Source organism: Ranitomeya variabilis, chromosome 4 (assembly GCF_051348905.1).
Source record: "Ranitomeya variabilis isolate aRanVar5 chromosome 4, aRanVar5.hap1, whole genome shotgun sequence".
Classification (NCBI taxonomy): Eukaryota; Metazoa; Chordata; class Amphibia; order Anura; family Dendrobatidae; genus Ranitomeya; species Ranitomeya variabilis.
Genome location: NC_135235.1, coordinates 34328443 through 35481875, shown reverse-complemented (window position 1 = coordinate 35481875; position 1153433 = coordinate 34328443). Strand labels below are relative to the sequence as shown.

At 43.2% G+C, this 1153433-nt stretch overlaps 3 protein-coding genes across 11 annotated transcripts; 2 read left to right on the top strand and 1 right to left on the bottom strand.

Annotated features, from left to right (window-relative positions):
• The first annotated feature begins 338475 nt into the window (after positions 1-338475).
• On the top strand, positions 338476-864762 carry CRTAC1 (cartilage acidic protein 1). 8 transcript variants are annotated; one of them, XM_077258318.1, is made up of 16 exons: positions 338476-338595; positions 417391-417590; positions 515911-516107; positions 615413-615549; positions 650639-650795; positions 701179-701313; positions 737087-737232; positions 785411-785547; positions 811780-811862; positions 818898-818998; positions 821351-821519; positions 833378-833523; positions 835910-835952; positions 837937-838080; positions 848640-848765; positions 864281-864762. In XM_077258318.1, the coding sequence occupies exons 1-16, from the start codon at positions 338557-338559 to the stop codon at positions 864412-864414; spliced, it is 2094 nt and encodes a 697-aa protein (XP_077114433.1). In that variant the 5' UTR covers positions 338476-338556; the 3' UTR covers positions 864415-864762. The 8 variants fall into 8 exon arrangements, with proteins under 8 accessions (XP_077114433.1, XP_077114437.1, XP_077114438.1 ...); XM_077258320.1 differs by lacking the exon at positions 338476-338595 and adding an exon at positions 339523-339627; XM_077258321.1 differs by lacking the exon at positions 338476-338595 and adding an exon at positions 381378-381473.
• Positions 864763-889095: 24333 nt separating this feature from the next.
• Positions 889096-1100687, bottom strand: GOLGA7B (golgin A7 family member B). Of its 2 annotated transcripts, none has more exons than XM_077258317.1 (5): positions 1100612-1100687; positions 913039-913164; positions 908422-908574; positions 904447-904548; positions 889096-889706 (listed from the first exon to the last, which is right to left on the bottom strand). In XM_077258317.1, exons 2-5 carry the CDS (start codon positions 913162-913164, stop codon positions 889593-889595), a joined length of 495 nt encoding a protein of 164 aa, XP_077114432.1. In that variant the 5' UTR covers positions 1100612-1100687; the 3' UTR covers positions 889096-889592. The 2 variants fall into 2 exon arrangements, with proteins under 2 accessions (XP_077114432.1, XP_077114431.1); XM_077258316.1 differs by lacking the exon at positions 1100612-1100687 and adding an exon at positions 931582-931967.
• Positions 1043496-1150390, top strand: SFRP5 (secreted frizzled related protein 5). Its single transcript, XM_077258315.1, has 4 exons — positions 1043496-1043596; positions 1043726-1044442; positions 1100453-1100530; positions 1147052-1150390. The coding sequence occupies exons 2-4, from the start codon at positions 1043935-1043937 to the stop codon at positions 1147396-1147398; spliced, it is 933 nt and encodes a 310-aa protein (XP_077114430.1). The 5' UTR covers positions 1043496-1043596; positions 1043726-1043934; the 3' UTR covers positions 1147399-1150390.
• Positions 1150391-1153433: the final 3043 nt, after the last annotated feature.

The window sequence follows — 1153433 nt, the reverse complement described above, 5'->3', positions numbered from 1 at the left end:
CCTTCTGACCCAGTGACAAACTCCCTCCGGCTCTAATTGACACACCTGGACCTGGGTGTTTATAGACTCCCAGTCTGCTTTAGGGAGTGAAGTCTTGGAGCAATAGCAGTCCTGCTCGGCGATTAGTGTGGAACCAATATAGGGACGGTACTGGAGGCAGGGTGTTATCAGATCTGCCTAGGGGTCTCCACTCCCCCTTTCCCTAGCGTTTGGGCTTCCTACCCCTCTTCCCCTCGTGTTTCGCTTAGTCTTCCCACATTGTGCATGACAGTAGGCCAACGACCTACAAAACTTCGGTGTCCTGGTCACTAAATTAAGCCTCCTGTGCCAGTCAGCTCTGAGTTAAGGGAAGAAAAGGACTTGGTTGCTCTGGGAAGGTGAGTATAAATTTTCAATTTTTCGATTGGGCACTTAGGGGACATCATTACTTTTGAAAGGGCACAAAGGTGGCATTAACATTTTCTAAAGAGTTGTTAATGAGGAATTATTAATTATACGGGTGACTTAGCGGCATTACTAATCTAAATGAGGTGAACGCGGGGCGTTATTAGAGGGTAAAACCTCACAATACTTCCCTTGCCCCGGTTGCGGGTGACCCACCCTACGCCACTGTACTACAGACCACATAATAGAATGACCAGACAGTCATATGTTAGAGTATCCCTACACATTAAATATTAGAATAACCCTTGTGATATATGTGATGGTGTAGTGACCCCTGTGGTACCTAGGGGGCGCTCTGTGAGATATGCATGGAAGCGTATCTGTTGTGGTGATATTCATGGTGTACCTGTAATCGGCAGTGTTATGAGTGGCCGATGTGTGTCGCGGAAGGAGTCTGCGTAGTAAGTCAGATGTATTGTGGTTATGCTGGGACCTGTAGTCCCTCAAGAGTTTTGTTGCAATGTGTATAATTAAGTTTGGGTGACTTACTAGGCTAGTCATGAGAGACGGGAGGGTCAGACTAGCCACACATCCACACACCCATCCAGGGGTGTGGTTTCAGGTATATAATGTGACCAGGTTGTGGGTCACATGAGAGGCGTGTCCGGCAGGTCCTGTGTGAAACCTGTGTATGGACCTGGCCGGGGGGATTGTCCTAGGAATGACTAGGGTCCCGGGGATTGTCCTAGGAATGACTAGGGTCCCGAATGGTGCTGGATTGGCCCAGGAATGACTGGGGTCCGGAGAGCACCTGAGATCGAACAACGCTGACCGGTGGGACCGTCCTAGGAATGACTAGGGTCCCGGGGACTGTCCTAGGAATGACTAGGGTCCCGAATATGCAGGACTGTCCTAGGAATGACTAGGGTCCTGAATGCTGCTGGATTGGCCTGGGAACGACCAGGGTCCTGCAAGCACCAGAGAACGAGGTGAAGGTGCTGGATTGGCCTGGGAATGACCAGGGTCCTGCAAGCACCTGAGAACATGGACTAGGCCACCGGCATGATCCTGGTAACCTAAGGTAACGGGTGGAGGACGGGGTCCAGGACCTAAGCTGATAGGTGGAGGACGGGGTCCAGGACCTAAGCTGACAGGCGGAGGACGGGGTCCAGGACCTGTTGTGACAGGTGGAGGACGGGGTCCAGGGCCTAAGCTGATAGGTGGAGGACGGGGTCCAGGACCTAAGCTAACAGGTGGAGGACGGGGTCCAGGACCTGTGGGTACGAGGTGAGCACCAGGATCTGCTGGGCCGGTGTCTGTTACTGTGTGGGGAAGCTGGAGTCCTTCGGTGAGGTCTGGACTGACTACTGTATGCCGGACAGGCGAGTTGGTGATCCCCGTTAGGCAGCTTACCCAGAAGAGGGTTAACAGAGTGTGGGGAAGCTGGAGTCCTTCGGTGAGGTCTGGACTGACTACTGTGTATTGACCAGGCGAGTTGGTGATCCCCGTTAGGCAGCTTACCCAAAGGCTGTTGGAAGAGTCGGCAAGGTGGAGCAGGAGCTCCCGTCAGGTACCAAAGAGACTGTTGGTGCCTGTTGTGTTCTATGTAATGAACTGTGTTTAAACCCGGTTTAAGAGGCTTAATAAACCGTATGAACTGTTTTGATATAAAAACCCATGCTGTGTGCTTAAATATCGCGGCTAAGCGAGTGTCCCCCAACACTCTCAGTAAGAGAAACCTTACAATTGGTGGAGAATTTTGGCAACAATCCCGCTAGCACACGTGGAGTTAATTGCTGTGGCAGAGCCACGAAGGTGACAAGCGTCCAGCGGTAACTCGGCGGGGTTACGAAGGTGACAAGCGTCGGCTGTGACTCGGCGGGGTCACGAAGGTGACAAGCGGCAGCGGTGGAGCCGTGTCGAGAGTAGCTGCGGTAGCTTGTGGTTAGCAGCACCTGGAGACGCCGGTTGTGTGTGACTGCAGCAGGAGCTGTGGCGGTACCAGCAGGAGCTGGTGAAAGTGACATAGAGGAAAAAAAAAAAAAAAAAAATTTTTTTCTTTTTGTGCAGACTCTTAAAGGGCCAGTACAAGCCCAGAGACATTGGGGTGTACTGTGTAAACTGGGGCCTGAGTGCCGTGGGGAAGTTCACGGTGTGTATCCCAGGGAGGGGAGTATCCCTAATAGTGAGCAGGAACCCAAATGGAGATAGTTGCCCAAAAGGGGGCGGAGTCCCAAAAAGGGGCGGTAACTCGAATAGGGAAAATGGCCCAAAAAGGGGTGGAATCCCAAAGGGGGGCTGAATCCCGAAACGGGGTGATGTTAAAAAGCGGAGCACTTGCCCAAAAAGGGGGTGGAGCCAAAAAAGGGGTGGCAATCAGTGAGGAGCCACGTTTGTGTACTTTTTGGCTGAATGGAAAGTGTGTGCGGGGGTTGATAGACCCGGGGAGAGAAGCGTCCGTGCTGAGAACCCGTCTAGGAGACTTTCTGTCACCTGGGGATGCTGAATGTCTCCTGGTAGCCACTATATATATTGTCGCACCGGAAGTTTCCACATACCGTGAAGTGGCTGTAGATCCGATCTTGCCGTATCCTATGGTAATAGGACAAGATTTGGCAGCACTGTGGGAAAAGGGTGACGTGTTTGTGGGTATAATTTGGATGTCAGTTAGTAATGTTGAGAGTGCGCCCCCTAGAGGTGACAGTCCTAAGGTAGGCCTGACCAAGGGAAAAGGTGCGATTGCCCAACTAACTGACCTGACGTCACTTGGAGTGTGCCACAATATGACTGGTAGTGGTCTGTTGGATAAGACAACTGGAACTGACACCCAGACAGAGAGTGACTTGCGAGGTCAACGTACTGTGGAGTGTGACACAGACTCTGGGGGTGACTATGACAAGTCATGGCCAGTGACAAGGGCATGTGCCGTGCTGATGGTTGGTGGTGACTCCTGTTCAGACGGTGATACCGGTGAGAAAGAGACAGTGAAAGAACATGTCGAACAAAAAAGGCTCCTGGAAAAAGAGGCTGAGCTCAGGATGAGTGGGCTGGAGAAGGAAGTCTCGGAGCTCAGAAGTCACCTGTTAACCTGGCCAGGTGAGAGTCAAGCCTTAAGGGAGGATGTGAAAGGGCTCAGAGAAGCATTATGTGGTCTTCTACAAGAGAAGAAGATGCTGGTTGAAGACTCACGTCTGCTAATGCCTATCGTGACCAGGGGTCTGGAAGGGGGTAAAACTGAAGAAGAGTGGGCGTTAAGAGCTGAACAAGAGAGTCACCCGGTTGTGGCAGGTGTCTTGTTGGAAAGGACAATGGCAAAACAGGGGCCGTCCGTTCCTGAAGAAAGTGAGGATCCACTCTTCAAGGGTGTGATAGATGTACCCGAAGAGGCGCAAGATGCATGTACCGGTGAGGGTGTGCATGAAGCCTTTGAAAAGTCAGTAAAAGCGTATGGTGTGCATTGGGCACTAGAGATGAAACAGTTGGTGGTACTGTCGACTAAGGAAGTCACAGTGAAGCGAGGACCTGTCCTGAAGAATACGCGTCTACGGTGCTTACGCATGGAACAGATGGTCCTGTTGAAGAGTTGGAGGCAGTAACTCCTCAGTTAACTCAGTGTTGAGTGACCTAGGTGGGAGACCTCGTAGAGAAAATGTAGTGACATTTGGTAACACAGACAAACTGTGACTTAAGGGCCAAAGCTTAAGGCCTACGTGTTGACCGCTGGGGGCGGGGTAACCCAATAAGGGTATGAGTATGAATGTGGCTCAAAACCGACTGAGACGGTCTTCTTGACTGGTAGGACAAGAGTGTGTGTGACCTGTCTCGAGAGTCCAGGTGTTTGTCAGGTGTTCAACCCTACGGGTGTGAACAGAGGGGGAGGATATGTGATATATGTGATGGTGTAGTGACCCCTGTGGTACCTAGGGGGCGCTCTGTGAGATATGCATGGAAGCGTATCTGTTGTGGTGATATTCATGGTGTACCTGTAATCGGCAGTGTTATGAGTGGCCGATGTGTGTCGCGGAAGGAGTCTGCGTAGTAAGTCAGATGTATTGTGGTTATGCTGGGACCTGTAGTCCCTCAAGAGTTTTGTTGCAATGTGTATAATTAAGTTTGGGTGACTTACTAGGCTAGTCATGAGAGACGGGAGGGTCAGACTAGCCACACATCCACACACCCATCCAGGGGTGTGGTTTCAGGTATATAATGTGACCAGGTTGTGGGTCACATGAGAGGCGTGTCCGGCAGGTCCTGTGTGAAACCTGTGTGGTTCCTGTGTATGGACCTGGCCGGGGGGATTGTCCTAGGAATGACTAGGGTCCCGGGGATTGTCCTAGGAATGACTAGGGTCCCGAATGGTGCTGGATTGGCCCAGGAATGACTGGGGTCCGGAGAGCACCTGAGATCGAACAACGCTGACCGGTGGGACCGTCCTAGGAATGACTAGGGTCCTAGGAATGACTAGGGTCCCGAATATGCAGGACTGTCCTAGGAATGACTAGGGTCCTGAATGCTGCTGGATTGGCCTGGGAACGACCAGGGTCCTGCAAGCACCAGAGAACGAGGTGAAGGTGCTGGATTGGCCTGGGAATGACCAGGGTCCTGCAAGCACCTGAGAACATGGACTAGGCCACCGGCATGATCCTGGTAACCTAAGGTAACGGGTGGAGGACGGGGTCCAGGACCTAAGCTGATAGGTGGAGGACGGGGTCCAGGACCTAAGCTGACAGGCGGAGGACGGGGTCCAGGACCTGTTGTGACAGGTGGAGGACGGGGTCCAGGGCCTAAGCTGATAGGTGGAGGACGGGGTCCAGGACCTAAGCTAACAGGTGGAGGACGGGGTCCAGGACCTGTGGGTACGAGGTGAGCACCAGGATCTGCTGGGCCGGTGTCTGTTACTGTGTGGGGAAGCTGGAGTCCTTCGGTGAGGTCTGGACTGACTACTGTATGCCGGACAGGCGAGTTGGTGATCCCCGTTAGGCAGCTTACCCGGAAGAGGGTTAACAGAGTGTGGGGAAGCTGGAGTCCTTCGGTGAGGTCTGGACTGACTACTGTGTATTGACCAGGCGAGTTGGTGATCCCCGTTAGGCAGCTTACCCAAAGGCTGTTGGAAGAGTCGGCAAGGTGGAGCAGGAGCTCCCGTCAGGTACCAAAGAGACTGTTGGTGCCTGTTGTGTTCTATGTAATGAACTGTGTTTAAACCCGGTTTAAGAGGCTTAATAAACCGTATGAACTGTTTTGATATAAAAACCCATGCTGTGTGCTTAAATATCGCGGCTAAGCGAGTGTCCCCCAACACTCTCAGTAAGAGAAACCTTACACCCTGTAAGACAGTAGGGTAGAATCGCCCTTATGTTCCTTCAAGAGTCATAACTGTTTCATTTTTTCCATCAACACATCGGGCCTGTTTTTTTTGTAGGACGAGATATAGGTTTGAACTGTAAAATTCATTTTACCAATAACATGTACTTAAAAATTAAGAAAAAAATCAACGCTTGGGGAGACAGTAAATAAAAAACTGACAAACCCAACATTGTTTTTCGGCTTTTGCTTTTACGGTGTTCATTGGTCAAAAAAAAACCTCACCTGGCATCATGATTTTTAAAGTCGGTAAGATTATGGCAATACCAAATTTGTAGAGGATTTTAAAAAAATATTTTGATGGCTAAAAAAATGAAGATCTTTGCAAAAAAAAAAAATTCAGTACATACATTTCCCCCAAGTAAAAAATAACACTTAGGCAGGGGTCACAATAGTTACGTATGTTGGAAGTTGTATATTGATGGACATATGAATATACATTTGGGGTGATATATTAACATCCTGATTGACATGTATGTCTTCTATGACACTGCAAATTGTCTCTTCAGAGAGGAAGAGGACTAGAGCCTTAGTGCCACCTACAGGAAGTAGCAATCCTAAAAGTCAATATAGACCATCTAACGAGACTTGCCCCATGACTTAGGATAAAAGACAAAACCAGAATCTCAATTTGCAGACGCTGTGTTTCAGGATACTGCCCCTCATCAGTGCAAAGTGTGAGATCTGGTTTGGCTAGGTGAGAGGTATCAGACCGGGTTCCAAGGGGTAATGTTTCTCCTTGTGGAGACTGACACAATTTGCATATTTCCCAAAAAAGCATTGCACGGCTTTAATGTCTCCTCACCTTGGCATGTCAGACTTGACATATGAGTCTCAGCAAGGAGGAACGTTACCCCTTGGATCCTGGTGACACGCCTCTCACCCAGCTGAACCAGATCTCACATTTTGCACTGACGAGGGGCAGTACCCCGAAACACAGTGTCTGCAAGTTGAGCTTTTGATTTTGCCTTATATCCAAAGTCATGTGGTAAGGCTTGTTAGAGAGTTGATATTGACTTTTAGGATTGCTACTTTCAATAGGTGGCGCTAGAGTTCTATTCCTCTTCCTCTCTGAAGAGACAATTTGCATATTTCCCAGAGGAGCATTGCAAGGTTTAAAAGTCTCCTCAACTTGGCATGTCAGGCTTGACATGTCACTCTCCGCAAGGAGAAACATTACTCCTTTTATGACATTAACACTTTTCGTGGGCTTCTTCTGGTAGTTGATTGAGAGCCAAATATATACCTTGTTTATTTCAGTCATATACTGTAGCTATTACAGGATTTTATATTCTCGGGTGTATGGTGTGTGTATATATATATATATATATATATATATATATATATATATATATATATACACTGCTCAAAAAAATAAAGGGAACGCTTAAACAACAGAATATAACTCCAAATAAATCAAACTTCTGTGAAATCAAACTGTCCACTTAGGAAGCAACACTGGTTGACAATCAATTTCACATGCTGTTGTGCAAATGGAATAGACAACAGATGGAAATTATTGGCAATTATGAAGACCCCCTCAATAAAGGAGTGGTTCTGCAGGTGGGGACCACAGATCACATCTCAGTACCAATGCTTTCTGGCTGATGTTTTGGTCACTTTTCAATGTTGGTTGTGCTTTCACACTCATGGTAGCATGAGACGGACTCTACAACCCACACAAGTGGCTCAGGTAGTGCAGCTCATCCAGGATGGCACATCAGTGTGAGCTGTGGGAAGAAGGTTTGCTGTGTCTGTCAGCGTAGTGTCCAGAGGCTGGAGATGCTACCAGGAGACAGGCCAGTACACCACAAGACATGGAGGGGGCCAAATGAGGGCAACAACCCAGCAACAGAACCACTACCTCAGCCTTTGTGCAATGAGGAACAGGAGGAGCACTTCCAGAGCCCTGCAAAATGACCTCCACCAGGCCACAAATGTGCATGTGTCTGCACAAACGGTTAGAAACCGACTCCATGAGGATGGTCTGAGTGCCCGACACCCACAGAAGGGGGTTGTGCTCACAGCCCAACACCGTGCAGGATGCTTGGCATTTGCCACAGAACACCAGGATTGGCAAATTCGCCACTGGCGCCCTGTGCTCTTCACTGATGAAAGCAGGTTCACACTGAGCACATGTAACAGACATGACAGAGTCTGGGGACGCCGTGGAGAGCGATCTGCCTGCAACATCCTTCAGCATGACCTGTTTGGCAGTGGGTCAGTAATGGTGTGGGGTGGCATTTCTTTGGAGGGCCGCAGAGCCCTCCGTGTGCTCGCCAGAGTTACCCTGACTGCCATTAGGTACCGAGATGAGATCCTCAGACCCCTTGTGAGACCATATCCTGGTGCGGTTGGTCCTGGCTTCCTCCTAATGCAGGACAATGCCAGACCTCATGTGGCTGGTGTGTGTCAGCAGTTCCTGCAAGATGAAGGCATTGAGGCTATGGACTGGCCCTCCCATTCCCCAGACCTGAATCCGATTGAACACATCTGGGACATCATGTCTCGCACCATCCACCAATGTCACGTTGCACCACAGACTGTCCAGGAGTTGGCGGATGCTTTAGTCCAGGTCTGGGAGGAGATCCCTCAGGAAAACATCCGCCGCCTCATCAAGAGCATGCCCCGATTTTGTAGGGAGATCATACAGGCATGTGGAGGCCACACACACTATTGAGCATCATTTCCTTGTCTTGAGGCATTTCCACTGAAGTTGGATCAGCCTGTAACTTCATTTTCCACTTTGATTTTGAGCATCATACCCAACTCCAGACCTCCGTGGGATATTAGTTGTGATTTACATTGATCATTTTTAGGTTTTATTGTTCTCAACACATTCCACTATGTAATGAATAAAGATTTACAACTGGAATATTTCATGCAGTGATATCTAGGATGTGGGATTTTAGTGCTCCCTTTATTTTTTTGAGCAGTGTGTGTATATATGTATATATATATATATATATATATATATATACACCTTGTGTGTGTGATTATATCTAGTGTAGGTGGATACTAGGGTGAACAAGGATATTCATTGTTGAGCTGGGGAGCCATGTCGCTACTTTAGGGTGCCAACCTCAGTGGCTAAGTAGACGAACAGTTTTATAGGGCTCATTAGGGATTATTAGCCTTTTTTGCTCCTGATTACATCATATACACTTAATTTTATACCTTTGAGAGTGGTTCCTATATGGACACGGTTTTAGATATTTAATTAATAAAAATTATTTTTTTAAGTTTTTTTTTCTCTTTAGTTTCTAATTATAACTGAACTCCACATGAATTATATATACTTAGTTACCTGTCTCTCTGCATATAACTGGACCCCATGCGATTAATAAATACTTAGTTAGGTTTCTCTTCTTTGATAGGGTGGTCTTCACGAAGAGGTGGTCTTTTGGAAAGCTTTCATTGTAGCACACTTTCTGCACACTGATATTAATGGAAGGAATGGAGTTAAGAAAATAAGACTTTTCACAGCCAGAGCTCGAGGATTGACATGCTGCCATCAGGTAATGAAAGGATGATATACACTGGTGTTCCCACGGTGAGCCCTGCCTAATCCTCCGGACTATTCCCTGACGACCGGACATGTAAAGATTGTCATTCGAGCTCCACCATCTTTTATATATATATATATATATATGTATGCTGTATGATTTTTTTTCTTTTTCTTCACCCAAGAGATGTTGATAAATGATCCCCCCCAAAGCTTTTAAGTTACATAGTTCACGTCGAGTCATAAAAGCTTGTTCTTATTTAATTTCCATAACAAGGCAGGCTACGGCATTGATTGCTGCAAGTATCCGTCACCATTTAATCTGCAGTCTAGAATACTTCTCAGCAAGATCAATGCGCTGACCCCTGAGGAAAACAAGGATTAAGGAGTCTGCTGTACCAATGTGAAAAGTGAAGAACGGCAGAACGCCGGACGTTGATTTCATTGGGATAAATGAAAATACGACCCGTGCTACAGATATTGCTGAGATTAACACCCTGCAAATTATCAAAGGCTTACATCAATGCGGAGAGGAGCAGATCGCTACCAAAACATGTCGCTGTTACACTATGACATTAATTACACGGGAAGAACAAATGTGGCGTTATTGTAAAATTATATTACATCTACACTTTACTGCGCGAAGCGAAATCAATCTGCACATAACTGGATGGGTAACAACGAAAGCACCGCACATTGTTATAGGAACCCCCCTAAAAATATTGAACTAACATTTATCTCCTCCCTGACCAGGGGACTTTACATTTTTGCGTTTTCGATTTTCCATCCCCCTTCCTCCAAGAGCCTTACCTCTTTTTCTGTCAATATAGACATGTAAAGATATTACTACTGTGTGAGGGCTCAATGAAGAGACACTATTACTGTGAGGGGGCTCAAGAGGAGACACTTCCCCTGTGTGTGGGCTAAACGAGGAGTAACTACTACTATGTGGGGGCTTAACGAGGATATACTACTACTGTGTGAGGCCTCAATGAAGAGACACTGTTACTGTGAGGGGGCTCAAGAGGAGACACTTCCCCTGTGTGTGGGCTAAACGAGGAGTAACTACTACTATGTGGGGGCTTAACGAGGAGACACTACTACTGTGTGGGGGCTCAACGAGGAGACACTACTACTGTGTGGGGGCTCAACCAGAGGATACTACTTCTGTGTAGGAACTAAACAAGGAGACATTACTACTGTATGGAGGCTCAACAAGGAGACACTTCTGCTGTGTGGGGGCTCAAAGGAGTCACTACTACTGTGTGAGGCTCAACAAAGAGAAACACTACTGCAGTTTGGCGTTTCAACAAGGAGACACTGCTACTGTGTGAGGGCTCAACGAGAAAACACTACTACAGTGTGAAGTCTCAACAATAAGACACTACTACTGTGTGGGGACTCAATGAGGAGACACTACTACTGTGTGGGGGCTGAAGAGGAGACATTTCCACTGTGTGTTGGCTCAATGAGGAGTAACTAGGTAACTACTACTTTGTGAAGGCTCATCGAGGAGACAGTACTACTGTGTATGAGCTCAACGAGAAGACACTACTTCTGTGTGGGGAATAAACAAGGAGACACTACTATTATGTGGGGGCTAAAAAAGGAGACACTACTACTGTGTGAGGGCTCAACGAGAAGACACTAATGCTTTGGAGAACTCAATGAAGAGACACTACTATTGTGTGGGGGCTAAAGAGGAGACACTTCCACTGTGTGTGTGGGCTCAACAAGGAGTAACTACTACTATGTGGAGGCTCAACTAGCAGACACTACTACTTTTGTGGGGCTCAATGAGAAGACACTACTTCTGTGTGGGGACTAAATGAGGAGACACTACTGCTGTGTGGGGGCTCAATAGTGAGACAATTCTACTGTGTGGGAGCTCAAAGAGGTTCACTACTACTTTGTGAGGCTCAATGAAGAGACACGACTACAGTTTGGGGTTTCAACAGGAGACACTGCTACTGTGTGAGAGCTCAACGAAAAAACAATACTACTGTGTGAGGTCTCAACAAAAAGACACTACTACTGTATGGGGAATCAAAGAAGAAACACTACTACTGTGTGGGGGCTCAAGAGGAGACACTTCCACTGTGTGTTGGCTCAACGACGAGTAACTGCGTTACTACTATTATGTGGAGGCTCAACGAGGAGACAATACTACTGTGTAGGAGCTCAGCAATGAGATACTACTACTGTGTAAGAGCTCAAAGAGGAGACACTTCCACTGTGTGGGGCTCAACGAGGAGATACTACTACTGTGTGGTGGCTCAACGAGTAGACACTACTACTGTGTGGGTTGCACTGTATTACTCAGTTGAGACTTAAATGAGGCACTATTATTGTCTGGCGACACTAAATGATGCACTACAACTGGTGGGGGGGTTTAAAAAAGAGACACTTCTACTGTGTGGGAGAGCACAGGGGAGCACCACTACTGTGAGGTGGCACAAAGGGCTACGCTCATGAGTAGAGGGCAGGCATAAAAAGATAATTCTATCTCATCTCATCAAAAATCTTAAAATAGTCCTAAAAGTGGCACTATTAATGTGCAGGAGAGTGGAGGGGCACATTACTACTGTGAGGGAATTAAGGTAGGTATTACTGTGCTGGGACAAAAAAAGCTGGCATTACTACTCAGTGGAGGACTAAAAAATGGCACTACTAATGTGTTGATGTTTAATATGTGGGGTCTAAAGGGGCACTGATACTGTGTAGGGGGCTCTGAAGGCAACACTTAATGTAAGACTTATAGAAGCGCAAACATGAAACAGTATTTATGTGTACAGCACAAATGGGGGCCAATTATTACCCTGTTGCGGACTAATTCGGTAGGGCCACAAAGCTTTAGTGCAGCTTCCTAATCCTGCAATGGTATTTTGTTGATACATATTAGCAAATGTTTGTATGTAGCGTATATAAATTATAGGAATGATGGTAATTTTCTGGTATATCACAAAATCTCATTACCATAATCTATGGACAATCAGGACTAATAGCGAAGGGTAATAAATTATAAGCCCACTCCCAACGTTGGCTCTTCGGTTTCATTCCATTCATCAGTAGAATGTATGAGAGTCTGATATTGTACCTTGTCCATTCCACTAACCCTCATTTTATCCTGATTCTGATGGATGGTGGGATCGTCACTAGATGAATAGCCGCTCGGAGAGACCATGGCTGTCAGCTCATTCTGCCGGGGATTGCTGTAATTTTACATCCTTTGGCACCTCGTCATGATAGATAGATCTCTCTCAACTTTCTCCAACCATCATCGATCCGAGTTTTTATTTCAGCAGTAAGAGGATATTAAAAACGCAATCCGTTAAGGATTCTTCAAGATTTAACCTCACTTTACAGATAAGAAAAAAGAAATGCACAAAGATGGAGTGAGAAAGATGAGCCATGATTTCAAGAAAGGACCGGGGTCGATATTGTAGATCTTAAAGGGCTTGTCTGGTGCTGCTCACTTTTGCATCGGAGGTGAGCGGTGCTGATGGTGTAACGACCCCACACACAAGCTTAAATGCTTGCATAATTGACACACATTGTGCACATTGTGACCTATTATAGTGTAGAGGACAGGTGCACGGTACATGTCAATCATGCATGTGTCTTAGGAGATGCGTGGTGTCTTGACATCATTGGCACTGGTTACCTCTGATGCAGAAGTGAGTGGGCACTGGTTACCTCTAATGTGGAAGTGAGTGGGCACTGGTCACCTCTAATGTGGAAGTGAGTGGGCACCGGTCACCTCTAATGTGGAAGTGAGTGGGCACTGGTCACCTCTGATGCGGAAGTGAGTGGGCACTGGTTACCTCTGATGCAAAAGTGAGTGGGCACTGGTCACCTCTGATGCAAAAGTGAGTGGGCACTGGTCACCTCTGATGCAGAAGTGAGTGGGCACCGGTCACCTCTGATGCAAAAGTGAGTGGGCACTGGTCACCTCTGATGCAGAAGTGAGTGGGCACTGGTCACCTCTGATGCAGAAGTGAGTGGGCACCGGTCACCTCTGATGCAGAAGTGAGTGGGCACTGGTCACCTCTGATGCGGAAGTGAGTGGGCACTGGTCAACTCTGATGCGGAAGTGAGTGGGCACTGGTCAACTCTGATGCGGAAGTGAGTGGGCACTGGATAACCCTTTTAAATTCCCCTAACCAAGGTCGGTGTGAGGCCACTATGTCTATATATTGTGGATAAGGTGCAACACGGCTTGCTAACGATAATACAACCAGGGGATGGACAGGACTACTTTTCATCTTTAGGTTCCTAGTTAATAAATATATCATCACTGGGTGTCCCATAGTTGGGACACTACCGATCCAGAGAATGAGGGTGCTTAAGTCCTGGAATAGTAGCGAGCGTGCTCGACCTCTCCTCCGTTTACCTTCATGGGACTACCAGCTATCAGTAACTTAGAAGTGAATGGAGCAGTGTTAGAGCATTTACACCGCTACTCAATTCTCATGTGACACTTTCATACTTACAAGTCAACCTTGGGTTTGAGTGGACCTGCTGTGACATTAATAGTTAATGTTTTTACCTGGTCTAAATGCCACTTTTCTCCTGAATCTGGCATTTTTTTGTGTTCCTCTTCCAATGCCAATAGGCCATGTGACTGATATGGGACATGTGAGATGGGAAAGCCCACTGCACAACGACCTTGTGTTCTCCCAGTTTTCCTGACATCCATTGTCAGGAGGATTTGTATGGAGCGTCTCTCTTCCTGAACCTGCTCAATACGGGTTCAGACATCCGACAGTAAATGTTCCAATTGAAGGTATCTCTGATGGCAACATTCTAGAACGGGAACTTAGTGGTTATGTGGCCCTCTGTCATCCCCACTGGGCCCCTGCAACACGTTTATAGGAACTTGAATTAGGTTCCCACAATTCGGACCATCTTGAATAGAATGGAAGTGCACATGCTTGGCCTATGCTCCATTTATTGTCTATAGAACTACTGGAAAAAGCAGAGAACTGTACTCAGCTTTCTCCAGCAGTTACATAAACAATGAATGGAGTGGATGTCCATTCCATGCAAGATGAGGCTATATGGATAGGCGTTAACTCACTGTCTTGGAATAACCCTTTAATTCTTCTTTTTCTACAATTAGTTGAAATATCTTATGAGCTGTAGCTGCTGCACACTGACATTGAGTGTGGTCATTTAGTTATTCTTCATTATTACACCCAAACCTGGTTCTGGGTGAATCCCTTCCTTCGCAGGGGCCTTTTTGACCATTCAATTCCATCCCTTCAAGTACAAGACAATAGGGCCAACAGAAGTTGTCCCTTTTTTATGGCACTTTTAGTCCGGATTACCGCGCGTCCAGATCAATTACAATTCGCAGTGTTCTCTAATGGGAAATGAATATTGCAAAAGAATTGCACATTGAGGATTATTGTTCTGGTTGTTTCAAGACAAATTCTGTTATTTCCTTATTGTCTGTACAGATGGTAAAGATTGGTCCTTGACCTGCAGCTCATCACTGTACATTGCTACCTTCACCGTGGACGTCTATGGAACATGAAGCTGGCATGTTTTGTATTGATGTGGTATACATTTCTTTTATTTGACGTGCAAAGATTTCTTTGTGAAAAATCTGATTATTATTCAATAAAAATTCAGTCTAGAAAATTATAAGAAATTCTGAACCGTTTCTCTGTGACTCATGCCATAATGTCATGGACCACAGAACTTTGTATTGTCATGAACCCTGTCGTAATTTACTCTCATAACATATCATAAGTTGTATTGTATTATATTGACATTACAATCAGGGGTTTTAGACAAAGTGGGGCCCTGGGTCAAAGTTTAACGTGGGGCCCCAAATACTAACACATTGCATCATCACACAGAAACATTTGCATGCGCTGAGCTCAGACCGTTAAACGAGCGCGATCGACAATATTGAAATCCATTAGTGCTTGTTTCTCGGTCCCTTTACACCGGCTGGGGAAGAATGATGAGGGCAGAACGATCACTAGTAGATCAATCTGTTCCTATACATATCATGTTACCAGCAGCATATTTGCAGTTTTCACCGGGAGATGTGCTGCTGAGAACAATGAGTTTTGTTTCGGCGTAACCAATCCAATCACTCTATGAATACGCAGCATTTTCCATGTTCGTTGGGTGATTGCTGATGTTTAGGTAAGGAGGTGGCGGGGACCCTCAGTTGCTCCCTCTTTCCTTTATGTTGGGCACGTGTCCCCTATGCGGTGTTCTGATAGTTTGGCTATTTGTCAACGTATTACTATTATCAACTACTGTTTTATTGCTGTATGTGTACCATGTGAGGTTTACCTGATTTCATGTCTTTGTATTATATTGCATTGTGCTGAACGTGACTAGTTCAGGGACTGTGAGGGTTAACAAAAAGGGGCTGAGTTAGCAGCGGGACAGGAGAGGCAATTTCCTGCTTCTAGAGTAGAGTCTGGGCAGACTTGCCCGTGGCAAGACATGCTCCTCTGATGGGAGCATAATATACCTCCAGAGGGGAGAAAGTGCTGCCAAAGGAGTGCTGGGCAGCTGGAACAGGAACTAGCATTGAGGAGGTGCTCTCCAAGAGACTGTTAGCTCCCAGGAGCCGATTGGAAGCTGATGCTTCTGCTGCTGCTGTTGCCGATGGAGCAGCATCTTTGAATAGGGACAGCTCAGGAATTGGTATCTTCTTTGCTTCATCGTTATTAAAAAGTTTGCCACTGTTGGAGCTGAAGTGTGACGTGTGGTGCATTCAGAGGATGCCGTGCCAGTATGGAGGACAGCCGTGTGTCAGAGGTAACCAACTGTGTCATAGGGCTGGGACTTGAACTATCTTTTCATGTGCAAGGGGCCTGGGTGCTCACTGACTGTGACCTAGTGGACTCGCCCATGACTACCACCCGTGCCACCTTGCTATATTTACACCTATAGACTCCTGTCTGTGCTACCAGTATAATACATGTGGATGCTAAATGCACACAGTACTGTATGTGACACACACATGTATACACATAGTGCACACATATATATACATAGAGCACAAACATACATACATGTATTCACAGAGCACATACGTACAGGCACATACATACTTACCGAAAAATATATACAGACCACCTACATACAGACGCATGCATACATGGAGCACATACACACAGACGCATGCATACATGGAGCACACACATACAGACATGTGCATGGATGGAGCACATACATACCGACACATGTATGAACGGACCACATATATACCAACACATGCTTGGACAAAGCACATACATACAGAGACATAGTATAATAGACCCCACACAACTCTTCAAACAGTATAATTGGCATCCACACAGTATGATGGACCTTACACAAACCTTAACACTGTATAATTGCTTGCATACAGTATAATGCCCCCCACATAGGCCTCCATAAAGTATAAAGGCTCCCACATAGCCCTCCACATAGTATAATGCACACCCACATAGCCCTCCAAATGTAATGACCTCCACACATAGCCCTCCAAATATTAATATGGTCCCCACATTGCCTTCCATATAGTATAATGGGCCCCACATTGCCTTACATAATAAATAATCTTTATTTTTATACAGCGCTAACATATTCCGCAGCGCTTTACAGTTTGCACACATTATCATCACTGTCCCCGATGGGGCTCACAATCTATCATCACAATCCCTACCAGTATGTCTTTGGAATGTGGGAGGAAACCAGAGTGCCCGGAGGAAACCCACGCAGACACGGAGAGAACATACAAACTCTTTGCAGATGTTCTGGGTGGGAATAAAACCCAGGACTCCAGCGCTGCAAGGCTGCAGTGCTAACCACTGCGCCACTTACATATAATATAATGTACCTTCATAGTCCTTCATATAGTATAATGGGCTGTATAGTCCTCCATAAAATATAATGCACCCACACAGTGCTACATATATTATAATTCACGCCCATATTGCTACATAAAGTATAATGCACCCCCATAGTCCTCCATATAGTATAATGCACCCCCATATTCCTCCATATAGTATAATGCACCCCCATAGTCCTACATATAGTATAATGCCCAACCCATAATCCTCCATATAGTGTAATGCACTCCCCATAGTCCCATAGTCCTCTGTATAGTATAGTACACCCCTTAAACATCCATATAGTACAATGCACCCCTCACAGTCCTCCTTATTGTATAATGCTGTTCCCATAGTCCTCCACACAGTATAATTTACTCCACATAGTCCTCCGTATAGTATAATTCACCCCTTAGTCATCCATATAATATAATAGTCCTCCATATAGTATAATGCATCCCCCATAGTCCTCCATACAGTATAATGCACCCCCATAATCCTACATAGAGTATAATGCACATCTCATAGTCCTCCATATAGTATAATGCGCCCCATAGTCCCCATATAGTGTAATTCATTCCCCATAATCCTCCATAAAGTATAATGCACCCCCTTAGTCTACCATATAGTATAATGCACTCTGCATACTCTTCCATATAGTATAATGTACTCCATGGTCCTCCAGATAATAAAATGCACCCCATAGTCCTCCATATAGTGTAATGCAATCCCCATAGTCCTCCATAAAGTATAATGCATCCCCTTAGTCTACCATATAGTATAATGCACTCTACATACTGTTCCATATAGTATAATGCACCCCATAGTCCACCATACAGTATAATGCATCCCCATAGTGCTCCATATAGTTCATACAGTATAATGCACACCCCATAGTCCTCTATACAGTATTATGGCCGGTGGGGGGACTGCCCGCAGCTGACACTGGCATGCCGCTATTAGCATTGGCATGATTTCTCTGGGAATGGGGGCTTTGGACAATTGCCCATAACCCCCAAACACTGGTCCTGCTTATAATACAGATATATGTAATGCATGAATGGTCAAAACCAATGGACATAATCGAGCTTCTTCTTCCACTGCAAAGACGAGAAAGAACACAAATTCCTGTGCTATTTAAATCTTAAAGAAAACCTATAGGGAAAATACATATCAATGCGGATGTAAAGGAACGGATGCATCAAGCAAGATGTACCAGAATTTTTTTTTGCAAATTGTGCTAAAAAATGGACTACTTACTAGAAATGAGTGAATTGATGTGATGCAAATCAAATTTATGTGAAATTTTAAGTACACTTCAACTGTGAGATACAGAATCTAAAAAATAAAAAAACAAAAAATCACATTATATGATTTTTAAATAATTATATTGCAGTTTATTGAATGAAATAAGTATGTGATCACCTACCAATCAGAAAGAATTCTGGCTTTCACAGACCTGTTAGTTTTTCTTTAAGAAGCCTCCTACTCTGCACTCATTACCTGTATTAATTACACTGTGTTACAAAGATTTTGTCCCTCTGACAATTTTGAGTGTTCCTGATAGATTTTTTCATGCTGATTTCAGAAATGACTAAAGATTTTTCCTATCACGTAAGGTTTTTGAGAAATGATACGAAACATTATAATATTCTGTTATAATTCTGAAAACACGGATTATAAGCAAAAGTCGTCTGCAAAACACTTTTGAACAATTGATTTTGCTACTGACATCGATGCAGATGTATGTAGTATGTAGCACGTCAGCTGGCAGTATCCCCCACTTTGAGGTGGGCTCCGGCGGTGAGCCCACCTCAAAGCCTCGACATGTCAGCTCTTTTTAACAGCTGACATGTGCCCACAATAGGCGTGAGTGGAATCGCGATCCGCCCGTGCCTATTAAGTAGTTAAATGCCGCTGCCAAGCTCTGACAGCGGGCATTTAAATGCACTTCCGGACGCCGGTCCGGAAATACGCGCAGCGACGACCCCGTCACGTGATGGGGGGTCATCCGTGCGATGCCATCACAACCAGAGGTCTCCTCAAGACCGCTATGTTTTTTGATGGCAGATTGCTATGAGCGCCACCCTGTAGTCGGCGCTAATAAGAAGCCTGTAATTCTGCTGCATAGAGGTGATCTGAGCATCACCTCTATGTAGCAGAGGCGATCGCGCTATGGCAGCTTCTAGCCTCCTATGGAGACTATTGAAGCATGCCAAAAGTAAAAAAAAAAAGTGTTTAAAAATATAAAAAAATAAAAAAAACATAAAAGTTCAAATCACCCCCCTGTCGCCCCAATCAAAATAAAACAATTAAAAAAAATCAAACCTACACATATTTGGTATTGCTGCGTTCAGAATCACCCAATCTATCAATAAGAAAAAGAAATTACATGATTGCTAAACGGCATAGCGATAAAAAAATCAAAACGCCAGAATAACTTTTTTTGGTCGCCATGACATTGCATTAAAATGCAATAACGGGCAATCAAAAGAACATATCTGCAAAAAAGTGGAATCATTAAAAACATCAGCTCATCCCGCAAAAATAAGCCCTCATACGGCCATTTTGACGGAAAAATAAAAAAGTTATGGTTCGGAAAAGAAGGGGAGCGTAAAACAAAAAAATAAAAAAAAGCTCCGGTCATGAAGGGGTTAAAAACCTTACGCGATACAGACTTTTGGAGCACATATTCGTGTTCAGCATATCAAAATCTATAAGATGCAATAGCATTTTCTCAGGGGAACTTCGATGAAATTTGTTGTGCAGTGTTACCTGTATAAGAGACACCTGTCCACACAATCAATCTCAGTACAACCTCTCCAACATGGCCAAGACCAAAGAGCTGTCTAAGGACACCAGGGACAAATTGTAGATCTGCACAGGGCTGGGAAGGGCTACAGGACAATAGGCAAGCAGCTTGGTGAGGAGGCAACAACTGTTGGCACAATTATTAGAAAATGGAAGAAACACAAGATGACTGTCAATATTCTTCGGTCTGGGGCTCCATGCAAGATCTCACCTCGTGGAGTAAGGATGATTTTGAGGAAGGTTATAAATCAGTCCAGAATTGCATGGGAGGACCTGGTCAATGTCCTAAAGAGAGCTGGGAACCACACTCTGAAACATTACCATTGGTAACACACTACGCCATGATGGCTTAAAATCCTGCACGGCACGCAAGGTCCCCCTGCTCACACCAGTGCATGTCCAGAACCTTCTGAAGTTCGCTAATGACCATCTGGATGATCCAGAGGAGGCATGGGAGAAGGTCATGTGGTCAGAATTTTTTGGTATCAACTCCATTTGCCATGTTTGGAGTAAGAAGAAAGATGAGTACAACCCCAAGAACACCGTCCCAACCGTGAAGCATGGTGGGAGAAACATCATACATCACACAGCCAGGGCAACTAAGGAGTGGCTCCATAAGAAGATTTTCAAGGTGTTGGAGTCGCCTAGCCAGTCTCCAGCATAACAAACTCACAGAAAGTACATGAAAGACATGTAAATGGAAATGTACTAGGTTAACCACACAAATTTGTTCCCCCATGTAATAAGTCTGGATAGTACTTGTATACCCCTATGAAACTTGAAAAAAACAAAAAAATGGAGTGCTATACAATTAAGTAAGAGGTAAAATATAGAGATGAGCGAGTGTACTCATTGCTCGGGTTTACCCGAGCACGCTCGGGTGGCCTCCGAGTATTTGTGACTGCTCGGAGATTTAGTTTTTGTTGACGCAGCTGCATGATTTACAGCTGCTAGCCAGGCTGAGCACATGTGGGGGTTGCCTGATTGCTAGGGAATCCTGACATGTATTCAAGCTGTCTATCAACTGTAAATCATGCAGCTGAGGCAACAAAAAGTAAATCTCCGAGCAGTTACAAATACTTGGAGATCACCCGAGCGTGTGGGGAAAACCCGAGCAATGAATATACTCGCTCATCACTAGTAAAATACAAATATTGGACAAGAAAACAGTATCAAAGGACAAATGACCCTAATAAAAAGCATGGATCTAAGGCATATATATTAGTGATGAGCGAGTGTACTCGTTGCTCGGGTTTTCCTGAGCACGCTCGGGTGACCTCTGAGTATTTGTTACTGCTCGGAGATTTAGTTTTCATCCCGGCAGCTGAATGATTTATGGCTGCTAGCCAGGCTGAGTACATGTGGGGGTTGCCTAGTTGCTAGGGAATCCCCACATGTATTCAAGCTGGCTATTAGCTGTAAATCGTTCAGCTGCCGTGATGAAAACTAAATCTCTGAGCAGTGATAAATACTCGGAGACCACCCGAGCGTGCTCAGGAAAACCCGAGCAACGAGTATACTCACTCATCACTAGTATATAGTAGTATATATGAAGTCATAACAAATAACATTGCAGCCAGCAATAGACAAGGCAACACAAGGGCAATAGGACAATGGTGCAAAAGCTTTAATGAAATCCATTTGCAAAAAAGACTTTTCTCACCACAATATAATATAAAATAAACTGTCACCAAATGTGGACAATCCCTCTTAAAACAACAAAAAAAATTACACAGGATGTCCTTTGTAACGCTTATGTGAGGGAACGTAACTGCACGTATTCGCCATTCACTGATAGTTCCAAGAACGCTGTAATGGACGCCATAAGTATCTGCAGTAATGTAGGAGGACAGGAGAACTGCACCCCGGAGATCAGCGGAGGTGTGCTCTATCCCATGTTGGGCACTGGCTCGTATTTGTACACTAGTTATGTTTATAGTGAACTGCACTTAGTAATATTTTGCTGGGGCGAATGCAAAAACCTTGAAAACCTTGCAATAAAATAAAACATTTACCCCAGAGATGAATAATTATAGGCTAAAAGCATTCCTTCAGCTGCAGCCTTGAACCGTAAATCCACAGAAGTCACTGCTCATAACAGAGATTTACAAGGAGAAAATAAAAAAGGATATTTTATGCTGGCGCTGCTACATTTTCCATCCATCTTGACGTATTTTGTAAGACCGGTATGAAGGAGAACAGGACCACTCGTCCCTTATTTGTCATAAGGGGCAAATGGCGACTGCTCAGAATAAATATGTGAATGTGTGTAATAACACAGCTCCATTTCTAAATATCAATTGTCTCTGAGCTAGTGGGTACAAAATAGCTGCTAGGATATTTCCTATATAGAGCAGACACAGGCGTGTACAGACTCAGCAGCAGCGAGGAGGACATTATACTGCAGTACTGAGCAGTGTACACGTGAATCCAGCTCTGGGGTGCGATAAGCAGCAGCACCATCTGTCTGTACCTCTCTGTTTCACTGCACTCCTCTCTCCCTTCTCTATAGACAGTGTGTTCAGTGTGCTGGCATGACCGATATTACCAGTTTTTCAGAGTGAATAATGAGCTCCGTAGGTGCAGTAAGGGGGGAGACGCTGTGGCTTATCAGTGGAGAAAGAAGCAGATTTCTCTGATAAGATATATGATAAAGTTTCTTATATTCGCTTATGCGGTTGATTTATGCAAAGTTTGTTGAAACAACACTTACCACTTTAAAGAGGATCTGTCCTGTCTCCTGACATTTCAGGAGAATCTTTTTCAGAATCTGTGTAATCCCTCCTGGAAATGTATGACTAAATTGATCAATGGGCAATGTACCTACACACTAACACTGTCTAATTAGCGTGGGGAATGAAAACCCCCGTTGGTGGTTTGTACAGAATGAAGCTTATTAGGCCCCATTTCTCAGAGAGGACCCTCTTACACTGTCTGTGTTGCCCATAGCAACCAGTTAGTGCTTGGCCTTCATTTTACCTCAGCACTGTAAGAAATGACTGAGGCTCATTGTCTCGTCTCCTGATTGATTATTTCACTGTTAAGGGCAGTCCTGTTGTGTATGAGGCCAATATACATAGCTCCCAACCATCCCGAATTCAGCGGGACTGTCCCTCTGTCCTGGCAAGTTAGGGTTTTGTCCCGACTTTCTAATACTCGCCGACTTCCTCACCATAGCTCCTCCTCGGCAGGTGGGGCTGCATCTCTGCTCTTGCACAAGTGGCTCAAACTCACGACTCCATGTTTGCAGACAGTAGCTCTAGCTATGAGCCACGATCCACAATGATTTACACGGGAGGATTTGGTAATCTTGCTCTATATTGTAGGCAGGGAACCTAGAAATAGATTGTACGGGTACATTGAAGCCACCAGTGTATTTGTATGTCCCTTGTATACTAGAGGTGAAGAAAAAGTCATATATTTTTGTTCTTGTAAAACTACTAAAAATAATAAAGAAAACAATTGGAAAAATGTCATTCTCTCTTTTTCTGTGAGTCTCCCCAGGACTGAACCCCACAGCCTCTGTAATTGCAAACAGGAGTTACAGCTATTGACCTTCATTGTAGCCACCAAACCCCATAGACAGATGATACTTGTTCCTAGAGATACATCTGTACACAACAGTGTATTTCTATGTATTTGTATTCTAGAAGAACAATAAAAAAAAACATTCTTCTTATAAAATTACTAAAAAAAAAATGAAAAACAAGAGTGAGGAGATGCATGTATATAACTCAAAATATGCCTTACTATAGTGATAATATAGTAATTAAAGGGGTTTTATCTGACCTGCAAAACCTCTTTAAGACTAACAACTTTAATCAAATAATTTTTCCTAGGCTATAAAAAAGGAGGATTTTGCATAACTAGCAACTAGAGCACTTGTGGACTGTTATGTGGTTGATCCTGTCAAACCTTTATGTCTTGATTAAAGGGGATGTTCTTTACTAAGATATTAAAGAAGGTCATCATTATCACATTGTTGGGGGTTCGTCACCCCCCCTGCGCTTGTCTGATTCCAGATGTGAGCTGCAGTTCCTGACAATGGCCACTACATGGTGTAGAGAGCTTGGCTGTTCTTGCTCTGAGCTTTTGGCGGACGCATCTCTATGGCGAGAGGGTTGTTTTCGGACTTCTACAAGATATTGAAGACCTGTCGTAAGGATTGGCGACTCATCAATATCTAAGCCCCGTAAAGCTCATTTATCTAAACACGAATTAGAATTTCCCGTGCAGATAACGTGACCTGACTTATGACACTTCCGCACTGACAAGAAGATTGCACATGAGCTTCTTTCTCTTTGGAACAATGGAAATACTTTGAGAGATGGAGTCGTTTGGCATTCTGTAGGAGCTGTTCTCATGAATATGCATGTGTGTTCTACTGATGGAACATATAAGACTGCTTTCTCAGTCCTCATTATATTTATACCCCTTATAATCGTAAAAAATGCCAGCGGAAGGAGAAAAAAAAAAGAATGATGGACGAAATGACAAAAACGTCACGGAATATCGTTCAGTCTTCTCCGCATGCTAAAGCAAACAAGAGAAAATGCCATTTATAAGCATCGTATGGGTAAATCTATGTGGAAGTTTAATCTCAGAGCTTGTATTTATACATATGTGAGCATTGTACTGCAAAACAGGAACAAGCAAGGGAACGATGAAGTCAAAATTGAGCAATTTGTTCCCCACTATGGCTGAATGTTAAAAGCATTTGATTTACTGTTGCAACCCCTGAAACCTCCAACTAAAGAACAGTGAGGGACATTTATCTCCTGTGCACAGGTTAATTCATAAATGGCTCATTCCTGGGCACCAATAAGAGTTCATTCAGACGTCCGTGATTTTATCACGCAAGAAAATTTGTCTGGGTTTCATCTTTTTTTTTTAAATCAGAGTTTCATCAGCTCAGTGTGTCAGTTTTTACCATCAGCTTTTGGTCTGAGTCAGAAACAAACAAAAAAACGATTTTCTCTATATTTTCTCTATATTTTCCTATCTGACACTGCTCTTGTATGGCATATAAAAACGCATACTTATAGAATTAAGTAAAAGGATTTGCAAGACCATCGTTCCCCAGCAATGTTCATACTCAGTGGAAGCCAGAGCACTGCGAACTTACTACTATCTGGGCGACTCTTCTGATTACTATGCCAAAACGTCGCAATGACCTATTATTTTTTTTTTTTTAACCATTTAACTTTTAATTAAGAAAAAAGGCAATTTACATAACAATATCCCCAACAGGGGAGGGGGAAGGGAAGAGAGGGGGAAAAGGGGGAACAGCAGGGGAGGTGGAAAGGGAAAGACATAGAGCCATGATAAGAAATGTCCACAACAATTCAAATACAGGAACATAAACTTGCAGCATAAGTCAGGAGATCAAACATGAAATTAGTAGCAATGAGTGCGAACACTAGACGACACATAAGATGAAGACACCAAGGGATCCCACCAGGAGAGGACCCTATCTTTATTGGAGAGACCATCAGCAGTTATAGCTTCATAGCTAAAATGAAGATTAACTTTGGATATCAGTTCAGCTCTAGAGGGGAGATAAGGGGACCTCCAGTATCTAGCGATGCACTGCCTGGCAGCGACAAGAATGTTAGAAATCACAGGGTGAAGAAGGGAAGGGAACTCTATAAGAGAAATACCTAGAACTGCTAATTGGCCACTTAAGACAAAGGGAAGGTGAGTTACTTCAGCAAGTATAGATTCAACCTGACACCAGAAGACTTGAACATGCGGGCAGGACCACCAGACATGGGCAAGAGAGCCAGTAGCATTACATTTCTTCCAACAAAAAGAGGAGGAAAGACAAAAGCTGAAGCTGAATCTTTTTAGACTGCTCCAAATGGCCAAGGCACGAGGAAAATTTAGATGGGTGCACCATGGCAAACTGCCAGTCTTCCAGCGAAGCCTCAAAAGAGAGTGAGGATTCCCAGGAGGTCATAAAAGGGAGCTTATCTGGTACAGCATGAAATGAAAGAGCCTTGTAGAGGATGGAAATACCATGGGAAACTATGGTGTTTGGTCTAAAAAACCGGTGAGCTCGGTCCTCTGTCATGGGCGGGGGGGCACCGAACAGTCGATGCGATTTCAGGAAACTGCGTATTTGTAAATATTGAAAAAAATCCCTGCTAAATAAAGAGAATCGACCACCAAGGTCTGAAAATGATAACAGGCCGACAGAGCCATACAGATCAACCACCCGGTGCATCCCGCGCCCCCTCCAGGAGGACAGAGAAATGTACCCAATAGCATATTCCAAGGCTTGCAAAGAGACATAATCGTACATAAACGGGAAATTGGAGGGACACAGGGATGCCCAGAGCTTTGTAGCAGATCTAATTGTACGAAGGGAGGGGCCACAAGGAAAGACACGAAGCCGCTGGAGTTCTAAGAGAAATTTAAGAGAGTTCCTGGGGGCATAATGCGACTCTATAAGAAACCAGGGTAAAAGTGAGTTCCCTTCCCACCATAATTTGAGAGGCTCCAGAACTGCGGCCCTATGGTAGGACTGAATCCTAGGTGTACCCAACCCGACCCTAGAGTACGGTAAGGACATAATTTGGTGCTTGATTCTGTGGGGTTTCTTATTCCAGATAAAGCGATCGATAAGAGATTGGAAGGCCGAGATATATTTAAAGGGCATGGATAGGGGGAGGCATCTAAACAGATAAACTATTTTAGGGAGGATTAACATTTTAGAAGTTTGTATACAGGCCATCCACGAAAGTGGAGAGCCAGAGAATTGATCTAAACCTTTTTTAATCTCCGACAGAGTTTCCTCACAGTTAGAACGAACGATATCAGCTAACTTAGTAATCCGGATGCCCAGGTAAGTAAAGCCAAGGGGGGACCAAATAAACGGATATTTAGTTTGGATTTGAGTTTGGAGGGGGACAGGGAGGAAGAGGGGAAAGATCGTGGATTTAGTCAAGTTAAGTTTGTAATAGGAAACCGCGGATAATTGGTGTAAAATTGAGGTGATCGCATTCAAAGAGTCGAGGGGCGAGGAGCAGGTTAGGACCACATCGTCAGCGTAAAGACAAATTTTGTGCTCAATTCCCCCCACCAGTACGCCTCCGATGTCTGTACACTGTCTAATAATGGCGGCCAGAGGCTCCATGACAAGAGCAAAGATGAGGGGGGAGAGGGGGCAGCCTTGACGGGTCCCATTCAATATAGGGAAAGTACGAGATTTTAAACCGGCCGAATGAACAGACGCGCAAGGATTGGAATATAAAGCCATAATGGCTTTGGAGATTTGGCCGATGAGGCCAAACTTTTTAAGAGTAAGCTCGATATATCCCCAGTGCACCCTGTCAAATGCTTTTTCAGCGTCAAGAGACAGGAATACACTGGGGAGACTCCTCCACCACATCCAAGAGATCAATCAGGCGCCTAGTGCCATCCCTGGTCTGTCTGCCAGGAACAAACCCGACTTGGTCAGGGTGCACGAGAGTGGGGAGAACTGTCAGCAATCTGTTAGCCCAAATTTTAGTGTAAATTTTGACGTCGCAATTCAGGAGAGCAATGGGGCGAAAATTCCCCGGAGAAGTCATGGGTTTCCCCTGATTAGGGAGAGTCGCAATAGAGGCTTCCAACCCCTCGGCTTTGATGCTACCGACCGACAACCATTTGTTAAATAAACGCAGAAGGTAAGGGGAGAGGACAGGGAAAAACTGGGCATAATAGAGAAAGGGAAAACCATCTGGGTCTGGAGAGGAACGCTTTTTAGCCTCTCTAACAATTTGAGAGAGCTTGGATTCCACAATAGGGGCATTGAGAAGGGAAAGCTGCTCCGCGCTGACCACAGGGAGATTAGCTTTCTCCAGGAAGGCCGTTATTAACTCCTGCGAGGGCTGAGGGGTCCCTGGATCAGAACCAAGGTCATAGAGCGAAGAATAGTAGGAAGCAAATTCCTCAGCAATATGAATAGGGTTATACACACGAGATCCGTCAAACCCAAGCAGGAATGGGATCTTGGATTGGGCTTCTCTCTTCTTAACATGTCTAGCCAGAACTGCACCTGCACGATTCCCCATTGAGTAGAATTTGGCTCTGGTTTTCCTCAGGGCATTCTTCGCTCTGTGCAGAAGCAATTGACGAACATGAAGGCGAGCATTAGAGAGTTCAGAAAACAGTAGCGGAGAAGGGGACACCTTATGAGCAGATTCAAGGCAGGTTATCTCCTCCAAAGCAGAGCGCAGGGCAAAATTATATTTCCGCTTGGCTGTTGCAGCCATCTTAATAAAAAGACCCCTGGCCACAGCCTTGTGTGCGAACCAAAGGGTATCGTCTTGTATTTCTGCGGAGTCATTGGTAGAAAAGAATTCCTGCAAGGCTTTATCTATAAATTGGGAGTTTGAGTGGTCTGCCAGGAGATGACTGTTGAGGCGCCATTGTGAGGGAGGTCTAATGGCCAGAGGGTCCCTCAAAGAAACAGATACCGGGGCATGATCCGACCAAGTAATATTACCTATATCTGTGGAAATACAGTGGGGGAGGGTCACATCGTCCACCAGCACATAGTCAATCCTACTATAGGAGCCGTGTCTAGGTGACATGAATGTATAGTCTCTCTCGCTACAAGGCAGATATCTCCAAATGTCATGAAGGTTATAAGAGTTAATTAGCGGCCCTGCCTCACCCCTAGATAGGGAAGAAACAGAGCAGTCCAAAACTTTAGACATAGGAATATTAAAGTCCCCTGCAATCAATTTGTGACCATGTTGAATATCACTTAGAATTTGAAAAAAATTATCCAAAAATTTGATCTGGCCAAAGTTGGGGGCATAAATAGAGGCGATGGTGTAAGGGGCGTTGTTAATAAGACAAAGAACTACAATAAACCTACCCATAGGGTCAGCTATAGAGCGAATCAATTGAAAGGTATTAGATTTACTGAAGAAAATGGCTACCCCGGCCTTTTTTGACTTCCCATTTGCAAAGAATTGGTGGGGATACAAACCCGAGTACATTCTTACATTATCACATTCCAATAAATGCGTTTCTTGAAGACATATGATGTCTTGGCGGGTCTTAACGAGTTGCCGCCAAACAATAGACCTTTTGCGAGGGGAATTGAGGCCGTTAACATTAATCGAATATAACGAAATACTCATAAGAAAGAAATATAAACAGTCTTACAAAATCATGGTCTCCAGGGAGCTGCAATAAACATGTGGACTAATGACTAATGCATGTTTAAAGGGAAACCAGTGAAGAAGAAGGGGAGGGGGGAAGACAGACAAGGCAAACAACGAATAAACAATGAGACCGAGGTCCATTCAGGTAAACCCTGAGTCCAAAGGTGAGTATCAGAAAAACAGTTCATCTGTGGGGCAAAATGCTGCAGCTATTCCCAAAGGGAAACCAGCACAGCCAAGGGAAAAAAAAAAAAGGATGCACCAAAAAGAAAAAGAGAAAACCCCCCAAAAAAGCAAAACAAATCTGTACGGGAAGATAGCCAGAAACCAATGCCGCACTAGACTTCAGGCCGCTCCCAATCCGGATCAATACGGAGTCTGAAGTTTTTGTTGCTTCCAGACTTTGGGGAGCTCACGGACACCGGAGAGCCAGGAACTTCCAAGCCCCATTGAGTCAAGGTTTTAGCCGCTTAGGGACACGATGGATGCGATCAATTATAATGTCCTTTAAAGCATATTGTGGGAGAACAGCCAGAATAAGATCTTGTAAAAATGCTTTCAAGTCCACCGCCAAAACTGATTCTGCTATGCCTCTATGCTTGATGTTATTTCTCCTGGATCTGTCCTCCAGGTCCAGGGTCTTAGAGTGAGTTTTAGTAGCCAAAACTTTCAAGTTATCATGGACGTCCCAGAGTTCGTTGTGTGAGGAAACTAGTTCAACCATTTTGCTCTCCAGGCGGCCTGTGCGGTTCCCCAACTCTTCCACATCACTTTTAAGGTCCGCCAGCATAGAGCGCATATCCTCCTGTATGGAGGTCCTGAGGTCCCCCAGCAGACCCCTGAGCAGAGCGGCAGTTACTGGGGCATCAGAAGGCTCCAGCGCCGCAGCGCTTGATGATGATGACTGCGAGCCACGACGAGAAGAGCGGGAAGCTCTGGGTGAAGACGGCACCATATTGGATCTCTGCGGCGGCTGGGGAGAGGCCGCAAAAAAATCAATAATCTGCCTGGAGGGATCGCGGGAACCAGGCTTGGATTTCCCCATGCACTCACCGCAGCCTCAGGGAACGGCGCCGGTACGTTGGGGGACAGAGAAGCCGCCTGGTAAATGCTGTGAGCTGCTTTATGGTTCCTGGACACGGAGCTCCCGCTCTGTGCGACCTACTCCATAGGCAGTCAGGCCACGCCCCCCCACAATTACCTATTATTGTTCTGTCACATGTCAGTTTTCATGGATAGTACTCATGTCTATGATAAAAAAAGAAAACAAAGAAGTGAGCAGGAGCATAAGTTGGTATATGTTCACACTGTGGCCAGACAAAACCCAGGAAAAAAAACAAAATAAGCATATACCTTGTAGTAAGTAAATAAGTTATTAGTACATGTAAATAATTTAGGGTGATTTTTGAAAAAAAAAGCGTAAAAGCCATCCCACCACAACAAGGTATATCCCCTCGGGATGGTCCAATCCTATGTCTCTCTCATACCTATGATAGTCTATGGAGCTGTTCACATCCCTTACTTCACACTTTCCTTTTTCCTTCTTTGCAATATTTTGGGGCCTCCCTTCTGTTTCCTCAGAAGATACGAGAGACCCCTTGACAGTCTTTTAGGGAGTTAGGTCCAAGGTGATCTTTTTAGCTGTTTGGCTAGGGAATTTCTAGTCTGTACAGGAAAGATTAGGGTGTGGGTGCTGAGTGTCAGATGCCATCAGACTGGCATAAAAGTGAAAGTGGAGATTTTATTTTGGTTGTTCTCATCACAGAAAAACTGATGAACCTGGCAAAACTCTGATGACGGTTTGATGAAACTGCTCAAAATCACTCATGAAACTCGGACGGATGCACTCATACCAGGAAATCACTGATGTGTACATGAACCTTTAATTAAGTAGTGCTAAGGATGCCAGCAGGCAGTAGGAAGTTTGGGTAAAATGGGACAATATGCTACTTTGAAAAAAAAAATTACATGCAGGTGAAGAACTTCTTTAATTTGAGTAGACTTTTACTATTCTTGCTTGCAGATTTTCTTTTTATTTCTAAAATAAGTCTAAGAACCAACGAAAAAAAGGAGTCAACTGTTGACTGTAAAAAAAAGAAGACAAAAACAAACCTTGAAATACTGTATCTGCCAAAGATGTCTCGAGTTTTTGGCATCTTATGACTTGAGTGATCTTACAGGTGCACGAGGCCTACAGAGATGTCACGCTGCTGAGGAAGGATGCAATGAAATATTCTAAAACATTCTGCATCTTAATAACATTTCCTTCTTGTTGATACAGAAAATAAACTTCAAGGAAAACGGCAGGAAAATATTCTAATGACATTGGTTAAGCAAGCAACATTCAAATATGATCATGATGATGATGAAAACCCGCCAGGGCCGGGCCGCTGATTTTCATAATTTATGTTTGTGCTGTGAAGAGAAGTTTCCTGGAGATGGATGGGAGATAATCCTAGTAGCAAGGTTTATGAATGGCTTTAAGATGCCGCAGTGTTTTACTTGAGCTTCCCGAATTATATGAATATTTTTTGACTGCTGAGCTGTCCGTCAACTCGAGATGTCAGCAAAATGCTTTTGTAATGATAATCTTCCGGCTCGTTGTTGTTATTTCAAGTACATTTGTGGCAGGAAAAAAAGATATTTATTACCTTTCTACAACTGGGAAGACAGAGCTGACAGATTAAACCCCGCCATGCCCACCTCGCATCTATTATGCATTTCACAGAGTAGTTTGACACAATGTGAGCCTCCTGGTAGACGAGGGATCATTAGCATGGCTATGAATAAGGTGACCAATTATACATCGTGCCCTCTAGGCAGATCAGAGGAAAAACTAAAATCTAAGAAATGTTTGTGTTTAAGACCCTTTAGGCCTCATTCAGACATCCATTTTTTTCCCATACAAGGAAATCAGACCAATTATTCTGACCAGACTCTGATCAGTTTGACCAGAGTCTGGACCAAGTTTCATCCGATTTTCTCGTATGTGGTGAAATTAAAAAATAAAATTCTCCACCTTTTCCGTTCTCCGTTCTAAATCACTTTTGTATAAACTTATAGAGTTGAAGTCCCTGCAAAAGCATTAAGTGAACTAAACCTGGCAAATAGTGATGAGCAAATATACTCGTTACTCGAGATTTCCCCAGCACGCTCGGGTGTCCTCCGAGTATTTGTAAGTGCTCTGAGATTTAGTTTTCCTCCCAGCAGCTGAATGATTTACATCTGTTAGCCAGCTTAATTACATGTGGGGATTCCCTAGCAACCAGGCAACCTCCACATGTACTTATGCTGGCTAACAGATGTAAATCATTCAGGTGCAGCGCTGAAAACTAAATCTCCGAGCACTTACAAATACTCGGAGGACACCCGAGCGTGCTCGGGAAATCTCGAGTAACGAGTATATTCGCTCATCACTACTGGCAAACCTCCGGCTCACAAAGAGTCATCCTACAGCGCTCAGGAGAGGAAAAAACCCCTGTGGAGGAAACCTCTAGGCAACCATGGCTGAAGGATTGCAATCCCATTGGGCTTAGAATTTAATGCTACTGTTAACTCTTTATAGCCATGATAAAACCTGGTACATGATATACAATTTCTAATTAAACAAATACAGTAAATCATTCATGATTATACAAGCAATGGTAAAATAAAATGTTTTAGGACAGTGATTATAACAGGGTAGGAGGGTGGGTGATGCTTCCTACAGTTCATCCAGTGAGAGAAAGAGGGAGAGATATAGAGAGAGAGTTACCTCCTCTATATAAGCCCCACTGTCCTAACACACCAGGCACAGACATACTGTGCTTCTTCCTCTTAAAGCAACACCACTCTTGCATAAAGTCTATACTGTAATACAAATAAAGCTGCAGGAGCTAAAGGTCCACCCCTCCCAAAGTCATATCCGCCTCTGCTTAGTGCTCAGTTGGTTTCTGTTTTTTGGTCTGATATTATTGCTGTGAGCTGATAACTTATTTGTCCATGTCCACTTGTGCACCATTTCTCTTCTCAAAGCAAGCACTCTCAGAGATAGGGTACATTTCCACTGGCGAGGAAAACGGACGAGTGCAATCCGATAAAAAATCGGATTGCACTCGGACCAATGTTATTCAATAGGTGTCTTTTCATTTGCGATTTTTTTCTCGGCCGAAATCGGACTGAGAAAAAAATCGCAGCTTGCTGCGATTTGCTGCGAGTCTCGGACGAGACTCGCCAATGCAAGTCAATGGGTGCGAGAAAAAAATCGCACAGCACTCGCACCATGCGAGTTCTGTCCGATATTTACGCACCGGTGTCCTTTGAAAAGCCGGCAATTCAGCGCGGTGTACAGTAAAATCACACTGACAGGTTAGAATAGAGTAGATATATGCACATAGAATGTGTATATATACATATATATATGTCAGTGAGACACCTATATATGTATATTTATATCTAATGCAGCGCTAGAGAGCATTAAAGCCGCTAATTCAATTGCCGGCTTTTCGTTTCTCCTTCCCAAACCCGACAGGATATGAGACATGGTTTACATACAGTAAACCATCTCAGATCCCCTTTTTTTTTGCATATTCCACACTACTAATGTTAGTAGTGTGTATGTGCAAAATTTGGCCGCTGTAGCTGCTCAAATAAAGGGTTAAATGGCGGAAAAAATTGGCGTGGGCTCCCGCGCAATTTTCTCCGCCAGAGTGGTAAAGCCAGTGACTGAGGGCAGATATTAATAGCCAGGAGAGGGTCCATGGTTATTGGCCCCCCCGTGGCTACAAACATCTGCCCCCAGCCACCCCAGAAAAGGCACATCTGGAAGATGCGCCTATTCTGGCACTTGGCCACTCTCTTCCCACTCCCTGTAGCGGTGGGATATGGGGTAATGAAGGGTTAATGCCACCTTGCTATTGTAAGGTGACATTAAGCCAGATTAATAATGGAGAGGCGTCAATTATGTCACCTATCCATTATTAATCCAATTGTTTGAAAGGGTTAAAAAACACACACACACATGATTTAAAAGTATTTTAATGAAATAAACACAGCGGTTGTTTTAATATTTTATTGCTCGCTCAATCCTTAGGAAACCCTCGCTTGGCAAAACAATAAATGCACAAGATACATACCCTCAGCTGAACCGTCACGTCCCACGAGGTAATCCATATGAAGGGGTTAAAATAATTTACAAGCAGGAGCCCTGCAAAGGCAGCTGTGCTCGTGCCTGTAATTCCCCGGAGAATGAATGAAATGTAGGTCATTGACCTACATTTCCTTCAGTCGCGGTGATGCGCCCCCTGCTGGATGTCCTCATATGACCTGGAGCGTGGGAAAAAGTTCCCAGGCTGCAGTTCATGAGAACATCCACCAGAGGGCGCATCACCGCAACTGAATGTAAGTATAGATCACTCTGCTTTCCTTTCAGCACCCGGGGATTACAGGCACGAGCGAGTGGTTTATCGCAGCTCGTGCCTATAATATTAGTTAACCCCTTCAGATGGATTACTTCGTGGGACGTGATCTGACACCAGAAGGTATGTATCTTGTGCGTTTATTATTTTGCCAAGCGAGGGTGTTGCTGATGGATTGAGAGAGCAATAAATTATTACAACAACCGCTGTGTTTATTTCATTAAAATACTTTTTAATCATGTGTGTGTGTGTTTTTTAACCCTTTCAGACAAATGGATTAATAATGGATAGGTGACATAATTGACGCCTCTCCATTATTAATCTGGCTTAATATCACCTTACAATAGCAAGGTGACATTAACCCTTCATTACCCCATATCCCACCGCTACAGGGAGTGGGAAGAGAGTGGCCAAGTGCCAGAATAGGCGCATCTTCCAGATGTGCCTTTTCTGGGGTGGCTGGGGGCAGATGTTTGTAGCCAGGGGGGGCAATAACCATGGACCCTCTCCTGGCTATTAATATCTGCCGTCAGTCACTGGCTTTACCACTCTGGCAGAGAAAATTGCGCGGGAGCCCACGCCAATTTTTTCCGCCATTTAACCCTTTATTTGAGCAGCTACAGCGCTGAAATTTTGCACATACACACTACTAACATTAGTAGTGTGGAATATGCAAAAAAAAAGGGGATATGAGATGGTTTACTGTATGTAAACCATGTCTCATATCCTGTCGGGTTTGGGAAGGAGAAGGAAAAAGCCGGCAATTGAATTAGAGGCTTTAATGCTATCTAGCGCTGCATTAAATATAAATATACATATATAGGTGTCTCACTGACATGTATATATGTATATATACACATTCTATGTGCATATATCTACTCTATTCTAACCTGTCAGTGTGATTTTACTGTACACAGCGCTGAATTGCCGGCTTTTCAAAGGACACTGGTGCGTAAAAATCGGACAGCAATACGGATGTCATACTGATGTCATACGGATGATGCGATTACAAATCGCATTGCACTCGCATGACACTCACATGACAATCGCATACGTTACATCCGTTTTTTCGGTCCAGATTACGGACCGATTTGTCTCTCGGCAGTGGAAATGTACCCATAGACAGAGACTGCAGCTGCATCCCCCTACTTCTTCCTATCAGCTAATTATTGCATTACTTGGCGACTAACGATATTTTTAAACATTTTAAGATCTCCTGAAAGAAGGGAATAAGGGACCACTGTATGCAGAAAAAGTATTTGTATTTCCGTGTACAAAACGTTAATGTAAAATGTATACTGTTACTACTATGGTCTTGTAGGATATTATTTTTTATGTTTATATATATTTTTTGATCTGGTTGGAAATACTCTGTAATGTCAGGTCAGCATCCCTCAGCAATAATAAACCTTGTGAGTGATGGCAGCTCGCTTCGCCTGCAGGAGCGCTCGCAGAATGGATGTGCTTCTCTCTGCTGATTGTGGCCTTGAGAGCCAGCAGAGCAGGTCATATTAGTGAAGGATATTACTCTGGTCATTGCTGTCAGGTCTGACATCCTAAATTATAAGTGTATTTTGCTAATATATAATATGATCTCTAAATCACGGCATGGACATGCCCGCTCCCCTGAACACGCCAAGATGGAACCATATTAAGAATTGTCGAAGAACGTGGATACAAAGCGGATGGATCAATACCCGGAAAATAATTAAGGCAAATCCGTTATCTGTTTATAATGACAAAATCAATGGAAAACGTCCATTCTGTGCGAGGCCGGTGTGAAAATAACAAATACCTCTTAATTAACTGTTAACGAGCATGCACGCTTCTTCACCTTCCTTTTGATTGTAAAAAAATAATAACAAAAAATTGCAACCAAAACAAAAAGTAACATTTCCTTTCATTCGGCAGCACCGAAGAAGCACAGGATTCGTTTTTTTCTTCCAGTAACAGCGCCTCCACTGACCATAGGATGAGTATGGTATTGCAGCTCTGCTTCTTTGACATAAATGGAGCTGCAATACTAAGAACAATCTTTGGACAGTAAATAATCGATTCCTCGTGGATTTCAAGATCTCTGCTTGCTGTAATTGAAAACTTGTCTTGGTGTTCTGATGGACAGACAGGTGGCTGTAAAACTCTCCAATGTGAAGACTCTGCCAAATGACTCATATCTAAGCTTCATGGATAAATGAGATCACGACATTAAAAAAATGGGATAGAGGGGTCTGAGATGCTGCAGTGGTGAGGGTCTTTGTCTTCGCCATTCCTGGGACATATATGTACTGATGCAGTCAGTTACTCCTATATCAGATGAGTGGAGATCCAACTCTTAGCATCGGTATCGATCAGCAGATTGAAGAGGCACAGCGCTTATATTGTATAGTGGCCATGAATGGTACTGCAAGTTCTTTCTCATTTATTTGCAAAGAGAGATTGCAGTACCATTCACAGCCACTACTCAATGTATAGAGCTGTGCCACTTCCTGTGCGCCAGTGCCCCTTAACCCCTTCATGACCTTGGGATTTTCCGTTTTTCCGTGTTCATTTTTCGCTCCCCTCCTTCCCAGAGCCATAACTTTTTTATTTTTTCCTTCAATATGGCCATGTGAGGGCTTATTTTTTGCGGGACAAGTTGTACTTTTGAACGACATCATTGGTTTTACCATGTCGTGTACTAGAAAATGGGAAAAAAATTCCAAGTGCGGTGAAATTGCAAAAAAAGTGCAATCCCATGCGTGTTTTTTGTTTAGCTTTTTTCTAGGTTCACTAAATGCTAAAACTGACCTGCCATTATGATTCTCCAGGTCATTACGAGTTCATAGACACCAAACACGTCTAGGTTATTTTTTATCTAAGTGGTGAAAAAAAATTCCAAACTTTGCAGATCACCCCATTTTTCGTGATCTGGGGTCGGGTGAGGGCTTATTTTTTGCGTGCCGAGCTGTCGTTTTTAGTGATACCATTTCGGTGCAGATATGTTCTTTTGATCGCCCGTTATTGCATTTTAATGCAATGTCACGGCGACCAAAAAAACGTAATTCGGGCATTTCGAATTTTTTTCTCGCTACGCTGTTTAGTGATCAGGTTAATCCTTCTTTTTTATTGATAGATCGGGTGATTCTGAACATGTGCATATTTGATTTTATTTTTATTGTTTTATTTGAATGGGGCGAAAGGGGGGTGATTTAAACTTTTATATATTTTTTTTATTTTATATTTTTTTAAACATTTTTTTTTACTTTTGCCATGCTTCAATAGCCATGGGAGGCTAGAAGCTGGCACAATTTGATCGGCTCTGCTACAGAGAGGCAAAGCATAGATCCTATGTAGCAGAATTACAGGCTTGCTATGAACGCCGACCACAGGGTGGCGCTCACAGCAAGCCGGCATCAACAACCATAGAGGTCTCAAGGAGACCTCTGGTTGTTATGGCGACGCATCGCTGTGATGGGGGTCGGCGATGAGCGCATTTCCGTCCGCGCAGCCGCAAGCGGTAGTTAAATGCCGCTGTCAGCGTTTGACAGCGGCATTTAACTAGTAAATAGTGGCGGGTGGATCGCAATTCCACTCGCCGCTATTGCGGGCACATGTCAGCTGTTCAAAACAGCTGACATGTCGCGGCTTTAAATGTGGGCTCACCGCCGGAGCCCACATCAAAGCAGGAGCTCTGACCTCAGACATACTATCCCGTCCGAGGTCAGAAAGGGGTTAAATCAACTGATCATTGGGAGCCACCAACCTATCCCTCAGATAGGTCATCAGTATTAGGCTACGTTCAAACAGAGTTTTTGAGACAGGCAAATCCGGTAAAGTTTTTCGAGCTGAACCTGCTTCTTGAAATGCTTTTTTATGTTGCGTTTTTGGAGGAGTTTTTGAAGTTTATTTTTTACCTGATACAATTTTTTTTGCAGATTTTTGATTGGTCAGTGCCTTGTTTGAAGCGGATTTAATCAGGAGCTGCTACAAAAAAGTCCCTTGCATTTTCTTTTTTTGCCACAATGCGATTTCAAATGCTGTTCAGGAACTAAAAAGCTCAAAAAACTCCTCATGTGAAAAGCAACATGTACCCTCCATTGTCATGTCACACGACTTGGGAAATATACAGTATTGTGTTGTATTGTCATTGAATTGTTTCTGTTGCGTTACTATGCAATAAGGTTTGACTTTTAGAAGTTTGTCCTGTCTGTCTCCCTGTCTGCCTCACTAGCTTTGATGTCAGTAACTCCTCCCTTCTTCCTCATTCTGTGTATGTCAGCCATGTTATGAGGCTCATGAATTTGCATCTCTGGAATGTATTTTACCTACTGTATGTTCACATAACGACAAGAATTCAGCTTGAAAATAAACCTTCTTCTGGAATATTCATTCATGCCTCTGCAGTCGAGTCAAGCTATCTGATAAAATCTCTATGTGTGAGTACTGGTATATACTGACAGACATTCATAGAAACGATGTCTCAAAAGCCCCACACTCGCAGCCTACCAATAGCGTCAGGATATCCATAGATATTAATTGGAAGCATTTTCCAAAAATTATTGAAGACTCGTGTATGTGCACACGTCTTTTAGACACCAGCGTACTCACTGAGGCTTCAGGAAAACGCCGTAGGTCTTTTTGTACTATTTTGTCTGATTTGGACCCATCAAAGCTTTTATAACAAAAAAACTGGAGTCAGGGCTTGTTCACACCATCCTTTTTTTGCTGCGGATTTTTCAGGTCCTGATTTGGAAATCCCACAGTGCAAAACCGCGGTGGATTTCCCTGTGGTTTTTTGTGCGGTTTCTTCTGCGGATTCCACTGCGGTTTTCCAACTGCACTTTCCTATTGGTGCAGGTGGAAAACAGTTGCGGAATCCGCAGAAAAAAGTGACATGATACTTCTTTTTTTCCGCAGAAAATCAGCGCGGATTTTCCAGCGGAAAAAAGCAAAGTGGGAACAGCGGATTTGGTTTTCCAAAGGGTAACATTGTACTGTACCCTGCATGGAAAACGTCTGCGGATCCGCAGCTGCAAATCCGCTGCGGATCCGCAGCAAAAACCGCAGCGTGTGAACATAGCCTCAATAGTCTCAAAACTCAAGATTCGACTTTTGTCGTTTTCACGCTTGTTTGAGTCAGCTTTGCCGAAATAGGCAGTTCTGAGGAGGAATTGGGCAGGCTGAGGCTTTTCTGGAGTGGCGCACAGAGGGCAGAGGTGCATGCCACAGAAAAGATGTACCCCATTCATTAAATGGCAAAGCCCCTAGTTTAGGCTATGTGCAAACGGTGTTTTTTAGACGCTGGTGCAGCTGCCAAATATTCCCAGGCAAAACCAATTCAGGAAAACGTTGGCGGTCGTCTTCCCGAGGCGGCCTCTCTGGAAGCTTTGCTGTCGTTCTTGCGAAGGCTCCACTGCCAGAACCTTTTGCTTTAGACTGTGAAGAATAGAGAGTAGAGTAGACGGCTTCCCTAGTAGAAGCTGCCTGAAGAATGAAGCAGTTAAAAGAAGTGACATAATTTTGGACATGTGCACAGCAGTATCGTTTTGACATTGCTGTTCATTACATTCAATTTTTGGCGCCACTTTTTTGGTGCTTTATCAGCCGGATTCCAGCCATGTACTATTATGAAAAGTTTCGCGTTTTCGATGAGGATTTGGAGACTTTCCACTCTAAACACGCAATAAAAAAAAACTCAGTGTGGACATATCCAAAAAGTCCCCTAAAACCTCTTTAATTACATTTATTTCCTTGTCTATTATTGAGCAATAATCCTGCATATTTGATGACCCAGCACCCATCAATTCGGGATTAAAAGTATCTTTGCTGTATAAATTGATAAAATGTTCCTGACTATTATTTTTTTCTACGTAGTGACTCCAATTACGGCTGTATACTGCAAGTTGTTGCTTCCACCTCCGCTGCGATCGTTATACTCGCTGGAATCTGTAATTCTGTGAAAAATAAATGGTGTTAATAACCATAAAGTCTTCTCTGTTTTCCTATGAAGGAAACGCTTAAGGGTTGAATGCTAATTAATTGAATGCAACATGCCGGCAATATCGCTTCCTTCATATGTAACCCGTAGTGTCCCCCCATGACTACAAATACCAGCTTGCCTCAGTACACAGCTGCTGCGGCGCAACTTCTAGAGACGCTTTGCAACGTGAACTCTCCCTGACCTGAGGATAGGGGGAAAAAAATGGGTCTCCCCTGATTTACTGCAATGCTTTGTTATTTTCCTTGTGCTCTAATTCGTCTGCTGGGAGATGGTGAGTTGCGTCAGTCTATGCATTTATTTGTCTTTGAAGTTAATATTAATTAGTGCTCTCATTATCACTTATTAAAACATACACTGGGTCCGTAGGAGACGGCCCTGTGGCTAATCGTCTAGTTAAATCTCTTTTTCTCTCAAAATGAGAATTTTTAATTCAAAGTTATTATGCCTGTAGGTCAGTGGGTAAGAGCATGGGCCGTGTGCAGGACCGCAGGGCACTTGCCCCATGCTTAGATTTCGGTGATTTCCATATGGGAGGCCGAACTATCACAACATGAAAACATTTCTGTAATGTTAAAGGGAATTAATTGGATTAGTCAGTAATGTTTTAGTCTCTTTTTGCTTTTTGACACTTCCTTTTGCGACTGTCATTTCACCTAAAATTCAGCCATGAGAGATATCAATCAACCTTTGAATGGTGCCAGCAGAGCTTTGGAAAAAAGGAAAAACTTGCTATCTAGACAATGAACGAGTTTATGTAAAATGGAAAAAAACCTCATTACTCCTTGTAGCCTCTTGTAGACTTCGGCCAGGGTCTTGAGGAATTGACTTGCCAAGAGTGGATGTGGAGCGCCCCCACGCGTAGGGCAATGGGGTACTCGGCACCGGGTCCTTCGGTTCGGGGGATGTCACGGTGGCCTGACCCGGTCCGTGGCCCTTTGAGGGACGTCCAATAAAAGGAAGTAGTTTCTATGGTTTTGGGAAAGGTCTTTAAAGGAGTAGTTCGTGACGCCACCTGTGGTATTCGGTCAGGGTGACCGACGCTGCTTAGGGGTCCACTGGGGTGATGTTATGGCAGCTAGATGGTATACCTTCCCACAGGTGAAGTGTATCCCCAGGGTTTCCCAGAGGTAGATGGTGAATGGTGAGAGGCGCAGTGAATAACGAGGACACAAGGTTGCAGTCTTTTACCTTTACTGAAGGCTTCAGTATCCACAGTCCAGGGCACCGGATCACAGGGTAGGCAGAGTCTGGCCGGTCTGAAGGCAAATCCAGAGTCTCCTTATCCAGGTTGAATGCAATAGCCTTCCTATGCGCACGGTAACACCGTAGGTCCTCACTTGCTTAAGCTCTAGTAAGGCCCTCACTGTTATTACTCTTCTCTCTCTGTTCCCCGTGGTCGGATAGAACAAAACCCGTATGACTGATGGCCTGAGGCTTGTTTATAGGGACCCTAGAGACGCCCCGACACCCACAAGTTGCCACCTGTCTTCTTAGGTATTAAGGTCGGGCAGCCAACTTGGAATTGACTGTCCTGCCAGTCTCTGAAGCAATGGCGTAGAGCACTTTACTCGCTTGGTATTCTGGCTACCGGAACGCGTACCAGAAGGATGCAGCTCCTCTCGTCTACTATCCTCTCTGGTATCCACTTGTTGCTATGCCTTCGTTTCTCACTCACTACAACACGCTTTCTTTAAGTGTCTCTTTCTTTGGATGCTGCTGCACGTGGGGCAGGCGCAGCTCCGTGTCCTTCTGTCTCCCACAGACCGCAGTCTGGATCTGGCTGGAACCCACTCCAGCCAGCTTCTGCCAAACTCCGTCGGGATTCTGACTGTCTGTCCGAAGCCCAGTCAGCTTCTGCCTAACTTCCTAACCAACCCACCAGTTTTACCTAACTGTAAGGAGTGGCCTAGTAGATAGAACCTTTGCTCCCCCTGGTGGACTGGAGTGTGAAGTGTGTGGTGTGTTTGTGATAGCTGGACAGGAGATCTCCTTTATTTCCATCAGATGTAATATTACTCCCCCAGGTGGAGGAATAACATTACTGCAACGACCAGGACTCTGGGGCGCTGCAGATGCAAAGGATTAGTAAGGGAAAGTTATAGGGACATGTGCCCCATGTTCTAGATGCCAAGGGGTTTGACAAAATGGTACTTAGCCTCACCGGGGTAGTTAGATATACAGAACTTGTAAATTCTTCTGAAACATTAGGGAAGCTCAAAGAATTAATGGTGACCTCCTGGGCTTTTGAAACGTCTGCAAATTCTCCCTCTTCTCCCCACCTGTGCTGCGATTCTCTCATGCAAGACAGTTTGAGCCCAGTGTCATTGACATAATTGACCCGATTCTTTTGCATGACAGAATCAACAGCCATGTGACACCGGCCTAAAATGGATCCTCTTTCTGGATGCTTGTCGTCAAAAGTTGATGAGGCCGATTTATCAAACATACATCTAGCACAAAATATTGCAAAATTTTGGAGACATTCGCTATAGTGCAAACATGTTGCAATTTCTTACATTTTTATACCAACCCCGATAACTTCTTGAAAAAATGGACAGAATTTAGGAGAAAGGGGCATGGACAAGCCTGACCCGACAAATTTTTCATCATTTACACATTTTGTGGTGTAAATTTCGACAGAAATATATATAACTCAATGACTGGCAGATGTCGCTGGCTCATGGCATCTGAAAAATGCTATTACTTCATTAACAGGTACACTCCTCTTCATGAATTTGGTGCGTCTTACTTCAGTGACCCCTGGATCAAGATTGGCATACAAAATGGCAGTTTTGATGAAGCAGCCTCTAAGTATTTACGGTAGATCATTCTTACCTGCTCCTCTGGAAAGTCTAGGTGTATCCTGAAAAAAAAGTACAAGACGACAAAATAGGAGCTCTCCATGGTGATGTCCTGATGGTAAGAAACAGGGAAGAGTGGCACAACTCTGATGGTAGTAGTAGTAAAGTGGTGTTCCTCGTATAGACTGCTGCTCCACCCGATCAAGAGCGTTTTATGTGCATGCAATTGGGATCGCTATCAGATTCATTCCAATGAATACATACCCTGGTCTCTGATGTTGAGTGGTTAGGTGTCCCATTTCCGAGTCTCCCTTGTTTCTGAGTTGCTTGTAGTGATGAGCGAACGTGTTAATCGAGCATGCACAGGTGCTAACCGAGTGTCTTCGGTGTGCTCGACTATGTTTGAGTCCCTGTGCCTACTTGTCTCACAGCTGTTCAACAGCTGCAATGCATGCATGGACTGCCTGTTTTATCAAACATGCAGGTGCGGGTACTCAAACATATTATTCGAGCACGTCAAAGACCCTTGATTAGCACCCAAGCACGCGCCGATAACACCTTATCCCAGCATGTTCGCTCATCACTAACGTTCTTGCTTTTGACCAATAATTGTGAACCAGAATTAGAATGTGCCCAATCGATAGCCAGAGAATCGACCACTCTGTGCCACTTTGCTCTTCATCTGTACAAGTACCACAACATTAGAACACTAATGGTGGGTGTTGATTATGGTACAATACATGAAAAGGATCTCATTATAGTTTTTCTTTCTATGGGACCCACCCCACTCCCTCTATATACATCTCGACTGGTACAGGAGCCATTTGTCTTCTCCCCGTGGCATTGACCATTTCCTTGTCTATGATGGAGATGTTTGCCATTTCTTCCATTCTCTCAATACAAAACCAAATGATGGGAATGAGAATACATATTTACATATTGCAGGGGTTCATTTTATTTTATTGAGTGCTGGTAATTTCGCTGCAGTACGTAATCTTTGCGACAGACCCGCGGGAGCACATTAACATCATGATTCACAGTCATATGGCGAAATATGACAAAGTAACTAATTATGATGAAGTGAGTCACTCCTAAATTTTATTTAATATTATTTTGCCCAAATTCACATTTAAAGGGATATCAATTCCTATTAAGAGTTGTCGTTTAAAGTGAATTTGTAATGGGGAAGAGCTGAAAAGTATTGTGACAACCCCTTACGGGGGATATATCCTTCAACTGTATTGTTACTTTTGTTCAGTAAAGTAACTGGTCAATCAAGAGATTATGTTATTCTACACTATGTTGTTTAATATTAATACTAGCCATTGTCCCTTTAAGAAACCTTGTGATATGCCTACCAAACTGTGGCCCTTAAAAATATAATGAGTCTGGCTTGGATGGATTTTGTGTGAAATGACTACACAGGTTGACTAAGGTCACAGATCACCTGTGTCAGATGCCAAAAGTTGTTGCCACACAAACTCCATTCAAGATTGGTCTAGCATATAAAACGAGAACTACAGCACCTTCTGATTCAAAGCAGTATATGGTGGTAGCGATGAAGTGTGCTAAGACTATGGCCTGCTTCCGAATACCTGCTCGATGTATTTAGGGCGCAGACGCTTGTTGTGCCATGCATCTGGAAGTATTAAGACTGCTATGAGCATGATACCCTTGAAGATTTTTGCAAAAACTACCCTGAAACCCAAATCTGTGGAGACCACCATAGTTTTGTTATATGTAAAGTACCATAACCTCCATGCTCAGTGCCTCAGTATTGAAGTATAACCACCAAACTAAAAAACTCATTCCATTAGTGTGTAACCGCCAAGATCTGTGCCTCAGTATTGAAGTGTAACCATTAAACTAAGAGATTCATCCTGTGTGTGACCACCAAGCTCTGTGCCTCAGTATTGAAGTATAACCACTAAACTAAGAGACTCAACCCGATAGAGTGTAACTACCAAGCTCTGTGCCTCAGTACTGAAGTGTAACCATCAAAGAGATAAACCCTGTTAGTGTGTAACTGCCAAGCTCTGTGCCTCAGTATTGAAGTATAACCACCAAACTAAGTAGTGTCTTAGTGTTGAAGTATAACCACTAGGGATGAGCGAAACGTGCTCGGTGATACTCAGTTATTACTCGAGTATCTGGGTGCTTGAATGTGCTCGGCATTCGACGAGCATTGGCTGGTGCTCGGATTTGAAGCCTGAATTCCCATCCTGCATGTTTGGCGCCTTTAACACAGCCAATAAGATTGCAGGAATTGCCTGCCAGTCACGGTAATTTCATAGCCACCTTGGTAGTAGCATTACTGTGATTGGCTGGCCGCATTACCTCTACAGAGGTTGTAAAAGGACAGGCGCCGCCACACTCGGCTCACTGACACCATTGCATAGCTCAAGGAGAATTTTTTGGGAGGGAGAGAGTGCTTGTCCAGGCCTTTGTGTGCACAGTTTAACTAACCAGAGTCCTCTGGTGCTGATGCTGAACCATCATACTAACAGTCCTTCTAAGGGTAATCATGTGCTGTGCTGTTTGTATGAGATACATTCTGCATTTAGCCTATAAATAGTTGCAGGAACATGGAGAGTGGCCTAATACAGCCTCTAGGCAGGGCTTAGGGCTTGCAGTCCATTGCTAAATTTATAGCGGCTGTAGGTGACCACATTCTTTTTTTTTTTTTGGGGGGGGGGGGGTAAAAAAATGTACAATATGTCATCCATACATTTGTTACATTACAATGTAGCTCCAAAAAAGGTTTACTTTTTTTCTGGATTCAATTACTCATCCATAGAGTTTAACGTGGTCAGTGTTACATTACAGTGGTATATAGCTCTCCAATAAAACGTTAAAAAAAATTTCTGGAGGCAATTAGTCATCCATAGAGTTTAACGTGGTCAGTGTTACATTATGGTGGTATATAAAAACTCCAAAAAAAGTTCACTTCTTTTGTGCAACAATTAGTCATTCATAGACTTGCAAGCACTGCTTAGTCTTACATTACAGTGGTATATAAAACTGCAAAAAAAAGTTCACAATTTTTTACTGGATTCAATTAGTCATCTGTCATGGTTCCCAATGGCAAGAGAACGTAGGAAACATATAAATAACGAACGAGCTCTCGGGTGATGGAAACTCGAGTTGACCGTGAGCTAAATCTACCACAAAACTAACAGTAGCCAGGGAGCATACCTACGGCTTCCTAAATGCCACGTGCCAGCCGGAGGACTAACTACGCCTGGTAGAGGAAGAAACAGACCTGGCTTACCTCTAGGGAAATACCCCAAAAGATGATAGCAGCCCCCCACATGTAATAACGGTGAATTAAGAGGAAAAGACATACACAGTATGAAAGTAGATTTAGCAAAGAGAGGTCCACTTACTAGATAGCAGAAGGACACAAAAGAGGACTTCACGGTCAACTGAAAACCCTTTCAAAAAACCATCCTGAAATTACTTTAAGACTCCTGTGTCAACTCATGACACAGGAGTGGCAATTTCAGCCCGCAAGAGCTTCCAGCTACAGAGAAATACAAAAACTGCAAACTGGACAAAAGGTACAAAACAAAAGGACAAAGTCCACTTAGCTGATCAGCAGACTAGTAGCAGGAACATGCAACCGAAGGCTCTGGTTACAATGATGACCGGCAAGGAAATGACTGGAGAGCAAGGCTAAATAGGAAACTCCCAAACACTGATGGAAGCAGGTGAACATAAGCAGCAAAGTGCAAACAAGTCACCAGTACCACCAGCAACCACCAGGGGAGCCTAAAAAGCGGATACACAACAGTACCCTCCCCTTAAGGAGGGGGCACCGAACCCTCACAAGAACCGCCAGGGCGATCTGGATGAGCCCTATGAAAGGCACGAACCAAATCCGAGGCATGAACATCAGAGGCAGTTACCCAAGAATTATCTTCCTGACCATAGCCTTTCCATTTAACCAGATATTGAAGTCTCCGTCTGGAAATACGGGAGTCCAAGATCTTCTCTACGACGTACTCCAATTCACCCTCCACCAGCACAGGAGCAGGAGGTTCAGTAGAAGGAACCACCGGTACCTCATATCTCCGCAACAACGACCGATGGAGCACATTATGGATAGCGAAAGATGCCGGGAGGTCCAAACGAAAGGAAACAGGGTTAAGAATCTCCAAAATCCTATAAGGACCGATGAACCGAGGCTTAAATTTGGGAGAAGAAACCCTCATAGGGACAAAACGGGAAGACAACCACACCAAGTCCCCAACACAAAGGTGGGGACCAACACGACGACGACGGTTAGCAAACTGCTGAGTCCTCTCCTGGGACAATTCCAAATTATCCACCACTTGTCCCCAAATCCGATGCAACCGATCCACCACCGCATCCACTCCAGGACAATCCGAAGATTCAACCTGACCAGATGAAAACCGCGGATGAAACCCTGAATTGCAAAAGAAAGGAGAAACCAAAGTGGCAGAACTAGCCCGATTATTAAGAGCAAACTCCGCCAACGGCAGAAAGGCAACCCAATCATCCTGATCCGCAGACACAAAACACCTCAAATAAGTCTCCAAAGTTTGATTAGTTCGCTCCGTCTGGCCATTGGTCTGAGGATGGAATGCAGACGAAAAGGACAAATCAATGCCCAACCTGGCACAGACTGCCCGCCAAAATCTAGACACGAACTGGGTACCCCTGTCAGAAACGATGTTCTCCGGAATACCATGCAAGCGAACCACATTTTGAAAAAACAGAGGGACCAACTCAGATGAGGAAGGCAACTTAGGCAATGGCACCAAATGAACCATTTTAGAAAAACGGTCACACACCACCCAGATGACAGACATCTTCTGAGAAACAGGGAGATCCGAGATAAAGTCCATAGAGATGTGCGTCCAAGGCCTCTTAGGAATAGGCAAGGGCAACAACAACCCACTAGCCCTAGAACAACAAGGCTTGGCCCGAGCACACACATCGCAAGACTGCACAAAAACGCGTGTCGCGCCCCCTCCACCGCCGCAGGGCCGAGGGGTACCCGGTACCGGGCCTCTGAGTCTCTGCTTCCGGGGTTGTCACGGCGGCTAGGCCCCGGTCCGTGACCCTGCCGTGGGGGCGCACAGTAGAATGCAAGGTGTGGGTGTTGGTAGTGATGATAGCGATGTAGCGGTGCAGTTGTGGGGTGCAGGTCGCGATAAATAACGAGGACACCAGGTTGCAGTCTCTTTACCTCTTTACTGGAGATCTCTGAGTCCTCAGTCCAGAACACGGTTCCCCAGGCTACGCAAGTCCAGCCGGTCCAATGGCACCTCCAGAGTCCTCCTCTCAGGTGGAAATCTGTGCCTTCCTTCTAGCGCTATGTGTTGTAGTCCTTCCCTGCTGTGCTCACGGAAAGTGACCCCACAACGGTTGTGTCTGTTTCTTAAGTTCCCTCACAACTCGATTTGATGTTCCTCTGTAATCCACCCCTCCCTGTATTCAGGTTGGAATGGCACCCGTTTGTCAGGTAGGCCTGGAGTTCTTCCGGGACCCTAGAGACGCCCCTCTCCCGCAATTGCCCCCCAAGACTTCATAGGTGATATGTGGTAGACAGCCCGCCTGAGACCGACTGTCCTGCCGCTGTTTGGAGTATGGCTTGAAGCTGTATTCTAATCCACTCCCTCGGCGTTCCGGCCACCGGTATTGCGCCTCAGCAGGGTGCTGCCTCTTTCAACAAAACCCCTGCTGGTATTCTCCTTCTGCTTGATCTCGTTTCTCACTCAGCACAATCTGCCTCGCTTCTAGTCCTTTCTTGGGCACCGCCGCTAAGCTGAGCAGGCACGGTCCCGTTACGTTCTCTCAATGCCAAGCCTCTGCCAGGATCCCACCCCTGGCAGAGACCCTACAGTCTCTCCCTTCACAACACCCTCTGCCACAGGGTGTTGCTCTGTTCAATCCCGTCAGCGTTCTCTCACTAACTTCCTGCCTGACCCCCAGTTTACCCACTATGGTGGGGAGTGGCCTAATGAATAGCACCCTTAGCTCCCCCCGGAGGCCCTGCTGTGAAACATATTGGTGTCTGTGATACCTGATTGGAGGAACTCCTTCAGTGCCATCGAACGTACCATGGCTCCCCTTAGTGGCAGAGCCACAGTACTGCAACGACCAGGACTCTGGGGCGCTGCACTCCCCCCTGGTTAAACACAGTACTCCGGGACTGGGAAGAAAAACAACAATACAGATTAGTAAACAGACATACAATTTTGTTGAGTGCAAAACAATAAGTATACTTGAACAGGCTTCCCTTTATGGGAGGTGAGGACACTTTTAACGTTACAAACATAGTCAACATTATAAATTACAGGCTACACATAACTCCTGTTACCCAACCGGGTATTCTACTTAGTGCAAATTCTGGAACAATAAATTAACATTGCCTTTAAGAAACATACACTCTTAGTTTACCAAAGGCCTTCCTATAATCACATTACAGGGTAGGGTAACTTCACATTCTCCTACTTTGAACCTGCAGGACCGCCTGTCCCTATGGCACCAGACCTACTGCCTCTCCTTTCTCTTACAGGACCGCCCCGTTCAGCCAGGGCCTACTGCCTTTCGCTACTATACATAGTATAGACATAACATTCCTTTCGTTTAAAGAACTCTGAGCCAGCTCTACTCGGCTCCTTTAAGGACTCACTCTCTAACCCCTACGGGTTCGCTTTCTGTCCTTAGTAACAAAGTAACTTTCTATGGGGACGCAGGGTTTACCTTCTATCCTCACCTTCATCATTACTTCTTTACTTTCAACTATGCAGATCTCTACTTCTACCCCTGCGGGCTCTCTGCATCTTTTCCTTTCACAAAACATTATTTTCAGATTTCACAATTCAAACAATTTAAACACATATAACTTTTCATGTAAAACAGTTACATTCTTTTCAAAGCATCATCATATTACTGTTCTAAAACAGTATCGCTTTCAAGTTCAATTCCACGCATCCCCTTTAAGAGGGGACCAAGCCTTTCTGAGGTAGCTCGTCTTCTCAGCCTACCAGTCCACGCAAAGGCTCCGGAATGGCATCTTCGCAAAGTGTCTTTTAACTAAAACCAGTAGGAAAGGTATCTTCGCAAAGTGTCTTTTAACTAAAACCAGTAGGAGGCACCCTTAAGAAGGTGCAACTATTTACAAGGAAGTTCGAATCATGCACAGTCCATGATTTCACAGTTTGTGTAACTTTTGTGCAAAACTTCAAAGAAACAGCAGTAGTGACCCCGGGTCAACAAAGGGGTCACCTTTTAAAGTTTACCCTGGACGGGTTTTAGCAGCAAACAATCAGGAATAGTTAAAACAATAAAATAGCAACTATTTACATTTTCTGACAGCAATGTCTTACTGAGGTTCTGCGGAAGGTGATCTCTTATCCGGCCTCACCAGGCCAACAGATCGCACCGGTGAGCCAGGACGCCGTTCTGGTCCCAGTAAGGATAAGATTCCCCTCCGGGGGGTCCTCCTTGTCGGCAGGTGCACACGTCCCTCTGGAGTGCGGCGAGGCTGGGCTCCTTGCGGTTCCGCGGGGCCGGGTTCTGCTGCCTTTCCTCCGGGACTATCCCCTTCTGGTGTCCCCGCAGCAGCCTGGAGGGCGATGCATCGCTGGACCCCTCGAGCGAACCAGCCCATCTCACTGGCGTCCCTCTTCCACCTCGTATAGGTGACGGCATCTCCTGGCCCCAGGTCGCGATCAAACCCCCCGCGGCAAGGTTCCACCTCTTCTCGGTCTACCCGAACTTGTACTGGCTCTCCAATTTCTTGGATCACTCCTCTCCCATATCGGGGATTAAAGGCCACCACCACACCCCAGTGCGAGGTCGGAATCTCCGGCGCGCCAATCAAATCAATCTGCTCCGCCGGCTGGGGTCGGCTCCGCCAGGCGGCCATCAGACGCCGGAAGTGTTCGGCGTCCGGGATTATTTTCAGGTCCGGAGTCGGTAGCGTACCTTCAGACGCGGCCAGGTGGGACGGAGCGGGGGATACTGGGGACAAGCGGACCTCCGTTGGTTGACCCATCCGAGCAAGCACACGGGCATCCTCTTTCAGCCGGCGTGCTAACTGTCGGGTCTCGGCTGCAGCCGCGCACTCCGCGGACATCGGTACAGGGGGTCGTCCCATCTGTGGCCCTGCGAGGGTCAGACCCCGCAGTGTTGGTATCTCTGGGGCTACCCCAGGCTGCGCAGCCTCAGGCCGGGCCGGGTCAGCTCCGCATGGTGCTCCGGGTGTCGCCATCTTTTTCTCCTCTCCCGCGTCTTCTTCCCGCGGTCTCTTCCGTGGGCGGCCCCGTCCCCATGGTCTCCACCCTCCGACCAAGATCAGGAGGCGTACCTCAGCTGTTGACGGGCACGTCCTCAGGACACAGAAATACTTAGACTGGGCGGCCATTGTTGTTCGCGCTCTCCAGCTTGCCTACGCCCACTTCACGCCCCTCTTCTCTTCCTGCGCTCTCCTCAGCGCTGTAATGGCGGCGGATTTTGGCGGCAACTGGCGCAGCACAGTCTTACAATAAAGTACAGTCCAAGCACAGTAAATCACAGTCTCTAGGCACACATGACCTGATTCTTCAGGCTTAAGTAGATCCTGTTCGTGACGCCAAGTTCTGTCGCGCCCCCTCCACCGCCGCAGGGCCGAGGGGTACCCGGTACCGGGCCTCTGAGTCTCTGCTTCCGGGGTTGTCACGGCGGCTAGGCCCCGGTCCGTGACCCTGCCGTGGGGGCGCACAGTAGAATGCAAGGTGTGGGTGTTGGTAGTGATGATAGCGATGTAGCGGTGCAGTTGTGGGGTGCAGGTCGCGATAAATAACGAGGACACCAGGTTGCAGTCTCTTTACCTCTTTACTGGAGATCTCTGAGTCCTCAGTCCAGAACACGGTTCCCCAGGCTACGCAAGTCCAGCCGGTCCAATGGCACCTCCAGAGTCCTCCTCTCAGGTGGAAATCTGTGCCTTCCTTCTAGCGCTATGTGTTGTAGTCCTTCCCTGCTGTGCTCACGGAAAGTGACCCCACAACGGTTGTGTCTGTTTCTTAAGTTCCCTCACAACTCGATTTGATGTTCCTCTGTAATCCACCCCTCCCTGTATTCAGGTTGGAATGGCACCCGTTTGTCAGGTAGGCCTGGAGTTCTTCCGGGACCCTAGAGACGCCCCTCTCCCGCAATTGCCCCCCAAGACTTCATAGGTGATATGTGGTAGACAGCCCGCCTGAGACCGACTGTCCTGCCGCTGTTTGGAGTATGGCTTGAAGCTGTATTCTAATCCACTCCCTCGGCGTTCCGGCCACCGGTATTGCGCCTCAGCAGGGTGCTGCCTCTTTCAACAAAACCCCTGCTGGTATTCTCCTTCTGCTTGATCTCGTTTCTCACTCAGCACAATCTGCCTCGCTTCTAGTCCTTTCTTGGGCACCGCCGCTAAGCTGAGCAGGCACGGTCCCGTTACGTTCTCTCAATGCCAAGCCTCTGCCAGGATCCCACCCCTGGCAGAGACCCTACAGTCTCTCCCTTCACAACACCCTCTGCCACAGGGTGTTGCTCTGTTCAATCCCGTCAGCGTTCTCTCACTAACTTCCTGCCTGACCCCCAGTTTACCCACTATGGTGGGGAGTGGCCTAATGAATAGCACCCTTAGCTCCCCCCGGAGGCCCTGCTGTGAAACATATTGGTGTCTGTGATACCTGATTGGAGGAACTCCTTCAGTGCCATCGAACGTACCATGGCTCCCCTTAGTGGCAGAGCCACAGTACTGCAACGATCAGGACTCTGGGGCGCTGCACGCGCACATCTCGAGACAGGGACGGCCACCAGAAGGATCTAGCCACCAAATCTCTGGTGCCAAAAATTCCCGGATGACCTGCCAGAGTAGAAGAATGAACTTCCGAGATGACTCTAGTGGTCCAATCGTCAGGAACAAACAGTCTACCAGACGGACAACGATCAGGTCTCTCCGCCTGAAATTCTTGCAAAGCACGTCGCAGATCTGGAGAGACAGCAGACAAAACCACCCCATCCTTAAGGACACCAGCAGGTTCAGAATTCCCAGGAGAGTCAGGCTCAAAACTCCTAGAAAGAGCATCTGCCTTCACATTCCTAGAACCCGGTAAGTACGAGACCACAAAATTAAACCGGGAAAAGAACAACGACCAACGTGCCTGTCTAGGATTCAGGCGCCTGGCAGACTCCAAATAAATTAAATTCTTGTGATCAGTCAAAACTACCACCTGATGTCTGGCACCCTCAAGCCAATGACGCCACTCCTCAAATGCCCACTTCATGGCCAAAAGCTCCCGATTACCAACATCATAGTTTTGCTCGGCGGCCGAAAATTTTCGCGAAAAGAACGCACAAGGCCTCATCACTGAGCAGTCGGAACTTCTCTGCGACAAAACCGCCCCCGCTCCGATCTCGGAAGCATCGACCTCAACCTGAGAGGGAAGAGAAACATCAGGCTGGCGCAACACAGGGGCAGACAAAAAGCGGCGCTTAAGCTCCCGAAAGGCCTCCACAGCAGCAGGGGACCAATTGGCAACATCAGCACCCTTTTTAGTCAAATCCGTCAGAGGTTTAGCAACGCCAGAAAAAACAGCTATAAATCGACGATAAAAATTAGCAAAGCCCAAGAATTTCTGAAGACTCTTCAAAAAAGTAGGCTGCGTCCAGTCGTAAATAGCCCGAACCTTGACAGGGTCCATCTCAATAGAAGAAGGGGAAAAAATGTACCCCAAAAAGGAAATTTTTTCAACCCCAAAAACACACTTTGAACCCTTTACACACAAAGAATTCTCCCGCAAAATCTGAAAAACCCTCCTGACCTGCTGAACATGAGACTCCCAGTCATCAGAAAAAATCAAAATATCATCCAAGTACACAATCATAAATTTATCCAAATATTCACGGAAAATATCATGCATTAAGGACTGAAAGACAGAAGGTGCATTAGAAAGGCCGAAAGGCATTACCAAATACTCAAAATGGCCCTCAGGCGTATTAAATGCGGTTTTCCACTCATCCCCCTGCTTAATTCGCACCAAATTATACGCCCCACGAAGATCAATCTTAGAGAACCACTTAGCCCCCCTTATGCGAGCAAACAAATCAGTCAGCAAAGGCAACGGATACTGATATTTGACTGTAATTTTATTCAGGAGTCGATAATCGATACAAGGCCTCAGAGAGCCATCCTTTTTAGAGACAAAGAAAAAAACGGCTCCTAAAGGTGATGAAGAAGGACGAATATGTCCCTTTTCCAGGGACTCCTTAATATACTCGCGCATAGCAGCATGTTCAGGTACAGATAGGTTAAACAAACGACCCTTTGGAAATTTACTGCCAGGAAAAACGCATCCACATTGAGCAACGCAGGATCCCCTGGTGCCAATGAAAATGCCCAATTTTGAGGGTCACCTCGCAGCAAAGAAATTACAATCTTAACCTGCTGGACAGGATCTCCTGAGGAGTGAGGTCTGAGAGAAAGGAATAATTTACAATTATATTTGAAATTCAGAAACCGAGATCTATCTCCGGAAAACACCTCTGGTGTAGGGATTTTAGGTTCAGAAATAGGAGTATGCATAACAAAATCTTGTAAATTTTGAACCTTCGTAGCAAGATTATTTAAACCTGCAGCCAAACTCTGAGGATCCATCTTTAAACAGGTGAGCTCAGAGCCATTCAAAGATTATAAGGAGAGAAAGGCAAAGGCAGTAATTAGAGCTGAAATACAACTGATCCAACTATGGAGCAAGCATAGGGGAAACGAAAAAAAAAAAAAAATTTACAGACTTCTTTTTTCTCTCCTTTCTTCTGCCAATAAGTTTAACACTGGCCGGTCATACTGTCATGGTTCCCAATGGCAAGGGAACGTAGGAAACATATAAATAACGAACGAGCTCTCGGGTGATGGAAACTCGAGTTGACCGTGAGCTAAATCTACCACACAACTAACAGTAGCCAGGGAGCATACCTACGGCTTCCTAAATGCCACGCGCCAGCCGGAGGACTAACTACGCCTGGTAGAGGAAGAAACAGACCTGGCTTACCTCTAGGGAAATACCCCAAAAGATGATAGCAGCCCCCCACATGTAATAACGGTGAATTAAGAGGAAAAGACATACACAGTATGAAAGTAGATTTAGCAAAGAGAGGTCCACTTACTAGATAGCAGAAGGATACAAAAGAGGACTTCACGGTCAACTGAAAACCCTTTCAAAAAACCATCCTGAAATTACTTTAAGACTCCTGTGTCAACTCATGACACAGGAGTGGCAATTTCAGCCCGCAAGAGCTTCCAGCTACAGAGAAATACAAAAACTGCAAACTGGACAAAAGGTACAAAACAAAAGGACAAAGTCCACTTAGCTGATCAGCAGACTAGTAGCAGGAACATGCAACCGAAGGCTCTGGTTACAATGATGACCGGCAAGGAAATGACTGGAGAGCAAGGCTAAATAGGAAACTCCCAAACACTGATGGAAGCAGGTGAACAGAAGCAGCAAAGTGCAAACAAGTCACCAGTACCACCAGCAACCACCAGGGGAGCCCAAAAAGCGGATACACAACAGTCATCCATTGAGTTTATTGTGGTTAGTGTTACATTATGGTGGTATACAAAACTGAAAAAAAAATTCAACATTTTTTTCTTGATTCGATTAGTCATCCTTAGACTTTATCTCACTGCTTAGTGTTAAATTATGGTAGAATATAAAATTCTCAAAAAATGTAGAATTTTCATTTTGGATTCGATTTGTCATCCATACAGTTTAACGTTGTTAGTGTTATATTATGATGGTATATAAAACTGCAAACAAATGTGCACATTTTTTCTCTGGATTGAAATAGTCATTCATATAGTTTAACGTTCGCTATGTAAAATTATCGTGGTTTCAAATTTTCAAAAACCGCTTGGCCTGCTACAGTTGACCACATTTTTTGGTTCATTAAAAAAATGTGGTTTCAATTAATAATGGAAGCTTGGTTCCCAGAGACCTGGGAATTAGAAAATATGTAACGTGTGCGGTAAGGAACGAGGAAGCGGAAGTGATGATGATGGTGAATGCAGATGCCGAAGACGTGGGGTAGGTGCGACTACGTCTGTTGCTGGACCACAGGAAACATGCCCATCAATGACACATAGCTTCCTGTTCCATTTTGCAGGTATGCATTGGACACCACTTCTGAAGCCTCACTAGTGCAAACAGGTGGTCAGTTGGATAGCAAATAATGCTTCCAGCATGCTTGCCAGCACCACACAGTCTTCCACAAGGTCCAGTCTCACCAGCCAATAGTCTGGATCACTTAATGCTCACTCTGATCCTCTTTGATCCCATGCTAGGACACTCCGAGGAGCTTTTTACCACATCATTTCTTGATTATCGCCTCTCACCCTGCATGTTTCAAGAGGGACAGGAAGAGATGCTGTGTAGCGATGCATAAAACTTAAGGCAGCTACGGTCACAACAAGATGACATCGTTGAATGACTAATTTTGTCTAAGGAGGTAGATGATGTTGAGACACAGTTGCTGATAATTCAGGTTGTTGTTAAGTCATAAGGTCAGGAGGACAGGATGCGGCGGTGGAAGATAAGGTAGTGGATGATGACTTCACTAATCCAACCTGGGAAGCTGGCATGCAGAGCGAGGCCAGAAATACTGAGGCGGAGTGATCGGCAGCACCGAAACAGGCAGGAAGATGCAGTGGGGTGACCAGAAGAAGAAGGCCGGCAACTGTTCTGCAGAGCACTGACACTTGTAAATTTCTCTGTCGAAAAGTTAGGTGTTCCGCAGTCTCTGACTTTTTTAAAGTGCTGCTGAGACAGTGCTGAGACAAAAAGATGGTCATTTGCAAACTGTGCAGACTCGGTGGGCCGAACGCCTGGGTCCACAAATGGTGCCAGTGAGTGACACCACTGCCTCTTCCCCTGTCCTAGATGCTACCCAATTCCCTGTCGATGAGACTGGCGCAGATGCCTCCCGCCCTGCACCTGTTCTTACACATTCCGAGGCACCATCATCAGGCACTTCCAAAAACTTGTCCAAGCCCATCGTTCAGCTGTCCCTACTCCAGGCCTTGGAATGAAGAAGAAAGTACCCAGCCACCAACCCACAGGCACAAACGCTAAGCGGGAACATTTCTAGGCTACTTCAGATTGCGGATTGTGCATACCGAGTAATCCTAGTCACAGATACAAATCCCCCATTCAAATCAAAGGGTCGGTGAAAGAGACAGAACACAATTGCCATCTTACTGGCATCCTTGTGTTGTCCGTTTTTCGCTATTAGGAGAAGTTGTTTGTTGTTTTTTTTTTCTACATGTGTAAAAGAGAGATGCCACAAAGATGGTAAAAAATTGACTCACAGACCAAAAATGGATGAAAGTTGGAACAAGTGCACCAATACAAATTATCTTATGAGGTTTGCATAAAAAATCCCGTTCCAGGAGTTGTGGTGGTTAACCCCTTGGGACATCAGCACTTGCTAATGCCTGGTAGAGCCCAGCAAATCATTTTTCCATTCAAATCGCACACCTTTACTAGTAACAAGACAACATTCACCTTGGCCGACCTTCCCATCCTTATGGCACGTAATTAGTAGACAGTGAGAGTGTTATATTAAATGTTCCAGGTGTCCATCAATAAAAATCCTGTCTAAAATGGAAATGTTGCCTCTTAATATTCCAATGGTAAATCCTTTGCATGCAGCTTTTGATGGGCAAATGTTCTGCTGTTTCCCATCACATTTGTGAGAGTGAACCCTATCTGTGAATATTCCCCAATGTCTATATAACCTATATATCCTTTTATAGGATGTATGTTATAGGAGTCGTGAGTATACAGCAACAATCACAGGACTATAGGTGATGGCAGGAGCACAGATGTGGAGAATACGTGCATTCACACTCTCTCGTTCTAACTTTACTATAGCACAGCCCCCATAAATCCCAACAAACAGACACAATTAAGTCTATGCTTCCCCTATTCAGCACTTCCCTTCACCTCCACATAAGTCATTTGCACCGTTCTGTTCTCCTCTACGTTCTGTCATTCAGGATATTACAATCTCCAACTTATTTTATCTTCTATCAAATACAACTGCTACGCATCATCACCAGCTTATTTCACGCTGTATTGGGCAAGACAACGTCCCTCTCTCACACGTTCTGTTCACTTTATCGCAATGCTTCTCTTCAACTATTTTGCAAAAAGTTTGTGATACATTGTGAGTAATGAACACCTCCGACTGCTTCCTACTCATTGTGTGGGCATGGACAGAAAGTATCAGGTACAGACTCCTAAATGAACTTGATAGAAAAAATAGATAGATAATAGATAGATAACAGATAGATAGATAGATAGATAGATAGATAGATAGATAATGAGACTCAATGAGACTTCTGCACCTCTCGACAGGTATTTTGGCCGCTCCTCAAGAGCAAACTGCTTCAGTTGTCTCGTGTATGAAGGTTGCCTTTTCCAGACGTCATGTTTCCGCTCTTTCCAAAGATGCTCAATAGGATTTAGGTCAGGGCTCATAGACCACTTCAGAATAGTCCAATGTTTTCCTCTTAGCCATTCTTGGGTGTTTTTAGCTGTGTGTTTTGGGTTATTATCCTGTTGTAAGACCTGTGATCTGCTACTGAGACCAAGCTTTCTGACACTGGGCAGCATATTTCTCTCTAGAATCCCTTGATAGTCTTGAGATTTCATTGTACCCTGCACAGATTCTAGACACCCTGTGCCAATTGCAGCAAAGCAGCCCCTGAACATAACAGAGCTTCCTCCATGTTTCACAGTAGGGACAGTGTTCTTTTCTTGATATGCTTCATTTTTCCGTCTGTGAACATAGAGCTGAAGTGCCTTGCCAAAAAGTTCCATTTTTGTCTCATTTGTCAATAGGACATTCTCCCAGAAGCTTTATGGCTTGTTAACATGTAGTTTGGCAAATTCCAGTCTGGCTTTTTTATGATTTTTTTCAACAATGGTGTCCTCCTTGGTCGTCTCCCATGAAGTCCACTTTGGCTCATACGATGGATGGTGGGATCTGACAGTGATGTTCCTTGAGCTTGAAGTCCACCTTTAATCTGTTTTTCTGGGCTCTTTGTTACCATTCGTATTATCCGTCTCTTTGATTTGTCATCAATTTTCCTCCTGAGGGCCACGTCTACTGAGGTTGGCTACAGTCCCATGGATCTTAAATTTCTGAATAATATGTGCAACTGTAGTCACAGGAACATCAAGCTGCTTGGAGATGGTCTTATAACTTTTACCTTTAACTGATCTAATACTGCTGGAATTTTGATGCATCCAGTTTAATTCTACATCCTTTTTGTTGATTTGTATTATGGACATATAATAATACTCTTATGTATAATAGGTCTTTAATACATACAGATCATGTAGCTTCATTATTAATAGCTTGGCAGCTCTCAATAGGGCTTCAACGGACAGGCTCTGCACCAGCCACTCCATCTATCAGGTCCCAGAAGAACCCTGTCCATCACCCATTAACTAAAGTACAGGGATTTGAACTTACATAGGTCCCTAGGTTGGATCCATGGAGTGTCTGCTGGCTTGTGGAGTGGGCTGGCAGAGAAGAGTTGTATGAGCCTGGTCAAACCAAGGAATTCAGAAACCAAGTCTGAATCATCACGCAAAGGCAAAAATCAGCAACTGAACAACACACAGTATCCAGATGGCAGAGGTTTCGGATCCGAACCAGGATCAGGTATGACCTTTAACTGGCAACTGAAGGCAGGGAGCTACGGCTTTATATAGTGAGAGCCCCACCCAAGGCTCACAATACTGAGAAAATACAAAGACTATATTAGGAATTAATCCCTGCCTGGATGGTACCACAATTTCCAGAAAGTGAAAGCTTGCCCACAACAAGAAGCAGAGGAAAAGGAAGTGAGCACAGACACAGATGTAGGAACACATGGATCATATTTATGTGTTTTTAAAAAAATTCTTCAAGAGGAAAATGCACTTTAGTTTTGATTTAATGGCATACGTTGACTTTTATACATTATCTTCCATGTTTTATCTAGTTAGTTATTTACTTAATGGATGTAATGTATGTAATTCTTTGGATACGAGCCTATTGGAAGCCATTTGCTCACCACCCTCATTAACCTCTACATAATGCCTGGAACTAGCGACTCTTCTGAAGTAGCCAAGCGACGGGGCAGAGACTGGTCATCTCAACACCGTCTGATGTTCCAGGAACAGAGGAATAAACATCTCAGGCTCGGGAGTGCTCTTCCCAGCACAGGGTGGTATTTTTAACCTTAGCATGGTTTCTAATTCCCTTAAATCCATATTTACATCAATAAAATATTTAACCTTACGCCTCGAAGACAAAGAAAAATGTCTCGACACCTTCAGCAGAGTTAAGAATCCACACCATACCATTCAATAATCCAGTCTATAGGTCTGCAGATATTGACCCAGGTCTGGCTATGACAACATATGACTGATACGAGCTCCCAGAACGCGACGTCTTTCCAAGATTTTTTTTTCAATAAACTTATAATTTCAGCTCCTTGAATTTGTCTTGTAATCCGATACTCATCACACATTGTCATTTCTTCCCTCCCTCCCCCTCTCGCTACTTCTTGTGCTCTTAAGTAATTCTGTGAAGTCTTTTCTTTCCACGACTTATGCAAGAATCTGGTTTTTAGCATCTGCCGGGGCTCAACGCTGTGATCTTTATCTTTTTTTTTTCCTTAGTGTTGAATGAACGTTCTGGTAGAAAAACCAGACAAAGCTCCGCTCTCATTGTTCTGGTTTCCATTAAACATTCTTATCAATTGTTCAGCTTCTTGTGCAAATGTGTTCTTGTTTTTAAGATTGGAGAGGAAGGAAAAAAAAGTTGTCATTCTTTTTAATTTCATATGGAAATCTAGCGCCATAGCCACAGCGATGGATGTCTCATACCACAATAGATTCCGGTGTCCCCTTGTTCTCTTGCAATCTGCAACATTTCTGCTGGAGGTCTGGGTGGTAGGCCGAAACGTCAAAAGTGTTATAATACTTTGCATTTTTTGGATTGCACCAAATAAACTTTCTTTGCAACTTGCACACCGCCGAGCGCCGAGTTTTTCATATTATTATAACTTCGGTAAGTCAGGGTTGACTAGTTTACATATGACCGCAGGTAAGCCCTTTTAAGCCCTGTCATGTGCAAAAATGAAATTTAGGCCGGGGTCACACTTGCTGGCAGCAGTGCCGGGTATTGAGGCGAGAGACTCGAGCGAGTTTCTCGCATTGCACTCGCAAGTGTGACCCCGGCCTTAGAAAGAAACTTTATTAGCAATTACAATCGATGGGCAAGATTGGGGGTGATTCTTGGAAGAAAGCAGATGTGTTGGATTTTATATGACCCACTCAACTAAAAATACAATCACATTACAAATTCAACTCTGCTATATCTTGACAAATTTATAGAAGGGCTTATGTACAGTAACTTGCAAATGCTGCTACTATATAGCCCATAAAGAGGGGAGACCGAGCTCATGGGTCTGCGACTTCTTTGCATTTTGGCGATTTTTTTCTTTCAGCAAAATGACAGCTCTGAAATAATTGTGTAACCGCAGGTTACAGACAAATTGCATGAACATTTTTGGTAGGGTGACTTGTCTGAGAATTGCAATATCCAGATGCAGGTAACAGGACTTATATTCCACTTTTTTTTGCCCCAAAATTTCCTACTTTTTACCATTTTACTCCTTTCTTGAGTTTTTCAAAAGTTAATGAATACGTGGACTTGGTTAGCTACACAAATAATCAGTAAAAAAAAGTCTCAAATCTCACTTCAGTATAGGGAGCGACGGAAAAAGTGGAAAAACAGATCTAAACAGAAGCGTTAGGGCTTGTTCACACTTCTTTTAATTCTTTCTTCATTTATGCGGAAAAAAAGTAGTGTTTTACAGTAACAGGAAAATGAATGAGATTGCTATAACCTCATTCATATGATGCATTTTTCCTTGCATTTTTTTGACCTGTTATTAATTTTACTGCTGTATTTTCCCTTTGATAGAAAAACGGCTTAGTTCCAAAAGCACACACAAAAAAACACATTAAAACATGCACCAAAAATGTTGTGGTTTTCTAGACATTGTGTGCAATTTTCCTGCATAAAAAAAGCATAAAAATGCTATGTGTGAACACACCTTATATGTAAATTGATGAAAAAATATTGTGCAAAACCTTTAGAAATTGGACCCAAATAACGGCAACACAGCCACCAGCAAAACTAATTGTAAAAATTAATCCCAGCATCAACTCCTACCTCTGACTCTTCTGTGGATGAGGAGAAGGATGTTGTTATTAGATTTTATTTGTAAAGTCTTCCTACTTATGTATGACACGGCACATAACCTATATCATATACCAATATCTATAGAAATGCTGTATAATACCTGGGGTATGGCTAGAGGGGTCTAGTGGAACATTGGAATTCAGAGGACACCAACAAGCCTCGGGTGAAGGAAACTGCCTACGGCTATGCAATTTACAATGTTGTTAGATTTTGCTGTGACAATAAGATAAAAGACGCAGGATAGATCCGAACTAATAAGCCTCTCAAGGTGTCGCCAGTGTTGTCTTCCTTTTGCCTGGTTGACAGCCGGTGTTAATGAAAAGCCAGGAGGAGAGGGTTCCTCCGTTGAGTTCTCCTAGAGCCATTCTTGTTAACACGGCTACAATAACAAGATTATTAGAGAAATGGACAAGAGCCTAAGAGGTGAGAGGCAAGAGGTGAGAACTTCTGAGATGTGATGAGCGTCCTTATCTACACTTTCAGCCCAATAAATTGAAATAGGAGAAAAAAAGGTCATGATGGTGGAAGTAACTTTCCATCATGTTGGTCTCATCATGTCTAAAGTCAGTATGATTGAATGATGAATGGTACACTACAAAAGTAGAAAAGTGGTTCCAGAAGAATTAGTCAATATATCCCCTTTGGTGTAAGAGATGTCGTAAGCGACCCAACCTCTTACTATGCCCATCATTCAAGACTGAAGATGAATTGTCCATTCAAAAAGAGGAGAGTGGGTGGCAATTTCATGAGAACTTGGTACAGTTCCTGGATGCCATAGACCATCAGGAAAGGCACGGTGGGGGGTGGGGGTTCACATCGTTGTGCGACCAACGAGGGTTTATAATGGCGCACTTGTTAGGAGATGGACATGCTCACGATCCCCCTTGAAGACACGTGTGGTAATGTGTATTGTGACATGCATTATTTGTGATGGCGTTGTAGCCTGACTGACAGTAGGGAGAGTTAGGGTAAATGATTGGGACAAGCCCAGAGTGGGAAAGGCTAAAGTGAAGGGACAGAGACAGTTTCCTGTCAGGAAGTTAGTTAGGGGCTCGGCCTGCAATAGAAGCAGACCTACGGTCTGATCAGTGAGCAGAGTGACATGACATGGGTGTCACTGACGTGAGTTAAGATTGTAATGGTGGATAACATGATTATCAGCAGAGAAAAGGAAAGTGAAAGAAGGACAAACTGACGCACTGACACAGGTCCTGGGACCGGACACCAAGCATTACGGCCCTGAGTTCGTAACGCAGAGGAGTAATGGGCCAGGGCAGAACAGGGAACGTGGGATGGAAACTGTATCCCGGGTGGGAGTTCCACGGCATTAGCAAGCAGAGAAGCTAAGCAAAGGCCATAGTGGCAATCTAGCTTCCCTAAGGGGAAAAGAAGGATGTGGAATCACGAGTTGAAGTATAGTACTCTCAGTTACTAGACTGTGGTGCCGTTATTGGGGATTAGAAAGACTTCCAAAGTACTGTGATGGGTTGTGGTGAAGCCAGAGCCGCTATCTGAGGCAGGAACCAGCGAGCCTGGAGAAAAGAAGAGTAAATGTATGTGATTATGTGCTAAAGGAAACGCTCATGAATGTTTAGTAAAAGACTATTTATTTTATGATTGGTGGTCTCCCTCAATAAACTGTATAACATCAGGTCCTAGTCAGCCGAAGTCACCGGCACGATGCAACCTACAAGGGCGAAACACCCCCATAGTTAAAGTCCACAGACTCAACCAGGACCTCCATTCCAGAGTGTGAAACACGAATACCTCACCCACGGCTACCACATTACACACTACTCAGTCCGTGTTCTGTAAAAGCCACTTTTCAGAGATTGATAGTGACATTTTACAGGGTACCGGCAGTGGGCAAAGCTTGACTCCATCTGCGGCTGCATGAGGCAGATGCTTGTTAAGTACCATAATCATCGTCTTCCACCAATGACACAAGCTCGGCTCCTGAGAACACATCACGGACAAAAGCCCAACATTGAATGTACCAGTATGTCCAATATTGATAAGAATTAATGAAACCCAATTGCAAAAAAATAATTTTACTCCGTATCCTTTAATGTGGGCCATGACTGATAACTGTTCATCCAATAACCATTCGAGCATCTTGTACCCTTCGTCTGTGGCCATTGACCGCTGTCCAACAGCGATACAGATCTACAGTAATATCTCATCCCCAGAGACTAGAGATAGATGAATAATTTCTATATCTCTTCTCATATTTTCCCCGAGAATCTGATTACCAAAGATTATTTCTGTAGAAACACACTTTAGTGTTATTACTCAACACATTACGAAGACTCCATATTACAAAATAATATTGGCACAGAACTGATAAATCTCCGCTATGTGTCTATAGGGTATATTTTTCGCAGGCTGGAATTTGTTTTTCCCACTCGTTTCTATCACTGAAAATTGCAATTAGCCGGTATGACTATTAACAAGCAAGAAATAAAGACTGCTAATGACTAAAGCAAAAGCCGAGAACATACGTCTTCAGGGCAAATCGGATCAGAGTTATCCAAACTTCCTTATTTTAAGAAGAAGAAGGTGTAGTAATAAGAACCTGGCTTTAGGATGAAGGAATGAAGGGCACAGGAGGGAATTCATTAAATGAAAGAGATGAAGATGAGAAGCGATGCTGCTCAGAAAAGTAATAGAAGATAGTACTATTGTATCTTTCGCAAATGGAGAGGATCTCCTGTGCCCCATTCACAACATCCGACTGGCCCTGTTATTTCTTCCTAAGTGATGGTTTAGTAGATGTTTTTCTTTTTTGTTGCCATTTTCCACCTTCATAACTTGTCTATTTCATTATTATATTGGGATGCTGTTATAAAGGTGCTGATGGAGTCGTTGCACCAAGTTGCTGGTATCTGGTGGGGCCAAAGTCCTCTGTGCCTCATAAGAAAATGCCATTCAATGTCCTTGGTGTCTGGTGGGGCCAAAGTCCTCTGTGCCACAGAAGAAGATGCCATTCGGATGTTAAATTGGGGTTCAGGAGTTTCAATTTATTAATTTAAAATAATATAGCAAACTTCCTTCAAAAATGTTAAAGGGTGTCCCAAAATATGGATACTGTCTGAAAGGCACTCTCTTAAATTTCTACATACCTTGGGCATAATAATACGGGACACAAAACTTGCTCCTCTCGACTCGAGAGTAGGACAAATACTATCATTTTTTTTTTAACATGGTCCCACATTAGACCAATCTCTATGAGGGTCTTCACAGGAAGGTGGGTCAATTTCCTTCTGTGTCTCCATTCTCGGTCCGATCCATCAACTCTCTCATGGCAGAATCACTCTTAACCCTTAGCTCACATCATGGGACCTAGGTATGATCTGTTATAGCTCCAGTACCCGCTGCAATTGCACATGGTCTAAGTTGCACCCTATATACAAAGCCCCCTCTTTCTTCATGAAGCATGTCTTAATTGAGGGCTGTTCGGTCCCTTCTACTTCACCAACTTCATCATGGCATCTGTTGCCAAATATCACTGTCTTTCCTCCTCTGGATCTATTCTACCACTAAGCACCCGAGATCCACATGTGACACTGTCACTAGAGATGGCACACAGAACAGGATGTGTAAAGGTAAGTAGCAAGTGGGGGAAGACAGAGACAGCAATGCGGGGCTCTGCAATATTTAGAATATTGGAAAGATGTACAACTTTAGCTGTATTGAGCAGTAAACTTTTCTGTATGTTCTGTAGACTTGGCACACTTCTGACATCGCCCTCCCATGCCATGTAGGCCAGCTCAGGTGCCAAGATGATTGCATGAGTATTCAGGTAATTGGTGTCCACATCATTACTGTGAATTGCTTTATTGTTTCTGAACTAAAAATAATTGACAAATCCAGCTCTTCTACATTGATGGGAAACCTTGCTATATTGCTGGCCAGTTCTGCCTTGGATTCTGTGACTAACTCAGTTTTTCTACATCGCTTGGTTAGTCTGCCATAATGCTGATCAATACTAGTTTGGACTCTATTACTAACGCAGCTCTTCTACATCGCTGAATAATTCTACTATACCTCTAGCTAGTTCTATATTTGTTTCTATGACAAACCCAGCTGTGCTACTTCAGTTACTTTGCAGGGTACTTTGCTTTAATGCTGCCACCTATGTATTGGACTCTATGACAAATTGCGCCCTGCTATCTCACGTCAGTACTGCCAAATCATTGTGCAACTCTCCCCATTCCTCAGTGCTGAATCTCCTTGGCTTCATCGTATCTTGTGATTCCCGTTTGCTCCTCCTGTTCCCGTTCTGTCACAACTGCTGTTACATCTAGATTTCTCTGCGACACCAATGTCCAGGCTGTATAATAGCGACTTATCCGGACTAAAGGCTTTGATGATCCACCTCACCAGGTGAGACTTATTATAAACAGTGGAAAAATTCAAAATGTGGTGATGACTTTTTCTATCTACCAGCTTTTTTCCTCTCCACGTACAGTACATTGCATGACTCTTGGGCTTTTTGGTTGCAACTTGCTAATAATACAGTTCCTCTGTAGTGAAAAGTCCTGCACGCTCACCACCCAGTAGTAAAAGATTCAGGGCTAGAGAGGGGAGAATCTTTTGACATTTAAATTCTTCAAAGTTCTATTTGCAACTAATGGATTCACCGTGAATCACAAGTACAGCAGCGCCTCCGATTGCCTTGAAAACACATGTGTACCACTCCGAGGTCTCCTAGGACCATATAAAACACTTTTCAAACTCTTTAATGAAAACATAGAAATGTTTAAAGAGCAATAGTTGTTTTCATTTTTATTTCTTAAATCAATAGAACACATGAAAGGTAGAAACTTTGCAATACATCTTATCAGAGATATTTGCTTATGTCTCCTCCTGGACTGATCATTCAATTCTCAATTCAGGGGTAAAAGCTGTAAAATCTGCATTCAGTGAAGACAGATTTACCCATTAATGAAATAGGAGATGACAGTTGGTGCTTTTAAAATTCTATGGAAGGAGGAGCTAAAGGCTGACACAGACATTCTGCTGCAAGTTCTCCTAAATTGACAATTACAGTTCTCCATAAAACTCTGTGATCACCAACTATCAGCTCCTAAGTCAGAAATGAAAAATTATGTATTCACTGAGGACACATTTTACCCATTAATTCCGAATATTGTGAATGAACGATTAGTCCAGGAGGGGAAAGAAGCTAATTTCTCTAATAAAACACATTACAAAGTTTCTTATTTTTACATGTACTAATGGGGAATAAAACCTCTTTAAGCAACCTCAACATATTTGATTAGCGGTTTTCACTACTCTCTTGTTATATGCTATCTGTAATGCTTATTCAGTGCCTCTATCTATATTGCTAAGTTGTGACGTCCTCTCACTAACCAGATTCGCTATAAAATGGCTGCTGCATTCCCAGCTTATACTTTTATACAGGCTATGATAGTCCTACCTTATTGGCTGCGCTATATCACCTGGTTTGACAGCTGCTAAGGTCACACCAATCTTCTCTGGCTGGTGCCATATTCAGTTTGTGTAAAATGGGGGCGTGTATTTTTTTGGGTCACATCAGAAAAATTGAATACCAAATTATTCAGCGAATTTCCTAAAATTTTCCACGAACTAAATTTGCATCAAATCAATTTGCTCATCGCGGCTTCCTCTCTACAAGACATGTGGTCTCTCCATCTATGATACGTCGCCCTCGCAAGCACACCTGCTATAAACCACAGATAACATGCTGAGATATAATAATCAGCCGCTCCTGCCCTGATAAAAGGGATGATATAAGGAATCATCTTTGTCTGCGCATTGATGCTATAGAGCCTGAAGTATTGAGACGCATTACACTTAATGCCTCTGATGGATACGCCTAGCGAGATATTAAACTTAACCACTTCTTATCAATCAGTAATAAAAAGCCTAAATAAATAAAGGATATAAATATAAATCCTTCTTATATGTGGAGACAAATGCACTCATGCTGCCAGGATATATTCTTCCCATAGTGGAGAGTAGAAATAGTTTATCAAGTAATTTTCAACTTCGCACGTTGGCGCAAATTTTCCCAGGAATTTAATGTCCCTCATTGTGATAAAAGATGTAAAAAGTTAAAAATTATTAAAAAAAATAACACTCACCTCTCCGCTCAACTCTGCGGCCCACCGCTCTTTACCATCACCTATCCGACATTCACCGTATCTTCAGATCACCACCACACTCGCACTTAAATCCCGCAAAGTCACGGTGCACCACACCGTGTCATTAGGAAGATGTGACATTTTAGAGAATCCTCATCAAAGCTGTAAGTCTCAGCCCAGCATGACCAAAGATTTCAGCGTGAGTAGCGGTGATCTGAAGATGCTGCGAGGATTCGACAAATGAAGACTCTCGAGAAGAAATGCACCAAAACCGCAGAGTTCAGCAGAGTCTTTAGATCACAGGGGACAGAGATTTCATGGAATCACGTTCACTTTGCTTTGAAATTTAGACCCTGTTCACATGTAGCGTAAATGCTGTGTATTTTCTGCTATTTTTTTTGCTCAAAAATACTGCGCTGGGTTTAACTGTCCAAGCAAAGTGGATGTGATGTCCCCTGTGGTCTAAAGACGCTGCTGAGCTGTGCAGTTTGGTGCTTTTTTTCCTTGCTTATATGCGGAGCCTAAATAAATCGGATGTAAAAACTGCAGTTATTTTATCAACCCCTTCACCCTGAAGCCCGTTTTCCCTTTCTTCACCAGGCCAATTTTTACAATTTTGACCACTGTCACTTTTTGAGGTCATAGCTCTGGAACACTGCAACGGATCCCGATGATTCTGAGACTGTTTTCTCACGACACGTTGTACTTTATGATAGTGGTATTTGTTTTTTTATATGATTTGCGTTTATTTGTGAAAAAAACTTACATTTGGTGAAAATTGTTGAAAATTTCGCAATTTTAAAAATTTTAATTTTATGCCCTTAAATCAGAGAGTCTTGTCACACAAAATAGTTAATAAATAACATTTCCCACATGTCTACTTTACATCAGCGCAATTTTTGAAACATATTTTTTTTGTTAGGACGTTATAAGGGTTAAAAGTTGACCAGAGATTTCTCATTTTTAAAACAAAATTAGCAAAACCATTTATATACTGTATGAGGGGCATATATGACAGAAAATACCCAAAAGTGGAACCAATCGAAAAACTGCACCCCTGAAGGTGCTCAAAACCACATTCAAGAAGTTTATTAACCCTTAAGGTGCTTCACAGGAATTTTTGGAACGTGGAAGGAAAAAATAAACATTCTCTTACTTTGACAAAAATTTTCTCTTAGACCTATTTTTTTTTACTTTCGCAAGGGTAACAGGAGAAATTGCTCCATACAATTTGTTGGGCAATTTCTCCTGAGTATGCAGATACCCAGTATGTGGAGAAAATCTACTGTTTGGGCGCATGGCAGGACTCGGAAGGGAAGGAGTGACATTTGACTTTTGAATGTAAAATTTGCTGGAATAATTAGCGGATGCCATGTCGCATTTGCAGAGCCCCTGATGTGCCTAAACAGTGGAAACCCCCAACAAGTGACACCATTTTGGAAACTAGACCACATAGGGATCTTGTCTAGATTTGTATTGAGCACCTTGAACCCACAGTTGCTTCACAGAAGTTTATACATTTGAGCTGTGAAAATAAAAAAAAAATCACATTTTTCCCAGGTAAATCTATTTTAGCTCCAAAGCTTGCATTTTCATAAGGGTAAAAGGAGAAATTGCTCCATAAAATTTGTTGTGCAATTTATCCTGAGTGCTCAGATACCAAATATGTGGAGGAAAACAACTTTTTGTGCGCACAGTAGGGCTTGGAATGGAAGGATCGCCGTTTGACTTTTTCAATGCAAAATTTGCTGGAATAATTAGCGGACGCCATGTTGCGTTTGGAGAGCCCCTGATGTGCCTAAAAAGTGCAAACCCCCACAAGTGACACCATTTTGTAAACTAGACTCTTTTGGGAACTTATCTAGATGTGAATTGAGCACCTTGAACCCCCAGGTGTTTCACAGGAGTTTATAACGTTAAGCCGTGAAAATTTAAAAAAATCAAATTTTTCCCACAAAAATCTTTTTTAGCTCCAAATTTTGTATTTTCACAAGGGTAACAGGAGAAAATGGATCCCAAAATTAGTTTTGCAATTTATCCTGACTTCACCGATACCTCATATGTGGTTGAAAAGTACCTTTGAAGCACAGTGCAAAGCTCAGAAGGGAAGTAGCGCTATATTACAGTGCAGATTTTCCTGCACTGGTTTATGGGTGCATTTCACATTTGCAAAGCCCCTGAGGTGTCAGAATAGCAGAACCCCCATAAGTGACCACATTTTATAAGCTAAACTTCTCAATAAATTCATCTAGGGATGCAGTGATTATATTGACACCACAGATTTGTCACAGAATTTTATACCATTGGGCAGTGAAGAAAAAATAATTTAAATTTTTATCACCAAAATTGTGTGTTAACCCTAAACTTTACATTTGAATACTGGGAAAACAGTAAAAATTGCACCAAAATATGTCCCACAATTTCTGCTGAATGTAGAAATACCCCATATGTGACTATACAGTACTATTTAAAAATCAAAGCGGGAGATATACTCCCAGATAAGTCTATATAGCAGCAAACCTCAGTACGGTAAAACTAACTGAGTAAAAAGCGAGCCTCAGTAAATAAACAGAGGTAAACCCACCCTCATGTAACAGTACCAGTGATATACCAATGTTGACATGCACTTAGTTATATAGATGTGCGGATATAAGTGAGAATTCCCTAGATATTACACAAAACCTATATAAATATGTGCCTACCTAGATGCGGAGGTTGGCACCCTAAGAAATTCGAGAATGGCGCCCCCGCTCGTGCGATGACTGTCCCTAATCTCCTATAAACACCCTATAAGGAGACAGTCAGAAGTAGAAGGCCAGGCGGCTTGTAATAACTTGTATTGGCATGTTATGTGCTATGACAAGTATAAAAAGCCCACCCCCAATGTGATGTAAGTACAGGGACAGATAGGTACTATGCACATAAATACAGGGAAATCCAGGTATTCAACAACATCATAATTACTTCAAACTGACACCAAAGATAAGGTCATTCACCATGGTACTGCTACAATAAAACATGTATATAAACAATATATGATAAATGCCACAATTAGCATATAGATACTGCGTCACTACACCCCCCAACCACAGGCACCCGGCCAACAGACACAAGGTTAGCCCCTACACTAAAGAAATCCACATCATATAGTATTTTACTCATCTGTCAGATGTGCGTGGTTGTGGGTCCTAATAAAGTGACTCCCCATTCGGATCAAAACACAGCTCTCGACGCGTTTCCCCCAGAATTGGGTTCATCAGTAGAGACGATAATGTGGCAGTATGAAGTTGTCCATAACAAGGCTGCAGCCACACACCTAAAAAAGCCTCCTTAAATACTAAACCAGGTGCACGTAGCACCTACTTCCTAGTTGGCGGATACTAAACCACTGCTCCAGTTATGTAATCCTATCTGGCGCCATTGATCTGGAGACCAGTCCTCAGTATGCATGCTCACCCCCGATATGGCGTACCGGTAACATCATTGTATATTACAGTGCACACGTCACTGCACCAGGGATAGAAAATATGCGAGAGCGCTGGGATACCACTGCGCATGTATCGTCGAGAAGGACACAGCCAAAGCGTGTGAGCATCAGGTCCTATTTCACGGACACAAACCACGCCCCCGTAAGTTTATCTGCCCATGGCGCCACTAGGATACTGACCGGTGCCATTATGCTGAAGTCAGTTCACTACAAAGCTAACTGCGCATGCTCGCCGCAGATATAAACAATTTACCATAACAGTGTTACTGCGCATGCGCCGACATTCCAAGGCTGAGAGCAACAAAATTACTGCTGCTTTATATGATCCATAAGTCCATTATCACTAGCTAGCTGTGACTGGGTTAACTAGTCATCATAATTTATCCTCATCTGTTTTGTATTTTTATGGTGCATCTATGTTTAATTTAATTGTGGATACCTCTAAATAAGTTTTGGCTACACATTTATATCCTCCTGGCACATATGTGGATTATGTGTTGGATACATATACGTCTCTGGTGTGAGTACTATACTATAAATCTGCTGTACCAGATGCAACTTCATTTACATGTGCTTAAATTTCAGATGTGATGTGCGTCGTCTTAAATAACCCCTTCTTTTATCTTCTGGTTTGTACTTTGCTTTTTGTTTGTGCTGGGGATTTATGCGCAGCAACAACTATGCGCCGCTCTCAGCCAGTCAGTTTGTGGTGATCTATTTGGACGATATTCTAATCTTTTCTGACTCTCAACAGGAACATGAAGAACATGTCAAAGCTGTTTTAAGACGTCTGAAAGAGAACCATCTGTATATCAAGCCGGAGAAATGCGAGTTCCATCGTTCTGAGATACAGTTCTTAGGTTATATCATCTCTCCCAAGGGGCTGAACATGGAATCTGGTAAGATTCAGGCTATCCTTGACTGGCCGATACCCAAGAACATTAAGGAGGTCCAACGTTTTATTGGTTTTGCAAATTTCTACAGACGTTTTATTCAAACTTTTTCTGATATTGTCCGTCCCATTACTTCCTTGACAAAGAAGGAAAAGCCCTTTAAGTGGTCATCACAGGCTCAAGAAGCTTTTGATCGGCTTAAAATCTGTTTCACCTCAGCACCGCTGTTGATACACCCAGATCCTACACTTTCTTTCATTGTGGAGGTGGACGCTTCACATAATGCCTTGGGGGCTATTCTCTCCCAAAGAACTGGAGAGAAGGGTCTGCTACATCCTTGTGCTTTCTTTTCCCGTAGACTAACCTCAGCAGAGAAGAATTACGATGTGGGAGACAAGGAATTGTTGGCTATTACTGCGGCTTTCGAGGAATGGAGGCATCATCTGCAAGGAGCTGCACAACAGATCGTAGTGCTTACTGACCATCGCAATTTAGAGTTCCTCAGATCTGCTAGATGTCTTTCTCCTCGTCAGGCTAGTTGGAATTTATTTTTAAATGAATTTAATTTTGTTATCTCGTACCGTCCAGGTTCTCGTAATGGGAAGGCTGATGCTTTATCCCGAATCCATGCTGCGGATTCCGTACCTTGAGCCCCGTCCAAGACCATTCTATCTGATGCCAATTTCATCGGAGTTATCCACGATCAGGACTTGTGGAAGAAGTGCAGAGAGGCTTATGACGGTGATGTATTTCTGGCCAACCCACCTGTTGATATTAATCTTGTCTTTAAGGGTGGCATGTGGTTCAGAGATCGACGTATCTACGTCCCTGAGGCCATCCGTCTGCAGATCCTCAAGTTGGTACATGACTCCAAGTTGGCTGGTCACAGGGGGGTACAGAAGACACAAGAGTTCCTAAGCCGATTTTTCTGGTGGCCAACTTGCCTGAAGGACACTAAGGACTATGTTCTCTCATGCGAGGTATGTGCTCGTTACAAGACTCCTCATGTGGCACCTACGGGTCTCCTGCAACCATTACCTGTTCCGTCCCACCCTTGGGGGTCTATATCAATGGACTTTATTGTTGGGCTGCCTACATCGGGGGGCATGAATACGATCATGGTGGTAGTTGATCACCTGACTAAAGCCGCTCATTTTGTTCCATGCACCGGCCTCCCCTCAGCTAAGGATACAGTGAACTTGGTTATTCAGAATGTCTTCCGGTTGCATGGGGTCCCGGATGAGATCATCTCTGACCGTGGAGTACAGTTCACTTCAAGATTCTGGAAGGGGTTTTGTTCTGCACTCAATATTAATGTCTGTCTCTCTTCCACTTACCATCCCCAGACAAATGGTCAGACTGAGCGTACCAACCAGACGCTGGAACAATATCTAAGATGCTATGTCAGCCATCTCCAGGATGATTGGTTGGAGTTACTGCCATTAGCCGAATTTTCATATAACAATTTTCAGAGCGCCTCCACTAAGTTCACTCCTTTCTTTGCCAATCTGGATTATCATCCATGTATCTTACCTAGGTCTCCGATTAATTCTCTGGTTCCAGCAGTTGAGGAAAGGCTGACTGAGATGAGGCAAAATCTGGAGGTTCTGAAGGAATCCCTGACCACGGCACAAGAACGTTATGAGAGATCGGCTGATAGATTCCGTAAACCTGCACCCATATTCAAGGTAGGAGATTCCGTGTGGTTATCAACTAAGAATCTGAAGTTAAACGTTCCTTCACAAAAACTTGGACAGAAATTCATTGGCCCTTTCAAGATCAACGGTATTGTGAGCTCTGTGGCCTGCCGGCTGAAGCTGCCTAGGACTATGAAGGTACATCCAGTTTTTCATGTATCTTTACTAAAGCCTGTATCTCCTAATACCTTCCAGGGACGTGTTGTGCCACCTCCGCAGCCTGTGGTGATTGATGGGCAAGAACAATTTGTGGTGGAGGAAATTATTGATTCCAGGATTCGCAGGAATCGGCTCCAATATCTTATTAGATGGTAGGGATATACCCCTGAGGAAGACTCCTGGGAACGTGTGGAAAACATCAATGCCCAACAGAAGATCTCTCGTTTTCATCAAAGATTCCCTGAGAAACCAGGTCCAGGATCGTCCTGAGGCCGCTTCTAAGGAGGGAGTAATGTCAGGACTCTGAACATTTTGATTACGGTACCTTTTGTACATTACTGCCCTTTTCCAAGATGGCGTCTTTGGTCTCATGTGCACTGTGTCTTCCTGCTATATAACTCCACCTCAGCCTTTAGTCTGTGCTAGAGTATTCTGCCTTGCATCCAGCTCCTGACCTCTGATTACTCCCTGGCTTTGCACCTGCACCTGCTCCTGTGAACCTGTGTGGAGATCCTGCTACTCAGCTCTGAGTTTCTGCTGCATACATCGGTTTCCAGTAATCTTCATTTGCTTGACATGTAAGCTGTTGCTGCTCTTCTTAAATCTGAGCTTATCACCCAGGCCTTCCTGGTTGAGCTAAGACATTGCTTGAACTGCCTTATAAGCATATCTATCTGTGTTTGGACTATCAAGGACATATTCGTGTCAAGTACCCTAAAGTACAACTGTGCTTCATAGACTTTCTGCTTGATTGCGTTTTTCCTCTAAGGTTCCTATAGACTGTTAAGCTGCATTTTATATTTACACCAAGTGTTGTGGACTTGAGCTTCGCTCTGCACCTGTTTGAATCACCGTGTGATAATATAGACTTTACCACTTATAAAACTGTGTCCTGTAGTTGTCTTGTTCCACGCAAAGAGTCTCCTGAGTTATCCCCTATAATCATTACAGCTTTATTATTTGCCAAGAAGTACAAGTACAATTACATACTTAACAAAGCAAATTGAAAATTACTTTATTATAAATATTGTTTCAATAAGGATGATCTTTTCCCCTGTCCCTACTCTCCACGTTTATCTGATCCTACATTCTCTTATGCCCTTTTCTTTCCTTAACCTTCCTCTCTTCCTTTCCTAACTTTTCCTTCCACATTCTTTTCCTCTTGCATTAACCTTTTTTTCTGTCGATTCTTTTTGAATATATCTTCTTACTTACTTGTTTAATAGAACAAGTTTTACATCACCATGTTATGTTTTATTACTCACCTTATTGTCTATAACTATAATCCCCTTCCCATAAATTGTTAAAAAATCCCCTCAAATAAAAAGGATATTGTTCAAAAGCAGAATTCCCCCCCCTCAAGTGATTCCATTTTGGAAATTATACCCCTTTGGGAATTTATCTACAGGCATAGTGATGATTTTGACTCCATCGGTGTTTTCCAGAAAAAAGCAGTAGTGGATGTTGCTGAGTGAAAATTGCAAACTGCCATTGTAGTGACCAGTACGCTGTAGTGACCTGTACGTTATGCCAGGCTCATGCTTCTGGAAACACGCACCTGTAAATTAGGCGGGCTCTCATCACTACAAAAATGCCAAACGTGGATGTTATATGTGGTTTAGGTACACTGTGGGGCTCTGAAGGGAGGGGGGCATTTGGATTAGAGAGCGATGAATTTGCTGAATTTCTGTTGGAGAGTGACAAGCCATTTCACTTTTCCAGAACCTTTTTTTCCCCTATACTTCCGTTAACAGGTGATGGACCTGAGTAGGGACTTGCTTTTATTGTGGATTGAGTTGAAGCTTTTATTGGCAACATTTTACATAACATTTGGGATCACATTTATCCAGCGCTCTATGCGGAGCACTTACTTTGTGGTTTGCATCAATATTTCGGAATGACATGATTCACATGAGACCACCGAGGGATCCATTCACTATAATGAGGCAACAGAGTAACTCTGGACTCCATCTGGCCTCTGTTCAGCGGTGTCCTTCTTTTCAGAAGTGCACAAAACTGTGACCAACGGCACTTTTATGCAATCCTAAGAAGACGGACACCGCTGGATCACAGGTCCTATGGCGTCCACAGTGCCTCCATCTGCCTCATTATAGGGAATCTTCCATTGAGGAATCTGTCTGAATAACGTATTTCAGGGATTAACATGGAAACCCTGATTCAAGCGCTCAGCGCAGAGCACAGGATGAATGTGTGCCTTACTGCAAGCTTTGGGAGGCAGAATGAACAAATCCACAGCAGGTGAAGAATTGGTTTTATGCCATTCCTTGTGCGGTATAAGTGATTAGGCGACTTTCTTCTTTGGGTCAGTGCGATTACAGCAATACCAGATTTATAACGGGCTTTTACGTTCGGCTGCTGTCACACACTAAAAGACGCTTTTTATTGCAAAAGCTAGTTTTTGCATTCACATATTTTGAGAGCTATAATTTTTCCATATTTCGTCCGACAGAGTCATTTAGGGCTTGTTTTTTCTAGGCTGAGTTGACGTTTTTATTGGTACCATTTTTGAGCACATGACATTTTTTGATCGCATTCTATTTTCATTTTTGGGAGGCAGAATAAACAAAAACCAGTAATTCAGGAATTTTTTTTTTTATGTCGTTCCACTTATGGTAAAATTGAAAAGGCAGCTTTATTCTTTGGGTTTTGTTGCTTTTGCACATGAAAAACTATTTTATAGATAAAATAATTATTTTTGCATCGCTTTATTCTGAGAGCTATAACTTTTTTATTTTTCTGCTGATAGAGCTGTATGGTGGCTTGTTTTTTGATGGACAAGATGACATTTTCAGAGGTACCATTTGTATTTACATTCGTTGTTTTGATCACGTTTAATTGCACTTTTTGTTCGGCGGTATGATGATAAAGCATTGTTTTTGCATTGTTTTTTATTTATTTTTTTATGGTGTTCATTGAAGGGGTTAACTAGTGGGACACTTTTATAGAGCTGGTCGTTGCGGACGAAGCAATACCCAATCTGTGTACTTTTATTGTTTTGTTTTTTTTGCTTAACCCCTTCGCGACATGCGCCGTACTAGTACTGCGCTGCTGGCACTGCATTTGTGCCAACCGCAGTACTAGTACGGCGCACCGATCACCGCGGTCTCACGCTGAGCGCTGCGGTGATCGGGTGCGGGTGTCAGCTGTATATGACAGCTGACACCCCGCAGCAATGCCCACGATCGGCGCTAGCGCCGATCGCGGGCATTTAACCCCTCAGTAGTGACAGCGGCATAGAGGGGGATCGCGCAGGGACGGGGGCTCCCTGCGCTCTCCCACCGGAGCCGGTTGCTCCAGTGATCCGGAAGGAGTCCCCGAATCCAAGATGGCCGCGGGACTCCTTCCGAGTCATAAAATGACCTGGCTAGCCGGTGCCTGCTGAGAGCTGCTGAGAGCAGGCGCCGGAAAGCCTCCTGAACGTCCCTGTCAGATCGTTGATCTGACAGAGTGATATGCACACTGTCAGATCAACGATCTGATCTAATACAGTGATGTCCCACCCTGGGACAATAGTAGAAAGTAAAAAATAAAAAAAAATAGAATGTATAAAAAAAAAAAAAAATCCCCAAATAAAGGAAAAAAAAAAACATTTCCCAGTAAATCCATTTATTTATGTAAATTAAAAAAAACAATAAAAGTACACATATTTGGTATCGCCGCATCCGTAACGACCCGCTCTATAAAGCTATCCCACTAGTTAACCCCTTCAGTGAACACCGCAAAAAAAAAAAAAAAAAAACAAGGCAAAAAACCGCTTTATTATCATACAGGCGAACAAAAAGTGGAATAACACGCGATCAAAAAGACGGATATAAATAACCATGGTACCGCTGAAAACGTCATCTTGTCCCGCAAAAAAAAGGCCGCCATACAGCTCATCAGCAGAAAAATAAAAAAGTTATAGCTCTCAGAATAAAGCGATGCCAAAATAATTATTTATTCTATAAAATAGTTTTTATTGTGTAAAGCGCCAAAACATAAAAAAATTATATAAATGAGGTATCGCTGTAATCGTACTGACCTGAAGAATAAAGCTGCTTTATCAATTTTACCACACGTGGAACGCTATAAACGCCCCCCCCCTAAAAGAATTTCAGGAATTGCTGGTTTTTGTTCATTCCGCCTCCCAAATATTGGAATAAAAAGCGATCAAAAAATGTCATGTGCCCGAAAATGGTACCAATAAAAACGTCAACTCGTCCCGCAAAAAAACAAGATCTCACATGACTCTGTGGGCAAAAATATGGATAAATTATAGCTCTCAAAATGTGGTGATGCAAAAACTACTTTTTCCAATAAAAAGCGTCTTTTAGTGTGTGACGGCTGCCAATCATAAAAATCCGGCAAAAAAACGCTATAAAAGTAAATCAAACCCCCCTTCATCACCCTCTTACTCAGGGAAAAATAATAACATTTAAAAAAATGTATTTATTTCCATTTTCGCATTAGGGTTAGGGTTAGGGCTAGGGTTAGGGCTAGGGTTAAGGTTGGGGTTAGGGCTAGCGTTAGGGCTGGGGTTAGGGTTGGGGTTAGGGTTTCAGTTAGAATTGGGGGGTTTCCACTGTTTAGGCACATCAGGGGCTCTCCAAACGCGACATGGCGTCCGATCTCAATTCCAGCCAATTCTGCTTTGAACAAGTAAAACAGTGCTCCTTCCCTTCCGAGCTCTGCCGTGCGCCCAAACAGTGGTTCCCCCCCATATACGGGGTATCAGCGTACTCAGCACAAATTGGACAACAACTTTTGTGTTCCAATTTCTCCTGTTACCCTTGGGAAAATAAAAATGTGGGGGCTAAAATATCATTTTCGGGGAAATTGTTTTTTTTTTATTTTCACGGCTCTGCGTTATAAACTGTAGTGAAACACTTGTTGGTTCAAAGTTCTCACAACACATCTAGATAAGTTCCTTGGGGGGTCTAGTTTCCAATATGGGGTCACTTGTGGGGGGTTTCTACTGTTTAGGTACATCAGGGTCTCTGCAAATGCAACATGACGCCTGCAGACCAATCCATCTAAGTCTACATTTCAAACGGCGCTCCTTCCCTTCCGAGCTCTGCCGTGCGCCCAAACAGTGGTTTCCCCCCATGTTTGGGGTATCAGCGTACTCAGGACAAATTGGACAATAACTTTTGTGGTCCAATTTCTCCTGTTACCCTTGGGAAAAAAAAATTGCAGGCTAAAACATCATTTTGTGGAAAGAAAAAATGATTTTTTCATTTTCACGGCGCTACATTCTAAACTTTAGTGAAACAATTGGGGGTTAAAAGTGCTCACCACACATCTAGATAAGTTCCTTAGGGGGTCTTCTTTCCAAAATGGGGTCACTTGTGGGGTGTTTCTACTGTATAGGCATGTCAGGGTCTCTCCAAACGCGACATGGGTTCCGATCTCAATTCCAGCCAATTTTGCATTGAAAAGTCAAACGGCGCTCCTTCCCTTCCGAGCTCTGCCATGCGCTCAAACAGTGGTTTATCCCCATATATGAAGTATCAGCGTACTCAGGACAAATTGCACAACAACTTTTGGGGTCCAATTTATCCTGTTACCCTTGGGAAAATAAAAAATTTGGGGCGAAAAGATCATTTTTTGTGAAAAATAATATGAATTTTTTTTTTACGGCTCTACATTATAAACTTCTGTGAAGCACTTGGAGGTTCATAGTGCTCACCACACATCTAGATAAGTTCCTTAGGGGGTCTACTTTCCGAGCTCTGCCATGTGCCCAAACATTGGTTTACCCCAACATGTGGGGTATCGGCGTACTCAGGACAAATTGTACAACGACTTTTGTGGTCCAATTTCTCCTGTTACCCTTGGTAAGATAAAACAAATTGGATCTGAAGTAAAAATTTGGTGAAAAAAAAGTTAAATGTTCAATTTTTTTTAAACATTCCAAAAATTCCTGTGAAGCACCTGAAGGGTTAATAAAATTTTTTAATGTGGTTTTGAGTACCTTGAGGGGTGCAGTTTTTAGAATGATGTCACTTTTGGGTATTTTCTGTCATATAGACCCCTCAAAGTCACTTCAAGTGTGAGGTGGTCCGTAAAAAAAATGGTTTTGCAAATTTTGTTGCAAAAATGAGAAATCACTGGTCAACTTTTAACACTAATAACTCCCTAACAAAAAAAAATTATGTTTCCAAAATTGTGCTGATGTAAAGCAGACATGTGGGAAATGTTGTTTATTAACTATATTATGTGATATAATGCAGCGCCCCAGAGTCCTGGTCGTTGCAGTACTGTGGCTCCGCCACTATGGGGAGCTACGGTGCGTCCGATGGCACTGAAGGAGTTCATCTGATCAGGTATCACAGACACCAATACATTTCACAGCAGGGCCTCCGGGGGGAGCTAAGGGTGCTATTCATTAGGCCACTCCCCACCATAGTGGGTAAACCGGGGGTCAGGCAGGAAGTTAGATCAGAAAGCTGACTGGATTGGACGAAGCAACACCTAGTGGCAGAGGGTGTTGTGGAGGAAGAGACAGTAGGGTCTCTGTCAGGGGTGGGATCCTGACAGAGGCTTGGCATTGGAAAGAACGTAACGGGTCCGCGCCAGCTCCGGGAAGCGGCGGGACCCAAGAAAGGACTAGAAGCGAGATAGATTGTGCTGAGTGAGAAACGAGATCAAGCAATAGGAGAATTCCAGTAGGGGTCGTGCTGTAAGACCGGAGCAACACCCTACTGAGGCGCATTACCGGTGGCCGGAACGCCGAGGGAGTATTATAACATTCAGCTTCAAGCAATACTCTAAACAGCGGCAGGACAGTCAGTTTAAGGCGGGCTGTCTAACACATATCACCTATGAAGTCTTGGGAGGCAATTGCGGGAGAGGGGCGTCTCTAGGGTCCCGGAAGAACTCCAGGCCTATCCGACAAACGGGTGCCGTTCCAACTGTAACATCAGGAAGGGACGGAAGATTAGAAGAACATCATTTAATCGAGTTGTGAGGGAACTTAAGAAACAGACACAACGGTTGTGGGGTACTTTCCGTAAGCACAGCAGGGAAGGACTACAACACATAGCGCTAAGAAGGAAGGCACCGATTTCCACCTGTGAAGTGAACTCTGGAGGTGCCATTGGACCGGCCGGACTTGCGCAGCCTGGTGAACCGTATTCTGGACTGAGGACTCAGAGATCTCCAGTAAAGAGGTAAAGAGACTGCAACCTGGTGTCCTCGTTATTTACCGCGACCTGCACCCCACAACTGCACCGTTACAACACGACTTATTGCACCGGACGTCCCCCACTGACAGACAGGGCCACGGACCGGGTCTAGCCACCGTGACAACCCCAGGACTGAGACCTAGAGGCCCGGCTCCGGGTACCCCTCGGCCCTGCGGCGGTGTGGGGGCGCTCCAAACTTGGCGTCACGAACAGGATCTACTTAAGCCTGAAGAATCGGGTCATGTGTGCCTTGGAACTGTGATTTACTGTGCTTGGACTGTACTATGTTGCAAAGACTGTGTCCCGACATTCCCCGCCAAAACCGCCGCCATTATAACACTATGTGGCGCGCAGGGAGCATGGGGCGTGTCCTCGTGGGCGTAGCTTGGAAGAGTGGCGCGAAAATGGAGCCCGCCCCTCACCGTTATTACTATGTCCAGAGAATATGCCCATCAAGGAGAAGGGCCCGCCTCCTAGTGTGGGATGGTGGAGGAGAGAAAGGCCGCCCTCCGGACGGGGAGGGGCAAGAACTGCTGGAGACCACGAGGAAGAATCCGATTGGCAGCATGGAGCGCGGAAGCCACCCCGGAGAGGGAGAGGAGGCCTGTGCCAGGTTCTACCAATGGGAGCCGGCGGAGTCCTTACCAGGCTGCATCACCAATCAGGAAATCCTCGGGGCGGAGGTGGAGGAGCTGTGCCGGCAGTTCCGGAGTCTGTGCCAGCGAGCAACCATCCCTGGCGAGGAGCCGCACCAGGCAACGCTCTCACCATCGACTACAGAGGAGACCGACACCGGAGATGCGGCGAGAGAAGGTAACGGCGCCGACCCGGACGCGGCGATTGAGGAGCCCCTATTGGTGGATATAGACTCGCCCCCACCACGACCACCCGGACGGGTGTGTAGCCGCATTGAATGCGAGAGGCCCTGGGAAACCCTGCAGACGGCCGATCGCCCCCTACAGCCCATTAAACAACCCACGCAGCTCCAGGGAGAATGGGTAACCTTCAAATGGACCCGCGCGGCCACTACCAATCTGATGGGGTTCCCAGGGGATGCCCAGGAGGAGGGGGAGAGTGTCGAGGTCATCCGTCAGAGGGAATACCGCCAACGGCTGCGGCAGCAAGAAGAGGAGTGGGCCCGCAAGAAGGAGCTCCGACGTCAGGCTGAGCGGGAGAAAGACCTTCAGAAGAAAGCCCAAGTCAGACAGGCTACTGAGGAGAATTGGGGTCCGCAGCGATATGGCGTGGTCAACACCTTCCGGATGCAGGGAGGTTGGGGCTTCATTAAGGAGCCCGGTCTCGCCTTGGAAGTGTTTGTAAACCGGCGGGATGTAGAGGCGTATCTCATTGAAGGGCACCCAGGCCGGGACCTCTATCCAGGAGACCGAGTTAAGTATACCCACCACTGGGGGGATAAAGGGTGGTATGCCTTGCATGTACGTAAATACAAGCCGGAAGTGACACTACCACCCCCTGATGATTCCCCAAGACCTGCGGCCATTCCCCCGATCGCCCTGTGTGCCAAGTGTCTGCGGACCATCACTCCGAGGAGAACCGTGAGTACCCAGACCCCTATCCAGGGTGCAGATGCCCTTTATGTGGTGGCGGGGGGAGTGCAGTACTCACGGAGATCGCCCCCAGACTTAAAAGAATAAACCTCGATACCCTGAATCTGTAAATAGTTACTGTTCCACTACTTTGTTGCTATACCCGTAAAGGGTTAACTCTTAAAGGGATCCCTTTGTTTACCCGGGATCCCTATTGTTTTGTTTGTTTTGTTTTTGTTACCAAAAGTTTTGCACAAGTTTTAAAAACTGAGAAATCATGAACAGTGCATGATCAAAACTTCTTTGTATATAGTTTGCACCCTTATTAAAGGTACTCCCTACTGGTTTTACTTAAACAAGGACTCTTTGCGAAGATACCGTACTGGAACCTTTGATAAGTATGGACTGGTAGCTTGAGAAGATGTGCTACCTCACAGAGACTTGGTCTTCTCTTAAAGGGGATGTTCATTTGTTATGCTTCGATAGTAATATTGCTTAAGATGAGTAGCAATAATGTCTTGACCGAAGGAAATAATGATAATGTTTATATGAGCAAAGTTATATGTGTTTAACTGGTTAAATGTGAAGAAATATTGATAATGTTCTCTGAAAGAAAAAGTAGAAGGAAGAAATGAGAAAGTTTAATGTTGTGAAAAGAAGATAGTTGATAATGTTGATAAGAAAAGGGGGGGGATAGAAGGTAAACCCTGCGTTCCCCATCGAAAGTTAGTAATGTGTTACTAAGGACAGAAAGTGAACCTGTAAGGGTTAGTGGGTGAGTCCTTATAGGAGCCAAGTAGAGCCGGCTCGGTGTTCTCAAACTGAAAGAAAAGTTATGTTCTATACTGTGTATAGTAGTTGAAAAGGCAGTAGGCCCTGGCTGAACGGGGCGGTCCTGTAACAGAAAGGAGAGGCAGTAGGTCTGGTGCCGATAGGACAGGCGGTCCTGCAGATTCAAAGTAGGAGAATGTAAAAGTTAAATTGCCTTATAATGTGATTATAGGAAGGTCTTTGGTGGATACAGAGTGTATATCCTTAAAGGCAAAGTTAAATTATTGGTTAATAATGTTTGCACTTAGTAGAATACCCGGTTGGGTAAGAAAAGTTAATTATAGCATGTTGCTATGATATTTTTGCCATGTTTGTAACGTTCAAGTGTCCTTACCTCCCATAAAGGGAAGCCTGTTCAAGTATACTTATTGTTATTGCACTCAACAAAATTGTATGTCTTTTTGCTAACTTGTATTGTTGTTTTCTTCCCAGTCCCGGAGTACTGTGTTTAACCAGGGGGGAGTGCAGCGCCCCAGAGTCCTGGTCGTTGCAGTACTGTGGCTCCGCCACTATGGGGAGCTACGGTGCGTCCGATGGCACTGAAGGAGTTCATCTGATCAGGTATCACAGACACCAATACATTTCACAGCAGGGCCTCCGGGGGGAGCTAAGGGTGCTATTCATTAGGCCACTCCCCACCATAGTGGGTAAACCGGGGGTCAGGCAGGAAGTTAGATCAGAAAGCTGACTGGATTGGACGAAGCAACACCTAGTGGCAGAGGGTGTTGTGGAGGAAGAGACAGTAGGGTCTCTGTCAGGGGTGGGATCCTGACAGAGGCTTGGCATTGGAAAGAATGTAACGGGTCCGCGCCAGCTCCAGGAAGCGGCGGGACCCAAGAAAGGACTAGAAGCGAGATAGATTGTGCTGAGTGAGAAACGAGATCAAGCAATAGGAGAATTCCAGTAGGGGTCGTGCTGTAAGACCGGAGCAACACCCTACTGAGGCGCATTACCGGTGGCCGGAACGCCGAGGGAGTATTATAACATTCAGCTTCAAGCAATACTCTAAACAGCGGCAGGACAGTCAGTTTAAGGCGGGCTGTCTAACACATATCACCTATGAAGTCTTGGGAGGCAATTGCGGGAGAGGGGCGTCTCTAGGGTCCCGGAAGAACTCCAGGCCTATCCGACAAACGGGTGCCGTTCCAACTGTAACATCAGGAAGGGACGGAAGATTAGAAGAACATCATTTAATCGAGTTGTGAGGGAACTTAAGAAACAGACACAACGGTTGTGGGGTACTTTCCGTAAGCACAGCAGGGAAGGACTACAACACATAGCGCTAAGAAGGAAGGCACCGATTTCCACCTGTGAAGTGAACTCTGGAGGTGCCATTGGACCGGCCGGACTTGCGCAGCCTGGTGAACCGTATTCTGGACTGAGGACTCAGAGATCTCCAGTAAAGAGGTAAAGAGACTGCAACCTGGTGTCCTCGTTATTTACCGCGACCTGCACCCCACAACTGCACCGTTACAACACGACTTATTGCACCGGACGTCCCCCACTGACAGACAGGGCCACGGACCGGGTCTAGCCACCGTGACAACCCCAGGACTGAGACCTAGAGGCCCGGCTCCGGGTACCCCTCGGCCCTGCGGCGGTGTGGGGGCGCTCCAAACTTGGCGTCACGAACAGGATCTACTTAAGCCTGAAGAATCGGGTCATGTGTGCCTTGGAACTGTGATTTACTGTGCTTGGACTGTACTATGTTGCAAAGACTGTGTCCCGACATTCCCCGCCAAAACCGCCGCCATTATAACACTATGTGGCGCGCAGGGAGCATGGGGCGTGTCCTCGTGGGCGTAGCTTGGAAGAGTGGCGCGAAAATGGAGCCCGCCCCTCACCGTTATTACTATGTCCAGAGAATATGCCCATCAAGGAGAAGGGCCCGCCTCCTAGTGTGGGATGGTGGAGGAGAGAAAGGCCGCCCTCCGGACGGGGAGGGGCAAGAACTGCTGGAGACCACGAGGAAGAATCCGATTGGCAGCATGGAGCGCGGAAGCCACCCCGGAGAGGGAGAGGAGGCCTGTGCCAGGTTCTACCAATGGGAGCCGGCGGAGTCCTTACCAGGCTGCATCACCAATCAGGAAATCCTCGGGGCGGAGGTGGAGGAGCTGTGCCGGCAGTTCCGGAGTCTGTGCCAGCGAGCAACCATCCCTGGCGAGGAGCCGCACCAGGCAACGCTCTCACCATCGACTACAGAGGAGACCGACACCGGAGATGCGGCGAGAGAAGGTAACGGCGCCGACCCGGACGCGGCGATTGAGGAGCCCCTATTGGTGGATATAGACTCGCCCCCACCACGACCACCCGGACGGGTGTGTAGCCGCATTGAATGCGAGAGGCCCTGGGAAACCCTGCAGACGGCCGATCGCCCCCTACAGCCCATTAAACAACCCACGCAGCTCCAGGGAGAATGGGTAACCTTCAAATGGACCCGCGCGGCCACTACCAATCTGATGGGGTTCCCAGGGGATGCCCAGGAGGAGGGGGAGAGTGTCGAGGTCATCCGTCAGAGGGAATACCGCCAACGGCTGCGGCAGCAAGAAGAGGAGTGGGCCCGCAAGAAGGAGCTCCGACGTCAGGCTGAGCGGGAGAAAGACCTTCAGAAGAAAGCCCAAGTCAGACAGGCTACTGAGGAGAATTGGGGTCCGCAGCGATATGGCGTGGTCAACACCTTCCGGATGCAGGGAGGTTGGGGCTTCATTAAGGAGCCCGGTCTCGCCTTGGAAGTGTTTGTAAACCGGCGGGATGTAGAGGCGTATCTCATTGAAGGGCACCCAGGCCGGGACCTCTATCCAGGAGACCGAGTTATGTATACCCACCACTGGGGGGATAAAGGGTGGTATGCCTTGCATGTACGTAAATACAAGCCGGAAGTGACACTACCACCCCCTGATGATTCCCCAAGACCTGCGGCCATTCCCCCGATCGCCCTGTGTGCCAAGTGTCTGCGGACCATCACTCCGAGGAGAACCGTGAGTACCCAGACCCCTATCCAGGGTGCAGATGCCCTTTATGTGGTGGCGGGGGGAGTGCAGTACTCACGGAGATCGCCCCCAGACTTAAAAGAATAAACCTCGATACCCTGAATCTGTAAATAGTTACTGTTCCACTACTTTGTTGCTATACCCGTAAAGGGTTAACTCTTAAAGGGATCCCTTTGTTTACCCGGGATCCCTATTGTTTTGTTTGTTTTGTTTTTGTTACCAAAAGTTTTGCACAAGTTTTAAAAACTGAGAAATCATGAACAGTGCATGATCAAAACTTCTTTGTATATAGTTTGCACCCTTATTAAAGGTACTCCCTACTGGTTTTACTTAAACAAGGACTCTTTGCGAAGATACCGTACTGGAACCTTTGATAAGTATGGACTGGTAGCTTGAGAAGATGTGCTACCTCACAGAGACTTGGTCTTCTCTTAAAGGGGATGTTCATTTGTTATGCTTCGATAGTAATATTGCTTAAGATGAGTAGCAATAATGTCTTGACCGAAGGAAATAATGATAATGTTTATATGAGCAAAGTTATATGTGTTTAACTGGTTAAATGTGAAGAAATATTGATAATGTTCTCTGAAAGAAAAAGTAGAAGGAAGAAATGAGAAAGTTTAATGTTGTGAAAAGAAGATAGTTGATAATGTTGATAAGAAAAGGGGGGGGGATAGAAGGTAAACCCTGCGTTCCCCATCGAAAGTTAGTAATGTGTTACTAAGGACAGAAAGTGAACCTGTAAGGGTTAGTGGGTGAGTCCTTATAGGAGCCAAGTAGAGCCGGCTCGGTGTTCTCAAACTGAAAGAAAAGTTATGTTCTATACTGTGTATAGTAGTTGAAAAGGCAGTAGGCCCTGGCTGAACGGGGCGGTCCTGTAACAGAAAGGAGAGGCAGTAGGTCTGGTGCCGATAGGACAGGCGGTCCTGCAGATTCAAAGTAGGAGAATGTAAAAGTTAAATTGCCTTATAATGTGATTATAGGAAGGTCTTTGGTGGATACAGAGTGTATATCCTTAAAGGCAAAGTTAAATTATTGGTTAATAATGTTTGCACTTAGTAGAATACCCGGTTGGGTAAGAAAAGTTAATTATAGCATGTTGCTATGATATTTTTGCCATGTTTGTAACGTTCAAGTGTCCTTACCTCCCATAAAGGGAAGCCTGTTCAAGTATACTTATTGTTATTGCACTCAACAAAATTGTATGTCTTTTTGCTAACTTGTATTGTTGTTTTCTTCCCAGTCCCGGAGTACTGTGTTTAACCAGGGGGGAGTGCAGCGCCCCAGAGTCCTGATCGTTGCAGTACTGTGGCTCCGCCACTATGGGGAGCTACGGTGCGTCCGATGGCACTGAAGGAGTTCATCTGATCAGGTATCACAGACACCAATACATTTCACAGCAGGGCCTCCGGGGGGAGCTAAGGGTGCTATTCATTAGGCCACTCCCCACCATAGTGGGTAAACCGGGGGTCAGGCAGGAAGTTAGATCAGAAAGCTGACTGGATTGGACGAAGCAACACCTAGTGGCAGAGGGTGTTGTGGAGGAAGAGACAGTAGGGTCTCTGTCAGGGGTGGGATCCTGACAGAGGCTTGGCATTGGAAAGAACGTAACGGGTCCGCGCCAGCTCCGGGAAGCGGCGGGACCCAAGAAAGGACTAGAAGCGAGATAGATTGTGCTGAGTGAGAAACGAGATCAAGCAATAGGAGAATTCCAGTAGGGGTCGTGCTGTAAGACCGGAGCAACACCCTACTGAGGCGCATTACCGGTGGCCGGAACGCCGAGGGAGTATTATAACATTCAGCTTCAAGCAATACTCTAAACAGCGGCAGGACAGTCAGTTTAAGGCGGGCTGTCTAACACATATCACCTATGAAGTCTTGGGAGGCAATTGCGGGAGAGGGGCGTCTCTAGGGTCCCGGAAGAACTCCAGGCCTATCCGACAAACGGGTGCCGTTCCAACTGTAACATCAGGAAGGGACGGAAGATTAGAAGAACATCATTTAATCGAGTTGTGAGGGAACTTAAGAAACAGACACAACGGTTGTGGGGTACTTTCCGTAAGCACAGCAGGGGAGGACTACAACACATAGCGCTAAGAAGGAAGGCACCGATTTCCACCTGTGAAGAGAACTCTGGAAGTGCCATTGGACCGGCCGGACTTGCGCAGCCTGGTGAACCGTATTCTGGACTGAGGACTCAGAGATCTCCAGTAAAGAGGTAAAGAGACTGCAACCTGGTGTCCTCGTTATTTACCGCGACCTGCACCCCACAACTGCACCGTTACAACACTACTTATTGCACCGGACGTCCCCCACTGACAGACAGGGCCACGGACCGGGTCTAGCCACCGTGACAACCCCAGGACTGAGACCTAGAGGCCCGGCTCCGAGTACCCCTCGGCCCTGCGGCGGTGTGGGGGCGCTCCAATAACTCTCTAATTTATGGGCATAAAAACGAAAAATTTGAAAATTGCTAAATTTTCATAATTTTCGACAAATTTCTGCTTTTTTCACAAATAAATGCAAGTCATATCGAAGAAGTTCTACCACTATCATAAAGTACAATATGTCACGAGAAAACAATGTCAGAATCACCAGGATCCGTTGAAGCGTTTCAGAGTTATGACCTCATAAAGTGACAGTGGTCAGAATTGTAAAAATTGGCCCTGTCAGTTAGGTGAAAACAGGCTTCGGGGTGAAGGGGTTAAATAAATGTATTTATTGGAAAAATATTTATTTCTTTTTTGCTATTTATTTGGAGATTTTAAAAAAAAAATACTTTTACACTTTTTAATAATTTTTTTTTTTTTTTTACCTTTTTACATTGTCCCATCCTGGGATATCACTGTATAGCATCAGATAGCTGCTCTGATACTCTGCAACGCTTCTGCATTGTAGAGCATTAGAGCAGCATCTGACAGGCAGGGAAGGAGGCATGTTCCCTGCAGACCCTGAAGGACCCCGCAGCGGCATCAGCGGGGTTAAATGCCCGCTAAGCACCGATCGTGGGCATTGCTGCGGGGTGTCAGCTCTCACACAGAGCTGACACCCGCACCCGATCGCTGTGGTGCTTAGCGTGAGGCTGCGCGATCGGTGCACCAGCCCTATACTGCGGTTTACAGGAACGCAGTTCCCGCAGCGCATGTCGGAAAGGGGATAAGTGCAGAATCAAAACTTTTTTGTACTATAAAAAACACATTAAAAACGCAGCTTCACATCTGTACCAGAAGCTTACCAAATAAGGAGGAGAAGATTGTTATTGTGTAGTTTGGTGCGGACACCTGCAGAAAACAAAAAACATAGTATTTATGCTGTGTGTGAACACGGCCTTACAGACACATAAACACCGGATCCGAAAAAATGCCCTCTTGGCCGACAGAGGGCTTACCTCTATGCCATCAAATATATAAACCTATAAAAAATCCGCTGGGTTGAAAAATAAAAAGAACAGATGTAGACAATAAACAGAAAACAACCGAGCAGAGAGGTACCAAACAAATTGAATAATTTTTTATTATAGTATCAAATACACAAGCACATAATAATAACATATGGACAAAAAACTGGTGAAGGGGAAGGCGTGCCAAGAAGGCCCCAGCCTGAGATGTGAACAAATGGCTGGGGAAAGGCACAACAAATCCAGGTAACCTGACCACAAACACGCCGGGAAGAATACCCAAGAAAAAAATTTTTTTGAAATTGAATAAATAATAATATTGCACGGTACATTGAGCCCAACCGGTGCCCAGAAGCAAGGGTAATAATGAAGATGTCAACTACATATAAAAGTTACTATCATGACAGAAATAATGATAAAGATAACATTGCTGTCATAGTTGTAGAGCAGCTCAATCAGACCATGTACCACTGGTACTGTGCATATTACAAGGAGGGCATACAAGATGGACCTAGTATCCGTCCCGCAATCCCAGGCATAATATGTGCATGCTAGAAAATGACCGGTACATTACCTTGAGACATGATGGACAGAGACACCGGCGTGGTGTGTGCAGGAAAAGGCCTCAACGCACGTTTCGCCGTTGCAGGCTTCGTCAGGAGGCGTGTTTGTGGTCAGGTTACCTGGATTTGTTGTGCCTTTCCCCAGCCATTTGTTCACATCTCAGGCTGGGGCCTTCTTGGCACGCCTTCCCCTTCACCAGTTTTTTGTCCATATGTTATTATTATGTGCTTGTGTATTTGATACTATAATAAAAAATTATTCAATTTGTTTGGTACCTCTCTGCTCGGTTGTTTTCTGTTTATTGTCTACATCTGTTCTTTTTTTCAACCCAGCGGATTTTTTATAGGTTTACATAAACACCGGATGTAGTATAGTGTCGCTATATACAAATGAGAAAGTTCTGATGGCTCCAACTGTGAATGAAGGAACAAAATTAAATCCACTCATCCCAACTAGAGATGAGCAGGACGCACGGATGACGATGCACCAGCCCTGGATAATCAAAAGCTGCACCAGGGACGCCGGAAGGTTAGAGATTCACACTGCCAGGGACCACTGACATGGATGCTGGACCAAAGACCCGTGAATCGATCTGCTCATCTCTAGTTCCAACCGTCCCCTATACAGCGGACAGTCCTGTATTTGGGTGTACACCCTGCAGTCTTGGGTGCCTGCTGAATGACCCTCACTGTCACTCCCCTCTGACATCTCCTCTTTTCAGGGGAGAAAGAAATGGTACATGAGCATGGATTGAGGTGTGGCAAGGACATACTCTAAGCACACCACATGATCTGTCCCTCTTTCTGTTCTTTAAACTTGGAAGATATGGACAGGTAGCAGAGGTCCTGGAAACTGCAGACAGGTAGCAGAGGTCCTGGAAACTGCAGACAGGTAGCGTAGGTCATGGAGACCACAGAAAAGTAGCAGAGGTTCTGAAGACCACAGACAGGTAGTAGAGGTCCTGGAGGCTGCAGATAGGTAGCAGAGGTCCTGGAGACTGCAGATAGGCAACAGAGATTCTGGAGACTGCAGATAGGTAGCAGAGGTTCTGGAGACTGCAGATAGGTTTCAGAGGTCCTGGAGACTGCAGATAGGCAACAGAGGTCCTGGAGACCGCAGAAAGGTAACAGAGGTCTTGAAGACTGCAAACATGTAGCAGAGGTCCTGGAGACTGCAGACAGTTAGCCGAGGTGCTGGAGAATGCAGAAAGGTAACAGAGGTCCTGGAGACTACAGATAGGTAGCAGAGGTCATGGAGACCACAGATAGGTAGCAGAGATCTTGAAGACCGCAGAAAGGTATTAGAGGTCCTTGAAACCTCATGCAGGTACCAGAGGTCCTGGAACATGTATTGAGCCAATCAACCAGGTGACATAGTTCCTGGAGACCACATGCAGGTAGCAGAGGTCATGGAGATCGCAGAAAGGTAGCAGAGGTCCTGGAGACTACAGATAGGTAGAAGACGTCCTGGAGACTGCAGATAGGTAGCAGATGTCCTGGAGACCACAGAAAGATAGCAGAGGTCCTGAAGACTGCAAACAGGTATTAGAGGTCCTGGAGACTGCATGCAGGTAGCAGAGGTCCTGGAGCAGCTATTGAGCAGTTTGTGGTGCGCAGACAAACTAAAGGCCCCGTCACACACAGCGACGCTGCAGCGATACAGACAACGATGCTGATCGCTGCAGCGTCGCTGTTGTGTCGCTGTGTGGTCGCTGGGGAGCTGTCACACAGACAGCTCTCTCCAGCGACCAACGATCAGGGGAACGACTTCGGCATCGTTGAAACTGTCTTCAACGATGCCGAAGTCCCCCTGCAGCACCCGGGTAACCAGGGTAAACATCGGGTTACTAAGTGCAGGGCCGCGCTTAGTAACCCGATGTTTACCCTGGTTACCAAAAAAAACAAACACTACATACTCACCATCTGATGTCCGTCAGGTCCCTTGGCGTCTGCTTCCTGCTCTGACTGAGCCGCCGTACAGTGAGAGCAGAGCGCAGCGGTGACGTCACTGCTGTGCTCTCACTTTACGGCGGCAGTCAGAGCAGGAAGCAGACGCCAAGGGACCTGACGGACATCAGAAGGCGAGTATGTACTGTTTTTTTTTTTTTACATTTACGCTGGTAACCAGGGTAAACATCGGGTTACTAAGCGCGGCCCTGCGCTTAGTAACCCGATGTTTACCCTGGTTACCAGTGAAGACATCGCTGAATCGGTGTCACACACACCGATTCAGCGATGTCAGCGGGACCTCAACGACCAAAAAAAGGTCCAGGCCATTCCGACACGACCAGCGATCTCGCAGCAGGGGCCTGATCGCTGGTACGTGTCACACATAGCGAGATCGCTACTGAGGTCGCTGTTGCGTCACAAAACTAGTGACTCAGCAGCGATCTCGCTAGCGATCTCGCTATGTGAGACGGGGCCTTAAGAGTCTTAATGCCAAAACACAGGCCAGATATAGGACTAGATAGATAATCACATGGGAGCACGCCAGACTTCTTGTAAAGTCCAAAGTGGAGCACAAGAGAGTTTAGTGGACCGAGATGAAGGCTACAGAACCTGGACCCGGGACAGGTGTGTAACAACATGGTACTGTACAAGGCACTATCCAACATAAGGCTGGCAATACCTGCTGCTTCTCCATCCCAAGCCTTGAATAACTAAAAATATAGTACAAAAAACAATATTAAGTAAATTCTGCAATATCTGGTCATTAGCATCAGAATAAAGAAGCCTCTGGATTCCAAGCAGTGAGATAAAGAGGGGCATATTGTCTTTCCATTTAACTGTCTATCAGTGCCAAGGCCTGCCACCATCACCACGTTACACAAAGAGAAGAAAGACTCCGATGCCTCTCTGGAAAAGCTCTTGCGATGAATAAACTGGACGGGGTATAGGGGAGATAACGCCAATCAGCCGGCACCCTCTGCATGCAAGGAGAGGTTTTATGATGGAAATTTGTAGCCGGTGATGTTAACCTGTGGGATCTGTTAAAAAATTAGAGATCTCAGTTGCCAAGAACATTCATATCACATCCCTTGTATTTGCCGACGTGACAGCCCAAATGTTCTGATGATTCAATAACGCTGAAATGAAATGCATTTTGATTGATCACTTGTCTGAAGTCATCAGAAGACGGCAGCAGATTTCCCCTCCGTGTATTTTAGGGATTTAGGACAATCTCTGTATTCTGGGCCATATCAGTTTACAGCAATGCTGCTATTAATCAGTCAGTTTCAGAATAAGGACAGCCGGGAGCCGCACCTTCTGGGGAGTGCAAATTTAGATAATGTCCTCTATTGACCTCATGCCAATTCCGATTTGTAGGAGATTTGGAGAGGCTGATGTGGGATATAGCGCATCTCCACCATTCAATTTAGAGACGTGATGGTCTCATCCTTTTACAAAATACTGCATATACTTAGAAGACTTTATTTCTTTTTTTAAAGAGGTTTCTCCTTGGTGGAAAATTTGTATTTATTTATTTTTAGTTAACTTCATGCATTCGGGGCTAAAATTTATTTTTCCAATTGGGCTTCATTAAAAATATTGTACCGTTTCCCTTCTATAGCTTCTGCGTTGTAGAGTCTGTTGCTGGCAGTAGGATGAGTAAAGGAAGCCCTCCTCCTCCTCATCATCATCATCATCCTCCTCCTCTTCCCATCAAAGTTTTATCCTCTTAATATTTTGCAGTCATCACATTATACAGCACTGTGTACTTACAGTTGCTCATTTTTCCTTTCTACCAGCTACGGTAACTCTTCTCTTTTCTGAGTTCTATGTAGAAACAGGAAGTCTCTTGTCCCTGCATTTATCATTCCCATCTTTACCTCCTGACCCAGCTGCTCTTTCTTCCCCCTACCAGGGACTTTAGCAGGGACTTATGACTCATACAGGGAAAATTGACCTCCTGTTTTTACATAGAGCTTAGAAGGATTCAGCTAATCAGTTATTAATCGTGTGATGTCATAGACCTAATGAAAAAGAGAAAAATTAGCTGGTAGAAAGGTAAAATGAGCAATTGTAAGTACACAGTGCTGTATAATGTGATGAATGCAATATATTAAGATAATAATTTTGATGGGAGGAGAAGTGTTATGGTTCTCAATGGCAAGAGAACATAGCCCAGCAAACATAAGAACTAGCTCTTGGAAGGATGGAAACTAAACTGACCATGAACTAAACCTGCCGCACAACTAACAGTAGCCGGGTAGCGTAGCCTGCGTTTTATCCCTAGACGCCCAGCGCCGGCCGGAGGACTAACTAATCCTGGCAGAGGAAAATATAGTCCTGGCTCACCTCTAGAGAAATTTCCCCGAAAGGCAGACAGAGGCCCCCACAAATATTGGCGGTGATTTTAGATGAAATGACAAACGTAGTATGAAAATAGGTTTAGCAAAATTGAGGTCCGCTTACTAGATAGCAGGAAGACAGAAAGGGCACTTTCATGGTCAGCTGAAAACCCTATCAAAATACCATCCTGAAATTACTTTAAGACTCTAGTATTAACTCATAACATCAGAGTGGCAATTTCAGATCACAAGAGCTTTCCAGACACAGAAACGAAACTACAGCTGTGAACTGGAACAAAATGCAAAAACAAACAAGGACTAAAGTCCAACTTAGCTGAGAGTTGTCTAGCAGCAGGAACATGCACAGAAAGGCTTCTGATTACAATGTTGACCGGCATGGAAGTGACAGAGGAGCAAGGCTAAATAGCGACTCCCACATCCTGATGGAAACAGGTGAACAGAGAGGATGATGCACACCAGTTCAATTCCACCAGTGGCCACCGGGGGAGCCCAAAATCCAATTTCACAACAGTACCCCCCCCTCAAGGAGGGGGCACCGAACCCTCACCAGAACCACCAGGGCGATCAGGATGAGCCCTATGAAAGGCACGGACCAAATCGGAGGCATGAACATCAGAGGCAGTCACCCAAGAATTATCCTCCTGACCGTATCCCTTCCATTTGACCAGATACTGGAGTTTCCGTCTGGAAACACGGGAGTCCAAGATTTTTTCCACAACGTACTCCAACTCGCCCTCAACCAACACCGGAGCAGGAGGCTCAACGGAAGGCACAACCGGTACCTCATATCTGCGCAATAATGACCGATGAAAAACATTATGAATAGAAAAAGATGCAGGGAGGTCCAAACGGAAGGACACAGGGTTAAGAATCTCCAATATCTTGTACGGGCCGATGAACCGAGGCTTAAACTTGGGAGAAGAAACCCTCATAGGGACAAAACGAGAAGACAACCACACCAAGTCCCCAACACAAAGCCGAGGACCAACCCGACGCCGGCGGTTGGCAAAAAGCTGAGTCTTCTCCTGGGACAACTTCAAATTGTCCACTACCTGCCCCCAAATCTGATGCAACCTCTCCACCACAGCATCCACTCCAGGACAATCCGAAGATTCCACCTGACCAGAAGAAAATCGAGGATGAAACCCCGAATTACAGAAAAAGGGAGACACCAAGGTGGCAGAGCTGGCCCGATTATTGAGGGCAAACTCCGCTAAAGGCAAAAAAGCAACCCAATCATCCTGATCTGCAGACACAAAACACCTCAAATATGTCTCCAAGGTCTGATTCGTCCGCTCGGTCTGGCCATTAGTCTGAGGATGGAAAGCAGACGAGAAAGACAAATCTATGCCCATCCTAGCACAGAATGCTCGCCAAAATCTAGACACGAATTGGGTACCTCTGTCAGAAACGATATTCTCCGGAATACCATGCAAACGGACCACATTTTGAAAAAACAGAGGAACCAACTCGGAAGAAGAAGGCAACTTAGGCAGGGGAACCAAATGGACCATCTTAGAGAAACGATCACACACCACCCAGATGACAGACATCTTCTGAGAAACAGGAAGATCCGAAATAAAATCCATCGAGATGTGCGTCCAGGGCCTCTTCGGGATAGGCAAGGGCAACAACAATCCACTAGCCCGAGAACAACAAGGCTTGGCCCGAGCACAAACATCACAAGACTGCACGAAGCCTCGCACATCTCGAGACAGGGAAGGCCACCAGAAGGACCTTGCCACCAAATCCCTGGTACCAAAGATTCCAGGATGACCTGCCAACGCAGAAGAATGAACCTCAGAAATGACTTTACTGGTCCAATCATCAGGAACAAACAGTCTACCAGGTGGGCAACGATCAGGTCTATCCGCCTGAAACTCCTGCAAGGCCCGCCGCAGGTCTGGAGAAACGGCAGACAATATCACTCCGTCCTTAAGGATACCTGTAGGTTCAGAATTACCAGGGGAGTCAGGCTCAAAACTCCTAGAAAGGGCATCCGCCTTAACATTCTTAGAACCCGGCAGGTAGGACACCACAAAATTAAACCGAGAGAAAAACAACGACCAGCGCGCCTGTCTAGGATTCAGGCGTCTGGCGGACTCAAGATAAATTAGATTTTTGTGGTCAGTCAATACCACCACCTGATGTCTAGCCCCCTCAAGCCAATGACGCCACTCCTCAAAAGCCCACTTCATGGCCAAAAGCTCCCGATTCCCAACATCATAATTCCGCTCGGCGGGCGAAAATTTACGCGAGAAAAAAGCACAAGGTCTCATCACGGAGCAATCGGAATTTCTCTGCGACAAAACCGCCCCAGCTCCGATTTCAGAAGCGTCGACCTCAACCTGAAAAGGAAGAGCAACATCAGGCTGACGCAACACAGGGGCGGAAGAAAAGCAGCGCTTAAGCTCCCGAAAGGCCTCCACAGCAGCAGGGGACCAATCAGCAACATCAGCACCCTTCTTAGTCAAATCAGTCAATGGTTTAACAACATCAGAAAAACCAGCAATAAATCGACGATAAAAGTTAGCAAAGCCCAAAAATTTCTGAAGACTCTTAAGAGAAGAGGGTTGCGTCCAATCACAAATAGCCTGAACCTTGACAGGATCCATCTCGATGGAAGAGGGGGAAAAAATATATCCCAAAAAGGAAATCTTTTGAACCCCAAAAACGCACTTAGAACCCTTCACACACAAGGAATTAGACCGCAAAACCTGAAAAACCCTCCTGACCTGCTGGACATGAGAGTCCCAGTCATCCGAAAAAATCAAAATATCATCCAGATACACAATCATAAATTTATCCAAATAATCACGGAAAATGTCATGCATAAAGGACTGAAAGACTGAAGGGGCATTAGAAAGACCAAAAGGCATCACCAAATACTCAAAGTGGCCCTCGGGCGTATTAAATGCGGTTTTCCACTCATCCCCCTGCTTAATTCGCACCAAATTATACGCCCCACGGAGATCTATCTTAGAGAACCACTTGGCCCCCTTTATGCGAGCAAACAAATCAGTCAGCAGTGGCAACGGATATTGATATTTAACCGTGATTTTATTCAAAAGCCGATAATCAATGCACGGCCTCAAAGAGCCATCTTTCTTAGCCACAAAGAAAAAACCGGCTCCTAAGGGAGATGACGAAGGACGAATATGTCCCTTTTCCAAGGACTCCTTTATATATTCTCGCATAGCAGCATGTTCAGGCACAGACAGATTTAAATAAACGACCCTTAGGGTATTTACTACCCGGAATCAAATCTATGGCACAATCGCACTCCCGGTGCGGAGGTAATGAACCAAGCTTAGGTTCTTCAAAAACGTCACGATATTCAGTCAAGAATTCAGGAATCTCAGAGGGAATAGATGATGAAATGGAAACCACAGGTACGTCCCCATGCGTCCCCTTACATCCCCAGCTTAACACAGACATAGCTTTCCAGTCAAGGACTGGGTTATGAGATTGCAGCCATGGCAATCCAAGCACCAACACATCATGTAGGTTATACAGCACAAGAAAGCGAATAATCTCCTGGTGATCCGGATTAATCCGCATAGTTACTTGTGTCCAGTATTGTGGTTTATTGCTAGCCAATGGGGTGGAGTCAATCCCCTTCAGGGGTATAGGAGTTTCAAGAGGCTCCAAATCATACCCACAGCGTTTGGCAAAGGACCAATCCATAAGACTCAAAGCGGCGCCAGAGTCGACATAGGCATCCGCGGTAATAGATGATAAAGAACAAATCAGGGTCACAGATAGAATAAACTTAGACTGTAAAGTGCCAATTGAAACAGACTTATCAAGCTTCTTAGTACGCTTAGAGCATGCTGATATAACATGAGTTGAATCACCACAATAGAAGCACAACCCATTTTTTCGTCTAAAATTCTGCCGTTCACTTCTGGACAGAATTCTATCACATTGCATATTCTCTGGCGTCTTCTCAGTAGACACCGCCAAATGGTGCACAGGTTTGCGCTCCCGCAGACGCCTATCGATCTGGATAGCCATTGTCATGGACTCATTCAGACCCGCAGGCACAGGGAACCCCACCATAACATCCTTAATGGCATCAGAGAGACCCTCTCTGAAATTCGCCGCCAGGGCGCACTCATTCCACTGAGTAAGCACAGCCCATTTACGGAATTTCTGGCAGTATATTTCAGCTTCGTCTTGCCCCTGAGATAGGGACATCAAGGCCTTTTCCGCCTGAAGTTCTAACTGAGGTTCCTCATAAAGCAACCCCAAGGCCAGAAAAAACGCATCCACATTGAGCAACGCAGGATCCCCTGGAGCCAATGCAAAAGCCCAATCCTGAGGGTCGCCCCGGAGCAAGGAAATCACAATCCTGACCTGCTGAGCAGGATCTCCAGCAGAGCGAGATTTCAGGGACAAAAACAACTTGCAATTATTTTTGAAATTTTGAAAGCAAGATCTATTCCCCGAGAAAAATTCAGGCAAAGGAATTCTAGGTTCAGATATAGGAACATGAACAACAAAATCTTGTAAATTTTGAACTTTCATGGTGAGATTATTCAAACCTGCAGCTAAACTCTGAATATCCATTTTAAACAGGTGAACACAGAGCCATTCCAGGATTAGAAGGAGAGAGAGAGAGAAAGGCTGCAATATAGGCAGACTTGCAAGAGATTCAATTACAAGCACACTCAGAACTGAAGGAAAAAAAAAAAAAAAAAAAAAATCTTCAGCAGACTTCGCTTTTCTCTCCTTTCTCTGTCAATTAATTTAACCCTTTATGGCCGGTCAAACTGTTATGGTTCTCAATGGCAAGAGAACATAGCCCAGCAAACATAAGAACTAGCTCTTGGAAGGATGGAAACTAAACTGACCATGAACTAAACCTGCCGCACAACTAACAGTAGCCGGGTAGCGTAGCCTGCGTTTTATCCCTAGACGCCCAGCGCCGGCCGGAGGACTAACTAATCCTGGCAGAGGAAAATATAGTCCTGGCTCACCTCTAGAGAAATTTCCCCGAAAGGCAGACAGAGGCCCCCACAAATATTGGCGGTGATTTTAGATGAAATGACAAACGTAGTATGAAAATAGGTTTAGCAAAATTGAGGTCCGCTTACTAGATAGCAGGAAGACAGAAAGGGCACTTTCATGGTCAGCTGAAAACCCTATCAAAATACCATCCTGAAATTACTTTAAGACTCTAGTATTAACTCATAACATCAGAGTGGCAATTTCAGATCACAAGAGCTTTCCAGACACAGAAACGAAACTACAGCTGTGAACTGGAACAAAATGCAAAAACAAACAAGGACTAAAGTCCAACTTAGCTGAGAGTTGTCTAGCAGCAGGAACATGCACAGAAAGGCTTCTGATTACAATGTTGACCGGCATGGAAGTGACAGAGGAGCAAGGCTAAATAGCGACTCCCACATCCTGATGGAAACAGGTGAACAGAGAGGATGATGCACACCAGTTCAATTCCACCAGTGGCCACCGGGGGAGCCCAAAATCCAATTTCACAACAGAGAAGGATGTATGTAAGAATGTATCAGTGAGCTTGTTCTTAGTGTGATAGGAGAGTTAGTTACTATTTTACCTGTCATTTTCTGAGCTTTGGTCACTAGACAATTATATATTTCTTATAATTAATTTTGCTATTTTGATATATTTATGCACAGAGCACTTTATAACATCGCTTACTGAGGTATTATACTAAACCCATCAATTATGACAAATCCTTACCCCTAATTTTACCCCCCCTTCTTTTATCTTGTCTTTTGTGAATGATAAGTTTTTTTTAATCATTTATCATTTGTTTTAAAATTAATAGTGTTTATATTACTGCAGCGCCCCAGAGTCCTGGTCGTTGCAGTACTGATGCTCCGCCGCTAAGGGGAGTGATGGTACGTCTGATGGCACTGAAGGAGTTCACCTGACCAGGTATCACAGACACACTTTACACTTCACAGTCTGGCCTCCAAGGGGAGCTAAGGGTGCTATGTATTAGGCCACTCCTCACAATCTGGTAAAACTGGGGGTTAGATAGGAAGTTAGAGAGAAGCTGACTGGGTTGGAACCAAGCAACATCCTGTGGCAGAGGGTGTTGAAGGGGAAGATTCAGGGGGGTCCCTGTCAGAGGCCTGACAGAGGCCTAGCGAACAGAAAAGAACGTTAAGGAACCGCGCCTGCACTACATCGCGGCGGTATCTCAAGAAAGGACAAGAAGCGAGGTTTATTGTGAAGCAGTGAGAAACGAGATCGCAGCAATAAGGAGATAATACCAATAGGAGTCGTGCTGTAAGACCGAGGCAACATCCTATTGAGGCGCGTAGCCGGTGGCCAGAACGCCGAGGAAGTATTAGATTCCAAGCAATACTTCAAACAGAGGCAGGACAGTTGATTTTAGGTTGGCTGTCTCACCAAAAACACCTAAGCAGACATAGGGGGCAACTGTGGGAGAGGGGCGACACTAGGGTCCCGGAAGAACTCCAGGCCTACCCGTCATACGGGTGCGTCCTATCCAAATCATCTGGGGGACGGAGAAGAACATCAGAACAGACAAGAGTTGTGGGAAATAACATCAGAAACAGACATAACAGTTGTGAGGACTATCCCGTAGTGCTCAGCAGGGAAGTACTACAACACACAGGCGCTAGAAGGTAGGCACAGATTTCGACCTGCAAAGGGAACTCTGGAGGTGCCATCGGACCGGCCGGTCTCTTGCAGCCCTGTTAACCGTACTCTGGATTGAGGACCTTGAAGCCTTCAGTAAAGAGGTAAAGAGACTGCAACCCTGTGTCCTCGTTATTCATCGCGACCTGCACCACGCACCACGACCTACACCTTTCATTGGACGCCCCTTAGCAGGGTCACGGACCAGGTCTAGCCACCGTGACAACCCCAGAACTGAGACCGAGAGGCCCGGTATCGAGTACCCCGCGGTTCTGCGTCTGGGCATTACAACATTGCCTTTTTTGAATACATACGGACTACAGATAGGTAGCAGATGTCCTGGAGACTACATGCAGGTGGCAGATGTCCTGGAGCAGCTATTGAGCAGTTTGTGGTGCCCAGACAAACTAAGGCCGGTTTCACACGTCCGTTTATTTCCCGCATCGGGAAAAAATGGTACCGGAGATATCCATGTCTGTGTGTCCGTGTGCCACTCGTGTGCCGCATGAGCACCACACGGACAGCCATCGGGGAAGAAGCGCTACAGTAAGTGCTGTTCCCCGGCGGCAGGTGCTGAAGCCGGCTCTCATCATTCTCCCCTGCTCGAATGATGAGCATTATATTAAAGTCCGAACGACAGCAGATGGGGCTTTTGGGACTCTTACCCCCATCATCCAACATCTGCTGCTGCTAATAACAATGACAGAAGGTGCGGTTGATCAGCGTTTTCCACAGCTGCCTACTGCGATCTAAGGAAATAAATGAATAATAAATAATAAATGACGTGGGTTCCCCGCTATCTTCTTGAACCAACCAGACAAAACTCACAGCTGAGGGTTGCATCTAATAGATGAGTCTTTTCTGGGCAGCTGCGGGGGCCTATATCAATGGCCCCATACCAGCCTGAGAATACCAGCCCCCAGCTGTGAGCTTTAGCAAGGCAGGTTGTCAAAAAATGGGGGGGACCCCACACCATTTTTTTTTAAATTATTTATTTAAATAATGAAAAAAACAGCGTGGGGACCCTTCTATTCTTGATAACCAACCTTGCAGAAGCTGACAGCTGAGGGTTGCAGCCCCCAGCTGTGAGTTTTGTCTGGTTGGTTCAAGAAAATAGGGGGGACCCATGTCAGGTTTTTCATTCATTTATTTCCTTAAATCGCAGGCGGTGGCTGTGGAATATCCCGATCATCTGCACCTACTGTCACTTTTATTAGCGGCAGCAGGTGTTGGATGATGGGGGTAAGAGTTGCAAAAGCCCCCATCTGCTGTCGTTCGGACTTTAATATAATGGTCATCATTCTCCTCTGCTCAGCGGCAGAGCAAGGAAGAATGATGAGAGCCGGCTTCAGTACCTGCCGCCGGGGAACAGCGCTTACTGTAGCGCTTCTTCCCCGCTGCCGATGCATGCCACACGGAGGACATCAATGTGTGTTCTCCATTTGCACGTGTGCGGGACATTTTGCCGTCCGTGCTGACGGTAAAAAACGGACATCTCAGCGTGTTTTGCCCACGGACACACGGTCCATGGAAACACACTGACATGTACACAGACCCATTCATTTGAACGGGTCTACGTGTGTACGTGTCTCCTGTACGTGTGAAAATTGTCACAACACATACAGGAGACATGGACGTTTGAAAGAGGCCTAAGAATCTTAATGCCAAAACACAGGATTTATATAGGATTAGATAGATAATCACATGGGAGAATGCCGGTCGTTTGTGTATTTTATCAGTTGCATTAACTTTGGTAATTTAGTAAGGTTATTTTGTTTATTTTCTTTTTTTATTCATTTTTTTCTGCTCAATTTGATATTTCCTTGCTAGTCCAGACCTTAATTTTACTGGTTCCCCTTTTTCTATACATCTTCTCATGTGTGACTACTGCAGTGGGACATTTTTGTTTTTAAAGCAGTGCATCTTGTTTTACTTATTATTGTTTGTAACCAGCAGACTGTTTCTTTAATCTTATATTAAGTTTGTGATATTTGATTGTCACAGGGTCCTTCTCCGGTACCACACAATCAACAGAGCCAGCGAAGAGTGAACAATCCCAAGACCTTTATTTAAGCAAAAGTACGAAAGGTCCATATACGATCCACCACACAAAGGATAAAATATTCCAGAACACGAATGCAGTTCAGTAATAGGATAAAAGTCCAACAATCCAGCACAGAGGATAACAGTCCATATTCCCTTCTTTCTCTCTCTGACGTGCTGTCTTCACATTCCACACAGGATCTGATTTCCCCCCAGCTCCTGTCCTCTCCTTATGTCCAGGAGTAGTCAGACAGGTTGGGATGGTTTTCAGGCCTCCCACACCTGACAAAGGTGCCTGGTGGATTAAGGCACTACAGGGGGTCATTGTTTCAACAAGCTAGTTCAATATGTCATTAGCATATTAGCAAACAGGTTTATTCACTGACCCTGTGGAGAGATAACAGTACAGGAATGTGGGGGCTGATATCAGATGGCAAATAACAGCAATTGATCAATTGGCAAATAACTCATACTACAAGAGAACACCATGATAATCAGTAAAATATAAACATACACAAAATGATACCCGCATAACATATCGCACCATCACAACCTCTCCCCCCTCATAATAAGTGAGCATGCCATTATGTCTACACAGACCTCTGGCCTGCTCACTTTAGTCCACATTGCTCAATAGTTTATAGTTCCTTGTACAGTGGCAAGGGTTGCAATAATCATGAGCGCTTGTTGTCCATAAATTCCCGGGTGCTGGCTTTATGGTCATACCAGGCTTTTTGACAGGACTGGGCGGTTCGCTGATGTTCTTTAGCCAAGGTAGCTAGCTGGGCAAGACAGTCTCTGAACTCTAGAACGTAGGGAATGATGGGAATTACGGTATCTGCGATATCTCCCTCCGATTGTTCTTTCAGAAGGAGAGGCCCACGGACCTTCTGCTCCCACAAAATGACTTTGCAACTCCCCATTGTCATTTCCAAGGAGGATATCTGCATATCTGCAGGAAGTCCTCCCATAACTCCAATCCAACACAGTTTTTCTCCAAAACCAAAATCCAAACGTACCAAAGCTCTCTGTATATATTTGCGGACACCCCCCATCAGGACAATGGGAATTCCCGGGCCCTGATGAATTGCCTCGGGTCAAACCACACGGGGGTCAGCGATAGTCAGGAATGCCCCCGTGTCTCTAAATCCCAACACTTTGTTTCCATCAATTAAGACATCCTGCAGGTGGCAATGCCGTTGCTGTGTATTTCTGATGGACAAAGGCCGGAGTTCGTACACTCCTGGATTGGTTTCTATGGTGCCGTGGTCGTTGGTCCACTCTGGTGGGGGTGGTGATTGCTCTTCCTCAGGCGGGTGTTGTGAATTCCGTTCTTGGGCTCCATCCTGTGGTTGCGAATGGTATTTTTGGGAGTTCTGCTCTTGGGCTCCCTCTGGTGGTTTCAAGTGGAACTTAGCAGCTGCGTTCACTAATCGGTTTCCTGGCCTTGTCATTTAACTGGGCTTTTGGCTTTAGTGGATGCCAGCTGTCAATGTATTTCCTGTGGATTCAGTCCTTTCCTGGAAGTTCTCTGTTGGCCAGTCCATTTTCAGCTTAAGATAAGTCTGCTACTTTTTGGGTGTTTCCCTGCTTATGACCTTCTGTTCAGTTCAATTTATGTTTCTTTTGTCCAGCTCGTCATTATGAAATATTCCGGCTAGTTGGAAGCTCTGGGGTCGCAGATTTGCCCCTCCACACCGTGAGTCGGTGTGGTGGTTATTTTTGTAAACTCTGCGTGGACTTTTAGTTTTTATACTGACCGCACAGCAACCTATCCTATCTCTGTCTATTTAGATAGTAGTGGCCTCCTTTGCTAAAAAATCTAGTTTCATTTCTGAGTTTGTCATTTCCCTCTCCACTCACCGTCAATATTTGTGGGGGGCTATCTTCCTTTGGGGGTTTCTCTGAGGCGAGATAGCTTTCCGTTTCCATCTTTAGGGGTAGCTAGTTCTTAGGCTGTGCAGAGGCGTCTAGGCAGAGTTAGGTATGCTCCACGGCTATTTCTAGTGTTGGTGTTAGGAGTAGGGATTGCGGTCAGTAAAGTTACCACCTCCTCAGAGCTAGTCCTATTTTTGTTTTACCCACCAGGTCATTTCAGTGCTGCTCCGCAGTGAGTCCATGATTGGTTTTGCCCATCAGGTCATCTCAGCACTGCTCCGTACCCACCAGGTAATAACAGTACAGCTGGCCCACAATGTGTTAAATGCATCTCAAAATAGGGAAGAGAAAGTTCTGAGTCTTTTTTTTTTTGTGTTGCTTGCTTTGTCCTTTTTTTTTTCCCCTTGATTTTTGGATGGTGCAGGAGCTTGGTGCTGATATGGAGGTTCAGGGTTTGTCTGCGCGTGTTGATCATCTCGCTGCAAGGGTACAGAGTATCCAAGACTATGTTGTTCAAACTCCTGTTTCTGAGCCTAGAATTCCTATTCCTGATTTGTTTTATGGGGATAGATCTAGGTTTTTGAATTTTAAAAATAATTGCAGATTATTTTTTGCTCTGAGACCCCGTTCCTCTGGTGACCCCATTCAGCAGGTGAAGATTGTTATTTCTCTGTTGCGTGGCGACCCGCAGGACTGGGCATTCTCCCTTGAGCCAGGGAATCCTGCATTGCTCAATATAGATTCGTTTTTTCAAGCACTTGGACTGCTTTATGACGAACCCAATTCTGTGGATCAGGCAGAAAAAATTTTGCTGGCTCTGTGTCAGGGTCAGGAAGCAGTAGAGATATATTGTCAGAAATTTAGAAAGTGGTCTGTGCTTACAAAATGGAATGAGGATGCCCTGGTGGCTATTTTCAGAAAGGGTCTTTCTGAAGCTCTTAAAGATGTTATGGTGGGGTTTCCCACACCTGCTGGTTTGAACGAATCAATGTCTCAGGCCATTCAGATTGATCGGCGCTTACGTGAACGTAAGGAGGTGCACCATATGGCGGTGTCCTCTGGGCAGAGTTCTGAGCCTATGCAATGCGATAGAGTTTTGACGAGAGCAGAACGGCAGGAGTTCAGACGTCAGAATGGGCTGTGTTTTTACTGTGGTGACGCTACTCATGCTATCTCTGACTGCCCGAAGCGAACTAAGAGGGTTGCTTGGTCAGTTACCATCAGTACTTTACAGCCTAAATTTCTATTGTCTGTTACCCTGATTTGCTCATTGTCGTCCTTTTCTGTAATGGCATTTGTGGATTCTGGCGCTGCCCTGAACTTAATGGACCTGGAATTTGCCAAGCGTTGTGGTTTTTCCTTGGAGCCTTTGCAGAGTCCTATTCCCTTGAGGGGGATTGATGCTACGCCATTGGCCAAGAATAAACCTCAGTACTGGACACAGTTAGCCATGAACATGGCTCCAGCACATCAGGAAAATATTCGCTTTTTGGTGTTGCATAATTTGCATGATGTGGTTGTGCTGGGGTTTCCATGGTTACAGGTACATAATACAGTGCTGGATTGGAAATCCATGTCCGTGACTAGTTGGGGTTGTCAGGGGATACATAGTGACATTCCTCTGATGTCAATTTCCTCGTCCCCTTCTTCTGAGGTTCCTGAGTTTTTGTCAGATTTCCAGGATATATTTGAGGAGCCTAAATCCAGTCCTCTGCCTCCTCATAGGGACTGTGATTGTGCTATTAATTTGATTCCTGGCTGTAAGTTCCCTAAGGGTCGACTTTTCAATCTGTCTGTGCCAGAGCATGCCGCTATGCGGAGTTAAGTAAAGGAGTCTTTAGAGAAGGGGCATATTCGTCCGTCTTCGTCACCGTTGGGAGCGGGGTTCTTTTTTGTTGCCAAGAAGGATGGCTCCTTGAGGCCCTGTATAGATTATTGCCTTCTCAATAAGGTCACGGTCAAATTCCAGTACCCTTTGCCTTTGCTTTCTGATTTGTTTGCTCGGATCAAAGGGGCTAGCTGGTTTACCAAGATTGACCTTCGAGGGGCGTATAATCTGGTTCGCATCAAACAGGGTGATGAATGGAAAACAGCATTTAATACGCCCGAAGGCCATTTTGAATATCTTGTGATGCCTTTCGGGCTCTCTAATGCTCCATCTGTGTTTCAGTCCTTTATGCATGATATTTTCCGGGAGTATTTGGATAAATTTATGATTGTATATTTGGATGATATTTTGTTTTTTTCCGATGATTGTGAGACTCATGTGAAGCAGGTCAGGATGGTATTTCAGATTCTTCGTGCTAATACACTGTTTGTGAAGGGGTCTAAGTGCCTTTTTGGAGTTCAGAAGGTTTCTTTTCTGGGGTTCATTTTTTCTCCCTCGGCTATTGAAATGGACCCTGTTAAGGTCCAGGCTATTTATGATTGGACTCAGCCCACATCTGTGAAGAGCCTTCAGAAATTTTTGGGCTTTGCTAATTTTTATCGTCGCTTCATTGCTAATTTTTCTACTGTGGTTAAACCTCTGACCGATTTGACCAAGAAAGGTGCAGATGTGGTGAATTGGTCCTCTGCGGCTGTGGAGGCCTTTCAGGAGCTTAAGCGTCGTTTTACTTCTGCCCCTGTGTTGTGTCAGCCAGATGTTTCTCTCCCTTTTCAGGTTGAGGTTGACGCTTCTGAGATTGGGGCAGGAGCTGTTCTGTCTCAGAGAAGCTCTGATGGCTCTGTGTTGAAGCCGTGTACTTTCTTCTCAAGAAAGTTTTCGTCTGCTGAGCGTAATTATGATGTCGGCAATCGGGAGTTGTTGGCTATGAAGTGGGCATTCGAGGAGTGGCGACATTGGCTTGAGGGAGCCAAGCATCGTGTTGTGGTCTTGACCGACCATAAGAATCTGATTTACCTTGAGTCGGCCAAGCGCTTGAATCCTAGACAGGCTCGGTGGTCTTTGTTTTTCTCCCGTTTTGATTTTGTGGTCTCGTATCTTCCGGGATCTAAGAATGTGAAAGCTGATGCCTTGTCTAGGAGTTTTTTGCCTGATTCTCCTGGAGTCCGTGAGCCGGCTGGTATTCTCAAAGAGGGGGTGATTCTTTCTGCTATCTCCCCTGATTTGCGGCGGGTGCTTCAGGAGTTTCAGGCTGATAGACCCGACCGCTGTCCTGTGGGGAAATTGTTTGTTCCTGATAGATGGACTAATAAGGTGATTTCTGAGATCCATTGTTCGGTGTTGGCTGGTCATCCTGGGATCTTTGGAACCAGAGATTTGGTTGCCAGGTCCTTTTGGTGGCCTTCTTTGTCACGGGATGTGCGTTCCTTCGTGCAGTCCTGTGGAATTTGTGCTCGGGCTAAGCCCTGCTGTTCTCGTGCTAGTGGGTTGCTTTTGCCCTTGCCTATCCCTGAGAGGCCCTGGACGCATATTTCCATGGATTTTATTTCCGATCTTCCTGTATCTCAGAAGATGTCTGTCATCTGGGTGGTTTGTGACCGGTTTTCTAAAATGGTCCATTTGGTACCTTTGCCTAAGTTGCCTTCCTCCTCTGATTTGGTTCCTTTGTTTTTCCAGCATGTGGTTCGTTTGCATGGTATTCCGGAGAATATTGTGTCTGACAGAGGTACCCAGTTTGTTTCTAGGTTTTGGCGGTCCTTTTGTGGTAGAATGGGCATTAATTTGTCTTTTTCTTCGGCATTTCACCCTCAGACAAATGGACAGACGGAGCGAACCAATCAGACCTTGGAAAACTACTTGAGATGCTTTGTGTCTGCTGATCAGGATGATTGGGTTACCTTCTTGCCGTTGGCCGAGTTTGCCCTTAATAATCGGGCTAGTTCGGCTACTTTGGTTTCGCCTTTTTTTGCAATTTCTGTTTTCATCCTTGTTTTTCTTCAGGGCAGGTTGAGTCTTCGGACTGTCCTGGGGTGGATTCTGTGGTGGACAGGTTGCAGCGGATTTGGACTCATGTGGTGGACAATTTAACATTGCCTCAGGAAAAGGCTCAACGTTTTGCTAACCGCCGTCGGTGCGTTGGTGTCCGGCTTCGGGTTGGGGATTTGGTCTGGTAGTCTTCTCGTCATGTTCCTATGAAGGTCTCTTCCCCTCGTTTTATTGGTCCTTATAGGATTTCGGAAATTATCAATCCGGTGTCTTTTCGTTTGGCCCTTCCAGCTTCGTTTTCCATTCATAATGTGTTCCATAGATCTTTGTTGCGGAGATATGTGGTGCCCATGGTTCCCTCCGTTGACCCTCCTGCTCCGGTGTTGGTTGAGGGGGAGCTGGAATATGTGGTGGAGAAGATTTTGGATTCTCGTCTTTCAAGGCGGAAACTTCAGTATTTGGTCAAGTGGAAGGGTTATGGCCAGGAGGATAACTCTTGGGTTTTTGCCTCCGATGTCCATGCTGCCGATTTGGTACGTGCTTTTCATTTGGCTCGTCCCGATCGGCCTGGGGGCTCTGGTGAGGGTTCGGTGACCCCTCCTCAAGGGGGGGGTACTGTTGTGAATTCCGTTCTTGGGCTCCATCCTGTGGTTGCGAATGGTATTTTTGGGAGTTCTGCTCTTGGGCTCCCTCTGGTGGTTTCAAGTGGAACTTAACAGCTGCGTTCACTAATCGGTTTCCTGGCCTTGTCATTTAACTGGGCTTTTGGCTTTAGTGGATGCCAGCTGTCAATGTATTTCCTGTGGATTCAGTCCTTTCCTGGAAGTTCTCTGTTGGCCAGTCCATTTTCAGCTTAAGATAAGTCTGCTACTTTTTGGGTGTTTCCTGCTTATGACCTTCTGTTCAGTTCAATTTATGTCTCTTTTGTCCAGCTCGTCATTATGAAATATTCCGGCTAGTTGGAAGCTCTGAGGTTGCAGATTTGCCCCTCCACACCGTGAGTCGGTGTGGTGGTTTTTTTGTAAACTCTGCGTGGACTTTTAGTTTTTATACTGACTGCACAGCAACCTATCCTATCTCTGTCTATTTAGATAGTAGTGGCCTCCTTTGCTAAAAAATCTAGTTTCATTTCTGAGTTTGTAATTTCCCTCTCCACTCACCGTCAATATTTGTGGGGGGCTATCTTCCTTTGGGGGTTTCTCTGAGGCGAGATAGCTTTCCGTTTCCATCTTTAGGGGTAGCTAGTTCTTAGGCTGTGCAGTGGCGTCTAGGCAGAGTTAGGTACGCTCCACGGCTATTTCTAGTGTTGGTGTTAGGAGTAGGGATTGCGGTCAGTAAAGTTACCACCTCCTCAGAGCTAGTCCTATTTTTGTTTTACCCACCAGGTCATTTCAGTGCTGCTCCGCAGTGAGTCCACGATTGGTTTTGCCCATCAGGTCATCTCAGCACCGCTCCGTACCCACCAGGTCATAACAGGCGGGATGCAGTGCACAAGATGCACTGGACGAGGTGGGGCTGCGTGGGGCTCCCTCCGAATCCTTGAGGGACAGCCAGACTGCAAATGTCCAGGTTGCCCACTCCCGTAACATCTCCTCTCTGTGATACCCCCAGGTCGTGGTCAGAACTGTTGGGGCCCAGGATTGTGAGCTGTGAGTGTAATCGGCCTGCGGCTGGGAGGAGGGGCAGATATAATTGGAGGGGGACGAGGCGCAGGAGAAGGCCATGGTTCATTGTCCAGAAGCCTCCTCCATTGCGGTCGGATAGTAAGGGCTTCATCAGCCAGGGCTGCAGCTCTATCCACGGTGCACGGCGTGCGCTCCCGGACCCATTCCTGTACCTCTGCGGGGTACGTGGCAAGAAATTGTTCTATAAGGAACGCCTGTATAACATCTTCCACAGTAAAGGCATTTTCTGCTTCCAGCCATCTCCGACATGCCTGGGACATCTTATGTGCATATATCCTAAACGATCCCCCCGTAGTGCATGGGGGGTCTCGGAACTTGGCCCTATATGAGTCTGGGGTGATAGCATGGTAATCCAGGATAGTCTGCTTTACAATGTTATAATCCCGATTCCGCTGTGAGTCAATGGTTCGGTAAGCCTCCGCCAGACTACCATTCAGGAGTCCCACTAACAAACGCATCCAGCCAGAGTGGGGCACCTCCATCACAGCACACTGCTGCTTAAAGTCCTTGAAGAACTCCTCCACATCTCCGGAAGCCTCATCAAATGGCTTAAACTCTGTCCCGGTGATCCGTACAGGCTCCCGGATCGTTGGGTTTACACTCCACATTGCATTACTCCCTCTTTCAAGCTCCATTGCTTCTTGTCTCCGCTGTGCCTGGCGGGCAGCCTCCTCCTCATATTCCTGAGAGACGCCTGGGCCAAGAACCGCCATCTCTTCTTCGTACTACACCACCCACTGGCTTTTTGGGGTGGGGGTCCTCGTCTCCAGTGCTCGTCCTTCAGACATATGTGAGGAGGTGGCCGGGCTGGCACCCACCAGTAGGTCATTTAAGTCTTCTTTAGTCAGTCCCTGGTAGTTCAGGCCCAGGTCTCTGGCTCTCTCCTGTAAACTGCATACAGTTCAATTTCTGTACTCACTCTGTGGGTGGTTCTCCATTAGGTTACGCTCTGTTGATCCCACTGCTTGCCACCAGTTGTCACAGGGCCCTTCTCCGGTACCACACAATCAACAGAGCCAGCAAAGAGTGAACAATCCCAAGACCTTTATTTAGGCAAAAGTACAAAAGGTCCATATACGATCCACCACACAAAGGATAAAATATTCCAGAACACGAATGCAGTTCAGTTACAGAATAAAAGTCCAACAATCCAGCCCAGAGGATAACAGTCCATATACTCTTCTTTCTCTCTCTGACGTACTGTCTTCACATCATGGGTTCCACACAGGATCTGAATTCCCCCCAGCTCCTGTCCTCTCCTTATGTCCAGAAGTAGTCAGACAGCTTGGGGTGGTTTTCAAGCCTCTCACACCTGAAAAAGGTGCCTGGTGGATTAAGGCACTACAGGGGGTCATTGTTTCAACAAGCTAGTTCAATATGTCATTAGCATATTAGCAAACAGGTTTATTCACTGACCCTGTGGAGAGATAACAGTACAGGAATGTGGGGGCTGATATCAGATGGCAAATAACAACAATTCATCAATTGGCAAATAACTCATACTACAAGAGAACACCATGATAATCAGTAAAATATAACTATACACAAAATTATACCCACATAACATATCGCACCATCACACTGATTATTGATACATACAGTACAAACCAAAAGTTTGGACACACCTTCTCATTTAAAGATTTTTCTGTATTTTCATGACTATGAAAATTGTACATTCACACTGAAGGCATCAAAACTATGAATGAACACATGTGGAATTATATACTTAACAAAAAAGTGTGAAACAACTGAAAATATGTCTTATATTCTAGGTTCTTCAAAGTAGCCACCGTTTGCTTTGATGACTGCTTTGCACACTCTTAGCATTCTCTTGATGAGCTTCAAGAGGTAGTCACCGGGAATGGTTTTCACAATGGTGTGCCCTGTCAGGTTTAACCCATTACTTGCCAAATTAAAATTTTTACAAGTACAGATTTTTCAGAAAAGGGCGTCCCAATATTCAATTAAAAATGACAATGACATGATTTCCTATTTTGAAAACCTTCATTTTACAAACACAACACAAAAAATTGGAACTAATTATAAAAATTATAAAATCTTAGTTGCTAGAAGCTAAAGATTAGGCGTCCCAAAAAAAGGACATTGGTAGATAATGGGTTAATAAGTGGGATTTCTTGCCTTATAAATGGGGTTGGGACCATCAGTTGTGTTGTGCAGAAGTCTGGTGGATACACAGCTGATAGTCCTACTGAATAGACTGAATTTGTATTATGGCAAGAAAAAAGCAGCTAAGTAAAGAAAAACGAGTGGCCATCATTACTTTAAGAAATGAAGGTCAGTCAGTCTGAAAAATGGGGCAAACTTTGAAAGTGTCCCCAAGTGCAGTGGCAAAAACCATCAAGCAGGAAAGGAAGACCAAGAGTCACCTCTGCTTCTGAGGATAATTTTTTCCCGAGTCACCAGCCTCAGAAATCGCAGATTAACAGCAGCTCAGATTAGAGACCAGGTCAATGCCACACAGAGTTCTAGCAGCAGACACATCTCTACAACAACTGTTAAGAGGAGACATTGTGCAGCAGACCTTCATGGTAAAATAGCTGCTAGAAAACCACTGCTAAGGACAGGCAACAAGCAGAAGAGACTTTTTTGGGCTAAAGAACACAAGGAATGGACATTAGACCAGTGGAAATCTGTGCTTTGGTCTGATGAGTCCAAATTTGAGATCTTTGGTTCCAACCTCCGTGTCTTTGTGCGACGCAGAAAAGGTGAACGGATGGACTCTACATGCCTGGTTCCCACCGTGAAGCATGGAGGAGGAGGTGTGATGGTGTGGGGGTGCTTTGCTGGTGACACTGTTGGGGCTTTATTCAAAATTGAAGGCATACTGAACCAGAATGGCTACCACGTTTAGTTGGACCATCATTTATTTTTCATCAGGACAATGACCCCAAACACACCTCCAGGCTGTGTAAGGGCTATTTTACCAAGAAGGAGAGTGATGGGGTGCTACGCCAGATGACCTGGCCTCCACAGTCACCAGACCTGAACCCAATCGAGATGGTTTTGGGTGAGCTGGACCGCAGAGTGAAGGCAAAAGGGCCAACAAGTGTTAAGCATCTCTGGGAACTCCTTCAAGATTGTTGGAAGACCATTCCCGGTAACTACCTCTTGAAGCTCATCCAGAGAATGCCAAGAGTGTGCAAAGCAGTCATCAAAGCAAAAGGTGGCTACTTTGAAGAACCTAGAATATAAGACATATTTTCAGTTGTTTCACACTTTTTTGTTAAGTATTTAATTCCACATATGTTAATTCATAGTTTTGATGCCTTCAGTGTGAATGTACAATTTTCATAGTCATGAAAATACAAAAAAAAATCTTTAAATGAGAAGGTGTGTCCAAACTTTTGGTCTGTACTGTATATATGTATATATTTTTAAATATTCTGGTTCACTATTACTTCTTGTGAGGGAACTCAGAGGACATTATTACTGTATATGGGAGGGACTTGGGGCATTATTACTGCTTGTGGAGTGACTCAGGTGACATTATTACTGTATATGGGAGGGACTCAGGTGACATTATTACTGTATATGGTGGAATAAGGGGACACTATTGATGTATGTGGGAGGGACTCAGGTGACATTATTACTGCTTGTGGGGGGACTCAGGGGACATTATTACTGTATTTGGAGGGTGAGTCAGAGGACATTAGTACTGTATGTGGGGGACTCCGAGGACATTATTTCTGTATTTGGGGAAACTCAGGGAATATTATTACTGTCTGTGGAGGGACACGGGGGACATTAATATTGTTTGTGGGAATGACTCAGGGGATATTCTTACTGTATGTGGGGAACTTAGGACATCACTACTGTATGTGGGAGGGACCCAGGTGACATTATTACTGCTTGTGGGGTGACTCAGGGGGCATTATTACTGTATGAGGGGAACTCAGGGAATATTATTACTGTATATGGGAGGGACTTGCGACATTATTACTGAATGTGGGGGGACTCAGGGGGCATTATTACTGTATTTGGAGGGGGACTCAGAGGACATTATTACTGCATATTGGAGGAACCCAGGTGACATTATTACTGCTTGTGGGGTGACTCAGGAGGCATTATTACTGTATGAGGGGGACTCAGGGGATATTATTACTGTATGTGGGAGGGACTATGGACATTATTACTGTATATGGAGGTACTCAGGGACATTATTACTGTATTTGGAGGGGGACTCAGAGGACATTATTACGGTGTGGGGGACTCAGAGGACATTATTACTGTATTTGGGCGAACTCAGGGAATATTATTACAGTATGTGGAGGGACAGAGGGGACATTATTATTGTTTGTGTAAATGAATCGGGATATTATTACTGTATGTGGGGGAGTCAGAGGGCATTACTACTGTATGGGGGGACTCAGGGGACATTATTACTCTATGCGGGGGGACTCAGGGGCATTAATACTGCATGTAGGGGGCTCAGTGTACATTACTACTGTATATGGGGAGACTCAGGGGACATTACTACTGTATGTTGGGGACTCAGGGGACATTATTGTCGTATGTGGGGGAGACTTAGGAGACAATATTAAATGTAATGTTAAGTGGGCACTTAATAGGCATTATTGCATTATAGAGGAGCTCAGTATATTGTCACAATCAATGAGGCACACAGGAGGCATTATTATTTTCTAGGGCACTCACAGAAGGTATTACTATTTTTTTTGAAAGGGGCAGTCCTCGGACTACTGCAACTAGCCACAGGCATCAGTGTCAAGGATGGCAGAAATTCCTGGACAGTTAATAAAAATAATGCACTTTTTTCCCTGTCCGTAAAAAAAAAAATGTTTCTTTTAATGTTCTTGGAAAGGGTTTGTTTTTTATGAACCATCAAATGAATTCTATATTTTATCAGTATCAGGTCATAACTACAATGTGCAGTTGAGAAGTCTCATTGAGACCATAGACAGTGAGGGGACGACTACAGTGCAACAGGAGGCAGCAACAGCCTGGCAGTGACATTTACCTAATATAAACCCTGTCACAACACGTCGATGTGGCATCACTGTACCCTCTACAGCAGGCCAGAATTTTAACTACCGGACTTCAAGGGCAGTCGATATTCCCTGACGGGTGCTTATTTAGTATTTAGTGTTGCAGGGTTGTTAATCTCGCTGTTCGAATGCAATGCTGCACGCTGTGAACTGTCACTCATGAATAAGGAGGCCGCTCGGAAATCCCTGTGGAGACTGTGCCGAAAGTTCACGTTCCCTTCCAATTTTTAACATTTGGCTTAGATCTTCCGTACGGTGCAATATGTTAATGGCTCATTTACAGCGGCGATATGCCATATGTAGACATGTCATGGCCACGGGCTGAAAGGTAGAGATGTCTCTTCATATGCTCTCCCACAGTAACTCATACGGCAGCTGCTAAACATGACAACTCTGATTCCTTCGTCCTCTGGGAACATTTTTTTTAGTGTAGGATCTTACAATTCTATGACTTTATATATTCTAGGAAGTTCCATTTACATTTTATATACATGTTTATTGCCTAGCCGTAGAGAGAAAGTCTATGAAATCTAGATCAATGTTTCATTTTTGGAAGAAGCATTACATTTTTAATTCCTGGTGCAAAGAAGTTCACAATCTAGATTCCCTAGCAGGATATCTTTGGAGTGTGGGAAGAAACTGGAAAACCAGGAGGAAACCCACACAAACATGGAGAGAACTTACAAACTCCTTGCCGATGTTGTCCGGGGTGGGATTTGAACCTAGGACCCCAGTGTTGCAAAGCACTAACCACCGAGCCACTGTTCTGCAGTTAATCACAGTACCCCAGGTGGAAGAGTTGGAGGAAAGTCGGCAATGTGATCTGGTATTTGTGTGAAGCAGAAAGATGACCCCTAGCCCGGAGAGAAATAGTGACCACAGAAGATACCGTGTGTGTGAAAGAATTGGACCTCACTAAAACCGTTGTGGTGGCTGCAACAATTAAAAGGTGGCACAATGCAGACAGAGGCATAGGTCAAGGAGCAACGCATTTCGCTAATCAGGTGGACCAAGAGGCAAAGTTGTATCATTTTGCAAAATTTCAAGTTTTATTGTCTCCATATTGTAGGACCCTTAAATAAAATTCCATCTGTTTTTAAGGTTTGGTGTCTGTTGGTGTTTTGTTTGAGCCAAGGAGTAATTGGTACTGCATCCCACCCTCATGCATAATCTTACATTAGTATTATAAGTATGAGGAATTGCTATGATTAGGCCTAACTGGCACCTTGAAAAACACATGAATGCGGGGGTGGATAGAGAGCGATCCGGTCCATCTTTGAACATAATATAAAGACATCCATAATGATGTGCTGATTTCTAAGTCCCACTCTACACAACAATGAAAAACAACTGTTTATGCAGGAGAAATCCTCAGGAAACCAGTATTTTCCCAAAAGGGTCTCTTGAGACTGCATAGGAGTCTCAAGCTGGTGCATTGTAGGTGGAGTGAGCGGGCATTGAGGGTGGGAGTGTGTGAGCTATAGGATAGATAAAGCTCTGCCTCTTGGGAAATGTAGTATAGAGGCATAGAGGGAGAGCTGTCAGTAATTTCAGGATGTACACAATAGAAAATCATAAAGATGTCTGAAGAGGATTGAAAGGAAGCTAAAAGTTTAAATGAAAGGTAAAAGGGGAGGGGGGATTGGGAACTCATTATAAGGAAAGCAAGATCATTTTTTTGTGTTTCGATTTTCTTTAACCAGAAATACCTCTATGTAATGAATGTAACACACACTCACAGGTAATGGAAAAAAGGGAACACCCACTACAAGGAGACACCACCCTTACACCCAACTGCACAACTCAAAAAACATCATCCTGGACCTGGGTCCCTAAAGAGCCATTGAAGGGTTTCTCATACTTCCTGATGAACCAGAGGGGTGGCCATCACACAGTTCCAACAAGAGAAGAGGAATATGTGCAAGAACATACAAAACCCATGTTGAGAAAATTAACACCAGTTTATATAGGGTAAGAGGAAAAGTTAAAGTGAGCCAAAAGTAAGAGGAACAAGTATAACCTTACAGAAACCTAAAGAGGTGAGGAACTGGGAAGGAAAACAAACAAGACTCTCTGCAGAAATTCCATTGGTGTTTACCATGCAAGGTAAACCCCTTAGCTGAAGAGCTGGAACTCTTAAGCCCAAATCCACCTAGAGGTATAGCCAGCAAGGAAGTGCAGTGAAGGAGGAACATATAAAATCAAGCCCCGAATGTGATAGGGCAGACTAAAATGGGAAAATGGAAAACACCTGGAGAGGGCCAAACAAAGACAATTGGAACTATCAGCATTTGAACAGGGAAGAAATGGCAAAAGTTCAGGGGAACTGACCTCACAGCGACAGATCAGCAGATTGAATCCTGCATGTAAGGGTATGGACTCCATTTCTTTGAGCTGGACATTACGTTTATATAGCTTCCCATTTGCTGAGTATCCATATTCAGAACCCAGTACTGCTCGGCCCTTATTTACATTGACATCCCTTTGACATATGGTAAAGTTTTAATACTAGAGGTTAGGACCATCCCGATGTGGGTACACCTTGACGCTGATGGAATGGCTTTTACCCTTTTTTTTAATAAAAACAATATTTGCTAAGTACCCTATGTTATTTATATGCACTATTACTTTTACTTATTTACTTACAGTAGCGTATACTGTATGTTCATTTTGTTTCTGTCTTAGGTTTTGCTAACTGCCAGTGTGAACATGATCCTATTGCATGCATTCCAACTTATACTCCAGTTCATTTTTTTGGGTTAACCTTTAATAGTTTTATCAAGAAGAACACTTATTTTAAAAAAATAATCTGTTTTATTGTATTTTATGACTATTTGATCACTTTTTAGTCTGTTTTTTTATTGAGAAAGAGCATAAACTAAAAAAGAAATTGTGACCTTGCGTTTCATTTTTTTTTACATCATTCATCATACAAGATGAATAACATGAAGGTTCTATAGTTTGAGTTATTATGGGCCCAACAATCTTAACTTGCATTATTTTTCATTGCTAAAATTGTAAGTTTTAGAATTTCCTTGTGTAGATTTGTTTACACTGCCTCTGGAATGACCTAATAGGCTACTGTACATTGCAGACCAGAAGGCTTTTAGCAGGCCACCAGTTGTCATGGCATACTCTTTGTTAACGGGATATCACATTATGGTGTTGTGGGCAAAGAAATGACAGAGGGACCACCTCTCCACTGTTTAACCACTTAGATGTTGTGGTCATTTTGACTGTAGCATCTAAGATATCAAATGGCTGAGATTGGAGCTACCCCATGGAGCGAGATTACTAATTAATTCATTCATTCGGTGTTCTTGTTACCGCAGCTTTACAAAAACGCATAGTTCCTGTCATTTCATAATTTTTCACTTACACTACTTCTTTCCTCTCTCTTTGACTGCTCATATTTGGTCTAATGCAAAAATCAACTCGACCTTCACGTTTTACTGGAATATTGTCTCAGAGACTTTGGGAAAAATACATGAGCAGCATACGAAAAAATGGTCAAAACCTATGCACCCTCTATAATATCCATCAATTTCTCTCTTGCATCCTATTGAGTACATTTTTTGAGCTTCTTAGGAAGCCCATGCCTTATATTTAGTACATCAATGGGGGAACAGAATCCAAACTGGGACCAATATGGTTACACTTAGGCAAATTGATGGGCACCATAATGGGGACCAGGTTTGCCCATTACTACCTCATAAACATGTCCTTTTATTGTATAAGCAAAAATTTGTAGCTCCCATGACTGGTGGTTAATGGCTGAATGGCAGCATGCATGTAGGCTTAGGCCACTAATTTTCCAGGTGCTTGGCAGTAGGTGCCACCTATGCCACCATGATGGCAGTGATAGAGGCCATATGTTTCTAAGCTATACAAGGAGTTTGCATTCTGTGGCTCTCCCGTTGTTGCAAAATTATAACACACGTTTCACAACTGTTGTAGGGATGTAGGTTGCTGATGTGTGACATGGGTATTTGTTAATTTGGCACCATGATCCTATAAGCAGAGCAATCTTCCTTCGTAATTCATTTGGCTTGGCTTACAGCGTTCGCCCATTATGGAGAAGCTTTCTACATACTGGAAGGAAACGTTTGCTGCATTTTTATGTGTTCTCCTTTGTAGTGCAGATCAGCAGAATTGGCATCTGTTTGTCTTACGTACAGTACAAGACGCTTCCATATCTGAATGCCAGTAAATAAATGACCCTAAACCTACCAAGCACATCAAAAACTAATTTTTAGCTTGGGAACAGAGCCAGCATAGTGTAGCATAAGGAAAGGGGTGAAGGTAATCTCTTGGATTTATTCCAGGCCCAGAGTTTTCATTCTGGTAAAGCCGTAGACAACATAAGGGCTTTCTTTGTGTCCTGCACTATTTTATTTTGTTTTGTTTCTTTTTTTAACTTTTTCTTTTTTTTTCTACTCGTAATGTGTGTATTGTACGCAAATTAAATACATGCAACTATTTGATATTGTTATGGTTCTATAATTTTGTATTAACAAAGCCAAGATACGGGAGGCATGTCAGCTTAATATGGATGAGCAATCAGTGGATCTTTGAGGTATATACAATATTTTGTAGATTTTTAAGATTTTGTAATAGTACTTTGATGAGAACGGAAATAAAAAATGTTGACGGGAGGAGGGGAGTTAGGGAGGGAGATGAAGCGAGGACCATTTCTCACTAGCGTGAGACACTATGTTAATCTCTGGTGGTCAGCTTTTTCTGTTCCTTGGCATGGCGGGTTGCACCTCTGACATCACGCCCCAAGACTTATAGGCCAACTCAGGTGTCAGTTTCACCCATCGAGTACTCGAGTAGTTGGACTGCCTTCCTGACAAAGCTAGCTCTGCTCCAATATACTGCTGCCAGTAGTGGTGATGACCAAATCCCTGTATGTGTTGCGGCTGTCAAACTGCTACAAAAGATGCAGCCGCAGGGACTTGAACATATTATCCGAACATGCCCAAGATACTTGGATAGCCCCCCGATAATGTTCAGATAACGTTATCTGAGCACCTTCGCTCATCAGTAGCTTCCAGCTTTGCAGTGAACTCTATGACAAACTTAGCTCTGTCATGCTAAGTCAACTCAGCCATATTGATGTCAGTGCTGCTCCTTTGTTGGGTTCACCACCGGTCGAATACTGCTTTAGAACCTCCTGCATAACTCACCTTAGCTAAACCAGTTTCTCATTGCTGAGTCTCCACTGCTTCTTGTGGATTACAACTGTGACAACATCATTGCAGTTTCCTCAACTCTGCTTCTCCTGATCCAGTAATTTCCATTTGTTCCTCTTATGGTCATTCTGCCATCACTGCTTCTGTCGTTTCGTCTGGCTCTCTGCTGCACCAACGTCACTTGTCCGCGCTGCATGATTTCTGCTCCTCCCGGTAAAGGGCTTCGACGATCTACCTCACCAGGTGAGACATCACTGATAATTGTGTTAATTAGATAGTTAAGCCAAGAAGACAAGTCCCTAAACATGACCCAAAGTCCGCAAGCTTCTTTTTACGACTGCTGTGACCTGTCAAGAATAGGCAACTTTTTTGTCACTTTTCTGTGGGAATGTCATCACTCATCATAAATATATTGCCAAAACTTTTACCGTGACCCCTTATTTTGTTAATTTTTTGTTTTGGTACTAAAAGTAATGTAATGTCTTAAATCACTCATATATTTGTCATTTAAAACTATGACAAAAATTTTGCCACAACACAATGATAAATGTCCCTCAATATGCTATTCATAGTAGGACACTATTTATATACTCAAAGTACTAAATAGTAACACCTGATAAGAAAAACAGATATAAGTATAGTCAGCAGCAGCTTGCTGACGGTTTCCAGGCAGCATCACATAATATTCTATACTGTTTATAATAATAACCTTGTAACCAAAAGCTGATAAAACTCAGAGTTCCGCTGTAGGATTTTTATTCCATAATATTTGTATATAGATTTCAGAGCTTTATAACAAACGGAAACAATTTATGATTTAGAAGTGAGATCAGGGCACGATCGGTAACAACTTTTAATTATTTGTGCACAGCGGAGAACGTACATTCCTGCTGATTTGTAGGACAGCTCGGGCTATTCATTTCTTTTTTATTTCCTAAGCAGCATACTTTCCCTGAGGTTTTATTAGCTCGTGTTGATCTTTATACAACGATTGGATTAATCACTGTGGGATTACTGTAGATTTGTTCTTAGCTAATATTTAGTTTACTCTAAAATGAGATACCGCTGTTATATGGATCTCTCCTGTGTAAAGTTCCACTACAATAATGTCTGAAATCCTCACTAAGCAATAAGTGAATCTTAACTTTTTAACTTTATGTATTTTCTTTTGTCTCCAGCATTCTGTGTTAATTAATTTCGAGGTATCTGTTTATAAGGGTTTGATACGCTAAATGATTTGCATAGATATTGACTACAATGTGTTCTTAGAATAATGTACTCATATATTTATTCATTTGTGCCAATATACTTTATTTTTAAATCAGCCTTGTTTTGCACATATCGCACATTGAGACTCTTTTTACCCTCCAATTTCCATTGAAACCATCATCCTATAGTTTCAGTGCTCATTCTGAATCATGCGCAGGGCAGTCTCTCTCAGCTGGCTTAATGCCTTCACATCTCACATAGAATGTATTCTACCTCTATCATGCATTTTCTGCCTCGGTGCACTGCCTGCTCCTGTACAGTAACCGGCCTGACCAATTTTATTGTCTGCCATCTATATCAGCTTAGATGTCTGTGTGGTTTTACACTGGTTTCTAGCAGAGCTCAACTCTCCTGCACTCCTCTGCTATAGAGCTTGTAATGCAGGCTGAGAAATCAGAGATGTAAAACTGCAAATGCTCCTCTGTTAATGCATATGGCAGATGATAATCCTTTGCCATATGCATCAATAGAGCAACATTTGTAATTTCACATTACTGATCTGTCAGCAGTAGGCTTCAAGAACAGCACACCTCTGCACTGCTATATAATTACAAGCTCCATTGTACAGGAGTACGGGAGAGATAATCTCTACTAGGAACCAGCTTTCAATCAAGTAAAGACACATAGATTGATGGCTGTGAGGCGGTTAAGTCCGGGGGAAAAGATGTGCCCCTTGGACAGAATACAGGTATGGCGGCAAATTTATAAAACTTAATATTTCAGCGTTAGGAGGGAGCACAAACAGAAGAGCCACCTTCACAGAATGCAGCCTTAGTGCTGAAGAAGGTGGCTCTTTTACTTAAACATGCCCGGGGGGGGTGACAGGTTCCCTTTAAAGACTCCCACTCATCTTCGAGGAGTCACAGGTGATATTCACATTTTCCATTGTGAAGGCTTGGAGCTATAGTAGTCTTACTTCTTCTCTGGTGCTGTTGGAGGACATTTGGTGTTATCTCTTTGGAGTCTGCTCAAGTTAAGCTGCTTCCCATGTTTGTCTCCCTTCTTTTCTTTAGTGTTCAGTGGGGACAGATCAGTGCTCATCCCCCCTTCCCTATTCAGGGCCTAGCTCTAGGGAGACAGGGCTTAGGTTTCTGCTTGGCGATTGGTGTGGAAACCAATATAGGAACAGTAGGGGAGGCAGGGTGCTATTAGATCTGACTAGGGGTCTCCACTCCACCTTTCTCCTTTCCCAAGCGTTTGGGCTTCCTTCCCTGCTTTCCCCCTTGTTGCACTTAGTCTTCCCACATTGTCCATGACACATAGGCAGCTACACTAATGTAGGTGGCAGAAAATAAGATGAAACTGGCAGGGTAATGTGCAGGAGCAGAGAGTGCACAGAAGTATAAAGTGATTTCTAGACTTATATTAAGTTGATGATAACTCAGATTTGGGGCTGGTCAGGAACACACAGAAAAGGGAGGAAGGTGTCTGCAGCATTGAGGAGAAACGAGGTGCTGGTGGGAAATGCCATTTTAAAAGTGTAAGAATAGGACCACCTATTCTGCTATGTCAAGCTGAATGGACAAAGGGTAATATAGAGATGAAAAAGAAAGAAATGTTATGTTGGGCTTAGTCTGCATATTAACCATATACTGTGAACAAGTTAATGTGCTTCGTGCAAAAATAACCCGATGGTAAAAATAACTCTTAAAATTATAAAAACCCTGGCTGCCTGTATCCTCCACTTAATCCTTTCTCACATCATTAATTTTGTTTGCACTTTTGTTTTTTCCTCTATTTCCGTTATCTACATGTTGTTAGGATTGCTGTAGTATAATATATCTATTTCACAACGCAGACAATTATCTTGGAAAAAAGATGATCCCCCCCAAAAAAAAACAAAAAACTGTTTCTAAAGTTAAGTGTGATGTTATGCAAAAGTTTCAAAAACTCTTGGGTAACTGTCCCTTTAAATGTTATAATGGCGGCATGGGAATTAAGTTACGTTTACAACAGCTGATCGTTTGCGACTTTGAAATTAACATTGCTTTCTTCATCTACTTGTTTTATTGGCTGCGTTAAACGAGGAGTAGGTCACCTGATCTGTGCCTATAATAGGCATGACCTGAACTGTCTACCAACCAGATGAATCATAGGCTCTCTGCGAAGGACGGATCAATTGTTATCTGGATTGCTGCCACATTGTCTTCCTGATCCTGGAACATATTTGTCCCTTCCTAGTCAATTCCTCAGCCTGGTCTAGAGTTATATCTTACCTGCCAGCCACAAAGCTGATGAAGAGAAAGAAGTAATCTATGTCAAGCAGTTTGAGGCGAAGCTCCGGAGCACGATAGCGTCCCAGAAGTGCCGTATCTCAGAGTTATGATCCTAGATGGAAAAAGTTTAAGTGTCAGGTCCCTAACTGGCAAGACTGCTCAACAACTAAGCAGAAGAGAGAATATTGCCCATGAGTGAAGAGATTAGGACGGAACGCGGCATCTGAGCCTCGAAACAGGATGTTTGGAAAATCGAAAAAACATCACGGGAAATTGAATAAAGAAATATTGCATGGAAACCGAATAGTAACATAATGTATACCATGTAACGCAATAAATCTCAGCCTGCAAGTTTCATTAAAAAATACCCATAGGGGGCAGTATTATAGAAGTTAGTATAATAAATATATAAAAGTTAGTATAATAAATATATGTTACTACATAGTGCATTAGGGTCAAACATGTCCTTAGATTCAAGGGTAGTTAGAGGTGTCTGATTTACCAAAAAAAGAAACTAAATGTGACAGTCGGTGAATCATAAAAGGTAGCTATACTTTCAAATAAAGTTTAAAAATAAGGTGTGTGTACATAATATATAACGCCATCTCTGATAAATTTTATGACTTGTATATCTCCACTTTCACCAGTTTTCCCCTCTGCAGGCTCTATCACTTAATCTTCAATTGACTCTGAGCTGGTGGGTAGAGACTAGCTGTTATGGTGTCTCCCATTCATAGCTCAGCTCACAAAAAGGGCATTCCTGCTGTTCATTTCTCAGTTATCACACAGAGAGAAGTAGGAGCAGCATGGAGGACGCTATACAGCAGTACTGAGCAGTGTAGATGTGAACCAAGAACTTGGAGGTAAAAGACTTGTTAGAAAGCTCAGCATTGTTTTTCTGCTTCTCCTTCTCTCTGTTTTATTACTATGCTCCTCATTCCTCCTCTCTCTCCACTCTTCATATAGTATAATATGAGGTGTAACCTGACAACTCATTGTGCTGTCAGTTCGTCTCGCCTTGAGCAAAATGGAATTGAGCTTGAATGACAAACTCAAGAGACGGGGGAGGGGAAGAAGTGGCTCATAAGTGGAGACGGAAACAGATTTTTCTGATAACATATATTACAAAGTTTCTTGTATTAGTAATGTAAAGTTTGTTCACAGTACAGTTCCACTTAAGGCCGATATACAGTACACATTGGATGAATGTTGGCTGAATCCGCTGCTGTTTTTGGCTGACCGGCCAATCATCTAATGAGTATGGGACCTTCCGACTCTCCTGCCAAGAGATAATGTTGGAGAACCCAGGGACTGGACATTGGAATTTCAATGGTCAATCATCCTCGTTTGCAAGTGGAGTCCAGAAGCAGTTTTTCCTGTTATGACCTGGTGGTTAAGAGGCCACACTGATATGACCTGGTGGCTAAAACGCAACATGGGACGAGCTCTGAGGAGTGGTATCTCTACTGACCGCAGTTCCTAATCCTAACAACAACACTAGTAATAGCCGTGGGATGTTCCTGACTCTCCCTAGACACCTCTTCACAGCCTAAAGGCCCCGTCACACATAGCGATTTACCAACGATCACGACCAGCGATACGACCTGGCCGTGATCGTAGGTAAGTCGCTGTGTGGTCGCTGGAGAGCTGTCACACAGACAGCTCTCTCCAGCGACCAACGATCAGGGGAACGATTTCGGCATCGTTGAAACTGTCTTCAACGATGCCGAAGTCCCCCTGCAGCACTCGGGTAACCAGGGTAAACATCGGGTTACTAAGCGCAGGGCCGCGCTTAGTAACCCGATGTTTACCCTGGTTACCAAAAAAAACAAACAGTACATACTCACCATCTGATGTCCGTCAGGTCCCTTGCCATCTGCTTCCTGCTCTGAGTGCAGCCGTACAGTGAGAGCAGAGAGCAGCGGTGGCGTCACTGCTGTGCTGTGCTCTCACTGTACGGCGGCACTCAGTCAGAGCAGGAAGCAGACGGCGAGGGACCTGACGGACATCAGATGGTGAGTATGTACTGTTTGGTTTTTTTTACATTTACGCTGGTAACCAGGGTAAACATCGGGTTACTAAGCGCGGCCCTGCACTTAGTAACCCGATGTTTACCCTGGTTACCAGTGAAGACATCGCTGGATCAGTGCCACACACACCGATTCAGCGATGTCAGCGGGACCTCAACGACCAGAAAACGGTCCAGGCCATTCCGACACGACCAGCGATCTCACAGCAGGGGCCTGATCGCTGGTACGTGTCACACATAGCGAGATCGCTACTGAGGTCGCTGTTGCGTCACAAAACTTGTGACTCAGCAGCGATCTCGCTAGCGATCTCGCTATGTGTGACGGGGCCTTAAGAACTAACTACCCCTAAAGAAGGAAATAGAAAGCTATCTTGCCTCAGAGAAAACCCCAAAAGGAAAGATAACCCCCCACAAATATTGACTGTGAGTGGAGAGGGAAATGACGTACACAGAAATGAAATCAGATTTCAGCAAAGGAGGCCAATACTAAACTTGATAGACAGAGAGAAAAGGATACTGTGCGGTCAGTATTAAAAACTACAAAATCCACGCAGAGTTTACAAAAATGAACTCCACACCGACTCACGGTGTGGAGGGGCAAATCTGCTTCCCCAGAGCTTCCAGCTAGCCTGAATATGACATAGTGACAAGCTGGACAAAAAGAGACATATTTGCAGAGCAATAGAGTCCAAAGCAAATGGACAAACAAAAACTAGCAAAACCTTATCTTTTGCTGACAAGGACAGGCCATATGAGAAATCCAGGGAGAGAACAAAATCCAACCCAGAACATTGACAGCTGGCATGAACTAAAGCCCAGAGCAGGTTTAAATAACAAACCCAGGCAAGGCGATCAGTGAAGGCAGCTGCTACAGCTACCTAAAAGAGCAGGAGTTCCGCTCGAAACCACCAGAGGGAGCCCAAGGGCAGAACTCACAAAAATGCCATTAGTAACCACAGGAGGGAGCTCCAGAACGGAATTCACAACATTTTCCTCTCTCCCCATTGAAAACATATGAACGAGCAAAGGAGCCAAGTGCTTATGTTTATGGGGAATTGGAAGAGATAGCTTTATGTTGAACAAATGTTTGGCCAACCGTTATCTTGGTTGTGTGGCCAACTTTACTCATTGGTATGAGGTAAGGTGGGAGGGTGATAACATGAATGAAGTAATCACCTTGGAATCACATGAAAGCTGTACAGGTGGACAACCACAGACTGTGATCTTTCTCTTCCTGTTTTTTGACCAGTCCTCTCTACACAGACACAGAACCAGGAAGTAAAGCTTTCATCATGCTTCCCAACTTAAACCAAGTGCTGTCCTGTGAATATCGCCCTACAGCTTCAATCCTGGCACCATTTGTAAGGTAATATTACAAGCTTTAAAGCAGTAGCCATATTAGCTGACGTGTTTAAGGTCATGAGTTATTGCATGCCGGATTTAAGGTGTATTTCCAAAGATTTTACATTTGTTCTGAATCTGTATCTTAGCTGGGTTCACAGGTGGTGCAATTGTTGGAAATTTTAAGTGCAGTTTTGTGATGCATTCTTTGTGTTTTTCATTATACACTTTCTTCCTTTTTGATTTGTGGCTAAAAAAAAAATGAGAAAAAAAGAAAAGGGATATAAAAAAAAAGCTGAAAAATAAAAAATGACATGCATGATGCTAACCCAAGACAGGTTGACACAAGGCAGTTCGATGCAGTTTTTACTTATTTTTGTTTTATTAAAACAAGCAACTCCTTTATACTTCTCCTGTTTTTCGGATCACTCTTTGCTTCACAGCATCTTAGATTGATGGGTTTGCCTTGAGCAATGCATTTCCCCGGAACTGTTCTTGCACCCCTGCTGATCAGCTCATTAAAGAGGCTGTGGAGTTGTAGTGAGCACCGTCTCCCCTTCATTGTTTACCAGGTACGGCTTTTGGTAGCGGATATGCCTGCAATGACATCTTGGAGTAAATTGGACTGCCATGTAATGCCAGTGACAGCCACTATAAAAAGTAAGGTGCTGTGTTTTGTAAACAAAGGTGGAGTAATTTGCTCATTGGAGTCTTACGGTTCCTTCAGCAGATCAGTGGGGGTGCGCTAACAATTTGATATTGATCGCCTATCATTATTATTATTATATCCGAATATATATACAAGGATGCAGCTAGTTTTGCTATGAGATGACTATCTGGGCTTAAAGGGATAATCATTCAAAGTTTGAAAATTGCTAATTTTTTTACATTTTTGTGAAATTAATGATCTTTTTTATTAATAAACACAAATCATATTGATCTAAATTTACCATTATCATAAAGTATATATGTATCACAAAAAAACAGTCTCCAAATCAATGGGATATGTTGAAGCGTTTCAGAGTTATTACCACATAAAGTGACACTAGTCAGATTTTAAAAATTTGGCCCCGTCACTAAGGGGATAAAAACAAAATCTTAACAAGGTCCACCATTACATCACACTTTAACTAATACTCACCTCACCAGTTACCTTCTCTGGTCACCATCCCTACAGTCATCGGCGTCTCTTCTTACCACTGGCGTGCGCTGAAACAATGAACATATTCACACTAGAGCGATATTTCTGGCCACGGCAAGGCCCAGGGACATTCCTGCACATGCGCAGAGACATTGTAGGCCTAGTCGCTGTCCTTACTTAGAGAGTTCACTGTTACGTAGCGGCAACACATCATAATGTTGTCGCGATGTTACAGCTGAGACGTCACAGGCCAAGAGTTCACCTTCTGATATTACACCGTAGGCCGGTACTTCTGGTCATTACAAGGCTCATGATGTCTCCGCGCAATAACATTAATGGAATAGTCACAGCTGGAAGTCCCGCTCTAATGTAAAGATGCCCGGGGTGTCAGAGTTCAGCGGTGGTAAGAAGAGGCACCGAGGACAGTACTGCGGAGAGCAAGCACCGGAGGCAGCCAAAGAGATGAGGAGTGAGGTCAGAATTAGTAGTATTTTTTAAACTTTTTGTCATCCCTCTGTGATTCAACAAAATGGCATCTAACCGGCTAAATTAGCAAATTCCCAAAAATCTACATTCTTCAGTATATGGATTTTTGTAAGTTTCAAGCATAATTCATTTTCACGCAAATTAATTTGCTCATCTCTAGATGGCAGCCCTGGATGGTGTTAGGGCTCACCAGGTGAGATGGATCCTCTGAGCCTTAGGTCTGGGTGAGAATACGGACCACTAACATTGATGAAGCATGTAAGAAGACAAGTGGCTAGCGAGATCTTGGCACACACAAGAATCTCAGGAGCAACAGGATCGATAAAGTAGAACCCAGCAGGGAAGAAAGCATTTAAAAACACAAAAAGTACAGATGAGGAGAACACCTAACATAGGACTAGCGTCTTAATCTGTTATGATCTGATGGCCTAAGAGCAGCATGGGACGTACTCTGGAGAAGGTGGAACCTGTACTGACCGCAGACCCTGAACTTAACACCGCAACTAGAAGTAGCCGTGGAATGTACCTATCACTCCCTAGACATCTCGACACAGCCGGAGGACTAATTACCCCTAGAGATAGAAAAGGGAAAACTATCTTGCCTCAGAGAAAATCCCCAAAGGATAGACAGCCCCCACAAATATTGACTGTGAGAGGAGAGGGAAAAAACATACCCAGACTGAAATCAGAATTTAGCAAAGGAGGCCACTTTTAGCTAAATAGAAAGGATAGGACAGAGTACTATGCGGTCAGTATTAAAACACTAGAAAATATCCACCACAGAAAATACAAAATCTCCACAGCTAACTAAAGATATGGAGGGTATATCTGCATCTCCAGAGATACCAGCTTGGCTAAATAAATCCTTATACAGACCAAGCTGGACAAGACAAAAACATGGAAAAGAACTGAACAATAAGGCCACAGCATGTGGACAGCAAAAATCAAGGCCAGAGCTTATCTTTGTTGAAATGAACAGCAAAGCAGGAGAGACCAGGCAGGGATGTGAATCCTCCAGGAACAATGGACAACTGGCACTGACTAAAGGGTCAAGCAAGACTAAATAGCCCAGTCAGAATTGCAAAAAGTGAACACACCTGATAAATGCTGCGATCCAGAGACAGCAGTGCTACCACTTATAACCACCGGAGGGAGCCCAAGAGCAGAATTCACAACATTAATCCCAAGATACAGGTGTGTGTAAATGGACCTTAAATCGGGCTCAGCAGATTATGATCCATGCCGGGAAACCTGCGAAACAGGATGTGGAGCACAACTGAAGGCAGTCGACCCAGGAGAAGGAAGCGGAGCCCAGACTATCCGAGACAGGTGTGTAACAGATGGCCCTAGGTATCTTCATATGAACCCAGCTGGAGAAATCCAGTAGGACAAACAAGTAACAGGAGGATTAAGAATGTCCAGAGAAATCCGTGATCCGAGAGGCTGATGCCAGTGAGTATTTACATTTTCAGGAACATTTGTCTTGATATTGAGGTGACATTTCCTCAGTGATAATTAATTCCCTGAAGATGCTGATTACTAATTTAATTTGTAAAAGAAACTTTTATCGTCTTTGCAAATAACTTGACAATTGCACGTTAAACTTGTAGATGGGAGCTGTTAGCATTGTGCTAATGTGCCATATTAACGGATGTCACTGCGCATTTATCAAGTGCCGAAACCCTATTAGAGCACTGAGATCTTTCCTATGTTAATTTTGGAAGTTTAATATTAGAAAAGTTGGGAAATACATGCATATTGATGACAATCTCCATGCAAAGATGAATTAGGGCATGTTCACATTTTAAATAACTTGACGACTGGATTTTTCCATTCCCCCTGTCAATAGGATGTGTTACACAATGGCAGCACCGATTATGTCAGACTTAACGGACATGCTATGGACAGTAGTATGGTAACACCCTTTTGTCAATTTATTTATACTTTTCCAGGAGGAATAAAAGGAACAACTCAAAGTAGTTTCCAAAAAAAAAAAAAAGTTACTTTTGTACAATATTTCAACATTTTACTGTGGAATTGGTGTGGCTCCCTGCTGAAAAAGTGTTCCTAACCTTAAAAGAACTGTCTCAACAAGAAACTTCCACTTTAAAAATAAGCTCAAGTGATCAGGAGTAGGGATGAGTGGACGCGTGGAGTTCGGGTTTGTGGGGTTCGGGCGAACTAGAGTAAAAGTTTGGATCGGTATCAGGTATCTGAACCCAACACAAGTCAATAGGGACCCGAACTTTGGTGCTTTAAAATGGCTGTAAAATTATTATAGTCAGGGCTAGGGGGCTGCAAAAGGAAGCTAAATGGGGGAAAGTGCAGGACAATTTCCCTGCAAATAAATTTGGATAGGTAAATAAATGACTTTAAATAACATAGAATTAAAAAAAATAAATAATAATAATCTTGTACAAGGAGGAGGAGGTCCAAGTGGAGGAGTATGTGGAGGTGGCCTTAAAACAACCTACAATCAATTAAACTAAAATTAGCAATCTAGAACCAAGTGAAGGAAGAGGTGCACATGGCGGTATAGGTGACAGAGGCAAGGGAAGAGTAATCCAACACAATTTTTTTTGTATCCAATAGAAGAAAAATTCGGCACCGCTGAAACCCAGGGTCAGTACCTCCACCGCTTAATGTCACTGCTGTTGCCACAAATGCCTAAACAATCAAGACCCTCGGGTGCAATGATCCAGAGATAATGTGAAATCCAATGAAAGAAAAAATAGGAATGCACTCACTGGTCTGTTGAAGCAAAAAAAATTCCTTTTATTGGGACATGTGCAGGAGACGACAGGGAGAACGTGGACAAAACAGGACGACGATCGTTTCGCACTGCTGCGCTTCTATGGGTCCTAATTGGCTCATGTGTGTCAGACTGCCCAGAGGCAAACACAAGCTGTGCTTGGTGAGAGGTGTTTCATGTGGGTACTCTGTATCCCCCCAGTCATGCTCCAGTGATGTCCGTGAGCTCTTCTGAGTGCCACCCTGCTGTGAACACAGTTGTTCCTCCTCCTCATCCTCCCAATTGGTGACCTGGCTGTACAGTTGTGTACCTGACCGCTGTAACAACAGTAACCCACCCTCCAAGTCATGTGTGAACACCAGCCCTGATAACAGTGTGAATTGGCCTGGCTCCTCATGCTCCTCTTTCTCCTGTGCCACCACCTCAGCCATCATCGCCTGAATTGTTCCTCCTAGCAGGCATGTAAGTGGTATAGTAATGCTGATGATGATGCCATCATCAGTGCTGGCCATATTGGTGGAGTATTTAAAGTAGCGGAACATAGCAGACACGTCCCGCATGGAGGCCCACTCATTGGGGGTGAAGTGGTGTTGTTCTGCAGTGCGACTCACCCGTGCATGCTACAGCTGAATCTCCACCATGTGACCGGATGAGGAGGCAGTGAAGGAAGAAGAGTAGGAGGAGGAGGAGGCAACCTGGACAGAGAAACATCCAGCAATTCTCTGCCTCGGTCCCAACCACCACTACATTTACACAGTGGGCAGTTAGGGAGATCTAGCATCCCTGGCCGTGCAAACCACCCATCGCTTGTCGTCAGCACATTCCCTGAAGTAATGCCACGCAAGAAGCTCTTTTGAGCTGGTTTTGTTGTGCTGTTTTCAGCGGCACGCTGGGCAGTAGCAGCTAACCTACTGACGTGGGCCCACCTGCTGTGCTTTTAAACTCTGCTACCTCTTTTGCTGTGCTGCTGGGGCTGCGTGGCCACCTCCTCTTCTTCCGAACTGGATGGCCTCCACTCCATCATCTTCCAACTACACCTCAGCCCTGCAGGCCTGCACACTGCATAAAGACGCTGCAGTTGGCAACTGTGTTTCGTCATCTCCTGAGATGTGCTGCTGTGTGCACTACCTCTCCGACATAGTCATCCTCCAGCCTAACAAGTGGTTGGGCATCAGTGCACTCAGTCTCTTCCATTTCTGGGGCAGGGCAAGGACAATGAGCCACGAAACCCCAGCCAGCAGAGTCATTAAAAAGCAGAAGTGACTGCTGCATGACTTGGGACTAACAACTGCTTGTTTTTTGCTAAAATTTTGTGGATTTGCATAAATCAGCTCTTCATATTTTAACATGTAAGGCGATAAATTGCTAATCCTTTGGTAAAAATAGTCACCACAAGACGGCGTTATGTTAATGTGTATAATATAACCTGTCACCGCACCTAATCGCACTGCTGCAGTAAGTGTTACGAGTCAGCATGTCAGAAACATAAATTAGTATATCATTGTGTCACATTGAGCCCAATGGAAGCAGCAGGAGCATCATTTTATTAGAGGAAACGCTATTAATAAGAGGCTATCAGGAATCACGAGCGTCGGGTATGTGGATGGTAAGTCAGCTGTACCCTGACAGGAGCAGAGCCGAACTTGGCACTTAAAGGGGAACTCCAAAAATTCAGCAGTGCCATCCCCACATCCCAGAAAGCTGAGACCACAAAATGCCTCAAAAGAATGTGAACTTTGAATGCCATGGCGGTAATTTTTTTTTTTTTACTGATCTCCTTCCCGATCAGGCTACGGTATTTTACTTTTGTTCCCATTTTTTCCTCCCCGTATGTTGCCATTATCTGAGACCAGCAACATTTCTCATTGTGTGAGGATATATTTTTTTGTGCAAATAGCTGTAGTTTTTTTTTATATACTTTTCATTGTGTGAGAATTTATTTTTTTGTGCGAAGAGCTGTTTTTTTTAATTCCATTATTCATTGTGTGAGGATATATTTTTGTTTTTTTTATATATATAATTATGGTTAGACAAAACATTTTGATTGCTTTTTAATGGATTTTTTCATATTTGAAGCTGAAAAAAAACAATTCTGGGGTTTTGAGGTTTAGATTTTTTTAAAAACTAGTTCGGATTTTTACAGACGTTGAGATTCCAAATATGTTTATTTTTTAACTAGATGGTGGCCCGATTCTAACGCATCGGGTATTCTAGAATATGTATGCGTAGTGTATAGCACAGCCCACGTAGTATATTGCGCAGCCCATGTAGTATATTGCGCAGCCCACGTAGTACATTGCACAGCCCACGTAGTACATTATTAGTAATATCCGGGACCGCCAGACAGACTGAAGTACCACTTAGACAATTATATAGTAGATACTTTATTTTTAATGGGAGAAAAAGCGAGTAGTTCTAATTTTTATATATTTTATATGTATTGTTTTTAAAACTTTTTTTTACTTGTACCTTATTTTTTAGTTTCCTTTGATGACTTGAACCTGCGATCGTCTGATTGCTTTACTTTATACTGCAATATGTAGCAGTATATAGTAAAAATCACAATCTCCTATGAACACCAGTCCCAGGCTAGTTTTCGCAGGACCACCCTCAGGCAGGCAAGGGGGTCTTCTGCCGTAAATTGTAGAAGAAATCTACTCCATTTCAGAACCGGAGTACACTTCTTATCCCGGCTGATGGCAGTTCTGAAAGTGGTGCCAAAAGTGGTCATTATTGATTTTGGCTGTAGCGAGCAAAAGGAGACAAGAGTGGATCCTCTGGACCATGGGGAGACCTACCCCTGGGCGAGCGGCCTAGGAGAGAACGACCCCTATACAGGGACCGCAAGGAGCAAGCCCAGAGGTCACTTACCCACAGTGAGATACCAGCAGGGACGGCTCCAGGAAGAGAGAGAGCAGAGGCTGGGTATGGAAGGAGACTCCGGGAGGTAGCGGAAGGACCTGAGGACTGGAAGGCGGGAGAGGAGCGGACCTGAGGGAAGAAAACAGAAAACAAAACCAAAGGACACAATAGGAACGGTAAAACTGGGACCAAGGTAAATAACAAGGGAGGCGAGGAGTAAAAGGGAAGGTTGCACGGAAGGGCACAGAGTTCAGGCCGAGGCAGGAAAGCAAATGGTGGGCCAAACGTAATAGCAAGGTGCTAAAACAATCAGGCACCAAGAAGCAGGAAGAGCTACCTTAAATAGTAGACGCTGGAACAGGATTGGTTGAGGGAACCCCATGACCTCAGGAAGCGGTAGCAGGGAGGCTAGACCTGCGTCCAGGAGGGAAGCTAGAACGCCTGCGCAGAGACAGGATACCTGCTACGGACCTGGCCACCGGAAGTGCAGGAAAGGCGGAAGAGCGTGCAGACTCGGACGCAGCAGCGGCGGACCGAGAGCGGAGGAGTGCAGCGCTGGAGCGGTGGGAACCGCGACGCAGAGGCGCAGCAGTGGAACGGGGATGCCGGAGCGCAGCGCTACAGCGCCGCGGAAGAGCGGTGTGTGTAACATTGGCACATGTTTAGATACAAACTGGAATGACAAAAAGTACAATAGAGTCTTATCCGGATTACAAAGGAAGGAGTAAAATGAGATTTGCCCACCTGGGGGGTTTGTGAAAGTCAGAACCCCTATATTAGCTTTAAAGCTGCAGATCCACCAGATAGTATACTGTACAAACTTGGAGATGAAAGTGGATATAAAATCCGTGCTGCCGAGCATCCAATATACGATAGGGAAACAGATGCGGTATGGATGTGGTTTTATTTGTCAACACGTTTCGAGGTGATCACACCTCTTCATCAGGGGTTTGTCCTCATGAAGAAGTATGTACACCTCGAAACGCAGTGACAAATAAAACCGTATCCATATTGCATCTGTTTCCCTATCATATATTGGATCCTCGGCAGCACAGGTTTTATATCAACTTTCATCTCCAAGTTTGCATATTATTGAATTTGTCACATTTCCCCCTTCTCCAGGCCTTTTCTTTAAGACTGGCCTAAGAGACACTCATGTTAATTATTTGGTCTCTGTAGTATTATTTTTTTTTTCTGAGCTGTTCTTTAGGCTTTTAGGGAGTAACTGAAATGTAAAATAACTTTTTGGTATCCTGGAGTTGTGATGAGATATTTCCAGCTGCAACTGCCAAATTATAATTAATATTAAATAATAAAAAAAACAATATTTGTTTGCAGGGTTAGACCTTTAGTGTCCCCCCACTAATCAGTGTGACACAGAACAAAAAACGTGAGAGAGGAACCTTGTGGGTGGGTCCCAGGATGTCCTGGCTTTTCATTGGTGGCTTATTAATTTCAATGAGAACCATGTAATGCATCATCGTTTCTCCAATGGTGAAACTGCAGAAAAATGATGCACAGTACTTGAAATTTATTTATATATTTATTTTACTCATTAATATAGCGTCATTAATTTCAACACCGTTTTACAAATCCTCTACAAATTACAGTTTGGAAATTTCAATGGCTTGCATCTTTCACAAAATGCTGGGAGTAGTAGTTCTCTAAGAACTGAAGAACTACAAGTTAAAGATAACTTCACTAAGGGTCTAAAAACCCCAACATTTATAATTGCACTGAGAAATGACTGACTTGTGAGAATTAATCACATCACAATGATCTGTGTTATATGACAAACTCAGCTCTGCTACATCTGACAAATTCAGCTCGACTTTGTTTGGAAAAAGTCCCACCTCGGAGTAATGTAGAGATTGCATTGCAGTAACTGAGCTGACTACACTTTAACGAGATTGATAATGAACTGATGGTTGTTCTGTTTTGCAGCGGCTGCACATTTCAGATTCGATGCTGCAACCACAAGCTGCTCGCTACAAGATAATGAAATCATACACCGGCCAATGCAGTGACAACCGAGTGACCAGATAAATAGACAATTTAGTGCCGTAGACAATCCAGAAATCAGACTCCACTTTATCATTTCGGGAAATGGAAACTGCACAAACTTCAAAAGAAACCGACATTCTTCACAATGGCTTGTATTCCAATATATTCTGCAAGAATGGAATTTTTTTTCCTAATTTTCAGATTTATGTACATAATATTTAATCAGCATATGAAAAAAAAATGTTCTACAACTTTCTAACAAACTTTCTGTTTTAAATCGTATCTGTCATCTTAGGTGGGCTTGTCAAAATAAGCTGTCATGTGTGTGAATAATAATATTTCTGGCCATTATATAACTTACATCCTGCCTTTTTACCAGTTTTTCCCTTTTCAGGCTCTATCTCTAATTTTTCAGTTGTCTCTGAGCTAGTGGGTAAAGAGAACCTGCTCTGATGTCTCCCATACACAGCACACACAGACATGAGGGATTCCCGCTCTCCTGACTTTACGTAGCACATGTTCACTATCAGCAACAGCAAGGAGGATATTATGTAACACTGAGCAGTGTAGCTGTGAATTCTGCCATAGAGGGAGAAGTGAGAAAAACACTTCCTAGAAAGCAGCAGCTCAGTCTTCTTCTCACTCCGTGTCTCCTTTCCTTCTCCGGAAACCTAAATAGGTAGCTATAATCCTCAGTGAGCTGGCAGGACTGATTTTAACAGTTTTCAGGAGGCAGGAAGAGAAGACGTGGCTCATAAGTAAAGAAAGAAGTATATTTTCTTGATAAAATATATTACAAAGTTTCTTAAGTTTGCTTGTTCTAACGATTTATGCAAATTTTGTTACATTTATTGTGACCATTTTCCTTTTATAAATTAAACTTTTTGAGTCTTTAAATTCCTTACTTTTCTCCTGGTCTGTGTCAGTGAATGGGACAATTATTGGCCTCTATCATCACAACAAGCTGCCATCACTAATTATTACTATTATTTATTTATATAGCACCATTAATTCCATGGTGCTGTACATGAGAAAAGGGGTTACATACAGGGTTATAGATAACGTTTACAGTAAACAAATTTACAATGACAGACTGGTGACGAGGGGAGAGGACCCTGTCCCTGCAGACTTACATTCTACGGGATAATGGGGAGGAGACAGAAGGTCGGGGGAGCGGCAACTCTGGTGGTGGTGAGTAGGCAGCTCTGGCGGTTGGTGATGCGGCAGCTCTGGCGGTGGTGAGGCAGCGGCTCGGTTATTGTAGGCTGTAGGCTTTCCTGAAGAGATGGGTTTTCAGGTTGCGTCTGAAGGATCCGAGGGTGGTGGATAATCGGACGTGTTGAGGCGTGGAGTACCAGAGGATGGGGGATATTCGGGAGAAATCTTGGAGGCGGTTGTGTGAGGACCGAATAAGTGTGGAGGAGATTAGGAGGTCTTGGGAGGATCGGAGATTACGTGAGGGAAGATATTGGGAGATTAGTTCAGAGATATAGGGAGGGGACAGGTTGTGGATGGCTTTGTAGATCAGTGTTAGTAGTTTGAACTGGATTCGTTAGGGAATTGGGAGCCAGTGGAGGGATTTGCAGAGCGGAGAAGCAGGGGAGTAGCGAGGAGAGAGGTGGATTAGCCGGGCAACAGAGTTGAGGACAGACTGGAGCGGTGCAAGAGAGTTAGCAGGGAGGCCACAGAGGAGAGTGTTGCAGTAATCGAGGTGGGAGCTGATGAGGGCATGCACAAGAGTTTTAGTAGATTGTGGGCTGAGGAAGGGACAGATTCTGGCAATATTTTTGAGTTGGAGGCGACAGGAGGTGGCAAGAGTTTGGACATGCGGCTTGAAGGACAGAGTCGAGAGTTACTCCGAGGCAGCGGATTTGAGGTGGTGGAGAGAACGTGATGCCGTTTACCATAATAGATAGATCAGGTAGGGGGGATACGCGAGATGGGGGAAAGATGATGAGTTCGGTTTTGTCTACATTGAGTTTTAGGAAGTGAGAGGTGAAGAAGGAGGATATGGCTGATAGACACTCCGGGATTCTGGACAGCAGGGAGGTGACATCTGGGCCAGAGAGGTAGATCTGAGTGTCATCAGCATACAGGTGGTACTGGAAGCCATGGGACTTCATGAGTTATCCTATGCCAAGGGAATAGATGGAAAAAAGTAGGGGTCCAATAGAGAGAGGGTGGGATGAGGAGGTGGTGTGGGAGTGGGAAATGCTAAATGTGCAGTTGGAAAGGTATGAGGCGATCCAGGACAGGGCAAGGTCTTTGATGCCAAGGGAAGAAAGAATCTGTAGCAGTAGGCTGTGGTCGACTGTGTCGACTGTGTCAAAAGCAGAGGACAGGTTGAGGAGGAGAATGGAGAACTGTCTGTTAGCTTTGGCTGTGAGTATGTCATTAGTAATTTTGGTCAGAGCAGTTTCGGTGGTATGATCCTGTTGTTAGGTTCCTTTTATGGAGGTAGTCTCAGAAAAAGCAACCACCCATGGCAAATAGCTGATCTTATCAGTGTAGGCAGCATGGTGGCTCAGTGGTTTGCACTATTAATTTGCAGTGCTGAGGTCCTGGGTTCAAATCCCACCAATGACAACATCTGCAAGGAGTTTGTATTTTCTCCCCGTGTTTCTGTGGGTTTTCTCCATTTCTCAAACTCCTAAATCATACTGATATGAATTTAGATTGTGAGCCCCAATGGGGACAGAGATGATGATGCAATTGTTGAAATACAATGATACAGCGGTTGTTCAACTGGATAGGTGATAATTATATGATTGGTGAAAATTCAACCACTAGGATCCTCATTATCCCCTAGAGGACAGAAGCCTACTCCCAAACCTCACATATTTAGCACTAAAAAGAAAGAAGTATTGAGACCCGCAGATTTCAGAATCTGCCCATTCTTTAATAAAAGGATACAGTCATTGTTTTCCAAACTGTGAACATATATTACTGTCGTTACTGCTGCGCTGCTCCAGGCAGAACTTGTTCCCTTGAAATAAAATCTATTATTTTGCAGTTTCTGGAATTTCTGGTTCAGTTTAGATGAGTAACTTCCTATTGTCAGATATTTTCTGTTAGTTTATGTTTAAGTGTATCTGCCCAGATCATGGTCTTTCCTTTGTCCTCCTGTAGATCTGTGTGTCTTCATGGACAGGCTAGAAACATTAGGTGAATTCGAAGAATGTCAGAAGTCCAACACACGAAGACCGGCAGTGCTGCAAGGAACCATGAGAAAAAACAGAAGTATTCCAGAGTCCAGAACTTCTTTAAAATTGAGGTTTAATTAATTACAATTAAAAATAAATCATAAGATGCAATAAAAAATGAGGCCACTAGAAATGGGGGGGACATTACAGGTCAACGATTTTCGGAAAAGATTCCTTAATCATTGTAATCAATTAATTAATCAATCAATTAAACTTCAATCAATTAATTAAACTTCAATTTTAAAGAAGTTCTGGATGCTGGAATTATTTTTTCTCAACAAGAAACATTAGATGTCTCACCCTACAGTCATTTGTGACTTTCTGTAAAGTCAAAATAGGGATATTTCCAAATGGTATATTTGGATTTTGCAAATATGTAGACAGACAGGTGTTCAAAACCTGGAGTAGATGAATGGATGGATGGACAGACAGACAGACAGATAGTTGGATAGACAGATAGTTAGTTGGACAGACAGACAAACAGATAGATAGTTAGATAAATATGTAAGGAGATGGACATATTGGCTACGTTCCCCTTGAAGAAAGAAGTATATTGTTGTCATGCATGATGTGAAATGTGCTATGCCTTATTGGTGTTAATAATATGTGTTGTTTGACAGTAGGAAAAGTAAGAGTTAAGGGTTAGGAGGACTAGCCCAGAGTGTGAGGGGCTAGACTGAAGGGAAAGTGACAGTTTACTGGTAGTGAGTCAGATAGGGTCTAGAGTGCATAGAGAAAGAATCTAAGTTCCAATGTAATCAGTGACGCCTGTTGGAGTGTCCCTAGAAAGAGGGGAGACCAAAAGAAAGAGATAGAGATTCAGAACAGTAAAGAGGAAAAGTAGCTGAGAGATAGAGTGACTTTCCAGAGATAATTTCTGGCAGGACACCCAGCAGTATGGCCCAGAGTTTATAACTTTCGAAGGTAATGGGCCTAGACAGGGCTTATTACGAGAGATGAATAGAATGCCCTAGGCGGGAGTTCCTTGCGCCAGTATTGGAGACGATAAGTACCTGCCATACTGGCATCATAGCTCCTCTAAGGGGAAAAGAACTGTGGGATAAGTAAATGACTTTGGTTAGCTGAACAGTAGTGGGCAGTTGGATTGTGGTGAAGTAGTGAGGAACAGTGAAGAAAGACACAGAAGACAAAGGCACTAAATATATGTGAGGAAAATCCTGAGCATCATCAAGGAAACATTTGAGAAGATGTGTAAATGCTATCTAATGTATATATCCATCCCCAAGTTAATGTTCAGTAAAAAGGTTTTTTTTGAACTAGTGGTCTCTCTCCTTGAACTGTAAAACATCTGGTCCTGGCCAACCAGCAACATCAGTTACATGCGGCCTGTACAGGCATAGCGCCCTAACAGTACCTCTCCCACCGCCCCGTGCCTCGTTACAGATAGATAGAAGGATTCTGCCGTCCTTGAGATATTAACACTTTTCTTTTGTTTGCCAGAGAGCACAACATATGCAGCGCTTCCGAGCACTTTGAGCTTGTAAGCCTTGTTTTGAAGCTACCAGGATCACTGGTGTATGCAATTACCTCCTAATCCTGGCCAACTTCAGCACAATGCTTAAAAGCTAGACAGCAGTGGTGGTCGGTCTCCTAGGCAGCGAGTAGTAACCAAAATAAAAGTGTTAATATCTTAAGAACAACTTGACATTTTAATAAGCAGCAAATTGCATAACTGCTTGTTTTCACAAGTGCTCTCTGACAATATTTATTTATGAAGATTGGAATAACCCTTTAAGTCAACAGGTTATTTAGTGTGAAATATGAAGAGTCTAAAAGAATTAAACATAAAAACAATTCTACTCTAACTTATTTCTATTTCCACATCAGAAAAAATATATTAATTATATAGTAATTTATATATTCTGTCTAAACAGAGGTGAATAATACAATTTTCTTTAAAAAATTAACTATGGCTGCAGAAATACGGAGATGTAAAAAATATGTCTGTGAGACCAGTAAACAAACAGACATATTATCATAGTTGTCAACTGTCCCAAATTTCTCAGGTCCTGGGCTAAAAGGGTATTGGGTTTATGTAAAACCACATCCAAAAGTGGTTACTCTAGGGCAGAGCATGGGTGGTCCCGGGAAGGGCATGGGCAGGTTTGGGGGCTCGGCATATGTATTATTCATGATAGCTGGTGACAAACATTTTTTTTTTTTTTTGGGGGGGGCTTGTGAAAAGTTATTATTCTGTCTAATAAATCCTAAGCTGAAGGAAAGGAGAAGATCAGATCGGGTTTATCTGCTATTGGCACAATAGCGTTCAATAAAATCAGTCGTGTTGGATGGCGTCAAGGACTCGACCTTCACTTATCTAATTAACGAACCGGCCAGGTGTGTAATTGGCAAGAAGATCAACTTTTTGCAAGCTGTAATGAGATGGAAGGAGAAGAACTATCGCTTTAAAGGAAGTCTGTCAGCACACAATGACTGCTCACACCAAGCACCGACGCCGCGGGAACAGATCAATGCACTTTCCCAATTACTTGATTTGCATCTATCTTCACCTTCCTAAAATCAAACAAGTAAGAAGAGGATGGGGATAGATGTAAAACAAGTACGTAGGTGGAAGCGGGCACTGAATTGTTTGGCCACTTCAAGGGTGCACTAATCGCTTGTGGTTGGTTTGAACAGTCATTTTGTACTGACAGACTCCTTAAGGGACCCCGTTGGCTCAGTTCCAGTTTATTTTAGCAAATACTTCTTTTTTTCATTAAATAAGTCTGCATTGTGCAATGTTATTGTTATTCTTAATAGAAATGTATTAAAAGGGTTGTCCGGTCTCACATAGAGGGACTGCAGACTGGACATCCCCTTTAACAACTGGGTATTAGCATTGTCACAGTTTTCAACATTTCCAGGAACATATAAGCCCGCCCAACCCTGCCTCCACCCCGGTAATACCCTACCCCTCCTGGTAATGCCCTGGTCTGTACCTGAATGGCCACAAATAATGGGGGGCTCTGGTCTGAGGTCTGTATAAATGGGGGTTGGTCTGGTCTCAGTTCTGCATAAATAGGGGGTCTGGTTCAAGGTCTATATAAATAGGGGATCTTGCCTGAGGTCCTTATAAAGTTGGGACTTGTCAGGGGTCTGTACAAGTGAGGGGGTCTAGTCTGAGTTATGCACAAATGGGGGTCTGGGCTGAGGTTTGCAAAAATGAAGGGTCTTGTCCATGGTCTATATAAATGGGGGACCCGTTTGAGGCCTTTTAAATTAGTTTTGTGACTAGAATCAATATAAAGAGGGGTTCTTGTCTCAGTTCTGCATAATAGGGGGTATGTTTGGGGGTCTGTGCAAATTGGAAGTATGATCTTGGGTCTATATAACTCAGGAATCAGTTTTAGGCTTTGTTTAAAGGGCAGGTCTAATTTGGTATTGTCTTATTATGAAGTGAAGTTCTAATCTGGCGTCTGAGCAGGGAAATGCATAAAGAGTGGGGTCTTGCTTGGGATCTGTATATATAGGGGCTCAGATCTGGGGAATGCATAAAGAGTGGGGTCTTGCTTGGGATCTGTATATATAGGGGCTCAGATCTGGGGAATGCATAAAGAGTGGGGTCTTGTTTGGGATCTGTATATATATATATATATATATATATATATATAGGGGCTCAGATCTGGGGAATGCATAAAGAGTGGGGTCTTGCTTGGGATTTGTATATATAGGGGCTCAGATCTGGGGAATGCATAAAGAGTGGGGTCTTGCTTGGGATCTGTATATATATATAGGGGCTCAGATTTGGGGAATGCATAAAGAGTGGGGTCTTGTTTGGGGTCTATATAAACGGACTTCTGCTCTGAGATGTTTATTACAGGGTCTGCATTAGCAATGTCTATCCTGGGGTCTGCATTAGGGCTAAAGGGTCTGAATATATCTGCGGTTTGTATATAAGGTGTTTGATCTGGGGGTTATAAGTAATTTGGGGGTCTCGTGTGTATCCTATTTTAATTTAGTGGGTCTAGGGTCTCTATTTATTTTGGGGTGAGATCGAGGAGCCGTATGTATTATTCATTATACAAATTCTCAATTTAGGGCATGTTCTATATGAAAGGGCATAAAGCAAAGATTGTTACCATTTTTCTGACGCTCTACAATGTACTTTCTCAGAAGTTGTTCTCTGGTTCCATAAAGCTGCCAGCAGGGGGCAGGCTTCTCCATCAGCCCTGCAGGCTCTGCGCTGCCCCATGACTGTAGACTTTACCCCATTTTGTGCCTATATTCTCCACTCTTATTTGTCTTCTCCAAATATAAGGCTAAGACCTATTTCTCCTGATGATGTAAAAACCTGTGTAATTACCCATGTTGGAGTCCAACTACTTTTTCTTTTTCGTGGGTGAAAAAAAAAAATAAAAAAAATCAGTTTTATCGCGGAGTAAACATCTTTAATCTGCAGTACGATCCATGTTCTGCTGTTTGACCTTTTACACGGCGTGAATAGAAATCAGTGCGACGGGTTCATTACGGGGAGAAAGTTGTTGTACGTTCTCGGTTACACTGATGAGAAGTTTATAAATATGAAGCTCGAGGTCCGATGATCCGTAACCTTCCCCGTACCGCAGCCACTTCCTCCCCGCCGTCAATACAGGGAACCTGTCACACGCTGAAGTGGTTAATTGGGAGAAGAGTCAGTAGTTGATTCGTTTTTCTTTCCAAAGTCTCCTTGTTGAGGTTTGTAATACAGTCTCGGGCACGTCACGCTAAGAAATAAGAGTCAGGATTCCGTAATCATCCTTTATAATTGCTCTAAGGGGAATATCACCAGGATAGACCCTACAATAAACCGTTCCTAGGAATGTATCCTCCCAGCTCTACGGTATGTAACAATTGTAATTAATAAAGGCAACGTGTCCTCAGATTTCACCTACTATGTTACATGTTTTGTTTTATGTTTGACGATGTTTTTATTCATATTTTCAAATCATTATATTAAAAAGATAAAGAGAAATCATGTAAGTTTCACACTGGCCACTAGGCCTAATATTAGAGATAGAATCAGACCTGTCCTTCAGCAGTCTCATTATCTATGTACAGTAGATAACACAGGATCCACCATTCACAATAGGTGATATCACAGCTCACCTCCTCCTCCTGCACAATGACTGATAACACCTCTATATACAATAAATAACCCAGGATCCACCATTCACAATAGGTGATGTCACAGCTCACCTCCTCCTGTACAATTACTGATAACACCTCTATATACAGTAGATAACCCAGGATCCACCATTCACAATAGGTGATGTCACAGCTCACCTCCTCCCCCTGTACAATGACTGATAACACCTCTATATACAGTAGATAACACAGGATCCACCATTCACAATAGGTGATGTCACAGCTCACCTCCTCCTCCTGTACAATTACTGATAACACCTCTATATACAGTAGATAACACAGGATCCACCATTCACAATAGGCGATGTCACAGCTCACCTCCTCCTCCTGTACAATGACTGATAACACCTCTATATACAGTAGATAACACAGGATCCACCATTCACAATAGGTGATGTCACAGCTCACCTCCTTCTCCTTTACAATGACTGATAACACCTCTATATACAGTAGATAACACAGGATCAACCATTCACAATAGGTGATGTCACAGCTCACCTCCTCCTGTACAATTACTGATAACACCTCTATATACAGTAGATAACACAGGATCCACCATTCACAATAGGTGATGTCACAGCTCACCTCCTCCTCCTGTACAATGACTGATAACACCTCTATATACAGTAGATAACACAGGATCCACCATTCACAATAGGTGATGTCACAGCTCACCTCCTCCTCCTGTACAATGACTGATAACACCTCTATATACAGTAGATAACACAGGATCCACCATTCACAATAGGTGATGTCACAGCTCACCTCCTTCTCCTTTACAATGACTGATAACACCTCTATATACAGTAGATAACACAGGATCCCCCATTCACAATAGGTGATGTCACAGCTCACCTCCTCCTCCTGTACAATGACTGATAACACCTCTATATACAGTAGCCAGTACAGGATCAACCATTCACAATAGGTGTGTCACAGCTCACCTCCTCCTGTACAATGACTGATAACACCTCTATATACAGTAGATAACACAGGATCCACCATTCACAATAGGTGATGTCACAGCTCACCTCCTCCTCCTCCTGTACAATGACTGATAGCACCTCTATGTACAGAAGATTATCCGCAATTCACACACGTCCAACACTGATGACGACGTTGATTGTGCGCGTGGACTGACTGTTGGATAGAGGAGTGATGGTGGATTATGTGACAAATCAGCCCTATGAGGATGAAGAGCCTCGTCAGATGAAGAAACGAAGATGCATTCTTGGCTCACAGGGCAGCCAAAAATATTTTTTAATTAGTGGATACGAAAGCTCATTGACAAATGGACAAAGTTTGTTGAAAATCAGGGAGATTGTGTATACCTCTTTGTCCTGATGAAGAGGTCCTACATGACCTTGAAACTCCGTCTTCCTCTCTGTATCTATGGTCGTCCTCTTGACCGGTATCTGTGCAGCAGCTATTTTATGTGCCCATTATGTGTTGTCATTCAGGAACCTAACAAGGTGAGTGTATCTCCTATTTTCCCTGACGCCCCATTTACATTGGATAAGACCGTATTGCGCTTTCTCTTTCCTAGTTTCTTCTTTCCGTAAGTATGACAGGTGACACGCTGTGATGTAACAGAGTGCAGCAACGTAGCAAAGTTGAGTTTGTAGATGACTCAATGTAAAGAGTGCAATGGTGTAGAAGAGTAAAGTAGGTTAGATGACTTAAGTAATGTAAGAGAGACAAATGATGTATTGAAGTAATAGAAATATTGCCAACTACCTGAATTCTCAGGCAGCATTCATCACCTGAGCCAGCTTTTATGGGGAGAATGACCTCGGAGCTGCTCGACGAGTTAACATGTTAGCCCCAAACTCTTTTTGGACGTTCCAAGAGATTTGGCAAGTATATTGTAAGGTCAATTCCTCGGAACTGTTGGACTGATTTCTGGCCGCCAATGCAAGGTCTGTAACAGTAGGTAAAGCTACCATGTATAATATTGGGGTCATCTTATATGTCAGACGAGCGCCTGGTGCGACTGTTCCCTCTGCGTCAGCCATCACTTAATCTGAAATCTAGTTTATCCCAGCGACTGGATATATCTGAGACGTCCCGACAGAGGGAGAGATTGGGCTTTTTGTAAACCTGCACTTTATTTTTTCCTGTACCGCATCAGTCTATAGAAGATATTTTTAAATAATTGTAGGTGTCGAGGATCATATTTCTCCTCCGTCATTTCCCGCTGTGCACACATGCTGCTGCTGTGTTTTCATACATAATTGACACAGAGGTGACTGATTGAAAGACATTTCTCTCCCTCACCTCCCAGGCCTCGCAATCCTTGATTTGTTAGCTTTCCTACATCCCTCCTCGTTGCCTCTTGTTGCCATTGATAATAAAAATATCCCTGAGTGTTTTTTTTTTTTTTTATTATCTTTTTAGCATATTATAATTTCATTATTTCAGGGAGACGAGGAATTTATTTATTTATCGCAATGTCGGTGACAAGTAGATTTTTAATATCAGCGGCGTTATTATCCCGTCCTTCTAGGAGGTAAGATATCGCTTTCAAATGGGAATTTAATAAACTTTGGGATTCCATACATGAAGCTGTGTGAGGATCCGGGCCATATGATAAGTTACGTTGGGACATTTACGGAAGAATAGAGAGAAGCGTTGGCCATGGCGATCAATAAGGAGAGAATTCCTATATGTCATAGTACCCTACAAACAATATTGATCATTAATAAGTAATGGATTTGCAAACATGCTCACCCATACACCTTTACGCAGACCTTACACATCCCTGTATGATAAGGACGTTCCACCTTATCAGCCATCTTTTCATGTGACGCTAATATCCCTTAGTACTCCATCCATGATGTCAAGTTGCCCTTTGGCTGACATCCGTGGCCCACAGGAGGTGTTTCCCCCTAGACGTAGTGAATGTCATCCAGTCTGACTTTAATTATGGGGACTATACTAATCAAATAAATCAAAAATTGCCAGGTGTTGCGCCCCATGCGGCCGTATGAGACCTTAGTCAGCGTCTGAAGACCTGATGATGGCGGAAGCTAGAAGATCCAAAGACTGGAGGAGCAGGCGGGAAGCTGCGGTGGTAGGACAGGTGAGGGTGGAACAATGACAGGTGAGATTTATCCTTTTAGTATTTTTTTTTATCCGTCCCCTACATCTATAAAGATTTGGGGTACAGGGAGGTGTCTGAAGAACAATAAAATGTTTCTGGGCAATTTTACTTTGTGACAATTACCATAGATTCAGTCCAAATAGATTTTTTTGGGTAGAAACAGAATTATAAAATTTGCAAATCTCTACTGGGGGACCCAATAATGGACTCTGTTGTCTTTTTAAAGGTTTTAGGTAAATAATCTTAAAGGGGTTTAACATTGATGGTCTATCCTTTGGATAAGTCATCAATGTCTGATCAGTGGGGGTGCGACACCTGGCGCCCCAGATCCGCTGTTTCGGGTGTTGGCGTCTGGAATTGCACAGCTCTGTAGACAGAATAGTGGCCATAGCCAGGGACTGTATATCCTCCCCCTTTGATTTGAATAGGGGGTGGATGTGCAGTGCGTGGCCGGGACCACTATACAGTCACTGGAGCTGTGCAGCTCCATATTTGAGCAGTTCTGGACCCCCGCAAGGGAAAGCTTAGTGGCTAATAGGATTGTCACTGTCCTAAGAAATTGCTGCCGGTGTGATAGGGCTTTGCATCTGTCATGCAGCTCGTGTCAGCTGTAATATGGGCCTTGAGGATGGTGTCATGACTGTGGTGAGGGTATTATGGCTTTCACGTGGGGAATGTGTGCAACAATTAAGGCTTAGGTGCAAATCTAGCTTGCAGCATTTTCCTAGGATTCTACATCGATGGCCGCTATATTATAAGGTGACTGCAGCACCAGACATAAGGCACAAATAAGGACCACGATGTGTCAGGTACCGCAGTGAAGGGTCGGGGCTGTAAGCCTATCCATCAATGTAAAATCCAGACAGTATAAAATCGCTATAAGTATGAGATGTCGCTGCAAGCTTGCCCCTAAATAGATGCAACGCATTTTGAAGGTCTCCATTGTCTGGCTCGGTTGTGTCTTATTTTTCAGACAGAGAACGATCAGTGAACCAGAAAGTGCAGACTCTTGTAAATATATCCAGAGATAAGAGAAAGGAGGGGAGAATCAATGGAACAATTACATGGGAAATAAAATAAAACCCTTATAGAGAAAACACACTGAATGACTTTGGAGATGGCTTTCGACTTAAGAACATCCATGAGATGGCAGAGACCTCGGTAATGGACAGCCATTAGTGTCTCTTCCCTTGGCCCGCTGGAGTGACCCAGCTCAAGATGTCCATTGATTTTTACATTACTTTTTAATGTCACATATTAAAATCTTTGCAGATTCACTCAGTTAGGCTCATGGTTTATATCGTTAGTGAGCTGGGGCTTGCTGTATAGGAGAATCGAGCCATAAAGAGCAGAAAGCTCTGTGTTCAGCGGCTTTTTAACAATGCAGCATGTACGACTAGATAAGTAACCTTTAATGATCTCTACAAACAGTACACGGCGCTCTGCTCCCATCTGCCATGATGACGTCACGGGCTCTGACCATCACGAGGGGCATGAAGTTGAGGCAAAAAGTCCTGGAAAATAAAAAAAAAGCAGATTTTTATAAACAGCTCCAAGCCAAATACACTACCTTCAATGCCTACCTCACTGCCCCATGTCTGACACAAAGCCCATATACCTACCTCACTGCCCCATGTCAGACACAAAGCCTGTATACCTACCTCACTGCCCCATGTCTGACACAATGCCCGTATACCTACCTCACTGCCCCATGTCAGACACAAAGCCCGTATACCTACCTCACTGCCCCATGTCACACACAAAGCCGTATACCTACCTCACTGCCCCATGTCAGACACAATGCCCGTATACCTACAGTAACTCACTGCCCCATGTCAGACACAAAGCCCGTATACCTACCTCACTGCCCAATGTTACACACAAAGCCGTATACCTACCTCACTGCACCATGTCAGACACAAAGCCCGTATACCTACCTCACTGCCCCATGTCTGACACAAAGCCCGTATACCTACCTCACTGCCCCATGTCAGACACCATGCCCGCATGCCTACCTCACTGCCCCATGTCAGACACAATGCCCGTATACCTACCTCACTGCCCCATGTCACACACAAAGCCTGTATACCTACCTCACTGCCCCATGTCTGACACAATGCCTGTATACCTACCTCACTGCCCCATGTCACACACAAAGCCCGTATACCTACCTCACTGCCCCATGTCAGACACAATGCCTGTATACCTACCTCACTGCCCCATGTCACACACAAAGCCCGTATACCTACCTCACTGCCCCATGTCACACACAAAGCCCGTATACCTACCTCACTGCCCCATGTCACACACAAAGCCCACATGCCTACCTCACTACCCCATGTCACACATAATGCTCGCATGCCTACCTCACTGCTCCATGTCAGACACAATGCCCGCATGCCTACCTCACTGCCCCAAGTCAGACACAATGCCCACATGCCTACCTCACTGCCCCAAGTCAGACACAATGCCCACATGCCTACCTCACTGCCCCATGTCAGACACAATGCCCTCATGCCTACCTCACTGCCCCATGTCAGACACAATGCCCTCATGCCTACCTCACTGCCCCAAGTCAGACACAATGCCCACATGCCTACCTCACTGCTCCATGTCAGACACAATGCCCGCATGCCTACCTCACTGCCCCATGTCAGACACAAAGCCCACATGCCTACCTCACTTCTCCATGTCAGACACAATGCCCGCATGCCTACCTCACTACTCCATGTCAGACACAATGCTCGCATGCCTACCTCACTGCTCCATGTCAGACACAATGCCCGCATGCCTACCTCACTTCTCCATGTCAGACACAATGCCCGCATGCCTACCTCACTACTCCATGTCAGACACAATGCTCGCATGCCTACCTCACAGCCCCATGTCATACACAATGCCTGTATGCCTACCTCACTGCTCCATGTCAGACACAATGCCCGCATGCCTACCTCACTGCCCCATGTCAGACAAAATGCCCACATGCCTACCTCACTGCCCCATGTCAGACACAATGCCCACATGCCAACCTCACTGCCCCATGTCAGACACAATGCCCGCATGCCTACCTCACTGCTCCATGTCACACACAATGCCCGCATGCCTACCTCACTGCCCCATGTCAGACAAAATGCCCACATGCCTACCTCACTGCCCCATGTCAGACACAATGCCCACATGCCAACCTCACTGCCCCATGTCAGACACAATGCCCACATGCCTACCTCACTGCCCCATGTCAGACACAAAGCCCACATGCCTACCTCACTGCCCCAAGTCAGACACAATGCCCACATGCCTACCTCACTGCCCCATGTGCAGCGCCCCAGAGTCCTGGTCATTGCAGTAATGTTGTTCTTCCACAAGGGGGAGCGATATTACGTCAGAAGGCAATAAAGGAGATCTCTTTACCAGGTATCACAAACCACACAACACACTTCACACTCCAGACCACCAGGGGGAGCTACGCTCCTATCAGGGCACTCCTCACAACTAGGTAAAACTGGTGGTCTTGATAGGAAGTTAGGCAGAAGCGAGCTTGGCTTCACCCAGTGAGCTGCTATCTGAGCTCCTCTCAGGTAGTGGGTCCCTGACAGGGGTGGGATCCTGTCAGAGGCCTAGACGGAAGGCCACGGAGCTACGCCTGCCCGACGTGTGGCAGCATCCTAAGGAAGAGACATTAGAAAGGAATTGTATTGAGCGAGTGAGAAACGAAGTCATAGCAAAAAGGAGAAGAATCCAGAAGGAGTTCTGCCCTGTAAAAGGCTGCCTCCTTCTGAGGTGCAGGAATCCGGTAGCCAGAACATCGAGGGAGTAAGGATCTCTACGCTTTACTTCAGAGACTGGCAGGACAGTTAATTCCACATTAGCTGCCCGACCTTATACCCAGGAGGCACGGTGGCAACTTGTGGGGGCTGGGGCGTGATAGAGTCCCTGTAAAAAGCCTCAGGCCATCAGTCATACGGGTTTGTCCTATCTTATCCATCAGAGGGACAGAGAGAAAGAGACATAACATCTGCAATAGTTGTGAGGACCTTATCGAGAAGCTCAGCAGGGAGGTACTACAACACCCAGTCGCTAGAGGAAGGCTACTGATTTGCACCTGGAAAAGGGGACTCTGGATTTGCCTTCAGACCGGCCGGACTCTGCCTCCCCTGTGGTCCGTACCCTGGACTGTGGATGCTGAAGCCTTCAGTAAAGGTAAAGAGACTGCAACCTTGTGTCCTCGTTCTTCACTGCGCCTCTCACCATCCACCATCTACACACTGGGAAGCCCTGGGGATACACTTCACCTGTGGGAAGGTATAACATCTAGCTGCCATAACATCACCCCATCGGACCCCTAAGCAGCGTCGGTCACCCTAACCAAACACCACAGGTGGCATCACGAACATTTCCCCTTTAAAGACCTTTCCCTCATTTTACAACTGACGTTCCCTAGGGCCCCGGACCGGGTCAGCCATCGTGACATCCCCGGAGAATACCGAAGGACCCGGTACCGAGAACCCCATAGCCCTACACTGGGGGCGATCCACATGTCATGCACAATGCCCACATGCCTACCTCACTGCCCCATGTCACACACAATGCCCGCATGCCAACCTCACTTCCCCATGTCACACACAATGCCCGCATGCCTACCTCACTGCCCCATGTCACACACAATGCCCACATGCCTACCTCACTGCCCCATGTCACACACAATGCCCACATGCCTGCCTCACTGCCCCATGTCATACACAATGCCCGCATGCCTGCCTCACTGCCCCATGTCATACACAATGCCCGCATGCCTGCCTCACTGCCCCATGTCACACACAATGCCCACATGCCTACCTCACTGCCCCATGTCACACACAATGCCCACATGCCTGCCTCACTGCCCCATGTCATACACAATGCCCACATGCCTACCTCACTGCCCCATGTCACACACAATGCCCACATGCCTGCCTCACTGCCCCATGTCATACACAATGCCCGCATGCCTGCCTCACTGCCCCATGTCACACACAATGCCCACATGCCTACCTCACTGCCCCATGTCAGACACAATGCCCACATGCCTACCTCACTGCCCCATTTCATGCACAATTCCCACATGCCTACCTCACTGCCCCATGTCAGACACAATGCCCACATGTCTACCTCACTGCCCCATGTCAGACACAATGCCCACATGTCTACCTCACTGCCCCATGTCATACACAATGCCCGCATGCCTACCTCACTGCTCCATGTCAGACACAATGCCCGCATGCCTACCTCACTGCTCCATGTCATACACAATGCCCACATGCCTACCTCACTGCTGCATGTCAGACACAATGCCCGCATGCCTACCTCACTGCCCCATGTCATGCACAATGCCCACATGCCTACCTCACTGCCCCATGTCAGACACAATGCCCACATGCCTACCTCACTGCCCCATGTCAGACACAATGCCCACATGCCTACCTCACTGCCCCATGTCAGACACAATGCCCACATGCCTACCTCACTGCCCCATATCAGACACAATGCCCACATGCCTACCTCACTGCCCCATGTCATGCACAATGCCCACATGCCTACCTCACTGCCCCATGTCACACACAATGCCCACATGCCTACCTCACTGCCCCATGTCACACACAATGCCCACATGCCTGCCTCACTGCCCCATGTCATACACAATGCCCGCATGCCTGCCTCACTGCCCCATGTCACACACAATGCCCACATGCCTACCTCACTGCCCCATGTCAGACACAATGCCCACATGCCTACCTCACTGCCCCATTTCATGCACAATTCCCACATGCCTACCTCACTGCCCCATGTCAGACACAATGCCCACATGCCTACCTCACTGCCCCATGTCATACACAATGCCCGCATGCCTACCTCACTGCTCCATGTCAGACACAATGCCCGCATGCCTACCTCACTGCTCCATGTCATGCACAATGCCCACATGCCTACCTCACTGCCCCATGTCAGACACAATGCCCACATGCCTACCTCACTGCCCCATGTCAGACACAATGCCCACATGCCTACCTCACTGCCCCATGTCAGACACAATGCCCACATGCCTACCTCACTGCCCCATATCAGACACAATGCCCACATGCCTACCTCACTGCCCCATGTCATGCACAATGCCCACATGCCTACCTCACTGCCCCATGTCAGACACAATGCCCACATGCCTACCTCACTGCTCCATGTCAGACACAATGCCCGCATGCCTACCTCACTGCTCCATGTCATGCACAATGCCCACATGCCTACCTCACTGCCCCATGTCAGACACAATGCCCACATGCCTACCTCACTGCTCCATGTCAGACACAATGCCCGCATGCCTACCTCACTGCCCCATGTCAGACACAATGCCCACATGCCTACCTCACTGCCCCATGTCAGACACAATGCCCACATGCCTACCTTACTGCCCCATATCAGACACAATGCCCACATGCCTACCTCACTGCCCCATGTAATGCACAATGCTCGCATGCCTACCTCACTGCCCCATGTCAGACACAATGCCCGCATGCCTACCTCACTGCCCCATGTCATACACAATGCCCACATGCCTACCTCACTGCCCCATGTCACACACAATGCCCGCATGCCTACCTCACTGCCCCATGTCATACACAATGCCCACATGCCTACCTCACTGCCCCATGTCAGACACAATGCCCACATGCCTACCATGCCTACCTCACTGCCCCATGTCATACACAATGCCCACATGCGTACCTCACTGCTCCATGTCATACACAATGCCCACATGCCTACCTCACCGCTCCTTGTCATACACAATGCCCACATGCCTACCTCACTGCCCCATGTCACACACAATGCCCACATGCCTACCTCACTGCCCCATGTCATACACAATGCCCGCATGCCTGCCTCACTGCCCCATGTCATACACAATGCCCGCATGCCTACCTCACTGCCCCATGTCACACACAATGCCTGCATGCCTACCTCACTGCCCCATGTCATACACAATGCCCGCATGCCTACCTCACTGCCCCATGTCACACACAATGCCCGCATGCCTACCTCACTGCCCCATGTCACACACAATGCCCACATGCCTACCTCATTGCCCCTTGTCATGCACAATGCCCACATGCCTACCTCATTGCCCCTTGTCATGCACAATGCCCACATGCCTACCTCATTGCCCCTTGTCATGCACAATGCCCACATGCCTACCTCACTGCCCCATGTCATACACAATGCCCGCATGCCTGCCTCACTGCCCCATGTCATACACAATGCCCACATGCCTACCTCACTGCCCCATGTCATACACAATGCCCGCATGCCTACCTCACTGCCCCATGTCACACACAATGCCCGCATGCCTACCTCACTGCCCCATGTCACACACAATGCCCACATGCCTACCTCATTGCCCCTTGTCATGCACAATGCCCACATGCCTACCTCACTGCCCCATGTCAGACACAATGCCCACATGCCTACCATGCCTACCTCACTGTCACATGTCATACACAATGCCCACATGCGTACCTCACTGCTCCATGTCATACACAATGCCCACATGCCTACCTCACCGCTCCTTGTCATACACAATGCCCACATGCCTACCTCACTGCCCCATGTCACACACAATGCCCACATGCCTACCTCACTGCCCCATGTCATACACAATGCCCGCATGCCTACCTCACTGCCCCATGTCACACACAATGCCCGCATGCCTACCTCACTGCCCCATGTCACACACAATGCCCACATGCCTACCTCATTGCCCCTTGTCATGCACAATGCCCACATGCCTACCTCATTGCCCCTTGTCATGCACAATGCCCACATGCCTACCTCATTGCCCCTTGTCATGCACAATGCCCACATGCCTACCTCATTGCCCCTTGTCATGCACAATGCCCACATGCCTACCTCACTGCCCCATGTCACACACAATGCCCACATGCCTACCTCACTGCCCCATGTCACACACAATGCCCACATGCCTACCTCACTGCCCCATGTCATACACAATGCCCGCATGCCTACCTCACTGCCCCATGTCACACACAATGCCCGCATGCCTACCTCACTGCCCCATGTCACACACAATGCCCACATGCCTACCTCATTGCCCCTTGTCATGCACAATGCCCACATGCCTACCTCACTGCCCCTTGTCATACACAATGCCCACATGCCTACCTCATTGCCCCTTGTCATACACAATGCCCACATGCCTACCTCATTGCCCCTTGTCATACACAATGCCCACATGCCTACCTCATTGCCCCTTGTCATACACAATGCCCACATGCCTACCTCATTGCCCCTTGTCACACACAATGCCCGCATGCCTACCTCACTGCCCCATGTCACACACAATGCCCACATGCCTACCTCATTGCCCCTTGTCATGCACAATGCCCACATGCCTACCTCACTGCCCCATGTCACACACAATGCCCACATGCCTACCTCATTGCCCCTTGTCATACACAATGCCCACATGCCTACCTCATTGCCCCTTGTCATGCACAATGCCCACATGCCTACCTCATTGCCCCTTGTCATACACAATGCCCACATGCCTACCTCATTGCCCCTTGTCATACACAATGCCCACATGCCTACCTCATTGCCCCTTGTCATACACAATGCCCACATGCCTACCTCATTGCCCCTTGTCATGCACAATGCCCACATGCCTACCAAGAGACTCCAGCCCTTGTAAGTTTAAGCAGTGCTGGAGAGGAAGAGGACAGGTAGGCCCTTCTCTGACACACATTCTGGGCCACATTCTTACCTAATTGCATCCAAGGTGAATTCTCCCCAGTCCTTCCTCCCAAACCTCTGGGTCTTAGCGGCACAACTGCTTCAGCTTCCTCTAAACACAGAAATTACCGTCATATAGGCAAAAATCTTGTCATGTTTTACTTGATGTGATACTGTCTCTTTAATTGGCTACAAATTTGTGAAACTTTTTGTACATCTTCTTCACTTCCTAAATCGTTTTCTGCTCTTACTTAAAATTTAAAAAAACAAAAAACGGTAACTTTCTCACAGACCAGAGGAGATGAGTCACAACCACCAGTCAACTGATTCTTCAAGCTGTCGTTAGTTTCAGTGGAGAAATCTCTGTGGAGCCTTAAAGAGAATCTGTCAGTAAGAGGAACCCTGACCAAACTGCTTATCTGGACATGCAGGTCTTTGAAATGTACATCCATTGACACCTTTATAACTTTGATCTGTTGCTGCATTCCATAGAAATCAGCATTTTCAATTAAGATGCTTTAAATGCTCTGGGTGTGATAGAGCACTTCCCATGCCTCTTCTTCCAGAGTTTGGGAAAAAAAAGAGCTGCATGTCTCATGGCTGTTCGACAGCTGCAGCACATGCAGGGATTGTCTAACAGGCAATCTGTGACCTCGTGAGTGCAAGCCCAGAACTCTCCAGAATCTCATCAAAGCCGGAAGTCCTGGCCCAGCTTGAGGGACATGGAGATTTCAGTGTGAGCAGCGGGGATCTAAAATGTGGCGGGGACCAGACAGGTGACTGTGATGAGCGGAGGGACTCTTGAGGTGAATATAATGTTTGTTTTTTTTGTTTTTTTTTTATACATATTGCATTTATTACTCTCTGGGAGCTGATGAGACGTCAGCGAGTAATAAGTGACATTAAATTTGCAAATAATTACTTTTCCGCAAATCAAAAATCTTTGTGAACAGGCAAATTTGGATTTTGCCTGATCTGCTCTACTTTAGCAGCAGCAGATAAAAAATATAAAGGTGTCAATAGAATTTCAAAGACCTGCATGCCTATAAATTTGGTTTGGGTGGGATTAATCTTACTGATTATCTTTAAACAAGAGTGTAACACCCCTTTAAAGTGAGACCCAGAGCTGTATTATAGACAGGTACGCTTTAACCGATTTTTGCCGTTACCGTCGGATTTCCTCGTGCTAAGAAGATTAAGCTGAATGTCTTAAGTCAGTAGAGAAATCTCTCTGCATACTTGTCATACTCTGTTAAGTAACCATCAAAGTCTTAGATAACGGAAGCTATTTTTATTAGTCCTGTGACGGAGGACATTGTAATGCTGTAGCATCCAGAGAAATTTCGAGATGAGATCTTGTCTGTTTCACTGTAATCAATAGTAAATTCTAATAATCTGCTAAAAAGCCGGTAGCGAATGGCTCTGGGGTGATAATGGATAAAACTTTGCTACTTTGTTTTCTTATGGTGCTTTTAAGCTACATTACCGTTGCAGCTTAAAGGTTCAGTAATCCCAGGACCAGTCCGGGGCTAGGAAACTTCTATGCATTCTGTAAGTAACGCAAAAGTAAAAGTGGAAACACACAATCCAGGGGGGCGAGTGTGATATTCACATGTAAATCATGCTGTATCTCGGCAGATTAAGGAATTTTAAATTGCATATTATACCCTTGAGCGACAACAATACAAAACTGCATTGGATTCCATCAGGCAGAGTTTAGTTCCGCTTCAGTAGAGTTTTGCTTCTGAGGGTCTGGTGGGGGTGGGGGGTATGTAAACATAAAATTCAGAATTACACAATATGCATGTTTTATGTATTTGATAAGAAAAATGTGCATTGTGGATTTCATGGGACTGTAATGTTTACTGCAACAGGATCAATATATCTAACACTAGTCCTAGCCCCAAACTTAGTCCCAACTCTATCCCTAATCCCAGTCCTAATTCTATCCCTAACTCTATTCCTAGCACTATTTCTAGCCTTAACCCTATCCATAACCATAGCCCTAACATTAGTTCTAGCCCTTACCCTATTTCTAATCCTTGCCCAAGCACTAACCATAGCCCTAGTCCTAACCATATCTCTAACTTTAGTCCTAACTCATCCCTAAACTTAGTCCTAGCACTAACCCTATCCTAGCCTTAACCCAATCATTAGCCCTAGCACTATTCCTAATCATTGTTAGGGTAGGAAAAATTATCTAAAAATGTATAATTTTTATAGCGTTACAATGCTTTTAATTTAACAAGGGACTTTTTTTTTACATTTGGGACAACTATTCCAGTGGGTCCCTGTCTCATACTCTCACAAAATTATAAGTGAGGGTAAAAGTAGAGCCATGCAGCAGAGCAGGGGAGTACATTCAATACTGTCGCTGCCTATACGTAGCACAGCAGCCATGATGAGATTGTCATTTGTTGCTGTGCCCTGCATAGGCAGTAACTGAGATGACAAACGTCACTTCATTAGGCCCCATTCACACATCCTGGTGATTTTGGTACTGGAAAACCAGTACTCGAGAGCTCCGTGGTCCATGACTGTGTGCCATCCGTGTGATATCTGTGTGTCTGTGTGCTGTCCATGTCCGTGTGTCAGTGTGCTGTCAGTGTGACACGTATGGAAAGAAATGTAGCATAGAAGTTAAAGAGTGTTACCGTATTTTTCGGACTATAAGATGCACCGGACCATAAGACGCACCCCAAATTTTCAGAAGGAAAATAAGGAAAAAAATATAATGTGTCAAATGGGGTCCGTCTTACAGTCCGAATTCAGCTTACTGGGGGGATTGGCACAGGTGGAGGAGTGGTCACAGGGGTTGTTTGGTGGTCCAGGCTGGTGCGGTGGTCTTCGGGAAATCCCATCCCAGGCTGGTGTGGCGGTGGTGCTCTGTGGTGCGGTGGTGGTGGTGCTTTGTGGTGGTGCCCCTCTGTGGGGCGGCAGCGGTGGTGGTGCAATGTGGTGCTCCTCTGTGGGGCAGCAGCGGTGCTCTATGGTGCCGAGATCTGAATTTCAGCATGCGCCGCCCCCGGCAGCCATATTCCTGAGGCCACCGCATTGCAGGGGGCCTCCGGGCTTTCACAAAATCCTGGTGGAGCACCGCCACCAAACAGAGCATTACCACCGCTGCCACCCCACCGAGGAGCACCACCGCCATCGCCACACAGCCGCACCAGCCTGGGAAGGGAGGCTGCATCGCCCTACAACGTTGGACCAGGATCGCCGCCATAGTATTTGTAAGTATATTCCGACCATAAGATGCGCCCCCTCTTTCCCCAAAACATTTTTGGGAAAAAGGTGTGTCTTATGGTCTTAAAAATACATGATAGCCATAAAGGTTCCCAGACTATTAATAGCATCTCACCGCTGTTTGCTTAGCCTTTACTGGTTAGTTTACAGGGGGCCCCAGAGAAAAAATAACGTATAGTCCCCCTATAAATTCTAACCAGCAAAGGCTAAACAGACAACTGTGTGCTAATATTAATAGCCAGGGGAAGGGGCCTTGGATATTGGCTCTCCTCACAGACTAATAACATCAAGATTTATTAATATTAAACCACAGCTGTCTGTTTTGACTTTGCTGGTTAGAATTTATAGGGTGACCCTACGTCATTTTTTTTCTGGGGTCCCCTGTGAACTAACCATTAAAGGCTAAGCAAACAGCTTTGAGCTGCTATTACTAGTCTGGGAACCTTTTGGAATATTGTGTCCTTTCCCAGATTAGTAACATCAGCCTCCAGCCGTGGACTTGCTCTCTGCTGGTTATGAAAATGACTTCAGAGCCCACACTAATTCTTTTATTTAATTCTTTATTTTACACAGGATGTAGACAGCGGGTGCTGAATACAACTCCCATCATTGTCGCAAGGTCGCGGGAGACCAGGCGACAATGATCAGAGCTGTCTTCAGCACCCAGCGCCTGGGAAAGCGCAAACTGTATGGCTTTTCCTTTGTGAAGGGGCCGTACACTGAGAGCTTTGTCATTTTTCTGGCAATGCCCAATTTTCATTTACAATGTTAATGCTACTCTAGTTTCACAAAAATAAAAAATCTGCAGTTGCTAATAAACTAAGTATCTATCAATCTATCTACCGTATCTATTATATATTTTTCTAGCTATCTATCTAGAAAAAGAAGGCACAGCAGCTCTCTGCATAAGGTTAGACCATGTGATAAGACATATACAACATTAAAAACATTGAATCTAGATTTTACTACTCAAAAAATGTGTTTGACGGGCATACAGGAATTGGCCAATTTAGGCGCTAAGAACCTTCATTTTTGTAGGAGGTGCTGGTCAGGTTTTTCTCTATATCTATCTATTGATTATCTATCTATTATCTATTTATCTATTATCTATCTATCTATCTATCTATATCTATCTATCTACCTATCTATCTATCTATCTATCTATCTATCTATCTATCTATTATCTATCTATCTATCTATCTATCTATATCTATTATCTATCTACCTATTATCTATCTATCTATCTATCTATCTATCTATCTATCTATCTATCTATCTATCTATCTATCTATATCTATCTATCTATCTATCTATCTATCTATTATCTATCTATATCTATCTATCTATCTATCTATCTATCTATCTATCTATCTATCTATCTATTATCTATTATCTATCTATCATCTATCTATCTATCTATCTATCTATCTATCTATCTATCTATCTATCTATCTATCTATCTATTATCTATATCTATCTATCTATCTATCTATCTATCTATCTATCTATCTATTATCTATCTATCATCTATCCCATATCTATCTATCTATATCTATTATCTATCTACCTATTATCTATCTATCTATCTATCTATCTATCTATCTATTATCTATCTATCTATCTATCTATCTATCTATCTATATCTATTATCTATCTACCTATTATCTATCAATCTATCTATCTATCTATCTATCTATCTATCTATCTATCTCTATTATCTATCTACCTATTATCTATCTATCAATCTATCTATCTATCTATCTATCTATCTATCTATCTCTATTATCTATCTACCTATTATCTATCTATCTATCTATCTTTCTATCTATCTATCTATCTATCTATCTATCTATCTATCTATCTATCTATTATTATTTATTATTATAGCTATTATCTATCTACCTATGTATCTATTATCTATCTATTTATCTATTATATCTCTATATATCTACCTATTATCTATCTTTCTATCTTTTATCTACTATCTATTATCTATCTATTATCTCTCTATCTATCAACTATCTATCTATCTATTTATCTATTATCTATCTATTATCTATTTATCTATTATTTCTATCTATCTATCTATCTATCTATCTATCTATTTATCTATCTTTTTATCTATTATCTCTCTATCTATTTATTTATTTATTTATCTATTATCTCTCAATCTATCTCTCTATCTATCTGCCCACATTTTTGTATGAATGTATATATTTTACTTAGCTACATGTTTTGCTGGTTGTAGCCAAGTTTCAGTTCCTCTTTTGAAGAACATTTTGAAAGGTTGTGAAAGTCCCAGAAGGATTCAAGTTAGCGACACATACAGCAGAGAGAAGGTACAAGAAGTAACAGCAGTCTAGAAAAGAATAAAAGAAAGGAAAGGAACAGAAAAATGCTCCTGATTGTCCTATATGTGGAAACAACATAAAGGGTCAGGACCAGTGTCGGACTGGGGTGCCAAGGGTCCACCAGTAATATTGACTTTGGGGGGCCCACTTTTCACCTGTATGCAAATATTACTCCACCCTCGTTCACAAATTTACCTATATCTCTATATGATAATAAACTGGATAGTTTGGTTAATAAATAATGATATACTGTTTTTTTCTGTACAGAGTGAATCAAGTGAATAATATAAAGTACTGCCCATAAAATGGGGTTGGTGGCCCAGATCTGCATAGGGGCCCACCGGGGGATTCCCCTGTTACCCTATGGGCCAGTTCGATCCTGGTCAGGACTGCAATTACAGTGGATTTATGTTGTGCATATGCCGGATCTTAAAAAGACCATTTAGAATAATTGGTAGATGTATCATACATATTTTTAAGAAAAAAATCTGAAATTCTTTGCATTGTTCAGGATTAGGAAAACATTTCTAACTTTTTCCAGAAAGACCGCCACACCTATTCAAAGGTTGATTTTGGTATTCCAGCTCATCTCCAATAACTTCAATTGGGAGGAATAGGAGGATTGTTTAGGGTATTATTTCTTTTATCTTTTCTAATAACTATGAGCCCTTTAAAAACATATTCTTTAGAAAAGCCCTTTAAGGATTTACCTTAAAAAAAGAAGAAAAGAAAAAAAAGACCATTGCAGAAGTTTCGGTAAAAATTATGACAATACGGTTAAAAGAAAACACTAGAAGCCACGTTATAAAAACAAAAAAATGACTACATATTACATACTCAAAACATTTTCACTAAAGCACCAATATCATGAAACAGATGTAGTTTATTCAAGTGCTTCTATAAAATGTCTGTAAAGGGTTAAACTGACAAGTAGAAACAGAAAAACATCCCCCTGCGCCAAAGATTGAGAAGATACATGCTGTGCTTGGTATCCAGCTGAAAATACATTAGGGAGGAGCTTTGTAGGAAGACCCAGGTGTCCTTTTCAGCTGAATGCCAGGCACAGTATCCAAATCACTGTTTCTGAACCCTGTTTCGCTAACGCTTTTTTTCCACATGTAACCAGTGTGTGCTACTAGTGCAGGGTGCGGCTGTTCTTACTACTGAAGTAAGAGGTATAGTTGAGCGAATTCATCTTGGACAGATTTGCTTGAGTTCAGCAAAATTGAATATGGACCCAAAAAAATGTTTATTATTATCTAAAGTCTCTCCAGTGCTCCACTTGCTTCTTCTTTATGGTCCAGAATCTCTGGTGTGTCCCACATGACCATGAGAAATATAGTCAGCATCGAAGTATCTGGACGATGAAGAATCCTATCCGAAGACCTTGAAGCTTCAAAGAGAGTGCTGAACGGGATAGTAATATGTGGAGGAAGCTCAGGTGATGGGCTGACCTAGGAAAGGTGAATATCCATTTTGCTAGACTTTGACAAATCTAATCGGGTAGGATTGGGATTTTAGTTTATCTGAATTGTCTAGAAATTCATAACAAATTTGTTTCTCTTATTTAACCCTAACCCTAACCTAACCTTAACCCTAACCCTAACCTAACCCTAACCTAACCCTAACCTAACCCTAACCCTAACCTGGCACTCACACAATGCTTAATGTTAAACATTTGTTTATCCCTTTATGCTATTGTACAGTACCTGAGCATTGGTAAAGTATGACTTTTAGCACAAAAAGTATTTGGTAAGAGAGAGGGGAAGTTGAGGGATGCTCCTTTACAGATGTCGTAGCCCCGGTTGATTCTACAGAAAGCTCACCTGGTAATACTGTGAAAGCTAATGTGTTACTAAGCACTGAAATGTATTTATTTTTTTTCCTGTGTGAAAAACGGAGCCCCCTCCACATCTGTCGTCGCTACTCATTATACCTTTAGGCTCCAGATTCATGAATAAAGTGAGAAGTGGGATCACAGTGATATCCACATCCACAGGTCTATGTTGCGGGATGTTTTTGTGCAGTCGACCTGCAGCTGTGCGCTAATTAACCGGCTGGTGCGGCTCGAGATCATTAGCGCAAACGTCATAGAAGTGATCTTAAATAAACAAAGAGTCCTTGTCACACTAATGGTTTGAGCTACTAATTAGTGAGGTGCGTCGTCTCTCGATTTCAGGATTTTTTTTATATATTGTTGTCAAAAAATTTATTTATAGAACATAAGTTTTGTTTTTCTTACTAATTAAAGCGTACTTATCCTATTATGTAAAACCTGTAGAAAATCATCGTCTTGCTGTCTTCAGCTCCCACAACTACGGTAGGTACTTACCGGTCTAATATGTCCAAAATATGTCATGCTATTCAAATTGCCATTCACTTTTTTGAGTAGAGGGTTCATCAGTATTCTGCCTGTACTATAGGTCCTGGAACTCTCTTTTGCATGTTTCATTGCTCTTACCATTGTTAATAGTTGGTCGAAATTAAGGTCGCCCTATTCAGACAGCCGGTCTTGGTTGCACCAGATTTCACTAATTATTATTATTATTATTTATTATTATTTATTTATTGTTATAGCGCCATTTATTCCATGGCGCTTTACAAGTGAGGAGGGGTATACATAATAAAAACAAGTACAATAATCTTGAACAATACAAGTCATAACTGGTACAGGAGGAGAGAGGACTCTGCCCGCGAAGGCTCACAATCTACAAGGGATGGGTGAGGATACAGTAGGTGAGGGTAGAGCTGGTCATGCAGCGGTTTGGTCGATCGGTGGTTACTGCAGGTTGTAGGCTTGTCGGAAGAGGTGAGTCTTCAGATTATTTTTGAAGGTTTCGATGGTGGGCGAGAGTCTGATGTGTTGTGGTAGAGGGTTCCAGAGTAGGGGTGATACACGAGAGAAATCTTGTATACGATTGTGGGAAGAGGAGATAAGAGGGGAGTAGAGAAGGAGATCTTGTGAGGATCGGAGGTTGCGTGTAGGAAAGTACCGGGAGATGAGGTCACAGATGTAAGGAGGAGACAGGTTGTGGATGGCTTTGTACGTCATGGTTAGGGTTTTGTACTGGAGTCTCTGGGCAATGGGGAGCCAGTGAAGGGATTGACAGAGGGGAGAGGCTGGAGAATAGCGGGGGGACAGGTGGATTAGTCGGGCAGCAGAGTTTAGAATAGATTGGAGGGGTGCGAGAGTGTTTGAGGGGAGGTCACAGAGCAGGAGGTTGCAGTAGTCAAGGCGAGAGATGATGAGGGCATGGACTAGGGTTTTTGCAGATTCTTGGTTGAGGAATGAACGGATTCGTGCAATATTTTTGAGTTGAAGTCGGCAGGAAGTGGAAAGGGCTTGGATATGTGGTTTGAAGGAGAGATCAGCGTCAAGGATAACCCCGAGGCAGCGAGCTTGTGGGACTGGGGAGAGTGGGCAGCCATTTACTGTAATGGATAGGTTCGTTGGGGGGGTCACGTGAGATGGGGGAAAGATGATGAATTCTGTTTTGTCCATGTTAAGTTTCAGAAATTTAGCGGAGAAGAAGGATGAAATAGTGGACAGACATTGAGGGATTCTGGTTAGTAGGGAGGTGATATCTGTGGGGTATATTATTTCATGCCAGTCCTTTCTCCCTGCTCTAAAAACGTACCCTAAGTCTCTTGAAGGGAAATTACGCTACTGTTTTGGGTTAGCTCCGGACCCGTTTGATCGGAGCTGGTGGCAGCTTACCGTGTGCAGACTTTTGGGGTGTTGTTCAGCGACTGCGGCTTGATAATTATTGTTCCTGCCTGAGTGGGAGTAGTTATCGCGTCGCTGCAGCGCGCCCAATAGCCAGTACATAGCAGGCAGCCTTTCTGGTGACTACCCTAGGTGCAGTACCTAATCTGACCTGAGAGTAAGGGGGCGCCAGAGAGCTGCAAGTGTTAAGTGGAACTGTAAGCGGGATACACAAATCCCTGCAGTTCATGGTATATTGAAGAGCAGTGGGATACCTAAAATAAGCCCCTGCGGTAAACTAAGAGGTCAATAGCATTGTGTGTTTTTTTTATCACATTGTGGCAGTAGAGGGATAACGAGGATAAGCCCCCTGCACATGTGATAGCCGTCTGCTGGTCTAAAGTCACCCCAATCCGTGACCTAATGGTGGCAGTGGTCAGGAATCCCTGTGGATTTTCGTGACAAACTGCGGGCCACGGCTAAGGGATCGTGACAATTGGTGACAGTCCCGGTGTGAATCGTGACAAGTGACTAATGAGTTTGCGGTCCAGATGGACGCCTCCGATGTCAGGGTGGGAGCTGTGTTGTCCCAGGAGATAGATGGGGGTGAACATCCAGTCCTATACCTAAGTAGGAAAATCTCCTCCTGTGAGAAGAACTGCCATCATAGAAAAACAGTGCTTGGCCATCAAGTGGGCAATCAACCCTCTGAGATACTACCTGTAAGGCCGGGATCACACATACGCGAGATACGGCCGAGTCTCGCCGGTGAAATCCCTCCTCTGGTGCCGGCACTACGGAGCATGCAGCTCCATGTGTTGCTGTGCGGCTGCACGCTCCGCTCCGGAGTGCCGGCGCCAGAGGAGGGATTTCACCTGCGAGACTCGGCTGTATCACATGTATGTGTTATCCCGGCCTTAGGAAGGATGTTCAGGCTAGTGTCAGATCATGTGCGCCTGAGGTAGATCAGGGAAATCAAGGGGAACAATCAGGACCGGACTGGGACTAAATTTCAGCCCTGGCATTTGAAGTTACACAGGCCCACTTGTCACATGGTGACTGTATAACAGCTTTGTACACCTGTAGGCAGGGCCGGTTTTAGGCAAAGTGGGGCCCTAGGCAAAGTTTAAAATGGGGCCCCAAATGCTAACATATTGCACATCACACAAAAGCATTTCGGTTGTATTTACATATGCTGAGTTCAGGCCGCTAAATGAGTTTGATCAACAATACTGAAGTTGTTCAACGCTTGTTTTCCGGCCTGTTTCCACCGTCTGAGAAAGAATGATGGGGACAGAACGATCACTAACAGATCACTAACGGATCACCATACAGTATCATGTTATCAGCAGCACATCTACAGTTTACACCGGCGATGTGCTGCTGAGAACAAGGATTTCTGTTCCAGCAAAAACAATCTGAATATGCAGCATTTTACTTGTTTAGTAAAATACACCCCATAGTCCTCCATATATTATAATGTGCACCACAGTCCTCCATATTGTATAATACACTCCCTATAGTCCTCCATATATTAAAATACACTGCTCAGTCCTCCATAGAGCATAATACACTCCTCATAGTGCTCCATATAGTATAATGCACCGCCATAGTCATCCATGTAGCACAATTCACTTCCCATAGTATAATGCACCCAATAGTTCTTTATATAGTATAACATATTCCCCATAGTCCTCGATACAGTATAATGCAGCCCACATACAATATAATGCAGCCACCACCCTACAGAGTATAATGCAGCCACCTCAGAGTATAATGCAGCCACCCCAGAGTATAGTGTAACCCCCATAGAATATAATGCAGCCCCCCCATAGAGTATGATGCAATCACCCCTCATAGAATATAAATATAATACAGCCCCCCATAGAATATAATGTAGCCCCGAATAGAATAGAATGCCGCCCACCTCCCCATAGAATATAATGCAGCCCCATCAAAGAGTATGATGCAATCATCCCTCATAAAATCTAATACAGCCCTCCATAGAATATAATACAGCCTACCTCCCCATAATATATAATGTAGCCCCCATAGAATATAATACAGCCCCCCATAGTATATAAGACAGCCTCCCCCATAGAATATAATATACCACCCCATAGTATATAACACAGCCTCCCCCATAGAATATAATATAACCCCGCAATAGTATATAACACAGCCACATAGTATATAACATGGCCTCCCCATAGAATATAATATACCCCCCATAGTATATATCAAAGCCCGCATAGTATATAGCACAACTTGCATAGTATATAGCACAGCCTGCGTAATATAGCAAAGCCCGCGTAGTAGTATACAGCACAGCCCATGTAGTAGTATACAGCAGAGCCCGCGTAGTAGTATACAGCACAGCCCGCGTAGTAGTATATACAGCACAGCCCGCATAGTAGTATATACAGCACAGCCCACACAGTGGTATATACAGCACAGCCCACACAGTGGTATATACAGCACAGCCCTCATAGTGATATATAAAGCACAGCCCACACAGTGGTATATACAGCACAGCCCACACAGTGGAATATGCAGCACAGCCCACACAGTAGTATATACAGCACAGCCCACACAGTGATATATACAGCACAGCCCACACAGTACTATATACAGCACAGTCCACACAGTGGTATATACAGTACAGCCCACACAGTGGTATATACAGCACAGCCCACACAGTGGTATATACAGCACAGCCCACACAGTGGTATATACAGCACAGCCCACACAGTGATATATACAGCACAGCCCACACAGTACTATATACAGCACAGTCCACACAGTGTTATATACAGCACAGCCCACACAGTGGTATATACAGCACAGCCCACACAGTGGTATATACAGCACAGCCCACACAGTGGTATATACAGCATAGCCCACACAGTGATATATACAGCACAGCCCACACAGTACTATATACAGCACAGTCCACACAGTGATATATACAGCACTGCCCACACAGTGATATATACAGCACAGCCCACACAGTGGTATATACAGCACAGCCCACACAGTAGTATATACAGCACAGCCCACACAGTACTATATACAGCAGAGCCCACACAGTGGTATATACAGCACAGCCCACACAGTGGTATATACAGCACAGCCCGCACAGTGGTATATACAGCACAGCCCGCACAGTGGTATATACAGCACAGCCCACACAGTGGTATATCCAGCACAGCCCACACAGTGGTATATTCAGCACAGCCCGCACAGTAATATATACAGCACAGCCCACGTAGTAGTATACAGCAGAGCCCGCGTAGTAGTATACAGCACTGCCCGCGTACTAGTATATACAGCACAGCCCGCGTAGTAGTATATACAGCACAGCCCACACAGTGGTATATACAGCACAGCCCACACAGTGGTATATACAGCACAGCCCACACAGTGATATATACAGCACAGCCCACACAGTGATATATACAGCACAGCCCACACAGTGGTATATACAGCACAGCCCACACAGTACTATATACAGCACAGCCCACACAGTGGTATATACAGCACAGCCCACACAGTGGTATATACAGCACAGCCCACACAGTACTATATACAGCACAGCCCACACAGTGATATATACAGCACAGCCCACACAGTGATATATACAGCACAGCCCACACAGTGGTATATACAGCACAGCCCACACAGTGGTATATACAGCACAGCCCACACAGTGGTATATACAGCACAGCCCACACAGTGGTATATACAGCACAGCCCACACAGTGGTATATACAGCACAGCCCACACAGTGGTATATACAGCACAGCCCGCACAGTGGTATATCCAGCGCAGCCCGCACAGTGGTATATACAGCACAGCCCACACAGTGGTATATACAGCACAGCCCTCACAGTGGTATATCCAGCACAGCCCGCATCTCTCCTTCTCCTCCCCTCTCGATAATGGCCCCACAGTCCAGTTAAAAAAAACAACTGTCTCCTCACCTTTCCTCTTGCCCGCGCTGCTCCCTGCTCCTGTCTCGGCGGCTGCAGTCTGCCCGGGACACAGTAGGTGCGCGATGATATGACGTCATTGCGCACCTGCAGTGTCAGAGGCAGAGCGGGGAATGATGGGAGAGGGAGCGACAGCAGACGCTCTCTCCTCCATCATTGCATTCAACTGTACCGGCGTCATAGACTCGGGTATAGTTGAATGCGGCGGCGGTGGCACTGGCAGGGGGAGGGGGGGGGGAGAGTGCAGTGGCCCACTACTGGCACCGGCCCTTTTGGCATTTGCCAGAAGTGCCCGATGGCCAGTCCGGCCCTGGGAACAATGCCCGGGTGACTAGGTGGTTTTAAGTGCTCCAGGACTTTTATTTTCATGTCGAGCACATATGTGTATGTGCAGTGTGTGTGATGACATGATTATATTTGAATAAATGTTGTTGTTCATGGAAAAAAAATAAGACATCCCTTGAAAATAAGCCCTAACCTAACCCATCGTTCGGAGCAAAAAAATTATTTAAGACCCTGTCTTATTTATTTAAATAAACAAGGCTGAGCCACTCGCCGGAAACAGAAAAGGGCCCCCGTGCAAGTACAATATATGGGCCCTTTGCAGCCCATGAGCTCCTAAAAATGCAAAATTGTATCTGCTTTGGAGGTAAAAATGGGCCCCCTTACCTCTTGGGCCCCTGTGCGGCCGTACAGGTTGCACCAATGATATGTCCGCCCCAGGGCTGAGCTGCAATACCAGATGCAACCAACTGACTGGAGCGGCGCAGTTTCTGAAATCAGTGCAGGAACAATATACCGTATATCATTGTACCGTGTTAACCAGTCGATAGAATAATATTGAGAGTCCTCAGTGGTTGATACCTTTTAATGGCTAACGGAAAAGATGGTAACAAATTGCAGCGTTCCAGACTACTCCGGTCTCTTCACCACGCATAGAATAAACAAATATGATTTTTTTATACTAATCCCGGCAATTCCTTTTTTTTTTATAATGTAGCCACGTTATTTGTCATTTCAGACCAATTCCTATAAGAATTGTAGCAGCTTTGACACAGGACGGATTTGCTGATTTTGGACTCCAGACTGGATCCGCAGTTTGATGTTTCTCCAGGCAAAGCGCAATTTATTGGTTGAATACACATAACTATGAGAAATTAACACATTAATGTAAGTGAGCCGAGACCTGACCGGGGGCTGATCCACACTGCATAAAATACTGCTTCATGAGCGTCGTCTGGATTAATTTTTTCCCCTTTAATGCATACTTATTATGGGACATGTTTGCAAAATATTTACCCTTAAGAAGAACTTTACCTTGATCTCACCAGCATTCTGGAATGATGCAGGGTGATGTTTGTTAAAGGTGCACACACTCCAAATATCTGCGTTAATCAGAGTCCTATTCTACTTGATAATTGATCTATCTCGTTGTATTTGTTGATGTTTTTCCTGCCCAACTCTTCAAAATGGCGCAAAAAGCTCCCAAATTCTGCACAAAATCAAAAATGCTTTTTTACATTTATCTTTTACCTTTTTCTTTGCAGATTTTTCAAAGCAAAAACGTTGCACGTTCTGCTAAAGGGCATCATTTGTGCGAAAATATTCTGACTTTTAAAAAGTTACAATTGATTGACATCTGGAAACCTCAACCCTCGTCCACAGTGGCAAATAATAACAATAAATACACATAAAAATGGATTTTAAAAATGGTGCAAATTAAAAAAACACCAGAAACTAAACAAAAAAAGATGCAAAATGCAATAACGAATCGAGCCCAAAGAGTTTATTCTCACCCAGCAATTTTGCTGCGTTTCTTTTCAGTGCGGAAAAATGACAGAATTCTATTTTAGCAGCAAAATGGTGCAGTTTTTTCCTGCGCATTTTTTATTAAATCCAGTATGTCAGATCTTTCAGCAATTTTGTAGCTTTTATTTTTACCCATTTGGTATAATCTATAAAAAAAAATGAATGAAAAACTCAAACAATGCAAATTCCTGCCAACAGTCTGCGTTTTTCATGCTGAAAAAAACGCTGCATGAACATACCCTGGTTTTTTTTGCCACCGTGCAGTAATTGTAGCATTTGTGCTCATCCCTTTTTGACCATAAGAAAATGAAAAAAATCCTGAAACTTCCCCTACCCTGTTCTGAAGATGAGCAAAGGGGTCCTTTTTCTTGTGTCTACGAGAGTTAAAACCGTCAATTGCTTGGGTATTTAGGGCATATGCTATGGAAGCCCAGGGTTAGCCAATTTTTGAGACTTTTTGTGTTCACACCCTGTCAATCTTTAAAATTGACTTGGCACACACATAGACTGATGCTGAGTGAAATTTAATAAAGAGAGTACATACAGACGTTTCGGTCAAAGACCTTCTTCAATGTACTGAACAAAATAATAACAATAAAACGTAATAAATAAGGTATATACAAAATACATGAAATGCATACAATACATAAATTCGTGGTCTTTCGTAATTTCCAGCTGAATACAGGAATAACTGCTAAGGCTTATCATGTGCTAGAATTGCTACTGTCTTATACTGTGCAGTTTAGAGAGAAACATGCCAAAACTCATGCACAAAAGTTATAAGTGTTATGGAGGACTGTTGTCCTGGTGACCGTGGGAGTGGGGGGTAGAGAATGGTAAATATAAAGCGGAAGAGAGCTTACCCTCTCACAAGTTAATTTGTCCGTTACTCAGATGTGTGAGGAAAAGAAAGGGGAACCTGTAGACGTATATAGAATAATTATAAACCTATGGAGGTCTGTGCTGGCATATTGTACAGATGGGATCACATGACATACCCCTTATAGGCTCCGTCCGGAGTCATTCATGAAATAACATGAACTGTGCAGTATTTCCGCTGTGGAGGAAAAGGGAGTACGTATTGCTTACGAGGCACTCTCCTGTAGGGTACAGTCTGTAATCTGGTCCAGTGCTTACCTGGGGCACTTCCGGTTAGCCACTTCCGGTAACGCGCCTCATAACGCGCTCACTCACGGCACTTACACTACAGCCTCCCTGCACAGAGGACTAGCGGTGGATGCCGCGTCCTGAGAGGACCAATATAGGTAAGCACTGGACCAGATTACAGACTGTACCCTACAGGAGAGTGCCTCGTAAGCAATACGTACTCCCTTTTCCTCCACAGCGGAAATACTGCACAGTTCATGTTATTTCATGAATGACTCCGGACGGAGCCTATAAGGGGTATGTCATGTGATCCCATCTGTACAATATGCCAGCACAGACCTCCATAGGTTTATAATTATTCTATATACGTCTACAGGTTCCCCTTTCTTTTCCTCACACATCTGAGTAACGGACAAATTAACTTGTGAGAGGGTAAGCTCTCTTCCGCTTTATATTTACCATTCTCTACCCCCCACTCCCACGGTCACCAGGACAACAGTCCTCCATAACACTTATAACTTTTGTGCATGAGTTTTGGCATGTTTCTCTCTAAACTGCACAGTATAAGACAGTAGCAATTCTAGCACATGATAAGCCTTAGCAGTTATTCCCGTATTCAGCTGGAAATTACGAAAGACCACGAATTTATGTATTGTATGCATTTCATGTATTTTGTATATACCTTATTTATTACGTTTTATTGTTATTATTTTGTTCAGTACATTGAAGAAGGTCTTTGACCGAAACGTCTGTATGTACTCTCTTTATTAAATTTCACTCAGCATCAGTCTATGTGTGTGCCAAGTCAATTTTAAAGATTATATGGTTTGGGCACCTACTTGCGCACCACCCGTAATAGTAGTGCCTACGGATATCTCTTATAACCACACCCTGTCAATCATCATCTGTATATCAGCTTATAGGAGAGTTGGGTGGTGACCAATACGACTGTGTGACGGCTTTGATGGGAAATGATCTGCATCTTTCCAAGACACAGGAGTGGACAAAAAAAATACAAAGGGCCAAACCCAGAAGGAGAAGAAGCGGCCGCCATATTGCTTTGTCGTTCAGCTTTCCCGCATACGGGATTAATGGGATTTTCTTGCAGGAGAGGACAGTTCAGGGACTTCTTTATGTAATTGCATTGGACAATTTAAGGGGAAAAGGATGAAAGACGCTGAAATCCTGACAGGTAATGACAGCTCGGAAGCGATGAGATTGGCCACCTGGCCTTGACCTTGGGGCACGTCACCTACGACATAAATCCTAAGCAGCCGTCAGTCTCTCCGAGGGGCCGTAGAGTGCGTCCTTCTCCATGTGCGCTGCACTCATCACTTTATTGACTGGGATGAAATATGTCGTGTGTACGCTAGGATGAGCCATCATATAAATATTAAGCCTCTGCCATGTCGGCCCATACATCACCCGCGACTATAGTGGTGCAGCCGCTGACAGCTTTATATTGGCGGTGATGATGCCGGCGTGTGTAGAAGATGACATGACATGTACGGTAATGCGGATTTAATAATTGATGGGAACCCACGCAGGTCAGAGGGGCAGGCGCTGTGTGATGGGCAGCAGGCGACAAGGTGCAAATGCAGCACTTTCCTATACATAAGACACAAAACACTCCTGGGATTCTAGACCGCCAATACGTCTTTCTACTGACCTAAGATGCAAAGAATAGCCTCCCCATACAGGTGACAACCCAGCCGCTGTCACTGGACACTATAGCTGCATCAGCCACGATCAGTGTCGGCACCGTCCATATCTGTTTAACCCCTTGGATGCTGCTGTCAAAAGTGATTACATCATATAAATGGTTAACAGAGTGTAGGGGCTTCCTCTTTATCCCAATCGGTGCCCTCTGATCATGATGGTGTGGTCCTGATGTTTGCCATGGCAATTCACGACCAAATAGCGGCCTTAGAGTCTGCCGGCTACAGGGACCTGTTCAGAAGGTAGCCGCATTTAGGTGGTAAAAATACACATTTTCATTTCTGTCATGCCACTTTGCATTAATTCCTGAAATTCACCTGAAGGGTTAATAAACTACCTGACAGCAGTTTTCAATATGTCAAGGGGTGCTGTTTTTTAAAATGGTATCACTTTTGGAGGTTTCCCATGATATAGGACCCCCAAAGTCACTTCAAACATGGGTAGGTCCCTAAAAAAATAAAGTTTGTAAATTTCCTTGAAAAAAAATGAAAAATTACTGCTACACTTTTAAATCTCCTAAATTGCAAACAAAATAAAAGAACAATTTTACAAATGGTGCTGATGTAAAGCCGACATGTGGGAAATGTTATTTATTAATGTTTTTCTGTGGTATGACTATCTGGAATAAAGGGATAATCATTCAAAGTTTGAAAATTGCAAATTTTGTTATATTTTTCTCAAATTTCTGATATTTTTTTTTATAATTAAACACAAAACATCTTGACCTAAATTTACCATTATCATAAAGTATAATGTGTCCCGAAAAAACAGTCTCAAAATCACTGGGATTTGTTGAAGCGTTCCAGAGTTATTACCACATAAAGTGACACTGGTCAGATTTCAAAAATGTGGCTACGTCACTAAGGGGTTAATATTATGACACCGATATACGCTGTAGCACTCTCGGCTGAACGCATGCAAAGTTCTACTTTTCCTACATGATGCGAACACTTAAAGGAGTTGTCCGGTCCAAACTGATAAGTCTGCAGCCACTTTGTGTTACTACAGACTTATGTATTCCCCCCAGTGCACAAACTCTGCTCTACAGGGATTCACTTGTTTCCGACCCGCGACTGGAGGATATGTAGAAGTAATACAGACCCCTGGCTAGTGGGTGTGTAAGGGGTTATAATATATGTAGCACCTTTTCCCCAACCCCTTTAAGTATATTTGCCATGCTGCTATGATGTGTATTCCTTGTAAGATGTCTTATGTAAAATGTGTATAATATGCATGTTATATTTAGGGAAAGTGTGTTACCCCGGGTCGGCCACTAGATGGGGCACAATGTAAAAGGGGAGCATTGCCTCAGATGGGCCACTAGATGGGGAATTGTAGTACATAGTATAGAAATGGTTAATATAGGAGGGGCACGGTGGGATAAGGTGTAGGATAGTTCCTGATAGCAGGCAGTCGGGGCAAGGGTGCCCATTAGCTCAGTAGGGCTGGCTAGCCCTGGGCAACACCGTGTCGCACAACATTGAGCCCAAGTCAAAGACCCAGCATATACCAGGATTGTTACCGATGGATTTACAGCAGTGCAGAATAAGTGGGTCTGCAGCTGCTATCCGAAGACTAAGCAGTACAGGCAGGTCACCCAGGATGTGACAGCTTATCGTGTTGGCAGATGCCCTCAGGACTGAGGCGAAGCGGTTGTGGGGGTCCTCTAATGGATTAAGCCTGCACAGGGTAGATGCCGAGGATACGGAAGGTATGGTCCATCCCGGAAGCGGGCTTAGTGACAGACAGAGAAGGAAAGGGACAGAGGAGAAGTTGTATGTTGTGAACCCTGATGATGACGATGCTGGAAAGAATGTGAATATGCTGTGTACAAGTCTCAGTAAAGTTGCTCAGCTTAAAGTTGAACTGGACGGTGACTCCGTTATTTCTAAAGTGGATCCTGAAGTCCTCCAGAAACATACAGAGGACCCTGATGGAGCTGTTAAAGGCACCGCAGTTAAGCTGAGTAATGGACAGTGTGGTTATAGGATGGGAGGCCAGGGCACACTGGTGCAGATGCTGGTGGCCACGACTACTGCCCTGGCTCCCCCTTACAGGCGCAGCCTCGCTCCATACACTTGTATTGAGCTGAGGTTGGCCCCGACTACTAACGCAGCCATCCAGTGGCCGATGCTGACTAGAGAGTGCAGCCCCTCCTAATATGTGTTTGCACCAACACACAGGCTCTTCATGCTGTGCTGTGACTGTCAAACAGCTGCGATACATACAGCTGCGGAGCCAAACAGCTCCACTGCCGATCACTAGGCACGCTCCATGTATCTGGGTTCCCTCGGCGGCTTATTCGGTAAGCACTATAGCTTGCCGAATAAGCAGGGACTCGAGCAAATTTGCTAATCTCTACTCAGGATCAGTAATGTAATGTATGTACACAGCGACTGCACCAGCAGAATAGTGAGTGCAGCTCTGGGGTATAATACAGGATGTAACTCAGGATCCATAATGTAATGTATGTACACAGTGACTGCACCAGCAGAATAGTGAGTGCAGCTCTGGAGTATAATACTGGATGTAACTCGGGATCAATAATGCAATGTATGTTCACAGTGACTGCACCAGCAGAATAGTGAGTGCAGCTCTGGGGTATAATACAGGATGTAACTCAGCATCAGTAATGTAATGTATGTACACAATGACTGCACCAGCAGAATAGTGAGTGCAGCTCTGGGGTATAATACAGGATGTAACTCAGGATCAGTAATGTAATGTATGTACACAGTGACTGCACCAGCAGAATAGTGAGTGCAGCTCTGGAGTATAATACAGGATGTAACTCAGGATCAGTAATGTATGTACACAGTGACTGCACCAGCAGAATAGTGAGTGCAGCTCTGGGGTATAATACAGGATGTAACTCAGAATCAGTAATGTAATGTATGTACACAATGACTGCACCAGCAGAATAGTGAGTGCAGCTCTGGAGAATAATACTGGATGTAACTCAGGATCAGTAATGTAATGTATGTACACAGTGACTGCACCAGCAGAATAGTGAGTGCAGCTCTGGAGTATAATACAGGATGTAACTCAGGATCAGTAATGTAATGTATGTACACAGTGACTGCACCAGCAGAATAGTGAGTGCAGCTCTGGGGTATAATACGGATGTAACTCAGGATCAGTACAGGATCAGTAATGTAATGTATGTACACAGTGACTCTGGAATATACACAGCATGTAACTTGGGAACAGTTGAAGGTAACTCGTGTAATGTATTTACAAAGTTACTTTATATGTTATATGATGGGAATACATTGTTCTGCGTTGGAGCTGTATACAGAAAAGTTCAGGCAATTTGTATTGAGCAGCATGGTGGCTCAGAGGTAAGCATTGGAGCATTGAGGTCCTGTGTTGAAATCCCACAGATGACAATATGTGTAAGGAGTGTGGATTGCTGTGGAAGTAAAATCGATATATAAGTGAACAGAATGATGACATTGTTTTATCCGATACATTAGAGCAATAGCAAAATAATAAGAATGCAAAATGAATATACGGTATGAGCGGGTCGCAGGAAACAAAAGATCACGGCAGATATGTGACACCGACTTTACAGGTAAGAGAGGAGAAGGTAAAAGCAGTTTTCTCTGCAGAGTAGATCATTATAGCCCCACTTAGGCTTCTTTTACACTTGCCGTGATTTTTGCAGCCCGTTTTTTAATGCATTTTTTGCGGGCCGTATTGCCATAATTTTCACGGCCTGCTGCAAAAATGGGCCCCAAAAATCTTGCCGATCGCCGTTTTTCTGGTTTTGAATACTAGGTAAAAAGTATTGAAATAAAAAAAACGGCGTTCCACAAATCCGGTCTTCACGGGTCTTCACGGTGCACCACAAAAGCAAGCTTCCGTTGTTTTTGTGGCCCCATTTATTTTCAATGGGGGCCATGTCCATAAGCCGTGAAAAATATTGAGCAGGCTCGATATTTTTCCACGGCCGTAAATACGACCCTCAAGGCCATACGGCGTACGGCGCTCTGACAAATTTTTGCGGCCCCATAGAAATGTATTGGAGCCACAAAATCACGGCAAGTGTAAAAGAAGCCTTACTGGGGAGTTGTCGTAAGGATTTTGATGTTTGCATCAATAATTTGTCATTAGTGTTTAATGAATGCAATTTATTTGCTAGTATTAGATCCCCGCGGCAGCACTTAAAGTGTAAAAACGTAACAGGGCCAGCTCCGGGGAATGGACCGTTAGTGTGTGAACCTTTACAAGGCGACTAATTACGCTTTGGAGATGAACCGACCGCAAACTTGTAACGAGAACATCTGGAGAAACAAATCAAGAGATACGCTGATAAAGGGCACAACAACCAGTGATTTCCAGGCTCTGGCTCTTTATAGTCTGGGAGATGGTGGTTCAGAAGTGTGAATTAAAAAGTAGATTTTCCCCCCAAAATTTTTTTATTTCTGCTGAGATTTTTTTTTCAGAGCTATGAAAAGATGCAAAACTTTAATTTTTCCACCTTTGAGGACGATTTAAAATATATATATATATATATATATATATATATATATATATATATATATATATATATATATATATATATATATATATACGGTAGTTAATAAAGAGGGTTTTTTTAAATTAATATAATAATGGTCAAAAAATGAAAAATGAGTCACATGATGGAATGGCGGCATCACTGGAGAAGGGATAGGTATCTACATGATTGGAAGTTCATAAGAATATGTTATCACAAAATAACAAGTTGAAAACAAGATGTAACTACTAAAGTGCAAGACAGCTGCAATAAATCTAATGGTGCATTTACAAAATCAGAACAAGCATGCCCTGACAGATAGATATTCCGGAATCACAAAGTAATCAACAAAGTTATAAATGTAAAAACTAGTCTAATAAAATATAATATACATAATGAAGGACTATGGGGGGGCATTATACTTCTGTTATGAGGCCCCATGACTTCTAAGTACGCCCCTGGTGAGTATATTGCTTTATTTTTTGTATATACCAGGAAGGGGGATACATATACCAGGATCAGGCCCAGAATAAAGGACATATACCAGGATGGGGAATGTATATATATATATATATATATATATATATATATATATATATATATATATATATATATATATATATATATATATATATATATATATATATATATATACCAAGATGGGGGATATATATACCAGGATGAGCCCAGGATAGGGGATATACATTACAGACCAAAACTTTGGACACACCTTCTCATTTAAAGATTTTTCTGTATTTTCATGACTATGAAAATTGTACATTCACACTGAAGGCATCAAAACTATGTGGAATTATATACTTAACAAAAAAGTGTGAATCAACTGAAATTATGTCTTATATTCTAGGTTCTTCAAAGTAGCCACCTTTTGCTTTGATGACTGCTTTGCACACTCTTGGCATTCTCTTGATGAGCTTCAAGAGGTAGTCACCTGGAATGGTTTTCACTTTACAGGTGTGCTCTGTCAGGTTTAATAAGTGGGATTTCTTGCCTTATAAATGGGGTTGGGACCATCAGTTGTGTTGTGCAGAAGTCTGGTGGATACACAGCTGATAGTCCTACTGAATAGACTGTTAGAATTTGTATTATGGCAAGAAAAAAGCAGCTAAATAAAGAAAAATGAGTGGCCATCAATACTTTAAGACATGAAGGTCAGCCAGTCCGAAAAATTGGGAAAACTTTGAAAGTGTCCCCAAGTGCAGTTGCAAAAACCATCAAGCGCTACAAAGAAACTGGCTCACATGAGGACCGCCCCAGGAAAGGAAGACCAAGAGTCACCTCTGCTTCTGAGGATAAGTTTATCCGAGTCACCAGCCTCAGAAATCACAGGTTAACAGCAGCTCAGATTAGAGACCAGGTCAATCCCACACAGAGTTCTAGCAGCAGACACATCTCTACAACAACTGTTAAGAGGAGACTTTGTGCAGCAGGCCTGGTAAAATATCTGCTGGGAAACCACTGCTAAGGACAGGCAACAAGCAGAAGAGACTTGTTTGGGCTAAAGAACACAAGGCATGGACATTAGACCAGTGGAAATCTGTGCTTTGTTCTGATGAGTCCAAATTTGAGATCTTTGGTTCCAACCACCGTGTCTTTGTGCGACGCAGAAAAGGTGAACGGATGGACTCTACATGCCTGGTTCCCACCGTGAAGCATGGAGGAGGAGGTGTGATGGTGTGGGAGTGCTTTGCAGGTGACATTGTTGGGGATTTATTCAAAATTGAAGGCATACTGAACCAGCATGGCTACCACAGCATCTTGCAGCGGCATGCTATTCCATCCGGTTTGCGTTTAGTTGGACCATCATTTATTTTTCAACAGGACAATGACCCCAAACACACCTCCAGGCTGTGTAAGGGCTATTTGACCAAGAAGGAGAGTGATGGGGTGCTACGCCAGATGACCAGGCCTCCACAGTCACCAGACCTGAACCCAATCGAGATGGTTTGGGGTGAGCTGGACCGCAGAGTGAAGGCAAAAGGGCCAACAAGTGCTAAGCATCTCTGGGAACTCCTTCAAGATTGTTGGAAGACCATTCCCAAGTGACTACCTCTTGAAGATCATCAAGAGAATGCCAAGAGTGTGCAAAGCAGTCATCAAAGCAAAAGGTGGCTACTTTGAAGAACCTAGAATATAAGACATAATTTTTTTGTTAAGTATATAATTCCACATGTGTTACTTCATAGTTGTGATGCCTTCAGTGTGAATGTACAATTTTCATAGTCATGAAAATACAGGAAAATCTTTAAATGAGAAGGTGTGTCCAAACTTTTGGTCTGTACTGTATATACCAGGATGGGCTCAATGATCCAATAAATGGTATTGCGCAGGCAGCAGTAGCGCCATCTTGGTGGAGACAATTTTCTTTTTTCCTCTAGCAAAATGGTGGCGGCGGTGGCACCTGTGCAGTAGCATCTATCGCGTTCCAACTTATGCAACTGTGCAGGCACAACCGGCGCTATTTTAAGAAATAAATTTATATGACTAAATAAAATAAATATAGGGATATTATAGATCCAATAATACTACAGCGCAGGCGTCTGCATGATGAATGTAATTTTTTTTCTCAAAACAATAAGATATACAGTGTGTAAAATAGGGGGCACGTTACTTAAATACCAAAAAACGCAAGACATAGTTTACACTACAATGCAGCGCGATTGGCGTCTTCAGGGGTAGGAACGCGATAGTACAGTCCACCACCCTTACACCTACATGGAGCACCCGGCACATAGGTTTCTACATTTCCTACTGAATTCATTAAGAAGCTATATAAATCTAAAGACAGTGATTTCCCTCCTTTTAGTGGCCACATGCAGCTAGAATGTCATTATATAACTAAAGACCTATAAAGAAACATGGAAAAGTCCTTCATTACCTTTCATCTTGGCTTCTCATATCTGAGATGTGCGTTGTGAGATGACTGACCAGGCTTGAAAATGAAAATTTTCTGATACTCTGCTGGGAAATGTTTATGCCAATTGTGTCTATATATGTGACCACCCATTGGTTGTGATGCAGCGTGCAAAGGTCACAAAAATGTGTCGTATGGTGAACACCTGGCGACGTTAATTAATTTCACAAAAAGGTAAAGGTGGATACAGCTTCATTAGAAAATTAGGCAGTGTTTGTACCTGCTCTGACACTTGGGAGGACGAGGCGGTGAAGAAACTTAAGTGGGATTAGACCTGAGGGAATGAGGGAAAAAAGAAAGATGAGACAAAATTGGGGATAATATTTTGGAAAGGGAGGGGGAATAATAAATAGAGATAATCGGATATATTCAAGAGGAATTAAATTCTACTTGAATTTTCCCCCAAAAAAAGCATTTGCCAAAATGCGTGTTTTTTTGTAATTTTTGTCCTTTGGATTCAGCAAAATGGCATAAGCTGGCCACCATTTTTCTGAACCTCAAAAGACCATCAAAATGTTAAAGAATAAAAAAAACTTAAACTCACCATACCCCCCAATGCTTCAACCCCTCTGCACCCCACCGTCTGTCAGGACTCTGAACATTTTTTATTACCTTTTTGTGCATTACTGCCCTTTTCCAAGATGGCGTCTTTGGTCTCATGTGCACTGTGTCTTTCTGCTATAAAACTCCACCCCAGCCTTCAGTCTGTGCTAGAGTATTCTGCCTTGCATCCAGCTCCTGACCTCTGGTGACTCCCTGGCTATATACCTGCTCCTGTGAACCTGTGGGGTGATCCTGCTACTCTGCTCTGAGTTCCTGCTGCATACACCAGTTCCAGTAATCCTCCTTCATCTGCTGCTCGTGTTTACTTCCATCTGCATTTGCTGGACATGTAAGCTGTTTCTGCTCTGCAAGAACCTGAGACTATTACCCAGACCGCCCTGATTGAGCTAAGATATTTGAACTGCCTTATAAGCATATCTATCTGTGTTTTGGACTAAGCAAGGACTTATTCGTGTCAAGTATCCTCAAGAATAATTGTGCTTCATAGACTTTCTGCGTGATTGCATTTTCCTCTGAAGTTTCCTATAGACTGCTGAGCTGCATTTGATATTTGCACCAAGTGTTGTGGACTTGAGTTTCTCTCTGCACCTGTCTGAATCACCGTGTGATAATTTAGGCTTTACCACTTATAAAACTGTGTCCTGTAGTTGTCTTGTTCCACGCAAAGAGCCTCCTGAGTTATCCCCTATAATTATAGCACCGTCACCCGTTGGGTCCTCAGCACATCTGATCACCACCACTCATGCTGAAATCCCCATTATCCTTTCCATACTTGTGCAGAATCCTCCTGGGTCGGGATTTCCAGGAGATTTCAGTGTGAGTGGCTGCGATTAGAAGATGCGACCAGGACTAGACAAGGGACGGTTAGGAACGGAGGGGCTGAAATGGTGAGCAAAGGGCGAGTAGAAAGATTTCTTTTTTCATTTTTTACATCTTATGTTTATTATGCTCTGTGGTCTTGAAAGAATCAAGGGCATAATAATGGACATTAAATTTTCAGAGAATAACTTCTCCCCGAATCAAAATTTTCTGGGAAAATCGGCACTTGCAGACGACTTAGAATTTTGCAATTTTTGCCTGATCTGTTCATCTCTAATAATATATAAAAAAACAATTAGTTGTTGTTGTTTTTTTTAATTTTTGATGATAGTGTGCACCTAAATAATCCTACGTAGGGCGCCATCTAACTAAAAACCAGCCCTGGACTTCTTTACAGGATTCGTAGCCATTAAATGATAATGTCGGTATCCAGCACTTTTAATATGAGCCCCGGCAGCTCGTAATTGCAAAACAAAGACATGGTAGGAAATAGTCGCCGCATGTAACCCGCGAAGGTCGCGCTTCTCAAAGGATTAGCTCCAGTGCGAGAGCACTTCGCCGTTAACAAGCTATGTCACAGGAGGATAAGGAGAATGGCATTATCCTGCCGCCTTTGTGCACAGAGCCCGATGCCATGTTCCTTTCGGCGAGATGAAATTTGAGCACTTGTAGTAACAATAACGGAGCTAATTCAATAGCGAAGCTTTTTAAAGTAAGCTATTGCAAGGCCTTTTGTCCACAAAGTGGGGAACATTTAAGCCCAAGCCTTGGGAATCTACAGTGCATTTTTCTGTAATTATGGCAGCGCGCCAGCGCCGAGCTTCATTTATAAGAGTCAAGCACCTGATCATCTTTTATAACTTTCCATTGACTTAGTAGTTTGCAGGTTAATATTTCTTATCTTGCAGTAATGGAAATTTGCTCTGCATGACTTCTTGTTGAACAGGCGGTGGGCTTGTGCTAACAGACAGCAGGCGATCGGTAAAAGTCGAGCTACAGTGGAAACTCTATCTGCTCCACGATGTAGCCATATCACAGGGATAACTGGATGAAAGGGAACCTGAATCCACAGGCTGCATCGAATGAATACGCAGGCTGCATCGAATGAATCTGCCCATCCATTCGTCATTTGTAGCACAGTCAAATAATGGCTTATGTGTCTGTTATACAGACGAAATGTCGAAAAGTTTTACCCAATTGTTACTCAGACGTCCTCTGTTCTGTTGATCGTGATTGTCATGGGTGACAATTACAACATCATCCACAGGCTGCAAGTAAAGCTTCAGTAAAGCTGAATATTGGCGCTTGCACAGAGTGTCTTCCATTTGATAGCAGAGCAATCAACTTTGGTTTGCATATGTGCTTGTTCCCATGATCAGTGCTAAAATAAGAAAGTTTGAAATCAAGGAAATAGGAATAGCATAATGGCTTATGAATTTTATGAACAAACATGAGATTTTAGCACAAGATTTGGCCAAATATTGTGAGCCCATTCACCAACGACAAGGTAATCTCAGATTGAATGGGTAACTACACTGCCTGTCTGGTGTGAACACTCACCTATGGTCTCTGAGCTACTGCCCAATGTGAACACATGCTTGTGGCTAATGACATGATAAAGCCTATTTTTATAGGGAGGCTCAGAACCAATAGTGTTAAGATGTAATTAAAAGTCACAGGTATGGTGAAGGGCGGGACGTTCAAGTCAGAAAAATAACATATAATAACAATGGGTAAACTGACTGAACAGTACATATAATGATTATAAGTGATGGTGCAAAGCCAAAAAAATACATATATAATAATAGATAATGGCTGCACACATCTGTGCTAAAATAAGAAAGTTTGAAATCAAGGAAATAGGAATAGCATAATGGCTTATGAATTTTATGAACAAACATGAGATTTTAGCACATTCAATCTGAGATTACCTTGTCGTTGGTGAATGGGCTCACAATATTTGGCCAAATCTTGTGCTAAAATCTCATGTTTGTTCATAAAATTCATAAGCCATTATGCTATTCCTATTTCCTTGATTTCAAACTTTCTTATTTTAGCACAGATGTGTGCAGCCATTATCTATTATTATATATGTATTTTTTTGGCTTTGCACCATCACTTATAATCATTATATGTACTGTTCAGTCAGTTTACCCATTGTTATTATATGTTATTTTTCTGACTTGAACGTCCCGCCCTTCACCATACCTGTGACTTTTAATTACATCTTAACACTATTGGTTCTGAGCCTCCCTATAAAAATAGGCTTTATCATGTCATTAGCCACAAGCATGTGTTCACATTGGGCAGTAGCTCAGAGACCATAGGTGAGTGTTCACACCAGACAGGCAGTGTAGTTACCCATTCAATCTGAGATTACCTTGTCGTTGGTGAATGGGCTCACAATATTTGGCCAAATCTTGTGCTAAAATCTCATGTTTGTTCATAAAATTCATAAGCCATTATGCTATTCCTATTTCCTTGATTTCAAACTTTCTTATTTTAGCACAGATGTGTGCAGCCATTATCTATTATTATATATGTATTTTTTTGGCTTTGCACCATCACTTATAATCATTATATGTACTGTTCAGTCAGTTTACCCATTGTTATTATATGTTATTTTTCTGACTTGAACGTCCCGCCCTTCACCATACCTGTGACTTTTAATTACATCTTAACACTATTGGTTCTGAGCCTCCCTATAAAAATAGGCTTTATCATGTCATTAGCCACAAGCATGTGTTCACATTGGGCAGTAGCTCAGAGACCATAGGTGAGTGTTCACACCAGACAGGCAGTGTAGTTACCCATTCAATCTGAGATTACCTTGTCGTTGGTGAATGGGCTCACAATATTTGGCCAAATCTTGTGCTAAAATCTCATGTTTGTTCATAAAATTCATAAGCCATTATGCTATTCCTATTTCCTTGATTTCAAACTTTCTTATTTTAGCACAGATGTGTGCAGCCATTATCTATTATTATATATGTATTTTTTTGGCTTTGCACCATCACTTATAATCATTATATGTACTGTTCAGTCAGTTTACCCATTGTTATTATATGTTATTTTTCTGACTTGAACGTCCCGCCCTTCACCATACCTGTGACTTTTAATTACATCTTAACACTATTGGTTCTGAGCCTCCCTATAAAAATAGGCTTTATCATGTCATTAGCCACAAGCATGTGTTCACATTGGGCAGTAGCTCAGAGACCATAGGTGAGTGTTCACACCAGACAGGCAGTGTAGTTACCCATTCAATCTGAGATTACCTTGTCGTTGGTGAATGGGCTCACAATATTTGGCCAAATCTTGTGCTAAAATCTCATGTTTGTTCATAAAATTCATAAGCCATTATGCTATTCCTATTTCCTTGATTTCAAACTTTCTTATTTTAGCACAGATGTGTGCAGCCATTATCTATTATTATATATGTATTTTTTTGGCTTTGCACCATCACTTATAATCATTATATGTACTGTTCAGTCAGTTTACCCATTGTTATTATATGTTATTTTTCTGACTTGAACGTCCCGCCCTTCACCATACCTGTGACTTTTAATTACATCTTAACACTATTGGTTCTGAGCCTCCCTATAAAAATAGGCTTTATCATGTCATTAGCCACAAGCATGTGTTCACATTGGGCAGTAGCTCAGAGACCATAGGTGAGTGTTCACACCAGACAGGCAGTGTAGTTACCCATTCAATCTGAGATTACCTTGTCGTTGGTGAATGGGCTCACAATATTTGGCCAAATCTTGTGCTAAAATCTCATGTTTGTTCATAAAATTCATAAGCCATTATGCTATTCCTATTTCCTTGATTTCAAACTTTCTTATTTTAGCACAGATGTGTGCAGCCATTATCTATTATTATATATGTATTTTTTTGGCTTTGCACCATCACTTATAATCATTATATGTACTGTTCAGTCAGTTTACCCATTGTTATTATATGTTATTTTTCTGACTTGAACGTCCCGCCCTTCACCATACCTGTGACTTTTAATTACATCTTAACACTATTGGTTCTGAGCCTCCCTATAAAAATAGGCTTTATCATGTCATTAGCCACAAGCATGTGTTCACATTGGGCAGTAGCTCAGAGACCATAGGTGAGTGTTCACACCAGACAGGCAGTGTAGTTACCCATTCAATCTGAGATTACCTTGTCGTTGGTGAATGGGCTCACAATATTTGGCCAAATCTTGTGCTAAAATCTCATGTTTGTTCATAAAATTCATAAGCCATTATGCTATTCCTATTTCCTTGATTTCAAACTTTCTTATTTTAGCACAGATGTGTGCAGCCATTATCTATTATTATATATGTATTTTTTTGGCTTTGCACCATCACTTATAATCATTATATGTACTGTTCAGTCAGTTTACCCATTGTTATTATATGTTATTTTTCTGACTTGAACGTCCCGCCCTTCACCATACCTGTGACTTTTAATTACATCTTAACACTATTGGTTCTGAGCCTCCCTATAAAAATAGGCTTTATCATGTCATTAGCCACAAGCATGTGTTCACATTGGGCAGTAGCTCAGAGACCATAGGTGAGTGTTCACACCAGACAGGCAGTGTAGTTACCCATTCAATCTGAGATTACCTTGTCGTTGGTGAATGGGCTCACAATATTTGGCCAAATCTTGTGCTAAAATCTCATGTTTGTTCATAAAATTCATAAGCCATTATGCTATTCCTATTTCCTTGATTTCAAACTTTCTTATTTTAGCACAGATGTGTGCAGCCATTATCTATTATTATATATGTATTTTTTTGGCTTTGCACCATCACTTATAATCATTATATGTACTGTTCAGTCAGTTTACCCATTGTTATTATATGTTATTTTTCTGACTTGAACGTCCCGCCCTTCACCATACCTGTGACTTTTAATTACATCTTAACACTATTGGTTCTGAGCCTCCCTATAAAAATAGGCTTTATCATGTCATTAGCCACAAGCATGTGTTCACATTGGGCAGTAGCTCAGAGACCATAGGTGAGTGTTCACACCAGACAGGCAGTGTAGTTACCCATTCAATCTGAGATTACCTTGTCGTTGGTGAATGGGCTCACAATATTTGGCCAAATCTTGTGCTAAAATCTCATGTTTGTTCATAAAATTCATAAGCCATTATGCTATTCCTATTTCCTTGATTTCAAACTTTCTTATTTTAGCACAGATGTGTGCAGCCATTATCTATTATTATATATGTATTTTTTTGGCTTTGCACCATCACTTATAATCATTATATGTACTGTTCAGTCAGTTTACCCATTGTTATTATATGTTATTTTTCTGACTTGAACGTCCCGCCCTTCACCATACCTGTGACTTTTAATTACATCTTAACACTATTGGTTCTGAGCCTCCCTATAAAAATAGGCTTTATCATGTCATTAGCCACAAGCATGTGTTCACATTGGGCAGTAGCTCAGAGACCATAGGTGAGTGTTCACACCAGACAGGCAGTGTAGTTACCCATTCAATCTGAGATTACCTTGTCGTTGGTGAATGGGCTCACAATATTTGGCCAAATCTTGTGCTAAAATCTCATGTTTGTTCATAAAATTCATAAGCCATTATGCTATTCCTATTTCCTTGATTTCAAACTTTCTTATTTTAGCACAGATGTGTGCAGCCATTATCTATTATTATATATGTATTTTTTTGGCTTTGCACCATCACTTATAATCATTATATGTACTGTTCAGTCAGTTTACCCATTGTTCCCATGATCAGGCAGAGAAAACCATAACTTTTTTATTTTTCCCCAAAAAATATCCATACGAGGGACTTTTTTTGTAGGACGTTGTACTATTTGAATGACACTCATTTTACCATATGACATACTTGAAAACAAGAAACAAATTCCAAGCACAGTGAAATTGCAAAAAATGTGCAATTCCACAATTTTTTATTTTTTTTTTATTTACTATGTTCGCTATATGGTAAAGCTGACCTGGCAATTTGATTTTGCAATACGAGTACACAGATACCAAACATGTATTTTATTTTATTTTTTATTTGTGGTAAAAAAAAATTCAGAAATTTGTAAGAAAAAAAGTTTTTGCTTTTTTCAGCATTTTCTGAGACCCGAAACTTTTTCCTTTTTCAGCATCTGGGGTACGGGAAGGTTTATGTTTTTTTTGCCCTGAGCTAACATTGTTACTGATACTGTTTTGGGGTAGATACGATATTATGATCTTAGTGCATTTTATTGCAATGTTACGGCGGTCAAAAAAACCTTAATTCTGTCCTTTTAACTTGTTGTTTTTTTTTGTTACACTGTTGATTGGATTAATGTATTTTAGATTTTGATAGATTGGACATTTCTGAACGCAGCGATAGCAAATATGCATAGTTTTTTCTATTGTTTTATTTTCAATTGAGGAAAAGGGAGTGATTCGAACTTTTTTATTTTTTTCATATTTTTTAAAACTTTTTTTCACTTTTTCCACTTTTTCCTGTATTTAGTAGTACTTGAAACTGCAATTATGCGATCGCTTGTGCTATACAAAGCAGTACATCAGCACTGCTATGTATAGCAGAAATCACGATCTCCTATGAACGCCGACCATTAGTCGGCGTTCACAGGAGTATCGTAATGACAGGCATGAGGGTCATCAGCAGAACCCCAGCTGTCATGCATGACAACCTATGGCGTCCCATGATCACATCATGAGCACGCCAATGAAAGAGTGGAATGATCCATTCCCAGCCGGCGAGTGTTTAATACCACTGTCTGAGATTGACAGCAGGATTTAACAGCTTAACAGTCACAGGCGGGGCACCAATTCATCAGCAGTGGTTAAAGGATATGGGTTAATATGTAACTAACTAATAAAATTTGGATATACTTATGTAGATAGATTTTTGCTATCTATTCATTTTTTGGGGAGTTATTTATAGCTTCAAGTTATGGCTTTCTCTACCTTCTTCCTATATCTATAGCTAAGCTATGAGCTCTGATTTCCTCTCACTATCCAGATTCAATACAAAGCGGCTGCTCCATTCCCTGCCTTGGCTTTTATACAAGCTACGATAATCGTTCCTGCTTGGCTGTGCTGTACTATGTAACATGATAGCTGCAAGACATAATGGGGTTGCTCACGACTGGCTGCCTCTGAGGTTATGTGATTATTTTCTGGCTGATGCAATCTTTTGAAGTGCGCAAAGTGGTGGCGGCCATTCTCGGTGATTGGTATTAATTTTTTAAAATTTGCGAACTATTGCAAATGCTACACAAATTCAATTCACATCAGATCTTTAATGAGAAGGTTTCTGAGCACTGACCTAGAAATACACAATAATAATATTCAGGTTGATAATGCATTAAGTCAGAAGCAGCACTTAGCATTTAGCACGGATCGCAACGGCAATATGATATGTGATCTATGTACAGTAGCGTGTAGCGGAGTGCATTACATGCCGTGTGTGCTACTGAAGTATTCATGAACCCCATCAAAAATCTCTTTACTGGAAGCATCAGTAAGGATATTGCAGAACTTCTTAAAAGTAATAACCTCAAATCCCATAAAACGTGGCTCATATATTACTCAAAGTAGACAAGCTCCGCTTACACCGACAGCCTGTGCAAAGTTGTTGATTTTTAGTTTTTTTTTTCTTCGAAACGCGAATTCATAAAGTTGATGTTTCATAAAATATTTTTATTTTCAGAAATGAAATATTTATGGATGATAGAGATGCACGAGACACTTGTATTCTTGTTCTTGTAAATGTTGGTGGAGAGGTGTAAAATGCAACAGCAGACATGAATATTTCAGATCCTCTCACTCCTGACTATAATGATAGGTGGATAGAAACACATGAATGTGGCAATACAACGACTTCTGCTACCGCAAGAACGGGACATCAGAGCTTTGTTACAAGTGAGCGTAGTAATGGTCGAGGTCCGTACCCAAAAAAAGCATAAAAAGTTTGACGATTATTGCAAAAAATGATTTATACCATGTAAAATTTGACGTGAAACGAGGAAATAAAGAGAGATATGGTGCTGGAGTTACCCACGGCAGTGGTTTAATATGGACTGTTACAGACTATCTGAAGGTGAACCGGAGGAAAAAGTTTGAGTTATTTTTGTAAGTTGCCAAAATAAAGACGTTTAAATTGGACTAACCTATGCCACTGCCTTATTACCACATTGTCTTGAAAGCTACTACTTTACATATGGTGGAGAATGCGGGCATTGTGAACTAAGCCATACCCCAGGAAAAAATGCATATTGGTAATCAAGCCAGCAACGCTCAGGTCTGCCGACAAGATGGAGGAGCTAATACAGCAGGTGGCACTACTCACCCAACAGCAGCATCTGCAGTTTCAGCAGCAACAGTAGGAGCAACATCAGTGGCAACAGCAGGAGCTGTACCAGCAGCAGCAGCAGCAGACTAACAGCCTGATACTGCAAAAGATTGCATCTGTCACGGTTCCACCCCTCAGTGTGTCTGGGATGCAGTTACTGACAGCTTAGCTGTCTAATCTGGTTCAGGGGCGTGCTGAAGCTGTCAGTGCTTTGATTGACAGTTCAGTCATCCAGTCTGGTAATGGGTCGTGCAGAGTTGTCACTGTATTGATTGACAGCTCTGCCATTAAAATCTGAGACTGGAGTTCGGATTTGATTAGTCGATTTAACTGAGGTTTTTTTCCCCCCTTTTTTCCTCCCTTCCTTCCACCCCTTATTGTCTTGTCTTTGTTATTTACGTCTTTGTAGAATTAAGGTCATTTATAGCCTTACATCGTTTATATCATTTATTGTTCATGCATACTATACAGAAACTAAATACTTGTAAGACCCTGTTTTGTTTTACAATGTTTAATAAAATAAAAATGTTATGGTTAAAAAAAAATAAATCTGAGACTGGGAAATGCTAGCTGTCCCCAGGTGTTCATTATCCTAGGTGATTGCCAGTCTAATTAACTGGACCGTCCCAGACCTCTGCCAGACCTCAGACTCCTTGTTCATCCCATCTCACGGATTGACGGTGAGAATTAACTCAGCGTCACATTCCATTTGGCCAATAAGTATTTATTTTCTGCCAGTATAGAGCCTTTTAGCACTCTGTGTAACCAGGTAGCAAATTTGACTCAGATGACTCAGGATCTGGTTAAGGAATGCCATTTTCTGGAGTCATCACAATATCAATTGCAGGGTCAGATAACTTATTTGATGAAGACCTCCTATAGGCCTCCACTACCGGCAGTGGCTCTTATGTTAGTACCCTCAGGTGTACAATTGGTCTCTCCCAAACCTGTGTTGGCCCTCTCTGATAAGTTTTCAGGAGAGAAAGACCAGTTTAGGATATTCAGGGAGAGCTGTAGGTAATTTTTTACCTTGCGAACCTGGTTGTCAGGGGAGGAGTTCTAGAGGGTGGGAATAATCATGTACCTAGTTTGAGGGGGTCCTTAGACATGGGCATTTTCTTTGTCCTCACAAGCCCCAGAATGGTTTTCTGTTTACGCCTTTTTTGACAGTTTAGGTCTAATATATGACAAACTTGACAGGATCCAGGTCTCTGAGGCTAAGATCATGAACCTGACACAGGGGAGTCCCACAGCTGAAGACTACTGTACTGAGTTCCAGCAGTGGTACAGTGAAGTTCTGTGGAATGATGCAGCTCTCAGGTGCCAGTTCCACAACTTCCTGTTCGAAACTGTTAAGGTTGCTCTGGTCCTTCATGATGCCCCTTCTTATCTGGTAGAGGCCATGACCCAGGCCATACAAATGTACCATAGAATCAGTGAGAGATGTAGTGAACAGCAGGCTGCCCTTCATACTTCACTGGAGCAGTTCCAATTGGGGAGGCATTGGAGGTAATGTTGCCAGTCTTCGTGTTGTGGAGAAAAGACGTAGACAAGATCTCAGACTCTGTGATCTCAGGACATTTTCTCAAGAATTATCCTACTTGTCCTTAAGCTAGCAATCCATTGGAAAAATATCTGAATGATGACTGAGGGGATCACCCAGACTCCCAGGTACCTTTTTCTTCCTCTGTTAAAGAACTAAAGTTAAATACAGTGATATCCTTCAGGAACCAGGAGTTAACCACATTCGGGAATGGTTCTGAAGTTAGGTAGAATGTAACAGTGAATTTCACGCTCCAAGTGGGGGTACTCCACTTTAAATCCATCTCCTGTTTTGTGTTGGATAATTTACCTGCTGGGTTGGTACTGGGACTTCCATGATTTCAGATCACAAGAATGTCTAAAGACTGTACTAATAAGCTTCGCTAGTGTGAAGGGTTTGACGGTGTACCAGAAGGACTTCAGAGTTGTGTTCTCGGAAAAAGAGGTGGATATACTACCTCCCCATTTCTCTTATGATTGTGCTATTGATTTTGTTCCTAGTGGCAAATTGCCTAAAGCTCGCCATTACAATTTGTCGAGGCCTGAACAGACTGCTATGACAGAATATGTTAATGAAATTTTACGGAAGAGCCATATCTGTCATTCCTCTTTCCTGGTAGCTGTGGATTTTTCTTTGTTAAAAAGAAAGATGGGGTTCTCTGTCATCCTTGCCTCGATTTCTGAGAACTCAACAAAATCATGGTTAAAAATGCTTACCCACTTCCACACATTCTTGACCTATATAATCAGCTTCTGGGGGCCAGGTGTTACAGGAATTTCAAGATTCGCTAAAGTCAGTCATAGCCAGCCGGCTGGGGAATTGGCCATGGATTTCATCACGGATTTGCCTCTGTCTTGTGGGAAAAATGATTTCTGGGTGGTAGTTGATTGATTCAGCAAACAAGCTCATTTTGTTCCTTTGTCAGGATTGCCTAATGCAGAGACACTCTCCAGGTTATTTATTTCTCATATTGTAAAATTACATGGGATCCCTCTTAACATTGTGTCTGATAGGGGAGTACAATTTGTCCCTAAATTCTGGACTGTGGTGTTATCAAACCCCAAGTAAACAAAATTGAGGCTATTCAAAACTATCCCCAGGGTCTTACTACAAAACAAGTAAGAATGTTCCTCAGCATCATTGGGTGTTACAGACGATTTATACCTAATTTTGCCATATCGGTATCCTTGACCAATCTATTAAAGGGAAGAAAATCAGTCATGGTTCTGTGAAACCTTCAGGCCGAAGAAGCATTCCAATCCATGAAGTTGGCATTGTGCGGACAACTTGTTTTTACTAGCCCCAACTTCAAGAAAGTTCATGCAAAAGGATGCCTCTGAGGTGGGCCTAGGAGTGCTTCTGTCACATGAGGTGAACACAGAAGTACATCCAGTCATCTACTTGTACATAGGAGCATACTAAACCCACAGGAGTGTATTGTAATTGTAGCCTTTTACAATGCAAAATAAAAGACAGTGTAGATTTGGTCAAACTATTTGACCAAATCAGATTTGCGAAAATCTGACATGGGCTTTTATTTTTGGAGAAATTACAGGCCTCTCCATTCTTTGTAGCTGGTAAAACTTGCAAAATCGTCAGTTTATCAAATACTTATTTTCCCCGCTGTATCCACTCCACTAGTAGAATAGTGAGTGCAGCTCTGGATAATACAAGATGTAACTAGTGATCAGTACAAGATAAGTAATGCAATGTTTAAACGGTACACAGATGCAACAGTGCAGACAGTTATTAGACAGTGGTACTCAAACCAACAACTATGCATATTTATTCGCATAACATAATCAAAGAGGGGCCTTCGACACAATATCAGGGCATAGAACAAACGGGGAGAATGAAACAAGTTATGGTACATGGTGCTCTTTTGTGTCTTCAAGTTTCTTGGTGGTGTGTGAACATGTTCCTACAGACTTGTTCATTGTGCAAGTAGCCCATGTGTTTCGGTTTCCATAATTGTTCTCTTGTGTCTACAAGACTTGGGAGGTATCCACCACTCCTTGTGGGTCATTTGCACAAAAGCTGTTCCATTCAATGTGTCCACATGAACATTCCCTCTCTGAACCCTGCTTATACAGGTAATATAATGATGATCAGGTTTTAAATACATCAGATAGGGATTACATACATCAGTTAGGACTGCTCTATATGGGTATACCTTGACGATTGGTGGAGCAGCTTAGCCTACATTGTTTTGCAAAAAAAACGTATCAACCAAATACCCTGTTTTTTCCATCTTTTTACTAGCAGTTGCTTATTGCTGTGATTTTTTTTTTTACAACAGTGTTTTTGGTCTAACTGTGCTCTTTTGTGTCTTCAAGAAGAAAACAGTAGTTCAGATGAATAGGATATTGACACAATGCTGTTTACACACTATCATTCTATTATTACCATTAAATAACTTATTGTCAGTGATGTCTTAGTCCTAATAACAGAACCTAAAGGGCGTCACTGTCACTACTGAGCCCATCACCATCGTCACTCTGTAGGCAACACAAAACATCACACAGGCCCAAAGGGACTCGACAAAATTACCTGCTAGGCTCTAATTCCCATATTGAATGCTTACTCAATACACTCATCACATTGGCAGCATTCGTTTCCTGAATCACAACCCCAGTCCCCACTTTGTATCGTACATCTACACTAAAACCGATGGCTCACACGAACGTCCCTCCTAGTCATCGCTCTCTGCCCTGATTCTGCTCGCTCGGCTCAGCTCTCCCGACTCTTGTCTCTCTGAGGCCTTCACTCGGATCTGGTCCCTCAAATCCTCTACTCATATCTGGTCTCTTGACTCCTCTACTCGGATCTGGTCTCTCAACTCCTTTACTGAGATCGTGTCTCTCGACTCCTTTACTCAGATCTGGCCTCTTATAATGGAAGCTATAAGCCATCTAGCTGTACCACGAGTCCGTTCAACTACAGGCTTGGAAGCTTGGCCAACTCATACTACCGGCACTTCCGACAAACTTCTTCCATTATCTGACGTAGCTGGGGCCAATACACAATTCACTGCAACCATTGGAAGGTCCCTTCCATTTCGAAGTGCACACCCCCCTCATGGACTTCCTTCGCCACACTTGGCATCACTACTTGCTACTATATGTAGTCCTGAACTCTCTGGGTAACTAAATCCATCTGTATAACAGGCCATTCTTCATACAGAGTCGCTCCCATTGTCCTAGCGTTTGTAAGGCACCAACAGACAAGGCTATCCTCTCTTCTCTGTTGGGCTTCCGGCCTAGGTCACCCACTTCTGTAACTTTGTTAACTCAGGATCTGACGGTTGCAATTGTACTTATCAAACTTGTGGGCATCCCAGCACTCGATTTGGTGGGTATTCTCCCATTTCTTCAGAGACTACGAGAGCTGTTGCAAAGCATCTGAATTCTGGGTTCTCATTACCCTCTAACTCTATATTCACATCCTGGGCTGGTCCCCCATAGGTCACTCTGGATAGTGAGCCCACGTGGGTGTTTCCAGCATTTACCTGAAATGCTATTTTGTACTGGTACTTGGACATTATCACGACCCACCATTGTTCCAATACTCCAAGTTTTGCGTTCGCTAAGTGGGCAATCGTGTTGTTGTCGGTAGGCATATAACCTTCAGACCCCTTCAGATATGCCAAAAACTTCTCAGTCATGACCCACACTAGGGCTAACAACTCTAATTTGAATGAACTATAATTTTCAGGATTTCTCTTCATTTCCCATAGGGATCTGCTAGAGTAGACAATCACTCATTCTTGCCCTTCCTGGACCTTGGCCAGCACTGCTCCCAGACCATAGATACTCCCGTCTGACAGTGACTCCACCAGCATAATAGTGAGCTCAGCTCTGGAGTATAATACAAGATGTAACTCAGGATCAGTAGAGGATCAATAATGTAATGTATGTACACAGTGACTGCACCAGCAGAATAGTGAGTGCAGCTCTGGAGTATAATACAGGATGTAACTCAGGATCAGTAATGTAATGTATGTACACAGTGACTGCACCAGCAGAATAGTGAGTGCAGCTCTGGGGTATAATACAGGATGTAACTCAGGATCAGTAATGTAATGTATGTACACAGTGACTGCACCAGCAGAATAGTGAGTGCAGCTCTGGAGTATAATACAAGATGTAACTCAGGATCAGTAGAGGATTAGGTATGTAATGTATGTACACAGTGACTGCACCAGCAGAATAGTGAGTGCAGCTCTGGAGTATAATACAAGATGTAACTCAGGATCAGTACAGGATCAATAATGTAATGTATGTACACAGTGACTGCACTAGCAGAATAGTTGAGCTGTTTTGTTATGAAATAACACTGGGATAATGGTTACGTTTGCTGAGGAACTGAACTCTCTGACAGCAGACACTGAGCTGTGCTACTTCTGTGCACACGTTAATTTATCCAGTTAATACAACATGACGGCGCTTATTAAGAATGCTCCATTTATACTATCAGCAACAAAGACGATATTCCCAGTGGCTGAGAAAAAGAAATGTATTACCATGATTATCCCTCACGAGTGCTGATCTCCTTATCTAAATAGGTAGCTGCTGATTATGGTCAAGAAAATTCAGCAGACGAAGCTGTGGGGTTTGCCCCTGAGTCCTGGTGTCTACAAGTCTTCTTTGCCACCTGAATATATCAGAGTTCACAATACAAACTGCAAACAATATTAAATACATTAGATTTCTTAGACTTGATGAGGCTGATGTACTTACCTTTATATTCCATGTCAGAATAACTGTAAGATCAATTTTTTAAGCGTTCAAACCTGATAATGAAATAAGTAATTTACCGTATATGTCTAATTAAAGCTGGACTAAAGGTCAGTTTATTATCAGGATTAGTCTGATGAGGATTTTGAAAATAATTGATTTATGCATTGTAAAATTTGGTGACATATCTGCTTGGAGGCAATTTACCAGCATCTATTCCAATTCCTTACCATTGCTGTGCATCTCCACAGGCCAGCAGGTGCGGCAGTTGATGTGCTGTATTATGGGGTCACTCACTACTAAGGGAGCTATTCCAATACTGGAAAATTAGAGAATTGCTATATAAGCAAACCCTTAATGTGGATCTGTCACCTGATTTCACAATCCAAACTGCAAACATTATTGAATAGATCTATAAAACCTTATGTACTTAAAGAAAAACATATATCAAAATCAATCTCAGCTCACCTAGCCTAATTGTCATGGGGTTATCGCAACAGTGTGCAACTAGAAGACCGCAGCGTCTGATTGCTCCTACTACTACGCTGAGAAGAAGCACTTCTCCTTTATTTTAAATGTGTTTATTTCTTCTGGCAGAACAGGAGCTAATCGGCCATGTTGGAAATCCCTGTGCTCACAGCTGTGCTCGGTTAGCCACTCCTTTCCCCTTTAAAATCTGGGCTCTGCTGTTAATCCTTGTCAGAGCTAGCATTTGTTGCATGGCTAATGGAGGAAGAGGAGCTCATAAGAGAAGGAGAGTTGGAGAAGTTATCTGTGACTGTTGTTTGGTTTGTATGTGTGGTAATTCCTTATCCTTCTCTATTTTGGTTTATTCCCCTTCCTCCACACCCCGGTGCATTCCTCTGCTACATGTGAGTGAATATTTTGTATGCCTGGAGTTTTCTGTTAACTTTTGTTCGTGTTGCCTTATTTGTAAGGTTGGTGTACTAAGGTGCACAGTAGTGCCCCCTCTTCCCAGGGTTGGGGAAGAGAACAGACGGACGGCTAACTCAGGAGATAAGTGGATCGCCCCCCAAGGCTGTGGGGTACTCGGTACCAGGTCCTTCGGTTCACAGGGGGATGTCACGGTGGCTGACCTGGTCCGTGGCCCTGGGACGTCCGTATAAAAGGGAAAGGTCTTTAAAGGGATAAAGTTTACGTTCATGACGCCACCTGTGGTATTCGGTCAGAGTGACCGATGCTGCTTTAAGGGGTCCCCTGGGGTGATGTTATGGCAGCTAGATGGTATATCTTCCCATAGGTGAGATATGTTCCCAGGGCTTCCCGGTGTATGGATGGTGGTATGATGAGAGGCACAATGAAAAACAAGGACACCAGGTTGCAGTCTCTTTACCTTTACTGAAGACTTCAGCATCCACAGTCCAAGGCACCAGATCACAGGGCAGGCAAAGCCTGGCCGGTTTGGAGGCAAGTCCAGAGTTCCCTTATCCAGGTAGAAATCAGTAGCCTTCTTTGCGCTGCGGTGGTGTAGTCCCTTACTGCCTATGGCTTCACATAAGGTCCTCACAGATGTAGTGTCTCTCTGTCCCCCATATAGGATAGGACAAAACCCGTATGACTGGTGACTTGAGCCTGTTTATAGGGTCTCTTAGATAACCCGGCTCTGTAGGTGTCACCATGCCTCCTGGGTGTAGGTGCGGACAGGTAACCTGCAATTAGCTGCCCTGCCGGTCTCTGAAATAAGGCGTGGAGGTCCTTACTCCCTCGGTGTTCTGGCTACCGGGTTTTTGCGCCTCAGGAGACAGCTTGAGTGGGGCTGGTCCCCTTCTGGTATCCTCTCCTTTGCTTCGACTTCCTTCACGCTCTCTAAAATACAGTTCTGCCTTTCAGTGTCTCTTTCTGGGAGCTGCAGCTCTGAGGGCATGCACAGCTCCTTTAACCTTCCATCCTCCTCAGACTCTGGTCTGGAACGTTCTAACTTTCCCTACAGACTACCAGTTATATATATATGGGGAGTGACCTAATAACTAGGAGCAGAAGCTCCCCCTGGTGGTCTGGAGTGTGAATGTGTGTTGCATGTTTGTGATACCTGGATGCAGTTATCCTTCTTTGCCTCCAAACGTAGCATCACTCTCCCCGAGAGGAAAGCAATACCACTGCGACGACCAGGACCCTGGGGTGCCGCACTAGGCAAGGGTGGAGGCCCAGACATCTTCACTTTCAGAAGTATCCCAGGAAGTAGGGCGAGCTAGGATGCCCCATAGTGTTAGGGATATGGAAGGAGCCCCTGGTCCTGGGTCACCCGACAGCTGTGTCTTGACACTAATTGACAGCTCCTCAGTGTCCCCCCTCCTTTATGAGGCTGAGTCTCCATTCACTTTGATTGAAAGCTCCTTTGTGTCCCACTCTTTATGTGGCTGAATGTCCATTCACTTTGTATGATTCACAGCTCCTCAGTGTCCCTCCTCTTTGCTGCTGATTAATCTCCGCCCAGTTAACTTGATTGTCAGCTCCTCAGTATCATCCTCCTTTATGCGGTTGAATTTCCATTCACTTTGTCTGACTAACAGCTCTTCAGTGTCCCTCCTCTCTGCCACTTATTAATCTCCTCCCACCTGACCTGATTGACAGGCCCTCAGTGTCTCTCCTGCTGCTGCACAATCTCCACCCACTGATTCAACTGACAGTTCCTCAGTGTCCCTCCTCCATGCTGCTGATTAATCTCCACCAGCCTAGCTTGACTGTAACTTGCAGTGTCCCTACTCCCTGCTACTGCTGAATCTCCACCCACTTTGTCTGATTGACAGCTCCTCAGTGTCCCTCCTCCCTGCTGCTGCTGAATCTCAAGCCGCCTCACCTGATTAACAGATGTTCTCTCCCCCACTGCTGAAACCTCTCACTGCTCAGTAAAAGCTGCAACCATAAGGCTGGGTGGCTAGAAACTAAAAACGTTCCTAATCATGTTTTTTTTTTACTCCTTAGCTGAGTTTTTAAAATAAAATATATATTTAAAAGCAATATTCAAGCAAGCCATTCTGACATGAATTTTCACAGTAAGTGCATCAGCCTCATCCGGTCTATGAGATCTATTTAATAATGTATGTAATTGTATGATGAAATCTGGTGACATATCAATTTAATAAAGGACTGAAGATCCCGGAGCTCTCATGTGGTGTTGTGACACGAGATGCACGGCCCCCAAGCAGCCCTTCTAACATAAAGTAAAAATATGGAAGAGCAAAAAGCCGTCTTGTGATTGCAACTTAGAAAGTGATCTCCTCCTTAGGCATTATTCATGTTTTCTCCAAAGTCACAGTATATACTATATTCTCTGGGGTTAACGCACTTCCCGGAGATGAGACGTGTTATTCTCTGACCAAAGTTGCTCATTCAAGGGAATGGGTCATGGATCATTTATTAGGAGACGCTGATTTATGACCACTTGAAAGTTTAGTTGGTCATAAATCAGCACAAAGGAGCTTAGAAGGAAGGAAGATAAGAGTCAAAAACTCATCTGTCAGACCGAGCTCACTGTCAGATTCTCAGTTACCTCATTCTGCAGCCAGTATTAAAAGGGGTGAGCCCTGATCTCAGGATCGCTGCGGGGGGAGGTCATAAAAGATCAGACAAGTTATCTCTAGCCAATAATTTATTTAAAGGGTCACTAATTTAATAGAGATAGCAGAAGCGGTTATGGTTGAGGGGGGGAAATTTTTCTAGACTTTTTATTTATAATTATCACTTTGCAAAAACTTTACTATTTTTTTAATTTTAACTGGCTGATAACAGGAAGCAATAGATATATGGCCCGCTTCGATTATGTCTCCTCGCCTAACATGACGGTTCCTCGTATGGAAAGGGTTAAAATAAAACTTGTTGCCCCATTGCTCGGGACACTTAGCTGTTTTTTTGAACTTGTGGTGTAATGATGTGTGCCGTCATAAGAGATGAGAAAGCAACTTCTTCTCATCTGGTGCATTTCATTCCGGCAATATTTGATCACCATTATCAGTTTGGAATCACGGTTTCTGCTTGGATTAATTTGCTCATTAGAACATCAGTCTGGCTTTTAATATTCAACTTATTTTTTACGGAGGTGGCGGCGGTGGGGAAGGGGAGATGGGGACATAAGTCGGCGCCGCTGTTTCTCATTGTCTGATTGAAGACGAAAAAATGAGAATCGAGGCTCCGCTTTTCATCTTGGCTCGCCTGCTTAATTCTTTAGATTGGACGATATGCGAAACATGAAAAAAGTCAGACACCGGAGAATTAAAGATTCACCGTCTATGGAAAATGTCATTCTTTCCAATTCTTCTTTAATTTGCCCGTCTTTTGCAATTCTGTGTCTAAAGTGCTTGGCTGCATAAAAGTTCAGGGGGTAATGTAGAAGAAAAAAAAAACGATAATATTTGTCCTATTAGGTCCCATGGACGTTGCGGAGGGGGGTGTCCGTCTCAGTGTGCCCCTTATTGGGCCAGAATGCAGAGGTGGCAGAATTTATTCCAAGGGAATTTTAATTTTAATATAATTTTAGAAAAATCTGTAAAATTGGAGAATGGATATTTTTGTTTCCAGCCTCTCCCCAATATCTGTGTCTATCCTCACAAATGAATGAAGGAGCAAAAAACCCCAAAATCCTGTAGAAATCCTTCCCAGAAGAGCAGGAGCCTTATATCTGCAGAGGAACGACTCCATATTAATGTCTATGGATGTAGAATGGGGGTCAGAAAAGCTCCTGGAGATGGAATGTGGAGCGGGCACATACTTTTGTCCATGTAATTTATATATCTGCCTTTCTTACTATTACTTTTTCACTGGTAACAAAAGTCAAATAAAGTCGGGAGATTTATGATATCAAAAATTCTGTTAAGAAGAAAGAATTTTGAAGGCAGAAACTTAACAATGTGAAACACGATGTTCTGACATTACCTTTGGCATGAGGTTGTCCTTTTCCAAAATGTAATGTGTACCCCCAGAGAACAGGAGTTTATGGCCTTCAAACAACTGCCTGTCCTATTTATAATCCGTCATAAACTGTGACATTTATGCTGCCAGACTGAGCAAATTATATTTAAAGCCGTGTTCCTCACAGCATCCGCTAATGCACCATGGAACAGAATCAACTTCCTTCTTCGTTACTTTGAAGAACCATCGCGGCTCTTACCGCCGGGCAGCAGGTAGAGGCTCATTCCGTGCCAAACGCTAGAAGTCTTCCGTCCTTAACGGTTAAAACATGAATTAAATGGAAACTGGACATCAACGCGGCTAATCGATGGCTCAACATCCTGATCTGTTTTATTATTATGATTTTTTTATGCTCGTGTGATAGAGAGATTTATTGTTGTGGCTATGGAGGAAAGATCAATTATTCATGTTATAAATTAGAAAATGATTTACGACAGCAAAAAAAAAAAAAGATCAGCCGTTGGGAGGTGAACTTATTAATGATATAGCAGAGCGAAGAGGTGCAGATTTATATACTGGCTGGTAAGCACCGCCGGAACCGAACGCAACATCCGTGAGGATGCAGGAACAAGGCGGCACATTGTGTGGATAAAAAGATAGCTATCTATCTATCTACAGTATCTATCTATCTATCTATCTATCTATCCATCTATTAGCTATCTATCTATTATCTATCTATCTACAGTATCTATCTATCTATCTATCTATCTATCTATCCATCTATTAGCTATCTATCTATTATCTATATATCTATCTACAGTATCTATCTATCTATCTATCTATCTATCTATCTATCCATCTATTATCTATCTATCTATCTATCCATCTATTATCTATCTATCTATCTATCTATATCTATCTATCTATCTATTGTCTATCTATTATCTATCTACAGTATCTATCTATCTATCTATCTATCTATCCATCTATTATCTATCTATCTATCTCTCTACAGTATCTATCTATCTATCTATTATCTGTCTATCTATTATCTATCTATTGTCTATCTATTGTCTATCTATCTATTATCTATTAATCTATTATATATCTATAATCTATCTATTGTCTATCTATCTATTATCCATCTATCTATCTATCTATCTATCTATCTATCTATCTATCTATCTATCATCTATCTATCTATCTATTGTCTATCTATCTATGATCTATCTATCTATCTGTCTATCTATCTATCTGTCTATTTATCTACAGTTGAAACTAGAAGTTTCCATCCACTATATAAAAAGACACATCTGCATGTTTTTCTCAATATCTGACATAAAATCAGAATAAACCTTTCCCGTTTTAGGTCAATTGGGATTACCATGTTTATTAATATTTGCCAAATGCCAGAATAATGAGAGAGACAGAGAATGTTTTAAGGCATTTTTATTACTTACTGCAAAGTCAAAAGTTTACAAACATTAGTATTCGATACCATTGCCCTTAAACTGAATGACGTGGGTCAGACGTTTCAGATCTCCATCCACAGCCTTCTTACAATAGTTGGTCGAGATTTGGGCCCATTCCTTCTGACAGAACTGGTGTAACCGATCCAGGTTTGTAGGTCGCCTTGCTCACATCGACCTTTTCAGCTTTGGCCATACATTTTCAATAGGATTGAGCTCAGGGCTTTGTGATGGCCTCTTAAAAACATTGACTTTGTTAAGCCACTGTTACCATTTTGGCTTCGGGTCATTGTACATTTCAAAGACCCATTTCCGCCCAAGCTTTAACTTCCTAGCTGATGTCTTGAAATGTTGCTTCAGTATTGCCACATAATCTTCTTTGCTCTTGTTGTCATCTATTTTGTGAAGTGCACCAGTCCATCCTGCAGCAAAACAACCCCACAACATGATGCTGTCACCACAGTGTTTCACAGTTGGGATGGTGTTCTTAGGCTTCCAAGCTTCTCCCTTTTCCTTCCAAATGTAACGATGGTCATTATGCCCAAAAAGTTCAATTTTAGTTTCATCAGACCTCAGGACTTAGTGATGAGCGAATATACTCGTTACTCGAGATTTCTTGAGCATGCTTGGGGGTCCTCCGAGTATTTTTTAGTGCTCGGCGATTTAGTTTTTCTTGCCGCAGCTGAATGATTTACATCTGTTAGCCACCATAAGTACATGTGGGGATTCCCTAGCAACCAGGCAACCCCCACATGTACTTATGCTGGCTATCAGATGAAAATCATTCAGCTGCGGCAAGAAAAACCAAATCTCCGAGCACTAAAAAATACTCGGAGGACACCCGAGCGTGCTCGAGAAATCTCGAGTAACGAGTATATTCGCTCATCACTACCCAGGACATGTCTCCAAAAATTAAGGTCTTTGTTCCCGTGTGCATTTGCAAACATTAATCTGGCTTTTTTATGTTTCTTTTGAGTAATGGCTTCTTCCTGGCAGAGTGGCCTTTCAGTCCATGTTGATACGGTACTCATTTCACTGTGGATATTCACACAATCTTACCAGCTTCCGCCATCATCTTCACAAGATCTTGGGTTGATATGCACATGTCGGACCAAACTATGTTCATCTCTGGGACACAGAACCCGTCTCCTTCCTGAGCAGTATCTTCGCTGGACATTCCCATCTTCTTTGTACTAACATTTTGAAATTGAACCCAAGGATGAGCCAGATTTGAGCAAGTCCACAATTTTCTTCCTGATAACTTGGCTGCTTTTTGGAGACTTTCCCATTATGCTACAAAAAGAAGCAGTGTGTTTCAGGTGTGCATTAAAATACATCCACAGGTGTGTCTCTAATTAACTCAAATGTCACCAAACCTATCAGAAGCTTCCAAACACATGACATCATCATATGGGCAGTCCAGAATTGTTTAAAGGCATAGTAATTTTAGTGTATCTAAACTCACCTCCCGTGCCGGCTCCGTTACAGCGGTCCAGGGGCTGTGATGTGGTGAAATCACACCTGATGCCCGTCGCCCAATCAGCGCTGGCATCATTGTCTCCACCGCCTGTCAAAATGAACAGTAGTGGATAACCCCTTTAAGAACCTAGACATATTTTGTTTTTATGATTTCTTTATTCCCCTTTCCTTTTTTTCAAGAGTCAAAACATTGTATTTTCCATCGATATAACAATTTGAGTGCTTGTTTTATTTTTTTGCAAGATGAGTTGTGGTTTTGATTGACACCATTTATTTTTCAAAATAATTTAATGAAAGTGTGAGAAAAATTCCAGTTGGAGTGAAATATTTTCTTTTTGCTTTTGTCTTACTGCATTTACTCTGCTGTAAAAATGAGAAGTCAATAGGATTTGCCAGGTCAGTGCATTTACAGCAATACCAAACTTGTATAGTTTTTTATATACCGTATATATATATTTTAGTGGCTAAAAAAATACAGAATCTTGTAAAACTAAATTTTCTTTGTGCCGCTAATTTCTGAGAATCATAACTGTTTGATATTTCCATCCACGGAGCTGTAAGAAGGGCTGTTTTGAGAGCTCAGCTTCCTTTGCTAATGGTCCCATTTTGGGGTATGTATGTCGTTTTATTGCATTTTTTTAGGAAAGTCCAGCGACCAACAAAATGGCAATTATGAAATTTTGATTCACTTTTTGTCTTTTAACATATGCTTTAAACAATTTAATATTTTGATAGATCAGATTTTTACGGATACAACAATTTTATTTATTTTTAAGGAGGAAACAACAATTATATTTATTTTTAAGTATATATAAATATGTATATATTTATATATATATATATATTTGTTTTTTAAAAACATTTTTTGTTATTTTTACTTTACATATTACTCTCGTTTGGGGATTTACACTTTTAATTGTTTGATCTATACTACAACATATTGCAATAGTAGTATATATTGAAATAAATGTTCTCCTTTGACACCCAGCCTCAGACTGAGCTTCACAATAAGATTTAGAAGGTAACCAAGGGGCCTTCAGCAGCATCTAAATGGTTAACAGCAGTAATCAGAGTTCATGCTTGACTGCTGCTGTTAACAGGCAGATGCCAGCTGTATCACACAGTCGACATCTGCCAGATTTGAAGCATTGGCCAGCTCCATATAGACAGCAGAGACCTGTGCTGAAAATGTATGTCTTAGGTCATTAAGGCATAAGAACTGTTTTCTCATCATAAATGGGTAGAATTGAAAAGCGTTTGTAATAACATGCAACTTTATGATTTAGTTGTTATTAAAAATCCTCTCTTTTCTCAATACCAGAAATACTTTTAATTTTTCATAGTTTACTGCTCATGTTGGAAGCATCAGAGAGGGCACAGTACAAGCAATCAGTTCGTTCATGCCTCTGGTCCGAAATGTCAGTCATCATTATTTCAATTACTTGTTATGTTCAACATGAACCAAACTGGTGACAGATTCCCTTTAAAGGATTTTTCAGGGATTTTTCAATAGTCTGTCCTTAGAAGAGTTACAACTGCCATAACCCGACCGTTCGGCAAATAAAAGGGGCTGTTGCACTCAAGGAAATACTAAATCACTTTATGCTACCAAGCACAGCTCCTCAGGGGTGTAGGGCTTAGCTGATAATTGGTGGCGCCAGAAGTTGAACCCCCACCAATCAGAAATTGTCTATCCTAAGCATAGGCAATCAATATCAAAGTAACCTTTAAAATCCCAAACAATGTTACCATACACCACTAAATTATTTTGGGTCTACCCCTGTAGGGACCCTGGCTAATTGCCCAGTTTGCCACCACCGAAAAACATCCCTAGTGATAAGTACAGCTTTTCTCCTATTGTCCATCCCTGCACATGTTGCTTAGCATGCCCTTTATAGTTTGTCCAGGCAAGATGTAAAGGAAACAGAATAAAAAATAAAAATAATTAGTAAATAATAAAGCATAAAATAAAGCTTTCCTTAGGGATTCAACTAAAACAAGCCTTGTTTAGAAAAAAATCTGCCTCTTTAAGAAGAAGCAATATTATAGCTACGCATTAACGAATCTGTTGTAATTACGAAAAATACCAATGACTGAATCCTGCAGATCACAAAGGTGGTGCTAAAGTCTGCGGCGGATCTGCATTTTATTGTTATTGCAGCAAGTATTTTCAGATGGCAAAAATATAGTATTTAGAAGGCTTTTCAGATAGTTCAATTGGTTTTGTCATATTTTCTTCAAATAATAAAACTGCAGAATAAAGAGTGAAAAATGCAAAAATGAAATGCCCTTTAAAAGAGCATGCTGTAAATATTGAAATTTGGAATCTGGAATTACCTAGGCTCCATTTGAATGCTAAGTTAGACCCCAAGTACCATGTGACATTTTGGAAAACTAGTGTCTATTAGGGATGAGCAAACGTGCTCGATTAAACTTTTATATCACTTGAGTATCTGACTGCTCGAATGTGCTCAGCACTTGGTGAGCATTAGCCGGTGTTCGAATTTGAAACTCGAATACCCCTACTCGCATGTTTGGTGCCTGTTACACAGCCACATCTGCTACAGGTATACAAATTTGGTTGTTCAAAAATTGACTATTGTTATATATTCTATAGAACTTGACTTGTATATAACAAAAGGAAACTGAGTCATTGCTAATTTATCAAAAGTGAAAAAAGTCCCAACGGACTCAATGAGTCGCAAGGGTTTGCCTCCTTCCTATAGAACTATTGAGTCTCCTTGGCCTCTATGTATCTGTAGCGCCCCCACTGCCGCAGGGCCGAGGGGTACCTGGTACCGGGCCTCTGGGTCTCTGCTCTGGGGTTGTCACGGTGGCTAGACCCGGTCCATGACCCTGCTGAGGGGCGTACAATGAAGGTGGAGGTATGGTGACGATGTTATGGTGCGGTGCAGATTGTAGTAAATAACGAGGACACCAGGTTGCAGTCTCTTTACCTCTTTACTGAAGGCTTCTGGATCCTCAGTCCGGAATACGGTTAACCAGGCTGCGCAAGTCTGGCCGGTCCAATGGCACCTCCAGAGTTCCCTTCACAGGTGGAAATCTGTGCCTACCTTCTAGCGCTTATGTGTCCTCCCCTGCTGTGCTTACGGGATAGTCCCCACAACTGTTGTGTCTGTTTCTCATGTTCCCTCACAACTCGATTATGATGTTCTTCTTCGTCCCCCAGATGCTATGGCTAGGACGCACCCGTATGACGGGTAGGCTCGGAGCTCTTCCTGGACCCTAGTGTCGCCCTTCTCCAAATGTTGCCCCCTATGTCTTCTTAGGTGATTTGAGTGAGACAGCCCGCCTATAACTGACTGTCCTGCCGTAGGTTTGAAGTATTGCTTGGAGCCTAGTACTTCCTCGGCATTCCGGCCACCGGTTACGCGCCTCAGTAGGATGTTGCCTCGTCTTACAGCACGACTCCTACTGGTATTCTCCTTGTTGCGTTGATCTCGTTTCTCACTCAGCACAATAAACCTCGCTTCTTGTCCTTTCTTAGGGCACCGCCGCTATCTCATGCAGGCACGGTCCCGTAACGTTCTCTCTGTTCGCTAGGCCTCTGTCAGGATCCCACCCCTGACAGGGACCCCTCTGAGTCTCTCCCCGCAACACCCTCTGCCACAGGATGTTGCCTGTTCGATTCCCAGTCAGCTTTCTGTCTAACTTCCTATCCAACCCCCAGTTTTACCAGATTGTGAGGAGTGGCCTAATACATAGTACCCTTAGCTCCCCCTGGAGGCCAGACTGTAAAGTGTATTGGTGTCTGTGATACCTGGTCAGGTGAACTCCTTCAGTGCCATCAGACGTACCACAGCCCCCCTTAGTGGCGGAGCATCAGTACTGCAACGACCAGGACTCTGGGGCGCTGCACTCCCCCCCGGTTAAATCCAGTACTCCTGGACTGGGAAGAAAACAACAATACATGTCAGCAAAAAGACATACAATTTTGAAAATGCAAATAACAAGTAAGTTTGAACAGAGCTTCCCTTTATGGGAGGTGAGGACACTTGAACGTTACAAACATGGTTAAATATTATGAACATACTATAAATAACTTTTCTTACCCAACCAGGTATTCTACTTAGTGCAAATTTCTGAACAATAATTTAACATTGCCTTTAAGGACGTACACACTGAATCCACTAAAGACCTTCTTATAAAACATTATAAGGCTAATCAACTTTTCTTCATTTTCCATCTTTACATCTGCAGGACCGCCTGTCTATCTGCCCCAGGCCTACTGCCTCTCGTTCTATTACAGGACCACCCCTTTCTGCCCGGGCCTACTGCCTTTCTGCTGCTATACACAGTATAGAACTTATCATCCATCTCACAATTTAGGACCGCGGAGCCATCTCTGTATGGCTCCTAGGAGGACTACTATCTCATGCAGGACCGCCTGTCTATCTGCCCAGGCCTACTGCCTTTCTTCTCATGCGAACGTAATTCTTCTCTCATTTACTAAACCAATCAACCATCTCTTATGGTTCTCTGGAGGACTCACTATCTAACCCCTACGGGCTCATTTCTTGTCCTCAGTTTCTAACAACATTATCAAACATTTCTTACAATTAACTAGCTTACTACATATAACTTTTACATATCAGCATTATTATTTCTTCTTTTAAAGCATCATCATTCTCTAAGTGCTATCGATGAACGTTCCCTTTAAGAGGGGACCAAGTCTCTATGAGGTAGTGCAACCTCTCAAGCTGCAAGTCTGTATGCAGTAAGGACTCCGGTGCTGTTTCCAGGAACAGTTTCTTCGCAAAGAGTCCTTTCTTTTGTAAAACCAGTAGAGAGCACCTTTAAGAAGGTGCAAACTATTTACAAGGAGTTTGTAATCATGCAGTGTTCATGATCCAGCAGTTCTTTTCCAAATAGGGGGTTAAAAGGAGCAGAAAGGGAAAACAAAAATAAAAAGCAATAGGGATCCCGGGTAAACAAAGGGATCCCTTTAAGACTAACCCTTGTCGGGTTTAAAGCAGCAAAAAGCAGGGAAACAAACAGTTAACTATTTACATATCCATGGCATCGAGGTTTACTCTCGCTCTGGCGGCCGTAGCTTCGCATAGACCTCGCTCGGCAAGGTGATCGGCGAGATCAGGGCCTTTAAGAAGTGCTCCATACCCGGGGCCCGATCCCAGGGTGTAAGGCGCCGGAGTCTATAGGTCCCAGGGAGAGGGGGTACCGCGACAGGGCCTATCAACAAGTCCTGTGCTGGCGAGGCAGGGTCGTTCTTCATACCTGCTTCAGATGCGGTCCCTCTGGTGCCGATCTGCTCCGTCTCCGCTGGGGTCTGGAACGCTAGTTGAAGGGCCTTGCGCTGCAGCGTTGTCATCTCCGTTTGCAGCACCTCGCTTTCCAGCAGGGCCTTGCTTTCTGGCTTCGGAGCGCTGGAACTTCTTTCTTGCTCCGGCCCAGACGAGGCTGCCAACAGACGTCTGATGAGGCTCCCGATGAAGGTCTTCTTCCACCCGGCCTCAGTGCTCAGCTGCATCCGCCGGAGTTGGTGGATCAGCTCGTCCGCTCCGGTCTGCAGGAGGTCAGCATCAACTGTGGAGGTCTGGCTGCGGTGCCTCTCCGGGTAGCTGGGGGAGTCCTCGGCTCCGACCCCACGCTCCGGCTCCGGGCGGCTCGCCATAGCGTCCTCCATGTCGCTGACTTCTTCTTCCTGGTCCTTTTCCCGCTCTCTCCTTCGTGGGCGGTTTCGCTTTCTTTGCCTCCGCCCTCCATTAAGGATTAGGAGGCGGATCTCGGCTGCTGACGGACACATCCTCAAGGGACAGAAATACTTAGACTGGGCGGCCATTGTCTTTCGCGCTCTTCAACTTGTTTACGCCCACTTCACGCCCCTCTTCTTCTCCTGCGCTCTCCTTAGCGCTGTAATGGCGGCGGTTTTGGCGGGAACTTTTGGCGGCAAGTGGCAGTCCACAGTCTTTGCAACAAAGCACAGTCCAGACACAATTCAATCACAGTTCCAAGGCACACATGACCTGATTCTTCAGGCTTAAGTAGATCCTGTTCGTGACGTCAAGTTTGTAGCGCCCCCACTGCCGCAGGGCCGAGGGGTACCCGGTACCGGGCCCCTGGGTCTTTGCTCTGGGGTTGTCACGGTGGCTAGACCCGGTCCGTGACCCTGCTGAGGGGCGTACAATGAAGGTGGAGGTATGGTGACGATGTTATGGTGCGGTGCAGGTTGTAGTAAATAACGAGGACACCAGGTTGCAGTCTCTTTACCTCTTTACTGAAGGCTTCTGGATCCTCAGTCCGGAATACGGTTAACCAGGCTGCGCAAGTCCGGCCGGTCCGATGGCACCTCCAGAGTTCCCTTCAAAGGTGGAAATCTGTGCCTACCTTCTAGCGCTTATGTGTTGCGGTCCTCCCCTGCTGTGCTTACGGGATAGTCCCCACAACTGTTGTGTCTGTTTCTCGTGTTCCCTCACAACTCGATTATGATGTTCTTCTTCGTCCCCCAGATGCTATGGCTAGGACGCACCCGTATGACGGGTAGGCTCGGAGCTCTTCCTGGACCCTAGTGTCGCCCTTCTCCAAATGTTGCCCCCTATGTCTTCTTAGGCGATTTGAGTGAGACAGCCCGCCTATAACTGACTGTCCTGCCATAGGTTTGAAGTATTGCTTGGAGCCTAGTACTTCCTCGGCGTTCCGGCCACCGGTTACGAGCCTCAGTAGGATGTTGCCTCGTCTTACAGCACGACTCCTACTGGTATTCTCCTTGTTGCGTTGATCTCGTTTCTCACTCAGCACAATAAACCTCGCTTCTTGTCCTTTCTTAGGGCACCGCCGCTATCTCGTGCAGGCGCGGTCCCGTAACGTTCTCTCTGTTCGCTAGGCCTCTGTCAGTATCCCACCCCTGACAGGGACCCCTCTGAGTCTCTCCCCGCAACACCCTCTGCCACAGGATGTTGCCTGTGTAAGAGGGTGGTGCTGTTATGGATAATAAGTAACACGCTGTCACTTTAAGAGGCTGCATCCCCTTGTCTGATGTGATGGTATGTTCTACTGTTCTCCCCTACTCTTGTTTTTGCTATGAACTGGTCGGGGCTGTGTAGAGTGGGTGGAGCTGAGCAGCGAGAGGAAGAAGAAGTTTTTTGAGAGGGAACTGAGAGAACTGTGAGCTGTTCTGCCTGCAAGGAAGAATCGTTGGCTGCAAGAAAGACTACACAGCTTGAGACGAACTGCGATTGTTAAAATAGACTTTCCCGGTTACAGCGAAGGGTGGCTGTTCTGCGCTGGTTTGTGGAGCCACAAAGATACTGAAAAGGGGACTTACGGTTTCCAGGAGCAAAGAAAAGACCACGCTTTACAGAGCCGACAGGAATCCGTGCGCACCACCGTTTAGGACTTCGGGGGCCCCCTGGGACTGGACCTGTGTCCCCAACATTACTGTGAGTCTGTTCCTGTCGGGTGCACCAGTTAGGGCCTAGTACAGGCTTCAGTAGTTAGAGCACGGTAGCCGTGTGGCCTGCGTAGTAAAGGCCAGGGAGATTATATGCAGAGTAGCAACGATATATGTTTTATTGTGTAAAGTTGCTTGTGAGATAGATTCTGAGTTTGCAATTGCTCAAGCACTGTGCTATTTACAGACAAATTGACTCATGTGCATTATCTTTTGTTATTGTAAACCCCTGTTTGCACCTTCCTTGTCCTTTCCATTGCCTGTTTCCCAATAAATCTATCCTTTGTTGTTTGCACCTCGTCTTGTGTACAGTAGTCTTCCTGCACCGTGGTGGCCTCCCGGTCATCGCTTCAAGTGGCGCTGCGAGCAGGGTACTGTCATCAAGATGGAGGCAGCAGACAGCAATGGCGGGAATGCTAACATTAATGGGGATGCTGTGGGCATTGGTGGAACCCCTGCAAGGACACTCCCTATGGGCACCATATTTAGTGTGCTCCCAAAGTTTGACGGCAAGAATATGCCACTGTCCGACTGGGTGTCCCGGCTGCAATGCACCCTGAAGATTTATAACATAAGCTCAGACCTTGAAGTGGACATTGCTTTAACTGCCCTAGATAGGGAAGCCTGCAGAAATGTCTGCCTACAACCAGAACTCACCCGCAGTACCCTGAAGGAGCTAGTGAAGTTCCTGGAAGAGATCTACGGCGAGACTGCTAGCGCGGGGCATCTTCGCGCCAAATTTTTCTGTAGGCTGCAGCGGGAAGAAGAAGGAATTTCTCAGTATGCAACAGCACCGCAAGAAGTGTTCGAAGAGGTGCAGAGAAAGGAGGCAGATGGATTTGGCAGCATGGGCTCTAAAGACCGGATACTCCGGGAGCAATTCATTTTGGGACTACACAGCACATCCTTGAGGCAAGCACTGTCAGAACGGGTCCGGGCAGATCCAGCCCTTACGTTTCGTCAAGTCCTGGCGGAAACAGTGGCCCGAAGTAAAGAAGAAAGCTATGCGTCTGGAGTGATGCGTGTCCAGGGCACCAATTCCAGAGGGGACTCAAACCATCAAGAAGTGCTGGTCCAGGTAGTGCAAGACTTGCAGCGGTCCCTTGTTAACGTGCAAGAGAAACTGACCCAGATGGAGCGGAGAGTGGGGGAACTACAAGAGACTGACCCACCATACTCATGCAATCATCCTTCGGCCCGATCGACGAGGGATCAGTGGGAACAAGCCCCCTCCCGTCAGGCATCAGCGGCACGAGGACAGGCTCGAAGTACTCCTCGGCGAGGGGGAGGCATTCAATGCTGGGAGTGTGGAGGATGGGGGAACCTTGCCAGAGACTGTCGGGACTATACCCAAGGCCAGTGGAGGCCGCCGTTAAACTACCAACCCCCGCGGTAGTGCGGCACTCTGCGGGGGAGGCGAGAAGAGAGGCCGCTCCATATCATAACGAACACTTGATGGCTGGGAGCCCCATCCTACGTGCTGAATTTGAAGGAGTTCTGGTGGATTGCCTGGTAGATACCGGGTCCCAAGTGACAACGATGTCAGAAGCGTACTTCAAGCAGCATTTCCAGAACCTGGCCAAGCCAGAAAAAGAGACATTGATTCGCTTGTTTGCTGCCAACCAACAACCGATTCCGGTCACTGGGGTCATGTGGATGAATATTCGAATTTGTGGACAAGCAGTTGGAAGAAAAGGGATCCTACTAGTCCCTGAGCCTGTCAAGAAAGATGTGCCTGTAGTACTGGGAATGAATATCCTACGTGAACTCGATCAGATTATGTTTACCAAACGGGGACCTGGATATTGGAAGAAGGCTACCCCACATAAGCCTACTCAAGAAGCCCTTCAACGACTGATCCGCGTCTGTGGGATGCAGAAGAGTGTGCCATCTTATCAGATGGTAGGGGTCATCCGGGCTCCTGGGAAAGAACCTGTAATCCTACCTCCCGAGCAAGAAACTATAGTGTACCTTCCAGTGGGGACTCACCGCAACCTTGATGGGTTGGAAGTGGTTGTTCAGCCTGTGGTAGGCAGAGGAGTGGATCAAGAAGTCATGATAGCTCGTACGATAGCTGTGGTCCAGCGAGGACATGTCCCCATAAGAGCTTTGAATGTGAGCCCCAGGGAGGTCACCTTGCCACGAGGGACAGATCTGGCCCTGGTGTACCTGCATAAGGGTGAAGTGGTGAGTCAGAAGGAGATGTCTTTATCACCGAAAGAAGGCGTGGGGTGGACCCTAGCAGTTGCTGCGGAAGACGAAGAGACACCATCACCGGAGTGGAGTGGACGGGTCATCCTTGAGCAAATGGAAGTGGATGTGAAGGCTATGGGCCCTGAGTGGGTGCAAGCGATAGAAACTATGCTGTGGAAGAATCAGGCCGCATTCGCCCGTCATGCCGAAGATTTCGGCTGTACTGAAGCCATCACGCATGAGATCCCGACGGGGGAAGCTCGTCCAATTCGAGAACGATACCGACAGATCCCGCCCAAAATGTACCAAGAGGTGAAAACATTACTGAGGCAGATGCTGGATTCAGGAGTGGTGCAGAGTAGTCAGAGCCCTTGGGCAGCCCCGGTGGTGCTCGTCAAGAAAAAGGACGGGACCATCCGGTTCTGTGTAGATTACAGAAAACTCAATGCCTGCACTGTTCGAGACTCGTATCCGTTGCCCCGCATTGAAGAATCTTTGACAGCGTTGGGGAAAGCCAAGTACTTCTCCACCCTGGACCTAGCAAGCGGATATTGGCAAGTAGCCGTGGCAGAGAAAGACAGAGAGAAAACTGCCTTCATCCTCCCTATGGGACTGTTCGAGTTTAACCGGATGCCCTTCGGGCTCTCCAATGCTCCAGGCACCTTTCAACGGCTGATGGAAAAGTGTTTGGGAGATTTAAATTTCGAGGCTACCCTGATCTATCTGGATGACATCATTGTGTTTTCATCCTCTTTCGAAGACCACCTTCCCGGCTTGGACAGGTACTCGGAAGATTGCGTGCTCATAACCTGAAGTTGAAGCCAAAGAAATGCCACCTCTTCAAGAGGGAGATCGAGTACCTAGGTCACATTGTGTCACAAGATGGAGTTCTACCCTCGCCAGAAAAAGTGGCTGCTATCCAGAAGTGGCCAGTCCCTCAAACAGTGAGAGAACTCCAGGCCTTCCTGGGACTCGCGCGGGTACTACCGTTGGTTTGTTAAAGACTTCGCGAAGGTGGCCGGTCCCCTCAATGAGTTGCTGAGGAGGACCGCTGGAGTGCCGAAGACCCAGCGCATCCCCTGGGCACAGGGACAACACGAGGCCTTCCAGGCTATAAAGAATGCCCTTACTTCGGCCCCGATTTTGGCCTACACAGACTTCGATCAACCGTTCCTGTTGTACACCGATGGTAGCTTACATGGACTCGGTGCAGTACTTTCTCAGATACAGGATGGTCATGAGAGAGTCATCGGGTATGCTAGCAGGTCCCTGCGAGACAGCGAAAGAAACCCTCACAATTACAGCTCCTTCCGGTTAGAGCTCCTGGCTCTGGTGTGGGCCATGACAGAAAAGTTTGCAGGCTTCCTGACAGGTACAAAAATTCAAGTTCGAACAGACAATAATCCCCTGGCCCACCTTGAGAATGCTAAACTGGGGGCCTTAGAACAACGGTGGATGGCTCGCCTGGCCAAGTTCGACTTTACTATCCGCTATCGCTCTGCTACCGAAAACGCAAATGCGGATGGGCTGTCCAGAGTGCCTGTGGAGACTCCAGTGGGGGATCTTGATGAACAACTCGAAGAGGAGGAAACCCCAGACTTTAATAAGTTCAAGCCCCCGATGGTTGTGGCCCAGTCAAGAAGGGAGGCCTGCGCATTACCTCGGTCCCTGGGAAGAACCAATGAAGAATGGGGACACGTTCAGGATGAAGACGAAGGGCTGAGACAGATGAAATGGTGGGTAACGCAAAAGCGGAAGCCTGGCAAACAAGAGAGAGATAATCTGGACTCCGAAATGAGGAGTGTGTTGCACCAGTGGGATAGACTGGAAGTGCGAGAGTCAGTACTATATCGTAAGAAGCAACAGCCAAAAGATATGGAAGTAAGGTGGCAAGTGGTCATCCCAGGAAGAATGGCTCAAGAAATAGCTAAAGAAGCCCATGAATTCGGAGCGCACTTTGGCTCCACAAAGACCTACCAATGGTTGCAGCGGCATGTCTATTGTCCTCGGTTGGAGCTTGTGGTGGAAGAGATTTGCCGGCAGTGTCGAGTATGTGACCTCATTAAGAGTACTGAACAGAGGGCACCCATCCAGACCATACAAACTAAGGAGCCATTGGAAGTCTTGATGATCGACTATCTCCTCGTGGGACACTCGGCCCGGGGGCTGCAATATTGTTTGGTGATGACCGATCATTTTTCTAAGTTCGCAGTAGTAACTCCGACTAGAGACCAGACTGCGGAATCAGCGGCGCGAGCCATCTGCCAAGACTTCATCCGGGTGTATGGGTGCCCAAAGCGCATCCACTCCGACCAAGGTGCGTGTTTTCAAGGCTAGGTGATGGAAGAATTGTATCGCATGTATGGCATCGAGCGGTCCCGGACCACCCCTTATCATCCTCAAGGCAATGGAGCTTGCGAACGCTTTAACAGAACCTTGCTTCAGATGCTGAGAACATTGGAGGAGGATAAGAAGGTGTGTTGGCCAGACTATCTGCCGGAATTGGTCTGGACCTACAACAATCGGGTCCACTCCACCACGGGTTATACCCCCTATCTACTGTTGTTTGGAAGAGCTGGACGAGAGATCATTGAGCTGAATCTGGAACAGCCAGAGGAGCTGATGGAGCGAAATGTCACCTCATGGGTGAAAGAGCATCGACAACGTTTGCAAACGATACGGTGGTTGGCAGGTCAGCAACTGCAAGGAAAAGAACATGCGGCCCGCAAACCGACTCAAGAGTTACCGCTTCAACCTGGAGACCGGGTATTGGTCAGAGAGAGACGCCCTAAGGGAAAACTAAGTGAGAGATGGGAAGTACAGCCATACAAGGTTATCGAGCGAGTGTATGCTAACGGCCCTGTCTACAAGGTACAGATTGAAGATGGGTCATCCATTCCTAGAGTACTTCACAGAAATATGCTGCGGCCTTGCCGGTCTGAGGTCTGTTCTGTGCCATTGTTGCCTGGAGGTGCCACTCCACTTCCTGAATCTGTCATGCCTGATGTCCAAATCGATGATGAGTGGTGGACCGTCCCTGACACAGTAGGGGGTCCTCGGCCGCCCCGAGGCGGTAATCTCATGGATGTACCAGTACCGCCATGTGAGGATGAGACCAGACAAGAGCGCACAATGTCCCCTGCAACAAGTGTTACTCTGGAAGATAGTCAAGCCTTGCCTGACAGCCAAGAGCTTCGGAGATCCCAGAGGTCTAATGCAGGGGTTCCACCAGTCCGATATGTAGAACAGTGTGCTCTGTCTGTTTGTATACCTTTGTTGCCTCCTCCATTACACTTTTACCCTGAAGCTGTGATGGCCGAGGACGACCATCATTAAGAAGGGAGGCATGTAAGAGGGTGGTGCTGTTATGGATAATAAGTAACACGCTGTCACTTTAAGAGGCTGCATCCCCTTGTCTGATGTGATGGTATGTTCTACTGTTCTCCCCTACTCTTGTTTTTGCTATGAACTGGTTGGGGCTGTGTAGAGTGGGTGGAGCTGAGCAGCGAGAGGAAGAAGAAGTTTTTTGAGAGGGAACTGAGAGAACTGTGAGCTGTTCTGCCTGCAAGGAAGAATCGTTGGCTGCAAGAAAGACTACACAGCTTGAGACAAACTGCGATTGTTAAAATAGACTTTCCCGGTTACAGCGAAGGGTGGCTGTTCTGCGCTGGTTTGTGGAGCCACGAAGATACTGAAAAGGGGACTTACGGTTTCCAGGAGCAAAGAAAAGACCACGCTTTACAGAGCCGACAGGAATCCGTGCGCACCACCGTTTAGGACTTCGGGGGCCCCCTGGGACTGGACCTGTGTCCCCAACATTACTGTGAGTCTGTTCCTGTCGGGTGCACCAGTTAGGGCCTAGTACAGGCTTCAGTAGTTAGAGCACGGTAGCCGTGTGGCCTGCGTAGTAAAGGCCAGGGAGATTATATGCAGAGTAGCAACGATATATGTTTTATTGTGTAAAGTTGCTTGTGAGATAGATTCTGAGTTTGCAATTGCTCAAGCACTGTGCTATTTACAGACAAATTGACTCATGTGCATTATCTTTTGTTATTGTAAACCCCTGTTTGCACCTTCCTTGTCCTTTCCATTGCCTGTTTCCCAATAAATCTATCCTTTGTTGTTTGCACCTCGTCTTGTGTACAGTAGTCTTCCTGCACCGTGGTGGCCTCCCGGTCATCGCTTCACCTGTTCGATTCCCAGTCAGCTTTCTGTCTAACTTCCTATCCAACCCCCAGTTTTACCAGATTGTGAGGAGTGGCCTAATACATAGTACCCTTAGCTCCCCCTGGAGGCCAGACTGTAAAGTGTATTGGTGTCTGTGATACCTGGTCAGGTGAACTCTTTCAGTGCCATCAGACGTACCACAGCCCCCCTTAGTGGCGGAGCATCAGTACTGCAACGACCAGGACTCTGGGGCGCTGCATATCCTTGCCATCTGCCTGTCATTCACATGATTTTAATGGTTAGTTTTTTTATTTTCTGCTTTTTGTCATGTGCACTCACTTTGTTGTTTTCTCTTTTAATCTAATTGATGAATTTTATTTATTCTCTACTTATGTGACTCCAATTGGTACTATCCGGATGGATGAAAAATAGTCCTGCTTTTACCTGCTGGATGGATGCTATGAAGCCTGCCACAAGGTCAAAAGAAATCTACATACTGCTATCCGTACTTGGACTGAAGAAATGGACTTTGTAATATATTTAACACCTATGTGTCTGACTGCTGTTGTTTTTTGTTCTATTTCTTCTGCCTGTGCGGCTTACTGACAATATGGGTGTTATGGAATTCTACTCATCGGAGATAATACCCAGTATGTCGAAAGGCACGTGAGATGGTTACTTTTAACATTATGTCTAAAAATGAACCATACGGCGCTGCTTAGTTGCTCCAGGTGAATAAGCAGCAAATATATGGACGAGATCACTCCCAATCGTCCCAGAAGTGGTTAGTCAAAGAAAGCTATATGTAATATTTGCGCTAAGGACACCTATATGAAGCCATAAATAGTTAAAATGCTAGGACATGTCATAAGCAAGGTTCTTCGTTAAAGACTAGGATTAACAAGATGTGTTTACCTTAATATCAAGGAAAAGGAAAACTGTATCCAGTGCTGGCATGCGGAAAGGTCCTTCACTCATGCACTTAAAGGTTGGTACCTGAAGCCTTCTCTGAATCTCTGTTCCAAAAATATCCAATATGTTGCAGAGCAAATGGTGCAGGACCTTGTGTGACGTCACAGTCACGTGATGTGTACACGTGACCAGCTACAGAGCTGCGGAGCTAAGGAGCTACGAATAGCACACAGGACCAACTAATCCGGATTAGTTGGTCCTGTGTGCTATTCGTAGCTCCTTAGCTCCTCAGCTCTGTAGCTGGTCACGTGTACACATCACGTCACTGTGACGTCACACAAGGTCCTGCACCTTGTCGGCTTTAGCTATACACACGCGGCCGCCACTGCCTGTTCACGGCAGTCACCAAGCTCTGGGGGAGTACGCTAGTCACCGGCCGGGACAGCGTCTCCTATACCACCATTTGCTCTGCAACATATTGGATATTTTTGGAACAGAGATTCAGAGAAGGCTTCAGATACCAACCTTTAAGTGCATGAGTGAAGGACCTTTCCGCATGCCAGCACTGGATACAGTTTTCCTTTTCCTTGATATTAAGGTAAACACATCTTGTTAATCCTAGTCTTTAACGAAGAACCTTGCTTATGACATGTCCTAGCATTTTAACTATTTATGGCTTCATATAGGTGTCCTTAGCGCAAATATTACATATAGCTTTCTTTTAACATTAGACAAACGCTGTAAAAACATGTCTGTACCTGTTGTTACATCCATTGTGCGCGCTGCATGGTCTCTCTGTCCGCTCTCACTCTGAATATCGGCGCCGCCCTCTGTGTCCCTGGTTGCGTGGTGACGGCTAGGCGCCGGCCGCCCCACGTGACCGGGTCCGGAGTCATGGTGCCGGTGTGCAGTGACTGACGGCTCTGTAGCCGTGCGCGTGCACATGGAGCATCCTCCAATTGGTGTCCCTTGATCAGATGGTCAGGAGCATAGATATAAATACAGGGATCGTCATTTCCGCTAGCCACGTCCCCTGAAGAAGGTCATCCGTACTGAAACGTACGTCGGGGAATGAGTCCCAGCTTTCCTGCTTCGCCTCATGATGGGTAAATAACATTTGACTCTATTTTGTATATTTGTATATTTTTTATGCTGCCTATACTATACTGGTGTTTAGAAGTTTGGTGTATAGAATATCGGAGGTCTGCGGGATGTTATGCACTGTCCAGTAGTAGCTCTGAGCACCTATGGGAGCGTTAGTATGTATCATGCAGTCCCTCTAAGCTGCACCAACCTAATACCACTTATCAATATACTTTATATGGCAGCTATATAACCTTAGACTTACCCTAGATGCATTGCTAGTTTGGCTGGTACTCATCATCTTGGAATTTTGGTCACTGACCCAATATATATTTATTAGCCTACTGTACTGTTCTATACGTTTCTTTTTTAACTTTTGTATTTTGTCAAGATATGGTGTGTTCTACCTGGTTTAAATAAAAGCATTTTTTCACTTTTGATAAATTAGCAATGACTCAGTTTCCTTTTGTTATATACTATGTATTATTTGAGTCGCTTATCTCACAATATGCAATGAGCATATAGATGTATTTTATGTGCATCGTAATATAGATGGTTAATAATAATTTGGAGAGTTTTTATACTAGAACCTGACTTGTGTGTATTTTCGTTTATTTGAAAAAAAAAAAATTGGCCTGCTACAAGTGTACTCTAGGTTCAGCATCAGTTCACACGTAGTCTATGTTTGGATGTGACGGTCAGTTTTTTGAGGTTTGTATTCATTAGCCTTCTGACTGAGCACTCCGCCTTTTAGCCACAGGTGTTTTTAAACCCAGCAGGACCATTACCCCTCCACAGAGATATAGATTTTAGTCTAACAAAGGATTTATGTTCCCATACAGATGAAGACTTTATTCTAAGTCAGGAAAGACATTGCTAGGTCCTGGAAATGAGAAATGCCTTATCATGGCTTCCAGGTACACATGAATTGGCCAATTTATGCGCTCAACTTTCTAAATTTTTTTATGTTTCTAATGCAGTAATGCAATTCAATTTTCATATTTCATATTTACATGCTATGGCATTACAGTGTGCTGCCTTTTTGGTTGAGAGTGGACTTGTGTAATCAGTGGTAGAAATTTTCAGTTAATGAGATGCTTGTGCTCCAGGGCGGGACTGTAGGCAGAGTTTTATCTTGGTGCTCTAGGTCAGAGAAACCTAGAGCCCCAAAGCACAAACATGTTCATCATCATAGAGACATAGAGAGACAGATTGTTTGTGCTTTGGGGCAGGCCTGTGGGCCGGTCTCTTCTTGGACATTGAACTTGATCCAGTTTTTCAATGTCTTTTTTGAAATGCGGTGCCCAGAACTAAACACAATATTCCAGTAGATGCCTGACTCAAGAGGAGTAGATGGGGATAATTACTTCACATGATCTAGACTCTGTTAATACATCCTAGAACTGTGTTTGCTTTTTTGCTGCTGCATCACACTGTTGACTCATGTGCAGTCTGTGATCTATTAGTATACCTAAGTCTTTTTCACACGTGCTGTTGTTTAGTTCTATTCCTCCCATTCTGTAGATGTAATTTTCATTTTTCTTGCACAAATATAGAATCTTGAATTTCTCCCTGTTAAATACCATTCTATTAGTTGTTGCTTATTGTTCAAGCTTATTTAGATCCTTCTGAATCCTTTCTTTGTTTTCTTTAATGTTAGCTACTCCTCCAAGTTTTGCATCGTCTTGTGGTGCTCCACTTGTAGGGTCCACTGGAAAAATTATTGGATTTCACATTGACACCCATTATACTCATTACTTGAAATGAGCATACGAGCATTAGGAATTGCTTGGTTCGACTAACGAGTATCTGAGCATTTTAGAGCTCGCTCATCTCTAGTGTCTATTTATGTGCCAAAGCAACTTTAGGGTCCCTCAGATGCAAAAACTGAATGCAACTGTTACCTCTGCACCTCCGATAGCTACAGTACACTCTGTAGCGCATCTCTTTTTGCTGTAATATATAGGACTCGCTAAAAAAAAAATGCCACCATTTCCATATCATGTAATTAAGAAGTGACAAACATTATGTGCTGCGGAAAGTGACCAGAAATTGCTTTTCCCTCGGTTGATTGGCCACATGATTTAAGTTTATTTTCAAATGTGGTACTTAGCATTTCTCAGGAAAATTGCTCTAAAACACCTGAGACCATGTTTAAAGTTACTGTAACACAATGCAGTTGTTTACGGCAGCACAGGGTATTAAAAACTCCAAGAATTCAGCTTGTACATTGAGCAATTACTGCAGGTGAATTAAATTCTTTTCTCTTTCCTGATACAAGAAATGTTCGTGATTCCACTAGGAAACTGAGTACTTCATAGATAGAATTCATTATATGTTTGCAACTGCCCTATCCTACATGGCAATGGGGTTGTCATACCCTAGTAAGGATATAAATAAAGGTCCCGTGCTCCAGAAGACTCATGGTTGACCGTTCAGGCATGCAATACCCCATTTCTCCTACAGAGGCTGCTGTTGGTAACATTTAAGGCCAGCTGCAGCTTCTCTCAGCAACTACAGCTGCTCTCCGGCTGCAGAAACTGAGTGCATGGTGATTAGTTAATTTTAAGGCAAGCATCAATTGAAGATAGGGTTGACTTGATAAGACATTACCTTTAAATGGGTACTAGCAGAATATCTATATAAAAAACTATTGAGTGTGTTTATAAAATAAATTAAGTTATTGCAGATACTGATAACACTCTGTGCTGTTCCAGCACCGTACACAGTTTACCTCTGGTCTCCTGGAAACTGAAAACAGTTGATTGGTGTAGGGGCAAGGAGTCAAGCAAGAAACTCTCCAATCTGATCTGTGGGGATAACCAACAATAAGTTGTTTGCAGATCCCCTGATATCCAGGGATACACAGTGCATGGAGCTGGAACAGCACAGATTTGTATACAGTATAGTAGCCATTCTTGAGTAGTGTTGCTTGGCTCCCATTCACTCAAATAGGAGCTGAGCTGCAGTACTGGAATACGGACACTACATAGCGTATGGAGTCCTTATCCCAATGATTCTCTACAATGTTCTGTTAGCTCAACATTAACATAGGGACAACAGACATCATAACAACCAACTGTTTAATTTTATTATTCAATTTTTCACTTAATTACATATTACATATTGCCCGTTATTTTATGCATCCCTGGATGCATACAACCTTTTACATTTTCCAAAAATTTTATATGAGAATTCTGATGTTTCCAGATGCATCACATTGTATGTTTTATAAAAAGCTACAATATAATGGTGGCTCATTTGACAAAGGACGTAAAACCCTAGAGCCAACATAATGATGTTGTCTTGCATATCTAGTCTCCTCTCCAGCATTAAAACAGACCCTGTTTTCCAGATATTACTGATAAAGAATAAAGGACCCTAAAAGTCTAGATCCAAATGGATTGCATATGTTGATTTTGTCTTGCCTATCTATTCTTCACTAGAGATGAGCAAACCTGTGGATGTTCAGGTTTGGGGGGTTCGGACATTTAAAAAAAGTTTTGGTATCTAAACTGGAGCCCGAACCCGGATCCCATTGAAGTGCTTTGCTCATTGTGTTCTGGCAGGCGTGGTCGCATCACTGATGTGACTGCTCTCCAAACTGTTATGGACCTGGTGGTTAGGAGCACCTGGAATGACCTGATGGTTAAACCAAAAAGACAGGACAAGCTCTGGGAAGTGGGATCTCTGCTGACCGCAAACCCTGATCCTATCACACACACTAGAAATAGCCGTGGAGCGTACCTAACTCTCCCTAGACGCCTCTTCACAGCCTAAGAGCTAACTACCCCTAAAGATAGGAAATAAAGCCTTACCTTGCCTCAGAGATATTCCCCAAAGGAAAAGGCAGCCCCCACAAATATTGACTGTGAGTTAAGAGGAAAGTCACAAACACAGAAATGAAACAGGTTTTAGCAAAGGAGGCCAGTCTTCACTAAATAGCAGATAGTAAAGGGATCTATGCGGTCAGCACAAAAACTACAAAAAACCACGCAGAGTGTGCAAAAAGACCCCCGCACCGACTCACGGTGCGGAGGTGCCACTCTGCACCCCAGAGCTTCCAGCTAGCAAGGCAATATCATGATAGCAAGCTGGACTAGAACTTAGCAAATACTAAGAAATATATTCAGTACACAATGAACAACAAATGAACTAGCAGGGACTTAGCTTCTGCTGGAGTAGACAGGTCATCAGGAAGATCCTAGAGAGATCTGAACCAGTACTAAGACATTGACAGCTGGCATGGAGTAACGATCTGAGTGGAGTTAAATAGAGAAGCCAGCCTGGCCATAAATGAGGGCAGCTGAGGAAGCAAACTCAAGAACCAGCAGTTCCACTCACAGCCACCAGAGGGAGTTCATGGAAAGAACTCGCCGAAGTACCATTCATGACCACAGGAGGGAGTTCGAGAACGGAATTCACAACAGTACCCCCCCTTGAGGAGGGGTCACTGAACCCTCACCAGAGCCCCCAGGCCGATCAGGACGAGCCAAATGAAAGGCACGAACCAAATCGGCAGCATGGACATCGGAGGTAACAACCCAGGAATTATCCTCCTGACCATAGCCCTTCCATTTGACCAGGTACTGAAATTTCCGTCTCGAAATACGAGAATCCAAAATCTTCTCCACCACATACTCCAACTCCCCCTCAACCAACACCGGAGCAGGAGGGTCAACGGAGGGAACCATAGGCGCCACATATCTCCGCAACAACGACCTATGGAACACATTATGGATGGCAAAAGAAGCCAGAAGGGCCAAACGAAACGACACAGGATTGAGAATTTCCGAAATCTTATAAGGACCAATGAAACGAGGCTTAAACTTAGGAGAAGAAACCTTCATAGGAACATAACGAAACGACAACCAAACCAAATCCCCAACACGAAGTCGGGGACCAACACAGCGACGGCGGTTAGCGAAACGTTGAGCCTTCTCCTGGGACAATGTCAAATTGTCCACTACGTGAGTCCAAATTTGCTGCAACCTGTCCACCACAGAATCCACACCAGGACAGTCCGAAGGCTCAACCTGCCCCGAAGAAAAACGAGGATGAAAACCAGAATTACAAAAAAAAGGCGAAACCAAAGTAGCCGAACTGGCCCGATTATTAAGGGCCAACTCAGCCAATGGCAAGAAGGTCACCCAATCATCCTGATCAGCAGAAACAAAGCATCTCAGATAGGTCTCCACAGTCTGATTGGTTCGTTCGGTTTGGCCATTTGTCTGAGGATGGAAAGCCGAAGAAAAAGACAAATCAATGCCCATCTTAGCACAAAAGGACCGCCAAAACCTTGAAACAAACTGGGAACCTCTGTCCGACACGATGTTCTCCGGAATGCCATGCAAACGAACCACATGCTGGAAAAATAATGGAACCAAATCGGAGGAGGAAGGTAATTTCGGTAAGGGTACCAAATGGACCATCTTAGAGAAGCGATCACAAACCACCCAGATGACCGACATCCTTTGAGAGACAGGGAGATCTGAAATAAAATCCATGGAAACATGCGTCCAGGGCCTTTTCGGGACCGGCAAGGGCAAAAGCAACCCACTGGCATGAGAACAGCAGGGCTTGGCCCGTGCACAAGTCCCACAGGACTGCACAAAAGAACACACATCCCGTGACAAGGAAGGCCACCAAAAGGACCTAGCCACCAAATCTCTGGTACCAAAAATCCCAGGATGACCAGCCAACACCGAACAATGAACCTCAGAGATAACTCTACTAGTCCATCTATCAGGGACAAACAGTTTCTCCGCTGGACAACGGTCAGGTCTATCAGCCTGAAACTCCTGCAGCACCCGCCGCAAATCAGGAGAGATGGCAGACAGAATTACCCCATCTTTAAGAATACCAGCCGGCTCAGGAACTCCCGGAGAATCAGGCACAAAACTCCTTGAAAGGGCATCAGCCTTCACATTCTTAGAACCCGGAAGGTACGAAACCACAAAATCGAAACGGGAGAAAAACAGCGACCATCGAGCCTGTCTAGGATTCAACCGCTTGGCAGACTCGAGATAAGTCAAATTCTTGTGATCCGTCAAGACCACCACGCGATGCTTGGCTCCCTCAAGCCAATGTCGCCACTCTTCGAATGCCCACTTCATAGCCAACAACTCCCGATTGCCGACATCATAATTACGCTCAGCCGGCGAAAACTTTCTAGAAAAGAAAGCACATGGCTTCATCACAGAGCCATCAGAACTTCTTTGGGACAAAACAGCCCCTGCTCCAATCTCAGAAGCATCAACCTTGACCTGAAAAGGGAGCGAAACATCTGGCTGACACAACACAGGGGCCGAAGAGAAACGACGTTTCAACTCCTGAAAAGCCTCAACGGCCGCAGAGGACCAATTCACCACATCAGCACCTTTCTTGGTCAAATCAGTCAACGGTTTAACAACACTAGAAAAATTAGCGATGAAGCGACGGTAAAAATTAGCAAAGCCCAGGAACTTCTGAAGGCTCTTCACAGATGTAGGCTGAGTCCAATCATAAATGGCCTGAACTTTAACAAGATCCATCTCGATAGTAGAAGGGGAAAAAATGAAGCCCAAAAAGGAAACATTCTGAACTCCGAAGAGACATTTAGACCCCTTCACAAACAAAGAATTAGCACGAAGGACCTGGAACACCATTCTGACCTGCTTCACATGAGACTCCCAATCATCCGAAAAGACCAAAATATCATCCAAATATACAATCATAAATCTATCCAGATACTTTCGGAAGATGTCATGCATAAAGGACTGAAACACAGACGGAGCATTAGAAAGCCCGAATGGCATCACCAGGTACTCAAAATGGCCCTCGGGCGTATTAAATGCTGTTTTCCATTCGTCGCCCTGTTTAATACGCACAAGATTATACGCCCCTCGAAGATCTATCTTGGTGAACCAACTAGCCCCCTTAATCCGAGCAAACAAATCAGACAGTAGAGGCAAAGGGTACTGAAATTTGACCGTGATTTTATTGAGAAGGCGGTAATCTATACAAGGTCTCAGAGAACCATCCTTCTTGGCCACAAAAAAGAACCCTTCTCCCAATGGTGACGACGACAGGCGAATATGCCCTTTCTCCAAGGACTCCTTTATATAACTCCGCATAGCGGCATGTTCTGGCACAGATAAATTGAAAAGTCGGCCCTTAGGAAATTTACTACCAGGAATCAGATTAATAGCACAATCACAATCCCTATGAGGAGGTAGGGCACTGGATTTGGGCTCATCAAATACATCCCGGTAATCCCACAAAAACTCAGGGACTTCAGAAGGAGTGGAAGAAGAAATTGACAACAACGGAACATCACCATGTACCCCTTGACAACCCCAACTGGACACAGACATTGATTTCCAATCCAACACTGGATTATGGACCTGTAGCCATGGCAAACCCAACACGACCACATCATGCAAATTATGTAACACCAAAAAGCGAATATCTTCCTGATGTGCAGGAGCCATGCACATGTCAACTGAGTCCAGTACTGAGGTTTATTCTTGGCCAAAGGCGTAGCATCAATTCCCCTTAATGGAATAGGATACTGTAAGGGCTCCAAGAAAAAACCACAGCGCCTGGCAAACTCCAAGTCCATCAAATTCAGGGTAGCGCCTGAATCCACAAATGCCATAACAGAGTAGGATGACAATGAGCAAATCAGAGTAACGGACAAAAGAAATTTAGGCTGTACAGTACCAATGGTGACAGACCTAGCGAACCGCTTAGTGCGCTTACGACAATCAGAGATAGCATGAGTAGAGTCACCACAGTAAAAACACAGCCCATTCTGACGTCTGTGTTCTTGCCGTTCAGCTCTGGTCAAAGTCCTATCACATTGCATAGGTTCAGGCCTCTGCTCAGAGGATACCGCCAAATGGTGCACAACTTTGCGCTCACGCAAGCGCCGATCGATCTGAATAGCCAAGGACATTGATTCATTCAGACCAGCAGGCGTGGGGAACCCACCATAACATCCTTAAGGGCTTCAGAAAGACCCTTTCTGAAAATTGCTGCCAGGGCACACTCATTCCACTGAGTAAGCACAGACCACTGTTGTGATCCGCTTTTTGGCTCCCCTAGTGGTGGCTGGTGGTACTGGAGACTTGTGTGTTCTTTTCTGCCTCAGCTCACCTGCTTCCATCAGTTTTGGGAGTTCCCTATTTAGCCTTGCTCTCCAGTCACTTCCTTGCCGGTCATCATTGTAACCTGAGTCTTTCAGTTGCATGTTCCTGCTACCAGTCTGCTGATCAGCTAAGTGGACTCTTGTCCTTTTTGTTTTGTATTTTTTGTCCAGTTTACAGTTTGTCATTTCCTGTTACTGGAAGCTCTTGTGGACTGAAATTGCCACTCCTGTGCCATGAGTTGACACAGGAGTCTTAAAGTAATTTCAGGATGGGTTTTTGAAAGGGTTTTTTCAGCTGACCGTGAAGTCCTCTTTTGTATCCTTCCTCTATCTAGTAAGTGGACCTCGCTTTGCTAAATCTACCTTCATACTGTGTATGTCTTTTCCTCTGAACTCACCGTTAATATATGTGGGGGCTACTATCATCTTTGGGGAATTTCACTAGAGGTAAGCCAGGTCTGTTCCTTCCTCTTCCAGGCGTAGTTAGTTCTCCGGCTGGCGCATGGCATCTAGGCAGCCGTAGGAATGCTTCCTGGCTACTGTTAGTTGTGTGGTAGATTTAGGTCACGGTCAGCTTGAGTTTCCATCACCCGAGGGCTAGTCTGTTATTTTGTGTTTCTGATGTTCCCATGCCATTGGGGAATCATGACAGTAAGTTACTGTTGTGATCCGCTTTTTGGCTCCCCTAGTGGTGGCCGGTCATACTGTCATGATTCCCCAATGGCATGGGAACATCAGAAACACAAAATAACAGACTAGCCCTCGGGTGATGGAAACTCAAGCTGACCGTGACCTAAATCTACCACACAACTAACAGTAGCCAGGAAGCATTCCTATGGCTGCCTAGATGCCATGCGCCAGCCGGAGAACTAACTACGCCTGGAAGAGGAAGGAACAGACCTGGCTTACCTCTAGTGAAATTCCCCAAAGATGATAGTAGCCCCCACATATATTAACGGTGAGTTCAGAGGAAAAGACATACACAGTATGAAGGTAGATTTAGCAAAGCGAGGTCCACTTACTAGATAGAGGAAGGATACAAAAGAGGACTCCACGGTCAGCTGAAAAAACCCTTTCAAAAACCCATCCTGAAATTACTTTAAGACTCCTGTGTCAACTCATGACACAGGAGTGGCAATTTCAGTCCACAAGAGCTTCCAGTAACAGGAAATGACAAACTGTAAACTGGACAAAAAATACAAAACAAAAAGGACAAGAGTCCACTTAGCTGATCAGCAGACTGGTAGCAGGAACATGCAACTGAAAGACTCAGGTTACAATGATGACCGGCAAGGAAGTGACTGGAGAGCAAGGCTAAATAGGGAACTCCCAAAACTGATGGAAGCAGGTGAGCTGAGGCAGAAAAGAACACACAAGTCTCCAGTACCACCAGCCACCACTAGGGGAGCCAAAAAGCGGATCACAACAGACCACTTTCGAAACTTCTGGCAATATACCTCCGCTTCATCCTGACCCTGACAAAAAGCCAGCAAGATTTTCTCTGCCTGATCCACAGAATTAGGCTCGTCATAAAGCAATCCAAGCACCAGAAAAAACGCATCAACATTAAGCAATGCAGGATCTCCTGGCGCAAGGGAGATTGCCCAGTCTTGAGGGTCGCCACGTAACAATGAAATAATGATTTTTACTTGCTGAATGGGGTTACCAGAGGAGCGGGGTTTCAAAGCAAGAAACAGTCTGCAATTATTTTTGAAATTCAGAAACTTAGATCTATCCCCAGAAAACAAATCAGGAATTGGAATTCTAGGCTCTAACATCGGATTCTGAACTACATAATCTTGAATGCTTTGTACCCTTGCAGTGAGTTGATCCACACAAGAGGACAGACCTTGAATGTCCATATCTACACCTGAGTCCTGAACCACCCAGAGGTTAAGGGGAAAAGGACAAAACACACTGCAGAGAAAAAAAAATGGTCTCAGAACTTCTCTTATCCCCCTATTGAGATGCATTAACACTTTGCGGGCCAGCTGTACTGTTATGGACCTGGTGGTTAGGAGCACCTGGAATGACCTGATGGTTAAACCAAAAAGACAGGACAAGCTCTGGGAAGTGGGATCTCTGCTGACCGCAAACCCTGATCCTAACAGACACACTAGAAATAGCCGTGGAGCGTACCTAACTCTTCCTAGACGCCTCTTCACAGCCTAAGAGCTAACTACCCCTAAAGATAGGAAATAAAGCCTTACCTTGCCTCAGAGAAATTCCCCAAAGGAAAAGGCAGCCAGGCAGCCCCCCACAAATATTGACTGTGAGTTAAGAGGAAAGTCACAAACACAGAAATGAAACAGGTTTTAGCAAAGGAGGCCAGTCTTCACTAAATAGCAGAGGATAGTAAGGGATCTATGCGGTCAGCACAAAAACTACAAAAAACCACGCAGAGTGTGCAAAAAGACCCCCGCACCGACTCATGGTGCGGAGGTGCCACTCTGCACCCCAGAGCTTCCAGCTAGCAAGACAATATCATGATAGCAAGCTGGACTAGAACTTAGCAAATACTAAGAAATATATTCAGTACACAATGAACAACAAATGAACTAGCAGGGACTTAGCTTCTGCTGGAGTAGACAGGTCATCAGGAAGATCCTAGAGAGATCTGAACCAGTACTAAGACATTGACAGCTGGCATGGAGTAACGATCTGAGTGGAGTTAAATAGAGAAGCCAGCCTGGCCATAAACAAGGGCAGCTGAGGAAGCAAACTCAAGAACCAGCAGTTCCACTCACAGCCACCAGAGGGAGTTCATGGACAGAACTCGCCGAAGTACCATTCATGACCACAGGAGGGAGTTCGAGAACGGAATTCACAACACCAAACCACCCGGATCGTCGTGGGACAGATATGGATTATCTTCCTGTTGGACAGGTGAGGAATAAGGTGTTTTTGTTACAGTGATAAATGGGTAAAAGAGGTTAGGGAGTTTTATTTCAATTACAGGACTTTGTTCTTGCTGTGTCATTATTACAATTTGACTACAGGGTTAGTAATGGGGGTGTCTTATAGATGCCTCTCCATTACTAACCTGTGGGATTAATGTCAGCTGACATTTCAAAGCTGACATCAACACCACAACTAGTACCCCACTTGCCACAGCACCAGGGCAAGTGGGAGCGAGGCTAACAATTCTAATGGATGCTTCATTTCTTGGGCAGCTGAGCGCTGACGTTTTTAGTCTGGCAGGGGGCAAATATCCATAGTCCTTTCCCAGACTATTAATATCAGCCCGCAGCTATTGGCCTACTTCCAGAATACTAACAAGAGCCCCCAGACGTCAGCAATCCTCTGGTAGTTATGAAAATTATGGGGGACCCACGGCAATTTTTTCATTAATTTTTTTCATTTATTAATAAGTACAGTAAAATACACGCCCAAGGTAACCATAGATCACAGCGTCCAGATGTTTCAGTAGCTGGAAACTCGAGTGACCTTAACATTTCCCTCAAAGATTTCCATGAGGTTTCCGGGCCTCGCACCTGCCAGGAGACTCAGTGGCTCTAAACTTTGGTAGAAAGGTTACCTTAGTTCACAGCCTTCAAGTCTCACTGTAGCTGGAGTGCCGGACTGATGAATACTGGAATGCTGAATGCCGGACTCGCATTCGGGCTCGTTCATCAGTCCAGCACTGGCAGAGAAACATCTGCTATGAACTCAGATGACCTTACTGTACTTGTTAATAAATAAAAAAAAAAAAAAAAAAAAGGCGTCGGGTCCCCCATAGTTTTCATAACCAGCTGGGAGAAACCCGACGTCTGGAGGCTGATGTTAATATGCTGGGAATGGGCCAATAGCCATAAAGACTATTAATATAATCTCACAGCTGTTTGCTTAGCCTTTACTGGTTTTTGCAGGGGAGACCCCCACCAAAGAAATGATGTGTAGTCCCCCTATTTTCAATAACAAGCAAAGGTTAAATAGACAGCTGCGGGATGATGTTAATAACCTAGGAAAGGACTTTGGATATTGTCCTCCTCCCAGAATAAAAACATCAGCTCCCAGCCACCCCAGAAATGGCAATATCCATAAGATGCTCCAATTCTGGGGCTTAGCATCGCTCTTCCCACTTGCTCTAGTGAGGTGGCAAGTGGCGTAATAGTTGTGGGATTGATGTCAGCTTTGTAATGTCAGCTGACATCAAGCTCATGGGTTAGTAAGACGCCTATCCATTACTAACCCAATAGTCATATTGTAAAACAGATTGCATATATTGATGCTGTCTTTCCTATCTAGTCTACAGGAGTAAAACTAACTCTGTCTTTTTAGACACTATAGCTAAAACTTTATACACAGCTGAGATAGCACTAAAACTTGAAATATATGGGGCTTCAAGCATTATGTGCATTTTTACAGAGCCATGAGAATACATTATATACATTATACCATGCGACTAATATTGCATGCTGTTGGGAGACCCCCACTCATAGCATTTTTTTCAGTGGAGCTTGTTAACTTTCACTTAAATCATGTCTCTTGGACTGCTTTTGAACACTTTACTTCCATATATCCCAGTGGGAAAAAATAGGATTATCCAGGTTAATTTTTTATTGTCAGCTCGATTCTTTCTTTTGGGGTACATAGCAACAGATGTGTCTTTTACCTTCAAGCTCTGCCTAATGATACAATGTCTATTTAGCTAATCTACTGTAAATTGGCATGCTAATGGCAGGGAGCTAAAATCGTTCACTAGGATCTAAATACCGAAGGATCTTTTCCTACAACTTTGAATATGAGCTGAAAAAGTTTTCAAAAATAGATGTCGACTTTGACCCATTCCATGGACTGGATGTAAAATTCTCCATCGATGTTGAACTTTTTTTTTTCCCTTTGTGAAATTCTACTCTTGTTATGGTTTTGCTGTCCTTTAGGTAGCTCTGTAGAACGTCCTTCATTTTTTTGCTACGCAAGATATAAATATGTATATGCCGTTGATACTATCAATATTATCGAGATGACTTCAGACTGGCAAATGATCTGTCAGAACAAAGCGATGCTTACACATTTATTTGTGGATGTCACCCGGGCGTGTCTGATGTGCGTCTGAGATATAATTTCCTTTTATTCCTTTAAGTTTTCTCCTTTTCCCTGTTTTTCCTGTATTTTCTAATGTTCCTTTGACATAACGGGAATCCCGGCACAGATCTGAAAATATAAACTGATTTGTTACGAAGCTGAGAATCGTTAGACTACACTTTCAATTGTCTGTGCCTCGCAATAAGTGAGATGTAGGAGTTCTTCAGGGAAAATTTTAATTGCCCAGAAAAGAACATTTCTACTTGAGAATTCTTGTCGTACATCACCGCTATCATTATCAAGTTCAGCATGATGGTTTAGGGGATTGGGAACAATACTTATCATTTTCGCTTTCACACATGGAATTATCTGGGTAGAGTAAATAAAGATGTAAACCAACCACAAGCGTCTGATGGTTTATGTACCAACTGTCAAGTAGCTACTGCTCGTAATAAAAGACAAGATCAAGTAGTTCGCATAAAAATGAAGGAAAACAACACGAGAGACTATTTCAGACTTTTCTACCAGAATGGTGATTTGCCAGATCATTAGTCGATGCCCATGATAAAATTACATTTTTTGTTTCAATTTAATTTCTATTTCTTTGGACAACTCTAAATAATAGTAATTTAGTGGCAAGAGTATTTTTCTTCAAGGATCCAATCATAACTGGACTACCATCTGTTAGACCTTTGATCTCTATTGGTTCACCTTTCACATATTTGGAAACATTTCAAGTTGGCTGCTGATGAGAAGAATTAAGGGGTTGTTCACGACTGGACAATCCTTTTTAAATTCCTCCAATGGGTTGAATACAATAAAGAAAACCTACGTACCTCCCAGACTGGCACCATTCTTCTGTCCGTAATGTTGATACATGAGCACCACAGCCGTTCCGAGAGGTACTGTAAGTATGTTTTTTTTCTAGCACATTAGGGGCATTCAAAAGAGGTTGTCCACAAGTGGACAACCATTTTTAGTGTAGCATGTAGATATTTTCAGGTTTTACTGTGCCTCCTTTTGATGCAATGCTTCTGAGAAATCACAAGACTGAGGCTCTTGGCGCCAAGCACAAGTAACCTTCTTGAAAACAGGTTTAGTTGGTGCACAGGAGATATGCCACGTTCTCCAAAAGTCCGGGAGAGCTCTCTTCCATCTGTCAACTGCTGGACGTAAAGAAAGAGATGGCGAGTATGCCTTTTCACTGAGTTTTAGTGGAGATAGACTCTTTATAAACGTCATAGGGATTTCTTATTACTTGGCAAAGTATCCAGGGTTTAATGGTGGACCCAACGGTTGAACAAAAATATTTCCATATATTCGTATTATTGCCAGTGGGATTTCCTGTGTCTAGAGATGAGCAACTAAATTCATAACAAATCAAATTTGTTATGAATTTCCCCTAAAAACTAACACATATTGGATATACACTAAAAAAACTTCAAAAAGGCCTGTAACAACCAAACCAAAATTACTGTTACTGATACATGATGAAGATGAGATTTAAAATGGGAAATGTTGTGAATTTGGTTTTTTGGCTCCCCCGGTGGTCACTGGTGGTACTGGATTTGTGTGCTTCACTTTCTCTGTTCACCTGTTTCCATCAGGATATGGGAGTATCCTATTTAGCCTTGCTGCTCAGTCATTCTAGTGCCGGCCATCAATGTAACCAGAGCCTTTCTGTTACATGTTCCTGCTCCTAGTCTTCTGATCAGCTAAGTTGGACTCTTAGTCCTAAGTTTGTTTGCATTTTTTGTTCCAGTTCACAGTTATGCTATTTTCTGTAGCTGGAAGCTCTTGTGGGCTGAAATTACCACTCCGGTGTCATGAGTTGACACATGAGTCCTAAAGTAATTTCAGGATGGTATTTTAAAAAGGGTTTTCAGCTGACCGTGAAGTTCCCTTTTGTATTTTCCTACTATTTAGTAAGCGGACCTCGCTTTGCTGAACCTACCTTCATACTACGTGTGTCTTTTCCTCTGAATTCACCGTCAATATATGTGGGGGGCTTCTGTCTCCTTTTTGGGGGAATTTCTCTAGAGGTAAGCCAGGTCTGTTTTTCCTCTATTGGGGTTAGTTAGTCCTCCGGCTGGCGCGAGGCGTCTAGGGATAAAACGTAGGTACGCCCCCCGGCCACTATTAGTTGTGTGGTAGGTTTAGCTCACGGTCAGCTCGAGATTCCATCACCCAAGAGCTAGTCCGTAGTTTATGTTTTCTGACGTTCTCCTGCCATTGGGAACCATGACAGTATGGCCGGCCAAGTGTTAAAACCGTTGGCAGAAGAAAGGAGAGAAAAAGAAGTCTGCAGATTTTTTTTTTTTTTCCTCTGAGCTTGCTCTATAGTTGACTCAGTTGCATTTCTGCTCTAATTGCAGCCTTTGTCTCTCTCTCTCCTTCTAATCCTTGAATGGCTCTGATCTCACCTGATTAAAATGGATCCTCAGAGTTTGGCTACAGGTTTGAATAATCTTACTACGAAGGTTCAAAATTTACAGGATTTTGTTATTCATGCTCCTATATCTGAACCTAGAATTCCTATACCAGAGTTTTTCTCCGGGGATAGATCTCGTTTCCTGAATTTCAAATATAATTGTAAATTGTTTCTTTCCCTGAGATCTCGCTCCGCTGGAGATCCCGCACAGCAGGTTAGGATTGTAATTTCCTTGCTGCGGGGTGACCCTCAAGATTGGGCATTTGCATTGGCACCAGGGGACCCTGCGTTGCTCAATGTGGATGCGTTTTTTCTGGCTTTGGGGTTGCTTTATGAGGAACCTAATTTAGAGATTCAGGCTGAAAAGGCCTTGATGGCCCTATCTCAAGGGCAAGATGAAGCTGAAATATACTGCCAAAAATTTCGTAAATGGTCTGTGCTTACTCAGTGGAATGAGTGCGCCCTGGCGGCGAATTTCAGAGAGGGTCTCTCTGATGCCATTAAAGATGTTATGGTGGGGTTCCCTGCGCCTACAGGTCTGAATGAGTCCATGACAATGGCTATTCAGATTGATCGGCGTTTGCGGGAGCGCAAACCTGTGCACCATTTGGCGGTGTCTTCTGAGAAGGCGCCAGAGAATATGCAATGTGATAGAATTCTGTCCAGAAGCGAACGGCAGAATTTTAGGCGAAAAAATGGGTTGTGCTTCTATTGTGGTGATTCAACTCATGTTATATCAGCATGCTCTAAACGTACAAAAAAGGTTGATAAGTCTATTTCAATTGGCACTTTACAGTCTAAGTTTATTCTGTCTGTGACCTTGATTTGTTCATTATCGTCAATTACCGCGGATGCCTATGTCGACTCTGGCGCCGCTTTGAGTCTTATGGATTGGTCCTTTGCCAGGCGCTGTGGGTTTGATCTAGAGCCTCTGGAAGTTCCTATACCTCTGAAGGGTATTGACTCTACGCCATTGGCTAGTAATAAACCACAATACTGGACACAAGTGACTATGCGTATGAATCCAGACCATCAGGAGATGATTCGCTTCCTTGTGTTGTACAATCTACATGATGTTTTGGTGCTCGGATTGCCATGGTTACAATCTCATAACCCAGTCCTTGACTGGAAAGCAATGTCTGTGTTAAGCTGGGGATGTCAGGGGGCTCATGGGGACGTACCTTTGGTTTCCATTTCGTCATCTATTCCCTCTGAGATTCCGGAATTTTTATCTGATTATCGTGATGTTTTTGAGGAGCCTAAGTTTGGTTCACTACCTCCTCACAGAGATTGCGATTGTACCATAGATCTGATTCCGGGCAGTAAATTTCCAAAGGGTCGTTTATTTAATCTATCTGTACCTGAACATGCTGCTATGCGAGAATATATTAAGGAGTCCCTGGAAAAGGGACATATTCGTCCTTCTTCTTCTCCCTTAGGAGCCGGTTTTTTCTTTGTATCTAAAAAGGATGGCTCTTTGAGGCCGTGTATTGATTATCGACTCTTGAATAAAATTACAGTCAAATATCAGTATCCTCTGCCACTGCTGACTGATTTGTTTGCTCGAATAAAGGGGGCTAAGTGGTTCTCTAAGATTGATCTCCGTGGGGCGTATAATTTGGTGCGAATTAAGCAGGGGGATGAGTGGAAAACCGCATTTAATACGCCCGAGGGCCATTTTGAGTATTTAGTAATGCCTTTTGGTCTTTCGAATGCCCCTTCAGTCTTTCAGTCCTTTATGCATGACATTTTCCGTGAATATTTGGATAAATTTATGATTGTGTATCTGGATGATATTTTGATTTTTTCGGATGACTGGGACTCTCATGTCCAACAGGTCAGGAGGGTTTTTCAGGTTTTGCGGGCTAATTCCTTGTGTGTGAAGGGTTCTAAGTGTATTTTTGGGGTTCAAAAGATTTCTTTTTTGGGGTACATTTTTTCCCCCTCTTCCATTGAAATGGATCCTGTCAAGGTTCGGGCTATTTGTGATTGGACGCAACCTTCTTCTCTTAAGAGCCTTCAGAAATTTTTGGGCTTTGCTAATTTTTATCGTCGATTTATAACTGGTTTTTCTGATGTTGCTAAACCTTTGACTGATTTGACCAAAAAGGGTGCTGATGTTGCTGATTGGTCCCCTGCTGCTGTGGAGGCCTTTCGGGAGCTTAAGCGCCGCTTTTCTTCCGCCCCTGTGTTGCGTCAGCCTGATGTTACTCTTCCTTTTCAGGTTGAGGTCGACGCTTCCGAGATCGGAGCTGGGGCGGTTTTGTCGCAGAAAAGTTCCGACTGCTCCGTGATGAGACCTTGTGCGTTCTTTTCTCGAAAATTTTCGCCCGCCGAGCGAAATTATGATATTGGTAATCGGGAGCTTTTGGCTATGAAGTGGGCTTTTGAGGAGTGGCGTCATTGGCTTGAGGGGGCTAGACATCAGGTGGTGGTATTGACCGATCACAAGAATTTGATTTATCTTGAGTCTGCCAGGCGCCTGAATCCTAGACAGGCACGCTGGTCGTTGTTTTTCTCTCGGTTTAATTTTGTGGTCTCATACTTACCAGGTTCTAAAAATGTGAAGGCGGATGCCCTTTCTAGGAGTTTTGAGCCTGATTCCCCTGGTGATTCTGAACCTACAGGTATCCTTAAGGATGGGGTGATATTATCTGCTGTTTCCCCAGACCTGCGACGGGCTTTGCAGGAGTTTCAGGCGGATAGACCTGATCGTTGCCCGCCTGGTAGACTGTTTGTTCCTGATGATTGGACCAGTAGAGTCATCTCGGAGGTTCATTCTTCTGCGTTGGCAGGTCATCCTGGAATCTTTGGTACCAGGGATTTGGTGGCTAGGTCCTTCTGGTGGCCTTCCCTGTCTCGAGATGTACGAGTTTTTGTGCAGTCTTGTGATGTTTGTGCTCGGGCCAAACCTTGTTGTTCTCGGGCTAGCGGATTGTTGTTATCCTTGCCTATTCCGAAGAGGCCTTGGACTCACATCTCTATGGATTTTATTTCTGATCTCCCTGTTTCTCAGAAAATGTCTGTCATCTGGGTGGTGTGTGACCGTTTTTCAAAGATGGTTCATTTGGTGCCCTTGCCTAAGTTGCCTTCCTCATCCGAGTTGGTTCCTCTGTTTTTTCAAAATGTGGTTCGCTTGCATGGTATTCCGGAGAATATCGTTTCTGACAGGGGGACCCAGTTCGTGTCTAGATTTTGGCGGGCGTTCTGTGCTAGGATGGGCATTGATTTGTCTTTTTCGTCTGCGTTCCATCCTCAGACTAATGGCCAGACTGAGCGAACTAATCAGACCTTGGAGACTTATTTGAGGTGTTTTGTGTCTGCGGATCAGGATGACTGGGTTGCCTTTTTGCCGTTGGCGGAGTTTTCCCTCAATAATCGGGCTAGTTCTGCCACTTTGGTTTCTCCTTTCTTTTGCAATTCAGGGTTTCATCCTCGTTTTTCTTCCGGTCAGGTGGAGTCTTCGGATTGTCCTGGAGTGGATACTGTGGTGGATAGGTTGCATCGGATTTGGGGACAGGTGGTGGACAATTTGGAGTTGTCCCAGGAGAAGACTCAGCATTTTGCTAACCGCCATCGTCGTGTTGGTCCTCGTCTTCGTGTTGGGGACTTGGTGTGGTTGTCTTCTCGTTTTGTCCCTATGAGGGTTTCTTCTCCTAAGTTTAAGCCTCGGTTCATCGGCCCGTATAAGATTTTGGAGATTCTTAACCCCGTGTCCTTTCGATTGGACCTCCCAGCATCTTTTTCTATCCATAATGTCTTCCATCGGTCATTGTTGCGCAGGTATGAGGTACCGGTTGTGCCTTCCGTTGAGCCTCCCGCTCCGGTGTTGGTTGAGGGTGAATTGGAGTACGTTGTGGAGAAGATCTTGGACTCCCGTGTTTCCAGACGGAAACTTCAGTATCTGGTCAAGTGGAAGGGCTACGGTCAGGAGGATAATTCTTGGGTGACAGCCTCTGATGTTCATGCCTCTGATTTGGTCCGTGCCTTTCATAGGGCTCATCCTGATCGCCCTGGTGGTTCTTGTGAGGGTTCGGTGCCCCCTCCTTGAGGGGGGGGTACTGTTGTGAATTTGGTTTTTGGGCTCCCCCGGTGGTCACTGGTGGTACTGGATTTGTGTGCTTCACTTTCTCTGTTCACCTGTTTCCATCAGGATATGGGAGTATCCTATTTAGCCTTGCTGCTCAGTCATTCTAGTGCCGGCCATCAATGTAACCAGAGCCTTTCTGTTACATGTTCCTGCTCCTAGTCTTCTGATCAGCTAAGTTGGACTCTTAGTCCTAAGTTTGTTTGCATTTTTTGTTCCAGTTCACAGTTATGCTATTTTCTGTAGCTGGAAGCTCTTGTGGGCTGAAATTACCACTCCGGTGTCATGAGTTGACACATGAGTCCTAAAGTAATTTCAGGATGGTATTTTAAAAAGGGTTTTCAGCTGACCGTGAAGTTCCCTTTTGTATTTTCCTACTATTTAGTAAGCGGACCTCGCTTTGCTGAACCTACCTTCATACTACGTGTGTCTTTTCCTCTGAATTCACCGTCAATATATGTGGGGGGCTTCTGTCTCCTTTTTGGGGGAATTTCTCTAGAGGTAAGCCAGGTCTGTTTTTCCTCTATTGGGGTTAGTTAGTCCTCCGGCTGGCGCGAGGCGTCTAGGGATAAAACGTAGGTACGCCCCCCGGCCACTATTAGTTGTGTGGTAGGTTTAGCTCACGGTCAGCTCGAGATTCCATCACCCAAGAGCTAGTCCGTAGTTTATGTTTTCTGACGTTCTCCTGCCATTGGGAACCATGACAGGGAAATCTACTCCACAACGATAGGTTAGAAAACAATCAGTACTGATTATTCCCTTTCCTAAACCTAACTGCAGCACCTACCTACCAGTGGAGGTGACCATGCTGGACTTATCATATGAAATTATTGTTATATCAGCCTCCTGAGGAAGCTTGACATGGGGAAACACGTTGAGGCTTTACCCAAATGACAGCTAAGTGTTTCATTAGCTAAGTGCCCTTGGTTTATTGACCACAGCATTTTTTTGGATAACTGCCTGTATGAAACAGTATATAGTATTTTCCCCCCACCCCCTGATTTACCATAATGGGTCTTTGGTTGAGGGAGAGTCATCGAGGAGTGGGCGCGCCACAGTCATCATCAAATATGGTGCCAACTTCCGCAGGATGGGCACGTGTGAGGGCTAGGACATCAATTAGTGGTTTAGCTGTTGGTCATTTCCAGAGGGTATCCGAGTACAGAAACATTTCTGTTTTTTGTTATTTTCACATAGTGACTTTTCTATCTTCCACATTGTCACTCTGTTTCTGACACTGGCTTTTTGTTGGCCTTGGTATATTCTATGCCAGAACGGTACTGCGCACTTATCGTTATCACCTCACTATTACTTTAGGTATACCTAGGTTACGGAGGGAGAGCTGCCGAGGAGCGGGGGCTCCATTCTCATTAATATAGGGTGCCAAGCTCCACTGGTAAGTAGATGCTGGAATTAGGTTTAGAAGAGAGATTTATCAGTAATGATTGTTTTCCAATCAAAGGTTGTGGATTGGATTTCCCTTTTTAAATCTCATCTTCATCATGTATCAGAAGCAGTCATTTTGTTTGGTTGTTACAGGCCTTTTTGAAGTTTTTTTGTGCATATTCAATAAATGCTAATTTTTAGGGGTAATTCATGTTAGAAAAAAGAGAACATCTTGGGACTAGGGAAAAACAATCATTTGTGTAACATATATTCCCTTAAAATCGGTATAACTTTATTAGGTGTTCATTAAAAAACACCACCCAGTGTATAGGACAAAAATGTGTTCAAAAACACAAAATACATAGACTGATACTTTTCAGTGTCAGTCTATGTATTTAGTGTTTTTGAAAATGTAATTCATGTTAGACCTGTATGTTCACACCCAAATACAAATATATGTATATATATATAGCTAATTGTTATGAATTTCCAAATTTTTCTTTAAAAATAAAAAACCTATCTGTGGTAGGCTATCAGCGGCAGTCCCATAGTCAATGATTGGAGAAGTGGTGTCCATTTTTGACTGCTGCTTCATTCCGAGCTCTGCTTAGGGCCATTTTTAAGACTGGTGGTGTCTCAAGTTGTAAGACCTCCATTGATCAGAATGTTATTATCTATCATATGAATAAGTGATAACTTGCTGTCTGGGTACAAACCCTGTAATATAAGATCATCTATTGCAATACATTGTTGAATGAACTCTGATCTAAGCATTTTATACATCAGCCAACGCGCTCTACGGACCATGAGCTGGTTCAGTGATTTGGTGAATACCAGCGCAGCACAAAGAACAATGACATGATTTAGAGCTAATGAAGCCTAAATATTGTCGCTGTTTCTGTCGGTGCCAATGCAGGTCTATGATAAGAAATATCACGGCCGATCAAAACTGATGGGTTATAGTTTGTTGCTTGTCCATTTCACATCTCCCTGGAGAACAAACACAGTTTATTTCTACTTTGTCATCTTTTGTAGAATTCAATGTAACACCTTGTTGTAGATACATATGAATTGTCTTGTGCAGGTGCATGAAAACAGCGCTCCATCAAGAATTTAGGAAAAACTTTAATTTTGTAGCCCATTGGGGCTCAGCAATGTTTTGGTTCCGTTGAGACCCTTTCTCAACAGAACCAAAATGTTGCTGAGCCCCTTTGGGCTATTCAGTCAAAGTTTTTCCTAAATTCTTGTGGAGCTCTGTTTTCATTTTTTTTTTTGGAGGTTTGGGATCTGAAAGAATTTGCACCCATATTGACTTTATATTGTGCTGCTTCTTTTCTTTCTTTCTTTCTTTCTTTCTTTCTTTCTTTCTTTCTTTCTTTCTTTCTTTCTTTCCATGAGTAAACAAAGAAATTCATAGTGAATGTTTGAATTGATCCGTCTATCCATGACATATATTGACATAAACATCACAAGATGAGCAGTTTTGGAACTAAGACATGATTTCAGGATACTCTGCCATGAGATGTTTATGCTCTTCACTGATGTTCACGGTGTTTCTGTGGGCAGAACGATTCTGAGTCAACTTATCATTTTAGAAAGCAGTGAAACTTTTTTCATGGAGATCCAACTTACTGTTTCCTGGTTGGAGAATATTTTAAAGAAAATCTAAATTTGATCAATGCATTACAGACACACAAAAAAAATAAAAATGAAATGAAAACAACCTGCTGAGTGCCGACCCTTTATGGGAAGACATTTTGGAGTGATTTCTTGCAGTCATCTGTAATTTTCAGTTGCTGTCCTTTTCAGCTCCCATCCATATCACATTATAACTGGTGACGGAGCCGCGGTAGGACGTGCCAGCCTTGTTATCACACTCCGTAAGAGGAAATTAAAGGAATGTGTTCAATCGAAAAACTCAGTGTAAAGTGACACAGGACATGTTTCCCGTCTGGTTCATGCTGTGAATGAATACAGACCACGGATTAGAAGACACGCGCCAGTTCCCTCATTTTACAAGCCTACTTTATCTTTAATTATGTGATTTCAGCCCTTTGAATTGACGTGGAGCCTTGTACGGAGACAAAGTCGTTCGCCGGCTGGTGTTTACTGCTCAAATGGAGGCCACGCTTTTCAGAGAACGCTGGTCTATTAGTTCCAACTAAGGATAACATCTTTTGTTTAACGGTACAGCAAGTTTTCCTTCAATGGATGTAAACAAGATCGTGTCTATTCACCGGACCAAGCAGGGATCTTGGAATTCATGAAATGTTGATGCAAAAGTATATCTTGTTGGGCGTTGTCTTGTTGGAAAGTCACAGCACTCATTGGTGCAAAATACGAACAAAATCTATTATTTTGCATTCAGAAGCATCTTACTCTTAGCAGTTACTGTCACTCGTAAATGGATTGCGCAGTCAAAGTCTATTGTTGACCTAACCATAGGATAGATCATCAACAGTGGCGAACCTAGAGACTGGTGGTCCCCGATGCAAAACTTAGATCTGGACCTTACCTGCATGTTCGTCAGATGTAAGGGCTCTTGTAGCCTTCAAGATTCTGTGAACACATACGTATTTGTCCTCTCATGTAACAATGTTCCCCATCCTGTAATAATGTCTCCGATCCTGGCCCCTTCCTGTAATAATGTCCCCCATCCTGTACCTCTCTCCTATAACAATGTCCCTCATCCTGGCCCCTTCCTATAATTATGTCCCCCATCTTGGGCCCCTTCCAGGTATAAAGACCTCCATTCTGGGCATTTTCCTAGTATAATGTCCACCATTTTAGGCCCCTTATAGTAATAATGTCCTCCATCCTGGTGTAATGTCGCCATCCTGGGCTCCTTCCTGGTATAATGACTTCCATCCTGGGACCCTTCATGGAATAATGTCTCCCATACTGGCACCTTCCAGTAATACTGTCCCCCATCCTAGAATAATGCCCCCCATCCTGGGCCTCTCCAGTAATATATGTCCCCCAACTTGGTATAATATCCCCATCCTGGACCCCTTCAGTAATATGTGTCCCCCATCCTGGTATAATGCTGCCCATCCTGGGCTTCTTCCAGCAATAATATCCCTGTTCTGTGGCTTTTCTCTAAAAAATATACAATAATAAACGATCTTAGTCACATTCCCTTGCTCCATCGAGGCGCAGCATCCTCTTCCATAGCCGGCAGCTGACTTCAATTTGAAACTGACAGCAGCGCATGACAGTGACGTCAACACATTTTAAGGCTGTGGGCACTTCCGTATCCATCACAGCCATGTCAAGTAACGGCATGGAGGTGATTGGCTGGACAGTTAAAATACTGTAAATAAATCATTAAAAAAGAGACCAATAGCTATGGCCCCTTCCCTTATAAACTTGAAACATCTGGGGGTTCAAGATGCTCACCACACATCTACATACTTCCCTTGATGGGTCTAGTTTCCAAAATGACGTCACTTTTGGAGCGCTAAAAAATTGCGCTAAAAGAACATTTTGCGGAAAAAATTTGATTTTTGGTTTTCACAGCTCAACGTTATAAATTTCTGTGAAGCATCTGGGGGTTCAAGATGCTCACCACACATCTAAATAATTTCCATCAGAGGTCTAATTTCCAAAATGTTAATTACAATTTGCCAAGACGACAACTGATCCCTAAGGCTGGGTTCACATTGCGTTTACAGCAGCCCGTTCAACACATACGGTAACGGGCTGCTGTATACACAAGTGCCGGTATGGCAGCACGCTAGCGCAGATAGAGCATCTGCTAGCTCTATCTGCGCTAGCAGTGACGGACCCGGAAACGCTGCAGCCCGCGTCTCAGGGTCCGTCACTCAATGACGGCACATCCCTAGCGCACGCCCATTGTGGGCGTGCGCTAGTAATGCGTCCGACATAGAAAGTAATGGCGGCCGTAATGGACTACGTTACACCACGTTTATGCCGCGGTGTAACGTAGTCCATCTAACGCAATGTGAACCCAGCCTAACTAAAGACAGTTAAAATATAACTTTTAATTATTTTGTTTTTCTTTAAAAAAAGTTATTTAAAATTGCATAAGTCAATGTGTACAGGGGGAGGGGGGGAGGGTATAACCTCTATCTTACACTAATCCCACCATAGTAATTTATGGATATTACCTGCCTCCTTAACACATTGGTGCGACCGCTTACAACTAATACTTATAACTGATTTACACTAATGTGTTAAGAGGGCAGGTAATATCCATAAAATTACTATGGTGGGATTAGTGTAAGAGAGGGGTTATACCCTACCCTCCCTCCACCTATACACACTGACTTTGGCAATTTTAATTCTTTTGTTTTTCCTTTAAAAAGTTAATTAAAAGTTATATTTAAACTGTCTTTAGTTAGGGATCAGTTCCCATTTTGGCAAATTATAATTAATGTTATTGCCCTACACTGACTGTGTGGACAGCAATTTTTGTTTCTTTTAATTTCCAAAATAGGGTTATTTGTGGGGGGTTTAGGCATATCAGGGGCTGTCCAAAAGTGGCATGGTGCCGCTCTGGATTCCAGCCAATTTTACATTCAAAAAGTCAAATAGTGCTCCTTCACTTCCGAGCCCCGCCATGCACCCAACAGTAGTTTTCCCCCACATATGAGGTATTGGCGTGTTCAGGAGAAATTGTACAATAAATTTGTAAAATAAAAACAATGGGTCTAAAGTAAAATTTTTGTGAAAAAAAGTTAAAGGGAGTATAATCTAACCTCTTTTTCACATCTTTCAGGATACATCGGGGGCTTATCTACAGCATTACAGAATGCTGTAGATAAGTTCCTGATGCCGGTAGGCTTAGCTCACCTTCGATTTTGAGGGTGACAGGTTCCCTTTAAATGTTAATTTTTTCCTTCCATATTGCAAAAATTCCTGTGAAGCACCAGAGGGGTTAATAACCTTCTTGAACGTGGTTTTGAGCACCTTAAGGGGTGCAGTTTTTAGAATGTTGTCCATTTTGGATATTTTATGTTACATAGATCCCTCAAAGTCACTTAAAATGTGAGGTGGTCTAAAAAAAACGGTTTTGTAAATTTTGCTTGAAAAATTAGAAATGGTTGGTCAATTTTTAACCCTTCTAACTTTCTAACAAAAAAAATTATATTTCAAAAATTGTGCTGACGTAAAGTAGACATGTGGGAAATTTTATTTATTAACTATTCTGTGTGACGTATCTCTCTGGTTTAAGGGCGTAAAAATTAAAAGTTTGAAAATTGCAAAATTTTGGCCAAATTTTCAATTTTTTCACAAATAAATGCAAGTCTTATTAAACAGATTTTACCACTATCATGAAGTATAATACATCACAAGAAAACAGTCTCAGAATTAGTGGGATCCATTGAAGCGTTATAAGCTCATAAAGTTGACACTGGTCAGAATTGTAAAATTTTGCCTGGTCATGAAGGTGAAAACCAGCTTGGGGTGAAGGGGTTAATATTAGCTCATTTTATAAGCCGAGCATGTATTTCGGTTTTATGGTTTACTCTTTAAGGTGCACAACCTTCATCCCATTCCTCTCAGACTATGGGAAGGTGATGCCCGGATGGTTACCATAAGTTACAGCACGTTTGTGCTACTTGCACCTCGGAATGTAATAAAGTCTTCTGTCTCTTGTCACTATGGCAACAGAATGTCAGGAAACTAATATGCATGCACGAGGGATAGTTTAACTTTACAAGTCTCAAATCTGCTGCAATCTGACGGTATAATTGTAATTTAGGTTTTTTTGTTTTTTAAATAGAAGCCGCCAAGATCTGGGTCAACGCTTTTTATGTTTAAGTAGAAAATAATAGACTAGGTAATAAATCTAAATAACTCGGCAGTAAGCATATTTATCCTTTCACAATGTTAAGATGTCATTGATAGGCTGCTGCTTGTCTGCAAAATCATTGCCGCAGATACATAGAGTTTTTCTCCAAAATGATTTTCTCCAAAGGAAAAACCCACAGAAAAATCTGATTATTTTAACCTGACTGAGAAGAATGCCATAAGTGTCACTGCAGTCAGAGCTGGACATCGGGATACACTGACTAAGGCCGGGGTCACACTTGTGAGTGCAATGCGAGAGACTCGCGCGAGTTTCTTGCATTGCACTCGCAAGTGTGACCCCGGCCTAATAGTCACAATCCATATTATGGAATCATCAGTTAGAAAGTTCCATAACAAGATGCCTAAAAAAACCTGTTTTTAGTTTAAAGTTTGGGGAAAAATGTCACAAAAGAAATATTAGTCCACGTCACCATAACACTAGAAAATGTACCAAATTGTTTTAAACATCTTAAATTTAACTTGATGAAGATGTCATCATCGGTAGGTGAGAGGTGATGCCGAATTAGCTTTGATGGCCACCTGCCCAAAACCAAAGGGTCTCATGTATGCCCGGTGCATTGATTAGAATTGGACTCCAGTTTAATGGTGGTCAGCTAGTCATTCACGTGACTTCACAATTTGCCATCAACTAGAACTGAGCAAAAAGATTTTGCATGACCCATGTTGGTAGACCGTGGTCTCCTGATCATGGACTTACTAACCTCACCTATCTCCCGGCATCCCCATAGCCTCTCTCACACCATGTGTGTGTCCCTCCGCAAAAATGACATTGCACTAAGCCTGCTAATCATAAGAGGGATGCTGGAAGGTAGTAGGAGGTATGTAAGGGTCTGGTCCAGCGAAAATTGCACTCTTTCCTGGTCACTACCCGGTACGGATGTCTCTCTGGGCTCAGGGTAGTCTGTATCAGCATTCTTACTAGCCGGGTGCGCAGTCACAGCTAGCTGGCGTGGGTCCATCAAGAGGGAGTTAACCATCTCTCTGCTCACAAGCTCGTTCCCCGCCAAGTGACCCATCTTCCCGCTCAGACTGCTATTTATCTCAGACCCGCCCCATCAGTCAGGTGTCCTGAACTGCTCCGGTCAGAAATCTCTTCCCCTTGAAACAATGGTGACAGCCCTGACAGTTCCGGCCCAGACATGCAAGGGAGCCCGTTAACTTGGCTCTCCTCCCTAAAAATGTAAGTAGCTTACCAACCCCAGCTTTTCCCTTGACTATTTTCCTGATATCAGAACGAACTCATTTGGAAGACACATGATGGCAGTGAAAGTCTCAGCTCAGCTCCTGTGTCGCACTAACTCTAGGGATAAAATACTGCAGGTTATTATTCTGATAAACACAACAACCAGAGGGGGAGATCACTTCTGACCTTTTCATTGCAATCATCTGTACTCCAAATAAGTACGTTCAGATATCAGTGCCTGTCAAGGAAGAATTCTGAATTACTCTACAGTGCCAAGGAACCTCTCTTCTAGCAATCATGGAGTTTCTCGCTTGTTCCGGCTGGAAAGCCCCTTTAAATGGGATGTCCCAAAATGTATTTTATGATAAAACAAAGTGCATTGAAGTTTCCATCAGTCTAATTGATCTTGCCCAGGCTCAACCACTGTCCATCGATGGTTGACTCCATCCCCTCGTTGTAGGGAAGTCCGAATATAGAAAATATATATATATGGACAACAATCTGATGGAAAAGTGCAGTAAGGAACAATGAACATAACTCACAACCGATCAGACAAATAAAACAAAAAATGTGAATTTCATGATTGTCTCCTGAGCATAGCGCTCACAGACGATATTGCCTTCAGAGATGTGTTAGTATAGACTCATCTATCACGCAAGTGTCAGATTTGTGATTATTGAGTAAAATAATTTGCCGGGTCTTCGATAGCGGCAGCTGTTACTGCATAAAACTAGAATTCATCTGAAATGGCTGCATTAAATCATCTCATATTAATAGGACAGCGAGAATGCCGATCAATAAGTAATGCAAGGAGAGGAAAAACAACGAGGATGCTTCTTTGTTGGAAGAAAGTAATTAGTCATCGTAAATATGCAACATATAATGTATCTGCCTAAGTTTATGAACAGGTAAGACTGGACTGGGGGACGTGAAATCTGGGCCAGAACTAGGGTTACAGGAAATCTGAGCAGGAGCGGGGTCAACACAAAGTCTTCACTTGGATCAGGACAAGATAAAGTTTGGGCTTGGAGTATAGATGCAAGAAGTCTGGTCTGCAACCAGGTATACATGAAATCTGAGCCAAACAGGCTAAGGCCACATGGAGTCTAAGTTGATACAAGATGAACTCATGAAATCTAGGCTGGAGCTAGGGGTTTACCAAGTCTTAGCATAAGCTAGAATTACATGATGTCTTGAAATGGGCAGGGTTTGATAAAATTTGGGTCCAGACTAGGGCTGTGTCAGATTTCCCTTGCTCTGTTGTTGCAAGGGTTAAACAGTTGTGACTTTTAGAGCTCCTTCTGAGTTATCTCATAATAATATGATTTATTTTTTGGGGACAGGTCTAAATTTTTGAGTTTTAAAAATAACTGTAAACTGTTTTTTTGCTCTGAAACCTTGTTCTTCTGGTGATCCCATTCAGCAGGTTAAAATTGTCATCTCCCTGCTGCGTGGCGATCCTCAGGATTGGGCATTTTCCCTGGAATCTGGGAATCCTGCCTTGCTTAATGTAGAAGCCTTTTTTCAGGCTCTAGGGTTATTATATGATGAACCAAATTCTGTGGATCATGCTGAGAAGACCTTGTTGACCCTGTTTCAGGGTCAAGAAGCGGCAGAAGTGTATTGTCAGAAATTTAGAAAATGGTCTGTGCTGACTAAATGGAATGAGGATGCTTTGGCGGCAATTTTCAGAAAGGGTCTTTCTGAATCTGTTAAAGATGTTATGGTGGGGTTTCCCACGTCTATTGGTCTGAGCGATTCTATGTCTCTGGCCATTCAGATTGATCGGCGCCTGCGTGAGCGCAGAGCTGTGCGCGCTGTGGCATTGTCCTCAGAGCAGATACCTGAGCCTATGCAGTGCGATAGGATTCTGTCTGGAGCTGAACGACGGGGATTCAGACGTCAGAATGGGTTGTGTTTTTACTGTGGCGATGCTTCTCATGTCATTTCGGTCTGCCCTAAGCGTATCAAGAGAATCGCTAGTTCAGTTACCATTGGTACCGTACAACCTAAATTTCTGTTATCTGTGACATTGATCTGCTCATTGTCATCATTTTCTGTCATGGCGTTTGTAGATTCTGGCGCCGCATTGAATTTAATGGACTTTGAGTTCGCTAGACGTTGTGGTTTCCCCTTGCAGTCTTTGGAGAACCCTATTCCTTTAAGGGGCGTTGATGCTACACCTTTGGCTAAAAATAAACCCCAGTTTTGGACAGAGGTGACCATGTGCATGGCGCCAGCCCATCGGGAGGATTGTCGCTTTTTGGTGTTGCATAATTTGCATGATGCTATTGTGCTGGGTTTTCCATGGTTGCAGGTACATAATCCGGTGTTGGATTGGAAATCTATGTCTGTGACTAGTTGGGGTTGTCAGGGAGTTCATGGTGACGTTCCTTTGATGTCAATCTCCTCTTCCCCCCCTTCTGAAATTCCAGAGTTCTTGTCTGATTTTCAGGATGTGTTCAATGAGCCCAAGTCCAGTTCCCTGCCACCGCATAGGGACTGTGATTGTGCTATTGACTTGATTCCAGGTTGTAAGTTTCCCAAGGGCCGACTTTTCAACCTGTCTGTGCCTGAACATACCGCCATGCGGAGTTATATTAAGGAGTCTTTGGAGAAAGGGCATATTCGGCCATCTTCTTCACCATTGGGAGCGGGATTTTTTTATGTTGCCAATAAGGATGGCTCCTTGAGACCTTGTATTGATTATCGCCTCTTGAATAAGATCACGGTCAAATTGCAATACCCTTTGCCTTAGCTTTCCGATTTGTTTGCTAGGATTAAGGGGGCTAGTTGGTTTACTAAGATTGACCTTCAAGGGGCATATAATCTTATTCGTATTAAGCAGGGTGACGAATGGAAAACTGCGTTTAATACGCCCGAGGGCCATTTTGAATACCTTGTGATGCCCTTCGGGCTCTCTAATGCTCCATCTGTTTTTCAATCCTTCTTGCATGATATCTTCCGGAATTATCTTGATAAATTCATGATTGTATATTTGGATGACATTTTGATTTTTTCCGATGATTGGGAGTCTCATGTGAAACAGGTCAGGATGGTTTTTCAGATCCTTCGTGACAATGCTTTATTTGTGAAGGGGTCTAAGTGTCTTTTTGGAGTGCAGAAGGTTTCTTTTTTGGGCTTTATTTTTTCTCCTTCATCTATAGAGATGGATTCGGTTAAGGTTCAGGCCATTCATGATTGGATTCAGCCCACGTCTGTGAAGAGTCTTCAGAAATGTTTGGGCTTTGCTAATTTTTATCGCCGTTTCATTGCTAACTTCTCCAGTGTGGTTAAACCCCTGACCGATTTGACGAAAAAGGGCGCTGATGTGAGGAATTGGTCCTCTGCGGCTGTCTCTGCCTTTCAGGAGCTTAAACGCCGATTTACTTCTGCCTCGGTGTTGCGTCAGCCAGATGTTTCTCTTCAATTTCAGGTTGAGGTTGACGCTTCTGAGATTGGGGCAGGGGCCGTTTTGTCTCAGAGGAATTCTTATGGTTCCTTGATGAAACCGTGTGCCTTCTTTTCCCGAAAGTTTTCACCTGCTGAACGTAATTATGATGTCGGCAATCGGGAATTGTTGGCTATGAAGTGGGCATTCGAGGAATGGCGACATTGGCTTGAGGGAGCCAAGCATCGTATTGTGGTCTTGACCGATCATAAAAATCTGATTTACCTCGAGTCTGCCAAGTGACTGAATCCTAGACAGGCTCGATGGTCTTTGTTTTTCTCCCGTTTTGATTTCGTGGTCTCGTATCTTCCGGGTTCTAAGAATATTAAGGCTGATGCCCTCTCTAGGAGCTTTTTGCCTGATTCTCCGGAGGTCCTTGAACCGGTCGGCATTCTAAAGGAAGGGGTGGTCCTTTCAGCCATCTCCCCTGATTTGCGACGGGTTCTTCAGGAATTTCAGGCTGACAAACCTGACCGCTGTCCAGTGGGGAAACTGTTCGTTCCTGATAAATGGACTAGTAGGGTGATTTCGGAGGTTCATTGTTCTGTGTTGGCTGGTCATCCTGGTATTTTTGGTACCAGAAATTTGGTTGGTAGGTCTTTTTGGTGGCCTTCTTTGTCGCGGGATGTGCGTTCGTTTGTGCAGTCCTGTGGGACTTGTGCGCGGGCTAAGCCTTGTTGTTCCCGCGCTAGTGGGTTGCTTTTGCCTTTGCCGGTCCCTGAGAGGCCTTGGACGCATATTTCTATGGATTTTATTTCAGACCTTCCGGTTTCCCAGAGGATGTTGGTTATCTGGGTGGTTTGTGACCGGTTTTCTAAGATGGTTCATTTGGTGCCTTTGCCTAAGTTGCCTTCCTCTTCTGATTTGGTTCCATTGTTTTTTCAGCATGTGGTTCGTTTGCATGGTATTCCGGAGAATATCGTATCCGACAGAGGTTCCCAGTTTGTTTCTAGGTTTTGGCGAGCCTTTTGTGCTAGGCTGGGCATTGATTTGTCTTTTTCTTCCGCATTTCATCCTCAGACAAATGGCCAGACCGAGCGAACTAATCAGACTTTGGAAACTTATTTGAGATGCTTCGTGTCTGCTGATCAGGATGATTGGGTGGCTTTCTTGCCATTGGCCGAGTTTGCCCTTAATAATCGGGCTAGTTCGGCAACTTTGGTTTCACCTTTCTTTTGTAATTTTGGTTTTCATCCTCGTTTTTCTTCAGGGCAGGTTGAGCCTTCTGATTGTCCTGGTGTGGATTCTGTGGTTGACAGGTTGCAGCAAATTTGGGCTCATGTGGTGGAGAATTTGGTGTTGTCTCAGGAGGAGGCGCAACGTTTTGCTAATCGTCGTCGGTGTGTTGGTTCCCGGCTTCGGGTTGGGGATTTGGTCTGGTTGTCTTCCCGTCATGTTCCTATGAAGGTTTCTTCCCCTAAGTTTAAGCCTCGGTTTATTGGTCCTTATAGGATTTCTGAGATTATCAATCCGGTGTCTTTTCGTTTGGCCCTTCCGGCATCTTTTGCTATCCATAATGCTTGCCATAGATCTTTATTGCGGAAATATGTGGTGCCCGTTCTTCCCTCTGTTGATCCTCCGGCTCCTGTGTTGGTTGATGGGGAGTTGGAGTATGTGGTTGAGAAGATTTTGGATTCTCGTTTTTCGAGACGGAAGCTTCAGTACCTTGTCAAATGGAAGGGTTACGGCCAGGAGGATAATTCTTGGGTTTTTGCCTCTGATGTCCATGCTGCTGATTTGGTTCGGGCCTTTCATCTGGCTCGTCCTGATCGGCCTGGGGGCTCTGGTGAGGGTTCGGTGACCCCTCTTGAAGGGGGGGGGGTACTGTTGTGAATTCTGCTCTTGGGCTCCCTCCGGTGGTTGTTAGTGGTAGTGCAGTGGTCTCTGGATTATAGGCCGGGCAGGTGTTTCTGCTTATTGCAGCTCTATTAGGTATTTAGGTTTGTAGGATACATCAATCCCTGCCAGTTGTCCATTGTATCTTGGAGGGATTGCATCTCTGTCTGGCTCCACTTGCCCTGCTGTCATTTCAGCTAAGATAAGTGTCTTTTTGGTTCTCTGTAGCACGCATGCAGTGTGCTTTTATGTGCAGTGCAATCTATTTTGTTTTTGTCCAGCTTAGACTTTGGATTTTTCTGTCATGCTGGTTTCTCTGGAGATGCAGATATACATCCTATGTCTTTAGTTAGATGTAGTATATTGTATATTCTGCTGTGGGTTTTTCTAGTGTTTTAATACTGACCGCTTAGAACTCTGTCCTATCCTTTTCTATTTAGCTAGAAGTGCCTCTTTTGCTAAACTCTGTCTTTTCTGCCTGTGTACGTATTTCCTCTTAAACTCACAGTCAATATTTGTGGGGAGCTGCCTAACCTTTGGGGCTCTGCTCTGAGGCAAGATAGGATTTCCTATTTCCATCTTTAGGGGTATTTAGTCCTCCGGCTGTGTCGAGGTGTCTAGGCCTGGTTAGGTACATCCCACGGCTACTTCTAGTTGCGGTGTCAGTATTAGGATTGCGGTCAGTACAAGTACCACCTACTCCAGAGATAGTCTCATGCGTCTCCAGGGTCACCGGATCATAACACTCTCCTCAAAACTGCCGTTACTATTACCGTTATTCTTTCCCTCCCCATATCCTTTGCCATTGAACTGTTTTGTCCCCTGTTTAACTCTTTACCTCCCTGCGTGGAGTATTCCCTTGTTCATAAACTTGTTAGTCCTTACTCTGCCTCCTGTCCGTCACTGCATCTCGCAACCTGCTTACATTTACATAATGCTGCACGAAGTGTGTGGGCAGATGATTCCGAGGGTCCTGCTTTGGAGGAAACATAGAGGGTGAGTGAACAGATGATTCCGAAGGTCCTGCTTTATGTGTGAACAGATGATTCCGAGGGTCCTGCTTTATGTGTGAACAGATGATTCCGAGGGTCCTGCTTTATGTGTGAACAGATGATTCCGAGGGTCCTGCTTTATGTGTGAACAGATGATTCCGAGGGTCCTGCTTTATGTATGAACAGATGATTCCGAGGGTCCTGCTTTATGTGTGAACAGATGATTCCGAGGGTCCTGCTTTATGTGTGAACAGATGATTCCGAGGGTCCTGCTTTATGTATGAACCGATGATTCCGAGGGTCCTGCTTTGGAAGAAACAGTCTCCCATACACAGTATGATGCCCCAACAGCCTCCCACACACAGTAAGTTGTCCTAATTACTTCATCACAGCTTTTTTTATCTTCCCACCATTCTTTGACCTACCATCGGCTTTGCAATTCTCCAAAAAAAAAGGGCGGCATTGCTCTTTGAAAGACTTCATCCTTAATTAGCCTCTCGCCGGAATGTTTGCTGTTTTGCACAATTTATTGTGGCTTTTGAAAAGCTATCAAGCAAAGCGCTGAAACAAAATAACCTTCCAAATGTTATATCACAACATTTCATGCTCTACCGCTCTCAACTTTACAGCAAATCCAATAAATATGTTTTGCTAAATAGGGAGAGCAAATTAAGCCGGGTTCAACTCTTGATGCACCGAGAGCGGCTGTAAAATCCCAGGAAGAGCTTGAAACGCTGGAAAATGCAAGCGCTACCTATGGGAGCCAGGTGATGACTCACTCAAGGCTTTAATGATATTCCAGAACCCACAGAGTTGCATGCCATGACTTACAACATACTTCACTGTCTCCCCAGGTGAGAGGCAATGAGAACAAGTTAAAGAACAGAGAGACGGAAGCCTTAGATAGATAAATCTCACAATCCACAGCTATTATTTTACAATATTCTTCACTAAGGACGGAGCCATCGACGGATCGAATCCTTTGCAAAATCTATAATTTAACAAAAATAGCCGTAATCCTATTTTAACACCATTCACTTTGTAGAATTTCAGATTCGCAGAAAAGAAGGTTTAGATGGAACTTTTATTGCGCTTTTTTTTTGTTCGATTTTAATATTATTATTATCATTCCTCCAACATAGATTTTTATGGAGGTTTTACAAGGACATTTCGTGTGAAAATATTTCTACCATTTTTTTTTTAAAGACTCGAGGATGATCCCTTATCATCATTGTTCGCTGCACATTTTTCCTGCAGTGACCGCTAGAGGAGAAAAGTGGTATTACATGATATCCATTCAATAAACGCGTGACCTAACTACAAATATGGTTGTGTTAAATGGGTTTTTCCAATACATAGATCATGAGAACAGGGATTCAGGCAGATTTGCTCAATTCTGACCAACAAATTTGGTGCAAACCGAATTTGTCTTGAAAGGGATAAAAAACCAATTAACTATTATATTCACCTCTCCTTGCCATACCCTGTCTAGTCTTCTTCTTTGTGGCCTTTTTCTATTTCTGGCACTTTCAACGCCAACGCTGACTATGCACCTCTCTGTAGAACGTTATGGGCACCAACTGTCATCTCTATTTCAGTAATGGGAACATCTGAATACAGATATTACCCATGAATTGAGGGTGAAATCCATCTAGAAGGAGAAAGAAACAGATTTCTCTGATAAGATATAATGCAAAGTTGCTTTTTTTCATGTGTGCTATCGATTTATGAAGTAAAAAGTAAACGATGGTTACTCTTTAAAGGGAATGTGTCAGCAGGTTTTTGCTATGTAATCTGACAGCAGTATCGTGTAGGGGCAGAGACCCTGATTCCTGATGTATCACTTAGTTTACTAGGTGCAGCAGTTGTGATAGAATTAGTTTTCTCTGCTGCAGATTTAGCAGAGCTCGGAATGCTAAGCCCTGTATAACCCCGCCCACAGCACTGATTGGCAGCTTTCTGTGTAAAGTCCCGCCCACACGACTGTTGGCAGCTTTCTAACAATATACAGTGTACACAGAAAGCTGCCAATCAGTGGTGGGCATGGTTGGACCAGGAGGCACGAGACACCTAGTCCTGTACTGATAATGTCCTTTTCATAAAACATTGATTAGATTAAAACAGCAAAACTCAGCCTAGGAAGTGGCGTATCGCTGGAATCAGGGGCTCTGTCCCTACATCATGCCACTCTCAGATTACATAGCAAAAACCTGTGACAGAGTTCCTTTAATGTCTAAATTATAGCCAACATTTTTAGGGCTGACCTCGGCCATAAGTATATTTTATCAGAAGCTGACAACCCCTTGGTAAAACTCTCAACTTTCAACAACCAATGTACAAACTACTTTGTCAGATGCATAAAATATCATAATTATTTTCTATGGGCGAGAACTTGAGCTTTTAGCTGTCACAATCCTTACAGTCATCATGTACCTAATGCCGAAGAACGGGCAGTGGTCTGACAACTCTAATGTTTCTGTAACCTTACAGATTTATTTCTGGCTGTCCAGACACAAATAATGGCGGACTGATGGCTCCTCGCTGTGCTGTGATGGGTGACTGGAGAGCAGTTTGGCTGATTTGCCTTGGGTGCTAAAATACTTTCTTCCACCATTGATTATAAATAGCGCATTCATTTACTGCAATAGACCGAAACTTTATAACGTTCTACGGCGTTCCTGAGCGCGAAGACCGAATAGGATGAAAGCAGAAGATGAAAACAAAAGGATGAACCGAAGGATGAAAACTCACAGTATGCTGCGACTACTTACTAACAACATTTGTTTTTATTATTTTTCTCCTTTTCTTACAAGAGCTACAGCTTATTCATTTTTACATCAATGTAGCTCGCATTAGCTTTCAAGAGCTACACTTTATTGCAAGAGCTGTTCATTTTATGATATAATGCACTGAAAAATAGGGAAATAAATTACAAGTGGGTTGAAATGGTGAAAAAATTGCAATTCTTCGATTGTTATTTTTTTCGGTTTCATTTTAACAGCAATAGTTGTGTGGTAAAATGACCGATGTAAAATGATTTTTCAAGTCAGTACAATTATGACCATACAAAACTTTTGTGAGTCTGTACTCATTAAGTAAAATAAGTTACTTGCATTTTTTGGAAAATATGCAACATATAAAAATCACCCAAAACTCATGGGAATGGAGTCTTTGTAAAAAAAAAAAAAGTTTTGCCTGTGTCGCAATTTTCTTAGAACAGTAACTTTTATATTTTCCTGTCGATACAGCTGTGTGTCTTTTTTTTTGCATGGTGAGCAGTTGTATTTATTTATATTATTTTGAGGTATATAAGAGGGCCTCATAATGCCACCATAGCCAACCACTCATAATGTCCCAATAACCAACCTCTTATAATGCCCTTTCACATGTCCCTACAGCCAGCCCCTCATAATGCCCCTCCACAATGTCCCCACATCCAGCCCCTCATAATGCCCCTCCACAATGTCCCCACATCCAGCCCCTCAAAATGCCCCTCCACAATGTCCCTACAGTCAGCGCCTCAAAATGCCCCTCCACAATGTCCCTACAGTCAGCGCCTCATAATGTCCCCACTGCCAGCGCCTCCACAATGTCCCCACAGCCAGCGCTTCATAATGTCCCCACTGCCAGCGCCGCCACAATGTCCCCACAGCCAGCGCCTCATAATGTCCTCACAGCCAGCCACATAATGTCCTCACAGCCAGCCACTCAAAATGCCCCTCCACAATGTCCCCACAGCCAGCGCCTCATAATGTCCCCACAGACAGCCACTTATTATGTCCTCACAGCCAGCCCCTCATAATGCCCTTCATAATGTCCCCACTGCCAGCCTCTCCACAATGTCCCTACAGCCAGCGCCTCATAATGTCCTCACAGCCAGCCCCTCATAATGCCCCTCCACAATGTCCCCACATCCAGCCCCTCCACAATGTCCCCACAGCCAGCACCTCATAATGTCCTCACAGCCAGCCCCTCATAATGCCCCTCCACAATGTCCCTACAGTCAGCGCCTCATAATGTCCTCACAGCCAGCCCCTCATAATGCCCCTCCACAATGTCCCCACAGCCAGCGCCTCATAATGTCCCCACAGACAGCCACTTATTATGTCCTCACAGCCAGCCCCTCATAATGCCCTTCATAATGTCCCCACTGCCAGCCTCTCCACAATGTCCCAACAGCCAGCGCCTCATAATGTCCTCACAGCCAGCCACTCATAATGCCCCTCCACAATGTCCCTACAGCCAGCGCCTCATAATGTCTTCACAGCCAGCCCCTCATAATGCCCCTCCACAATGTCCCCACATCCAGCCCCTCATAATGCCCCTCCACAATGTCCCTACAGCCAGCGCCTCATAATGTCCCCACTGCCAGCCCCTCCACAATGTCTCCACAGCCAGCGCCTCATAATGTCCCCACAGCCAGCTCCTCATAATGTCCCCACAGCCAGCCCCTCCACAATGTCCCCACAGCCAGCACCTCATAATGTCCTCACAGCCAGCCACTCATAATGCCCTTCATAATGTCCCCACTGCCAGCCTCTCCACAATGTCCCAACAGCCAGCGCCTCATAATGTCCCCACAGCCAGCCCCTCCACAATGTCTCCACAGCCAGCTCCTCATAATGTCCCCACAGCCAGCCCCTCCACAATGTCTCCACAGCCAGCTCCTCATAATGTCCCCACAGCCAGCCCCTCCACAATGTCCCCACAGCCAGCACCTCATAATGCCGCTCATAATGCCCCCACAGATAGCCACTATTGTAGTAGCCTCCTTTTACTGACAAAGTAAAATAAGAAAAATAAAGAAGCTTATACTCACTTAGCACAGGCTCCCCAGCCAGTAATGTCTCCACCTCCTCTTCTGTTTGGTGCAGCAGTGGGCGCTGGACGGCACAATGACGTCACTGAATAGCACCATCCGACGTCCCCTGTGTGCACGATCTCCCAACAGGGTGCAAAGAAGAAGTGGTCTGCATTCTGCTGGAATTCCCAACGGAGCTAATACAGTTTTTTTGCTCCTGCCACAGGCGGCGCTAACATTAATTGTATATAAGTCTTAGAGATGTAAATACAATTGAGTGACGGTCGAGGTCCAGGTAAAGTAATGAGTGAACTGTGTCAGTGACTGACACTGCTCACCTGTGTACCTGCGCCCCGGCCGTCACTATGCTGAATGCCTGCGGCCTGGAGGAAGAGCCGCAGGCATTCAGTCATGTCACAGCTTTTTTTGTTGCAAGGCGCGCCCACCTTGGGGAGGCAGGAAGTAACGCCCTAGGCAGGTGCCTATCCTGCCTACTCCTTATCTATAGAGAGTTACTTCTTATGACTTATAGACACCAAAATCTAAGTAAAGACACAAGTGATACAAGTGTGTGTGTAATATTAGTTTAATCAGTCATATTGTGTGATAATCCATGGAGCAGAGAGAAAAAAGTAAGTAAAGGTCGCCGAAAGAAAAACGGTGAAAAAGGATGTTCATCCAGTAGTCAGTATATCAAAATAATCTAAAATGTTACATTTATTTGGATTAACATTAAAAACTGTGAAGAATGAAATTATGGCAGTAGGTGTCCAAACTTAATCTTGACCGTGATTAATAGCATTTTGCCCAAAACGCGTAGACAGACGTCTGGATGCCCACAGCCATGATTTTATTTTCTCAGTTTTTAATGTAAATGCAAATAAATGTGAAGTTTTAGATTTTTTTATTTTGTAGCCAGAGTGAAATAGTGCCATAGCTATCAAGCCCCCTTTATGCAAAGCCATGACCCATTGTCAAGAGAACTGGTTAATAGTGATGAGGGAGTATACTCGTTGCTCGGGTTTTCCTGAGCACGCTCGGGTGATCTCCGAGTATTTGTTAGTGCTCGGAGATTTAGTTTTAGTCCCAGCAGCTGCATGATTTATGACTGTTAAACAGCTTGATTACATGTGGGGATTCCCTAGCAACCAGGCAACCCCCACATGTACTCAGGCTGGCTAGTAGCTGTAAATCATGCAGCTGCGTCAACAAAAACTAAATCTCCGAACACTAACAAATACTCGGAGACCACCTGTGTGTGCTTGGGAAAACCCGAGCAACGAGTATACTCGCTCATCACTACTTGTTAAAGTATCTAAAACTCATAATAAATTGGTCTTAACTTAATGCCGCAATTTGTGCCAAAATTTGCCAAAATTTGGCATGTTTTTTTTGCCAAAGTTATTTTGCCAGTAAATTAAAAAAATCTGTCCTTATCTTTTATCCACGCCATGGCATTCTAGTTCTCTTACTCATGCCATTGTGTGATTATTCACAATTTATTTATTAATCCTCGTTTTAGACAATAATCTCTGCATTTCCAACAGCAGTATTTGTAAAATGAAATTGTCAGTCGGCGCCACCCTTGCCAGAAACGACATGCAGAATATTCAAGACAACTGAGATATGTTCCGCTAATGAGTGATAATTAATAGGCTGTCCAATACACCAAAATAAATGGCAGCCAATGAGCTCGTTGGTGGCCGGCCAATCATCCTGCTCGCTTCGTTATGTTTAATGCATACTATCTCTGTTCCAGCACGATATGACTCTGTGTTTGTAAGCAGACAACAAAGGTTTCCAAGGCAACTGATACTGTGAATGATGCAACATGCCGGAAAAAAAAAAAAGGGAATAAAAGCAATAAAAATGTCCAAAATGACCGATTAGATTCCTCAGTTTGAGCTCTATCAAAACTCATTTCTCTGAGAAGTAAAATTATTTTATTTTCAGATCAGTAAAAAATAAAAAATAATTTTTCCCGTCTTACCATAATTATACCCATGAGAGGTAAACATATCAGTGAAAATTATATTTTTCATTCAATGCTATATTACAGTTCGATTTAGCGGGTTGTGTTTTAGTTTATTATAGTGGCCTACTGTGCTCGGAGAGCTTTGTTCACGCGCTGCCCCTGGCTACATCTTTGCTGGAATTGGAATTCTAAAGCAACCAAATTTGGACTTAAAAACCCAAGGGAGGAAAACAGTATCAATATCACATTAGTCTTATCTACTGCATATGATTTACCCCATTAGACCAAAGGTTCCCAGGACTAAATATATGTTACGTCATAAGAACCATTTCAGCCATTTGCAATCCATCGATTAACCTTAAAGTGAATCTTCTTTTTTTATCACGATGTAATTTTTTGGGGTCCAAGCTTCTAAATCATTTATTAATATTTCTTTATCGTACTAGAAGTCCATTTTGGTTTTCTGATGAAGAGCTACAAATTCCCAGGATAGGGTTATAGAATAAACGCCTAGAATGTCGGCAGGAATAGCAGTCAGCAGAATGATCGGCCAAGATGTACGGCCATGCTTAGACTCGCAAAGGTAGTTGGAAAGGTTTCTAAAAAAAACATATTGAAAGGCGATAATTTCTTAATAAATGTGGTGTATCACTAAAACATGACAAGCACACAATGGGGGGCTGTATTAATGTAGAACTGGGAACTAATTTCAAGTCGCATCTTGGCAAACTGATGGAGACTAATCTGTCTAAGCAATTGCGACCTATAGGCCACATCCTGACCCTTTGGCTGTTCCCATTCGACCAGTGGACTGGCACAGCAAAAGGGCTGGAAACAGTGGCAAACTGTCAGTGAGTTGGAGGAACCTGGTGCCGAAAGTTTCCGCAATCCCCCTTGCACATTATCCCATCTTCAGCAAGGGTGGAACAAGAAGCCACCACCAGTGAATGCCGTACAGTCATAGAAGAAGAATATAAGTCCATAAGGCAGGGCTAGACGGCTTGGTGGCACCCTGAGTCAGAGCAGCTGTGTTCGTGTTCCATGAAAGGAACAGAAAAACAGAATTGATGTTGTGACAGATCCGTCGTATGATGGACATAAACGGTGTCCAATGGATCCCATTGGAGATCGTTGACTTCTGTCACGTTACTTGGAAAAAAGTGATGGACGTCATGTGATTTTTCTATGCATTGGTAGTCTCCATTGTAGATGAAAAGTAAGGGTATGTGCAGACGATCAGTAATTCCTGCGGGTTGGACGTTGCGTACTTCTGCAGCGTCCAACCCACAGTGTCCAGATGTTACAGCATAGTGGAAGGGATTTTTAAAAATCCCATGTCCACTATGTGTTCAGAGACGCCCGTGGCTCACCCGCGGAGACTGACATGTGGCGCGTCTCTCCAGACCGCAGCATGTCAATTTCTGTTGCAGAGACGCGAGTCTCCGCAAGAGAAATTTCACCCATAAAATTATGTACCACACGGTTCAGTAAACACAAGAGGATTCACCTGCGTTCAATAGTCACCAGTGCTTTGGATGCAGCGGACATGCATTGTGTCCAAAACGCTGCCAATTCCTGATCGCCTGCACATACCCTGACAGCGCCAGGCTGGAAAATAATGTACAATAGATCCTCTAATCAACTTACATATATTTATGGCATACAGAAAAGTTTCATGTTTCCAAAACTTATTACTATTTATTTTTCAAATCGTGCTGCGAAGGAGCCATTCTTTCAGATTGTAATTTGACGAAAACAATAGTGATTTTTGTCACACGATTTTTTTTCTCTTTAAAATGAGTCTATTGGGCGCCATTGTTATCTGTTATGACAGATCTGTTACTGTTCTGTGATTTCCATCATAAACAAAAACTGCAATACAGACTGTTGTACAGAGTTAAATAAAATAAATGACAATTGTTGGGGTCACTTTCCAGGAATTCGTACAGATTGCCCTATCCTAAGCATACTGTAGAAGTATTTATGGGCCACCTGCTTGCTGCATACTGTAAAGGGACTGTCTCAAGTTCTTAAATGGGAAAAAAAAAATGACTTTGCAATATGCATCTTGTGAAAAGAATCCTCTCCGTTCTCAAGAATAAAGAGATCTTCATTGCCAAAGTTACTGGCCACCCTCCAGTCTATATGCTGTACTTAGGGCAGGGTATCCCTTCACCGTTTTTATTCTAGATTTTGTCTGCTAATGGCCACAGTGTGAGTGTACACCTACATATTACACTTATGCCAAGATATGTGCCGACCCAGTTTTTTCTGTTTTGCTTCTGTAGTTTCTTGTACCTGGTACATTTATGTGACCGCCCCTCTTTGGGCTGTGAACCTTGTCTATTTAGCTTTCCTCAGGCTGGTGTTATACACAGTCAGGCCCAGGTCCTACTCTGCCCCCGTCTATTTTGGGGCCTGCTGACAAACAGATGCGCTACTAGAGTTAGCGACCATCCTGATTGGGAACATCTTGCTGCGGTGGGATGGCTTTTACGTTGCTTTTTTAATCAGAAAAATCTCAGCTAAGTACCCTATATTTTTTTAGACACAATACTACTGTATTATGTATTTACTTGCTGCAGACTATCTATTCATTGTTTTATTCTAGGTTTAGTTTACCAGAGGAGACCTGTTTCCTATAGAGCTAGGGACCATCCTGATTGGGTACACCTTGTTGCGGTGGGATGGCTTTTACACTTTTTTTATAAAAAGAAATGTCAACTAAGTACCCTATGATTTTTACATGCATTCCTAATATTAATTTACTTACTACAGGATACCGTATATACTCGAGTATAAGCCGACCCCCCTAATTTTGCCACAAAAAACTGGGAAAACTTATTGACTCGAGTATAAGCTTAGGGTGGAAAATGCAGCAGCTACCGGTGAATTTAAAAAATAAAAATAGATGCTCCATACCGTTCATTATTGCCCCAAAGGAGGTTCCATATAAAGCTGTGCCATATATAATGCTCCATACCGTTGATTATTGCCCCATAGATGCTCCATATATAGCTGTGCCATATAGAATGCTCTGCACCGTTCATTATGGCCCCATAGATGCTCCTTATAAAGCTGTGCCATATATAATGCTCTGCACCGTTCATTATTGCCCCATAGATGCTCCTTATTAAGCTGTGCCTTATATGCTCTGCACTGTTCATTATTGCCCCATAGATGCTCCTTATTAAGCTGTGCCTTATATGCTCTGCACTGTTCATTATGGCCCCATAGATGCTCCTTATAAAGCTGTGCCATATATGCTCTGCACCGTTCATTATGGCCCCATAGATGCTCCTTATAAAGCAGTGCCATATATGCTCTGCACTGTTCATTATGGCCCCATAGATGCTCCTTATAAAGCTGTGCCATATATGCTCTATAGCGTTCATTATTGCCCCATAGATGCTCCTTATTAAGCTGTGCCATATATGCTCTGCATTGTTCATTGTTGCCCCATAGATGTGCCATATAAATCTGTGCCATATATAATGCTCTGCACCGTTGCCCCATAGATGTGCCATATAAACCTGTGCCATATATAATGCTCTGCACCGTTGCCCCATAGATACTCCACATAAATCTGTGCCATATATAATGCTGCTGCTGCAATAAAAAAAAAAAAACACATACTCACCTCTCTTGCTTGCAGCTCCTCAGCGTCCCGTCCCGGCGTCTCTCTGCACTGACTGATCAGGCAGAGGGCGGCGCGCACACTATATGCGTCATCGCGCCCTCTGACCTGCACAGTCAGAACAAGAGGACGGGAAGACAGAGCGGCGCTCGGCGGGTGGAACGTGGACAGGTGAATATAAAATACTCACCTAGTCCCGGCGCTCCTGGCGCTCCCCCTGCCTGTCACACTGTCTTCGGGTGCCGCAGCTCTTCCTCTGTCAGCGGTCACTGGCACCGCTGATTAGAGAAATGAATTTGCGGCTCCACCCCTATGGGAGTGGAGTCCATATTCATTTCTCTAATGAGCGGTCCCACGTGACCGCTGAACAGGGGAAGAGCTGCGGCACCCAAAGACAGTGTGACAGGCAGGGGGAGCTCCAGGAGCGCCGGGACTAGGTAAGTATGCCTCAGCGCCCTCTCCCCCTCACCCGCCGACCCCACCGCCGACCGTGACTCGAGTATAAGCCTAGAGGGGCACTTTCAGCCCAAAAATTTGGGCTGAAAATCTCGGCTTATACTCGAGTATATACGGGTATCTATTCATTGCTTTTTTTCTAGGTTATTTTATTTGTTATTATTCTATCAGAGGTGGTCTGTTTCCTAAGAAAGGTTGGGTGCATTCTCCTCTCTGGCTCCTTACTGTGTGTGTCCGAACTGATGTTGTAAACCTGGATGGGCTCAGGCAGTGTCTGTGTTCCTGGCCAGCCTCAGGCAGTGTCAGTGCTCCTGGCTGGGCTCAGGCAGTATCTGTGTTCCTGGCCGGGCTCAGACAGTGTCAGTGTCCGTGGCCAGGCTCAGGCAGTGTCAGTGTTCGTGGCCGGGCTCAGGCAGTGTCAGTGTTCCTGGCCAGGCTCAGGCAGTGTCTGTGTTCCTATTTCGGCTCAGGCAGTGTCAATGTTCATGGCCGGGCTCAGGCAGTGTCAGTGATCCTGGCTCAGGCAGTGTTAGTGCTCCTGGTCGGACCAGGCAGTGTCAGTGTTCCTGGCCGGGCTCAGGCAGTGTCAGTGTTCCTGGCTGGGCTCAGGCAGTGTCAGTGCTCCTGGCCAGGCTCAGGCAGGGTCAGTGCTCCTGGCCAGGCTCAGGCAGTGTCAGTGTTCCTGGCCGGGCTCGGGCAGTGTCAGTGTTGCTTGCTGGGCTCAGGCAGTGTCAGTGTTCCTGGCTAGGCTCAGGCAGTGTCAGGGCTCCTGGCCTGGCTCAGGCCGTGTCAATGATCATGGCCGGGCTCAGGCAGTGTCAGTGTTCCTGGCTGGGCTCAGGCACTGTCAGTGCTCCTAGTTGGGCTCAGGCAGTGTTAGTGTTCCTGACCGGGCTCAGGAAGTGTCAGTGTGCCAGGGCGGGCTCAGGCAGTGTCAGTGTTCCTGGCCGGGCTCAGGCAGTGTCAGGGCTCCTGGCCGGGCTCAGGTAGTGTCAATGATCATGGCCGGGCTCAGGCAGTGTCAGTGTTCCTGGCTAGGCTCAGGCAGTGTCAGGGCTCCTGGCCGGGCTCAGGCAGTGTCAATGATCATGGCCGGGCTCAGGCACTGTCAGTGCTCCTAGTTGGGCTCAGGCAGTGTTAGTGTTCCTGGCTGGGCTCAGGCAGTGTGAGTGTGCATGCGTTGGCATGTGAGCTCAGTTTAAGACTGCTCACTTTGAGCAAGTGAAAGCTATCAATAAGAAGCGATGAAGTCCCCAAAATGCAACTTGAGGGGCTCTAATGGTGCACTGAATCCTTGGACTTAAAAAACTACACTAAATCCCCCCTTTTAAAATTATTTTTCTCAGGTACTGTGCCACTAAAATTTGCAGTGTCAGAATCATTTTTATAGGGACCGAATCCCCTATGTCACTATATAACTAGGTAATATGCATTTTGATGGGGACAGACTCCCTTTAAGGACTTTAGGTTTATATCACTGGTTAAATGGCCACTGTCATTGTCTGTAAGCATTTGTAGCTTGGCATTGGCAAAATCTGGATTTAATAATAAGAAGAGAAGGTCAGCACAAGCCAGGTATTTCAAGGCAGCCAGGGCTGGCAGTGAGATGAATTCTGCTGGAAGAACACAGCGGTTTAAGTCTATTGATGGTTGGAGAAATAGTCCAGGAGAACAAAATAACAAGCTGTTGCTCGCTGTCTACAGGACAAAAGGATTGTGCCAAGTACTAGGTGGCCGACAATATTGAAAGACGCCTGATGGGATAAAAAAAGAGGGTGACAATGGAATTGGGGGAGAGCCGATGCACAGGCAAACACTACAAAGTGAATAATACATAAGGAAGATATACATGTCTGTTCTCTTTTGTCTGCACCAAACGTGACGCGTCTTTGATGGTACAAAGAAAAATTAGCAAATAGAATTTCTCAGCTCGAAATCTGGTTTAGGGCATCACATCTTGTCTGAATCTAAAATACATTTCAATTAGATCCATGCAAATGTGGATGCACGCTGGGTACGGTAATACTAGTGCTATCAGCATGCTAAAGACAATAAGACGCATTAATGGAAAATGCTACCGTAAAAAATCAATTACAAAACAAGAATAACTTAAAATGGAGTCATATGGCTGCAAACCCAGCATCCGAGGAAAACCAGACCTGAATGCTATAGATCCGATACTGCCATACTGTGCTGAGAACATGCTATCATACACAGAGCACATAGTACTGTCATATTGTGTCTAGATAATACTGCCAAATACAGCTCACATAATACCACCACATTGTGCAAAGATAATGCTATCAAATACAGCCCACATCATAATGTAAGAAGAGGGACAGGACCGAGGGTACCTCTCTTGCCCCGGGTCTGGAACTGTCGGGGCTGTCTCCTCTGTTGTCCAGTGTAAAGCTTAAAACCCGGACTGACCTTTGCACTGGACAGCAGGGGGAGTGACTAAGCGAAATAGGCCAGAGCGCGTGGAAACAGTCAGTCCTGGCGGGAACAAGCAGCATGCAGCAAGGAACAGTTCGTGCTCCGTCCTCTGAGTACCGCGACAGCGCAGGCCTGCACGCTACACTCCCTGCAACCAGATAAAGAGAATGTGACGAGAAACGTGTGCCCGGTAGCTCCTCCAGCTGAAGGTGCCAAATGCTCCGGGCCAATCAGTGCTGCACGTGTGCCGCCTAGTAAGGACCGGGCGACTCAGTGAGAGTAGGGGGATGCATGGGAGAAATCTTGTGTGTGATTGTGGGAAGAGGAAATAAGAGGGGAGTAGAGAAGGAGATCTTGTGAAGATCGGAGATTGCGTGCAGGAAAGTATCGGGAGACGAGGTCACAGGTGTATGGAGGAGACAGGTTGTGGATGGCTTTGTATGTCATGGTTAGGGTTTTGACCTGGAGTCTCTAGGTAATGGGGAGCCAGTGAAGGGATTGACAAGGGACAGGTGGATTAGTTGGGCAATGGAGTTTAGAATGGATTGGAGGGGTGCGAGAGTGTTAGAGGGGAGGCCACAGAGCAGGAGGTAGCAGTAGTCGTGGCGGGAGATGATGAGGGCATGGACTAGTATTTTTGCAGATTCTTGGTTGAGGTATGTACGGATCTGGGGGGTATTTTTGAGTTGGAGTTGTGGAAATGGCTAGAATGTGTGGTTTGAAGAAGAGATCAAAGTCAAGGGTTGTCCCGAGGCTTCAGCTTGGGGGACTGGGGAGAGTGAAGAACCATTGACTTTAATGGATAGGTCTGTTGGGGGAGTCGAGTGAAATGGGGGAAAGATGATGAATTCTGTTTTATCCATGTTAAGTTTTAGAAATCTAGCGGAGAAGAAAGATGAAACAGCGGACAGACATCTCAGACATCCTCCTTCTCAGTCACTATATTTTCCCAGTGTAAAATAATAAGAGCTACAGTATAACTATATCCGATGCGGGCTCCAATGGTGTCGGCACCTGCTCTCCCAGGGCTCACGTGACATCAGCAGATGCTTTACTCTCCCCTCCTCCAGACATTACTGACAACTGGAGGAAGACAAAGAGTAGCAGCACGCTCTCGCTTCTTCCGGCTGTCAGATTTGTCCAAATGAAGTGAAGGGTTGTCCTGCTTATCTTCTTGGTATATCCTTCTGATGACACTGAGAATGTAGCATTACCCACCATCACCATAACCTCAGCTGCCATTCCAGTAACATCTGTCTAGTAGTGAATGTCGGGCGATTCAGTAATATTCTGCATTATTCTATTATGCTACTTGAACCTATTTATATATGGCGCTAATTACTTTTGTGTATATATACCTCCCAGGTGATTTTACTCGTTAATTGAAAAACAAATTGAAGAGGAAGGAAACAGGATGTTGCATAAATATTTTATGAAAAATGTGAAAAAGTTGCACTATTTCTAGGAAATAAATCTACTATCCCAATGCTGCAGCGGATGGCGAGGACGAGGGGCGTCAGATCACACGGCCCAGGTGTTATTAGGAAGATGCAGTTAGAAGTCGTTAATAGCTTTCCTTGTCACATCAGTCCCAAATGAAATGCAAATTAGGTTCCCTCCACCCGAGAAGCTTCTCCTGTCATCTGGGATTGGGCCCGATTTTTCACCATGTAGCGGGAACCTAGGAACTAATGTTGATCAAAATTTGCTTGACAATGAAATCCCAGCGGTAATCTGAACCGTGATTACTTCATCAATAAAAGAAAACAAGGCTTTCAAGAAGGAAAGGAGGAAAAATTGAAACAGTGACCTCAGCTATCATTTATAATCCTATAATTCTATGTCAGAAGTGCTGCTTTATGCTACAGAGAATGGATATAATAAAAAGAACTGGTGTACAATTAACCCTTAAAAGAAATCTGTCAATAGGATCAACCCTCTTAAGCCATCTATATGGGAATATCGGTCATAGGAAGCTGAATAAAATGATACCTTGATATCTGTGATCTGATGTTTTATTCCAGAGAAATCCACGTTTTCCTGTAAAGGAGCTGTTAAGATCTATGGGCCGCACATAGATCTCCCCGAGAATCCGCCTCCAGAGCTTATTTTACATAAAAGTAGGCGTCACCAGTGTGTGACTTGTAATCACTGACAGTCTGCTCCCCTGGTCTACATATCCCACACTGGTATTGATCCCTTTCATGTAAAATAAGCTGTGGAGGCAGGTTCTCAGGGAGATCTATGTTTAGTCAATAGATCTTAACAGTTCATTTACGTGTTAAGAAAAAATGTGAATTTCTCTGGAATAAGACATTAGATCGCAGATATCAATATACCTGTGACCTAGTCACTATTCATGGACAAGCCATGAGGCAGAGTAGTCAAGAGGTCCACGGTCAAATACCAAGAGAGTTCATGGTAAACTTAGGGAAAGAGAGAGATGGTCCAAGGTCAGAATTCCAGGAAGGTAGTGGATCAAGACAAAGGGGCTAGGCAAACTGATGGTCAAAGGCAAATCCAAGGTAGGGCAACAAAAGTTAGAATACAAGAATTCCAAGCACAGAGCAAAGACACACCACTTAAGCTAAGCTACAACTGGAACTAGCTGGAGGCAGAGAGCCAACTAAATAGCCAGGTAATCACTCTGAACAGGAAACACATCAAGGAAAACCCCACGCCATGGGCCCTGATTTTGGCTGCTGAACTGAACAGCTCAGCAAGCCCCAGCCTCCGATTGGATGCCAGAATTGTCCATCACCATACTGACAGCTCAACACGCCCCAGTCATAGATTGGACGGCTGAACTGTCACTCACTCCATCCAGAAACAGCGATAGGATGAATAGTGACAATATCATTTTATTCCACTTTCTTTGACCTACATGCCTATATAGGCATCTTCAGAGGGTAGATCGTACTGACGATCCCCTTTAAGGATTATGCAATTTTACATTTGTTTTCACTTTTGTATCTTCCTCCTCTTCCTCCAAAAGCCATAGTTTTTTTTAAGTTGTAGCATTGAATGATGCTATTCATTTTACTATAAAATGTACTGAAAAACAGGAAAAAAGTACTATCAAATCGCAAAAATGCACTCATATTATGTGTTCTGGTTTTTATTCTGCATCAAAAATAACCTGGAGACGTTAAACTTCAGGTCAGTACAATTATGGAGACACCACACATGTAGGATTTTTATTATTATTATGAAAAAAATCAGAGACCCCACTCCTCTTAAAAAAACAGTCTATAGAAAAAGAGGAAAGCACGTGAAGAGGAAATTGCAGGACACACGCAGGATAGAAGCTGTGATATGGTGTACAAATTACCATAACAAACAATTCTATACAATGTAGTGCTCAAATAATAATAATAACATATGGACTATGTCACATGCGTATACACTTGCCTAAAACACAACTTTTTACAATGCCACCACTACATTGCAAAAACAATTGTATGTGCAGATATATAAAGACTAAACTTATATACACAGGTTTTAAAAAAAAATAATTACGCCAAATTTATTAAATAGGTTGCACACTAATTACATTGATGACAAATCAATGGTATAGGTCATCAATGTCTAATCGCCGGGGTCTGACACCCGGCACCTCTGCCAATCAGCTGTTATTGGTGTCGGCAGCCGCCACCGCTGCAGTATATATTCACTTCCCGAGCTGCTCCTGCAATGGAGCCATGCCCAGGCTTAAAATAATTTCAGTTCCCACTTTGTCATGTTAAATTCTGGTTCCAAATGATAACTTTTTGGGTTAAAAATAGAACAATAATGTCATTCACACTTACTGTAATTGGCTAAAACATCTAAACATCTGTAATCTGACTTTTTTAATAATAATTTTTATTTAACATTTCCTTTTTAGTTATGTCAGGAGTAGTGTTGAGCGATACCTTCCGATACTTGAAAGTATCGGTATCGGATAGTATCGGCCGATATCCGAAAAATATCGGATATCGCCGATACCGATACCCGATACCAATACAAGTCAATGGGACACAAGTATCGGAAGCTATCCTGGATGGTTCCCAGGGTCTGAAGGAGGGGAAACTCACGCGACCAATCACAAGCCGCGACGTCATCGCAGGTCCTAAACTCCTCATTCTTAGGAACGGAGGCTGCCGGTTACATCGGTAAGGTCCAGGGGCCGCCGGACGGGTGAGTATATCCATATTTTTTATTTTTATTCTTTATTTTTTACATGAATATGGATCCCAGGGCCTGAAGGAGAGTCTCCTCTCCTCCAGACCCTGGGAACCATACACTGGGAACTTCCGATTCCGATTTCCGATATCACAAAAATATCGGAACTCGGTATCGGAATTCCGATACAGCAAATATCGGCCGATACCCGATACTTGCTGTATCGGAATGCTCAACACTAGTCAGGAGACAAAAAAGAACAAAAACAAATTGTAGCAGCGACGTCTGGTTTTCAGTCTCACATACAAAACGTCATTAAGAGAAAAATTTGCCTTCCAGCAAATTAGAAAAGTTACGGCCATGAGGGAATTCTTAATTATCACCAGAGTATTGTAAAACTCTCACTTTGGGGTTTCTTTTGATCCTAATCAAAAGCTTGAAAAAAAGTGAAGCTACTGATGTGCCCCGATACAAGATTTCGACTGGGTCCCCCCCCATCCTGGTATAAATATACAGTACAGTGGGTAAGGAAAGTATTCAGACCCCTTCAAATTTTTCACTCTTTGTTTCATTGCAGCCATTTGGTAAATTCAAAAAAGTTCATTTTTTCCTCATTATTAGTGTGCACTCTGCACCCCATCTTGACTGAAAAAAAAACAGAAATGTAGAAATGTTTGCAAAACAGATGATAGCTAGAGATAGATATATATAGATAGATAGATAAAAGTGAAAATAGGTGCAGCACCAGCTAACAGATTTATTGGTGCAAGGCATCACAGGCAATGCAATGCCTACTCCTCCAGATAAATACAGTACTCCAAATGAACAACTGAACCGAAATGTTGCCATGTTGGGCGAATAAATACCACTATTTTTGCTCAATTTTTGAGTACTGCTGCTCCCTTTTTTGTACTTAGATAGATTTATAGATAATAGATAGATATTAGATAGATAGATAGACAGATAGACAGATGAACGCATTTTCCAAGTGAATAAAGAAAAGGTTTTTTTCACTATCTCGTTGAGCTGGATTCCTCATCATTTTCTTGATTCTTCCACGCCCTGACACAGCGGTTCCGTGCTCCGAGCCTCCAAGGATGTCGACCATGGTGAGCTGGACTTTGTTTGATTATGTTCAGTAAATGCACTCATTACTTGGTCTGGGCTCCTTTTGCATCAATTACTGCATCAATGCGGCGTTGCATGGAGGCGATCAGCCTGTGGCACTGCTGAGGGGTTATGGAAGCCCAGGTTGCTTTGATAGCAGCCTTCAGCTTGTCTGCATTGTTGGGTCTGGTGTCTCATCTTCCTCTTGACAATATCCCATAGATTCTCTATGGGGTTAAGGTCAGGCGAGTTTGCTGCCAATCAAGCCCAGTGATACTGTTGTTTGTAAACCAGGTATTGGTACGTTTGGCAGTGTGGACAGGGGCCAAGTCCTGCTGGAGAATGACATTTCCATCTCCAAAAAGCTTGTCGGCAGAGAGAAGCATGAAGTGCTCTAAAATGTCCTGGCTGACGGCTGCGCTGACTTTGGTCTTGATAAAACACAGTGGACCTACACCAGCAGATGACATGGCTCCCCGAACCATCACTGATTGTGGAGACTTCACACTAGACCTCCAGCAGCTTGGATTGTGGCCTCTCCACTCTTCCTCCAGACTCTGGGACCTTGATTTCCAAATGAAATGCTAAATTTACTTTCATCTGAAAACAGCATCTCGAACCACTGATCACCAGTCCAGTTCTTTTTCTCCTTGGCCCAGAGAAGACACTTCTGGCCTTGTCTATTGGTTATGAGGGGCTGACACAAGGAATGTGACACTTGTAGCCCATGTCCTGGATACGTCTGTGTGTGGTGGCTCTTGAAGCAATGACTCCAGCAGCAGTCCACTCCTTGTGAATCTCCCCCAAATTTTTGAATGCCCTTTTCTTAACAATCCTTTCAAGTCTGCGGTTATCCCGGTTGCTTGTGCACCTTTTTCTACCACACTTTTTCCTTCCACTCAACTTTCCATTAATATGCTTGGATACAGCACTCTGTGAACAGCCGGCTTCTTTAGCAATGACCTTTTGTGGCTTACCCTCCTTGTGGAGTGTGGCAATGATGGCCTTCTGGACATCTGTCAAGACAGAAGTCTTCCCCATGATTGTGGAGCTACTGAAACAGACTGAGGGACATTTTTAAATGCTTAGGAAGCCTTTGCGGGTGTTTTTTGTTAATTATTCTAATTTACTGAGATAATGACTTTTGGGTTTTCATTGACTGTAAGCAATAATCCTCAACATTAGCAGAAATAAACACTTGAAATAGATCATTCTGTTTGTAATGACTCTATATAATATATGAGTTTCACTTTTTGTATTGAAGAACTGAAATAAATTAACTTTTTGATGATATTCTAACTTTGTGAGAAGCTCCTGTGGATACGATAGATGATATATAGATAGATACTACAGATAGATATACAGGTTAGGTACATAGATAGATAGATAATAGATAGATGATAGGTAGATAGATAAATAGTTAGATAGATAGATAGATAGATAGATAGATAGATAGATAGATAGATAGATAGATAGATAGATAGATAGATAGATGATAGATAAATGTTAGGTAGATAGATGATAGATAGATAGATAGATAGATAGATAGATAGATAGATAGATAATAGATGATAGTTAGATAGATAATAGATAGATAGATAATAGATAGATGATAGATAGATAGATAGATAGATAGATAGATAGATAGATAGATAGACTGATACTTAGACACTAGACATTTTCGGTACTGTCGCTGCTGTACAGCTGGATACTTTGGCAGATAAGGAATCGTCACATTCGGAGATCCATATTTATCAGCTCAATAGTCTATAACTTGTTCATTCTTTAAGAAGAAGAAAACAATCTTTCCGTATGAGCTCGGCTGGAGAACACCGGATACATAAATAGATATTCATTTCTCTATATTGCGGGAATCCAGCAGATAACAGATTTCTCCCAAACACAATATCTTATCATGTGGCTCAGGTTGCATGATGTCTGACGCTGGGTTATTGCCGAGCTCAGCGATCTGCACTTCTCTGCTGGATAAATGTGCTCCTTTATTCCATAAAATAAACCTCTGCCAATTATGTGTGAGGGGAACGGTAATCTTTTACTCACAGTAACGAGGAGACGCAATCTGTCTGCATGTGGGATCAATACCAGAAATGAATGGCACCTTTACCATTGATTCCCTCCATATACTTACATATTTATTGTGGTGGTGTTTTCTGCACATTTTTCCTAGTTACTTATCAGAACAAAAAAATAACGAAGCAAATTGAAATGTTTCCCCAATTCATCTATCAGGGCCCAGTGTAGCACGCCATGTACCTGGGAGGAGATCTAGCCGTCCTTACTACCTGACTTTTCCAGCAGAACCCATTGAGCACGGTCTCGTTACCCTCATCGCCCAGCACAAGTTGTAACTGTAATGACACACGGTGTGTGTCACCTGAGGAGCCTAGGGGGTGCGTGCAGGGGTCCCGATACCGAGTGCAGGGAGTGTGAGAGCTAAAGCACGCAGAGTGCACAGGACCTGACCCTAAACAGTCATGTGACTGCAGGGGGCGGAGCTACCGCACATGAGCACTGGGAAACAGTTGAGAGCGCAGATAACGGGGCACAAAACATAAACGTAGTCAAATGGAGAGCCAAGGGTCAAAGTCAAACGAGAGCAAGGTACCTAAGCATGAGACAGCGAGGGAACCGAGACGAGCTAAGGGGTCAGAGAACCAGGAAGGACAGGGCAGAACAGAGCAGAACACAGAGGCAGAAGTCAGGGGACGACCCGGGTCATACACAGAAAAGCTCACACTCACAGAGGCACAACAATTACAGATGAGTAACCTGGGTCAGCAATCCCTAGCCGAGTAAACAGAAGTATCTCCGACACTGGACCCAGGAACTACAAGCATTAAATTGCCGCCCCAGAACCAAAGAGAGGCGAAGTATCTTAACCCTGACCTGGCCAAGATGAAGCCAGAATCCCCGTCTTGAGTCATGATAATAACTGTATTTGGGGCACATACCAGTCTAATATGTGCTGGAATGATACCGAATCTCATGCACCAAGCGTAAACAGTAGAGATGTGCGGATCAATCTGCAGAGAGTCGAGTTGAAGTCAAATTTTCTGAAATTCGCAGTTCTAGGAGTATTGGAATATTTAATGATATTTTGCACCACAAGCCCAAAATGTGCACTCCCTGATGTAGTAAGTAGAGGGGGATTTGTCTCTGAAGCATTGGACACGTGTAGGGATGTTGAAGCCGGCTGCATCCGGTGTAATCTGTGTTTACAAGCTCTATTGGAAAGAGCTTGTATGTGCTGCACTTCTTGTCTAGATGATGGGTCACCACTGGTCGACTGCAGATGTGGCTGGTAACATAGAAAACGAACACTAAACAATAAAATTATAAAAATCCGTTCTTGAGAAGTAATTTGCAAAGTGGCTTGTTTTTACAAGCACTCTGTAATTTTACCCATTTAAGATGATGAGACAACCCCTTTAAGGATCTTTGTGACAACCACCATGCTGACTGTTTCCAACACATTTGTGAACGCACACAGACAGTAAAATGAGATCAGGTCCCATTTTATTAGATGAAGGGTTACTGGTGGTCCCCATTTTATCTCTTGGGAGACTTTAGTTTTTTTGGTACCCATGCGATCCGCCAACTCTTCTGGGAGTCCTTGAGGTCTCTTCTTTATTCTAGAAGCTTTCCAGACTTTATGAGTGAGTGGACGAGTTTGGTTTACTATGATGAATAGGGTCCAGAGTCTTTTACAATATGGGCATCTGTGCCAAGAGCAGGTCTCTGTGTTACAGCCGTGACCTTGCTGCTAATCGTTCGGGTGCAGTGGCATTGACTAGGCATTGACCCCTGGCATTGACTAGGGGATGCCTAGGGGCTTCAAAGGGTCCCTTTGGCCTAAATGAAAAGACCATTGCTGTTAAAGACTTGCAATAGTTGGGGGCACCGTTGAGAGTTTTTGCATCAGGGCATATGAGCTTGAGGGTGCGCCACTGGTCACAATTTAATACTCTTCAACCCCAGTTGCAAAATCTATTAGAACCCAACATGGGTCACTTATATTTAAAATCCTAGCTTTTTATGTGTCAGACGGTGCTTTGAGTCCTTTGACTGTTACCTCTGTACACCCTGACGAAGGTAGGACCGAAACGCGCGTCGGGGCGGATACACAATCTCTGGGACCTCCATTTAATATTTGTGCAAGGTACTTCTTAATGACTCTTACAGGTTTTAGTGTATATTGACATCTATGCATATGGATGTAACAATATACTGTGCTTGGCACTATATACCTTATATCTATACTATGCATTGATACCATTGTTTAGTTATTTGCACTCCTTTCCTATTGTTGTGCACTGGCACTATGATGCATCACTCTTGTTATATTTTTAATAGTTTACACAGTATCTAAATACAACATAATATCATTATATTTTTAGTGAGATATTTTTTTTCCATATGATGTTATTCTCTACTTTACTTGGTATTTAGTCAATGTAATGTTTACTGTTTATGGAGTGTTCCTCTTGTGCGCCCCTTTTGCACAGCTTGTCCCTGCATGTGTATATGGTGCTTCCCCTTCCACCCCTTTTTCCCCCGTTTTAATTCTTTGTACTAGCCTAATAAAAATAAAAAAATAATTTTTTAATCAAATATCGTACTATTCACTACATATTTACTCGTTTCTTGACTACCCCCTAAAGTCATAGTATGTAGTTATGGGCGAACCCCCCGATGATCGGGATCGGCGGGTTCGCCCTAGTTTTTTTGTTCGAGCTCGGGGCCAGAGATGACGCGAACTTGCGTCATAGCCCCGAGCTTGGACTTTACAGATATGGGATGGGGCGGGGGGAGGCTGATGTCACCGCACGAACACTGCTGGAAAAAGCCGAAGACTGCCGAGTGCAGTGAATACCGCCGGAAGTTAATGAGCGGCCCCGGAAGCAGATGCGGCCAGGAGACAGTGGGACGGGAGAACACGTCGCTTGATAGGTAAATATAATTACAATGTTTATTATTAATTTTAAGCTTTTACAGGCCATGGACCCGAACTGGACTCGAACTGTAACACGGGTTTCTCATGGAAACCCATGTTCAGGACCTTTTGACCGAAACACTATGTGTTCGGTACAGGCCCAGAACTTTACAGTTCGGGTTCGCCCATCCCTAATATTATGCCCTTGGCAGTACCCACTGATAATTACAGTATATTCAGCCTAGTGCAGGAAACGTCACTCGCCAGTGAGGGATATATGTGTAAAGGGAGTAATATAAGGCATGGGGGAAACGAGCAAGTGCCAGATGTGGAGTAGTACTGCCTGGTGTCTTACAGCAGTACCAGGAGGGAAGGGTCTAACTTTAATATATACATATAAGTATATAAATGTATTGATAATATATCCAGTCTGATACCAGAGATTCTAGAGCAAAATTTCGACACATACAGTGTTGCAAAATGTAACAAGAATATAAATGCGAGAAACATCTCCCAGGTCTTGAGCGAGCGCAGCTCTTGCAGATTCATGTCTGCTGCGGCTTCAGCTCGGCTTTAATGCTGTACGAGCGAGAGGACGAACTAAACGGGTAAAAAGAGACAGAGGGGAGAGTTTAAATTTAGCTTCGGTAAGGGATTAATGAGCAGGAAGATGCTGCTTATCTGTCTTTGGGAACTGGGGCTGAGGGTAATTTAGTGTCAGATGACACCCATTTGGTTAGGATGTAACTGAAACACTTTGATAGACAGTGATTTACATTGATTAACCAGCGACAACCACTTAACGCTAATAAATCTTTAAAATATTTAAGAGGAAGAAGCGCGGGGTGGACTATTCTCAAGGTAACAGGTAACAGAGGGATGAGACGAGGAAGAATCCTGCGTATTCAGGCTGGAAGGAGCCGAATCGTGGAAGATATAAGTTCTAATATAAAACTTCTATCCGTTCATACATGTAAATGTTTCTCCTATTATGCTGAATAAAACGACTATAAACATGATATATAAACTCCCGCAATCTTCGCGGATAAAGACATTACCTTCACTGTGTAACTGCACAACAGCAATTCGGCTAATTTACTGTGAATTGCTAAAAGGAATGCTCCATCTTAAATGAACCTTGTCTTTGTAGACAGAAAGTCGAAAATCTTGCAACTTTGTGAAAATATTTCTGATTTTTTTGTTCACTTTTGAGTTTATTTTTACTCAATGCTTTTGTCTGGGGTCATTGAGATTTGAGATTTTCAGTGCATTGTATTGATGTTTTATATATATTTTATCTATCAATAGTAATAAATAGTGATAAAAATGAGGAGATGTTGTCACTGTCTTTGTTGCTTTCAGGGGCATGGCTAAAGGAGGTGTAATGGGAATAGGGTCTGGTGCTTGAGAGGGCCCAGGGATTTCTTGAGCCACCTGCAGATGAGCGTATAAATCGGATTTTCTATCGGACAGCACACTGATCCATGTTATTCAATAGCGCTGTTCAGATGAATGATTTTATTTCTTGGTCCAAAAGTCTGTGAGAAAAAGTGTACCATGAACTACTTTCAACCGAACCTCAGATGACACTGACACATTCAAGTCTATGGCTGGAGAAAGAAAAAAGGATCCCATTCGAGCCATCAAAGTGACATCCAATTTTATCGATAGATTTCTATTATAAACCTAAGAAATGTGATAATGTACATGTTTTAATGTAATTGTATTCCACGTAGTAGGATCGCACACGGACGTCACACAGATGGAAAAAATGGATGAAAATCTGATGAAAATTTTAAAGAAATTGTCCAAGTTTTCTGGATGAATCTCCGACGATCTTTTATACTCCCGTCTGACAGCAGGAACCCTAAATGTCACCAGTATTATATAAATGGCACACGGTACTTGAGGGGGCACATTCTGGAATTTTCATCGGGGTCCAAGAGATTCAAGTTACACCTCTGGTTACAAATATAACTGGATGTTGTATCTAAAGTGACTCATACCAATATCGTACTCTGAGAAATCCATGAACCAGGACTCGAAAGCCATAAAAAAGAGAGATATGCATTTTTTTCTCCTTTGGCTTGATAAAGGTCCTGTGTGGCTGATACGTTGTGATTTTTCTGTGCCAATAAAGTTACCAAAAGATGAATGTCTGCTGCCCTGGTTCTTGGATTTCTTTGTTATTGCTGCAACATTGTGGAAGGTTGCACCACTCCTCTTATGTCAGGGAGGTTTCTAGGAAAAGGGGAAACTTCCCAGACACCGGCAGATTTGTAAATCTAACAAGGCACAGTGCTACATCTCATAGACTAGATCTTCGAGGTTTCTTGTGCTTGACGCTGAGATGATTCCAGCACCCATTTACTCACTTCGAAGGGTGGAAAAACAGGCGGGTTTTGGGTGGTGTCAAGAAATGGGTGTGAAGGATTTGTGACCTCCAAGAATGGGGCACAGGTATGGAATAGTGTCTGCAAAGTTGGCCGGTATAAACAATATGCAAGTAGCTGGTGTCTTGAAAAGATCCTCCTGAGGATCAGATCACAGGCCCGGTATCATAGTTATCAAATTCAGGAGGAAGTTTTTGATAATGACATCAGATTCTCAAAGATAGACTCATCATGACGTCATCAAATTAAAGCCAAGACACTGCCATGAAAATGTAGTATTATACTGCAGGTTGCAAATGGGGACCCATAAGGGGGTAAATATTACCGTCCCTTACCAACGTGACTGTTTGCCTCTGCATTGTGTTCGCTGTTGTCGCTCTTGGAATGATCTTTGGGCAACTGATATAAAGATCTTCTAGCTGGAAGTGAGTCAGTGTGTGGCTTAGGTCACCTGGCAAGCAGAAGTCCCAATTGTTGCTCAAAAAGAGAACTTATAAGAAACCTCAGAAGAGTCTGTAAAGGGTGGTATTGATGAATAGAAACATGTGGATAGTAAAGTGATTGTTGTGATCTTGAGGGTAGCCCTTGTGAGATGTGCTTGTGAGCTTGAGGGTAGCCCTTGTGAGATGTGCTTGTGAGCTTGAGGGTAGCCCTTGTGAGATGTGCTTGTGAGCTTGAGATAGCACTTGTAAGATGTGCTTGTGAGCTTGAGGGTAGCCCTTGTGAGATGTGCTTGTGAGCTTGAGGGTAACCCTTGTGAGATGTGCTTGTGAGCTTGAGGGTAACCCTTGTGAGATGTGCTTGTGAGCTTGAGGGTAGCCCTTGTGAGACGTGCTTGTGAGCTTGAGGGTAGCCCTTGTGAGATGTGCTTGTGAGCTTGAGGGTAACCTTTGTGAGATGTGCTTGTGAGCTTGAGGGTAGCCCTTGTGAGATGTGCTTGTGAGCTTGAGGGTAACCCTTGTGAGATGTGCTTGTGAGCTTGAGGGTAACCCTTGTGAGATGTGCTTGTGAGCTTGAGGGTAACCCTTGTGAGATGTGCTTGTGAGCTTGAGGGTAGCCCTTGTGAGATGTGCTTGTGAGCTTGAGGGTAACCCTTGTGAGATGTGCTTGTGAGCTTGAGGGTAACCTTTGTGAGATGTGCTTGTGAGCTTGAGGGTAGCCCTTGTGAGATGTGCTTGTGAGCTTGAGGGTAACCCTTGTGAGATGTGCTTGTGAGCTTGAGGGTAACCCTTGTGAGACGTGCTTGTGAGCTTGAGGGTAGCCCTTGTGAGATGTGCTTGTGAGCTTGAGGGTAACCCTTGTGAGATGTGCTTGTGAGCTTGAGGGTAGCCCTTGTGAGACGTGCTTGTGAGCTTGAGGGTAGCCCTTGTGAGACGTGCTTGTGAGCTTGAGGGTAGCCCTTGTGAGACGTGCTTGTGAGCTTGAGGGTAGCCCTTGTGAGATGTGCTTGTGATGTCATGTTTTATGGATGTGCTGAGATGAGGAGAGATTCAGCTCTTGGGAGGATTAGCAAGCCTTAAGTAAGTGGCCCACTAACCAGCTGAAAGAGATTAAAAACTGTTCCCGAGCACATTTTAAAGGAGGTACTATGAATTCTAGCACATAGCTTCCCTCGTTCATCCAGCAAACCCAAACTCATTCATTAGGTCGTCCTGGTAGTGAAACATAATTCATCACTGTAGGGAAGATGTTTCCTCTGCTTTAGAGTTCAGTAATGACGTGCTTTACACCAGTTCAGCAGATGCCTGGCATTGTGCGAGCTGTTCTTAAGCTTCTGCGCAGCTGCTCCACCATAGAAACCCATTTCATGGGGCTCCTGGTGCGCAGTTCTTCTGTTAATGTTACTTCTAGAGGCAGTTTGGAGCTCTAATGAAAGGTACAACGGAGAGGAGATGGCTTTTATGTGCTAGTCGCTTCAGCTTTTAGTGAGTCTGTGTGGGCTACTGCTTCCAGACTGAGCTATTGTTACTCCTGATGCTTGAGCGTCACAATAATTGCATTTGCAGGTGATCAGCTCAGATCTTGCACAGTGTTACCTGTCCCGTTTCCAGCTCTGAGCTCGGACAGCTGTCAGGTCCCATCTCCTCTCCTTCACTCTGATGGCATCAGGTCATTTAAAGACCCTCTTCCCCAATATTTCTTCTATTTAAAGAGTAGCCGTCATTTTTATTCTTATTTCATAAATGAATAGTACCCATGAAAATAAGCAACTTATGTAATATATCTTATTAGAGAAATCTGCTTCCTTTTCCTCCTGGACTGATCTTTCACTTTCAATTCATGGGTAAAATCTGCAAAATTTGCATTCATTGAAGACAGATTTTCACATTACTGAGATAGACGATAACACTTGGTGGTTATAAATTTCTATGGAGATGGGAGGAGTTGGAGACAGACACAGACATTCCTCTGCAGGTTCCATATACCTTTATGAGCACCGTCAGCTATTTCAGTAATGTGAATATCTATATGTAATAAAGACAGATTTCACCCATGAGCTGAAAATGATGAGAATGAATGATCAGTTCCGGAGGAGAAAGACGCCGATTTCTCTGATAAGATATAAAGTTTCTTATTTTCACATATACTATTTATGGAAAAAAAAATTAAAAATGGTTACTTCACTAATTTTGGAACAGCTCTCCTTTTTCTTCTGTGCCCCTCTGTGCTATTGTTATGACCCGGCTATAAAGATGCAAATGTTCCTTTCAACCAACAGGGAGTAATATGTCCAGTTGGTTGAAGGGAAAATGCGCACCATTATTACCGGGGAATATGGAAAGGAGGCGCACAGAAGAAGAAGTAAGACTGTTCCAGAATTCGTTCAGCAGCAATTAGAAGAGGTGCTCAGTTTAAAGAGGTTGTCCACTATTCGGTCAACCCCTTCTCAATCCCTATGTTTCCCCCTTTGTTAAATAATTACACCTATATTGACCTCCGGTGCCTGTGCCATTCCAATGATGTAAGCACTGGCTCTCCTAAAGATCGCATAGCAATGTCACGCGATCCCTGTGGTCAATCAGCACTGGCTTCACTCTCTTCTCCTACAGGTGAATCACATACTGTATTTTCCCCTCTGTAGTTCAACAGTTACAGGAGGAGTGAGGGTCCTGCTCACAAGCTTACAATCTGTAAGGAAATAGGGGGGACACAATAGGTAGAACATACTTGTTAGGTATGGTCCAGCCATCATTATAAAAATAGGGCCTTTCATATAAGCTGCGTGATCCGGTCACCCAGCAATATTTAGATACTGTTTCCAAGTGCTACTGGGTGCATGGAGGACGTGGCAATAAATGAATAGGAGGGACCCGATTCTGAGAAACATTTAGAAAGAGAGAAGAGTAAGACTAGTAGTTTAGTTAGCTGATAGACGTGACTAACAAAATTTGCTTTTAAAGCACTTTTAAAAATGTGTGGGCTAGGTATTAATCGGATTGTATGGGGGAGTGCATTCCAGAAAACTGGTGCAGCACAAGAGAAGTCTTGGATATGGAAGTGTGAGGTTTAGATTATGGAGGATGTTAGTCTTAGATCAGTTGTGGAGTTGAGAGCACGGGTAGGGTGATTGACAGAGATAAGGGAGGAGATGTAGGGGGTGCAGAACTTTGGAGTTTTGTGGGAGACAGTAATAAGTTGCTATTATAATCTGCAGTGGATTGGCAACCAGTGAAATGATTGGCACAGGATAGAGACATCGGTGTAGTGGCTGGACACAAATACGACCCTGGCTGCCACATTTAGGACCATGCTGCCTCCCTTCACAGTAACGCTCTATGGCTCATGTATTATCGTCATCTTCTTTGCAATGTCTTGTATTTTTTGATTGTATATCAAGATCTCTGGCGTGTGTAGAGAAAAAAGTTTAACATCACCTGCAGGTAAATATCTGATGTGAGGTCGCTGATAAGTGACTACTTAGACTTTCATGTCTTCTTATTGTGTTGATTGTGACCCACCTGCTGATTATACATTTCTCACATCAGCGCATACTGGTATAAGATTACGTAGTCATTCATTTTTATAACATACACCTGCACCTGTCACCTTCCTATTAGTACATTCAAAAATCAGGGAGAAAAATAAATTATTAAATAAAATTCAGTTTTTGCTTATTTTATTTTCATCGCAGGGTCATCTTGGAACCCTGCTGATGACATAAAGGAATAAAGGACCTAAGGACGATATTCTATACTTTAGCTTCCGACGAGCAGGGTAATAGTACTTAACAAGAAAGTCTAGGTTAGAGTCAGAACCTTTGATGGAGGAGGTTTTGTTGGCATTTTGGGCAAATGCGTTGAGAAATGGTGGGTTCCCAGGGCCTGAGCCAGTGGGTCGGGCTTAATAGAGACACAGGGTTTAGACTTGGTCTATAATGTGCTGCATCGGGGTTGTGCAGCCAGAAAAGCTGAATAAATGTGTACAGGGCTGCAGTGTAGAATGAGGTGCCTGTGGAGGCAGGTTGTCCACCTAGAGGAGGAGGTAGTAGACACTTGGAAAGATGCAAGGTCCATTAGGGCACAGAGAGGCAATAACAAAGCTCTATTTTAGTAAGAGCACTGTTGACCGTGCACGTCAAGTAATGGAGACTCTTGTCAAACTCACCCTAGACCTTTGAGAATTGCACCATCATCTGACTGCTGTATATTCATTAGCGCATGGCACATGGTGGTGTAAAGCACTATGGACCATAGAGCAGTGGAAACGTGTCCTCTGTAGTGATGTCTCCAATATCACTATCTCACAGTCTGATGGATGATTTTGAGATTGACAGATTCGGAGAGAAATGCTAGGTACCAAAAATATATAGTATCTCCTGTAAAATGTAGTATGGCAGAGAAGATAGCACGTGGACGATTCTTGGAGATTGATCCCTTACTTCCTGGAAAAAGGGCAATATTTACACAATTGTACCCTCCAACTTTCGAGGTAGGTTCTTTCCCACTTCGGCATTACTAAGCCCATGTGCGCAGAGCGAGCTTCATAAAGGAAGGGGTGATGCGTTACATGTGGAAAATCTCTAGTTGTTGCTCCTCACCCCAGTTCAGCACCTCTGGAAGGAAACGGAACATCAGTGTTGTGCCATCAAGATTAATGATTGATCTCATGATTTTTTGCCTGAATGACTGCAAACTATGTCGCCTGTTTTGGCTCAATCATTGCAATTTTCCAATTTTTTGGCCATCTCTCTTTGCTCATTTGTGCAGCAGTTTGCAGCATCATCCCGATGTACTCCTATAATGTCACACTTTTAAGCAATATAAGCTGGCTTAGATAGCAGGATTTTACCTGAGTATTCAAGTAGGTGGTGCTTATGCCGATATTATGGACTACTTATCAAGTCTGCTATTATGCCATGCCATGTCTACAAATATTGGTCTACAATATTGCAAACACGGCCCTGCTGCATCACTGAGTTTACTCTGCTATATCACAACTTTTGGACCTCCTATGTAGCTCAGCTAGTCCTATTCCTCAAAAAATGTCAACTCTGCTAGTCCACCCGACTAACTCTGCTTCCAAATCCCTTGTGCAACTCAGCTTTGTTACACGTCTTCTTCATTTCTTGGTGTACTCAGCTTCTTTGTGGTTTACAATTCTGCTATGTCTGCTACTGTACATTCATCTTCGCTTCATCGGCTTCCAGGAGTCCAGTTCTGCTCCTCCAGTTGCGGTTCTGCTACGTCTGCTTCTGTAGTTCCAGCCGGATCATCCTGCTGCATCGACTCAATTTGTCCATGCTGCATAACAGCTATTCATTTGCACTAAGTGCCTTGAGGATCCATTTTACCGGATGAGACATGAAAAACTGACATAAACCAAAATGAAGTGGAAGTCTTCCCAGAAGAGTGGAGGAGATCCATGGTTTTAAAATAGGATGTCCAATAGGCTGACATAAGTGTGATGCTTAAGTGTCCATATACCGTATGTGCAGACTTATAGTATATGTGTGCATTTGTGTTGCCTATGTATATGATTGTGTGCATTTTGTAAATTTTTGTGTCTGTATACTGTATGTATATATCAGTGTATATTTCTACGTGTATGTTACTTTGTATGTATATATTAAATGTGTGAATTTCATGTGTGCATATGGGTTTGCACATTTATATGCGAACTTGTATGTTTTTTAAGTACGCGAGGTTGTGTATATGTGTAGTATATTCTGTATGCATATGGATGGATCCACAACAGACAGGCTGTACAAGGAGAATTGGTGATCTGTACAGAAATGACACCATTAATAATATCCCAGAATCCTTTTGTAGGACTGTAACCTTTGGAGGACGTGTCACCATGAAGTGAATGAAGATGTGTGTCCGTGCAGAACCAATGAGGGTGATTAAAGATGCTCTTGAGGGCGCCTTACATTTTGCAGCACTCCGTCAGTTCCCTTTTCAGACCAGCCACAGCTCTATAGGGATTTATTAACAAATCTATTGATTTTTACGACACTGCTCACATTGAAGCCCGGGCAGGTAATTGGAACACATTGCAACCTTAAAGTGGAATTATCATAGAAAAAATATCCCTTATTAGAATGGCCGCTTTGCGCCTGCTCTCCAAAGATTTCTGCTGTTACAACATATCCACAGACTTATTAGATTTTACTCTTGTTTTGTAGGTCTGAAATTTATGAGATTAGGCCTAATGCATGTTCCATACGTTCCTGCATGCTAGTAGTGGAAAAGTGCATTATTAAACCAATTATATGCCATTGAATTAGAGGAGTTGTCCACTATTTTGAACCTGGGGACCAATCCTTAGGATGCCCTGAAAATAGGCTAATAACAAAGTTTCCCGATGCTTAGACCCCAGCGATCAGCTGCAATATCTACAGAAAGCTGACAGTAAGTTTTCAACATTCCTACACTGCCACCACAGGGGATATTAGGTATTACACTAGAAAGATCCTCCACAGTAAAAGATGCTTTCCAAGTCTCTCCCTGCTATTGCAAACGCATCCTGAACAGACGACCTCCATTGTTAACCCAGAATTGATTAACAGAGTTTATAAAACTGGGTTTTATAAAGTGAACTTTAATAATAAAATCGACCAATACAGGGGTGTACTTTAAAGATCCTGGACTATAATGCAAAATCTGTAAAAAGAACTCTCCATTTATGTATAGTGCCATGATTCAACTTCAAATTAAGGGAACAATTCATTTAGCATGGAAGTTATGCTAGAAGTTTCTTATTATTATGCCTCAGAGCATAATAATTAATATGGGGTGAAAAAATACTGCCCTTACTGGTGTATTGGGCCTGGTGAACAGAAGTAAAGAGGGGTCCGGGCCCACCCTCTGTCTCTCTTGTGCTTCTGCTCACCGGGCCCCAGGGTAAAACAAAAGGAGCCTTCTTGGCCCTTCCGGCTGTCTAAGTTGAACGGCCCCACAGTTCCAAGGGAGTCTGTTGTGAAATTGGATTTTGGGCTCCCCCTGTGGCCACTGGTGGAATTGAACTGGTGTGCATCATCCTCTCTGTTCACCTGTTTCCATCAGGATGTGGGAGTCGCTATTTAGCCTTGCTCCTCTGTCACTTCCATGCCGGTCAACATTGTAATCAGAAGCCTTTCTGTGCATGTTCCTGCTGCTAGACAACTCCCAGCTAAGTTGGACTTGAGTCCTTGTTTGTTTTTGCATTTTGTTCCAGTTCACAGCTGTAGTTTCGTTTCTGTGTCTGGAAAGCTCTTGTGATCTGAAATTGCCACTCTGATGTTATGAGTTAATACTAGAGTCTTAAAGTAATTTCAGGATGGTGTTTTGATAGGGTTTTCAGCTGACCATGAAAGTGCCCTTTCTGTCTCCCTGCTATCTAGTAAGCGGACCTCAATTTTGCTAAACCTATTTTCATACTACGTTTGTCATTTCATCTAAAATCACCGCCAATATTTGTGGGGGCCTCTGTCTGCCTTTCGGGGAAATTTCTCTAGAGGTGAGCCAGGACTATATTTTCCTCTGCCAGGATTAGTTAGTCCTCCGGCCGGCGCTGGGTGTCTAGGGATAAAACGCAGGCTACGCTACCCGGCTACTGTTAGTTGTGCGGCAGGTTTAGTTCATGGTCAGTTTAGTTTCCATCCTTCCAAGAGCTAGTTCTTATGTTTGCTGGGGCTATGTTCTCTTGCCATTGAGAACCATAACAGTTTGACCGGCCATAAAAGGGTTAAATTAATTAACAGAGAAAGGAGAGAAAAGAGAAGTCTGCTGAAGATTTTTTTTTTTTTTTTTTTCCTCAGTTCTGAGTGTGCTTGTAATTGAATCTCTTGCAAGTCTGCCTATATTGCAGCCTTTCTCTCTCTCTCTCCTTCTAATCCTGGAATGGCTCTGTGTTCACCTGTTTAAAATGGATATTCAGAGTTTAGCTGCAGGTTTGAATAATCTCACCACGAAAGTTCAAAATTTACAAGATTTTGTTGTTCATGTTCCTATATCTGAACCTAGAATTCCTTTGCCTGAATTTTTCTCGGGGAATAGATCTTGCTTTCAAAATTTCAAAAATAATTGCAAGTTGTTTTTGTAGCTGAAATCTCGCTCTGCTGGAGATCCTGCTCAGCAGGTCAGGATTGGGATTTCCTTGCTCCGGGGCGACCCTCAGGATTGGGCTTTTGCATTGGCTCCAGGGGATCCTGCGTTGCTCAATGTGGATGCGTTTTTTCTGGCCTTGGGGTTGCTTTATGAGGAACCTCAGTTAGAACTTCAGGCGGAAAAGGCCTTGATGTCCCTATCTCAGGGGCAAGACGAAGCTGAAATATACTGCCAGAAATTCCGTAAATGGGCTGTGCTTACTCAGTGGAATGAGTGCGCCCTGGCGGCGAATTTCAGAGAGGGTCTCTCTGATGCCATTAAGGATGTTATGGTGGGGTTCCCTGTGCCTGCGGGTCTGAATGAGTCCATGACAATGGCTATCCAGATCGATAGGCGTCTGCGGGAGCGCAAACCTGTGCACCATTTGGCGGTGTCTACTGAGAAGACGCCAGAGAATATGCAATGTGATAGAATTCTGTCCAGAAGTGAACGGCAGAATTTTAGACGAAAAAATGGGTTGTGCTTCTATTGCGGTGATTCAACTCATGTTATATCAGCATGCTCTAAGCGGACTAAGAAGCTTGATAAGTCTGTTTCAATTGGCACTTTACAGTCTAAGTTTATTCTTTCTGTGACCCTGATTTGTTCTTTATCATCTATTACCGCGGATGCCTATGTCGACTCTGGCGCCGCTTTGAGTCTTATGGATTGGTCCTTTGCCAAACGCTGTGGGTATGATTTGGAGCCTCTTGAAACTCCTATACCCCTGAAGGGGATTGACTCCACCCCATTGGCTAGCAATAAACCACAATACTGGACACAAGTAACTATGCGGATTAATCCGGATCACCAGGAGATTATTCGCTTTCTTGTGCTGTATAACCTACATGATGTGTTGGTGCTTGGATTGCCATGGCTGCAATCTCATAACCCAGTCCTTGACTGGAAAGCTATGTCTGTGTTAAGCTGGGGATGTAAGGGGACGCATGGGGACGTACCTGTGGTTTCCATTTCATCATCTATTCCCTCTGAGATTCCTGAATTCTTGACTGAATATCGTGACGTTTTTGAAGAACCTAAGCTTGGTTCATTACCTCCGCACCGGGAGTGCGATTGTGCCATAGATTTGATTCCGGGTAGTAAATACCCTAAGGGTCGTTTATTTAATCTGTCTGTGCCTGAGCATGCTGCTATGCGAGAATATATAAAGGAGTCCTTGGAAAAGGGACATATTCGTCCTTCGTCATCTCCCTTAGGAGCCGGTTTTTTCTTTGTGGCTAAGAAAGATGGCTCTTTGAGGCCGTGCATTGATTATCGGCTTTTGAATAAAATCACGGTTAAATATCAATATCCGTTGCCACTGCTGACTGATTTGTTTGCTCGCATAAAGGGGGCCAAGTGGTTCTCTAAGATAGATCTCCGTGGGGCGTATAATTTGGTGCGAATTAAGCAGGGGGATGAGTGGAAAACCGCATTTAATACGCCCGAGGGCCACTTTGAGTATTTGGTGATGCCTTTTGGTCTTTCAAATGCCCCTTCAGTCTTTCAGTCCTTTATGCATGACATTTTCCGTGATTATTTGGATAAATTTATGATTGTGTATCTGGATGATATTTTGATTTTTTCGGATGACTGGGACTCTCATGTCCAGCAGGTCAGGAGGGTTTTTCAGGTTTTGCGGTCTAATTCCTTGTGTGTGAAGGGTTCTAAGTGCGTTTTTGGGGTTCAAAAGATTTCCTTTTTGGGATATATTTTTTCCCCCTCTTCCATCGAGATGGATCCTGTCAAGGTTCAGGCTATTTGTGATTGGACGCAACCCTCTTCTCTTAAGAGTCTTCAGAAATTTTTGGGCTTTGCTAACTTTTATCGTCGATTTATTGCTGGTTTTTCTGATGTTGTTAAGCCATTGACTGATTTGACTAAGAAGGGTGCTGATGTTGCTGATTGGTCCCCTGCTGCTGTGGAGGCCTTTCGGGAGCTTAAGCGCCGCTTTTCTTCCGCCCCTGTGTTGCGTCAGCCTGATGTTGCTCTTCCTTTTCAGGTTGAGGTCGACGCTTCTGAAATCGGAGCTGGGGCGGTTTTGTCGCAGAGAAGTTCCGATTGCTCCGTGATGAGACCTTGTGCTTTTTTCTCGCGTAAATTTTCGCCCGCCGAGCGGAATTATGATGTTGGGAATCGGGAGCTTTTGGCCATGAAGTGGGCTTTTGAGGAGTGGCGTCATTGGCTTGAGGGGGCTAGACATCAGGTGGTGGTATTGACTGACCACAAAAATCTAATTTATCTTGAGTCCGCCAGACGCCTGAATCCTAGACAGGCGCGCTGGTCGTTGTTTTTCTCTCGGTTTGATTTTGTGGTGTCCTACCTGCCGGGTTCTAAGAATGTTAAGGCGGATGCCCTTTCTAGGAGTTTTGAGCCTGACTCCCCTGGTAATTCTGAACCTACAGGTATCCTTAAGGATGGAGTGATATTGTCTGCCGTTTCTCCAGACCTGCGGCGGGCCTTGCAGGAGTTTCAGGCGGATAGACCTGATCGTTGCCCACCTGGTAGACTGTTTGTTCCTGATGATTGGACCAGTAAAGTCATTTCTGAGGTTCATTCTTCTGCGTTGGCAGGTCATCCTGGAATCTTTGGTACCAGGGATTTGGTGGCAAGGTCCTTCTGGTGGCCTTCCCTGTCTCGAGATGTGCGAGGCTTCGTGCAGTCTTGTGACGTTTGCGCTCGGGCCAAGCCTTGTTGTTCTCGGGCTAGTGGATTGTTGTTGCCCTTGCCTATCCCGAAGAGGCCCTGGACGCACATCTCGATGGATTTTATTTCGGATCTTCCTGTTTCTCAGAAGATGTCTGTCATCTGGGTGGTGTGTGATCGTTTCTCTAAGATGGTCCATTTGGTTCCCCTGCCTAAGTTGCCTTCTTCTTCCGAGTTGGTTCCTCTGTTTTTTCAAAATGTGGTCCGTTTGCATGGTATTCCGGAGAATATCGTTTCTGACAGAGGTACCCAATTCGTGTCTAGATTTTGGCGAGCATTCTGTGCTAGGATGGGCATAGATTTGTCTTTCTCGTCTGCTTTCCATCCTCAGACTAATGGCCAGACCGAGCGGACGAATCAGACCTTGGAGACATATTTGAGGTGTTTTGTGTCTGCAGATCAGGATGATTGGGTTGCTTTTTTGCCTTTAGCGGAGTTTGCCCTCAATAATCGGGCCAGCTCTGCCACCTTGGTGTCTCCCTTTTTCTGTAATTCGGGGTTTCATCCTCGATTTTCTTCTGGTCAGGTGGAATCTTCGGATTGTCCTGGAGTGGATGCTGTGGTGGAGAGGTTGCATCAGATTTGGGGGCAGGTGGTGGACAATTTGAAGTTGTCCCAGGAGAAGACTCAGCTTTTTGCCAACCGCCGGCGTCGGGTTGGTCCTCGGCTTTGTGTTGGGGACTTGGTGTGGTTGTCTTCTCGTTTTGTCCCTATGAGGGTTTCTTCTCCCAAGTTTAAGCCTCGGTTCATCGGCCCGTACAAGATATTGGAGATTCTTAACCCTGTGTCCTTCCGTTTGGACCTCCCTGCATCTTTTTCTATTCATAATGTTTTTCATCGGTCATTATTGCGCAGGTATGAGGTACCGGTTGTGCCTTCCGTTGAGCCTCCTGCTCCGGTGTTGGTTGAGGGCGAGTTGGAGTACGTTGTGGAAAAAATCTTGGACTCCCGTGTTTCCAGACGGAAACTCCAGTATCTGGTCAAATGGAAGGGATACGGTCAGGAGGATAATTCTTGGGTGACTGCCTCTGATGTTCATGCCTCCGATTTGGTCCGTGCCTTTCATAGGGCTCATCCTGATCGCCCTGGTGGTTCTGGTGAGGGTTCGGTGCCCCCTCCTTGAGGGGGGGGTACTGTTGTGAAATTGGATTTTGGGCTCCCCCTGTGGCCACTGGTGGAATTGAACTGGTGTGCATCATCCTCTCTGTTCACCTGTTTCCATCAGGATGTGGGAGTCGCTATTTAGCCTTGCTCCTCTGTCACTTCCATGCCGGTCAACATTGTAATCAGAAGCCTTTCTGTGCATGTTCCTGCTGCCAGACAACTCCCAGCTAAGTTGGACTTGAGTCCTTGTTTGTTTTTGCATTTTGTTCCAGTTCACAGCTGTAGTTTCGTTTCTGTGTCTGGAAAGCTCTTGTGATCTGAAATTGCCACTCTGATGTTATGAGTTAATACTAGAGTCTTAAAGTAATTTCAGGATGGTGTTTTGATAGGGTTTTCAGCTGACCATGAAAGTGCCCTTTCTGTCTTCCTGCTATCTAGTAAGCGGACCTCAATTTTGCTAAACCTATTTTCATACTACGTTTGTCATTTCATCTAAAATCACCGCCAATATTTGTGGGGGCCTCTGTCTGCCTTTCGGGGAAATTTCTCTAGAGGTGAGCCAGGACTATATTTTCCTCTGCCAGGATTAGTTAGTCCTCCGGCCGGCGCTGGGCGTCTAGGGATAAAACGTAGGCTACGCTACCCGGCTACTGTTAGTTGTGCGGCAGGTTTAGTTCATGGTCAGTTTAGTTTCCATCCTTCCAAGAGCTAGTTCTTATGTTTGCTGGGCTATGTTCTCTTGCCATTGAGAACCATAACAGGAGTCCTTCCTCCTCTTCTGTGACCTGCTGGTGACGGCGTGTATGTGATGACTTCATCATGTACGCACTGCCATGTACGTGAGCCACTCACCACGATAACAATCCATAAGTGGAGCTGCACACGAAGGGTAAGTGTGAACATTTTTTAATTTTTTTTAGAAAATGAATTCAATTGGTTTTGGGGAGCAAATGATGATGAATTGAGGGCGGGGGACAGTGAATGATGATGTACTGAGGTGGGGGAGCACAAATAATGATGAATTGGTTATGTGGGATAGGGAGCAGCAAATGATATATTGAGGGTGGGAGACGGGGACAGCAAATCACTAATTTAGGGTGGGGGTTGGGAGAACAAGTGATGAATTGAAGGTGGGGGTGAGGAGAGCAAATAACGATGAATTGAGGGTGGGATACAGGAAATGATAATGAATTGAGCTTAGAGGGGAGAGCAAATGATAATGAATTGAGGCTTATGGGAGAGCAAATGATGAATTGAGGATTGTGGGAGCAAATCATAATGAATTGGGGGTGCAAAGTGAGAGAAAATGACGATGAATTGAGACTGGGTGGTGGGGGACAGCAAATGATAATGAATTGAGGGTGGGAGATGGGAAGCAGCAACTAGTGAATTGAGGGCGGGGGGTTGGGGACAGCAAATGATGAATTGAAGGTGGGGGAGAGCAAATAATGATGAATTGAGGGTGCATTCAGCAAATGATAATGAATTGAGGATGGGGAAGCACATTCTGAATTGAGGATGGGAGGAGAGCAAATGATAATCATTTGAGCCTGGGGGTGTGAGAGCAAATGATAATGAATTGAGGGTGGGGGATGGGGGCCCACAAATGATGAAATGATGGTGGGGGTGATGAGAGAAAATGATGAATTGAAGGGTGGGGCAGGGGGAGCAAATGATGACTTGAGGGTGGAGGGAGTACAAATAACAATGAATTGAGGATGAGGTACAGCAAATGATAATTCATTGAGGGTGGAGGGTAGAGCAAATGATAATGAATTGGGGATGGGGTACAGCAAATTATAATAATTTGAAGGTGGGGTGGCGAGCAAATGCTGAATTGAGGGTGCGGAGGAGCAAACGATGATGAATTGAACCAGGGGGGGTGAGAGCAAATGATCATGTATTGAGACTGGGCGTTGGGCGAAAGCAAATGATAATGAATTGAGAGTGGGGGATGGGGGCCAGCAAATGATGAATTAAGGGTGGGTTATGGGGGACAGCAAATTATGTATTGAAGGTGGGAGGTGGTGAGAGCAAATGATGAAATGAAGGGGGGGTGGGGTGAGTGAATGACGACTAAAGAGTGGAGGGAGAGCAAGTAATGATGAATTGAGGGTGGGGTACAGCAAATGATAATGAATTGAGGGTGGGTGGAGCAAATGATCATGAATTGGGAGGAGTGTATAGCAATGCGAATGATTTGAGAGTGGGGGAGAGCAAATGATGAATTGAGGGTGGGGGAGAGCAAATCATGATGAACTGAGCCTGGGGGGAGATGGGGACAGCAAATGATAATGAACTGAGGGTGGGAGACAACAAATTATCATGAATTGAGGGAGGGAAAAATAGAGAGGATATGATATAATGAATTTGGGGCAGAAGGGGCATGTAAACATAATAAATCGGGGGAGTGGGAGGTACAGAGTGGGAGGGGTTGAGGATACAGGAGTGTGACTCATAATAAATTGGGGAAAAGAGTACAGGTGCTAATTAATTTATATATTTATTGTGTGGGGAAAGCGGCTATTTTTTGTTACTTGGGGCTCAGTGGAGGATTACAATTTACATTTCCAATGGTTGATTGAATTTAACTAATTAACTGGCACTATATACAAAGCTCCTATGTATAATGTCACTGGTGATCAATGTATTTTACCTGTACACTTACACTATAAACTGTATACTAAGTGCAAAGCTCCGAGTGTATAATGGCACTTATGGTAATATTAGTATTGTGTTTATTTATTAAAGATCAATTTTTTAGTATTCGGTCACTATGTAATGGTAATATGTGCTTTGGTCATGGTGAAGCGATGTTTCTCAGTTGTATGTGATATTATTTGGTCACTATGTGGTGATAATATGTAGTCTGGTCATGGTGTGACGGCATTTGTCCCCTGTATGTGGTATTATTGGTCATTTTAAAAAAGGTATGTGTCACATTCCCTTAAAGAAAAATAAATAAAAATATACCAAAGAGAGTATTGGATATTTTAAGAAATGTTTAATAGGGTAGAGTAGAGTAGGGCTTGGCCAAAAGAGTCTACCATGTTGTGGTGGCAGCTGAAAAGATCTTTTTGCCAAAACAAAATCTGATGACCATGTATGTGATCTGGTGTTCGATGGGAACTATTAGTGTGTGATTGGTGAGGACATGGTGCAGAAGTGGAGTTTTTCATAGAGTGGGCAGTGGGACTGTGGAAGGTTTGAGAGGTGGAGGCAGAGCCTGAGCAGAGTGTCAAGGGGGCCTGAAAATGTTGCCAGTATGGGGCCCATAAATTCCTGGTGGCAGCCTGAGGGGAGTGGCAAACACAGACCAGCTGAGACAATTCAGGATGGAGAGCTCCATGAGATAGGTAGAACTGATTAATCCTTGCAATAACAGAGCAAGGAAGACCTGCACTGCTAAAAGGAAGCACAAGCAGATCTAATACTTGCAGGACTTTGTGTATCCAGATGCCGCAATCTTCTGGCCTCTCTCTGTCATGGTATCCCCATGACACAGAGCTTCAAATGCCACATTGCAAAAGATCTATAGCGACCAAGTAGAATCCCAAAGAAAATTAACAAGAGTGTTGGTTCCATTTTTATGGCATTTTGGAGCCCTCTTGCCGATATCGTTGGGTGTCTCGTTCTTTAGATACCTGCCTCAAGAACAGCAAGGTTGTGTTCGCTTTCAACTTTTACCCTTTAATAATATAAATGGATATATTGGTGAATAGGATAGGGTTGTTTGCCAATCTCTATTAGTACGTTTTGGGATAAAGGGATTGAATGTTAGAAAAAAAATAACTTCTTTCCTCCAAAAACAGTACCACATATATCCACAGGTTATGTCTGGTATTTCACTAAAGTGAATGGAACTGAGATACAAAACTACTGTAGCGAAATATATATAGGTATATATGGGTGACTAGCAGTAATTTAACATCTGTCCTGAGACTGCAGGTCTCACAGGTGTCACAGCACATGTTATCCTGAGAAAGTAATCTACTGTCTCCAATCTCGCCAGGGGGCCTTGCTAAGAACCAGGAAGCGGAAGCGTTTCACACCTTCTGTCTCTTTTGAAGAGAGATGTCAATTACAGCCTGACACTATCTATCTGTGAGAAAGTTACACAGAGAATTTAAGAGGAAAGAATATATTCATTGGAGGGGTGTTCACGGTCCAGTCACAAACAAGCAATTATAAATATTAACATGAGAGGCTGGTCTAGAAATTTGACCTCCAGGATGACTCTATAAATTAGACCTACACACAAAGGGGAGTGTTCACAGATTGAGAGGCAGCAAAGCTGATGTGTTCCAGTCCATATTCGTCCAGATTCCAAATCCAAATGCAGTGAGATGTTTCCCTATAATGGGTTTTCTTGTGCCTGGCATTATTTTGAACATTTGATTCTTGCTCTCAAAATTGGTTCAAGATGAAATAATCCTCGCTGCCAAAATAGGCCTTTTCCGTGTTGTTTTCTGTTAAACAGACACAGGCAAGGTTACATGAGTAGTTGCGGACTGAGCTTTCATCTTTTCTGGAAACAGTCGAGGAAGATTAAGTCTGAAGTGCGGTCCGCTAAGCGCCTGTGTCTTCATTTCCAGAATGTATCTGCGGCAGGTAGAGAAGTGCGCCGAGCGCTGGAGGGAGGGGAACGAGTCCAATCAGTGCGTGAACAGATCGAGTTTCAGAATGAAAGGGGAAAAGAGATAACGGTAGATCAGGAATAGCAATGCAGCAATACTGCTTTTAGCGATAATTAATAATTAACATATCTAATGATGCCGGGCGACAGGAAGAATTTGAAAAAGAGCTGAGGGCATGAGGTGACACCAGCAGTCAAGATATTGGCACAAGAATCTAATCACTTCCCTACACCATTGTATCGCACAGAGTAAAATGCAAAGCCGACAATAAAGCGTGTGACATTAAAAACCGCCATATGCTGTATCTCTGCTTGCCCTGGCTCCACCAACAGCAGCGGTTAGAGAATCTAACACCTCGCAATGTTTCCACCAACATCACGGAAGCTATCTTTATATAGAAATGTACGGAATCATGAAGGTCATATAAGATGTGAAAATATAAGAACATGCTGTGTCTGGATGTCTACTGAGACAGGGTTTATTTTTTATCTCATTTTTTTTTCACCTGGTGAGGTGGATCCTTGAAGTCTCTGGTCTGGGGAACAGCAGATCTTCAGCAGCATGGACATGTGGCGCTGGTGTAGCAGGGCGAGTGAAATAGTTGCAGCGGTGTCAAAGATGTAGCGAGTTGCAGTAGTCAAGCTGAACTGATGAATCAGGGCTGAACAGGGTAAATGTAGCAAAACTGGAAAAGTGGAGTTGTTCTAGTGGAGACCAGATGTATCAGAGCTGGAATAGCAGAGTTGTTGTAGTGGGGATCAGAGGTATCAGAGCTGGAATAGCAGAGTTGTTGTAGTGGGGATCAGATGTATCAGAGCTGGAACAACAGAGTTGTTTTAGTGGAGTCCAGAGGTATCAGAGGTGGAACAGTAGAGTTGTTGTAGCAGCGACCAGATGTATTAGAGCTGGAACAGCAGAGATGTAGTGGGGACCAGAGGTATCAGAGCTGGAACAGCAGATTTGTTGTAGTGGGGATCAGAGGTATTAGAACTGGAACAGCAGAGTTGTTTTAGTGGAGACCAGAGGTATCAGAGGTGGAACAGTAGAGTTGTTGTAGTGGGGACCAGATGTATTAGAGCTGGAACAGCAGAGATGTAGTGGAGATTAGATGAATCAGAGTTTAAACAGCAGAGTTATTGTAGTGGAGACTAGATGTATCACAGCTGGAACAGCACAGTTCTTGAACTGGAGACTAGTTGTAGCAGAACTGGAACAATGAAGTTGCTTTAGTGGAGACTAGAGTGTAGCAGAGCAGGAACTGCAGAGTTTTTGTAGAGGAGACTGTAGTGGAGTTTTAATTGAGACTGGATGCAGCAGTCTGGAACAGTGGAGCTGTAATGGAGACTGGTTGTAGAGGAGCTGGAACAGCAGAGCTGTCCTTGTGGAGATAAGCTATAGTAGAACTGGAATGGTGGGGTTGCTGTAGTGGACACCAGTTGGAGCAAAGCTGGAATATGGATGGATAGTAGACCAAAGTAGCTGTAACAACACCAACTACCTGAATACTCAGGCAGTGTCCTGCCACCAGATCTGGGCTTAAAAGTGGCCATGCAGAAGAACAGAAGGCTCAGCAATGGAACTGAGACTGGTAACATCTTGAATATGGCTTCAGGTAAATGTTTACTTTTTTCTTTAGATAAAAAATTATGTGTTGTATAATAGTTTAAACATTTTTAAAGAGATCAGTGCTTTTTTGATAGTTTTTAGGATTTATTTTTGGCTTCTGTGATACATGTGTGATTATAAAGGTAAATAATAATGCTTTCTTAAAGCACCAACAGGAGGAGCCTCAGCTCTTACTACATGTGGTTTGTTATTGAAGTAAATAGGAGCTGTGTTGTACATAGTAGTCTACAGTACTAAGCTCTCCCAGTGATGGCTGCAAAAAAATAACTGATGTAAAGGGTAATGAATGCTATGTGTAATGACATGCGTGCTGACATCTGTGGTCCGTGACTTAGGAGATAATTTGTGCAGCATGAGGCCAGCTCTGCAGCAAAGAGCGCAATGATATTAGTAAAGCATGGCCTTCCTCTGCCCTTCCCATCGCTCCAGTCACTGACTGACAGCTTTTTCTCTATGCACAATGTGGTTAGAACGAAGGGGAGTTTGCTTATGAACCTCGTTCCCTTGAGCCCAGAGCTATGACCTCTATATAGATTTGTTAGCAATCATTGTTTTATTATTTTTAAAATATTAATAATAATAATAATAATAGTTATAATTATTATTATTTACGATGAAAGCAGTAAAATTGTGAGCAAAGCTTGGCACTCACATTCAGTTCCATTGACATGTTCATATTTACAAATACTTTTATTCCTGCTGAAATAACAATTCTGGATCATCTTTATTGTTCTGTTCCTCTTTTATTCCTCCTGGAAATGTATGAAAATGTTTGACTGGGCGTTATCCTTCCCCTCGTCAAAGGAGACGATACTGTAGGACAGCTAGTCTCAGACTATGACCTGACACATCTGTTGACAATGGTTCAGAAAAATCAAGGTGTCAATTTATTCATACATTTAATTCAGTTTTCATTCATCACAAAGTGCCGCGATCAGGGTCACGTGGTATGTCTTGGCCAATATGGAATAGTACGCAGCTTTATAGCTTTATTAAAGAGGACTGACAAATTTGACTTGAAATGTCGCATACGGATCAAATCTATCTATGGTGCTCTTCATCGTGTAAATGCATTGATTTAATTATCGTGGGACTTTTCTGCAGAACAATATCCCATCCAAATATCCCTGCTATCCAAATTAAAACAAAAACCAACATAGCTGTCAATATCTTCTTCATTTTGCATTACTTCTAATGGATGAAGAATTAAGTTACATAGTAACAAATGCAAAGCAACACATTAGGCTTGATGAGGATTTGTGTGGTGTATTTGCTGCCCCCAATGGAGAAAATTGGTACTGCAAATCATTAATCTGATTTCAAATTACAATTAAAGGAAGCCTACTCCAGAATCATTGTTTTTATCACACAGATGAACTTCACATAATTATATGTTTCGTGAAAAAGGCAATTTTCAGAAGAGGTGATAACATCCTTGAAAATACGACTGCCAAGAAGGTTCTCTAATAGGAACATATATTTGCTACTGTTCTTTCACTCCATTCTTTCTTTATTGTATTATCTTTCGATAAACTTTAGTGAAATCATAAACATAGAAAGAGTTTACTATGTATAGTAGAGATAGCGGAGCAGCCAGCCTGGGGTCAACAGCAACACAATAGTTCCTACTGGCACCATGTCCCATAGAATGTGTGTGTAACCAAAACCTCGGGGACCCCAAATGCAAAAAAAAAGAGAAAAAATAAGGCTTCCCCTACACCCCTGTAATATAGTGCAAATCTTATATATATATATATATATACACCCAATGGAATTGGAATATATATACCCAATGGATCTGCTGGACACGACTCAGTTGTCTCACATTGAGAATGAATCAATGGAGCAGAGGGGCACATGCTCGATTAGGGACTCATCCCCAAATTATGGATTGGGGATAAATCTTGGTAGAAACTAAACCCCCCATAGGAATGAGACTAGAATTGGTAAAACCACCAATATCAACAGGTTTGGCAGACAACCTAATGTGTATGGGGGCTGTTGTGAATTTGCTTTTTGCTCCCTCTAGTGGTTACTAGTTTTTTGACTCTGGTTTTTCTGTCATTCCTTTTATCCGCACCTGGGTCGTTAGTTAGGGGTGTTGCTATATAAGCTCCCTGGACCTTCAGTTCAATGCCTGGCAACGTAGTTATCAGAGCTAGTCTGCTGTGCTCTTGTCTACTGATCCTGGTTCCAGTTATATCAGCTAAGTCTGCCTTTTGCTTTTTGCTATTTGTTTTGGTTTTGTAGTTTTGTCCAGCTTGTTCCAAATCTATATCCTGACCTTTGCTGGAAGCTCTAGGGGCTGGTGTTCTCCCCCCGGACCGTTAGACGGTTCGGGGGTTCTTGAATTTCCAGTGTGGATTTTGATAGGGTTTTTGTTGACCATATAAGTTACCTTTCTTTATTCTGCTATCAGTAAGCGGGCCTCTCTGTGCTAAACCTGGTTCATTTCTGTGTTTGTCATTTCCTCTTACCTCACCGTCATTATTTGTGGGGGGCTTCTATCCAGCTTTGGGGTCCCCTTCTCTGGAGGCAAGAAAGGTCTTTGTTTTCCTCTACTAGGGGTAGCTAGATTCTCCGGCTGGCGCGTGTCATCTAGAATCAACGTAGGAATGATCCCCGGCTACTTCTAGTGTTGGCGTTAGGAGTAGATATATGGTCAACCCAGTTACCACTGCCCTATGAGCTGGATTTTTGTATTCTGCAGACTTCCACGTTCCTCTGAGACCCTCGCCATTGGGGTCATAACAGTTTGCCAGGCCAGTATTAAATGTTTAATGCATTGCAGAAGAGGGATTATAAGAAAGAAGATTCTGAGTTTTTTTTTTTTTCTTCTTCCCCTTTACCTCAGAGTGGCTATGCTTGCTGCAGACATGAATGTCCAGACCTTGATTACAAGTGTGGACCAGCTGGCTACTCGTGTGCAGGGCATACAAGACTATGTTATCAGAAATCCTAGGTCAGAACCTAAAATACCGATTCCTGAACTGTTTTCCGGAGACAGGTTTAAGTTTAGGAATTTCGTGAATAATTGTAAATTGTTTTTGTCCCTGAGACCCTGTTCATCAGGAGATTCTGCTCAGCAAGTTAAAATTGTTATTTCGTTCTTACGGGGCGACCCTCAGGATTGGGCTTTTTCGCTGGCGCCAGGAGATCCGGCATTGGCTGATCTTGATGCGTTTTTTCTGGCGCTCGGTTTACTTTATGAGGAACCCAATCTTGAGATTCAGGCAGAAAAGGCCTTGCTGTCTATGTCTCAGGGGCAGGACGAGGCTGAAGTGTATTGCCAAAAATTTCGGAAATGGTCCGTGCTGACACATTGGAACGAGTGTGCACTGGCCGCTAATTTTAGAAATGGCCTTTCTGAAGCCATTAAGAATGTTATGGTGGGTTTTCCCATTCCCACAGGTCTGAATGATACTATGGCACTGGCTATTCAAATTGACCGGCGGTTGCGGGAGCGCAAAACCGCAAATTCCCTCATGGTGTTGTCTGAACAGACACCTAATTCGGTGCAATGTGATAGAAAAACCGCAAATTCCCTCATGGTGTTGTCTGAACAGACACCTGATTTAATGCAATGTGATAGAATCCTGACTAGAAATGAGCGGAAAATTCATAGACGCCGGAATGGCTTGTGCTACTACTGTGGTGATTCTACACATGTTATCTCAGCATGCTCTAAACGTATAGCTAAGGTTGTTAGTCCTGTCACCGTTGGTAATTTGCAACCTAAATTTATTCTGTCTGTAACTTTGATTTGCTCACTGTCATCTTATCCTGTCATGGCGTTTGTAGATTCAGGTGCTGCCCTGAGTCTCATGGATCTCTCATTTGCTAAGCGCTGTGGTTTTACTCTTGAACCATTAGAAAATCCTATTCCTCTTAGGGGTATTGATGCTACACCATTGGCAGCAAATAAACCGCAGTATTGGACACAGGTTACCATGTGCATGACTCCTGAAGACCGCGAGGTGATACGTTTCCTGGTTTTACATAAAATGCATGATTTGGTCGTTTTAGGGCTGCCATGGTTACAGACCCATAATCCAGTCCTGGACTGGAAGGCTATGTCAGTCTCAAGTTGGGGCTGTCGTGGTATTCATGGGGATTCCCTGCCTGTGTCTATTGCTTCTTCTACGCCTTCGGAAGTTCCGGAGTATTTGTCTGATTATCAGGATGTCTTCAGTGAGTCTGAGTCCAGTGCACTGCCTCCTCATAGGGACTGTGACTGTGCTATAGATTTGATCCCAGGCAGTAAATTTCCTAAGGGAAGACTGTTTAATCTGTCGGTACCTGAACATACCGCTATGCGTTCATATATCAAGGAGTCTCTGGAAAAAGGACATATTCGTCCGTCTTCTTCCCCTCTTGGTGCGGGATTCTTTTTTGTGGCAAAAAAGGACGGATCTTTGAGACCTTGTATTGATTATCGGCTTTTAAATAAGATCACTGTCAAATTTCAGTATCCTTTACCGCTGTTGTCTGACTTGTTTGCCCGGATTAAGGGTGCCAAGTGGTTCACCAAGATAGACCTTCGTGGTGCGTACAACCTTGTGCGCATTAAGCAAGGTGATGAATGGAAAACCGCATTCAATACGCCCGAAGGTCATTTTGAGTACTTGGTGATGCCTTTTGGGCTCTCCAATGCGCCTTCAGTTTTTCAGTCCTTTATGCATGACATTTTCCGGAAGTATCTGGATAAATTTTTGATTGTTTATCTGGATGATATTTTGGTTTTTTCTGATGATTGGGATTCGCATGTGGAGCAGGTCAGGTTGGTCTTTGAAATTTTGCGTGAAAATTCTTTGTTTGTCAAGGGCTCAAAGTGTCTCTTTGGTGTACAGAAGGTTCCCTTTTTGGGGTTCATTTTTTCCCCTTCTGCTGTGGAGATGGACCCAGTCAAGGTCCGAGCTATTCTTGATTGGACTCAGCCCTCGTCAGTTAAGAGTCTTCAGAAGTTCTTGGGCTTCGCTAACTTCTACCGTCGTTTTATCGCTAATTTTTCTAGCATTGTGAAACCTTTGACGGATATGACCAAGAAGGGCTCCGATGTAGCTAACTGGGCTCCTGCTGCCGTGGAGGCTTTCCAGGAGTTGAAACGCCGGTTTACTTCGGCGCCTGTTTTGTGCCAGCCTGACGTCTCACTTCCCTTTCAGGTTGAGGTGGATGCTTCGGAGATTGGGGCAGGGGCCGTTTTGTCGCAGAGAGGCCCTGGTTGCTCTGTTATGAAACCTTGTGCCTTTTTCTCTAGGAAGTTTTCGCCTGCCGAGCGAAATTATGATGTGGGCAATCGGGAGTTGTTGGCCATGAAATGGGCATTTGAGGAGTGGCGTCATTGGCTCGAGGGTGCTAAGCATCGTGTGGTGGTCTTGACTGATCACAAAAATCTGATGTATCTCGAGTCTGCTAAACGCCTTAATCCGAGACAGGCCCGCTGGTCATTGTTTTTCTCCCGCTTTGATTTTGTTGTCTCGTATTTACCAGGTTCAAAGAATGTGAAGGCCGATGCTCTTTCTAGGAGCTTTGTGCCTGATGCTCCTGGAGTCGCTGATCCTGTTGGTATTCTTAAAGATGGAGTTATCTTGTCAGCTATTTCTCCGGATCTGCGACGTGTGTTGCAGAGATTTCAGGCTGATAGGCCTGAGTCTTGTCCACCTGACAGACTGTTTGTCCCGGATAAGTGGACCAGCAGAGTCATTTCCGAGGTTCATTCCTCGGTGTTGGCAGGTCACCCGGGAATTTTTGGCACCAGAGATCTGGTGGCCAGGTCCTTTTGGTGGCCTTCCTTGTCAAGGGATGTGCGGTCATTTGTGCAGTCCTGTGGGACTTGTGCTCGAGCTAAGCCTTGCTGTTCTCGTGCCAGCGGTTTGCTCTTGCCCTTGCCTGTCCCGAAGAGACCTTGGACACATATCTCCATGGATTTCATTTCTGATCTTCCGCTATCTCAGGGCATGTCCGTTATCTGGGTGATATGTGATCGCTTCTCCAAGATGGTCCATTTGGTTCCTTTGCCTAAGCTGCCTTCCTCTTCCGATCTGGTTCCTGTGTTTTTCCAGAACGTGGTTCGTTTGCACGGCATCCCTGAGAATATTGTGTCAGACAGAGGATCCCAGTTCGTTTCCAGGTTCTGGCGATCCTTTTGTAGTAGGATGGGCATTGATTTGTCGTTTTCGTCTGCTTTCCATCCTCAGACTAATGGACAGACGGAGCGAACCAATCAGACTTTGGAGGCTTATTTGAGGTGTTTTGTCTCTGCTGATCAGGACGATTGGGTGACATTCTTGCCGTTGGCTGAGTTTGCCCTTAATAATCGGGCTAGTTCCGCCACCTTGGTTTCGCCTTTTTTCTGCAACTCTGGTTTCCATCCTCGCTTTTCTTCGGGTCATGTGGAGCCTTCTGACTGTCCTGGGGTGGATTCTGTGGTGGATAGGTTGCAGCGGATCTGGAATCATGTGGTGGACAACTTGAAGTTGTCACAGGAGAAGGCTCAGCGCTTTGCCAACCGCCGCCGCGGTGTGGGTCCCCGACTACGCGTTGGGGATTTGGTGTGGCTTTCTTCCCGCTTTGTTCCTATGAAGGTCTCCTCTCCCAAATTTAAACCTCGTTTTATTGGGCCTTACAAGATATTGGAAATCCTTAATCCTGTATCTTTTCGTCTGGATCTTCCTGTGTCGTTTGCTATTCACAATGTATTTCATAGGTCCTTGTTGCGGCGGTACATTGTGCCTGTAGTTCCTTCTGCTGAGCCTCCTGCTCCGGTGTTGGTTGAGGGCGAGTTGGAGTACGTGGTGGAGAAGATCTTGGATTCTCGCCTCTCCAGGCGGAGGCTTCAGTACCTGGTCAAGTGGAAGGGCTAAGGTCAGGAGGATAATTCCTGGGTGGTCGCCTCTGATGTTCATGCGGCCGATTTAGTTCGTGCCTTTCATGCCGCTCATCCTGATCGCCCTGGTGGTCGTGGTGAGGGTTCGGTGACCCCTCACTAAGGGGGGGGTACTGTTGTGAATTTGCTTTTTGCTCCCTCTAGTGGTTACTAGTTTTTTGACTCTGGTTTTTCTGTCATTCCTTTTATCCGCACCTGGGTCGTTAGTTAGGGGTGTTGCTATATAAGCTCCCTGGACCTTCAGTTCAATGCCTGGCAACGTAGTTATCAGAGCTAGTCTGCTGTGCTCTTGTCTACTGATCCTGGTTCCAGTTATATCAGCTAAGTCTGCCTTTTGCTTTTTGCTATTTGTTTTGGTTTTGTAGTTTTGTCCAGCTTGTTCCAAATCTATATCCTGACCTTTGCTGGAAGCTCTAGGGGCTGGTGTTCTCCCCCCGGACCGTTAGACGGTTCGGGGGTTCTTGAATTTCCAGTGTGGATTTTGATAGGGTTTTTGTTGACCATATAAGTTACCTTTCTTTATTCTGCTATCAGTAAGCGGGCCTCTCTGTGCTAAACCTGGTTCATTTCTGTGTTTGTCATTTCCTCTTACCTCACCGTCATTATTTGTGGGGGGCTTCTATCCAGCTTTGGGGTCCCCTTCTCTGGAGGCAAGAAAGGTCTTTGTTTTCCTCTACTAGGGGTAGCTAGATTCTCCGGCTGGCGCGTGTCATCTAGAATCAACGTAGGAATGATCCCCGGCTACTTCTAGTGTTGGCGTTAGGAGTAGATATATGGTCAACCCAGTTACCACTGCCCTATGAGCTGGATTTTTGTATTCTGCAGACTTCCACGTTCCTCTGAGACCCTCGCCATTGGGGTCATAACAGGGGGCCCCCGATAAATGATGTTGGAAAAGTTAAGGATCCAGAATGTCTGATTTCGGACTGTCAATCATTTCATTGTCACAGCGATAAGCCTCCAGAGATGTCTTGTAGCGTCGCAGGAGCACTGAGTGTGTTTGTTGGATATTTGGGTAAGACACTGACAGCTATGTATAGTATATGGGAAGCTTAAAGGGATTGTCCAGCATTGGGGTTCAAGTCTGCAGTCAGTCTATGTGACTCCTGACAACGCGAAGTGTACACTGTGTCAGGATTCTCCGGTGACGGCGCTGGGAGCAGGCAATTTGCATACATGCAGTCACATGCCGACTAGACATACAGACTCGCTCAATACAAGTGAATTGAATGAGGCTGGACATGTCTAGTCGGAATGTGGCTGGAAATATGCAAATGACATACTTGCGGCGATATGACCGCCCACTCCCGCCGCTGGGGAATCTTGACAGTGTGCATATTTGCATATTTGCAAGCCTGAACAACCCTTTTAAGTGATGAGAATAGCATGAGGACACCAAGTCCAGGGGTGTTGTGATATTAAGCAGACAGGGGTCCCATTTGTATTTTTGCTATGGACCCCTTACATTCCTACAGCTAGATTTTGCAGCAAGTATGGACTCAAGTACACAGCCAATACAAATCAATCTGAAGTCTCTGTTGGTCAATGTTCCCTTTTTGAGTTAATGGAGCTGGGGCGATCGCCCCCGCCGTCTTGCCACGAAGCGTACTTTGTTTTTTTTGTTTTGTGAAGCAGTATGCGATAAACACGAGTTTATTTTATAACGGCATCGATTGATATGTATTGTATCCTCAGAGGGATTCTACTGTCTTCGGGATCCGACATCTCAGCAAACTTTTCAGACGTCTTAATGCTGTGAAATGATAAAAGCGGGTTCCTGGAAGAGCGGTGTGCTGCTATCCTCACACCCCTCCGAGTCTAAGGACATTTATTTCATACTAGGACTAATCATTGCACTCCAAAAAAAGAGAAAAAAAAAGCGAATCATGATTCATTAGGAAGGGCATTGTAGCATAGAGTGCAGTGAATGTGAAATTGCCCTGTGATCTCTAAGGTTCCAGCGTGGGGACTGACACTCCGCTGCTCAGGAAACTGCAGCGTGATCATTTGTTACGGCCCCTTACAATGCGCTGAATGAGGGATTGCAGGGAGCGGGGCCGGTAACAATGCGGTCCTTGCAAGACCGCAATTTAAATGTTAGTCTTTGATGCACATGAAGGCTTTAGCTCATTAGCGTTTCTTAGGTGTTCAGCACAATGTGGCGGCATAATTGTGTGACACACGGTGGCAGCGGGATGCTTGGCATTAAGTAGTACTAATACATGCCTGTTGGACTGCCCTTGGAGATCCGCCAACATTTTAGCTCAATTCCCCAAGGTCTGTCTTGAGACTCGGAGTGCAACATAACCATATGGTTTCATATTGAAGGGTCATTTTTGTGCAAAGCAGCCTTTCAACTCTCATTTTACGAGCCGATGAATTGAACACGATAATTCCCTGATACATTACTTTTGAATCCGCCGTCTTCTTGTTATTTTCGGGTTGTTGTAGGTTTTTTTTTGTGCCTTTTTTTCTGTTATGCCCTTCTTACCGAGGAACGCAGCAAATTACAAGCATACATATTAATACATCTTTGTGACTAGGCGACATTTGCCTGCTAGGATGGCGGATATACATATTTAAGAAACTGCTTCAAAAGCTTTCACGTCCATATAGAAAGACTGGAGAAGGGAAATAAAAGACCGGCGGTGGCAGATATGGGGATGATGTTTGCTTAATCATCCCAATGTATTGTTCCTCGTCTGTAAGATGTTGGCATGTGCTAGACTTCATTAGATTCTGCGTTACTTCTAGATACGGGGGAGACGGGAATATTTAGGACATTCGCAATGCAAACTTTTTTTTTGTCGTAGGGCTTTGTTAAAAAGAGCGAAGTTTATTTCATTACGAGGGAAAGAAACCAACAAAGCAAAATATACGGAAGATTATATATTGATTGGAAGACATAGTAGTAATTGGTAGGATACATTCACCGATGGATTAGAAACTAACTAAAGCAAAGGGCGCCAGGACTCGACACCGGCACAATATACCGGAACACTACAGGACTCCAGGCTAGAGACTGGGACAATGAACCAGTGGGCACCACTCTAAACTGGTAGACGGCAGAATAGGGACACTAAACCATTGAACTTACAGGACTGAGAGATGAAACCATTGGACTCCAGGACTAATTTGTGAATCCAATCTCGAAAAGGGCACTAAGCCAATAAGTATTAGATTTGTGTCATTGCACTCCAGGACTAGGTGCTAAGCCACAAAAACCATGGATGAAAGCATGAAATCAGTAGAGATTATGAATGGGTCCATAAACCACTAGATACAAGGATTAAGAAATTAAAGAGGATATCCGGGACTTTACAAAAAATGTGCCTAAACCCTAACAGTCAGATAATTGTATCTTACCAGCCCATTGTGCCCGGCCCCGATCTTCCCCAGTACAGAGCTGTCACATACCACTCCTGTCAAGGATTCAGCTACCTCTGCTGACGCGACGGGGCGAAACTTCCGAGGTCATTCTGATTGACAGCTGGCTCCCCCAGTCAGGCAGCGGGGATCCAGCTGTCAATCAGAATGACCTCAGAAATTCCGCACCATCTACACAGCCAACCGTAGATGTGACATCAGCAGAGGCTTCTGAATCCTCGGCAGGAGCGGTCTGTGACCACTCTCTGCCAGGGTAAAACGGTGGCGGGCACAACAGGCAGGAAAGTAAAATCTGTTAGTGCTTAGGTACATTTTTGAAAAGTCCCCTTTAATACCTTATTGACCATCAATACGCTTTTTTTTTACCGACCTGAGGAATAACAGAATAGCGCCCCACTATAGACAAAAATTACCTCTCTTCCCAAATCATGATTGTAAGGACCTGATGGTTGTCATTGCAACTGTCAAGTAAAGCGATGGCGGCCAGTTAGGATGTTCGCAACATTTTACGTTAGTTCCTGTGAAGCACCTGAAGGGTTAAAAAAACATCCAGTTAGCTGTTTTGAATAATTTTTTTTAGGAATGTTGCTATTTTTAAAATGGCATCACTTTTGGGGGCTTTCCAATATACAGACCGTTCAAAACTGAATAGACCCCTAAGAAAACACATTTTATAAATTTCTTTGAAACAAATTAAAGCAACTTCGTAAGAAAATGAGAGGATATTGGAAAAATGATGCTGATGTAAAGTAAACCTACTGGAAATGTTACTACTAGGATTATCTGTAATATCTGAATATTAATGGTATGGACATCGAAGTTTAAATATTGATAATTTTTCAACATTTTCATCAAATTTATAATATTTTTATAGCAAAAAAGCATAAATATATTAAGCATAAAGTCACCTGAAAAACATTCTCAGAATTTCTTGCGATTTCTTGAAACATTTCAGAGTTATTACCACATAAATTGACAGATTTGTCAGATTTCAAATTTGGGCTTCATAATGAGGGGTTAAAACTGCTGATATCCAGGATGAAGCACTAAGGCACTGGGCTACAATACTAAGATACAAAGGCAATGGAGAACCAAAAGACGCCTGCAGCATCTGCAAGTTGATGCTGCAGCTCTCTGGAGGTGGTCTGAGGATTGTCCTTGACTGATCTCACCATTCTTCTTCTCTGCCTTTCTAATGTTTTTCTTGGCCTGCCACTTCTGGCCTTAACAAGAACTGTACCTGTGTTCTTCCATTTCCTTACTATGTTCCTCACAGTGGAAATTGACAGGTTAAATCTCTGAGACAGCTTTTTGTATCCTTCCCCTGAACAACTATGTTGAATAATCTTTGTTTTCAGATCATTTGACAGTTGTTTTGAGGAGCCCATGATGCCACTCTTCGGAGGAGATTCAAACAGGAGAACAACTTGCAAGTGGCCACTTTAAGTAGCTTTTCTCATGATTGCATACACCTAGCTATGAAGTTCAAAGCTCAATGAGGTTACAAAACCAAAAAAAGTGCTTTAGTAAGTCAGTAAAAAGTAGGTAGGAGTATTTAAAACAAGAAAATGATAAGGGTGCCCATACTTATGCACCTGCCAAATTTTGTTTGAATGCAGATTGCACATTTTCTGTTAGTACAATAAGCCTCATTTCAAGGCAGAAACATTACTGTGTCCAACAGTTATTAGATATATGAAACTGAAATAGATGTTGCAAAAAAAAAATTTTTTATAAAACATTAAGCTTAAGATTAATACGGGTGCCCAAACTTTTTCATATGACTGTATATTATACATGTGATTACGGAATAATCAAGAATGTCTACATAAATATTTGCAGCTTGGGTTTATGCCACATGGCACATCACAGAGATGTACAGTTAGCATAACGTAACATGAATTTACATCTAGTTACGGAATTATTTATTGCTTTCTCACTAGTGGGGTTCTGCCAAGACATCAATATCAAGATAACTTCTAAGACATTCTTAAAAAATAAGATAAAGGGACACAATGCATACTACACATCATTATATCGTAGCACTATATCAAGATGCAGGGAGCTCCAATTTTTTTAAAAGCATATCTGTAATTTAATCTTTTCACAACCTTGGGATTTTCCGTTTTCATTTTTTGCTCCCCTTCTTCTTACGAGAGCCGTAACTTTTATTTTTCCGTCAATATCGGAATGTGAGGGCTTGTTGTATGCAAGACGAGTTGTTCTTTTGAATGACACCATTGGTTTTTACCATATAGTGTACTGAAAAATGGGAACAAAAATTCCAAAAAGAAGTGCAATTCCACAATTGTTGTTTATTTTATTTATTTTTTTACCATGTTCACTAAATGCTAAAACTGACCTGCCAATCCGCAGATACCAAGCATGTACAGGATCTTTTATAATTAAGTGGTGAAAAAATCCAAAGTTTTTTTTTAAAAATTAAATAAATAATGATGCCAATTTCCAAGACTCGTAGCGTCTCCATTTTTCAGGATCTGGGGCTGGGCGAGGGCTTATTTTTTTGAGCACCGAGCTAACATTTTACTGATACCATTTTGATGTAGGTAGGATGTTTTCATTTCCTCTTATTGTATTTTATTGCAATGTTGCAGTGACCAAAATACACTGTGTGCAGAATTATTAGGCAGTTGTATTTTGATCACATGATACTTTTTCTACATGTCGTCCTACTCCAGCTGTTCAGGCTTCAGAGCCAACTACCAATTAAGTGAATCAGGTGATGTGCATCTCTGTAATGAGGAGGGGTGTTGTCTAATGACATCAAAACCCTATATAAGGTGTGCTTAATTATTAGGCAACTTCCTTTCCTTTGGCAAAATGGGTCAGAAGAGAGATTTGACGGGCTCTGAAAAGTCCAAAATTGAGAGATGTCTTGCAGAGGGATGCAGCAGTCTAGAAATTGCCAAACTTTCGAAGCGTGATCACCGAACAATCAAGCGTTTCATGGCAAATAGCCAACAGGGTCGCAAGAGGCGTGTTGGGCCAAAAAGGTGCAAAATAACTGCCCATGAATTGAGGAAAATCAAGCGTGAAGCTGCCAAGATGCCGTTTGCCGCCAGTTTTGCCATATTTCAGAGCTGCAACGTTACTGGAGTAACAAAAAGCACAAGGTGTGCGATACTCAGGGACATGGCCAAGGTAAGGAAGGCTGAAAAACGACCACCTTTGAACAAGAAACATAAGATAAAACGTCAAGACTGGGCCAAGAAATATCTTAAGACTGACTTTTCAAAGGTTTTATGGACTGATGAAATGAGAGTGACTCTTGATGGGCCAGATGGATGGGCCAGAGGCTGGATCAGTAAAGGGCAGAGAGCTCCACTCTGACTCAGACGCCAGCAAGGTGGAGGTGGGGTACTGGTATGGGCTGGTATCATCAAAGATGAACTTGTGGGACCTTTTCGGGTTGAGGATGGAGTGAAGCTCAACTCCCAGACCTACTGCCAGTTTCGGGAAGACAACTTCTTCAAGCAGTGGTACAGGAAGAAGTCGGTATCGTTCAAGAAAAACATGATTTTCCTGCAGGACAATGCTCCATCACATGCCTCCAACTACTCCACAGCGTGGCTGGCCAGTAAAGGTCTCAAAGAAGAAAAAATAATGACATGGCCCCCTTGTTCACCTGATCTGAACCCCATAGAGAACCTGTGGTCCCTCATAAAATGTGAGATCTACAGGGAGGGAAAACAGTCCACCTCTCGGAACAGTGTCTGGGAGGCTGTGGTGGCTGCTGCATGTAATGTTCATCAAAAACAGAACTGACAGAATCTATGGATGGAGGCTGCTGAGTGTCATCATAAAGAAAGGTGGCTATATTGGTCACTCATTTTTGGGGGGTTTGTTTCTGTATGTCAGAAATGTTTATTTCTATATTTTGTGCAGTTATATTGGTTTACCTGGTGAAAATAAACAAGTGAGATAAGAATATATTTGGTTTTATTAAGTTGCCTAATAATTCTGCACAGTAATGGTTACCTGCACAAACAGATATCCTCCTAAGATAGCCAAATCTAAAAAAAAACCCTTCTCCAATTTCCAAAAATATTAATCTTTGATATTTATGAGTCTTTTGGGTTGATTGAGAACATAGGTGTTGATCAATAATAAAAATAATCCTCTAAAATACAACTTGCCTAATAATTCTGCACGCAGTGTAATTCTGGTGGGTTTTTTTGTTACGCCATTTACCGATTGGATTAATTTAGTTTATATTTTAATACATCGGTTGTTTCTGAAGGCTGCAATAATATGTGTATTTTTTTTTATTGTTTTATTGTGAATGGGCAAAAGGGGGGTTAGTTGAACTTTTTTATTTTTATTATTTTCTTAGTATGCTTTAAAACAATTTTTTTTCTACTTTTCACTGGCCTCAATAGTCCTTTTAGGAGACTTGAAGCTGCGATCATCTGATCGCTTGTTCTATACACACACATGGCAGGGCTTCAGTCCTTCTATGTATAGCAAAAATCATCATCTCTGAGATGTGAAATGACAAGAACGGGGGTCTTCTGCACACTCCTGGCTCTCATGCCAACTCATCAGCGCCATGTTAACAGCTGCAGATCGATTGCGATTACACCTGTGTCTGTTAGGGGCATATGACAGCTGATTAAAGCAACTGTCACGTGCCAGAAAAGATGTGGGCTCAGTGTCGGATCCCGCATCAAATGCTGGGAATCGACCTATGACGTACCTATACGTCATAGGTCTTGAATGGGATGAAAGTGAATTTTCAGAATAAACCGTTGTGTACATGAGGAATAGCACCACTTCTGTCCATTATAAGACATTTTCCACCTGTTTTTCAGTTATCTCTGACCTAGTGTGTAGAGACTAGATGCTACGTCTCCCATTCACTGCACACGCAGACATCAGCAGGCTTGGACTGGCCCACGGGGGAACAGGTGAATCCCCTGGTAGGCCCTAATGCTGGAGTAATAATCCACTTGCCCACCAACATGAGAGATAAAACCCTTACTATAAAGCAGCATTCCCATCTGTGTGAGTCTCTCTCTCACTCTGCCTCCCCTCGCCATAGACATTGATAGGCAGCAGTAATCTGATCTCTCAGTGCGCAGGAAGTCTTTTTTGAGCAGGACAGGTTTTAACAGGTCTTCTGAGTAATTGATGTGTTCAGGAGACGGGAGAGGGGTAAGTGGTTCATCAGTGGAGAAAGTATCATATTTCTCTAATAAAAGGTATCACAATATTTCTTATATTTACATCTATTATTGATTTCATCCCCCAATTGATGAATTTCAAGTACACAGCTGAAAACTGTCACACATTTGAAAGGACTGTCCAGATTTTTGAGACTCAGTATGGACAGATTTAGAGCTGTCCTGGTGTCAAAAAGGGGTGTGATTTATGTACCACCGTTCAAAAAAAGGGTGTTCCTGAATAGGCTGGGGCATCTTTAGGTGGACTAGGGCATTACTGATTGGGATGGGGCTGAAGGTGACCATTGATAATGAGCTCTTAACAATCCTGAGAATGAAAGCAAAGCAGTGCTGGTCTTTTCCTGCAAGAGCGGTGGTCCCAGCCATGTGACTGTGCAGGAAACAGCAGTGCAGCCCCTATTAAGTAATAAGTCCCCCCGCTCAGGTGGTGGGGAGCCCCGATGTGCGGGGAGGGGGAGGAAGCAAACACCAGCACTGCATCGCCTTTTATTCTCAGAAGGATCAGTGGGGTCCCAGAGGCTGTACCGCCACCAACAATCATTAAAGGGAATGCGTGACGAGAAATTGATCTACTGTTAAAATCAGTTGCTACATGCATTTTTTTTTTTTTTTTTTTTTTTTCACATGATGAAAATCGTGCACTTTTCACACTTGGCCACTGGTGATATTCTAGACTTATACTTCCTAGATTTGTTGATCAGGAATACAAGTGCATTAGCAACAATAGACTGACTCAGACCCTAACTATTGTGCTAAAGCCATCAGATAACGTAATTGGGAAGGGAGGGGGAGGAGGTGAGCTGTGACCACCTGTAGTGAATGGTGGATAATTCTGTGTAGCTAGGGTTACGTGCCATTGTAATCCTCCCTGTGATGATAATGAGACTTGTGAAAGATAAAGAACAAGAAATATGAGTCTAAGGGTACTGTCACACAGTGAAATTTCCATCGCTGCGACGGCACGATTCGTGACGTCGCAGCGTCGTATGAATATCGCTCCAGCGTCGTAGACTGCGGTCACACTTTGCAATCACGGCGCTGGAGCGATGCCGAAGTCCCCGGGTAACCAGGGTAAACATCGGGTTACTAAGCGCAGGGCCGCGCTTAGTAACCCGATGTTTACCCTGGTTACCAGCGTTAACGTAAAAAAAACAAACAGTACATACTCACATTCCGGTGTCTGTCCCCGGCGTTCTGCTTCTCTCCACTGTGTAAGCGCCATAGCCGGAAAGCAGAGCGGTGACGTCACCGCGTCACCGCTGTGCTCGCTTTCCGGCCGGCAGGCGCTCACACAGTGCAGAGAAGCTGAGACGCCGGAGGACAGACACCGGAATGTGAGTATGCACTGTTTGTTTTTTTTACGTTTACGCTTGTAACCAGGGTAAACATCGGGTTACTAAGCGCGGCCCTGCGCTTAGTTACCCGATGTTTACCCTGGTTACAAGCGAACACATCGCTGGATCGCTGTCACACACAACGATCCAGCGATGTCAGCGGGTGATCAAGCGACGAAAGAAAGTTCCAAACGATCTGCTACGACGTACGATTCTCAGCAGGATCCCTGATCGCTGCTGCGTGTCAGACACTGCGATATCGTAACGATATCGCTAGAACGTCACGAATCGTACCGTCGTAGCGATGGAAATTTCACTGTGTGACGGTACCCTAAGATAGCTCCAATGTGAAAATTGCAACATTTCTATTTAAAAAAAAAAAAAAATAGAAAATGTTGTAGTAGAAAAAAATAATGACAAAATATAAAAAAAATAATATAGGTTATTTTATTTTCCAGATGATACACTCCCTTTACATGATGGCATATCCTAGTGATATAGCATGGTATGCAACAAAGATTACAATGTAAAGATTACATTTACAGTCAGTCTAGCAGTGACTGCACATTATTAATTTCCATAGAGTTATAAAGGGTTAAAGATTTTCTCAAGCTACAGGTGCCTGGAACAAGAAGCCGTACAAAAATACTGACATTATTTCCATAAGTTTGGCAGAGTTTATTCTAATGCACGTGGTGTTATTCTGGAATATTAAACCAGCTCACTGGGCACAGTTGTTTTTGCAAGGACGATAAACACAGTGACTGGCAGATCAGAGGAGGCACTGGTGTGGAGGAAACACTGGTGTGGAGGAAACATTCACTTGGATAAGAAAGATAAGGGCTCAGCAACATTATGGCTGCACAAGAGGCAACAATGTGACACTGATCTGCTGGAATGCGCAATGCTACATACATAGAAGTGTATCTGGGGGGGACAGGTGGGGCATGTACTTCAGGTGCAGCCAGCAGGGTGGCGCCGTCAAGCAACTTAGGCTACTTTCACACATCCGTCTTTCCCCGTCAGGCTCAATCCAGCAAATTTTGAAAAAACTGGATCTGGCAAAAAATGCCGCCAGATCTGTTTTTTTTCCCCAAAGACTTGTATTAGCACCGGATTATGCCGGATGACCATATGTTTCATCTGGTTTTCGCCGGATCCGGCAAAAATGTCGTTTCTGGCGTCTGGAAGAAATGTACACAGTAACGTTTTTTGTCTCTGGCGCTTCCGGCTTTTTGCTAGAATGGAAGCCTATGGGAGCCGGAAGGTGCCGGATCCAGAAAATGACGGATTCCGGCGCCGGATTCCATTTTTTAAAACTGAGCATGCTCCAATTTTTTTTTTAATCCAATTATCTGGATATGCTAGTAGGATCCGTCGAAAAAACAGGTCCATCGCATCAGTTTTTCACAATCTGCGACGGATCCGTTTTTTTTCAACATTCGACGGATCCTGCCTGACGGCAAAAAACGGATGTGTGAAAGTAGCCTTAATGAGGTGGTCTAAAGTGTCTCCCAGGTGACGCCATTTTGCCGCACACCCCCCTGGGATTAGGATTCACCATTCTCAAACTGGCCGCCGACTCATAGAATATGTTAAGTGACAACTCTCTGCATTCAATTTAACAACATGAGTAGAATTGAAGCTCTGAGGTCAGTTGATCACGCTGCTGAGGTCACTGCAGCGCTGCAGAGGCGGTGGACAGTGGTGAGGTAGTAAGCAATCCAAAGGACCTGAAGAAACAGGTGTGTTATTGGGGGATGGAAGGAACTAGTGAGGGGACAGTATAGAGAGAAGTGGGAGGGTTAAGTATGGGGAGGGGCGTGTGGGGTCATTATAGGTGGGAAAGTAATGGGACAGTATAGATGGAAAGTGTGAAAGTATGTGGGGAAGGTGAAGGACCAGTATGGGGGGGGGGGGGAGTGTGAGGGGCAGTATGAGGGAGAAATGTGTAAGGAGACAGTATGGTTGGAGAATGTGTGAAGGGACAGTATGGGTGGGAGACGAGTGGAGGGACAGTATAGGGGTAGAAAAGTGTGAGGGGAAGTGTGAGGGAAGAGTGGGGAGTCTGAGGAAGGGGCACAGTATAGAGACTGCACAGTATAGGGGCGACATAGTGTGAGGGGGAAGTGTGATGAAGGGGCCTAGTATGGAAAGGAGAAGACAGTGTGGAGGTCATGTACCATAAAAGGGACCGAGTGGGGTTATTGTTTGTAAATGTAGCACAATGAGAAAATCATTTATTCAGAGACACAGCATTGACCAGATATTTTTATTCAGAAGCATTATAATCACCCTATTATGTTTCAGGGCACGTTATCGGTATATGCTAAAGAAGACAAAAGAAGATAGAAGTCTGCAGAGATGAGATGTGGATGTGACAAGTTATCATGACATCTGGACAAATGAGAGAAGGAAATAAAATGAATGACCCCAGAGAAGATGTCACTTATAAAGTACCTGGATGTATATTTGTGATACTAAGTTTGTCTCATGAGTACTGTGGTTCCTGTATGTTCAGCAGTCTGATGATAGCTGTTAATAACAACTCCCAGTATCTCATTACCTGTGACAAAACACTCCGGGATCGCCTTTGCTGGGGTCAAAGGTCACGTGGTTTGTGCATTGAATCTGAGGCGTACAGCTGGATACGGAGTATGCTGACCTCTGGTCAGGTTTATTTAAAGTGAAAGCAATATCAACAAAACAAAGCATAAAAATAAATCCTTGCCTGTCCGGCACTTACTAAACAAACACGTTCCTATCTAACAACTGGGGGGGCTACTCCCACCCAGCAAACATAACACAGGTCATGAGCACAGCTCTTACTCACATTTGTCTCACACAGACAGGCATTCTGTGTGCCCCAGGCTGACGCCCACAACCCCCAGCTGGTCATCTTTTATTCCTGCAGATATTAACCCATTAGAACCCTGGAGATACTGAGCGGTCTAATTCACATAGGACAAATACCTGGGCGAGATATACCTGCCCCCGACTACCAGGCCGACATGACTCTTACATATCCTCCCCCCCTGCTCAGACCACTCCGGTCGAGCAAAGACACTCCTGAAACAGTGCACTCGGGACAGGGCATCAGCATTCCCCATCTGTACCCCGGGGCGGTGCTCCACCGTGAACGAGTAAGCCTGCAGGGCAAGGAACCACCGGGTTACCCGACTATTATGGTCCTTGTGGAGGTGCATCCATTTGAGAGGGGCATGGTCCATGACCAGCCTAAACTTCCTACCTGCCAGGTAATATTTGAGGGAGTCGAGAGCCCATTTGATGGCTAGGCACTCTTTTTCAACCACGGCATACCTCTGTTCATGCACATTCAATTTCCGACTGAGGTAGAGGACCGGGTGTTCGACTCCGTCCCTGACCTGGGAAAGTACCGCTCCGACACCAGTATCAGATGCATCAGTTTGTACCACAAACTCGCTGCTGAAATCAGGAGTCACTAGTACGGGCTGAGAGCACAAAGCCCGTTTCAGACTGTGGAAGGCCTCTTCAGCCGCTGAGGTCCATTTTACCATGACGGAATCCCTTCCTTTGGTAAGATCCGTCAAGGGGGTAGCCATGGCCGCAAAGTTGGGTATGAACCGGCGATAATAGCCGGCAATGCCCAGGAAAGCTTGAACTTGTTTCTTGTTCACTGGTTGCGGCCAGCCCTGAATTGCCTGTATTTTGTCGATCTGGGGTTTAACCACTCCTCTACCAATCACGTAGCCCAAGTATCGGGCTTCTTCAAGGCCGATGTGACATTTCTTGGGATTCGCCGTTAAGCCTGCGTCTCTCAGGTCATCAATCACCGCCTGTACCTTCCGGAGGTGAGCTTCCCAGTCCACGCTGTAAATTATGATGTCGTCTAGGTAGGCAGAAGCGTACTGCCTGTGGGGCCTCAAGACTCGATCCATCAATCTCTGGAACGTTGCTGGAGCTCCGTGAAGTCCAAACGGCATGTAGATATACTGGAACAGCCCTTCCGGTGTAGCAAATGCCGTCTTTTCTCTGGCCGCCTCGGCCAGAGGGATCTGCCAGTACCCCTTTGTTAGATCCAGGGTCGTAATATATCGGGCTTTACCCAGCCGATCGATCAACTCATCGACCCGGGGCATAGGGTAGGCATCAAATTTAGAAACCGCATTCAGTTTCCGAAAGTCATTGCAAAACCGTATAGAGCCATCCGGCTTAGGTATCAACACGATTGGACTGGACCAGGCACTGTGCGACTCTTCAATGACTCCTAAGTCCAACATTGCCTTCACCTCCCGGGAGACGGCTTCACGGCGTGCTTCCGGAATCCGGTATGGCTTCACATGAACTGTGACACCAGGCTTTGTGACAATCTCATGTTTCACTAGCCTAGTCTGGCCAGGTTTTTCCGAGAAAAACTGTTGGTTCTGTAACAAAAACTGCTTAACCTCAGATTTTTGTCGTTCAGAGAGAGTCTCGGCAATCTGCACCTCCGGTATGGTAGGTGAGCAAACCGGACGGGGCAGATCCGCTGTTAGGGCAGCGCGGTCTTTCCAGGGTTTTATCAGATTCACATGATAAATCTGCTCTGGTTTTCTCTTACCAGGCTGGTGCACTTTATAGTTCACTTCTCCAACTCGTTCCATGACCTCAAAGGGGCCCTGCCATTTTGCCAGAAATTTACTATCCACCGTAGGGATTAGGATCAACACCCTATCCCCGGGTGCAAACGTACGGACCTTGGCGCCTCTATCATAACTTTGCCTCTGGGCTCCCTGGGCCTGTAACATATGTTCCCTAACAAGGGGCATGACAGCAGCAATCCGGTCCTGCATTTGCGTTACATGGTCTATCACTGTTTTAAAGGGAGTGACTTGACCTTCCCAGGTTTCTTTTGCGACGTCCAACAGTCCACGGGGACGACGGGCATATAATAGCTCGAAAGGCGAGAATCCTGTGGAAGATTGGGGAACTTCCCTAATGGCAAACAGCAAATAGGGTAACAAGTAATCCCAGTTCTTCCCATCTTTGTCTATCGCCTTCCGGAGCATCTGTTTTAAGGTTTTATTGAACCGCTCAACCAGGCCATCTGTTTGAGGGTGATAGACAGACGTACGCAACTGGTCTATTTGTCAGAGCCTGCAGAGCTCCTTCATCACCCTTGACATAAAAGGAGTCCCCTGGTCGGTGAGTATCTGTTTTGGAATTCCCACCCGACTAAACACTTGTACCAACTCTTTGGCGATCGTTTTGGTAGCAGTGTTATGCAAAGGGATGGCTTCGGGATAACGAGTGGCATAGTCCATGATGACGAGGATATGTTGATGCCCACGTGCGGACCGGGGAAGGGGCCCAACCAAATCCATCCCAATTCTCTCAAACGGGACCCCAATAATAGGGAGGGGTACCAAAGGGCTACAGAACCGAGGTTTAGGTGCCGAGATTTGGCACTCTGGACAGGACTCACAATAGTTACGCACATCATTGTGTATTCCGGGCCACACAAAACAATGCAATATCCTTTCTGTGGTTTTTTGTACCCCCAGATGTCCCCCCATTATATGTCCGTGGGCCAGGTCCAGTACCTTCCGCCGATAAGGTTTGGGTACCACTAACTGTTGCACAGTGTCTTCCCCTTTTTTCTCTACCTGGTAGAGTAAATCATTCTCAAGAGCCATGTACGGGTACGCTAGCCTAGTGTCAGGTTCTACGGGTACCCCATCTATCATTTTTATATTTTTCCTAGCCTGAGTCAGGGTAGGATCTTTCATTTGTTCGCTGTGGAAGTCATCCAACTGAACTCCCAAATCGGGTAGGCAGGGTGCTGGATGGCTGTCTGCCTCTGCCTCTCGCTGAGTTTCCTCAGTTTCCTCAGTTTCCCCCGCCATAACTGAGAAGGGGAACTGAAGGTTAGATTCAATAACCTCCCCAGCAACATCTTCCTGTGGGGTCTCGTCTAGGAACTCGGGACCTCCAGATGGCATGGGGGAAGATTCACGGTTACAGCTACCGTGAAGGAGCAACTGATTCTCCCACAACTGCCAGAAATGAGGAAAATCCCTGCCCAGGATTATATCATGTAACAATGCGGGAACGAGTCCCACTTTGTGTTGCACAGACCCATAGGGAGTGGAGATACATATGACCGCTGTAGGATATGAGCAGGTGTCACCATGCACACACGTTACAGAAAATTTATCAGACGGACCAGATGGAAGTGCCACCAGACTGGCTTTCACCAGAGTCACCACACTTCCAGAGTCTAGCAATGCCACAACATTTTTCCCATCTACAGACAATTCACGCAGGTGTTTCGCTGTATCATTTTGACCCGCATTCACACTTACTAGCCGTGTAACCAAAGACATGCGTTTCTTAGAGTCCGTAACGTCGCACTGCATGGGTTCAGTGGTAACAGGACAGTTCGCAGAAACATGGTCCTTCTCATGGCAACGGAAACACCTAACAGGCCCCCTATTGAAACCAGAGTCCGACACCCTTGGTCTCGGGGTGCGAGCAGTCCCGTGTTCCTCCCCCACAGTTTTTGGCAATTTTCCTTCCCCCGCAGTCCCTGGAACAGTCTTACCGGTTCCACGAGGAGGAGGTACAGTTCGGGTAGTAGCGGTATCATCAGGAAGTCCTTCCGCCACAGAATAACGCTCCACCAAGTCCACCAATTGATCCGCTGTCGCGGGATTTCCTTGGCTCACCCACTTTTTCAGCGCCGGTGGTAGTACTCTCAGGTACTTGTCCAGTACGATCCGCTGGATTATCTCCGGAGTTGTCAGTACCTCGGGTTGCAGCCATTTCTTTATTAAGTAGATCAGGTCGAACATCTGCGATCGCGGCGGTTTATCTGGCTGATAGGTCCACTGATGTACCCTCTGTGCACGGACAGCCGTCGTCACACCCAGCCGGGCCAGGACCTCAGCTTTCAGCCTCTCAAAGTCCTGAGCGACTTCCGGGTCCAAGTCATGGTAAGCTTTTTGGGCCTCACTGGAGAGAAACGGAGCAATTAGATCGGCCCATCGTTCCTTCGGCCACTTCTCTCTCAACGCTGTCCGCTCAAACGTTGTCAGGTACGCCTCGACGTCATCTTCTGCGGTCAGCTTTTGCCAGTACCGACTCACATGGATTCTCCTGGACTCTGCTTCCGGGTTAGCCTCAGGCATGCTCACCAAGCGCTGCGCCACCTGTTGGAGAAGCTGGCGGTCTGCAGTCGTCACGTCCACCAACTCCTTCAGCTGTGCGGCCATCAAGCGATTAGCTTCATGCTGTGCGGCAGTGGCCTGCTGCTGTACGGCAGTGGACTGTACTAGGGCTTTCACTACGTCTTCCATACTGTCGCCGGTGCCACGTGTTGCCCGCATTCTCCACCACAATGTGACAAAACACTCCGGGATCGCCTTTGCTGGGGTCAAAGGTCACGTGGTTTGTGCATTGAATCTGAGGCGTACAGGTGGATACGGAGTATGCTGACCTCTGGTCAGGTTTATTTAAAGTGAAAGCAATATCAACAAAACAAAGCATAAAAATAAATCCTTGCCTGTCCGGCACTTACTAAACAAACACGTTCCTATCTAACAACTGGGGGGGCTACTCCCACCCAGCAAACATAACACAGGTCATGAGCATGGCTCTTACTCACATTTGTCTCACACAGACAGGCATTCTGTGTGCCCCAGGCTGACGCCCACAACCCCCAGCTGGTCATCTTTTATTCCTGCAGATATTAACCCATTAGAACCCTGGAGATACTGACCGGTCTAATTCACATAGGACAAATACCTGGGCGAGATATACCTGCCCCCGACTACCAGGCCGACATGACTCTTACATACCATACTGGGAATTGTAGGCTCATGCAATACTATGGTATATTGGGCTGACCCGACAGTACAATTGATCGCTGTACTAAGCTTGGGGCGGTATTTCTGTACTGATGGTGGTTTTGGTGCTGTATGCATGTACTGATGGTGATGCTGGTGATGTATTCTTGTACAGCTGTTGGTTTTGGAGCTACCGTATATTCATGAACTGATAGTGGTTCTAGTGATGTATTCCTGTATTGATTATACATTGTATTGTTAGGAGCATTAATCATAAAATGCAGCAATCTATCATGCCAAATTCTAACAGAGTGGAATATACTCACCGTCAGGATCCTGCTCAGCTTGCCAGTTCCAGTAGTCATTACATCATCACCCATATGCGATTTTCATACTAATGGTCACGTGCTAACTAGCTTCTCTTCTTGCTCCTCTAAATCAAGCAAGGGTTTTAGTTTTCTACTGAACATTGAGTGAATTAAGTAGAGCAGGTAGCCGGCATATATATGTGCAAATCACATATGAGCGGTTACATGGCAACTACTCAAACCACTGAAGTGTGTATAGAAAGGGGTGCAATACTTTATTTTTGCCCTGGGTGCACAAAAACCTAGATTTTCCTTTGAGGAGACCATAATGTGGAAGGGGACTGCTCTTCACAATGACAGCAGTGGGGAAAAAACATATTTACATTACTAATGATTTTAGAAAGGATTACGACATATATGGCCTTTATACATTAGTGAGAAAGGGGAGAGGCTAAAAAGAGTGTTTTCCGCTCTGCTAGAGCCAATGTGCTATCATGAGGTTTATTACAGATGGTATAGACCTATGGTTTGCTATGGATTTGGTACTTCGGTAAATCATGGAACTAGAATCACAGAGTTGAGGAATTGTGAATTCTTCACCCTCAAGGGTGCGTGAACTTTCTAGCAGGTGAAATCCCCAGATTGCTGCTTTTGGGTTGGTCTCCATTATCACCCGATGGACTGAAGATTGTAATATAGGGTACCAAGGCAGCAAGGAAAGACAGAGGTTAGGGCAGGCGGAGTGCATGTACTAAGATAGGCAGAAGGCCAAGATAGGTAGCAGACATGTAGATGAGGTCAGAAGACAAGCCGTGTCAATACCAAAGAATACAGAACATATTATCACCTTGTAAATCACTTAAAGGACCTAATAGTTCAGTCGCTGGGTGATGGGACTCTAAAAATTCTTGGGCGACTGGGCATAGCCTGAAGAGATAGTGCTTTGGCACATGCTGGTCCTTTATGGAGGAGAATGTCAGCATGCATGTGAAATAGCACCAGAGGTGCCAGATAGAGATGAGCTGTGCGAATTGGAGGGCGGTGTTGAATGGGCCGTCAGCTACACAACCCCAGAACTGAAAAGCAGTGCATGATAGCAGGATGTCGAGGAGAGGTAGGAATGGCATGACATGTGCAAGGGACAAACTGCCTGTTTAGGTCAATGGTAAATGTGCTATGCTTCAATCCTCCTGTGGTGGCGCTGCAGGGGAGTTGAATGCTTGCAGCCACCTTCTCCCATATATTACTACTCATGGTTGGATCTTGTGGTCAGCTTATTATTATTGAAAAAAAAACAAAACCTGCTAACAAGTTAGGATTGTTCAAAACGGAGAGCCTCTTTAATTATTATATAGAATTTCACAATCACTGCTTGCTGCTATTGAATGTAAACATTGTTGTCTTGATATTGCCCAACTCAGGCTGGTATCTTCATCTTTGCACTCAATTGCTTTATTGCTCTGCTGCATACAAAATAAAAAAAATAAAGTCACTTATTTATATTCCATAGTTTTAACTGGAAATCTCATACTGTTTTGTGTAAGTGCAGCGCCCCAGAGTCCTGGTCGTTGCAGTACTGTGGCTCCGCCACTATGGGGAGCTATGGTACGTCTGATGGCACTGAAGGAGTTCATCTGATCAGGTATCACAGACACCAATACATTTCACAGCCGGGCCTCCGGGGGGAGCTAAGGGTTCTATTCACTAGGCCACTCCCCACCATAGTGGGTAAACTGGGGGTCAGGCGGGAAGTTAGTCAGAAGCTGACTGGGTTGGAACCAGGCAACACCTTGTGGCAGAGGGTGTTGTGGGGGAAGATACAGTAGGGTCTCTGTCAGGGGTGGGATCCTGACAGAGGCTTGGCAACTTGAACGAACGTAACGGGACCGTGCCTGCTCAGGATAGCGGCGGTGCCCAAGAAAGGATCAGAAGCGAGATAGATTGTGCTGAGTGAGAAACGAGATCATAGCAATAGGAGAATACCAGTAGGAGTCGTGCTGTAAGACCAAAGCAACATCCTACTGAGGCGCATAACCGGTGGCCGGAACGCAGAGGGAGTAATATAATATCCAGCTTCAAGCAATACTCTAAACAGCGGCAGGACAGTCAGTCTAAGGCGGGCTGTCTAACTCAAATCACCTATGCAGTCTTGGGGGGCAACTTGTGGAGAGGGGCGACTCTAGGGTCCCGGAAGAGCTCCGAGCCTACCCGTCAAACGGGTGCCGTCCCAACCAGAACATCAGGGAGGGACGGAGGATTAGCAGAACATCATCTAATCGAGTTGTGAGGGAACTTAAGAAACAGACACAACAGTTGTGGGGTACTTTCCGTAAGCACAGCAGGGAAGGACCACAACACCTAGCGCTAGGGGGAAGGCGCAGATTTTCACCTGTGAAGAGGACTCTGGAGGTGCCATTGGACCGGCCGGACTTGCGCAGCCTGGTGAACCGTATTCCGGACTGAGGACCCAGAGATCTTCAGTAAAGAGGTAAAGAGACTGCAACCTGGTGTCCTCGTTATTTACCGCGACCTGCACCCCACAACTGCACCGCTACACCACCACTTATTGCACCGGACGTCCCCCACTGACAGACAGGGCCACGGACCGGGTCTAGCTACCGTGACAACCCCAGGACTGAGACCCAGAGGCCCGGCTCTGCGTACCCCTCGGCCCTGCGGCGGTGTGGGGGCGCTCCATTTTGGCGTCACGAACAGGATCTACTTAAGCCTGAAGAATCAGGTCATGTGTGCCTTGGAACTGTGATTTACTGTGCTTGGACTGTACTTTATTGCAAAGACTGTGGATTGTCACTTGCCGCCAAAAGTTCGCGCCAAAATCGCCGCCATTACAGCGCTAAGGAGAGCGCAGGAGAAGAAGAAGGGCGTGGAAGTGGGCGTGAACAAGCTGAAGAGCGCGAAAGACAATGGCCGCCCAGTCTAAATATCTCGGCCCCTTGAGGACGTGTCCGTCAGCAGCCGAGATCCGCCTCCTGATCCTCAATGGTGGGCAGAGACAGAGAAAGCGAAACCGCCCACGGAGGAGAGAGCGGGAAAAGGACCAGGAAGAAGAAGTGAGAGACATGGAGGACGCCATGGCAAGCCACCCGGAGCGGGAGCGTGGGGTCGGAGCCGAGGACTCCCCCAGCTACCCGGAGAGGCACCGCAGCCAGACCTCCACAGTTGACGCTGACCTCCTGCAGACCGGAGCGGACGGGCTGATCCATCAACCCCGGCGGATGCAGCTGAGCACTGAGGCCGGGTGGAAGAAGACCATCATCGGGAGCCTCACCAGACGCCTGTCGGCAGCCTCGCTTGGTCCGGATCAGGAAAGAAGGTCCAGCGCTCCGAAGCTGGAAAGCAAGGCCCTGCCGGAAAGCGAGATGCTGCAAGCAGAGATGACAACGCTGCAGCGCGAGGCCCCGCAACCAGCGCTACAGGCCGCAGTGGAGACGGAGCAGACCGGCACCGGAGGGACCGCATCTGAAGCAGGTATGAAGGACGACCCTGCCCTGACGACCAACACCACTCCAGTGACTGCTAGTGCCAAAGCTGCTGACTCCGTTCCAGTGACTGATCTTGCAGCAGCCGCTACCTCTGCTGCAGCCAATGCCCCTACTCAAGCTGCGCAGACCTCCATCGCTGCGCCCGATTTAACCGTACATGCAAGACGGATTAACGGCGTTTGTCCAGCACTGGGTGCAACCCTGGACCTCACTTTGCCCAGGCCAAGAAGGGTTAAGTGCCAGGTGCAGCCCTGGAAGCCGTCCAACTAAGCCTCGGAAACCTGAAACTGTAAATAGTTAACTGTTTATTTCCTTGCTGTTTTGCTGCTAAAACCCGTCCTGGGTTAACTCTTAAAGGGATCCCTTTGTTTACCCGGGATCCCTATTGCTTTTTTTATTTTTGCTTTCACTTTCATTTTTGCTTTTTTGTTTCACAATGTTATAAAAACTGCTGAATCATGAACAATGCATGAAACAAACTTCTTGTAAATAGTTTGCACCTTCTTAAAGGTGCTATCTACTGGTTCTATATGAAGAAAGGACACTTTGTGAAGATATTGTTTTTTGAAAACATCACTGGAGTCCTTATTGCAAACAGACTTGCAGCTTGAGGAGTTGCACTACCTCATAGAGACTTGGTCCCCTCTTAAAGGGGATGTTCACTGATGGTACTTAGAGAATGATGTTGCTCAAAAAAGAAAGTTAATGATGCTGCTGATATGTACAAGTTGTATGTAACTAAATTGTTGAAAGAAAGAAGTGTTTAATAATGTGTTCTGAGATAAAGTAATTATTGGAAAGATGCAGTAGACCCGTAGGGGTAGACATAGAGTTCTGCATGATTGCTAGTAAGAAAGTAATGATGGAAGTTAAGAAAATGTTGACAACGTTGATAGAAGATGAGGATAGAAGGCGAACCCTGAGTCCTCCTAGGAGCCATATGAAGATGGCTCAGTGTTCCTAAACTGAAAGTATGGTATGTTCTATACTATGTATAGTAGTTGAAAAGACAGAAGGCTCGGGCTGAAAGGAGCGGTCCTGTAAGAAAGGAGAGGCAGTAGGTCTGGTGCCGTTAGGACAGGCGGTCCTGCAGATTTAAAGAAGGAGAATGTAGCACAGTTGCTTAAGCCTTATAATGTGTATAAGAAGGTCTTTAGTGGATTTAGAGTGTGCATCCTTAAAGGCAGAGTTAAATTATTGTTCAGGAATTTGTATTAAGTAGAATACCCGGTTGGGTAAGAAAAGTTATTTATAGCATGTTGCTATGTTATTTAACCATGTTTTGTAACGTTCAAGTGTCCTCACCTCCCATAAAGGGAAGCTCTGTTCAAGTATACTTACTGTTATTGCACTCAACAAAACTGTATGTCTTTTTGCTAACTTGTATTGTTGTTTTCTTCCCAGTCCCGGAGTACTGTGTTTAACCAGGGGGGAGTGCAGCGCCCCAGAGTCCTGGTCGTTGCAGTACTGTGGCTCCGCCACTATGGGGAGCTATGGTACGTCTGATGGCACTGAAGGAGTTCATCTGATCAGGTATCACAGACACCAATACATTTCACAGCCGGGCCTCCGGGGGGAGCTAAGGGTTCTATTCACTAGGCCACTCCCCACCATAGTGGGTAAACTGGGGGTCAGGCAGGAAGTTAGTCAGAAGCTGACTGGGTTGGAACCAGGCAACAACTTGTGGCAGAGGGTGTTGTGGGGGAAGATTCGGTAGGGTCTCTGTCAGGGGTGGGATCCTGACAGAGGCTTGGCAACTTGAACAAACGTAACGGGACCGTGCCTGCTCCGGGTAGCGGCGGTGCCCAAGAAAGGATCAGAAGCGAGATAGATTGTGCTGAGTGAGAAACGAGATCATAGCAATAGGAGAAATACCAGCAGGGGTCGTGCTGTAAGACCAAAGCAACATCCTACTGAGGCGCATAACCGGTGGCCGGAACGCCGAGGGAGTATTATAATATCCAGCTTCAAGCAATACTCTAAACAGCGGCAGGACAGTCAGTCTAAGGCGGGCTGTCTAACTCAAATCACCTATGCAGTCTTGGGGGGCAACTTGTGGAGAGGGGCGACTCTAGGGTCCCGGAAGAGCTCCGAGCCTACCCGTCAAACGGGTGCCGTCCCAACCAGAACATCAGGGAGGGACGGAGGATTAGCAGAACATTATCTAATCGAGTTGTGAGGGAACTTAAGAAACAGACACAACAGTTGTGGGGTACTTTCCGTAAGCACAGCAGGGAAGGACCACAACACCTAGCGCTAGGGGGAAGGCGCAGATTTCCACCTGTGAAGAGGACTCTGGAGGTGCCATTGGACCGGCCGGACTTGCGCAGCCTGGTGAACCGTATTCCGGACTGAGGACCCAGAGATCTTCAGTAAAGAGGTAAAGAGACTGCAACCTGGTGTCCTCGTTATTTACCTGCACCCCACAACTGCACCGCTACACCACCACTTATTGCACCGGACGTCCCCCACTGACAGACAGGGCCACGGACCGGGTCTAGCCACCGTGACAACCCCAGGACTGAGACCCAGAGGCCCGGCTCCGAGTACACCTCGGCCCTGCGGCGGTGTGGGGGCGCTCCATATACAGCTCCTATGCAGACCTATGTGTCTCCAGACTACAGATTGTATTCAGCGGTGTTGAAGTGCTTCTATTTGTTGGAATAGAGTATGGATGAATTTCACTACTTTACAAATGAAGGTTGAATATGTGCTAAACCGAACATCCTACCTTGACTATTAGTCATTAGATTTGTAGTAGTGTTGATCAAGCAATTAAATGGTCGAGTGTTCAGCACTCGAATTCAGCACGTGCGCGACTCAAGTAGCGAGCATAATAGAAGTGAATGGCAAAGTCAAGCATTTTTCTGGAGAACGGAGAAACTCTCTCCCTCTCCCTCTCTTTGCGCCCAGCTTAGATTTTTCACTTATGGGGATCCAAGTACTTTGAGCACCATGTGATACTCGTCACTGCTCGCACCCCGATGCTTGACTGAGTATTGGGCAGTGCCGTGCACGCTCACCCAGCGCTAATTAGTAGGACTGTCCAACAGGTGAAACATTGACTGCGCTCGAATAACAAGACCTGGCTGACCGTAGGGGTCCTAACCAGAGCTAAATGCCTCATAGGCATATATGAAGCAGTCATCTTAGGTCGGAAGCCATTGGGAGACGCCGTTGTTGAGTGATCTCTTCTGATTCAGGCACGGTCCAAGAGCCTAATCCAGACAAAAATAGCCATGAGCCATTATTCAATTTTTTTTCCAAATCACCTTGCTTCTTAAAGGACTTGTCCAGGCCTTTGATATTCTTAGAATAGGGCATCGCTATAAGACAGTCCAACATTCGACAACCCTACCGAATAACTTTTGGCAGACCACATGGCGTCGAGAAGAGTACAGAGTCAGAACATCACAGCTCCGTACACAACTCCATCATTTTCGGATATTGCAGCACAGGGCACATTCACTTCAATAGGAGATGAGCTGCAGTAACTACAACCTCCGCTGAACAGTGTGCTGAGCTGGTGTACTTCCGATCACCACCGGACCTGCTGACAACTGTTCGGTGGGGTGCCGGGTGTCAGAACCCTTAAGGATAGGCCATCACTATAAGAGTCGTGGACAACCCCTTTAATCACCGTCCTCACTAGGAAAGTGTCTGATGCATGAACGGGGTTTATTTCCTTCTGCAGCCTATTTTTGAACCAAGAAATAAGTTCACGACATAAGCAACTCCATCAGCCTTAGTTTTGCTGTAGGATAACGGATCCATTTTTTATTTTTTTTCTCTATCATTTTGGTCCATGGGTAATGAAACATTAAAAAAAAAAAAAAATTGGCACAAACATATAAATTCATCATTCTGTCTTTATTCAGCTGGGGAATAAAAAACAGACTGCCATTGAGCTCTCGCTGAATATTCTCCACATGTGTTCTCTGCCTAAAAAATTCTAGATTTGTATTTTATTTCAATTTTCAGCAGAAATTGTCATACATCACACAGTCTTCAAGACATTAATGGGCGCTCAGTCACAGTGACGGTACTTTGTCAAGATTTAATTAAAAAAGTCTTCCCACATTACTCTTGGTCGCAGATATCTGTACCCAAGACAGATAAGGCTGCGTTCACATCACGTTTGAGCCGTCCTTCGAGGGTATACATTTGGAGAACTTCCAAATTTATATAACACTGTACAGACATACTAGGCCTCATTTCATGAAAAAAAACTGTCATGGCTGCCCATAGCAACCAATCAGAGCTCAGCTTTCATTTCTAAAACTGCTCTTGAAAAATAAAAGCTGCGCTGCGATTGGTTGCTATGGGCAATACAAGCAGTTTCACTATTAGACTGTTTGCACAAATCTCACCCACAGTAGCATAGAGTACTAGTCCCCCTGGGTGCTCATGTTAAAAAAATAAATAAATCCCAAAAGCATAGAATAACCATAGAATAGCTTTAAGAAAAAAAGATGAAGTCCTATGGATACATTAGCCGTATATGTTAAGAGTAGAGATGAGCAAATTGTTCCATAGGAAATTGAATTAGTTGTGAATTTCCTTCCAAATTTTTGGGTTTGCCTAGGGTTCTCAGGTATGCACCGAGTATTGCGGGTGCTTGAGTGACATGTTGTGGCGGCTGTAGCTGTTAGACAGCCACAAAACATATGGGGATTGCCAGACAAACACGGGTAGTCCCCGTATGTTTTGTGGCTGTCCAACAACAGCGGCCGCGAGGACTCGAATATGTCACTCGAGCACCCACGATACTCAATGCACAGGGCCGGACTGGCCATTTGACAATTGTTGGCAATTGCCAGAAGGGCCGGTCTGGTCGGGTAATATTTTTACACAATCGGGGAACTTTTTATTTGGATCAATTTTATTTGGGTCGAATCGGACTTACCGGACAGATCGAGTGAGTCTGTCCCAAGTGAATTTCAAGAGGTTAACCCTGTTTCCAAAATATTCTGGCCAAGACAAAATGAGTCCTCAAATGCTAATATCGCCATCACAAAGAAACAAGGTGAACTTACAACAATTTCAGGCCGTTAATTGTGCGCCGATCAATTATCTACAACCGTATAGTCGCTGGTTTACTGGACTGTTCACATAGGCTAACGAATAATGATGTGGACAGTGATGTAGACAGAACGAGGGCTAATGCGATCATTCTGTCCCCATAGAGTAATGTTGTTATTAGCATATCCCCTGCGTACACCGGGCTATGCGTTGCCGAGAATGATGACTTTTATGCTGGTAAAATGATCTAGTCGTTCGATAAAGAAGCGTTTTTCTCATATAGATTGCATATACAATCTATATTATATACAGTCTATAATACTGTACACAGTCTGCAATATATGTACATGTATATCTATGCGCTATGCTCAGTCTATGCTGTATACACACTCAATCTATACTATATACACACAGTCTGATCTACATACACACAGTCTATCATATATACACACAGTCTACATATACAAGTTTAATACCCATATAATGTATACTATATAATCACAATATATGCTATATTCCCACAGTTTATAATATATACACACAACCTATAGCGCGTACACACAGTCTATAATATATGCACACAGACTACTATATACAGTCTAAACTGTACACATGGTCCATATACACAGTTTATTGTATACACACGCAGCCTATATATATGTAAGGTTTATAATATATACACAGATAAACTACACTGTATACTCACAATATATGCTATATCCACATAGTCTATGATAAATACACACAACCTATAGTACATACACAGTCTATAATATATGCACACAATCTATGGATTATACACAGTTTATGCTATATGCAGACACAATCTATATAATATACATGTTCTATACCATATACACAGTCCATAATATATATATACATAGAATATAATAATTACGATACACATAATCTATGCTCTATAATCACAATCTATACTATATTTACACAATGTATAATACATACACACAATCTACAGTATATACACAGTCTATAATACTGTATATGCACACCATCTATACTATATACGCACAATTTATAGTATATACACACAGTCTATTATACTGCATACACACAATCGACTATACTATATACACACATGTCTATTATACAGTATATACACAAAATCTATAGTATATACATACAGTCTATATTATAGGCACACAATCTATACTATATACATATATATATACACATATAGTCTAAACTATATACCGTACACTGTGAAAATATAGCAAACTCACCAGTCTGTCTCCTCCTCTTCTGTTCCTCCAGATCACCCCAGGGTTAAGGACCTTTGTTCATTATGTAACCAGAGGTCCTTATACCCTTCAAACCTTGGAAAATGCAATAAGTCAGTGCTGGCATTATTAGTGTACTTTCTAGTTTAGACTTTCTGGCCTACCAAACCTGCAGCTGTGTACTCCGGTTTGCTCCCACCCTCCATAGCCCTACTGATAGGGAATGTAGATTGTGAGCCCCAATGGGGACAGCGATGACAATGTCTGTAAAGCGCTGCGGACTATGATGGCGCTATATAAGTAATGCATAATATATAAATAGCTGTGTATGGTCTTGCAGGTTGCACATTAGGGACTTATGGCAATAGCACTCAGCAAACTTGTCTGGTTGTACTCCTCTACCTACCCCCCTGCAAGAAACTGTACTTTTATGCCTGGTAGGAGGTACAGTCCATCATGGAGGTCGTAAAGAAACAGAATACTATCATAGCTTTAACAATATTCTATGAAAATCATAAATCTAAATATTTCTATAATATGAATGATACATATGGGAGATAACGTAGATACAGTAGGGAGGTACTTTGACAATTGGAAACATTTCCTAGGGATCAGTAAACTTTGGCACTCAAGCTGTTGTAAAACTACAAGTCCCAGCAGGGCATGTTGTAATCCTACAGATTAAAAGCCAGAAACTGTGGACAGGTAGCAGATAGTTTACTATTATTAAGACCTAACAGGCAAGTAAGGGTTAAAGTCATGCAGCATTACAGGCATGCATTGCTAACATGGAGATAATGTGGTTATTGTAGGGTGGAGAGATATCCAGGGAAGGAAGATTTGGACCTTCGGATGTCAGGTGTAACAAAAGCAAATATACAATGCAGAAATAAGAGGGGAAAAAAGCCAAAATCCTTCATGGACAGAAGGAGCAGCACTGTCCAACCTGTGAGCAGCTGATGTTATCTCCCTGCAAAACACCAAGGAGGGAGTCACACATGACTGCACCCCAATGATGAGAAAACATTCATAAAATCCTCTTCTTTTTCTCTTTTTTTTGCTCTCATCCCTCCTCCTACCTAATGTCTTCCCAAAGCTCCAATCCCTCCCCTTCCACCTCCCTCCCAGTAAAAGTGCAGACTCCTTCCCTGCTGCTGCATCCTTCCTTCCAAGAAGAGGTCGCCCGAGCCCCTTGAAGGTTATGACAATCCCTGGATGTGCAATAAAAGATTTAAGGAATATAAAGGCTCCAATATTTATTTATTTGTTGCTTTTCATTGATCTGCTGCTGCCTGAGAATCCACTGCAATTTCCAGTTGTAAATCACAGCACAGGGATTGGGGGGGGGTCACTCCTTCCTGCCTTCTCATTGGTTGCCCATTTCCTCTCATTTGTATATGGCCTCCCTGATTGGTCAGATGGTTATACAAGACTTTACATAAGCTTGGCTGCTCTCCTTGAGTTGTGTAAAGCACAAGAGAGGTATAAGGTGGCCAAAGCACATAGGAAACTTGTGAACTCTTGCAAATCCAATGTATAGGAGGATGCTGCAGGCACAGCTCTTCACAACAGTAAGTACAGACATCCCTCCATCTAAAAAATAGGGGGGTTACAGGTTTAGATCAACCCTTGAAGTGAAGGGGTTAATGCATGCTTGCAAAACATTCTAGCAATGATTTTGCAACAATTCTAGCAATGTTGTTGGTTTGCAACAATTATAGCAATGTTCTTGGTTTACATCAATTCTAGCAACGATCTTGATTGCAACAATTGTAGCAATGTTCTTGGTTTGCAACAATTCTGTCAATGATTTTGCAACAATTCTAGCAATGATCTTGGTTTGCAACAATTTTTGCAATGTTCTTGATTTACATCAATTCTAGCAATGATGTGGTTTGCAACAATTATAGAAATGTTGTTGGTTTACAACAATTATAGCAATGTTGTTGGTTTGCAACAGTTCTAGCAATGATCTTGTTTGCAACAATTGTAGCAATGATCTTGGCTTCAATATAACATAGTAACAATAGTTTGCAAGGATGAAAGACGACCCGGGTCCTATAGGCTGCCTATGGTCCTATAGAATTTAGGAAGGGGAGGTGGTATTGTCATAGGTCCAGCGTAGCAACCCTGTGTTATCAATGCGAAGACTGCAATGAGTTACTGCATTTGATGGCTTGATTGACGGCTGAAGTGATGCACAGATGAAATGCTAATTACTGTATGGTTTGCTATTGGCAGGCATGAGCGAGCACAGATATACTGTAGCTCTGTATGGAACTAGTAACAATGTAGCCTTGTGTGATACACATGAGGCTGAACCTATTATTACTGGGTATCTAGAACTCCCCACATCTTCCCCCTGACCAATGCAATCTGATTTTCTGCTTGGTATTGGTATGGGTAAGTAAGTGTGCGCCTCTCTGGGTGTCTAGACTCCAGCGCAGGGTTAATGCAGTTTAGATCTGAGCTGAGACTATTTGTAGGGGAGATTTGTCATCTCGATACCCCCCTCCCGTGAACACATTTAATATTTAATAGTGCCATAATTGCCAGCGCTGGCATTGTTACAGAGAACAGTACAGGGATTCAGCTAATTACAGGTAAATTCATTGCAGTTAATTACCCTCTTGACTTGTCATGTCTATTAAAACTTCTCAAGGCACTTGATTTTTTTTTGGATTTTTTTTAGCACCTAGATATCTTTATTCTGTTTTTTTTTCTTTTCTTTTTTCAGATCAGGTCTTGGCATAATCCAGCAAATATAATAATGAATAGCTATAATCTGAGTGATACAAATGTTGGATTTTTTTTTTGTTTATTATTTTTCTGTATTTTGCACATTTACATATTTTTCCTGTCTTTCCCTACAGCTATTGTGTATTGTTTATAAATTAATTATTTGCCATTATATCAAAGGCACATATTGCCTGGATTGTTTCTGACCCATTAACCCTTTACTATAATGGATAATGTTGGTGAACGAGAAGATTTTTTTTCCTGGGAACCTTGATATGAAAAATGCAGATTTTGGCTGCTAGGTGGTGCCAATGACAAGTTGAGCCAAGATTGTCAAGGCCTTGTTGGTGGAGCCCACAACTGGTTCAGCACCTATGGTGCTGTATTACAATGCCTCCGAAGAAAAGGAGAATTGGGACTCCTGACTTTATGAAGGTTGAATCTGGGTTTGATATTCTGCTGTAGTAAAACATGGTCACAGCTCTCTGTATTGTGGTATTGCAGTGTCAGCAGGGATGGTGCATGGTGCATAGCAGCCAAAATAAGAAATTAAAAGTTTGAAGGACCAGGTAATAACATAATTTTACAGCTTTAGGCTGCTAGTCTGGCATTGAGGTGACGCATTATATTGCGCTGCAGCAGTAATCCTTCACTGGCGGGAACCTTCCAGATATTGCTTCAGTCTTCACATACACATGAATTCTGCTTTTTTGGTTATGCTTTCCATAAAGTAAATATTTGAAGTGTTTGGCTTGTAAAAAAGGGGCCTAATATGTCAGCAGCACGTCTCCAGTGACTTGGGGAAAGTGTTACGCTCCAGCACGTTTTTAAAATCACTGCAACTCATTAAGCAGTTTTGTAATTAAATGGATATTTCGTGTTGTCAATAGCGAGGCTGCGCTGGGCATTGAGAACGCGGAGGTTTAATGTATGTATACAAATAATGGTGTAATGAGGGTATAGGGCGGTGCACGGTGCATTGTAAGTAACAGTGGGGGAGTCTCAGTATGGAAAGGAAATGTCATTGATGTCTGTGAATCTGCCTTGTGGTAGAGGAATCTCCAGTCCTTGAGACGTCCTCTTCAGTCATATGTCATGTGTATCAGCTACTGGGAAAGCTGGGTGACAACCACTATGGACCTAGTAATAGGAGTCACACAGCTTTCCCTGAATCCTGAATGGTGAATAGCCTTGTCAATTGGTAAGGTTTGTTAATGAGATTGGGAAAGAAAAAGATAATAAATAATCAGTGCGACAAGTGAAATGGCGACTATCTGATGTGTAACCGGTCACAGATATTATGACTAAGCAACTTTGCAGAAAAAATCAACAGTGACATCTATTATCTATCTATCTATCTATCTATCTATCTATCTATCTATCTATCTATCTATCTATCTATCTATTATCTATCTATCTATCTATCTATCATCTATCTATGTATCTGTCTATTATCAATCTATCTATCTATCTATCTATAGATCTATTCTCTATCTATTATTATCTATCTATCTATTATCTATTTATCTATATCTATCTATTATCTATCTATCTATCTATCTATTATCTATCTATCATCTATCTATCTATCTAAATGGATAGAAAAAATGGAACAGCACATACAATTAAAGGGGTGCACAGGCCTCCAAGCAACTTATCCATATACTTGCCAAATTTACAGGGACCAAAAAAATGGAAGGCAGCACTCCAGGTTATAGCAAAAATATAAGTGGACTTTATTGAGCCCACGCCATGCACCACCATTCGTCATTGCACTATGCCATGTGGGCCCAATAAAGTCCACTTATATTTTTGCTAAAACCTGGAGTGCTGCCTTCAATTTCTTTAGTATCTATCTATCTATCTATATCTATCTATCTATCTATCTATCTATCATCTATCCATTTATCTATTATATATCTATCTATCATCTATCTATTATCTATCTATGTATTATCGTAACATCTGTCTTTCTATTATCTATCTATCTATCTATCTATCTATCTATCTATCTATCTATCTATCTATCTATTATCTATCTATCTATCTATCTATCTATCTATCTATCTATCTATCTATTATCTATCTATCTATCTATCAATCATCTATCCATTTATCTATTATATATCTATCTATCATCTATCTATTATCTATCTATGTATTATCGTAACATCTGTCTTTCTATTATCTATCTATCTATCTATCTATCTATTATCTATCTATCTATGTATCTATCTATATTCTATCTATTATTTATCTAAGAAGCAGCACAAAATCATTTTAGTGCAAAAAAGCTATTTTAATAGTCCATTTGTGCACGACGTTTCGGCTCTATGTGTGAGCCTTTTTCAAGGCTTGATATATATCTATTATCTATCTATCTATCTATATACTGTAGAACTAGCAAAAAAAGTAGAAGTTTTTGTAAATGTAAATCTTAAAATGTGGTTAAACATATACAGTAGTTGACAATAGAAAACAGAGGAAGTAAAGGATCAGATTGTGAATCTTATAACAGTGTATTCTATCTATATTACAGTCTCTCTATCTTACCTAACTCACATAAGCGGCTTTTTATAAAGAGCGTAACCTTTTGAAGCGGCGATACCTAGTTTTATCTTACGTCAATCCTATCACTTTGTTGTACTGATGAAAACATTGTGGCGCAGACAAAGTCATAGCTGCAAACTGGGTTACAAAGAGACGCAAGTGTAAATCGAGGATAAATACACAAACACAACAGTTGTGGTGCGACAGAAGCCATTTTAAAACATTGTATTTTGTCTTAAAAGAAACAGTTCACACGGCACATCCGATACTTGAGAATAAGCCTCGGCCCGTGCTACAATGCATCTTCTGTTATTTCCTCACGTGGACTTGGGACTTGGGCAGAAATGTCTTCTTACTTGGAAATCTTTCTGTAGCTCCATGGTGGTTATTTAACGTCGTGACCTCCATTATTAGAAATGAATGAATCGTAGGCGTTTCCTCTTGGTTGGGTTTCACTTAGGGAAGGTTCCCAATATCTGACCTATAGTTGCCACATGTGCGGTAGTTCTTACTAGTGGATCCATACTTCTGCCGCCATTGTCTTATCGATGGCAAACACTGCTGCCTAATAGAAATGCGCACAGGTAACTCAACACTAGCCATCGAGGATTTAGAAAATGTAAAAGTTAAAAACTTCCAGTTAATTGGGCCCCTAACAATCCTGAAGTCTCCTCTTGGGGTCGGAAGTCTTCTAAAGTCCAACATCCCCAACCCTATATTTCCCAGTGGATGAGCGTTGCCGGTTGAATCTGGCCACTTCTTATCTCCGTTTTTATTCATCCAGGTTGGTCTCTTTATGAACTTGTTGGAGCTAGGAGATATCTGTCATCTGAAATTTCCCTCCTGGCTCCCTTCTTGGCGTTCCCTGCGGTGGGGTTGAACCCATGTCCCACGGTATTGTATGACCCTATGCTGTTCTCGGTTCTGAAGGGCATTTTGCTTTCCTGGCCAAACACAAGGAATAAAAGTGATCCAAACCCACAACTTTGCAGATCTGACGATAGTAGATAAACTACCTCCAGATCTGGTCTGACTTGGGCTTATTCCACTATACCGGTCAAAACAATCATGCACACTCAACTGAGCCAAGCATGCATGTTTCGGGTGGCGTCAGGAGCAATAGCTCTCATCCAACATCATGTGCCGATATGGCAGGGCCAATAAAGCAACGTATCTGACGTGCAATAATACATTGGGATATAAGGTTGTCAGATGTAGCAGAGCTGCCTATTTTGTGCATATACCGATACATTAGGTGCCAACGTGATATGGCGATAACGTACAGCTCATATATTATTTGCATAGAGCGCCCTCCATGGTATAACATGCACTACAGAGATAATGTACAGCGCCAAACCAAGATTAAGTCAAAAGATGTAGTACACCGTACATCAGTAACTTGGCATTATATATTGATTTACATAGGACTGCAGGTAAACAAACTCCATAGCAATAAACAGATGTTAAGTCCAGCTTTGCTGCATAAGTTGCATATTGTCACTCGGTGTTATGTTTGTGGTTCTATAGAGCACTACCGGGAGGAAATGTGCAATTGCCAAATACAGCACTGCTTTGTTTGACACAGAGTTTATTTTGTCATTTAGCACAACTTTAGTTTCTGAATGAATTCTTAAGTTTTATGTAGATATGAAAATAATTCCACTACATCTGAAAAGGATCGTACAGTACACCTTGCATGCAAAATATGGATGCGGAAAGATCAATGCTGGTACAGCAGAGCTGATTTTGATGGACGCAGCTGAACTGCGTTGGGCTTGGCAAAACTTTTACAATGGCAAATTCAGTTCTGGAAGCAGAGGAGAGTTTGTCATTTATCGCAAGTTGTTCCACCATTTGTATGTCACACATGTGGTTTGGGGAAAAGCAAATCTAAAAACCCAATTCTAATGTAGCAGAGCTGTGTTAGTCTTTTGACATTTCTTGGATTTCCATAATGCTGTTTGACATAGAAATGCGTGACGCATAAGTTACCAAGTGTATTATCTATCATTTAGGAGTACATATGAGAATGGACAGAAAATAATCCTAAGTGATCCAAAACTAATGTATCAGAGCGGATGGTTGTCAGAACTGAATTAGCTGGAATGCCAGTTTTTACATGGGACTGCAGGTAGACCAGCTAAATTTATAAACTTAGCCCTTTCCGGCTCTACTTCATGGGTTAATATCAGAATAAATAAGCGTTCATCGTACCTCCAGCGCGTTTCGGGCTACATTAGAAGCTCTATTGGTTTATCACTATGTGAACGGTTGAGTCAGAAATGTCGCAGTAGGAGATCTATTTTCATTAAAGTCTAAAATCTGCCTTCCTTCATCAGAGCCTCGATCACACTGACTTATGGAGGACTTGGGATAACAATGTTAGATCGGGGATGTGTTTTATGACCTTGGGCAATGGGAGGCCGAGGATGTACGAAAAGCGGCTTTTTGGCGTAATTGTCTGCATGCCACGCTCTACATTACCACATGCTGCTTTGCTTTCACTTAATAAGAAATTGATTTATTTGTAATATACTCTCATTTTCGGCGTCCCTTCTCCTTCTCTTCCAATTCACTTTTCAATTTTGTGTCCCTAAAGTATCTCACTTCACCCCCTCCCCATCCTGGATTTTTCGACTGATGACATTCTCTCCAATATCTTTTCTTTTTATAAACTTTTTTTACTATTTACAATTCCTGGGGAAAAAAAAATAAATCCAAATTCTACATGGTAGACGTGGCTTGATTAATATGCATTCATCTGTGCTAATTGTGCATATATCTGTATGAAATAAGTACAGAATCTGCATTTTAAGTAATCAAGAGCCGGCGCCGAATCTCACCGTCGTCATCGGTTCAGTTCTTCATATTTATGCGTTTTTATTAAATATGTATCTGTTTTCTCTACATCTGTGGAGAAAAGGAGTTGTTCACCCGAAAAACTGGCTGTGATTTGGGGGTGGACGGCTTCTGAAGAAGACCCTTTATTATCTAATATTAATGGGGTCCAGGGTGGTGAAGCGATTAATACCAGAGTCACTATTTGTCTTAGGTAGTTAATGGATTAAAGAGGAATTCTGGTTGGAAGACGCTATCTCCTATCTACTGGGTAGGTGAGAAATTCTAGATCAGTGGGACGCCTACCGATTGCCAGTATAGGGAACCTTTATACTTGTAAAAATGGAGCGGTGGTGAGCATGCTCAACCTCCGAGCTGTACTAGGCTTTCTCCGGCAATCCCATTGAGAGCACCATTCTAACAGGGTGCCCTGTTTTTGCGACTGTTCGGGTTCAAGCTGTCAGTTCCTCACCGATCTGGAAGTTATCACCTGTCATCGGGATAAATGACAATTTCTTCCAACCAGAATACCCTTTCAGTAACACTTTCTAGATCCTAAAAGGGTCAATGCTAATATTATTTATGATGTTTTGTATTAATGTGGACAATGCCAAAATCCCTTGTGATCTAGAGTAAGAATAAAGTCTAGTTGTCCACATGGTCTACTTTGATCAATGCGATATTGCCGAAATTCCTGGTGGTCTTCGGCGGTAAGGAGTTAATGTTAGCATTCCTGAAGGTCTAAGTGCCAAAAAGGCACGGGCAATCTAGTTTGAGTTATTGACTGTGTTGACGAGGACAGTGTCAAAATCCTTGGTGGTCTAGAGCAAAAATAAGGTCTAGTTGGCCATATGGACTACTTTGATCATTGGCTTAATGTCAGAATTTCCTGATAGTCTATGACAGTAAGGAGATAATATTAGCATCCTTGATGGTCTAAATGCTGGAAAGGTCAATGCTAGTTTTTGTATGTTGAAGAGGACAGTGTAAAAATCCTTGGTGATCTAGAGTGAGAAAAAGGTTTATGCTTGCCAGCACCATCCCACATAAATGCCTAATGGGTAAGTTAAAGTCTATAGGAATAGAAATAAGGTTTGTAATTGGATCAAAAACTGGCTCAACTTCCCAGAGAGTTGTGGTGAATGACTTCTCTGAATGGTCTCCAGTTATAACTTATAAGTGGTGATCCCCAAGGTTCAGTGTTGGTTCCTCTACTATTCAGCTTATTTATTAATTATATAGAATACAGGATTAATAGTGTTGTTTCTACTCTGCAGATGAAGCCAAACTACATGGTATATATCTATGGAGGATGTTCATAAGGTACAGGCTGACTTGGACAAATAGTGTTTGAGCATCCACTCAACAGATGAGGTTTAATGGGGAGAGATGTTAAGTTATGCACATGGGCACTAATAAAACACGAGCATCATGTGTTCTAAGGGGAGTACAACTAGGAGAGTCACTTGTAGGGAAGGATCTGGATGTAATAACCTGAGGGCATCAGTTGTTCAAGGGGGAGTACAACTAGGAGAGTCACTTGTAGAGAAGGATTTTGGGTGTGATAACCTGAGGGCATTATATGTTCAATGGGAAGTACAACTAGGAGAGTCACTTGTAGAGAAGGATCCGGGTGTAATAACCTGAGGGCATCATATGTTCAAGGGGAAGTACATCTAGGAGAGTCACTTGTAGACAAGGATCTGGATGTAATAACCTGAGGGCATCAGTTGTTCAAGGGGACAAACAACTAGGAGAGTCACTTGTAGAGAAAGATCCGGGTGTAATAACCTGAGGGCATCATATGTTCAAGGGGAAGTACAATTAGGAGAGTCACTTGTAGAGAAGGATCTGGGGGTAATAACCTGAGGGCATCATATGTTCAATGGGAAGTACAACTAGGAGATCCACTTGTAGAGAAGGATCTGGATATAATAAACTGAGAGCACCATATGTTCTAGGGGGAGTACAACTAGGAGAGTCACTTGTAGAGAAGGATCTGGATGTGATAATGTGAAGGCATCATATGGTCTAGGGGGGAGTACAACTAGGAGAGCCACTTATAGAGAAGGATCTGGATGTAATAAACTGAGAGCACCATATGTTCTAAGGGGAGTACAACTAGGAGAGTCACTTATAGAGAAGGATCTGGATGTAATAAACTGAGAGCACCATATGTTCTAAGGGGAGTACAACTAGGAGAGTCACTTATAGAGAAGGATCTAGATGTAATAAACTGAGAGCACCATATGTTCTAAGGGGAGTACAACTAGGAGAGTCACTTATAGAGAAGGATGTGGATGTAATAAACTGAGAGCACCATATGTTCTAGGGGGAGTACAACTAGGAGAGCCACTTATAGAGAAGGATGTGGATGTAATAAACTGAGAGCACCATATGTTCTAAGGGGAGTACAACTAGGAGAGTCACTTATAGAGAAGGATGTGGATGTAATAAACTGAGAGCACCATATGTTCTAGGGGGAGTACAACTAGGAGAGCCACTTATAGAGAAGGATGTGGATGTAATAAACTGAGAGCACCATATGTTCTAGGGGGAGTACAACTAGGAGAGCCACTTATAGAGAAGGATCTGGATGTGATAATGTGAGGGCATCATATGGTCTAGGGGGAGCACAACTAGGAGAATCACTTGTAGAGAAGGATCTGGGTGTGATAATGTGAGGGCATCATATGGTCTAGGGGGAGTAAAACTAGGAAAGTCACTTATAGAGAAGGATCTGGATGTACATGAAGATCACAGGTTAAACAACAACAGTCAATCAGCAGCTTCAAAAGCCAGTAGGAAATTGTGTATTAATAGAAGCATGGACTCGCAGGATCGCCACTTTACAATGATGTATGATGAAAGGCTTTATCATGTAAAACCCCCTGAGAAGACAAGGGGGCACTCACCACCTGGAGAAAAAAGACTCAATCTACAGAGGAGACAACTTGTTACTTTTCTTTACCATGAGAACTATTAATCATTGGTGTCTATACCCGTCGAAAGGGGCAGTCTGTGTCCGAAATGTGTTGTATTCTTATCACTTAAGTAAAGAAGCTTTTGTTTTGTGGAGCTATCGTCTGTGTCTCTATTTGGATTTGGAGCTGCTCGAGTTATCCCTGATTTTCTGTGGACATATACAGTGTTTTAACTGTTAAACCTGTGTAGCCTCCGACCTCAGGAACTGGTCACAGTAGGAAAGGTCGATGGTTTACAAGTAAAGGCTTAAATGCTTAATTAGAAGGTAAGAATTTAAACACTTATGTACACGTGTGACGTTCTTGTTCTGAATATTGATCCAGTTGATCGACAGTCGGGATCAGAGTAAAAATACCTGTTTTCTTAGTGCAGACTGGATCATGCATTATGGTAGCAATTATGCCCCGTTCCCTTAATTCTGTCCCATCCCTTGGTTGAATTGATGGACATGTGGTGTATTTCTCAATTATGTAACTAGGCATCTTCTAATTAGGTCAAGGCTTTAATGTCAGCATCCCTGGAGTTGAGTTCTAGGGCGGTAAGAGTTTAAATTTAGCATCGCTGTCAGTCTTGGCACTGAAGAGTCAATGCTAACATACTTTGTGGTCTTATGCATAAAAGTAGTCAATGCCAAAATCCCTGGTGGTCTAGATCAGAGAAGAAGATCATATCTGCATGTCTGGTGGTCTACAGCATTACGAACAGCTTCCTTAATATTCCAAATCAGATCTCATACTTTGCACTGACGAGGGGCAATAGCCCGAAACACTGTGTCTGCAAATTGAGATTCTGATTTGGCTTTTATCCTAAGTCACATTTCTAGGCTCATTAAAGGGTCGATAGTGGCCACTCTCCAAAAGGAAAAACGTTGCCCCTTAGACCTTAATATTCTACAGCAGGGAATGTGTTATCAAGATTTTAGGTAGGGGACTAAAAAGGGCGAAGTAATATTGTGGGGTCCTTAAATGGCTCGTGATTGGAGCCACCTTGTAGCCAGGAATGTCCGTTTTCTAGAAAAACTTAAGGGGATACATCTCTTCATTCCTTTCATTTGCAGGATAGGTGGGAGTCGCAGCAGTCATACCTCCCCCCCCGTTAATGATTGTTAATACAAATTAATGTAATAAATCTATAATATATTTTTTTATTGCTTTTACATTATTTGCAGCAGTCTTTTATAGGAGTAGTGTCCTCCTTTACATAGCAGAAACCACTCCTGAGTTTCCGGCGCCCTCCAGCTGATAACACAGGCTGTAGACTTCTGGAGATCCAGTAATATTTATTCTTCATATTTCTGTACCTTTCTGACATTTTTAAAATTGCAGAAGAAGTTTGCTTATTATTTTTTAATATATATGCCTGGTCGGCCTTACTTGTCTAAATAGCGATCGTCGTTCAAAATAAATATCGAGCGGCAATCAGCAATATTTCATGAGCACCATCTATAGGATGCAGTGCAAGGATGCGCGGCATGATGACATACCACCTAGTGCACGGTCATCATATAGGCATAGGGATATGTGGAGAAGGCTCAGAAGCTCGATATTTGATGGATGCCGGCTGTTGTATCTCATAATCTCAAACCTATGGTCAGCGCTAGTTAACATCTTAAATACAATGACGTCTAGGAAATTAAACAGGGAGAATCCTCAGAATCCCAACTCCCTACCAGCAATGAGAGCACCGGGTGCCCACCGGGTTTTTTGTCATGGCAGCCCGTAATTTTTGTGTCACTATTAATAGTAGAACGTTGGCAGAAAACACACTGCAATACTGAAGTAATGCTGTGAATCGTATCCCTGATCGGGCGATCACAGAATTGAGTCGATTAGTGAGACAAAAAGATTAAAGGAAAAGTTGAAAACACAAAACTTAAAAGTTAATATCACGCATCTTTTTCCACTTATTGCATACAAAATGTAAACAATATAAAAAAACATTTGGCGGCATCCATAAAGGTGCAGACTAATATAATGTATTATTATGTATTATACATACATGTTGTAGAGTAGCCGATGCGTTAATACAGGCCACGCAGTATATAACACTGGCCACGTAGTACATAACACAGCCCAAACAGTATATAATAAAGCCCACGTACTATATAACACTGCCCATGCAGTATATAGCAGCCACGCAGTATATAACACTGCCCACGTAATATATAGCACAGCCCACGCAGTACAAAACACAGCCCATGCAGTATATAACACTGGCCACGTAGTATTGAGCAGCCATGCGGTATATAACACAGCCCACATAGTATACAGCAGTGTGGGCACCATATCCCTGTTAAAAAAAAATAATTAAAATAAAAAATAGTTATATACTCACCCGCAGGGATCCAGCGAAGCTCTGGCGATGCGCGCGCGGCTGCCGCCATCTTCCGTTCCCAGGATGCATTGTGAAATTACCCAGATGACTTAGCGGTCTCACGAGACCGCTAAGTCTTCTGGGTAATTTCGCAACTTTTCGGGAAACGGAAGATGGCGGCAGCCACGCGCGCCTTGACGAAAGGTGAGAATAGCAGGGGTTTTTTTTTAATTATTATTTTTAACATTACATCTTTTTACTATTGATGCTGCATAGGCAGCATCAATAGTAAAAAGTTGGGGACACACAGGGTTAATAGCAGCGGTAACGGAGTGCGTTACCTGCGGTCCGTTACCGCTGGCATTAACCCTGTGTAAGCCGTGACTGGAGGGGAGTATGCGGGCGCCGGGCACTGTCTGCAGGGGAGTAGGGAGGGACTAATCGGACTGTGCCTGTCGCTGATTGGTCGCGGCAGCCATGACGGGCAGCTGGCGAGACCAATCAGCGACACGAGATTTCCGTTACAGAAGTTGAGGACAGAAAGACGGAAGTACCCCTTAGACAATTATATATATATATATATATATATTTATATATATTTTAGTTTAAATCAACCCTCTTTTTCCGAAAACGCAAGAGCAAAAGTAAAAAATAATTAAAAAAATTATATATTTGTGAAATTATTCAGGTGCCTATATCAATCTAACCAAATCTAAAAGTGTTTATCCCATTGGGTAATTAAGTAAAAAAAAAAAATCTAAACATCAAAATTGTTTTTTCGGCCACTGCACTTTCTTTTAAAAAAATACAATAAAAGCCATCAAAACATTACATGTTCCTCAAAATAGCATAAAGAAAAATATTGGCTCATTGAGAAAAACAGAAGCTGTGAAACAGGTCCATCGACACAAGGCACATCAATCGGAAAATTGAAAAAGTTACGGGTCTCAAATATGGCAAAACAAATCAATTTTTATTCATTTAAAAGCTTCTAAATTAATTTAACTCTTAAAATAAAATAAAAAAATCGCATTATTTTGGTAACGCTGTTATTCCTTCACAGCGGCCTACCAGAGGATTCACCTGTTCTCCTGTGGGCCAGTCCGAGCAACACAATACCCAGCCTCACCGTGAATGTCCTGACTCTGGACTCTTGCAAACTCATATTAGGCTGTTAGATCAAGTCAAGAAACCCATGCAAGGTTGCAAACTTAATTTTTAACTTTTTTCTGGACAGTTTATTAAAAAATCACAGACAGACAACATTTTTTACGGACACATTGGAAAACTATAGCAAATAAGTAAGATGTTTAGTGATTTATGTTTACAGCCCGTAATTCTGATGTGAGGACATTAGCTGCATGGACCGGGACCTAGAAAATGTTAATGTCATAAGAATTTGTACGATTTTCTCCAGCTAAACAAAAAAAATCACTTTCACAGCAATTTTTTTTTAAAGAAAAGTAGAAAAAAGTGCCCTATTTTTTCTGACTGCCCACGAAGTTCAGGACAGTTGGCAACCGCAGACCCGTAGTCATTTTGGTTTGTATATGAGGGTGAAATATGGTCAACTGAAACTTGCCTAAGGGCGCAGTAAGGAAGATGCATAAATGGGACCGAGATCGGACGGCAATGAACGGACTGGCCTGTGGCTCTCCCGACCCGAGCGTGACATGCATATATTTTTAATATTTTTATGCAGCTGTCACTCTCGGGTCAGAGTCGCGGCCGGTCTGAGCATTGCAGTCCGGTCTCGGTCCGACTTTTATGGCTGTCGGACTGCACCTTTAATCGAGGCATGTGCAGTTACAATCAGTGGTGTGAACATCAACTTGGATACATCACCTGCAATTCTAAAAAGGCTATTAACATTACTGAATGCGAAGATTGCAATTTGATGTATGTTGAATGTGCAATTAATTAATTAATGTGCTTAGGCAGAAAGCTGTCAATCAGTGTTGAGAGGATGGGGACAGGCAGAGTACATGAATATCGAGGAAGACATTGCAGGACTAGAAGATCCACAGCAAATAATGCAATGATTTATCACAACTACAGCAAGAAGCCCAATAAGTGACACAGTGTTGGAATCAGGGTCTCTGCCTTTGTTTTATGCTGTTCTCAAATGGGGCAGCAAAAACCTAGTGACAGATTCACAAGCGTATTTTAAAAGGATTTGTTTCCTATCAGACGAGACTTTCTGTTGCAACTGCACATGCTACAACTGTGGGCGTCCGAAACACACCATCAGTAGTGCAGCCACTGCTGTTCTTAAAAGGAATTTGTGTGCAGTTTTTTCTATGTAATCTGACAGCAGCATAATGTAGGGACAGAGACCCTGATTTCAGCAATGTATCACACATTTCTCTGCTACAGATCTAGCAGGGCTCGGAATGCTGAGCCCTGTACAACCCCGCCCACACTACTGATTGGCTGCTTTCTGTATACATTGTATATTAACAGGAAGCTGGTAATCAGTGGTGGGGGTGTGGTTGGACTAGGAGACACGAGACACCTAGTCCTGTAGTGATAATCTCCTCCTGATAAAACACTGATTTTATTGAAACAGTAACACACTACCTAGTAAGTGACACATTGCTGGAATCAGGGTATTTGCCCCTACTTCATGCTGCTCTCAGATTTCAAAGCAAAAACCAAGAACAGAATACCCCAGTAAGCCTTCTATTGTGTCACTTCATTCAATGACCCCAGTATGTTGTGACAAACAGGACAAGGGGCACAGAGTTGTGCATAAAATCTATGTATACATTTTTTTGTTGTTTTTGTTTTACCATGTATGTGTTTATTATTACACTAAATTATTATATATACTTATATCTATTTGTCATTTATTTTTTATATGTATATTTTTTTTTCCTAAACTTTTTATTACCCTTTTTAATATCATGAGTCATGGGGGATTGCTGTGACAATTATTTGTTAATGTTATGAATTGTGACTACTTTGCTTGAAACCTTTTACGCTCTGCCAAAAAATACAGCTGTAAGAAGTGCCATTGTTTGCATGGATGGATTATAGTCATCCAACCTCAGGTATTGAGAGCAATGCAAATAGAAAGAGGAGAGGGTCTTAAGAAAATGCATTAATAAAGCTCGGCACAAAGTGTTGTTTTCATCACTACTTACTTAGCAGCATAGGAAAATGTCTTTTTGCACCCAGACTGCTATGTGGCCCTTGGGGCGCAGTCAGGCGGCCGTATTGCAATCCTAGGACTGGTCATCGGCACTTCTGACCTGAGTATGACAGCTGTGACGCTAAGGTCAGAAGTGCCAATGTCCAGTCCGAGGATTGCGTTATGATCCTCGCACGAGTAATATGGCCGTCTGACTGCGTTCTCAGAGAAACAGCATTTGTAGTGTCAGAGACTTTCAAGAAATCAAGTTTTCTTGAAGCAGGTTGCTAGTTTGGGTATTTTCGTCAAAATAGCAATTAAAGAGACCCTGTCATTAAATTCATGCTGCCCAAACCCCAAGCTGCATGAATCAGATACCGCCTGCGTGATTGTAGCCAGGTATGTTTTACGATTAAATACTTTGACCTTTCAGCATAACCATATTTTGAAAAGCCACCGGGCATCTTATCGCCTAGCTGCTGTTGACTGACAGGTCCATCCTTATGTGTGTACATAGGAGAGTCCTGTCAATCAAAAAGATTGGGGAAGTGAGAAGCCAGCCATGGAGCGACCTCCGATTAGTCATCCTCTGCTTTCTGTGATAGTGTGGGCATCAGTAACGGAAGAGCTGCTGTCAACCTTTACCCCTATACAGGGGTCCTGACTTAAAGCAGGTGACCCTTAGTTGTGTCCACAGATCAGCTGGTGGACGGATGAGTGAGCCTAAAACTCTCCACATCAGTAACTGGAGGGGCAGAACTTGGGACAGAATAAGGACACAAAACCGTAAACAGATGAATAGCCAAGGTCCGATACCAGGAGGTCACTCAACAGTGAAGTCAGTCAAGCCAAAGTCAAACTCGGGAGAGATTACAGAACTGGCAAGGTCGAGGTCATGCTGGATCAGACAACTCCTGCCGGGAGATGAAATATGGTGTGGTACCACCCAATAGGCCACAACAGAGAACTTAGTACACCTTCTGAGCAGTTGGACAGCACACAGACCCATTCTTCTTGTCTGAGCGGCACCATAAAAGTCACACCCAAGTTCCTAGCTGGACAGTGCCGGTGCCGCTCAGTAATATTGGCAATGCTTCCTTCTCCATCTTGAGCGCCACCCAAAGAATCAATATGGCAGCGCCTAGTGACAGAGGCAGACATCCAAAAGGCAAGTCCGGGTAATAATAATAATAATAATTTTTATGGCGCCAACATATTCCTCAGCACTTTACATGTTATAGGGGACTTTGACAAACAATAAAGACATTACGGAATAAGCATAACTCAGATACCAAGAGGAGTGAGGGTCCTGCTTCTCACAGGGATGACATGAAAGGTGGGTGATAAAATGTGGTTATATTATATGATACAGCCATAATACACTAACTAGGGTCTGCACATAACTGCATGAACCGGTCACCAGCCAGTATGTGTATGGTGCAGGCACAGAGGGCTATTAAGTGCATGTAGGGTGTGTGAACAGATGCTACGAGGGTCATGATTTTGAAGCAATGGGCGAAACGGGGCTAGTTAGATAAGTGAGGTGAGGCGATAGACCAGTCTAAAGAAATGTGTTTTTAGGCCACGCTTGAAACTGTGGGTATTGGGAAGTCATTGAATTGTCCTGGGTAGTGCATTCCAAAGAAATGGCGCACCACGCGAGAAGTCTTGAAGATGGGAGTGGGAGGTTTGGATTTTTGAGGAAGTTTGTTTTACGTCATTATCAGAAAGGTGGGCACGGGTAGGGTGGTAGACTGAGACTAGGGAAGAGATGTAGGGTGGTGCTGAACCATGGTGCGCTTTGTCGGTGAGAGTAATAACTGTATATTGAACTCCATATCGGATGGGTAACCAGTGCAACGACTGGCACAGGGCAGATTCGTCAGTGTAGTGGTTGGCAAGGCATATGATCCTGGCTGCTGCATTCAGGATGGATTGGAGAGGGGACAGTTTGGTAAGAGGGAGACCGATTAGTATAGAGTAAGGATATAACAGTAGTCCTGTCTATGTGCTAATGTAATACTAAGTAGTCACTACTATCGGGAATGAAGTCACGTGAGGGGATATTCATTACTATATTGTCTTTGTGCACCTTCTCCCCCGTATTGCGTTATATCTTCTGCCTACTGCTGGAAATTGATGTGAGCTTGCCCTTGAGGATGACATTTTTCATGCGATTTTATATAGATTTGATCCAACTTCCCTGATTTGCCTTTGATCAGAGGATAATCTTCAGTTAATCCCATTTCTTTAGTTACTTGGGGGCGAGACCCTGCTTTGGACAACCCCTCCCCTGAGGAACTGCATGATTGGGAAAAGGGCATGAAAATTTACATAGTCCATTCTGTCTTGGGTAGTAAAAAACTGACATAATGATAGTGTCCAATCCTACATAAACAAAAACGCACAATCAAGCTGGAGAGGAAAAGCTAAGAAGTGGAGAAAAGTTGTAAAAGTGCCCCAGGGTGGAAGACATCAGGCTTATGGCATCGTGAGGTGACTCGCAGTCCTCATTAGCATTATCCTTACAGTCACCCACAGGATGCCGATTGATCTATTCGGAAAGATGCACATTTTGTTTTCTCTTTTATTTTGCACATTAGGACTTAGTCCCAAACATCTGGCAGCCGAGATTGGTTTAAGACAACTCGGCGTATTTGTTCCAGTAGCTTCACTGTAAGACCGGAGGAGATTGCTGTTTTTCCACGTTGCCAGCACACAGCGATGTCTTCCAGAGTTCACTTACTATGTTCTCTGTCCTCAAGATTCCTTCATCTCCCAGATGGCACGAAATATGACATCTGCAATTTCCTGGATTGGGTTCAATTTGACTTGTTTTTCCATGGGCCTTCTAATTTCATTAGGCAGTAACATTCTTCAGACGTGTAATATTCATTCTCCTTTCACAATTTCTTTGGCCAAGATTTCGGACAACGCATTAGTGATGTATGAATGCGCTGATCTGAATGAGAAATAGTCTTGAAATAGCCATTGGACTGTTATATACCTTCCAGATTGTAGTAAATGCTTCATGCATACATTTCTGTTCCTCACAATGCCAAAGTTGTACAGTGATGCAATTATAGCAACGAAAAGGAACCTCTGGGTCCTGGTATCCCGCCGTACTTCTCGGTCTTGTTGTAGTAGTTCCTGTTTTATAGATACACTGTATAGACAAAGTAATGGGATATCCAAACATTCCCCCTACAGGAGCTTTGATTACCTCCATTCTACATCCATAGACATTAATATGGAGACGAACCCTCTGCAGATGAAACGGCTCCCGCTCTTCTGGGAAGGACTTCTATAAGAATTTGGAGGTTTCTTTGGATTTTTTTCCCCTTCATCCAGAAGAGCATTTGTGAGGTCAGACCCTGATATTGGGGGAGGCCGGGCTCACAATCTCCGGTCTAGGTGATGAATGAGGTTGAGGTCGGGACTCTGCGTGGCCGGTCATTTTCTTTCACCAATCTCCCCCAACCATGTCTTTATGGATGTTGTGCACTGGGCACAGTCATGGGGAACAAAAAAGGGTCTTCCCTAAACTGTTTCACGAAACTGGAAGCTACAATTATCCACAATGTCTTGTGCTAAAGCGTTAACAGTTCCCTACTCTGAAACTAAGGGGGCCGAAGCTTAACTCTAAAAACAAGCCCATAGCATTATCCTCCTCCACCATCTGTATAGCGTGCACAATACAGTCAGGCAGGTAACGTTTTCCTGACATTCACCAAATCCAGACTCCTCCATCAGACGCAGATAGAGAAGTGTGATCCGTCACTGCACAGAGCACATCTCTTCCAGAGTCCAGTGGTGGCAGCTTTACACCACTCCATCCGATGCTCAGCATTGTGCTTGGTGATGTACGCCTGCATGCAGCTGCTTGGCCATGAAGCTCTCGGCGGGGTGCAGTGTTTGTGCTGATGCTAATACCAGAGGAGGTCTGGACTCTGCAGTTATGGGGTCAGCAGAGCATTGGTGACTTTTCTGCCCTCTGCTCCTCAGCACTCGGACCCCCACTCTGTAACGTTACAGGGTCTTCACTTTGTGGCTGAGTTGCTGCGGTTCCTTCCACTTCTCAATAATATCACTCACAGTTAATGGGGGAAGATTTAGGAAGAAGAAATGTCATGAATTGACTTGTTACCCCGATGGTGACAATTGCAGGACCGCGATGGTATCAGTGTGCTCTGCAACACCACCGGAGGTGGGGGCGGAGGTTAGGCTATCTGCACACGTAGGAAGGGTCCTCTGCGGGTTCTCCCGCAGTGGATTTGATAAATCTGCAGGGCAAAACCGCTGCGGTTATCCCTGCAGATTTATCCCTGTTTGTCTTGCGGTTTCCGCTGCGGGTTTACTCCTTCACTTTTTTTTACTATTGATGCTGCATATGCAGCATCAATAGTAATGTTAAAAGTAATAAAAAAATGGTTATACTCACCCTCCGACTTCCTGATCTCCTCGGCGCTGCACACGGCGGTCCAGTTCCAAAGATGCTATGCGAGAAGGAACTTCGTGACATCATGGTCATGTGACCGCGACATCATCGCAGGTCCTGCTTGCATAGCAACCCTGCGACCGGACGGCCGCGTGCAGCGCTGAGAGGTGAGTATATCATTAGTTTTTATTTTAATTCTTTTTTTTACAATTATATGGTTCCCAGGGCCTGGAGTAGAGTCTCCTCTCCTCCACCCCGGGTACCATCCGCACATGATCCGCTTACTTCCCGCATGATGGGCATAGCCCCATGCGGGAAGTAAGCGGATCAATGCATTCCTATGTGTGCAGAATCGCTGCGATTCCGCACAAAGAAGTGAGATGCTGCGGATTGTAAACCGCTGCGTTCCCGCGCGCTTTTTTCCGCAGCATGTGCACAGCGTTTTCGGTTTCCTATAGGTTTACATTGAACTGTAAACTCATGGGATACTGCTGCGGACCCGCAGCTGCAGAAATGCTGCGGATCCGCAGCAAAATCTGCAACATGTGCACATACCCTTATACACTGGGGGCCAGATGTTACACACAGGGAGCGTTGTGCTTCCCTTGGCTCTGTGTTGGCTTTACATGAGCCGGATGTTGCAGAGCCACCGGCTCTGCAGCTTGCAAGCAAACACTGACACACCCAACCCTTTGCTGCAGGATTTTCAAATGGAATCTGTGGCCATGGGCCACTTGTAAGACCCATCTGGAGGGAGTGAACTGCCCCACTACCATCCCTTAGTTCACTCCAAAAATAAAAGCCCCTGCCGGGTTCTCTTAAATCTGCCGTGGCCAAATAGCTTGCCCAAGACCAAACTTACTTTTATTCCGAACTGCAACCACAGCTATGTCTGTGACTGCAATGCACTCCAGCGGTCTCAGTGTGCTTCTATGGGGGATACATACTGACCCTCGCATATAATTCCCCTCACTGCCTCACACTCTGGAATTTTTTTCTGTGCAAAAACATATACTATTAAGATGACACAAGTGCCTTTTGTGCTCTCTCTATAAAAGGCAAGTAAATTACGTAAAGAGATTCTGTACTTTGGACAATTTCTACTTGTAATAAAGGTCCAGTGATCACCTGTAATCTGTGGAAGAAGATGAAGCATGAACTGACCCTGCAAGTTCTGTAACTATTACACATGCTTTTAGCAATCTTCACAACAAATTGGTTTTAGGTTCGATTCGCACTGCATTTGCAGTGTCTATTAAGCAGAAAAACTGCCAATGCATATGCCTTATATATCCATAGGGTCACATTAATTTTATGGATTTCAAAAGTGTACATTATATATTTTAGCATCTATACAGAAAAGCATACTTGTACTTGACTGTGCTCTTCCCTACAGAGGCATCCAGTAAAAAATAAAAATAACTGTTTTTCTTTAGTATGTGTGCCAATGGGCATCACATACTACTGGATACCTAGATTTTGTATTTACTGACGTCCTGTAAATGGATTTTTCACACAACAGATCCAAATAGCAAACAATATCTTATTTAGGCCTTCTCCATATGTTTGTCATTTTGACTGCAAGAATAAGGGTGCATGTCGTGATGGCAAGGCCGCCATCAGAGCATTACTTCCCTTACTAGTGTATTGGGCCCGGTGAACAGAAGCAACGAGGGGGGGCCTGGACATGCTGGCAGCCAGAGCCCCAGGCCTCCCTCTTTGCTTTCGCTCACTAGGCCCCAGGGGCAACAGTAATCAGGGCCGCCGTGGAGCAGCACGCCAGGTACATAACAACCCTGCACAGTTAAAATACCTATGGTGATTTAAAGATACAGTTACAGTGTTATTAATGCACCCAGTGGCTGGAATTAGGTGCTGTACCTTTAAGCTGCTACTGGTGGCATTATGGTCCTGACGTAGCACGCTCACATTACACACGCACCCATTTTTATTCCAGACTCAGAGCAGTGTGCGCAGCTTGGGGGACTGGTGTTATTGGATGCCTGCAGCTGTGGACAGTGTGAGGAAGCAGCGGGTAGATAGTGTGAGGAAGCAGCAGGTGGGCAGCGTAGGGAGGCTGCTGAGGACAGGCTGGGGAGGGGATGCTGTTTATTGGAGGCTGCGGAGGGGAGACTGTGGCGAGAAGGCTGCTGAGGAGGCAGCAGGCAAGCTGAGGAGGCGGCGGGCAGGCTGAAGCTGAGGAGGCGGTGAGCAGGCTGAGTCAGCCATTAGATTCTTTCTGATTGGGCAGTGGATGTGGCAGCACCACAGGCTTCGTGAGTAACTTAATTAAGTCCATTAATTTGTCCACCATTTCAGTACATGATAGTATCATACAATCATTAACTCCCCTCCCCCTTTCCACCCCACAACCAAAATGTATAATCTACTGGATGATCCTGAACGCTGCTCTAGAACCAAAGGCCCAATTATAGCATCAGGCAGCAGCACTGAGGATCATCCATCAATCATCAGGATTGTTTCGAAAATGACCAATAATACCCCATACAGGGGACATATACCGTCACACCATGACCAGACCACATAGAACCACCACACAGTGACTGAATAATGCCACCAATAATGGACAAATACAGCCACACAATGACCAGACCACATATTACCACAACATAGTGATCGAATAATACTACAGTCAATGAACAAATACCATCATACTGTGACCAGACCACATATTACCACCACATAGTGACCGAATAATACCACATACACTACGGTTCAAAAGTTTAGGGTCACTTAGAATTTTCCTTATTTTTGAAAGAAAAGCAGTTTTTTCCAATGAAGCTAACATTAAATGATTTAGAAATATACTCTATACATTGTTAATATGGTAAATGACTTTTGTAGCTGCAAAAAGTCTGGATTGTAATGCAATATCTTCATAGGTGTATAGAGGCCCATTTCCAGCAACCATCATTGCAGTGTTCTTATGGTACTTTGTGTTTGCTAATTGTGTAAGAATGCTAATGGAAGGTTAGAATACCCTTGAAAACCCTTGTGCAATATGTTAGCACAGCTGAAAACAGTTTGGCTGACTAGAGAACCTATAAACCTGACCTTCCTTTGAGCTAGTTGAGAATCTGGAGCATTACATTTGTTGGTTCCATTAAACTCTCAAAATGCCCAGAAAAAAAGAATATTCATGTATAACTCGACAGTCTATTCTTGTTCTTAGAAATGAGGGCTGTTCCATGCGAGAAATTGCCAAGAAACTGAAGATCCTGCACCTGGGGCCTGGTCCGGGTCCCCCTCTGCTCACCGGGCCCTATACGTCAGTAAGGGCAGTAAAACCCTGATGGCGGCCCTGGCCCACAAGAATGCTCCACCAAACATACATAGGGTAAAATGTAAAGAGGGGAACATAGTATACCGAAAAACTCCTACTGACACAAAGGATCGGGCATGTTGTTATCCAACCTGTCCGATCATCCTTACCACCGACTCCTGCTGTCAGGAAAGAATTGGGACAACCACATACACAAATAATCATCTGGCATTCTCCTAAAATATATAGGAACCTTTTTTTCTCACTTTCTCATTGTTATCTCAGCCCCCATAAAGAAACTAGAGGAACTTAGAATTTAGCTTTGAATGTAAATGGAAAGGAAGCATGATGTAACTCAGAACCATTACAAAATGTAAATTATTCGCAAAGTTACTCAAAAGATTCTATTAATAAAACCAAATTATATCTAATCTTGATGTAACAACATAGGATAGCAGTATTATTATTATTATTACGATTATTATTATCATCCTATTGCTCAATGACAAAACTCTTATTCGTAATGATTTTCCATTTCTTTTTGTGCTTATTGTTGGAGAGACTTCATTTACTGCTTTTATAATGTCTGAGAAATGAACATATACACTCAGCAGGATTTTATTCTAAATGTTAGCTTTTAGTCATCCTACTATTACAGGTGAAAAAATGAAAAATTAGTTTTGTCTGAAATTTCCTTGTAAGTCGCCATTCTGGAGTATTCCATTGGTGCTTTAGATGAGGCATGTATGCGCCCCAAGTCTCCCAAATAGCCATCGCCACGGGCTGGCTGGTTCCCTGTTTAACACTTTCTGCTGAAATCACGACCCTATTATGTATCCGATGCAGGTAATACTCATATCGTATCGTTCCTGAATAAACTAAGGAATGCAGGAGCCTTTTCTGTGTAGGGAGATGGACCAGCTGCCCCGAAGACATCAATTCTACTGTGGTGTAGAATGTGAATAATGTTTTGTTCCTGATATGTTTCCATGTTATAACAATTGCAATTCCCCTGGGGGCTGCATAATAACTAACAGTCACAAGATGTCGTTGTCTAGAATGCAGGTGAAAGGAAAGTTTGCCCAGTAACACAGCAGGCACAGAGACAGTGTGAGGGTTAACAGCCAGCCTAGATTGGGGAGGGGGAACTGAGGGTTATTGCCAAGTTCAGAAAGTGACAAGTTAGTTGAGGGACAATAGTGTGAACTAGGGTTGAGCGAAACGGATCGGTCATTTTCATAAGTCGCCGACTTTTGGCAAAGTCGGCGTCTCATGAAACCCGACCAGATCCCAGCGTGGGGTCGGCCATGCGGTACGTGATCTTGGCGCCAAAGTCGCGTTTTGAATGACGCCTTCCCCGCCATTTTTTCAGCCAATTAATTGTGGGCAGCGTGATGACATAGGTTCCGGCCCGGTTTCTGCGGCGTCATAGAGCCATATTACCGTTTGGGCTGCAGTGATTTCCGGAGTCAAATACAATATATGCACGGAGGAGAGAGAGAGAGAGAGAGAGAGAGAGAGAGAGAGATATATGAATGCACATTGACTTGCATTGGGTTTCGTGTTCCGGGACCGGAACCCGACTTTACAGTAGAATCGGCCGATTTCACACGATCCGACTTTTGAGAAGGTCGGGTTTCACAAAACCCAACTCGATCCTAAAAAAGCAAAAGTCGCTCAACCCTAGTGTGAACAGTTAGTAGCAGTCTCCAGCATTGGGCTGCTAGGGACAACATGGTCCTAATAGTCGGGGCAGTGAATTGCAAAAGATACCCTTCCATGTCATTCTGTCTATGACCTGGGGGGACCTCGAGATGGACATGGGGGGCCTTTGGCACTCTCAGCCTATGAAGCGACAGGGAAAGATGGACTCAAACTACATGGGTTGGAAGTTATCACAATCCGAATATACTGCTACAAGTAGAGAAGAATTCCTAGTGCTAGAGAAGATAGCAAGAGGGATACTCTACTCATACTGAGAACCAGGGCTGAAGTTGTGTCCGGTGCGTGTAGGAAAGACGACAACCCGTTGGGCCTTATCCCGCATGCCTGTTTGTAAAGACTGCCATTTCTCAAGTAAAAGTTTGATTGTTTTTATGGAATCTGTGTCCCTGGAGCTATTACTGCTGGGAACCTCAGAGGAAACCCTGGAGCCAATAGAGAACTGCGGCCATGAAGTAAGTGTGATGCTGCCACACACTGCAGTACACCGGCATAGGGACATGTGTTGTCTGTAGGATGCCGGAGCGAGTTGGAACAGCATCTCGCCCACAACTACCTCACTTTGGCATCTTACCCATGCGTAGGATCCGGGATACAGGCTCTGAGTGCGCCAGCCATTAGGGCCAGTTGTGCCGCCTTCGGTAGTGACAGACATTGCTCATTGTGCAGCCACACATTACACTCAAACCCCGAATATCTAAAGCCAGCCCTGACTATCATGATCTACTAAATTGATAAGGTAAAATGTTTCTTCCAAGCACAACCAGCAAATGGAGTATCTCTAAGAACAAGCGCTCCTCGAATTTGGTGATTGGTTTTGTCATTTGGACCTACGTCCATCTTTAAAGTTGCTTTACCATTAAAACAATGGGCTGCATGACTTGGTTATTTTCCATAGCTAGCATGGGTAAAATAATGACTTTTAAATAGGTTCACCAGTGCCGCTTACTTCTGCATTAGTTGTGTCGATAATGGTACAACCTGCACAACAGCCGCCATTCAGGAATTATCAGCAGTTATGTGAATGTACTGGAAACATGCATGATACCCACTGATCATGCACACTTCTCGGCAGGTGGTTAGGGTCGTGACATCAATAACACCATTCTCCTCCACTGCAGAACAACCTTTCACATCCATCCCAGGACAGACAAAAACTAAACTGGAATGCCCACTTTTTGGAAAGGTTTCAATAAATCAGTCTTGTTTTAAGCTTTAGAGGGAACCTGTCAGTAGGATCAACCATCCTAAGTCATCTATATGGACTTGTAGGTCATAGGAAGCTTCATAAAATGATACCTTCATCTGTGATCCAATTTTTTATTACATAGAAATCCATGTTTTTCTTAATATGTAAATGAGCCGTTAAGATCAGCAAAGCTGTCAGGTGTCCTTTAATTTTAATTACACATTTTATATTACTTTATATTTTTGGTAAACGAATCACTTGTTTTTATTGATGTGTTATCCGATCGTTACATAATATCGATTAAATGTTCTTAACCTTGTTCACTTTTTGATTACTTTAATATATTGGATTGTCCGTGACTGCCTGAACTTTTCACCTGAATCTATCGTTTGCTCTACATCCGAAAAGTTTTGCAAGATGTAGTGATTTTCCCAAGATCATTTTTTGTATTACACATTAAAAATTCCGTTTAACGATCTGAAGATCTAACGTAAAGTCGGTGAGGATAGGTAAAAAGGAATTACGTGCATATGCTAGATACTGCGTGAACAGACAGAAAGAATTAGGATGGAAAAAGTTCTAGAGACAAAAAAGCATGTGTAGGGTTTACATTATTTTTACAGGGATTTTTTAGGAATTCACAAGGAAGATCTACAGCCCTGTTGTTAAAATCGAAGTCCAACAAGACAATGACCCTAAGCACACAGCCAAAATAACAAAGGAGAACAACTCTGTGACCATTCTTGACCGGCCCAGCCAGACCCCTGACCTAAACCCAATTGAGCATCTCGGGAGAGACCTGAAAATGGCATCCACCAACGTTCACCATCCAACCTGACGGAACTGGAGAGGATCTGCAAGGAAGAATGGCCGAGGATCCCCAAATCCAGGTGTGAAAAACTTGTTGCATCATTCCCAAGAAGACTCATGGCTGTACTAGGTCAAAAGGGGCTTCTACTCAATACTGAGCAAAGGGGCTGAATACTTATGACCATGTGAGATTTCAGTTTTTCTTTTTTATTAAATTTGCGAAAATTACTACATTTCTGTTTTTTTTTCAGTCAAGATGTGGTGCAGAGTGTACATTAATGAGAAAGAAATGAACTTTTTTGAATTTACCAAATGGCTGCAATGAAATAAAGAGTGAAAAATTTAAAGGGGTCCGAATACTTTCCGTACCCACTGGATTCTCCATAATCTACATGGCTGTGTAACATATAATAAACGTAATGTATCATGTGTATTATTAACAATAATAGTAATAAGCATTGAATTACTGAACATTAAATAATAATAATATACATTTTCACTACGTTGTAGATTGTTTACAGGCTGTTAAATACATAAGGGTGATGTAATTAATGAGAGTCCTTTAGTATTTTAATTGTTTTTCAAGTTCACCTTGGCTATGATAATTCTAAGTTAAGCTTTCTGATTCTGAGGCCTCTTGAAGTTTGTCCTATTTTTTAAGACCTTGTTCTGCAAAACACAAAGGACAAACTTGTATCTAAGGAGCATGCCCAATATTCTTCTGTACTGCTTGTCATAGTCTGAGGACCCCTACTGTCTTCAATGGAGGTGGGTAATTGGCACAGTCACCGTGATGGCTTTGGGGCATTAAAGTGGCTTGTAATGAGCGTAAGGAAACATTTCTCATTGGGACTTTCTGCTTTTACATCTTTATTTTCTAAGGATGTTTGTGGGGCAAGGCTACATTTAACAGTTTTAAGTGGCAATAATCTTTTACTATTTTATAGGTTGATTATACCAGCCATATAATAAATTGAGGTCAGTAGTATTGAAATATATCATTTACACTATATTGCCCTTTTTTGCTGTTTTTACCCTTTAAATAAATTCAAGGATTATACAGGATTGGAAATAACGTTACTGTTTTTTCTAAAAACAGCACCTCTTCTGTCCAGAGGTTGTGGTTCTATTCACTTCACTAGAGGCTAACTGCAATACCGGATAATACCCATAGGCAAGGGTGGTGCTGTTTCTGGAAGAAGCCAGCTATGTTTTTCCAAGATCTTTAAAGAGATAACACAGGGTGCCATGGTCTGACTGAGGCAAGTTTTAGACCCCAAAAATGTAATATTGATAGCTTATATTAAGGTTCTACAAGTCCATTCCTAACTTCTAGGATGGCCAATAGACAACGAATAAGGTAATTCTTCCGGTTTCCAGAGGTTATGGAGAGCTGACCTAACCACTAAAGGTAGCACCAAAAACTAAATGTGTCCGGCAGACCGGTAGTCAGTTACAAGTCTCACAAACTTTGAGTGCTGGATAAGACAATAAGTTTTTCAATTTTTACCCCACCAAAGCATAGCATGCCACTAGTGATTGGGTAGGGTGTCACGTTTAAAACCTGAAGCTCCAATGTACTCTAATTCCACCATGGCTCATAGGGTTGTCATCCAACTCCTCCAGACCGATGAATATAATTCCTTTCCAGTAATTTCCTCTTGATAAATCCCAGTATCCTAGTTGTGTGCCATGAGAATTATTGGATTGGGTTTTGCCATTCAGTCTACTTATGAGTAGCAGAAACTGTTAACTTTTTAAAGGGGTTTAATGGCATTTTTTGGAGCAGCAAATAGTTAAAAAAATATATATATCCAAGACTGCCACTCCAGGGGTTCCCAACAATGGTGCAGCAACGGCATTATGTCCATCACTCATGTGACCATGGCAACCGACCATTGTCCGTAGAATGTGGTACGCTGGTGGGGTGGACCCACTGCACCGTTGACCAGGGAGAGCCTGGAGGGGCATAACTAAGGGCCCTCCAGGCTCTTCACTAGAGCTCCTGATGGTGTGGTTAAACTTGAGCAGCAGGTGGTCGCAGCTACCACTCCAGGACAGACCCTTTAAGCACAGCAGCTGACCCCAAGGGGACAGGGACAAATTTACGGACTAGGAGTAGCTGGTAGTGCAGGAACAGGATGATGGCCAGGATGGATTGGAGGTGGTTCAGATGGACTGGATTCAGGACCGACAGCCAGACTCAGGGTCCAGGCAAGACTGGCTGGCAGATTCAGACAAGATGGACTCAGTATAAAGTTTTTGATTCAGACAAGACAGATTCAGGGATAGATTTCAGGTACAAACATTATGGGTTCATGAACAATGACCTGACAATGGACCTGAAATCTTACTGAACGCTAATGTTGCTTAGGCACCTCCACACAGGGGAAGATGCCTTAAACAGTTAATGCCTCCTAGCTATTGGCTGGAGACACATCAGGAGTGTGCATGCTACCTCTTTGAGAACTGGGGAGATAGAGCACACCCTAAGAGCACCGCCAGGAGACCTTCGCAGTGTGCTCAGGCCTTGGAACGCAGGAGATGCGGGGAGATACAAGGAATGCAGCTGGGTGGCTGTGGTGGTAAGGATGTCAGCATCCCTGCCGGGGGGAGGGGGATAACATTATGCAGGGATTCTGGGGCATTACAAGATGCTTATATGTGTGACATGTGACCACTGGAACTAGTGACTGATTATAATAGTCAAGTACATTTTATATTTGATGTCATTTCTCCAGGGCTGGGGAATTTAATGGGCAACTGACAATTTATTTTCTTTAATACCATTTCTTGCTGTTTGGTAACTTAAATCTCAGACAACCCCTTTAGGGGCACATCAGGGTCCAATGTCTTCAGAGTTGTTACAGCAGCCCATGCTTAAACTATATTACTACTACAATCATATGAGACTGCTATACCCATGGTAGAATGAAGATGCTATGGGACTGTTGCAATTTCTTCCTTTCCTCAAATTTCCATTGCTATCTTACAGCCTACAATATCTTCTATTTCTAAAAATGGGCAAGGATCTGTTGACAAAAAATCTATTGGAAATAAATATTTATTTGGAACCAACATTACAGATGTGTTTGTGTTGTTTGCCGCAAGTGCAATCAAGCTTCTAGATATGGTCCTGTGGGCAGCACACTGGCATTGAGCTGGCACCGCAGTGCAGCCTCCAGTTTTCTGAACGGTTTCGTTGGACTCTTTTGTGACAGCTGCAGACACTCAGCTCTGGGATTTCTATTTCTCTACTGACAACAGATTTTTTTTCCACTTTGATTTGGGACTATAAATGTCTTTCACTAAAAAATAACCAAGCTGTTATAAAATAAACCGGTCATGTAAATACGCAGCTAAACATCGCTCGGGACTGTTGTATTACACTGAACTATTCTGATGGATTGCTGCCAATTGGGCATGCACTCTTTTCAAGTTATAGGCTATGGACCTCTTTGACATGTAAAAATACATTTTTACATTCTGTATATTAGTAATTACATCATATTTATTATTATTATTAATCATAGTTTTATTTACGTTTTTGTATTATTATTATTTTTATTTTTAAAGTGCCATTAATTCCATGGTCCTTCATACGTGAGGAGGGTTTGCAAACAATAAATATAATGCATATATAAAACACAGTAAACAAACTAATATTGACAGACTGGTACCAAGGTGGAGAAGATCTTTCCCTCAAGGGTTTATAATCTACAGGGTTTTGGGAAAGAAGACGGTAGGATGGGGGTTAGAACGGCTCAGGTTGCAGTGAGGTTGCATCTGAAGGTTTCGGTTGCGGGAGACAATCGGACAAGTTGAGGCACTGAATTCCAGAGGAGGACATATTATTGTGGACACATTTGGGTGAGGAACATACATGAGTCGAGGAGAAAAGCAGATCTTGAGAGAACCAAAAATGAGTCTCCTGACACGTTCCCACACATAGTTTGGAGAAGTATGGTGGAGACAGATCATGGACGGTCTTAAAAGTCATTGGTCGTTTATGTTGGATTTTTTTAGGAAATTTGAAACCAGTAAAGGGATTTGTAGAGGGGAGAGGTGGAGGAGTAGTGAGTAAAGAGGTGGATTAATTAGACAACAGAGTTATAATGACGAATTGGAGAGATGCGAAAGTGTTAGCAGGGAGGCCACTGAGGCGGATATTTCAATATTTGAGGTGGGAGATGATGAGGGAATGCACTAACATTTTAGTAGATTGAGGGTTGAAGAATGGACGAATTCTGGGAATATTTTTGAGTTGGAGGCAGCAAGAGGTGATAAGAGCTTGGATGTGCGGTTTGAAGGACAGAATAGAATCAAGGGTTACACCGAGGTAGCAGACATATAATAGAGGGGAAAGCGTGATATCATTTATTTTGATAGATGATGGAGGTGGTGTCATCAACAAATAGTTGGTACTGGAAGCTTTGGACTTCTTGAGTTGCCCCGATTCAAAAATATAGATGTAGAAGAGTAGTATACAGTTTTGGGTGACACCAACAGAGAAAGGGCAGGATGAGGAAGTAGTATGTGATTGGGAGATACTAAGGCTCTAATTTCTTAAAGTTTTTACACTCAAAAAGTGGCGTAAAAGCATTGGAAAGTCGCAAAGCTGCTGGGAGCCAACTGTCAATCAGCATGACGTTGGCAGTGATGCCATGTCGACAGAGCAGAGCGGGAAAAAAAGAACTGCTCTGTTGATGTGAAGTCAAAGGAAGCTGGAGAATCGCTGCCTGATCCGGGAGAGAACAGGCAGGAAGTTATCAACTACCTGCCGGTAAGTTCTTGGCCCCATAGAAAAAAATAAAGTCCCAGATAACACCTTTAAATAAAGAATATTCAAAAACTTGCTTAACTTAGCATTTAGGAAGGAAATAAAAAAGTATAAAAAATCGTGTGCAGGTGTACATAGTCTTTAAGGATTTTTTCTGCTAAAGATGCCAAGGATAAATGGGCACAAAGCTCAAAGTATGTGTTTGGCTTTGAAGGTCACACTGTTGTATTGGAGCCCTGGGGTTCTAGGTTTGATTCCTATCAAGAGCAAAATCTATATTTCTTTTTGTTTATCCCACTTTACAAAACTATTATAAAAGGTAGTAGTGAAATTTTGTACCTGAAATTTGGAAATTAGATTTTGAGCCCCACTAGGAACTCCTATTGGATTGAATGATGACAGCCTATGCACAGTGCCAGGAATACTGTATGTTAGGAAGATATAAGCAATAGAAAATAGAAAAAATATATACGGTAAATGTGATACCTGACCTTAGATCAACAACCTCAGATGGCGGGTTCTCCATGAGTTTCAGTATAGTATAGCACAGTAATTTAATACTTCTCTATAGATTTCTTACTAGGTTACTGTATGGTGACATTATTTGTGAATTGCAGCAGAAGGTGCTATATCTTGCATCATCCAACATATTGCCCCCCCCAACTGCGTTCTTCCCTATGTTTAGTGGCCACATCAGTGTTTACTTATGAAACCCCCACAAAACGGGATTTGGGCAAATGTGCCAACTGGGCCATTGACTATAATTGTGCAGACGGAGTAACCGAGTTCTTTATTGTCCATCTTTTTTGGCCCTATATACCTACTGGAGGCAGACAACTAGATCAAGTCTATGTCTGGGTGTCTGCCTCCAGTAGGTGTATATGACGGAAAATGAGTCACGATAGAGCGCACGGTGGCTCCGTCTGCATCATTATAGTCAACGGCCCTGTTGGCACTTACACCCAAATCCCATTTTGTGGAGGGGTCAGATATAAGCCCAAACGGGGCTACTAAGCGTAGGGAAGAACACACTGTGAAAGGGGCATTAGATTATTATGGGAAGTCCCTCAATATATTCAGGCTGCGCTCATTTTGACTTCCATCGTTAAACAGTCGTTTGTTTAACTCTGTGTATTCAGAATAGTGATATGATATGCAAGCATGTAGGGCTGCAGTCACTGATTGGCTGCAGTGGTCATATGATATGCAGGGATGCAATCACTGATTGGCTTGGCTGCAGCTGTTATATGATATACAATTCTGAAGCCACTGATTGGCTGTAGCGGATATATGATATACAAGGAAGCAGGACTGAAAGTGGAGCTGGTCTCAAAGGTAAGTACAGGTTTTTTCTAATTTATGCAACAGTCTTAGTCCATAAAGTCTCAGGATGGAGCACGAGTTTATGTTCTCTTTATTGTGGGTGTTTCTGTGTCCTATATTGATGTTCTTCCTTAGCTGAATACATTTAGGCTCAATATTCTTATTTGAACCGGACCATTACAATACTCCTGCTTCTAGGTCATGAAAAAGATGGATTGAAAAATGTTTTTTTTTAAACTTTTTGAAGCAAACTAATAAAATGTAATGTCAGGATCAGATAAGGGGAAATCAATTTATAGGCTCAAAATTTGCTAAACATTTTTTTTTAAAACTTATGGAGAAAAGATTCATAAAGATATTTTTCATCAATAACAAATGGAGCATCTGTCAACCAGAATACATTTCCTCATACACTATAATCACATCATGAATTTCTTTTTCACAGGATTCATTACTGATACTTATGGATCCATTATAATCTGCCATGGTCCATAATGGTCAGTTTTGATGGATCTATTTTCTTCTTTCAATATGAACCACATTACGTCCATGAGGCTCAACCAATGGAGAAGTGGGCACTGTGGAGGAACATAGAAAACTATATACGGTATATAACAATAACTATAACTTTAGTTATGACTAAAACTATATACCGTAATACAAAATGAAAACAAAACTGTTCTTTTCTGTATTCACAACAACAAGAAAAAAAAAAAAAAAATATATATATATATATATATATATATATATATATATATATATATATATATATATATATATATATATAAAGTATATATCTTTTTGTTGATCCAGAAAGTTGTTTTAACAATTCCTTGTTTGTGTGGCTCAAATCAAGCATAATACTATTAAGTAAGATTTTTCATCTAACCATCAATTTGATTGGTTTGAAAGGTGAAACTATGACTGGGTACACTTCAACCACTGATCCTGTGCTTGGGGGAGATGAGCAAAACATTAAGATTATGTTCACACGACGGAGTTTTTTTTTAAGCTCTAAAATTGTCTTAAAAATTGCTTCAAAATCACCTGGATAACTTTTTTAAATTAATTTCTCTAAAAAATCTTACGCAAAGGTTTTTGAGCTTTTTTCTTTCAGAAGTCATGAAAAATACCTGATGGAGAAAAAAAGTGATCGTCACTTCTTTGGAATCAGATCATTATGGAATCTGATCCAAACTAGTAACTACCCAATCAAAATGCTACAAACAACACTTTTACCTTCAAGAAAATGTTTCCACTAATTTTTTGGGGGGGCGTGGTTTTTGAAGTGGATCCACATAAAAAAAAACCAATTCAAATATACTTTGAATGTTCTTTGGAGTCGATCTACTTTATAATTAGTGTAAAAAAAAGCTTTGTGTGAACGTTCTCCAAAAACTGCCTTCGAAAATGCTTCAGAAAACCAAAAACTCCACCAAAAAGAAGCACTGAAAAACCTGTCGGTTTTAAAAGCCTCAAAAATTGTACCAAAGGATGAGCTATGAATTGGTATAATGGTTTGATGAGAAAACCTTACTTTCCCTAGTTGGGTCATTGAAAGTCAAAACAAGGATCCATGTTTTAGGCTTCATCATTGGTAAAATGAGTGCATACTTGTGAGCTTGCTCTTTTTTGGTTGCTGGGACTTCCTGCTTGGAACGGAGGGAGAGAGCTGCCTCATTCCGAGTCTGGACACAGAACTTTTTACTGGATGTCTGCAGATGATTTTTTCCCGTTTTCACGCCTCTTATTCATTTATTCCTTTTTGTTGGAATTATGCTGTTTTTGTCTGGCTTCCTACATTTCATTGCCTCATGTAGAATAATGGTTTACGTCTTTAACGTTACCTAGCCTTTTCTGTGCTCTGTATCTAATTTTAACTTAGCTGGATGTATTGTATTTTTTTTTTTCTTCCTGTAGAAGTTATCAATCAAAAATGCCACAGAGAACTGACTAGTGTGATGGGATGCTTCTTGGTTATTCCTCGCTTCTTTCACAGTCCATCAACCAGAACCTCAGCTGTATTCCAGTCCCAGGAAATAAACAATGTTAATTACTCTGCAATGTAAAATGCACGTTCCTCATTATATTGCGCTTAAAAAAAAAAGGAATATTTTTCAATATCATTAAATGTAATTGGTGCTTTAGCAACGATGAGTATTTTTTAGATTAAACATATTACAGTCTATGATTATGCTAAAACCTTATGAACTCGAGACGGCTCAGTAGTTCATCTATATGTTTTGGACATATGTTTATTAAAGATACGGTGAGAACAAGATAATGCGCATCTCAATAATTAATTCTACAAGCAGGATTGTCTTCTGCAGAATCCAATTTGGGAAAAGCAGATGCATACATACATACAAAATTAAAATGGTTCTTGTGGGCTCGAGCATCAGAAACTAACCGACTCCCTCTCTGCTGCACCCTAATCAAAACATCAATTTCAGAAAAGGCACACAGTCTGTGTAATATTCCCCCTTTCCCAAATTACCCATCGGCTTGATTCATGCGCCATGCGAAGGCCAGGATTTACAAGAGTTAATAGTGGATTTTTTTTTTGCCCTAAAAGCTCAGTGGCTGCGAATCTACCGGTCGTCAAAAGGAAAACATCATATGCTCTGCTCTAACGATGAGCCAATCAAATTTTTTACGATTTTGCCCAAAATTTCAGATTGCAGTGAATAATTGTTTTTTGTTTATTTGATTTGCACGAATCCAGCAAAACAGTGGTGTTAAAATAAAAAAGTACTCACATGTCCTAGGCTCTCATTTGTCTTACACTGCCTCTGCTGCAGCTATTGGTCCTCCGTAATGGTGTTCGGTTTTGCCAACACAAAGGCCAGGTAATGAGGAGCCCATTTCTGCACAGGGGCCTCCCAAGATGTTCTCATGTTGAGCCAATCTGAGCCTGGAGGTTGGAGACATTGTATCCTAAGGATGTCCACAATTGCCAGTTGTCCCAAAACATCAGAGAGACTACTACAAAAAAGGATTTCACAGATTCTTGTGAAAAAACTCCTGGATGCACTTGAAGCTGCCATAGCTCGGTTTGGGGATTCTGTCTTGTGACCTGTTGCTCTGTAATCGGTTCCTTTGTCTACTGAGCTGTTGTTCTTCCTTCCCTGTCCAAATGCTGATGGTTTCCATTGTCTTTGTTTTCCTTTCTTGGTTTGCTCCTCTCCAGGTGTTTCTCCTTTTCCAGTTTTGGTTTGCGCTATCACATTCTGGGTGAGGCTTTATATGTTCAGTGTTCACCCTTCACTGCACTTCCTTGCTGGCTATGTAGTGGATGTGTATTCAGTAGTTCCAGACCTTCAGCTAAGGTATTCTGTTTGCTTTCCCTCCCTGCACCTTTTCCTTTACTTGTGCCTTTTAGTTTTAGTTCTCCTTAGCTTTCCCTCTCTACTCTATATGACTGTGTTTTAGTTTCTCACCCTGGGTTTTCGTATCTTACTTCCCATTTTTTCCCCTTCGTTGGCAGTGTGTTGCATCTTCCTGCTTGGTACAACAACCCTTTGACAGCCTTTTAGGTAATTATGTTTGATGTGTTGTTTTGACTTCTCACAAAAGTATTTTTTTTATAGTTTACTATGCTGAACTATAGCTGGAAAGAGCATCACTCCTATCATGACATAATACATACAACAGTTTCCAGTTTGGTACGAGGAGATTTTTCATGCGCTCATGTCTTCCCCCTGCTGAGTAAAAACACTAGGGAAGCGGGGGAAGGGTAATAACAACTGCTGTCAACACATTTCTGTTGCAAAAAATTTGTTCTTACCTTTCATTAGTAATCTATCATCAGGAACTTATGATATTTAATTCAGATTTCTATTATCAACATATTTTTACAATTTTAGTTTTAAAAAGGTATGCTATAAACAATCGTGATGTATTCCAGTTTTCATGTCGTTTTCTGCTACTCAATTGTCAGCAGTGCCGTATATAATGGGGTGGAGTCAGCAGAGTCATTTCATTATTATTACACGGTGGCTGAGGTGGAGACTTTACATGTAAGGTGGTGCGAAATGCAAATACTGGATGCAGCTCAACTGCATATAGTGAGAAGCTACTGACTTTAATATATAATTTAACAAACTGAGTTATGTGCTGTAGAGCCAACTCTGATAATTATATGTGTAAAATGATTTTTTTGGGCTTTTGAGAAGTGTCTGACACATGCAGGGCACTGACAACTCCTCTGTTTGTTTAATGATTATTTAATGCTGTTTACAGTTTTATGCCTTTTTATGTTTAATATTAATGAGAATAATAAAAGAGATAACCAGATCCCAATACATTACTTAAAGAGGCACTCCAGGAGAGCCTTCTTCTTTTACTAAGACTATGTTAATCTACTATATTCCTGGCAAGTACTGAATGTTTTTTATTTTATCTGTGATGATTTATTTGCATTTAATTTATTTGCGCTATTTGTAGGATTTTCAACACACTATGTAGTGATCTTTTGCTGAGCCACTTATCTCCTGCTGGTCCATGCACTTCCTTCTTACAGGGCCATCCACAGACATTCTGATGGGCCATACATTGTCTTTCTGATGGATCATGCACTGCCTTCCTGCCAGGCCATGTGTAAATAGATGGATAAGTGAGAAAGTTCACACAGTTAATGCCTAACCGAGTGTCTGCAAGCAAGCACTGCCATCTGCTGATCAAAGATTATAGGAAAAGAGAAAGCAGAGAGAATTAAATTAGTAGGAACCAAACAGTGAAGTGTATGTTCCCTGAAGAAAAATATTGGAGGAGACACCAGGTCAGGTGATAGCTGTGGCGCAGTTAGAAACTATAAAAGGCCGAGGAGGGCAGTGAAGGGGAGGAGTCGGCGCCTTGACCTGTGGCAGGTCGAAAGTGCGGTGCAGTGGAGTTGGCTTACAGCCACCATTACGAGTGAGGAGCCAAGTAACCAGACCAGAGTGAGGAACCGAGTAACCAGACCCGAGTAAGGAACTGAGTGACCAAACCCAAGGGAAGATCCAAGTAATCAGATCTAGACTAGAACCAAAGACGGGAGACCAGAGCTGGGGGATTTGAGTTGAGTGAGCACCTCCAAGATTGAGAGAGACGACCAGGCCGCAGAAGAGGGACGTTGGTGTGAGCCATAGCTTCCGGTGTAGATGTACAGAACAAAGGGGATTGGGGCCATGATGCAGGGTATGAAGGCAGCCAGCTTGACAGTTGTGTGCAAAGTGACTCATCGATAAGGGACTTGCGGCCTAACGGCGGAGTATTGTAGACTCCCATTAGGGCCTGTACGGTGGTCTGTATTGCTTAGAGAGTGACAGAGAGATGACAGTGACTGCTCTGATAGTACTGTGATACACAAGGCGGAGATGTTAGGTCCAAGAAATCACTAATGCTAATCATTATTTACTTGTAATAACAGAATAATAGGGAGTTAATAGAATTGTCTTAATACCTAGTATAGTTGAACTGTATAATAATTGAATATGAATGACTACAATGGCTGTCCTGGCTATCCTCCTAACCCAGCTGCAGGTAATCTGACCAATCCACTTGTGGTTAAAATTGTAATAAAATATGAAATTGTGAACCTGCGCTTAGGAGGAGGTATTGGGATAATCTAAGTGCTTCCTCTGATAGGGATTCTAGAGTAATACATATAGAAACCACTCAACGTACAGCGATAGTGTGCACAAAAGAAGTTAGTAGGCTTGTAGTGCTTTCATATAGGAATAAATTTAGGCATGTAAATTTATTGAAAATATGTCACATAAAGCTAGAATTCCATGCAGATGTATGACTCTAGAATCCCTGTCAGAGGAAGCACTGAGATAATCCCAATACCTCCTCCTAAGCGCAGGTTCACAATTTCATATTTTGAACTGTATAATAATTTACTGTAATTCCAGTTGCCTTACCCTTTGGTATTGTGCAGTAGGCACCACATAGATCTGTGTCAATCAAATATATATCTGTTGGATAAGTTACCACTGAGTCATTTTTTCATTTTTTGTGTTTGTTATGCTTTGCTTGTATAGCGCTGTCATATTCCGCAGTGCTTTACAGACATTATTGCTGACCCCAATGAGGCTCACAATCTGAATTCCCTAGCAGGATGTCTTTAGAGTGTGGGAGGAAACCGGAGAACCCGAAAGAAACCCACACAAACATGGGGAGAACATACAAACTCCTAGCAGATGTTGTCCAAGGAGGGATTTGAACCCAGGACCCCAGTGCTGCAAGGTTGCAGTGCTAACCACTGAGCCACTATGCCTTCTCTGCGTTATTGCATACACGTACTTGTTTACACATTGTGACAAGGTCACTAGCACAGTACTGAAAAGGAGATTTGTGTCACTGCGGTTGTTAGCTTTAGTGATATGAACTTGAGGAAAATCCTCCAGCGCACTAAGTGCTGAGAGGGGTTAATCGGCCATGTTAAGGGCTGGGCTTTTTTGTTAACAGCTGAAGAGTGGATGGGAGGCTGTTCACGATATCTCCACCCTATGAAGGTAAATAGTCAGCCTTCTGGGTCATTCAGGGTTCAGTGTGCCTTGAGGCTAGAGCTCCAGACCTGTTTTTAGTATAGGCTAATTATTGAACGTGTTGGATCATGCTATATGTTATCTTTTGTTTTCCCGTTATGCCAGAAAGGCCATGTTTACTTTGTTGTACTCTGCACTGGTTTATGATTTACCTTTTATACTAAACCAGTAGATGATTCCAACGAGAAGTTCTTGTGCCTACCTCTGTGAACAGCAGAGGGAACCGATCTACCACAACATGCAGTGCCCTTCTGCCGGGTCATACACTGTCCTGCCAGGTCATATGCTCCCCTCCTGACAGGCCATGTTCTGCCCTCCTGCAGGGCCATATGCTCCCCTCCTGACAGGCCATGTTCTGCCCTCCTGCAGGGCCATATGCTCCCCTCCTGACAGGCCATGTTCTGCCCTCCTGCAGGGCCATGCACGGATGTTCTGCTAGGCAATGCACAGATATTCTGCTGGGCCATGCACTGCTCTTCTACTGGGCCACATACTGCTGGGCCATGCACTGCCGGGCCATGCTCTGACCTTCTGCTGATCCATGCACTGTCCTTCTGTTAGTCCTTCTGTTTATGCTTGGCCATGGACTGTCCTTCTGCTGCATTGCCTGGCAGGAGGTAGGTGCATGACCCATCAGATGGACAATGCATGGCTTAGCGGGGTCAGTGAATTGTCCTGTAGGTCAGCGCATGTTCCTGCAAAAGGTTAGCTACTACCGTCAATCAATGACCTCTAAACTATGCTACTGGCATGACTGCACAGAGCCATAGTGTCAGTAAGTAGAATAAGTAACCAGCAACGCACACATACGATTTTCTTGAATCTCAGTAAGTCCATTAACCTCATGGTTTCACTGGTCAGTAGTTGATTTCGACTTTTGATCTTATTCAATTAAGTCAACTTTTACAAGATTACAGTACCCATTTGTAATTCTAAAGGCTCTAAATGTATGCAAGTGAATTCCTGCTATTTAATCACAAGTCATCGGTTTGCTTCCTACCAGGCGCCTTTTAATCATTTTTCAGAGCCATTGTTGTCAGCAGGACTCGCTGCAAGTTAATCAAGTCGGGGAAACTTCAAGATTTCAAGAAGTTAATGACAGCCATTGAGTATAATTAGATGAGAGATGGGCTTTTATGAGAAAGTATAGAGTATAGATACTGGGAAGATAGATATAGATATATACTGTATTAATGTGCAAAGGTTTTAGGCATGTGTGGAAAAAATGCTGCAAAGTAAGTGTGCTTTCAATAATAGAAGTGAAAATAGTTTATTTTCGCCAATTAAAAAAATGCAAAGTGAATGAAGAGAAATCTAAATCCCATCAGTATTTAGTGACCGCCCTTTGCCTTCATCAGTTCTTCCAGATACACTTGTGATGTGCACACGGTTTTTGGACGAACTCGGCAGAAGGTTGTTCCAAATTTCTAACTAACCACTGGAGATGCACGGATATAAAAAAAATTGATCTAGTTTGTTTTCACGAATTTTACTGGGAAAATCGGTTTTCAGAGAAGTTATTCTCAGCTAATTGAATGTCTTTTTTAACCCTACAGAAAATATATATATATATCTTGGTACCGTGTTAGCCAGTGGATAGAAAAATATTTAGAATTGAGAGTCCTCAGTGGTTGATACCTTTTAATGGCTAACTGAAAAGATGGTAACAAATTGCAAGCTTTCGAGACTACACAGGTCCCTTCCTCAGGCATAGTCTATGCTTGAGGAAGAGACCTGTGTAGTCTCGAAAGCTTGCAATTTGTTACCATCTTTTCAGTTAGCCATTAAAAGGTATCAACCACTGAGGATTCTCAATTCTAAATATTTTTTTTGTCCTCTGAGGTTTCTTCAGACCCCAGGTCATAATAAAGATAATATAAAAATAAAATAAGTACTTATATTCACTACAGCAATCACCTCCCTGCACACTGTTTGGTCCTCTGTGCTTCCGGCCCAATGGCCACTCTAGACAGTGCTTATATCCATGGCTAGGCCCCGGAGCATGTGTAGTGAACTCCGGGACCTGCTTGCGGCCTTCTGGCCTAGAGTGAACACCAGGCTGGAAACATACTGCAACACAGGACTCGACAGCAGAAAGGGAGCAGTGCTGGGTGTCTGGAGAGGTAAGCGGATGGCTTACCTTTATAAAAAGAAAAAAAACTCTCCTCAGTGCTCGCCTTTCTCCACGGCCGCTCCTCATTACCCATTGTTCAGTCCTTTGCACTTCTGTCGCGCTGTATCTCTGATCTGATGTTCACTCTAGACCAGGGTTTCAGGCCACGAGTAGGCCCAGGAGTGTGTGCAGTGAACTTCGTTGTCTGCTCACGACCTGAAAAAAGAACACCTGAGCAGGGATTTGACGTGATGGAGGTGCGGAGGATCGGACAGTGACTGGGAGCAAAGTGGGTGGCCAGAGAGGTAGGCAGGAAGGTGAGTATGCATTTTTTTAATCTTTTGCCATCCTACTACTGTTCAAGAAGCCATTTTGCCAGTTAGCACTGAGTCAATTACAAAAAAAATCTGTATTCTCCAGAGCTTTTTTAAAAAAAATTCGAGTAGAATTAAATTCCACGCGAATACATTTGCCATCACTATTCACCACATATCTTCTGTGGATGTCTGCTTGATCCTCTTGTCATATAATCCAACACAGACAAGATGGTGTTGAGATCAGGACTCTGTGGGGCCGTATCATCACTTCCAGGACTCATTGTTCTTCTTTACTCTGAAGATAGTTCTTAATGGCTGGATGTTTGGTGTTGTTGTCCTGTTGAAAAATACATTTCGAGCCAATCCAACGCTCATCCTGCCCTTAGGGTTTGCAATTTTGTTATTTCCAGCTTAAAGGGAACACTCAATGATGATAGTTACTCATTGGAGGCATTACTTCCAAATGTGAGTATGAGTAGTACTAATCGTACATATCTATCGGATTGGCATACAGCAGACACACGGACTTATGAGTGGGAGTGCAGGATACCATTTCTCTTACTCTTTGGTTGGAATTATCCTTTACTGTTAGAGAAGACAAGATTACTAGCCAAATAGAAATATAATACAATGACAGAGCACTCAGATCCTCAAAACAAATTTACTTTGGACCAATTTCCCAAATTGCAGCCAGACTTACCCAAGCAATCTCATCATATCCAGAAGAGAAATGGTACAAAGTAGGGCGCGTTGTCTATGGTTCCCTAGAGATGCGACACAATGCTGCATTACATAATAATACAAAGTGCATCCATTTCATGTCAATATATCATGCTGTCATGGGCGGCCACTTGTTGCAGAAAGTGGATAAAAAAATTGGACAATTCAGTTGAGGGAAGTGGATAGAGTTGTGCATTTATGCTATAGGGGGTGCAGTTGCATCTGGTCTTTGGTGCCTTAGGGGGCCACTCTGCTGCATAAGACACTGGTATTATAGGCTACACATGGCAGGCAGCACTGTTATAAGGTTTGCGTTGTGTTCTGGTTACACCTCAGGGGTTAATTTTAAATTGTTGGTTATAGAAACAAGCAATATTAAGTTATCATCGAGCCTACGACAGCGAAGCACTTGGGGTAAGCAGATGCAGCACATCAGGAATTAGACACGTACGAGAACCTCCTACAGATTCTTCCGCATTTATAATGTAATCTGAAAGGAATATTTAAGGAAAATTCCTCAAACAAAAAAGCAATCTTCCATTTTACACTTCCATTAAATATCGCTGGGACAGAACGACCGCCTGCGCAATCACTAATGTGGAAGCAGCAGTCGCTGTGCATAGTAATATCAGGAGGTCAGGTCCACGGAGGGAAGACGACAAGGTAGGAAGATTTGCGAAGCGATAGCTGAAAATGTGTTATTTCACAGCTACTTGTGATTAGAGAGTACGCAATGATAACGCATTACGGTCTGCGCTCTATGTAGAGATCTAACTTGTCATCATCCAGTAATCCAGATACCGAGCCCAGTAAATGGGATAGTGCCATCTCTGGCCAGATTGGTTTACTAATGCCAAAAATAGAGCTGTGTCTCCTTAGGGAATTGTACAATTGTGCCCTTCCTAATCCTTTCTCGTGGTGTAAAATGACCAGCTCTGGAAAAAAAACCAAATCCCGATACTCTGTAGGGTAATGTTTGCTGTAAGTGTCCATATGTGGCCTCCCTCCAGTGGTTGTGTTAACAATTGCAACCTGTGAATGATTTTTATAATATAATATTGCGATAATGTATTGAGTTTGTATCATGAGTATGTAGATTCCTAAATTCCAGAGAAGGAAAGTGCTGAAACATTTGTAGATTTCACTGCTTTGCTTTGGTTCTATTTAATCTCCCATTTCTGGATAGAAACACAAAAATCTAATGAGCCAGTTTGAATAATATCTTACTAGGTGGATAAAGTATGGGCCAATTCAGTCAACTGGAAACCAGCGGTAGAGATGAAAGGATCGATTGTCAATGGATCAAGTTCGAGTCATTTTTCCTCAAATTCACACAAATTCAAAAATGTTGAGATTCAATTAGCGGGGCGCAAAATTTTGTAAAAAAAAATTGCCTCACAATATTTCTCCCTGCTAAAGCATCAGAGAGCTGGCTAATGTCTTTTTTACATTGCCACGTGGCCTCCCCATAATGCGCTGCAGCTATGACATCTAGTGGATTATCACATCTTGTATAGTTGTGGTCAGTACCGGGGCAATCTGATCAGCAACTCCCAATAAAGCAGTTTGTATGGCAGTGCCTGCTTTTTTTTTCCCAGAGCAACTGGGTAAGTCTCTCTCTCCTGTAGAGTGTAAGCTCTTATGGTCAGCAGGGTCCTCTCTCTACTGTAGAGTGTAAGCTCTTATGGTCAGAGGGGTCCTCTCTCCCCTGTAGAATGTAAGCTCTTATGGTCAGTGAGGTCCTCTCTCTCCTGTAGAATGTAAGCTCTTATGGTCAGTGGGGTCCTCTCTCTCCTGTAGAGTGTAAGCTCTTATGGTCAGTGGGGTCCTCTCTCTCCTGTAGAGTGTAAGCTCTTATGGTCAGTGGGGTCCTCTCTCCTGTAGAGTGTAAGCTCTTATGGTCAGCGGGGTCCTCTCTCTCCTGTAGAATGTAAGCTCTTATGGTCAGTGGGGTCCTCTCTCTCCTGTAGAGTGTAAGCTCTTATGGTAAGTGGGGTCCTCTCTCTCCTGTAGAGTGTAAGCTCTTATGGTCAGTGGGGTCCTCTCTCCCCTGTAGAATGTAAGCTCTTATGGTCAGTGGGGTCCTCTCTCTCCTGTAGAGTGTAAGCTCTTATGGTCAGTGGGGTCCTCTCTCCTGTAGAGTGTAAGCTCTTATGGTCAGCGGGGTCCTCTCTCTCCTGTAGAATGTAAGTTCTTATGGTCAGTGGGGTCCTCTCTCCTGTAGAGTGTAAGCTCTTATGGTCAGCAGGGTCCTCTCTCCTGTAGAGTGTAAGCTCTTATGGTCAGTGGGGTCCTCTCTCTCCTGTAGAATGTAAGTTCTTATGGTCAGCGGGGTCCTCTCTCCTGTAGAGTGTAAGCTCTTATGGTCAGCAGGGTCCTCTCTCCTGTAGAGTGTAAGCTCTTATGGTCAGCGGAGTCCTCTCTCTCCTGTAGAGTGTAAGCTCTTATGGTCAGCAGGGTCCTCTCTCCTGTAGAGTGTAAGCTCTTATGGTCAGTGGGGTCCTCTCCTGTAGAGTGTAAGCTCTTATGGTCAGCGGGGTCCTCTCCTGTAGAGTGTAAGCTCTTATGGTCAGTGGAGTCCTCTCTCTCCTGTAGAGTGTAAGCTCTTATGGTCAGCAGGGTCCTCTCTCCTGTAGAGTGTAAGCTCTTATGGTCAGTGGGGTCCTCTCCTGTAGAGTGTAAGCTCTTATGGTCAGCGGGGTCCTCTCTCTCCTGTAGAGTGTAAGCTCTTATGGTCAGCGGATTCCTCTCTCTCCTATAGCATGTAAGCTCTTATGGTCAGTTATTGTCAGTGGTGTCCTCTCCTGTAGAGTGTAGAGCTAGCTCTTATGGACAGGGGAGGTGCTCTCTCTCCTTGTAGAGTGTAAGCTCTTATGGTCAGCGGTATCTTCTTTCTCTCCTGTAGGGTGTAAGCTCTTATGGTCAGCGGTATCTTCTTTCTCTCCTGTAGAGTGTAAGCTCTTATGGTCAGCGGGATCTTCTCTCTCTCTCCGTCTGAGTCCAAGCTCTTAAGGTCAGTGAGATCTTCTCTGTCTCCTGTAGAGATTAAAGGGAATCTGTCACCCCCAAAATCGCTGGTGAGGTAAGCTCACCGGCATCAGGGGCTTATCTACAGCATTCTGTAATGCTGTAGATAAGCCCCCGATGTTACCTGAAAGAGGAGAAAAAGACGTTAGATTATACTCACCCAGGGGCGGTCCCGCTGCTGGTCCGGTCGGATGGGCGTCTCAGGTCTGGCTGGCGCCTCCTATCTTCATTCCATGACGTCCTCTTCGGGTCTTCACGCCGCGGCTCCGGCGCAGGCGTACTTTGTCTGCCCTGTTGAGGGCAGAGCAAAGTACTGCAGTGCGCAGGCGCCGGAAAGGTCAGAGAGGCCCGGCGCCTGCGCACTGCAGTACTTTGCTCTGCCCTTAACAGGGCAGGCAAAGTACGCCTGCGCCGAAGCCGCGGCACGAAGACCCGAAGAGGACGTCATGGAATGAATATGGGAGGCGCCGGAGCGGACCGGAGACACCCATCTGACCGGACCAGCAGCAGGACCGCCCCTGGGTGAGTATAATCTAACGTCTTTTTCTCCTCTTTCAGGTAATATCGGGGGCTTATCTACAGCATTACAGAGTATAAGCTCTTATAGTCAGCGATGTTCTTTTTCTCTACTCTCCGTCACGTGTATTTTCCAAGCAACTAGAAGTTTCCAATGTTAAACGTGTTCAGTCATGCACATCTGGTTGGAATGTGGCCAAAACTATGCAAATCACATAGTATACGTCACATGGCTGCCCACTCTCACCGGCGGAGAATCCTGACAGCATGTCCACCACATGTTGTAAGGATTCAGAAGTCTGCAGTCACATTCACTGACTGCAGACTTTTATCAGAAGTCTGGACAAACCCTTTAAATAAGCCCCACCCCTGATGAACTTTGCTAAATATTGGATTATAAAACAAGGAAATAATAACCCTGGAATTTAAGAACTTCATATTACAGCTTTTGATACCATTGACAATCACATTAGTCTCTATAGCTAAAGATGTTTATATTTAACTACTCTTACTGAAAAAAAACCCTTTCCTACATTTTTGATATAGCCACCTTATATTGATGGGCGACTGAGTTCCATTGTTATACAATTGTTAAATTTCAAATTCAACTTTTCCACATAAGAAGGCAACGGCATGAAAAATGGCACATGGTACAGATCCGGAGCTTGTAATTTTTTCACTGAATGCTAAAGATTAAGATTAACAGGTTTTTCCCCTTATATAAGTATTCCAGCAAAGCAATTACTTTTTGATGGATCACCGAGGTCCCGGAACTTAGAGAACATGACAGATTGACGTCACCCCCAGATACAACTTCCAGTAGGAAGTAGGGGGCATGTTACAAATTGGCTTTGATATCCCGAAGTGTCTAGTTTTGCTTCTGCAGTGTAACATTCAAAATTATATCATTACTCATAATTAATTCTAAAGAATAATTTGGGACAAATAAACTCACCCCCCAAGAACCATGTACTTTTTTAAAGCTAAACTAATTTTGTAGGTCAGTTTATGGCACTATCCCTGCAAAAGCCATAGATTTAGTACAGTGCCACGTTTTTTTTTGCCAAAAAATTGTACTTTCTGATAAACTACAAACTCCCTGACAAATATCGTGGCTGTTTCTCTGCGATGGAATATTTTAGAATAATTCTCCTCCTGTACATATTATCAAGTGTTTTAAGCCTCAGCAGCGAGTCCTTTGCCAAATTCATTGGCACTCTGTTCATTATACAGCAATTACAGCTGTAAAATATATGGGACACCTACAAAATTAATTCACTATTCGAAGTAAATCAAAGATGTGTGATTTTTTTATTTGTTCTGGATTCTACAGCAACGGTTTATTCTCCACTCAGAGGATGCTTACCCCAGAGCCAGGCCATGAGGTCCGCGAAGGATTTGGAAGCAAATGTGGAATCCGCACTGGTGAAAAGGTAGAAAGGGTGAGTGGTCTGCTGGGGTTAATTGAGGGATCAACATATGGTGGCTCCAAAATATGGGTTCCCTGTGTAGAACTGTGAAGGCTGTGCCATGGTTTCAGGTCCAAAGTGTCCATTGCTTTTGCAGCGCCCCAGAGTCCTGGTCGTTGCAGTACTGATGCTCCGCCGCTAAGGGGGGCTATGGTACGTCTGATGGCACTGAAGGAGTTCACCTGACCAGGTATCACAGACACCACTACACTTCACAGTCTGGCCTCCAGGGGGAGCTAAGGGTGCTATCTATTAGGCCACTCCTAACAATCTGGTAAAACTGGGGGTTAGATAGGAAGTTAGACAGAAGCTGACTGGGTTGGAACCAGGCAACATCCTGTGGCAGAGGGTGTTGCAGGGGAAGATTCAGGGGGGTCCCTGTCAGGGGTGGGATCCTGACAGAGGCCTAGCGAACAGAAAGAACGTTACGGGACCGTGCCTGCACTTCATTGCAGCGGTACCCCAAGAAAGGACAAGAAGCGAGGTTTATTGTGCTGAGTGAGAAACGAGATCAACGCAACAAGGAGAAACACCAGTAGGAGTCGTGCTGTAAGATGAGGCAACATCCTACTGAGGCGCGCAGCCGGTGGCCGGAAACGCCGAGGAAGTATTGAGCTCCAGGCCTTACTTCAAACCTACAGCAGGACAGTCAGTTCTAGGCAGGCTGTCTCACCCAAAATCACCTAAGCAGACACAGAGGGCAACATTTGGAGAGGGGCGACTCTAGGGTCCCGGAAGACCTCCGAGCCTACCCGTCATACGGGTGCGTCCTAGCCATATCATCTGGGGGACGAAGAAGAACATCATAATCGAGTTGTGAGGGAACTTCAGAAACAGACACAACAGTTGTGAGGACTATCCCGTAAGCACAGCAGGGAAGGACTACAACACACAAGCGCTAGAAGGTAGGCACAGATTTCCACCTGCAAAGGGAACTCTGGAGGTGCCATCGGACCGACCGGACTCAGGTAGCCCGGTTAACCGTATTCCGGACTGAGGATCCTGAAGCCTTCAGTAAAGAGGTAAAGAGACTGCAACCTGGTGTCCTCGTTATTCACCGCGACCTACACCACACCACAACATCATCTCATTCTCAACTTTCACTGGACGCCCCTCAGCAGGGTCACAGACCGGGCCTAGCCACCGTGACAACCCCAAGACTGAGACACAGAGGCCCGGTACCGGGTGCCCCTCGGCCCTGCGGCAGTGGGGGCGCTCCAACTTGGCGTCACGAACAGGATCTACTTAAGCCTGAAGAATCAGGTCATGTGTGCCTTGGAACTGTGATTTATTGTACTTGGACTGTGATTTACTGCAAAGACTGTGCATTGCCACTTGCCGCCAAAAGTTCCCGCCAAAAACTGCCGCCATTGCAGCACCACGGGGAGCGCAGAGGAAGAAGAAGGGCGTACCATGGGAGGAGACTACCAGAGTGGTGCCAAAAGCGGCGACCGCCCCCTCCGACTATTGCTGCGAGATGATGACCTGCCCAGAAGCAGAGGAGAACCACCCCCTGATTTGCAACGGCGGGAACGAGGTGAAGAGGGAGCTCGACCTTGGAGAAATGGCGGAGCCAGGTGCATGCGTTGCCGCCGAATGCAGGACAGCGAAGATGATCAAGTGCCCGAGCGGCGGCGAAGTGACCCCGGGTTGTCCCCACCGACCGGAGGCGGATCCAAACCCACCGCAGTTGAAGGACTCGAACTCCTTGGAGCCGCTGGCGGTGGATCCGAGCCCGCCTCTCCCGACCATGGAGCCATGGTGAGCGGAGCCACATCGGGAGGCCGCCTTGGAGGAGCCGCGGTCCGGGATGCAGCCGACTCCAGTGTCCTTGTTAACGGAACAGATCGACATCGGTGGAATCACATCAGGCGCAGGTATGGAAGGCGCCCCTACTTTCCCGACCGATCCTGCTCCCCCGACCAATCCTGCTCCCCTGACCGATCCCGCTCCCGCGACCGCTCCTCATCCCGACAATAACCGTTTCCTCTCAGTGGAGCGGGTGGTGCTGACTCCCGACACGATGGGGAAGCTGGTGTCTCCGCTACCGACCAGGATGGGGGAACCCCTAGACGTGAGCTCGGACGGGGTGATCTTCCAGTGGAATACCCCCCGGATTGGGCCAGATGGAGCTCGGGAGGAAGGCCTCACCCTTGCTGTGCTCACTTGGGAACAATATAGACAATGCCTAATCCTACACTGGAAAAACCGAAAAGAGACAGAACAAACTGACGCGCCAAAAGTGCAACACCCAAAACCTGTGCACGGCAGGAAAGACGTGGTAAAGCGGGGAACTGTGCTGGCCTTTCACCCGAAACGGGGTTGGGGCTCCATACAGGAACCGGGACTACCGACTGACGTCTTCGTTACCAGTTATAATGTGAAGACTCCCTTCCGCAACCGATATGGTGACCCATTACTGCAAAGGGGGGATCAGGTGACCTACACCCGCCACCGGAGTGCACAAGGATGGTGAGCTCAGAACGTCCAACGATGTGGGCCTGAGGAGGTGTCACCTGTTGCCCCGACCATGACCGATCCGGACTTGACAGATCTTGCTACTATCACCACACTACGCCTTGTTGCGGCTACCGAGCTTGTAGCCAGGGTTAGCCTTCGAATTCAGACACCGGGTGATCTGACTGCACCCGAGAGACCAACCACCGACACTGATACCGCATCAGCCGGGGACCAGGAACCGTAGCCTCTACGGTCAGGAGACGTCCACTATCGGCTGATGTCTTGTAACTTACTATGAAGTTCAAGAATGCTTCATCACTTGTATATAGTTAACTGTCCGTCTTTCTATGTGTCTTCTTGCTGCTACAACCTGACTAGGGTTAACTCTTAAAGGGATCCCTTAGTTTACCCGGGATCCCTACTTTTGCTTTTGTTTTTGTTTCTCGTTCATCATTGTTGAAAAGAACTGCTGGATCATGAACACTGCATGGTTACAAACTTATTGTAAATAGTTCACACCTTCTTAAAGGTGCCCTCTACTGGTTTTACAAAGAAAAGGACTGTTTGCGAAGAAACTGTTCTTGGAAACAGCACCGGAGTCCTTGCTGTATACGAACTTGCAGCTTGAGAAGTTGCACTACCTCCGAGAGACTTGGTCCCTTCTTAAAGGGGACGTTCACCAATAGCGCTTAAAGTCGAATAATGCTTACATGTCGAAGTTATATGTAGTTAGCTAGTTAATTGTAAGAAATGTTTAATAATGTGTTAGAAGATGAGGACAGGAAGTGAACCCGAACGGGGTTAGTCGGTGAGTCCTCCTAGGAGCCGTACAGAGATGGCTCAGCGATCCTAAACTGAGAGAAGGTTGATAAGTTCTATACTGTGTATAGTAGCAGAAAGGCAGTGGGCCCGGATGATGAATGGGGCGGTCCTGCAACAGAGCGAGAGGCAGTAGGCCTGGGGCAGATAGACAGGCGGTCCTGCAGATGTAAAGGTGGAAGATGAAGAAAAGTTGATTAGCCTTATAGCGTTTCATAAGAAGGTCTTTAGTGGATTCAGCTCATATGTCCTTAAAGGCAATGCTAAATTATTGTTCAGAAATTGCACTAAGTAGAATACCCGGTTGGGTAAGAGAAGTCATTTATAGTATGTTATTTAAAATATTTAACCATGTTTGTAACGTTCAAGTGTCCTCACCTCCCATAAAGGGAAGCTCTGTTCAAATTTACTTATTGTTGCATTTCAAAAATTGTATGTCTTTTTGCTGACATGTATTGTTGTTTTCTTCCCAGTCCAGTACTGGATTTAACAGGGGGGAGTGCAGCGCCCCAGAGTCCTGGTCGTTGCAGTACTGATGCTCCGCCGCTAAGGGGGGCTATGGTACGTCTGATGGCACTGAAGGAGTTCACCTGACCAGGTATCACAGACACCAATACACTTCACAGTCTGGCCTCCAGGGGGAGCTAAGGGTGCTATGTATTAGGCCACTCCTCACAATCTGGTAAAACTGGGGGTTAGATAGGAAGTTAGTCAGAAGCTGACTGGGTTGGAACCAGGCAACATCCTGTGGCAGAGGGTGTTGCAGGGGAAGATTCAGGGGGGTCCCTGTCAGGGGTGGGATCCTGACAGAGGCCTAGCGAACAGAAAGAACGTTACGGGACCGCGCCTGCACTTCATTGCGGTGGTACCCCAAGAAAGGACAAGAAGCAAGGCTTATTGTGCTGAGTGAGAAATGAGATCAACGCAACAAGGAGAAACACCAGTAGGAGTCGTGCTGTAAGACGAGGCAACATCCTACTGAGGCGCGCAGCTGGTGGCCGGAAACGCCGAGGAAGTATTGAGCGCCAGGCCTTACTTCAAACCTACGGCAGGACAGTCAGTTCTAGTCGGGCTGTCTCACCCAAAATCACCTAAGCAGACACAGGGGGCAACATTTGGAGAGGGGCGACTCTAGGGACCCGGAAGACCTCCGAGCCTACCCGTCATACGGGTGCGTCCTAGCCATATCATCTGGGGGACGAAGAAGAACATCATAATCGAGTTGTGAGGGAACTTCAGAAACAGACACAACAGTTGTGAGGACTATCCCGTAAGCACAGCAGGGAAGGACTACAACACACAAGCGCTAGAAGGTAGGCACAGATTTCCACCTGCAAAGGGAACTCTGGAGGTGCCATTGGACCGGCCGGACTCAGGCAGCCCGGTTAACCATATTCCGGACTGAGGATCCTGAAGCCTTCAGTAAAGAGGTAAAGAGACTGCAACCTGGTGTCCTCGTTATTCACCGCGACCTACACCACACCACAACATCATCTCATTCTCAACTTTCACTGGACGCCCCTCAGCAGGGTCACGGACCGGGCCTAGCCACCGTGACAACCCCAGGACTGAGACACAGAGGCCCGGTACCGGGTGCCCCTCGGCCCTGCGGCAGTGGGGGCGCTCCACTTTCATTTGGTTGACCTCATAACACCTTATTTTATGGAGGTAAAATCCCTACAAGCAGTGGCGTGGCATGGATAGCCAGTGCCCATAGCAGCTCAAATATTATGTCCCCTTAAAACAAATAATTCTTCCTGAGTACCCCCTTTATAAAGTATGATTGCCCCTTTGTGCCCAGAATGTTGCTTGATATCGTTTTTGCTCACTGAATCCAAGTCCTCTTCTGCCCTGTAGACTGAGCAGGTTGGCACATGTGGCGCAATGCCATTATCACTTGGGGATCTTCAGCGTTCGTGATGTAACTGCTACATTTTGTTTCTTTGCCCTTCTTTGGGCGCCATATTGCTGAATTATACAAGTGTCTATACCCTATAGGCACCATAAGGCTATGTTCACATGGAGATGTTTTGCTGAGTTTTTGGGGTAGAAACTAAGCAGAAACTCCAAGTTTTTAAGGAGTTTTGAGATTTGGGAGAATTTTTAAAGTTTCCGCTCAGTTTCTGCCCGGTGGCTAGGTACACAGCGTTTTTCTCAAGTGGAAACTGCCTGTAAAACCTATGAAAACATGTTTAAAGAATATAAGCAACTCTATGTAAAAACAACTTGCTGTTCACATGTTTTGACTTTATCCACTTCAGATATCTAAAAAGCGGTTAAAAGAAGTGACATGACCATTGTGGCATTTTCTTCTCTGACATTTTCGACTATACGATATTTATCAATAGGAAAGCTCAAAAGACAATCAGACATTTTTTGGACCATTTTGCCATTAATTTAGCTTAAAAAAGCTAACGGTTTCTTCATTACTCGATGGCGTAAACAAAAGGACCAGGAAATGACAGTAAAAAAAGAGAACAAAAACCATCGAAAAGCGCTCGAAAAAAATGGTGGATAAAGCCGTCCAGTTTCCTGATGCATCTTGTGTTTCAAAAACTTGGTGGGTTCGGCTGAGTTTAAAAGAATTAATGGATTTTTTGAGGACTTTTTAGAGCAAGTTACAAGGAGTGTTTCCACTTGAAAACTGGTATTTTTCGAGAAGATTTAACTCTCCAAATCCTCCTCAAAAGCTTAAGTTTAATCTCACTTTTCACTCCAAGAATGTATCAAAAAGGCACAGTGTGCACATTCGCTAATAGTGTTCCATTAGTAGTTGGAAACCTTGGAAATGTATTAAATTCGTTAATGACTGTTTGATATTGAAAGACTTCTCGCAAGATGACAACTCAGTGATTTATTTCTCCACCATTTAAAAAAAAAAATCCAATTTTAATTTCTGAATTTCCACCCAAACTACAAGCCGTGACTGTAATCTGAATATTTGGACTTCCATATGAGCACAACATAAACCTGTTCTTCTTAATGAGTCACTGGAGTATCGGAGAGGAGTGGATTTGTAGAAGGCTATCACTCGTCCTGTATGATTTTCTCTGCAGTTCGGGAGGTGGGCTAGAGCGTCCGTCTCGGCTACGGTGGACATGACTTGGGGCTAGGAGAAGAGGAATTTGTATTCTTCATGTTTAATGGTCCACTGAGGAGGACTCTGTCATTGATTACCTCTCTTCTCATTATTTCATGACCATTCCCAATGTGATTGTCCTCTCTTTTCATTAACTTTGATGCGATATGTCTTTTGTACCTGTTTCCAGATTTCCAGGCCAATGTGTAAATGCCTTGTTAGAGTAGAATGGACTTGTTAAAAACCATTACAGTTTTTTGCTCGTCTCCTCTAAGAAAGCATGAATTTACTGGAATTGCTATGATATAGCGAGCATTATGTAGGTAAATAATATAGGACTTTTTCTTCTCCATTCACAACCAAAGTAAAAATGTCTCTGGTTTCCGTATCTGTTTGCAGTTTCTCAATATTACAGTTGGACAAGTGATCGGAGACCCAACAGTGAACCATGCAATCAGGAGGCATTCAGAATTTAGCTTTGGACGTGAAAGGAGAAGAAGATCTATAGTCGTCAACGATAACGTTCTCAAAGTTGCAAATGTTGTAAAGATGTGGACTAAGGAAAATAAGTCATACTTGCCAACTTTTGGGAGATGTTTGTAAGGGAGACTAATCTATTATTCCTAAATGGTCAAAAAGGTTTGCATAAATCAATAGTATAGGCAAATATAAGAAACTTTCTCCACTCAAAAGTCACTTTGAAACTTTGAAAAAGTCTTGGTCAAAGTAAAATGTACTGCCAATTCACTGAGGAGACAGGTAAGAGCTGCTGTTATACTCAATGGAGAGGGTAAAAGGGAGGAAGAGTGAAAAACAGAGGCAAATAGGATAGGTAGATGTGCCGATGTTAGAGAGTGATTTACGAGCTCTTAGCTAAGGCTCTTAGCTGAAACGCGTTGGTTGTTCATCCCAGCTTGTGGTGACCAGGATCCATGTCTTTTTTAATGTGCTGCTGTACCTAATAAAAGTTTTTTAATTTTACAAAAAGATAACTTTCCTTTTATTTCTTCGCTGGAGGTTTCTTCCCCCACCTTTTTCTATTCGTCGACATCCAAGACTGAGTGTAATAATTATAGGGGATAACTCAGGAGACTCTTTGCGTGGAACAAGACAACAGGACACAGTTTTATAAGTGGTAAAGTCTATATTATCACACGGTGATTCAAACAGGTGCAGAGAGAAACTCAAGTCCACAACACTTGGTGTAAATATTAAACGCAGCTTAGCAGTCTATAGGAAACTTCAGAGGAAAATGCAATCAAGCAGAAAGTCTATGAAGCACAGTTATTCTGGAGGATACTTGACACGAATAAGTCCTTGGTAGTCCAAAACACAGATAGATATGCTTATAAGGCAGTTCAAATCATATCTTAGCTCAACCAGGGAGGCCTGGGTGATAATCTCAGTTTTTTGCAGAGCAGCAGCAGCTTACATGTCCAGCAAATGCAGATGGAAGTAAACACGAGCAGCAGATGAAGGAGGATTACTGGAAACCAATGTATGCAGCAGGAACTCAGAGCAGAGTAGCAGGATCACCACACAGGTTCACAGGAGCAGGTGTATAGCCAGGTAGTAATCAGAGGTCAGGAGCTGGATGCAAGGCAGAATACTCTAGCACAGACTGAAGGCTGGGGTGGAGTTTTATAGCAGGAAGACACAGTGCACATGAGACCAAAGACGCCATCTTGGGAAAGGGCAGTAATGCACAAAAGGTAAAAAATGTTCAGAGTCCTGACACTGAGATGGCTCCGGGCGATGTTGCTTCATCCGGCAAGGTGCTGCAACAGATGATGAGCTGATGTTTTTCTCATTATTTTCCCTCTATTGTTTTCTTAAAAATGGTGTTGTTCCTTTTCTACACACAAGATTATTAATACTGAAAAATTACTTGAAATGATAAGAATAATTTAAAAGGATTTTCTAGGCTTGGGGTTCAAGTCTGCAGTCATTCTATGTGACTACAGACTGGTGAATCTTCACATTGTGCCTATCGCGCACTGTCATGATGATCCGGTGGCGGCGATGAGACTTGTTGGGTGTGTGACTGGAAGTGTGCAAGTTGCATACGTGCAGTCACATGCTGACTAAACATATGCAGCCCTCTCCATGTAAGTGAATTGAGCGATGCCGGGCATGTCTAGTCGGAATGTGGTCGGAAGTATGCAAATCGTCAGCACTGGAGAATCCTGACAGCGCGCATTGTCCACTCTGTAAGGATTCATAAGTCTGCAGTGAAATAGAATCAGTGCAAACTTGAGTCCCAAGCCTGGAGAAACCCTTTAAGGTAATAAAAATGTTGTCCCTTTTTTTATAGGAAATACCTCATCACATCTGTTCTCCACCCTCTTCATGACCCCGCCTTGCCTCCTTAAAACACAGGGCTAGAAATAAATTCAGAATTCCTACTTTCCAGGGATTTTCCTCTTCTCGGGAAAGTCTTCCCTCTTTTCCAGGAGCTTTCGAAACATTCTTGGAGTGCTGGTAACTAGTACTAAATAACTTTATCAGCTAGTGCAGTACTTATTAATATTGTTGCTATACAATTGGTAAGATGGTCCGGAGGACTACCACAATCCACAATTTTCATTACGATTTCAGAACTTTCCAAGTTCGAAAAATAACCTGGAACTATCTAAAAGATTGGATTTGAAGAATATAAAAAAAATAAATAAATAAATAAAAAAGAATGGAGCTCCAGTATCTCCAAATTTGGACCTATATCACTTTCAGGCAAACATATATTTTATGTGTCATATCGGATCCTACAGTCTCACCTTGTATCAACAGAGAAGAACAGAATAACTGTTTCCAAAACAAAATTTTAAATAATTGACGCTATCCCTGTAGACCAGGTCTAGTATCTGTCACCGTATGCATGTTCTGCATGGAATCATTGCGTCGTCACCGATGTTCGGAGGCCACGACCTTGTTTCTCGCTTTCGTCGTCTATCAGATTATTGTGTTTTAATGCAATTTGTGATGGTTAAATTGGTGAATTAAAGCCTTGGCTAGATTCTGTATTTGCCGCTGAATATTAGCACCGGCTAACTGTTTAGATCACAAAGTCTAACAATTGTACGGTCGTATTAATAATACATGAAGCACATTGTGTTGGAACCTGCTCTAACGCTCACGTTTCTGAAGGCTTCGGGCTTAGGGAATTAGAATGTGTAATAATCCATTATCCTTTTTCAAGCAGGAAACAGCACTCGAAATATTGTGGATTTCATGGTAATTCATTTGGAAGGAGCCCTTCTCACTCGTTGGCTTGTGCGTGATTAGAAGGGCATGCCCTACCACAAGCAAATGCAGTTTTAATTTTTGGTTGAAGAAATTGAACATGTAGCAATAACCTAAAGGCACATATACATAACAGTGCATAGCGCAATGTAAAGTACAACCTAAATATATAAACCCCGGACTCGTCCAATTTCAGTCCCTCTATTCAGTCTTCAGGACATTTCAACCACGGCCAATTTTTACTTTGTTCTTTATTTTTTCTGTTTCTTCAAAGGACCATCATTATTTTATTATTATTCTGATGACTGTTGGACGAGTAATAGTTTTTCACTTTATCATAAAGTGAATTAAAAAAATGGGAAGAAAAATAATAATAAAAAATGCAATTCCACCAAAGTTTTTTTTTGGTTTACACCTTTCATTGTGCCAAAAAAATGACTCGGTAACATAATTCTTCATTCATTTCAGAGATAATAAACTTTTAGATTTTTTTTATTTATATTTTGCTGCTAAAAAAAATTCTGAACTCTTTGAAATAAAAATAGATTTTCCTAGACCTGCAACGTTTTTACTTTTCTCTCCAGAGAAGGCTTTTTTTAATGGAGAGTTGTGGTTTTTATTGGTTCCACTTTGCCTTTCGTGTATCACTTTTTATTCCATGGTTCTGGAGATGCCAGATGACCAAAAAAAAGCGCAATTAGGACATTTCAATTTTTTTTTCCTTTTTGATGTTTAACATGCAGGTTAATTAGCTGTATAATTTCATAGATCGGACTTTCAGGATGACGAGAGCTATCCATGGTTTTGACGGATAGTCCTCATGCCCATGATATTCTATGAGGCTGTGCCGAGTGGTCCGAGAAAAAATATCACAGCGTGCCAGATTTGCTTCCGAGAATCGGATGGAACTCACCCATTCAACTCTATGGGTCCGTGGAAAAAAAATCAAACCGCACTCGGATGATGTCTGATTTTTATGGACTGACAATATTGAGAAGATGGAGAAACTTTTTTTTCTCTCCACCTCCGAAAAAATCGGATCACACTCTGATCAATCTCTGATCAGAGTGTGATTGGCATAATTGGACTGATTTTCACGGATGAACACAGTCATTTGCACCTGCCCTTACAAATGTTGTTCTCAAATAATTTTTTCGCTGTATGTTAATCCTGTCGGTCCGGTCCGGTAGGCATCCTTTCTGTGCTCTCAATCCTTCCTCCCGGCTGATGCTCTCCATTCTCCTGCTTTGATTGACGCCTCCTGTGTCATCCACATAGCTGGTCAAAACCTCGCGCATGCACAGAGAAATCGAGTCTCACGCCTGCGCACTATGCTTTTCCCTACTGTGGGCAGAGCCGAAAACCTATGTACACATGCTCGCAGAAGAGCAAAATTTAGTGATCGGGTACAAGTCTTTGCGCATGTGTGAGATTTCGCTAGAAAGAAAATTCCATTGGCTTCCCATAAACCTATGTTATGGGGAAGGGGAAAAGGGCATTGGGTTCCCGGATGGGTGAATAGACCAATTCAAACCACTTACGTACTTGCTGCCATCAGGTGTTAAAAGTGACATCTAGATGTTTAAAAAGTGGAGATTGGGCTCTCTCTGGTCGCTGCTGTTTGATGTAGGTGCTGGCTGTATAACCAAGCCAGCACCTGCATTGTTTGGCGCAGGCGCAGTTTCTGAGCCTGTTCCATACACTAGCACCTATCGCAGAACCTAATATTATGTTCTTCAAGGGAAGGCCCCCAAAACGTCCTATTTTTGGTGGCTTTGTGAAATCCCATGCATTTTGTGGTCTGTCTCATAGGATAGCATAAAGGAAAAAAATACCTATAAAAAGTCAAGGGGGCGGCCCCAGTATCCTCTATAGTCGTGGAGGCCTGGTGTTACAAGGGAGCTCCAGTATCACTATAGTTGGGGTTTAGCAATGATATATTTGACAAGTTGCCTTTTAAAGAGTGATTTCTGCTCTGAAACCAGTCCTTAAAAAAAAGCATATTTTGGATATTGCCATGATGGAAACTAATCAGGCGCCGCTGATCACGAAATTGTCTCTGGTCTGGGTTGTTTCTTTGACATTCTTGTTTTGGCATGAACAATTCTTACTCTCTGGATGATATAAAATGTCTCGCTTTAATTTTACATGTTACAAAATTAATCCTTTAATTGTCGTGGGAAATTAATTTTCTCCATCCCTGACACTACGGTTTTATGATGAGGATAATATATTTGATAACTTGCCATTTTGTAGAGACTAGTGCCAAAAAGCTAAATCTGTTCTCTGCATCTAATGCTCAATCATTTTATAACACAGAAATAAATTATTTTTTTACGTAATTGAACATAATCTGGTCAGAAGAACTATTCTGGTTTCCTTACCAAAATTTCTGAAAAAGTATTAATGTAATTTGCTGTGGTTTTTTAATCATTTTTCTAAGCCTCCCTGTGACCTTTATGGCGCTGCTACTAATTTTTGCTCCTGGGAGAAGGCTTTTGACTAAACTAGTCTCCTTCTCCCTCTGGCAGCTGACAATATAGTTCATTCTCAGTTTTCTAAGCTATAAGGTTATTCTCCTTCCTTATTCCCTTTGTTTCTATTGGCTTCTCTGTAGTGATCAGTGGATCGCCCTGCAGAGATCTGGCCGCATGGAGGCTGACTGAGCACTTGCGTCCACCAGAATGCAACTGATTAGTTGGATATGCACATGTATATTCACTGTAATGCCATATTATGTAAGTAAATGTAATAATTCTTCACTGAATTTTTTTTTTTACCAGCTGATCTATATAATTAATATGATATTTCTTAATGGGACATCAACTCTAAAGGAAAAATTTAAAAACTTGGAAATAATATGTTTAAAGGGAATGTATTAACAGAAAATTACCTGTTTAAATTGCATTTTCATCTTAAATGTATTTTTTTAAAATGTGTTTTTCTTATTTTTCATATATTATTTCAATATAAAAAAAATAAAAACAATTGCAATTTTAACACTGATCAGTAGACCTAATATTAGAATTCTACTTCCTGTTGTCCATATAGACATTAGCATCAGGAGGTCATCGCAGACCCTATATGTATATAGGCACGGTTCCCTGCACAAGGGGAGTGAAGAGGTGAGCTGTGACATCACCTATTGTGAATGGTGGATCCTGTGTTATCTACTGTATATAAAGGTGTTATCAGTCATTATACAGGAGGAGGAGGAGGTGAGCTGTGATATCACCTATTGTGAATGGTGGATCCTGTGTTATCTACTGTATATAGAGATGTTATCAGTCATTGTACAGGAGGAGGAGGTGAGCTGTGACATCACCTATTGTGAATGGTGGATCCTGTGTTATCTACTGTATATAGAGATGTTATCAGTCATTGTACAGGAGGAGGAGGTGAGCTGTGACATCCCCTATTGTGAATGGTGGATCCTGTGTTATCAACTGTATATAGAGGTGTTATCAGTCATTGTACAGAAGGAGGTGAGCTGTGACATCACCTATTGTGAATGGTGGATCCTGTGTTATCTACTGTATATAAAGGTGTTATCAGTCATTGTACAGGAGGAGGAGGAGGTGAGCTGTGACATCACCTATTGTGAATGGTGGATCCTGTGTTATCTACTGTATATAGAGATGTTATCAGTCATTGTACAGGAGGAGGAGGAGGTGAGCTGTGACAACACCTATTGTGAATGGTGGATCCTGTGTTATCTACTGTATATAGAGGTGATATCAGTCATTGTACAGGAGGAGGAGGTGAGCTGTGACATCACCTATTGTGAATGGTGGATCCTGTGTTATCAACTGTATATAGAGGTGTTATCAGTCATTGTACAGGAGGAGGTGAGCTGTGATATCACCTATTGTAAATGGTGAATCCTATGTTTTCTACTGTACATACATGTGGACACACGCCGACTAGGCCTGTGTGGTCTCACTTAATACAAGTGACCCTAGTTGAAATGTAGCAAGAAGTATGTAAGCAGCATACTTGTGATCACACAACTGCCCGCTGCTATCACCAACACCGGTGAATCCTGACCGCGCATAGAGCACGCACGCATAGAGTGACTGCAGACTTGAACCACCAAGCCTGGACAACCCCTTTAAAGTGCTGTTACTGCAGTATATCTCAAATCAATGATTTCACAGTCACACTGACTCTGCAGCTACAGCACCTTCCTGTACAATCACTTGAATCTTTGGATTGGTATTCACAGACTGATACTACCACTTGCATTTTCAAACTGTTGCAGCACTGAAAGTATTACACGGTACACCACAATCAGATTACGCCTTTTTCTATCCTTACATGTAAGGAGCTTTGCTGACCTCCTTTCCCTATACTGCACAAGCATAACATGGTGCGGCTTGGCCCCTCATCTTTTAAACTGACTGTGATAGTCCCCATTGACTGGCTGTACTAGACCATGTGATGTTATAGCTGCAAAGCATCATGGGGAAGCCGGCGAGGTCACGTATAACGCCCTTAGCTGCTTTGTAACATTTAGTTATCATGTTAAATGGCAGCTGTCATATATTCTTTGCAATCTGCATGAATCGCATTGAAAATTGTTCAAATTGATGGAAAACGGCAAATTTCTGGAAATTCAATTTCCATTCAATTTTCTGCTGATCGATCTGATTATTTCTAATCAGCACAATAGCTACTGCAACTTCTTTTCCTTCACTCCCCAGGATACATTCCTCCTACCATTGCCATTGCGCTGAACTGAAAGCTTGCTATCCGCAGTTTGACATAGAGACAAACATTTTAGCTCCTGTTCTCCGTGTTGGCGCCTCTGCTGATAATAATGCTGCTGGATTATACTTTACAACAGGCAGGGGGGCAACAAAATACTGAGAAGGGAGACACCTAGTGGCCGGCACTTTGGGGTGATTTCATTGGGTAAAAGAAGTAATTAATAACATTTCTAATGAGACCAAGTTGTCCGAAAGTACAGAAACAATTAAATGTTATACAGAATAAATATAAAACGTAATCTAATTCTACAAGCTCAGTGGGCTCTGGCAACTGTCCAGGTTTGCCTGGTAATGATGCCATTTTTTAAATAAATATGTCCCTCCCCTCGTCAATTAAACTTGACAGAATATAGAAAATTAAATTTCTTTCAAGTATTTTTCATTACATATGTATATAGAAAACAAACTTGACTTAATTAAAAAGATGAAAAGCAAAACTGTCATTTCTTCCAACAGCGGCTTTGCTTCTTCTGAATCCTTTTCATCCACGGACCTTTCAAAGTGCTGAATGCAGCGTTCTGGCACGAAATAGTGGGAGATGAAGTTCGGACGCAGCTTGATACCCGGAGCTGGCTGTCCCTGTTTTTATGCCACTGAATAGAAATCCCACCACCCATAGACTTACACTGAATGCATTGTAAGAGAATACGCCAATTTCCGTCCGCGGCAAGCTGCGGTAAGGGAAAGAATGGGAAGCGACACTCGCGCCCTCGATGTCGTTAAAAGTATCACTGCAGGAGGGAACAAATATAATTAACATATACAGTGCATAGGCGAGGAGCGCCTGATTGCCCCTCCGTGTGTAATGAGGTTGGAGTCAGACTCCTTGCGTAATGAATTTGTATTATTTCTGTAACGCTTAGTCCTTTTGATGGTATTTTGTGTGGCGGTATTTGTTTCTCAGGTTTGTCCATTATTAACTCAATGTGCATAAATTTCCATGACATGAACGGAGTCGTCAGTGATATTAAAAACGTTAAATTCACAGCTGGACATTAATAGCTTTGGGAATATGAAAGAGTGGCTGCGTGATTCTTCTACCTGTTGTTTTCTAAGGCAGAATTTAATTAAAGGTGACCCGTGGGGACAATTTAAAATGATGTGACCACGTAGGTCCTAGTGCACCAATAAAAATGATACCTCTCTTGTAGAAATCGGATGTACCAGAGTTGAGAAATCCAAGCTTTAAATCAAAATACCCTGGAAGTGCTTTGAGGGCGTGTCAGTAGCCTTGTAGTGGATGACACGCCCCCGGTGTGTTTCCAGGCTAAGTTGCATGTGGTTTCAAAGCTTGATTTCTCAGCATTGGCACATCGGATTACTACAAGACAGGCATCATTTTAATTGGTGTTCTATGACCTATAGAGCGATACCACTGGTTTGAGTTGTAATAAAAAAAAAATTGATGGGTTCATCATGAAAAAAAATAACTATAGTTTAAATCAAGTTTTTGTAATAAATATATATTTCAAATATTTTGGCAATTATTTTTTTTACATATCACTACTACCTATATGAAAAATAAAACATGGAAATGTTGCAATTTTCATACTGGCCACTGGGGCTTTTTTTAAACTCTAACTTCCTGTTGTTTTAGAAAGCTACACATGTACATTAACAGCAATGACCAGACTCCGGCCCTATCTTTTGTAGTGCAGCATCTTATGAGCGTGTGCAAAAGTCATTGTGAAGGAGGAGGAGGTGAGCTGTGACATCACCTATTGTGATTAGTCGTTCCTGTGTTATTACTATAGATAAAGATGATACCTTTCATTGTAATCCTACCTGTGATGATAAGGAGGCTGCTGAAAACTCTTCCTAAAAGGACTGGAAATTTGAATCTTTATTAGCCTCAGTGGCCAGTGTGAGATTTTCAAAATTAATAAGGTTGTTTTTTAATATTAATCTTGAAATACAGAAAAAAACCATTATTTTTTTAATATACGTAGCACAACAATCTGATTTAAACAATAGTGTCATTATGAGCACTAGTTTACAGTTTACATTTTTAATATACTGCCATGACAACCAAGGGTCTGCAGAAGACCCCCGTGCTTGTCATCGCTGATCTGCCGTGAATGTCAGCCCGTGGTCGGCGTTCATAGAAGATGATGATTTTTGCTGTACCACAAGCGATCAGACGATCTCCGCTTCAAGTCTCCTAAGGAGATTAGTGAAGCAAGTAAAAAGTAGAATTAAAAAACATAATATATTAAAAAAATGTAAAAAAAATATTAAAGTTCAACCCCCCCCCCCTTTGCTCCATTCAAAATAAAATGAAAAAAAAAAAACGAGAAACATGTAACGAGAAAAAAAATTAAACCGCCAGAATTCCTTTTTTTTTGTCGCTGCAACATTGCAATAAAATGCAATAACGGACAATCAAAACATTGTATCGACACCAAAATGATTTCAATAAAATGCTCATCTGGGCGCACAAAAAACAAGCCCTCACCCAGCGCCAGATCCTGAAAAATGGAGACGCTACAGGTCTTGGATTAATTACAGGTTTTTTTTGTTTTTTTTACAAAAACTTTGCATTTTTTTTTACCACTTAAATGAAAAAGAACCTATACATGTTTGACATCTGCAAACTTGTAATGACCTGGAGAATCATAATGGCAGGTCATTTTTAGCATTTAGTGAACATGGTAAAAAAAAAACAATAAAAAATTGCACTTTTTTGCAGTTTTACTGCGCTTGGAATTTTTTTTCAAATTTTCTAATTTTCCAGTACAGTATGGTAAAATCAATGGTGTGGTTCAAAAGTACAACTCATCTGGTCAAATTTACTGTTATTGTGAACAGTTAAGTAAGTTGAAGCTGGATGTTGTGTGGCACTATTTATGTGCACATTATGCGACATTATTTATGTGGAATTATCCAGGTAATATATATGTATTTTTTTTATGGAATTATATGGCACTACTGTTCAGCACTATCTGGATCTGGACACTATTTATCTGATCACTTCATTTTATAATTTTTTTTTCTTTTGTAAATGACTGGAGTCTTTGATCGCTTATTAATGTTCAGGACTGGAGAACCAGTGGCCTAGAAATCTGGGGAGTCTCGCCTGATCAGTAGACATGTCACTCCGCCGGGCCCGGTATTAGACGAGTTGTCATGTATATAACTCACCCATATAACGGCACCATTAAATATGGATTTACAATGCTGGAAAGTATATACCTCTGCCGCTATAAATAATCTCTCCAGGAACAAGTCGTCCAAGGTCACGAGGTCATTGCCACTTACAAAATGGCTCTTTCTCGCAGACGTCTTTTCTATAACCTGTCTAACCATTTAATTGGAAATTCAGCTCCGCAAGACAGAAAAAACTCCCCGTAATGACCCCAGCAGAATTTCTTATCAATTATTTAATTGCTGACGAATGTGCCATGTGCATAGATACTTAGCACTGACAACACGTTTTTTTTTTTATTTTAAAATTTTTAGGACACTTTATACTTTATTTTTTTTTTTTTACTTACTCCATTTTTTTTAGATTTCTATATATTCGCCACTGTAGAAGAAGTGAAAAGATGTCATGCGTCTTCCTCGCACCTCGGAAGGTAGAACGTCTTTGATACTTCATCTTCCTGCAAACAATGGACGTATTTCTCAGGCATCCAAAGAAGAAGAAGTGTAAGAAATTCATCACTCTCTGAATTTTTTTTCCCCATTTTTCTCATTTTCCAGTACGGTCCACACAAGCGGCAAACAAATATTGATCCTTAATTGCGGATACTCGGAGATTAACGCCTTTGCCGGTGATGGTAATGGAAGATTCTATCTTGGTCGTCTCTGACATCGGGGGCCGGCTGTTTCATTAGTTGCAAGGAGTTTAATTACTGTGTTAATTTAGTTAGTATTTCACTGTCTTCCAGCCGCACATTCATTTATACTAAGACAGTGTAATTGGAAGGACGCACGTACTGTACGATATATGATCTAATCTCTTCCATGTCTCAGTGTTTATTGCTTTTTCCTATCTTTATGGTTTGATTAAAATTACATCCTTTAAATAATGTGATATTTATGATATTTAGGGCCACCGTCAGGAATTTCTGGGGTGCTCCCATAGCCAAGAGTCTTTCTTTCCCTACCTTGGATGGGTCATAGTGATACTCATTAGCAGGGGTCTTTGTGTTGGGCTGTGATATGGGAGACAATAGGTTACTTTGCCTTTGTAGGTGGCAAGACGTTGGGAGCGGACATCTTTGTGGATGGGCACCTTATAGTGGTTATTTCCTTACATAGTACAGTGCCACCTAGTGTTTAAAGTGTATAGCTATGTGCACGTCCTACTAATGAGTGCTGGTGGACACACATGTTCAGTCACTCTCCCTACTTCCCATTCCTCATTCCTATTCTGGGGGTAGTGATTATCTGAGATTATTTCTGATACATTTCTAAAAAAAAAAAAACCCATCATTTTCACTGCTCCATGATACAGATAACATTTACCTATCTGCCTTGGAATTTACTGGAGACTATATGTATGGCTTCCAGATGGGGAAGGAGACTGACTGGTGGTGAGGTACAGCGGAGAGGAATCAGACAAGTATAGTGCTATGCGACAGGTTGTGGTAGTTGAAGGCCAAAAACACCCCGGAGAAATAGGCAATTTATTTTATCCCACCGTTTGCTGATGAAAAAAAATATTTTTGGGGAGGGTAGTAATAGTACAAAGTAGTTTAAAACAGTAGTTGTGGTGTATTTCACACTGCTGAGGAATTATATTGTGGTGCACTGTGGTTCTCCCGGGGAGGGATTTTGTGCTGCACTGTGGTATATGTTTAATGCCTCTGGGAAATATTTTGTGCAGCACTGTGGTATTTGATAAGTGCGTCTGGGAGGGATTTTGAGTTGCACTGTGCTTTATGTTTGGGTCTTCCGGGGAGGGATTTTGTGTTGCACTGCGATATATGTTGAGTGCCTCTGGGGAAAGATTTTGTGTTCTATTGTGGTTTATGTTTGGGTCTTCCGGGGAGGGATTTTGTGTTGCACCGTAGTTTGGTTCTTCTGGGTAGGAATTTTATGCTGCATTCTGGTTTATGTTGGTTGCTCTGGGGAGGGATTTTGTGTTGCACTATAGTTTGGTTCTACTGGGGAGGGATTTTGTGTTGCACTGTGGTTTATGTTTGTTCTTCTGAGGTAGGATTTTGTGTTGCACTATAGTTTGGTTCTACTGGGGAGGGATTTTGTGTTGCACTGTGGTTTATGCTTTGTTTTTCTTGGGAAGGATTTTTTGCAGTACTGTAGTTTGGTTCTTCTGGGGAGGGATTTTGTGCTGCACTCTGGTTCATGTTTGGATCTTCTGGGGAGGGATTTTGTGCTGCACTCTGGTTCATGTTTGGTTCTTCTGGGGAGAGATTTTGGTGCTTAACTGTGGTTTATGTTTGGTTCTTCAGGGGAGAGATTTTGTGTTGCATTGTGGTTCATGTTTGTTTCTTCCAGGGAGTGATTTTATGCTGCACTGTGGTTTATGTTTGGTTCTTCTGGGGAGGGATTTTGTGTTGCACTGTGGTTCATGTTTGGCTCTTTTGGGGATGGATTTGGTGCTTAACTGTGGTTTATGTTTGGTTCTTCAGGGGAGGGATTTTGTGTTGCACTGTGGTTCATGTTTGCTTCTTCTGGGGAGGGATTTTATGCTGCACTGTGGTTCATGTTTGGTTCTTCAGGGGAGGGATTTTGTGTTGCACTCTGGTTCATGTTTGGATCTTCTGGGGAGGGATTTTGTGCTGCACTCTGGTTCATGTTTGATTCTTCTGGGGAGGGATTTTGGTGCTTAACTGTGGTTTATGTTTTTTTCTTCTGGGGAGGGATTTTGGTGCTTAACTGTGGTTTATGTTTGGTTCTTCAGGGGAGAGATTTTGTGTTGCATTGTGGTTCATATTTGGTTCTTCTGGGGAGGGATTTTGTGTTGCACTGTGGTTCATGTTTGGCTCTTTTGGGGATGGATTTGGTGCTTAACTGTGGTTTATGTTTGGTTCTTCAGGGGAGGGATTTTGTGTTGCACTGTGGTTCATGTTTGCTTCTTCTGGGGATGGATTTTATGCTGCACTGTGGTTCATGTTTGGTTCTTCAGGGGAGGGATTTTGTGTTGCACTGTGGTTTATGTTTGGTTCTTCAGGAGAGGGATTTTGTGCTGCACTGTGGTTCATGTTTGCTTCTTCTGGGGAGGGATTTTGGTGCTTAACTGTGGTTTATGTTTGGTTCTTCAGGGGAAGGATTTTGTGTTGCACTATAGTTTGGTTCTACTGGGGAGGGATTTTGTGTTGCACTGTGGTTTATGTTTGTTCTTCTGAGGAAGGATTTTGTGTTGCTCTATAGTTTGTTTCTACTGGGGAGGGATTTTGTGTTGCACTGTGGTTTATGCTTTGTTCTTCTTGGGAAGGATTTTTTGCAGTACTGTAGTTTGGTTCTTCTGGGGAGGGATTTTGTGCTGCACTCTGGTTCATGTTTGGATCTTCTGGGGAGGGATTTTGTGCTGCACTCTGGTTCATATTTGGTTCTTCTGGGGAGGGATTTTGGTGCTTAACTGTGGTTTTTGTTTTCTTCTTCTGGGGAGGGATTTTGGTGCTTAACTGTGGTTTATGTTTGGTTCTTCAGGGGAGAGATTTTGTGTTGCATTGTGGTTCATGTTTGGTTCTTCCAGGGAGGGATTTTATGCTGCACTGTGGTTTATGTTTGGTTCTTCTGGGGAGGGATTTTGTGTTGCACTGTGGTTCATGTTTGGCTCTTTTGGGGATGGATTTGGTGCTTAACTGTGGTTTATGTTTGGTTCTTCAGGGGAGGGATTTTGTGTTGCACTGTGGTTCATGTTTGCTTCTTCTGGGGAGGGATTTTATGCTGCACTGTGGTTCATGTTTGGTTCTTCAGGAGAGGGATTTTGTGCTGCACTGTGGTTCATGTTTGCTTCTTCTGGGGAGGGATTTTGGTGCTTAACTGTGGTTTATGTTTGGTTCTTCAGGGGAAGGATTTTGTGTTGCACTATAGTTTGGTTCTACTGGGGAGGGATTTTGTGTTACACTGTGGTTTATGTTTGTTCTTCTGAGGAAGGATTTTGTGTTGCTCTATAGTTTGTTTCTACTGGGGAGGGATTTTGTGTTGCACTGTGGTTTATGCTTTGTTCTTCTTGGGAAGGATTTTTTGCAGTACTGTAGTTTGGTTCTTCTGGGGAGGGATTTTGTGCTGCACTCTGGTTCATGTTTGGATCTTCTGGGGAGGGATTTTGTGCTGCACTCTGGTTCATATTTGGTTCTTCTGGGGAGGGATTTTGGTGCTTAACTGTGGTTTTTGTTTTCTTCTTCTGGGGAGGGATTTTGGTGCTTAACTGTGGTTTATGTTTGGTTCTTCAGGGGAGAGATTTTGTGTTGCATTGTGGTTCATGTTTGGTTCTTCCAGGGAGGGATTTTATGCTGCACTGTGGTTTATGTTTGGTTCTTCTGGGGAGGGATTTTGTGTTGCACTGTGGTTCATGTTTGGCTCTTTTGGGGATGGATTTGGTGCTTAACTGTGGTTTATGTTTGGTTCTTCAGGGGAGGGATTTTGTGTTGCACTGTGGTTCATGTTTGCTTCTTCTGGGGAGGGATTTTATGCTGCACTGTGGTTCATGTTTGGTTCTTCAGGGGAGGGATTTTGTGTTGCACTCTGGTTCATGTTTGGATCTTCTGGGGAGGGATTTTGTGCTGCACTCTGGTTCATGTTTGATTCTTCTGGGGAGGGATTTTGGTGCTTAACTGTGGTTTATGTTTTCTTCTTCTGGGGAGGGATTTTGGTGCTTAACTGTGGTTTATGTTTGGTTCTTCAGGGGAGAGATTTTGTGTTGCATTGTGGTTCATGTTTGGTTCTTCCAGAGAGGGATTTTATGCTGCACTGTAGTTTATGTTTGGTTCTTCTGGGGAGGGATTTTGTGTTGCACTGTGGTTCATGTTTGGCTCTTTTGGGGACGGATTTGGTGCTTAACTGTGGTTTATGTTTGGTTCTTCAGGGGAGGGATTTTGTGTTGCACTGTGGTTCATGTTTGCTTCTTCTGGGGAGGGATTTTATGCTGCACTGTGGTTCATGTTTGGTTCTTCAGGGGAGGGATTTTATGTTGCACTGTGGTTTATGTTTGGTTCTTCAGGAGAGGGATTTTGTGCTGCACTCTGGTTCATGTTTGATTCTTCTAGTGAAGGGATTTTGGTGCTTAACTGTGGTTTATGTTTGGTTCTTCAGGGGAAGGATTTTGTGCTGCAGTGTGGTATTTGGTGCCTCTGTGAAGGAGTTTTGTCTTGCCCTGTGATCTATGTTTGGTTCTATTGGGAAAGGATTTTTTGGTGTGCTGTGGTTTTTGTTTGGAATTGCTGGAGACGGATTCTGTGCTTCACTGCGATACTTGGCACAGCTGGGGTGGCATGTTGTGCTTCACTGTAGTACTGTATATGCTTGGCACTTCTGTAAAGGTATTTTGTGCTGCATTGAGGCATTTGTTTGGGGTCTCCAGGGAGCTATTTTATGCTCAGCTGTTTTGAGAACACCCACAGATGGTGAAAGCTGTATTTCTCTATGTTCCATATTCTTCATTAACAACTTTGTTGTTACAAATGGCAAATCGATCTCTTGCATGCATTCGCCCAGGAGTATGGAAAGAGATTTTATAAATGATCAGATGTCTGACTGCAAAGTTACAGCCTGATGAATCAGACCTGGAATACTGAGCTTCATGTTATGGATAACAGTAACAACAATTGTATGTTGAGCACTGAGTATTTGTTTCTTATGGTTAATTACTCATGTATGTACAACAGTCAAAATGTCAGAAGGTACAAAATATTTTCTATAGTCCTCACAGCATTGATCCGGAATGGGTTCATTAAAGCATTTAGACCGTCAGTTGCAATGATTATGCCTTCTGACTAGGGGTGAGCAAACCTGTGGATGTTCAAAGTTTGGTTCAGTTACCAGAAATGTAATCTGAACTTGAACCCGAACACCAGAAAAGTCCATGGAGACCAGAACGTTTGTCCTGTAAAATTGCTGTAAAATGGTCGTAGTGAGGGCTAAGGGCAAAATGGGAGTAACAGCAGTAAAAATTGCCTTGCAAACAAATTTGAATAGGGAAATGACTTAAAATAACAAAAAATAAAAAACAATTAAAAAAAAATCTTAAAACAGGAGGCAAAGATCCAAGTGGAGAAGGGTGTTGAGGAGAAGGTGACCAACACTGTTTTTGTAGGTTTTTTTAATATGAGGAGGCTCCAAAACATTGGGAATGGCAAATTTAATGACCAAACTGTGGTGGAGTATAACAATGGCTGGGCCCGGCTGGTCTATTTCTCTAGTCAGCCAAAGGTACAGACAAGTCCTGTGGGAACCACCCCTTGTTCATTTTAATGAATGCGAGATTGCCCACTTTGGCTGTAGACAGTCTGATGCGCTTGTCTGTGATCACACCCCATGCTAAGAACACGTTCCGACAGTACACTTGCCGCCAGGCAGGCCAGCACCTCCAAGGCATAATTGACAAGCTCAGGCCTTGTGTCAAATTTGCAGAACCAGAAGTTAAATAGGGCAAACCCATCACTCAGTACGTATAGACATGTGGACACATACTCTTCCACCATGTTGTTGTAACATTGCCTCATGCTAATACGGACCGTATCAGATGGTGGTGTCGGATGTTGTGGCGTGCTAAAAAAGATTTTCCACATTTTGGCCAGGCTAACCCTTCCTTTGAGGTGGTGTCGGTGCCCTAACTGTGTTGGGGACTTCCTCCTCTCCCTTGTGTTACCAGTGAACCCCTGCTGTCAGGTGGGAAAACCATCAGTAGTTTATCTACCAGCATGCAATTGTATTCAAACATTTTCCGATCACCCTCCACTTATAGAATAAGAATGGCAGGTTGTCCTTGTAGCGTTGATCCAGAAGGGTGGCCACCAAGAAATCTGCACTGTTAACAACCCGGGACGTATGGCGATTGTTGCGCAGGCACAGCAGCATGTATTCGCTCATTCGTGTGAGGCTGCCTAAAGGCAACAACAATCTGTCCTTGGTGGGAGGTGTATCGTCTGTGTCCTCTGTATCACCCAGCCACACTCCAGTGATGCCCGTGAGCTGCTTTGAGCGCCACCCTGCTGTGAACACAGTTGTACCTCCTCATCCTCCAAAACTGTCCCTTGGACATTTGTGTGCCTGGCCACTGTTGGTACAAGAACCCACCCTCAGAGGCATGTGTGGATTACTGGCGTGATAATGGTGTGATTGGTCCCATTTCCTCCTCTTCTTCCCCCTGTGCCACCATCCATCCATCATTGAAGTGTTTTTTCAAAGAGGCATAAAAGTGGAATAGTAATGCTGATGATGGCGTTATCAGCACTGGCAATGTTTGGAGTACTCGAAGCAGTGGAACACACGTCCCGCATGGAGACCCACTCATTGGTCGTGAGGTGGTGTTGTCCCACAGAGTGACTCACCCGTGCGTGCTTCAGCTGGAGTGCAACTATTGCCTGTTGCTGCTCGCACAGTCTCTCCAGCATATGCAAGGTGGAGTTCAACCTTGTAGGTACGTCGCATAGGCGGTGAGCGGGAAGAATGCCGAAAGCGCATACAGACAGCATGCAGAGCTGACATCTCGAGGTAATTGTTAAGGAATCTCATCACCACCAAATTCAGCACATACGCCAGACAACGGATGTGCCTAAACCAGCTAGGAAAAGAGCTGCTACGAGATTTCACCCATTATCACACACCACTAGTTTGGGCTTGAGATTCAGCGACACTAACCTCTCATTGGTCTGTTGTTTGATCTCCGTCCACAGCTCTTGCACCGTGTGGGATTTTTACATGTTTTTTAAACTTTTTAAACTTTTTCATGTTTTAATCTACAAATAAATGTGATGTTTTAATGAGTTTTGTGGTTGCTGGATATTCCACTCTTTTTCACGGTTCACTTGCTCGGGAAACCAGCCTGAAGTCTCTGTGCACCGCACCCTCATTCCAGGCATTTCTCAACCCGGTGAGCTGATGATTTGTTCATTTTGTTTGTCTGCGTCCATTATATGTGCCAATTGTGGCGTTTTGTCTAGCTCTTCCAGCTTGCCCTGGTACATTGACTAGCGAGGTAATATTTTCTATCTGACACCCCCCATTACTAACCCCGTAGTGAAAATTAATATAGACACACATAGAAAAAAGTAATTTAATTGTACAAAACACTCCCCAACAAAGCCCCTCTTTTTCCTATTTGTTGACATTAATATAAAGCTGCGTTCTCATGGTCAGCTCAGTGTGATCTGACTGCGAGGCTGAGCGGTCACATTACTCATGTCACCACTCAGCAAGGCAACCAGATGTAGCAGAGGTGGGGCTCATCCTGGGACATCATTATTTTGGATTAACGGCGGACAGGTGAGGATTACTTTTTTTTTATTTTCATGTTAAAGATTTGGTGGACAAGCATGGATAAAACCCCCCTAAAGGGTTATTCCCAACATCAAAAGTTATTAAAAATTTTCAGAGTTATTCCTGATCCTGACATTAAAAGCTATAAAATAATCTATATATATAATTGTCTAAGGGGTACTTCCGTCTTTCTGTCCTCAACTTCCGTCACGGAAATCCCGCGTCTCTGATTGGTCTCGGCAGCTGCCTGTTATGGCTGCCACGACCAATCAGCGACGGGCACAGTCCGATTAGTCCCTCCCCTACTCCCCTGCAGTCAGTGCCCGGCGTCCGCTCCATAATCCCCTCCAGTCACCGCTCACACAGGGTTAATGGCAGCGGTAACGGGCTGCGGTGTAACGCACTCCGTTACCGCTGCTATTAACCCTGTGTGTCCCCAACTATTTACTATTGATGCTGCCTATGCAGCATCAATAGTAAAAATATATATGTCATGTAAAAAAAAAAACCTGCTATACTCACCATCCGCCGCCTTTCCCGCTCCTCGCGACGCTCCGGTGACCGCACCATGCAAGCGGCAGGTTCTGGTGCCAAGGATGGTATGCGAGAAGGACCTGCCATGACGTCACGGTCATGTGACCGCGACGTCATCACAGGTCCTGCGCTCATACCAACCCTGGGACCGGAAGCTGCCGCGTGCACCGCACACAGAGCCAGGACTTCAACAGGCCTTCGGAAGGTCAGTATATGTTTATTTTTTATTTTAAGTCTGTATACTACGTGGCTCTGTGCTGTATACTACGTCGCTGTGCAATATACTGCGTGGCTGGGCAATATACTATGTGGCTGGGCAATATACTACGTGACTGGGCAATATACTATGTGGCTCTGTGCTGTATACTAGATGGCTGGGCAATATACTACGTGGCTGGGCAATATACTATGTGGCTGGGCAATATATTACGTGACTGGGCAATATACTACGTGGCTGGACTCCATCGCTGTGCAATATACTACGTGGCTGGGCAATATACTACGTGGCTTGGCAATATACTACGTGACTGGGCAATATACTACGTGGCTGGACAATATACTACGTGGCTGTGCAATATACTACGTGGCTGGGCAATATACTACGTGGCTGGGCAATATATTACATGACTGGGCAATATATTACGTGGCTGGGCAATATACTACGTGGCTGGGCAATATATTACGTGACTGGGCAATATATTACGTGGCTGGGCAATATACTACGTGGCTCGGCAATATACTACATGACTGGGCAATATACTACGATGCTGGCCAATATACTACGTGGCTGGGCAATATACTACGTGGCTGGCCAATATACACTCACCGGCCACTTTATTAGGTACACCTGTCCAACTTCTTGTTAACACTTAATTTCTAATCAGCCAATCACATGGCGGCAACTCAGTGCATTTAGGCATCTAGACATGGTCAAGACAATCTCCTGCAGTTCAAACCGAGCATCAGTATGGGGAAGAAAGGTGATTTGAGTGCCTTTGAACGTGGCATGGTTGTTGGTGCCAGAAGGGCTGGTCTGAGTATTTCAGAAACTGCTGATCTACTGGGATTTTCACGCACAACCATCTCTAGGGTTTACAGAGAATGGTCCGAAAAAGAAAAAAAATCCAGTGAGCGGCAGTTCTGTGGGCGGAAATGCCTTGTTGATGCCAGAGGTCAGAGGAGAATGGGCAGACTGGTTCGAGCTGATAGAAAGGCAACAGTGACTCAAATCGCCACCCGTTACAACCAAGGTAGGCCTAAGAGCATCTCTGAACGCACAGTGCGTCGAACTTTGAGGCAGATGGGCTACAGCAGCAGAAGACCACACCGGGTACCACTCCTTTCAGCTAAGAACAGGAAACTGAGGCTACAATTTGTACAAGCTCATCGAAATTGGACAGTAGAAGATTGGAAAAACGTTGCTTGGTCTGATGACTCTCGATTTCTGCTGCGACATTCGGATGGTAGGGTCAGAATTTGGCGTAAACAACATGAAAGCATGGATCCATCCTGCCTTGTATGGAGCATCTTTGGGATGTGCAGCCGACAAATCTGCGGCAACTGTGTGATGCCATCATGTCAATATGGACCAAAATCTCTGAGGAATGCTTCCAGCACCTTGTTGAATCTATGCCACGAAGAATTGAGGCAGTTCTGAAGGCAAAAGGGGGTCCAACCCGTTACTAGCATGGTGTACCTAATAAAGTGGCCGGTGAGTGTACTACGTGACTGGGCAATATATTACGTGACTGGGCAATATACTACGTGGCTGGGCAATATATTACGTGACTGGGCAATATATTACGTGACTGGGCAATATACTACATGGCTGGGCAATATACTACATGACTGGGCAATATACTACATGGCTGGGCTATATACTACATGACTGGGCAATATACTACATGGCTGGCCAATATACTACGTGGCTGGGCAATATACTATGTGGCTGGGCAATATACTACGGGGCTGGGCAATATACTACGTGGACATGCATATTCTAGAATACCCGATGCGTTAGAATCGGGCCACCATCTAGTAGGTTATAACTTGCTGATCACCAGGGGATTGACAATTGAGAATCTTGCTGATTCAAAGTATTGGGGTTCAGAAATGTCCTATCAAAATAAATAGAGTGGTGGTTCCTCATGCGCTCACTATTCTATTGTCTATGAAACGATCGGAAAAAGCTGAGCGCTTCACTCGACCATCTATAGGAGTCCCGTAAAGAATGAATGGAGCGTGGTGTGCATGCATGCCGACCTCATTGTTCTGATGGAACATTTTAGAGCACTGTTCCCGGAATCAGTAGTGTTCCAACCCCTTGACTTCCACCGATTCCAAAACTGGCCTCTGAAATGACCCACAGGAATTATCCTCAAAGTTACAAACCGTTACTTGGCTGGTTGGGAATAATGTTTTAGTAAGTGTGCCGCACATCATGTGCACCAGAAGTGTGCATAATGGTTAGTTATTCTGTCCCATTGTTTTGATCGCTTCCCTCATTGCCGGTCTCGCTATTCTCATTGCAGTCTTTTGCAGACTTCTCTTTGTATTTGTGTTATCAAGCATTACCTTGACATCTAATCTTCATTCCCATAGATCTTGCTTTGTTTCACTGCCTCTTCTTGCATCTTTTATTATTTTGCTGCTCTTACAGCATTCTCATCATCTTTCCATCTCATTCGCCAGTCGTCTTCATCCTTTTGTACTGCACATCTTGTGTCTATCCTGCTCCATTAACGCTTCCTTATGTTACCCGTCTTGTCCTACTATATCATAAACTGGAGATGGTTACAGCAGACGGCATACTGATCGGAGACACCCGCAGCGAACTGTCTCCCTTTGTGCATCCTTCATATCCTGTTAGAAAAGATAATACAGAAAAAGAGGATTTGTACGCCGCCTCCTACAAAGCTGGGTTTTAGACGTGCACTTTATTTTTTGGCAATAACTCGGTTTTCTATCACTTTCATCTGCTTGCTTTTTGCCTTTACCGGATTCTGCATACAATACACCTGTAATGGGGATGGATTGCAGTCATCTGTCTCCTGATTTTAGCAACGTTGCTCCATCTGTCAGGAACAATATTCAAGAATTTTTGGAAAATTTACAGCAAAATGCAAAAGAAACAAAAGATACAAAATATTCTTGAATAATTTTACAGGTGTATCGACAATCTGCATTTAGTATTGGTGAATATGTGTTGGCTGACTCATACATATATCCAGTGCCCTTCCCATAGAGGCAGACTGCTACTGTTACGGGGCACATGGGTGAATATATATATATATATATATATATATATATATACATATATATATATATATATATATATATATATATATGTGTCATGATCCGTTCCAGGGTTTATTAGTGTCTGCCCTTTTCGGACGGATCATGTGAAGGGTTAACTTTGCTCTGCCTCGTTCTGGGTTCAGGTTGGCTATTTAGCTCCCAGGAATCTTGCTGGCAGTGTCAGCTATAGTTCTGTCTTCGGCTTGTGAACCTGTCTCTGGAAACCCTTGGTTTGTCCTGCTGTGAACCCTGACTTGTCCTGTGTCTGTTGTCTCCCTCTGTCTGCCCTTTCCCTGCGTTTGTCTGTTCTGCTTGATTCCCTGATTCTGATCTCCTGGCTTGGCTATTGACTCTGTTTGGATTTGTCCCTTTTGTACCGTATTTTGCTCTTCCCGGTTTACTGATCTCTTGCTACATCCTGACTATCCTTTCTGTTTTAATCCTTTTTGTACTGACGTGTTATCTTGTGCCCTGACTCGGCTTTTTCTGACTACTGTCTTGCCACTTGGTGGCATCTGTTCAGCTGCTCAGTGTGTGCAGTCTCGCTTCCCGATAAAGCTCCCCCTGGTGAAGGTTGCGCTGTACTGCACTGCAGCTGCATGACACTATGCTCATAAAATTCCTATACCTCATAAAATCAAGATACTTAACATACAGTTTGATCCAATTGTGTGAGCCCATCTGCCAGCGACAAGGCGACCTTTATAGATGGGAACCTGCACTATCAGACTTGCCTCTCCTGGGCCTCTGCCTACAAATTTAAAGGGCAGGTTGGACCCAATTCTAATTAAAAGCAGCTTTGCACAGTTGGGAACTCATCCGATGTTGAGGCAGTCACCTACCTAATCTACTGCTCAGCCTTTCACTTACTAGATCATAGCTGTCACTATGTGTGCTAATTTGGAGACATTTTATTCACTCTGGCTCTGCACCAACCATGCTCAAGTCGAGGCTACCCATTTTGGGATGAAATTTGTGTATCTCAACATTTTTTAATCTGGGACACCGCTAGTTTGTCAGGATTGTTTCTGAAAAATCAAAACAGTCCTGGCAATTTTGGAAGAGTTGGAATATATTTTGGAGTGGTGATTTCTCTTAGCCATTGCTTGTTTGCAGCAGTTTCATGTCCTTTTGTTGGGACGCCATTGGTATAAATCTGGTATAACATTATTAGAGGGTTGTTCAATTGTTTGCAAGTCATCACCTGAAAGTCTGACGGCTGGGACCTCCACCATTTAAGAGAATGATGCTCTGAAATGCAGAAGTAGAATGGAGACATTACCTGTTGCTCTATTCAAACAAGACACTTCAAAGACCCGTTCTTGGGATTGGTGGGGAGATCCCAAATGTGGAAGATTATCACCTAGGAAAATTATAGACAGATTTATATTGGATAGATAGATAGATAGATAGATAGATAGATAGATAGATAGGTAGGTAGATAGATAGATAGATAGATGCATAGATATGAAAAGAGATCTGGAAGGTCTGACTGCTGTTAAAAGTTTTGTAAGAACCTAGAACAATAGAAGTGTCCATGGAAACGATATGGAATGTTTCAGTCGACACAGCGGAAAGCATTGTATAAAAACATTTGAGGTCAGGTTTCTATCATTCTGTCCATTACTCCTTATTTCTCCCTTTGAAGGTCGTAGTGATTTTTCTGAATGTGTGCTCTCCACTTGAGAATAGCTCCGTGCAGGCTCCTGTGCAGATTGCAGCTGTGCATCGGTTATTTATTCCCCAGAAATAAGGACAGTTGACTCTGGTACTGTGAATGAAGAATCCAGAAAACATATCCTTGGCTCCAATGAATAAAATCTTCAGTGGTTTCGCTTTCTATAGCTTTCTCCATGGTGTGGTGGTCACTCTTATAGTTGCTCTTATTTTTTATTTTATATGTTCTTTATCTGATGTTCCATGTTATTTTAGAAATGTTTTTGACCCAGTTTGAATGGAACCTACGATTTCTTTTGAAGGTGTCAAATATGATGCTCATCGTCTTGCTGCTCTCCATTGTTCTCTGCTGCGGAGGAGTCCAGCGTTCAGAGCCGATGTTCACAGCCGTCACCAACACCGTTCTACCACCGGACTATGAGAGTAACCCAACACAACTCAACTACGGGGTGGCCATCACTGATGTGGACAATGACGGAGACTTCGAAATTGTAATAGCTGGGTAAGTCCTAACATAGTGTGCTAATTAACATAATCCTTACTAACTATTGTGATTTCACTCTTAAAGGGGTTGTCCTAACAAAGATATCCCATTTCATATGGGAGATGCTCTCCAGCAAACAGCTTCGCCCGGAAAGCCAGAACCATTGGGGCTTTCATTGTGTATGGTGGGCATTGAGATAGATAGTTGTCCATGAGATACCTGAATGATCTGAGTCTCCCAAAACCACTTCTTGGTATCTCTGCTTTGGTTTAAAGAGGAGATCACAAGTACGGGAGTTCCTTTTATGACATCTATATGGCATATGAACAGAGGTTGTCCCCACGGTTCACATCCTTTAATGAGTGTTTTAATCTTTCAAGGGGTTTTCCAAAACCACAAAACTGTACATAATAAGTAATATTCTTTTTAGAAAACTGTAATATTTCCCAGTTTTGCCTTAGGTCATCACTGATGTTTTCTTTCACTTCCAATGTCATGTATTGGGTTCAGATTAAATTTTCAGTGGGATTGCACATGATTTCTTGTCAAATCGGGAGTGCAAGCATTATAGGAAATGCTACATACAGGTGCGGATCCATTTGTCTGTACAGGTAACTTGTATAGTGACATTTGACCCATTATAAGAAATGTAGTTTGTAAGCAACTGGAAAATGCCGACATGTGAACTCTTGGAACAGCCTTGAAAATTTATGTAAAATTGACAAAATAAGGACTAAGTTATTTGGGGTCTTTAATGAGTCCAAGTTTTAAAAAGTTTTTTTTAAATTTTAAAAAGTTTCAAAGGACCCCTTTAATGGCCCTAACTTTTTTTTTTTGCTCGGCACCCCGATAAATGTTTTCAAATTTTTTCGTTTTCTGACATTTAGGCCAGTGTTTTATTAAATCATTTTTCTAGCATCGTTTTTTCTTTTTTTTTATCATTTTAGGTGTACATTGCTCAAAAAGTATTATTTTTTTTAACATTTTTATGTCTTACATTTTATTCTTACATTTGAGTTTTATATAAATTTGTCTGATTATAAATATAGAGACGTGAGCGGATTTCACAAAATTCAATTCAGGCAGATTCAGCTTCATCCTACAGATTATAATTGTTCAAAAAAAAAAATCTGGTCTCAATCAAAGTGTTCCTGTTTATAATGCTGTGAGGTCTTTCCAGACTGAGGTTCTTCAAGAACTGTATGCCAATGTATAATCCAGAAGAACTCATGAAGGTAAATGGTGGTCACTAAATATTGATCAGTTTTAGAATTCTCTCTTTCTTCATTTTGTTATCTTACTCTGCAGCATTTTTTCTACACCTGCCTAGAACTTTTGCACAGTACTGTATATATATATATATATATATATATATATATATATATATATATATATATAGCGCCCCCACTGCCGCAGGGCCGAGGGGTACCCGGTACCGGGCCTCTGAGTCTCTGCTCTGGGGTTATCACGGTGGCTAGACCCGGTCCGTGACCCTGCTGAGGGGCGTACAGTAATAGATGTGGATAGTGGTGGTGGTGCGGTGCAGTAAATAACGAGGACACCAGGTTGCAGTCTCTTTACCTCTTTACTGAAGATCTCTGGGTCCTCAATCCGGAATACGGTTAACCAGGCTGCGCAAGTCCAGCCGGTCCGATGGCACCTCCAGAGTTCTCTTTGCAGGTGGAAATCTGTGCCTTCCTGCTAGCGCTAGGTGTTGTGGTCCTTCCCTGCTGTGCTTACGGAAAGTCCCCACAACTGTTGTGTCTGTTTCTTAAGTTCCCTCACAACTCGATTAGATGATGTTCTGCTAATCCTCCGTCCCTCCCTGATGTTACGGTTAGGACGGCACCCGTATGACGGGTAGGCTCGGAGCTCTTCCGGGACCCTAGAGTCGCCCCTCTCCACAGGTTGCCCCCTATGTCTTCGTAGGTGATTTAGGTGAGACCGCCCGCCTGAGACTGACTGTCCTGCCGTTGGTTTGAAGTATTGCCTGAAGCTAGATTTATGAATACTTCCTCGGCGTTCCGGCCACCGGTAGTGCGCCTCAGTAGGATGTTGCCTCGGTCTTACAGCACGACTCCTACTGGTATTTCTCCTTGTTGCTTTGATCTCGTTTCTCACTCAGCACAATCTATCTCGCTTCTGTTCCTTCCTTGGGCACCGCCGCTATGCTGAGCAGGCACGGTCCCTTGACGTTCTCTCAAGTTGCCAGGCCTCTGTCAGGATCCCACCCCTGACAGGGACCCTACCGAATCTTCTCCCACAACACCCTCTGCCACAAGGTGTTGCCTGGTTCCCATCCAGTCAGCTTTCTGATCTAACTTCCTGCCTGACCCCCAGTTTTACCAGTATGTGAGGAGTGGCCTAATGAATAGAACCCTTAGCTCCCCCCGGAGGCCCGGCTGTGAAATGTATTGGTGTCTGTGATACCTGGTCAGATGAACTCCTTCAGTGCCATCAGACGTACCATAGCTCCCCTTAGTGGCGGAGCCACAGTACTGCAACAACCAGGACTCTGGGGCGCTGCATATATATATATATATATATATATATATATATATTATTATTATTTTTTTGTCAGTGCTGTGTTTTAGAGGGCGTATTGTGACACAGTCTGAGAGGCACAGACTATGATGTTATGACACATCCAGTATATTTTACGTGCCTTTTATTAAAGGTGTGATGACAAGTGATCTCACAGGGTCATTAAATCTTATTTATAATCATGCATTGCTGCTAGAGATAATCTCCATCTTACGCCCCCCCCCTTGCAGCCATAATTAACTTTGCTGCAATAAATTCCGTGAGCTCCAGTTATTAATTATATCGTGTAGCATCGGCCGTGCCGCTGACAGCAATCACCGAAGAACGACGGATGGAAGGCGCAAACATGAAAGTAGAAAATCACGTACAATACTGTAACAACCGGAGAACACGACAAACACATAAGACACCAATTACCCAGAAGAAACATAACACTTTAACAAATAATTACAGACCGATACAAGTAAAATCATAATGATCCTGTACTACATAAAATATGTTCTATTTAGAGTATACGGCGGTACTTGACTTACAGTTTTTTTTGGGGTGGGGGGGATTTGACTGCATAGGAGTCCAATAAAGCACTTGATGTCAGTTCTTGGAGTTTCTCTTTCAATGGCGTGTATACGTTTGCATCTAAAATAAAAGTTTGCAAAAACAAAACTATAATTTTCTTGGCTTGTTATGCCGCCTACGGCGGTACACAGAAGCCTTATAGGCCATAGGTCTACAGCAGCCTGTGATCTACCGGATCCAACTGTATTGGCATCAAGAGTAAACAATGTTTTATTTTATTTTCTCCCAAAACTTAAACTTAAATGTGAAATTAAGAAATTTTGTAATAAATATTATCCAAGAACTCCACTTCTTTCACCTCTTGGACTGATCATTCATTCTCAAAATTCTCAATTCTCGGATAACAATGTGTCTTCAGTGCCTACAGACTTTCCCATTACTAAGATAGAACATGGCAGTCGGTGCTCATAATGTTTTACGGAGAACTGTAACTGACATTTCAGGAGAACTTGCAGCAGAATGTCCATGCCCGCCTCCACCTCCTCCCTCTTTCTCTTCCCTCTTCATAGAATCATATGAGCACCAACTGTCATCTTCTTGTCATTGGATACAGATTTTACGCTTGAACTGAGCATAAAAGATCAGTCCAGAAGGAGAATAAAGCAGATCTCTCTGATAAGATATATGAGAACGTTTCTTATTTTTACGTGCACTATTGATTGATGAGATAAAAATTAAAACGGTGGTTATTTTTTTGGTGTTGACAATTGCCCAAAGATCAAGGTCACCCAGAAAGATCAAAAGCTTCTGTATCTCAGCTTCCTAGATTCTTATGAGCACAAATTGAAGTAATATTTATACTGGGAGTTACTGAGGTCAAATCTTTACATCTATAACATTTATACATATATTTCACAATTTTACACATATATAAATATATATATATATATATATATATATATATATATATATATATATATATATATATGGTACATACCAAAAGTTTGGACACACCTTCTCATTTATAGATTTTTCTGTATTTTCATGACTATGAAAATTGTGCATTCACACTCAAGGCATCAAAACTATGAGTTAACACATGTGGAATTGTATACTTAACAAAAAAGTGTGAAACAACTGAAATTATGTCTTATATTCTAGGTTCTTCAAAGTAGCCACCTTTTGCTTTGATGACTGCTTTGCACGCTCTTGGCATTCTCTTGATGAGCTTCAAGAAGTAGTCACCGGGAATGGTCTTCCAACAATCTTGAAGGAGTTCCCAGAGATGCTTAGCACTTGTTGGCCCTTTTGCCTTCACTCTGCGGTTCAGCTCACCCCAAATCATCTCGATTGGGTTCAGGTCTGGTGACTGTGGAGGCCAGGTCATCTGGCGTAGCACCCCATCACTCTACTTCTTCGTCAAATAGCCCTTACACAGCCTGGAGGTGTGTTTGGGGTCATTGTCCTGTTGGAAAATAAATGATGGTCCAACTAAATGCAAACCGGATGGAATAGCATGCCGCTGCAAGATGCTGTGGTAGCCATGCTGGTTCAGTATGCCTTCAATTTTGAATAAATCCCCAACAGTGTCACCAGCAAAGCACCCCCACACCATCACACCTCCTCCTCCATGCTTCACGGTGGGAACCAGGCATGTAGAGTCCATCCGTTCACCTTTTCTGCATTGCACAAAGACACGGTGGTTGGAACCAAAGATCTCAAATTTGGACTCATCAGACCAAAGCACAGATTTCCACTGGTCTAAAGTCCATTCTTTGTGTTCTTTAGCCCAAACAAGTCTCCTCTGCTTGTTGCCTGTCCTTAGCAGTGGTTTCCTAGCAGCTATTTTACCATGAAGGCCTGCTGCACAAAGTCTCCTCTTAACAGTTGTTGTAGAGATGTGTCTGCTGCTAGAACTCTGTGTGGCATTGACCTGGTCTCTAATCTGAGCTGCTGTTAACCTGCGATTTCTGAGGCTGGTGACTCAGATAAACTTATCCTCAGAAGCAGAGGTGACTCTTGGTCTTCCTTTCCTGGGGCAGTCCTCATGTGAGCCTGTTTCTTTGTAGCGCTTGATGGTTTTTGCCACTGCACTTGGGGACACTTTCAAAGTTTGCCCAATTTTTCGGACTGACTGACCTTCATTTCTTAAAGTAACGATGTCCACTCGTTTTTCTTTACTTAGCTGCTTTTTTCTTGCCATAATACAAATTCTAACAGTCTATTCAGTAGGACTATCAGCTGTGTATCCACCAGACTTCTGCACAACACAACTGATGGTCCCAACCTACCTCATTTATAAGGCAAGAAATCCCACTTATTAACCCTGACAGGGCACACCTGTGAAGTGAAAACCATTCCCGGTGACTACCTCTTGAAGCTCATCAAGAGAATGCCAAGAGTGTGCAAAGCAGTCATCAAACCAAAAGGTGGCTACTTTGAAGAACCTAGAATATAAAAAGACATCATTTCAGTTGTTTCACATTTTTTTGTTAAGTATATAATTCCACATGTGTTAATTCATAGTTTTGATGCCTTCAGTGTGAATGTACAATTTTCATAGTCATGAAAATACAGAAAAATCTTTAAATGAGAAGGTGTGTCCAAACTTTTGGTCTGTACTGTATATATAATTTATTATTGTTATATATATATATATATATATATATATATATATATATTTATATTTAAAAAAAAGTTGACTTTGACATGCATCCAGCGTGGCTGCGGGTCTGCAGTTTCCAGGACAAGGAAGGGTTTAATACAGGAACGTGACATGCGGCAGCCAATAATTCCAGCAGCCTTCATGCAGGCTGAGCTCGTACAATAGTAGCTGCTTCCTGACAGTCTGAATCAATCACACGCGGTCTTCTGCCGGTCACATAAATGTCCGTGCGGTTCTGTCCATTGCAGGAAGTCTATCCCTTCAGATACACATTATCACCTCCGGGGATGGCTGCTTCAGCTCCTGGGTTTCGGCACCTCTAGGTTCAGACGAATGATTGAAGATGATTTCTTTCAGCACCTCACATATCACAATACGACAGAACCTGGGTTCATTCCCTATCGCTGGGAGATAATCTCACTCACTGTATTTTTTGGCTCCGTATTACATTTATAGTACAATGAGCTTGTAAGGTTCGCGGAGCACATCGAAATGGGAAATATTGGATTTGGCTCAGGGTTTATATTCTCTGCACTGAATCAGTCATGTATTTGTGAACCTCAGACAGCCTGTGTATTCCTGCCATGGTGTCTATTAGCACCGCATTCATAAAGATTCTCTATATAAATCTAAACAAAATTCCTATTTTCTTCTGATTTTTTCTAAGTTCTCATCCAAAGCTAAAGTAATATTTCTGCTGCCTGCCTTTGGCATCTGACAAGCGCTTACGTCACGAGCACCCTGGTGTTTAAAAGGAATTTGTCAGCAGACTTTTACCATGTAATCTAAGCATGATGTAGCGTCAAAGACCCTGATTGCGGCGATGTGTCATTCACTGGGCTGCTTGGTGTAGTTTTGATAGAATCCCTGCTTTCTCTGCAGTAGTTGTAGCAGTACTCAGAACACTGAGCTGTTTATAACCCCGCCCACATCACTGATTGGCAGCTTCCTGTTTACACTGTTAGCAATCTGCCACTCAGTGAAGGGGGTGGAGTTACACAGATTATCTCGACTGTCTTACATGTGAGACCTAGTCCTGTTGTGATAATCACCTGCTGGTAAAACACTGATTGTATTGAAACTACAACACACAGCCTAATAAGTGACATATCCCTGGAATCAGGGTCTTTGCCTCTAAACTATGCTGCTCTCAGATTAAATAACATAAACTTGCTGACAAATTCCTTTTAAAGCTGCTTCTTGTTTCCTGCATGGTGACTAACAGCATACTTGAAATCTTTTCAAGCTGTACTCTTTATTTCACGCCATGCCCTCTCAATGCCATCCCCTAAAAGTGTTTGGGCACAAGAAAACTACCTTCAGGGAGTTTCCAAATTTGTCAGCTATTCCTGGAGACCAGAAGGTCTTTCCTTTTCTCCAGATACTTTGCATGGCAAGTATGGTTAATGGGGTTTGGCCCAGAGTAGGGTCAACCGACTTGTTGTTGCGCAGGGGTCTTTGAGCCTTCTTATGTGCCAGGGATGGGGTGCAACTGGTATGTCTGCATCCCAAAAGTAGGTAAAGTTGTCCTGGCACACCTCCCAAAAGTCTTTTTTTTGTGGGACTGTTAGTTGATTTGACCCATCAAACTGATTAGAATTATTTACATTTACTTAAACTTTCAGAAGTGGGATTCTTTTTGAGATTTTGAGGGCATTTTTTTCCGAGAAAAAATGAGACCAGGGATTAAATTCTGGCAGATTTGGGGTTTATAAATTAGACGCTTTGGGACCTTTTGGGTTGTCCTCTTAGAGATTCTCCTATTTTTGTTCCTCCTTTTTGCGTTTGTTTTCCTTACTGTCCATTTGTTCTATTTGCATTACGGTCTTCAGTCGAAGGTGAACATATTTTGGGTCACTGGGTCCAAACGTGTTGCCAAATCCAAGCATATAATCCCAGTGCCAGATTTTCTAGTGATCCGATATCACTAATTTTTCATGTACATGTTCCATCCATGACTTTCTTTGAGAGGACACTTACCCATTATAATCTTTGTAGCTCTTCACGTCTGTGATTTGTTTTGGTGGACCATGTCTCTACAAAAGCATCACGGTAACTTGTCTGTTTTTGATCCGAGTCATTGTTCAGATGTCAATTGGTCCATGAAAATAATTTCCAGCGCACGGATGACATCTGCGTATGGCCGGTGTGCTGTCCGTAATTAACATTGCAATGGATGGAAGAAGCTTTGTAATTTATAAATGTATGTTTTCATATGAGAAAATTACTGATTGGTAAAAACTGATCAAACACTGATGAAACTCAGATCCAAACACTGATGAAAAATGCACCGTTTTTTACGTGTCACAAAAAGAATTGAGTCTGTAAATGATAATGATTTAAACTGATTAAAATAAAAAGCAAAAATAAAATATTTCTGCCACACGTAACAGCTGATATAACCTGTATCTGCCAGTTTAGGGCAGCTTTATAATGACTTAGGACATATGTGGCGGCTTATGTATTACATTATTTCTCGGATGCTAATTACCGGATGTTCTCGTCAGCCGACAGCTGGAGCTGAAGAAACTTTTCATTCTGTATCTAATACTGTACAATCAAATGGTATTCCCGCAATCCCAGGGGGCTGGAGTTTTCTCGGCTGCTGTTAATTTTTTCTCGGCATGCCACGCTTTGCTGTAGATTTACGTGTCATTCACTGTTCTCACGCAGCAGTTTGGTGCATTTTGGCTGCATCAGTAATTCATACATTTTTTTAAGTCACAAAAATTCGGCTATCTTAAAGTGTCACAATACATAATAAAGTCGGATTTATCCACAAATTGAAGCAGAATTGGGTGTCCATCTAGAGTGAGTTGAAAGCTCCCAACTTTTTCCTACAGATATTGAACAAATGATTTAAATTCAACTGCACGATCTTGCTCTTCAGGAAAAAAAGTCGCTGCCAGATTTATTCTGGCAGCGGCTTTCTCCGTTCTTCTCTTACAGAACGCATGAATGCTCTATTGTTTTGAGTTGTTCAAGTTTATGGGGGGAGTAAGAAAAGATGGTAGTTCGGCTCACAGTTATTTTGGATGTATGGACCCTTTAAAGTGTTATTTCCATTCCATAAAATAAGTGATGCATTTCTGATTGGAGGGGTTCGTACTTCTGGGGCCATCACTATCCAGGAAACAGAGCTCTGAAATGACCCATCTGAATAGAGTACGCTCTACTAGAATATCTCTGGAAGAAGCATTTTGTGGCCTTGTTCTCATGATCAGTAAAGGTCCCAGTGGTCAGATCCATACTAATAAGGTTTTCACCTATCCTGTGACTAGGTGATAGCTTTTTATGTTGTGGATAACCCTTTAAGAATTGGCAGGGCACATGCACCATTTGATTCTCCATTCAATTCTTCTTGGTCGTTGTCTTGCCACCGGGAAAGAATGAGGAATACAAGTTGGTGGGACCCACAATGATTTTAAGGTGTGTTCATGTTTAGTCTTTTTTCTGAGTTGTAATGGAAACTGGCTATGTGCACATGGTTTTATTTTCAAGGAGTTTTTGGAGCAAAAATCTAGAAGAACTGAGCGGGAACTCTTCAGATCCTCAAAAATGCCAAACTCCTCGAAGACTTGGAGGTTCTGCTAGGTTTCCTACAAAAAAAATCTCTCCACATAAACACTGAGCATAAACTCTCTGTATCCTGTATGACTTAAAGGTCTTCAAAAACGTTTGAGTTTGTGCTCCAAAAACTCAGCAAAAAGACTCAGGCCCAGACTCATTAGGGCTGGTGATTTTCTTGCCAGCCTTGGTGAGGTGGCATGGTGGAGTCAGATTCTCCTGACTCATGAAGAGGTGCAAGTTTCTTAATCAATCAAGAGCGTCTAGCCAGTGGTGTGTGCCTCTGTGTTCCTCAGCAGAAATCTTACTCCAGTCCTTAACTGGAGTAAGATTTCTGGTGTAAGGAAAGCCACAACTCATCATGAATTAGATGAAATGTGACATCAAACCTCTGCAGCATCCCCATGCCAGCTTCCTTCATTTGGGAAGAGCTGGGAGAAACCGGCATGGAAATGTCAAGTCACTAAACTTCGAGTTGTGCCAAAAGTTTATGACTTTTCAAAGAAATTGTTTTCACCAGAATCGAGGCTTCATTGTTAACACAGCCTAACAGTTATCACCTGCCCAGTGGATTACAAATGAACGTTGGAGAAAAATGTTGCCGTGAAACGAGGCATTTTGTTGTATAAGCAGGAAATCAATTCACACGTTTATGTTCTCATGCTTTGATTATTCGTATGCCAAAATTTGCGCAGTCTTAGGAGTAGTGAAAATGATCACACAGACTCCTCTCACTACCGTAGGATCTTGTGCAGCGCAGTGTGATGTCTGGAGTTATAGGATCCCCTGCCGCGAAAGAATCAGATGAAAACACATGGCGAGTAGGTAGACCGTTCTGGCATTTAATTAGAGCCTCGGAGGAGGTGGGCTTAAGACTACAAATCCATAACTCGAGCAATTGTGTGTAAATTCAGGATGGGATTTCAATACCCAGAAGACATGCAATTGGATTTGCTATCTCTGTCTGTAAAATAAGCTCAGGAGGAGTTTTCAATCCTATTAGAAATTGTGCGTGTAAAAAAAGAAAATATCTGAGAGCAAAATGTATAAATACAAAATGACTGCTCTTCTAAGGGCTTGTTTACTCATACAGAGGGAAAATCTTCAGCAGATAGAGTAGCAGCAAGTGGCTAACTTTAAGTCCAAGTGGGTGTTATAAGAGAGTTTTCACTGGGGGCGTGCACTTCTTCTCCTTATATGGGTTGCTATCTGATAGCTTTATTTAATTCCAAGTTGGTGTTATCATATAGGAACTCATACTGGTAGGAGAAGTGCACCCCCCCAGTGAAAGCTCTCTGATAACTTTAGTTAAGTCCAAGTAAGTGTTATCAGAGAGTTTTCACTGGGGTGTACACTTCTCCTTATATGAGTTGTTGTCTGATAACTTTATCTAAATCCAAGTAGACGTTATCAGAGAGCTTTCACTGGAGGCTTGCACGTCTTCTCCTTATATGAATTGACATCTGATAACACCAACTTGGGCTTAATTAATGTTATTAGATAGCAACTCATACAGGTAGAAAATGTGCACGCCTCCAGTGAAAACTCTCTGATATCGTCTACTTGGACTTAACTAAAGTAATCAGAGAGTTTTCACTGGGGCCATGCACTTCTTCTACCTGTATGAGTTCCTATCTGATAACACCTACTTAGACTTGACTAAAGTTATTAAATAGCAACTCATACAGGAGGAAGAAGTACACCCCCCAGTGAAATCTATCTGATAACACCCACATAGACTTAACTAAAATTAACTCATTAATAGTGTTGAGCATTCCGATACTGCAAATATCGGGTATCGGCCGATATTCGCTGTATCGGAATTCCGATACCGAGTTCCGATATTTTTGTGATATCGGAAATCGGAATCGGAAGTTCCTATAAGTTCCCAGGCGTGTGCGGTGCATATGGTTCCCAGGGTCTGGAGGAGAGGAGACTCTCCTTCAGGCCCTGGGATCCATATTCATGTAAAAAATAAAGAATAAAAATAAAAAATATGGATATACTCACCCCTCCAACGGACCCTGGACCTCAGCGGTGCAACCGGCAGCCTCCGTTCCTAAGAATGCAGTGAGTGTAGGACCTGCGATGACGTCGCGGTCTTGTGATTGGTCGTGTGACCGCTCATGTGACTGCGACATCATCGAAGGTCCTTCACTCACTGCATTCTTAGGAACGGAGGCAGACGCTTGCAGCGGTGAGAGCCAGGGTCCGTCGGAGGGGTGAGTATATCCATATTTTTTATTTTTATTCTTTATTTTTTACATGAATATGGATCCCAGGGCCTGAAGGAGAGTTTCCTCTCCTTCAGACCCTGGGAACCATCCAGGATAGCTTCCGATATTTGTGTCCCATTGACTTGTATTGGTATCGGGTATCGGGTACTTTTGAATATCGGAAGGTATCACTCAACACTACTCATTAAGTGTCAAATACTTTGATTGCTAATATCTCCACAATGGAGAAGGGAAATTAAAAAGTAACAAAAAACATTTTATTCCGCTCTGCAACCATGATTAAATTGTGTGTCCAGTTCAACATGAGAAGTGCCACAAGAAATCTTGTCAAAAGGGGTTGCCCCTACATATTCTGACACTGTCTGTAATAATTATAGGGGATAACTCAGGAGACTCTTTGCGTGGAACAAGACAACTACAGGACACAGTTTTATAAGTGGTAAAGTCTATATTATCACATGGTGATTCAAACAGGTGCAGAGAGAAACTCAAGTCCACAACACTTGGTGCAAATATTAAACGCAGCTTAGCAGTCTATAGGAAACTTCAGAGGAAAATGCAATCAAGCAGAAAGTCTATGAAGCACAGTTATTCTTGAGGATACTTGACACGAATAAATCCTTGACTTAGTCCAAACACAGATAGATATGCTTATAAGGCAGTTCAAATCATATCTTAGCTCAACCAGGGAGGCCTGGTTAATAGTCTCAGGTTTTTGCAGAGCAGCAACAGCTTACATGAGCAGATGGAAGTGAACACGAGCAGCAGATGAAGGAGGATTACTGGAACTGGTGTATGCAGCAGGAACTCAGAGCATAGTAGCAGGATCACCACACAGGTTCACAGGAGCAGGTATATAGCCAGGGAGTAATCAGAGGTCAGGAGCTGGATGCAAGGCAGAATACTCTAGCACAGACTGAAGGCTGGGGTGGAGTTTTATAGCAGGAAGACACAGTGCACATGAGACCAAAGATGCCATCTTGGAAAAGGGCAATGATGCACAAAAGGTAAAAAATGTTCAGAGTCCTGACATTACTCCCTCCTTAGAAGCGGCCTCAGGACGATCCTGGACCTGGTTTCTCAGGGAATCTCTGATGAAAACGAGAAATCTTCTGTTGGGCATTGATGTTTTCCACAGGTTCCCAAGAGTCTTCCTCAGGGGAATATCCCTGCCATCTTATCAGATATTGGAGCCGATTCCTGCGAATCCTGGAAACAATAATTTCCTCCACCACAAATTGTTCTTGCCCATCAATCACCACAGGCTGCGGAGGTGGCACAACACGTCCCTGGAAGGTATTAGGAGATGCAGGCTTTAGTAAAGATACATGAAAAACTGGGTGTACCTTCATAGTCCTAGGCAGCTTCAGCCGGCAGGCCACAGAGCTCACAATACCGTTGATCTTGAAAGGGCCAATGAATTTCTGTCCAAGTTTTTGTGAAGGAACGTTTAACTTCAGATTCTTAGTTGCTAACCACACGGAATCTCCTACCTTGAACATGGGTGCAGGTTTACGGAATCTATCAGCAGATCTCTTATAACGTTCTTGAGCTGTGGTCAGGGATTCCTTCAGAACCTCCAGATTTTGTCTCATCGCAGTCAGCCTTTCCTCCACTGCCGGAACCGGAGAATTAATTGGAGACCTAGGTAAAATGCACGGATGATAACCCAGATTGGCAAAGAAAGGTGTAAATTTAGTGGAGGCGCTCTGAGAATTATTATATGAAAATTCAGCTAATGGCAGCAACTCCAACCAATCATCCTGGAGATGGCTGACATAGCATCTTAGATATTGTTCCAGCGTCTGGTTGGTATGCTCAGTCTGACGATTTGTCTGGGGATGGTAAGCGGAAGAGAGACAGACATTAATATTGAGTTTAGAGCAAAACCCCTTCCAGAATCTTGAAGTGAACTGTACTCCATGGTCAGAGATGATCTCATCCGGAACCCCATGCAACCGAAAGACATTCGGTATAACCAAGTTCACTGTATCTTTAGCTGAGGGGAGGCCGGTGCACGGAACAAAATGAGCAGCTTTAGTCAGGCGATCAACTACCACCATGATTGTATTCATGCCCCCCGATGTAGACAGCTCCACAGTAAAGTCCATTGATATAGACCCCCAAGGGCGGGACGGAACAGGTAATGGTTGTAGAAGACCCGTAGGTGCCACATGAGGAGTCTTGTAACAGGCACATACCTCGCAAGAGAGAAAATAGTCCCTGGTATCCTTCAGGCAAGTTGGCCACCAGAAGAATCGGCTCAGGAACACTTGTGTCTTCTGTACCCCCCTGTGACCAGCCAACTTGGAGTCATGTACCAACTTGAGGATCTGCAGACGGACGACCTCAGGGACGCAGATACGTCGATCTCTGAACCACATGCCACCCTTAAAGACAAGATTAATATCCACAGGTGGGTTGACCAGAAATACATCACCGTCATAGGCCTCCCTGCACTCCTTCCACAAGTCCTGACCATGGATAACTCCAATGAAATTGGCATCAGATAGAATGGTCTTGGACGGGGCTCCAGGTACGGAATCCGCAGCATGGATTCGGGATAAAGCATCAGCCTTCCCATTACGAGAACCTGGACGGTACGAGATAACAAAGTTAAATTGATTTAAAAATAAGTTCCAACGAGCCTGACGAGGAGAAAGACATCTAGCGGATCTAAGGAACTCTAAATTGCGATGGTCAGTTAGCACTATGATCTGTTGTGCAGCTCCTTGCAGATGATGCCTCCATTCTTTGGAAGCCGCAATAATAGCCAGCAATTCCTTGTCTCCCACGTCGTAATTCTTCTCTGCTGAGGTTAGTCTACGGGAAAAGAAAGCACAAGGATGTAGCAGACCCTTCTCTCCAGTTCTTTGGGAGAGAATAGCCCCCAAAGCATTATCAGAAGCGTCCACCTCCACAATGAAAGGAAGTGTTGGATCTGGGTGTATCAACATCTGTGCTGATGTGAATCAGATCTTAAAGGGAAGGTGCCACCAGTTTTTTTGTAGTTTGTTTTTTTGTGAAATTAAGCTTAAAATAGTAAATAAAATGTATTAATGCAATGTTTGCACTGTTTGGAAACATTTCTATATGAAAAATATTATATATTTTCTTACAAATATATATATTGACCACTAGGGGGAGCATTTTCCGTTTTAGACCTCAAACAGCTATAGTAAGACTTACCAGCTTTACTGTTAGCTGGAAAATTGGGGCAGTAACTGCTGACATCAGCATTTCCCTCCCCTTATGGGTGGTCTAATATCCCTGGGGCAGAATGAAGAGCAGCATCACAGGGCAGAGCCATTTTGTGTGTGACTGCCCTGTGATCTGCTATCACCAGCAGTTACTGCATCAGAAACACAGCTACAGAGTTTACAAAAGAGCAGAACACAGTGGGATCAGCAGCATGGTGGACTGGAGGAAAAGTGAAGACATGTGGTGTTTATGTATGGAGCAGCATTATCTGAGCAGAGCTGTCTGTGACTCATCCTTCAGTAAGATAAGAAGGAGATCCAGGTCTGCAGTGAATGGCCAGGCAATGTGGAGGGAGGGGAGAGATACATTGGTATGGCTGAGAAAGACTGATGGGAGAGATAGCTCCCTCTCTGCAGGCTGTGAATGCAGCTTACCGGAGATCTCCAGGACTGTGTGTGAGGAGGCGGAGACAGAGCAGGAAAAGCACACAGGGAGGGCAGTGTGTGGGAGCAGAGGATGTCTGCCCAGGAAGTGCAGTGCCTGGAGTACAGAGGAGCATAAAGGTAAATCACCCGCACTCCCCATCCTCCGGTTCCAGTGAGCGCTTCTCTCCTGTGATAGAGTAAGTGGAGCTCAGCAGATAGCACTGGGCTATAATAAAATGGCGGCCAGTCACACCTACAGCAGTGAATTGTGCAGCCCACAGAGGCGTGCCCAGCTCACTGCTAATGCTGCTACAATGTTATAGATAGGGTCAGTGCCGGTCTATTATCTCCTATGTCCATGGGGTGCCGTAAAATGACACTGATAGTGTCGTGAACTGCTGTGAAACCAAGATGTCAGCCCCCAGTGCCTTCTTTAAACTTATATAACACACGAAATCTGCTTCACATGCATTTAAAACTTGGTTATAGCAGCATCTTATGCTACATTAAAGTGATTTATTAATGATCTACAAATGCGGTACCTTCTCTTTAAGCCGATCAAAAGCTTCTTGAGCCTGTGATGACCACTTAAAGGGCTTTTCCTTCTTTGTTAAGGAAGTAATGAGACAGACAATATCAGAAAAATTTCGAATGAAGCGTCTGTAGAAATTTGCAAAACCAATAAAACGTTGGACCTCCTTAACGTTCTTGGGTACCGGCCAGTCAAGGATAGCCTGAATCTTACCAGATTCCATGTTCAGCCCCTGGGGAGAGATGATATAACCTAAGAACTGTATCTCAGAACGATGGAACTCGCATTTCTCCTGCTTAATATACAGATGGTTCTCTTTCAGACGTTTTGACATGTTCTTCATGTTCCTGTAGAGAGTCAGAAAAGATTAGTATATCGTCCAAATAAATCACTACAAACTGGTCCAACAAATCTCTGAAAATGTCATTAGCAAGTTGTTGAAACATTGCAGGGGCGTTACAAAGCCCGAAGGGCATCACAAGAGATTCAAAGTGTCCATACCGGCATCTGAATGCTGTCTTCCACTCATCCCCTGGATGAATACGCACCAAATTATAAGCCCCACGAAGATCCAGTTTAGAGAACACCTTTAAGGCTTGAAGCTCAGGTGCCGCCAAAGGGTATACGTTACCAAAAGGAATAGCTGCCCCAGGAAGCAGCTCAATGGGACAGTCATAATGCCTGTGTGGAGGAAGCTGATTTGCATTCTTCTTGTGACAGATGTCAGAGAACTCTTTATATGCTGGAGGTAAACAAAATACCTGTACATGTGGTTCCGTAGCCGTGGACTCAGGGACAGCTTCTGTTAACGCTGAGTTGCTCCTGTTGGGAAGATAATCTCCTTGGTCTCCCAGTTGATAATTGGGTTCTGAGAACGCAACCAAGGAATGCCTAAAATCACAGAAAAATTAGAAGAAATTAGCAAGAAAGAAAGTTGCTCCTGATGATTAGGCTCCAACAAAATTTCAAGGGGTACGGTCTCCTGATCCACAGGCCCAGAGATTAAAGGTGACCCATCCACTGTTTCCATGGTAATTGGAGAGGCTCTTTGCTGAATTTCAATACCATGTTCCTTGGCAAATGCGATATCCATGAAATTGCCACCTGCACCAGAGTCAATCATAGCTGCACTGGAAATCCACTGTCCTGAACACAGGATCTTAATAGGGAGAGAACAGTGAGAGTTCTTCTCCTTCAGCTCCTTGGAGGGTGAAGTCATAGAAAGTGAATGGAATACAGCGTTTAAAGGCAGGCTACATTCAGAGATGTCAGATTCATCATCACAGTTGTCATATTCTCCTACCACTGCTAGCACCTTGTTAGGCCGCTTGGGACACTTGGGACAGTTGATTAAAAAGTGGTCAGACTGACCGCAGTAGAAACATAGACTTTCACGAAGGCGATGCTCCCGGCGCTCATTAATCTCACGCCTCTGAATGGAATCAATTTGCATGGGCACCTCCTCCACCTCCCGAGAGGTTTTACCTGCAGGCTGTTTGGAAGGAAGGGAAAAGTTAGATACACGGTTATATACAGCAAATTTCTCCTGCCTACGCTCAGTAAGGCGAATGTCTATGCGCACACAATGCTGTATAAATGTCTCTAGCTCTTATAGTGACTCAGAGCGAGCTAGTTCATCTTTTATAATACTAGACAGGCCCCTTTTAAAAATAGGCAATTGTGCATAACTGTCCCAATTGGTATCTACCGCTAATCTCCTGAATTCAGTGGCATACTCAATAACAGAACATTTAGCCTGGTGTAAAGACAACAAAGCAGATTCAGCGGTTGCACGGCGATTAGGGTCATCAAACATTAATGCCATAGTGGCCAAGAAATCCAAGTCATTTAACCATGGATCACGAGACTTAATCATCGGATTCGCCCAGGCAAGCGCTCGTGAGGTCAGTAGCATTATTACACACAATATTTTGGATCTATTAGTAGGAAAACGGTCAGCATGCACATCAAAATATAGCATACATTGATTCACAAAGCCACAAAATTTGTCGTGATCACCATTAAATCTGAATGGGGGCAACTTAGGTGGGCTAGCTGGTGGCGGTGGCCCAGAAGGTAAAGTCACTTGTGCAGCTATTTGCGTGCTTATGTCCTGAAAAGCCCGTCCATACTGGGACTTTATGCCAGCAAGTTTGTTTTCCTGGGCTGCCATGCGGTTGCTTAAGTCCAGCAAAGTTTGTCCAAACACTTGTGGATTGTGTTCAAAGCTTCCAAACTTCTTTTGCAGACCTTCCACATCTTTCTACAGTGATCTAATTATGGAAAACACCTGCTCTAATCTGCTTTCTGCAGTCATTGTTCCAGCAGTCTCCTTTTTTTTATGGCTAGAGTATCCTGTAATAATTATAGGGGATAACTCAGGAGACTCTTTGCGTGGAACAAGACAACTACAGGACACAGTTTTATAAGTGGTAAAGTCTATATTATCACACGGTGATTCAAACAGGTGCAGAGAGAAACTCAAGTCCACAACACTTGGTGCAAATATTAAATGCAGCTTTATCAGTCTATAGGAAACTTCAGAGGAAAATGCAATCAAGCCGAAAGTCTAGGAAGCACAGTTATTCTTGAGGATACTTGACACGAATAAATCCTTGACTTAGTCCAAACACAGATAGATATGCTTATAAGGCAGTTCAAATCATATCTTAGCTCAACCAGGGAGGCCTAGTTAATAGTCTCAGGTTTTTGCAGAGCAGCAACAGCTTACATGTCCAGCAAAAGCAGATGGAACTGAGCACGAGCAGCAGATGAAGGAGGATTACTGGAAACTTGTGTATGCAGCAGGAACTCAGAGCAGAGTAGCAGGATCACCACACAGGTTCACAGGAGCAGGTATATAGCCAGGGAGTAATCAGAGGTCAGGAGCTGGATGCAAGGCAGAATACTCTAGCGCAGACTGAAGGCTGGGGTGGAGTTTTATAGCAGGAAGACAGTGCACATGAGACCAAAGACGCCATCTAGGAAAAGGGCAGTAATGCACAAAAGGTAAAAAATGTTCAGAGTCCTGACACTGTCCAATTAGTGCTAACACTATGATACTGCACTTTGAAGTAAAACTGAAAGTTCTGGGGCCAAAATATTACCAAGAATCAAACCAAATGTCTCAAGAGAAGGGGGTGCCATTTACTTTAATCCTTTTTTTGGATTTTGCTGCGCTCTTTTCCATTTCATATCTCTTTATGGGGTTAGAGGCAGTCAAGGGTCTTACATGACTCTTCAGAAGAGGCATTGAAGTTTACGAGAATGATATTTACATAAACATAAAATGCTGGAAGCGTGTGTTAAAGGTGGAGATAACTCAAGTTTCATTGTCATTCCTGCAAGAGCAAGCATCTGGCACAATGAATATAAAAATACGCACAAGCTAGAAATCAACCGGAGTGCCTTGTAGGAAACTGTTTTTCATGAAGATTTAAAATTCCCTTACAGACATTAATTCAATGAGGATTTTATGGGTTGTGCTCATTGTCTTATGATTTCAGGCAGGTTATTCACCTTCCATAATGTACAAACGTTCTGCAGGATTTCCATCATTATCGGAGGTTGGTAATTAGTTTCTGCATATTTGTGTCAACTTTGCTCAAACTCTTTCAAACTTTCTGTTTTAAATCCACAACTCACATCATGCCCTAACTCAATAGGCCCAATAGTTGCCAACTTTTCAAAACCTGATTCTGGGTTTGATGCAAACAAAATATTTTAGTCCCATTGGAGACCTCTCTGCTTCATGAATGCTCTCTACCCTCTAGACTACATTCCCTGCCTCCCTATTGCAGGTGCTTTAAGATGAGCCTAGGTTATTTTCTGACTCCTCCAGGTTTCAGTTAGATAAGTTATTATGGAGACTCTTCCCAGGATAACTTGTTATGCATGCTACTTCCAGGATTACCTGTTATGGATGCTCCTCCTTGAATGATCTGTTAAGGATGCCCCTAAAAGGTTAACCTGTTAAAGACTGTCCTCCTAGGATAACCAGTTAAGGATGCTCCTCCTAGGATGATCTGTCAAGGATGCTTCTCCTAGGATGACCTGTCAAGGATGCTTCTCCTAGGATGACCTGTTATGGATGCTCATCTTAAGATGACTTGTTATGGACACTATTCCGAGGATGATCTGTTATGGACTCTAAGCCCAAGATGACTTCTTATAGATGTTTTTCTCAGGATAACCTTTTATGAATGTTCCTTCCACGATGACCTGTTATGGAAACTCCTCCCAGGATAAGTTGTTATGGATGCTCCTCCCAGTATGACTTATTATGGAGGCTCCTCCCAAGATGACTTGTTAGAGACACGCATACCAGGATGACATGTTATAGATGCTCCTTCAGAATTATATATTATGGAGGCTCCTCCAGACTTTCCAGAGGTATGATGGGAATATAATACAGGACTTACCAAGGTCTGTACTTACCAGGTCCTCCTGGGGAGTCAGCAAGTAGGATGTACCATCTATATTCTTTCAAGGATAATTTAGTAGGATTAAATGGCAAACAAAATGAAAAAATACAAAACTAAAGAATTGCATTCAATATTAGACTGTAATAAAATGACCTTTCCTTACTTTATGATCTGATCCATGTTCTTTAGAGGGGAGTGTCATAATAGTTGGCACTGTATTAGTAGAAATATTCTGCTTCCTTTCTTAGTCTTTCAGGTAGCAACTTAATGTTTTTGAAGAGTGACAACCACTTTTCTAAACCAAAATGGTGCTAGAACTGTCGTCACTTTCTTTTTATGTGTTTCACTAACACAGTGAGCACAGGAGGAACTTCCTCTGGAAACGATTATTTATTTTTTAAAGGCCTGAAGAAGACTCCAGGGTGTAGGAGTTGAAACATGTTGTCCTGTAATTGTTTGTTACCTCAATAAAGCAGATATTTATATATGACATTTATGAGAATCTCCATACGGGAGCGCTTGCTATATACTGGAATTTTAGTTGCTATCTATTGTTTTACCATGGATGTCTGAGGGCCTTTTCCATGTGCCCTGTCGGCCAAGCTGCAGACCATTCCCCTTGGATTCCTGTCGGATCCCCTTTCAATGCTTCAGTTTCGCCTTTGACTAGGTGAGTGCAATTATATAAGCGTGCAATTTACACCTAGTTTCTACTGCACTTAGATCGTGCTCGGCGTTGTTCCCTTTTTTTCCCTATCCTCACGGTTGTTTGGATTCTGGAAGTGACCTGTTAAGAATGACTTGTAATGAATGCTCCTCCCAGGATAACCTGTTATGGACGCCCTCACAGGATGACCTATTATGGATGCTCCTCCCTTGATGACTTACTATGGAGTCTCCTCCAGGGAGGACTTTTCTGAGGCATGATGGTAACATAATACAGTACTTACCAAGGTCAGTACCTACCGGGTCCTCTTCAGTGGGAACCAGTGAGGTTTACCTAGTCCTCTTCGGTGAGTTTTTTAAGCCATTTTTCTGTCTTGAGGACACAATGGCAAAAATTGTACATTAAGTCATTGACTACACTCCAAAATATTCTCTCAGCCAGGGGTGTAATGATATAGGGTGCAGCAGCTTTGGCCTTAACAAGACTCTATAGCTTAAGGGAGGACTAGGAGGACCTTGTGTTCCTTAAATCAATGCTATACAAAACACTTGATCAATGTCATGAATGGAAATAAGTTTCACGTCACCCATTTAAGGAACAGAATTTTTCCACAATCTGAATCGATCAATACATATAAATATTACACAGCACAACTTCCATTTATAACCCTATCCCCACCACACCGTCTCAGTTTTTAGAGAAAAAGAGTCTATATTTAGTGCTCTGAAAACCTCAATTACAAGAGATGTTCTCCCTTGAAGGCCAATGAGCCGTGAGCTTGACCCTCAAGAGGTCGCGTCTGGTCATATGATCTGTTTGCAGACTATTACGCCCCAACAGAAAGGTAACATCTCTAATATGGAGAGCTCTTGCCTTTTAAATGAGTAGCCTGTCATCTCTAAATGGCATTTCCAAATCATTTGCCAGATAAAGGCAAGCAGAACGTGGGTGACAGGGATCAATGCCTTCACAGAAATCTCTTTAATTGGCTGGTGGTTCTTCCATGGACCCTTATTGAGTCAATGACACAGAATGAGATAAGAGATGGGGGAATTTCAAGTGGAAAGTCACTGGACTTTACGTCTCGCCATGCTCAGTGATGTGAAGAGTCTCGGGGAGCATTGCCTTTCCTTAAACTATCCAAGTAATCATTTACCCATTCATGTAATAATAATCCCTACTGTAGGGCCTGAGTGCAGCATTTCGTAGGAAACTTGAGATTTAGTCTCCAGGGATCTGCAAGATAAATAATGCACCGGCGAGATAAGGAAATAAAGATTTCTTTCCTCCGAGAAGAAGACGCGAGCAAGAAATCTGTGATTACGTTCTGATTAGCAATGCAGTGCTATTCCCTGGGCTGATAATGTCTGATAGATGCCTGCAAGTAGGGAGAAACTCACTCTGATTGTGCAGTATTCCTGTCTGGAAGGATCGTAAAAAAAATACATCCGTAAGTTTCCATGGCGGAAATATCTATGGATGCGCAATATGAGGGTCACTGATATATGCTGTGAGGTTGTAAATGACTATTGTGCTCATGGCCACGTGGCGAAAGTTGGATGTGCAATGTGAAATTCATGCTGCCTCGTGTTGTGAATCTTACGGCCATGTTCTCACATGCAAAAACGAAGTTTTTTCCCTCGCTGTTTTTTTTTTCCGCAGGTGTCCACTCCAATATAAAGTCATTGCAATCTGATTGGCCTTTTTGCTGCTTTTTTCTGCTATATTTTCCCTTCTTTGGCGCAGATTTGGCGGTGAACAATTGGATTTTGTATTTAAAAATGCCACTGAGTTTTCCTTTTACAAGTTTTTTTAAGCAAATAGGAATGAAAAAGCACCCAAAAAAAACACACAGTGATCATGAGTTTTCATGAAATGGCATCCATTGTGCTCACACTGTTAGTGTGGATTTTCTGCAAGCGAAAAAAGCACAGTGGAAAAAACGCTGCATTTACGCTACATGGGCCATACTGTATTTTATTTTCATTTTCTTAAAAACTAAATGGATGAGAGTTCATGAAAATTCCTTCTCACTGCGTGTAAAGACAATGCTGAATTGTGCAGTTTTTTGCTGCAGGTTTTTCTCTATATGTTTCTATGGGAAGTCTGAAAAAAAGAGCAAGTAAAAAATGCAGTGGCTTTTTTATCAAGAGCGGAATCAAAGCTTTGTCAACCTTCCCTGTATGAGAGTAAGTTAAAAAGGACCGCTCACTGGCCCCCGAATGAGCAAAGGGTTAACTGCTTCCTGACGTCTGCCGCACATGGAGGGAACTGGGCCCAGTTCACATAGGGCAGGTGTCAGCTGTGCCACACAGCCAGCATCAGTCTGCAAGAGCAACTATGGTTTGTCCCAATAGCTGCTGTATAATCACTTACCGTATATACTGCCATCAATCCCTGTCAGCAGCCTTTTAGTGACACCCATCGCCCCCAAATACTACACGTCTGCCCCCCCCAAAAAAGAAAAAAAATCATATAAAAAATGAGCATCATCACAATTAGGCCATGTTCACACAGTGCGTTTTTTACCGCGGAACCGCAGCGGTTTTGCCGCTGCGGTTCCGCAGCTGTTTTCCATGCAGGGTACAGTACAATGTACCCTATGGAAAACAGGAACCACTGTGCACACGATCCTGAATTTCCAAAAAAAAGCCGCGCTGAATAGCTGCGGGAAAAAAGAAGGAGCATGTCACTTCTTTGCCCGAAACAGCAGCGGTTCTGCACCCATAGACCTCCATTGTGAGGTCAAACCCGCAGTAAAACCCGCAGATCAAAAATATATCTGCGGGTTTTATTGCGGTTTGTGGTGCAGAACCGCTGCAGCCGGAAGTGCGGGGAAGCGGCCGGAAGTGCGTGGTCGGAAGTGCTTGGGCGGAGAGACATGGAGGCATACCGTCGCATGGGGATCGTGTCGGCCGTTTGATTGATTTGGTGTGTGTGTGTGTGTGTATGTATGTGTGTGTGTCTGTGTGTGTGTGTGCGTGTGTGTGTGCGTGTCCCCATGCGACGCTAGTGCCACCATTGTGCTAAGTCGCCGTATGGGACTACTACTCCCATCCGGTATTAGGATGGGAGAGTTGTCCCTGTGTCCGGCGACTTAGCACAGTTGTAAAGTTACACAAAACACACACAGTACACATACATGACACACAGTACAGTACATACAACACATAACATAGAGTATATACTCACCAACAGCACACTTGTAGGCGAAGCCCTCGATCCTCCAGGAAAAAATCACAAAATAAAAAATCAAATTCATACTCCCTGTCCGCAGAATCCAATACCGAGTGTCCCACGCCGATCGGCTGCTCTCCGGCGATACACTGCCAGGAGCGAAGCTCCTAGCAGTGTATCGCGTACTGTTCCGGAGTTCAATGACTCCGGCGTCTCGGTTAACGGCAGTACAGCTGCGTTGAACTTTCCCACGCAGCACTGCCGTTAAGCGATAGTGCCGGGGTCAATGACTGCTGGTAAACTCGCTCGCGCATGCGCAGTGACACACCGACAGGAACTATGGCTCCTGTCAGTGTGTTGCTGCAGCCGTGGAGAGCAGACATATCTCTGGATGTGTCTGTTCTTCATGGAAAATCTTCGTGGGATACGTGGCACTTAAATACGTGGCAATTAAATACGTGACACGTGGCACTTATACGTGATACGTGTCACTTAAATACGTGATACGTGTCACTTAAATATGTGATACGTGGCACTTAAATATGTGGCATGTGGCACTGAAATACGTGATACGTGGCACTTAAATACGTGGCACTGAAATACGTGATACGTGGCACTTAAATACGTGGCACGTGGCACTGAAATACGTGATAGGTGGCACTGAAATACGTGATACGTGGCACTTAAATACGTGGCACTTAAATACGTGGCACGTGGCACTTAAATACGTGGCACGTGGCACTGAAATACGTGGCACGTGGCACTGAAATACATGGCACGTGGCACTGAAATACGTGATACGTGGCACTGAAATACGTGGCACTGAAATACGTGATACGTGGCACTGAAATACGTGGCACTGAAATACGTGGCACTGAAATACGTGATACGTGGCACTGAAATATGTGGCACTGAAATACGTGGCACTTAAATACGTGGCACTTAAATACGTGGCACTGAAATACGTGATACGTGGCACTGAAATACGTGGCACTGAAATACGTGGCACTGAAATACGTGGTACTGAAATACGTGGCACTTAAATACGTGGCACTTAAATACGTGGCACTTAAATATGTGGCACTGAAATACGTGGCACTTAAATACGTGATACGTGGCACTTAAATACGTGGCACTTAGGCTATGTTCACATTTGCGTTGTGCGCCGCAGCGTCGGCGCCGCAACACACAACGCAAACAAAAACGCAGCAAAACGCATGCACAACGCTGCATTTTGCGCCGCATGCGTCCTTTTTTTGATTGATTTTGGACGCAGCAAAAATGCAACTTGCTGCGTCCTCTGCGCCCGGATGCGTGCGCTGCAGTGACGCATGCGGCGCAAAACGCAAGTGCGACGCATGTCCATGCGCCCCCATGTTAAATATAGGGGCGCATGACGCATGCGGCGACGCTGCGGCGCCCGACGCTGCGGCGCAGACCGCAAATGTGAACGTAGACTTAAATAGCTGGATAGAGCTGGATCCGCGGGCTGTGATCTGGCCTACGCTCAGCACTCTGCGGAGCGCTGTCATTCAAAACACGTCCACTCATTTTGGTGTTTAGTCCCAAAATGGAGGATTAAAGAAGAAAAGGGTTGGACAAGGAAATGACATCATTTCTTTTTTTTTTTTCCCCCACTGCAGTTAAAGCTTTATTTGTGTCAAACACAGACAATCTGCAGAGAAAACTGCATAAAAAAACGCACTAAAAACCGCATCAAAAACCGCATCAAAAACGCACCAAAAACGCATCAAAAACGCACCTGCGTTTTCTGCCAAGAGCTGCGGTTTTTGACCTGAAAAAAAAGGATTGAAATCAGGAACGTGTGAACATACCCTTATACTATTGAAAACCAAAATATATCACTCAAAAAACAAGTCCTCAATCAGGTTCATTGACGGAAAAATGGCGACACCAGACACATTTTTCCTTTATAAAAGTACTACGTTTTAGTTTTAGAATTGCTGTCAAGTAAAATAACTGGTTAACATAAAAATCAATTATTTGAATATACTGTGCTTTACCTTCGCTGGTTCAGAAAGCTGGAAAAAGAAGAGAACTAGAAAGAGTCGGCAGCGAACCACATGAAACCTATAGTTTCCAAGATAGTAGAAGTCCAGATCAGAACGTTTCCCCAAGGCACGGCTTCATAAGGTGAGGCAGAGCGGAGGTCATGGAGCAGGATTATATAAGAAGTGTGTGGTCTCCAGTGGCCTCAAAGGTCGTCCATTAATACCCGGCGCTGGGCTGCACTTCTCATGTCATCTGCAGCTGATGGGAAAAGGTTTCTCACATTTCTCACATTCTAGCCACACTATAAATCCAGTGATACCACAAGTGTATGACAAATATCACTGTTTTCTTTTTTCCATATTCATTCTGTTTCTTTCTTTCTTTTTCTATCTCCCTTTCTTTCTTTCTTTCTTTCTCTTTCTTTCCTTCTTTCTTTCTTTCTCTCTCCCTTTCTTTCTTTTTCTTTCTTTCTTTCTTTCTTTCTTTCTTTCTTTCTATCTTTCTTTTTCTCTTTCTTTCTTTTTCTATCTTCCTTTCTTTCTTGCTCTTTTTGTATCTTCCTTTCTCTTTCTTTCTTTCTTTCTTTCTTTCTTTCTTTATTTTTGTTTGTTCTATTTTGTTTTTCGTGTTTCATTCCCTTTTTTATTTCTTTTTATTTGCTTTTTTCCTTTCTCTTTCTTTTTTCCTCTTTTTCTCTTTTACTTCATTCCTCTAATTTTTTCTTTGTTTATTTCTTGATCATTATTTCTTTCTCTTTCTCTTTTCTTTCTCTTTCTCTCTTACTTTCTCTCTCCCTTTCTCTCTCTCTCTCTCTGTCTTTCTTTTTTATCTTAGTCTTTTTTTTTGTTTGTTCCTATCTAATTTTTTTTATTAGGCTGGTTTCACACTTGCGTTTTTGTCTGCATGCGTTTTTTTAAAAAAACGCATGTGTGAAAAACGCATGTAAACGCGGTAAAACGCATGCGTTTTTTAGACGCATGCGTTTTTATAGAAAAACACAAGAAAACACAAGAAAACACAAGAAAAAACAAGAAAACCCTAACCCTAACCCTACCCCTACCCCTAACCCTAAATGTGACTGAAATACGTGTCACTGAAATACGTGCAACTGAAATACGTGGCACTTAAATACGTGGCAATATGACTGTCAGAAAATGTTCATTAAACGGTTAGGGGTGAGGTTAGGGGTAGAGTTAGGGTTAGGGTTTGGATCCCTTTATCACCTTGATGGTGGTGGGTGGCTTTTCAGTGTGTTTTCTGTTTTTTTTTCTATAAAAACGCATGCGTTTTTAGCGCAAACAAACGCATGTGCTTAAAAACGCATGCGTTTACATAGACAGCAATGCATTTTTTTGCCGCGAAAAAACGCATGCGTTTTTTCGCCGCAACAAAACGCGCAAGAAAATACTGCAGGTAGCATTTTTGAAAATGAACGCATGCAGACAAAAAACGCATGCGTTTGAAAACGCGACCAAACGCATGTGCAAAAAAACGCATGCGTTTTCAATGTTAAATATAGGGAAAAAAAACGCATGCGTTTTTTGTGCAAAAAACGCTGCAGACAAAAACGCAAGTGTGAAACCAGCCTTATTCTTTCATTTTTAATTTCTGTCTGGATCATTCTTTCTTTATTTTTTTCCTTCAGGATTCTTCCTCCCATTTCCTTGGCAACATCTGAAAATTGTTGCCAACCATCTGTTAATTTGTGGATAGTCCAATGTCTTTAAATCATTGTAATTTGTGGATTTACATGACTTATCATTTACATTTTTCTGTTTCATTTTCTAAAATGTTTATTTTCTGTGATTTGTAGGTAACTTGTTTAGTAATTGGAAAATAATCTTGTTGGCGATCGGGTGCTAGACCTGTTATGGTCCTGGTGGTTATGAACACATGAACTGACCTGATAAGTAAACCAAAAATAAGGACAAGCTCTGGGAATGTGGGAACTTTACTGACCGCAATCCTGATCCTATCAAACACACACTATAGGCAGCCGTGGAGCGTACCTGACTCGGCCTAGACGCCTCTTCACAGCCTGAGAAACTAGCTACCCCTAGAGAGAAACAAAGCCTCACTTGCCTCAGAGAAATTTTCCCCAAAGTGTAGGCAGCCCCCACAAATAATAACGGTGAGTTAAGGGGAAAACACAAACATAGAAATGAAAACAGGTTTTAGCAAATGAGGCCCGCTAGTAACTAAATAGTCAGAAGATAGCAAGGAATCTGTGCGGTCAGTATAAAATACTACAAAAAATTATCCATGCAGAGAATACAAAAAGACCCCCACACCAACTCACGATGTGAGGGGCGCAACTCCGCACCCCAGAGCTTCCAGCTAGCAATCAAATAGCATATAAGCAACTGGACTGAACTCATCATATACTGAGAAACATTTTCAAAAAGCAATGAGCAAAAATGGACTAGCATGAACTTAGCTTCTCCACGAGGAGACAGGTCACAAGGGAAGTCCCAGAGAGATCTGAACCAGTACTGAATACAACGGCAGCAGGCAACAAGTAAAGGTCCAGATGGAGTTAAATAGGCAGCAAGCCTAGCAGGAAACGAGGCAGCTGGGGTCCAGCTACAAACCAGCCGTAACACTCAAAGCCACCAGAGGAAGCCCAAGAACAGAACTCACAAAGTACCACTCATGACCACAGGAGGGAGCCCGAGAACGGAATTCACAACAGTACCCCCCCCTTGAGGAGGGGTCACCGAACCCTCACCAGAGCCCCCAGGCCGATCAGGACGAGCCAAATGAAAGGCACGAACCAAATCGGCAGCATGGACATCAGAGGCAACAACCCAGGAATTATCCTCCTGACCATAGCCCTTCCATTTAACCAAGTACTGAAGCTTCCGTCTCGAAACACGAGAATCCAAGATCTTCTCCACCACATACTCCAATTCTCCCTCGACCAACACCAGAGCAGGAGGATCAACAGAAGGAACCACAGGCACCACATACCTCCGCAACAATGACCTATGGAACACATTATGAATGGTAAAAGATGCTGGGAGGTCCAAACGAAATGACACAGGATTGAGGATTTCTGAAATCTTATAAGGACCGATGAAACGAGGTTTGAGCTTAGGAGAGGAAACCTTCATAGGAACATAACGAGATGACAACCACACCAAATCCCCCACACGAAGTCGGGGACCCACACAGCGACGGCGATTAGCAAAGCGCTGAGCCTTCTCCTGTGACAACGTCAAATTGTCCACCACGTGGTTCCAAATCTGCTGCAACCTATCCACCACAGAATCCACCCCAGGACAGTCAGAAGGCTCAACCTGACCTGAGGAAAAACGAGGATGAAAACCAGAATTACAAAAAAAAGGTGAAACCAAAGTAGCAGAACTAGCCCGATTATTGAGGGCGAACTCAGCCAATGGCAAAAAAGTCACCCAATCATCCTGATCAGCAGAAACAAAACATCTCAGATAAGTTTCCAGGGTCTGATTAGTTAGTTCGGTTTGGCCATTCGTCTGAGGATGGAAGGCCGAAGAAAAAGACAAATCAATGCCCATCTTAGCACAAAAGGACCGCCAAAATCTGGACACAAACTGGGACCCTCTGTCAGACACAATGTTCTCTGGAATACCATGCAAACGAACCACATTCTGAAAAAACAGCGGAACCAAATCAGAGGAGGAGGATAACTTAGGCAAGGGCACCAAATGGACCATTTTAGAAAAACGATCACAAACCATCCAGATGACAGACATCCTCTGAGAGACTGGAAGATCCGAAATAAAATCCATGGAAATATGCGTCCAAGGCCTCTTCGGGACAGGCAAAGGCAAAAGCAATCCACTGGCACGAGAACAGCAAGGCTTGGCCCGAGCACAAATCCCACAGGACTGCACAAAGGAACTCACATCCCGCGACAAAGAAGGCCACCAAAAGGACCTAGCCACCAAATCCCTGGTACCAAAAATCCCAGGATGACCCGCCAACACTGAACAATGAACCTCGGAAATAACTCTACTGGTCCATCTATCCGGGACAAACAGTCTCTCCGGTGGACAACGGTCAGGTCTATCGGCCTGAAATTCCTGCAGCACCCGCCGCAAATCAGGGGAGATGGCAGACAAGATCACCCCTCTCTGAGGATACCAGCCGGTTCAGAAACTCCCGGAGAGTCAGGCACAAAACTCTTAGAAAGGGCATCAGCCTTCACATTCTTTGAGCCCGGAAGGTACGAAACCACGAAATCAAAACGGGAGAAAAACAGCGACCATCGAGCTTGTCTAGGATTTAACCGCTTGGCAGACTCGAGATAAATCAAATTGTTGTGATCCGTCAAGACCACCACGCGATGCTTGGCTCCCTCAAGCCAATGTCGCCACTCCTCGAATGCCCACTTCATTGCCAACAACTCCCGATTACCAACATCATAATTCTGCTCGGCAGGAGAAAACTTTCTAGAAAAGAAAGCACATGGTCTCATCACCGAGCCATCAGAGCTTCTCTGTGACAAGACAGCCCCTGCTCCAATCTCAGAAGCATCAACCTTGACCTGAAAGGGAAGAGAGACATCAGGCTGACGCAAGACAGGAGCCAAAGAAAACTGACGTTTCAGCTCCTGAAAGGCCTCAACGGCCGCAGAAGACCAATTCGTCACATCAGCACCCTTTCTAGTCAAATCCATCAAAGGCTTAACCACACTAGAAAAATTAGTGATGAAGCGACGGTAAAAATTAGCAAAGCCCAAGAACTTCTGAAGACTCTTCACTGATGTAGGTTGAGTCCAGTCATAGATGGCCTGGACTTTAACTGGATCCATCTCGATAGTAGAAGGGGAAAAAATAAAGCCCAAAAAGGAAACCTTCTGGACTCCAAAGAGACATTTAGAGCCCTTCACAAACAAGACATTGGCACGCAGGACCTGAAACACCATCCTGACCTGCTTCACATGAGACTCCCAATCATCAGAAAAGACCAAAATATCATCCAGATACACAATCATAAATCTATCCAGATACTCTAGGAAGATGTCGTGCATGAAGGACTGAAACACGGAAGGGGCATTAGAAAGCCCAAAAGGCATCCCCAAGTACTCAAAATGACCTTCGGTCGTATTAAATGCTGTTTTCCATTCATCGCCCTGCTTTATACGCACAAGATTATAAGCTCCTTGAAGATCTATCTTGGTGAACCAACTAGCCCCCCTAATCCGAGCAAACAGATCGGACAGCAGAGGCAAAGGGTACTGAAATTTGACTGTGATTTTATTTAGAAGGCGATAATCTATACAGGGTCTCAGAGAACCATCCTTCTTGGCCACAAAAAAAGAACCCTGCACCCAAAGGTAACGAGGACGGACGAATATGCCCTTTCTCCAAAGACTCCTTTATATAAGTCTGCATAGCGGTATGTTCTGGTACAGATAAATTAAAAAGTCGACCCTTAGGGAACTTACTACCAGGAATCAAATTTATAGCACAATCACAATCCCTATGAGGAGGTAGGGCCCTGGATTTGGGCTCATCAAATACATCCTGGTAATCCGACAAAAATTCAGGGACTTCAGAAGGAGTAGAAGAAGCAATTGACACCAAAGGGACATCGCCATGTACCCCTTGACAACCCCAACTTGACACAGATATTGCTTTCCAATCCAGGACTGGATTATGAACCTGCAGCCATGGCAGACCCAACACGGCAACATCATGCAAATTATGTAAAACCAGAAAGCGAATAACCTCCTGATATGCAGGAGTCATGCACATAGTCACTTGAGTCCAGTACTGAGGCTTATTCTTGGCCAATGGCGTAGCATCAATTCCCTTTAGTGGAATAGGGAATTGCAATGGCTCCAAGATAAAACCACAGCGCCTGGCAAATGACAAATCCATCAAATTCAGGGCAGCGCCTGAATCCACAAAAGCCATAACAGAGTAGGATGACAGAGAGCAAATCAAAGTAACAGACAAAATGAATTTAGGCTGTACAGTACCAATGGTGACAGACTTAGCGAACCTTTTTGTGCGCTTAGAACAGTCAGAGATAACATGAGTGGAGTCACCACAGTAAAAGCACAACCCATTCTGACGTCTGTGATTTTGCCGTTCAATTCTGGTCAGAATCCTGTCACATTGCATAGACTCAGGCTTCTGTTCAGAAAACACCGCCAGATGGTGCACAGGTTTGCGCTCCCGCAAACGCCGATCAATCTGAATGGCCAAAGACATTGACTCATTCAGACCCGCAGGCGTGGGGAACCCCACCATAACATCCTTAAGGGCTTCAGAAAGACCCTTTCTGAAAATCGCTGCCAGGGCACACTCATTCCATTGAGTGAGCACAGACCACTTCCTAAACTTCTGACAGTAAACCTCTGCTTCATCCTGACCCTGAGAGAGAGCCAGCAAAATCTTTTCTGCCTGGTCCACTAGATTAGGTTCCTCATAAAGCAATCCAAGCGCCAGAAAAAACGCATCCACATTTAGCAATGCAGGATCTCCTGGCGCCAGGGAGAATGCCCAATCTTGAGGGTCACCACGTAACAAAGAAATAATAATTTTAACTTGCTGAGCAGGGTCACCAGAGGAACGAGGTCTCAGAGAAAGAAACAATTTGCAATTATTTTTGAAATTCAAAAACCTAGATCTATCTCCAGAGAACAGCTCAGGAATTGGTATTTTAGGTTCTGACATAGGACTGTGAATTACATAATCCTGAATGCTTTGTATCCTTGTAGCGAGCTGATCCACACAAGAGGACAGACCTTGAATGTCCATATCTGCAGCTGAGTCCTGAACCACCCAGAGATTAAGGGGAGGAGAGAGGTTAAACACACTGCAGAGGAAAAAAAAAAACCTCACAGCTTCTCTTATCCCTCTTTTGCGATGCATTAACACTTTACGGGCCTGCTGTACTGTTATGGTCCTGGTGGTTATGAACACATGAACTGACCTGATAAGTAAACCAAAAATAAGGACAAGCTCTGGGAATGTGGGAACTTTACTGACCGCAATCCTGATCCTATCAAACACACTATAGGCAGCCGTGGAGCGTACCTGACTCGGCCTAGACGCCTCTTCACAGCCTGAGAAACTAGCTACCCCTAGAGAGAAACAAAGCCTCACTTGCCTCAGAGAAATTTTCCCCAAAGTGTAGGCAGCCCCCACAAATAATAACGGTGAGTTAAGGGGAAAACACAAACATAGAAATGAAAACAGGTTTTAGCAAATGAGGCCCGCTAGTAACTAAATAGTCAGAAGATAGCAAGGAATCTGTGCGGTCAGTATAAAATACTACAAAAAATTATCCACGCAGAGAATACAAAAAGACCCCCACACCGACTCACGATGTGAGGGGCGCAACTCCGCACCCCAGAGCTTCCAGCTAGCAATCAAATAGCATATAAGCAAGCTGGACTGAACTCATCATATACTGAGAAACATTTTCAAAAAGCAATGAGCAAAAATGGACTAGCATGAACTTAGCTTCTCCACGAGGAGACAGGTCACAAGGGAAGTCCCAGAGAGATCTGAACCAGTACTGAATACAACGGCAGCAGGCAACAAGTAAAGGTCCAGATGGAGTTAAATAGGCAGCAAGCCTAGCAGGAAACGAGGCAGCTGGGGTCCAGCTACAAACCAGCCGTAACACTCAAAGCCACCAGAGGGAGCCCAAGAACAGAACTCACAAAGTACCACTCATGACCACAGGAGGGAGCCCGAGAACGGAATTCACAACATAGACCCCTGAGAATGGCTGATCTCCTACCAGAACACCCAGTCCGTGGATCTGTCTGTCTCTCTATTACTCGATCCCCACCTATACAGATGCCAGGGTACAAGAAACTTTCCAAAATCGCTGCATTCTGGAAGTTCTTGTGGGCTCATGGTGGTGACCAGGAGATTTTCTGACTCTGGAGTCTATGAGGGAAAGGGGTTTTTTTTGCTTTTTTCTGGGAGTCTTTAAAAAAAGAATTGGCAAAAAAAGATTTGGAAACGATGGTAGAGAGGTAATATTCATGAGCACTTTCATCTCAGTAGTATACTTCCCTAGTTGGTCTCATCTCAGCACCTTCGGTCACACAACTACAGCAGCAGCACCATGTGCAGTACTATACTATTAATGAATTTGCTGCAGAGCGCCACCAACAAAAATGTAGGCAAGTCAAAATATTATTAATTTGTTGGCTACGCCCAACCAGGCTAAGCGTTGCCCACTTTTCAAAAGTTTCCGGAATGGATGGGAACTCCCGTAGAAACAGCAAAAGTCACAACATTTTCTTGCAGCTTTGACTTTTACAAACATTTGGAGATATTTCAAACTGTTTTATTTCAGAATTCTGCCAAAAACTGTTTGATGAGTTGGATCCATAATTCTCTTTGGTATCCGGTGACATAAAAACTATAAATAAAAGGCAATAAAACTTAATAAAAGTAAAACTGTAATAAATAATTTTGATGTCACGATATTCATTCTGGTCCAAGGATTAAAGCTAACACGGTATTTGTAGTGCGTGATAATCTACATAAAATCAAAAGCTGAAACACCAAACGCAGCAAATTGTGGAATGTTCCTTGTTTTCTACTTCAGTTCACAAAAATCGCAATAAAACTTTTTCAATAGATTATATGAGATAATCGTTAGTACCGTAAAAATTCCCCCCCAAAAAATAAAACACATCCTAAAAAAGTATCCAATGCTTCATACAGTACTGTGCAGCAATTTAGGCACGTTTGGCAAAAAAATGCAAGAATGAAAAATAGAAAGGTTAAAAGTTTATTTTCAGCAATTAATAAAATGCAAGAGACCTTGAGCGGCACATTTTGACACTCTAGTCTGCTTTGAAATCTTTGCTTGGGAGATACCTTGCTGATTTAGTATAACTACCTTGTGTCTTGTTGCTGTGCTCAGTCTTGTTACATGAGACTGTCTTCCACAACCTCACCATGTTTAACATACTTTGTCAGTTCCTCACCCAGTTTTAAGCCTCCCACACAGCTGTTTCTGCTTCAGTCAATGGCTGTTCGTCAACTGACATATAAAAATGATGATCATTATCACCTGTTTGGCGTCATTGGTTACCGATAGTCCTTACTATAATCCTACAAAATCCCTGTCTTAGTGCAAGTGAACCTAGAAGAACTGATGAAGGCAACGTCAAATACTAATGCGATTTAGATTTCCCTTTTTCTCATTCACTTTGTATTTTGTTAATTAATAAAAATGAACTATTATCACTTCTATTTTTTAAAGTTTTCTCACTTTCCAGCAATTTTTTTCCACACCTGCATAAAACATTTGCACAGTAATGTATTTTGGAAAATTTTAAAAAAAAGTTACGACTTTTGGAAGTTAAGGGAAAAATGCTAAAATGTCATCATCAAAATTGACTTTGACACTAAGCAGTTAGTTAATCAGTTGATTTTTTAAAAAGTTTACTTATTTTAGGTTAAGACTGATTTTATCTTCACAGAAGGAAATTTTATGATTTATAAAGATTTATTCAGCTATGCCGACACATACTGAGTAAAAACTAGAGAGATTTATGGCAGGATTTGTATTTAAAATCCAGATCTTAGGCATAATCTAGCTTCCGTCTTCCCTGAGAGCATACATTATATAGTGTCGTGAGCATCCCTTTAAAACACTGGTTGAGGGGCAGATTGAAAGTCCTTCAGCCTGTACTTGTAAGCAAAGCTTGTTGAAGCATTGCCAGCCGAGTTAAACAGCTCAAACGTCTGCGAGGACAGACTTTTATTTGACAGGCTGCATTTCTGCCTACTAAGTAGCTGCTAATGCAGATCACTCTGCTATCTCTATGAACAGTCACGCTGATGCATATGCTTAACATTTGGAATTAACATAGCTGGAATCCGAAATACGGGAAAGATTCTCCAAACCAAGGCTGAATAGGAAAAAAAAAATAATGATTCACTCCGAGAGGTAGAGAAGCTTTCATAACAACTTATCTCCTAAGGATGTAAAAAAAAGCGCTCTGTAGAAAAATGTTCTGTGTCGTCCAACCACACATTCCTATGAGCCTTGGTTAAGGAAGAAGATGTCTAGTTTTTAGGTTAAAACTGGACATGGGCGAATCGATTTGCCTTTGCCTTGTCCTGTGGCCAGGTCAGTGTTCCATGGCCCTTAAACTGGAGAACCGTCAACTGCCTACAATCTCTAGGCATCCTCAACACCTCTTTTGATAAGCTGGCCTGGCGCAACATCAACGTTGTTGTGGAACACACACACAACATTGAACCTGGCTGGTCAATCAAAAGAGGAGCCAAGGATACCGGGAGGCAATTTTCATAGCTTTCGTCCAGTGGCCACACAATACTGACCAAGCGGCTGAACCAGGGTTCTGCAAATTTTTTTGCTCAACTCTACTTCTACATTTATGAAAGACCCTATATTTTTCCTATTGAGGTCACATGATGTCCCACATGTACTAGAAATACTCTGTACTGTGTCCTGGCAGCCAGAGATGAGACATTCGACAAATCATATTGTGTTTAATATGCAGTCCTTTAGAGTTGAGTAAAATGATTCTAAGGACCTTGATCGAGCAGCCACTTTGGTAGTCCATGGTCACTGGAGCAGAGTCCCATGAACCTCTTCCTACCTGCCAATATCCCCCCACCTCTTCTGAATAGTAGGCATGACACAATATCATCCTTACGTCACAACCCACATATGATGTCACATCCGGCCTACTAGTGGCTGCTGGACCAGGGTCTTGCAAATTTTTTTGCTCGACTCTACTTCTTCATGCCCAACTCTACTGTCTTTGTAATTTTTGTACCTAAAAAGTCCTCTCAAGAGCGGTTACATTGATATCAATTGGGGTTTGATGGGCATGGTCTTAGTTTTCCTATTTTTCTCCTCTTTTGTGTCTTAACGGCATTACAGATATGTCTTGTAGTTATGGTCCTACATCTGGGACAGGGGCGTTGATGGGATGACATGAGCTCCCACTGATTGACTGGCTCCCACTGACAGGATCTCATAGGGATGATCCCACCAGTAACATTTGTCACCTTTTCCAACGATAGGTGATAAAATATGATCCCAATAACCAAGGACATGTAAGACCATCAATCACATAAACAATAAATGAAACAGTGGTCAAACCTACGCATGATGTAACCTAGAGCCCCATTGTCAGGGTCTTGGGTCAATATGTTAAACTGTGTTTATGAACTATTCTCTGAATATTTGACACATGTTGGTGGAATAACTCTTTTAAAAGTCAGGATCTCGCCTGTGCATGCAGCATCCCTGTAGTTTACATTTTTGGAGCTCCACCAAGCTGTGCCAAGGGTATCTGGAATAGTCGCTGTCTATATGCTTTATTACGCATACAGACATTAAGAGAGGATTACCAGATCAGAACCACCTTACATTGGTCAGTACGGAGAACTGTAGCAAGAAGGTTTCCATTTTGAGAACTCCGAGCTGTCATTCTACACTGTGGAAGCTATACCGTTTCCATGAACATGACACTGCTTAGTAATAGTAAGGCACCTCTCCTAAATTCAATTTAATGTGGATCGATTTTCTTATCTTTAGGTAACATTACTGATTGCTCAGTGATGGCAGCACAGACTGGCATTTGTCCCCTCTGCTATGTTGGCGCATGCATGCTCCAGTACGCATGCGTTCTTAGTATTGGTCAGGCAGTATGAATTTAGCTACATCAAATAAAAGAAATGGCAACATGGCTTCACTCTTTGGGTGAAAATTATGTTAAATAACTTTCCATCCACCCCTCCAAATAAGAAAAGGGGCACAGAGACGGCACTCTTTGAGGGCACTGTGGCTGTAAATATTAAGCATAATCTTGTGTCCACGGATTGCCCATTCCTTTGAATTGGCAACACATCCTCATTTCGGCAAAGCATTGTCCACACGGGACAAGCTCTTTAAGGCTGTTGAGGGGAGAGTTATTGAAATGCTCTTCCAAGTGTTGTTTTGTTTTAGACTAAAGGCAATAAAAGTTCTATATAACAGATTAAAAAACTGAAGTAGCGCGGATCTTGGCGTTCAGATGATCGGCTTCCCTGGTGTGCTTTGTTCTTAGTCTTATGCTTCCATAATGAGTTAAAAGGTGCCTGGAAGACGTTTTGATTTGATTCTTTTAATTGCATTCTCCCATATATGTTGCGATTCATTATATCACTTTGATTTACGGTTGTCTTGCTTTTTGGCAAGTTAGGTTTTATTTCCAAATTAGCTAAGTAAACTTTAGTGTTTCCTATAGACTAAAATGCATTTTCCTATTTTATTTTCCTTACCCTATGAAAGACTAAAATTGCTCATAATAAAGCAATTTGCATCCTTATTGTTTTTAAATTGTCTAAATGTGTTTCTCTGAATGTGCAGATGGGTTCTTCCGAAGATCACATTTTCGTATCGTCATAATTACTGATGCTTTACAAGGACCACATTGATGTTATAGTTTTAGGATAAGACGTCAGATAATACATTGCATTTGATGGAAGTGTCAAATTGAATCATCTTTAGGCCCCAGGAAAAAATCTATTCTGAGGGCATGTATGGACTTAGTACAGATTGATCCTTTAATGGCATTATAAAGTCTGATTTTATCCATGCCTAACACAGACCATAAAATTACCAAATACTTGTAGGTTTTTCATTAACTAGCCAAATTATGGATACTTCTAAGATGTGTTCTCCCCCCAGTGTCATAACTACAGATAAAGGCACAAACACAGATACAAGAAAAGGCACAAAGGATGCAAACTGTTCCTAGGCAGCCACATTCATGTCACAAGGAAAGTGCAAAGACACAGATACAGGAAAAGGCACAAGAGCAGCACAAGAAAACTACACAGACACAGATAAAGGAAAAAGCACAGGAGAGCTAGAAGCAAAGTACATATACTGTATACAGGAAAAGGCACAAAGGATGCAAACTGTTCCTAGGCAGCCACATTCATGTCACAAGGAAAGTGCGAAGACACAGATACAGGAAAAGGCACAAGAGCAGCACAAGAAAACTACACAGACACAGATAAAGGAAAAAGCACAGGAGAGCTAGAAGCAAAGTACATATACTGTATACAGGAAAAGGCACAAAGGATGCAAACTGTTCCTAGGCAGCCACATTCATGTCACAAGGAAAGTGCGAAGACACAGATACAGGAAAAGGCACAAGAGCAGCACAAGAAAACTACACAGACACAGATAAAGGAAAAAGCACAGGAGAGCTAGAAGCAAAGTACATATATACAGGAAAAGGCACAAAGGATGCAAACTGTTCCTAGCAGCCACATTCATGTCACAAGGAAAGTGCAAAGACACAGACACAGGAAAAGGCACAAGAGAAGCACAAGAAAACTACACAGATGCAGATAAAGGAGAAAGCACAGGAGAGCTAGATGCAAAGTACATATATACAGGAAAAGGCACAAAGGATGCAAACTGTTCCTAGGCAGCCACATTCATGTCACAAGGAAAATGCAAAGACACAGATACAGGAAAAGGCACAAGAGCAGCACAAGAAAACTACACAGATAAAGGAAAAAGCACAGGAGAGCTAGAAGCAAAGTACACATATACAGGAAAAGGCACAGGAAGAGCACAAAAAAACTACCCAGATTAAGGAAAACACACAGGAGAGCACAAGCAAAGTGCACAGACAGAAAAAGGTACAACGAAGACTGCAGACTATGCCTACGCAGCAGCATTCATGCCACAGGGAAAGTGCAAAGACACAGATACAGGAAAAGGCACAGGAGAAGCACAACAAAACTACCCAGATTTAGGAAAACACACAGGAGACCACAAGACAGGAAAAGGCACAACAAAGACTGCAGGCTGTGCCTGCGCAGCAGCATTCATGTCACAAGCACAATGTATAAGCAAAAAGTGGAAAACCAGCATGTGGTCTTCTCCTAAGCCAGCTTCAGTTGGATCTCTTGTGGTCAATTATTGTGTCAGTTATTCCACTTGTTTTGGAATTGTCACTGGTCACTATGACCAGATCTGTAGCTGACATTATGGAGGCATTGTGGTATGGTGACCCTGTGGATGGACTATTATAGGGTCACTGTGGCTGAGTTGATAGGGTGACAATGTGGCTGTTCTCTTATGGAGGCACAGTGACTGGATTTTGGGGGCACTGGATGTGACACTCTTACGTGTACATTGTGACTAAAAATGATATAGGGACAATGTGGCTGAATTATGACGGCATATTGACACAGTTGGTATGGGAACACTGGCTAGGTCATTTTGGCTGGATTGTTATGGGTTAACTATGGCTGGTATTGTAATGGGGACGTTGTGACTACAGCTGTTATGGGGACACTATGCCTGAGTTCTTGAAGGGACAATATGGCTGAATAATTGGACACAATGATTGGTTTGTTACGGGGCGCTATGACTAACACAGTAATATGTTAATCACCAATCATGTGCACAAGTCATGAGTCAAAGCCATAGGGTGGATGGCATAGGGGAGCATGGTCTATATATTAAATTTTACCCATCTTTTCAGGTAGATTTTCAAACAAGCCATTGTGTATATGCACAAGAGGAGGAATACTATTTCTAGCACTTATTTCACTTGATTCCTTTATTTTTCATCAGTTTTATCCTTTGCATGATTTATCTCTAACCTTCAGTTGTCTCTGAGCTAGTGTATGAAGGCTAGCTGTTATAATGGCTCCCATACACAGCACACACAGATGTGAGGGTTTTCCGCTCTTTTTTTCTCTGTAGCACATGCTCAGAAGCAGGAGCAGCAGCATGGAAGACATTATTCCACATTGCTGAGCAGTGTAGCTGTGAAGCCAGCACTAAAGTGAGAAAAAGTGTCTAGAAGCTGCAGCACAATCTGCAGTGCTCCTCCCTCCCCTCACTGTACAGTCTAGTAGGAACTGTAACCTGATTCTTCAGTGAGCTGACTGGGTTTCTTGTTTTAACCAAGACGGATTTAATCTATTTCTCATAATTGTATTATGAGCCCAGAATGCACAGGAAGGAGAAAAGGCTCATAAGTGGACAAAGATGCTTTATTTTTCTGATACAATATAATACAAGATTTCTTATATTTGCTTGTACTTTTGATTTATGTCAAGCTTGTTGAAATGACGGTGCTCATTATAAGGAATAGGATTAGGAAAAATAACTGAAAAGGTTTGAGGGTCCTGAAAAGCTCTACCTACTTTACAAGAGACTTCCTCTGCGTGCTGCACAGACTTGTTTCAGGTTACCCTCGTTAAGAAATCTGGAAGCATGAAAAGACCAAACAGAAAGATAAGACAGATTGTAAATGATATTATATCTGTATGCCGCCACATCGGAGAGGAGGAGGACGGTTTACATTGCGTTGGAACAAAAGTAAAAATATGTATACGAGAAAAAATGATTATTCTGCATTTCTCTCAGCATCATTTTTTCTTTCCAGCTGGCTGTAGATTCTGATCATTGGCCAATTAGATGCAGGAGACGGGCAGATTAAAATGGAGATGGATGAGGGCGATGGAAGATCAACAGTGTCGATGGAATATAGATATGTGTCCGCGGGTGGGTCATGTCCTCAACCGCACTCATTCACCGATTTTTTCATGATTAGAATAATTAAGGATTGACTCTTCCATCCTTTCCTGCTGATCGAAATACAAGTTAAAAAGGAAGTATTTCAGCAACTTACACCTGCAACTTTCATACCCCCATAATAACACTGCAACTTTCATACCCCCATAATAACAATGTAACTTTCATACCCCTCATAATAACACTGTAACTTTCATGCCCCCCATAATAACACTGCAACTTTCATATCCCCATAATAACACTGCAACTTTCATACCCCCCATAATAACACTGCAGCTTTCATACCCCCATAATAACACTGCAACTTTCATACCCCCCATAATAACACCTTAACTTTCATACCCCTCATAATAACACTGCAACTTTCATACCCCCATAATAACACTGCAACTTTCATACCCCCATATTAACACCTTAACTTTCATACCCCTCATAATAACACTGCAGCTTTCATACCCCCATAATAACACTGCAACTTTCATACCCCCCATAATAACACCTTAACTTTCATGCCCCCCATAATAACACTGCAACTTTCATACCCCCCATAATAACATCTTAACTTTCATACCCCTCATAATAACACTGCAGCTTTCATACCCCCATAATAACACTGCAACTTTCATACCCCCCATAATAACACCTTAACTTTCATGCCCCCCATAATAACACTGCAACTTTCATACCCCCCATAATAACACCTTAACTTTCATACCCCTCATAATAACACTGCAACTTTCATACCCCCATAATTACACTGCAACTTTCATATCCCCCATAATAACACTGCAACTTTCATACCCCCATATTAACACCGCAACTTTCATACCCCCATAATAACACTGCAACTTTCATACCCCCATAATAACACTGCAACTTTCATACCCCCATAATAGCACCGCAACTTTCATACCCCCATAATAACACTGCAACTTTCATACCCCCATAATAACCCGGCAACTTTCATACCCCCATAATAGCACCGCAACTTTCATACCCCCATAATAACACTGCAACTTTCATACCCCCATAATAACACTACAACTTTCATACCCCCATAATAGCACCGCAACTTTCATACCCCCATAATAACACTGTAACTTTCATGCCCCCCATAATAACACTGTAACTTTCATACCCCCCATAATAACCCGGTAATTTTCATACCCCCCATAATAACACTGCAACTTTCATGCCCCCCATAATAACACTGCAACTTTCATACCCCCATAATAACACTGCAACTTTCATACCCCCATAATAACACTGTAACTTTCATGCCCCCCATAATAACACTGCAACTTTCATACCCCCCATAATAACACTGCAACTTTCATACCCCCCATAATAACACTGCAACTTTCATACCCCCCATAATAACCTGGTAATTTTCATACCCCCATAATAACACTGCAACTTTCATTCCCCCATAATAACACTGTAACTTTCATGCCCCCCATAATAACACTGCAACTTTCATGCCCCCCATAATAACACTGCAACTTTCATACCCCCCATAATAACGCTGCAACTTTCATACCCCCCATAATAACCGGGTAATTTTCATACCCCCCATAATAACACTGCAACTTTCATGCCCCCATAATAACACTGCAACTTTCATACCCCCATAATAACACTGCAACTTTCATACCCCCCATAATAACACTGTAACTTTCATGCCCCCCATAATAACACTGCAACTTTCATACCCCCCATAATAACACTGCAACTTTCATACCCCCCATAATAACACTGCAACTTTCATACCCCCCATAATAACCCGGTAATTTTCATACCCCCCATAATAACACTGCAACTTTCATACCCCCCATAATAACACTGCAACTTTCATACCCCCCCATAATAACACTGCAACTTTCATACCCCCCATAATAACCCGGTAATTTTCATACCCCACATAATAACACTGCAACTTTCATACCCCCCATAATAACAATGCAACTTTCATACCCCCCATAATAACACTGCAACTTTCATACCCCCCATAATAACACTGCAACTTTCATACCCCCCATAATAACCCGGTAATTTTCATACCCCCCATAATAACACTGCAACTTTCATGCCCCCATAATAACACTGCAACTTTCATACCCCCATAATAACACTGCAACTTTCATACCCCCCATAATAACACTGTAACTTTCATGCCCCCCATAATAACACTGCAACTTTCATACCCCCCATAATAACACTGCAACTTTCATACCCCCCATAATAACACTGCAACTTTCATACCCCCCATAATAACCCGGTAATTTTCATACCCCCCATAATAACACTGCAACTTTCATACCCCCATAATAACACTGCAACTTTCATACCCCCCATAATAACACTGCAACTTTCATACCCCCATGATAACAATGTAACTTTCATACCCCCATAATAACACTGTAACTTTCATACCCCCATAATAACACTGTAACTTTCATACCCCCCATAATAACAATGTAACTTTCATACCCCCATAATAACACTGTAACTTTCTTATCTCCATAATAACACTGCAACTTTCATTCCACCCTTAATAACACTGCAACTTTCATACCCCCATAATAACACTGCAACTTTCATACCCCCATAATAACACCACAACTTTCATACCCCCCATAATAACACCGCAACTTTCATACCTCCATAATAACACTGCAACTTTCATACCCCCATAATAACACCACAACTTTCATTCCCCCATAATAACACTGCAACTTTCATACCCCCCATAATAACACTGTAACTTTCATTCCTCCATAATAGCACCGCAACTTTCATACCCCCATAATAACACTGCAACTTTGATACCCCCATAATAACACTGTAACTTTCATTCCCCCCAAAATAACACCGCAACTTTCATACCCCCATAATAACACTGCAACTTTCATTCCCCCATAATAACACTGTAACTTTCATTCCCCCATAATAACACTGTAACTTTCATTCCCCCCATAATTACACTGCAACTTTCATACCCCCATAATAACAATGCAACTTTCATACCCCTCATAATAACACTATAACTTTCATACCCCCATAATAACACTGCAACTTTCATACCCCCCATAATAACCCGGTAATTTTCATACCCCCCATAATAACACTGCAACTTTTATACCCCCATAATAACACTGCAACTTTCATACCGCCATAATAGTATATCCTATTTTGTGATCTGTTGGTTCAGTATTAATGAGACAAGTAACTAATTATCATCCTTATTTTATTTTTTATTATCATAACATTTTCATTTTTTTTTAGTAGGACAAGCTTCAGTTTTCAATTCTGCCATTTAATCTACTACTATAAAATGTGTTGAAAAATGGGAAAAAAAAATATTTTGTGGAATAGAATGGAGAAAAAAAAACCAAAACAAAACACAATTTGTTGTTTGGATTTTACTTTGACTGTTCAGTGAAAATGACCTGCTCAATTTAAATACTTTTTAATCTCTATATTGATTTTATGTAATTTTTTATATGGATTTTTAAAGTTTGTAAAAAAATATTTATTTTTTTCACTCTATAGAGGGCTTGTTTTTTTGAAGTACATATGACATTTTGATCACGTTCTATTACAATTTTTTCACTAGGGCGAAGCATTTGTGACAAAAAATTAGCTTTAAAAAAAAAAAAAAATTGCCAGTCGGGATTTATAATGTGATGTTTATACATTTCTGTCTGTAGAGATCCTAACATGGATATCAAAGCAAAATGATATAAAGAAAAAATAGTCTCCAGATAAGACTAAAATGGAGTCCAAACAAAAACCTACTTAATTAAATACACCCACCCCTAAACAACAATAAGAAAGACATTCAAACCAAAAGACCTCCCAAAAAGAGATTCTAATCCTCAATATAAAAACACCACTGAAAAATTACATCCTGCAGACCCCCTCCATATGTAAAGACCTAAAGGCAAGACCCTTAAAGTGATAAAGACCACAATCTAGAGCCCCTAAATTAATACGGACCCCAGTGTCAGGATATTTTCTGCTGTAATGATGTCTCTGGAGGGTTCTCCTAGAATGAAAAGTTATTTTTTTATCGATACAATGGGTATATCTTATTGAGCAATGGTGATGCCAACACTGGGACCACCAGTGATTCCAAGAAAGGGGCATCTTAAATGGAGCTTGACCTCCGCTCCATTAATTTCGTAGAGGACTACTGGACATAGACGAGCGCTGTGTTTGACTTTCTCCGGCAGTCCCATAGACAATTTATAGAGGGGAGGTGTGCATGCTCGTCATCCACTCCATTCACTGCTCCGTTCTTGGCATTGTTGGGGGTCCCATCAGATGGACCACCAGTAGTGTTGAGCATTCCGATACCGCAAGTATCGGGTATCGGCCGATACTTGCGGTATCGGAATTCCGATACCGGGATTCCGATACTTGCCGCGTATCGGATACCGGAATCGGAAGTTCCAAGATTCAAAATGCAGAAATTCAGCCAATGAGAATGATTCCAAGTGTGGGCACATCCTGTTTAGCATGGAGGGCATGAAACTACTGGCAAGGCTGTGATTGGCTGCTGAAATGATGTCATGATGCAGTTTAAAAGTCGCTGGCGCCATTTTGCGATCACTCTGCTGTGAATTCAGTTAGTGACAGGACGCTGTTTGCTGACTGAGGGACAGTTTAGAGATAGCGATTTGCTTCTTTGTGCTTTCCAAAGGCTAATTTAGCAACCGCTGTGTTCACCTACTATTCACCTTGCTTTTGCCTTGTAGCGCTGTTTTCACAGCGATCTGCAAGGTCTGTGTGTGTGTGTGTGTGAGTGCAGCCCACTCTCTAGTCTGAGTGCAGCCACATAGGCCATCCATAGCTGGTTGTATTCAGTTCAGGGAGGGTGGTTCATTGCCTCATACTGTTCTTTTTTTTTTTTTTTTTTTTCAAGTAGTGTAGTCTGCTGCTAATTTATTCAAAAAAATCCTATTAGTGTCTTTCCACCCGTCTCCAGCTAATTTGTGGAAAAACACTACATAGGATAACGTAGAGGAGGGTTTTTGGGCCTTGCAGCGCCGTTTACGGCTGTCTGCACGGTCTCCGTGTGATTGCAGCTCGCCCTGTAGTCTGTGAGCAGCCATAGCCTGGTTGTCTCCAGCTCAGGGTTGTTCACTGCGTCATACCGCCAAATCAATTTTCATTTTGTTTTAAGTAGTGCAGGCTGCTGCACATTTTTTCAAAAAATTCCTATTAGTGTCTTTCCACCCGTCTCCAGCTAATTTGTGGAAAAACACTACATAGGATAACGTAGAGGAGGGTTTTTGGGCCTTGCAGCGCCGTTTACGGCTGTCTGCACGGTCTCCGTGTGACTGCAGCTCGCCCTGTAGTCTGTGAGCAGCCATAGCCTGGTTGTCTCCAGCTCAGGGTTGTTCACTGCGTCATACCGCCAAATCAATTTTCATTTTGTTTTAAGTAGTGCAGGCTGCTGCACATTTTTTCAAAAAATTCCTATTAGTGTCTTTCCACCCGTCTCCAGCTAATTTGTGGAAAAACACTACATAGGATAACGTAGAGGAGGGTTTTTGGGCCTTGCAGCGCCGTTTACGGCTGTCTGCACGGTCTCCGTGTGACTGCAGCTCGCCCTGTAGTCTGTGAGCAGCCATAGCCTGGTTGTCTCCAGCTCAGGGTTCTTCACTGCGTCATACCGCCAAATCAATTTTCATTTTGTTTTAAGTAGTGCAGGCTGCTGCACATTTTTTCAAAAAAATCCTATTAGTGTCTTTCCACCCGTCTCCAGCTAACTTGTGGAAAAACACTACATAGGATAACGTAGAGGAGGGTTTTCGGGCCTTGCAGCGCCGTTTACGTCTGTCTGCACGGTCTCCGTGTGACTGCAGCTCTATCCGTTGTCAGTTCAGCCCCCAAAAAATAAATAAATAATAAAGTTCACCAAACACACCAGTTACACCACTTTACATTTGTGTAGGCCACATTAGCTCATATTAAAGTCTAATCCACACTTTAGAAAATTAGTGTTTCTTATACCTGTTAGGAGGAGTTGCTCAGGAATAAGCACACAAAGCCATTAGTACTTTTCTGCTTATCTTTATCAGTCAACCAAGATGAAGAAGGCAGTGAGTAAGGCACGTGGGCGTGGGCGTGGGCGCGGAGCAGGGAGGGGACGTGGGGATTCTGTGCCTGCTGCGGGCACCGGTGACTCATCAGCACCCACTTTCACCAGGCAACAGTCATTCATGCGCAGCTTTGTGTCAGAGCGCCGTACACCGCTGCTGCGTGAAGAACAAATTGAAGCCGTTGTCGGATGGATGGCAGCTAATGCATCAACTTCAATTAGTGCCACATCCTCTCAGACACAGAGCACTGGAGAGCAGCCATCTGTCTCTTCACCACCTGCCAAATTGCCCAGGCAGACAGAGAGCCCAGGACAGGAGCCGTCTCTACTTCTGTTCTCTGAATCTCTTGGCTTGGAAACAGGGGGCCAGCCAAGCAGCATTGGAGAAATGGAAGAAGAGGCAGGGTGCAGTGATGCCCAACAGCTTTTTCTCTCTTCCTCTGAAGAGGCGGGTGGGCCAGTGGCTCCGGTCACCACATCGCAGGCCGCATCAGCTGATGATGACACTCAGGTGCCACTTACTGGTGCGTGCTCTGCTGCTGAGACTACCCAGGAGGAGCAGTTGGGGGCAGAGGGTAGTGTAGATGATGAGGTCCTTGACCCATCTTGGCGTGAGGGACAGGAAGGTGGTGGGAGCAGCTCTGAGGAAGAGATTCCCCGTACGGCCCAAAGAGGGAGAGGGAGGGGGAAGACTGCGGATCCTGCAGCCTCCGCTTTGGCACCCGTTAGGAGCATGTCTCTTCCAAAAGCCAAAAAGGGCGCTCCCAAGACTTGCAGTGCCTGGTCCTTTTTTGACACAGTTGCAGATGACATTTGCTATGTCAGATGCAAGGTGTGTCATCAAAAAGTCAAAAGAGGTCGAAATGTCAGCAACCTCAATACCTCCAACATGTGGAAACATGTGCGCAACAGGCACCCGGCGGAGTTAGAAAAACACACTGAAGAGCTAGGCCAACCAACAGCGGCAGCTACCACCTCTTCAGCTCGTGTTGCCTCTTCCTCTAGCTCACACGCAGCTGGTTCGGCTTCCTCCCAGGATCACCGTGGAAGAACCTCTGGCCCTGTTGTCCAGAGACCCGCTGTAATTCCACCCGCAGCACCACTTTCCCAGTCATCCACACACTCCCAGCCCAGTCTACAGCCATCGGTAGTACAGGCATGGGAGAAAAGGCGGCCTTTCTCGTCAAACCACCCACGAGCACAGGCTCTGACTGCAGGCATTGCCAAACTTCTGTCACTGGAAATGCTGTCATTCAGGCTGGTGGAGACTGACAGCTTCCGTGACTTGATGTCATTGGCAGTCCCACAGTACAATGTGCCCAGCCGCTTTTACTTCAGCAGGCAAGCCGTCCCTGCCCTGCACAAGCATGTGGAGGGACACATAAAACACGCGCTACTGAACGCCGTCAGTAGCAAGGTCCACCTCACCACCGATGCGTGGACCAGTCAACATGGACAGGGGCGATACCTTTCCCTCACTGCCCATTGGGTTAATGTCGTTGAGCCGGGTACAGACCGTGCGAGTGGCGCAGGACGTGTCCTGCCCACTCCAAGGATTGCAGGAATCCATTCTGTACGCATTGACTCCTCCTCTTACACCAGTTCCTCAGAATCATCGCTGCAGGAGCCGTCACAGTCCACCTCCACATGGACCCGTGATGAATGTGTACCTGTTACGACCGACATGAGCACAGCCGTGGCCAAACGTCAACAGGCCGTCTTGAAATTAATTTTTTTGGGGAATCGTAGCCACACAGCGCAGGAGCTCTGGAATGCCATCAAGCAGGAGAGCGATGTGTGGTTTGTGCCAGCGAATCTCCAGCCAGGCATGGTAGTGTGTGATAATGGCCGAAATCTGGTGGCAGCTCTGGGCCTCGGCAACCTCACTCACATCCCATGTCTGGCACATGTGCTCAATTTGGTCGTGCAGAGCTTTTTGAGGGACTATCCGGATCTTGATGTACTGCTGCACAAGGTCCGCCTAGAGTGTTCTCACTTGCGGCGTTCCAGCACGGCAAAAGCGCGCATTGCGGCTCTGCAGCGCCGACACCGCCTGCCGGAACATCGCATCATGTGTGACCTACCTACCAGGTGGAATTCCACGTTACATATGTTGGAGCGGTTGTGTGAGCAGCAGCAAGCTGTAATGGAGTACCAGCTGCTTCAGGCGCAAAGAAGTCGCAGTCAGCGCCGTACAGACTTCACAACCACAGAGTGGGCCACTATGAATGACGTCTGCCAGGTTTTGCGTCCCTTTGATTATTCCACGCGGATGGCGAGTGCAGATGATGCACTAGTCAGCATGACTGTCCCCCTTATCTGCCTGCTTGAAAAATAACTGCAAGCGCTAAGGGATGATGTTGTGGAAGAGGTGGAGGATGAGGATTCAGCATTTCCATCATCTTCTGGACAGTCAGCGCCACGTGGTTCCTCACAAACGCGTAGGCAGGGGACAGTTTGTGAGGAGGATGAGGAGGAGTCAATGGAGGAGGAAGACATCCGTCCAGAGGAGGGAGTTACCGAATTGTCCAGTACTCAGTGTGTACAGCGAGGGTGGGGTGATGACGAGCGGGCAGATATCACGCCTCCAGCAGGGGACAGCGTTTCTTGGGCAGTTGGCAGTCTGCAGCACATGGTGGATTACATGCTGCAGTGCCTGAGAAACGACCGCCGCATCGCCCACATTCTCAACATGTCTGATTATTGGGTGTTCACCCTCCTCGATCCTCGCTACCGGGACAACGTAGAAAGCCTCATCACACCGTTGAACCGGGAGCGAAAAATGCGGGAGTACCAAGACACACTGGTCAATTCCATCATCTTCTCCATTCCAAGTGAGAGAAGTGCTGCTAGTGCATTCCAAAGCAGCTCAGTGTGTCCAGGCAGTGGTGGAGGCTCTGCACAAAGAGGGAGCAGAAGCAGTGCCTCTGCCCAAGGCAAGACCAGTATGGCCCAACTGTGGCACAGTTTTCTGTGCCCCCCACAAAAGTCTACACCATCACAGACGGCTCCAGTCAGCAAGAGGCAACGGTTCCGTCAGATGGTGACAGACTACATGTCTTGCCCTCTTGCTGTACTCCCAGACGGCTCTTCCCCTTTCAAGTTTTGGGTCTCAAAGCTGGATACATGGCCAGAGCTAAGCCAGTATGCATTGGAGGTGCTGTCTTGCCCTGCGGCCAGTGTATTATCGGAACGTGTCTTTAGTGCTGCAGGTGGTGTACTAACTGACCGTCGCATGCGACTATCCTCCGATAACGTTGACCGGCTTACTTTCCTGAAAATGAACAAGGCCTGGATCTCGCAGGAATTTGCCACTCCTCCTCCTGATTAAATAATTAGGTCACTGTATACGTTATCCAGGTCTCCTGTTGTGTTCATCTTTCTACCACCTGAACTTAAATTCCTGGGCTCCAACACCGCCAGTTGAGGCTCAGAAGTGCCGTCTGCACAGTCAAAACATACGACCCAGTGTTATTGGGTTTCAGTAACGTCAGCTGATCCCCAGCTGTGTAGCCGGCAATGTGTCATGCGACCGCCACGCTGACACAACAACTAAAATGTAAGGGAATCTGTCCCCCCCCCCCCCCAAGGCGTTTGTTACTGAAAGAGCCTCCTTGTGCAGCAGTAATGCTGCACAAGGAAAAGGTAGCTATTTTGGTTTAGCTCCTTGCACACGCAGAACTTAACACTTATAAAATGTGTCCACTGATACCGTAAAACCGTCCCGGAGGTGGGACTTTCCTTCGTAATATGACGCAGCACAGCCGTCATTCCTCCCCCCCCGGCGCCGCGCCCCGGCTCCTCAGCGTTGTTTGATTCCGTCCCGGAGCCTGCGCTGTTATGTTATCCCGTGGCCAGGCACACTTAGCGCTGCCCGTCTTCTGGCATCATTTGGTGTCAGGATGGCTGCGCCTGTGCGGCCGCGCTGGCCGAGAGCCCGCCTCGCAGTGTCTTCTGATTTAATCCCACTGGGGGCCTGGGATCCATGGACATGCGCAGTGCATATCTGAACCTCCACCTCTCACTCATCTCCCTATGGCTTCTTCAGACTGTTCGGTGTCAGCTGGTCCCTAATAGCATGCCACGGCCATGACACCGCATAGTCTTAAGAAGCCGTAGGGAGGGGAGTGAGAGGCGAGGATATGCACTGCGCATGGCCATGGATCCCAGGCCCCCAGTGGGATAAAATCAGAAGACACTGCGAGGCGGGCTCTCGGCCAGCGCGGCCGCACAGGCGCAGCCAGCCTGACACCAAATGATGTCAGAAGACGGGCAGCGCTAAGTGTGCCTGGCCAAGGGATAACATAACAGCGCAGGCTCCGGGACGGAATCAAACTACGCTGAGGAGCCGGGGCGCGGCGCCCGGGGGGGAGGAATGACGGCTGTGCTGCGTCATATTACGAAGGAAAGTTCCACCTCCGGGACGGTTTCAGGGGACACATTTTATAAGTGTTTAGTTCTGTGTTTGCAAGGAGCATGATGAAAAGAGCCACCCTTTCCTTTTGCATCTTTTGTGCTGCACAAGCTGGCTCTTTCAGCTACAAACGCCTTGGGGGGGGGGGTTAAAGGTTCCCTTTCGACTTTCTCAGGCTTCGGCCTACATTGTGTTCCTCTGCTTTTCCACCTGTCCCTGGGCTCCAACACCGCTAGTTGCCGTCCAGAAGTGCTGTCCGCACAGTCCCAACAGTCGCTCCTCTGTTATTGGGGTTCAGTAACGTCAGCTGTTCCCCTGCTGTGTGTGTGGCAATCCCTCCTATCTCCTCCTCCACCTCCTCCTCCACCTGTCCCTGGGCTCCAACACCGCTAGTTGTTGCCTGGTAGTGCTGTACGCACAGTCCCAACAGTCCCTCCTCTGTTATTGGGGTTCAGTAACGTCAGCTGTTCCCCTGCTGTGTGTGTTGCAATCCCTCCTACCTCCTCCACCTCCTCCTCCTCCACCTGTCCCTGGGCTCCAACACCGCTAGTTGTTGCCTGGTAGTGCTGTACGCACAGTCCCAACAGTCCCTCCTCTGTTATTGGGGTTCAGTAACGTCAGCTGTTCCCCTGCTGTGTGTGTGGCAATCCCTCCTACCTCCTCCACCTCCTCCTCCTCCACCTGTCCCTGGGCTCCAACACCGCTAGTTGTTGCCTGGTAGTGCTGTACGCACAGTCCCAACAGTCCCTCCTCTGTTATTGGGGTTCAGTAACGTCAGCTGTTCCCCTGCTGTGTGTGTGGCAATCCCTCCTACCTCCTCCACCTCCTCCTCCTCCACCTGTCCCTGGGCTCCAACACCGCTAGTTGTTGCCTGGTAGTGCTGTACGCACAGTCCCAACAGTCCCTCCTCTGTTATTGGGGTTCAGTAACGTCAGCTGTTCCCCTGCTGTGTGTGTGGCAATCCCTCCTACCTCCTCCACCTCCTCCTCCTCCACCTGTCCCTGGGCTCCAACACCGCTAGTTTTTGCCTGGTAGTGCTGTACGCACAGTCCCAACAGTCCCTCCTCTGTTATTGGGGTTCAGTAACGTCAGCTGTTCCCCTGCTGTGTGTGTGGCAATCCCTCCTATCTCCTCCTCCACCTCCTCCTCCACCTGTCCCTGGGCTCCAACACCGCTAGTTGTTGCCTGGTAGTGCTGTACGCACAGTCCCAACAGTCCCTCCTCTGTTATTGGGGTTCAGTAATGTCAGCTGTTCCCCTGCTGTGTGTGTGGCAATCCCTCCTACCTCCTCCACCTCCTCCTCCTCCTCCACCTGTCCCTGGGCTCCAACACCGCTAGTTGTTGCCTGGTAGTGCTGTACGCACAGTCCCAACAGTCCCTCCTCTGTTATTGGGGTTCAGTATCGTCAGCTGTTCCCCTGCTGTGTGTGTGGCAATCCCTCCTACCTCCTCCACCTCCTCCTCCTCCACCTGTCCCTGGGCTCCAACACCGCTAGTTGTTGCCTGGTAGTGCTGTACGCACAGTCCCAACAGTCCCTCCTCTGTTATTGGGGTTCAGTAACGTCAGCTGTTCCCCTGCTGTGTGTGTGGCAATCCCTCCTACCTCCTCCACCTCCTCCTCCTCCACCTGTCCCTGGGCTCCAACACCGCTAGTTGTTGCCTGGTAGTGCTGTACGCACAGTCCCAACAGTCCCTCCTCTGTTATTGGGGTTCAGTAACGTCAGCTGTTCCCCTGCTGTGTGTGTGGCAATCCCTCCTACCTCCTCCACCTCCTCCTCCTCCACCTGTCCCTGGGCTCCAACACCGCTAGTTGTTGCCTGGTAGTGCTGTACGCACAGTCCCGACAGTCCCTCCTCTGTTATTGGGGTTCAGTAACGTCAGCTGTTCCCCTGCTGTGTGTGTGGCAATCCCTCCTACCTCCTCCACCTCCTCCTCCTCCACCTGTCCCTGGGCTCCAACACCGCTAGTTGTTGCCTGGTAGTGCTGTACGCACAGTCCCGACAGTCCCTCCTCTGTTATTGGGGTTCAGTAACGTCAGCTGTTCCCCTGCTGTGTGTGTGGCAATCCCTCCTACCTCCTCCACCTCCTCCTCCTCCACCTGTCCCTGGGCTCCAACACCGCTAGTTGTTGCCTGGTAGTGCTGTACGCACAGTCCCAACAGTCCCTCCTCTGTTATTGGGGTTCAGTAACGTCAGCTGTTCCCCTGCTGTGTGTGTGGCAATCCCTCCTACCTCCTCCACCTCCTCCTCCTCCACCTGTCCCTGGGCTCCAACACCGCTAGTTGTTGCCTGGTAGTGCTGTACGCACAGTCCCAACAGTCCCTCCTCTGTTATTGGGGTTCAGTAACGTCAGCTGTTCCCCTGCTGTGTGTGTGGCAATCCCTCCTATCTCCTCCTCCACCTCCTCCTCCACCTGTCCCTGGGCTCCAACACCGCTAGTTGTTGCCTGGTAGTGCTGTACGCACAGTCCCAACAGTCCCTCCTCTGTTATTGGGGTTCAGTAACGTCAGCTGTTCCCCTGCTGTGTGTGTGGCAATCCCTCCTACCTCCTCCACCTCCTCCTCCTCCACCTGTCCCTGGGCTCCAACACCGCTAGTTGTTGCCTGGTAGTGCTGTACGCACAGTCCCAACAGTCCCTCCTCTGTTATTGGGGTTCAGTAACGTCAGCTGTTCCCCTGCTGTGTGTGTGGCAATCCCTCCTACCTCCTCCACCTCCTCCTCCTCCACCTGTCCCTGGGCTCCAACACCGCTAGTTGTTGCCTGGTAGTGCTGTACGCACAGTCCCGACAGTCCCTCCTCTGTTATTGGGGTTCAGTAACGTCAGCTGTTCCCCTGCTGTGTGTGTGGCAATCCCTCCTACCTCCTCCACCTCCTCCTCCTCCACCTGTCCCTGGGCTCCAACACCGCTAGTTGTTGCCTGGTAGTGCTGTACGCACAGTCCCGACAGTCCCTCCTCTGTTATTGGGGTTCAGTAACGTCAGCTGTTCCCCTGCTGTGTGTGTGGCAATCCCTCCTACCTCCTCCACCTCCTCCTCCTCCACCTGTCCCTGGGCTCCAACACCGCTAGTTGTTGCCTGGTAGTGCTGTACGCACAGTCCCAACAGTCCCTCCTCTGTTATTGGGGTTCAGTAACGTCAGCTGTTCCCCTGCTGTGTGTGTGGCAATCCCTCCTACCTCCTCCACCTCCTCCTCCTCCACCTGTCCCTGGGCTCCAACACCGCTAGTTGCCGTCCAGAAGTGCTGTCCGCACAGAGCCAAACACCTCGCCAATGTGTTAGTGGGGTTCAGCACCGCCAGCTGTTCCCCTGCTGTGCAGCCGGCAACGTGTACTGCGACACGTTAACCGTCCCGGTGGTGTGACTTTCCTTTGTAATGACACGCTGCAACCCCCTTGGTAGCGCTGCCCGTCTTCTGGCATCATTGTTTGGCTGCCTGCGCCTCTGCGGCCGCCCTGACTCACACAACGCCCCTCGGTGTCTTATTTCTTGGGACTGCGAGGGTGTGATTGATGGGCATGAGCGGTGCATCACTTCGCCTGTCCCTCATCTCCTTCCGCCTTCTTCAGACTGTGCGGCTTCATGGCCGCGGCATGCGATAAGGGATCAGCTGACGCCGCACAGTCTGAAGCGGGTGTAAGGACCCGAGTGCGAGAGGCGAACATATGTGCTGCGCCAGGCCATGAATCCCAGCCCCGCAGTGTTTTAACAATGTTAAGACACTGCGGGGCTGGGATTCATGGTCATCGCGAACCGCACCGGCCGACATTAAATGAGGTCAGAAGATGGGCAGCGCTAACAGCGCTAGGCCGGGGGATAACACGACAGCGCAGACTCCTGTACAGCAAATAACAACGCTCAGGAGGCTGCACCCAGCACCAAGGTGGGATTCTTGACATCTGTGCTGCGTCTCATTACAAAGGGAACTCGCGCCTCCAACACAGTTTGACTGTATAAAGGGCTAAATGTTATACGTGTTTCATTCAGCGTGTGCAAGGAGCAAAATTAAAAGAGCAACCTTTGACTTGTGCAGCACTACTGCTGCATAAGCTGTGGCTCTTCTACTTTGTAACCCCTGAGGGGGGGTTAAAGGTTACCTTTGAAATTGGTTCAAGTAGGCTTCGGCCTACACTCTGCTCCCCCTGCAGAGCCCGGGCTCCAACACCGCCAGTTGGGGCCCGGTACTGCTAGCTGCACAGAGCCAAACACCAGCCAATGTGTCAGTGGGGTTCAGCACCGCCAGCTGTTCCCCTGCTGTGCAGCCGGCAACGTGTCCTGCAACTGCCACGCAGGCACAACAGACCCAAAGCTGCCGCCAGTGCAGGCTTCGGCCTACACTCTGCTCCATCTCCTCCTCCTGCTGACCCCGGGCTCTAACACCGCCAGTTGGGGCCCGGTACTGCTAGCTGCACAGAGAAAAACACCAGCCAATGTGTCAGTGGGGTTCAGCACCGCCAGCTGTTCCCCTGCTGTGCAGCCGGCATCGTGTCCTGCAAAAGCCACGCAGACACTTGCTCTTGTACCTTCTGCTCCCCATCCTGGTTCCAGTACCGTCAGCTGGTTCTGGGCAGAGCCTTTGGCTTAGGTGCCTCCCTCTGGGTATCCGAGTTCCACCAACGTCAGGTGGTCCTTGGTAGTGCTTTCAGGCACGGGTACCTCCTGCTTAGTAACCGGGTTCCAGTAACGTCAGCTGGTCCTCGGTAGTTCCATTGGCTCTTGGACCTTCGGCTACCCATCCGGGTTCCAGCACCGTCAGCTGGTTCTCGGCAGTGTCTTTTGCTCTTGTACCTTCTGCTCCCCATCCTGGTTCCAGTACCGTCAGCTGGTTCCGGGCAGAGCCTTTGGCTTAGGTGCCTCCCTCTGGGTATCCGAGTTCCACCAACGTCAGGTGGTCCTTGGTAGTGCTTTCAGGCACGGGTACCTCCTGCTTAGTAACCGGGTTCCAGTAACGTCAGCTGGTCCTCGGTAGTTCCATTGGCTCTTGGACCTTCGGGTAGCCATCCGAGTTCCAGTTCCATCAGCTGGTTCTCGGCATTTTCTCAGCCTTCTTGTACCTTCTGCTACATTTCCAAGTTCAAGAGACTAAACACGATGACCCGGAAGACCACCCCTAAGATGACGACGACACCAGAGACGACAACCACCGTGATGACGACGACCCTGGAGACGATGACCCTGAAGACCACCCCGATGACGACGACCCCGGAGACGACGACCCTGGAGACGACGACGACCTGGAAGACCAAGAAGCAGAAGAACAAGAGGCTGCAGAACAAAGAGCAGAAGAACATTAAGCATAACACTAAATAGCAGAGCAAAAAATATTATCTAAATTATAAGCAGAAGAAGACTAAGCAGTGTATGGGGGTGAGTCCGTTCCTCCTCGTGGTGCCCCTGGATAAAGCCTGATGCTGCAGGCCAAACTGAACGCGGACAAATGTAACTCTTTTGTGACAGGCAGAACGGAAGGTGTAATCTTCAAACTTTTATAGATAACAACTACGGGAATGCCTGTCACAAATAAGAATATGATGAAGAAGTAGAATATGATGAAGATAATAGTAAAATAAAAAGAATATGAACAATGTAACCAAAAAAATAATAGGTAGAAGATGAAGAAGAAGATGAATAAGGTGAAGAAGTTGATGTCAAAGAAGCTGATGATGAGGATAATGAAGAAGAAAGTGTGGGAGAAGTAAAAAAGAAGGTGAAGGGCGTGGAAGTAGTGAAACATCAATATCTGACAAAATAAAAAAAAAATTAACATAGTCAAAATCTTTCTACCGCCGAACGTCATAAAAAAAAACAAAATCCTGCTATTCTATTACATTGGGCTAAACCTCTGTGCCTTTAATGTCTCCGCCACGTCCCCCAATACATCCTACATTATTCTTAGTTGTTTTCCTTCATGTAGAATGAACCTACAAGTTTATAAAGGGTTTATTTTAATTCTGATATTTTCGTCCCATTGACTTGCATTGGGATCGGGTATCGGTATCGGATTAGATCCGATATTTTGACGGTATCGGCCGATACTTTCCGATACCGATACTTTCCGATATCGGAAAGTATCGCTCAACACTAACCACAAGTGCTTGGTAAGTTACCCCCAATGCTATGCGTAAGGGATATCTATTAGTAGTGACAAAACCCCTTTAGGTGTGACCATAACGTTACTTTCATGGCAAAGAGCTATTTTGTCGACATTCTGGATTATTCAGATTTCTGTGCTATTGGGTTCCGGTAAAGGAGTCTTATTGTGTTTTCAGTTTTAATCTTCATCCTTATACTTATCTGCCCGGATGATGCGCGGTTATCGCTTTTTAGGAATCCAGCATCTGCTATATCTACAGCTTTCTGCGTGTTTCTGATTTTTTGTGCTCATTTTTAGAATGTGAGCGCCCGCATAGCTCAATATATGCATTAAATTATTTCCTGGGCAACATTCCATCTCCGCTTTGTGCCTGTAACATTGGACGTGTCCTTTGAGTTATCTGAATATTCTGAAAATTATGGATTAAGCAAAAAATGTAATGGATCGCCACCATCATTATCCGTGACTAGATTGTATGCACCTTGCTTACGTCCTTCATTTTTATTTTAGAACTTGCTCGTTAACCCCTTTTAAATCCTTTTCTGACATTAACATTTTACTAATATGGTCTATGACTTCAATACTGCTTACGTAAAAAATCATTGATACTAGCTCATAAATGCTGTCCATATACTGCAGCACAGTCCTATATATTGAGGGATCAAGAGCATTGGAATCCAGGTGAAATACAGAAAAAACTGATACAAGCAGCATAGTAAGGAGCAGAAAAACACTGCATTAGTGTATGTCATACGATCATGTTGACCCCTGTTTTCAATCCCTATTCGAGCATGTGGACATCATACAGGGGGTTCCCATGTTCAGGCAAGAGCCCCTCTTATAAGTCACAGAGGAGAATTCCTCTGCTGTGACAAACTCCAGCCATCCATGTGTTACCTAGGCTTTTATCAGAATTGTTGCTGTAATACCATATTTTTCCTGTAGTGGTCACTGCAGGGAAAATAGTTTGACATGTGTCACTCAGGACCCAGAAACCTTGGCAATCAGCTGATTTATCCTACAGTTCTCATATTAAAGAGGTAAAAAATTAATATTTAGATTTAGACAAAATTCTATGTAACCATTTTAAAAGAATATATTTTTTATGGATCACAAATTGGATTTTTGTCTATAAAGATCTTTCTTTGTTTCAGTTTTAGTCTCTCTATATGCAGTATGAGTTCTTTCTACTTCCAGACTTAGCAGTATTATAGTAGTTATATTCTTAAACATAGGGGGCAGTATTATAGCAGTTATATTCTTGTACATAGGAGCAGTATTATAGTAGTCATATTCATGTACATAGGAGCAGTATTATAGCAGTTATATTCTTGTACATAGAGGCAGTATTATAGTAGTTATATTCTTGTACATAGGAGCAGTATTATAATAGTTATATTCTGTACATAGGGGCAGTATTATAGTAGTTATATTCTTGTACATAGGAGCAGTATTATAGTAGTTATATTCTTGTACATAGAAGCAGTATTATAGTAGTTATATTCTTGTACATAAGGGGCAGTATTATAGTAGTTATATTCTTGTACATAAGGGGCAGTATTATAGTAGTTATATTCTTGTACATAAGGGGCAGTATTATAGTAGTTATATTCTTGTACATAGGGGCAGTATTATAGTAGTTATATTCTTGTACATAGGAGCAGTATTATAGTAGTTATATTCTTGTACATAGGGGCAGTATTATAGTAGTTATATTCTTGTACATAGGAGCAGTATTATAGTAGTTATATTCTTGTATATAGGAGCAGTATTATAGTAGTTATATTCTTGTACATAGGGGCAGCATTATAGTAGTTATATTCTTGTACATAGGGGGCAGTATTATAGTAGTTATATTCTTGTACATAGGAGCAGTATTATAGTAGTTATATTCTTGTACATAGGAGTATTATAGTAGTTATATTCTTGTACATAGGAGCAGTATTATAGTAGTTATATTCTTGTACGTAGAGGGCAGTATTATGGTAGTTATATTCTTGTACATTTAGTATGGTTATTGTAGTATTTTACCATAGATATAGGGCAGTCTTATAGTAGTCAATTATTTTCTAAATTGGCTGAGTATTTTAGCATATACAATTTTGTAAATTACTCAATTACGATAGTAATCTGTGTGTTTTTCCAGTGTATGATTATTTTTTTGTTTATGGTATAAATTATGATAAACCCTAATAAGGGAATTCTATGTCCCAACCAAAGCTCAAACCGATTCTAAATTATCTCTGGGAAAACAAGGACAACAGACAGATGTTGCAGGAGCAGTTTATAGGTAGCACAAAGAATCACACAAGTAATTCTATGAATCGAGAACACAGGAGTAATTTGAAATTGATTATGCTATTCTACAACAGGGTTGAAAAGCAATTTTCCCTTGCACTTTACTTCCTGCTGTTTTTTTTTGCAGAACTTTGATGCTCACAATATACACTTTCATTCTGGAGCTTTTGTTTACTGAATTCTATTTGTTTATCCATCAGCAAAACCTCAAAACTAAGTTGAAAGACATCAATATGACAAACCCCATGCAGAAGATTTACATGGCCTCTTAGGGCCATATTCGTCTACATCACAAATAGCGGTTAAAGTCAAGGAAAACAGCCTGCGGGGCTATCACAGATCCTACCACTTTTACTAGTTTCTCACAGATAACACCGGAAAGATCACACAGAACCCACCACTGCCACCAGTTGTCAAGAATAAAAGTCGGGGGGTCACACAGATCCCACTAGTTTTAACAGTTTGTCACTGATGACACCAGAGAAATCATGCAGATCTCACCGCTGCCACCAGTTTTTCAGGGGACGCAACTCTGCTGTCTCGAATCATCAGGGCAGTTATGCAATTGACTGTCAAGGGATGGATGCTCCCACTACTAGGCCAGTTATTCAGGAACTCCCAGTGAGCGCATGGTATATACACTTCCGATTCCAACGCATGAAATATATTAATAGACCACAATATGATCACTGCCATCTCCGCAATAACAAAAGGAACTACTAGCTGCCACCACCAATCGTTTATACAGGTCGATTGGACACCCGTTACAGGTAATGTATGACTTCAGGGGTGCGGTTTACAGAGCAAGAGGAACAGAGCTATTAAATTTTATATATTTAAACAAGAAAGGTAGGCATTGTTTATAAAAATATACAAAAATGGGAACAAAGCAATATGGTTTATGCAATCACATAGAATTAAAAGGAATAATAAAAGAAAAGTACTAAAGCTGTGTCACAGAAATGGCTCAGTGCTTAGTGGAAGAAAACAGACAGAACCCACAGTAAGCTGTATCTTCCAGGACTGACGATGGACCCAAACTCAAATACTGCTTTCTATTAGATCAAAGTTACTCTCACATACCTCCCATTGGTGAGCTCATGTGGGAGCTGATGTGCTAGGTCTGTTAGAATATTTTAAATTCCAACTTGCACGATATCTTTTCCCCAGGAGATCCCCGATGTTAGATATTGTTAAGTTTCTTATTGCGATTTTTTCTTTGGATAAAAAATTAGATGGATAGCATCATCTATGGGACCATTATTAAGTTGGAGGGGTTCTGCTGGACTTACAGTAATGTCAGTGAATGCATTCTATTCGTCCCTTTTCTACGACTCTGAAAATATATCTCCTATAATTATCGTATCATTGCAAACCCCAGTAGTCATCACTGACTACTGGCTTCAAAACTCCTGCAAAGTTTCTTTGATCAGAGGAAGTTCTATCCCTGGGAAAGGTACTTCTCCGCCTCTGTATAAACAGATCTCGGTCTTGTCTTTTTCCCAGGAAATCTCCATTCTGTAATTATCTGGTCAGCGCAGGGGCCCCTACCTTAAAAGAGATGGAAATATCAACTCTCTCTTACTTCCCCTGTCTTAATATGTTTTTATGTGATATTGGATTATTTTCCTTATTAAAAAAATGAAAATGTTTTTGATTTGATTCTCTTTAGCTACTTTTAGGACTTGTGAACGTACAATGTAGTTTTACAGTGGGAAAAATAAGTATTTGATACACTGCCGATTTTGCAAGTTTTCGGACCTACAAAGAATGGAGAGGTCTGTAATTTTTATCGTACGTACACTCGATCTGTGAGAGACAGAATCTATAAATAAAAAATAGAAATCCCATTTTATGATTTTTTACATCATTAATTTGCATTTTATTGCATGAAATAAGTATTTGATGCCATAGAAAAACAGAACTTAAGATTTGGTACAGAAACCTTTGTTTGCAATTACAGAGGTCTGACGTTTCCTGTAGTTATTGACCAAGTTTGCACACTCTGCAGCAGGGATTTTGTCCCCCTCCTCCATACAGATCTTCTCCAGATCTTTCAAATATCGGGGCTGCTGCTGGGAAACATTGAGTTTCACTCCCTCCAAAGATTTTCTATTGGGTTCAGGTCTGGTGACTGACTAGGCCACTCCAGGACCTTCAAATGTTTCTTATGGAGCCCCTCCTTAGTTGCCCTGGCTGTGTGTTTTGGGTCATTGTCATGCTGGAAGACCCCTGCCATGATCCATCTTCAATGCTCTTACTGAGGGAAGGAGGTTGCTGGCCAAAATCTCTGGATACATGACCCCATTCATCCTCCCTTCAAAACGATGCAGTTGTCATGTCCCCTTTGCAGAAAAGCACCCTTTGCAGTAAAGCACCCTCCGAGTATTTTGTAGTGCTCAGACATTTAGTTTTCGTTGCCTCAGCTGCATGGTTTGTTGCTGCTGGACAGCATGAATAAATGTGAGGAATGCCTGTTTGTTAGGGAATCCCCTCATGTATTCAGCCTGTCTAGCAAATCATGCAGCTGCAACACCGAAAACTGAATGTCCGCGCACTACAAAATACTTGGAGACCACCCGAGCATTCTCTGGGAAACCTGAGCAACGAGTATTCTCGCTCATCACTAATCCTTACCTCACAAGTTGAGATCTTGCATGGAGCCCCAGACCAAGGAAGATTGACAGTCATTAATGATGAGCGAGTATACTCATTGCTCGGGTTTCTCCAAGCATGGTCGGGTGGTCTCCGAGTATTTGTGAGTGCTAGGAGATTTAGTTTTTGTTGACACAGCTGCATGATTTACAGCTGCTAGACAGCCTGAGTACATGTGGTGGTTGCCTGGTTGTTAGGAATCCCCTCATGTACTCAGGCTGGCTAGCATCCGTAAATCATGCAGCTGTGTCGACATAAACTAAATCTCTGAGAACTCACAAATACTCGGAGACCACCTGAACGTGCTCTGGAAAACCCGTTGAGCAAGTCTACACGATCATCACTAACAGTCATCTTTTGTTTCTTCCATTTTCTAATAATTGCGCCAACAGTTGTTGCCTTCTCACCAAGCTTCTTGCCTACCAGGCTTCTTCCTTATGGGGGCACATAAGAAAGAAGCCTGGTAGGCGAAATGGCGTTGTCAGGGTGGTAGCAAGGGCACAACACCAACTGCATTTTCTATAATCTAAGTCAACTTTTTGCTTCTTATGTTTACTTTGCAGTTTATATGCTGGTCAACTAGCCACTTGGCCTCTATTTATTTCAGTTGACTGAAAGTCATGTATTTTGACTCTCTAAGTACTTGTCACTTTTCAGAGGTCATTTTTTGCATATATATATTATCTTAGGTATCTCTAATATGCTCAAAATGAATCTGGTCACTTTACCCTAACAAAAAAATATATATTAATATATTATAGGTTCTTTTCATTTAATCTATTCAAGCACTTTGAACTTTACATGGTTTTTGAGCTAACTTTTTTTTCCTAATGACCATATTCTCATGCCTGTTTTAGGAATATACCCTCCTGATTTTTCTGAGTGCTGTAAAAGTACATAATTATTTAATTATTTTTGTGCCTTTCTGCTACTTTTTAATGAAATACCCTTTGTGTTTAAAAATTACTTTTTGGTAAAACATGTTTTATGCAAATTCAGTAAAATATTTGAAATTTTATTTTCTCATGGTTATGCCTTTTTATCCCTTTAAATAGATTGGGATATGGTGTTGATAAAAACTAATGTAAAACAAAAAACAATGGAAGGGAAAAAATAGAAAAACCTTGCTTAAGCTTGCTGTGACACTGCTATTGGCACCCTTTACATTAAATTAGTATGGAAACACATTTTGACTTGCCTTTGGTAAATCACAAATGAGAATCACCTGTGATTAATTGTTGGTGCCCATGTGTAGGCCACATAGTAATCCATGTTCCTTTGTCACAATGATAAAGACAAAGGAGCTGTCTGAGGACATCAGAACTGCTATTATTAGCAAACATAAGACTTCCAAAGGGTATAAAACCATATCCAAATACCTTGGTATCCCAGTTTCAACAGTGCACAGTGGTGTTAAGAAGTTGTCTAAGCAAGGAATTGTCAAGACCTCTCCCACTGGATGTGTTGGAAAAAAGAGAACTGACAAGAGATGTATTTGAAGGTTGGTGCGAATGGTAGAAAAACACCACTTCAAACATGCAAAGACATGAAGGCCAACCTGGAACAGTCTGGGGTCAAGGTTTCCACAACTACCATATGTGTTATGAGCTGGTGGTTTAGGAGCAACATGGGACGTGCTCTGGATCAGGTGGTACCTGTACTGACCGCAGTTCCTGAGCTTAACACAACAACTAGAAGTAGCCATGGGATGTTCCTGTCACTCCCTAGACACCTCGTCACAGCCGGAGGACTAACTACCCCTAAAGATAGAAACAGGAAAGCTATCTTGCCTCAGAGAAAATCCCCAAAGGATAGGACAGCCCCCCACAAATATTGACTTGAGTGGAGAGGGAAATGACATACGCAGAAAGAAACCAGGATGTAGCAAAGGAGGCCAGTCTAACTAGATAAATAGAACAGGAAAGAATACTGTGCGGTCAGTATTAAAAACTAGAAAAATCCACCACAGAGTTTACAAAAATCTCCACACCTGACTAAAGGTGTGGAGGGTAAATCTGCTTCCCAGAGCTTCCAGCTTAACTGAATAAATCCATACTGACAAGCTGGACTAGAAAAAACATAGAAAGTGCAGAAAGATTAAGTCCACAACAAGTGGACTGCAAAAGAACAAAGCAAGGACTTATCTTTGCTGAACTGGTCAGAATATCAGGGAAATCCAAGCAGAGATGTGAATCCAACCAGGAACCATTGACAACTGGCACAGGCTGAAGGATAGAACCAGGCTAAATAGTCGAGCCAGAAAGACAATCAGTGGAAGCAGCTGCTGACTACTAAATCCAAGGAGCAGCAGTACCACATAAAGCCACCGGAGGGAGCCCAAGAGCAGAACTCGCAAAAACGCCACTTACAACCACCGGAGGGAGCCCAAGAGCGGAATTCATAACACATATGCTGCTTTATGGGCGAAGGCCAAGGAAGAAACCATTGCTGAAGACAAGATATAACAATGAGCAAATTATCTTTCCCAAAGAGTACCTTGTCAAACCACAATCTTTCTTGTAAAATGTGCTTTGGACTGATGAAACAAAATAGAGCTTTTGGGCAATGCAAAGCAACAGTTTGTTTGCAGATGGTGCGAAGAATTTTGTAAGGAAAAGAATACCTACCCAACATTTAAGCATGGTGGAGGATCCATAATGGTGTGGGGTTGCTTTGCTGCACCCGGTACTGGAGGCCTTGACCGTATCATAAGAATTAAGAAATCATAGAATTATCAAGAGATTTTTGAGCGAAATGTCCTACCTAGTGTAAGAAAACTTGGTTTGAATCGAAGATCATAGGTCCTCCAGCAAGGCAATGACCCAAAGCACACATCCAAAAGTACACAGGAATGGTCTGTTTTAAAATGGCCAGCAATGAGTCCTGACCTCAGTCTTAGTAAAAATCTTTAGGGTGAGCTGAAATGTGCAATAGGGGAAAAGAACCCAGCATACATTCAAAAGCTTGAATAAACTGCAAAGGAAGAGTGGGAGAAAATACCAGCTGACAAGTGCAAGAAGCCTATAGATGCCTACAGGAAACATTTGGAGGCTGTCACCAATGCCAAAGGGTGTACAACCAAGTATTAATTATGGGTACCTTTATTGCTGCACATGCTGTGTATTCTGTTTATTCTTTGATATTGGAACATGTAAGTTGAAAAACAATGTTTTATTATTGTATTACTTTGGACCACTAATTAAAAAATCCTGAGGATATAACTTTGGTACATTGCCATTTATTTTTGAAGATACTGTACAGTTTATGAAAAAAATGAATGGGTGTCAACAATTGTGAGCAGCATCGTATGACCATTTTTTATTTGGCTACTGAATGGCAGTATTGTGTTGCCTTTATGGCAGTAATTTATGGGCACTAGTCATACATGTGTGTATATAGATCGGCTCACTCGGTTGTACACGGAGGTAGACATGGGAACACGGTTGCTGTAGGAGTGTCCTTGGTTTATTAGATGCGGCATTCACCAAGGTGAAGCACAAAGTAAATATGGCACTCTGGGCAAAACAGCAAAAGAAAAAAAAATGGTAGCAAGAGACACAGTCCTTGTATTAGTGGGGATCAGCCAGCTCGGGGTTAGCAAGACCCATGTTTCAGCCAGCTATTTAAGCCCCAAGCCCACACCCTGGGGTGGAGATAAGGTGGACATCCTCCCACCCACTCTATGGATGTCCATATAAAACTCAACCCTACAAATTAGCTGTAACCCCTCACCACACTTAGTGTGCTGGAGGAAAATCTTTGGGGTTTATATCACTGACGCCATGATGCGCAGGTAAACATATCTCCCCTCCAGCACTTTACCAGTGACTCATTGTCCTATTTTTCTTCTGAAAATTACCTTGGATGATCTTCTGATATTACTATCCATTGAATTAAATGGGCGTTACACAGACCTAAAATGGACGCCTATTTTGTTCATTAGCTTTACCAGTCCGGAGAGCATCAGGTTTCTCATATACGGTACCTGTTTGTTCCCCAGAACAGCCCTTTCTTTTTGGAGTCCGTATATCGGTAAATGTAGACATTAATTCTAATTTGTTTTTCTTGCATAACTAGATGCATTAATGTCAGCAAATATCAGGAAAACTCCAGACTATTCTAGCATACGGTGTCCCACATAGTTTATCTTTCTATTCCTAAATATGATGTGCTCCCCGCAATGGGTTCTATTCAAATATCTAATTATTGACTACATTAATTAACATGATAAGTAAATATCATCTAATTCAGTAATTAGATGCCTGAATGCGGAGCCATCATCTGCACATAGCGCCTTAAGCACAGAATTTTTTTTTCTGTTACCGTTTTAAAAAGAAAATAAACTTTGATAGAGAATATGATATACTGGATGGTTCCAAAAAGGCAACAAAAACAAAAATAATCTGAGTAATCCTAAAAGAGATCTTCCATGTGTGAATATAATGAAGGCTTCACTGAAGAACTACAGATCATTTGGTGACATGTATTATTATCCAATCTAATCCATTATCATAGCCCAGGGCACATGAGAAACTGTTAATGGCCTTATCAGCTCTACGACTTCTTAGCAACCAAGAGGGATTTGCTATTTTATCTTTTTTTATTCTCCTAATATAGTGAAAACCTGTTATATTCCATCTCAGTGTTTTATTGCAATGTAAAAGGTGTTTTCTCCAGACCATTGTTCAGCAGCACATCGCTCCCCTGCCTCTTGGCTTCCTGCTTGCCAGTGGGAGGTGCCCTCCTGAGTGATTAACAGTTCGGACTAGTAACATGTTGGAGTCTCTGGTCCGAGCCGTTCCCTCCTTGACGCTTCAAGAAAAAGGCATCTTTGCCTATGAGGCGTCGGTGGAGCACAGGGGCACTGAAGTTGGCCGAATCAAACTCTATGCTCCTTTTTTTAATAAAGTATCTTTATTGAAGTTTTCCAACAATTTTTACAAGAACATATTACCCGCATCGGATAAGCACAGAAAATTAAGAACAACTGGGAAGGGGGGGGGGGTTTAATGGGACATGGAAAGGGAAAGACGAAATTAAATTAAAAACAAAAGTTCCCGTTCTACAAAAAAAGGGACAAAACCTAAACTCTGTGCTCCTTGCCTCGGAAACTGGCCAGTGCTCATAGACTGCAGGGGTGTCCGGTACTACGCAATGAACAATAGAATTAAAAAAAACCTTCCTACTTGAGAACAGGAGAGGATTTTTAATAAAGCATAGATTGCAACGTTGCTTGTTTTTACAAGTTTTTTGTAATTTTAACCATCATAACGTTGAGACAACCTCCTAAAGAGGGTTGTTCAAAATAAGGCTGCTTTCTATCAGGAACACCACACCAATTTATAGGTTATGACTGATATTGCCATTGAAGAAAGGCAGCTGAGTTTAGGGGTAAAAAAAAACCCAAAACCCCAGTTGGTGTTACAGCGCTGAGGACTCCATATTTTCACTTAGGAAAAGTGTGGCAGTCACGTTCTTCTTACAAAAACTATATTGCTAACTTACAACGATACCATTACCTAAATTACATCTGGAAGCCAAAGTTTAGCAGACCATGTGCAAAAACGAGTTTATACTAGTGATATTTGCTGTGTAATTCCTGAAAGGATAGAGAAAGGCTGTAAGTCCTACTTTCGTTACTCATATAAAAACATGAATCCTGGTTCTCCTAGCGGATGCCTGTGAGATCTGATTGTCCCACCCACTCATAGAGAAAGCCCGTGAGTCTTACTTGCTCGCCCACTCATAGAGAAAGCCCGTGAGTCTTACTTGCTCGCCCACTCATAGAGAAAGCCTGTGAGTCCTGATTTTTCCACCCACTCATAAAGAAAACCTGAGTGCTGATTCCTCCACCCAATCAGGACTAAAAGGCTTTCTCTATGAGTGGATGTTGGAAGCAGGACTCACAGGCTTTCTCCATGAGTGCATGTGTGAAGTAGGATTCACAGGCTTTCTCTGAGTGGGCATGGATGCAGGACTCACAGGCTTTCTGTATAAGTGTATGTGTGAAGTAAGACTCACAGGCTTTCTCTGAGTGGGCATGGATACAGGACTCACAGGCTTTCTCTATGAGTGTATGTGTGAAGTAGGACTCACATTATTTCTCTATGAGTGTATGTGTGAGGTAAGACTCACAGGCTTTCTCCATGAGTGTATATGTGAAGTAGGACTCACAGGATTTCTCTGAGTGGGCATGGATGCAGGACTCACAGGATTTCTCTATGAGTGTATGTGTGAGGTAGGACTCACAGGCTTTCTCTATGAGTGTATGTGTGAAGTAGGACTCACAGGCTTCCTCTATGAGTGGTTGGAAGAATCAATGACTTACTCTGGCACAAGATACATAGTTTATTTGTTTGTTTTTTGACTATGGAAATAATAAATCAACTCATAGAAAAGAATATATCCCAAAGCTTCAAGTTTCCTCTATTCTGTGCTGCCATGAGGTAGGAGACCTGACTGATCTGAAAAGGCAACATTCATGACAGTAAAATGTGCTTTCTTCTGAAATTTAGGGTAAACTTAACATACTGTATAGCCTGTGTGGTCCGCACTACTTCAGTGTTTTTTTTTTTTTTAAAGTGCAAACCATTTGTCTGTTACACCATTAGTGTTATTTATGGGGAACCTATCAGCAGATTCAGTAGTATCACAGAAGAAAGCCCCAATTATCAGTACGCTGGGGCACTTTATTATGAAACAATCACTGCAAGACTCATTCAAGCCCTATTAAAATGATAGATTTAATATTTTATCTTAAAATACCCAACACTATAAAGTATACTACAAAATATATTAGTTGCAGGAATCTTGCAAATCCATCCAATAAGCAGAGAATTCGATAGTATTCAGCCAACTTACTGTTACTAGATGCTGGAAGCGTTCAGTGAGGACAACAATCAGTACTGCGATTTCTTGTCATATGATAGTGATCTTGGGTTCACCTCCTCAGTGTTGACTTTGCCATCAGCTTTCCTCTAGAAATCTTTTCAAGTACTTCCAGATGAAAAGCAGTAATCATCTTTATTCCATTTGTTTGGATCATCCAATGATGTTCTTAATTTGTAATATGCCATCCAACACATTTCCAGCCTCTCGTGGTTCTCCGGGGAACATCTAATAACTTTGATCCATCAGTCCATTTTGAAGGTCCTCATTCATATGGAATTTCAGCAAACACTAATTCATATTAGCATTCTCCACCGCCTGCACAATATTATTCCTGTGCGTCCTTCAGACCTGAGGAGCCAATTTGCCAGAAATAAAGTTTGCCAGATTCATACAAATTTGGCAAACTTGAGAAATTCAATTTTTAAAACTTTTATTATGCTTTTGAGGTCTCTCCAGATGCTAGACCATAATAAACAGATGGGACTAAAATAAAAACAATACTTTACTCACCTTGTCCCTTACCTGTCCCGGCGCTGGAACTTCCCGCCTAGTAGTCCTTTCTGGCTCCACTCTTTTCTTCTGCACCCCCGGTACTGACTAGATCTCAAGAGACATCATGACATTGCTTGAGACCTAGTGAGTGCCTGAGGCCACAAAAGCTGAAAACGGAAAAGAAGACCAGAGCAGGCAGGAGGGCTCGTGGAAGTGGAGCACCTGGAAGTTGAGGTGCCAAGACAGGTGAGGGAAATAGTAAGTATAATTAAAAAAATAATAAATCAAAAAGATGGGTGTTTGGCCTCCATATTGCTTCATCATACAGGAAGCTGAATTAAAGTATACCTTGATATTTAACTTTCCTGATCTACAAGTCTCACACTGGTAACGTTTGTTTGCACTCGTCAACTCTTGTCCATAAACGACCGTCTTTTGACTACCTACATAGAATCTGATTTACGGGCATTTACTACCCCATGTAGACAGGCTAGCCATTCTTTTGATGCCCATAGATTGTTCTTTGCACATAGACTACCATTCTCTTTAGCAGCATATCACCTATTTTGCTCATTTGTTTTGTGATTGGCAGCCGGTTTATGCTGCATGATTATCGGGAAATCCTAACAAGACTCATTCATGATCATCGGCCAGTGTCAATGCACCCTTCGGTGAAAAGTGATCTTTCAATCATCTCCTTAGCTCTTTTTATTATTATTTCTAAAATAGTGTATATATGCACATGCACATGTCCTCTTAAATATTTCTTAAGTTTTATAGTAGGAGTTTGGTTACGACTTTGTATTAGTCCGTGTCGTAGGGATCTTCCCTTCCTGTAGGCGATCCTGAGATTTTGCTCAGATTTTGTTATTCCCCAAATCTGATCTGCTTTTTCATCATATTTTTTTTCTATTTGAGTATTTTTCTGTACACCATTTTGTGCTGTTTACATTTTTTATGGACCAAAAATTGGGTTCTTTTTTTACATTTTTTATAGACAAACAATTGGGTTCTTTTCGTCTTAACAGCATACCTGTGGACTCTCTTCGACATTATTTGTTGATACCCCCTCACTAGAAAACATTTTATTCTCCAAAACTTTCCCTTGCGTATTCCTTCTTTGTTGCCTTGAGGCATGATGACTTTCCCATTTTAACAAATTATTTGTAGCTGTTGGTTTCATATATGTACTTTTTTTTTTATTTTATACTCGTCCTTTTCTACAAATCGACTTATTGTGAATCAAATTCATGCCAATTTTTTTCATATTTGCTGAACTCGTCAAATTCGAACAATTTCCAATTCATTTACCGCAAATTGCCTAAAATAGCTGCTGTCATTTTACACATTGCAGAAGATTGTGTGGTCAGGTGTGGCCAGGCGGGTTTCCCCATAATGACTTGCAGTTATCACATGCTATAGTGCAGCCAATCAGGAGGAAATATCATAGCCTGTCTAAAAGCTGAAGTAGGGAATGCAGCAACCATTTTGTGGTGAATCTGGAGAGTAAGAAGGTTATCCATAGACATATGAAAAGAAATCCATTAAAAAAAATGAATAAACTGCACAGATAATGTGTGTGACAGCACACCAGTGAAGAAGATTTCTGTTTGAGGAAAAGAGAATATAACACATGTAATCAATAAGGAAAAAGAGAAAAGCTGCTCACCTGTAGCTCATACCTAAAGCCTAATCCAGTGTCCTTATTATTAAGATGTTTCACAAATTATTCAAATGTTTCACTAGTGTAATAGATATAATCTAAGAAGAATTCTTAAAATCTAATCTGGGGGGTCCATAAACATTCCTTTTTAATAAAGACCCATGTATCCTCCTACCAACACATGAACAAAGTGGCATTCTTGGAGGCTCAGAGGCCCCCATGGCTGTGCCCCTGGAACCTGGAGTAAAAAATATATATATTTGTGACCTAATAAAAATTCTGAAAGCGCAATAATAAAGTTATTATGCTCTTGATACTAAATGCCTCTGGTCTTTAGGAAATGTTGAATAGCCCAGTCACCCCATCTATGGGGAACAATTCCATAAAGCGCTTCTATGTCAATTGATGCTAGCTTTATGTTTTTATCTATTTATCCTATCATTTTTTTTCCAAGGTCGAATTTCCAGAATAGAATTGCACATACAGTAGGTCATAAAATAAGGACATAAGTGGAGAAGAAGATATGCTCCATTGTCAGGGTTTGTAGAATACTGTCAGCCTCTATGGGAATTATGTTTGATGTCATTAGTGGTTGTTACTATTGGGGATCACGATAAATATGAAACGCTATAAAGTGATTTTTTTTTCCAGTTCATAAAAGAGGCTGACGCAGGATCATCTATTTCCATTTTTATCTATTTCCGCGGAAAAGCCTCTTTATCCACAGTCACAGAGCAGATGAGTTGACATTTTGAACTTCATATGGAAATGGTGCTTAGTTTACAAGGCCTCAACCTAAGTGATGTGGACAGCGAGATCTACGCCGGCATTGGAGCATATGCTGCAGTTTCTTTGCCGGCTCAGGATGACGGCTTGTTTAATGCAAGAGTAGTGAAAGCTGGAGATGGTCGGATAATTGCACGTCCCTGTGGGTTTCAGATATGCGGACGTACAGTCCTCCAGCTAATGCTGAGCATCTTCTGCAGTCCGATTCTTCCCAGGGCAGAGTAAAGCAAAAGCTTGTGAAAATGAACATTATCTGCAACATGCAGGTAAATACAAGCAATTGTATTATACTTTACTTTTTCCAGACACCTTCCATTAATTTATGGATGTGCTTTAGTATTTAAGGGTCATGAACGACCAAGTTGTAAATTGGTAGAGTAAGTTCTATCTGCCCTAAAATAAAATTTGACTTGAGTGATAGTTAAAAGGGTAGCAAGTTATTGGTAGTAACTTGTCGATTTGTGGAGGTCCAACAACTGCGACCTCAGCTGATCCGGGGAACAGGGCTCTACGATGTCCAGTCTGTTGAGCAAGGACACTATTTTTTGTCTAAGGGACAGTGGGAAATAATGTGCTCAGCTATTTCTGCTGGTTCTACAGACAGTGGATGAGCGGAGGTGGACGAGCTTGACCGCCGCTCCATACAGGCTGGAGAGCCCCATTCTTGTAAACGGTAGGGATTTTAATTTGTTGGACCCCCCAGTAATCTGAAAGCTATAACTAGACATGAGCGACTCGATTAGTTAATTCGTTATAAACTTACCAAAAATGTCAGAGTCTGACTATTTTGGGGATTTAATTTGCATGAATCCAGTAAATTGGCCAGCTGATATTTTACTGCCTTTTTTAGAGGGATGTGAAATAATAACTGGCCTCAGCACCATTAAATGAGTTCCTGAAGAACCGGTGACCTGCGCGGATAACCAGGAGCTGTCGAGGAGGCAGCGTAAGAGCAGGTTAGAGCCTATGACAGGTGAATATAATTTTTTTAAAATTATTTTTACCCCCCTTCCACTTAGTATTCTTTTAGGTATAGAGAGATGCCAGAACATAATAATCTTCTATTCATGGCAATCGTGGCACTTTTGATTCAGACAGACTTTATGTGGACCAAATCGAATCTGATGGCTGAATCAAGGAAATCTTCTAAAAATGAATTTTAGGAAGATTATTAATCTACTGAGGATATATAATAACTTGCTAAGTTGGGGTAACTACTTTAAAGATGGCTGTACATCGGAATTGGAAGTCAACATGCGCGATCCTTCAGGAAGCCCCGATACACACTAGATAGTTAAGTGATCCCAAAATCAAGGATTCATCATCTAAGTCTAAAGTCTATGGCCACCTTTCCTGTAGAGAAAGTCCACAAGGACTTTATTGACATGTCTTGTCTAATGGCAATCTGAGTCTGATGAAGGTCCAAACATAGGACCGAAATGTAACAATTTTTATATAACCTGAAAAAAATCTTCATTTTGGAGTGCCAAGTAGTATTCATTTTTCGATATTTGAATGTGGAACCCTTCATCCCTTCAGAAGTGCTGTGGATCTTCTACATTTATCTTAGACATATGCCACCAGTTTCTATTCTGGGGAAACCCCTTTAGAGTTAATGGGGTTTGATCATGGTTCCTTTGCTTTCTAACAAGCCATAGACTGTTATGACCCCAGTGGACAGGGTCTCAGAGGAACGTGTAAGTCTGCGAGATTCAAAAATCCAGCTCATAGGGCTGTGGTAACTGGGTTGACCAAATAGCTACTCCTAACGCCAACACTAGAAGTAGCCGGGGATCATGCCTACGGTGATCGCTAGATGACTCGCGCCAGCCGGAGAATCTAACTACCCCTAGGAGAAGAAAACAAAGACCTCTCTTGCCTCCAGAGAAAGGGACCCCAAAGCAAGATACAAGCCCTCCACAAATAATAACGGTGAGGTAAGAGGAAATGACAAACACAGAAATGAACCAGGTTCAGCAAAGAGAGGCCAGCTTACTAATAGCAGAATATAGCAAGATAACTTATCTGGTCAACAAAAACCCTATAAAAATCCACGCTGGAGATTCAAGAACCCCCGAACCGTCTAACGGTCCGGGGGGAGAACACCAGCCCCCTAGACCTTCCAGCAAAGGTCAGGATACAGATTGGAACAAGCTGGACAAAAATACCAAACAAAACAAAAGCAAAAAGCAAGGAAGCAGACTTAGCTTGAAATACAGGAACCAGGATCATAGGACAAGAGCACAACAGATTAGCTCTGATTTCAACGATGCCAGGCATTGAACTGAAGGTCCAGGGAGCTTATATAGCAACGCCCCTGAACTAACGGCCCAGGTGAGGATATAGGAAAAGACAGAAGCTCCAGAGTCAAATCACTAATGACCACTAGAGGGAGCAAAAAGCAAAATCACAACAGTACCCCCCCCTTAGTGAGGGGTCACCGAACCCTCACCACGACCACCAGGGCGATCAGGACGAGCGGCGTGAAAGGCACGAACTAAATCGGCCGCATGAACATCAGAGGCGACCACCCAGGAATTATCTTCCTGACCATAGCCCTTCCACTTGACCAGGTACTGAAGCCTCCGCCTGGAGAGACGAGAATCCAAGATCTTCTCCACCACGTACTCCAACTCGCCCTCAACCAACACCGGAGCAGGAGGCTCAGCAGAAGGATCCACAGGCACAACGTACCGCCGCAACAAGGACCTATGAAACACGTTGTGGATAGCAAAAGGCACAGGAAGATCCAGGCGAAAGGCTACAGGATTAAGGATTTCCAATATCTTGTAAGGACCAATAAAACGAGGTTTAAATTTGGGAGAGGAAACCTTCATAGGAACAAAGCGGGAAGAAAGCCACACCAAATCCCCAACACGTAGTCGGGGACCCACACCGCGGCGGCGGTTGGCAAAGCGCTGAGCCCTCTCCTGTGACAACTTCAAGTTGTCCACCACAAGATTCCAGATCCGCTGCAACCTATCCACCACAGAATCCACCCCAGGGCAGTCAGAAGGTTCCACATGACCCGAAGAAAAATGAGGGTGGAAACCAGAGTTGCAGAAAAACGGCGAAACCAAGGTGGCGGAACTAGCCCGATTATTAAGGGCAAACTCAGCCAACGGCAAGAAGGTCACCCAATCGTCCTGATCAGCAGAGACAAAACACCTCAAATAAGCCTCCAAAGTCTGATTAGTTCGCTCCGTCTGTCCATTAGTCTGAGGATGGAAAGCAGACGAAAACGACAAGTCAATGCCCATCCTACTACAAAAGGATCGCCAGAATCTGGAAACGAACTGGGATCCTCTGTCTGACACAATATTCTCAGGGATGCCGTGCAAAGGAACCACGTTCTGGAAAAACACAGGAACCAGATCGGAAGAGGAAGGCAGCTTAGGCAAAGGAACCAAATGGACCATCTTGGAGAAGCGATCACATATCACCCAGATAACAGACATGCCTTGAGACACCGGAAGATCAGAAATGAAATCCATGGAGATATGTGTCCAAGGTCTCTTAGGGACAGGCAAGGGCAAGAGCAACCCGCTGGCACGAGAACAGCAAGGCTTAGCTCGAGCACAAGTCCCACAGGACTGTACAAATGACCGCACATCCCTAGACAAGGAAGGCCACCAAAAGGATCTGGCCACCAGATCTCTGGTGCCAAAAATTCCTGGGTGACCTGCCAACACCGAGGAATGAACCTCGGAAATGACTCTGCTGGTCCACTTATCAGGCACAAACAGTCTGTCAGGTGGACAAGAATCAGGCCTATCAGCCTGAAATCTCTGCAACACACGTCGCAGATCTGGAGAAATAGCTGACAAGATAATACCATCCTTAAGAATACCAACAGGTTCAGCGACTCCAGGAGCATCAGGCACAAAGCTCCTGGAAAGAGCATCGGCCTTCACATTTTTTGAACCTGGTAAATACGAGACAACAAAGTCAAAACGGGAGAAAAACAATGACCAGCGGGCCTGTCTAGGATTCAGGCGTTTAGCAGACTCGAGATACATCAGATTTTTGTGATCAGTCAAGACCACCACACGATGCTTAGCACCCTCGAGCCAATGACGCCACTCCTCAAATGCCCATTTCATGGCCAACAACTCCCGATTGCCCACATCATAATTTCGCTCCGCAGGCGAAAACTTCCTAGAGAAAAAGGCGCAAGGTCTCATAACAGAGCAACCAGGGCCTCTCTGCGACAAAACGGCCCCTGCTCCAATCTCTGAAGCATCCACCTCAACCTGAAAGGGAAGCGAGACATCAGGCTGGCACAAAACAGGCGCCGAAGTAAACCGACGTTTCAACTCCTGGAAAGCCTCCACGGCAGCAGGAGCCCAATTAACCACATCGGAGCCCTTCTTGGTCATATCCGTCAAAGGTTTCACAATGCTAGAAAAGTTAGCGATAAAACGACGGTAGAAGTTAGCGAAACCCAAGAACTTCTGAAGACTCTTAACTGACGAGGGCCGAGTCCAATCAAGAATAGCTCGGACCCTGACTGGGTCCATCTCCACAGCAGAAGGGGAAAAAATGAACCCCAAAAAGGGAACCTTCTGTACACCAAAAAGACACTTTGAGCCCTTGACAAACAAAGAATTTTCACGCAAAATTTTAAAGACCATCCTGACCTGCTCCACATGCGAGTCCCAATTATCAGAAAAAACCAGAATATCATCCAGATAAACGATCAAAACTTTATCCAGATAGTTCCGGAAAATGTCATGCATAAAGGACTGAAAAACTGAAGGGGCATTAGAGAGCCCAAAAGGCATCACCAAGTACTCAAAATGACCTTCGGGCGTATTGAATGCGGTTTTCCATTCATCCCCTTGCTTAATGCGCACAAGGTTGTACGCACCACGAAGGTCTATCTTGGTAAACCACTTGGCACCTTTAATCCGGGCAAACAAGTCAGACAACAGCGGCAAAGGATACTGAAATTTGACAGTGATCTTATTTAAAAGCCGATAGTCAATACAAGGCCTCAAAGATCCGTCCTTTTTAGCCACAAAAAAGAATCCCGCACCAAGAGGGGAAGAAGACGGACGGATGTGTCCTTTCTCCAGAGACTCCTTGATATATGAACGCATAGCGGTATGTTCAGGTATCGACAGATTAAACAGTCTTCCCTTAGGAAATTTACTGCCTGGAATCAAATCTATTGCACAGTCACATTCCCTATGAGGAGGCAATGCACTGGACCTGGACTCGCTAAAGACATCCTGATAATCAGACAAATACTCCGGAACTTCCGAAGGCGTAGAAGAAGCAATAGACACAGGCAGGGAATCCTCATGAATACCACGACAGCCCCAACTAGACACTGACATAGCCTTCCAGTCAAGGACTGGATTATGGGTCTGTAACCATGGCAGGCCCAAAACAACCAAATCATGCATTTTATGTAGAACGAGAAAACGTATCACCTCGCGGTGTTCAGGAGTCATGCACATGGTAACCTGTGTCCAATACTGCGGTTTATTTTCTGCTAATGGCGTAGCATCAATACCCCTAAGAGGGATAGGATTTTCTAATGGTTCAAGAATAAAACCACAGCGCTTAGCAAATGAGAGATCCATAAGACTCAGGGCAGCACCTGAATCTACAAACGCCATGACAGGATAAGATGACAGTGAGCAAATCAAAGTTACAGACAGAATAAACTTAGGATGCAAATTACCAACGGTGACAGGACTAACAACCTTAGATATACGTTTAGAGCATGCTGAGATAACATGTGTAGAATCACCACAGTAGTAGCACAAGCCATTCCGGCGTCTATGAATTTTCCTCTCATTTCTAGTCAGGATTCTATCACATTGCATCAAATCAGGTGTCCGTTCAGACAACACCATGAGGGAATTTGCGGTTTTTCTATCACATTGCATCACATCAGGTGTCTGTTCAGACAACAACATGAGGGAATTTGCGGTTTTGCGCTCCCGCAACCGCCGGTCAATTTGAATAGCCAGGGACATGGTATCATTCAGACCTGTGGGAATGGGAAAACCCACCATAACATTCTTAATGGCCTCAGAAAGGCCATTTCTAAAATTAGCGGCCAGTGCACACTCGTTTCAATGTGTCAGCACGGACCATTTCCGAAATTTTTGGCAATACACCTCAGCCTCGTCCTGGCCCTGAGACATAGCCAGCAAGGCTTTCTCTGCCTGAATCTCAAGATTGGGTTCCTCATAAAGTAAACCGAGCGCCAGAAAAAACGCATCAATATCAGCCAATGCCGGATCTCCTGGCGCCAACGAAAAAGCCCAATCTTGAGGGTCACCCCGTAAGAATGAAATAACAATTTTTACTTGTTGAGCAGAGTCTCCAGACGAACAAGGTTTCAGGGACAAAAACAATTTACAATTATTCCTGAAATTCCTAAACTTAAATCGGTCTCCTGAAAACAGTTCAGGAATCGGAATCTTGGGTTCAGACCTAGGATTTCTGGTAACATAATCTTGTATACCCTGCACACGAGCGGCAAGCTGGTCCACACTTGTAATCAAGGTCTGGACATTCATGTCTGCAGCAAGCTTAAGCCACTCTGAGGTAAAGGGGAAAAGAAAAAAAAAAAAAAAAAAAATGAGAGAGGGAAAAAAAAAACTCAAAATTTTCTTTCTTATAATCCCACTTCTGCAATGCATTAAACATTTAATACTGGCCTGGCATACTGTTATGACCCCAGTGGACAGGGTCTCAGAGGAACGTGTAAGTCTGCGAGATTCAAAAATCCAGCTCATAGGGCTGTGGTAACTGGGTTGACCAAATAGCTACTCCTAACGCCAACACTAGAAGTAGCCGGGGATCATGCCTACGGTGATCGCTAGATGACTCGCGCCAGCCGGAGAATCTAACTACCCCTAGGAGAAGAAAACAAAGACCTCTCTTGCCTCCAGAGAAAGGGACCCCAAAGCAAGATACAAGCCCCCCACAAATAATAACGGTGAGGTAAGAGGAAATGACAAACACAGAAATGAACCAGGTTCAGCAAAGAGAGGCCAGCTTACTAATAGCAGAATATAGCAAGATAACTTATCTGGTCAACAAAAACCCTATAAAAATCCACGCTGGAGATTCAAGAACCCCCGAACCGTCTAACGGTCCGGGGGGAGAACACCAGCCCCCTAGAGCTTCCAGCAAAGGTCAGGATATAGATTGGAACAAGCTGGACAAAAATACCAAACAAAACAAAAGCAAAAAGCAAGGAAGCAGACTTAGCTTGAAATACAGGAACCAGGATCATAGGACAAGAGCACAACAGATTAGCTCTGATTTCAACGATGCCAGGCATTGAACTGAAGGTCCAGGGAGCTTATATAGCAACGCCCCTGAACTAACGGCCCAGGTGAGGATATAGGAAAAGACAGAAGCTCCAGAGTCAAATCACTAATGACCACTAGAGGGAGCAAAAAGCAAAATCACAACAGTACCCCCCCCTTAGTGAGGGGTCACCGAACCCTCACCACGACCACCAGGGCGATCAGGACGAGCGGCGTGAAAGGCACGAACTAAATCGGCCGCATGAACATCAGAGGCGACCACCCAGGAATTATCTTCCTGACCATAGCCCTTCCACTTGACCAGGTACTGAAGCCTCCGCCTGGAGAGACGAGAATCCAAGATCTTCTCCACCACGTACTCCAACTCGCCCTCAACCAACACCGGAGCAGGAGGCTCAGCAGAAGGAACCACAGGCACAACGTACCGCCGCAACAAGGACCTATGAAACACGTTGTGGATAGCAAACGACACAGGAAGATCCAGGCGAAAGGCTACAGGATTAAGGATTTCCAATATCTTGTAAGGACCAATAAAACGAGGTTTAAATTTGGGAGAGGAAACCTTCATAGGAACAAAGCGGGAAGAAAGCCACACCAAATCCCCAACACGTAGTCGGGGACCCACACCGCGGCGGCGGTTGGCAAAGCGCTGAGCCCTCTCCTGTGACAACTTCAAGTTGTCCACCACAAGATTCCAGATCCGCTGCAACCTATCCACCACAGAATCCACCCCAGGGCAGTCAGAAGGTTCCACATGACCCGAAGAAAAATGAGGGTGGAAACCAGAGTTGCAGAAAAACGGCGAAACCAAGGTGGCGGAACTAGCCCGATTATTAAGGGCAAACTCAGCCAACGGCAAGAAGGTCACCCAATCGTCCTGATCAGCAGAGACAAAACACCTCAAATAAGCCTCCAAAGTCTGATTAGTTCGCTCCGTCTGTCCATTAGTCTGAGGATGGAAAGCAGACGAAAACGACAAGTCAATGCCCATCCTACTACAAAAGGATCGCCAGAATCTGGAAACGAACTGGGATCCTCTGTCTGACACAATATTCTCAGGGATGCCGTGCAAACGAACCACGTTCTGGAAAAACACAGGAACCAGATCGGAAGAGGAAGGCAGCTTAGGCAAAGGAACCAAATGGACCATCTTGGAGAAGCGATCACATATCACCCAGATAACAGACATGCCTTGAGACCCCGGAAGATCAGAAATGAAATCCATGGAGATATGTGTCCAAGGTCTCTTAGGGACAGGCAAGGGCAAGAGCAACCCGCTGGCACGAGAACAGCAAGGCTTAGCTCGAGCACAAGTCCCACAGGACTGTACAAATGACCGCACATCCCTAGACAAGGAAGGCCACCAAAAGGATCTGGCCACCAGATCTCTGGTGCCAAAAATTCCTGGGTGACCTGCCAACACCGAGGAATGAACCTCGGAAATGACTCTGCTGGTCCACTTATCAGGCACAAACAGTCTGTCAGGTGGACAAGAATCAGGCCTATCAGCCTGAAATCTCTGCAACACACGTCGCAGATCTGGAGAAATAGCTGACAAGATAATACCATCCTTAAGAATACCAACAGGTTCAGCGACTCCAGGAGCATCAGGCACAAAGCTCCTGGAAAGAGCATCGGCCTTCACATTTTTTGAACCTGGTAAATACGAGACAACAAAGTCAAAACGGGAGAAAAACAATGACCAGCGGGCCTGTCTAGGATTCAGGCGTTTAGCAGACTCGAGATACATCAGATTTTTGTGATCAGTCAAGACCACCACACGATGCTTAGCACCCTCGAGCCAATGACGCCACTCCTCAAATGCCCATTTCATGGCCAACAACTCCCGATTGCCCACATCATAATTTCGCTCCGCAGGCGAAAACTTCCTAGAGAAAAAGGCGCAAGGTCTCATAACAGAGCAACCAGGGCCTCTCTGCGACAAAACGGCCCCTGCTCCAATCTCTGAAGCATCCACCTCAACCTGAAAGGGAAGCGAGACATCAGGCTGGCACAAAACAGGCGCCGAAGTAAACCGACGTTTCAACTCCTGGAAAGCCTCCACGGCAGCAGGAGCCCAATTAACCACATCGGAGCCCTTCTTGGTCATATCCGTCAAAGGTTTCACAATGCTAGAAAAGTTAGCGATAAAACGATGGTAGAAGTTAGCGAAACCCAAGAACTTCTGAAGACTCTTAACTGACGAGGGCCGAGTCCAATCAAGAATAGCTCGGACCCTGACTGGGTCCATCTCCACAGCAGAAGGGGAAAAAATGAACCCCAAAAAGGGAACCTTCTGTACACCAAAAAGACACTTTGAGCCCTTGACAAACAAAGAATTTTCACGCAAAATTTTAAAGACCATCCTGACCTGCTCCACATGCGAGTCCCAATTATCAGAAAAAACCAGAATATCATCCAGATAAACGATCAAAACTTTATCCAGATAGTTCCGGAAAATGTCATGCATAAAGGACTGAAAAACTGAAGGGGCATTAGAGAGCCCAAAAGGCATCACCAAGTACTCAAAATGACCTTCGGGCGTATTGAATGCGGTTTTCCATTCATCCCCTTGCTTAATGCGCACAAGGTTGTACGCACCACGAAGGTCTATCTTGGTAAACCACTTGGCACCTTTAATCCGGGCAAACAAGTCAGACAACAGCGGCAAAGGATACTGAAATTTGACAGTGATCTTATTTAAAAGCCGATAGTCAATACAAGGCCTCAAAGATCCGTCCTTTTTAGCCACAAAAAAGAATCCCGCACCAAGAGGGGAAGAAGACGGACGGATGTGTCCTTTCTCCAGAGACTCCTTGATATATGAACGCATAGCGGTATGTTCAGGTATCGACAGATTAAACAGTCTTCCCTTAGGAAATTTACTGCCTGGAATCAAATCTATTGCACAGTCACATTCCCTATGAGGAGGCAATGCACTGGACCTGGACTCGCTAAAGACATCCTGATAATCAGACAAATACTCCGGAACTTCCGAAGGCGTAGAAGAAGCAATAGACACAGGCAGGGAATCCTCATGAATACCACGACTGTCATGATTCTCAATGGCGAGAGAACATAGCCCAGCATATATGAGAACTAGCTCTTGGAAGATGGAAACTATACTGACCATGAACTAAACCTGCCGCACAACTAGAAGTGGCCGGGTAGCATGCCTACGTTTTTTATCCCTAGATGCCCAGCGCCAGCCGGAGAACTACCTAATCCTAGCAGAGGAAAAGACAGTCCTGGCTCACCTCTAGAGAAATTTTCCCAAAAGGCAGACAGAGGCCCCCACAAATATTGGCGGTGATTTTAGATGAAATGACAAACGTAGTATGAAAATAGGTTTAGCAAAAATCGAGGTCCGCTTACTAGATAGCAAGAAAACAGAAAGGGCACTTTCATGGTCAGCAGAAAACTCTATCAAAACACCATCCAGAAATTACTTTAAGACTCTAGCATTAACTCATAACAACAGAGTGGCAATTTCCGCTCACAAGAGCTTTCCAGACACAGTAACGAAACAGCAGCTGTGAACAGGAACAAAATGCAAAAACACACAAGGACAAAAGTCCAACTTAGCTGGGAGTTGTCTAGTAGCAGGAACATGCACAGAAAGGCTTCTGATTACATTGTTGACCGGCATGAAACTGACAGAGGAGCAAGGTTATATAGCGACTCCCACATCCTGATAGGAGCAGGTGAACAGAGGGGATGATGCACACAAGTACAATTCCACAAGTGGCCACCGGGGGAGCCCAGAATCCAATTTCACAACAGTACCCCCCCCTCAAGGAGGGGGCACCGAACCCTCACCAGAACCACCAGGGCGATCAGGATGAGCCCTATGAAAGGCACGGACAAGATCGGAGGCATGAACATCAGAGGCAGTGACCCAAGAATTATCCTCCTGACCGTATCCCTTCCATTTGACCAGATACTGGAGTTTCCGTCTGGAAACACGAGAGTCCAAGATCTTTTCCACAACGTACTCCAACTCACCCTCAACCAACACCGGAGCAGGAGGCTCAACGGAAGGCACAGCCGGTACCTCATACCTGCGCAACAATGACCGATGAAAAACATTATGAATCGAAAAGGATGCAGGGAGGTCCAAACGGAAGGACACAGGGTTAAGAATCTCCAATATCTTGTACGGGCCGATGAACCGAGGCTTAAACTTAGGAGAAGAAACCCTCATAGGGACAAAACGAGAAGACAACCACACCAAGTCCCCAACACAAAGCCGAGGACCAACACGACGACGGCGGTTGGCAAAAAGCTGAGTCTTCTCCTGGGACAACTTCAAATTGTCCACCACCTGCCCCCAAATCTGATGCAACCTCTCCACCACAGCATCCACTCCAGGACAATCCGAAGATTCCACTTGACCGGAGGAAAATCGAGGATGAAACCCCGAATTACAGAAAAACGGGGACACCAAGGTGGCAGAGCTGGCCCGATTATTGAGGGCGAACTCCGCCAAAGGCAAAAAAGCAACCCAATCATCCTGATCCGCAGACACAAAACACCTCAAATATGTCTCCAAGGTCTGATTAGTCCGCTCGGTCTGGCCATTAGTCTGAGGATGGAAAGCAGACGAAAAAGACAAATCTATGCCCATCCTAGCACAGAATGCCCGCCAAAATCTAGACACGAATTGGGTCCCTCTGTCAGAAACGATATTCTCCGGAATACCATGCAAACGAACAACATTTTGAAAAAACAGAGGAACCAACTCGGAAGAAGAAGGCAACTTAGGCAAGGGAACCAGATGGACCATCTTAGAGAAACGGTCACACACCACCCAGATGACAGACATCTTATGAGAAACAGGCAGATCCGAAATAAAATCCATCGAGATGTGCGTCCAAGGCCTCTTCGGGATAGGCAAGGGTAACAACAATCCACTAGCCCGAGAACAACAAGGCTTGGCCCGAGCACAAACGTCACAAGACTGCACAAAGCCTCGCACATCTCGTGACAGGGAAGGCCACCAGAAGGACCTTGCCACCAAATCCCTGGTACCAAAGATTCCAGGATGACCTGCCAACGCAGAAGAATGAACCTCAGAGATGACTCTACTGGTCCAATCATCAGGAACAAACAGTCTACCAGGTGGGCAACGATCAGGTCTATCCGCCTGAAACTCCTGCAAGGCCCGCCGCAGGTCTGGAGAAACGGCAGACAATATCACTCCATCTTTAAGGATACCTGTGGGCTCAGAATTACCAGGGGAGTCAGGCTCAAAACTCCTAGAAAGGGCATCCGCCTTAACATTCTTAGAACCCGGTAGGTAAGACACCACAAAATTAAACCGAGAGAAAAACAACGACCAGCGCGCCTGTCTAGGATTCAGGCGCCTGGCAGACTCAAGGTAAATTAAATTTTTGTGGTCAGTCAATACCACCACCTGATGTCTGGCCCCCTCAAGCCAGTGACGCCACTCCTCAAAAGCCCACTTCATGGCCAAAAGCTCCCGATTCCCAATATCATAATTCCGCTCGGCGGGCGAAAATTTACGGGAAAAAAAAGCACAAGGTCTCATCACGGAGCAGTCGGAACTTCTCTGCGACAACACCGCCCCAGCTCCGATTTCAGAAGCGTTGACCTCAACCTGAAAAGGAAGAGCAACATCAGGCTGACGCAACACTGGGGCGGAAGAAAAGCGGCGCTTGAGCTCCCGAAAGGCCTCCACAGCATCAGGGGACCAATCAGCAACATCAGCACCCTTCTTAGTCAAATCAGTCAATGGTTTTACAACATCAGAAAAACCAGCAATAAATCGACGATAAAAGTTAGCAAAGCCCAAAAATTTCTGAAGACTCTTAAGAGAAGAGGGTTGCGTCCAATCACCAATAGCCTGAACCTTGACAGGATCCATCTCGATGGAAGAGGGGGAAAAAATGTATCCCAAGAAGGAAATCTTTTGAACCCCAAAAACACACTTAGAACCCTTCACACACAAGGAATTAGACCGCAAAACCTGAAAAACCCTCCTGACCTGCTGGACATGAGAGTCCCAGTCATCCGAAAAAATCAGAATATCATCCAGATACACAATCATAAATTTATCCAAATAATCGCGGAAAATGTCATGCATAAAGGACTGGAAGACTGAAGGGGCATTAGAAAGACCAAAAGGCATCACCAAATACTCAAAATGGCCCTCGGGCGTATTAAATGCGGTTTTCCACTCATCCCCCTGCCTGATTCGCACCAAATTATACGCCCCACGGAGATCAATCTTAGAGAACCACTTGGCCCCCTTTATACGAGCAAACAAATCAGTAAGCAGTGGTAACGGATATTGATATTTAACCGTGATTTTATTCAAAAGTCGATAATCAATACACGGCCTCAAAGAGCCGTCTTTCTTAGACACAAAGAAAAAACCGGCTCCTAAGGGAGATGACGAAGGACGAATATGTCCCTTTTCCAAGGACTCCTTTATATATTCTCGCATAGCCGCGTGTTCAGGCACAGACAGATTAAATAAACGACCCTTAGGGTATTTACTACCCGGGATCAAGTCTATGGCACAATCGCACTCCCGGTGCGGAGGTAGTGAACCAACCTTGGGTTCTTCAAAAACGTCACGAAAGTCAGACAAGAATTCAGGAATCTCAGAGGGAATAGATGATGAAATGGAAACCAAAGGTACGTCCCCATGAGTTCCTTTACATCCCCAGCTTAACACAGACATAGCTCTCCAGTCGAGGACTGGGTTATGAGATTGCAGCCATGGCAATCCCAGCACCAAAACATCATGTAGATTATACAGCACCAGAAAGCGAATAACCTCCTGGTGATCCGGATTAACACGCATAGTCACTTGTGTCCAGTATTGTGGTTTATTACTAGCCAATGGGGTGGAGTCAATCCCTTTCAGAGGTATCGGAGCCTCCAATGGCTCCAAATCATACCCACAGCGTTTGGCAAAGGACCAATCCATAAGACTCAAAGCAGCGCCAGAGTCGACATAGGCGTCCGCGGTAATAGATGACAAAAAACAAATCAGGGTCACAGATAGAATAAACTTAGACTGTAAAGTGCTAATTGAAACAGACTTGTCAGGCTTCTTAGTACGCTTAAAGCATGCTGATATAACATGAGTTGAATCACCACAATAGAAGCACAACCCATTTTTTCGTCTAAAATTCTGCCGCTCGCTTCTGGACAGAATTCTATCACATTGCATATTTTCTGGCGTTTTCTCAGTAGACACCGCCAAATGGTGCACAGGTTTGCGCTCCCGCAGACGCCTATCGATCTGAATAGCCATCGTCATGGACTCATTCAGACTCGCAGGCACAGGGAACCCCACCATAACATCCTTAATGGCATCAGAGAGACCTTCTCTGAAAATCGCCGCCAGGGCGCACTCATTCCACTGAGTAAGCACAGACCATTTGCGGAATTTTTGGCAGTATATTTCAGCTTCATCTTGCCCCTGAGACAAGGACATCAAGGCCTTTTCCGCCTGAAGCTCTAAATGAGGTTCCTCATAAAGCAACCCCAAGGCCAGAAAAAACGCATCCACATTGAGCAACGCAGGATCCCCTGGTGCCAATGCAAAAGCCCAGTCTTGAGGGTCGCCCCGGAGCAAGGAAATTACAATCCTGACCTGCTGTGCAGGGTCTCCGGCAGAGCGAGACTTCAGGGACAAAAACAATTTGCAATTATTTTTAAAATTTTGAAAGTGAGATCTATTCCCCGAGAAGAATTCAGGCAAAGGAATTCTAGGCTCAGACATAGGTGCATGAACAACAAAATCTTGCAAATTTTGTACCTTTGTGGCGAGATTATTCAAACCTGTAGCTACACTCTGAAGATCCATTTGAAACAGGTGAACACAGAGCCATTCAAGGAGTAGAAGGAGAGAAAGAGAGGAAGGCTGCAGTATAGGCAGACTAGCAAGTGATTCAATTAAGAGCACACTCAGAACTAGAGGAAAAAAAAAAAAAAAAAAAATTGTAGCAGACTTCTTTTTTCTCTCCTTTCTCAGCCAGTAATTTAACCCTTTTTTTTGGGCCGGTCAAACTGTCATGATTCTCAATGGCGAGAGAACATAGCCCAGCATATATGAGAACTAGCTCTTGGAAGATGGAAACTATACTGACCATGAACTAAACCTGCCGCACAACTAGAAGTGGCCGGGTAGCATGCCTACGTTTTTTATCCCTAGATGCCCAGCGCCAGCCGGAGAACTACCTAATCCTAGCAGAGGAAAAGACAGTCCTGGCTCACCTCTAGAGAAATTTTCCCAAAAGGCAGACAGAGGCCCCCACAAATATTGGCGGTGATTTTAGATGAAATGACAAACGTAGTATGAAAATAGGTTTAGCAAAAATCGAGGTCCGCTTACTAGATAGCAAGAAAACAGAAAGGGCACTTTCATGGTCAGCAGAAAACTCTATCAAAACACCATCCAGAAATTACTTTAAGACTCTAGCATTAACTCATAACACCAGAGTGGCAATTTCCGCTCACAAGAGCTTTCCAGACACAGTAACGAAACAGCAGCTGTGAACAGGAACAAAATGCAAAAACACACAAGGACAAAAGTCCAACTTAGCTGGGAGTTGTCTAGTAGCAGGAACATGCACAGAAAGGCTTCTGATTACATTGTTGACCGGCATGAAACTGACAGAGGAGCAAGGTTATATAGTGACTCCCACATCCTGATAGGAGCAGGTGAACAGAGGGGATGATGCACACAAGTACAATTCCACAAGTGGCCACCGGGGGAGCCCAGAATCCAATTTCACAACACACGACAGCCCCAACTAGACACTGACATAGCCTTCCAGTCAAGGACTGGATTATGGGTCTGTAACCATGGCAGGCCCAAAACAACCAAATCATGCATTTTATGTAGAACGAGAAAACGTATCACCTCGCGGTGTTCAGGAGTCATGCACATGGTAACCTGTGTCCAATACTGCGGTTTATTTTCTGCTAATGGCGTAGCATCAATACCCCTAAGAGGGATAGGATTTTCTAATGGTTCAAGAATAAAACCACAGCGCTTAGCAAATGAGAGATCCATAAGACTCAGGGCAGCACCTGAATCTACAAACGCCATGACAGGATAAGATGACAGTGAGCAAATCAAAGTTACAGACAGAATAAACTTAGGATGCAAATTACCAACGGTGACAGGACTAACAACCTTAGATATACGTTTAGAGCATGCTGAGATAACATGTGTAGAATCACCACAGTAGTAGCACAAGCCATTCCGGCGTCTATGAATTTTCCTCTCATTTCTAGTCAGGATTCTATCACATTGCATCAAATCAGGTGTCCGTTCAGACAACACCATGAGGGAATTTGCGGTTTTTCTATCACATTGCATCACATCAGGTGTCTGTTCAGACAACAACATGAGGGAATTTGCGGTTTTGCGCTCCCGCAACCGCCGGTCAATTTGAATAGCCAGGGACATGGTATCATTCAGACCTGTGGGAATGGGAAAACCCACCATAACATTCTTAATGGCCTCAGAAAGGCCATTTCTAAAATTAGCAGCCAGTGCACACTCGTTTCAATGTGTCAGCACGGACCATTTCCGAAATTTTTGGCAATACACCTCAGCCTCGTCCTGGCCCTGAGACATAGCCAGCAAGGCTTTCTCTGCCTGAATCTCAAGATTGGGTTCCTCATAAAGTAAACCGAGCGCCAGAAAAAACGCATCAATATCAGCCAATGCCGGATCTCCTGGCGCCAACGAAAAAGCCCAATCTTGAGGGTCACCCCGTAAGAATGAAATAACAATTTTTACTTGTTGAGCAGAGTCTCCAGACGAACAAGGTTTCAGGGACAAAAACAATTTACAATTATTCCTGAAATTCCTAAACTTAAATCGGTCTCCTGAAAACAGTTCAGGAATCGGAATCTTGGGTTCAGACCTAGGATTTCTGGTAACATAATCTTGTATACCCTGCACACGAGCGGCAAGCTGGTCCACACTTGTAATCAAGGTCTGGACATTCATGTCTGCAGCAAGCTTAAGCCACTCTGAGGTAAAGGGGAAAAGAAAAAAAAAAAAAAAAAATGAGAGAGGGAAAAAAAAACTCAAAATTTTCTTTCTTATAATCCCACTTCTGCAATGCATTAAACATTTAATACTGGCCTGGCATACTGTTATGACCCCAGTGGACAGGGTCTCAGAGGAACGTGTAAGTCTGCGAGATTCAAAAATCCAGCTCATAGGGCTGTGGTAACTGGGTTGACCAAATAGCTACTCCTAACGCCAACACTAGAAGTAGCCGGGGATCATGCCTACGGTGATCGCTAGATGACTCGCGCCAGCCGGAGAATCTAACTACCCCTAGGAGAAGAAAACAAAGACCTCTCTTGCCTCCAGAGAAAGGGACCCCAAAGCAAGATACAAGCCCCCCACAAATAATAACGGTGAGGTAAGAGGAAATGACAAACACAGAAATGAACCAGGTTAAGCAAAGAGAGGCCAGCTTACTAATAGCAGAATATAGCAAGATAACTTATCTGGTCAACAAAAACCCTATAAAAATCCACGCTGGAGATTCAAGAACCCCCGAACCGTCTAACGGTCCGGGGGGAGAACACCAGCCCCCTAGAGCTTCCAGCAAAGGTCAGGATACAGATTGGAACAAGCTGGACAAAAATACCAAACAAAACAAAAGCAAAAAGCAAGGAAGCAGACTTAGCTTGAAATACAGGAACCAGGATCATAGGACAAGAGCACAACAGATTAGCTCTGATTTCAACGATGCCAGGCATTGAACTGAAGGTCCAGGGAGCTTATATAGCAACGCCCCTGAACTAACGGCCCAGGTGAGGATATAGGAAAAGACAGAAGCTCCAGAGTCAAATCACTAATGACCACTAGAGGGAGCAAAAAGCAAAATCACAACAATAGACCCTGGTATTTAGTACAACCTTATTGAAGTGCATGAAGCTGAGCTTATGTTCTGCAAATCCTTGGATTGATGGTGTAGCCGTGTAGAAAAAATGCCTAATCGGTTTGCTGCAATTTACACAAACTGTGACTTTGCCAAACTGACAAATGACCCTTGATCAGGCCCTGCCATGAAAACATAATTTAGTAGAGATATTAATTTTGTATATTTTTGCCCAGGGTTATAATGTAACCGTGGGGTCCCATAGCAAAATATAGCGTAGTCTCACTCCACCATAACTTTGCTACAGGTCTCCGGCAATGGTCAGGCATGTTTCCATTCCTACCTTTTATCTTCCAAGAGTGTTTCTTTTTTCACTTTGAAATTTTTTTAACTGAGCCTGTCACCTACCATATACCATTAATAATAGCCCCAATGACTCCACAGTATACACTATAGACATCTCTTTTCTCAGTGGTGCTCATCCACCTTGTTGGACCCAATGCCGTCAATTATGCCTTCTACCTTAGATGATTTGATACTTAAAGTCTAGGCAATGATTCCTGGGAAAGAGATATGCAAATTAGTTCTCTTCCAAAAGGAAGAAATTGTCTCTGCAGTGGCACCTATTGGCAGTAACTATTTCATGAGTCAATGTCCACCCTATTAAGAGCCTTGCCATGTAACCTAGGATGTGTAGCCAAAAAAAAAGTCTTCTTCAGAAGGTAAAGACATCCTACTCCAATTCAACTATCTGCAGATGGAGGTCTTTTGTTTTTGCAGAAGACTCTCGTGTGGCTAAATATTATAAGTCATGTTTAAGGGCATGTTAAAGGGACATTCAATGGCTCCCTCCAATAGGCGGCATTAAAGAGCCAGCTTTCTTACATCTGGTGGAGAGTTGATGTTACCTTATTTTGTTCCACCGTTGACTTTCTTCCCCTCCTTCGGCTTCAGTCTTTGATCCCATCTTCTCTCTGCCTCACTCTTTGGCACCTCTGGTGCTCACTGGACATCATGACATGTCTTCTCACAACATCATGGTGTCACCGAATGACTGGTCATCACCGTTGGTGCCAAAAAAGTGAAGGCTAAAGAGAAGACCAAAGGTGGAGGGAGAAAACGAGCCAGCAGAGGAGCGAACGAGGAGCCATTTTGCTTTATCTGAGAAAATTGAAGCACAAAAAAAATTCAGGTTCTGGAGAATCCATAATTCTATGTGAAATTTTAAGCAAATTTGATACTCTTATCTGTAGTCTCTGGAAATATTTTAATAACTTGATGTGTCTCCCCATAAGAATGGCAGGCATTGTTGTCTCGCTTGTCATCCTGGCTCCTGGTTGCACAGAAAACAGTAAAATAATTTCACAACCAGGTAAATGGAGATCATATGTCAGTAGTTAATGCCAAGCTGGCGTTCCAGCAGTACACTTTCCTGCAGAGTGTTTGGCAGTCGATATGCACAGGGGTAACAGAGGTGCACACCATCATTTTAATTACCAGCTAGCAGACAAAGATCACTAATCGATATACACAGCAGGTACACAATTACAGAGGCGAGTGGCGCAGCAGTGGCTTTCAAGATACATCAAACACAATGTCCAGCAGGAGGGATCCGCAGCGATGCTGGCGGGATTTTGGTATGTACTTACTCTTTAGACCCTTTCTTGTTAACCTCCCGGCTTCTTTCCTTTACTTTTGCCAATGGAAATTATGATAAGCACAGTTTACAATGTTTTGTAAGGGAATCTACAAGAATATGTTTGGCAATTGGTAAAAGCTCTGTTAGAAAATTGAGATGTTCTTGTTTACAGACATTTAACCTGATTACAAGGTCACCTTAGTAATCAGTCAACCATAGTTCACAACTCCTCCAGTCCGGGACTTGGCACTAGTTTAGTTTGGCAGCTTTAGAGAGGTTTATAGGAGGGGGATAAAGAAAACTTAATTGGGATCCCCCCATCTTACTAGCTACCTGAGCTTCATCTTAACAGGTTGCAGTCCACATCACAACGACTGGATAAACACATATAGACACATATACTGTAGCTGTCACACTGGGTGAAGGATAAGTAAGTTGCACAACAATGGGGAGGGGGAGCCCAAACACTAGGGAAGTAGGGAGTGGAGTCCCCTAGGCAGATCTAAAATCACCCTGTCTGTCCCTATATAGGTTCTGCAACTATAGCTGAGCAGGAACCTAATCCCTTTCTGACCCTTGCGATAGGCCCTGGTTAGGGAGGGGATGGGGTAAGCACTAGTCAGTCCCCACTACAACTAAAGACAGAGAGGGTCGACGAATGAAGGGAGCAATTAGCTTGAGAAGACAACCAAGATGTCACGCCACCAATCCTCCAAGAGTCCTCTGAAAAAGAACTAACAGACTGTTAGTAGTTCCAACTAGACAGAGACAAGAGCTAACACCAGTCCCATGCTGCAGCAATTGAATGAACTTAAACCTGCAGCACAGGTGTGTAATTGGCAGCAGAAGGTGGAGGTAACTGTTGGGTCCTAGAGGGAGAAGGATATCACTTCATAACAGAGATGCAAAAATCAAGAAGGTGCTTGAGCTTAATGCAAAGATCTTTTACAGCCGGATCCAGGATGACTGTCTGTCACATCTGACACACCCATAACAGTAGCATAGACATCTCCCAACAGAGTATCACAAAATCATATTTTGTTTTCCAAAACTGGTCATCTTGCACTACACATCTCGAGACACTTAGACACATCTATCTAGTTTTTCTACTTATGTATTAACTGTATAGTGATATTTAGGCTTATCATTATACAGCCATACACTAAGGAACTCCGGTGCAAAATATTTTGATGGTTGAATTGAAGAACTTTATACAGTAGATGTCCAACCTCAACTTTCCATGAACTGGACTCTAAATTTTACTACAAAAATTCAATACACATTCAATTCACAACATGCAAGCAAAACCTTTACCAGGATGCAACTTGCATCACAATGACTGGGTGGCCACATAGAGATACATGTGTAGCGTGAACATCTCCTGACAGATTAGCTCATCTCAGGTTGTGTTGAGCCAAGAAGAAAGGTAAAGAATAACATATCAATAGGTTTCACGGGCAGATTCATTCCAGTATGTAATCTTAGAGGGATTATTTCACAAAAGCAACTTAATTTTAAATAAAAGCAAATAAAAGTGATATTACTACCCAGAAAAGTGCAAAAAAATATATGGAGCTTAAATGGAATCTACACTACATGTAGTATAAAACCTTTGGCACCAGATTTGCACCAATTTGACTCCCATGTTGGTTTTGTAAGATATGTCCTTTTAATAAAGTGGATGCATATACTTTATACAACAATAAGTGCTCTTTACAAGATAGATATATTAGCGTGTGCCTCTGATCTCCAGACTCCGGACCTATCAGCACCAGGCAGATACAGACTTTCTTCATGTTGAGTGTTAACATTGTTTGTGTTGAGTAACAATGGCCGAGCGATGAGATCAGCAGATTACTGTGCGGAGATAAAGACCTTTTCTTCTTGTTATTTAGTTGCTTCTTTTGAGTCATTATTGATTGGCGTTGGTGGATACATTATTCAGATATCTGCATATCTCCATCCATTTACAATGTCACCATGGTGACTGTCAGATTATCGGGAAAACATTATCATTGTTTCCTCTTTTCACTATTTTCTGACAAAACATCTATTTCTGTCTGTCCGGTAGTGACTGGTAAATTACTATAATATATACGATAGCGGCCTGTAAACTGTTGACCTCTATTCTCCGCTGGGTGTATGTAGATCACTGCTTCTAAAACATTCTGGCCAACTCTCTTGGAATGACAAGGAGGAAGCTCTTGGATATAGTAGAGATCTCCTGGTCTCATGGAAGAGTTGGCAAATCTCCAAGGTGCCAAAGAAGACCCTTAAAACCTGGATCCCATGTTATAGCATCCAGAGGTGCATTTAGAGGGCATAAACCAGACGGCGCATGGCTTGTCGAAAAGGGAACACGGTTATTAAAAAAAAAAAAATAGAAAGACGTAAACTCAAAGCGAATCCTAATCCCTTATTTCCCAAGAAACTATTTTAAAAAGTTGGAAAGTTTGATAACTGTAAAGGGGGCATCACTGTTGTGACTCAGTGATAGTGAGACACAGTGGTCCCTTGTAACTAACCTAGGGCATGAAGTTTCCATCCATAATACATAGCTTCATCAGGAACATTGTAATGAAGCTCTGTTCGTAATATACTGGCAGTTCTTATTGGGGCTTCCACAGGCTTTGCATAAGCCACTCTGTTTAGCAGATCCTTGGGGAATTCTGCCTTTACATATTAATTCCTATATATGGATCTTGACTTATGTATGCCCCCCGCGTTACTTATATGGAGTGGCTCCTGGCTGGTGGAGCGATCTGGCAGAGAAATGGGTCATTATTAGGGACAGAATCATGAGGCATTTGGGTAAACAGAAAAAAATAGTCAAAATCATAAACTAAACACAAGTAAAAACATGCCAGTCTAAGCAACAAACCAGGTAATACAAAACTATAACTGACAGAAGTATCTGCAGGGGGGTTAAATAAGGAGTGGCTCCACCTGAAGCTTACAGCAGAGAGCTGATTATAAGAGATAATCAGCATTCTGCAGCAAGACATAATCACCTCGCTTGGGCGCCACCAAAAGTATGTCCTATTAATGTAAAATTGGACATGACTACATTTCTCAACACAATTGGCAGCGCCGGTGCAGCACCACCCAGTAGAAGATGTCATAGTAGAGGGTTCATCCTTGGACATTTTTGCAAAAAAAGGACAAATAGAAGTGCAGCCATATTGGTTGTCAGTATAGCCACATCTCCATAGTAATTGACTTTAGTAGGCCAGCATGTCCTATAAATTTCAAAGTTATAAAAAGTTGAGAGAGAGCAAAATAGGGTCTTATCCGGGAATAATTGTCAGAGATGGTATCAAATATATGCTGACCCGATCCCAGGTTGTGTGGCTGCTGCAGATCTATGGGTGATTTCACAAAAAACCCCATAAAAAATGGAAAGTTCGTTGTCTATATCAGTGCTACCAGCTGATGAAGAAACGTCAAATGCCAGATAATGTAAAATAATGGTCCTTATATTTGTATTTTTCTGCGCGTTTCAAAGTGTAACCCTTATCATATGGTTTTTGTTTACTGAAGATGAAGTGGGTGACACTTAGAAACGTATAGAAAAATAAAAATGAAAAGAACTGTTATTTTACATTATCTGGCATTTGACGTTTCTTCATCAGCCAGTATCGCGGATATAGACCACGAACTTTCCATTTTTTGGAATACGTTTCAAAGTGACAATTTGCCATGCTCCCACATCAAAGATTACTAGTGATGAGCGAATATACTCGTTACTCTGGGGTCCTCTGAGTTTTTTTTAAGTGCTCGGAGATTTAGTTTTCTTTGCCGCAGCTGAACGATTTACAGCTACTAGCCAGCTTGATTACATGTGGGGATTCCCTAGCAACCAGGCAACACCCACATGTACTTAGCCTGGCTATCAGATGTAAATCATTCAGCTGCGGCGATAGAAACTAAATCTCCAAGCACTAAAAAATACTCGGAGGACCCCCGAGTAACGAGTATATTCGCTCATCACTAAAGGTTACCACTAATATACCGGCACTTCAAGAAAACATGACTTGCTAATATAATATTTACTGTATATGCTTTTTTTAGTACGCTATGATGACTGTACACAGGCGTCAGAAATCTTGGCATTACTTGCGCATAGAGGAGGCATCTCCCATGACGCTGCAGAAGCTCGGCAGTCAGCATTACTCAGCACTTAGTAAGAACGAGCTGCAGCTCCAAACTTTACCGTTCAGAAAAACTATACTAAGAGTTTGGAGAAAAAAGAAGTAGAATTTAAAGTATGCTTTTTGTGAGTTTTCTCATGAAAAGGGGTATTCCCATCTTTTACATTGATGGCATATCCAGTAGATAGAGGGTATGGAATAATGTGCTATATTACCAACACATGTCCCATTATTACTATCATAATGTAGCTGCAGAGGAACAAGAAAATGTACATTTGTACTGGTTTGGACAAAGTCCTGACTTCGACTGATTGTTCAAGACTTTGATATAGATGGCCAATCCTTAGGATAGGTATGATGAACTTCTGATGGAACTGCTGAAGATAAGAGTGATCGGTTATCTGCACCAGACCCACAGTGGAAGATTTATCAACATTGTCTAAGGATAATTATGTTTGTTGCACGTTTCATTGCAGCTCTATTCCCATAATGAAATGATTGGTTCTGTTATGGGAACTTTCCTTCAAGAGATGGTGTCATCTAAACATAGTAACATAGTTATTAAGGTTGAAGGAAGACTTTAAGTCCATCTAGTTCAACCCATAGCCTAACCTAACATGCCCCAACATGTTCTAACATGTAACTAAACCTTGTTTAGTGCCAATAAAGTAAAGCAACCCATCAGCTTGACACTGAAAAGTGACCGTACATTTGTCATGTATAGTAACCATACCTGGTGACCCTTCGTTTTCCGCTCGCTGTTCCATTTTTGAGACTAATGGTTCGGTTCTCCTACATACAAGATAGCCACCATAGAGCGCAATGATGAGTCTGAGCCACAATCACACAGCACAAGAAAGGTAGGGACAATGAGGTCACTCTCCGCTCATGGTGTCATCTTAGATGCAAGATGCAGGAGGACTAGAGTTCCAGTTTCAACAGAGGAGGCAATGGACGTCAAACCAAGAGAACCAAGTAGAGTGACTATTAGGCATGCTGGTCATAAATTTGCAGTATCCGGTCCAGTGGCCATGACAGTAATCTGTTGCCCGTTGATGGAAGCGCCGGGAACTGTCTCTTACCTAACGGCATACATGGCCCTTCTATTGATTAGAATGCCTGGTTTCCCCTTATAGACAAAAAAATGGAGGCATAATAGACTATGGTTGGTTGCCATATTATAGATGAACTATGTTCGATCCATACTTTGTGAAACAAGAGGAAAGTTATGCAGCTAACCCTCATCAGATGTCCTTGTAGTTTGGAGCACAGCTGATGTCTTTGCCTGGATGCAGTAGAATAGTTTAGTATATTGTGTTTGTCTCCACCGATAGACAGGAAAGCTTTTTATGTTTTGACTTGGGAGAAGATCCTCCCCTCTGTTTCTGGTCTTTTTTTAATTCATTTTCTTTTTATTTTTTGCTTCTTTTTTGTAGATATAATGGACCCAATCTTGTATTGAAATACATGAAAGAAAAAGGTCGTTTGGTGAATATAGCAGTGGATGAGCGGAGCTCTCCCTATTATCCCATCCGGGATCGCCAAGGCAATGCCATTGGGGTCACTGCCTGTGATATCGATGGTGATGGACGAGAAGAGATTTATTTCCTGAACACGAACAATGCGTTCTCAGGTAAGGAGATTTCGACAAAAGCTTGTACCTGAGATGGAGATGTTTTATGCCGGATCTTGTGCCCTGGTATTAGATGAAATAAAAAGAAACTTGAGTCTAAGGGATGGCAGAGGCTACGACGCAGAGCTTTTAAGTATGCCGCTGAATTTCTGTTCCATGTTTTAGTTATAGAACAGGGAACACTTTGGCAAAAAATACAATAAATGAATATATTTTCAAGGCTGATACCTTTACTTTGCTGCCAGTGACAAGACGTCAAATCCTGCAAAAAGTGTGTGGTTGGTGGGTGTTCCTACTAGTGATACATTATTGGATTGAGAACAGCTTATGGCAAGGAGTCAAAATAGGCAAAACTTGAAGATTCTGGGACTTGATGCAAACTTTGTAACTGGGTTTGCCAACTGTGTTTGAAAAACATTAAAATTTGAGCCTCCTCGGTGGTTGATACCTTTTATCGGCTCACTGAAAAGATGGAAACAAATAGTAGCTTTCTAGACTACTCAGGTCTCTTCACCAGGCATAGAATAACCCAAAATCTGAAAAGTCACATATTTATGCACAGGAGGACACAGGAATAATGCAATAGATAAGTGATGTGAAGCAGAACTATCAATGTGGGATGAGAAGAAAACAGTGGCTGTAAATATTGGAACAGTTCGTAGATAAGGAGTGTGAAAGTTTTATTGTCCTGTGATTGAGGTCTGGTCCATGATTGTGGTGCCCTCATTTGGTCTGAGGAGCACTTTCCTTTTTCTGTGTTTGGAAGTTTATAATACTAGGAATCTTCTGCTATCAGGGCCCTTGTGAGACTACCAGACCCCCAAGTTCTGTCCCTGAGACTTAAGGTGCCCTGTTGTGAATTCCGTTCTCGGACTCCCTCCTGTGGTCATGAATGGTACTTTGGTGAGTTCTGTCCTTGGACTCCCTCTGGTGGCTTTGAGTGGGACTGCTGGTCCTTGAGGTTGGCTTTCCAGCTACCCTCGTTTATTGCTAGGCTGGCTTTCCTATTTAACTCCACTCATATGCCAGCTGTCAATGTCTCAGTATTGGTTCAGATCTCTCTTGGACTTCTCAGATGACCTGTCTACTCCAGCAGAAGCTAAGTTCCTGCTAGTTCATTTGTTGTTACTGCTTCTTGAATATATTTCCTAGTATTGCTTATTCTAGTCCAGCTTGCTATCATGATATTTCCTTGCTAGCTGGAAGCTCTGGGGTGCAGAGTTGCTCCTCCACACCGTGAGTCGGTGTGGAGGTCTTTTGCATACTCTGCGTGGTTTTTGTAGTTTTTGTGCTGACCGCATAGTTCCCTGTTCTATCCTCTGACTATTTAGTGAAGTCTGGCCTCCTTTGCTAAAACCTGTTTCATTCCTGTGTTTGTGACTTTCCTCTAAACTCACAGTCAATATATGTGGGGGGCTGCCTTTTCCTTTGGGGAATTTCTCTGAGGCAAGGTAAGGCTTCTATTTCTATCTTTAGGGGTAGTTAGCTCTTAGGCTGTGAAGAGGCGTCTAGGGAGAGTTAGGTACGCTCCACGGCTATTTCTAGTGTGTGTGATAGGAGTAGGGTTGCGGTCAGCAGAGTTCCCACTTCCCCAGAGCTTGTCCCGATTACTAGTTTAACCATCAGGTCATTCCGGGTGCTCCTAACCACCAGGTCCATAACAGTGCCCATACACATCTGCCAACGGTTGAACAAACCCAACGATTTCAGCTGGTCCAGATGACTATTGATGTTTATGGAAACCTGCTAACTCTTCCCTGACAGATGATCTTAGGGAAAAGAATAACCAGGCATGTTATATTTCAGTATGTCAGTTGTCTTTGTCTTCATGTCTGAAATGCTTTTTCATCTTATTACCTTCTCTTCATTGAGCATACATTATATACACTAAAATATCTGCCCCCTCCACAACACACCTACAGAAGCTTTTCTGACTCCCTATTCTAAGTCAATGGACAATAATATGAAGCTGATCCCTTTGCAGGTATAACAGCTTCCACTTTTTACAAGATCTTGAAGGCATATGTGGTAATATTTGCCCATGTATCCAGAAGAGCATTGTGAGGTCAGATCCTGATGTTGGGGAGAGGCCGGGCTCAGAGTCTCCGCTCTTGTTGTTGGATTGGGTTGAGGTCCGGCCGGTCATGTTCTTAAACCAAACCCCCCAACCGTGTCTATAGGGACTTTGTGCTCTGTGTAAAGTCATGGGGAACTGAAAAGGGTCTTCACCAAGCTGTCAAACTGTTCTGGTACCCGAACCCGAACTTTTTGTAACTGTTTGGCAGAACCTGCCGGACCCGAACATCTACAGTAGATGTCCGCCCATCTCTACTTGTGAGGTTAGTAAGTGGTAGTAGCATCTTATTTTTTTTGCATTAAACGTCTGGCATTGAAACGTTATTATCATATGTGAGTAACAACAACTTAATGAAAAAGTTTCTCTGTCTGTCTAAAATCTACGGTAATTAAATATTTGTTCTTTGCTGTAATGTGTCAGATTTGTCAGCTGGTGCAAGTTGTGCTATTTTGTTTATTTTTAACGAATATTTTTATGCTCAATTTCTTTCTAAGCATTTGGTGTTGCTCAGTCAAGTTAGAATTGTGCCAGAACTGGCACCTGCTGCAATTCTCTGAATGTTTTTTCTGTTTGTTTGTTCTTTTTTAGACCTAATTACTTTGTTATGTTAAGAGAAGCTATTTTTTTTTTATTTAATTATCCTCCTGGCTTTGCAAAATTCTCAATACACGTAATACCATAGTTTGCTTCCTTTTCTCCCAAACATTAAGCTGCAGTACTGAAATGCCCAGTTCATGCTCCTTTAGAAGCTGCTTTCAACTGCTACTTAATAGTGGTCTGTAGACTATATTTAGGATCTTCTCTGTCTGAACCTCTCAGCTCCCTTATCCCATATTCAGATAGGAAAGGTCAATCCACAGACTGTGTGAATATTGTGTGCAGATCTTTGATGAGCAGCAGCTGAAAGCAGCTTCTAAAGGAGCATAAAATGATCACTACAGTGCAGTGTTTGGAAGAGAAGGATGCAAAATAAGGTAGGTAAGTATATTATAAAAATGCATAACTTTGCAATGCCTGGAGAATAATTAGAAAAAAATCTTTTTGTCGGCATTTAAATGAATAAATGTCCTGCTTTGCTGCATCTTACCATGAAATGAGAACCTACACATAAAATCTACATTTAATAACAAGCTTTTGGACCAAAAAGGTTGTAAATTTTGCCATGGGTCAAATTTGAGTTTATCATCACTAGCAAATTTAAAAATTTAAATAATAATAATAAAATAATATATATGAAATAAACACTAAATATAAAGTACTGTTTGGAAACTTTGAGTCCTATTCCAGTCACATCCAAAATTGCCTGAAAAATCATTATTAACATATTAACATTTATTTTACTTATTAAACACAAATTTGCTTATCTGTATGAACAAATATTCAATATGTGTATAAAAAAAATATACATAAATTACATTGATATTCATAACTCAGTGTTTTCTTGGTTAAACCTTCCCGATATTCAGGAAAACAGGGGAAAATACAAATATATTACAAAAATGAAAAGAAAAGTAGTCATGGTCTCCACATTGATGTAGTTTAGGCTATATTTATTAAGTAACAGGCTGTATAGTAAAATTTCTGAATGTCCATATTATGAGGAGTATATTAATTAATTTGGTGCTACTAATCAATTCACTTATGCCATGGATTTGGTTTTGTGGTCTGGGGAGAAAGGAGGAAACAAATTCCCCCTATTCTGTAATCCATGGGGTCCAAGAAGAGAGACTGATAATCTCACCAGTGGATAGCTGTCAGCAGCATGAGGTAGGGGATGAGACACTGATTTCAGTGATGTGTCACTTATTAGGCTGTGTGCTGTTGTTTCAATACAATAATTGTTTTATCAGCAGGAGATTATCACTGAAGGTCTAGTGCACCAGTGCATCCTGGTCCAGTTCCGCCCCCAGCACTTCAATATACAATGCCCACAGAAAGCAGCCAATCAGTGGTGTGGGCGGGGTTAGCTTTCTCAGCTCTGCTACATGCTACTTCTGAGCACTCTGATTATGTCAGAACTGCTGCACCCCGTAAACTAAGTGACACATCGCTGGAATCAGGGTCTCTGTCCCTACATTATGTTGCTCTCAGATGAGGTAGCAAAAAACCTGCTAACAGATTCCCTTTAAAAGGACTTTTATACAAACCTTATAAAAGTTCAGTATTATAAGGCTAGGTTCACATTGCGTTAGTGGGTGATCGCTAACGGACAGCGTTGCACGGCGAAAATGTCGCAATTAACGCCGTGCAACGGGTCCGTTAGCGCACCCATTGACAGCAATGTAAATTTCGCCTGCAGCGCATCACTAGCGCGTGCCTTTTTCGGCTCGCGCTAGTGATGTGCCGTTCTTCTGTGACGCGCCTCGGACGCTGCTTGCAGCGTCCGCGGCGCGCCCGAGGTCCGTTCCCCGCTCTCGCAGATCGGGGATCTGCGAGAGCGGGGACGTTAACGCGACCCCTGAACACGGCCCCTAAATACACATTGCGTTAGCGCAATCCGCTAGCGCTAGCGCTAAACGGATTGCCCTAACGCAATGTGAACCTAGCCTTAGACTTGCTGCTAATATCAGTCCGAATATGTATAAAATTGTTTCTGGTGATACAGTATGGATCAGTCATATATCCAAGTGAAGAGCGCTACACCGAGCCTATCCCCTACTGACTCGTAATAGGAGACCATTAATTGCTTTTCGGCACACGGCTAATGAAGGCTTTAGGTTTCCCGTCCTTTCTAATGCTATGTTCTCGCTGTCACACATTATTATCTGCTTTCTTGATACGTATTCTTAGGATTTTCTTACAATCAGCCCATGTGGACTGACTCACTCCCATAGAACAATACACCGAGCGTTCCGACTTCTCACATACCTGGGCTGAATGGACGTATTACGTAAATAGTGATTATTTCACATTAATGAATGATTACAGCCCACGCGGCTGCTTTATTTAATGACGAGAGAAAGATGGGAAACAAAGCAGAATGTGTTACGCAAAAGTTGATCTTTTTTAAGAAGCTGAGTAATCTGCTACAATTAATCAAAACTTTACAGATCGGAGGAAGATTACCATTATAGCTTTAAGTTTGCTCCATTGTATTAATTTGAGCTTTTAAAGAGGATGTCTGGACCTTTACCATTGATGACCTATCCTTGTCCTTCTACAGGAAATGTGGTGGTTCTTTGTCTCTCTACAGAAAGTGAGGGTGGATCTTTGTCTCTCTACAGGAAGTGAAGGTGGATCTTTGTCTCTACAGGAAGTGAGGGTGATCTTTGTCTCTCTACAGGAAGTGAGGGTGGATCTTTGTCTCTCTACAGGAAGTGAGGGTGGATCTTTGTCTCTACAGGAAGTGAGGGTGATCTTTGTCTCTCTACAGGAAGTGAGGGTGGATCTTTATCTCTCTACAAGAAGTGAGGGTGGATCTTTGTTCTTGCAGGAAGTGAAGGTGGATCTTTGTCTCTCTACAGGAAGTGAGGGTGGATCTTTGTCTCTCTACAGGAAGTGAGGGTGGATCTTTGTCTCTCTACAGGAAGTGAGGGTGGATCTTTGTCTCTCTACAGGAAGTGAGGGTGGATCTTTGTCTCTCCACAGGAAGTGAGGGTGGATCTTTGTCTCTCTACAGGAAGTGAGGGTGGATCTTTGTCTCTACAGGAAGTGAGGGTGGATCTTTGTCTCTCTACAGGAAGTGAGGGTGGATCTTTATCTCTCTACAGGAAGTGAAGGTGGATCTTTGTCTCTCTACAGGAAGTGAGGGTGGATCTTTATCTCTCTACAGGAAGTGAGGGTGGATCTTTGTCTCTCTACAGGAAGTGAGGGTGGATCTTTGTCTCTCTACAGGAAGTGAGGGTGGATCTTTGTCTCTCTACAGGAAGTGAGGGTGGATCTTTGTCTCTCTACAGGAAGTGAGGGTGGATCTTTGTATCTCTACAGGAAGTGAGGGTGGATCTTTGTCTCTCCACAGGAAGTGGGGGTGAAACTTTGTCTCTTTACAGGAAGTGGTGGTAGGTCAATAATGTCTTATCTCTGGGAGTGCGACACACGGCGCCCACCTGACCAGCTGTTCCTGGTGTCGTCGGGAACTGGCCAGTTTCAGAGCGGCGCAAGACAGTTCCAGCAATGGAATAGTGGCTACAGCCGGGTATTACACATCCACCCCCTATTGTTTTGACTGGTGGGCAGATGCGCAGTACCCGGCTGTGGCCACTATACTGTCGGTGGAGCTGTGCTGTGCAGCTCTATAACTGAGCAGTTCCGACCACTACTGACATTGGCAACAGCTGATCGATGGGGTCGCCAGGTGTCTCATTGCCACCAATCAGACATTGATGACCCCTCCTACAGATAGCCCATCAATGTTAAAGTCCCAGGCAAACTCTTTAAGGAGGGGACAACCATGGGATGGAGGGAAGTGGCTCCACCTCTCAGGACTAGCCTATTTAGAGGACTGTTTAAAAGTTCAGGTTCTGGCTAATCCAATTTTTTGGTGAAATTTCAAGTGAACCCAATTGGCCTTAAACTAATTTTCTCATGTCTATCACTTACCATTTGGACCTTCTTCTCCCCTCTTCCAATTCTGCACAGATGCCCTGCCATTCTTGGTACTTCCTGTTTGGTCAGTTTAGACACCTGAGCGCTGCAGCCAATTAATGCCGCTGCTAGGGATTGGTTGCAGCAGTCACATGTCCACCTGGAGCTAACAGGAAGTACAGATACTGATAGAGGACCCAGACAGAATTGGAAGAGGAGCAGCTGGCAGATTAGAAAAGTGAGTTAACTTTTTTATTTTAGAATAATCTTGATGAAAAATTCAGGGGTGGGCAACCTGTTTAAAGGGGAAAAATAAAAAGTTAAAATTTATGTATTAAGATATGTGACTGGTTCGCAAGACATTAACGCCGATCCCAGTCGTGTTTGCTCTAATTCTGATTTATGTTCATGAGAAAACTGCTGTGTATGAAGGGAGCTGGCTAATTGACTAATTTTATTCGCTAAGCCAGGCCCCTTCGCTCACAGCACTGGTCACACAGAAATCTTCCATTGGAAGTGCCAGAACCTAGGACCTAATATCTTAAGATCAAGGCACCTTTCTTGATAGATTTATACTGGCAAGTTAAAGAACCTTATATCTTAAACAGATTGGAAGATATATATATATATATATATATATATATATATATATATATATATACATATCTATATATATAATTGTCTAAGGGTTTTTCTGTCTGTCTGTCTGTCTGTCCTGGAAATCCCGCGTCTCTGATTGGTCGAGGCCGCCAGGCCTCCACCAATCAGCGACGGGCACAGTATCGATGTAGATGTCATAATGGTTGCCATGGCGACGATGATGTCATAAAGGTTGCCTCGACCAATCAGCGACGGGCACAGTCTGCCGCGAATTCTGGAATCATCATTGTCCATATACTACGGGGACATGCATATTCTAGAATACCCGATGCATTAGAATCGGGCCACAATCTAGTATATATATATATTTGTTTTTTTTGTTAATAGGCAATCCCTGTAAGAACCCTGATCTATTAGTAGACATTAGTCAAAAGGGCTTAACACAGTGGAGGATTGTACATACATTACATGGGGATCCATTGATTTCAGTTACAACTCTGTAATACTCCATTTCCCCTGTGGAGGCACTAGACATAAATTAAACACTTGCTGCTGGGTTCCCATAGAGTCTATAGCCGATCATTGGGGTCTACAGCTTGTGATCAGGTTCTAACAAAAGGGATTGACCCATTAACTTTGGATGTGAACAGAGAAGAATAAAATGGATGGTGTTTGGACAAGTTTTGGCAGAGTCTAGCTTTGTGTTATATATTGTCTTGTGTGTTTTTATTACACTAAATTCTTAATTAAATTGGTTTCCTTAATTTGCCTTTAACAAATCTCATTTGTGCTGATTTACAATCTAATGGAAGAAATATCCCTAATTACCTGAGAAAAGCAGATGTCTGTGATGTGCTCGGATAGACAATTAACACAGGTTGTCTGCTTTTCTGATGATGCCAGAAATCTTTACAGTCTCATAGATTTCATTTTGGAATTTATATAAGTCTCATTTTGTTATTTTTTGGGGTTCTGCTGACACATTAGATCCCACGGATTTTTGTAGCTTGTCATTAATTTACCGGTCGACATTATTATTGTTATTATACTGAACAGTTACTGTAAAGACACCAGCATACAATTATTCACTACAACTTTTTAAAAACAAAATTACCGATTTTTCAAATGGTCCTGATTTAAAATACTTGATATTTTGTGTACACAGCCCCAGTGCAGAGCTATGTGTCTACACGATTGCAGAATACAAACTTTGGGTTGTCTGATCCTGCACTAGTGTTACTATCCTCTATCTCTTAACATACCAGCGTTAGGTAAGAAATAAGAGGGGGCAGAATGAAGAGACTAACAAATGCCTGCAAGATCAAACAATCTAATTTTTTTTTATTGAGAATGTGATAGACAGTCTGCAATCTTTTTTTACCCCTGAAAAATCACTTGTGGCCACTAGTGTTAGGGTATGTGCACATGTCCGGATTTCTTGCAGAAATTTCCTGAAGAAAAGCGGAAATTTTCTGCAAGAAATACGCATTTTGTTTTTGCGTTTTTTTTCCGTTTTTTTCGCGTTTTTTTAGCATTCTGCAAGCGTAATTAGCTTGCAGAATGCTAAAGTTTTCCAAGCGATCTGTAGCATCGCTTGGAAAACTGACTGACAGGTTGGTCACACTTGTCAAACATACTGTTTGACAAGTGTGACCAACTTTTTACTATAGATGCTGCTTTTGCAGCATCTATAGTAAAAGATAGAATGTTTAAAAATAATAAAAAAAATAAAAAAATGCTTATACTCACCCGCAGACAGCTGATCTCCTCACCGGCGTCCGTTCCGTATAGATGGTGTGCGCGCAGGACCTTCCATGACGTCACGGTCACGTGAGCGGTCACATGACCGGTCTCGACCAATCACAGGACCGTGACGTCATCGGCAGGGTCCTTCACCGCACACCAGCTACAGGAACCGAACGGCAGCGTGCAGCGGTGAGGCGGGAACACTGCGGGGGACATCGAGGGTGAGTATAGGACTATTTTTTATTTTAATTCTTTTATTTTTGACCAATTATATGGTGCCCAGTGCGTGGAGGAGAGTCTCCTCTCCTCCACCCTGGGTACCAACCGCACATAATCTGCTTACTTCCCGCATGGTGGGCACAGCCCCGTGCGGGAAGTAAGCAGATCAATGGACTCCTAGGTGTGCGGAATCCCTGCAATTCCGCATTTTTAATGAACATGTTGCTTTTTTTTCCGCGATGCGATTTTTTCGCGGAAAAAATCGCAACATTTGCACAAAAAATGCGGAATACACTGTAAATAATAGGAGGCATATGTTAGCGTTTTTTTCGCGTTTTTATCACGTTTTTATAGCGAAAAAACGTGAAAAAAACGCTAAAAATCCTGAATGTGTGCACATGGCCTTAGGTGTCAAGTTCCCACTGCTGCACAGCAGGAATCTCAAACCATCTCCGCTGCAGTCTCCCATTCTTCTCCAGCTGCAGTGGAGCCTGCTCAGCAGAGACATCGGTCCCAGCGTCTGGCTCAGGTAGATACTGTGCGCTTGGTTACTGCTGCTCTTCCAGGCTCAGCCATTGTAGCCAGTACTGGTCAGCGGCGAGCAGACATCTCTGGGACTAAGTCCTGCATTTCCTCTTCTGAGCATGCCCAAGGGAGGACCTCTCATTGGAGGTCGGGGGTCACACGCTCAGGTCCTGTAGCAGCTCCCATTGGTCCTCTAGGAAGGTCCCGACGTTGCTGCAGCTATAAAAGGTTCACATGGCCTCACGGCCGTGCACTAATATCATTTGTGTTTTGTGCTTGTCGCCAGTAATACTCTGCCACTGAGGCTACACGTGGAGAGTGTCCGTTAGCCGTGGGAAATTACATAGGCAGGCAGCTAGCATCAGTGGGGGCAATTAGTCACTTGGCTTAGTATCTGGTTCATTCATGTGTGCGGTTAGCACAGAAGAGTTCCAGAGCAAACACAACCCTAGTTAGGGTTTTAGTCCCACTAATTATTTCACGACTCTGTGAAGTAACAGGGTTTGTGCTGATACTGACCGAGTGACAGAACTCACGTCTAATCTGACATTTTACCACCATATAGGGCCGCCATTTCTCTAGCAGCAGGCTTCTCTCCTGCACGGTGGACCCCAGGCTGCGAACGCACCTATAACAACTCATATATTTACTCGGTGCATTCCGCCAGCCGTAACAACTAGTTATTCTGTGTAGCTTGCTGACTACTACTTGTCGTCAAGTGTAATTTGGCTGTAGCAGATACCAAAATGGCGTACAGGAAGTGGGAATGGATGTTTGCCTCTCTACAGGAAGTGGGGACGGATCTTTGTCTCTCTACAGGAAGTGAGGATAGATCTATGTCTCTCTATACAAGGAGTGGAGGAGGGCCTTTATCACTCTACAGGATGTTTGGTGGATCTGCAGGAATTAGGGATGATATTTGTTTCTCTACAAGAAGTGGCGATGGATATTTGTCTCTCTACAAGAAGTGGGGATGAATATTTGTCTCTCTACTGAACTTGGGGACGGATCTTTGTCTCTCTACAGGAAGTGGGGGTGGATCTATGTCTCTTAACCACAGGTGGGAGCATGTCTATAGCTCTATACAGGGAGTGTAAGAGGGTCTTTGTCTCTCTACAGCAAGTGGGGTGGATCTATGTCTCTCTGCTTGAAGTGGAGGCATGTTTATATCTGTATACAAGAAGTGAAGGAGGGACTTTGTCTCTCTATGGGAAGTGGGAGTGGATCTATGTTTCTACAAGAATTGATGCTGGATCTATGTCTCTCTACAGAAAATGGGGGTGGATCTTTGTCTCTCTGAGAAATGGGGCTGGATCTACAGTTTGTCTTTCTACTGGAAGAGGGGTTGGATCTTTGTCTTTTTACAGGAAGTGGGGGTGGATTTTTTGTCTTTCTACAGGAAGTGGGGGTGGATTTTTTGTCTTTCTACAGGAAGTGGGGGTGGATTTTTTTTATGAAGAAGGTGAGGTGGCTCTTTTTCTCTATACAGGAAGTGGGGGCGGGTCTTTGTCTTTCCACAGGAAGAAGGGGATAGACTTTGTCACTATACAGAAAATTTGGTCAATTCTTTGTCTCTCTTTCTTTGTGGGACAAGTCTTTCTCTCTCTGCTTCCTTGTCAAATCGCATACAGGGAGGAAAGTTTTCAGTTCAGGGCATGCAATTAGACAGTGGTAGGAGCAATGTATGTTGGGAAGTTAAAGGAAGGAAGTTCCTGTACCTATAGAGCTGGTGTAATGCTGATAAAAAAAAAGGACTGTCTCACTCAAAAAGAGTAGACGGCAAGTTACAGAACACCACATGGGACAATTACTGGACACATTAGACTGTTACAGGCACCAAAAGCAGTTAACCATCCTCATCAGCCTCCTTGTTTCTTCTCTTAGTTCTTCCCGGCCTTGAATCATAATGAGAGTGAAAAAGACAAAGCTATCCAGCACTACCTAAAAAGTGAGAAATAGTTTAAAAATATGATTAACGGCTTCATTGCATTTAAAATATGTGCACAAGATGTCTTTTTCAGGCGTTTCACTCTGAAACCTCCTGAAAAAGCACCCAGGAAACACTCTTCAGGTTTCCATGCCAGGACAGTAGGTGGTTAAAAGAAGTGATCTGACCCTCTTACAGGCATTTTATTCTCTAAAGATGCTCATGCTTTAGTAACAAATAGAAGCCAGCGTCTCCCGAAGCAGCTTCCTCTTGAACTAGGCAGGTTTCAACTACTTGAAAAAGATGTCGTTTGCATTTACTCTAAAGCGTGGCTATTGGCTAAGCTTTGCTCTGCTTGACAAAGCTTCGCTCACTTTTCAAAACCTGCCAAAAATTATACTCATTTTTGCTCAAACATGAGAAATACAAAAATTTCGCAATATTTTAAACAGTTTTACACCAGGAAAATCGGGGCCAAAATGTTTGTTAGGAAGTGAAATAGAAAAGCTGTCAACAGTCGAGGGTGGAAGGTCTACAATATGAGGCAGGGTTTTAAAAATAATGTGATAAACCCTTCCAGACAACTGGCTCACACATTTTTGTACAGAACCTGTTAGTGTCTTTGCTTACACCTCCGTTCTTTCTAGTAGCAGATGATTCAGTCAAAATCACAGAAGTGGGAGTTTGGATAGAATTAGTACAGACAGTTGCTATTTTGTACTTTGGTTGTTAGTACAGAGTATAAATGTTGGAGGAATTTACATAGCAGATGACTTAAACAATAAAAATAAAATCAAGCATTAAAAAATAGGGCTAAGGGGGTCATTTCTTACTAATACTGCAGGATGGGTGTACTCACCTAGTTTAAATAGATGTCTGGTCAACTGGCGCTGTAAACAGGTGAACGTTCGAGATGAACCCTAAGGATGTTGTCTTGTTAACATGTTGCTACTGTCTTTTTCACTATCTACAAGATTATCAAAATGTATTATTATTTGTTAGTGGCAAAACCAAATCGATCATTCAGTCATAAGGTGTCACAGGTCTCCGGTCAAGAGTCACTGCGGTGTATTCATCAAAGTTTTTATGTGGGAAAATGTCATAAAAGCTATGAAAAATCGGAATTTTTCTGCACAATGGGAGTTGCGCAAAAATTGTGCAACTTTTTGCCGTATTCTCAACAGATTTAATGGGTGAGGAATCGGAGTGGCACCATGGTCACGCATCAAATTCATCAAAATAGTGATTTTGTCTGCCAGAAATGCTACTCCAGCCCCTGATTGTAGTAGCGTTTGTGGAATGGCGCACAGAGGAGAGGTGCCAAATTCAATAAGTTGTGTGTGTCTCTTGTGTGTACCTTCTAGTCCAGCAAGGGTGGCGCAGCTCGAGGAGGCATTTCGACAGTCTTGGTAAATCGGCCCCCATGTCTATCCTAGTCCAGGCTTGCAGAAATATCCAAATCCAAGTAGAATCTATAGCAAGTATATAGAGCCTGTCATCTAAACCGGTGATAGTTATTCCTTATAAATAACTTTTTAAGAAAAAGGACATGAGTGCTTCTCCCCAAATTTGTTTTGGGAAGATTTGCTTGAATTAGGCAGCAGATTCAATTTAGTCCAAATATATATTTACTAGATGGTGGCCCGATTCTAACGCATCGGGTATTCTAGAATATGCATGTCCACGTAGTATATTGCCCAGTCACGTAGTATTTTGCCCAGTCACGTAGTATAATGCTCCATGCAGTTATGGCCCCATAGATGCCCCATATAATGCTCCATATATTGCTCCATGCAGTTATGGCCCCATAGATGCCCCATATAATGCTCCATGCAGTTATGGCTCATAGATGCCCCATATAATGCTCCATGCAGTTATGACCCTATAGATGGACCATATAATGCTCCATGCAGTTATGACCCTATAGATGGACCATATAATGCTCCATGCAGTTATGGCCCCATAGATGTCCCATATAATGCTCCATGCAGTTATGGCCCCATAGATGCCCCATATAATGCTCCATGCAGTTATGGCCCCATAGATGGCCCATATAATGCTCCATGCAGTTATGGCCCCATAGATGCCCCATATAATGCTCCGTGCAGTTATGACCCCATAGACGCTCCATACAGCATTGTGCCACATGTAATGCTGCTGCTGCTGCTGCAATAAAAAAAAAATCACATACTCACCTCTCGTTGCTGCTCCTCAGCGTCCCGTCTCTCCGCACTGACTGTTCAGGCAGAGGGCGGCGCGCACACTAATACGTCATCGCGCCCTCTGACCTGCACAGTCACTGCAAGAGAATGGGAAGATGGAGCGGCGCCCGGCGGATGGAACGCGGACAGGTGAATATGAAATACTCACCTGCTCCTGGCGCTCCTGACGCTGTCCCTGCCTGTCCCATGGTATCACAGCTTCTTCACGCCTGCTCGAGAAGGACCTGCCATGATGTAACGGTCACATGACCGTGACGTCATGGCAGGTCCTTCTCGTGCAGGCGCGCAGGGCCTGTGATGACATCGCGGTCACATGACCGTGACGTCATGGCAGGTCCTTCTCGCGCAGGGCCTGTGATGATGTCGCGGTCACATGACTGTGACGTCATGGCAGGTCCTTCGCGCATACCATTCTTGCCACCGAAACCTGCCGGCGGAAGGTGAGTATATAATGATTTTTTATTTTTTTAATTATTTTTAAACATTAGATGTTTTTACTATTGACGCTGCATAGGCAGCATCAGTAGTAAAAACTTGGTCACACAGGGTTAATAGCGGCAGTAACGGAGTGAGTTACCCACGGCATAACGCGGTCCGTTACTGCCAGCATTAACCCTGTGTGAGCAGTGACTGGAGGGGAGTAGGGAGGGACTAATCGGACTGTGGTCGTCGCTGATTGGTCGCGGCAGCCATGACAGGCAGCAGGCGAGACCAATCAGCGACTTGGATTCCATGACAGACAGAGGCCGCGACCAATGAATATCCGTGACAGACAGACAGAAAGACAGACAGACAGAAAGACGGAAGTGACCCTTAGACAATTATATAGTAGATTCTACTGAGGTCTCTCCAGACTCCAAAGCATAATAATAGGAGTACCGTGAAGTTGATCAAGAAGATTATACACACCTGTCCCGCCTCTGCTGTTCCCATCTTCTCCTCCGCTCACTATGGATTGGTCTTCTTGGTCTAGATCTAAGAATTGCATGATCACGTGAGAAGACCATTTCGAAGTGAACAGAGGACCAATTGGGCAAGACTGGTGAGATGCAGACTTATGACAGGTGAATATAATTTTTTAACCCCATCCTGCTTCTCAAATTAATTATTTTGCTGGATTCATGCGGATTGGTCCCTAAAAATGAATTATCGAATTGATTTGCTCATCACTACTAGCAACACATTCCAATCTCTACAGCCATGCATCCAATCTTATAAAAAAAATCTCAAAATTGTCTTGCGTTTTTGGCTAGTGAATGCCGAGCTGTCCAATGTGCCCAGATATCATCGGACATTGCCCGCTGTCCCCTCTACTTGTAATTGATGTAGATGACTTCCCTTACATATAGCTTCCAAATTCTTGCACAGTGACTCACGGCAGTGGGCGCTGTTATCTCTCACGCATGCCGAGTATTTCTGAGGCTCTGAGGATGATGTGGATGATGCCCATCGCATTAGTCAGGGGGATGGTTAGCAATCACAGAGGTGACATAGTCCGCAGATGCCCATCGGACCACCAAACACTCATCGTCAAATTTCAAATTGTTTTTCAAAAGATATGAAGAAGAATTATTAGAAAATTATTGCAAGGCAGAACAACATGGTGACACCGGCTGTGATGAAAGCCCAATGATGGGTTCCCTTTAATGAAGTCCTGTCAATGCAATACTTTACTTTTATAGGCGCTCAGTAATAGATCACTGTAATTGGAGGCTAGAAATATCTGCGGAGTGGTGTGTAGTTCTCTCCCTGACCTTTCCATTGTAAATGATCTCGCTAGATTCAATTTTTCAGCTGAGTGATTCAATTGATTCATTGACAGCCTGATCCAGCAGTGAATCTGATTCACATCTGCCAGGTCAGCAGTCACACTTCCCCGAACACGTCCTCTATACCTTGTTGTGCTCCTTCAGACGAAATAGATGTGAACCTATGTAGGACAAAGTAGTTTCCTTTCCTTTATGTGCACACTGCACGAATAGAAAGTATCGGGACACATTTCTTATTCATGGTCCTGTATAACAAGTCAATCACAACATTTCTTCCTCCTGAATCTTCCCCCATCACCTGTGAGTGATATTATTGAGAAGTGGAAGGAACCGCAGCAACTCAGCTATGAAGTGGTGGCCCAGTAACGTTACAGAGCGGGGGGCCGAGTGCTGAGGAGGAGCAGAGGGCAGAAAAGTCACCAAAGCTCTGCTGACTCCATAACTGCAAAGTCCAGACCTCCTCTGGTATAACATCAGCTCAAACACTGCGCCCCTCCTGGAGCGTCATGGCTGTGAGCAGAATTTCTAAGCTTACAGTATGATGGCTGTAAAAGGTCCTAACTGAATATAAAGTCTTCCATCATAAATTGTGCACAGCGGAGTCACCTTCTCTCTTCATTTTTCTTTCACGTCATCTGATAATGTTAAAAGAAAAGCTTACACTGAATTATCTCTGACATCATATCGTGCCTCTCTCCCAAGGAATTCTATAACTCCTAGTTTCATAAAAGGGACCTGCATTAGGTGACACCTCTCTGTAAATCCCACAAAGGAGAATCAGTACTTACTGTAAGCAAGCAAGCAACAATGGTCAGTGGTCGTCTGTGACAGTCCTCCGCTTAGGAAACTATCCCTGTTTACAAAATTGAAAAATTGAGGTTTTTTTTTACTTCCTCTGGATCAACATGTTAGGTTGAATTCGATAAACTTGTGTCTACCTTTGTAAAGGTTATCCGGTACTAGTTTTTTTTACTCTGTTCCTAAGAACTAACAGGTAGGGAGGTTGTTCCCAGCACCAATCTCTGCCGGCACAGAGCGGTCACAGACCACTCCTGCCGGCGATTTAGCTGCTTCTGCTGACGTCATGTCGACAGAGCCGTTTCTTTTCCTGGCTGCTCTGTTGACGAAGTCATGCTGATTGACAGCCTTACTGCGTTGAGCCGGATGTCAATCAGCATGACGTCGTCAGTCTTGGCCTGTCGACACAACAGCCCAGAAGAGTTGTTCTGTTGATGTGGTACAGCTGAATTGCTGGCAGAAGTGGTCAGTGTCTAATTTTGTGCAGGCAGAGATTATCGCCAGGTAGAACAGGCTGATACTTAGCAACTACCTGCCTGTTTTAGGTCAATAGTAAAAAAAATTTCCCAGACAACCCCGTTAACCTTAAAAACTATGAAACATTGCAACTTAATAAAAATCCTCCCTGTTCTCAAGAACGGAGGGAGTTTTAATGTTATAGTTTCCTGCTTTTTATCTCTGTTACCAGCCATTTTGAAAAGTGGTCCTAGGCAAGTCACGCGGCACTTGAAACGTTTTGCTATAGAGATTGTAAGTTCTGCTCTAAAGCTACCAAGAATTGCTGGACCGTGCTACCGGCTCCTGATCCATCCAACAAGCACCTGCAATTCTGGTGTCTTCTTGCACCCTCGGTGAGAATTATTATTTTCTGAAGAATTCGACAGACATGTCAAAAGAATGGACAGGTCTTCTCTAAATGTGGATAGGTGATAAAAAAAAGTTTTTGATTCTTGGAAAACTCGACAAAAAAAAAATATTTGTGACTCCCTACTTCGACAATTAGTCATCTAGAACGGTAATTACCGCCGCTGCCGCTGTAGAAACAAAAATTTTACATTGTCAAGAACACAGTTTCTCTTCTCTGATTTTCCTCCTATTGTCTGTAAATAGAATTATTTTTCCAGTTCACGAATCCCAAATATGAATTATGTGAATACATTATGTCAGAGTCAATGGAGAGCCAGTCCAAAACCATTACTTTGTGTTGGACAATGCCCGGCAGATGTGAAAGCCGCCATCGAGTACCGATACACTGGAGCCTCGACGCTTCCAATTTTCTAAAGTGCCAACCTCTTCTAAAGGAAAGGAAAAAATAAAGCTGATAAACTCTCCAAAGGGCAAATGCTACACCGAATAGTGATTGTTATAATGTTGGCAGTCAGTCCCAGTCTTCTCATTGTAGCTATGTCTCCATTCTACGCCTTGTGTATTTATGATGTTGTCTATGCTGTGCATCCTCCACCGACTCGTCCCTTCTGATTCCACCTATTCATTGTTTTCCATTCTTGGTGTTGAACGGCGGCAAACATTTAATTTCTTGGCTGTGTTATCCCAAAGCTCCTGTATGAATATTAATCCTGTCCTTTTTCCCCGGGTATCTCAATCATCATTTTGCCGCCTATATGCCACACAGACCTTTATGGGTATAATTATAGACGTAAATGGAGTCCAAAAACCACCCGATGCTGCAAAATGCTGATATATCACAGGCCGAGTGAGAAGAATAGGGACAGAGGTGACAGGACAAAGAAATGGAAAAGAGCAAACGAGGACAGTCCCACAAATGGAGCCGAAAAAGGCTTGCAGGCAGCAAACTAAGCAGCTTTGAAACATCCTGCAGAAAGGTAGACAAAGCCGGTGGAGCTGCTCCGAACAAAAGCTAATGAATTTCATACACTTATTTCAGAATTGCAGCCTTTTTATTTCCACCCTTTTGTGTTTTCCCCAGCTGCAGAGCTTCGCGCGTCCGGAGAGAGAAAGAGACGGGGCGAGACGCCTTTTGTTTTGTATTTATTTTTATTTCTCTTTGTTCTTTGGTTTTTCCTTTTGTTTATATGAGAGGATCTCATTCCCCATGCTTATCTCTTCAGGAATTTAATTTGCTGTTTTTATTAAAGTCAATCGGAAAAAAGATAACAGTGTTAATATTTTTACGTGTTCTTACGGCATCAGTGGTTCAAAGGAACTTGAGGATGAAGCAATTATTTTCTTTGGCTTTAAGTGCTGTCCTTTGAAAGACGGTGAAATAAGTTTGATGAGAACACTTTTGATGTGCTAGATAATGGAAACTAGTTGGAGGATGTGGATCCTACGTGCAGAACTGAATTGAGAAAACCAGTTCCAACCTTAGATTCCTTGGTGGCCTATGGACTACCTTGTATCGAGGTCCTTCCTTTATATACAGTTGTGCTCAAAAGTTTACATACCTCGTCAGAATTTTTGCTTTCTTGGCTTTTTTTCAGAGAATATGAATGATAACACCAAAACTTTTTCTCCACTCATGGTTAGTGGTTGGGTAAAGCCATTTATTGTCAATCTACTGTGTTTTTTCTTTTTAAATCATAATGACAACCCAAAACATCCAAATGACCCTCATCAAAAGTTCACATACCTTGGTGATTTTGGCCTGATAACATGCACAGAAGTTGACACAAATGGGTTTGAATGGCTACTAAATGTAACATCCTCCCCTGTGACCTATTTGCTTGTAATAAGTGTGTGTGCATAAAAGCTGAGTGAGTTTCTGCGATTCAGACAGACTCTTGCATCTTTCATCCAGCCACTGACATTTCTGAATTATGAGTCATGGGGAAAGCAAAAGAATTGTCTACAGATCTGCGGGAAAAGGTAGATTAACTGTATAAACCAGAAAAGGGATACAAAAAGATATCCAAGGAATGGATCAAGCCAGTCAGCAGCGTTCAAACTGTGATTAACAAAAGAAAAATCAGGGGCTCTGTAAAAACAAAACCAGGTAGACCAACAAACATGTCGTCCACAACTGCCAGGAAAATTGTTGAGGATGCAAAGAAAAACCCACAAATAACATCAGCTGAAATACAGGACTCTCTGAAAACTAGCGGTGTGGCTGTTTCAAGATGCGCAATAAGGAGGCACTTGAAGAAAAATGGACTTGGCACCTGTCCACACTGCCAATAATACCAATACCTGGTTTACAAATAGCAGTATCACTGTGCTTGATTGGCAGCAAACTCGCCTGACTCTGTGTGGTATTGTCAAGAGGAAGATGAGAGACACCAGACCCAACAATGCAGAAGAGCTGAAGGCTGCGATTAAAGCAACCTGGGCTTCTATAACCCCTCAGTAGTGCCACAGACTGATCGCCTCCATGCCACGCTGCATTGATGCAGTAATTGATGCAAAAGTAGCCCTGACCAAGTATTGAGCGCATTTACTGAACATACACTTCAGTAGGCCAACATTTCGAATTTTAAAATCATTTTTCAAGCTGGTGTTATAAAGTATTCTAATTTACTGAGATAATGACTTTTGGGTTTTCATTGACTGTAAGCCATAATCATCAACATTACTAGAAATAAACACATGAAATAGATCACTCTGTCTGTAATGACTCTATATAATATATGAGTTTCACTTTTTGTATTGAAGAACTGAAATAAATTAACTTTTTGATGATTCTAATTTTGTGAGAAGCACCTGTATGTTCTGTTAGGATGGATTGAAAAAAAAAATACTTAGTGTTTGGGTTTTCCTTCTTTTAACTGCTTACAAACCTTTCTCCAAGACTTTCTTTACATTTGCATTGTAGACTTCTCCACTTTGTCAGTTTTGGCTAGACTCTATACTGGAACCCCACTGACTCCATTGGTGGTCAATGATAATAATATAAATTACTTTTATTACTATAGCACCAACATATTCCCCAGCACTTGACATTTCAGAGGGGACTTGTACAGACAATAAGGACATTACAGAATAACACATAACTCAACAGATACAGGAGGAGTGAGGGCCCTGCTGCTCACAAGCTTATAATCTATGAGAAAATAGGGGAGACATGAATGGTGAAAAGTGCTTATATTGTACGATACAGCCGTAATATACTAAATAGGATGTTCAAATATTGCTGCATAAACCAGTCACCAGCCAGTGTGTGTGTAAGGAGATGGTCCTGCTGCCGAGTACCCCTTGAAGACATCAATGCTGCTGTGGTGTAGAAGGTGAATAATGTTTTGTTTCTGATATGTTTCGTTATGATAACAAATATTAATTTCTCTGTAGACTACAGTACTAACTTGCGGTCACAAGATGTCACTGTCTAGTACTTGGTGAAAGGTTAAATTTTGACAGCAGCAGTGGAACAGAGACAGTGTGAGAGTTAAGGCCAGCCCATTGTGGGGAGGAGATTTGGGAATCTCTGGTTAGTGTGAGGAACAGGAAGTAAAGATCAGTTAGAAACTGGTTCGTACAAGTAGAGAAGAAAGGACACCCCTCTGGTCTAAGTGATCCCCACTGGAGTATGTGTGTACGTGTGTGAAAGAGGAGACAGAGAAGGAAAACCACTAAAGGAAGGAGCTCAAGTGGTGACCGTGGAATACCTCTAGCAGGCGAGTTAGGCAAGGGAACTTTGGGAGAGTCCCTCCAGGCCTCCAGGAACGGAAAGTGTCTGCCAAGTCTTGGGGGCTGTGGGTCCGAGAATAGACAATGCAGCGAGACTGGGGAAACAGACAGTAAAGAAGTTAGACACAGGCTCTTCATTTACATGGTTGCTGAAAAGTGGGCTGAAGATACTAATCACACAAAAAGAGCAGCTAACGTGGCATAGCTATCAAGGAAGCTTGCAAGTCCCTATCGCTCCTAGTGAGAAGTTTCTCAACTGTGCGCTGAAAATGTTTGTTGAAAACATGTCTCTGCTCTGTCACCCAAAGAAAGAAGTCTGCATCTCTTGCTGGGCTTTGTTGGTGACTAAAACGAACAGTAAAGTTGATCTTTTGCTTATACACTGTTGTGGTCTCCCGTTTGTGGGGTTACAGGGAATCCAGAGAAGTCAGGAGATGTCCACAATCACAACAGCAGCACACACCCGAACCAGACCCCTGTTTTCTGTGAAGTGCCGGGGTGTCGGCCTCAGGACACTCACCCACAGCTACCACCCTCGGCACCATTACATGGGTATAGTACAGACACAGAGGGCTATTAAGTCCATGGAGGGTGAGTGAACAGATGATACAAGGAACCAATTTCGGAGAAAAAATTTGGAAGAGCAAAATGGGAATAGCCACGAAAGTGAGGTGAAGTGATATGCCAGTCTAAAGAAATGCATTTTTATTACATGCTTAAAACTGTAGGTATTGGGAATTAATTGAATTATCCTAGGTAGTTCATTTCTGCATTCCAGAGAGATGGCGCAGCACGTCAGAAGTCTTGGAGATGGGAGTGGGAGGTTCTGATTATTGAGGATGATAGTCTTAGGTTATTGGCAGAACGGAGGGCACGGGTAGGGTGGTAGACAGAGACCAGGGAGGAGATGTAGGGTGGTGCAGAACTTTGGGGCGCTTTGTGGGTGAGAGTGATAAGGTTGGACTCTGTAGAGGATGGGCAACCAGTGCAACGACTGGCACAGAATGCAGGCATCGGACAGGAGTATAATCCTGTTGGCTGTATTCTGGATGGATTGGAGAGGGGAGAGTTCAGGAAGAAGGAAACCGATTTATAAAGAATTGCAGTAGTCCAGATGTGAATGAATAAGAGCAACAGTAAGAGTTTTTCCAGAGTCAGAGGTAAGAAAAAGTCGAATTCTAGGGATGTTTTTGAGGTGCAGGTGACATCAAAAACACCAGTTTTACTAATAGTACTATAAAGCTAGCACCGCGGAGTGGTCCATTGTGACCAAAACTATATGGATGTGAACACAGCCTAAACCTAAGTGTTGATGCATCATTAATGACCATTTTTGATGATTTACCCTTTGAAGTAATAGCCAGGAGACTTTTGCAGAGAGGTATATAAAGTCCCTCCAACCGCGCCATTGACATTGTCTGTGTCCTCATATGGTGCCTCCTTTCAGTGCCATAATGCGGACAGAAAAAATGAGGGAAATGGGTGTAGAGATAGAGTTACGCACCATATCGTGGCTCCATACTGCTCGGAACTTGTGTAGATCTATAATATGTCCTGTGCACCCAGCTGTATTCTGTTCATTCCATATTTGCACATTTACTTCTTTCTTACTACCTCTCTATACAGCAGTTGCTATGGGGTTTTTTATTATTTTTCTTATATTAACGGTCAGCGGAGTAAAAAAAAATGAATAACAATTTTAATGATAGAAATAAACCTTTGTTAAAATCCATAAAACATCTCGGAAAGGAGCTATTAAAGTAGAGGGACGCTAGTTATATTGATTTAAGCCTTTACAAACTTTGTTTCATACCCAATTATTTAAAGTAGCATAGGGTTGTGAAAAATAGAAGCGCGATTCATCACGTTCCAGACGGAACACTTACTGTATCAACTATCAAATTAACATACGACTACCTGCCAGACATCACTTCAGAAATCTTTGATTTTTTTTTAGAATAGGCTTGGATCATGCTGTTCTTTGAAATGTAGACTTTCACTGATGTTTCTAGAACTCCCGTGAACTCCCCAGCATCTGTATTATATCTGCTCGTCACATATAGCCGGCAACCTTCTAGCAATGAATGCCGGTAATGAAGGCAAGGACTATGTATTATTTACAATTGCATTGTAAGGGATGAAGGAACCATCAGTAACGCCAGGCATCAGACTGAAAAAATGGAAAAAAATAAAGTAGACATAATGAAAGTGATATATATATAGTGGGTCGGAAAAAAATAGAAAAAAAAGTCCTTAATGTTCAACCTTTTACAATACAAATGTCAGCTTTTGATGACGACATAAATCAGTTTGCCATATGGTAAAATTCATAATCTCTTCTGAAAATTGGGCAAATTGTGGATCAATATTTTACATAAATGTCAGTAGCCTTGTATATATAATAGGTTGGAAAAAAATGTAAAAAGTCCATCAAGGTGGATTTTCACACTACGAACCCCAGATGAATCCAAAGGGAGGTAAAAACCATTCTCGAATGGCAAAAATCGGAATGCCATTGTGATGATACTGATGGTGTCAGCCTAAGGGGCGCTATCTGGGTGCAGGAACGAGCATGGGGACTGGGGGAACAAGGCATGCAGTGCGCACGGACCTAAGACTAAGCAGTGAGCCTAGGACCTGGAAGAAAGCAGTCATTTGATAACACGGGGATGGACTAACAGCGTGTGCGGCTGGGAAGGCAGCTGGGAGCGCAGAGTACAGGGCACAGAACATAAACGTAGTCAAAGGAGAGCCGAGGGTCAAAAACCAGACGAGAGTGTGGTACCAAGGGATTAGACAGAGAGTAAACCAACACGAGCCAAGTAGTCAGATAACAGGAAGGACAGGGCAGTACAATGCAGGTTACAGAGGCAAAAGTCAGGGGACAAACCGGGTCATACACAACAAAAACTCACACACACAGAGGCACAACGATTACGGACAGGTAACCTGGGTCAGCAACCACAAACCGAGTATACGGAAGTATCACCGACACCAAACCTTGGAACTACCAACATTAAATAGCCGTCCCAGAATCAAAGAGAGGCGGACTAGAATTAACCCTGACCTGACCAGGATGTAGGCGGAACCATCCTGTCCAGAGTCATATAGGAAAATGTTGATCCCTTCTGGTGATCGTCAGTTGGGCCAAAGATAGTAAAAAAAAAACTCTTGCCCTTGAACGGCAAAGACTAGTCTGCCATAAAGTAAAATTCCTGATCACTATCGGCAGTTGGGCAGATTTTGGATAAGTATAATATATAAATGTCGGTAGCCTTTTATATAATAGGTTACAGACAGTCAAGTTCAACTTTTCAGAAAAACATCCCCCAGTTGGGCTGGAGAAAAGCAAAAAATCATTCTGAAATAACCATAACCAGTTTGACATATAGTAAAATTTTTGTATCCTGCTGAAAATGTGGCAAATTGTGAATGAATATTTTACATAAATTCCAGTAACCTTGTATATAGTTAGTTGAATAAAAAATAAAAAAAACTCTATTAAGTTCAATTTTTTACAATTCAAACCTGTGTGTGTTGAGTAAAAGTAATGATATGTGCACACAACATCTTTTTCAGGTGGATTCCACCAGGAAGCCACCTGAAAAAGCATTAAAAAAACATAAAAAATTTACGTAACATGCACACATCAAGATGTGACATTGCTGTGCATCTGTGTTTTGTGACTTCACATAAGGCATCAGAAGCTATAAAATATCTAATAGAAGTAACTGTTCCATTCTTGGGGCAGCTTCTCCTTGGATAGCCACCTCTATCTTACATATAAAATTAAAAAAAGATGTCTGCGGCAAGAATGAAAACCTTGTCGGCTGCTGTGTCTCCCTGCATGCCATGTGTTGCTGTCTGCACTAAATTTTTTCCTGAATTTGGTAAAGAACGTCAATTTCTAACAAAACAAATACAATACCATATCATGCCATGCTAACAAAACCTTCGTCAGGCTGCAGCCCATTTCACAACCAATGGTTAGGCATATATAGACATACATATCATAAACACCTCCCAACAGAATATTGTAAAATTACAGTATAATCATCAAAGAAAAAATACGTACAAAAAGGGAAATCAAGCGTGTAACATATAAATCCCTTTAAAAATATAATTTTATTGATTAAATATATTAAAAATACCACTTCCCAGTGAAAACAGAAAAATTGTATTAATATATTCGGGATACAAATATAGGTGCACCTATCCTAACGGTTAACCCTACGCTGGCCTACTGACCCTGCCTGACAGTGGAGGTTGGCACCCTGATAGTTAATTTGGCGCCCCCACTCCGCGACGACTAACCCCTGCTGGCCTTATAAAATACCTAACCAACTAAAGGGGAGAAAACAATAAGCAATATAAAGAGATGAAGGAAGGGTAAGCAGGCAAAAACTAAGGTGCACACTATATATATGTTGACGAACTCCCTACTTATGGTCCCAATGAGGACAATAGCTAAAGGCATATAACCAGAATAACTCAAAAAATTTTTTTTAGTACAATTGTCCTTGTATGTACTCACAAAAAATGTACTAAAGTGCATCAATAATGAGACCTTAGTAGGAAGGGGAACATAATTACAGTATGTTATTTTTTTCCAAGCTCGCGCCATTTATCTCTAGAAATTTTGAGCCAAAGGAAAAGGCATCGAAGGACACATCTGTATATGTGAGCATGCGGGATTCAGCTTGTCATCACTGCTTGTCAGGTCTTGTCAATGCTGCCTTCTGGGAACCCAGTGATCTGGGCCAATAAAAGACATGGCAACACAACAATTACTTTTGTGGGAAAGAGTCGGCCATAGAACTTATTTCATAATTGGAAAACATGAATAATATACCAAAATCACTCCACCGATGTAATTTCATGTGCATACTCATTTGGTTGGCCGGTAACATGATCTTATTATACCCCAGCTCGATGACTACCTGCTATGACTTCCACATACAGAGATAAAGGGGGTGTCCTTTGAAAACAAGTTATCACAGGATAGGGGAGAGAGTTGGACAGACCGATTTGTGGGACTCGAATCCATAGGTTTGTTCAGTTCTTCTGCGGCTGCTGGATGGTAGCTCTACAAATCTCTTATCGTCTGGCATTCCCGATGTGGCGTTTGACTAGGCAGTCTAGAGTAACGTGATCTGTGAGTCATGCCAAAATGATAACGTTGCATCAGCCTGGCTAATCAGAAGATGGGCCAAGGATCCAAGAAGGTAACAGAATTGCGAGTCTACTGTCCAGTAGCCAGAGACTAGTGGCCTGGCCACTCGACTATAGTCACATTAATCAATCCGCCTAATTCTAGTGATACCTCATTGATCGGTGACGTTGCAAATACTGGGTCCTGCACTAATTGGCAGCACAGGGGGCTTTTATTCCTGTTAGAATGGAGCAGCAGTTCAGATGTTCGACTGCTTCTACATTCATTTCTCATGGGACTACCGCATGCTGTGCTCATTTTTTTTATGGCAGCCACATAGAGAATAAATGGAGATGCTGTTAGGCTTCCAACTGCAGTTTCATCCTAACATGGATTAAAGTGCTCTGCCAGAGATAAATTATGACCAGGAACCCAAGTTGGAAAAAGTGTCCTACACATAAGACTATAATATGCAGTGGAGGAAAAAAGTATTTAGTCAGCCACCAATTGTGCAAGTTCTCCCACTTAAAAAGATTAGAAAGGCCTGTAATTGACATCATAGGTAGACCACAACTATGAGAGTTAAAACGAGAAAACAAATCCAGAAAATCACCTGGTCTGATTTGGCAAGATTTATTTTACAAATTATGGTGGAAAATAAGTATTTGGTCATTAACAAAAGTTCATCTCAATATTTTGTTATATATCCTTTCTTGGCAATGACAGAGATCAAATGTTTTCTGTAAGTCTTCACAAGGTTGGCACACACTGTTGGTGGTATGTTGGCCCATTCCTCCATGCAGATCTCCTCTAGAGCAGTGATGTTTTGGGCCTGTTGCTGGGCAACACGGACTTTCAACTCCTTCCAAAGGTTTTCTATGGGGTTGAGATCTGGAGACTGGCTAGGCCACTCCAGGACCTTCAAATGCTTTTTTTGAAGCCACTTTTTCATTGCCCTGGCAGTGTGTTTGGGATCATTATCATGCTGAAAGACCCATCCACGTTTCATCTTCAATGCCCTTGTTGATCGAAGGAGGTTTGCACTCAAAATCTCACAATACATGACCCCATTCATTCTTTCATGTACACGGATCAGTCGTCCTGGTCCCTTTGCAGAGAAACAGTCCCAAAGCATGATGTTGCCACCCCCATGCTTCACTGTAGGTCTGGTGTTCTTTTGATGCAACTCAGCATTCTGTCTGTTGTGAATTAGACTTTTTTGGCTCCTTCTAGTGGTTACTAGTGATATGACTCTGGGATTTCCTTCCCTCTGTCTGCACCCAGCTGGGTCGTTACTTCAGGGGTGTTGCTATATAAACCTCCTGGAACCTTAGTCCAGTGCCTGGCATCGGTGTTATCAGACACATTCTGTTTGCTCCTGTTTGCTGGTCCTGGTTCGTGTTAAATTAAGCTAAGTCTTGCTTCTTTGTTTTTTGGGTTATTTGTTTGCTATCATTTTTGTCCAGCTTGTACTAAATGTGATTCCTGACCTTGCTGGAAGCTCTAGGGGGCTGGTGTTCTCCCCCCGGGCCATTAGACGGTTCGGGGGTTCTTGAATTTCCAGTGTGGATATTTTTGATAGGATTTTTTGCTGACCATATAAGTTATCTTTCTATATTCTGCTATTAGCTAGTGGGCCTCTCTTTGCTAAATTCCTAGCTCATTCTTATGTTTGTCTTTTCCTCTTACCTCACCGTTATTATTTGTGGGGGGCTTCTATCCAACTTTTTGGGGTATTTCCTCTGGAGGCAAGAAAGGTCTTTCTTTTCCCTTCTAGGGGTAGTTAGCTCTCCGGCTGGCGCGAGACGTCTAGGATCAACGTAGGAACGTTCCCCGGCTGCTGGTATTTGTGGTGCTAGGATTAGTTATATGGTCAGCCCAGTTACCACTGCCCTATGAGCTGGTTTTCTGTATTTACTGACTTAGCATTATTCCTGAGACCCTCTGCCATTGGGGTCATAACATCTGTCTCCTTCAAACACGACGAATTTTGTTTCTACCAAACAGTTCTACTTTGGTTTCATCAGACCATATGATATTCCCCCAGTACTCTTCTGGATAATCCAAATGCTCTCTAGCAAACTTCAGATGGGCCTGGACATGTCCTGGCTTAAGCTTGGTGATACTTCTGGCATTGCAGGATCTGACGCCCTGTAGTGTGTTACTGATGGTAGCCTTTGTTATGGTGATCTCAGCTCTATGCAGATCATTCACTAGCTCCCTGAGATTTTTGCCAACCATTCTTGTGATCAATTTGACCCCACAGGGTGAGACCTTGCATGGAGCCTCAGATCGAGGGAGATTATCAATGGTCTTGTATGTCTTCCATTTTCTTATTATTGCTCCCACAGTTGATTTCATCACACCAAGCTGCTTGCTAATGCAGATTCAGTCTTCCCAGCCTGGTGCAAGGCTACAATTTTGTTTCTGGTTTCCTTCAACGGCTCTTTGGTCTTCCATAGTGGAGTTTGGAGTGTGACTGTTTGAGGTTATGGACAGGTGCCTTTTATACTGATAACAAGTTTAAACACGTGCCATTACTACAGGTAATGAGCGGAGGACAGAGGAGCCTCTTAAAGAAGATGTTACAGGTCTGTGAGAGCCAGAAATCTTGCATGTTTTTAGGTGACCAAATACTTATTTTCCACCATAATTTACAAAATAAATCTTGTAAAATCAGATAAGGTGATTTTCTGGATTTGTTTTCTCATTTTGACTCTCATAGTTGTGGTCTACCTATGATGTCAATTACAGGCCTCTCTCATTTTTTTAAGTGGGAGAACTTGCACAATTGGTGGCTGACTAAATACTTTTTTTCCCCACTGTATACTATGGGAGAAAAAATGTTTGGGCATGCTGAATCTCAACATACCCAATACGGTGCCAACTAAAGGTCTGCCCACCACTATCCCCAATGAAAATAGTTTGAAGAACTAACCAAGCGTAGATGTGTCTAGGGAGATTGTAAGAATTATCTGTCGGACAACACTTTGGCATGTGTTCTGCTTCCTTAACACTGTACACAGTTTTGCATGTTTGCTGTTTCTTGTTTTAGTGTAGGACATAGACAAGAAATTGGTGTTTTTCATATATCTAGCCAAGTGGTCTCAGTAAAAAATATTGCCTATTGTAGGGGTTTTACTCCCTTGGGTGCGATGGGATGAAAACAGGAGGCTTGTTCCTTTAAAAGTTCATGTGGGTTTATTGCTTCATAAAACCCAGAAGTTAAACAAAAAACAAACAGCTTTTAGATCAGGCAAGCAAAAAACAAATATCCATAGCAGGGCTCTGCTCAGCCAGCCAGTGGGCACACAGGCTGGGGTGGTGTCCAGTATTCAAGCTTGATATGGAGCCAAACACACACAGGAGGCCTTCTCCCTCCCCACACAGACCATGTGCCAAACAGTCTCCATTATATAGGCTGTTAAGCACACCCAGAGGTGAGGTATGTGGGTAGCCAGACCCACCCATCTCTTAGAGCTACCTGTACCCCGGTCCCAAGTGCACCAAACGAAACTCTTAGTGTTTTCATGCACTGGAGAAAATACTCCAGGTTACATCAGAGACAAGCCATCTCTTCTACACATACCTCACATCGACACCATTAGCCACACTACAATATTTGAAAAACAAAGCAAGAAAAGGTATTTTGAAGTATTTGCATACCATTCAGATGAAGGCCATGAGTCAACGTCAGGTTGATGGCTCTTCTAATGCGTAATAATGGCAATAATTATTACATGTGAACAGTGGGAGACACAGCACAGCTGCTTCTACTTGTTCCCTCATGATATATAAGTATCCTAAACCTTATATGAAAAAGGAAGGACGTTTTAAGGTGGTAACTGAGATGCTGAACATCCTCGTGCCCTTTTTTAAAATTTATATCCTCCATGTGGTTTGAGCGGAGGTTAGAGCTTGATAAATGTCCTCTTGATCTATGTAAAGGTATAAATAATGAAACCACTAAACTTCTATCCACCAATGAGCTGACAGTGTATAACAGAAGACGTAGATAAGGAACATTAAGCACGGTGCCAGCATCAGCCAGGTATCATATAAGGGTCAATACACCAAAACCCAGACTCATATTGTTTGGTTCGCTAAGTGAAATTCACTTAGCTACTCATAAACCACTCCAAAGCTAGCACATTCAGAAAAAGGAGAACCATAGGAGTTTTATAAAAATCTTACAAAATTTTTTTATTGACACATTAGAATAATACAAAATGACATGAATAAAAAAAAAGTGCAAATAAGGACACCAAATTGGTGGCACTCAGCACTATGTACAGCCGTAATTTCACATTAATCTATATATTCAGGGTGGGCCATGTATATGGATACAACAAAATAAAATGGGAATGGTTGGTGATATTAACATCCTGTTTGTGGCACATTAGTATATGGGAGGGGGAAAACTTTTCAAGATGGGTGGTGACCATGGCGGCCATTTTGAAATCCGCCATTTAGGATCCAACTTTATTTTTTCCAATGGGAAGAGGGTCATGTGACACATCAAACTTATTGAGAATTTCACAAGAAAAACAATGGTGTGCTTGATTTTTACATAATTTTATTCTTTCATGAGTTATTAAGTTTCTCTTTGTTTACAGCCATTGACATATCTAAGAGGTTAACACGTGAGGAGCAGATAGAAATTGTGTTGATGTCTGGTGAACGCAGTACCCGGGTCATTGCAGCAGTGCGAGACACCCTACGCAAGAAAACTGCCACCATTCCCATGTTATTTAGGTGTATCCATATAAATGGCCCACCCAAAAAAGTTCGCCTCATCACTGAACATAATGTTTTGTATAAACTTAGGGTCCTGTTCCAATTTTTATTTCACCTATTTTGCAAATTTAGCGTGCCGATCTGGGTCATCCTCGTTGAGATGATGCTGCTGCTGGATTTTGTAAGGGTGCCATTTGTGAGTAGCTAATATCCGCCAAAGGGATGTTTTACTAATGCCAGATCGGCGCGGTGATCCTAACGGGGGTTTTATGATTAGAATTCCCCTCTTAAGAGCCAGAGAGAATAGTTTTAAAAAACATTCTGGCTTGGCGGACACACTCCACCAAAGTGGCCAGAGGACCAGGGCCACACAATCATCTCTTCTCTCCACCCATTACTCACATTCGACTCATTCGAGCGTGCATGTGTTCAGAATTAGGAGAGTGGTTTCAGCCAGACACCTTTAGCTACAGATCGTCTCTATTTCATAGCAAATGATTGGACTTTGAAATTCAACATTCTCAATCATTCTCTCCCCCGACTTCATCTATGATGGAGGATTTTGGAGGCTGCTATTCACAAGAGATGGTTGAAAAGTTCTGCCGAAATGGCAAGTTTGGCAAAATATTAATCTAGTGTGTGTGGTCAACTTTTGGTTAGGGACTTACAGGACAACGGAGATTTTTCTTATGGTAGATAAGTGCTAAGGAGTTTTTCTGGATCTGAGAAATTGACAGCCTACTTTTATGTGATCAGTGGTATTGGGGAGGGGACCACCATTAATAATCACAATAAAAGGTCAACAGTTCTCAATTTAAAGAGTAACCGTCACTTTCATTTTTAGTATATAAATCAATAGTACATATGAAAATAAGCAACTTTTGTAATATATCGCATTAGAGAAATCTGCTTGGACTGATCTTTCAATCTCAATATAATGAATATAATGTGTAGACAGATTTTCTCATTACTGAGATAGGAGATGACAGTTTGTGCTTATAATACCCTATGGAGTTTGGAGGAGCTAGAGGCCGATAAGTAAAGTTCTCCTTAAACAACAGTTACAGTTCTCCATAGAATTTTATAAGCACCAACTGTTATCTCCCATCTCAATAAGTCTGTGTTCACGGAAGACTCATTTTACCTGTGAATTGAGAATTCTGAGAATGAAGGAGAACCAAGCAGATTTCTCTAAAAATATATGCTACAAAGTTTCTTCTTTTTATGCATACTATTGATTTATGGAGAAAAAAGTGTGGAAATCTAAGACTGGCAGAGACCACATCTACAGACTATGCAGGTGCTGTGATCAGTAGGCATCACAGGGATTGATCCCGTAACGGTCACACATTTCTTCTACATCCTGATGATAAACCACCAGTCTTACAGTCCCCGGAATCCCCTTTAACTCCCCCTTTACAGTATGAAGCTTCAGTCTCTGTGTCCCCAGACGCAATAAGAATTATTGGAAGCCATCTTCATCAGGAAGGACTTGGAGCTTTAATATTTCCTTAAATTATACAGATTGCTATAATGTAAAGAATATATGAGCTTAATTTAAAGTAAAGCGGATAGATTAATGATATAACACTCCTTTCTCCTAACTTAAATGATGTTACTTGGCCGGCCGGATTAGAAGTTAAATAAATATTATGCGGCTGATTATGACATCTTTATTAGCGGTTAATTAATGCTGCCTATTCGTTGTATTGTCATCATCCCGGCAATAATGCGCTTGATACAGTGCTCTCCTGCCATAATGCTCAGGACGTATTAAATCCTACATGTTAAGTCTTGGCGGCACTTTTATTAAATTAAAGGAATTAATATTTAGAGGCATTCAGACTTATTTATAAAATGGAAGATCCTAAAATTATAAAAAATTAAAAGGGTTGTCAAGAACTACGATGTAGATAACCTATTCTTGGGTCCAACGGCTGGTACCCCACCGTTCGTCCTCCCATTTAACTACAAAGAAATGTAAACCAGAAAAAAGGAAACCTTGAAGAGGATCCATTACTTGTCATTTATACTGTATGTTTTGGGGTTTTTTTTACCTCGTGTAAATGCAACTGTTGTCCGGCATCTGGCCTTGATTTTTTATTCCCCTCCTCCTCTATTCCATTTATGAGTTACGGCCTTCTCTTCCTTGTAAATGAATGTATCATTTTTAGCCAAGTGGGTGTGATCCTCAAGAAGACTTCATAGAGTTGAGGACGATGCACTCTTGGCTGAAATAAAACCCACCTAGATTTATATGCAGAGAAGAAAGGGCCACATCTTATGAACACAATTTTTGAAGGACCTCAGTAGAAGATTGTTCCAAACATCTTGGAGAACTGACCCCCAATCTTCTGTGTATGAGGCTTGTGCAGATCCTCTTCATGTGATCCCAGAGACAGACTGGATGATGTGAGATCAAGGCTCCGTGGGGGCCTGATCAAGGCTCCGTGGGGGCCTGATCAAGGCTCCGTGGGGGCCGGATCAAGGCTCCGTGGGGGCCGGATCAAGGCTCCGTGGGGGCCGGATCATCACTTCCAGGACTCCTTGTTCTTTATTACATTGGCTGTACATTTTGGGTTCTTGTTCAGGTGTAAAATACATTTGGAACCAATCAGACACCTCCCTGATGGCATTACATGATGGATAAGTTCAGTTCCTCCTCCCTCTCTTGGCAACATCACCTGTCACCGAACATGCCCACAACACTCTCCCATAGCAGTCAATGGTGTACTGTTTCATCAGATCCCCCAAAATGGTTGCCTACATAATCATGCCCAAAATATAATAGAATAAAAAGTGTACAGAACATATAAAAGAATAGCATGTAATAATAAAATAGTATTATTTTTTTAAAATATTGTATAAATTAATAAAATAAGAACATGTTTCAGTATATACTACTGTTTGTATTTAGTAGAAAAAAAAAAAAGGCAACACATTCCCTTTAAGATAATCATTTACAGTCCTATTTACAGTGATTTAACCGGTAAATAGATATAATGGGTTCTGTGCCAGCATATTCCTCCGCATCACAAGTTTTCTCTTTTATTAAAGCAATGGCAGGTGTAATCTATCCCTTTAAATGGGACGAATGGCCGTTACAAAGCATTTGTGAGCACAATGCCTGAACTAAGGGACATTTGGGAGAGGTCTCATAAAGGACAACGCTTGTGTATTGTCACTGAATGAGACCTTTTCGGGTCCATCGGGAGCTCGACGCATTTCAGCTGTCTGGTACATATGCGGCATGCACTCAATCACGGGAACATGTTTGGGAAGTAATACCTACCGGATTTACGATTTGTTCCATCTTTGCCTATTACCATCCTTCCAAACTACCGGACGTGGTGATAATAGAGGATACGTCTAATTTATCATCCGTGTGTGAACGTTCCTGCTAATTGTCCTCTGGAGACTGAATTTCTATTTGGCAAAGCCCCGATTCACCGCCCCGAGTAAATATCCACATTCCTGCCGTTAAAGTTTGTCCTCTGGGAGCTTTTTGGATGGAGCTTAGTAGGAGATGAATGCTCTTGGTCGGCCAAGTCCGAGACAGAAAGTCACAACTTTTTTGAAATCTTTTTTTTTTTTTGCTTTTACGCTAACATACGCGAGAAAATCTGTTCTAAGTCATGGATTTGTTGCTTTTTTCCTTCTTTTTTTCTGCTCTTCTGTTGATGTATCACCCGTAAATGAAAGTTCTAGTGACTCTCTTAAGTATTGTATTGATTTTTACACAAATGTTATACGAAGTTAAACAACCACTAAAAGTTACGCGGCTCTTGGTTCCTGGGATCGTTTCCCCAAGTCGCGCTAAAACGGTGGCTTGTTGTAAAGTGAAAGCTTTAAATACACAACGGGGTCATTAAAAGAAAGAGACACAACTGATCCTCAAAGCTTTATCACCGGGTCGTTATACTGATTATTTTTTAAAGGGATTGTCTAACCTGTGATTTTTTTTGTAATTTATTGTCCGGATTGTAAAAGAATAACAATATTTGCCTTTTACACGGATGTGAGAAAAAAAATGATCCAATGAAGTTGTCACGATTCCACCACTCACTATGTCCTGGACGAAGTGAGTGACGGCTCAGCTGCCCTATAGAATCACGGGCGTGCTGAGCTGTCAGTATTGTGAGTTACAGTCCAACCGTCAGTCCGAGCAGGGGCGTGCTGGGTTTCGTCCAGGTGGCTCCCATTCTGAGTAATTACCTGGCTATTTAGCGGGCTGTCAGTGTCTGATTATTGTCAGTTGTAGCTTTAGCTCGGTGGTGTGTGTTCCTTGTTTTCCAGTGCTGTGTTTCTGATCTTTTGACCTTGACTTTGACCATGCATTTGTCTAGCCCCTTTGTCTTGATCTGCTATCTTCCTGGAATTCTGACCTGGGACTGTGACCTGACTACACCATTCTTACCCCTCTGTTTATGACAAGCTCTCTTGGTATCCAACCCCAGACCTCTTGACTACCCTGTCTCATGGCTTGTCCATGAGTATTGACACAGCATCACAGAAGTATAAATATAGGACCACCTGGTGTTCAGAGTGAAGCCATGTGCACATCTACCTACTAAGCCGTTGGACACACATGCTCACACACTCTCCTTAGTCCTAATCTCTGCTTAGTGGTCTTCTGGTAACTGAACAGCAGAGAATTCCTTCCACAATATACAGTAAATTCAATATATTTATTGTTGGGACTAAATATAGTGATTTATAAAGTAAATATACAGATAGGAGGGGATCAAATGTGATATTTATTTTCACTATTGGTCTACATGGTAGTAAAATCTTTCTGGGAACTATATTTACAGTTGCCAGAGGTAGAAGGAGACTGATTCAAAACCTACTGTGGACTATATAGACAACTACCAAAGGAGGGAGGCGATTGATTGACTAGAAACTTACTTTTAACTATATTTGCAGTTTCCAGAGGGAGGAGGAGACTGATTCGGAACCTACTGTGGACTATGTTTATAACTGCCAGAGGTGGAGAAAGATTACCTGGAAATTTACTTAGGACTATATTTACAGTACCAAAAGGAGGAAGAGTCACAGTCATAACATATTGTGGCTTATATTTACAATTGTCAGAAGTGTAAACTGGTTGTCTGGAAGGTTTTAGATTATATTTACAGTTATCAAAATGGAAAGGAGACTGAGTAAGGACTTAATGGAGATTATATTTATAGCTGCTAAAGTATAAAAGAAATTGACTATGAATTTACTGAAAACTATATTACACCTGCCAGAAGGGGAAGGAGACTGACTGAGAATTATCCAAGTATTGTATGTACGGTTGCCAGAGGGAGTTGAAGACTTAGCTAGAACTTTACTGAAAATGTTATCTACAGCTGCTATAGTGGGATAGATACTGATGGTGATATAAAATGGGGATAGAGTAGGGGGGATAGAAAGATAGAGTGCATGAAAATAGCTTAAAGAGGTTACCATCTTCTTGTAACTTGTGAAATAGTCCGTAAATTTGTCACTATAGGAGCCTAGTTGTCATCATAGTCATCCATTTCCAGGAGGAATAACAGAGGAATAGCACAAAACAGCATTCTACCAATAGATTCTGCAGAATTGTTCTTGTAACGGGATTATACTTTATTAAAATAGACATGTCATGAGAGAGGACAGATCGTCTGTAAGACATTTAGACTTTTTTCATTACCCACTAGCGCAATATTAAGGTTCTGTAGTAAAAGGATAATGTCACATTTATTTCTTATGTCTAGATATTCTCACATCTGTAGCATTAGATAATTACTGATAGTATCACACAATTATTTTTTTTTTAAATACCAACACCGTTGGCTTGTCGGGAAGAATTTACATCTCTAATTATTCTTACTTGTGTAACATTCAGCACAAACACAACATCTAGTATGCGGAACACCAGATATAATATGCAGAAATAACTTTACAGGTGTTCTGCATGTAAGAAATCCTAATTAAAGTGCAGCAATATGTATTGTAATCAGCATGTCTGCTCAGGTTGGGATTACGGCATAATCCTTTATTTACATCCATATGATTGGCACTCAGGATCTAGTGGGCAGCTGCAGAGGAAACGGAGAAGAAAATGCTGGGATTAGGGAGATTTCCTATTATGATTGCTTTTGATTTGGTTATGATTTGTGTTAATATTTATAAAAAAAAAAAAAAGTCGTCCTCGCTTGTGATATTGAAGATTTATCCTTAGGATAGGTCATCAATGTGAGATCGATGGTGGTCCAACTACAGCACCCCTATTAATCAGCCACTATACAGTGTACTACTCTGGCTCCACTTACTGTTTATGTCCTGTTGTAATCGGTGGGATTGTCAGGTGTTAGACCCCTACTGATCTGATATTGATGATCAATATTCTAGATAGATCATCAATATCATGCGCCTGAACAGTCTCTTCAAGTTTGGACTCTGCTGACAAAATAATGTGCATCCATGGTGTTACTAAAACTTGATCATTAACTTTTGCCCACTTTCTGCTCTCAGGGCATAGTCCTGACTGCCACCTCCTCCCAGCTCCACCACTATATTAGTGAAGTGAATAATCAGAAAATGACCTTTTGTTTAAAACAACTTTTGAGTTTACCATATTTTTCATACCTAATTACTCAGGTTTGTTTTTAACTATATACGTGAGCTGCATGTAAGCAAAATCCTAAAATTGTGCACTTTTAACCTGTGCAGATCACTTCTCTGTAATCACTTCCCATACTGTAGAGATCACTTCTCAGCAGTCACTTCCTGTTCTGTAGAGATCACTTCTCTGCAGTCACTTCCTGCTCTGTAGAGATCACTTCTTTGCAGTCACTAACTGTTCTGTAGAGATCACTTCTCAGTAGTCACTTCCTGTTCTGTAGAGATCACTACTCTGCAGTCACTTCCTGTTCTGAGGAGGTCATTTCTCAGCAGTCACTTCCTGTTCTGTAGAGGTCACTTCTCAGCAGTCACTTCCTGTACTGTAGAGATCACTTCTCAGCAATCACTTCCTGTTCTGTAGAGATCACTTCTCAGCAATCACTTCTTGTTCTGTAGAGATCACTTCTTTGCAGTCACTAACTGTTCTGTAGAGATCACTTCTCAGTAGTCACTTCCTGTTCTGAGGAGGTCATTTCTCAGCAGTCACTTCCTGTTCTGTAGAGGTCACCTCTCAGCAGTCACTTCCTGTTCTGAGGAGGTCATTTCTCAGCAGTCACTTCCTGTTCTGTAGAGATCACTTCTCAGCAGTCACTTCCTGTACTGTAGAGATCACTTCTCAGCAATCACTTCCTGTTCTGTAGAGATCACTTCTCAGCAATCACTTCTTGTTCTGTAGAGATCACTTCTCAGCAATCACTTCTTGTTCTGTAGAGATCACTTCTCAGCAGTCACTTCCTGTTCTGTTGAGATCACTTCTCAGAAGTCACTTTCTGTTTTGTAGAGATCTCTTCTTTGCAGTCACTTCCTGTTCTGTGCAGATCACTTCCTTGTAATCACTTCCTGTTCTTTAGTGGTCACTTCTCTGTAGTCACTTCCTGTTCTGTAGAGATCACCTCTCAGCATTCACTTCCTGTTGTGTAGAGATCATTTCTCAGCAGTCACTTCCTGTTCTGTTGAGATCACTTTTCTACAATTGATTTCTGTTCATCACTTTTCAGTAGTCAACTTATTAGAATCATAAACTTGTTTACAATGGAAGGCTGCATCTACAAACAGATAACAAAAGATCCACTAATAATAATAGGTGATGGTCACAACTCACTACTTCCACCTCCCTGCATAATGACCTCTGCATAGGTCACATAACATACCCATAACACTCTCCCATAGAAGACAATGAGTAATTTTTAACACCAATATACTTTTGTCTATAGCAAGTAATCTGATAGAACCTTATACCAAATTAGCCTTCTAGGATAGTTCTTGGGGAAAAAATGTCTGTCAGTTAGGCAAAAGATGTATTGAGCATGTTGGACTCTTTGTAGATAAGCATCTTTCCATTGAATACACATGCATGCCCAATTGATTGTGCAGTAATATTAAAGGCTCGCTCACACAGACGGGTGCTCACCACCAGAGCGGCGGTAGCTGTAACGGAATTACAGAAATAGGCGCGAACGCAGCATACCTTGACTGCACTCGAATGACATCCAAGTGCAGTCCTGTGTACTTGCACAGAGTGTATGGAGAAAATAGAGAAATTAATTTCTTTGTTTTTTCCATACCTGGGTTGTGATTCTCTCAAACAGGATCACGCTTTGATCCAAGTGTTGTTAGAACCTTGATACGAGTGTAATTAGCATAATCAGACCGATTCTCTTGCAAGTGAGAATATACGCCAGTGTGAGCGAGCTCTTAAAATGAGTAATCTTAAAAACAAATTGTAACATATGGGAAACTGTATTATGGAAATATTCTTCCCTAGAAGCTTTGCTATAAGGCCAGATCTCTGTAGCATAGTGCCGTGCAGCGACACACGGAGGCCCTGTAGTTCCATAGCCACAAGGTCTCTATATATCCTCTTCATTTTGTATGTGCGTGATGCATGATGTCTTAAACAGTTTTAGACTTCACAGCCTTAGGGCTCATTCAGACATCAGTGTTTTTCTTGTGCAACTCGTGCGAGAAAATGGATTCAAATTTTATCAGTTTCATCAGAGTTTGGTCAAAGTTTCATCAGTCTTTCTCGTATGTGAAAAAAAAGTTTCTCCATCTTGTCCTACCTAGCAGTCCATGAAAAACAGACAACGGATGGCATCTGAGTGCTGTCTGATATTTTTTCATGGACCCATAGACTTGCTTTTCCAAGATCGGACATGTCACTGAGATTTTGCATGGACCACTTGGTCTTCAAAAAATCACACACATGAGAACATCCCCATAGACTTTCATAGGTGTGACGGCTATCCATGAAAAACATGGATAATATTTGTACGAGTAAAACTCACATGTGAAGCAACCCATAAGAATGTTTGTGGCAGGGGAAAAGGATGATTGAACATGTGACTTAAAGGGATTCACCATTAATCTAAAAGATAGGTACTATATGTATGATTGCTGGGAGTCCAGTTAATGAGACCCCTTACTTTATCAAGAATGGGGGAACTTAGTATTCTTCTTGTTAATGGAGTGGAAGTGAGAATGTGCTTGTGGTCAAGCGCTAGGTGTGATCCCAGGGTAAAAAAAATCACTTAAAGGGAACCTGTCATATCACCAAATGCTATTAATCTGTACATATAGGGTCATGCTGCAGGTTAATAGTGCAGCGCCCCAGAGTCCTGGTCGTTGCAGTAATGTCATTCTTCCACCCGGGGGAGTGATATTACGTCTGATGGTAGTAAAGGAGATCCCCTGTCCAGGTATCACAAACCATACACCACATTTCACACTCCAGACCACCAGGGGGAGCCTTGGTCCTATCTACTAGGGCACTCCTCATAGAAGGGTAAAACTGGTGGGCTGGATAGAAAAAGAGTCAGACGCTGCCTGGGTTTGACCCAGAGAGTTCCTGTCAGGCAGAAAGGGGGAAAAGGAGGAACATCTGAGCTGCAGACAGAGGGTCCCTGTCAGAGGTGGGATCCTGACAGAGGCCTAGCGAGATAGAAAGCTACGGAGCTGCGCCTGCCCCACGTGCGGCAGCATCCTAAGAAAGGACACAAAGAGAACTGTGTTGTAGAGGGTGAGACACGAAGTCACAGCACAAGGAGAAAACACCGGGAGGAGTTCTGCCCTGTAAAGGCTGCCTCCTTCTGAGGCGCGTAGCCGGTGGCCGGAATACCGAGGGAGTAATAGACTCTACGCTTTACTTCAGAGACCGGCAGGACAGTCAATTCCAAGATGGCCGCCCGACCGTAACACCTAAGAAGATACGGTGGCAAATTGTGGGGGTCGGGGCGTCGCAAGGGGCCCTATAAAGAAGCCTCAGGACATCAGTCATACGGGTTTGTCCTATCCATATCATCTGGGGGACAGAGAGGAAGAAATAACATCTAGAACATCTACGAAAGTTGTGAGGACCTTACCGAGTTGCTCAGCAGGGAGGTACTACAACACACAGGCGCTAGTAGGAAGGCTACTGATTTCCACCTGGATAAGGGGACTCTGGATTTGCCTTTGGACCGGCTGGACTCGGCCTGCCCTGTGATTCGGTGCCTTGGACTGTGGATGCTGAAGCCTTCAGTAAAAGGTAAAGAGACTGCAACCTTGTGTCCTCGTTATTCTCTGCGCCTTACATCATCCACCATCACCATCTATACTTCTGGGAAGGACTGGGGATACACTTCACCTGTGGGAAGGTATACCATCTAGCTGCCATCACATCACCCCAGTGGACCCCTAAGCAGCGTCGGTCACCCTGACCGAGTACCACAGGTGGTGTCACGAACTTTATACAAACTCGCCCCTTTTATCGGACGCCCCTCTAAGGGCCACGGACTGGGTCAGGCCACCGTGACATCCACCCGAACCGAAGGACCCGGTACCGAGTACCCCATTGCCCTTGTTTGGGGACGCTCCAATAGCGTTACAATGTTTTCTGGCCACCTCACTAAAAGCCGGCTTTAAGTCATAAACAGCTGCCGCTCATTGTGTACTGAGCCATGACTGTAGCTGATTCGGGAACACCTCTATGACTGAAAGCCGGCGGGAGGAATAATGTTAATTTTCTTCCAGTAGCTGCCCTTTCCGTAGCACTGTAACGCTATTAACCTACAGCTTAACCTCATATTTTTAGGGTAATAGCGTTTAGGCACATAACAGGTTCCCTTTAATATCATGACCCCTCTGGACCGCCTAGCAATTATTTGTACACTGCACAAGGTCATTGGCACTTTTCCTTGACCCTTGTCCTTGACTCTTCTGTCCAAAGGTTAGGGAATGGGATCATTTGGGACGTGAGAGACTCTATCCCTGTGCACTTTCTATATGATTTTTGCTCCGATCTACTATCTTCTGAGTTAATCTTCCAGTATGTTACTGTTTGTATACATTTTGATGAATTTTTGGTTACTTTTATGGAGGATAATAAAAACACACTAAAAATTCTACCGACGTTCTCGTTAAAAATAGTTCAAAGAGCTGTGCCGAATATTCTCCGTTTCTTCAAGGTGGCATCTAAAAAATGTACCCGGACCAAGGAAGCCATAACTTAGCTATCTGGCTGTCTCGATGATGCATCTAATTATCCCGAGTCTTATAGGCAAGGATTGGGCTGATACTAAATCAACCTATCACATTACTCCTGCAATGGACTTTGCATTGATTTTTCTTTTTTCTTTTATGATCTACAAGGCAGAAGCTTGACTGTTGCACAGTTTACCTTAATGACTTTATTCTTTCTTGCTTTTTCCTGGCCGGCCTCGACTCTTGCGTTTCTCCGCAATGCTGCCTTTCACAGCAGTTAATGAGTTTTGCCAACACTCTCTTTGAAAGTCTGACTCACACTAACTTCGCCTAATAAATATGTATACTTAATTTTTTTTTTTTCATGCAAATTACAATTACCGTTATCTGTGCTGATCAGATAATTTATTCCCTCTGAAATGCTTCATTAGTCCTCGACTGCATGGGAGGAGATGTGAAAACATAGCAGCTAAAATCTATCACTTTAAGTGCGAAACATGTGAAAATCTTTCCTGTCCCAGTGGCGAGAACCCATTATTAAAGACATTATTACACAAAATCTTTATAGCAGGAGCCCAACTAGTGATATCTATTATTTATTGACTTATAATAGGGGATAAATGTTTGATCGCCAAACGTCTGAGCACTGATACTCCAACCTTTCTATCTCCGTCAGTGCTGAAGACACCTTGATCCGTCACACATGGGACAAAGTCATCATTTTTAAGAAAAAAACATGATTTTGTGATACTGTGTTAGGAGATGTTTATGCTACACGTAACCATCCAGTGATTGTGATGTGAAACCTTGCCGTGTCCTGCAGAGATTAGGTTCCCCGGCCTATCCCGTGCCAGTAGGCTCTTTATTAGGCAGCTCCTCCCTCCACTCCTTGCCTAAACGTTGGTTCCTAGTCAGTCCGTCTGCTAGTGTCCTGTTTGTGTGTGTGTATTTTGTGTCTCCCGTTATTAACCTGCCTCATATACCCGCCCTGTCTGACCTCTCCGCTCCTAATCCCTCGGCTAGGTATACTGAACCTGTGCTGCCTGCTCTGATCCCTGACTGTCTGACCACGTCTTTGTCTCTGTCCTCCTGGACCTTGTACCTGCGCCTCTGACTCTCCTGCCATGGCTTTACTACCAGTGGCTCAAATCTTTACTACCAGTGGCTCAAATAAAGACCAGGTAGACATTGAGTCATGCCCCTCCGGGGTAAGCCCGGCCCGTTTCGCAGTGGGTCCACACCCAACAGCGTTACACATGTCATGACATTGCTTTGTTTGCAACATCATAGCGTAGTATGCACAGGGAGAAGATGCAAAAATTTAGAGTCGATCAAATCCATTTTTTTGTGAAATTTGAGATGAATTTGATTAACCTGAAGACCATTTGCTCATCTCCAATGAGTACTATCAAGGCAGCCCATAAAATTGCTATGGACGCTTGGAAATAAACGGCTCAACCCAAGTTTGTCCTTTTTTGTTTGCTGCTGAGTAGGAACCTGTGCTGGATTCCCCTTCAAAATTGCTGTAAGGGTCATGAAAAAAGTCTAAATGGATCCAAACTTGATCTAGCTACGAGTCAGAGACCTCAACTCTTTTATGTACAGCTTAGACATTTCTCTTCCGTTATTACTAGGAATCTGTGTAGACCGGCCCAGACACCACAAGGTGAGACAACCATTCACTGTGGGGTCACGCCATATTTTTCTTATAATGGATGTGAAACGCTAATTGCTGGATTCTCTGCCAGGAAATAACGGATTGGTGTTTCCAACCAGTTGGTATTTAAGGGGTCCAATCATGAGATTTGCTATGAAATCATAGGGTATGAACCTATATGCAGGCTCTAACCTTTTGGAGGGTATGAACCTATATGCAGGCTCTAACCTTTTGGAGGGTATGAACCTATATGCAGGCTCTAACCTTTTGGCCCAGCATATCGTGAAATTAATAGTGTGATATGAAAAAATAAAGTGATTTTGTGACAGAAGGGTGGTTGTCTTGCAAGTTAGACCCTATAAAGGTATTTTCAAGCATTTTGCTATAATTTATTGAGTTTATTAGTAGCGAGAGATTGGAGAGACTTAAGGTTTATTTATCAGGTATACTTTCTTGTAATGGAGACCATTGCTGTTACAACCCTACGTTCTGGCTTGGTATATGCAGTTCTTTAGTTATATTTTGAGTGATTATCAATTCTCATGAAAGAAATGGCACCCTTGAAGGTTCTACTACTTTATTGGACTATTAACCCACTTTTTGATAGTCCAGGGTGCTCCTTCATCTAGTTTACGAAACCTCTGCTGCTCGTTATCGACGTGGCTTGTTTCATATTTCCACCCTAACCCGTGTATCTTGCTGACTTTTCTCGCCCATTTGTATTCTCCGTTGTGTGTGAGATGTCGGCAGATGTTTTAGTATTTTTCACTTGTATTGGTTGTCTGTTTGTGTCCTTGGTGATTACTGAGATTTCTAAATCCTGTCTGGGTGGTTCAATATCGGTTCCTGAAAAATGCTTTTCCCTCGCTCGTAGACTAGAGAAGAACATGATGAGATTAACCGGCAAAACGGAAGTAGGGTGAAATGCAAAGTACTACTATATAACATCTAACAAATAGAGGATCACATTGGGCACATTGCAGCTTTTATTTTTTTGCAGCGGAGGGATGTAGACCGAATGTGAGCATGAGAGTATCACTCTTATCATAGATGCACCAGTGTAGACCAATGTGCAGTACCATCCATGGCACTGTGATACACATCTTCTCTATTAATGTATATGGGCAGGGGCGTAACAATTGCTGTCGCAGAGAGTTGTTTTTTTTGGGGGGGGGGGAAATGGACATTATACCAGAGGAAGGAGCTAGGATGGAGGTCATGATACAAAAAATGGGCACAGGATGGGGGTTATTATACCAGAATGGGGTCCAGCATGGGGATCATTCTATCAGAACGGGGTCCAGGATGGCGTCATTATATCAGAACGGGGTCCAGGATGGGGTCATTATATCAGAATGGGATCCAGGATGGGGGTCATTATTATACCAGAAAGGGGCCAGGATGGCAGACATTATTATAGGATGTGGGTAATTATTGCAGGAAGGGGGCCAAAGGAGGGTTCATTATACCAGAATGGGGTCCAGCATGGGGTCATTATATCAGAACGGGGTCCAGGATGGGGTCATTATATCAGAACGGGGTCCAGGATGGCAGACATTGTTATAGGATGTGGGTCATTATTGCAGGAAGGGGGCCAAAGGAGGGTTCATTATACCAGAATGGGGTCCAGGATGGGGGTCATTATACCAGAAAATGGTCAGGGTGGCAGACATTATTATGTGATGTGGGTCATTATTCCAGGAAAGGGTCCAGAAGAGAGTTCATAATACCAGAATGGGGTCATTATACCAGAAAGGGGCCAGGATGGCAGACATTATTATAGGATGTGGGTCATTATTGCAGGAAGGGGGCCAAAGGAGGGTTCATTATACCAGAATGGGGTCTAGCATGGGGTCATTATATCAGAACGGGATCCAGGATGGGGTCATTATATCAGAACGGGGTCCAGGATGGGGTCATTTTTATACCAGAAAGGGGCCAGGATGGCAGACATTATTATAGGATGTGGGTCATTATTGCAGGAAAGGGTCCAGAAGAGAGTACATAATACCAGAATGGGGGTCATTATATCAGGAAGGGGCCCAGGATGGCGGACATTATTATAAGATGGGGACATTATACCAGGAAGAAGACCATGATGGGGGACATTATACCAGGATGATGTGACTACGACTAATGGCGGCTACACACCGGAAATGCGTTAGATATTCTCTATAGAGTAAATGTAATACTATGATATGCTGTCTTTTTAACCAAGATGGGATAAAAATTGGAAGTTGTAATGCATGGATTCGAGGTGTGCAGTTTTCTGTACCTTTCTCATTGCACAGATCAGTGGCCGTGATTAATTTGTAAAGCCTATATAATTTAGCACAAAATAAAAAAAGTCCGAATCTCTGGAGCCACTTGGGGGATTTCAAAAATGCAAAAAAAATCGATTACTCAGGAGAGAAGCTGGAATAAACTAAGAGCAAAATCTGGCAACTCTTGACTTAGTGAAAGGTCCTCTTTAAATTAAAGCTGTCTTGACAATTGGCCTATGTTTGGTGGATATGGCCTTTCTACAAGCTCCTGGTCCACCATGTAACACGTGTAATGGGGGTCCTGCAGAGTAGTTCTCCTCCGTGATGTCCATGTGCCCTAACTGAGCACTTGGACAGTGGTTTGTCAGGATGAGACGTCCTCTTTAATAATCTTGTTACTCGATGGCTCGTCGTTGGTCATCATTATATAAGTGGATGTCAATATTATAAATCGATGGTGGTCGTAGTAAATACAATAGTGAACTCTAGAAGATGCCAAGCCATGAGCTCGGTCCGCCCTATTAATGAGGAGGAACCCACCAATACCACAATTAATGGATGTCAGACAAACAGACCTCTTATTTCATTCATTCTTCCACCCCGAGAGCCTCCTGCTCTTCAAATAAAACTGCTTATTTGCATCTGACAGTAATGGCCATTAGACCGGACGCCAGCAACTGAAATATTTATTACTGGATCAATCTTACGCCAGGATTTTTATTGCCTTGTTTTTTTATGGAGTGAAGTATGAGTCGCAAGTGTTAACGTTATGGATGGAGCAGCATCTCCTTGAAATCACTTAGTAGGGAAGGGCCATGTCTCTCTTTGTAACTGCGCTGAAGGTGACCGGATCAGCACAGTACAGGCTAGGCTTCATTCACCGGGGCGAAGCTTCAGCTTACTGCCCTAGCCCCAGGCTAATTACTAAGGCAATGACTTGACGCCACCACCCCATTCCGCACATGTGCGTAGGTCCCACCAGCCCCTCGTGCTACGTCCCTGCTACATCCAGCGCTGCTTTCATACACAATGAAGCCCCAAGTAACGAGCAAAGTGGGCCAATACCCCATCTGCAATTGTTATAACAGCTTTATTTTACGTTTCAGCCCACAAAATGCCGTCATAAAGTGCCATGGTAATAATGTCATATACAGTCCAAGTAATACCACCATATTGTAACCAAATAATATACAGAACACCAAAAGTTTTAGTTGGTCCTTGGCAATTGCCCAGTTTGCAGCCCCTAAAAGACTTTAGATGTCTTTGACAATGTATTTTTTTACATGTTAGTGGTTACTTTTAATTTATAAAATTGCCTAAAGTCTGCAATCTTCATTCCTTCATTTATTTTCAGATACCATGATATGCTGTTTGTAGAGTGATGCAAGTTTCAGATGTTTCTCTTTTGGGAGTGTCACTCTCAGTAATACAGGCTGGATGAGAGTTCTCTGTGTATCCAGTGTGCTGCTGCCTTCATCAGCTCCTATACCAGCAAAGCTTCTATCCTGCACCTACTTCCTCTTCATATGCTTTCCTCCCTATCTGTAGTTTTCACTGCCCTCCCAGAGATGTACTTTCCCCCTCTCTCCATGAGATTTGTATACAATCCTTTCTCTGTCTCTCCAGCCTTTTTTTTTTTAAACACTGATAGAAGGAAGGAAAAAAGTAAGGAGAGCTGTTAGAAAAATAATGGATTTGTATCAATTTTGCAAAACGCTCATCTACATCAAAGACTCTACAGCAGCAACAAAATGGTAGAAAATGTTAATGAAAACTATTTAGATGGTTGTTTAAAGGGGTTTTCCACTTCAGGGAAAACTTTTGGCAAGAAGGACATTCTTCACGAGCACTAACAGACGGTTTATTGAGAGTAGCTGATGAGAATCTAGTCAAAACACGTGACAACAAGCTTGCAAATCGCATCCTTGTGGCCATGTAACGACCGCTGGAACCGGCTAGCAGAGCTGAATCCTAACTATGTGAATATTATACACTCTTCTATTTGGCAAGTTGTTCCTTGGAGGGAAAATCCCTTTAACTTTGCATTTTGGAAAATATTTTGTAAAAGTGCACAATAGCCTATAAATAGGCTCTGGATAGACTTAATGAATAATTGTCGTTTTAAATATTATTTCATAAATGAATAGTACATGTGAAAATAAGAAATCCACCTCTTTCTCCTTCTAGACTGATCATTCATTCTCGGAATTCTCAGATCACGGGTAAAACCTGTAATCAGTGAATATAGACTTTCCCATTACTGAGATTAGAGATGGCAGTTGGTGCTCATAAAGTTCTATGGAGAACTGTAATTCTTTCGGGAGAACTTACAGCAGAATTTCCGTTCCAAGGTAAGGAGTCCTCCAGCCATAATCTAGATAAAAAGTATAAACTTTATTCCAACAAGAAGTTAAAACTTGACATCCCCAAGTACATCCACAATAATATTGGTTTTTCTTTTCCTATGCGTTTCAGACTGTAACTCAGCCCTTATTGATGGATAAATGAGTGGGGAATGTATTACAGTCTGAAACGCGTTGGAAAAGGAAAATATTACTTGGGGATGTCAATTTTTTGCTACTTGGAGAAAAACTTATATTTTTTATCCAGATTATGTCTGGAGGACTCCTCGCTAGTGATGAGCGAACGTGATCAGATAAGGTCTTATCCGAACATGCTCGAGTGCTAACAGATTGCTCGAAAAATATGTTAGAGTCCTCACACCTGCCTGTCTCGGGGCTGTTCAACAGCCACAACACAGGCAGGGATTCTCTAACAAACAGGCACTCCCTACATGTCTCAAACATATTTTTCGAGCACACCAAAGACACTGGGTTAGCTCCTGAGCATGCTCAGATAACACCTCATCCCAGCACGTATGCTCATCACTACTCCTTACCTTTGATCCTTTCTCACCACACTGGACTGGAGCGGTTCCTTCTGTGGCGAGGATTACTACGGCCTCATTCAGACTGAGCTGGTTCGCATGTTTCGTAACAGATTGTCTGTGCCTGCCTCCTTCCTCGCTCCTTCCATCTCCGTAGAATTTTAAAAGCACCAACTGTCATCTCCTATCTCAGTAACAAGGACATTTTTTTTTTTTCCCTGAATACAGATTTTAGAGGTTTTACCTGGCTACGAATTAAGAGAGCAAGATCAGTCTAGGAGGAGAAAGGAGCAGATTTCTCTGATAAGATATATTATACAGTGGCTTATTTTCATGTGTACTATTCATTTATTATTATTATTATTATTATTATTTATTTTTATAGCGCCATTTATTCCATGGCGCTTTACATGTGAGGAGGGGTATACATAATAAAAACAAGTACAATAATCTTAAACAATACAAGTCACAACTGGTACAGGAGGAGAGAGGACCCTGCCCGCGAGGGCTCACAATCTACAAGGTTTATGAGATAAAAATGGAAAACAATGGTTACTCTTTAAGGCGATTGTGGGGGTACAAATTTATTGATTCACACCAGAATTGTGGTAGAAAAAAATGCTGCAATTTTTATCAGATTAGGAAAAAAGTAAATTAATACTTGAGGGAAAAATTAGAGCTCCCATAAATTGGGCCAAAAGTTTAATTTTCGTAAATTTTTTCCAAGTGATGGACTTTGGTAGTTGGAGGGGGCACAATGTTTTACTGATGACTAGTTGGGTTATTACTAGAATAATCTACTCTATTAGAACTCTATTTTTTGTGGGTAGGCGATGAGGGACGGAGGGGAGGTTTACAAAGGTCCACAGTTTAGAATCCAATTAGAAGAATCATCAAGATGAACATACAGAACAACGTTTCCCGGGATCAATAAGCCATTGGTTACTTTAATTTCCTTAATGAGATTTCCAAGATAAAATATCTTCTAGTTAGTAGTCTACAGTAGCGGCCATCATTTATACTATCCTGGTTACAGAATAATGTCTTCCCACGGAGCCCGAGTTACTGATACTTGTAAACCTGCCAGTCGGAAAAAAAAAAAATTTTTTTTTTTTTAACCTTTCATTTATTTTTTTTCCTACCAGGATTTTTACTCCAATTTTCAGTTCGGTGAAAAGTCGATATCTCGGCGCATCTAGACGAGGAATCTGAGCGACCGATCTTCAGAGTAATGGTCCCTTCAGTACGTTAGATTTGTACAGCTTCAAAAGTTTACGAGAAACAATTTGCTATTTTTGAGCCACATATTTATTTTATTTTAGATTTACAGTGTTTTATTCATGACTTTGTACCGCGAAAGATTTATCGTCGGTGTCTCTTGAATTTACGCTTTTTATTTATTAATTATCGCTGTAAATTTTTCTTCTGTCGGTTGATACAATGGAATTTTTACAAAGTCAATAATAAGATAAGATATCAGGAAGAAGGACCTAGATACGGAAATGCTAAAAATTCATGTAACTTCTTGGAAGTGTCTAGGGAAATTATGACTAAGGGTTACTACTGCACCCAGCGATCATGTGTATTATGTGGGAGTAGAACCGATTTAAAGGGAATGTGTTAGCTGGTTTTTGCTATGCAATCTAGCAGCAGCATGATATAGGGACAGATATCCTGATTCCAGCGATGTGTCATTTAGGTTACTGGGTGCAGCAGTTGTGATAAAATCATTCTTTTCTCTACTGAAGATCTAGCAGAGCTCGGAGTGCTGAGCCCTTTATCTGCACTGTATAATCACTGCACTGATTGGCTGCTTTCTGTGACAGAAGGCTGCTAATCAAAGGTGGGGACATGGTTGGTCTAGGAGACACCAGACAGCTAGTCCTGTAGTCTCCTGCTGATAAAATGCTTTATTTTATTGAAACAGCGAGACATAAACTTCCCCAAAATCATGCTGCTCTCAAATTACATGCTGACAGATTACCTGTAAAGGGGTATTCCAGCCTAAACAAGTTATCACATATCAACTGAGTAGGTAATACCTCGTAAATCAATGTAGGGCACACTGATTGCCAGACTTGTGTCCCCCATTTTTTCCCTTGTGGGCAGGAAGAATTGGATGGCGCAGCTGATTGAGCATGCCAAAGTTGCCAACCATCCAGATATTCCAGGACATTCTGTGAAAGGAATAACAAAAGGCTGACTGTCACTTCCCAATAAAAAAAATGGTGCGTACAGGTGCAAACTAAGAGTAGCCATCTCTACATGTAACAAACAAATAAATTTGCGCTATAGCATTAAAACTTGAAATACTGTATATGAAATGTGAACTGCACTACAGCTCTAGAAAATAGGAAAAATTGAGAATACTTAGCACATACATTGGCCAATTAATTTGTACCCAACAGCCGGGATAAGGCAATTCTCTATGCTGGGAACCTAATCCTCTCCTAGGCTAAAGTCTTCATTTATGGGTAGGTAGGTATGTCCCTGCTGCAATTAAAACCACCACAGATTGGTGGATGGAGTGCTCGGTCACAAAAACCAATATCCAAATAACAAAAAACTAACTCACTTCCAAACAGAAAAACTGGTGTGTACAGGCGCAAACTAAAAGTAGCCATCGCTATGCATAACAAACAAATATAGCTGCATTCTGTAGAACTAAAGCATGTAAATTTGAACTATGAATTGCTTTACGGATCTAGATAATAAGAAAAAATGGAGATTCTTAGCACATAATTTGACCAATTCATGTTTGTCCAACAACCAACGGCAAGGCGTTCTCCGGTTGCTGGGAACCTATCTAATGTGACTCCTCTCCTGGGCTGAAGCCTGCATTTATGTGTAGGTAGGTCACAGTTTTCCTGCTTGTAAGTGACAGTCTTCTGTTATTTGTATGTTATCTCTCTGACTGAGCACTCCACTCTCCAGCATGTGGTGTAGGAGAAGATTCATAATAGATTGGTTCCCAGCAACTGGAGATCGCCTTGTCGTTGGCTGCTGGGCAGGTATGAATTGGCCAAATTATGTGCTAAGAATCTCCATTTTTTCTTATTATCTAGAGCAGTAATGCTATTCATATTTCATATGTTTCATATTTCCATGCTTTATCACTACAGAATGCAGCTCTATTTGTTTGCTATGCATAGAGATGGCTACTCTTAGTTTGCACCTGTACCCACCAGTTTTTCTATATGTAAGCGACAAACAGTCAGATTTCATATATTTTATGTTTACATGCTATAGCATTACAGAGTGCAACTTTATTTGTTTAGTCTGTAAATAAGGCACTTTTTTTTTTACCCTGTTCGTAAAGCAAAATATAAAGAGGCATCCGTGATTCTTTTGAAGGTGAAAAAACGTGTAAATTGTTATGACTGTAATTATCATTATTTGACAGTTTACAGAGAATGCAGCTCGTGTCTTCATATCAGAATTATGAGCTGTAGACATGGATCACTTGTAATCATAAGAATAATGATTTAGTGTGGTTTAACAAAGTGACTGTCCTTGATTTTTTGATAAGCTGTCCAGAAAAAAAAAGTCAAGTTGGCAATCCTGGCTCTGGCACTTTATTCAAGTCTACGACATTGACGAGGCAGATGAATACAGTGCAGAACTCGGCTATCTTCACACTTTGTAGGTATTTATGGAGCTGGATAGCGCGTGCATGATATGCCGCAACAGTCAGTTCCTCCAGGGAGGAATGGGTGGTCATTGGGGGTCACCAGTGGGTAGGTCATAGCATGTTTAGGCTAGATTATCCTTTCATGATTGGATCCCACTTGACTTCATATCTCACATATGTGAGAAGAGGCTTTGGATGCCAGTGGTCCGCTCAACTGACGTCTATGGAGAGGCAGCCACTCCCTTAAAGGGAATCTGTCAGCAGGATCAACCCTTCTAAGCCTTTTCTATGGGCATGTAGGTCATAGGAAGCTGAGTAAAATAACACCTTAATATATGCGATCTGATGTCTTATTCCAGAGAAATCCGGATTTTTCTTATTTTGTAAATGAGCTGTTAAGATATATGGGTGGGACCCAGATCTCTCTGAGAATTTGCCTTTAAAGGGGACATTACCACTGTGAGACATGTAGATCAGGAGAGCAGATTGTCAGTCATTACATGTTTCAGACTGGTAATGCCCACTTTCATTTAATAATAAGCTCTGGAGGCAGATTATCTGCAAGATCTATGTCCGGCCCATAGATCTTAACAGCTATTTACATATTAAGAAAAATGTGGATTTCTCTGGACTAAAGGTACCGTCACACTAAACGATATCGCTAGCGATCCGTGACGTTGCAGCGTCCTGGCTAGCGATATCGTTTAGTTTGACACGCAGCAGCGATCAGGATCCTGCTGTGATGTCGCTGGTCGCTGAATAAAGTCCAGAACTTTATTTGGTCGTCCGATCGCCGTGTATCGTTGTGTTTGACACCAAAAGCAAGGATACCAGCGATATTTTACACTGGTAACCAGGGTAAACATCGGGTTACTAAGCGCAGGGCCGCGCTTAGTAACCCGATGTTTACCCTGGTTACCAGCGTAAAAGTAAAAAAAACAAACAGTACATGCTCACCTGCGCGTCCCCTGCCGTCCGCTTCCTGCTCTGACTGATCGCCGGCCCTAAAGTGAAAGTGAAAGCACAGCGGTGACGTCACCGCTCTGCTGTTAGGGCCGGAGCTCAGTCAGTGTCAGGAAGCAGACGCTGGGGGACGCGCAGGTGAGTATGTACTGTTTGTTTTTTTTACTTTTACGCTGGTAACCAGGGTAAACATCGGGTTACTAAGCGCGGCCCTGCGCTTAGCAACCCGATATTTACCCTGGTTACCCGGGGACCTCGGCATCGTTGGTCGCTGGAGAGCGGTCTGTGTGACAGCTCTCCAGCGATCAAACAGCGACGCTGCAGCGATCGCCATCGTTGTCGCTATCGCTGCAGCGTCGCTTAATGTGACGGTACCTTAAGACATCGGATCACAGATATCAAGGTATCATTTTATTCAGGTTCCTATGACCTATATACTCATATAGACGACTTAGGAGGGTTTGAATCTGCTGACAGATTCCCTTTAAATTTCACCACACATGTGTAGCCGCCTCTCTTCTTTTTTTTTTTTTTTATTGGATCACTAAATGGTTATCATGACTGGAGAAGACTATCCTCAATATCCAAAATTACTTAGAATCCTGTGATAGGAAACCTAGCAAAAAGTTTACAATTCCCTTTGGCGCGCCACCAGCAGGGAGGCTGAAGAATTACGCAATTTTTTTCTAGATGAATGTGTGCATGAGTGAACAATCCAAAAGAGTAGGAAAGTGCATGATAAGAAGTGACGGAGCTCATTAAATCAGTGTAATCTTGAGTTTTGCAAAAGAAAGGGCTAATGGAAATCCGTACATCCACGTGTTTCCCATAAAAGCAGGCAAATATTTGATAAGATGTAAGTGATGCTGGTAACAAATTTGGAATCATTTGTGTATCCGGAGAAAGAACTCAATTCATTGCATCACAGTGTACTAATCCAGAATATTTCATAATCCGGCAGCTGGCAGATCCTTTTAATGCCAGATCTTTATATGAATAACTTGGTCAAGAGTCAGCGTCCATGATGCCGCTTGCCAGTCTGGCCTGGTATTAAGACTAATAGGGAACAGATGGTGACGCCAATGCAGATTCTTAGACTCGTTACTACAGTATGTTAATACTAATGAAATCTCTAGAAAGAAATTAATCTTGAAAAAACAAATACAAAGGCATTGGTCCACCGGTGGGTCCACCAGTGACATTGACACTGGGGCAGACTGTCTTGTTACATGCAAAAAAAATGTTGCCTCTAATACAAAAATTTACTTATGGCTTCTAAATAGTAATGAACTTGGTGTTTTGTCTAATAAATGATTAGACGCCGCTTATGTCTGTAAATAGTTAATCAAATGTATTAGCACAGCGTCCTACCGGGGGATTTACCCTTTCTCCTATGGGCCAGTCCGAGCATGTTTGCCTTCACTATAGATTCAGGACTCTCCAACCTTTAGCACTCTAGATGTGGCAAGCTCCATCTTCCAATATGGCTGTCAGTGTCAGGGCATGCTGAGACTTCTTTTTTTGCAACAACTGTAGAACCACATGTACTATACCATATGTGGGCCCTTGTGCCAAAGAGGAGACCTCCTATGGCAGGCAAAGTTCAATCTTCCCAACACTTCTGTCGAAAAATCCCAGACATTTAACCCACACACAACTTCTTGAGAAAACCCCCAAACACTAGAGACCATCATCAAACCATCCAATTCTGGGTGACGTGTTGCTGTCACCCAATCGGGACTGATGGAAAGTGGTTACTGGTACTCATGCTTTTATTGATGAGGGCTCATGTAGTTGCAACTGTTATATGGCCCCTGTGTGCGGACTGATCCAAAAAAAGTTGGGGCAGCACACAAAATCCAAAGTTACAAAGTGCTTTTTAATAGCCCAAGTGGCCCTGTGTGTGGAGCTATATTTGATGGGTCCTATTTTTGCTACTAGTGTGGATTATTGTGTCTATCAATGTGTTTGAGGTTCCTCATAGTATCATTGTGAAAGGGAACCTGTCAACCATTTCTTGCTACCCGCACCATGGACAACATGAAATCTAGACCTCCCTCATTACAAAGCACTATGTTAACTTTAAAACTTTGCGCCATTTCAGAGAAGACGTAGTTTAGGAAATGAAAGGGACTTTGTGAGAAGGGTCCAGGCACAGTGTGAAGTGTCCATAGAGTGTCTCCTTGCAACTCCCAGCCCCCCAGATTGGTTTGTTTGACAGGTGTCCGTCAATTTGTGCTAAGGGAGAGAACTTGTCAATCAACCTTAGCCTGACATGGAGAAAAAGGAGGTAACCACCCAGCAGGCATTTCTTCCTTTCACTTTCCATGCCAGAGACAGAGATGGAGGGAAGAATCCAGGAACGGTGTAAAGCGTCTATATGATGTCTCCCAGCAGCTTCCTCCCCTAGATTAGCTTGTTTGACACGTGTCTCCCATTTTGTGCAATAGGTGAGAACTTGTCTGGCACAGAGAACCTGGAGGTAACCACCCATTGGACACTCCTTCATTGATCTTTTCATGGAAGATGCAGAGATGGAGAAAAGAGTCCAGACACAGTGTTCAGTGTACATGGGTGTCTCCCTGAGGAATCCACTCAGCCTCAGCCTTGATTAATCAATCTCTCCCAATTTGTGTATGTCAATCATGCTGAGCCCGGTGGGGAGAAGTCAGGGGTGGCCATCCAGTGGACCCTTCTTCCATCCTCTCTCAGTACAAAGCTAGTTTTTTTTTATGCTATATTTTCTGCCTTTTCTCTACAACCTATCTGTATTGTGTTTGGCCTGTAGAACTATATTCGAGGGTCTTCTTGTTGTCACTGTTATGAGGTTATGTAGTTGACACTCTTACGGAGGGTCCTTTGGCAGCTGGAGTCTACATGGGAAAAATGTAAAACTTTTTGTGTATTTTAAGTATTCTACTGAACCCATTTCTAAACTTATTGGTACCTTGGCATTTGGGACTATTTCCCAGATAAATCATTACGAGCACATTATCATCCATCGTCTGATACCACCGGAAATGCTTAAAACAGCTTGAAACTCCTGGACTAAAGATGAGCGAATCTTTTGAAATTCAAAATTTCCAGATTCATCAAATTCAATTTGCATTGAAAATATTTGCCCTAAACAAAAGGTTTTAATTGCCCTAAAAATTGTACACTATTCTGTTTTTCCTAACACACTAATCTCCACAAGCTATCTGTATAATTATTCAGTGTTTTATGGCTTTTTCTACCTATCTCTATGGCTAAGCTGTGAGCTGTGATGTCCCCTCACTATCCACAAACCCCACAAAATGGCTACTGCATTCCCTACCCCAGCTTTTATACTGGCTATGATAGTCCCACATAGCTGAACTATGCCATGTGTTGTGACAGGAGTAAAGGATTATTTGGAAGTCCACCCAAGGTCATGTGATCCTACTCTGCACTAAGCAAATTGCCCGAATTCTCTGGATTCAGAAAATTCCTAAAAATTGCATTTGCATTGAATTGATGCGCTCAGCTTTATCTTGGACTCTTATGCAAAACCTATGACTGGACCCTCCACCTACCATGTGCCCATAATCATACTGGTGTCTTCATATATGGCAGAGGGATCTTTGAGCCCCATCAGACACCAGGACCTGGGTGCGACTGCTGTCTCTGTACCCCTTCAGCCCATGAATTACAATCTGTTTGGCTCATTCCTACTAATGTGAATATCGGAGCTGCATTCCGCGGCTGTTTCTGTTCTTCTTTAAGAAACTAAACATTAAAAAAACATATTGCGGATAGGTAGCCGGTAAGGCTCGTAAATTATTCACGCTTCCTGATACAGATTGCATTTAAAATACATAACACGGAGCTTCTCAACACTTCTGTAGAAACCTTTTCTAATTATCCGCTATCAGTAAATGCAATAAAATAGTTCTTCGTCCATTGCCTATAGTTATTTCATGATAAATATTGGAGCAGCTGTTGTCATAAGAAAATGGTCCAAATTACCCTGCTCTTAGGAGATGAGGGAATTCACATCATTGGCCCTTATCGAGAACAAGATGTCGGACTTCTTCATTCCTGCTTTTATCGTTACATTACTTGTTTAATGTATGTATACAGCATATACAGCGCTTTGCAAATGTATTAACATCACTAAAAAGTCAACAGATTTATCTGGATTGCAAACGATACACTTTGGTTGTCCTATAAACACAAGATACATAACAAATGTACAATCGCTGGGGGTCCGGTTGTTGAGAATGAAGGTCTCGAAGTCCCCTTTGTGAATGAAGCAGTAGGGAGCATGTGCGACCACCAGTCCAGTAAATGGAGCAGTGATCGCACATGCTCACTACTACTCCATTAACCATTCACACAGGAGACTTTGGGACCCTGTTCCTGTGATCAGTGGGGGTCTCAACAACTGGACCCTCGGTGATTAAACATCCTGTGAATAGGTGACATATATTATAGGGCAGCACCATTATGTAAAATTGTAAACTCACGTTCAAACCGCTATTCACAGCTGACCCCAGATTTTTCCATAATTACTTGCGGTGTGCCAATGTGTGCCTCCGCCTGTGGCAGTCCCCCAGCACACCATACCCAGTGAGGCCAAGTTTACTCACTTGAGGGTTTTTTCCTGGTGTTAAAATACAGCACCACCCAAGCCCAACTCTCCCGTGCTTCAATCAGGATCAAAGGAGGTCCAACTTCTCCTCCCCTTCCTTACTATAGCCTATGTGGTCCTGAACAGGAAGGTTCTCTCTCACCACTAGGAATATACTCTCCTTCTAAGGAATGGAGTTGGAGGGGTAAGAAGCCAAGTGCCCTTGTGCCCTTCTGTTCCTGTATGTATTGTATTGGAGGCGATTAGGTGAGGGACATGCGAGTGTGGAGAAGGGAAGTCTTAGTACAGATGTGCCACAGAGTACTGATGTGCTATGGAGAACTTATCTGTCATAGAGTGCTGATGCACCATTGAGAACCGACGTGCCATGTGGAGCACTGATGTGCAATGGAGTACTATGGTGCCATGGAGTATCGATGTGCAGTGGAGTTCTGATGTGCCATGGAGTAGCGATGTGCCATGGAGTAGCGATGTGCCATGGAGTACAGATGTGCCATGGAGTACAGATGTGCCATGGAGAACAGATGTGCCATGGAGTAGTGATGTGCCATGGAGTACCGGTGTGCCATGGAGTACAGATGTGCCATGGAGTACAGATGTGCCATAGAGTACAGATGTGCCATGGAGTAGTGATGTGCCATGGAGTACCGGTGTGCCATGGAGTACAGATGTGCCATGGAGTACTGATGTGCCATGGAGTACAGATGTGCCATGGAGTAGTGATGTACCATGGAGTACCGGTGTGCCATGGAATACAGATGTGCCATGGAGTACAGATGTGCCATGGAGTACAGGTGTGCCATGGAGTACAGGTGTGCCATGGAGTACAGATGTGCCATGGAGTACAGATGTGCCATGGAGTACCGGTGTGCCATAGAGTACAGATGTGCCATAGAGTATTGATGTGCCATGGAGTACTGATGTGCCATGGAGTACAGATGTGCCATGGAGTAGTGATATGCCATGGAGTACCGGTGTGCCATGCAGTACAGATGTGCCATGGAGAACTGATGTGCCATGGAGTACAGATGTGCCATGGAGTAGTGATGTACCATGGAGTGCCGGTGTGCCATGGAGTACAGATGTGTCATGGAGTAAAGATGTGCCATGGAGTACCGGTGTGCCATGGAATACAGATGTGCCATGGAGTACAGATGTGCCATGGAGTACAGATGTGCCATGGAGTACCGGTGTGCCATGGAGTACAGATGTGCCATGGAGAACGGATGTGCCATGGAGTACAGATGTGCCATGGAGTAGTGATGTGCCATGGAGTACTGATGTGCCATGGAGTACAGATGTGCCATGGAGTACTGATGTGCCATGGAGTACCGGTGTGCCATAAAGTATTGATGTGCCATGGAGTACAGATGTGCCATAGAGTATTGATGTGCCATGGAGTACAGATGTGCCATGGAGTAGTGATGTGCCATGGAGTACCAGTGTGCCATGGAATACAGATGTGCCATGGAGTACAGATGTGCCATGGAGTACAGATGTGCCATGGAGTACCGGTGTGCCGTAGAGTATTGATGTGCCATGGAGTACAGATGTGCCATAGAGTATTGATGTGCCATGGAGTACTGATGTGCCATGGAGTACAGATGTGCCATGGAGTACAGATGTGCCATGGAGTACAGATGTGCTATGGAATACAGATGTGCCATGGAGTAGTGATGTGCCATGGAGTACCGGTGTGCCATGGAGTACCGGTGTGCCATAGAGTATTGATGTGCCATGGAGTACTGATGTGCCATGGAGGACAGATGTGCCATGGAGTACAGATGTGCCATGGAGTACAGATATGCCATGGAGTACCGGTGTCCCATGGAATACAGATGTGCCATGTAGTACAGATGTGCCATGGAGTACAGATGTTCCATGGAGTAGTGATGTGCCATGGAGTACAGATGTGCCATGGAGAACTGATGTGGCATGGAGTACAGGTGTGCCATGGAGTAGTGATGTGCCATGGAGTACCGGTGTGCCATGGAGTACAGATGTGCCATGGAGTACAGATGTGCCATGGAGTACCGGTGTGCCATAGAGTATTGATGTGCCATGGAGTACAGATGTGCCATGGAGTACAGATGTGCCATGGAGTACAGGTGTGCCATGGAGTAGTGATGTGCCATGGAGTACAGATGTGCCATGGACTACAGATGTGCTATGGAGTACAGGTGTGCCATGGAGTAGTGATGTGCCATGGAGTACAGATGTGCCATGGAGTACAGATGTGCCGTGGAGTACAGATGTGCCATGGAGTAGTGATGTGCCATAGAGTATTGATGTGCCATGGAGTATTGATGTGCCATGGAGTATTGATGTGCCATGGAGTACAGATGTGCCATAGAGTATTTATGTGCCATGGAGTACAGATGTGCCATGGAGTACTGATGTGCCGTGGAATACTGATGTGCCATGGAGTACAGATGTGCCATGGAGTACTGATGTGCCGTGGAATACTGATGTGCCATGGAGTACTGATGTGCCATGGAGTACTGATGTGCCATGGAGTAGAGATGTGCCATGGAGTAGAGATGTGCCATGGAGTAGAGATGTGCCATGGAGTACCGATGTGCCATGGAGTACTGATGTGCCATGGAGTAGAGATGTGCCATGGAGTACTGATGTGCCATGGAGTACCGATGTGCCATGGAGTAGAGATGTGCCATGGAGTACTGATGTGCCATGGAGTACTGATGTGCCATGGAGTAGAGATGTGCCATGGAGTAGAGATGTGCCATGGAGTAGTGATGTGCCATGGAGTACTGATGTGCCATGGAGTAGAGATGTGCCATGGAGTAGAGATGTGCCATGGAGTAGTGATGTGCCATGGAGTACTGATGTGCCATGGAGTAGAGATGTGCCATGGAGTAGAGATGTGCCATGGAGTAGTGATGTGCCATGGAGTACCGATGTGCCATGGAGTACTGATGTGCCATGGAGTAGAGATGTGCCATGGAGTACTGATGTGCCATGTTCAACTCCACTTATTAAGAATCTGAATTACATGTATTCCTAATATATCTGCCTGCATGAGGTCTATGGGTCAAATCTATTTCTAAGTTTTGCTATTAGATAATTGCTTGTAAGGAGGCTTTTTTCTTTGTGCACATTAATTGCCTGTCAAGATACATTCAGTCATTCTGCAAAAATAAAAATGAAAAATATTAAAATAAAAAAACAACCTTTCTTCTAAAAAGAAAAATGTGCTGTAAGAAGCTTTTGTTAAATTTATGGTTTACATTCATCATCGGCAGGTATAGAAAGCGAAGATCTGCTAAATAAAACATCATCCCTGCCATCTGCTGGTAATATACAGCATCTTGTTGTTTGCTGCTTCTTATAGACTGATAATTGTATCTCTCCGCTTATAAAAGGTGATTGATAAGAAATCTTTAGCATATTTGAAACTGGAGTTGTGTGAAGACACATGGATATCGCCAAAAATCATTATTTCCTTTTTTTTCACGTTAAAGGGAACCTTAAATGAAAAATGCACTAATATATCTAAATCCGGGGAAAAGTACAGATAAATATCAAAGTCAGGGCTGTAATCACGACCACCGATCTTTGATTGATTTCCAATCAGAGTGTGAATGCACCAAGTGGGCTGTCAGTCAGAAATCAGTGGGTATGATTACAAGTTTCTTAGCTAAATAGGCTCAGCTCTCATGGCCCCTTTAAGGGATTATCTACTTTGCACAATCCTTTTTATGTTAGAAGGTTATCCTGATTATAAGAATGATCAGATTCCAAAGTGAGTGACTAACTGTAATCTAAGAAAGCAGTGGGTAGAATATCTCCCTGCAGCGCCACCACAGGTGAAATTAAGCATTACACAGATCTTTTTGAATGGGCTGTCAATATAGTGTAGAAAGGTTCCAGATCCTGCACAGCAAGAGGCTCTCTGTAACCATTTTCTGCCCTGGATAATAGAGGAGAGGCCAAAATAGCCCCCTCCCCTACTTATTTACCCCATTATAGGAGGCCATATTTGCCAAAATAGCTGTAGTAACTTTTCCTTGAGTCAAAAGTGTCCAGTTTTTGCTGTTATTTTGCTCCTCCGAGTATTAGGGTTTTGGCTCACCGGATCCTCTAGGGCGTGTATTTAACCTGCTCTGCATAATTAACCTTTGAACACTTCCCCCTTGTAAAGAACATTGTTGTGACTGAGCCCTAACACTCACACAGGGTTGAACAAGCTAGGGAAGATGTTAAACCTTCAAACCTCAGGTTCATATACAGACTATGCAAATCCCTAACGTGACCGTGATTTGTCGCTGCCTGACCACGGAGGTTGGCTCCCTGAAATTATATAATGGTGCTCTCAGTCAATGTCGGCTGACCCTGAGTGTCCTTAACTGCACCCTCAACTATACACAGAGTGTAACCCAAAACAACAGCGACAGAACGTAGTGCACACAGACAGAGGGTGAGACACAGGCTAAAGACGTGTTCACTCGGTGATACTAGACAGATGGAAGAAAAAGAGGAACCCAAAAAGACCTTCAGTATACGTGAAGACCCCCACACCCTGAATTTAACAATGTAACAAAATGGGAAAGGTGCTGAGAAGGGGACACGCAAACAAACCGCAGGAGAAGCAATAAAGAAAAGATAATCCTTGACTGGGGAGCTGGGACTCCAAACATCCATCTAACTTAGAATAAAGCCAGCAATGACTGCATTGTCATGTCGGACGCTATTCACACTAGGGCGTCCGACAGACAGCGGTAATTCCACATTCGTCCACTATACGCTCAGTGGCGCCGGCTAGACTTTATCCAGGTTGGCCGGGGTTAATCTAGCTGGTAATCGGGTTGGAGGCTGGGTCACGCCCGTGGCCTTTAAATAGTCATTCTGGACTTTGGGCGTCGCCGATTATAGCTTGTGCCTGGTGATCTCGGTCTGGAGTGGTGGTCTAGGAGAAGAAATATCGTATCTGGTGGTGTATTATCCTTTGTCATATTTCTCCTTCCTATATTTGTATTTGTTTTGCCCTGTGCACATTATAGTGTTTTCCTGTGTGTCTGTGGCGTGGTGTGTTTTTTAGTTTTCCCTGTCTGTGCTTTCTGTAGGGGTTGGTGTGTGGTCTAATCACAGGGTGGCGGGTGGAGGTTTCAGCATAGGACTGAAACAGGAGTCAGGGTCAGGCCTGACGGCCCAGACAAGCACACCATCAGTGTAAATTCTGGGAGAGGGACAAACAGGGTTTTCCCTAGTCTGAGGGATATCGCAGGGGGGCGGGTAATCAGCTGTAGTCTACTGTCATGATCTCAATGGCAAGAGAACATAGCATAAGCATATATAGGAACTAGCTCTTGGAAGATGGGAACTGAGCTGACCATGAACTAAACCTAACGCACAACTAGCAGTGGCCGGGTAGCATGCCTACGTTGATTCTAGATGCCCAGCCCAGCCGGAGGACTAAATAAAGCTAGCAGAAGAAAATATTAGTCCTAGCTCACCTCTAGAGAAATACCCCGAAAGGAGACAGAGGCCCCCCACATGTATTGGCGGTGAGTTGAGATGAAATAACAAACGTAGTATGAAAATAGGTTTAGCAAATTTGAGGTCCACTTACTACATAGCAGAAGACAGAAAGGACACTTTCATGGTCAGCTGAAAACCCTATCAAAAATACCATCCAGAAATTACTTTAAAACTCTGGCATTAACTCATAACACCAGAGTGGCAATTCCCGTTCACAAGAGCTTTCCAGACACAGTAACGAAACTACAGCTGTGAACTGGAACAAAATGCAAAAACAAACATGGACAAGAGTCCAACTTATCTAGTAGTTGTCTAGGAGCAGGAACAAGCACAGAGAGGCTTCTGATAACATTGTTGACCGGCAAGCAACTAACAGAGCAGCAAGGTTATATAGCGACTCCCACATCTTGATGGGAACAGGTGAACAGAGAAGATGAAGACACCAGTTCAATTCCACCAGTAGCCACCGGGGGAGCCCAGAATCCAAATTCACAACAGTACCCCCCCCTCAAGGAGGGGGCACCGAACCCTCACCAGAACCACCAGGGCGATCAGGATGGGCCCTATGAAAGGCACGAACCAGATCGGAGGCATGAACATCAGATGCATTCACCCAAGAATTATCCTCCTGGCCGTATCCTTTCCACTTGACCAGATACTGGAGTCTCCGTCTGGAAACACGAGAGTCCAAGATTTTCTCCACAACGTACTCCAACTCACCCTCAACCAACACCGGAGCAGGAGGCTCAACGGAAGGCACAACCGGTACCTCATACCTGCGCAATAATGACCGATGAAAAACGTTATGAATAGAAAAGGATGCAGGGAGGTCCAAACGGAAGGAAACAGGGTTAAGAATCTCCAATATCTTATACGGGCCGATAAACCGAGGCTTAAACTTAGGAGAAGAGACCCTCATAGGGACAAAACGAGAAGACAACCACACCAAATCCCCAACAGAAAGCCGAGGACCAACACGACGGTGGCGGTTGGCAAAAAGCTGAGTCTTCTCCTGGGACAACCTCAAATTGTCCACCACCTGCCCCCAGATCTGATGCAATCTCTCCACCACAGCATCCACTCCAGGACAATCCGAAGATTCCACCTGACCAGAGGAAAATCGAGGATGAAACCCCGAATTACAGAAAAACGGGGACACCAAAGTGGCAGAGCTGGCCCGATTATTGAGAGCGAACTCCGCCAATGGCAAAAAAGCAACCCAATCATCCTGGTCAGCAGACACAAAACACCTCAGATATGTCTCCAGGGTCTGATCAATCCGCTCGGTCTGGCCATTCGTCTGAGGATGGAAAGCGGACGAAAAAGATAACTCTATGCCCATCCTAGCACAGAATGCCCGCCAAAATCTAGACACGAATTGGGTCCCTCTGTCAGAAACGATATTCTCAGGAATACCATGCAAACGAACAACATTTTGAAAAAACAGAGGAACCAACTCGGAAGAAGAAGGTAACTTGGGCAGAGGAACCAAATGGACCATCTTAGAAAAACGGTCACACACCACCCAGATGACAGACATCTTCTGAGAAACAGGCAGATCTGAAATAAAATCCATCGAGATGTGTGTCCAAGGCCTCTTAGGAATAGGCAAGGGCAACAATAATCCACTAGCCCGAGAACAACAAGGCTTGGCCCGAGCACAAACGTCACAAGACTGCACAAAGCCTCGCACATCTCGTGACAGGGAAGGCCACCAGAAGGACCTTGCCACCAAATCCCTGGTACCAAAAATGCCAGGATGACCTGCCAACGCAGAAGAATGAACCTCAGAGATGACTCTACTGGTCCAATCATCAGGAACAAACAGTTTATCAGGTGGGCAACGATCAGGTCTCTCCGCCTGAAACTCCTGCAAGGCCCGCCGCAGGTCTGGAGAAACGGCTGACAATACCACTCCATCCTTAAGGATACCTGTGGGCTCAGAGTTACCAGGCGAGTCAGGCTCAAAACTCCTAGAAAGGGCATCCGCCTTAACATTCTTAGAACCCGGTAGGTATGACACCACAAAATTAAACCGAGAGAAAAATAATGACCAGCGCGCCTGTCTAGGATTCAGGCGCCTGGCGGTCTCAAGATAAATCAAATTTTTGTGGTCAGTCAATACCACCACCTGATGTCTGGCCCCCTCAAGCCAATGGCGCCACTCCTCAAAAGCCCACTTCATGGCCAAAAGCTCCCGATTCCCAACATCATAATTCCGCTCAGCGGGCGAAAATTTACGGGAAAAGAAGGCACAAGGCCTCATCACGGAGCAGTCAGAACTTTTCTGCGACAACACTGCCCCAGCTCCGATCTCAGAAGCGTCGACCTCAACCTGAAAAGGTAGAGCAACATCAGGCTGACGCAACACAGGGGCAGAGGAAAAACGGCGCTTAAGCTCCCGAAAGGCCTCCACAGCATCAGGGGACCAATCAGCAACATCAGCACCCTTCTTAGTCAAATCGGTCAATGGCTTAGCAATATCCGAAAAACCAGCAATAAATCGACGATAAAAGTTAGCAAAGCCCAAAAATTTCTGAAGACTCTTAAGAGAAGAGGGCTGCGTCCAATCACAAATAGCTTGAACCTTGACAGGATCCATTTCAATGGAAGAGGGGGAAAAAATATATCCCAAAAAGGAAATCCTCTGTACCCCAAAAACACACTTAGAACCCTTCACACACAAAGAATTAGACCGCAAAACCTGAAAAACCCTCCTGACCTGCTGGACATGAGAGTCCCAGTCATCCGAAAAAATCAGAATATCATCCAGATACACAATCATAAATTTATCCAAATAATCGCGAAAAATATCATGCATAAAGGACTGGAAAACTGACGGAGCATTAGAAAGACCAAAAGGCATCACTAAATACTCAAAGTGGCCCTCGGGCGTATTAAATGCGGTTTTCCACTCATCCCCCTGCCTGATTCGCACCAAATTATACGCCCCACGAAGGTCAATCTTAGAGAACCACTTGGCCCCCTTTATGCGAGCAAACAAATCAGTCAGCAACGGCAATGGGTATTGATATTTAACAGTGATTTTATTCAAAAGCCGATAATCAATACATGGTCTCAAAGAGCCGTCTTTTTTTGACACAAAGAAAAAACCGGCTCCTAAGGGAGATGACGATGGACGAATATGTCCCTTTTCCAAGGACTCCTTTATATATTCTCGCATAGCAGCATGTTCAGGCACAGACAGATTAAATAAACGACCCTTTGGGTATTTACTACCCGGGATTAAATCTATGGCACAATCGCACTCTCGGTGCGGAGGTAACGAACCAAGCTTGGATTCTTCAAAGACGTCACGATAGTCAGACAGGAACTCAGGAATTTCAGAGGGAATGGATGATGAAATGGAAACCACAGGTACATCCCCATGAGCCCCCTTACATCCCCAGCTCAACACAGACATAGCTCTCCAGTCGAGGACTGGGTTGTGAGATTGCAGCCAAGGCAATCCTAGCACCAAATCATCATGTAGATTATACAGCACCAGAAAGCGAATAATCTCCTGGTGATCCGGATTAATACGCATAGTTACTTGTGTCCAGTATTGTGGTTTATTATTAGCCAATGGGGTGGAGTCAATCCCCTTCAGAGGAATAGGAGTCTCCAAAGGCTCTAAATCATACCCACAGCGTTTGGCAAAGGACCAATCCATAAGACTCAAAGCGGCGCCAGAGTCGACATAGGCGTCCGTGGTAATAGATGACAAAGAGCAAATCAGGGTCACAGATAGAATAAATTTAGACGGTAAGGTGCAAATGGAAACAGATTTACCAAGCTTTTTAGTGCGCTTAGAGCATGCTGATATAACATGAGTAGAATCACCACAATAGAAACACAACCCATTTTTCCGTCTAAAATTCTGCCGCTCGCTTCGGGACAGAATTCTATCACACTGCATACTCTCTGGCGACTTCTCAGTGGACACCGCCAGATGGTGCACTGGTTTGCGCTCCCGCAAACGCCTATCGATCTGAATAGCCATTGTCATGGACTCATTCAGACCCGCAGGCACAGGGAACCCCACCATAACATCCCTAATGGCATCAGAGAGACCCTCTCTGAAAGTCGCCGCCAGGGCGCACTCATTCCACTGAGTAAGCACAGACCATTTACGGAATCTTTGGCAGTAAATTTCCGCTTCATCTTGCCCCTGAGATAGGGACATCAAAGTTTTTTCTGCCTGAAGCTCCAAATGAGGTTCGTCATAAAGCAACCCCAAGGCCAGAAAAAACGCATCCACATTGAGCAACGCAGGATCCCCTGGTGTCAATGAAAAAGCCCAGTCTTGAGGGTCGCCCCGGAGCAAGGAAATCACAATCCTGACCTGCTGTGCAGGGTCTCCGGCAGAGCGAGATTTCAAAGACAAAAATAATTTGCAATTATTTCGAAAATTCTGAAACCCGGATCTATTCCCCGAGAAAAATTCCGGCAAAGGAATTCTCGGCTCAGATACAGGTGCATGACAAACAAAATCTTGCAAATTTTGTACCTTCGTGGCGAGATTATTCAAACCTGCAATTACACTCTGAAGATCCATTACAAACAGATGGACACAGAGCCATTCAAGGGTTAAGAGGAGGTAAGAAGCAGCTAGACAGCAATTAAGGGCTAGGCAGCAAAACTCTGAGGGGAAAAAAAAAAAAAAAAAAAAATTTCCCTTCAACACTTCTTTTTCTCCTGCTTCAGCCCAAACAATTAACACTTTGTTGGCCGGTCAAACTGTCATGATCTCAATGGCAAGAGAACATAGCATAAGCATATATAGGAACTAGCTCTTGGAAGATGGGAACTGAGCTGACCATGAACTAAACCTAACGCACAACTAGCAGTGGCCGGGTAGCATGCCTACGTTGATTCTAGATGCCCAGCCCAGCCGGAGGACTAAATAAAGCTAGCAGAAGAAAATATTAGTCCTAGCTCACCTCTAGAGAAATACCCCGAAAGGAGACAGAGGCCCCCCACATGTATTGGCGGTGAGTTGAGATGAAATAACAAACGTAGTATGAAAATAGGTTTAGCAAATTTGAGGTCCACTTACTACATAGCAGAAGACAGAAAGGACACTTTCATGGTCAGCTGAAAACCCTATCAAAAATACCATCCAGAAATTACTTTAAAACTCTGGCATTAACTCATAACACCAGAGTGGCAATTCCCGTTCACAAGAGCTTTCCAGACACAGTAACGAAACTACAGCTGTGAACTGGAACAAAATGCAAAAACAAACATGGACAAGAGTCCAACTTATCTAGTAGTTGTCTAGGAGCAGGAACAAGCACAGAGAGGCTTCTGATAACATTGTTGACCGGCAAGCAACTAACAGAGCAGCAAGGTTATATAGCGACTCCCACATCTTGATGGGAACAGGTGAACAGAGAAGATGAAGACACCAGTTCAATTCCACCAGTAGCCACCGGGGGAGCCCAGAATCCAAATTCACAACAGTCTACCCAGTACTCGCATGACATTATAATCGGCAACAGGGAGTTGTTGGCTATCAAGTTGGCTTTTGAGGAATGGCGACACTTCTTGGAGGGGTCGGTCCACCAGGTTACAGTTATCACCGACCATAAAAATCTGCTTTATTTAGAATCAGCCAAGTGTCTGTCCCCCAGGCAGGCTCGCTGAGCATTGTTTTTCACGCGATTCAACTTTTTTGTTACGTACCGACCGGGGTCTAAGAACACTAAGGCAGATGCTTTATCCAGGTGTTTTCCGGGGGAGAACCTCGGGAAAATCCGGTACCCATCCTCCAAAAGGGTGTAGTGGTCTTGGCTCTCACGACAGAGGTTGAGGCTGAGATTGCCGAGGCTCAGGAGGAAATACCACCAGAGCTTCCCATTAACAAATCATTTGTACCGCTCCATCTTCGCCTAAAGGTGTTGGGTGAGCATCATGATGCTGTTCTGGCTGGCCATCCAGGGGTTAGGGGTACCTTGGAGTTGGTGTCGCGTCGGTTTTGGTGGCCCAAAATCCGACAGGACATGATCTCGTACGTATCAGCATGTACCACGTGTGCTAGGGCTAAGACGCCTCACTCCTGTCCTGGCTCATTACATCCTCTAGGGGTACCCAGTAGGCCATGGACGGGGATCTCCATGGATTTTATTACAGACCTACCCTCCTCAGCTGGGAACACGGTCATCTTGGTGGTTGTTGATCGGTTCTCAAAGATGTCGCACTTTGTGTCCTTGCCTTCGTTGCCTAATGCGAAGGCTCTGGCTCAGGTTTTTGTGCAGGAGGTGGTCAGACTTCACGGGGTCCCGTCTGACATAGTGTCGGATAGGGCTACTCAGTTTGTGGCAAAGTTTTGGAAAGCATTTTGCTCACGGCTGGGGATCAAGTTGTCGAATTCTTCGGCGTTTCATCCTCAGTCAAATGGTCAGACCGAGCGTATGAACCAGAATTTGGAGCAGTACTTACGCTGCTTTGTTTCTGACAACCAGGAGGAGTGGTCGATGTGCCTTCCTTTGGCTGAGTTTGCCATTAATAATCACCGCCAGGAATCTGGGGAGTCCCCGTTCTTTTGTGTTTACGGGTACCATCCTCAATTTTGTACTCTGCGTCAGGGTGGCTCTGCTGGCGTCCCGGAGGAGGACCAGCTAGGAGCACAACTGTCATCCGTTTGGAGGAGAGTGAAACAGCGCTTGCTGAGCGTGGGTGCAAGGTACAAACGAGTGGCTGACAGTAGACGTGTGCCAGGTCCGGACCTGAGTGTGGGTGATTGGGTGTGGTTGTCCACAAAAAACATAAAACTCAAAGTACCATCCCTGAAATTGAGTCCAAGGTTTATTGGTCCATTTAGGGTCGCCGCCATCATTAACCTGGTAGCCTACCGATTGGAGCTTCCTACAGTATATAAAATACACAACGTGTTTCACAGATCTCTTTTAAAGAAGGTGGTGGGTTCCGTGGACGCGGCGCCGATGCCACTTCCAGTCTTGGTGGATGGCAATTTGGAGTTTGAAGTCTCCAAGGTGGTTGACTCTCATATAGTGCGCCGCACATTACAGTACCTGGTACACTGGCGTGGTTATGGGCCAGAGGAGAGGTCTTGGGTACCCGCTTCGGACATAAATGCGGACTGGCTGGTCAGTATGTTTCACTGCTGTCATCCGCACAAGCCAGGTCCTATAAGTTGTGAGGGCCCTGGGGTCCCTCATAGAAGGCACCGGCTAGCCTTTATCCAGGTTGTCCGGGGTTAATCTAGCTGGTAATCGGGTTGGAGGCTGGGTCACGCCCGTGGCCTTTAAATAGTCATTCTGGTCTTTGCGCGTCGCCGATTATAGCTTGTGTCTTGTGCCTGGTGATCTCGGTCTGGAGTGGTGGTCTAGGAGAAGAAATATCGTATCTGGTGGTGTATTATCCTTTGTCATATTTCTCCTTCCTATATTTGTATTTGTTTTGCCCTGTGCATATTATAGTGTTTTCCTGTGTGTCTGCAGCATGGTGTGTTTTTTAGTTTTCCCTGTCTGTGCTTTCTGTAGGGGTTGGTGTGTGGTCTAATCACTGGGTGGCGTGTGGAGGTTTCAGCACAGGACTGAAACAGGAGTCAGGGTCAGGCCTGGCGGCCCAGACAAGCACACCATCAGTGTAAATTCTGGGAGAGGGACAGACAGGGTTTTCCCTAGTCTGAGGGATATCGCAGGGGCCCGGGTAATCAGCTGTAGTCTACCCAGTACCCGCGTGACATCCATGTGCCAGGAGAGTATGAATAACCCCTGCCAAGATGTAATACGACAAACCAAACAAGTAAGTGAAAACAACAACGTAAAGACAATAGAATTATCAGTAGTTGGACAGGGACAACACAGGCTGTGGTCCAACAGAGAGGGAAACCGACCACACAACCAGAGGTTGTCAAATTGTCGAGCCACGACAACCATAAAAGTTAGCACTAAATAGAAAGGACCATATCTCTGGACCTGTATGGTGGATTTAAAAAGAATCAATAACACAATACTCACACGAGCAGCGGGAATAAAATAAAATAAAATATGAGCAAAAACTGTCCACTTTTGACTTAGTGACAGGTCAACTTTAAACTTTAGTCAGTGACTTCATCACTGGTATTTAAAAGCAATTGTATGATCGAATTAAGAATCAATGACACTTTTGTGTGAGCTAAAAGCAATATTTCCATCTCAGCAAGTTACCACCTATCCACTGGATACAGAATAATCTTCTGGTTGCTTGGAGTCCTACTGCTTGGACCCTCATTAATCCCCAAAATTGGGCTCTAAAATCATAGTATTTGGACCATTGCGCCTTTCATTTTCACTATTTATGGTACTGCCAATATCCAAGCTTTTTTAGAGACCCTTTCTTTGTATTGGTAGTAGTCCCCTACTGAACTTCTCACCCTGTGGAAAGTGATAACATGCCAAAATGGAAATATCCCTTTAAAAGGTATTTTCTGCAATTATTATTTTTTTTACTAAAATGCATGAATTTGGAGCTAGAAATCATTTTGAAAAACTTTGTAACTGTTTCACCTGCCTTTTTCTGAACTCCTCTCAGCTGATTTATGTCATAGACCACATCAAAGTTTAGTGCACAGTGAATAACAAAGAGGTTGTAAAACCCAAACGATGCAAAATATTTAATCAAACCCAATTGCAAAAATGATTGTTAGCCCCAAATGCATACATTTAAGTAAAAAAAAAAAAAATATGGTGATCAACTCCTTTAAGGAAAGTACACAATTGCAGGCCATACCCACCCATAAGGTGGTATGTGCCAGCATAAACAAAGTTTGATATGTATATTTTTGTTTTGGAGCTCCACAATCCAAAAAGATGAAATTTAAAAAAAAAAATTGCCTACATGTTATGATTATACCTGAATTTCTAATGCATTATTTTTTTTTCCGCTGGATCAGCAGAACTGATTAATTGCCTCTATGATACCAGAGGTTCTCTGCATTTACTAGATTAGTCCTTTCAGTGGAGTTATTCAATCATTTGACCCATGCCCCGATATTCTTTGCTTTCATGATTAAACAGTTCGGCCGGTACTGCACTGCAGCAACCTTGACTGCTACGGCCCCTCTCTTACCTGGTAAATATGGCTTTCTGCTATGAATTATCGGCATGTAATATCGCTTTCATGGTCAGGCAACATCCTCAGTCGTAGACGTCTACAAATATCTTCAGTAATTTAAAAACATCATGTTATGATTATTATATACAACGACCCCTATGGACCAAATTCAAGGGTCTTGCAGCTCAAAATATTTTTTTTTCTTTTTTTTTTTTTTGTATTTTTTTTTTTTTTTTGTTTCCTTTCCTTGGATATTCTTAGCACCGAGATTGACTGAAATCCTCACACTGGAAACATGTTCTGCTTCCTTCCCTTATTCTATTTCTTTTTCAACACTAAAGGATTGATCCCACCAAGGCTTCAGATCTCGGATCTTTGCAGAGTTTTTATCTGGCAGTATCTAGTTTCTCCTCTATAAAAAAAGTGCCATATTGTAAATACCTTATATCTTATACAACAGAAAGAAAATGCTCTTTTTTAACTTTTTTTTTTTTATGTATTATTATAGTATTTTTAATCAATTAAAAAAGTGGCAAAAAAAGCCAAAAATGCTAAAAGAGTAAAACAGCTATACAGAATAGTAAACAATAAAAGACATGTTCCAAACAGCTACATAGAATAGTAAAAAATAAAAGAAATGTTCCAAGTTGGTAAAAAAAAAAATGTAATAATAAGATCTAACATTTCAAAGAGAAATAGCAAATTGTCTATTATAGCAGGAGGAGAAAAGAAAAGTTTTTGTGTCCAAGACCGTAAGCTCCTAGAGATAGTTGATAGCTAGCATTGATCTTGGTCAGTTTATGTGACAATGAATAGAGAAGATTTCATTACGGCCGGGTAGGCTGATTCTTCCCCGCTGAGTGAATACAGGTTTTCATGATCCTCGTAGACATAAAAACACCCAAAAAAAAGTTCATAAAAAAGAGAAAATAACTCTTCAAAAAAAAACCATGTACAGTACATGGAATGAAGCTGCCTCGTTATTATCACATTTTGTAAAGCGCTAAATACTATAATTACCCCTTTGAACCAGCGTAAAGAGTCAATCCATTCCCAAGGTCTGTGACTACTGAAAGGGTCACACCGGCTTGAGATAAAGAGTTTCAGCGAAGCCGTACATCGGATTTATTAGAAATACTGCAGTGCAGAGATTAAGAGGACGATATAGATGTTCGTTGAGCAGGGAGTTCAGCAATTTATCTCTGCCGCCAGAACTGTGGATGCTGGAGACATTTTTTATTAAGGATTAAAGTGCCAGCTCCGGTGTCAACTTTTCGGAGTTTTTAGTAAACATCATCAAGTTGTTTAATAGTATATTTTTTTTAATAAATATACAGCGTCTGCTATATACGTAAAATAGATTGTATTTTACTTCTAAAAGTCTTAGGGAATGGAAACTTTAGCAAGCGGTGTGCATAGTGGTATGTCTTCATTGACAAGCTTCGCTAATTGATCTCTGTTGATCGATACTTACATGCAACATTTATAGAGCGCTCAAGGTTTTGGTCTATAAAGTGATTTAAGCAACTCTCTCCGCTCTTGATAGAAGATTGAATGGAGTGGGGATTTTTGATCATGATTGATTTTTTTCTGAGTGTTGAAAAACATCTCAAATGAGGAAGAACCACAGGTTTTTCGCCAATTATTAGCTGGTGGTGCGATTATACTGCGCCATCTCATCCCAACAAGACTAATCCCACTGATTGCCTTCCCGGGGGTTGAGCTCAGCACACTGATGCTATCTCCCAGGTTCTCTCAAGGCTAACATGATCCTCATAGCTTCAGTAGACTCTCCCGCCAGACTCAACCACACCCCGATTAGGGATGTTCTTGGCCTACACCACTGCAGCTTTAGGCCGGGGTCACACATGCGTGTTTTACGGACGTAAGAGCGCAGAAACTACGTCCGTAAAACTCGCATTAAATACGGCACAATTATTCTCAATGGGGCTGCTCCTATCAGCCGTATATTACGGTTTAGTATTATACGGCTTTCTACGGCCGTACAAAATCGCAGCATGCTGCGTTTGTCAGCGTATTGCGCAAAAAAAATCGCCAATGAAAGTCTATGGGGGCGAGAAAAATACGGATTCCACACGGACCTGCAGTGTGACTTGCGAGAAATACGCAGCGGTGTTAGTGAAAAGTCGGTAATTCAATTGCCGGCTTTTCATTTCTCCTGCACAAACCCGACAGGATATGAGACATGGTTTACATACAGTAAACCATCTCATATCCCCTTTTTTTTTGCATATTCCTCACTACTAATGTTAGTAGTGTGTATGTGCAAAATTTCAGCGCTGTAGCTGCTAAAATAAAGGGTTAAATGGCGGAAAAAATTGGCGTGGGCTCCCGCACAATTTTCTCCGCCAGAGTGGTAAAGCCAGTGACTGAGGGCAGATATTAATAGCCAGGAGAGGGTCCATGGTTATTGGCCCCCCCGTGGCTACAAACATCTGCCCCCAGCCACCCCAGAAAAGGCACATCTGGAAGATGCGCCTATTCTGGCACTTGGCCACTCTCTTCCCACTCCCCTGTAGCGGTGGGATATGGGGTAATGAAGGGTTAATGCCACCTTGCTATTGTAAGGTGACATTAAGCCAGATTAATAATGGAGAGGCGTCAATTATGACACCTATCCATTATTAATCCAATTGTTTGAAAGGGTTAAAAAACACACACACACATGATTTAAAAGTATTTTAATGAAATAAACACAGCGGTTGTTGTAATAATTTATTGCTCTCTCAATCCATTTGCAGGCCCTCGCTTGGCAAAATAATAAACGCACAAGATACATACCTTCTGATGTCCGATCACGTCCAACGAGGTAATCCATCTGAAGGGGTTAACTAATATTACAGGCAGGAGCTGCGATAAACCACTCGCTCGTGTCTGTAATCCCCCGGGTGCTGAAAGAAAAGCTGGATCTGTACTTACATTGAGTCGCGGTGATGAGCCCCTGCTGGATGTTCTCATGAACTGCAGCCTGGGAACTTTTTCCCACGCTCCAGGTCATATGAGGACATCCACCAGGGGGCGCATCACGGCAACTGAAGGAAATGTAGGTCAATGACCTACATTTCATTCATTCGCCGGGGAATTACAAGCACGAGCACAGCTGCATTAGCAGGGCTCCTGCCTGTAAAATAATTAACCCCTTCAGATGGATTACTTCGTGGGACGTGATGTTTCATCAGAAGGTATGTATCTTGTGCGTTTATTATTTTGCCAAGCGAGGGCCTGCAAATGGATTGAGAGAGCAATAAATTATTAAACCAACTGCTGTGTTCATTTCATTAAAATACTTTTAAATCATGTGTGTGTGTGTTTTTTAACCCTTTCAAACAATTGGATTAATAATGGATAGGTGTCATAATTGACGCCTCTCCATTATTAATCTGGCTTAATGTCACCTTACAATAGCAAGGTGGCATTAACCCTTCATTACCCCATATCCCACCGCTACAGGGAGTGGGAAGAGAGTGGCCAAGTGCCAGGATAGGCGCATCTTCCAGATGTGCCTTTTCTGGGGTGGCTGGGGGCAGATGTTTTTAGCCACGGGGGGTGCCAATAACCATGGACCCTCTCCTGGCTATTAATATCTGCCCTCAGTCACTGGCTTTACCATTCTGGCGGAGAAAATTGCGCGGGAGCCCACGCCAATTTATTGCGCCATTTAACCCTTTATTTTAGCAGCTACAGCGCTGAAATTTTGCACATACACACTACTAACATTAGTAGTGTGGAATATGCAAAAAAAAGGGGGATATGAGATGGTTTACTATATGTAAACCATGTCTCATATCCTGTCGGGTTTGTGCAGGAGAAATGAAAAGCCGGCAATTGAATTACCGGCTTTTCACAGATATCGCGCTGAATGAAATCTAAATACAGAATATATATATATATTTGTCTCAATGACATATATATATACTGTATATATGTTTTCCCGAACATTTGAGCACATAAATCCATTAGATGTCGGTTTTGCAAGCCTGCGCGAAAATCTCGCAGTACGGATGCCATACGGATTACATACGGAGGATGCCATGCGCAAAATACGCTGACACACCCTGACTACGGATCAATATTTTGGGAACATTTCTCCGTATTACGGCCGTAGTACGGACGTATAATACGTGGCGTATTGTCTTACGCCAAGTGTGACTCCAGCCTTACTCTCAACAGTTCACATGTAAGCCTCCTGCCTTTGAAATTCTCCTACCTAACTCACAGACAGAGTTCTTACCGTCTGCTCCCTTGATGGCTGGGTCTACCTCAGGAGTACAGCAGCACCTCTTCCCACCTCTGTCCACCTTCACAGAGGTTTAAGCCTTGCAGTCTTTAAGGGGAACTTTACAGCTAGATCAGCATCTGCATTGGCCTTTTGAGGCTGATACAGGCAACCCCATTGTGTTGGAAAGTTTACAGTATATAGTGACACTTTTTCAAATGTCTTTGGTTGCATGTTCAAAGGACCTTGACTAGTCGAAAAGGCGAGCACTATGGTTGAACTAGTCTTGCCCCATCTGCTGATAGAACACCTACTGAGACATGACTGATATCCCTGATCCGGGCTCACTCTTACCTTACAGAACTTTGCATCTTGTGGCTTCTAATAAATGCTGCCACTTTGGGCATGAGTAGTGGACCTCTAACTAAATATCAGAGGCTTTAGGTCACACTGCACAAGCCAGAAGTTGCGACATTCACAAGCAGCCATTGGATGCAAAGTATGACTATATACTGTAAACTCTGTCCAAACAATGGGATTGCCTTAAAAGACAGATACGGCCATATAATTGGTCTATAGGTGTTGATCCAGCTGTCAGGTTCCCTTCTTTATACACCATTCTTCTCACAAGTGGAATAGACTCTATACCCAATGGTCACTCAGGTCTGTTGCAATTCCAAAACATACATGGTCTCTTCTTATTGGGGTCAAATTCCCCTTTTCATCTCTACTACTGATTCCCTAATAATAGCGGAATTATGAAGCTCTTCATCACCACTACACAAAACCTTCCCACGCGGACCAGGAACTGCACCTACAAACTCAACCCATCAGTTCTCTGGCAATAGTCTGTTGGTGCAACCCATGGCCACCACCAACATGCACAACCTTTGCACATCCAATAGGAACAGTGTCCTTCTGAGCCAACTGACCATCTTTATTTCTGTTCTGTGTTCTTACACGTTCTCTGATATAAAGCATAAACCTTCTGTCTTCCAACATATGCAAACTGTTCTATGTAGTCTAACTTGTTTATTCATCAACAAGTTGATGTATATTAGTCAAAATGTATGAATGTGCTAAAACTGCAAGAATACAAATAACATGTAGAAGTATTGAGCTAAGAATATCACAAAACTATGACACTTACAATTAGCAGTGAAAGAATACAGCTATATGGGGATTGTACATATGAACATATGACTTAGTAACAATCACCATCTGCTTTAACAACAGTTCTGAATACACAATACCACAGAACAGAGATAGTTGCCTTACAACATATGCTTTCTCCAGAATAATGGAGTTTTAGTAACATAATGCAGGATAAAGTTTTACACAACTATTTTGCTAGACTGCTTCTTACAAAATGTCTGCTTCACCAGGACCTTCTTAACCAAAATGCATTGGTTTTTCCCACAATGCAACTAACAGCTTTACAGAAAAACAACTTGCAACGTCACCAGATGGTGCTATTACCACATTACACATCACTAACAGAGCAGCTTATTAAAGTGACAACAGTAATTTTATCCTCACCTTTTGCCATAATAAGCAGAACAATTTTCCATCCTCAGTGTCTGACAGAGCATGGAGAGTCTCCAACCAGATGACCTGAAAAACAAGAACTTCTAAAACAACACATATACTGCCAATATGAGACGCACCAGTTTGCACTAGAATTTTGCGGTAAAACTCTTTTAACCCCTTCCCGACCTGTGACATAGCGTATGCGTCATGAAAGTCGGTGCCAATCCGACCTGTGACGCATATGCTGTGTCACAGAATGATTGCTTCCCTGCAGGTTGGGTGAAAGGGTTAACTCCAATTTCACCCAATCTGCAGGGACAGGGGGAGTGGTACTTTAGCCCAGAGGGGGTGGCTTCGCCCCCCGTGGCTACAATTGCTCTGATTGGCTGTTGAAAGTGAAACAGCCAATCAGAGCAATTTGTAATATTTCACCTATGAAAAGTGGTGAAATATTACAATCCAGCCATGGCTGATGCTGCAATATCATCGGCCATGGCTGGAAACCCTGATGTGCCCCCCACCACCACCACCACCGATCTCCTCCCCAGTCCTCCGTTCTGTCCCGTACTCCCCTCCGTCCTGCTGTCCACTCCCCCGTCCTCCTGTCCGCCCCCCCGTGCTCCGATCCACCCCCCATGCTCCGATCCCCCCCATACTTACTGAGCCTCCCGGTGTCCGTCCGTCTTCTCCATGGGCGCCGCCATGTTCCAAAATGGTGGGCGCATGCGCAGTGCGCCCGCCGAATCTGCCGGCCGGCAGATTCATTCCAGGTACATTTTGATCACTGTGATAAAACCTATCACAGTGATCAAAATAAAAAAAATAGTAAATAAACCCCCCCCCCCCTTTATCACCCCCATAGGTAGGGAAAATAATAAAATAAAGAAATTTTTTTTTTTCTCCACTGGGGTTAGGGTTAGGGTTAGAATTAGGGTTAGAACTAGGGTTAGGGTTAGGGCTAGGGTTAGAATTAGGGTTAGAACTAGGGTTAGGGTTAGAATTAGGCTATGTGCACACGGTGCGGATTTGGCTGCGGATCCGCAACGGATTGGTCGCTGCGGATTCGTAGCAGTTTTCCATCAGGTTTACAGTACCATGTAAACCTATGGAAAACCAAATCCGCTGTGCCCATGGTGCGGAAAATACTGCGTGGAAACGTGTTGTATTTTCCGCATCATGTCAATTCTTTGTGCGGATTCCGCAGCGTTTTACACCTGTTCTTCAATAGGAATCCGCAGCTGAAATCCGCACAAAAAACACTGGAAATCCGCGGTACATCCGCAGGTAAAACGCAGTGCCTTTTACCTGTGGATTTTTCAAAAATGGTGCAGAAAAATCTCACGAATCCGCAACGTGGGCACATAGCCTTAGGGTTAGGGTTGGAATTAGGGCTAGGGTTAAGATTTGGCTTGTTGTTAGGGTTATGGTTAGGGTTAGGGGTGTGTTGGGGTTAGGGTTGTGGTTAGGGTTGGGATTAGGGTTAGGATTGGGGTTAGGGTTGGGATTAGGGTTAGGGGTGTGTTGGGGTTAGGGTTGTGGTTAGGGGTGTGTTGGGGTTAGGGTTGTGATTACGGTTATGGCTTGGGGTCCAATTTCTCCTGTTACTCTTGCAAAAATAAAAAATTGCTTGCTAAAACATAATTTTTGGGGAAAGAAAAATTATTTTTTATTTTCACGACTCTGCGTTATAAACTTCTGTGAAGCACTTGGGGGTTCAAAGTACTCACCACACATCTAGATAAGTTCCTTGGGGGTCTAGTTTCCAAAATGGGGTCACTTGTGGGGGATATCTACAAACGCAATGTGACGCCCGCAGACCATTCCATCAAAGTCTGCATTCCAAAATGTCACTACTTCCCTTCCAACCCCCGACGTGTGCCCAAACAGTGGTTTACCCCCACATATGGGGTATCAGTGTACTCAGGACAAACTGGACAACAACCTTTGGGGTCCAATTTCTCCTGTTACTCTTGTGAAAATAAAAAATTGCGGGCTAAAAAATAATTTTTGAGGAAAGAAAAATGATTTTTTATTTTCACAGCTCTGCGTTAGAAACTTCTGTGAAGCACTTGGGGGTTTAAAGTGGTCATTGCACATCTAGATAAGTTCCTTGGGGGGTCTAGTTTCCAAAATGGGGTCACATGTGGGGGAGCTTCAATGTTTAGGCACCCAGGGGCTCTCCAAACGCGACATGGTGTCCGATAACGATTAAAGCTAATTTTTCATTCAAAAGTCAAATGGTGCTCCTTCCCTTCCGAGCCTTGCCGTGTGCACAAACAGTGGTTTGTTACCACATATTAGGTATCGGTGTACTCAGGAGCAATTGCCCAACACATTTTAGGATCCATTTTATCCTGTTGCCTATGTGAAAATGAAAAAATTGAGGATAAAAGAATTTTTTTGTGAAAAAAAGTACTTTTTCATTTTTACGGATCAATTTGTGAAGCACCTGTAGGTTTAAAGTGCTCACTATGCATCTAGATAAGCTTCTTGGAGGGCCTAGTTTCCAAAATGGGGTCACTTGTGGGGGAGCTCCAATGTTTAGGTACACGGGGGCTCTCCAAACGCGACATGGTGTCCGCTAAAGATTGGAGCCAATTTTTCATTGAAAAAGTCAAATGGCGCTCCTTCCCTTCCGAGCCCTGTCGTGCGCCCAAACAGTGGTTCCCCCCACATATGGGGTATCGGCGTACTCAGGACAAATTGTACAATAACTTTTGGGGTTCAGTTTCTCTTTTTACCCTTGGGAAAATAAAAAAATTGTTGCTAAAAGATCATTTTTGTGACTTAAAAAGTTAAATGTTAATTTGTTCCTTTCATGTTGCTTCTGCTGCTGTGAAACACCTGAAGGGTTAATAAACTTCTTGAATGTGGTTTTGAGTACCTTGAGGGGTGTAGTTTTTAGAATGGTGTCACTTTTGGGTATTTTCAGCCACATAGCCCCATCAAACTGACTTTAAATGTGAGGTGGTCCCTAAAAAAAATGGTTTTGTAAATTTCGTTGTAAAAATGAGAAATCGCTGGTCAAATTTTAACCCTTATAACTTCCTAGCAAAAAAAAAATTTTGTTTCCAAAATTGTGCTGATGGAAAGTAGACATGTGGGTAATGTCATTTATTAACTATTTTGTGTCACATAACTCTCTTGTTTAACAGAATAAAAATTCAAAATTTGAAAATTGCAAAATTTTCATAAATTTTAGCCAAATTTCAATTTTTTTCACAAATAAACGCAAAATTTATCGACTTAAATATACCACTAACATGAAGCCCAATATGTCACGAAATAACAGTCTCAGAACCGCTAGGATCCGTTGAAGCGTTCTTGAGTTATTACCTCATAAAGGGACACTGGTCAGAATTGCAAAAAACGGCCAGGTCATTAAGGTCAAAATAGGCTAGGTCATGAAGGGGTTAAATGTCACTCAGTATTTGCACAACCAATTAGACCAATTTTTTAAGAAGTGGTCAGAGTTTGACAAATTCATAAAAATTTATGCCACCAAAGTGTTCAACATTTTGGCAGAAATTTCTAGTGAGGAGGCACCAGATATATTAAGATGTGCACAATTTTTAATGAATTTGGGGGATCCTACCTCAGGTCACCATTTATCAAGACTTGGGTGCAAAATGTGAATCTTGATAAATCTGGGCCATATGTCTAGAAACCAAGATCATAAATGGAACCCCCATAAAAAACACAGAACTGGAAGTTGAAAAACGATGACCACTCTTATTCCCGAGGGGCTTTTGCATTCGGTAAACTCTAAGGCCGGCGTCACACTGGCGAGTTTTACGGACGTAAATATCCATGGACCCTCTCCTGGCTATTAATATCTGCCCTCAGTCACTGGCTTTACCACTCTGGCGGAGAAAATTGCGCGGGAGCCCACGCCAATTTTTTCCGCCATTTAACCCTTTATTTTAGCAGCTACAGCGCTGAAATTTTGCATACACACTACTAACATTAGTAGTGTGGAATATGCAAAAAAAAGGGGGATATGAGATGGTTTACTGTATGTAAACCATGTCTCATATCCTGTCGGGTTTGTGCAGGAGAAATGAAAAGCCGGCAATTGAATTACCGGCTGTTCACAGATATCGCGCTGATTGAAATCTAAATACAGAATATATATATATGTGTCACAATGACATATATATATATATATACTGTATATATGTTTTCCCGAACATTTGAGCACATAAATCCATTAGATGTCGGTTTTGCAAGCCTGCGCGAAAATCTCGCAGTACGGATGCCATACGGATTACATACGGAGGATGCCATGCGCAAAATACGCTGACACACCCTGACTACGGATCACTATTTTGGGAACATTTCTCCGTATTACGGCCGTAGTACGGACGTATAATACGTGGCGTATTGTCTTACGCCAAGTGTGACGCCGGCCTAAGGCTCATTATTCCAATGCATCAATATTTTTTCTGACCCAGTGACTACAAAGTAAACACTTCCCTGATATCTGCAGATCCATTAGGCCCAATTTTCATTAAAGTTCCTAAAGTCGCGCAATGTTTTACACTTCAAAGTAAAAAAGAAAAATACAGAATGAGAAGTGTCCAAAAAGAACAACAACAAACCAGTTCTGCTTTTCATAAGTGTCTGAGTAGTAAAATCCTGGAGCAGATTTCGTGGTGGGACAATCATGCTCACATCTGGCACTAAGCTCCGCGCTAATGAAGTTATTAGAGTAGTTAATTAATTACATATGGTAGCTCTGCTTTCCTGCTTGGTTTCATTACATTCCGAATGACAATCTTATTTTTCAGTGTTTGGACGCTCAGTCGTTTATATCACAAACACAACAAAACTATCGTATTACGCAAAATGTAAGACAATAATGGACAACACGACTTGCGCCACATTTGATGTATTTTAGAAACTCTTGATGCCAACCTCAACATTTGTTGAGTCCTCGTATCGGCTGACTTTTTCCAGACCTGTAGATGTCTCCTTATTTTTGCGATAACATCTCTTGACTTTTAGGCCGGCGTCACACTGGCGAGTTTTACGGACGTATGAGCGCATAAACTACGTCCGTAAAACTCGCAAAATAAACGGCACAATTATTCTCAATGGGGCTGCTCCTATTAGCCGTATATTACGGTTCAGTATTATACAGCTTTCTACGGCCGTACAAAATCGCAGCATGCTGCGTTTGTCACCGTATTGCGCAAAAAAATCGCCAATGAAAGTCTATGGGGGCGAGAAAAATACGGATTCCACACGGACCAGCAGTGTGACTTGCGAGAAATACGCAGCGGTGTTAGTGAAAAGTCGGTAATTCAATTGCCGGCTTTTCATTTCTCCTGCACAAACCCGACAGGATATGAGACATGATTACACACAGTAAACCATCTCATATCCCCTTTTTTTTTGCATATTCCACATTACTAATGTTAGTAGTGTGTATGTGCAAAATTTCAGCGCTGTAGCTGCTAAAATAAAGGGTTAAATGGCGGAAAAAATTGGCGTGGGCTCCCGCGCAATTTTCTCCACCAGAATGGTAAAGCCAGTGACTGAGGGCAGATATTAATAGCCAGGAGAGGGTCCATGGTTATTGGCCCCCCCCCCCGTGGCTAAAAACATCTGCCCCCAGCCACCCCAGAAAAGGCACATCTGGAAGATGCGCCTATTCTGGCACTTGGCCACTCTCTTCCCACTCCCTGTAGCGGTGGGATATGGGGTAATGAAGGGTTAATGCCACCTTGCTATTGTAAGGTGACATTAAGCCAGATTAATAATGGAGAGGTGTCAATTATGACACCTATCCATTATTAATCCAATTGTAGGAAAGGGTTAAAAACCACACACAGACATGATTAAAAAGTATTTTAATGAAAGAAACAAACAGGTTGTTTTAATAATTTATTGCTCTCTCAATCCATCAGCAACACCCTCGCTTGGCAAAATAATAAACGCACAAGATACATACCTTCTGATGTCAGATCACGTCCAACGAGGTAATCCATCTGAAGGGTTTAACTAATATTACAGGCACGAGCTGCGATAAACCACTCGCTCGTGCCTGTAATCCCCGGGTGCTGAAAGGAAAGCAGTGATCTATACTTACATTCAGTCGCGGTGATGCGCCCTCTGGTGGATGTTCTCATGAACTGCAGCCTGGGAACTTTTTCCCACGCTCCAGGTCATATGAGGACATCCACCAGGGGGCGCATCACCGCGACTGAAGGAAATGTAGGTCAATGACCTACATTTCATTAATTCTCCGGGGAATTACAGGCACGAGCACAGCTGCCTTTGCAGGGCTCCTGCTTGTAAATTATTTTAACCCCTTCAGATGGATTACCTCGTGGGACGTGACGGTTCAACAGAGGGTATGTATCTTGTGCATTTTTTGTTTTGCCAAGCGAGGGTTTCCTAAGGATTGAGCGAGCAATAAATTATTAAAACAACCTGTTTGTTTCTTTCATTAAAATCCATTTAAATCGTGTGTGTGTGTTTTTTAACCCTTTCCTACAATTGGATTAATAATGGATAGGTGACATAATTGATGCCTCTCCATTATTAATCTGGCTTAATGTCACCTTCCAATAGCAAGGTGGCATTAACCCTTCATTACCCCATATCCCACCACTACAGGGAGTGGGAAGAGAGTGGCCAAGTGCCAGAATAGGCGCATCTTCCAGATGTGCCTTTTCTGGGGTGGCTGGGGGCAGATGTTTGTAGCCGGGGGGGGGGGGCAATAACCATGGACCCTCTCCTGGCTATTAATATCTGCCCTCAGTCACTGGCTTTACCATTCTGGCGGAGAAAATTGCGCGGGAGCCCACGCCAATTTTTTCCGCCATTTAACCCTTTATTTTAGCAGCTACAGCGCTGAAATTTTGCACATACACACTACTAACATTAGTAGTGTGGAATCTGCAAAAAAAAGGGGATATGAGATGGTTTACTGTATGTAATCATGTCTCATATCATGTCGGGTTTAGGCAGGAGAAATGAAAAGCCGGCAATTGAATTACCGGCTTTTCACATAGATCGCGCTGAATGAAATCTAAATACAGAATATATATATATATGTGTCTCAATGACATATATATATATACTGTATATATGTTTTCCCTAACATTTGAGCCCATAAATCCATTAGATGTCGGTTTTGCAAGCCTGCGCGAAAATCTCGCAGTACGGAAGCCATACGGATTACATACGGAGAATGCCATGCGCAAAATACGCTGACACACCCTGACTACGGATCACTATTTTGGGAACATTTCACCGTATTACGGCCGTAGTACGGCCGTAAATAACGGACCGTATTGTCTTACGCCGAGTGTGACGCCGGCCTTAGGGTATGTGCACACGTTCAGAAATTTTCGAGTTTTTTTCGCGATAAAAATGCTATAAAAACGCATAAAAAACGCATACGTATGCATCCTATCATTCCGCATTTTTTGTGCACGTGATGCGTTTTTTTTCCGCAACAAAAACGCATTGCGGGAAAAGAAGCATTATTTTTGCGGATTTTTTTGCGGATTTCCCATTGTATTATGCCATTTGGAGTGTCCGGAAAAAAACGCTAAAAATCTGCATAAAATCACAATCATAAAAAAACCGTGCAAAATCCGTGCAAAAAACGCAAAAAATACGCATGCAGAATTCCTGCAGAAAACCTCAGGTTTATCTCAGGAAAATTCTGCATGCATTCCGGACGTGTGCACATACCCTCAGAATGCATTCTGCAATTTTTGTGCACATGATGCGGTAAAAAAAAAAGAACATGTTCATTAATTTTGTGGATTTTTCGCGTTTTTCCCGCTATTCTATGCATTGGAAAAAACACTCAAAAAAGGCATAAAAATCGCGAAAAAAATGCAAAAAACTCGCACAAAAACGCATAACAAACGCACAAAAAACGCATAAGAAATGCACAAAAAACGCATAAAAACGCGAAAAAAACGCATGCGGATTTCTGGCAGAAATGTCCGTTTTTTTGTCAGGAAATTTCTGCAAGAAATCCTGACGTGTGCACGTAGCCTTAGGCCGGCGTCACACTTGGCGTAAGACAATACGCCACGTATTATACGTCCGTACTACGGCCGTAATACGGAGAAATGTTCCCAAAATATTGATCCGTAGTCAGGGTGTGTCAGCGTATTTTGCGCATGTCATCCTCCGTATGTAATCCGTATGGCATCCGTACTGCGAGATTTTCGCGCAGGCTTGCAAAACCGACATCTAATGGATTTATGTGCTCAAATGTTCGGGAAAACATATATACAGTATATATATATATATATATATATATATATATATATATATATATGTCATTGAGACACATATATATATATTCTGTATTTAGATTTCATTCAGCGCGATATCTGTGAAAAGCCGGTAATTCAATTGCCGGCTTCTCATTTCTCCTGCACAAACCCGACAGGATATGAGACATGATTACATACAGTAAACCATCTCATATCCCTTTTTTTTGCATATTCCACACTACTAATGTTAGTAGTGTGTATGTGCAAAATTTCAGCGCTGTAGCTGCTGAAATAAAGGGTTAAATGGCGTTTATTATTTTGCCAAGCGAGGGCCTGGAAATGGATTTGAGAGAACAATAAATTATTAAAACAACCGCTGTGTTTATTTCATTAAAATACTTTTAAATCATGTGTGTGTGTGTTTTTTAACCCTTTCAAACAATTGGATTAATAATGGATAGGTGACATAATTGACGCCTCTCCATTATTAATCTGGCTTAATGTCACCTTACAATAGCAAGGTGGCATTAACCCTTCATTACCCCATATCCCACCGCTACAGGGAGTGGGAAGAGAGTGGCCAAGTGCCAGAATAGGCGCATCTTCCAGATGTGCCTTTTCTGGGGTGGCTGGGGGCAGATGTTTTTAGCCACGGGGGGGGGGCAATAACCATGGACCCTCTCCTGGCTATTAATATCTGCCCTCAGTCACTGGCTTTACCATTCTGGCGGAGAAAATTGCGCGGGAGCCCACGCCAATTTTTTCCGCCATTTAACCCTTTATTTTAGCAGCTACAGCGCTGAAATTTTGCACATACACACTACTAACATTAGTAGTGTGGAATATGCAAAAAAAAAGGGGATATGAGATGGTTTACTGTATGTAATCATGTCTCATATCATGTCGGGTTTGTGCAGGAGAAATGAAAAGCCGGCAATTGAATTACCGACTTTTCACTAACACCGCTGCGTATTTCTCGCAAGTCACACTGCTGGTCCGTGTGGAATCCGTATTTTTCTCGCCCCCATAGACTTTTATTGGCGATTTTTTTTTTTGCACAATACGCTGACAAACGCAGCATGCTGCGATCTTGTACGGCCGTAGAAAGCCGTATATTACAGATCCGTAATATACGGCTGATAGGAGCAGCCCCATTGAGAATAATTGTGCCGTATGTTATGCGAGTTTTACGGACGTAGTTTCTGCGCTCTTACGTCCGTAAAACTCGCCAGTGTGACGCCGGCCTAAGACTATGTTCACACAAAAATGCAATTACCATCCAAGAGGAATGGGACACATATTGTTCTCAGGTGTCGTCCTAGTTGGATCCTTTCTTGATCATCCTCCTTTTTTTTTTTTTCACTGAAGCTGGTAGACTGAACTTTGTTTTACCCATTGACTCTTAATAATGTATCAGTTAAAACTGGATGATCATTTGTGGAAAATCCGCTGCGTTTTACAGTGCAAAAGAAACCTATGAAAAATATCTACAAAAGGATTCTCCGGTCAGGAGTTTTTTATGTGATTTGCATACTTTTGGTCACATGCCAACTAGACGTGCACGGCATCTCTCAATGCAAGCTGGGCACGTCTAGTCGGAATGTGGCCGGGAGTATGCAAATTGCATACTTGCAGTCACAAGTGCCTGTTACCGGCTCTGACACTGGAGAATCTACACAAGGCTGTGAAGATTCACAGCTCTGCAGTCACATAGACTTGCACTCCAAGCCTGGACAACCCCTTTAAAAACACAGACTGCGCACAGATAAAAATAACTGACGCAAGAGAGGTATCCTCTGTCTTTTGGGTCAGAATCTTATTCGCTGCACAGAAATGAACGTATAACAGAGATCTGACTTTTCCCAAGCAGACAATTACCTTGATCATGTTTTATTCAGAACTATATATTTGCTTTTTTACAACAATAAAATATCGAATTTTCTAATCTTCGGCCGATCAAGCTGCAAAAGTGACTGGCAAGTCAAAATACACAGCATTTAACGATCCATTAGCGCCGCGCTTTGTGTTTTGACTGCTGGCGGTTCACTGTTAATTATCTGGTGTAATGATGGAGAGTCGGTAATTACCTGGAGTCGGACGGAAAACACTGTTGTGTGTTTCTATGATGTAAAAAGAAAGGATTTTTCATTTAAAAGGATTGTAAATAATATTTATTTCATATTAATATAAAAGTTACTGAATGATAAAGGTCCCTGTGGCTTCAGATATAATGAGACCTTTAGCAAAACCGAGTCCCTTGATGCCATTTTTTGCCCATGTTACTTATTGTTCAAAACGTGCACACAAAAAAACAAAAAAAAAACAATAATAATAAAAAAAAGAAACTATTTTGTTTACATTATGGAGAGGTTAATTTTTCAATTTCTGGAGGTCTAAATTGGCGGAAAGGATAATAGGCAACCAGGATTGGGAATATCTGGTAGATTAACACAGTGTAGGATTAATATTAAGGTCCTGGTGGTCTAGAGGAGTGAAAGGAAGAATTATCAAATGATTGGCGTTGCCAGCATTGAAGGGGTTAATGTCAAGATCCCAAGTGAAAGGGGTGATATTTAGAGGTCTGCTACTCTTTGGCAGCGAAAGGGTCTTTAATAACATGCCTGGTGATTTAAATAAATATATAAATAAATAATAATAAATAAATAAATATTTTTAGCCCAAACTACATACATTTCATTCTATAAAAAGCCTCCAAAGGTGTCCATAATCTCGAAATCTGTCTTTTTGAGTAAGTACTTAGTTCTCCCAAATGCGAACCTGCACCTCAGTCTTCAAAGCTTCCCATCCCAATGGTTTGGATTGAGAGACCTCACGTTGCCTACAGGGAGTTGTTGGGTCAACATGAGTACTACAACTCCCAGCGTCCGCACCTCCCTCTGTATTAGCATGCCCATGGATTTCCAAAGGCCCCGGGCCGACCACCAATGACACTACACTTAACCTTGACCAAAAAAGTGGGGGTTAAGGTTAAAAATCCTGTTTGTCTGGTGTAACAGAGGGGTGGGCGACTCCATGCAATGCAATGAATCTACAGATAATAGCTGAAAAGGTCACATTATCATGAAAATTATGTAATGTGCATCTTGTCCAGGATTAGCAAAAAGAAGGTCTGTTTTAGTTTGTTGTTCTCTTTACACAAACAGCGCCACGCTCGTCCTCAGGCCGTATGTGGTATTGCAGCTCAGTTGCAGTCACTTGCATATTGTAATACCAAACAGAGCGCATTAACAGGGAAAAACAGGAAAGAAAAAAGGCAGAATCTCTTTTTTAATCATGGACAAGCAGTGAACATAGAGCAGAGGGGGCGCAGGAGAACCGACCTTTATAGTGTTGTGCTTCACCCCTCAGACTTATGATCGCTTTCTTTCCAACACCTTCCACACTCCTTAGGACAATTTCCAAAGTCTTGCTACTCCCCATTTTTTCTCCTCCTTGTCCTCCATGTCCCTCTTTCTTCCCATCTCAGCGTTCTCCTGTCTCTTCTCCTCCTTTCCTCCTTTCTTCCTCTTCTCGCTCTCTGTCCTCGTCTCTTCTTATCCTCTCTCCCTGCTCTCGCCCCTCTCTCCGTCCCCATGTTCTCCCTCTGTTCTCTCCTCCTCTCTAGCTTTTATATTACACAGAGTAATGAGGAAACATTGTTGCAGCATAAAACAGAGAAATCTAGAAGATAATTCTATTTTTGCAGGAGTATTCTGTATGTATTCCCTCCCTGATGTTTACACCTGAGAAGCATTGATGGAATTATCAGCGGTGGAACCCGGCAGCATCTTTATTATTCTAAAAGAAAATATTATTAATATGTATTCTTCACATCGACGGCCGGCTATAGACCGAGCAAAGAGGATGTTTGTATCAGAGGGAGAGGCAGAAACAAGTGATTGTACTATCTATCTATTATCTATCTATCTATCTATTTATTATTATTATTATTATTATTATTATTTATTGTTATAGCGCCATTTATTCCATGGCGCTTTACATGTGAGGAGGGGTATACATAATAAAAACAAGTACAGTAATCTTAAAGGGAATCTATCACCTGAATTTGGCGGGACCAGTTTTGGGTCATATGGGTGGGGTTTTCGGGAGTTTGATTCACCCTTTCCTTACCCGCTGGCTGCATGCTGGCTGCAATATTGGATTGAAGTTCATTCTCTGTCCTCCGGAGTACACGCCTGCGCAAGGCAATATTGCCTTACACAGGCGTGTACTATGGAGGACAGAGAATGAACTTCAATCCAATATTGCGGCCAGCATGCAGCCAGCGGGTAAGGAAAGGGTGAATCAAACTCCCGAAAACCCCACCCATATGACCCAAAACTGGTCCCGCCAAATTCAGGTGATAGGTTCCCTTTAAACAATACAAGTCATAACTGGTACAGGAGGAGAGAGGACCCTGCCCGTGAGGGCGCACAATCTACAAGGGATGGGTGAGGATACAGTAGGTATAGATAGTATCTATCTATCTATCTATCTATCTATCTATCTATCTCTCTATCTATCTATCTATCTATCATCTATCTATTTTCTATATATCTGTTTATCAATCTATTATCTATCTATCAATTATCTATCTATTATCCATCTATCATCCATCTACAGTATCCGTCTTTCATCCGTCTATCTATTATCTCTATCTATCCCCATATGTCCTATCTATTAGTGATGAGTGAGCATGCGCGCCACTGTTCAATACTTAATCGCGCATCGGAGTGCTCAGTTACGCTTGTTACTCAATCAAGTATCGTGGGTTCTCGAGCTCCATGCTCAAGTCCCCATTAGACAGCCAATAAACATGCGGGGATTGCATACAATACACAATAACGCCATAGCCATGGCATTACTTTGATTGGCCAGCCGCATCTTGTCATGGGGTCTTTTATAATGCGATGCTCGGCACACTGTCATCAGCCATGATGCAGTCCAGGGAGAGTTGTTATATGAGAGAGAGCATAGATTACAGCAGGCTTATAGACAGGTTTTAATTGCCATTGCCGTATTTGCATACATCTGCACAATTAAAACAAAAGTCCTTTACAGGGCTACATACTGCACATTCTCCACCATATCAACAGGGTCGTCATGCGTTGCTCGCTCATAATTTTAGAGGGTCATCATGCAGAGTTAAAAAAAGGACATGCACTGTGCATACGTTTATGCAGGTATTTTTAGCCTGGTTTAATAAATTATAAAATAAATGACGTGAGGTCCCCCTTATTTTTGATAACCAGCCAAGATAAAGCAGTCAGATGTGTGCCGATATTATCAAGCTGGGAAGGTCCATGGTTATTGGACCCTTCCCAGCCTAAAAATACCAGCCCGCAGCCACCCCAGACATGGCGCATAAACTAAGATGCACCATAAGATGTGTCAATTCTGGCACTCCTTTGCCCACCTCTACCTAATATCCTGGAGGCAATTGGGGTAATGGTAGTTGGGGTTGATGTCAGCTGTGATTTGTGAAAAATCACAGCTGTCATCAGGCCCTGGTGTTAGTAACAGAGAGGCATCTATAAGACACCCCCATTACTAATCCAGTAATCAATAATACACACAAAAAACACTTTATTTGAATAAAGACTCCCCCATACTATCCCTCCCAATTTATTGAAAATAAAAAATAAAAATTCCATGCACTTCCGAAGTAATCAAGAAATTCCTGAAGGATATAAAAAGACAAAAATAAATGTATTACCCAAAATGCTGCCACGCAGGTCCAATGTAGTCCATGTTCCACAAATCTGGCTCCTTCATCTGTGAATAGCAGTAAAGTGTCTGCTATTTGCAGGCGCCAGGTAATGACGCTCATTGTTGTCATCGAGTCTCATTGAATTTTTAGGCTGGGAAGGGCACAATAACCAGAGACCTTCACAGGCTGATCATATAAGCCCACAGCTGTCTGCTTTACCTTTGCTGGGGCACTCCACGTCGTTTTTTTCATTTATTCATTTAGTACATGTACAAAAAACTGCACACGCACGGCACTAATAATATGTCTCAGGACATGTATCTATTACTTGGCTAACATCTATCTATCTATCTATCTATCTATCTATCTATCTATCTATTTTTCTAGACAACCATAAAATGGAAGGCAGCCCTCCATAAAATTCAAGGTGAAAAAAGGTGGATTTTATTCAAACCCACATAGCATAGCGACGTTTCGGCTCACACTGAGCCTTTCTCAAGCTCAACCCTTTTATAGTTGTCTGGATTTGGGCAAGTACTGAATACATTGCTGAGGAGGCCTGAACACCCGCCTATTGGTATTGTGCTGTTCATTGTTCATTATAATATATGCAATAGAAATAACATCCTAACAAGGTTATAAATATATCTCGAGTTTTTGGAACCCCAATAACACTTATTGTACTGTTTATAAATAGGAAATGTATTCAACCTATCAACAATACACAATACACTCTATTCAACCTATCACTATCTTCTGGTACCTTCCCCTCTGTCTTCAAACATGCCACCATCACACCCATCCTCAAAAAAACTAACCTTGACCCAACTGCTACGCCCAGCTATCGCCCCATGTCACTGCTCCCATTTGCTTCAAAACTCCTTGAGCAGCATGTCCATGCTCAACTTTCCTCCCACCTCTCATCTAACTCTCTCCTTGACAACCTCCAATCTGGCTTCCGTCCCCACCACTCCACCGAAACTGCCCTGACCAAAATTACTAATGACTTACTCACAGCCAAAGCTAACACACAGTTCTCCATCCTCCTCCTTCTCGACCTGCCCTCTGCCTTCGACACTGTTGACCACTGCCTACTGGTACAGATTATTTCTTCCCTTGGCATCAAAGACCTTGCCCTGCCCTTGATTGCTTCATACCTTTCCGACCTCACATTTAGCGTTTTCCACCACACTACCTCCTCATCCCGCCCTCTTCCTGTTGGTGTTCCTCAAGGCTCTGTCCTGGGGCCCCTACTTTTTTCCATCTACACCCTTGGCCTAGGACAACTCATAAAGTCCCATGGCTTCCAGTACCACCTGTATGCGGACGACACTCAGATCTACCTCTCTGGCCCAGATGTCACCTCTCTGCTGTCCAGAATCCCGGAGTGTCTATCAGCCATATCCTAGTTCTTCACCTCTCGCTTCCTAAAACTCAATGTAGACAAAACCAAACTCATCATCTTTCCCCCATCTCGCGTATCCCTCCTACCTGATTTATCTATTATGGTAAACTGCATCACACTCTCTCCCGCACCTGAAATCCGCTGCCTCGGGGTAACTCTCAACTCTGCCCTGTCCTACAAACCGCACGTCCAAACTCTTGCCACCTCCTATCGCCTCCAACTCAAAAATATTGCCAGTATCTATCCCTTTCTCAGCCCACAATCTACTAAAACTCTTGTGCATGCCCTCATCATCTTCCGCCTCGACTACTGCAACACCCTCCTCTGTGGCCTCCCCTCTAACTCCCTTGCACTGCTCCAGTCTGTCCCAACTCTGCTGCCCAGCTAATCCACCTTTCTCCTCACTACTCCCCTGCTTCTCCCCTCTGCAAATCCCTCCACTGGCTCCCAATTCCCCAACAAATCCAGTTCAAACTACTAACACTGATCTACAAAGCCATCCACAACCTGTCCCCTCCCTATATCTCTGAACTAATTTCCCAATATCTTCCCTCACATAATCTTCGATCCTGCCAAGACCTCCTACTCTCCTCCACACTTATTCGTTCCTCACACAACCACCTCCAAGATTTCTCCCGAATATCCCCCATCCTCTGGAATTCCATGCCTCCACATGTCCGATTATCCACCACCCTCGGATCCTTTAGATGGAATCTGAAATCCTATCTCTTCAGGAAAGCCTACAGCCTGCAATAACCATTCTACCGCCTCACCACCACCAGAGCTGCCACCTCACCACCACCCGAGCTGCCACCTCACCACCATTCGAGCTGCCGCCTCACCACCACCAGAACTGCCACCTCACCACCACCAGAACTGCTGCACCCCGACCTTCTGTCTCTCCCCATTATTCAGTTGATTGTAAGTCCGCAATGACAGGGTCCTCTCCCCTCTGTACCAGTCTGTCATTGTAAATTTGTTTACTGTAAACGATATCTATAACTCTGTACGTAACCCCTTTCTCATGTACAGCACCATGGAATTAATGGTGCTATATAAATAAATAATATTAATAATAATAATGATCACCAAGAACAAGGAATTAATACACTTCTAGTACCACTTTTCACCACTGTGAGCAGCAGCAAATACATTCTATATACAACTGCCTAGGAACATATTAGGGCCGTGCCAGAGGGGGCACAGCGCCTATGTCAGCCATGAAAACCATTGCTGCCTACTTCCAGAAACAGCATCACATGGTGTCCCGGGACCAGGGGCTCTTTCCCTGTCCCTAACACTAGGCCCGCCCTAGCTCACCCTGTTTCCCGGATTACTTCTGATGGTGTAGACGCTGGGGCCACGTACCTTGTCTCAGCTCCTGAATCCTTCATTAGTCTGTACCCTTCCCTCACCCAGAGAAGAGGAGAGTAGTAGTGTACCGTGATACACCAACCAGACTAACAAGGTAATACAAACAGGGATAATGAAAAATATCAAACATACAAATATACTCACACATACAACAGAGGAATGCACCAAGGAGTGGAGGATGGGGTTATACCAAAGTAGGAGAAGAAATGGATTTATCACACACCTAAAACCTTTCAACAATCTCAGATAAATCCACCAAACACCTTCTCCAATAATAACCACTAACAACCTCCAACTATGCCGCATAAGCCCGCTCTGATGAGTGCTTTCCAGGGCCCAGAATATAAAGGAGATGGGAGTGGCTAACAGTGAACAGCTGAGAGCCTTAATGCAGGAAAGCATCCAGGATATCTCAACTGAGCAGATTAGCCCCTGCATTGCTAAAAGAAACCTGCATCATTTAATATGAAAGTGAAGATCTTCTAATCAGTACAGGAGTAGGAGATATCAGATGCTGCGATCTTCTGGCTCCTCTCTGTTGCCGTAAACCCATGACACATGGGCTCTATCTGGAATTGCAATTTTAAAGTGAATGGGATGCAATACCAGACACCACCATGTTCAAAAGGGGCACTATTTATATAAGAAAGCAGCCTTATTTTGCTAATCCCATTGGATTCCTTTGAGGTTTCCTGATATTTGCTCTACCTCTCGTGCTCCTGGACCCAGATGACTTTATGCCTATTCTCAGACCTTAGTATATATACACAGTATATACAGTATGTCCAAGAAAGAGTTAATAAACTACAGGGTATTAAAAACTTGGACTTTTTGCTTTTGTATGGGGTCATACACGATGGGCAAGAATCCATAGACCCATTCGTTTGATGAGATTTTTACCTTGCAGGTAAGTAACTGCTACTTGCTTTCCGCTCACTGATAGATAACAACATTCCACTTTGTTTAAGAGGATGTCTCAATTATAGATTCCCGTAGAAGCGGGATTGTCCGGCTTGTACGCTCAAGGAGGCAGTGACAGGCCGATGCTTTACGGTGGAGAGGCCCAAAGTGTTCCTCTCACAGATCAATACAGCTACACGAATTTACTGATCGGCTGTTAATCTGGGGCATCTAAGTGCTTGGATGACCGTGTCCAACAGATCTCAGCCTCCGAGGTCTACACTTAACCTTCTTTATCTTAGAGGGGTTTCCCACCTCTGGGGACAATTTATTTATTTATTTTACATGAATGCATGTATTTGGGGCCAAAATTCATTTTTGCAATTGGGTGTCATGAAACGTTTTGCATTGTTTTTCTTTTACAAACGCTATGTTTTTATGAACATTCAACTTTGATGTGGTCTGTGGCCATAAATGTGCTGAAAAAGTCTGATAAAAGAGTTAAAAATGTAACTATTGGGTTCACGGACAGATTCTTGGTTAACCCATTCTATAGACAGTGTAACACAGCGGCTATAGAAGACAAACGGTGCAAAATTTTAATGACACCCAATTATAAAAATTACTATTAGCCAAAAATACATGCCTTTAGGCAAAAAAAAGAATAATGTTCACAGAAGTGGAAAACTCTTTAAACATGAAATCCAATCAGATTCTAAACCCATCAAACTTTTCCCAGATTATTTTTATGGTTTTTTTTTAAATAAAATTGAACCACATCATTACCAGACAATGTTCCGTTTTTGCTTTTGTTTATTTTTCCTAACATTCTTCCAAGACCCGTATTATTTTTTTGACGACCTTCTTCTTGCAGGACAAGTTGTAGTTTTAAATGCCACCATTGACATTTTCCATATAATCTACTGAAAAATTGTGGAAATTCCAAGTGCTGCAAAATTATTGAAAAAAAAAAACGCACAAGTCCGCTATTTTAAAAAAAAAAAAAATGTCATTGTTCAGTAAACATGACCTGGTCATATGATTCTTCAGGTCGTTATAATTATGGCAATATCAAACTTGTATACATATATATATATATATATATATATATATATATTTTTTTTTTTTTTTATTAACTTGTGATAAAAAAAAATCCAGAAATTTGTGAAAAAAAAAGGAAAAAGTTTGTGTCACCATTTTCTCACATCTGTAACTTTTTTACTTTTCTGTTGATTTAGCTGTATGTGAGTTTGGCTTTTGCGAGGCTTGCTGACATTTTTATTGCTACCATTTTGGGATACATACATCGTTTTGATCACTTTGTATTGCATTTTTTAGGAGAGGTCTGCAACGGGAAAACAGCAATTCTGGTGTTTCAATTTTTTCTCTTAATGGCATTTTCTATAAAAAAAATGTTCAAATAACTTTTTTTTTGTTCCTTTAGGGCACTTCCTCCTTGCTTGCCCTATCTACAGCAATCCAAAAGTATTTTGGGAAAGTGTTGAAGTCCAACCTGGGACTTTTACGCTACTTTCATAGACACACATTTCTGGCAGTATTTTTGCCCAGTTTTTTTTTCAGTTTTCTTTATTGCATGTTTTTTTTTGTGGCACTGATTCTTCTAAACTGAAAAAAAAAGTTTTTAAATGCCATGCACCACATTCATTATGTGTTTTACATTTTTTTTTTGTAGGTATAGCTTAAAATTATTTTTCCACTACTTGAACAACCCCTTCTTGATCTAAATATTTGGTCCCAATAAAATAAAAAAAAAAAAATACTCATCTTCTGTGCTGGCGCTGTTCCAGTGGTGTCGGCATTTGCTCTCTCCGGGGCTCACGTCTGGTTGTTGTGACACGTGACCTCAGCGCCCAATCAGCGCCGGCGTCACTGTCCCCGCCTTCGGACAAATTGAAGAGGAAGTCCGGGCTGCAACTGATGTGACTTCCTCTTCATGTTCAAGTCAACAGGAAGCAGAGACAGTGACGCCGGCGCTGATTGAGTGCTGGGGTCATGTGTCACAACAACAACATGGGAGCCCTGGGGAGAGCGAGGGCCGGCACGGGAGGCGAGTATAGGCTTTTTTTATTTTATTTTATTGGTTCCAAACATGGGGTTTGAGAAGGTTATGACTTTGCAGAAATTATTGCTGCAAAATAAGCCAACTAACTTAGACTAGTAAAGTAAAACTCGATACCCTACTCATTGAAGAAGTCGTAAAAAGTGTCTAAAACACTTAATAAATGTGAAGCAAGAAATTCAGGACAGTTGTTTAGTGTAAACTAAGCCAGAATTCTGGTGCGTTTAGCGTAATAAATCTCTATTGTGTTTTAGTTTCTTGCTCTTTTTAACATTGCAAATTAGCATTTTAAGATTCCTCCTAAAAGCATATTGTCTGACAAAAATGAAAGAAAACGTTTATAAAATACACACTATACATAAAAAATGCCCTAAAAAATAGAAGCCTCTTGGAAAAAAAAGTGATCAAAAAATGCCATGCTGGAAAAAAAACTCCAACATAAAAAATGCTAATAAAATGAAGAAAAAATCCTCGTTAAAATCCATACCAGTGTATGTATTTAACGTAATGTTTTTATATCGACTCTCAGCAAACATTAGGAATCAGACTTTTTTTGTTGAAAAAAATGGTGAGCAACTACTAAAAACGCAGCTTTTTTACTCAAACGTTTTTCTGAGACGACACCATTATAGCTATTTCTCTTTCCAAGAAAGATGGATTTATCACGGATATATTTACTGCATGAACTGTGCTGGAGTTTATTAAAGGGATGTTCTCTGTTCTGGATCCTAATCTCTTGGCCAGAGTGAAGTGCAGTTACGAAGAGTTTCTCTCATTTTGGAGGACCAGTCCTATCCTGCATTACTCAGACTACTCATTGATGCGAATGAACATTGTGTAATTATTCATTTCTCCTGCGGAGGCGCTGCAGGAAAATTGAACACTTAGTCCAGGCTTTATCCATAGACTACAACTAACACCCGCAATAAATTGGGCCTTACTTTGATAAGCAAACTTACAAATTCTTGACACTACTCATCATCTAAATGGAGATATCTGCTCACAGGTTGCCACCTCCCCGTTCCTGGCACCTTCTGATGGGGCACTGTTTTTGAGATGCATGTGGGTCTCAATAAATTTATGACATATCCTGCCCAGACCACAAGATAGTCATGGGACCTCAAGGGCGCTTGCTTTGGTTTGGAGGTATTGTGCACTCTTTTAAAGAATATGATGAAGACAACTCCAGCTGACCCCTCTGTTCATCGCCAACTTTTTTTTTGTTATCTTACAGGTATGGCCACATATTCCGACAAGCTGTTTAAGTTTCGTAATGGCCGGTGGGAAGATATACTGAGCGATGACATCAATATCCGCAGGGGAGTTGCCAATCGGTTTGCTGGGCGCTCAGTGGCCTGCATTGATAGAAAGGTAAGATGGGGACCACATTGTTTTGGAGTTCCTGGACCTTGGATTGGTAGAAGTTTAGTAACTTATTGTATACAATAAATAATACCGCACTTCACCCACCCATGCTCCACACTTTCCTTATGGCATCAACTGTCCTTAGAATAATGTTTTATATGGCTTCCTCAGGGGTTTACTGTTATTCACTTTACTTTGTTGCCATATTTTATGTTATCTTTTTCTTTAAATTTTAATGTATTAGTGGAAATGAAGGAACAAAGTATCACCCTCCAAAATGAAAAATTATTTAGTTTTTTAGGGGAGTCATTTTGTTGTTTGTGTGAATACAGTATATATGTTTTTCTAAAGCCAAGTTCATGAAAGCTAGAGTAGGATAACAGGCGGGAATTATAATATTACATGGGAGGGAAAAGTTGTATTTTTCAGCGTTAAAGAAAAAAGACGTCTCAGAGAAGATCTCATTTATATGTATGATACAGAGGACAGGCACATGGTGTATTCTTTCCATTTACCTTATAAAGAACTAGGGGCTTTAATTATGTGTAGAGGAAAGGAAATTCTGGCATCTAAATAGGAAAGGGTTCTTTACAGTTAGAGCAGTAGTAATGGCTGACACTATAACAGCTTTTATAAACGTCTGGAAGCTTTTCTGAAAACAAATAGTATTATGAGTTATATAATCAATCATCACTGCAACACGCCGGCATAAAGTCTGTCGTGAAGAATGAACCCATCACCCCTTGGCGTGTTAGCGGGGTGAAGGGATTATTCGTTTCTTTTTATCTCCTTTTGCAGGCACAAGGGATGCCTAATGTAGAGTGATTTTTAAGAAGAGACACAATTGGGAATAACTATTATCAGGAGGCATTATTATAAGATGGCACAATGGGGGGTCATTATTATCAGTTATCAGGAAGCACAGTGGGGGTCATTATTATAAGGAGACACCATGGGGGTCATTATTATAAGGAGGCGCAAGGCGCAATGGGGGGTCGTTATTATAAGAAGGCACAATAGGGTGTCACTATTATAAGGAGACACCTTGGGGGGTGATTATTATAAGAAGGCACAATGGGGTCATTATTATAAGGAGACACCATGGGGGGTCATTATTATAACAAGGCATTGTCAAGGGATCATAAGTATAAGGAGGCACACTAGAGTCATAATTAAAATGAAACACAAATGGGGGATTACTATTATAAGGAGCAGGCTCGGACTGGTCCACAAGGGAAGAGGTGACTCCCCCGGAGGGGCCCCTGAACAGAAGTGGGCATCCATCCTTCTATATGAGAACAGTTTGCAAACAATGCTGATTCTTTATGTACAAAGGTAGCATCACATCAATCTTTTGCGGTAGCAAACTACTAAGGTTATTATAGGGAAACATAGGTAAATTTGTAACTGAGAGTAATCTAATAGTTTCTTTTGATTTGCCTTCAAAATCAATGTGACTGGTGCACCTTTGGCACCCCAGTCTGATAAGGAAGCACAATGGGGTCATAGTTAAAAAAAGAGGGGAATCATTATTACAAGAGGCACACCGGGGGCATTATTATAAGGAGAGACAATAGGATCATTATTATAAGAAGGTACAATGGGTAATCATTAGTATAAGGAGGCACATGATGGACATTATTATAAGGAGGCACAGTGAGGGTCATTATTAAAAAAAAATGGGGGAAACCACAAGGGGGCCATTATTATGAGAGGCAATGGAATCATTATTAGGAGGCACAATGGGGAATCATTAGTATAAGGAGGCACCTGGAAGTCATTATTATAAGGAGGCACAATAGGGAATCATTAGTATAAGGAGGCACATGGGGGCCATTATTATAAGGAGGCACATGGGGGCCATTATAAGTAGGCACACAGGGGATCATTATTATAAGGAGGAACAATGGTGGTTAATAATAAGGAGCAGAACAGCACAGCTCTAATCACTGTGTATCGGCCATTTCCGGGAACTGCAGCTCAGGAGCTGTTACCATGAATATGGCTTATTAAAAGGTCTCTAATGGTATAAGCCTGGATAGTCCTTTTAATCCTTTGTTGTGACATTACTGTGTGCAATTACCAGTACCAGTGTTCATCAGCATATTGTGTGGCTTCACTGTCAGTGGTGTGACTATGAGGGGTGCAGAACTTGCAGTTTCGCCTAAGCCCCTGAGGGAGCCTCATAAGGTAATAGTAGTGCCCTTTACCTGTACTGTGACATCACTGTGTGCATTATTGCATTTATGTTTTTATATAGTATAATAGTACGAATATTATACCTGCCCAGTGGTCCTTCCAATTTGCTGTGATATTACCATTGCTTACAATATCTGCTCTGTCTCTGATAAGATATGACCAAGATTACTGTTCTCCGACATTACAATTATTTATGAATTGTCCCCATGCAGTGACATCACTGTGTGCATTTTCTGTGGTGTAAGGAATTCTTTTGCTGCATGCACAAAAAAAAATGACATTGGATTCTGGTCACATACTGTTTTCATTTATTGGTCTTTCCAAAAGCAATTTTCCGTAGCATAAAAAACGCTAATGTGACGTTGTGTAAAATGATGGAATAAAAAAAAGATTTGATGCAGATTAATATTTTATGCATGAATTGCTTCATATGACAGACAGGACACAGGTGATGAGGCTTGGACTGGCCCACTGGAGAACTGTAGAATGCTCCGGTGGGCCCCTTGGCACAATATACTTGAATCACTATGTACAGACCATGGCGGCATCTCATTCATTTAACAATCTACCCAGCTCATTGTTACACAAATTTGGGATTGAGGATAATGTCACATTTGCATGTAGCTGAAAAGTGGGGCCCTGGCGTTGGTTACTGGTGGGCCCATGGCAACCCAATCCGACACTGCAGGTCATTATTGGATCCATTAATAGCTTGAAAAACAGTAGTATGTCCAGAACTGATAATCAATCTTTGAGTCCTATAAAATAAAAGGATGCAAAAACCGATCATTTTTTATACCAATGGTCCAGAAAAAGACAAGTACAAGCTAGTCATATTGATATCCTGAACCTTAGATACTCTTGTCACAAATGAGCAATAGAATGTAAAAGGAAACAATTTCGCATCTTGCAATTTTTTCCCCATTCTGAATAGGATGTTGAGATGTAGCAGGATGAAATCCTTCGGCACAACCATCTCTTCTCGCTTAGTATTGGGTGTCAGTAATCGTACAGATCATTTATATCCTTATAGCCTTGAACTGTGTTCCAGCGTGACCTTTTATTACATCAGCAACTCAAAAACACTGCCACCATGGCTGCGCTGCGAGGATGGATTGCGCTTTAGGTAATTGTGCCCTTGGAAATGTTGCACTGCCTGAACTTACATTCTGCTTCCAGTTTACGGATGATTATACGCTGGAGACCAAAAGTGCAAATAGCTATGAAAATTGGGTGTGCGAAAAGGCAAAAATTACAGTTACAATCAAAATTAGTCAACCCCAATTGCAAATTTGGTTTATTAGCAAAATGTACTAACGTTTTACTATTTCTCTAAATTTATCACAATATCCCACTATAACCGAGTACCGCAGTCTAAAAATTATTCCGCCTCCTTATGACAAGCGTCTTTAGTACTTAGTAAATTCCCTTTTGCATCTATGACCTAGAGTAGACATGATGCAGAGCAAGACATCTGCTTCTGGAAGTGTTGCTGAGAAATCTCACCTTATTCCTTGTGGTAATGGCCTCCAGGCAACTAATATTCTTGCATTTTTGTGCTGCAACCTCCTTCTTCAAATCCCACCAAAGATTTTCTATAGAGTTCAAGTCAGGCGACTGTAACTGCTATTCTAGAATCTTCCAGGACTTCTTCTGAAAGCAAGTCTTGGTGGACTGTGAGTTACGGTTGGGATATTTGAACCTGTTGGAATGTCCAATGATGCCCAGGCTTCAGCTTCCTCACAGAAGCATGATGTGTTTCTAGGATTTCCTGATACTCTATTGAGTCCATTTTGCCATTAACACGCTGCATGTTTCCAGTGCTAGAGGAATCAAAGCAGCCACATAGCATCACTGATCCACCACCATGCTTCACTGTAGTCATCACTGAGCCAATGTCATGCTTCACTGTAGGTATCACTGACCCACTGTAATGTTTCACTGTAGACATGTCATCAAGCCACTACAGAGCTTCACTGTAGTCATCACTGAGCCACTTCCTTGCTTCACTGTAGGCATCATTGAGCCACCGTCATGTCTCACTGTAGGCAGACTGTTCTTCTCAGTGTATGCTGGCCTTTAGATATGCTTCCCATATTTTAGAGGGAAATTGCTTGAATGCTTTCCTCTTTTATACACTATCTGACCTCATGCATTCTCATAACTCCAGCTACGGTTTAATGTTTATGAACGGTAAGCAATTTGACTTGCATAACTGTGAAGCATTGTGGCTGGCAAAACCTCGGAATACTGTCACTGGCATAGTCAGAGAGCACTTTTGCTGGTATAATCATGAAACACCATAGTCTGGGACACTGTGGTTGGGGTGATCATGGAGCACCGTAGCTGGTTTCCAGTAGTGGGCATTCCCTGACTACACTGGTTCTGTCATGGTCTGGGGGCACTGTGGCAGGCATAATTAGTGGAACACTGTGGCTGACATTATCAAGGAGCGGTGTGACTGACATTGCCTGGAGGCATTTTGGCTGGCATAATTAGAAAACATTGATTATGAAACTTATTTTTATTCCAAAATTAATTTATTAAAATGTACTTTGTATGTGGTAAAACCCCTTTATTATAAAGGTGATTTCAACATAGAAATGTTTATGAATCCCATAGTAATCAACAGCCCATTTAAAACCACATTGCACTGACTTTTTTTAAAATAAAAAAAGGCCAAAAATCATCCCGCTTAGTTATTTGTGATCAGGTAGATTGCTCTTTGTAGAACACTGACTCAGACCGATGGTGTCGTTGTCAGAGGTAACACGATCCTGATGTGACTGAAATGAGTGATGTGCGACATATTCCATAATGCCCTTCGCTTCATCCCTACTAGCTTTTCAAAGGCAAAGAAGGTTAATTGCGACCTAGGTTTGGTATTTAACTTGCTACTTTACCCGGAAAAATTGCTGTAACTTCTAATAAAGATGGTCAAACGTACTGAAATTTGGTTAGTATATATTTTGGTTCATGAAAAGTGAGAGTGCAATGAACCTCAGCAACAGTGACATCCTCATGTCAAGTGGTCTCGCCGACCGACTTATTGCCCACCGGTCATCTCCACTACGAGATAGACTTGCTGCACGCATTTCTGCACCTCGGAATTGTTAACAATTTACAGATACAGTTTGGAGGAGCGCATTTTTATCGTAAAAACTTATTGGAAAACTGAGTCCTTAAAGAGGTGCCAAAGTGAATTTCTAAAGAAGATTGGAGGTCTACATCCAGGAACATAACTGGATAGGCATGATGGAGATCGCTTGATTTAAATTCAGGCTATGACACCAGACGTCCTGAGGAGCACATTCAACAATATGGAACGGCGTAGATGTGAACTGGGGACATTTTCAACACTTGCTTTAAAACATCAGTTTCTCATGAACCAAGGAATGTACAGTCCAAATTGCAGTACGATAGAACGTCTCTTTTAGAAGTTACAACAATTTGTATGGGTAAGGTAGCAAGTAAATCACCCTTTACCTGGACGGCTCGTACCAGTGGAGGGAGTGGTGCTTCTGCTCTTACTAGTGGCTCCCACATTTTTAGCCATGGTTTGGGTTTTTATTTTTTTACCAAATTTTCCTTAACCATACAGTTTGCAGGCCGCAGTGTAGTTGTGATGTGTACGGTTGTCAAATTGGGCTGATAAAAAGCAGCAGTGAAAAAAACAGACATCCACAGTTAAATGTCTACATTTTTATATTTTATTTTATATTTAACAAAATTCAATCACCTTCCCAAAAATGACATAAGAACTGCTAGGTATGTAGACATCTAAAAAGCCAATACCTGCACCAGGGCAAAGAATTAGTACACAGATTTACAATTTGACTAGTAAAACAGATGAGCAAGAAAAAAAAAATTGTTTGCCGCACACACACACACTTTGTGAGATCGACAATTACAGATAAATGTTTGTTTGTTTGGTCATTTTCTTTTTTGACTTTAAGAAAACAATTATTCCCGCTTCACAAAAAGGATTGCACAAGAAATGGAAAAAACAGTACAGTTGTTTGTGACAAGTTAAAAACACACTGTCTCTGATTCAAATTTTGTGTTCCCCTGTGAAAAATATTGTTCTGGCTTGCTGCTGCTTTCTAAGAATAAAATGAAGAAAAAAAAGTGCAGTTGTAGTTCAAATGGAGCAGGACAGATGCCAGCTAACACATATCAATCATATGGTGTGTGGCACTGCTGCTGGCACCTCGCATCTCACTCTCCCAGTATTAATGGGATCTTTTTATTAACTATAGACTACTACACTCATCATCGTGAGTGCTGCAGTCATACAAAAAATGACTGTCTGGAGTACTTGTCCAATGTTTCAGGGATTTCTTTTCTTGCCTCTTTTTGCTAAGCTGTAAGCTCTGACATTCATTCACGATCTGATGTCAGCCTAAAATTCCCTGCATTCCCTGCCTAGGCTTTTATACAGGCTATGACAGTGTCTCCTGACAATTACGCTATACCATGTGATATGATAACTGCAAGACATTATGGGGCAGTCTGCGCAGTTACGCTTGATGTTACACGAGTCTTCTGTGGTGGATGCAATCTTCTGCGATGTGTAAAATACACAGTAGAGGGCGAAGTTTTTTGTGATTCACAGAAATCGAATGTTAAATTGTTAGAATTTATCTTGCAAATTTGACAAAATTTGATTCTCATCATATCAATTCGCTCATCTACATAGGGCACTGCATCTGCACTATGACTAGAAGCATGAAAATGAAGACCTAATATATATATATATATATATCTATTTATATAATTGCCTTGTAATGTTTTCATTTCCTGTTCTGTCCAGATGTCACTGTGTCCCAGAATTCCAAGCGGAGGACGTTCACTGACCACCATATTGGGACACCCAAGTGATGGGTGTCTCAATATGGAAACTGCTGCTGGTACCAACCTATTGTGCGGTACCACCAACGGAACACCGTCGCACCACACACACACTCTATACGCCGTATGCACCACACACACTCACACACACACACACTCACACATTCTCACACTCACTCATACACTCTCACACCCACACACACACACTCTATACGTCGTGTGCACCACACACACTCACACACACTCACACTCACACACTCTTTCACACACACTCACACACTCTCACACTCATGCAGCCTCTTGCACGGTACCACCAGCGGAAAACCATCGCGAACACGCCGCCTCCGGGATCAGCTGAATGATTCACTGACTGCCGCCATCTTTGTACAGGAGAAGCGCATGCACAGTTTTAATGTGACTGCCGCTATCTGTCTGCACAAAGATGGCAGCAGTCTGATTTACTGCGCCTGTGCGAATTCCGTTCAGGGGCAGTGAATCCTTCAGCTGATCCCGACGGCAGATGCGGACATGTCTACAGACAGAGGAAGCCGGTCACATTATAGGAATTTTTCCCACAAACGAAAGTTCATTTTAAAAATTGTCTGACAGTGTACGGTCATACCACGTCTCCTGGGCAAGGGAGGAAGCAAAAGACAATGCTGACATTACAGCAGGGGATCACAGTGGATTCATTTTGTGAGGTAAAATATTTCACTGACTGTTTTTAAAAAATATTTTACCTCACAAAATGTATCCTCGGCGATCTCCTGCTGTAATGTCAGTATTGTCTGTGAGGGGAAAACACAGCACAGGAAGGCGAGAGACAGCAGACAAGGGGGATAACACATGGGGTAGACAGGTCAAAGAAGAGAGCACAGACGGGAGAAGTCAACACATGAGGAAAGAGAGAGTGGATAGGTGGGTGAGCACATGGGGGGAGAGATTCTCAATGCTGCAAAGCCAGCCCCCATCATGACATTACCGCCCTCCTGATGCGATCGCAACGGGCCCCCATCTAGTATGTAAATAAAAGGGAGGTTTCTATGTAATTTTAAAGTGTTCCCATACTCATTCGGTTGAAAATAAAAATGCACCTTGTCCCCAATTTAGTATTTAGGATGTTGGATTCTGAAAGATATTGTATGTTTCAGTAATGTAGAAGAATTTGTCATTCAACTCTCGAATTCCCCATTGTATCGTAATCTCTGTATGTATAAAAAAAAAATGCTGAGTTTCCTGGTGTAATTGTTCAGAGGGGAATTTCTTAGACTCTCTGATGCATAATTTTTTAGCAATTCTGTTTGCAGAGTATTTGAATATGCTCAGGCTGCTGCTTAGTAACAAGAGATGAAGTTACCATGAGACATCGCTGGATGTAAAGATCTGTGCACGTTGCATCTAAGCCTTACATGTATCAGCTATGCAGAGAAAAGCTCAAATATATCCAGAAAACTCCATTTTCCCTTTGGAGTCATAAAACATTGTTGAATGGCTTCCACCTACTCGGTATGCATCATCATACCTTTTTTTATTTGTATAGTATGCCTTCTAATACAGAACTAATATACAAAAATAGTGTCACATATTCTCACTTAGGCTGGATTCTAGTATTGCCCAATAACACCAAAGAAATGTTAACAAGTAGCATATAAAACTTAAATATTTTTTATTATATAATTTAAAAAAAACAATAGAATTCAAAAAAGGTGCTGAAAATGGAGGGACACGTACTCCAATATAAATGTAACAAGGCATTGGCCATGTGTTGATATAAATTACACTCCACACATTGTAATACACATGAACAATATTATTATTAATCCTATCCCTATGATGATCACCAAAAACGTCTTTTGCAAAAAAAAGTCCTCCTATGTGTCATTAAAGTGGAGCTACAATGACATGGTAGTTCATTTAGCTTTTAGGATCAGTTGATTATATGTGAGAAAGAACTCCCCCTCCAGATGAAACTGGGCAAAACGCGCGTCGGGGCAGAGGGACACAACACCTTACTTATCTATCCTTATACTTATCTATCTATCTATCTTATTCCTTGACTTAAATTATGACTTGTCATGCTCTTCACTATTCTGATGCTAGATGTTCTTTAGACAGCCTTGTAATGGATGCACATGATAGGTGAATACTTAAATAGCAGTACAAAGCCCATGCCATGCTGCATGGTATACATTTTGGCACATAGTCACCTTATATATGTAATGCACTTTAGCACAAACTTACCTTAAGCATATGTAGCACCCATTAATTAGACTGACATGGCGCTATAAAATTGAAAAGATGATATAGTATCCCTGCACACTTTGCACCTCACAAGGATTTGTAGGGTCCTTTCTCACATATAATCAACAGATCCCAACAAGTAGAGAACCTACCATGTCATTGCAGCTTCATCTTTAATGACCACTAGGAGGACTTGTTTTGCAAAATACATTTTGGTTATCTCTATATTACAGGGATATTGTTAATAATATTGTTCCTGTGTATTATAACATGTGCAATGCAATATTGAACCCTTTAACATTACCCATGTCGTTTATATCAACATATGACCAATGTCTTGTTATATTTATAAAGGAGTACGAGTCCCTCCATTTTTAGCACCTATTTTTTAATGTTTTAAAGAATTATCTAATAAAAGATGTAAATTTTATATGCTACTTTTTAGCACTTCTTTGGTATTATTGGGCAATACCAGAACCTACCCTAGGTGATACTGCGGCGGCGATGAAAACGAAATCTCCGACCACTAACAAATACTCAGAGATTACCCGAGCATGCTCAGGAAAACCCGAGCAACAAGTATATTCGCTCATCACTAATAATTACATATATATATTTATATACTGTAGTATACATATTATAAAGTATTATTATAAGTCTTCTCATATATATATATATATATATATATATATACAGTGGGTACAGAAAGTACCGTATACACTCGAGTATAAGCCGAGATTTTCAGCCCATTTTTGGGGGCTGAAAGTCCCCCTCTCGGCTTATACTCAAGTCGTACCCAGGGGTCGGCAGGGGAGGGGGAGCGGGGGCTGTCTAATTATACTTACCTGCTCCTGGCGTGTTCCCTGCAGGTCCCTGGCTCCCCGGCGCCTCAGCTTCTTCCTGTACTGAGCGGTCACATGGTACCGCTCATTACAGTAATGAATATGCGGCTCCACCTCCCATAGGTGACAGCTCAGTACAGCAAGAAGCAGCAGCCCCGGGGAAGCAGGGACTGCACAGCGCCAGGAGCAGGTGAGTATAACGGGGAGGGGAGCGCTGCGCGATATTCACCTGCTCCTCGTTCCGGGCGCCACTCTGTCTTCAGCTTCTTCTGCAGTGACGCTCAGGTCAGAGGGCGCGATGACGTGGTTAGTGCATGCCCTCTGCTGAACGTCAGTGCAGAAGACGCTGAAGATGGAGCGGCGCCGGAACGAAGTCAGTTGAATATTGAAAGTGTCGATGGCCTGAGCGATGGAGAGGTGAGTATGTGATTTTTTTTTATCGCAGCAACAGCAAATGGGGCAAGTGTCTATATGGAGCATCTTATGGGGCAATAACGTTTGTGCAGCATTATATGGGGCAAGTGTCTGTATGGGGCATCTTATGGGGCCATAAAGTCTGTGCAGCACTATATGGGGCAAGTGTCTGTATGGGGCATCTTATGGGGCCATAACGTTTGTGCAGCACTATATGGGGCAAGTGTCTGTATGGTGCCATAATCAACGTTTGTGCAGCACTATATGGGGCAAATATCTTTATGGAGCATCTTATGGGGCCATAATTAACGTTTGTGGAGCATTATATGGGGCAAATGTCTGTATGGAGCATCCTATGGGGCCATTATTAACCTTTATGCAGGATTATATGGGGCATATTTTAATATGGAGCATCTTATGGGGCCATCATAAACTGTATGGAGCATTATATGGGGCTCCTGATTCAATATAGATATTCAAAAACACTTAACCTACTGATGTCTCAATTAATTTTACTTTTATTGTTATCTATTTTTACTTTTGACATTTACCAGTAGCTGCTGCATTTCCCACCCTAGGCTTATACTCGAGTCAATAAGTTTTCCCAGTTTTTTGTGGCAAAATTAGGGGGGTCGGCTTATACTCGGGTCGGCTTATACTCGAGTATATACGGTAATCAGATCCCTTTAAATTTTTCACTCTTTGTATCATTGCAGCTATTTGGTAAACTCTTTTTTTTTCTCCTTAATGTTACTCTGCACCCCATCTTGACAACTAAAAAAAAACAGAAATGAGAAAGGTTTGCAAAATTAATAAAAAAAACTGAAGTATCACTGGCCAAGGGGCTCAGAGACAGAATTGTGGCAAGGCACAGATCTGGCCAAGGTTACAACAGAATTTCTGCAGTACTCAAAGTTCCTAAGAGCACAGTGGCCTCCATAATCCTTAAATGGAAGAAGTTTGGGACCATCAGAAGTCTTCCTAGACCTGGCCGTCCAGCCAAACTGAGCAATCGTGGGAGATGAGCCTTGGTGAGAGAGGTAAAGAAGAACCCCAAGATCACTGTGGTTGAGCTCCAGAGATGCAGTAGAGAGATGGGAGAAAGTTCCACAAAGTCAGATATCACTGCAGCCCTCCACCAGTTGGGCCTTCATGGCAGAGTGGCCCGACGGAAGCATCTCCTCAGTGCAAGACATATGAAAGCCCGCATAGAGTTTTCTAAAAACACATGAAGGACTCCCAGACTATGAGAAATAAGATTCTCTGGTCTGATGAAACGAAGATAGACCTTTTTGGTGATAATTGTAAGCGTTATGTGTGGAGAAAAGCAGGCACCTGTCCAATACAATCCCAACAGTGAAACATGGTGGTGGCAGCATCATGCTATGGGGGTGTTTTTCAGCTGCAGGGACAGGATGACTGGTCGTCATTGAAGGAATTTTTATGAATGTGGCCAAGTACAGAGATATCCTGGATAAAAACCTCTTCCAGAGTGCTCTGGACCTCAGACTTGGCCAAAGGTTCAACTTCAAACAAGACAATGACCCTAAGCACACAGCTGAAATAACAAAGGAGTGGCTTCAGAACAACTCTGTGACCATTTTTGACTGGCCCAGCCAGATCCCTGACCTAAACCCAACTGAGCATCTCTGGAGTGACCTGAAAAAAGATGTCCACCAACATTCACCACCTAACCTGACGGAACTGGAGAGGATCTGCAAGGAAGAATGACAGAGGATCCCCAAATCCAGGTGTGAAAAACTTGCTTCATCATTCCCAAGAAACTCATGGCTGTACTAGCTCAAAAGGGGCTTCTACTCAATACTGAGCAAAGGGGCTGAATACTTATGACCATGTGATATTTCAGTTTTTCTTTTCAAAAAAAGTGCAAAAATTACTACATTTCTGTTTTTTTCAGTCAAGATGGGGCGCAGAGTGTACATTAATGAGAAAGAAATGAACTTTTTTGAATTTACCAAATGGCTGCAATGAAACAAAGAGGGAAAAATTTAAAGGAGTATGTATACTTTATATAATGTATATATATATATATATATATATATATTTATATATATATATGATTATATATTTATAGTGTCTCTTATCCCTCTTTTCTCCAACCACCTGTATAATTATGCCATGAATTATACATCTCTTTTGCTACTCCCATAGCGATGGTTTGAAAAATATTTTGCTAAATCAAGTTGTCACAACAATATCCACAACCAAGGAGCATAGAATTCTTTATTTTGCCTGTACCACTTGAATACACTTCATACTACTGCATTAACTGAGTGTGCAGTGAATATCTTCTACTGTATCCTCCAATTTCACTCCAGTTCCACTAGCATCTCATCTACACCAAGTGTTTGCATTCCGAATGTTGCTGTCCCCTCTTCCTGTAGAGAGCAAAAACATGTTTCCACTTCCTATAGAGAGATCAAGAAGACCCATCCTCACTTCCTCTTGGGGGAAATGTTCAGATGCAAAGACCTATCGCCACTTCCTGAAGAGACAAATAACATTTTCTATTGAGTGATACAAGCCCAACCCTACTCCCTTTTGAGAGACAAACACCTGACCCTACTTCCTTTAGAGAGAAAAAGGCTTGACCCAACTTTCTGCGGAAACAAAGACATTATTTATTTTCTTGTAGAGATATAAAGACCTGCCTCCAGTTCCTGTACAGACACAAAGCCCCACCTCCACTTCCTGTAGAGATATAAAGACCTGCCTCCGCTTCCTGTAGAGACACAAAGCCCCACCTACACTTCCTGTAGAGGCACAAAGCCACACCTACACTTCCTGTAGAGACACAAAGCCCCACCTCCACTTCCTGTAGAGACACAAAGCCCCACCTCCACTTCCTGTAGAGACACAAAGCCACACCAACACTTCCTGTAGAGATATAAAGACCTGCCTCCGCTTCCTGTAGAGACACAAAGCCCCACCTCCACTTCCTGTAGAGACACAAAGCCCACCTAAACTTCCTGTAGAGAGACAAAGTATAATTTCCACTGTCTCTAGAGCAGCGTTTCTCATCTCCAGTCCTCAAGACCCACCAACAGGTCATGTTTTCAGGATTTCCTTAGTATTGCACAGGTGATGGAATTAATGCTTGAGCAGGTGATGAAATTATCACCTGTGCAATACTAAGGATATCCTGAAAACTTAACCTGTTGGTGGATCTTGAGGACTGAAGTTGAGAAACACTGCTCTAGAAACAATGACATTTCATCACTTTCTATAGAGAGACAAAGACCCACCACACTTTCTAAAGAGACAAAGAACTGATCACATTTTCCATAGGGTATGTTTCCACGGTCAGTAAACGCTGCGTGTTTGACGCTGCGCAGAGCTGCAGCATCAAACACGCAGCGTCCAGATGTTCCAGCATAGTGGAGGGGATTTTATGAAATCCCGTCTCCACTATGTGTGGAAACCCGCATCAGTCTTCCCTGCGACTCCGGACATGCTGCGCGTCTTTTCAGATCGCAGCATGTCCGTACACCTTGCGGGGACGCAGCGTCCCCGCAAGGCATATCACAGGGCCCTATGGGAGAGAGCGATCATCCCGGATGTGAAGAGTTAACACATCCGGCATGATCGCGTCTCAGAAAGGGGGCGGGGCTTAGCGCCGAGCGGCTTCGCCGCTGCGGCGATACCGCCGGCCATCCTGACCATGGAAACATACCCATAGAGGAACAAAATTCCTTTGGAGAGGCAAAGACTTGTCTCTGCTTCCTGCAGAAACAAATATGGTCCTTCACTTCCCATAAAAACAAAGACATTCCTCCACTTCCTGTAGAAAAACAAAGTGGGTCTTACACTTCCTGTAAAGAGACAAAGACCCGCCTAAACTTCCTGTAATCTTTTTCAGTAGTTGTAGAGGATTATACTTGTCCACTTGCCATTTGATAGCAAGGTATACAGGAATTAGACTCACAGTGGCCAACAGTTTGGAGGGATTTTTCAGGCTGGGTGAATAAAGTACTTTACAATATCATTAGTTACAGCATTGGGTATTAGATCCTAGGTGTATTGAAATAGGCAATTTATTGCAATGTTATCTGATCTTAAGAACAGGAAAACAATACTTATGTAGCAACCGTTAACATGACAGCTGCTATGATAAGATAATAGTATGGCATGCCAGGACGATCTATGTTATTTGCATGGCATAGCCATTATCATTCACTGTGAATATATGGTATAATATACAAATAGCACAGGAGAGAGCCGCTATCTATGTAGCGTGCCGCAGCCATCGTGTTGGTAATTGCTACATCTGTACATTACTTTTTACTGATTTATAGTTGTACTTCAGTCTGGAAAGGAAAATTGAACATCATAATCATAAAAATTGGCAATTTTCTGGTTGGCAGCATCAATAGGTTCAGACTGATGTATAAAAACAATCATCCAGGTCTAATACAGACATAGCAGGTGCCTGGATGCTGACTGGGGACTTCTAGCATCTAATTAGAGTCACATTGAGACTTCCAAATAGATGGCGATAGAAGAACCGCGCTTCAGACCAGCAGATGGCGTCGCGTTATTAAATATGTCGCCACCTGCTGGCACCACACTATTTCATAGGCCCCAAAGCTTTATAGCTTAGTTTTGCAGACACTTAATGACTTCATAAAACACATTTGGAAGTGACTACTCTCGACATTGCAATACGACTCGGTCTACCATGTGGCCCTCGCCTTTATCTGTAATATTCGGTGGGGGTGTACGTAACCCCCTGACGATATGACAGAGCCATCACAACATGACATTCTGCTATAACTGACGTTATTCATTGGGCCATCGATGAATATGTAAATGCATTCCACCGACGTCGGGGAGGAATTTAATAGCTTCATATGCTTGTGATTTGCATTGTCTCAGAAATGCAATAAATTACCAAAATAATATCAGCCGAGCAAAAAAAAATCACTTTCCAATTTAACACCTCGGCATATTGATTTTACACACGGGGAACAATAGGCCATCTGGGAGGGCTAGTAAGCAATTTCTAACAAAGCCAGGGCTTGATATATACCATGGGAGTTAAACAATATGTAAAATGTTCCAGCTTAACCTTGACAAGGCCGATAATCCCACTATTTAGCGGGTAAAACTCAATAAGAACCGCATCAGGGGAACATTTAAGAAAACGAAGATTTCTGCTTTATTAAATCTACTCAACCAGATTCCATTCTCCAGTAATAAATCATATAAGTCGTGCGCCGGGACGCTATTTTTGACCTGAACTGCTCATATTGTATCTCAGACGGGGCTGATGGAAGCCGCCTGCATTGTTTATTCATGTATGTAGTTTCAGCAGAAGTTCTACAGCGCGGTTTGCGGTCACACTTACATTGTTTTCAAGCTCTTTTGTGATTCTACGTTCCGCTGAAACAATGTGTTTGATTCTCCGAGGAGCGCTTGAAAGCAGAAATTAGAGCTCGAAGGGGATTGTCGTGCGAGGTGTAGTCATTGTGTAAATTGCAAAAAGAACTAGCGACAGAAATTACTCCTTTATAGTCTGATGGGACTACGCTTGGAGATTTGGCTGCCAGTGTTTGTAGTGAAAAGCCCAAGTTTTCCAAAGCAGTTCCATCTTCCATCTGTAATGTACTTACTGTATACTAGGGATGTCATCCAGGTTTTTCCACCATGGTATCTTAAATAAAAAGGGTTTTTTTGTGGAAACAAGCTATCTCCTCTCTGTAGAATATATGATAACTTGCCGATTGTCTGATGTCCCATCACAGGGATCTGCACTGCTGGCACAATGGGGAATTTTTATCCCTACTGTTTGACTTTGGCACCCTGAACATTGGGTGTTTCCCAAGCTGTCATCTGCATGACAGCACAAGAAACACCGGTAGCTCTGGTCTGTAGTAAGATTATTACCACCGGTCAGAGCGCTGCTGTTACCAAGCTGTCAGATGACAGCGTGAGCCATCAGCTGTGACCGGTGGTAAAAAGTTTAACTCCGGTGACAGACGTTGGCTGACGGGAGTACTACTCCTATTAGCCTACGCTTGCTGTTGTTGTTAACAGCAAGAGCAGGTGTCGATTGATAGGTGTATTCATCAGCCTGTACTATAAATAAATAAATTTAAAAAATTACGTGGGTTCCCCTCTATTTTTGATGACCAGCACGGGAAAACTGAAAGTTGCGGGCTGCAACCCTCAGCTGTCAGCTTTATCATGGCTGGTTATCAAGAATAGAGGGGTTCCCACTCTGTTTTTTTAACTTATTTAAATAAATAATTTAAAAAAAATAGCGTGGGGTCCCACCCATTTTTGACAACCAGTCAAGCTAAAGCAGACAGCTTGGGCCTGTTTTTTTTTTCAGGCTGCTAAGGGGCCATGGATATTGTCCCCCTAGCCTAAAAATAGCAGTCTGCAGCCTCCCGGAAAAAGCGGTCTTCCCACTTGCCCTGTGGCGGTGGCAAGTGGGGTAATATTTGTGGGGTTGATGTCATTTTGTTTGTCAGGTGACATCAAGCCCACAAGTTAGTAATGTAGAGGCGTGTATAAGACACCTCTCCATTATTAACCCCATAGTCATAGTGTAAATACTGTAAACACATAGCCAGCATAAAATCCATTTAAATAAAAATACTCTTTGTTTGACTTTTTTATTTTGAAAATAAAAAGTTATACTCACCTTACGTGCATTCCATTGAAACCATCTAACCCTGTAAAAAAAACAGAAAATAATAAACAACAATACTCACCTAAAGCCCATTTCATTGAAGCCCTGGTCTCCTGTAAAAAAACACAAAAATTAAAAACAACCATATCCCTCACCTGTCCGATATACTGTCCCACTCCGTAATCCATGCATGTGATAAGTGGTTTTCAACCTGGACAGTGCCAAGATGTGACCAGTTTAGTGTCCCTGTATTCATACTGAACTGGAAAATCATAGTTGCCAGTACATTTTTACAGCACAAAACAAAAACAATCCCCTCCCCCCAAAAAAATAATCATGGAATTGCTGTTTTTTTGGCCATAATTTAATTGCACTGTAATTTTGTTTCAAATTCTTGCAAAAAAAAAAAAAATCCTCCTACGGCTATGTGGTTGGAAAAAAAGTTATGTCTCTTGGAAGAAAGGAAAGGGAAAAATGAAAGTGAAAAAAAAAAAGTAATGTTAGGAAGGAGCTAATACCTCTATTACAGTGTGAAAGAGTAAATAACAGAGATTTTCCCACTTGGTTCTGGATTAATTGACTTCCTTCCAGTTCGTAGATTGCAGAATGTTTATCAAACATCCACATTTCGTTCAGCTTTCTTCCCATCCCTTTCCTTGTGGTTACAGATGTTGTTGTCCATTTTATCGCCGCGGTTTACCACGCCGCAATGAACCCAATCTGAAGACGCTGGTGCAGAATGACTGCGTTGTGTTCTGTGTTCGCGGCAATGATTTCCCAGAATGAACCTCTCCAGTAAAATATCTGCAAAGCATCCAGAAATAATTAGAGGACACTTACAGTTCTTTGGGGGTTTCGTAAAATACATTGTTCTATAAAACATGCAATTTACACAGCATTTAAAAAACATTCTTCAGGGGGCTCTTAACACCGTCCAACATTGTCCTGAAATAATAAAGCGACTCAATTTGTGGCGGATGTGTCGATAAATTACACCCCTAATGTGCTCTAAAATTACGATCTCCCAGATTAAACAACAAGATCCATCTGTCTCGGGTCCCTCTCCATGTGCTGCGTACATTTCACAGTCTGGGATTCATCCTTCTCCGTCTCGGCCCGTGACATTTAATGCCTAATCTTTTGGTCTTTCGATATTCGAAAAACTTGTCTAACGAGACCGTGGACATAAATTGTCAGAAGATACGTGTGATAACTGCCTCTTTGAGGACTTATTTAGTCACATAATAATATAATCATTATTTCGATCGGTATTTTCTAGGCCTCGTTTATCTAAAATTTATTATTTGCTCATAACATCCAATCGGAGCTCAGCTTTCATTCCATAAACAGCTCTTTGAAAATGAAATCTGAGCACTGATTGGTTGCTATGGGCAACAAAGACAGCTTTTCTGTTAGACAGTGATAAATCTTGTCCATCTATTTATTTTCTGTCTGTAAGGCCGAGTTTACTCGAATGTATGAGTTCTTGGGCCAGTCATTTCTGTAAATTGAGAACATTATTGTGCACATGGGAAACTCTGTGAACTCATTGGCATTGGCACAAATAAAATTAGCATTCTGGCCTCCGAAAAATGAGAGTTACTAGGACGGCCATCTTGGAACTTCTGTAAAAACCCAGCCATAGGCTGAAATTCTGATTTTCCCTATATATATATCAATTGTGTGGTACTAGTGGTGGATCTATTTACTGAAATAGAGTGGATTTTCAGTCACAGAAATTTTGGCAAGAAATTTGCTCTAATCTATATAATAAACACTACTGTAGCAATACATTAAGGCCTGAGTATATGTTCGGTCATGCTGTCCATGTGTGCTTACTAATATTAATCGAGTACTGAAATGCTCAAGTGTTCAGTACTCGAATGTTGCACGTCAGATGCTCGAATATGCTTGACTTGAGTAGTGAGCATAATGGAAGTGAATGGCAAACTCAAGCACTTTTTCAGAGGACGGAAAAATTCTCTCTCGGCCTGGCTTAGATAATTCACTTACAGGGATCCAAGGACTCGAGCACCACACGATACTCAGCACCACTCGCTATTTGATCGAGCACCCCAATTCTCGATCAAGTATTGAGCAGTGCCAAGCATGCTCGCCCGTCACTAGTGCCTACACACTAGCAATTTTTCATACAGACCTTCGCAAAAAAAAGCAAGTCTGACCTGATGAGCATGCGACTGCAGGCAGCTCCTTCACCCGTCCACAATCCAACGAAGCTGCAAGCAGAATGTCAGGTCTGCAATTTGCAGACATGGTTAGCTCGATTATGTCAATGTCCCTCAGTTGGGTTGTTCTCTTGGTTGGGCTTGTTGCATTTTTTTTGGCTGACGATCATCTCCTGTTGCATCATTCAATGGTCGTTTTAGTTTGTATTGTGTTTGGTACCCATTTTCATCCGATGTTTATGGGTGTCCCTAGACAGGGTATAGAGAAATTCTCCAGAAATTTGTTTTGGGCAGACTCACTCGAATCAATCGGCAGAAATAATATGGACAGAATAAAATTGGTCCCGAATATCTAAATTATATTGAAAATATACTTGTTATGCTCTGAGGTCTCTTCAGGCACCAAAGCTTAATTAACGAAGACCCAGGAAGGTGTTAAAAATTAATTGACTATACTTACCTGTCATAAAGGGATATTTCCATCTCTAAGACCCTATTCCAATATGCAGTAGGTGTAACAATAATAATATTAGAAAAAAAACTCCAATTAGAAATGTAATATAGTTCTTCTGATTAGGTATGTCGTTTACCCATTGTGCCGGGAAAAAGCAAAGACTTGACGCCATTTTGCTGTATTTATGGTAATTGAATTAACAAAAATTTGTATAATGGGAAATCTGAATTTCTAGGGAAATTCGTAAATAATTTGATTTCATATGAATCACTGCTATTCACTATTTTAGCTTGTGTTCACAATAGTGTTTTGCAGCCTTCTTTTCTACATGAAAAGCAGAGGGATTGGTCAGAAAATATCATCCGATATTATACCTGTTTTTGGTGCATTTTTTAAAGGGGGTTTCGGATGCAATTTTTGGTTCTAAGCAACTCTAATCTGAATGAGAAAAAAACACAGCAAAACACTGAAAGAATTACTGTACTGCCACAGGTAAGGAAAAAAGGCTAGAAAAAAATGATCTTCGAAATCGTATTCATTTTTGCCTCTACTGTGAAGTGCAGCACTTCTTTCCAAACAAAAAGAGCACACGCTAATGCTGCGTGTGGACAAGCCCTAAATGTCCTCAAGGCAGCCTGACCAGATGGGAACCTGATACTCACATCCTACAAAATGCACTTGTAGTAGGGAGGGTTCAGCCTTTGACAGATGCCAAAGTACACAACCAAAATGAACGCAGCCACCAGCCTTGGGTTTTGCTTACCTTGCACTTTTAATTTAATGATGGGGCTCCAAACTAGGACACCACTTAGACCAGTCATGTTCTCTGTGCCGCTGGCCATGGTTTAGACAAATTGGTTCATGTGCAATTAGGGATGCCTGAGACCCAGTGATATTGATTCGTCTACTTCTGCTGGGTTATTAAGGCTTCCCATCATTTTACAGCAGAGCAGCTCATTAGTTTGACTACAGGTTGAAGTGCAAAACTTTTAGCAAAAAGTGGTGAATTTAATAATTTGCTATTTCGAGGACTTGGCTTGACACACGTTGCTGCTCGCCTATGGTATTCATACCGACTGTCACCTCCTTCCGTCACTCTTCTCGTAGAGTTTGTCATGTAACGATTATCAGTAAATCAGAGTCACATCTGCTGCACTGGAACAATAGTCAGACTCGGGGAGGCACAGGTGCTGTCTGTTGGCTGCCTCCTCCACAACGCACGTCTCGCAGATCTGACAATGCTCCATGTTCCCATAATGACATGACAGGCAGGATCAAATGTAAGGATGACATCTTCTGTCAGTGTAGAGAGCAAATTACATGTAAAGTGAATTGTAGAAATTCATTATATGGAAAAAGGGCCTGCTCAAGACAAGAAACGGCATCATACTCCCATCGCCTATAACATTAAAGCACCTGCCTAATATTGAGTAGTGCTCTTAGTGCTGCCAAAACAGCTCTGACCCATAGAGGCACGGACTCCACCTCTCCAAGGCAGCCTACCCCTGTACTAGACTATCAACACAACATCAATTTTCCTATCTCAATTATAAATTTCCAAAATTTGTCTCAAGCAGATTATCCCAATTTAGATGGCAAATTTGATTCAGGCCAAATAAAATCGAAATTGCCATGAAGAAATTTTTTAAGGTCTCTTTAGACTCCAAGGTATAATAAAGAAAGAGACAAGAAGGAGTTCAAATACCATAAAAGCTTATATTCTCATGTCCTGGGTCCTCAGCTTGGTCCTTCTCTATCTTCCTGTAGTCATTTTTTTTTACTTCTCTTTGGATCTTCCAGTTCTAAGTATCACACGTGGGGCATGACATGTCAACGGAGGCATCACACCTCATATGACTGGGTTAGGCACAGAATTTAAAAAGAGAAAACATTTTGTCTGTGCCCGTACATGTGTCAGTGAAAAATAAAAAGGAAGATTTGAATTTATTACGTTTTGTGGTGTTTCATTTATTTCCATTTGGGTCTCTCTACAGTGGTGAGCTATCCTCTTTTTATATTCTATCTTAGCTCATTTTTTGAACTGTTCATACTGTATGTAATAATAAAAGTTATGGATTTTATTTACTTTATGGTATGTTTTTCTTATATGTGAATACAGACATATACAACATGTGATCATTTTTCTCCATCCCTTTACTTTGGCACCCTTATTTGAATTTTTTTATGTATTTTACTGCAGCGCCCCAGAGTCCTGGTCGTTGCAGTAATGTCGCTCTTCCACAAGGGGGAGTGATGTTACGTCTGATGGCACTAAAGGAGTTCACCTGACCAGGTATCACAGTCACACACTACACTTCACACTCCAACCACCTGGGGGAGCAAAGAGTTCTATCTATTAGGCCACTCCTCACACTCGGGTAAAACTGGGGACTGGATAGGAAGTTAGAACGCTACTGGGTGAGACCCAGGAAAGACCTGTCAGGCAGACAGGGGGAGAAGGAGGAACATCTGAGCTGCAGACAGAGGTCCCTGTCAGGGGTGGGATCCTGGCAGAGACTTAGCAAGAGATAGAACGTTACGGAGCTGCGCCTGCACCCCATTGCGGCAGCATCCTAAGAAAGGACAAGAAGTGGAGCATATTGTGGAGAAGTGAGAAACGAGATCACAGCACAAGGAGATAATACTGGGAGGAGTTCTGCCTTAAGATCGGCAACATCCTTCTGAGGCGTGTAGCTGGTGGCCGGAACACCGAGGGAGTAATAGGCTCTACGCATTACTTCAAACTACGGCAGGACAGTTAATTCCAAGTTGGCTGCCCAACCTTAATACCTAATGAAGACAACGGAGGCAAATTATGGGAGAGGGGCGTCTCTAGGGTCCCTATAAAATAGCTCCAGGCCTACCCCATCATACAGGTCGTCCTATCCATACCATCTGGGGGAAGGAGAGAGAGAATATCAGAAACATACACGACAGTTGTGAGGACTATCCCGTGGTGCTCATCAGGGAGGTACTACAACACCCAGGCGCTAGTAGGAAGGCTACTGATTTCCACCTTTAAAGGGAACTCTGGAGGTGCCTTCGGACCAGCCGGATTCAGCCAGCCCTGTTAGCAGTGCTCTGGATTGTGGATGCTGAAGTCTTCAGTAAAAGGTAAAGAGACTGCAACCCTGTGTCCTCATTATTTACTGCGACGTACACCATCATCATCTACCTTACTGGGAAGCCCTGGGGACATACTTCACCTGTGGGAAGATATACCATCTAGCTACCATTCCATCACCCCAGTGGACCCCCAAGCAGCGTCGGTTATCCTGACCGAATACCACAGGTGGCGTCACGAACACTTGACTAACTCCACCCTTTGATTGGGCGCCCCTTAGCAGGGCCACGGACCGGGTCGGGCCACTGTGACATCCCCAGAACCGAGACAGAAGGGACCCGGTACCGAGTACCCCACTGCCCTGCGCCTGGGGGCGATCCATTACCACTTTACATGTGGGTGTCCTGAGGAAGGAGTCAGTTTGACTTTGAAATGCGTTGACAATAAACCACTATTCTTCAATTTCTGTTCTCGGATCCTTTTTGGAATCAGCAACACATATGAAGTCCACATTTCATGGTTTTATTAAATGTGGACACTCTGAAGGATAGAGAGACTTAGCCAGCATATGAAGTCTGCATTCCATGCTTTATGGTATAAGACACTTTGAAGGATATATTGACATATCAGTGACTCTGCAGATGGAAAACGACTCAGCCATACAGACTGTGCTCCACCGAGATGGCCCAAGTACTGACCACCACTGTACAATGTGTGATAATCCTCTAGATGTCATAGCTGCAAGACATTTTGGGGAGACCACACTGCGATGTGAAAATTTCCCGCTCTCTGATACTTCTGCTGTGTTGTAAAGTTTTTCTTTTGCAAACCATGAATGGAATCTCAAAGTGTTTGAATTCGTATGAAACATTGAATTTCAGGAAATTTGACTAAAACTGAATCCTTTCGAGGATCGATCCTCTCATCTTTACTTTCTATTTCACTGCTACAACTTGAACTGAATGATGATGGTTCAGTAGTCTTAATCAAATGACATCATTGAACTGTTGATTGCCGAGCACTGGATCACTTGCTTCTATTTACTACAGCTAACGAACAGTAAAATATCAGTGAGAGAAAAGCAAATATTAGTTTCATGATTAACTTAATTTTCTTTATTTGTACATGAGGAAGATCAGACTTTTTAGGTAATTCAAGAACTAGTAAATTTGGTTTTCCTGGATGGTCTTGAGAAGTCACCACTATTTTTTGGGGGCCATTGGTCACTTTCCTTTCCTCATCCTTTTGTATATAACATTTTTCACAGTAGCAGTAGCCAACAGAATGAAAGGAAAAATCATTCATTGCAAAGAGAATATTTATACCATCTTCCTTTATTGTAACCGTATGCATTCGTTCATCAATAAATGCACCAATGCACCATGTATTAACTCTTATGAGGCTGCATCTTCTGTCAACCGGTCAGTCGAGGGTCATATCTCTCAAGCAAATAAACTCTTGTTGTAGAGGGAAATGATTTAATATTTATCTGTAGAATATACAAGATGACATGAAATGGACTCATCAAATATCTGTCAGTGGAATCCACAGCAATTTTTAGGCGGAGGATCAGACTTACAAGCATTCAGTGAGCCCATGATCTGCCACAATAATTTGCCCCAAAGGTCCTGTGGAAGATAACCGTATTTGGATTTGGCTCTGGAGCCACTGATTGATCACTACTGTTCCAGCTCCTCGAATCCCTAAGGAAATCCCCAGCCAACCAAGCCCTTTCCTGCCAGTGTAGGCTACAGCAATTTATAGGGGGTAGATCAAGCTGACAGACTTTCAGTCGGACCAGGATCAGACACACTCATTGAACCCAAAGTTCCTGCAGAATAAAATCACTTTTTGGAGGTACTTATGGGATGATTCATCTATAACTTAAAGAAGCACTCCCATCCCATTTTTATCTTCTTACTATATCAATCATCATATTATATAGCACTGTGTACTTGCAATTGCTGATTTTACCCTTACATCTTCTCTTGGAAGGTCTATGGAAATCATGTGATTTAAACTAGACGAGCTGAATCCTTTAAAGATCTATTTAGAAACAGGAAGTCTATTTTCCCTGCAGAACTACTATTCTACATTGCTGCAAAGTCCCTGGCAGCCCCGCTTCATCTCCTGACCCAGATGCTACACTCCTAGTACCCTGCCAGGGACTTTGCAGTTCTAATGATGACTCATACAGGGAAAAGAGACTTTCTTTTTCTACATAAAGCTTTGAAGGAATTATCTGGTCTGTTTTGAATGTCATAGACCTAATGGAAAAGAGAAGAATTAGCTGGGTAGAAAGACAAAATAAGCAATTGTACGTACACAGTGCCATATAATATGGTGACTGCAATATATTAAGAAGATAAAAGCTTTGATGGAAGAGATTCTTTAGCATGTATTTTTTTATGATATGTCCTTGTCTTATGTGTATAATGATAGTGATGAAGATTAGGATCCAATTAAAAGTGGGGCAGCACACGTTCTTTAAAGCTGAGAAGACCTTAAATCTTCTCCTATGGTTGGAACAGTATACACATAGTTATATAGGTTAAAAAAAGACCTTGGTCGATCAAGTTCAACCTTTCTCCGCCAATTGTTCATTTTGTCACTAAATTAACTATAACCCGCAATGTTATGTGTATCGAGGGGGTTTGTCCAGCCCTTTTTTAAAAGCGGTTCTAGTGTCGGTCATTACTACATCTTGTGGTTGGCATTCCATAGTCGCACTGCTCTAACTGTAAAGAACCCTTTCCTATTTAGCTGCCAGAATCGTCTTTCTTCTACCCGTAATGAATGCACCCCTGGACCTCAGTATGGTCTTTGGAATGAATAAGTCCTGTTCCGTCCTTTGTACTGACCACTCATATATTTATACATATAAATGAGATCTCCTCTGAGGCGTCTTTTTTCTAAGCTAAACAAGCCCAACTTTTCCAACCTCTCATGATATGAGAGACCTCCATCCCTTGTAATAATCTAGTCACCCATATTTGAACTGACTCTAATTTCTGAATATCCATTTTAAATGTTGAGCCCAAAACTGGATCCCATATTCTAGATGAGGCCTCACAAGTGATTTATAAAGGGGTAACAATACATTGGGATTGCGGGATTTTATCTCTCTTTTTATACACCCTAAAATCTTGTTTGCTTTTGTCGCTGCTACTTGACACTGAGTACTACTGCTCAGCTTAGTTGTAACTAGAATGCCAAGTCCTCCTGTTCTTTAGTCCCATGTATATTCTGATTTAATGTATATGCATCAATAGGATTACTCCGTTCTCGGTGCTTTACTATACATTTATCTACATTAAACCTCATTTGCCAAGTGTTTGCCCATTCAGGCATCTTATCCAGATCATTTTGCAATATTGTAATGTCAAGGTCAGATTTTAGTATCCTACATAGTTTGGTGTCATCAGCAAAAAATGACATTTTACTCTCAATTCCATCCACTACAACAGTTGCTTGGAACCACCGTCTTACCTTTCTTCTATATCGGTACCATGTGAGACATCCCTCAATCCTGTGGCACCACAACTGTTATAAGAGAGTCTAAGAATATGAGATACAGTGGTCTGTCAATTACTGAGCTCAATTCACTTAGTATCCTTGGATGAATGCCATCTTGACTGGGGATTTGTCAATGTTTAATTTGCACATACGCAGGCGTACTATTTCTTGTGTTAAACTAGTTATATCAGGTGGTGAACTTTGAGTTTTGCCTTGCTGAATGATCCCTGGAGCAGTCAGTTCATTGGTGAACACAGATGAATATTGCCTGTTTTATATCTCAGCCTTTTCTTTGTCCTCTATAATGATCTTGTTATTGTTTTTTCATGTTGCTGGCTATTTGTTTCTCTGTAGATAACTTTGCTAGCTTGATTTCTCTTTTACAATTCTTACTTAGAACTTTATACTCCTGAAATGCTATTTCTGTTTTCTCGGCCATCAAGATTTTGAATGCCCTTTATTTTAGTCTTATTAAACTTTGTACTGTCTTATTTATGCATAATGGTTTCTTTTTATTCCTGGACATTTTATTACCAGAGAGTATACATTTTTCCAGGATTCTAGTAGTATATGCTTAAAGATGCCCCTTTATGGTCGGTATCCCCAGTTACCATGAGATATGGTCCCAGTCTACACGATTAAGTTTTTTCCTTAATTTGTTGAAATCAGCTTTCCTAAAGTTCTAGGTTTTTGCATTTCCCCTTTTGAATGTTTGACTGAAAATTACACTGAAACTTACCATATTATGGTCACTGCTTCCCAAATGCTCCCCGACCTGTAGATATGAAATTGTGTCTGGTTTATTTGACAGAACCAGACCCAGCAAATTACATAACCTGGTTGGTTCATCTACAAGCTGAGAGAGGTAATTGTCCAGAATTGCTGATAAGAACTTGCAGCTTTTAGCACAACCAGGAGATTCTATGTTCAATTGAATGTCTGGATGGTTAAAAAACCCCATAGCAAGGACTCTATTATTATTTGCTGCCTTTTTAATTTGTTGCAGCATTCCTTCTCTACTTGTTCCTCTATATTAGGAGGTTTGTAGCAAACTCCAATTATTATTATTATTATTATTATTTATTGTTATAGCGCCATTTATTCCATGGCGCTTTACATGTGAGGAAGGGTATACATAATGAAAACAAGTACAATAATCTTAAACAATACAAGTCATAACTGGTACAGGAGGAGTGAGGACCCTGCCCGCGAAGGCTCACAATCTACAAGGGATGGGTGAGAATACAGTAGGTGAGGGTAGAGCTGGTCGTGCAGCGGTTGGTTGATCGGTGGTTACTGCAGGTTGTAGGCTTGTCGGAAGAGGTGGGTCTTCAGGTTCTTTTTGAAGATTTCGATGGTAGGCGAGAGTCTGATGTGTTGTGGTAGAGAGTTCCAGAGTAGGGGTGATACGCGAGAGAAATCTTGTATACGATTGTGGGAAGAGGAGATAAGAGGGGAGTAGAGAAGGAGATCTTGTGAGGATCGGAGGTTGCATGTAGGTGAGTACCGGGAGACGATTAGCAGCTTTCCATTATTGCCATCCTCATGTACATTTACCCATACTGACTCTACATTGTCGCAGTTCCCCCCAATGTCATCATTGAGCACTTGTCTTAAGTTAGATTTAATAAAAATACATACCCCTCCACCTTTTCTGTCTTTCCTGTCCTTCCTAAATATAGTGTAACCCTCTATGTTTGTCATCCAGTCATGGCTTTCATCCAACCAGGATTCCGTAATGCTCATCACATTGTATTCTATGGATGATAAAAGAGACTCCACTCCATTCATTTTGTTTGCAAGACGTCTTGCATTTGCCAGTAGACATTTAATACTATTAGCACATTTATTACTCCTTCTCACCTTCTTATGTTCCTTGCATGCTACAGCCTTCCCCTAAATCCTGATTGACCCCTACTGTCTCACTCTCTCTATCTAGCCCCTTTTTATCACATCTACCCTCTCTTCCCCAGATCCTAATTTAAAAGCTCCAACCGTCTGACCATGCACAGCTGTATCCTTGTCATTGAGGTGCAGCCCGTCCCTACCATAGAGCCTGTAGCTCTAGAGAAGTTGGCCCAGTTCTCCATGAACCCAAACCTTTTCTTCCTGCTCCAATTTCTAAGCCACTTATTTATCTCCCTAAGTCCCCATATCTTTCTTGTAAAAATAGCATCAAATAAATTAAGTAAATAAAATACATAAAAAAATAGAAAAATAAAATAGTTAATTACGGAATTAAAATAATAATATAATAATAATAATAATCTTTATTATTATTATAATAAAAGAATACATTATTAATACCGTATGTATTATTTTAAAATACCGTAAATAAAGTTTTTGCCTTTTTATAGTTGTTGTAATGTAAAGAAAAATAACCTTGTATCATCCTGGCCATATACTTCTGCAAATTCTTGTAAGGTTGCATTTCCAAGCATTGAATGCAGAGGTTCAGAATAGAAAAATGCAAATGAGCCATCTTTATTGTGTCTGTTTATGTCCCTTTTGCTGCATAAATCCACCCTCCTGCTCCTCTTCCCTCCGTACGTGATCGCTCTATTAGCTTATATAAAGAAGTTCCTTATACATTTTCTGAATTAATATGAGATATCTTTTGTCATTTTGCTTTCCCAGCTTACATATTCAAGTGTTATTCAATACACCATGGCTATGAGATAAATGTTTAAAATGGCTAAAAGGGGATTATATGGCTGAGCGCTTTTTACTGCATTGAAGCGCCAATAGATCACCGTAAGTGGATGTATGTCTTTTACGTGCTAAGGCTTCTGTAGCATTGAACCCTCCAAAATCCTGTGTAATAGCCCTTTTTTTTTTTTTTATAAAGGAAGGACCATCAGGATTCCTATGAATTACAATTCACTGGTCCTATGTCCCTTATCTAAAAAACAGCTACCCACAGCTAAACATCATAGAAAATGAACATGGGATGGAACGGCCGGTATTGAAACAATAATGCAATAAACTGATTAGCAGAAATTATTCCGCCCCCATAAAAGTCCTAGTATATTACGTCGTAACATGTTCATTACGCTTTAGATAGGCAGGATAACCATGAAATACTGCATCTCTCATTTACTTGGAATTACAAGCGCTGCGTATATCGCTTTGCCTATGGTTGGAAAGATTTCTTATTGCCGTGCTTTTCATCTGGGCCACGAAAAAGAAAGTCAGCGCGTAAACAATAGAAAGAGGCTTTTTAGTAAGTTAGGTCTGGAGCATTTCAATTTCATTTTACGGCCTTACATAGCAAGCTGATGGGGCAGTAAAGGAAACGAGCACGACTCTCTTGTTGTGGTGCGATTCATCATTGATAATGTTTCATTGAATCTTGTTCCTTTAAAGTGGATCCGTCACCAGATTTTGCAATACTAATGGCATACAGTGCATTATTAAATAGATCTCGTAGAACTGATGAGGCTCGTGTACTTACTGTTTAACCTCAATTTCCACTCACTTAACTTGATTGACAGTTCCTCAGTGTCCCTCCTCCCTGCTGCTGCTGAATCTCCGCCCAGCTAACGTGATTGATAGTTTATCAGTGTCCCTCCTCCCTGCTGCTGCTGAATCTCCACCCAGCTAACCTGATTGATAGTTTCTCAGTGTCCCTCCTCCCTGCTGCTGCTGAATCTCCACCCAGCTAACCTGATTGATAGTTTCTCAGTGTCTTTGCTCCTTGTTGTTGTATCTCCGGGTATCTAGCCTGATTGATAGCCCCTTGGTGTTTCTATTTCCTACTGCTGCTGAATCTCCTCTAATCTAGCCTGATTGACTGTTTCTCAGTTCTTGGTGTGTAATTTCCAATCGCCTAGCCAGATTGACATCTCATCTGTGTCCCTTTTTTCTACTGCTGCTGATTTTCTGCCAACCTAGCTTAATTGACAGCTCTTTTATGTCCTTCCTCACTGCTGCTGCTGACTCTCTGCTCACCTATTCTTATGGACAGCTCCTCAGTCCCCTTCCTCCCTGCTGCTTCTGAATCACCACCCACCTAGCCTTATTGACAGCTCCTCAGTGTACTTCCTCCATTCTGCAGCTACTGAATCCCTACCCTCCTAGACTGCTTGACAGATCCTCAGTGCCCTTCCTCAATGCGGCTGCTCCTGAATCCCTGTCCACCTAGACTGATTGACAGCTCCTCAGTATCCTTCCTCCATGCGGCTGCTGCTGAATCCCCACCCTCCTAGACTGATTGACAGCTCCTCAGTGTCCTTCCTCCATGCTGCTGCTACTTAATCCCCACCCACCTAGACTGATTGACAGCTCCTCAGTGTCCTTCCTCCATGCGGCTGCTCCTGAATCCCTGTCCACCTAGACTGATTTACAGCTCCTTAATGTCCTTCCTCCATGCAGCTGCTACTGAATCTCCACCCTCCTAGACTGATTGACAGCTCCTCAGTGTCCTTCCTCCATGCGGCTGCTCCTGAATCCCTGTCCACCTAGACTGATTGACAGCTCCTCAGTGTCCTTCCTCCATGCGGCTGCTCCTGAATCCCTGTCCACCTAGACTGATTGACAGCTCCTCAGTGTCCTTCCTCCATGTGGCTGCTCCTGAATCCCTACCCACCTAGACTGCTTGACAGCTCCTCAGTGCCCTTCCTCCCTGCGGCTGCTCCTGAATCCCTACCCACCTAGACTGATTGACAACTCCTTAGTGTCCACCTCTCTGTTGCTGAACTGGGCTGAAATGTCTAGAGATTCTACAAGAAACTCCCAGTTGCAAAGTTGTAAGGATAAATTAGGAATTCATAATAAATATTCAATATTCCACCAGCCTGCTTGTTGATGGTTTCCATGCAGGCAATTGTTTATATACTACATATCCAAAAATAAATTGAAGTAAAAGATAATACACCTAGATGTAAATTTTTCCATGATCCAGTTATCCCATGTAAAGTAGCTAAAATTAATATTTTGCTTGGACTGCAGACCACAACAATGGGTTGTTTATTATGGTGTATATCTTAATATTTGGACTTTATTTCTCCACATTAATTTTGGCTACAGCCTTCTTTCCAATTCTGCCCTCTACCTCAAATAATCCTTTACTTTTTACCTGATTGCAAAATTGTATTTACTCAAGTGAATAATGTGTTATCATTTACAAACCAATGACTTTTCTCCCTCTTTGACCTCCTGGCACTGTCAGGACCTCATTTTGGCAGCCGCTGTAGTACAATTGTCAGTGTGAAATGTTTGTTTTTTTGCCATGAGCCATATCCCAATTCTATACCTTGTACCTGGTCGTATCTGATCCAAATAACATAGAAGAACCACAATAGTTTTTCATTAATAAGATCCTCTGATGATAAGATAACATGCTGTCTTTCAACCTTACCCCATGATCAATTTTTGGGGGTTAAACTGTTAGCAAGTGCATTTTTTCTTACTGTGCCATCCAGGGTTGACAACTTTTCAGAAATTCCAGGACAGTCTGCTAAAATAGGGCATTTTTTTAGTCTGTATGTAAAAAAAAGTCAAGTTGGCAACCCTTGTGCCATCACATGAGAAATGTGACATTACATGAACCTATTGAAATCAAATTCTGTAATGTAAGGACGCGTCCTGTCCTTTAGCGATTGAACTGCCCTTTATATTCACTCTTCACTTTGGATAGATGACTTGTCTAAAAGTGGAACCTTCCACTATTAAAGGGATTGTTTAGTCCCATCTATTTACAAAATAACTTGCAATGTTAAATAAATGGAATAATACTGACTTCAAAAATTCCCTGTCGTTCTGTGCTGAAGCCTCCCTGCCGGTCTGAGCTTGCCCACCTCTAGGCATGCCATGCTGACACAACATGTGACCTCTGCAGACAATCATTGGCTGCAGCGCTGACTTCATTAGTGACTGACAACACGTGATGGTTGGTGCTTGACTCCAATTGTTTTGTCTAAAGGTCTGTTTTCTTGAGATTTTAAATGAAGATAAGGGTATCATTGTACAAAATGTGTGATTGTTTATTCAATATTGTGTATATTTCTATCATTTTAGTAACTTTGTATAATATGTAAAACGAAAAGTGTTTTTTCCTATATGCTGATTGGTGGGATAATTTGTAATGTGCTTTTTAAACCTGGTGTGTAATCTATATGGATGATAGAGAAATCTTGGTAATAGGTCGAAATGTCGGTATTTTTGTATTTGCCAGAATAAATAATTTTTTTAGGTGCTATCACCTGATTTGGACGCTGTCTATCATCTCTGCATTTGAATTGCTACCAAGTGTGAATTCTTGGTTTTTGGACTTTGCATCCCTCTGAAGGAAGAGTGCTGCGGGCTACATGTTCCATTTGCTACTGCCAGTGTCTACTCTGACAATAAATCCCAAACATATCCTATGCAGCCAATGCAAATTATTCTAGTAATTTGTGCTGTGTTTTCCAAGCGCAGTCCTCAGCTATCATGTTATAAAATCCTCTTCTGCAAATCGCTGACTGCAGTTTACTGCTCCTTTAGGCATATGGTGTATACAATACACCACACACTTTTCGTAAATGACATGGTTGCCACTACAAGTGTGTGCTCAAGGGAAATTGTTTCTTTCAATGTGATATTTTATTCAAATATTCCAAGCAATGCGTAGCATCTGTAGACACTTGTCTTAGCTCTCAGCGAAGTCATCAGCTACAGATAAATGTGCTTTTCTGACTTGCTATTTTCTGGTACAAACAAAACAAGGAAGTTATAGAATCATATAGAACTAATAAACCTTAATTATAAACTTAATTCCATCATGAACACTGCCATGGCCTTGTCTTATATGACTAGGCGGAATGAGATTAACATGTTCTGTATGAAGCTTCAAACTAGAGAGAACACTATTTAGAATTCAGTAGTTATTTGCTAGCTATAGTGATGTGCATGAAGCATATAATGAAAAGAAAAATCTGCATACAGTGAAGCATGGTAGACTCTTGATGATACCAACAGTGAAGCATGGTGGTGGTTCAGTGTTGCCTACAGTAAAGCTTGACAGAGGCTCAATGATGCTTACAATGATGGATGGTGGAGGCTCAGAGACTCCTACAGTGAAGTATTACAGTGGCTCGGTGAAGCCTACAGTGAAGTATGGTGGTGGCTGTTTGATGCCTACAGTGAATCATTGCAGAGCCTCAGTGATGCCTGCAGTGACTCGGTGATGCCTTCTTTAAAGCATGATGGCAGCTCAGAGATGACTACAGGGAAACATGGCAGTGACTCAGTGATGTCTACATTGAAGCATGTCTGTGACTATTTGATGTCTATATATGCATCACTGAGGTTCTGCAGTGTTTCGCCACTGCAGAACCTCAGTGATGCATACAGTGAATCATGGTGGTGCCTCTTTGATGGCTACAATGAATTATCACGGAGCCTCAGTCATGCCTACAGTGAAGTATGGTGGTAGCTTAGTGACGCCTTCATGAAAACATGGTGACAGTGACTCAGTGATGCCTATGTTGAACTATGGTGGTGGGTTGGTGATGCCTATCGTGAAGCATAGGGGTGGATTGATGATGCCTATAGTTAAGCAAGACATTGGTTTCGTGATGCCCACAGTGAAACATTGCATTGACTTGGAGATGCCTACATTGAAGCATGGGAGTCGCTCAGTGATCCTCACAGTGAAGCATGGCAGTAAATCGGTGATGCCTACAGTGTAGCATGGTTGATAAGCTTGGTGAGGCTTACATTGAAACATGACAGTGGTTCATGATACCCACAGTGATGCATGGTGGTGCCTACCATGAAGAATGGCAGTGACGCAGTGATGCCTGCAGTGAACCATGTCAGTAGCTCGCTGATGAGAAAATGCTAGGAGAAATCATGTCTTTTGTAAGAAACCTAAAGCTTAGGTGTAATTGGATTTTGATGGGATCTGAATAAGTTGATTGTATCAAACCCTCAAATTTTAGTGACCTTGAGGCTTTTGTCCATGAGGAATGGGATAAGATTCCTCCGGAACATTGATAGAAGCTGGTGTCATATGCATCATATTTACAGCAGGTCATAACAGCCAGAGGTGCTTGACTAAGTACTAAAGACATTATTTTCATGAAGGGCTGACTAATTCGTAGAATTCAGTAGTCAACAAAAGTGGCACTTTGTGCTGATTTTGTAGAAACCATTTGCTTTATTAGTTGTATTGAGCTATTAAATATAATTCTCATTTCATTGATTTATTGCAAACAGCAGAAAGCAAGGACTCGCAAGTGTTCTGCATGGGCAGAGGAAACAGGAGTCACGGGTGTTCTGAGTGGACAGAGGAGCAGGACTCACAGGCTTTCTCTGTTTCCTGGCAGTATATATGTAGCTTCAAACATTAAGCTGCTGAATAAAAACTATAGATCCCTGATCTCAGCGATTCCCCCTCCACATGATGCTGCCTTCAGATAAGGCAGCGTAGAGTAGACGGTTATTTTGCCCTGCATGTCTGCCAGACGTTAATAACACATATAACTACTTATCATTAATATTAACTCCATGCCTCAGCAGTAGACATTTTAAATACCTACATTCCCTCTCCCTTTCAATTTATGCTAATTTTTGGCACTTATTCTGACAAATTTTGATTTTATTTTTTTCTTGATGCATAAATTATATAAGTGACAGGTTTGCAGGCAGCTAAAATTGTATTAACCTTTTTTCTGTTTTTCCCTGTAGGGCACCGGAAGATACTCCATCTATATTGCAAACTATGCAGATCGCAAAGTAGGTCCCCATTCCTTAATTGAACTTGACGAGTCTGCCAGCGACCTAGCAAAAGGAATAATCGTGCTGTCAAATGTCGCCACTGAAGCCGGTGTTAACAAGTATACAGGTAACAGTGGAGTACAGTATGTAGAGTTACTCAGGTATCCTGAATTATTGGTTTAAAGGGAACTTGACAACTGATAGATGCCACTGAACCACCCTAATCCACTAGTAGGACAACCCCCTTCTTGATCAAAATGTTTGGCCCTCGTAAAATAATAAAGCTTATACTCATCTCCCATGCCAGCGCCGTTCCCACGGTGTCGGCACTCGTGTTCCCGGAGCTATCGTGCGGTTGTTGTGACACGTGACTCCGCGCCCAATCAGCACTGGTGTCATTGACCTTCGGACAAATCGAACATGAAGAGGAAGTCCGGGCTGCAGCTGATCTCGGACTTCCTCTTCATGTTCAATTCGACAGGAGGCAGGTCAGTGACGCCAGCGCTGATTGGGCCCGGAGTCACGTGTCACAACTGCACTGAAGTCCCGTGAGAGCGAGTGCCGACATCGCGGGAATGGTGAGTATAAGCTTTATTATTTTATGGGGGCCAAGCGAGGGGTATTAGAAGAAGTTGTCCAAGAAGTGGACAACTTCTTTAAAGGGGATTTCAATCACTTTGACATTGATGGTCTATTAATATCATAGCGGCAGCTGGTCGTAAACTGTGTACGGAGAGGAATACCATTGCTTAATGGCCACTGCATTGCAGATCACCTCTTCTTCAATAAGTAGGATCTGCAGCACCCGGGAGTAGGCACTGAACAGTGCTCCTCTCTTTACGCTGTTTACATCTGGCTGATTTTCGGACAGCTGGGTGTTATGATCTGATATTGATGACCTATCCTAAGCATGTTGTCCCATAAACGGCACTTATAACCTATCCACATGACAAGTTGAGAAATGTATAATCAACTGAGACCTCCACTGATCCTGAGATTGAACCCAAAGTCCCCTATGTGCATGAAGCATTAGTGAGCATCTGCGACCACTTTTTTTTACTATCTAAACCTTCTGTATTTAAATAGCTGGCCATTGGGCCCATACTTGTGATCGAGAGGGGTCCCAGCTATTGAACTCCCAAGGTTATTATATTATTTTTTTTTTTGGTAAATGCTTCAAAAAGTACAAAAATTGTCTCTCACCATCCATAAAAATTCCCTTTCTTAGAACATCATTAAAAACACATGTTAAGGTGGAAGCAGGTCGTGATGTGGATGATGGCTATTTGGAGTACACTTTTCTTTGACCCATAGAAGCTTTTTTATGTGTGAAACAGCCGTTGTCAGTTGCGCAAGCAGTTCTAATAAAGATAATTTTTATGGCTTGTGAGTGCCAATTTTTCTACTTTTTGAAGCATTTACCCCACTTGTGTTTCATCAAGTTGAGCACCAAGAGATGCATGAATCCACATGGTATGTCCTACAAGTCATATTTGAGGGGTTCTGGTTTTGGCGAATCACCTTTTTTGAGTTTCTGTACATTTTTTTAGGTATATCTCTTTTTTACCTTCTAGCCAGTCCTCTTCCTTTAAATGTCGAGTGCCACATCTCCGACATCTTCAACAAAGGCCAGGACTTCTGGCCACATCCAGGGCTCAGAGGTCACTGCATGTTGTAAGGTCGCAACACTGTGATGTCAAGACATGCGCCACAAGCTTATGATGAGCAGTGACATATGAAGCCTGGATGTGAATGTAAGTCCTGGCCTATTGTGAAGAGTCTGGAGATGGAGCACCCGACAGAGGAAAGAAGAAAACCTGACGGCGAGCTGTGGGGTGGTCTAGAGGTCAACGATGAGGTTTTTCTGCCGTCCTTGTTCCAAGATGCATACAAATTCGGGTGGCAAACAATCTTTCCATACCTGTCAAGTTTGTAACCCGGGGACTGCCTGTTGGTAATTGGTATTGGTGGCCATGCAAAGCGTTGCCTCAGGATCTTAATGTCGATCCTTTTAATGCTAACGCTACACCTAAGTATATTTTATTACCAAACTTGTGTACCTTGAATATCCTGGACCGCAATGGGTAACTGGACACACCACCTAAAAGATGCCATTTATAAAGCTGGTGGCTTCTTATGTGACACAGAGGCTTTTGAGGTCCTTTAGGTACCAGGGTCCGGATGCAGCTGCTGCCTCTGCACCACCCATAGCTGCGCCGCTGCTGGCCGGTGATCAGAGCCGCCGTCTTATGTAGCTTTTTATTCTCTATGATGCAGACTGTATATCTCTGAGTAGTTATTGTGGCTCCAAAGTCTGTGCCTGAAAGTGACAGAAATACAAATCGCTTAAACACCTTTCATGTAATAGATTCTACAAGGTATTCTAAGAGTTGAGCCCGGTATAAATGATGCATTTAAATCTCCTCAGTCCTGCAATGATTGATCTGGACTAGAAGGGCTTTGCAGCTTCAGGGGTTGCAGTACTTCATGTTCAGAACTTCATGTCCTAGAGAATTACAGTTCTGCACCATATATTTAACTCTGTAGCATCCTGCATGCGAAAAGCCAGAAAGTCACTTACTTCCCCATTGACATTATATTTTACAGGGTTTTTTATATTCTTCTTTTATGTGGTTGAAACTTCTCACATATTTTTGAAAACATAAAAAAGAATGAGTCCTCAGTGGTTGATGCCTTTTAATGGCAGACTGAAACAATAAGTAGCAACCTGTCAAGACTCCACTTAGCCTTTAAAAGGTATCAAGCACTGAGGACTTTCAATTTGGGTTATTTTTCTATCTATTCTCTAAAATGATTCAAAGATATATTTTTCCCATTACATCTTTTTATTATTTCTATTTTGCTATCATTATTTTTTTTGGTAAATAGACCTATAACATGTGGTTGTAGTTTGCTTTGGAGAGAGCAGCCTAGCTAAGGTTGTTCCTCTGCCATTCACATCTTCGTTTAGGCTGGTTTCACACTTGCGTTTTGATCTGCAGCGTTTTAGCGCTAAAAAACGCATGCGTTTTTTTTCCTATACTTAACATTAAAAAACGCATGGCTTTTTAGCGTGCAAAAAAACGCATGCGTTTATTCGCGGCAAAAAAATGCATTGCTGTCTATGTAAACGCATGCGTTTTTAAGCACATGCATTTGCTTGCGTTAAAAACGCACGCGTTTTTACCGAAAAACACAAGAAAACACAAGAAAAAACAAGAAAACCCTAACCCTAACCCTAACCCTAGGGTTACTAGGGATCCTAACCCTAAACCTAACCCTAACCCTAACTCTAAGGTTAGGATCCCTAGTAACCCTAGGGATCCTAACCCTAACCCTAACCCTAGGGATCCTAACCCTAACCCTTAGGGTTAGGATCCTAACCCTTAGGGTTAGGGTTAGGATCATAGGGTTAGGGTTACAGTTAGGGTTAGGATCTCAAGGGTTATGGTTAGGGTTAGGGGTAGGGTTAGGGGTAGGATCCCAAGGGTTATGGTTAGGGTTAGGGTTACAGTTAGGGTTAGGGTTAGGATCCCAAGGGTTATGGTTAGGGTTAGGGTTAGGATCCCAAGGGTTATGGTTAGGGTTAGGATCCCTATGGTTAGGGTTAGGGTTAGGGTTTGGATCCCTTCATCACCTTGATGGTGGGGGGTGGCTTATCAGTGACCTGGTGACCAGGACATTCTAATAAAAAGCTACCCCTAACCCTAACCCTAGGGATCCTAACCCTAACCCTAACCCTAGCTAATTCTATTAATAGTGTGTTTTCTAGTTGATTTTGATGATTGGCAGCTGTCACACACTTCTCAGCATGCGTTTCAAAAACGCAAACGCGGGAAAAAAAGCATGTAAACGCGGGAAAACGCCGAGTTTTGCCGTGTTTTTTTGGGGGCGCAAAAACGCATGCGTCTAAAAAACGCAGCGTTTGCATGTGTTTACATGCGTTTTTTCACCACATGCGTTTTTTTAAAAAACGCTGCAGATCAAAACGCAAGTGTGAAACCAGCCTTAGCTCTTGGATGTTGAGAAACTGAGCAAAACTCCGCTCTCTAGACAAACAGCATAGATATATAGATAGATAATAGATAGATAGATAGATAGATAGATAGATAGATAGATAGATAGACATACCGCCGGTGTAACATCGGGACCCGGAGGTGGAAGGGGGCCCTTGCAGACAAGAGGCGCACTGCACCTAGCGGTAGACCACAAATGTGTGTATGTATGTGTGTGTGCATGTGTGTATCTGCATATGTGTGTGTACATATATACGGTATGTGTATTTGTGTACGGTATATCTGTATGTATATGCGTGTATATGTATGTACTGTAAATGTGTATGTATGTACGATATATGTGTGCATGTATGTACGGTATATGTGTATGTATATGTCATGGGCAGCCCAATCTCCAGACCTTAACCCCATTGAAAACCTCTGGAATGTAATCAAGAGGATGATGGAAAAAAAATCATGGTTATTCCACAAATAATGGATTTCTGAACTCTTCCTGAGTTAAAAAATTAGTATTGTTGTTTCTAAATGATTATAAACTTGTTTTCTTTGCATTATTTGAGGTCTGAAAGCGCTGGTTTTTTTTTAGTTTTGACTAGAGTTGAGCGACTTTCATTTTTTTAAGATCGAGTCGGGTTTTGTGAAACCCGATTTTGTCCAGAGTCGAGTCGAGTGCAGTCGGCCGATTATCGCTAAAAGTCGGGGATCGACCGAAACACGAAACCCAATGCAAGTCAATGGGGAAGCATAGTCGGCAGTGAGTGGAGGCCAGGAAAACACCTACAGTGCCCATTTTAATGCCAAAAACATCCATTCTCGTTTCTGAAGCTTGTCAATCTTAATTAACTTTATAATAATAGTTGGGCATAGGGAATTGGGGGTCATTTGGCAAAAGTTGTGGGGGGAGTAGGGCCGGCTCAAGTTTTTCGTGGGCCCAGGAAATGCGGACTACGTCACGGCGGTGTTGCAGGGAAAGGTAAGTATTTCAACGTTGCAAGTGCTGTGATCCTGAGCAAGCAGGGGGGGCCCACTCGTTCGCATTGGCACTGGCACAGGGCCCCTCAAAGTACAGCGATGTGTGTTTGCATGGCGGGGGCGCCTCCCACCAGCAGCGACACTTTTGCGTACTCTGAGGGGCCCTGTGCCAGTGACGTCGCCAACGAGTATGCCCCCCCACCTGATGAAGGAACCTGCACTTTCATCTGCACCTTCCTCTCTGTCCCTGTGTAAGGTGGTATAACATGCGGGAAGGGGAACCTTACTTTCAGCAGGGTCAGATTCTGGCTGTGTAGAGTATAAGGGGAATGTAGTGGTCTAGGTCAATGTACCAGCAGACTCATCTAGCAGTGGCTGGGCAATGGGCAGGATGAGGAGGAAACAGATATAGGGCCAAAGAATAAAGTAGGCTAAATGCAGTTCAAAATTGGTAACAGGACTAAACAGGCGGCATTGCTTTGTTCAGTGGAGTAGCAAACCCAAGAGCAGCAGACACTGTTTCAAGGGCATAACCACACTAGTAGGCCAAATGCAGTTTAATATCTGATAGTATAGGGTGAAAGCCAGAATGTGGAAGCTCAGCTTTGTTCAGTTGAGGACAACACCAGGCAGGGGCAGACAGACACCTTTAGTAGGCCGGAACAGCCAATTGCATTTTTAAAAATGGTAATTTGGAACTGAAGGTAGAAGCTCAGCTTTATTCAGTTGAGGACAACACCAGGCAGGGGCAGACATTCACCTTTAGTAGGCCGGAACAGCCAATTGCATTTTTAAAAATGGTAATTTGGAACAGAAGGTTGAGGCTCAGCTTTATTCAGTTGAGGACAACACCAGGCAGGGGCAGACAGACACCTTTAGTAGGCCGGAACAGCCAATTTTTAAAAAAAACAGCAGTTAGTAAGAGGCAGAAGGTAGAAGCTCAGCTTTATTCAGTTGAGGACAACACCAGGCAGGGGCAGACAGACACCTTTAGTAGGCCGGAACAGCCAATGGCATTTTTAAAAATGGTAATTTGGAACTGAAGGTTGAAGCTCAGCTTTATTCAGTTGAGGACAACACCAGGCAGGGGCAGACATTCACCTTTAGTAGGCCGGAACAGCCAATTGCATTTTTAAAAATGGTAATTTGGAACAGAAGGTTGAGGCTCAGCTTTATTCAGTTGAGGACAACACCAGGCAGGGGCAGACAGACACCTTTAGTAGGCCGGAACAGCCAATTGCATTTTTAAAAATGGTAATTTGGAACAGAAGGTTGAAGCTCAGCTTTATTCAGTTGAGGACAACACCAGGCAGGGGCAGACAGACACCTTTAGTAGGCCGGAACAGCCAATTTTTAAAAAAAACAGCAGTTAGTAAGAGGCAGAAGGTAGAAGCTCAGCTTTATTCAGTTGAGGACAACACCAGGCAGGGGCAGACAGACACCTTTAGTAGGCCGGAACAGCCAATGGCATTTTTAAAAATGGTAATTTGGAACTGAAGGTTGAAGCTCAGCTTTATTCAGTTGAGGACAACACCAGGCAGGGGCAGACATTCACCTTTAGTAGGCCGGAACAGCCAATTGCATTTTTAAAAATGGTAATTTGGAACAGAAGGTTGAGGCTCAGCTTTATTCAGTTGAGGACAACACCAGGCAGGGGCAGACAGACACCTTTAGTAGGCCGGAACAGCCAATGGCATTTTTAAAAATGGTAATTTGGAACTGAAGGTTGAAGCTCAGCTTTATTCAGTTGAGGACAACACCAGGCAGGGGCAGACATTCACCTTTAGTAGGCCGGAACAGCCAATTGCATTTTTAAAAATGGTAATTTGGAACAGAAGGTTGAGGCTCAGCTTTATTCAGTTGAGGACAACACCAGGCAGGGGCAGACAGACACCTTTAGTAGGCCGGAACAGCCAATTGCATTTTTAAAAATGGTAATTTGGAACAGAAGGTTGAAGCTCAGCTTTATTCAGTTGAGGACAACACCAGGCAGGGGCAGACAGACACCTTTAGTAGGCTGGAACAGCCAATTTTTTAAAAAAACAGCAGTTAGTAAGAGGCAGAAGGTAGAAGCTCAGCTTTATTCAGTTGAGGACAACACCAGGCAGGGGCAGACAGACACCTTTAGCAGGCCGGAACAGCCAATGGCATTTTTAAAAATGGTAATTTGGAACTGAAGGTTGAAGCTCAGCTTTATTCAGTTGAGGACAACACCAGGCAGGGGCAGACATTCACCTTTAGTAGGCCGGAACAGCCAATTGCATTTTTAAAAATGGTAATTTGGAACAGAAGGTTGAGGCTCAGCTTTATTCAGTTGAGGACAACACCAGGCAGGGGCAGACAGACACCTTTAGTAGGCCGGAACAGCCAATTGCATTTTTAAAAATGGTAATTTGGAACAGAAGGTTCAAGCTCAGCTTTATTCAGTTGAGGACAACACCAGGCAGGGGCAGACAGACACCTTTAGTAGGCCGGAACAGCCAATTTTTTAAAAAAACAGCAGTTAGTAAGAGGCAGAAGGTAGAAGCTCAGCTTTATTCAGTTGAGGACAACACCAGGCAGGGGCAGACAGACACCTTTAGTAGGCCGGAACAGCCAATTGCATTTTTAAAAATGGTAATTTGGAACTGAAGGTTGAAGCTCAGCTTTATTCAGTTGAGGACAACACCAGGCAGGGGCAGACACCTTTAGAAGGACGGAACAGCCAATTTTTTTAAAAACAGCAGTTAATCAGAGCCAGAAGGTAGAAGCTCAGCTTTATTCAGTTGAGGACAACTTGAACTAGGGACTGCAGACAGACTTTGCAGGCTGTCCCCTGTGTGGACCATGCATCCAATACATTAACCCATTTAGCCACAAAGGACACGTAACCTTCCGTGGCCAGGCCTACAGGTCCATGTGTCTGTTGTCAGGTATACCTTTGGACTGACAAATTGACAGAATGCAAGGACAATGCGGTCTTTAACATGCAGGTGGAGGGGTGGGATGGCTTTTCTCGCAAAAGAATTGTCAACTGGGTAGCTCATAGCGTGGTATATCGTAGTTCATCCTGGCTTTATTAATATTAAATTAAATAAAAAAATAGGCTCTAGGCACTTTATTATTGGTTCCAGGGGTACACGGGCAGCAGTGGTCAGGTGAGTGGAGGCCTAGTGGAAGGAGGGACCTTAGACAGGCTTCGAAGGCCTAACATAATAAAATGGGCTGGCGGTAGGCACTTTATTATTGGTTCCAGGGGTACACGGGCAGCAGTGGTCTGGTCAGTGGAGGCCTAGTGGAAGGAGGGACCGCAGACAGGCTTCAAAGGCCTAACACAATAAAATGGGCTGGCTGTAGGCACTTTAAAATTGGTTCCAGGGGTACACGGGCAGCAGTGGTCTGGTCAGTGGAGGCCTAGTGGAAGGAGGGACCGCAGACAGGCTTCGAAGGCCTAAAATAACAAACAATAGGCTCATGGCAGTTTTACAGCGGTTACATGGATACACGGGCAGCTTGGTGGTGAGTGGAGGAGTATTTAAAGTAGGGACCGCAGACAGGCTATCAAAGGCCTAAAATAACAAACAATAGGCTCATGGCAGCTTTACAGCGGTTACATGGATACACAGGCAGCTTGGTGGTGAGTGGAGGAGTATTTAAAGTAGGGACCGCAGACAGGCTATCAAAGGCCTAAAATAACAAACAATAGGCTCATGGCAGCTTTACAGCGGTTACATGGATACACAGGCAGCTTGGTGGTGAGTGGAGGAGTATTTAAAGTAGGGACCGCAGACAGGCTATCAAAGGCCTAAAATAACAAACAATAGGCTCATGGCAGCTTTACAGCGGTTACATGGATACACAGGCAGCTTGGTGATGAGTGGAGGAGTATTTAAAGTAGGGACCGCAGACAGGCTATCAAAGGCCTAAAATAACAAAAAATAGGCTCATGGCAGTTTTACAGCGGTTACATGGATACATGGGCAGGCAGCTTGGTGGTGAGTGGAGGAGTATTTAAAGTAGGGACCGCAGACAGGCTATCAAAGGCCTAAAATAACAAACAATAGGCTCATGGCAGCTTTACAGCGGTTACATGGATACACAGGCAGCTTGGTGGTGAGTGGAGGAGTATTTAAAGTAGGGACCGCAGACAGGCTATCAAAGGCCTAAAATAACAAACAATAGGCTCATGGCAGCTTTACAGCGGTTACATGGATACACAGGCAGCTTGGTGGTGAGTGGAGGAGTATTTAAAGTAGGGACCGCAGACAGGCTATCAAAGGCCTAAAATAACAAACAATAGGCTCATGGCAGTTTTACAGCGGTTACATGGATACACGGGCAGGCAGCTTGGTGGTGAGTGGAGGAGTATTTAAAGTAGGGACCGCAGACAGGCTATCAAAGGCCTAAAATAACAAACAATAGGCTCATGGCAGTTTTACAGCGGTTACATGGATACACGGGCAGGCAGCTTGGTGGTCAGTGGAGGAGTATTTAAAGTAGGGACCGCAGACAGGCTATCAAAGGCCTAAAATAACAAACAATAGGCTCATGGCAGTTTTACAGCGGTTACATGGATACACGGGCAGGCAGCTTGGTGGTGAGTGGAGGAGTATTTAAAGTAGGGACCGCAGACAGGCTATCAAAGGCCTAAAATAACAAACAATAGGCTCATGGCAGCTTTACAGCGGTTACATGGATACACAGGCAGCTTGGTGGTGAGTGGAGGAGTATTTAAAGTAGGGACCGCAGACAGGCTATCAAAGGCCTAAAATAACAAACAATAGGCTTATGGCAGTTTTACAGCGGTTACATGGATACACGGGCAGGCAGCTTGGTGGTGAGTGGAGGAGTATTTAAAGTAGGGACCGCAGACAGGCTATCAAAGGCCTAAAATAACAAACAATAGGCTCATGGCAGCTTTACAGCGGTTACATGGATACACAGGCAGCTTGGTGGTGAGTGGAGGAGTATTTAAAGTAGGGACCGCAGACAGGCTATCAAAGGCCTAAAATAACAAACAATAGGCTCATGGCAGCTTTACAGCGGTTACATGGATACACGGGCAGGCAGCTTGGTGGTGAGTGGAGGAGTATTTAAAGTAGGGACCGCAGACAGGCTATCAAAGGCCTAAAATAACAAACAATAGGCTCATGGCAGCTTTACAGCGGTTACATGGATACACAGGCAGCTTGGTGGTGAGTGGAGGAGTATTTAAAGTAGGGACCGCAGACAGGCTATCAAAGGCCTAAAATAACAAACAATAGGCTCATGGCAGCTTTACAGCGGTTACATGGATACACAGGCAGCTTGGTGGTGAGTGGAGGAGTATTTAAAGTAGGGACCGCAGACAGGCTATCAAAGGCCTAAAATAACAAACAATAGGCTCATGGCAGCTTTACAGCGGTTACATGGATACACAGGCAGCTTGGTGGTGAGTGGAGGAGTAGTGCAAGGAGTGTCTGTCCCAGTACTCCCAAAATATAAATAGATGTTAATGTCTCGCAAAACAACCAAAACAAAAAAAAAGGTGGCATACTTAGGTACAGGGGTGGGCTCATCTACTGAGTTTCTGACATAGTAATTTGGCAGTAACTATTTAATGGTGCCAATATAGGACACAGACACAGACTACTTTAAGTTGCATCATAGATGTCTACAAATGTGTATTGTCAGTGCCAGACATTGAATGATGTCAGCGAATAGACTAAAGATTGGTGGAGCTGTGCGACATAATTTTGCACGTGGTAGAGCACATTTTGAGCTGGGGTAGGGGGGAACTCTCTTGAGGCCGGCGGGACCGCCCCAGGGCCCCTCATGTTACAACGGTGTGTCTGACGTTGGGTGCGCACCACCACCGCCAGAGACACTACATTGTACTATGAGGGACCCAGTAGCAATGCCGTCAACCAAAAGCGAGCACACCCACCTCTTCAGACAAACAGCAGTCTCACGGGTGCTTGCGCCAAGTCGCGATACCACGGCCCCGTGTGGGGAGTTTTGCCATTTAGGGAGGTGTAAACATGTCGTATGCTGTACAATCAGCTGCAGCAAATTAGACATTAGAAAAGTAATTCACAGGCAAGAGCTTTTCATAGGAAAGCTAGGTGTCGGCCGGGCAAGGTGGGGCAAAAGATTTCGAAATCCAGTTGTGGTTCATTTTAATGAATGTTAGATCGTCAACATTTTGGGTAGCCAGACGAGTCCTTTTTTCGGTTAATATTGAACCTGCAGCACTGAATACTCTTTCTGATAGGACACTTGCTGCCGGGCAAGCAAGCTCCTGCAATGCATATTCTGCCAATTCTGGCCAGGTGTCTAATTTGGAGGCCCAGTAATCAAATGGGAATGACGGTTGAGGGAGAACATCGATAAGGGATGAAAAATAGTTAGTAACCATACTGGACAAATGTTGTCTCCTGTCACTTTCAATTGATGCAGCAGTACCTGTCCTGTCTGCGGTCATAGCAAAATCACTCCACAACCTGGTCAGAAAACCCCTCTGTCCAACGCCACTTCTGATGTATGCACCCCTAACACTCCTAGTCTGCTGCCCCCTGGAGCTCGTGTGAGAACGATCACGTGCGCTGTGTGCTGGGAATGCCTGAAGCAAACGGTCAACAAGAGTTGATTGTTTGGTTGCTAATATTAGTTCCAAGTTCTCATGTGGCATAATATTTTGCAATTTGCCTTTATAGCGTGGATCAAGGAGGCAGGCCAACCAGTAATCGTCATCGTTCATCATTTTCGTAATGCGTGTGTCCCTTTTTAGGATACGTAAGGCATAATCCGCCATGTGGGCCAAAGTTCCAGTTGTCAAATCTCCGGTTGTGATTGGTTGAGGGGCAGTTGCAGGCAAATCTACGTCACTTGTGTCCCTCAAAAAACCAGAACCCGGCCGTGACACGCAACCAATTTCCTGTGCCCCCGGGAAAGGTTCGGCATTAAAAATATACTCATCCCCATCATCCTCCTCGTCCTCCACCTCCTCTTCGCCCGCTACCTCGTCCTGTACACTGCCCTGACCAGACAATGGCTGACTGTCATCAAGGCTTTCCTCTTCCTCTGGTGCAGACGCCTGCTCCTTTATGTGCGTCAAACTTTGCATCAGCAGACGCATTAGGGGGATGCTCATGCTTATTACGGCGTTGTCTGCACTAACCAGCCGTGTGCATTCCTCAAAACACTGAAGGACTTGACACATGTCTTGTATCTTAGACCACTGCACACCTGACAACTCCATGTCTGCCATCCTACTGCCTGCCCGTGTATCCTCCCACAAATAAATAACAGCACGCCTCTGTTCGCACAGTCTCTGAAGCATGTGCAGTGTTGAGTTCCACCTTGTTGCAACGTCTATGATGAGGCGATGCTGGGGAAGGTTCAAAGACCGCTGATAGGTCTGCATACGGCTGGCGTGTACAGGCGAACGTCGGATATGTGAGCAAAGTGCACGCACTTTGAGGAGCAGGTCGGAGAACCCAGGATAAGTTTTCAATAAGCACTGCACCACCAGGTTTAAGGTGTGAGCCAGGCAAGGAATGTGTTTCAGTTGGGAAAGGGAGATGGCAGCCATGAAATTCCTTCCGTTATCACTCACTACCTTGCCTGCCTCAAGATCTACTGTGCCCAGCCACGACTGCGTTTCTTGTTGCAAGAACTCGGACAGAACTTCCGCGGTGTGTCTGTTGTCGCCCAAACACTTCATAGCCAATACAGCCTGCTGACGCTTGGCAGTAGCTGGCCCATAATGGGACAACTGGTGTGCAACAGTGTCATCTGCCGATGGAGTGGTTGGCAGACTGCGTTCTGTGGAAGAGCTGTAGCTTCTGCAGGAGGACGAGGAGGAGGAGGAGGAGGGGGTGCGAACGCCTACAGCCAACTGTTTCCTAGACCGTGGGCTAGGCACAACTGTCCCTAAATTGATGTCGCCTGTGGACCCTGCATCCACCACATTCACCCAGTGTGCCGTGATGGACACATAACGTCCCTGGCCATGCCTACTGGTCCATGCATCTGTAGTCAGGTGCACCTTTGTACTCACAGATTGCCTGAGTGCATGGACGATGCGCTGTTTAACATGCTGGTGCAGGGCTGGGATGGCTTTTCTGGAAAAAAAGTGTCGACTGGGTAGCTCGTATCGTGGTTCAGCGTACTCCATCAGGGCTTTGAAAGCTTCGCTTTCAACTAACCGGTAGGGCATCATCTCTAACGAGATTAGTCTAGCTATGTGGGCGTTAAAACCCTGTGTACGCGGATGCGAGGATAAGTACTTCCTTTTTCTAACCAGAGTCTCATGTAGGGTGAGCTGGACTGGAGAGCTGGAGATCGTGGAACTTTCGGGTGTGCCGGTGTACATGGCAGACTGAGAGACGGTTGGAGACGGTATTGTTTCCGCCGGTGCCCTAGATGCAATATTTCCTCCTACAAAACTGGTGGTTCCCTGACCCTGACTGCTTTTGGCTGGCAAAGAAACCTGCACAGATACTGCCGGTGGTGCGGAAAATGGTGGCCTTACAGTGACGGAAGGGATGTTGCGTTGCTGACTAGCTTCATTGGCCGAGGGTGCTACAACCTTAAGGGACGTTTGGTAGTTAGTCCAGGCTTGAAAATGCATGGTGGTTAAGTGTCTATGCATGCAACTAGTATTTAGACTTTTCAGATTCTGACCTCTGCTTAAGCTAGTTGAACATTTTTGACAGATGACTTTGCGCTGATCAGTTGGATGTTGTTTAAAAAAATGCCAGACTGCACTCTTCCTAGACTCGGATCCCTTTTCAGGGATTGCAGACTGAGCTTTAACCGGATGGCCACGCTGTCCTCCAACAGGTTTTGGCTTTGACACGCGTTTTGGGCCAGATACGGGCCCGGCAGATGGAACCTGTTGCGATGTTGATGCCTGCTGCGGCCCCTCCTCCACCTCCGCTTCTGAACTACTGCCGCCTGCACCCTGTTCCCCCAATGGCTGCCAATCGGGGTCAATAAGTGGGTCATCTATTACCTCCTCTTCGAGCTCGTGTGCAACTTTGTCTGTGTCACTGTGTCGGTCGGTGGTATAGCGTTCGTGGCGGGGCAACATAGTCTCATCAGGGTCTGATTGTGGATCTGTACCCTGAGAGGGCAATGTGGTGGTCTGAGTCAAAGGAGCAGCATAGTACTCTGGCTGTGGCTGTGCATCAGTGCACTCCATGTCAGAATATACTTGTAATGGGCATGGCCTGTTAAATGTTTCACTTTCTAAGCCAGGGACGGTATGTGTAAAGAGCTCCATGGAGTGACCCGTTGTGTCGCCTGCTGCATCCTTCTCTCTTGTTGTAGTTTTTGCTGAGGAGGACAAGGAAGCGACTTGTCCCTGACCGTGAACATCCACAAGCGACGCGCTGCTTTTACATTTACCAGTTTCGGAAGAGGAGGCAAAAGAGCTAGAGGCTGAGTCTGCAATGTAAGCCAAAACTTGCTGTTGCTGCTCCGCCTTTAAAAGCGGTTTTCCTACTCCCAGAAAAGAGAGCGTTCGAGGCCTTGTGTAGCCTGACGACGAAACTGGCTCCACAGCTCCAGACTTAGGTGGAATATTTTTATCCCCACGACCACCTGATGCTCCACTACCACTACCATCATTACCAGCTGACAATGAACGCCCACGACGACCTCTTGCACCAGACTTCCTCATTGTTTTAAAATCTTAACCAAAGTAACTTTATTTGTTGCTGTCAAACAACTTACACGGTGAGCTATAACTTCAGTATGATTTCAATATCCCTTAACAGGTTGGTGAGACCACAAGGAAAATCAGGCACAATGTTACACACTCTGTTTTCTGTGGCACAAAATCACAGAGATGACACACACGCAGGACTGTCACTCAAGCACTAATGTCAATATTAATCTCCCACCTAATTTATTTATTTTTTTTTTTCAGGGAGACTTTAGAAACCAAATAATATTAAAAAAACCAAAAAAATAAATAGGCTTTCTATGGCCCACTGAATGAGAGAGAGGTGGCACACCCAGGAGTCAAGACTGGCACACAAGCTGAAAGGGCAATATTACTCTCCCACTGTTTTTTTTTTTTTTTTTTTTTTTTCAGGGAGACTTTAGAAACCAAATAATAAGAAAAAAAATAAATAAATAAATAGGCTTTCTATAGCCCACTGAATGAGAGATAGCACACACAGCAGTGGCACACAAGCCCTGACTGAGGCCAATATTTTTCTCCCACTGATTGATGTAGTGTTTTTGTGTTGAGGTAGATTTTAGAACACAAATCAAGGAAAAAAAAAAAATGCTTTCTATGGCCCACTGAATGAGAGAGGTGGCACACCCAGGAGTCAAGACTGGCACACAAGCTGAAAGGGCAATATTACTCTCCCACTGTTTTTTTATGTATTTTTTGTTTTTTAAGGGAGACTTTAGAATCCCAATAATATTTAAAAAAATAAATAAATAGGCTTTCTATGGCCCACTGAATGAGAGAGGTGGCACACCCAGGAGTCAAGACTGGCACACAAGCTGAAAGGGCAATATTACTCTCCCACTGTTTTTTTATGTATTTTTTGTTTTTTCAAGGGAGACTTTAGAAACCCAATAATATTTAAAAAAATAAATAAATAGGCTTTCTATGGCCCACTGAATGAGAGAGGTGGCACACCCAGGAGTCAAGACTGGCACACAAGCTGAAAGGGCAATATTACTCTCCCACTGTTTTTTTAAGTTTTTTTTTTATTATTTTCAGGGAGACTTTAGAAACCAAATAATATTAAAAAAACCAAAAAAATAAATAGGCTTTCTATGGCCCACTGAATGAGAGAGAGGTGGCACACCCAGGAGTCAAGACTGGCACACAAGCTGAAAGGGCAATATTACTCTCCCACTGTTTTTTTTTTTTTTTTTTTTTCAGGGAGACTTTAGAAACCAAATAATAAGAAAAAAAATAAATAAATAAATAGGCTTTCTATAGCCCACTGAATGAGAGATAGCACACACAGCAGTGGCACACAAGCCCTGACTGAGGCCAATATTTTTCTACCACTGATTGATGTAGTGTTTTTGTGTTGAGGTAGATTTTAGAACACAAATCAAGGAAAAAAAAAAAATGCTTTCTATGGCCCACTGAATGAGAGAGGTGGCACACCCAGGAGTCAAGACTGGCACACAAGCTGAAAGGGCAATATTACTCTCCCACTGTTTTTTTATGTATTTTTTGTTTTTTAAGGGAGACTTTAGAAACCCAATAATATTTTAAAAAAAAAATAAATAGGCTTTCTATGGCCCACTGAATGAGAGAGGTGGCACACCCAGGAGTCAAGACTGGCACACAAGCTGAAAGGGCAATATTACTCTCCCACTGTTTTTTTAAGTTTTTTTTTTTATTTTCAGGGAGACTTTAGAAACCAAATAATATTAAAAAAAACAAAAAAATAAATAGGCTTTCTATGGCCCACTGAATGAGAGAGAGGTGGCACACCCAGGAGTCAAGACTGGCACACAAGCTGAAAGGGCAATATTACTCTCCCACTGTTTTTTTTTTTTTTTTTTTTTTTTTCAGGGAGACTTTAGAAACCAAATAATAAGAAAAAAAAAAAATAAATAAATAGGCTTTCTATAGCCCACTGAATGAGAGATGGCACACACAGGAGTGGCACACAAGCCCTGACTGAGGCCAATATTTTTCTACCACTGATTGATGTAGTGTTTTTGTGTTGAGGTAGAATTTAGAACACAAATCACGGAAAAAATAAATAGGCTTTCTATGGCCCACTCAGTGAGAGATGGCACACACAGGGATGGCACTGTAGCAGAAATGCCAATCTTAATCTCCCACAAAAAAAAAAAAAAACAGGGACTGTCCTACAATTACTATCTCCCTGCAGTAATCTAAGCCAGGTATGGCAGGCAGCAATAGGGGTGGACTGATGCACAAATTAAATAAAAAGTGTGGACAAACAAAAAAGATAGCTGTGCAGAAAGGAACAAGAGGATATGTGCTTTGAAAAAAGCAGTTGGTTTGCACAGTGGCGTACACACAGCAATACAGCTATCACGGAGCCTTCTAGGGCAGCCCAATGAGCTACAGCGCTGAGGGGAAAAAAAAAAAAAAATAGCTTCCACTGTTCCTGCACACCGAAGGTGGTGTTGGACAGTGGAAATCGCTACAGCACAAGCGGTTTGGTGGTTAGTGGACCCTGCCTAACGCTCTCCCTGCTTCTGACGAAGCGGCAGCAACCTCTCCCTAAGCTCAGATCAGCAGCAGTAAGATGGCGGTCGGCGGGAACGCCCCTTTATAGCCCCTGTGACGCCGCAGACAGCAAGCCAATCACTGCAATGCCCTTCTCTAAGATGGTGGGGACCAGGATCTATGTCATCACGCTGCCCACACTCTGCGTTCACCTTCATTGGCTGAGAAATGGCGCTTTTCGCGTCATTGAAACGCGACTTTGGCGCGAAAGTCGCGTACCGCATGGCCGACAAGCACAGGGGTCGGATCGGGTTTCATGAGACGCCGACTTAGCCAAAAGTCGGCGACTTTTGAAAATGATCGACCCGTTTCGCTCAACCCTAGTTTTGACCATTTCTCCTTTTCAGAAAAAAATACAAAATTTATTGCTTGGAAATTCGGAGACATGTTGTCAGAAGTTTATAGAAAAAATGAATAATTTACATTTTACTCACAAATATACCTATAAAGAGAAAAATCAGAGAAACTGAATATTTTGCAGTAGTCTCTTAATTTTTACCAGGGCTGTATCTGTGTGTGTATGTGTATATATATAGTACAGACCAAAAGTTTGGACACACCTTCTCATTTAAAGATTTTTCTGTATTTTCATGACTATGAAAATTGTACATTCACTCTGAAGGCATCAAAACTATGAATTAACATGTGGAACTATATATACTTAATTTCAGTTGCTTCACACTTTTTTGTTATGACTTATATTCCAGGTTCTTCAAAGTAGCCACCTTTTGCTTTGATGGCTGCTTTGCACACACTTGGCATTCTCTTGATGAGCTTCAAGAGGTTGTCAGCGGAAATGGTTTTTACTTCACAGGTGTGCCCTGTCAGGTTTAATAAGTGGGATTTCTTGCCTTATAAATGGGGTTGGGACCATCAGTTGTGTTGTGCAGAAGTCTGGTGAATACACAGCTGATAGTCCTACTGAATAGACTGTTAGAATTTGTATTATGGCAAGAAAAAAGCAGCTAAGTAAAGAAAAACGAGTGGCCATCATTACTTTAAGAAATGAAGGTCAGTCAGTCCAAAAAATTGGGAAAACTTTGAGACTGTCCCAAAGTGCAGTGGCAAAAACCATCAAGCGCTACAAAGAAACTGGCTCACATGAGGACCGCCCCAGGAAAGGAAAACCAGGAGTCACCTCTGCTTCTGAGGATAAGTTTATCCGAGTCACCAGCCTCAGAAATCGCAGGTTAACAGCAGCTCAGGTTAGAGACCAGGTCAATGCCACACAGAGTTCTAGCAGCAGACACATCTCTACAACAACTGTTAAGAGGAGACTTTGTGCAGCAGGCCTTCATGGTAAAATAGCTGCTAGGAAACCACTGCTAAGGACAGGCAACAAGCAGAAGAGACTTGTTTGGGCTAAACAACACAAGGATTGGACATTAGACCAGTGGAAATCTGTGCTTTGATCTGATGAGTCAAAATTTGAGATCTTTGGTTCCAACCACCGTGTCTTTGTGCGACGCAGAAAAGGTGAACGGATGGACTCTACATGCCTGGTTCCCACCGTGAAGCATGGAGGAGGAGGTGTGATGGTGTGGGGGTGCTTTGCTGGTGACACTGTTAGGGATTTATTCAAAATTAAAGGCATAGTGAACCAGCATGGCTACCACAGCATCTTGCAGCGGCATGCTATTCCATCCGGTTTGCGTTTAGTTGGACCATCATTTATTTTTCAACAGGACAATGACCCCAAACACACCTCCAGGTTGTGTAAGGGCTATTTGACCAAGAAGGAGAGTGATGGGGTGCTACGCAGATGACCTGGCCTCCACAGTCACCAGACCTGAACCCAATCGAGATGGTTTGGGGTGAGCTGGACCGCAGCGTAAAGGCAAAAGGGCCAACAAGTGCTAAGCATCTCTGGGAACGCCTTCAAGATTGTTGGAAGACCATTTCCGGTGACTACCTATTGAAGCTCATCGAGAGAATGCCAAGAGTGTGCAAAACAGTCATCAAAGGAAAAGGTGGCTACTCTGAAGAACCTAGAATATAAGACATAATTTCAGTTGTTTCACATTTTTTTGTTAAGTATATAATTCCACATGTAACATTCATAGTTTTGATGCCTTCAGTGTGAATGTACAATTTTCATAGTCATGAAAATACAGAAAAATCTTTAAATGAGAAGGTGGGTCCAAACTTTTGGTCTGTACTGTATATGTGTGTGTATATGTGTGTGTATGTATGAAGGGTACATGTGTATGTATGTACGGTATATGTTTGTGTATGTATGTATGGGTTATGCACTGTATGTGTGTTTATCTGTATATGTGTATGTATGCTGGGGCAGTGTGACAACCACCTCTTCCTCTGAAATGCCCATGTCACTCTGATGGCCTTGACTCCATGTGGGGTCTATGACCTCATCATCTCCCAACGTATCATCACACCTCTCCAACCTGTACATAACTCTGCTGCGCTACTAATCCACTTCTGTCCTCGCTACTCCTCTGCTTCTGCCCTCTGCAAATACCTTCATTGTCTACTATTTCCACAACATGTTAGGAATACCCGCCTTAGACGTTATCGTCCTCCTCCTGTTTCCAGGCGGTCGGTCCACGCTGCGGGTGGAACTAGCACGCACTTGGGTGGTGCAACTACACTCAGTTGTGTCTCGTATGTAGAAGTGGTGAGCGAAGTGGGAACATGGGGCACTGTGCTTCCCACTGGTTTCACTGCCCAGTAGACATGGGATGCCGTGTCTCCTCGGTACCAGGCAACACAGGATGGTGTCTTGTCTGGTGTTGGCCAATGGTGAGAATTTGTGCACCCTGTTGTTCAGGTCAGCAGGATTGGTTCCCTGGACATGATCGGGACGAATGCATTACCTGAATATTACCCTTGGATAAGAGCTGGCTTTATAAGGCCGGCATCTAATCCAGTTCAGTGCTGTTTGTTCAGTTCCCTTGTGTAAGTGTATGGTGAGTGCTTCCTGGTAGCTCTGGTTGCTTCTCAGTAGTTGCTAATGGTTTGTAAGAGTCATGTCGGTCTGGTAGTTGGGGGCAGGTATATCTCGCCTAGATACTTGTCCTATGTGAGTTAGGCTGCTCAGTATCTTCAGCATATTCATGGGTTAATAAGTGCAGGTATAAAAGATGACCAGCTGGAGGAATCAGCAGCCAGCCTGGGGCACACAGAATGCCTGTCTGTGTGAGACAACCGTGAGTGAAAGCTGTGCTCATGAACTGTGTTATGTTAGCTGGGTGGGAGAAGCCCCCCCCCCCAGTAGTTAGATAGCAACGTACTTGTTTAGTTAGCGCCGGACAGGCTAGGATTTATTTTTATGATTTGTTTTGTATATCTTGCTTTCACTTAAATAAACCTGACCAAGGGTCAGCCTACTAAGAAACTTGCTGTACGCCTCAGAACTTAATGCACAAACCACGTGACCTTTGACCCCAGCAAAGGCGATCCCGGAGTGTTTTGTCACAGGTTGTTATTGGTTTTTCTATAATAACTATTGTCTCGGGGTCTCCCTTTGGTTTTTCTTTGTTTTTTTTTTGCTAGCTTTGCATTTACTCTAGTATCTGATTCCACATTGTCCACGTCACCAGACACCAGCTACCCTGCGACAGCAGTCTGGGAAGGGCTCTGTAAAGCGCCCCTCACCTCGGGGAGTGGGTGAAGAATATATCGGCCCCTAAGAACTTGACTAACAGTGGTGGCTTGCGCAAAGTGCATCTGTGACTGCGCTTTTGCTGGTCTGATGCGAGTTGCTATAGACTAGCTATTCCTACACAGAACAGTATCAACTTCAAGCTGCCAGCACTGATCCACAAAGCCATCCATAATCTGTCTCCCCCATATATCTCTGAACTAATCTCCTGAAATCTCCCACCACGTAATCTCTGGTCCTCCCAAGACCTCCTTCTCTCCTCCTCGCCTGAAACACTTCTCCCGAGTATCCCCCATCCTGTAGAATTCTGTGGCCTAACACGTCCGATTATCAAGCGGATCTTTAAAAACCCATGTCTTCAGAACAGCTTACAACCTGCAATGACCCCACGGCCACCCACCAACATCAGAGCTGCTGCAGCCCCCGAACCTACTGTCTTGTCCCCATTATCCTGTAGAGTGTAAGTCCACAAGGGCAGAGTCCTCTCGCCTCAGTACCTGTCTGTCACTATTACTTTGTTCATTGTAATTTCTATGTGTATTTTGCTTGTAACCTCTCGTCATGTACACCAACATGCAACCAATGGTGCGCTAAAAAAAAAATCATAATAATCCTTCTCAGAACAAGTGGTTGGCCATCAGTGCACTCAATTTCTTCCGATTGTTGGCCAGGTCCAGGTGGATGGCCCATGGAACCACAGCGAGCAAAGTCATGAAAAAGCAAAGGTGACTGCTACATGACTTGGGGCTCAGACTGCTTGCCTGATTTCCTAGGAGGGTGAGGTGGAAGACAGATGACCATGGGCCGCAGGTGAAGCTAGGAGAAGCACTCCTTCTTACAAAAAAAATATATGGTGGTTTATTAGCCCATATGCTGTTTCTTTTATTTTCTCCCTGCGAGGAGTATATCTGTTAAAGTAATCCCCAGGTTAACCCTTGCTCTGCCTCCGATCCGTTACTGCATCTTATAACCTGCTTACGTTCCTGCCCATTATCCCCACAGTCCCTATCCCTGTTGTACTCTTGCTTTGGCAAAAGTAATGTGTATTTTATGTTGACAATAAAGCTTCTACGTTGATAAATACATATGAAATAGACAGAGACAGACAGATTGATGATAGATGTGTAAATGATAGATTAGATAGATATGAGATAGATATATGTTAGATGATAGATAGATAGATAGATAGATAGATAGATAGATAGATAGATAGATAGATAGATAGATAGATAGATAGATAGATACCGTAGATAGATAACATTTTATTTTCATTGTTTGCTTGAGCTTCAGTGTTTTATGGTTTTCATAGACCAAAAACATTGTTATGGATTTTTCTGAACTGCATTCCGGATCACAGGATCTGATTTTCCAGGTGCTCAGTGAATCTCATTTCACCAGGTTGCTGTGCACACTTCATCCCTTTAGGCTAGCTGGCAGTGGATGAAATAAACTTGAATAAAAGTAAGAATTTTTTTTTCCAATAGTTGTGGAGAAAACATGACAGAGTAGAATTGATAACATGTGAATATGAGTCCATGCACTTGGCATCTCCACATACATGGGTGCTGTATGGCAGCACACCGCTTCTCTCCAAAGGAAGCAATTGAAGTTTCTTTGTAAACTCTACAAAGAGAAACTTTATCATTGTGTTCTAGGCCAGTGCTCCTTAGGCTGCAGTATGTGCACATCCGCGTCAGAGGCTCCATCAAGTTTCTTCCAATCTGATTATCTTACATTTGGTGAGTACTATTCTCCCATCAACTGATCAACTCACGAAAGAAACTAGATTTAGAATGTATAGAGGGTATTAAAATATTGTCCTACTCTGCTTATACCATTCTATTTGTAGTAGCCACTTATATTTTCATCTGATGACACCACGGGGTGCCACTATTAATGGCTGAATAGGACCATTGTTTAAGATACCACACATCCACCCAACATGTTTCACCACATATGCAGTGTCATCAGGGGATGGGACCTGGCATTTCAAGTATAAATAAGAATAAAAGCCAAGTTTTATGCCTAATAATTAATTAATAATTAGTTAATAACAGATTTTACATTCCTCCAAGGCCATTTTTTGCCTTTTTATTTTGATACACAATACAAAGACCACAAAGATATTGACTACTGCCAGGTGTGACCAGTAGGGTTGAGCGACTTTTGCTTTTTTAGGATCGAGTCGGGTCTCGTGAAACCCGACTGTCTCGAAAGTCGGATCGTGTGAAATCGGCCGATTATTGTGAAAAGTCGGGGGCCAACCGAAACACAAAACCCAATGCAGGTCAATGGTGATATTTTTTTTTCTCTCTCTCTCTCTCTCTCTCCTCCGTCCCTGCAAAGTTTGTGTTTCACTGTGCAAATCGCTATATCCCAAACGTTAAGATGGCGGTTTTACCCCCTGTGACGCCGCACAAAGCAAGCCGGAACCTATGTCATCACGCTGCCCACACTCCTTCATTGGCTGAAAAAATGGCGGGGAAAGCGTCATATGAAACGCGACTTTGGCGCGAAGATCGCCGACCGCATGGCCGATCCCACAGTGGGATCGGGTCGGGTTTCATGAAACCCGACTTTGCTGAAAGTCGGCGACTTTTGAAAATGTCCGATCCGTTTCGCTCAACCCTAATGACCAGTACTCTATTCAAATGGAAGGCGACAAACTGGAAGTTGTACAGGATTTCAACCTACTTGGATCAATGATCAGTCAAGATGCAGCCATGACACCAGAAGTCAATAGGAGAATAACTATGGGCACATCAACAATGAAGTCACTGGGCAAGGGCTTCAAATCGAGGAAAATTTCACTGGCGACAAAGACACGGATCGTACATAGTCTGGTATTTTCTGTAGTAACATATGGATGTGAAACCTGAATGGTAAAGAAACCAGACATTAGAAAAATTGAAGCCTTCAAAATGTGGTGGTGGTGGAAAAGGATGTTATCAATACCATGGATGGCAGGAAGAACAAACAAATCAATCTTGGAACAAATCAAACCAAACATGTCACTCGAAGCAAGGATCACCAAGCTACAACTTGCCAAGTTTGGATTATCATATGAAGAGAGCATTCACTGCAGAAGGACATCATGGTGGGAAGAATAGAAGGAACAAGGCGATGAGGAAGACCAGAGACCTAATGGCTTGATACCATCAAAATTATGGTGGAGAAGACCCTGGTGGACTTATCTAGGCTTCCACAAGATCGATATTCCTACAGAGCATTCATCTATCAAGTCACCATGGCTCGAGATCAAGTCGAAGGTCGTTACTGTGCAGCCCTCACGTATTGGTACTGATAAACTGCTTTCAGTAACACTGCACAGCTGACATTACTCCATTACTTGGGCACATATTGAAGAATTATGGGGCAACTAGGGGAGCACTCTGATTGATTATCCTAGAGTCCGTAATGCTAGAGAGATTAATAGGAGGGATGCATAGAAAGGAAATGCAATGCTGGTGTAAGGGTACCTTTTAGCTCCCATAACTGTGAAAAACTGCTACTATAGCGGTACATATGCCAAATCCTGTATTCTAATCTTGCCTTCCAAGTGCCACAATAATGCTGCCATGGTTTAAACATGGAGTTATAATTTGCAGCATCAAATATGTTAAATGAAGCCAGATTAGTCCAGAGGGGCATCTCTTTCTGTCCAACTAGTCCTGCCTCGGATCTTCTAATATCAGATTGACATCCTCAATGCAGCCATCATTTTGGTAGAACTGGCGTCACCTAACACGCATAATATTATGAGTATTCAGAAAGTCCAATGCAGTTGTCTCCAACATTTACCTTTCTAGTATCTGTGAACCTACAAATCCCGACATGCACTGAGAAAGTTATATATGACCACATGTGTGGTATCATATAACATGCATACTAAAGAATGGACAGCCATGTAGCACCTGTGGGATGGGTTGATACTACCATAGTGACTACCGCACATTTACATGGTTTGTCTCCTTGGACAACCAGTTTAAAGGGGTTGTGCCAGGTCAAGAACAGGGCTTAGAAATGCTGTGTCAGATGGAACAGTGGCCACACATGCGTTCTACAGCTACATTCATTTTATATGGGACTGGTAGAGCTGGCCGAGAGCTCATACCCAGCTCTCTCTAGCTGTCTTAGCTGTCTAAGAGCTCATACCCAGCTCTCTCTAGCTGTCTAAGAGCTCATACCCAGCTCTGTCTAGCAGTCCTTACACAATGACCGACGCAGTGGTGGTGCACAAGCGTACCTATTGAGACATTTTGGACATTTAAGAGCCATGTTCTTGAGATTGGCTAGCCCCAGAGCAAACAGCAAGTTATTGCCTATCGGCTTGCTGACTTTGGGCACCCCGTTTTACGTCTACTAGACCAGAAACCTTAAACTCCTCCTTTCCACACCAGTGAGCTTAACACTGTGGGGTTCATTTTGGCTAAAAATTGCTTTTCAAAAACAGAAAGCTGCATCTTAAAAGTTTTGACCCCATCAGCTAAAACTTGTAGATTTCCTTTTTTCTTGTCTTGGGGCCTGTTGTCGTATCAAGGTCTATTGACTGTCTTCCAACATGGCGATCTGCTGTATACAGTCTTTCTCTGGGTGAGATGTCACAGTGACAGCTGGGATCTTCCAGCTAATTAACCCAATTAATCGAGCTAACAGCCTCTAATACGACTGTCGTTCTCACTCCTATATATTTGCATACAGTATTTTACAAATAATTTCGCAACTTCCTAATCCACTGACACTTTCTTTTATTGTCCTTTATGCACATTTGGTGGTGCAATATAAATTATCCTCTTCATCTGCTGCTCACTTATGTTTGTTTTCTTATTATACAACTTATTTTCCTGACTATTCAGATTCAGCTCTACTTTTACAGTAAAATGAATCATTGCTAACACAGTAGAATATAGTATGTTCATTTTTTGCTGTTTTGCGTGACATTAAAAAAAAAGATTACTACCTGGAAACCATCAACAAGCAGGCTAGTTACTGACTGTTCATGTTTCTTTTTATGTTATTATTTGATCTTTAAATAGCAAATGCTCTTGATGCTGATGAGGTGTGGAGCTACAGATGGCTTTAGTGTGTTAATTAGAAAAATCAGACCTATGACATAATTGTAACACTTTAAAGATGACCTGTTTCCAGGTCAAAAAAAGGCCAGTGTTTGATCTTATTTTTTTTTTTGTGCTGCCCTGAATATACATTTTTTTTGTTTTATTTAAATCCGCCATTCCTTTTAAGTTAGTGATAATTTTATGGTCTTTAACAAGGGAGAATAGCTCTCAGGATCCTCTGGGGCGTGTCTTTAGTCTGCCCTTCATTATTAACATCTGTGAGACGCCCTTTTGGTAAACACCATAAAAAGTAGCATTAGATGAAAAATCGCTGGCAGATTTAAAGAAAAGATAAACGCATACTAAAGGGAGCAGTAAGGAGCAAATGGCTGCTTTTCACCTGGTCACCGGTCCTCTTCAAAGACACGCTATAAGAAAACCAGATTCGTTAATATCAACTTGTTGATGATTTCTTGGAATTATTAAGTAGATTTATGAACTCTTAATGTTATAATTTGGCAGATGGAGCAAATATTCAGTAAATTGAATGCTAATATGCTGTATATAGTATATTTTACAAAGGATTGAATCATTTCAAGGCCAATGGAATTTGCCTCAAATTTTACAAACATTTTGGATTTGCCAGAATCAAACATTTTTTTGGGATACAATTTGCGCAAATCTAGCATAATACTGGCTAGGCAGCTCCTATTTTGTTGGATTCAAAAGGGCCAGGAAGACAGTTCGAAAAATGAATCCCTGTCCCGCCCATGCGGTCCTCACCAGACTTCCTTAAGCCTCCTATAGCGCCCAGCCTCTTCAGCATCTTACTGCAATAACTAGACCGTGATATGATGACACATGACACAATCTTTGCCATGTCATGACACCAAGGCTGAGTCAACACAGTAGACACCGAAGATAGGCCATTGAAGATCGCATCAGTAACTGAACCAAAGAAAACAACTGGAACATGCCGTGAGACTGCACGTCGAAGCAAATAGAGGTTGGGTAAGTATGATTTTTTTCATGATTTTTCTTTTACAAATGTTTATTATGCTTTGGGATCTTAGAGAGATCTCGGAGCATAATAATCAAATAAAATTGAATAAAATCAAATTTCCTTTACAAATTCAAGTGAACTGGTGAAATGAAATTACAGCAAATATAAGTCCTAAAATGGGACCTAAAATATTTATAAAAAAAAAAAATCAACCAAAAATAAGGCGTCTCTATTAATTCTGACAGTCAGTTCCTGGCTTGCTGCAATAGACATTGACCTATGGCTCAACCCTTACCACGTTTTATACAACCACCCTGAACTTTGCAAGGATTGCAAAGAAGAGGTCAGTCACATTGAAGGGGTCAAACATAAGGGGGACAGAATATTTGTTCAGGACGAATTAGACAGTAAAAAATCATCTGTGTAGCCAAAGCAACCCCCTACCCCCCCTTCCCCCCAAAAAAATGGATCTTAAATAACACCTTTAAGTAGGGTGCAACATGAAAGGGTTAAATTCTTACATCTATTATTAAGTGATATTATGACGCTTGTTTATCAGCTTTTCCACTTTTTACCTGCTAATGAAAAATATTTGAAGGAAATGATTTGAAAGATAACACATTAGATGCTTATTTTCACTTCCATCACTTCCATTCTCACTTTTTTGCCTTGATTAGTAGAAAATTGAGTTGTATGATCCTATAACAAAAGTGTAATAAGTAATAAAAGAGAAAGTATCATGTGATTTAGGATTTTGTTTTTAACTATGAATCTATTTCTTTCCTCTGCACTTTAATTCTCTTATTTTTCGTGACTCCGGGCCATTGAGTGTTAATCACTTAATGGCTTAGCGGCTTAGTGGGTTAAAGCACCTGTCTTGTATCCAGCAAGTCCTGAGTTCCTATCTTAGGAGTGCCTATTTAGGGATGGCTATTAGCTACCAGGGAGAAAAAGCAAGATTCTACATCTGGGCAAGAAAACTGAAAATTACATCTACAGAATAGGAAGAATAGAACTAAGCAACAGCACGTGTGAAAAAGACTTGGGTATACTAATAGATCACAGACTGCACAGGAGTCAACAGTGTGATGCAGCAGCAAAAAAGGCAAACACAGTTCTAGGGTGTATAAAGAGAAAGTTAGAGTCATGTTAAGTAATTATCCCCTTCTACTCCTCTTTGGTTTTTCCTTATCTGGAATACTGTGTCCAGTTCTGGGCACCACATTTTAAAAAAGACTTTGAAAAACTGGAGCAAGTTCAGAGAAGAGCTACCAGGATGGTGAGCGGACTGCAAAGTATGTCCTATGAGGAATGGTTACAGGATCTGGGAATATTTCGCTTGCAAAAAAGAAGGCTAAGAGGGGACTTAATAGCTGTCTACAAATATCTGAAGGGCTGTCACAGTGTAGAGAGATTATTATTATTCTCATTTGCACATGGAAACACTAGAAGCAATGGGATGAAAATGAAAGGGAGAAGATACAGATTAGATAGTAGAAAAAAAATGTGACAGTGAGGATGATCAATGAGTGGAACAGGCTGCCAAGAGAGGTAGTGAGTTCTCCTTCAATGGAAATCTTCAAACAGAGGCTAGACAGACTGTTTTAGTGAATCCTGCACTGACCCTTAAGGTCCCTTCCAACTCTAACATACTATGATTCTATGACTAACAACTTTTTTGAAATGTTCAACTTTTCCAGTTTTTACAGTGGCCACAATTGAGTAGGTTGATATTTGCTGTTAGTTTTGCTGTATAGACTGGTACAGAATGAGCAGTGTCATCTCAGTATTATTCTCAATGGTAGCTCCATAATACTACTGATGCCCACATGCAGAAGAGCAAAGTCAGCCAAAAGTGTTGATTATGCGTAGACCGTAGATCAACTCTGTGGTCTGTTTTAGGGTAAGCTGACTCTCCCATGATATTCGGCACATGAAGAAATGGGCAGGTTGAATGTCAACATGTATGATCTTTTGTTCTCATAGAAGTAAGCCATCTTTACAAGGGACTGGCAGTGACTTATAGTATTTTTATCTTCCACCTGAGAACACATGCACACTTGGCTCAACCAATTGTACATGTGTTTGGGGAGCCAAGTTTATCATGGAGTCCAACACAGTACTGAAAACAGTATGGCGGAGTTGACTCAGAGCTGAGATTGGGATGCCATTCAGTAGTATGGCAGAGTTAGGTTAGTCACAAAGTCCGGTATAGCACAGCTGTTCATTTGTATAGAAGAGCTGTGTTTGTCATAGAGTCCAGTATAGCAGAGCATGTCAGCAGTATAATAAAGTTGAGCTCATCAGGAGACTAATGCAGGGCAGGAGTAGGAAATAATTCCACAGGGGACTTCATCTACTTGAATACTCAGGCAGTGATCCACCACCTGAGCCAGCCTCTAAAACCTAAAGTCATCATGTCATAACACGTGCCGAAATGAGTTGCTAATGTAAACTGATACAATAAAGAACAGACAGAACCGGCGGCATAAAAAGGAAGCAGTACGTAGCTTGTGTATTTATTTATATAGAGTTACTTAATGTGAAAATTAAAAAAAGTGGAGATCTTGATGTTAACCTGATGTTTAGATTTTTAAATGGGTGCTCCTCGGCAGTGAGAAGAATATGTCATAGAATGAGAAGTGATTCATTGTTGGGTGTTATGAGGACAGATGTGCTAATTGATGTTTGAGTGCCCATCGCTGGCACATAAATATAATTATTCACTTTTTTTTCCCTAAAAATGAAATAGTCTGCTAATTTAAAAGTAAAAAAAAAATCGAGAATAAAGGCACTTCAATGTCATTTCGTAAAGATGTGTCAGAACACAGGGACAGGGAGCCATAATTTTCCATGAGCCGAACAGTCTATTAATCCTCAGTCGGCACCAAACTCTTCTTCCCTGAGCTTTGTGAATGCCATTTTGGTCTTCATCCAAGCCTTTTGAAAATGAATAAAAAATATTTGTCTGGGACATCGCCAGCAACAATGCCAAAGTTTGGACAAATTGAAAACACTTACTGATTACTTTACATAATTATAAGGATGGGAGAATTTTTCTTCAATACGGCCTTACATAAACCTAATCAGCTGGCTCAGCATCGAGCGAGGATCCTGTATTTTACATCTCATCACTGTGTAATTTCAGCCGCCTTTTTTATGATGTTGTTGCTTAAAATACATGTTCAATTCTAGAGCTGACAAGAGGCTGAAAGTTGGGAAAATTAAGCTTTTAGGGGGGTTTTTTCATTCAAAATTGGTCCAGGCGAAGATTTTACGGCACAACTAGATAGAGCAAGTGTTTAATTATTTTGGTAATTTTGTTTGCGTAACTATAAATTTTAGGTTAAGATTTCTCCAGTGATCTTCTAAAAATGTTTAAGCATTGACATTCCATGTAACTTAAAGGGAACCTGTCATCCCCAAAATCGAAGGTGAGCTAAGCCCACCAGCATCAGGGGCTTATCTACAGCATTCTGTAATGCTGAAGATAAGACCCCGATGTATCCTTAAAGATGAGAAAAACAGGGTTAGATTATACTCACCCAGGGGCGGTCCCGCTGCGGTTCTGGTCCGATGGGCGTCACGGTCTGGGGCCTCCCATCTTCTTACGATGACGTCCTCATCTTCTCTTCATGCTGCGGCTCTGGCGCAGGCGTACTTTGTCCTCAACAGGGCAGACAAAGTACGCCTGTGCCGGAGCCGCGATAGGAAGACAAGAAGAGGACGTCATCGTAAGAAGATAGGTGTCAGGACTCTGAACATTTTTTTACCTTTTATGCATTACTGCCCTTTTCCAAGATGGTGTCTTTGGTCTCATGTGCACTGTGTCTTCCTGCTATAAAACTCCACCCCAGCCTTCAGTCTGTGCTAGAGTATTCTGCCTTGCATCCAGCTCCTGACCTCTGATTACTCCCTGGCTATACACCTGCTCCTGTGAACCCGTGTGGTGATCCTGCTACTCTGCTCTGAGTTCCTGCTGCATACACCAGTTTCCAGTAATCCTCCTTCATCTGCTGTTCATGTTTACTTCCATCTGCATTTGCTGGACATGTAAGCTGTTGCTGCTCTGCAAAAACCTGAGACTATTAACCAGGCCTCCCTGGTTGAGCTAAGATATGATTTGAACTGCCTTATAAGCATATCTATCTGTGTTTGGACTAAGACAAGGATTTATTCGTGTCAAGTATCTTCAAGAATAATTGTGCTTCATAGACTTTCTGCGTGATTGCATTTTCCTCTGAAGTTTCCTATAGACTGCTAAGCTGCGTTTAATATTTACACCAAGTGTTGTGGACTTGAGTTTCTCTCTGCACCTGTTTGAATCACCGTGTGATAATATAGACTTTACCACTTATAAACTGTGTCCTGTAGTTGTCTTGTTCCACGCAAAGAGTCTCCTGAGTTATCCCCTATAATTATTACAATGGGAGGCCCCGGACCGCGACGCCCATCGGACCGGAGCGCCCGCCCAGATGAGTATAATCTAACCTCTTTTTCTCATCTTTCAGGTTACATCGGAGGCTTATCTATAGCATTACAGAATGCTGTAGATAAGCCCTTGATGCTGGTGGGCTTAGCTCATGTTCGATTTTGGGGGTGACAGGTTCCCTTTAAGTCTCCTCAGATACAAGTCCTTACAAAAGATGACTGCTAGGGCAGTCAGCTGATCACCCCCGGTATCGGTCCCAGTATTACTTGGAGGCGATTTAGATGAATGTTTGTCCTTATAGAATCAAGGATGCCCCCAATCCTCTGAATATCAGCTGCTCTTACAGAATGGCTCTTCCTTGTGAGTGGTAGAAGAAGGGGTTACAAGCCATAAAAAGGAAAAACGACAGGTGTTACCTTCTTAAGATAAGTCTTTTAATGGAAATTTCCAGATATGTAATAAAAAAGTAAGTATAAACTGAACACATGTTAGAATAGCAAAAAATAAATGACTGGCTTCAGCAGTGATGCGACTCTGATTTGGTCATATTTCAGCATGACGCATCATCGCCTCTGCAGAGTAAATAAATAATGATGGTAAATTGCGGGTACCACCTTCATCATATGATATGGTATTTAATGTTTGATTTTTTTTACAGTTTCCAAGCCTTGCCAACAACAAGGTAAAGCTTCAGTATGTGATGAATGGCATTCTGTTCTAAGCTTTGATTTTTCAAAGTATGAAAATGGATATTTCGAAACAAAAATGAATGATTGCCATAGAGCAGAACTTTTGTTGAAATGTCAGGAAAATGTATGGTCTTTCATAGACTGCTGCTTAGATTTAATACTAACGGAAAGTGAGTACAAAAAAGACCAGGCTTCAATGCTCTTTATTAAAAGTAGATAAAGTACAGTCTCTGCTCACACCAGATTGCCGACTCCAGAAAATGTTTCGTATTCTTCTTCTTTTTTTTTTTTTAACTAAAAACCAAAAGCTAAATAAAAGAGGAAGAGTTGAAGAGGGGGCCACCTGGACAGTTTATGGGGGCTAAGCTTAGACATCTGATGCCATAATGGGATCAAGTATGTTTTTACAATCCATCAAAAACATAGGACATAGCAGAGATTTTCAAAGACATTCATAAAGATAATCTGCCGGATAAAAAAAGTGATTTTAGGTGTAGCAACTTGTTAGACCCCTGCTGTTTGTCATGCTTTGACGGTCTTCAGTAAGGAAGAGGGGTCTCAAACTCTCCCTGGAGCTGGGACCATAACTATCCCTTTCCCGGGGGTACTCTTAAAGCTAGAGAGGCCTCAGTCTCTGACCTTACTGTGCTCCTGTAAAAACCCTAATCCGTCCCCTCCCTCAGCCCATGATGCATGGGACAGAAATGAAAGGTAAATCACACACAAAAACCTAACAGGGATAACCGAAAACCTCTATTTTCAGTAGGGAGGAGGATCGGGACAGGGAGGAATAAACTAAATGGGAAAAGGGACCAAGAGATAAACACACACGTACGACAGCAAACTGCAGAACACCAGAACTCCAACTCCAAACTTCAACTACTGAGCTTTAGCACACAGCACAGGCGAATCTCCATTATCAGCAACAAACTCTTATTCAGCACAGCATCTCCTAAGAGCAAGAAAGCAGAGCTTTCACCGGCAGGACAGAGAGGGTCTGGCCATGTATTATAGGAAGAGTTAAGGACCAGATCAGAAACAGCTGAAATGGATCTGCATGTTTCTGACCAGCATTGAAAGGGTCGTTAAGCTCTCCAGCACTAAAGGAAACAAAATTCATTTAATATGGGATCCAAATGCTAAATGGAAGATCTGCGTTTCACAATACCCAGTGATCTCCTACCCCCAGATCTCCCCTGTTGGTGTGACACAGTCATGACGCTGTTGTTTTGTATTTAGTGTTGCAAATATTAATTTCACCACAGTCATTACCAAGAGCAATTTAAAGGGGGTGTCCATTTGAAAAGGGCTGTCTAACAGACTCATTTCAATATCTAAGTCAACCCCCTTCTCTGTTACGTGTAAAGACAGAAAATGTGCTAATGAAATAATCAGTCAGACAGCCCCCTTTACACACAGCATTGAGTGACACAGGAAACTCTCTGCTGTGTCAATCGAAACAGGAGGAAGAACTACCAGAACCCAAAAAGATCGTCCTGAAATCTAAAGATTGGGTATTGGTCAGTTATCCAAGTAAAAAAATAGAAAATCCAGCACTTAGCCTCCAGTGTAGAATAAAACCTACAACATTTATTAGCACGTCTAGAAAAAAGTAATAAAACTTGAGATATTTAAAAACAGGACATCCTGATAAGGGGAAAGGGAAAGGAAACCCGGCCTTTGAGTTTCGAACCTAGGGGTGTATGTGGTTCAGGAGAGTTACAGGAATGTATTTAAACAGGCTATCGCTAAGGTCAGTATGCCATTAATAAGAACCACATACATACGTAGATTCGAAACACGTAGGCCAGGGAAAATCTTACCAGGATTTCATGTATTTAAATGTGTGAAGTTTTATTACTTTTATTACTTTCTTTTCTGGATGTGCTAATACATGTTATTGTTTTTATTCGATATTGAAGACTAAGGCCGGGTTCACACTTTGCGGTGTGCTCTGTGGGTTTATCCCGCAGCGGAATTGATAAATCTGCAGGGCAAAACCGCTGCTGTTATCCCTGCAGATTTATCGCGGTTTGTTCAGCGGTTTCCGCTGCAGGATTACTCCTGTACTATTGATGCTGCATATGCAGCAATATGCAGCATCAATAGTAATGATAAAAATAATAAAAATTGGCTATACTCACCCTCCGATGTCCGGATCTCTTGGGCGCTGCACGCGGCGCTCCGATTCCAAAGATGCTGTGCCGAGAAGGACCTTCGTGACATCACGGTCATGTGACCGCGACGTCACCACAGGTCCTGCTCGGCACAGCAACTCTGACCGGACGGCCGCGGGCAGCGCTGAGAGGTGAGTATAGCATCATTTTTTATTTTTATTCTTTTTTTTTTACCCCAAATATGGTTCCCAGGGCCTGGAGGAGAGTCTCCTCTCCTCCACCCCGGGTACCACCCGCACATTAACCGCTTACTTCCCGCAACGTGGGCACAGCCCCATGCGGGAAGTAAGCGGTTCAATGCATTCCTATGGGTGCAGAATCGCTGCGATTCTGCACAAAGAAGTGACATGCTGCGGGTTTTAAACCGCTGCGTTTCTGCGCGGTTTTTCCCGCAGCATGTGCACAGCAGTTTGCAGTTTCCATAAGGTTTACATGTAAATGTAAACACTATGGAAACTGCTGCGGACCCGCAGCATCAAAATCGCCACGGATCCGCGGTAAAAACCGCTATGTGTGAACATGGCCTAAGTGCTGGATTTTTTCTTTTTTTTTTCTTGGATTTGTACTTTTCCAATAGGGATTTATTTCCCAGAATTCCCCAGGGATCTGGCACTGTTTATTGTAAAAGGTGAACTGAATATATTTTTTCTTTTGTTTCTCATGTAATTAGTAAGTGATGCAGTTTATACTAAACACCCCCTTTAATGTAATTAAAAACATTAAAGGGGTTTTACGATGAATAAAAGTACACTTTAATTCAATAGATCTTGGAATAATAATGTTTTCCACAATTGGATGTGTTTAAATAAAATGTTCCTGTGCTGATATAATCTTATAAATGTGTCCTGCTGTGTACTGTGTAATGGCTGTGTCTGACCGTACAGAGACAGGGTCTGATCATACCACAGCTTCTGAGCAGAGGGGAGGGCAAAAGAGTATACAGACATTACATGTGTTCACAGCTGATTTTTTTGTGAGATAAAGCATTTCCCTGCCTGTTTTTAAATAATATTTTACTTCAAAGAAAGAATCAGCTGCAGTTTTGTGTTGTAATATCTGTATACTCTCTTTTTCTCCTCGCCCCTGCCCAGGAAATGTGGTATGATCAGACCATGTTCAAGTAGCGTCAGACACAACCATTACACAGTACACAGCAGTGGCACATTTATAAGATTATCTCAGCACAGGAACATTTTATTTAAACAATATACTTTTGTTCATGGGAAAATCCCTTTAAATAATGATGGAGTGTTGGTACAGGAGGAGGTGAGCTGTGACATCACCTATCGTGAATGGTGGATCCAGTGTTATAAGTCATTGTGCAGGAAGAAGTGTGCTGTGACATCACCTTTCGTGAATGGTGGATCCTGTGCTATCTACTGTGTATAGAGGTGTTATCAGTCATTGTACAGGAGGAGGAGGTGAGCTGTGATATCACCTGTTGTGAATGGTGGATCCTGTGTTATCTACTGTATATAGAGGTGTTATCAGTCATTCTACAGGAGGAGGAGGTGAGCTGTGACATCACCTATTGTGAATGGTGGATCCTGTGTTATCTACTGTATATAGAGGTGTTATCAGTCATTGTACAGGAGGAGGTGAGCTGTGACATTACCTATTGTAAATAGTGGATCATGTGTTATCTACTGTATATAGAGGTGTTATCAGTCATTGTACAGGAGCAGGAGGTGAGCTGTGACTTCACCTATTGTGAATGGTGGATCCTGTGTTATCTACTGTATATAGAGGTGTTATCAGTCATTGTACAGGAGGGGGAGGTGAGCTGTGATATCACCTATTGTGAATGGTGGATCCTGTGTTATCTACTCTATATAGAGGTGTTATCAGTCATTGTACAGGAGGAGGAGGTGAGCTGTGACATCACCTATTGTGAATGGTGGATCCTGTGCTATCTACTGTATATAGAGGTGTTATCAGTCATTGTACAGGAGGAGGAGGTGAGCTGTGATATCACCTATTGTGAATGGTGGATCCTGTGTTATCTACTGTATATAGAGGTGTTATCAGTCATTGCACAGGAGGGGGAGGTGAGCTGTGACATCACCTATTGTGAATGGTGGATCCTGTGTTATCTACTCTATATAGAGGTGTTATCAGTCATTGTACAGGAGGAGGAGGTGAGCTGTGACATCACCTATTGTGAATGGTGGATCCTGTGTTATCTACTGTATATAGAGGTGTTATCAGTCATTGTACAGGAGGGGGAGGTGAGCTGTGACATCACCTATTGTGAATGGTGGATCCTGTGTTATCTACTCTATATAGAGGTGTTATCAGTCATTGTACAGGAGGAGGAGGTGAGCTGTGACATCACCTATTGTGAATGGTGGATCCTGTGTTATCTACTTTATATAGAGGTGTTATCAGTCATTGTACAGGAGGAGGAGGTGAGCTGTGATGTCACCTATTGAGAATTGCAGATCTTGTGATATTTACTGGATATACTGTATAGGTACTTTCAATATTGTAGTCCTCAATGAGACGATAAAGAGACTGTCAAAAAGTAAGGCAGTATCTGGTGTTAGGCCTAGTAAACAGTGTGAAACATTGAAATATTTCATTTTTTTAAATATGTTAAAATTTAAAAAAATATTTATTTTTGATATAAGAACTTGATATAAGCAATAGTTAATTTTGCGACACGTTCATTTAAAATGTGGTTATTGCTCAGATGACTAAAAGCAATGTATCAGCCGAGCAGTGACTCGTATATCTCAGCAGCTACGTTTTTTCTGCTGGACCTTAGATGGGCAACGAAGGAAATGTTTTAATCTAGTTTCCATATTCTCCATCAAATACCCATGAACATCCTTTGGTTCCACCACATCTTAGGTCTGTAATTCGCTGATTTTTATACTGTAATTGTTCCCGTGTGCAGAACATTTCCCATGAGATTACTGTGTCATTATGTAATATTTCCTAATTATTTCCATCCACTGTAAATTGCTTATAATGTAACGCATTAATGGGTTATGGATATACTGTATATTCTGGTTATCAGTCAATCTGTTTCAATTAAGTGATGAATGATGGATCCTATTAATGGTACGGGATATACTAATGTGCTAAATCTGCATAAACATGTCAGTTCAATTATACTTATTGGGAACCTGTCATTGCAAAACTGCCTGGATTATGTGACATTGACCTATAGTGAGTTGGCCATGTTGGATCATGTCGATCTCTGTTTTCAGACCTCGGTAATAACAGTCAATGATTTTGAGTTTGACGTAAAGCATTTCTACAAATGACTGACCAATAGACATGAGCAAATCAATTTGAAACAAATCAAATTTGCCACAAATTTTTATGATTCGACTCAGCAGAATGGCAGCCAGTCAACAACTATTTTGCTAAACTGTCATGTTCTCAATGACAAGAGAACATAGCATCAGCATATATAGAAACTAGCTCTTGGAAGATGGGAACTGAGCTGACCATGAACTAAACCTAACGCACAACTAGCAGTGGCCGGGTAGCATGCCTACGTTGATTCTAGATGCCCAGCACCAGCCGGAGGACTAAATAATGCTAGCAGAGGAAAATATTAGTCCTAGCTCACCTCTAGAGAAATACCCCAAAAGGAGACAGAGGCCCCCCACATGTATTGGCGGTGAATTAAGATGAAATAACAAACGTAGTATGAAAATAGGTTTAGCAAATTTGAGGTCCACTTACTACATAGCAGAAGACAGAAAGGACACTTTCATGGTCAGCTGAAAACCCTATCAAAACACCATCCAGAAATTACTTTAAAACTCTGGCATTAACTCATAACACCAGAGTGGCAATTCCTGTTCACAAGAGCTTTCCAGACACAGTAACGAAACTTCAGCTGTGAACTGGAACAAAAATGCAAAAACAAACATGGACAAGAGTCCAACTTATCTAGTAGTTGTCTAGGAGCAGGAACAAGCACAGAGAGGCTTCTGATAACATTGTTGACCGGCAAGCAACTAACAGAGCAGCAAGGTTATATAGCGACTCCCACATCTTGATGGGAACAGGTGAACAGAGAAGATGACAACACCAGTTCAATTCCACCAGTAGCCACCGGGGGAGCCCAGAATCCAAATTCACAACAGTACCCCCCCCTCAAGGAGGGGGCACCGAACCCTCACCAGAACCACCAGGGCGATCAGGATGGGCCCTATGAAAGGCACGAACCAGATCAGAGGCATGAACATCAGATGCATTTACCCAAGAATTATCCTCCTGGCCATATCCCTTCCACTTGACCAGATACTGGAGTCTCCGTCTGGAAACACGAGAGTCTAAGATTTTCTCCACAACGTACTCCAACTCACCCTCAACCAACACCGGAGCAGGAGGCTCAACGGAAGGCACAACCGGTACCTCATACCTGCGCAATAATGACCGATGAAAAACGTTATGAATAGAAAAGAATGCAGGGAGGTCCAAACGGAAGGAAACAGGGTTAAGAATCTCCAATATCTTATACGGGCCGATGAACCGAGGCTTAAACTTAGGAGAAGAGACCCTCATAGGGACAAAACGAGAAGACAACCACACCAAATCCCCAACACAAAGCCGAGGACCAACACGACGGTGGCGGTTGGCAAAAAGCTGAGTCTTCTCCTGGGACAACCTCAAATTGTCCACCACCTGCCCCCAGATCTGATGCAATCTCTCCACCACAGCATCCACTCCAGGACAATCCGAAGTTTCCACCTGACCAGAGGAAAATCGAGGATGAAACCCCGAATTACAGAAAAACGGGGACACCAAAGTGGCAGAGCTGGCCCGATTATTGAGAGCGAACTCCGCCAATGGCAAAAAAGCAACCCAATCATCCTGGTCAGCAGACACAAAACACCTCAGATATGTCTCCAGGGTCTGATTAGTCCGCTCGGTCTGGCCATTCGTCTGAGGATGGAAAGCGGACGAAAAAGATAAATCTATGCCCATCCTAGCACAGAATGCCCGCCAAAATCTAGACACGAATTGGGTCCCTCTGTCAGAAATGATATTCTCAGGAATACCATGCAAACGAACAACATTTTGAAAAAACAGAGGAACCAACTCGGAAGAAGAAGGCAACTTGGGCAGAGGAACCAAATGGACCATCTTAGAGAAACGGTCACACACCACCCAGATGACAGACATCTTCTGAGAAACAGGCAGATCTGAAATAAAATCCATCGAGATGTGCGTCCAAGGCCTCTTAGGAATAGGCAAGGGCAACAATAATCCACTAGCCCGAGAGCAACAAGGCTTGGCCCGAGCACAAACGTCACAAGACTGCACAAAGCCTCGCACATCTCGTGACAGGGAAGGCCACCAGAAGGACCTTGCCACCAAATCCCTGGTACCAAAAATGCCAGGATGACCTGCCAACGCAGAAGAATGAACCTCAGAGATGACTCTACTGGTCCAATCATCAGGAACAAACAGTTTATCAGGTGGGCAACGATCCGGTCTATCCGCCTGAAACTCCTGCAAGGCCCGCCGCAGGTCTGGAGAAACGGCTGACAATACCACTCCATCCTTAAGGATACCTGTGGGCTCAGAGTTACCAGGCGAGTCAGGCTCAAAACTCCTAGAAAGGGCATCCGCCTTAACATTCTTAGAACCCGGTAGGTATGACACCACAAAATTAAACCGAGAGAAAAATAATGACCAGCGCGCCTGTCTAGGATTCAGGCGCCTGGCGGTCTCAAGATAAATCAAGTTTTTGTGGTCAGTCAATACCACCACCTGATGTCTGGCCCCCTCAAGCCAATGGCGCCACTCCTCAAAAGCCCACTTCATGGCCAAAAGCTCCCGATTCCCAACATCATAATTCCGCTCAGCGGGCGAAAATTTACGGGAAAAGAAGGCACAAGGCCTCATCACGGAGCAGTCAGAACTTTTCTGCGACAACACTGCCCCAGCTCCGATCTCAGAAGCGTCGACCTCAACCTGAAAAGGTAGAGCAACATCAGGCTGACGCAACACAGGGGCAGAGGAAAAACGACGCTTAAGCTCCCGAAAGGCCTCCACATTGTCAGGGGACCAATCAGCAACATCAGCACCCTTCTTAGTCAAATCGGTCAATGGCTTAGCAATATCCGAAAAACCAGCAATAAATCGACGATAAAAGTTAGCAAAGCCCAAAAATTTCTGAAGACTCTTAAGAGAAGAGGGCTGCGTCCAATCACAAATAGCTTGAACCTTGACAGGATCCATTTCAATAGAAGAGGGAGAAAAAATATATCCCAAAAAGGAAATCCTCTGTACCCCAAAAACACACTTAGAACCCTTCACACACAAAGAATTAGACCGCAAAACCTGGAAAACCCTCCTGACTTGCTGGACATGAGAGTCCCAGTCATCCGAAAAAATCAGAATATCATCCAGATACACAATCATAAATTTATCTAAATAATCGCGAAAAATATCATGCATAAAGGACTGGAAAACTGACGGAGCATTTGAAAGACCAAAAGGCATCACTAAATACTCAAAGTGGCCCTCGGGCGTATTAAATGCGGTTTTCCACTCATCCCCCTGCCTGATTCGCACCAAATTATACGCCCCACGAAGGTCAATCTTAGAGAACCACTTGGCCCCCTTTATGCGAGCAAACAAATCAGTCAGCAACGGCAATGGGTATTGATATTTTACAGTGATTTTATTCAAAAGCCGATAATCGATACATGGTCTCAAAGAGCCGTCTTTTTTTGACACAAAGAAAAAACCGGCTCCTAAGGGAGATGACGATGGACGAATATGTCCCTTTTCCAAGGACTCCTTTATATATTCTCGCATAGCAGCATGTTCAGGCACAGACAGATTAAATAAACGACCCTTTGGGTATTTACTACCCGGGATTAAATCTATGGCACAATCGCATTCTCGGTGCGGAGGTAATGAACCAAGCTTGGATTCTTCAAAGACGTCACGATAGTCAGACAGGAACTCAGGAATTTCAGAGGGAATAGATGATGAAATGGAAACCACAGGTACATCCCCATGAGCCCCCTTACATCCCCAGCTCAACACAGACATAGCTTTCCAGTCGAGGACTGGGTTGTGAGATTGCAGCCAAGGCAATCCTAGCACCAAATCATCATGTAGATTATGCAGCACCAGAAAGCGAATAATCTCCTGGTGATCCGGATTAATACGCATAGTTACTTGTGTCCAGTATTGTGGTTTATTATTAGCCAATGGGGTGGAGTCAATCCCCTTCAGAGGAATAAGAGTCTCCAAAGGCTCTAAATCATACCCACAGCGTTTGGCAAAGGACCAATCCATAAGACTCAAAGCGGCGCCAGAGTCGACATAGGCGTCAGTGGTAATAGATGACAAAGAGCAAATCAGGGTCACAGATAGAATAAACTTAGACGGTAAGGTGCAAATGGAAACAGATTTATCAAGCTTTTTAGTGCGCTTAGAGCATGCTGATATAACATGAGTAGAATCACCACAATAGAAACACAACCCATTTTTCCGTCTAAAATTCTGCCGCTCGCTTCGGGACAGAATTCTATCACACTGCATACTCTCTGGCGACTTCTCAGTGGACACCGCCAGATGGTGCACTGGTTTGCGCTCCCGCAAACGCCTATCGATCTGAATAGCCATTGTCATGGACTCATTCAGACCCGCAGGCACAGGGAACCCCACCATAACATCCTTAATGGCATCAGAGAGACCCTCTCTGAAAGTCGCCGCCAGGGCGCACTCATTCCACTGAGTAAGCACAGACCATTTACGGAATCTTTGACAGTAAATTTCCGCTTCATCTTGCCCCTGAGATAGGGACATCAAAGTTTTTTCTGCCTGAAGCTCCAAATGAGGTTCGTCATAAAGCAACCCCAAGGCCAGAAAAAACGCATCCACATTGAGCAACGCAGGATCCCCTGGTGTCAATGAAAAAGCCCAGTCTTGAGGGTCGCCCCGGAGCAAGGAAATCACAATCCTGACCTGCTGTGCAGGGTCACCGGCAGAGCGAAATTTCAGGGACAAAAATAATTTGCAATTATTTCGAAAATTCTGAAACCCAGATCTATTCCCCGAGAAAAATTCCGGCAAAGGAATTCTCGGCTCAGATACAGGTGCATGACAAACAAAGTCTTGCAAATTTTGTACCTTCGTGGCGAGATTATTCAAACCTGCAGTTACACTCTGAAGATCCATTACAAACAGGTGGACACAGAGCCATTCAAAGATTAGAAGGAGAAAAAAAAAAAAAAAAATTCTCAGCAGACTTCTTATTTCTCTCCTTTCTCAGCCAAGGATTTTAACCCTTTAGTGGGCCGGTCAAACTGTCATGTTCTCAATGGCAAGAGAACATAGCATCAGCATATATAGAAACTAGCTCTTGGAAGATGGGAACTGAGCTGACCATGAACTAAACCTAACGCACAACTAGCAGTGGCCGGGTAGCATGCCTACGTTGATTCTAGATGCCCAGCACCAGCCGGAGGACTAAATAATGCTAGCAGAGGAAAATATTAGTCCTAGCTCACCTCTAGAGAAATACCCCAAAAGGAGACAGAGGCCCCCCACATGTATTGGCGGTGAATTAAGATGAAATAACAAACGTAGTATGAAAATAGGTTTAGCAAATTTGAGGTCCACTTACTACATAGCAGAAGACAGAAAGGACACTTTCATGGTCAGCTGAAAACCCTATCAAAACACCATCCAGAAATTACTTTAAAACTCTGGCATTAACTCATAACACCAGAGTGGCAATTCCTGTTCACAAGAGCTTTCCAGACACAGTAACGAAACTTCAGCTGTGAACTGGAACAAAAATGCAAAAACAAACATGGACAAGAGTCCAACTTATCTAGTAGTTGTCTAGGAGCAGGAACAAGCACAGAGAGGCTTCTGATAACATTGTTGACCGGCAAGCAACTAACAGAGCAGCAAGGTTATATAGCGACTCCCACATCTTGATGGGAACAGGTGAACAGAGAAGATGACAACACCAGTTCAATTCCACCAGTAGCCACCGGGGGAGCCCAGAATCCAAATTCACAACACTAAACTCTGTTTTGAGTGCTAGGAAGTGGTTAAAAAAATCTTAAAATATTATAATCACCTCGTCTCACACCTGTTCTGCCACCGGAATTCCCAGCTTGGTCCTCCGATCAGTCCCTTTGGCCATCCGGCCCTAACTAGAAGGGCTCATGCATGACTGACGTCTATGGTGCGTGTTGTACCGCACGCAATACACGTCATAGATGTCAATGAGTATGATAGCTAAACTTCACAGTACACAAAAGCCAGACCAACGGCAATCCCTACTTTTATCCATTTGCACCAACTCTAGAAGGCACATCTAGACAAACGTCTGATCTTCACATTAAACAAAAACCAGACGCACAGCAATCCATCCTTTTAGAATCAGTTTGCACCATGTGCATGGCTAAACCTGGTTTTTCAAACCCTGCCTTCTTCACTGGGAACTGACAGTACTGGCAAATCTGGAGCAAACATTGTCAAAGAAGGTCGGGAAACTTGGTTGCATGGGGAAGGGGTTTATAGAAGGTCATTACAGACTTTCTCTATTGAAAATGCCCATGTGTCTACATGATTTTTCTGTATAGTTGATCCCTGCAGCTACACTTATGATTAGTGATGAGCGAACTCATGGATATTTGGGTTCATCAGGTTCAGCCAGACTTTTTAAAACTTGACCCAAACTAGACCCTGGACCCCGAACCCCATATAAGTCAATGGGGACCCGAACTACAGTGCTGTTAAATGGCTGTAAAATGTTCATAGTAAGGGCCAGGGCACTGTAAAAGGAAGCTAAATGGGGGTAAGAGTAGGACAATTGCCCTGCAAACAAATTTGAATGGGGAAAGTACTTAAAGGGGTTGTGTCGCCATAGCAATTATGGTAAAGTAGGAAGTAAATTAATAGCATAAAAATGTTAACATTGCCCTCACAGAGACTGAAGCTTGCTACCGGCAGTCCAGCTAAAAATTTCACCCACAGAGAATGGTGAAGAGTACCCGCACAGAAGCTGATAACAAATTTCACCCACAGAGCATAGATCTAAGCCACTAGGATGGCCTCTGCTCCATGTGAGGTCTAGGACCTCATCATCCCCCACATCATCTTCCACTGACTCCTCATCCCTGCCCTCCTTGCCGGTCTGCACACTGCAGAGAGATGCTACAGTTGGCAACCGAGTTTCGTCATCATCTGACGTGCTGTGATGGTCCACTGACCGTGTGCGCTAGCCCTTCTATGTACTCATCTTCCAACATAACAAGTGGTTGGGTATTAGTGCACTCTTCCACTTGTGGGGCAGGGCCAGGTGGATGGCCCACAGAACCCCAGCCAGTTGAGGCATCAAGAAGCAAAAGAGACTGCTGCATGACTTGGGTGTAAGACTGCTTCGCTGATTTGCAAGGGGTTGAGATGTAAGCTGGATGACCATGGTCCTCATGAGCCAACTGTGCACTTTCTTCAGTGTATTCTTCAGATAATGTAAAGGAACTGGAGCCACTCTCAGCCATCCAATCTAACACGTTTTCAATATCTTTTGGCCACACCATTCATGCAGCGGTATTTGGGCCTATGAAAGGATGCATAATCTCCTGTTGTCTGCTCCACCAGAGGAAGGTTTTGTATTTGAGCACATAGCAGCTACAGAACGACCTCATCCTCTCCCTGCCGCAAATACACCACCATTATGAGCAGCTACACCAGCACCTTCCCAGCCACGTCTACATCACCTATTTCATGCTCTCCTTATTTTTGGAAGTGGTTTTTCTGCATACTACTTTTGGCACAGTACTCTCACAGACATGAGTTGCAGAGTACACACAGCAGCTTTTGGCACAGTACTCCCATTGATATGGGCTGCAGAGTACACAGAGCAGCTTTTTTGCAGCTTTTTTGCAGAGTGCTCAGTTAGAATCTGTCCCACATTCGAGCTGTGGGCTATCCCTACAGTAATAAGAGCAGAATGGTGGCGGCCATTATACAGGCCTGGTCATGTGGTGTACCAGCCAATCACAGCCATGGTGATGCTTGGCATGGCTGTCATGGCTCTGGAGTGTCCTGAGTCTAAAAGCTTGTTGATTGGCTGTGCTACAGCCTTTCAACAAGCTTTATTAGTCTGCAAAACCCGAACAGGAAACTGGATGTACAGTAAAAAGTCCATATTTGGGGTTTGACACTGGACACTAAGAGTCCAGTACAGACCCCGAACTTTACCATTCGGGTTCATTCATCCCCACTTAAGATAAACATTAACAAATGTTTGCTGATATTTAGACTCCATTTTGTTACTGTGTAAAAAACCCTTTTACATCAATTAGAAAAGCATTATTGCTTTATTCCACAAATGGCGCCACACCTGTCCACTGGTTGTGCACGGTATTACAGCTCAGCTCTATTGAAGTGAAATCGACAATACCATACACAAACTATGTTCAGGTGTGATGCTGTTTCTGCAAAAAAGTTGCCATATTTTTCTGATCTGTGGAAACTGTGGATTTACGACTCCTGAAAACTCATTATATTATTTTCATTTCATTTTTTCAACGTTGGAGATTCTGGTCATTTTTAATATCTTGCCAAAAGCTGATAATAATTCCAATTTCCCTTGCATTTATGTAATTCTTTTGCGGTACATTATTGGAAAAAGCTACCATGAAACTTCAGTGGTCAGTTCTTCTTTCCCAATTTCTAATTCTGAGCCCTCGATTATCTCAAGAAATCCTGAATTTCTAATTATTCACGAATTGGCCAAAAAGTTATATTGTGTAGTCGAATGACTGGCGCCATATCAGCCTCGAATTGATAGAAAAGTAGTAGAACGCAAATCCATCCTTCAACCATTTGGCACCAGCGATCAGCCTAATAGATTTTGAGCAATTTCTCTGTTATGGTTCCATTGTCTTCTGATTTATCCAATGCCATTAATTAGAAACAATGTTGCCATAGTTACAGTTAATTACGTGTTATGAACAGCTTGATACGTTAACCAATTGCAATCAGCAAATTAGATTTAGAAATTCTCCCGAAATGGGAAACATGTCAAAGGCAGAAGATAGATGTCTTGGCTTTGTGTGCCTGCATACTTATGTTGTTTCACCCGGGTTATTGATGTTCCAGTAATCAAATACACCAACTATAACTTACGCTTTATGATGGGTTATATCAATATTGCTTGACACTTCGTATCACTGGATCGCCGAGAAAAAAAAATATTCATTAACTTTGTTAATTGTATTAATGAATCATTTTCTTGCCCTGGTGTTGGTAGATATTTTTCTACAGCGCTTATTAATGTGCTGATACTCGGATAAACTTTTAAAGCATATGTGTCCATTATACAAAGGTGAATTTTATAAGCGATAGGTTTCGATAAGCAGTACTGAAGGCAAACTGGATGTGTTAGATGGCCATGGAGCAACATGGAATAGCAGAGCTGAATAAGCTGGACAGCAACAGAGGCGTTCCAACGGCAGAGCTAAGTATGCTGGTACCTTGGTCGTAGAATTGTGGAGTTGAGAATGCTGGATGGCACCTTGGCAGTAGATCTTCAAAGCTAGATATTTAGACAGGTACCTTGGAATAGCAGAGATGAGTATATGGATAAGTATCTTGGAAATTCTGAGCAAAGATTGTGTACAGGCACAATGGAACAGCAGAGCCGAGTATGCATACAGGTGCTCTGGAACAGCAAAAAATGCGAACAGGCAATTTGAAACAGTAGTATCAAGTATGTGTATAAGTACCTTAGAACAGCAGAGCTGAGTTTGCTGATAAGTATTTGGAACAGCACTGGAACCTTCATCTAGTAGGATAATTAAGTCAGACATGAAACCATCAAATCTTTTGTAATTTAACATTTGCCTGCTTTGTCAAAATTCTCCCCCAAATTTGATTTGTGTCAAATCATTGTGCCACGAATTGCAAGGACTCTCATTATTCAGATTCACCAAAAAATGTCTGCTGTGTTCCTTACTTTGGCTTTTATACAGGCTATAGTAGTGTATCCCGATTGGTTATACTATACCATGTGATGTGCTAGCTGTCATACATTATGATGAAACCGGAGATCCCACGAGTATTCCCTTGCTTTTGCAATCTTCTGTAATGTGTAAAATGGCTGCATCCATTGTTTGCTATTTACGCACATCGAATCACAAGTTGTTTCAATTCACCAGGTCCAGTGAATTCCTAAAGTTTGAATCGAATGTCATTTGCTTCTATTCCCTTCACTCAACTCAGTAACTTGCAAATCTACGTCACTTATGTCACATTTCTTGGCTACACCATATGTGCTTTAGACGAATATCCCTTTTACTTTCAATAAATAATTCAGGCCAATACTCTTTCTCTCTCTCTCAAGATAAGAAAAATGTTGAATAAGTTTAAAGTTTATTGAAGAAAAAAAAAAGAAGTGATTCATCCTGTGGCTTCAAGGTGCACCTTCAGCTTTTCTCGACAATATGTTCCACCACGATGACAAATTCCGACACCAAGGATGTCTAAACATTAACGCTCCTAGACAGGCCACAAGGGCAATAAAAATAAAGGGAAAAATAAATCTGATTACCCAAATTACCTCTTGTCTGGAAGCAAAGGACACCGTGCAGTACAAAAACATAAATGATAAAACACCACAATAAATTTTGCTTTAGAAAAGAGAAGTAGTCATGAAGAAATCACCAACACAAGTGGTTATACACATTCTGTACAGATGGAGGGTCATTGTTAGAGATTGGCGAACCCGAACCGTAAAGTTCGACGTCCGTACCGTACACCTACTGTTCGGGCACGGAAACCGAACACAGACTTCACCAGGCCCCCGAACACTGGATAGCGCAGCCAATACTGCTTCTGATTGGTGGTAAAATCATTACCGCCGGTCAGACAGCCGCTGTTCCCACACTGACAAATGACAGCGCGAGCCGGCAGCTGTGATCGAAGGTATAAACTTTCATTCACTGGCGTTGGCTGATGGGACTACTGCTCACATCAGCCTATGCCTGCTGCCATTAATGACAGTGAGAGCAGGAGCCGCTGATGGGAGTATTCATCAGCAAGTACCTGTGCTCTAAATAAATAATAGAAAAAAAAAAACAGCGTATGGGCCCCTGTATTTTTGATAACCAGCCAGGCAAAACTGACAGCTGGGAGCGGTATCCCTCAGCTGTAAGTTTCAGCAAGGCCGGTTATCAAGAATAGAGGGGTACCCATGCTGTTTTTAACTTAATGGGTGCGCCCATCTCTAGTCATTGTTCCTTAGTTAGAAAGGTTGAAAAAAGTCACACATCTTTAAAGTTCAGCTCTCAGCATCTCAGTCCTTTATCGAGTACTCGTGTGTCTTTATTTGTCCAGAAGCTATTGCTCCCGACTTCCCCTATACACATTAGGAGCGTACCTATAGAGGATACAAGGGTTACATTCACACCCGGGACTTGGAGCATAAGGTTCCCAAAAGACCAATACTGTTAAAGAACTGTGGAGCTCACAAACTTCAAGTTGGCGAAACATCTGACACCTCTGATGCTGGGGTCATCTTACCCATTGAAAATGAAAGAACCAGACTTTGAAATTCAGCATTTATTTTGGTGGTATAAATGACAAGATACCATTTTTTTGTACTACTTTTACACCATAGAAACACTTAAAAAAATATTTGTGGGTGAGCCATAATTATTACATTTTTGTGTGCGAGGGCATTTTTAAACAGGATGAATTAACATTTTTCATTAGTACTATTTTGGTGTATATATGGCTTTTTGATCCTTTTTTTATTTATTGTGGAGCCAGAGAGTGCTGGGGTGACAGAGGCAGCCTCCTCCACCTGCCAAGACGATACAATGCCTTGGTCGCTTTTGACACAGCATTTAAAGGGTTGAACTTCCAGGATGGAATCTTCAGTCCGCAGGGCTTTGTAATATAGTTGACCTGCCTCTTTAAATATTCGTTCCACTTGGGGCCCTCAGTTGGAAATTGCTGTAGTAAATAGTCCCTAGAATATTCTCCTAATGTTAATTGGAGAAATACTTTTAATTTCTGAACACATTTTCTGTGAACCAAGAAAACATTGTAACGATGATGATATGATGCATATTATCCTGTTTGCGTAATGAAAAGGAACTTGTATCATCCATTTCTCATTATCGTTTGTGTTTTGCATTTATACTAACTTTGTAAAATAATTGTCTCATATTGCTTATGCAGCAAACAACAGATTTTAGTATGAGCTGTGTTCTGTCATAATATGATTTGTTTTCTATAATACTGTTTATTGGACAACATCAATGATCGATGTCATTTCAACAACAAACTTTGCATGAGTTTGCGTGAGTAACTTATCAGATAAATATTTCTCCACTTATGAGCCACTTTGTCCTCCTCCAACCTACATAGCTCAGAAGCATGGAAGACATTGTATTGAGCAGTGTATCTGTGAATCCAGTTTTTGTCGTGATAAACACTTACTAGAAAGTAGCCCACTCTGTGTCTTTGTATGCCACTCTCTCTCACTTTTCACCCCCCCTTTCCTTTTATACTGCTATAATCTGACTCCTTAGGAAGCTGGCAGTCCTTCTAATTTTGACCACGATGGATTTTTGCAGTTTTTAAGTTTGAATGAATTCAAACTGCAAAAGCCATCTTGGTCAAAATTAGAAGACCTGCCAGCTGCTTCCTAAGGAGTCAGATTACCGCTGCCAATTGAAGTCTGTGGAAAGGGGAGGAGAAGGTAAAAAGTGAGGAGTGGCATAGAAACACACAAAGGATGTTGCTTTTCATGGCAAAAACTGGATTCACAGATACGCTGCTCAGTACTACTGTGCATTGTATTCCATGCTTCTAAGCATGTGCTACAGCTACATAGAGACAGGAGAGCAGTAATGTCTGTGTGTACTGTGTATGGGAGACATTATAGCAGCTAGTCTCCACCCACTAGCTCAGAGACAACTGAAGATTAGAGTTAGAGACTGCAAAGAGGAAATATTGTGAGAAATACACGATACAAGTTATATAATGTACATTATACAGCCTGCCTCAGGTTTACTGGTAAAACATTATGTTTGTAAGATAATTTGTGTACTTCTTTAGACTATTATTTTACATGGGGTTTTTTTGTTTCAGGCGGATAGAAAAATTCCAAGTCTTCTCTTTCAAACCCTTAGTTTTGCATGTCCAAGGACAGACTTGTTTCTTTCAAGTTTTTTCTAGTGTTCTTTGTAGGAGAAGAACGATTATCAGAATTTTTATTTCCAGGTTTACCCATTGCATTACTTTAAAAGAATCATTTCCTCATTCATTCGTGCTTATTAGTTATATTCCCCTCTCCTTCTCGTTTATAGGTGGACGCGGAGTCATTGTTGGGCCAATTCTGAGCGCTGCCGCCTCTGATATTTTTTGTGACAATGAGAACGGACCAAACTTTCTCTTTCAGAATAAAGGCGATGGGACGTTTGTTGATATGGCTGCTAGTGCAGGTAAGTAGCTGCTATTATTTTATTTCTGTAATTTTCTCCTACTTTTTAAGAATTTGCTTCCTACCTACCGCTGACCCTGATTTTACATACATTTCGTACCGTGGATCTCAATGGAAATCCTGTAATGCTTCATTTCACCTCTGGAGGCGCTGCAGAGGAATAGAGCACTTGTAACTTGGTACTTGGCCAACTATTACAAAGCTACTAACCATGGAGGGGGAATTAGGTACAATTCACACCAGACCTTAACTGACCAGGGAACGGTCCTGATGGTAAAGCCCATCTATTTTTCACCATCAGCAGCCGGTTTGCCATTTTTCTCTACTTCCTAAGCAGCCTGGATTTCTCGATAGAGCCTACCATATATTCACTTGTGCCATATTTCATATGCAAAAGTGCCAAAAAATCTGCAAATATGACATTGCCATCCATAATGAATCTTTAAGGCTATGTTCACACAATCCTTTTTTTGCTGCGGATTTTTCAGGTCCTGTTTCTGAAAATCCGCAGTGCAAAACCGCGGTGCTTTTGCAGTGCTGATTTTCCTGCGGATTCTTCTGCGGGTTTTCAACAGCACTTTCCTATTGGTGCATGTTGAAAACAGGAGCGGAATCCACAGAAAGAATAGACATGGTACTTCTTTTTTTCTGCAGGCAAATCCGCGCAGATTTGCCTGCGAAAAAAAGGATAGTGGGCACAGCGGTTTTTGTTTTCCATAGGGCAGTGATGGGCAACCTTTTGAGCTCGGTGTGTCAAAATTCGCCAAAAAACCGAGCATAACTTGGGTGGTGTGTCACCTTGATAAAAAAACATAATTTTGCGACATGTATAGTTTAAATAACAAATATGTATAATTAGAATTAACTTACCTGCTTAGTGACTTCTTTGTTCATCTGTCAGTTGGTTTCTTTTGTTGGTCTTGCTATTATTTAACTTGTGTGGGGTGCCGTGAACTAAGATAAGTGAGGGGGAGGGGGAATTCTTCCAGTGATGGCGAACCTGTGGCACTCCAGCTGTTGCAAAACTACAATTCCCATCATGTCTTCACAGCCAAAGCCTTTGCTTTGAATGGCCAGCCATGATGGGAATTGTAGTTTTGCAACAGCTGGACTGCCACAGGTTCGCCATCACTGATGCCTCCCTCTCACTTATCTCAGTAATGGCCAATGACACCCCACAGTTCACTGGATGATGGTTGCTGTAGTAGTCACAGGGCCTCCAGACAGCAATCACAGGGCCTGAGTCCAGACAGCTATCACAGGGCCTGAGTCCAGACAGCAATCACAGGGCCTGAGTCCAGACAGCTATCACAGGGCCTGAGTCCAGACAGCAATCACAGGGCCTGAGTCCAGACAGCAATCACAGGGCCTGAGTCCAGACAGCTATCACAGGGCCTGAGTCCAGACAGCTATCACAGGGCCTGAGTCCAGACAGCAATCACAGGGCCTGAGTCCAGACAGCTATCACAGGGCCTGAGTCCAGACAGCAATCACAGGGCCTGAGTCCAGACAGCAATCACAGGGCCTGAGTCCAGACAGCTATCACAGGGCCTGAGTCCAGACAGCAATCACAGGGCCTGAGTCCAGACAGCTATCACAGGGCCTGAGTCCAGACAGCAATCACAGGGCCTGAGTCCAGACAGCAATCACAGGGCCTGAGTCCAGACAGCTATCACAGGGCCTCCAGACAGCTATCTCCTCAGGCCTCAGAAGTGCAGCCTGGGACTTCTGGTCGGTGCAGCCTGGGACTTCTGGTCGGCGCAGCAGGGAGCAGCGCAATGTCACCCAAACAACACAGATCCGACGCAGAGGCCTGGGACTTCCGGGAGCTGCGCCTGGCCTACCGGAAGTCCCAGGCCTAGACGCTCTGCACCGGAGCTCTGTTGTTTGGACCCACAGACCTCCTGCATGGCATCCGATCCGATAAAAAATCGGATCGGATGCCATTGTTTACTTTAGCATTCCGATACCGCAAGTATCGGGTATCGGCCGATATTTGCTGTATCGGAATTCCGATACCGAGATCCGATACTTTTGTGGTATCGGTATCGAAACAACATTAATGTGTGTAAAATAAAGAATTAAAATAAAAAATATTGCTATACTCACCTCTCCGACGCAGCCTGGACGTCCGCGAGGGAACCGGCAGCGTTGTTTGCTTAAAAATCGCGGTTTTCCTTCCTTACTTGAAGTCCTGGCTTGTGATTGGTTGCGTGCCGCCCATGTGACCGAGACGCGACCAATCACAGCAAGCCATGACGTAATTTTAGGTCCTTCAGGATTTTAAAATTACGTTCCGGCGTTGTGATTGGTTGCGTGCGGTCACATGGGCGACGCAACCAATCACAACGCCGGAACGTAATTTTAAAATCCTGAAGGACCTAAAATTACGTCACGGCTTGCTGTGATTGGTCGCGTCTCGGTCACATGGGCGGCACGCAACCAATCACAAGCCGGGACTTCAAGTAAGGAAGGAAAACCGTGATTTTTAAGCAAACAACGCTGCCGGTTCCCTCGCGGACGTCCAGGCTGCGTCGGAGAGGTGAGTATAGCAATATTTTTTATTTTAATTCTTTATTTTACATATTAATATGGTTCCCAGGGCCTGAAGGAGAGTTTCCTCTCCTTCAGACCCTGGGAAAGAAGCAATTTCTATGGGGCCGCGGCCGGCGGCCGGCGTGTCACTGAAAATGACTACGCGTGTCATAGGTTCGCCATCACTGCCATAGGGTAACATTGTACTGTACCCTGCATGGAAAACGGCTGCGGATCCGCAGCCTCAAAACAGCTGCGGATCCGCAGCAAAAAAAGGATCGTGTGAACAAGCCCACACAGTGCCAAATATGCTGTTTTTATAAAAGTCCCAGCTATTGTGCGTGCATATGATACTTCTAGTGCATGTATTGTAGTGAAACGATAGTGCCAGGTATAGTAAATATATAAAAGTTCTAGCACAACTTCATGAATAATAGTGACATTTATAGTATATTGTGACAAAGTGCTGGAGGGGAGATATGTTTTACTACGCCTAATGGCATCCGTGATATAAAACTCAGAGTTTTTCCTCCAGCACACTAAGTGTTGTGAGGGTTTAGCTAAGTTGCATAATGTTCTGGGTTTTATGTGGACACCCATAGAGAAGGTGGGAGGATGTCCACCTTATCTCCCCCTGCAAAGCCGACACCGTCGTGTGCTGACAGGACCTGTGATCAGTCACATGGGGGGCAGCAGTGTTCAGTGTCTGGAGAGGAAGCACTCCAGGAAAGTGATTGTGCCCGTGTTGTATGTTAAAGTGCCTGAACCGTGGGCATTGCTAACCGTGAGCGGGCTGATTCCCGCTAGGAGAAGGACTGTGTTTTGTTTTGCGGTTTTGCCCAGAGGGCCGTGTTTATGCAGCGCCCCAGAGTCCTGGTCGTTGCAGTACTGTGGCTCCGCCACTATGGGGAGCTATGGTGCGTCCGATGGCACTGAAGGAGTTCATCTGATCAGGTATCACAGACACCAATACATTTCACAGCCGGGCCTCTGGGGGGAGCTAAGGGTGCTATTCATTAGGCCACTCCCCACCATAGTGGGTAAACTGGGGGTCAGGCAGGAAGTTAGATCAGAAAGCTGACTGGATTGGACGAAGCAACACCTAGTGGCAGAGGGTGTTGTGGAGGAAGAGACAGTAGGGTCTCTGTCAGGGGTGGGATCCTGACAGAGGCTTGGCATTGAAAAGAACGTAACGGGTCCGCGCCAGCTCCGGGAAGCGGCGGGACCCAAGAAAGGACTAGAAGCGAGATTGATTGTGCTGAGTGAGAAACGAGATCAAGCAATAGGAGAATTCCAGTAGGGGTCGTGCTGTAAGACCGTAGCAACACCCTACTGAGGCGCACTACCGGTGGCCGGAACGCCGAGGGAGTATTATAACATTCAGCTTCAAGCAATACTCTAAACAGCGGCAGGACAGTCAGTTTAAGGCGGGCTGTCTAACTCAAATCACCTATGAAGTCTTGGGAGGCAATTGCGGGAGAGGGGCGTCTCTAGGGTCCCGGAAGAACTCCAGGCCTATCCGACAAACGGGTGCCGTTCTAACTGTAACATCAGGAAGGGACGGAAGATTAGAAGAACATCATTTAATCGAGTTGTGAGGGAACTTAAGAAACAGACACAACAGTTGTGGGGTACTTTCCGTAAGCACAGCAGGGAAGGACTACAACACATAGCGCTAAGAAGGAAGGCACCGATTTCCACCTGTGAAGTGAACTCTGGAGGTGCCATTGGACCGGCCGGACTTGCGCAGCCTGGTGAACCGTATTCTGGACTGAGGACTCAGAGATCTCCAGTAAAGAGGTAAAGAGACTGCAACCTGGTGTCCTCGTTATTTACCGCGACCTGCACCCCACAACTGCACCGTTACTACCACCTACATTTATTACTGTACGCCCCTCAGCAGGGTCACGGACCGGGCCTAGCCACCGTGACAACCCCAGAGCAGAGACTCACAGGCCCGGTACCGGGTACCCCTCGGCCCTGCGGCAGTGGGGGCGCTACATTTATTTTTCCTGGCTTGGTTTATGCTGCCTTTAATAAACCAAGCACGTTCTTAAAGAGACCGTATTCTGTTTCTATCTCTGTGTTCAGCCGAGTGATCCGCTCTACCGCAATATACAGTCTAATAATTCTAGTCATAGGGCATATATAACAGTACCAGACATAGTGTATATATAACAGTACCAGACATAGTGTATATATAACAGTACCAGACATAGGGCATATAACAGTACATGGCATAGGGCATATATAACAGTACCTGACATAGGGCATATATAACAGTACCAGACATAGTATATTTATAACAGTACTAGACATAGGCTATATATAACAGTACCAGACATAGTGTATATATAACAGTACTAGACATAGGCTATATATAACAGTACTAGACATAGGCTATATATAACAGTAGCAGACATAGGGCATATATAACAGTACCAGACATAGTGTATATATAACAGTACCAACAATAGTGGATTTATAATTGTGGCTGTTAAAGTGTATATACTGTGTGATAGTAACAGCTAAAGTGTATGCATAGTAGTGTAACAGTGCTAGTTACAGTGTATATACTGTATCATATTGTCAGGGAGAGACTAGGTGAGCGAGAACTAATAACCCGGGCCCCTGCAATTTCCCTCAGACTAGGGAAATCCTGACTGACCCTCTACCTGGAGTTTACACTGATGGTGTGCATGTCCAGGCCTCGAACCTCACCCTGTCTCCTGAGCTCAGTCCTAGGCTGAAACCTCCGCACACCACCCAGTGAAGAGGTAATACTTACACAGTAAGCACAGACAAGGATAAAGGAAAATATACACCACGCCGCAGACACTCAGGAATACACTATAAATGAGCAGGGCAAAATAAACACAAATATAGGAAGGAGTAAATAAGACAAAGGAAAATACACCACCAGCAACGAATCTCCAACCACCAGCTCTCCTCACCAGACCGAGATAACAACGCACAAGACAGAAGCTATAATCGGCGACGCCCAATGATCAGGAGAACTATTTAAAGGCAATGGGATTGGCCCAGCTTCCAATCCGAGGATTAGGTAAATTAACCCCGGAACAGCTAGATAAAATCTAGCAGACGCCAATGAGCAAATAGTGGTCAAAAGCGGAATTACTGCTGTCTGTCGGATGACCTGGTCTGAACAGCGTCTGACATGACAGTACCCCGCCTTCTACGATGGACCCTAGGGCCCTCACGGCTAATAGGACCCGGCTTGTCCGGATGACGGCGGTGAAACAACCAGACCAGCCGGTCAGCATGAACGTCCGAGGCTGGTACCCAGGACCTCTCCTCAGGGCCATAACCACGCCAGTGAACCAAGTACTGTAAAGTGCGACGCACTACACGAGAGTCAACCACCTTGGAGACTTCAAACTCCAAATTACCATCCACCAAGACTGGAGGTGGCATAGGCGCCGCGTCCACAGAACCCACCACCTTCTTTAGAAGAGACCTGTGGAACACGTTGTGTATCTTATACACCGTAGGGAGCTCCAATCGGTACGCAACTGGGTTAATGATGGCGGTGACCCTAAATGGACCAATAAACCGTGGACCCAATTTAAGGGACGCTATTTTGAGTCTTATGTTTTTTGTGGATAACCACACCCAGTCATCCACACTCAGGTCCGGACCTGGCACACGCCTACTCTCAGCCACACGTTTGTACCTAGCACCCACACTCAACAGGCGCTGTTTAACTCTCCTCCAGACTGATGACAATTGTGTTCCTAACTGGTCCTCCTCCGGAACGCCGGAAGAGCCCCTCTGACTCAAGGTACAAAATTGAGGATGTAGCCCATAAACACAAAAAAAAACAGAGACTCCCCAGACGACTCCTGGCGGTGATTATTGATGGCAAACTCAGACAAAGGAAGAAAGGTAGACCACTCCTCCTGATTATCAGAGACAAAGCAGCATAAGTACTGTTCCAAATTTTGGTTCATACGCTCATTCTGACCATTTGACTCTGGATGAAACGCTGAAGAATGAGATAACTTGATTCCCAGCCGTGAGCAAAACGCTCTCCAAAATTTTGCCACAAACTGAGACCCCCTATCAGACACGATGTCAGATGGAACCCCATGAAGTCTGACCACCTCCTGCACAAATACTTGAGCCAGAGTCTTAGCGTTAGGCAACGCAGGCAAAGACACAAAGTGCGACATTTTAGAAAACCGATCAACAATCACCAAGATGACCGTGTTTCCAGCTGAGGAGGGCAAATCAGTGATGAAATCCATGGAGATTTCCGTCCATGGCTTACTAGGTACCTCAAGAGGAAGTAGTGTGCCAACAGGACGGGAGCGAGGCTTCTTAGCCCTAGCGCACGTGGTACAAGCTGACACGTATGAGACCACGTCCTGTCAGATCTTGGGCCACCAAAACCGACGTGACACCAACTCCAAGGTACCTCTAACCCCTGGGTGACCAGCCAGGACAGTATCATGATGCTCCGCCAAAACCTTTAGGCGGAGATGAAGCGGTACAAAAGATTTGTTGACAGGAAGCTCAGATGGTACCTCCTCCTGACCCTCGGCAATCTCAGCCTCAACCTCGGTAGTGAGAGCCGAAACCAAAACACCCTTTTGGAGGATGGGTACTGGATCCTCCCGAGGTTCTCCCCCCGGAAAACACCTGGACAGAGCATCCGCCTTAGTGTTTTTAGACCCCGGTCTATAAGTGACCACAAAATTGAACCGCGTAAAAAACAATGCCCAGCGAGCCTGCCTGGGGGACAGACGCTTGGCTGACTCCAAATACAGCAGATTCTTATGATGATCGGTAATAACAGTAACCTGATGAACCGACCCCTCCAAGAAGTGTCGCCATTCCTCAAAGGCCAACTTAATTGCCAACAACTCCCTGTTGCCGATATCGTAGTTACGTTCGGCGGACGACAGTTTCTTGGAGAAATAGGCGCACGGACGTAAACCACTCAAAGATGAGCCTTGAGATAGTACCGCCCCCACACCTACCTCAGACGCATCGACTTCCACAACAAAGGGTTTAGATACGTCTGGCTGCACAAGAATGGGGGCTGAAACAAAACTGTTCTTAAGAAATTCAAATGCGCGCACAGCAACCTCAGGCCAAACGGAGAAATTGGTACCCTTTTTAGTCATGTCAGTTAGCGGTTTAGCAATGATGGAAAAATCCTTGATAAATTTCCTATAGTAGTTAGAAAACCCAAGGAACCGCTGAAGTGCTTTCAGGTTATCAGGCCGTTCCCAATGCAGCACCGCCTGCACCTTAGCGGCGTCCATTTTAAACCCAGAAGCAGACACAATATAACCCAAGAAAGGCAACTCTTGAACAGAAAATACACATTTCTCAAGTTTAGCATACAGCTTATTCTCTCTGAGAAGTTGTAACACCTGCCTGACATGATCTAAATGAGCATCACGGTCGCAAGAATATATGAGAATGTCATCTAGGTACACGATAACGAATTTCCCCAAAACATGCGAGAACACATCATTGATGAAATGTTGGAACACTGCAGGTGCGTTAGTCAACCCAAACGGCATCACCAAATTTTCAAAATGACCCTCAGGGGTATTAAAAGCCGTCTTCCACTCATCACCTTGACGGACTGTTATGAGGTTGTACGCCCCTCTGAGGTCAAGCCTTGTAAACCACTTAGTACCTGCCACCTGGTTGAACAAATCTGGTATCAGAGGCATAGGGTATGGATCACGAACCGTAATCTGGTTCAACTCCCTGAAATCCAAACACGGGAGTAATCCGCCATCTTTCTTCTTCACGAAGAAGAACCCTGCTGCCACAGGCGAGGATGAAGGCCTGATGTGCCCTTTGCTCAAGCTTTCAGCAATGTTTTCTTTTAACGCTTGTCTCTCCGGACCGGAGATGTTAAACATCCTTGCTTTAGGCAATTTGGCCCCTGGTTTAAACCTGATAGAACAGTCATAAGGACGATGTGGCGGCAACTCTGAACAACCCTTCTCAGAGAACACATCCACAAAATCCTGAAGTGACTCCGGAACGCTTGAAGTCACCACAGCCACACATGTGGCCAGGCAATTCTCCTGGCAGAACTCGCTCCACTGAATTATGTCCTGAGTTTTCCAGTCAATTACCGGGTTGTGCATAGACAACCATGGAAAACCCAAAACCACCTGAGCAGGAAGATTCCTGAGCACCTTACATGTAACCCGCTCGGAATGTAGAACTCCAATGTGGAGTTTCACCTCAGCCACAAATTCAGTTATCTCCCCCTGAGAGAGAGGAGCAGCATTGATGGTGACCACGCGGATAGGATGAGACAGTTTTTCAATCCTAAAACCTGCTGTGCGCGCAAACTCCTCATCAATGAGATTTGTGGCTGAACCACTATCCACAAAAACAGTAATTGGCAGCTCACTGCCAGCAACAAAAACCTTAGCAGGGAGCATGCACTGAGAATCCACCATGGAGGATATACATAAGCTCAGACTGGTCTCCTCCACACCCTCTGAGCTTAGAAGTTTTCCGCCGTTGTGTTTTTCTTAGGCAGCAGAGGACAGATGTTAATAAAATGACCAGTTTTACCACAGTAAAACAGGCTCCCTGCTTCCTGAGCTCAGGGGCTCAATGCTTGACATGTGACACCCCTGCGATTTGCATAGGCTCCGTGGGCTCACCTGCAGCAACCTCACGTGAACCTAAACCCTCTCCCATAGGCGGTGTCTCATGCTCCCCCTGACGCAAACGGCGATCAATGCGGACAACCAGACTCATGGCGGAATCTAGAGAAGCAGGAGTCTCGTACATCAGAAGGGCTTTTTTAACTTTTCCAGAAACCCCATGTATAAACTGACTCCGCAATGCTGGATCATTCCATTGTGTATCGATCGCCCAGCGACGAAATTCAGAACAGTAATCCTCTGCAACTTGCTCCCCCTGGCGAATAGAGCGTATCTTAGATTCTGCTAGAGCCATTCTGTCAGGTTCATCGTAGATTTTTCCAAGAGAGGAAAAAAAACTCTCCACAGAGTCAAATGCAGCTGAATCAGATGGCAAAGAAAACGCCCATGCTTGGGGATCCCCACTTAACAATGACAACACCAGGCCCACACGCTGAGCCTCATTACCCGAAGATATCGGGCGCATACGGAAATATAGTTTGCAAGCTTCACGAAAAGAAACAAATTCACTGCATTCCCCAGCAAATTTTTCAGGCAAAGGAAATTTAGGCTCAGAAACTCTTCCTGTCACTCCAGCTTGCACATTAGACACTGCTAGTCCCTGTTGCTGTACTGCCCCCCTCAACTCCGTGACCTGTAGGGACAGCGCCTCCAACTGGTGGGTTATGGAAGTCATGGGATCCATGACAAAACACAAAAAAGAAAAGAAACCCCTTTTTTTGTGTTGTTGGGCCGATTATAATGTCAGGGAGAGACTAGGTGAGCGAGAGCTAATAACCCGGGCCCCTGCAATTTCCCTCAGACTAGGGAAATCCTGACTGACCCTCTACCTGGAGTTTACACTGATGGTGTGCATGTCCAGGCCTCGAACCTCACCCTGTCTCCTGAGCTCAGCCCTAGGCTGAAACTTCCGCCCACCACCCAGTGAAGAGGTAATACTCCAATACCCACAGTAAGCACAGACAAGGATAAAGGAAAATATACACCACGCCGCAGACACTCAGGAATACACTATAAATGTGCAGGGCAAAATAAATACAAATATTAGAAGGAGTAAATAAGACAAAGGAAAATACACCACCAGCAATGAATCTCCAACCACCAGCTCTCCACTCCAGACCGAGATAACAACGCACAAGACAGAAGCTATAATCGGCGACGCCCAATGATCAGGAGAACTATTTAAAGGCAATGGGAATGGCCCAGCTTCCAATCCGAGGATTAGGTGAATTAACCCCGGAACAGCTAGATAAAATCTATCAGTCAAGTAAAAAAGGCAGCACACTGCAGCGCTAAGACATGCAACCATGAAACATGAAAACTGAACTGCAATACTGCACTAGAAATATGAAAAATGAGAGCGTTTAGCGCATAAAAATGGCCAATAGGGCTATCAGGTACACATAAAATTGGCCATTTTTATGCGCTAAACGCTCTCATTTTTCATATTTCTAGTGCAGTATTGCAGTTCAGTTTTCATGTTTCATGTTTGCATGTCTTAGCGCTGCAGTGTGCTGCCTTTTTTACTTGACTGTATATGAGTTGGTTACTCTAGGTTCAGCACCTGTTCACACTTAGTCTATGTATGGATGTGACGGTCAGTTTTTTCAAATAAAAGATAAAATCTAGCAGAAGCCAATGAGAAAATAGTGGAAAAAAGCGGAATTACCGCTGTCTGTCGGACGACCTGGTCTGAACAGCGTCCGACATGACACATAGTATCAGATATAGTGCATATATAATTGTGGCAGGTACAATGTATATACTGCAATATAGTACCAGCCATAGTATATATGTATATATATATATATATATATATATATACTGTATAATTGATTAAGGGTCACTTCTGTCTGTCTGTCTGTCCTTCTGTCTGTCTGTCACGGATATTCATTGGTCGCGGTCTCTGTCTGTCATGGAAATCCAAGTCGATTATTGGTTGCGGCAAAACGGCCACGACCAATCAGCGACGGGCACTGTCCGGCGGCAAAATGGCCGCTCCTTACTCCCCGCAGTCAGTGTCCGCTCCATACTCCCCTCCACTCAGAGCTCACACAGGGTTAATGGCAGCGGTAACGGACCGCGTTATGCCGCGGGTAACGCACTCCGTTACCGCTGCTATTAACCCTGTGTGACCAACTTTTTACTATTGATGCTGCCTATGCGGCATCAATAGTAAAAAGATCTAATGTTAAAAATAATTAAAAAAATAAAAAATCGTTATATACTCACTGTCCGTCGGCCCCTCGGATCCAGAACCGGCATTTCCCGCTCCTCGCGACGCTCCGGTGACCGCTCCATGCACTGCGGTCTCGCGAGATGATGACGTAGCGGTCTCGCGAGACCCCTATGTCATCATCTCGCAAGACCGCAATGCACTCTTGGGACCGGAGTGCGCGAGGAGTGTCGGTAACCGCTTTGCCTGCATCCGGGGGCCAACGGAGGGTGAGTATATAACTATTTTTTATTTTAATTCTTTTTTTTAATAGGGATATGATGCCCAGATTGCTATATACTGCGGGGGCTGTGCAATATACTACGTGGGCTGTGCTATATACTGCGTGGCTGTGCAATATACTACATGAGCTGGGCAATATATTACGTGGCTGTGCAATATACTATGTGGGCTGTGCAATATACTACGTGGCTGTGCAATATACTACGTGGGCTGTGCTATATACTGCGTGGGCTGTGCCATATACTGCGTGGGCTGTGCAATATACTACGTGGGCTGTGCAATATACTGCGTGGGCTGTGCAATATACTACGTGGGCTGTGCAATGTACTACGTGGGCTGTGCAATGTACTACATGGGCTGTGCAATATACTGCGTGGGCTGTGCAATATACTATGTGGGCTGTGCAATATACTACATGGCTGTGCAATATACTACGTGGCTGTGCAATATACTACGTGACTGGGCAATATACTACGTGGGCTGGGCAATATATTACGTGGCTGTGCAATATACTACGTGGGCTGTGCAATATACTACATGGCTGTGCAATATACTACGTGGGCTGTGCTATATACTGCGTGGGCTGTGCTATATACTGCGTGGGCTGTGCAATATACTACGTGGGCTATGCTATATACTGCAGGGGCTGTGCAATATTCTACGTGGGCTGCGCAATATACTACGTGGGCTGTGCAATGTACTACATGGGCTGTGCAATGTACTACGTGGGCTGTGCAGTACACTGTGTGGGCTGTGCACAATATACTACATGGGCTGTGCAATATACTACGTGGGCTGTGCAATATACTACGTGGGCAGTGCAGTGTACTATGTGGGCTGTGCAATGTACTACATGGGCTGTGCAATATACTGCGTGGGCTGTGCTATATACTACGTGGGCTGTGTTATACACTACATGGGCTGTGCTATACACTACGTGGCCTGTGTTATACACTACGTGGCCTGTGTTATACACTACGTGGGCAGTGTTATACACTATGTGGGCTGTGTTATACACTACGTGGGCTGTGTTATACACTACGTGGGCTGTGTTATATAATGCATGCGTGGGCTGTTATATACTACGTGAGCTGTGTTATATGCTACGTGGGCTGTTATAAACTATGTGGCTGTGTTATATGCTATGTGGGCTGTTATATACTACGTGGCTGTGCTATATACTCTGTGGGCTGTGTTATATACTACGTGGCTGTGCTATATACTCCATGGGCTGTGCTATATACTCCGAGGGCTGTGCTATATACTATGTGGCTGTGCTATATACTACGTGGCTGTGAAATATACTACGTGGCTGTGCTATATACTACGTGGGCTGTTATATACTACATGGCCAGCCACGAACAATCAGCGACAGGCGCAGTCTGGCTGCGAATTGGCGCTGGATTTGAACCACGCTTCGCTAATTCGTCACGGCCGGCCGAATCCAGTGTATTCAATGTATTATTCTAAAATCTTCATAAATAAACTACATACATATTCTAGAATACCCGATGCGTTAGAATCGGGCTACCAGCTAGTATATATATATACATATATATATACAGTATATATAATAGTGCCGATAAGTGTATAGCATATAGTGTATAGTACCAACTATAGTGCATGTATGATAGTGCCAGTTGCAGTATACTGTATCATAGTACCAGCCATAGTGCATATATAATTGTCTGTTGCAGTGTATATACTGTATGATAGCGCGAGCCATGGTGATTAGATAACAGTACCAGTTACGGTACATATACTGTATTACAGAGCCAGTCATAGTATGGTGCTAATTATAGAGCTTAATGAATATAATATATAGTGTCTATTTTTCTGCTTTTTAATAGTGCCCGTAGTGTTTTTAATGCGTATCTATGGTCGTTAGTTCTAATATGACTTTCACAGTATGAACATTACTACAGATTTTGCAGTTTTGCACATTCAGCAATCTCCTATCCCACCAGTTCTTTTCTCTCTGTTAAATGGTGTTTATTTTACATTTATGAGCCGCTAAGTACTCTCTGTTTGATTTGGCTTTGTGACCGCCAGGAAAACTTCCTCATTGTAAATTTATGCTAATACATTAATAGACAAAGAGCAGAGGTCTGTAATAAAAGGGTGTATGAGTAATGTAGACCTTAGGCTTGTAACATTGTAATATTATGTAAGTGTCTAATGAATAGGGCCATATAATATTGCCATATTATAATATACAGGTGTCTTAGAAGGGAGTAGTGCTGTAAATATTCATGTTTGCATCTGTTAGGGTCCAAATGAAGGCCAAGAGTGATCGTTTTAGATTTGTCCTATCTTACATAAATTATAAATTATGCCATTTTTACAGTATACTTTTTTATGACTGACCATTTTATGCATGCTGTTGATGAAAGAAAATATCTATAGTTTCTAGAGATGAGCTAATCAATTTGATTCAAATTTAATTTGTGTCGATTTTAAACAATTGGTGATACAATTTACTCAAATCACTTAAAAGCAAAAGTTTCAAATGGAGGAAGAACAGCAAATTCTACATGTTAATCACCACCATCGGGCTGTTGGGGAACCTCAAGGTCACTGTTACAGGCAGCACAATGTGGCTGGGGGAAGGATAAGCAGAAGCAGGTGGATGTGGAGGGGAATATTGATATTCCAGGCATGGCCAGGAACATGGCTGGCAGTCAGGGTGAAATAGATGACGACCACGATGGTGGCCATGACGACCAACTGTTGCAGCAGTGTTCAGAATGTGAACCAACAGGACCCTCCATCCATCTGATGTGAATCACAAGCTAAATGCTCAATTCATTTTGGGATGGAAGGGGTGTCATTGGTATCAGAAAAAAATGACTAGTGGAGAGTCATTATTTTAGACTATCACTATAAAAGAAAAATGAGGGGATTTTCCTTTGGTGTGTTCCCTGCTTGGTGAGGCTTTCACCAAGCAAATGCCTACTGAATGCACATATACTACATGCCACAGTGCCGAGCTGATACACTTCAGCACACAGACATGCACTATCTCAACAGCCAGGTTCAAATGAACACTAACACCATGGACATTTTGGTCAGCAGATTAGATCAGTAGCAAGAACTGGCCAAGTTTCCATTGGCATACTGTCATGTCGAGCCTCCAGTGTACTCTCAGAGAGGGAATTCGGGGCATATGATGGCTTTGTCACATGCAAGCAAACCAGATTTTTTTTCTGCAAGCGTGAAAAACCTAGCATTTCTCAAAAATAATGAGGTATGGTTTGGTGCCCATTTTCATTCACTTAAGGCTCATGCCATAGCTTGTGCCTGCCTGTTCATTGTGTTCCGTTGTCTCCAGTGTCGATGCCTTTAGTCCAGCCGGGCATTTCCTGCCTATAGGAAAAGAAAGAGCTAGAACCTGCTGCATGGAATAAAAGTTTTGAATTTTTTTTCGATAATATTAGATTCTAATCTAAAGTAACGTCCAATTGTATCAATGAACAAAACACCAATGCGTTTTTGTTGCATATAACCTTCAATCGTGGTCCATAAGGGGAGTTATTTCCAGATGAACTATGGGACCGCAAAGGGCCCATATTCTGTTCTTGCACAAATGTCCTCTTCTGTTTGTGTCTGCCACTGAGCTATGCTGTAGTGCTGATGGGAACCCAACCCTATACAGGTTAAATGAAACTAAAACTTCACCCAAAAGTGATAATTTTTGTACAGCTTTTTAAGATGCCATTGCCTTTTCACTTTCAAAACAGCAAACCTGTTGCTGCTCCATTAAAAAGGAATATTTTTGGGAAAACTTCTTAAATAGTTATAGCTTAATTTATCAAACAACAAACCTCTTGTTACTTCCCAAACAGGGATAATTTTTGGACCACAGCTTGTCAAAAAGCCGTGATTTCTTCTGTGTTCACCAAGTGTGTATAAACACCAGTACGACAGTCACCTGTCTCCTAAAACGGATCATTTTTTATGTTTCAAAAAGCCTGAAAAGTCTGTCAGTGCAATATGTTATAAAACAGACTGTTAGTAAGTACTAGTTACCATCCATTTACACATATATATTCAGGTAGCCTTGGACATTACTAAGTTTGTATTTGAGTTAAAGAACCTGAAAAGGGTTCAATACAGGAGACCTCAGAGTGCTACACACAACTTCAGTATTTGTGATGCACTACAAATTGAATAAAAAAAAAAAACATTAGACAAACCTGACAAATTTGAATTTTAAGGGATTTGCTCATCTCTAGTATTTACATAATCAAACCTACCTGTCATTTCTGGTGATATTTCAGAATATTTTTTTTTTTTTTAGGAATAATACTATTACTTGCCATTATATAACTTATATACTCCATTTTCACCAGTTTTCCAGTCTGCAGACTCTATCTCTGATTTTTAGTCGTCTCTGAGCTGGTGGGAGGTGACTAGGTGCTATAATGTCTCCCATACACAGCGCAAACAGACATGAGGGATTCCAGCTCTTCTGTCTCCATGTAGTACATGTTCAGCAGCATGGAGGACGTTATACTTCAGTACCGAGCAACATAGCTGAAAATTCAGGACTGTTATGAGACAGAATCCTTACTAGAAAACACCAGCATGGTCTGACGTCCTCTCTTTCATTTTGCTACTTCCATCGGCATAGACTTCAACAGACAGCTGTAATCTGATCTCTCAGTGAGCAGACAATTTGTCTCGTTTTGACCAAGATGGATTTTTTCAGTTTTTGGAAGTAACCGATGAGTCAAAGTGGCAGGATAAGGAGAGGTAAATCATATGTGTATAAAGAAGACTATTTCTCTGTTAAACTGTATTAAAAAGTTTCTTATATTTTCTTACACTATTGATTTATGCAAAGTTTGCTGAAACAACAGTGACCTTCTGTAATTGAAAATCTGCTTTGATTATGTCCAGCTCACATAGCTCTGGTAGTGCGCCTGTCTATTCTAGACTTCAGGCCAGGTTTTTAACATTCATTGAAAGATAGAGGTTTTGAAAAGAGTCAAAAATTTAAACAAAAATTGTGTTAGAACTTTAATTATGAGCATTGAGTTGACGGGACACTACCCGCGTCACATTTATTTATCGTGCTGTTGCCAGCCTGTGATCCACTATAACAGACCAATTGTGTGAAACATATGCAAAATATTTTTGTATTTTATTTTGCTTGGTTTAGTTCAGCTGTAATTGTTGTTCTTTAGTAAACCTGGAGACCTTACCGGAAAACTGGAAATATAATAGCCCTAAATGGTGTTGTGATTCCAAATTGTTAAACTCGATTTTGGTGTAATTTTCTGTTTCTTTATAAATGTCCCTATTTTATTTGACATTTCATAAATTACAGACATTTTACATAAAGCATATAAATGCTAAATGGGATATTTATTAAATTGTGCATTTCACCACTGAACTACAGGATATGAAAATGCAGTAGCTTACAGTGAGTATGGAAAGTATTCAGACCCCTTTAAATTTTTCACTCTTTGTTTCATTGCAGCCATTTGGTAAATTCAAAAAAGTTCATTTTTTTTCTCATTAATGTACACTCTGCACCCCATCTTGACTGAAAAAAAGCAGAAATGTAGAAATTTTTGCAAATTTATTAAAAAAGAAAAACTGAAATATCACATGGTCATAAGTAGTGATGAGCGAGTGTGCTTGTTAATCGAGATTTCCGAGCATGCTCGGGTTTTCTCCGAGTATCTTGGGCATGCTCGTAATTATGTTTGTGCCACCGAAGCTGCATGATTTGCAGCTGCTAGACAGCCTGAATACATGTGGGGATTCCCTAGCAAACAGGCAATCCCTGCATGTGTTCAGGTTGCCTCGAGGTGACATCAGTGTGGTGAAAGGAGTTCACCGCGAGGCACTGAGCTGAGCAAGAACACACAGCTCAGTGTGATTGCTGGATGGCAGGCTGTATAGTCGCATCATGCATCAATGCAGCCTGCCATCTAGATATAACAGAGCTAGACCCGTCGCAGGAGAAAGAGATTATTATCTTTTCGGCAGACAAGTGAGGAATATAGTTGTTTATTATTTCAAATCTGTTACAGGAGACATTGGCTTCAGTGGATTGGGCATTGAGGCGAGTATAGCTGGTTTGGTTTAATTTAGATTCATTAAAGGAGTCTGTGTCATTATTTCAATTAAAGGTCTTTATTCTGGGTGTGCGTTTTTTAATACACTATCACTATGGGGTTAGTATGGGGGCAGCTTTATAAAGTACATGGGTGTGTAAAAATAGGAAGGCACTCTCATGGTCCAAGTGAGGTGTAATTTTTTTTATCATACCCATTCACTTGCACTGGCGAATCTCGTCCGAGATACAAGGACTATCGCAACATGCTGCGATTTTTTTCGCATTCCAATTTAAGAAAAAAAAAAAAACGCAGATGAGCAGGGACTCATAGATTAACATTGGTCAGAGTGCAATCCAATTGGAGTTCTGGAACTTCACATATCACCATAAGTGTAAATGTATGGCATATGGACCCATATATCATTTTTAAATGGGCTAAGTCTGTTTGAGGGGACGTAAAAAAAATTGGGTTCTTGTGGAAGAACCTGGTTATGGCACCCTATATGAAGCTGTATTAGAGCTTATGAACATTAAAGAATGGGCTTGACTGGGAAGTCCATCCTCTATGATGTCCATCTTCTCTAATTGGGAACGGGTTGTCCTGACGGGAACACCTTTTCTCACAATGCCATAATAAGACATTGTATATTGGGTTTCCTGCAACTTTTATTTGCATTGCAGACTTATCTCCATCCTGATAAAGATGCAATTTGTGTCAAATTTCCCATTCGAAGCCACATTATGCAACAAATGAGTTTGAGTGATAAACCTGCGTAAATGTCATGTTTCGTTATATGTTGCGGCGCTTACAATTAGGCAAATGTACGCTCCAATTAAACAAACTGTTATTTCTGAAACCAATCTATTAGCGAGGACGCTGGCTGAGGTTGATCTTCTCCTTTCCTTTTTTTCTACCACCTGTAAATCCGTGGGAGAAGAGGCTTGTAGTTCTCAAAGCTATTAGGGAAGGTGGAGAGTTCAGAGCCGGCGAGCTATAAAAGCAAATTACAATAGCAATATGGAATTCAAAATGACTAATCATCTTTTATGGCACAAACAGAGCCATCAAATCGAATATAAAGACAGTAAATTAATTGTGATTTTCATGGAAGAGCCGAGAAGGCAAAAGATCATTTATTTTGAAATATATTTATTGCAAAAAGATTAAAAAAAATATATCTAAAGATAGTCCTTGAAGACGGGACTTCTCACATTTGTTTTGCAAATGGATGTAAAGATGGGAGGAGGATGGACAAGACGGCCGCGGCGGCAGAACGGGATATGATGGTTAATAATTCAGGCGTATTAGGAGAAACGATATGTCAAAGGGAAGGCGAGTGTGAGCGAATGAAGACGCGGCAAAATCAGGACACAGATTTATATGTAAGATTTGAGTATATTAGGATATGATTGATCATAATTGCCAAGGTCAGAGAATATTCATTTCTCGCAGGCTGTTGGGCTATTTGCTAACTCAGCTCGTCCTGTGATACACAAATTAGGCGATAAACATTGATTTATTAATAAATGAGCTGAGATACACGAGGGCTTCATGGAGATCTCAGGTCTTAGTTATACTCGGATTGGGTCACCAGTGGCGTAACTTGAAGCTCCTGAGCTCCATTGCAAATTCTTCAATGGTGCCCTCAACTATGGCAGGATTTTAAGAGTAATGGTATTTTCACGTGGGCTAGAGGGACCCTATGGATCCCCAGGCTCCAGGGCCTAGGGGTGATTGCAACCCCAAGCGATAAGGGGGCATACATATCATTGGTGCAATCTCGCACAGTGGCCCAAGAGATAAGGGGGACCAAATCCACATCCAAAGTTGTAAGCAAATTGTCTCATAGACAGAAAAATTGGACTTGTTCCTGCACAGGGGCTTTTTCTGTCTGTGTCCACCATTACCCTGCATTTATTATTGATACGCCCCTGAGGGTCTTTATTTTGCATATAGAGAATTTAATCAATGACCTTCAAAATGTAGAAGATTTATTGGGGACTGTTGGCTGTAATGGGGTTGGAAAGGTATAGAGTTCCTAGAAACTGCCTTTGTAGCAACTGTGGCTTTTCTTTAAAGGGGTGCAAAGTTTGCCGTTGTCAAAAGAGTACCTCTCAATCCCACATGACATTAGTACTATAGGCGATGGTTGAGGGCAACCTTGTAAAGTGGTAATATAGCAAAATGGTGGGAATGGCTGCCCCATCCCACTTATTAAACCTGACAGGGCACACCTGTGAAGTGAAAACCATTCCCGGTGACTACCTCTTGAAGCTCATCAAGAGAATGCCAAGAGTGTGCAAAGCAGTCATCAAAGCAAAAGGTGGCTACTTTGAAGAACCTAGAATATAAGACATAATTTCAGTTGTTTCACACTTTTTTGTTAAGTATATAGTTCCACATGTGTTAATTCATAGTTTTGATGCCTTCAGTGTGAATATACAATTGTCATAGTCATGAAAATACAGAAAAATCTTTAAATGAGATGGTGTGTCCAAACTTTTGGTCTGTACTGTATATATATATATATATTTTAAACTAGAGGAGCTGGAGTTGATGTGTTGAAATCCTTATTTGAGGCTATGGACGTACATTATTTATAATATTGCTGATTTATTATGGTTTTTATAATCTATTCTTAATGAATATATATTTTTGGATATGTTGTCCATAAAAAAAAAAAATCTTTTTGGCGACCCTGTTCCAGTTTTGTGTGCTTAAGGATCCCCGAGTGGATTCACATAGATTATAAAATACAGAAGCTGTCCTTCTTTTCTGATCTGCTGCCTCTATGGCACTTCTGCACTATACAGGACTAGAAGTGAATTGTCCAGCAGCTGCCATAATAATGCGATTTCCATGTGGCTCAATTATTCTTCCCAACCTATCTGGAACTATACCAAAACTGGTCAGGTCTAGCGGGTTCTTTATGGTTGGTTGGGGGCTGACTTATTGGACCTTCTCTGATCAATAAACTATAAGGGCTGCAGTGCTGAGAACCCTCCTACTTAGTGATGAGAGAGTGTATTTGTTGCTCAGGTTCTCCAGAGCACGCTCGTGTGGTCTCCGAGTATTTGTGACTGCTCGGAGATTTAATTTTTGTTGACACAGCTGCATGATTTACAGCTGCTAGCCAGCCTGAGTACATGTGGGGGTTGCCTGGTTGCTAGGCAATCCCCACATGTAATCAAGCTGTCTATTTGCTGCAAATCATGCAACTGCGGCAAGGAAAACTAAATCTCCGAGCACTAACAAATACTCGGAGACCACACGAGCGTGCTCTGGAGAACCCGAGCAACGAGTATACTCGCTCATCACTACTCCTAATATCTTATGAATGGAAATAACAGTTCCATGGACAATTAGTGTGAAAAATACTAATAGGGTGGTAGCTCTAAATCACTGCTGAAGCCCCTTCATTTTCATTATCGGGCCCCAAACAACCATAAAGTGTTTGGATACCTAGCATGAGAAGATGGGATACATGGGATACAGTTCCTCTTCCTATGACCAAACTTTTTTTATAGGGCCATGCGCCATGGCTCTCACCTCTGGAGACTGAGCATCCTAGGACCATGCACCTCTACTCCATGTCGTTCACCTTCATCACTTTGTGACTAGATGATGGGGCTACATTTGATGGCAGAGAATCCTAGGACCATGCACCCTCTACTCCATGTTGTTCACCTTCATCACTTTGTGATTAGATGCTGGGGCTACATCTGGAGACAGAACATCCTAGGACCATGCACCCGCTACTCCATGTTGTTCGCCTTCATCACTTTGTGATTAGATGCTGGGGCTACATCTGATGGCAGAACATCCTAGGACCATGCACCCTCTACTTCATGTCGTTCGCCTTCATCACTTTGTGATTAGATGCTGGGGCTACATCTGGAGACAGAACATCCTAGGACCATGCACCCTCTACTCCATGTCCATGGTGTTCACCTTCATCACTTTGTGAATAGATGCAGGGGCTACATCTGGAGACAGAACATCCTAGGACCATGCACCCTCTACTCCATGTTGTTTACCTTCATCACTTTGTGAATAGATGCAGGGGCTACATCTGGAGACAGAACATCCTAGGACCATGCACCCTCTACTCCATGTTGTTCACCTTCATCACTTTGTGAATAGATGTAGGGGCTACATCTGGAGACAGAACATCCTAGGACCATGCACCCTCTACTCCATGTTGTTCACCTTCATCACTTTGTGAATAGATGCAGGGGCTACGTCTGGAGACAGAACATCCTAGGACCATGCACCCTCTACTCCATGTTGTTCACCTTCATCACTTTGTGAATAGATGCAGGGGCTACATCTGGAGACAGAACATCCTAGGACCATACACAAGAATCCTTCCAGATGTTCTGTTTTCCTGGGGGTTTCCGGAGGCTTCACCAGTGCCCATGAGATTTTCCAAGCCTTTTTCTGGGATTCTATTGGGCAAGTTGGCAAATATAGTTTACCCATTTAAGTACCTACAAAATCTAGACAAGGAAGCATTCATTTTGGCTTTGAACAAGAGCCTTGTCCGCTTGTTGAAAACTTCCAATTTCCACCAATTTGACCTTTCTAAAAGATAATTATGTTATACTCGTCTTCCCTATGAGGAGGTTCCTTATCTCTGAGTCCAGTCACTTACTCTGTAGCCTCTGACCTTAATCATTTTCCAGGCCCTGGTAGATAAGTGGCCGAGTTCTGAAATTATAGATTGGCCATAAAAAATAAAAAATGACGTGAAGTTAATTTAGTTTTTTTTTTCTTCCATCTAGTTTGTCAACTTCCAATCAATTACATTCCCAACATGTCGCTCTCCACCCGGCACAATGAATCAGCTTGACATCAGCCTTGGATTACAGTAACGCCACACAAACACCCAATTTTTATTTTTTTGGGGGACTTGGCTACAACAAAGGCCGCTTCTAAAATGATATTCGTGGATGCGGCTTTTATTGAAAAATAAATAAATAATCAGCCCTCGACTCAAGGCCACGCGGATCCATAACCAGCAAGGCCAGAGAGGGAAATGATGGAGAAAGTGACTGATTAAGATGATATGGGTCATATTTCATCAAAAAATGTAATTCGACTTTTCATTAAAATCTCATTTTCCCCTGTAATACGTTCTTTCTTTTGTAGAAAAATGTGTTATTCGGCGGCACAATGTTTTGTTGTCGTAGTAAAGCGGAGAGAAAAACAGTGATTTTTGATAAGGTAATAATCCGAGTGAGGCACGGATAGAAGAAAGCAAGATATATATGAGAGGAGAATGTATGGGTAAGAGAGTGAGGTAGAAGCGCTGTCCGCGTAATTGAAAGTCAGAATGATGGCAAGGGTTTAACAAGACTTGTCATAGGGGCATTTATCAAACAAACAGATGCGGGAGAACTCGTGCCCCCATTATTCTGGATAACGGGAGGTGACTTCCCTTCAAGGTGAGAGAAAGCTTGTCATAATGGGAGCTGATAATATTCATTTTTCTTTGGATTTTTTTTTTCCCGCTAGGTCCGGCTGTGCCGTTTTCCAAACTGACGATTTTCCTTTTTCTATATTGTATTTTTCTTGGTTTTGAGTTGAAATTGCAGGAAACCTATCAGCGATCGAACACATTGCGATTGCCGCAGTATCTAAGTCACTTCCGACCCTCGTGGGTGGAATGTTTTGCTCCTTCCCATCACGCTCGCTTGCCAATGTTTAAGATCGTAAATCCTTTCTTCACTTTTATTTGTCAAATTGAGTCTCCCGATGTTTTAATCAGCTTGTTGTAAAATAACGTAGAAGAAAAATCAAACCGTCTGCTTCATTCCTCAACATTCGGCAATGGTTAATAGCGGATCGATTTGTAGCTAATTAAATTAATTTAGAATTTTAAGGAAAATTCAGATTCAATAGAATCCAAATTTTTCACAATTTGATTTCTCTGGAATTCCAGCCAGACTGGAGGCCAGACGGTCACTGTGTTTAATCTGTTTAATGTATTCCGAGGGGTCTGCCTACTAAACTGTTGGATTGCAAAGAGTCCGCAGTTCTTGTACAAAGGTGTTCTGCTGTCGGTATCCGACCCAATGAACAGTCATTCCTTAAAGAGGGAAAAAAAAATCTAAATAACTCGTACTGGTTTAAACAGAATTGTCCTAAAAAAAAATATCACCATCACGTATCCCCTGCAGCTCCTGGTTCTGATACTTCCTGGCCGGTCGCTGCTGTCTCTACTTTCTAACACAATCTCAAAACTTTGGATACGGCAGGATAGCTCACTTGTACAGATCAATAACTGTGACAGGAAGCAAGGATATTTGATAGTGTTAATTCAATTAATGGCAATGACCATGTAATCTGACTACAGAATGAAATAGGAACAGAGACCCTGATTCCAGCGATGTATCACTTAGTTTGCTGGGTGCAGCAGCTGTGATAGAATCATCTTTTTCTCTGCTGCAGATCTAGCACAGCTCCAATGCTGAGCTGTTTATAACCCCGCCCATTCCCCTGATTGACTGTTTTCTGTTTATAACCCCGCCCACACCACTGATTGGCTGCTTTGTGTGTACATTGTATATTAAGAGAAAGCAGCCAATCAGTGGTGGTCATGTGGTTGGACCAGAGGGCAGGAGATACCGAGTCCTGTAGTGATAATCTCCTGCTGATATCACACTGATTTTATTAAAACAACAACACAGTCTAGTGAGTGACACATCCCTGTAATCAGGGTCTCTGCCCCTATATCATGTTGCTCTCAACAAAAACCCGCTGACAGATTCCCCTAAATGACTCACTAGGTTTTTTCAGTTTTTTTTTAGTCTCCAAAGTTCAGCAGCCATAATCTTATTTTATTTTTATTGACATAGTTACATGAAGCTTTGTGTTACATAGGAGAATTTGCAATTTTTTTAAGTCTTAATCTAAAAAAAAAGTCGTCCTATTTTTACTGTTCACATTTCCCGCTAAATAATCTGTAAAATTCTTCAGGACGTGGTGGTTGTGTAGATTGCCAATAAATTAATGTACATTTTAATAACTTTATTTTTTTACAAACATTATTGTTTATTTATTTATTATATATGTTTTTTACAAACGAAATTGGCTGCATCTGTTCCACGCCTGGGTTGTCTGAGTGGAGACCGTGAGGGACCCCAGTAGCATGTCAACAAGACTCAGGGAATCTAGAATTTGAGAATGATTTATTTTTCTTCTTTTTTTTTTTTTGGCCAAGCTGGATTTGCTGTTTAAGAAATGTGTCAGTTTCAAATACTGGACCTTAAAACCATAGTTACACATACTTTTGGTAATGGTTATCCAGGAGACCGTTGAGTACAGCTTGCGGCGGTGGGGTCATACTTTTCCTCGCCTCACGTCCATATTTAGGGTTAGTAGCATAGAGACATTTACTGTAAATTCCATCCCTAACACTGCAAGGAACGGTCTTGACCCACCAAAGAATGACGACTTTTGCATTTATCTAAACCCCCGCCACTTTTGTCAGCCAGTCATGACCCCTAATTAGCCAGGATTGTATCTGAAAAATTAATTCAAAACTATTGACAATTATGCACCCCCTACATGTGCTTTCCCCCTTCACACCCTGTTCTCACCCCTTGAATGCACATTTGGACGCTGAGTCTCCATTTTTTTAGCATCTCAGCGGTAAGCCCAAGAAACCATTCAGAAGTGGTGCTATTCAAAAGATATCAGGAGAATTCAGTTGGCGCACAGAAGATAAGTCAACTTTTCTTGGAGTTCAAAAGGTCTCCTCTTTTTAGGAGCCTGCTGAATGTTTTGGGAGAGTTAACAAGTACCGGTATGTGTTAAAACTACATGGAGTTAAGATATAGATATAAACTGTAAAGGACATGAAGGGGATAATGCTGCTGGTGATAATTAATATTATTTACCAAACTACTGCGTCTGAAAAAAGAAACAATGCTAGATAATATATAACCTCAGACACTCTATACAGGCACTTATAGAATTAATGGTATTAAAAATGAGAGATAATCAAGTTTGCCGTTTTTAATTGGAAGAAATGTGGTTCTGAAATAGAACATTTAATGAACAAGCAAATTTTTCATGTTCCGTACATCTCTACTAAAAATAGAACTTGTAAAAGTACAGAGGCCTCGGGTTTCAAGTGTTGATTAAAGTAACCTTTTAGCACTTTTTCTAGATTATACGATTTATCAGATGCAATTCTGTTATATCTAAATATACTGCCTTGTGCATTGGAGAGAAATTGTTAAACTGGGCCTTTGCGCAGTGTATACGCAGACAATACTGCCAAGCTGCACAGAAAAGCAATGTTGATTCACGGTACACAAAAATAATACTGCCTTACTGAACACATAAGCAATGCTACTCTATGGTAGACATAAATAATACTGCCAAACTATACACATAAGCAATGCTACTTCATTGTACACATAAATAATACTGCCATATTGCACACGTAGACAATGCTACTCCATGGTGCACATAAATAATACTGCCATATTGCACACGTAGACAATGCTACTCCATGGTGCACATAAATTGTGCTGCTTTACTGTACATATAAGCAATGCTACTCTACAGATCACATAAATAATGCCATAAAACAGCAGTGCTAGCTGAGTGTAACATTATAATCTGTGTTGGCCCTGGGCAGTAAATGGTCTATTGAGGAGATACAATTAGAATTGTTATTTTTTTGTTTTATGTTTATACATATATACTGTAGTTCTCTGATAATTTATTTTTATTATACCTATATTGTAGACATACGTCTCTTCAATTCCATTTTTTTCCTTTCCATAAGCAATGCTAAAATGATGCCAGTCATATGGATTTACAAAGCTCCATTAACATTCCCGGAATACATATACTGTAAATACATCTGCAGTGCAGTGTGCTCCCTCTAGTGACCCCTACTAGTAACAATGCTGTATAATCATTCAACAAGATGGGAATATAAAGCGGCCTTGACCTTTTATGCAAAACAAGAGTAACTGTGCAAATACATGTTTAGTATGTACAAGAAAACACCCATCCTTATGCTTTCAATTCTGATACTCTGTATCTTGCTTTTCATTCTTTTTAGTGGGCTGCTTCTCTGTCAGCATTTTGCCACCACTATAATTAAGGAACTTCCTCTGTCTGACTTCCTGGCATGCAGTGTTCCTACCATAGTTTAATGGATTGACTGCTGTGAAATGAAAACCCACCTCTTCATTATACCTGTATGCAGTTTAACAGAGAGGAAAGTAGAAACAGAGAACAAAAATTGTGCCTCCATTTACTGTAGAAAGACAAAGACCCACACCTACTTACTATAGCAAGACAGAGACCCAACCCCACTTACTGTAGAAGTACATAGACCCATCCCTATTTACTGTAGTAAGATAAAGACCTACTCCCACTTACTATAGAAAGACAGAGACCTGCCCCCACTTACTATAGAAAGACATAGACCTGCCTCCACTTACTGTAGAAAGACATAGACCTGCCCCCACTTACTGTAGAAAGACATAGACCTGCCTCCACTTACTGTAGAAAGACATAGACCTGCCTCCACTTACTGTAGAAAGACATAGACCTGCCTCCACTTACTGTAGAAGTACATAGACCCATCCCCATTTACTGTAGTGAGACAAAAACCTAACCCAATTGCTATAGAAAGACATAGACCTGTCTCCACTTACTATAGAAAGACATAGACCTGCCTCCACTTACTGTAGAAAGACATAGACCTGCCTCCACTTACTATAGAAAGACATAGACCTGCCTCCACTTACTGTAGAAAGACATAGACCTGCCTCCACTTACTATAGAAAGACAGATCTGCCTCCACTTACTGTAGAAAGACAGAGTACAACCCTCACTTACTATAGAAAGACAGATACCTGCCCCCACTTACTATAGAAAGACAGAGACCTGCCCCCACTTACTATAGAAAGACATAGACCTGCCTCCACTTACTATAGAAAGACATAGACCTGCCTCCACTTACTATAGAAAGACAGAGACCTGCTCCCACTTACTATAGAAAGACATAGACCTGCCTCCACTTACTATAGAAAGACATAGACCTGCCTCCATTTACTATAGAAAGACAGAGACCTGCTCCCACTTACTATAGAAAGACAGAGACCTGCTCCCACTTACTATAGAAAGACAGAGACCTGCCCTTACTTACTGTAGAGAGACAGAGACCCGCCCCCACTTACTGTAGAGAGACAGAGACCCGCCCCCACTTACTGTAGAGAGACAGAGACCTTCCCCCACTTACTATAGAGAGACAGAGACCTGCTGTAACTTACTATAGAAAGACAGAGTACAACCCTCACTTACTATAGAAAGACAGATCTGCCTCCACTTACTGTAGAAAGTCAGAGACCTGACCCCACTTACTATAGAAAGACAGAGACCTACCGCAACTTACTACAGAGAGCCAGAGACCTGCCCCCACTTACTGTAGAGAGAGACCTGCCCCCACTTACTATAGAGACCTGCCCTGTTGTGAATTTGGATTCTGGGCTCCCCCGGTGGCTACTGGTGGAATTGAACTGGTGTCTTCATCTTCTCTGTTCACCTGTTCCCATCAAGATGTGGGAGTCGCTATATAACCTTGCTGCTCTGTTAGTTTCTTGCCGGTCAACAATGTTATCAGAAGCCTCTCTGTGCTTGTTCCTGCTCCTAGACAACTACTAGATAAGTTGGACTCTTGTCCATGTTTGTTTTTGCATTTTTGTTCCAGTTCACAGCTGTAGTTTCGTTACTGTGTCTGGAAAGCTCTTGTGAACAGGAATTGCCACTCTGGTGTTATGAGTTAATGCCAGAGTTTTAAAGTAATTTCTGGATGGTGTTTTGATTAGGGTTTTTAGCTGACCATGAAAGTGTCCTTTCTGTCTTCTGCTATGTAGTAAGTGGACCTCAAATTTGCTAAACCTATTTTCATACTACGTTTGTTGTTTCATCTTAATTCACCGCCAATACATGTGGGGGGCCTCTGTCTCCTTTTGGGGTATTTCTCTAGAGGTGAGCTAGGACTAATATTTTCCTCTGCTAGCATTATTTAGTCCTCCGGCTGGTGCTGGGCATCTAGAATCAACGTAGGCATGCTACCCGGCCACTGCTAGTTGTGTGTTAGGTTTTGTTCATGGTCAGCTCAGTTCCCATCTTCCAAGAGCTAGTTCCTATATATGCTTATGCTATGATCTCTTGCCATTGAGATCATGACAGTTTGACCGGCCCACTAAAGGGTTAAAATCCTTGGCTGAGAAAGGAGAGAAATAAGTAGTCTGCTGAAATTTTTTTTTTTTTTTTTTTTTTTCTCCCCTTTGAATGGCTCTGTGTCCACCTGTTTGTAATGGATCTTCAGAGGGTAACTGCAGGTTTGAATAATCTCGCCACGAAGGTACAAAATTTGCAAGATTTTGTTTGTCATGCACCTGTATCTGAGCCGAGAATTCCTTTGCCGGAATTTTTCTCGGGGAATAGATCTGGGTTTCAGAATTTTCGAAATAATTGCAAATTATTTTTGTCCCTGAAATCTCGCTCTGCCGGAGACCCTGCACAGCAGGTCAGGATTGTGATTTCCTTGCTCCGGGGCGACCCTCAAGACTGGGCTTTTTCATTGACACCAGGGGATCCTGCGTTGCTCAATGTGGATGCGTTTTTTCTGGCCTTGGGGTTGCTTTATGACGAACCTCATTTGGAGCTTCAGGCAGAAAAAACTTTGATGTCCCTATCTCAGGGGCAAGATGAAGCGGAAATCTACTGCCAAAGATTCCGTAAATGGTCTGTGCTTACTCAGTGGAATGAGTGCGCCCTGGCGGCGACTTTCAGAGAGGGTCTCTCTGATGCCATTAAGGATGTTATGGTGGGGTTCCCTGTGCCTGCGGGTCTGAATGAGTCCATGACAATGGCTATTCAGATCGATAGGCGTTTGCGGGAGCGCAAACCAGTGCACCATCTGGCGGTGTCCACTGAGAAATCGCCAGAGAGTATGCAGTGTGATAGAATTCTGTCCCGAAGCGAGCGGCAGAATTTTAGACGGAAAAATGGGTTGTGTTTCTATTGTGGTGATTCTACTCATGTTATATCAGCATGCTCTAAGCGCACTAAAAAACTTGGTAAATCTGTTTCCATTTGCACCTTACCGTCTAAGTTTATTCTATCTGTGACCCTGATTTGCTCTTTGTCATCTATTACCACGGACGCCTATGTCGACTCTGGCGCCGCTTTGAGTCTTATGGATTGGTCCTTTGCCAAACGCTGTGGGTATGATTTAGAGCCTTTGGAGACTCCTATTCCTCTGAAGGGGATTGACTCCACCCCATTGGCTAATAATAAACCACAATACTGGACACAAGTAACTATGCGTATTAATCCGGGTCACCAGGAGATTATTCGCTTTCTGGTGCTGTATAATCTACATGATGATTTGGTGCTAGGATTGCCTTGGCTGCAATCTCACAACCCAGTCCTCGACTGGAGAGCTATGTCTGTGTTGAGCTGGGGATGTAAGGGGGCTCATGGGGATGTACCTGTGGTTTCCATTTCATCATCTATTCCCTCTGAAATTCCTGAGTTCCTGTCTGACTATCGTGACGTCTTTGAAGAATCCAAGCTTGGTTCGTTACCTCCGCACCGAGAGTGCGATTGTGCCATAGATTTAATCCCGGGTAGTAAATACCCAAAGGGTCGTTTATTTAATCTGTCTGTGCCTGAACATGCTGCTATGCGTGAATATATAAAGGAGTCCTTGGAAAAGGGACATATTCGTCCATCGTCATCTCCCTTAGGAGCCGGTTTTTTCTTTGTGTCAAAAAAAGACGGCTCTTTGAGACCATGTATTGATTATCGGCTTTTGAATAAAATCACTGTTAAATATCAATACCCATTGCCGTTGCTGACTGATTTGTTTGCTCGCATAAAGGGGGCCAAGTGGTTCTCTAAGATTGACCTTCGTGGGGCGTATAATTTGGTGCGAATCAGGCAGGGGGATGAGTGGAAAACCGCATTTAATACGCCCGAGGGCCACTTTGAGTATTTAGTGATGCCTTTTGGTCTTTCTAATGCTCCGTCAGTTTTCCAGTCCTTTATGCATGATATTTTTCGCGATTATTTGGATAAATTTATGATTGTGTATCTGGATGATATTCTGATTTTTTCGGATGACTGGGACTCTCATGTCCAGCAAGTCAGGAGGGTTTTTCAGGTTTTGCGGTCTAATTCTTTGTGTGTGAAGGGTTCTAAGTGTGTTTTTGGGGTACAGAGGATTTCCTTTTTGGGATATATTTTTTCCCCCTCTTCCATTGAAATGGATCCTGTCAAGGTTCAAGCTATTTGTGATTGGACGCAGCCCTCTTCTCTTAAGAGTCTTCAGAAATTTTTGGGCTTTGCTAACTTTTATCGTCGATTTATTGCTGGTTTTTCGGATATTGCTAAGCCATTGACCGATTTGACTAAGAAGGGTGCTGATGTTGCTGATTGGTCCCCTGATGCTGTGGAGGCCTTTCGGGAGCTTAAGCGCCGTTTTTCCTCTGCCCCTGTGTTGCGTCAGCCTGATGTTGCTCTACCTTTTCAGGTTGAGGTCGACGCTTCTGAGATCGGAGCTGGGGCAGTGTTGTCGCAGAAAAGTTCTGACTGCTCCGTGATGAGGCCTTGTGCCTTCTTTTCCCGTAAATTTTCGCCCGCTGAGCGGAATTATGATGTTGGGAATCGGGAGCTTTTGGCCATGAAGTGGGCTTTTGAGGAGTGGCGCCATTGGCTTGAGGGGGCCAGACATCAGGTGGTGGTATTGACTGACCACAAAAATTTGATTTATCTTGAGACCGCCAGGCGCCTGAATCCTAGACAGGCGCGCTGGTCATTATTTTTCTCTCGGTTTAATTTTGTGGTGTCATACCTACCGGGTTCTAAGAATGTTAAGGCGGATGCCCTTTCTAGGAGTTTTGAGCCTGACTCACCTGGTAACTCTGAGCCCACAGGTATCCTTAAGGATGGAGTGGTATTGTCAGCCGTTTCTCCAGACCTGCGGCGGGCCTTGCAGGAGTTTCAGGCGGATAGACCTGATCGTTGCCCACCTGATAAACTGTTTGTTCCTGATGATTGGACCAGTAGAGTCATCTCTGAGGTTCATTCTTCTGCGTTGGCAGGTCATCCTGGCATTTTTGGTACCAGGGATTTGGTGGCAAGGTCCTTCTGGTGGCCTTCCCTGTCACGAGATGTGCGAGGCTTTGTGCAGTCTTGTGACGTTTGTGCTCGGGCCAAGCCTTGTTGTTCTCGGGCTAGTGGATTGTTGTTGCCCTTGCCTATTCCTAAGAGGCCTTGGACGCACATCTCGATGGATTTTATTTCAGATCTGCCTGTTTCTCAGAAGATGTCTGTCATCTGGGTGGTGTGTGACCGTTTCTCTAAGATGGTCCATTTGGTTCCTCTGCCCAAGTTGCCTTCTTCTTCCGAGTTGGTTCCTCTGTTTTTTCAAAATGTTGTTCGTTTGCATGGTATTCCTGAGAATATCGTTTCTGACAGAGGGACCCAATTCGTGTCTAGATTTTGGCGGGCATTCTGTGCTAGGATGGGCATAGATTTATCTTTTTCGTCCGCTTTCCATCCTCAGACGAATGGCCAGACCGAGCGGATTAATCAGACCCTGGAGACATATCTGAGGTGTTTTGTGTCTGCTGACCAGGATGATTGGGTTGCTTTTTTGCCATTGGCGGAGTTCGCTCTCAATAATCGGGCCAGCTCTGCCACTTTGGTGTCCCCGTTTTTCTGTAATTCGGGGTTTCATCCTCGATTTTCCTCTGGTCAGGTGGAATCTTCGGATTGTCCTGGAGTGGATGCTGTGGTGGAGAGATTGCATCAGATCTGGGGGCAGGTGGTGGACAATTTGAGGTTGTCCCAGGAGAAGACTCAGCTTTTTGCCAACCGCCACCGTCGTGTTGGTCCTCGGCTTTGTGTTGGGGATTTGGTGTGGTTGTCTTCTCGTTTTGTCCCTATGAGGGTCTCTTCTCCTAAGTTTAAGCCTCGGTTCATTGGCCCGTATAAGATATTGGAGATTCTTAACCCTGTTTCCTTCCGTTTGGACCTCCCTGCATCCTTTTCTATTCATAACGTTTTTCATCGGTCATTATTGCGCAGGTATGAGGTACCGGTTGTGCCTTCCGTTGAGCCTCCTGCTCCGGTGTTGGTTGAGGGTGAGTTGGAGTACGTTGTGGAGAAAATCTTAGACTCTCGTGTTTCCAGACGGAGACTCCAGTATCTGGTCAAGTGGAAGGGATACGGCCAGGAGGATAATTCTTGGGTGAATGCATCTGATGTTCATGCCTCTGATCTGGTTCGTGCCTTTCATAGGGCCCATCCTGATCGCCCTGGTGGTTCTGGTGAGGGTTCGGTGCCCCCTCCTTGAGGGGGGGGTACTGTTGTGAATTTGGATTCTGGGCTCCCCCGGTGGCTACTGGTGGAATTGAACTGGTGTCTTCATCTTCTCTGTTCACCTGTTCCCATCAAGATGTGGGAGTCGCTATATAACCTTGCTGCTCTGTTAGTTTCTTGCCGGTCAACAATGTTATCAGAAGCCTCTCTGTGCTTGTTCCTGCTCCTAGACAACTACTAGATAAGTTGGACTCTTGTCCATGTTTGTTTTTGCATTTTTGTTCCAGTTCACAGCTGTAGTTTCGTTACTGTGTCTGGAAAGCTCTTGTGAACAGGAATTGCCACTCTGGTGTTATGAGTTAATGCCAGAGTTTTAAAGTAATTCCTGGATGGTGTTTTGATTAGGGTTTTTAGCTGACCATGAAAGTGTCCTTTCTGTCTTCTGCTATGTAGTAAGTGGACCTCAAATTTGCTAAACCTATTTTCATACTACGTTTGTTGTTTCATCTTAATTCACCGCCAATACATGTGGGGGGCCTCTGTCTCCTTTTGGGGTATTTCTCTAGAGGTGAGCTAGGACTAATATTTTCCTCTGCTAGCATTATTTAGTCCTCCGGCTGGTGCTGGGCATCTAGAATCAACGTAGGCATGCTACCCGGCCACTGCTAGTTGTGTGTTAGGTTTTGTTCATGGTCAGCTCAGTTCCCATCTTCCAAGAGCTAGTTCCTATATATGCTTATGCTATGATCTCTTGCCATTGAGATCATGACACTGCCCCCACTTACTATAGAGACCTGCCTCCACTTACTATATAAAGACAGAAACCTGCCCCCACTTACTATAGAGAGACAGAGACCTACTCTGACTTCTTATAGAGAGAGTCCAACCCTCACTTACTACAGAAAGACAGAGACCTGCCTCCTCTTACTATAGAAAGTCAGACACCTACCCCCACATACTATAGAGAGACAGACAACCGCCTCTACTTACTATAGAAAGGGACCTGCCCCCACTTACTATAGAGAGACAGATACCTGCCCCCACTTAGGCCGGGGTCACCCTTGTGAGTGTAATGCGAGAAACTCGCACGAGTCTCGCATCAATACCCGGCACTGCCATCGGCACTCAGGACTGGAGTGTGCGGCTGCAGTCCCAGGTATTGATGCGAGAGACTCGCACAAGTTTCTCGCATTGCACTCGCAAGTGTGACCCCGGCCTTACCATGGAAAAACAGAGACCTGCCCCCACTTACTATAGAAAGACAAAGACCTACCCCCACTTACTATAGAGACACAGAGACCTGCCCCCACTTACTATAGAGAGACAGAGACCTGCCCCCCTGACTATAGATACACAGAGACCTGCCCCCACTTACTATAGAGACACAGAGACCTGCCCCCACTTACTATAGAGAGACAGAGACCTGCCCCCACTTACTATAGAGAGACAGAGACCTGCCCCCACTTACTATAGAAAGACAGAGACCTGCCCCCACTTACTATAGAGAGACAGAGACCTGCCCCCACTTACTATAGAGAGACAGAGACCTGCCCCCACTTACTATAGAGAGACAGAGACCTGCCCCCACTTACTATAGAGAGACAGAGACCTGCCCCCACTTACTATAGAGAGACAGAGACCTGCCCCCACTTACTATAGAGAGACAGAGACCTGCCCCCACTTACTATAGAGAGACAGAGACCTGCCCCCACTTACTATAGAGAGACAGAGACCTGCCCCCACTTACTATAGAGACACAGAGACCTGCCCCCACTTACTATAGAGACACAGAGACCTGCCCCCACTTACTATAGAGACACAGAGACCTGCCCCCACTTACTATAGAGAGACAGAGACCTGTTCTAACTTATTTTAGAAAGACAAAGACCTATTGCACTTACTGTAGAAAGACAAAGACCTACCCCCACTTGCTATAGAGACAAAAACGCACCCCCACTTATAGTAGAGAGACAAATACCCACCACTACTTATTATAGAGAGATAAAGACCCGCCTTCACTTACTATATAGAGACAGAGACCCACCCTCACTTACTATGGATAGATACCTGTGTCCACCTACTGTAGAAGGGCAAAATTCAGATCCAACCTACTGTAGAAAGACAAAGACCTGTCCCTATTTACTGTGGTGTCACTACTGGAGATGGAACCGCTTTTCCCTTGCACTTAATAACAGGCGGCATAAAATAATGACTATTTAGAAATCATGAGCATCCATAAAAAATGGTTGTAATGAAAGACACTTGCATGGAATTCTGCATTCACAAAGAAACTGATGAAGTAACTACTGAAAAAGAATAGATGGCAAGATACAAAAGTAGGAAAATTGTGGCAGTTCCTGGACATATTAGTTGAAGGTAGCCAGACGGTGCTCTTCTATAGATTTGTGTGAAAGGACAGAAACATTTTAAGAAGTTTAGTCATCCGCAATTTTTAATGGGAGCACAATAGTATCTACAGTGACTATCATTTTAGCAGTGATATGGAAGGAACAATAAGCCCGTGTTTAGAGAACTGCAGTAGAGGAATCAATGTAGTTAAGAACCTAGTAAAGTTGTGAAGCTGTATACTTTTCTCATGTGATTTGTAGTTGTTTTACTAGATAACATATACAGGTTTAATTTTGTGCATTTTCATTATTTCTTTTACAGGTGTAGATGACGCCTACCAGCATGGTCGTGGTGTAGCTCTAGCCGACTTCAATAGGGATGGAAAAGTTGACATTGTATATGGAAACTGGAATGGCCCTCACCGCCTCTTTTTACAGATGAGCACAAATGGAAAAGTTCGATTCAGGGTATGTTCTTGAAATTGACTTTTGAAATTATGTCTTATTTATATCAATTTTGATTGATCTTAAAGTGAGTTACTTTGCTTATTTTTCCTATTCTGGCTCCATTTAGAAATAATTTGCAATTTTTTTCACCATTTTATGATATTTTGATCAGTGCCCCATGCAGGGAAACCGATGGCACCGATCAGTTAATGATTGTACAGGGTGGGCCATGTATTTGGATACACCTAAATAAAATGGGAATGGTTGGTGATATCAACTTCCTGTTTGTGGCACATTAGTATATGTGACACTTCAAACTTATTGAGAATTTCACAAGAAAAACAATGGCATGCTTGGTTTTAACACAACTTTATTCTTTCATTAGTTATTTACAAGTTTCTCTTTGTTTACAGCCATTGACATGTCGCAGAGGTTAACACGTGAGGTTAAAGTTTGATGTGTCACATGACCCTCTTCCCATTGGAAAAAATAAAGTTGGATCCAAAATGGCCGACTTCAAAACGGCCGCCATGGTCAACACCAATCTTGAAAAGTTTTCCCCCTCCCATATACTAATGTGCCACAAACAGGAAGTTGATATCACCAACCATTCCCATTTTATTTAGGTGTATCCATATAAATGGCCCACCCTGTATATCAGTCTGAAGCAGCTGAGTGGAAACATCTTAGTGATCTGTCCTGGTAGCCATATGAGTGGTCTCATAACTTAAGTAATGTATGATTGCAACAGTAGAATAAATAAATAATTGTTTTCCTACTTTTTCTTGTTCATCCGGCCCAGACCATGATGGCAACTCATGTTTAAAAGACACATCCCGATACTAGAAATAACAGTGTCACATATAGTCCACTCTCAATAAAAGTCCAACTCTTTGCTCCTGAAAAAATATCCCCACGCTATGCCTATCAATAAAGAATAATATAGTGTTTGCCTGAATACAAATATGCCTTACACTGTGACCCCGAAAAACATGGCCATAATGTGCCCTAAGAATGAAAATATGCCCCCAAAAATAAGTTCCAAAATGTGACCCCTTTAAAAAAAATTCCCAACTCTGTGTCCCTTGTATAAAAATGTACCAATGAATGTGGCCATTGAATTTAAACTTCTGTTCCATGTGCCCAAACTGCTGTTGTGTCACCCACAGTGGGGAATACTCACCGTCACCGGCCAACATTTTGCCAATCCTGCTATTTCACTACATATAAGCAAGCCATAGCCTTTTTTTTTGTGCCAGCCTTCTCCGGAAAGATGCAGGCAGCACAATCATGTCTTTGCACCCTAGAGAGGTACTAGGTACTATTGTATCCAAGGCTTAGGCTAGGTGCACACGAGCGTATTTATTGTACAAGCACGACAAAACATCGGATCACACTCGGACCAATGTTAATCCATGGGGCCGTGCACATGTCCAATTTTTTTCTCTGACGGAGACGTCCAAGAAAAAAATTGCAGCATGCCCGAGTGTTATCCAATATTCTGATGCAAGTCATTGAGTCGGTGGAAACAGCAAATCGCACTTGGATGACATCTGAGTACAGTCCGATTTCCATTTAATCTGCGAGGGACCGAATCAGCAATCGTTAATTACCGATTCTGTGCACAAGCTATTATTTTAGCAACCGGTTTAGGAAAACTGGCTGGGTCACCGTAGGGTGGACCATGGCTGATGCAACCCCAGCTTCTTCCCTACATGTTCCTCGTATGATCTGACCCCGGATCTGGTTTTTCCTTATGACATTTTCATCCTGACACATTTCAAACCTCCAACAAACAGGTTGTACAGAGGTAACCGGAGCCGGTGTTCCTCTTTTTCGTAGAGCTTCTAGTTTTGGATTTGTATCTCTCTATTTAGCTTCTCGGTGTTTTCCATTTACGGCTTAAGCGTCCATGTTTTTGATTTAATGTTCTGCAGCTATAGAATGTGTGTGGGGTATAAAACCAGAAATAATTATGTTCCAGTTATCACAACGTGCCGTCAGAAATCCGGCTTCACAGTCAGTGGAAATAATAATAATTTATAAGTGTTTGAGTGATCAGTTGCTTTGTTCCAGTTAACTTCGCCCTATTGCATCTCTGAAATTCCCTTGGAAATAAAAGCTTTCTCTTCGGGACTGAAACATTCCAATTATAGTTATCAGCATATTTTAGCAAACAGAGATCACGGAGGATTTAATGCTCCGAGATATATTACAAGATTTATGGCTGGCGGTCACCCCTCCCTTTTTCCTGCTGATTTTTAATGCAGCTTTGGAAATCAAACTTCTCTGCCGTGTATTCAGCAACTCGAAAGCTGTTTGCATAAGAAATAGAATCATTTTCATATAAAAGGGCTGATGCATTTACAAAGTTTACCATTCCTTATACGATATTTTATCCAATACATATCAAATTTACGGAATAGTTCCCCACTGAACCTGCAATGCTCCTTCATTCGCAGGAAGAAAACTACTTTGGGTTGTTGGAAGGTGACACCATGTGATCTCTTACCTTCATGCATCAGTATATTTGCAAAAGGAAACATATATCGAGCAAAAAGGGGTTTCCAGGACTAAGATATTGATGACCTATCCTTTGACTGCCACCCACCAATCTGATAAGGATCCAACCAGCACCTCGATTCTGTAGGTCTCATCCAAGCCGGAAGTACAATGTGTGGGTCACCAGATCATCAAATCTCCATACACTGTATAGTAGCCGTTATTGGGTACTGCAGCTCGTCTATTGAAGCAAACGGGAACTAGGCTTCAGTGCTCAAGAAAAGTGATTACACAATGTGGTTTTTCAGCTCCATACAATGTACAATTGTGTGTGTCCCAGGTCTGGACTCTGCTCCCTTCACTCCACTTCATAATCTCTCTTGTGCTACACATCGGACTTTTTAACTAGCTCCTGTGTGCTCCCATAAATTTACCTAGGTCTTTATAAGGCCCACAAGACATACATCTGTGTCTTGGCATTTAGACTCTGAGTCTTCCTGAGTCCTATCGGCCTGTGGCTTCCAGTCTCTGCTACCTGATTCTTGGTCTCCTGTCTGTTTGTGGCTTCCAGCATCTCTGCTACCTGATTCCTGGTCTTTTGTCTGTCTGCGGCTTCCAGTACATTTGCTACCTGATTGCCGGTCTCCAGTCTGCTTGCGTCTTCCAGTACCTCTGCTACCTGATTTCTGGTTTCCTGCCTGCCTACGGTTACCAGTACCACTGCGCCCTCTTCCTGGTCTCCTGTCTCCCAGCGGCTTCCAGTACCTCTGCTACCTGTTCTCCATCTCCTGTCGGCCTGCGGCTTCTAACACCACTCTACCTGTTCCAAGTCTTCTCTCTGCCTATGACTTCCAGTACCTCTGCTACCTGATTCCTGGTCTCTTGTGGCTTTCAGTACCTTTTGCTCCCTGTTTGCCGGTCTCCTGTCTGCTTGCGGCTTCCAGTACCTCTACTACCTGATTCCCAGTTTCCTGTGTGCCTGCAGATTCCAGTACCTCTGCTGCCTGATTGTCGGTTTCCTGTTTGCCTACGGCTTCCAGTACCTGATACCTGTGACCTATGTGCCCACCCAAACTTTGGGCTGGGAGGATCCACCACACAAAGTTAGCCTTAAACAGTTAGCCTTACTACATAACATTGAGCATTTAACATCTGCCCTATAGGGAGGTTGCTTTCCAGTGGATCAGAAAATTTGGAATAAATGGACCTTTTTTCAATGTACTACATGCCTAGTTTCAGTGGCTTCATTGTGGCTACATGATCAGCCTCTATGAACCCCGCTGACTAGCAATGGTGGCCTTCAGGTTGTATTGTGGAGTCTGTTTTTCATACAGCTTTTTTCTTCCTATCAGATCTGATGTCAATTGCATTCATGGCTCCTAAAAGAACCTCCAAGACAAACATGCCTCACAGCCTAACCGCAGTTGCAAATTGAGGTGCAATTTTTATTATTTTATTTATTTTTCTACTTGATGGATTTTAGGAACTTATTTATAGATACACTTTGCTTTGTGTTTTCATGACAATTTGTTTTAATTTCTATTGAAAAGAAATGCATCCTTAAAAAATATAAAAAGAAATGTAAAAAACTGTGAAGGATATATTTTTTCTACACAATTTTACTTGCCATAATATAGTTAGATGTCTGTAAAAGTGAAATAATGTGTGAGATTTACTAAGAAAAATGCACAAGTATTCTGGCCCAGTTGCCATTCAACAAATGTATGTTTTAGGCCAGTTTCACATGTCAGTGCCTCCGGTACGTGTAGTGACAGTTTTCTCACGTACCGGAGACACTTACACACCATAGACCCATTCAAATTTTCTAACCAACCCGGCAAAACTCACAGGTGCAGGCTGCTATTCTCAGGCTGGTAAGGGGCCATGGCTATGGGCCCCCCCAGCCTTAAAAAAAGCAGCCCGCAGCTGCCCAGAAAAGGCGCAACTATTAGATGCGCCAATTCTGGAGCTTTGCCTGGTTCTTCCCACTGCCCTGTGGCATTGGCATATGGGGTAATAAGGGGTTAATGTCACCTTGCTATTGTAAGGTGACATTAAGCCGGCTTAGTAATGGAGATGTCTCAATCAGAAATTTTCCCATGCTACAGAGTTCATATGAGTTCATGCCACCAGGGAGCGCAGCTTTGGTGATGGCACCGCTAGTCACCAAAGCTCTGCCCCCTGCATTTCATTCATTCCCCAGTCGTTTACAGCCGGGAGCAGTCGCATTAGCAGCGCTCCCGGTTGTAAATGTATTTAACCCCTTGGGATTATTTACAGCGTGGGACTTGACTGTACGGCGGACAGGTATGGGATATTGTTGCTTTTTTATTTTGGAATTTTTTACAGGAGAACGAGGGCTTCGGTTGGATTGAGCGTACAATAAAGATAATAAAACCTGTGTTTTTCTTTCTTTCATTAAAATACTTTATTCTTAATGTGTGTGTTTTTTTTAACTCTTTCACAACTGTGGGATTGGTAATGGATAGGTGTCTTATTGACACCTCTCCATTAGTAAGCAAGCTTAATGTCACCTTACAATAGCAAGGTAACATTAACCCCTTATTTACCCCATATGCCAGTGCCACAGGGCAGTGGTAAGAACAGGGCAAAGCTCCAGAATTGGCGCATCTAATAGATGCGCTTTTTCTGGGCAGCTGCAGGCTGCTTTTTTAAGGTTGGGGGAGGCCCATAGCCATGACCCCTTACCAACCTGAGAATAGCAGCCCGCACCTGTGAGTTTTGCCGGATTGGTTAGGAAATATAGGGGGGACCCCACATCGTTTTTTCTTTCATCCCTTCTCCCCTGCTTGCGCTGCTTTCGGCCGAGCAGAGGAGAAGGGATGATAGCCGGCTTCAGCACCACAAGCAGGGAAACAGCACTTACTGTAGCGCTGCTTCCTGGCGCTGTCCGTGTGGTCCTGATGTGGCACACGGGCGGCACACGGCTGCCGCACATGTGCCACACAGATGTACCACGTGAGCACACAGACACACGGACATGGATATCTCCGGTACCAATTTTTCTGGTACCGGAAATATCTGGACGTGTGAAACCAGCCTTAGACAGCTTTTTAATGGTAATGAGATGTTCTGCTAACTCTGTCCCAGTCTATACAGCAAAGCTGACAATAAAATAAAATGTCTGGTAACTGTAATTGCTCTATTTTAATATGGAATATTTCAGCATTTTTATATGAATAAGTCAAATAAAAAAATGACCACTTTTTTAATAAATACCTTTGATAGATTGTTTGTTTACTCCCTTTAAAAAATCAGAGGCCATTGTGTGTTATTATTTCTTTGCATTTCCTAAATCCTCCAGAGTTACAGAATTGGATCACCAAGAGCTTTTCTAAAATGCTCTGTGATCATGTTTTACCACATCGAGCAGAAATAGAAACTACTATACTCCAGAGAAACACTTGAAGAATTGCGAGTGATTACTGATTCTTGCAAATGACAGTCTTTTGTGATTTTCACCATATGCACGAGTTATAAAACCAGAAGTAAAATATACATTTCAGTCCATATTTACACACTTTGACATCTCTGTATGGATAATTTATTTTGCATCTGGAAACCTGCGAATGAGATCTATTGAATTTTGTTTCTACCGTTATTAAAGTGTTATTTGCACCTCCAAATAATATATTTTGGGTTTGTGAGAAAGAAACAACAGGAAAATAAGAAATATTTAATGTGTTGCCATACTATTCCGTGGAACTTTTTAGTTTTAATATTTAATATATATTTTTAGATGTTATATTATATACTTGTGAAAATATATAAAATATATACATATATTATATTTTTTTTTAATCATACACATGGGTAGTGTAGATAACATCGGTAAGAAGTTGCCAAAAAATTATAGAGGAGATTAGAAATGAACCTGATAGAATATATGAAATGTTGCCACTTCTTTCCATTCCATGATGAATCATAACAAATATGTAAAAAAAAACCTGCTAAACTAAACTCCAGAGAAAAGGTTGAGGGATCAGGATACATGCTGCTAGCAGAAGTCGAAAGAAAGACAAGTGAGGAGCTACAGAGAAGAGAGATGCTGACCTGAGATGGTTCTGCAGCTCTTTATTGAGTGCTTAGCTATCTTCAGAGATGGATTCACAGATTCTCCGCTCAGTACTGCTGTATAACCCCTCTTTATGATCCTGTTCCTTCTGAATATGTGCTCCATATAGACAGGAGAGGAGAATTCACTCATGTCTGTGCACAGTGCATAGGAGACATAATAGGAGAATGTGATAGTAGTTAGTCTCCACCCACCAGCTCAGAGACAACAGAATATTTGACGTGGAGCCTCCAGAATTGAAAACTGGTTAAAAATACAGAATTTAAGTCATTATATGGCCAGAAATACTGTAATTCTTCATGCACACACATATGACAGCTTACTCTGGAATGTCACCTGAAATGACAGGTATGGGTCTCTTGAAGTCAAAATAGATTCCCTCCGCAACTGATACTTTTCAATATTTTGGACACACTGTCACTTGGAGTACGTTTTATTTTTGTGGTGTCACTTTTGCTTATAAATTTACACAGCAGAAGTATGTAAATAACATTTTACCATGTTAGATGTTGGAAGATGTAGATGTCTGGAGTTTGCAGTTGCATACTTGTTATGGCGCCACTTTCTGTTCTTTCATCTCCTCGCCAACTTTTTTTTGTCATTGCCATCAAGGGTCATCATTAGTTTTCTATCACTAGATATACTATAGGCAAACACTCTCATTTTTGTGGGACTCACGGCACCTACTGTACCTGTTGTATTTTCACAACAAATTAATCTAAATATATCCAATTCCCGTTTGATCTGATTAACACTGTTGGATTATCGGGACATGAAGGAGAAACCAAGCCTGGAAAAGGGCAGGGATTATTGGGATTGGAGGGAATAGGGAATTTCCATGGGCCACTTTCGAAACAAAAAACCCTTGGATGAAATTGGAGGCATAATAAAGTATATACAAAAAAAAATCTATTGTTCACGTTTCACAGCTCTACACAATTAAAACCATGTATAAAGCCCAGACACAGATGTGTGCATGATCCCTTAGCTTCTTCTCCAGTCATGATGAAGGAGAGACGAGAAGAAGGAGAAGCGAGAAGTAGGAGAAGCACGTAGTGTTGCTAGAATTTACTGCAAGACTCCGTCAGATTGCAGAAGGTGTAATTATTACATTGACCTTTTTGGCCACAGCAAATCTCAGTTCTTGTGATTTCACAGATAGTGAAGTGCCAGAGGGCAGATTGAAGCCTTCCAGGCCACAATCGAAGATAGGAAAGACATTGCCCTTGTTGTTGAGTGTATATACACTAAATAAATTGTTTGCTTGACGTGTTATTTCTCCTCTGACCAGGAATCGCTCCTAACATTGAAAGATAAGAAATAATTTACAAAAATAGTAAACAGAAAAGAAAAAGAAAAATAAAGTATTAACAGAAAGAAGCATTTGTCTATTGACATTTTAAAACCGACTCTAGGCAAATAAAATTAAATCAGCTATAAATCGCACATTTTAACATACTGATATAGACCCCATCCTCTGGTTGCCCCTCCAAAATCAGACCCTGTAGTATCACTTGTCATCATCAAAGAGGACCTTTCACTAATTTTTTGATGTTGAACTGGACACATGATATAATATTGTTTTTTGTTTTTTTTATTTTGCCTCTAAATTGCAGAGATATTAGCAACGTGTTCAGCACCTAATGAGTTAAATTTTGTTAAGTCCAAGCCGGTGTTATCAGATAGTTTTCACTGGTGGGCGTGCACTTCTTCACCCTGTATGAGCTGCCCAATCATAATCAGGCAGCAACACAGCAGATAAAAGAACACGCCCCCACCACAGCTTAGCGCAGGTATTTCAGAGTGTGAGATGTAATGCTACAGCTCTGATCTCCTGGTCTAACCTCCTGCATGATTAGGAAGAGGTGGGAGATTAAAGTACAGATGACTCACACCTTTCCCTGTGGGTGGAAGTGAAGCACAGCTGAGTTTAGTTGTGTCACGTTACAGATCCTTTTACTAACTCTACTTTTGTAGCAAAGACACCTAGATGGATGACAGCAAGTAGAAGGGGCGTCTTTGTCTCTCTCTGTTCCTGCTCTCTTCTCTATCCATTTGCATACAAACATGTAAAAAAAGTGGGCTATAATTTCCTCAAAGTCAATCTATTGAACGATGGTAAGAGTAATGAATGCTGGGAAGCGAAAAGAATTTCCAGCATGTATAGTGCTGGCAGAATTCTGATAAAAAGAAACTGCCTACTACTGAAAGAGTTGATGGCAAGCTATAGAGCTTGACATTTGGGACAGTTTCAGGACATATTAGGTGTTATGAACTGGTGGCCTAGGAGCAGCATGGATGAGCTCTGGAGTAGGTGGCCTCTATACTGACCGCAGACCCTGAACTTAACACCGCAACTAGAAGAAGCCGTGGGATGTTCCTGTCACTCCCTAGACACCTCGTCACAGCCGGAGGACTAATTACCCCTAAAGAAAGAAACAGGAAAACTATCTTGCCTCAGAGAAAATTCCAAAAGGAAAGACAGCCCCCCACAAATATTGACTGTGAGAGGAGAGGGAAATTACAAACGCAGACTGAAAACAGAATTTAGCAAAGGAGGCCACGCTACCTAGAAAGAAAAGACAGGGCAGAGTACTGTGCGGTCAGTATTAAAATACTACAAAAATCCACCACAGAGAATACAAAAATCTCCACACCTAACTAAAGGCATGGAGGGTAACTCTGCAACTCCAGAGCTTCCAGCTAGGCTGAATAAATCCTTACACAGACAAAGCTGGACAAGAAAAAACATAGCAATTCACTGAACTATAAAGTCCACCGCATGTGGATTGAAAAAACAAAGCCAGGACTTATCTTTGATGATATGGACGATCCAGCAGGAGAAACCAAGCAGAGATGTGAATTCTCCAGAAAACAATGGACAACTGGCACTCACTAAAGGGTGAGGCCAGACTAAATAGCCCCGTCCAAAGTGGTCGCACCTGATGACTGCTGTGAAGGACAAACAGCAGCACTACCACTTATAACCACAGGAGGGAGCCCAAGAGCAGAACCCACAACAGAATTCACAACAGTAACCCCCCCCCCCCCTTGAGGAGGGGTCACCGAACCCTCACCAGAGCCCCCAGGCCGATCAGGACGAGCCAAATGGGAGGCACGAACCAAATCGCCAGCATGAACATTGGAGGCAACAACCCAAGAATTATCCTCCTGGCCATAACCCTTCCACTTGACAAGATACTGAAGCCTCCGTCTTGAAAAACGAGAATCCAAGATCTTCTCCACAACATACTCCAACTCTCCATCAATCAGCACCGGGGCAGGAGGATCAACAGAGGGAACCACGGGCACCACATATTTCCGCAACAAGATCTATGAAAAACATTATGGATGGAAAAAGAGGCTGGAAGGGCCAAACGAAAAGACACTGGATTGATAATCTCAGAAATTCTATAAGGACCAATAAACCGAGGTTTGAACTTCGGGGAAGAAACCTTCATAGGAACATGACGGGAAGACAACCAGACCAAATCCCCAACCCGAAGCCGGGAACCCACACGCCGACGACGGTTGGCAAAACGCTGAGCCTCCTCCTGAGACAACACCAAATTGTCCACAACATGAGCCCAAATTTGCTGCAACCTGTCAACCACAGAGTCCACCCCAGGACAATCAGAAGACTCAACCTGCCCTGAAGAAAAATGAGGATGAAACCCAGAATTACAAAAGAAGGGTGAAACCAAGGTAGCAGAACTAGCCCGATTATTAAGGGCAAACTCGGCCAGTGGCAAGAAAGCCACCCAATCATCCTGATCAGCAGACACAAAGCATCTCAAATAAGTCTCCAAAGTCTGGTTAGTTCGCTTGGTTTGACCGTTTGTCTGAGGATGAAATGCAGAAGAAAAAGACAAATCAATGCCCAGCTTAGCACAAAAGGACCGCCAAAACCTAGAAACAAACTGGGAACCTCTATCGGACACAATATTCTCCGGAATGCCATGCAAACGAACCACATGCTGAAAAAACAACGGAACCAACTCAGAAGAGGAAGGCAATTTAGGCAAAGGTACCAAATGAATCATCTTAGAAAACCGGTCACAGACCACACAGATAACCGACATCCAGGGGCGTAGCTAGAGCTTTTGCCGCCCGGGGCTGTTCCCGAGTTTGGCGCCCCCCCCGAACTTATGTGATTTTCACACTCAGTCATGTACCGACGAGCTCCTCTCCCTTAAGCTCCCAATGTTCAGTGAAAAACTGAGAGAAGCAGAAGAGAAGCTCGATGTCACAGGACCATGAGTATGAAAGTCGCATATGAGTGAAGTGTCAATGTGTCGACGACTGGAACCTGCAGAGCTGAATCCTGACATCGCAGCTTCTGAAATCTCACAACGCATGCACTGCACACTTTTAGGATTCTCCCTTGCCGGTGGACGGTCATGTCAGCACAAGTATGCGATTTGTATACTTCTGACCACATTCCGACTAGACGTGCCCGGCCTCACTCAGTTCATTTTCATTGAGTGAGGCCACACATGTCTAGTCAGCACATGACCGCACATATGTAAAATCGCCAGCACGAGAGAATCCTGACAGTGTGCAGGGCGCACTGGGAGAATTCAGAAGTCTGCAGTCACAAAGAATGACTGCAGACTCATCACAAACCAGGACATCCCCTTTAATGCTCCTAACATAAATAAAAACATGAGAGTTAGTCAGTATCACAAATAACATTTACATCCAGGTACCTTAGAGATGACGTCGCCTCTGGAGTTGTTCTCCTTCATTTCTTCATCTTGTCCAGATCCCATGAGGAGTTTTCTCATCCACAGTCGTCTCTGCAGACTTCCATCTTCTCCGCTCTTTTGCAGAAAATCTCCACATGACGTCCTTAAAGATACAAGTGTCATTATAATGCTCCTGAATGAAAAATTGCCCCTCACTATATTGTCTGCACAAAATATGACCCCCACACTGTCCCTCTTATGGTACACGCTCTTTACACGGACCTCTCCTTTCCATACCGGACCCCTCTTCACACTGTCCTCTCATACTGTGTCTCCCCTATAGGGCCCAGTATTTATACTGTACTCTCTCATCACACTCCCCCTCCTTGGTATACTGTCCTCTTCTGGCTGTGCCCTTACACTGTCCCCCATGCTACGCATGCACACATCCCAACAACCTCACTCCCCGTACTCTGTCCACATACGTTTTTCACATCGCTACTCATACTGTGTCCACATACAATCCCCCGTTTGACCCCAAACTGTCTGCACCCATCCCCCATACTGTTTCCTCATATATGCCCCCCATCTCCCCCTTTGCTCTTCATTTTGTGTCCTTAGATCTCCCCACACATTAAATCCCCCCATCCCCATGACAAATCTCCCCCCACACACATTAAATCCCCCATCTCCACTCCAATTCTCCCCACACACAATAAATACCCCCATCTCCACTCACATTAAATCCCTTCCCCACAATAAATCCCCCCATCTCCACTCATATTAAATCTCCCCCCCACAATAAATCCCCCCTCCCTACTCACATTAAATCTCCCCCCCACAATAAATCCCCCCATCTCCACTCATATTAAATCTCCCCCCCCACAATAAATCCCCCCTCCCTACTCACATTAAATCTCCCCCCCACAATAAATCCCCCCATCTCCACTCATATTAAATCTCCCCCCCCACAATAAATCCCCCCTCCCTACTCACATTAAATCTCCCCCCAATAAATCCACCCATCTCCACTCATATTAAATATCCCCCATCCAATAATATATCCCCCCACCCCCACTCACATTAAATCCCCCCACAATATATCCCCCATCCCCACTCACAGTAAATCCCCCCCACAATGTATGCCCCCCATCCCCACTCACAGTAAATCCCCCCCACAATGTATGCTTCGGTGTCTTCAGCTCCACTGGAGCACTTACCACCGCTCTGTGTGTCCTGCTCTGCCGCGCAGGTGAGTGACGTCAGCAGCGTTATCACATGACCTGATCACGCTGCTGCCGTCGCTCTGACCCGGCAGTCAGAGCTTCAATTGTACTCACATCACAGATACGAGTACAATTGAACACTGGGAGCCGGCGTGCCGCAGCTTCTGTGTGCCGGCTGTCAGCTTGACAGTCGGCACAGAGAACAGCCGACTCCCAGTGCGGGAGGCGGCAGAATGCAGCCGCCGGGGAAGACACTGCGGACCGCCGCTTTAGGCGGCCCGACTGCGCCCCCCTGCCGGCTGCAGCCGCTGCACTGTCTCACCCCCGCATTGTGCCGCCCCCCGCATTGTGCCGCCCGGGGCGGACCGCCCCCCCCTTCCTACGCCACTGCCGACATCCTCTGGGAAACAGGAAGATCCAAAATAAAATCCATAGAAATATGCGTCCAAGGCCTCTCAGGGACCGGCAAAGGCAAAAGCAACCCACTGGCACAGGAGCAGCAAGGTTTAGCCCGCGCACAAGTCCCACAGGACTGCACAAAAGAACGCACATCCCGTGACAAAGAAGGCCACCAAAAGGACCTACTAACCAAAAATCCCAGGATGGCCAACCAACACAGAACAGTGAACCTCAGAAATCACTTTACTAGTCCATCTGTCAGGAACAAACAGTTTCCCCGCTGGACAGCGATCAGATTTATCAGCCTGAAACTCCTGAAGAGCCCGTCGCAAATCAGGGGAGATAGCGGAAAGAATCACCCCCTCCTTCAGAATACCAACTGGCTCAAGAACCCCAGGGGAATCAGGCAAAAAACTCCTAGAGAGGGCATCAGCCTTAACATTCTTAGAACCCGGAAGATACGAGACAACAAAATCAAAACGAGAGAAAAACAGGGACCATCGAGCCTGTCTAGGATTCAGCCGTTTGGCAGACTCGAGGTAAATAAGATTCTTATGATCGGTCAAAACCACAATACGGTGCTTGGCCCCCTGAAGCCAATGTCGCTACTCCTCAAATTCCCACTTCATAGCCAACAACTCATGATTACCGACATCATAATTGCGTTCCGCAGGCGAGAACTTCCGCGAGAAGAAGGCACACGGTTTCATCGAGGAACCATCAGAATTCCTCTGAGACAAAGGGCCCCTGCCCCAATTTCAGAAGCGTCAACCTCAACCTGAAAAGGAAGAGAAACATCCGGCTGACGCAACACAGGGGCAGAAGTAAAGCTACATCGTTACATCAGCGCCCTTCCTCGTCAAATCGGTCAGGGGTTTAACCACACTAGAGAAGTTGGCAATGAAACGGCGATAAAAATTAGCAAAGCCCAAAAATTTCTGAAGGCTCTTCACGGATGTGGGCTGGATCCAATCATGAATGGCCTGAACCTTAACCGGATCCATTTCTATAGATGATGGAGAAAAAATGAAGCCCAAAAAAGAAACCTTCTGTACTCCAAAGAGGCACTTAGACCCCTTCACAAACAAGGCATTATCACGAAGGACCTATAATACCATCCTGACTTGTTTCACATGAGACTCCCAATCATCTGAAAAAATCAAAATATCATCCAAATATACAATCATGAATTTATCAAGATAATTCCGAAAAATATCATGCATGAAGGACTGAAACACAGATGGGGCATTAGAGAGTCCAAATGGCATCACAAGATATTCAAAATGGCCCTCGGGCGTATTAAACGCAGTTTTCCATTCGTCACCCTGCTTAATACGAACAAGATTATATGCCCCTCGAAGGTCAATCTTAGTAAACCAACTAGCCCCCTTAATCCTGGCAAACAAATCAGAAAGCAAAGGCAAAGGGTATTGGAATTTGACCGTGATCTTATTCAAGAGGTGATAATCAATACAGGGTCTCAAGGAGCCATCCTTCTTGGCAACAAAATAAAACCTGCTCCCAATGGAGAAGAAGATGGCCGAATATGTCCCTTCTCCAAAGACTCCTTAACATAACTCCGCATGGCGGCATGGTCAGGCACAGACAGGTTGAAAAGTCGGCCCTTAGGGAACTTACAGCCTGGAATCAAGTCAATAGCACAATCACAGTCCCTATGCGGTGGAAGGGAACTGGACTTGGGCTCATCGAAAACATCCTGGAAATCTGACAGAAACTCAGGAATTTCAGAAGAGGGGGAGGAGGAAATTGACATCAGAGGAACGTCATCATGAACCCCCTGACAACCCCAACTAGTCACAGACATAGATTTCCAATCCAACACCGGATTATGTACCTGTAACCATGGAAACCCAGTACAACAACATCATGTAAATTATGCAACACCAGGAAACGACAATCTTCCTGATGGGTTGGCGCCATGCACATGGTTAACTGTGTCCAAAACTGATGTTTATTTTTAGCCAATGGTGTAGCATCAATGCCCCTCAAAGGGATAGGACTCTGCAAAGGCTGCAAGGGAAAACTACAACGTCTGGCAAATTCTAAGTCCATTAAATTTAAAGCAGCGCCGCGTCAGAGCAAAAAACAGTTTACAATTATTTTTAAAGCTCAGAAATTTGGACTTGTCCCCAAAAAACAGATCAGGGGTAGGAATTCTAGGCTCCAAAACAGGAGTCTGCATGATATAATCAGAAATACCCTGCACTCTAGCAGCAAGTTGATCCACACGAGAAGCAAGTCCCTGAACATCCATATCAGCACTTAACTCTTGAGCCACCCAGAGGTAAAGAGGGAAAAAAAAAACACAGAGTACAGAAAAAAAAATGGCTCAGCACTTTCTTTCCCTTCTTTTGAGAGGCGGTTAACTCATTGCTGGCCAGTTGTACTGTTATGATCTGGTGGCCTAGGAGCAGCATGGACAAGCTCTGGAGTAGGTGGCCTCTATACTGACCGCAGACCCTGAACTTAACACTGCAACTAGAAGAAGCCGTGGGATGTTCCTGTCACTCCCTAGACATCTTGTCACAGCCAGAGGACTAATTACCCCTAAAGAAAGAAACAGGAAAACTATCTTGCCTCAGAGAAAATTCCAAAAGGAAAGACAGCCCCCCACAAATATTGACTGTGAGAGGAGAGGGAAATTACAAACGCAGACTGAAAACAGAATTTAGCAAAGGAGGCCACGCTACCTAGAAAGAAAAGACAGGGCAGAGTACTGTGCGGTCAGTATTAAAATACTACAAAAATCCACCACAGAGAATACAAAAATCTCCACACCTAACTAAAGGCATGGAGTGTAACTCTGCAACTCCAGAGCTTCCAACTAGGCTGAATAAATCCTTACACAGACAAAGCTGGACAAGAAAAAACATAGCAATTCACTGAACTATAAAGTCCACCGCATGTGGACTGAAAAAACAAAGCCAGGACTTATCTTTGATGATATGGACGATCCAGCAGGAGAAACCAAGCAGAGATGTGAATTCTCCAGAAAACAATGGACAACTGGCACTCACCAAAGGGTGAGGCCAGACTAAATAGCCCCGTCCAAAGTGGTCGCACCTGATGACTGCTGTGAAGGACAAACAGCAGCACTACCACTTATAACCACAGGGGGGAGCCCAAGAGCAGAACCCACAACAGAATTCACAACAATTAGGCTTATTTGTGTATCTAAAGAAATGTTAACTTTTCTGTGACGGCTGATGGCAGCAGGACTATCCTGGTATGGATTTTTGGCTGCAGGGAACACTGTAGATAATGGAGAGTATTTTCTCTGTGTTTACAACCAGCGAATTGAGACAGCATTATTTCTTCAAATTGCATTAATTATAGACTGTAGAGAAAGTACGTTCGGAATCGTTTGGAACTTTTGGAATCAAAATGTTAAATTATTCTTCCATTATGTGGTATTTTCTAGGTTGTATTCATGTTAAACAATGACAGAAATTATTCATGGAATTGTATTAAAGGTCTTGTAGCTTATTTCTTGTTTGTTTTATTTATTAGATAGAAAACTGGGAAAAAATTGTGTTTAGTCTTATTTTAAATGTTTTATGTAAAGATGAATTTACATGGGCCGATTTCAGCTTATAAATAAGTGCAGATCGACTACACACAAGTTATTATTCGGTGCTCGGTTTACCCTTTCTTAACTGAAATTTACAGGTTCTTTACTTTCCCTTTTTCCAAAATCTTTGTTATTTTTCCGTCCACATAGCCATATGAGGGCTTGTTTTCTGCAGGATAAGTTGTACATTTTGAATTCATTTTCTCATGTGATGCACTGAAAAGCGGGAAAAAAATTCCAAGTGTGTTGAAATTGCAAAAAAAGTGAAATTCCACAATTGTTTGTTGCTGTTTTTATTTACCATGTTAACTACTGTATATGGTAAAACTGACCTGGCAAAATGATTCTCAAGGTCAGTGCTCAGATATTAAACGTGTAGTTTTTTTTAATCTAAATAGTGAACATTTTTTAGGAAATTTTAAAAATAAAATATTGCTTTTCTCGCCATTTTTCGAGATCCGTTACGTTTTCATTTTTAGTTATATGAGGCTGTGTGAGGGCTTATTTTTTGTTCTCTGAGAGGATGTTTTTAATGAGACTATTTTAGATTAGATGCAATATTTTGATCGCCTCTTCTAGCATTTCATTGCAATCCTACAATGGCCAGAAATTCTGGCATTTCAATTTCTTTTCTCATTACACCGTTTACCGATCGTATTTATGTATTTTGTAATTTGATAGGTCAGACTTTTATGAACCCAGCGATACCAAATATATATTTTTTTATTTTTTGTTAATTGTTTTATTTTTAATGGTGCAAAAGGGCGGTGATTTGAACTATTTTTTCATACTTTTAAAAACTTTTTTAAATTTACTTGTTACTGTATTTATGAGTCCCCCTAGGGGACTTGAAGCTGCAATCGTCTGATCGCTTGTGCTGTAGATAGCTGGGCATCAGCACTGCTTACGTATGGTGAAAATCACAATATCCTATGAATAACTGCCACCTGAAGAAGACGGATCTATTCCGTTGAAACGCGTTGTGGAAATATTAAATGAAGACTTTTTAATACCAGCTGAACTGTGTCGCTTGCGCTCCATATGACCGGTCCATTTTTACAATATCCTATGAATGTCAGCTACAGGCTGGCTTTTGCAGGAGAATTGGCATGACAAGCAACGGAGGTCTTTAGCAGCCCATCGGTGTCCCACGATCACGTCACCGGCGTGCCAATGGGCATGTAGAATGATGTGCTCACTGCCGCTGTATGTTAAATTCTGCTGTCAAAGATTGACAGTGGCATTTAACAGGTTAATAGCCGCTCCACCCATGGTTGATAGAGGCACATGATGGTTGATTAAATCAGCCATCATGTTCCGGGAATGCTGAGCCCTCATCAAAGTCAGGGACAAGACATATGATGTAAATGGACATCCTTTGCTGTGAAGGGGTTAATGACCCATTCATTTGGGCCTACACAATTTTATGAGGACAGAACAATAATTAATACAATTGTTCTTTCCGGGAACAGCATCATGTTGATGGCAGGTCTTCGCCTGTTTACACAGGAAGGTGCTGAATAATACTATGATTTCTATACCAGCATAAATTATACAAGAATGCAACAAAGTTGTCATTTGGCATTCATTGTCATGTCTCTTTATACTATTGAGATGACTCTGCTGACCTTGTCCCAGTCTACATAGCAAAGCTAAAAAGTGAGGATGAGAAGACAAAAATGTTCTGCTTCATGTGTTTTGATCTCGTTTAGCTCATGTAAAATATAACAAGAAAAGAAAAATAATAGTAGGGTTGCTATGGAGTAAGTTTACTTCTCTAATGCCAACATTAATTCTGACCTGTGACTTTCTTGACCATTAAGGGTTTTTTTTTGCATTTGAGACATATTGAGGGTAATCCATAAATGTCTGGTAGATGGCAAGAGTGCTGCACTCAGTCAGGAATAGAGAAGTCACCGCGCATGCCCTTCTCTGTCCAATTATTTCTGAGGGAGCTCCGAAAATCATCAAGCATGTTTTTTTTCATTCAGGATTAATTTTGTTAACATGTAATACTAGTAATATTTATTTTGTTATTTTGGTTTTTCAGTTTTGGTTATAAAAAAAAAATGTTGGGTGCTAGCGATTTTTGGATAAGGAGTTTAGAATTAGTTTGCCAAGCCTTATGATACTTCAGCTATGATAGAAATCCATCAAATATTTAATCCAGATATTACATTCCTTCAAGAAAATGTTAATAATAAGTCTTACGGCACCAACTTTTAGAGAGTTGCGTTACAAGACTTGAGTCTTTCCTATTAATTTCATCCTAGGCACATGCTGATTTCCAGCTGAGCGCGGATACATTATGGAAAATGTGTTAAAATCAAGGTAGCGATGGTGCTGGCTCATTCTGCCGTTAAGTTTATTAAGTAGAGTTAAATATAGAATACTAAGAAGCTAAAAGAAAAAATATATATATGAAGAAAAGTTTCATCGTCTGTCACCTTGTCTACTGCAGAGCAAAGTCTAAGGGGGCTGTCTAGTTTCGACAGACCTTTATTGTTAGAAGGGTCTTCCAAAATTAGTTGATCATTGCGTTTTCCACTGTTGGGACTCCCGGCAATCATCTAAAATCTGTTAAAAGGGTTTTTCAGCTTGGGAAAAAAATCTGCAATCACTTTTTGCTGAATTGTAATTGTAATTGCTGTCACACCTTCCCTGTACAGCTGTTGTGAGCGGGCGGTAACAAGACCTCATGTAGGTGATTTGCTCACTTGCAGTCACATGCCAACTAGATGTGTTCACTCAGCTTTTCTACACGTCTAGTCTGCATGTGACCATAAGTAAGCAAATTGTACACATGCCATCACTTGACCGTGATCTGCAGTCACATAGCATGACTGCAGTCTTTTATCCCAAGACTGAGCAACCCCTTTAAAAAATACTGGAACTAAGTGTTCAATTTCTAGGTGGCGCCACCACAAGAAAAAATAACAATTGCATATGTCCATTGAAATCAATGAGCCGTCTGTATCATGCAAGGATGTACAAGTTTGCTTAAAGGGGGTTCAGCAACGGTCAGAAGTGGATAAGACAAAGACAGAAGGCAGAAGCGAGTCCAAATACAAGCCAAGTCAAAAACCAGGGAATCAAACAAACTTACAGGGAAACACTGGGAAAGGGCAGACAGAGGGAGTCAACAGACACGGGGCAAGTCAGGGAACACAGCAGGACAAATCAAGATCTACCAGAGTCAGGTACACAAGCCGAAGGCAGAGCTATAGCTGACATCGCCAGCAGGATGCATCGGAGATAAATAGCAAAATGAACCCAGAATGAGGAGGCGCAAAGTTAACCCTTGACATGATCAGCCCGGAAAAAAGGGCAGACGGGACAAAACCCCAGAATGGATCATGACAGATCCAAGCTCTTAAGTACCGCTCGATACACCCCAATGCTCGATCAAGTATCAAACAGTGCCAAGCACACTCGCTCATTACTTGTAATAAATGATCATGAAATTACAAAGATAGATATTATGTCAGTCATTTATCACCATCCTGTTAGCTCAATATATCCTAAGACGAGTGCTGCTACATTTCTAGCTTTAAGAAAGAAAAAAATAATTTTGTGATACTCTGATGGGAGATGTTTACACTGTATGTGTGTATATGTGGTCACCCAGCCATTGTACTGTGAATTGTAGCATATAAAGGAAGTCCTTAAAGAGAACCTACACTTTTTTCTAAATTATTGATCAGCTTTTGCAAAGATTTGAACCTTAGTAGTTGACTCCATTACCTTCTTTTGCTTCATTCTCTTCTAAACACCATGCCAGAAGTTCTGTTTCAACTGTCTAGTCCATAATCTTTTAGAAGCTGCTTTCAACTGCTGCTCTACCAAGAGTCTGCACTCAAACATTATTTACAAATATTTACACTGTCAGAGCATGGACGGATTTGAGCAGAGAAGTTCACACAGGGAGAGTTTGTAAATAGTGTTTGAGAATGTATTCTTAGTAGAGCAGCAGTTCAAAGCGTCTTCTAAAAGAGCATGAACTGGGCAACTAAAACCGCTCTTTTAGCATGGCATCTGTTGAGAGAAGGAAGCAAAATAAGGTAATGGAGAATATGACAAAGATTTATATCTTTAAAAAGTACGATCAATAATTAAACAAAAAAAAAAACAAATTATTTAATCTCTAACAGAAATTTAATGAATGCAAAGATATATAGCCCGTACAAAAAGTTTCCAAACTTTGTAAATACTCTGCTTTACATTTGAACACAAGAATTTCACCCAAAATAAGAGCACAAAATACAAGATCCAAAAATGAAATTTTCCAAATGATATTGAAGAAGAAAGGTCAAGAGAGTAAATGCACCGAACACCGAATTAGGACTAATATTTTATCATAAGCATCTCCATTCCCTAAATATTGGCGGGATCTTCATTGCTTTCAGCTATTGAGCTATTGAGGTTTTTTTTTAATTTTTACAAACTGGTCATGTTTTGCGTATCTTTATTTAATCACAATTATCTCGCAGTTTGTACACTGCCGAAAGACATGAGTCTGGTATTTTATGTTCTCCCATATGCTGATACTTGGATATCCTTTAGTTTCTGTGCATGTGGTTTGGCTGCTGTATATAACACTGGCACATAATCCGACTGAAGATCACATGTGACTGACAAGTGTTCTGCAGATATACTTGTGGAGAGATTTGCACAGAACAGGGTGAAATATTTATATTGATACTATGTGTTTTGCATTTTATATAGGTAAAATTGTTATGTTGGGTGTTGCAGTTTCCCCCATATTGAGAACTGTCAGCAAAATCCTATTCTCGGTTATAGTAAAATTCACTTTGAAGAAATGCATGAATGTGGGAGGTAAAAGCCTGATGCAAAGGAAAGCAGTACTATCTGTTCTTACAACATTTACAGGGTGAGCCATTAGTTATAGGGAGAGAAAAGAAACCAGTACTATCTGTTCTTACAACATTTACAGGGTGAGCCATTAGTTATAGGAAGAGAAAAGAAACCAGTACTATCTGTTCTTACAACATTTACAGGGTGAGCCATTAGTTATAGGGAGAGAAAAGAAACCAGTACTATCTGTTCTTACAACATTTACAGGGTGAGCCATTAGTTATAGGGAGAGAAAAGATACCAGTACTATCTGTTCTTACAACATTTACAGGGTGAGCCATTAGTTATAGGGAGAGAAAAGAAACCAGTACTATCTGTTCTTACAACATTTACAGGGTGAGCCATTAGTTATAGGAAGAGAAAAGAAACCAGTACTATCTGTGCTTACAACTTTTACAACACGAGCCATTAGTTATAGGGAGAGAAAAGGAACCAGCACTATCTGTACTTACAATATTTACAACACGAGCCATTAGTTATGGGGAGAGAAAAGGAACCAGTACTATCTGTGCTTACAACATTTACAGGGTAAGCCATTAGCTATAGGGAGAGAAAAGAAACCAGTACTATCTGTGCTTATAACATTTACAGGGTAAGCCATTAGTCATTGGGAGAAAAAAGGAACCAGTACTATCTGTGCTTACAACTTTTACAACATGAGCCATTAGTTATAGGGAGAGGAAAGGAACCAGCACTATCTGTACTTACAATATTTACAACACGAGCCATTAGTTATGGGGAGAGAAAAGGAACCAGTACTATCTGTGCTTACAACATTTACAGGGTAAGCCATTAGCTATAGGGAGAGAAAAGAAACCAGTACTATCTGTGCTTATAACATTTACAGGGTAAGCCATTAGTCATTGGGAGAAAAAAGGAACCAGTACTATCTGTGCTTACAACTTTTACATCATGAGCCATTAGTTATAGGGAGAGAAAAGGAACCAGCACTATCTGTACTTACAATATTTACAACATGAGCCATTAGTTATGGGGAGAGAAACTGAACCAGTACTATCTGTGCATACAACATTTATAGGGTGAGCCATTAGTTTTAGGAAAACAAAGGAACCAGTACTATCTATGCTTACAACATTTACACAGTGAGCTATTAGTTATAAGTTGCAAAATCTAGAAGAGAGGTTAGCTACATTGAAAATCATTAAGGAAGGTGAAGAGTTCTTAGACAGAGCAGAATTATCTCTTCATGTTACAGAAAGAGAAGAAATTCCAAGTGCACCTGAAGAAACAGAGGAATGGGAGCATGTGACAAAGAGAAGCAGGAGGATCGGGACTTAGTCAGCACCCATACTGCTCAGGAACCAGTACCAGGCTCTCACACAGGAGAACGATGGAGAAATACATCAAGATAAGACTTTGCCCACAAAGATCAACCTTGGACGCCCTCAGAGAACTCCTGAATGGAGAAAGAAAAATGTTGTGAAGAAGAAATGGAGAGTTCTGGTCATGGGGGACCAGATATAACCTCAAGAGAAATCTGCTGTCTTCCAGGTGCAAAAATTAAAGATGTGTCTGACAGGATATCAGGACTCTTCAGACCTACAGACGACCACCCATTCCTGCTAATACATGTGGGGACAGACGACACCGCAAGAAGCAACCTGGAAACCATCTGCAGTGACTTTGAAAACTTAGGTAAGAAAGTGAAAGAACTGGGAGCGCAAGTGGTCTTCTCTTCCATCCTCCAAGTGGATGGCCATGGAACAAGGAGGGTGAATAAGATTCTGCAGGTGAACAACTGGCTACGTCAATGGTGCCGTCAGCAAGGATTTGGATTTCTGGATCACGGAGTGAATTACCTATATGATGGACTGCTTGCTAGAGATGGGGTGCACCTTACGAAGACTGAAAAACATGTATGAGAGCTATAAAATAGAGCAATGTGGGAAGGGAAGAAAAAGGCCAGAAAAAGCCTTACACCTGACAAATACTATTGAGAACTTTGCTATTAGAAGTGGAAAGGAAGAACAAAGACAAAAAAATCTAAATAATAAAAATATTGGAGAGAAACCAATCACAAACTTAAATGTTTCTATACGAATGCACAAAGCATGGGCAACAAACAAGGAGAATTGGAACTAGTAACGCAGGAAAAGAAATATGATGTCATTAGAATCACTGAAATTTGGTGGGACGATACACAAGATTGGAATACCAGGTTAGAAGGATACAACTTATTTGCAAGAAACAGACTTAATAAACAAGTAGGAGGTGGCGCATTGTATGTTAGAAAAGCCTATATCTGCACAGATATTGAAACTTCAAAGACTGGGAGTTCTGTGGGAACTGTTTGGGTAAGAATTTAAGGACAGAACAATGGAAAGGACACGATTGTAGGCATATACTACAGGCCGCCTGTGCAAGCTGAAGATATGGATGAACTCTTTATGCATCCAATGGCCAAGTTCTCCAAGAAATATGACATAGTGGTCATGGGAGATTTCAACTAACCTGACATTTGTTGGGAATCTCTCTCAGGCAAAACTAAGAAGCCAAGCAAATTCTTATCCTCTCTAGCTGACAATTTTATCTTCCAAAAGGTAGGGGAGAAAACAAGGGGATCTGCTACCTTGGGACCCTAGGAGGTAGTGACCATGCTATTTTAGAATTTTGGATAACTAGAGGAGGAAGACCTGTGAAGACTCAGACATCAAGGTTAGATTTCAGAAAGGCAGATTTTAAGGGACTCCGAAAGAGAATCGGAGGGATCCAATGGCTGGATATCCTTAAGGACAAAAATGTCCAGGAAGGATGAGAAATCTTGAAAAATGAGATTCTCAAAGCACAATCGTTAACAATGCCGAAAAGATGGAAGAATAGGAAGCATTTAAGGAAACCAGGATGGATGAACACAGAACTTAAACACATGCTAAAAAGGAAGACAGAAATGTTTATCAAATGGAAAGAGGGAAGCATATTTAAAGAAGAATATAATGCTGTCTGCAGAACCTGAAGGGCACGAATCAGATTAGCTAAAGCTGACAATGAATTAAGGCTTGCAATAGACGTCAAAAGAAATACAAAAGGATTTTGGGGATATGTCAAAAGTAAAAGAAAAGTAAGATTTTTACAGGATGGAAATGATGAAATGGTAAGAAAGGATGTTGAGAAGGCCGAACTTTTAAATTCCTATTTTGCATCTGTTTTCCCTCAGAAAGGAAATGTAACATCAACTGATTTTCACTGTCCTATTAAGGGAATAGAAGAATACAGGATATCTATAAACAGAAAGATAGTGAGGAAACACTTAGCTAACATAAAGTTTCCAGGTCCAGATGAATTACACCCCAGAGTACTGAAGGAGATAGCAGAAGAAATTTTTTAACCACTCTCCATAATCTTTGAAAATTCTTGGAGAACAGGAGAAGTCCCAGAAGACTGGAGAAGAGCAAATGTTGTTCCTATCTTCAAAAGGGGAAGAAGGTGGACCCAGGGAATTATAGGCCGGTGAGTCTGACGTCTATACCAGAAAATATCTTGAACAAATTATTAAACAACATGTATGTAAGTACCTGGATGAGAATGAAGTGATTAAACAGAGTCTACATAGATTTGTAACTAATAAGTCATGTCAGACTAACTTAATTTCCTTCTATGACTGAATCACTGACTGGGTGGATCAGGGAAATGCTGTAGATATAGTATATTTTGACTTCAGCAAAGCATTTGACAAAGTATCTCACACCATCCTTATTGAAAAAATGACTAAGTATGGAATGGACAAGGCAACTGTTAGGTGGATTCATAACTGGCTTAGTGATCGGACCCAAAGAGTGGTCGTAAATGACTGCACATCCAGTTGGAAGAATGTCTCAAGTGGGGTACCACAGGGTTCTGTCCTGTGCCCTGTATTGTTCTGTCCTGTGCCCTGTATTTATCAATGATTTAGATGAAGGAATTGAGGGTAAACTGATTAAATTTACTGATTGACACAAAGCTAGGAGGAGAGCTAATACTAGAGAAGAGAGAGAGATGATTCAAAAAGATATAAATAAACTGGAGCAGTGGGCGGCAACTAACAGAATGGTTTTTAACAGGGAAAAATGCAAAGTATTACATCTGGGCAATAAAAATGAAAAAAGCATATACAGAATGGGAGGAATAGGGCTAAGCAACAGCACATGTGAAAAAGACTTGGGTATAGTAATAGCTCATAAACTGAACATGAGTCAACAGTGTGATGCAGCAGCAAAGAAAGGCAAATGCAATTCTGGGATGTATTAACAGAAGCATACAGTCTAGATCACGTGAAGTCATTATTGGCATCTACTCCTCTTTGGTCAGACCTCATCTGGAATACTGTGTCCAGTTTTGGGCACCACATTTTAAAAAAGACATCAACAAACTGGAGCAAGTTCAGAGAAGAGCGATCAGAATGGTGACCTGTCTGCAAACCATGTCCTATGAGGAACTGTTACAGGATTTGGCAATGTTTAGCTTGCTAAAAAGAAGACTGAGAGGAGACTTAATAGCTGACTACAAATATCTGGAGGGCTGTCACAGTGTAGAAGGATCATCTTTATTCTCATTTGCACAAGGAAAGACTAGAAGCAATGGGATGAAACTGAAAGGGAGGAGACACATTAGATATTAGAAAAAACTTTTTGACAGTTAAGGTGATCAATGAGTGGAACAGGCTGCCATGAGAGGTAGTGAGTTCTCCTTCAATGGAAGTCTTCAAACAGAGGCCGGACAGACATCTGTCTGGGATGATTTAGTGAATCCTGCTTTGAGCAGGGGGTTGGACCAGATGACCCAGGAGATCCCTTCCAACTCTACCATTCTATGATTCTATGATATAGAGAGAAAGGGAACCAGTACTATCTGTGCTTACAACATTTACAACATGAGCCATTAGATCTGTTCCGTTGGACTAATTGTGGACTATTGCTTTGTTAGCTGGCACAAGGATTATCGAGAGGTGCCCCCGAACCTGTTCCATTGGACTAATTGTGGACTCTGTAGATCTACCTGCATGTGCTGTTCCAGCGTTCTTGATAATAAATCTGTTGAATCATCCCTCGTCCTGTTGTCCCTTCTTGCTCTGCCGTACACCCCGTCACAGGGAGAGAAAAGGAACCAGTAGTATATGTGCTTACATTTACACGGTAAGCCATTAGTTTTGAGAGAAAAAAGGAACCAGTAGTATCTGTGCTTACAACATTTACAACATGAGCTATTAGTTATAGGGAGAGAAAAGGAACCAGCACTATCTGTACTTACAGTATTTACAACATGAACCATTAGTTATGGGGATAGAAACTGAACCAGTACTATCTGTGCATACATCATTTATAGAGTGAGCCATTAGTTTTAGGGAGAAAAAGGAACCAGTACTATCTATGCTTACAACATTTACACGGTGAGCTATTAGTTATATAGAGAGAAAAGGAGCTAGTACTATTTGTGCTTACAACATTTACAGGGTGAGCCATTAGTTATAGGGAGAGGAAAGGAAAGAGAAGTTGTACTGTCTGTGCTTGCATTCAGTACAATAAGGTAATGCTATTTATACCTACAGATTGGTCCTTCCTTAGCTTTTCTTTTGGCTCAACATATCCATCCGTGGTGCGAGGAAGCAATCTTTTAATAAAGAAAAATATGATTTTGCAATACTCTGTTGTGGGATTTTTTTTTTACACTATATGTGTCTAATATGAGGCCTAAAAGTGTTTATGATGTGAATCGTAGCCAATGACCAAGATTTTGCTAGCATGTTACGATAATATTTTATATTTGTATTTTGAAAAATAGTAGATAAAACGTAGGCTAAAAGCAATCAGCAAATACCCTGCAGTGAATAAGAAATGAAGCCACAAAAGAGCATAGTAAAACCAAAAACACTCAGTTTAAAAAAATCACAGTAATCCGCAAGTGCTAGTAAAAAGATGTAAAAAACAGGGTATTTGGTTTGTTTTTTTGCAAAAAGTGAAAAGAAATGAACTAGTAATAGTACATGTAAATAACATAGGGTGCCTAGTTGACATTGTTTTGATAAAAAGAAGCGTGAATGCCATTGTGCTGCGACAAGGTGACCCAATTGGGATGGACTCTTAACTCTTGTAGCTCACAGGCCTCAATAGACGGGGGGACGGCAGGACCTCAGGTCTGACTGTTTTGTATCTGCCAGTAGAAAGCCACATCGATGAGAAAAATAGGAGATAAAATTCAGAGGTTTTCCCCCACTTTTAAATTGTTGATCTAACCCTAAAATGGGTCATCAATATCAGGTCATTGGGGTTCTCACATCTGATGCCCCAACAATCAGCTCCGTCCACTGTGTAGTGGTTGTTGTCCAGAACTGAATTTCTGCTCCTACTTAACTCTGCTCCAGAGTCCACTAAAGGAAACCTATTTCTCTAGCTTCTTACCGGCTTTATCACTTCTCCCTACCACGAGTCCACCATTTGGCCATCCTCCGACTTTCTGCAGAAGGGCTACCTTGCTCCTCCAGGTGACTAATGCTTTGTTCTGTCACGATTCAGACCACACAGACTCCGATGTAGGACCTCACATTCTGACCTGCACCTCCAAGAATAATGGGCATTATAATAATCTACAATAAATGTGACTTTCATATATTTCTCCCTTCTTACATGCAATATTATTTCACGGTTACCGTTTTTTGTGCAATTTTTGTGCACTATTCTACTTGTAATATATGCCAACTTTGCGTCAGGAGGCAGTTTCAGCTGACAGATTTGTCACCCGATTTCACAATTCAAGCTGCATACATTATTAAATACATACAGTATCTTAGACCTAAAGAGGCAACTGGACTTACTTTGACAATCAATATGAAAATATCTGTTTAGTCCTTTTTGAACGTTTCCTTGCCCAATATTGAAATGTGCATTTTACAAGTCCCGCTAAGATTATCTTCTAAATATCGGGATTATACAGCTATTCTGCCGTGGAATTTCAAGGTAAGTACACCGGCTTCTTCAAGTCTATGAGATCTATTTAATAATGTATGTAATGTAGTTTGAGTTGTGAAATCTGGTGATAGACCCACTTTACGATAAGTAATTCTGCCTGCTTCATAACCCTACCGCGCTTCCATCTCAGTGTTTTATTCCGAAGCGATCTTTCCTTGATCTAGTTGTCACATTCAGACTCTGAAGTTCAAATATTCCCAGAGTCGATCCGCTGCCCGGGCACCATCCTGATCACAAGCGCTGCCTCTGATATTTTGTTTTTTTGAAGCTGACACAGAAATCTAGGGCTGAAGCTGAGCAGAATCCTTTCAATCAAAGACATTGAAAAGCTGATGAGATGTGAAATAATGGCCCTTCCCTACCAAACCCCCTACTTTGTGTTTAACCTTCTCATGGGTTGTTAGCCACCCTGGGAAAAGGTAATTACAAAGAAGAGCTACCAACAGTTAATTAAATATGGCTTTGAAAAAGCTATCCGTAAGTAGGAAGCAAAACACAGCGCCGGCAAGGGGGAATCGCTACTTGTTACGGGCCTAATGGTCTTTGTTCAGCTTCCTGATAATTGTCAAGCCAGTGAATAGCTTAATCTCAGAAAGACATTTTGTCGACTACTTTTTCCACTTCTAATGGTCTTATAATCTTCCTCCGTGCGAGATTTGCTCAGATAAAGGCCCACTTGACGTTTTCCTTGTACAACATCACGGCCATTTGATCCTTTTTTCAAATAGTAACTAAGAATGAAAACCATAGAGAGTGTGGAGGTCAAATTCAGAAATGGTTCCTTTTGTATGGGGCTTTATCTAGATGTTTTCAGAGAGATGGATAATTTTTTTTATATAGTCTATTCAGTTTTTAGTTCATGGAGAGAGATGGAGTAAAAGTTTGAACGATCGGTGGACGAAGCTGTAGGAATAATCGCAAGGTGGCCCGCCAGCTCAACTGTGAGGGTCTTGAAACCGGACAAAGGCAACACCTCCATGGAATTGTTAGGAGCTGTCCACTAGATATTAGTGTAAGAAAAAGGGATCTTAAAGCAAAAAAGAGCAAATACTCACTTAACGAACACCCACCATTGCCTGGGTTCCATGCGGTCCCCTTAATTCAAATTTTGGGGAAGGTATGTTGTTGTTGCCGATCAGCGACCAATGATTCGAAGCTGGAACAAATAGTTCCAACTCTGTCTTTTGGTTCTCACAGATTGTCACAACTGCAGACAATTGCAGTAGTGTTAGGGAGGAGATAAACGGCCGTATAACTCGTACGGGGATCACAATGCAATGCTTGGACTGGCCATCAGCTCTGAGCGTGAAAGCTACATAGAAATACATGCTATCACACTTGGGTGGGGAGGGCTGACAACCAATCCCTGCATCTTCCATTAGGCTTACCAAGTGAGGTGGAACCTCTAAGCATAAGGTCTGAGTAGGTGCATTCAGGAATCTCTGAAGCAGTAGGTCAGATGAAGTGGGACCCAGCAGGGAAGGAAGCACTTAAAAACACATAAAGCACAGATGGAGCACGTCAAACATAAGACTAGGGTCTCAATCCCAAGAAACCAGTGTGTCTATAAATGGCCCTTAAATAGGTCTAGGGAGAAGATGTAATTGATCCTCGCAGGCAACTTACGAAACCTGATGTGGAGAACAGCAGAGGGCAGCAGACCAAAGGGATGGAAACGGAGCCTGGGATACTTGGGACAGGTGTTTAGCAGGTGGTGACCTGTTTTTCCCTTCCAGAAGATAAAGCATGAAGACTGATGGGTGAAATAGTGGTTTGGTAGAGCAGTAGGGTTATTTTTTGTTTTAAGACCCCCTTAGGTCCATTTTTTTATAGATCAATTGAGCAACCATTTTACTTGATGTCCTCTTTAATCCACCTCTGCCTTTGGAGCATCAGAGATAGGGATATTATTAGCTAGGGCAGGGGTATAAATATTTGGGCTGTTAAGGGGTAACATTTATGCTTTATTGAATTTACGATCCAAAAGCCATAAGAAGATACCGGTGTTTAACATTTCACATGACTACTGAGAGGCCTCGTTAGAGATTTATCATTAAGGCCCAAAACCCTCAGGATATGTCTCTGTCTGTAGGAAAAATGTAAAACCAGCGGTAACATGAGAAACCTGATAATAGGGAGAGTCTAATATGTGGCCATCATTGAGTAAAATGGCATAGGTGCTAGAGATGTAGGCTATTAAAGGCATTATCTGCTATGGACATTACCTTTATGTTTGAATCCTGGCCTGATAATAAACAGATGGAAGGATGCGTTACTGCTGGGATCCCCAGTGATCAGCTCAAATGCTTGCGGAACCTGAGGATCAGGTGTTTAATTAAACTACAGTGCCCCCACAGGAGAAATAAAGCATTACAAAAAGGCCAGAAGTGCAAGAAATTTACCTATTTTTTGGCACTCTATAATCTTTCTTAATGGCATTTCCATTTTTACTCACACAGTAGTAGAAAACCACTGCACAGAGGTTTTAAGCACATAATTCAGTGCACGTTACATATTGTGTTTTGCGAGCATATGTGTTCTCACTTTCTGAACTCCTTAGGATTAGAGCTCCGAACATAAGATAACACAAGACTACCTAGGCCTCGGCAATCTTCCTCCTGTGGAATGCCATCAGAATGCACAATGCTGTTCTTCTGGATCTGCACTCCCTTAGGTGAAGGGGAGGATGGCCGCATATAATATTACTTCCCCGAAAATGTAATCATCCCACATCAAACAAAATAAAAAAAATCTCCATTTTATTGATATGAGTCTGCTCCTTTCAAATTAAATTGCAAATCACACCATTATTTCTGGAGATGTACAGTACGCAGGTGTGAGATTTGTCTTCTTCAAGTGGGTGATGACAAGGAAATAGGCTGTCAGGAACATCTGGCTTGTTATTTGTATTAGTAGATGGTGGCCCGATTCTAACGCATCGGGTATTCTAGAATATGTATGTATGTATGTATATAGCAGCCACATAGTATATAGCACAGGCCACGTAGTATATAGGAGCCATGTAGTATATAGCAGACAAATACTACGATGCATTGCGAAATTACCCAGATGACTTAGCGGTCTCGCGAGACCGCTAAGTCTTCTGGGTAATTTCGCAACGCATCTCTGGGAACGGAAGATGGCGACAGCCGCGTGCGCCTGGGCGGAGTACGGAGGGTGAGAATAGCATGTTTTGTTTTTTTTATTATTTTTAACATTACATATTTTTACTATTGATGCTGCATAGGCAGCATCAATAGTAAAAAAGTTGGGGACACACAGGGTTAATAGCAGCGGTAACGGAGTGCGTAACCCGCGGCATAAAGCGGCCCGTTACCGCTGGCATTAACCCTGTGTGAGCGGTGACTGGAGGGGAGTATGGAGCGGGTGCAGGGGAGTAGGGAGGGACTAATTAGACTGTGCCCGTCGCTGATTGGTCGCGGCAGCCATGAGAGGCAGCTGGTGAGACCAATCAGCGACGCGGGATTTCCGTTACGGAAGTTGCAGGCAGAAAGACGGAAGTACCCCTTAGACAATTATATATGACGGTCATTACTGTTACTTTTACTCAAGAATGTATGTTTCTAAAAATTCATGCAGAGTTTTACACACAATGCCATAACACTATCCTAGAGACATTTTGGGTTCCCAGAAGACTTGGAAATCTTTACAAAAGCCTCTCAATACTTCCCGAAAAGCAGCGGTTTCGGCAGGTCTCTTGTACATAACAACAGGATGCTTTGTGTACAGAAAGATCCCTGACATCCAGAGGGCAGAAACATGGATATAAAAGGGTCATGATTAGGGTTGAGCGAAACGGGTCGATCATTTTCAAAAGTCGCCGACTTTTGGCTAAGTCGGCGTCTCATGAAACCCGATCCGACCCCTGTGCTTGTCGGCCATGCGGTACGCGACTTTCGCGCCAAAGTCGCGTTTCAATGACGCGAAAAGCGCCATTTCTCAGCCAATGAAGGTGAACGCAGAGTGTGGGCAGCGTGATGACATAGATCCTGGTCCCCACCATCTTAGAGAAGGGCATTGCAGTGATTGGCTTGCTGTCTGCGGCGTCACAGGGGCTATAAAGGGGCGTTCCCGCCGACCGCCATCTTACTGCTGCTGATCTGAGCTTAGGGACAGGTTGCTGCCGCTTCGTCAGAAGCAGGGAGAGCGTTAGGCAGGGTCCACTAACCACCAAACCGCTTGTGCTGTAGCGATTTCCACTGTCCAACACCACCTTCGGTGTGCAGGAACAGTGGAAGCTATTTTTTTTTTTTTTTTCCTCAGCGCTGTAGCTCATTGGGCTGCCCTAGAAGGCTCCGTGATAGCTGTATTGCTGTGTGTACACCACTGTGGAAACCAACTGCTTTTTTCAAAGCACATATCCTCTTGTTCCTTTCTGCACAGCTATCTTTTTTGTTTGTCCACACTTTTTATTTAATTTGTGCATCAGTCCACTCCTATTGCTGCCTGCCATACCTGGCTTAGATTACTGCAGGGAGATAGTAATTGTAGGACAGTCCCTGTTTTTTTTTTTTGTTTTTTTTTGTGGGAGATTAAGATTGGCATTTCTGCTACAGTGCCATCCCTGTGTGTGCCATCTCTCACTGAGTGGGCCATAGAAAGCCTATTTATTTTTTCCGTGATTTGTGTTCTAAATTCTACCTCAACACAAAAACACTACATCAATCAGTGGTAGAAAAATATTGGCCTCAGTCAGGGCTTGTGTGCCACTGCTGTGTGTGCTATCTCTCATTCAGTGGGCTATAGAAAGCCTATTTATTTATTTTTTTTTTTTTCTTATTATTTGGTTTCTAAAGTCTCCCTGAAAAAAAAAAAAAAAAAAAAAAACAGTGGGAGAGTAATATTGCCCTTTCAGCTTGTGTGCCAGTCTTGACTCCTGGGTGTGCCACCTCTCTCTCATTCAGTGGGCCATAGAAAGGCTATTTATTTTTTTGGTTTTTTTAATATTATTTGGTTTCTAAAGTCTCCCTGAAAATAAAAGAAAAAAAACTTAAAAAAACAGTGGGAGAGTAATATTGCCCTTTCAGCTTGTGCGCCAGTCTTGACTCCTGGGTGTGCCACCTCTCTCATTCAGTGGGCCATAGAAAGCCTATTTATTTTTTTTTTTAAATATTATTGGGTTTCTAAAGTCTCCCTTAAAAAACAAAAAATACATAAAAAAAACAGTGGGAGAGTAATATTGCCCTTTCAGCTTGTGTGCCAGTCTTGACTCCTGGGTGTGCCACCTCTCTCATTCAGTGGGCCATAGAAAGCCTATTTATTTTTTTTTTTTAAATATTATTGGGTTTCTAAAGTCTCCCTTAAAAAACAAAAAATACATAAAAAAACAGTGGGAGAGTAATATTGCCCTTTCAGCTTGTGTGCCAGTCTTGACTCCTGGGTGTGCCACCTCTCTCTCTCATTCAGTGGGCCATAGAAAGCCTATTTATTTATTTTTTTAAATATTATTGGGTTTCTAAAGTCTCCCTTAAAAAACAAAAAATACATAAAAAAACAGTGGGAGAGTAATATTGCCCTTTCAGCTTGTGTGCCAGTCTTGACTCCTGGGTGTGCCACCTCTCTCATTCAGTGGGCCATAGAAAGCATTTTTTTTTTTTCCTTGATTTGTGTTCTAAAATCTACCTCAACACAAAAACACTACATCAATCAGTGGGAGAAAAATATTGGCCTCAGTCAGGGCTTGTGTGCCACTGCTGTGTGTGCTATCTCTCATTCAGTGGGCTATAGAAAGCCTATTTATTTATTTATTTTTTTTCTTATTATTTGGTTTCTAAAGTCTCCCTGAAAAAAAAAACAAAAAAAAAAAACAGTGGGAGAGTAATATTGCCCTTTCAGCTTGTGTGCCAGTCTTGACTCCTGGGTGTGCCACCTCTCTCATTCAGTGGGCCATAGAAAGCCTATTTATTTTTTTTTTTAAATATTATTGGGTTTCTAAAGTCTCCCTTAAAAAACAAAAAATACATAAAAAAACAGTGGGAGAGTAATATTGCCCTTTCAGCTTGTGTGCCAGTCTTGACTCCTGGGTGTGCCACCTCTCTCTCTCATTCAGTGGGCCATAGAAAGCCTATTTATTTATTTTTTAAAATATTATTGGGTTTCTAAAGTCTCCCTTAAAAAACAAAAAATACATAAAAAAACAGTGGGAGAGTAATATTGCCCTTTCAGCTTGTGTGCCAGTCTTGACTCCTGGGTGTGCCACCTCTCTCTCTCATTCAGTGGGCCATAGAAAGGCTATTTATTTTTTTGGTTTTTTTAATATTATTTGGTTTCTAAAGTCTCCCTGAAAATAAAAAAAAAAAAACTTAAAAAAACAGTGGGAGAGTAATATTGCCCTTTCAGCTTGTGTGCCAGTCTTGACTCCTGGGTGTGCCACCTCTCTCTCTCATTCAGTGGGCCATAGAAAGGCTATTTATTTTTTTGGTTTTTTTAATATTATTTGGTTTCTAAAGTCTCCCTGAAAATAAAAAAAAACATAAAAAAACAGTGGGAGAGTAATATTGCCCTTTCAGCTTGTGTGCCAGTCTTGACTCCTGGGTGTGCCACCTCTCTCTCATTCAGTGGGCCATAGAAAGCCTATTTATTTTTTTGTTTTTTTTAATATTATTTGGTTTCTAAAGTCTCCCTGAAAAAAAAAAAAACATAAAAAAACAGTGGGAGAGTAATATTGCCCTTTCAGCTTGTGTGCCAGTCTTGACTCCTGGGTGTGCCACCTCTCTCTCTCATTCAGTGGGCCATAGAAAGGCTATTTATTTTTTTGGTTGTTTTAATATTATTTGGTTTCTAAAGTCTCCCTGAAAATAAAAAAAAAAAAACTTAAAAAAACAGTGGGAGAGTAATATTGCCCTTTCAGCTTGTGTGCCAGTCTTGACTCCTGGGTGTGCCACCTCTCTCTCTCATTCAGTGGGCCATAGAAAGGCTATTTATTTTTTTGGTTTTTTTAATATTATTTGGTTTCTAAAGTCTCCCTGAAAATAAAAAAAAACATAAAAAAACAGTGGGAGAGTAATATTGCCCTTTCAGCTTGTGCGCCAGTCTTGACTCCTGGGTGTGCCACCTCTCTCTCTCTAATTGTGGGCCATAGAAAGCCTTTTTTTTGTTGTTTTTTTTTTTGTTTTTTTTTTAATATTATTTGGTTTCTAAAGTCTCCCTGAGAAAAAAAAATAAATAAATTAGGTGGGAGATTAATATTGACATTAGTGCTTGAGTGACAGTCCTGCGTGTGTGTCATCTCTGTGATTTTGTGCCACAGAAAACAGAGTGTGTAACATTGTGCCTGATTTTCCTTGTGGTCTCACCAACCTGTTAAGGGATATTGAAATCATACTGAAGTTATAGCTCACCGTGTAAGTTGTTTGACAGCAACAAATAAAGTTACTTTGGTTAAGATTTTAAAACAATGAGGAAGTCTGGTGCAAGAGGTCGTCGTGGGCGTTCATTGTCAGCTGGTAATGATGGTAGTGGTAGTGGAGCATCAGGTGGTCGTGGGGATAAAAATATTCCACCTAAGTCTGGAGCTGTGGAGCCAGTTTCGTCGTCAGGCTACACAAGGCCTCGAACGCTCTCTTTTCTGGGAGTAGGAAAACCGCTTTTAAAGGCGGAGCAGCAACAGCAAGTTTTGGCTTACATTGCAGACTCAGCCTCTAGCTCTTTTGCCTCCTCTTCCGAAACTGGTAAATGTAAAAGCAGCGTGTCGCTTGTGGATGTTCACGGTCAGGGACAAGTCGCTTCCTTGTCCTCCTCAGCAAAAACTACAACAAGAGAGAAGGATGCAGCAGGCGACACAACGGGTCACTCCATGGAGCTCTTTACACATACCGTCCCTGGCTTAGAAAGTGAAACATTTAACAGGCCATGCCCATTACAAGTATATTCTGACATGGAGTGCACTGATGCACAGCCACAGCCAGAGTACTATGCTGCTCCTTTGACTCAGACCACCACATTGCCCTCTCAGGGTACAGATCCACAATCAGACCCTGATGAGACTATGTTGCCCCGCCACGAACGCTATACCACCGACCGACACAGTGACACAGATGAAGTTGCACACGAGCTCGAAGAGGAGGTAATAGATGACCCAGTTATTGACCCCGATTGGCAGCCATTGGGGGAACAGGGTGCAGGCGGCAGTAGTTCAGAAGCGGAGGTGGAGGAGGGGCCGCAGCAGGCATCAACATCGCAACAGGTTCCATCTGCCGGGCCCGTATCTGGCCCAAAACGCGTGTCAAAGCCAAAACCTGTTGGAGGACAGCGTGGCCATCCGGTTAAAGCTCAGTCTGCAATCCCTGAAAAGGGATCCGAGTCTAGGAAGAGTGCAGTCTGGCATTTTTTTAAACAACATCCAACTGATCAGCGCAAAGTCATCTGTCAAAAATGTTCAACTAGCTTAAGCAGAGGTCAGAATCTGAAAAGTCTAAATACTAGTTGCATGCATAGACACTTAACCACCATGCATTTTCAAGCCTGGACTAACTACCAAACGTCCCTTAAGGTTGTAGCACCCTCGGCCAATGAAGCTAGTCAGCAACGCAACATCCCTTCCGTCACTGTAAGGCCACCATTTTCCGCACCACCGGCAGTATCTGTGCAGGTTTCTTTGCCAGCCAAAAGCAGTCAGGGTCAGGGAACCACCAGTTTTGTAGGAGGAAATATTGCATCTAGGGCACCGGCGGAAACAATACCGTCTCCAACCGTCTCTCAGTCTGCCATGTACACCGGCACACCCGAAAGTTCCACGATCTCCAGCTCTCCAGTCCAGCTCACCCTACATGAGACTCTGGTTAGAAAAAGGAAGTACTTATCCTCGCATCCGCGTACACAGGGTTTTAACGCCCACATAGCTAGACTAATCTCGTTAGAGATGATGCCCTACCGGTTAGTTGAAAGCGAAGCTTTCAAAGCCCTGATGGAGTACGCTGAACCACGATACGAGCTACCCAGTCGACACTTTTTTTCCAGAAAAGCCATCCCAGCCCTGCACCAGCATGTTAAACAGCGCATCGTCCATGCACTTAGGCAATCTGTGAGTACAAAGGTGCACCTGACTACAGATGCATGGACCAGTAGGCATGGCCAGGGACGTTATGTGTCCATCACGGCACACTGGGTGAATGTGGTGGATGCAGGGTCCACAGGCGACATCAATTTAGGGACAGTTGTGCCTAGCCCACGGTCTAGGAAACAGTTGGCTGTAGGCGTTCGCACCCCCTCCTCCTCCTCCTCCTCGTCCTCCTGCAGAAGCTACAGCTCTTCCACAGAACGCAGTCTGCCAACCACTCCATCGGCAGATGACACCGTTGCACACCAGTTGTCCCATTATGGGCCAGCTACTGCCAAGCGTCAGCAGGCTGTATTGGCTATGAAGTGTTTGGGCGACAACAGACACACCGCGGAAGTTCTATCCGAGTTCTTGCAACAAGAAACGCAGTCGTGGCTGGGCACAGTAGATCTTGAGGCAGGCAAGGTAGTGAGTGATAACGGAAGGAATTTCATGGCTGCCATCTCCCTTTCCCAACTGAAACACATTCCTTGCCTGGCTCACACCTTAAACCTGGTGGTGCAGTGCTTATTGAAAACTTATCCTGGGTTCTCCGACCTGCTCCTCAAAGTGCGTGCACTTTGCTCACATATCCGACGTTCGCCTGTACACGCCAGCCGTATGCAGACCTATCAGCGGTCTTTGAACCTTCCCCAGCATCGCCTAATCATAGACGTTGCAACAAGGTGGAACTCAACACTGCACATGCTTCAGAGACTGTGCGAACAGAGGCGTGCTGTTATTTATTTGTGGGAGGATACACGGGCAGGCAGTAGGATGGCAGACATGGAGTTGTCAGGTGTGCAGTGGTCTAAGATACAAGACATGTGTCAAGTCCTTCAGTGTTTTGAGGAATGCACACGGCTGGTTAGTGCAGACAACGCCGTAATAAGCATGAGCATCCCCCTAATGCGTCTGCTGATGCAAAGTTTGACGCACATAAAGGAGCAGGCGTCTGCACCAGAGGAAGAGGAAAGCCTTGATGACAGTCAGCCATTGTCTGGTCAGGGCAGTGTACAGGACGAGGTAGCGGGCGAAGAGGAGGTGGAGGACGAGGAGGATGATGGGGATGAGTATATTTTTAATGCCGAACCTTTCCCGGGGGCACAGGAAATTGGTTGCGTGTCACGGCCGGTTTCTGGTTTTTTGAGGGACACAAGTGACGTAGATTTGCCTGCAACTGCCCCTCAACCAATCACAACCGGAGATTTGACAACTGGAACTTTGGCCCACATGGCGGATTATGCCTTACGTATCCTAAAAAGGGACACACGCATAACGAAAATGATGAACGATGACGATTACTGGTTGGCCTGCCTCCTTGATCCACGCTATAAAGGCAAATTGCAAAATATTATGCCACATGAGAACTTGGAACTAATATTAGCAACCAAACAATCAACTCTTGTTGACCGTTTGCTTCAGGCATTCCCAGCACACAGCGCACGTGATCGTTCTCACACGAGCTCCAGGGGGCAGCAGACTAGGAGTGTTAGGGGTGCACACATCAGAAGTGGCGTTGGACAGAGGGGTTTTCTGACCAAGTTGTGGAGTGATTTTGCTATGACCGCAGACAGGACAGGTACTGCTGCATCAATTGAAAGTGACAGGAGACAACATTTGTCCAGTATGGTTACTAACTATTTTTCATCCCTTATCGATGTTCTCCCTCAACCGTCATTCCCATTTGATTACTGGGCCTCCAAATTAGACACCTGGCCAGAATTGGCAGAATATGCATTGCAGGAGCTTGCTTGCCCGGCAGCAAGTGTCCTATCAGAAAGAGTATTCAGTGCTGCAGGTTCAATATTAACCGAAAAAAGGACTCGTCTGGCTACCCAAAATGTTGACGATCTAACATTCATTAAAATGAACCACAACTGGATTTCGAAATCTTTTGCCCCACCTTGCCCGGCCGACACCTAGCTTTCCTATGAAAAGCTCTTGCCTGTGAATTACTTTTCTAATGTCTAATTTGCTGCAGCTGATTGTACAGCATACGACATGTTTACACCTCCCTAAATGGCAAAACTCCCCACACGGGGCCGTGGTATCGCGACTTGGCGCAAGCACCCGTGAGACTGCTGTTTGTCTGAAGAGGTGGGTGTGCTCGCTTTTGGTTGACGGCATTGCTACTGGGTCCCTCATAGTACAATGTAGTGTCTCTGGCGGTGGTGGTGCGCACCCAACGTCAGACACACCGTTGTAACATGAGGGGCCCTGGGGCGGTCCCGCCGGCCTCAAGAGAGTTCCCCCCTACCCCAGCTCAAAATGTGCTCTACCACGTGCAAAATTATGTCGCACAGCTCCACCAATCTTTAGTCTATTCGCTGACATCATTCAATGTCTGGCACTGACAATACAAATTTGTAGACATCTATGATGCAACTTAAAGTAGTCTGTGTCTGTGTCCTATATTGGCACCATTAAATAGTTACTGCCAAATTACTATGTCAGAAACTCAGTAGATGAGCCCACCCCTGTACCTAAGTATGCCACCTTTTTTTTGTTTTGGTTGTTTTGCGAGACATTAACATCTATTTATATTTTGGGAGTACTGGGACAGACACTCCTTGCACTACTCCTCCACTCACCACCAAGCTGCCTGTGTATCCATGTAACCGCTGTAAAGCTGCCATGAGCCTATTGTTTGTTATTTTAGGCCTTTGATAGCCTGTCTGCGGTCCCTACTTTAAATACTCCTCCACTCATCACCAGCTGCCTGCCCGTGTATCCATGTAACCGCTGTAAAGCTGCCATGAGCCTATTGTTTGTTATTTTAGGCCTTTGATAGCCTGTCTGCGGTCCCTACTTTAAATACTCCTCCACTCACCACCAAGCTGCCTGCCCGTGTATCCATGTAACCGATGTAAAGCTGCCATGAGCCTATTGTTTGTTATTTTAGGCCTTTGATAGCCTGTCTGCGGTCCCTACTTTAAATACTCCTCCACTCATCACCAGCTGCCTGCCCGTGTATCCATGTAACCGCTGTAAAACTGCCATGAACCTATTGTTTGTTATTTTAGGCCTTTGATAGCCTGTCTGCGGTCCCTACTTTAAATACTCCTCCACTCACCACCAAGCTGCCTGCCCGTGTATCCATGTAACCGATGTAAAACTGCCATGAGCCTATTGTTTGTTATTTTAGGCCTTTGATAGCCTGTCTGCGGTCCCTACTTTAAATACTCCTCCACTCATCACCAGCTACCTGCCCGTGTATCCATGTAACCGCTGTAAAACTGCCATGAGCCTATTGTTTGTTATTTTAGGCCTTTGATAGCCTGTCTGCGGTCCCTACTTTAAATACTCCTCCACTCACCACCAAGCTGCCTGCCCGTGTATCCATGTAACCGCTGTAAAACTGCCATGAGCCTATTGTTTGTTATTTTAGGCCTTTGATAGCCTGTCTGCGGTCCCTACTTTAAATACTCCTCCACTGACCACCAAGCTGCCTGCCCGTGTATCCATGTAACCGCTGTAAAACTGCCATAAGCCTATTGTTTGTTATTTTAGGCCTTTGATAGCCTGTCTGCGGTCCCTACTTTAAATACTCCTCCACTCATCACCAGCTGCCTGCCCGTGTATCCATGTAACCGCTGTAAAACTGCCATGAGCCTATTGTTTGTTATTTTAGGTCTTTGATAGCCTGTCTGCGGTCCCTACTTTAAATACTCCTCCACTGACCACCAAGCTGCCTGCCCGTGTATCCATGTAACCGCTGTAAAGCTGCCATGAGCCTATTGTTTGTTATTTTAGGCCTTTGATAGCCTGTCTGCGGTCCCTACTTTAAATACTCCTCCACTCACCACCAAGCTGCCTGCCCGTGTATCCATGTAACCGATGTAAAACTGCCATGAGCCTATTGTTTGTTATTTTAGGCCTTTGGTAGCCTGTCTGCGGTCCCTACTTTAAATACTCCTCCACTCATCACCAGCTGCCTGCCCGTGTATCCATGTAACCGCTGTAAAACTGCCATGAGCCTATTGTTTGTTATTTTAGGCCTTTGATAGCCTGTCTGCGGTCCCTACTTTAAATACTCCTCCACTCATCACCAGCTGCCTGCCCGTGTATCCATGTAACCGCTGTAAAACTGCCATGAGCCTATTGTTTGTTATTTTAGGCCTTTGATAGCCTGTCTGCGGTCCCTACTTTAAATACTCCTCCACTCACCACCAAGCTGCCTGCCCGTGTATCCATGTAACCGCTGTAAAACTGCCATGAGCCTATTGTTTGTTATTTTAGGTCTTTGATAGCCTGTCTGCGGTCCCTACTTTAAATACTCCTCCACTGACCACCAAGCTGCCTGCCCGTGTATCCATGTAACCGCTGTAAAACTGCCATAAGCCTATTGTTTGTTATTTTAGGCCTTTGATAGCCTGTCTGCGGTCCCTACTTTAAATACTCCTCCACTCACCACCAAGCTGCCTGCCCGTGTATCCATGTAACCGCTGTAAAGCTGCCATGAGCCTATTGTTTGTTATTTTAGGCCTTTGATAGCCTGTCTGCGGTCCCTACTTTAAATACTCCTCCACTGACCACCAAGCTGCCTGCCCGTGTATCCATGTAACCGATGTAAAACTGCCATGAGCCTATTGTTTGTTATTTTAGGCCTTTGATAGCCTGTCTGCGGTCCCTACTTTAAATACTCCTCCACTGACCACCAAGCTGCCTGCCCGTGTATCCATGTAACCGATGTAAAACTGCCATGAGCCTATTGTTTGTTATTTTAGGCCTTTGATAGCCTGTCTGCGGTCCCTACTTTAAATACTCCTACACTCACCACCAAGCTGCCTGTGTATCCATGTAACCGATGTAAAACTGCAGTATTTTGCTTATAAAAAAGAAAATACTGGAGAGATATCAAATGCAGACATTTTAACATTAAAAACAAAAACACATACAACAAAAAACTGGTACAGTACAAAAATTGGCCACCAGCTACAAAAACTTTCTCCTGCAAGTAGTTAACTGAAAGGTTTTTTCCCATTGAAAACACAGATATGGCATCCACCGAGTGTTGTCCTGTCGCGTCTTCTTTATATTATTGCCAAGAAGCTGCAACTGAATAAAGCTGAGCTTCTACCTTCTGCCTCTTATTAACTGCTTTTTTTAAAAAAAATTGTCCACCAGCTACAAAAAATTGCTCCTGCAAGTAGTTAACTGAAAGGTTTTTTTCCATTGAAAACACAGATATGGCATCCACCGAGTGTTGTCCTGTCGCGTCTTCTTTATATTATTGCCAAGAAGCTGCAACTGAATAAAGCTGAGCTTCTACCTTCTGCCTCTTATTAACTGCTTTTTTTTTATAAAATTGGCTGTTCCGGCCTACTAAAGGTGTCTGTCTGCCCCTGCCTGGTGTTGTCCTCAACTGAATAAAGCTGAGCTTCAACCTTCTGTTCCAAATTACCATTTCTAAAAATGCCATTGGCTGTTCCGGCCTACTAAAGGTGTCTGTCTGCCCCTGCCTGGTGTTGTCCTCAACTGAATAAAGCTGAGCTTCTACCTTCTGTTCCAAATTACCATTTTTAAAAATGCCATTGGCTGTTCCGGCCTACTAAAGGTGTCTGTCTGCCCCTGCCTGGTGTTGTCCTCAACTGAATAAAGCTGAGCTTCAACCTTCTGTTCCAAATTACCATTTCTAAAAATGCCATTGGCTGTTCCGGCCTACTAAAGGTGTCTGTCTGCCCCTGCCTGGTGTTGTCCTCAACTGAATAAAGCTGAGCTTCAACCTTCTGTTCCAAATTACCATTTCTAAAAATGCCATTGGCTGTTCCGGCCTACTAAAGGTGTCTGTCTGCCCCTGCCTGGTGTTGTCCTCAACTGAATAAAGCTGAGCTTCTACCTTCTGTTCCAAATTACCATTTTTAAAAATGCCATTGGCTGTTCCGGCCTACTAAAGGTGTCTGTCTGCCCCTGCCTGGTGTTGTCCTCAACTGAATAAAGCTGAGCTTCTACCTTCTGTTCCAAATTACCATTTCTAAAAATGCCATTGGCTGTTCCGGCCTACTAAAGGTGTCTGTCTGCCCCTGCCTGGTGTTGTCCTCAACTGAATAAAGCTGAGCTTCTACCTTCTGCCTCTTACTAACTGCTGTTTTTTTAAAAAATTGGCTGTTCCGGCCTACTAAAGGTGAATGTCTGCCCCTGCCTGGTGTTGTCCTCAACTGAATAAAGCTGAACTTCTACCTTCTGTTCCAAATTACCATTTTTAAAAATGCCATTGGCTGTTCCGGCCTACTAAAGGTGTCTGTCTGCCCCTGCCTGGTGTTGTCCTCAACTGAATAAAGCTGAGCTTCTACCTTCTGCCTCTTACTAACTGCTGTTTTTTTTAAAAATTGGCTGTTCCGGCCTACTAAAGGTGTCTGTCTGCCCCTGCCTGGTGTTGTCCTCAACTGAATAAAGCTGAGCTTCTACCTTCGGTTCCAAATTACCATTTTTAAAAATGCCATTGGCTGTTCCGGCCTACTAAAGGTGTCTGTCTGCCCCTGCCTGGTGTTGTCCTCAACTGAATAAAGCTGAGCTTCAACCTTCAGTTCCAAATTACCATTTTTAAAAATGCAATTGGCTGTTCCGGCCTACTAAAGGTGTCTGTCTGCCCCTGCCTGGTGTTGTCCTCAACTGAATAAAGCTGAGCTTCTACCTTCTGCCTCTTACTAACTGCTGTTTTTTTAAAAAATTGGCTGTTCCGGCCTACTAAAGGTGTCTGTCTGCCCCTGCCTGGTGTTGTCCTCAACTGAACAAAGCTGAGCTTCCACATTCTGGCTTTCGCCCTATACTATCAGATATTAAACTGCATTTGGCCTACTAGTGTGGTTATGCCCTTGAAACAGTGTCTGCTGCTCTTGGGTTTGCTACTCCACTGAACAAAGCAATGCCGCCTGTTTAGTCCTGTTACCAATTTTGAACTGCATTTAGCCTACTTTATTCTTTGGCCCTATATCTGTTTCCTCCTCATCCTGCCCATTGCCCAGCCACTGCTAGATGAGTCTGCTGGTACATTGACCTAGACCACTACATTCCCCTTATACTCTACACAGCCAGAATCTGACCCTGCTGAAAGTAAGGTTCCCCTTCCCGCATGTTATACCACCTTACACAGGGACAGAGAGGAAGGTGCAGATGAAAGTGCAGGTTCCTTCATCAGGTGGGGGGGCATACTCGTTGGCGACGTCACTGGCACAGGGCCCCTCAGAGTACGCAAAAGTGTCGCTGCTGGTGGGAGGCGCCCCCGCCATGCAAACACACATCGCTGTACTTTGAGGGGCCCTGTGCCAGTGCCAATGCGAACGAGTGGGCCCCCCCTGCTTGCTCAGGATCACAGCACTTGCAACGTTGAAATACTTACCTTTCCCTGCAACACCGCCGTGACGTAGTCCGCATTTCCTGGGCCCACGAAAAACTTGAGCCGGCCCTACTCCCCCCACAACTTTTGCCAAATGACCCCCAATTCCCTATGCCCAACTATTATTATAAAGTTAATTAAGATTGACAAGCTTCAGAAACAAGAATGGATGTTTTTGGCATTAAAATGGGCACTGTAGGTGTTTTCCTGGCCTCCACTCACTGCCGACTATGCTTCCCCATTGACTTGCATTGGGTTTCGTGTTTCGGTCGATCCCCGACTTTTAGCGATAATCGGCCGACTGCACTCGACTCGACTCTGGACAAAATCGGGTTTCACAAAACCCGACTCGATCTTAAAAAAATGAAAGTCGCTCAACTCTAGTCATGATATCTAAAAAGAGAGTATAATTGTGCAAAAATTTCAGCAACGTGCCTCACTACTTGGTTCTTGCTCATAAGCACTTTCGTAAGAGTTGACAAGTAGGTTACCTCTGGACTCAAGCACTGACGTACAAAATCACTTTGTCCACACTTCCTTTCGGACATTCTCTTTATCTGTTCTGTTTTGAGGAGGAGACAAATGGAATAATTACATAATAACTGATGCAAATAGAAGCAGAGGGCCCCGTTGATAATTATGGGGTTGGTCTTGGTTTCGCTATGTGTCAGGATTAAGAGCTGAAGAAAAAATTCTCCATGATGCGCATTGTCTTCTGTTCTAAAAACGGACACATAATGGAAATCAGACAAACCCCATAATAATCCATGGAGTCCCTCCTCTGCTAATTGTATCATTTATGCAACAGATCCATTTCTAACATCAGGGGAGCAGCGACCATCGTCGCAGAAGTAGCAAACGTGACCAGTTTCATGCTGGTAGGGGCCCATCGACTTCAGCTGAAACTTCGACTGGATGTGCGTCCTAAGGCAAAGCTGAAAATTAGACTGATCAGAGAAGATTACCTTACTCCAGTCCTCTGTGGTCCAATCCTTATGGTCTTTGGCAAACTTCAGCCTGGCTTCTCATTCATGAAAGGCTTTTTTCTAGCTTTACATGACTTAAGTCCTGCCTCTAGGAGCCTGTCGCAAACTATTCTTGCCATGCACTTCACCCCAGCTGCCATTTGCAATTCCTTTTTGTAGGTCACTTGATGTCATCCTGCGGTTGCTGAGTAACATTCAAATAAGATGACGGTCATCCCAGTCAGTGCAGAGTCGTTTTCGCCCTCTGTAGGTCTGTAGCTTTGTTGTCCCCAATGTCTGCTGCTTGACCTAGTTGTAATGGACTGCAGTCTTAGAAATTTTAAGGATGGAGGCAATATGATGCTCATTGTGTCCCTTTGCTAGGAAAGCCAGAATTGAGCCCTTCTTTTCCTCACTCAAGACTTTTCTTTTCAACTCCATTGGCATGGTTAAAAGTTATTTAAGAGTTTAAGATCTATATATAATGTCTCTAGAGTAGGACTCTCTAAGGCAATATGCGCAAGGCTTCTTTTTCAGGCAGATTCTACTTGGAAAAGCACTGCAATAGTGCCCCATAAAATAAACACAGTGCACAGCAATGTCAACAGGACATTATTACTGTGCACACGTTCTTATGTCACTTTTTTTAACTGGTTCAGGGTTCAGAAAACATGAAGGGGTTAAAAGGGACATGTTCATTCTTCTGGCAGTTTTGATCAGTTCCGTATAAAATGTTGCAGTGTGTTGTGTGCACCATTAAGGAGTGATTGGCAGTGATGTTGATGGTGTACTCCGGCATGTAAGTCATCAAGTTGCCAGAGGCTTCCTTTGTAATTGCTGACCAATAATGTTCCACATGTGCACGATGGGAGATGAGTTTGGATATGCTGCATTACATGGTAGCATGCTTAGGCCACGCAGGCTGCTTACTCATGCTGAAAAATTATTCCTGGGATAATTTGGAGAAATGGCAGCACCACCTGTTCTATCGTTGCTCCATTCTGTACTACAAGTGAAATTGGACATCACATGCAAAACCTAAGGAGTCAAACATGGACATAAAACATCAGAATAAATTTGCATGACATTGATCTACAAGCCAGACGTTCAACAACAGGTTCAACTGACCTAAAGCCACCGCTCCCAAAAGTCATCATGATGCAGAGCAAGACGGTAGTGGAGTCTGTGATAAGTCTCGCTTTTTTCTTGGATACAAAGACTGAAAATTGGTCTGGAGACGATGTGGGCTACGCCATAAAGAGGCCTTCACGATGGAACGTCACATCGGTTCTACTCCCGGGATTATGGTGTTGGGTAGCACAATATACCGCAGATGGACTCCTCTAGTCTTCATTCATGTATTCATGTTAGGACCCGTGGAAGCGCGGTAGCGCGAAACGGCCATCGTCCGTTTGCAGTTCACGTTCTCCATGGTTTCCCTGCCAATGACTCATATGTCATAATAATGGATTGGAATTTTATGGACGGTGAGCGCTCTTCATTCTTTTCTTTTGTCTCTTCATTCATGTATGCTTACAACTCGGCTTTACATTGATCTCCTGGTGGAAAAAGTGGTGCGACCATTTCTCCGAAGTATTCCGGGAACAGTTTCTCAACACGACAAGGCCAGGCTGCATGTTGTTTGTGCTACTGCGAGCAGCCTGTGTGGCCTAAATGTTTATTTTTTGGGACTATCTAAGACAAGGAATGATGACAAGGTGTCTCCAAGGGACAATTCCTTCTGTCCAATGTAGAAATCATCTGACTTAAAAGATTGCAATATCAGAAATACTATTTGCAGATGCACAGAAGGTAGCACTGGGCTCCTATCTTCAAAGAGGACGTGGGGGTTGTAATACCAGCTAATTACAAAGGGTCCTTAGAAGCACTTTTACTTTGGAATAATTTTTTTTTTCTAAATCAAACTTAATACTGTTTTTGACAATGATTAATGACTGCAAAAGCCCCTCGGCATGTTCTGTCCACAATAGTCTTTACCTAATGCTGGACCAGTTCGCATCAGGTTCCTGTAATTTGCCAAATTCCTAGCAAAAAATATTCCTACATTTTTTTTTTTTTTACTGTAGCTAATAATTTTCATGCTGCGGTTCTGTTTACTGAGCAGGTGCAATAATTGTGATGGACTTTAAAAACCATAATAATGTCCAAAGTAAAGTAATCAATGAAAAATTCCAGAAATATTTTTTTCTTAAGTGTTGAATTTGAAATTTAATTTGAGCGAAGAGAAATCAAACGACACATTCTTGATTCCTCGTGGATTAGAGATGGTTGAAGGCTCATTGACCTGTTGAATATAGGACTGATAAGATGCTGTGACGGACGAGGTATACACAGTTCTTTTGTTTCTAATTTTAATTTGTAAGATCCTCCTGATTACCCGGAGGTCTCCTGGAGTAACATCCGAGTCATTACATTAACGATGGGCCTTTTAATAAGAGATAATTGTGAGCTCTTATATCTCTCTTCTATCTTTAAACAGGATATTGCTACTCAGAAGTTCTCTATGCCGTCTCCAATCCGCACGGTGATTGCCGCTGACTTCGATAATGATCAGGAGCTGGAAGTCTTTTTTAATAATATCGCCTACAGGGGCTCTTCAGCAAATCGTATGTTCAGGTAAAGCCACAGACTGTGTTATATCTGAACGGACATCCACATGAAATACCAGCATAATATCCCTATATATATATATATATATATATATATATATATATATATATATATATATATATATATATATATATATGTAATATATACCCATACACACACATATCCAGTATATATTTATATATATATATATATATATATATATATATATATATATATATATATATATATATATATATATATATATATACACAGTATGTACCCTTAATATGCATGCAGTGTGGAAAATAAGTGTTTTATACACTGTCGATTTTGCAAGTTTTCATGTATGATTTTTACATAATTAAATTGCATTTTGTTGGATGAAATAAGTATTTGATCACCTACCAAGCAGCAAGAATTCTGGCTCTCACAGACCTGTTAGTTTTTCTTTAAGAAGCCTCCTACTCTGCACGCATTACCTCTATTAATTGCACCTGTTTGACCTCGTTAACTGTATAAAGTACACCTGTCCACACACTCAATCAATCACACTGCAACCTCTCCACCATGGTCACGACCAAAGAGCTATCTAAGGACACCATGGATGAAATTGTAGACTTGCACAAGGCTGGGATGGGCTACAGGACAGTAGGCAAGCAGCTTGGTGAAAAGGCAACAACTGTTGACACAATTATTAGAAAATGGAAGAAACACTAGATGATTGTCAATCTTCCTCAGTCTGGGGTTCCATACATGACCTCACCTCGTGGGGTAAGGATTAGTGATGAGCGAATATACTCGTACCCGAGATTTCCCGAGCATGCTTAGGTGACCTCCGAGTATTTTTTAGTGCTCGGATAGTTTTCATCGCCGCAGCTGAATGATTTACATCTGTTAGCCAGCATAAGTACATGTGGGGGTTGCCTTGTCTCGAGTAACGAGTATATTCGCTCATCACTAGTAAGGATGATTCTGAGAAAGGTCAGGAATCAGCCCAGAACTACATGGGAGGACCTGGTCAATGACCTGAACTGAGCTGGGAGTCTCAAACATTACCGTAACACACTACGCTGTCATGGATTAAAATCCTGCAGGGAACGCAAAGTCCCCCTGCTCACGCCAGCATATGTCTAGGCCCGTTTGAAGTTCACTAATGACCATCTGGATGATCCAGAGGAGGCATGGGAAAAGTTCATGTGGTCAGATGAGACCAAAATAGAACCTTTTTGTATCAAGTCCACTCGTTGTGTTTGGTGGAAGAAAAAAGATGAGTACAACCCCAAGAACACCATCCCAACCCCGTGAATCTTGGTGGGGAAAACATGATAATTTCGGGGTGTTTTTCTGTAAATGGAACAGGACGACTGCACCATATTGAAGGGAGGATAGATGGAGTCGTGTATTGCATGATTTAGCCAAAACCTCCTTCCGTCAGTAAGAGCATTGAAGAAGGGTCATGAGTCTTCCAGCATGACATTGACCCAAAACACACAGCTAGGGCAACTAAGGAGTGGCTCCATAAGAAGCATATTCAAGATCCTGCAGTGGCCTAGCCAGTCTCCAGACCGGAACCCAATAGAAAATCTTTGGAGGGAGTTGAAACTTAATGTTGCCCAGTGACAGCCCCAAAACCTGAAAGATCTGGAGAAGATCTCTGATTAGGGGGCCAAAATCCGTGCTGCAGTGTGTGCAAAACTTGGTCAAGAACTACAGGAAACGTCTGACAAAAAAATTACAGACCTCCCCATTCTTTGTAGGTGGGAAAACTTGCAAAATCTGCAGTGTATCAAATACTTATCTTCCCCACTGTATATACCCATATATGTACTCATAATACACACTTTATATATATATATATATATATATATATATATATACAGTATATATATGTATATATATATATATATCCTTATATACTTGTAATATTTCCTTATATATTGTCTGTGCCAGGGATGGTTTGCTATGATGCTACATGTTATTCTCTACATCATTTACTCAATGTTTTGTCATCTGGTTCCCTAAACCAAAAGATTCCAAATCTTAAACATTATTTTTGCACAACATAAAACTATGGTTAAGTAGACAGTAAATTTGTGGCGTAGGTCAAATATTGGTGTGAATGGATCAAAAAGAGAGATTTCTACAATTATTTATTTACCGTATTTTCCGGCGTATAAGACGACTTTTTAACCCCTCAAAATCTTCTTAAAAGTCCGGGGTCGTCTTATACGCCGGGTACAGACAAATGTGCATATGGTGGGTGGGGGGGGAGTGGTCCCGATGACGAAGAGAGGGGGCGTCTCACAGGAAAGTGTGAGTGGAGTAGCCCCGTTACCTCATTGCGGCAGCGTGGGGGTCTCTGTGCTGGGGAGCAGCGGCTCCTCATTGCGGTAGCATAGGGTCTCTGTGCTGGGAGCGGCAGCTCCTCTTCGTGCCGTGGGGCGGTGCATCATCTTGCAGCGTCGGGGCTTCTCCGGCATCTCCTCAAGGCCCGGAGGCACCAACAGCTCCATTGCTGCAATGCGGTGGCCTCCGGGAAAATGGCCGCTGGGGGCGGCGTATGCTCAGATTCAGATCTCATCCCGAGATCTCGGGAGACAAGATCTGAATCAGAGCATGCGCCGCCCCCAGCGGCCATTTTCCCGGAGGCCACCGCATCGCAGCAATGGAGCTGCCGGTGCCTCCGGGCCTTGAGGAGATGCCGGAGGAGTCCCGACGCTGCAAGAAGATGCACCGCCCCACGGCACGAAGAGGAGCTGCCGCTCCCAGCACAGAAACCCTATGCTACCGCAATGAGGAGCCACCGCTCCCCAGCACAGAGACCCCCACGCTGCCGCAATGAGGTAATAGGGGGCTACTCCACTCACACTTTCCTGTGAGACGCCCCCTCTTCATCATCGGGACCACTCCCCACCCCAAAAGGCACATTAGTCACCGGCCCAATAAGACGACATACGGCATATAAGAAGACCCCCGACTTTTAAGAAGATTTCATATTTTAACTGGAAAAGTTGGGGGGGTCGTCTTATACGCCCAGTCGTCTTATATGCCGGAAAATACGGTATTTTTTTATTTTCAGACAGGTATAATATGATAGTCCCACCCACAGCACCTAATATAGTATGATGGACATCACACAGCCCCCTATATAGTATGATGGTGTTAGGTGTCAAGTTCCCGCCGCTGTACAGGGGGAATCTCGAACCACCTCCACTGCAGTCTCCCATTCTTCTTCAGCCGCAGTGGAGCCTGCTCAGCGGAGACATTGGTCCCAGCATCTGGCTCAGGCAGATACTGTGTGCTTGGTTACTGCTGATCTTCCAGGCTCAGCCATTGTAACCAGCACTGTGCTGCCGAGAGCAAATGCCCCTGGGTATGATGGTCCAACCCACAGTCAGCTATGTAGCATGATGGTCCACCTCACTCAAGCTTATTGTCACGACACTGCTGTCATCCTAGCTCGCCCTGCTCCCCTGGATACTTCAGATGGCGAAGATGCTGGGGCCTCCATCCTTGCCTTATCTCCTAAGTTAGCCCTCCCTCTGTTCTCTTCCCCCAACGAGGGAAGATGGGGCGCTACTGTGCACCATAGTACACCAACCCGACAAACAAGGCAACATGGGCAAGGGTTAACAGAACACTCCAGGCATACAAAATATTCACTCACATGTAACAGAGGAATGCACCGGGGTGTGAAGGTAAGGGAATAAGCAAAAACAGAGAAGGATAAGGAATTACCACGCATACTAACCAAGCAACAGTCACTAATAACTCCTTCAACTCTCCTTCTCATGTGTGCTCCTCTCCCACCAATAGCCATGCAGCAAATGCTAGCTCTGACAAGAATTAGTAACAGAGCCCAGATTATAAAGGCAAAAGGAGAGGCTCACTGAGCACAGCTGTAAACACAGGGATTTCCAACATGGCAGATTAACCCCTGTTTTGCCAGAAGAAATAAACACATTTAAAATGAAGAAGTGCTTCTTCTCAGTGCCGGAGTAGTAGCAATCAGACGCTGTGGTCTTCTGGCTCCACGTGGTAACCTCGTGACATTTTTGTAGTATGGTGGTGCACTCCAAAGTCAGCCATATAGTACGAGGGTCCACCTCACAGCTCACTATATAGTATGGTGGTCCACCTCACAGCTCCCTGTATAATATGATGGTCCACCCCACAGCCCCTACATAGTATGCTGGTCCACCTCACAGCCCCCTATATAGTATTGTCCACCCCACAGACCCCTAAACAGTATGATGGTCCACCTCACAGCACCTTATATAGTATGGTGGTCCACCTTACAGACCCCATGTAGTATGATGTTATACCCAACAGCCCCCGACATAGTATGATGGTCTACCCCACAAACCGATATATAGTAGGGCGGTCCACCCCAGACTCACTTATATAGTATGATGGTCCACCTCACAGCCCTTTATATAGTATGATGGTCCGCCTCACAGCCCCTTTTATAGTTTGATGATTTCCCCAAAAGCCCCCAATATAGCATGGTGGTCCACCTCACAACCCCTATACTATATAGTATGTTTGTTTACCAACTTTACAGCCCCTTTTATACTATGATGGTCCAGCTCACAGCTCCCTATATAGTATGATTGTATACTTCATTACATCCGATATAGTATGATGGTCCACCCGATGACCACCTATTTGACTAGATGGTTACTCACATCCCCCAAAAGATAAAAATAAAAAACCTTATGCTCACCTAATTCATGCACCTCATCCTCCTTAGCCTCCATCTCCTCTTCTATCCAGGCCAGGCTTGCAGTGGACCCTGGCGGCGTGGTGCAGTAACGTCATTGCGCTGCTGATGTCTTCTACATGGCATTAGTCTCCTGCAAGCCGCAGTCAGAAAAGAAGCCTGCGGCCTAGTGGAGAAAGTGACCGAGTTAGTGGTTTTGCTTCAACCTCAACTGTTAACAGTATCATCTTCCTGAGGATGCTGATACTATTAACAGTGTAACATACAACGCGGTCCACGGCTGGGCTGGCCCATCTGGCATTGCCAGAATTGTCAAATGGCCAGTCCAGCCCTGCTGAAAAAAGACATTGAATCACAAGTAAAAAAAAATCCTGGATGGATCAGGTTGTTTTGTTCACCAGTTTAGTGGCTGTTGGTTGTGTTTTATAAAAATTTCTGTGTGTTATTTCAAACATCCATAGTGCAAGATCAATCTGAAAACTTTAGAAAATTAGGTAAAAAATGAGTCAAAATAAAATAAAATCTAGTTAAAAGGGTTGGATAGCAGTAGAAAAGCATAGCTGATTACTTCTAAAAACCTCAATTCACCATGGGTTGAATCTCGTATTGAAGGTCTAGTGACCGAGCTTTAATACCACACATAACCGGAGGACAGGTGTGACGTTGTTTTTGAAAGAAAGTAGCTCCTATGCTTGTTTATGGTAGAAAAATAGAAAAATATGTTGCAGGCAAATACTGTCGGTTTAGTACTTTTTTTTGTGCCAAGCCATTGAAATTTTTTGGATTCATGAGAAACCATAAAAAAAAACCTTGTCCTGCTTTGCAAGATGTAGCCTACTCCTGCCAAACAATTAAAAATTGAGGTCTCTTGAAACTTCCAGCCTTGGAAGGTTTAGTACAGTTAAGATTAAGTCCACTTCAGGCTGTTCATTTGTGCGAAATGAGGAGGAACTAATGCTTGATTTCCATGGCAGCTTAGATGGGAAACCTGTGGCAGAGATGAAAAGAAAATAAGTTGAAATAAAATTCATAGCTTTCATAAGAAAGGTTTCTGGGAGGACGACAGCACTAATTTGTACAGAAATAGTCAAATGTGGTCAGAGGAAAGCAAAACGTGCCCAATGGGTTTCTTCCTTTGTACTCTAAATTCAACTGCAAAAATTTTAGCTGCAGAATTCGGGAACAGAGAGGAAGGTGAATGGAGTCACAAGAGGTGTATAATTATTACCGATTGCCAGTGGGGCATTGCCTTTTGAGGCCCTTGTCAAGGTACACAGTGCCGACATTAATTGAAGACCCCCTGCCTGATATGGACGTGCACTAAATTTATAGGAATTTCAGGTTATTATTTTTGATGGATGACTTTTTAAACGTGAATTGGTTGTATGACCTGCTGTATTGTTTTTACTGTCTACTGATACATATATTCTTTTTTATTCTCATTATATGTTTTTAATCTATTTTCTGCATATGATTATGGGGAGGGATGGCCGTCTTGGAGTAGCGGTCCAATTAGATGACTGCCAAGAAGTGATCTCTGCAGAATAGAAAGTGTCAGCGTTTCGTGAAGCTCAGTGGTCAGGGGGAAAACTGCAATATTTAAAGAATATTTTAACATTTAGTGATGTAGAAAATGAAAAAAAAATCATAAAAAGGAAGAAGAAAATGAAAAAAATCATAAAAAGGAAAAAAAAAATTAACGTAAAAACTTGATAGGTCATTTCCTGATAATAGAGGTGCTTCAGTGTATGTCTAAGCCTGGTGGTTCAGAGTATGTTTTGATTTGGTGCTTCAGTGTATGTTTAGATCTAGATCTACCGGGACAGTCCCAATTTGGAGCTGCTGTCCCACTATCCTGGGAGATCAAGGCAGTGTCCCAACCTTCGCTAACTATGTGTCTGCAATGTCTCATCTCCTGCAGTTTTCACTGACGAGTAATTACACTTCTGTCTTTGTCGGAGGAACTGGCTTCTCTGTGCTTAGTATATACTTACATTCATTTAATTAATTCTCTTTTCTTGACGTCTGGTCTGACTTGGGATTCGAACTCCCAACCTGTAGCACTGGAAGCAGTGGCTAAATCCATGAACCTCAGGCTGCGCTGACAAGTATAGGGGAATTTTTGTACTTGAATTTATATTATACTCTTCCTCTTTACAGGCACATTGACTTGTACAAAGAAAATATATTTCTATATATCAATCCATTTCTATGTACATGTACTCTAGGGGTAAAATATAAGAGAATTTTTTTTTGTTCCTATAAAATTATTAAAAAATAATGAAAAACAATTACATTTAAGGCATTTTTTTTACTTAAAATAAAATAAACATCACAAATTAGCAAATAACAAACATATTTGTTACCCCTGTAATTGTAGCAACGCTTACAGTACAGAGAACAGGTTATTTATGATAATCGGCTAATAGCGCAAAAAAATGATGTGATTAATTGTTTTTGTCCATCATAATCATAAAATATGTAATAAAAATGTATTGCTTACGTTGCATAAATGCTGCATTTTTTCTGCTGTTTTTTATATGCTTGTTTTCTGTCCGCACCGCACGACGCAGTAATCATCTTCTTGGGTTAGTGCTGCTTTTTTGTCCCTTTGATTTGATGTGTTATTGATGGAGATTGGAAGCAGCAATTGTAATACTTTTTTTTACAGAAAAAAAAGTTTTATTTACACATTTAAAAATGCAACTGCGTTTTTTTAAAGCTCATCATAGAATTCTATGGAGAGAAAATGCATCAAAACCACACAATTCAATGGTGTCAGGTGGGCAGGAGTTTTCATGAAATCACGTCTCATTTTCTAGGACAGTTAGGCTGCGTTTTTTCTGCTGCATTTAACTGTCCAAGCAATACATCTCTAAAACTATGGTATAGTACCCCAGGATATCATCCATGAACAGTTTGGCAAATATTAAATATTAAAATTTATGCACATAGCATATGTCCCTCCAAAATGTTCCACCACAGAACTGTGTCAAAAGTTTGGACACACCTTCTCATTTAAAGATTTTTATGTATTTTCATGACTATGAAAATTGTAAATTCACACTGAAGGCATCAAAACTATGAGTTAACACATGTGGAATTATATACTTAACAAAAAAGAGTGAAACAACTGAAATTATGTCTTATATTGTAGGTTCTTCAAAGTAGCCACCTTTTGCTTTGATGACTGCTTTGCACACTCTTGGCATTCTCTTGATGAGCTTCAAGAGGTAGTCACCGGAAAGGTTTTACTTCACAGGTGTGCCCTGTCAGGTTTAATAAGTGGGATTTCTTCTTTTTTCTATATATTATATTTTTGTATAAATTATTTCGGTCCATCTGTGTATTTTTTATATGTGTTTTAAATATACATGTGTTTGCCGATTGTAATTAATAAAGGCGTTTTTATATACAAATCCTGTCTGGTGTCTCACCTTGCTTTTATCCATATGTGGGTTGTGGTTGCACTTACTCGTTCACCAGTGGGTCTCCACTAATTCTCCACAGCGCACTGACTGTTCCTATAGTGAAATGTATGCTTGATATGAAATATTGTCATATTTACTGTATATATAGATGAATGTCATTTTGCTCTGTGGATCTGCCTAAGAGTGTGCAAAGCAGTCATCAAAGCAAAAGGTGGCTACTTTGAAGAACCTAGAATATAAGACATATTTTCAGTTGTTTCACACTTTTTTGTTAAGTATATAATTCCACATGTGTTAATTCATAGTTTTGATGCCTTCAGTGTGAATGTACAATTTTCGTAGTCATGAAAATACAGAAAAATCTTTAAATGAGGTGTGTCCAAACTTTTGCTCTGTACTGTATATATATATATATATATATATATATATATATATATATATATATATATATAGCTATTTATAGCTATTTATACATATTTATGCACAGGGGCTGAAATAAGTATTGAACAAGTCACCAACATTCTAAGTAAATATATTCTAAAGGTGATATTGTTATGATATTCTCACCTGATGTTGGTAACAACCCATCCAATCCACACAGGCAAATAAATCAAAAGACAGATGTCCATAAATTAACTTATGTGTAATAATTAGAAATGACATTGAGAAAAAAGTATTGAACACATGAAGAGAGAAATGCAAAAAGCCACAGAAAGTCATAACGTCAGTTGAAATCTATCAGTAATTAGAAAGCAATCCTGCCGGTCCAACTGATGGCCTGATGGTGTCTCATTACCAAGGTGCCACATAATAAACATCTCATGATGAGCCAGTCAGCTGTCTCAAGACTTTCACAACCTTATTGTTGCAAAACATACTAATAGCATTGGTTACAGAAGAATTTCTAAACTACTGAAGGTTCCAGTGAGTCTGGAAGTGAAATGAACATAATTTCACAATAAACTTCAGGTGCTCCCAGCAAGATTTCAGACAGAGGAGTGATAAGAATTATCAGAAGAGTTGTCCAAGAGCCAAGACCCACCTGTGGAGACCTACAGAAATACCTGGAATCAGGAGGTACAATTGTTTCAAAGAAAACTATAACTAATAATAATAATAATAATCTTTATTTTTATATAGCGCTAACATATTCCGCAGCGCTTTACAGTTTTGCACACATTAACACTGTCCCCGAAGGGGCTCACAATCTAAATTCCCTATCAGTATGTCTTTGAATGCGCACAAGCTCCATGGCCTGCATGTAAGCTCACCATGCAAGACTTCATTGCTGAACAAAAAGCATGTTCAAGCGTGTTTACAGTTTGCTCAGTAACATTTAGCCTGTGAAATACTGTGAGAATATATACTGGTCAGATGAGACCAAAATGTAACACTTTGAAAGCCATAATACACACCATGTTTGGAGGCTAGAAGCACTGCTTATCACCCCAAAAACACCATACCAACAGTGAAGTTTGGTGGTGGGAATATCATGGTGTGGGGCTGTTTTTCAGCATACGGCACTGGCAAACTTCATATGAATTTTTTTATTATCTATGTGTCTTTTATTTATTTTTTTACTTTTGCACAAAAAAAGGATCACGTACAAAACAATTTTTTTTGCATCACCACTTTATGAGAAACATAACTTATTTGTACCTAGTGTTATGCGGGCCTTTTTGCTTGACGCACCTCTTTTGGAATGGTGCCATTTTGGCTACATATGAAGATGTTATATTACCCACCAATTACATAACATAATGCAGCAAGAAATTCAGGTGCAGAAAAGTGTAATTTTACAGCTAACGTGACATGTTCAATAGCTTTTGCTCTGTTAACCCTCTTCAATCATTTGTCGTACATACTGTATGTTGGGTGCAGTTGTTTGGAAAGGGCTCAGAAGCTGAGTGCGCTCCATATGTGGCAAATAACAGTCGGGGGTCTATTGAAGGACCATTAATGCCATCTTGGTTCTTCATACGAGAATGTCAATTGTAAAATGGTGAAATTGTGGTATATAGATCAAGTGATCAAACTATCATAGGTTCAAATCTCCTATTAGGTCTAAAAAAAATGAAATGAAAACTGTAAAAAAAAAAGTTTAAAAAATGATAAAATATGAAAAATCTAAAATTTCAAATCACCCAATTTATCTTCCTTTAAAAATAGATATATTTATTTAATTAAAAAATAATCATCTTTGATAGTGCCACATTTGCAAACTTTAGGGTTATCACAATAAAAATCTATAAAGAATCAAAACACAAGAATTGCCATTTTTTGTCACTGTATGTCCACCCCCAAAAATGAAAAGCAATAAAAACATTGTATGTAGTCCAAAATGGTAACAAGAAAAATGTTGGCTCGACACACAGAAAATAAGCTGTTACACAGCTCCACTAATGGAATTTTTTTTTTAAATTATGGGTCTCAGAAAATGGCAACACAAACCAATTTCTTTTTCTCTAGGCAAATTTTCAGAATTTTTTTCACTACTTTGTTCAAGGTGTAAAAGCACATGACAGAAAGGACAGTTTTCTGCTTCCTCCTCCAAGGCAATTCCATTGTAATGCTCATGCCGACGTCCCTGCATTTTCTCTCTCCCTTCTTCCGGCAGGGACGCCAAACTACTCACTGCCCCAGCTGCTCAGCAGTGTCTCAGTTCCCTGCATGGCTTCCTGGTCCTCTGTGCCTGCGCATGTCGGGCAGATCTCCCGGCGGCCCGCCTAGTGCAGGCGCGCTCCCCAATTCTTAAGGAGGCAGCATGCTGGGAGGCATCTAGTATTTAATGCAGGCTCCCCTTTATGGAGGGGCCTATACAAAACCCTCTTTAGTGATAGTTTGTGTCTGTCCCTACTGATTAGTTTTCAGGTTCCTGAACCTATTCCTGAACCTGTTCCTGAACCTATTCTGTTAGATCCTGAACGTGTCTCTATGCTCACCTAGCCTGAACCTGATCCTGTTCCTGTTATTGGTATTACCTGAACCTGAAGCCGCTCGGATGGTAACTGAACATGAAACCTCTATGGCAGTACCTGAGCCTGAAGCCACTACGGCAATACCTAAACCTGAAGCCACTCCAGCAGTACCTGAACCTGAAGCCGCTCGGATGGTAACTGAACATGAAACCTCTACGGCAGTACCTGAGCCTAAAGCCACTACGGCAATACCTAAACCTGAAGCCACTCCAGCAGGACCTGAACCTGAAGCCGCTAGGATGGTAACTGAACATGAAACCTCTACGGCAGTACCTGAGCCTAAAGCCACTACGGCAATACCTAAACCTGAAGCCACTCCAGCAGTACCTGAACTTGAAGCCGCTACGGGAGTACCTGAACCTGAATCCACTCCGGTGGGGTGTGATCCCGAAGCCACTCTGGTGGTATCTGAAACTGAAACCGCTCCGGCGGTACGTGAGCCTGCAGCTGCTCTGACGTAACCTGAACCAGCATCGGTGTCCATCCTGCCATCTGTTCCAGGAACCACACTGTCTGAACCTGCATTAGTATCCCGTCCTACCTTGGACACCGTGTCTGCAATCTTGACCCTTGGGGTCAGCTGCCACAGTAACGGGACTGCCCTTGGAGTGGTAGGTGGCCTCTTAGCCACAACCCTCCAATGGTAAGCCCGGACTGTGGCGCACCGTGTCCATGATCCACGTGCGTGACATCCATTACCCAGTTTCCCACCTAGTTTACTAACAATTCTGATGGCGTGGAACGGGAAAATCCTGAATAGGAAATCTCTTCCCAAATGCAAAGATTGATCCAATCAAAGCTTTCCCAGGACCCCATAGCAGGCACATCGTTGGCATCTATGATATGCATGCCAATAATTTTAAGATTACTTTATACAAGAGTTCAAAGATGATGAAATTCCAGAATTCACATAATTAACTGTAGATTGATACAAATCGTCTGCTTCATTCTGGAAATTGAATATAAGAAGTCATTTTGGTGCAATAAAGGCAAATGCAGGGCCATTTTTCTCAATCTAACCGAATATATTTCCATCCAGTGTCCTTGTGTGTCTTCTATATTAATTGTCAAGTCATGTCCTAGATGAAAAAGAATAACTGGGAGGAAAATGACACTTTCTACTTTCCAATGTGAGGCTCCTACTCTTTCTCTATTCGTATCCAATTCTATATGCAGTAGTATTGCTTTTATGTAGAATAATCCATATATAAGCAATTTATCCAAACCTACTTTTTGAGTTTTCTCACTAGTCATGTTTATTTATTTATTACCAGATTACTTGTGATTTTTGTAGCGATGGAACATTTTACAGAGAATTATGTATGTAAGAATAATAATAGTTGCAATAATAATTTACATAAAGACCCAACGTATTCCACACTGACTTCCAATTTTAAAATACCACATAACTAAAATGTCAAGAAAGAAATTGACAAAATAAGAGACAAACGATAAAATTAAAGAGAGAAGCTACAACAGCAAAAAGAACTCTGCCCACAAGATCTAATACTCTACAGGAGAAAGGACCCTGCACATAAGAGCTGACACTCTACAGGAGAGAGAGGACCCTGCCCATAAGAGCTGACACTCTACAGGAGAGAGGACCCTGCACATAAGAGCTTACACTCTACAGGAGAGAGGACCCTGCACATAAGAGCTTACACTCTACAGGAGAGAAGACCCTGCACATAAGAGATGACACTCTACAGGAGAGAGGACCCTGCACATAAGAGCTGACACTCTACAGGAGAGAGGACCCTGCACATAAGAGCTGACACTCTACAGGAGAGAGGACCCTGCACATACTGTAAGAGCTGACACTCTACAGGAGAGAGGACCCTGCACATAAGAGCTGACACTCTACAGTACACAGGACCCTGCCCATAAGAGCTGACACTCTACAGGAGAGAAGACCCTGCACATAACAGCTGGCACTCTACAGGAGAGAGGACCCTGCACATAAGAGCTGACACTCTACAGGAGAGAGGACCCTGCACATAAGAGATGACACTCTACAGGAGAGAGGACAATTCCCAATAGAGCTGGCACTCTACAGGAGAGAGGACCCTGCACACAAGAGCTGACACTCTACAGGAGAGAGGACCCTGCACATAAGAGCTGACACTCTACAGGAGAGAGGACCCTGCACATAAGAGCTGACACTCTACAGGAGAGAAGACCCTGCACATAAGAGCTGACACTCTACAGGAGAGAGGACCCTGCACATACTGTAAGAGCTGACACTCTACAGGAGAGAGGACCCTGCACATAAGAGCTGACACTCTACAGGAGAGGACCCTGCACATAAGAGCTGACACTCTACAGGAGAGGACCCTGCACATAAGAGCTGACACTCTACAGGAGAGGACCCTGCACATAAGAGCTGACACTCTACAGGAGAGAAGACCCTGCACATAAGAGCTGACACTCTACAGGAGAGAGGATCCTGCACATAAGAGCTGACACTCTACAGGAGAGAGGACCCTGCACATAAGAGCTGACACTCTACAGGAGAGGACCCTGCACATAAGAGCTGACACTCTACAGGAGAGAGGACCCTGCACATAAGAGCTTTAACTCTACAGGAGAGGGTTCCCTGCCCATAAGAGCTTACTCTGCAAATCTGTGTTCACACTTTTCTTCCCAATTCCAGATGTCCAATGAAAGATTCCGTTCTTAATCATGTTTTTGTGTTCATCTCAAGAAAATTTTCAGTACCACTAAGACTCTTTGTTGTATGTCATTGGTCTTTAAATGTACCGATACACAGAGCCGTGCCCGCCTGCCCGCATCTGTGAGAAGCATACAATACAAATTGGCACTTTGCGTTAATAGCACAGCTTGGCGAGCGCAGAATACAGAATAGTCCATTTGCATTGTTGTGTAGCAGACTCTCATTTTCTTTTTGTGAATGGGGTGCCAGCAGTCTGCCGTGCCGAGTGAATTCTGATGTTGCCGACTTGAATTTACTCTGACGCACCCAGAGGCACGCTGGAGCATGTTTGATTGGCATGCAGGAAATAGCATTCACAGTAATCTTTTTAGTAAATGTTGCAAGCCTTTGTGCTGCTGAGTGGATTTATAATTCATGATTGTAGAATTAGCCAATATAATGTGCACTATTCTGAATGCAAACTACATTACTGATTACAAGGCGCTGCTATAACTTCACAGAAACATGGCGGGTGTCAGGTAAGTGCATATGTGGAGTGCAGTGATCCGGATTATACTAATATTTGGTATTAATGCAACTATGTTTAACCCCTTCCTAATGTAGGATGCAATAGAATGTCCTACGCTAGGTCAGCATGTATGGCTGGTGAGTCCGCTCCATACCAGGGAAGTGCCGGCTGTTTCCTGTAACTGGCATGTGCTAATAGCAGCGACTGGAGCGATCTCCAATCACTGCTGTTTAAAATCAGCTGCCAATCACTGACAGTAGCGCTTAAACGGATTCTTTGGCGGTGCACTGTCTCCCGTGTGCTGGAGACCCCCCATCACTGGAATCTTGGTCCATTTCTTCACGTATTGCAATTAATTGCAATTGGTTCAAGTCTCCAAAGAGAAAAAAAATTATATTATATATATATATATATATATATATTAAAAAACATTTTTTGGCTTTAACTGTCTTTTCCAATGTAAAAATAAAGAAGCTGCTGAAAAAAATAAGCATAGTTGGTATTATATATATATATATATATATTATAGTAGCCCGATCTATTAAAATATAACATTAAATAACCCATTTGGTAAATGCCATAAAGAGAGAAAAAAATTAACGATCCAGAATTACTGTTTTTTTTGTCACCGCACCTCCATACAAACAAAAAAAAGCTGCAATAAAAGGGGATCGAAATCTCGGATGTACCTCCAAAGAGTATGTCAACTCATCACCCTCCCAAAAAAAACTCTCACACAATTCCTTCATGGAAGGTGAGATTTTTTGCCACTTAAAAAACAAAACTTTACAAGTTTGGCATCTCTGTGATTGTATTGATCTGAAAAATTAGGTTGCCAAGTAATTTTTACTGCATAATGAACACCATATAAAGAAAATCTATAAAACAATAGCAGAATTGTGTTTTTTTTACACGTGTATTTTTTTTCCCATTTTCCATAACACTGGTATTGTTGATGTTTCCGGTGGGATCCTCCCATAACCTTACCTCCATTACCAAATTAAATACCCAATAACCTCCCTCAAATAACAGCCCCCAAATTAAAACAATGACACTGTAATTATGGATATTTTTTGCCACAGCATCCTTTATTAATACAACATATAAATATTACCAATAATATATAAAACACTGGGAGGGTCCTTGAAGCTCCCAAAATCTGGTGACTTTCAAAACATAAACTGTGGACATAATAAACAGACCATAAATTACTCCTAGCTGTTACCCCACTGGCTCAGGAATACCATAACCCCAAAGGGTTCAATTGTTCACTTAAACCCTGGGGATCCGACAATCCATTGCCGTTATTCCCCCCAAAATCACCAGAACAAAACCATATTGTATTACCAAATAAGGAGAATTCATATCCCCATGGCTCCCCCAGACCAATTTAGCACCAACTTCAAGGACCCCCCCCCAACTGCCACAATGAAGGCCTTTGACCAGCTCAAATGCCTGAGACCCCCCTATGGCCCTTTTGATACCTTCTTGTAAACCAAGCACCCAAACGTCACTACCTACAGCATTTAAGTTCCACCAACCAAAAATCATCGTCCCCTTTCTCTAAAAGTGACGAACCGCAACTCTCCCGTTTCTACAAACGAAACAGGACACCGCCCTTTTAACATTTATTCTGGTTATATTAATCTTTGCATTTCCGCGGAACAATCTCTGACCAAACTGTGGTCATCCCTGGAAAAGACATCCATAAGCGTAGCAAATGTACTTAATGTCCTTCACTAATTCCCTAAAAGGGCGAACACCCTGATCATTACCCCCAACGTGCAACACCAAAATATCATGGGGCATGTCAAGCCGAACGCTGCACCTCCTTCAAAACCCTACTCCAATCCATCCCCCTGAAACCAAGCCACCTGATCACTGCCAAAAAAAAAAAAAGCTGACTACCCTCATGTCTCACATCCACACGCAGTGCTCCCCAATGAACGTACAAATGGCCCAGGATCCAAATCAACAAAGGATTGGAACCTGCAATCCAAAGAATACAGAAGTTTTACAACAACATCCCAATACCATAACCATTCAACAACTAGTCACTATTTATTTATGCAATTCTGCCACCACTCCCTGAGGCCTGATGTAACTAAGAGAGCACCTGGAATCCCACCTCCCAATGCGCTACACTACATCCTGACCCAGTCCACACACTGCTGCTTCCCTCGACGAAAAAAATGAGATGCAAAACGAAAGGCATCCAAACCCAACAAAACCACACCCTTCCTAAACACTGAATTAAACTGGTACTTTGACAAATAGGAACCGTCTGCATGATACAATTATGGACCCTCCTGACAGGGCTAAAAAAATTAAAAAAAACTGCAAGCATCACACATCATGGATTCCAGGACCGCTCCTAACACTTACCCACTTACCTTTTCCTTCCTGATCTATTTTCGAACGCCTAATCAAGAACTCCAATCTTGTTGTTGCCAGGACATCCTTAGCAAGAAGCCCTCCCCCTCTTCTTTTACTAGGAGACACAATCTCCCCCAACCTTAATGCTCCAAAGAAAGCAAGCGAAAAAGCTAAACGAAAAAGACAAGCCTCAAAATTCGAACTACAGATATCGTCCAATCCCCCACGTAACTTTTCAAGTGCGCTAATAGAAACTGGATGCCTATAATCCCCTCGGCTACGTCCTCTCTTAAACCCTTTTAACGCCTGTTTCACAATAAACACTTTTGTCAAGTCCCTCTGACCCCGTAACTTGAAACCAAAAGCCAGAGCCACGATAATCCGTGAGACCTTCGCTGATGACCAACCTTCTTCAGCCCCTTGACTCAACCACAGCAGCAACGCTCCTACCTGATCTTCAACATTACTCCGACCATCACATGATGTCAACCAACCCTCCCATAAACACCATACCGACTGGTAAGCGGCCCACCTGCTGGCAGCCAGGACCGACTTAATTAAAGACTCTGCGGCCCTGAGACCACGCTCCAAAGCTCCGCCGGGCACTCCATCCCCTCGACCTCTGCATCTGGGGCCAACAACCAAATTTGCTCTCACTGTAAAAAGATAGTGAGTCAGCAATTGAATTCTGCACACCTGGCACATGAGATGCCATAACGTAAGCATTTATGGACAAACAAGTCAAGACCAACAGCCGAATCATTGGCGGTGAAGATGCCGTCAGATTATTGACCTCACACATGACCCCCATGTTATCACAGATAAAATGCACCCTCTTGTCCTCAAACTCCTTCCTCCATAAATGCACCACCACCAAAATGGCAAAAACCACCAACAACACTATATTCTTGACCAGACCCAACAAAAAACCAATCTTCAGGCCACTCAGATGCTCACCACTGACCTCTAAAGTATGCCCCAAAACGACCCCACCTGAAGCATCAGTAAACAAATCCAAGTCGCAGTTTTCCACTGTCTCCTCCATAAGCCATGAACGGCCGTTATAGTACTCTAAAAACTTACCCCAAACCTCCAAATCAGCTTTGTGATCTCCTGAACAAAATGATGTGGAGCTCGGGGATTGGGATGATGTGGTAAGCAAAATTTAGTTTACCAAGAAGCGACTGAACTTCCTGCAATGAAAACTTTTTCAGACACCGCACCCGAGTCACCTCCTCCCATAACACTACCACCTTCTCCACTGGCAATCTGAAATTATAAGACATGTCAGGAGAGCTAATAGGTCCACTTTAAATAAAGTGAGTCACTGGTGATGTCTTCTCTTATTATAGTTACATTCTTCAGTTCTCCATCCAGCCCAGATCCCTATGATGTTTTCTCCTGGCCAGTGTCCTCAGAGTATGTGCTTCCAAGATAGTTTTGACTCATGACTTCTGCAGCCATCTCCAGAATTTATAGCAAAACAAATGAATTTAAACCACAGATACTTAAATTACTTCATACACCAGCCCCGTAAATAAAATGAGACCCTAGACCAGACATTTTAATAAATTAAGATCCCAGATCAAATCATTAAATTAATCCAGGATTTAGACTAACTAAAAATTCAGACCCCAAACTAGACGTTTAAATTCATTCAGACCTTTACACCAGTTGACAAAATTAACTTAGACCTCAAAATTAACTCCTAGTCTTGATCAGATGCCTAAATGAATTGAGTCCCTAGACTAAAGGTACCGTCACACTCAGCGACGCTGCAGCGATATAGACAACGATCCTATCGCTGCAGCGTCGCTGTTTAGGTCGCTGGGGAGCTGTCACACAGACAGCTCTCTCCAGCGACCAACGATCAGGGGAACGACATCGGCATCGTTGAAACTGTCTTCAACGATGCCGAAGTCCCCCTGCAGCACCCGGGTAACCAGGGTAAATATCGGGTTACTAAGCGCAGGGCCGCACTTAGTAACCCGATATTTACCCTGGTTACCATTGTAAAAGTAAAAAAAAAAACAAACAGTACATACTCACATTCTGATGTCTGTCACGTCCCCCGGCGTCCACAGGGTTACGCGCTGCTGCTCAGAGCTTCCTGCACTGAATATGTCAGCGCAGGCAGTAACAGCGGTGACGTCACCGCTGTGCTCTGCTTTACTGCCGGCGCTGACACATTCAGTGCAGGAAGTTCTCAGCAGCAGCGCGTAACCCTGTGGACGCCGGGGGACGTGACAGACATCAGAAGGTGAGTATGTACTGGTTTTTTTTTTACTTTTACAATGGTAACCAGGGTAAATATCGGGTTAATAAGCGCGGCCCTGCGCTTAGTAACCCGATGTTTACCCTGGTTACAAGTGAACACATCGCTGGATCGGTGTCACACACGCCGATCCAGTGATGACAGCGGGTGATCAGCGACGAAATAAAGTTCTGGACTTCTAGCTCTGACCAGCGATATCACAGCGGGATCCAGATCGCTGCTGCGTGTCAAACACAACGAGATCGCTGTCCAGGACGCTGCAACGTCACGGATCGTCGTCGTTCTCGCTGCTAAGTCGCTTAGTGTGAAGGTACCTTAAGCCCTAGAATTAGTGATCTTACCTAACGCTTCTATTCAGAACATGATAATATTCTGCGTGCGTTGCATTGTCATAATGATAATCTTGTATTCATAGAGTCTATCTAATAATCTAGCACAGAGAAGATGGCAGCGAGCGCATCCTGTTATTGTATATATTAATGCGTGTCATTTACATGCTTGTCAAAATCCAGACCTCCAAAGGTTTTGTAAAGGTTACACTGCGACGGACAAATGAGGAGCACTCATTAAACTTCTACTTGAAGTTAATGTCTGCATCACTTCACCTCTCCTCATGATCGCTGTGTAGATTCTCAATTATTTCCCCGTGTTTTTGTCATCCATCATATGTCCGTTTATGTTTGGGAATTATTTTTAAGGGTATGTGCACACGATCAGTGTTTGTTCATGCTTTGACGCAGGTGAATTTCTGTACCTGAGCTCACTTACTTTTTTAAATTTTTTTTTTTATTGCGTTTTTGTAAAGTATAGCTAGATAGATAGAAAATGGATAGATAAATAGATAATAGATAGATAGATAGATAGATAAATAGATAGATATAGATAAATAGATAGATAATAGATAGATATAGATAAATAGATAAATAGATATAGATAAATAGATAGATAATAGATAGATATAGATAAATAGATAGATACTAGATAGATATAGATAATAGATAGATACTAGATAGATATAGATAAATAGATAGATAATAGATAGATATAGATAAATAGATGACAGATAGATAGATAGATAGATAGATAGATAGATAGATAGATAGATAGATAGATAGATAGATAGATAATGGATAGATAAATAGATATAGATAAATAGATAGATACTAGATAGATATAGATTGATAATAGACAGATGATAGATGCTAGATAGATATAGATAAATAGATAGATAGATAGATAGATAGATAGATAGATAGATAGATAGATAATGGATAGATAAATAGATATAGATAAATAGATAGATACTAGATAGATATAGATTGATAATACACAGATGATAGATGCTAGATAGATATAGATAGATAGATAGATAGATAGATAGATAGATAGATAGATAGATAGATAGATAGATAGATAGATAGATAGCAAGGGCAGCAACAGCAATGTATCCGGGTGCCGTGCCCCCCAGGAGAGTACCAAATGTTCAATATATTAGAAAAAATTGAAGGTAGCACACCAGCTTGTAAAGGTGAAAAAAAAAAGTTTTGGCTCCCACTGTGAGCCTGTCTCAAGGCTTGAGAAAGGCTGACACTTGGAGCCGAAACATCGCTATTATGGGCTATTAAATAGCACTTTCTTTTCACCTTTACAAGCTGGTGTGCTGCCATTTTTTTCTAATAGATAGATAGAAAGAAGATAGATAGATAGATATTCGATTTGTGAGATTGATTAGTACCTTACACACTTATATTAACCTAATAAATTGATAATTTAAAAAGCCACCTTGGGGTCCTCCCTATTTTTATTAATCTCCCATGACTAGCCAAGGTACAGCAGACAGCTGCGGTCTGATATTATCAGGCTGGGAAGGTCCATGGTTATTTTGTCCTTCCCAGCCTAGAAATACAAGCCTGCAGCTGCCCCCAAATTGGTACGTCTATTTAGAAGCACCAATTCTGGCAATTTCTGACTCTTCCTGATTGCCCTGGTTCGGTGGTAATTGGGGTAATGGTTTATGGGGTTGATGTCAGCTTTGTAATGTCAGCTGGCATTACACCTAGTGGTTAGCAATGGAGCGGCATCTATCAGACACCTCCATTTCTAACCCAGTAATAAAAATACACTCACACAAAGGATAAAATAGTTTATTTAAAAAACACTCCCCCACACCTTGTGCACCAATTTATTAAAAAGCAAAAAAAAAATGAAACCATGAAGATCTGATTAACGTAGTCCAGCGAATCAGAAGTAGTCCAAAAATGGGAACCTGAAAAACATAAGAAAGACAGTTAAATAAACAAAAGCAAGAAACAATCTCTCATTCACTAATTTATTAAAATCCCCGCAGCTCCGATACAATCCATTGGGGTTCCCACAACTTCCAGCGATTCAGTACTGCAACCAATGGTGTGTCGTTTTGAGGACGATGCTCCATAAATTACTCCGGGTGATATCTCACGCTCGATGACGTCACTGAGTTACTGACTTCACTCATGAGACATGTATCTTCATGTTTGTTTGTTTTTGCTTTTTAATTGGTAAATGAGGTGTGAGAAGCTTTTTATAAAATAAACTATTTTTTCTTGATTGTTTTTTTTTAATTACTGGGTTAGTTACTGACTCCTGGGCTTTAATGCCAGCTCTCATTACAAAGCTGACATCAACCCCATAAACTATTACCCCAATTGCTACCACACAAAGGGCAATCGGGAAGAGAGGGCAAAGTGCCAGTATTGGAGCATCCATTTGTGGGCGCCAGCCAGTATGTATTTTCAGGCTGGGAAGGACCCAATAACCAGGACCTCTCCAGCCTGATAATATCAGCCCCTAGCTGTCTGCTTTACCTGGGCTGGTTATCAAAAATAGGGAGGTACCCCATGTCATTTTTTAAAATCATTTATTTATTATATAGATGCATTTTTGGTGTGCATTTGTGCTGCGTAAACGCACTTACAGCGCATGTTCTTTTTATTAACTGTGGACTTACCACATCTAATGAAAGTCTATAGGGAAACTCCGCACAGAAGACTGAACGTTCCTGCAAAAGAAATGGACATGCTGTGGCTCTAAAACCCACACTGTAGGTGTTACTGCAGCAGGAAAAAGCACAGCGGCCATGAGATTTCTATTAATCCCATTCACTGTGCTTGTACTGTACAGTGCAGTGTTTTGGACGCATCAAAAATACACTGCGTCCAAAGAGCTACTATTCCTGATCTTGGGCACGCAGCCTAAAGGTGTTTGATGGGGGTTGCTCATGTTTTGGGGATAATTTTCTTATTTTTACTTACATGCATTTATTCATATTTATGCAATTGGGTTTCATGAAAAATTTGGCATAGCTTGATTTCTTTTAGCCTCCGCATTACACTGTCTATTTATTGCTCACTGCAGAATGAGTTAACTGAGACTCCATCAGTGAGCGCATTCTTATGTTTTCTGAGCCCCTCTGATTGGAATGCGCAGGGAAACAAAGTGCCTGTAAATGTCAAAGGATGCAAATTTTTTAATAAAACTCAATTGCCGAAATGATTTTGAGCCTGAAATGCGTGCATTTAAGTAGAAAAAATGTCCCAATTCTGTGGTTTCGGCTGACGCCATGTCCATAGAGCGACTTCTCTTCTGCTCTGCTTTGTTGATAGGTTTTGATTGCTGACGTCATGCTGATTGAAAGCCGGTTCCCTGCCGTCTAACTGCGGGGAGCCAGCTGTCCATCAGCATGACATCGGCAGTGACAGACGAGCTGCTCTGTTGATGTGCAGCAGCTGAATCGTCAGCAGGAGGGATCACTAACCACTCCTAGCCAGCGCCGGATAGAACAGTCAGTTAGTTGCTAACTAGGTACCAGAAACTAACTGCCTGCTAGTTTTTTTGGCTCATAGTCCTGGGCAAACCCTTTGAGTCTGACTAATAAAGTCCCTTTATATGAACCCTTTTAAAAAAGTACTATATATCCCAATTTTCTAAAAAGTTATTTTTTTTCCTTGTATGGCTTTTTTCGCCCTCCAGGTCATGTGATGGGTACCTGTAACTGTAACGAGCCATGCACCAGCATGTCCATCCCATCACCACAACACATCTGTATCCACTGGAAATTAACGATAAAGCAAGCAGAGATCTTTAAAATCACAAGGAAATGACACAGAAAACGTATTGAACAATTCTATAAATATTCTAGAAGGGACGACCCAAGGACTTGTTTTATTGCTATGTTTTATGTCCTTTAACCTTCAAACATTTGGACTCAGACTTATTTCACTATGGCTGTGCGGTCTATGGGACCCTGGGACCCTCTTACGTCCTGTCCTCATCTTGACTCCTATACGATGTGCTCTAGGCAAAATACCAATGGCTTGCGGTGGCAGCGGATCAATGGACAGGATGGCGGTCTCGGTCTTATTGCGTTGCTATATATTTATATATATAATGACGCTGATTAACGAGCGGCCGCATGGTCCCGTGACTCGGGCGGACTGTGCCGATATAATAGTTCTGTAAGAAATATCATTTTAATGAGTTGGAAATGACTTAAATACTGTATTTACTTGTTACATGACACGACGCGTTTTGGAACCGTCTATAAAAGGCTGTTATTTAAATAGGATAGACTCGGCTAAAAAAAACAAAACCAACATGGCCGCCTCGTTGTTGTGATCTGTAATTGTCAGCTGTTTGATCCAGAGTTTCATTGTAACCAAGAATAATGGCCTGCCCTATCTTCATTTTACACTGGCACATTAAAGGATGTAATGCAGCTCGTAAGATAGTAATACTCGGCACATAATGGCGCCGGTAATTGCCTGTTTTCAATCACGTCGCTGCAGCCCTACGTTCTATCATCTTTCCAGAAATGCAGCTGATCATAAAACTGTCATATAATGACATAAAATACACACAAATTAACATTTTTTAATGACTCTAATGGCGACGCTCTGGAATCCGGAGCCGACAGCAAAGCCATACAATTAAAATCTGGACCTAATCTTAAAGGATATTTCACGAATTACCTGCAGATATAAACAGTTCACATATCCTTTATGGGGTCTCATGAGGAATACATGACTTTATTTAAATAGGTCCTTGGGTGTGGAGCAAACTTGTCGAACTCGTTTTATGTCAAAAGTTACCCCTACTGCACTTTTGACAGTCCCGTCTTGTTAGGAAGGTCTTCTGATGATAAGCTGATGGCTTGATGTTGGGACTCCGAGCGATCAGCTAAAATCTGTAGAGAACTCAGCATCAAGGATTTATACTGCCTGCAGCGCCCCTGCAGGCGAAGTGAAGTATTACACTGTTCTCATTTAAATGTACAGGCAATCCATACAATGCATGGAGTCATTTCCCACTCTGTCTAATTGCTGAGGATCCTGATACTTATATTAAAGGAGTTGTCTTGTTTGAAAACCCATTGTCAGGAAATTCAGGGTAATAGAGGAGTTGTCCTCATAACTTGGAAACAGTGGAGAGAGGTCGTAAAGAGCATTGTTCTCTCTTTGGACTTATCCTGAGGTTTTAAAGGGAATATGTCAGCTAATTCATGCTGCCTAAAGTGTGGCAGCATGAATCAGAGTCTGGTTACACGATTGCAGCGGGGTATGTTTTTCTCTGAAACTCTCTGGTGTTTCAGAGAGGATAGACTGTACAGATCAGGCCATGGATCACAGTCCATGACCAGACAGTTTCCAGTACAGTCCCAGGCCGCCTTCTCCCATCTCCCCTCTCTAGGTGATTGACAGATCTCTTACTATGGGAGCGACCTGTTAATCACCTGCAGCAGTGATGGGAAAATACAGCAGGCTGGGAAAGCTGGATGGCTGGAAAAAGTCTCATATTTGGCTATGGTTCCCGGCTGGATGGTTGTTGTTTAAGAGAAAAATACTTCCAGTACAGTCCTAGGTTGCCTTCTCCTGTCCCCCTCTAGGTGATTGACAGGTCTCTCGCTATGGGAGCAACCTGTCAATCACCTGCAACAGTGATGGGAAAATACGGCTGGCTGGGAAAGCCGGATGGCTGGAAAAAGTCTCATGTTTGGCTATGGTTCCCGGCTGGATGGTTGTTGTTTAAGAGAAAAATATTTCCAGTGCAGTCCTAGGTCCTAGGCCACCTTCTCCTGTCCCCCTCTAGGTGATTGACAGATCTCTCGCTGTGGGAGTGACCTGTCAATCACCTGCAGAAGTGCTGGGAAAAAAATGGCTTACCGGGAAAGAAGGACGGCTGGAAAAAGTCTCATATTTGGCTATGGTTCCCGGCTGGATGTTTGTTGTTTAAGAGAAAAATATTTCCAGTGCAGTCCTAGGTCCTAGGCCACCTTCTCCTGTCCCCCTCTAGGTGATTGACAGATCTCTCACTATGGGAGCGACCTGTCAATCACCTGCAGCAGTGCTGGGAAAAAGCAACTGGCCAGGAAGGAAGGATGGCTGGAAAAAGTCTCATTTTTGGCTATGGTTCCCGGCTGGATGTTTTCTGTTTAAGAGAAAAATATTTCCAGTACAGTCCTAGGTCCTTGGCCACGTTCTCCCAACCCCTTTCTAGGTGATTGACTGGTCTCTTGCTATGGGTGAAACCTGTCAATCACCTGCAACAGTTCTGGGAAAAACAACTGGCCGGGAAAGCCGGCTGGCTGGAAAGAGTCTCATATTTGGCTATGGTTCCTGGCTGGATGTTTGTCGTTTAAGAGAAAAATATACATGGGTGTAACAATGTTGCTCGTGATTTGAGGAACATCAGGTGACAGATTCCCTTCAAAACCACAAATCTTGGGCTATGTTGAGCCTAGAAGAAAGACTCATTTGTAGTCCCTGATGTCCATTTGTTCCAACTGTGGTTTTGTGCCACTATCATCCTTTGGCCTTTGCTATGATGCCCATAAAGTGTGTAGTTCCTATGGTTTGGTCCTCAGACAAAACCCTGATGTCCAACAGTCCCCACCTACTTGCTTTTATCGCAGGGACCATGTGATAGCGGCTCCTGTGCCTCCATATTCCTTTACAGAAAAGGCACAGCTGTCGCCTGACTGGCGTATCTCTCTTGGGATCTTTGTTCTCTTGAACGCCTCCTAGGAGAAAACTGCACCCAAGGAGTATCTTCTAGTGCCTGGCCCTAGACCTTATCTGGATAATAATGGCTCCCATGTTGATCCCTTTGTGAATAGTGTTATGGGGATTTTCAGGAACCTGATGGCAGCCCACATTTCCATATCACATTACAAATTGTAAAAATATTACTAGTAATAACAACCAAGATATTATCTCATGTTAATACGACCATTGATGGTGCCTATATCTGTTCCTCGTAGAGTTGGACGTCGGGAACATGCAGATCCTTACATGGAGGAACTCAATCCAGGAGATGCTTCAGAACCAGAAGGAAGGGGAACCGGTGAGTTGGGAACATTATTGTATAGTTGTTTCCTAATTCTTGTTTTTTTGTACAGTTTATGGATGTTTCTATAGAAACAAAATAAGTATCACATAAGAAAATCCAGATCCACTCCCTAAGGAAAGTATAGGGTTGGCTATAGGCTATAGGAGCATATCTGGCCACGGCAGCCATCTTGAATAAAGTCCTGGCTCCTTGTTGGTGGTGACCACTTTCCTGTCCAGCAGTAGAGATTGTCAGGAACAAAGTCAGGATTTTCTTTTTTTTTTTTCAGAATATTTTACTTTTAAAGGGGTTGTGCAGTATTAAAAAAAATACATGTCTGCCGTCCTTCATGAAACATCACTGCCCATGGTTTGTGTCTGGAATTACAGTGGTTAATTTTACACTTTCTGTCCCTGGTGGTCAGTAATGCATTTTAAAATTGATGTCCCAGGAGGTCAGTGGTACATGTAGCATCTGTTTTCCTGGAAGTCAGTTTTTCATGTAGAATTATTTTCCCTGTTAGTCAGTATTTTAGCATTTCTGTCCCTGGCGGTCACTAGTGCATGGAGCATTTATGTCTCTGGTGGTCAGTGGTGTATGGAGCATTTCTGTCCATGGTGGTCAGTGGTCTATGGAGCATTTCTGTCCCTGGTGGTCAGTGGTGCATGGAGCATTTATGTCTCTGGTGGTCAGTGGTGTATGGAGCATTTCTGTCCCTGGTGGTCAGTGGTGCATGGAGCATTTATGTCTCTGGTGGTCAGTGGTGTATGGAGCATTTCTGTCCATGGTGGTCAGTGGTCTACGGAGCATTTCTGTCCCTGATGGTCAGTGGTGCATGGAGCATTTATGTCTCTGGTGGTCAGTGGTGTATGGAGCATTTCTGTCCATGGTGGTCTGTGGTGCATGGAGCATTTATGTCTCTGGTGGTCAGTGGTGTATGGAGCATTTCTGTCCATGGTGGTCAGTGGTCTACGGAGCATTTCTGTCCCTGGTGGTCAGTGGTGCATGGAGCATTTATGTCTCTGGTGGTCAGTGGTGTATGGAGCATTTCTGTCCATGGTGGTCAGTGGTCTACGGAGCATTTCTGTCCCTGGTGGTCAGTGGTGCATGGAGCATTTATGTCTCTGGTGGTCAGTGGTGTATGGAGAATTTCTATCCCTGGTGCTCAGTGGTGCATGGAGCATTTATGTCTCTGGTGGTCAGTGGTGTGTGGAGCATTTCTGTCCATGGTGGTCAGTGGTCTACGGAGCATTTCTGTCCCTGGTGGTCAGTGGTGCATGGAGCAGTTCTGTCCCTGGTGGTCAGCGGTGCATGGAGCATTTCTGTCCATGGTGGTCAGTGGTGCATGGAGCATTTCTGTCTCTGGTGGTCAATGATGCATGGAGCATTTCTGTTCCTGGTGGTCAGTGGTGCATGGAGCAGTTCTGTCCCTGGTGGTCAGTGGTGCATGGAGCAGTTCTGTCCCTGGTGGTCAGTGGTGCATGGAGCATTTCTATCCCTGGTGGTCAGTGGTGCATGGAGCAGTTCTGTCCCTGGTGGTCAGCGGTGCATGGAGCATTTCTGTCCATGGTGGTCAGTGGTGCATGGAGCATTTATGTCTCTGGTGGTCAATGATGCATGGAGCATTTCTGTCCCTGGTGGTCAGTGGTGCATGGAGCATTTCTGTCCCTGGTGGTCAGTGGTGCATGGAGCAGTTCTGTCCCTGGTGGTCAGTGGTGCATGGAGCAGTTCTGTCCCTGGTGGTCAGTGGTGCATGGAGCAGTTCTGTCCATGGTGGTCAGTGGTGCATGGAGCAGTTCTGTCCCTGGTGCTCAGTGGTGCATGGAGCAGTTCTGTCCCTGGTGCTCAGTGGTGCATGGAGCAGTTCTGTCCCTGGTGGTCAGTGGTGCATGGAGCAGTTCTATCCCTGGTGGTCAGTGGTGTATGGAGCATTTCTATCCCTGGTGGTCAGTGGTGTATGGAGCATTTCTATCCCTGGTGGTCAGTGGTGCATGGAGCAGTTCTGTCCCTGGTGGTCAGTGGTGCATGGAGCATTTCTGTCTGGACAGTAATGCATTTAAAGTTTATTTTTTTATGGACGTGTACCATTTCCGGCCATAGAAATTTTGTTTACACAAGCTTTTCAGTATTTCAGAAAACATAATAAAACACCATTCACAAAATAATTCCTATAAGTGTATAAAAAGACCTATTTACAATTTCAGTAATAATAGTTCAGTTAATTTGGATTAATCCTCTGTTTTCTTCCTATTACATTTCCAGCTGTCCATGGTGCAATTTTTCCATTTCCCCAGCGGGTGGCAGTAGAGAATTGTACATTAGTTTCCAGTTTATTCAGAAAAATAAACAAATACTTGCAGAGTTCATCATTATTGGTCTCCAGTATTAACCAGTGCCGCGCTGCAGCGCAGTCTGCAAATGTCACTCTTCTAACAATCCTTATGTCAAGCATTAATCCCTGGAGTGTGCTGATTTTCAGAGCTTGTAATGCCCCCGTCGCTGAGGCTCAGCTTTGATACGTAACATTTTGGGTGATATCTTGTACAATAATGTTGTTCCTAATCCCGATATTTGCAGAGAATCGCAATTAGAGGCTCAAGTTCTTGAAGAGACGGCAGAACATACAAAACTGTTAGTGATATAGTCAGGACTCTGTGCGCAGGAATGTTAATGATCCCGGAGTAGTCAGCGAAGATAATAGCGATGATACTATTGATAAGGAAATGAAATATAGAAGATGACTTTTCGGTGACATTGTAATGTTAGAGCCTTGCCCTTCATACATCTTCATTGTATTGCCCCTGGTGCCAGTTCTTATCTGCAGGATGATAATTAGAGCGGCCCCTCCAGTCTTATCTCCCCTTTCCAAGCAATTTCATAATGAGACCTTATATCAGGGTCAGTATTAGGGTACTGTCACACAGTGCAATTTTGATCGCTACGACGGCACGATCCGTGACGTCGCAGCGTCGTATGATTATCGCTCCAGCGTCGTAGACTGCGGTCACACGTCGCAATCACGGCGCTGGAGCGATGCCGAAGTCCCCGGGTAACCAGGGTAAACATCGGGTAACTAAGCGCAGGGCCGCGCTTAGTAACCCGATGTTTACCCTGGTTACCAGCGTAAACGTAAAAAAGAGAAACAGTACATACTTACATTCCGGTGTCTGTCCCCCGGCGTTCTGCTTCTCTCCACTGTGTAAGCACCATAGCCGGAAAGCAGAGCGGTGACGTCAGACGTCACCGCTGTGCTCGCTTTCCGGCCGGCAGGCGCTCACACAGTGGAGAGAAGCTGAGACGCCGGAGGACAGACACCGGAATGTAAGTATGTACTGTTTGTTTTTTTTACGTTTACGCTGGTAACCAGGGTAAACATCGGGTTACTAAGCGCGGCCCTGCGCTTAGTTACCCGATGTTTACCCTGGTTACAAGCGAAGACATCGCTGGATCGCTGTCACACACAACGATCCAGCGATGTCAGCGGGTGATCAAGCGACGAAAGAAAGTTCCAAACGATCTGCTACGACGTACGATTCTCAGCAGGATCCCTGATCGCTGCTGCGTGTCAGACACTGCGATATCGTAACGATATCGCTAGAACGTCACGAATCGTACCGTCGTAGCGATCAAAATTGCACTGTGTGACAGTACCCTTACGGTTGCATCTATCTATACTGGAAATGACAATGTTATTGCATACATAGAAAATCTCGGTATCCGACTCTGATTTCTGTTCCTTTGTTCTTTTCAATCACTGTTTATCGTTTATTTGTTCTTATAAGATGTTTAAATATATGTTCATACAATTAAAAAAAAAATAAAAATTAAACCGAATTAAGATCACCATAAGGTCCTATAATAATGTGAACGTAAAAAGTGGGGGCGGGAATGGAGTCACGGTATGTGGTTGTATTGTTCATGGCCCAATTTTGGGGTGAATATAACTGGTTAATTATTGGGTGGCGGTAAGGTTGTTGGAATATTACCATCACAGTGTATCATCTTCCAATCATCAAGTAGTGGGGGCGCTAATGACCGGACCGAGAGAGCTGACAACTCCATGTCAAACCAAGTGCCTTCAATCTCTCCTCACCCAGCCTGACTGACAGCTGCAGCTTGCACTGAGCATTGTGAGATCTCAGCAGTTGGAGAGACACCTCAGGGTCCTGGTTGTCACAGTGGCATTGCTTTCCTTACGGGGAGAGTGATGTCTCGTTTGGAAGCAAGGGAAGATCTCTTCTATCAGGTAAACACAAACAGGCAACAAGTTCACACTCCAGGCCAGAAGGGGGAGCTCTGAACCTGGTTTTCCGGGGAGCTGCTCTAGATATATATTCTGGCTGGAGGGGAAGTCAGTGAGTAGTCTGTAAGGAGGACAGAGAAGTGAGCAGTCAGACAATGTAAGTTGGAAAGACTGAAGGGGCCATGCAGCCAGAGTTGCTGCAGCTCCTGGAGAACGAGAATATAGAAGGAAAGAACGGATTGTAGAGAGCGTGCAGGAGAGCAAGGCACAGGAGAGAGACACCAGGGGAGGATAGCTGTGACTGGGTTACCTCCCTGCAGAGCGCGGATTCCCGGTAGCCGGAAGACAAAGGTTGTGTCGGACTCTAGGAGGCACAGCAGAAACCGGCAGGACAGCTATACTACATGTAACCTGTCCGCCCTAACACCCATGAGGCACAGTGGCACATAGATCCCGGGTTGTGATAGAGACCCTGTAAATAGGCTCGAGCCACCTGTCATACGGGTTTGTGTCCCACCTTTATGGAGGACAGAGAGGACTGTGAGGACCTTGCCAGAAGCCATAGGCAGTAAGGGACTACAACATCAAAGCGCTGGTAGGAAGGCCTTCATCTCCACTTGGTAAAGGGGACTCTGAACTTGCTTCCAAGCCGGCCGGACCCTGCCTGTACCTGTGATCTGGTGCCCTGGACTGTGGCTGCCTGAAGCCTTCAGTAAACCAGGTAAAGAGACTGCAAACCTGTGTCCTCAGTTCTTTACTTCACCACTCACCATCCTTATCCATACACCGGGAGCCCTGGGGACCTCCTTCACCTGTGGGAAGTTATACCATCCTTGCTGCCATAACACCACCCCAGAGGACCCCTTTTAAGCAGCGTCGGTCCCCACTGACCGAATACCACAGGTGGCATCACAAACACGAACTTTATTCAAAGCCTCCTTAAGGACATTCCCTTTAACATAGGCGCTCAGGGCCATGGACCGGGTCGCCGCCACTGTGACATCCTCTTTGAGTACGGGACCCGGTACCGAGTGCCCCACGGCCCAGGCAGGCGACTCAGATGCAGCAGCAGGGAGGAGGGACGCTGAGAAACTGTCAATCAGGGTAGGTGGATGGAGATGCCAGCAGCTAGGCGGATGGACTTTAAGGAGCCTCCATTGGGTCAATGTGGGAGATATTCAACAGCAGGAGGAAGAAACATAGAGGAGTTGTCAATCAGGCTAGGTGGGCAGAGCTTCTAGTAGTTGGGAGGAGGGATGCTGAGGAGCTGAAAATCAGGCTAGGTGTGTGAGATTCAGTCTGGTAAGGCTTCTTTTACACATGCCGTGTTTTTGCGACGCCAATAGATTTCTATGGGGCCGCAAAAACTGGCTGTATAAATTTGTTGGAGCACCGTACGCCATATGGCCATGAGGGCCGTATTTATGGCCGTGAAAAAATATCGAGCCTGCTCGATATTTTTCACGGCTTACGGACACGGCCCCCATTGAAAATCAATGGGACGGCAAAAACAATGGAAGCTTGTTTTTGCGGTGCACCATCAAGAATGTATTTGCGGATCACCGTTTTTTTCCCTATTTTTTCCTTTTCTATTCTAAGCCAGAAAAATGTTGATCAGCAAGATTTTTACGGTAGACTGTGAAAATTACAGCAATACGGCCCGCAAAAAAGACCTCCAAAAACGGGCCGCAAAAAACACAAGTGTAAAAGAAGCCTAAGGTGGAGATTTAGCAGCAAGGAGGAGAAGGGTCACTGAGAACCTGTCACTGAGGAAAGGCAGGCAGAGATTCAGTAGCAGGTAGTAGGGGACGCTGAGAAGCTGTCATTTGGGTTAGGTGGGCAGTGATTCAGTAGTAGCAGGGGGGAGGGACACTGAGGAGCTTTCAGCCTGGTTAGGTGGGCAGTGATTCAGTAGCAGCAGGGGGGAGGGACACTGAGGAGCTTTCCGTCTGGTTAGGTGGGCAGTGATTTGGTAGCAGCAGGGGGAGGGGCACTGAGGAGCTTTCAGTCTGGTAAGGTGGGTGGAGATTCAGCAGGGAGGAGGGGCACTGAGAAGCTGTCATTTTGTTTAGTTGGATGGAGATTCAGCAACAGCAGGGAGGAGGGGCATTGGGAAGCTGTCAATCGTCCTAGGTGGGCTAATTTAAAATTTCTGAATGATTAAACAGTTAATCTGACATGGATTTTCACATTAAGTACCCCGGATTCATCAGGTCTTCAGGTCTAAGAGATCTATATATTAATACATGCAGTTTGTATTGTAACATTTGGTGACAGATCCGCTCTAAGCCAGAAAGTACAGTATTTATACTTAATGAAGATTTCAGGAATGTTAAGATATTAAGTTGTCCGTTATCTAAAAAAATGAGGCCACGGATGGAAAGTTTGTTAAAAAAGAAGTCACCTATTTTATTTTCCCACCTCTACTCCCCCATTCTTATCCAGTGCTAATGCCCTGATGGCCCCTCTGGTCTCAGTTTACCTCCCTACAGCGATGATTTCACACATATCAATATGACTGCTGCAATCATTCATTGGGCTCAGTGGTCTTGCAACCGCCAGTACAGAGACCAGTGGGAGACTGGGAAGTGATAGAATTGGAACTGTAAGGGCAAGTATGATGTTTCTGTTATTGTTTTATGTCACTGTAAGCTGGAAAACAATTTGGTTGAGGGGATCTGTTTCCTGGGCTCAACGTGATCGCCCTGATGGAAAATGCACTTTTACGAGTTTTTATGGCTTACATTGTAGGGCGGGAAATGACACTAGGTTGGTTGACCAGTTGTTACTTTTTTTTATATCTATAGGGGGTGCTGTGACTGATTTTGATGGAGATGGCATGCTGGACCTAATCTTATCCCACGGGGAGTCCATGGCACAACCTATATCTGTATTTAAAGGGAAGCAGGTAAATTTTTATTATTACTTGATACTGGGAAACTAGTTGGTGATTAAAGGGTAAAGGTGGCCATGGAGATCAGACTGTTGTTGGCCACATTTTAAGATTTTGGAGGGGTCAGCCGACCATGTAATCTATGATCATTCATCAGAAAAAAACAGAACGAGCACTTTAAATCCTTTGTTCCCAAGGGATAGTTCCAGGGCTGGGCCTCAGTGCAGGATTAAAGGGTTCCCCCATCTCATACCAGGTATTTATGGCATATTGGCTCTAACTCTAGGAAGCCTACGTATCGGGAGAACTAAGATCACCTGACCCTCTTTCCGTCGGGTGAAGCAGACCATGATGCCTTGCTACAAGAAGCAAGCTTTGCCACATACTGGATTGGCATGGAGCACACATTTTGCTGGTCGTCACTTTGCCGGTCCATGAGCAATTACCAAGTTTAACCTCAGAGCAGATTTCATCAATACTGGAAGATCACAATCACCTCTTAGTTCAGGTTGTGCCGCGCGGTTATACTTAATAAGTTTTCTCTATCAGCTTCAATGATTTTTTCACTTTTTCAGGATCGCACTGCCCACTGGGTAGATAACTGGATTAGAACAAATTACTATTGCAGACTGTTGTTTACGGTCTAGACAGAGTAATGCGATGAATGGAGAAGGAGATGTCACCAAGAGACTCCTCGCTGCTCTGCAAGAATCGTAACTAGACGCTTTAGGCCTGCACCATAGTTAGTTACTGCTACTCTCAGTGGCCAAAAAGTTTTAGCCACTTAGCAACTCTTCATTTTCCCAGAAAAGTTGTCCCATCTCTTGTGCTTAGATTGGAAGATCTATTTATGGGGAAGGCCTGCTCATACTAAAGGTTTCTAATATGTAGCTGTACTAAACTCCCCCATGACCCTAAATGAGGACCAGATTGGTGACTGGTTACATAGACATAGTAAGGTTTGCCATCCTACTATGGTCACAGCATCTATTGGCCCACAACGCTCAAGTGAGTATATTACTATTACTTGTGCCAAAAACAGCAGCCATGGGTTTTTCTAAGCAGCTGTCTAGCATTGTGAAAATTAAAATGGTGGAGGCCCACAAAACAGGAGAAGGCTATAAGAAGATAGCAAAGCGTTTTCAAGTTGCCCCTTCCTCAGTTCGAAATGTAATTAAGAAATGGCTGTTACAGGGAACAGTGGAGGTCAAGATAAGGTCTGGATGACCAAGCAAAATTTCACTGAGAGCTGCTTGTAGGATTGCTAGAGAGTCAAATCAGAACCTTCACTTGACTTCAAAAGACCTTCACAAAGATTTAGCAGGCCCTGGAGTTGTGGTACATTGTTCTACTGTTCAGAGACACCTGCACAAATATGGCCTTCATGGAAGAGTCATCAGAAGAAAACCTCTTCTGCGTCCTCACCATAAAATTCAGCCTCAGAATTATACAAAATAACTAAACAAGTCTGATGCATTTAGGAAAAAAGTCCTGTGGATCAATGGTGTTAAAATCGAACTTTTTGGCCACAATGATCACAGGTATGTGTGGAGAAAAAAGGGCACATAATTTCGGGAAAGGTCAATGGCACATTGAGAGGGAAGAATGAAATTTCAACAAATTCTTGATGTAAACATAGCACCATCTGTAAAAAATCTGAAGCTGAAAAGAAGATGGCTTCTACAAATGGATAATGATCCTAAACACACGTCAAAATCCACAATAGACGACCTCAAAAGGTGCAAGCTGAAGGTTTTACAATGGCCCTCACAGTCCCCTGATCTGAACATCATGGAAAATCTGTGGTCAGACCTCAAAATAGCAGAGGATGCAAGATGCCCCAGGAATCTCACAGAACTGGAAGAATTTTCCAAGGAAGAATGGATGAAAATCCCTCCAACAATTGAATAACTCTTGTCTGACTACAAAAAGCATTTACAAGCGCTAACACTTTCAAAAAGGGGTGCCCAAACTTTTGCATCTGCCCATTTTCCTTTTCGTAATTTTTAAAATGTAAAATATGAAAATATATATTTTTTTGGCCTACAATACAAAGAAAATGTGTCATCTTTAACATTATCCCTTTTTAGAAATCATTTCATCTTCAACTTGCTTAACTCTTCACAATAACAGTAATTTTGACCGGGGGTGCTCAAACAATTTCATGTGTACTATTGATTTCTGAAATAAAAATGAAAACAATGGTTTACGCTTTAAAATGTTGAATTCTTTTAAAAAAAGTTGAAAAATAAAAATGTTGAGCTCACAGAGTTTAGATGTTTTCGTTTATTTAGGTTGCATTTAGGTGACTGTTTCTGGCTACATCCTAGTTCCTACAGGACTAACTAGACTTATTGTGTCTTCCAGGGCTTGAAAAACAATTGGCTGAGAGTGATACCACGTACTAGGTATGGTGCTTTTGCACGAGGTGCTAAAGTGGTACTATACACCAAAAAAAGCGGAGCCCATCTAAGAATTATTGATGGTGGATCTGGATACCTGTGCGAGATGGAACCAGTTGCCCACTTTGGCCTCGGTAAGTATGATGGCTTCTTTTCTCCTTTCTGTTGCCACACTGAAGATGAGCTATTTTTGTGTTGCCTCGTAGAGGAAGCCAAAATCTAGTGTAAGCAAAAGAGGTAGATGCACTAAGGTCTCTGCTATCTCAGGGCCTCCACCGCTCCGCAGTTGGACGCTTGTAATCCTGGGACATGAGCATATTTCCTGTGTGAATGGAGTGGTACTGAGCATGTGCGATGTCTGCTTCATTCACTGTGTATAGGAGGAGTGTTTGTTGCACATGCTCATTTCCGCTCCTATTACACCATGAAAATGCATTTACATCGGGCATAAAAATCTACTTCTCTGCAGAGTATGTGAGTTGTTCTACAGCAAAAGTGAGTTACAGCAGCTTCTAGGAATGCTGAACAACATGGCCTCCATTACAGCTATCATATAGGTTTACTTTTAACACCTTTTAGTTATGCAATGATTCCTCTCAGTTTCTGCTCCAAAAAATAAGTGTGTACATAATCTAACTTATGATATGTTTTTGCATTAGAAACTTGGCATATCCACCTCATGATCTCAGTACTCTAAGTTTTGAGGATTTTTATTTTTAACTTGGCCCGTTAGGCAAGTTTTGGATTGCTAAATTTGTACAAGATCAGAACCACTGTCAGCACATGAATGCAGTGCCCAAACCACCATCAGTACATGAATGTAGCACAATAACCACGATCAGTACATGAATGCAACATTAGAACCACGGTCAGTACATGAATTCAGTGCCAGAACCACCATCAGTACATCAATGTAGCACAATAACCACCATCAGTACATGAATGCAGCATTAGAACCACGGTGAGTACATGAATTCAGTGCCAGAACCACCATCAGTACATGAATGTACCACAATAACCACCATCAGTACATGAATGCAGCATTAGAACCACGGTCAGTACATGAATTCAGTGCCAGAACCACCATCAGTACATGATTGCAGCACCAGACCCACTGTCAGTACATGAATGCAGCCTCAGAAACACTGTCAGTACACAAATGCAGCACTAGAAATACCATCAATATGTGACATTTTGTAGGAGTTGCTTTTACATAGAAAAACACACTTGATTGCTCATTTCTATACAGTTCTAAATAAATGCGTGCCACCATATATCAGCCTGATGGACACCAATAGAACATTATTTGGGACAGATAAATAGTTATGGACATGATTGGTGGTAGAGCTTCTGATTTTATAAGACAACCAAAAGGCTTGAAAGCAATGAACACTTTAACACAGGAAAATGAGCTGTAAATATGATAGTGTTTAAATTTAGTTGATAAAATTGCAACTGATTTCAGTCTGCAACCTTCACCCTTAGTATACAGTTTGTAACCTTATCAAAGTTTCAGATTTTTCTATTGTGGGAGTTTCTCTCCAGTAATGCAGGCTGGATGTGAGCTCTGTTTGTATCCAGAGTGCTGCTGCCTTCAGTAGCTAGTATATCAGTACAACTTCTATCCTGCATTTATTTTCTCTTTAAAAGATTTCATCCTTGTCTGCAGCTAGATTTTTTCTGCCCTCCATGAGACTGTGTGTACTTTCCCCATCCACTGCAGATCTGTGTACAACCCCTCCTTCTACTTGCTGCTATCTCTAACACTGTCAGAATGGAGTGGGAGGCAGACATAGCCATCAGGAGTAGCAGCTATCAGAGATTTGTGACATTTTTTACAAAGAAACGTGGCGAGATAAAGGACTTACAGAAACTCTGCAGCAGTAAAATGTTATGAAAGTTTTCAATGAAATATTTTTAGATATTGAGTTAATCTGCAGTGTTCTGAGCCTGCCCGGCACTCACATAGAGAGTCCCGCTGCCGGGAGGAAATGACATTTATAATTCCTGGCAGCCCCGAGCTTTCAGTCATCGGAGAGGGCCTGCACAGCCTCATTCACCACCCAGTGCACAGTGAGCGGCATCTGTAACCGCGCCCCCGACAATGACTGACAGCCAGCTCTAATGTTGAGCTTCCTAGGCAAGGAGCTCACGCTTGCAAGCTCTTTGCTATACAACTTATGAGCACAGCTTTGAAGCTGGTCAGTTTCCTTCTTCTTTGATGCTACAGAGGCAAAGCTGCATTTTTAGCAACATCGGAGAGTGGCCAAATTCAACTATGCCTCCTGCCAAAACTGTCAATCTTCAGGAGCCCTTAGCAGCCCCCCATCGGCAATAAGGAAGCCAGGAGGAAGAAGAGCGATGAGCCACTGAAAAACAAACATGAACACCTTTACATGAAAAATTCAGCTCTGCTACCTTTGAAATTTGTACTCATGTGTTTGATCGCAGCGATGACGTATTGTGTAACCTCAGCCTATGTGTAACATGTTAGTGACGGCGAGGAAGAAGTTAATATCCCACCACCGCACGAGCCGGGGGGCTTTGATAATGTGATGAAAATGTCAGCTCACACTCAACACACCGCCCCGGCCGAGATGATGAAAGCTGCTGTACGTTCATTTGTCTGTGTCAAGATGGAGTTAAAAAGTCCAAAGAAGGAAAAAGGATTGTTAATCTAGAAATGAAAACAAAAACTCGCCCTCTGATGCCGATGGCCGCCGCTAAGGCCGCGCCGCCCCCCATCTTTCATCTCAATTATTTCTGCTTGTTTCATTAGGGGTGATGAATTATCGATAATCAGGAAGCAAAGAGGCAACAGCGTTCACAGACACGACGGGCTCTACTGCACAAAATGTCCGATATATACAGTGAGAGTCATGGCTGGGGTTAACTGAGAGGCCCCAACCCCAGTGCTTGAAGGGACATTTGGGGAGGGCATTGCTAGCTGGGACAAACTGAGTGGCACATTGATTTTTTTCAGTTTTGCCTCTAATAAACCTGTTTTCTAAAAATTTTAGGTTGTGTGGAATTTTGCAGCTTAGTTCCATGGACAGGTATGGAGCGCTTTTCAGAAGTAAGAAGACTTTTTTTTTTTTCAAATCCTACAACACCTTTAAGGCTACTTTCACACTAGCGTTTTTTGAAATCCGTCACAATGCGTCGTTTTGCCGAAAAAACGCATCCTGCAAAAGTGTTTGCAGGATGCGTTTTTTCCCCATAAACTAACATTAGACGAGGCATTGCGACAGATTTACACACGTCGCACCCGTCATGCGACGGATGCATCGTGCAGTGGCGGACCGCCGGGAGCAAAAAACGTTGCTTGCAACCTTTTTTGCTCCGTTGTAAACGTCTTTTCCGACCACGCATGCGCGGCCGGAACTCCGCCCCCACCTTTTTGTTGAAGCGCAGTATGAATAAGGGAATTTTCTTATATGGAGGTGTAGTGACACTGACAGTGTCACTGTGGAAAGCCTAGATGGCGTAAGCATTGGAGATGGAATTGTAAGGAGCAGGACACGCAGTGTGCACAGGACCTGAAACTAAGGCACGTAGTAAGCACAGGACCTGAGAATAGACAGTCACGTGATCACAGAGGGGCGGAGCTACCGCACGAGAGGACGGGGAGTCAGCTGAGAGCGCGGAACACAGGACAGAGAACAACGACATAGTCAGTGGGGAGCCGAGGGTCGCAGCCAGTCGAGAGCGAGGTACCAGGGACAAGACCGAAGAGTAAACCGAGACGAGCCAAGGGGGTCAGAGATCCCCTGCGGTACCGAGCAGAAAACAGAGGCCGAAGTTAGAGGAAGAAACGGGTCGTACACAACAAAGCACACACGCACTGAGGCACAGCGATTACAGATGAGTAACCTGGGTCAGCAACCACGAACCAAGTATGTGGAAGTATCACTGACACCTGACCCAGGAACTACCAGAATTAAATAGCTGCCCCAGAACCAGAGAGAGGCAATTCTAGTTAACCCTGACCTGACCAGGAACGGAGGCTCGATCATCCTGTCCAGAGTCATGACAGGAGGATTTTATTAAAGGAAATGTATGTTTACTGCACCAAAATACACTTGAAAAATGCCAAAAAAACTATTATTACCGTTTTACATGTCAACTTTACTTTTATTTTTGACTGTTTGACTGTTTCCATATCTCCTTTAAAGAAGCATCCGGCAGATACTTCCAAAAAGTGCAAACATATATTGGATTTTCTTTCTGTTTTATTTATACCGGTATTTGCTTTATACCATTAAATGTTTGCACCATGTTTGAAAGGCATCACCTACCCCCTCCTGATCACCGATAGGACCCCTACCATAACTGAGAATGGGGCTCTGAAGATCCTTGTCTGAATGGAGCGGTGGTCAAGCATGCACATAAATATTCCATGGGACTGGTAGAGATGGACGAGTATAGCGCACACTCCCGTACACAATTAATGGAGCGGTAATGCGTATGCTCGGCTGATGCTATGTGCTACAGCCAATGACCTGTCAATCAACCAGAGGGGGGTGGCACTAGGCGGGGCATCCTAAGGACCTGTAAGTACACACCTCATTTGCATATGCCTTCATAACGCTATTTCCCTCCGCTGGAGCAGCGATTTGTGGACATAAAGGTATCGACTGTCTTACAGCTGCACAGCAATATAATCCTTGCAGCATTTAGGCAAACATGAAGTCTTCTAAAGAAGGAAAAAAAACAACCATCTAATGAAGTATGTTTCGGGGTTCTTGGCCCTCATCAGTAAGGAGCAGGAATATATGGAATAGTACTGTTTCTCCCTGCTGGGCCCATCAACCTTTGAAGTCTACCTACACCAGTTAGTAGTCACAGCAAGGAGAAAAAAGGACTATTCCATATTCTCCTGCTCTGCACTGATGAGGGGCAAGAACCCCCGAAACACGGAGTAGTTAGGCTTCAAGGATAAGTAATGGTTATAAAGGGCTGGACATAGACTTGTAGGGTCACTACTTGCCCTTTAGTTGATGCTAGAGAGCCAGCTTAATTCCTCACTGGTGGAGAGCTCATTTGCATGCCTTTTTCCCAGGGTTCAATTGCCTGGCCAAGAAGTCTGCACCAGCTGATTATAGAAAGTAACAGTCCCCTTCTAGCAGTCTGTGCTGTAATATGTGGACAGGGCTTAGAGGAATGTTTCTTACTAAGCTATTACATGTGGCTGCAGCAGTGATATTCAGATTTCTCCTTCATCTCTGGCCACATTTTCCCTGCCGTGAATTATGGGATTGGAAGCTTCACCCTGCTATCTGTTCTTCCACCTCAGGGCAGTAAAGTATAAGCTCTCGTCTGTCTGCGCTCAGCCCACTCCTCCTACACCGGTGCCCTTGGCTTTGTGTTTGGTGCGGCCCACTCGTTCCTCACCTCCACTTTGTGCCTTACATTACTATGGGTAATTACTATGGTGAGGAACAAGACCAGAAGCCGCTCTGGGGTTCTAGGAGATTGAGTTGCAATTTTTTTTTTTGCACCTGCATTTTTACAAATGTTTATATTTTATATTTTTTTTCTTATTATATACATATACCGTATATATATATATATATATATATATATATATATATATATATACCACATTCTTGCAGGGACTCAGACCACAAGGGAGCTGTTGTTCCTGTCCTATCGATTCTGCGCCCATTTTAATTAATGTCATTCATCATTATTGTGGTTCTTTTTTAACAATAGATGTTCTAAGGATCAGGATTTTATTTTTATTTTTTTTTAGAAAAAGAGGTCAGTTTTTGAAGAAAAAAAAAGTCCTAATAGTAAAAAACTCAAAACTTATCAACATTAATGGAACATTCATATTATATCATTTGGTTCTATACAGTAACTAAACTAATAATAAAATCTGCCACGACCCATTTATTCCATCGTTAATGTCAATAGATGATGAATTGGACAACTGATTTTAATTAGTTGCTGTTGATTTAATGGGAGGAAAAAATAATCATGACTGAGCACAACATCAAATCTATTTTATTTATTTTTTTATAGTTTGCAATAAAGCTTGAAAAAAATATATATATATTCTTCTCGCCAGGAGAATTATTTATTTATTTATTTATTTTGGGTTGTTAGTTTCCTTTATTTTTATGCATGAAATATGAAATGAGTTGTCTAATTTAGCCAGTGAGCTGTCAATCAAGTAGAGGAAGGGCTTGGCGGAGAAACGTATCGGTGAGTAAGATGCTTGGGAAATGCTCTGATCACGCCCAGAGCACTTTAGCCTCATTTGCATATGAGTTAAAACAGTGCGTTTTTCAGTCCGGAGCAACAGATTGCATATGAAGTAAAGGTGTTCATGACATTATTCTTCAGAGAGCAACGTGATCATATAACAGTTTGGGGGATTGGATCGTGCTGAGTGTCTGTCTTGCATAGCCTGAATATATATAGTATACAGTAGATCAATATAAATGGGTGTCCAAGTCTTGGCAAGGTCATCACAGTTTACACAGACATGAATAATAACTATTGTTCTTCAGTGGGCCACTGTATTACACAATGGAATGTTTTCAACTCCACCTTCAAAGCTAAAATCAATTAACTTAAAGGGGTTGTTCAGGCTATGTGACTGCAGACTTGTGAGTCCTCACAGAGTGTACAATGTGCACTGTCAGGATACTCTGGAACTGGGAATGGGTGCTCCTGTGACGACAAGTATTCAATTTGCATACTTCCAGCCACATTCCAACTAGACGTGTCCATTCTCGCGCTATTCACTTGTATTGAGTGAGGCTGCGCACGTCTAGTTGGCATGTGACCACATGTATGCAAATCACAACCTTGTGGTCACATACTCGCCTTTTCCCACCCCCTGTACCGGAGAATCCTGACAGTGTGTGCACAGTGCAATTTGTGAAGATTCACGTAGAGTGAACTACAAGCCTAATGTTTTTTGGGAACTGGAATTTCTTTAATTTTTAGCATGCAGAGAAGGAAACGTGAGACGTCACCCAGCTTTCCCAGTAGCAGATGTGAATAGGAGACAATAGAAAATAAATTAAAATCTAATAGAAAAACAATTCTCATTTACTTGGGAATATTTTCATATAGGGGGCGATGCTCGTAGAATTGATGTCCGCGTGTTTGTGTTGAGTCTCGCTTTTTGGTCCGCTACATTGTTTGTCATGTTTGCTAAATGGGTAAATCGATCAGATCTCATTCATCACGGCCGATCACTAGAAGTCTATACTGTATTAGCGCCGTGCTGTAGAAATAAAAGAGCCCCTCAATCATTGCGCGGCCGAGCTTTCCATTGGCGTTATTATTATGGTCACATTTTTCATCTTCGGTCACGGGCAGCTGAAACAGCATTTAATCCCGTTAATGACTTATAATGCAGCGAGCACAGAAGAATTACCCAGCTAGTTGTAATGCGCATGGATTAATAACTTCTCGTGATTGTGGAAAATCTCATTTATAAGGCTCACATGCAGGGGGACACAAAATAAAGTGCCCCATTAAGATGTGTCTGATTGGAACTAATGGTTAGAATGTAACGATATGTAACTGATTCAGGGATGTGCGCCCTAATAAAAAAGAAAATATTGTCACTATAGACGAGCTAATCAAGCATCAATTTGATACAAATCAAATTTGTGTTCAATTTTTCAAAACATTTTTTAGGAACTTACTGAACCTGGTGAATTGCTTAAAAGGACTGCTGTAAATTTACATAATTCAAAAGATTCCATCAGCCAGAGGAGGATCCTTGGGTGCAGCTGGGCGGGTCTCTCCAATATACCTTACAGCTATCATATCACATGGTATAACCAGAGCCAATCAGGAAAAAATATTATGGCCTGTATAAAAGCAGAGGCAGGAAACGCAGTGGTCATTTTGTGGTGAATCTGGATAGTGAGAGGACGTTACAGCTAAGTAATAGAGATAGTGATAAAAAGCCATAAAACACTGAAGAAACTGTACAGAAAGAGTGTGATGGCAGCGAAAAATATTTGTGTGTGAGGAACACGCTGTAGGTTACCAGTGAATTCACTTTGACACTGTTAAGCCTGTGTCTGTGTTAACAAGCTTAAAGGGGTTGGATACAGTCCTGGGAGAACTCAGAGTGTTACACACATCTTTCCAGGGCAGTTGGTGGCTTTGTAGTCTTTTGATTTGCCACAAATTAAATTTTGGAGTAAAATTGGCAAATTTAGATTTCAAAAGAGTTATTTATCTCCAATTGTCACACAATATTTCTATACGTTCCTGACCTACAAAGTCAGTACCTATAGGCACAGATTATATGGCCCCTTAGAGTCACATCTATACAGTAAGACACAATTTAAAGGTATTAATTTAAAGGTATTTAAAAGGTACAATTTAAAGGTATATTATGCAAGCTGTAATCCATCCACAAGATAAATGATAACTTTCTGATTGCTGCGATCCCATCGCTAGAACCGCCTAGGGTTTTCTCCATCAGGACCATACACAGTAAATGGAGCAGCAGTGTCCTGTCCCTCCAAACCCCGATTCTCAGTGGGGTCTCAGTGATAGTAGGTGATCACCTGTCCTGTCGATAGGTAATAATTGCAGTCTTTTAATGGGGGTTGACTAGGAATAGATATAAATGGCTGCTTTCTTTCAGAAACCCTTGACCGTGTGTTTCATACAATATTGCAGAGCAGCTTTATTCATTTCAGTAAGGCTGAGTTGCAATATTCAGAAAAACCCAATCAGCGCTGCCTTCACTCCCCTCCCCGGAGGATGTAATTGACATCCAGATCAAGTCGGAGCTACGGCTGCTCTTTCACTTCCTCTGGATTTCTTGATTTGTCCGAAGTAGATGGAGTGAAGCCAGCGCTGATTGGCTGCAGGGATTACGTGACATAATAATGTCATGTGAGCCCCGGGAGATCTGGTGCAAACACCGCTGGAATGGCGCCGGCACCGGACGTGAATATGGGTGTTATTATTCTTCTAGGGGGAATCCTACGGATTTGGAGTGGGTTGTCCGAGTAGTAGACAACCCCTTTAAATCTGTTTTTTAATTACCTCCCTCTAGCGGCAGCTGCAGATAAACAGAATTGTATCATTAAGAGAATCAGCAGGAACATTCATTGCTCACGGTGGGCGCAAAAGCAGTTGTGTAGTCAGTTTCTATGATTGGGACGCCACTGCTCAACCGTAATATCAGTTTTCTTAGGTATATAAGGTACAAAAATATATGATATGTGTATAAAGTTGCATAAAACCCAACTATAACTAACCATATATTAATAGTATTGTGCATAAATAATTGCAGTACTATAGAAAAATAATTGATACCATCAAGTGCCAAATGGCAGACCTAGCTCTGCTCCACCTGTACTCTTGGATATATTCGGTCCCGCACTAAAGCCGCTTATTGGCATAAACCTATGGGACTTAATGTGATCATTGTAATCCCATGACCATTGTACTGAACTTCTAGAGATGGAAATGGAATATTTTGCAGTCCTGAAACCCGGAGACTCTTTTCTTTTTAGGAAACATTCCCATTTGTTTTACACTTAGGTAATAATGTTCTAATGATCTTATAAAGTTCAGAATATCGGGACCTTCGAGCTCATCTAGTTCCACCCGACCTTACGGCAGGAAATAGGATCTTACCTAGAGAACTTGATCCCAATGAAAAGAATTAATGGCCCCCATCTTAATTAAGTGGACTTCACTTTTACTGTTCTTTCTGAGAAGAAATCTCTTTATTTTTGTCGGGTAATGTCATTTTCTCCGTAATAACTCTCGGTAATCACCGCCGAATGTGGAGGGAAATCTATCAAGCTTAGTTTTAAGAGACTGGTTTTGTGAATGAAGTCATTTAAGATATTGCCAGGCCCGTCAATTATTGTCGAATATTTGGATCCTGGGTTATGAGGGACTGTAGTATTTTCATCAATCAGGTCCAGCAACAAATCCTGTTCTAGACAGATCTGATTTATATAATCATTAGGCAGGAAATGCGGCAATGGATTTTGGTGCAGCTGGACATGCCATTGCCTTATGTGCCAATTTTTCTTATATCTTTACTCCCTTGTCATTTAGTTCCCTCCTTAATGTTTCTGTTAGTTCCCACCTTAGTGACGTCACCGCTGGTCATACGCAGGCGCGTTCTCACGCTCAGCTCAGTGTGAGCTGGATGCCGGGCAGAGTGGTAACATTAGTAATGGGGGGTGTAATAGATGCCTTTCCATTACTATCCCCTGGCCTTGATGTCAGCGGAGATATAACAGCTGAAATAACCCCCCAAAACTATTACCCTACTTGCAAGTGCGCCAGGGCAAGTGGGAAGTGCTGGGAAAAGTGCCAGAATTGGCACATCTTATGGATGCCCCATTTCCATTGCCCCTTTCCAGCCTGAGAACACCAGCCTCCAGCTTTAGATTGGCTGGTTTTCAAAAATGGAAGGAACTCCATTGCTGTTTTTTTAATTATTTATTTAAATAATTTAAAAAACGGCATTGGAACCCCTCAAGTTTTGATAACCAGCCAAGATAAAGCTGTCAGCTTTATCTTGGCTGGCTGTCAAGAATACAGGGGACCGCACGTCTTTTTTTATTTATTTATTTTTTGTTTTTTTACATGGCTTGCCGGCCAATCACAACCATGCCAATACTTGACATGGCTGTGATGGAGCCGAGAGTGCCCACGCAGGAAAAGCTTGTTGATTGGCTGACAGTCTTTCAACAAGCTTTGTGCAGGCTGCCAAATTCAAACAGTAACATAGGCTTCCAGTAGCACAGACCCCGAACTTTACCATTTGGGTTTTGCCCATCTCTACTTGATATCTGTGATCTGATGTTTTATTCACAAGTAATTTCTTTTTTTTAATATGTAAATGAGCTATTGAGATTTATGGGCTGGACATAGATCTTCTTAAGAATCTGCTTCCAAAGCTTATTTTATATGTAAAGGGGCATTACCAGTGTAAGACATGTAATGACTGACAGTGTGCTGTCCTAATCTCAATGCAGAGCTTTGTGTGATTACAACTAACACAGTACAACAGAGCTAAGCTTTGTCTCCTTACAAACACATCCGCATCTGCAGCTCTCCTCTCACAGTGCTATAAGGTCGGCTGCAGAGCTGTGCCGTATTACAACTAACACTTTTTTAGTTTCCATTTCACAGGCAGCCAGTGTGGGCGAAGGGCAGTACAACCGAGCCAACAACAGTGTGAGAGGACAACTGTCTTTGTATAAGTGCGCATATACAGAGAACAGTCCAGCACTGATAGGACCGCCCACTGGGCTAAAAAGCACAGAAAGTGCAAAGGATTAAATGTATAAAACTAAGGTTTTACTGAATTCTTTCTCAACAAAACTATATATCAATCTACTCAGCTCCCTGTGCTCTATAACATAGTGCCTGCAGATTGGACGGCATTTTCATGGTGACAACTTCCCTTTAAATCAAAGGATTTAGACTAATATCTACAGAAGTTGATTTTCACTGATGTCCATTGACCAGGAATGAATTCACGCTTTCTGATTAAAATCCCTGATGTTATTTGCACTATGAGTGTAATTATTATGTTCCAACGATATAGAGAATAGCAAAGTATTCCTGGACTTCTCAAGACCGTGGAATATTTTATTGTAATTATGCAAAGTTCTCATATTTCTGCTTATTGGCTCGGAACTAAGAGTAAGAGAGTGATAAAACTGTAAGAAAACTGAGGAACTCGATTTATGTTCCCATTGCCAATCCATAAAAATGGAAAGAATAACACGATCTTAGAATGTATTGGAAAATAATTGTGCGCAGGTTCTCTTCATCGGTGCCGAAATAAAAGCCCCATAGGATGACTGTATGTAATGAGTCATAAAGCGGGAACGGCCAGTCTCTATATTGTTAGTAATGGTACAGGCAGTGACTATGAGGCTCTCAGAGTGAGATTGTATCTGACGGTAATCAGCTTTGCCCTCACATCCAGAAACATCTTGATTTTATTTACTTTTTTTTCCTTTAGGCAAAGATGAAGCGAGCAGCTTGGAAGTGACTTGGCCCGATGGCAGGATTTTCACCCGAGGCATTGCTGAAGGGGAAATAAACTCTGTGTTGGAAATTCCGTATCCTCTTGATGAAGATACTGTTACTAAACCGACAGCTATAGAGGTGACACATTCTGGGGTGATAATGGCGCGGCTTTGGAAAGGAAATATTATGTGTTTTGTTTTGTTTTTTAATACAGAGGAAGTTCTGGTGTTCTTTAAAGAGGCTTAGAATGAAAAGAATCCTTCTCGCAAGTAGCACCTAGAAGAGACAGATACCCTACAGGTCAACGTTTGAACCTTTAACAAACCTTACAACAAAACCAGGGATTAAAGTCAAACTAGAAACTAATCTACATAAAGCCTGTTTCGGTGATTTTGCCCCTCCTGAGTGTAGAGCAGTGTCTTACTGGAAGAGTGCAACACCCTTGTAATACTGGCCACACATACGTATTAGATGGTTGTTGGCCTAACAATGGTTTGGCCAATCTTCCGACAATTATCTCTTCCTTACACAGGAGCACTCAGCTGAGTTCTCCTGTGTCCTCTATGAGAAAGCCACCGTCCTACATCTCCACCGGCGGCTTATCTCCAGGAGAGCAAAAAAGTCAGCAGTCAGAAATCAAACATGCCCAATCAATATCTACCCCAGGGATCAGTTTGCTGACACCCTCATACACTGCACATTAGACTAATGTCGACCTTAAGACTCTATACTCATCTGGTCTTTTTAAGGAAAAGTAGTATTTCCTCTTAATGCTTATGTATTGTTGCATTCAGCCAGTGAATCCTTGCTCTACACTGATGAGGGGAAAAACAGGCTCTCTATAAGTGACTTTCTGGTTTGGAATTCATCTGCAGTCATGGTGTAAGACTTGTTAAAAGATCAGACATTGACTTATAGGATATCTACGTCTCCTAAGAGGTACTTGTGAGATGATTTCTTTGATTCTGCCAAGGGATAATTTGCCACCTTTTTTTAAAGCATAATATCAAAAATACTATAAAGAAATTAGAATAAAATAGTAATGAGCACCTAACATGAATAAAGAAGGAGTAAAAATATTTCAACATGGCCGTCATTACAACACTAGTAAGAAGAAAGTGAGAGAAAGACTGTAGTGTCTGGAAGCCATAACGTTGTCAAGGGCAAACACAGGTCCTGGGACTTGTTTTATTTGATCTTATATTTTACCAATTGTAACCTATAGAAGATGGTGGGGTGAAGTCATGCAGTAATCAGTACCCAGTCTTCAATTTTTCAGCTCTGTGTCTGGCTGTAAGACAACTTCCTGCAGCAGAAGCCTCTCCCCTCTGTCCCGTCTGCAGTAGCAGATACAGAATGTTGAAGGCTAAACGTTTGGCCAGTGGTGGGAAAAAGAAAATTGGTTCAACAGAAGGAAATGTAAAAAAAAAAATATATCCTGCTGTTAAATACCTGCCGCTCCAGTACTAATAATAATAATAATAATAATCTTTATTTATATAGCGCCAACATATTCCGCAGCGCTTTACAGTTTAACAGTTTCAAACACAACAGTCATAGGTAACAATGTTAACAATACAGTAATAAAGCAAAATAAGATAAAATAAGACGACCCTGCTCGTGAGAGCTTACAATCTACAATATGCTCCAGTGCTCCAGTACTGATGCTCTAGTGCTCCAGTACTGATGCTCCAGTACTAATGCTCCAGTGCTCCAGTACTAGTGCTCCAGTGCTCCAGTACTGATGCTCCAGTGCTCCAGTACTGATGCTCCAGTGCTCCAGTACTGATGCTCCAGTGCTCCAGTACTGATGCTCCAGTACTGATGCTCCAGTGCTCCAGTACTAATCCTCAAGTGCTCCAATACTGATGCTCCAGTGCTCCAGTACTGATGCTCCAGTGGTGCTGGTTTTGGTTTACTTTTCTACAACAATGATGTGCCGTGCATCTATGTCACCTCTGCAGCTAGTCATCAGCCTTAGCAGCCATTCTTGATGTACAGCTTGAAACTGCTGAGGCTGGTGAATGACTGCAGTGGTCACATGCATGCCTGGCACATCATCTCATTTGTGAAGTCAACTAAGGCCAATATGGGCTACCAGAGCATTGGCAATGGGGTGGCTGGGGATTTACCAGGCAAGTAATAGTTATTTTTCATTATCATCATAATTTCTGCTGTTTCAAAACTTATGAATAATCCCTTTAAGCCCCACCCCTTATTTATGTCATGCCCCCTTGGGTATGCATTTACTTAAATTGGAACAAATCAACAGAAAACTAATCCTAAGGTTCCTTACCAGGTTTCTCCAAGGTTTTTTGTTGCAGAGGCATGCAGAAAATGCTAGAGAATGAGGAAAAATATGGGCAAGAGTCTTTGCACTTCCCGTAGAGGTCAAACGAATGACTTTTTCATACAGCTAATCACTTGACTAAATAAAACTGGGCAGGAAATTGTCTTTTGATCTTTTTCAATATGACAGAAATGATTACAATTTGCTTTTACCGCATTTATCTTTTCCGAACAGTGCGGCCAGGGCTTCTCGATGAATGAAAATGGACATTGTGGAGGTAAATGAGGCTTTAATGTGTTTGAATGTAACACACCTGGATTATAAAAGGAAATGTTAATATATGCACACGTTTTCTGCCTGGACGCCCTAGTAAGCAAACGGTTGGGATAATAAAGCATAATTGTCCATCTGTTTTACTGAATTGCTCTTCGGAGACAATTGACAGATCTGCATAAAATGATCAGCTTGGTTCAGCCCAGATCATGAGGCTTTAGGATTATTATTTGTTGTAAATACATAATTTTAGACATTTTTAGGAATTAGTCCTATGATAATGTACTAAATAACTCACAAACGTCTAGTACAGAGCTACCCAAACTTCTTTCTTATCTTCTGTGGCCTCATCAGCCAAAAAAAAAGTGAGCCCTTGGCCTCACCATGTTAAGTGCAGGAATAACTACTCTAGAGCGACTCTCATTGCGCAAGCCACCACTGCTTGGCAAGTCCTTAAGGGCTGGGATATTCTTCTCCCACTCCTGATGGAGAGGGGGGCTTTTCAAAACCCTTCCTAGACTGCGGTTGTAGGATAGCTGGCGTCTGATGAAGCACACGATGTAGAGTCAGGTATAGGCTAATGCCAGGCAAGGCAGCATCTTGCTTTACCTGACAACCAGAAGACACAACGACCCATGCTGCCTGATCTGCGAAACAAGTGGGAAGCACAGTGTGCCCTGTTCCCACATCGCTCACCATTTCCACACACGCGGCTCCACCATGAGTAGTCGCACCACCCAAGTGCATGATAACTGTGCTCCCAGCGCCGACAGACTGGAGGAGAAGTCTGGTAACCAGAGGAGGATGATTGCGTCAACAGCAGGTATTCTTATCACACCAGTGATTGACCACCATTCCAATGGAGGGACATGTTAAATGCGCCCAATTTCAGCCACAAAGTCTCCGGAGGCCCAAATAAGACATTGTATTTACAGAATACAATCTTGTCTCTTCGACTCAAAAAATAAAGTAACTTCTTGCTCCTATGTCAGTATTTTTACAGTAGAAGACCCTTTTTTCTGGATGAAATTTGGGACCCATGGCTTTGGGAGACATGATGTGTCTCACCCACCCATAGGCAGTGCTCTCACGGGTCGGATTTGATACAAATGGAAATCCCTGTGAGATTCAACTACAATCTACAACCCATGCATGTGGATGGGGTTTCCCCAAGACATTTATATGGGTTAGAATACATATTTTTGGTGCCACCATGGAAATAAATCTGCTACATACAAAAATTGGCATGTTGCTTATTTGCATGGATTCCACATGAAAAATCAGAGGTTTGGTCAAGAGAATGATAATAGGGTTAATCTTTGTGCAGATCCACAGAAGTGGAATTTTTTATTATATTCGAGGATCATCTCAGATTAATGCCTCAGAAGTTCTATTGTTTTAAACATACCCTTATGGTTTCAGTTGGACAGTCCCAGATTATGATAACCTACTGTTATCCCATATAGTTGGAGTATTTGACTAGGTGAGGACACCTGCTTTCCTGTTAACTGGGAAAATTGAGATTTCCTCCTATGAATTATTAGGAAAACTTAACAAGTTCTTGACAGTCAGCAACTCAAGGCTCAAGTTCCCAGAATGATCAGATACTATATACCAGACCTCTAGATTCTGAAAGTTAGGACAACTTTATGTCGAGATTCAGGTAATTTTGCCACTTGATTATCAGACATTGGGAACTATTTCAAGAACATCTAGGGACAATAGACACTCTTTAACTGACTCATGAGGGAAATGGGTTACACACTGGGTCAAGAGACAAGACTTTCCCACTGGGTCAGTAGTACTTTATAGCTGGTTAGCAAAAGTTTGGACACTAGGTCATTTGGTTAAAGGGAGCAAATATTTCAAGGATGTTTTAAAGGTCATATTTGATGGATGGTATAGTCAGTTTGGGCCTTAACTTTTGAGCATTTTATTACTGTGTTACTTGGTGAAATGCTTCAGCACACACGTTTTTGTATTTTTAGATACTGATGAATGCATACAGTTCCCATTTGTTTGTCCCAGAGAAAAGCCCATTTGTATCAACACATACGGAGGGTATAAATGTCGTCCCAACAGGAGATGCAACCGTGGCTTTGAGCCAAACGAAGATGGCACGGCTTGTGTTGGTACGTATATGTCTTTCCCTCCTTGAGAAGGGGTAGACCAAATCCACTTATTTGATCTGAGCATATGAAAATATGTGTTTAGCTGAGATCAAATGTTTCTTGGGAGAATCAATGAACAAGAGAGATTTTTTATTTTATCTTGATGGCTTCTGTCTTTATGCCAATCTCTGCCGTGTTATGTCTATAATATATATTAACTTAATATGTACCCACAGGTTATAAGAAAATGGACTTTCTGAATTAGACGATGCTATTTAAGTTTTTTTCTACCCTTTGTCAGAGGAACTGGATCTTTAAAATATAATAAAGGAAGCATTTCTTACCATTCTGATCCCCTTTAGCACCACTGATACAGTGCCCTCCGCTAGGACCAAAAGTGATGACATCCCATCCATCAGTCACCGGATCTTGCAGCCTAACAAAAGCCCTCAGAGATAAGACGACTTTAAGAACTTGATGTCATCACTTCTGGGACTGATGGAGACCACCAACTTCTTTCTTTAGTTTAAAATGATCCCTTCTTTCTGGCTAAGTTCTGAAAAAAGGTGTGGGAAATCCTCTTTAAAGCTATTGTCCAGAACGTTATTAGATATTAGAAATAGCCTTTATATAGAAAAGTAAGCCGCAACATGGAATAATAAAAAGCCTATGATTACCAAGGCCATACATTTTTTGGAACTCTTTGTATAGAGTTGTCCACAACATCGTTAAATCACCGATTAAGGATAAGACCAAGGGAAGCGGTGGCCAAAATTCTGCCGATTCCCGTTGGCCAATAGCTACAAGACTTTGTTTAAAAAATCATGTACCAGTTGGCAGTCTTGGGTGGGTGTAGTTTTGGATGCATGATCTCCCCCCAATAGATCTGGCGGTATAGTCACACATTACTAGTTGTGGTCATGCATCGATGTTTTTGGTAATCAACAGAGGCCACTTTTACTAACAAGCCTTTGTCTTTCTCTCTTTTCCCTTTCTTCTAACACCTCTCCCCGCATTTGCTACAACCGGATCTCCACCTGGTCTCCTCTTTTTTGGGCTGTGCTATCTTTGGGATGTCCTGGCCATTCAAGCAGCTCAGGTGGCTTACTTTGGATCATACCCTTCTTCAGCCTCCAGGTTTCAACCACATTTCTTGCACTCTTCAGTGACTCTGCTGTGCCTTGGATTATATTTCCACATATACTCTCTCTGAATAGTTCTGCCACATAAAGGCTTTCTGTGCTTGGTTCTTGCAAATTATACAGTATTTGAAAAGACTGTCAGCCAAGCTGCTCCGCTCTGGGTCTGGGAACCAGATGACCCTGCTACAAACATGCCAGAAAGAACTTTGTCTGAAGCTTAGAGTGAATAGTGATATTTTCGTAAAATCGAGTTGTTTGTTAATATGTCATGCATGTTTTCTGAGAAAACTGAAGAGAATTCCCATTCAAGCCCTCGCTAAAGACACTCTCAAGTATCCAGTGTAAATTCATGTTTTATATTTGACTTCTGATTTTTTATATGTTGCCCAAAAAATTTTTTGGTTAAACTCTTTTGCTGCAAGAGAAGCTAAGAGAGCGGCACACGGCGGGCCCTCCTGGCCAGGAAAATGGCCGGACCCAGTTGCTCCTTGGAAAGTGATAAGACACCATTTTTGTAGGGTTTGGCCTGCCTGCTCCGTGCTTTGCCTGCTCCTAATCCTTGTGAAGGAAGAAGCCTTATCTCATTTCTGTAATTATTAATTTATTTTTAATTTGTAATGAGAAGAAAGGTTACAAGTTCAACTTTTTTGCAGTCTTCCAGTCATCGGTCTGAAAATATATTCCAAATAAAATGTACAGTAAACATACAGAACCGCGTGTAACAATTCTCTTTAACGTGATTGGTGCTGTGATCAATATCTTTGCATTTCAAAATATAAGCAAGAGCTACTATTAAAGGGGTTGTCCAGGATTTACAAATATTTAATGACAACTATAAAAAACTACTCGCTAATGGAGTTTCCTAGGTTTTTTATACTACAGGTATGCCCTACAATGTGTCAAGGTATGAAAATCAACCTTACTTATCCTTTGCTGCTCCAGTGCTGCCTCTTCGCTACTGCCCCAGGTCTTTATTGATTGCATTTATGACTGCAGCACATGACTGCTGCCACCAATCACTGGGCTCAACAGCCATACTGATGTAGAGGTTGCATTGGAACGTCAGGGATAAGTAAGGCTCATTTTCTTATTTTTAAATGGACCATAACCATCAATTTTTGGTAACTTTGCTGCAGCCTTCACTGGGCTCAGCTTGTGTTGGCATTTGACCAATTGAAGTCAGTGATTGGCTGCAGTGGTCACAGAAGTGTATGGCATGTGATTGGTGCAGAAAAGTAAACAAAAAACAGTGGAACGTCTGTGCAGGAGTGCCAGGGAAGTTAAGAAGGTAAATATTGAGGAAGAAGCACAGCCATGAAGAGGGAGAGGGAGGAAGGAATTATGCACAACCACCCAACATTAAAACCAGTTTATTATCAAGCCATTTTTAATGGCTTATTCGTAAACTGGATTTTAATGTTGGATGGTTGTGCCGGATTCCTTCCTCCCTCTTCCTTTTCATCGCTGTGGTTCACCAGCAGAATTAGCGCCCTCCACGTATATCTCCATCCGGGACATCGATTACTTCGCAGTGTGGTGAGCTCCATCCATTTTCCCCTTTTCTCTCTAATGGTAAATATTGGTTTTCTTCATTTTATACAAAATGTAAATCTGGACAACCCCTTTAACGTTAACCTGTTATTAGATTACCTTCATTGTTATAAGCAGAGAACATTAATTGAACCTACCTACTATGCATTGGGTGGACCACAGTGTAAAATGTTAGGTCCGGCTTGAATGTGAGGTATGTGCACATCAACACATCTTCATGAACTTCCTCCAACAACTTGCTGAAACCTCAGTCTGAAGCTTGTTTTGCAAATGGACGGATCAATTTTGATTTATATAAAACTCCTTTCCCACTTTCTTGTATATTTTATAAAGCTGGGATCGATGGACATATCAAAAAGCGGTGGCACCTTCAAAAGTATCAAACTGATCCCTCACCATTATATCACTAGACCTGCGGACTACAGAATGAAGAGTTGTGGAGCAGGGACTCATGGCTCCTTGCTCTATGGAAAAGCGTAACTGTATTGGCTTGCTTGTATACACCAATACAGTTATTAGTGGCGCTAGTCAACCACCTCCTTTACACTACTGACAAAAGTGCAACTGCAGCCCTTGCACCCAATAATAATTTTGTCCCAAAATATGGAGTCTTCTGCACTAAGGTGCTGCAAAGATGCCGTGCACTGTCATTGTGCATCGGGTTCTACCATTCTGCACTGCTAATTTATGTCAATTTCTACACTTTGCACTTTTGAATGTTTTTTTTTGTTTGTCATCTGACTTTCATTAATTTACTAGATCAACTTAGCACGGATGTAGACTGATCGAGATGGACTTACTGTATGGTGGTTTTAAAAGGGAACTTGACAGCTGATTTCCATGTGTCGGGCAGCATGTATCAGACAATAGGTGCATGATTCCAGCCAGGTATATTTGACTCTAAAATGCCGCAGCATACTTTAGAAGCCAGCGGGAACCAAGCCACATGAAAGACTAGTCAGACAGGCGGGTCGCTGGTGCTTTCTCCTCGCTAGCTGCCAGGTCTCTTCCTCTTCACTCCAGGGCAGCAGGCAGGGAGAAGCCACCAAGAACCCGTTTGTCCAACTAGTCTTTTTTGCATCTTGGTCACCGACATTTTAAATATGCTGCAGCATTTCAGAGTCAAACATACCTTGCTGGAATCATACAGCCAGTGACTGATACACATTTCTTTTCCCTGGAACAGGCAGCATGTATCAGCTGACGGGTTCCCTTTAAACTTACAGGCTTTCTTACCATCTTGCTTTGCAGTAAGTTCTTCCTCCACTCGGTGTTAATAGAAGCTTGAATACTCCTGAGTGCACTTCTGAAAACTTTTTACAAAGCATCTTGGAACACTTCCCGATGCTCAGTTAATCAATTGCACTTTCTTATCTGTAATGGTTTTAATTACGGTCTTAGCTAATGCATTCACATTGAATACGTGCTTACTTTTTTTTGGCTTTTGACATTTTGCCTTAGTTTGTAAGATTAGAAAATGTGAGTAAAATCTATTAAATACGATTTATCTCTTAAAGCTGCCCAGAAGCTCTTCTATTGGAGGAAAACATGGGATATTAGGGAAAGTAGATGAGTTCTGGAATATATAGTTTTCTATCATTGGATGAGGTGTTTTCATGTAAAACCCTGTATGTAGATGCCTTCAAGACTCATTGAAAAAGCTTGAGTTCTGCTTCCCTATCCAATCTTAGAGAAATCCTGTGATTCCTGCCTCTCCATTCACTCATACAAATACCTGTGAGATTTTATTTCGTACTCAATTATAGAAAAAGCCTGCGAGTCCTGCTTCCTCCGCCCACTCATAGAAAAAGCCTGTGAGTCCTGCTTCCTCCACCCACTCATATAGAAAGCCTGTGAGTCGTGCTTCCGCCACCCACTCATATAGAAAGCCTGTGAGTGCTTTCCTGTCCTCAGATAGAGGAAGCTTGTGAATCCTGATTCCCCCAACCACTCATAGTGAAAGTCTGTGAATCCTCCTTTCCCGCCCACTCATAATAAGGCCTGCAAGTCCTGCTTCCTCCCCCCACTCATAGAGAAAGTGTTACGCTAGTCACTATTCACGGACAAGCCATGAGGAAAGGTAGTCAATCAAGGGTCAGATACAAACAGAGCACATCGTAATATAAAGGGTAAAAACAAAGGCGTAGTCAGGTCACGGTCCAAGGTCAGAATACCAGGAAGATAGTGGATCAGAGCAAAGGGGCTAGGCAAAAGGATGGTCAGAACAAGGTCCAAGACCAGGCAGCACTGGATAAACAAACTGAGCACCGGAATACAAAGCAAAGAGAACCACCCAGCAAATGCTACAATTGACAGACATCTATGACTGACAGCTTAGCTAAGTAGTTGGGTAATCACTTAGAATAGGGAACACCTGAAGGAAGCTCAGCACCTCCCTGTCTCGGATTGAACAGCTGAGCTGTCTATCAAAATACTGACCGATCAGCACTAAACTAGACACTACACCCTCACACTAGATTGGACAACTGAGCTGCTACTCACTGCATCCAAGACACACTGAGTGGAGGGAGGAATTGTGACAAAGCCTGTGAATCCTGCTTCTCTGCCCACTCATGGAGAAATTCGGTGAGTCCTGCTTCCTCTACCCACTCATAGAGAAAGCCTTTCAGTCCTTTTTTCCACATACTCATGGAGAAAGTCTGTGGGTCCTCCTCTCCACCCCACCAACAGAGAAAGCGTGTGAATCCTGCTTCCTCCTCCCACTCATAGAGAAAGCCTGTGAGTTCTGCTTTTTCTACCCACTCATAGAGAAAGTTGGTGAGTCCTGCTTTCCTTCCCGCCCATAGAGAAAACCAGTGACTCCTTCTTCCCCCACCCACTCATAGAGAAAGCCTGTGAGTCCTGCTTCCTCCACTCACACATAGAAAAAGCATATGAGTCCTGCTTCCTCTGCCCACTCATTGTGAGAGTTTGTGAGTCTTCCTTTCTCACCCACTCTTAGAGAAAGCCTGTGAGTCTTGCTTCCCCCACTCACACAAAGAGAAAGCATATGAGTCCTGCTTCCTCTGCCCATTCATTGTGAGAGCCTGTGAGTCTTCCATTCTCACCCACTCTAAGAGAAAGGCTGTGAGTCCTGCCCAATCATATAGAAAGCAAGTGAGGCCTCCTTTTTGCGCCCACCTATAAAGTAAGATCATGAGTCCTCCTTCCATATTAAAAGAGTTGATATAAAACTAAGGAATTAAGTGAAGAAAAAGTGTCATGTAGGATTGGCCCAGGTTTTATTGGTAATCATGAATGAGTTTCAGAATGTAGTCACAAATACTGAAGCTGACAACCACATACAATATCATCGGCGGTTGTCACTCAGTACCCTGAAAAACTTATCAATCTTTATTCATGGAAAACTTCTGGAGCCTCTGGACTCCGATGTGAAATCTGTAACAAAGCCACTGGCCGCCATGTTGTATTTATAAGACTGGCTCCCTTTCAATGACAGAGGGGCATTTGGGGCCCACACATGCTGACTGCAGGGCCCCAATGTAACTGTTAGATATATTCCTGAAAGTGAATACCAGAAAACAAGATTCCATAAAGGCGGAAAATCAGGGACTTGTATTTTGGGGTGAATGTATATTTGCTGGTGGGGGATACTTATTATATGACATCATGGCCTGTAGACCTGCTCTGCGTCCGCTCTCATCTATCAGTCTCCACTGTCAGGTCAAGGTCAAGGCTGGAAGTGACGGTTAGAAATATTTTTCTCGTCTGGTTTATTGCACAATGTTCATATTTTATACATGTAGATAGTCAACGCTATTTTGCTAAAGTATCTCTTAGATTACGCTCCAACGTCTGAGCCAGCCGCAGCTTAAGTCTACATACAGATGAAATTAACGGCGCATATTTTTATCTCGCCACTCACTAAACAAATTGTGCTATTAATCTCTCTAAAAGCATTCGTTATCAACGCCACATCCTGGATGCCCGCCAGCCACAGCACTTTGCCAACAGAAGTGTGCAATCGATTTTGTTAAAGGAAAATCTTTCTAAAATGACCCGTTTAGGCCTTTACACTGTCTTTTCTTTATTAATTTGTTGCCCTTACCAACCAATCAGATCTCAGCTTTTATTTTACCAGAGCTGTTTATGAAATGAAAGCTGAGCTGTGATTGGTTGCTATGGACAACCATAAGCTTCATAATTGGGTTTATTTATTAAATGTGTCTAAGTCGCCCATAGCAACCAATCAGAGCTCAGCATTCAATTTAGAATAGCAGTTTATGAAATGACAGCTGAGCTGTGATTGGTTGCTATGGACAACCATAAGCTTCATAATACCTTGACCAGTGCCTATAAGGCCTACAGGATACAGTAGGCCCCATTCAGTGGCCATATTAAACTTTAGGCCTAACACCGATCATAACACCACCTACAGATGTAGAGAATGATGGGTCATATTGAATTTCAACTCCCAATCCTTTTGTTCCCAGGGCAGATAAATCGATACCAGAGCTGTCTGGCAGCGACTAGCTCCCCTATACCTATAAGGAACACTTGCACGCTCGGCTGAATGGAGCGTGCATGTGTATTGGGGAGTCAGTAAAAGTGGCTGTTGATCGAAATCGCTAAGATGTATGGGCGCTTTTAATATAATTGCAATCAATGATGTGAGGAGGGGTTAGAGCAAAAGAAGGAGAAAGCTTAACCCTCCCCCTCAAGCAATTAGTGTTTCATTCTATTTTATTAAATAAGTAATTCACACGTTTAATTGCATTTTGATATAAATAATAAAGAAAATGTGGAGATTTCGCTCGATGTTTTGGCCACAGGCTGCAAAAAATATTATTTACATTCAATAATGAGGTTGATTTAACCAACTGAATAATGAATGGTCTGAAAACTTTTAATTAGGATTCGCTCCTCGCCCCCCTGCTGTTTTATAACTGAATCTCACCGTCGTGCACACCAGTGATTTTCTGACTTATTATATCTAAAACTTTAAAGATACAGGTCTGCTGATGGTTTCCTTTAATTAATGATTTGGAATATTCCAATATGATAGTCGCTAGTCAAAACTGATTTGAGATTACATTGAAGCAAAAATTCACCATCAGACCCCACTGTACGCAGAGTATAGAATCAACCTGCTCAAACATTAAAGCGTCACTCCAGCATTATTTTCATTGCGCCGCTGGAGTGGTGCTTTAAATCTAATTCCTCTGCCCCCTATCTAATACTCACCTGTCGTCCCCTTCATTCTTTTCCAGTGTCTCTTTGATCCGTCTCCAGCGGAAAGTGACTTTCTGGCACGCTCCAGTATTTTTGTGGAGCGCGTCAGAGTTCACTTTTCAATACTAGTCTATGAGAGCCTCGCTCTGGTCTGATAGACTGTTGCATTTAGCTCTTGCAACGTAACTTCTGACTTCCAGTGTTGGTAAAAGGTGAATATAAGAATGGGGGCGGGGGACTTGAATGTAAAGCACCACTCCAGAGATTAAAACAAAACAAAACGCTGGAGTGGTGCTTTAAGCAACATTCAAATAAATAACATTACTTATCCTGTACTGATCTTAAATTACCACCTGTGTGATACTCCAGAGCTGCACTCACTATTCTGCTGGTGCAGTCACTGTGTATGACATACATTGCATTACTGATCCTGGATTACATCCTGTATTATACTCCAGAGCTGCACTCACTATTCACTGCACTCACTATTCTGCTGGTGCAGTCACTGTGTACATTCATTACATTACTGATCCTGAGTTCCATCCTGTATTATACCCCAGAGCTGCACTCACTATTCTGCTTGTGCAGTCACTGTGTACATTCATTACATTACTGATCCTGAGTTCCATCCTGTATTATCCTCCAGAGCTGCGCTCACTATTCTGCTGGTGCAGTCACTGTGTACATTCATTACATTACTGATCCTGAGTTCCATCCTGTATTATCCTCCAGAGCTGCGCTCACTATTCTGCTGGTGAAGTCACTGTGTACATACATTACATTACTGATCCTGTACTGATCCTGAGTTACATCCTGTATTATTCCTCAGAGCTGCACTCACTATTCTGCTGGTGCAGTCACTGTGTACATACATTACATTACTGATCCTGTGTTACATCCTGTATTATACTCCAGAGCTGCACTCACTATTCTGCTGGTGCAGTCACTGTGTACATACATTACATTACTGATCCTGAGTTACATCCTGTATTATACCCCAGAGCTGCACTCACTATTCTGCTGGTGCAGTCACTGTGTACATACATTACATTACTGATCCTGGATTACATCCTGTATTATACTCCAGAGCTGCACTCACTATTCACTGCACTCACTATTCTGCTGGTGCAGTCACTGTGTACATTCATTACATTACTGATCCTGAGTTCCATCCTGTATTATCCTCCAGAGCTGCGCTCACTATTCTGCTGGTGAAGTCACTGTGTACATACATTACATTACTGATCCTGTACTGATCCTGAGTTACACCCTGTATTATACTCCAGAGCTGCACTCACTATTCTGCTGGTGCAGTCACTGTGTACATACATTACATTACTGATCCTGAGTTACATCCTGTATTATACCCCAGAGCTGCACTCACTATTCTGCTGGTGCAGTCACTGTGTACATACATTACATTACTGATCCTGGATTACATCCTGTATTATACTCCAGAGCTGCACTCACTATTCACTGCACTCACTATTCTGCTGGTGCAGTCACTGTGTACATTCATTACATTACTGATCCTGAGTTCCATCCTGTATTATCCTCCAGAGCTGCGCTCACTATTCTGCTGGTGAAGTCACTGTGTACATACATTACATTACTGATCCTGTACTGATCCTGAGTTACATCCTGTATTATTCCTCAGAGCTGCACTCACTATTCTGCTGGTGCAGTCACTGTGTACATACATTACATTACTGATCCTGTGTTACATCCTGTATTATACTCCAGAGCTGCACTCACTATTCTGCTGGTGCAGTCACTGTGTACATACATTACATTACTGATCCTGAGTTACATCCTGTATTATACCCCAGAGCTGCACTCACTATTCTGCTGGTGCAGTCACTGTGTACATACATTACATTACTGATCCTGGATTACATCCTGTATTATACTCCAGAGCTGCACTCACTATTCACTGCACTCACTATTCTGCTGGTGCAGTCACTGTGTACATTCATTACATTACTGATCCTGAGTTCCATCCTGTATTATCCTCCAGAGCTGCGCTCACTATTCTGCTGGTGAAGTCACTGTGTACATACATTACATTACTGATCCTGTACTGATCCTGAGTTACATCCTGTATTATTCCTCAGAGCTGCACTCACTATTCTGCTGGTGCATTCACTGTGTACATACATTACATTACTGATCCTGAGTTACATCCTGTATTATACCCCAGAGCTGCGCTCACTATTCTGCCGGTGCAGTCACTGTGTACATACATTACATTACTGATCCTGTACTGATCCTGAGTTACACCCTGTATTATACTCCAGAGCTGCACTCACTATTCACTGCACTCACTATTCTGCTGGTGCAGTCACTGTGTACATTCATTACATTACTGATCCTGAGTTCCATCCTGTATTATCCTCCAGAGCTGCGCTCACTATTCTGCTGGTGAAGTCACTGTGTACATACATTACATTACTGATCCTGAGTTACACCCTGTATTATATTCCAGAGCTACACTCCCTATTCTGCTGGTGCAGTCACTGTATACATACATTACATTACTGATCCTGAGTTACGTCCTGTATTATACTCCAGAGCTGCACTCACTATTCTATATTTTTGCTCAACTGTATTGGGTGCACTTACCTATTTTCAAACATGCTCATATCAGCGATATTATACAGTCATTATTAATATTGACTACTTTCTGCCACTCAGATATAGATGAATGTGCTTCTGGAGTCCATGAGTGCCAGCAACTTTGCATCAACTTGGAAGGGTCTCATTCTTGCCGATGTCGCCCAGGTTTCCGCTTGAAGTCAGGGTCGGAGTGTGACTGCATAGGTGAGTAATGGCGGTTACCTTTTATAGCATTGGCTATTGATAAAAAATAGAGTTTCTGGTATATAAGTGTGTTGAGTCGTAAAGATAAAAAAAGCTTATTGGTTGATAATAAACTGGCCTGCAATCAGTGCCAAACTGCTGCTGCCAATCCAATTAAGATCTATTATCTGAACTCCACTGCCATCCCTAAACTAATGTGTGGGTGCTCCCCTGTGTTACATAGTATAAAATTAGTCTGTTTCTCTTCAGGAGGAAAGAACAGAGCCCCACACTGTGCCTCTCTCACTTTTAGCCCATACTGTCCTGGATAAATAGGGATATCGAAATATAGAAATAGAGCTAAACACTTGGTCACCAAGACAGGAAAACATCAGGAAAGCCAAAGCACCATCCTTCTACCAAATCAGATCTCATGCTTTGCTCTGAGGAGGGGCAACCCCCCGAAACACGTTGTAATAATTATAGGGGATAACTCAGGAGACTCTTTGCGTGGAACAAGACAACTACAGGACACAGTTTTATAAGTGGTAAAGTCTATATTATCACACGGTGATTCAAACAGGTGCAGAGAGAAACTCAAGTCCACAACACTTGGTGCAAATATCAAATGCAGCTCAGCAGTCTACAGCAAACTTCAGAGGAAAATGCAATCATGCAGAAAGACTATGAAGCACAATTATTCTTGAGGATACTTGACACGAATAAGTCCTTGCTTAGTCCAAAACACAGATAGATATGCTTATAAGGCAGTTCAAATAATATCTTAGCTCAACCAGGGAGGTCTGGGTAATAGTCTCAGGTTCTTGCAGAGCAGAAACAGCTTACATGTCCAGCAAATGCAGATGGAAGCAAACACGAGCAGCAGATGAAGGAGGATTACTGGAACTGGTGTATGCAGCAGGAACTCAGAGCAGAGTAGCAGGATCACCACACAGGTTCACAGGAGCAGGTATATAGCCAGGGAGTCACCAGAGGTCAGGAGCTGGATGCAAGGCAGAATACTCTAGCACAGACTGAAGGCTGGGGTGGAGTTTTATAGCAGGAAGACACAGTGCACATGAGACCAAAGACGCCATCTTTGAAAAGGGCAGTAATGCACAAAAAGGTAATAAAAAATGTTCAGAGTCCTGACACACGTGTCTGAAAATTGAGATTCTGGTTTGGCTCGTGGCAAGAGATTCATGTGGCAAGGCTCGTTAAAGTGTTGTTATTGACTTTTAGGATTGATACTTCCAAATAGTGGCACTAAAGTTCAAGTCCTTTTCCCCTTTGAAGAGGCAATTTGCATATTTAATTTCCCAGAGGAACATCGCATGGCCTATAAGCCTCCTTACTTTGGCATATCACTCTCCATAAGGAAAAACATTACCCCGTAGACTACAGTCAGAGGCCTCTCATACAGCCAAATCAGATTTCATGCTTTGCAATGAGGAGGGGTAATATGCCGAAACACGTGTCAGAAAATTGAGATCCTGGTTTGGCTTTTATCCGAAGTCATGTGGCAAGGCTCGTTAGAGGGTCGCTATTGACTTTTAGTTCTTTCAATAGGTGTTGTTACAGTTCAAGTCATATTACTCTCTGAAGATACAATTTCCGTAGCCCCCTGTCTAAACACACGCTGGAATGGAGGAGGCAGTGATTCATGGGCATCCCCAAACGCCACAAGGATTATCCCCCCACACAACCGATGATTGCATGCCAGTTGATTTGGTCTTCACACAGGCCAGAAACTCCACCAATAAGTAACTTCACGCCTCTGTTGGGAGGTATGGACTCCCCACCAGTGCCAAAACAAGCACCACAGATGGATGGTTGCCTCCACTTATTGTTACACATGAATATTTTCCTGCAGATTCACTTCAAATTTGCATCAAATTCTGCAGGATCTGGCATAAGTGTGTAATAGAAGCGGGTACCACACTAAGGCCGAGGTCACACTTGCGAGTGCAATGCGAGAAACTCGCACATTAATACCCGGCACTGCCGCCGGCACTTGGGACCAGAGCGTGCGGCTGCATGTACAGGGTGGAGCGCGGTAATTTGCTGATTTGGGAATGAAATAAAAAAATTATGATCATTAGGAAAATTTATTTTATATTTTAATTATACTGAACAGTAATGGAATTTTTAAATTACATGGTTTTAAATAGTGTATCTGGCAAATGTCGACCTTCGCTATCCACACACTGCTGCATACGTTTTCTGAAGTTTTCATGAACTCTAACAAGCATGTCCACTGGTATTCTGCCAATTTCAGCTTCAATATTGTTCCTTAGGTCTTCCAAGGTGTTGGGACGGTTGATATACACCTTAGACTTCAGGTAACCCCAAAGGAAAAAATCGCATGGGGCTAAATCTGGTGAGCGTGCTGGCCAGTTCACATCTCCCCTCAAAGAGATAAGCCGTCCAGGAAACATTTGCCTCAAACAATTCATGGTAACCCTCGCTGTGTGTGCAGTGGCACCATCCTGTTGGAACCATGTATCCTCTAGTTCCATTGCCTCAAGAGCCGGCTGAAAATAATCCTGTATCATAGACAAGTACCGTTCGGAGTTCACAGTTATGGCACGACCGTTATCCTGAAAAAAGTAAAGACCAATGATGCCTACTCGTGATATGGCGCACCACACAGTGACGCGGTCCGAATGCAGAGGTCTCTCGTGAACTTCTCTGGGGTTTGTTTCACTCCAGTAACGCATATTTTGTTTGTTTACACACCCACTGAGGTGAAAATGTGCCTCATCAGAAAAAAACACAATTGCGTCACGGGGTATCGTTGCTAACATGTCTTCACAAGAGGTCTGCCGTGTCAAATAGTCCCGTGCTGACAATTGTTGGACCACGCACATTTTATACGGGTGAAAATTCAGTTCATCATGAAGAATCCGGTGGAGAGAACGTCTTGAAATGCCAAGAGCAAATGCTTGCTTCTGAGCAGAGCGTTCCGGAGATTGCAGTACTGCTGCTCTAACTCTCTCGATGTTTTGTGGTGTTGTAATCCTTCTCTCAGGTCCCCTTCGTACACATGACACATTCCCTGCTGTTCTGAATGCATTCACCCAATTTACAATTGATTGCCGTCCAGGAACACGTCCGCGTGGAGGAACAGCGAATTGTAAACGAAAAGCACGCTGCACTGCAATGATCGAGTGGGCATTTGAAAAATAAGCTTCAACACAAAATGACCTCTCCTCACGTGTCCACTGCATGATGGCAACTGAAAGGCGGAGGAATACAAATCTCCCATCAGCAGGGGCGTAACTACCGCGGTCGCAGCGGTCGCCATTGCGACCGGGCCCCGCAGGTCAGGGGCCCCGGGCCGGCAGGTCTGAGCAGGGCCGGCTGGCCATCGGGCACTTCTGGCAAATGCCAGAAGAGCCGATGCCAGTAGTGGGCCGCTGCACTGTTCCTCCCCCGGAACCCCCCCAGTGCCGCCGCCGCCGCCGCCGCATTTAACTATACCGGCGTCTATGACACCGGTATAGTTCAATGCAATGATGGGAGGAGAGAGCGTCACCTGACGCTTCCTCTCCCATCATTCCCCGCTCTGCCTCTGACAGTACACTGCGGGTGCGCGATGACGTCATATCATCGCTCACCTGCAGTGTCCTGGGCAGACTGCAGCCGCCAGGAGCAGCGCGGGCAAAAGGAAAGGTGAGGAGAGTTTTTTTTTTTTTTTTCTTTTTAACCGGACTGTGGGGCCATTATTGGGGGGGGGGGGGGATGAGATGAGATGTGGGCTGTGCTCTATATACCCCTGTGCGGGCTGTGCTGTATATACCCCTGTGGGGGCTGTGCTGTATATATCCCTGTGCGGGCTCTGCTGTATATACCCCTGTGGGGGCTGTGCTGTATATATCCCTGTGCGGGCTCTGCTGTATATATCCCTGTGCGGGCTCTGCTGTATATACCACTGTGCGGGCTCTGCTGTATATACCACTGTGCGGGCTCTGCTGTATATACCACTGTGCGGGCTCTGCTGTATATACCACTGTGCGGGCTCTGCTGTATATACCACTGTGCGGGCTCTGCTGTATATAACACTGTGCGGGCTGTGCTCTATATACCACTGTGCGGGCTCTGCTGTATATAACACTGTGCGGGCTGTGCTGTATATACCCCTGTGCGGGCTGTGCTGTATATACCCCTGTGCGGGCTCTGCTGTATATATCCCTGTGCGGGCTCTGCTGTATATACCACTGTGCGGGCTCTGCTGTATATACCACTGTGCGGGCTCTGCTGTATATACCACTGTGCGGGCTCTGCTGTATATACCACTGTGCGGGCTGTGCTGGATATACCACCGTGCGGGCTGTGCTCTATATACCACCGTGCGGGCTCTGCTGTATATAACACTGTGCGGGCTGTGCTGTATATACCCCTGTGCGGGCTGTGCTGGATATACCACTGTGCGGTCTGTGCTGGATATACCACTGTGCGGTCTGTGCTGGATATACCACTGTGCGGTCTGTGCTGGATATACCACTGTGCGGTCTGTGCTGGATATACCACTGTGCGGTCTGTGCTGGATATACCACTGTGCGGTCTGTGCTGGATATACCACTGTGAGGGCTGTGCTCTATATACCCCCTGTGCTGGCTGTGCTGTATATACCCCTGTGCGGGCTGTGCTGTATATACCCCTGTGCGGGCTGTGCTGTATATACCCCTGTGCGGGCTGTGCTGTATATACCCCTGTGCGGGCTGTGCTGGATATACCACTGTGAGGGCTGTGCTGGATATACCACTGTGCGGTCTGTGCTGGATATACCACTGTGCGGTCTGTGCTGGATATACCACTGTGCGGTCTGTGCTGGATATACCACTGTGCGGTCTGTGCTGGATATACCACTGTGCGGGCTGTGCTGGATATACCACTGTGCGGGCTGTGCTGGATATACCACTGTGCGGTCTGTGCTGGATATACCACTGTGCGGTCTGTGCTGGATATACCACTGTGCGGGCTGTGCTGGATATACCACTGTGCGGGCTGTGCTGGATATACCACTGTGCGGGCTGTGCTGGCACCCAACACCATGTTGCAGTGCAGGAGATTCCTGCAACAGTCCGAGGCGTATCTAGGGGAAGCGGGGCGGGGGAAGGTGGGGGGGTTGCGGGGGCGGGGGAAGGTGGGGGGGTAGGGGGGGGTAGGGGGGGGGCCCCATTTGGAAGTTCGCACCGGGGCCCATAACTTTGTAGTTACGCCACTGCCCATCAGCCACTGTAAGCCACACCCACTCTCCCCTCTCTTCGACCGACAGTGCCGCCACAGCATGCAGTGCAAAAAAGCAAATTACCGCGCTCCACCCTGTATTTCTATGCAGCCGCACGCTCCGTCCCGAGTGCCGGCAGCAGTGCCAGGCATTAATGCGACAGACTCACGTGAGTTTCTCTCATTGCACTCGCAAGTGTGACCCCGGCCTTATACTGAGAATAGGCCCCGTCAATCACCACTATCAGTAGAATGGTGCCTGTGTATATGCCCAGTTAGTTGAAGCGAAAATTTACATTTTTATTACCAGAGGGGAATAACTTTGGAATGGAGAAACAGGGAAAAAAATAAAAACTTCCAAAATTAGTGCAAAAGATGCAAATGGAGGAGGTACTAACATTAAATTAAAAAAATCCAGTGAAAAATTATCTTTAAAGAAGTACTCACGTAACTTTTTTACGTACTAAAATTGTGTAAATGTTGTATGGAGTCATGTAATTGTGTTAATATACAGTTGTGTGAAAAAGTGTTTCCCAGTTTCCTGATTTCCTATTCTTTTGCATGTTTGTCACACTTAAATGTTTCAGATCACCAAATAAATCTAAATATTAGACAAAGATAACACAAGTAATCACAAAATGTAGTTTGTAAATGAAGGTCTTTATTATTAACCCCTTCCCCACATTTGACGTACTATCCCGTCGAGGTGGGGTGGGCCCCCATGACCACGGACGGGATAGTACGTCATAAGCGATCGGCCGCGCTCACGGGGGGAGCGCGGCCGATCGCGGCCGGGTGTCGGCTGCATATCGCAGCTGACATCCGGCACTATGTGCCAGGAGCGGTCACGGACCACCCCCGGCACATTAACCCCCGGCACACCGCGATCAAACATGATCGCGATGTGCCGGCGGTGCAGGGAAGCATCGCGCAGGGAGGGGGCTCCCTGCGGGCTTCCCTGAGACCCCCGGAGCAACGCGATGTGATCGCGTTGCTGCGAGGGTCTTACCTCCCTCCCTGCCTGCTCCAGACCCGGATCCAAGATGGCCGCGGATCCGGGTCCTGCAGGGAGGGAGGTGGCTTCACAGAAGCCTGCTCAGAGCAGGCACTGTGAAGCAGCCTGCACTTCTCTCAGATCGGTGATCTGTCAGAGTGCTATGCAAACTGGCAGATCACCGATCTGTATTGTCCCCCCCCTGGGGCAAAGTAAAAAAGTAAAAAAAAATTTTTCCAAATGTGTAAAAAAAAATTAAAAAAAAATATTCCAAAATAATGAAAAAAAAATATATATATTATTCCCATAAATACATTTCTTTATCTAAATATATATAAAAAAACAATAAAAGTACACATATTTAGTATCGCCGCGTCCGTAACGACCCAACCTATAAAACTGGCCCACTAGTTAACCCCTTCAGTAAACACCGTAAGAAAAGAAAAAAAAAAACGAGGCAAAAAACAACGCTTTATTATCATACCGCCGAACAAAAAGTGGAATAACACGCGATCAAAAAGACAGATATAAATAACCATGGTACCGCTGAAAGCGTCATCTTGTCCCGCAAATAACGAGCCGCCATACAGCATGATCAGCAAAAAAGTAAAAAAGTTATAGTCCTGAGAATAAAGCGATGCAAAAATAATTATTTTTTCCATAAAATAGTTTTTATCGTATAAAAGCGCCAAAACATAAAAAAATGATATAAATGAGGTATCGCTGTAATCGTACTGACCCGAAGAATAAAACTGCTTTATCAATTTTACCAAACGCGGAATGGTATAAACGCCTCTCCCAAAAGAAATTCATGAATAGCTGGTTTTTGGTCATTCTGCCTCACAAAAATCGGAATAAAAAGCGATCAAAAAATGTGACGTGCCCAAAAATGTTACCAATAAAAACGTCAACTCGTCCCGCAAAAAACAAGACCTCACATGACTCTGTGGACCAAAATATGGAAAATTTATAGCTCTCAAAATGTGGTAACGCAAAAAATATTTTTTGCAATAAAAAGCGTCTTTCAGTGTGTGACGGCTGCCAATCATAAAAATCCGCTAAAAAACCCGCTATGAAAGTAAATCAAACACCCCTTCATCACCCCCTTAGTTAGGGAAAAATTAAAAAAAAGTATTTATTTCCATTTTCCCATTAGGGCTAGGGTTGGGGCTAGGGTTAAGGCTACAGTTAGGGTTGGGGCTAAAGTTAGGGTTAGGGTTTGGATTACATTTACGGTTGGGAATAGGGTTGGGATTAGGGTTAGGGGTGTGTCAGGGTTAGAGGTGTGGTTAGGGTTACTGTTGGGATTAGGGTTAGGGGTGTGTTTGGATTAGGGTTTCAGTTATAATTGGGGGATTTCCACTGTTTCGGCACATCAGGGGCTCTCCAAACGCGACATGGCGTCCGATCTCAATTCCAGCCAATTCTGCGTTGAAAAAGTAAAACAGTGCTCCTTCCCTTCCGAGCTCTCCCGTGTGCCCAAACAGGGGTTTACCCCAACATATGGGGTATCAGCGTACTCAGGACAAATAGGACAACAACCTTTGGGGTCCAATTTCTCCTGTTACCCCTGGGAAAATACAAAACTGGGGGCTAAAAAATAATTTTTGTGGGAAAAACAAAGATTTTTTATTTTCACGGCTCTGCGTTATAAACTGTAGTGAAACACTTGGGGGTTCAAAGTTCTTACAACACATCTAGATAAGTTCCTTGGGGGGTCTAGTGTCCAAAATGGGGTAACTTGTGTGGGGCTTCTACTGTTTAGGTACATTAGGGGCTCTGCAAACGCAATGTGACGCCTGCAGACCATTCCATCTAAGTCTGCATTCCAAATGGCGCTCCTTCCCTTCCGAGCCCTCCCATGCATCCAAACGGTGGTTCCCCCCACATATGGGGTATCAGCGCACTCAGGACAAATTGGACAACAACTTTTGGGGTCTAATTTTTCCTGTTACCCTCGGGAAAATACAAAACCGGGGGCTGAAAAATATTTTATGTGGGAAAAATTTTTAGTTTTATTTTTACGGCTCTGCATTATAAACTTCTGTGAAGCCCTTGGTGGGTCAAAGCGCTCACCACACATCTAGATAAGTTCCTTAGGCGGTCTACTTTCCAACATGGTGTCACTTGTGGGGGGTTTCTACTGTTTAGGTACATTAGGGGCTCTGCAAACGCAATGTGACGCCTGCAGACCATTCCATCTAAGTCTGCATTCCAAATGGCGCTCCTTCACTTCCGAGCCCTTCCATGCGTCCAAACGGTGGTTCCCCCCCACATATGGGGTATCAGCGCACTCAGGACAAATTGGACAACAACTTTTGGAGTCCAATTTCTCCTGTTACCCTCGGGAAAATACAAAACTGGGGGCTAAAAAATAATTTTTGTGGGAAAAAATGTTTGTTTTATTTTTATGGCTCTGCATTATAAACTTCTGTGAAGCCCTTGGTGGGTCAAAGTGCTCACCACACATCTAGATAAGTTCCTTAGGGGGTCTACTTTCCAACATGGTGTCACTTGTGGGGGGTTTCAATGTTTAGGCACATCAGTGGCTCTCCAAACGCAACATGGCGTCCCATCTCAATTCCTGTCAATTTTGCATTGAAAAGTCAAACGGTGCTACTTCCTTTCCGAGGTCTCCCATGCGCCCAAACAGTGGTTTACCCCCACATATGGGGTATCAGCGTACTCAGGACAAATTGTACAACAACTTTTGGGGTCCAATTTCTTCTCTTACACTTGGGAAAATAAAAAATTGGGGGTTAAAAGATATTTTTTGTGAAAAAATATGATTTTTTATTTTTACGGTTCTGCATTATAAACTTCTGTGAAGCACTTGGTGGGTCAAAGTGCTCACCACACCTCTAGATAAGTTCCTTAGGGGGTCTACTTTCCAAAATGGTGTCACTTGTGGGGGGGTTTCAATGTTTAGGCACATCAGTGGCTCTCCAAACGCAACATGACGTCCCATCTCAATACCTGTCAATTTTGCATTGAAAAGTCAAACGGCGCTCCTTCCCTTCCGAGGTCTCCCATGCGCCCAAACAGTGGTTTATCCCCACATATGGGGTATCAGCGTACTCAGGACAAATTGTACAACAACTTTTGGGGTCCAATTTCTTCTCTTACCCTTGGGAAAATAAAAAACTGGGGGCGAAAAATAATTTTTGTGAAAAAATATGATTTTTTATTTTTACGGTTCTGCATTATAAACTTCTGTGAAGCACTTGGTGGGTCAAAGTGCTCACCACACCTCTAGATAAGTTCCATAGGGGGTCTACTTTCCAAAATTGTGTCACTTGTGGGGGGTTTCAATGTTTAGGCACATCAGGGGCTCCCCAAACGCAACATGGCGTCCCATCTCAATTCCAGTCAATTTTGCATTAAAAAGTCAAATGGCGCTCCTTCGCTTCCGAGCTCTGTCATGCGCCCAAACAGTGGTTTACCCCCACATATGGGGTATCAGCGTACTCAGGACAAATTGTACAACAACTTTTGGGGTCCATTTTCTCCTGTTACCCTTGGTAAAATAAAACAAATTGGAGCTGAAGTAAATTTTTTGTGAAAAAAAGTTAAATGTTCATTTTTATTTAAACATTCCAAAAATTCCTGTGAAGCACCAGAAGGGTTAATAAACTTCTTGAATATGGTTTTGAGCACCTTGAGGGGTGCAGTTTTTAGAATGGTGTCACACTTGAGTATTTTCTATCATATAGACCCCTCAAAATGACTTCAAATGAGATGTGGTCCCTAAAAAAAAATGGTGTTGTAAAAATGAGAAATTGCTGGTCAACTTTTAACCCTTATAACTCCCTAACAAAAAAAAATTTTGGTTCCAAAATTGTGCTGATGTAAAGTAGACATGTGGGAAATGTTACTTATTAAGTATTTTGTGTGACATATCTCTGTGATTTAAGGGCATAAAAATTCAAAGTTGGAAAATTGCAAAATTTTCAAAATTTTCGCCAAATTTCCATTTTTTTTGCAAATAAACGCAGGTAATATCAAAGAAATTTTACCACTATCATGAAGTACAATATGTCACAAGAAAACAATGTCAGAATCGCCAAGATCCGTTGAAGCGTTCCAGAGTTATAACCTCATAAAGGGACAGTGGTCAGAATTGTAAAAATTGGCCCGGTCATTAACGTGCAAACCACCCTTGGGGGTGAAGGGGTTAAGAGATAAAGAAATCCAAACCTACAGGGCCCTGTGTGAAAAAGTGATTGCCCCATAAGCCTAATAACTGTTTGGACCATCCTTAGCAGCAACAACTGCAATCAAGTGTTTGCAATAACTGACAATGAGTCTTTTACAAGGCTCTGGAGGAATTTTGGCCACTCATCATTGCAGAATTGATGTACTTCAGCCACATTAGAGAGTTTCCGAGCATGAACCACCATTTTATGCTCATGCCACTGCATCTCAATCTGATTAACTTCAGGACTTTGACTAGGCCACTCTAAAGTCTTTATTTTGTTTTTCTTAAGCCATTGAGAGTTGGACTTGCTATTGTGTTTTGGATCATTGTTCTGCTGCATAACCCAATTGCACGAACAGATGATCGGACATTCTCCATCAGGATTTTTTGGAATACAGCAGAATTCATGGTCCCATTTACCACAGCAAATCTTAAAAATCCCGAAGCAACAAACAGCCCCAGACCATCACACTACCACCACCACCATATTTTACTGTTGGTATGATGTTCCTTTTCTAAAACACTGTGGACAAACACCTTCCAAAAAGTTCAGTTTTTGTCTTGTCAGACCACAGAGTATTCTCCCAAAAGTCTTGGGGATCATCAAAATGTTTTCTGGCAAAACTGAAACGAGCCTTTATGTTCTTATCTCTCAGCAATGGTTTTCGTCTTGGACATTTGGTCATTTATGCCCAGTCTCTTTCTTATGGTGGAGTCATGAACACTGACCTTAACTGAGACAAGTGAGGCCTGCAGTTCTTTGGATGTTGTTGTGGGGTTTTTTGTGTCCTCTTGGATGAGCCATCGCTGCGCTCTTGGGAGAATTTCGGTTGGCCAGCCACTCCTGGAAGGTTCACCACTGTTCCATGTTTTCGCTATTTGTGGATAATAACTCTCACAGTGGTTTGCTGGAGTCCCAAAGCTTGAGAAATGGCTTTATAACCTTTTTTCCATAATGATAGATCTCAATTACTTTATTTCTCATTTGTTCCAGAATTTGTTTGTATCGCATCATGATGTCTAGCTTTTGAGGAACTTTTTGTCTACTTCACTTTGTCAGGCAGGTCCTATATAAGTGATTTCTTGATTGAGAACAGGTGTGGCAGCAATCAGGCCTTGCTGTTTCTAGAGAATTTGAACTCCGCTTTCCAAAGATGTGATAAAAAACAGCTAGTTTATGTTTTAAGGAGGGGGAGGGTGGGGCCTTGTTGGTTTGCATTTCTTTTTCCCTTAATACTAAAGACCTTCATTTTAAAACTGCATTTTTGGTTACTTGTGTTACCTTGTTCTAATATTTACATTTGTTTCATGATCTGAAACATATAAGTGTTACAAACATTCATAGGAAATCAGGAAGGGGGAAACACTTTTTTACACAACTGTACCCACTGATTGCTGTCTTCTTTGGTGTCCAGTGCCTCTCCTGTCCACTTTTGAGTCTATTTGTGAGCCGAAAGTCATTTTTACAACGTAGACCAATGGAGCTTTGTTCATAGTCTTACATTGTAAGGGCGCCATCAGACGGCTGTATAAATCGGACCAAGATCGGAATGCAATGCATGGATTGGCCAGCGGCTCTTCTGACCCAAGCGTAACAGCTGAATAGAATTACATGAAGCCATCACGCTCAGGTCGGGGGAGACGCTGACCATTCTGTGCACTGCGTTCCGATCTTGGTCCGATTTATATGGCCATCTGACTGCACCCTAAAAGCCATAGAACCCATGTTAATGTGTGAGCCGGGAAATCGGAAGTTTCGGAAGAGGACTGCAATGGTGCTGGAAACCAGAGAAGACCGATCGGTGAGTATATTAATACACTTACATGAACAGGTTTAGGGAGAAAAGTAATGGAAGTTCTTTAACTTACGGAAGGAAGAGTGGACAGAGTGGACCTTCCTTCTGTAATATCCATATGAACTAATACAGCACAAACTAAGGAGTTCTTGAGATGAGTCAACCCCTCCTAAAGATTATCTTCAGTTTTAAAATTCAGTGATATGTAAAATAAGCAGAGACATTAGCAAGGTAATGCCTCAGGCAATGAATCAGAAGGTGCAATTAGTAAGGAGTCAGTGGGTCAGATAATATATTAATCTGGAGCCTCATTTCCAACCTTCCCGTGTCAGGATTCTCATCAGTTGCAGTAAATGTGAATACATTTGTGCTCTCATCATCGCAGCGTGGGATCTGAATAAGTAATTTGAGAGACGTTCGGGGAATGATAAAGATGAATAGACCTCTAAATATATATTTTTATCATGTTGATTGCCTGCAGTTTCTGCACTGGTACCAATTAAGCGAGTTCTGTCTTTATATGGATTCTGCTGTGTCACCATGAAGCGTCAGCCATAAATCGTCTTATCCTTGGTGATGCTCTTCTATGGCCGCATAGGTTACATCCTCTGCATTACAATCAGTAGCGTAGATACCGGGGGGGGCAGGGGGTGCGAACGCCCCGGGCCCGGTGCTCTGAGGGGGCCCACTCGGAGCTACGCTACTGTAACTGCATCGGCGCACGCAGCGCACCGATAGTTACATTCTGCGGCAGAACAGGGAGAATCGAAGTCCCTGCTCTGCCGCTATGGGGCCCCTGAGCAGGTGGGAGGGCCCGGTGCCAGCAGTGGGCCCCCGCCTGTCATCGCAAGGTCAGCGATATCAGCATCTAGCCAATACAGCTCACCACATTGATGAGTGAAGGAACGTTACGCTCCTTCTCCCATCATCCCCCTGTCAGCGTCTGGCATCGCTGATGCCGACAGCGGGCGCGATGACGACACTGGCCGGCACCCGCTGTCAGGAGATGAGCGGGAGCTCGGAGCACCGCTGGAACAAGGAGGAAGAGAGGTGAGTATTTATTATGTTTTTTTAATGGGGGCTGCCTTATACTACAGGGTCTGCCTATAAGGGTACTGTCTTATACTACAGGGTATGCCTATGGGGTACTGTCTTATACTACAGGGTCTGCCTATGGGGTGCTGCCTTATACTACAGGGTCTGCCTATAGGGGCACTGTCTTATACTATAGGGTCTGCTTATAGGGGTACTGTCTTATACTATAGCGTCTGCTTATAGGGGTACTGTCTTATACTACAGGGTCTGCCTATGGGGGTGCTGTCTTATACTACAGGGTCTGCCTATAGGGGTACTGTCTTATAGTACAGGGTCTGCCTATGGCGGTACTGTCTTATACTACAGGGTCTGCCTATAGGGGTACTGTCTTATACTACAGGGTTTGCTTATGGGGGTGATGCTTTACACTACAGAATCTGCCAATGGGGGTACTGTTTTATATTACAAGGTCTGCCTATAGGGGTGCTGTCTTATTACAGTGAAGGGGCCATCATACAGTGTTGGAGCCATCAAACAGTTTGGAGGCTACTAAGGGGTCAGTATACTGTGTGGATGGTACTATACAGTGAGGGGACATTATACTGTGTATAGGGGAGCTGTACTGGGGGGCAGATTCGGGACTTTATTAAATGTAAAGTGGGCATTTGTTATTATAGGGGAACTCCAGTCACTGTGACTGTCAAAGGGGCACACATAGGGCATTATTACTTTCTAGGGGGCAAAATATGGGCACTGTTTTCTAGGGCACTTGCACCCGGCATTACTATATTATAGAGGGTTCTTTAGAATTTAGAAGGCACATAGTACCACACAGCAGGTGCAGTAATAGGGTCACATACGGCAGCAGCGGCTCAGTATTGGGGTATCAGGTGCAGTAATAAGGAGTAAGGACACATACGACAGCAGTGGCTCAGTATTGGGGTATCAGGGGCAGTAATAGGGTCACATACGGCAGCAGCGGCTCAGTATTGGGGTATCAGCAGGATAAGGAGTTTGTGCAGGTTGGAGATAGATGGTGATGGCTGGAATATGAGAAGTGTCTTTGTTGTATTCTCTGCAGTCGAGTCGTTGCTGGAAGAAGTTGTCATGTCGGTCTGGGCCAGATGGAAAAGACGGGAAAAATGAACGATTCCATCAGAAAGAACGTCAGCGGCAAGTCATTATCTGTAACTGTGCTGTGATCTCTTATATGTTCTGTAGGGCTGATATCTACCACTGACCATATGGTGGTAATATCCATGTTGGTCGTTATATAGAGGTTATCTTCAGTAACATCGCGGTCATCTGCTGAGGTTCTCCTCCACTATTAGGGCGCGTCACCGAGTTGTAATCAAGGTTACCTGGTTAGGGGCCCACTCAGAAGCTTCTGATTACAATGAATGGTAATGTGAGGGAAAAGACTTTTTATGCACGTGCTTCCATTTACATTTTACTTTTTTTGATTTCCAATTTTCAATATTCAAAATCTATGCTTGCTGTCAATAAAAATGGCTTTAGTCCTTATGAAGCACGCAGAGGTAAAATGGGTCCCCATGGACATATATAGATGTCTCACAAGTGCACAGATCATTACTATGACCCATGCACGATGCACGTATGTGTCCCTCACATGTCCAGGGTAAACAATAGCAATAGCCATTTAAGTGACAGCAAACAGAAATCTTGAAGGTCAGGATTAATTGATAACTTGCTAAGTATGAGGCCATTATATGACTTAGTCGTCTATGAGTTAGTGGGTAGAGACTATTTGTTATGATGTTTCTCATACACAGCACACACAGACATGAAGGATTCCAGCTCTCCCGTCTCTATACAGCACATGTTCAGAAGCAGCAGCAGCATAGAGGAAAGATGTACTGAGCAGTGTAGCTGTTAATCCAGCTCTTGGATGAGATAAAACACATGCAAGAAACCAATAGTACAATCGCTCTCTCTCTCCTTCCCTCCTTTCTTCTCTCCCTCTTTCACTCTCCCTCTCTTATCTATCTCTTCCTCACCTCCCTCCTCTCGCTTCACCCCTCTCTCTCTTTCTACACCCTTCTCACTCACTATGGTTTTTAGCAGCTGGTCTCTGGCCACATGGGCTTACAATCTATATGGGAAGCAGACAGTAGGTGAGATTAGGAGCTGCTTATATGGCACTGTCTTGGTAGCAGCGTCAGTGTAATAATATTGTTATTATTATTCTTATTTTATTATTATATTTATTTATTTATGATTATTTTGTGCTTTAGTCACTTATTATTTTCTTCCCTTTTAGATATAAATGAATGTGAGGAAACCCGTTCTCTCTGTGATCACATCTGTCACAATGATGTTGGATCCTCTCACTGCCATTGTTACAGCGGCTTCTACCTTGCGACGGACGGGAAGAGGTGTCTCAAACAAACATAATAATTTGGATTTTCCCTTCAAATCTTATCATGTCATATTAAAAAATCTATCATTTTCTCTTTATAATTTGCAAGTTTTATTTTTTTTTCAAAATCTCAATATAAAAGCTTGGCAACTCTAACCTGACTGTGTGGCACGCTCTAATATCGTAAAGAGGCCATGGCTACTGACCAGTTCATTCACATTGCATTGGATTAGCTAAGGAAAGTACGCACCATGACGCAGAACCTTTACTTGGCACAACAAAACTTCACTTGGTGCCTGCTCTATCTGTATATAGTTAATGTTCTTAAAGGGGAAGTTTCATCCCAAAATCACCTATTATTTAAATAAAGTTTTTATGCTGAATATTTATTTCTGAATTTTTAGTGATTTTTTTTTTCCCACATTAGCTGTCACATTCCAAAGCAAACTTACTAGAATCGTAGCTTATTGAAGACAAGGCCGCTGAGTTACTGCAGCAAAAGAAAGGTGGGACTACAAGGGCATCTGCATTGGATTTGCAGGGTGTACAGGTAAAGATGCCTGGCGTTCATTTTTTATTTATAACACTTGCCGTGACCTCTTTAATAGCAGAGAGATTGGATTTCACATAGAGAATTATAATATTTCCATGTCAATGCCTGTAAATTAAGACAACCCCTTTAAGGCTTTAGTTAGTACATGGCAAATACCAAATTGCCTTGGATTGCTTTTCCTTGCAACACTAAATTTAATACATCAGCTTATCCTGCACGTTTAATATGATATCTGCAGAGTGGTTTTCAGTAAGTGATGATATATTGCTGCTTGTATATGCCGTCACTTTATCATTGGTGGAGTTCTCACCTCTGGGACTAGCACTGAGAATGTAGGGACTGAAGTGCTGTATTCCCTTTCCTTGTATTCCCCCAGCACACTGGTGCCTTATCCAACAGCTGTGCAGGGAGATGCAACATGTCTCTGTCTTCACACTTTAACCCCTATACAGGAATTTGGTCTTACAACGGGATTCACTGGATTGCCTTCACAGAACGGCTGCTGGTCGGAGAAGCAAACCAGAGGCAAGAGAAGTCAAGGTAGCCGGGTCAGAACCAGGAGAGCAGTCAAGGCACAAAATCGAAAGGCAAAGAATGGTCAGGAAACAGGTCAACAGACAGGAATACAACAATCAAGCAGGAGTAGATAGCACAATACTGAACCAGAAAAGAGAAACTATAACTGGCACTGAAGGACAGAGGCTCAGGAGTTTAAATAGAGGACAGCTTCACCCAACAATCAAGCAGGAGCAGATAGCACAATACTGAACCAGAAAAGAGAAACTATAAGTGGCACTGAAGGACAGAGGCTCAGGAGTTTAAATAGAGGACAGCTTCACCCAACAATCAAGCAGGAGCAGATAGCACAATACTGAACCAGAAAAGAGAAACTATAAGTGGCACTGAAGGACAGAGGCTCAGGAGTTTAAATAGAGGACAGCTTCACCCAACAATCAAGCAGGAGCAGATAGCACAATACTGAACCAGAAAAGAGAAACTACAGTATAACTGGCACTGAGAGACAGAGGCTCAGGAGTTTAAATAGAGGACAGCTTCACCCAACAATCAAGCAGGAGCAGATAGCACAGTACTGAACCAGAAAAGAGAAACTATAACTGGCACTGAGAGACAGAGGCTCAGGAGTTTAAATAGAGGACAGCTTCACCCAACAATCAAGCAGGAGCAGATAGTATAATACTGAACCAGAAAAGAGAAACTATAACTGGCACTGAGAGACAGAGGCTCAGGAGTTTAAATAGAGGACAGCTTCACCCAACAATCAAGCAGGAGCAGATAGCACAGTACTGAACCAGAAAAGAGAAACTATAACTGGCACTGAGAGACAGAGGCTCAGGAGTTTAAATAGAGGACAGCCTTAGCCATGGCTCACAAAGGAGCTTGGAATTCAACTGATAGCTCCCTGACTGAGCAGTGCCAACATGCCCAGATGATAAATAAGATCTTCGCTTTGCTGCCCCACATCGCCCACAACAAACATGCGGTGTCTTGCAGCAACCAAAGTGGAAACAGAGGGGTCAGGTCCTGGCCTGGATGTGACAGTCCCTCGGGAAATCTGTCAGCAGGATTTCGTACACCAAGCTATCTATGTGCACATGTAGTTCTTAAAAAAAGACAAGTCCAGCAATACCTTAGTATGGTCAGTCTGTTCCTCCGTTACTGAGAAATCAGCCTTTAAATTGATGTGCAAATGAGATTGAAGAGTTAATTGTAGATCTGAAGTCTCTGTCACTACAGCTCTATTCCCCACCCTCCTACTGCCTGACTGACAGCCTCTATGCTTTGTGCCTTCAGGCAAAGGAGCCATCAGTCAAGCAGGAGGAGGCAGCGCTGAGTGGGGTATAGAGCTGGAGTGACAGAGGCTTCTGATCCACAATGAACTCTTCAACCTCATTTGCATATAAATTCAAACGCTGATTTCTCAATAATGGAGGAACGGACTGGCCATGTAATGGTATTGCTAGAGTTGTCTTTGAAAAAGATACACATGTATAAATAGTTTAGGGAGTGAAATGATGCTGACTTCCTCTAAAATTGCAATTTTCGATAGGTTGCACAGGGCTAAAAATCAAATAGAACCTTTACTCACCCTGACCAGATCCACCATTGACCCCTCCTTCGGCCTTTGTTGATTGGCTGCAGCGGTGGTGACATATCTACAGAGCATGTGACCAATGACTAGGCTTAACTTCTCTTCCAAAATGCATGGCACAAGCAATTGAGCCCCTTGATTGGATGCAATGGTTGACATGATGTCACTACTGCGGCTGATCAACAAAGACCACAGCAGAGATGGATAGACTTTTGCTCCCTTTGTTATATTAGGTCTTTGCAACTCTATAGAAAATATGCAATTTTATAGAGAAAACGGTAAAGAATTAATACACAACATATAGATATGTCCACTTTTACTTTTTCTTGAATTTCCTTATAGACACCAATTTTCAAAAAACAAATACAAGATGGTGTTGAGACGTGTTAGAAAATCACTCGACAGGATGCAAATGACAACCACTGGGTGGCCACATAGAGTCACATGTAGCATAAACATCTCTCGACAGAGTATCACAGAATCATATTTTTTTTCATAGATGGTTCTTTTACACCAGTGATGTCTAAATATGTTGAGTTAAGAGGAAAAGTAAGGAAGGACACAACCGTCTGCTAAAAAATTGCATTATTTCTTATTAATTATAATCCAAAGTATCCCTTTATTTAAAGCAATGTTTCTGATACCAATCTTTTTTTAATTAAAATTTGACAGCATATTATGGAAGAGTGCTGCTGAGACTATTCTATTCTAAACGTGATGTAAGGCTTAGTACCAGCGCTATCTTTAGACCAGTGTTTAGCATAGAGATTAATGGAGTGTGACAACGGGACATTGGGTTTCTTGTCTGCTTAGGATCCCATGAGAATGATTCTCCTTGGTCTTCATCCTTCTAATCTCTATTACATGAAAATGTAATGATGAGCCCCTTGCCTTGATGTTCGTGAAGAATCGTTCCCATGTGCAGTTGCTGAATTCGCTGATCATTGGGTTCATAGTTATTATGGCCTAGTTTTTCTATGATAAGATTTTAGGTTTCCATATTTATGTTCTATCTTGAATATTGATAACTAAGCGAATAAAACGGAAGGCACAAAGGACTTCATCAGCTGTTTGCAGGACATGAAGAAAATCAGGGCAGCAGCTATGGGGGTGAAGAGGAGTATGCGAGTGCTAATATTTTGAAGGGCACATAGTACGTATGGAGCCTAGTTTCCTTCTTTTTGCGTGGGGTCCTGGCAGGTTCAACTTCCACCTCTGAGGCCTCTGATACGTGTAGCAAAGATTTTGGACAGAGCCACAGCTACTCCATGTGGCACCGTCTGGTACCTTCGAGCAGCATTATGGAGATACAAAGAGCTTTGCTTATAGGAAATTTAGCAGCATGGAATCCGGTGAAAAATGGCAAATGGAGCTGCAATTCAGCCTCGAAAAATTCTTTGAGGCTGTGTACAACTCAGACGTTGTAAGGAGCAGTAATATGGTAGTTTGCATTAAGCTTAAAAAGTACAATCACCTTCAGGGGCATTTATTTTTAAGCAAATGTATGTGTTAATGGCTAAAAGCTGTTCTCATATAGGGCTTCAATAACAGTTTGGGACCGTGTAACTTTTACATCCTTTATTTATTATTGTACATAGCAGACTGCAGAAAGAGTTACCATTGAATCTGTCAGTGAGCTCGTCTGATGTTCTGTAGCACTTAAACGGGTTGTTCAATACCTATAATGCCCTATATAAATATTTCATTTTAAGCCCTAACCACTTTTGTAATTTTCTTTATTCTAAAATTCCCTACCATTCTCGATGGACAGCTAATCCCTATATGCGCTTTTTCATCTTTACTTCCGTTGATGCTTAGTTTGAGGGAGGTTCAAATGTGGCATCACAGGAGAACAGCCCTCAAGTCACTTTCCTGTAGCTTATATCTCCCCTCCTCAAAAAGGACATCTTCAGGGGGTGCGGCTGTGATCGCTTACCACAGCTTCCTACCACCACTGTCTACTGACAAAATCCTACTTCAGGAGAAGTGATGAAGAAGTGACCTCATCTTCTGTGTTCAGTGGTCACCTTCACATTCTCCGCTGAGGACACTGCCACCTCTTTCCTTTAAGCAAATTGTCATCAGGGGGCGGTGATAGAAGCAGGGTAAGTGACCTCAGCACTACATCCTGATAAGGATTCATTTTACAATGGTGACAGAATCTGTGAGGTGGTACTGCTTTCACTCACCCTGCTTCTATCACTGCCCCCTGATGTCTTCTTTCAGTAAAAGAAGCAGCATTAATAGAAGTGTGGCAGCGGCCACTGAAGATGCGGCATGGACAAAAGCTTTGGTCACTTACCCTGAAACAGGACATCTTCAGGGGATGGCATTGACAAAGCTAGGGTAAGTAAATGCAGCATTCTGATTCTGTCCTGTTTCACGGGGGGAGAGGGGTCTCATAAAGGCTGTGGAAAAGTGCCTGCAGGGCCTCCTCCTGTGACTTTCTATTTGAGACTCCTCATAAATAAAACGTCACAGGAAGTAAAAAAAAAAGGACATATAGAGATTAGCCGGATAGGGAGAATGGCAGAAAATTTTATAATAAAGCAAATTACAAAAGTGGTTTTGTCTCAAAGATAGATATTAATAAAAGGCATCGTACAGCCCCTTCATCTCAATTTTCCTTAAAGATCTTCACAGCTAATTTATGGTGAGCTGAAATGTTGAACTTTGATGTGGTCATAAATCAGCTTAGAATTTTGTCTGGGGGCACAGATCACTTTCAGTGCGCCTCTACATTTTTTAACTGTAGAAACTTTACAAAAAATGACATTCCACCATCCTTTGTGTCGGATTTAAATAAAATGTATGGTATATACTTTTTTTTCTTAAATCTGATGGAATTAGATTTAAAATTAATAATTTATGAGAAAAAGTTTATTTCTGCAAAAAAAAAAAAAAACTACTTTTACTTTAACTTTTTTTTAAATGTATTTCTTCATTTTAATGCTAGAGAAGGAGAACAAAAACTTCTCTGGATATAAAAAAATATATATAAATATGCTGTAGCCTCAAGAGGGATGAAGTCAAATATTGACTTTCCTTGGCGCTTCTTCTGTGACCTGACAGGTCTGAGCACTTTTATGTGGTTTCATTACACACTGTAGATAGAAATCACCTTGAGTCCGAGCAGAATGTGTTTATTGTTTCCAGTTCTTCCCGCCTGGAGATGGTCAGGAGTTTCTTCTTAGCGTGTGATGTTCTCCTGCAGCTGTTACATCAGGTGCTCGGAGGATCTGTCAGGAGATGCGTCCTTTCAGACCAGTAACCTTTAGCTGTGTTACTTCTGCAGCAGTTAATAAAGGTACTGTGTGCTCTTTGAGGTTTATCAGATTTTGTATAAAGAGGAGACTGTTTTACTGCATAGAGTACATCAGTGACCCAGACTATGATGTTATTAGTGACTCTCCTTCTTTCGAGAGTGGAGAACCATGTGACGAGGCAGTAATAACATTCTAAAGGTCACCGTCTTCTCTTCGACAAGTCTTTGTGGATAAGAACAGCGACTCTTGTTAGTAGGACTCTACTTAGTACTGTGTAGAATGTTACAAAAACATTAAAAAAAATGATACAAAATTTACATAACTAAACAATATTTGTGAACAATTTGGAGTTAGTCTACAAGAGATCGTGGAAGAAAATGTGCTAACTGCGATGTATTAAAGAAAGGAATATGACAAGAATAGTGAACACTCTCTAAAAGAGCAGGTTTTTTTTTTAGAAGATTGCTACTGGTATACTGGTATAGAACAGAATAGACAATGTTGGGTTTGCAACTCTCTTATAATTTTTGTATATGGATTAGGATGAGAGGACCAATTCTAATCAGATTCATTTAAGAACTTCACAAAGTTCATGGAATTTTTTTGGCATTCAATTCCCAAAAATCCAGCAATGTGATGGCCATCATTTTGCTGGACTCATATGGACTGTTTGGCCTGAACGTCGAACACAAACGTCGAAGTCCAGTGCAATGGTCGGGGTATGTCTGTGGTGGCGCAGAGGAGAGAGAAGAAAGAGAAGAGAGAGGGAGGGAAGACAGCAAGAGAGAGGAGAGAGAAGAATATAAATATATGTATGGCCAGTACAAAACACTGGCACATGACTTATTCCTTCCAAAGACCATATTAAGGACCGGGGGGGCACTTATTACGGGTGAAGAAAGCCAATTCCGGGAGCTAAATAGGAAAGGGTTCTTTACAGTTAGAGCAGTCCTGTGGAATGTCGACCACAAGAGGTAGTAATGCCTGACACTATAACAGCTTTTAAAAAAGGGCTGGACGATTTCCTTGATACACATCATTGTGGGTTATAGTTAAATTAGTGACGAAATGTATAATTGGTAGAGGGGGTTGAACTTGATGGACCAAGGTCTTTTTTCAACCCATGTAACTAGGTAAGAGAGATTTTTTTTTTCTTAGCAGTTCGGGCGTCTGTTATTTTCAATGGGGTTCGGGTTCCGATGGAAGTTCGGGCACTGTTCTGGTACCCGATCCAAACTTTCTAAAAAGTTTGGGTCAGGTACCAGAAGCTGAACTTCCACCGATCTGACCACCCCTACTTGGGAGGTGTTAAAAAATATATAAATATCATACTTCCCTCACTCCATACGTGACCCACTAAAGTATTTCCCTGTTGGTGCTCCACTTGCTCCCTATGTAATCAGCTCTTGATCTGGTCTCTTTTTCACCTAGACCTAGTGGGTGCAGGAAAAGAGTGAAGAGAATGGATATACCTGGCTGCATGATTGCAGACAGGTATACTTTTGTATCAAATGATCCAACGTTTCAGAGAAAATATATTTTAAATATCCAACCACGTGCATTGCAATAGCCAGAGATGAGACTAGTCAGTTGTCGTCCCGTGCTGGCTTTTCCCATCTCTCCTTATGAGATAAACCGGTTAATCGCTTGGAGCTGCACTGGAAAAAGCCAGTCGGGAGCGGTGCCATATTAGTCTCCTGTGTCTGATTTTGGCCCATTCTTCCATACAAACACCCTTCACATCCTGAAGGTCCCGTGGACTCCTATGAACTCAGAGCTTTAGTTCCTGCCATACATTTTCTATTGGATTCAGGTCTGGTGATTGGCTGGGCCATTCTAGCAGATTTATTTTCTTTCTTTGGAACCAACTGCGAGTTTCCTTGGCTATGTGTTTGGGATCATTGGCTTGCTTGTTTCACTCACATATATATGATGGAGAAAGTAAATGTTGCAGGAAAGAGGGGGGCATATCTAAAGAATAATATAACGCTGTTTGCAGGGAATGCAGGGCAAGAGTTAGAAAAGCTAAAGCCAGTAATGAAGTAAGGCTTGCAAGGGAGATCAAAAGCAGTAACAAAGGATTTTGGTGGTATGTCAAAAGCAAAAGAAAAGTCAAAGATGCTATAGAATTTTTAAAGGGAGGAAAAGGGTGAAGTGGTCAAAAATGATGTTGAGAAGGCAGAATTTTTAAATTTTAATTTTGCATCTGTGTAAGAAAGCAGTTGTATCATCAACTGATCTTCATGGTGCCATCAAAGGAAGAAAAGAATCCACAGTATCCATAAACAGAGAGATGGTGAGGGAACACAGCTAATTTACAGGAATTTAAATCCCCTGGTCCAGCTGAATTACATCCTAGGATACTGAAAGAGTTAGCAGATGAAAATGCAGAGCCACTAGCCAAAATCTTTGAAAAATCCTGGAGAATAGGAGAAGTTCCAGAAGATTGGGGAAGGGCAAATGTCCCTATCTTCAAAAAAGGAAAGAAGACTGAGCCAGGAAATTACAGGCCAGTGAGCCTTACTTCTATATCAGGAAAGGTCTTTGAACAAATTATGAAACAGCATCTATGTAAGTACTTGGATAAGAATACAGTAATTACCCAGAGCCAGCACAGGGTTGTAGCAAACAAGTCATGCCAGAGTAATGTAATTTCCTTCTTTTTTATAAATTATGCAGATAAGGGAACTGAAGGTAAACTAATTAAATTTTCAGATGATGCAAAGCTAGGAGGGATAGCTAACACTAGAAAAGACATGTAGAGGATTCATAAGGATCAAGATAAGCTTTAACAATTGGCAGTGACTAAAAGTACCTTCACACTAAACGATTTACCAACGATCACGACCAGCGATACGACCTGGCCGTGATCGTTGGTAAGTCGTTGTGTGGTCGCTGGGGAGCTGTCACACAGACAGCTCTCCAGCGACCAACGATGCCGAAGTCCCCTGGTAACCAGGGTAAACATCAGGTTACTAAGCGCGGCCCTGCGCTGCGTAGTAACACTTTTTTTTGCATATTCCACACTACTAATGTTAGTAGTGTGTATGTGCAAAATGTGGGTGCTGTAGCTGCGAAAATAAAGGGTTAAATGGCGGAAAAAATTGGCGTGGGCTCCCGCGCAATTTTCTCCGCCAGAATGGTAAAGCCAGTGACTGACGGCAGATATTAATAGCCAGGAGAGGGTCCATGGTTATTGGCCCCCCCGTGGCTAAAAACATCTGCCCCCAGCCACCCCAGAAAAGGCACATCTGGAAGATGCGCCTATTCTAGCACTTGGCCACTCTCTTCCCACTTCCGTGTAGCGGTGGGATATGGGGTAATGAAGGGTTAATGCCACCTTGCTATTGTAAGGTGACATTAAGCCAGATTAATAATAGAGAGGCGTCAATGATGACACCTATCCATTATTAATCCAATTGTCTGAAAGGGTTAAAACACACACACACACATTATTAAAAATTATTTTAATGAAATAAACACACAGGTTGTTTAAGTATTTTATTCTCTCAATCCATCAGAACACCCTCGCTTGGCAAAATAATAAACGCACAAGATACATACCTTCTGATGAACCATCACGTCCCACGAAGTAATCCATCTGAAGGGGTTAATTATTTTACAGCCATGAGCTGCACTAATGCACTCGCTCGTGGTTGTAATCCCCGGGGAATGAAGGAAATCTGAGTGATCTGTACTTACATTGAGTTGCGGTGAGGCGCCCTCTGGTGGATGAACTCATATGAACTCGAGCGTGGGAACTTTTCCAAGGCTGCAGTTCATGAGAACATCCACCAGAGTGCGCCTCACCGCAACTCAATGTAAGTACAGATCACTCAGATTTCCTTCATTCCCTGGGGATTACAACCACGAGCGAGTGCATTAGCGCAGCTCATGGCTGTAAAATAATTAACCCCTTCAGATGGATTACCTCGTGGGACGTGACGGGTCAGCAGAAGGTATGTATCTTGTGCGTTTATTATTTTGCCAAGCGAGGGTCTTCAGGTGGATTGAGAGAACAATAAAATACTTAAACAACCTGTGTGTTTATTTCATTAAAATCATTTTTAATATTGTGTGTGTGTTTTTTAACCCTTTCAAACAATTGGATTAATAATGGATAGGTGTCATAATTGACGCCTCTCCACTATTATTCTGGCTTAATGTCACCTTACAATAGCAAGGTGGCATTAACCCTTCATTACCCCATATCCCACCGCTACAGGGAGTGGGAAGAGAGTGGCCAAGTGCCAGAATAGGCGCATCTTCCAGATGTGCCTTTTCTGGGGTGGCTGGGGGCAGATGTTTGTAGCCAGGGGGGGCCAATAACCATGGACCCTCTCCTGGCTATTAATATCTGCCGTCAGTCACTGGCTTTACCACTCTGGCGGAGAAAATTGCGCGGGAGCCCACGCCAATTTTTTCCGCCATTTAACCCTTTATTTTCGCAGCTACAGCGCCCACATTTTGCACATACACACTACTAACATTAGTAGTGTGGAATATGCAAAAAAAAATAATGGGGATATGAGATGGTTTACTGTATGTAACCATGTCTCATATCCTGTCGGGTTTGTGCAGGAGAAATGAAAAGCCGGAAATTGAATTACCGGCTTTTCACTAACACCGCTGCGTATTTCTCGCAAGTCACACTGCTGGTCCGTGTGGAATCCGTATTTTTCTCGCCCCCATAGACTTTCATTGGCGTATTATTTGCGCAATACGCTGACAAACGCAGCATGCTGCGATTTTGTACGGCCGTAGAAAGCCGTGTAATACTGAACCGTAATATACGGCTGATAGGAGCAGCCCCATTTAGAATAATTGTGCCTTTTGTTTGGCGAGTTTTACGGACGTATTTTCTGCGCTCTTACGTCCGTAAAACTCGCTAGTGTGACGCCGGCCTTAAGAGAAGCATAGAGTCTAAATCATCTGAAGTAATTATCCCCTTCTACTCCGCCTTGGTCAGACCTCATCTGGAATACTGTGTCCAGTTCTGGGCACCACATTTTTAAAAAGACATTGAAAACTGGAGCAAGTTCAGAGAAGAGCCACCAGGTTGGTGAGTGGACTGCAAAGTATGTCCTACGAGGAACGGTTAAAGGATCTGGGAATGAAGCTTGTAGAGAAGAAGGATAAGAGGAGACTTAATTGTCGTCTACAAATATCTGAAGGGATGTCACATTTTAGAGAGATCATCATTCTCATTTGCACATGGAAACACGAGAAGTAATGGAATGAAACTGAAAGAGAGAAGAAACAGATTAAATATTAGAAATAACTATTTGACAGTGAAGGTGATCAATGAGTGGAACAGGCTGCCACGAGACGTGGTGAGTGCTCCTTCAATGGAAGTCTTGAAGTCTTCAGAGGCTGGACAGACACCAGTCTGAGATGGTTTTGTGACTCCTGCATTGAGCAGGGGGTTGGACACGATGACTCAGGAGGTCCCTTCCATCTCTAACATTCAAATATACATATACACACACACACACACAGTATATAGGTCTTCTTCTTTGAAAGAACCACCCATTTAGAAGAGTGATCTATTTTTTACTGCAGTTTTAGGTCTCTGTCTCCAAGAGGTTCTGCTGTGTTTTTACTGTCAAAGTTAAACCTTTAAATGACGTGATCTCTTGACAAAGTTATGCTCATGGAGGATGGGTCATAAAGTGCATTGGAAGTAAGATGACCAGCTTTGAAACAAAACAAGTTTGCAATTCTATATTGTTTGCTCTATATGTTCCCATCCAGCCGTTGTGATGTCAGTTGTAGCCTGTCAATGTTTACTCTAGCATGTCGTGATAATGTATTGATTTTGTATCTTTAGAAATCCTTAAATCCACTAAGATATCAATCACTTATCCTCATTGCTCTTCATCATGGTCAGGATTGAAGGAAGCGCCATGGCCTCACATGACCGTCACAACTTCATTCATGTGTATAGAACTGACCAAGGTGCCAAAGTGCTGTACTCAGCTTCCTCCATGCACTAGCAGCAGTCAATTGTGATTGTGCTCCTAAATGCAATCCTAACTGCAATGGGGAGAGTAATGGAGTTCAGGACCCATGTTCTCGTCCTGAGTTGGAGGTCGTATTGGTGGAGTCACTAGTAGAGATGAACGGACCTGTGGAAGTTCGCGTTCGTCGGGTGCAAAGTTCAGTTCAGGTACCAGAACTGTACCTTAACTTGTTCCAGAACCTGAACCCCAGAGAACTCAATGAGGACCAAAACTTTGTAGCTTGGAAAATGGAAGTAGTAAGGACTAGGGGCTGCAAAAGGGTCTCTTTTTCTCTGTCACCACTAAAATGGACTTCCGGCAGACATTGGGGTTTGAGTTCAGCACCAGACACTAGGTGTATGGTATGAACCCCAAACTTTACAGTTCCAGTTCTCTAGTCACAAGCTACCCAGACAATTAAGGACCTTTTCTCTTGGCTTACCATATTTTGAGATGTGTGGGGCAAGATTGCAAACTTGAAAAAAAATATATATATTATTTTTATACTGTCATAAGACTCTTATGCTAATCTGTGTACACTAGGCAGCGTCCATGTGTATTATGGCAAGTCAAGGATTCTTATATTTTAAGCATTTTTGAAGGCCTTTCAATGTTATGCCTTCTCCCTCCCTACAGTACCTAGTGAACGGGCTGGCAATAACAAAACATGATGGTTACCTTCAGGATAGCTGTCAATGCAATATTACTTTAATGACTGAGTAATGGACTCTCCAGGGTAATCTGTACTAGTCCGTCCTTCCTAATACACAGCACTTTTAGAGATCTACAAACTTTTATAGGGTCGTACAACTACCATACAGCCAATTTGGGATGAATCTGCATCAAATCACCTAATAAATCTGAGTTAATTTGATTTTTATGACCCCTTATTAAGTAAAGCCCTGGCATTTCACTTTCAAAATATGGCAGTACATTATCCTAATCTAGTAGAAGCTGATTTTTTTTTAATTATTTTTTTATTTTTTACAAAATCACTAGAACTACTAATTAAGTCAAAACACTTAATTATTAAATATTGTATTAGAGGATTCTCCGTGCTGCATACTAAAGCCCAACCGCTTATTTCATTGTGACTTTAACTTGCCCTTGTGTAAAAAAAAAAAATAAAAAAAAAAAATCATGTAACACTTTAAGTGAATTCATCTTGTATTTAATTTAAGAGACCTATTAACTGTCAATGCATATTTAATGCAACTCTGGAGTCCTAATAACATACTGACTAATTGCCAGGTCATTCCTTTTGGAAGAGCTAGCAGAAACCAATTTAAATAAAACCATATTTTATAATAACTGTGTAATTCCGCCATTAACCTTTCTTATCTTTAACCAACTTTGTGTGGCTTAGCTTTTTTTTAAGCGGCCGGGTGATGCAAAGACATTAACTATTGACTTACTATTAAACATGCAGAACTTCGGATGCTTTCTGGGGTTATTGGTTGTGTCAAGTATGGGTGGTGTGCAATTTCTTGTACCTTAGAGGTAGCTTATCATGGAATAGGCAATGACCCTTGGACCTTTACTGCCTTGAGCAAGGAACTACATCATCCTTTAGCACTATCGGTGTGGACTCCTACCCATTACATAGGGCCTCTCCATCATCATTGGCATCTTGTTTTTGGTTACGTTTTGCCCTGAAAACCAAGAATGTGACTTAAAGGCAACCTGTCAGCAGGTTATTAGACCCTAAACTAATATTTATATAAAGTCCCTGTAATGTTGATGAAGTCCATACCATTGTATTATAAGTCCATGCCTCCATATTCTCGTAAATTCAGGGGCTTAGCCCGCATTTACAGCGCTTTGGCCTCTCTCTGTCTTTCTCTTCTCAGTGGTTGACAGGTCACTTTTCTCTGTGACCTGGACCCTTGCCCGAAATCTCACGAAGGCACCATTATTCCCAGGAACGGTGCATGTGAAGATCGATATTCTGACTCTCGTAACCTCATTAGGACCTTACTGAGCATGCACCACCCCTGGGAATTATGGCAACTGCATGAGATCTTAGGCAGGGGAGGAAGACAGAGAAAAGAGCGACCTGTGACTCACAGGCAGGAGATCAGCAGTGGGAAGAGAAGGAAGGGGCGAGGCCAGAGAGCTTTAAGTGCAGGCCAAGCCCCTCCACATTCATGCTCATATGCATAAACATTTACCGATGGATTTCTAGAAAAACGGAAGCACGGATTTATAATACAAAGGTATGGATGTCATCAACATTTCTGATGCTTTACAAAGGTGGCGTTCGTTTAGGGTCTAAAGACCTACTGCTAGATCACCTTTAAGGGGATATCTTGACCATCTCTAGAACTGCCAACAAAGGATTTATTTTTATAGAAAATTTTCCAGCATACGGAGATTCCCAGTTATGAGATTTCTACAGTCTTTCGACTAGGTTTATATAGACCTGATGTTAACGAGTGTTTGACCACAAAGTTAACCAGGTCTCGTTTAAGGCCCTTTTACATAGGCCAATATGAACTGCTTGGGGGCAGAACAATCAGTAATACGATTGTATGGTCACTATACAGTTTTCATGTTCTCAACGGCACATTCCTTGGTTATACATGGAGACATGTTGCCGACGATGATTTTAGGGCCTGTTTAAATGATCCAATCGGCAAACAAACATTTTTGGCTCATTTGTGGTATTGGAACAGTTGGCTCTTATGAATGCCTATTTGACTGAAGATCGCCCCAAGTGAAGAGGCAAAAGAACCATAGGAAGATAAAAACAGATCATCACTTTTTGATATCACCTGGAGATTTAGTAAAGCTTCACAGGGATGTAACAAGTCCGATAATGCATGATTTTCACTTTGGAGTCGAAACACTATATATGTAGGAGGTATACAAATACATTATCTATAGAACAAAACAACAAACTGTCTGGGTCCAGAAATGGGATTAACTAGTAATTCCGTCAATTTATAAGGCTAGGTTCACATCACGTTAGAGCAATCTGTTTAACGGATCTGTTTCTAAGCGGCACTAACGGATCCTAATGCATGTCAAAATCGGCATGCATTAGCGGTGGTTCGTTATTTTGTGACGCACCTTCGAACGCAGACTACTGTGTTTTTGGGTCAGTTACGGCTAACGCACAGCAAACGGAAGCATTCGCTCTGCATAGAACTCTATTGCTAAAGCAGGCTGACGCAATGCAACCATTCGTTAGCGCAATCGCAAAAATACAGACAATTTGGGGCTCATCCTTAGCGCATCCGTTTAACGGATCCGATAAACGAATTGCCCGAATGTGATGTAAACCTAGCCTAAAAGAGCTACTCTAACAACCAATAAACTACAGGAATTTGTAATGTGATGTAGTAATAATCTTGTTTTGAGCTTCCCTTGGTAAAAGAAAAAAGAAAATGAATGTGCCATTTATCCAAGGTGTTCCTCACTTATAAAGAGTTTGTCTAACTTACAATATTTTTGGTTCGTTGATTTTGCTGGAAGCCGGAGTGTAACTTCACTTTTAGAAAATTCTTGATTTGTTATGGAAACGTGCAAGAAATTTTAAATCAATGGGAATCAGAGTATTGAGACTTTCATGCATGGCTAAAACGGTGGTGCAGAAACAAGGTCTCCTCTGAAGACTGGCGCAATAGAAAATCCATGCTTGATTCTTCCGTCTCGCGGAAGACCAGTTCAAGGTGGGGCATTTCTTCTTTTTGTGATAAGTGGGAGGTTTCAATACTTACACCACCACCAATTAAATCTCTGATATAATTCTAGAAACCTTTTAAGATAACCACGGCCACTCTGGCCCAACAGGGAATTCTTTACTGGATTCATCTAAGGCGCTCAAAAAGTCAAGCAGAAAACAAACATATTTGGAGGTCACTTTGGAGCCAATCATTTTCTGGGTTTTAGAGATTGATAGACTATGGTATCGAACACAGTTTAAAATGCAATTAAAAGATGGAAGTGCATGTGTTCTGTACAGATACATGGTGGGCCTTATTCCGTCCAGTGGTTCCAGACACTACAACTATGACACTTTGAGTAAAATGAGGACCTTCTTAAAAGGATTGTTGCTAGTTGTCTCCAGTCATACACAGACCATACTCCTGTAGGATCCTAAATTCCATCAACTCCATAGCCACGTCTAACACAAAAGTAGGCAAAAAAAAATGACCCCACATTGGAAAAGTATATATTTATTTATGAAACCACAAAGATTTACAGCATATACTGTACATCAAAAAGAACATATGTTATCGATAGAGGGCATCAGAATGTCTACGTAGAGGATCATTATCGCATTATATAATATCAGTGTACTGCATGCTCCATCATTCCTGGCCAAGCATGCAAGATAACCAATGGAAAAATGGTTTCTTCATTTCGTTTCATCTATTACCTAACGAAACATGAAGAATATTTTATGTCTGATGTGCAGAGACTTGGAAGATCTGGAATCCTTTGGGATACGGCCGTTGACCAGTGTTGCGTTTTCTGCGGTTTCAAGTTCACTTGGAAGTGGCTCTGCCATCTGCTCAAGGTCTGAATAATTCAATAATTGTGTACATCCAGTGAAGAACGTTCTACATCTTGAGGAATGAATGAGGTAATCTGTACAGTAAGTGCAACATGAAACATTCACATCGTACAGTACGGCACAAATCAGTTACCGGGAAGGAATACAAATTGGGATCTGTCCTATACATCCTGTTCAAATATAAAATTTTACTTTTTATTTTATTAAAAAAATTTTACAAAAAAAATACATGCAAAGAAATATTGTACACACATTACATTACTTCTAAGACACAATTTTATTGTGTCCCTTGAATACTTACCAACATTTACAGCTTAAAGTTTGAGACACTTACCTGACCTCAGGACAACCCAAAAATGTCCCAAAGACTCCCACTTTTGAGCGCCTTTTTAGGATTGTTGGCCCATTGTGGATTGCGGCAGAATGTTAGGGGTGGATACAAAGGGTAGAAATAATCTAGAATCTTCTTGAGCAAAGAGGCAAAGAAGGCCATAGTAATTATTGCCTTGTTTGTGAGAAGTAGGAGGATGGGGAATTGGGACAACCCTCAACCAACCTTAGCGGAGACCTTCCATCTCCAAAGAACCATAACAGATGCAGGGCAGCTTCTGCAGTACACAGTCTTGAAGCTTTAAACCCTTACTCTAAGTTCCCACGATTATCTTTTTGGTGAGTTTTTGATGTTGCAGATTTTCTGCACCCATTAAAGGGATCCTGTCAGCAGGATTGTGCTCAGTAACCACCAGACAGTGTCAGGTCGGTTCCGTTATACTGATTAAAATGATACATTGGTTGATGAAATCCGTCTTGTGGTTGTTATTTAATCTTTATTTTCAGTTTTGAGTTAATGATATGCTCGAGCTTCGGGGCGGTCTGTGGGGGGGGTCTTCATGTGGTGTTCCAATTAGGTATTCGTAATGAAGACTGCTGACAGGTCACTGATCCCTCAATTTTTTTTCATCTCTAGCAAGATGGCAATGGCAATGCCAACGCTTGCACAATAGCAGCTATTGGCGACCGACAATAGCTGCTACTGTGCAGGCTCAGCGGCGCCATCTTGGAGGAGGATATTTTTTTCCTTCTCTATCAAGATGGCGCTGCTGGCGCATGCACAAGAGCAGCCATCGGATCAAATCTGTATGCACCGATAGCTGCTACTGCACAGGCACAGCGGGCGCCATATTTAAATTTTTTAGTTTTTTTTTTTTTTTTAAATATCAGGATTACCTCAACCATAATAATTATATGCACATTACAGATGCGATTATGCTGCAGCGTAGGTGCCACTACTGGCACCTGCCTGCGGAAGGTTTTTTTTTGTTTTATTATGTATATATAATATTCATTATGTTAACTAGGGGGCAGATCAGTGAGGGATCAGTGACCTGTCAGAAGCCATACTGGTGAATACCAAATCAGAGCACTACATAAAGACCCCCCACAGGCCGCACTGCCCAGTTCAGGTCTTAAAGACATTGTGAAACTTTTTTTTTTTTTCGGTATAACTTCTATTAATTTTTTTCACAGAAAGATTTGTGCCTGGTGTTACTGCATTTTTATTTTGTAGATTCGTTGTAGTTTTAATTGGTAAATACAACTTTTATTACTTACTTTTTTTTTTTTAGGTTTTTAAAAGTGTTTACTTGTAATAATTTTATTGTACTGGCTGTTGTAAATGCGGTATTACCAGATAACTACCTATATTATGTATAATTTTGGGGCAATAATGAGAAGGATTTAAGTTTTATTGAACCAAAAAAAAAAATAGTGCCTAATAGAATTATATACAGGTGCTTCTGACAAAATTAGAATTTCATCAAAAAGATAATTTATTTCAGGTCTTCAATACAAAAAGTGAAACTCATATATTATATAGAGTCATTACACACAGAGTGATCTATTTCAAGTGTTTATTTCTGTTAATGTTGATGATTATGGCTTACAGCCAATGAAAACCCAAAAGTCATTATCTCAGTAAATAGGAAGCCTTTGCAGGTGTTTTTTGTTATTCTTAAGCATTTAAAAAGGTCTCTTATTCTTTTTCAGTAGCTCCACAATCATGGGAAAGACTGCTGACCTGTCAGATGTCCCGAAGGCAGTCGTTGACACACTCCAGAAGGAGGATAAGCCACAAAAGGTCATTGCTAAAGAAGCTGGCTGCTCATAGAGTGCTGTATCCAAGCATATTAATGGAAAGTTGAGTGGAAGGAAAAAAAGTGTAGAAGAAAAAGGTGCACAAGCAACCGGGATAACCGCAGCCTTGAAAGGATTGTTAAGAAAAGGCCATTCAAAAATTTGGGGGGTATTCACAAGGAGTGGACTGCTGCTGGAGTCATTGCTTCAAGAGCCACCGCACACAGACGTATCCAGGATATGGGCTACAAGTGTCACATTCCTTGTGTCATGCCACTCATGACCAATAGACAACGCCAGAAGTGTCTTACCTGGGCCAAGGAGAAAAAGAACCGGACTGTTGTCAGTGGTCCAAGGTGTTGTTTTCAGATGAAAGTAAATTTTGCATTTCATTTGGAAATCAAGGTCACAGAGTCTGGAGGAAGAGTGGAGAAGCCACAATCCAAGCTGCTGCAGGTCTAGTGTGAAGTCTCCACAATCAGTAATGGTTTGAGGAGCCATGTCATCTGCTGGTGTAGGTCCACTGTGTTTCATCAAGACCAAAGTCAGCGCAGCCGTCTACCAGGAGATTGTAGAGCACTTCATGCTTCCCTCTGCCGACAAGCTTTTTGGAAATGGAAATTTAATTCTCCAGCAGGACTTGGCACCTGTCCACACTGCCAAAAGTACCAATACCTGGTGTAAAAACAGTAGTATCACTGGGCTTGATTGGCAGCAAACTCGCCTGACCTTAACCCCATAGAGAATCTATAGAGTATTGTCAAGAGGAAGATGAGACACCAGACCCAACAATGCAGACGACCTGAGGCTGCTATCAAAGCAACCTGGGCTTCCATAACCCCTCAGCAGTGCCACAGGCTGATCTCCTCCATGCCACACCGCATTGATGTAGTATTTGATGCAAAAGGAGCCGCGACCAAGTATTCAGTGCATTTACTGAACATACCTTTCAGTAGGCCAACATTTTGGATTTTAAAATAATTTTTCAAGCTGGCGTTATAAAGTATTCTAATTTACTGAGATAATGACTTTTGGGTTTTCATTGGCTGTAAGCCATAATCATCAACATTAACAGAAATTAACATTTGAAATAGATCACTCTGTCTGTAATGACTCTATATAACATGAGTATCACTTTTAGTATTGAAGAACTGAAATAAATTAACTTTTTGATGATATTCTAATTTAGTGAGAAGCACCTGTACATGGTAGATGCGAGTGCGAGTCTGAACTCCGCACAGATAATGCAAAGCCAAACCTCCCTGCATCATAATAGTGGGTCATGATGCCTACTACCTACTCTTACAACCAGTCTTTTTCACACCTTAGTACTGTAAGGAATGATGCATTAGGAGTACACAGGTTAAAGAGGAATACTACTGTATATGGCAGTTATGGTTCCTTGGAGACAGGGGCTCTGGCCCAAGATGGTCTGATACCCCTTTGTTACAGAGAGAAAATTGCCTAAGGTTTAAGGGTCACTTAAAGGCTCTCAAGTGGAGACAAACAAAAGGTCCTTTTGGTGGCAAAACATAATGAGGTGCCACTTATATATCATGATGAGTGTTCTTAGTTTTGCTACTGATGGAGCTCTAGGAATACAGCCATGTTTCACATACAAGGTGCCTAGAAACGACTCTTAGGTGGCACTTAGGAGCAAGCCTTATAGAAACAGTAGGACTTTATAAACCAAACAACTATGCACAGTGGTGTAACGTTAGGGATTCATGTTGGCTGCACATACAGATTGTAAGCAAAATTTTATAGTTCTGAGGCTTAAAAGGGTACAGAGACTTTTGGGGGCATTTTTTTTTTTCCACTTTAATGCAATTCATTTGGATTAAAAATAATTCCTGTTTGTACATCCCCCAAAAATTGCATATAAAAGTGGGCATATGAGTAGGACCTAATTTTTCAATTAACCAAAAGTCAGCCTGTTAATCCATTGAAACGCTCGTCCCCACTCCTATGACCAATTTTTACATGCCAGCGCAGGTTTTAGGTTTTATTTATATAATCCACTTTCCGCGCCATGGGCAGAAATTACTGGTCTCCGCAGCTGCTCCATACTTATGTTTTGTATACTAGCGTCAGTAGCTTGATTTTTTGTATTAAAAAAAAAACATTCACGCGATTGGGCTTGATTAAAAAAAATATTCATCATTGGGCTTTTCCAGGCTCTTTGTTTCCCCACACACTGCTGGCTGCAGAAGAAGTTATCTGAGAATCTGACAGTAAGCTCCATCTGACCAGAGAATTTGTAAATTTAGGTTTTTTTCCAAGCTCATCTATACGGATTTATGCCTTTATCATGTATCAGCTCAACTCACAGTCCGGAGGATCTCACTGTTGGATTCTTTTTCAGATATTTGAAAGTGATGAACGAACGTGTTGGGATAGGGGGTTATCGGATCATGCTCGGGTACTAATACAGTGTGCTCGGCGTGCTAGAAAAATACATCTGAGTCCCCGCGGCTGCATGTCTTACGGCTGTTCGACAGCCGCAACACATGCAGGAATTTCCTGTTTTGTTAGGCAATCCTTGTATGTGTTGTGGCTGTTGAACAGCCAAGAGATATGCAGGCGCGGGGACTTGAACATATTTTTCGAGCACGTGGCAAACACTTGGTTAGCACCAGAGCACCTTATCCCAGCCAGTTCGCTCAGCATTAATATTTAATGAAACCCAATTACAAATATTAATTTGATCTCAAAATACATGCATTTAAGTAAATTGTCCCTGAAGATGATTAAATGCATTAATAACCTTTTTTTTTTTCTTTGATAGAGGACCAATGCATTACTTTCTCTAAACTCGGTGGGTGATTAAATCTAACATGTCACATTTACTTCACTGGATTAAATTAATTAAATAATACTTTCATGGAAGCACAAGATAAATGAAATATCTCGTATTAATACCATTACATTGAATATATATATATATATATATATATATATATATATAAATATATATATATATATATATATATATATATATATATATATATATATATATATATATATACATATATATTTATTTATTATTTTTTTTTACATACACTGCTCAAAAAAATAAAGGGAACGCTTAAACAGCAGAATATATCTCCAAGTAAATCAAACTTCTGTGAAATCAAACTGTCCACTTAGGAAGCAACACTGATTGACAATCAATTGCACATGCTGTTGTGCAAATGGAATAAACAACAGATGGAAATTATTGGCAATTATCAAGACACACTCAAAGGAGTGGTTCTGCAGGCAGGGAGGTCATACAGGCACGTGAAGGCCACACACACTACTGAGCATCATTTCCTTGTCTTTAGGCATTTCCACTGAAGTTGGATCAGCCTGTAACTTCATTTTCCATTTTGATTTTGAGCACCATTCCAACTCCAGACCTCCGTGGGATATTAGTTGTGATTTACGCTGATCATTTTTAGGTTTTATTGCTCTCAACACATTCCACTATGTAATGAATAAAGATTTACAACTGGAATATTTCATTCAGTGATATCTAGGATGTGGGATTTTAGTGTACCCTTTAATTTTTTGAGCAGTGTATATATACACTAAGAAGCATCAATTCTACAGACACCACCCTCCTGTTAGACACATATAATCAATCATCAGCGTTAGATTATGTGGTCAGGCAAGAACTTATTAGCTATGTCCACCCTTGAAATCAATGGATTTTGAAGCAGTTTTGTGTGAATAGTATCCATTAAAAAAAATAAAAATAAAAATCGCGCCCATCTTGTGTACACAGCTCTTCGTCAGACTTGGGGACTCCATGGTCACAGATTACCCCTTCCCTTGCAGAAAGTGGATGAGAAAAAAAGTGAAGGAGAGGATCACAGGACTGTAGCAGCAGACTACACAGAGTTTGCAGTCTGTTACCAGGAAGGCAACATTTAAGTCTTCATAGGAGATGTATAAAAAACGGTATTAAAATTGTTGTTCAAGACTTTCTTAATTTTTGAAACCTATAATATTACAGGTTATGGGCACTAGATTCTACTTTTGGACGTTGATCTGATGCCGACCTGAACAAACGCTACCCAATGGATCACCCAGTTCTCTTCGGGTGACCCACTGAGCAACAGCCATCATCCTCATATTATATAGTAAGGCTTGGAGATTGCCAGATAGAGACTACATGGGCTGACCTCCAGATTTATTACTGCTTAAAGGCCCCCCATACCCATTAGGCAAAAGTTGGCCAAACTGGCCAATTCCATCCAAAACAAACAGTAGTTGAGTGGTTTTGTGAAACGAAAGATTGTTTTGTTTCAACCAGTGGCTGACCAATAAACATTTGTTATCTTTGTCATGTCGCTTGTTGGTTTGCTCATTTGACTCTGCTTTCAAACGATTCATCGGCCCATTTTTGTCCAATGTGTATAGGGCCTTTACCATTTGGTTAGGGTTCGTAGAGCTCCAAAAAAGGAAAGCTTGCGGGACTCTCTCTAGGCTGCTACTGAAAAGATTGGGGATGAACGCATTTGTAAACCCGCAGAAGGGTTCGTTCTGAGGAGTCTGCTGGCCTGAGAGTGCCATCAGCAGAGAGAGAACCATGGTGAGTTTAGTGGTGCTAGACTCTACAGCAGTGTTCCCCAAGTGCGGTCCTCAAGAGCCACCAACAGGTCATGTTTTCAGGATTTCCTTAGTATTGCACAGGTGATAATTGCATCACCTGGACAGGCAATAATTCCATCACCTGTGCAATACTAAGGAAATCCTGAAAACATGACCTGTTGGTGGCTCTTGAGGACCGAACTTGGGGAACGCTGCTCTACAGCTATGTCCTCCAGGAGACCCTGTGTTGGCCATCGGCCTGGAAGAAACTGGTGAGCAGTGTCCAACAAAGGGTCAGATGCCCTGAGACCTGTATGGTTGAGTCCTAGAAGCATGGTAGAAGTGGTCAGCTGAGGAAGGATACCTAGACTCTCCTCTAGCTCCAAGCTCGAAAAATAGTAGAAGGAGCAATGCAAACAAATAGAAAGTACCCATTAAAAGATGGCAGCCAGCCAGTAGGCTTCCTTCTAGGAGAAAAAAAAAAAAAAAAGCTTGCCATTGTCAAGGTGGACATAACCTTTAAGTCAGTTGATTGGCAATGTAGATGGATTTGGCAGGCAATTATAAGCTATTCTATTATAATTATCTTCATTTACGAAAAGGCAACTACATCAAAACTGATTTTCAAAAATATTAAATGCTACCTACAGTAACTCCACTATACGCCATGTATGCAAATCCTTCACACAATCATACAATCAACCCCTACTAAATTATTTAACATTTGGCAGAAAATTAAACATTATCTACAAATATCAATATGAAATGGGATATATACTAGATGACTTTATACAGTGATAACTTAAGGCAAAACCATGTGATGAGGTTTAATGTCATGTTACTGGAAGCCAATCTTAGCCAAGCTAAACAGCGCTGTGAAAGAATTATAGAAACAGCGCCACTCTCATTTATGGGCCACATCTGGTATTGCACTTCATCACTATTCTATAGAATAAGCTGTAGACAAGGGTGGCACTGTCTCTATTATAATATCAAACTCCTTCGAGGAAAGGCTGTCAAAGAAGGCCGTTTATGGAAAAAAAAAAAAACAACCCCTTTATGTTTATTATTATTAATGGTAGTTACTGAAGCCTATGAGAGCGGTCGTAGCTTTGTTGGCTTTCATAGTTTTCTGTACTAATGGCATGGCCACACTACATTATGCCTCTGTTCTCAAGATAATGCGGACTGACACTACTACTTCTACACTGGTAAGGATGGGCACTAATGGGGTTTCCCACGATTACAATATGGATTGTTGATTCTTAGGATTTGCAGAGACCCACCAATCTGATCCATTCTCCGATTTGCTTGTTGAAGTGTTTAGGACACTCAGTCAAGCACTGCAGCCTCTCCAATGCTGTCTACTGTGCCGACTCTTCACTTTCATGCTGCAATACCCAGCAAAGCCAAAACTAAGTAGATACTACAGCACTTGCATGAGTGCAATGGCCCCTGATCAGATAGGATGCCAAGAGTCAACCCCCTACTAATTTGACATTGATGGTCTATCCTATAGTCAATATCAGACCAATCTGATGTTGATCGCCTATCCTAGGCCATCTATACTGTCGCAGTAACACCCCCCTAAGATTTTAGACCTATCTAATTGACATTTTATGAACATGTTATTTGTACCCCCATTTACTGTTCGGCTGGTCTTTATCACCATTATTGACATCATCATCACCACCACCATTACCATCATCATAACAATCATTGTCACCATTACTATCTGAAACAATGAAGCAATCATCAAAGCTTGATCCAGTTGTGGAAAGAAATCCTCATGGAAGTAATTTTTTTATAATGTTTTTTTTTTTTTTAAGGAACAGGTATATGTTTATTTTAGGCATGATGTAAACAATGTAAAATTATTTTTGTTCATGGCTCAGATTAGTCAATGGCAAAAACTATGGTGTTAATATTTCCTTCCTAGTTCTAGGCTATCTTAAGAGCTTAGAACCTTGTGCTCTGATATCTCAGTCTTCTTATTTCAGAAAGGCCATCATCTCGGCAGTACAGGTCCCCGCAGGGACTCTCTGCCAGTCATCGGGCACGACCGGCTACTCCTCCACCTCCGGTACTGCTGGCAGTGCTACTGCTTCCACTGCTGCTGCTGCTGCCACTGCTACATCGGTCTTCATAGATGGAGATTTCAATCTTTGTTGTAGAAGTTAAGAGAAATAATGAGAATACCTTGCCAGGTAATGTTTATGGTTGTAGAGTTGAGCAAAATAAGATTTGAAGGACCTTAGCCTGGCATCCACATCGATGCATCATGGCAGCCAGACCTGAGCAATGTGATAGTATGAGCCATAGACTCAAATCCTGAGCACCTCTTGTAATTACTAGGCCCCCATGATTTCATGCCACCCTGGTGCGCCTGGTGACTATGCCTCATGCAACATTATGATGTTGTGGTGGCCAAGTCATAAGAGAAAACCACAATGCTGGCCAGGGAGGTTCGCATTGCCCTAGTCCAGTTGCCATGGAGTAGTGACTTGGATGCAGTCCAAGGGTCCTTCAAATTTTTTTACTCAACTCTAGTTGTAACTTTTATTGGAAGTTTTTAATTTATTTTACTTATACTTTTCCTAATTAAGCCAGAGTAATCTGCTGAACGTAGTCTGGTTAATCAAAAGAGGAGCTACAAGATGCAGGTAGGTACAGTGGTTTGTGAAAGTATTCACCCCCTTGGCATTTTCTGTGTTTTGCCACCTCACAACCTGGAATGTAATTGTGTTTTTTTTTTTAGTTTTTGCATCAGTTCACGTAAAGAACATGCCTACAACTGTGGACATTTGGTTTTCTTTTTTTTTTGTTAAGCAAACAACAAATAGGACAAAATAACTGAAAACTTCAGTGTGCATAACTATTCACCCCCCTAAAGTCAGTACTTTGTAGAGCCTCATTTTGAAGCAATTACAGCTGCAGGTCGCTTTGGATAAATCTCTATAAGTTTTCCACTGGGATTTTTGCCCATTCCTCAAGGCAAAATTGCTGCAGCGCTTTCAAATTGAATATGCTCCTCTGGTGAACAGCAATCTTCAAGTTTGCCCACAGATTCTCAATTGGATTTAGGTCTGGGCTTTGACTAGGCCACTCCAAAACATTTACACATTTCCCCTTAAACCACTTGACTGGTACTTTAGCAGTATGCCTTGGGTCATTGTATTGTTGGAAGGTGAACTTCCATCCCAGTCTCAAATCACTGACAAACAGGTTTTGCTCAAGAATATCCCTGTGTTTCACACCATCCATCTTCCCCTAGACTCTGACCATTTTTTCTGTCCCTGCTGCTGAAAAGCATCCCCAGTGATTGATGCTGCCACCACCAGGTTTTACTGTGGGGATGGTGTTCTTGGAGAGATGAGCTGTGTTGGTTTTGAGCCATACGTAGCATTTACTTTGGAGGCCAAAAAGATCCATTTTGGTTTCCTCTGACAGCACCTTCCTCCATACATTTGTGGAGTCTTCCACATGTATTTTGTCAAGCTCAAAACAAGCCTTACAATTTTTGTAAGTAAAGGCTTTTCTCTGCCCATTCTTCCATCAACGCCACCTCTATGAAGTTTACGGCTTAGGCCGGGGTCACACTTGCGTGTGCAATGCGAGATACTCATGCGAGTCTCTCGCATCAATACCCAGCACTGCCGCCGGCACTCGGGACCGAAGTGTGTGGATGCATAGAAATACATGCAGCTGAATGCTCAGGTCATGAGTGCCGGCGGCAGTTCCGGGTATTGATGCGCAAGTTTCTCGCATTGCACATGCAAGTGTGACCCTGGCCTTATTGTGGTCGTATGGACAGATACCCCATTCTCTGCTTAGGAACTCTGCAGCTCCTTCAGGGTTACCTTTAGTCTCTGTTCTGTCTCAGATTAATGCCCTCCTTGCCCAGGCTGAGCGTTTTGGTGGGCAGTCCTCTCTTGGCATGTTTGTTGTGATATCATATTCTTTCCATTTGCGGATAATGGGTTTGATGGTGCTCCGTGTGGGGGAAGGGGGGCTTACCAGAGATTGGGAATTTTTTTTTTTCTTTTAAATAACCCAACCCCAACTTGCATGTCAACATTTTTTTCCATTACTTGTTTGAAGATCTATTTGGTCTTCATGGTGTTTGGTTAGTGGGGCCTCTTGTTAATGGTGTTGCAGCCTCTTTGGCCTTTCAGAAAAAGGCAGAGTGTATATACTGACAGACATGACACTTAGATTGCACACGGGGGGACTTCCCTTCATTAAGCATGCAACTTAGGGCAGAGACAGACTACGGTATATCTCATGTGATAATCGCATCGTAAACCTCTAAACCTCGTACTGGCTGTTGGCTCTCCTGACCTGAGCTTGACAGCTGCATAGAAGCACATCATACCGTCTTGTTCAGGTCAGGAGAGGTGCCGGCCAGTGCGTGCAGTGCGATACGATCCTCGCACAAGTTATGTGGCAGTGTGACTCAGCCCTTATGAAGATAATTGCTTGCACCAGAAAATGCTATGGGCTTCATCACAAAAAGGGGTGAATAAATATGCACATGCCAATTTTTAGTGATTTGAGCCCATAAATTTAATTTACGCCTATATTTTTGTCACTTCACCAACTTAGACTATTTAGTGCTGATGCTGATGCACATATACAGTAAATCGGACTACAAAACTATTTAAACATAGGTTGTAATGTAACAAAATAAGTAAAAAGCCAAGGAGGTGAATACTTTTGGAAGCCACTGTAGGAAGCAGCTCACAGGGCTTGTCTTGGACTACTGATATAGTCACTGGACCAAGGACCAGAAGTCGATTTGCACATCTCTACACAACATGCAGTTCGGTTTGGGGGACTATCGTCTACGCAACATCGAAACTGTGGGCAAATATGCTAACACACCGTTGTGTGACAAAATGGCACTCAAGCCTCTGAAGGCACCTGGGCTACCTCTGCATCCTTATTTTTACTCCTAGTCATTCCTTCTGTAGAAAGTTACATTATTAATGCCATTCTTACCATTTGGAAGGAAGCCACTCAACAATTTTCAACGTCCAAGGTACAAAATAACATGCAGAATATTAAAAAGATTGGAGGAAATATGTATAAAATGATTACTTTGGAAACCATGCCTTATACAGAGAGCTATGAGTAAGGGCTGATAAACATATGCTGAGATTACACATTCATCCTCAAGACCTGTTTGTAATTGAAACAATGGAGAGATATTGAATATTCACATGCGCTTCCAAGTACGAGATGGAAACCGAACAACAAATAGCAACCGAAAAGCAATAAAAGTTCACTGCGAGTTCATCCATCAATTAGGAGAGGGCCTAGGAGCTCTGGAGGGCTGAGCCCAGCGCCGGCTTATCGGGGTTCCTTATCTCAGTTTTATTAGGAATTAGAACACTGGAGTAAACAGATTTAAGGAGAGATCATGTTATTAAGGAGCATTTCCGATAGAAATTACCTAAAAATACACCTGAACGTCTTCGTAATTGAAACCTTTTAATATTATGTGTAATCCTTGGTCTCCACTAAAGCTAGCCATACATACGAGATATCTCTCCCTATACACAGTTCTTTGTCTTGCTGGAATGTTCATATGTTTTTAATGGGGATAGCAGGGAAAGTCACTGCCAGCCATGAGAAGAGGGGTCCCATATCTCCAGTTTGCATGGCGCGGTGGTCATACATGTGCACAAATATCATTCTTATAGGTATTGAGTGGAGCAGTAATGCACTTGTGACCACTGCTCAATTCAAATAGGAGACAAAGGGCCCCTGTTTTCGTGATCAGTAGAGGCCCCCAATGACTTTTACATTTGTCACCTGTCCTGTAGATGGGTGCTAAATGGTTTTCATGGGCCAACCGATTTAAATACCACTTCAGAACCTGTGAGGCAGTGACTGGGGTCATATGCGAGAGTCGCTGTGTGTACCACAGGATGCATAAAGAAGCATATTGAGGCCGTGGGAGTGCATTGCAGTCACAGGCATAGCTGTGATTGCAATGCAGAATAAAAGCGAGTGTTGGTCTTGGACAAGCGATTTGTCCAAGGCAGATGAGAAAAACCTGACATGGGCTTTTATTTTTTGAAACGGACTACAGGGAGGTAGCGGGGCGGTCCATTTTCTCCTCCGGCCCGGGTTTTCCATGTGGCCTACGGTCACAGGTTCTTTGTAAAAACCCCTGCAGCAGATAGTTGGGTGTGTCAGTGTGGAGACTCCACAAGGTGCAGAGCAGACGGCTCTGCAAAAGCTCAGCCCATGGGAGTTAACACAGAGTCAAGAGGAGCAAACTCCTGGCACCCCACATCATAATACGTTGGTGCAGTCGCCCTCGGTAACAGGATGTATTTATGGACTGTCTTGTTTCCCGGTTGCGATCCGGAGGATACCGTTTGTTTTGTTTGTAAGTTTTGGACATTAAAACTACGTTTACTTTAAACTTTCCTGGGTCACTGGCTCATCACTGCACAGTGAGGACACTGCTGCACTACAGACCCCCATACACATTATACTAAAGTCAGCTGAAACACCGATATCAATGGTTCGGCAGAAAGTCTTTTGTGTATGGGGGCGTTGGCCAGAAAGAGATGTCGATCACATGTGGCCGATTTCGACTGTTGATTGCATTTTTCTTCCTGAAATAAGCTATTGGCCAATATGTCAGTTGTCAACTTTCTCAGAGAGCACTGGAGCGCTCGCCTGAAGAGTTTGACTGCCATAAAGCCCCATCTTGAATGGCGCAGACTTACACGTTTAACTTCCACTCATAGTTAGTGTTGAGCATTCCGATACTTAGCGGTATCGGAATTCCGATACCGAGATCCGATACTTGCCGCGTATCGGATACCGGAATCGGAAGTTCCCAGGATTCAAACTGCACAAATTTGCACGAAATCAGCCAATGAGAATGATTCCAAGTGTGGGCACATCCTGTTCAGCATGGAGGGCATGAAACTACTGGCAAGGCTGTGATTGGCTGCTGAAATTATGTCATGATGCAGTTTAAAAGTCGCTGGCGCCATTTTTTGCTCACTCTGCTGTGAATTCAGTTAGTGACAGGACGCTGTTTGTTCTATCCTTCTAACAGGACAGGGGTTCGTTTCAAGCATTAAAAGGTTAACTATTATTATAGTTCTGGTTTTGTTGTGTTATAGCACCACCCAGTGGTGGATAAATTTATAACCTGTGTTTTCCATGAATAATAGAGTGTTGCATTGTGGGTTTCAGCAAAGCATCATGGGATTGGGAAATTCCCCAGCCTTTTCTCTTGTATTTCCTGTTCACTCTGTTATTCAGCTGTGTTGGAACTACTTCATTTACCTGCCACCCTGGTTAGTTTATCCGGTAAGATTGCTATCCTTGTTTTTGTAATATATTGTTCTATAGAATGTGATTACTGTATAGCAATTAGTACCTGGGAAATCTATTATCTGTGAGTTACTGTATGTAGCTGCATGTAGAAGTTGCATCATCCTGTATGCTTTCCCCGTTAGTTATAGTATCAGTTGTGCTGTTATGTGCCCAATACTTACTCAAATCATTTGTATTCTTATAGTTTTACCGCATTTCAATACCTGTTACCAATAAACAAGTTAGACTACAGAAAACAGTCTGCTTACTTTGGAAGACAGAAGTGGTTTATGCTGTATGTTGGATCACACACCGTATCAACGTGTATGAAGACAGAACAGTAAAACGGGTGCTTAATACCAGCGGAGGCTAGTAAAACGGAAGCTAGGCGCCGGGATTACAGTAAAGGGAGGCTAGACGCCAGCGATAGCAAATAACTCTTACGAGCCGCTTGTACCATACCGCACTGCCTGCAGATACCGCAGCGGCCGCTATACAGTCACAAGTACCGAGAGTGCAGCCCACCAAGCATGACACGTCTCAGTCCACGCTGAAGTCATTCCTACCCGCTCTGAGACATCCTACAGCCTGCAAACGGACACAAAATGTCTGCAAGTCGAGCATCTTCACTCAGGACGAGGTCCCAAACAAGCCGCTCTAGCAAGTCTTCCTCGAAAAGGTCTGTCACCCTCGCCCGAGCAGAAGCTGAGGCGGCGAAAGTAAGATCCTCCTTCGCTGCACAAGAGATGCAGTTAAAGCTAAGACAAGCAGACCAAGAAGTAGAAAGCGCCCGCCTGCAAGCAGAGCAAGAAGCAGAAAGAGCCCGCCTGCAAGCAGAGCAAGAAGCAGAAAGAGCCCGCCTGCAAGCAGAGCTAGAAGCAGAAAGAGCCCGCCAAGAAGCAGAAAGAGCCCGCCTGCGAGCAGAGCAAGAAGCAGATAGAGCCCGCCTGCAAGCGACCTTAGAAAGGCTTTCCGCTGAAAAAGAAGCAGCAGCCGCAATAGCCAAAGCTGAGTTTTTAGAAGCCGTGGAGTTTCCTGAATCCGAGCGAGGCAGCGACATACGCGGACCAGACCTTGATCATCAGGACCCTGCTCAACGCGTCTCAGAATATGTCCGCCAACATCCCAAAGTGGAAGACTACTCTGATCCGTTACGCCAACCAGCCTATACAGATTACCAGAGATCCTTCCTCCAAACACCGTACTGGAAGCAGGAAAGTATACTGCGAAACGACATTGATCACCACTACCGTCCTACGGAACAGAAGGTACGGCTTCCGCCCAGACTGACAGGGACACCCTTCGCCACTGAACGGGTTTATACAGACTTTCCTATGCCAGAAGCTCCTACCAGGTATGAGGATGCACCACAAACACCGCATAACAGCACACCAGCTCACGTCGGCACAGACTCAGCCACTATGAACTTTGCAAGGTTCTTTACCCGCCGGGAGCTGGTGACCAAGGGACTTGTAAAGTTCACTGATCGAGCTGAAAGCTACAGAGCATGGCGAGCTTCTTTTCAGAATGCCATCAGAGACTTGCATCTTTCCAGTAGTGAAGAGTTAGATCTGTTGGTTAAGTGGCTTGGGAGCGAGTCAGCTGAACATGCCAAAAGAATCAGGAACATTAACATAAAGTACCCACACACAGGACTTCGTATGGTGTGGGAGAGACTCGAAGAATGTTATGGGTCAATAGAAGCTATAGAAAATGCTTTGTATAAAAGAATTGATGATTTCCCCAAGATAGCAAATAAGGGTTATCAAAAGCTCAGGGAACTGAGCGACTTGTTAATGGAGGTACATGCTGCTCAGGCAGAAGGTGATCTACCAGGGTTGGCATTCCTGGACACTGCCAGAGGTGTCAACCCGATTGTCCAAAAGCTCCCTTACAACTTACAAGAAAAGTGGGTCAGTCACGGGTCCCGTTACAAACAGGCTCATAAGGTACCATTTCCTCCCTTTGGGGTGTTTGTAGACTTTGTTGCTCAGCAGGCTAAAGTTAGAAATGACCCTAGTTTCGATTTCACTATGTCATGTACCACTGCCTCTGGTGTAAAACCCAGTAAAACACCAGTGGCAGTCCACAAAACTAATGTTACCTCCACAGGTTTTCCTTACAGAGCAAGTAAGTCCTCTCCAGAAGAGGACACACCGCAGGATCTCAGCAAATACTGCCCCCTACACAAGAAACCTCATCCTCTCCTAAAATGTAGAGCCTTCAGGGAGAAGTCTCTAGAAGACCGTAAGAGTTTCCTAAAGGAAAACAAGATATGCTTCAGATGCTGCGCGACAACCTCACACTTCGCCAAGAACTGTGAAACCAGTGTGAAATGCACAGAATGTAGTAGTGTGGAGCACAACACGGCCTTACATCCTGGACCACCCTCAGGGGTATCGTCACGAGTAGAAGAGTCTGCCGAAAAACAGACGGACCCCGACGTGGACACCCCAGTGGTCACTTCTCGGTGCACAGAAATCTGCAAGGAACTCGTAGCAGGAAGATCCTGCTCAAAGATCTGTCTTGTCAGAGTATTCCCAGCGAGCCAACGGGATAAGGCGATCAAGGTATATGCAATCTTGGATGATCAGAGCAACAGGTCTCTAGCTAAATCCTTTCTCTTTGACACCTTCAACATTGCTGGTCCCGGCTCTCCGTACTCCTTGAAGACATGTGCAGGTACTGTCGAGACGGCGGGGAGGAGAGCAACTGGATTCAAAGTAGAGTCTATAGACGGTCAAACCTGCTTATCCTTGCCATCAATACTGGAGTGCAACCAGATTCCAGACAACAGGTCTGAGATACCTACACCAGAGGTAGCAGCTCATCACACCCACTTGAGATGTATAGCTCACCTGATACCAGAGCTCGACCAAGGAGCTCCTATCGTCTTACTTCTCGGAAGAGACATACTACGGGTCCACAAGGCTAGAGGACAGATCAACGGCCCACAAAACGCCCCATATGCTCAGAGACTTGACCTAGGATGGGTCATTGTGGGAGATGTCTGTTTGGGTGGAGCACACAGGCCGACATCAGTCAACAGCATGCTCACCAATACCCTTGAGAATGGACGCCAGTCTCTCTTCCAGCCATGCGAGAGTAGTTTCCTGATTAAAGAATTGCCACACCACACCCCTCCACCTTGTCCGTTAGCTGATCCTTCCTGTGAAGACCATGCATGCGACGGTGAGCAAGATCATATAGGGTGCACAGTTTTCCACAGGAAAAGAGAAGACAACCAGGTAGCAATGTCCATAGAGGACAGACTGTTCTTGGACATCATGGAGCGAGAGATAGTAAGAGATGAATCAAAGAGTTGGGTCGCACCTTTACCATTCAAACCACAGAGGCAACGCTTACCCAACAACAGAGAACTTGTCTACAGTCGATTTGTTTCCCTTACGCGCAAACTGCAGAAGGCACCAGAAACAAAACAACACTTCTTTACCTTCATGGAGAGAATATTCCAGAGTGGCCACGCGGAAATTGCACCTGTACTTCAAGATTCCGAGGAATGTTGGTACTTACCTATTTTCGGCGTGTATCATCCGAAGAAACCAGGTCAGATAAGAGTGGTATTTGACTCAAGTGCCAGATACGAAGGGGTTTCTTTAAACAACGTCTTCCTGTCTTGCCCAGACCTCAACAACAGACTTCTGGGAGTACTTCTTCGTTTCCGCAAAGATGCAGTAGCATTTATGGCCGACATACAACAGATGTTTCACTGCTTCCTTGTTAAAGAAGAACACAGAAACTACTTGAGGTTCTTCTGGTACCGCAATAATGACCCCTACAAGGACATCGTGGAATATCGTATGAAGGTTCACATCTTCGGGAACAGCCCTTCCCCTGCTGTTGCTATCTATGGCCTTAGACATTCAGCCAGAGAAGGTGAAGCGAAATATGGATCGGATGTAAGATCTTTCGTGGAAAAGGATTTCTACGTAGATGACTGCCTGAAATCCACACCCACAGAGGAGTCGGCAGTCAGTCTCCTGAAAAGGGCACAAGAAATGCTCGCTTCATCCAATTTGAGGTTGCACAAAATTGCTTCCAACAGCCAGAAACTAATGGCAGCCTTTCCCTCTCAAGATTACTCAACCGATTTAAAAGACTTGGATTTAAGCACGGACTCCCTTCCCATGCAGCCTGGGTCTACTCTGGGATTTGAAAAAGGATGCATTCACCTTCCAGATCAGTGAAGAAGAGAAACCCTTCACGCGTAGAGGCGTCCTGTCCATTGTGAACAGCTTGTACGATCCTCTGGGATTTGTAACCCCTGTAACTATCCAAGGTAAAATGATGTTGAGAGACTTCACCCAAGAGACATCCGATTGGGATGATCCGCTTCCCAGCGATAAAAAAGAATTGTGGGAAAGATGGAAACATTCTTTAGAAGCCCTGTCAAGTCTCTACGTGGCACGACCATATGCTCCTGTGCCTTCATCAGAAATCAAGGTGCAAAGGCTTTGTATCTTTTGCGATGCTTCAACCAAGGCAATTGCAGCAGTGGCGTATTTGAAAACAACTGACATCAATGAACAATGCCACGTAAGGCTTGTTATGAGCCGGACAAAATTGGCCCCACTCCGTGAACACACAGTACCCAGACTGGAACTCTGTGCAGCTGTGCTGGCAGTAGAGTTAGCTGAGCTTATCTCGACAGAAATGGACCTGGAAATCAAAGGAGTCGAGTTTTACACCGACAGCAAGGTAGTGCTGGGGTACATCTGCAATGAAACTCGTCGCTTCTATGTCTATGTCAGCAATCGGGTGCTAAGGATCAGGAGATCCACCGAACCTAAACAGTGGCACTATGTGTCCACGCACCACAATCCGGCGGACCACGCAACCAGATCCGTTGAAGCAAGACAACTTAAGGACACAACCTGGTTCACCGGCCCTACATTCTTATACCGTTCGACGCCATATGTGGACGAGTCAAACATCTTTGAATTGGTGGATCCAGAGGCAGATGAGGAAATCCGCCCTCAGGTATCCGTTCTACGTACGGTGACTAAAGACAATCACCTCAAATCCCACCGCTTCAACAGGTTCTCAACTTGGGACTCACTTGTTCGTGCCCTCGTTTGTTTAATTCATGTGGCTCAATCCTACAAGTCAACGTCACCCGCCATCCAGAAACCTTGCAAAGGTTGGCACCACTGCAAGTGTGCCTTTACCGTTCCAAGCATGGAAAATGCCAAGAACGTTATAATTCGTACCATACAACGTGAATGTTACGCCAAAGAAATAGATAACCTTAATAAAAGCCAACCTGTTTCCAGAGATAGTGTCTTGAGGAAGCTTGATCCAATCATTGACCAGGATGGGCTGTTAAGAATTGGAGGTCGTCTTCAAGAAGCTGAAGTGGAATTCGGGGAGAAACACCCTATAATAATTCCTGGACATCATCATGTCACGACCCTGCTTGTGCAACACCACCACGTCTTGGTGAAACATCAGGGACGGCTGTTTACTGAAGGAAATCTACGAACTGCTGGACTATGGATAGTCGGAGCAAAACGATGCGTGAGTAAACTCATTTACAATTGTGTGATTTGTCGCAAACTCCGTGGCGGACTCAAAAGCCGAAGATGGCCAATCTCCCACCAGACAGACTTAGTACAGAACCTCCCTTTACCAACGTCGGACTGGACGTATTCGGGCCATGGTCTGTGGTTGCACGGAACACTAGAAGAGTCCAGGCCAATGCCAAACGCTGGGCTGTTATGTTCACCTGTATGTCCATTAGAGCAGTCCACATTGAAGTAATTGAGTCCATGGACACTTCAGGGTTTATAAATGCACTCCGACGTTTCATTGCCATCAGAGGTCCCGTGAAGCATATACGCTCCGATAGAGGTACCAACTTTGTAGGAGCAGTGAAAGAACTTCAAATTCCTTCCAACCTAGACACCACCGGTGTGGAAAGATACCTTAGTGAGCAGGGATGTACCTGGACTTTCAATCTACCACACTCTTCTCACATGGGAGGCGCTTGGGAGAGGATGATAGGAATAGCACGCAGAATCCTTGACTCCATTTTCTTGCAAGCAGGTAGTGCAAGACTCACACATGAAAGTTTGACCACATTCCTAGCAGAAGTTTTGGCCATCATTAATGCCAGACCATTGACTTCACTTTCTAGTGACTCTGAGGATCCGACCATTCTCACTCCTGCCATGTTACTTACTCAGAAGGCCAGCGTTCTCAGCGCTCCACCTGGAGAATTTAGCAACAAGGACCTCTACAGACGACAGTGGAGACAAGTCCAAAGTCTCTCCAATACCTTCTGGGACAGATGGAGGAAGCAGTACCTCTCCACCTTACAACCAAGGAGGAAGTGGCAGACCGACAAACCAAACATCAAAACCGGTGATGTCGTTCTCATGAAAGACAGCCAGTCACACCGTAATGAGTGGCCACTAGGCCTCATCACTAAAGTATTCCCAAGCAAAGATGGGAAGATCCGTAAGGTCGAGGTCAAAGTAGGCAAATCTGGGGAAAGCAAACTATTCCTCAGACCAATGGCGGAACTTGTCTTACTGTTTTCGCCAAAAGAACCTGTAGGTGGCATCGGTTGATGCCAAGCGGGGAGTGTTCTGTCCTTCTAACAGGACAGGGGTTCGTTTCAAGCATTAAAAGGTTAACTATTATTATAGTTCTGGTTTTGTTGTGTTATAGCACCACCCAGTGGTGGATAAATTTATAACCTGTGTTTTCCATGAATAATAGAGTGTTGCATTGTGGGTTTCAGCAAAGCATCATGGGATTGGGAAATTACCCAGCCTTTTCTCTTGTATTTCCTGTTCACTCTGTTATTCAGCTGTGTTGGAACTACTTCATTTACCTGCCACCCTGGTTAGTTTATCCGGTAAGATTGCTATCCTTGTTTTTGTAATATATTGTTCTATAGAATGTGATTACTGTATAGCAACTAGTACCCGGGAAATCTATTATCTGTGAGTTACTGTATGTAGCTGCATGTAGAAGTTGCATCATCCTGTATGCTTTCCCCGTTAGTTATAGTATCAGTTGTGCTGTTATGTGCCCAATACTTACTCAAATCATTTGTATTCTTATAGTTTTACCGCATTTCAATACCTGTTACCAATAAACAAGTTAGACTACAGAAAACAGTCTGCTTACTTTGGAAGACAGAAGTGGTTTATGCTGTATGTTGGATCACACACCGTATCAACGTGTATGAAGACAGAACACTGTTTGCTGACTGAGGGCCAGTTTAGAGATAGCGATTTGCTTCTTTGTGCTTTTCCAAGGCTAATTTAGCAACCGCTGTGTTCACCTACTAATCACCTTGCTTTTGCCTTGTAGCGCTGTTTTCACAGCGATCTGCAAGGTCTGTGTGTGTGTGTGTGTGTGTGAGTGCAGCCCACTCTCTAGTCTGAGTGCAGCCACATAGGCCATCCATAGATGGTTGTATTCAGTTCAGGGAGGGTGGTTCATTGCCTCATACTGTTCTTTTTTTTTTTTTTCAAGTAGTGTAGTCTGCTGCTCATTTTTTCTAATAATTCCTATTAGTGTCTTTCCACCCGTCTCCAGCTAACTTGTGGAAAAACACTACATAGGAGGTTTTTTGGGCCTTGCAGCGCCGTTTACGGCTGTCTGCACGGTCTCCGTGTGACTGCAGCTCGCCCTGTAGTCTGTGAGCAGCCATAGCCTGGTTGTCTCCAGCTCAGGGTTGTTCACTGCGTCATACCGCAAAATCAATTTTCCTTTTGTTTTAAGTAGTGCAGGCTGCTGCACATTTTTTCCAAAAATTCCTATTAGTGTCTTTCCACCCGTATCCAGCTAACTTGTGGAAAAACACTACATAGGATAACGTAGAGGAGGGTTTTTGGGCCTTGCAGCGCCGTTTACCGCTGTCTGCACGGTCTCCGTGTGACTGCAGCTCTCTCTGTTGTCAGTTCAGCCCCCAAAAAATAAATAAATAATAAAGTTCACCAAACACACCAGTTACACCACTTTACATTTGTGTAGGCCACATTAGCTCATATTAAAGTCTAGTCCACACTTTAGAAAATTAGTGTTTCCTATACCTGTTAGGACTCGGAGCTGTTCAGGAATAAGCACACAAAGCCGTTAGTACTTTTCTGCTTATCTTTATCAGTCAACCAAGACTGTATAAGGTGATTACTCTATGAAAAACACCGGCCATGATGAATTGGAGCCACGATGCGTCATCCACAGAGTAAGGGTGTGTACGTATGTGCATGTAACGATTAAAAAAAATAAAATAAAAATGAAAAAAGTCACACTTAGAATAGAATATACAGTATTTCTATACCATACACGAGACACTGATGCAATTTTGTATTGTTGCTCTAATATTTGAGGACATGCACTCTTGTTTGTTACAATTATCCAAGTAACCTTATGGAAGGGCTTATTGAAGGGTTTGTTTAGCACTAAAATACTGATGACGTTTTTTTAGGATACATCATCGATCTCAGATTGTTGGGGGTCCGGCGTCCCTGACCAAGGAACTGTAACAAGGACCGGAAGCTGCCAGAAGTACACAGTGTAGAAATCCAGAACAGCGATACAAGAGAAAACTAGCTCGCCCCTATGAAGGCTTCTGTGTAGTTCTTGACATGGAGAAAGCCATTTCTGCCTTTCCAGAGAAAAGGCTAAACTTTTTTCCAACTTCATTAAAGAGTGACAACTTCAAGTACCGTATATCCAAATAATTTTCCTTTTCCTGCACATTTCAGACCATACGTAGTCCCTATTCATGGATTATCTATGAAAAAGGACTAAGTATGGCCTGAAAAGCAGAGATAAAAGGAAAAAAAAATGTGGATATACTTGAAGAGGTCACACTCTTAATAAGATGGAATAAAGCTTAGCATTTTAACCGGAAAAACAGACAAAACCAGAATACCTTTGCTCTGTGCACAGTCTAATAGCTATTCTGGGGTACTGTAGCTCCAATCTCATTTATTGTGCCCACCCCACAGTGTACGAAGCTGAGACGTTCTGGTCACATATGTATGTGCAGCAGCCACAGGATCTGCAAACAACCAATCGCAGTGGAGTCAAACTGCATTTTCCTATACACACAGCCACTGCAAAAAAATATACCATGTGGCATGCCTTTTTTTTGTAGTGGTGAACAGCTGCCTAGATAAGCATCTATGCGAATTGTGGACACTGTTGGGCGTATTCCCCAGAAGTATACAATACCGACAGTAGGCCCTTGCGCTATGTGCACTTTGCATTTTTGCATTTTCAATCATCCAGACCCATGCAGCTCCCCCTCCAGTGGTACCCGCATTTCCTATTGGTGTCCGTTTCATGGTGGAATTCCACCATTTGTCAAGTTCAAAATCTAATTAAAATACATATAAAATCTAACCATATAATTCAGAATTTGACATCATACAAGAATGTTGGTTTTTTTTACCTTTGAAATCCCAAAGATGTTGTATTAAATATATTGCAGGGGTGTTTGTAATAAGAGCTTAGAAATAGAGGACTTACCCAACAAAAGATCATGATAGCAGATTTATTGTGTAAAGGATACAACACGCATTCCCCGCTCTACCGGGTCAGTAATTAGGAGGCCCCTGGGAGCGTATATCTTTTCATTCTGCTCTTGGATGTATTTGGAGATTTTCTTCAACACCTTCAATATTAAAGCAGAGATTAGTCAAACAATGTAAGGTTCGGCATTTAAGACAATGGATGGGGAAAGCATCACAATGAGCCCTTGAATGGCCGATCCTGTAGGTTACCTGGGGGATGTGACACTATCTTACTGAGCAATAGCCACCCACGGAGCTTACATAAAGGCCAAGCATTTCCAGTCCAGTCATGTATTGTCCTTACATTGTATAAAGTTTAGCAGCAATGGGGTCTTAGGACATTGGGAAGGTCCTGAAGCCCCCTCCCTCATCTTGCTGCAATTCTACCTATTTAGCCAAGCATTATCAACATCTTTCTTTTGTTTTCGAGATCTGGGAACCTGTCCAGATTCCGATGTTTCCAGCGCACTTCACTGTAAAGAGCTTTTCGAGTTGTTTCTGGGAGTTTAGTCTTCAGATGGGAAACACACTTATGCCAAATTAAGAAATATAAAAATAATGCAAAAAAAAAGTACATTAAAAAAAAAAAAAAAGTTCAAAAGTTGGGGATGGGAATTTGTATCAGATATGTAGACCTTTCCTGATGATTATATTAGCAAATTTTATAAAAAGAGGTTAAGGAAAAAAAAAAAAAGGTTAGAAGAGTATAGTACATTTCTAAATTCATTTTCCGAGACCTAAAAATTGCTTTCAAATGTGCTGAGAGTTAAAAGGTCTTATGCCTGGCCATAAGCGATGCCACTGCTATGGCCAGATATTCTCTGATGTCATCACGTCATTTGCAAACAACCGGAAGCAATAGCGGGACCCTCTGAACTTTGGGGCAAGAACTGTGCCAAATTTTAAAAGGTAATTGTTAGCAAAATTCAAAGAAATTTTAAGGGTTTTCCCATTGGAAAAAATAAAGTTGGATTCAAAATGGTCCACATCAAAATGGCCACCATGGTCACCACCCATCTTGAAAAGTTTTCCCCCTCCCATATACTAATGTGCCACAAAAAAAATGTCTCTTTTCTCACTTATCAGTTACTTTTTTTTCTCTCCCTGCACTGATCATTCACTTTCAAAAACTTCTCAGTTGTGTGTACGGGTCTGTCTTCAGTGCGGGGTCAAATTACAACTGCTGCCTATAAAAGTCTATGCAGAGGGGAGAAAACGACAGAGAGAAAGAAGCAGAGGAAGAGACAAAGAAACTGCTGAGGCTCCTAGTACATAGGAGAAAACTGCTAAGAAAAAAAAAAAGTGTAGGATAAAAATCACATATTGGCCAAAATTGGTTTTAGTCCACATGACAACTTATTCTGAAAAAGTCACCTGGAATGACACATACACTTCCACCGACTACAACCTATTACTGTGGATTCAAAGAGATCCATGGCTTGTGATCATGTGAATGTTGTGAATGGATACATGTATTATAATAAATAGGACCTTTTACATCATTTGCATTGGGCCCCAGGGGCTATAGATACATTTGAACACAGATGTATGCATAAAATATGTATCCAAATAGGAAATCTAATATACATATTCAATACCCCAAGTATTATATGCAACAGTACCATAATATTTGGGATAATTTTGTAAAATTAAAATGTGATACAATTAGGAGAACTAAACATAATATCTGTGCATCAAATTCATGAGCATAATATGTCAATTTTCGGTCCAGAATACAAGGCCTTCCCTTATAGTATAAAACCAATCCTAGCCCTAGCAGAACTAATGAGGGAGGGGTTGTAAGACCATGCCCCCTTATCAAAACTTGCAACTTTTCTCAGTATCAACTGGGGCCGAAGTGGGAATAGAATCTGCTGGGAAATTAATTTCCAATGTACAAAGGTTGAGTTTGCTTTGGACAACTGCCCAGATCGACAGGGTGATTATAAAGAGATTGGGCAATTATCCCCCCCACACAAAACTTAGCCTGCTGAGTGGCTGCATGTTGAAACAACTTTTTCCCAAGCATTTGAAGAGAGGATTAAATCTGCTCACCAAGAAATAGACAGATAATAATGTGAAATACCCAGTCTGACGTGCGACTCCATCCTGCTCTCAAAAGTCTAGTTGTGTCGATCTTGGATGGAGTTCAAAGCGGTAACGCTGCACTGAGACTTGGTGACTCTTCGCAAATACAAATCCTATTTTATACCAGCCAAGCATCCTTCAGGAAAGAGTCAAAATATGACCCAATTTCCCACCAACAACTTCCTCTCCTGTAATTCGCTTTGGCTTAGAAGATTGAGAAAAAAAAAAAAGACAAAAAAAGTTGAGTCAAGAAACTTGGCAGGGCGCATGGATATTGATATGGAAAGAACATGAGAACACGCTAATCCTCCTTATCTCTAGCCCACTAGATCCAGGCTGTTGGGAGATCTTAATGTAAAAGTCTTATTGAGATGGAATAATCTAATTCTACGGAAAAGTGGAAATTAATTCACAAATTCCCATCAAAATATATCCAGGGCATGATAGAAGTTGTAGCTTTGCAGCATGGTTGGGGTCTACTGGCATACAGACAAAAGTCTGAAAAAAAAAAAGGTTTCCACTTCAGTCTTTTCTAATTCTACATCCACAGTGTTCATGCAAATTAGCTCTCCCCTAGAAGGAAATAAAACTATGTTTCTAGTATAATTTATGGAGGTAGCTACTCTGCCAGCCTTGCACGTCTGCACTGACATTGCGGGATACCCACAGTATCAGTGCAGACGCATTATCTACAGCACCCATTTGTTTTGCACAAGGTCACACAGTAGAGAAGTAAAAACTATACTGCAGGTATGTTTTTTCATGGGCTCATATACAACTGTATAAGTAGTTTAAATCATGTTCTGGGGTGACAGACTCCTAACAACATATACAGTTGTGCTCAAAGTTTACATACCCCGGCAGAATTTTTGCTTTCTTGGCCTTTGTTCAGAGAATATGAATGATAACACCAAAACTTTTTCTCCACTCATGGTTAGTGGTTGGGTGAAACCATTTATTGTCAAACTACTATGTTTTCTCTTTTGAAATTATAATGACAACCCAAAACATCCAAATGACCCTGATCAAAAAGTTCACATACCCTGGTGATTTTGGCCTGATAACATGCACAGAAGTTAACACAAATAGGTTTGAATGGCTACTAAAGGTAACATCCTCACCTGTGACCTGTTAGCTTTTATGCACACACACTGATTACAAGCAGAGTGAGTTTCTGGGATCCAGACAGACTCTTGCATCTTTCATCCAGCCACTGACAGCTCTGGATTGTGAGTCATGTGGAAAGCAAAAGTGTGTTAACGGATCTACGGGAAAAGGTAGTTGAACTGTATAAAACAGGAAAGGGATACAAAATATATCCAAGGAATTGATAATGCCAGTCAGCAGAGTTCAAACGGTGATTAACAAATGGAAAATCAGGGGCTCTGTAAAAACAAAACCACGGTCAGGTAGACCAACAAAAATGTCGTCCACAACTTTGATCAGGGTCATTTGGATGTTTTGGGATGTCATTCTGATTTAAAAAGAGAAAACACAGTAGTTTGACAACAAATTGCTTCACCCAACCACTAACCATGAGTGGAGAAAAGGTTTTGGTGTTATCATTCATCTTCTCTGAAAAAAAGCCAAGAAAGCAAAAATTCTGCTGGGGTATGTAAACTTTTGAGCACAACTGTACAGTTACATCCTTATATCATCAGGGAGGACGCTACCATAAGATTAAATAGTTAAATTCCCTCCAAGGCCCTACTAATTCTGCTAGTAGAGACTGTAAGGAATCAGTGTGGCGTGATATGGTGGTATGCGAAGTCTCAATTGGCGAGTGCAGACCAATGGAGACCATTGTGAACCAGTAAACGGAGTCGTGTCATGCCAAGACAACTAGTAAATAAAGAATAAATAAAAATATACATTTTACAATGTACCTTCTCATAGTGTGTCTCCATGCAGAGGAAGATAAAATAAGCTGTGGCACAAGCCAAGCACCCCTCGAGGTAAGAGCTGCCCCCGATTTTTTCAGCTTCCATGTAGTACATGTTAAGGGTCTTCACGGTCTCTTCAAATAATTGCTTCTCAATCTAAAAACAGAGGTCATAAAAAAAAAAAATCTTCATTATTACTGCTGATACAATTACAGAAACTTGCTTGGATAGATCAGAGAGAGAGAGTGCTCAGCATAAATTAGTACACCCCCTTTGAAAAGTAGGATTTTAATCAACATGTCACAGAATCCAAGAACAATTTCTAACATTTTTGGCAAAACTGAGCTTCATAGAATATTTTAACTCAAAACATGAAAGTAAGGTTAATAATAATAATAATAATAATAATAATAATAATATAACTTTCACAACAAAAATTTCAGTTTTCCACAAATTAGTTTGTAGAAAAATTAGTACACCCCACATCAAAAAACTAATACATCTTGTATTGTGTATGACCGCAATGATTTCTAAGGACAGCACCGACTCCTCTAGACCTGAAATGAGCCAGTTGGCGGCACATTGCGACATCTATCTTTTTCTATTCTTCAAGAACGAGCTCCTTTAGAGATTGGATGATGGATGAAGAGTGATGGCAACTTGTCTCGTCAGAATCTCCCATAGGGGTCCGGTCGGGGTCAGACCAGGAGACACTTGGCCACTGAGTCACTTTTACCCTATTCTTCTTCGGAAATGCAGCAGTGCCCTTAGATGCGCGTTTTGGATCATTGTAATGTTGGAAAAGTGCTCATCTACCGAGGGCACGGAGTGATGGTGGCTTCTTCTCTTTCACTATAGAACAGGACCTCTCTGAATCCATGATACCATCAATGACATGTAGCCCCCCCGACACCCAGCTCATGCCGCCCCACATAAGGTTCCAGGTCTCACTGCAGACACCATGCATTTTTCGAAATTCATATTTCTGTGGTTCTCCTGATGAAGAAGTCAGTATGACTTAGAAACACGTAGAGAAAAAAACTGCTTGATTCTTCACCACAACGCATCCTTGAAATCCTTCTCACCAGCAGCGCAGCATTTATCCGCTTTTTTTCCTTTACGTCACAGTACAGGAATACTAAACACTGATGTCGCAGTACAGGGATAATACACACAGTGATGTCACAGTACAGAGATAATACACACAGTGATGTCACAGTACAGGGATAATAAACAGTGATGTCATAGTACAGGGATAATACACACAGTGATGTCACAGTACAGGGATAATACACACAGTGATGTCACAATACAGGGATAATACACACAGTGATGCCACAGTACAGGGATAATAAACAGTGATGTCATAGTACAGGGATAATACACACAGTGATGTCACAGTACAGGGATAATACACACAGTGATGTCACAGTATAGGGATAATAAACACAGTGATGTCACAGTACAGGGATAATACACACAGTGATGCCACAGTACAGGGATAATAAACAGTGATGTCATAGTACAGGGATAATACACACAGTGATGTCACAGTACAGGGATAATACACACAGTGATATCACAATACAGGGATAATACACACAGTGATGCCACAGTACAGGGATAATAAACAGTGATGTCATAGTACAGGGATAATAAACAGTGATGTCATAGTACAGGGATAATACACACAGTGATGTCACAATACAGGGATAATACACACAGTGATGCCACAGTACAGGGATAATAAACAGTGATGTCATAGTACAGGGATAATACACACAGTGATGTCACAATACAGGGATAATACACACAGTGATGCCACAGTACAGGGATAATAAACAGTGATGTCATAGTACAGGGATAATACACACAGTGATGTCACAGTACAGGGATAATACACACAGTGATGTCACAGTACAGGGATAATACACAGTGATGTCATAGTACAGAGATAAACACAGTGATGTCACAGTACAGAGATAATACACACAGTGATGTCACAGTACAGGGATAATACACACAGTGATGTCACAGTACAGGGATAATACACACAGTGATGTCACAGTACAGGGATAATACACACAGTGATGTCACAGTACAGGGATAATACACACAGTGATGTCACAGTACAGGGATAATCAACAGTGATGTCATAGTACAGGGATAATACACACAGTGATATCACTGTTTATTATCCCTGTACTGTGACGTCATAGTACAGGGATAATACACACAGTGATGTCACAGTACAGGGATAATACACACAGTGATGTCACAGTACAGAGATAATACACACAGTGATGTCACAGTACAGGGATAATACACACAGTGATGTCACAGTACAGGGATAATACACACAGTGATGTCACAGTACAGGGATAATACACACAGTGATGTCACAGTACAAACATCATAAAGACAGCGATAACAAAAACACAGTGATGTCACAGTAAAAAGAACACACGAGTGAGATAACGCACACAATTACGCACACAATTAAGTTACAACACAAATAATTTGCCCATTGTACTGTACATTATCCTTGTACTATAACTTCAATGTCATGTCTATACCACAAAAATAATTCACATGAAACGTTACCAAGCTCAGTACAACATTGCAGCAGAGGGGAAAATGCTAGATATCACATCACAAACAGCAGGAGCAACTATGGTTTTGACCATTCTAAAACAGATGACGGCATATCCTGTAATATCAGACTTGTATATGACATAATTGGGTCCTATTCTATATACAATATATAAATTTTTCCTCCTAATTCCCTAATATTCTTTAAAACCCAGAGTGCATGCCAAATTTATATTAGATTTATGCCACAATGTAGAATATCCGTAATTTATTACGACATGCCATCTTTTTCTGTTTCAAGAGCTATTTCTCTCTGCACATTTCCGTTCCTTTGCTCTGCCAAAAATAATAGGACAATTTAATTGAAGTGTTTTTAAATGCGATCAAAAAAGTCCTTCTCTGGAGCAATTCCTGCCTACTGTATGTCTAACTTCATTCCAGTAATTAGAGCTAAGATGGCATAACTAGCAGTCTCTCTTTAGGCCCCCCATGGCTATTCTCCGCATTGAAGAAAGAGTCCCCTAAGAACCTTCTGCTCTATTGATTAATTACTAATCTCCATTCTGACAAGCAACGAAAGGACCCAAGACACTTCCGAGGAGGAACGGGAGGAGTGGAAACCTCTTAGAAGTCTCTTAAAATAGCACAGTTTGAGTAGAGGAAAGATATCTCATGACATATTCACAGTCATACTGGTATCTGGGCCATCACTAGTGATGTAGCATCACCAATAGAAATGAACGAATTGCTGAAAATTTGACTTCACCTGCTTTTTGCTGAAGATCAAATCTCCTTTAGTGAACTAGATAAAAGACAATAGAGGTGGAAATGCTAAAATGCCGATCCATATTTTAGTTTCCTTCACCAGATCTTCATAGTTTTGCCCATTCCTAATTACCAGTTGGTCATTGAAACCTAATATTATGTAGGCCCCCTCCGTTGTGCCGCCAAAACAGCTCTGACCCATGGAGCCCCTGAAGGTGCCTGTGAAATATGGCACCAAGACATTTGCAGCACATCCTTTAAGACAAGTCCTGCAATTTGTGAGGTGCAGGCTCCGTGGATCAGGACTTGTTTTTCTAGCACAACCCACAGATGATGGATCAGATTGAGATTTTCGGAATTCGGAGACCATTCAACACCTTGTCAAGTTCCACAATTACCCTTTCATCCCTTATGGCCACAACCATTATGAAATCCCACTCCTATAAAAGGGGTATACTTGGACTGTACAATATTTAGGCAGGTGGTGCGCCGATAACCACTGGCGAGCTACTTCTCCAGCGAGGTCCTGCAAACCACGGTCCGGTGACGAGGGCAGCTAACAGTCCTGAACTCTGCCCTGGCTCTTAGCCTGGCGTGCGGGGCTTAAGTGAACAGGGCTCCCGGGTCTTTCCTTATTACTGCGTTGGGCTCCGGCAGCGTCCTGGCATCGGATCAGCGCGGCCTGGCTGCACACCTCTCGGAGCCCGCTGCACACGCACCTTGCCTCGGTCACTGCTGACGGGAAATTGCATGACCCTGCATGCGCTTTTACTTATAACCGCGCCCCCAGCTTCCGGGTCAAAGCCCCGGTCCAGTCCAGTCCTTTTTGCCTTTCCCCGGGAAACAAGGGACGCAGCCTCAGTAGTTCCGGACCCCGCTCAATACAAGTACTTGCAGCCTGGTCTTCCTCCTTACAAAACATTGCACACTGGGAACAACTCACAAAACCTGCTATATGAAGACGCTCTGGCCCCGTCATCTAGATATCGCAATTCAGCGCTTGCCAAAGTCACTAAGATCTAGACTGTGGACTTCCTGCTTGATATATCCCACCCCTTGACAATGGCCATTGGTACATGGCACAAGATAACAGAGACCATGAACTCAATGGTTCTGGAGAACCCAAATATAAATGTTATATATAATGATTTTTTAAAAAAAAACAAAACACTACATTTTATATTCAAAACAAATAAAATAACAATGGAAATGTTCAATATTCAGGCTCCAAATCTGTGGAATTAGGTTATAAAATGGTCATACCCGACTGTCCAGCTCTGCTGGGAACTTGGTTTGGAACTGACACATGGTTCCTTCGCTGTAATCCCGTTGGATGAAGACTTTGGTGGCCAGCGAGGCACTTCTTCTCAGCTCTTGAAGATTATGCATCTGAGAAATATAAAAAAAAGGAAAAAAAATAAAAAAGTAAGAGCAGAAAGACTGAGCCAAATAATAAAATTCCAGCATCATATTTTCTTTTTAAAGATCATCTAACGAGTCTATTGAGAGGAGTGTGAATGTCTCAGTGGGATTCTGAATGTCATTTTAATATGTTGAAATATCTGGAAGAGCGGACATAATAAACAAACAGGAAGTGTGGAGTCCGATGTGCCACAATATACATTATATAATAGAGCAAGGACCAATTAAAATGTCTCCTGTTGACAACTGGATGGCTATGGTTATTGAAGAAATGCAAATTTCCCATTGGCTATGGTGTTAGTCATTCGTAAGAAGACTATAATATACACTATTATGTCATACGGGGAGATGCTTCCTGCCGTCAGCTCATGAGCCAAGTGAAGTTTAAAGTATGATGTGGACAAATTTACTAAATTCTTCCAAGTGGCTAAGTACCAAATGGATTTAATTCGGCAATGGCAAAAATTGAAGTGATGTTTTAATACAATTTTACAGGGTTTAAGGGGGTTTTCCATATTAACTATTGAATGGATAGGCGACAACTCGTACTAGAGATGATGAGTATGGACGTTTGTGACCCTTGGTCTCTCTTGGTTATATGACCACAGCCAATAGATGATAAATGGAGCAGCCGATCACACATGCACCCTACATTGTCTATGGCACTGATGAAGGTTGCTTATCACAGTGCTGCGCTCGACTATCCTCATATCTTCAATGCCATAACACATAGCGTAGAGAGGAAGGGAGCATGGACAAACTGATGTTCCAGTCAACTACTGCCGGCTGCATTTTCACAGCCACAGGAAAACCAGGAGAATCCCTTGTTCTGTTGACTGGTGGGGGTCCCAACTGTGGAAAGATGATTCATGTAGACCAAAATGGCCCTTAAATTGATATTTTACATCTTCGTGTTAACTAATACAATAATAAAATGATAGCATGAAGAAGCCAACTTATGACTCCCATATCAGTGACAGCCACAGGACCCTCCTAACAATGACTCCGAATACAGTACCTGCCATCGGATCCTCCTTAGGCCTCTTTCACACGTCAGTGCCTCCGGTACGTGTAGTGACAGTTTTCTCACATACCGGAGACACTGACACACGTAGACCCATTCAAATGAATGGGTCTATGCAGATGTCAGCGAGTTTTGACGGACTGTGTGCAAAACATGCAGACATGTCTGTTTTTACCCGGACACGGCCCACAAAACGTCCCGCACACAGAAAACACTGTATACTCTCCTCCGTGCACACAGACGGCCGAGGGGGAAGCAGCGCTACTGTAAGCCGCTGTTCCCCTGCGTGTGGTGCTTAACCTGGCTTTCATCCATTGTCCCCTGCTCTGCAGGCAAGCAGTGCGATCAGGGGAGAATCAATGAAAGAAAAAATTACGTGGAGGTCCCCCTTATATTTTACAACCAACCCGGCAAAACTCAAAGATGCTGGCTGCTATTCTCAGACTGGTAAGAGGCAATGGATATGCCCCCCCCCCCCACCTAGAAAAAAAAAAGCAGCCCGCAGCTGCCCAGAAAAGGCCTTCTAATAAGACCGGGGTCACACTTGCGAGTTCAATGCGAGAAACTTGCATGAGTCTCTTGCATCAAGTCCCGGCACTCGGGACCGGAGTTTGCGGCTGCATGTATTTCTATGCAGCTGCACGCTCCGGTCCCGAGTGCCGGGACTTGATGCGAGAGACTCATGCAAGTTTCTCGCATTAAACTCACAAGTGTGACCCCGGCCTAATAGTAACAGAGTGGAATCCAGTCAAATTAGATATATATGATTTATGTATCTTCCATTTATCATCCGTTTAGCATATGACGAGAGGTTGAAGAGGAGCGTGAGGCATGGCCTGAAAAGGGCCACGGGTATAAAAACACTCTTCGGCTTCTGCTTTCTGTGCCGCTCAGAACATCCTCAAAAGGTTGGTCATGCATGTCTTGCAGTGGGCTCTTATGTCCCACTAGATACCAGTGCGACAGTCCTGGATCAAAACAGATCTTATAAGATACAGGATTAGAAGCTGCAATACCATCATTGTTTATGTCCAGTATTAGTAAATCTGTGGCACCAGATATTATACCCTGGTGAAGTGATGTTTAAGGCTTCATCCATTGGTAATATATCAGTTTTAGATTTTCCATATCTAGATGTGTGTGTTATTCAGGAGCGATTTGCACGTTCAGGGTCATGAGTAGAGCACTCCGCTATCGATCCTATGTTAGTGACTCAGGCTATTAGTGTTGTGGGTAGCTCGCGAAGCTTTAGTGCAGTATGGCTAATGGCACTGTATCTGCGCTTTTACTAATGTCCTTTTGTAGGAAATGGAAACAAGAAAACCACAATCAATTAGTTTTATTCTCTCCAGTTGAATAAAGACGATTATACTGTTGTGGTGTGAGGACTGCTACAGTCAATTATCAGATCTATTTAAGCTTTTTTATTATTATTATTATTATTTTTATTATAATATTTATAGAACTCCATTGATTCCATGTGGTTGTACATGAGAAGGGGTTACATACAAGATACAAATATAAAATACGGTGAACAAACTAACGACAGACTGGCAGTGGTACAGAAAGGAGAGAGCCCTGCCCTTGTGGGCTAAAAGTCTACAGGATAATAGGGAAGGACACAGTAGTGTGAGGGGGATGCGGCATCTTCTCTTCTGTGGTGGTGAGGTGGCAGCAGGGTTATTGAAGGCAAGCCTTCAATAGAGGTGGGTTTTCAAGTTTCATCTGAAGGTTCCGATCGTGATGAATAGTTGGATGTCTCGGAGGCGATTGTGTGAGGAACATCAGTGTGTGGGGGGGGGGGGGGGGAGAAGGAGGTCTTGGCAGGACCGGAGGTTAAGTGTTGGAAAATTTGGGGAGATTATTTCGGAGATGTACGATTAGATAAATTATTGGTGACTTTGTAGGTCAACGTTAGCAGCTTGAACTGGATACGCTGGGGGAATTGGGAACCAATGAGGGGATTTGCAGTGTGGAGAAGCAGAGGAGTAGCATGGAGAGAGGTGGATTGGTCAGGCAGCAGAGTTAATGATGGACTGGGGAGGTGTGAGAGTGTTATCAATGAGGCGATAGAGGAGGATATCACAGTAGTCGAGGAGGGAGATAATGAGGGCTTGCACGAACATTTTAATAGATTTGGGGTTGCGCAAAGGACAGACTCCAGAAATGTTTTTGAGTTGGAGGTGGCATAAGGTAGCAAGAGCTTGGATGTGAAGTTTAATGGGTAGGACAGAGTCAAGAGTAACTCCAAGGCAACGGAGTTCTGGTAAAGAAGAAAGGATGGTGTTGCTAACTGTGATAGATCAAGTAGGGTGGTTAGGTGGGATGGAGGAAAAATGATGAGTTTTGTTTTGTCCACATTGAGATTTAGGAAGAGAGGATATGGCTGACAGGACCCTCTGGGATTCTGGACAGCAGACAGCCAAGTCTAGGCCAGAGAGGTAGATCTTTGTCAAAGTTATTTAGTCTGTTACAGTTATGGCTTGTTCACTATCATTGTTAGAAAAGGCCAGAAGATGCAAATTTCCCAGATTTATAACAACCCGGCCTCCTGTGACCTTGTGCCAAAAAACAGCAGCCATGGGTTCTTCTAAGCAGCTGCCTAGTCCTGTGAAAATGGTGGTGCCCACAAAGCAGAAGGGTATAAGAAGATAGCAAAGCGTTTACTTGCCACTGTATGTCTCACCCATCTCTGACAGCTGGTAAACCCGGCCCTGACACGCCCTATTAGCTCTCTTAGCAATATATGTGCTGGAGTCTGCATTCCTGGGCTTACATCACGGAGGCTACCAACTTTGATGATAAATATCTCACCTCGAGGACCTGTCTTGACAGCCATCTTACAGCGTTCATCCCTCTTCATGATACAGCAAAAATACAAAACCCCTACCATATCCATGGCAAACAAGGTAATAGCACTCGAAGGATAACTAGGGAAGGTAAGAGCCCTGAAAGTAGAATCGTTGGACAATACAACCTGACATTTATGACACATGCTTTCAATATGCTAGAAATGTTTCTCTTCTGAACTGTCCATTAAAATCCCTTGTGCCAATCCACACTTGATCTAGTCTTTACACTGCTGACATTTATGGGGATAGACGGCTTAGCAAAGAAGTTCTAATTAATTCATAGAGGAAGTAACTTTACTGTCACACACCATTTTATAATGCACAAATGAATGGCTGTGCCAGTAATTTCCTGGCCAGGGGGCAATCCTACCAGTCACAGGCTGGGTTTTATGGGAGGTCATCATTTTCACTATATACTAGAGTAATGTAATAAATGTATTGTTTAAAACAAGCAAGCAATTGCAGGTTCAATTAATAAAATGAAAATAAAAAAGTTTTGAAAAATAAAATTTTTAAACTAACCCACTTTTCCCTGTTTTAAAAATATATTGGGTATTTCCATATTACAAAGTAAAATTTATTAAAATATACGATTATTTAAACAATAAATGGTGGAAAGCAGAATCACAAAAAAAAAGAGGCCAGAATTCAAAACCACTCCTGCTTCTAAAAGTGCGCTAAAAAACATGTACCTCAAAATCTATCAATTATATATCGATTGCAGTTAGATTGATAGAAAAACTAAAAATAAAAAAAAGTTCTGGGTGTCACAAAATGGCATCACAGGCCAAATTTATTTTCTTACAAATTTCAGATTTTTTTTTCCACCGCTTAAATAAAAATATATACACACAAGTTGGTTACCGCGGTAACTGTACTGTCCTGGAGAATCATTTTACCAGATTATTTTTATGACACACTTAACTTTGTAAGAGCAAAATACACAAAAATATTTGGAATTGTGTTTTTTCCCGCTAGAATTTATTTTTTTTTTCCTGAGTTTTGGGACATTACGTGGTAAAAAAAAAAAAAAAAATGAATATGATTTAAAACAGCAGAAAAAAAAAAAAAAAAAGGTTTGGTCTCGAATGAGCGGTGTTCGCACTGGGATGCATTGAACCAGACACTATGCAGTACCCTTGTGTGAACAATGCCCTATGCAGGCCTTTATTGTGCACTTGTATACTGGGCAGTCACCCCCTCCAGGAGTGGGTAGGTGGAGAGTGGCTGTTGATCTGGTATTTTGCACCTTTGTTGCTAACATTTTGCTTTATGGGCTCGCTGCACCCTGTAGTGCATTTGTTCCAAGATCTGGGCAGGTAAGTGTTGCCCCCCTTTTTTTTCTGCTGTTTAAATCAAGTTTTTGGAGTCTTTAGTGGCTTTGCTATTTAGTTAAAAAAAAAAAAAAAAAAAAGTAAAAAAAAATGGCGCAATTCAAAACAAAATTTCGTCCAGCAGAAAACAAACGCGATATCTATTGAAGAAAAAAAATAAATAAAGTGATACTTGGAAGAAGTGGAGGAGAAAAATGAAAGCGTAAAAAGGAAAAATTGACAGTGCATGAAGGGATTAAAAACAAAATGGAATGCACATTTTTGTTAGACGGTATCTACCTTCGGTTATACATGGTATTACAGCTAGGACAGAATTAACACATTAATTAACGCATTTACTTAAAGTACATGATCTCTAACGTCATGTCCCTGCACATGTCTGGCATCCCGCTGGTTATTGCATGTGATAATCTTACTATTTATATTATGTGTTTTTGCCAAAGCTCCTCAGACCGAAATGCTAATTAGTAACTTGTGTTGAGCATCACCACTATTGCCGATGCCAAATCTGACAAAGTGAGCACATGTAAAAACTGGCCGGCTTCCTGGAGGACTGGTATGAAGTGAACAATTAGTAATACTGCGACAGAGTGATTAACCACATATTAGACTCATGTATGATAGAATATACAAGGCTTTTCTGGCAGATAGAGCAACGGGGGTTTCTAAGGTCGCTGAGACGGTTTATATATTGGCGCCACCCTGTCCACAATCATGTACGGAACAATGGAGGCAAATTATATTAATCATACACACAAGGCCTCGGGCCTTACTACAAAATTGTATTTGTTGCCCGTAGCAACCAATGAGAGCACAGCTTTCATTTAGCTAGAGCAGTTTATAAAATGAAAGCTGAGCTCTGATTGGTCGCTATGGGCAGTAAAGTCAGACATTCACTGTAATGCAGTTTTGATGAATAATTAGGCTGTGGGGGGCTGTCTACAGTCTCCATTGATTTGGGGAAAAAAAAGAGTCAGAATTTTGATGCAGTTTTTTTTTTTTCCTTTAACCAGAAATGGATGCAGCGTTAAAACAAAACAAAAAAATTCTAGGCCTCATTTATAACAACCGTTGAAGCTAAAAACTTTTATTTTTTTTGCCTTTAGCAACCATACAGGGCTCAGCTATCATTATTTCTACTGCAGTACATTTGTGATGTACACTGCTCAAAAAAACAAAGGGAACACTTAAACAGAACATAACTCCAAGTAAATCAAACTTCTGTGAAATCAAACTGTCCACTTAGGAAGCAACACTGATTGACAATCAATTTCACATGCTGTTGTGCGAATGGAATAGACAACAGATGGAAACTATTGGCAATTATCAAGACACACTCAATAAAGGAGTGGTTCTGCAGGTGGGGACCACAGACCACATCTCAGTACCAATGCTTTCTGGCTGATGTTTTGGTCACTTTTGAATGCTGGTTATGCTTTCACACTCGTGGTAGCATGAGATGAACGCTACAACCCACACAAGTTGCTCAGGTAATGCAGCTCATCCAGGATGGCACATCAATGCGAGCTGTGGCAAGAAGGTTTGCTGTGTCTGTCAGCATAGTGTCCAGAGGCTGGAGGTGCTACCAGCAGACAGGCCAGTACACCAGGAGACGTGGAGGGGGCCGTAGGAGGGCAACAACCCACCAGCAGCAGGACCGCTACTTCCACCTTTGTGCAAGGAGGAACAGGAGGAGCACTGCCAGAGCCCTGCAAAATGACCTCTAGTAGGCCACAAATGTGCATGTGTCTGCACAAACTGTTAGAAACTGACTCCATGAGGATGGTCCGAGTGCCCGGCATCCACAGATGGGGGTTGTGCTCACAGCCCAACACCATGCAGGACGCTTGGCATTTGCCACAGAACACCAGGATTGGCAAATTCGCCACTGGCGCCCTGTGCTCTTCACAGATGAAAGCAGGTTCACACTGAGCACATGTGACAGACGTGACAGAGTCCGGAGATGCCGTGGAGAGCGATCTGCTGCCTGCAACATCCTTCAGCATGACCAGTTTGACAGTGGGTCAGTAATGGTGTGGGGTGGCATTTCTTTGGAGGGCCGCACAGCCCTCCATGTGCTCGCCAGAGGTAGCCTTACTGCCATTAGGTACCGAGACGAGATCCCCAGAACCCTTGTGAGACCATATGCTGGTGCGGTTGGCCCTGGGTTCCTCCTAATGCAGGACAATGCTAGACCTCATGTGGCTGGAGTGTGTCAGCAGTTCCTGCAAGATGAAGGCATTGAAGCTATGGACTGGCCCGCCCATTCCCCAGACCTGAATCCAATTGAACACATCTGGGACATCATGTCTCGCACCATCCACCAACGTTACGTTGCACCACAGACTTTCCAGGAGTTGGCGGATACTTTAGTCCGGGTCTGGGAGGAGATCCCTCAGGAGACCATCCGCCGCCTCATCAGGAGCATGCCCAGGCAGGCCACACACACAACAGTTGGACCTGCCTGTAATTTGATTTTCCACTTTGATTTCGAGTATCATTCCAAATCCAGACCTCCATGGGATATTAATTTTGATTTACATTGATCATTTTTATGTTATATTATTCTCAACACATTCCACTATGTAATGAATAAAGATTTGCAACTGAAATATTTCATTCAGTGATATCTAGGATGTGGTATTTTAGCGTTCCCTTTATTTTTTTGAGTAGTGTATGTGTTTGTTTACTATGAAGTGAGCTCAGGAGTTGTATTATACACACAGATGTTGACTATTATACAGCCGGCACCTGAGAGTATCTGCTGTGATTGGAACTAACTCCAATGGTAACCAATTAACATTTTAGAGGATGCCGTCAATCGTGACAGTGACATTTAGGAGGTCAAAAATGAGAAAAGAGGGGAGAGGGCTTGATTCCAAAGCCCACTGTCTTCCCTGTAATGCGATCGCCAGGGGCCGATGGGTTATGTTATTACTAGTGATGAGCGCGCATGCTCGGGTGCTAACCAAGTGTCTTCAGCGCGCTCGAATAATGTGTTCCAAGACCCACGGCTGCATGTCTCGCGGCTGTTCAACAGCTGCAACACATGGAGGGATTACCTAACAAATAGGAAATCCCCGTTTGTATTGCTGCTGTCGAACAGCCACAAAACTTACAGCCACGGAGACTCGAACATATTATTCGAGCACGCCGAAGACACTGGATTAGCACCAGAGCATGCTTGGTAACACCTTATCCCAGAACGTTCGCTCGTCACTAGTTATGCCTATGAAAATAGTAAACCAGTGATTATACAATATACTTCTCAACTTCAGTAGAGCAGTATACTGTATAAGTGACTAATAATGTAAAAAATATATTGTTTAAAAAAAATTTATAAAATGAACATAAGTATTAAAGTTTTCAAAGAGCATTTTTCATGAAATGCAAATTGAAAAATTGAAATAAGAGACAAATAGATAAAAAAAATTACATACTTGGTATCAAAGTGCATATAATTGTCTGGGATAAATGTTTTACATTTTATTAATTCATACGGTAAACCACAAAAAAAAAAAAAAATTGAAGAATTGCTGATATTTGTCATGTCAGCTCCCCTGCCAAAATAAAAAGAGATGGAGTATGTATGAACCCTTTAAACGGTAAATAAAAATAAATTAAGCTATAGCTTACTATGCAAAGAAAAAAGATCTCACCATGCAACTCTAAAAAACAAAAAGTATTTCGCTGTGTTCCGGGACATATTGCGCCGGCGCATGCGCACTAATGGTTTTTGGCTTTGCCCACAGTTGGGCAAAGCATACTGCGCGTGCACAAGGCAAGATTGCTTTGCGCACGTGTTAACTAGGGAGGAAAGCGAATCAACGTCAAGTCAGTTTCGCGACCAGTGTGCGGCCAGCGGGAAAAAAGGGGTTAATAAAAGACAACCGCCCATATGACCCAAAAAAGGACCCGCCAAATTCAGGTGACAGGTTCCCTTTAATTTTTACCAACTATGGAAATTTCATATAGGTCATAAAAAGTTACCGTAACCTAAAAGTTGAAATGGCAAATTATGTAATGGACGTTCTTACCTAAATTAAGACTTCTTATATTTGTTTTGTTTTTTTTCATGCAGCTCTTTCCCCAACCAGACATTTTTGCAATTCTTCTTCTTCTAGGGAAGTCACATCTTAAAGGGGTTGTTTAGTTTTTGTTTTTTTTATTAAATGTATATGTCTTATTAGAGAAGTTTTTAGAAGGGATCCTCTGTTGAGGTTCCTCATCTCATGCTTAGAGTCTCTAACAAATTGCATCTTTCTCTTTGTTTGACCAGTCTTGCCCTGCGTCAATTTCTTGACGCAAAAAAAAGGACAGCCACTAGTGATAAATATGGATTTTTTCACCCAGATTTAATTACCTCTGTTCTCCTGAAGCAGGCGGTTTCCTTTTTCTCCGGTGTCTCTCCGTTCCGGAGATATGGCCCCCTCCTCCTTGCAGATACATTTAGTCCTGGCATCCAAGTGGGCTTGGTCATCCAGAAGACTTCCATAATATTGGAGGACCCTTTCCACTTGACTACCAAGACTGGATTAATAGACAGAGAAGAGCGGACCATATCTAAGGAATAGAGGAGTGCAGGGACAAAAATTATGCAAAAAGTAGGAGAACAGCAGCATCAAGTCACAGATTTTTTTTCCCTTTAAATAAATTTTTTTCCCCCCCACACAGACAGCCAAATGAGGACTAGCTTTTTGAAAACCAAGACAGTTTTTATTGGTACCATTTTGGGATATTTATGACTTTTTGATTCTTTGTATTCCAGTTTTTTGGGGATGGTAAGATAAACAAAAACAGCAATTCTGGCATTCTAGCATGAGGATACCCAATGGGATGATTTAATGGTATGGGTTGTTACAAATGATGCAAAGACAATATTGGGATTGGTTAGTTTAACACAAAAATCACAATCATATAGAGAACTTTCTAATAATTATTTTACCCCTGGTCCTGCAATGACGACAAGAGAGCATCAACTACATCTAGAGTAAAGATGAGGATTCTTTACTGTGCGAGCAGCGAGACTATGGATTCTTCATTGTAAGAGCAGTGAGATTATGGCACTATCTGCCAGAATATGTTGTGATGGTTGATACAGTAAACTAGTGCAAGAAGGGCCTGGATGCCTTTCTGTAAAATTTTATATTACAGGCTAAAAGGGTACTATGGATTTGTGTCTTCCTTTAACTTTAACGCTACAGTCTATTAAGCCATCATATTTTAGGACCATGGGTGGAAAAAAAGTGACACACATCAACAAAGGCAGAAGAGACAGATAAGACCCTGGCTGGATTTGAACCCAGGTCTTCATTGCTTTTCTCCTGAAAGTCCGCTGCCTGCAATATTTTGTGTAATGAGTACAACAGAACTGTTAATGACAATTCTAATGAGTTGCTGTTAACACTTCAGCCTTTCTTAGCAGAATAATGAGTCAGAGGAATGAACCAAAGCCCTTTCCACTTGCAATGTACAAGTCTCCGATGCACTGAATACACAGCCTCCCACTCATATCACCAAAATAGCACGATTTTCCCTTTACTCGCCATCACCCACATTATTTTATTTGCTGACTATATTCTGTGCTCTGAGAAAGACTCATTAATGCTAATAATACAGACAGTTTGGGTACGTAGTCTTAAAATGTTCTCTTTACATCCTTCTTTAAATGTAGAAAACTTATTTTTAAAGATCACATTAGGGAGTTTGGTCACTAATTTGGCACTTCCATCTATTAGCATGTTGATTTTAACGCAACACGCTTACCCACTGCTGGCCTTCCATGCTCATGGTCGCCATAGTCATCCTGATTGCTAAATGTGCCACCTGTCGGGGGATCTCTGGTGCTTCCTCTAGTTGCCTGAAAACCTACAGCTATAGATCTGGTCATGAAGTGAGGAGATTGAGCACTGGTAAGCGCTGGCCCTTTAAGGGGTCATCAGGACCCCTCAATGATCTAAGACCCTTCCCACATTGCTTCATGCCTAGACACAATGGTTTTGTTACTGCTTGAGTTAAAGTGTACTTTTCTCCTAATTTATCTACCATATTCTGGTAATGACCAGTCCAGTGTTTTCACCATGCTCACCTGTCTGTGGCCTGCCCTGACCCGCTCACTGTGTCATATATAATAATTCTGAGAATTATCCTCACTTTAGTCCCCCAAAAATTAATTGAATTTGCTACCTAAGGGGTCCACATCTTCTCAGGAAGGCTCATATCCTAATGGACAACATGTAATACTTGATTTTCCCTGTGGGGGAGCTGTAGGGAAATGAAACCCTTGCTTCCAGGTTAACACACATATCACTGGCTGTATATGAGCACTTTTTATTTTGTGTTTAGTGTAAAATATTACCTAAATGTATGAGTTTTCTAATCTTTTCCATGCACATGCTTTTTTGCTGATCTTTCCTGGAGGCTATTGAAGACAAATGAGATTCAATGTGATTCCTGTAGATAAACAACATCTGACAGAAAGCGATATTACTGCTCCTCTGCCCTGGGCAATGACTTAAGTATTCATCATGAAATGTATGGAAAAATTACTTCATTTTCAAATTGCACAGGTTTTACCAGATACATATACTCATAAATGGGGGAAAGGAACATCTGCCGGAGGCCATGTGGACTACTGTCCAATGACTCGGTGGTATCCTGACTGCATTTCATCTGCCTTACTGCAAAAGGAAAAGACTAGGGATGAACGAGCACTAAAGTGCTCGGAAGCTAGTTACTCAAATTTCCTAGTGCTTGGATGCATTTTAAGTAACAAGTATAAGGAGATTAAATGGTAAATCCGAGTATTTTTCCAGCAAACCCTACAAGAAGGTCTGATAGACAGTGAAATGTTGAAATTAATGGATGGAAAAAAGTGCTGAATGAAAGGAGAACAGCATGGGGAAGACCCCTGGAAGAATCTCCGACTCCCAGATCGCTCCTGAGAACAATAGTGTCATAGTTTTACTCCATTTTAAAGGACTGACATTAAAACATTCAAAAATCAAAGCGAAATTGGAGTTTACAGGGGAAAAAAAAAATTTGTTAAACATTTTTTCCTGGATAACGACTTGTATACAAGACAACATTTTAAAAGGATTTAAAAAATAATAATTTAGATGAACCAACATTTAAACTTTTATTAAAAAAAATTGGAAATTTCAGTCTAATTTATGAAGGAAACAAGAACTGCCAAAAATTTGATGGACGAGGGACTCAGATACACCCTGTATTAGACATAAAGGAGGGCCTCATACACATTCTGTTCAAATTCATGTAGTGGTACTCATATACTCATAAAAGCTATGTACTAAATAAAAAGCCTGAGAAAAATTAGAAGCAGGGTCATCCATACACCCTTGAAGGCACCAATTGTAGCATCTCATTCAAATGTGAAGAAAGTGTAATTGTGGTACTTCTGAACTCAAAGGCTCTGCACACAGGGCAAAGCCATAAAAAAATTCTAAGGACAGTCATCCACAGATGCTAGAAGGCAACAACTGGTGAGCCTCATTCAAATATTGAAGATTAAAAACTTTATGTACTGCTGTCATCTTGTGGTGTGGAAAAGTAGGGGCTAATGCAAGCTTTGTTCATTTTTATCATAATGAGCTTTCGGTTGACAGGCGAAAGCGCCTGTCTGTTATCTGTTCTGGTATAGCACCATTCTGGTAGACCTCTCCACTTCATGAAGAAGTGATGAAAGGTTCTCCTTGTAGCATGGGTCTTGCAGGGAGACCAACCAGTACTCTTTTTTGCCCAAGATGAATATAACGCGAGTGACACGGGAAAGAGAGAGGGAAATAAAGTCGGCCATATTTACCACGGTCCCTACAGCCATCACTTCCCTGTCTCCAGCATGACCACCAGTCTACCATGTCTTCCTCCTTATCCCCTCCTAAGCTCATCTACGAAGGAGAGACGGGACAAACCTGGTGTGGATGCTAGCCCCTGTTGCTCTTCCTAGCTCATGTTCCTCTTCTTCCTCATTGCTACTCAATTCACAATGAGCAAATGAGATGCGGCTGGGCTGGGTAGTACTTCCTCTGTCTCATGTCTTCCTCTATCTCCACCTGGTCTACATACAAATCTTCATGCTTAATGGTCAGCAGCCAGTGTTTAAGTAGGCACAGAAGAAGCATCATTGTGCGGATTATGGCATCATCGCCACTCAACATCCATGTGGAGTCCTCAAAGTCTTGGAGAACAGCCTCCACAATATCCACTGAATGTGTAGTCAGAGAAATGTAGCGTCCTTGGCCATAAGCACTTGTCCACATGTTGGTCGTTAAGTGGACAATCCCAGTAAGTGCATTGGTAAGGAAATGGGTGATGTTCCTGGACACGTGCTGGTACAAGGCAGGGATGCCACATCGGGAGAAATAGTGGTGGCTAGGGACAGAGCCTCAAGGGACAGTTGCCGCCATGAGTAGTAAAATCTCCGTATCTACAAGCCTAAGTGACAACATTTTCACAGCAAGCAGCCTGGAATTGTGCCCGTTTAACATTTGGACCTGTGGGTTGGTGAGCTTGGGAACTTTATTCTTCATCCCAAGGCCTGGAGTAGTGACAGCTGAACGCTCTGCTGGGACAAGGATTTGGAAGTGCCCGATGATGGTGCCTCAGAATGTGGAAGGACAAGTGCTGGGGGAGGCATCTGCGCCAGATTCATGGACAGGGATTGGCAAGCATCTAGCACAGGGGAAGAGTCAGTGGTGTCATCTGCTGGCACCAATTGTAGACCCAGGTGTTCCACCCACCCATGTCAACTGCCTGATCATGCTGGCGGTGGTTGGGCTCTTAGTGGTCTGGCCCCAGCTGATCTTGGCATGGCGCAGGTTGCAAATTACCATTTTTTTAGTCTCAGAATGCTTTAAAGAAAAAAAAAAGTCCCAGAGTGGTGAACACTAGTGATGAGCGAGTGTATTCATTGCTCGGGTTTTTTCGAGCACGCTGGGGTGACCTCCGAGTATTTGTAACTGCTCAGAGATTTAGTTTTCATCACGGCAGCTGAATGATTTACAGCTACTAGCCAGGCTGAGTATATGTGGAGATTGCCTGGTTGCTAGGGAATCCCCACATGTAATCAAGCAGGCTAGTAGCTGTAAATCTTTCAGCTGCCGCGATGAAAACTAAATCTCCGAGCAGTCAAATACTCGGTGGTCACCAGAGAGTGCTCGGGAAAACCCGAGCAGCAACTACACTCGCTCATCACTAGTGAACACCAAACTCTTTGAAGGAGAAATTCACGAGTGTCGGTACTCTACGGAACAGTTGCGTGCCTTCTCCCTCTGGTCACCCCACTGCCTCTTCCTGCCTGTTTTGGTGCTGCTGATCCCTTCCCCTTAGTGCTGCTGGCCTTGCTCTGCATGACAGCTTCCCAGGTTGGGTTGCTGACTGTCATCCACCACGTGGTCTTCCACCGCTGCACCCTAGTCCTCCTTACTTTGTGACTCATCATTATCTACCTCCTTAGACAAAATTTGCCATTCACCACCGTTATCTTCTTGTGACTGCTCTCAGTTTTGCACATCACTAAATAGCATGTCTTTCTGTCCCTCTTGGAGCATACAGGGTGAGATGCCACAATCGAGAAATGATGATGATGTAAAGAGCTACTCGGAGTGTCCTAGTGCGGAATTACTGGTCTCCTGGGACTCAACATGGTCGGAGGAAGGAGGATCAGGGTGAGGATTAAGTGATCCAGACTCTTAGGAGGCGAGACTGGACCGTGTGGAAGACTTTGTGGTGCTGGCAAGCATGCTGGAAGCATTATATGCTATCCAACTGACCACCTGCTCGCATTGATGTGGCTTCAGAAGTGGTGTCCTGTGCCTCCCTGCAAAATGGGACAGAAAGCTATGTGTCGGTGATGGACATGCTTCTTGTGCTCCAGCAACAGACGCAGTCGCACCTACGTGCAGCATCAACATTTCCACTTCCTCGTCCCTTAGTTCAGGTTGTCGGACTGCAACATTTCTGATATTGATGACCAATCCTGTGCATAGGCCATTCATATATCAGTTATGGGCAACCCCTTTAAAGTTTAACCTGCCCAATATCGGTTGGTCCTGCTGAAATTAGAAAGCTTGGGGGACTGTAAGGTGTAAAAGGGGTCTTTACTGATTGTGTATTTCTGACTGCTAGAAACTTGATGGTCCCTAGAACAAAAGTGGCCAGTCACTTTAATTATTTTCTTTTCACAGTGTCACTCAAAAAATATCCCTCTTGACAAAGTGGATGGCTAATGGGCCAATGCCACAGTACTGAAAAATACTAGACCAGAGTTCTGCACTTTACTTAGTCCCAACATTCTAAGGGTTGGTGGGTCCCAGGGGATGCACCCCATAGATAGACCATTGCTTACAGTAGTAGGAAACCTCATTTAATAAGTTTACAAGCAGTGACTTGGGTACATTTTTACAAAATAGTCAAAAGAAATAATTGCAAAGAAAAGCAAGTGAATAACTATGGAAACCACAAGGAATAATAAAAGTATGAGAACCTAATGTGAAGCCAATGAGTAGGAAGATAAACTACTAGCATACTTCATAAGATTATAAGATCACTGAAATTATTTCTGTACTTTTGCCAAAATAAAATATGGTAGAACTTTAGATGCATAACATTAAACCTCCAAAAGTAACAAAGGCAGCGAAGAAGAGGTAAAGCAGGAAGACATTAGTCCCCAGGAGAAGTCTCAGGGCCTCAGGTGAGAACATCGCTGGACAGGTGTACAGAGCTTTGTCCATTTACAGTGCTCAGAATAACCTGCATACATACAGTAGGGATCCCCATGTGCTCACAGATTTTTAACAAAACAGCTGCATCCTCAATCTGAGACCCTCAAAATAGCCTTTGGAGATTGAGCACAAACATTTAAAGAGAACAGGTCAAGTTAGCTTTCTGAGGCAGAAAAAAAATGGATATGGAGACACTGAGCTCGGTCTTGCTTTCCAGACCCTCCTTCAAAAGAAACCTGCGAGTCAGTCTTCACTGAAAAATCCCGAAAACTCTACTCTCTTTGCCCACCCAAAGAGACTGACAGATGCTCCTATACGAGTTTGTATACAGAATGAACTGTCAATCACAGTACAGTGGGGGGAAATAATTATTTGATCCCTTGCTGGTTTTATAAGTTTGCCCACTGACAAAGACATGAACCGTCTATAATTTAAAGGGTAGGCTAATTTTAACATTGAGAGATATCTATCAAAAATAAAATCCAGAAAATCACATTGTATAAATTATATAAATGTATTTGCATTTTGCAGTGAGAAATAAGTATTTAATCCCTCTGGCAAATAAGACTTAATACTTGGTGGCAAAACCCTTGTTGGCAAGCACAGCAGTCAGACATTTTTTTGTAGCTGATGAGGTTTGCACACATGTCAGGAGGAATTTTGGTCCACTCCTCTTTGCAGATCAAATCATTAAGATTTTGAGGCTGTTGCTTGGCAACTCGGAGCTTCAACTCCCTCCATAGGTTTTCTATGGGATTAAGGTCTGGAGACTGGCTGGGCCACTCCATGACCTTAATGTGCTTCCCTTTCAGCCACTCCTTTGTTGCCTTGGCTGTATGTTTTGGGTCATTGTCTTGCTGGAAGACCCAGTGATGACCCATTTTTAATGTCCTAGCAGAGGGAAGGAGGTTGTCACTCAGGATTTTACGGTAAATGGCTCTATCCTTTCACCCTTTGATGCAGTGAAGTAGTCCTGTGCCCTTAGCAGAGAAACACCCCACCAAAACAATGTTTCCTCCTCCATGCTTGACAGTGGGGATGGTGTTCTTTCGGTCATAGGCAGCATTTCTCTTCCTTCAAACACAGTGAGTTGAGTTAATGTCAAAGACCTCATTTTTTTTCTCATCTGACCACAGCACCTTCTCCCAATCACTCACAGAATCATCCAGGTGTTCATTGGCAAACTTCAGAAGGGCCTGCACATGTGCCTTCTTGAGCAGGGGGACCTTGCGGGCACTGCAGGATTTAAAACCTTTGCGGCGTAATGTGTTACCAATGGTTTTTCTTGGTGACAGTGGTCCCAGCTGCCTTGAGATTATTAACAAATCCACCCCGTGTACTTTTTGGCTGATCCCTTACCTTCTCTTATATTATACATGCATACAAACACACTTTTTTTTGTAAAAACTAAAATAACGGTGCTGGTTTTGTAAACTGGAAAACCAAATACCTATGTTGGTCAGATTATCTTATTTTTACATAAAAGAACACACACCCAATTTTTGCCTTACACTGAAATACTAATGGTGTGTCCAACCCGTCATAAAAGGGAGACCCCTTTAACCAAGGGGTAGGACTTGGCACCCATTACTTTATATTGACACCACTGATAGAATGGTTTATCCAATATATTAAAGTGCAGACAATCTTAATAAAAATAACACATTTTACTTTATAGATACTATGGCCATTCATATGTTATCCTTGTACATGAGATCAGGTCATTGCTTCATCCTTTAAAGCCATTACAAAAGTTGACTTTTTTTTTTTTTTTTGCTTCCTTCATGCAGCGTTCACACATTCTATCATATCTACTGCATAAATATTCATAGCCAAATCCGAAAAGTAGCTCATGCTGAAATATTGCATTTAGGATTTCAATGTAACATTACACCTACAAAAAGGAGGAATCGAGTTATTATATTCGAGGCCATGCGATAACTTAAAGGGGAGTTTCCAGTGAAAACGGACTGATTGGTGGGGTTCTTCCAACCACTGATGAGCAGAATACAGAATTGTTATCCCTTCTACAACACGTAGCAGCAGGTGGGACGCCCGACCACTACTCTATTTGTTCTCTATGGGGGCTACCGGAAAAAGACGCTCGGCAGTCCCAAAGGAATGAATGGAGCGGAGGTCGAGCATGTGCACTGCTGCTCCATTCTAACAACGCAGGTCCCGGAAGTCAAACCCCACCAATCCCTTTAAGTGCTAGTGTAGTAGAGGCTAATCAGTATAGTAATATTTTCCTATAATAACTCATGATAGTTATGGGTGTGCAAGAATGCATTATTAGCGCCATTTTTAAGGCTCATGACTGACCACAATTCCTACTCAGTCCCCTAGAACCGATCCATTGCAGAAATCAGTAGCTCCAACTTCCACCCCATACAGCTTGCACTCATTAGCAGTATTACACGCGGATTCTGTACCTCGGCCATGTTTGGTGCAGGGATCAGACACAGGCAGGGGAGGCTGCAGGTCCCGGCACAGGATTGGGGAGAGATGCGGCTTCCTCCGGCTCTGCTGGCTGGGTCAGTGCTGCACCTGCTGCGGCTTTGTCCTTGGAGATCTTGCGGTGTCCCCTTGCCTGGATGGCTCACACCGGGCCCCTTGCACCCAGATCTGCGGCCGCCGCTGTCCCTGGTGCTGCAGACGCTCCTATCCGCGGCCGCCGGTGCTGTCCCTGGTGCTGACAGCTCTGGGCAGCTCCTGCTTCCTTCCCTCCGCTGCTGACAGCCAAGAACATCCGCACCGTCTTGTGCCGAGCTTGGAGGGAGTATGGGAGGAGCATGGCATCCTGGAGGCTACAGCCTGACACCTAGGGCAGACGTCAGCCCTCTCCTACTCACAGGCATGGGGCTAAAAGCCAAGCAGGGCTCAGAGCACTTAAAAAGGGGGCTGAGCACTTTACAGAACAAAAAATGCTCATCTTGCATGTGACATTGAAATGCACTGGGATTGCATGGCATATATAAAGCAATGGTCAATGCTTTACTAAAATGCATTTTATAGGGACTGTGCAAAGGTTTTTGGCAGGTGTTAAAAATGTGCTGAAAAGTAAGAACGCTAACAAATAAAAAAAACAAAAAAAAAAAAACAAAACATCATATTGTTATGACCGCTAAAGCACATTCACACTGGTAGCATGCAAATCAGGGAGACAAATACCTGAAAGTGACAGGTCCCTGTTCAGACCTTGAAAAACCCTACTTTGACCCTGGTGGGTTCCTGCCTGATCGCGGAGGTTGATACCCTTAGATAATGCAATGTCTCCCCCACTCGATGGCGGACTTACCCTGAATGTCCTTAGCAGCTCCTATAATCACTAGAGTAGCAACTCCCTAAGGAATAAGGCTACGTTCACATTTGCGTTGTGCGCCGCAGCGTCGGCGCCGCAACGCACAACGCAAACAAAAACGCCGCAAAACGCATGCACAACGCTGCGTTTTGCGCCGCATGCGTCCTTTTTTTCATTGATTTTGGACGCAGCAAAAATGCAACTTGCTGCGTCCGGACGCGGGCGCCGCAGTGACGCATGCGGCGCAAAACGCAAGTGCGACGCATGTCCATGCGCCCCATGTTAAATATAGGGGCGCATGACGCATGCGGCGACGCTGCGGGGCCCGACGCTGCGGCGCTGACCGCAAATGTGAACGTAGACTAAAGGAAACACACACACCAGCTGCAAACAGCAAAGCGAATTAATCCAACAAGACTATGACCAGCAAGAAACGGTATATAAAAGCTGCACCTGAAAGGTGATAGGACAGAGTAAATGGAAAACAACTGGTACCCAAAACTGACAAAGATAACAAAACTAAAGCACCCAAAGAAAAGGTGTAACTGCTGTAGCTCAGCAGGAAGAGACGCTGACCCCAGAACATAGGATCAAGTGTTCCAATCCAGACTCATGACAAATCTATTCACTGCTAGGCTAACACTTCTTCCGCTTGTCCAAGATTCACGCCTTTGGACCAAGTTTGCACAAGCGGAAGAAATAATAAGTAAGAGTGCAGCAGCCAATAGCGGCCAATGATTGTCTGCAGGCAGGGGTGTAACTGCAACAGGTGCAGGGGTTGCAGTCGCACCCGGGCCCTGGAGCCTAGGGGGCCCTAAAATTCCATTTGGCCTATAGAAAAAGACTATTGCTATTAAAGATTTAAAATATTTGGGGGCCCATGAGTTTCAAGTTACGCCACTGTCTGCAGGATTGGGAGACCCAGCGTTGACATCACTGGAATGCTGCCGGCACAGGAGATTAGTATATATTTTTCTTATAAGGCCGGAGACACACTGGTGCGAGATACGGCCGAGTCTCGCTGGTTAAAAGCAAGCTGTGGCACCAGCACTCCGGAGTGGAGCGTGCAGCTCCATGTATTGCTATGCAGCTGCACGCTCCGCTCCGGAGTGCAGGTGCCCCAGCTTGCTTTTAACCAGCGAGACTCAGCCGTATCTCGCACCAGTGTGTCTCCGGTCTAAGAGTAACTATTTCATTTATAAATGGGATTGTGAAGGTAGTCGTCTACATCACCTCACCCTCCAAATTACCTGCAGGTGAAGATGCAGACTAGGTGGACATGACATTAATGTCATTGGTATTGACCCAGGAGTGCACTATTTTTGAGTAATGTCACGGTGTCATCTTTGACTGGCCCAAGGATACTGTGAGTGACAGCTCAGCAGCCCTATGGGATCTGCAGTGTGCTGGACTGTCAGTTTGGCGAGCTACAGTACAGTCATCTAATATGATCCCGGTGTATGCTAAGCTGTCAGCATTTTTGTTGAGCAGCCCTGCTGCTCAATATGGCCTAGCCTGCAGGAGTTTCCCCAGTTGCTTCCCATCCTTAATTATTTACTAGCTACTTAGTTGGCTAGCTGTGAGCAGTCCAGTGTCAGTTTTAGCTTTGCTTTGTTAGGTGAGTGTGTGCGCCTAGCCCTGTGTCTCTTTTCTCTGATCTTGTTGCCGGACCTAGCATTTGTTGTGACAGTTAGTATGGATTATCCCTTCTGCTCTTGATGCTCTGACTTCAGGTATCTGACCCCGGACTTGGCCTCTGACTATCAGTTTGTCTTACTCTCTTTTCTTGACATACCTTCCAGGCATTTGACCCTGAACTGTTTCCTGACCACACCTTTGTCTCACCCCACTGTACTACAACATTTCCTGGTATCTGACCTCAGACCGCCTCACTATCCTGTTTCATGGCTTGTCTGAATAGTGACTCAGCATTACAATTAAAATTCCTTAAACTTTCACCTCTTCCGACAAGCCTACACCCTGCAGTGATCCTTAGTCTGCTGAACCGCCGCACAACCAGCTCTACCCTCTTCTAGTGTATCCTCACCCATCCCCGTAGACTGTGAGCCATCGCGGGCAGGGTCCTCTCTCCTTCTTGTGTGTGCCTTGTTTTTGCTCATGTTCATTGTGCTTGTCTATATCTGCCCCTTTCACATGTAAAGCGCCATGGAATAAATGGTGCTATAAAAATGTATAATAATATTTAACTCTTCCCATTAACGGCCCTGCTGTAGCAGCCGGTAAGCGGGTCCATGCTAGGCGCTTGGCTTTCTAATGACACCCAGGCTCAAAATAGGCCAATACTGTAAAAAACACTAATCCCAGAAGTTCAATTCCTTCATAGTAATGAGCAACTGTGGCTTCTTTTTTTCATCTTCAATGACCCTTACGGTATCATCACAAAATGCCAATTGGCTGCCATACCAGTCCAAGACATAACAATGGCCTCCTTCTTTGCCAGGAAGCCAATAAGGATGTGATACACTGCCCATTAGTATATTAGGTTTATTGTTTCAGTGTGTGATGAGTAAGTGATCAGACGAACGGCCAAGTCCCCTTGTGGTACCAATGAAATATAGAAAGATAATTGCCACAAAGTATAACTAATAAAAACACATTTTCCCTTACAAACCTTTTTCAATATAGAAGAAAATGAATAAAACACGCATTATTGATATACAATACAGAGCAAAAGTTTGGACACACCTTCTCATTTAAAGATTTTTCTGTATTTTCATGACTATGAAAATTGTACATTCAAACTGAAGGAATCAAAACTATTAATTACCACATGTGGAATTATATACTTAACAAAAAAGTGTGAAACAACTGAAAATATGTCTCATATTCTAGGTTCTTCAAAGTAGACACCTTTTGCTTTGATGACTGCTTTGCACACTCTTGGCATTCTCTTGATGAGCTTCAAGAGGTAGTCACCGGGAATGGTCTTCCAACAATCTTGAAGGAGTTCCCAGAGATGCTTAGCACTTGTTGGCCCTTTTGCCTTCACTCTGCGGTCCAGCTCACCCCAAACCATCTCGATTGGGTTCAGGTCTGGTGACTGTGGAGGCCAGGTCATCTGGCGTAGCACCCCATCACTCTCCTTCTTGGTCAAATAGCCCTTACACAGCCTGGAGGAGTGTTTGACAGTCATTGTCCTGTTGAAAAATAAATAATGGTCCAACTAAACGCAAACCGGATGGAATAGCATGCCGCTGCAAGATGCTGTGGTAGCCATGCTGATTCAGTAGGCCTTCAATTTTGAATAAATCCCCAACAGTGTCACCAGCAAAGCACCCCCACACCATCACACCTCCTCCTCCATGCTTCACGGTGGGAACCAGGCATGTAGAGTCCATCCGTTCACCTTTTCTGCGTCGCACAAAGACACGGTGGTTGAAACCAAAGATCTCAAATTTGGACTCATCAGACCAAAGCACAGATTTCCACTGGTCTAATGTCCATTCTTTGTGTTCTTTAGCCCAAACAAGTCTCCTCTGCTTGTTGCCTGTCCTTAGCAGTGGTTTCCTAGCAGCTATTTTACCATGAAGGCCTGCTGCACAAAGTCTCCTCTTAACAGTTGTTGTAGAGATGTGTCTGCTGCTGGAACGCTGTGTGGCATTGACCTGGTCTCTAATCTGAGCTGCTGTTAACCTGCGATTTCTGAGGCTGGTGACTCGGATAAACTTATCCTCAGAAGCAGAGGTGACTCTTGGTCTTCCTTTCCTGGGGCGGTCCTCATGTGAGCCAGTGTCTTTGTAGCGCTTGATGGTTTTTGCCACTGCACTTGGGGACGCTTTCAAAGTTTGCCCAATTTTTCGGACTGACTGATCTTCATTTCTTAAGGTAATGATGGCCACTTGTTTTTCTTTACTTTTTTGGAAGACGATTCCCGGTGACTACCTCTTGAAGCTCATCAAGAGAATGCCAAGAGTGTGCAAAGCAGTCATCAAAGCAAAAGGTGGCTACTTTGAAGAACCTAGAATATAAGACATAAGACATAATTTCAGTTGTTTCACACTTTTTTGTTAAGTATATAATTCCACATGTGTTAATTCATAGGTTTGATGCCTTCAGTGTGAACGTACAATTTTCATAGTCATGAAAATACAGAAAAATCATTAAATGAGAAGGTGTGTCCAAACTTTTGGTCTGTACTATATATATATTTATATTATATATCTTTCACCTTGCTCTATGAATTTGGTGCTGTAATTATACTGATCATGTTATTTATAATCCACTACAAATGCTAACCTCCCCCCCTCCACTTGCAAGAAAAAAACATAAAATTGTACCACATCCTGCCCTTATATATTGTCTTCAAAATAGTAAAGTGTATTGCTGCTCACTAAGGGGTTAAATAATAAAGTTTGGATGCATGCAGCCATAACTAGAAGTAATTGGTGGCATCACATGGACATGAAGCCTTACGTGGTGGTCATTCACGACATGGAGTGACCAGGTTCTCCTGAGTGCGAAACACTCTCTACATACATAGGGGTCTATGAGACCCCCCTCAGTTACATTTTGTACATTGCCATTTGGCAATTCTCAATTCAGTAAAATACATTAGATGATTCGGTTAAGATGACTAAATTACACTTCACCGGCACCAAGTCACAAACTTGGAAAATCAATTATCCAAATGGCAAATTGATTTGTTGCTGCTGCCGCTTCCATGGAGAAGGAAATAAAAGAACTGCATCTAATCAAAACCAAGCGCTGTTCTTATAGGATTCCTGATACAACCCTACCATGGGAGATCCGATTTTCTTGGTCTGTATCGGACATGTTGCTGCCAACTCACCTCTGTCCATTTTTAGTAAGACCATCTAGTACTTTCTTTATCTAAAAGTGTCAAAGGCAGAAAGAAAATTAAGTCCTTCTGCCAAGGATATCCTAATCCTTTCCAAAATGGGGGAGGAAATGCAACACTTTCCTATGAACGCATTTGGCTTTTAAGTGGTTTATACATTTCATTAATCTTAGAAAAAGAGATAATTATGCTCACACTGCAATTTCATCAAAAAGAGCTTTTAAGAAAAAAAAAAAAAAAAAAAATCATCATGTCCTAGAAAAAAAAAAGAATAAATTAATATTCTGGAGACGTTGCATTACAATTTCTTAATTTATATCTATTACCTGCATTATTTCTTCCACAAGCTTCTGGACCCTACTGCAAGGTTTGTACGAGAGCTCTTGATTGATGGTATTGGTCTCCTCATAAAGGGTCTTTTGGTGGCCACACACTTTATCTAAATGCTAAAGATCCCTGGAGCAGGACATCCTTAGAAGAATAACCCTTAGGACGTGCAAGCTGTGATGTGGGGCCTCCAGGGACGTTACGATCGTGGTCATAGAGGGTGCAACCGATCAGGCCCGTGTGGGAGAGGGCCCGCCAACGCCAGTGCCCACTTCAGCTGGATGTGCATCCGAGGTGCAATACAGGGTGCTGACCAGAGACCGGCAGCCGACATCAGCGTGCCCTTGACTGTCATGTGCTGCCTGTCGCTGTCAGCTGACAAGAAGAGTGGGCAGCTTTACCATCTGAGAAAATAAAGAACCTCATCCACAACTACCACAAAAGACTTCAAGCTGTCATTGATGTTAGAGGGGGCAACACATGGTATTAAGAAATGGGGTATGTGAACATTTGATGAGGGTCATTTGGATGTTTTGGGTTGTCATTATGGTTTAAAAAGACAAAACACAGTAGTTTGACAATAAATGGCTTCACCCAACCACTAACCATGAGTGGAGAAAAAGTTTTGGTGTTATCATTCATATTGTCTGAAAAATAGGCCAAGATACCAAAAATTCTGCTGAGGTATGTAAACTTTTGAGCACAACTGTATACCAGGATGGGTCCAGGAAGGGGGAAATGTATACCAGGATGGTAGACATATATATACCAGGATGGCAGACATATATATATACCAGGATGGGCACAGGATGAGGAACATTACTACATAATAAGGGGAGGTCAACATGTAGGTCATAAAAGGATTTAAGACTCTACAAGGGTTCATACATCTGACCAACATGTGGGGGATCTGGGTCTGGGGTCCAATTTTGCAACGAGGCCCATCGGATTCTAGTTACGCCGCTGGGGGCCTCCATGAATTGGACACGTCTTTCCAGCACATCTCACAAATATTGATTGAAGATTTGGGGTATTTGGAGAAAAGTCATCATCGCCTTCATCTCTTTTTATGTTCCTCATACCATTCCTGAACAGTTTTTGTAGTGTGGCAAGGTCATTGCAAAAGCCATTGCCATTAGGGGCTATTGCTGCCATAATGGGGTGGAATTGGCCTTAACAATGTTTAGGTAGATTTGGCACATGTCCCATCTAAGACCCAAGATCTCCCCCCCCCCCCCCGCCCAAGAACATTGCTCAGAGTGTTACACTGCCTCCACCAGCTCGTCTTTATCCCATAGTACGTCCTGACGTACCGTAAGGCACTGACTACCACATGCTGGAAACACACCACAAGATCAGCCATTTGGGGGATGCTCTGAGCCAAAGCCAAATTGTGAGGTGTAGATGATCCTTAGATTATCCCTCTCGTCTAACACATCAATTTCGAGACTACTTCAGAGACCATATGTATGACCCTACTTTTTACCAATGTTATTACTTCACCTGTCATAGTATGTATAGTATGTACATATGTAAGATGATCAGTTTGGTGTTCTGCAAGTCGCTGAACAATAGGGCTCTGCAAGAAGCTTAAAAGAGGGTCTGTTATTTGCTAAAAAAACAAACCAAAAAAAAAAAAATTAGTTAAATACCTTGTAAAGATCCCTTCTCCCCCTGGTTCTGCCGGTCTTTTTCTTTTTGCGCTGTGTCACTCCTTGGCAGAAATATTCATATTTGTAGCTTTTGGAGCGCAATATGTGAAATCTCTAGTTGTAGTCCAGCGGGGCATTTTTCACAGTTTTCTCACCTTGGCAGCTGATCTGGCAGTCTCAGATGCTGCCGAGCAGTAATTGACCGCTCCGACGCCGCTCTTGTCATGTCAGGTGTAATCCAATGTGGCAACAAGAAAAAAAACAATTATAGAACATAAGTTTTAGTCATTAAATTTTTTTTTCTTGCTGCCATATTGGATGATTTTTGGATCGTATTCGCCATCTTTTCTGGTGGATTTTTTCCTGCAACCCTGACACTGCAATTCTTGACGGGCACATGATGTTGTTAAGTCACATGTGTGCTGCAGCCGCTAATTATGTCATGCGAGCCCTACAGCCAATATGATGTCACCATTAGGAATCATAGTGCTGACATTCTAGGAGTGAGGCAAGTATAATATTATTTGTTATATGGAGGACTTAAAAGAAATCTGTCACTAGGTTTTTCCTACCACATCTGACAACAGGATGATGTAGGGGCAGAGACCTTAATTCCAGCAATGTTTCACGTACTGGGCTGCTTACTGTAGTTTTAAAAAAAAATTCTGTTTTATCTGCTGCAAATATAGCAGTGCTGTAAATACTAAATAATAGTAATAATAACCCCTCCCACAAAACTGATTGGAAACTGTGTACACTGTGCATAGGCAGGAAACGGCCAATCAGTGGTGGGACGGGGTTATACACAGTTCATGAATATGGAGCATGCTTAGTGATAATCTCCTACCGATAAAACTGTGATTTTATCAAAACTATAGCAAACAGCCTAGTAAGTAACATCACTAGAATCAGGGTCTCTGCCCCTATATTGTTCTGCTCTCAGATTAAGTGACAAAAACCTGGTGAAAAAGATTCCCTTTAAGCAGTTAAGAAGGGATTGTCTATGCCATCTAAAAGAAAAGCTGTCCCAACAATCCAGTGATTGCTGCAGAAAATCTCTGGCTGCTGGATCCCTTAAAAAGGAGCTTAGTCATATACACGGGTTATCATTTAATATAGGTTTTATCAATATATATTATATGAATTTATGGTTTAATCCAAGTCCAAAGATTGTAAACTGCTTTAATTGAATCAATTCTCCTCTCTGGATAATAGACCAAGTCCATAAAATCCTTGTGACCTCACGTAACATATGAACAGGGGTGATGTCTACAAGACAACCTGTTTAATTTTGTAAAAGCAAAAATGCACCAGACCATGAAGATAATAATAATAATAATAATAATAATAATAATAATAACCAGTCACTCAAACATTATTTCTGTGCACAATGACAAGTGACCCTGCATGTTCTAGCTGGAGGGTCTTAACGCCGCCCACGTTCGATCATAGTCAGAAATGGTTGGTAAAATAGCAATTTGCTAAACAAAAAATAAATAAAGCATGAAAATGAAGCAAGTGCAAGATATTTGTCAATCCGGTGTCATCAGGGCAGTAATGAGATATCGTCACCGGAGACTATATTCAGTAATCAGCAGTGGGATTTAACCAACTATTCATAGCGGGTTGTCATAGAGATTCTAACACTCCTACGGTATATGGTTTCCCACATTTACTCTGACTCATTGACACAGTTGCAGTCACCTGCCTTTCATGGTCTTTTTTTTCCCCCTCTTCCGAAAATGAAACATTACATCATTAATGAATGGTCCAAATCTTACTCAAGATGAACTCAGTTCCCATTTCAATGCACTGAATATAGAGAAAAATCAGAAGAAGAGTGGACATCGCAAAAGAGTGGGCATCGCAAAAGAGTGGGCATCGCAAAAGAGTGGGCATCGCAAAAGAGTGGGCATCGCAAAAGAGTGGGCATCGCAAAAGAGTGGGCATCGCAAAAGAGTGGGCATCGCTTCTTATTTTGTTCTTGCATATCTTTTGCATGGAGAAATAAGTGTTACATATTATGATTTTCATGTGTTATATTACAGATGTTTCTTTCCTTACCCTTCCTCTGGGTTCAACATATCTCAAGTTGACCAGTTTTGAAAAACTAAGCAAAACTTGATTTTGTGATACTCTGTCAAAAGATGCAGATGCTATAGGTGTCTTTATTTGGCCACGCAGTGGTTGTCATGTGATTGTTTTCAGCCCATTGGGGCTTTTAATAGAAAGTTACATTCATTAATTGAATTTATAGCGATAGAAATTGGAGTCTGGAATATAATTTCAATGTCAGTAGAAAGCACAGGCTATAAAGCACAGACTTTGTATTAGATCCATACTTTACTCCCTGGGTACGCTCAGGCAGGAGTCGTGCTCCAGTCTCCCGAGTTGCACATTGACTGGGGTCTTTTGGGCATTCAGTAGGGGTCTCGGGACCGATCTGCAGGCAATTTAAGTTCCTGCCAAATATGAAAAGTTTAGTTACTGCAAGATGCCCATTACTTGTTTGCAACGGCCACCACTTCCAACAGTGTCCTCCAACAATCAAACGTCTATGGCAGTGCCCAACCATACGAAAATGGACAATTGCATGTATGACGCTGAGACGAAGAGAGGGAATCCGAGTTGTCCGGTTGGCAGCTGGAGAGGAGGTGCAGAAGACTTACTTGACCCAGGAAAAATATGTTGTAGGTGGGAAAACAGTGTGGTGATACGGATTCACTCCCCCAGCACATCGAGACGGACATTGGTGACCTGTGGGAGCAAGGTCCATCTGTGGTAAGGAGAAAGCTAAGAGGCTGTTGGACCAGAGCTTGGAAGACCCAATTGTGAGGCCTATGCATTACTTAGGAGAGCGGTCTCTTGCTGAAGAGTATGAGTGAACCTTGGAGCAGAAAGGCTTTGAGAAAGGATTGGAATAATCTCTGAAATGCGTAACCTCACCTGACCTGCTGTGCGTGGATTTAATTTATGTCGGTTAAGTAAACGCTGACATTTTTTGGAACATTGCACTGTGCTGGCTATGTATCCCTCTCAAACAAGCGATTTATGCTCATCTCCTCCATGCATTAGCTGAATGACTGACTTGAGTTCTTCAGCACAATGGTAATCGGATTTTCTAGTGTTGTATTTTGAGATGAAAGCAGTATGGCAGATCTGCCAAGTGGGGTCTAGAGTATCTCACGAGGAATATAGTAAGCCACCACAGTGCCCGGTAGCAGAAGTGTATCGCCACATCAAATGGGTAGCTACGTAGGGTCACCTGGGGTTGTGGAACAAGTGTGGGGTTTCAAATCCCTGGGTAGGCTGTACAAGGGGTTAAGAGGATACACGTGGGCCAGTATAAACTGCAGAGGGGTCTTGTCCTGCATCCCTGAAGTGTGGTCGGAGAGTTTAAACTCCATGATCTTTTCATTGGGTCTTCTAAAAACATAGCTAACCTTCTCTGGCACAGTGTTATGGTGGCCTACACTTCACCCACCCTCCTCACGGTGGAGAAATTGGCCTTCTCCTGTTTAAAAACTGTTCAACAAAATTCCACCTCTGTCCTCCCTTCTTTAGAAGAACACTCAGCGTCCATATCTATTCTTCTACCAAGAAGCCATCATACACTAACCCTTAGGCTCTGCCATGGCCACAACTTCCCTCTGCCGATATCCTCACTGTCATCATGGGTTCTTACAAAATCCCAAGGTAACCCTCCAGTCGGCTTCCTCCAAGTTCTTGTCATTCGCTTCATCCTTTGGTCTTGCACCATGGTCCTCCACAGCCACCCACAAAGATGGACATTTGCTAGACTTCATCTTCCCAACTCTATTCCATCTCTAACCCTATAAAAACTCACCTCTATTTGACCACCATCTGCTCACATTCTTCTCAACTACCACCCCAAGTCCAACAATTAGTCAACCCGAGAAAACTCTCATGCCTAGACATTCACGCACTCTCTAACCCATCTACTGCTCTCCACCATATTTTCTCACTATGAAACCGACATATCTACCATTTTTTACAATGCCACAATTACCTTATCTCTTAATTTGGTGGCTCCTCTCACAACGCCAGTTATTTAATAGTTTTAATTCCCTACTCCATCCTCCCAATGTTCCCTCAGACTTCTCACAAACAAATGCATAACGGCCGAATGTCCTTCCCCAATAGCCTTCTTTTCCACCATCATCTAAGATACACCACATCATCACCTGCTCCAAATCTCATGTCACCACTTTTGTGTTTGACCCCATCCCACTTCATCCAAAACCTTATCACAGAGCTTATCCCAGCCCTCAACCATCTCTTCAACTTATTAAAAACGGGCATTCCCATCTCCAAGATACTATTCCAATATGTAGCAGGTGTAATAATATTATTATTGGCAAAAACGTCCATTTAGAAATGTAGCGTAGTTCTTCTGATTCACTATGTCTCTTACCTCATGTGCAGGGCATTGCAGTAGCTTATGTGTCCATGGTTACGACCACTAACAGCTAACTAACTGTCACTATATCAGTGGCTGTAAACATGTATACCTAAACTTCTGCAATGCCCTGCACATGGGGTAAGCAACATAGCTCATCAGAAGAACTATAATACATTTCTTGCTAGAGGTATTTTCTAATAATATCACATCTACTATATATTGGGATAGGATCTTGGAGATGGGAATACCCCCTTTAACCTCTAGTTAACCTCTTCCCTTTTGTTTTTTGTAATCATTTGGCATAGTACAGTATTAATACAATTTATCTCCTGCTCCGCTGTACATGTACCTCGTGTGGTGACAATTTTATTCTTGTGCATTAAGGATTTATTACTTATGAATTCAGGCCATCATTACTAGTAAGGCACACTAAAAAGGGTTTGTGTGGTCCTATATCAGCCGAGAAGAAGGAAGATAAGAGTTAGAAATATTTTTTTCACCACAAGCTTACTGATGGATTCTCAGTTAACTCATTCTGCAGTCAATAATGTGCAGAAAAAGAAAGAACCTGTAAAAGCCAAATGGCGTAGGACTTGTAATGAAACACCAGTTCCAAATGTTAATTTTAGTTCAAAATATACCGTATATATTAAAAAGGTAAAAATAATATGCCCCTGACTGTGTCCATATCCTTTAAGAATGTGCATCAGCTGTATACATCTATATGCCATAGATTCCCCAAATATCTAACGCCAAGAACCCCATTTTTGGATAAATTGAAGAAATTTGTAACTACATCAAAATTGATATGTCATTGCAATATTTGGAGCAAAATCTCTGCTGAGTGACAGAAGTGGAATAGATTGCACCCCATCTAGATTACAGTCTCTGATGCTCTATTTGGGGAGGTAAATGAGGCCCTCAAAAAAAAGGTAATTCCAGTAAAATATATATATATATATATATATATATATATATATATATATATATATATACATACATATACATACATACATATACACACACTATATAATTGTCTAAGGGTCACGTGCGTCTGTCTGTCTGTCGCGGATATTCATTGGTCGCGGCCTCTGTCTGTCATGGAATCCAGGTCGCTGATTGGTCTCGCCAGCTGCCTGTCATGGCTGCCGCGACCAATCAGCGACGGCCACAGTCCGATTACTCCCTCCTTACTCCCCTGCAGTCAGTGCCCGGCGCCCACTCCATACTCCCCGCAGTCACTGCTCACACAGGGTTAATGCCAGCGGTAACGGACCGCGTTATGCCATGGGTAACTCACTCCGTTACCGCCGCTATTAACCCTGTGTGACCAAGTTTTTACTATTGAGGCTGCCTATGCAGCCTCAACAGTAAAAACATCTAATGTTAAAAATAATTAAAAAAAACAAAAACAAAAAAAAAACAAAAACACACAAATCAATATATACCTCACCTTCCACCGTAGTTCCCGCTCCTCGCGACGCTCCGGTGACCAGTCCATGCAAGCGGCAGGTTCCGGTGCTAAGGATTGTATGCGACAAGGACCTGCCATGACGTCACGGTCATGTGACCGTGACGTCATCACACCCTGGGACCGGAAGCTGCCGCCTGCACCGCACACAGGCGACAGAACTACTACAAGGCGCCCTCGGAAGGTGAGTATATGTTCATTTTTTAACCTGTGACATACGTGGCTGGGCAATATACTACGCGGCTGAGCAATATACTACGTGGGCTGTGCAGTGTACTACGTGGGCTGTGCAATATACTACGTGGGCTGTGCAATATACTACGTGGACATGCATATTCTAGAATACCCGATGCGTTAGAATCGGGACACCATCTAGTATGTATATATTTTATTATTATTTATTATGGTTATAGCGCCATTTATTCCATGGCGCTTTACATGTGAGGTGGGGTATACATAATAAAAACAAGTACAATAATCTTGAACAATACAAGTCACGACTGGTACAGGAGGAGAGAGAACCCTGCCCGCGAGGGCTCACAATCTACAAGGGATGGGTGAGGATATAGTAGGTGAGGGTAGAGCTGGTCATGCAGCGGTTTGGTCGATCGGTGATTATTCTTCACGGTCTTCATGTTCTTTTTGAAGGTTTCGATGGTAGGCGAGAGTCTGATGTGTTGTGGTAGAGAGTTCCAGAGTAGGGGTGATACGCGAGAGAAATCTTGTATACGATTGTGGGAAGAGGAGATAAGAGAGGAGTAGAGAAGAGGATCTTGTGAGGATCGGAGGGTGCGTGTAGGTAAGTGTGTATGTATATATACATTATATATATATATATATATATATATATATATATATATATATATATATATATATATATATATATATATATATATATATATATATATATATATATATATATATATATACACATATATATACATACATATACATACACACACATACATACATACACACAATACTGAGCAACAGTTTTAGGCAGGTGTGGAAAAAATGCTGCAAAGTGAAAATTCTTTAAAAAAAAAAATATATATATACACAATATGCATATGCATAGTGAATGAATAAGAGAATTTAAAATCAAAATCAGAATTTGGATTTTGCACCCTTTGCCTTCCAAAAAACAGCAACAATTCTTCTAGGTAGACTTGCATAAAACAAGGGATTTTGTAGGAATATAGTCAGGGGTATGGGTCACGTAAGGCATCAAGCAGGTGTTAATGAGCATCATTTTCAGTTGCAGGTGACACACAGTCATCAACTGAAACAAACAGTGGCGGAGAAAGCTTAATCCTGGGTTAGGAACAGCCAAACTTTGCTACAAAAGGTGAGGTTGTGGAAGACAGTTTCATGTCACAGGTCATACACCATACCAAAAATTTCTGAAAGCAGCGATACCAAATTTTATTATATATATATATATATATATATATATATATATATATATATATTTATTATAGACATTCCTCCACCGGGGGAGGGGGGGGGTGATATTACATCTGAAGGTAATAAAGGAGATCTTCCTACCAGGTATCACAAACCACACACCAATCCACCAGGGGGAGCTACGCTCCTATCTAGTAGGGCACTCCTCACAGAAGGGTAAAACTGGTGGGCTGGATAGAAAGTCAGGGAGAAGCTGACTGGGCTTTGCCCAGACAACACCTGTCAGGCAGACAGGGGGAAAAGGAGGAACATCTGAGCTACAGACAGAGAGGTCCCTGACAGAGGCCTAGCGGGATAGAAAGCTACGGAGCTGCGCCTGCCCCACGTGTGGCAGCATCCCAAGAAAGGACACGAAGAGAACTGTGTTGTAGAGGGTGAGAAACGAAGTCACAGCACAAGGAGATAACACCAGAAGGAGTTCTGCCCTGTAAAGGCTGCCTCCTGAGGCGCGTAGCCAGAACACCGAGGGAGTAATTGACTCTACGCTTTACTTCAGAGACCGGCAGGACAGTCAATTCCAAGTTGGCTGCCCGACCTTAATACCTAAGAAGACACAGTGGCAACTTGTGGGGGTCGGGGCGTCTCTAGGGTCCCTATAAACAAGCCTCTGTACCCTGGACTGTGGATGCTGAAGCTTCCAGTAAAAGGTAAAGAGACTGCAACCTTGTGTCCTCGTTATTCTCTGCGCCTTACATCATCCACCATCACCATCTACACTCTGGGAAGCCCTGGGGATACACTTCACCTGTGGGAAGATATACCATCTAGCTGCCATAACATCACCCCAGCGGACCCCTAAGCAGCGTCGGTCACCCTGACCGAATACCACAGGTGGCATCACAAACTTTATACAAACTTTCCCCTTTCATAGGACGCCCCTCTAAGGGCCATGGACCGGGTCAGGCCACCGTGACATCCCCCGAACCGAAGGACCCGGTACCGAGTACCCCATTGGCCTGACGTGGGGGTGATCTATATTATATATATATATATATATTTTATGGTTTAATTTTCAATGGGGCAAGAGGAGAACGATTCAAAAAAAATTTAATTTTTTTTTTATTTTATTTTATTTTACTTAATAGTCCTCTTTGGAAACTTGAAGCCAGGATTGTCTGAGTATGGATTTACAAAGCAGGGCTTCAGTTCTATTACGCATTTTTAAAAAAAATCACAGGCTGGTGATCTGCGGATCACCTCTATGTAGCAGAGGCGATCGAGTTGTGCCAGCTTCTAATCTCCCATGGAGGCTACTATATATACACACATACATATACATACACACACACACATACAGTGCAGACCAAAAGTTTGGACACACCTCTTTTAAAGACTTTTCTGTATTTTCATGACTATGAAAATTATACATTCACACTGAAGGCATCAAAACTATGAATTAACACATCTGGAATTATATACTTAACAAAAAAAGTGTGAAACAACTGAAATTATGTCTTTTATTCTAGGTTCTTCAAAGTAGCCACCTTTTGCTTTGATGACTGCTTTGCACACTCTTGGCATTCTCTTGATGAGCTTCAAGAGGTAGTCACCGGGAATGGTCTTCCAACAATCTTGAAGGAGTTCCCAGAGATGCTTAGCACTTGTTGGCCCTTTTGCCTTCACTCTGCGGTCCAGCTCACCCCAAACCATCTCGATTGGGTTCAGGTCTGGTGACTGTGGAGGCCAGGTCATCTGGCGTGGCACCCCATCACTCTCCTTCTTGGTCAAATACCCCTTACACAGCCTGGAGGTGTGTTTGGGGTCATTGTCCTGTTGAAAAATAAATGATGGTCCAACTAAACGCAAACCGGATGGAATAGCATGCCGCTGCAAGATGCTGTGGTAGCCATGCTGGTTCAGTATGCCTTCAATTTTGAATAAACCGCCAACAGTGTCACCAGCAAAGCACCCCCACACCATCACACCTCCTCCTCCATGCTTCACGGTGGGAACCAGGCATGTAGAGTCCATCCGTTCACCTTTTCTGCGTCGCACAAAGGCACGGTGGTTGGAACCAAAGATCTAAAATTTGGACTCATCAGCAGTGGATTCCTAGCAGATATTTTACCTTGAATGCCTGCTGCACAAAGTCTCCTCTTAACAGTTGTTGTAGAGATGTTGTCAGGACTCTGAACATTTTTTTACCTTTTTGTGCATTACTGCCCTTTTCCAAGATGGCGTCTTTGGTCTCATGTGCACTGTGTCTTCCTGCTATAAAACTCCACCCCAGCCTTCAGTCTGTGCTAGAGTATTCTGCCTTGCATCCAGCTCCTGACCTCTGGTGACTCCCTGGCTATATACCTGCTCCTGTGAACCTGTGGGGTTATCCTGCTACTCTGCTCTGAGTTCCTGCTGCATACACCAGTTCCAGTAATCCTCCTTCATCTGCTGCTTGTGTTTGCTTCCATCTGCATTTGCTGGATATGTAAGCTGTTTCTGCACTGCAAAAACCTGAGACTATTACCCAGACCTCCCTGGTTGAGCTAAGATATTATTTGAACTGCCTTATAAGCATATCTATCTGTGCTGTGGACTAAGCAAGGACGTATTTGTGTCAAGTATCCTCAAGAATAACTGTGCTTCATAGACTTTCTGCATGATTGCTTTTTCCTCTGAAGTTTCCTATAGACTGCTGAGCTGCATTTGATATTTGCACCAAGTTTTGTGGACTCGAGTTTCTCTCTGCACCTGTTTGAATCACCGTGTGATAATATAGACTTTACCACTTATAAAACTGTGTCCTGTAGTTGTCTTGTTCCACGCAAAGAGTCTCCTGAGTTATCCCCTATAATTATTACAGATGTGTCTGCTGCTAGAACTCTGTATGGCATTGACCTGGTCTCTAATCTGAGCTGCTGTTAACCTGTGATTTCTGAGGCTGGTGACTCGGATAAACTTATCCTCAGAAGCAGAGGTGACTCTTGGTCTTCCTTTCCTGGGGCGGTCCTCATGTGAGCCAGTTTCTTTGTAGTTTCTGGTTGGGTATTTTGCAACTGCACTTGGGGACACTTTCAAAGTTTTCCCAATTTTTCGGGCTGACTGACCTTCATTTCTTAAAGTAATGATGGACACTCGTTTTTCTTTACTTAGGTGATTTTTTTTTTTTCTTGCCATAATACAAATTGTAACAGTCTATTCAGTAGGACTATCAGCTGTGTATCCACCAGACTTCTGCACAACACAACTGATGGTCCCAACCCCATTTATAAGGCAAGAAATCCCACATATTAAACCTGACAGGGCACACCTGTGAAGTGAAAACCATTCCCGGTGACTACCTCTTGAAGCTCATCAAGAGAATGCCAAGAGTATGCAAAGCAGTCATCAAAGCAAAAAGGTGGCTCCTTTGAAGAACCTAGATTATAAGACATAACAAAAAAGTGTGAAACAACTGAAATTAAGTATATAATTCCACATGTGTTAATTCATAGTTTTGATGCCTTCAGTGTGAATGTACAATTTTCATAGTCATGAAAATACAGAAAAATCTTTAAATGAGAAGGTGTGTCCAAATTTTTGGTCTGTACTGTATGTGTTTAAAAATATTGAAAAAAGTAAAAGTTCAAATCACCCCCCTTTCGCCCCAATCAAAAATAAAAAAAAATAAAAAAAAAAATAAAAAAAAATAAATAAAAACCTGCCCATATTTGGTATCGCCTGATCAATAAAAAAAAAAGCATTAACCTGATCGTTAAACAGCGTAGTGAGAAAAAAAATCAAAACGCCAGAATTACGTTTTTTTGGTCACAGCGACATTGCATTAAAATGCAATAACGGGCGATCAAAAGAACGAATCTGCACAAAAGTGGTATCATTAAAAGCGTCAGCTCGGCACGCAAAAAAAAAAAAGAAGCCCTCACCCGACCTCAGATCAAGAAAAATGGAGACGCTACGGGTATCGGAAAATTGCACACACTTTTTTTTTTTTTAGCAAATTTTTGATTTTTTTTTTACCACTTCGATAAAAGAACCTAGACTTGTTTGGGGTCTATGAACTCGTAATGATCTGGAGAATCATAATGGCAGGTCAGTTTTAGCATTTACTGAACCTTGCAAAAAAAGCCAAACAAAAAACAAGTGTGAGAATGAAACATCGAACTTGAATTTTTTTCTTGTTTTCTGTTGCACGACATGGTAAAACTAATGATGTCGTTCAAAAGTACAACTTGTCCCGCAAAAAATAAGCCCTCACACGGCCATATTGACGGAAAAATAGAAAAAAAAAGTTATGGCTCAGGGAAGGAGGGGAGCAAAAAAGGAAAACACAAAACCGAAAAAAGCTAGGGTCAGGAAGGGGTTAAGGGCGTTGTATCCTTAGGCCTCCTCTTTACACAAATACACATCAGCTGATCTGCTTCGTCCAATAAGCTTTCACCTTTATACACCCTGGAGGTGGTAAATCGGCGTAAAAATGAGGATATGCTAAAAATACTCCCCTGGCTAATAATTCTGCGCACAGTGTAGAAGAATTCATGCTTTTATGCTGTTTTTATGGTAAAGCAGGGGGGGGGGGTGTAGTCACCAAATATTAATGGGAATTCGTTTTCTTATTTTATTTATTTTGCATTTTGGCAATTGATAAAAATAAACTATTAACACTTCTATTTCTGAAAGCTTTCTCACTTTGCAGCCTTTTTCCACAGCAGCCTAAAACTTTTGCACTACCTGCTAATCTACATTTTCTTGTTTCCAGCTCTTAGCAATAGAAATACTGATTAACCAGCTTCATGAAAGGTATATTAATAGTTCTATGGCTCAGGGCACAGACGCTTCATCCTGCCTTGGCCAGGTGCACCAGTGACATTTGCAAAAAAAAAGAAGCTTCTTAATAAAGCGTAACCTTTGTATAAATCCTGAGACATATCACTCAGTTACCACATTCGGGGCTTTTCATTACTCATCCTCTCATACCAAGGACTAGTGTTTAAATTCTTTCAGAAAAATAAGGTGAAGAAGGAAAAGATGTGATGATATCAAGCTCAATTTAAAAAATGCCATCATCTAAAAAGGTCAACAAAAGGAAAAAAAAAAAAAAAAGTATGGAGCTGGAAGAGGCAAATTCCAATAAATCTTTAAAACACTAAATTAATGTGGGATTGGCTGGGTAGGATGAGATCTAGACAGGTTCTTCACTGCCTTTGTTAATTATTAAGCAAGTTAAACTTTAAAAAACATGACTTCGTGAAGAAGACAAATGGCAATGTGACCTGACGAAGACCCACTCGCTGAAACATGTAATACTCTTATTATTAAAAGGGGAACTGATGTCTATTGTCATTTCTTCGACAGCTCTTTGGTCTTGACCATGGTGGAGAGGTTGGAGTGTGATTGAGTGTGAGGACAGGTGTCTGTTATACAGGTAACGAGTTCAAACAGGGGGCAATTAATACAGGTAATGAGTGCAGAGTTGAAGGGCTTCCTAAAGAAAAACTAACAGGTCTGTGAGAGTCAGAATTCTTGCTGGTTGGTAGGTGATCAAATACTTATTTCACACAATAAAAAGCAATTTAATTAAGAATCATACAATGTAATTTTTTTTGTGTTTTTATTGTTAGATTCCGTCTCTCACAGGTGAAGTGTACCTACTTTAAAAAGTTACAGACCTCTCCATTCTTTGTAGGTGGGAAAACTTGCAAAAATCGGCAGAGTATCAAATACTTATTTTCCCCAGCATATGCATGGTCATATTACTATCTCCAAACAATTCCAGACAGCTTCTGCCAAGGGAATCTACTACTACTTTTGATTTTTCTTTAGGGAAACCATCTATAAAAACAGAATGGAAAAAATGGCTTTATGGAGACTTCATTCCTGGGCTGAAATGCATCATATTTATTGTTTAAAAAAGGGAACCGCGTATTTCCTAGATCCATTGTGGTTCCATCATTTCTCCATCAATGAGGTCAAGAACAGTGTGTATACAGTATTGTGAGGCTCCTCTTGTGAAGTGGACTCACTAAGTCACAGGGTCGGGTGGGCACATGGACCTGGGGCGCTGGTGCAGCTGGCAGGATACAATGTGGTAAGCGGGGACAGGGCACAGTCTGGAATCTTGGGAGCAGTAGGATAGATGAGAAGAAAGGGATTGAAGCAGGTTAAAATACGGCGCGCAGAAGGTAGAGTACAGTAAACTAAAGTCTTGAACCTCAATCCTAAGACACAGGTACGAATCCTAAAGTGCCTGAAATAAGATCATAGCGAGGACATCACTGAGCTACGCTGGGCAACCTGCAAAACACGATGTGGAGCACAACACAGGGCAGCGAACCGAGCAGAAGGAAGCAGAGTCCAGCATTCAAGGGACAGGTGTCTAATAAATATGCTGCAGTCTCTTTTTTTTTTTTTTCCTTTCTTCAATGTGTACTTGACCATTATTGGAATCTCACTAAAAGGTTCCCAAGGTCGAGGCTCAAGATCCCTAGCATTAAGATTTCTGGAGTTGTGCCCACTAGTAATGGGAGAGCACTAAAATGCTCGGGCGTACGTTGCTCGGGTCGAGCATATTGGAATGCTCGGGTGCTCATCCCGAGCAACGAGCCCAATGTAAGTCTATGGGAAACTTGAGCATTTTTACCACGATTTCCCCCGGAGGACTCTAGAGGGAGTATAAATTGTGGAAATCGATGAGGGGGTAGTTGGGTAGTATGGTCTTCCAAAAAGGCATGACCATAACGATACCTGAAGTTATGGAGCCTGTCTGAAGTAGGGTTGAGCGACTTTCATTTTTTTAAGATCGAGTCGGGTTTTGCGAAACCCGACTTTGTCCAAAGTCGAGTCGAGTGCAGTCGGCCGATTATCGCTAAAAGTCGGGGATCGACCGAAACACGAAACCCAATGCAAGTCAATGGGGAAGCATAGTCGGCAGTGAGTGGAGGCCAGGAAAACACCTACAGTGCCCATTTTAATGCCAAAAGCATCCATTCTTGTTTCTGAAGCTTGTCAATCTTAATTAACTTTATAATAATAGTTGGGCATTGGAAATTGGGGGTCATTTGGCAAAAGTTGTGGGGGGGTAGGGCTGGTTCAAGGTTTTAGTGGGCCCAGGAAACGTGGACTACGTCACGGCGGTGGAGCAGTGAGAGGTAAGTATGTCAAGTTTGCAAGTGCTGTGATCCTAAGCAAGCAGGGGGGGCCCACTCGTTGGCATTGGCACTGGCACAGGGCCCCTCAAAGTACAGCGGTGTGTTTGCACGACGGGGGCGCCTCCCACCGGCAGCGACACTTTTGCGTACTCTGAGGGGCCCTGTGCCAGTGACGTCGCCAACGAGTATGCCCCCCCCACCTGATGAAGGAACCTGCACTTTCATCTGCACCTTCCTCTTTGTCCCTGTGTAAGGTGGTATAACATGCGGGAAGGGGAACCTTACTTTCAGCAGGGTCAGATTCTGGCTGTGTAGAGTGCAAGGGGAATGTAGTGGTCTAGGTCAATGTACCAGCAGACTCATCTAGCAGTGGCTGGGCAATGGGCAGGATGAGGAGTACTAAATAGTGTTGAGCGATACCGTCCGATACTTGAAAGTATCGGTATCGGAAAGTATCGGCCGATACCGGCAAAGTATCAGATCTGATCCGATACCCGATACCAATACAAGTGAATGGGACTCAAGTATCGGAAGGTATCCCTGATGGTTCCCAGGGTCTGAAGGAGAGGAAACTCTCCTTCAGGCCCTGGGATCCATATTAATGTGTAAAATAAAGAATTAAAATAAAAAATATTGATATACTCACCTCTCCAACGCAGCCTGGACCTTACCGCTGTGAACCGGCAGCCTTCTTTGCTTAAAATGAGCGCGTTCAGCACCTTCCATGATGTCACGGCTTCTGATTGGTCGCGTGCCGCTCATGTGACCGCCACGCGACCAATCACAAGCCGTGACGTCATCCCTCAGGTCCTAAATTCCTAGAAGGGAGTTTCCTCTCCTTCAGACCCTGGGAACCATCAGGGATACCATCCGATACTTGAGTACCATTCACTTGTATCAGAAGCCGTGACGTCATGGAAGGTGCTGAACGCGCTCATTTTAAGCAAAGAAGGCTGCCGGTTACTACCAGGGCGCGTCCGAGGGTGAGTGAGTATATCCCTATTTTTTATTTTACATTTTTTACATGGATATGGATCCCAGGGCCTGAAGGAGAGTTTTCTCTCCTTCAGACCCTGGGAACCATACACTGGGAACTTCCAATTCCCGATACCACAAAAGTATCGGATCTCGGTATCGGAATTCCGATACAGCAAATATCGGCCGATACCCGATACTTGCGGTATCGGAATGCTCAACACTAGTACTAAACACAGATATAGGGCCAAAGAATAAAGTAGGCTAAATGCAGTTCAAAATTGGTAACAGGACTAAACAGGCGGCATTGCTTTGTTCAGTGGAGTAGCAAACCCAGGAGCAGCAGACACTGTTTTAAGGGCCCAACCACACTAGTAGGCCAAATGCAGTTTAATATCTGCTACTATAGGCCAAAAGCCTAAAGACTGAAGCTCAGCTTTATACAGTGGAGGACAACACCATGGAGCGGCAGACACCGTTAGTAGGCCGTAACCACCAATTTTTTGTTAAAAAAAAGCACTTAAGGAGAGCCAGAAGGTTGAAGCTCAGATTTATTCAGTTGAGGACAACACCAGGGAGCGGAAAAACAGAGGTATTAGGCCCCAACCACCAATTTTTTTTTAAAAAAAAGCACTTAATGAGAGCCAGAAGGTTGAAGCTCAGACAAGGAAACCTGGAGGAGAACACCAAGGAGGAGGAGAACACCCAGGAGCGGCAGACATCACTAGTAGGCCCCAACCAAACTAGTAGCCTGTTGTGAAATTGGATTTTGGGCTCCCCCGGTGGCCACTGGTGGAATTGAACTTGTGTGCATCATCCCCTCTGTTCACCTGTTCCCATCAGGATGTGGGAGTCGCTATTTAACTTTGCTCCTCTGTCACTTCCATGCCGGTCAACATTGTAATCAGAAGCCTTTCTGTGCATGTTCCTGCTACCAGACAACTTCCAGCTAAGTCGGACTTTTGTCCTTGTTTGTTTTTTGCATTTTGTTCCAGTTCACAGCTGCAGTTTCGTTTCTGTGTCTGGAAAGCTCTTGTGATCTGAAATTGCCACTCTGATGTTATGAGTTAATACTAGAGTCTTAAAGTAATTTCAGGATGGTGTATTGATAGGGTTTTCAGCTGACCATGAAAGTACCCTTTCTGTCTTCCTGCTATCTAGTAAGCGGACCTCGATTTTGCTAAACCTATTTTCATACTACGTTTGTCATTTTCATCTTAAATCACCGCCAATATATGTGGGGGCCTCTGTCTGCCTTTCGGGGAAATTTCTCTAGAGGTGAGCCAGGACTATATTTTCCTCTGCCAGGATTAGTTAGTCCTCCGGCCGGCGCTGGGCGTCTAGGGATAAAACGCAGGCTACGCTACCCGGCTACTGTTAGTTGTGCGGCAGGTTTAGTTCATGGTCAGTTTAAGTTTCCATCCTTCCAAGAGCTAGTTCCTATGTATGCTGGGCTATGTTCTCTTGCCATTGAGAACCATAACAGTAGCCCAAATGCAGTTTCCTATTTTTAAAAAAGCCCGAAAACCTGAATTGAGGACAATTTTAATTAGGGACTGCAGACAGACTTAGTAGGCTGTCCCCTGTGGACCATGCATCCACCACATTAACCCATTGCGCCGTAATGGACACGTAACCTTCCGTGGCCATGCCTACAGGTCCATGCGTCTGTTGTCAGGTGCACCTTTGTACTCACAGATTGCCAGAGTGCATGGACAATGCGGTCTTTTACATGCTGGTGGAGGGTTGGGATGGCTTTTCTCGCAAAAGAAGTGTCGACTGGTTAGCTTGTAGCGTGGTACAGCGTAGTCCATCATGGCTTTATTAATATTAAATAAAATATATAAATAGGCTCTATGAACTTTTAAATAGGTTCCAGGGGTACACGGGCAGCATTGGTGTGGTCAGCGGAGGAGGATTGCAAGGAGGGACCGCAGACAGGCTTACTAGGCCTAAAATAAATAAAAATAGGCTCTATGCAGTTTTAAATAGGTTACATGGGTACACAGGCAGCATTGTGGTCAGCGGAGGAGGAGGAGGATTGCAAGGAGGGACCGCAGACAGGCGTACTAGGCCTAAAATAAATAAAAATAGGCTCAAGGCACTTAGAGTTATCTTGCAGGGGTACACAGGCAGCATTGGTGTGGTCAGCGGAGGACGATTGCAAGGAGTGTCTGACACAGTTAGTACTCACAAAAAATAAATAGATGTTAATGTCTCGCAAAACAAAAAAACAAAAGTGTGGCATACTTAGGTACAGGGGTGGGCTCATCTGCTGAGTTTCTGACAAAGTAATTTGGCAGTAAGTATTTACTGGTGTCAATATAGGACACTGACCCAGACTACTTTAACTAGCATCATAGATGTCAACAAATTGGTATTGTCAGTGCCAGGCATTGAATGATGTCAGCGCATAGACTAAACATTGGTGGAGCTGTGAGAGATAATTTTGCACGTGGTAGAGCACAGTTTGAGCTGGGGGGGGGGGGGAACTCTCTTGTGTCCGGCGGTACCGTCCCAGGGCCCCTCATGTTACAACGGTGTGTCTGACGTTGGGTGCGCACCACCACTGCCAGAGACACTTCATTGTACTATGAGGGACCCAGTGGCAGTGCCGTTGACCAAAAGCGGGCACACCCACCTCTTCAGACAAACAGCACTGTAACGGGTGCTTGCGCCAAGTGGCGAGACCACGGCCCCGTGGGGGGGAGTTGTAAACATGTCGTATGCTGGACAAACAGCTGCTGCAAATTAAGAGATTGGAACACTCAGTAAGACCAGTCCACAAGCAAGACCTTTTTATAGGAAAGCTAGGTGTCAGCCAGGAAAGGTGGGGCAAAATAATTTGAAATCCAGGAGTGGTTCATTTTAATGAAGGTGAGATCATCCACATTTTGGGTAGCCAGACGAGTCCTTTTTTCGGTTAATATTGAACCAGCAGCACTGAATACTCTTTCTGATAGCACACTAGCTGCTGGGCAAGCAAGCTCCTGCAATGCATATTCTGCCAATTCAGGCCAGGTGTCCAATTTGGATGCCCAGTAATCAAATGGGAATGACGGTTGAGGGAGAACATCGATAAGGGATGAAAAATAGTTAGTAACCATACTGGACAAATGTTGTCTCCTGTCACTTTGAATAGATGCTGCAGTACCTGTCCTGTCTGCGGTCATTGCGAAATCGCTCCACAACCTGGTCAGAAAACCCCTCTGTCCATTGCCACTTCTGATTTGTGCACCTCTAACACCTCTGCCCTGTAGCCCCCTGGAGCTCGTGTGAGAACCATCACCGGCGCTGTGTGCTGGGAATGCCTGAATCAAACGGTCTACAAGAGTAGCTTGTTTGGTTGCTAATATTTGTTCGAGGTTCTCATGTGGCATAATATTTTGCAATTTGCCTTTATAGCGAGGGTCAAGGATGCAGGCCAACCAGTAATCGTCATCGCTCATCATTTTAATAATGCGTGGGTCCCTTTTGAGGATACGCAAGGCATAATCCGCCATGTGGGCCAAAGTTCCAGTTGTCAAATCTGCGGTTGTGCTGGTTTGAGGGGCAGTTACAGGCAAATCTACGTCACTTGTCTCCCTTAAAAAAACAGAACCCGGCCTTGCAACGCCACCAATTTCGGTTGGCCCAGGAGAAGCTTCCTCATTAAAAAAGTACTCATCCCCATCATCCTCCTCGTCCTCCTCTTCGCCCGCTACCGCGTCCTCTACACGGCCCTGACCAGACAATGGCTGACTGTCATCAAGGCTTTCCTCTTCCTCAGCTGCAGACGCCTGCTCCTTTATGTGCGTCAAACTTTGCATCAGCAGACGCATTAGGGGGATGCTCATGCTTATTATGGCGTTGTCTGCACTAACCAGCCGTGTGCATTCCTCAAAACACTGAAGGACTTGACACAGGTCTTGTAGCTTCGACCACTGCACACCTGACAACTCCATGTCTGCCATCCAACTGCCTGCCCGTGTATCCTCCCACAAATACATAACAGCACGCCTCTGTTCGCACACTCTCTGAAGCATGTGCAGTGTGGAGTTCCACCTTGTTGCAACGTCGATGATTAGGCGATGCTGGGGAAGGTTCAAAGACCGCTGATAGTTCTGCATACGGCTGGAGTGTACGGGCGAACGGCGGATATGCGAGCAAAGTCTGCGCACTTTGAGGAGCAGGTCGGGTAACCCCGGATAACTTTTCAGGAAGCACTGCACCACCAGGTTTAAGGTGTGAGCCAGGCAAGGAATGTGTTTCAGTTGGGAAAGGGGTATGGCAGCCATGAAATTCCTTCCGTTATCACTCACTACCTTGCCTGCCTCAAGATGTACAGTGCCCAGCCATGACTGAGTTTCTTTCTGCAAGAACTCGGACAGAACTTCTGCGGTGTGTCTGTTGTCGCCCAAACACTTCATTGCCAATACAGCCTGCTGACGCTTGCCACTAGCTGTCCCATAATGGCACACCTGGTGTGCAACAGTGGCAGCTGCGGATGGAGTGGATGTGCGACTGCGGTCTGTGGACGAGCTCTCGCTTCTGCAGGAGGAGGAGGAAGAGGAGGAGGGGGGGGCGAACGCCTACAGCCAACTCTTTCCTTGACCGTGGGCTAGGCAGAACTGTCCCAATATTGCTGTCCCCTGTGGACCCTGCATCCACCACATTCACCCAGTGTGCCGTGATGGACACGTAACGTCCCTGGCCATGCCTACTGGTCCATGCATCTGTTGTCAGGTGCACCTTTGTAGTCACAGACTGCCTGAGTGCATGGACGATGCGGTCTTTAACATGCTGTTGGAGGGCTGGGATGGCTTTTCTAGAAAAGAAGTGTTGACTGGGTAGCTCGTAGCGTGGTACAGCGTAGTCCATCAGCACTTTGAAAGCTTCGCTTTCAACTAACCGGTAGGGCATCATCTCTAATGAGATTAGTCTAGCAATGTGGGCGTTCAAACCTGTGTACTCGGATGCGAGGATGAGTACTTCCTTTTCCTAACGAGAGTCTCATGAAGTGTGAGCTGGACTGGAGAGCTGCATACGGTGGAACTAGCAGGGGTGCTGGTGGACATGGGTGACAGAGAGGGTTGGAGATGGTATTCTTGCTGGTGCCCTACATGCAGTGTTTCCTACTACTAACCTGGTGATTCCCTGACTGCTTTGGCCTGGCGACGAAAGCTGCACAGATACTGCAGATGGTGCGGGAAATGGTGGGCTTACAGGGAGGGAAGGGATGTAGCGTTGCTGACTAGCTTCATTGGCCGAGGGTGCTGCAACCTTTAGGGACATTTGGTAGTTAGTCCAGGCTTGCAAATGCATGGTGGATAAACGTCTATGCATGCAACTTGTATTTAGACTTTTAAGATTCTGACCTCTGCTTAAGGTAGTTGAACATTTTTGACAGATGACTTTGCGCTGATCATTTGGATGTTGTTTAAAAAAATGCCAGACTGCACTCTTTCTACTATCGGATACCTTTTCAGGCATTGCAGACTGAGCTTCTTTAACCGGATGGCCACGCTGTCCTCCAACTGGTTTTGGTTTTGCCAAGCGTTTTTGGCCAGATACGGGCCTGGCAGATGGAACCTGTTGTGATGTTGATGCCTGCTGCGGCTCCTCCTCCACTTCAGAACTACTGCTGCCTGCACCCTGTTCCCCCAATGGCTGCCAATCTGGGTCAACAACTGGGTCATCTAGGACCTCCTCTTCTATGTCGTGTGCAACTTCGTCTGTGTCACCGTGTAAGCCGGTGGTATAGCGTCCGTGACGGGGCACCATAGTCTCCGCTGGGTTTGATTCTGCCTCAGTACACTGCGAGGGCAATGTTCTGGTCTGAGTCAAAGGAACAGCATAGTAATCTGGCTGTGGCTGTGCATCTGTGCACGCCATGTCCGATTCAACTTCTAATGGGCATGGCCTGTTAACTGTTTCACTGTCTACCCCAGGAACGGTATGTGTAAAGAGCTCCATGGAGTAACCTGTTGTGTCGACTGACGCATCCTTCACTGTTGTTCTGGGTGAAGGACACAAGGAAGCGACTTGTTCCTGACCGGGAGCATCCTCTGACGATGCACTGCTCTGACATTTGGCACTTTCCGAGGAGGAGGCGAAAGAGCTAGAGGCAGAGTCAGCAATGAAAGCCAATACTTGTTCCTCCTGCTCCGGCTTCAAAAGTGGTTTTCCTACTCCCAGAAAAGAGAGCGTTCGAGGCCTTGTGTAGCCAGACGACGAACCTGGCTCAACAACACGAGACTTAGGTGCTGTACTGCTTTTACCACGACCACCTGATGCTCCACCACCACTACCATCATTACCAGCTGACAATGACCGCCCACGGCCACGACCTCTTCCACTAGACTTCCTCATTGTTTGCAAAACGTAACCAAAGTAACGGTATTTGTTACTGTAAAACAACTTATAAGGTGAACTCAAACTTCTGTAGGATTTATATATACCTTTATAGGTGCCTGACTGAAAGGAAAATCAGGCCCAATGTTACACACTGGTTTTCGGTGGCACACAATGAGAGACAGATGCCACACACAGGACTGGCACAGAGGCAGACTTACCAATCTTTATCTCCCACTATTAATTATTTTTTTTACAGGGAGAATTTACCGCAAAAAAAAAACAATTTTACACACTAGGTTTTCTGTGGCACACAATGAGAGACAGATGCCACACACAGCACTGGCACAGAGGCAGACTTGCCAATCTTTATCTCCCTGCAGTAATCTCAGAAAAGTATGGCAGGCAGCTATAAAAAGGACTGCTGCACACAAAAGTGTGGACAAACAAACAAGATAGCTGTGCAGAAAGGAAGGAACAACAGGATTTGTGCTTTGAAAAAAGCAGTTGGTTTGCACAGCGGCGTACACACAGCAATGCAGCGATCAGGGAGCCTTCTAGGGCAGCCCAATGAGCTACAGCGCTGAGGAAAAAAAAAAATGTAGCTTCCACTGTCCTGCAAACAAAAGGTGGTGTTGGACAGTGGAAATCGCTACAGCACAAGCGGTTTGGGGGTGAATGTACCCTGCCTAACGCTCTCCCTGCTTCTGACGAAGCGGCAGCAACCTCTCCCTATGCTCAGATCAGCAGCAGTAAGATGGCGGTCGGCGGGAACGCCCCTTTATAGCCCCTGTGATGCCGCAGAAAGCAAGCCAATCACTGTCATGCCCTTCTCTAAGATGGTGGGGACTGAGATCTATGTCATCACGCTGCCCACACTCTGCGTCCACCTTCATTGGCTGAGAAATGGCGCTTTTAGCGTCATTGAAACACAACTTTGGCGCGAAAGTCACGTACCGCATGGCCGACCACACACAGGGATCGGGTCGGGTTTCATGAGACGCCGACTTTGCCAAAAGTCGGAGACTTATGAAAATGAACGATCCGTTTCGCTCAACCCTAGTCTGAAGTACCCATGGAATTGCTAATGGAATCATTCACCTCCTCATGAACAAGCCTGTCCGAACCCCGAAACCTTAATCCCACCCTGCCATCTCAATGGGTAGTGCCCATTTCACTACATGATGTAGGACTTGTTTGCCATTTGTGTCTAGAGTTTGGACTTGGTTACATGGGCAATTGCAAATACCTTTGTGCCTCCAGAGCTTCTGGTACCTTCTAGTGCAATTGTCTTTATGGCTGTCAGCTCTGTAGCAGCTTACATATGGCTGTATGTTATTATTTTGACCAAGCTATAAATCCTACAATTCCTCCTTCCAGTTTTTGGTGGCACTTTGGGCTATTTTTGGGTCTCCTTAGTGCGCGGTCTTTGATATCAATGTTTCTACAAAAAAAGATTGCTACATTTACTTGTGCGCTTTGCTTAATTTGATAGTTTTTATTTGTTTTTTTTTTAATGAATGTTGACCAGTAAAAATGTAACATGCGGTGCCTGCTACTTTATCTATAGACGTCTTAATTATTAAGAACTGGACGACTTTACAGCTTGACCCTTCAATTTCCGCCACGATTTGCTGACTATTCCTGTATTCTGTTGAAAGTCTAAAACTATCACACAAAGATTTTGTTTTGTGCCAACTGTGCTGCTTTTGTGTAATGCTTTCACCGTGCCCTGAATACAATGTTGCACTATTTTGGCACGTTGTATAGAATAAGTATAAGGATAATTACATGCTTTAGTGTGTAAGATTTTTTGTACACATTCAATTGGAAATGCATAACAAGTAGAACAAAGAAAAAAAAAAAAGGATTTATTGAAATATTAATAGCTTACCTGTCCCCCGCCTCTGTCTTGAGGGTAATCATTTTAATGGTCTGTATCTTTATTACTATTCATATTCAGAAATTGTGCCAATACCCTCACCAGTTGATATTAGCTATAATGTACTGTACAGCTGATGCCCAGCAGTAATAAGGAGCTTTAGATATAATTGCTCCAATTTTTAGTCTGCAATATTCATTACTTCATTCATGTCCTTTCCCCTGATCCATGTTTCAGATTGTTCTCCTGTGAGAGCGTCTTTCCCAGTAATATAGGCTGGATACAAGCTGTGTGTGTATCCAGGGTGCTACTGTCCTCATTAGCTCCTATATCAGGACAGCTTCTCTTCTGCACTTATTTACTTTTCGTCTGCTTTATTAGAAGCTGTTTTTTTCTGCCTTCTCTGAGACTCTAGATACTTTCCCCCCCTCACTCTCTACTATTAAAGTTCTGTGCATTACCGACTCCTTTCTGTGCAACATGATTTAGCACAAACCTCAGTGCACAGACTGATCGTGGGACTCCCAACTAGAATTATATGAAGCAGTCACGTTCTATAAGGATATCACGCTCAGGTTGGGAGACCCACAGCCAGTCTGTGCATTGCGGTCTGTGCTCAGACATCTGCAGAAGCCCTAGGACTGAGAGAAGGAAGGAAGGGTATAAGGGTATGTGCACACGTATTTGTGAGGGCTGCGGATTTTTCCGCAGCGGTCAGCGGATTTCATAAATCCGCAGGTAAAAGGCACTGCGTTTTACCTGCAGATTTACCGTGGTTTTTATGCGGAATTTGTGCGGATTCCACCTGCGGTTTTACACCTGCAGATTCCTATTACAGGGCAGGTGTAAACCGCTGCGGAATCCGCACAAAGAATTGACATGCTGCGGAATCCGCGCGTTTTTTTTCTGCAGCATGGGCACAGTGGATTTTGTTTTCCATGGTACTGTAAACTCATGGAAAGCTGCTGCGGATCCGCAGCAAAATCCGCAACGTGTGCACATAGCCTAAAGAGTCAGAGCCAGGAGCTGTGGCTCCGATTGATTTATATGTGTAATCACTTAGCTAATTAAAATACTTACCGAAACTCTGCAGCAGCAAAATGGTAGAAAGTTTTAAATGAAGATTGTTTAGAAAGTTGCTTACCTTTGCCTTTAGCAAGCAATTGAAAACTAGAAAATAAAACCCTCCAGTGCAATGATGTATATATGCTGTAACTAAGGTCTATAAGGCTCTAATACATATATATCAAACCTTTAACACCAGAATTCTGGCAAAAATCATCTTAAAAAGGTTTAAACAAAGAAACAAAAAAACCAAACATGCAAACACTATACTCATATAATGGTACCTGCGTGCGACAGGGGCGCGACACCACATCTGGTCCAATTCATCCATATCTTCTCCAGGGACCATACTTTAGGAGCCAGAACAGAAATCCACTCTGCATGATCAGCTCCCATTCGGACTAACATGATCTCTCGTATTACAGAAAACGCCATTCATTTAAAATGACCGCAATGTATCTTGGGCACATCATAAGAGATCAATCACACGAGAAGGACCTCATGGTAGGAAGAATAGAAGGAAAAAGGTGAACAGCAACCCAATGGCTTGATACTATCAAGAAAACAGCAGAGAAGACCCCGGTGGACCCATCTAGGCTTGCACAAGATCGATCTTCCTTGAAAGAGTTCATCCATCAAGTCGCCATTACTTGAGATTGAACCAAACATCGTTAAATAATAAATAAATTGTACTATTTGCAGCGAATTATTGGCTGCAGACACTCCATTGTCCGGTAGGTGACCACAAATACCATTCTATGAAGATTGTCCACATAGAGCCATGATGTGGGGTCTATGGACCATGGTATTATAAAAACGTGTGTTAACTTTGCTCTGCAGGGGCGGAACTAAAAAGCATTGCTCTCCAATAATGGCACATCTCTCGAATGGTTCACAAGTAATTGAGAATCATGAAATTCTCTAGCTCTGGCTCTTACATGGAAGCCATTTTTAAAGGAGAGGATGGGGCCCCTTACCCACTGGGCCCTTCTGCAGCTTCTTATGATGCACATAGTGTTTGGCTGCTCATACAGTTCTGTAACATTGCACTATCGGGTCAAGAAAGCAAAATCCCAAGACAGAGAAATGTTGACTGGCCTATAATTAATCATTTACTTCCCGCCGCTGGTAGGAATCGCACAGAACTTCCTTATAATGATGTTCAATGGAACAGGGCAGCGACTTCAGCAATTACATCGGGGCTCCGCATTTATTTCTAAGAAACTTCTAGTCTTTGGCAATGGGATCAGAAATAATAGTCAGAAATTGTCTACAATCCTGTCTGCTTATCTCACCGCTGTGATGTCTTCCAAATGGGTCAAAGAGGAGAGGCGAGACCACGCACAACTCCGGTTAAAGTAGTGACTGAAGATGAAGAAGATGCCGCTCTGTGACAAACACTCGACAGGCTCTAGCCCATTATTAGGAGTTGCTATGGTGACCGAGCTGGATTCATCCTTGCTAACTAATTACCAACAAAATATGAATAAAATGTCAAAAATCTATGCTATTTGCACACAGCAACCTTATTAAAATAACATGAGCTTTGGGGACAGATGCAAAATGTCAAACACAATTATACAATTTGCCCTTAAAGCAAATTATATAACAAAACTGGAGAAATATATTATGGGTTGCAAACTTGGGAAGCTGAACTTATCCGATTTATATATTCTTATTCTGGGTCATATATTCACCAAGGGGCCAGTGCCTAAGGCGGCAAAGGCCTGGAGTGGCACCAGATAGAAAGAAAATGTTCTTTTGCAATTCCCTCCCTTGAGCCCAATCAGGCCAATGTCTTCCTGGGGCAGGAGCACAGCTGTAATTACAAAAGAGGGAGAAGCCTAACAAGCAATGCCCCCCTTTCTCTTGTGCAGAAGGAAGTGGCCGCTGTGCTAATTGATAGAACAGCGATCAATCTGCTGCTTCACTACACAGTGCTTAGTGCAGTCACTATGAACTGCAGTCCCGATCCTCAGCACCTTCCTCAGAGTCAGCATTCCTTGACTGTAGACTGCACTGAGCTGAGCAGTGATAAAAAAGTAATAATGCACATCTGTATTTTTTTTGGGGGGGGGATGGGGCAGGGGAGGCTACAGGAAATGGCACCACATGTTTGAGGAAGGGTCTACCATCACCCTACACACCTAAAAGATACAGATAGCCTGTGCAAGAGTGAGGAGAACCACGAGCAGCGGTACATGAGATCGGATGAGGTCCATAGGGAGAAGTCTCAGTTAGAGAGGGAGAACTATTTGGAGTATTCTTTTTGAAGGCAGAGCAGGCCATTGGGAGCAATCTATAATGGCAGAAAGGGTCATAGGAAGAAATCTGTGCCAAGGAGAGGAACTAGCTGGAGAATTCTGAGAAAGTAACAGGGACTATAGAGATCAAGGTGCTCGTAATTGAGGAGGAAACCATGAGGAGCCGTGCATGCGCGTAATGGAGGCGGAAACAGGGAGGGGACTGTGCATGCGTGTAATGGAGACAGAAACTGGGAGTAGCCGTGCGTGCGCGTAATGGGAGGTGGAAACTGGGAGGAGCCGTGTGAGCGCATAATGGAGGAAGAAATTGTGAGGAGCCGTGCGTGCACGTAATGGAGGTGGAAACCGGGAGCAGCCGTGTGCGTGTGTGTTGGAGCTGGAAACAGTGAGGAGCAGTCAACGCGAGGGAAGGGAAAACCATGAGGAGCAATTGGTGTGAAAGGAGGTGGGGGGGGGGACCAAAGGGCCCAATCTGTGCATGAGGTGGGCCAAAAGGCGCAGTCTGAACAATAAATTATAGTACATATCTTGAGACTGAACTGCAATACAAGACACAAGTGGGGATAATTCTGGAAGGAAGCAGCCGTGTTACGCTAATCCTGGACAACACCTTAAATGGAGACATGGATACGTGTGGATTTATTGTGAATAGGAATCCTAAATTCTCTAGCGTTACAGTACCTGAATATATAATATTGAAGCGATAGGTTGTACAATGCTCTCCATTAAAAGATACCATATGTTCCCAAACTTGCTTGAAGCTTAATTATTTATCTCCATTGCTGCCATATTTCTTGGGACTTCTTTTTGTTAGGAAGGCTCTAGAATTAAATTCTATTACAAATCTCCCAATACAGAAACACGATAATATGCTTCTGAAGAACTTCCTTCGGATCCACTTTACACCTAAAATATTACCATTAGGAGTCAACTTGGTGCTCCTTACCTTGTCTACTTTGGACAATCACATTAGTTATAGCAGAAAGTGTACAATTGCTCTGCAGCACCACTGGAGGATAATTTAAGTTGGGACACGCTTTCCATCCGGAATAATAGAGGGCTATTGTAAGAAGATGAACTGGACTGTGGGTACCTCTCTTGCGCTAGTTCCGGAACTATCACCATTGTTGCACGAGGGAGAGCTTTCTGGCCCGGACCGACATATGCACTTGTCAGCAGGGGGCGGGTCAGATATAAAAAGTCTGCGCATGGGAAAAAGATAGGAGTCCTGGAGGGAGGACAGAGAACGCAGCAGGGTGAGATGCAGGCCTTGTTGGCGGAGCATCTCATGAGCTTAGGTCCACCTCACACATCCCCAGTGACCATGTTCATTACTCTCGGACACCAGACGACTACATACCCGGCCGCTGCCCTCTGTACCTGGAGGTTACTCACCCGTGAGACCAGTGACTGCTGCGTGCGCGCGGCCTAGCCGAGATCAGATGTCTAGGCCAATGGGTTCCGACTCCTCACCCGCATACACCGCGGAGCAGAGCAACGCTCCAGCGCCATCGCATAAAGAACTGAGTTCAGCAAAGACTCCCTGCCTGCATTGTGGAACCGGACCTCCGTCTACCCAGGACGACCCCAGAACATCACGTGCCGCTGTTGTCGGTGCCACCGTTGGAGACCGAGACGTTGCATTCAAGAAGCTGACAGACTGATAAGTTTTACCCTTATTCCCCCTTTGGACATTCACCTCGCCCCTGTATTCTCCTATACATCCCTCCAGTTCCAGTATTGCTATATACCCCATCTCCCATACTTATTTTCTCCCTTCGTGGAGTTCCCAACTGTTAATAAATTTGTTAACTCTTGATCTGCCTCCAGTCCGTGACAACATCCCGATCCCTGCAATTCTACACTATCCTGGACAATATAGACACACAGAGGTTTCAGACCCCACTGACCAGAAAGCTTTCACCTATGCTGTGCTAGGAATAACTCAAAGGACCTGAATAATTATTGTATTTGCGCTTTTTTTTTTCCCCCTTTTTTAGTAGGTTTTTTTTTTTAAACTTTTTTTAGTGTCTTATTTTTCTTTTAACGTGTGGATTTTGGCTTGTGTGACCACGATGTGTTTTTAACGTTCTATATTTTTGCAGCATCAAAACGTCTTACAGTTCTCCTGCCCTCTGTGATCCTTTTTCGGCTACGTTCACCCTAGGTGTTTTTTCAGCATTTTCTATGCAAATTTTCAGCTGCGTTTTATATTACCAGCTAAGTCTATGAGATTTCAGAAATCTTGTTTCTTTTTTTTGTCATCAGTATTTTCTGCTTTGCATAGTTTTTTTGTACAATGGAGCATGTCACTTTCAGCGTTTTTCACTCATTGAAAGTAATGGGTGGTGAAAAAAAAATGCACCAAAAACGCAGGTATCAGGTTTTGCAGCATTTTTTATTTTTTTTTAGAGACAAATGTAGAATGACAAAACTGCAGGAAAAAAATAATGCCAAAATACTGCAGCAAAACATGTGTTTTTTTACCAACTTCTTTCCTCCGAAAAGATCAGGATTTGATGCACATAGCCATACTCAGAGGAAACTAACTGCTGTGCATGTTTCAAATGCACAAAAAATGTCAATTTCTCTTGTGTTTACATCGAATTTTATGTGAAGATATTTCTCACAGGACTTTGTATTAAATGCACATAAATTTGCAGTTAAAAAAAAAAAAAAAAAAGCTCATGCATTTAATCTGCACATTACTATATCAATAAGCCAAATACCAGACCGCATCAAAAACAAAGCAGCTTTTATTTGAAACATGACATATGAGACAAAAAATACTGCATCAAAAAACGAGATAAAACACGCTCAAAAAACACAACGAAAAAAAAAGTAACAATTTACTTAATAGATGCGGAAAATCTGCAACATGAAAAACTCACCAAAAACAAAATTGTGGGAACGAAGCCTAAAAGTCTATTTTCTGCGTTCGCCTGTTGTTATTTTACGTTTGTCACTGTGATCTGTGTTTGAGGTTTTCAGACGATTCATTAATTACCACTTTTTAAAAGGCCACAATTATTTTCCCAAATGTACTCCGGCCCTTATCTGGAGTGAGTTTGTGTATGCCTGAATATTTGAACACTTTTTATTTATTTATTTTTTTTTTACACCATTTTCATGAAATATGAAGTTTTTGCGCAAAAAATAAATAAATGTTTTAAAGGCAAAAGAAGCGTTTTTGATTTATCAATCAGGTGCACCATTTTGAAGGGTTTAGTATGCACAAGTAAAACAAATACTACGACAAAAAAAAAAAAAAGTGACTTGCAATTATTGAATCAAGCGTTAAGGCCTCATTCAGACATCCCTGATTTTATCAGAAGGAAAAACTGTTATTCATCAGTATAAGTTTTATCATCAATGGATTTGTTACGCAATTGTTGCGGCTGTCGATCAGCCACGAGACATGCAGCCACTGGGACACGCATTTTTTTTCCCCCTAGTACGCCGAAGATACTCATTTAGGACACGAGCATGCTGAGATAACACCTTATCCGAGCACGCTCGCTCATCACGAATAGGTACGCGTCCATGAAAACCACGGATGGAACACACATGCGAAAAATGGTCATTTGGATATGAACCAGATATTAGATAGTCTGCAAATGTCCTTACACCCTGGCAATGCCTGTAGTGGTTGAGTGTATTGTCAGTTATCGCTGCCACATTCCGGTATCCTGTTTCCCTACCTTCGTGAAGTGATATCCGACAGTGAGAGGAGATGATCAGGGGAAGCGTAGGTCTCCGCAGGTGTGATGACAGATGGCACTGACTGCACGAGGAGCGTGGAGCAATAAGCCATATTGCATTAGGCAGGTGCAAGCAATTCTCCCCAGGATTGTGCTGTGAGCTCATGTGGCCCCATGCCATAACGAAGCACTTCCAGGCTTATTAGGATAAGACCAGAGCGAATGGACAGAAAACCCTACATAATGCGCTAATTATGTGTTATTTATCTGACAATCAATTTAGTAAGCCGTGAAATAGACATATTAATAAAGCGCCGCACCGGCTAATTACTTGTGGCGCTTTAATCCAGATTCTGGAGATTTTACCGTCGCTGTAGAAGCTGGAACGCAATTTGCTAAATTAATTTTCTAAAAAGAAACAAGAAAAAAATGCAGATGAAAAATGCGCTGCGTTCTACAGTAACAGCATTATGGATGAGGTTTTATTAATTTCTCATCCACACAGAAAAATAATGCAGCATAAATGAACTGTCGCTCCGGATTTTACATTTGCAGCATTTCATTGTATGCTGCAGATTTCACCCGATATCTTATTATTTGCAAATGATGGATTGTTTTGGCAAAAAACTGTAGAATTCCTGCAGCTAAATTTTTTCCCGCTGTGGAAATTCTGCAGCACGTAGGTTCTGTGGGTCCATACTCCTGGAAGTATGATAAAGCGTTGCTTGTTTGCGGCGGATTTTGTTACAGAAAGTTCTGCAACTGAATCGTTCCTTTGAAATAACCCAATTCAGATGAACAATAATAGATTTTTCAATAACAAATTTCTGCAAAAAAATCTGCAACATGGCAAAATCACACCTTCTGCGGTTTCACCGTTATTGGGGCCACGCAAATGAGAATAAGGCCGGCGTCACACTTAGCGTAGGGAAACACGGTCCGTTTTTTACAGGCATAATAATGATCCCAAAACAGTGGTCCGTATGTCATCCGTAGGCAGGGTGTGTCAGCGTATTTTGCGCATGTCATCCTCCGTACTGCAAGATTTTCTCGCCGGCTTGCAAAACCGACATCTAATGGATTTATGTGCTCAAATATTTGTGAAAACATATATACAGTATATGTATATATGTATGTATATATGTCAGTGAAACATATATATTTATATTTCATACAGCGCTAGATAGCATAAAAGACGGTAATTCCTTATCAAACCCGACAGGATATGAGACATGGTTACATACAGTAAACCATTTCATATCCCTTATTTTTTTACATATTTCACACTACTAATGTTAGAAGTGTGTGTGTGCAAAATTTGGGGGCTCTAGCTGTTAAAATAAAGGGTTAAATCACGGAAAAAACTGGCGTGGGCTCCCGCAATATTTTCTCCACCAGAGTGGGAAAGCCAGTGACTGAGGGCAGATATTAATAGCCTAGAGAGGGACCATGGTTATTGGCCCCCCCTGGCTAAAAACATCTGCCCCCAGCCACCCCAGAAAAGGCACATCTGTAAGATACGCCTATCCCGGCACTTAGCCTCTCTCTTCCCACTCTCGTGTAGTGGTGGGATATGGGGTAATAAGGGGTTAATGTCACCTTGCTAATGTAAGGTGACATTAAGCCTGGTTAATAATGGAGAGATGTCAATAAGACACCTGTTGTGAAATTGGATTCTGGGCTCCCCCGGTGGCCACTTGTGGAATTGTACTTGTGTGCATCATCCCCTCTGTTCACCTGCTCCTATCTGGATGTGGGAGTCGCTATATAACCTTGCTCCTCTGTCAGTTTCATGCCGGTCAACAATGTAATCAGAAGCCTTTCTGTGCATGTTCCTGCTACTAGACAACTCCCAGCTAAGTTGGACTTTTGTCCTTGTGTGTTTTTGCATTTTGTTCCTGTTCACAGCTGCTGTTTCGTTACTGTGTCTGGAAAGCTCTTGTGAGCGGAAATTGCCACTCTGGTGTTATGAGTTAATGCTAGAGTCTTAAAGTAATTTCTGGATGGTGTTTTGATAGAGTTTTCTGCTGACCATGAAAGTGCCCTTTCTGTCTTCTTGCTATCTAGTAAGCGGACCTCGATTTTTGCTAAACCTATTTTCATACTACGTTTGTCATTTCATCTAAAATCACCGCCAATATATGTGGGGGCCTCTGTCTGCCTTTTGGGAAAATTTCTCTAGAGGTGAGCCAGGACTGTCTTTTCCTCTGCTAGGATTAGGTAGTTCTCCGGCTGGCGCTGGGCATCTAGGGATAAAAAAACGTAGGCATGCTACCCGGCCACTTCTAGTTGTGCGGCAGGTTTAGTTCATGGTCAGTATAGTTTCCATCTTCCAAGAGCTAGTTCTCATATATGCTGGGCTATGTTCTCTCGCCATTGAGAATCATGACAGTTTGACCGGCCCAAAAAAAAAGGGTTAAATTACTGGCTGAGAAAGGAGAGAAAAAAGAAGTCTGCTACAATTTTTTTTTTTTTTTTTTTTCCTCTAGTTCTGAGTGTGCTCTTAATTGAATCACTTGCTAGTCTGCCTATACTGCAGCCTTCCTCTCTTTCTCTCCTTCTAATCCTTGAATGGCTCTGTGTTCACCTGTTTCAAATGGATCTTCAGAGTGTAGCTACAGGTTTGAATAATCTCGCCACAAAGGTACAAAATTTGCAAGATTTTGTTGTTCATGCACCTATGTCTGAGCCTAGAATTCCTTTGCCTGAATTCTTCTCGGGGAATAGATCTCACTTTCAAAATTTTAAAAATAATTGCAAATTGTTTTTGTCCCTGAAGTCTCGCTCTGCCGGAGACCCTGCACAGCAGGTCAGGATTGTAATTTCCTTGCTCCGGGGCGACCCTCAAGACTGGGCTTTTGCATTGGCACCAGGGGATCCTGCGTTGCTCAATGTGGATGCGTTTTTTCTGGCCTTGGGGTTGCTTTATGAGGAACCTCATTTAGAGCTTCAGGCGGAAAAGGCCTTGATGTCCTTGTCTCAGGGGCAAGATGAAGCTGAAATATACTGCCAAAAATTCCGCAAATGGTCTGTGCTTACTCAGTGGAATGAGTGCGCCCTGGCGGCGATTTTCAGAGAAGGTCTCTCTGATGCCATTAAGGATGTTATGGTGGGGTTCCCTGTGCCTGCGAGTCTGAATGAGTCCATGACGATGGCTATTCAGATCGATAGGCGTCTGCGGGAGCGCAAACCTGTGCACCATTTGGCGGTGTCTACTGAGAAAACGCCAGAAAATATGCAATGTGATAGAATTCTGTCCAGAAGCGAGCGGCAGAATTTTAGACGAAAAAATGGGTTGTGCTTCTATTGTGGTGATTCAACTCATGTTATATCAGCATGCTTTAAGCGTACTAAGAAGCCTGACAAGTCTGTTTCAATTAGCACTTTACAGTCTAAGTTTATTCTATCTGTGACCCTGATTTGTTCTTTGTCATCTATTACCGCGGACGCCTATGTCGACTCTGGCGCTGCTTTGAGTCTTATGGATTGGTCCTTTGCCAAACGCTGTGGGTATGATTTGGAGCCATTGGAGGCTCCGATACCTCTGAAAGGGATTGACTCCACCCCATTGGCTAGTAATAAACCACAATACTGGACACAAGTGACTATGCGTGTTAATCCGGATCACCAGGAGGTTATTCGCTTTCTGGTGCTGTATAATCTACATGATGTTTTGGTGCTGGGATTGCCATGGCTGCAATCTCATAACCCAGTCCTCGACTGGAGAGCTATGTCTGTGTTAAGCTGGGGATGTAAAGGAACTCATGGGGATGTACCTTTGGTTTCCATTTCATCATCTATTCCCTCTGAGATTCCTGAATTCTTGTCTGACTTTCGTGACGTTTTTGAAGAACCCAAGGTTGGTTCACTACCTCCGCACCGGGAGTGCGATTGTGCCATAGACTTGATCCCGGGTAGTAAATACCCTAAGGGTCGTTTATTTAATCTGTCTGTGCCTGAACACGCGGCTATGCGAGAATATATAAAGGAGTCCTTGGAAAAGGGACATATTCGTCCTTCGTCATCTCCCTTAGGAGCTGGTTTTTTCTTTGTGTCTAAGAAAGACGGCTCTTTGAGGCCGTGTATTGATTATCGACTTTTGAATAAAATCACGGTTAAATATCAATATCCGTTACCACTGCTTACTGATTTGTTTGCTCGTATAAAGGGGGCCAAGTGGTTCTCTAAGATTGATCTCCGTGGGGCGTATAATTTGGTGCGAATCAAGCAGGGGGATGAGTGGAAAACCGCATTTAATACGCCCGAGGGCCATTTTGAGTATTTGGTGATGCCTTTTGGTCTTTCAAATGCCCCTTCAGTCTTCCAGTCCTTTATGCATGACATTTTCCGCGATTATTTGGATAAATTTATGATTGTGTATCTGGATGATATTCTGATTTTTTCGGATGACTGGGACTCTCATGTCCAGCAGGTCAGGAGGGTTTTTCAGGTTTTGCGGTCTAATTCCTTGTGTGTGAAGGGTTCTAAGTGTGTTTTTGGGGTTCAAAAGATTTCCTTCTTGGGATACATTTTTTCCCCCTCTTCCATCGAGATGGATCCTGTCAAGGTTCAGGCTATTGGTGATTGGACGCAACCCTCTTCTCTTAAGAGTCTTCAGAAATTTTTGGGCTTTGCTAACTTTTATCGTCGATTTATTGCTGGTTTTTCTGATGTTGTAAAACCATTGACTGATTTGACTAAGAAGGGTGCTGATGTTGCTGATTGGTCCCCTGATGCTGTGGAGGCCTTTCGGGAGCTCAAGCGCCGCTTTTCTTCCGCCCCAGTGTTGCGTCAGCCTGATGTTGCTCTTCCTTTTCAGGTTGAGGTCGACGCTTCTGAAATCGGAGCTGGGGCGGTGTTGTCGCAGAGAAGTTCCGACTGCTCCGTGATGAGACCTTGTGCTTTTTTTTTCCCGTAAATTTTCGCCCGCCGAGCGGAATTATGATATTGGGAATCGGGAGCTTTTGGCCATGAAGTGGGCTTTTGAGGAGTGGCGTCACTGGCTTGAGGGGGCCAGACATCAGGTGGTGGTATTGACTGACCACAAAAATTTAATTTACCTTGAGTCTGCCAGGCGCCTGAATCCTAGACAGGCGCGCTGGTCGTTGTTTTTCTCTCGGTTTAATTTTGTGGTGTCTTACCTACCGGGTTCTAAGAATGTTAAGGCGGATGCCCTTTCTAGGAGTTTTGAGCCTGACTCCCCTGGTAATTCTGAGCCCACAGGTATCCTTAAAGATGGAGTGATATTGTCTGCCGTTTCTCCAGACCTGCGGCGGGCCTTGCAGGAGTTTCAGGCGGATAGACCTGATCGTTGCCCACCTGGTAGACTGTTTGTTCCTGATGATTGGACCAGTAGAGTCATCTCTGAGGTTCATTCTTCTGCGTTGGCAGGTCATCCTGGAATCTTTGGTACCAGGGATTTGGTGGCAAGGTCCTTCTGGTGGCCTTCCCTGTCACGAGATGTGCGAGGCTTTGTGCAGTCTTGTGACGTTTGTGCTCGGGCCAAGCCTTGTTGTTCTCGGGCTAGTGGATTGTTGTTACCCTTGCCTATCCCGAAGAGGCCTTGGACGCACATCTCGATGGATTTTATTTCGGATCTGCCTGTTTCTCATAAGATGTCTGTCATCTGGGTGGTGTGTGACCGTTTCTCTAAGATGGTCCATCTGGTTCCCTTGCCTAAGTTGCCTTCTTCTTCCGAGTTGGTTCCTCTGTTTTTTCAAAATGTTGTTCGTTTGCATGGTATTCCGGAGAATATCGTTTCTGACAGAGGGACCCAATTCGTGTCTAGATTTTGGCGGGCATTCTGTGCTAGGATGGGCATAGATTTGTCTTTTTCGTCTGCTTTCCATCCTCAGACTAATGGCCAGACCGAGCGGACTAATCAGACCTTGGAGACATATTTGAGGTGTTTTGTGTCTGCGGATCAGGATGATTGGGTTGCTTTTTTGCCTTTGGCGGAGTTCGCCCTCAATAATCGGGCCAGCTCTGCCACCTTGGTGTCCCCGTTTTTCTGTAATTCGGGGTTTCATCCTCGATTTTCCTCCGGTCAAGTGGAATCTTCGGATTGTCCTGGAGTGGATGCTGTGGTGGAGAGGTTGCATCAGATTTGGGGGCAGGTGGTGGACAATTTGAAGTTGTCCCAGGAGAAGACTCAGCTTTTTGCCAACCGCCGTCGTCGTGTTGGTCCTCGGCTTTGTGTTGGGGACTTGGTGTGGTTGTCTTCTCGTTTTGTCCCTATGAGGGTTTCTTCTCCTAAGTTTAAGCCTCGGTTCATCGGCCCGTACAAGATATTGGAGATTCTTAACCCTGTGTCCTTCCGTTTGGACCTCCCTGCATCCTTTTCGATTCATAATGTTTTTCATCGGTCATTGTTGCGCAGGTATGAGGTACCGGCTGTGCCTTCCGTTGAGCCTCCTGCTCCGGTGTTGGTTGAGGGTGAGTTGGAGTACGTTGTGGAAAAGATCTTGGACTCTCGTGTTTCCAGACGGAAACTCCAGTATCTGGTCAAATGGAAGGGATACGGTCAGGAGGATAATTCTTGGGTCACTGCCTCTGATGTTCATGCCTCCGATCTTGTCCGTGCCTTTCATAGGGCTCATCCTGATCGCCCTGGTGGTTCTGGTGAGGGTTCGGTGCCCCCTCCTTGAGGGGGGGGTACTGTTGTGAAATTGGATTCTGGGCTCCCCCGGTGGCCACTTGTGGAATTGTACTTGTGTGCATCATCCCCTCTGTTCACCTGCTCCTATCTGGATGTGGGAGTCGCTATATAACCTTGCTCCTCTGTCAGTTTCATGCCGGTCAACAATGTAATCAGAAGCCTTTCTGTGCATGTTCCTGCTACTAGACAACTCCCAGCTAAGTTGGACTTTTGTCCTTGTGTGTTTTTGCATTTTGTTCCTGTTCACAGCTGCTGTTTCGTTACTGTGTCTGGAAAGCTCTTGTGAGCGGAAATTGCCACTCTGGTGTTATGAGTTAATGCTAGAGTCTTAAAGTAATTTCTGGATGGTGTTTTGATAGAGTTTTCTGCTGACCATGAAAGTGCCCTTTCTGTCTTCTTGCTATCTAGTAAGCGGACCTCGATTTTTGCTAAACCTATTTTCATACTACGTTTGTCATTTCATCTAAAATCACCGCCAATATATGTGGGGGCCTCTGTCTGCCTTTTGGGAAAATTTCTCTAGAGGTGAGCCAGGACTGTCTTTTCCTCTGCTAGGATTAGGTAGTTCTCCGGCTGGCGCTGGGCATCTAGGGATAAAAAAACGTAGGCATGCTACCCGGCCACTTCTAGTTGTGCGGCAGGTTTAGTTCATGGTCAGTATAGTTTCCATCTTCCAAGAGCTAGTTCTCATATATGCTGGGCTATGTTCTCTCGCCATTGAGAATCATGACAGACACCTATCCATTATTAATCCAATAGTAGTAAAGGGTTAATGATACACACACACATTGTGAATAAAGTATTTTAATGAAATAAATACACATGGGGTTGTAAAATCTTTATTATATGCTTAATCCACCTGAAGACCCTCGTTCTGTAAAAGGAAAAAAGAAAAAAGCAACAATATCCCATACCTCTCCGCCGGTGCAGTCACGTCCCACGCTGTAAATCCATCTGAAGGGGTTAAATAATTTTACAACCAGGAGCCTGCTAATGCAGCTGTGCCCCTGGCTGTAAAAACTGGGGGATGAATGGAAAGCAGGGGAACTAAATTAATAAAGGGTTGATAATACACACATTGTGAATAAAGTATTTTAATGAAATAAATACACATGGGGTTGCAAAATCTTAATCCACCTGAAAACCTTCGTTCTGTAAAAGAAAAAAAAAAGAAAAACACAACAATATCCCATACCTCTCCGGCGTTACAGTGAAGTCCCACGCTGTAAATCCATCTGAAGGGGTTAAATAACTTTACAACCAGGTGCCTGCTACCTGCTAATGCAGCTTTGCCCCTGGCTGTAAAAACTGGGGGATGAATGGAAAGCAGGGGAACGTAGCATCGTAGACTTGCGGTGCTGCGCCCCCTGCTGGCAGAAACTCATATGAACTCTAGCGTGGGAATTTTTCAGAATATTTTCTCACACTAGAGTTCATATGAGGCTATGCCAGCAGGGGGCACAGCACCGCAAGTCTACGATGCTACGTTCCCCTGCTTTCCATTCATTCCCCATTTTTTACAGCCAGGGGCAAAGCTGCATTAGCAGGTAGCAGGCACCTGGTTGTAAAGTTATTTAACCCCTTCAGATGGATTTACAGCGTGGGACTTCACTGTAACGCCGGAGAGGTATGGGATATTGTTGTGTTTTTCTTTTTTTTTTCTTTTACAGAACGAAGGTTTTCAGGTGGATTAAGATTTTGCAACCCCATGTGTATTTATTTCATTAAAATACTTTATTCACAATGTGTGTATTATCAACCCTTTATTAATTTAGGATTAATAATGGATAGGTGTCTTATTGACATCTCTCCATTATTAACCAGGCTTAATGTCACCTTACATTAGCAAGATGACATTAACCCTTTATTACCCCATATCCCACCGCTACTCTGGAGTTTGAAGAGAGAGGCTAAGTGCCAGAATAGGCGCATCTTCCAGATGTGCCTTTTCTGGGGTGGCTGGGGGCAGATGTTTTTAGCCGGGGGGGGGGGGGCAATAACCATGGTCCCTCTCTAGGCTATTAATTTCTTCCCTCAGTCACTGGCTTTACCACTCTGGCGGGGAAAATTGCACGGGAGCCCACACCAGTTTTTCCTGGATTTAACACTTTATTTTAACAGCTAGAGCCCCCAATTTTTGCACACATATACTTCTAACATTATTAGTGAGGAATATGTAAAAATATAAGGGATATGAAATGGTTTAATGTATGTAACCATGTCTCATATCCTGTCGGGTTTGATAAGGAGATATCTATTCTATTCTAACCTGTCAGTGTGATTTTACTGTACACCGCACTGAATTGCCGGCTTTTCTATAGAACACCGCTGCGTATTTCTCGCAAGTCACACTGTTGGTCCATGTGTAATCCATATTTTTCTCGCCCCCATAGACTTTCATTGGCAGATTTTTTGCGCAATATGCTGACAAACGCAGCATGCTGCGATTTTCTCAGCCCGTAAAATATGGCCGAGAAATATACGGCAGATAGGAGCTGCCCCATAGAGAATCATTGGTCCGTGTGCAATGCATAGCTTTTGCGCCTTTCATACGTCTGTAAAACTCTCTAGTGTGACCCCGAGCTAAGAGAAAATCGGTCCGATTATGCTAACCGCACTCTGATTAGACTCTGATCAGAGTCTGAATTTAGACTATGTTCACACTAGGCGTTTTTTTAACCTTTTTTTTCAGCAGCAAAACCTGCTCTCTTGGCAGAAAAAAAGGTGCAGAAAAAACAGGTTTTGCTAGGTTTTCCTTGTGTTTACTGCATTTTTTTTGTGTGTTTTTTTTCCTGCGTTTCTTTCTTGCTACATTTGTCTCTTGTGCATGATGATAAAGTTTGGTGCAAAAAAAAAATGTCATCTATGCCTGCATTTTTTTGTGCAATTTTTTTCACCACCTTTTAGGCCGGCCTCACACTCAGCGTATGTAAATGCGGTCCGTTTTTTACGGCCGTAATACGCAGAAATGTTCCCAAAATAGTGATCCGTATGTCATCCGTAGGCAGGGTGTGTCAGCGTATTTTGCGCATGGCATCCTCCGTATGTAATCCGTATGGCATCCGTACTGCGATATTTTCTCGCAGGCTTGCAAAACTGACATCTAATGGATTTATGTGCTCAAATGTTCGTTAAAACATATATACAGTATATATATATATGTCATTGAGACACATATATATATATTCTGTATTTATATTTAGTTCAGCGCGATATATGTGAAAAGCCGGTAATTCAATTGCCGACTTTTCATTTCTCCTGCACAAACCCGACATGAGACATGATTAAATACAGTAAACCATCTCATATCCCCTTTTTTTTTGCATATTCCACACTTCTAATGTTAGTAGTGTGTATGTGCAAAATTTGGGCGCTGTAGCTTGTAAAATAAAGGGTTAAATCGCGGAAAAAATTGGCGTGGCCTCCCGCACAATTTTCTCCGCCAGAGTGGTAAAGCCAGTGACTGAGGGCAGATATTAATAGCCAGGAGAGGGTCCATGGTTATTGGCCCCCCCCGTGGCTAAAAACATCTGCCCCCAGCCACCCCAGAAAAGGCACATCTGGAAGATGCGCCTATTCTGGCACTTGGACACTCTCTTCCCACTCCCTGTAGCGGTGGGTTATGGGGTAATGAAGGGTTAATGCCACCTTGCTATTGTAAGGTGACATTAAGCCAGATTAATAATGGAGAGGCGTCAATTATGACACCTATCCATTATTAATCCAATTGTTTGAAAGGGTTAAAAAACACACACACACATTATTACAAAGTCCTTTAATGAAATAAAGACACAGGTTGTTGTAATATTTTATTATTCTCTTAATCCAGCTGGAGTTGCGGTGATGCGCCCTCTGCTGGATGTCCTCATATGAACTCGAGCGTGGGAACTCGAGTGCATTAGCACAGCTCCTTGCTGTAAAATGATTTAACCCCTTCAGATGGATTTACTTCGTGGGACGTGACTGATCATCGGAAGGTATGAGATATTGTTGATTTGTTATTTTTAGTTTTTCACAGAACGAGGGTCAGCTGGGCCATGTGTTATGCATATTTTACGGACGTAGTTTATGCGCTCATACGTCCGTAAAACTCGCTAGTGTGAGGCCGGCCTTAATGGGTTAAAAACACTGAAAGAAGTGACATGCTCTATTTAGCAAAATAACATGCAAAGCACAAAATACTGTTGACAAAAAAACCCCAATGTGTGCGCAGGAGATTTCTGAAATCTCACAGATTTTGCTGGTACTGTAAAGCGCAGCTGAAAATGAGCATAAAAAAAGTATTAAAAAAAATGCTGAAAAAATGCCTGGTGTGATGCGATTTTCTCAGATGTGGAGAAAAATAAAGTTTCTCCATCTTCTACATACAGTGCGTACATGAAAATCATCCGCGTGCGGTCCAATTTTTTCCACATCCCACAGACATGAATGGCCGAGTGCCATCCCATTATCGAAAAAAATCGGACATTTGCATGGCCTCATTGAAACAACAGATGATGTTCGTCCTTCGTTTTCGAAGATGACCATGACTTCAGGGTTAGAAGAGAATTAGTAGTTATGGGTCCGGAGGTGGCTGATGAGTCCAATCCGGGCCTTGAAGGTTCGCCCACATACTTGACATAAGGAAGCAGATGTGGTCAGTACACCAGATTCTACTTGTGCCTTGCGTACAGCGCGCTTTCTTTTTGCGTCAAAGATTTTCCTATCTTCAGCTGCATGTGCTCCTGAGGGGATCCTGCCCCGCCAACCTGGACGATCCAGAGCAAGCTCTTCCCATTCATTGGTGTTGACTTCCAGGTTTTTGAGAGACACCTTAAGGCAGTCTTTATAGGGCTTCTTCTGCCCCCCAACTGCTCGCTTTCCTTGGCACAGTTCTCCGTACAGCAGTTGTTTCGGCAGTCGGCTGTCAAGCCTTCTGACCACGTGTCCAGCCCACCTGGCTTGGACTTTCAGCAGGAGAGTGTAAACGCTGCAGAGCCCAGTTTGTTCTAGAATTGCCGTGTCCGGGACATTGTCTTGCCACCTGATGTGGAGGAGTCTGCGGAGGCAACTCATGTGGAAATGATTAAGCTGTTTAGCATGCCGGCAGTACACTGTCCAGGTCTCGCTAGCATAGAAAAGTGTGGTGAGGACCACCGCGCAGTAGACCTTCAGCTTGGTGGTAAGGCTGAGTCCCCTTCCTTCCCAGACGTTCTTACGCAGTCTCCCGAAGGCGGCACTGGCTTTGGCGATTCTGTTATTAACCTCAGCATCTATGGTTACTTCACGGGAAAGTGTGCTGCCTAAGTAGGTGAAGTTATCGACTGCTTTGAGGTTTTGCTCCTTCACCGTGATACGTGGCTCCTTGTACAGTTTTCCTGGAACTGGTTGATACATGACTTCGGTTTTTCTAATGTTGATCTCGAGACCAAAAACTGTTGCAAGCTTGCGAAAAACAGTCCATTTCATGCTGCATCTGCTGTTCCATGCTAGCGTTAAGTGCACAGTCATCAGCAAATAGTAATTCACGAATAACAGTCTCATGCACTTTCGTAACCGCCTTCAGGCATTTTGGGTTGAATAGCTTGCCATCATCCAGTGTGGCTTTACTGTTGTGAATTCTGCTCTTGGGCTCCCTCCGGTGGTTATAAGTGGTAGCGCTGCTGTCTGTCTTTCACAGCAGTCATCAGGTGTGTCCACTTCAGACTGGGCTATTTAGTCTGGCTTCACCCTTTAGTCAGTGCCAGTTGTCCATTGTTCCTGGAGGATTCACATCCTTTCCTGGTCTCTCCTGCTTGCTGTGCATTTCATCAAAGATAAGTTCTGGCTTTGCATTTTGCTGTCCACATGCTGTGGGCTTAATAGTTCAGTTCATTTTCATGTTTGTTTTGTCCAGGTTGGTCCGTGCAATGATTTGTTCAGCCATGCTGGTATCTCTGGAGATGCAGATATACACTCCATATCTTTAGTAGATGTGGAGCTTTTGTATTTTTCTGTGGTGGATATTTTCTAGTATTTTAATACTGACCGCATAGTACTCTGTTCTTTCCTTGCTATCTAGCTAGTACGGCCTCCTTTGCTAAATCCTGATTTCAGTCTGCGTATGTTATTTCCCTCTCCTCTCACAGTCAATATTTGTGGGGGGCTGTCTATCCTTTGGGGGTTTTCTCTGAGGCAAGATAGTTTTCCCTTTTCTTATCTCTAGGGGTATTTAGATCTCCGGCTGTGACGAGGTGTCTAGGGAGTGTTAGGTACATCCCACGGCTACTTCTAGTCGTGGTGTTAAGTTCAGGGTCTGCAGTCAGTACAGGTACCACCTTCTCCAGAGTGTCCCCCATGCTGCTCCTAGGCCACCAGATCATAACACTTTACATACATTGTACCTATGTCACTAGGCTCTATATACAGAGCACCTGTGTATAATGTCAACAGTGATCACTGTATTACCTGTACACTGACACTATATACAGAGCCCCAGTGTATAATGTCACAGGTGATCACTGTATTACCTGTACACTGACACTATATACAGAGCCCCTGTGTATAATGTCACCGGTGATCACTGTATTACCTGTACACTGACACTATATACAGAGCCCCTGTGTATAATGTCACTGGTGATCACTGTATTACCTGTACACTGACACTATATACAGAGCTCCTGTGTATAATGTCACTGGTGATCACTGTATTACCTGTACACTGACACTATATACAGAGCTCCCGTGTATAATGTCACCGGTGATCACTGTATTACCTGCACACTGTATGCTATATACAGAGGTCCTGTGTATAATTTTGCTGGTGACCACTGTGTTGCCTGTACACTGACACTATATACAGTACAGAGCTCCTGTGTAAAATGTCACCGGTGATCACTGTATTACCTGTACACTGACACTATATACAGAGCTCCTGTATGTAATGTCACCGGTGATCACTGTATTACCTGTACACTGACACTATATACAGAGCTCTTGTGTATAATGTCACTGGTGATCACTGTATTACCTGTGCACTGACACTATATACAGTGCTCCTGTATATAATGTCACTGATGATCACTGTATTACCTGTGCACTGACACTATATACAGAGCTCTTGTATATAATGTCACCGGTGATCACTGTATTACCTGTACACTGACACTATATACAGAGCTCTTGTGTATAATGTCACTGGTGATCACTGGATTACCTGTACACTGACACTACTGTATATACGGAGCTCCTGTGTTGTTATGACCCCAATGGCAGAGGGTCTCAGGAATAATGCTAAGTCAGTAAATACAGAAAACCAGCTCATAGGGCAGTGGTAACTGGGCTGACCATATAACTAATCCTAGCACCACAAATACCAGCAGCCGGGGAACGTTCCTACATTGATCCTAGACGTCTCGCGCCAGCCGGAGAGCTAACTACCCCTAGAAGGGAAAAGAAAGACCTTTCTTGCCTCCAGAGGAAATACCCCAAAAAGTTGGAATGAAGCCCCCCACAAATAATAACGGTGAGGTAAGAGGAAAAGACAAACATAAGAATGAGCTAGGAATTTAGCAAAGAGAGGCCCACTAGCTAATAGCAGAATATAGAAAGATAACTTATATGGTCAGCAAAAAATCCTATCAAAAATATCCACACTGGAAATTCAAGAACCCCCGAACCGTCTAACGGCCTGGGGGGAGAACACCAGCCCCCTAGAGCTTCCAGCAAGGTCAGGAATCACATTTAGTACAAGCTGGACAAAAATGATAGCAAACAAATAACCCAAAAAACAAAGAAGCAAGACTTAGCTTAATTTAGCACGAACCAGGACCAGCAAACAGGAGCAAACAGAATGTGTCTGATAACACCGATGCCAGGCACTGGACTAAGGTTCCAGGAGGTTTATATAGCAACACCCCTGAAGTAACGACCCAGCTGGGTGCAAACAGAGGGAAGGAAATCCCAGAGTCATATCACTAGGGGGAGCCAAAAAAGACTAATTCACAACATGTGTATAATGTCACCGGTGATCACTGTCTTACCTGTACACTAACACTATAAACAGAGCTCCTGTGTACAATGTCACTGGTGATCACTGTATTTCCTGTACACTGCCACTATATACAGAGCTCCCGTGTATAATGTCACCGGTGATCACTGTATTACCTGCACACTATATGCTATATACAGAGGTCCTGTGTATAATTTCGCTGGTGACCACTGTGCTGCTTGTACTCTGACACTATATACAGTACAGAGCTCCTGTGTATAATGTCACAGGTGATCACTGTATTACCTGTACACTGACACTATATACAAAACATCTGTCTATAATGTCACTGGTGATCACTGTATTACCTGTACACTGACACTATATACAGAGTTCCTGTGTATAATGTCACTGGTGATCACTGTATTACTTGTACACTATACACTATATACTATATACAGAGCTCCAGTGTACAATGTCACTGGTGATCACTGTATTACCTGTACACTGACACTATACACAGAACACATGTGTATAAAGTCACTGGTGATCACTGTATTACCTGTACACTGATACTATATACAGAGCTCCTGTGTTTAATGTCACTGTTGATCACTGTATTACCTGTACACTTACAATATACATTATATACTATGTACAGAGCTCCTGTGTATAATGGCTCTTGTGATAATTTTAGTGTTGTGTTTTTTTAATTAAAGATCAGTATTGTAATATGTGGTCACTATGTGGTGGTAATATGTGGTCTAGTCATGATATTGCACTTTGGTCCTTGAATGTGGTATTATTGGGTCACTATGTCATGGTAATATGTGGTTTGGTCATGGTATGACGATATTTGTCCCTTGTATGTGGTATTATTGGTTACTATGTGGTAGTAATATGTGGTCCAGCCATGGTGTGGCAGTATTTGTCCCTTGTATGTGGTATTTTTGTTCACTATGTGGTAGTAATATGTGGTCCGGCCATGGTGTGTTAAGGTATTTGTCCCCTGTTTGTGCTATTATTCGGTCACTATGTGGTCATAATATGCCTGCCTGCTGTTGGTATGATGATGCCACAATAAAGGATTTTTGTTGCACGGGACGGTATGTGCCAATCCGCTTTCTTTTCTATGGACATAATATGTGGCCTGGCCATGGTGTGGTGGTATTTGTCCCTCGTACGTGATATTATTGGTCATTTAAAACGGATGCTTGTGACACATTTCCTTAAAGAAAAATATAACTATTATAACTTTCTAAAGAGCATATCTGGCTTTATTACTTTATTTACATTATTACTTAGGTAGCACAGTGGGGCCTTTACTACTTTCTATGGGACACAATTATTTTTATAGGCCCCCTCTACTGGGAACAGTCTTTGTAGCATTAATTGGTGGAGGGGTAATCATAGTAATCACATAATTTTTCAAGTATTGGGGTCACTGCTTCACGCTGTAAGAGCATGGAGGTTGGGGAGTTTGTGCAGTTTGGGATTAGATGTGGGCGCCGGCGGTGTTGGAAATGTGAGAAGTAAAATATGTCTTTGTTGTGATCTCTGCAGCTAAGTCCTGACTGGAAGAAATTGTTATGGTGGTCTGGGCAGGATTCAAAAGACGGGAAAAGTTAACGTCTCCATCAGAAAGAACATGAGCTGTATGTCACTATACCGCACTGTAATCTCTGTAATATGGTTGGCAGGACTGGTATCTACCACTATATGGTCACCGACCGTATGGCGGGAATATCAATCTTTTCAAAAGCGTTTTTTTTTTGTTAATTTAGTAACAGCTTAATGCATTTCAGTCATGCAGTAGTACGTGTATGGCGGTATTATTGGTCTTTGTACAGTGAGTTTTGTAGAGGCAATGGTCATATAATACTATGGGCTCACTGTTTATTGGTGACGGTAGAAGACATTGTTTAGCGGTATTATTTTGGCCTTGTGCAGTAGTAATTGGTCTTTGCGCTGTGTATTTTAGGTTAGCAATGAGTGAACGTGCTCGGATACGGTGTCATGGTGTGGATAAGGACTTGTACCCAATAACAATACACTTTTTTTTTTCTTAATAGAAATCCAATGTGTCAGTCCTGAGCAATCTTAGTATAGAAGCCACATGTAAATCACGAATGTCAATGCAGTTGAAGAAGCGGTCCAAGTGTCATGATCCAGGTCGGGATTTGTTTCATGTTATTCTCTCCCCGGTCTGGTAATGCGGGGGTTAACCTTCTCTGCCTCATTTTGGTTTCTGTGTGGCTATTTCAGTCTGCTGTGGCTTGAAAACCGATGTCAGTGATAGTTCATGCTCCCAGGCTAGAGCAGCTGACTCCTTGATACCGTGTTTTGTCCTCTGCCCGATTACTCTGTTCCCATGACTCCCCTTTCCTGCCTCCCCGCTTGTCTTAGTGTTCGCTTCCCATTCTTGGACCTCTTAGTATGTTACCCGGCTTGTCTTCTGACCTGATTGAATTGACTGTCTCTCATCTCTGTTATCTTTGCTCCCATCTGGCTCTGACTTCTGGCTTGTATTTGACCACGTGTATTGCTGTGACCTCTGGTACTTCTTGTCCTGATTGTTTCTGACTCGGCCAGTCTGACCACTCTTTCGCTACCAGGTTGCACTTGTGCTGCTGCTCAGTGGTGTTACGCTGTTTGTGCAACCTCTATTCCCTCACCAGTATCCCATGGTGGAGGTTGCACTATACTGCACTGCAGCAGCATTACACCAAGTGCATTGACACCCCCCAGTGCACTTCCAGCTTGATTTCCATATAAATTCTACTCTAGATTTCTCCTGACTGGTACATCGTATATATACAAAAATGGTATCATTTTTACTTAGGGAAAAACCCCTTTTCAGCCATACTACCACTTCCAGATGTAAAAACCTGCTGACAGGTACTCTTTCAGTAGCAGTGGCCTTTGTAAAGAAAAACACCAATATACATGAAAAGGATTGTAAATCTGGTCTGGATAAAAAGTTGTCTGAAAAGGTGGTCTTCTCGAGAAGGTTGTTCCTTCCACACTGTACAGATTCAATAACCTTATTTTGTTTAGTCTGTGATTAATGGACGTTGGGATTGAAGCCGGATCATACATTTCCCATATTGGATTTAGAGCTTAGACATCACATGCCTGACGATGATAAATCCAGAGGAGAATTCCAAAGTCCAGCTGGGACTAGTTTATTCAGCATTATTTTATATTGTTATCACTGTCTACATATTTGTCCTGTCACCACATATCTAAAAGTTTACATTTCTATTAGTTTAATGCAAAGAAGCAATCAATAAGGTTCAGAAACACAACCCAGGGGTGTCTGATTGAGACGGGCGTGGAAGGAATGAGCTGGCCAAGAGCATTGGCAGGACGGCGTGTTTCTCCCCCTGTGTGGCTCTAAGCCCTTGGCCGGCAAGCGCAGACTGTCGTCCCTTCAGCTTCTCCCGACAGCCCATCCAGTTAATTCTGAGAGACAGCAGCCAGATGGGAATGGTTACCCTTGGCAAAGGCAGTGGTGCTATGGGGGGATCAAAGAGTAGTGAACGTGGGGAGAGGTTTGAGATTTAATGAGACTTTTTACTTTTACGAAAAGAAAAGTTAAAAAAAAGGGCAAATAGAAAATGAAAAGACTTAAGCGCAAAGACAAGGAAGGAAATAATGAGAGAAGGCGAAGAATTCCAAATTGTTTTTGGCTTCAGCTTCCTCTAAAGTCAGATAATTCTTGAACAAGAGAACCTTCCAGTTGCCGTTGTTTTGGAAAGTTCAACGGCCATTCTGACAGTGAAAAAAAATCGGTAAATCACCAAAAATACATTCTCTGATTTGAAGTATAACACAAGCTGGCACTGATAATTTAATGGTTTTCTGCTGCCAAGTTTGAGGGTTTGTACCAAATTATCTCCTAATGGCAGGATTGGGGAAGGCGTATTGATTGCCGGAGGTTCGACCAAAGATCAATAAGCTATCATCTATCATATCAATAATAAATTGGTGCAAACCCTTTAAAATTTGCCTTCTTTGATGGTAGCACAACCCTGATAGAGGGAGGACCTGATTATTTGGGTTATAAGACCAGGGTCAGATTAGCCCACCAAGGTACCAAACAATTTCTCGAAAGACCCAATCTATGACACATTGATGTGTCATAAGGTGACAGTAAAACCATTTGGAGGTGACTTTCTAGCCAATCAATTGCCACTAAGGTTTTTTTGTTATGTCTCATCTCGTGACTGGATTCTTGTAGCCCTTCGACCAGATGATCAGCTGTTATGTTACAAGGACACATGGCATTGATGCAGCACGATGCAGATACATTTGGCGTAAGCACCAGAGAATCCTGACAGTACTCACTGTGCGTTATGTGCGGATTCACAAGTCTGCAGTCACATAGAGTGACTGCAGAATTAAGCACCAAGTCTGGATAACCCCTTTAAATAGATTTGGATGGAGAACCTCCTGAAGGCTGTGTCCATACCATGAGTTTTTGATAAAGCGAATATGTGCAGTGTGTTACTGTTCCAGCAAATTGGATGGATTTCACAGCCATCTCCTGCCCACTGTGCTTTTATTTTACTCAGCGTACACTGACCTGCGGTGCGAGCTTCAAATCCACAACATGTCAATCTCTCTTGCGGGTTTGCAGAGTTTTATGTGTAGATTTTTCCCGTAGACTTTAATTCGGTGCGGAAAAATCCACAGGTAAAAAAAATGCACATGTGGAAACACATCAAGAACGCATGTAATCCACATATGACTGTATCAATAAAGTTCTGCCAAAGCCAAATACCAGGAAGTATAAAAAACAAAGCACCTTTGTTTTAAAACATGACGCAGCAAAAAAAGACAAAAAAAAAACAACACAAAATTGCGATAAAAACAGATGAAAAAAGCTATAAAAAATGCAATGAAAAATGGAGGTAAATAATCTGATTTTATTAATAGGTGCAGAAAATCTTCAGGAATCTTCTGTGCAGGCGCTGGCAAGTCACTGAGAATTACGCTCCAGTGACCTCCGGAGTGCGCAATGTCAGGTGCTCTCCCCACCGCCACCTGCGCAGAAGTTCCCTGAATGCAGTGCCCATAAAAGGAGCACACAGCTCCAGCATCTTAAAAAGACAGGACAAGGGTGTTAGGGTGCTTTCACATTGCGTTCTGTGTCCCGTCGGGGACTACATGTGTGCAAACCTCATCATCAACTACAAAAAACGTCTGACTGCTGTGCTTGCCAACAAGGGTTTTGCCACCAATCATTAAGTCTTGTTTGCCAGAAGGATCAAATACTTATTTCTCACTGCAAAATGCAAAGAAAATTTTAGAATTTGTACAATGTGATTTTCCGGATTTTATTTTTGATATTCTATCTCTCAAAGTTAAAATTAACCTACCCTTAAAATTATAGACTGTTCATGTCTTTGTCAGTGGGCAAACTTTCAAAATCAGCAAGGGATCAAATATTTATTTTCCCCACTGTATAATAGTATCTTTATTACATGTATCTTTCATCATGTTAAGGAGAACCATAACTTTTGTAAATGAATGGTCACAGAGGGATGGACTGACCCGTCCGAGGCACCGTATTTTTCTTGACCGATGTTCAAAGGAGAACCGGGATTTCAACAAATGTTGATTCTTCCTGCTTCACTTCAAATGGAAAATGTAAACCATATGTAAGTAGAGGTGCAAGCCAACGAATGTATAAGGCGACAGTGCTATACAGGGAGGTTGAAAGGTTATGCATGACTAGTGCCCTCCTCTCCAATAGGAATATGAAAGATTGATTATCTCGCAGCTACATCAAGAAGGTCCCAATCGCCGGCCGAAATCTGATGGGAACACACACCAAGAAGTGGACATGTCTTAAAGGAATTCAGCCGACACTGTAGGCCATCTCCATTAGATGCTCTCCAGACTACGGAGCAGTGTATTTAGCCTGATAAATTAGACAAGGGAAGACTATTAAAAAATAAATAAGAAACAGCTCCATGGAGGCAAGAGACTCATTTGTCTCCATCGAAAAGAATCATGTGTACATTATTTCTCTTGGCAAAAATCCAACCAGTACGAAACATTACTGGATCACAATCAAAGTTGATCCAAGACATTAATTGAAAACTCAAGCAAATTTGTTACCAGCTTTTGACTGCTTGGCAGAGTTAAGGAGGCACTGGAGACATGCCAGGTATTCCTACATCTTCTAGGAGGACTACGACTCTGGAGGAAGGAGAGCTGGTTCTTATTGAAGAGACCCAGCTGGGTCATAGAACCATATTTACCAGCATCGCTCATTGGGAAAACATTAGCAAATTAGGTTTCTTCCAGAAAGAAGAAAGCTACATTATTCAAAGCCACCATGCATTTTAGGTAGCTGTAGACAGAACGATTGTTTGGCTGATCATTCGGTTGACAACTATCTCGACCAAATCTTCCATACATAGTATCACTCGATTTGCTGGTAGCTTAGAGAACAAAAGTGTTGGCAGTTCGAAATCAGACATCCTGAATTCTTATCTCTCTTGACATCATCTGTAGGGGGCTCCCATACACATCAGACTGTCAGCTGAACCTGCCGATATTGGTGGATTTGGCCAACATTAGTCTAATGTGTATGGGGGCATGAAGTCAAACCTACTCAGCTCTCCTCACACCTTTATAGCCATCGAAGCCGCCATCTTGTCCGCTGCACCGCTCCTTCCAACCACTTCTTTCCCTTTGGCACTACACAGATGACAGTCACTTACAGAATATTCACTCTGCGTTGGAGCTTCTGGTGCTAAATAGCCTCTGAAGTCATGACACACCTTGTAACATCATGACGTTACAAGACCTAATCAGTCAGTGCCTTGGCCAACACATGTCGCGATGTCAGTGGCTCGCTGGCTACTGGAAGGCACTGACGTCAAGCGATGCATGTTGTAATATCATCATGACATCACAACGTGGGTCATAACTTCAGAGGTCAACACTGTAAAGATGGCAGAAGAGTCAAGGAGGAGGATGAACATGTGGTGCTGAAGGAGGGAAGTGGTCGGAGGAAGCTGTAAAGAGGACCTGATGGGGAACTATGGTGGAGAGACTGGTATTGTTTTTCTTTTCCTCCCTTATTTTTTATGCTCTGGAGTCACCAAAATGTCGCCAGAAGGGTTGTTATCATAAAACGCGAATGATTCTCCATGAAATGTGCCAACTGAGGAAGAAAATCAGTATTTACAGATGTTTCCAAGGATTTTAGCAGATCCTAAACATCTGTCTAGAAAATATTAGGCTTTCCTTCATAACAGAAGCCATGATACTGCGTCAGATGAATCCAAACACCGCTTATTGGACCCCATTGATTTATAGTGGTTTCCAATAGGGTGTCACTCTTTGACTGAACGTGATTAAGGAAAGGGGCCCTAACTATCCCTGCTCCTCTGATGGTGAGGAGGTTTGGGCCACCAGCCTTACTGTTCTCCTGTAATACCTTAAGCTGTCTCCTCCCCGTCCCCCAGTAGGGCTTGCAGTAAGTAAGAGAAACATGGATAACCAAAAGCAACTGACATACAAAAACACTCACCAAGGGTAGAGAGGGACATAGGGAAGAATAGGAAGGTACAAATATTTGTTTATACATTGTTTCTTAGTCCCCCTAAGGGACTTGAGCCTGTAATTGTTGGATCACTTGCTCTATATACTCCAATACTACAGTATTTCAGTAGTAATATTATGAAGCCATGGTGACCTTTACCAGTACCAGTAACCCTCCCAATGTTGGTAAGGGGTTAAAATATTCCAGTTAACAAACACCCTGTGCTGACATAGTAAACTTTCTCTTGTGTAGAGCACTGATGTAGCTACCAAATTTTGAACTGGAGGGGATATTATATGCACCTTAATGTATAATTCTCTTTATCTCTTTTAAAGAGGCTTCAGAAAACCAATGTTCCTTTGCTGCTGTTTCCTTAAAAAAAAGTTGTCCTTTATCCACCCTCCCTGGGTCTAATGCTGAGTCTCTGCCGCCACTGCCAGAGTCTGCCACTGTCTGCAGCACTGACGTCATGTCGACAGTGATGCAGCCAATCATCGAGCTTGGCAGCTATGCCCAAGTTGACGGGACAAGCCATTTACAGCTGCTAAAGTTATTGATTGGCTGCAGCACTGTCGATGTGACATCAGCCCTGCCGACAGCAACAGACACTGGGAATGAAAGAGGAGACTCACCACTGGACCAGGTGAGAGTGAGTAAAGCACATTTGTTTGTTTGTTTGTTTGTTTGTTTGTTTTGTTTTTTAAACAAACTGCAGCTGGTGGACAGAGGCTTTCAGAAAGTAAAAAAAACCCTTTATTAATGTATCTTTGGCTTCCCTTTGTAGGTTACCCTTATACATTTTGCCTTATAGGAATGGTACTGATCAGATAAGTTACCAGCGGATGTAAGTTTATTTTATTGCTGCCCGCTGTTATCTAAAAACACCACAAATATATTGATTTTTAAATTGCGCTAGTGGGTCAATACTAGTACCTTAGACTCATTAAACAGATACCCTATCAGGGGAATATTTACACAGCGTTTAACATTAAAACTAATGTTCCTGTTTTCTGTATTTTTCACTAAACCATGACCCCTCGCCCATCCTACCCCCACATCACTCAGATTTTGAGATTATGGGGAGTAAAGGAATTTGGTTTCAATGACTGCAAAATATCAGAGTTTGGCACGAAAAAAAAGACTTTCATCACAATTCTATTTGCTATTGTATCTTCGTGGGGCTCCTATAGTATAAGGTGGGCCACAGAAACCAGCCCCCCGTTTCCCTTTAAATGGATGACGCCTCATTTATCAGAACAGACAATTGTCTTTGTCATATATGGATTAGTGCAGAAGCGTCAAAATAAGTCATAATTCTTCCATTGTCTATTATCCTGTTTAATCCAAAATTCTTGTCCACCTCTGGATACCATTTTATTTTTTTATTTAAATGCATGCATTTAGGGCTAATTTTTTTTTTTTTACAATTGGGTTTCATTCAAAATTTTGCACCGTTTACCTTCTATAATCGATGTGTTGCACTGTCTATTTCTGGCTGCAAAATGAGTTAACTGAGGATCCGTCAGTGAGCTCGTTCTGATGATCTGACAGGAGGGCTTGTGTCTCTTTCATCTGTCTTTTTCTGAGCCCCTCTCTGCTAATGTATGGCCACAGACCACATGAAAGATTAATGTGCAGGAAAATAAACAGCCTGTAAAAGTAAAACAGTGCAAAATATTTAGTAAAAACCAATAGCAAAAATGATTTTTCGATCGAAATACATACATTTAGGTAATCAAAAAAAACATGCCGTCAAAAGTGGACAACCCCTTTAAGGGAAATAGGGTTCTGTTTTCGGTGGTCCTATAAAACAAGCAGATGCACAGAGGATTTTTCTTAAAGATGTTGTAAAAATCTATCAGAAGATAAATTGTGGCAAGTCGCGACAATGCTGTGGGACTGTAAGAAGAAGGGATGGGCAGAGTAGAATTACACGTGACTGCAGGATCTGACTACACAGGATCATTTGTAGTCTGTAACCATGGAGACAGATACATTTGAATACAAACAGGGAATTCTATTAGTGACGATTCAGAAGACTGTAATATGATATACACTTCTTTCATTTCTTTTATACAGATGAGAAGCCAAAATTATCCTTTACGCAGACTTCATAGCAGACCCGCCTTTATACAGACCTCAGACCAGACCCCTTATTATTATTATTTATTTATTTATATAGCACCATTAATTCCATGGTGCTGTACATGTGAAAAGGGGTTAAATACAGGACCCAGGAATAGACATCTTTTTTATTAAAACCTTAGACCAGAACCTTATTTAATGTAGAATACACTTCTTTCCTTGATCACCTTTTCTTTATACAAACCCCCAAACCAGACCCCTCATTGATACAAGTCCCATGCTTTCTTTATTCATATCCCAGACCAAATTCCATTCTATGCTGACCCTAAAATAACCGTCTTCTTTATGCAGACCCCAGACCAAACTATTTCTTATAGGAAAACCTAAAAAGCAGATCCCATTATACCGCCCCCAGACGAAACCCCTCCTTTATATCCATCCCAGACCCCTCATTTATACAGATCCCAGACCCCTATACTTTATACAGATCACAGACCCCGCCTTCATATAGATCCCAGACCAGACCCCTCCTTTATTCAGATCCAAGACCAATCCCCTCCTTTATACTGATCCCAGAGAAGATCTCACTTTTATACAGATCCCAGGCCCCTCCTTTATACAGATCACAGTGACAACGAAGGTGTAGACTCCATTATTGGTGTGACCGCCAGAAGGGTGGAGCCTATCAGGCAGGAAGCACACCGGAAGTGACTTGCTGGCGCCATTTTGCTTCCAGCATTTCCTCAAAGCAGAAGTGTGCCTAGCCATACTGAAGATGATTCACGCTGATCGTGTTCCCCAAGGGGTCAAGGCGATGGACTATTCTCCGGATGAGGAGATTATATACCTCACCACCCCAGGAGCTACCTCTGGTAAGATTGCTCGTGGAGCCAAAGAAGAAGATTCTTCGCTGGCCATCGCAGTCCATTTGGAGGCCACACCCTGTCCAGAGGTGGACCTTATCCAGCACGAGATCCGGCTCGTTTATTGGAGCAGGATCGGCAAGAAGAAGATGCCTACTCTAGAATACGTACCCTCTGAAGGTCAGTACACCTATCCATGTTCCTAAAAGTGGCCGAAGAAGTAGAAAAGGAGGAAGAATGGGATGAGGAGTTTCTGTTGTCTGACCCCGTTTCCCTGCCGCGAGCTACTCCCAACGTATTTGACTGAGACAGTGTTTGCTGGGACCCCAACATCCCACAGAGGCCATCATCCTCTGGCTTTCTCTGGCAGTGGGAGCTCCCTAACGTGGTCGAGGAAAGGATGCAGGCCTACTTTCTGACCGGGGAATGGCTGACGGGGCCGAAGCAAGCCCAATTTGAGGATCAGTGTACTGAGTGGCGAGAAGTGGACTGTAATCATACTATGGTAAAGAGGGACACTGCCATACCACCTACATGGCCTTTATATAGGCGAGAAGTTCAATTGCTGCCACAAAGGGTGGTACGTGGTGCGCATATGGACAGTTAATTAGTGACAGATATGCAAATTTTGCATTTAAAGGGAAAGTGTCAAACATATAGTAGCTTTATTCTACATATTCATCACTACAGAGACCCTCCTGGCAGACGTCCCTTCTAATCTATTCCTGATTACAACACTCGTACATATTTTTTTCATTTTCCTTAATTTAACCTGATAAAAACCTCATTTGCACCATCCATAGTCCTTGTTCTCATTAGCCTAATATAGGAAAAGGAGCAGCTTGGAAATCACCGGCAATGACTGAAACGAGAAATTTTTACATATCCATAAAAGTTAGTGAAGCTTTAAATAGAGTTCTCCTTAAAGAGTGCCTTGATTTTTTTTCAACAAAATTGACTCTGGAGGTGAAGTGCTCGTGATCTGACAGTCATTCAACTCTTCTCAGATACTTTTGGGAAATGTAAAAAAAAAAAATAATAAATCGTGAAATTTAAAATTCGGTATTTTTCTTTTCCCCTGATGATCTAAGTGCTCATGAATGCTTGTCAAGAGCAAACATTGCCTTACGGCATTTGTACGTTTGTAAGTTTAATGTTGCGAGCTAGAAGGGGTTAATGCCAGGCTAGCTTCTCTGATGTCAATAAGCGCCCCGGAGGGCAATAAAATCAACATGCCTATCCCCTCTCTCCTATAGAAAAATGTAGAAATCGCTGAAAAAATGTAGAAAAACAACAGGGAACAAGTTCGGTCATGGGTTTAAGATAAGATATTTATTAATGAAATGGTCAGGTAAATAATAATTTGTAACTATTCTTTAACAAGACTTAAAAGGATACATTTTGGAAGACCCCTTTACTCTGCTGCATGTAAGGAAATATATTTATACAGTAAATATATATACAGGGCCGTATTTAGAGTTTCTGCTGCCCTAGGCACTTTTAGTGCTGCCTCCCCCATTGGCGAGTATGACACTATCTGCATAGACTTTTGGCGAGAATCGCTGTTGTGAAAGTCGCCTTTTGCAGCAGATCGGGCAGTTTTTCTGCATCTGCTGTGTAATGGATCACTTACGGCAAGACTGTGTTTGGTTTCGTTCATTCCCTATGGGATTTGCAGCACTTGCTGTGATCTGGGAAATGCGGTACCATACCTCCCAACTTTTGAAGAAGGGAAAAAGGTCTAAAGGTTAGGCCACGCCTCTGACCATGCCCATTTCACAACTAATCACACCCATATCCAAGTCCCAACCACAGCCATTTAGCACTTCTGATCACACTGTTTCCTATACAATAATTAAAACCCCCCAAAAATATGGCTACGCAGTGCTCCATACTGTATAATGGCTACACAGGGCTCCACATACTGTATAATGGCCCTACATGATGTTCCATACTGTATAATGGCCACACAGTGCTCCATACTGTATAATGGCCACACATGATGCTCCATACTGTATAATGGCCACACATGATGCTCCATACTGTATAATGGCCACACATGATGCTCCATACTCACCAGTGACGTCTCTAGGTGAAGTCCTTCATCTTTGATCCAGCACAGACCGCCATCATGTCTTCCAGCCAGGACTCATTTCTGCAGGAAATAACACAGTTATCTCAAGCTCTGCTTGCAGGACACATTACTTAATTTTTCACAACTTCTACATTACACCACATGAAGAAAAAAAGGCGACATAGTGTCACTCTACACAGTAACAGGATGCCCCCCCATTTAAAACAGTATACTCAAAAAATAAAATAAATACATCACTGCAGTAATAATATCCCTCAATTAGCCCCTATGGTAATAATATTCCCCACCCTGGCCCCGTGTGTCTCATTCCTGGCTCCAGCCATATGTTCTCGCATCCTGCTCTCATGAGTATCCATTCTACCCCATATGATCTCCCCATCCTGCCCCATCTGTCTCTATCATATCCATCCTGCCCCATGTCTTTCATTCTGCCCCGTGTCTCCAATCATGCCCCGTATCTACATTCTGTCCATGCCTCCAGTCCTGCCCCCAGTGTGTCCAGCAACCTGCCCCAGTATGTCAAGCATATTACCCCCAGTGTGTCCAGCAATCTGCCCCAGTGTGTCCAGCAATCTGCCCCAGTGTGTCCAGCATATTGCCCCAGTGTGTCCAGCATATTGCCCCCGGACAGTGTGTCCGGCAATCTGCAATAGTGTGTCCAGCATATTACCCCCAGTGTGTCCAGCAATCTGCCCCAGTATGTCCAGCATTGCCCCCAGACAGTGTGTCCAGCAATCTGACCCAGTATGTCAAGCATATTGCCCCAGTGTGTCCAGCATATTACCCCCAGTGTGTCCAGCAATCTGCCCCAGTATGTCCAGCATTGCCCCCAGACAGTGTGTCCAGCAATCTGACCCAGTATGTCAAGCATATTGCCCCAGTGTGTCCAGCATATTGCCCCCAGTGTGTCTAGCAATCTGCCCCAGTGTGTCCAGCATATTACCCCCAGTGTGTCCAGCAATCTGCCCCAGTGTGTCCAGCATATTGCCCCCAGTGTGTCCAGCAATCTGCCCTAGTGTGCAGCATTGCCCCCAGTGTGTGCAGCAATCTGCCCCAGTGTGTCCAGCATATTGCCCTCAGTGTGTCCAGCAATCTGCCCCAGTGTGTACAGCAATCTGCCCCAGTGTCCAGCATTGCCCCCAGTGTGTCCAGCAATCTGCCCCAGTGTGTCCAGCATTCTGCCCCAGTGTTGTGGGCTCTGTTTTCGGGCTCCCTCTTGTGGTCACTGGTGGTATGGTGTGCCTTTTGCTTTGGGCTCCCCCTGGTGGCCTTGTTTGTTATCCTGCTGGTCTCTGGCTATCAGCTGGTTCGTTATCCTCTGGGAGGTTCCTATATAGCTCTGTTTTACTTTCACTTGTTGCCGGCTGTCGATGTAATCAGTGCTACTCAGATTCCTTCTGACTACCTTGCTCCCAGTCCATCCAGGATAAGCTAAGTTTGGTTTGCTCATTTTTAGATCAGCAGTGTTTATCATGTTTTCTGTTCCAGCTTGCTAAAATGTAATTCCCTCGCTTGCTGGTTGCTCTAGTGGGCTGAGTTTCTCCCCACACACCGTTAGTTGGTGTGTGGGTTCTTGAAATCTCAGGATGGATATTTTGTAAGGGTTTTTTATTGATCGCATAGACCCCTGCTCTATTTTCTGCTTTCTAGTACTAGTGGGCCTCTTTTGCTGAATCTGATTTCATCCCTATGTATGTGCCTTCTTCTTACTTCACCGTTAATATTTGTTGGGGGCTTCTATATCTTTGGGGATTATTTCTCTGGAGGCAAGCGAGGTCTTTCTTTCTCTTTAGGGGTAGCTAGTTCCTCAGGCTGGCTCGAGACGTCTAAGAATTTTTTAGGCACATTCACCGGCTACCTCTAGTTGTTTTGGATAGGTTCACATTTGCGATCAGTCCAGTTACCATCTCCCTAGAGCTCGTCCTTAGTTTAATCACTTGCTGATCTATTTGTGATCCTCCGCCACTTGGGATCATAACACCCAGTGTGTCCAGCATTCTGCCCCAGTGTGTCCAGCATTCTGCCCCAGTGTGTCCAGCATTCTGCCCCAGTGTGTCCAGCATATTGCCCCAGTGTGTCCAGCATATTGCCCCCGTGTGTCCAGCATATTGCCCCCACTGTGTCCAGCAATCTGCCCCAGTGTGCAGCATTGCCCCCAGTGTGTCCAGCAATCTGCCCCAGTGTGCAGCATTGCCCCCAGTGTGTCCAGCAATCTGCCCCAGTGTGTCCAGCAATCTGCCCCAGTGTGTCCAGCAATCTGCCCCAGTGTGTCCAGCATATTGCCCCCAGTGTGTCCAGCAGTCTGCCCCAGTGTGTCCAGCATATTGCCCCCAGTGTGTCCAGCATTCTGCCCCAGTGTGTCCAGCATATTGCCCCCAGTGTGTCCAGCAATCTGCCCCTGTGTGTCTAGCATTGCCCCCACTGTGTCCAGCAATCTGCCCTAGTGTCCAGCATTGCCCCCAGTGTGTCCAGCAATCTGCCCCAGTGTGCAGCATTGCCCCCAGTGTGCAGCATTGCCCCCAGTGTGCAGCATTGCCCCCAGTGTGTCCAGCATATTGCCCCAGTGTGTCCAGCATATTGCCCCCGTGTGTCCAGCATATTGCCCCCGTGTGTACAGCAATCTGCCCCAGTGTGTACAGCAATCTGCCCCAGTGTCCAGCATTGCCCCCGTGTCCAGCATTGCCCCAGTGTGCAGCATTGCCCCCAGTGTGTCCAGCAATCTGCCCCAGTGTGTCCAGCATTCTGCCCCAGTGTGTCCAGCATTCTGCCCCAGTGTGTCCAGCATATTGCCCCCGTGTGTCCAGCATATTGCCCCCGTGTGTCCAGCAATCTGCCCCAGTGTACAGCATTGCCCCCAGTGTGTCCAGCAATCTGCCCCAGTGTACAGCATTGCCCCCAGTGTGTCCAGCAATCTGCCCCAGTGTGCAGCATTGCCCCCAGTGTGTCCAGCAATCTGCCCCAGTGTGTCCAGCATATTGCCCCCAGTGTGTCCAGCAATCTGCCCCAGTGTGTCCAGCATTGCCCCCACTGTGTCCAGCAATCTGCCCCAGTGTCCAGCAATCTGCCCCAGTGTGCAGCATTGCCCCAGGGTCTGTCAGACATAAAGAAAAAAAAAAGTAAAATCCTCATCTCTCCCGTTCCCAGCGCAGGTCCGCTGCACTCAGCGTCTCTCCGGCTCTGCAACGCTCAGGACAGAGAGGCTGAGCGCGCAGTGATGATGTCATCGCACCCTCTGCCCTGAGATGTCGCAGAGTCAGAGAGCGCTGAAGACGCTGCAGCTGCTGCAGGAACCAGGAGAGGTGAGTATTAGAAGGGGGGGCCCATACTCACCTGTCAGCTGTCCCACACACCGCGCGGCCGCGCCGACATCCCTCTGGCTCTGTCCCGCCGCAGCGCCATCTTCCTGAGTGAGCGGTCAGGTGGTATCGCTAATTAAAGATCATGAATATGCGCATATTCATGAGCTTAATCAGTGGTACCACGTGACCGCTCACTCAGGACGCGCTACAGACGCTGAGACCAGGCATCGCTGGAGCAGGGTGAGTATCGTCTTCAAGGAGGGTGGGACTCGGAGGCGGGGGTCGGGGCGGTCGGTCGCGTTTGTGACCTGGGAAAAAAACCTTGCTCAGGTGCCGCCCCCCGCAATGTCGCCGCCCTAGGCACGTGCCCTCGAGTGCCTAGTGGCAAATACGGCCCTGTATATATATATATATATATATATATATATATATATATATATATATATATATATATATATATATATATATATATATACACTGCTCAAAAAAATAAAGGGAACACTTAAACAACAGAATATAACTCCAAGTAAATCAAACTTCTGTGAAATAAAACTGTTCACTTAGGAAGCAACACTGATTGACAATCAATTTCACATGCTGTTGTGCAAATGGAAAAGACAACAGATGGAAATTATTGACAATTATCAAGACACCCTCAATAAAGGAGTGGTTCTGCAGGTGGGGTCCACAGAAAATCACATCTCAGTACCAATGCTTTCTGGCTGATGTTTTCGTCACTTTTGAATGTTGGTTGTGCTTTCACACTCGTGGCAGCATGAGAAAGACTTTACAACCCACACAAGTGGCTCAGGTAGTGCAGCTCATCCAGGAAGGCACATCAATGTGAGCTGTGGCAAGAGGGTTTGCTGTGTCTGTCAGCGTAGGGTCCAGAGGCTGGAGGCAATACCAAGTTACAGGCCAGTACACCAGGAGATGTGGAGGGGGCCGTAGGAGGGCAACAACCCAGCAGCAGGACCGCTACCTCAGCCTTTATACAAGGAGGAACAGGAGGAGCACTGCCAGAGTCCTGCAAAATGACTTCCAGCAGGCCACAAATGTGCATGTGTCTGCACAAATCGTTGGAATCCGACTCCATGAGGATGGTCCGAGTGCCCGACGTCCACAGATGGGGGTTGTGCTCACAGCCCAACACCGTGCAGGATGCTTGGCATTTGCCACAGAACACCAGGATTGGCAAATTCGCCACTGGCACCCTGTGCTCTTCACAGATGAAAGCAGGTTCACACTGAGCATGTGACAGACGTGACAGAGTCTGGAGACGCCGTGGAGAGCGATCAGCTGCCTGTAATATCTTTCAGCATGATCGGTTTGGCAGTGATCACTAATGGTGTGAGTGGCATTTCTTCAGAGAGCCACACAGCTCTCTATATGCTCACCAGAGGTAGCCTAACTGCCATTGGGTACAGAGATGAGATCCTCAGACCCCATGTGAGACCATATCCTGGTGCAGTTGGCCCTGGGTTCCTCCTAATGCAGGACAATGCCAGACCTCATGTGGCTGTAGTGTGTCAGCAGTTCCTGCAAGATGAAGGCATTGAAGCTATGGACTGGCTCGCCCGTTCCCCAGACCTAAATCCGATTGAACACATCTGGGACATCATGTCTCGCTCCATCCACCAACATCACGTTGCACCACAGACTGTCCAGCAGTTAGCGAATGCCTTAGTTCAGGTCTAGGAGGAGATCCCTCAGGAGACCATCCGCCGCCTCATCAGGGGCATGCCCAGGAATTGTAGGGAGGTCACACAGGCACGTGGAGGCCACACACTACTGAGCATCATTTCCGTGTCTTGAGGCATTTCCACTGAAATTGGATCAGCCTGTAATTTGATTTTCCGCTTTGACTTTGAGCATCATTCCAACTCCAGGCCTCCATGGGATATTAGTTGTGATTTACATTGATCATTTTTAGGTTTTACTGTTCTCAACGCATTCCACTATACTGTATAATGAATAAAGATTTGCAACTGGAATATTTCATTCAGTGATATCTAGGATGTGGGATTTTAGTGTACCCTTTATTTTTTTGAGCAGAGTATATATCTATATACGTACACTTAAAAATGAGCAATTACAATAGCATGATATAATCAGTATACATTAAAAAAATCCAGTGAAAGGTCCCTTTAAGGCCTTAATTTCACCTGCCTCTGGTAAGCCTGGTACGACTATCGCATTCACTTTGCTTGATCATGTGGCATAATCAAGGAATAATGCAGATGATATTGCCAGGGGATGTTAGTGCTACATTACTAAAGATATACCATCAAGAAATGAGTTATGAAAGCGGTATGAGATGTCGAAGAAGAATAAATGCATAATCGGTGGAGTATCAACCACTGGGACCCCCATCGATTGCAAGAATGGGGGTCCTGTGTCTTTCTGGAGAGTGGAGAAGTAGTGACTGTGAGTCATCACTGTTATTTTTTTACTGGCTTAGGGCAGTGTGTGATCTCTAGTGCACTAAGTCTCTATGCATAGCAGGGACCAAGGACTACAGTATGTTCTTGTCATTAATGGGGCTTCCAGGCGTCAGACCCCAAGCCATTAAACATTTATTATCTATCTCGTGGATATGTGATACATTTTGTTGGTGAGAAACCACTTAAATGATTGGCAGTGTTCTGTCCCAAAATTCAGGAATTAAATATAAGTATTGAGAAAATGAAGGAAGAAGAAGTCATATTCCTGCCAGAAATAAAGTGGAAACAGATGGGGAAATACACTTAATGGACAAAAGTACTGGAGCATGTCTTAATAAATGTATTCAGGTTTTTCATTCCATCCATTGCCCCAGTATATAACAACCGGCCCCACTGACCCAGGTGTATAACCTCTGCCCCTCGCCCCCGGTGTGTAACATCTAAGACATTGCAGTGCCCGCTTCCCTTACTGACATCACAGAATGGCCGCTGGGGCAGAGCTCACTGTTACCAGCGCGGTCCTGTAATAGGAGCCACCGGGGGAACAAGTTCGTTCATGACATTTCTGCCTCCTAAATTTTCCCCATCACCTGTGAGTGATATTACTGAGAAGTAGAAGGAGCCGCAGCAAATCAGCCGCAAAGTGGAGGCTCCGTAATGTTAAAGAGCCGCGGGCTGAGTGCTTAGGAGTAGAGGACAGAAAAGTCACCATCACTTTGCTGACCCCATAACTGCAGACCTCCTCTGGTATTACCTCCAGCATAAACACTGTGCCCCCTGCCAGGAGCTTCATTACCGAGCAGCTGCATGCAGCCGTACATCACCAAGCACAATGTCGGATGTAGCGGTGTAAAGCCACGACCACTGGACATTGGAGGAGACGTGTTCTGCGTAGTGACGGTTCACACTTCTCTATCTGGCATCTGTTGCCAATTGTAGCTTCCAGCTTTGTGGGAACAGTTTCGGGAAGGTGCTTTTCTGTTCCCCATGACTATGCACAAGGACCATACAGACATGGAGGGGAGAACATGAGCATCCGCACAGAGCTGGGACGTCAGCCCATCCTTTCCCAAAATGGAGATTGTGAGGGCAGCCTTCCCCCATCATCAGGGTCTCACCTCACAAATGCTCTTTTGGATGAAGGGGCAAAAGTTCCCATAGACGTCTTCAAAATCTTATAAAAAGTCTTCCCAGAAGAATGGGAGACGATATAACTGCAAACAAAGAAACCAACTCCATATTAATACATAAACACAAATTCGGACTATTAATATTAATGCCTATTATTGCAGGATGGGAGAAAATCTCTTGCAAGTTGAATGTGGAGGTGGCACATAGTTTTGTCCATATATGTAGAATCTCAACTGGAACAAAAGTAAATCAGATTGCAGTCTCGAATGTCCCATACAGTTCCTCAGTGTCACACTGTGATGGTCTTCGGTAAGGAAGGAGAGCCTCAAACAGTCTTTGGAACTGGGACCCTAACTATCCCTGTCCCGGGGTACTCTTGATAGTAGAGAGGCCTGAGACTCTGACCTTACTATGCTTATGATATGCCCAAAGCTGTCCTCTTCTCTTCTCCTAGGAAGCATGGGACAGTTTTGTTAGTGTTTGTTAGTGTTTGAACACATAAGACAAGCAGGGACAACAAAAAGCAACTTACATACAAAAATACTCATCAAGGATATAGATGAATATAGGGAAGGATAGGAAGGTGCTAACCAAAATGGGAATAGGATAATGGAGAAAGCATACAGCCAAAAACATCGTACAACAATCTCCAGCAGCAACTACGAACTCCAACGTCAGCACATCAACTCCAGCAAGTAAAGTTTCACAAGCAGGGATGAGAAGGTCTGGCCAGGTTTTATAGAAGGAGAAAGTGAGCAGGTCAGGAGCAGCTGTGAGATGGAGCTGCATGTCTCTAGCCAGCATATAAAGTCATTAACCTCTTCAACACCAAAGGAAACAAAGTCCATTTAATATGAGGAACAAAATACACAAGCTAAATAGGAGATCTGCGATTCACGATACTTAATGATCACCTAACCCCAGATCTCCCAGGAGGACATGACACACTCATGACACTCAACCTCAAAATACATGTCACAGATGCTCCTCTGAATCTGGCCTGTAAATACATTCACTGCTGGACTTTTTCTCTGTGCTGTATGATAAATATAATGTTACTTGTAATACCATCACGTGATGCGCCTCAGGGGTACCCATGTGGTGGCACCATCTGATTTATAAACGTAGTATCCAGTTTAGAAAACTATCTTAATATAGTGGCCAAAAACAGCTGATTGGTGGTGTTACTGAGTATTGCACCCGTGATATTCATGACCTATCCCAAGGATATGCCGCCAATATCTCAATAGTGGAAAACTCTAAGTCATGGGTCCATGGAATGGAGAGTTGCTGGTTTAGCAGCTATTTGGAAGAGGTGGGCACCATTATAAAATATATCGCTGAGCCATGTATCCATCTTCTCTATACCCAAAGTTAATACATTATTGCAACCTACTTTTTTATTGTTCCATAATTCCAAATTAAAAAATTTCTATTACAAGTACAGAGTTATCAGTCATCGGATATGATAGGAAATATACAGGTTAGGCTCTGTTCACATGTTCAGTTGTCATCAGTATTAAAAAAAAAGTGGATCCATTACAAGTGGAGAAAAAATGGATGCAAACTAGAACAAAAGTTTCCAATTTTGAATGGAACCATCTTTAAAGAAATCTAAAACAGATACTTTGGTTTAAATTTTGCATCCATTTTTGTTCCATTTCTTAAAGAGAACCTGTCAGCAGGATTTTGCTAAGTAAACTACAGTTAGTATCAGGATGGCACTGTTATACTGATTAAAATGATACCTGGAAAGAAGAAATCTGTCTTGTGGTTCTTGAGTAATCAGTGTTAGAAGTTTTTTTAATGAGATACCTGTGATCCGGGGCAGGACTGTAGGCAGGGTCTTAACTTCCTGATCTAAGCCAGAGAAACCAAGCACACAGGCCGCCCGAAGCACAAACATGTTCCTCATCATAGAGACAGAGAGAGTCACACTGTTTGAGCTTCTGGACAACCTGTGGACAGGTCTTTCCTTGGTTTCTCAACTGTTTGATCTTCTGGACGGTCTGTGGACAGGTCTTTCCTTGGTTTCTCGACTGTTTGATCTTCTGGACGGTCTGTGGACAGGTCTTTCCTTGGTTTCTCTGAGAGAACGGGCACCTCATTAACTGAAAACTTCTAACACTGATTACACAAGAACCACAAGATGGATTTCTTCACCCCATGTATCATTTTAATCAGTATAACAGCACCAACCTGACACTGTCTGTAGGTTACTGAGCACAATCCTGATGACAGGTTCCCTTTAAGATATTATATGAACGTCTCTAGTGTTCTGAGCCCTTGTGGTGTTAAACAAAAACACAAATCCGTTATTCAATGACCTTAAGAGTATCCATCCAATACAAACCACTTCTCATAGATTTCCATGTTTAAAAAATGGATCCAGTTGCAATTTTTTTTTTGGCCGGTCAATATGTTCTGCAGACTAGATTTTTTGACCCAGCTAAAAAATGGATAACAGGAGGAAAGGAGGCATCTGGATGATCCCAAAACAGATCGAAAATGAAAATAACTACTGGACATGCGAACAGAGCCTTCAAGAAGAGACAGACACGATATTAATAAATTGCATCGGTCTGTGTAATCCTCGGCACATACAGAAGACCTCAGACAGTGACTTGTACAGGGGACACGTCCTTCTTCTAAAAATCTCTGGAATTCAGATAATTATCTAAAGTTCCTTTGTAATTGCAGCTCCCAGGACCCGATCAATCACGGATTAACTATTTTCTGTCATTAAAGACCATTCATGGCTTATCTCAAGTTCCATAGTTTTTACCTGAGATCTGCAGTCTCTTGCCTGACCCCCACTTTACATCCTACTGCCTGTTCCCGCTACTGGGAGCCCTGATAAATGCTTCTCCTATCTTATCGCCTCTCCACTCCAGTTAGATATTAAGCCTCTCGAGACCAGAAGAAGTAAGCTGCCTCTTCAACCAGTCAATACGACTGTGCCGATTCCCTCTCACGTTCCCCTTCCAGCCTGTACATTTGGTTCATCGACTATTATTTTGTTGGATGGATATTCAGGGAATATTTTTTCTATTTTGTGGGGTTTTTTTTGCATTTTGCATCTAGTGAATGACACATAAATAGGGGCGGATACTACAATTGTAAGGAATTGTACAGAGCCAAAATGTGGAACCTGAAAAAGGGACCTCATATATGAGTGTCATACAACGCCATATGGAAGCCAAATATCCATGGGCGTAACTATAATAAATGCAGGGTTTGTTGTCGCTCCCGGGTCCTGGAGCCTAGAGGGTCCAAAAGGTCTCTTTGGCCCATATGATAAGACCATGACTATTAAAGACTTGCAATAATTTGGGGCCCCATTTTCAGCTTTTGCATTGGAGCCCACAAACTTTAAGTTACGCCATTGCAAATATCACTTTTAAAGTTAAGCAGTTTTGCAGGAACCTGGTTGGGCAATTACATCTGTACACCATGGCAGCCGGAGCAGGGCAGTACTAAATTCAGCCGACACTCGAACGCCGGCATCTTGGGTGCATCTTATGATTACTTGACCTCACCCAATGTCATTACATCGTAGAGACCTAAAAAGCACTAGAAACACCCAAGATGCCAGTTGACAAATGCCAGTCCAAGAAAATTCGCACTGCCCTGACACAGCTGCCATGGAGTACCAACTCCAAATTTTTGCTCAAGTACTCAACCACTTACATACCATTCTCTAAGTGACATTATACAGTGCCACCATCGCAACCACCATACGATGCAGTGCCATATGAGTGCCACAATGTAAATACCTCTATAGAGTGCTGAAACAAATCCAACATTTAGCTCCATGCAAAAAGTAATCTTAAATGGGTTGTCCAGGCTTGAGGTTCAAGTCTATAGTCAGTGTGTGTGACTGCAGACTTGTGAATGTCCAAATAAGAAAAATGACAGATTTGACTGGATCTGTTGAAGTGCTTGATAGCACGAAACGGCTGTCATCCGCAGTGTGTTCACCACCCTCCCTGCACCGCATGATTGCATGTGAATAAATCGCTTTGGCTCAACACCGGTGAGTGCGCTGTCATTTTTCTTATTTGGACATTCTCTTATAAATAGTTTTTTCCGAAAAGCAGCACCCTGGTGAAGCCTGCATAGCGATTTCTTTTTTCTATTGTGACAAAAAAAGGCACATACGGTATGTTATTTTACATTCCTGAAGCAATAAGGGTCTAACTCATAGCGGCTGTGCGATTGCAATACCTCTGGACTGCAGACTTGTGAATCCTTACAGTAAGCAGTGTGCACACTGTCAGGATTCTCCAGTGCTGGTCCCAGGAGCGGCGGGAGTATAAACACTAGTGTGTGATTTGCATACACGCGGTCATGTGCCAACTAGACAACTGTGCAGCCTTGCTGAATGCAGATGAATTGAGCGAAGCTGGACACGTCTAGTTAGAATGTGGCCAGAAGAATGCAAATTACATACTTATGGTCATATGACTGCCAGCTCCCGACACCAGCATCGGAGACTCCTGACAGTGCACAAAAAGTGAATGCAGACTTGAGCCCCAAGTCTGGATAACCTGTGGCTCTGGGCATAGTTGCCTATGGGGCATATTGAACAGAGGCATAAAGAGATATTTTTTTCTATGGAGACTAAAATAAAAAAAAAATAGGTGGGCAAGGCTATCAATGCCGTATAACCGAGCTATTTTACAGTGACATGATATGGCAGCACACCGAGTGGCTATGTCTTCTTAGTTTGAAGCTACAGAGAATAGATCGGTGCACAAAGTTCTGCCTAGCGCATATAGCTCAAAAGCAATACATGGCACATAAATGTAATTAAACCTGATAAAACGCCCCTCAACAAACATTTTACCAGCAAATCACAAAAATTGCAATTCCTCAAGGTAATATTTTCCAAAATTCCTCTCTAGGAGTGGGAAGGGTGTTGACAATAACCAGCTTGGTGGAAGGGAATCTCGTTTCTGCAGTCTGCAGGCTTTCACAGGCTGATGCTGAACATCTTGGCAGCTTCTGTCCACATTACATTGAGGTAATACAGGCTGCCATAAACAGTGCTATTAGCATATGGTGCCGTAAGGGGCACTTAAAATTAGTCACAGTTCTAAGAGAGAGATTTGGGAATCTTATGTGATACTTTTATCAGCTCTGACTTGTAACTAAAATATACCAGTGAATTACTAGTTAAAAATGACCTGTCACAGGTAAAAAATGACCAGTGTTTGCTCTTATTATATTCCTGATATTTCACTAAGTATTGCACTTTTTCCTGTTTTTAAATCCTCCATACGGTTCAAAAGATATGGGACCTTTTTATTTAGCGCTAATTTTTATGGCATTTAGCATGGGTGTCTGACTCACAAAGTAATTACCATCAACACCAATAAGTGAACCTGATGATATATACCAACGTAAGGCAAAACCTTCAAACATACACCAAAACTATTGCCCACAATGCTGGTTTAAATAGTATAAACTTTATTATTAAATATACCACAATAAAAACACAAAAATAGATAAAAACTAATCAAGTACAGGAACAAGCCCGGTGGGTATGGCTACAAAACATGGCTAAATTCATATCAAATCCATAACGGGACTATACAAAAATTTGTTAACACAAATATATATGAATTATATCAATTCAGATTGCGAGCAGCAGCTATCAAGCAAAAATAAAGTGCATCATCATAGTATATGTAGTAAAACTACAATCAGTAGTATAAGGACATAAGTAAAGTATGCCAGAACGCTACTGCCCGCCGTATTAGACATATATCACCAGTAAAGCCCATATGTGAAATATATAGCATATGCTTACCTAGTAGGAGCCAAGAGCCAGGGACCCACCACACCCGACGCGCGTTTCGCTATGGAAAGACCCCTGGACGAAGCTTTCCATAGCGAAACGTCTGTGGCACTGCTGAGGTGTTATGGAAGCCCAGGTTGCTTTGATAGCAGCTCGTCTGCATTGTTGAGTCTGGTGTCTCATTTTCCTCTTGACCATATCCCATAGATTCTCTATGGGGTTAAGGTCAGGCGAGTTTGCCCTGCGCACCTTACACACTCATCCCTACCTATATGGTGGATTTAAAAAAAAATAGAATAGATGGAAACAGCGGGAATAAAATAATATAAAAAACTGGCCATTTTTGACCTGGTGACAGGTTCTCTTGAAAGGATATGGACACCTTTGGGGACTTTTTCTTTTGTTATAAAACTATATACCATGAATAGCTCTCTTGACAAAAATGTCCCCTGATCTAACGATTCTGGAAACAATATGTCTTGCTCTATGATGGAGAAGGTTGAGAAATCTCAGATTGTGGGGTCAGATAGCATCTAGGGTTATCTTACAGTGACAGTATAGATTCCTCCTACAAGGAGCCTTCCGACCTCCAGTAGAGAATTATCCTTGTATTTAGAGGGTTAAGTAATTATAATTTAATACAGAAAAAATTGCTGGATTATTAAATACTCTAGATTATCAGATGAATATTTAATTTGGCCATACTAAACATACTTATTAATTCCTGCTTCATGCCATGTTTCTGTAATTTTTAACAACCTCACATTTTTATATTGTAAAGAAAATAAACTGATGAAAACTGATATGAGTCGCCCACCAGGGCTTGGGGTACTCGGTGCCGGGTCCGGTCGGCTATTAAAGGGGATGTCACGGTGGCTGCGACCTGGTCCGTGGCCCTGGGACTCAATTAAATGGGTTTGGTATGATGTAGTCTATTCGTGATGCCACCTGTGGTTTTTGGTCAGTAGAGGGACCGACGCAGCATTGTAGGGGGGTCCCCTGGGGGATGTTGAGGCAGCATGGGAGTTACGCTTCCCACAGGTGAAGCGGGGTCCCCAGGGGTCCTATTGTGTGTGGCCAAGACGATGGTATGTGCTGATGAATAAATGGAGGAGACAAGTAGTAAAGTCTTTACCTGGTTTACTGTAGTTGGCAGGCCACAGTCCAGGGTACCAGGCACGGATAGTGGTATGGCCCGGCCGGCCCAGAGGCAATGGAGGGTTCCCTTGTTCCAGTAGAGGTCCGTGAGCCTTTCCAACTAGCTGTAAAAGGTGTCCCTGCTGCCTGAAGCTTCCTGCAGAGTCCTCTATTCCCCCTGTCCTGAGACAGGTAACCTGCATGACGGGCAGCTTGAGCCTTTTTACAGGGACTCTATCATGCCCTGGGCTCCTTAGGTGCTGCTGCATGTCAGGTGTGGTGTAGGCCGATCGCATAAAGCTCTGAGCCCTCCGGTTCTGCCAAGTGTCGTACAGTTCCACTAAGGCCTCGGGCTCCCGGTACCCGGCTACTGCGCTATGGCTCTGAGGGTGTCCCTCCGCTGTTCACCTCTGAGCCCTGTTCCTCTCCTTTGCTCCTTCCCTTCCGGCTCCTCCACATTCAACTCCTCAGGTCTTCCACCTTCCAGAGGCTGCAGCTCCCTCATTGGCTGCCAGGCCTCTCACGTCTGCTCCAGACGTCCTTCCACTTCAGTGTCAAACTAACTACTCTCCTGCTTGGTCTCCCTGGACCAACTGCCTAGCTCCTCCTCTAGGTCAGAAACATAAAGCTTAGGGAAGCTCCCCTGAATCCAGGTCCTGAGCTCCCCCTCCTGGCCTGGATTCAGAACGTGTTGCATGTGTGTGCCTTTCCTGGTGAAGAGAACCCCATTGCCTCCGAGTATGACATTACCTTCCCCGAAGGAAAAGCAACATCACTGCAGCAACTGGTTACCTGGGGTGCTGCAGATGCATTTAATAGCAAGTAAAAAAAATTTAACATATACATTGCATTAATTTGTATTTTTTTATTTATTTATTTATTTATTTTTAATACATGGGGGGAGTGTCAGGAGATTATGTGACTTGTTTTCTGGGGAGAAAAAAACATGGGAAAAAAATGGATAATAAAACTGATGTAAACTTTTAACAATATGTTTGCATTCATCTTCCATGTGCTAGAATGTTATAAAAATGGATAGATTTTTCATCTGTTTTTTTATAGGATGAAAAGTTGCAGGAGATTACTTGTTTTACAAACAGTAAAAAAACAGATTGAAATTGAAATGTGCACAAATGTATATCAAAAAGATACCAATTTGTCATATGTTCCAACATTCTTGATAGGGTGCCCGAATTGTAGTAATTGTCGCCAAGAGGCTCAGTGCATCATTCCGTGCACTGGTTCTGCATGTTCCTCACCTCCCTCAATGGTGATTGACAGTTCTGGCCGGTCAGAGCTTTCTCGGCAAACAGTGCTCGCTCCAGACAAGCTAGGGCTGTCAATCACCAGTGAGCGGAGCAGAGCACTGAGCCGCTAGGCCACACCAAAGATACATCAAGCACCCTAATTAGCATGTCTGATTAAACTTCAGATTCTGCCTAATGGAGGCAGAATTGGGTGGAGACTGAGATTAGTAAATGGCCATCTTTATTAAAAATCTAATTTCATTGAAATACACTACTCACAAAAAGTTATGGATATTTGACGCTCTCCTTGATGTCTCCAACAACGTTGGTGGCCATCATTTCTGCTCAGTGTGTAACGACTTTCACCAATGAACATCGCTGAGGCCTACTGCTGCCAGCACCTGCCTGATGAATGTGAACTTTTTTTAAAGCCATATTAAATTCAGTATGTAAAATATAGATGAATATCTATGCAGAGCACCACATAAAGACCCCCAATGGGCCGCCCCGGAGCACGAGCATATCATTAACTGAAAACTACAAATAAAGATTACACAACAACCACAAGACGAATGTCATCACCAGGTATCATTGTAATCCTTATAATGGTGCCAACCAGAAAGTTTCTGTAGGTTACTGAGCATAAGCCTGCTGATAGGTTCACTTTAAATTCGGGTTCGCTCATCTCAAGATTAGAAGGATCTGCACAAGTGACATCCACAGAATATCTAATGTAAGTTCTCCAAGATGTTTAGAACAACCTTCTACCGAGTTCCTTCATAAACAAAACCATCTACACCCTTGACATGGGACAGCTCATAGAGTCCCATGGCTTTTAGTATCACCTCTATGCTGATGACACACAGATCTACCTCTCTAGTCCCAATATCACCTCTATACTAACCAGAATCCCTCAATGTCTGTCAGCTATGTCATCCTCCTTCTCTGTTCGATTTCTAAAAGTAATCATGGACAGCACCAAATTCATCATCTTTCCCCATCTCACTCAACATCCCCAACCAACCTATCCATCAAGATCAATGGCTGCTCACTCTCTCCAGTCCAGCATGTTACTGCCTCAGGATAACACTTGACTCTGTTCTCTCCTTTAAACCACACATCCTAGCCCTTTCCTCTTTCTGCCGACTTCAACTCAAAAATATTTCCCTGATCCTCACATTCCTTAATCAAGTATCTGCAAAAACATTAGTGCAAGCCCGCATCATCTCCCACCTAGACTACTGTAACATCCTGCTTTGTGGCATCCCCTCTAACACTCTCACACCCCTTTCATTCTATCCTATACTCTGATGCCCGAAAAATCCACATGTTCCCCCGCTATTCTCCCGCCTCCCCTCTCTGCCAATGTCTTCACTGGCTCTCCATTATCCAAAGACTCCAGCTCAAAACCCTAACAATGGCATGCAAAGCCATCCACAACCTGTCTTCTCCATACATGTGTGACCTAGCCTCCCGGTACTTACCTGCACGCAACCTCCGACCCTCATAAGATCTCCTTCTCTGGTCCTCTCTTATCTCCTCTTCCCATAATCGCATACAAGATTTCTCCCGCGCATCCCCCCTACTCTGGAACTCTCTACCTCAACATATCAGACTCTCACCTACTGTGGAAACCTTAAAAAGGAACGTGAAGACCTAGATCTCCCGACAAGCCTACAACCTGCAGCAACCATCGATCCACCCAACCGCTGCATGACCAGCTCTATCCTCACCTACTGTATCCTCACCCATCCCTTGTAGATTGTGATCCCTCACGGGCAGGGTCCTCTCTGCTCCTGTACCAGTCATGGCTTGTATTGATTAACCCCTTAACCCCCGGAGCTTTTTTCAGTTTTGTGTTTTCGTTTTTCGCTCCCCTCCTTCCCAGAGCCATAACTTTTTTTTTTTTCCATCAATATGGCCATATGAGGGCTTATTTTTTGTACTTTTGAATGACACAATTGGCTTTACCATGCCGTGTACCTGAAAACAGGAAAATAATTCCAAGTGCGGTGAAATTGCAATCCCACACTTGTTTTTTGCTTGGCTTTTTGGTAGGTTCACTAAATGCTAAAACTGACCTGCCATTATGATTCTCCAGGTCATTATGAGTTCATAGACACCAAACATGTCTAGGTTATTTTTTATCCAAGTAGTGAAAAAGAATTCCAAAATTTGCTAAAAAAAAAAAAAAATTGTGCAATTTTCCAATACCCGTAGCGTTTCCATTTTTCGTGATATGGGGTTGGGTGAGGGCTTATTTTTTGTGCACCGAGCTGTCGTTTTCAATGATACCATTTCAGTGCAGATATGTTCTTTCTATCGCCCGTTATTGCATTTTAATGTTGCGGCGACCAAAAAAACGTAATTCTAGCATTTTTAATTTTTTTCTCACTATGCCGTTAAGCGATCAGGTTTTTTTTTTATTGATAGATTGGGCGATTCTGAACGCGATGATACCAAATATGTGTAGGTTTAATTTTTTTATCGTTTTATTTTGATAGGGGCGAAAGGGGGGTGATTTGAACTTTTATATTATTATTATTTTATTTTTTTTATTTTTTTTCAGATTTTTTAAAACTTTTTTTTTTTTAATTTTGCCATGCTCCATGGGAGGCTAGAAGCTGGCATAGCCTGATCGGCTCTGCTACATAGGAGCGATGCTCAGATCTCTCCTTTTTAGACAAGAAGAAATTGGGGTGAAAAAAATCCACCAAAGAATAAAATCAGAATAATTTATTGAAATTATACATATATGGCACTGGCCATCTTGGCGCCTTAGGTTTGGCGCGATTTCCGGGTCCTGGTTTCAGGAGACATGCGCCGATTATGGCGATTATCCACAGCTGGACGGGGTGATCTATATAAAGGGAGGTAGGGACAGATTCATACCATCACAGCCCCCTGACGAAGCCCACGCGAAACGCGCATAGGGGTACACTTGCAGCGTACTTGGCAGCTATGGGTAAGAAAAACTAAATCACATATAACATTTTATGTGGATGCCATGGGTTGATATTGTTAACATGATATATTATTACATGTCACTTTGACTTTACTAGTATACTCATGGTTATCCTCACTACGGGTATGAGTATATAAATTATACTTGAAGCACGGGCACTTTATTAGTTTTTTTATCTTATCTTTCCTGGCTGTACAAAACATATATATATATACTTATATATCTTCCATTAATATGGAACTGTAGGAATTTATTATATCATCGATAGTAAACAGGGTTGTAAGTTGATATTCTGCATTGGACCTGTAGAACATCATGATCTGAAATTACAGCTCAGTGCGTCATGGTAAATTCCAATTGCATTGCATTCATCATTCAAAATATGAGACTGTATATACTTACTGGAAAGTGCACAACATTAATAGGAGCTGGGGGGCAAAACTGGGGAATAAAACCCAAGAAATTGATTAATGAAAATTTCTCCTTGTCTTCTGGTAGGCCGGTCCAATATACTAAATATTTCATCCTAAGCAATTTGATTCGAGACTAAGCAAGTTATAAACTATCCTTTGGATCGGTGATAAAGGTTGGAATCTTTAACTTTCACCGCATGAACCGCTACCAATGACCAGAACGGAGGACTTATTTCGCCCCCTTTCCCCTGGACACAATTGCTCCATCTGATTCGCCCTGTTCATGTTTTGCAGCCAATGGACAATCACAGAAAAATTAGTAACATAAGTCTCACTATGAAGATTGGTGAGAGTCCTGGTCAGCTGACCCACCGTGGTCAAAGACTTTTCACATATCCAGTAGATAGCTGATAATTTATTTAATCCGGAATGCCCCTTTAAGTCACAAAATTCTAACATAACAGAGAAATTGTGCATAAACCTTAGCTTTGTTATTATTTTTTTTCTTAGGCATAAGTATATTTTTGCAAGCCTTTGTTAAAAAAAAAGATATTCACATCACCACTGAGCATGGGCTGTCTAGGGAATATATACTGTTGGTAACTGCTTTGAAAAATGGCTTCAAATATTCCCTTTTTCTATTCTTTTAAATTGCTTCCAACACCTCCGTTATACAGTTTCTCATGACAGATATTAGGATGGATGATTGTCCAAATAATTCTCCATGTTGACTCATAGAGAATAATCTATGACGTCCCAATGGGTTATATAGACCAACGTTGTATAGATAAAAGAACCCTTTTAATTAAAGGTGTGTCGGGGGATGGGCTAAAAGGTCATGTTAAAAGGAATTTATCTCCAGAAAATAACCTATTGTATAAAAGAGGTTTTTGTGTTAAATGTATGTAAAAATTACATTTTTTTTTCATATCACAATCGTTATTAAAAAAAATTAGAATTCTTGAAATTTTTGCACCAGCAACAAACACTTCTCTATACACAGCTGATAGCACAGGATCTACTATACACAAAAGGTAATGTGACATCTCACCTCCTCCTGTACAATGACTGATAACACCTCTATATACAGCAGATAACACAGGATCCACAATTCACAATAGGTGATATCACAGCTCACCTCCTCCACCTGTACAATGACTGATAACACCTCTGTATACAGTAGATAACACAGGATCCACCATTCACAATAGGTGATGTCACAGCTCACCTCATCCTCCTGTACAATGACTGATAACACCTCTATATACAGTAAATAACACAGGATCCACCATTCACAATAGGTGATGTCACAGCTCATCTCCTCCTCCTGTACAATGACTGATAACACCTCTATATACAGTAGATAACACAGGATCCACCATTCACAATAGGTGATGTCACAGCTCACCTCCTCCTCCTGTACAATGACTGATAACACCTCTATATACAGTAGATAACACAGGATCCACCATTCACAATAGGTGATGTCACAGCTCACCTCCTCCTCCTGTACAATGACTGATAACACCTCTATATATAGTAGATAACACAGGATCCACCATTCACAATAGGTGATGTCACAGCTCACCTCCTCCTGTACAATGACTGATAACACCTCTATATACAGTAGATAACACAGGATCCACCATTCACAATAGGTGATGTCACAGCTTACCTCCTCCTCCTGTACAATGACTGATAACACCTCTATATAGATAGAGTAGAGTAGATAACACAGGATCCACAATTTACAATAGGTGATATCACAGCCCACCTCCTCCTCCTGTACAATGACTGATAACACCTCTGTATACAGTAGATAACACAGGATCCACCATTCACAATAGGTGATGTCACAGCTCACCTCTTACTCCTGTACAATGACTGATAACACCTCTATATACAGTAGATAACACAGGTTCCACCATTCACAATAGGTGATGTCACAGCTCACCTCCTCCTCCTGTACAATGACTGATAACACCTCTATATACAGTAGATAACACAGGATCCACCATTCACAATAGGTGATGTCACAGCTCACCTCCTCCTCCTGTACAATGACTGATAACACCTCTATATATAGTAGATAACACAGGATCCACCATTCACAATAGGTGATGTCACAGCTCACCTCCTCCTGTACAATGACTGATAACACCTCTATATACAGTAGATAACACAGGATCCACCATTCACAATAGGTGATGTCACAGCTTACCTCCTCCTCCTGTACAATGACTGATAACACCTCTATATAGGTAGAGTAGAGTAGATAACACAGGATCCACAATTTACAATAGGTGATATCACAGCCCACCTCCTCCTCCTGTACAATGACTGATAACACCTCTGTATACAGTGGATAACACAGGATCCACCATTCACAATAGGTGATGTCACAGCTCACCTCTTACTCCTGTACAATGACTGATAACACCTCTATATACAGTAGATAACACAGGTTCCACCATTCACAATAGGTGATGTCACAGCTCACCTCCTCCTCCTGTACAATGACTGATAACACCTCTATATACAGTAGATAACACAGGATCCATCATTCACAATAGATGATGTCACAGCTCACCTCTTACTCCTGTACAATGACTGATAACACCTCTATATACAGTAGATAACACAGGATCCACCATTCACAATAGGTGATGTCACAGCTCACCTCCTCCTGTACAATGACTGATAACACCTCTATATATAGTAGATAACACAGGATCCACCATTCACAATAGGTGATGTCACAGCTCACCTCCTCCTGTACAATGACTGATAACACCTCTATATACAGTAGATAACACAGGATCCACCATTCACAATAGGTGATGTCACAGCTTACCTCCTCCTCCTGTACAATGACTGATAACACCTCTATATACAGTAGATAACACAGGATCCACTATTCACAATAGGTGATGTCACAGCTCACCTCCTCCTGTAAAATGACTGATAACACCTCTATATACAGTAGATAACACAGGATCCACCATTCACAATAGGTGATGTCACAGCTCACCTCCTCCTCCTGTACAATGACTGATAACACCTCTATATACAGTAGATAACACAGGATCCATCATTCACAATAGATTATGTCACAGCTCACCTCCTTCTGTACAATGACTGATAACACCTCTATATACAGTAGATAACACAGGATCCACCATTCACAATAGGTGATGTCACAGCTTACCTCCTCCTCCTGTACAATGACTGATAACACCTCTATATACAGTAGATAACACAGGATCCACCATTCACAATAGGTGATGTCACAGCTCACCTCCTCCTCCTGTACAATGACTGATAACACCTCTATATATAGTAGATAACACAGGATCCACCATTCACAATAGGTGATGTCACAGCTCACCTCCTCCTGTACAATGACTGATAACACCTCTATATACAGTAGATAACACAGGATCCACCATTCACAATAGGTGATGTCACAGCTCACCTCCTCCTCCTGTACAATGACTGACAACACCTCTATATACAGTAGATAACACAGGATCCACCATTCACAATAGGTGATGTCACAGCTTACCTCCTCCTCCTGTACAATGACTGATAACACCTCTATATACAGTAGATAACACAGGATCCACAATAGGTGATATTACAGCTCACCTCCTCCTCCTGTACAATGACTGATAACACCTCTATATACAGTAGATAACACAGGTTCCACCATTCACAATAGGTGATGTCACAGCTCACCTCCTCCTCCTGTACAATGACTGATAACACCTCTATATACAGTAGATAACACAGGATCCATCATTCACAATAGATGATGTCACAGCTCACCTCTTACTCCTGTACAATGACTGATAACACCTCTATATATAGTAGATAACACAGGATCCACCATTCACAATAGGTGATGTCACAGCTCACCTCCTCCTGTACAATGACTGATAACACCTCTATATACAGTAGATAACACAGGATCTACCATTCACAATAGGTGATGTCACAGCTTACCTCCTCCTCCTGTACAATGACTGATAACACCTCTATATACAGTAGATAACACAGGATCCACTATTCACAATAGGTGATGTCACAGCTCACCTCCTCCTATACAATGACTGATAACACCTCTATATACAGTAGATAACACAGGATCCACCATTCACAATAGGTGATGTCACAGCGCACCTCCTCCTCCTGTACAATGACTGATAACGCCTCTATATACAGTAGATAACACAGGATCCACCATTCACAATAAGTGATATCACAGCTCACCTCCTGTACAATGACTGATAACACCTCTATATACAGTAGATAACACGGGATCCACCATTCACAATAGGTGATGTCACAGCTCACCTCCTCCTCCTGTACAATCACTGATAACACCTCTATATACAGTAGATAACACGGGATCCACCATTCACAATAGGTGATATCACAGCTCACCTCCTCCCTTTCACAATTACTTTTGCACACGCTGATTAGATGTTTCAAGACAAAAAAATAATATCCTTGTCAGTTTATTGCTGCTATTGTACATGTGAATTTCTGGAAAGAAAATGAAGTAGGATTTTAGAATAACCCCCAGTGCCTATGTGAAGATTGCAATATGTCTGTTTTTTATTTTATTATAAATAATCATATAAAAAAACCTTCCTTTGCCAAATAAAAAAACAAAACACATTTACCATTAAAACCTGAATTAACCAAAAGCTCTTTTTCTTTGAAAACATTCCCTTTAAATTTAACCGAACCAGCTGTAGAATACCTGAGTCCTATCATTGCTGAATTTTGATCTCTTGTCAGTCACATTTTTTTGATGATTTCTAAAAATAATGTCAAACCATTTCATGTGAACCTCCCGTCCTATACAATTATCAACTTTATTTCACACTATAGCAAACACATCTTTTATAATCCCATCTCTTTCTTTCGTCCATTAATACAGGGTTGCCCCCAGGAAGGTCTCCATAAATGTAATTACATGCATTGACAACAGGGCTCGAGAGACAGAGAAAGAGACAATCTTATTTTACTTTATCTGTGACTTTATTAAATGACTTTTTTTAAACCAGTTTTACCCTTGGAATTGACACTGCGATGATAAAGAAGAACATGATATATACTTACTGCAGGCAAATACAGTAGTATTGAAGAAGTTTTATCGCTGTCTCTTAGATTAACAAAATGATGCAGAGATCTCTCCTGTACAGCAGATGAGTCACGCTACAATAAATATTCAGATTGTTCTCGCTTTCTATTTAAAGTTATAGAGTTGATTCTCGATTATATTAAAAGTTTATAGCCATCATATCAATAGGTCCTCTATGAAATGGGTGGCATGATGGGGGATAGCTAGCATAATTGATTTTGTAACAATTAGTTACATTACGTTTTTTATGTTTACCTGGACTTTTTTTATTTTTTAAAATGTAACAGGTGGACACTTTAAAAGTTGGAGAGTAGGATGGTATGTCCCTTTAAATATAATTAGGATGTAGCTCCCTCCAGGTGGTAGAGTGGTTCTCCACCCAGTGATAGCAGAAGGAAGCCAGCATACAAAAATGTCAACTGTAGAATTTTATGCACAAGGAGGCAACAACATGGTGTTTCCAGCAGTCTTACATGGGGCAACAAGCTTAGTGGTTACAGTAGTCTTACATGGGGCAATACAGTTCTCATTATACTGCTGACACTTGCGACAATTTGTGTGAAGAAATCGGATTATATCTTAATTACCTAGATGACTATTTTTAGCAAACCAAGAAGACTATGCTGTTATCTATACTTTTGCTTGTCTAAGCCTGTAATGTTGACTTGTAAGCTGATAATTCATACAACCAGGGTCGGTGTTAGGCGCAGGCAGACCAGGCAGCTGCCTAGGCTCCTGCTCCTCCAGGGGCACACCACGCAGCCGCTATGGGGCCCCTGAGTTAGAGGGGCCCGGCACCGACCCATCCCCTGCATCGCGCATTCAACTTTTTGGCATCATAGATGCCGATAAGTTGAAAGCAGTGATGGAGGAGAGAGCATCATGTGACACTCCCTCACCCATCACTCCCCCTCTGCCTCTGACTCAGTGTGTGCCAGCAGTGGAGCTGATGAGACACTGAGATGCTCTGCAGAAGCCAGAGCAGTGGGGGAATGAGGAGGAGAGGTAAGTATTATGTGTCTGTATGTGTCTGTGTGTGTGTTTGTCTGCTGCACTATACTGTGTGTGGGGGGACTGCACTATACTATGTGTGTGTGTATGTGGGGGGCTGCATTATACTGTGTCTGGGGGACTGCACTATACTATGTGTGTATGCAGGTGGGCTGCCTTATACTGTGTCTGGGGGATGCACTATAATGTGTGGGGGGACTGCACCATACTGTGTGTGGGGGCTGCATTGTACTGTGTGTGAGAGGGCTGCATTATACTGTGTGTGAGGTGGCTGCATTATACTGTGAGTGGGGGGCTGCATTATACTGTGTGTGTGGGGCTGCATTAAACTGTGTGTGGGGGGCTGCATTATACTGTGTGTGTAGGGGGCTGCACTATACTGTGTGTTTGTGGTGCGGCTGGATTAAACTGTGTAAGGTGGGGCTGCATTATATTTTGTGTGTGGGGCTGCATTATCCCCTGAGGGGCTGCATTATACTTTAAAGGGGCTGTATTATACTCTGAGGGCACTGCATTATACCCTGAGGGGGATAAATTATACTCTGAGGGGTCTACATTAGACTTTGAGGGAGCTGCATTATACTCTGTGGGCGCTGCATTACACTGTGTGTGGGGGGCTGCATTATACTGTGTGTGGGGGGGGTGGTATTATACTGTGTGTGAGGGGGCTGCACTTTACTGTGTGTGTGTTTGTAGGAGACTGAATTATACTGGGTGTGGGGGCCTGCATTATACAGTGTGTGTGAGCTACATTATACTCTGAGAGGGCTGCATTATACTCTGATGGGGCTGCATTATATTCTGATGGGGCTGCAATATGCTGTGTGTGGGGGGGTTGCATTATACTCTGAGGGGCTGCATTACACATTGAGGGGGCTGCATTATACTCTGAAAGGGCTGTTTTATACTCTATAAGGGGACTACATTATAGTCTATGAGGGGACTACATTATACTCTATCAAGGACCATGTGGAGTGCATTCTACTATATGTACTATATGGTACCCACATTATACGTTATCGAGGACTATCTGTATCAGTCATTCTTCTTCAGCCAGCGTAAGGGTAGGTGCACACGGTCAGAAAACGCTGTGGGTTGGACGCTGCATACTTGTGCAGCATCCAGATGTTACAACATGGTAGATGGGATTTCAAGAAATCCCATGCCCACTATGTGAGCACGACACCTGCGGATCACCCGCCGAGATGGACATGCGGTGCGTCTCTCCAGACTGGAGCATGTCTATTTATCTTGCAGAGACGCGAGCCTCCGCAAGATAAATTTCACCCTTACAATGTATTGGACGTGGTGATTCCGCACGGTTTAATAAACATGTGCGGATTCCCCTGCATTCAACAGATGGCAGTGTTTGAATGCAGTGGCCATGTGCTGCATCCAAAGCACTGCCAATTACTGACCTTCTGTACATACCCTAAAGAGGCCAAGAAACAAGCGTCGAACGACTTCAATATAGTCGATCTCGCTCATTTAGGGGCCTGAACTCAGCACTAGTGTTGAGCATTCCGATACTGCAAGTATCGGGTATCGGCCGATACTTGCTGTATCGGAATTTCTGATACCGAGATCCGATACTTTTGTGGTATCGGGTATCGGGTATCGCAACAACATTAATGTAATAATGTGTAAAAAAGAGAATTAAAATAAAAAATATCGCTATACTCACCTGTCCGACGCAGCCTGGACTTCAGCGAGGGAACCGGCAGCGTTGTTTGTTTAAATTTCGCGCTTTTACTTGGTTACGTGAAGTCCCGGCTTGTGATTGGTCAGGGCGGCCATGTTGCCGGGACGCGGACCAATCACAGCAAGCCGTGACGAAATTACGTCACGGCTTGCTGTGATTGGTCCGCGTCCCGGCAACATGGCCGCCATTAACCAATCACAAGCCGTGACGTCACGGGAGGCTGGACATGCGCGTATTTTGAAAAGCGCGCGTGTCCAGCCTCCAGTGACGTCCCGGCAACATGGCCGCCATTAACCAATCACAAGCCGTGACGTCACGGGAGGCTGGACATGCGCGTATTTTGAAAAGCGCGCGTATCCAGCCTCCAGTGACGTCCCGGCAACATGGCCGCCATTAACCAATCACAAGCCGTGACGTCACGGGAGGCTGGACATGCGCGTATTTTGAAAAGCGCGCGTGTCCAGCCTCCAGTGACGTCCCGGCAACATGGCCGCCATTAACCAATCACAAGCCGTGACGTCACGGGAGGCTGGACATGCGCGTATTTTGAAAAGCGCGCGTGTCCAGCCTCCAGTGACGTCCCGGCAACATGGCCGCCATTAACCAATCACAAGCCGTGACGTCACGGGAGGCTGGACATGCGCGTATTTTGAAAAGCGCGCGTGTCCAGCCTCCCGTGACGTCACGGCTTGTGATTGGTTAATGGCGGCCATGTTGCCGGGACACGGACCAATCACAGCAAGCCGTGACGTAATTTCGTCACGGCTTGCTGTGATTGGTCCGCGTCCCGGCAACATGGCCGCCCTGACCAATCACAAGCCGGGACTTCACGTAACCAAGTAAAAGCGCGAATTTTAAACAAACAACGCTGCCGGTTCCCTCGCTGAGGTCCCGGCTGCGTCGGACAGGTGAGTATAGCGATATTTTTTATTTTAATTCTTTATTTTACACATTAATATGGTTCCCAGGGCCTGAAGGAGAGTTTCCTCTCCTTCAGACCCTGGGAACCATCAGGAATACCGTCCGATACTTGAGTCCCATTGACTTGTATTGGTATCGGGTATCGGTATCGGATTGGATCCGATACTTTGCCGGTATCGGCCGATACTTTCCGATACCGATACTTTCAAGTATCGGACGGTATCGCTCAACACTACTCAGCACATGTAAATGCAACAGAAATGTTTCTGTGTGATGTTGCAATATGTGAGCATTTGGGGCCCCACTTTAAACTTTTACCCAGAGCCCCGCTTTGTCTATAACTGGGCCTGCATACAACATAGTGTGCGCTTATGTTTGATGACTATTGATGTTTGCTGATATGCTAATTATGTATTGTATTATGGAGCAGTTTGTTGACTTCGAAAGCAGAGAGGGAAAAACTATGCACATAGATTAAGTAATGCTACTTGATCTCATCACCATTGTTCCCTTTATCTTGATGCTGGACTGAAGGACACTGGAAAAATCTAAAAAGAGGTTACATGCCTCTGTATTAAGAGACTCAGAGATAGAGACACGGGGAGAGAGACAGCCAGAGATTCTGCCAAGACAAATACATCCAAAGGATCAGAGATAGGACAGCAACTAATATCATGACACCATCACGAGGGACACGGATCTATCATTCTACAGGAAATAACCTAGGGGTTTTTGGTTCCGGTTGGAAGAATACAGATCTGCTTCATTGACCATCGCTGGACCATGGATACGTTTGGAGAAAGCCAGGATTGGGATCCACTAGTCGCCTGGCTCCATGGAGATGTTCGGATAAGCCAGGTTTTGACTCTTGTGTCAACTGGCCTTGTACCTCGTATGGACTCAATAGACTGTCATCTTCCTATTATTGTCATTACCCCCTCTCTTTGTGTGTACCACAGGTGGGGTAGCCAACCCTGGGAGCTCTTCTGACATAACATCTACCATTATCCTGGCCAGTCAGTAGAAGGGTAAGACATGTAGCATCTTGGGGAATTTTGCTGGGACTGTTCTATGTGTTATCTGCCTGTTTTGTGGTTCAATAAAGCATTGCCACACTGTTTTACCCTCATTCTGTGTTGTTTGAGTAGCATTATGCCCACGTTAATGGGAGAGCCGGCGTTAGGCAGGACAATCCCTGCTTCATGCGGTTCCGGCTAGCAGACCTGGGCACCCGCCGACCCCTGTGTCTTCACTATCTGATTCTACTACCCACAGCATTATCTCCATCACTCTGTGTTAATTTTATCAGCTTGATTCATATTCTTTGTAGCCTGTAAGATGTTATGAGTGGTTGTGAATTACCACAGCAGAGGGGAGCAGTAAAACTTACTCCTGATTATGATGAGTGCACCTTGTAGTATGGGCAATAAGATAGAAGCCCACATGAGGTAAGAATTATAGCAGCTGATGCTGAGCTGTGAAGAGAGATGGCAAGTAAGAGCCCGCTAGAAGGCAGGTGTCTGTGTGAGGGGTAATGATGCGATCACTGAGGGATATGCCTCATATATGGAAAGTGATTAGATGAGCTACTTTGGGAGATTACTGACAAGAGCAGGTGACCATGAGAGGGGTTGTGAGTGTTTGTTACTCTGCTGAGATTGTCATATTGAGATTGTAACTTAGTGCTGGAGGTGCTGCTGAGGAGAGTGCCAGCACACTGCCACATGAGAGGCTATTGTAAAACTGCTGATGGAATTGTCAGCAAATTGCCACAAGTGTTAGTCAAGAAACACAATTGTAAACCAATTGTTTCAAATATTTAGTTTCCGTCATATTTACTTCTCTTATGCTGTGAGACTATTGAAACCAGCAAGCTTGTTGCCTCATTGTGAGTAAAGTTCTTAATTGTCAGCCTTTAGTTGGGAATTATTCAAAAATTAAGGGCCAGGACATCATATATTAGATTTAATGGGGAACATTATCACCATCTACATTCACCCCTGTGCATCTTTTCAATTTTTTTCAACCAAAGGAGACGTGTCCTGTGTCACAATTTATGCACATATTCCAAAGTTCTTGCACTATAAACTGAAACAAAACCAGAAGTTACAGAACACTTGTATGTTTAGCAACAAAGACTTGACATAAAGCAGACATGTAGAAAATCCCCTGCTCCTGTCCAAATGCCTGGTAGGCCGTTAGAGAATGCTTATTTAAAATTCTGTATTTAATCATTTACAATACCTAATCTGCAGGCTGATGCCTGCCGAGAAACCACGGAGCTATGCCTGGCGTGACGTAAGAAATATGTGGTGTGCTTTGAGCCAATCAAATGTTTCCCTCCTGCTGCATCTCCTCCTTTCTTACCAAAATACTCAGGATCTGCAGCCTCATCTCCCTCCTCCCTTTTTTGTATTTAAATAGAGGATGTTTCTGATCAACAAAGAGCCATAAGGTAGTGAAAGAGGAAAGAACAAATTGCTGGAAAATACAGAAATTCTCACTTACTTCAAATATGATTCATTGCAAAGTTTTATGCAAAAAAAAAAAAAATAACATCCTAAATTTACAAAAAAGAGACAGTTAGAGGTACACAAACTATGCTGGAAAGAAGAGCATGATCCTAACTCATACTGGCATGTACTTAAACACTGAAAATAACAGGATCGTAGTAACGACAATATAATAGGGGATTAGAGCCTCCATCATACAGCTTTGACAGACTATTTTATATGAGTCATTTGCTCATAATTAGGGACTATCTCTGCTCTCTTATTTTACATGTGGAAGAAATTATATACATATTCTAATAAGTCAAACAATGAATCAGAGGACAGACGAGAAAACAAAGCTCACTTACAGATGTGAAATATGTAACTTTAGATAGAAGACAGATAGATAGATAATAGAAAGGTAGATAGATGATAGATAGATAGATTAGATAGATAGATAAATAGATAATAGATAGGTAGATAGATAGATAGATAATAGATAGATAGATGATTGATAGACGATCAATAGATACATAATAGATAGATAGATAATAGATAGATGATAAATAGAAAATAAATATAGATAAAAAGATAGATAAATAATAGATAGAAAGATAGATAATAGAAAGTTAGATAATAGATAGACAGATAGATAGATAATAGATATAAAGTTAGATGATAGATAATAGATAGATGATAGATAGATAGATAGATAGATAGATAGATAATAGATAAATGATAGATAGATGGATAAATAGATAATAGATAGATACATAATAGATAGTTAGACGATAGATAGATAGATAGATAGATAGATAGATAGATAGATAGATAGATAGATAGATAGATAATAGATAGACAGTGGCACTTAAACTACAAGTGGTCTCTTTAAGTCTCAATCCCATGGATGCCAAGTTGTGGATTCCATGGGATTCCCTGGCATTCAGCCTTCAGCTCCAACCCTTGGCTCTGGATGCTGCTGGGAATCCCCAGGAGGCATTACCCAGAGGAGTCTCTGATTGACAGCGTGCAGGAAACATAGTCGCGTGATAGTCAGAGGTCGTCAACAATATGTAAGGGAAGCATCGAAAGAAAACAAGGTCTGGAACAAGAAAAAGTCCACAGCAGAAAAGAACGTTAATCCTAAAAGTTAAGTACAATAGCAAAGATACAGCTCAAACCAATGATAAGTCCTGGAAGGAAAATATCTTAATGTTCAGGCAATTCGAGATCTCTGAGAGTTAACCATCGCTCCACTGCACCAGAGAGTGAAAATGAAGAGGCTAGCACCACATTGGAACCAGGACATATATGATAAGGTATATATATATATATATATATATATATATATATACTGTATATACTATATATATATATATATATATATATATATATATATATATATATATATATATATATACACAGTATCAGATACTATGTGACTACTGATTCTTATTTTGCAATATCGTAGCAGTTTTTTTGCATTCTTTTCATGTCCTGCTTAAAATATGGAACTTTTTAATGATACCGGCCAACCTTAGATATGCTGGAATAACCATAACTGACACAAGCCCAAAAGGTTTCTCTTTTTATTTACCGTAGCCAGCAGTCATTCACAAATAAATTGTCCCATAGTATGTATATATTGGACTGAACAGTGCCCAGTTATGCCACTAGTTTTTGATCCCCATACTACACCCTTTTCATGACCCTGAGACCAATTTCCCATCACCTATTTTGATGACTGTCCTTTTCATTAGAGATGAGCTTTGCACAACCCTGGTCCAGTACGGTGCTCTCTGGCCATGGAAATGAGCTGCATGAATTTCATCGTCTTCCATCTTTCTCGGCCTGGCGTTTGATTTGCCAACCTGGTATGTCGTCATCTGGTATCATGTGGTGTGCAGTTGACGTCTCGCCAGTCCGGCTAATAATATGTTGAACACGGTACACTGGAAGGCAAGGAAATTCGCAACGCTCCTGTCCACGGCCAGGGAGGACCAACCTGGACTGAGGTTGTGTGAAGCAATCCGCTCAACTCAACCGTTCATCTTTTCGAGGGATCTGCTTTCTAGGTTTTTACTCCTCAGACGATGGAACCAACGACGACTAAGCTTCCCTTCTCTATAGAACACATAGCATCCCCATGGTCTTCCTGTGTCCAGTTTCTACATACTTGATTTTTAGCCAACTGCTCATTAGCAAAGATGAGGATAGCGAGAGGAGAACCTTAGTTAATGTCGAAGTCTATTTTTTTGTGTGCATATGGAGGTCATTGGGTTCTTTAATCTTCTGGTTTCTGCATTTGGATCTGGTCTGAATGGTAAATTTGGATATGTTGATACTTGAACTTCTTCCCTTAGGACCTCCCAAGTCCTATATCAGGGTACCGTTGATTTAATCAAAAAGAAAGGAAAAAAGAATAAGTGGTTTTCCAGGTAGTTGTAGAAGAGTAAATGTGTAAGCGATTAATAGAGAATGATCTCACTCGATATTCCAGAACATAATCATGGAGACCCCATGGGTAGAGCAGATAAAGCTCCATTATTACAAGCCTTTGTGTCCAAAACAAGACTGGATTCAGCCCTCTCCATTCTTCATGTTCCATAAAGTCCCTTTATATTAGCTATAAAAATATCTACCCGATACCAATCCCTTCATATTAAATTCTGATTTTCTGTCCTAATCTCTTCTTCGCAGGTTTGACCTTTGGTGAGATATTTGATGTTTAAAACTTTCTATCCGCGCTCCAGTCCGTCCATCTTTTGATGAGTTTGACAGATAAATCAATGTGAGCTGTACGGTCCTCTCAGGTTTCCACGATTCGGATATAAAATGCATCTGTGTAAAATTAGAGCAGAGGGATAGTTTGCCCGAGGAATTGCGAAGGAATTCCCTGTGGTGCTTTAAAAAGCAATATCACTTATACTTCAGCTTTGTAAGAAAATTGTAACCTGGGAGATGTTTCTTTCATAAAGGCTGTTTGGTAATGAACAAGTACGTGTAAAAATAAATAAATAAAACTATGGAACTTTGCAAATCGTTTCAGAAAATAAAAGTATAATTATGAGCACGTTGGGGATAGTCTTCATGGTCCTCCGCAGAGTTATCATGAGGCTTCTAGAATGGAACTAGACGACGGTGCCGATACCGGGGGGTGTTTGGTCTCGAAAAATCATTTTTAGGTATACTTCTGGAAAGTTTGTTATGTCGGACTCCCGTGTATTAGACAATGAGAAGTATAAAGAGCGTCCATCCGGTAAAAGAACATCGGCAAAACTCTTTGTAGTTGGGCATTATTAGGCACAACTCTCGTTTTGGCATCCATGTGAATTAAAGAACTGGATCTTCCAAAGTAGGAAAAAGAAAAAAAAAGGAAATGTCTTGGACTAGATGTAGCTATAAACAATTTTTTCAATTTCAGACCAATTTCTTCATCAGGATATAACTTTTGGGAAGGATTGAATCTCTTAGGCTACTTTCACACTAGCGTTAACTGCAATACGTCGCAAATGCGTCGTTTTGCTGAAAATACGCATCCAGCAAAAGTTCTTGCTGGATACGTTTTTTCGTCATAGACTAACATTAGCGATGCATTTGCGACGCATTGCCAAACGTTGCGTCCGTTTTGCGATGCTTGGGCGTGTGGTAGCGGACCGTCGGGAGAAAAAAACGTTACATGTAACGTTTTTTGCTCCCGACGGTCCGCTTTTTCCGACCGCGCATGCGCGGCCGGAACTCCGCCCCCACCTCCCCGCACCTCACAATGGGGCAGCGGATGCGTGGGAAAAATGCATCCGCTGCCCCCGTTGTGCGGCAGAGACCACGCTAGCGTCGGGAACGTCGGCCCGACGCACAGCGACGGGTTGTTCCCGACGCTAGTGTGAAAGTAGCCTTAGTTGTCCACTAGTGATGAGCGAGTGTGCTCGTTATTCGGTTTCTCCAAGCATGCTCTGGTGATCTCTGAGTATTTTGGGCATGCTCGTAGATTATGTTTGTGTCGCAGCAGCTGCATGATTTGCAGCTGTTAGACAACCTGAATACATGTGGGGGATTCCCTAACAAACAGGCAATCCCTGCTTTGCCTGTTTGTTAGGGAATCCCTCATATGTATTCAGGCTGTCTAGCTGCCCCAAATCATGCAGCTGCTGTGACACAAACATAATCTACAAGCATGCCCAAATTACTCGGAGAACACCGGAGCATGCTCGGAAAACCCAAGTAACGAGCACACTCACTCATCACTATTGTCCACATTTGGAAATTTTTTTTTTTCTTGTTTAAATGCATGTATTATTGGCTTAAAATGTACATTTTTTTGTCATTGGGATTCATTAAAAATTTTGCACCATTTACCTTTTATAACCTCTATGTTGCTCTGTCTATTGGTGGCTGCAGATTGAGTTTACTGACCATCCGTCAGTGAGCAAGTTCAATGGGAGAGTTTCTAACTCTTTTATCTGTCTTTTTTAGCTCCTTACAGTTGATTTATGACCACAGAGGACATCAAACGTGAATCTGTCGGTGAACAAAGAGTCTGGAAAAAAGCCAAACGGTGAAGTTTCCAATGAAACCAAATTGAAAAAAGAATTTAAGCCCCTAATACATGCATATAGGTAAAAAAAAAAAGGTGGTGAACAAGGAGACCGGCTGAGTATGGAGTCTAATAGACAATATTTCATGGGAAAAATATACAAAAACTCTCTCCCGAAGGAAGTAAAAAGTATATTGCTGGTGCCATCTGGTACAGGAAGAAAACCTGTAGTTCATTGTACAAACTTTTAACAAGCCTTCCAATATGTCTAGAGAGAAAGTAGCCAATGTAGGAGAACTGCTTCGGCTTCCTTGCCCATCATTAGTGCAGAGCCCGATTAAATCCATGTGTTTACACCGATGTTCTGGCTTTTGCCTTACACTGACAGCACCTTTGGTTGCTGATTTCTGTAGCACAATCTCCAATTCAGACTATCCCTGGTGACTGTGAACTAGCGAACACCCAGAACACAAACTATAAGAAAAAAGAACAAATGGGCGCACATTCAGTCTGGTCCTCCTGATTCACCCCTCGACAGTGTTGAAGCAAGTACCAGCCACTTCGGACAACGGTGCTCATACAGAAAAAACAGTTGCCAATAGTGAAATAAAGAAGAAAAGAGAGCACTCACTGTCCGTGCAAAAGTCCGTTTATTGATGTGGCATTACAATAAAATAGCGGAGCATGGCAGGGAGAAGTTGTGGAGAAGGACGACGGCCGTTTCGCGCTCCTGCGCTTCTACGGGTCCATAGAAGAACAGGAGCGCGAAACGGCCGGCGCCCTTCTCCACAACTTCTCCCTGCCATGCTCCGCTATTTTATTGTAATGCCACATCAATAAACGGACTTTTGCATGGACGGTGAGTGCTCTCTTTTCTTCTTTATTTCAGAACACAAACTATCCTTCCATCAAGGGCTGCCTTAGGGTATGCTCAAACGGAAATTTTTTTGGACGGTGGTCAAAAACAACACTTTTTTTAGCGGAAACTGCTTCTCAGGAAATGCTCCTCGTTTGAGGAGTTTTTGGAGGAGATTTTCATTTTCTTAGGATTTTTTTTTTTTGCAGCATTCTGATTGGACAGGGCTTAGTTTGGGACGTTCTCCATCAGGATCTGCTTCGAAGCAGTAGGGTGCACGTTCCTTCCTTCCTTTTAAAATACATTTTTTCAGGCTTTTTTGTAAAGCAAAACTACTCTAAAAACTCTTTCAGCCAAGTCTTATTCATAGTTGTCGTCACATTTTTACAGATTATTCCATTCAAGTGAGTAGCATGTGTCTACATTCTATATCTACTGTGTTCTCTACTGCCCAGTCATGACTGTACCAGACATATGTTAATAATTATACCCCAAGATGTTCAATTCTAGCTAGTGTTTTACAACAGGACAGCGTTAAATCAACCTGTTTGGTGTCCCAATGGTGCAATAATCCATGGTCATCTCTTACATGGTATGGAGTATTTCACTAATAGTAACACACATATTGTGAAAATATCTTATTTACCTCCTATATAGGAAAGATAATGCTCCTAGAGATAAGCAAATCCGAACTGTAAAGTTCGGAGTTCAAACCGGACACCTAGTGTCTGGTGCTGAACTCGGAACAAGGACTTCTCACGGATGTCCGTTTTAGTGTTTGTTGGGTAGGACGTTTTTGACGTAGCTCTTGAAGGTAACCTGAAACAGCTGTCTACGAAATGGGTGTTTTGCCCCGTTGGATGAAACTGTAATTTGGGTCGTTAAAGGGTTTGACATTGACTTATAGGTTAGCTACCAACAATAAATGTACTAAATATATTTTGCATTCATTTTTTCCCAGTTTCTTTACCTTGCCTATAAAGCCTTCTCTTACACTATAGATAGCCAACAGCACTGTGTCTTAAGTCCCCAATACACAGTAACACTTATCTTGATGTGTTCTCTATGAGAATTTAGTGATTTTCTTTTAGTATTCTAAACTTTGTAGAATTTTTGTTTTACAATTTCCTATGGGTGATCTAGAGTGGATTTTGAGATTCCCATTCAACTCAATATGGAAAATCTGCAAACAATCCACAACTGCAAATAAATTAAAATGCAATGGATGTAAAATCCGCATCGGTGAATGGTTTACGATCTTTATTTTTCCAGTTGTATGTGGATGAGATTTGGCAGCATGTCATCTACTTTACTTCTACTGTAATTCACTAGAATTTCAGACAGAAAATCAGATTGGAAAATCTGCACATAGCCACCTTGTGTGAACATACCTTTATGCTGCATTTACCCTGCACTGCTGGAAATACTGATTTTCCCAGTCGATCACCAGAGGAATGATCAAAACATTCGTTCTTTTACTGAAATGTGCTTTTAGTTGGCTCAAAAGATCATCGTTTTCGTCAGCACATCCTCCTGTGCTGCCAAGACCAATGGCAACCAATTCATAATGAGTGATCTACTCCTCATCTGAAGCACGGCCTGCCTGTCTAAACAAGCTTACAAATTACTGCCAATCATCAAAATCATCAAATGTAAATGCACACTATTAAGTTATGGATACCACCAATTAAAGTTGAAGGCCTTTTGGGTGAATTACCAGTTTGTTTTTTTCAGACGTTGATGGTGGTCCATTGTCAAAAGTCGGAATGATGGCATCTTTTGATATCGCCCTAAAAAACCTTTGTTATGGTTGAAAGTTATGGCTGGCTTCTGCGTGCACACATGGGTTCAAACAAGGTCAACAACTGGTTAGAATCTGAATGTTCTTCCTGAGTTCTCCTGCGTTTCCTCTTCTAAAGACATACTGTAAGGTGCCTACTAATGGAATGGACCCAACTAGACATCTCAGCAAATTCTCTATAAAGAACTTGCAAAATGTGTCAGCACTGTATCAATTACATAATTAGAGAACTAACAAATAGGGTTCAAAACCCTTGAGTAGAACATCTGCCTCAGTTAAACTCCCTGTGAGTAACCCTCTTAGTTTTCTTTGTATTCAGCACATACACTTCCTCCCTTGGTCATGGATATTCATGCATTAATATGACTTATTAGCAATTGAACTTTTAGTGGTTCCAGCCCTTCATCCAATATTTTATGGCTTCTTGACATCTCCAGCCAAGAATATTTGTTCCACTTGCCAAAAGAGTGAAAGTGTTTCAACACTAAAAGTTTCTTTTAACCCCCCAAAGTAACAAATCAAGACCAACACGATTGTACAGCCGCCTGCCAACAATGTCTCTTGATGTTTGGAGCAAGATACCGCAGATAACAAGCAACTGGAAAATCTGACAAAGTGAAAACTGATGGTGGGACAACGAAACCTTCTCTAATGTCTTTGTCAGACAAACACATTCAAGGAATGGAGGTAATACAAGAAAGACACTTATCTTTGGAGCATGATTACAGCACAGCAGATAGACTGCTCTCATGAATAAGTATCTACTAAGTATCTCATGATAAGTAAGGTCCTGGCCAAAGTTTTCTGCAAGGAGTTGTGTCAGGATGCCCCGTAGATGTCGGTGGGATCTACTGACGATTTAATGTTCAGGAATGAGTAATACTGGAGGTCTCTCAGGAGCTCCTTTTCATCTAAGCTTGTCCAAAAAAAGGCTCATAAGTTGGAGCACAATATTGTAGGTACTGTACAAAAATGCAAAAAACCCTTCAATACAAAATTTATATCTATGTAGATCTTTGTCGGGAAGAGAAAATTTGGGTTAATTAAGATTTTTTTTTAGAAGCGGAGAGGCAACAAGGAGTTACCAGTTCATAATGATGAGCAATTAGTAAGAGGTGAATTGCAGTAAAGCAGGCCATACACACTAGATAGTTGTCAGCCGAATAGTGCTTTGGCCAATCGTTAGGTCGACAGCCAACTCAGTTGACATTCTTGCTCGGCCAAACGCTCCTGTGTTCTCTGTTAGGAACATTTGGAGAAAAATGTAATCAGCTGTTCAAAATCGGAAATGCTTGATCTACTTCTCTCCCGGCCATCAGCCACGGCGACTCGAACATAGTTTATGAGCACTCCGAAGACACTCAGTAAGCACACAAGCATTCTCGGATAACACCTTCTCCGAACACGTTCGTTCATCACTAGTAGCGATGTCTATCTGATAGATCTGGAGTCACTTCTGTTGGGGGTCATTGTGTTCACCTTCAACTGTACAGTGGGCTAAAATTTTATTGAGCCTAGTTACCGCTTAAAGGTCTCCGACACATTGCACGTCCTGTCATCTGTATGTCGGCCTGGAATAGACCCAAAGTCTGCTAAGCTCAGTCCTTCAATCCAATACAGGGGTCTCTCATTCAGGCCCTGTGTTTGGCAGCTACCAGTCCAGCACTGTCATTAGACTTTCCAAAATACTGCATTCAGACCTGTCAGGCCTCTTGACCTGTTCCACCCTAATATAATAAACAGCTCAGCTGCCCTTTTATACCAGCTGCACCTCTTGAATTGGAAGGTCGGAATAACTATGTCCGCCCATCTCATATAATCATTCGCGGACCTATATAGTGATCCTATTAATGCTTTCAGCACCTCCTATCCAGAATTGTCCCAGCTGCTTGTCCACAATATTTACTCGGGAACATGCACATTGACATTTTTTATCGTCATTATACCCCTGTATACTAGGTGTCCAGGTCGTCCCACATAATGTTGTGATACAACGCCTACACGTTTGCATGGTGGCTCAGGGTCTTCCCATACGATGGTCCATGCAAGTACCAAAATCTCCTGTGGAATGGCTGTAACAGTAGGGTATAACGGGGCTATAACAGGAGGCTATAAGAGGAGACTATATATGGAGGCTATGGCTACTTTCACACATCAGGTTTTTTGCATCAGGCACAATCTGGCAAATTTTTAAAAAAATGGATCCGTTTTTTTTCCGCCGGATCCATTTTTTTCTCATAGAGTTGTATTAGCGCCGGATTGTGCCTGATGTAGCAACGTTTCATCCGTATTTTGCCATGCCGGTCCGGCGGCTGGAGAAAACATCCAGAGGAACTTTTTTTGTTGCGGCAAAAAACCTGATGGCACCGGAATCGGTGCTGTCTGGCTTTTCTGACAATGGACGCCTATGGGAGCCGGATGCACCACATATCCGGCTCCAGAGTCCGGCCTCCAAACTGCGCATGCCCTGTTCTCTCTCTCTCTCTTTTTACTATTGATGCTGCCTATGCAGCATCAATAGTAAAAAGATATAATGTAAAAAATAATAAACAAAAATAAAAAATCGTGATATTCTCACCTTCCGGCTTCCCCCGCAGCCTTCCCACTCTTCCCGATGCCCGCTATGCTCTCTGTCCCAGTAATGCATAGCGGCAATGACCCCAGATGAGGTGCGGTCTTGCGAGACCGATACGTCATCATAGGTCATTGCCGCAATGCATTACTGGGACCGGGAGCATCGCGACCATCGCGAGGAGCGGGAAGGTGTTGTGAATTAGACTTTTTTGGCTCCCTCTTGTGGTCGCTAGTGATATTACTCTGGGATTGTCTTTCCCTAGTTTGGCACCCACCTGGGTCGTTAGTCCAGGGGTGTTGCTATATAAACTTCCTGAATTCTCAGTCTGGTGCCTGGCATCGTTGTAATCAGTTCCTTTCTGTTTGCTCCTGTCTGCTGGTCGTGGTTCTTGCAAAATTAAGCTAAGTCCTGCTTCCTTGTTTTTTGGTTATTTACATTGCTCTTATTTATTTGTCCAGCTTGTACTAAATGTGATTCCTGATTTTGCTGGAAGCTCTAGGGGGCTGGTATCCTCCCCCCGGGCCGTTAGACGGTTCGGGGGTTCTTGTATATCCAGCGTGGAAATTTTGATAGGGTTTTTGCTGACCGTATAAGTCATCTTACTATATTCTGCTATTAGTCAGTGGGCCTCTCTTTGCTAAATATCTAGTTCATTCTTACGTTTGTCTTTTCTTCTTACCTCACCGTTATTATTTGTTGGGGGCTTGTATCCAACTTTTGGGGTCTTTTCTCTGGAGGCAAGAAAGGTCTATCTTTTCCCTTCTAGGGTTAGTTAGTTCTCCGGCTGGCGCGAGACGTCTAGAACCAACGTAGGCACGTTCCCCGGCTGCTGCTATTTGTGGTGCTAGGATTAGATATACGGTCAGCCCAGTTACCACTGCCCTATGAGCTGGGTTTTTTTGTGTTTGCAGACTTGGTAATTACTTCTGAGACCCTCTGCCATTGGGGTCATAACAGGAAGGCTGCCGGGGCCGCCGGAAGGTGAGAATATCACGATTTTTTATTTTGGTTTATTTTTTTACATTATATCGTTATCGCGGATCCTGAAGAAAAGCTGATCCGGCGCAATCAGTTTTTACACTAATTGCGCCGGATCCAGCAATCCGTCCCGCCGCCAGATTATGCGTGATGGCGCGGGATGGATGTGTGAAAGTAGCTTATAACAGGAGGCTATAAGAGGAGGCTATATAAGGAGGCTATAACAGGAGGATATAAAAATGGCGATAACAGGAGGCTGCATGATTCAGCTGCCCTGTTCAACCCCATCTTTCTACAGTAAAGAACTGTTACAATTAACAATGTGCAAAACACGAAAATGCACATCACACATATGTATACAACATTTCTGGAAACAAACACAAAAATCATAAACCCCCTTTACACTATACAGACAAGTTTTAGGAGTACATGGCACCGGTATGGATAAAATATCAGTGATCAGACTCCAGAAGAGTGCAATAGGAGGCATTTCTACACCGAGTGCAAGTTTGCACCTAGCTCTTGGCATCTACATTACGCTGATTCAGAGAACTACCCGTTTTGTGCTGATTGTCATCACAATATGGCGAAACTCAAAGTCCGGAATCAGTGATGGAATTAAAAAACAAAAGCCCTGATTGTGGGTTTCAGTGATTACCCCTCTCCCTCCCATCTAAGCTAATCATTACCCAACAGAGGACCTGCTCCTCCACCTCTACTCTCATCAGATTCCCCTCACATAGTGTACACAAGCCCCACAAGATTAAAGGTGGAAGAATATATGCTGTATATTTTCTAGGCATACTGTATGCACACATATTCAAAGGAAAGCTATCATTAGATTCATGATGTCCGAATCACGGGCAGCAGGAATCATATCCGGCGGGCGGCACCATAGTGCCCAGGTGTGCTGCATTTCAGAGTAAAACACACCTGGTTGCAATGGTGCAGCCGGGCTCTGATTCATGCTGCTGGCAGTTCTGAGAGCGAGTCTAATTTCAGATTCCTTTTAAAGTCAACCTGTTGTTTACCATAAATATGTATTTTTTTTACCCAGCGTAAATGCCGCTGTTCTCCTGAATCCGATGTTGTTTTTCTTTCATTTCTGCTCCTCTCCGTTCCTGAGATATGGCCCCTTCTTCTTTTTCTATAAACCTAATGCTCTCATTTGTGTTTTCTAAGTGGGCGTGGTCATCTACTCTTTGTGGGCGTGTTCTTGAGGGCCACGCCCAGTTGCCTAACAAAACTAGATTTATATACAGAGCACAGAAGGCCATATTTCAAGAATGGAGAGGCGTGGGAAGAAAAGAAAATCAAAATCGGATTCAGAAGAACAGTGGCATTTACACCAGATAAATATATTACATATTTACAGCAAGTGATAGATTCTCTTTAAAGTGCTTCATCATTTTATTTTACAGATATGTTGGGGATATGAATTTGAGCATTTATTGATTTATACTTATTACATTTTCTCTTTCCTCACAGACTGCGCTGCTCTCCTCTTCTCAAAATGACAGCTGGTGGAGCAGTATGTGACCAGACCTGTCCATCAGCCTCCATTAACAGTGCACATGGGAAAGCCGTTTTCAATTGCAGGAGATTGATGGACAGCCCTGATATGATGCTTCTATTTCTACAGCCATTTTTCCATGTGCCATTTATTTTACTTGTGTCTTCTTATGGGGTAGAGGTGCCATTGGGCCCCCTTAGGTACCAAAGCCGAAATTCAACTTCAAGCCCTACATTCCCTTTAACTACAACCCTGTGACTATAACCCAAATTTGGGATCTTCACCGGAAGGAGGAGACCTTCTAGACTATTGAAAAAGCTCACATTTCTTGGTGAAAAAATCCGGAAACTCAATGAATCCAGCAATTTTGAAAGAGTATCTCAGAAATTCAGGGACTAAGATGTAAAAGAACAGGATAAGTTGTGAAAAGGAGCATCATATCATAAAGACAAAAAACATAGTCTACCTACCACTGAACCAATCTCTATGTAGGCGAGCCAGGCTTAGGGAGTTTGATTTTCTAGCATGGCTTTTTACTATCATCTTAGTTGTATTTGTAAATGCATTAAAGGACAATATATAAGGAAACTGGTCAGAATGCACTTCCATAATACCCAAGGGAAGGTTCACCTAGGGTGAGCTGTGCCCTGTTCTGATAGATATAGTTTACATTAAGCCTTACTGTAATCTCACAGACGCTAATAGCTGATTAAGTCCTTCAGTTATTTCATTTGCACAGTCAATATCTGTCGGGAGGCTTGTTTATATTACTGTCAATTACGGGAATCTCTGGTAACGGGAACACAAGGTGCCCTGTGATGTCGGCCATTACTGACTGTTCACTTTCACGGCGGGAGGCCTGGTAAACATTCACAGGATTTATTAAAAAGTGCATATTAATCCATAGGATGAGTAACACGAGCCTAAAAGTACAAGTGTCAAACATAAGCCGCGTACCTGTTACCGGGGTTAGATGGGCCCTCAGATGTGCGCTGGCGTCTCAGGTCATATAATAATTTATAATCCTGGGGTGCATTGAGTGTTAAGAAATGTGTATCCCACAGTTGGTACAGGGAACTGTGGGGGGCACCGGCTCTACGCCTTCATGCAGCGTTTAACAAAGTCATGCAAAATCAACCTTGCTTGACTCAAGTGTATTAGCACTGTGAATGTGTCAGTCGCCCCCAAAATTCCTGTTAGACTAACTATACAGGGGTATAGGGAACTTTACACCTATAAAAATCATGCTAACATTGTACGTGTTACTTGCACAGAAGTTTTACTCTATAGGCAAATGAGGGGGTTTTGTTGCACCCATGGCGGGACCATGAGCTGAGAGCAACATTACTCCCCTTGGGGACTGTTCTAGCTTGTGATGAAGAGTACACCCTCCTCAAGCTAAAACTGCCCTGCGTGTATACAAATGTGCACTGATACTGGCCATGCACCAGCTCATGATAACGCCATGGGTGCACCAAGGACCCCTATATCACTGTATAGTTAGTCAAAAAGGTGAAAGATTCCCTTAAAAGGAAAATTTCAGAACTAATCCCAAATTAAGCATCTGAGGCTATGTGCATGCAGAGTTCTTCGATGAGTATTTTGGAGCAGAAACTGAGCAGGAAGTCTCCAAACCTCAAAACTCTTCAAAAACTTGTTTGCGCTCAGTTTCCACTAAAAAAAACACAGCAAAAGACTCCATGTGCACATACCCTTCAAGAGAGTCTGTCAGCCCAAAATGACTGTTCAAACCAAGCACAGCTGCTCGCTGCTTCCTAGGTGTGACCGAGCTGCTCAGTGCATATTCATGCCAACTTGTTTTGCATTCATTTATGCCATCCTTTTCCTAAGATTGGAGCTGCCCATCAAGGAAGAGGGAGCAGAGATAGATGAATAAGAAAGGTGGACAGAGCACCTGCGCTTTTTTTAATAATTTTAGTAATTTTATGCTGCCTGACACCCCAAAAAAATAAATGACTTGCGCCAGCACAACGGTTCAGTCGGACTAGCAGATTATCATATGCCTATTGGGTGACGTTGAATTTCAACTCCCCATCCTTTTGTACGCTAAAGAGGCAAGCCTTCGACAAACAGAATGTCGGCCAGCAACTTACTCCAATCCATCTGTTGAAAACACATGCATGCTCAGTAGAGATGAGTGTTCATGTTTATGAAGAAATACCAGTTCACTGGAAGAGTGTTTGGCCAACAGCTATTGAAGGTGTATGGACTTCATGGCTCATAGGTAGTGATGGGAGAGTAGCATTGTTGCTCGGGTGATCTCTGAGTATTTGGATGTGCTCGGAGATTTGGTTTTCGTTGCCTCAGCTGCATGATTTACGGCTGCTGGACAACCTGAATACATGTGGGAATTCCCTAACAAACAGGCATTCCTCACATGTATTTAGCCTGTCTAGCAGCCGTAAATCATGCAACTAACGGAACGAAAACTAAATCTCCGAGCTCTACAAAATACTCAGAGATCACCCGAGCATGCTCGGGGAGACCTGAGCAATGAGTATACTCACTCATCACTACTCGTAGGGAAAGTAGACTCCTCCAAAGTGGTTAGTATAGGGCCCATGAAGGAAAGGCGCCCAAAGGAGTTTGCCACGTTTTACTTCTCCATAAGATCCTGCCCACAACTTTCTCTCCTAGGGTCTTCATACAAAGAAGAGGAAAGCATCCAGAGAGTCGCAAGTCCAAATTGTTTTGCAAGGGATGAGAAGGAGAATCAAGAAGCACCGCATGGACCTCTAACAAAGATGGCCCGATGATCTTAACCACCACCAGTAAAGGACCCAACTTGCAGGGGAGAAGGGGTGGCTGGGCACAAAGATATAGGGTGCCAACAAGGGGCTAATGCCACCTTCAATTTTATCTGCATCCTCAGGTCCAAACATTGCCCTGGGGATCGTAGGACTGTAGTTACTTATGCACAATTTTTTCATATATGCTGATGTTGTGTGTTACAAGTGACATATGATGCATTGATGTCTATGCTTTCACCTTCTAGAGGGACACATAGACTACAATGACCTGACAGTGTCTCTGCCAACTACTTTTTAATATCAGCAAGTCTCTCCCGTTGTTATTTTCTGCCTCTATGAAAAATAAAGAAATTATTACTGTTCTGGTTTTCATATCCATTCTTTGTGTACAAAATAATAATACAAAATAACTGCAGAAAGAACTGCCTGTGTGATTCCAGCCATGAATAATACAGGTCCACACAGAGATGAGGTCTAGGTTCAGAAGACACCAATGTCTGGGCTTAGAGGTGCCAAGCTCTGGTGCACCAAGTATCTCACTATGAAGCAGAGCAAATATATGGAACATTACCAGGTACATTCTATGGATTTATCATGGACAATGGACAATAGGAAAGAAGGCATATTTATACCACAGCTTGCATTGGGGGTATGTTGGGTGGATGTCCTGATGATTCCTCCCACAGAAGGTTAGATAGATAGATAGATAGATAGATAGATAGATAGATAGATAGATAGATAGATAACAGATAGATAATAGATAGATAATAGATAACAGATAGATGATTGATAGATAATTGATAGATTGATTTGGGATAGATAGATATATAGATAGAAGATAGAAAATATATAGATAATAGTTAATATAAAGATAGTTAGATGATATATAGATAGATAGATAGATAGATATTGATAGATAGATAGATGATAGATAATAGATAGATAGATGGATGGATAATAGATAGATAGATAATAGATAGATTTGAGATAGATAAAAAGATAATAGACAGATAGATATATAAATAGATAATAGATATATAGATGATAGATAGATAGATAGATAGATAGATAGATAGATAGATAGGTAATAGATAGATAATAGATAGATACCAGATAGATAATAGATAGATAGATAGATAGATAATAGATAGATAGTTGATAGATAGTTAATAGATAGATAATAGATAGATAGATAGATAGTTAATAGATAATAGATAGATAGATAGATAGATAGATAGATAGGTAATAGATAGATAATAGATAGATAGATGATAGATAATAGATAGATAGTTGATAGATAGATAGATAGTTAATAGATAGATAATAGATAGATAGATAGATAGATAGATAGATAGATAGATAGATAGATAGTTAATAGATAGATAGATAGATAGATAGATAGATTGATAGATAGATAATAGCTGGTGCAGTAGAGAATGGCCCAGCAGAGGGTTACATGCACTGCAGTTCCCCGCACTACAATGATGGAGGACATATAGGGAACATGATGCCTATAGGTGAAAGTCCCCAGAGAAGAAGTAAAGGCTTTCCGTGCTCCCTATCGAGTTTGTATTCCGCAGCTGCACAGAAGGAGCCTCTTGTAGGACGGTCACCAGAGTCCAGGCAGCAGGCGGAGGCTTGGCCACTGTACACTGGCTGCTGGCTAATCCTTCAGGGCTCACTTAAAAGATTAGAGGTGGGTGGTGCTAAGATTCCCTGAACTGGGTAAGGATTTTGGAAGCAGGCAAACAAGCACTGACTTTTAATTCACTTCTGGAGCAGCCTACAAGCTCCAGCTGTCTCTCTCGCTCTCCTCCTAACTCTCTTTCTCTCTCTACCTTTCTCTATTTGCAGCTGCACAGAACCTGGCAAGGGAGAAAGTCACAGAGTAAGAAAAGAAAGAAAAGTGTTTCCGGCTCTAAGAAAGAAGAACTTTTACTTTTTTTGCTTTCTTTTTTGTACTTAATGCACTTTTACTAGAAGAAAGTTGAAGAGAAGGTAAAGTGTCTTGGGGCGTTTCATGACTAAGTCTTGAAGGACCTTTGGCCACTCGTTCGGCAGTCATGCATTTCCATTGGAACGTTGTGGCCCTTCTAAACTTTGGGTTCATCCTCTGGAGTTCTGCGGAAGAATATGATTATTACAGCTGGCAATCGGACAATTTTCAAAATGGACGATTCTACACCAAGCAGAGCAAATGTGTGGACATTCCCCAAGATCTTCATCTCTGCCATAATGTTGGCTATAAGAAGATGAGACTTCCTAATTTACTCGATCACGAGACCATGCCTGAAGTAAAGCAACAAGCCAGTAGTTGGGTTCCATTGTTGGCAAAGAGATGTCATAGAGATACTCAACTCTTCTTGTGCTCCCTATTTGCACCAATTTGCTTGGAGAGACCCATTTACCCATGCCGGTCGCTGTGCGAGGTTGTGCGTGACAGTTGTGCACCAGTCATGGAGTCGTATGGTTTTCCTTGGCCAGAGATGCTGAACTGTAATAAATTTCCTCTCGATAATGATCTCTGTATCACTGTGCAATATGGCACCAAGCAAGTGACTCAACCATCAGGTAATTCATTTATATCTAACCAATGCTTTACAAAGTTTTCCCGTCGGCACTTGTCCCTAAACTTCCCTCTTGAGCATTCTTTATGGCCAACCTTATGGGAAGTCAATAACCTAATCACATTGTGGTTGGAAATTGGAGTAAATCGAGGAATCCAATGGGAAAAATATGTTAAATTTGATCAACTTTGTGTCTAGAAATTAAAAATGTAAATTGGGGATAACATCTATGAAGGATTGAAAATTATTCTAACAAACCAATTTTTTTAGTAGAGTTTCTTAGATTTCTGTTAGAGACATTGTACTTTGTATGTTTGACTAAGCTATTCTTAACATCAAAAATACCAAAATGGCCAATCGAGACCCTCAAGGAGGTTCGGAATCCTATTTAGTGTCTTCCATCGGAATCAAAATTGTGACCTCTGTTTAACTGAAACTTGGGGCACAAGTTGATCCTGTGGATAGGTGATAATGTTTTTTTGGATACCTCGATAAAGGTTTATCGTCACTGAATTAACTCACCTTTCACCTTGAATCCTCTTTTAAAAACTAACATTTATTCTATATCTAATTAGCAAAAACTATAAAAATGCAACAAAAAAAAAGTTACGATCAGATTTGAATTCTGGATTAAGCCCTTCATACACATTAGATAGCTGTCGGCTGAATGGTGGTTCTAATGATCGTTGGTTTGGCAGCCGTCTCGGTTGACTGTCCTGTACACATGAGCGTTCATTTGGTGGCTTATCTACGGGAGACAATATGATCACATGTGCAAAATCGGACATGCCGGACCGATATAATAAATTGTCTAAGGCTGCCATTCACATTAGACCGTCGGCTGAACCCGTTGATATTTGACATTAGTCTTATGTGTTGGCGGCGATTTATCATGTCCATGTTGACTATATCTATTGGAGCTGCAGCCAAGAAGGCAAATATTATAAGATTTACCTTATGGGAAATAGTCCATTGGGTCAATATCTAATACAATGGAAAAATGGTGGTAAGAAAGGTGTCCTGGAAAAACATTCAAAAATTTTATTATCACCCTTGTTCTTTTTTTCGACAACTAAAATGATCCAAGTCTACTTTGTCTTGTGTATTTGTGGGGTATGTGGGGCATAAAAAAAATGAACTGCCCTATGAATATTCTCAAAATCAGGTGTGAGATGATGTCTTTGTAATCCCCTTAAAAGGTTTTCCTGCCAAGGTTCCAGTAATGTATGTATGTACTGTAAGTGGTGCCCAACCTATGGCTCACCAATTGTGGAAGTTTCGCAACAGCTGGGAAGCCACAGGTTTGAGTCCATGTCAGTAGATGATTAGTTGTTGAGCTCCAGGATCATAGAAGCCACAGACAAATAAGAAATTATGTCAGCATTACCACTAGCTTGGGCTCATACCCAATGGAAATCATTTCCATCAACGTTTAGTCCTTATAACCTCAAGCATTTACCGTAGAATTTCCCACAGGCAATGCAAAATAATTCATTTCTCTGCCAAAATCAGAAGCATTTTTTAAACGAACAACAAAATATACATTTTTAAATAATTGAATATATATATATATATATATATATATATATATATATATATATATATATATGTATATATATATACAGTTTTATTTATTTATTTATAAGGAATAATGAAATAAATGAAAAAGAAAAAATATACTTTTTTTTACTTATTTTTTTACAAAAAGGAGTTTGGGTTACATATGGATAAAACTTAAAAAAGGATTGAAATATTAAAAATATATATTTTTAGTATTGTTTTAACTTTTTTTTACAAGAAAGAGTACGATGTAGTAAAGGTCACACATGGTAAACATTTTAAAAAATAATAAAAAAATAAAAATTATATTTTTTGATATTTTTTTACAAGAAGGGCAGTGCTATGTAGTAAGGATTACATATGGTTAAAACTTTAAAATATTAATATTTTTAGTTATTTTTTACTTTTTTTACAAGAAGGACAGTACTATGTAGCATGAAATACATATGGTTAAAACTTTAAAAAATATATATATATTTTTAGTTATTTTAACTTTTTTACAAGAAGGCTAGTGCTATGTAGTTGGGGCTACATATGGTTAAAACGTAAAAAAAAAAAAAATATATATATATTTGTAGTTTTTACTTTTTTTTGCAAAAGGGGTTACTGTGTGGTAAGGATTACATACATTTAAAACATGTATTTTTTTTAGTAATATTTTTAAAGTCATTTTTACTTTTTTTTACATGAAAGACAGTACTATATGGTAAAGATTACACATGGTTAAAACTTGAAAAAAAAAAATCATTGAAAAATGTAAAGAAAAAGCCTGCATTCCAGAGGTGGTATTATTTGCTGGACAGATAAGAACGCAGACAGTTCCCAGGAGACTTCTGTGAGTAGAACATATTGGCGTTTTACAGAATGAGAACACAAGAGTCAAAATTGTAAATATGAGCAATTCTTGTAGTGACTTCATGCAAATCTTGGAAAGATCTTAGGAAAAATAAAATAAGATCTGACATTGAAAACGAATTACCGTACATGAATTTTAAGAACTTTTTGAAGATATATAAAAAATTTTTTTTGGGAATGAAAGCAAATGTGAAATATAGAGACTAGAGGAGATAAGAGATACATTGGGTTCTATGCTCAAAGCTCACATTATAAGGATGGGTGAGAAAGGGCATTTTGGGGGTTGACCTTTTGGTGTATAGATGTTGGCCAAGACCCAAATGGCAAGGCATATTTTCCTTCCACACATTAACTTTTTTCAAAAAAACAATCTTTGAAATTGAATTTTGATGATGAAAATTTGTGCTTTTAATTTTTTTTATTTTGTTTTTATTTTTTTAATGTTTAGATTTGAATTTTTAGTATGTTACAACTAAATAATTGATCTTGCAATGTAGATTTAGACTTGGCAATTTTTTACATTAACCCTGTCATGACTTTTTTGGATTTTTCAGATTTATTTTCTCCATTGAGAAAAAAAATGTATTGGTAAAAAAAAACTACATGTAACAACATGTATGGGATATTACATGCAATATTCCAGAGACGATCTAGGACCATGTCACAGAACTGCGCATTAAATTAAGGATAACTTTCACCTTGTTTTGGTAAAATGTAATTTTTTGTGTTTTTTTTATGATAGTAATAGGGGTTACTCACTCCCACTTTTTCCATTTGTGGGCCACATGTATAAATGATGCCCAAGGGTACATGCACACATGTAGGGTTTTTATCTTGGATTTTTTTAGATTTTCAGCACAATATATATTAAAAAATTATTGTCATTTTTTTCCCCAAAAATACAACAAAATATCTACATTAGACCTTGTCCCCACTTGCAATTTTTCCAACTGCAGCAAAATAAGCAACAAAAATCTGCTCTGATTATTAGCTTTTTGCTGCATTTTTAATTCACTTTCCCCCTTGTAGATAAGTTTTTTTCTTGTAGATTGGCTAAAACATCTTTTAAGAGAGTTTTTTAGTGCATAAATGCTGGGATTCGGCACTTTGCGCAATTGCATTTTTTTACATCAATTTTTCAGGTTCCACATAGAGATTTATTTGGAAGAAGCGCATCAAAAAATTCAGAGTTCATCAGTCTTTAACCCCTTCATGACCCAGCCTATTTTGGCCTTAATGACCTTGCCGTTTTTTGCAATTCTGACCAGTGTCCCTTTATGAGGTAATAACTCAGGAACGCTTCAACAGATCCTAGCGATTCTGAGATTGTTTTTTCATGACATATTGGGCTTCATGTTAGTGGTAAATTTAGGTTGATAATTTCTGAGTTTATTTGTGAAAAAAATGGAAATTTGGCGAAAATTTTGAAAATTTTGCAATTTTCAAAATTTGAATTTTTATTCTGTTAAACCAGAGAGTTATGTGACACAAAATAGTTAATAAATAACGTTTCCCACATGTCTACTTTACATCAGCACAATTTTGGAAACAAATTTTTTTTTTGCTAGGAAGTTATAAGGGTTAAAATTTGACCAGTGATTTCTCATTTTTACAACAAAATTTACAAAACCATTTTTTTTAGGGACCACCTCACATTTGAAATCATTTTGAGGGTTCTATATGGCTGAAAATACCCAAAAGTGACACCATTCTAAAAACTGCACCCCTCAAGGTGCTCAAAACCACATTCAAGAAGTTTATTAACCCTTCAGGTGTTTCACAGCAGCAGAAGCAACATGGAAGGAAAAAATGAACATTTAACTTTTTAGTCACAAAAATGATCTTTTAGCAACAATTTTTTTATTTTCCCAAGGGTAAAATAAACTGAGAAACTGAGAAACTGGACAACGGACGTTGTTGTCCAATTTGTCCTGAGTACGCTGATACCTCATATGTGGGGGTAAACCACTGTTTGGGCACACGACAGGGCTCGGAAGGGAAGGAGCGCCATTTGACTTTTTGAATGAAAAATTGGCTCCAATCTTTAGCGGACACCATGTCGCGTTTGGAGAGCCCCCGTGTGCCTAAACATTGGAGCTCCTCCACAAGTGAACCCATTTTGGAAACTAGACCCCCCAAGGAACTTATCTAGAAGCATAGTGAGCACTTTAAACCCCAAGGTGCTTCACAAATTGATCCGTAAAAATGAAAAAGTACTTTTTTTTCACAAAAAAATTATTTTAGCCTTCATTTTTTCATTTTCACATGGGCAACAGGATAAAATGGATCCTAAATTTTGTTGGGCAATTTCTCCTGAGTACGCCGATACCTCATATGTGGGGGTAAACCACTGTTTGGGCACATGGTAAGGCTCGGAAGGGAAGGAGCGCCATTTGACTTTTTGAATGAAAAATTATCTCCATCGTTAGCGGACACCATGTCGCGTTTGGAAAGCCCCTGTGTGCCTAAACATCGGAGCTCCTCCACAAGTGACCCCATTTTGGAAACTAGACCCCCCAAGGAACTTATCTAGAGGCATAGTGAGCACTTTAAACCCTCAGGTGCTTCACAAATTGATCTGCAAAAATGAAAAAGTACTTTTTTTTCACACAAAATTTCTTTTAGCCTCAATTCTTTCATTTTCACATGGGCAACAGGATAAAATGGATCCTAAAATTTGTTGGGCAATTTCTCCTGAGTACGCCAATGCCTCATATGTGGGGGTAAACCACTGTTTGGGTGCACGGCAAGGCTCGGAAGGGAAGGAGCGCCATTTGACTTTTTGAATGGAAAATTAGCTCCAATCGTTATCGGACACCATGTCGCGTTTGGAGAGCCCCTGTGTGCCTAAACATTGGAGCTCCCCCACTAGTGACCCCATTTTGGAAACTAGACCTCCCAAGGAACTAATCTAGATGTGTGGTGAGCACTTTGAACCCCCAAGTGCTTCACAGAAGTTTATACCGCAGAGCCGTGAAAATAAAAAATAATTTTTCTTTCCTCAAAAATGATTTTTAGCCCAGAATTTTTTATTTTCCCAAGAGTAACAGGAGAAATTGGACCCCAAATGTTGTTGTCCAGTTGGTCCTGAGTACTATGATACCCCATATGTGGGGGTAAACCACTGTTTGGGAGCACGGCAGGGCTCGGAAGGGAAGGCACGCCATTTGGCTTTTTGAATGGAAGATTAGCTCCAATCATTAGCGGACACCATGTCGCGTTTGGAGAGCCCCTGTGTGCCTAAACATTGGAGCTCCCGCACAAGTGACCCCATTTTGGAAACTAGACCTCCCAAGGAACTAATCTAGATGTGTGGTGAGCACTTTGAACCCCCAAGTGCTTCACAGAAGTTTATAACGCAGAGCCATGAAAATAAAAAATAATTATTCTTTTCTCAAAAATGATTTTTTAGCCCACAATTTTTTATTTTCCCAAGGGTAAAAGAAGAAATTGGACCCCAAAAGTTGTTGTCCAGTTTCTCCTGAGTACGCTGATACCCCATATGTGGGGGTAAACCACTGTTTGGGCACAAGTCGGGGCTCGGAAGGGAGGTAGTGACGTTTTGAAATGCAGGCTTTGATGGAGTGCTCTGCGTGCATCACATTCCATTTCCAGAGCCCCTGATGTGCCTAAACAGTAGAAACCTCCACAAGTGACCCCATTTTGGAAACTAGACCCCCCAAGGAACTTATCTAGATGTATAGTGAGCACTTTGAACCCCCAAGTGCTTCACAGAAGTTTGTAACGCAGAGCCGTGAAAATAAAAAATCATTTTTCATTCCTCTAAAATTATGTTTTAGCAAGCAATGTTTTATTTTCGCAAGGGTAACAGGAGAAATTGGACCCCAATAATAGTTGCCCAGTTTGTCCTGAGTATGCTGGTACCCCATATGTGGGGGTAAACCACTGTTTGGGCACACGTCGGGGCTCGGAAGGGAGGGAGCACCATTTGACTTTTTGAACGCAAGATTGGCTGGAATCAATGGTGGCGCCACGTTGCGTTTGGAAACCCCTGATGTGCCTAAACAGTGGAAACCCCTAAATTCTAACTCCAACACTAACCCCAACACACCCCTAACCCTAATCCCAACCCTAACCCCAACACACCCCTAACCCTAATCCCAACTCTAGCCATAACCCTAATCACAACCCAACCCCAACACACCCCTAACCCTAATCCCAACCCTAATCCCAACCCTAACCACAACCCTAACCCCAACACACCCCTAACCCTAACCATAACCCTAACCACAAGCCTATTCTTAATCCTATTTCCAACCCTAGCCCTAATTCCAACCCTAACTCTAATTCCAACCCTAACCCTAAGGCTATGTGCCCACGTTGCGGATTCGTGTGAGATTTTTCCGCACCATTTTTGAAAAATCCGCAGGTAAAAGGCACTGCGTTTTACCTGCGGATTTACCGCGGATTTCCAGTGTTTTTTATGCGGATTTCACCTGCGGATTCCTATTGAGGAACAGCTGTAAAATGCTGCGAAATCCGCACAAAGAATTGACATGCTGCGGAAAATACAGCGCAGCATTTCCGCGCGGTATTTTCCGCACCATGGGCACAGCGGATTTGGTTTTCCATAGGTTTACATGGTACTGTAAACCTGATGGAACACTGCTATGAATCCGCAGTGGCCAATCCGCTGCGGATCCGCAGCCAAATCCGCACCGTGTGCCTAATTCTAACGCTAACCTTAGTTCTAACCCTAACCCTACCCCTAACCCTAGTTCTAACCCTTACCCTACCCCTAACCCTAACCCTAGTTCTAACCCTAACTCTAGTTCTAACCCTAACCCTAGTTCTAACCCTAACCCTAGTTCTAACCCTAGTGGAAAAAAAAAATATTTTCTTTATTTTATTATTGTCCCTACCTATAGGGGTGATAAAGGGGGGGGGGGTAATTTACTATTTTTTTATTTTGATCACTGTGATAAGTTTACCACAGTGATCAAAATGTACATGGAACGCATTTGCCAGCCAGCGGGCGTACTGCGCATGCGCCCGCCATTTTGGAAGATGGCGGCGCCCAGGGAGAAGACGGACCGCCTTCGGGAGGCTCGGTAAGTATGAGGGGGTGGTGGGGGGGTGGATCGGAGCACAGGGGGGGGGATCGGAGGACCGGGGGAGCGGACAGGAGCACGGGGGAGCGGACAGGGGAACGGAGGGGGATACCGGACAAAAACGGAGGACTGGGGAGGAGATCGGGGGCGGTGGGGGGGGCAGAACATGATTTCCAGCCATGGCTGATGCTATTGCAGCATCGGCCATGGCTGGATTGCAATATTTCACCATTTTCATAGGTGAAATATTGCAAATTGCTCTGATTGGCTGTTGCACTTTCAACAGCCAATCAGAGCGATCGTAGCCACGTGGGGGCAAAGCCACCCCCCCTGGGCTGAAGTACAACTCCCCCTCTCTCTGCAGATCGGGTGAAATAGGAGTTAACCCTTTCACCCGATCTGCAGCGACGCGATCATTCCATGACGCCACATAGGCGTCATGGGTCGGATTGGCACGGGTTTTCATGACGCCTACGTGGCGTCATGGGTCGGGAAGGGGTTAAGCACACAGTGGGCATGAGTTTTCATGTAATCCCATACTAATCCCAAACTTGTTAAACGCAGGAGATTTTCTGCTAAAAAAAAGTGACAGAGAAAAAAAACGCAGCATGTAGGCTTCATGGGAACATGGGCTTAAAATGAAAAAAAAAAAAATTACATGAAAACGTACATGTGTAAGGTGATCTCCATAATTGTGGGTGTATATAATAATCACCAATAATTATTTGTAATTTAAACAAAATTAATTTCTAGATTCTATATAATTTATTCTTTTAGCGACTATTTTGTTGCATAATTTTTTTTTACAGTTTTATAAAGATTTATCGCAGGTAAATGAAAAAGAGATCAACAATAAAGAAAACTACTAAAGTAACGAAGAAAAAACAAATAATATAATAAATTAAAAATAATCCAATGCAGAAATGACATAATTCATGTTGATATCAAAATTAGGTATGTTGCATAGGACTGCTGATACCAGCTGCACAGTTCTGTCACACATTAAGCTCTACTGCATCGGGGCAATAACTACTGTACAGCTCAGATTCTGGAGGGGCAGATGGCACTAACAGTATTTTACTTTCCTTAGTGTTGATTATATAAATTACTGAAACTGATTTTAGATAAACAGATGTACTGTACTATCGATCAATCAAATGATCGAACAATCCTTATATGTTTATCTCTAAATGTCTTGCTATGTAATCTGAGAGCAGCATGATGTTAGGACAGAGATCCTGATTCCAGTGATGTGTCACTTACTGGTCTGCTTGCTGTAGTTTGGATGGAATCACATTTTTCCCTGCTGTAGATGCAGCAGTGCTCAGAATGCTGAGCCCTGTATAACCCCACCCACACAATTGGCAGCTTCCTGTGTACACTGTCAAGCTGCCAATCAGTGTTGGGGGCGGGGTTACACAGATTAGCTGGACTAGCCTGCACAAAACACCTAGTCCTGTAGTAGTAATCTAATACTGATGTAATACTAATTGTATTGAAACTGCAGCACCCAACAAAGTAACTGACACATCCCTGGAATCAGGGTCTTTGCCTCATGCTGCTCTAAGATTACATAGCTAAATCCTCCTGACAGATTCCCTTTAACAGGACCTCAGCTCTGCAGCATCTGTAGCACGTTCCTTCACTTCTGCTACATCTGTAGCACATTCTTCCAGCTCTGTTGCACCAGTAGCACATGTCCCTCCAGCTCTGCAGCATCTTTAGCACATGTTTTTCCAGCTCTGCAACATCTGTAGCACATATTCCTCCAGCTCTGCAACATCTGCAACACATGTTCCTCCGGTTCTGCTACATCTGCAGCACATGTTCCTTCTGCTCTGCTGAACCAGTAGCACATGTCCCTCCAGCTCTAGCTACATCTGTAGCACATGTCCCTCTAGCTCTGCTACATCTGTAGCACATGTCCCTCCAGCTCTGCTGCATCTGTAGCCTATATTCCTCCAGATCTGCTACATCTGTAGCCCATGTTCCTCCAGCTCAGCTACATCTGTAGCCCATGTTCTTCCAGCTCTGCAGCATCTGTATCCCATGTTCCTGCTCTGCTACTTTTGTAGCCCATGTTCCTCCAGCTCTGCTACATCTGTAGCCCATGTTCCTCCAGCTCTGCAGCATCTGTATCCCATGTTCCTGCTCTGCTACATCTGTAGCCCATGTTCCTCCAGCTCTGCAGCATCTGTATCCCAAGTTCCTGCTCTGCTACATTTGTAGCCCATGTTCCTCCAGCTCTGCAGCATCTGTATCCCATGTTCCTGCTCTGCTACATTTGTAGCCCATGTTCCTCCAGCCCTGCTACATCTGTAGCACATGTCCCTCCAGCTCTGCTGCATCTGTAGCCTATATTCCTCCAGATCTGCTACATCTGTAGCCCATGTTCCTCCAGCTCTGCTACATCTGTAGCCCATGTTCCTCCAGCTCTGCAGCATCTGTATCCCATGTTCCTGCTCTGCTACATTTGTAGCCCAGGTTCCTCCAGCTCTGCTACATCTGTAGCCCATGTTCCTCCAGCTCAGCTACATCTGTAGCCCATGTTCTTCCAGCTCTGCAGCATCTGTATCCCATGTTCCTGCTCTGCTACATTTGTAGCCCATGTTCCTCCAGCTCTGCTACATCTGTAGCCCAGGTTCCTCCAGCTCTGCAGCATCTGTATCCAATGTTCCTGCTCTGCTACATCTGTAGCACATGTTCCTCCAGCTCTGCAGCATCTGTATCCAATGTTCCTGCTCTGCTACATTTGTAGCCCATGTTCCTCCAGCTCTGCTACATCTGTAGCACATGTCCCTCCATCTCTGCTGCATCTGTAGCCTATATTCCTCCAGATCTGCTACATCTGTAGCCCATGTTCCTCCAGCTCTGCTACATCTGTAGCCCATGTTCCTCCAGCTCTGCAGCATCTGTATCCCATGTTCCTGCTCTGCTACATTTGTAGCCCATATTCCTCCAGCTCTGCTACATCTGTAGCCCATGTTCCTCCAGCTCTGCAGCATCTGTATCCCATGTTCCTGCTCTGCTACAATTGTAGCCCATGATCCTCCAGCTCTGCTACAGCTGTAGCACATGTCCCACCTTAGTCACTGTTGAATTTGTGAACACATACTAATATGTTTCTTTATTGGGTGGCAGACCCTGTACAATTTTGTGATTATATTCTTTAGAGGGGTATCGCCAATATAAACCTCCCAGAGGAAGTTCAAGTTATAGCATCAGATTTAATCTGGGCCTTCCATTTATAGGTTCTCTACCCTTACATATGAGTTTTATACTTATACTTTCCAAGTGCTGTTCAATAATCCAGAATATCTAATAATCCTACATCTACCAGGGATCATTAAAGGGTTATTTTCTCATCATCTAAAATGGATACAATTGTGTCAAGCAAATTTGCAATTTTTCTGTTATTGAGAAAATTGTATTGATTTTTTATCCTTTTATGTACTATTCATTGCCTAAATTAACAGCCATAGGTTTCCTTAACAACCTACAAATGGATTTTCCCTGTTTCCCTATCCCTTAGGGTGTGGTCAGATGGCGATATAAATGGAACAAAGATCGGAACTTAGTGCACTGACTGGTTGGCGGCTCTGCCAAGCCGAGCATGACAGCTGCATAGAGATGCAGTCATGATCCGAACGGGTTTTGGGTTTTGTCTCACCTTTCCCCGGTCTGGTCATGTCAGGGGTTAACTTTCTGCCTCGTTGTGGTTTAAGATCTGCTATTTCTCTGCGCTGCATCATGTAGGCAGTGTCAGTTATACTTCCTGCCTACGGCGTGAGTAGCTGACTCTGGTGAAACCCTGATTTGTCCTGCTGTGTTTAGCTGACTTTGCCCTTGTGTGTGTTCATTCCTCTCTCCCTGCCCCGACTCTGTGTTTTCCCTTCGTGTCTGGATTCCCGGATACTCAACTCGCCTTTGGCTCTGACCTGATTCTGCCTCTTACTTCTGGTATTTCTGCTTCGGACTGGTATTGACCTCTTGGCACTCCTCTGACTCCTTGTGTGATTTTCCCCTTGGTACTACGCTACTCTCTGGTATCGATCCGGCTTGTTTGACTATTCTGCTGCCACCTGGTGGTAGCCGCGCTGCAGTTCTGCTGGTCTGCTCTGAACAGGATTTCTGTCCTCTCTCCACTCTGCTGCCACCTAGTGGAGTTTGCATTTACCTGCAGAGTTGCAGCGTGACAGATACATGAAGTTGGATCGGGAGACCCGCCGACCAGTCAACATTGTGGTCCAATTTATACGGCCGTCTGGCTGCACCCCTAAAGTGATGACATAGTGCTAGTACATGCCCTCATTTATGATTTTGATGGTCCAATCTTTGGGACAGCACAGACTATAAAAAGGGACCGGTTTAGTCTTTTGCCACCTACGTTTTTGCTGCACAGCGGCGACATAGCCGACCGCCCTGCAAAGCTGGAAGCATTGTGCAAGAAAAACAGTGTATGCCACTCCAGCGTAGGATCCATTAAAGGGATATCACCAACATTAAAAGTTAACCAAAGGATAGATGCATGGTGATGCATGCAAAGGACAAGAGCATGGTGGGTGTTTTATCATTGGGACCTCCACTAATCCTGCAGTGTGATATAGCCTCATTCCGCACAAGTTTGTGGAGTTGAGCACCAGTCTTAGAGGTAGGCAGAACAGAAAATCGGTCCACATGTTCTGCAAATACTCCCCGGGTTCACGAGAGTCAGAGGGCACGGTAAGGGTCATGTATTCACTCAGCAACGGTAGGAACGTTTTCAGCAGGAATGGTGGTGTGACTTATGTCTCCTACCATGACACACAATGCACCAAGGAAAACAGATGATCAGATACAGGAGAGGCCACTAAGATACAAAACGTTACATCACAAGGCAATATCTAATAACATAAATCCATATTCACTGGTTTGGTGATTATAGACCAGACAGATGTTGGAAAATCCAGTCTTATTGTCTGTTTACACCCAACATGCGGCATTAACGACAGCCGCACTGAACGATCTGTAAGGGTACCGTTACACTAAACGATTTACCAATGATCACGACCAGCGATACGACCTGGCCGTGATCGTTGGTAAGTCGTTGTGTGATCGCTGGGGAGCTGTCACACAGACAGCTCTCCAGCGACCAACGATGCCGAAGTCCCCGGGTAACCAGGGTAAACATCTGGTTACTAAGCGCAGGGCCGCGCTTAGTAACCCGATGTTTACCCTGGTTACCATCGTAAATGTAAAAAAAACAAACAGTACATACTCACATTCCGGTGTCACGTCCCCCGGCGTCTGCTTCCCGCACTGACTGTGAGTGCCGGCCGTAAAGTAAAAGCAGAGCGCAGCGGTGACGTCACCGCTGTGCTCGCTTTCCGGCCGGCCGGCACTCACAGTCAGTGCGGGAAGCAGACGCCGGGGGACGTGACACCGGAATGTGAGTATGTACTGTTTGTTTTTTTTACATTTACGATGGTAACCAGGGTAAACATCGGGTTACTAAGCGCGGCCCTGCGCTTAGTAACCTGATGTTTACCCTGGTTACAAGCGAACGCATCGCTGGATCGGTGTCACACACACCAATCCAGCGATGACAGCGGGAGATCCAGTGACGAAATAAAGTTCCAAACGATCTGCTACGACGTACGATTCTCAGCGGGGACCCTGATCGCTGCTGCGTGTCAGACACAGCGATATCGTATGGATATCGCTGGAACGTCACGGATCCTACCGTCATAGCGACAAAAGTGCCACTGTGAGACGGTACCCTAAGAGATCAGTGCAGTTAGGCTGCCATTGTTCTCAGTAGGGCAAGAAATGTTTACACAAGACAATGTGCTGCTGAGGACAATGATCTTTTGTATGCACAAAAGCATTTTGCTCAAATCATCACATCCACACAAAAAAATAAGCATTTTGCTGAGAAGAAAACAAAGAGAAAAATAATAAAGATAAATAATAGATAGATAGATAGATAGATAGATAGATAGATAGATAGATAGATAGATAGATAGATAGATAGATAGATAGATAGATAGATACAGTGGATACGGAAAGTATTCAGACCCCTTTAAGAATCTGTCACCCCAAAAATCGTATATGAGCTAAGGCCACCGGCATCAGGGGCTTATCTACAGCATTCTGGATTCTAGACACCGCTGTAACCTGAAAGGTAAGAAAAACATGTTAGATTAGTCTCACCCAGGGGCGGTCCCGCTGCGGTCCGGTCCGATGGGTGTCGCGGTACGGGTCCAGCGCCTCCTATCTTCATACGATGTCGTCCTCTTCTTGTCTTCCTGCCGTGGCTCCTGTTGAGGGCAGAGCAAAGTACTTCAGTGCGCAGGCGCTGGGAAAGGTCAGAGAGGCCTGGCACCTGCGCACTGCAGTACTTTACTCTGCCCTCAACAGGACAGATAAAGTACGCCTGCGCCAGAGCCGCAGCGTGAAGACAAGAGGAGGACGTCATCGTGTGAAGATGGGAGGCCCCGGACTGGACCACGACGCCCAAAGTACCGGGACCGCCCCTGGGTGAGTATAATCTAACTAGTTTTTCTTATCTTTCAGGTTACATCAGGGGCTTATCTACATCATTACAGAAAGCTAAACCAATATTGATAAACAACACACAGAGTATTACAAAAGAATACCTGTGCCCATATAGGGGGATAGATGCAGAGAGGAATATCCCGTGCAAACACAACATATAAATCCTATATAGAAACTTTGCACACAAAGGGAATAATATCAAAGGGTACTCTTTATTGGAAATTCAGGCGCCGGAAAGGTCAGAGAGGCCCGGCGCCTGCGCACTGCAGTACTTTGCTCTGCCCTGAACAGGGCAGACAAAGTACGCCTGCGCCGGACCCGCGGCGTAAAGACCCGAAGAGGACGTCATGCAATGAAGATGGGAGGCGCCGGAGCGGACCAGAGACACCCATTTGACCAGACCGCACCAGGACCGCCCCTGGGTGAGTATAATCTAACGTCTTTTTCTCCTCTTTCAGGTAACATCGGGGGCTTATCTACAGCATTACAGAATGCTGTAGATAAGCCCCTGATGCCGGTGAGCTTACCTCACCAGCCATTTTGGGGGTGACAGGTTCCCTTTAAGGATTATGGAGGCCACTGTGCTCTTAGGAACCTTGAGTACTGCAGAAATTCTATTGTAACCTTGGCCAGATCAGTGCCTTGCCACAATTCTGTCTCTGAGCTCCTTGGCCAGTTCCTTTGACCTCATGATTCTCCTTTGGTCTGAAATGCACTGTGAGCTGCGAGGTCTTCTATAGACAGGTGTGCGCCTTTCCAAATCAAGTCCTATCAGTTTAATTAAACACAGCTGGACTCCAATGAAGGAGTAGAACCATCTCAAGGAGGATCACAAGGAAATGGACAGCATGTGACTTAAATATGAGTGTCTGAGCAAAGGGTCTGAATACTTACGACCATGTGATATTTCAGTTTTTCTTTTTTATTAAATTTGCAAAAAATTTCTACATTTCTGTTTTTTCAGTCAAGATGAGGTGCAGACTGTACATTAATGAGAAAAAAATAACTTTTTTGAATTTACCAAATGGCTTCAATGAAACAAAGAGTGAAAAGTGTAAAGGGGTCTGAACACTTTCCGTACCCACTGGACATAGATAGAAGATAGATAGATAGATAGATAGATAGATAGATAGATAGATAGATAGATAGATAGATAGATAGATAGAAAAGAAACCAAGAAAAAGAAAGAAAAGATATAGGGCACGCCCAATTCATCAAAGTGTTTTGCCAGATTTCTTTTGGCTCTTGGACGGTGAACTTTTCTGTCTGTGGCACGACGGGGTTGATACTGAATAACATGATGGATCATGAAGTAGTTGTGGTGTGTGATCCTCAATTAACGGTAAAAGTTGCTCCATTACGAAATATCAGCAGGTTCTGCACAGATGGCGGCAGAGCCGGCACATGAGAATGACAGGTTGTCAGCATCAGGAGTTCACATTAGAGATGTTCAGCCCTCAGGGAGATTTCGGGGATTTCGCATTATATTGCTCTGTGTGCCTGGAGAACATGTTAGAACTTCCTCGGTCTCTCGGAGAAGCCAGTTCTCCCTTTATTAGCAACAGATAAATATTTCCGGACGTTCCCCACGGAAGCAGCTTCACCTCCCTATCTGTATTCGTCTTCCTAAACATCCGACCTCTGGGAGCGCGGTGAGATGTAAAAGATGCTGCCGCAGGTCCCCGGTGTCAGGAGGAATCTGACAAGCCTTGAATATTTACACTTTTATTGCAAATGGGCCTGAATCGTGCATTTTTTCTCATCCGGAGAGACCTTTGCTGGAAGCGTAACATATGCACAGATAAAGTACAATAACAAATATATCATGACATGTCTTCCATTTCCTCCACCCCAGCAGAACAGAACATTCCCTATAGACCAACCCATGGAAATTTCATATGCTTCAATTAAACAATCATCTAGGCTCCAGTGAACGTTTTGTGGTTTTGCCAAGAGATTCGCATCCGTGACGCACACTTTTGTTCCTCGGATGCACCGTGTGGTCTTAGCCTTTGACAATAAGTGATACAGAACTTTCCTTACCTTTGCTCTTGATTTGAAATATCTTGAGATGCGTGGAGCAAGATGACTTGAGATTTATTTTTTTCTTTGATACTCTGTTAGGAGGTATTTATGCTATATGTGGTTCTGACGTGGATTGCAAACTTTTATGGAATTTTCAAGTTGGGGAATTGTTTTTATAGTGGCATTTTAGTATAACGTGGCTCTTTCCGGCTTCCATCAGGTCGCCACGGAGTGCCGATGGATTACTATTAGTGATGAGTGAACGTGCTTGGATAAGGTGTCATCGAAGCATGCTCTGGTGCTAACCGAGTGTCTTCGGAGTGCTAGAAAAATATGTTCGGGTCCCTGCAGCTGAAGATTTCCCGGCTACATGCCTCATGGCTGTTTGATAGCTGCAACATATGCAGGGATTTCCTGTTTGTTAGACAATCCCTGCATGTGTCGATTGTCGAACAGACATGCAGCCGCGGGGACTCGAACATATTTTTCTAGCACTCCGAAGACACTCGGTTAGCACACGAGCATGCTCACTCACCTTATCTGAGCATGCTCACTCATCGGTAATTACTACCTTCAGCAGGTGCCTATCAGTGCCATGTTGGTACTCCTCTGAGGCTCAGCTCTATGCTGATCTTCAAAAAGACCAAGTTTTATACTATATACTGCAATGCTGTGATATATGGTATAAGCGATAGGACAATTAGTCCCTAAAGGGACAAAAGAATAAAGTAAAAAATTTTAAAAAAGTTTTTCAAAAAAGTTCAAATCTATCCCACTGTTCTCCCTTTGGAAATAAAGAAATAAAAAAAAATAAACATATTCGGTATTGCTGCATTCATAATAGTCTGATCTATCATTATAGAAAGTAAACTAACCTGATTGCTAAAAATTTAGCAACAAGAAAAAAATCAAACTGCCACAAATCTGTTTTTTTTTTTTTGATCACTACTCCTCCCTAAATAAAATGCAATAAAACAGATAAAAGCGGCACATATAGCTACAAAATTCTAATAGGAAAACCATCAGCTCATTAAAAAAACAAGCCTTCTATCGATGGCAAAGCAAAAATCTTAAGGGTTTCATAGAATGGTGACAAATCAAAAAATTTTTTTTTACAAATTTCAAAAACAAATTTCTTTACTTAAATAAAATAAAAGTCAATTCAGGTTTTGTAATTTTTATCTCACTAGGTACATCATAAAAACAAAACCCAAAAAAACTATGGCAATGTTGCATTTTTTTCCCAATTTCACCACACTGGGAATTTTCCAACTTTTTTTCTCCTACTTTTAGTACATCATTGAATGGTAATATGAATGGCGTCATTCAAAACTACAACTCGTCCCACAAAAACAACCTGTTATATGACTACGTAGATGGAACAACAAAAAAAAGTTGTGGTTCATGAAAGAAGGGGATGGGAAAAAAAGCGCAAAAATGTAAATTAGCTGAGGAGGGAAGGGGAGAAAGGGTCAATAAACATACAAAGTTTTGAAATTTTGTAGCCATTGTTTTGTAGTTTTTCTGCCTAGACCACCACTGATCACTTAAAAAAGGGGCAGATTATTCTCAAGCTTGTGTAAAGCGGTGAAGGAGCTTAGCAGAAAGTTTACGGGTCCCCTTGCCTTTGGAGATATAGAGGTCCCCTTGCCTTTCTGCTCTATGAGGCAGAAATGTTCATTTGCTATGAGTGCCGACCTCTGGGCGGTGGTCATAGCTATCCAGCTATGACAACCACAGGGGTCTCCTGCAGACCCCGGTTTGTCATGCCAACCCATCAGCGACCCACGGTCATGTGACATGGGCGCCGATGAGCGGCATTAATGACTTGCATGTTAAATGCCGCTGTCAGAGTTTGATAGCGGCATTTAACATGTTAACAGCTGCAGGCGGATCGCAATTCCACCCACGGCTGTTAGGGGCACATGACAGCTGAGGAGGAGGCATCCAATATCAGATATATCTGTCATCGGATGTTAAGAGGTTAAGTTGAACACATCAGCCTCTTTCTTCGAGTCATCATGAGTGTCTCAGGACCAGGGCCGGACTGGGACTAAAATTCAGCCCTGGCATTTGAAGTTACACAGGCCCACTTGTCACATGGTGACTGTATAATATCTTTGTACACTTGTAGGCAGGGCCGGTTTTAGGCAAAGTGGGGCCCTAGGCAAAGTTTAAAATGGGTCCCCAAATGCTAACATATTGCACATCACACAGAAGCCTTTCTGTTGTATTTACGTGCGCTGAGTTCAGGCCGCTAAACAAGTTTGATCGACAATACTGAAGTTGTTCAACGCTTGTTTCCCGGCCTCTTTCCACCAGCTGAGGAATAATGATGAGACAGAACGATCACTAATAGATCACTAACAGATCACCATACAGTATCATGTTTTCAGCAGCACATCTACAGTTTACACTGGCAATGTGCTGCTGACAACAAGGCTTTTAGTTCCAGCAAAAACAATCCGAATATGCAGCATTTTACTTGTTTAGTAAAATACACCCCATAGTCCTCCATATATTATAATGTGCTCCATAGTCCTCCATATAGTATAATACACTCCCTATAGTCCTCCATATATTAAAATACACTGCTCAGTCCTCCACATAGTATAATACACTCCTCATAGTCCTCCATATAGCATAATACAATCCTCATAGTCCTCCATATAGCATAATACAATCCTCATAGTGCTCCATATAGTATAATGCACCGCCACAGTCATCCATGTAGTACAATTCACTTCCCATAGTATAATGCACCCCATAGTTCTTCATATAGTATAACGTATTCCCCATAGTCCTCGATACAGTATAATGCAGCCCACATATAGTATAATGCAGCCACCCCAGAGTATAATGCAGCCACCCCAGAGTATAATGCAGCCACCCCAGAGTATAATGCAGCCACCCCAGAGTATAATGCAGCCACCCCACAGAGTATAATGCAGCCACCCCAGAGTATGTAACCCCCATAGAATATAATACAGCCCACCTCCCCATAATATATAATGTAGCCCCCCATAGAATATAATGCAGCCCCCCATAGTATATAACGCAGCCTCCCCCATAGAATATAATATACCCCCACAATAGTATATAACACAGCCACATAGTACATAACATGGCCTCCCCCATAGAATATAATATACTCCCCATAGTATATAGCAAAGCCCGCATATTATATAGCACAAACCGCATAGTATACAGCACAGCCTGCATACTATAGCACAGCTCGCGTAGTAGATAACACAGCAGTATTCAGCACAGACCACACAGTAGTATACAGCACAGACCACACAGTAGTATACAGCACAGCCCACGTAGAAGTATACAGCACAGTCCACACAGTAGTATACAGCACAGCCCACAGAGTAATATATACAGCACAGCCCACAAAGTAATATATACAGCACAGCCCACAAAGTAATATATACAGCACAGCCCACAGAGAACTATATACAGCACAGCCCACAGAGAACTATATACAGCACAGCCCACAGAGAACTATATAAAGCACAGCCCAGAGTACTATATACAGCACAGCCCAGAGTACTATATAAAGCACAGCCCAGAGAGTACTATATACAGCACAGCCCAGAGAGTACTATATACAGCACAGCCCAGAGAGTACTATATACAGCACAGCCCAGAGAGTACTATATACAGCACAGCCCACAGAGTACTATACACAGCACAGCCCACAGAGTACTATATACAGCACAGCCCACAGAGTACTATATACAGCACAGCCCACAGAGTACTATATACAGCACAGCCCACAGAGTACTATATACAGCACAGCCCACAGAGTACTATATACAGCACAGCCCACAGAGTACTATATACAGCACAGCCCACAGAGAACTATATACAGCACACAGTAGTATACAGCACAGAGCACAGCCCACAGAGAACTATAAACAGCCCACAGTAGTATACAGCACAGAGCACAGCCCACAGAGAACTATATACAGCCCACAGTAGTATACAGCACAGAGCACAGCCCACAGAGAACTATATACAGCCCACAATAGTATACAGCACAGAGCACAGCCCACAGAGAACTATATACAGCCCACAGTAGTATACAGCACAGAGCACAGCCCACAGAGAACTATATACAGCCCACAGCAGTATACAGCACAGAGCACAGCCCAGAGAACTATATACAGCCCACAGCAGTATACAGCACAGAGCACAGCCTACAGAGAACTATATACAGCCCACAGCAGTATACAGCACAGAGCACAGCCCACTATATACAGCCCACAGCAGTATACAGCACAGAGCACAGCCCACAGAGAACTATATACAGCCCACAGCAGTATACAGCACAGAGCACAGCCCACAGAGAACTATATACAGCCCACAGCAGTATACAGCACAGAGCACAGCCCACAGAGAACTATATACAGCCCACAGTAGTATACAGCACAGAGCACAGCCCACAGAGAACTATATACAGCCCACAGCAGTATACAGCACAGAGCACAGCCCACAGAGAACTATATACAGCCCACAGTAGTATACAGCACAGAGCACAGCCCACAGAGAGCTATATACAGCCCACAGCAGTATACAGTACAGAGCACAGCCCACAGAGAACTATATACAGTCCACAGCAGTATACAGCACAGAGCACAGCCCACAGAGAACTATATACAGCCCACAGCAGTATACAGCACAGAGCACAGCCCACAGAGAACTATGTACAGCCCACAGCAGTATACAGCACAGAGCACAGCCCACAGAGAACTATATACAGCCCACAGCAGTATACAGCACAGAGCACAGCCCACAGAGAACTATATACAGCCCACAACAGTATACAGCACAGAGCACAGCCCACAGAGAACTATATACAGCCCACAGCAGTATACAGCACAGAGCACAGCCCACAGAGAACTATATACAGCCCACAGTAGTATACAGCACAGAGCACAGCCCACAGAGAACTATATACAGCCCACAGCAGTATACAGCACAGAGCACAGCCCACAGAGAACTATATACAGCCCACAGCAGTATACAGCACAGAGCACAGCCCACAGAGAACTATATACAGCCCACAGCAGTATACAGCACAGAGCACAGCCCACAGAGAGCTATATACAGCCCACAGTAGTATACAGCACAGAGCACAGCCCACAGAGAACTATATACAGCCCACAGCAGTATACAGCACAGAGCACAGCCCACAGAGAACTATATACAGCCCACAGCAGTATACAGCACAGAGCACAGCCCACAGAGAACTATATACAGCCCACAGCAGTATACAGCACAGAGCACAGCCCACAGAGAACTATATACAGCCCACAGTAGTATACAGCACAGAGCACAGCCCACAGAGAACTATATACAGCCCACAGCAGTATACAGCACAGAGCACAGCCCACAGAGAACTATATACAGCCCACAGCAGTATACAGCACAGAGCACAGCCCACAGAGAACTATATACAGCCCACAGCAGTATACAGCACAGAGCACAGCCCACAGAGAACTATATACAGCCCACAGCAGTATACAGCACAGAGCACAGCCCACAGAGAACTATATACAGCCCACAGTAGTATACAGCACAGAGCACAGCCCACAGAGAACTATATACAGCCCACAGCAGTATACAGCACAGAGCACAGCCCACAGAGAACTATATACAGCCCACAGCAGTATACAGCACAGAGCACAGCCCACAGAGAACTATATACAGCCCACAGTAGTATACAGCACAGAGCACAGCCCACAGAGAACTATATACAGCCCACAGCAGTATACAGCACAGAGCACAGCCCACAGAGAACTATATACAGCCCACAGCAGTATACAGCACAGAGCACAGCCCACAGAGAGCTATATACAGCCCACAGTAGTATACAGCACAGAGCACAGCCCACAGAGAACTATATACAGCCCACATCTCTTCTCTTCCTCCCCTCACCTCCTCCGAGAATGGCCCCACAGTCCAGAAAAAAAAAAAACTCTCCTCACCTCTCCTCGTGCCCAGCGTTGCTTCCTGGTTCCTGCTCCTGTCTCAGCAGCTGCAGTCTGCCCGGGACACAGCAGGTGCGCGATGATATGACATCATCGCGCACCCGCAGTGTCAGAGGCAGAGCGGGGAATGATGGGAGAGGAGCGTCTGTAGACGCTCTCTCCTCCATCATTGCATTCAACTGTACCGGCGTCTATACGCCGGTGTAGTTGAATGCGACGGCGGGGGCGGCGGATTGAGCGGCCCACCACTGGCACCGGCCCTTCTGGCATTTGCCAGAAGTGCCCTATGGCCAGTCCGGCCCTGCTCAGGACTATGTCTTCTACTGGTCAAAACTACTAATTAAAGGCTATTTATGAAAACTATCTGAAACTTCAAGCATAAAATGGAAGGAATTGGTGCTTTCTCTCATTTGTTGCTACCGATGGGCATCTGTCGATCACATGGTGACACTGATACGCCACCAGCTGTGTGAAGCGGTTAAAATCCTCTATACCTTAATATAAAGTCTACCCGCATTGACCGCAGTGAGCATTGCCAAGTCATTCTTCAGTCTCTCCACTTTCCCCGTCCTTCATTAATTAAGGTGATTAGACTTACATTAAACAATGTGAAGCTCCAGGAAGCTGAAATCACAGAAGTTAAAGGGAAGATCAATCCCATCAACAGTTCGTTATTCTCCATGCACTAATTGTCATTAGCGACATCATTGCACGTAGAATAAAAGCCTCTCTGAATAGCTCCCACTGCTTTTCGGTGACTCAGGAAGTTAATTGGTGATACAATAATAGAAGAATCCACCAAATTCCGGCTCAAAACAGAAACGGAAACAATGACTTCACCATACAAACAATACAAGACGAAGACCTGAAAGTAGGAACCTCGGGGGCATCTACTTATCACCCTGATGTGTCTCCCAGTCATTAGCGTTCAGTGAATGGTTGACCTACAATGGCTTATTATCTGCAGCTAATGATGGTCTTTTGTATGTAGATGCGACACAATAGCAACACATCCATTTTTTGTTTCTTAAAGGAAATCACTTTTGGCATAAAAATGTACAAACTTTCGAGATTTAAAGTAGTAAAAATGCTATTATTTTTCTTCTGTTCTTCCGTTCAGTCTTTTTCTTCTCCATTCACGTTCAAAGCTGAATTCGGAGTTCTGCTAGGAAATATAATTCGATAAAGAATAAATTCAACGTATATGAATGATAAAAGGAACTTGACAGCAGATGCAGGCGGCACGAACCACAGGCAGCATGAATCAGACATTGGATTATTGCAGCCGGGAGTGGTTTACGCGAAGAACACTAGGGTGTTTTAGAGAAAATTATCCCTTGAGTTTCCGGTTGGGGACTATGTGTTTCGGATGACTGGTAGGGTGAGCAAATCATTTCAAGGCTATTTGAATTTGCCTCGGATTTTACAAGAAATTAAAATTCTCCACAATAAATTTTTTGTGATTTGCTTTGTGTAAATTCATCAAAAATTGTGTCGTCAAGCAAATTTTCTAATTTGAAGATGGTCCAAAAAATAAGCGCTAAAAAAAAAAAAAACCTCAGCTCACTTCACACTTCCCACAGTCACAGCTTCCCATCCGGTCCTCTTAGGCAATTTTTAGAAAATTTGGCAAAATTGGAAAAATTTCAAGTGTGGTGAAGTTGGGAAAAAAATGCAAGATTGCCATAGTTTTTTTAGTACAATTTTTGTACATGCGAGTTCCTCTTTGGCAATTTGGGGGTCCTCACTCGGGGCTGTATGCCTCTGATTTCATATATTGGGTTGAGAGAGGTGCTGGATGATGATGGCATCCCAACACTGGGTTAAGAAGATGTTTGAAGAACCGAAGAGGACTTTGGGGTCTCAATACTGCAGAAAGCTGCACAGAGGTCCAGACGGGGGGCAGTGTCAGTACTGCTCAGTGGTAATATTTTTTTTTAACCTTTGTTTATATGGCTCTAGAGAGACCCCGGAGTGTAAGGAACATTTCATTTGCATTGGATAACTTTGGCGCTAATTAAGTTTCCTGACCAAAGACAGATCTGCTCATCATCTGCTCATCATCTGCTCAATGACTAGTCCAAGAGGCAATACGTATGTGTAATACATCATTTGTCCTGTGGCGGTGCTGCAGGGAAATTGAATAGTTGTTGCTGTGATTCCCTATAACTGATCACTAGATCTGATGGGTTCATCAGAGAGGAATCATTTTTTCAACTAGGGATAGTTTTGGGATAGCAAATATGGAGCTGTCCTCAGTAAAAGTCTTCTCGGTGCACAATTGCATTGAAAAATATTTCTTTGTATTTCTCAAATCCAGTTTCTAAAGAGAAGCCATCATATAAAAATTAATCTTTCTTTATATCAGGTATCAGGTTTAAAAAAAAACATTTTTTTTTATTTTCTTATTTCATTCATTATTAAAAAAACAAACAAAAAAAACTAAATTAGTAATCTTGTAATTTTTAACCCCTTTCTGCCATCGGACGGAATAGTACGTCCGATGGCAGAACCCCCCCGCTTTGATGCGGGCTCCGGCGGTGAGCCGGCATCAAAGCTGGGACAAGTCACCGTTTTGAACAACTGACATGTGTCCACAATAGCGGCGAGTGGAATTGCGATCCACAAGCACCTATTAACTAGTTAAATGCCACTGTGAAACTCTGACAGCAATATATAACAAGTGCTTCTGGCCATCGGGCTGGAAATTCACGCAGCGACGACCCCGTCACGTGATCGGGGGTCATCGGTACATTGGCATGACAACCTGAGGTCTCCTGCAGACCTCTATGGTTGTTGATGCCAGATTGTTGTGAGCGCCACCCTGTGGCCGGCGCTCATAGCAATGCAGTAAATCTGCTACATAGGAGCGATCTGAGCATCGCTCCTATGTAGCAGAGCCGATCAGGCTATGTCCGCTTTTAGTCTCCTATGGAGGCTATTGAAGCATGGCAAAAGTAAAAAAAATGTTTTTAAAAATATGAAAAAAATTAAAAAAATATGAAAGTTCAAATCACCCCCCTTTCGTCGCATTCTAAAAAAAACAATAAAAAAATCAAACCTACACATACTTGGTATCGCCGCATTCAGAATCGCCCGATCTATCAATAAAAAAAGGATTAACCTGATCGCTAAACGGCGTAGCGAGAAAAAAATTCAAAACGCCAGAATTACTTTTTTTGGTCGCCGCGACATTGCATTAAAATACAATAACGGGCAATCAAAAGAACGTATCTGCATCAAAATGGTATCATTAAAAACGTCAGCTTGGCACACAAAAAATAAGCCCTCACCGAACCCGAGATCCTGAAAAACGGAGACGCTATGGGTTTCGGAAAATTGCGCAATTTTTTTTTTTTTTAGCAAACTTTACAATTTTTTTTTACCACTTAGATAAAAAAGAACCTAGACATGTTTGGTGTCTATAAACTAGTAATGACCAGGAGAATCATAATGGCAGATCAGTTTTAGCATTTAGTGAACCTAGCAAAAAAGCCAAACAAAAAACAAGTGTGAGATTGCACTTTTTTTGCAATTTCACCACACTTGGAATTTTTTTCCCATTTTCTAGTACATGACATGCTAAAACTAATGTACAACTTATCCCTCAAAAAATAAGCCCTCACATGGCCATATTGATGGAAAAATTAAAAAGTTATGGCTCCGGGAAGGAGGGGAACGAAAAACAAAAACGCAAAACCAAAAAAAGCTCCTGGGTTAAGGGGTTAAATTAGCTACCAGAGCTTTTTAGACTCATATTTTCTGTACTTTTAAGAGTTTACAGAAGGCTTCTTATCATCAGAGACCAGATTACAATGACAAGTAAAACTTCTATACCTATCTGATAACACAGAATCAACAAATCACAAAAGGTGATGCCACAGCTCACCTCCTCCTCCTGTACAATGAATGATAACACCTCTATATAGAGTAGATAATACAGGATCCACTATTCACAATCATTGATATCACAGCTCACCTCCTCCTCCTGTACAATGACTGATATCACCTCTATATAGAGTAGACAATACAGGATCCACTATTCACAATCATTGATGTCACAGCTCACCTCCTCCTCCTCCTCAATTTACAATGACCTTTTCACATGCTCATTAACACTTTAATACAAAAGAAAGGATTGGGGTCTGACTATTGTGGCTAATGTAATTGTGTTGTTTCATGAAACATTAAAAAGTTAGAATCTAAAAAACCCAGTGTAAGTTTTCTATTTTGGATTTTTAATACAAACTGTCATATGAAAGAAACATTGCCAAAAAAACAAACAAAAATAAATTAGTAATCAATTTTTACATTGGCCAAAGTGACTTTCATAGACTTTCAATTTTTGTACATCCAGAATTTTCAGCGGGTTTCTTATCATCAGAGGCAAGATAAAAATAGTAAAACTTCTATACACAACTGATAACACAGGATTCACTAATCATGATATGCGATGTCAAAGCTCACCTGCTCCTCGCTTCATAATGACCTTCGCACAAGCTTATTTGACACTTTATTATAACAGATAGGGCCGAGGTCTGAGCATCGTGGCTAATGTACATGTGTTGTTTCCTGAAACAATAAGATATTAGAATCTTAAAAAAAACACAGTGAAAGTTGCAAGATTTCTATTTTTGATTTGTAATACAGACTTTAATATGAATAAAATACATTTCCAAAAAGAAATAAACAAACACATTTAACACAAAAATATGATTTAAACAATAAGTAATTTTTATGATAACTTCCCTTTAGCCGAGTTCTACACATCGGTGTAGTGTTAAGTTGTGAAGAGGTTGCAGTTGCACCTCAGTCCTGATGCCTATTAGGGGCCGATAGATCCCTCTACCTTAGAAGGGTAGCACAGCATCTAGACTTTTTGAGCTAAGACATTTTTCAAACCTTAAAGGGGTATTCACATCTTGGGCATTTATAGTTTATCCACAGGATATGCCATGAATGTCCAATTAGAAGCCGACCCCGCCTTTGGGACAGAACCTATCTTGAGAACGGAGGTCAGTGCACAGTTTCTGGCACATGCGCGAGTCTTACCATTGACTTCTGTGAAGGTTATAAAAATAGTTGATGAACTAAAAGATTGGTTCAACAGAGCAAATTACTTGACTTGAGCTATTTTGAAAAGATTTTAAAGGTACTCAATGCATTCTGCAAAATATCTGCATATTATGCATGAACACTGATGCGGAAATTAGCTTTTCTGGAGAACACTGCTAATGACTCCAAGCTTTTAATAAACTTCAGGTCACTGTCCTAGTCTTGTATCTAATAACCCTGGCCTAGGTGAAGCCAATTATTGGTACCCCTCTTAGTGGGCAGAAAGTATGGTTCATGCGTGCCAGCCCCCTACACACCTGTTCATGCCGAGATTCCAGAGTAGAACAGTCCAGATTTGCTGCAACATATTTACTGAGCGTAGACTCCATATATTGAACGCAGACTCTTAATTACTAGAGCGGCCATGAAAAGAGCCTTGCTGGGAGTGTTTAATAGCCTTTTGTTGGTGAATTAATGGTCTGTTGTAACATATTTACTGAGTGTAGACTCCATATACTGAGTGTACACTCCTAATTACTAGTGTGGTCATAAAAGGAGGCTTCCTGAGAGCGAGTAATAACATTTTGAGGGTGAATTAATGGTCTGGTGTAACATATTTACTGAGCGTAGACTCTATTTACTGAGCGTAGATTCCATATACTGAGCGTAGACGCCATATACTGAGCATAGACTCCATATACTGAGCGTAGACGCCATATACTGAGCATAGACTCCATATACTGAGCGTAGACGCCATATACTGAGCGTAGACTCCATATACTGAGAGTAGACGCCATATACTGAGCGTAGACTCCATATACTGAGCGTAGATGCCATATACTGAGCGTAGACTCCATATACTGAGCGCAGATGCCATATACTGAGTGTAGACTCCTTATACTGAGCATAGATGCCATATACTGAGCGTAGACTCCATATACTGAGCGCAGATGCCATATACTGAGTGTAGAGGCCATATACTGAGCGTAGATGCCATATACTGAGCGTAGACTCCATATACTAAGCGTAGATTCCATTTACTCAGCGTAGATGCCATATACTGAACGTAGACTCCATATACTGAGCGTAGACTCCATATACTGAGCGTAGACTCCATATACTGAGCGCAGATGCCATATACTGAGTGTAGACTCCATATACTGAGCGTAGATGCCATATACTGAGCGTAGACTCCATATACTGAGCGCAGATGCCATATACTGAGTGTAGAGGCCATATACTGAGCGTAGACTCCATATACTGAGCGTAGATGCCATATACTGAGCGTAGACTCCATATACTAAGCGTAGATTCCATTTACTCAGCGTAGATGCCATATACTGAACGTAGACTCCATATACTGAGCGTAGATGCCATATACTGAGCGTAGACTCCATATACTAAGCGTAGACACCATATACTGAGCGTAGACACCATATACTGAACTTAGACTCCACATTCTGAGCGTAGACTCCATATACTGAGCGTAGATTCCATATACTGAGCATAGACTCCATATACTGAGCGCAAATGCCATATACAGAGCCTAGACTCCATATACTGAGCGTAGATTCCATATACTGAGCGTAGACACCATATACTGAATGTAGACTCCATATACTGAACGTAGATTCCATATACTGAGCGTAGACTCCATATACTGAACATAGATTCCATATACTGAGCGTAGACTCCATATACTGAGCGTAGACTCCATATACTGAGCCTAGACTCCATATACTGAGCATAGACTCCATATACTGAACGTAGACTCCATATACTGAGCATAGACTCCATATACTGAGCGTAGATTCCATATACTGAGCGTAGACTCCATATACTGAGCGTAGACTCCATATACTGAGCGTAGACTCCATATACTGAGCATAGACTCCATATACTGAGCGTAGACTCCATATACTGAGCATAGACTCCATATGCTGAGCGTCGACGCCATATACTGAGCGTAGACTCCATATACTGAGCGTAGACTCCATATACTGAGCATAGACTCCATATACTGAGCATAGACTCCATATACTGAGCGTAGACTCCATATACTGAACGTAAATTCCATATACTGAGCATAGACTCCATATACTGAGCATAGACTCCATATACTGAGCGTAGATTCCATATACTGAGCGTAGATGCCATATACTGAGCGTAGACTCCATATACTGAGCGCAGATGCCATATACTGAGTGTAGACTCCTTATACTGAGCGTAGACTCCATATACTGAGCGTAGACGCCATATACTGAGCGTAGACTCCATATACTGAGCGTAGATGCCATATACTGAGCGTAGACTCCATATACTGAGCGCAGATGCCATATACTGTGTAGACTCCTTATACTGAGCGTAGACTCCATATACTGAGCGTAGATGCCATATACTGAGTGTAGAGGCCATATACTGAGCGTAGACTCCATATACTGAGCGCAGATGCCATATACTGAGAGTAGAGGCCATATACTGAGCGTAGACTCCATATACTGAGTGTAGATGCCATATACTGAGCGTAGACTCCATATACTAAGCGTAGATTCCATTTACTCAGCGTAGATGCCATATACTGAACGTAGACTCCATATACTGAGCGTAGATGCCATATACTGAGCGTAGACTCCATATACTAAGCGTAGACACCATATACTGAGCGTAGACACCATATACTGAACGTAGACTCCACATTCTGAGCGTAGACTCCATATACTGAGCGTAGATTCCATATACTGAGCATAGACTCCATATACTGAGCGCAGATGCCATATACAGAGCCTAGACTCCATATACTGAGCGTAGATTCCATATACTGAGCGTAGACACCATATACTGAATGTAGACTCCATATACTGAACGTAGATTCCATATACTGAGCGTAGACTCCATATACTGAACATAGATTCCATATACTGAGCGTAGACTCCATATACTGAGCGTAGACTCCATATACTGAGCGTAGACTCCATATACTGAGCGTAGACTCCATATACTGAGCGTAGACTCCATATACTGAACGTAGACTCCATATACTGAGCATAGACTCCATATACTGAGCGTAGATTCCATATACTGAGCGTAGACTCCATATACTGAGCGTAGACTCCATATACTGAGCGTAGACTCCATATACTGAGCGTAGACTCCATATACTGAGCATAGACTCCATATACTGAGCGTAGACTCCATATACTGAGCGTAGACTCCATATACTGAACGTAGACTCCATATACTGAGCATAGACTCCATATACTGAGCGTAGACTCCATATACTGAGCGTAGACTCCATATACTGAGCGTAGATGCCATATACTGAGCGTAGACTCCATATACTAAGCGTAGATTCCATTTACTCAGCGTAGATGCCATATACTGAACGTAGACTCCATATACTGAGCGTAGATGCCATATACTGAGCGTAGACTCCATATACTAAGCGTAGACACCATATACTGAGCGTAGACACCATATACTGAACTTAGACTCCACATTCTGAGCGTAGACTCCATATACTGAGCGTAGATTCCATATACTGAGCATAGACTCCATATACTGAGCGCAAATGCCAAATACAGAGCCTAGACTCCATATACTGAGCGTAGATTCCATATACTGAGCGTAGACACCATATACTGAATGTAGACTCCATATACTGAACGTAGATTCCATATACTGAGCGTAGACTCCATATACTGAACATAGATTCCATATACTGAGCGTAGACTCCATATACTGAGCGTAGACTCCATATACTGAGCCTAGACTCCATATACTGAGCATAGACTCCATATACTGAACGTAGACTCCATATACTGAGCATAGACTCCATATACTGAGCGTAGATTCCATATACTGAGCGTAGACTCCATATACTGAGCGTAGACTCCATATACTGAGCGTAGACTCCATATACTGAGCGTAGACTCCATATACTGAGCATAGACTCCATATGCTGAGCGTCGACGCCATATACTGAGCGTAGACTCCATATACTGAGCGTAGACTCCATATACTGAGCATAGACTCCATATACTGAGCATAGACTCCATATACTGAGCGTAGACTCCATATACTGAACGTAAATTCCATATACTGAGCATAGACTCCATATACTGAGCATAGACTCCATATACTGAGCGTAGATTCCATATACTGAGCGTAGATGCCATATACTGAGCGTAGACTCCATATACTGAGCGCAGATGCCATATACTGAGTGTAGACTCCTTATACTGAGCGTAGACTCCATATACTGAGCGTAGACGCCATATACTGAGCGTAGACTCCATATACTGAGCGTAGATGCCATATACTGAGCGTAGACTCCATATACTGAGCGCAGATGCCATATACTGAGTGTAGACTCCTTATACTGAGCGTAGACTCCATATACTGAGCGTAGATGCCATATACTGAGTGTAGAGGCCATATACTGAGCGTAGACTCCATATACTGAGCGCAGATGCCATATACTGAGTGTAGAGGCCATATACTGAGCGTAGACTCCATATACTGAGCGTAGATGCCATATACTGAGCGTAGACTCCATATACTAAGCGTAGATTCCATTTACTCAGCGTAGATGCCATATACTGAACGTAGACTCCATATACTGAGCGTAGATGCCATATACTGAGCGTAGACTCCATATACTAAGCGTAGACACCATATACTGAGCGTAGACACCATATACTGAACGTAGACTCCACATTCTGAGCGTAGACTCCATATACTGAGCGTAGATTCCATATACTGAGCATAGACTCCATATACTGAGCGCAGATGCCATATACAGAGCCTAGACTCCATATACTGAGCGTAGATTCCATATACTGAGCGTAGACACCATATACTGAATGTAGACTCCATATACTGAACGTAGATTCCATATACTGAGCGTAGACTCCATATACTGAACATAGATTCCATATACTGAGCGTAGACTCCATATACTGAGCGTAGACTCCATATACTGAGCGTAGACTCCATATACTGAGCGTAGACTCCATATACTGAGCGTAGACTCCATATACTGAACGTAGACTCCATATACTGAGCATAGACTCCATATACTGAGCGTAGATTCCATATACTGAGCGTAGACTCCATATACTGAGCGTAGACTCCATATACTGAGCGTAGACTCCATATACTGAGCGTAGACTCCATATACTGAGCATAGACTCCATATGCTGAGCGTCGACGCCATATACTGAGCGTAGACTCCATATACTGAGCGTAGACTCCATATACTGAGCATAGACTCCATATACTGAGCGTAGACTCCATATACTGAGCGTAGACTCCATATACTGAACGTAGACTCCATATACTGAGCATAGACTCCATATACTGAGCGTAGACTCCATATACTGAGCGTAGACTCCATATACTGAGCGTAGACTCCATATACTGAGCGTAGACTCCATATACTGAGCATAGACTCCATATGCTGAGCGTCGACGCCATATACTGAGCGTAGACTCCATATACTGAGCGTAGACTCCATATACTGAGCATAGACTCCATATACTGAGCATAGACTCCATATACTGAGCGTAGACTCCATATACTGAACGTAAATTCCATATACTGAGCATAGACTCCATATACTGAGCATAGACTCCATATACTGAGCGTAGACTCCATATACTGAGCGTAGATTCCATATACTGAGCGTAGACTCCATATACTGAGTGTTGACGCCATATCCTGAGCGTAGATTCCCTATATTGAGCGTAGACTCCATTTACTGAGCGTAGACACCATATACTGAATGTAGACTCCATATACTGAACGTAGATTCCTAATTGCTAGAGCATCCATGAAATGAGACATTGTTGGGAGGGTTTATTAGCACTTTGCGGGTGAATTAATGGTCTGATGTAAGATATATCCTGAGTTTAGACTTCATATACTGAGCGTAGACTCCATATACTGAGCGTAGACTCCTAATTAATAGTGTGGCCATGAAAGGAGGCTTGCTGGGAGCGAAGTGAATTAATGGTGTGGTGAAAGTCTTTACTGTAAATTATTTTCACAGCTCTGCAGGTTCCTCAGATAAGTGTGCAGACATTAAACAGACATTTATCAAAAGTTTCCCCATGCGGTCACATCTTTCACCAAGTAACTCCGGAGGTAGAACGATAAAGCTGCATTGCTGAGTCAAAAGTCTGAGCCGCGCCACGGCATGTGCCAGTAATACTGTGTAGCTGAAGCAAATATTAGGAAGAGTACAAAAATGAAAAAAGGCATTCTGGAATTTTCAAAAATTGGTCGAAAATGGCTTAAAATAATAACTTCAACAATCCAGCACCATCGCTCCTTTAGTCCCTATCTTTCCTTCAGTAATGACGTCATGTCCATCATTCACGTGACTACTGCAGCCAATCGCTGGCCTGAGAGATGCTATGTTACCACCGATGCCAGTGATTGGCTGCAGCAGTCACGAGAATGATGTATGTGAAGCACCTAGGATGGTATATAACAGTAATATAAGTGGGAAGATCAGTTTTCTGCTCAAGCCATATTACCTTTCAGGAAGTTGGAAAATAAAGGAATCTGCTTTTTTACTGCCAGAAATAGCGCCACTCTTGCCCATTGGCTGCATGTGGTATTGCAGCTCAGCATCATTAATCCTGAACCTGGTATTGCAGGATTAATGTTGCTGAGCTGCAATACCAGGTTCAGCCACTGGAAAGGAGTGATGCTGTAGAATAAAAAATTGAATATTTCCTCTGACCTCATTCAACTCCTTTTAATAATTATTATTATTATTTATTTATATAGCACCATTAATTCCATGGTGCTGTACATGAGAAGTCTGGTGGGTGCCCTGAAGTTCCTATCCCTCGGGAAAGGGCGAAGAGGGGCAGACTACCCAAAATGCTGATAACTTTGCTGACCTTTCAGCACTCGGCAGACACCACATTCCAGTATCCAGCTAAGCCTTCTTCAGGGCGGGAGACATTTCACAGCAATGTTCCCTCTTATCAAGACATAAAGATTAGGACTTGTTCGTACATACAGTAGATATTGCACCCAGTAGGCAACGATGAATGAAATATGACCGACGAGCAACTTATTCACAGTGAAGCGGAACGAGCTTCAATACTAGATATAGCCAACGGAAAGACGAGGCGCTCTTAACAGAAAAAAAACAGACCAGTCATTTTTATAACATAAAACCCTTTTATAGGGATTCTTCAGTAGCACACCGCTCCTCTGCTTCCCGGCTTCCTGCTTACTGGGGAGCCGTGTGCTCCTGATCAACAATTTATCCTGAACTGTGCAGATGCATTCTTGTCTCGGCATCATCGAAGGAGCGCAGGGGCACTGAAGATGGCGGGATCCAGTGATAGAAATTAGCGCTTACAATCTCTATTGGAAAGAACTTGCCTCGATAATTGGCCACCGCTGAAAGACTGCAGAGGTGGACGGTAACCGACCCAATGAGCAGTAAACTATAATATTTAGAATCCCTCCATTTTTGAGAATAGTGAGGATTTTTTTGTATCAAGTAAATTCGCTTGTTTTTACAAGCCCTCTGCAATTTTACAGATTAAATAACTTGAGAATGACTCTGTAAATCCCTTGAGTGTCAGAAGTATGACGTTGGTATTATGAACTTCTTGATGTACCCGTCTATTGGTGGCACTAGAGGTTCCCTTCATTCTCGACCTATGGTTACAAGTTTATGGACACCTGATCACCCCACCGTTGGACATTGCTTCCCAAAGTTATGAATCTCTGAACCTGAACTAAATAATTTGGAGGGTGGTCCACATATGTCCACATGGGGCAGAATTGCCGCAATCATATGGGACGAGACACCGCCAAAGTTGATTGGGTTATACAGAGACCAATGGAAGAGCCTAGGAAGTTGGTAATAGTGGTCTTCCTTATAACAAAAAAAGTTTTCAGAAGTTGTAGATTTTGCTGTGTGTAATCCACTACGCAACCTGCAATTAAAGGTTTTCATTTCACTAAATAGGAAAAATGTTCAACAAACCCTTTGAGATGCTGCTGTAACATACTTCAGATTTTCAGCAAGAAAAATCCAGGCACAAAATTTTGTCCCGTGTGAACATACCCATGTATTGTACTTTTTCTATGTAGTATTGTCCTGAAAGCTCAAAACTTGTTGGATCTGCACAAGGAGGATCTGTACTTTCTATAGTAACTTTGTACTAGTAGCCTCGAATATGCGACCATTTTTATAATTCTATCATGACACAGATGGAGAGAAGATGACACAGATGATCACTCACGTACTATTAGAGCACCCATAGTCAAGGCAAAGGGACACCAAAAGATTGTCGCTGATGCACAGCCGAACGCATGTGAACGAGCGCTAAAAGTATGGGTGGATTTATTTAATAATCGTTAGTCCTGTGTGAGAGGTGAATATGACTTAGCATCCAACGATGCAAGGAGCAATGCTCATGAACATGGATTAGATATGCACAATGTTGAGCAAATTGAATGTGTATTGAATACAACAAGGCTCACAAAGCATTTGCAAATTGGTTTTCTGTGCTCCGCTGGTTACTTGATGCTTACTTATTTTTACCGGGACTTATCATAAAACTCTGGGGCATTGGAACACCACTTAAGAAGTAGAACCTGGCAGGCCACAGCTAGTAATTTCCTGCACTTTCCAGCACGTGTCTCGTGACCTGTCAGTGCTGTTTAGGATGATGTGTAGTAGAATCGCTGTCTTGCTCGTTACTAGCCGCCTGGAGGCAAACAGTAGTTGCTATATTATCCACATAAGTGCACAGACCTGATCAAGGTGTAAAATGTTATAAATAGGATACGGCGGAGCAGAATTATTATTACTTTTCTAAACTTACCTCCAAACTAGGTCAGACTCAGACAGGCAGGAACCGTGAGGCACGCCATGCCATAGATTGAGCGCATCTTGCTAGACTTGATTGACTCTTTTCCTTTTTACCACCGCTTGACCTACTTTAGGCCAATATTTTTTGCCACAAAATATTGGCAAAATTTTTGGTGCATTATGTCATATCGAAGACCCCTTTTTTTTCTCAAAACTATCAAGCTAAATGCTAAGTGTCTAAAAAAAATAAATTAATCTGGCACAAGGTGTCATGATCCAGACCGGGTTTTGAGTCCTGTTTTCCCTTTTTCCCAGTCTGGTCATGTCAAGAGTTAACCTTTCTCAGCCTCTGTCTGGGTTCAGGTTGGCTTTTTATCGCCGCTGCTTCCTGCAGGCGATGTCAGTTATAGTTTTTGCCTAGTGCTGCTGTAGCTGACTCTGATTGCTCTGATTGGTCTTGCTGCATTTGCTATCTGAACCCGTGTCTCTGTTTTCCCTGTCTTGACTCAGTGTTTCCCTTTAGTGTGCCGACTCCCTGGTTTGATTTGGCATGTATCCTGACCTGTTTCTGTCCTTTGTCTTTTGGCTTATCTGCTCTTGTCCGTTACGGACCCCCTGGCTTGTCTCTGACTGCGTGCTTGCTTATTCCTTTGGTACTGCACTACAGTCTAGGATTTGACCCGGCTTGTCTGACTATTCTGCTGCCACCTGTTGTAGCCTCATTGCTGCACTGCAGGTCAGCTCTGTTTAGGTGCAGGCCTGCTTCCTCTCTACTGCCATCTAGTGAAGCCTGCACCTACCTGCATTGCAGCAGCATGACACAAGGCTTTTGTTGTACGTGGGTTCTTGTAATGTACCTGTATGTTTAGCAGAGGAATGGAGGCCCATACAGTCCTACACCCTCCACCCAAAAAAATAAAGAAATCACATTCCAGTTGTTAACCCTTTCAAATATATTCACAGTACTATGCAAGGGAGTAAGCCTCGTTTGTAGTGGTGGTCACCACAGAGGGTCTAGGATCTGACGAAGGTTCCCAAGAGGTTGTAAATGTCTTGAATGGCATGAAGGGTTAGGGGTGTAAACTTTACCCTTATTAATATTTATGTATGTGTCTGATGTTCATTTTTGTAATTGTATACGATTCCATGTGTCTGCAATATTGCCGATTGTTACCGATGCTGACCGAGGTATTGACACCTACGCCATGCTGAAGTAAAAGGAAGAGTTAGGAGAATGTATAGAAGGTTGTGCAGTTGGCGACACTGAGTGGGCAGGGTTTGCGACATATGTGGGTGGGGATATGAGGATCCTATAAATAGTCGGCATGTATTTAATGGACCATAGCCTGCCAGAGTTGGAAAAAATAAGTGCCACCAGAATGGGTGCTTGCTCGAAAACCTCTGTGGGCAGCAAAACAGATAAAGCCATGCTAGATGTGTGTTGTAGAGGAGAAGATCATCCTTGTTATTTTGGTGGCCTGAGAAAAAGAGTAAAAAGAGTTACCTAACCTTGATACTTAGTGGTAAACTGAGTTGTTACTTTGGACACTTTTGTGGTAGTACTCAAAGTTTTTGCCGCAGAGGTGGCTAGTAGTGATGGGCGAACGTGTTTGGATAAGGTGTTATCCGAGCATGCATGGGTGCTAACCTAGTGTATTTGGCATGCTCGAAAAATATGTTTGAGTCCTCGCGGCTGCATATCTCAGGGATGTTCGACAGCTGAAACACATGCAGGCATTGCCTAACAAACAGTTGCGAAACATGCAGCCTTACCCGAGCATGTTCACTCATCACTAGTGGCTGGTTCAAGGAGCATGATGCTGACTGTCGCCAAGGTGGTAGAGGCTGAGAGCATCATCAAGTATGTAAAGGGTCACTTCAAAAAGGCATCAGGTTGAAGGCCATCAAAGTTAGCCCAGACTAGGTAGGAAGAGTTACTGGCACTGAAATAGGCCTTATGACTAGTCATAGAGATGGGTATCTAGAGGATTAAGTGTGCTTGCTAGGCTTGATTGGTGTGAGTAAAATTGTGAAACTACTCAGGATCTGTTGACCTTTTCTGCGTTGCAGGTTGCACCCAAGTTACTTTATGCTAAAAGATTAATCTGGTATCACCTAAGCATTGGATACTAATATAGTAATCCTGCTGCAGAGATTGCCAAAGATCATCATAACCAGGGTGTCACGTCGATACAGTGACAGAAAGGAGCCAAAAGATTGTGGCATCTGGTTATACAAACCACTGCACATACTAGATATGCTTCCCATTCCTTTTAGCAGTGAAGGTCTTCCTTGCTCTGTTTTTGCAAGAGTAATCAGTTCATCAGTTCTGCCTGTCTCTTGGACCTCTCCATCCTGAATTGCCTCAACTGTTCTATGTTTGCTACTCCTCCATGGAATATATGCTCACCCCTTGCACTAAGGAATTACTGGTGATAGTTTACAACTTCCTGGTTTGGTGGTGAAGGAGAGTTCTGTATTTGTAGCAGTCAGTTGGTATTGTTAAAAGGAAATATTTGCATGGATTTGGTATTGTGTGTTAATCCTAATCCTCTTTCCCATTTGGTTTGTCCCTCCTACTGTTTCCTTGATTTCCTTTTGGTTGTTTTGGGAGTGTGTTTGTATGATTAGACTTTTCTTTTATCCCTGTCTGTTAGGTATGTGTTATCCTATACACTTCTGTCCCATATCCTTGACGCTGATCTCTCCTTCAAACCACATATCCAAGCCCTTTCCACTTCCTGCCGACTTCAACTCAAAAATATTTCACAAATCCGTTCATTCCTCAACCAAGAATCTGCAAAAACCCTAGTCCATGCCCTCATCATCTCTCGCCTTGACTACTGCAACCTCCTGCTCTGTGGCCTCCCCTCGAACACTCTCGCACCTCTCCAATCTATTCTAAACTCTGCTGCCCGACTAATCCACCTGTCCCCCCGCTATTCCCCTGCCTCTCCCCTCTGTCAATCCCTCCACTGGCTCCCCATTGCCCAGAGACTCCAGTACAAAACCCTAACCATGACATACAAAGCCATCCACAACCTGTCTCCTCCATACATCTGTGACCTCGTCTCCCGGTACTTACCTACACGCAACCTCCGATCCTCACAAGATCTCCTTCTCTACTCCCCTCTTATCTCCTCTTCCCACAATCGCATACAAGATTTCTCTCGCGTATCACCCCTACTCTGGAACCCTCTACCACAACACATCAGACTCTCGCCTACCATCGAAATCTTCAAAAAGAACCTGAAGACCCACCTCTTCCGACAAGCCTACAACCTGCAGTAACCACGATCAACCAAACCGCTGCATGACCAGCTCTACCCTCACCTACTGTATCCTCACCCACCCCTTGTAGATTGTGAGCCCTCGCGGGCAGGGTCCTCTCACCTACTGTACCAGTTATGACTTGTATTGTTTAAGATTACTGTACTTGTTTTTATTATGTATACCCCTCCTCACATGTAAAGCGCCATGGAATAAATGGCGCTATAACAATAAATAATAATAATAATAATAATACCTCCCTGGGTGGGGAGGAAACAGATCAGCGTGCATATAGGAGCATAGCAAGGTACGAGACCCCAGCATCTCCACCATGAGAGGTAACAGGGATAGTCTAGGGTTCTCCTAGCTTGAGGGACAGGGAAGAAGCTCATTGCCCCGGGAAATCACGCTACAGTATCGTGACACAGGGAATACTAACATATATAGCTGATATTGCTATGTGTCTCTATATGGTATCTACACCCCACAATACTGAAATTGTAACATCTAGAACGAAAAGTTATGGAGTTATGGAATTCACAGGATGGATTGACAAGTTACTGATCTTCAAATGAAGACAAATTTTAACCAAAATTTTTAAAGCATCTTGATTTATTCATTATGGAGTGTGAGCTCCACATGCTGAAATCCCGGCACTAACAGCCTCGGCTGCAATCAATGAGGTTATTAGTGGTTGTCAGAGGAATATTCTGCCACACTGAATGCGCTTTAATAAATCATCAAGATCACCTGCTGGCAGCTCTTGTTTAATCACCGACCAATGACGTCCCAGAATTGCTCGATGGAAGACAAATTCAGAGGGTCTGCAGGCAATGATAGCCCGTTTAGGCCATTCAGACTGCTCTCTGTAGCACAAGCAACAAGCAGCCTGATTGACATTTTGGAGTAATGGCCACATCACTGGCTCAACCACCGAATTAATGTAACGATGAACTGTAATTGCACCTGGAATGAAGAATACAGGAGTCCAGCTATGGTACATTATGCCATCGTACACCATAATCCCAAGTGTAGGAGTGGTTTGACATTTCCTTGTGAAGATCTCTTCATGCCGTTACCCACCTGGTCAAACTTTCAGTGACTCCAAGACAAAAGCAAGACTCAACACTGAAGAGGATAGACCTCTTTTCAACCCTCCACTGCCATGTTGCTCTGCACCTTTGAGAGTGCAGGTGTGAGGTCAACGTAACCTGTAGCTGAAGTTCGGCTCATAGCTCAATGCCGTGCATGTCAACCCTTTTTGATAATTTTTGCAGATACTATGTGATGTCTTAGGCTCACTTGTGGAACCAGTGCTGAATCCACTTCTCCAAAGTGTCCCAGGAGCTGTTTTTCAACACAACAATGCTCATTCTTCTTTGAGCAGCCTGCATGGCCTAAATGTGCTACCGTGTCCGGACATCTGGATATCATTGTTCGGCCATTGCAAAAGTAGCTGCCAGCAGCGGATCTTGGTGATTTGTACGAATGCATTCACTGGCAGAACATTTCTCAGACAACCATTAACAACCTCATTGATAGCAGCTGAGGCTGTAAGTGTTGGGATTTCTGTGCCTGGTGCTCATATTCGATACTAAATAAATTGAGAAGCTTCGAAAATTTACTTTCCATTTTTTTTATCGCATTAATCCTATGACTGTCATCATTCCATAACTTTTTCATCTTGGTGTTTCCATTTCAATGTTGAGGAGTATATATAGGAAGAAAGAGATAGAAATGAGAGCAGAATATTAATTCACATCCATAACATAACGTTCTCTATAAAATAACTTATGCTGAAATATGTAAATACTCTCCGTGCCAATACCTGTGATAAAGCTGCAGAATTTGCATTTCAAAGTCTCCTGAAATCTTATTATGAAGCTCTGAACGCCGCCGTTTTGTTTTTAAAATGTCCTTTTATTGCTAGAATGGAACTATAAAAGCACTGGCACATAACCAACTGTATTCTGAAATTACCGCTGACTCCGATCCCCAGAAATGGCTGCAATTATACAAAATATTCTGTGCATGTACAAGAAGCAATATTTAACCCCTTAATGGGTAATTTTCATCTTCATACATGGATATTGTCGGATAGGCCTTGTAAAAACAATTTTGGTTGTTAAAATTTGCAGCCGTTTTTGAGATATTATCACTTTTTTCTTTTGTTGCTTAGGAGACCGACCACCGCTGCCGTCCAGCTGGTAAGCACTGGCAGGATTAGAAGGTAACAGCACTCCAGCGACCCCAGTCGACTCCAAAACCATGTTTGAAAGCTCAATAGAAAAAAACGTGCTTGTCTAGCAGTGGTGGTCGGTCTTCAGGGTGATGATTTGCAAATAAAAAATGGCTGAAAAATGTACAAAGCAGTAAAAATTATCCACTTCATATCAAAGGAGATCCGAGAAGATATGTGTCATTGATAAAAAATGACCTGACAACAGGATTCTTCGGTTCAGTACAATTACACTGACGTCAAACTTGTAAACTTTTTTCTTTTTTACTATTTTGGTGTCTTAAAAAGTTCAGAACTTTGTAAAAAAAAAAAAATTTGTTTGTGCTGTAATTTTCTGTGACCCATAACTATTACTTTTTTGTGCATAGAGCTATGTGGCAGCTTATTTTTTGCATGACGAGCTGTAGTTTTTAACCATTTTGGATTTTACATGACATTTTGCGTCATACTGCATTTCTTGCAGAATGTGCGTCGAACAAAAACAGCAATTCAGGCTTTTCCATTTTTCTTTTTTTTTTTTTAACAAAGTTTTACAACAACATCAGCAAACATTTGTATTGCACTTTTCTCACAATAAACTCCACTGTAACGGTTACATATTTTCATTTTTTTTATATATAGATTAGACTATTTTGGGCAGGTAATACCAAATAAGTTTATTTTTTTTATTTTTTTTACGCTTCTTTGATTTTAATTGGGGAAAAGGGGGTGTTTCAAATTTTTTATTTTTTAAGCTTGTTTTTTTTTAAATGCCTATAGGGGGACTTAAACCGGTGATCATTTGATCGCTTGTTCTATATACTCCAATACCACGACTAGAAAGGGCTTCATGATAGACTCTTTGACTTTGTGTATGTAGAGCATAAAAAGACAAATAAAGTGCCCTGTGTCCTAGATTTCTAAGGACACCTGCACCAAAAGAAGTTTCTGTAAACCTCTCCAAAATCTGGGTGTTCATGGTGCTTAGCCAGTGTCTCCTATGTAGGTGATCGGTGCTGTTGGCGTTACATTGACGATCTTTTGCCAGGTTTCATGTAATACTTCCTTTTCTAATTATTAAGACCCACCGACACTTGGCATACAGCTCCAGATGTGGAAGAGGGAGGCGCTGAGTCACTCAGGTTGTCCATCTTTAGGGACTTTTTTGTTTACATAAATGCATGTATTTTGGGTAAAAAAAAATTGCTTTTGCAATAGGGTTTCATTAATAATTTGATTTTAATTAATTCTTTATTTTTCTGCACATTCCACTTTGATGTGGTCTGTGGTGATAAATCAGCTGAGTGGAGCTCGGAAAAAGTCAGATAAAACATTTACAATCTCTCCTGTTGGATCGTCAAAATAAACTCACTGATGAATCCTCAGTTCACTCATTCTGCACCTGGCAATGCAACCCAGAAGGCAAATGATGCAAAATTGTTAATGACACCCAATTGCAACAATTATTTTTTAGCTAAAAATTTTAGTTTAAAAAAATTGACCCTGAAAGTTGTAGACCCTCTATAACCCCCAATCTGCAACTGCATAATTGTCAATGCAACTGCTTTTCGACAGCAATGTTGAGGATTAAGCCTTCCAGTTAAATGGGGCGAAGTCGATTTTTTTTTTTTAATATTACCGGACTCATTTTTGAGGTCCATGAGGATTTGGTTGCAACAATCCCATCGCTGTAAAATAATCACATTTTTTGAACCTTTGACTACAATGAAACAAGGAGCACTTAACATATAAACTCCCAGATCTGTAATAGGATTCTGCGAGATGTTACAAAATGATTTTCAGATGAATTTACTCCAAAAGTCATGCGCTTAAAAAAGCCGGCTAAGTGACCTTTTATTTGGCACAGCTTTTCTCCTCTGCAAACGCATTAAGTAAATTGATATACAATGGCCGTGCTGGGAGCGCGTAGCACAATCCGTGCCATGCAATCTGTGTAAATGACTGCTAATATATTAAGCGGCCAGCCAACAGATCTGTGCCAACTCTGACATGCAACAGAAACCTACAGCGAAAATCTGGCATCGGTGGGACACAGAGCAGGGCTCATGGAGGAAACTACAAAAATATGGAACAATAGCAATATTAGAGCAGTTTTCTAACGGTAGCGAGGCAATATTTGTTCTTATATACAGCGCCACTCATCATTACAGGCTGTTTCTGGTATTGCAGTATTAGGGTAAGTTCACACAGGGCGTTTTTGCTGCGTTTTTTTGTTGCTTTTTTTATGCTAATTTTCAGCTGCTTTTTACAGTACCAGCAAAGCCTATGAGATTTCAGAAATCTCATGCACACACATTGGTTTTTTGCTTGATCAGTATTTTGTGCTTCGCTGCGTTTTTTTGGACACAGAGCATGTCACTTCTTTCAGCATTTTTGCTGCGTTTTTTCACCCATTGACTTGAATGGGTGTTGAAAAAAAAGCAGCAAAATGCAGGTATCATTATTTGCTGCGTTTTTGCTGCTGAGAATCCAAGGACATTAGCATGGACAAAGAGAAAAAAAAACGCATCAAAAATGCTCCAAACACGCAACAAAAAACGCAACTAAACCTGCGTTTCTGATGCAGCTTCTTTCCTGCCAAGAAGATCAGGTTTTGCTGCAGAAAAAAAAAGCAGCAAAAACGCCCTGTGCGAACTTACCCTTTAAGTCAAGAAGGCTGAGCTCTAATAAACGACATGGAAATAAAAAAGTGGATATATCTTTTAAAGATGTTTAAAAAAAATGTCTGATTTGTTTTTTTCCAAAGACCAGAACTCAGGTTTTGTCTGTTATTAACATGATATAAAACACCTCCTGAAATAAATTATTTCCTAAAACTGCTTGGCTGTTGTGATTTTGCTTTTTGCTCCCTCTAGTGGTCATTAGTGATTTGACTCTGGAGCTTCTGTCTTTTCCTATATCCTCACCTGGGCCGTTAGTTCAGGGGCGTTGCTATATAAGCTCCCTGGACCTTCAGTTCAATGCCTGGCATCGTTGAAATCAGAGCTAATCTGTTGTGCTCTTGTCCTATGATCCTGGTTCCTGTATTTCAAGCTAAGTCTGCTTCCTTGCTTTTTGCTTTTGTTTTGTTTGGTATTTTTGTCCAGCTTGTTCCAATCTGTATCCTGACCTTTGCTGGAAGCTCTAGGGGGCTGGTGTTCTCCCCCCGGACCGTTAGACGGTTCGGGGGTTCTTGAATCTCCAGCGTGGATTTTTATAGGGTTTTTGTTGACCAGATAAGTTATCTTGCTATATTCTGCTATTAGTAAGCTGGCCTCTCTTTGCTGAACCTGGTTCATTTCTGTGTTTGTCATTTCCTCTTACCTCACCGTTATTATTTGTGGGGGGCTTGTATCTTGCTTTGGGGTCCCTTTCTCTGGAGGCAAGAGAGGTCTTTGTTTTCTTCTCCTAGGGGTAGTTAGATTCTCCGGCTGGCGCGAGTCATCTAGCGATCACCGTAGGCATGATCCCCGGCTACTTCTAGTGTTGGCGTTAGGAGTAGCTATTTGGTCAACCCAGTTACCACAGCCCTATGAGCTGGATTTTTGAATCTCGCAGACTTACACGTTCCTCTGAGACCCTGTCCACTGGGGTCATAACAGTATGCCAGGCCAGTATTAAATGTTTAATGCATTGCAGAAGTGGGATTATAAGAAAGAAAATTTTGAGTTTTTTTTTTCCCTCTCTCATTTTTTTTTTTTTTTTTTTCTTTTCCCCTTTACCTCAGAGTGGCTTAAAGGGAACCTATCACCCCGTTTTTTTCGGTATGAGATAAAAATACTGTTAAATAGGGCCTGAGCTGTGCATTACAATAGTGTAGTTTGTGGACCCCGATTCCCCACCTATGCTGCCGAAATACGTTACCAAAGTAGTCATTTTCGCCTGTCAATCAGGCTGGTCAGGTCGGATGGGCGTGGCTTCTTCCCCCAGATATTGCGTAGTTTTCCGTTGGTGGCGTAGTGGTGTGCGCATGTCCAAGGTCCCCAATCCTGCACGGGGGGGTGAAAATAGCAGCGATGTCCGTTATTCCATTGGTGGTCGGTGGGCGCGGCCATCTTCCTTTGGCCGCGCGTGCGCAGAAGCGGCGCTCTGCTGGCCGCGGCTTCAGGAAAATGGCCGCGGGATGCCGCGCGTGCGCAGATGGAGATCGCGGCGGCCATTTTCCTGAAGCTGCGGCCAGCAGAGCGCCGCTTCTGCGCACGCGCGGCCAAAGGAAGATGGCCGCGCCCACCGACCACCAATGGAATAACGGACATCGCTGCTATTTTCACCCCCCCGTGCAGGATTGGGGACGTTGGACATGCGCACACCACTACGCCACCAACGGAAAACTACGCAATATCTGGGGGAAGAAGCCACGCCCATCCGACCTGACCAGCCTGATTGACAGGCGAAAATGACTACTTTGGTAACGTATTTCGGCAGCATAGGTGAGGAATCGGGGTCCACAAACTACACTATTGTAATGCACAGCTCAGGCCATATTTAACAGTATTTTTATCTCATACCGAAAAAAACGGGGTGATAGGTTCCCTTTAAGCTTGCTGCAGACATGAATGTCCAGACCTTGATTACAAGTGTGGACCAGCTTGCCGCTCGTGTGCAGGGTATACAAGATTATGTTACCAGAAATCCTAGGTCTGAACCCAAGATTCCGATTCCTGAACTGTTTTCAGGAGACCGATTTAAGTTTAGGAATTTCAGGAATAATTGTAAATTGTTTTTGTCCCTGAAACCTTGTTCGTCTGGAGACTCTACTCAACAAGTAAAAATTGTTATTTCATTCTTACGGGGTGACCCTCAAGATTGGGCTTTTTCGTTGGCGCCAGGAGATCCGGCATTGGCTGATATTGATGCGTTTTTTGTGGCGCTCGGTTTACTTTATGAGGAACCCAATCTTGAGATTCAGGCAGAGAAAGCCTTGCTGGCTATGTCTCAGGGCCAGGACGAGGCTGAGGTGTATTGCCAAAAATTTCGGAAATGGTCCGTGCTGACACATTGGAACGAGTGTGCACTGGCCGCTAATTTTAGAAATGGCCTTTCTGAGGCCATTAAGAATGTTATGGTGGGTTTTCCCATTCCCACAGGTCTGAATGATACCATGTCCCTGGCTATTCAAATTGACCGGCGGTTGCGGGAGCGCGAAACCGCAAATTCCCTCATGTTGTTGTCTGAACAGACACCTGATGTGATGCAATGTGATAGAAAAACCGCAAATTCCCTCATGGTGTTGTCTGAACGGACACCTGATTTGATGCAATGTGATAGAATCCTGACTAGAAATGAGAGGAAAATTCATAGACGCCGGAATGGCTTGTGCTACTACTGTGGTGATTCTACACATGTTATCTCAGCATGCTCTAAACGTATATCTAAGGTTGTTAGTCCTGTCACCGTTGGTAATTTGCATCCTAAGTTTATTCTGTCTGTAACTTTGATTTGCTCACTGTCATCTTATCCTGTCATGGCGTTTGTAGATTCAGGTGCTGCCCTGAGTCTTATGGATCTCTCATTTGCTAAGCGCTGTGGTTTTATTCTTGAACCATTAGAAAATCCTATCCCTCTTAGGGGTATTGATGCTACGCCATTAGCAGAAAATAAACCACAGTATTGGACACAGGTTACCATGTGCATGACTCCTGAACACCGCGAGGTGATACGTTTTCTCGTTCTACATAAAATGCATGATTTGGTTGTTTTGGGGCTGCCATGGTTACAGACCCATAATCCAGTCCTTGACTGGAAGGCTATGTCAGTGTCTAGTTGGGGCTGTCGTGGTATTCATGAGGATTCCCTGCCTGTGTCTATTGCTTCTTCTACGCCTTCAGAAGTTCCGGCGTATTTGTCTGATTATCAGGATGTCTTTAGCGAGTCCAGGTCCAGTGCATTGCCTCCTCATAGGGAATGTGACTGTGCAATAGATTTGATTCCAGGCAGTAAATTTCCTAAGGGAAGACTGTTTAATCTGTCGATACCTGAACATACCGCTATGCGTTCATATATCAAGGAGTCTTTGGAGAAAGGACACATCCGTCCGTCTTCTTCCCCTCTTGGTGCGGGATTCTTTTTTGTGGCTAAAAAGGACGGATCTTTGAGGCCTTGTATTGACTATCGGCTTTTAAATAAGATCACTGTCAAATTTCAGTATCCTTTGCCGCTGTTGTCTGACTTGTTTGCCCGGATTAAAGGTGCCAAGTGGTTTACCAAGATAGACCTTCGTGGTGCGTACAACCTTGTGCGCATTAAGCAAGGGGATGAATGGAAAACCGCATTCAATACGCCCGAAGGTCATTTTGAGTACTTGGTGATGCCTTTTGGGCTCTCTAATGCCCCTTCAGTTTTTCAGTCCTTTATGCATGACATTTTCCGGAACTATCTGGATAAATTTTTGATCGTTTATCTGGATGATATTCTGTTTTTTTCTGATAATTGGGACTCGCATGTGGAGCAGGTCAGGATGGTCTTTAAAATTTTGCGTGAAAATTCTTTGTTTGTCAAGGGCTCAAAGTGTCTTTTTGGTGTACAGAAGGTTCCCTTTTTGGGGTTCATTTTTTCCCCTTCTGCTGTGGAGATGGACCCAGTCAAGGTCCGAGCTATTCTTGATTGGACTCAGCCCTCGTCAGTTAAGAGTCTTCAGAAGTTCTTGGGTTTCGCTAACTTCTACCGTCGTTTTATCGCTAACTTTTCTAGCATTGTGAAACCTTTGACGGATATGACCAAGAAGGGCTCTGATGTGGTTAATTGGGCTCCTGCTGCCGTGGAGGCTTTCCAGGAGTTGAAACGTCGGTTTACTTCGGCGCCTGTTTTGTGCCAGCCTGATGTCTCGCTTCCCTTTCAGGTTGAGGTGGATGCTTCAGAGATTGGAGCAGGGGCCGTTTTGTCGCAGAGAGGCCCTGGTTGCTCTGTTATGGGACCTTGCGCCTTTTTCTCTAGGAAGTTTTCGCCTGCGGAGCGAAATTATGATGTGGGCAATCGGGAGTTGTTGGCCATGAAATGGGCATTTGAGGAGTGGCGTCATTAGCTCGAGGGTGCTAAGCATCGTGTGGTGGTCTTGACTGATCACAAAAATCTGATGTATCTCGAGTCTGCTAAACGCCTGAATCCTAGACAGGCCCGCTGGTCATTGTTTTTCTCCCGTTTTGACTTTGTTGTCTCGTATTTACCAGGTTCAAAAAATGTGAAGGCCGATGCTCTTTCCAGGAGCTTTGTGCCTGATGCTCCTGGAGTCGCTGAACCTGTTGGTATTCTTAAGGATGGTATTATCTTGTTAGCTATTTCTCCAGATCTGCGACGTGTGTTGCAGAGATTTCAGGCTGATAGGCCTGATTCTTGTCCACCTGACAGACTGTTTGTGCCTGATAAGTGGACCAGCAGAGTCATTTCCGAGGTTCATTCCTCGGTGTTGGCAGGTCACCCAGGAATTTTTGGCACCAGAGATCTGGTGGCCAGATCCTTTTGGTGGCCTTCCTTGTCTAGGGATGTGCGGTCATTTGTACAGTCCTGTGGGACTTGTGCTCGAGCTAAGCCTTGCTGTTCTCGTGCCAGCGGGTTGCTCTTGCCCTTGCCTGTCCCTAAGAGACCTTGGACACATATCTCCATGGATTTCATTTCTGATCTTCCGGTGTCTCAAGGCATGTCTGTTATCTGGGTGATATGTGATCGCTTCTCCAAGATGGTCCATTTGGTTCCTTTGCCTAAGCTGCCTTCCTCTTCCGATCTGGTTCCTGTGTTTTTCCAGAACGTGGTTCGTTTGCACGGCATCCCTGAGAATATTGTGTCAGACAGAGGATCCCAGTTCGTTTCTAGATTCTGGCTATCCTTTTGTAGTAGGATGGGCATTGACTTCTCGTTTTCGTCTGCTTTCCATCCTCAGACTAATGGACAGACGGAGCGAACTAATCAGACTTTGGAGGCTTATTTGAGGTGTTTTGTCTCTGCTGATCAGGACAATTGGGTGACCTTCTTGCCGTTGGCTGAGTTTGCCCTTAATAATCGGGCTAGTTCCGCCACCTTGGTTTCGCCGTTTTTCTGCAACTCTGGTTTCCACCCTCGTTTTTCTTCGGGTCATGTGGAACCTTCTGACTGCCCTGGGGTGGATTCTGTGGTGGATAGGTTGCAGCGGATCTGGAATCTTGTGGTGGACAACTTGAAGTTGTCACAGGAGAGGGCTCAGCGCTTTGCCAACCGCCGCCGCGGTGTGGGTCCCCGACTACGTGTTGGGGATTTGGTGTGGCTTTCTTCCCGCTTTGTTCCTATGAAGGTTTCCTCTCCCAAATTTAAACCTTGTTTTATTGGTCCTTACAAGATATTGGAAATCCTTAATCCTGTATCCTTTCGCCTGGATCTTCCTGTGTCGTTTGCTATCCACAACGTGTTTCATAGGTCCTTGTTGCGGCGGTACGTTGTGCCTGTGGTTCCTTCTGCTGAGCCTCCTGCTCCGGTGTTGGTTGAGGGCGAGTTGGAGTACGTGGTGGAGAAGATCTTGGATTCTCGTCTCTCCAGGCGGAGGCTTCAGTACCTGGTCAAGTGGAAGGGCTATGGTCAGGAAGATAATTCTTGGGTGGTCGCCTCTGATGTTCATGCGGCCGATTTAGTTCGTGCCTTTCACGCCGCTCGTCCTGATCGCCCTGGTGGTCGTGGTGAGGGTTCGGTGACCCCTCACTAAGGGGGGGGTACTGTTGTGATTTTGCTTTTTGCTCCCTCTAGTGGTCATTAGTGATTTGACTCTGGAGCTTCTGTCTTTTCCTATATCCTCACCTGGGCCGTTAGTTCAGGGGCGTTGCTATATAAGCTCCCTGGACCTTCAGTTCAATGCCTGGCATCATTGAAATCAGAGCTAATCTGTTGTGCTCTTGTCCTATGATCCTGGTTCCTGTATTTCAAGCTAAGTCTGCTTCCTTGCTTTTTGCTTTTGTTTTGTTTGGTATTTTTGTCCAGCTTGTTCCAATCTGTATCCTGACCTTTGCTGGAAGCTCTAGGGGGCTGGTGTTCTCCCCCCGGACCGTTAGACGGTTCGGGGGTTCTTGAATCTCCAGCGTGGATTTTTATAGGGTTTTTGTTGACCAGATAAGTTATCTTGCTATATTCTGCTATTAGTAAGCTGGCCTCTCTTTGCTGAACCTGGTTCATTTCTGTGTTTGTCATTTCCTCTTACCTCACCGTTATTATTTGTGGGGGGCTTGTATCTTGCTTTGGGGTCCCTTTCTCTGGAGGCAAGAGAGGTCTTTGTTTTCTTCTCCTAGGGGTAGTTAGATTCTCCGGCTGGCGCGAGTCATCTAGCGATCACCGTAGGCATGATCCCCGGCTACTTCTAGTGTTGGCGTTAGGAGTAGCTATTTGGTCAACCCAGTTACCACAGCCCTATGAGCTGGATTTTTGAATCTCGCAGACTTACACGTTCCTCTGAGACCCTTCCACTGGGGTCATAACAGTTGGCTATATGTAAATTCATGTGTTTGATATGGAAAAGCGCAAGACACAAAACTAAGGAAATAAAAAAAACTCGTTACGAAAAAAACTACAAAATTGAAGACTGTGATAAGACATGATTAATGGCTTCCATTGTTGGTTTGAAAGAAAGAACAGCAGACTAACCTGTCATTATGTCGAAATTAGACTCAATTGTCCCTGGCTTGTCAAGGCAAACTAGAAACACTAATATCACCAAGCACAAGCAGTCTAGAAGGTAAGGAGGTAATGGAGAGGGATAAAGCTAGAGCTGTTCATGCCGGTAGTATAGATGGATCTGTTGCTGTAATTACAAACCAGTGGATGCCGTACCTACTGGTAATTGCAGCTGACAGAGGAAAATACGAGAGTAGTTTCCGGCACAATCAACTAGATAAAAACTAGAAGTTTATTGATTCAAGATAAAAGTGAAAAAGCTCAACACCTGGCGCGTTTCTGGCATACTAAGACGCCCTTAATCATAGGAGTCTAAAAGGTACAAAACTATTCGCAAAGCGAAGAACTTTGGGAAATTTAGAATGTCATCAAGAAGTTTGCTACTTAGTCAAGAACCTTCTAGAATGCGGTAAAAAGATGAAAATTGATGCGAGAACACTATGAAAGTTGATTCAACTTGTTGAAAAGAAACTATAAAGAAAACATCTAAAGAACTTTATGTTAGGCTGGAGATATCTGGAGTAATGGTTTAATTCCATATCATACGCAGAACCCCATATAAAACAGGGATCTATGGGCAAAGAAATAATAAAGCAAGGCGTAAAAAAGAGTAAGTAAACTTTGCAAAAAGTTACATAAGTCATCCACACTCCTTCTGGGGACACATTCCATGGACAGATGACACCAAGCTACAGCTCCTTGGCAATGTATACTATGTTTTTTTTTATTCCTTTTTTTTTGGCAATAATTACTTGTATAGGGACAGGTCAACTTTTATGGGCATGCTACTAAAGCATGCTAATGATACACAGTTGGTACATATCCTCTTATTTCTGAAGATATTGGTTTTTATTATAGTATACAACAATCAATGGCACCAATATTGTTCATCACAACTAACTATAACTGTATAGGTCAGTAAATTAAAGTGAAATACAAAAGAAAAGAATACAAATTAAAAATCCTTTTAGGAATAAATAAAAAATTTTTGTGAATTTGAAAAGCAAAATAGTAAAAAAAAAGCAAAAACACAATAACTAGATTCTAATTCAGTTGGACATACTACAGACAAGTTTGTTATCCCCACAATCGTAAAGACCAATACAATAACTGTGAACCGTCAAATATAAGTTAGGGATCAATACAAAAGTTTCCTGGTGCCTTTTTTTAGCTGCAGAGGGAAAAAAATCATATGTAATCTGTGAATTTAAAAAAATGTAAACAAAAACAGAAGAAAAAGCAAAAACACAATAATTAATTTCCAATTCACAATAACATGCTAAAAATAAATGTGTTATCCCCACAACTATAATGACAAGTACAATAAATATGAAACATCATTTATAATTTGGGCCAAATATGTAACAATGTTTCTTGGCGCCTTTAGTTTTCTTTATACATTAAAAAAATAATAATGAAACGTACCTGTTGATTCAGGTGATTTTTAAGAAAAATCTGTCATGCGTTAACCCCTTCCCGACCTTTGACGCCACGTAGGCGTCATGAAAGTCGGTGCCAATCCGACCCATGACACCTATGTGGCGTCATGGAATGATCGCGTCCCTGCAGATCGGGTGAAAGGGTTAACTCCTATTTCACCCGATCTGCAGGGAGAGGGGGAATTGTACTTCAGCCCAGGGGGGGTGGCTTTGCCCCCAGGTGGCTACGATCGCTCTGATTGGCTGTTGAAAGTGCAACAGCCAATCAGAGCAATTTGCAATATTTCACCTATAAAAATGGTGAAATATTGCAATCCAGCCATGGCCGATGCTGCAATAGCATCTGCCATGGCTGGAAATCATGTTCTGCCCCCACCCCACCGCCCCCGATCTCCTCCAGTCCTCTGTTCTGTCCGGTACCCCCCTCCGTCCCCCTGTCCGCTCCCACGTGCTCCTGTCCGCTCCCCCTGTCCTCCGATCCCCCCCCTGTGCTCCGATCCACCCCCCCGCCACCCCCTCATACTTACTGAGCCTCCGGAAGTCGGTCCGTCTTCTCCCTGGGCGCCGCCATCTTCCAAAATGGCGGGCGCATGCGCAGTGCGCCCGCCGAATCTGCCGGCCGGCAGATGCGTTCCATGTACATTTTGATCACTGTGGTAAACTTATCACAGTGATCAAAATAAAAAAATAGTAAATGACCCCCCCCCCCTTTATCACCCCCATAGGTAGGGACAATAATAAAATAAAGAAAATATTTTTTTTTTCCACTAGGGTTAGAACTAGGGTTAGGGTTAGGGGTAGGGTTAGGGTTAGAACTAGGGTTAGCGTTAGAATTAGGCTATGTGCACACGGTGCGGATTCGGCTGCAGATCCGCAGCGGATTGGCCACTGCGGATTCATAGCAGTGTTCCATCAGGTTTACAGTACCATGTAAACCTATGGAAAACCAAATCCGCTGTGCCCATGGTGCGAAAAATACCGCACAGAAATGCTGCGCTGTATTTTCCGCAGCATGTCAATTCTTTGTGCGGATTCCGCAGCGTTTTACACCTGTTCCTCAATAGGAATCCGCAGGTGAAATCCGCATAAAAAACACTGGAAATCCGCGGTAAATCCGCAGGTAAAACGCAGTGCCTTTTACCTGCGGATTTTTCAAAAATGGTGCGGAAAAATCTCACAGGAATCCGCAACGTGGGCACATAGCCTTTGGGTTAAGGTTGGAATTAGAGTTAGGGTTGGAATTAGGGCTAGGGTTGGAAATAGGATTAAGAATAGGCTTGTGGTTAGGGTTATGGTTAGGGTTAGGGGTGTGTTGGGGTTAAAGTTGTGGTTAGGGTTGGGGTTAGGGTTGGGATTAGGGTTAGGGTTGGGATTAGGGTTGTGGTTAGGGGTGTGTTGGGGTTGGGTTGTGATTAGGGTTATGGCTAGAGTTGGGATTAGGGTTAGGGGTGTGTTGGGGTTAGGGTTGGGATTAGGGTTAGGGGTGTGTTGGGGTTAGTGTTGGGAGTTAGAATTGAGGGGTTTCCACTGTTTAGGCACATCAGGGTTCTCCAAACACAACATGGCGCCACCATTGATTCCAGCCAATCTTGCGTTCAAAAAGTCAAATGGTGCTCCCTCCCTTCCGAGCCCCGACGTGTGCCCAAACAGTGGTTTACCCCCACATATGGGGTACCAGCACACTCAGGACAAACTGGGCATTATTGGGGTCCAATGTCTCCTGTTACCCTTGCGAAAATAAAACATTGCTTGCTAAAACATAATTTTAGAGGAATGAAAAATGATTTTTTATTTTCACGGCTCTGCGTTATAAACTTCTGTGAAGCACCTGAGGGTTTAAAGTGCTCACCACACATCTAGATTAGTTCCTTGGGAGGTCTAGTTTCCAAAATGGGGTCACTTGTGGGGTAGCTCCAATGTTTAGGCACACAGGGGCTTTCCAAACGCGACATGGTGTCCGCTAACGATGAAGATAATTTTTCATTCAAAAAGTCAAATGGTGCTCCTTCCCTTCCGAGCCTTACCATGTGCCCAAACAGTGGTTTACCCCCACATGTGAGGTATCGGTGTACTCAGGAGAAATTGCCCAACAAAATTTAGGATCCATTTTATCCTGTTGCCCATGTGAAAATGAAAAAATTGAGGCTAAAATAATTTTTTTGTGAAAAAAAAGTACTTTTTCATTTTTAAGGATCAATTTGTGAAGCACCTGGGGGTTTAAAGTGCTCACTATGCTTCTAGATAATTCCTTGGGGGGTCTAGTTTCCAAAATGGGGTCACTTGTGGGGGAGCTCCAATGTTTAGGCACACGGGGGCTCTCCAAACGCGACATGGTGTCCGCTAAAGATTGGAGCCAATTTTTCATTCAAAAAGTCAAATGGCGCTCCTTCCCTTCCGAGCCCTGCCGTGCGCCCAAACAGTGGTTTACCCCCACATATGAGGTATCAGCGTACTCAGGACAAATTGGACAACAACGTCCGTGGTCCAGTTTCTCCTTTTACCCTTGGGAAAATAAAAAAATTGTTGCTAAAAGATCATTTTTGTGACTAAAAAGTTAAATGTTCATTTTTTACTTCCATGTTGCTTCTGCTGCTGTGAAACACTTGAAGGGTTAATAAACTTCTTTAATGTGGTTTTGAGCACCTTGAGGGGTGCAGTTTTTAGAATGGTGTCACTTTTGGGTATTTTCAGCCATATAGAACCCTCAAAATGACTTCAAATGTGAGGTGGTCCCTAAAAAAAATGGTTTTGTAAATTTTGTTGTAAAAATGAGAAATCACTGGTCAAATTTTAACCGTTATAACTTCCTAGCAAAAAAAAAATTGTTTCCAAAATTGTGCTGATGTAAAGTAGACATGTGGGAAACGTTATTTATTAACTATTTTGTGTTACATAACTCTCTGGTTTAACAGAATAAAAATTCAAAATGTGAAAATTGCGACATTTTCAAAATTTTCGCCAAATTTCCGTCTTTTTCACAAATAAACTCAGAAATTATCGACCTAAATTTACCACTAACATGAAGCCCAATATGTCACGAAAAAACAATCTCAGAATCACTAGGATCCGTTGAAGCGTTCCTGAGTTATTACCTCATAAAGGGACACTGGTCAGAATTGCAAAAAACGGCAATGTCATTAAGGCCAAAATAGGCTGGGTCATGAAGGGGTTAACTATATTTCTGGTCATTTTTCCCCAATTCTCCCATCTTTAATTTTCAGTTCTCTCTGAGCTAGTGGGTAGAGACTACCTGCTATGACATCTGACATAAAAGACCACACCCAGACATGTGGGATTCCTGTTCTCTTGCCTCTATGTAGCACATGTTAAGAAGCAGCAGCAGCAGTATGAAGGGCACTACGCAGCAGAACTGAGCAGTGTAGCTGCGCATCCTTATATTTATTTGTACTGTTTATATAGATTTAGGTTGTTGATATAGCAGTATTCATTTAATTAAGCAATGATACACAGCGACTGCAGTTCAACATTCTTTTTTGTTTGTTTCTTTGCAGGAACCAAGATTTGCACACAGTGTGAAATTGAACAAAAATCTGAAACCATGAGGGTTCAATATTGTGCAAGTGATTTTGGTGAGTAGCGTCCCCTATAGGACAGTACAGTAACTCTAATTGATGGCTGCAAAGAGACCCAACTGTAAATTATTGACTTACTTGGCCAAAGTGTGAATTTCATGTAAGAATCAGCACATTGTGAATATTCAGCCTTTTCTTTTTGAAATCCAATTGCTGCAACACAAAAAACATAATTATTCACCTGAAGAAAGCAACCAAAGCAATGGAGGATTTACAAACTATTATAAGAATGAGCTAATTACATAGTATGATACATTAGAGCTTTCATTCACCCCCACATCCGATCACTGGCTCGCTCTTCTTATCTGCATCTCAAAAACATTTCTAGAATTCGCCTTTTTCTTACTTTCGACTCTGCAAAAACTCTTACTGTCTCACTTATTCATTCTCGTCTGGACTATTGTAACTCTCTACTAATCGGCCTCCCTCTTACCAGACTCTCCCCGCTCCAATCTGTCCTGAATGCTGCTGCCAGGATCATATTCCTCACCAACCGTTACACCGATGCCTCTACCCTGTGCCAGTCATTACACTGGCTACCCATCCACTCCAGAATCCAGTACAAAACTACTACCCTCATCCACAAAGCACTCCATGGCTCAGCACCACCCTACATCTCCTCTCTGGTCTCAGTCTACCACCCTACCCGTGCCCTCCGCTCCGCTAATGACCTCAGGTTAGCATCCTCAATAATCAGAACCTCCCACTCCCGTCTCCAAGACTTTACACGTGCTGCGCCGATTCTTTGGAATGCACTACCCAGGTTAATACGATTAATCCCCAATCCCCACAGTTTTAAGCGTGCCCTAAAAATGCATTTGTTCAGACTGGCCTACCGCCTCAACGCATTAACCTAACTATCCCTGTGTGGCCTATTAAAAAAAAAGCAACAAACCATAATCAGGTTCCTCGCATCATGTTCTCATACACTTTATGCAGTTAATAGCCTCTGTGTCTGTACTGCTACATACTTAGGCAGTTAACTGGTTCATGCAGCTTTACATGAACACCCGAGCCTTACACTATGGCTGGTCCGAATAACTAAAGCAATTGTTACCATCCACCTCTCGTGTCTCCCCTTTTCCTCATAGGTTGTAAGCTTGCGAGCAGCAGGGCCCTCATTCCTCCTGGTATCTGTTTTGAACTGTGATTTCTGTTATGCTGTAATGTCTATTGTCTGTACAAGTCCCCTCTATAAGTTGTAAAGCGCTGCGGACAGGGGAGTAACTACCGCGGTCGCAGGGGTCGCAATTGCGACGGGGCCCGCAGTGCTTAAGGGCCCGCCCAGTCCAGCAGACTGGGCGGGCCCCTAAGAACTCTGAGCTACAAAATGGGCCGCCGGCCCTTTAAATAAATCTTCTTTACAGGCCCTGGTGCGCGTGCACTCTCTCAGTGCGTGCGCGATCACGGGTGGGACTGCACTTGTCCCGCAGCATAGCCCCTCCACCACAGAGAGCCGCACACCACAACTATGGCTTCAGCTGCTCTGTGCGCACAGGACCTGTGATGAGGTCACAGAAGGGGAGGAGTCGGAGTCACATGATCAAGGGCTTCCGTGTAGTGCAGGACTGTAGTGCAGTGCTGGTTGTCATCGTGCTGCAGGAGGGTAAGCTTTTGTGTGAGGTCAGGAGGGTTTGTGTGGATGTAGCAGAGCAGTGTGTGTATGAGGTGTACAGAGCGGAGCCGTGTGTGTATGAGGTGTACAAGGCGGACCTGGGTGTGTATGAGGTGTACGGAGCGGAGCCGTGTGTGTATTAAGTGTACAGAGCGGAGCTGTGTATGAGGTGTACAGAGCGGAGCCATGTGTGTATGAGGTGTATGGAGCGGAGCCGAGTGTGTATGAGGTGTACAGAGCGGAGCCGTGTGTGTATGAGGTGTACAGAGCGGGGCCGTGTGTGTATGAGGTGTACAGAGCGGAGCCGGGTGTGTATGAGGTGTACAGAGCGGAGCCGTGTGTGTATGAGGTGTACAGAGCGGAGCCGTGTGTGTATGAGGTATATGGAGCGGAGCCGTGTGTGTATGAGGTATACGGAGCGGAGCCGGGTGTGTACGAGGTATACGGAGCGGAGCCGGGTGTGTACGAGGTATACGGAGCGGAGCCGGGTGTGTACGAGGTATACGGAGCGGAGCCGGGTGTGTACGAGGTGTACGGAGCGGAGCCGGGTGTGTACGAGGTGTACGGAGCGGAGCCGTGTGTGTACGAGGTGTACTGAGCGGAGCCGGGTGTGTACGAGGTGAGCGGAGCCGTGTGTGTACGAGGTGTACGGAGCGGAGCTGGGTGTGTACGAGGTGTACGGAGCGGAGTGTGTATGAGGTGTATGGAGCGGAGCCGTGTGTGTATGAGGTATACGGAGCGGAGCCATGTGTGCAAGGTGTACGGAGCGGAGCCGTGTGTGTACGAGGTGTACGGAGCGGAGCCGTGTGTGTACGAGGTGTACGGAGCGGATCTAGGTGTGTATGAGGTGTACGGAGCGGAGAAGTGTGTGTATGAGGTATACGGAGCGGAGCCGGGTGTGTACGATGTGTACGGACCGGAGCCGCATGTGTATGAGGTGTACAGAGCGGAGCCGTGTGTGCAAGGTGTACGGAGCGTAGCCGTGTGTGTACAAGGTGTACGGAGCGTAGCCGTGTGTGTACGAGGTATACGGAGCAGGGCCGTGTGTGCAAGGTGTACGGAGCGGAGCCGGGTGTGTACGAGGCGTACGGAGGGGAGCCGCATGTGCAATGTGTACGGAGCTTTAGCCGCGTGTGTAGGAGTAACTATGTGTGGCCATTATACTGTAGGCAATATCATGTGTGGCCATTATACAGTATGGAGCATCATGTGTGGCCATTGTACAGTATAGAGCACTATGTGTGGCCATTGTACAGTATAGAGCACTATGTGTGGCCATTATACTGTATGGAGCATCATGTGTGGCCATTGTACAGTATAGAGCACTATGTGTGGCCATTGTACAGTATGGAGCACTATGTGTGGCCATTGTACAGTATGTGGAGCATCATGTGTGGCCATTGTACAGTATAGAGCACTATGTGTGGCCATTGTACAGTATAGAGCACTATGTGTGGCCATTATACTGTATGGAGCATCATGTGTGGCCATTGTACAGTATAGAGCACTATGTGTGGCCATTGTACAGTATGGAGCACTATGTGTGGCCATTGTACAGTATGGAGCATCATGTGTGGCCATTGTACAGTAATAGAGCATTATGTGTGGCCATTGTACAGTATGGAGCACTATGTGTGGCCATTGTACAGTATGGACAGGGGTGTAACTACCGCGGTTGCAGCGGTCGCCATTGCGACCGGGCCCGGCAGGTCAGGGGCCGGCAGGTCAGAGCAGGGCCAGACTGGTCATCGGGCACTTCTGGCAAATGCCAGAAGAGCTGGTGCCAGTCATGGGCCGCTCGATCCGCCTCCCTCCGCCGCCGCCGACTCACCCCCCCTGCCGTCGCATTCAACGCCGGTACAGTTGAATGCAATGACGGAGAAGAGAGCGTCTACAGACGCTCCCTCTCCCATCATTCCCCGCTCTGCCTCTGACACTGCGGGTGCGCAATGACGTCATATCATCGCGCACCTGCTGTGTCCCAGGCAGACTGCAGCCGAGCCTGAGACCGGAGCAGGAAGCAACGCTGGCAAGAGGAAAGGTAAGGAGAGGGTTTTTTTTTTTTTTTACTGGACTGTGGGGGCATTCTCGGGGGGCGAGAGATGCGGGCTGTGCTGGATATACCACTGTGCGGGCTGTGCTGGATAGACCACTGTGCGGGCTGTGCTGGATAGACCACTGTGCGGGCTGTGCTGGATGGACCACTGTGCGGGCTGTGCTGGATGGACCACTGTGCGGGCTGTGCTGGATGGACCACTGTGCGGGCTGTGCTGGATGGACCACTGTGCGGGCTGTGCTGGATGGACCACTGTGCGGGCTGTGCTGGATGGACCACTGTGCGGGCTGTGCTGGATGGACCACTGTGCGGGCTGTGCTGGATAGACCACTGTGCGGGCTGTGCTGGATAGACCACTGTGCGGGCTGTGCTGGTAGACCACTGTGCGGGCTGTGCTGGATAGACCACTGTGCGGGCTGTGCTGGATAGACCACTGTGCGGGCTGTGCTGGATAGACCACTGTGCGGGCTGTGCTGGTTAGATCACTGTGCGGGCTGTGCTGGATAGACCACTGTGCGGGCTGTGCTGGATAGACCACTGTGCTGGATAGACCACTGTGCGGGCTGTGCTGGATAGACCACTGTGTGGGCTGTGCTGGCACCCAACACCATGTTGCAGTGCAGGAGATTCCTCCTGCACGGCAACAGTCCGAGGCTTATCTAGGGGAAGGGGGCAGCCGGGGCACGTGAGAGACAGGAAGCAGCTCCAGTCATCACGATGAGACAGCTTCTCAGTCTGTATTTTTCCCCCCTCATACATCTCATGTATGTCTGAATGAGATCGTATTTAAGAGAAAGCCAAAATAACCCCGGGACAGAAGGCGAGAGCAGGGGGGAGGTGCGGGACAGAGCCGCTTTAGTCAGGAGAAGCTGAGGAGCTGCAGCCGGTTTACATCAGCCACCCCGGTACCAGAGAGGAGATTGTGAGTTGTGTATATGAGCTGGTATCTCTGGTGTGTGTGTGTGTGATATCTGTAGTGTGTGTGTGTGATAACTGTAGTATGATGTGTGTGTGTGTATGTGTGTGATATCTGTAGTGTGTGTGTGTGATATCTGTAGTATGTCTGTGTGTGTGTGATATCTGTAGTGTGTGTGTGATAACTAGTATGTGTGTGATATCTGTAATATGATGTGTGTGTGTGATATCTGTAGTGTGTGTGTGTGATATCTGTAGTGTGTGTGTGTGTGTGTGATATCTGTAGTGTGTGTGTGATAACTGATGTGTGTGTGTGATATCTGTAGTATGATGTGTGTGTGTGATATCTGTAGTATGTGTGTGATATCTGTAGTATGTGTGCGTGTGAGGCAGCGGCGTAACTACCACGATCGCAGCTGCAAGCGGCTCTGGCAGGTCACGGGGCCGTGTGTCCCCTTGAGCCTGTCTCCCTTATGCTTGTGTCCCCATGTGCCAGTCTCCCTTGCCCATTAGTCCCTGTGTGTCCCCATGTGCCTGTCTCCTATGTCCCCTTGTGCTTGTGTCAGTCTTTGTCCCCTTGTGCCAGTCTCCTTTGCCCACTAGTCCCTGTGTGTCAGTCTCCCTTTCCCACTTGTCCCTGTGTGTCCCCTTGTGCTTGTATCCCTTGTCCCCTTGTGTCAGTCTCTTGCCCACTAGTCCCTGTGTGTCCCCTTGTGCCTGTCTCCCTTGTCCCCTTGTGCTTGTCCCTTGTCTCCGTGTGTCCCCTTGTGTCAGTCTCCATTGCCCACTAGTCCCCTTGTATCAGTCTCTCTTGCCCACTATTCCCCGTATGTCAGTCTCCCTTGCCCACTAGTCCCTGTGTCCCCATGTGCCAGTCTCCCTTGTCCACTAGTCCCCGTGTGCCCTTTGTGTCAGTCTCCCTTGCCCACTTGTCCCCGTGTGCCCCTTGTGTCAGTCTCCATTGTCCCCTTGTGTCAGTCTCCCTTGCCCACTAGTCCCCTTGTAACCTTCTCCCCTGCCTCCTAGCCCCCATGTGTCCCCTTGTGCCTGTCTTCCTTGCCCCCTTGTGCCCTCTCCCCTGCCCCCTCGTCACCATTTGCTCGTGTCTTTCTCACTGCTCCTGTATGGAGGGGCTGCATTATACTATGAGGGGGGCTGCATTGTATTCTATGGGGGTTACATTGAATTTTATGGCGGGGGGGGGGGGCCGTTTGGAAGTTCGCACCGGGGCCCATAACTTTGTAGTTACGCCACTGGCTGCGGAATATGTTGGCGCTATATAAAAAAAAATTATTATTATTATTATTAGAGGCCAATTAGAATAATATGATCTATCAATAATAATAATAGAAATGCAGAACAAGCAAAGCTGCAGTATAAAGCATAGAGGAGAAACAGGACTTCCGCCTAAGCCACTGATCAGACATTGGGTACATTTTATTTTACCTTGTTAAGATCTGTTACTTTTTTTTTTTAATATTATCTAGCTGAGCTGCAGTGTAAAGAATGAGAGAGGGATCGAGCAGTATGAAACGGCATAAGGTGATCGATTAAGATCATGCTCAGCCTGGCGATAGGTTTTGGGTAGACTGTTAATAACTCTACAGTAGTGTTCTAGAGAAGATTTCAGAGGTGCAATACAGATATGACTAAAGAGAATGTGACATTAGAAAAAAAGAAAAAAAAACCTTGCAATTTTCACACCTCCTGTTCTGTGCATGAATGAGATTTAAGCAATCTCTTTATGATCACAGGCAGGATTGCAATAATTGATAACCACTCTATATACAGTAAATAACACAGGATCCACCATTCACAATAGGTGATGTCACAGCTCACCTCCTGTACAATGACTGATAACACCTCTATATACAGTAAATAACACAGGATCCACCATTCACAATAGGTGATGTCACAGCTCACCTCCTCCTCCTGTACAATGACTGATAACACCTCTATATACAGGAGATAACACAGGATCCACCATTCACAATAGGTGATATCACAGCTCACCTTCTCCTCCTCCTGTACAATGACCGATAACACCTCTACATACAGTAGATAACACAGGATCCACCATTCACAATAGGTGATGTCACAGCTCACCTCCTCCTCCTGTACAATGACTGATAACACCTCTATATACAGGAGATAACACAGGATCCACCATTCACAATAGGTGATATCACAGCTCACCTCCTCCTCCTGTACAATGACTGATAACACCTCTATATACAGGAGATAACACAGGATCCACCATTCACAATAGGTGATGTCACAGCTCACCTCCTCCTCCTGTACAATGACTGATAACACCTCTATATACAGTAGATAACACAGGATCCACCATTCACAATAGGTGATGTCACAGCTCACCTCCTCCTCCTGTACAATGACTGATAACACCTCTATATACAGTAGATAACACAGGAGCCACCATTCACAATAGGTGATGTCACAGCTCACCTCCTCCTCCTGTACAATGACTGATAACACCTCTATATACAATAGATAACACAGTATCCACCATTCACAATAGGTGATGTCACAGCTCACCTCCTCCTGTACAGTGACTGATAACACCTCTATATACAGTAGATAACACAGGAGCCACCATTCACAATAGGTGATGTCACAGCTCACCTCCTCCTCCTGTACAATGACTGATAACACCTCTATATACAGTAGATAACACAGGATCCACCATTCACAATAGGTGATTTCACAGCTCACCTCCTCCTCCTGTACAATGACTGATAACACCTCTATATACAGTAGATAACACAGTATCCACCATTCACAATAGGTGATGTCACAGCTCACCTCCTCCTGTACAGTGACTGATAACACCTCTATATACAGTAGATAACACAGGATCCACCATTCACAATAGGTGATGTCACAGCTCACCTCCTCCTCCTGTACAATGACTGATAACACCTCTATATACAGTAGATAACACAGAATCCACCATTCACAATAGGAGATGTCACAGCTCACCTCCTCCTGTACAGTGACTGATAACACCTCTATATACAATAGATAACACAGGATCCACCATTCACAATAGGTGATGTCACAGCTCACCTCCTCCTCCTGTACAACGACTGATATTATCTCTCTATACAGTAAATAACACAGGATCCACCATTCACAACTGGTCATGTACTACTGAGAGTGTCGCTCGTATCCAAATTTAAAACTGCTTTTGGTGCAGATACCAGTTTAATATAAGCGTGGTCAGTGACGTCATGTCCACTGATACCTGCAAGGTCATGTGCATGATTGTCAGGAGTCGCTCACCTGTCCTGTTGATTAGAATCAGGCAAGTGCATGATACCTGCTCACAGGTAGCCATAGACGTGACATCACTGGCCACATAATACTTGCTGATTTGGCAGGTATCTGTACACAACATCATTGACCCCTGTCACGTCCAGATGAACAGGAATAGATTAAATCCCATTATGACAAAATCCTACCTTCCTGTGGTCACTATGAGGAAAGGGTTTATAAACTTACTCTATTTTCTTTGTTAAGCTTAAAGGGAATCTGTCAGCAGGTTAGTGTTTAATAATCCAAGGGCAGCATGAGGTAGGGACTGAGACACTGATTTCAGAAATGTGTCACTTATTAGGCTGTGAGCTATTGTTCCAATACAATGAGTGTTTTATCAGCAGGAGATAATCACTTCAGGACTACAGCTCATGTGCCTCCTGGTCCAACTCCGCCCCGACACTGATTAGTAGCTTAGTATCGATGTACACAGAAAGCAGCCAATCAGGGGTGTGGGCGGGGTTACCTTTCTCAGCTCTGCTATGGGGTACATCTAAAAACTCTTGATTGTATCACAACTGCTGCACCCAGTAAACTAAATGAAATGTCACTGGAATCAGGGTCTCTTCTCCTCATTTATGCTGCTCTCAGTTGAATTGGCAAAAATCTAGTGACAGATTCCTTTTAACCCCTTTACCCCCAAGGGTGGTTTGCACGTTAATGACCGGGCCAATTTTTACAATTCTTACCACTGTCCCTTTATGAGGTTATAACTCTGGAACGCTTCAACGGATCTTGGCGATTCTGACATTGCTTTCTGGTGACATATTGTACTTCATGATAGTGGTAAAATTTATTCGATATAACTAACATTTATTTGTGAAAAAAATTGAAATTTGGCAAAAATTTAGAAAATTTCACAATTTTCCAACTTTGAATTTTTATGCTCTTAAATCACAGAGATATGTCACACAAAATACTTAATAAGTAACATTTCCCACATGTCTACTTTACATCAGCACAATTTAGGAACCAAAATTTTTTTTTGTTAGGGAGTTATAAGGGTTAAAAGTTGACCAGCAATTTCTCATTTTTTCAACACCATTTTTTTTTTAGGGACCACATCTCATTTGAAGTCATTTTGAGGGGTCTATATGATAGAAAATACCCAAGTGTGACACCATTCTAAAAACTGCACCCCTCAAGATGCTCAAAACCACACTCAAAAAGTGTATTAACCCTTCAGGTGTTTCACAGGAATTTTTGGAATGTTTAAATAAAAATTAACATTTAACTTTTTTTTACACAAAATTTATTTCAGCTCTAATTTGTTTTATTTTACCAAGGGTAACAGGAGAAAATGGACCCCAAAAGTTGTTGTACAATTTGTCCTGAGAACGCTGATACCCCATATGTGGGGGTAAACCACTGTTTGGGCGCATAGCAGAGCTCGGAAGGGAAGGAGCGCCATTTGACTTTTCAATGCAAAATTGACTGGAATTAAGATGGGACGCCATGTTGCGTTTGGAGAGCCCCTGATGTGCCTAAACATTGAAACCCCCCACAAGTGACACCATTTTGGAAAGTAGACCCCTTAAGAAACTTATCTAGATGTGTGGTGAGCACTTTGACCCACCAAGTGCTTCACAGAAGTTTATAATGCAGAGCCATAAAAATAAAAAATCATATTTTTTCACAAAAATGATCTTTTCGCCCCCAATTTTTTATTTTCCCAAGGGTAAGAGAAGAAATTGGACCCAAAAGTTATTGTGCAATTTGTCCTGAGTATGCTTATACCCGATATGTGGGGGTAAGCGACTGTTTGGGCGCATGGCAGAGCTCGGAAGGGAAGGAGCGCCGTTTGACTTTTCAATGCAAAATTGACTGGAATTGAGATGGGACACCATGTCGCGCTTGGAGAGCCCCTGATGTGCCTAAACATTAAACCCCCCCACAAGTGACACCATTTTGGAAAGTAGACCCCCTAAGGAACTTATCTAGATGTGTTTTGAGAGCTTTGATCCCCCAAGTGTTTCACTACAGTTTATAACGCAGAGCCGTGAAAATAAAAATTCTTTTTTTTTTCACAAAAATGATTTTTTAGCCCCCAGTTTTGTATTTCCACAAGGGTAACAGGATAAATTGGACCCCAAAAGTTGTTGTCCAATTTGTCCTGAGTATGCTGATACCCCATATGTCGGGGGGAACCACTGTTTGGGCGCATGGCAGAGCACGGGAGGGAAGGAGCGCCATTTGGAATGCAGACTTAGATGGATTGGTTTGCAGGCGTCACGTTGCATTTGCAGAGCCCCTGATGTACCCAAACAGTAGAAACCCCCCACAAGTGACCCCATATTGGAAACTAGACCTCCCAAGGAACTTATCTAGATGTGTTGTGAGAACTTTGAACCTCCAAGTGTTTCACTACAGTTTATAACGCAGAGCCGTGAAAATAAAACATATTTTTTTCCACAAAAATGATATTTTAGCCCCCAGTTTTGTATTTTCACAAGAGTAACAGGATAAATTGGACAACAAGAGTTGTTGTCCAATTTGTCCTGAGTATGCTGATACCCCATATGTGGGGGGGAGCCACTGTTTGGGCGCATGGCAGAGCTCGGAAGGGAAGGAGCGTAATTTGGAATGCAGACTTAGATGGATTGGTCTGCAGGCGTCACGTTGCATTTGCAGAGCCCCTGATGTACCCAAACAGTAGAAACCCCCAAAAGCGACCCCATATTGGAAACTAGACCTCCCGAGGAACTTATCTAGATGTGTTTTGAGAACTTTGAACCCCCAAGTGTTTCACTACAGTTTACAACGCTGAGCCGTGAAAATAAAAAATCCTTTTTTTTCCCACAAAAATGATTTTTAGCCCCCCAAATTTTTATTTTCCCAAGGGTAACAAGAGAACTTGGATCCCAAAAGTTGTTGTCCAATTTGTTCCGAGTACGCTGATGCCCCATATGTTGGGGTAAACCCCTGTTTGGGCGCACGGGAAAGCTCAGAAGGGAAGGAGAACTGTTTTACTTTTTCAATGCAGAATTGGCTGGAATTGAGATCGGATGCCATGTCGCGTTTGGAGAGCCCCTGATGTGCCTAAACAGTGGAAACTCCCCAATTCTAACTGAAACCCTAATCCAAACACACCCCTAACCCTAATCCCAATGGTAACCCTAACCACATCCCTAACCCTGACACACCCCTAACTCTAATCCCAACCCTAATCCCAACCGTAGATGTAATCCTAACCCTAACTTTAGCCCCAACCCTAACTTTAGCCCCAACCCTAAATTTAGCTCCAACCCTAACCATAGCCCTAACCCTAGCCCTAACCTTAGCCCTAGCCCTAATGGGAAAATGGAAATAAATACATTTTTTTTATTTTATTACTTTTCCATAACTAAGCGGGTGATGAAGGGGGGTTTGATTTACTTTTATAGCATTTTTTATAGCAGATTTTTATAATTGGCAGCCGTCACACACTAAAAGACGCTTTTTATAGCAAAAAAGTTTTTGCGTCTCCACATTTTGAGACCTATAATTTTTCCATATTTTGGTCCACAGAGTCATGTGAGGTCTTGTTTTTTGCGGGACGAGTTGTCGTTTTTATTGGTAACATTTTCGGACACGTGACAGTTTTTGATCGCTTTTTATTCCGATTTTTGTGAGGCAGAATCACAAAAAAAAAGCTATTCATGAATTTCTTTTGGGGGAGGCGTTTATACCATTCCACATTTGGTAAAATTGATAAAGCAGTTTTATTCTTCGGGTCAGTACGATTACAGCGATACCTCATTTATATCTTTTTTTATGTTTTGGCGCTTTTATATGATAAAAACTATTTTATAGAATAAATAATTATTTTGGCATCGCTTTATTCTGAGGACTATAACTTTTTTATTTTTTCTTTGATGATGCTGAATGGTGGCTCGTTTTTTGCGGAACAAGATGACGTTTTCAGCGGTACCATGGTTATTTAGATCTATCTTTTTGATTGCGTGTTATTCCACTTTTTGTTCCGCAGTATGATAATAAAGCGTTGTTTTTTGCCTCGTTTTTTTTTTCCTACGGTGTTCACTGAAGGAGTTAACTAGTGGGACTGTTTTATAGGTTGGGTCGTTACGCACGCGGCGATACTAAGTATGTGTACTTTTATTGTTTTTATTATTTAGATAAAGAAATATATTTATGGGAATAATATAGAATAATATATATATTTTTTTCTTTATTTAGGAATTTTTTTTTTTACACATGTGGAAATTTTTTTTTTAACATTTTTACTTTGTCCCAGGGGGGGATATCACAGATTGGTGATCTGACAGTTTGCACAGCACTCTGTCAGATCGGCGATCTGACTTACAGTGCTGCAGGCTTACCAAGCGCTTGCTCTAAGCAGGCACTCGGTAAGCCACCTCCCTCCCTGCAGGACCCGGATGCCGCGGCCATTTTGGATCCGGGGACTGCAAGGAGAGGTGGTAAGAGACCCTCGGAGCAACGCGATCACATCGCGTTGCTCCGGGGGTCTCAGGGAAGCACGCAGGGAGCCCCCTCCCTGCGCGATGCTTCCCTGTACCGCTGGCACACCGCGATCATGTTTGATTGCGGTGTGCTGGGGGTTAATGTGCCGGGGGCGGTCCGTGGCACATAGATAGTCAGCTGACACCCGGCCGCGATCGGCCGCGCTCCCCCCGTGAGCGCTGCCGAGCGCGCTGGACGTACTATCCCGTTGGTGGTCATACGGGCCCACCCCACCTCGACGGAATAGTACGTCCAATGTCAGAAAGGGGTTAAATGAAACACCTGACTTTATCCTATCCACAGGTATTATTTTATAGAGCCGGAGGAGCTGAGCAGATTGATATATAGTTTATTTTAGAATTTTTTTTAGCAGAACTTTAAATGTATTCCCTTAAATCCCTGGTGTTTCTATGTTTATGAGTCCAGTAGGCGGTCTTATTGACAGTCAATCTAAGTAGGTCCGCCCGCTGGACTCTGACTCTATAAACAGTACTGTATTAAAGCACCACTCCAGCGTTATCCAAGGTTACATCTTTTATACTGTAGTTAGTCGTGCCAGGTCATAGAAAAAAAAACTTTAGAGTGACTCGTGTGTTGCTACTTTCCAATTTTCCCCTCACTGGTTATCAAGAATCACTGGCAAATTGGTTGCAAAAGTCTACATACTTACCTTTTCAGCCTTACCCAATGCTGACCATGGAGTTTTCAGACGGAGTTTTACTTTATTTTCACCTAGGGTTAAACTTTCAGTCTTTAGGTAGTTCTTGCTTTGGAAATATGTTTGTTGTTTTCTTTTAATTGCTCCATAATTCTTCTGATAGAGAAATCTCCTATTTATTTAATCAGTCTCACATCCTCTCCAAAGACCACTATCCGAAAATCTAAAGCAAATATACAGAATTTTTATTCCAGGACGGTTTTGGTTTTCATTTTGCGATTTGTTTATGTATTGTGAAATGCTGCGGGCGATCGCTGTCTCTGATTAATATGGCCGATAATGTATTTGGTATAAAGGAGATGGAGTTATCAGGCTCGGTTCATTATGACATTTTGGCAACGAAGGATCAAACAGTTATAATTTGCTTTGTTTCTTGCGATGTAGAACAACCTCATACATTTATGAACAGCGAGCGTTTGTGTACGTAGTGTAAGCGAAATAACGGGTCCCGGGGGTCGAGTCTAGAAGGCAACATTGTACTTTCGTTGACCACAACAGTTTATGAAAGTGCAGAGCAATTCCTAATAAGTGATTTATGTACATACATAAAGTTATTCGGTAATAAAGATAAATCCAGTAATGTTCTCTTTGATCATAGTCATTCATTTCACTTCTTGTTCTCCATATGGCCCAGACCTCCATGATGACTTTTTCCATCTATGTCTTCAAAATGCATAAATGTTTGGATCGTCACTTTTCTGGTATCCTCATCACTTTTACCCACCTCTATGTAAACTCCCTACAGTCTTACATAGTATTAATTACACCCCCACAGCAATACACCAGTTTGTTTTTTCCATAGCTTAAAACTTAAAAGTGCACCCTTGTACCTCCTCCTTGTACCTCCACACAGTAATAGTTTCTCCTTTACTCCCCGTGCAGAAGTCATGTTCTTTTTGCAATGTTCCCCTTTTCAGCTTTATACAATAATAATGCCCCTTTGTGCCCATATACCCAGAGACTTCAGTTCAAACCCCTAACCATGACGTACAAAGCCATCCACAACCTTTCTCCTCCATACATCTGTGACCTCGTCTCCCGGTACTATCCTACACACAACCTCCGATCCTCACAAGATCTCCTTCTCTACTCCCCTCTTATCTCCTCTTCCCACAATCGTATACAAGATTTCTCCCGCGCATCACCCCTACTCTGGAACCCTCTACCACAACACATCAGACTCTCGCCTACCATCGAAACCTTCAAAAAGAACCTGAAGACCCACCTCTTCCGACAAGCCTACAGCCTGCAGTAACCACCGACTAACCCAAACCGCTGCACGACCAGCTCTACCCTCACCTACTGTATCCTCACCCATCCCTTGTAGATTGTGAGCCTTCGCGGGCAGGGTCCTCTCTCCTCCTGTACCAGTTATGACTTGTATTGTTTAAGATTATTGTACTTGTTTTTATTATGTATACCCCTCCTCACATGTAAAGCGCCATGGAATAAATGGCGCTATAACAATAAAATATAATAATAATAATAATGGCTAAATAATACCTCCATACAATGCCAACATAGTACCACATTTCACTACATTTACAGCCTTTTTAATTCAATTATATAATAACTAAATATCTCCATGAAGTCCTCACATAACACTACATATACAGCCCACGTTATACCAACATACAACAGCTAAATAACATCTTCATACAGTGTCTACAAAATGCTACATATATAGCCAACATAACACCTCCATACAGTGCCATCATAGTACAACATATTAAGCCCACATAATACCACAATATATTGTCTAAATAATGACTCTATACAGTTTCCACATAATGCTACTTACTGTATACAGCACATATAATGCCTCGATATAGTGTCCACATCAAGCTACATATACAGCCCACCAAATACCACCACATAATGCATATATAATGCCCCCAAACAGTGTCTACATAACACTACATATACTATATACCCCATATAATACCACCATGAAACTTCTAATTGATACTGCCATACAGTGTCCACATACCACTATATATACTATACACCCCATACACAGACATGGCCAAAAGTGTTGGTACTCTTGAAATTGTTACAAAAAATGAAGTATTTCTCCAAGAAAATAATTGCAATTACACATGCTTTGACCCATGTTTATTTCTGTTGTGTGTACTGGAACACAAAAAATTGAAAAAAGGGCAAATTGGACATGATTTCACACAAAATTGTTAGCATCTTTCTATAATTGTGGGTAAATAACTTTGTTTCAAGCATATGATGCTTGTGCAAACTCATCTGTGGCAAGTAACAGGTGTGGGCAATATGAAAATCACACCTGAAATCCGATAAAAAGGAGAAAAGTTGATTCAATCTTTGCATTGTGTTTCTGTGTGTGCCACATTAAGCATGGAGAACAGAAAGAGGAGAAAAAAAAACTGTCTGAGGACTTGAGAACCAAAATTGCTGAAAAATATCAGTAATCTCAATGATCTTGATGTTCCTTTGTCCATGGTGTGCAACATAATCAAGAAGTTTAAAACCTATGGCACTGTAGCTAATCTCCCTGGCAGAGTAAAATTGATGAAAGGTTGCAATGCAGGATAGTTAGGATGGTGTATAACCAGCCCCAATCAAGTTCCAAAGAAATCAAGCTGTGTTTCAGACTCAGGTGCATCACTGTCAGTGCGAACTATCCTTCCACATTTGAATGAAATGAAAAGCTATGGCAGGAAACCCAGGAGAACACCACTGCTAACACAGAGACATCAAAAGCCAGACTGCAGTTTGACAAAATGTACGTGAGTAAGCCAAAATCCTTCTGGGAAAGCATCTTGTGGACATCATATGGTGCCTAAATAACATCTTCATACACACGTATGAAAGGAAAGGGAATTAGTTTGATGATCATGGAAATCACATGAAGGGAAAAGCTCTTCTGTCCATGGTGTCAAAAACTTGGTGCCACGATGATGACGCCATTTAGATCTTTTACATAGGGACCGGTCGTTCTTTTTCAGGAGTATCCTCCACTAACTTTCCACAAATTTCATTAACGACTACAAATTTAATGCAATATTAAGGCATGCTAGAAAAATCCTCACCAGGCTGTAATTCTCATCACAGAGACACATATATATCATAAACATCTCCTGACGGAGTAACTTGAAACCATGTTTTTTTTCTAATCTTGTCATATCACACGCACCAAGAGAAAAAGTAAGGAAGACCACATTTGTATGTTCACTATATTAGGAGTATGAATCGATAGGCTTCTATGGGCGCAGTATGACAGCTCTGTGGCTGTAACTTGGTCCTACGCATGAACCTTTGAGGAAATCCTAAGTATCCGTTTCATTTTTCTGCTTGTGTTACTGTTCACAAATCAAAGCAATGGTTCCACTCTATCGTTCCCCGTAATTGCCTTCATTAGGTGAAGCGCGTAGCTTGCTTTCATACAACAGCTGAGGCTCACGCATTGCACAACCCCCCTTCTCCAGATCACAAATCACTGGTGCATAGTCTGAATAGGGATAGGCTTTAATTAAAATCCATTAACACAATATAAATAAAGGAGTTGTCAGGGTTTACTGACTTGTCTCCTTCTCTCATTCACCCTCTGCATCTGTCTTCCCAAATTGTGTTACTTCATAAATCTCAAAGAGCAACGTGAAGGAAAACAGTTCGGGAGGCCGGTTGACTTCTTGGCAGGAAAGTGAGGAAAAATGGATCTAGTTGAAAAGAAGGTTGCGGGGGTGGGGGTATTGTATAATGAGTGGATGGTAATAAATATATCTTTTCATTGCACTGTTCATCATTAGCTCTGGACACCTCATTATTTAACCTTCCGAAAGAAAGACTTGTCATTGCGCCATCACCAGAAGATAGTTACCATAGAGCGTGAAGCAGAGAAATCCATCTCTCAACTTGGCAGGAATTAGCTAATTGATCACCAGGGTCTTGGAAATATGTCAACCAAAATGACGGCTTTTTTGCTCTGCTGATGACACAGTATTGTTCAGACCTGTCCAGTGAAAAACAACGTGGAAGAGAGATAAAAACTAGGTAAAAAATGGTAGCATTGTCCAAAGATGGGAATTAAAATATAATATATAGTATTCTTCTGTCGTACAATACCGGTTAAAAGTTTGGACACACCACGCTACGGCTTTCCTTCTTCTTATTCGAATGTGCACACTATAGATTGAGACTGAAGGCAGCAAAATCATGAAGGGACCGATAGGAAAACAAGAAATAAAGAAACAAGTGTGATTGCATTATGGGTTACACCTTAGATTCCTCAAAGTATCCCCCTATAACTCTGATGACAGCAGCTTACACCTCCTTGTCATTCTCTCCAAGAACTTCATTAGGTTGTCACCTGGAATGGCTTCCAAGAGTCTTGAAGAAGCTCCCACAGTTGCTGAGAACTTGTTGGCTGCTTTGCCTTCACAACTCATCCCAAACAATCTCAATTGGGTTGATGAGGAGTGATTGTCAAGGTCATGTAATCTGAGGCAGCCTCCATCCCTCTCTTGCTTGGTCACAAAGCCCTTCATAGCCTGGAGGTATTATGGGTCACTGTTCTGTTGCCTCACAAATGTTGGATGGTGGTCACTCCAGATCTTTGTGGTAGTCCTACAGGGTAAGTGTTCCTTGCACATTTGTAATAAATCACCAACAGTATCCCCTGCAGTATATTCCCTACCATCACATCTCACTCTCCATGCTTCCCATTTGACACAAGATATGTAGCAACTATCTGCTCACCTTTTCTGATTTCCACAAAAACACAGCAGTTTGCACCAAAAATCTCTAATTTTGGCACATTTGACCACAGTACGGATTTGCACTAATCTAATGTCCAGTCCTGGTGCTGCTTGGCCCCAAACAAGGTGATGTTGATATGTATCTGCTACTTGATGTCTGTTTCTCATTTGTTATCTAAGGTGTTGTCAATTTGCATTTTTTGAAGCTGGTAACTATGATGAACTTATCCTCTGCAGCAGAGGTCATTAACATTATTGATCTTCCTTGTCTTCGTGAAAAGAGAGTTTCATCATAGTGATTAATGGTTTTCGTGACCTGACCTTCATGTTGTAAAGTGATGATGGACTGTCATTTCTTATTTGAGTAGTTGAGTGGTTTCTACCATGTGCTGGCTTAGAATAGTTGTAGAATAGGGCTCAGCACTGTCTGGAGCAATGCACCAACATTTCCTCTGTAAAACACCGCTGATGGTCGCAAATAGGGTTGAGCGACTTTTATTTTTATAGGATCGGGTCGGGTTTCACGAAACCCGACTTTCTCAAAAGTCGGGTCGAATGAAATCAGCCGATCCTATAAAAAAGTCGGGGTCGGGGTCGGCCGAAACACGAAACCCAATGCAGTGCAATGGGATACTATGGTTCCCAGGGTCTGAAGGAGAGGAAACTCTCCTTCAGGCCCTGGGATCCATAGTAATGTGTACAATAAAGAATCAAAATAAAAAATATTGATATACTCACCCTCTGACGCGCCCTGGTTGTAACTGCCAGCCTCCGTTCATAAGAATGAGCGCTTGAAAGTCCTTAGATGACGTCGCAGCCTGTGATTGGTCGCGGAGCGGTCACGTGACTGCAACGCGACCAATCACAGGCCGCGACGTCATCTAAGGTCTTTCAAGCGCTCATTCTTAGGAACGGAAGCTGCCGGTTACATCGGTAAGGTCCAGGCTGCGTCGGAGAGGTGAATATAGCAATATTTTTTATTTTGATTCTTTATTTTACACTTAAATATGGATTCCGATACCGATTCCCGATATCGCAAACATATCGGAACTCGGTATTGGAATTCCGATACCAGATTCAGAAGATCGCCGACCTCATGGCCGACCCCAGGGTCGGGTCGGGTTTCATGAAACCCGACTTTGCCAAAAGTCGGCGACTTCTGAAAATGGCCGACCCATTTCGCTCAACCCTAGTTGCAAACACTTTCTGAATGCTAGTGGTTCCACTCACGAACTCTTGGTGAGGCATACCTGTCCATTGGAAGTCATTCCAGTTTTCGACCTGATAAAGCTGCTTGAGAGAATGCTAAGGGTGTATTCAGCTGTCGTCAAATGAAAAGGCGGGTACTTAAAGGAATCTAAGACTTAACACATATTTTGGGTTGTTACATTCCTGTTTCTTTACTACTTGTTTCCCTATGTGTCTCATTGTGTTTTTGCTGCCTTTAGTCTGAATCTACAATGTGCACATTCCAATATGAAGGAAAATCATTGCATGAATGGGTGGTCTTTGACTGGGACACTAAGTCTAAGAGGGTTGGTTATTTATTATTGCCCATTTCTTTTGCCCACAGTATGGATGAGCCTACTCTGCACAGCAAGCTGTCAATCAAAGTTCCGGGACTGATTACAGTCATGCTCAATGTATTAGTGACTAATACATTCCCCTGCACCACCCCGATCAAGCTTAATTTTCTCCCTGTAGCCTTTCTCCCAGTAAACCAACCTAAGGTTTAAACAGTTTTCCACTATATTTACAGGGTAAAAACATTCTTGTAGGTGACATTCCCCTTAAATCAGAGGTGGGGCCACTTGGATATTTATTCCATCACTCGCGGTCCATACAAAATTATCAACTAGAAATTTATCTTGCTCTGTTTGGTCAAACATTTAATTATCTCCCCACTAATGTGTTGGCTGGAGATGCTTCTTCTTGGTGCGCCTGTTATGTAACGTTACGTGACATGGATGATGTTGCTACTTGCAACTGCTTTGCAGATTTGCATCGGTCTGAAGCACAGGAGATTCTTGGCGATGAGTTTTGAAAAGAACTCGCTGATGTATATTATACTGCACGCTCCTCACGAGGGGAAATCATTGCTGACATTACATTTATAGAGTTCAAGCACTGGTCGGGGGTCTGCAGTGTATATGGAGAGCCCGCTAGGACCGTGGGGTACTCAGTACCGGGTCTGGCGGTACTTAAAGGGGTAGTCACGGAAGCGGTGACCCAGTCCGTGGCCCTGGGCGTCCAATTAAAGGGGATGAAGTGTGGTGGACAAAAAAGCTATGGGGAAATGTTCGTGCCGCCACCCGTGGTACTTGGCCAGGGGTGGTCGACACTGCTTAAAGGGGACCACTGGGGCTGATGGTGTTGCAGCAAAGTTGGTATAGCTCCCCACAGGTAGAGCTTAGTTCCCGTGGCTACTGGTGCAGTTAGTAAGGGATGATAGACGGTGGGGTGCAGGACAAGGTGCAGGGAAATTATTGGAGGACACAGGGATTGCAGTTTCCTTTACGTTTTACTGGTGAAATTGCAGGTGCAGTCCAGGGCACAGGTTACAGGTGTTGATGGGGTCCGGGCAGCATGGGAGTATCTTGGAATCCACCTAGCCAGGTGGGTTCGGAAGTCTTCATTTTGCGCTGTGCTCTCTGTCCCTTGCTGCCTGAAGCTTTACACAAGTTCCTCTTAGTGTCTGTTTCTCCTAACCCGTATGGTTGACAGTGTAATGACCAGGCCGAACGTACCCTGCTATCCACCCCCACACGACGTCTGCAGCCAAAGGAATTATGACACACACCGATCTTGGGGATAACAGTTGCTTCTACTTCAGCAGGAACGGGAATTATAACTTGGAACAAATAAGGAACAGTCTCTCATGGGTGGTCCTCGGCAATTACAGTTCACACTTAGATGCTGAGATGTGATTGGGTTCCCGAGCTTTAAGAGCAATGGACAGTGTCTTTTGATAGCTTACAGAAGGAGGTAGACGCAGCAATGAGAGGTTACAGACCTGTACTCGGGTTAACGCCACAGTGTGTCACGGCACGTGAATGTAAAAACTGAGGTGATTCCAGTCAGAAAGACTTTAGAATGATGTCCGTAGAGGTTTTAGAGGGAACCCAGGCTCTTAGGCCTGCAGGAGATCTTGTAGTGAAAGCAGCCTCCACGTGTGTACTGCTCTCCCTGAGGGCATCCCTCAGACTAAAGAACATTCTAGACTTGCCTGGAAAACAGCTCCTCCTATTGACCATGTGCCTAGGAGCTGGCCAATAGGACACCGGATTCACATCTCAGATCCTTACAAAACAATAATTATGAGTCGTTGTACACTTTCACCATAGATGACGCCAAAACACAGAAAATGAGAAATACATTGCATCTAAATTGGAGGTGACTAGAAATGGAGAATTACAGCTCACAAATGCAGGGAATAATGTAGAGGGGCAGTTAGAGAGTGAGCTGTAGTGTACAGAAGCTACTCACAATGCGGGATTACTTAAAGGGAAGGACATACAATCGACTGGGTCACTACAACAGCATGAGCCTTTCATGGGCACTGTGTTGTCACTGGCAGCCCGAGGCTCCTGACTTGCTGTGGTGCCTCCAGGTGTCAGATGGGCCAGGAGACCTGCAATCTCCTGCCCTCCGGTTCTAGTTGCTGGGCCTTTAGTACCCGTGCAACCACGGACTCCGGTGTCCGATTCCTTTTTGCGCATAATCCTGGGAAATGCTCAGTTACAGCTTCACTCCCAGTCTCTCTTCTCACGTGCTTCCTCTCCCTTCACTGTCTTACACAGAACTCCCTAACTCCGCCTCCAGACCAGAACTTATTGGGAAGCTACCCTGAAATCGGGCATAGAGCTTCCCCTTCTGTCTGAAGATAGGAAGGTGTTGTACGTTTGTGTTACCTGCTAAGTGGATCCCTTCTTACCTCCAGGCATGACATCACACCCCCCCTTGAGGAAGGCAATGCCATTGTGGCAACCAGACTCCTGGGGTGCCACATATACATCACATAGGAGACACTGGGGTACATACGTCACATAGGAGACCCTGGGGTACATATATTACAGGAGAAGCCAGGGCAAATACATCACAAGAAATGATGAAGTATTTACAGTGGCTTGCAAAAGTATTCACCCCCTGGGCTTTTTACCTATTTTGTTACATTACAACCTGTGTTCAAATATTTGTGCAATCCAATTAGTGTGTGATGCATCAGCACTAAATAGTTTAAATTTGTGGAGTGAAGTGAGAAAAATATACGCATAAATTCAATTTATGGGCCCAAATAACTAAAAATTGGCATGTGCATATGTATTCACCCCTTTTGCTTTGAAGCCCCTAAAAATTTCTGGTGCAAGCAATTGCCTTCATAAGTCACATGCTTATTGACAAGACATCCCCCTTTGTGCAATCTAAGTGTCACATGGTCTGTCAGTATATACACTTTACCTTTTCTGAAAGGCCACAGAGGTGGCAACACCATTAACAAGTGACCCCACTAACCAAACACCATGAAGACAAAGGAGATCGCCATACAACACTTGAAGACCAGGTGATCTCCAAACAAGTCAGAGACAAAGTTGTTGAGAAGCACAAGTCAGGGTTGGGTTATAAAAATCCCAATCTCGGCTGATCCCCGGAGCACCATCAAATCCATTGTCATCAGATGGAAAGAACATGGTACTACAATAAACCTGGCAAGAGAGGGCCGTCCGCCAAAACTCTGAGCCCAGACAAGGAGGGCATTAATCAGAGAGGCAGCACAGAGACCAAAGGTAACTCTGCAGGAGCTGCAGAGTTCCCAGGAAGAGACTGGAGTATCTGTCCATATGACCATAATAAGCTGTACACTCCATAGAGGTGGCCTTTATGTAAGAGTGGGTAGAAAAAATCCTTTACTTACACACAAATATTGTTATTGTGCTTGCCAAAAGACATGTGGGAGACTACCCAAATGTATGGAGTAAGGTGCTGTGGTCAGATTGACCTAAATTGAATTTTTTGGCAACCAAAGTAAACACTATGTCTGGTGCCAAACCAGCACAGCTCATTACTCCAAGAACACAATCCCCACAGTGAAATATGGTGGTGGAAGTATCATTCAATGGGGATGTTTTTCAGCAGCAGGGATAGGGAAAATGGTCTGAGTTGAGGGGAACATGTATGGTGCAAAATACAGGGATATTCTTGAGTGAAACCTGTTTCATTCTGTCAATGATATGAGACTGGGACGGAGGTTCACCTTCCAATAAGACAATGACCCAAAGCATACTGCTAAAGCAGCAGTCGAGTGGTTTAAGGGGACACATGTAAATGTTTTGGAGTGTCCTAGTCAAAGCCCAGACCTTAATCCACTGGAGAATCTGTAGTCAGACATGAAGATTGCTGTTCATCAGAGGAAACCATCTAACCTGAAGGAGCTTGAGCAGTTTTACCTTGAGGAATGGGCAACAATCCAAGTGGCAAGATGTGGAAAGTTCATAGAGACTGTCTAAAGCGATTTGCAGCTGTAATGGCTGCAAAAGGAGGCTCTACAAAGTACTGACTTTAAGGGGATGAACAGTTATGAACACTGAAGTTTTCAGTTATTCTGTCCTATTTGTTGTTTGTGTCACAAAAAAAGAAAAAAAAAACAGGAAAAGACAACACACACTGGCGCTCACCACGAAAGGGGGCAGAAGGGTGGTGACAGGAAGAATAGACAGTAGATTGGGCACCCCTAGCTGCTGGAAACACAAAACAGGATCTGTGCCTATCCTGGGAAGGAAATATAAACTAAATTGTCACAAGATGACAGGGTGAAACCGCGCTCAGGGGTGAATGCTGCTACCACCGCACCCTAAGTTCGTCTACAAGAAAGCCCAAAATTTGGGCAATCTTCTTGCCCCAACAAGTAAACTGGCCCTTAATAAACCAACACTGAACACTAGAGTTCCCCCAAGTTCCAATGTGGGGTTTACACCTTGCGGCATATGTTTCGGTTGTATCAATACAACGTTCAAGAAAACCCGCCAAGTCCATTTCATGGACAGTAATAATACTAAGACCTTCAGTATTAAAAACAAAATCTCCTGCTTCTCAACGGGGGTTATATATATTATTATTTGCCCTTGCAGGAAATTGTATGTCGGTCGAACCAAGAGGGAACTCAGGATACGAATCAAAGAGCACCTCACCAACATCCAGAAGGGATATATGGGACACCCCTTATCGCGACATTTTGTGGAGTACCATGGGAGGAAAGTAAAAGACATACATTTCTGTGGTATTCAGAAAATCCAACCGAACGCAAGGAAAGGGGACTTCCTCAAGCAGATGTCAAGAATTGAGTCCCAATGGATATTTCTACTGGATAGCCTAGCTCCAAGGGGTCTCAACCAGGAGTTGGAATTGTATGCCCTCTAAAATGGATGTCTAAACGATAATTAATCTCTACATATTCAACACATGGTGGCGACCCCTTCCCTTAAGCCTCCCCGTTCCTCTCTCCCCTCTCTCCCCCCCCCCTTTATATCTGATACATAATTCATCTACCAACCCCTGTCCCATCCCCGTAAGAGGGATACGCAATAGGAATCAGGGGTTCCTATTCCGTTCCATTCTCATAATAGGGACGGATATGAATCAGGGGGTTCTATTTAATTTCGGGTGTATGGAGGGACAGATACCACCCCAGGTATCCCAATGGGTAGCTATATCAGCAGGCACAAGAATAGGGCCACATCCCTGTTACATGTGCCTCTACTGATCTAAATTAATATGTTTCACACAGCAGTTTTAAATATTTTTATCCTAAGTAAGTCAGATTTCTTTTAATTTCTAGTTTTTATAACTGTCCAAGTGCAATATTCTTGTAACATATATTGTTCAGGTTTTAATCATGTAGTTTTAATAAAGTATTTAATTTTAATTGTAAACACTCAGCCACTTATTAATGTGGAAGTCAAATTTTAGAGACCTAAATCAGTTATATCCCAGATGTAATAAAGTGCACACATTTGGGGCGCAGAGCCTAGCCCACCTTAACATCAAAAGAATACACGCAACATGCCCAAATGAGTTCTGTGGGGAGGCGGGCTGTGGGCGGGGTGGTAACCTAACTGTAGCGTATAAAGGGAGAAGATGGAATGACATACGGTAACCCTGATGAAGAAGGCCGAGCACCTTCGAAACGCGTTGGTTAGTCGTTCTTTTTTGGCCCCAACGCCGCTCCGTACCTCTATTGACGTCACTGTATAGGCACCTGCGAGCCGGCGCTAGCAGCCATCTTTTTCCTCGCGGTTACCAGGGACGCCTTCGGCCGGGGCTCCCAGGTATCGCGCAAGCTGCTACTCTCCCTCCTGCGCTCGAACTCCCCACCGATGCCGCAACAGGCAATACAGCGGTCGCCGGTTCGGGCAATCCTTTGGGCTCCGCAGTGGAGCCACAAGTGCAGCTAGACATTTGGTAAGCTCCACCCTGTATTACAGTTTTTATGCATACACACACATGCATTCTTGACGTTATTCCTAATCATTTAACAGCAGTCGTGCAGGGTATAAAGTTGCAGTTGTGGCTGTGGTGACCCCCCGAACGTAGATATCAGCAACTTGCCGCCCATCACCACGCAGCATTCACCCCTGAGCGCGGTTTCACCCTGTCATCTTGTGACAATTTAGAAAAAAAAAACAAATGTTCAAAGTTATAGGCAAGTGCTTTATATTAACTGATGCAAACCCTCCAAAAGATTCCACTGTGAATAATTTTGCAAGCCACTGTACATCACATGAGATGCTAGAGAATATACATCACAGCGGGGGCTGGGGACACATACATCACAGGAGATGTTGGGAGTACATACCTCTTAAGAGGGGCTGGGGCAGATACATCACATGAGATACCAAAACATATACATTACAAGAGGGTGTAGGGCAGGTACGGACTTGGGATGTACCGTATTTTTCGGACTATAAGACGCACCGGACCATAAGGCGCACCCCAAATTTGGGGTGAAAATTGCAGAAAAAAAGATTTTTTATAAGATGGGGGTCCGTCTTATTGTCCGAATTTACAGTATCTTACCTGAGGGCTGGTGGTGGCAGAGCAGGGTCACAGGAGGCATGGTGGCGGCAGAGGTGGGGTGATGCGGTACGGCGTGCACCTGAGCAGGGTCCCTTCCTGCTTAGGTGGGCGACGCCACGGCCTGGTGTCCATGGGAGGGTGGCAGCAGTGGTTACCGACAGAGGTGCTGGGATGAGGAGGCACAGTGAGAGGTATGGCGTGAGAGGGGTCCCTTTCCCCGGTGAGGTGATGGAAGGATCTCGTGGGCACATGGACTGGAGATGATGGAGGTAGTGGTGTACATTGTGAAGCGAGTATTCCACAGGAGCTCAGATGTCTGAGTCCTTGTCGCTTCCCGGCGCTCCTCAGCGCAATAATTATTTCAGAAGCCGGTAATAAGTGAGGAGCTCCACTACCGAGACACAGCCGCCATGACCGGACACTGCGGGAAAAGCGCCTCTGTACTGCTGCGAGCCCTGCTGGAGGCGGAGAACCGGCCGCGCCATGCGGTGCTGAGGAGCGCCGGGAAGCGGCAAGGACTCAGACATCTGAGCTCCTGTGGAATACTCGCTTCACAATGTACACCACTACCTCCATCATCTCCAGTCCATGTGCCCACGAGATCCTTCCTGAACCTTGCTGCACCCATCCTGGGAAGCAAAAGGATGGAGTATACAGAGTCCAAAGTCCCGGTGAGGTGATGCAGCAGCCCGGTAATGCAGCAGAGCCGGGTGAATCCCGTTGATATCGGTGGGCGTGGCCATCTTCCTGAGGCCGCGCGTGCGCAGATGGAGCTCTCTGCTGCCCGGGGCTTCAGGAAAATGGCCACGGGATGCCGCGCGTGCGCAGATGGGGATCGCGGCGGCCATTTTCCTGAAGCCGAGCTGCTGCATCACCTCACCGGGAAAAGGGACCCCGCTCACTGCGCCTCCTCATCTCCGCACCTCTGCTGCCACACCTCTGCCGCCGCACCTCTGCCACCGCACCTCTGCCGCCACGGTAAGCCTGCATTGCGACTATTAGACGCACCCCCCATTTTCCCCCCTTTTTTTGGGGGGAAAAAGTACGTCTTGTAGTCCGAAAAATACGGTAATTCAGCCCTGGCATTTGAAATCACACAGGCATATGTCATCCCCGTGCCCATGAACCAGATGGGATATATTACTAATATTACCCAGGATGGATGAAAGCAAGATTTACTACAAGACCAATATTAAATTCTAATGATACCTGTGGCCTGCTAGGGTATGTGGCGGAGTCAGCGACTTCGTGTTCCGTCACAACTCTTAACAGTATGAGTGTCTTGAGAACACTGATACTGTTAACAATGTAGCAGACAAGGTAGCCTATGACCAGACAGGCCCTTCTGGCACTTGCCAGAATTGCCAGATGGTCAGTCTGGCCCTGGTGTAGGGGCATATACATCACGATCACAGGAGGGTCTTTATACACATCATAGGAAGGTCTGGGGGAACATACTTCACATGAGACGCTGGGGCACATACATCACAGCAGGGGCTGGAGGCATATTCATCACAGGAAGGGCTGGGGTATATACAGTACATGACAGTAAGGGCTTGGGGGCATATACATCACAGGAGGTGCTGGGTCATATACATCACAGGAGGGGCTGGAAACACATACATCACGGGAGGGTCTAGGGTAACAAACATCACATGAGATGTTAGGGCACATGTATCACAGGAGGGGCTGGAGGCATATACATCACAGGAAGGGCTGGGGGCATATAAATGACAGGAAGGGCTGGGGGCATATACATCACAGGCGGGTATGGGGCATATACATCACAGGAAGGGGCTGGAGACACATATATCACAGGAGGGTCTAGGGCAGTGTTCCCCAACTCCGGTCCTCTAGAGCCACCAACAGGTCATGTTTTCAGGATTTCCTTAGTATTGCACAGGTGATTGAATGCTTGCCTGTCCAGGTGATGCAATTATCACCTGTGCAATACTAAGGAAATCCTGAAAACATGACCTGTTGGTGGCTCTTGAGGACTGGAGTTAGGGAACACTGGTCTAGGGTAACAAACATCACATGAGACACTGGGGCACATGCATCACAGGAGGGGTTTTGGGGCATATACTGTACATCACAGGAAGGGCATGGGCATATACATAACAGGAGACTCTGGGACATATACATCACAGCAGGAGCTGGGGGCATATACATCTCAGGAGGGTCTTGGAGCATATACATCTCAGGAGGGTCTTGGAGCATATACATTACTGGAGGGGCTGTGCGCATATACATCTCAGGAGGGGCTGGGGCTACCGCTTCTGTTGTCATTGGTGGGACTGAGTGCGGAGCACAGAATGCGCTTACTCTACCCACAAATAAGTCCTGACGCAGTACATAATCCTTTATTCCATGCGCCGCATTATTCAGTAGTGAAGAGCCAGGTGTGTGAGCACTATAGTTCCTGGGAATTTGCCCGGGAGCCGGAGAAAAAGACTTAAATGGCTCGTGGGACAGAGGTTTCCCCTGCCTTAAATACTAGGCATGGGCAGGGAAGTAGCCATGAATAAGGAAAGTATTTTTGTAGCATAGACTAAAATTAATTGGATTTTCTTTATAAACAATAAAAAAAAGGTATAAAGACTTTTTGAGGACATGACATGAAGCTGCACCCTGACCTGATCCTCATATGTCAGCTTTTATTTTATTTTGATACATTAGCTTCCTCCCTATCTCTTTCATGTGATAAGTCAGAGGATAAGAATGAGTTGATAATATGTAGATTCCTTTAGGATTTTTTTTCCAGAAAAATCAGAAGATAAAAAAGAAATGCAATGTGTATTTACGCTCCTCCTCTTAGGCTACTTTCACACATCCGTCTTTCGCCGTCAGGCTCCATTCGGCAAATTTTGAAAAAACTGGATCCGGCGAAAGTTGCCGCTGGATCCGGTTCTTTCCCATAGACTTGTATTAGCACCGGATGATCTTACGTTTCGTGTGGTTTTCGCTGGATCTGGCAAAAATGTCATTTCTGGCATCTGGTAAAAACGTACACAGTAACGTTTTCTGTCTCCGGCGAAAAAGCTAGAATGGAATCCTATGGGAGCCGTAAGGTGCAGGATCTGGAAAATGACGGATTCCGACACCGGATTCCGTTTTTTTAAACTGAGCATGCTCCAATTATTTTTTAATCCAATTATGTGGGTATGCTAGTTGGATCCGTCGAAAAAACGGATCAGTCGCATCAGTTTTTCACAATCTGCGACTGATCAGTTTTTTTCAACATTCCACGGATTGTGCCTGATGGCAAAAAACTGATGTGTGAAAGTAGCCTAAGGCTACTTTCACACTAGCGTTAACTGCATTACGTCGCAAATGCGTCGTTTTGCCGAAAAAACGCATCCTGCAAAAGTGCTTGCAGGATGCGTTTTTTCTGCATTGACTAACATTAGCGACGCATTTGCGACGCAATGACACACGTCGCAACCGTCCTGCGACGGTTGCGCCGTGCTGTGGCGGACCGTCGGGAGCAAAAAACGTTACATGTAACGTTTTTTGCTCCCGACGGTCCGCTTTTTCCGACCGCGCATGTGCGGCCGGAACTCCGCCGGAACTCCGCCCCCACCTCCCCGCACTTCCCCGCACCTCACAATGGGGCAGCGGATGCTCTGGAAAAATGCATCCGCTGCCCCCGTTGTGCGGCGGGGACAACGCTAGCGTCGGGGACCTCGGCCCGACGCATGGCGACGGGCCGAGCCCGACGCTAGTGTGAAAGTAGCCTAACATGTATAGGAGGCAAAAAAAAATCTTATGGGCTCATCTGGTAAGGTGGGTTCTTTAAGGTATAGGCCAGGGTGAACAGCACAGACTGGAGGAAAAATGGCAGCAGATCTGGGCTTATAAGATGGTACATGCACGGTGCAGCAGGTTATGCAGGACAACGGATGGTCTAAGAGAAGCTGGAAGCACTAGATGCGGCTGAGCAAGCTGTGCAGATTGTTCAGGAATAGCAGACACGTGTGAGTAACTGGTACCTTGCTTGCAGAAACGCGGTTACACACTACAAAGTCTTGAACTTTGGTCTTTATCAGTCTTGATCTTCTCATAAGCGCCAACTTAGGTTGCACTTTTAATTATGTCCCTAAGTAAGAGGATACCAGTGTGACAAACTGCAAGAAGAGTTAGGGGTCTCTCTTAGTTTTTGCATTGGGGCTCGAGAACCTCAAGTTATGCCTATTCCTTTTGGTGTTACTTTCAGAGCTATTCCTGTCCCTTACTTTTTACATTTCAGAACTGTGTTCTGTTTCTGCTCGGTAAACACGGCCGCACAGGCTCGTCAATGTTCTCTATTAAAATGATTTTTCCAACCTTTTGCCGACCATATAATTTTTACTGCGACTAAAAGACGAGATCTACGTAGCTGGACTATTTTGCATTTCGAACATATGAATTTCATTTTACCAATGAAATATCTGTAAATACAAAATTGTGCCAGGAATCCTCGGCTGCCAAACCGTGCTGTCAACAGTCTGGTGACTAAGAAATATGGAGCAACTTACCATGAATCTCAAAAATGGACGCTGAGGGCATAAAAAAAAAATAGTCAGTTCAAATCAATATCCCCCGAGTCCACCCCTGCTGTTCGTACGCGTCTTCCTCTGCGAGAGGGGAACAATCTGCTTTGGAGATCTCGGGATCACGTCTGGAGGTAGTCCTCCTGAATTCTGTCACATTTCGGCAAGGCCGGCTATTAATCCGTTCCACATGTTACCCGCAATCTTTAATCATACACCGGCCCTTCTCTCGCGTGGAGGTTACACCAAAGGAACTTGTGTTACAGGGGTGTCGGACCTTCGAGGGAGAATGGTTTTCATTTATTAAAGCGAATGTCCACGGGTTTCATGGTATCCTTCAGAAGTTTCTAAGTGGTTGCAAAAGAGATTTCTACTCTTGGCTCAAAGAAAAAATAATAAAAAATAATTCATAGAATGGGGAACCACTAGGGGAGGCTAGTTGGCCTACTAGAATTATAGGGGTGGTCTCATCTTCATATAAACAAGCAACTTTGAAATTTACCTTTAAATAAAAATTGTCTCCGATCTCAAGAATGGAGACACTAATAATTCTATAACCATTGCTGCAGACTATGCTAGGCTCACAAGCACTTTGCCAAAGAGCTTGTAAGTGCTTCTCTGAAGCTGCCCAGATCTTTGGATCTCTCTTTTGATGCTACAGAGGCAAAGGTGCGAAGGGATGGACAAGAGGTGCATCTATGCAGCTGGTCCGAACTGTCAATCATCAGGAGTGCTTCTCCTCTCGGCAAGCAGGCAGAGTAGCAGTGCGCTCTTGAAGAAAGAAAAACCGACAATCTCTTTTAAGGAATTGTCCAGGACAATGACAATGATTTTTCCATATGATCGGTCACCAATATCAGATTGGTGGGAGTCAGACGTTTCGGCACTGCCACCAATTAGCTGTTTGCCGCTTGTGCTGCACCGAAAGAACATGCCCATTGTTGGGTGCTGCAGCTCAGCTCCAGTATCTAAGAACTGCAACTACATGGTGCGCAGAGCTGTACTGTTAGCGCTCTATATATTATATATGCAAACAGCTGATCTGTGTCAGCCTCCCATTAATGTGATATTGATGATCAATCCTAAAGATAGGCCATCAATATACTGCAGAAATTCTGGCGATCTTACTTAAATTCTGTTCCCATTTTTGTAAGTGATGGCGTATTGCTGGGGTCTATGTCGTCAGCGCAGCAGTTAATCAGTGAGCTCAACGAACGGTGAGATCCTGCTGCACGCTGAGCTCACTGATTGGCTGCCGCACTGTAAAAGTGTTGTCAGCTCTGCAGCCAATGACAGACACAGGGAGCAGCCTATGAGACTCGCAAGTGGATCCCGGGAAGATGAGGGATTTATTTGTAGCAAACTACAGCCAGAAAATAAATTTAAGAAAGAGAAAAGCCCCTTTAAGGATCGCTGGGGGTCTGACCTTTAGGACCCTCACAAATTTTGAGAATAAACATACTGCAAAGATGTAGTTTACTACTTGACCCCCTTCCACTGCAGCTAGATAGCGGTAACATGAACTGGCGCTATAACATGTGCACTATAAACCCATAGCATGCCCTTCCGCTATGATGGGTGCCCCACAGCCCCATAGCATGTCCTGCCTCTATTATGGGTGCCCCACAGCCCCATAACATGTCCTACCCCTATGATGTGTGCACCACAGCCCCATAGAATGTCCTACTGCTATGATGTGTGCCCAACTGCCCTATAGCATGTCCTGTCACTATGATGGTTGCACCACTGCCCCATAGCATGTCCTGCCACTATGATGGGTGCACCACTGCCCCATAGAATGTCCTGCCGCAATAATAGGTGCCCAAAGCCCCATAGCATATCCTACCGCTATAATAGGTTCACCACAGCCCCATAGCATGTCCTGCCGCTATAATAGGTGCACTACAGCCCCATAGCACGTCCTGCCGCTATAATAGGTGCACCACAGCCCCATAGCATGTCCTGCCGCTATAATCGGTGCACCACAGCCCCATAGCACGTCCTGCCGCTATAATAGGTGCACCACAGCCCCATAGCATGTCCTGCCGCTATAATAGGTGCACCACAGCCCCATAGCACGTCCTGCCGCTATAATAGGTGCACCACAGCCCCATAGCATGTCCTGCCGCTATAATAGGTGCACCACAGCCCCATAGCACGTCCTGCCGCTATAATAGGTGCACCACAGCCCCATAGCACGTCCTGCCGCTATAATAGGTGCACCACAGCCCCATAGCATGCCCTATTACTATAGTGGCTACACCAAGGCCAAGATGGTTTATCCCATTCACAAATATCTATACCTACATTTTAGGACACATTATAAGATCTATTAGGTAGGGTCCTATCAGAAAATATTTTGAAAATTGGGTAGACTATGGAGAAAACCATGCGACTTCTTTACTGGCGCATGAGTGCTGATACACGACCTCCTGATTTTCTACAGAGAAAAGACTAATGTGCCCTAGTTTTTGTTACGGAGATCTAGATGAATTAAGGAGTCTTACTGGCAATGCTCTATGGGAAATAGTATGCAAATTAGTTTATGTCTTAGAAGGAAGGCGGTATCTGTGTCTCTAGTGTACAGGGTGATGTTTCAAGACTCAAAAAAGGCTCCAAATTTGACTTTATGGGATTAGGTGATACAGCTTCCTTCCTTCTAATGTTAATAGAGAGAAAAGAAAAAATAAAAACTTTGCGAATGAATCATAAAGTAAAAACAAATCACCAAAAGTAAACGGAGGGCTAAAAAAAAAGATTTAAAAAAAATCTTCTACATGACAATATTAGAAAATCACGAGAAGTTGTGTGGGTGTTTGCTGAAAAGCTGATTACTGGAAGTATAACAGAGACATAAATTCAGCTAAGATCGTTTGTGCGGCATGTGTCTGTGTCTGAGTTTATTTGCAGTAGAAATGGAAAATCTTAAAGGGAAAAGTGAAAATAAAGTCAAATGGTCGTCTAACGGAATAGGATGGGCAACCTGTGTGGTTACACAAGGCATCTCAACGGAACTTCGGACCTTGTTAAATTGGAGTCTTATATGACCTGGCACCCTAGGCTGTCATCCACAAACAAATCTTAAAAGGGTACTTTGATATTGATGAACTATCTATTGAATAGATGTGGGGCCCGATTCTCGGCACCTCTACTGATCAGCTGTTACCAGCAATGGATGGATGTAAACAGTATAAGTAGCCGGTACAGCACAAGCCTGACATCTGTTGTCCACACCCAAACTGAAGTCTAGAAGCTCCGGTAGGTTTTGGTCATGTAATGTGTACCAGAATGGATTTGACCACTGGTCATCCAATCCTACCATGGTCGGAGCTCTCATCTAGAAGACTGAAGTATATACCAAGTTGTATCAATTCTTAACTTTTTATGCCCTATGTTTGGAGTATGGGATTAAGAAAAATAAATATAAACTGTAAAAATAACTGAACCTTTTGACATTTGAATTCGACAACTTTGCCAAATTTTTCCAAACTTTTGGTTTGCAGCTAATTGATTTGCAACAAATTACAACTACTGGAAAGCCTCCAATTGCCCTGAAAAGATATATAACACTCTGAGGTGTCCATGGACTATATCCATCCCCTTTTCAAGCTTTTTAACGTAAATCTACCATAGCAATGTCAAAATGACCTCAACATATAGGGCTGTGGGTAAACGGATGGTAGCTGTTATTCACTTCTGTGCTGTCACACACTATCTGTAATGTTTAATCAGTGTTCAATCTCTAGCTCTATTGCTATGTAGGGAGCTGTGACGTTTTATCCAGATTCTCTAGAAAGCAGCTGCTGCATTCCCTGCCTTGGTTTTTATACTGGCTCTCATAGTTCTTCCTGTTTCACTGTGCTATTCCATGTGATATGATAGCTACAGAGCATTATAGGAAAACCCACGCAGCTGAGGTCAAGTGAGCCTTTTCTGGCTGATGCAATATTTTGCTTTGTGTAAAACAGCGGTCCTGACCTTTTTTGGTGATTTCATAGAATCATAGAATGTTAGAGTTGGAAGGGACCTCCAGGGTTATCACGTCCAACCCTCTGCTCAATGCAGGATTCACTAAACCATCTCAGACAGCTGTCTATCCTCTGATTGAAGACTTCCATTGAAGGAGGACTCACCATCTAAATATATTATAATTTATAAAAATGTTCAACAACAATGGGACCAGGACAGAGCCTTGTGGTACCTCACTTGAAACACTCTTCCAATTGGATGTGCAACCATGTATCATTTATTGAGTACGATCACTGAAATGCTTTGCTGAAGTCGAGGTATACTATATCTACCACATTTCCCTGATCCACGCAGTCAGTGATTCCATCATAGAAGGAAATTAGATTAGTCTGGCATAACTTGTTACTACAAACTCATGCTGGCTTTGGTTAATTACTGTATTCTAATCCAAGTACTTACATACATGCTGTTTAATAACTTGTTCAAAGATCTTTCCTGGTATAGAAGTAAGGCTCACTGGCCTGTAATTTCCTGGCTCCATCTTCTTTCCTTTTTGAAGATAGAGACACCATTTTCCCTTCTCCAATCTTCTGGGACTTCTCCTGTTTTCCAGTATTTTTCAAAGATTCTGGCTAGTGTAGTGATTCTGCAATTTCTTCTAAAGGTACCTTCACACTAAACGATATCGCTAGCGATCCGTGACGTTGCAGCGTCCTGGCTAGCGATATCGTTTAGTTTGACAGGCAGCAGCGATCTGGATCCTGCTGTGATATCGCTGGTCGTTGCTGAAAGTTCAGAACTTTATTTGGTCGTCAGACCGGCGTTTATCGCTGTGTTTGACACCAAAAGCAACGATACCAGCGATGTTTTACACTGGTAACCAGGGTAAACATCGGGTTACTAAGCGCAGGGCCGCGCTTAGTAACCCGATGTTTACCCTGGTTACCAGTGTAAAATGTAAAAAAAACAAACAGTACATACTCACCTTCACGTCCCCTGCCGTCCGCTTCCTGGACCTGCACTGACTGAGCGCCGTAAAGTGAAAGTGAAAGTACAGCACAGCGGTGACGTCACCGCTGTGCTGTTAGGGCCGGCACTCAGTCAATCCAGGAAGCGGACGGCAGGGGACGTGAATGTGAGTATGTCCTGGTTTTTTTTTTTACATTTTACACTGGTAACCAGGGTAAACATCGGGTTACTAAGCGCAGCCCTGCGCTTAGCAACCCAATGTTTACCCTGGTTACCAGGGGACTTCGGCATCGTTGGTCGCTGGAGAGCGGTCTGTGTGACAGCTCTCCAGCGATCAAACAGCGACGCTGCAGCGATCGGCATCGTTGTCGCTATCGCTGCAGCGTCGCTTAATGTGAAGGTACCTTAACTCTTTCATTATCCTAGGATGTAATTAATCTGGACCAGGAGATTTAAATTAATTTAAATTAGCTAAGTGTTCCTTTACTCTATGCTTATGGATAGAGTGGATTCTTTTATTCCTTCAATGGCACAGTGAAGATCAGTTGATGTTACAATTGCTTTCTTAGAGAACACATATGCAAAATAGGAATGTAAATGTTCGGCCTTCTCAACATCATTTTTGACCACTTCACCCTTTTCATTCTGTAAAGATCCTATAACCTCTTTTGCTTTTGACATACCCCCAAAATCATTTGTTATTGCTTTTGGTCTCCCTTGCAAGCCTCACTTCATAACTGGCTTTAGCTCTTCTCGTTCCCTGCAGACAGAATTATATTCTTCTTTAGATATGACCTCTCTTTCCATTTAATATACATTTCTTTTTTCCTTTTTAACAAATGTTTTATGTTCTGTATCCATCCATACCGGGCTCTTTAATTCTTCCTTCTTTTCTGGATTGCTACCGATTATAACAATCAGTTCTGGATTTGCATGAATATAATCACAAGTTGTTCAAATTTACTGGGTCCAAAGAATTTACTAATATTCTTCATGAATTTGATTCAAACCAATCAATTCACTGATCTCTAGTAAACCCCATTTGTGATTACGGTAAATTTACCGCAGTCCAAAATCACAATATGCATTGAGTAGTTTCCTCGCTTTCATTGTTCGTGAAAATCATGTTAGTTTCATCTCCTCGACAAGTTATTGGCTCGCGGTGTAAAGTGATGACTTAGCTCCTGCCTTCAATGACGTGATGACCTTCTTATACCTCAATTAGTTCTATTATATAGGGAGGCACATGGCTTGTAACCTAACAAATTAACGTCGAAGTGCTGCCTCCTATCAGCCTGACAGGCCCGGTCTGCTTCGAGGGACCGTGAAGGATAACTTTGTTCCATTAGAACCTCACTTAGGCTCTCGGTGGATGCATCATAGAGGTCTCGGGTGGATTCTGTTAGCTTAAAGCAAAAAGAAATAGTCGCTCAATTATTTAAAGCTATGGGCCAATTACAGGGCGAGTTTGATAGCTCTGACCAGAAATAAAGTATGTTTTTATGTTCTATAAGATAGGAATGCAGCGACATCAACACTTGTCCTTCTGCCAGCTGCATGTCCACTTGCTTGAGATCTCATCAGTTCTTCCAGAGCTTGGCTCAGAAGGAACAGGCACTATGATGTTAACTCACACTCAGGAGCACTGCATCCTGTTCCCCAACACACAAATTTGTGCCTGTTTCTAATTAAAGGGGTCTTCCAGGACTATGATATCCTCAATATCAGAGCGGCCAGGTTCAGACACAATCTGGGAGTTTACTAAACAGCACTGTATAGTGGCCATTACTAAGTACTGCATCTTAGTTCCTATTCACTCCTATTCACTTTGATGCCTTATAGCAAATCTGGATAGTGATAGAACGTCACAGCTCACTAACAATAGAAGCTGAGCTGCATTAATACAGATGGGCCACTGCAAAGCCGTGGTGGTGATCTGTATGCTGTGTAATTCCGACATCTAAGGGTAATGATAACAGCTGATTGGTTGGGGTGCCAGATGTTTGACCCCCGATCATCTGATATTGATGAACTATCCTAAGAATAGATCATAAATATCATTGTCCTGTACAACCCTCTTGACGTGAAGATTATATAATTACTGTGTTTAATACTGTGATCAATTACCTTCTCCTAAATATTATATGAGAACTGAAAAACTTATCTCCCACTCTGCAAAAAGAGCGGCAAAGCATTTAAGACATTAAAGGCAATCTGTCACCAAGTTTTTGCTATGTAATCTGAGAGCACCATGATGTAGGGGAAGAGATCCTGATTCCAGCATTGTGTCACTTACTAGGCTGTGTCTTGCAGCTTCGATATAATCAGTATTTTATCAGCAGATTATCACTACAGGACTAGGTGCCTTGTGCCTTCCAGTCCAACCATGCCGCCATCACTGATTAGCAGCTTTTTTTGCTTCATAACTGACCTGCTTTTTCGGTGGCGGCAGAGATTGTAAGTGGCTACAGATACTACATTACACAGGGATAGGGGAAAGAAGAGTCTGAGAAGTGGAGAAAAAAGGATGTTAATATTATATATAAGTATTAAAGCAATTGGACATTTCCCTGCCAGTGCCCCCATGGGGAAAATGAAGCATTAAATGGGGCATAGATGTGATGGATCCTCGTTGTGGAAAGTGACATGCCTGACATACCAGTATAAGGAGACTTATAGGCCATGTAATGCTTCTCTGGGAAATTAAATATGCAAATTGCCTTTTCAGGGAGGAAGAGAACTTGAACGCTAGTGCCACCTATTGGAAGCAGAGATCCTAAAAGTCATTATTGACCCTTTAATAATCCTTGCCATGTGCCTTAGGATAAAAGCCAAACCAGAATCTCAATTTGCAGACACGTGTTTCGGGGTGTTACCCCTCATCAGTGCAAAGCAAGAGATCTGATTTGGCTGTATGAGAGACTGACTGGCAAAGTGTGTGACATCCAGACTAATATACAGTACATGATTATAAATTCACTCTCTGCTCTGATGAATTTCTGGAGAGGTCACGAAAGGAACCCTCATCCATCAGAATTCACCAACTAGCTATTTAAAAATGGGTGTTATGATTCAGATAGCCCCTTTAATTAGTTGATTATTTAAAAAAAAATTAAGTAACATTCAATAATATTAATGTGACTGGGTTCATAATCCTAATTTCATAAATAACGGCAACTGTCCAAGATGGACCATAAGTCAACGATACAGTAAAAACCCATCTGAAATGATCTGTGACCACTGAGGTTTTGGGATATGGCATAGAGATGGTGTTGAGCAGTCTGACATATTTCGAGTATGTTGTAGAAATAACTTATCTCCTGGAAGTCTGATACCCTGGGGCAGCTACCTTTGAAGCTCTGACCACTGGCAAGTTCCAGACCATCATTCCTGCCCAATTATATCAATGAATTTCATTGCAAGGAACTGATAACCGTAACCACCGTGTAACAACGTAGGGAGAAAGTTGTGGAATTTTAAGTCATCCTTCCTAACCTTGTAGCTTCTTATCTGCTGATACGCGCTGTTATGTGATTTTATTCTGACAGCTGGCAAAGGAGAAAGGGAATAACCATTCATCCAACCTATTCACGAAACTACATATTAGCAAATGCTGTGGTTTGTAGTTTTCCAACAACTGGAGACCCACAAATTACGGATTGCTAACATTATAAACATTTTGCAAAGCTGACTACCATCTGTATATCGCAAACTAGTGGAACTTTGCTTTTAATAAACCAAAGATAATAAGAAAGTGACTTTACAGTTACTTGCTCCCAATCACAATTTTTCCTTTCATCCACAGAAGTACATGTTTGAAAATGGTTCTTCTGCACTTAATATTTGCAAGCTTAATTGCAAGCTACACTTGGTTTCTTTTTCACTCCCCATTCCCATGAGGCTGTTTTGGCGTATAGACAGGTAAGACATTTAGTGTATAGGGACCATACATATTTAGGTGCACCTTGACGTGGTTGGAGGCTTTTGCGCTCCTTGATCAAAAAAACGCTAAGACCTTTACATTTTTAACGTTTGCAGCAATTTTGGAGTTGATGCATTTATTAGTCAGACCCACACTGCAGACCCACACGTAATCCAAAGCAGCCAACCTTGTCCAACCAGTAGCGTTGTATGTGTCTCCTGTAGGCCAATATCTACAAAAATGTAGACCACTACAAGGCGAGTACGAGTTCACACATTCACAGATTGTACAGTAGCTCTCAGACCACCTCTTCAATGCTGAGAGGGATTATTTAGAGCATTCAGTACGGGAGGTCTTTCGCGAGCTTGGCACGCAACATTCGAAGACCTTTCCAAATTCAACTACTTGGAATATGAGGGTTCCTTGCCATTTTTCGGCAGTCGAAGTCTTGGGAAATTATCACCTGTGAGGGATTTGGCCAATGGACTATTTGTATTGCGAACCCAGACAAGGTTACTTTTAATGTTCACCTAGGACATGAGGGCTGCCATTAATAATATCAGCTGGAAAACTGGACCTTGGCTCAGTCTTCTGGCAGAAGACTAAGAAGGCAAGGACCATGTTCAGCGGTAACAGACCACACAGTCATTTCTCCTTTACGCCACCAAGATGGATGAATATTAGTTAAAGTGTGATGAATTGGAAGGCGAATAAGTAAGAAGCTGTCACTCCTGGATCTGTCCAGCTGGGCGACTTCAGTCTGGAGGCTCACAATAGCACAAGTGTATTGCCTTGTCAGCGCAAAAGATCGGCTTGTTCAAGATGTAGGTAATGAAAGCGAGACTTTATGAAGCGCTGACCCGTGAACGTAAATTTGCTTATTTAAATAAAAGGGTGCACGGAGCATGTGAGAGCGCTAAGCCATATCAGGCAGACACCTGGATTTCATTAACTCTTCCAAATCCAAATTTTTTTAGGTAGTATGCAGGCTTTAGATAGTGTGTGCAGCCCTTTTAGGATTAAAATTGTAATATTTTTATATGAAAAAAAAAAATAAGGGGGAAAAGTTTTACATACCAGTGTGGAAACGAAAAGTAAATAATCGTCTAAATAAATAGGTCTAAATAAATACAAAATAAATAATAAAAAATAAGAATAAGAATATTTAACAAAATATATAACAAAATATTCACCCTCAAAATCCACTAATTAAATAAATAATAATCTAAATAAAAACGTTTAAATGAATACAATATAAATAATATGTAATACTAATATTTAAAAAATATGTAAAAAATATTAACCCTCAAAATCAACTAAATAAAAAATAATCTAAATACGGTACAAAACTTTAAATAAAATATAAATAATATGCATAATAATATTTAAAAAAAATATATACAAAATATTAACCCTTAAAATCATCTAATTAAATAAATAATCATCTAAATAAATATGTTTAAATAAATAAAATATAAATAATATGTAATAATAATATTTTAAAAAAATATATAAAAAATATTAACCCTAAAAAAATCAACTAAATAAATAATAATGTAAACACATACATTTAAATGAAATATAAATATTATGTATAATAATAATATTTAAAAAAATATATATACAAAATATTAACCCTTAAAATCAACAAATTAAATAAATATTAATTAAAATAAATAAGTTTAAATAAATAAAATATAAATAATTTATAATAATATTTTTTAAAAAATATTAACCCTCAAAATCAACTACCGTAATTAAAAAAAAGCGTATTATTACATGCAAATTAGCCCTCTTCTAAAAGGAAAAGATCTGTATCGCTAGTGCCACCTACTGGAGATAATGATCTTCTTAACTCATACACTTTATGCAGCTAATAGCCTCTGTGTCTGTACTGCTACATACTTAGGCAGTTAACTGGTTCATGCAGCTTTACATGAACACCCGAGCTTTACACTATGGCTGGTATCTATAATTTGTAAAGTGCTGCGGAATATGTTGGCGCTATATAAATAAAAATTATTATTATTATTATTATTAACTAAGTTAATACTAAGCTAGAGCTATGTGAGCATGGTGTTAGGCTAATATGTCTAATCATATTGTGGGGCTCACTGAAGCTGCCACTCACAGCCGTGCTGAACTGCAATGAACTCTGGACCATGGGGAAATGAACTGGCATTTTCCCACGCTACAGAGTTCAGCGCAGGTCAGGTTGTGAGGGAGCGCAGCTTCAGTGACATCACCGCTAGTCACTGAAGCTCCGCTCACAACATCTTCTCATTCATCAGTGGTTTTCAGCCGGGGCGGTCGCATCTTGGTACCGTCCTGGTTGAAAACTGTATATACCCCAGATATGGATAATGGTGTGGGACACAGCGACAGACAGGTATATTGTTGGTTTGTTATTTTTTATTACAGGAGATCGAGGGCATCACATGGATTAGGAGTAACTAACAATAAAAGGGAAAACTGTTGTGTTTTATTTCATTAAAAGACTTTATTCTGGCTGTGTCTTTATTTAACATGTACCAACTATAGGATTAGTAATGGATAGGTGTCTTATTGACACCTTTCCATTACTAAGCCGTGGGCTTGATGTCACCTTACATTACAAAGGTGACATCAACCCCATATGCCACCGCAACAGGGCAAGTGTGAAGAGAGAGGCTAAGTGCCGGAATTGGCGCATCTTACAGATGCACCTTTTATGGGGTGGCTGAGTGCTGATGTTTTTAGCTGGGGGGGCCAATATCCATGGTCCCTTCCTCGGCTATTAATATCAGCCCCCAGTCATTTGCTTTCCCTCTGCTGGTTCCATAAATTGCTTGGGAGCCCACGCCATTTTTTTCCTCAAAAAGAATCTTTTATCACTGACATCTATATACCTATTCTGCATCTATTTACTGTATGTAAACCATGTCTTCTATCCTGTCGGCTCCTTCAGTGATTTTACAGAAGCCGGAAGATGAATTACCGGCTTTTCTTCTATCTATCTTTCTGTGCAATATAAATACTTATATATATATATACATATATATATATATATATATATATATATGTGTTACTGACATGTATATATATGTATTCATTGTGTATATATCTATTCTGTCTTTTCTATTATAACCTGTCAGTGTGATTTTACTGTACACCATGGTGCGAGCGCTGTGCTTTTTTTCTCGCATCCATTGACTTGCATTGGCGAGTCTCGGCCAATATACTCAGCAAATCGATGCTGCGATTTTTTTTCTCAGTCCGATTTCAGGTAAGAAAAAAAATCGCAGATGAGACGTCACCCTTCAAATAACATTGGTCAGAGTACAATCCGAGTTTTTCTCGGATTGCACGGGTCTGTTTTTCCACAAATGGATATGAGCCCTTACAGTAGAAACTCTCCCATTGGTACTTCAGATTGAACTCGCTGATGGATTCTCAGTAAACTCATTCTCCAGCCAGCAATAGACAGCGCAACACAGAGGCTGTTGAGTGCAACATTTTTAATGAAACACAATTGCACATAAAATTTTGATCCAAAAATACATGCATTTCTGTAAGAAAAAGAAAACCACCCAAAGGTGGACAACCCCTTTTAATAAAAATAAAAGTGATTTATGGCTATGTTTCGATTTACTGAAATGAACACAATAGTGTTGTAAAATGAGAATTTTCACAGTTATAATAATCCGTATTATGTTCTCAGGGGGAACGTCAACTTTTTGCTTTACGGAAAAGTAGGAAAAAGTTTCCTATGTCTACGGAACGTCATGGAATTTACAGACAATTTTTAGCTCTGGTTCCAACACAGTATGACGTCTCACTATAGACTAATACATCCAAGATATGAGTAGGATATGTAAGATAACTCTGAACACCGCCATATTTTCATTTTTTTTTAGATTTAAGGTATAATGATTTTTTGTAAGTGCAAATTCAAGAAAAAAGACAAATGATCCAATTCATGGGATTGAACTGGGACTTCCTCCAAAATTGTGGCCGATGTTTATGTGATCCCACTACTATTATTTTCCCATAAATCCTTGGTATAACATGGCCGCGAACCACAGGAGAGGAAACACGGGCCAGACCAGCCTGCCGTCATTTTGTATGTTCATTTACATTGGATTTACGGTGGTCGGACCACACACCGCAGACATGTTATAGGAGAAGTGCCGCTGTTTATTTTCCTATTTTCCACTTTCATCCTTCTGTAAGGGGATTTTCCAAAACGACAATATTGATTTAGGGTTTACCAGTAGTGATGAGCGCCTGTTTGTTCATCTATCCCTGCATGTGTTGAGGCTGTCGAACAACCGTGAGACATGCAGCCGCGGGGACTCGAACATACTTTTCGAGCATGCCGAAGACACTTGGTTAGCACCTGAGCATGCTGAGATTCTAGATATGTGGTGGTGCTGCAACTCCGGTCACCCCCGCAAATCTGCTGGAAGAAGGGGCAGCCTTTATGCCTTGAGGGACCGCCACAATCCAATGTTGATGGCCAATCCTGAGCATAGACTATCAGTTTTAAACAATAGGATGCTCCGTCTCATAGGAAACTTTGCTGAATAACATGAAGTTCTTGTTCAGTGTCAAAGTTTTTGTCTTTTACATTTTTGTTTCAAGGAGTTTGTAGTAGTTGTTGGGAGTTTTCCTTTGAAATAGTTTTGATGAAGTTTCCTAATCCTGACCATCATTTTATAAGAATGAAATATTTACATTTGGGTTTTTAAAGAAAGCTAATGATCCCCAAACTTTGCTAATTTTCTTTCTCCAGACTAATTTAAGGGGTTGTTGATCATTAAAAGCTCCACTGCTGGGATCCCCGGCAATCAGCTGTAATCTCTCAGCAAGTGTTCTATTTCTCTGCAGCGCCACCACAGGGGGGAAAAAAGTATTACACTCTGTCCATTCAAATCAGTCGGTTGCCTTTTTTAATGCAGAACAGGACAGGTCCTACAGAGCAACAGACACTATTTTCAACCGATTTCCACCCTGATCAACAGGAAAGGAGACCCCCTATGCTAAAGGCATAACCAGATATAAGGTATTGATATCCTATTATTATTATTATTTATTTATACAGCACCATTGATTCCATGGTGCTGTACATGAGAAGGGTTACATACAAGTTACAGATATCCCTTACAGTAAACAAACTAACAATGACAGACTGATACAGAGGGGCGAGGACCCTGCCCTTGCTGGCTTACATTCTACAGGATGGTGGGGAAGGAGACAGTAGGTTGAGGGTTGTAGGAGCTCCGGTGTTGGTGAGGTTGTAGCTCCGGTAGTGGTGAGGAGGCAGCGGGGTCAGTGCAGGCTGTAGGCTTTCCTGAAGAAGTGGGCTTTCAGGTTCCGTCTGAAGGATCCGAATGTGGTTGATAGTCGGATGTGTTGAGGCAAAGAATTCCAGAGGATGGGGGATATTCTGTAGAAGTCCTGGAGGCGGTTGGATGAGGAGCAAATAAGTGTGGAGGACAGAAGGAGGTCTTGGGAGGAACAGAGATTACGTGAGGGAAGATATCGGGAGATTACTTCAGAGATATATGGAGGAGACAGGTTATGGATGGCTTTGTAGGTCAGTATTAATAATTTGAACTGGATACGCTGAGGGAATGGGAGCCAGTGAAGAGATTTGCAGAGGGAGAAGCAGAGGAGTAGCGAGGAGAGAGATGAATTAGTCGGGCAGCAGAGTTAAGGATGGACTGGAGAGGTGCAAGGGTGTTAGCAGGGAGGCCACAGAAAAGGATGTTGCAGTAGTCAATGCGGGAGATGATGAGGGCATGCACAAGCATTTTAGTAGATTGACGATTGAGGAAAGGACGGATTCTGGAGATATTTTTGAACTGGAGGTGACAGGAGGTGGAAAGAGCTTGGATGTGCGGTTTGAAGGACAGGGCAGAGTCAAGGGTTACTCCGAGGCAGCGGACTTCCGGTACAGGGGAAAGCATGATGTCACATCTATCCCAGAGATAGATCAGTTACAGCAGATCATTGAGGGTCCGACTGCTGACACCCATGGCGATCAGCTCCCGCAGGTGTAAACATAGTATGAATGGAGTGGAAACAGCACAGCTCCGTTCATAGTGTAGTGGCCATTCTCAGGTACTATCGCTTTCAGAGCTAAAAATAGCAGATAGGTGGAGGTGTCCAACTTTGGATTAGTCTCTCAGGATAGGTCATCACTACAGAAGAGCAGATGAGGCAAAATTCGATTTCTCCTTTTTGTGCGGATATTCCCATGAAATTCGATCTGCGGAGAAGTTATCCTTCGCAAATGTAATGCCCCGTGTTATGCTCTGGACTCTGTGCAGACCCTAATACATAATAAACGTAGAATGTAAAAATGATAAGGAATACTTATACTCACCTTCCGGCCCCTCCACTCTTTTGCAATTTCAGATTGACAGTGCTCGCATTGAATTCCCGCATCCTGAACTTCCAGGTCTTATGAGGCCAAAAGGTCATGGCATAAGGACATCACAGCATATGCCATGACTTCACACGTACATGTGCAGAACCTTCCCAGGCCTAATCAAACCTGGAAACCTGAATCCAAAGTGAGAGGGTTATGGAATTCAACGTGAGCAGTGGCGATCTGAAGAAGTGATTAGGATGGGTGACGGTGAGGAGTTGATAGTCTGAAGAAGTGAGCGGTAAGGTGAGTATAAGTATGTTTTTCACATCTTGATGGCCTTTTGTGATTCAGAAAAATGGCATAATATATTCACTCATCTGTGGTCATCACATCAATATGTTAAGTCTGGAAAACCCCATTAATTCAGAAGTGTGGTGAAGCAATTCTAGATGCTTCTCGAAACCTTCAAAAGGGCTGAAAAATGAACAAAAAAACCCCACAATGACGACAGTACTTGGCTACAACATACTTGTATTCAGATCGAGGTTTCCATCACAATGTATCTCAGCAAATACATCAGAAAGTCAAATCTCTTCCCAATGACTACTAAAGAGTCTCCTAATCCAGAATTATAGGGAACAATAGGGAATGTACACCACCAGACGCTTCACGCTCACCAGTATGTAATATTTTGGCACTTGACTGCAGCTTACAAAGTACTTTGTTTTTTCTTTTTTTTACTTCTTTTACTTAACACAATATGAATTACTTTCAATATAAGGAAAATAGACAACAACTCAAACACTTGGTGACGTAGGCACTTAACTTTCCAGCGAGACTGACTTATTTATTTTCTTGAATTCATTCCAGTTCTACGGATGCGAATCAAAGAGGTGAAGATTGAGAACGGAGATCTGAAGCTCATAGCGGCCCAAAAGAAGAAGAAGGTTCTAAAAGCTGGAAAACTCAAGAGGAAGGAGTTCCGCAAACTCGTATTGTACATTAAAAACGCGGTGGAATGTCAATGTCCTCAACTGGACAACTTGAGTGGGAGCTTTCTAATCATGGGCCGGAAGGTAGAAAATAAGCTTTTGCTTACCGCCATCTACAAGTGGGACAAGAAGAGCAAAGACATGAAGTACGCAGTGAACTTCATGTTCACCTATCCGTGTTCCGAGTCCCTTTCTCACGGTTCACACATAGGTTCCTTCCGCTAAAGGATTGATACCTGGAGAACTTTTTTTTTTTTCTGTGATGCCTTCACCTAGCCTTACCAAATGGACTTTATATTTTTAGCAATAGCAGTAACATAGCATACTCAGCTTCGAATAAAATAAAATAAAAGATGAGTTACTAGGGTAGTCATACTGAATGATATGGCTGAGAGGGTGAAGAATGTGATCACTGCAAGACAGACTCGGTAAATGGGGAAAGAACGGACTTTGAATGCAGAGATTTGATTGGAAATACAATGTACAAGGCTTAGGAAAATACCTGGAACAATAGATTTATGTCTCACAAATCAGCAATTTATCATTCCTTTAGGCAAAATGCATTAAGACTTAAGCCGACAAAAGCAAAATATAGTATTTACAGGAGAGTGTCGGAGTCGTGACTGGGCGAACGCTCTGTAATAAATCACAGTCTGACGTCAGATTCTTATTCCAGGAAACTTCACTACATGAATATATATTCACCGATAACAGATATGAACACGGCCATTAATATTATTTTCGCACTGGCAATGAATAATTTCAACCTAGAGCTGGGGACATGGGCATATCTACGGGACAGAAGAGTTTTTGTGGGGCTTAGCAACATTAGGGAGCCCACATCCACTAAGAGTAAGGTGGTGCAAGTTGTCACAGTCTGGGCTAAAGGGAAAATCACTCAGGGTCTTCATCATCTTTGGCCACCAACCACCCACCCAAACAAAAGTTTATAAGGGTTTTTCAGCCTATGAAAACTCTGTCAACAATAATAAAAATATCCTACACATGTCATATTCTGGAGCTTCTCTGGGCCGAAATGTGACCCTGGACTCTGTTTCCTGAGCCAATATTCGGCACACTGAAATGGCCATTTAGCTAATTAGTGGCCAGAGTGGTGACCCAACTCAGTAGACCTTTCTAGTCATTGCTTCAGAGAAATTGAGGAGTCAGAGTCAGGAGTAATAGTTGGAGGTTTCGCTTATCGACAACACAACCAGCAAGGACCCAATAAGGAGCGAGATCTGCAGAGGACCCCTTCTTTTATTATTTTAAACTGTTATAGGCCCCTTTTAATAATTATTTTCATTGCCTTGTAAGACCCTTTAGTTAAAAGAAATAGAGTGGTTGATGCTTGTCTATTCCTACAAGGAAAGGGGTCCTTCCTCTGGATCAACATGTTAGGGCATGTTAGGTTAGGCTATGGGTTGAACTAGATGGACTTAAAGTCTTCCTTCAACCTTAGTAACTATGTTACTATGTAGGGGTATAAGCAGTTGGCACATATATTTGGCAACACTCGACTCTTGGTTGATCAACTGGACAAAGCACCTCATCACGAACCACATTTTCAGAGCAAAAAGGTCCAGTGCTTGTTCATAACCCTGTCCACACACCTTCTAAAAGAAAAGCCTGTATCATTTGCTAACATTGCAGTAACTGAGGAGAGGGACCTGATTCTCCAATGGTCTGTAGATCTCCATTATGAAACGAACAAAGATTTAGCAGCAAAGGCATTTTTCTACTTGTCTCCTCGATAGCACATGGCATGAAGAAGCAAAATACATCTACAACAAAGATTAGCAAATGCATTCACGAAAAATTGGGCACAAAATGGTATTAAGTTTGTGTAATGCTGGATTATGGGGTCATTTGCAGGAACTCTCGGAAGCCAGATATTAAGCTCTACACCCAATGGTCACATTCTACATGAATGGTGTTGCTGCTTTGGAATTTTGGGCTGATGGGACTGACGAGTAAGAAAAAAATGCAGAGCTGTCTATTAACATTGTCCATGGATGCCACCATTGTGGTCAAGATCTGCTAAAGAACGGTTTTGGGGGAAGAAATTTATTCATAAATATCGAACTTGGCCATGTTGGATTTTCGCCTTGAGTGATGACCTATGTATGAATTATTAGGGAAGCTGATCAAGCTGTTTAAATTAATGGGTGGATGTGAGTAATATGTGCTGGGTACAGATGAGCTAATTTGAGGTCCTGACTAAATTCGAATTTGGCAGATTTGCACTAAATCAGCTGGGAAATTTTATTTGCATTGAATAAATTTGATGTCTGTCGCAAATGTCACTTCAGACCTGGGACTGTTTTTGCCAAAAATAGTTCATTTTGTCCATGAAAACATCAAAACCTGTGATTTTATCCACGAGCAAATATAACCAAGTGTAATAAAAATGGGCGACACATAACATTTCATTATTTTTTAGTTACAAAACAGAAATTTTTTGTGTCTGCGCTGAAAACAAAGGCAAAGGGCAGAACAAATTAACCTTACTGCACCCAAAAAACAAAACTCCAAACATTATTAAAAAATATATATTTAGCAATTAATTTGTAGTTTTCTCTATATTACATACAGTTCTTACATTTTGCAAAACGTTTTGCTCAAGTTTGATACATCTGTCCACAATTTTTGAGGCTATTTTTTTCCCTAGAGCTCATTCATATGATTGTTACTCATGTAACATTGAGGTGTATAGCAGCCTACATGCTTTCTTAAGAAAGGCAAAACAGGAAAAAATCGACGGTTATGTGCACACCAACTTTTTGTGGAGCTTTGGAGGAAAAACCATGTGGAAACCCTCCAAATACTCTTAAAAAAATCTAAACTCTTTATAAACTTGGAGCTACTGATCACTTTTCACTCCAAAAATTCAATAAAAAAAACTCAATGTCACATCCCATTAAAGTTTCTTTAAGGAGCTCCAAAAAGAAAAGTGAACCCCCATAACCAAATTCGAGAAGAGGCGCCCACTGGGTATTTTGTTAGGCTATATTCCCTGTGTGGATTACGAGGATCTGACTCTTGATCTTGACTTTTGCAGGAATAGAGGAACCAGGAACCTTGGACCTTTCCGCTTTTTTGAGGTCCACAACCCTAAAACAGCAAGTGTTATAGGGTCAATTTCAGCCGGAGCCCCTTTTCCCCAACTCAAACAGCAACGTAACCAAGTTATTGCCTCTACTGTATGAGCCATGAACTACAGGTCCTTCTCAAAAAATTAGCATATAGTGTTAAATTTCATTATTTACCATAATGTAATGATTACAATTAAACTTTCATATATTATAGATTCATTATCCACCAACTGAAATTTGTCAGGTCTTTTATTGTTTTAATACTGATGATTTTGGCCTACAACTCCTGATAACCCAAAAAACCTGTCTCAATAAATTAGCATATTTCAACCGTCCAATCAAATAAAAGTGTTTTTTAATAACAAACAAAAAAACCATCAAATAATAATGTTCAGTTATGCACTCAATACTTGGTCGGGAATCCTTTGGCAGAAATGACTGCTTCAATGCGGCGTGGCATGGAGGCAATCAGCCTGTGACACTGCTGAGATGTTATGGAGGCCCAGGATGCTTCAATAGCGGCCTTAAGCTCATCCAGAGTGTTGGGTCTTGCGTCTCTCAACTTTCTCTTCACAATATCCCACAGATTCTCTATGGGGTTCAGGTCAGGAGAGTTGGCAGGCCAATTGAGCACAGTAATACCATGGTCAGTAAACCATTTACCAGTGGTTTTGGCACTGTGAGCAGGTGCCAGGAAGCATGAAGTGCTCCAAAATCTACTGATAGCTAGCTGCATTGACCCTGCCCTTGATGAAACACAGTGGACCAACACCAGCAGCTGACATGGCACCCCACACCATCACTGACTGGGTACTTGACACTGGACTTCAGGCATTTTGGCATTTCCTTCTCCCCAGTCTTCCTCCAGACTCTGGCACCTTGATTTCCGAATGACATGCAAAATTTGCTTTCATCAGAAAAAAGTACTTGGGACCACTTAGCAACAGTCCAGTGCTGCTTCTCTGTAGCCCAGGTCAGGCGCTTCTGCCGCTGTTTATGGTTCAAAAGTGGCTTTACCTGGGGAATGCGGCACCTGTAGCCCATTTCCTGCACACGCCTGTGCACGGTGGCTCTGGATGTTTCCACACCAGACTCAGTCCACTGCTTCCTCAGGTTCCCCAAGGTCTGGAATCGGTCCTTCTCCACAATCTTCCTCAGGGTCCGGTCACCTCTTCTCGTTGTACAGCGTTTTCTGCCACATTGTTTCCTTCCAACAGACTTACCATTGAGGTGCCTTGATACAGCACTCTGGGAACAGCCTATTTGTTGAGAAATTTCTTTCTGGGTCTTACCCTCTTGCTTGAGGGTGTCAATGATGGCCTTCTTGACATCTGTCAGGTCGCTAGTCTTACCCATGATGGGGGTTTTGAGTAATGAACCAGGCAGGGAGTTTTTAAAAGCCTCAGGTATCTTTTGCATGTGTTTAGAGTTAATTAGTTGATTCAGAAGATTAGGGTAATAGGTCGTTTAGAGAACCTTTTCTTGATATGCTAATTTATTGAGACAGGTTTTTTGGGTTATCAGGAGTTGTAGGCCAAAATCATCAGTATTAAAACAATAAAAGACCTGACAAATTTCAGTTGGTGGATAATGAATCTATAATATATGAAAGTTTAATTGTAATCATTACATTATGGTAAATAATGAAATTTAACACTATATGCTAATTTTTTGAGAAGGACCTGTATGTCAAGAAACCTTCTACTCTACTTTTTGAAGAAACTTCACGGTTTCAAAGTAGAAGGAAACTACGTCTAGAAGAAAAGCCAAATTATCTTATGTCTGCACCTAACATCCATTGGATCGAAATCTTCCTCTCCGCCGCCATTGCCCCTTTCCCTTGTGACTTCCACAATGACGGTGTGGCATCGGTATAGAACATAATTGTAAGAGTTTTTAATTCCACGATGTGATCGGTTTGTGATGAATGTAATTATTTAAAAGGGTAATAATGTATCAGATATTCTAAAAAAATTGTTTTATAAGGCTTTTTGATTGTACCCAATGCTCAAAAAAATATTTAATATGAGATTTAAGGTCAATTATGGTTGATTGGGAAAATGTCTGCAAACTTTAGTAGCATTCACAGAAAAGTACTGGGGTCTATAGCAGTAGCCAAAATGTGGTCCCCAAAATGGAGTCTGGTTATCCACTCAAGACTAAAGGATCTGGTGTTTCCAGGTCCTTTCTATAACTCTTGGACCTGTTCCTTATTCCTGGTCAGCTCCTCAGGGGAGGAGCATCCTGCCCCATAATAAATGCTATTGATAAACCAGGGCAGATGCACGGTCTGTCTACTGTGGATGCCCCGGGCCTAATGCCAATATTTCAGGCCAATATTAATCCATTATTTTTGGAAAACTACGCCCTACAAGTGCGGTTCTTATATGTAAATGTTTATATTCAGATGTTTTATTAAGAATGTCATTATGTATCTAATACATTGAGATGTGAGGTTCACCGCATACAGAACATGAGCAGCGATCTCTCATCAGCTGTAACCTCAGGTCCCATGCATGTTCACCTCCACCATGGTACTACTATGTAAAGTCTGCATTGTACGTCACAACTGACTCTGTCCCTTACAAAGTAATTTTAATCATGTAATATTGTGTGACTTTATCAAGTTTTACAGTAAATTATTTCATTTGCTAAAACATAATGTGATCTGTCGTTACTTGGCGCAATACCGAGGATTATGTCTCATCAGTGAACTTATGGTCGACTGGAAGAAAATGCTGCAATAGTTGGGGCCAAATGGAAGAATTCAGAGGAGGAAATTTATGTTTCCGGGGTCCAAAAACAAAATGTGTAACAGGTATGAGCCAATAATAACAGTACATGACGCTCTCGTGACTGCTACCTCAAAACTCTTATAGCTATACCCCGGAACAATATCAAGAAATAGATAGATAGATAGATGATAGATAGATAGATAGATAGATAGATAGATAGATAGATAGATAGATAGATAATAGATAGATGATAGAGAGATAGATGATAGATAACAGATAGATTACAGTTTCCATACTGATATTACACCTATCACCATCGTTAGTCACTGTTCCTTATTACATCAGCGATCACTTACCACAAGTCTTTTATGTCCTAGATGTTAAAAAAAATATTCCAGTTTACTTCTTCCATTGGCCACATCTAGAAGCT

What these genes read in the sequence shown, in the direction of transcription:
- CRTAC1 (XM_077258318.1), top strand. Translation starts at nt 338,557, where the DNA reads ATGTATAGGAGGATGCTGCAGGCACAGCTCTTCACAACA. An exon ending in CACGAACAATGCGTTCTCAG is followed by an intron (nt 516,108 to 615,412) that starts GTAAGGAGATTT and finishes GTTATCTTACAG; the next exon opens with GTATGGCCACATATTCCGAC. An exon ending in ACCAGAAGGAAGGGGAACCG is followed by an intron (nt 811,863 to 818,897) that starts GTGAGTTGGGAA and finishes TTATATCTATAG; the next exon opens with GGGGTGCTGTGACTGATTTT.
- GOLGA7B (XM_077258316.1), bottom strand. An exon ending in CAGCAGAGCTGGACAGTCGG is followed by an intron (nt 908,575 to 913,038) that starts GTATGACCATTT and finishes CTCTGTTTTTAG; the next exon opens with ATTGAGAAGCAATTATTTGA. An exon ending in TAGAGCGGGGAATGCGTGTT is followed by an intron (nt 889,707 to 904,446) that starts GTATCCTTTACA and finishes TCTACAACAAAG; the next exon opens with ATTGAAATCTCCATCTATGA.
- SFRP5 (XM_077258315.1), top strand. Translation starts at nt 1,043,935, where the DNA reads ATGCATTTCCATTGGAACGTTGTGGCCCTTCTAAACTTTGGGTTCATC. An exon ending in GCAAGTGACTCAACCATCAG is followed by an intron (nt 1,044,443 to 1,100,452) that starts GTAATTCATTTA and finishes GTTTCTTTGCAG; the next exon opens with GAACCAAGATTTGCACACAG. An exon ending in ATATTGTGCAAGTGATTTTG is followed by an intron (nt 1,100,531 to 1,147,051) that starts GTGAGTAGCGTC and finishes AATTCATTCCAG; the next exon opens with TTCTACGGATGCGAATCAAA.